This window comes from Balaenoptera borealis, assembly GCF_965194805.1.
Source record: "Balaenoptera borealis genome assembly, chromosome: X".
In the NCBI taxonomy this organism is placed as follows: Eukaryota; Metazoa; Chordata; class Mammalia; order Artiodactyla; family Balaenopteridae; genus Balaenoptera; species Balaenoptera borealis.
This window is the reverse complement of record NC_138881.1, coordinates 76,019,059-77,172,491: the sequence shown is the minus strand read 5'-3', so window position 1 is coordinate 77,172,491 and position 1,153,433 is coordinate 76,019,059. Positions and strand designations below refer to the sequence as shown.

Sequence of the window (1,153,433 nt, the reverse complement as noted above, 5' to 3'; positions counted from 1 at the left end):
GGAGACAGATCAGGCTCAATTCTGAATATATTCTGATCGCTTGGAGATTTATAGCCAGGAAGCAGAGTGGGGAGATCAGTGGATGTAAAATTTATAACAGGAGATATCAAGGGTAGAGGGATTCTTGTTAAACTTATTTAACAGGATTCTTGATGAAGGCAGGCCAGAATGATCAGATATCAAGGGGAAGAGGAATCTTGCCAAAGTGATTTAGCAAGATTCTTGCTAAAACTTGGCTAGGTAGGCCCAAAGACAGGAAGGGGACCATGGACAAGGACTAGTCAAAAAGAGGGCTCAGTGGAGCCTGTCTAAAATTTGGTCAAGGAGAGTATTTGTCATATGGAATATGTCCAAGTGCACTTAGAGTTGTGAGCCACATCTGCTCTGTCTGAAACAGACGAAGATGAGATGGAATTTTTTTCTCGAAATGAAATCTACTTTACAAATAATCAAAAAGTGATGTTTTTAATGAGATCAGCAAACTTTATAAGTTACCAGTTCCTTCCTTTTACTAGATAATTAGAGCACCCAGGCAGTTGTACACTACTCCTCATCATTTTCCGAACATTACTCCAGCCCTCAAAAAGATCAAGCATATGGTTTTGGAAAAATTGAGCAAAAATTTTAAAAGACTTATTTTAAATGTCACCATGGTTGTTCTGTGACTTCTGCTTTATTATAGTAGAAGAGCTGACTGGCTCCTATGTTCATTTTCCAAAAGCAAAAGCAAAAAAGACAAACAAACAAGAAAAACCCAAACATCCTGAGGGACCATTACTTTATCCGTGACAAATGCATAATAACTTCTATAAAACTGACAAAAAATCAATCATTTCTGTTTGCATTCATTGTATGCAATTATATAGTTTGCTAAAATATTTTTGTTTGATGGACCTATTTCCATATACTCCATTTCATGAAGTTAATGTTCAAAACCCATGGGCCCATTTAATGGTTTTACTTGACTGTGGTGTAACAAAGTGAAAACAAAAATAATATCTTAGCAAATCCATATTTTTTTTAATAATTAGTAAAAGTTTATTTTGCATACACCAAAAAGACAGCTTGCAAACTGGGAGCACTCAAACCAAAACATGGAATGAGGCTCAGGGTTATATTTTTGTAAAGCTGGTTATATAGTGAGAAAACAGTACCATTTATTCTTCACAGTTGTTGGTTATAATGTTAGAATTTTCAGTGGTTACATCATATCAACCTTGGGAAACAGTTCAATTGCAAATCTACATTTTATAAGAAAGGAGGAACAAGTCATATCTTGAGGGTGTGGGTATGAAGAGGAAAAAAGTTCATATAAATAAAAAAAAAGATCATGCCTTAACATATTTGCCTTGTGAGTTTGGGTGCATTTGACGTTGGCCTGTCACTATAAAGGGAGAGAAAATTTATACTAAAAATTCAGAGAGGAACAAAGGCAGCACATTTTTAGGTGGGTGGGGACACTGTTCCCAACCTGACTTGGCATCAAAGTAATCTAGAATGCTTTGCTAAATTGCAATTTCTGGACTCCAATATCAGGAGATATTGGTTCAATATGTGATTCTATGCAGCTCACCAACTCAAATTTAGGAACACCACCTTAGAATATAGGAAGCCATGATATTTTAGAGCCTAGAAAGAATGAAATTAAAAGGCATGTGCTTTAAATTTTGTGGCAGAGCCCTCTATTTGAAACATCAGGTAGAAATTTTTACTCAGAAACTTACAGAATAGGGTCAGCGAATTAGATGATTTTTCTTCCTTTTTTACAATATCTTTATATATTTTTGCTGTGAAAAATGACATATAATTTACATGTCAATTGTAACATTTAGTAATATAGTGATTGTCTATAAACCCGCCAAAGATAAACACAATCCTAAATCTTGTGTTTTCACTCAAAAAGAAAATATTATTTATACAAGTTCTGTAAATATTTTGTAACATTGTAAATGGACTAGATCTTTTTAAATTCAATATTATGTTTCCAAGATTTTTTTCAGTGAAATATGCAGTAATATATCATATTCTGATGTAGAATATTCCACTGTGTGAGCAAACCTTAATTAAGCTTTCTCTGATAGTGGGACATTAATGCTGTTTTCAGCCTTTTGTTATTATGAACATCACTATAATAGACATTATATCCACATCTCCTGGTACTCATGAACTAGTGTTTCTTTTGGACATACACCAAGGAGTGGAAATATAACCATGTTCAAATGAACAAGATACTAACAAGTGTTTTTTTTAAAAAGATTACATTTAATTCCCATTATCTCCAATAATCATCATTATCAGACTTCTTAGTAGTTTGCAAATCATACGTACTTTAAATGACATTTCACTGTGGTCTTAAATTAAATTTCCTTGGTAACTGAGAATGATTGAAAATAAGTTGCTTTTCATATACTGTGTTGTTTTTTCTTGTTGATTTGTGACAGTTCTTTTTATTTTTTTAAAAAATTATTTATTTATTTATTTATTTTTGGCTGCATTGGGTCTTCATTGCTCGGGTGGGGGTTACTCTTCTTTGCAGTGCACAGGCTTCTCATTATGGTGGTTTCTCTTGTTGTGGAGCATGGGCTCTAGGCTCATGGGCTTCAGTAGTTGTGGCACACTGGCTCAGTAGTTGTGGCACACAGGCTTAGTTGCTCTGCGGCATGTGGGATCATCCTGGACCAGGGCTCGAACCCATGTTGCCTGCATTGCAAGGCAGATTCTTAACCACTGCACCACCAGGGAAGTCCCGTAGCAATTCTTTATATATTCTGCATACCAGTCTTGTATCAGCTACATGTATTGCAAAAACCTCCATCTACCCTGAGGCTTTTTTCACTTTATGGTGTTTTTGTTTTGTTTTCTATTTTTTAATTTTTATTAAGGAAATATTTAAATGCATAAAAAGTAAACTGAAGAACATAATGAACCTCTATGTGCCGTCATCCAGCTTCAATGATTATCAATATGCTAACACTCTTATTTCATCTCTACTTCATCCACTCCCCACAAATGGCAAAGATGAAAGAAATACTTCAACAATGTTTATCCCTTAAATTAAGCATGATGCCCCAGCAAAATCAAAGGTATGAAAATACCATACTCCCCCATATGCACTTGGCTGGTTTTATTTGTTTGTCTTGGTTTGCTTTACTTTAAGGCAACCTGGCATGGTAACATTTCAGTATCACTACTTATTTCAAGATGTCATATGGATATTGAGAATTTTTGAATGTTTTTTTTTTTTTTGCTGTGCCACACAGCTTGCCAAAGGATCTTCTTTCTCTGACCAAGGATTAAACCTGGGCCATGGCTGTGAAAGTGCCAAGTCCTAACCACTGGACTGCCAGGAATTCCTGATAATTTTTTTAAAGAAATAAAATTCATTCTGTATATTTGCTACAGAGACAGAAAAAGGGATGTTTTAGAAGAAAATATTTTGTAATCCAATTATTCTATATTATAATACAAGCAATAATTAAATAGCAGCTTGTAATATCTATTGCTAGTGTCTGTTTTGTGCAAAATTTTGTCATGATGGCAAAACTATGGACTTTGTGAGATGTGAACATTAACCAAAGGTAGGCTTTTTTGGAGGCTATACGTACCAAGCTTTCACATGGTGAAAATTAAAGAATATGCACTGTAGATTTAGTTTTTAAAATTTTGTGAGCAAGCTCTGCTTTCTGTTTATAATTAACATATATATGTAATTATTTTCTTCTCTTCCTGAGAAATACAGGTATCATCTCTGAAGTATTAATACTGAAATCCAGTAGAGAATTTACATTTATAGTTATTTTAACTTCTATTATATTGCCAATTAAAGAGCTAACTCAATCACAAAGTATAATGTATGTGTTCCTTAAACCACTCAATGATTTTCTTAGAAAAGTAATGTAGAGATATAGCACTAAGCTGAAAAAGAAAAGAAGAAGAAGAAGAAGAAGAAGAAGAAGGAGAAGAAGGAGAAGAAGGAGAAGAAGGAGAAGGAGAAGAAGGAGAAGAAGAAGAAGGAGAAGAAGGAGGAGGAGGAGGAGGAGGAGGAGGAGAAGGAGGTGGAGGAGGAAGGAGAACCTTAATCTAACTTTATAAAAAATATTTTTTTCTAGATTACCCAGGACACAAAGCTCAACTACTAATGTTAATAAAGGTAATAAAAAGAATGAGATCCTATTAGTTGAAAATAATAATATATTGGTTGTTATTTAAAAGGCCTTGATATCAAAATGTTAATTTTGAATAATAATTGATTCACAGGACCAAGGACTATGGAGGATGGAGATACGTGGAAGCGTTTGATATGCTTTGCTTCCAATTTCACACTCAATGGGCAAAGAGCCAACATCCTTTGGAAGCTCACTTTGAGAGTTCTGTATCACTAAAATAGAAGCAATACATAGCTGGTCTACCTATCTGCTTATATTATATTTGGAAAGGACCATATTAAATATTCTGAAATTAATGCCATTGCAGGGCTGCCCATCATATTACTAGACATTATATATTTATCTTTACTTTTTTTCCCTAAAATTCAACATGATTTTTTTTTTAATGGATAGGAACAGTTTTGATTCACTTCACTATAAATAAGTGTTCTTTAACTATTTATGAGGTGAGATAATCTGCTGAAAACAGGCTCTCAGACAATGGAGAACAACACATCTGGATTTTTGCTGTCTGGGAATACATCAACAAACAAAAACAAAACAAACAAACAAACAAAAAATATATGTCATTTAACATTGTTTTTCCCAGAAGATATCAGCTAGTCTGAAAAATCTTTTGGTGCGTTTTTCAACTAAATTTTCTTTTAGTACTCTAAACTGATTTTTGATTTTCATTTCTGTATCACTGAGAGAGCCCCCAGACTGGAAGTCAGAAAATCCATGATGAGTTTCTTTCTTTGTAATCTGTATACACCTCTGATAATCATTTTTTTCCTTTCTCTTTTGTTTCATGGGTTTTTAAAATTTTTATTGGAGTATAGTTGATTTACAATATTGCATTAGTTTCTACTGTACAGCAAAGTGTATACATATACATATATCTACTCATTTTTAGATTCTTTTCCCATATAGATCATTACAGAGTATCGAGTATAGTTCTCTGTGCTATACAGTATGTCCTTATTAGTTATCTATTTTATGTGTAGTAGTGTGTATATGCCAATCTTAATCTCTCAATTTATCCCACCACCCTGCTTTCCTCCCTGGTAACCATAAGTTTGTTTTCTACATCTCTGACTCTATTTCTGTTTTGTAAATAAGTTCATTTGTACAATTATTTCAGATTCCACATATAAGCAGTATCATATGATATTTGTCTTCTCTGTCTGACTTACTTCACTCAGTATGACAATCTCTAGGTCCATTCATGTTGCTGCAAATGGCATTATTTCATTCTTTTTGATGGCTGACTAACATTCCATTGTATATATGTACCACATTTTCTTTATCCATTCATCTGTCGATGGACATTTAGGTTGTTTCCATGTCTTGGTTACTGTAAATAGTGCTGCAATGAACATTGGGGTGCATGTATCTTTTTGAATTATATGTTTCCCCAGTATATGCCCAGGAGTGGTTTTTCTGGATGATATGGTAGCTCTATTTTTAGTTTTTTAGGGAACATCTATACTGTTTTCCGTAGTGGCTGCACCAATTTACATTCCCACCAACTGTGTAGGAGTGTTCCCTTTTCTCCACACCCTCTAGAGCATTTATATTTTGTAGACATTTTGATGATAGCCATCGTGACCAATATGAGGTGATACCTCATTGTAGTTTTGATTTGCATTTCTCTAATAATTAGTGAGATTGAGCATCTTTTCATGTGAGTTTTGATCATCTGTATGTCTCCTTTAGAGAAATGTCTATTTAGATTTTCCACCCAGCTTTTGATTTGAGTTCTTTGTTTTGTTTTGTTTTGTTTTTGATATTGAGCTTCATAAGCTGTTTTTATATTTTGGAGATTAACACCTTGTCAGTTGCATCAGTTGCAAATATTTTCTCCCATTCTGTGGGTTGTCTTTTCGTCTTGTGTATGGTTTCCTTTGTTGTGAAAAAGCTTTTAAGCTTAATTAGGCCCCATTTGTTTATTTTTGTTTTTATTTTCATTACTCTAGGAGGTGGGTCAAAAAGACCTTGCTGCCATTTATGTCAGAGAGTGTTCTGCCTACATTTTCCTCTAAGAGTTTTATAGTATCTTGTCTTATATTTAGGTCTTTAATCCATTTTGAGTTTATTTTTGTGTATGGTGTTAGAGAATGTTCTAATTACATTCCTTTACATCTAGCTGTCCAGTTTTCCAAGCACCACTTGTTGAAGAGACTGTCTTTTCTCCATTGTATATTCCTTTGTCATCAATTAGGTGATTGTAGGTGCCTGGGTTTACCTCTGGACTTGCTATCCTGTTCCATTGATTTATATTTCTGTTTTTGTAACAGTACCGTACACTTTTGATGACTGTAGCTTTGCAGTATAGTCTGAAGTCAGGAAGCCTGATTCTTCCAGCTCTGTTTGTCTTTCTCAAGATTGCTTTGGCTATTTGGGATCTTTTTTCCATACAAATTGTAAATTTTTTTGCTATAATTCTGTGAAAAATGGTATTTGTAAATTGATAGGCATTGCACTGAATCTGTAGATTAATTTGCATAGTATAATCATTTTCACAATACTGATTCTTCCAACACAAGAACGAGGTATAACTCTCCATCTGTTTGTTTCATCTTTGATTTCTTTCATCCTTATCTTAATAGTTTTCTGAGTATAGGTCTTTTGCCTCCTTTGGTAGGTTTATTCCTAGGTATTTTATTCTTTTTGATGTGATGGTAAATTTGATTGTTTCCTTAATTTCTATTTCTGGTGTTTCATTGTTAGTGTATAGAAATACAAGAGATTTCTGTGTATTAATATTGTATCCTGCAATATTACCAAATTCATTGATGAGCTCTAGTAATTTTCTGGTAGCATCTTTAGGATTTTCTATGTGTAGTATCATGTCATCTGCAAACACTGACAGTTTTACTTATTTTCCAATTTGGACTCCTTTTATTTCTTTTTCTTCTCTGATTCACGTGGCTAGAACTTCCAAAACTATGTTAAATAAAAGCAGGGAGAGTGGACATCTTTGTTTTGTTCCTGAATTTAGAGGAAATGCTTTCAGTTTTTCACCATTGAGAATGATGTTTGCTGTGGGTTTGTCATATATGACCTTTATTATGTCATTGTAGGTTCCCTCTATGCTCACTTTCTGGAGAGTTTTTGTTATAAATGGGTGTTGAATTTTGTCAAAAGCTTTTTCTGCATCTATTGAGATGATAATTTGGTTTTTATACTTCAGTTTGTTAATGTGAGGTATTGCATTGATTGATTTGCATATATTGAAGAATACTTGCATCTATGGGATAAATCTCACTTGATCATGGTGTATGATCCTTTTAATGTGTTGATGCATTCAGTTTGCTAGTATTTTGCTGAGGATTTTTGAATCTATGTTTATCAGTGATATTAGCCTGTAATTTTCTTTTTTGTGATAACTTTGTCTGGCTTTTTTTTTTTCAGGGTGATGGTGGCCTCATAGAAAGAGTGTGAGAGTGTTCCTTGTTCTTCAATTTTTTGGAAGAGTTTCAGTAAGATAGGTGTTAACTCTTCCCTAAATGTTTGATAGAATCTGCCTGTGAAGCCTTCTGGTCCTGGACTTTTGTTTGTTGGAAGATTTTTTTTTAACATCTTTATTAGAGTATAATTGCTTTATAATGTGTGTTAGTTGCTGTCACAGTTTCAATTTCATTACTTGTGATTAGTCTGTTTATGTTTTCTATTTCTTCCTGGTTCAGTCTTGGAAAGTTATACTTTTCTAAGAATTTGTTCATTTATTCCAGGTTGTCCATTTTATTGGCATAGAGTTGCTTGTAGTAGTCTCTTATGATTCTTTATTTCTGCAGTGTCTGTTGTAACTCCTCCTTTTTGATTTCTAATTTTATTCATTTAAGTACTCTCCCTCTTTTTCTTGATGAGTCTGGCTAAAGTTTTATCAATTTTGTTTATCTTCTCAAAGAACCAGCTTTTAGTTTACTGATCTTTGCTATTTTTTCTTTGTCTCTATTTCATTTATTTCTGCTCTAATCTTTATGATTTCTTTCTTTCTACTAACTTTGGGTTTTGTTTGTTCTTCTTACTCTAGTTGCTTTAGGTGTAAGGTTAGGTTATTTATCTGAGATTTTTCTTGTTCCCTGAGGTAAGGTTGTATTGCTATAAATTTCCCTCTTAGAACTGCTTTTCTGCATCCCATAGGTTTTGCATCATTGTATTTTCATTGTCATTTGTCTCTAGGTATTTTTTTGATTTCCTCTTTTATTTCCTCAGTGATCCATTAGTTGTTTAGTAACATATTGTTTGTGTCTTTTCCAGTCTTTTTTTTCCTGTAATTGATTTCTAATCTCATAGTATCATGGTCAGAAAAGATGCTTGAAATGATTTCACTTTTCTCAAATTCACCAAAGCTTGATTTGTGGCCCAAGATGTGATCTATTCTGGAGAATGTTCTATGTGCACTTAAGAAGAAAGGGTATTCTGTTGATTTCAGATGGAATGTCCTATAAACACCAATTAAGTCTATTTGGTCTAATATGTCACTTAAGGCTTCTGTTTATGAATTTTCTGTTTGGATGATTTGTCCATTGGTGTTAGTGGGGTGGTAAATTGCTCCACTGTTACTTTGTTACTGTCAAAGTCCACTTTTATGGCTGTTAGCATGTGCCTTATATACTGGGGGCTCCTATCTTGGGTGCATACATATTTACAATTGTTAAATATTCTTCTTGGTTTGATCGCTTGATCATTATGTAGTGTCCTTCCTTGTTTCTTATAACAGTCTTTATTTTAAAATCTATTTTGTCTGATATATGTATTGCTACTCCAGCTTTCTTTTGTTTTCCATGTGCATGAAATATCTTTTTCCATCCCCTCACTTTCAGTCTGTATGTTTCCCTTGGTCCGAAGTGGGTCTCTTTTAGATAGCATATATATGGGTCTTGTTTTTGTATCCAGTCAGCCAGTCTTTGTCTTTTTGTTAGCACATTTAATCCATTTACATTTAAGGTAATTATCAATATGCATGTTCCTATTGCCATTTTCTTAATTGTTTTGGGTTTGTTTTTGTAGGTCTTTTTCTTCTTTTCTCTCTTCCCTTGTGGTTTGATGACCATTTTTAGTGTTGTGTTTGGGTTGCTTTTTCTTTTTTGTGTGTGTATCTATTGTATTTTTTTTGTTTTGCATTTCCCATGAGGTTTTGATATAGCAGTCTATATATATACAAGATTGTTTTAAGTTGCTGGTCTCTTAATTTCAAATGCAATTCCTATTTCCTGAGTTGTACTCTCCTCTTCTCACGGTGCTTGTTTTTATATAATATTTGCGTATGGATGATTTCTTACTTTTACTCTATGTTTGCCTTTGCCAGTGAGCTTTCTCCTTTGTGATTTTCTTGTTTCTAGTTGTGGCCTCTTTCTTTTCCCCCACCTATAGAAGTTCCTTTAGCATTTTTTGTAAAGCTGGTTTGGTGCTGCTGAATTCTCTTAGCTTTTCTAGTCTATAAAGCTTTTGATTTGTCTGTCAAATTTGAATGAGATCCTTGCTGGGTAGAGTATTCTTGTTTGTAGGTACTTCTCTTTCATCACCTTAAACATACCATGCCACTCCCTTCTTGCCTGCAGAGTTTCTGCTGAGATATCATCTGATAGCCTTATGGGACTTCCCTTGTATATTATTTGTTGCTTTTCCCTTGTTGCTTTTAATATTTTTTTTGTCTTTAATTTTTGTTAGTTTGATTACTATGTGTCTCAACGTGTTCCTCCTTGGGTTTATCCTGCTTAGGACTCTCTGAGCTTGCTGGACTTGGGTGACTATTTTTTTCCCATGTTAGGGAAGTTTTCGGCTATAATCTCTTCACATATTTTCTCAGGTCCTTTCTCTCTCTCTGGTCCTTCTGGGATACTTATAATGTGAATTTTGGTGAATTTAATGTTGTCCCAGAGGTCTCTGTGACTGTCCTCATTTCTTTTCATTCTTTTTTCTTTATTCTGTTCTGTGACAGTGATTTCCACCACTCTGTCTTCCAGCTCACTTATTCATTCTTCTGCCTCAATTATTCTATTTATTCCTTCTAGTGTATTTTTTATTTCTGTTATTGTGTTGTTCATCTCTGTTTTTTTCTTTACATCTTCTATCTCTTTATTAAACATTTCTTGTATCTTCTCGGTGTGTGACTCCATTCTTTTTCTGAGATGTTGTATCTCCTTTACTATCATTACTCTGAATTATTTTTTAGGCAATTGCCTATCTCCACTTCATTTAGTTGTTCTTCTGGGGTTTTATCTTGCTCCTTCGTCTGCAACATATTTCTCTGTAGTCTCATTTTGTCTAACTTACTGTGTTTGTGGTCTCCTTTCTGCAGGCTGCAGGATCATAGTTCCTCTTATTTCTTGTGTTTGCTCCTTGGTGGGTGAGGTTGGTCCAGTGGCTTGTGCAGGCTTCCTGGTGGGAGGGACTGGTGTCTGTCCTCTGGTGGTTTGGAGCTGGGTCTTATCTCTCTGGTGGGTAGGGCCATGTCAAGTGTGTTTTGAGGTGGCTGTGAGCTTAGTAGGACTTTAGGCAGCCTGCCTGCTAATGGGTGGGGCTGTTTTCCTGTCTTGCTCATTGTTTGGCCAGAAGTGTTCCAGCACTGGAGACTGCAGGCCATTGGATGGGGCCAGTCTTGGTGCCAAAATGGGGACCTCTGTGGAGCTCATACTGATTAATATTCCCTGGGTTCTCTGCTACCAGTGTCCTTGCCCCCACAGTGAGCTACAGCCAACCCCCGCCTCCCCAGGAGACCTTCCAAGACCCCTAGTTAGGTCTAGCCCTTGTTCCTAATGAGGTACTGCTTTGTGCTTGGTCCCAGTGCATGTGAGACCTTGTTCGCATCCTCCAAGAGTGGATTCTCTGTTTCCCTCAGTCCTGTGGAGCACCTGCACTCAAGCCCTGCTGGCCTTCAAGGCTAAAATGCTCTAGGAGTCCTTCCTCTTAATGCCAGACCCTCAGACTGTCTTGGAGGGCTATTTTTATGTGGGGACATCTTTGTGTAGCCTGCAGGGTTTAATGTTTTTTAGTATGGATGTCTGCCACCTCTTTCTTCAGGGTATGCTGACTGTTATCTCTTTGATAGGGGTTTTTACTGGTGTTGTGTTGACCAGAGCCTGCCCTCGATATTGAGCAGGGCCTCCCCTTTTCTCTGTGGTTGTCACTGCCTTGTCAGGTGTGTGGTCTGCTCCTTAGTTGTTGGAGTAGAGGTCCCCAGATCTGTTTCTTAGCTGTGTTTTTGATTTGTTGTGCTAGGTAGGCAGGACTGGAGCACTCCCACCAGGAGAAAAGTCTCTGAGTGTTCTTCCTCTGGAGCTGTTCGCCTGTGAGAAAGCTCTGTTGTGTCACCTTTTACCTGTTTTGTGAGTTCACAAGTTACACTGTTGTTGACACTGCTCTCAGCCTCACCTTAACCTGGGTATGCTGGCAATTGGCCCTGGTGTCTGTCCAGCATTGTTTTCACCAGGCCACTAGCATAGATCCACTGAAGTCAGGTCCCAGGATTGAAGTAACTGTGGATCTGGACCCACTGTCGATACTATGGGGGCAGCTCAGACTCTGACCTGGCCCAACCCCTGCTTGTACTTGCCCACAAAGTCCACAGCTGCTAAAGCTAGACCTGTCTCAGCTGTGGGAAAACTCCTTGTCTGTTCTGAATTTCTGCAGGCACTGATTTTACCAAGCCAGTTGCAGGGGTTTAATCTGTGGTTCACACAGCTGCAAGAAGAGATTTCAGCTCTTCTTCTTTAATCACACAGCCCCTGGGGCTCAGCTTTGCCTTCAGCCCCACCTCTACGTATGGGCCACCTGCAGGCATCTGCTCCCCACCCAGGTGAGAGGGGGTGGAGGTGGCTAATGTGGGTGCAGGAGCCCACACTGGGAGGAGGAGGCAGAGGTGGCAACTGACTGGGGCATGCTTGCCCACCCAGGTGGGAGGGGGTGGAGGCGGAGGCCGCGGGTGCATGGGCCCACATAGGTGGGAGCCACTTCTAGTGCCTGCAGTGACAGGGAACTTCAAGTGGGGAGAGGCTGTAATGGCAACCCTGCCCTTCACATGTCACTCAACAATAGCGCTTTGCTTCTATAGTGGTCCGGGCTTCCTCCATGAGTGTTCCCAGTTTCTGAGCTCCCCACTCCCATCCCCTCAGGGTGTCTCCATGCAGCCAACAGCAGTCGTCTCCCTGGGTCTGCTCTCCAAACCCCATGTTCCAGCACCCACCCCCCGTCCACACAAGCAGACACCTATCTCAGGCTGGGGCACACAGGGCTGTGACACAGACCATCTGTGTAGGTCTCACTCTGCTCCACACACCACAGACCAGGTGCTGTACTCTCCTCTGGGCCCCCAAAGCTCCCCTTCTGTCTCAACTTATCTCCTTTCCAGTGAGGGAGCTTCCCTGGGTGAAAAACCTCTCCTCTCCTTCAGTTCCCCCTCAGGGTTGCAGGTCCCATCCCACTTCCTTTTTTCGTTTTTTCCTTTTCTCTTTTGTCCTTCCCAGTTACACAGGGATCTTGCTTGTACTTTTAGGTTTCCAATGTCCTCTGCTAGTCTTCAGCAGGTGCTCTGTGAGGATTGTCCCATTTGTAGATGTATTCTTGATGCATTTGTGTTGAGAGGTGAATGCCATGTCCTCCTACTCCACCATCTTGACTCCCCCCCCCATATTTTTTTCTTATATGTAGCAAAAACATTTTTAGTGAGATCAAATCTAAGAATATTTTCTAAGATTTTGCTATTATATATTTTTTTTATGCTCTCATTAGGGATCTCTAACATAGTTGATCTTTAAGCCATTGGATACCAAGAGAAAAGTACAATAATTGCTCCAAAAGAATCTGGGGAATTTCAAACCAAATAGGAAAATTTGTCCTTTCTAATATTTTGGGCCAATATTCTTATCTTGTTTCTATAGTTTGATTTAAATCAGAGAAATTCTAAGGATACAACTACATACGTATAGACTTCAAGGCAAAGGGGCTTTTTAAAATTATCTTGATGACAATAACAATGGAAATAATGAAAAGAATGTTTTAAACAAGTATTTAGCTGTTAAGGTTTTTTTCTTATGGTGAAGCTGTCAATTAATGGCTTTCCTTTCATTTTCATAACCTGATAAAAGGAGGAAAAACAAGCAGAATTCAAAATACACATATAAGTTTTTAAAATACATTGCCAAACTTCAGGTGCATGTGTGTACTTACCCAATAAGAGAAGATCTGTAGAGAATATCTTCCATTACAGTTATTCATATCAAATGGGGACAGAGAACAATAGGTTTTATTAAGCAATCACATAAGACACTATATCAAGATTCCCCAGCACCATATAGATTTTCCCCAAGCCTATAGTTAGGTAAAAACACACCATCAATACCAATATATTCATTTCTTTTCTAAATATGAATAACATCTTTACTGTTTACTAAGTCAATGCATATCAATTGTAAAATATCTAAAAAAACTCAGAGAATTAATAAAGAAGAATTAGACATGGAGAAATCTAACAAGTAATCTCTAGGTCATTTGACGATACCATAGTTAAAGTTGTTTTTCCCGTTTATTTTTCATGTGATATTATAACGTTACCAGGTTGTTGTTTTTTTGGGGGGAAGGGCATTAAGCATCTTAAAAAATAATTCTAATGGTTGAACACTGTCTCTAAGTGTGTTAATTTAACTCATCTCTGGTTATTGAACATTTAAATTGTCTTGTTTCTATGATATAAAAAATACTGAAGTAAATATCTTTGTGCACTTGCTTATAAACACTTCTCTCATTACTTTTTTAGAATATATTCTTAAAATTGAACAGTTTATAAAAGAAGAAAGGTATATCTTCAAGGATTTTGCTAAATTTCCTTCCAACAAGACTATACCAATATATTCTTTACAAAACTATATCACAGAATCTTTTTGTTTCCTTACATCTACCAACTTTCATTATTATTATTATGAACAAAACATGATAATCTGGTAATTGAAAATTCATGTATTTTTTAACATACATTTCTTTAGACATTGGCTTTTTATGTATAGTCCATTTTCATTCCATCATTTGTGAATTTTTAGCTCCTGTCCTTTCAAGTCTCTACTTTTGAAGAATTAAAGAAGTAACATCTGAAAGAGAGGCCTAGTTTTAGCAAATAGTAGACAGAGCTGCCCCAAACTGACTTGTCATTGTGTATTGTCTCAGTCTGTTCAGGCTACTATAACAAAATACCATAGACTGAGTGGCTTATAAAAAACAAACATTTATTTCTCACAGTTTTGGACGCTGGGAAATTCAGTATCAAGGTGGTAGATTCAATGTCTGCTGAGGGCTCAGATTCTGGTTCACAGACAGCACCTTCTAGTTGTAACCTCACCTGGTAGAGGGGGCAGGAGAGCTCTGTCTCTCTCTCTCTCTCTGGCCTTTTTTATAAGGGCATTAATCTCATTCATGAAGGCTCCACTCTCAGGAACTAATTATTCCCTAAAGGTCCCACTTCAAATTACCATTACACTGAGAATTAGGTTTTCAAAATATGAATTTTCGTGGGACACAAACATTCTATCTATAGCATGGAAAAATGGTATTTTATAGATACTAAATAATTTTGCCCCCAATTGCTAATTCTATATGTCCTAAGAGCTTAAATTCTTCCTTGAGATTATTTTTCAGCGATTTAAGGATTCAGGAGTGTTGACTTGTAACCTCATAAAATGTACCTTAATGATGTGCCAGGGTAATCAAGGTAAAAATTGCAAAGATAGAGAATCAGCTTAATGAGAAATTTCCATCATTGTCCCTATTTCTAAACTTAGGTTATATTAAATTTTTCCCACATAAAATTATCTCAGTAAGCATCTATATCTTAATCTTTACCATTTTTCACTGAGTTGTTGAACTAAAATGAATAAGTAAATAAATAAACAGACACAGTAATTAAGAACTGTAATCAATGATAAAAAATAAAAAGAACTTGCAAAAATAACTAAGCTTTTAATAAAATACAAATAAATCATTTTAACTCCCCAAATATAAAGAAAATGTAAAATACGAGGCTGCATATTTACAACAATAATCCTACCTTTCTAGCTACTTCTTTAAGTCAAAGCCTAGTATGTACCTTCTTGTGCTCTTCCTTCTACACATAATGTTTTCATTTGTCCCCAGAAACACTGTATTCTTTAAGGCCCAATTTGAATGTCATCCTTTCCATGAAACTATTTTAGAGCTTCCTGTGTCAAAACACCAGTGTACATTGTTCAATTTCATAGTGATTTGTACATGTTTCCAAGTAACTATCACCCAAGTCTCATTTTAAAACTCTTGAGAAAGGTGTTTTATTTACCTTTGTATCCATAGACCTTGCAGGTTTCGGTATATTTAATATGCTCAATTGAATTGTGCTGAATAAATGCATTAACTGATGAATTAATTTAAGAAAATCTGGGAGGGGCGGAGTCAAGATGGCATATGCAGAAGATGCAGAATTAGCGTTTTTGCACAACTAGGGCACCTACCAGGCACCAGTGGGGGACCACGGACACCTAAGGGGACAGGAAGAACCCCAAGTGACTGGGTAAGACGTGGGGCATAGGGGGAGATAAGGGGGAGGAGAAGTGGAGGTGAGACGGGACTGGCACCCCTGAGGGACAGCTGGGGGAGGGGAAGGGATCCCATGCCCAAAGGCGGAAATTGGGGAACCACTGGGAAGGCAGAGGATCAAAAGGTAGCCTGGCCAGGTTTCCCCTGCCCACATGGGCCCACAGAACCTGCTGAGATCCCAGGCCTGATCCTCTGCCCACCTAGACCCCCTCCAGCTGCACAGGTCCTGAGGGAGTGGGAGGGAGGGAAGGGGGAGCAAAAGTAAAGACCAAACATCCGGGACTGGCACCCACAGGGTGGCTGGGGGAGGGAAGGAGTTCCTACACCCAGCAGGACCCACCCACAGTTAGGGGTCCAGCGGCCATGGGGGAGACCCTGGGGAAGATGGTGGGGGAGGGGCCCAAAGGAATGGAAGAGAATGCGGCCAGTGCTTTCCCTGTCCACTTAGGCACTGGGAAGCCTGTTGGGCTCCCGGGACTAATTCTCTGCCCTCGGAGCCTCCTTTCTGCCACGCAGAACCGAAGCCCCACCCCTACACCCCCACCCAGGACCCGACCTCTACACTCAGAGACCCCCTCCAACGAGCTGGGCCTAAATCCCACCCACAGACCCTCACTCAGGGCCTTACCTCCAAACTCCGGAACTCCACACTCCAGAGGCCCACCTTTCGATGTGCTGCCTCTCCCCTTCTGCGCAGGTCCTAAGCAGAGGCCCACCCCAAGGTTTAAAGTTGCCCTGTCTAGGCCACGCCCCCAAGGCCATTTCTGGCTATGTGGGTCCTAAGCCTAGTCCCACCTCCATGCTCAAACATAACCAACCCACTCGCCTAAGTCCCACCCCACCCTAAACCCTGCCCCTTCCTAAGTTCCATGCCCACCTAAACTCCACCATCATATTTTTTTTTCCTTTTTTTTTATTTATTTTTATTTATTTTTTATTTTTTATTTTTTATTTATTTTTTTTTTATTTTTTATTTTTTATTTTTTCCTCTTTTAGATTGGGGTTCTGTTTTACCTTGTTGATTCATTGTTGTTGATTCTTTTATATTTTTATTTTTCCACTAAATCTTTCATTTTTCTAATTTTATTTTATTCTTTATAATTTGATATTGCTTTTTTTCCTTTGGCTTCTCCCAGACCCCACCCACCCCCCCTTTTTTTTCTTTTTTCTTTTGTGGTTTTATTTTACCTTGCTGCAGTTGTTTCAATTATTGTTTTATTTTTCCTAATATATTTTTTATCCTTCTAATTTATTTTGTGTTTTATTCTTTGATATTGTACTGCTCCTTTTTTTCTTTCTTTTTTTTTTAACTGCTCCATGAAGCTTGGGGTATCTTGGTTCCCAGGCCAGAGGTTGGGCCCGAGCTCCTGTGGTGGGAGCTCTGAGTCTGAAACCGCTGGACTAACAGATAACCACAGACCCCAGGGAATATTCATCGGAGTGAGGCCTACTGGAGGTCCTTATCTCAGCACCAAGACCTGGCTCTATCCAACTGCCTGCAAACTCCAGTGCTGGACACCTCAAGCCAAAAAACGAGTAAGAAAGACAGGAATACAGCCCTACCCATCAAAAAAAAAAAAAAATGAAATGACAAATAAATATGTTACAGACGAAAGAGCAAGGAAAAAACCTACAAGACCAAATAAATGACGATGAAATAGGCAACTTACCTGAAAAAGGATTCAGAAGAATGATAGTAAAGATGATACAGAATCTTGGAAACAGAATGGAGAAAAAACAAGAAAATTTAACAAGGATCTAGAAGAACTAAAGAGCAAACAAACAGTGATGAGCAACACAATTACTGAAATTAAAAATACTCTAGAAGGAATCAATAGCAGAATAACTGAGAAAGAAGAACGGAAAAGTGAGCTGGAAGATAAAATGGTGGAAATAATTGCCAGGGAGCAGAATAAAGAAAAAGAATATAAAGAATGGAGGACAGTCTCAGAGACCTCTGGAATAACATTAAATGCACCAACATTCAAATTATAGGGGTCCCACAAGAAGAAGAGAAAAATAAAAGGTATGAGAAAATATTTGAAGAGATTATGGTTGAAAACTTCCTTAACATGGGAAAGGAAATAGTCAATCAGGTACAGGAAGCGTAGAGAGTACCATACAGGATAAACCCAAAGAGAAGCATGCTGAGACACATATTAATCAAACTACCAAAAATTAAATACAAAGAAAAAAATATTAAAAGCAGCAAGGAAAAAGCAACAAATAATATACAAGGGAATGCCCATAACGTTAACAGCTGATCTTTCAGCAGAAACTCTGCAAGCCAGAAGGGAGTGGCAGGACATATTTAAAGTGATGAAAGGGAAAAGCCTATAACCAAGATTGCTCTATCAATCAAGGATCTCATTCAGATTCGATGGTGAAATTAAAATCTTTACAGACGAGCAAAATTTAAGAGAATTCAGCACCACCAAACCAGCTTTACAACAAATGCTAAAGGAAATTCTCTAGTCAGGAAACACAAGAGAAGGAAAAGACCTACAAAAACAAAGCAAAAACAATTAAGAAAATGGTAACAGGAACATACATATAGATAATTACCATAAATGTAAATGGATTAAATGCTCCAACCAAAAGACATAGACTGACTGAATGGATACAAAAACAAGACCCATATATATGCTGTCTACAAGAGACACACTTCAGACCTAGGGACATGTACAGACTGAAAGTGAGGGGATGGAAAAAGATATTCCACACAAATGGAAATCAAAAGAAAGCTGGAGTAGCAATTCTCATATCAGACAAAATAGATTTTAAAATAAAGACTATTACAAGAGACAAAAAAGGCCACTACGTAATGATCAAGGGATCAATCCAAGAAGATGATATAATAATTGTAAATATTTATGCCCCCAAAATAGGAGTACCTCAATACATAAGGCAAATGCTAACAGCCAGAAAAGGGGAAATCAACAGTAACACAATCATAATAGGGGACTTTAACACCCCACTTTCACCAATGGACAGATCATCCAAAATGAAAATAAATAAGGAAACACAAGCTATAAACGACACATGAAACAAGACCGACTTAATTGATATTTATAGGATATTACATCCAAAAACAACAGAATACACCATTAGCCAGACTCATCAAGAACAAAGGGGAGAAGACTCAAATCAACAGAATTAGAAATGAAAAAGGAGAAGTAACAACTAACACTGCAGAAAGACAAAGGATCATGAGAGATTACTACAAGCAACTCTATGCTCATAAAATGGACAACCTGGAAAAAATGGACAAATTCTTAGAAAACCCCAACCTTCTGAGCCTGAACGAGGAAGAAATAGAAAATAAAAACAGACCAACCACAAGCACTGAAATTGGGATTGTGGTTAAAAGCCTCCCAACAAACAAAAGCCCAGGACCAGATGGCTTCACAAGCGAATTCTATCAAACATTTGGAGAAGAGCTAACACCTATCCTTCTCAAACTCTTCCAAAATATAGGAGAGGGAGGAATACTCCCAAACTCATTCTATGAGGCAACCATCACCCTGACACCAAAACCAGACAATGATGTAGCAAAGAAAGAAAACTACAAACCAATATCACTGATGAACATAGATGCAAAAATCCTCAACAAAATACTAGCAAACAGAATCCAACAACACATTAAAAGGATCATACACATGATCAAGTGGGGTTTATCCCAGGAATGCAAGATTTCTTCAATATATGCAAAACAATCAATGTGATACACCATATTAACAAAATGAAGGATAAAAATCATATGATCATCTCAATAGATGCATAAAAAGCTTTTGACAAAATTCCACCCCCATTTATCATAAAAACTCTCCAGAAAGTAGGCATAGAGGGAAGTTACCTCAACATAATAAAGGCAATATATGGCAAAACCACAGCTAACATCATTCTCAATGGTGAAAAACTGAAACAATTTCTTCTAAGATCAGGAAAAAGACAAGGTTGCCCACTTTCACCACTATTATTCAACATAGTGGTGGAAGTTTTAGCCGCAGCATTCAGAGAATAAAAAGAAATAAAATTAATCCAAATGAGAAAAGAAGTAAAACTGTCACTGTTTGTAGATGGCATGATACTCTACATAGAGAATCCTAAAGATGCTACCAGAAAACTACAAGAGCTAATCAATGAATTTGGTAGTGTCACAGGATACAAAATTAATGCACAGAAATATCTTGCATTCCTATACACTAATGATGAAAAATCTGAAAGAGAATTTAAGGAAAACTCCCATTTTCCATTGCATCAAAAAGAATAAAATACCTAGGAATAAACCTACCTAAGGTGACAAAAGACCTGTATGCAGAAAACTATAAGACACTGATGAAAGTAATTAAAGATGATACAAACAAATGGAGAGATATACCATGCTCTTGGATTGGAAGAATCAACATTGTGAAAATGAGTATACTACTAAAGCAATCTACATATTCAATGCAATCCCTATCAAACTACCAATGGCGTGTTTCACGGAACTAGAACAAAATATTGCATAATTTGTATGGAAATACAAAAGACCCCAAATAGGCAAAACAATCTTGAGAAAGAAAAACAGAGTTGGAGGAATCAGGGTCCCAGGCTTCAAACTATAGTACAAAGTTACAGTTATCAAGACAGTATGGTACTGGCACAAAAACAGAAATATATATCAATGGAACAAGATAGAAAGCCCAGAGATAAACCCTTACACATATGGTCACTTTTCTTTGATAAAGGAGGCAAGAGTATACAGTGAAGAAAGGACAGCCTCTTCAATAAGTAGCGCTGGGAAAATTGGACAACTACCTGTAAAAGAATGTAATTAGAACACACCCTAACATCATACACAAAAATAAATTCAAAATGGATTAAAGACCTAAATGTAAGTCCAGACACTATAAAACTCTTAGAGGAAAACATAGGCAGAACACTCTGTGACATAAATCACAGCAAGATCCTTTTTGACCCACCTCCTAGACATAAATCACAGCGAGATCCTTTTTGACCCACCTCCTAGAGAAATGCAAATAAAAAGAAAAATAAACAAATGGGACCTAATGAAACTTAAAAGCTTTTGCACAGCAAAGGAATCCATAAAGAAGATGAAAAGACAACCCTCAGAATGGGAGAAAATATTTGCAAATGAAGCAACTGACAAAGTATTAATCTCCAAAATATACAAGGAGCTCATGCAGCTCAATATCAAAAAAAAAACAACCCAATCCAAGAATGTCCAGAAGACCTAAATAGATATACAGATTGCCATCAAACACATGAAAAGATGCTCAATATCACTAATCATTAGAGAAATGCAAATCAAAACTACAGTGAGATATCACCCCACACCAGTCAGAATGGCCATCATCAAAAAATCTACAAACAATAAATGATGGAGAGGATGTGGAGAAAAGGGAACCCTCTTGCACTGTTGGTGGGAATGTAAATTGATACAGCCACTATGGAGAAAATTATGGAGGTTCCTTATAAAACTAAAAATAGAACTACCATATGACCCAGGAATCCCACTGCTGGGCATATACCCTGAGAAACCAGAATTCAAAAAGAGACATGTACCCCAATATTCACTGCAGCACTATTTACAAAAGCCAGGACATGAAAGCAACCTAAGTGTCCATTGACAGATGAATGGATAAAAAAGATGTGGGACATGTTTACAATGGCATATTACACAGCCATAAATAGAAACGAAATTGAGTTATTTGTAGTGAGGTGGATGGACCTAGAGTCTGTCATACAGAGTGAAGTAAGTCAGAAAGAGAAAAACAAGTACCATATGCTAACACATATATATGGAATCTAAAATAAAAAGTGCTTCTGATGAACCTAGGGGCAAGACGGGAATAAAGACACAGATGTAGAGAATGGATTTGAGGACACAGGGAGGGGGATGGGTAAGCTGAAAAGAAGTGAGAGAGTAACATTGACATATATACACTACCAAATGTAAATAGCTAGGGGGAAGCAGCTGCATAGCACAGGGAGATCAGCTAGGTGCTTTGCGACCACTTAGAGGGGTGGGATAAGGAGGTTGGGAGGGAGATGCAAGAGGGAGATGATATGGGGATATATGTATATGTATAGCTGATTCACTTTGTTATACAGCAGAAACTAACACAACATTTTAAAGCACTTATACTCCAATAAAGATGTTAAAAAAAAATAGAAAATCTGGGAACTATTTAAATACATGGATAATTCAAAGTTTCAAAAGAAACATTTGATAAACAGAAAATTCAGCAACTCCTAAAAACAATTTAATATCTGGAGATTTTTCTCCTTGATATATCATATCAATTTAAAATTTTTTTCTTAATTTTTTAAATTTGTACAATAATAAATCTGGGATTCTATCCAACCGGGTAAAAGGAAGCAGAGAGTGAATTATCTACTTAGTTTATTTGGAACCATTTTCACACATTGGTGTTCTCTACTTTTTCATTCTTCTTTATTCAAGTATGAGAAATATTATATTTCATTGGCTTTTATTGGCCTTACAATTCAATTTTATGTTTCTTTTAGTAATCTTGGAAGTTATGCCCAACAATCTTTTCCCACTCTCTTCTGTAATTCAGTTCATTCTCCATTTACTAAACTAGTGCTGCACGTATTTATCTAGTAGTGGGGTTATAGTGAATGATACGGAAATTAATAAGGCACCATCTGTGCTCTCAAGGAACTTATAATCTATTGCAGGAATGAAATGCATATATACATTACTAGTGGTTTTATAATTATGTGGTTAGTAAGTACCATAAATGAAATATCATCAAATACCTGAGAAACCGGTTATTAATTCTGCCTGGAGCTTTCAACAAAGAGCATACAATTGAAGAATGCCTTAAAGGAAAAGTAAGATCTTAGTGGAAGAGAAAGGAGGAAAGAAGAACTAAGGCATGAGCTTGTAGACTATGTTTGGTCATCTACAACTAATTGTTTTAAAAAGTCATATTAGGAGGAGAAAATGGGGAGTGAGAATTAAAAGGAAATTAGTGTCAAGTTTACATTTTAAACTCAATGTTATAGAGTTCAGATTTTGCATTCAGGAGCCAGTAAATATCTTAGAACACAGAAATTACAAAAACTGCCTTACCCATTAAAAGCTAACTGGTAAAATTGTGAGTAGAATAAATAGTCTTCAGGGTCTGGTGCCCAGAAGAATTGGGAGGTTGTGGCAATAATAACTGATCCATGGTTACCTAGGCATAGGTAAGAGCTGGAGGTAGAACTGATAAGATTTGGTGACTAGGTGGATAATAGAATGTTAATTGCCAGATTTTTAGACCAAATAACTCAAATAAGTGAAAATTATCATTAACCATGAGGATAAACAATAGTTTTCTTTTTTCCCCCACAGGAAAAATATCCCACGCAAAAAGATAATAAAAAAAAAAAATTTCATGGTGCAGGAGCCATGTGATACATTGTGCCTTTCACTTTTTCCTGTTTAATCCATAGCATGAATAAATAGACCTATAAAGTTCAGCTAAAATTATACAACAATTTTTGGGGAGACGAGTTTGAGACCTGTCCTGACTCTCCTTTTCTGCCTTACATAACTCCTTCTTCTTGTCCTTTCTTGATTAATTCTTTAGATTTCAACATTCTGGATACCATATTTAATCAACTCAGTCAATGTGCCAAATCCAAAATTTCCCGTTCTTTCATCTCCCCTCAAAATTGGCCTCTGTCCAAACACTGGCTTGCATGTGGAGAAATTAGATCTCCATATTTTATCTAGACTATTTTGTGATGATATTTACATTTGGCCTATTCCAGCTTTCTCCAAAGAAGGAGGGCAGAACATCAGTAGTAGAGCAAACAGAAAGAAACTTCTCCTCCTATGAAACCACAATGTCTCTGTTTCTAAAACATAGTCTAATGCACTATAAATAAATAATAAATTACAACATTCTCTAACACCACATACAAAAATAGACTCAAAATGGATTAAAGACCTAAATGTAAAACAGGAAACCATAAAAATCCTAGAGAAAAACATAGGAGGGACACACTTTGACATAAATTGCAGCAATTTTTTTTGGGTCTTTCTCCTAAACAAAGGAAATAAAAGCAAAAATAAACACATTTTATTAAACACATTTGGACCTAATTAAATTTAAAAGCTTTTTCACAGCAAAGGAAGTCATTGAAGAAACTAAAAGACAACCTACAGAATGGGAGAAAATATTTGTAAATGATATGACCAGTAAGGGGTTAATATCCAAAATACATAAACAGTTCATAAAAATCAACATCAAAAACAAACAAACAAACAAAAAAACCTTATTAAAAAATGGGCAGGAGACCTGAATAGACATTTTTCCAAAGATGACATACACATGGCCAACAGGCACATGAAAAGATGCTCAAACATCATTAATCATCAGGGAAATGCAAATTAAAACCACAGTGAGCTATCACCACAACTGTCAGAATGGCTATCATCAGAAAGAACATAACAAATGTTGGAGAGGATGTGGAGAAAAGGGATCCCTCCTACTCTATTGGTGGAAACGTAAATTGGAGCAGCCACTGTGGAAAATAGTATGGAGGTTTCTCAAGAAACTAAAAAAGGAACTACCATATGAACCAGCAATTCCACTCCTGAGTATATACATCTGAAGAAAAAACTAAAATACTAAATCAAAAGATTCAGGCACCCCAATGTTAGTAGCAGTGTTATTTACATTTGCAAAGATATGGAGGCCAGCTAAGTGTCCACCAACAGATGAATGTATAAAGAAGAATTTGTATACACACACACACACACAAAATGGAAGACTACTCAGTTATAAAAAAAAACAGTGAAATTTTGCCATTTGCAACAACATGGATGGTCTTGGAGGATATTATGCTAGGTGAAATAAGTCAGGCAGAGAAAGACAAATACTGTATGATATCACTTATATGTGGAATCTAAAAAATATAACAAACTAGTGAATATAACAAAAAGAAACAGACTTACATATATAGAGAACAAACTAGTGGTTATCAGCGGAGAGAGGGAAGGGGGAAGACACAATATAGGGGTAGGGGATTAAGAGTTACAAACTATTATGCATAAAGTAAATAAGCTACAAGGATATATTGTAGAACATGAAGAGTATGGCCAATATTTTATAATAACTATAAATGGAGTATAACCTTTAAAAATTGTGAATCATTTTGTTATACACCTGTAACATATAATATTGTACATCAACTACACCTCAATTAAAAAATCCTAAAAATTCAAAATAATAATAAATAAAATATAGCTTACAATTCTTTTTAGTTTACTTTTTACTCTTTTATTTTTCTCAATAATATAAGCATATTAGAGTTGAAGAAGCTTCCAGAAGGACAATAAAAATGATGTCCTGGAATCAGGATATCAAATGATCAGGACATCGTTTGATTCCTGGAATCAAACGATGTCCTGGAATGATGATGGGATCTCAAAACTAGAATTAGGGGTTCCTTTTCTGAAGACGAAAATGTTTAATTTTAAGACAAATCAGAGAGATGAAACTGCTGACAAAAATTTGCCACAGGCATACTAGTTCCTTTTCCCCAAGGAAAGAAACAGGATGAAGTTACTAATATCAATAGGCTTTATAAAATTCATGAATGAAGGATGCATAATAAATTATTATATAAACCTAATTAATTTATAAGATAAAACGTTTTCCCAATTATAACAGTAATAAAATATCACTATCAAAATTTTCAAAATTCAGAAAAGCATACTGAAGTAGAATATCTAGACATTCTGAAAAACGAAAACTTTATGAATTTGTTACGATATATTCTTCCAGTTTATTTATTTTGCATTTTGTTTCCATTTATCAGTACAAATATTTATTGAGGACCAACCTACAATGTGCCAGACTCTGAGACACAATATTGAGCAAAAATAGTGTCGGTTCCCTGCCTTCATGGAACTTGTAGCTTAATGGGGGAGACTGGTGTTAACCAAATAACTAAAAAAACAAATTTAATGTAGTTTGTACTGGATGGGATATAGGGTGACCAACTAAGAGGCTTGTTGCTGTGACCCTGATGAGAAATGGGCTTAGTTCGTGGTGGTAGTTGAAATGAAAAGAGGTACAGGGATCTGTGAACTTTGTGGTCAGTTATATTTATTTGCACACTCCATTAAGTACCTAAATAACTGGGATCATTGTTATCAAACAAATATTACATAATGGTTTAAGATTTTAAAAAGTTTTTTCCTCCTTTTTGGAGTTTTGTGCAATTATACTAGTGTTGGCAGGCTCACAGTAATAAAAGTCTTTTAAAATATTTGTAGTATGAAAAATCATAACTCTCTGTGTATTTATGACAGAAATAACCTAATTTAAAATTCTCATTAATTTATAATTTGTCCTGTAAAGTTAACCCTCCCCAAATGGGTCTTTGTATGTTTAGTTAAAAAACAAATCATCAATTTGAAAAATTTGGAGATTAAAAATCAAGGTTTATAATTAACAAACATGTTATATAACATTTTCTCCCAGTTTGAAATGCATTCTAACTGATGAAACATTTCAAAAAACAACATGCTTGAGTCAGTAAAGTTAACACTTCTGAAATGAAAATTTCCTTTCCTCTTTATTCTCTTTTTCTCTGAAACAAAACATTGAATAATTATTTTTAAGGAAAATGTGTCACTAAAAATCAATCTCTTTCTGTTATTTCATATGAATTTTATCAAAAAACATATAATTATAACTCAGCAATCATTGGAAAGAGTGCTTTATATATTATAAAGATGCATTTGAATAAAAACCTGCTGCAATAAAAAACATCACTGAATTTTCAAACTTTTTCTTCAGTAAACTTGAAAAATAAATATGCTCAAGAAATTAAATTTCTTGGAATTTCTTCTAATGTTATACATCTGTCTTGGTCTCATTTCCATAAGGGTCTAGTTAATCTCACCATTCTAGAGTGATTTTAGAAAATGGTAGCCAATTTTTTCTAATTATCTTTATATGACAAATATTTCTTAAAATAAATGATTATAAAATTATTAATTTATCATTAAATAATAGATAATTTGATGAACAATGTAATTAAGTTTTCCACTAGAAAAAAATTCACCCTAAGTATTGAAATATTTTTTAGACTAGAATCTACAAGGTAAATTGCAATGCAGTATTTGATTTCTCTTCTCCTCTCTAATCCAAAAAAGAAATGTATATTTCTTTCTCAATTATTTGTCTATAAGGTGACACAGAAAGAGTTAAAATAAGCATAGGTAGGTATCTGCATGTGCCTCCCTGGAGAGAGATTTAAATTATAAAATCAGTACTTCATCACTGACATTAGTTTGATCACAAGCTAAAAGCAAACAGTGAATATGCTCTGGCCATTAAAGGCCCATCGCAGACACAAATTTGTTTAGGGAGGAAAAGTAAGAAGTGTTCTAATTCAATCAAAGAACTAGTTACTAAAGGTGTTTTAAAGGGTAACATCAAGCAAAGTTTTCAAACCAATTAGTGTAGTGGATATAGACATTTACACATCCCATTGGCAATAGCACTGATAGCTATTTGCATTTCTAATTGAGAATTTGGTGGCTGTCAAGAGATTTGCTTCTTCTCTGAACTGATAAAAGAGTAGATTCACATTGCTATGTGTCACTAGACAAAGACTAGTATAATCAGAACATTACCTGTGGAAGTATTAACTTAATTTTTTAAACTGCTTTCCAGATTTTTTTCCAAAAAATCTCCTTATAATTATTTGCAAACTATTTACTTATAAGCTTAATTTAATGATTTCCTTTTAGAATTTTTAAACTGCACCATGTTCCTTAAAGCAACTTAATAGAACATGCTATTAAATATTGTTAGGGCAAGAAAGTCACATGAAATAAAGACTTGAAATCCCTCTGTAGTTAGATTAAATGTAATTTTAAAAACTGAAATAAAAAGGCATAGAAACTTAATGAAGTAGGTAATAAAAGTGCACAAAGACAACTTTCCTATACTTAATGAGTCAATTGTTTTAAATGTGCCCAAATATGCAATATACTTTATAGTAGCCTATTTTAAGTTATGATGAATTGAACATTAAATGCACATGCTTCATAAATATACTTGATTGTAAGTCTTGAAGCCATGTTTGTCTTAAATCCAATTAGAAACCTATGGTGAAAGATTTTAAATATTACCCATGTGATGATATTCCCTCTGGGAAAAGGAAATATTACAGAACCTCAGAGTTGGGAATGAGACTCAAAGGTGCTCTAGTAAAAAGATGGCTTCCTTCTCTCTGCCTTCAGTTTTCTAAATGCTACACTTTCTTAGAGGGAGTCTTCCACTGCAGACTGAAATAGATAACAGATTCCTAGGATAAAAAACATAGGTGCCCAGAAACATCGTCCTTTGGTGGCATACATGATTATTGAATATGGATCATTTCTTGCCTTTAATTACCTCCCTTCTTTACTCTGCTAAATTATTTGAGATTCCTACATTCTGTTTTAAAGTTCTCTGTTTCTAGCAGGTACCTAATGAAATGTATTTGTGTTTCTTCAGTGAGAATACACATTAATCCTTTGGTAATCATTAACTTGGAACCTAGATTGACTCATCAAATTACAATATTTAATAAAGAACCGTGTCCTGAGGTAATAAGGATCAAGACAGGTGGTGGAAGAGAAAAACTAACTGAAAGCTATTAGTTCAAGCCTTTGTTGAAACCTTGTGACTTGAGAAAAGCTCAAGATGACTGTTCTATGAGGAGTAATAATGTTAAAAATCCCACAGTGTAGACTAAGGAAGATCATAGTTCAGTTTTGTTCTGAGAACCATTTACTGATCAAATTCACGGAAGGTATGGGTAAAATAAGGCTGTGGTTATTGTAGGGCAGTATATAGGCACTGCAAGACTGGAATTTTAGTTTAGCAGTCCTTAGTTGGTCAATTTGGTTTAACAAGACAAGTGGGGAGGAACAGTTGGAGCTAAGGTGAAAAATGTGTAGTCCTGCATCATTTTTCACAAAGGCAAGGCAAGTTTGGATAGTGGAGGAAGAAAACAAGTGGGACTTGTCTATTACATAGGGAAATGCTGTGAGACAGTAGGTCTGAGAAGAGTGAAATGTGGCATTTACAAATTTGGGGTCAGCATGAGGATATTGGATGCCTGGGGTGATGGGTGTTTAGGAAAAGTGCCGAGAGAGATAGAAAAGGACAAAAAGAAACAGAGGAAAGCAAAAGACACAGACCAAATACAAATTTCATTCTGAGTACCTTTCACTGCTTAAAACAGTTATCTCTTTTCTCTTTCTTCTTTTCCATTACCTGTTTTACAAAATTTATGAATGGTTCTAAAGGTATAGCCCCAGATGAGGCTGAGCCTAAAACTACTTGGTCAAATACAAAGAAGAGAATCAGGAGTGGGCATTTGAACATGTCCAAACTAGAGCCACAGTTAGTTTTTTAGAATGGCTTCTTGTCCAGGGGAATGTGCATTAGGCATGTGCTTTTGCTGCATTCCTCTATAACGTTTCAACTGTCAGTCAATGGCTTTATCGCAAATGTTAGTATTAGACACTGTGGAGTTAACAAAGAACATAGACCTGTTCTTTACTCTGATGGAAGGAAAAGATGAGACCTCTAATCTGGCCTTTCCATATCTCAGATACCTTAGGGATTTTTTTATTTAGGCTTCTGTCACATATATTGCCACCAAAGCTCAGCAGAATTTTTTTCTTCAGTACTTTAAGGTTAAAGCCTGTATCAACTTTTATTCAGCTGTCACCTTTGCCCTGTTTCTTAGTGTCCTCGTTTATTCATCCTTCACTATTCCTGGAGTGTTTTCTGAATAAGAGAAGATGCCCCAGGGGTACACACTAGCAGAACGTTAGGCTGTGTATAGTATCTTTTTCTATCTTCCTCTTAAATGTTTAAGTATAATAAAGAGGGTTAGATAAGTTCACTGAACCATAACTGCAATTCACTACAGCAGGCACTGTCCACAGGCTCTACAGTCTCTGGCAATGCTCACCTGGACAGGTCTTCCCAAAGATAATTAAAAGTAAAGATAGTTCTTGTTAAACCTCCATGATTTACCTAATTATGCACTGAAGTTATTAAAGGGTCCCTGAAAGGGTGGTGAAGAACTCTTTGTAGTGTTTTGGACTATTGTACTATTACCTGCTCACTCAGAAATGGTGTTTTCCTCTTTGAGCTTGATTGTTTTAAACAAATCTGAACGTTTTAAAAATCTGAGTGTTTTAAACAAATTATTACACCTAGTAAAAGCTTTTCTGAATATAGACTAGAACAAAATGTAAACCATGAGTTCATTATAACAACTTTAATGCAGCTATTTTCAAGGTTAGGGAGTAAACACCCAAGAAAAGTTCAGTGATTTATAAATCCTGCAAATTTAATTAATATATTTCTATGCAAATAAATGTCTTACCATAACCTTGTAGCTGTTTAAATTAATTGTTGTTACTAAATTGGGAGAGTTGCTAAATTGTGAGAAATACATACTTTCCCAAGCTACTTATTGCTCCCATGGAATGATCTGATATATTTTAACCTTGTGCATTCACTTTTTTTTTATCATCTTTATTGGAGTATAATTGCTTTACAATGGTGTGTTAGTTTCTGCTTTATAACAAAGTGAATCAGCTATACATATACATATATCCCCATATCTCTTCCCTCTTGCGTCTCCCTCCCTCCCACCCTCCCTATCCCACCTCTCTAGGTGGCCACAAAACACCGAGCTGATCTCCCTGTGCTATGTGGCTGCTTCCCACTAGTTATCTATTTTACACTTGGTATGTTCACTTTTGAAATACTATACTTATCACACTAGATTTGATGATAGTTTTTAAAATACTGTATCATATTGGGGAAAGAGATATTTTCATTTATTGTAAATCATGGAATATATACTAATCTGAATTAGACTGTCTCATAATTCTAGAACTGTATTTCTCCATTAAGTATATTCATGATTTAAAGCACATATTATACTGCGGCATGCAAAGAAACAAAACTTTTTTCAATGGTACTTTTTAAAACAATCATGAATTTGGAAGGATAATATGACTAGGTGATAAGACACATGACAGGTGGTCAATGCAAAGCATAAGTTTGTGTCAGGAAATCTACTACTGTTTGCTGGAAAGCAAGACTATGGGAAACTATAATAACCTGAAGATAGAAACAGTCAGATGATGAAGCAATGCTGGTTATCCATTCTCTCCACACTCCTGCCAGGAGCAGCCAGTCTTAGTATGAGCTGAATGCTTACCAAAACCATGAATGTAGCCCCTGGGACAAAGAATTTACCTGAGCTCTGGGCCAGACTTGGGCAGCTGGTGGGACGTTGTGGATTGCTTGAGTCCTCTATTTCTCGGCCTTCTCAGAATTATATGTATAAGATTATTATAGCAATCAGAAACAACCTTATCTTTCACCACCAAGTCCACTAGTCTCTGAACATCTGTGCCTTTACACTTCCTACCATCCTTTCTTCATATTCCTTTGAGATGTGTAGCTTTTTGGATGATAGGAACCTTATAAATCCTCCTCTCTCATTTCCAAAGTAGAGTTGCAGCAAAAATCTAGCTCAGTCTAGCAATTCCTCCATTCCCTGCTAGATTTAGGACGCCAAATTCAGTTTACATCTCAATTTGACATCACTTTCTATGTTACAGCCTCCAGCCCAATACCAATATGACAAACTAAGGAAGCTTCAAACAGGGAAGCAACATGGCAAAAATTCAGCACATTATTGTTCAAATCAGGGTGCTGTCACTCACTAGGTATATGAGTCTGGGAAAAATAATTTCAATTCATTCAGGCTTAGCTTCCTTATCTATAAATTGGACATGATAGAATCTAAGTTTCATTTAAAGTATAGCGTCCTCTCAGTGTAAGTATTTTAAATTACCTTAGAAAGTTGAATATACCAGATTTATAATCCACATGGCAAGCATAAAATGTCATAGAGGCCAAGACAGGCCAAGACGTTCCTCAGTATTAAGCACTTTAGTAAATATATTAGTTCAGAAAAGTGAAAGGTTATCAGCAACTAGATTAGATAAAATGGGCTTCTAGAGGTATAAAATAAACTAGGTTCTGAAAGAACTTATAATATTTGGATTAACTGAAAGAAGGAAGCTCTGCTAAATGGAGTGAAATAAAGGCCTGGAGTAAGAGTAAACATGATATATTGTTAAGTGGAACAGACCCACTGAAACAGAAGGTTCATATTTGATAGTAGCTAGGGATCAGTCTCATTCTAGGTGATGCTCTTATAACTAATCAATAACCAATCAATGAGAAAAATAATCAGAGGAACTATGTGGCATAGTGGAGGAAAAAATTACCTTTGTTTATTTCCTAACAGTTACAGCTCCAATCTCCATGATTGAACCATTCAAAAGTCCTCTATCTATACATTCCATGAACATGTATTTATGTTCTAAGTGCCAAGCATTCTGTTAACTGCTGGAGATACAGTTATGTTCTTAACTTGTAAGGAGCATAAAGAAAAGTAAGAAAATCATGTGAGAGCGATGTTATTACATATCTGTAAGGAAACTATTAACTATATAATATATTATTTGTGGAAAACTGACTCTCCTTATTGTGTAGGGCAGACTCGTGGGTGGGCCCTCATGATACCTGTCTCCTATTATTCACTCCCTTATGTAATTCTCTTCCACTTGAGTGTGGGTGGGAGTTGTGACTTGCTTCTAACCAACAGAATTTAACAAAGGTGATGGGATGCCATCTCTGTCTTACATAAGACTGTAGCTTCTGTCTTATTAGCAGACCCTCTCCCTTTTTGGCATTGATGAAGCAAGCTTCAGTGATCTGCATTGCCATATGTAGAGGCCCATATGTCAAGAAAATGAGGGCAGCCTCTGACTAACAGTCAACAAGGAATCGAGGATCTCAAAACAACAAGCCACAAGGATATGAATCCTGCTAATAACCATGTGAGTTTGGAAGCAAATCTTTTCCCAGTTGAGCCTTGAGTTGAGACCACAGTCTTGACTGTAGCATTGTGAAGGACCCTGAAACAGAGGAACAAACTAGGCTGTGCCAGTGTCCTGACTCAGAGAAACTGTGAGATAATAAATATGTATTGTTTTAAGTAGCTAAATTTCTGATAATTTGTTAAGTAGCAATAGATTAGTAATGACTCATACAACTATGACCAAAAAAAAGAAAAAAATGTTTTCTACATCACAAAATAGGCAGAAATAAATTTCCATATATTTAAAACCCAATCATGAAAAATAAAACAAAAGTTCTTAACCACTAGAAAAAAATAGCAAACCTATGACCTCAGGGTAGGAAAAGATTAACTTAAACACAAAAAGCACAACTCATAAAGTGCTGATAAATTTTGAATGGCAAAACGTATCATAAACAAATATGAAGCACAATGTGGGAGAATATATTTGAAACATATAACAGAACTCCAACATATCAATAAAAAATCTTCAAACAAGAAAATGACCAAACACATGACCAAGCAATTCATAGAAGAGGAAATCAGAATGGCCAAGAAATATAAGAATGTATACTCAAAATCACTAACAATTAAGTAAATACAAATTAAAACCAAATCATATACTCACACTCATCAGACAGCAGACTAATTAAAAATTAGACAATACTTAGCACCAATGATAATATAGTGAACTAGGAACTTTCACTCACTTCTTGATGGAAGTGTAATTAACACAATCCTTTTGGTATGCAATTGGGAAATAGCTAGTGAAATTAAAATTGCATATAATTAACATCTGAGTGTTTTCATTCCTGGTCATATATAGTAGAGAATCTCATACATCTATAAAAGGAGACATATATAAAAATAGCCATTTTACTATTTTTTCAAAGAATGAAAAATCATAACAAACTTCTAGGACCTCAGTTGAGCCAGGAAAGAGAGTTTGGCTGTCAGAAGTCAGGAGTAGCCGATTAAAGCAACAAGCCAAAATGAAAGAGTTTAGCCTTTGATCACTTACTGTGATGGTATATAAACCAGAAAAATTGCCGACTATCTTGTTCCATTTTCTCCCAAGGAACACACACTCATCCAGTATTAGGTAGATCAGTGGGGTCAGGCAATCTCATTGTTGAGAGAGCCCTGAACAAAAGGCTCCAAACAGCTTCATAAACCCAGGGCCAGAAGGGAGAAAAAGGGTTAGGGATGGAAAAGTACTAGGAAATGAGTCAGAGTGGAAAAAAAAGTATCTTCCACTTTTCCCCCTCCTTCCCCAATAAGAAGTCCTTGGCAGAGGCACCTGAATGCTTCAGGTAAAGAGACTTAGGAATGAAGGCAAGAAGCTAAGAGTGCAAACACGTGAAGAGCATGACCAGCCAGAAGAGCCTGAGTCCTAGACTGTAACTCCCCTTGGAGACTGCGATGAACTGGCTGGGCCTCAAGTCTGGTGTGAGGAGGGCGGATTTCCCCCTTGAGGCTTGCCAGGTAAAGCCTTTGCAATTGCCAATACTTGGGCATGAAAAAAATAACACATTGGTTTTTAACCAAACGCTCATCTCCTCAAACACATGAAGCAGTAGGAATATGGGTAACTTAAAAACAAAACAAAAGATCAACTAATATATTCAATAAAATGAAATTCTCTACAGCAATTAAAATTGAACTATAACTGCATGTATAAAAACAGATTTCTAGGACATAATTTTTGTGAGTAAAAACAAATTGTACAAAAATGGACAGTATGATGTCATATATGCAAATTCAAAATTATAAAACACAAATATTTAATGAATATTAATATAGTAAAACTATATTTTAAAAAATTGATGGGAGGATGCATGTGAATTTCATAAAGTTTGTTGTTGCTTCTGGAGAGTTAGTGAGGGGAACAGGATGGTGGGGGGATGAACAAAGGATATTTCAAGATGATTTGACATTTGGTTTACTCTGAAGCAAATATAGTAATAGAAGCATTTGTTAATTCCAGGTGGTAGGTAAGTGTTATTACACTGGTGTATGTTGTTATTTTGTTTTCTGTACTTTTAAGTATATTAAAAATATTTCCAAAAGTAGCTGGCTGAATGTATGTATGTGTACACAACATAGATAGTAACTGAGGTAAGAAGGCTTTTCTAAAAATGAAACATTGAGATTCTCCATATGGTGTATACATAATCAAAAACATTTCAAGGGAAGGATTAGCCTCACAAAATTGTTGGCAGTAGTACAGCAACAGCAACCTGCTTTTAAATTGGAATCTTGATTATTTTCAACTTCTTCAGGCTTTGGTTTGGAGAATTCTGGTTACAATTTAAAAAGAGGGTGGGACGTGAAAAACAAGACACTTAAAATCCATTGAAATAAAATACAAAATATTTATTTCAATATGTGTTCCTATTTTGAAATGCTGGCTTCCTGAAAATATAACCAGTAAACCTGTCGATAAGGCAAAGCTGAGATTATTGCTTAGTATGATAAAATATATCGGTATCTCGGTAGTGTTAGAAATGTCTGGAGTGGGGAGGACAAAGTCACAAATTTTTATGAGGTTTTAGGGTTTGTCTTGAGATGATTTCTTCAATGTGTGGGCTTGATTAGGATTGGGTAATAGTCATGTTGTAATAGTTAAGGATTAGTGACACAGCCATGTGCAGGTTTTGAGGTAAAGGCTTGGAAGAGTGTACTCAGTTATCTGATGCTATTCATTGGGAAACTGAACAATTGAAAATGGGTTTGGAGGAAGTTCTTGAGGGGAACAATAAAGTTATTTACAACTGTTATCTTCCTGGGCAAGAGTTGGAATAGTATAGTCATGTTAGTGAAACCTGCCTAAAAGTATAGTTGTTAGTGTCCATCAGAAGCTGTGTGTAGATGGTTTGATTCTCACTCTAAAAATGTGGTACTAGGCTTCCCTGGTGGTGCAGTGGTTAAGAATCCGCCTGCCAATGCAGGGGACACAGGTTCGAACCCTGGTCCAGGAAGATCCCACATGCCGCAGAGAAACTAAGTCCGTGTGCCACAACTGCTGAGCCTGTGCTCTAGAGCCCACGAGCCACAACTACTGAGCCCATGTGCCACAACTACTGAAGCCTGCGCACCTAGAGCCCATGCTCCACAACAAGAGAAGCCACTACAATGAGAAGGCTGCACACTGCAGCAAAGAGTAGCCCCCGCTCGCCACAACTAGAGAAAGCCCGCACAACAACGAAGACAATGCAGCCAAAAATAAATAAATAAAAAATTTAAAAAAAAATATGGTACTACCTGAAGCTCCCTTCCACTATACATTATAATTAGAATGATTTCTCTTCATGGTTTTGTGATGATGAATTATAAAGCTTAGATGTTATTATTTAAACCTTATATTTAAATCCTATGTTTCTGAACATTCTTTGTAATTTTTTTCTTAAAGAAAAAGTATTTATTTGTAACAGTTATAAGAGAGGTATGCATTATTTATCTTTTTGTTATTTTATGTTATTAATGTTTCATAAAATTCTATTTTATTAAACTCTTCATTATGTGTTATGAAAGGTGTTTGGTAACAGGAGGGTCAAAGGAAAAGTAAAAATACTGCCTCATTATTGAATTTTTTATCATTTAAACTTGGGGAGAAAATGAATCAAGGATATAGGAAAAATTCGCTTCACATATATTTGAGGGTATATATTCATTAATTTGTTAAATAATTATTGAATGCACACATGAGAACAATCCAGTAAGTGGTAGGATGTCACTTGTGGATTCGAGACTTGGGTTTCAATTATCAAAACAAACAAACAAGAAAAAAAAGTAAGAGTTTGAGGGAGTATATTATCCATTTCTAGCTTCTATAAATTTGATGCTTCAACATTTGCTTTATGTATGTCTGGCACACCTTGTTCTGGACAACCCCATAATGTGCCTGAGTCACCTTGCCTTGGCCTCCTGCCTCCCTCATCAATCCTCCCTCCTCAGGAAAAATCCTCCTCCTAGGTGTATGCTTTTCAAATACAAAGTGACCAATCCAGAGCCCACACTCTGAACCATCTCCTTTAAAAGGCTCTCATACTCACTATCTACCTGCCATAAATACCCAAGGACAGGTACCAAACAACTAGGAGGAGCCCATATGCACCAGAGTCTGCTGAAATTATTCAAATGAGCCAATCCTAAACTTGCCTACCCTGCCTCACCCGTTCCTTATTGTGGAAATCACAATAATTGCTCTTGCCAAAGTTCTTCCTGATCCACTGCATGCTTCCCTGTGGGGATCATGTATGGCATGCATCCACCTCTTGGGAACCGTAATAAACTATCTCTTCAAAGGCAATCATCTCCTGAACACTTGGCCTTACTATACCTCAAATTTTCTATTAATGCACTATATTTTAAAATAGGGGGTTGGTATATATACTTTTATGAGGGTATGGATTTTTTTTAATTTTAATTTTTTTATTGAAATATAGTTGATTTATGATATTACATTAGTTTCAGGTATATAGCATAGTGATTCAGGATTTTTACAGTTTATATTCCATTATAGGTTATTACAAGATAATGGTTATAATTTCCTGTGCTGTACAGTGTATACTCGTTGCTTATCTATTTTGTACATACTACTTTGTAACTGTTAATCCCATACCCTTAATTTGTCCCTCCTTCCTTTACTCTCCCCTTTGGTAACCACAACTTTTCATCTCTATGAGTCAGTTTCTGTTTTGCATACACATTTATTTGTATTATTCTTCAGATTCCAAATATAATTGATATCATACAGTATTTGTCTTTCTCTGTCTGACATTTCACGAAGCATAATATTCTCTAGGTCCATCCATGTTGCTGCAAATGGCAGAATTTCATTCTTTTTTATGGCTGAGTAATTTTCCATTGTGTGTGTGTATATATATATGTGTGTGTGTGTATATATATATATATATATATATATATATATATATATATATATACCACAATTTCTTAATTAAATCATTCATTGATGGGCACTTGCGTTGATTCCATGCCTTGACTATTGTAAATAGTGCTGCTATGAACATTGTGGTGCATGCGTCTTTTCAAATTAGAGTTTTCTCAACATATATGCCCAGGAGTGGGATCACTGGATCATATGGTAGCTCTATTTTTAGTTTTTTAAGGAAAATTTGTACTGTTTTCTATATTGGCTGCATCAACTTACATTCTCACCAACACTGTAGGAGGCTTCCCTTTTCTCCATACCCTCTCAAGCATTTATTATTTGTAGACTTTTTGATGATAGCCATTCTGATAAGTATGTGGTGATGTCTCATTTTTGTTTTGATTTGCATTTCTATAATAATTTAGTGATGTTGAGCATCTTTTCAGGTGCCTTTTAGCCATCTCTATGTCTTATTTGGAGAACGTCTGTTCAAGTCTTCTATTTTTTGATTGGTTTGTTTGTTTTTTTGATGTTGAGTTGTATGAGCAGTTTATTTTGTATCTTAACCCCTTGTTGGTCACATCATTTACAAATAATTTCTCCCATTCCATCAGTTTTCTTTTCATTTTGTCAGTGGTTTCCTTTGTTGAGCAAATGCTTTTAAGTTTAATTAGGTCCCATTTGTTTATTTTTTGCTTTTAATTCTTTTGTCCTAGGAGACACATCCAAAAAAATATTGCTACAATTTACGTCAAAGAGTGTTCTGCCTATGTTTTCTAGTAGTTTTATGGTTCTAGACCTTACATTTAGGTATTAATTCCATTTTGAGTTATTTTTGTATGTGGTGTGAGGGAACATTCTAATTTCATTGTTTTACATGTAGCTGTTCAGTTTTTCCCAGCACCGCTAGTTGAAGAGACGGTCTTTTCTCCATTGTATATTCTTGCCTCCTTTGTCATAGATTCATTGACCATAGGTGCGTGGGTTTATTTCTGGGCTCTCTATTCTGTTCCATTGATTTATGTGTCAGTTTTCATGCCATGCCAACATGACGATTTGATTACTGTAGCTTTGTAGCATAGTCTGAAGTCAGGGAGTGTGATACCTTTCTTGTCATTTCCCTTTGCATGAAAAATCTTTTTCCATTCCCTCACTTTTAGTCTGTGTGTGTCTTTAGCCCTGAAGTAAGTCTCTTGTAGGCAGCATATTGAAGGTTCTTGTGTTTTATACAGTCTGCCACCTTATGTCTTTGATTGAATAATTTACTCCATTGACATTTAAAGTAATTACTGATAGGTATATACTTATTGACATTTTATTACTTGTTTTCCAGTTGTTTTTGTAGTTTTTCTCTGTTCACTTCCTCCTTTTTTGTTTCTGTTATTGTTGTTTATCCTGTTGTGGTTTGATGATTTTCTTTTGTAGTATGCTTGGGTTACTTTCTTTTAGGTTTTTGTGTATCTATTATAGATTTTTGATTTGTGGTTACCATGGGGCTCATCTATGTTGACCTATAATTATACCTGCTTGATTTAAACTGATAGGCATTTAGTTCAAGTATATTCTAAAAATCTACATTTTTTACCCCCCCACACACATTTTGTGTTTTTGATGTCACATTTTACATCTTCATGCTTATCACTTTACTTTTTTTTGTAACAATAGTTGCTTATACAACATTTTGTTTTCCAATCTTTATAGTGGCTTATTTAAGTGATCTTCAATCCCTGTTATATATTTGCCTTTCCTACTGGGGTTTTCCCTTTTCTATAAATTCTTACTTCTTTTCCATTTAGAGAAGACCGTTCAACATCTCTTTTAAGGTAGCTTTACTATTGATGAATTCTTTTAGTTTTTGCTTCTCTGATAAGTTCTTTATTTCTCCTTCTATTCTAAATGATACTCTTGCTGGGTAGAGTATCCTAGTTTGCATGTTTTTCTCTTTCAGCACTTTGAATTTATCATACCACTCCTTTAAGGCATGCAAAATTTCTACAGAAAAATTAGCTGATAGCCTTATTGGGATACCCCTGTATATGACTCTTTGTTTTCCTCTTGCTGCCTTTATATTGACAATTCTCCCTTTATCTTTGACTTTTGCCATTTTCATTATGGTATGTGTTGGTGTGGGTATGTTTGGGTTCATCTTGTCTGAACATGTGCTCTGTGCTTCCTGTACCTGGATTCTGTTTCATTCTTTAGGTTTGGGAAGTTTTCAGCCATGATTTTTTCAAATACACATTTGATATCCTTCTCTCTCTCTTCCCCTTCTGGAACCTATATAATGCAAATTTCTGTGCATTTGATGTTATCCCAGACATCTTGTACATTTTGCTCATTTTTTGTTTCATTTGTTTTTCTGTCTGCTGTTCTTATTGGGTGATTTCCTTTACTCTATCTTCTGGATCACTTATGCTTTCTTTTATCATTTAGCCTGCCATTCATTGCTTCTAGAGTCCTTTTTATCTCAATTATTGAATTACCTATCTTTGATTGGACCTTCTTGCTATTTTCTAGTTTCTTGTTAAATAAAAGATCTGTGTTTATATCAATTATCTTCCCTAATTCTGTTAGTATTTTTGTTACCAATATTTTGAATTCTTTGTCTGGTAGATTGTTTATTTCTGTTTCATTTATTTTTCAGGGGTTTTCTCTTGCTTTTTCAACTGAGAGTAGTTCCTCTGCCTTTTCATTTTACTTAATTTCTCTGTCTCTGTGAGCTTAGGTGAAACAGTTACCTATTGTGATCTTGAAAGAGTGTTCTTATGTGGGAGCATCCCTATGTAGGCTGTGTGTGCCCAAAACCTTTGGTGGGAGGGCTGGATCTGATGTAGACACCAGTCACATCTTTCCTCAGGGTGTGCTGGCAACTGTCATCTTGTTAGGGGATGTGGCTGGTGATGGATGAACAAGAGACTGCACAGGGTGTGAGGTGAGACTTCCCCTCTGCTCAGTGGCCATCACCATCTTGTCAGTGGGGGTGGGGTGGGGAGTCTGCTCCCAAGTTCCTGGAGTGGAAGTCCTGAGTATCAGGTTTGAGTGCCCTTTTTTCCCTTTAAGTTTGTGTTTTTCCTTCTCCCTGTACTGGATGGGGGGGAGTACTGAAGCAAGTGGCTCATAAGTTTACAGAGGCTCAATGCTCTGCCTGTGTGTGCATCTGTGACTCCAGTCAAAGGCAGCTGAGGGTTGTGTCTTTCCCCATATCATGGCTGCTCCAGATCTAGAGCTAGGCTGTTGTGTGGAGGGGGAGGAGCCAGAGCATTTTCCTGGCTTGGACTGGGGCGTAAAATGAGGTGGTGGCCAGAATTCCAGCAGTTGTACTGTTGTCAGAACTCTGGACTGCTTCTGGGGTCCCGCTTGACTAAGTGCCAACAATGGCAGCTGCCACTCCACCTGAGCTACACTCCATGCCCCTGGGTCACCTCCATGTCCCTAGATCAAGTTTTTTTCCCAGGTCCTGGACACCCTAGATCCAGTGCCAATCTGTGTCATGGATTGAACAGGGCCAGAGTGTTTGCTTGGCTTGGACTGGGGAGGCGGCAGCAGCTATGGAAGACCACTCTCCACCCTGCCTGGGAGCAAACCAGCACTCATACACTCCTCGCAAATGGAATCTAAGCTTTTCCAGCTTTTCTATCTGTCCCAGAAGTTCTCCAAGCAGCCAAGGGAGCTTTTCTCTAACATGTAGGAACCCAGGACTGTGATGTTCAGTCTGTGGCTCAACCCACTTACTCCTCAGGGTGAGTGTCCACCTGTGTAATCTCCCTTTTCCTCTTAGTCCCCTCCCAGAGTCACAGGTCCCTTCCTGATGCTTTTCTTCCCATCATACTGTATTACATGTTTCTTACAGCCTTGGTTATATAGGAGTCCCTACTGCAATTTCCAGTTAGTTTTCCATGAGAGTTGTTCCACTTCTAGATGTATTTTTGATGTGTTCTTGGGGGACAGGTAGTGAGCTCCAATTCTTGCTCCTCAATCTTGATCTCCCTCTGGATATATTTTTTTGACTCTGGATAACATTGCTGTGATTTCACACACACAAAAAATAACCACTTTAAAACTCCAAAAGTAAGAAGTACCTAAGTCTAGAATAAATGTAAAGTTTTCTCTAAGAAATAATAATTAACATGAGGCATTTATAATATACTAGCTACTAAGTTAAACCTTTATGGCCATTATTTCATCCAAATTTCATTCTAAGTTATGTTCATTACTTTCACCATTTTATGGAATAGAAAACTGAGGCTCAGGGAGATTGAGTGACATGCTTTAGATCACATAGCTTACAAGTGGGAGAATTTATATTCAAAGCCAGACAGATGAAGTTTATGCCTGCTTAACACTCTTCACAATTGTGCACAAACTTTTTCCTAGCATAATAACAAATCACAAATATAACAATGCTGATGATAATAATATAACCATTAACATTGATTGTTATTGCAAGGTGTTAGGTAATATTATATGGATAGAAAGTGATGGATTCAGGGTTCAAACTAAGGCTGGTTGACCTAAAAGCATGTGCTCTTTTGGGTATCAGTGTTATTTTTCTCATCTTGCTCCACCACAGTAAATCCTCCATCATGGGAGCCACTATGTTGCACCATAACAAATCTCCCTAAGACAATTAAAACCTTTTCTCCTGAGAACGTGAAAATAAATTTGGCATCTGAAAACATTTTTACCAATATTATAAAATCAGGTTATTAAAAAAAAAAAAAAGGACCAAAAATTTGAAAAAATTACAGTCAACCAAAGGATTCAGGTACTTTTCCAAAGTGTTTAGTCTTTATATATCCAAACATATTCATCTTTAGTATTTAAAACTTGGTTTGATGATTTCCCTAACCATGTGTTCCAATGTTTTGTTTTGTTGTTCCCTCAACCACTGTAAATTTTTAGTATATGAAGACCTGCTTAAACTTTGAAATTCCGGTAGTGCTCTGTTCTCCTCTTTCTATGTTCACCTCATTCTCAGTTCCCCTATACCTGTTTCTGTCATAATCTTTGTGTTCTTAATCTTTTACCTGGTACCCAAACCATGCTTCTATTACTACTAAAACCAAAACTCAGATTTTTCCCCTTAAATTTTTAAAAATCTTAGGTGATAGAATTTAGTTATATATTTTTCCTCAGACATCTACTTCTTTTGCTAATATAGGTCTAATTTTTCCCAATAACACAACCTCTAGTCTCCTTCTCTTAAAAATATTATCCTAGAATTGCTATAAACATATATTTGTTATACATTTATCTTATAGACTCATTTAATCAAGAGCAGCTTAAATTACTTATTATGTGGATAATAAGCCTGAACACAGTGCTTGGTAACTTAAAAAAGATCAATACACATTTGTGAGAATAAATATCTTCTTAGAGGTACTATAAATTGATAACTCTCTGACATCCCCAAAAACATATAGGAAGCTAATTATTTTTAATTACCTAATTTAAGAGCCAAATGATCTGATGGTGTAAAAACAGAGGAGAAATACAATCATGTACTAAGCAGATTTATTACCAATAGAATGAATTTCTGTTCATTGAAATGCAAATCTTCTAATAAAATCAAGAGAATTTTATTTGTCTATAGCTTTGAGACATGGAGCAAGTCAAAAAGTCTCTAAGCCTCTGTTTTCTTATCTATATAATGAGAATGATAATAGTCTAAGTTTAGTACAGTAGCTTTGACTGAGTTGATTAGATTTAGTAACATCTTAAAATTGTGGATACAATATATATGTATGAATAAATATCAGCAAGGTTAAAAACTGAAGCTAAAATCTGCAGCAACCTTGAAAATTACTTTGCCTTCAAAATATAAATATTTTTTGATTGAGTTTGGTAAAAATCATTGAGATTGTTTTTATTGTTTTTGTTTATTTGTTTTGAGGTTCTATAACTTTGACAATCAACAGTTAGTTCTCATCCACATTAACTGTCTGTAGATTTTTAAAAGTGGTAACAGGTACATAAGGTAACCAACATATAGAGCTTGTTTGGTGAATCTTCATCTTCATTACAATTTCTGCACAACCACACACTGATACAGTATGGGACATTCCTTATTGCTTTGGCCCAGACAGCTTTGTTGAGCCTGGTGTCAATGCATACATCTGGAGTTCCCATCTCCTTCATGGCAAATTTCCAGATTTCTCTGAGTACCTGAGGGCACGGTTCTTGAAACCCACTCCATGGCTGTGCTTGTAAATGTTGATAGTGTATTCTCTGATGATGGTGGACATGCCCTTCTTCTTATCACCCTTGTTTTCAGGAGCCATTCTGCCAGGCATGGTTTGGAAAAAGGGTGTTTTTATTGTTAAATTGTACTCTGGTCCACAGTTAATCAGTGTAGGATAAATATATATGACAAAAGCACCTTATTAAAGAAAGTGAACCCTTTCAAGAAAGTCATAAAGCAAAATTTTGAAATTATAAATAGGGAAGGTATTTGTGTTTGTGTGTGATTGTGTGTGTGAGAGAGAGCATGAGAAAGAGTGAGAGAGGAGCAAATTACTGTTATTTTATTACATTTTTCTTTAAAGATAATTGTAGTTTCAAATGTAATTGTAAGAAGTAATACAGATTCTCTATACCTTTTATCTGGTTTTCCCCAATGGTAACATCCTGTATAACTATAGTACAATATGACAAAAGGAAAATTAACATTGACACAATCTACAGACTTTATTCAGATTTCAGCAGTTTTATACAGACTTATTTGTGTGTGTGTTTGTGTGTGTGTGTAGTTCTATGTTATTCTTTCTACTTGGCTGTGGTATATGTTTATACTTTGCTGCATTTTATTTGCTAATACAGTTGATGTTTTATGAAGTTGCCACAACCTCTGAATTAGAAAATGCTGAACCATTGCTCTTAAGGAAAATATAGGGTTAGGTTTATTTAAGCTTCTTTTCACATGATTTTTATCAATGGATCAATACATAATCTTACTTTATGTGTGTTTCTGTTTAAAGACACGTTATTACATATTGTTGATTCATTAATGTTGAACACATGACCAGTGCTACAACTCATGCCTATAGGAAGCTTATCTAACACGCATATTTGCTTTGTAAGGCACATCAGAGCTTACTTGGGTTCAGGAATATTAGACAGCTCTTTAGCACCATGCTTAGGGACCATTATAAACAGTGAAATCACCAACAAAAAACACACAAATGTGAAAAACTTGGCACTAATTAGACCACAATAGGGGCACTTGTTTACAGTATGAAACTGAAACAAAAGACATAAAAGCCTTTTTCAAACTTAGGTGAGAATTTGCATATCAGGTGACTCAGAGTTTTCACCTCTTTGCACATGTCTGCTAAATGAGAATGAAAGAGCCATGAATATTGATTTTGTAGTTACAAATAACTTTTTAGTGAGTAGGCAAATTTGCAAATACAGAATCTGTGAATAATAAGCATAACTATTTTGTTAAAGATTTTTGTGTCTAAGTTTTGAAAGAATAATGGCCTGTAATTTTTCTTTTTTTCTTTTTTTTACTGTCATTGTCTTGTTTTAGATTTAGGGTAATATTGGCCTCATAAAAGGAGATAGACAGTGTTCCTGTCTCTTCTATTTTTTATAAGAAATTACCTGAAGTAATTGTTGTCTTTAAATTTTTTAGAAAAATTCTCCAGTAAATTTAGCTGGGTCTGGATTTCTTTTTCAGGAAGATTTTATTTATGAATTTAATTTCCTTATTAGTTATAGGGCTATTCAAATTATCTATTTCATCTTGGTTGAGATTTGGTAGTTTGTGAGTTTTTGAGGAATTGGTCCATTTCTACTAAGTTGTTAAATTTATGAATGTAAATTTGTTCATAGTATGCCCTTATTACCCTTTTAATGACTAAAGGAACTGTAGCAATATTCCATTTCATTCCTGAAGTTAGTTATTTGTGTCTCCTCTCTATGTTTGTCTGTATTGTCAGAGGTTTATCAGTTTTATAATTTTTTCATCTTGTTTCATTCATCTTCTCTATTGTTTTCTTGTGATTTCCAATGCTGTTTCCCACAGTGGTAGAGGTACTTTTCTTGGCTGGTCTGCCTGTTATCTCTAGGTGGGTGATAGGATACTCTGGCCCACATTGACAGAGAGTGCTTCTATGGACCACTTCTTCTCCTAGGATCTTCTACTTAATAGCCCCTGTAGAGTTGCTGAAATACCTGGTGTCTGTTTCTTGGGAAAGGGAGTTTCATACTGTAGTCATCCCATCAAGCTATTTGTTTCCAGAGGAATTCTCCTTCCTGCTGCATTCAGGTGGGCAAAAGGACCCTCTAGCCCACAGGGATGGAGGGCACTTCCCAAGGCTGGGCCAGACAACTGGTGTTCATAGGTTGGTGAAAGGCCTTTGGGGAAAGAGAAGACTTCCCTGATACAAGCCATTTGTTGTTAGTAGATTCACCCCTGCCAGTGCCACAGGGCTGTCTAGTGTTATTGTTGAAATTTCCATTAGATCCAGGAGAGGAATTTCTTACTTGAGCCATCTTCTGCTGCTATGTTGAATGTTTAGCTATGCTGGGCCGGGGTTGCCTTCTTCTGCTGTGTGGGGTGTTGTAAGGCACTGAACCACTCTGTTTTTACTTTACTCCTGAAGTTGTTGCATTATTTCCAGGACTTATAATTGTATTTAGCAGGATAGAGTAGAGATGGGTCTACAGAACCTTTTCTGGACCTTAAGCTCTAAATTATTTTTGAAATGCGTTTGGAGGAAATTTCTGCTTGTTAATAACTTCTACAGTCAAAGCCTGAAATGAAAATCATCAAAGCAATGTTTTGTTCACAGAAACTTTTTGAACAAATATCTGCTCATATTTAAAGCTAACCAGAAACAGAAAAGAAAACCTGAAGAATATGCAAAGAATCAAAATAACTAGGTGCACTTGGGAGAATTTCAATCACAAGAAAATGAATAATATCATTTATAAGATGTTGGTGGTTTCCATAAATAAGCCCAGAAAAATCTTAAAATCTTATCAAGGGAACATAGGGAATTAATACTGGTTTATTGTTGAATATCAGGTAGAATTATAGTGATAAGGAAAAGAATAAGATTCCTGAGGAAAGATGTGTCAGTCCTTGAGTAGAGTCAAAATTCATGAGTATATTTCTTAATTTATAGCTCTTGCTACTTGCTTACATTTGTTATAAATGAAAGATCACATACTATTATAGTGATACTATTATAGTGAAACAAGACAAATTCCAGGTTGAAAGTTATTAGATAGGAAATGTTAGACTTAACTTCTATAAATTATATCAGAAAATAGTCACATGAAGTCTGCAGATAGCCTAATCTTAATATATCATAGATATTTATTTTTTAAAGACAGCCATATTTTTCCATATGATATTTATTTTTATTACTTAACATTGAACTCCATAAGCAGTGTATAAATCAAATATGCAAATATCTTTACAAATGGTTGTAACATTCTAATTAGCACATGGGCAACAAGGAATAATAGGTGTTTTTGATAACTATGTTTGAGAGTTGACTACTGTCATCAAAAGAATCAGGAATGCAACTATTTGGACTCTAAACTAGCCATGACTATTGACTCTACTTAGGTTGTTTGCAGTGTGAAAACCAGAGTGCTCCCTGTGGGGAAGTTTGTGGACAGTATTCTTAACATGTATTTGAAGAATAGAAACTTATAGGATGCTGAGACAAGAAGGACAAGGAATTATGTGATTTCTACTTTTTTTTTCAGTTACAAGAATAACTGAAATTGAACATATAAACAATTCATGAGAAACATCTGCTTCTCCAACCTTGATGAAACCACCCAAAAATCCCACACAAGCTTGTTCAACAGTCTTTAGCTATACTTTTCATGAGAAGTTCATTCTTAAGACTAGATATAAAATCAGAATGACATATCAATAGCTGACCTGAGAGAAAAGTCCATCTGAGTGAAAATGGTATAGATATTAGCTTTTTCTCCTAGGGCACAAGCTGACTTATTAGAAATGCCATGAGATCATGGTGTCATTATACTCTTGATAATATGAGCATACGTGTTCTTAAACCCACAGACCGAAACATTTCCATGTCATCTAAGATATAAATCTCATTGATTCTCAATAGAAGGTCTCTGTTTTGCATTAGATTAACATTTAATCTGTTTGGGTTGACATCTAGGGATCTACTGTGACAACAACAGGACCAGTTGCAACTAGAGTAACCACTGAATATTTCTATACTATTCTGTGTCATTGTTTTTGGAGGAAGTAGAAAACAGCTCAATAATAAGCATTCTCATTTACCCTTTATCTTATTCCTCTACTTTAATACAGACTAAGCATAGAGATTACCTAGCATATAATGAAGCACTATACCAGCAAACTGACTAATATATATCTATATTTATACATCTACATATCTATATATATGAAAACTAAATCTTTGACCAGGGCAAGTAAAAACATTGCTATTTTTTGTCTTACCATTCCACACTTTTTGCTCACTATTTTAAAAATCAAATGGAATTTATATTTGTGATATGTGAACTTTAGTATAGTTTACCTCTCTGGTTAATAAACATCACATTATAGTCTCCACTACTTCTAAATTGCATTCATTTTTTAATTGAACTTAGATGATCTCACTGTATTTAGAGAAAGTTATACCTCTTTGAACTTCCAATTTCTACTTGTTTTTTATAATGCTCACCTCAATGCCCAGCTTCTCTATGAAGCATTTTTCTGCCTTAGTGAGTTACCATTCTCTGAATTAGCATAATATTTATAGTTTATACAAATCAATTTAATAATTAAATATTATCAAAATTTTTCTTTTTTATACTAAAATCAGAGCTTATCACCTAAATAGTAACCTGCTTAATGGAAGAAGCCATGTTAATAAGTTCAAGTGAAAAACAGTGATGTAACAACTACCTATTTGTCTAATATTCTTAGATAGACCTGGAGTGTTTAGCAAACTTCATGGATAATTAATAAGCAACAGATTAGTTGCCCAATATTGTGAAATATGTTATTGTTCTCCAGGAAATGTATCAATTAAATCTGAAAGAAGCCTTAGTTGAAAGAATGTAAGGCTTTGTTGGAAAAGAGGTGAATAATATGAATAATTCACCTTGATAAGGTATTTTCTATATCAATAATTAAGTAAACAAAGACTTTGAGATCATCACGTAAAAGATTCAATGTGAGAGCAATATATCAGTAAAGAGAATATCCTTCTTTTTTTTTTTTTTTCTAAAGCATGAAATGCCTAATTCTTCATATTTTCCCAAATGTTTCTAAGCGGAAACAGTTACAAAAAAGCTATTAAAATAATTAACAACAAAAATAATAATATTGAAAGCTTAGATCATTTTGATAGTTGTTTGATTTCCATACTCCTAAATATGAAAATCTGTTCTAGTTGGCTATATTTTTCATGATTTGGAGTTAAAAATGTTTTAAAATTCAAATTTATGATGGCAAGAGCCATCACTCATGTACTATCAATCAAAACTGTGATAATAAAACAAAATTGTACTTTTCATACTAAAATTGCATAATTTAACATTTCACTTGCACAATATATAATAGTATACTGTATAGGTCAAAATCTTCCTTTTATTTTTATGGTCTATTTGTGTAAATGAAGTTTAGTTTTAATTAATATGATACGAATAAAAAAGCATTACTGTAAATAAAGGCACAGAGAAAATAACCTTTGCTGGGAAGACTTTGCTTTTTAACATTAGGTAGAAAGTTACTTAGCCTTTTACATCCTTCCTAAAGTGTGTGGTTTTTAACTAGACAATGTAAATAACTTAAAAGCTGAGGTGAAAAGACCTTTATGAGGTATGCCATCATTATGAAAGAGCATTTTTCAGAAACAATTTGAAGGTTTATGGTTTTCTGGTTGAAGATATTCCTGTTACTAGATAGAAATGAAGTTCAGTGAAAATTTACAACTCAATACAAATGAAAATGAAGTTTGGTTGAAATATTCACTTGAACCACCATTTCCTCAGAATGAAAGTGCTATTTTTCCCATCATTTTTTAATAATCATACTTTGAAAATGACAATAGTAAAGAAACAAGCTCTCACAGTGTCTCACAAAAACATCAAAAATGCCAACAGAGTTGAACACAACACAAGTGTATGGTGTCAACTGTTTATAAATTAACATAATTGAGCAGTAAAAGGAATAGTTATTTTAAACTAGGAAAGGCTTTATTCTCCATGTTAAGAACAAATTCAGTTAACATATGGGTACTCTGAAAACCTGTAAAAAAGAAAAATATTCTCCTGGCTGTCAAATCTCTTATCTTTACAAGAATATTAAATTCTACCTAAAAGAACAGGGCAGGTAACTCCATCAAGCTAATGGGTTATGAGGAAAGAGATAGATGGGCCCCAGGCTGAGCAGCTGGAGTTTGTCCCCTGTGGACAGGCACTCCAAGATAAAGATAATAGCAGGAGCTAGGAGGAGCTGAGCCCTGCCCAGATAAGAGATAAAGAGACCACATATTTCTCATTCTCGAGTGACTGTGGGGAAAAAACACTCTAGGCCTGTTAGTCAGACATTAACAGCAAGGAGGTGACAGTGGTGAGAAAGACAAGAAGAAGAAATCGAGTCACACAACCAGACATCTGGGGACTCTCCCTTGACCCCACCCAGAAGAGGTGAAACTATAGTCACGTGGTGGGCAGCTTATCCTGATAAAGAGGGGCACAGTAAGACGAGGGAACTTCCCGGGGCTGCGCATGCCCAGACCAGACAGGTGTATAACCTATAGTAAACCCAAACTCATTATACCATAATTATAATAAAATGTACATGTGGCTTTGCCCGCCCGCCCCACCGAGTGGGCGTTTCTTAGCGATTCAAAGTAAGAGCATGCGCAGCAGTAAACTTGTTACATAGCTCGGGACTGTCAATCAAATAATGATCCCCTGTCACTCACCCCCACCTCCCTGCAAAATGCTCCCTAAAAGCCCCCTTAAGCCCGTATAGGAATGCTGCTTTCAATTCGCAGAATCAGCCCGCTCTCTCTCTCTCTCTGAGAGTGTACCTATGCTTAAATAAACTTTTCTTGGTGCTTAAGCTTAATGTGGTAGTTTGCAATTCTTTGCTTACTAATCGTGGAACAGAGATTGCTGGTCTGGGCCTTCCGTTGACCTCCTTGGTTGAAGCTATTTTGTTACAAGCATGATCACAGTCCAGTGACAGGCCCAAATAGAAAATGAAGTTTTTCTAACATTCTATATTGACCAGACTTGGACTTGAAACCAAATCTTTCTTATTTTCCACTAGAAAATGCATTCTTTCCTCCTTTGAATGAGGTAGAGAATACTGGTACCATCCATAGGAAATTCTGGTGCTGATTAAGTTTCTGAAATGACCTAAGCCAGGTGTTTCAAAACCCATCTTGTTATTATAATAACCTGACATACTTCTGTAGGAAAACAGATTTCCAGGTCTCACATCAGAAATACCAAAAAGAAATATTCCTGCTCCTTCTGGGAGGCTGATAAGAAGCAATGTTTGTGAGTCACTGATCTAAGGACTGTAATTACATATAGACTCCAGAGCTTAATGATTGTTAATAGTTCTTGGGTTCAAATCCCTGTTCTACTGCTCTGTGTACTCTCTGGAAAGTGGCTAAAGTTCTGTGTGCCTCACTTTCTTTATTTTTAATGGACATACCTAACAGTCTTATGTAAGGATTATGTCAGTTAATATAAAAGAATTTTAACAGTGCCAGTACCAGGAAAACACTCACTAAATGTTAGTATCTGCCTTGTCTTTGTAGATTTCACTTGCAATGACTCTCCTGCATGAATCCTGGACTTCAACAAAAATTAGACATATCCCTTACAGCGCTTCAATAAATAATTGTGAAAGTAAGACTAATATGACCCCTACAACCTGAGTGGTTTGAAATAGTATAAACAATCTGAAACACAGGAAAATAGTTATTATATTGGGGTGAATTGTAGAGTGTTTGGTAGGTATATTTAATTTTCCTCCAGAGTTTGATATTGAAGGAGCATGACACATAATAGAAAAGTTTTAGTATACACATAGTCTCAAAAATTAAATGCCATTTTTGAAAAATATGAAAATGGTATCTAAGGCTATTTCAAGCAACATTTGTAAAGAAAAAATTGATTTTGAAATTATAACTGATTGGTACTCACAAATTTTAAAAGTACAGGGATTACTGATTTCACCTTAGTGGAATGAATATAATACTGCCACAAAGAAAACTTACAATTATTTTCTCTCTATCTCTTTCTTTAATTAATTTTAACTTAGAAAAGAGGTAGCCTTTAGTTGTGAGAAGATATGGCATACATATTTTCTTTTCTTTGTTTTTTTTTATAACATCTTTATTGGAGTATAATTACTTTACAATGTTGTGTTAGTTTCTGCTGTATAAAAAAGTGAATCAACTATATGTATACATATATCCCCATATCCCCTCCCTCTTGCGTCACCCTCCCACCCTCCCTATTCCACCCCTCTAGGTGGTCACAAAGCACCTAGCTGATCTCTCTGTGCTATGTGGCTGCTTCCCACTAAATATCTATTTTACATTTGGTAGTGTATATATGTCAATGCCACTCTCTCACTTCGTCCTTTTTAAGTTTTTTTGTTTGTTATTATAATTTTTTTTAATTGGGGTATAGTTGTTTTACGATGTTGTGTTAGTTTCTACTGTACAGTGAAATGGAGTTCCCTGTGCTATACAGCAAGTTCTTATTAGTTATCTATTTTATATATAATACTGTATATATGTCAATCCCAAACTTCCAATTCATCCCACCCCCCACCCCTCACGTTCCACCCTTGGTGTGCATACATTTGTTCTCTACATCTGTGTCTCTATTTCTGCCTTGCAAACTGGTTCATCTGTACCATTTTTTTAGATTCCACATATATGCATTAATATACGATATTTGTTTTTCTCTTTCTGACTACTTGACTCTGTATGACAGTCTCTAGGTCCATCCATGTCTCTACAAATGACACAATTTCATTCCTTTTTACAGCTGAGTAATATTCCACTGTATATATGTACCATATCTTCTTTTTTTTTTTAATTTAATTAATTTATTTATTTATGGCTGTGTTGGGTCTTCGTTTCTGTGCAAGGGCTTTCTCTAGTTTCAGCAAGTGGGTGCCAGTCTTCATCGCGGTGCACAGGCCTCTCACTATCGTGGCCTCTCTTGTTGCGGAGCACAGGTTCCAGACGCGCAGACACAGTAATTGTGGCTCATGGGCCCAGTTGCTCCACGGCATGTGGGATCTTCCCAGACCAGGGCTCGAACTCGTGTCCCCTGCACTGGCAGGCAGATTCTCAACCACTGTGCCACCAGGGAAGCCCGTACCATGTCTTCTTTATCCATTCGTCTGTCAATGGACATTTAGGTTGTTTCCATGACCTAGCTATTGTAAATAGTGCTGCAATGAACCCTGGGGTGCATGTGTCTTTTTGAATTATGGTTTTCTCTGGGTATATGCCCAGTAGTGGGATTGCTGGGTCATATGGTAATTCTAATTTTAGTTTTTTAAGGAACCTTCATACTATTCTCCATAGTGGCTGTAACAATTTATATTCCCACCTACAGTGCAAGAGGGTTTGCTTTCCTACACACCCTCTCCAACATTTATTGTTTTTAGATTTTCTGATGATGCCCATTCTAACCGTTTTGAGGTGATACCACATTGAAGTTTTGATTTTCATTTGTCTAATAACTAGCAATATTGAGCAGCTTTTCATGTTCCTTTTGGCCATCTGTATGTCTTCTTTGGAGAAATGTCTAGGTGTTCTGACCATTTTTTTATTGGGTTTTTTGTTTTTTGATATTGAGCTACATGATCTGTTTATATATTTTGGAGATTAATCCTTTGTCTGTTAATTTGTTTGCAAATATTTTCTCCCATTCTGAGGGTTGTCTTTTCGTCTTGTTTATGGTTTCCTTTGCTGTGCAAAAGCTTTGAAGTTTCATTAGGTCTGATGTTTATTTCTGTTTTTATTTCCATTACTTTAGGCGGTGGGTCAAAAAAGATCTTGCTGTGATTTACGTCAAAGAGTGTTCTTCCTATGTTTTCCTCTAAGAGTTTTATAGTGTCCAGTCTTACATTTAGGTCTTTAATCCATTTAGGGTTTATTTTTGTGTATGGTGTAAGGGACTGTTCTAATTTCATCCTTTTACATGTAGCTGTCCAGTTTTCCCAGCACCACTTATTAAAGAGACTGGCTTTTCACCATTTTATATCCTTGCCTCCTTTGTCATAGATCAGTTGACCATAGGTGCATGGGTTTATCTCTTAGCATTCTATCCTGTTCCATTGATCTGTATTTCTGTTTTTGTGCCAGTACCATATTGTCTTGATTATTATAGCTTTGTAGTATAGTCTGAAGTCAGGGAGTCTGATTCCTCCAGCTCCATTTTTTTTTCTCAAGATTGCTTTGCCTATTCAGGGTCTTTTGTGTCTCCATACAAATTTTAAGATTTTTTGTCCTAGTTCTGTAAAAAATGTCATTGGTAATTTGATAGGGATTGCATTTAATTTGTAGATTGCTTTGGGTAGTATAGTCATTTTCATAATATTGATTCTTCCAATCCAGGAACATGGTATGTCTCTCCATCTGTTTGTGTCATCTTTGATTTCTTTCATCAGTGTCTTATAGTTTTCTGAGTACAGGTCTTTTACATCCTTAGGTAAGTTTATTCCTAAGTATCATTCTTTTTGTTTCAGTGGTGAATGGGACTGTTTCCTTGGTTTCTCTTTCTGATCTTCTGTTGTTAGTGTATAGAAATGCAAGAGATTTCTGTGAATTTATTTTATATCCTGCAACTTTACCAAATTCATTGATTAGCTCTAACAGTTTTCTGGTGGCATCTTTGGGCCTCTCTATGTATAGTATCATGTCATCTGCAAAGAGTGCCAGTTTTACTTCTTCTTTTCCAATTTTGATTACTTTTATTTCTTTATCTGCTCTGATTGCTATGGCTAGGACTTCCAAAACTATGTTGAATAATAATGACAGGAGTGGACATCCTTGTCTTCTTCCTGATCTTAGAGGAAATGGCTTCAGTTTTTCACCACTGAGAATGATGTTTGTTGTGGGTTTTTCATATACGGCCTTTATTATGTTGTGGTAGGTTCCCTCTATGCCCACTTTCTAGAGAGTTTTTATCATAAGTGGGTGTTGAATTTTGTCAAAAGCTTTTTTCTGCATCTGTTGAGATGATCATATGGTCTTTAATCTTCAATTTGTTAATATGGTGTATCACATTGATTGGTTTGCATATATTGAAGAATCTTTGCATCCCTGGGGTAAATTACACTTGATCATGGTGTATGATCCTTTTAATGTGGTGTTGGATTCTGTTTGCTAGCATTTTGTTGAGAATTTTTGTGTCTGTATTCATCAGTGATATTGGTCGGTAATTTTGGTTTTTTGTAGTATCTTTTCCTGGTTTTGGGATCAGGGTGATGATGGCCTCGTAGAATTAGTTTGGGAGTGTTTCTTCCTCTGCAGTTTTTTGGAAGAGTTTGAGAAGGATGAGTGTTAGGTCTTCAGTAAATATTTGGTAGAATGCACCTGTGAAGCCATCTGGTCCTGGACTTTTGTTTGCTGGAAGATTTTTAATCACAGTTTCAATTTCATTACTTGCGATTGGTCTGTTCATATTCTCTATTTCTTCCTCGTTGAGTCTTAGAAAGTTATACCTTTCTCAGAATTTGTCCTTTTTTTCCAGGTTGTCCATTTTATTAGCACATAGTTGCTTGTAATAGTCTCTTATGATGCTTTGCATTTCTGTGATGTCCTTTGTAACTTCTCCTTTTTCATTGCTAATTTTATTGATTTGATTCCTCTCCCTTCTTGATGAGTCTGACAAAAAGCCTATCAACTTTGTTTACCTTCTCAAAGAACCAGATTTTAATTTTATTGATCTTTGCTATTGTTTTCTTTGTTTCTATTTCATTTATTTCTGCTCTGATCTTTATGATAACTTTCCCTCTACTAACGTTGGGTTTTGTTTGTTCTTCTTTCTCTAGTTCCTTTAGGTATAAGGTTAGATTGTTTATTTGAAATATTTCTTGTTTCTTGAGGTAGGATTGTATTGCTATAAACTTTCCTCTTAGAACTGCTTTTGCTGCATCCCATAGGTTTTGGATCATCGTGTTCTCATTGTATTTGTTTCTAAGAATTTTTAAATTTTCCTCTTTGATTCTTCAGTAATCTCTTGGTTATTTAGTAGCATATTATTTAACCTCCATGTGTTTGTGTTTTTTACAGTTTTTGCCTGTAATTGATTTCTAATCTCATAGTGTTTTTGTTGGGAAAGATTCTTGATATGATTTCAATTTTCTTAAATTTGCTGAGGCTTGATTTGTGACCCAAAATGTGATCTATCTCGGAGAATGTTCCATGTGGAATTGAGAAGAAAGTGTAATCTGCTGTTTTAGCATGGAATGTCTGTTAAATATCAATTAAACCTATCCGATCTATTGTGTCATTTAAAGCTTGTGTTTCCTTAGTAATTTTCTGTCTGGATGATCTGTCTGTTTTTGCAAGTGAGGTGTTAAAGTCCCCCACTATTATTGTATTACTGTCAATTTCCCCTTTTGTACCTGCTAGCATTTGCCTTATGTATTGAGGTGCTCCTATGTTGGGTGCATATATATATTTATAATTTTTATATCTTTTCTTGGATTGATCCCTTGATCATTCTGTAGTGTCCTTCCTTGTCTCTTGTAACATTCTTTATTGTAAAGTCTATTTTATCTGATATGAGTATTGCTACTCCAGCTTTCTTTTGATTTCCATTTGAATGGAATACCTTTTTCCATCCCTTCGCTTTCAGTCTGTATGTGTCCCTAGGTCTGAAGTGGGTCCCTTGTAGACAGCATATATACAGGTTTTGTTTTTGTATCCATTCAGGCAGTCTGTGTCTTTTGGTTGGAGCATTTAATCCATTCACATTTAACATAATTATCAATATGTAAGTTCCTATTATGATTTTCTTAATTGTTTTGGGTTTATTTTTGTAGGTCCTTTTCTTTTCTTGTGTTTCCCACTTAGAGAAGTTCCTTTAGCGTTTGTTGTAGAGCTGGTTGAGTGGTCCTGAATTCTCTTAGCTTTTGCTAGTTTGTAAAACTTTTGATTTCTCCATTGAATCTGAATGAGATCCTTGCTGGTAGAGTTTTCTTGGTTGTAGGTTCTTCCCTTTCATCACTTTAAATATATTGTACTAGTCCCTTCTGTACAGAGTTTCTGCTGAGGAATCAGCTGTTAACCTTCTGGGAGTTCCCTTGTATGTTATTTGTCATTTTTCCCTTGTTGCTTTTAATATTTTTTCTTTGTCTTTAATTTTTGTCAAGTTGATTACTATGTGTCTCAGCGTGTTTCTCCTTGGGTTTATCCTGCCTTGGACTCTCTGCAGTTCTTGGACTTGGGTGTCTATTTCCTTCTGATGTTAGGGAAGTTTTCGACTATAATCTCTTCAAATATTTTCTCTCGTCCTTCTCTCTCTCTTCTTCTTCTGGGACCCCTATAATGTGAATTTTGTCCCAGAGGTCTCATATGCTGTCTTCATTTCTTTATTCTGTTCAGTGATTTCCACCATTCTGTCTTACATGTCACTTATCCATTCTTCTGCCTCAGTTATTCTGCTCTTGATTCCTTCTAGTTTATTTTCTATTTCATTTATTGTATTGTTCATTTTTGTTTGTTTTTTATTTATTTATTTATTTTTATTTTTTTTAAACATCTTTATTGAAGTATAATTGCTTCACAATGGTGTGTTAGTTTCTGCTTTATAACAAAGTGAATCAACTACACATATACACACGTTCCCATATCTCCTACCTCCTGCATCTCCCTCCCTCACACCCTCCCCATCCCACCGCCCAGGCAGTCACAAAGCACCGAGCTGATCTCCCTGTGCTATGCAGCTGCTTCCCACTAGCTATCTATTTTACATTTGGTAGTGTATATATGTCCATGACACACTCTTACCCTGTCACATCTCACCCCTCCCCCTCCCCATATCCTCAAGTTCATTCTTTAGTAGATCTCTGTCTTTATTCCCATCTTGCCACTAGGTTCTTCATGACCTTATTTTTTTTTCCTTAGATTCCATATATATGTGTTAACATACTGTATTTGTTTTTCTCTTTCTGACTTACTTCACTCTGTATGACAGACTCTAACTCCATCCACCTCACTACAAATACCTCCATTTCATTTCTTTTTATGGCGGAGTAATATTCCATTGTATATATGTGCCACATCTTCTTTATCCATTCATCCAATGATGGACACTTAGGTTGCTTCCATGTCCTGGCTATTGTAAATAGAGATGCAATGAACATTTTGGTAAATGACTCTTTTTGAATTATGGTTTTCTCAGGGTATATGCCCAGTAGTGGGATTGCTGGGTCATATGGTAGTTCTATTTTTAGTTTTTTAAGGAACCTCCATACTGTTCTCCATAGTGGCTGTATCAATTTACATTCTCACCAACAGTGCAAGAGGGTTCCCTTTTCTCCACACCCTCTCCAGCATTTATTGTTTGTAGATTTTTTGATGATGGCCATGCTGACCGGTGTGAGATGATACCTTATTGTAGTTTTGATTTGCATTTCTCTAATGATTAATGATGTTGAGCATTCTTTCATGTGTCTGTTGGCCATCTGTATATCTTCTTTAGAGAAATGTCTATTTAGGTCTTCTGCCCATTTTTGGATTGGGTTGTTTGTTTTTTTGTTGTTGAGCTTCATGAGCTGCTTGTAAATCTTGGAGATTAATCCTTTGTCAGGTGCTTCATTTGAAAATATTTTCTCCCATTCTGAGGGTTGTCTTTTGGTCTTGTTTATGGTTTCCTTTGCTGTGCAAAAGCTTTTAAGTTTCATTAGTTCCCATTTATTTATTTGTGTTTTAATTTCCATTTCTCTAGGAGCTGGGTCAAAAAGGATCTTGCTGTGATTTATGTCATAGAGTGTTCTGCCTATGTTTTCCTCTAAGAGTTTGATAGTGTCTGGCTTTACACTTAGGTCTTTAATCCATTTTGAGTTTATTTTTGTGTATGGTGTCAGGGAGTGTTCTAACTTCATACTTTTACATGTACCTGTCCAATTTTCCCAGCACCACTTATTGAAGAGGCTATCTTTTCTCCACTGTATATGCTTGCCTCCTTTATCAAAGATAAGGTGACCATATGAGCGTGGGTTTATCTCTGGGCTTTCTATCCTGTTCCATTGATCTATATTTCTGTGTTTGTGCCTGTACCAAACTGTTTTGATTACTATAGCTTTGTAATACAGTCTGACGTCAGGGAGCCTGATTCCTCCAGCTCCATTTTTCGTTCTCAAGATTGCTTTGGCTATTCGGGGTCTTTTGTATCTCCATACAAATTGTGAAATTTTTTGTTCTAGTTCTGTGAAAAATGCCAATGGTAGTTTGATAGGGATTGCATTGAATCTGTAGATTGCTTTGGGTAGTAGAGTCATTTTCACAATGTTGATTCTTCCAATCCAAGAACATGGTATATCTCTCCATCTATTTGTATCATCTTTCATTTCTTTCATCAGTGTCCTATAATTTTCTGCATACAGGTCTTTTGTCTCCTTAGGTAGGTTTATTCCTAGATATTTTATTCTTTTTGTTGCAATGGTAAACGAGAGTGTTTTCTTAATTTCACTTTCAGATTTTTCATCATTAGTATATAGGAATGCAAGAGATTTCTGTGCATTAATTTTGTATCCTGCTACTTTACCAAATTCATTGATTAGCTCTAGGAGTTTTCTGGCGGCAGTTTTAGGATTCTCTATGTATAGTATCATGTCATCTGCAAACAGTGACAGCTTTACTTCTTCTTTTCCGATTTGGATTCCTTTTATTTCTTTTTCTTCTCTGATTGCTGTGGCTAACACTTCCAAAACTATGTTGAATAATAGTGGTGAGAGTGGGCAACCTTGTCTTGTTCCTGTTCTTAGTGGAAATGGTTTCAGTTTTTCACCATTGAGGACAATGTTGGCTGTGGCTTTGCCATATATGGCCTTTATTATGTTGAGGATAGTTCCCTCTATGCTTACTTTCTGCAGGGCTTTTATCATAAATGGGTGTTGAATTTTGTCGAAAGCTTTCTCTGCATCTACTGAGTTGATCATATGGTTTTTCTCCTTCAATTTGTTAATATGATGTATCACGTTGATTGATTTGTGTATATTGAAGAATCCTTGCATTCCTGGAATAAACCCCACTTGATTATGGTGTATAATCCTTTTAATGTGCTGTTGGATTCTGTTTGCTAGTATTTTGTTGAGGATTTTTGCATCTATGTTCATCAGTGATATTGGCCTGTAGTTTTCCTTCTTTGTGACATCTTTGTCTGGTTTTGGTATCAGGGTGATGGTGGCCTCGTAGAATGAGTTGGGGAGTGTTCCTCCCTCTGCAATATTTTGGAAGAGTTTGAGAAGGATAGGTGTTAGCTCTTCTCTAAATATTTGATAGAATTCGCCTGTGAAGCCATCTGGTCCTGGGCTTCTGTTTGTTGGAAGATTTTTAATCACAGTTTCAATTTCAGTGCTTGTGATTGGTCTCTTCATATTTTCTATTTCTTCCTGGTTCAGTCTCGGTAGGTTGTGCATTTCTAAGAATCTGTCCATTTCTTCCAGGTTGTCCATTTTTTTGGCATAGAGTTGCTTGTAGTAATCTCTCATGATCGTTTGTATTTCTGCAGTGTCAGTGGTTACTTCTCCTTTTTCATTTCTAATTCTATTGATTTGAGTCTTCTCCCTTTTTCTCTTGATGAGTCTGGCTAATGGTTTATCAATTTTGTTTATCTTCTCGAAGAACCAGCTTTTAGTTTCATTGATTTTTGCTATAGTTTCCTTCATTTCTTTTTCATTTATTTCTGATCTGATCTTTATGATTTCTTTCCTTCTGCTAACTTCAGGGTTTTTTTTGCTCTTCTTTTTCTAATTGCTTTAGGTGCAAGTTTAGGTTGTTTATTTGAGATGTTTCCTGTTTCTTGATGTAGGCTTGTATTGGTATAAACTTCCCTCTTGGGACTGCTTTTGCTGCATCCCATAGGTTTTGGGTCGTCGTGTCTCCATTGTCATTTGTTTCTAGGTATTTTTTGATTTCCCCTTTGATTTCTTCAGTGATCACTTCGTTATTAAGTAGTGTATTGTGTAGCCTCCATATGTTTGCATTTTTTACAGATCTTTTCCTGTAATTGATATCTAGTCTCATAGCGTTGTGGTCGGAAAAGATACTTGATACGATTTTAATTTTCTTAAATTTACCAAGGCTTGATTTGTGACCCAAGATATGATCTATCGTGGAGAATGTTCCATGAGCACTTGAGAAAAATGTGTATTCTGTTGTTTTTGGGTGGAATGTCCTATAAATATCAATTAAGTCCATGTTGTTTAATGTATCATTTAAAGCTTGTGTTTCCTTATTTATTTTCATTTTGGATGATCTGTCCATTGGTGAAAGTGGGGTGTTAATGTCCCCTACTATGATTGTGTTGCTGTCGATTTCCCCTTTTATGGCTGTTAGTATTTGCCTTATGTATTGAGGTGCTCCCATGTTGGGTGCATAAATATTTACAATTGTTATACCTTCCTCTTGGATCGATCCCTTGATCATTTTATAGTGTCCTTCTTTGTCTCTTGTAATAGTCTTTATTTTAAAGTCTATTTTGTCTGATATGAGAATTGCTACTCCAGCTTTCTTTTGATTTCCATTTGCGTGGAATATCTTTTTCCATCCCCTCACTTTCAGTCTGTATGTGCCTCTAGGTCTGAAGTGGCTCTCTTGTAGACAGCATATATATGGGTCTTGCTTTTGTATCCATTCAGCCAGTCTATGTCTTTTGGTGGGAGCATTTAATCCATTTACATTTAAGGTAATTATCAATATGTATGTTCCTATTCCCATTTTCTTAAATATTTTGTGTTTGTTATTGTAGGTGTTTTCCTTCTCTTGTGTTTCTTGCCTAGAGAAGTTCCTTTAGCATTTGTTGTAAAGCTGGTTTGGTGGTGCTGAACTCTCTCAGCTTTTGCTTGTCTGTAAAGGTTTTAATTTCTCCATCAAATCTGAATGAGATCCTTGCTCGGTCGAGTAACCTTGGTTGTAGGTTTTTCTCTTTCATGACTTTAAGTATATCCTGCCACTCCCTTCTGGCTTGCAGAGTTTCTGCTGAAAGATCAGCTGTTAACCTTATGGGGATTCCCCTATGTGTTATTTGTTGTTTTTCCTTTGCTGCTTTTAATATCTTTTCTTTATATTTAATTTTTGATAGTTTGATTAATATGTGTCTTGGCGTGTTTCTCCTTGGATTTATCCTGTATGGGTCTCTCTGTGCTTCCAGGACTTGATTAACTATTTCCTTTCCCATATTAGGCAAGTTTTCAACTATAATCTCTTCAAATATTTTCTCAGTCCCTTTTTTTTTCTCTTCTTCTTCTGGGACCTCTATAATTCGAATGTTGGTGCATTTAATGTTGTCCCAGAGGTCTCTGAGACTGTCCTCAGTTCTTTTCATTCTTTCTTCTTTATTCTGGTCTGCAGTAGTTATTTCCACTCTTTTATCTTCCAGGTCACTTATCCGTTCTTCTGCCTCAGTTATTCTGCTATTGATCCCATCTAGAGTATTGTTAATTTCATTTATTGTGTTTTTCATCATTGCTTGGTTCCTCTTTAGTTCTTCTACGTCCTTGTTAAATGTTTCTTGCATTTTGTGTATTCTATTTCCAAGATTTTGGATCATCCTTACTATCATTATTCTGAATTCTTTTTCAGGTAGACTACCTATTTCCTCTTCATTTGTTAGGTCTCGTGTGTTTTGATCCTGCTCCTTCACCTGCCGTGTGGTTTTTTGTCTTCTCATTTTGCTTATGTTACTGTGTTTGGGGTCTCCTTTTCACAGGCTGCAGGTTCGTAGTTCCCGTTGTTTTTTGTATCTGTCCCCAGTGGCTAAGGTTGGTTCAGTGGGTTGTGTAGGCTTCCTGGTGGAGGGGACTAGTGCCTGTGTTCTGGTGGATGAGGCTGGATCTTGTCCTTCTGGTGGGCACCTCCACGTCTGGTGGTGTGTTTTGGGGTGTCTGTGGCCTTATTATGATTTTAGGCAGCCTCTCTGCTAATGGATGGGGCTGTGTTCCTGTCTTGCTAGATGTTTGGCATAGGGTGTCCAGCACTGTAGCTTGCTGGTCGTTGAGTGAAGCTGGGCCTTGATGTTGATATGGAGATCTCTGGGAGTTTTTCATCATTTGGTATTACGTGGAGCTGGGAGGTCTCTTGTGGACCAGTGTCCTGAAGTTGGCTCTCCCACCTCAGAGGCACAGCCCTGACGCCTGGCTGGAGCACCAAGAGTCTTTCATCCACACAGCTCAGAATAAAAGGGAGAAAAAAATACAAAGAAAGAAAGAAAGAAGATAAAATAAAATAAAATAAAGCTATTATAATAAAAAAATAAGAAAAAAATTATTAAGAATAAATGTATTCAGAAAATTTTTTTTAATTTTGAAAACTAGATTTCTTAATTTTTTATAGTAAAAAATAAGAAAAAAATTATTAAGAAAAAATTTATTAAGAAAAAAATTTTTAATTTTTTTAAAATAAAAAATTTGAAAAAAATTATTAAATTTTTTTTTTAATTTCTAAAAATAGAAAATAAGGAAAAAATTATTAAGAAAAAACATTTATTAGGAAAAAAATTTTTTAAGTAAAAAAAAACAAAACAAAAAAAACCCCTAGGAATAATGGTGAAAGCAAAGCTATACAGACAAAATCTCACCCAGAAGCATACACATATACACTCACAAAAAAAGGAAAAGGGGAAAAATTAATATATCCTGCTCCCAAAGTCTACCTCTTGAATTTGGGATGATTCGTTGTCTATTCAGGTATTCAACAGATGCAGGCACATCAAGTTGTTTGTGGAGCTTTAATCCGCTGCTTCTGAGGCTGCTGGGAGAGATTTCCCTTTCTCTTCTTTGTTTGTACAGCTCCCGGGGTTCAGCTTTGGATTTGGACCCGCCTCTGCATGTAGGTCGCCTGAGGGCGTCTGTTCCCTGCCCAGACAGAACAGGGTTAAAGGAGCAGTTGCTTCGGGGGCTCTGGCTCACTCAGGACGGTGGGAGGGAGGGGCACGGATGCGGGACGAGCCTGCGGCGGCAGAGGCCAGCATGATGTTGCACCAGCCTGAGACGCGCCGTGCGTTCTCCCGGTGAAGTTGTCTTTGGATCACCGGACCCTGGCAGTGGCGAGCTGCACAGGCTCCTGGGAGGGGCGGTGTGGAGAGTGACCTGTGCTCGCACACAGGCTTCTTGGTGGCGGCAGCAGCAGCCTTAGCGTCTCCTGCCCGTCTCTGAGGTCCGCGCTTTTAGCCGCGGCTCGCGCCTGCCTCTGGGGTCCGCGCTGATAGCCGCTGCTCACGCCCGTCTATGGAGTTCATTTAGGCGGCACTCTGAATCCCCTCTCCTTGCGCACCGCGAAACAAAGAGGCAAGAAAAAGTCTCTTGCCTCTTCGGCAGCTGCAGACTTTTTCCCGGACTCCCTCCCGGCTAGCACTGAACCTCAAGCCTCAACTCCCAGCCCCCGCCAGCCCCAGCAGGTGAGCAGACAAGCCTCTCGGGCTGGTGAGCGCTGCTCGGTGCCAAGCCTCTGTGCGGGAATCTCTCCGTTTTTCCCTCGGCGCCCCTATTGCTGTGGGATCCTCGCTGATAGCCACAGCTCGCGCCCGTCTCTGGAGTTCGTTTAGGAGGCACTCTGAATCCCCTCTCCTTTTGCGCCGCGAAACAAAGAGGCAAGAAAAAGTCTCTTGCCTCTTCGGCAGCTGCAGACTTTTTCCCGGACTCCCTCCCGGCTAGCACCGAAGCCCTAGCCTCAGCTCCCAGCCCCCGCCAGCCCCAGCGGGTGAGCAGACAAGCCTCTCGGGCTGGTGAGTGCTACTCAGCACCGATCCTCCGTGCAGGAATCTCTCTGCTTTGCCCTCCGCACCCCTGTGGCTGCGCTCTCCTCCGTGGCTCTGAAGCTTCCCCCTCTGCCACCCGCAGTCTCTGCCCACGAAGGGGCTTCCTAGTGTGTGGAAACCTTTCCTCCTTCACGGCTCCCTCCCACTGGTGCAGGTCCCATCCCTATTGTTTTGTCTCTGTTATTTCTTTTTTCTTTTGCCTTACCCAAGTATGTGGGGATTTTCTTGCCTTTTGGGAGGTCTGACGTCTTCTGCCAGCGTTCAGTGGGTGTTCTGTAGGAGCAGTTCCATGTGTAGATGTATTTCTACTGTATCTGTGGGAAGGAAGGTGATCTCTGCGTCTTACTTCTCCGCCATCTTGCCCCTCCCCCTTTGTTTGTTTTTTAATTCTTCTAGGTCTTTGTTAAACACTTCTTGCATGTTCTCGATCCTTGCCTCCATTCTTTTTCTGAGTTCCTGGAACATCTTCGCTAACATTATTTTGAATTCTTTTTCTGGAGGTTGCCTATCTCCACTTCATTTTGTTGTTTTTCTGGGGTTTTATCTTTTTCCTTCACTGGGACATAGTCCTCTGCCTTTTCATTTTGTCTATCTTCCTGTGATGGTGGTTTTCGTTCCACAAGCTGCAGGGTTGTAGTTCTTCTTGCTTCTGCTTGGCATACCTATTTTCAATTAGGTATTTGCAATTATATTTTCATTTCTTTTATGTTTTTTATTGTAATTTTAAAATAGATGTATAATTTATATACAATAAAATGTAAAGTTTGATAAATTTTCACCATAGTTCATTCAGATAACACCTTGGTGAAGATGCAGAAGATGCCCCTTTCTAATCAATCCACTCACCACAGGCAAACAATGCTCTAATTTGGTTTACCATAGATTAATATAGCATATCACAGAACTTCACACAAGCAAAATCACAGTATCTACTCTTTTGTCTGGCTTCTGTCCCACATATAATATTTTTAAGATTAATCCATGTTAATTGTATTTCAATCAATAGTTTCTTCTGTTTTATTGTTGAATAATAGTTCATCATATGAATAAACCATACAAAGTTGTTTGTCCATTCTACAGTTGATTGGTTTTTGGGTGTGTCTTATTTGGGGCTATTACAAATAAAATTGTTGTGAACATTCTTATATAGGCGTTTTTGTGTGTGTTTGTTTTGCTTGTAAATATATGCACTCATATTCCTTCATTATATACTTAGAAAGTTAAGTGCTTGCCTATAAAATGTGTGTATATTTAACTTTACAAGGAAATGCTAAATAATTTTCCAAAATTGCTGTATCATTTTACATTTCATTCAGGATTGTATGTGAATATTTTTACTCCACATTTTACCAGCACCTGGTGTTGTCAGCTTTTTAATTTTAACACTTCCAGTAGTTGTAAAATATCTTATTCAGGTTTAAATTTGCATTTACTTGATGAGTAATGATGTTGAACATCTTTTAATATGCTTATTAACATATAACCACTTTTGTGCCATAACCAGTTGTGTTCCCTCCCTTTTTTTCCATATATTTATTTATTTATTTATTGGCAAGAACATTTAGGTTCTACTCTCTTAGCAAATTTAGATATGCAATAAAGTTATCAGTTATAGTCATCAGAGAATACATGGGACCCCAGACCTGTTTATCTTACACAGTATCTGAAAGTTTATATCCTTTTATCATCCTCTTCCTATTTTCTTCATTCCCCAGCCCCTGGTAATTACTTTTCCACTCTCTGATTCTGTGACTGGGACTTTTTTTTTTTTTTTTTTTAGTTCTACATACAAGTGATACCGTGTGATATTTGTCTTTCTCTTTCTGGCTTATTTCACTTAGGATAATGCCTTCCAGGTTCATTCATGTTGTCACAACTGACAGGATTTCCCTCTTTTTTTAAAGGCTGAATAATATTCATATATATATATATATATCTCACATTTTCTTTATCCATTCATCTGTTGATGAATACTTGAGTTAATTCCATACCTTGGCTATTATGAATAATGCTGTTATGACATGGGAGCACAGATATTTCTTTTAGATAATGATTTTGTATCATTGTGCTTTTGACTTCATTTCCCTATTAGTTATGTTGAGCACCTTCTCATGTACATGTGTGCTATTTGTATTTCTTTGAAAAAATGTCTATTCAGAACTTTTGTCCATTTTTTATTTGAGCTTTTTGTTTTTCTTGCTATTGAGTTGTATGAGTTCCTTGTATATTGCAGATACTAAGCCCTCATTGGTTTGCAAATATTTTCTCTCATTCCATATGTTGCATTTTCATTTCGTTGATGCTTCTCTTGGCTGTCCAAAAACTTTTAGTTTTATGTAGTCTCACTTGTTTATTTTTGCTTTTTTTCTCTTTTCTTTTGGTGTCAAATCCAAAAATTCATTCCCAGTATCCGTGTCAGGTAGAATATTCCCCATGTTTTCTTCTAGAAATTTTATAGCTTTAAGCTTTATGCTCAAGTATTTAATCCATTTTGTGTTTAATTTTGTTTATTGTGTAATGTAGTGGCCCAGTTTTAATATTTTCAATGTGGCTAGCCAGTTTTTCCAACACCACTTCTTACAGAGACTAACTTTCTATACTGTATATTCTTGGCTTGGGTTGATTTCTGGATTTCAATCTGTTTCATTAATTTATTTATTTGTTTTATGGTATTGGCATAATACCATAATAATCGTAACTATAGCTTTGCAATATATTTTGAAAGTAGGGAGTATGATGCCTACAGCTTTGTTCTTTCTCAAGATTGTTTTGGCTACTTGGTCTCTTTTATGATTCCACACAAAATTTAGGATTGGATTTCCTATTTCTGTGAAAAATGCCATTGGAATTTTGAGAGGGATTTGATGTTGATTTCTATTTAATTTAAAGAGGGATATTTTGTAATAATAAGTGGAGTATTCAATCAAGAAGACCTATCACAATAAATAAATATTTCTGTACCTATAACAGTTTTAAAAACCTGGAGCAAAAATCTACAAAATTAAAAGGGAAAAAAAGATAAAGCTATAAAAATAGATAAATCTATAGAAATAGTTATTCCATGAGTAATTGATAGAAAAATTGGTCCCTACATAATTGACAGAGCAGTTAGTCAAATATTAACTAAGAATATAGAAAATATTAATAATCCTATTAAACAGCTTGACCTAATTGATGTTTATAGATCACTACAGTCAAAGAGAGCAGAACACACATTCTTCTCAAGTTCACACAAAATCTTCACAAAAATAGTCTATATAAAGGACTATAAAATAAGCTGTAATACATGTAAAATTACTGAGAGCATATGGAATATATTACCTGAACACAAAAGAATTAAGTTAGAAATCAATAACAAAAACATACATTAAAACAATAATACACAAGAAACACCTAAATATATATATATATATTTGAACATCTTTATTTGAGTATAATTGCTTTACAATGGTGTGTTAGTTTCTACTTTATAAAAAAGTGAATCAGCTATACATATACATATATCCCCATATCCTCTCCCTCTTGCATCTCCCTCACACCTCACTACCCCACCACTCTACATGGTCACAAAGCACTGAGCTGATCTCCCTGTGATATGTGGCTGCTTCCCACTAAATATCTATTTTACATTTGGTAGTGTATACATGTATATGCCACTCTCTCACTTCGACCCAGCTTACCCTTACCCCTCCCCATGTCCTCAAGTCCATTCTCTACATCAGCATCTTTATTCCTGTTCTGCCCCTAGGTTCTTCAAAGACATATATATATATATATATTAGATTCTATATATATGTGTTAGCATACGGTATCTGTTTTTTCTTTCTGACTTACTTCACTCTGTATGACAGACTCTAACTCCATGAACCTCACTACAAATAACTCAATTTCGTTTCTTTTTATGGCTGAGTAATATTCCATTGTATATATGTGCCACATCTTCTTTATCCATTCATCTGTCAATGGACTCATAGGTTGCTTCCATGTCCTGACTAATGTAAATAGAGCTGCAATGAACATTGTGGTACTTGATTCTTACTGAACTATGTTTTTCTCAGGGTATATCCCCAATACTGGGATTGCTGGGTCGTATGGTAGTTCTATTTTTAGTTTTTTAAGGAACCTCCATACTGTTCTCCATAGTGGCTGTATCAATTTACGTTCTCACCAACAGTGCAAGAGGGTTCCCTTTTCTTCACATCCTCTCCAGCATTTATTGTTTGTAGATATTTTGATGATGGCCATTCTGACTGAGTTGAGGTGATACCACGTTGTAGTTTTGATTTGCATTTCTCTAATGATTAGTGATGTTGAGCATCCTTTCATGGGTTTGTTGGCAATCGTTATGTGTTCTTTGGAGAAATATCTAATTAGGTGTTCTGCCAATTTTTGCATTGGGTTCTTTGTTTTTTGATATTGAGCTGCATGGGCTGCTTGTAAATTTGGAGATAAATCCTTTGCCCAATGCTTCATTTGCAAATATTTTCTCCCATTCTCATGATTGTCTTTTCATCTTGTATATGTTTTCCTTTGCTGTGCAAAAGCTTTAAGTTTCATTAGGTCCTATTTAATTATTTTTGTTTTTTTTCCATTTCTCTAGGAGGTGGGTCAAAAAGTATCTTGCTGTGATTTATGTCACAGAGTGTTCTATGTTTTCCTCTAAGGGTTTTATAGTGTCGGCCCTTACATTTAGGTTTTTAATCCATTTTGAGTTTATTTTTGTGTATGATGTAAGGGAGTGTTCTAATTTCATTCTTTTATGTGTAGCTGTCCAGTTTTCCCAGCACCACTTATTGAAGGGGCTGTCTTTCCTTCATTGTATATTCTTGCCTCCTTTATCAAAACTAAGTTGACCATATGTGTGTGGGCTTATCTCTGGGGTTTCTATCCTGCCCCACTGATCTATATTTCAGATTTTGTGCCAGTACCGTACTGTATTGATCACAGTAGCTGTGTAGTATAGTCTGAAGTCTGGGAGCCTGATTCCTCCAGCTCCATTTTCCTTTCTCAAGATTGCTTTGGCTATTCGGGGTCTTTTGTGTTTCCATACAAATTGTGATTTTTTTTTGTTCTAGTTTTGTGAAAAATGTCATCAGTAGTTTGATAGAGATTGCATTGAATCTGTAGATTGCTTTGGGTAGTAGAGTCATTTTCACAGTGTTGTTTCTTCCAATTAAGAATGTGGTATATCTCTCATTCTGTTTGTATCATCTTTAATTTCTTTCATTAGTGTCTGATAATTTTCTGCATACAGGTCTCTTGTCTCCTTAGGTAGGTTTATTCCTAGGTATTTTATTCTTTTTGTTGCAATGGTAAATGGGAGTGTTTCCATAAAATCTCTTTCAGATTTTTTGTCATTAGTGCATAGGAATGCAACAGATTTCTGTGCATTAATTTTTTATCCTGCTACATTACCAAATTCATTGATTAGCTCTTGCAGTTTTCTGGTGGCATCTTTAGGATTCCTTATTTGTAGTATCATGTCATCTGCAAACAGTGACAGCTTTACTTCTTTTTTTCTGATTTGGATTCCTTTTATTTCTTATTCTTCTCTGATTGCTGTGGCTGAAACTTCCAAAACTATATTGAATAATAGTGGTGAGAGTGGCCAACCTTGTCTTGTTCCTGATCTTAGAGGAAATGGTTTCATTTTTTCACCATTGAAAACGATGTTGGTTGTGGGTTTTTCATATATGGCCTTAATTATGTTGAGATAAGTTCCCTCTATGCCTACTTTCTGGATGGTTTTTAACATAAATACGTGTTGAATTTTGTCAAAAGCTTTTTCTTCATCTATTGAGATGATCATATGTTTTTTCTCCTTCAATTTGTTAATATAGTTTATCACATTGATTGATTTGCATATATTGAAGAATCCCTGCATTCCTGGGATAAACCCCACTTTATCATGTGCTATGATCCTTTTAATGTACTGTTGGATTCTGTTTGCTAGTATTTTGTTGAGGATTTTTGCATCTATGTTCATCAATGATATTCACCTGTAGTTTTCTTTCTTTGTGACATCTTTGTATGGTTTTGGTATCAGGGTGATGGTGGCCTCATAGAATGAGTTTGGGAGTGTTCCTCTCTCTGTTTATTTTGGAAGATTTTGAGAAGGATAGGTGTTAGTTCTTCTGTAAATATTTGATAGAATTCACCTGTGAAGACATCTGGTCGTGGGTTTTAGCTTGTTGGAAGATTTTTAATCACAGTCTCAATTTCTGTGCTTGTGATTGGTCTGTTTATATTTTCTATTTCTTCCTCATTCAATCTCAGAAGGTTGTGCTTTTCTAAGAATTTGTCCATTTCTTCCAGGTTGTCCATTTTATTGACATAGAGTTGCTTGTAGTAATCTCTCATGATCTTTTGTATTTCTGCAATGTCAGTTGTTATTTCTCCTTTTTCATTTCTAATTATATTGATTTGAGTCTACTCCCTTTTTTCTTGATGGGTCTGGCTAATGGTTTATCAATTTTGTTTATCTTCTCAAAGAACCAGCTTTTAGTTTTATTGATCTTTGCTATTATTTTCTTCATTTTTTTTCATTTATTTCTAATCTGATCTTTATCAGTTCTTTCCTTCTGCTAACTTTAAGGTTTTTTTGTTCTTCTTTCTCTAATTGCTCTAGGTGTGAGGTGAGGTTGTGTATTTGAGATGTTTCTTGTTTCTTGAGGTGGGATTGTATTGCTATAAACTTCCCTCTTAGAACTGTTTTTGCTGCATCCCATAGGTTTTGCATCATCATGTTTTCATTGCAATTTGTTTCTAGGTATTTTTGATTTCCTCTCTGACTTCTTCAGTGATCTCTTGGTTATTAAGTAGTGTATTGTTTAACCTCCATGTGTTTGTATTTTGTACAGACTTTTTCCTGTATTTCATATCTTGTCTCATAGCTTTGTGGTCGGAAAAGATACTTGATATAATATCAGTTTTCTTAAATTTACCAAGACTTGATTTGTCATCCAAGATAAGACCTATCCTGGAGAAGGTTCCATTAGCACTTGAGAACAAAGTGTATTCTGTTGTTTTTGGATGGAATGTCCTAAAAATATCAATTAAGTACATTTGGTTTAATGTATCATTTAAAGCTTGTGTTTCCTTATTTACTTTCATTTTGGATGATATGTGCATTGTGAAAGTGGGGTGTTAAAGTCCCCTACTATGATTGTGTTACTGTCAATTTCCCCTTTCATAGCTGTTAGCATTTTCCTTATGTATTAAGGTGCTCCTATGTTGGGCATATATATGTTTACAGCTGTTATATCTTCTTCTTCGATTGATTACTTGATCATTACATAGCGTCCTTCTTTGTCTCTTGTAATAGTGTTTATTTTAAAGTCTATTTGGCTGATATGAGAATTGGTAGTCCTTTCTTTTGATTTCCATTTGCATGGAATATCTTTTTCCATCCCCTCACTTTCAGTCTGTATGTGTCCCTAGGTCTGAAATTGGTCTCTTGTAGAGAACATATATACGGGTCTTATTTTTATATCCATTCAGCCAGTCTATGTCCTTTGGTTGGAGCATTTAATCCATTTACATTTAAGGTAGTTATCAATATGTATGTTCCTATTACCATTTTCTTAATTGTTTTGGGTTTGTTATTTATTATACGTCTTTTCCTTCTCTTGTGTTTCCTGCCTAAAGAAGTTTCTTTAGCATTTTTTTGTAAATCTGGTTTGGTGGTGCTGCCTTCTCTTAGCTTTTGCTTATCTGTAAAAGTTTTGATTTCTCTCTCAAATCTGAATGAGATCCTCACTGGCTAGAGTAATCTTGGTTGTAGGTTTTTCCCTTTCATCACTTTAAGTATGTCCTGCCACTCCCTTCTGGCTTGCAGTGTTTCTGCTGCAAGTTCAGCTATTAACCTTATGGGTTTTCTCTTGTATGTTATTTGTTGTTTTTCCCTTGCTGCTTTTAATATTTTTTCTTTGTATTTAATTTTTTATAGTTTGAGTAATATGTCTCTTGTTACGCTTCTCCTTGGATTTATCCTGTATTGGACTGTCTGTTCTTCCTGGAGTTGATTGACTATTTGCTTTCCTATACTAGGTAAGTTTTCAACTCTAATCTCTTCAAATATTTTCTCAGTGCCTTCCTTTTTCTCTTCTTCTTCTGGGACCCCTATATTCGAATGTTGGTGCATTTAATGTTGTCCCAGAAGTCTCTAAGACTGTCTGCAATTCCTTTCATTCTTTTTTCTTTATTCTGCTCTGTGGTAGTTGTTTCTACTATTTTATCTTCTAGGCCACTAATCCGTTCTTCTGCCTCAGTTATTATGTTATTTATTCCTTTTAGAGAATTTTTAATTTCATTTATTGTGTTGTTCATTATTGTTGTTTGCTCTTTAGTTCTTCTAGGTCCTTGTTAAATATTTTTGGTATTTTCTCCATTCTATTTCCACTATTTTGGATCATCTTTACTATCATTACTCTGCATTCTTTTTCAGGTAGACTGCTTATTTCCTCTTCATTTGTTTGGTCTTGTGGGTTTTTACCTTGCTCCTTCATCTGCTGTGTGTTTCTCTGTCTTCTCATTTTTGCTTAACTTACTGTGTTTGGGGTCTCCTTTTCACAGGCTGCAAGTTCGTTATTTCTGTTGTTTTTGGTGTCTGCTCCCTGTGGCTAAGGTTGGTTCCATGGGTTGTGTAGGTTTCCTGGTGGAGGGGACTAGTGCCTGTGTTCTGGTGGATGAGGCTGGATCTTGTCTTTCTGGTGGGCAGGAATGCATCCTGTGGTGTGCTTTGGTGTGTCTGTGAACTTATTATTATTTTAGTCAGCCTCTCTGCTAATGGATGGGGTTGTGTTCCTGTCTTGTTAGTTGTTTGGCATAGAGTGTCCAGCCCTGTAGCTTGCTGGTCGTTGAGTGCAGCTGGGTCTTAGCGTTGAGATGGAGATCTCTGTGAGAGCTTTCACCATTTGATATTACTTGGAGCCGGGAGGTCTCTTGTGGACCAATGTCCTGAACTCAGCTCTCCAACCTGAGAAGCATAATCCTGATACCCGGCCAGAGCACCAAGACCCTGTCAGCCACAGAGCTCTGAAGAAAAGGGAGAAAGAAAGAAAGATAGAAAGAAAAAACTAAAATTATATAAAATATGATAAAGTTATTAAAATAAAATTTTAAAAGATTATTAAAAATAAAAAAATTTAAAAGCTAATTAAAAAAAGAGAGAAAGAGGAGAGCAACCAAACAAATAAACAAAATCTACCAATGATATCAAGCACTAAATACTATACAGAAAAAAGCAAAAACAAAAATGGACAGACAGAACCATAGGAGAAATGGTAAAAGCAAAGCTATACAGGCAAAATCACAGAAAGCGTACTCATATACACACACAAAAAGAGAAAAAGGAAAAAATATATATATATCTAATATTAAAAAAAGGAAGAGAGCAACCAGATCAATAAACAAATCTATGAATGATATTAAACTCTAAATACTAAAGTATGATAAACATAAAACCATAAATAAATTAGATGCAGAAAGCTAACCCCAAGTCTACAGTTCTTCCCAAAGTCCACCACCTCCGTTTTTGGATGATTCATTGTCTATTCAGATATTCCAGAGACACAGGGTACATCATATTGATTGTGGAGATTTAATCCACTGCTCCTGATGCTACTAGGAGAAATTTCCCTTTCTCTTCTTTGTTTGCACAGCTCCTGTTGTTCAGCTTTTAATTTGGCCCCACTTCTGCATGTAGGTCACCTGAGGGCGTCTGTTCTTCGCTCAGACAAGACGGGGTTACAGGAGCAGCTGATTTGGGGGCTCTGGCTCACTCAGGCCAGGGGGAAAGAGTGGTACAGGATGTGGTGTGAGCCTGTGGCGACAGAGGCCAGTGTGACTTTGCAACAGCCTGAGGAGCGCAGTGTGTTCTCCCAGGGAAGTTGTCCCTGCATCACGGAACTCTGGCAGTGGCGGGCTGCACAGGCTCTCAGGAGGAGTGGTGTGGATAATGACCTGTGCTTGCACACAGGCTTCTTGTTGGCTGCAGCAGCAGCCTTAACGTCTCATGCCCATCTCTGGTGTCTGCGCTGATAGCCGTGGCTCATGCCCATCTCTGGAGCTCATTTAGGCAGTGCTCTGAATCCCCTCTCCTCGCAAACCCTGAAATAATTGTCTCTTGCCTCTTAGGCAGTTCCAGATATTTTCCCGGACTCCCTTCTGGCTAGCTGTGGTGCACTAGCCCACTTCAGGCTGTGTTCACTCAGCCAATCCCAGTCCTCTCCCTGGGGTCTGCCTCCAAAGCCCAACCCTCAGCTCCCAGCACCCACCTGCCCTTGTGGGTGAGCAAACAAGCCTCTCAGGCTAGTGAGTGCTGGTCGGCATCGATCCTCTGTGCAGGAATCTCTCTGCTTTGCCCTCTGCACCCCTGTTTCTGCACTCTCCTCCATGGCTCTGAAGCTTCCCCCCAACCATCCCCAGTCTGCACTAGTCAATGATCTTTCTAGTATGTTGAAACTTTTCTTCCTTCACAACTCCCTCCCTGAAGTGAAGGTTCCTTTCATATTCTTTTGTCTCTGTTTTTTTTCTTTTTTTCTTTTGCCCTACCCAGGTACGTGGGGTGTTTCTTGCCTTTTGGGAGGTATGAGGTCTTCTGCCAATGTTCAGTATGTGTTCTGTAGGAGTTGTTCCACATGTAGATGTATTTCTGATGTATTTGTGGGGAGGAACGTGATCTCCACGTCTAACCCCTCCGCCATCTTGAAGGTCTCGGGAGAGATATTTTAGATATTGATTTCCTGCCCATTTTCAAAGAAACCCTTCTCCACACATGAGCTATAAATTATTACTAGGATAGGCACACTTTGTTTTTCCATGATAGTCCTAGTTTATTTCTATTGCTTCAACAACTGAACTACTTAGTACCTTCTCTTAACTTTGAATAAGGTTGGACAAAAAATATTATGTTACAGTGTATAAATTGTCCTAATGCAACTTCATTTCTTGCCAGCATCTCTCAAATTTCAATATCATCTGGCATCAGATATAAAAAAGAAGGGTGCTTAGCTTAAGAAAGACAGTAAATTTTTCCTCAGTCTTTGTTAAAAATAGTTTTTAAAATAGTGAGATTTCCTAACAGTTTACTCCTTTCCTACTTACCTTATGAATCAATGTACCTAATAGTAGTAAAGAAGAGTTCTTGATTATAATCTCTACCAATCGTGAGTAATAATGCAATGCTGTTTGAAAATATTTCTTTGTGTAAACATGGCAGGGCTTTAAATGCATTTACTTTATTGGATTATTTAAAATGACTGTTTTATTAAGAAATAATTATTTTACCTGCTTTATCTTTGAGATCCTTAATAGATGCTAATTTGTTATTAGAAATATCTCATTAGAATAAACCACCTGAGAACAATATTATTTATTTTCACCTTTACTGTATGGCTCATAATATAAAATCTCAAGAGGAAAAGCTTTTGGTCACTCTAAATACTTTGGATTTATAGAAATCTCTACATAGGTAGATAAATGCCTTTTTTATCTGCAGAATATAGAATACTAATAAAGAGAATAAAGTATTCATATATGACAATGTAAAATTTTATACATGGAGAGTCCAACAAAACAATCAATAAGCTATAGTAACAAAATAATACATCAAGGCTTGCACACATCTGTAAAGCAAATAAAATTGGTTCTTAATGAAAAGACTGATGGGAAATATCACCATGCAATTTGTTCTACTAACATTTATAACAAAATAAATAGTAAAAACAGAAATATAAGGGCACAGATGTTAAGAAGGATGCAGCAATTAAATGTATTTGAGCATTTAAAAAATACAAGTTTGTTGAATATGACATAAATCTGCTCATATGATTGGGAATGATAACAATTTTATTCCTTGGAAATCCATCTAATCTCTTTGGAAGTGACTGATAATTTTCATTTTCTTCCATATCCATATTTTCTTGTAGGTAGCACAGTTTGCTATTAGCATACACATTTATATGTAAATTAATTATTTATATATCAACTCAAAGAAAGGAACACTATCATAATATTTTTGGCAAGATAAATTTTTATGACAGTCTAAACCAAGAAAATTAAAGGAATGTCATTAACTGGTTTTCAATGCAGTAATACTGAGCTATTTTATTAATTTGGTTTTTATTTAGCCTTCCCATAATAGTATCAAAGTTTAAAATAAAATTTTTTTGATTGATTTCTCTTTGAAATCGAGTCCTATAAAAGAGCTCATGAAAAGTATTACTGGAGTTATATTTTCTTTCTCTGTTTACTACTGATAAATTTTAGAGATATAGATATTATATTATGTTATATTATTACATATTATTATATATAATAAACACAGTATGTTTGTTATCTGAATTCTTCCCTATGTTCATTCATCAATTATATTCTTAGTTGCTGTTTGTTTCCCTATAAGTTTGTTTCACTGACTATATTTTAAGTGACTAGCAATAATGTTCATGAAGTTAAATATTTCAACCAGAAAATAAATTGTAAAATAGTCCAGAAAATGGATGCTTATCATAAAATAACTTAGCTAATTTAAACAATTTTAATACATTTGCAGAAGCTGCCATATTAGAGCCACGAATAGAGTCTTATCTTATAAGGAATATAATATAGTTCAGAAAAAAAATTAAAGAAATCTAATGAAACAGATGAACTCTGACCATTTACGTAAACCAGCTGCAGTTATTCCCTAGTTTATACAATCATTACAGTTGATTCTTTAAAAATTATTAAAGGAGAATTTGGCAAAACTTTTTCATCATTCAGGCAGCCAGAATGAGTTGATCAACCATGCTAGTCTTTAGAATTTTGCATCAGTATATAAACAGTCATAATTTTACTTTATATTCTAAATTTCATATAAATAAATATAACATATAAAACAAATATACAGCTGCAGAATATCAGTTAAAATGCTTTCTTTTATGTTTTTATATTGGAAAGGAAACTGTTCATGTTTTAGTGTATGATGTCCATTCACTTAATTCCTCACCCCACTCCCACAAGTATATATTTCTTTAATTGCTGAAAACAAAAGATTAATTTGTAAAGGGAATTGATTTCTCAGTTGAACTCTTTTAAAACAGATCAAAAATAGACACTCCTCTACATAACAAACATCCTCTGTCAAAATTTTCCAACTGCATTATACATATTGAAATTCTACAGTACTAGAATGATTGATCACAGTGTTAGAAAATAATAATACCAGCCCTACAAAATAATTGGTGTCAATTATATGTTGTTCATGTGATTAATCTCTTTGTGTCATTTTTACTTAAACTTAAAAAAATGGTTTGTTGAGAATTACTATAAAATGAAACAGACACAATTTTTTTTCTCAATACAAAACTTCATGAAATAAAAGGCATTATGAACTAAAGCATGGGATGTAAAGCACAAGACATTTTACACAAATGAAAATGGCACTTTGGGGAATTTCCTGGTGGTCCAGTGGTTAGAATTCCCTGCTTTCACTGCCAAGGGCTGGGGTTCAATCCCTGATCAGGGAACTAAGATCCTGCAAGCCATGCATCATGGCATCCCCCAAAAAAGGCACTTTGTTTATTGACATATCAGAAACCTGGAAAGCCAAAGTAGTTCTAGTACCTAGGCATGAATAATTCATACCTGAATAACAATACTACAAATATAAAGATTATTAGCATCTGAAAACACAACTAAGAAGATATATTCAATGTTAGATCCCACATGTAAGTGAACCTGGAATACATACCTCTGACAGCAATTCGGAGTTCTGGCCCTGGATATTTCCAACCTAAAATTAAGCTCCTATCTGCTTTGTGTCTTTTCACTTCTTCAGGATAAGCACCCAGGAAACCTGAGAAATTGTCATGGGTCCCCAAGGGACAGGGGAAAAAAAAGCAAAACTTTAGAAACCCAGAAGAAAGAAGCAAGACTGAAAGAAGGCTGTAAAGCTGAGCAGAGATTTCAGCAGCTGCAAGATGCTGGTGAATTCAAGAATCACCAATATAAAGTAGCTCAGTAAACACCTAAAACTTTCCATTGAAACCCCAGAAAAGTTATGCTTTAAGAGAAAGACTCATGTCCCAGAACTATGGGCTCTGTCTTAGACTTAAGAGAAAGATTAAAAAGACCTACTCCAACAAAGGCTAACATTTAGTGTCCACTGCAACAAAGTGCTTCATCAGTAATTTAACTACCTAGAAGGAGAAAACTTAATCCTCTTTAGAGGAAAATAAGAAACTGCAGAGTCTCTATAAGAGACTATTCCCAATGGTCAGTATATAAACATAAATTACTAGACAAATGAAGAAGCAATAAAACGTGACACAAACTGAGAGGCAAAAAAAAAGAGTCAATAGAAATAGATGCACAAATGCAAATAATTTTAATTAACAGAGATGTACGTTAAAAATCATCATAAAAAATATATTAAAGAATCTCAAGAAAATGTGACTATAAAGAATAAAGATATGGAGTACTTTAGGAGACACCTTGAATATCTAAAAAAGAACCAAAGGAACCAAAGGCTCCATGTAATATCAAACAATGAAAGCTCTCCCAGAGATCTCCATCTCAACTCTAAAGCCCAGCTCCACTCAATGACCAGCAAGCTACAGGGCTGGACACTGTACGCCAAACAACCAGCAGGACAGGAACACAAGCCCACCCATTAGTAGAGAGGCTGCCTAAAATTATAATAAGATCACAGACACCCCAAAACACTCCACTGGACACGGTCCTGCCAACCAGAAAAAAAAGAGTCATCCTCATCCATCAGATCACAGACAGTAGTCCACTCCACCAGGAAGTTCACAACCCATTGAATGAAACTTAGCCACTGGGGGAAGACACAAAAACAATGGGAACTACAAACCTGCAGCCTGCAAAAAGGAGAACCCAAACACAGTAAGTTAAGTAAAATGAGAAGACAGAGAAACACACAGCAGATGAAGGAGCAAGATAAAAACCCACAAGACCAAACAAATGAAGAGGAAATAAGCAGTCTACTTGAAAAAGAATGCAGAGTAATGATAGTAAAGGTGATCCAAAATCTTGGAAATAGAATGGAAAAAATACGAGAAACATTCAACAAGGACATAGAAGAACTGAAGAGCAAACAAATAATGATGAATAACAGAATAAATGACATTAAAAATTCTCTATAAGGAATCAATAGCAGAATAACAGAGGCAGAAGAACGGATAAGTGACCTGGAAGATAAAATAGTGGAAATAACTATCACAGAGCAGAATAAAGGAAAAAGAATGAAAAGAATTGAGGACAGTCTTAGAGACCTCTGGGACAACATTAAACACATCAGCATTCGAATTATAGGGGTCCCAGAAGAAGAAGAGAAAAAATAAGGGACTGAGAAAATATTTGAGAGATTACAGTTGAAAAATTTCCTATATGGAAAAGAAAATAGTCAATCAAGTCCAGGAAGCACAGAGAGTCCCATACAGGATAAATCCAAGGACAAACATGCCAAGACAAATATTAATCAAACTATCAAAAATTAAATACAAAGAAAAAATATTAAAAGACCAAGGGAAAAATAACAAATAACATACAAAGGAATTGCCATAAAGTTAACAGCTGATCTTTCAGCAGAAACTCTGCAAGCTTGACATATTTAAAGTGAAGAAAGAGAAAAACCTACAACCAAGATTACTCTACCCAGCAAAGGTCTCATTCAGATTCAACGGTGAAATTAGAAACTTCACAGACAAGAAAAAGCTAAAAGAATTCAGCACCACCAAACCAGATTTGCAACAAATGGTAAAGGAACTTCTCTAGGCAGGAAACACAAGAGAAAGAGAAGACCTACTATAACTAACCCAAACAATTAAGAAAATGGTAATAGGAGCATACATATCAATAACTACCTTAAATGTAAATGGATTAAATGCTCCAAACAAAAGACATACACTGGCTGAATGGATGCAAAACAAGACCTGTATATATGCTGTATACAAGAGACCCACTTCTAACCTAGGGACACATACAGACTGAAAGTGAGGGGATGGAAAAAGATGTTCCAAGCAAATGAAAATCAAAAGAAAGCTGGAGTGGCAATTCTCATATCAGACAAAATAGATGTTAAAATGAAGACTATTATAAGAGACAAAGAAGGGCAGTACATAATGAACAAGGGATCAATACAAGTAGAAGATATAACAATTGTAAATATTTATGCACCCAGCATAGGATCACCTCAGTACATAAGGTGAATACTAACAACCATAAAAGGGGAAATTGACAGTAACACAATCATAGTGGGGATGTTAACAGCCCACTTTAACCAATGGACAGATTATCCAATAAGAAAATAAATAAGAAAACAAAAGCTTTAAATGATACATTAACAGGATGGACTTAATTGTTATTTATAGGACATTCCATCCAAAAACAACAGAATACACTTTCTTCTGAAGTGCTCATGGAACATTCTCCAGGATAGATAATATCTTGAGTCACTAATCAAGCCTTGGTAAATTTAAGAAAATTGAAATCATACCAAGTATCTTTTCTGAACACAACGCTATGAGACTAGATATCAATTACAGGAAAATATCGGTGAAAAACACAAACACATGGAGGTAAAACAATACACTACTAAATAACCAAGAGAACACTGAAGAAATCAAGGAAGAAATCAAAAAATACCTAGAAACAAATGACAATAAAAACACGACAACCCAAAACCTATGGGATGCAGCAAAAGCAGTTCTAAGAGAGAAGTTTATAGCAATACAATCCTACCTCAAGAAACATGAAAAATCTGAAATAAACAACCTAACCTTACACCTAAAGCAATTAGAGAAAAGAATAAACAAAACCTAAAGTTAGTAGAAGGAAAGGAGTCATAAAGATCAGAGCAGAAATAAATGAAAAAGAAATGAAGGAAACAATAGCAAAGATCAATATATCTAAAAGCTGGTTTTTGACAAGATAAACAAAATTGACAAACCATTAGCCAGACAAATCAAGAAAAAAAGGAAGAAGACTCAAATCAGTAGAATTAGAAATGAAAAAGGAGAAGTAACAACTGACACTGCAGAACTACAAATGATCATGAGAGATTACTATCAGCAACTATAGGCCAATAAAATGGACATTCTGGAAGAATAGGACAAATTCTTAGAAAAGCACAACCTTCTGAGACTGAACGAGAGAGAAATAGAAAATATAAACAGACCAATCACAAGCACTGAAATTGAGACTATGATAAAAATCTTCCAAGAAACAAAAGCCCAGAACCAGATGGCTTCACACGCGAATTCTATCAAACATTTAGAGAAGAGCTAACACGTATCCGTCTCAAACTCTTCCAAAATATAGCAGAGGGAGGAGCACTCAAAAACTCATTGTATGAAGCCATCATCACCCTGATACCAAAACCCGACAAAAATGTCACAAAGATCGAAAACTGCAAGCCAATATCACTGATGAACATAGATGCAAAAATCCTCAGCCAAATACTAGCAAAAAGAATCCAACAGTACATAAAAAGGATCCTACACCATGATCAATTGTGGTATATCCCAGGAATGCAGGGATTCTTCAATATACGCAAATCAATCAAGGTGATTAACCATATAAACAAATTGAAGGAGAAAAACCATATGATCATCTCAATATATGCAGGCAAAGCTTTCAACAAAATTCAACACTCATTTATGATGAAAACCCTCTTGAAAGTAGGCATAGAGGGAACTTACCTCAACATAATAAAGGCCATATATGACAAACCCACAGCCAACATTGTTCTCAGTCGTGAAAAACTGAAACCATTTCCTCTAAGATCAGGAACAAGACAAGGTTGTCCACTCTCACCACTATTATTCAACATAGGTTTGGAAGTTTTACCACAGCAGTCAGAGAAGAAAAAGAAATAAAAATAATCCAAAGCAGAAAAGAAGTAAATATGTCATCTGTTTGCAGGTGACATGATACTGTAAGTAGGGAATTCTAAAATTGCTCCCAGAAAATAACTAGAACTAACCAATGAATTTGGTAATGTAGCAGGATATAAAATTATTGCACAGACGTCTCTTGCATTCCTATACACTAATGATGAAAAATCTGGAAGAGAAATTAAGGAAATACATTTACCATTGCAACAAAAAGAGTAAAATACCTAGGAATAAACCTACCTAAGGAGACAAAAGATCTGTATCAGGAAAATTATCAGAAACTGATGAAATAAATTAAAGATGATACAAACAGATGGAGAGATATACCATTTTCTTGGATGGGAAGAATCAATGTTGTGAAAATGACTCTACTACCCAAAGCAATCTACAGATTCAATGCAATCCCTATCAGACTACCAATGGCATTTCTCCAGAACTAGAAGAAAAAAATTCACAATTTGTATGGAAACACAAAAGACCTCAAATAGCCAAAGCAATCTTGAGAAAGAAAAATGGAGCTGGAGGAATCAGGCTCCCTGACTTCAGACTACACTACAAAGCTACAGTAATCAAGACCGTATGGTACTGGCACAAAAACAGAAATATAGATCAATGGAACAGGATAGAAAGCCCAGAGATAAACCCACGCACATATGGTCACCTTATCTTTGATAAAGGATGTAAGAATATACAATGGAGAAAAGACAGACTCTTCAATAAGTGGTGCTGGGAAAACTGGGCAGCTACATGTGAAAGAATGAAATTAGAACACGCCTTAATGCCATACACAAAAATAAACTCAAAGTGGATTAAAGACTTAAATGTAAGGTCAGACACTATAAAACTCTTAGAGGAAAGCATAGTCAGAACACTCTGTGACATAAATCACAGCAAGATCCTTCTTGACCCCTTTCCTAGAGAAATGGAAATAAAAACAAAAATAAACAAATGGAACCTAATGAAACTTACAACCTTTTGCACAGCAAAGGAAACTATAAACAAGACGAAAAGACAACCCTCAGAATGGGAGAAAATATTTGCAAATGAAGCAAAGGACAAAGGATTTATCTCCAAAATTTACAATCAGCTCATGCTGCTCAATATCAAAAAAAAAACAACAACAAAAATCCAAAAACGGGCAGATGACCAAAATAGACATTACTCCAAAGAAGATATACAGATTGCCAACACACACATGAAAGGATGCTGAACATCATTAATATTGGAGAAATGCAAATCAAAACTACAGTGAGGTATCACATCACAGCAGTCAGAATGGCCATCAACAATCTACAAACAATAAATGCTGGAGAGGGTGTGGAGTAAAGGGAACCCTCTTGTACTCTTAGTGGGAATATAAATTGATACAGCCACTATTGAGAACTGTATGTTAGTTCCTTATAAAACTAAAAATAGAGTTACCATATGACCCAGCAATTCCACTACTTGGCATATACCCTGAGAAAACCATAATTCAAAAAGAGTCAAGTACCACAATGTTCATTGCAGCACTGTTTACAATAGCCAGTGCATGGAAGCAACCTAAAATCCATCGACAGATGAATGGATAAAGAAGACGTGACACATATATACAATGGAATATTACTCAGCCATAAAAAGAAATGAAATTAAGCTATTTGCAGTGAGGTGGATGGCCCTAGAGACTGTCATACAGAGTGAAGTAAGTCGGAAAGAGAAAGTACTGTATGCTAACACATATATATGGAATGTAAAAAAAAATGTTTCTGAAGAACCTAGGTGCAGGATGGGACACACACGTAGAGAATGGACTTGAGGACACGGGTAGGGGGAAGGGTATGCTGGGATGAAGTGAAAGAGTGGCATGGACATATATACACTGCCAAATGTAAAATAGATAGCTAGTGTGAAGCAGTCACATAGCAGAGGGAGATCAGCTCGGTGCTTTGTGACCACCTAGAGGGGTGGGATAGGAAGTGTCGGAGGGAGACACAAGAGGGATGAAATATGGGGATATATGTGTACGTATAGTTGATTTACTTTGTTATAAAGCAGAAAATAACACACCATTGTAAAGCAATTATACTACAATAAAGATTTTTTAAATAAATAAATAAATAAATAATAAATTATCTCTCCCTATTCTATATAGCTATGTGTTTATGTAACTATGTATGACTGTATCTATCTATCTATCCATGTTATCTGTCATCTTTCCTAAATCTAATGTTTAAATGCAAGATATATTTTACCAGTATAAACATTCAAGTTATTTGCTGACATAATGAATTATTTTCCTTTCTTCAATAAAGACTAACATAAAGATTGTATTTAAACTAATATAAAGAGAATGTCAATGCATCTATATAGGTGTCAAATTTGAGTCCTGAGTAACGTGCTCCTACTATTCTCTTTGTTTTGTTATTTGTATGCATTACAAAAACTTTTAAAGATAAAGTAAAAATGAGTATTAAAAAATCCAGACATATATCTCTTATTTTGTTGTTTTTCCTCCAAGAAATTTAGAAATCATGGATCAAAGAAGCCCAGAGATCTTGGGAATGATGAGATTAGAAATAAAATATGATTCAAAAGAACAATAATGCATGTTTAACATGAAAATATTTTTTTAAGCCTTGATAGCTTTTACCTATCTTGTATTGCTTTTCAGACTTTACCCCCTTCATCCTTATACATGGCCTCCATGTAACCATATGGTGAAGATTCCAAAGGCAAGAATTAATATTCCTAACTAGTTAGTATAAATAAGTTTCTAGCTACAATGTTTACTTTTTTTTAAAGGGAAAATATATTACAAAATTAATACACAGCTCACACAAGTTATAACACATGGTTCCTTAGGCATCCTCCCTCCATCCTTCTTTTCTTGTTTTTTATAAGAGAGAAAACCAAAGTTTTCCACAACACAATGAAAGAAAGAAAATTTTAAAAATAATGAAATGTCTTCCTTTTCGCTAAATATTTCACCAAAAAGAGTATACGAAAGCAACCAGTATACCACTTCCCTTCTTCTGGCCAAAAGTAAACACACATATTTATATATGATTTCTCTTTTCAATTCAATCTTGACATGGAATATGAAGCTACATATATAGCAAATTCACTTGTATTTATACAACTCACGTCTTATCATTTGAAGTGGATTTGCAAGCAGATATTTTTCAAAATTAACACTTACCAAACATACTGCCTTAAGATAAGGATTTGGAGAGGTATTTTCCACAGGAGGGCAGGAAAGCAGAGGTGGCTCTGATACTCATCTGTTGTAGAAGTAATTCATCATGTTAAATTGATGAATTTAATAAGAGTGCCTATACTTAAGTATATCTCCAAACAATTTGTAACTCACTTTACACATTCACTTATTTAATGTAATTTTAAAACTTTTATTTTATATTGGAGTAGAGCTGTTTAGCAATGTTGTGTTAGTTTCATGTGTACAGCAATGTGATTCAGTTATACATATAGATGTATTCATTCTTTTTCAAATTATTTTCCCATTTAGGTTACTACAAAGTATTGAGCAGAGTTCCCTGTGCTATACAGTAGGTCCTTGTTGGTTATCTATTTTAAATATACATGTGTACATGTCAATCGCAAACTCCCAATCTGTCCCTCCCCCCCACCTTTCACCCGTAGTAACTGTAAGTTCATTCTCTAAGTCTGTGAGTCTGTTTCTGTTTTGTAAATAAGTTCGTTTGCATCATTTTTGGTAGATTCTACATATAAGTGATATCATATGATATTTGTCTTTCTCTGTCTGACTTACTTCACTTAGTATGATAATTTCCAGGTCCATCCATGTTGCTGCAAATGGCATTATTTCATTCTTTTTAATGGCTGAGCAATATCTCATTGTATATATGTACCATATCTTCTTTATCCATTCATCTGTCAATGGACACATAGGTTACTTCCATGTCTTGGCTATTGTAAACAGTGCTGCAATGAATATTGGGGTGCATGTATCTTTTCGAACCATGTTTCTCTCTGGATATATGACCAGGAGTGGGATGGCTGGATCATATGGTAGTTCTATTTTTAATTTTTGCTGACCCTCCATGAAGTTCTCCATAATGGCTGTAGCATTTTATATTCCCACCAACAGTGTAGGAGGGATCCCTTTTCTCCACACCCTCTCCAGCATTTCTTGTTTGTAGACTTTTTGGTGATGGCCATTCTGACTGGTGTGAGGTGATATCTCATTGTAGTTTTGATATTGCTAATTATTAGAGAAATGCTAATCAAAGTTTTTAATGCAAAATTTTTTAAAATTAAATTAAAAATTCTACAATTTTTTTTTTTAGTAATACATCAAATCATTAATAATCAATTTGCTATGGTCGGGGGTAGTATGCAAGTGCAGTATATAGACCATGCCACTGAGGGATCCCAATATTTACAGTATTCTATTAAATACAGAGTAGATAATCAAACAGACTGAGGAAAAAAGAAAGGCCAATATTTCCAATCCTGTCATCAGAATCACCAAAGGACAATGTTACAAAAGAGTAGAATTCACAGTGGGCAACTTTCCTTTGATTTTGGGACTGTATGCTCTTCTGGGGATAAAATCTTATCCTGATCTCTCATTCTTTATTCCTAAAAGAAAACTTGTAAGTGTATTTTATTGCTAAAGCCAGTCAGACTAGAAACTATACACCTTACTAACTACAATTTCTTTTGTCATCATGGCAATTGTTGACAATAAAGCTTAGGGAAGTAATATGAATATTTTAAAACTAAATCTATTTGAAAATTAACTTGCATCCCCACAGTACTCAACCATAGAAGGCAGATAAGAGGAAGCAATACAGTCAGATAAAAATCAAAGCTTCAACATGTCAGTAAAATAATACTCTGACAACTAAATGGGTAATAGGAAATACAGGTAGATTGGTGGCTCTAACCTAGACTCATATCTGGAGACATTGCTGTCTGTCACAGTTGGTAGTGGTGTTACTAACATCCAATGGGTAAAGGCCAGGTGTGCTGCTTCAATGCACAGGAGAGAACCACACAACAATGTATTATTCAGCTTTAAGTGTCAGTGGAGATTGGAAACCCTAAGCTAGACTACAGGTCAAGAGAAAAGATTTTTGAACATAAGAATATCTTCGTGTAAATACATCTAATATGATTGTGAAAATTATAACAACAGTGTTAATCCCAATGACAGGTCTTCCTTGCAAATATTGTTCATTCTTTGCAACATTTCTCAGGTATCATACCCTCCATGAAAACTTCTGTGGACCTGATGTCCAATTGAGTTACTTCTTCTATGCTGCTGTTGTATACGGTATGCATACTGATATTTTTCGTTGCTAATGTATAACACTATCATGTACTTATTTGATTAACATAATTATCATTGCTACCATACTGAGAGAACTTTGAGGGCTGACATTATATGCTATTCATTATTTATTACTAGAACATAAAACATTGACTAGCAAATATTTATTAAATGTTTCTTGAATTGTGCTGAACTGAATGTTAAGAAAATGAATTCCTTATTTTGGATTTGAAATAACTTCTAAAGCAGTAATTAAATAGTATGATCAAAATAGCTATTTCTAAATACTATGACCATGCTATTCCAGCTACCGCAACAACCAGGTCAGGCATATTGGAATTTCTTTTTTTCAGTCTTAAAGGAAAAAAAGTCAGACCCTTCGGGAAGTGTTTAGTGGCTGTGTCTAAAGAAAATTATCATTTACTCTTTGTGCTTGTGAAGAGTTATATGCAGGTAGTTGCTATTGTTTCACATAATTTAATAGAGACAGAAGACTCTTTTATTTTTCTCTAGGTTTAATATGCCTGCAAAAGTTGGAGAAAAGACCTCAAGAACTGCCAATGAGGATTGCAGGACACTAATTTTACATTTATAAATGAGATGATTAAAATTTGCAAATAATTAATACCTCTCAGTTTACTTTTTTCCAAGCTGAGTAATTCCAAGGTTATATTTGCATGATATAAAAAAAGAAAAAAATGCCAATTTCAATTTTACATTAACAGTAAGACTCCATCACCTTGATCCCAAAACCAGACAATGATATCACACAAAAAAAGAAAATAGGCCAATATCACTGATGAAAATAGATGCAAAAATCCTCAACAAAATACTAGCAAACCAAATCCAACACTTTAAAAGGATCATAAACCATGATCAAGTGGGATTTATCCCAGGGGTACAAGGATTCTCCAACATATGTAAGTCAATCAATGTGATACACCACATTAACAAACTGAAGACTAACAACCATATGATCATTTCAATAGATGCAGAAAAAGATTTTGACAAAATTCAGCATTGATTTATGGTAAAAACACTCCAAAAAGTGGGCATAGAGGGAACCTACCTCAACATAATAAATGCCATATACAACAAACCCACAGCAAACATCCTTTTCAATGTCAAAAAACTGAAAACATTTCCTCTATGATCAGGAACAAGACAAGGATGTTGACTCTCGCCACTTTTATTCAACATAGTTTTGGAAGTCTTAGCCATGAAAATCAGAGAAGAAAAAGAAATAAAAGGAATCCAAATTAGAAAAGAAGAAATAAAACTGACACTGTTCACAGATGACATGATACTATACATAGAAAATCCTAAAGATGTTACCAGAAAACTATAAGAGCACATCAACGCATTTGGTAAAGGTGCAGGATACAAAATTAATACACAGAAATCTCTTGCATTCCTATACATTAACAATGAAAGATCAGAAAGAGAAATTAAGGAGGCAATCTAATTTACCTTCACATCCAAAGAATAAAATACTTAGCAATAAACCTTCCTAAGGAGGCAAAAGACCTGTACTCAGAAAACTATAAGATATGCATGAAAGAAATCAAAGATGACACAAACAGATAGAGAGATATATTATGTTCTTGGATTGGAAGAATCAATATTGTCAAAATGACTATACTAACCAAAGTAATCTACAGATTCAATGCAATCTCTATCAAATTACCAATAGCATTTTTCACAATATTAGAACAAAAAAATTTACAATTTGTATGGAAACACAAAAGACCCTGAATAGCCAAAGCCATCTTGAGAAAGAAAATGGAGCTGGAAGAATCAGGCTCCCTGACTTCAGACTATACTACAAAGCTACAATAATCAAAATAGTATGGTACTGGCACAAAAACAGAAATATAGATCAATGGAACAGGATAGAAAGTCCAGAGATAAACCCATGCACCTGCAGTCAACTAATCTATGACAAAGGAAGCAAGAATATACAATTGAGAAAACACAGTCTCTTCAATAAGTGGAAAACTGAACAGCTACATGTAAAATAATGAAATTAGAACATTCTCTAACACCATACACAAAAAGAAACACAAAATGGATTAAAGACCTAAATGTAAGACCAGATACTATAAGACTCTTATAGGAAAACATAGGCAGAACACTCTCTGACATAAATTACAGCAAGATCTTTTTCGATCCACCTCCTAGAGTAATGAAAATAAAAACAAATTAAACAAATGGGACCTAATGAAACTTAAAAACTTTTGCACAGCAAAGGAAACCATAAACAAAACAAAAAGACAACCTACAAAATGAGAGAAAATATTTGCAAACAAAGCGACCAACAAGGGATTTGTCTCCAAAATATACAAATAGCTCATGCAGGTTAATATAAAAAAAACCCCAAGCAACCCAATCAAAAAATTGGTGGAAGATCTAAAGAGACATTTCTCCAAAGAAGACATACAGATGGCCAAGAGGCACATGAAAAGATGCTCACCATCACTAATTATCGGAGAACTGCAAATCAAAACTACAATGAGCTATCACCTCACACCTGTCAGAATTGCCATCATCAAAAAATCTACAAACAATAAATGCTGGAGAGGGTGTGGAGAAAAACGAACCCCTCCCCTACACTGTTGGTGGGAATGTAAATTGGTAGAGCCACTATGGAGAATAATATGGAGGTTCCTTTAAAAACTAAAAATAGAGCTACCATATGATCCAGCAATTCCACTTCTGGGAATATATCCAGAGAGAACCATAATTTGAAAATATAAGTGCACCCCAATGCTCATTGCAGCACTAGTTTCAATAGCCAGGACATGGATGCAACCTAAATATACATCAATGGAGGAATGGATAAAGAAAATGTGGTATATATATACACAATGGAATATTACTCAGCCATAAAAAGAATAAAATAATGCCATTTGCAGCAACATGGATAGACCTAGAGATTATCATCCTGAGTGAAGTAAGTCAGACAGAGAAAGACAAATATCATATGATATCTCTTATATGTGGAATCTAAAATAATTGTAAAAATGAAATTATGTTCAAAACAGAAACAGTTACTCTGTAGAAAACGAACTTATGGTTACCAAGGGGGAAAGGTGGGGGCAGGGATAAATTGGGAGATTGGGATTGACATATACACACTACTATAGATAAAAATAGATAACAAATAAGAAACTACTGTATAGCTCAGGGAACTCTACTCAATACTCTGTAATGACCTATATGGGAATAGAATCAAAAAAGAGTAGATATATGTAATATATGTATAACCAATTCACTTTGCTGTACAGCAGAAACTAACACATTGTAAATCAACTATACTCCAATAAAAATTAATCTTCAAAATGCACAAAAGAAAAAGAACAAAAACTAGTAGTAAAAAGTCTTTCACTCAAAAAAAAAAAAAACAGTAAGTCTCATCAAAGATGCTAGACTAAGTTATTAATTGTAGGTAATGTTCAGAGTAAACAAAAATGCTTTGGTAAATTTTGTGGCTTCAACATCAAACGTTCCATAAAGAACCAGAGGCAGAATTCAGATCTTTATAATATCTAGTAGACCCAAATGGAGTACATGTGAGGAAGAAAGGACAAATTTATATGCAATATCACCTAGTTTCCCTAACTGATACTTCACCCCAGATAGTCTCTTTGGTGTAGGCTACTGAACAAGATTATAAACAGTTGCCTGCTGCCTCTGACCTCATCATTTATTCTGCCTTTTCTAAAAGAGAAAATATTCATTTTTATTTCTCTTGAGTCCTCTCTACAAGAGCAGAGACCTAGGGTAGAGAAAAATTCTCATACTTCAAACCTGAAATCCTTGTGGATGGGCCAAGGAGAAAGTTGAGCAGCTTTGCCTGTCTCCCAGCCTCATAAACTCCATCCATCAGTCCCTAACTGTGCTGCTCTCATTGTTGTGAAAATTTACTTTTCCAATGAACATTTATATGCATTTATTTTTAAGTATTTTATTTTATTTTGTTTTATTTTATTTTTAGAACTTTTTCCTCTTTGCTACAACAGTATATTTGACTTTGGGAGATAGCATGAACTAACTTGTAGGGATTTTCCCTGCTTATTGGAACCTTCCTATTACTATCATAGTCATTCAATCAAGCCTGAAGGATGGAGAGAGAAAGTTTTCAGTGGTGAAGGCTTTCTTTGCTATTAATCTTGGCATTTGGTGCAGTCCCTACATCACTGCCTCTGAAGCAAAAGGAAAAATGGAAGATGCCAAAATCTCTTTTTCCTACTTTCTTCTGTAACCAAGTACTAAATGAAAGTTTTATTTGTGTAGTGGTGGACAAAAAAGCATATACTAACCCCAAGAAGCATATACTTCTATGTTTCCTCATAAGCAGAAATAGTTGTATTCTGTGGATCAGGGTGACAAAGGCCCTAGAATGTATCAATTAATCCATATTCTAAAGGTATCCCTAAAATGATACTGATTGCTGTTTTGGCAAATAAAATATCAATATCATTTACCAATTTCCTCAGACTTATAGAAAAAGTTTACAGTTTCAGGTTTTACATTTAAGTCTTTAATCCATTTTAAGTTATTTTTTATGTGTGGTGTAAGAAAGGGTTCCAATTTCTTTATTTTTCATGGGACTATCCAGTTTTCCAAGCACAATTTATTGAAAAGACTTACCTTTCTCTTTTGAGTATTCTTGGCTCCTTTGTCAAATAGTAGTTGACTGTACATGGATGGGTTTATTTATAGGCTCTTGATTCTTCTTAATTGGTCTGTGTGTCTGTTTTTACACCAGTATCATACAGTTTTGATTACTATAACTTTGTAATACGGTTCAAAATCAGGAAATGTGATGCCTCCAGGTTTGTTCTTTTTTCTCAAGATTGCTTTGACTATTTGGGGTCTTTTGTGGTTTCATTCAAGTTTTAAGGTAGTTTTTGTTTTTGATTTTTTTTTTTTTCTGTGAAAAATTCCATTGGAATGCTGATAGGAATTGCATTGAATCTATAGTTCTCTTTCAGTAGTATGGACAGTTTGATGATATTAATTCCTTCAATCCATGAATATGGGATATATTTCCATTTATTTGTGTCTTCTTCAATTTTTTTCATCAATGTCTTATAGCTTTCATTGTATAGATCTTTTTCTTCCTGGGTTAAGTTTATCCCTAAGTATTTCATTGTTTTTGTTGCTAATGTAAATGAAATTTTTAAAAATTTCTTTTTCAAATAGTTTGTTGATAGTGTATAGAAACATAACTGATTTCTGTATTTTGATTTTGTATCCTGCAACTTTACTGAGATTATTTATTAGCAAGGAGTGTGGCTGTGAGAGTGGAGCCAAGTATGGGGCCCTCTCAGGGTCTTGGTAACACAGACAGGAGTGTCTGCTACTGGGACCCTGGACCCTCATGACTATGGGCAGATGGTGGTTTTGAGGCAGCTGGAGCAGAGAATAGGGCCTTTTCAGTGTATCCAGTGGCTCGGATGGTGGTGTCTCCTGCTGGGGCACTTTGCCAACAGGACTCTTCATGGACTACTACTGGGTCAGGCTGGAGCCCATTTACAGGCCAGTTTTAGAATGTACCTATCAAATTTATTGGGATTACCTCAAGGGCTCCCAGACTGCAGCCAAGAGGGGATAGAGCCAGTTCACAGACCACATCAGGGTCTACAGCCAGGACTGAAGTCTGTATGACTTTTACCTGAGGCATAGGTGGGCATATCTTTTCCCAGGTCCCTTGGCATATGGTACTGGTACCAGGACCAAGACCTACTGAGGCTGTAGTTGAGCCATCTGGGTGCAGGCCTTCCTTCTGAAACAGATCTGCTCAGTCTTGGACTGTACCAGGTTTCACAAACTCCTACCAGGATCCCAAAGCTCCCTCTGAGGCCCTTTTATCCATGGATGGATGCCAAATTATTGTTGTTCTGGGGGATACTAACAGGGAACATCTTATTCAGCTATTTTGCTCATGTTTATGTGAAAGTTTTAACTGAGAAAAATTTCTAGGCTTCTCATAACCACAGATAGACTCTTCACAAATAATAAAAAAAGAAAACATCAGAGTGAGTTTTGTTACTTAAACTGGAGGACTGAATAAGGATTTTATCACATAGTTAAGGATTTATGGCAAATATATCATATAGTAAATAGGTATTTCAATTTCTTTAATTATGGCTCTAAATTGTGTATTGCCTTTTTATCTATAAGGATTACAGTATCAGCTTCATACTTTGTGCCTGTAAAATATAGATTTACTTATATAGGAAGTTAAATAATCAAGTATAAAATATTCTTATCTAAATTTCTCTGCAAATTACAATTGAAGATGGTCTTCTTTTTGAATCATAAGGTTATAAGCCAAGTCATGCTGCCCAATTGCTGGTAGTAAGATTTTAAAACCTAGATACAAACAGCCTCCAAAAAGATGTTTATACACTTAATCAGTTTCTAAAAACTCTTACTTCTCAAATTGGGTTGTTAGTACAGGTATTAGATACAGCAGAAAAACAGATATAATTTAAAACCTTTATATGTGTTCTCTTCCATTTCTGGACAATATTGAAAAACTATCACTTGTGACATAATTAATAAAAGCTACAATAAGGACCATGATTTCCTTCCCTACATGTAAGATTCTATGAAAGTCCAAATTAGCAAGATATATTCTTTTGTCCTTTCATAGGTTAACTAAATGAGGGTTACATTTAGAAAAGAACTAGACAACAAAAATGTAACAGCATTTCTCCTTTTGCTTGACTCAAGTTTCAGTTTCATAACTAAGGCTTGTTTCAGCTTTATTAAAAACATTGCATAATGCACAACAGTGTATAATGCATAATTACTTCCTCTGCTAAGTAGAACTTTCTCTTAAGCTCAGAGACTTTAAGTCAAGCAAAAATTACAATGATATATTGAATACAAATAGCACCTCTTTAAAATATCAACAGTCAATATCTTGAAAAGGAAAACTTGAACTCTGAGTACCACCACAATGACTCAGCATTGATTTAGTATGAAATTAGTGCCCAATATAGATTTTATCAAATGCTACTTCTGGATTAAATTAATTTCTCTTTCTATATTAAAAGTGTAAGAGATAGATGTACAAAAGGGTTTATCATATGCATGTCCTAAAATGGTAAAATTATGTGGCAAAGAAATATGAGAGCGCATTTCATATTTATTTTCCCAAAACTTCATCACAATTCTGTCTTACTGCAGTTTAGAGAGAATAATAATGATAATACATCACTATAAATAAGGGTACATAAAATATAGAAACCTTATTGTAATATTAGGGGTAAGAACTTGATTTTAGGTGGCAGTGTTAAAATTATATTTATTTTTATGTTAACTTAGTGGAATATGCTTGAGAGTGTTAACATAAGAATTTGAACTGATAGTTACATTAGAAATTTGTAATTATGGCCTTTTGCCAAAGTACATTTGCAAAGTATACTCTTTATAATATATTGATTTTTATAAAAATATAACATATTTATGTTATATATCTATATAACATAGATATAACACTTAAATGAAAGTAAATTTTGTGTTTTCATTTCACATTTTACTCTTAGTAAATTCAGTTACCATTTAACCCTTGAAATTCCATTAATTCTTCAGCTCATTGCTTAAGCCAACTACTGAGCTTTTAAAATTGGTAATTACAGTTTTTAATGTAAAGAAGTTTAATGCAATTCTTTATCAAATGTTCTTGTTCATTTATTATGGACTCATGTTCTTTACTCAGACTTCTGATGCTATCTTTTTTTCCGTCAGAAATCACTGATCACTTCTCTCTCTTTCTATTTATCTAATTTAAACTTTAATTTATTATAATTAACATAAAATAAAATTGACCTTTTTGTGTATAGTTCTATGAATTTTTACCACTCCTACAAGCAGGAAACAGAACTATTCCATCATTCCCAACACTTCCATATGCTGTCTTTTTGTAGTTATACCCTCTCTCCACCCTTAACTCAAGGAATTTAGAACTATCTTGAATTTTTGAAAATGGCATACAAATGAAATCATGCAGTATGTTACATATTTAGATAGGATTCTTTCACATAGTGTGATGACTTGAGATTCATTCAAGTTGTTGCACATATCAATCATTCATTCTTCTTATTGCTAAGCAGTATTCCATTAGGTGCATATATGGTAGTTAGCTTATCCATTTACCCAATGAAGGACATTTGGGTTGTTTCCAGATTTAGGTGATTATAATTACAGCTGCTATAAATGTATTTCTACAGGTTTTTGTGTAAACATAAGTTTTAATTTCTCTAGAGTAAATTGTTAGAAGTGAGGTTGCTGGCTCATATGTTAAATGTACGTTTAACTTCATAAGAAACTACCAAACTATTTTGCAGAGCTCCTGTATCATTTTACCTTTTCCTCCAGCAATGCATAAGAGTTCAAATTTCCCTGCATTCTCACTAGGTAAAGTATCTATTAAAGTTTTTTGCACATTTTAAAATGAGTTTTATGTTTTTTCACTATTAAATTTTGAGAATTCTGTATATATTCTGAATATAAGTCCTTGTCAGATAAGTGATTTAACACATATTTTCTCCTAGTCTGTACCTTGTTATTCATTATTTTACCAGTGCTACTTGTAGAGCCAAAGTTTTTAATTTTGATGAAGTTCAATTTATTTATTTATTTTTTAATGAGTCATGATTTCGGTGTCATATCTAAGGATAATTGTATAATGCCAGGTCAGGAAGCTTTCTCACATCTCTTCTTCAAAACATTGTATAACTTTACATTTGACATTTAAAGCTATTTATGATCCATTTTTAGTTAACTTTTGTATGAAGTTGGAAGTTTTGGTCAAGGTGTTTTTTTCCATATGGTTGTTCAAATTTCACAATATTGTTGAAAGGACTATCCGTTTTCCATTGAATTGCTTTTCAACTTTTTTCAAGATTCAACAGATTACATTTTTGTGGGAATACTTCTAGACTATATATTCTGTTCTATTGATTTATATATCTTCTTTCACCTGTACTGTGCTGCTTAGTTTACTGTAGCTTTATAGTAAATATTAAAATTGGTATTGTAATTTCTCCAACTTTATTCTTATTTAAAAAAATAGTTTTAACAATTCTAGTGACTTTGCCTTTCTATATCAATATCAGAATAAGCTTTTTTATATCTACAAAAAATCATACTGACATTTTCACTGGAATTATATTAAATCTATGGGTCAATTTGTAGAAAATTTATATCTTTCCTATGTTGAGTATTCTAATGAAAGAATGTAGTATGTCTCTCCGTCTAGGTCTTTGATATCTTTTACCAGCGTTTTGTAATTTTCTACATACAAATCCTGCATATGTTTTCTTAGAATGCTTTATACCCTAAAATTTTATTTTATGAAATAGATTTACTGAGATATGACTCATATATCATACAATTCACCCATTTACATCGCACAACTCAATGCTTTAATTACATTTACAGGATTTCACAACCACCGTAACAGTCTAATTTTAGATTAAAATCCTGTATCTATTTGCAGTAAAGCTGCATTTCTTCTCCCCACCCCAAACTCAGTCCTAAGCATCCACCAATCTACTCTCTCCAAATTAGCCCACTCTGGGCATTTCATATAGTAGAATCACACACTGTGTGGTTTGTTTGTGACTGGCTTCTTTAACTTAGCATAATGTTTCAAGAGTCACCTATGTTGTAACATGCTGCAGTACTTTTTTTTTTGTTGATTAATATTTCATTGTACAGATATCCCACATTTATTTATCCATTCATCAGTTGATGGACATTTGGGTTGTTTCTAGTTTTTGTCTATTATGAATAATGCTGCCATAAACATTCCTGTACAATTTTTTATGTGGATGTATACTTTCAGTTCTTGGGTATACAATTAGAAGTAGGAATTTTAGATCATATGGCAACTATGTATAACTTTTTGAGGAACTGCCAGACTGTTTTCCAAAGTGGCTGTACAATTTTACCTTTCCACCAGCAATGCATGAGGGTTCCAATTTCTCTATATCCTTTTCAACATGTGTTACTGTGTGTCTTTTTGATAATAGCACACCTGTGGGTGTGAAGTGGGATCCCGTAGTGGATTTTATTTGCATTTACCTAGTTACTAATGATGTTGATCATATTTTTATGTGTTTATTGGCCATTTGTATGTTTTTAAAGGAATAGGTTATTTATTGAAGTGAATGTAAATGGTTTTGAATTTCTCTTTCCAATTGTTCATTATTTTTACATAGAAATGCGACTGGTTTTGTGGATTGACCTTGTTTCCTGGGACCTTGAAAAATGTACTTATTGGTTCTCAGATACTTTTGTAGATTCATTGGAATTTTTTATTTGTATTGTTTTCCTAAGGCTGCCATAACAAATTAGAACAGACTTGGTGGCTAAAAGAATAGAAGTTTATTATCTCACTGTTCTGGATGCCAAGTCTAAAATCAAAGTATCGGTAGAGAAATGTCTCTCCAAAGGCTCTAGGGGAGAATCTTTCCTTGTCTCTTCCGGATTAAGATGCCTGTCTCTTCTTCCTCCCTCACCAGAATTGCTTTTAACATTTATATTTCCACTAACAATCACTTTAAGACAATTTAGACTTTTTCTACTATACACATCAAAATTCTTCCAGCTTCTGTCCATTACACAATTCCGCAACCACTTCCATATTTTTAGGTATTTGTTACAGCAGCACTTTACATCCCAGTACCAAAATATGTATTTATTTCCTAGGATGACCACAAACTTTGTGGTTTAAACCAATAAAAAAATATTGTTTATTGGAGACCAGAAGTCTGTGAGGAAGTGCTCCCTCCAAAGGCTCTAGGGAAGAATCATACTTTGCCTCTTCCAGCTTCTAGTGGCTGCTTGCAATCCTTGTAAACATATCACTCCAATATCTGCCTCCATCTTTACATTGACTTTTTCCTCTATGTCCTGTCTTCTCATAAGGACACTTGTCATTAGATTAAGGGGTACCTGGACAAATCAGGATGGTCTTATCTTGAGATTCTTAACTTATTTACATATCCAAAGACTTTTTTTTTCCAAGTAAGTTCATATTTACAGGTTCTGGGTGGACATATCTTTTGGGGAGCCATCATTCAACATACTACAAATACTATACACTCACACATACAACCAAGCAAACAATAAAAGCTACCACTAGGTATATTCTTTTAGGCTGTGTATTTCTGAGATTATAAGTAAATAATTAATGAGAAAGGAATAAAAAGATTGGTGACATATTGTTATTCATAAGTTCTGTAATTTATTCTCTGGTTCAATTTTTTTATCCATATTATTCACATGTCATAAAAATCATCTTTTAATGAATAAAATTCAGTGGCTTTAGGATATTTACAAAATTTTGCAATCATCACCATTATCTAATTTGAGAATATTTTCATCATCCCAAAAAGAAACCCCATACTCATTAACAATCATTCTCCATTCCCCATCCTCTGATCTCCTAGCAACCACTAATTTACTTTTTTCTGTATGGCTTTAACTATTCAGGATATTTCATATAAAAAGAATTGCACACTATGTACTTTTTCTGAATGACTACTTTAACTTAGCGTGATATTTTCAAAGTTCATCCATGTTATAGCTTTTTCAGTACACCATTCCTTTTTGTGGCTGGATAATATTCCATTGTATGGATGATATACCACATTTTGTTTGTCTATTCATAAGTTGATGGACATTTGGGAAGTTTCTACTTTTTGGCTATTATGAATATATTACTATAAAAATTATATACATGTTTTTGTGTGGACATATGCTTTCAATTTTCTTAGGTGTATACATAGGGGTGGAATGGCTGGGACATTTAGTAGGTCCAAGTGAAATTTTTGATTATCTACCAAACTTTTTCCAAAATAGTTGCATCCTCTGATTTTTCCACACCCTTGGTGACCCTGTTATCATCTCTTTAATTATAGCCATTTTAGTGGGTATCTAATTGTGGTTTAAATTTGCATTTCTCAAATGATCAATGATGTTGATCTCTTCATTTATTTACTGTTTTTTGTATATATTCTTTGGGGGAAATATCTATTTAATTTTTTGTACATGTTTTAATTGAGTAGTAATCTTTTTAATGTTGACTTTTTAAGTATTATTTATATATTCTGGATGTATACCTTTTTTTCTCTGAAAATGATTTTATTGTATTATCACAATTGAATGATAATTTGACTTGACATAGAATTTTATTTTATTTCATTTTTTTTAACACCTTTATTGGAGTATAATTTCTTTACAATGTGGTGTTAGTTTCTGCTGTATAACAAAGTGAATCAGCTATATGTATACATATATAGCCATATCCCCTCCCTCTTACTCCTCCCTCCCACCCTCCCTATCCCACCCCCCTAGGTGCTCACAAAGCACCAAGCTTATCTCCCTGTGCTATGCAGCTGAGCCCCACTAGCTACCTATTTTACATTTTGTAGTGTATATATGTCAATGCTACTCTCTCACTTCGTCCCAGCTTACGTTTTCCCCTCCCCATGTCCTCAAGTCCATTCTCTAAGCCTGTATCTTTATTCCTGTCCTACCCCTAGGTTCATCAGAACCATTTTTTTTAAGATTCCATATATATGTGTTAACATAGAGTATTTGCTTTTCTATTTCTGACTTACTTCACTCTGCATGACAGACTCTAACTCCATCCACCTCACTATAAATAACTCAATTTCATTTCTTTTTATGGTTTAGTCATATTCCATTGTATATATGTACCACATCTTCTTTATCCATTCATCTGTCGATGGACACTTAGGTTGCTTCCATGTCCTGGCTATTGTAAATAGTGCTGCAATAAACATTGTGGTACATGTCTATTTTTGAATTCTGGTTTTCTCAGGGTATATGCTGAGTAGTGGTATTCCTGGGCCATATGGTAATTCTATTTTTAGTTTTTAAGGAACCTCCATAATGTTCTCCATACTGGCAGTATTAATTTACATTCCCACCAACAGTGCAAGAGGGTTCCCTTTTCTCTACACCCTCTCCAGCCTTAATTGTTTGTAGATTTTTTGAATGATGGCCATTCTGACTGGTGTGAGGTGATACCTCATTGTAGTTTTGATTTGAATTTCTCTAATGATTAGTGATGTTGAGCACCCTTTCATGTGTTTGTTGGCAATCTGTATATCTTCTTTGGAGAAATGTCTATTTAGGTCTTCTGCCCATTTTTGGATTGGGTGGTTTGTTTTTTGATATTGAGCTGCATAAGATGTTTCTATATTTTGGAGATTAATGCTTTGTCAGTTGCTTCGTTTGTAAATATATTCTCCAATTTTGAGGGTTGTCTTTTCGTCTTTCTTATGGTTTCCTTTGCTGTGAAAAGATTTTAAGTTTCATTAGGTCCCATTTGTTTATTTTGTTTTTATTTCCATTTCTCTAGGAGGTGGGTCAAAAAGGATCTTGCTGTGATTTATGTCATAGAGTGTTCTGCCTATGTTTTGCTCTAAGAGTTTTATAGTGTCTGGCCTTACATTTAGGTCTTTATCCATTTTGAGTTTATTTTTATGTATGGTTTTAGGGAGTGTTCTAATTTCGTTCTTTTACATGTAGCTGTCCAGTTTTCCCAGCACCACTTATTGAAGAGGCTGTCTTTCCTCCACTGTATATTCTTACCTCCTTTGTCAAAGATAAGGTGACCATATGTGCGTGGGTTTATCTCTGGGGTCTCTATCCTGATCCACTGATCTATATTTCTGTTTGTGTTCCAGTACCATACTATCTTGATTATTGTAGCTTTCTAGTATAGTCTGAAGTCAGGGAGGCTGATTCCTCCAACTCTGTTTTTCTTTCTCAAGATTGCTTTGGCTATTTGGGGTCTTTTGTGTTTCCATACAAACTGTGAAAATTTTTGTTCTACTTCTGTGAAACATGCCATTGGTAATTGGATAGGGATTGTATTGAATCTGTAGATTGCTTTGTAGTATAGTCATTTTCACAATGTTGATTCTTCCCATCCAAAAAAATGGTATATCTCTCCATATGTTTGTATCATCTTTAATTTCTTTCAGCAGTGTCTTATAGTTTTCTGCATACAGGTCTTTTGTGGCCTTAGGTAGGTTTATTCCTAGGCATTATATTCTTTTTGTTGCAGTGGTAAATGGGAGTGTTTCCTTAATTTCTCTTTCAGATTTTTCATCATTAGTGTATAAGAACGCAAGAGATTTCTGTGCATTAATTTTGTATCCTGCTAATTTACCAAATTCATCGATTAGCTCTAGTAATTTTCTGGTAGCATCTTTAGGATTCTCTATGTATAATATCATGTCATATGCAAACAGTGACAGTTGTACTTCTTCTTTTCAGATTTGGATTCCTTTTATTTCTTTTTCTCTCTGATTGTCATAGCTACAACTTGCAGAACTTTGTTGAATAATAGTGGTGAGAGTGGGAAACCGTATCTTGTTCCTGATCTTAGAGGAAATGGTTTCAGTTTTTCTCCACAGAGAATGATGTTGGCTGCAGGTTTGTCATATATGGCCTTTATTATGTTGGGTAGGTTCCCTCTATTCCTCCTTTCTAGAGAGGTTTTAACATAAATGGATGTTGAATTATTTCAAAAGGTTTTTCTGCATCTATTGAGATTATTCTATGGTTTTTATCCTTCAGTTTGTTAATATGGTGTATCACATTGACTGATTTGCATATACTGAAGAATCCTAACATTCCTGGGATAAACTCCACTTGATCATGGTGTATGATCCTTTTAATGTACTGTTGGATTCTGTTTGCTAGTATTTTTTGAGGATTTTTGCATCTATGTTCATCAGTGATATTGGCCTGTAGTTTTCTTTTTTTGTGACATCTTTGTCTGGTTTTGGAGTCAGGGTGATAATGGCTTCATAGAATGAGTTTGGGAGTATTCTTCCCTCTGCTATATTTGGAAGAGTTTGAGAAGGATAGGTGTTAGTTCTTCTCTAAATGTTTTATAGAATTCACCTGTGAAGCCATCTGGTCCTGGGCTTTTGTTTGTTGGAAGACTTTTAATCACAGTTTCAATTTCAGTGCTTGTGATTGGTCTGTTCATATTTTCTGTTTCTTCCTGGTCCAGTCTTGGATCGTTGTGCTTTCTTAAGAATTTTTCCATTTCTTCCAGGTTTTCCATTTTATTTGCATATAGTTGCTTGTAGTAATCTCTCATAATCCTTTGTATTTCAGCAGTGTCAGTTGTTACTTCTCCTTTTTCATTTTTAATTCTGTTGATTTGAGTTTTCTTTCCTTTGTTCTTGATGAGTCTGACTAATGGTTTATCAATTTTGTTTATCTTCTCAAAGACCTAGCTGTTAGTTTTATTTATCTTTGCTATTGTTTCCTTCATTTCTTTTTCATTTATTTCTGATCTGATCTTTATGATTTCTTTCCTTCTGCTAACTTTGGGTATTTTGTTCTGCTTTCTCTAATTGCTTTAGGTGTAAGGTTAGGTTGTTTATTTGAGATTTTTCTTATTTCTTGAGGTAGGATTGTATTGCTATAAACTTCCCTCTTAGAACTGTTTTTGTTGCATCCCATAGGTTTCGGACCATCGTGTTTTCATTTTCATATGTTTCTAGGCAATTTTTTTAATTTCCTCTTTAATTTCTTCAGTGATCTCTTGGTTATTTAGTAGCATATTGCTTAGCCTCCATGTTTTGTATTTTTTACAGTTTTTTTTCCTGTCACTGATATCTAGTCTCTTAGCGTTGTGGTCAGAAAAGGTACTTGATACGATTTCAATTTTTTAAAATTTACTAAGGCTTGATTTGTGACCCAAGATATTATCTATCCTGGAGAATGTTCCATGAGCACTTGAGAAGAAAGTGTATTCTGTTGTTTTTGGTTGGAATGTCCTATAAATATCAGTGAAGTCCCTCTTGTCTAATGTGTCATTTAAAGCTTGTGTTTCCCTATTTATTTTCATTTTGGATGATCTGTCCGTTGGTGAAAGTGGGGTGTTAAAGTCCCCTACTATTACTGTGTTACTGTCAATTTCCCCTTTTATGGCTGTTAGGATTTGCTTTATGTATTGAGGTGCTCCTATGTTGGGTACATAAATATTTACAATTGTTATACCTTCTACTTGTATTGATCCCTTGTTCATTATGTACTGTCCTTCTTTGTCTCTTATAATAGTCTTCATTTTAACGTCTATTTTGTCTGATATGAGAATTGCCACTCCAGCTTTCTTTTTATTTCCTTTTGCATGGAATATCTTTTTCCATCCCCTCACTTTCAGTTTGTATGTGTCTCTTGGTCTTAAGTGGGTCTCTTGTAGACAGCATATATATGGGTCTTGTTTTTGGATCCATTCAGCCAGTCTATGTGTTTTGTTTGGAGCATTTAATCCAGTTACATATAAGGTAATTATCAATATGTATGTTTCTATTACCATTTTCTTAATTGTTTTGTGTTTGTTTTTATATGTCTTTTCCTTCTCTTGTGTTTCTTGCCGAGAGAAGTTCCTTTAGCATTTTTTGTAAAGCTGGTTTGGTGGTGCTGAATCCTTTTAGCTTTTGTTTGTCTGTAAAGCTTTTGATTTCTCCTTCATATCTGAATGAGATTCTTGCTGGGTACTGTAATCGTGGTTGCAGGTTTTCCCTTTCATCACTTTAAGTATATTGTGACTCTCCCTTCTGACCTGCAGAGTTTCTTTGCCTTTAATTTGTGTCCATTTGATTACTATGTGTCTTGTTGTGTTCCTCCTTAGTTTTATCCTGTGTGGGACTCACTGAATTTCCTGGACTTGGGTGATTGTTTGTTTTCCCATGTTCTGGACATTTTTAGCTATTATTTCTGCAAATATTTTCTCAGGCCCTTTCTGTCTCTCTTCTCCTTCTTGGACCTGTGTAGTGTGAATGTTGGTGTGTTTAATGTTGTCCCAGATGTCTCTTTTTTTTTTTTTTTTTTTTTTTAACATCTTTATTGAAGTATAATTGCCTTACAATAGTGTGTTAGCTTCTGCTTTATAACAAAGTGAATCAGTTATACATATACAATATGTTCCCATTTCTCTTCCCTCTTGCATCTCCCTCCCTCCCACCCTCCCCATCCCACCCCTCTAGGTGGTCACAAAGCACCAAGCTGATCTCCCTGTGCTATGCGGCTGCTTCCCACTAGCTATTTATTTTACATTTGGTAGTGTATATATGTCCATGACAATCTCTTACCCTGTCACATCTCACCCCACCCCCTCCCCATATCCTCAAGTCCATTCTCTAGTAGGTCTGTGTCTTTATTCCCGTCTTGCCACTAGGTTCTTCATGGCCTTTTTTTTTTTTTTTTTCCTTAGATTCCGTATATATGTGTTAGCATACTGTATTTGTTTTTCTCTTTCTGACTTACTTCACTCTGTATGACAGACTCTAACTCCATCCACCTCATTACAAATACCTCCATTTCATTTCTTTTTATGGCTGAGTAATATTCCATTGTATATATGTGCCACATCTTCTTTATCCATTCATCTGTTGATGGACATTTAGGTTGCTTCCAGGTCCTGGCTATTGTAAATAGAGCTGCAATGAACATTGTGGTACATGACACTTTTTGACCTATGGTTTTCTCAGGGTATATGCCCAGTAGTGGGATTGCTGGGTCGTATGGTAGTTCTATTTGTAGTTTTTTAAGGAACCTCCATACTGTTCTCCATAGTGGCTGTATCAATTTACATTCCCACCAACAGTGCAAGAGTGTTCCCTTTCCTCCACATCCTCTCCAGCATTTATTGTTTGTAGATTTTTTGATGATGGCCATTCTGACCCGTGTGAGATGATATCTCATTGTAGTTTTGATTTGCATTTCTCTAATGATTAATGATGTTGAGCATTCTTTCATGTGTCTGTAGGCCATCTGTATATCTTCTTTGGAGAAATGTCTATTTAGGTCTTCTGCCCATTTTTGGATTGGGTTGTTCGTTTTTTTGTTATTGAGCTGCATGAGCTGCTTGTAAATCTTGGAGATTAATCCTTTGTCAGTTGCTTCATTTGCAAATATTTTCTCCCATTCTAAGGGTTGTCTTTTGGTCTTGTTTATGGTTTCCTTTGCTGTGCAAAAGCTTTTAAGTTTCATTAGGTCCCATTTGTTTATTTGTGTTCTTATTTCCATTTCTCTGGGAGCTGGGTCAAAAAGAATCTTGCTGTGATGTATGTCATAGAGTGTTCTGCCTATGTTTTCCTCTAAGAGTTTGATAGTGTCTGGCCTTACACTTAGGTCTTTAATCCATTTGGAGTTTATTTTTGTGCATGGTGTCAGGGAGTGTTCTAATTTCATACTTTTACATGTACCTGTCAAGTTTTCCCAGCACCACTTATTGAAGAGGCTGTCTTTTCTCCACTGTATATGCTTGCCTCCTTTATCAAAGATAAGGTGACCATATGTGCGTGGGTTTATCTCTGGGCTTTCTATCCTGTTCCATTGATCAATATTTCTGTTTTTGTGCCAGTACCAAACTGTCTTGATTACTGAAGCTTTGTAGTATAGTCTGAAGTCAGGGAGCCTGATTCCCCCAGCTCCATTTTTCGTTCTCAAGATTGCTTTGGCTATTCGGGGTCTTTTGTGTTTCCATACAAATTGTGAAATTTTTTGTTCTAGTTCTGTGAAAAATGCCAGTGGTAGTTTGATAGGGATTGCATTGAATCTGTAGATTGCTTTGGGTAGTAGAGTCATTTTCACAATGTTGATTTTTCCAATCCAGGAATATGGTATATCTCTCCATCTATTTGTATCATCTTTAATTTCTTTCATCAGTGTCTTATAATTTTCTGCATACAGGTCTTTTGTCTCCTTAGGTAGGTTTATTCCTAGATATCTTATTCTTTTTTTTGCAATGGTAAACGGGAGTGTTTTCTTAATTTCACTTTCAGATTTTTCGTCATTAGTGTATAGAAATGCAAGCGATTTCTGTGCATTAATTTTGTATCCTGCTACTTTACCAAATTCATTGATTAGCTCTAGGAGTTTTCTGGTAGCCTCTTTAGGATTCTCTATGTATAGTATCATGTCATCTGCAAATAGTGACAGCTTTACTTCTTCTTTTCCGATTTGGATTCCTTTTATTTCTTTGTCTTCTCTGATTGCTGTGGCTAACACTTCCAAAACTATGTTGAATAATAGTGGTGAGAGTGGGCAACCTTGTCTTGTTCCTGATCTTAGTGGAAATGGTTTCAGTTTTTCACCATTGAGGACAATGTTGGCTGTGGGTTTGTCATATATGGCCTTTATTATGTTGAGGAAAGTTCCCTCTATGCCTACTTTCTGCAGGGCTTTTATCATAAATGGGTGTTGAATTTTGTCAAAAGCTTTCTCTGCATCTATTGAGATGATCATATGGTTTTTCTCCTTCAATTTGTTAATATGGTGTATCACATTGATTGATTTGCGTATATTGAAGAATCCTTGCATTCCTGGGATAAACCCCACTTGATCATGGTGTATGATCCTTTTAATGTGCTGTTGGATTCTGTTTGCGAGTATTTTGTTGAGGATTTTTGCATCTATGTTCATCAGTGATATTGGCCTGTAGTTTTCTTTCTTTGTGACATCTTTGTCTGGTTTTGGTATCAGGGTGATGGTGGCCTCGTAGAATGAGTTTGGGAGTGTTCCTCCCTCTGCAATATTTTGGAAGAGTTTGAGAAGGATAGGTGTTAGCTCTTCTCTAAATGTTTGATAGAATTCACCTGTGAAGCCATCTGGTCCTGGGCTTTTGTTTGTTGGAAGGTTTTTAATCACAGTTTCAATTTCAGTGCTTGTGATTGGTCTGTTCATATTTTCTATTTCTTCCTGGTTCAGTCTCGGCAGATTGTGCATTTCTAAGAATCTGTCCATTTCTTCCAGGTTGTCCATTTTATTGGCATAGAGTTGCTTGTAGTAATCTCTCATGATCTTTTGTATTTCTGCTGTGTCAGTGGTTATTTCTCCTTTTTCATTTCTAATTCTATTGATCTGAGTCTTCTCCCTTTTTCTCTTGATGAGTCTGGCTAATGGTTTATCAATTTTGTTTATCTTCTCAAAGAACCAGCTTTTAGTTTCATTGATTTTTCTATTGTTTCCTTCATTTCTTTTTCATTTATTTCTGACCTGATCTTTATAATTTCTTTCCTTCTGCTGGCTTTGGGGTTTTTTTGTTCTTCTTTCTCTAATTGCTTTAGGTGCAAGGTTAGGTTGTTTATTCGAGATGTTTCCTGTTTCTTGAGGTAGGCTTGTATTGCTATAAACTTCCCTCTTAGCACTGCTTTTGCTGCGTCCCATAGGTTTTGGGTCATCGTATCTCCATTGTCATTTGTTTCTAGGTATTTTTTGATTTCCCCTTTGATTTCTTCAGTAATCACTTCATTATTAAGTAATGTATTGTGTAGCCTCCATGTGTTTGTATTTTTTACAGATCTTTTCCTGTAATTGATATCTAGTCTCATAGCGTTGTGGTCGGAAAAGATACTTGATACGATTTCAATTTTCTTAAATTTACCAAGGTTTGATTTGTGACCCAAGATATGATCTATCCTGGAGAATATTCCATGAGCACTTGAGAAAAATGTGTATTCTGTTGTTTTTGGGTGGAATGTCCTATAAATATCAATTAAGTCCATCTTGTTTAATGTATCATTTAAAGCTTGTGTTTCCTTATTTATTTTCATTTTGGATGATCTGTCCATTGGTGAAAGTGGGGTGTTAAAGTCCCCTACTATGATTGTGTTGCTGTCGATTTCCCCTTTTATGGCTGTTAGTACTTGCCTTATGTATTGAGGTGCTCCTATGTTGGGTGCATAAATATTTACAATTGTTATACCTTCCTCTTGGATCGATCCCTTGATCATTATATAGTGTCCTTCTTTGTCTCTTGTAATAGTCTTTATTTTAAAGTCTATTTTGTCTGATATGAGAATTGCTACTCCAGCTTTCTTTTGATTTCCATTTGCATGGAATATCTTTTTCCATCCCCTCACTTTCAGTCTGTATGTGTCTCTAGGTCTGAAGTGGGTCTCTTGTAGACAGCATATATATGGGTCTTGTTTTTGTATCCATTCAGCCAGCCTGTGTCTTTTGGTGGGAGCATTTAATCCATTTACATTCAAGGTAATTATCGATATGTATGTTCCTATTCCCATTTTCTTAAATGTTTTGGGTTTGTTATTGTAGGTGTTTTCCTTCTCTTGTGTTTCTTGCCTAGAGAAGTTCCTTTAGCATTTGTTGTAAAGCTGGTTTGGTAGTGCTGAACTCTCTCAGCTTTTGCTTGTCTGTAAAGGTTTTAATTTCTCCATCACATTTGAATGAGATCCTTGCTGGGTAGAGTAATCTTGGTTGTAGGTTCTTCTCCTTCATCACTTTAAGTATATCCTGCCACTCCCTTCTGGCTTGCAGAGTTTCTGCTGAAAGATCAGATGTTAACCTTATGGGGATTCCCTTGTGTGTTATTTGTTTTTTTTCCCTTGCTGCCTTTAATATGTTTTCCTTATATTTAATTTTTGACAGTTTGATTAATATGTGTCTTGGCGTGTTTCTCCTTGGGTTTATCCTGTATGGGACTCTCTGTGCTTCCAGGACTTGATTAACTATTTCCTTTCCCATATTAGGGAAGTTTTCAACTATAATCTCTTCAAATATTTTCTCAGTCCCTTTCTTTTTCTCTTCTTCTTCTGGGACCCCTATAATTCGAATGTTGGTGCGTTTAATGCTGTCCCAGAGGTCTCTGAGACTGTCCTCAGTTCTTTTCATTCTTTTTTCTTTATCCTGCTCTGCAGTAGTTATTTCCACCATTTTATCTTCCAGGTCACTTATCCTTTTTTCTGCCTCAGTTATTCTGCTATTGATCCCATCTAGAGTATTTTTAATTTCATTTATTGTGTTTTTCATCATTGCTTGATTCCTCTTTAGTTCTTCTACGTCCTTGTTAAATGCTTCTTGCATTTTGTCTATTCTATTTCCAAGATTTTGGATCATCCTTACTATCATTATTCTGAATTCTTTTTCAGGTAGACTACCTATTTCCTCTTCATTTGTTAGGTCTGGTGTGTTTTGACCCTGCTCCTTCATCTGCTGTGTGTTTTTCTGTCGTCTCATTTTGCTTATCTTACTGTGTTTGGGGTCTCCTTTTCACAGGTTGCAGGTTTGTAGTTCCCGTTGTTTTTGGTATCTGTCCCCAGTGGCTAAGGTTGGTTCAGTGGGTTGTGTAGGCTTCCTGGTGGAGGGAACTAGTGCCTGAGCTCTGGTGGATGAGGCTGGATCTTGTCTTTCTGGTGGGCACGTCCACGTATGGTGGTGTATTTTGGGGTGTCTGTGGCCTTATTATGATTTTAGGCAGCCTCTCTGCTAATGGATGAGGCTGTGTTCCTGTCTTGCTAGTTGTTTGGCATAGGGTGTTCAGCCCTGTAGCTTGCTGGTCATTGAGTGATGCTGGGTCTTGATGTTGAGATGGAGATCTCTGAGAGATTTTTGCCGTTTGGTATTACGTGGAGCTGGGAGGTCTCTTGTGGATCAGTGTCCTGAAGTTGGCTCTCCCACCTCCGAGGTACGGCCCTGATGCCTGGCTGAAGCACCAAGAGCCTTTCGTCCACACGGCTCAGAGTAAAAGGGAGAAAAAATAGAAAGAAAGAAAGAAAGGAAGGAAGGAAGGAAGGAAGGAAGGAAGGAAGGAGGAAGGAAGGAAGGAAGGAAGGAAAGAAAGAAAGAAAGAAAGAAAGAAAGAAAGAAAAGAAAGAAGCTATAATATAGTGAAGTAAAATAAAGCTATTGTAAAGCAAAGCTATACAGACAAAATCTCCCCCAGAAGCATATACATATACACTCACAAAAAAAAAAGGAAAAGGGGAAAAATTAATATATCCTGCTCCCAAAGTCCACCTCCTGAATTTGGGATGATTCGTTGTCTATTCAGGTATTCAACAGATGCAGGCACATCAAGTTGTTTGTGGAGTTTTAATCCGCTTCTTCTGAGGCTGCTGGGACAGATTTCCCCTCCTCTTCTCTGTTCGCACAGCTCCTGGGGATCAGCTTTGGATTTGGACCCGCCTCTGCGTGTAGGTCGCCTGAGGGCGTCTGTTCCCCGCCCAGACAGGACGGGGTTAAAGGAGCAGCTGCTTCGGGGACTCTGGCTCACCCAGGCCGCGGGGAGGGAGGGGTACAGAGGAGGCGGGGCGAGCCTGCGGCGTCAGAGGCCGGCGTGACGTTGCAGCAGCCTGAGGCGCGCAGTGCGTTCTCCTGGGGGATGTTGTCCCTGGATCACGGGACCCTGGCAGTGGCGGGCTGCACGGGCTCCCGGGAGGGGTGGTGTGGAGAGTGACCTGTGCTCGCACACAGGCTTCTTGGAGGCGGCAGCAGCAGCCCCAGCGTCTCACGCCCGTCTCTGGGGTCCGCGCTGATAGCCGCGGCTCGCGCCAGTTTCTGGAGTTCGTTTAGGCGGCGCTCTGAATCCCCTCTCCTTGCGCGCCGCGAAACAAAGAGGCAAGAAAAAGTCTCTTGCCTCTTCGGCAGCTGCAGACTTTTTCCCGGTCTCCCTCCCAGCCAGCTGTGGTGCACTAACCCCTTCAGGCTGTGTTCACGCCGCCAACCCCAGTCCTCTCCCTGCGATCCGACCGAAGCCCGAGCCTCCGCTCCCAGCCCCGCCCGCCCCGGCGGGGGAGCAGACAAGCCTCTCGGGCTGGTGAGCGCTGCTTGGCGCCGAGCCTCTGTGCGGGAGTCTCTCCGTTTTTCCCTCTGCGCCCCTGTTGCTATGGGATCCGCGCTGTTAGCTGCGGCTCGCGCCCGTCTCTGAAGTTCGTTTAGGCGGCGCTCTGAATCCCCTCTCCTCGCGCACCAGGAAACAGGGAAGAAAAAGTCTCTTGCCTCTTCGGCAGCTGCAGACTTTTTCCCGGTCTCCCTCCCAGCCAGCTGTGGTGCACTAACCCCTTCAGGCTGTGTTCACGCCGCCAACCCCAGTCCTCTCCCTGCGACCAAAGCCCGAGCCTCAGCTCCCAGCCCCGCCCGCCCCGGCGGCTGAGCAGACAAGCCTCTCGGGCTGGTGAGTGCTGGTCAGCGCCGAGCCTCCGTGTGGGAAGTGTGGGAATCTCTCCGCTTTGCCCTCCGCACCCCTGTGGCTGCGCTCTCCTCCGTGGCTCCGAAGCTTCCCCCCTCTGCCACCCGCAGTCTCTGCCCGCAAAGGGGCTTCCTAGTGCGTGGAAATCTTTCCTCCTTCACAGCTCCCTCCCACTGGTGCAGGTGCCATCCCTATTCTTTTGTCTCTGTTATTTCTTTTTTCTTTTGCCCTACCCAAATACGGGGGGAGTTTCTTGCCTTTTGGGAGGTCTGACGTTTTCTGCCAGCATTCAGTGGGTGTTCTGTAGGAGCAGTTCCACGTGTAGATGTATTTCTACTGTATCTGTGGGAAGGAAGGTGATCTCCGCGTCTTACTCTTCCGCCATCTTCTCTCCTCCCCCCCAGATGTCTCTTAAACTGTCCTCATTTTTTTTTTCTTTATTCTGTTCTGTGGTAATGATTTTCACCATTCTACCTTCCAGTTCAGTTATCCATTCTTCTGCCTCATTTATTCTGCTATCAATTCTTCTGGTGTATTTTTCATTGCAGTTATTGTATTGTTCAACTCTGTTCTTTATATCTTCTGTCTCTTTGTTAAACGTTTCTTGTATCTTCTCAGTCTGTGCTTCCATTCTTTTTCTGAGACCTTGAATTATCTTTACCATCATTACTCTGAATTATTTTCCAGGTAGATTGACTATCTCCTCTTCATTTAGTTGTTATTTTGGGGTTTTTATCTTGTTCTTTTTTCTGGAATATATTCCTCTGATGTCTCATTTTGACCAACTTTCTTTGTTTGCGTTTTCTGTTCCTTAGGCTGCAAGATTGTAGTTTCTGGTACTTCTGGTGTCTGCCTCCTGGTGGATGAGTTTGTTATAAGAGGATCATGCATGCTTCTTGGTGGGAGGGACCGTTGCCTGCCCACTGGTGGGTGGAGCTGTGTCTTGTTTCTCTGGTGGGCACGGCTGTGTCCAGGGGTGTGATTAAAGGATGCTATGGTCTCAGGAAGACTTTAAGCAGCCTGTCTGCTTATGGGTGGGACTTGTTCCTGCCTTGTTGGTTGTTTGGCTTGAGGAGTCACGATACTGTAGCCTACAGGCTTTTGGTGGGGCCATGTCTTGGTGCTGATGACCCAAGAAGAATGTGTGCCTCCTTGAGTTTTTATGTAGCTGAACACTCCTTGAAATCTCCACCTAGCAGTGTCTATGTCTGCAGGAAGAGCCACAGCCACAAGCTGCCTACCCAGGAGACCCCCCAAGACCAGAAGTTAGGTTTGGCCCTGGCTCCTATGAAGTCACTGCCTTTTCCCTGGGTCCCAGTATGCATGAAACTTTGTGTGCACCCTCCAAGAGTGGAGTCTCCGCTTCCCCCAGTCCTGTGGAGTGCCTGTGATCAAGCCCCACTGGTCTTCAAAACCAAATGCTCTGGGGGCCCTTCCTCCCCATGCCAGACCCCCAGATTGCAGAGCCTGATGTGGGGCTCTGAACTCTCAGTCCTGTGGGAGAAACTCTGTGATATATTTATTTTGCCATTTGTGGTTCACCCACCTGGAGTGTATGGGATTTGATTGTACTGTGAATGCACCTGTCCTACCATCTTGTTGTGGCTTCTTCTTTGTGTTTGGATGTAGAATATATTTTTTGGTAGGTTCCAGTATTTTATGTCAATTTTTGTTTAGCAGTTAGTTATGATTTTGATGTTTTCTTGAGAGGTTAGTAGCTCAAGTCCTTCTACTCTGACATCTTGTCTATTTTTGGCAAAAACTATTCCTCTACAAAAAGGTAAGACTGGTTTGTTGGTGAAGAACTCCCTTAGCTTTTACTTATCTGGAAATTTTTAAATTTCTCTTTTGAATGATAATTTTTCTGGGTAGAGAATTTTTGGTTGGGTGATTTTTCCTTTCAGCACTTTGAATATGTCATGCCATTTCCTTCTGACCTGCATAGTTTATTCTGAAAAATCTGCTCATAGCCATATGGGTTTTCTCTTGTCTATTACAAGTTGTTATTCTCTTAATGTTTTAAAGATTTTCTTTAACTTTTACCATTTTAATTATAATGTGTCTTGATGTGGATTACTTTGGTCTCATCTTATTTTGGACTCTCTGGGCTTCCTGGATATGGATGGCTATTTCCTTCCCCAAATTTGGAAATTTTCAGCCATTATTTTTTCAGCTATATTTTCTTGCTCTTTCTCTCTTTCTTTTCTGTCTGGAAACTCTATAGTGCAAGTGTTATTTTGTTTGATATTGTCCTAGAGGTCCCTTATTGTATCTTCACATTTTAAATTAATTTTCTTTTTGTTGCTCTGTCTTGGTAAGTTCCAATGCTTTGTCTTCCAGTTCTCTGATCTGTTCTACTGCTTCATTCAATCTGCTGTTGAACCCTTCTAGTATATTTTTCATTTCAGTTATTGTGTTCTTCTGCTCTGTAACTTCTGTTTGGAGCTTTCTTGTATTTCCTGTTTCTTTGTTGAAGATCTCACTGTGTTCATTCACTCTTCTCCCAAGTTCAGTGAGCATATTCATGAGTAACATTTTGAACTCTTTATCAGGCAAATTGCTGATCTCTGTTTCATTAATGTCTTTTTTGATGTTTTATTGTTTTCTTTCATTTGGATTGTACTTCTCTGTCTCCTCATTTTGCCTCACTCTCTGTGTATGTTACTATGTATTAGGCAAATCAGCTACCTCTACTAGTCTTGAAAAAGTGGCCTTGAATAGAATATATCCCATGGGGTCCAGAAGCACAAACTCTCCTGTCCACCAGAGGCAAGCACTCAAGGGACATCTTCTCTGTGGGTTGTGTACATCTACCTGATGTAGCTGGGCTGCAGCTGAGGCCTCAGTGTCAGCAGTGGGTGGGGCCATTGCCTAGTTTGTCTGGGTTGTTGTTGTGGCATGGTGGTGGGCAGGGCTGCCAGTGGGGCATATCCACCAGTGTTAGGATTAGAGGGAGAACTCCAAAGTGGTGCCCACAAGCACCACCAGCAGCAAGGTATAACAACATAGCAAAAATGGTGCCTGTAAATAATTTTCCTTAAGTTATAAATAAACGTAAAAAGCATATAATGAGCAAATATACATACATATACTATTGAAATTTAACCTTTTTTTCTATAGTTTACTTTGCTTCCTCATATTTTCTCCCCTTTGTTTCATTCATCTATTAATCAATTTTTATTCCTTTTGCTTCTTGTTGAAGTGTTGTGTAATTATAAATTCATAGAGACTCAAATAATCCAAAATGCTGGCTCACTTTATGGGGCCAGTATGCCTTAATACCAAAATCAGGCATACAATATAAAAAAAGAAAACTACAGACCAATATATCTCATAAATTTTGACACAAAAATCCTTGACAGAATATACCAAATAGAATCCAGCAATATAAAAAAAATATATACTACAATCACGTGCAGTTTATTTAAAGGAGACAAGGCTTATTCAATATTTATTAATAAAACAACATAATCCAACTTATCAACAGGCTAAAAACACTAAAACTAACATCACATTAATGGTGAAAAACTCCATGTCCTCATTCTAAGATTGAGAACAAGGCAAAGATATCTGCTATCACCATTCATATTAAACATAGTACTGGAAGTTTATCCTGTGCAATAAGGCAAGAAAATAAAATAAAAGGTATGCAGATTGGAAAGGAAGAAATAAAACTCTCTCTGTTTGAAAATTGCATCACTACTTATACAGAATATACTAGAGAATCTAAAAAAAAAATCCTCCTAGCACTAATAAGTGAGTTCAAAATCGTTGTGGGGCAAGAGTAAAATTCCAAAATGAATAACATATTTAAATACTAGTAATGAACACATGGAAACAAACTAAGAACACAATTCCAGTTAAAATTGCTCCTCAAATATTAAATACTTAATCATAAATCTATTAAAACATCTACAGTATCTGCATGATGAACAGTACAAAATGCTAATGAAAGAAATTTTTTTTTAAAAGCTAAGTAAACTGAGAGATATCTAAGTCCATAGATCAGATGATTCAACATAGTGAAGGTATCAATTCTCCACACATAGATCTATAGGTTTAATAAAATTCCTAACAAAATCTCAGCAAGACTTTTATAGCTATACAGACAAATATAGAGAAGTTGATTTTAAAATGTATGTGTAAAAACAAAGAAACAAAATAGATAAATGTTTTTTATCTTAAGTTTTTTCCTTAATGTAGAAGAAAGTTCAAGCAACTGCACTACCTGTCATTAAGATGACATTAATACAAACTGTGTTGACAAATAGATAGACACTTAGATCGATGGAATAGAATAATGTGTCTACTAATACACTCAGAAGCACTGCCCATGATATCTGGCAAAGGCACAAAAGTTATTCAGTGGAAGAAGGATGGTCTTTTAATTAATGGTGTTGGAAAAATTGGATTAAGTATATTCACATTGTTGTGAAGCAAATCTCCAGAACTTTGATTTCAATCTTTTTAAACTTATGAGTTGTATCGTTGCCTGTCTTTTGACTAATTCTGGAGAATGCTCTATATGCATTTGAGAAAAAAAGTGCATTCTGTTGTTGTTTGGTGGAATATTTTGTACATGTCTGTGAGGTACAATTGGTCTATACCATTGTTCATGTCCTAGCGAAGAGAATTTTTATATTTCATTTTAACCAAAACAAATATTTCACATCTATTACTTTTTTACATAATTTTATTATAATGCTATATTTATATGTGCCTGAAATTTTTTTATCATTCTTTCATTCTCTTTAAGAAATAGAAATAAATTTTTAAAAATAAGAGCAAGTTCAAAAAATTCTTCAGACTAGAAAGAAATATAAATATACTACAAATTATAATAATGATTACATATAAGCTATATTTTCAGAAGTAAATTCCATTAATTAAACAAATGAGAACTTTTATATCACTTTTTTGTACTTATGGATACATCCTGTTAATTGTTAGAAGTATTTTTTACCTTTTAACATAATATTGCTGCATAACAAACCAACAGCATACAAAAATAATCATTTATCTTTGTTCATAAGTCCATGAGTTTGCACATATCCAAAAAAAATTGAAATTAAATAAAATTAATTTAAAGTTAAACATGATCACACTCCAAGGCTATAATTTTGTTTGTTTGTTTTTTTGGTGTGAGGTGTTAACTAAATTACAGGTGAATCAGAGATGTAATCCAGCCTGATGAGAAATTATTATTAGTCTTTTTTCTTTAAAGAAGTGTGTGCAAATGACAGACATGACAATTGGTACATATGCAAAGATAAACTCAAAATGAGTCATAAATCTAAATATGAAATGTAAAGCTTAATACTTTTAGAAGAAATCATAGGTGAAAATCTCTGACACCTATGATTAGGCAAAGAATTTTTAGACATGACACCAAAGGCATGAACCATAAAAGAGATATATGATCAATTGCACATCACAAAAATTTTAAAATTTTGCCGTAAGAAATATCCTGACAATAGAATGAAAAATCAAGCTTACAGAGTGGGAGAAAATATTTACACAACACATATCTGACAAAGGACTTATACCTAGAATATATGGATAACTCTCAAAACTTAATAGTTAAAAACAAAACAAAACTATCCAACTCAAAAATGGGTAAAAGACATAAACAGATATTTTACCCAAGAAATTTTAGCAGCTGGCAAACTAAGTACATGAAAAGATGTTTAATATTATTGACCATGAGAGAAATATAAATTAAAATCACAATAAGATATCAATGCACACTGATCAGAATACCTAAAATTAAAAAGCAGTGACAACATCAAATGCATATGAGGGTGCAGAGAAACTGGATAATTTATACATTGCTGGTGGGAATGTATAATGGTGTGCACACTGTGTTTGAAATCCATTTGATAGTTACTTTTAAAACTAAGCATGCAACTACCATATGACCCAGAAATCATATTCTTGGGCATTTATCACAGAGAAATTAAAACTTCCATTTACATGAAACCCATGCATGAATGTTTATAGCAGCTTTGTTCATAATAGCCCAAACATGAAAACAATCTGTATGTCCTTTAATGGGTGAATGTTTAAACTAATTATGGTACATACATACAATGAAATACTACTTAGCAATAAAAAGAAATGAGTTGTTGATACACACAACCTGAATGAATCTCAAGGGAATTATGATGAGTGAAAAAGCCAATTCCAAATGTTTACATACTGTATTATTCCATTAATATAACATTCTTCAAATGAAAAACTTATAGAGATAGAAGACAGATTTTTCATTGTCAGACCTTGGAAAGGGGAAAAGAAAGGAGGTGGCTGTGGTTATAAAAGAGAAGTAAGTGAGATATTTGAGGTGTTGGAGCTGTTCTGTATCTTGACTGTGATTATGGTCACACAAATCTACACATTTGACACAACTACATAGAACTAAATACACACACACACACACACACACACACACACACGAGTGAATGTAAAAGTAGTGACATCTGAATAAGTTTGGTGGATTTTACCAATGCCAGTCTCCTGATTTTGATGATTTATTCAACATGTTACCATTGAGTGAAACTGAAGTTTACATAGAAACTCTGCTCTATATTTGCAACTTCCTGTGAATCTATAATTATTTTAAAACAAATAGTTAAGAAAGAAATAAGGGTCTTTAAAAAATCATAACTACAATACCATTATCATACCTAATACTTCCTTACTCTCATCAAATATCCAGTCAGTGTTCAAATTTCTATTTCTCCCCAAAATGTTTCCCTCTCTTTCTCACCACACACACACACACACACACACACACACACACACACACACACACACAATTCAGTGTATATTTTGAATCATGATCAAAATTATGTAGATACAATGCAGTTGGTTTTATGTCTCTTATGACTCTTTTAATTCATTGGTTCTCTATTCATATTTTTGGCATTATACTTTATTTGCTGAAAAATATGCATCATGTATGTATTAGAATTTCCCATGGTGTGAATTTTGTTGATTGCATCCCTGTGGTGTTGTTTAATATGTTCCTCTGTCCTCTGTAGTTCCTATAAATTGGTAGTTGGGTCCAGAGGCTTAATAAGACTTAGATTATTTTTTGGGGTAGAAGGGTGGCAAGAATACACTATAGATTTTGTTGTTATCAGGAGGCATTGCTGTCTGGTTGGTTGTCTTTCTTTCTGTGATATTAGTACACATCAGCCAATGCCTAAGTCCATTAATACACTAGAAAATAAACAGAATTTGATATCAAGATTTGCAATTAACAACTGTGCATTATGAAACTATGTTTGCATATATAAACTCAATATTCATGACAGAATACATCCATTGCATGCCCAGTTAACTTCCAGATAATTACATGATTACCATAACTGTGTGCCTAATTACAATTACCTAATTATCTATAATAGGCTGTTTTAATATGAAAAATTGTGAATGGAAAATTAGAGATCAATTCCTAAAAAGCTAAAACAATTTGTAATCATAATTAGCAATTAATAAACACACAGAAGTGCTCAGAATCTTGCCATGTTTTCCTAAGACTCTTTTTCATTGGTGAGATATTTTACATCTAATATGTGGGTAAAAATGGAAACAAAATTTAGGGCTATGTTTATTAAACTATTACACCGATGATCAGTGACTAATCATTGAATTGAAAAACACTTTTTCTGTTTGTTCCTCAGGATGACACATTGGAGAAAGATGTTGTATAAAATTTCATTTAGAGACATGTTTGTTCTTATTTGTGCTATTATTTTTCTCCTATTATTCATAAATAAAAAGAAATTTGAGTTGTATTAAAATAATTTGAAATTGGTTGGTGGATATGAAATTACCAATATCTTGACTGACAAAAGACGACACTTTTGAACTGGACTTTTGGTTAATGTCCTGTAGCATGGTAGAAGAACAAAATAGTTTCCTTATTTGTATCCACTTAAGCTCAAGGGAATGAGAACAATGCAGTGACAATTCATAGGAAAAATAATTTAGTGATTCAATTTTTACATATTTCAAGCTACGTAGGATATCAGGAGAAAATCTTCATAGTCTGATGAATTCTCCAGCTTTGTCCTCTGCTAGACTCCTATTCACCCTTTCCATTTTAGCAAACTTGAGCTCTTTGTTTTACAGTGAGGCACTCATACCCTCTCCTACCTTCACTGCCTTTTCATTTGGAAATCCCTAGGGTTGCAGTGCCCCACATTTTACCTCTTCTAGAAGAACAACCATTCTGTCTTCAAAATCCAAATCGTCAATAAAATCTTTCTTTCCACCCCTTCCCCATCCCAGTTAATCACTTTTTTTTCTATTCTTGTACATACCTGAATTATCATATGAACCATAGTGTACTGTATTCGTTTTTTACTGGACTTTCTTCCCTTAAAGAGATCCTTGAGGGCAGTAACTCTTTTTCAGTCATGTGTGTATCCAGTTTATAATATAGTGCCTGGCACATGAAGAAACTTAGTGGGATCTTGTTTAGTTGCTCTGAAGCTGAACTTACTAGGCATGGTAACAAAGTAGATCGTATTGAAGATATTAATGGGTAGAAGTAATATGAAATTTAAGAAAATAATTTTATATATGGCTTTGAAATTCAACATGATAACAAAACAGAGACAGGTAAATGATCATAAAGTATTTCATTATAATCTTTTTTTAAATAAACTTATTTTATTTATTTGTTTTTGGCTGCATTGGGTCTTCATTGCTGTGCACGGGCTTTCTCTAGTTGCGGCAAGCAGGGGCTACTCTTCGTTGCGTTGCACGGGCTTCTTATTGCAGCAGCTTCTCTTGTTGCCTACAGAGCACAGGCTGTAGGCACGTGAGCTTCAGTAGTTGTGGCTCGTGGGCTCTAGAGCACAGGCTCAGTAGTTGTGGCGTACGGGCTTAGTTGCTCTGCGGGATGTGGGGTCTTCCCAGACCAAGGCTCAAACCTGTGTCCCCTACATTGGCAGGTGGATTCTTAACCACTGTGCCACCAGGGAAGCCCCTTCATTATACTCTTGAACAGAGGAAACTTTTGTAAAAAGTTTTACTCTCTAGGAAATGTAGTGTTTCCTTTTATAACTTAATAATAAACACATGCCTGCTTTTCACACATGGCTCCCTTTTACTTATTCAACATTAAGTAGAATTTGAGGATTCTAACAACCTTTTAAAACAAACACAGCACTGACATTAAATTGACAGTTCTGTTAGATCTGTTATATCTGATTGTTGCTGGGGATCCAATTTTGACTAATCTAAATAAAATAGTTCAAATTAATTTCAAATTGGTGCTGTTGTGTATTAGAGATGGACACAAATATGGCACCATACTTAGATAAATGCTATCTTAAACCATGAATTTTAAATGTATAATTTTCTTCTTATATAAACCCAAAGTAAATTATCCATTCTCCTTTGGGAAAGAAATATTAAGGAAGATCCTTAACTTCAAAACATATATAATAAACATTCCTTTTTAAATATAAACTAGAAAAACAGCTGTTAGAGATCAGCGAGAATAGTCAAAGAGGTAATCTCAAGGCTAATCACCTTCCTATCTCAGACAACTCCCATCTCATTCAGTCTTTTCATGATTATAAAATGAATGCTAAATATCTTCAATGAGTTTGCATTCAACTGTGTGGATAATTGTACAACTTGGGCCTAATTAACAGTTCATCATACTTCATGAGAGTTATGACATTGCAAATGTAGCTCTAAATCAATTAGCAGTGTTTCTTTTTTTCCAGGTTAGTCACTGAAATATTACTTCTCTTCTCAACTACTATCATTTTTCTTTTCTGATATTCAAATTGCTTTGTAAACCCCTACTTTTCTTTTTTTCCAGAAAAATGTGTGTTTAAAGGATCAATGATAATTACTAATGGAAACAGTCTTAGAAAAATTTCACAATTTAGATTAAATGTAATGAGCTTGAATTTAGTATTTTCATGTAGCAAAAATAAATAGTTGATACTAATGATAGAAGGAAAAGAAGTATATAATAAATAGAATGGTATATTTAGATATTAATCACTAATAATTCTAGTTTCTGTTTATATAGCTGTATGAAAAGAACCACAACTCATTCCAATGATTGTGTTTAGTGAAATTTAGTACCTTATGACTTTCACAGAGCCCAGGGAATGAATGAAACTGAATAGTCTTATACACCAGGCTTTAGAAGCTCACACTGAAGTCTGTTCAACACTGTAGTCAATAAAGCGATCAACTTTACTATTTAATATGATATTTTATTTTATTATTTGATCTGATACCAGAATTAGAAAAAAATATTTTTTAATAGCTTAACTTTTTTGAAAAAATCTTCAGCCAAGAGATAGCACCAATATATTTTAATGATGAGGTCATTCTTAGATCAAAAAAAAGAAAAAGCCCAATTGCTTTCTATTTACAAGAGTAACATGTTGTGAAACCTCAAGTGACTGATTTGTGACTATCATCACATGTAAATAGAATAAAATTCTATTTGGAAGAGAATAGCAGCATGGTACTAATTTATTTATAGTGGTTATTGAAAGTGCATCTGAGGAGGGGGTATTTAATTGAGACTTGAATGATGGGAAGGAAGCAGCAAAGCAAAAATATGGGGTAAAGTTTTTCCAAGAAGACTTGGTACTAAGTGTCTTGATATGAGATTCAGCTTGGAGTATTTAAGGAGAAGAAAAAGGCCAGTGAGGCTGAATACAATGACTGGTGGCAAGAATGGAAGGAGGTGAAGCAGGGGAACTATTCAGGGGCCTCATAGGTTATGATAAACTGATTAATATTCTGGATATTGTGGGGAGCCACTGGAGTTTAAGGGTCTGATACAATTTCATTTACCCTTAAGAATGTTTATTGTGCTTGTTGTGTGGAATAGGTTATGACTAGAATAAAGGCAGAGAGACAAGATACATTTGTTTTAGTAATCCAGAGAAGAAATGGTGGTTTGAATTAGGTAGTAGTAATGCTGGTCTGTTCCTTCTCTCTCATTTTTGGAGAAATATGTTGTTTAAAAAATGTGTAATAGAAAGATACTCCCTTTTATCCCCTTCCTTATTCACAGAAATCCTTTATTAGAAGAACAAATTCTTATAATTCCTACTATTCAGCGATTCATGCTTTTATTTTCATTATCAGATGGAAAATGGCACTTTCTGAATTGTAGCAATTGTAGTAAAAAATGGGTGAATTGATAGAGGCTTCTTTTTTTTTTTTTTTTTTTTGAAATGAATGGACAGAGTACAAAGTCGGAGCAAAAAAAAAAAAGCACACCAAAACAATGGAAGCAGACTAAGGGGCTAGTGTGAGTAGACTGAGATAATTAAAAGAGACTAAAGATCAACATTTTGAACTGCAGCTTATTTGAATAATGAAACAATTATAATAGGTGAATAGCATTGAAGAGACCTCTAGTAACGGCTGAATGAAGCAATATCAATTAAACATAAAAGTAAAATTAAAAGAAAAACCGCAGAAATAGTTCAAAGGGAAACATAATTCATAAAACAGAGATGGGAGAGTAAATTATTAAGAATGACATTGACAAGTACTATATTATGCACCTTTGTCGTGTTATAAAATATTCGCCTTGTTAACCCAATTTAATGAAATAACAGAAATTATTTTGATATCAACTCACCTTCTTGATTACAACAGGAAAAATATCTTTCTATTAAAATGTTTTTAATGAGAAAAAATAAGAGCAATTAGGCAAGAATTGGGGTTACTAAAATCCTAATTAATGGAGTAGTGATGTCTTAATAATCATTGTGGTAGTAATAAAGTTACTTTAGCTCAAAAGGAAAAATGACTCATTATTTTAACTTTCTGGCATTCAACTTTACAGTTTATTTTAAGTGAAAGACTAACTGAACTAACATGCAATTGTTTTGCAAATGCAAACTAATTCAAAATCTATTACAAAGATGTAAGAAGAAACAACGTGACCTACTATTTATATTTACCAGGTTAAAAGTATAAACACAAAATGTACATTATTATTTTTAAACTCTGGTTCTTAATTTCTTTGCCTATTTCCTTTAAATGCCCACCAATTTAACTGATTTTACACAATTTACAACATATGTCAGACACTCTATGGGCAGCCATTTGTGTATTCATGAATAGTGAAATATAGAAATACTGTATAAAATAAAAAGAGAGGGTAAGACTCTCTCTTAATGCTACCTACCCATGAAAATGAAGTAAGAATTGAAACAGTTAACTGGTTACTCTGTCAAAATAATTGAGAATGTTGGCTACTATACAATTAAATATCAGTTGTTCACTTGCTCATGGATAACAACTATAAAAACTAGGATAAAGATATTCATGAACAATTAGAATTAAACAAAATCATTAATGGGAAGCCTTTTTTCAGATATTTTTGTTTGGCGTTCAAGATGCTTTGCAATATACACTCAGACCCCGCTATCCATTTTTGAAAGCAACAATAGAAAAATCTCTCTGTTTCATACAGCTTCTTAATCTGTTAATTGCTCCTCTAAATGGTCACCTCTTTGTTCTCAATATACCACTTTTACTATTGTTTTTGATGTTGGAAGATTATATGTTATACATGTCCACCATTTTTCAAAAAGTAATTATATTAGGCGATGCCATCAATTATTGCCTGATATGCCCAAATCTCCATCTTATGGAAATCTCACCATTTCAAGTCCCTGTTGCCTAGGAAGTAATTTCACATCACGTGACTCTGTTCTCTCAGCAGCAGCTAACTCTATCCAAGAATGTGTCATCTATGTGTTATCCAGCAAGCAATGACATATCTTGGCTCAAAGAGTTGCTCCCATATAGATATAATATTTATAAATGAACAAATACTCTCTCAGGATTAGAAGTACAAAAAATGTTGGCATTCTGGAGTGGGGCTGAAAGAAACAAACATACATAATTTCAGTAGTAATGATTTACCATTTACCATGCACTAAATCTACGATGAAAAGAATTTAGCAACATGAATAATCTCATTTAATCCTCACATCTCCACAAGGTAGTTATTACCATCCTCATTTTTAAAATGAAAAAAAAAAACTCTGAGTTTTTAAATAATTTTCCTAAAATTAAACTCCTAATGAGTGATGGAGCTTAGAGTTAGCTCTAAGCAATTTTGATCCTGAACCTTTATTTGCAACAACATTCCTATTTTAGAGGTCTTCTAAAAAGACTTAAGACCAGATGATCTTTCTTGAATTCTTGGATATACATGAGATTCTGTAAATATTTTTGCTCTACCAGCGCTTCACAATAAGCTTCTCTTTATCTAAACCAGTGTATGTCTCTTTCTTGCAATTTAATAAGAATCTCTTTAGAAAAGTGGCTGTGTGGATGTATATTAAATTGAATTAAAAGCAGTTTTCCTAGTTTTAGAATTCAAGCATCCAGGTCATAAAATCCTCAAGCTCTTGTTAGTTACCTTTTCTTTTACCTTCTGAGTGGACTAACCTTAGGATGGACAAAATAGTGTATTTTTCATGTGCACATAAGAATAGAGAGCTCAAAATTTCAATACTGTAAAAATTTGATTCAGTTGAGTAAGAAAGAAAATAAACAACAAAGCAACAAAATATACACAGATAACCAGATATTTGAAAAAGTAGAAGAAATCAGCCATATGATAAACAGAAAACGTAAGAAAAAAATAAATCTTTTTAGCCATTTGTGACATAAATAAATGGGGAAAATTATTTTTGATTTTGAGTTTTTCTGACAATATTAAATGGTCATGTTTAATCTGAAAATTTTATCCCTGAAAGCTGTTTCAGATCCAAATAGAGTTTCAGAGGAACACCTAATGTTTAATAGAAATAAGCAGTCATTAGACTATTTCTATCTTTTAATTAAACCAGGTCCATATGTTAGGCAGTTACTAGTTTGCAACAATTATTATTATTTCAATTCATTGTACTGCAAAAAAATTCAAGTTGGTAGGTTTATAAGAACTGCTAATGTGATTGTAAACACTAGCCTAAAATAGATGTTGCAGGAGTATGTGAAAGAAAAGAAAACGTCCAAATTTCTAAAGTTATGAATGTTAATTAAGCATCAGAATGACCCTAATTTACCACCTGGCTAAACCAATCATTACCAAGTCTGCCAAAATCTGACCACAAGTGCCTATATCACTACTCCATTTCCCAAGGTGATTGATTTTTCTATATATTTTCAAAAAAAAATTATCATGTGGGTTTGAGAAGTATAAGCTGGGGTATAAAGGAAAAAAAAATCAGTAAACACATTTACAACGCACTTATGAGTAGAGAGATCCCTTCACTGCCGTTAATCATGATAAAACATGAGCATGAATTTTAACAAGCCAAAGCAGCTATGTGAAGTGCGTTAGCAGTAGCAAAAATGAAGGAAAAAGAACCTGTCACATAACTTAAGGGGAGATATCTCCAGAAAATCAGCATTGCATCTTGATAAAGTATTCAATATAGTGCCACATAATTAAAATTTCCATGTGAAAAATAACATGCACATGTTGTAATACATATCTATATAGTTTTTATATACAAGCTTTTATATTTGAATAGAATTATATTGACCAAGTTTGCAGGCTATAGTCAGCATTTAAATACTCTTATTTTGATTATATATAAATAACAAGTAGAAATAATGTCAGGTGAAAATGAATGTTAACAAACAGAGCATAGTATCTTGGTATCATGATGACACTGGGTCACATGTTGGACTTAAGAAAATTAGCAGATCTAGAATAAATCTAATGGATTTTTTGGTTTTATCTTTTTTTTTTTTAGGAATAACTTTTCTTCAGGTAAAGTGTTCAGTTCCCTCTCTAGACAAAGTAAAATGCAGAAACAAGGTAATTATTTTAAAATTGAAACAAACAAAAATAGCTAGCTTTTTCTAAATAATCTGCTCATTGCAGGCATGTGTAGTTGTTTTTATTATGTGATTTGCTGAGAGGAGTGTATGAGGATTATGAAAAGAGTTACTTCAATTAGATTTGTGATTACCTCAATCAATCATTACTAAAGAAGATCTTTATCTGCTGGTTGTTTCAAAAGAGAACCAGAAATTTCGAACTAGCACATTTTTTATTTAATATGACTTGCTTTCTATTTAGACACATATTTAACTATAAAATAAAAAGCACACATGCAATATCATAAGCCCAAATTTTAAATGTTTTGCATTATACTGTGCAACCTTTAATGAAAAGTAAAACTCTCTCTATATATTAATATGGACACACACTTATACAGCTTAGTAAGGTGGTTTTATTGCTCCTTACATAGATGTGTCAATTTGCACATTTTCTTTTAAATAAATTCTTTAGAGTAAGACACAAAATTTATTTGACTGGCTAAAGCATATCACTTAACTTTATGGACTTCAAGTATTCTAATGTATTGATGTTTTTCTATACCATATTACAGTTATTTCATTTATAATGAGATAATTACAACATATTTTACTTTATTATATTTTCCAAATTAATCAAGTCAGAAATATACAATGTGAAATAGACAAATACTACTGTTGCTCCTACTCTGCTGCTTTTTATAATGATTCCTTATTGGTAATTCCAGACCATTTTAACTTGTAATTTCTATACTCAGTGTCACAAAAGTTTAATGTAATCTTCAAAGATCATTTTAATATATAATATTTTTTGTATGTGTGATTCCAGCACAACTTTCAAATTATACAAAAATATGTCACAAAGGACTAAAGGCTTCAAATTTTCATTTTGAGAAATAAAAATGTATCAAATTAATGGCATTAAAAAATGTAAATAAAAAAATCTAGTAGCACCAGTTGCCAGAATACCTTATTTTCATTCCTGTTTAAGAGTGGTGCCACATGCAATATGATCCCTGCTTCTCTTATGTGTGAATAAAATTGCTACCATATAAGCTAACATTTCTTTTCACAGTAATTCACACCCACAGCCTGGATATCATGTACACTCCTAGGCACATGAGTGTTTTTGTCCTTAACCATTAATCTGCCAAGCAGCCTGACTCTAAATGTTGTACATTGCAATTACTTATTTCTTTAAACATCAATGGTCATTTATGTAGTGCACCTTATTTTTATAAATATTAAAATATTGATGAATAACTATTTATATTTATATATATATATATACATAAGTGCATATATAAACTGAATAAAAGAATTACATGCACATTTGAAAATACGTTTAGATTTACAGAAAAGTTACTCTTATTAACATCTTTCATCTCCTTTGTTTATTTGTCAAAACTAAATCCATACTTTATTCAAATTTTATGAGTTTTTCCACTAATGTAATTTTTCTGTTCTAGATCTAGAATCCCATCCAAGATGCTATATACCAATTAGATGACATGTCTCCTTAGGCTTCTATAGACTGTGACATTTATTCTGACTCCCTTGCTGTTGTTGACCTTGACAACTTTTAAGAATACTGATCAGGCTTGTAGAATGGTCCTCAATTGAAATTTAGCTGATGTCCTTTGAATGACTAGACTTAGTTTAAGGTTATTTAGGAGGAGGACCACTAAGATAAAAGTGTCATTCTCATCACATCATGTCAAGATTACTTGCTATCAACATGACATATGAAGGAGATCAGACATATGCCACACCCAAATATGCCATTCTGGCATATTATTTTGAGCTGAAGGCAATTGAGAGCAAGCAGGTACAAGATGAACTCTCTGCCCTCCCTCTATCTACCTGAGGACAAGATCATATATTCCCTTGTGAGGGGTCCCTTCTCCTACTTCCGGAACCAGGAAGGGAATAATAACCTCATCACCGGAGATAAGATGACATTGAGAAAGAGTCTACACAAACTTTGTTAATAGCCTTCATCTACAATTAGTTTCCCATATATTTTCCTTCCTGCAATTTTTCACCCCTACAAGTTCAAAGTTCCTATTCTTTATCTTGTTACAACTCTTTAAATTTATCCTCTTTATTCAAATATAAAACCCTCCACACTTCATCATTTATTCGGGGATTTTTATCTCCTTTCTAAGAAGCCTCCACCTCACCTGTGCCATATAAAACTTCCAACAGCAAATAAATTCACATACCTTTTCTCCTGTTAATCTTTATTTTGTCAGTATAATTTACAGGGGCCCAGAGAACTTACGATACAGGAAGGGTTTTTCCTCCCTTATCCATATCACTGTTGATGTTAACCTTGGTAGGCTGAGGTATTGCTATGCTGTTTCTTCACTATAAAGTTATTCTTTTCCCACTTTTTTACACTGTACTCTTTTGATTTATTTATGTAAGTATAGATTATTAAATTTTTTTATACTTTGCATTAGTCTCCGATACTACTTTATTTTGTTTCTTAAATTGTTCCAGCTTTTTCATAATGCTATATTAATGGAATTATACAACGTGTAACCTTTTGGGTCTGGTTTATTTCACTTGGGAAAAAGCAATGCTATTGCTGGAATCAGTAGTTCATTCCTTTATATTTATTTATATTTATATTCCTTTTAAAGTTCAATCTGAGATTCCTTCTGAAAATTTCCAGCAAAGCCAATTTAAAAGTACCTATATGGTCAGTTACACTTAAGTAAAAATCAGGTCAAGTTTATTGAAACTGGACTTATTTTGCATAAAAATTGGTCTTAATTTGACTATACTTGGTAGAGATAAGAGTGGTTTTGAAGAGAAAAATTATGTTTCAATAACATACCATTGTGAATATGAAGTTCTAATGCTGTTAATTGTCTTTGAGTTTTGTATTTACTGTCTAAGATTCACTTCCTAGATGGGTCCTTGTTACTATGTTGCATTATTGTAAAGTTCAATTGAATTATTAAAAGAACATTCTAAACTTGTAAGTTTATCACAGTAACCTATTTTGGGATGAAGATCAGATGCCTCATGACATACAACCAGGAGATTATGCATACTGGAAAAAGCATCATTTAAAGGACTCTTCCAACCTGGATGCAAGGACCCTTTTCAGGTATTCTTGCTCATGAGCCGCAAAACTGAAGGGAATTCACTCTTGGATTAATATTTTCCACTTTAGAAGGATCCCTGAAATGGACTTGTACAAAGAGAGGACTGCTGACCTCAAACTCTCCTTAAAACCATGCTCAGACAGGGGAGAAATGACACCCACACAAGGATGGGAAGAAGACAACATCAGAAGTAGAGAGCTATCCGAAGATGTTGAACCTGATGACCTGTTGGACTATATGATTATTTATAGTGTTTTCTTGATTTATTGGACTTTTGCATATGAATCAAATGGTTTTTCCCGTCATGGGTACAGCCTTATGCAGAATTTAAAAATCAATCCAATTGTTGTTTGTGGTCACTTACCTACACCCATACTTCTGGGTTTCTCCTGTCCAAGACTCTGATCAGATGGCCCTTAGGAAATTTATTCTAGAAGAAAAAATCTATATTTCAGTTTGGGACACTATTGATATTACGAGATGGGATCCTCTCACTCAGCCAATCAATCATACTTGCTCTGACAATGACCATAAAAATGAATTTTCTTTAAAAGTTACTCAAACTCAGTCAGAGCAATGAGCTAAATTTCACTCAAAAGTTATAACCTCCCACTTATTAGGAGGGCCCTTCCCTCAGTTATGGGATGGACTTATATGAGTAATACAAGGTTATGGTCATTTAAGTTTAAAGGCTTCCTTCTTTATGTTGGGAAAAATTAAATCATTCTAAGAATAATCTGCGTAATACACTAGGAAATAAGTCTGAGTGCCTTTAAATATTGTCAATATAGCATTACCCTTAAAGATAGTGATTGGTATGGAACAAACTGGGTCAGATGACCAGATATATACTGAACTGCACCTAATGAAAATTCTTGGCTTAAATTCTTACGTATAACTTTATTAATGCTACTAGCTATTACATATATTCTGCCTATTTTCCAAGATTGTTGTTTCTTGTATTACTCAATGTGTAACTGAGCCTCTGACAAAAATAATGACTAAATAACTTAAAACAGTGGACCAAATACATAGTTCTATACGAGAGTTTTTTAAAATTGAAGTATAATTTACAATGTTGTGTTATTTACAGGTGTACAACAAAGTGATTCATTTATGTATGTAGTATATATTATATGTATAAATTCTTTTTCAGTTTCTTTTCCTATAAAGGTTATTATAAAATATTGAGTATAGTTCCCTGTGTTATATGGTAGGTCTTGATGTTTGTCAATTTTATATATAGTAGAGTGTATATGTTAATCCTACCTTCCTAGTTTATCCTTTCCCCCCACTTTTCCCCTTTGGTAAGCATAAGTTTGTTTTCTATGTCTGTGAGACTATTTCTATTTTGTATCATTTTTTATTTTTATTTGTATCATTTTTTTTTTTAGATTCAACATATAAGTGATATCATATGATACTTGTCTTTCTCTGACTTACTTCACTTAGTATAATTATCCTCTAGGTCCATCCATGTTCCTGCAAATGGCATTATTTCATTCTTTTCTATGGCCAAGTAGTATTCCATTGTATACGTGTGAAACATCTTTATCCATTCATCTCTCAATGGACATTTAGGTTGCTTCCATTTCTTGGCTATTATAAATAGTGTTGCATTGAACATTGAGGTGCATATATCTTTTCAAATTATGGTTTTCTCTGGATATATGCCCAGGAATGGAATTGCTGGATCATATGGTAGTTTTAGTTTTAGTTTTTAAAGGAACCTCCATACTGTTCTCCATAGTGGCTGTACCAATTCACATTCCCACCAACAGTGTAGGAGGGTTCCCTTTTCTCCACACCCTCTTCAGCATTTACTATCAGACTTTTTAATGATAGCCATTCTGACTAGTATGAAGTGATACCTCACTGTAGTTTTGATTTGTATTTCTCTAATGATTAGTGATGCTGAGCATGTTTTCATGTGCCTTTTGTAATTTGTATGTCTTCTTTGGAGAAATATCTATTTAGATCTTCTGCTCATTTTTTTGTTGAGTTGTTTGTTTTTTTTTTGAGCTGTATGAGCTGTTTGTGTATTTTGGAGATTAATCCGTTGTCAGTTGCATTGTTTGCAAATATTTTCTCTCATTCTGTAGCTTGCTTTTCATTTTGTTTATGGTTTCCTTTGCTGTGCAAAAGCTATTAAGTTTAATGAGGTCCTGTTTGTTTATTTTTGTTTTTATTTCCATTATTCTAGGAGGCGTATCCAAAAAAATATTGCTGTGATTTATGTCAAAGTGTGTCTCGCCTATGTTTTTCTCTATGATTTTCATAGTATCCAGTCTTACATTTAGGTCTTTAATACATATTGAGTTTATTTTTGTGTATAGTGTTAGAGAATGTTCTAATTTCATTCTTCTACATGTGATTGTCCAGTTTTTCCGGCACCACTTATTGAAGAGACCGTCTTAGAGGAAATTATTTCAGCTTTTCACCACTGAGTATAATGTTAGCTGTGAGCTTATCACATATAGCCTTTATTATGTTGAGATATGTTCCCTTAATACCCACTTTGTTGAGTTTTTGTCATAAATGGTTGTTGAATTTTGTCACAGCTTTTTTGGCATCTATTGAGAGGATCATATGATTTTTATTCTTTAATTTGTTAATGTGGTGCTCCTGGGCATATATCAGGAGAAAATGATAATTTGAAAAGATACATGCACCCCAATGTTCATTGCAGCACTATTTAGAGTAGCCAAGACATGAAAGCAACCTAAATGCCCATTGACAGATGAATGGATAAAGAAGACATGGTATATATATACAATGGAATACTACTCAGCCTTAAAAAAGAATGAAATAATGCCATGTGCAGCAACATGGATGGACCTAGAGATTATCATATTAAGTGAAGTAAGTCAGACAGAGAAAGACAAATATCATATGGTATCACTTATATGTGGAATCTAAAAAATGATACAAATGAACTTATTTACAAAACAGAAACAGGCTCACAGATTTAGAAAACAAACTTATGGTTATCAAAGGGTTAAGGTGGGGGAGAGATAAATTAGGAGGTTGGGATTAACATATACACATAACTATATATAAAATAGATAATCAACAAGGATCTACTGAATAGTACATATAACTACTCAATACTTTGTAATAATCTATATGGGAAAAGAATCTGAAAAAAGAATAGATATAGGTATATGTATAACTAAATCACTTTGCTGTACACTTGAAACTAACACAACATTGTAAATTAACTATATTTCAATATAAAATAAAAGTTTAAAAATTTTTCTAAATTAAAAAAAATTAAATTAAAATTAAAAAAATAAAGAGGATCCAAAAATATTTGACTTACTGGGGTTCTTTTTTTACCATACTACTATAGAATTTTTTTTAATTGTGAAATTATATCAACTATTATTGAGCACTAGCTATGTAAAAGATAGTGGCAGTGAGTAGGATGTAAAAGTTGTTTAGTTATGGTTCATGCTTTCAAATAACTGAACAAAATTTAATGGAATAAGGCATAATCACATGAATATATTTTTTTTAAATGATTGCAATAACTAAACATTATCAAAAGAGAAACAAAGCTGTCTTTAAACAACTGACATGTTAATGCTGTAAACATTGGGTGCTATGAATTCAGAAGGCTGAGTAATTGCTGTGACCTAGAGGAAAAGATATTATGAAACTTTATGGAAAGGAAGGATCTGAGCTTATCTTTAGTGGTAGGACTTAACCAGGAGGAACAAAGTGAAGATGGATGAAGGAACAGAAAAAAATGGAAGTGTAAAATCACAAGATCTATTAGATACCAAGAGGACTGGTTTGTTGAATAAAGGATTTTTACAATAACATGGATATTTTTTATTATAAATCTCACCAAATAGTTGTTTACTTGCTATATGTTAAACTGTTCACATTCAGAAGAATTGGTGGTATATTTTAATGGTTTTTAAACTTTTATTTAGCATTTGATTCTTTTTCCTCTAAACAAATGTAACTTGGAACTTTGATATGGCACAATAATGCAATAGCAGCATTCTTTAAATAGATTGGTGGGAAATATGTTGTTACTTAATGAATCCTTGCAGTACCAACATGTAGACTTGGGGTTCCATTGAGCAAAATATGAAAACAACTCTTTTATAGAAATAGTTGGAGAGGCTGTTTATGATTTCTTTTACTACAGAAAACTTTGGGGTTATATAGCTTTACACAGTAGGAGATATGTAAGAACAGTAAGTTAAGGCTTGGTAGTGGAGAATAGTAAACATATTCCTATAGATAATGTAAAACGGTTGAAGAGGTATGAAAGATCTGTGATTAAATCAATATTCTAGGAATATTAGGCATACTTTGAGCTTTACAATGTGGGGACACAATTGTCTGAACAGTAGTTTGGTAAAACAAGAATTGATTGTTTTCCTTCATACACTATTTCTATTATATCTATATAATACTTGTCAGAATGAATACTTGACTTCAACCTATATTCCCTTAGTAAAAAAAATCTGAAAGAGACTTCAGAATTGCAGAGGTCAATCCAATATAACAAATATTATATTTTCAAATAATTACATAAAACCAAATACTTGGTTCAATATTGCCTAATATTTAAAACAACATTTTAGGCCATATTCCAAGGCATATAATAACATTAGATGTTTTCCCCTAATTCCAAATTCAGTGTTTCTATGAAAATACTTCGCTAGTACATTATTATTTATGAGTTGTTGAACTTTTGCCAGCAAGTCAGATATTACAACAACCAAATCTTCTCATTATATAAAATATTATCTTGCTTATATAGATGAGATACAGGGGTACAACAAAAGCATTTGCAAGAAACAGCAATTTCTTACTCAAAACTCATTATACCCTCAGGGTATTTTATACTCTTACTAGAGTTATCTTTGAAGATTTTATATTATACTTGTAGTGAGTAGTCAAGACATGAAATAATAAGACAAAGTAAATAGATATATTAGTTTTATTTTTACTTTAATCCACATTTCATAAGCCATTCCTTATTAAATAAAATTCATTCAATATGTAACAAATATTTATATATTATTACATAAGATTATAACAGCAATAGTTAATTAAAATATCATATTATGCAGAATAAATGAAAGGCAGCTTAGGACCTTTCTTTATACTGCAATACTGTCTTTGAAAAATGTAGACTTGTTCTCTGTATTCAAATAATTTAGACATTTTTCAGAAGATATTATTCAAATGTATTTTATAATACAGGCTAATGTACTCTTTCAGGTTGGTACTATCTTCTTTTCAAAATTAAGATTATTATTTTTGTTTTGTTATTCTTATTAAGAAAGAAACTAGAAATTCATCAAGATTTTAAAAATATTTTGTTTAAGATAAAAAAGTTCTGGCCCATGAATTAATGAAGAATTTTACAAACTAATCTTTATGCAGTCAGGAACTGGATGGGAGTCCAAAATAAAAGTATCTTGAGTTGTTTCAATTAGACCATTTTCTGTGTTTCTGCTCCTCTGTGGAGATAGATAGGCTGCTTTGTCTCAAAATCTCACTTTGACAGCCTTAAAAAAATCATGTTAGAAAATAGACTTAAAGAATATTTAGAGTGTTCTGCCTATGTTTTCCTCTAAGAGTTTAATAGTGTTTGGCCTTACATTTAGGTCTTTAATCCAGAACACTCCATGACATAAATCACAGCAAGATCCTTTTTGACCCACCTCCTAGAGAAATGGAAATAAAAACACAAATAAACAAATGGGACCTAATGAAATGTAAAAGCTTTTGCACAGCAAAGGAAATCATAAACAAGACCAAAAGACAACCATCAGAATGGGAGAAAATATTTGCAAATGAAGCAACTGACAAAGGATTAATCTCCAAGATTTACAAGCAGCTCAATAACAAAAAAACGAACAACCCAATCCAAAATGGGCAGAAGACCTAGACATTTCTCCAAAGAAGATATACAGATTTCCAACAGACACATGAAAGAATGCTCAACATCATTAATCATTAGAGAAATGCAAATCAAAACTACAATGAGATATCACCTCACACCCGTCAGAATGTCCATCATCAAAAAATCTACAAACAATAAATGTTGGAGAGGGTGTGGAGAAAAGGGAACCCTCTTGCACTGTTGGTGGGATGTAAATTGATACAGACACTATGGAGAACAGTATGGAGGGTCCTTAAAAACTACAAGTAGAACTACCATATGACCCAGCAATCCCACTACTGGGCATATACCCTGAGAAAACCATAATTCAAAAAGAGTCATGTACCACAATGTCCATTGCAGCTCTATTTACAATAGCCAGGACATGGAAGCAACCTAAGTGTCCATCAGCAGATGAATGGATAAAGAAGATGTGGCACATATATACAATGGAATATTACTCAGCCATAAAAAGGAATGAAACTGAGTTATTTGTAGTGAGGTGGATGGACCTAGAGTCTGTCATACAGAGTGAAGTAAGTCAGAAAGAGAAAAACAAATACCATATGCTAACACATATATATGGAATCTAAAAAAACAAAATGGTCATGAAGAACCTAGGGGCAAGATGGGAATAAAGGCGCAGACCTACTAGAGAATGGACTTAAGGATATGGGGAAGGGGAAGGGTAAGCTGGGACAAAGTGAGAGAGTGGCATGGACATATATACACTACCAAATGTAAAATAGATAGCTAGTGGGAAGCAACTGCATGGCACAGGGAGATCAGCTCTGTGCTTTGTGACCACCTAGAGGGGTGGGATAGGGAAGGTGGGAGGGAGGGAGACGCAAGAAGGAAGAGATATGGGGATATATGTATATGTATAACTGATTCACTTTGTTATAAAGCAGAAAGCTAACACACCATTGTAAAGCAATTATACTCCAATAAAGATGTTAAAAAAATATTTAGAGAATTACAAGTAAGGATTAAAGGTCTGTGTCAGGATGCATTTTAAAAGATTCTTATCTTAGGGACTTCCCTGGTGGTGCAGTGGTTAAGAATCCGCCTGCCAATGCAGGGGACACTGGTTCGAGCCCTGGTCCGCGAAGGTCCCACATGCTGCGAAGCAACTAAGCCCGTGTGCCACAACTACTGAGCCTGCGTGCCTAGAGCCTGTGTTCCGCAGCAAGAGAAGCCACAGCAATGAGAAGCCCACGCACCGCAACAAAGAGTAGCCCCTGTTTGCAGCAACTAAAGAAAGTCTGTGCGCAAGGCCCAAAGCAGCCAAAATAAATTTTAAAAATAAATAAAATAAATTAAAATAAAAGACTCTTACTTTAAAACATTCTATCAATAACAATATTTTAGGTATACAAAAAGTTATAGAAATAATTTTAGTTTTAAAGGTTATCTTCTGTATTTTTAGCTATGAGGAAGGGGTCAATTCCTATGATCAATAACACCAAAAAGTTTTACATACATTATAGAAAATAAAAAAAATATATACTGTTGCCAGTTTTGCCTATAAATGCCCTTATTGAATCAATAGTGGAGTTCCTTAATTGGTACAAATCCCTTTATTGTCAGAGCAATGAAACATGGGAGACACTCTTTCATTTACAGGTGAATTTTTCAGCTACATTCTTACAACTAACTTTGACAAACGTACTCCACTATAAACCTGTAATTGCTTAATATTGTGCAATTCAGAGGATTTTGCGCCATTACTCTTGATATTGAAATGACCTGTCTTATTTTGTTCAACATGAGAAAAGAAAATGCGGTAAGTGTTTAGAACTGAACATCTTATTATACTTCACTAAGGAGACAACAATGTATTTATTACAACCTCAATACGGCTAATGGAAAAAAGATGTATAGGGACTTTGCTCTTACCTATTGGGCAACATGCAATGATATATGTATATATTCAATACAAATTTATAAATATATTAATCATATTTACATGTTCACAAACATTAGTACCTTAGTTCTGCTTCTGCCCTATTTAGCCGTTCACATTTAGTAATGCTGCTGATAATTTTGTGACCTCAATTTTTCCAACTATAAAATTAAGTTCCATTTCCTTTTTAAAATTCTATGATCTGTTGTAAACAATTACAGGTAAAAATTTAAATAAAACAAAATTTTGGATTTTTTAACTTCAAAACTTTGTCCCTAAGAAGTTGTTTGCCATCAATTTATAAAATTTTAATTTGCAAAAAAACTCTTAGAAAAGCTAAGTATTTCCTGTTAAATATTTTTTTGCTGAATTTTAAGTGGTTGTCACAAAAAGCTGGCTGAATTTGTAATTTTCAGTGCTCATCATGGCTTTGTCTAGATAACGTAAGACATCTCAGGGATACCTAAGATTAGCACAATAAGTAGTTCTATATATTTTTTTTTTTATTAAAATCATTATTTACTAAAATATTACATTTTGAAATGCGGATTCAAACACAGGGAGAAAGAAGATAAAGGCCATATGTACTCCTTGAATAAAAGTTAACATTAAGGGGCTTCCTTGGTGGCGCAGTGGTTGAGAATCTGCCTGCCAATGCAGGGAACACGGGTTCGAGCCCTGGTCTGGGAAGATCCCACATGCTGCGAAGCAACTAAGCCCGTGTGCCACAACTACTGAGCCTGCGCGTCTGGAGCCTGTGCTCCACAACAAGAGAGGCCACGATAGTGAGAGGCCCGCGCACCGTGATGAAGAGTGGCCCCCGCTTGCCACAACTAGAGAAAGCCCTAGCACAGAAGCGAAGACCCAACACAGCCATAAATAAATAAATAAATAAATAAATAAATTTTTTTTAAAAAGTTAACATTAAATACATTTTAAGTGTTAATTGTTATAGTCTAATTATATCTGTGTTTCCCTGGAGATTGACTCATTCCAGTTATGGGGGGTAAAGGTTTTGTTATACCTATGTGACATCTTAATTCAGAATACAAAATTCTCTTTGTTTCTCTCGCTAACTGATCTCTAATTTTTTCCCTCATGAATCTTCAAAATTCACTGTGCTGAAAGTCACAGAACCTACATTGATTCCATACCTAAACAATTTAAAAATTTATTTTAGAAGAAAATTTCTCATTCTATTTTAGAGGTGCAAATTTGTGTTTATTGGTCTTTGCAAACAGGTACATTCATAAAAATAGTACATTATCTTAATATTTACATATTTTGTCTTGTAAAAAGACCCTTAATCAAAGTCTTTAAGCTGAAATTTTAAGTTGAATAAAGCCAGAAGAAAACATAAAATATCTTTCTCCAAACTTCAAAGTAGGAGAAATAGTAACATTTCAAATCTGCCCAGAAAATCATAAGCATTTCTAAAATAAATTTAAATTTGAAATATTAGATGGCTAGAATTAACTTGTAATTATGAGATATAATAGGACAGCTGAAAAATACATACTACAAAAAGAATGTTAAATAAAATTAAGAGTTCTGAATTTCAAATTAATGGAGAATACACTTCGATGGAGGGACATATTCTTTACCTCTTTTTTTAAACATCTTTATTGAAGTATAATTGCTTTACAATGGTGTGTTAGTTTCTGCTTTATACCAAAGTGAATCAGCTATACATATGCATATATCCCCATATCTTCTCTCTCTTGCGTCTCCCTCCCACCCTCCCTATCCCACCCCTCTAGGTGGTCACAAAGCACTGAGCTGATCTCCCTGTGCTATGTGTCTGCTTCCCACTAGCTATTTTACATTTGGTAGTGTATATATGTCCATGCCACTCTCTCACTTCGTCCCAGCTTACCCTTCCCCCTCCCCGTGTCCTCAAGTCCATTCTCTACGTCTGCATCTTTATTCCTGTCCTGCCCCTAGTGTTTTCAGAACATTTTTTTTTTTTTAGATTCCATATATATGTGTTAGCGTATGGTATTTGTTTTTCTCTTTCTGACTTACTTCACTCTATATGACAGACTCTAGATCCATTATTTACCTCTTTTAAAAAAATCAAGTTCTACAGTTTAAAATCACAGAGATAGAGCACTCTGGGTATTTCCTAAGAAATAGCAGTTTAAATTTAAAACAGTGAAGTTGCTGCTCACTTTTAGTTGATAAAAACATTTTGTTGTTCTTGCTGTGAGGGCAAATTTCAGCTCTAATGCTCGCTTGTAATTAGAAGAACTTTCATAGTGAATTTGGAATTTTTTTCTTATGTTTGAACCCTTTAAAATTTGGTCGTCAAATTGTCAGGGCAGCACAGACTCTTCCTAGCATCCACATAGGACTTCTGGTATTGGTGTGAAGATTGCAGTCAGTTGTCTGAATGGCAGGTAACCAGTAATGATCTATGTTTTTCTTATGCATAATTGTGGACTGTTATCAAAAGAAAGGAAGTACTTTGAATCATGAAAGTGTGAGCTTGCCATTCCAAACACTGTCTTGAAGATATGTAAATTTAAATCAGAGGTCTTTTATTAGTGATGAGAATAAAATTGAACAATTTATTGGATCTTTTACATTTCATTATGTTTTCAATGTATTTCAATTTTTTCAACATTTTAATGACATCTACCTCATGAAATTTTTAATCTGAAATTTAGAGTGATATGGCCTTTTCCTTTTAAGAAATATAATATGCTATTTTAGTTCCAAATTTGAATTGGTGGTGTATGCTGCTATTGATCTGCATATTAAAGCATCATTGATGTGATAGTACAAAAGAAGTTTTATACTGCACTGCTCTTAACACTCAAACTGCATGGAAAGGCTGATCTTATAACATCTCAAATTACTCATTTTGATCTCAAGGGAAAAGTTACAACAATCCTATTAACATTGATCTCACTCAAAGGAACTTGAAACATAATACAATATTAACTTGCTTTTTTTTTTTAAATGAAACTATTTTTAAAGTAAGAAGAGTTCTTTTTTAAAAATCTGCATGCAAAGAATAATCACAGGTCAGATTATATCTACGGAACAGAGTAATTCCAGTTAGACTCTAAGTACCAAAAGTAGTTGACAATGTATAAATGTATCACTTAAAATGGTTATAGGTACAAATTTATAACAGGTGACTAGAGAAGGAAATAATTCTTTGCCAGTGCATCTTCTATATCATTGTAATTGGTTTCTTATCATTAAATCACTTATAGTGTTAATAATACATCAATTGAACTCTACCATGCAATCTTTACTACATTGAGAAGGTCATATTCTGTTCCATTTATCATAATCAGGTTACACATTAAGAAAAGTCTTACAAACATGTAAATTTACACACCTTTTTAAGTAGGTCAGTTTTTATGAAGCCTTCTTTTCAAAAAAAATAATTCATTTTCTTTCGGTTAAAACTACCCCTCTCTGCCCCATTCCAGCAGATTGTATATAATTCTATCCTTAAAATTTTGACACAATATTTCGGGACTATTTCTGTAGCATAATCTGAGTTATACCTCTATCCAGAAAATAATTTGACTACTATATGCTGGAGGTATTCATGGAGGTCAAATCATTTTGCCAGCTATAAATAACTTTAGCAATACCACATTTGATATAGGTGAATTAGTTACTAAAGTATATATAAAGTTGTAATATTCAACATATAGTAGTAATAGTATTGGATGTGGAGTCAAGAAGACCTAAGTTTGAGACCCCATATAACCATTTATAAGCAGTGTGAAACTACAAGTGAGCTTACCTTTCTCTCATCTTCAGTTAAATCATATCAAAAATACTCTGCCTGAATTAGAAGATGGTTGACAGTTTTAAAGTTGGTGAAGGATGTGAAACTGCCTAGCACAGATTCTGTCACATAGTAGCAACTCAGCCACTTAAAAAATCTGAATGTAAATAAGTCTTATAAAGATTTCAAGATACAATTTAATGATACCAAATCTATGAAGTTTGGTCACACTGTAGGACAGTTTCCAAAATACTAATATTGAACAAATATTAGCAGAAAATAATAAGTAATTTATTTTTATTAAAAACATACTACAGCATATGTTTGCTAATATAACTTGTGACATGTATGGTGTTATTTTCTGTTTACATTACCAATAAATAATTTAGATCTGTAGAGTCAAGATGTTACAAAATTCTTCATCAAATATAACGTACTCTTTAATTCTCTTTGATATAGGAAGATATTAGACATATAATTAGGACTTGAATTTGAGAAGTTTTTTACAGCTACACAAGTGATCATTTGAAGTTATACACTTGGAAATGTGAGAATTCATGGAAGAGTCATTGATTCTTGTGGTATACTTAGTTATAAATATTTAGTGTATACATTATAGACTAAAATAAATGATTTGACAGTCATGTTTCTGGAAAATCTTCCCCAGTCATAAGTTCTCTGAAGGCAGGAATCATGTCTTATTTATGTGTGTATCCTCAGCACAAAGCACAGTTCCTGACACAAACTTGGATTCAATAAGTTCCTATTGATCGACTGAAATAATAGAACATTTCATCATTAATTACTTAGGCATAAGTGATGCTAACCTAGTTTTCCCAGATGTAGTTATCAGAAACAACACAGTACTACTGTTAGGATGAATTTCCCAAAAGAATGACTGTGGAGAGATAGGGAGGTTGGTGATGAGCGTGTGTGTGTATGTATGTGTTTATGTGTGTATTCTGTGTGTGTAATAAGAAGATTGGAAAAGGAAAGGAGGGATACATAGAGTTGTGTATTAGAAGACAATACAGAAGAGATTTTGAGAACGGAATTTTTCACTAGTTACAACCTGTTTTACAAGATAATGGGTATAATAAACATCTGCTTTTTTTGGTTTGGAGACTGCTTCTGAACTGCTAAAATGCATATACATGGTATGCCATTTAGCAGGAAAGGAATTTTCTTTCAGTTATTATGTAGCATTGTCTGAGTTGGTGATACTGAAATACATAAGCTTAATTAATTGATTCAATTAAATAATATGAAAATTAATTATATTGAAGATGCATAAAGGCTTCTTCACAGGATTTCTTTCACAGTACTTTTTAAAATATATTTCTTTTTTCTTTTTCTTTTTAAAAATATTGAAGTATAGCTGACATACAATATTATAATAGTTTCATGTATACAACATATTGATTTAACATTTATAAAAGTTATGAATTGATCACCATGATAAATCTAGTAACCATTTGCCAACACATAAAGTTATCACACTATTATTGACTATATTTCCTATACTGTACATCACATCCCTGTGACTTGCTAGTTTTATAAATGTAAGTTTGTATCTCTTAATTGGCTTCAACTATTACACCGAACACTCGACCTCCTTCCCCTCTGCTGACCACCAGTTGATTTTCTGTATCTATGAAGTCTGTTTCTATTTTGTTGTATTTATTTGTTTGTTTTGGTTTTTTAGATTTGACATATAAGTGAAATAATAAGGTATTTGTCTTTCTCTGTGTTATTTCACCTAGCATAATACCATCTAGATCCATCCATATTGTCACAAATGTCACGAAAGCATTCTTTTTAAAGTTTTAATAATATACCATTGTATACATATGTACCATAGCTTCTTTATCCATACATCTATTGATGGAACTTTAGGTTGCTTCCAAATCTTGGCTATTGTAAATAATGCTGCAGTGAATATGGGAGTGCGTGTATCTTTTCAAATTAGTGTTTTTGCTTTCTTTGGATAAATACCTAGAAGTAGAATTGCTGGATCATATGTTTACCCTATTTTTAATTGTTTGAGGAACTTCTATACACGTTTTCCATAGTGGCTGCACAAATTTATCTTTCCACCAAAGCTACACAATGGTTTTCTTTTCTCCACATCCTCTCCAACAACTGTTTTCTGTTATCTTTTTGATAATAGCCATTCTGACAGGTGTGAGGTAATACCTCATTATGGTTTTGATTTGCATTTCCCTCATGATTTGTGTATTAAGCACTTTTTCTTGTGTCTGTTGGCCATCTATATGTCTTCATTGGAAAAATATCTATTCAGGTCCTCTGCACATTTTATAATCAAATTGTTTGTTTTCTTTGATAGTCAGTTTATTAGTTCTTCATATATTTTGGATATTAACCTTTTATTGGGTATATCATTAGCAAATATCTTCTCCTATTCAGTAAGTTTCCTTTTCATTTTGTTGTTGGTTTCTTTCATTGTGCAGAAGCTTTTTAGTTTAATTAGGTTCCATTTGTTTATTTTTGCTTTTGTTGCCTTAGGAGACATACCCAAAAAATATTGCTAAGACTGACGTCAAAGAGCATACTACCTATATTTTCTTCCAGGAGTCTTATGGTCTCAGGTCTCACACTTAAGTTTTTAATTCATTTTGAGTTTATTTTTTATACAGTGTAAGGAAGTGATCCACTATCATTGTTTTGCATGTAGATATCCAGTTTTCACAACACCATTTATTGAAGAGACTGTGTTTTCCCCACTGTATATTCATGTCTCCTTTTTTGTAAATTAATTGACCACATAAGCATGGGTTTATTTATGGGCTCTCAATTCTATTCCATTGATTTATGTGTCTGTATTTGAGCCAATACCTTATAATTTTGATTACTATAACTTTATAGTATAATTTGAAGTTAGGGCACTTGCTATCTCTGGCTTTGTTCTTCTTTCTTAAGATTGTTTTAGCTATTCAAGGTCCTTTGCAGTTCTATACAAATTTGGGTACTATTTATTCCAGTTCTGTGAAAAATATTGGTATTTTGATAGGGATTGCATTGAATCTGTAGATTGCTCTGGGTAGTACAGACGTTTTAAAAATATTAATTTTTTCCAAACCATGAGCAGGTTATATCTTTTCATTTATTTGTGTCATCTTCAATATCAATATCTCACAGTTTTCAAAATACAGGTATTTCACCTCCTTGGTTAAATTTATTACTAGAAATTTTATTCTTTTTGATGCAATTGTAAATGAGATTGTTTCCTTAATTTCTCTTTCTAATATTTTGTTATTAGTGTATATAAAAGCAACAGATTTCTATATATTAATTTTGTATCTTACAACTTTAGTGAATTCATTTATTAGTTTTAATTTTTTTTGGTGGATTCTTCAGGGTTTTCTTTAAATAGTATCATGTTATCTGCAAATAGTGATGGTTTTATTTCTTCTTTTTCTAATTTGGACAATGTTTATTTCTTTTTCTTTTTTGATTGCTTTGGCTAGGACTTCCAATATTGTGAAGAATAAGTGGTGAGTGGATATCCTTGCCTAGTCCCTAATCCTAGAAAAAATGTTTTCAGCTTTTCACTATTGAATATGATGTTAGCTGTGGACTTCTCATATATGGCTTTTATTATGTTGAGGTATGTTCCCTCTATACCCACTTTGTTGAGATATTTTTTATCATAAATGAATGTTGAATTTTATTAAATGCTTTCCCCGCATTTAATTAGATTACCATATTATTTTCATCCTTTGTTTTGTTAAAATGGTATAGCTTTGGCTTCTTTGGGAAACTTTTCATGTCTCCTTCAATTCTGAATGATAATCTTGCCAGGTAATATATTCATGGTTGTATTTTTTTTCCTTTCAGTACTTTGAATATATATTGTGCCAGTTCTTTCTGTCCAGTAAAGTTTCTGCTGAAATATCATCTTATAGTTTTATGAGGGTTCCCTTGGGCATAATTAGTTGTTTTTCTCTTGCTGATTTTTGTGTCTTGGTGTGGGTTTCTGGGTTCATCTTGTTTGGGACTCTCTCTTCTTCCTGGACTTAGATGTCTCTTTTCTTTGCCAGGTCGGGGAATTTTTCAGACATTATTTCTTCAAACAGATTTTCTATACCTTTCTCTTTCTATTCTCCTTCTGGGACTCTTACAATGTGAATGTTAGTATGCTTGATATTGACCCAGAGATCTCTTAAACTATCCTTATTTTTTAAAATCATTTTTCTTTCTGCTCTTTCAATTGGATGATTTCCAGTAACCTGTTTTTCTGATGCATTTGTCTTCATCTTCTAATCTGCTGTTGATTCCCTCTAGTGTATTTATTTTTAAATTTCAGTTATTGTATTCTTCAGTCCTGATTGGTTCTTTTCTATATTTTCTATTTCTTTGTTGAAGTTCTCACTGAGTTCATCCATTCTTCCTCCAAGATTGGTCAGTATCTTTATGGTTATTTCTTTGAACTCTTTATTTGGTAAATTGCTTATCTCTGTTTCTTTTAGCTCTTTTTCTTAGGTTTTCTCTTGTTCTTTCATTTGGAACATATTTCTTTTTCTTCTTATTTTGCTTAACTCTCTGTGTTTGTTTCTATATATTAGGTTTATCAGCTAAGCACCCCTGTCTTGGATAAGTGGCTTTATGTAGAAAGTGTCCTATGGGGCCCAATGGGGCAATTCTCTTTAGTGACCAAAGCCAGATGCTCCAGGGGTATCCCCTATATGGGTTGCATGTATCCTCCTGTTGTGGTTGGGTCATGATTGCTGTGAACATGATGGTGATTTGCTTTGGCCCCCAGTCTATCTGGCTGCATGGCTCAGCTGCAAATTCTGCATATTCCCTGGTGGGTGGGGCTGGTACTCAACTCAGCTGTCTATGAGACCTGGATGTCACTGCTTACTGGCACATTGGTGAGCAAGGCCACAGTTCTAGCTGTCTAAGAGGACTGGCTGTGACTGCTGAGGGTGCACTGGTGTGCAGGGTTGGGTCCTTGAAGTGGGAGACACTTTTAAGTGTGCGGATGCTCACTGAGGCCACCCACCAAGTGGGGTGTGGTAGGCCCACTTTGAAGGGGAACTGGTGCCAGCCAGGGCTGTCTGCAAGGTGGAGTGGGGGCAAAAACCACTTTTCAGTGGTTGGTTGGAGTGCACAGCTTGGGTGGGCTTCCCCTCAGGGAACATGGGAGTTGGGTATATTGTGTTAGCTAGGTTGATGGAAAGTGGAAGAAATGGTGCCTGCCAGCACTAAGCCAACTAGGTGTAAAGAGAGTAAAAAAAAAAAAAAAATTGGCACCCACCAGTGTTTCTGTCCCTGGAGATAGTTCCACCAATTCCCTGCTTCTCTGGCACACACATTAAAATTGGTCAATCAATCTCCTTCTCATATGACCGAGGAGTTTTTCCAGCTGCTGCTTCTGCATTGGGACTCATAGTGACTTAGTTTTTACATGAGCACTTCAAGAGCGGAGTCTGTTTCCCACAGCCCTCAGGCTTTTCTGGCTGTAAGCCCCACTGGCTTCAAAGCCAGAAATTATAGGGATTGGCCTTCCCAGTACAGGACCCTTGGGCTGGGAGCCTGAACTGGGGCTTGGACCCCTCACTCCTTAGGGGATCTCCATGGTTGTGATATCACCCCCACTTCTGTGCCACTACACTAATGGTGTGGCTTCTGACTGGACTGTATCTCTGTCCTCCTACCCATCTCAATGTAGCCTTTTCTTTATATCCTTAGTTGCAGAAAATCTGCTCTACTAGTTTTCATGTTGTTCTCAGAGATAGTTTTTCAATATGTAGTTATAGTTTTGGTGTGTTTGTGGGAGATGGTGAGCCCTAGATCTTTTACTTCACCATCTTGATCTGGACCTTCTCTTTCACATTTTAATTAGAAGTTTCAAAGATAAAAATCTGAATTTGAAATTTTGCATGATAAAATGTAGGAAATTATGAAATAATTTTTTCAATTGTTTTTGACAATAGTGATGAGAATGAGGAAAATATATCAGCCATACATAGAATTTGAGAGGGTAATTTAGCAATTTCAACCTTATCCATAAGTTAAATATTTCATTGCTTTTACTAATAAAAATAAACTATATTCAATTTTAATGTTCTTGAATTTCCTATTCTCCCTCAATTATGCCATACAGTCATTTTCCTCAATAAGTCTCTTTTATGATATACTTTTTGAGACCAAAAAAATGTAACTTACTGGCTTTCTGTTCCCTTAATATCACATTTGCCAACAGGATAGACTTTAAAGTGCCTGAAAATACTTTCCATGAATGTATCAAACTACTTTGAAAAATAATCAGCATATGAAACAAAGAAAGATAATCATGAGAAAAGCTCCTTGAAATAGCTGACAGTTAATATAACATGAGGTTTATAAGCAGAAGTTTTGCAATCAGACTGCCTGGGCTCAAATTGCAGCTCTGTTACAAACTAACTCTGTGACCTGAGGCAATTTTAAGTCTCATTTCTTCATCTGCAAATTCAGGTATGATAATAAGAGTATCTCCTAGGGTTGCTGTGGTAAATAAATGAGTAAACTACCTAAAGTTTATCAAGCACTTTTTGTTAGCTATTATTAGTAGTAGTACTAGTGTTAGTATTAGTATTAGTATTTCTTACAAGGTCCATACTAATGGCCTAAGTTTCCATAAGATTAATTCTGTTAACTAATACCACACAAAACTCATAAGTTAATTAATTACTAATTCTTTAGTTACCTTTTTAAGGTAAAAAATAAATTATTATTTTAGATTATTTTGGATATTTGGAGATCAAACTTATAGAGCTCTGTTCCCTTTGAGTTCCTCTCAATTTTAAATAAATTCAGCTCTATTAATGTGATAATTAGAATTTATCCTACCACTTTATAAAGGGATAACTCTACCACGCTCATTTGTCTGTCCCGCTAAAATATATCAGCCCTATTATTCTGGGACTTTAATCAAAATATTAATCTGTTTTGAAGGTCTTATTTCTAGCATCTAGAACAGCTATTTCACTGAATTCTTCTCCTACCCATTCAAGATATATCATACCCTCAAAAATTATGACAAAAATGGAGTCTTAAGAGAACTTGACTAATTTAACAACATTTTTCAGAACGTGAAGAAGAATAATTGAGACCTTACTTCTTTATAGGTAATTAGGAAAATGTAAATCAGAGTAAAATATTTGGTAATGCTAATTGTTGGCAAGAATATGAGGGAAGCAAGAATTTTATACTGTTTCGATGGGACTATAAATATGTCACAACCACTTTGGATTATAATTTGACATTATCATTTCTAAATGTATATTGTAAAAATAATCTTTTATGTGTGTAAGGAGAGATGACCAGGGATTGTCATTGTATAATTTTTATAATAGCAAAAACTGGGAAATAATCTAAATGAACAACAATATATATTTTAAAATGTAAATATATTTATAAAATTTAATAAAATTAAGAAATAACAAATGAAATAAATATATATGTATCAGTGTAGATAGTCTAAAAAACATTGAAAAGGAAAAGAGTTGCTTAAAAATTTATATAAAACATACAATCCACAAACAAGAGTCCATATTAATTTCTAGTTTTAGTCACTCTGTGGACTTTGAGTGGACTTTTGTAGGAGATGTTCTATGCGTCCCAGCAGCACACTTCCCTATTGTCACCAGAGTTATATGTTCTAGGGTTGACCCCTATGTGGACTGTGTGGGTCCTTTGGTTGTGGCAAGTTGATGCTTGTGGGTGGTCTGGTAGACTTGGTTGGCCCCCAGTCCAGTTGGGTCATGAGGCAACTGGCTGTGGAACCCTGAGAGTCTCTGGAGCTAGTGCTGGCTCACAGTTGGGCAGAGTCAGTGTCCAAGAGACCCTGAGGCTGATGCCTGCCCACTGATTAGTAAAGCCAGGACCTAGGGATAATGCTGGCCCACTGGTGAGCAGAGTCAGGTCCTGGGGTGTGGTTACTAGGCCTAGGGGTCCCAGAACTGGTGTCAGATTACTTGTGGATGGGCTTGGTTACTGACACAGTTGGCTGTTGGGTTTGGGGTGTCCTGAAGCTTGTGTTGGTCTGCTAGTGGGTGTGGGGCCAGGGACCAGGAGCTCCCAAGGCAGGTGCTGACCTGCTGGTTGGTGGGCTGTGTCCACAGGATATAAGGCTGCAGCTGTTCTGTGGCTGTTGTCTACCCTCTGTTGTCTACCTGTTATTGTGTGAGGTTGGTCCCAAGGACAGAGCAGGCTTGCTAGTGGACAGAGCCCAGGGGATTCTGAGGTTGGTGTCTGCTCACTGGTGGGTGAAACTGGGTCCTGGGGCCTCTGGCTGTAGGTCCCTAAGGATCCCAAGTCTAGTGTCTGTGCAGTGGTGTGTGGAGCCGTGTTCTCGACACTCTGGTGGGCAGGGCCATCTCCAGGGTTGGTTGCAGTCTCTGGGGGTCTGTCTGCTAGTGGATGGAGATGTGTACCTGCCCTGTTAGTTGTTTAGCCTGAGGTATCTCAATACAGCTGCCTACATGCTGTTGGGCCAGGGCAAGTCTGAGTCCTAAGGCTAACAAGCTAGAGGGAGGATTCCAAAATAGCACTTGCCAACACCATTGTCCACATGGTAAGATGAGCTCCCAAAAATGGCTGCCGCCAGTGTCTATGTCCCCAGGGTGAGCTGCAGTTGCTGGCTGCCTCTCTGGGAGACTCACCGAGATCAACAGGTAGATCTGAACCAGGTTCCTTTCAAATTACTGCTTCTTCCCTGGGTCATAGATCTTGTGAGATTTTCTGTGTGCCCTTTAAGAGTGTAGTCTCTATTTCCACCAACCCTCTGGGACTCCTAAAAGTAAGCACCACTGGCCTTTAGAGCCAAATCTTCTGGGGGAGGGGTTCATCTTCCCAGCATAGGACACCCTGTCTGGGGAGCCTGAGTTGGGGTTCAGACCCTTCACTCCTTAGGGGAACCTCTGCAATTATAACTATTCTCCTATTTGTGGGTTGCCTACCCAGGGGTATGGGACTTGACTATATTGCAAATCCGCCCCTCCTAACCATCTTGCTGTTGTTCCTTCTTTGTATCTTTAGTTGTAGAAAATCTTTTCTGGTAGGTTATGGTCTTTTTCATCATGGTTGTCATGCAAATAGTTGTAATTTTGGTATGCCCATGAGAGGAGATGAACTCAGGGTCTTTCTACTCTGCCATCTTAGCTGATCTAGACCTCAGGCATTTTCAAAGTGTTGCCTACTCCAGTTTCATGTAATGAAGACTGCTTTTCTTGTCAGTGCATTCTGGGAACCAAATTGGTTGTTGCTAATGTTATTGTGGTCTACTAAGTTTAGATATTACTAATTAGTATCTAAAAAGCCTATTAGTGCTTTCTTCTAGTGGCTTTTAAGGTATGGCATCATCATTATACAGCATGTAATAAAAGATTAGAGAAAGGTCCTGCCATGATAGGGTTAATGAGAAATTTTAGCAGAGAAGAATGAGGGAGTTCAGAAGGAGTAGAGATAAAATAACATAAATAGGGACCAAACTACTATACTCAACTTCAGGTCTGTGATGAATTGGGATGATAGTTGCAACCCTGGATACTCAAGGGAATCTCCTAATAAGAGTCGTGGAGAGAGGAAAATGGCAAACTATATTAAAGCAATGGGATGCTGGTACCAATCAGCTGGTCAAGGTCCTTGGATCTTACATTCAAGTTGATTATGGAGAATATCAAAGCGATTCTACTTAACCAAGAAAAAAATGTAGAAGGTGACCAACTAGTTTATCTGGCCTTCCCATGGAATATGTAGAGGTGTATTCAGTATAGTCAGAGAAGTGCTTGTAATCTGCATCCGTTACAGACCTGTAAAAAGATGATTTATAATCATTAATAATATTCAGGAAAGGACTATTGATTCACAGAATTTCTTTTTTCATTTGTTTCAGAAAATGAATGTGGCAATATACAAATAACTGTATAATCATTAAGAATAATACTACAGAAGGAAATGATTTTGTGATAAATTCAACCTTTTCTATGCTTCTTTGAAAAGTTATATTTTCTAAATATTTCTTTGATTTGGGGCACCAATGAAATGTCTTCCAGTTTAAAAATAGTTTTGACACTCCTTACAAAGCCTATAATATAATATAAAATATGTTGTTTCATAGAGTGTGATACTGTGTGTATGTATTTCAAGTTAAGCCAACACTCAGAAAGCATACTAGAAGACTAGTCAGCTAATATACTAATGAAGCATGTATAATCGCGGGGTGCTCCACAAGTATTACATGAAGAAGAGATGTACCCTATAAATGACTACTGGCATATTTCTGATATTGATGTTTCCATATATTTCAATCAATAACAATTGAGTATTCGCACAGTGGCAGATGGATTTTTGGTGAAAAATAGTAAATAGTAGCATGTGATAGTGGCATGATCATTGTTAGTTATATTTTCTCTTTAGTGAAATTAAAGTTATTCATGATAAGAAGTTCAGCTAAAATATTTGAAGACATTCCCTATCCTTGTATGAAACAGAACATAAAATCTGTAAGAATCATACACTTAGGTATGATGCTCCAGTCTAAGTTGTTAAGTGTTTCTGTGGCCAGCTGTGAACTCTGGATTTTTTTTGCTTGTTGCCAGCTATATGGAGGATAGAATGTAGTCTTGGAAATCTTAGTGTTTGCCTCAAGGTACCTTCTTACAAAAGGTGGTAGTAGGAGTACTGAAAATCCAGAGACTTGGAGATAATTAAAGCATAAAAATAGGTTGTTAAACTCTTTATTTTAAGACAATTAAAAGTAATTAGTTAATCAGTTAATAAGTGTCCATGTTTGCAAGAATTTGATCTGAGACTTGTTAGCATTATAACTCACTTTTACTCAAATATTTAGTAGCTACTTTTAACTACCAGAAAGAATCTGAGTTGTACACAACCATATAGATTAGGTTGGTTTACAAATGCTTAGTCCACACCTACCCCCCAAAATCCATTATTTTGAAGGCAATAACTCAGTGTCACATGGTGTGCATGCACTGCATGCAAAAATAATTTTTAGATATGCTGCCCAATTTTAGTAAATGTGTATACCTGAGAATGCATACTATTATTTAAATGTCAGAATATTGAGCTGAATGATTGAGTGGGTCTTATTGTAGAACACAACAAATTAGACTTTCTGCAAGTGAAAGGTAAGAGGCTTAGTTTGTCATCAAGTCTCCAGTAAAAATGACTGGAAGAATACAACATATGTGAGGATCTTGGCTCTTGAGTATATAAGAGAATGTGGTCAGGGCTGTTAACATTTCCACTCAGATTATCACACAGTGTTATGTGACTCTCAGATTTATACAATTTACTGGTGATGCAATGCTGTTCTTTAAGTATGCTACCAGAATAATATAGATTTGTAAAATATTCCAAAAATTCAGACATATAGAGAACAATGGGATTTACTGTACTGAAATTTCCTTTGTACTTCCACTCAAGAATTTTCAAATTACAAATTGCTCATAAGTTTTGTTATAAGTTACATTTTAGTGGGAATTTATTTGCCTTCCTTATGTATATGTGTAGGCTACAGGGGCAACATTTTTTAAACAAAAGAACAATATAATAGAGGTCAGAATGCCTTTGATTAAGTCCTAGTTCTGTCACTAACTAGCTGTGTGAGCTTAATTAGGTCATTTTTTTGTGAAAGAAGGAAAATAATATTTATTCTACCTCCAACAAAACAGTTTGTGTCAGTTAATAGTGAAATCCCTTGAAAGTGCTTCAAATGTTAATTTTTAAGATTGTCACAAGTAGTCTCAATCTTGAGGTGTTTTGGAATTTTCACAATAACTGAGAAATGCCACCAGTATTTAGTGTGCAGATGATGCTAAATATGGCATGATGTCAGTCCTGTTCAATGAAAACTTGTTCAAACCAAAGTGTCAATAGTTTTCCAGTTGAGAAACACTTTACTAGAGTGTTTCGCCCCTAGCCCTTTAAGCCAAATTATCCCATCCATGACACAATTAGCTCAGATTTTAGGGAAAAAAACCACAAATAACAAAACTAGGTTCGTTTGGACTCTCCTGACTATGAGAACTCTTAACCCGTCCAACACCAACACTATGAACTATTATCACACTTGTTCTTACACTTATCTCAGTGAACAAAGACTCCTTTTTTGGAAATCCAGTTTTGATGCCCATTTATAATTACCATTGGTTTTGTAATATCCAGATTCTCATATTACAGTATCCTTGGGCATTTTTAAAGTTTTGGTTACTCATTTGCTATCAAGATTGCCCATTTTGTTGTTTTGGGTAATGACTTCCAATTTCAGGATCTAGCCTCAAGGAACACCATTCACTCTTTAATCTCTCTCTCCCTCCCATCCTCAGATATTCTAACTCTTATCCTATAAGCAAGACAGAGTAAAATTTAAATAATGAATCTAGTCTAGAGTTACACATTTTTGTACCTGTAGAATTTCAGAATCAAAAAACATCATAATGTCTCCAATCCAGCTTCAAATGTTATGCAGAGCTCATCTGCATTATAGCCTTAAATAAAGAAAAAGAGTTGGTTTGAACATTTTCAATCATGGAAATGTAAGTAGGTTATTCAGTGCCACTTTTGAGTAGTTCTTATTGTTAGGAACTTTTTCATATACTAAAAGGAAAACCTTCTCGTAACATACATCAATTTGTCCTGATTTTGCCCTTTAAATCTATAAATAATATCTGATCTTTTTCTGCAAATATTTTATATACTTTAAGATATATATCATGTCTATAGTCTACTCTCTATAATGTCATTTTATAAATTAAATTTAATAATATTTCAAAAGGTTTGAATCTTTAAAAGTTAGTCTATTGTTTTACATTTTTGATAAATGTGCCTTTTATATATTCATCCAAGTTATCTATAAAAGTTCTAGGCAGGAAAGAACAAAGCAATAAACCCTGTAAATTACCTATAAAAAATCTTCTCTGAAGTTTGGCAGTGCTGTATTATTCATTTAACTAATCAATCACTTATCTGTCCTGACATCCAATCCATATTTTCGCACATATTACATAAAGTTTTTATGACTGCTTAGAGATTTTTCTTTATCTAATTACCTAGTAATCTGTAAGAAGATACAGTTAGACTAGCTTGACAAACACAATAGCAACTAATATTTGTTTTGGACAGATGTGCAGCTTGGCCTCAGCCAACCCAGGTACTTAGATGAGATCAAATTTTCTCCCTCTATTTGCCCTATGCTTCTCTCTGTGTGTGGATACTTTCAGCTCTTTCTGAAACATATCATTAAAAAAAATTGAAAATATTGTTGCCCTAATTTATATATATTAACATTGTATAGTTTCAGCCACCTGGGGAAAGATTATGTGACTCTCCTGTTCTTGAGTCCAAATTCCCAGGTAAAAAAACTCATTTTGTCAGATTGATTTGTGTTTATTCTTAATGAAGCAATTATGAACAGAAACAATCTAATACTTGTACTTACCATGGCAGCTTCTGGGATAAACTGTAAATGAAGGAAATATCAGCATCTATAAAAATAAACTATAGTGCTGGGCATGCAATTCCAAACATATTCCTTATCTTGGTGTTTGTCAAAACAATGAGACGGGTTAGTCTTAACTAATTCTTAGTTAACCTACAGTGGTTTTCAATGTAAAATGGTTGACTAAAAGTTGGATTGCCCTTTAAGGTTTTAAAAAATTATCTATTTAATAATCTCTTTTAGATATTTCCCAGAAATTAATGTTAAACTCACTGTATTGTAGTTTCTGAAATCCAATTTTATCCTCTTTGAAAATTAGAACAACTCTACTATTTAATCTCCTTGTACCTCTCTAATTTTTAGGGTTCCTTGAAGATTAATGCAAAGATATGCCAAACAATTTTCATGAAGAGGTAAAAAGGAAGAAGGAAACTTTGGGTTTGCTTTCTGTGTGTCATTTGCTAAAGCTTACAACATCTTGCCCATCCTTTCTTTCTTGTTTTAATGGCCATGAATATATAAAAGTACTAGCTAACATTTACTAAGTGCCAGAGGCTGTTCTAGGCCTTTATGTAGGTTATTTCATTTAATATCTCCCAGAAACAACCTGAGATACTTACTATACTTATTCAAATGTCATAAATGAAAAATCTGAGACAGAGAAGCTGAGTAATTGCTCAAGATACCATAATTAATAAGTGTAGGAGCCAAAATTTGTATTCAGACAGTTCACCTCTTAAGTACTAGGTAGGCTACCTCTTAAGAAACTTAATTTTCCCCTTAATATTTTTTCCATAGATATCAATATAATAATCTTTCTATTGTTATAGGTGTTATTCCCAGAATACTTAACTATATTCCAACTGGAGAAAGGGTGGGGTGTCATCATATAATACCTGGCATATCACTGCTACACAGCTGATAATTTCCTGAAAAAAATAATCCTTTTCATTATTTGAAAGACCAACTTTCAATCCAATTTTTGTCTTATCAGAATATAAAATTTTTGCCAAGGGGACTTATATTCATAAACTTTCATTTAATGCATTAACTAAGAGTGTGGTTTATTATTACTGATTTTTTACTTTTTGTGGTGAGATACCTTGTCGATTCACAGACTCTTTAGATAATTTAAAATATTTTAAGCAATTCTAAGATGAATCATACTCATAATCCCAGTCTTCAGTCATAGGAATCTGTACATATGACATTCCTCAGTAATCACATAGTTTCAGTTGAATTAGCCTTCTGCAATGGTCCAATCTTTTAAGTTAACTGAAATCTCAGACATATTCGATTCCTCCAACCATCACTACCCAACTAACAATTGCTTATAAATTTAGAAGCAAAAAAATCTCAATTTTCTAACCAGTGTGTTGTTCAACTGTTACCAAACATAGTGATTTTTTGTTTGTTTGTTTTTTAAGAAAAACTCAATATTAACCTTCTAAATCAAAGATTAATTGATATGCAATCAAACACTGGGAGATTCTTGTTTTTCAGAATAGGTACAGAGTTAAAATTAAAAAAAAATGTGAGTTTGAATTCTACTTAAAATATGATTGGAAATATTTTATTCTCTCTCTTTGCAACCTAACAGATTTATTGTATTATTGATAAAATACCTGGGAGATTGATGCCAATGTCAATTTTCCTGCCTGTGTAAATAACTCTATGTACCTATGTTGTATACACTTGTCATCTGACTGCTGAAGAGGCTTAACTAAGGATTTGCAGTAACTAAGGATTTGCAGGGTTCCAGTGGGACACTGGAATCATATTTGTTAGGAAAGTTTTGATCTACATTCTCATCTTGCCTCTCTTTTAGTTTGTGAGGATAATATAAAGAACTGAGGAGATTTCATTCTTATCAGTTTTGGGGCTCTACAGACTTTGCCTTGATCAATGGTAAAAACTAATTTTACTTTCTCAGATATGTCAAAGCCATATCTGACCAGGGACTAATTCTTTCTACTGCACTGAAAACTATAGCCATTGTTTAACACACTGATAATATCCATTTATCTTTGAAAGGCATTTATTAAAAACCTACCCACAAATTATTTTGCTACCAGCTTGAGAATGTAATCCTCATATTCAGTTACTGAAATAACTATAGTATAATACTGTGTCTAAAATATTGTTTATGTGCTTTATGATATATGGCAGTGCCTTGTAGTGGAAAAAATATGTACCTTGTTTTCAGACATACCTGGCTAAGATTCCTAATTCCATCATTTTTAGTGGTGTAATCATAGGACAATTTACTTATGCTCTACGTTTTTGTCAAGAATTGTGAAGATTCTGATATTTTGTCTTCTTTACAAGTTAACAAGTTAGCCACCAGAATTCCATAGTAGCTGACAGAAGACATGAGACTCCAGAGTCAGATACAAATAACTATATTACTCACAACAGAACAAGCCTCATGAATATGATCATATGAGTGTCAGGTTTTGTTGTCTCCAAGTGTCATGGATTTGATGTGACATGATTCAGATGGATGCCATGCATTCAATGATTTTGAATCACAGCTGAAATACACCAAACTCAGGGTACCCATACATTTTATAATGGGCAGTAAGTATGCCTGATGTTTTATTAAACTGGAGAAAAAGTATGTATTCTCATTGTTACATAGGAAGACACCATCTCTATGTTTCAAGGCTATTTTCTACACATGTGTCCTTGAAAATATAGTCTGGAACGAAGGACAGTTGTTTCTTTCTCTATCAACAGAACCATGAGAGGCTCATGGAGAATTGTCTCCTGACAATTTTTCAGCTCTAAAAAGGGCAAAATGTTTTCTATTCTAAAGAGGTTTTTTATAAAATTAAACACACTATCCTTTATAAGGGCCCTAACCCAGTAACTGACACAGTGAATGGTCTCAAAAAATTATATCTTCTTATTCCCTCCCTCTCCACTTTTATTAAAACTTATACAATCAACATGAACACTGAAATACCTAATTATTATTAATTCTACCAAGCCCTATCATGTATTTTAGGTCATCAGAATATGAGCTACATGGTAACTCTGCTGTTGTAGTTGCAATTGTCCTGGGAGATAAAGTTACTTACTCTAAAGAAGTGAATTTTGAGCAGCTTATATAGGTTATACCAGTTGCTACCAAAACTGGGATAATTCTCTGTGTTTTAACACCTTACAGCAGTGCTGACACACACTGATGCTCAACAAATATTTATTCAATGCAATGATTGATTAATAGCAGGTGTGCAATCTTTGGTCAATGTAGAATGAACTGTGAACTCAGTATTTTGTTTGAATTTGTAAAATATTATATTTATGAACAATCCATGGCAAATAAATGTGTTGTAAAAGGCATTTATGATAGTTTACAAGTATATACACAATTTTAGATACACAAATGTCACGAATAACATTTTTTTAAAACTTTATTAAGAAAAAGTTAAAGCATAGCAAATATATGTCCACACAAGTTAACAAAGATGATTCCAATAGTCTCAAAAATGAAATGACTATTTGAGACAAGGAAAGAAGCTTTTTTACATTAGATAATACTTGGATCTAAAATCGAATCTGGAAATTTTTCAGAGTTAATGTATGAGGAACTTATTCACTGCTATGAGATATTTTAGTATCTACAGAGACGACCTGTGAAAACTATGATCAAAGTTAATTTAGCAAGAATGGAATTTGGATTAACTGGGTCACTTAAGTGGCATATCTTTTCATAAAAGTATGGTGTGATATTTTGTCAAAATTGGTAATTTGGTCTTTCAGGATATATCCAACATTTTACATGTTATTTTGAAGCATTTTAATGGAAACACCAATAACAGGAAAATACAGAACTAATTTTAAAGAGTTGGAAAGTGCTAAAAGTGATCTTTCTTGAATATAACACACACACACATTAGCTAGTAGACAGTATTCAGAGTATAAAAGGCTATAGAATTGATAATATTCATGATAATTTTAGGAATCTATAATTTACTTGCATTTACGTCCTTGAATACCATTAGTTACTTAGTATAAATCTGATATCTTTTATAAAACGACCTCATTGGTAAAGTTAGAGAAAAGGAATAGATGCTAACTGGTAAAAGTGTATTTTTATAAAATTACATTTTTGTAGTAAGTTTATCAATATAGGAAAAAAGTGGACTTTGATACATTTTTTTTTTCAGGAGTTGTTCCCTTAAGCTTTATTACTGAACCAGAGTAGTGTTTAGGAAAAGGGACTTGGGTATTGAAATGTAATAGCCTTGTGTTCTGGTATCTTTATAGTGATAAGCCCACCACAGCCTATTTCACTCACTGTGTACAAGTAAAAATTCTTAACAAAATACAAAAGCAACTACCTGAGGACTCTTAAAAATAATAAAAAAAGCAGGAACATTTTGGATCAGAATCAAATCATGGAGACGTGGCCTGCCTGGGAGATGAACTTCCTATTTTGTTCTTCTCTTCTCTTTCAACTTTGTCCAGGGCTGGTGTTGGGGAAGCTAGTAAAGTAGTCTTGTACAGGCTTCAGAGGTGGCACTAGGCCTCTCTCTGAACCGACAATGACGTTAAAGCTGGCTGCATGCCAAACTCCTGAGCTACACCCAGACCAGCAGGGGTGGCACCCGCACATATTGTAAACCACTAGATAAACAGAGAGTAAGTCATGGGACTTCTTGCACCTTGAGGGTCTAGCCAGCCTCCAGGGATCAAGACCATTCCAAGACTTACGAGTTAAAACTAAGGCATTTAGGACAATAACCAGAGTTGCAAATCTGCACGCAGACTGATTGTTATCAGCCTGCAGCCTGGTGCTAAAAGCTAGGCTCCTTCCAGTGGCAAACTGAAGTCTCAGCCTTGAGGTGGATGTACCACCCGGGACCTTTCCAACTGGGACTCCAGATTGCTGTTCAAAGGGACTTCCCAGCGCTGCTTGGGTCTGGATGTAGGTGCTTCCCCAATTTGGTGATGTATAAACCTCTATCTTTACTATTCTTTCTTAGTTAGTTATACTATTCTTTTCTTAATTAGCATACTGTAATATTTGCTAATTCAATAAACTCTCTCTAAATTCTTGTTTAACTGAGTATAGAGTGATTATTTTGCCAGCGAATCCTATGAACCTTGAAACTGAAAGTCAGGCTTTCAGCAAGAGTTGGTGCAGTCACAGAACCATGAGACAGAGAAGAAACATAGATGACTAAATGTCTAACGCAATCCTCACCTTTCTGTCCAGAACTTAGAAAAAGGACTGAAGAGTGGGGGGAAACACCAAAAAGAAGAAAGCTGAAAAATAAGAACCACTAATTCTATAAGTCTGGAGGTCACCTCTTAGTTGTGTATGCTCAGTAAAGACAAAAATCAGCATAGCAAAGACTTTTAAAACTGAACTGAAATTGGCACTGCTGCCCACAGAAGATAAAACAGAATTAATAGTCTGAACCTAAATGTTTGAATTGTATGCTAAAACAAGTAAAGCAACATTCTTCCTCTAGCGGAAAATAACAGGACTCAGAATTTATACATAATATTATAAAAGTCCAGAACAAAATTTAAAATTACTTTACATAGAAAGAAATGTGACAATTTTCACAGGAAAATACTGTCAAACATTGACAACCACAAGATACCCAAGTGTTGAAATTATCAGAAAAAAACATTAAATTAGCAATTATAACCATTCTCCATGAGCTAAAAGTAAATACACTTAACATAAGTGGAAGGTAGATCTCACCAGTATATTTATATCTATGTTTATGTTATATATATATATGTATGTATGTGTGTGTGTATATATATATATGTATATATATATATATATATAATATATATAATAAAAAAATAATTGGGTAATTTAGAACTGAAACTACTATATCTGAAATAAAACAGTTCATAGGGTGGGCTCAGTAGCAGAATGGAGAAAACAGAGAAAAGTGTGAGTGAATTTGAAGATAGACCATTAGTAATTATCAAATCTGGAAAACAGAGAAAACAAATGAAAAGAAAAATAAACTTAACATCAGGAACTAATGGGAAAATATCAAAAATTCAAACATATGAGTCATTGTAGTCCCAGAAGTAGAAAATTTCTAAACTGTATTCTTGGGATGGGTAACCCAAGTAAAATCCAATAGTTTCCTTGTGTTCCTTGTGCTGCAATTCTGGGGAGGACAAACTAGCTGGCATTCACACTGTAGAGAATCTATGCAAACAGAGAACTTCAGAGATCTACAGAGGCTCTCCCTCTAGTATTCAACTGAGTAGTGATAAATGCAATTATGTGAGGAAATTATCAGAGTCTAAGGAAAGATTCATCCAAAAGAGTTAGAGGAATCAATCCTAAGAGCTCATATATAGTTAGGAAGAATGTCTGTTTCCAACAATAGAAAACTTTATAATTCATGGGCATCAGATAGAGTACTGAGTAGTGTCTTACATATGTGGTGGAGAAATGTAGTTCTAAAATAAATTTTTTGAGCCTCTTCTAACAAATCTTAACAAGACCAAAGATATCAAATGATTTCTAAGTAACCAAACTGTGACCCATAACAAAGCTCAAAAAAGGTTATAGGAAAACAAAATATCCAACACTCACAATTTAAAATTCACAATGTCTGGTAAGCAATTCAAATTAACCAAGCATACAAAGAGAAAGAAAAATATCAATTAACATTGAGGAGAAATTGATTAATCAAAACAGATCCAGAAATAAAACTGGTATTATTTTTAGTAGACATGATATTAAAAGTTACTATAACTGTATTTCATATGTTTAAAAAGCTTGACAAAATATTAAACATGTTAGGTAGAGAATTGGAAGGTATAAAAAACAACTCAGATTAAACTTCTAGAAATGAAAACAAGAATGCCTGAGATGAAATATTTACTGGATTGGATAATTGGCAGCTTAGATGCTGCACAAGAAAAGAGTTCTAAATTCAAAGACAGAGCAATTAAAAAGCATGTAAAATGAATCACAGGAAAAGGTAAGTCCAAGATAATAAACAGAGCATCAATGAGTGGTGAGACAACTTTAAATTGCCTAATGTACCTAAAAGGCCTTGAAAGAGATGAAAGAGAGGGACAGAAAAATATTTAGAGCTATAATGATTGAAAATGTTCCAAACTTGAGGAAAACTAATAAACTCACAGCTCAAAGAATCCCAAACACAATAGTCATGAAGAAAAGAAACACTAAGGTGTGTAATATTAAAAATTTTCAAATCCAGAGGTAAAGAGAAATTTTTCGATCAGCAAAAGATAAGACAGTTTAAGTATAAACCATCATTTGAAAGCTCATAAATTTGCAATACAGTATTATTCACTTTAGTTACCATTTATCAGTTATGCATTATATTACTCAGTGTTCTCCAGAGAAACAGAAAATATAAAAGAGATTTATTATAAGAATTGGTCCACACAACTATGGAGGCCAAAAACCAAAGAGCCAAAAAGTCACAGTCTGCTCTTTGCAAGCTGGAGAACCAAGAAAGTCACTTGTATAATTCAGTCTGAGTCCAAAGACTTTGAAACCAGAGGAGTAGATGGTGTAAATTTGCTAATCTCTTCCAAAAACACCCTCACAGACACACACAGAAATAATGTTTTACAATCCCTTAGCTTAGTTAAGTTGACACATAAAATTAACCATCACATGCATTCACAATAAAACTGACAAAATTTGCTAATGATAGTAAAAATAAAGTTGAATATTATAGAGCAGTGCTTTGCAGACTTTAGTGTGTATTAGAATTTTCCAGTATTATGGTTATTATTGCACATTCTAAGGCCTTAAACCTAGAAATCCAGTTTTGTTAAGTTTATAGTAAGATCTACAAATATTTTAATAAATTATTATTAAAATTGTCATAATTTTTTATTGAGGTAAAATTAACATGTAAGAAAATATAAAATTCTAAGTGTTCAGTTTGATGTACTTTGACAATTGTACACACATGTCTATCAACCAAAACAAGATATAGAAACTAGATATAATCTGGCTTCTTTCATTCAACTTAATAGGTTTTAGACTCTTCCCTGATGTTTTGTGTATCAGTATATATATTTTTCTTTTTATTACTGAGTAGTATTCCACTGTATAATATACTACAAATTACTTATCCATTCATCTGCTGGTGGGCATCTGGATTATCTCCAATTGTTTGTATATTATGAATAAAGGTGCTATGTACACTCCAATTAATATCTTCAAGTAGACAAATGATTTCATTCTTTGGGGGAGGTGGTAATTACATAGGAATGGAGTTGGTGTGTCATAGGCTAGGTGCATATTTAACTTTTAAAGAACTACTAAACACTTGAAAGCACTTCACTTTCCCACCAGCAATGTATATGAGTTCCAGTTGCCAAAATTTATTAGTATCTGTCCCTTTCATTTTCATCATTTTAATGTGTAGTGATATCTCATTGTCGTTTTAATTTGAATTTCCTAATGTCTAATTATGTTGAGGATATTTCAGATGTATATTGGCCATTTGTGTACCTCATCTTTTGCTCAAATCTGTTCAAATTTTTTGACTAATGTTTTATCGGATTTTTTTGTTCATTATTCATTTATAGTACCTGTTTATACATCTTGGTAAAAGTCTTATGTCAGATATATGCACTGCAAATATATTTCACAGATTGAGGTTTATACATTCATCTTCTTGATTGTGTGTTTTGATAAACAGAAGTATAAAAATTGTATTAAGTCCTGTTATTATTTTTTGCCATTATGGTTAGTACTTGTTGTGACCTGACTGAAAAGTCTTTGCATAACGCAATGTGAAGAATTTCTTCTATATCCAATATTTTTTTTCTAACACTTTTGTGGATCTAGCCTTTAAGGTTTGGTCTGTGATCCACCTTGAATTATTTTCATTTAGGGAGTGAAGTAGGGGCATAAGTCTCAGGGGCCTTTCCTCTCTTAGCTCTGTTCCTCTGCCTCCAAACTATAGCACATTAACCCATAGATGCTTTGAAGTCCTGTAAGAAAGTGTTGAAGGAAATTGCTCAGTTACTGGGGTTCTTCTGGATTCCTGTCCACCAAACTAGCTTGTACATGGCCATTAAAAGTTTTAAATGTTTGAGTGGTTTCTACTTATCTTGTCTATAATGGATTTCTTTTTCCAACACTCTACATGGGAAGAAATTAATCATGAGTCTCCTCTCTCCTATAAAGGGCTTGACACTTTCTGTATTTTAGTTAGTTTGAATTTCCTTACATCCTCAGATCTCTGGTGTAAGAGAAACAAAACAAAACAACAACAACAAAAAAAACAACTCTGCCTTTGTAGGTTATCTGGCTTATTCTTGGTGTTAGGGAAAGCATGATCATGATCATTCTACATCCTAAGTGAAATGAGAAATCCTTAGAACTTACTCCAATGCATGTGGTTCTAGGTTCTTTCTTTGAGGAACACTGCTATGTAGGATTGACAGAATTTCAGCACAATTTCATTCCAAATGCCCTGATCCCTACACTGATGTATAACAGGAATTTGTCAACCAAAAAAATTGAGATAATATTCCAGTTGAGCTACCATTCTGGCTGATTTGTGGAAGATTTTTCTATTCACAAAACCACTTTATTGTTTTCTCTGTTTTATAGATAAGTCTACAATGTATAGGAAATTATTTTGCCTAAATTTACAAAACAAGTAGCATATCTCATCTATGGATCTTTTTTCCTTTGTGAAAACAAAAGATATATAGAAGAGAGGCAATAAACACTAATGCCCATATAATATAATCTGACAAATGTGAAGATTTAGTTTTCCAATCTGTGTTTTTTTCAAATAATCCTATAATTTTCATATCTGTATTTTCTAATGCAGAGTATCTGATGTATCTCAAAAGCTTACCTAGAATAAATCAACAGACTACATGTTCCTTACTTTTTTCTTTTTTTAGTGGAAGTAATGTTTGGTATTGGACTCTCTAGAATTTTTGAAGAACTGACTCCAGTTAGGCACTGTTTCACACATATGTATAAATATATATATATATATATATATATATATATATATATTTCCTTTACATAATGAAGCATTTCTTCAACATAGGGCAGGCAAATTTGTAATACGTTAGGGGCTTTGAATGTTTCAAGGTAGGCACTTTTCCATAAAAACTTTCTCTAAAAGGAAAACTAATTTTTGTAGAGTCAGAAAAAACAGCTTGGGATTGAATGCATAATTTGAGTATCCATCATGCTCTTTTTACTCACTTGAAACAAAGAGGATTCAAATAAAATTATAATAAATAATTCATGATTAAGTTTAATGAATGAGTACTGCCCTTAGCATTATTAAACTTTAGCTCGGTTTCCTTAGTTTGTGTATTCTATGTATAGAAATCCTCAAAAGGGTGTTGGTGTTTTGGCAGTGGTGGATAAATAGTGAATAATCTATTTATCAACTAAGGAATCAACTAAAGTTTTCAAGCATGAATAACAAATATATAAAAATCATTAGAAGCTTAAATTGAGAGCTCATGTCAATTATAACGTTCAGCTATGTGTGAGTGGATCCTATATCACTGCCTTATGTATACTTATTCAGAAGATAGATCCCTATTATCATGTATAAAAGTAGCTTCTGAAATAACCAAATTCATGGCAATGCAGTCTTCAACGTTCTTTTTTGTTTTATTGATGCTTGAGCTGTTAGAGATATCACAAAGGGGATATTTCAGTGTTGCAGATGATTAATAGATGTTATCAGTTTGTTGAATATCTCACAATATGGCCAATCTTTATAGGATATTTCTTAATATTATTGGACTTTACGTTTGATAATAGATAATGAAGGGTACAGAATATGCCCCCCTAAAATATGCCACAACTTTATCTCTGCCACGTGGTAGAAATATAACCTTGGATGAATCACTTAATCTATTCCTCAGTTGTTCCATCTGTAAAATGAACATATTGATAGCACTTGCTTGATGAAGGTGTGAAGGATAACTCAATAATATAATATTGACATGATTAGCACATTGCAATGCAAACATTAAATGCTAACTATTATTTTCTGTATATTTTTTAACCTACAAGTTTGAGAATGACTTGCATACTGGGAAATATAATACACATACACATACAACATACATGTGTATGTGTGTATAACCACATACAGTAAAACAGAACTTGGATCTGTGTCTTAATTTATCACTGTGAAAAGAAAGATAATTGAAGTATTAACTTATGATTTATGCTTACTGTATTTTACTTCCTTTCATTCCAAGGAGATGTCTAGCTATAACCTTTGGGTTCCCTTGTCTCTCTGAATATTCCCAGATAAGCTTTCTTCCTTCCTTTTTATTTTTAACAACTTTATTAAGGTATAACTTATACATCATAAAACTCAATTATCTAAAGCATACAATTTAATGTTTTTCTTATATGTTCAAAGAATTGTGCAACTATCACTGCAATTTAATTTTAGAATATTTCATAACTTCAAAAAATAATTCCATTAGAAGTCGCTCCTCATTTATCCCCCTTCTCACTTCAGCCCTCAGAATATTACGTTTTAAAGCCATTTTCAAGGTCCAATAATTATAGGATAACTTCAGCTGGACTCAAGATAACAAATGCTACTCACGTTTAAATTTTATTTTCTTCAGAAGGGAAGAGAGAGTTATTCTATGGGAAAATATTTTTTATTTTTTGAAATTGAAATATAGTTGATTTACAGTGTTGTGTTAATTACTGCTGTACAGCAGTGATTCAATTATACATATATATACATTCACTTTTTTATATTCTTTTCCACTATGGTTTATCATAGGATATTGAATATAGTTCTCTGTGCTATACAGTAGAGCCTTGTTTTTTATCCATTATATATATGTGTATATATATATATATATATAGATAGATAGAAAAGCTTAGCTCTGTCAACACTAACCTTCCACTTATGGGAAAATATTTTTGATGTGATTAAAAATAAGATTATTTTTGTATAACCAGGTACATTGACATCTGAAAACTGTAAAGAAGAATTTTTTGCATTAATATATTTTCTATTATCCAAAATTGAAAAAATGTTAATTCGTTATAGGCAGGAAAAGTGAATAGCAATCATATAAAGCATATGACTCATGTCTACTATTGATACACATTTGTTATCTTTAATACCCAGTAGTGTGAGTTTTTTCCCCTTTAAAATAATCTTCTGTGTTAAGTTTTGTAATTTACCCAATAATCATTTATACTGCTGAATTATCTTTACAATTATTAACACATAAAATGCATTATTTGGGTATATATGTTCTTAGATATATACATATATATCACAGTGGAATAAAAAATCTTGATTCAATAAATAATTATGAGTGTATAATGTATATGCTGTAGTAGCTCCTCTTTACTTAATATTATTTTGTATGTATGTCATATTAATGAGCTATTTTAGGTGTGCTGGAATTCTCAAAATTGAATAATCTAATTCTCAATGGTATATGCAGAGTAAACCTGAACTTTGAATGATATGCCTATATAAGTCAAATATTTGTGTGTTTCTTTCGAAGTCATTAAAAGTAAATGTGAATAAATTGTAAAATATTTTGTCCAAGCCACCACAAGTAAGTAAAAATTTTATGGAAAAGAGAATCATTGAAGAATACAGGATTGTAAGTTTAAACAGGCAGGATATTTTCTTGTAAACACACTTTTGAAAATAATTTTCACAATACTATTCACTTTTGGTCAAGTAATTCAGATGAATAAATAAACAACCAGCTGTTGAGTCACTTCATCTCTGTTGTGAAAAGGAGGCTTGCCAGAATGCTAGAATAATACTTCTTTATTGGCCCTGAGAAGGAAGCTTGTGCTAGAAGAGTTTCCAAGCTATGGCATATTGTTAGGTCCAGAATATTTTCCCTCATCTATATCCACAGTCATTCCCTAAGCCAGAGTAGAAGAAGGTGTTGAAATTAAGCCATCTGTGGGAATTTGACCCAGTGGCAGCCAATTAGAAGTGTTTTGTTTGAGATGTCATGAATGTAACAAAAACAAATTTTGAAAACAAAGTTTATTTTTAAAGGTTTCAACCAGTTCCCACATTAATGCACATATAAGTATACACACACACACACACACATACACAAACACACATCTCCTTTTGAAAAAAAAAGTATACAGCCAAATAGCCAGTAAATATCTCTTTGCAAATAGATTGTTTTCAAAATGAAGCAATATTTGAATTGTACTTTTTCTGTCTCAAATTTTATGAGAGTAAGTTCATATGTGTAAACTATTAATAATTTTCAAGTTCTGTCTAAAACAGATTTACTTGAAATGACAGAAACTGGCATTTGTTTCCTGTTTTATGTAGTAAACCCAAACTATTAGCAAAAACATTAACTGTGCTAATTGTTATTCAAAACTATTTGTTAAAATTCCTAAAATATACTGTGAAACAAAGCTAACTTATATAAAAATAAATTCTTATGCAAATATAAGAATAAGCTTATAAACTAATATTTCAGTTTTGTATTCATACTTTTATTTTGACATTAGTGAAATTTTCAACTAATAAAGTACTACATAAGGCTATAAAGAATAAGTTCACCTGTATTTAAATATTCAAATATAAATTATTAGATGAAAAACTGCTCTTTTAATAGGTAATAGAAATCACCATTGGATATAATTGAAAGGCAAAACACTTACATACAAAATTCTGGATAAAAATCTTAAGGCTAACACATCTCTCAGTCTACGGTTATGAATATATAGCTGTCCAAATTGGCTATCAGAAAAGCAGAGGCTTAAAAGTCCTAGGTCATTCTATTGTCTAAATGACTCACATTGTTCAACAAACTTATGTTTAGGGCAGCTTCTTCTTGTGGGATTTTTGTAGCTCTTACTAATCAGTCTCACCAACAAATATTAATAGTGAAATGCTTCTACAACCATAAAATTTCCACCATAAATGTGTATTGGAAACCTGTGCTTGAACTGTTTTAAAGCACTATATAATCAAGGAGGAGATGTTCTGTGTTGTAACAGCACCATTCTAATACACTATAACGTCAATAGTGGGTGAATTTACCTTTCAATCTACTGGTACATCATGATTGTTTTTATTCAATGACAACAATGTATAAGCATCATAAATTTTATTTTTTATATTTTTAGTAGTAGGAAAGATGATTTTTAATGCAAAATGTTGGCATCTGGTTTCCCTGCTTTAGAAGATTGCCAGTTTTTGTACAACAAAAGAGAACCAGAGAAAGATACAAGATCATTTTCATAAAAAATGAACATATAGAGCCCTAAAAATGTCATAGAACTAGTTCATTGCCATAGCCATTTTCAAGCACAAGACTGAAATTGGCTATCTAGGTAAACCAATGCCAATGGCTAAATTAAAAAGAGAAACTTGTAGAAAGCCTATTTCTTAAAATGTCTTTAACATACACATTTTCAAAAGAGAAGGCATACTTATTGTAAAAAATTATTGCCTTTGAGTCTATATAAAGGGGAAAATGTTTGCATACTCAGAATAATACAGACCTTTTTAAGAAATTGTGTCAGTGGAAAGTTTGTAGTTTCTATTTAATTGCCCACTGAACCATAATATGCAATCTGATTTTACATAAAAAACAATCAGAGAGATATATTTCCAAGGCAAAAGGACACATGATAAGATAGGTATAGATCAATATTTAGAAATATAATAATCGAGTAATATAATGGAGAAAAAATAATGTAATAGATACAAAATTTGATGATTATACTTGTAATATATGGCAATGTAGTGATGATGACATATATAATGTGTCTACCTAACTGAAATTTTATGGAAAATAGGAACATAGAATTACTAATTTCTCTGAATTGCCAAGTTTGCTGCAGCATAAATGAGTGTCTGAAGTTATCAAGTTGTACTGATATTAATCATGTAAGCACTGCCACATCACAATGCAGGTATATCTCATTTTATTGAATTTCACTTTAATGTGCTTTGCAAATATTACATTTTTTATAAATTGAAGTTTTGCAGCAATCTTGCATGGAGCAGTCTATTGGCACCATTTTTCTAAATGTTTGTGGCAGCCCAGCACCAAGCAATCTATCAGCACATTTTTCCAACAGCATTTGTTCACTTCATGTCCCTGTGTCACATTTTGGTAATTCTTACAATGTTTCAAACTTTTCCATTATTATTATATTTGTTATGTGGATCTCTGATCAGTGATCTTCGATGTTACCATTGTAATTGTTTTAGCAATAAAGTATTCTTTAATTAATGTATATTGCACACTTAATAGAGTATAGTATAGTGTAAATGTGACATTTACATGCACTGGAAACCAAAAAGTTTATGCGACTCACTTTATTGTGGCAGTCTAGAACTGAACCTACAATATCTCTGAGGTATGTTTGTATATAACAGTTCAGTTACTCCAAAAGCTATTCTGTAATCAACGATTTCTCTCTGCCCCCCACACCAAGCCACTGGTAACAACTGATTTGTTTTCTGTCCCTACAGTTTTGCCTTTTTCAGAATGTCATATAAATAAATATGCAACATTTTGAATCTTGCTTCTGTCACTTAGCACAGTGCATTTGAGAATCATGCATGTTATTGTGTGTATCACTAAATAATTCCTTTTTATTGCCTATTACAATTCAATTGTATGGATGTACAAATGTTTATCCATTTATCAGTTGAGGGACATTTGATTTATATCCAATTTTTGTAGATACCAAAAAAGTAGCTATAAACATTTGTGTATAGGTATTTATATGAAATATTTTCTTATTTCACTTGAGAAATACCTAAGAGTGTAATTTCTGTGTATTATAAGTATATATTAAAGTATAAATATATATTAACATTTACAAAATGTAGTCAAAATATTTTCCCAATTAGATGTATACTTTTGTATTCCCAACAGTAATATAACATATGTGAGTTACAGTTGCTTAGCATCCTCAGATTTTTTGTTTTGTTTTGTTTTAGTCATTCTCATTGTGGTTTTAAAATGCATTTTCCTTAAAATGCTGTACACTTGAAACTTATATAATAAAATAATAAAAATGCATTTTCCTAATGACTAATGATATAAAGGAGTTTTCATGTGCTTACTTGCCAGCCATACTTCCTTTGTGTTGAAGTTTTCACATTTTTTGTCCATTTTTTTTTTTTTGTCCATTTTAATTTGCAGTTTTTGATTTTTTTATTAAATCTTTTGAGAGTTCTTCTTATGTTTTGGATAGAAGACCATTATCAATTACATAATTTGCAAATATTTCCCCCCAGTCTGTGGCTTGTCTTTTTACTCTCTTAAGAGTGTCTCTCAAAGAGTGTAATTTTTTTTTTTTATTTTGATGAAGTCCAGCTCATTTTATCAACTGTGTTTTTAGTATTGCATCTTGGAAATCTTTGCCTAGCTCAAAATCACAAGAATTTTCTCCTACAAATTTTATATTGTTTTACATTTAGATTTGAGTTAATTTTTATAAAGTGAGAATAGTATGGATATAAGTTATTATTATTGCTATTATCTTTGTATGGGGATATCAAATTGATCCAACATGATTTGTTGAAATGATAATCCTTTCTTCCTTACAATGCTTTTGTGCCTTTATAAAAAATACATTGTCCACATATTAGTGGATCCACTTCTGTTCTCCTTATTCAGTTCTATTGATTGAGTTGGCTCTCTTTTCCTAAAATTACACTGTTTTGATTAATGTATCTTTATAAATGTTTGAAATTAATTAGTAAGAGCCTTCCAGGATGTCATCAAGATGGCAGACCAAAAAATTCAAGACCGTCATGCCCCCATGGAAGCATCAAGTTAATAACTACATTCTGACTAATATAATTTTATTGGAGCTGCGTAAGACAGTCAAGGATCTGTAGTAACCAAGCAATAGCTCAAATCATGAAAAATAAAACTCAGAACAGTAGGAAATATGTCCTTTATGCTTGCCCTTGTCCCACCACCTCCCTAGCATGGCACATGTGGGAGGAAGTGATTCCATTTCTGCTTCCTTCTCTCAAGGAAATTGTTTTTAATCTTCTGACATTTTTATGGCCTATTCTAGGCACTGGATTTTGTGTCGCTTGACTCAGAGCTCAGATGGAAAGGCAGCTTGTTTTACGTCTCATGTTTGTAGCCACAGAAGGTAATATCGAATGCTGTGGCAAGTGAAAACTGTAAGGAAATGCAGAGGCATGGGTGACTGAGGGCAAGAGATTACAGGCAGAGGAGTACAATCTAACATCTAAGGTTCTGAGAAGATATAGGGATGACAATACTAGGGAAATTAAAATATGTAAAAGCAACTGTGTATACAGGGGAAATTGTTAAAAAGCACATATAGAAGACCAGGGAAGTACATGCTCAGAAAAGCTGTGAAAAGACCTTAAGTCCTAACATTGTGCTGATTAGTGAAGGTCTTTCCCAACATGGATTAAGTCTTCAGAGACTGGGAAAGGTGGCTGTGTTTTCAAATGCCCGATTTTCATCAGATATTGCAAGACAAAGAAACGGTAAAAATGGTCCATCCAAAGGAACAAAGTGAATCTCCAGAAACTGGCCCTAAAGAAACTCCAGTTTTGAGCTTATTTGACAAAGTATTTAAAACAACTATCTTCAATATGATCACAAAGATAAAGGAAAACACGGACAAGTAACTAAAGGAAATCAGAAAAAAATAATACATGAACAAAATGAGAATATCAACAAAAAGGTAGAAATTATAAAAGACTAAAGGGATTTATGGTACATCAATAGGCTGACCAATATATACATTAAGGAAATTCCAGAATATGAAGAGAGAGAGAAAATGGCAGTGAGTCTGTTTAAAGAAATAATAATTAAATACTCACCAAATTTGAAGAAATTTTGGATAACAAGGATATCAAAATACAAAAAGCTCAATAAGGCTAAGTAGGATAAATTCAGAAGACTGACAACAAGACACAAGATATAATCAAACTGTCAAAAGCCAAAGACAATACAGAATCTTGAAAATAGTGAGAGAAGTGACTCTAACACAAGGGATCATCAATAAAATTATAAGTTGATTTGTGAGCAGAAACCTCACAGACTAGAATGCAGTAGGATAATATATTCAAAGTGCTTAAAGAAAAAAAAAATGTTACCCAAGAATTATATATAGGGAAAAAATGTCCTTCATAAATAAGGAAGAAATTAAGACATTTTCAGATAAACAAAAGCTGAGGGAGTTCATTATCACTAGATCTGTACTACTACAAGTGTGAAAGGAAATCTTTCAATTTGAAATGAAAAGACACATTGATAGTAAGTTGAAGCCATACAAAAATAGAAAATTTCTGATAAAGGTAAATACATGAAAAAATGAAAACAAACATTATTTAATTATTGTTTGTAACTGTGTTTCAGTCTTCTATAGGATTTAGAAGACAAAAGTATAGAAAGTAATTTTAAGTCTACATTAATAGGTACAAATACATAAAGATGTAATTTGTGACATCAATGACATAAAGGAGGGGGTGGAGCTGTAAGGGAGAAGAGTTTTTATGTGTGATTAAAAGTTAAGTTAGTATCACTTCAAAATAGATTGTTATAAATGTAGGATATTGTATGCAATCCCCATGGTAACCACAAAGAAAATATCTATAGAATAGATGAAAAAAGAAATGAGAAATAAACAAAAATGTGTCTATATAAAAAATCAAACCACAAAGGAAGGCATTAAGGGAGAAAATAAGAGACCAAAGAGCTATAAGACATATAGAAAACAAATAACAACATGGCAATAGTAAGTCCTTCCCTATCAATAGTCACTTTAAATATAAGTGCATAAAATTCCCTAATCAAAAGTTATATATCTGCAGAATGAATCTAAAATTTAAAAAAAAAACAGGTTTCAACTGTATGTTCTCTTCAAGAGACTCACTTTAGACCTACAAACTGGCATAGCTTGAAAGTGAAAGGATAAAACAAGGTATTCCATGAAAATTGTAATCAAAAAAGAGCAGGGATAGCTCTACCAGTATCAGAAAAAATAGACTTTAAGTCATAAGCTGTTACAAGATACAAAGAAGGATATTAAATAAAGGGTCAATTCACTTTACAATGAAGCTATAACAATTATAAGCATACATGCACCAAACATCAGAACTCTTAAACAAATAAAGCAAACACTGACAGAATTGAGGGCAAAAATAAAATCTCTATAGTAATGGTAGATGGATGGAAAACCACAAGGTCAATAAGGGCATAGAGGATTTGAACAACACTATAGACCAATTGCACCTAACAGATATAAACAGAACAGTCCACCAAGCAATAGAATACTCATTTTTCTAAAATGCACAAGGTATATTCTCCATGATAGATTATGTTAGGCCACAAAATAAGTCTTAATAAATTTTAAAAGTCTTTAAATCTAACAAAGTACCTTTTCCTATCACAGTGGGGTAAAAACTGGAAAAATCCTCAAATTTGTGGAAATTAAACAATAAAAGCTCCCCCCAACACACACCCTGTGTGTGTCTACTTTGATATGGGCTGTCTCCTAGTTCCCCAGTTTGTCTACTCTGACCTTATATATTTTCCTTATTCTCAGGTGTGTCCACATTGACCTGGGAAGTCTCTCTAATTTTGTCGTGTTTCTTCACTAAACTAGAAAATCTTCATTATTTTCCTGGTGTGTCTAAGCTGATATGAGGTTTCTCCTTAATTCCCCAGGTGTGTCTATTCTGACCTAGGATGTCCTCTTAGTTTCCCAGATGTATCAACCCTGACCAGTGTTGTTTCCTTAATAATCCTGTTGTGTGTACCCTGACTTGGTGTGTCTCCCTAATACCCCAGATGTGTCTACTTTGGCTTGGAATGTCTCCCTATTCCCCAATTGTGTCTACACTGACCTGGGATGTCTTTCTAATTTCCCAGGTGTGACTACACTGACCTGTGGCTACCCCCTTAAAATTCCTCACATGAGTTTACTTTGTCCAGGGATGTCCCCATAATTCCATGGTGTGTACCCTGACTAATATGACTTACTAGTACCCCAGCTTTATTTACCTTGATCTGAGATGCCTCCTTAATTCTGTAGATGAATCTATCCTGACCTAAGATGTTTCCATAATTTACCAAGCATATCTTCCTTGACCTGGGTGGTTTCTCTAATTTCATAAATATGTCTACCCTTATTTTGGATTTCTACTAAATTTTCTAGGTGTGTAACCATGAACTACGATGTCTCTAAGTGTGTCTACACTGGCCTGAGATTTCTCATTAGTTCCCCAAGTATATCTTATCTGGGATTTCTTCCTACTTTTCCAGGATTGACTATTCTGGCCACTAACGTATCCTTAATTTCTCATGTCTTACTACTCTTACCTAGGTTTTTCCTGACTGGTGAGCTTTGACGTCTTTGCCTTGTTTTCAATCTTATGAGGTACATATTCCAGGTTTTACCTTTAAGAAAACGTCAGTTGTAAGACTTTGGTGAATGTCCTTGTTGGGTAGAAGAAGTTTCCTTTATTCCAAGTTTTCTGGGAGCTCTTACTAAAAATGGCTGCTGAATTTAATCAAATGATTTTTGCAGTTCTTCTGAGATGATCTAAAGATTGTTATTTTTTAGTATGCAAATATGATGAATTACATTGACTAAATTTTCAACATTGAACCAATATTTCATTCTCTGGTGAAACTTTACTTGTTCGTGATTCATAACAACACATCGCTGCCAACATTTAATATAATCTAACTTTGATTATTGCCATTGTAATACATGTGAAGTGGTATCTCATTTTTGTTTAATTTTAATTTCCTGGATGACTAATGATTCCTTTTATGGCTGAGTAATATTCCATTGTATATATGTGCCACATTTTCTTCATCTGTTGATGGGCACTTAGGTTGCTTCCATGTCCTGGCTATTGTAAATAGTGCTGCAATAAACATTGGGGTACATGACTCTTTTTGAATTATGGTTTTTTCAGGGTACATGCCCAGTAGTGGGATTGCTGGGTCATATGGTACTTCCATTTTTAGTTTTTTAAGGAACCTCCATATTGTTCTCCATAGTGGCTGTATCAATTTACATTCCCACCGACAGTGCAAGAGGGTTCCCTTTTCTGCACACCCTCTACAGCATTTATTGTTTGTAGATTTTTTGATGATGGCCATTCTGACCAGTGTGAGGTGATACCTCAATGTAGTTTCGATTTGCATTTCTCTAATGGTTAGTAATGATGAGCAACCCTTCATGTGTTTGTTGGCAATCTGTATAATTTCTTTGGAAAAATGTTAATTTAAGCCCTCTGCCCATTTTTGATTGGGTTGTTTGTTTTTATGATATTGAGCTACATGAGCTGCTTGCATATTTTGGAGATTAATCCTTTGTCAGTTGCTTCGTTTGCAATGTTTTCTCCCATTCTGAGGGTTGGCTTTTGGTTTTGTTTATGGTTTACTTTGCTGTGCAAAAGCTTTTAAGTTTGATTAGGTCCCATTTGTTTATTTTTGTTTTTATTTCCATTTCTCTAGGAGGTGGGTCAAAAATAATCTTGTTGTGATTTATGTCATAGAATGTTCTGCCTATGTTTACCTCTAAGAGTTTTACAGTGTCTGGCCTTACATTTAGGTCTTTAATCCATTTTGAGTTATCTTTGTGTATGACATTAAAGTGTGTTCTAATTTCATTCTTTCACATGTAGCTGTCCAGTTTTCCCAGAACGACTTATTGAAGAGGCTGACTTTTCTCTATTGTATACTCTTGCCTCCTTTATCAAAGATAAGGTGACCATATGTGCGTGGGTTTATCTCTGGGTTTTCTATCCTGTTCTATTGATCTATGTTTCTGTTTTTGTGCCAGTACCATAATGTCTTGATGACTGTAGCTTTGTAGTATAATCTGAAGTCCAGGAGCCTGATTCCCCCAGCTCCGTTTTCTTTCTCAAGATTGCTTTGGCTATTTGAGGTCTTTTGTGTTTCCATACAAATTGTGAAATTTTCTGTTCTGGTTCTGTGAAAAATGCCATTGGTAGTTTGATAGGGATTGCATTGAATCTGTAGACTGCTTTGGGTAGTAGAGTCAATTTCACAATGTTGATTCTTCCAATGCAAGAACATGTTATATCTCTCCATCTGTTTGTATCATCTTTAATTTCTTTCATCAGTGTCTTATAGTTTTCTACATACAGGTCTTTTGGCTCCTTATGTAGGTTTATTTTTAGGTGTTTTATTCTTTTTGTTACAATGGTAAATGGGAGTGTTTCCTTAATTTCTCTTTCAGATTTTTCATCTTTAGTGTATAAGAATGCAAGAGATTTCTGTCCATTTATTTTGTGTCCTGCTACTTTACAAAATTAATTGATTAGTTCTAGTAGTTTTCTGGTAGCCTCTTTAGGATTCTCTATGTATAGTATCATGTCATTTGCAAATAGTGACAGTTTTATTTCTTCTTTCCCGGGTTGGATTCCATTTATTTGTTTTTCTTCTCTGATTGCTGTAGCAAAAACTTCCACAAATATGTTGAAGAATAGTGGTAAGAGTGGGCAACCTTGTCTTGTTCCTGATCCTAGTGGAAATGGTTTCAATTTTTCACCGTTGAGAATGACGTTGGCTGTGGGTTTGTCATATATGGCCTTTATTATGTTTAGGTAAGTTTCTTCTCTGCCTACTTTCTGGAGAGTTTTTATTATAAATGGGTGTTGAAATTTTTCAAAAGCTTTTTCTGCATCTGTTGTGATTATCCTTAGTTTTTTATCCTTCAATTGGTTAATATGCTGTATCACATTGATTGATTTGCGTATATTGATGAATCCTTGCATTCCAGGGATAAACCCCACTTGATTATGGTGTATGATCCTTATAATGTGCTGTTGGATTCTGTCTGCTAGTATTTTGTTGAGAATTTTTACATCTATGCTCATCAGTGATATTGGCCTGTAGATATATTTTTTTGTGATATATTTGTCTGGTTTTGCTATCAGGGTGATGGTGGCCTCATAGAATGAGTTTGGGAGTGTTCCTCCCTCTGCTGTATTTTGGAAGAATTTGAGAAGGATAGGTGTTAGCTCTTCAGTAAATGTTTGATAGAATTTGTCTGTGAAGCCAACTGGTCCTAGCCTTTGGTTTGTTGGAAAATTTTACACCACAGTTGCAATTTTAGTGCTTGTGATTGGTCTGTTTATATTTTCTATTTCTTCCAGGTTCAGTCTTGGAAGGTTGTCTTTTCTAAGAATTTGTCCATTTCTTCCAGGGTGTCCATTTTATGGGCATATAGTTGCTTGTAGTAATCTCTCATGATCCTTTGTATTTCTGCAGTGTCAGTTTTTACTTCTACTTTTTCATTTCTAATTCTGTTGATCTGAGTCTCTTTCTTTTTTTTCTTGATGAGTCTAGCTAGTTTTTTTAATTAATTTTCTTTATATTCTCAAAGAACCATATTTTAGTTTTACTGATGTTTGCTATCATTTCCTTCATTTATTTTTCATTTATTTGTGACCTGATCTTTTTGATTTCTTTCCTTCTGCTAACTTTGGGGTTTTTTTGTGCTTCTTTCTCTAATTACTTTAGGTGTAAGGTTACATGTTTTATTTGAGATTTTTCTTGTTTCTTGTGGTACGATTGTGTTGCTATAAACTTCCCTCTTAGAAATGCTTTGCTGCATCCCAGAGGTTTTCAGCCAACGTGTTTTCATTGTCTTTTGTTTCTAGGTATTTTTTTAATTTCCATTTTGATTTCTTCAGGGATCTCTTGGTTATTTAGTAGTGTATTTTTTAACCTCCATGTGTTTGCATTTTTTTCATTTTTTTCCCAGTAACTGATAATTAGCCTCATAGCATTGTGGTCGGAAGAGATACTTGATACGATTTCAATTTTCTTAAATTTACCAAGGCTTGTTTTGTGACCCAAGATATGGTCTATCCTGGAGAATGTTCTATGAACACTTGAGAGGAAATTGTATTCTGATATTTTGGGATGGAATATCCTATAAATATCAATGAAGTCCTTCTTCTTTAATGTGTTATTTAAAGTTAGTGTTTCCTTATTTATTTCTATTTTGGATGATCTGCCCATTGGTGAAAGTGGGCTGCTAAAGTCCCCTAATATTATTGGGTTACTCTTGATTTCCCCTTTAATGGCTGTTAGCATTTGCCTTATGTATTGAGGAGTTCCTATGTTGGGTGCATAAATATTTACAATTATTGTATCTTCTTCTTGGTTTGATATCTTGACCATCATGCAGTATCCTCCTTTGTTTCTTTAATAGTCTTTATTTTAAAGTCTATTTTATCTGGTATGATAATTGCTACTCCAGCATTCTTTTGTTTTCCATTTGCATGGAATAGCTTTTTCCATCCCCTCACTTTCAGTCTGTAGGTGTCCCTAGGTCTGAAGTGGGTCTGTTTTAGATAGCATATATATGGGTCTTGTTTCTGTACCCATTCAGGCAGTCTATGTCTTTTGGTTGGAGCATTTAATCCATTTGCATTTAAGGTAATTATCAACATGTATGTTTCTATTACCATTTTCTTAATTGTTTTGGGTTTGTTTTTATAAGTCTTTTCCTTCTCTTGTGTTTCCTGCTTAGAGAAGTTTTTAGCATTGTTGTAAAACTGGTTTGGTGGTGGTGAATTCTCTTAGCTTTGCTTGTCTTTAAAAGTTTTAATTTCTCCTTCGAATCTGAATGAGATCCTCGCTGGGTAGAGTAATCTTTGTTGTAGGTTTTTCCCTTTCATCACTTTAAATATGTCCTGCCACTCCCTTCTGATTTGCAGAATTTCTGTTGAAAGGTCAGCCTTTAACCTTATGTGGATTCCTTTGCATGTTATTTGTTGCTTTTCCCTTGCTGCTTTTAATATTTTTTATTTTTATTTAATTTTTGATAGTTTGATTAATATGTTTCTTGGCATGTTTGTCCTTGGATTTATCCTGTATGAGACTCTCTGTTCTTTCTGGAGTTGATTGACTCTTTCCTTTTTCTTATTAGGGAAGTTTTCAACTATAATCTCTTCAAATATTTTCTCAGTCCCTTTCTTTTTTTCTTCTTCTTCTGGGACCCCTATAATTCAAATGTTGATGTGTTTAATGTTGTCCAATGGTCTCTGAGACTGTCCTCAAATCTTTTCTTTCTTTTTCTTTATTCTGCTCTGCAGTAGTTATTTCCACTTTTTTTTATCTTGTAGGTCACTTATCCGTTCTTCTTTCTCAGCTCTTCTGCTACTGATTCCTTCTAGAGAACTTTTAGTTTCACTTATTGTGTTGTTCATCATTGCTTGCTTGCCCTTTAGTTCTTCTAGGTCCTTGTTAAATGTTTCTTGTATTTTCTCCATTCTATTTCCAAGATTTTGGATCATCTTTACTATCATTACTCTGAATTCTTTTTCAGGTAGACTGCTTATTTCCTCTCCTTTTGTTTGGTTTGGTGGGTTTTTACCTTGCTCTTTCATTTGCTGCATATTTCTCTGTCTTCCCATTTTGCTTAACTTGCTGTGTTGGGGTCTACTCTTTGTAGGCTGCAGGTTCATATTTCCTGTTGTTTTTGGTGTCTGCCCCCAGTGGCAAGGTTGTTTCAGTGGCTTGTGTAGGTTCCCTGGTTGAGGGGACTGGTGCCTGTGTTCTGGTGGTTGGGACTGGATCTTTTCCTTCTGTTGGGCATGACCATGTCTGGTGGTGTGTTTTGGGGTGTCTGTGAACTTAGTATGATTTTAGGCAGCCTCTCTGCTAATGGGTGTGTTTGTGTTCCTGTCTTGCTAGTTGTTTGGCATGGGGCGTCCAGCACTGAGGCTTGCTGGCCGTTGAGTGGAACTGCATCTTAGCCTTGAGACGGAGATATCTGGAAGAGCTCTCATCAATTGATATTACGTGAGGCTGGGAGGTTTCTGGTGGTCCAATATCCTGAACTCGGCTCTCCCACGTCAGAAACTCAGGCTTGACACCCAGCTGGAGCACCAAGACCCTGTCAGCCACACGGCTTACATCTAAATGGGTTAAATTATCCAATCCAAAGGCACAGGGTGGCCGGCTTTCTGTACTCCACTCAGTCCTCCAGCCGGGCATTTTCTTCTGGCCCTGGTCGATATGGAGAGCCTGCTTTGGATCCAGGTCCAGCTGCATTCCCTAGCGTCTAGAAGAAGCAGCTGTCGTCCCCATCCTCCCCTATTCCCACCGCAACCTGTCATGATCCTGTAGCACCCGAGGTTCTGCCCCTCATGCTCAGTTTAATTAGATTGCTCTTACTCTCATTGAGGTTGTAAGAGTTATCTGTATATTCAGCCTACAGGTTATTTATCAGATTGGCAAATATTTTCCCTCAGTCACCATGATTTGTCTTTTCATTTTGTAAATGATATATTTTGAAGCACAATATTTTGAATTTTAATGATGTACAATTCATCAATCTTTTTTTTTCATTATGCTTTTGGTGTTACATTTTAAAAGTCATACACTAACACAATATTTCTCAACAATGGCACTATTGACATTTTTGACCATAAGTTCTTTGTTTTGTGAGGATATCCTGTACATTATAGGATGTTTAGCACCTTCCCTGGCTTCTGCCCACTAGACACTAACAGCACTTCCCTGGTTTTAACAACTGAAAATGTCTTTATACATTACCAAATATGCATGATGGGAGCAAAATCTCTCCTAGTGGAGAACCACTTGCGTAAACAAAGGTATTTTGTATTTTCGTCTATGTTTTCTTCTTAATTATATATAGTTTCAGCTCTGACATTTATGTCTCTGAACAATTTTAATGTTGATTGAACCGTGTGAGGAATGTGATAAAAGAAATTTTTTGCTTGAAATTATCCAATTGTTCTACCATTATTTTTGAAAATATTTGCCTTTCCTCTTAGAATTGTCTTGGTATATATATTTTAAAATTAACTGACCATTAATATAAAACTTTATTTCTGGACTCCCAATTTTGTTCCCTATATCTAGATGTCTATTCATATGCATTTAACACACTGTCTTGTTAAGTATAGCTTTACAGTAAGTTTTGAGTTTGGGAAGTGAAAGCTTGCTAACTTTGTTCTTTTTCAAGAGTGTTTTGGCTTTTCTGGGTCTTTTGCATTAATCTATAAATTTTAAGATTAGTTTGTCAATTTCTTCAAAGAAAGGCTGCCAGAATTTTGTACAGATATATTGAATTGCAGATGAATTTGGGGAGAATCACCATCTTAAAAGTATTCAGAAGACTATACTTTCAGGGAAGTTTTCTATAGTTCATTAAAAGTATTCAGTCTTCCAATCCCTGAACATGGAACATCTCAACATTTATTTAGATCTTAATTCCTCTCAGCAATATTTCTCAAATTATAGAATACAAATTTACCCTTTCTTTTGTGAGCATATTATTCTCTTTGATACTATATTATACAAGTATCACTTTATTCTATTAAGTGAAGTAAGCCAGAGAGAGAAAGACAAATATCATATGATAACACTTATGTATGGAATTAAACAAAAATGATACAAGTGAACTTATTTACAAAACAGAAATAGACTCACAGACATAGAAAAAAAACCTTATGATTATCAAAGGGGATAGTGGGAGGGGGGAGAAAATTAAGAGTTGGGAAATTAACATATACACACTATTATATGTAAAATAGATAAACAACAAGACCTACTGTATAGCACAGGAAACTATATTCAGTATCTTGTAATAACCTATAATGGAAACAAATCTGAAAAAGAATATATATAAATATATGTGTGTGTATGTATATATGTATAAAGGAATCAATTTGCTGTACACTTGAAACTAATACATTGTAAATTAACCATATATATGTATATATACATGTATAACCATATATATATACATATACAAAATATAAAGAACACAAAAAAAAATAGTATATCGCTTACCCTGACTCCTTTGCAATACCTCAGGTCACTGTAGTGGTAAAATTCTTGCTGGAAATTATCTTCAAGTAATGCCCCCTGGTTAAAAGACATTTTACACTGGGTGAGCTCTGCATCAGTTCAAATACAGACAGTCTTACAAGTGGGGTCTTTGAGGGAATTCCTATAGAGGTAAAATGATGACAAGTCATTGAGAATGAGGAAATGAATAGACTTCAGCTCTGTTCTTCTCCTTCCTATCTCTTTCAGGCTGCTAGAGGAATATAGGTGTTAATTTCCAAGGCTGGAGAATAAAATGGGACTAGGGTAAGTTAAAATGCTGCATAACTCACTGTTCTTACTGAGATTCAACCATTTTTTCACAAATTCATGCTCCTTGGCTTTCTTTGAGCATTTGGCTAGTTTTCAGAATAGTACTGAGAAAGTTGATTCTGACCATTTTTGCTAGGGTGGGCTTTTTTTGGGGTTGCTTTTATAGAAAAGATAATAATTTTCATATATTCTCACTTTCCCAGTTTTACTGACAGTATCCTGATCATTGATTCTTGCTCTAGCTTTAATCATATAAGCTCTATGGTCTCCTGGTGTTTTTAGACCTTTCACATTTAATGTGGTTAATTATACGATTGTATTTAAATTTACCATCTTGCTAATTATTTCCTACTTGTTACATCTGGTCATTGTTTTTCTTTTACTTATGTGATTTAAGTATGTTTATGTTTCCTTTTTTTCATCTATTGTATCTTTTATTTTTCCCCATTTTTTAAGTTTTATTTCTGGTTGTCTTAAGATTTTCAATACACCATTGTTAAATAACTGAAATTTACTATCAAATAATGTTTCACAATATCTGGTGTAGTGTAAAGACATTAAAGCAGTATGCTCATAATGCCTCTCCACCATTCTTTGTGTTATTATTGTCACAATTTTTTCTTTCACATGTAGTTTAAACACACAGTATAATTGTTCTCACTTTGCTGTATAAAATGAGTTCTATTTTATATTAATTAAAAGCAAGAAAAATAATTTTATATTTATCTTAATTTTTGCCATTTCCAGTGCTCTTTTGTGTGTGTGTGTGTTTGTACATATGTGTGTGTGTGTCTGTGTTGATCCCAATTTTTGCTTGATATAATGCTATTTTTTGCTTACTAAATTTCCTTTAACATTTATGGTAGTGTTGATCTCCTGGTAATACCTTTTCTTTCTTTTTTTTTTGAAATCTGCCTTTATTTCTCCTTATTTTGGAGCATATTTCATTATATACAGGATACTTGTTTGATAACTTAAAAAAAATTTTAACCTCCTGCTCTTTAAAATTGTCATTCCATTGTCTTCTTATTTGTCTGCTTTCTGATGAAAAATCTTCTGTAATTCGTAGCCTTTTTCCTCAGTGTATAATGTATCTTTTTTCTGGTTGTCTTTCCAAGTTTCTTTTTGTCTTTGGGATTCAGTAGTTTAAATATGATCCTTCTAGTTATAGTTTTACTGGTGAGAAGACATCCTACTTTGTGTTCTCTGAGCTTCTTGCATCTGTAGTTTATTGTTGGTTATCAATTTTTGGAAATCCTCAATCATTGTTTATTTACATGTTTATTCTGCTCTATTCTTTCATTCTCTTTCAGATATTCCAATAACACATATATTAAACTGCTTAATATTGTACCATGGCTCTTGAATACACTGTTAATTATTTTATTATATTATTTTTCTTATTTTCCAGTTTAGCTAATTTCTATTTATTTATCTTCAAGTTCAATGATTCTTTCTTTAGACATGTTGATTCTACTGAAGAACCCATTATAGGCATATTTTATTTTATAATCATAATTTTCATTTCTAGCAATTCCTTTTGATTCTTTATTGCTTACATTTATTTATCAGAAGTACCCATGTGATTTTTGCATATTGTTTATCTTTCCAAGTAATACCATTAACATGTTAGTCACACTTATTTAAAATGTCCTTTTTGATTATTTCAACAGTATGTCATACTGTTACTGAATTAAGTCCTATGGACTCTACTCAGGCCCTAGGGTAATGAAAAAAGAGGTAAAATCGCCACTTTTGTTTTCACCCTTCCTCTCCTTTTTATTCTGTTTATCCTTTTATAGCTAGTTCCACACTTTACCAAATCACTGTATTTTTTTTTTCATTCAAGATAATGTCCAAACCTCTACAGCTTCACTTATCACCACTTTTCCATCTCTAGCTCTTTTATACTGTATCAATTCAATGGATACCATTATTCTCACTCTTGTATCTTTTTTGGTCTGAATTTTCCTAAGTATTGCTAAAAGATAAACTGAGGCATATTAAAAATGTTTTAAGTTTATGTGAGCACAAATTAATTCAAATTAGACAGCATGCAATCTAGCAGATAGAAAGGAGCTCCAAGGAGCTGTAAAAAATAAAAGATTTTAAGGGCAGAAGGGAGCAGAGTAAGGAAGTTATACTAGGGAAAAAAGTGGATTTGTTACTGCAATTTTGGTTTCCTTTAGGTGATAGCAGGGGTCTATCAGGCAGATTACTTAACTAGTGCTGGTCAGGCAATTCCTGATTGACTGGCTTAAGATACCATTTCTGGGAGAGCTGAAAATGTACTTATGAAGCTTAGCATAAGTAACTCCATTTGGGGCCTGTTTTCTTGATTTTAACACTGCATTTCTGGCTTATCTTTACTTATTCTTTAGGTTTTAATTTAAATATCATCTCGTATAGAAAGTTTTCTTCCTTACTGAGTATATATGTCACAAATTAGGTACTTGTTAAGCATTTCTTGAATAATTGAAAAAATACAGAACAAAATTTTAGATACCATATGTGAAAAACCCAAGTACATATGCATTTTCTCATTGCAGAGAAAATGGCAATGTCTTATGAAGGATTATGCAAAATTATTGTGTTTTTCCCCTTTAATGTGGGTTGCTTGTTGAAAGCTTTTGTGAGGTTCTACATAGAAAAGCATATTCACACCAAAAAAAAAAAAAAAAACAAAATAGAACCAAACCCTATTCAGTTCCAGCAACAGGATCCCTTCAATTTAGTTATGAAAAGCCTATCACCCAGTAAGTGTAATTCTTCTGAGCTCCTGTGGTTAAAGAGTATAGAAAAGTTATTGATTTTTTAAGACTTGTGTAGTTAGGTCCTCTGCTAATCCATTATGCAAATGCAAAGCACCCTAGGGCTAGAGAGACTCCTGCTTGTTGCATTTTCTACTGAATCACTCTATTTTCTCACCTTGGTAGCTACATTTGCCTACTTAGCAGCATGAATGGTCACTTGTTATTCATGTACCAAAGTGCAAACGACTGAATGCAGCTCTATGTGAATACTCATTAATGCACAGCTCTTTTGTGTCTGCCACCCTTTAACTCATTTTGCCACACTCCATGCACACAAAAAGCTGAGTTGAACAGCATTCTGAAATACACTTAACAGTGACTAAATGTAATTTTCTCATTCATTCACAAATGTAAAATATAAAAAATGTTTATGAAATTAAGATATTTTCCTAAATAAGTCATTTTGGTTAACTCTATACAGGTGTATGAAGTACATTATTTGCATGGTAAGACATGCGTGTTACAAACTTGCTTTGAATTTCTAAGTACTTCTATTACCATAACTGCCCCAGAGCTGCAGGTGCACAGGATATTTACACCAAAAGCAAGAATAATGTATTAATTATTCCCTCTTCTAGCTACTTCCCCTCCTTACTTCACAGCCTGATAGTAAATAGGACTATGTTTAAAAAAGAGGGACAAGAAAGAAACTTTACAATTTGTGCCGAATGATTTTAATCCATCTAAGAAGGGCATAAATTAATCCTCTCACCACCCTTCCACCTCTGAGCATGAAGCTAGACACAGTATTTGTGCCTTGGGTCTTTAGGTGCTCTTATTCTTAAATAAATTGAATGACCTTCACCGATTTCAACCACTAACTGGTTCAATTCATTAACAACATATTTTTATGGTTCTCCTTCCTTTTGAATGTAGACTTAATGAAATATCCTTGTTTATGTGTTGCTTTCCCACAAAAGTGGAAGCTTGATCAGAATTCTCTGTGCATTAAACAAAAGGAAACAGATGAATAAGACCTAGGCATATTTCAAAAAAGCTTCATGATTTGTTAATAATACAAATTGCTATTGAGTTACTGACACAAGGAAGAGAAACTCTTTCTATCAGTTGTGTGTTTACATGATGACCTGTTTGCATTTTCAAATATAAAGTTTGATTTCCTGGCAATAACTTTGAATTGGTTTGAGTAATTTTGTAAAGAAGAATATTCAAGTATCCATTCTGTATAAGTTCTTGTTTTATTTAGGTATGGGTGAGGAGAGAAAGTAAAGAATATTCTTGTCTTTGTATTGTACTAAATAATTTGAGATTTGTTGGACAAGATTACATTCAAATACTGAGAGAAAAAAATATGTTCCTTATTTTCTTCTGGTTTCACCAAATGAAATTATAAATCTCTTTGTAAAGATTAGTTTATTTTAGATTCTCATGTAAAATTATCAAATATACACAAGCCAGTGTAGGGCTTCAGAACAGGCCTCCCCAAGATGTGATGGAATCAAGGTAAAAAGCTTATAGGAAAATTGATATATTTGAACAGGCTTCATATAAAAAGACTGCATCTCTTTTACCTGATTGTATTCTGGGGATGGACATTGTATCTCACTACGGAACATTTCCCCTACCTAGTAATATAAAACAGAAAGCATGTAAACCCACTCTTCAAGTACTATTAATTGGACATGCTAAAGGGAATCAACAAAATTGCATGAGCAGAACAAAAAATCTTTTGATTTACATCTTAGAAATCTCATTGTTATAAAGGAACAAATTGAGGGTAATATAGTTGAATGAGTGGATTAACCTATGATGTCATTTAAGTTACATCTTACAAATCTTTGCAAAACTGTAAATGCAGCTCTAGAGGCAGTTCAAATTCTACCTGTTCCTTTTCATCAATTGCCTATTTATGTCAAAAGACTTGTAACGTCTCCAGGAACTCTTATCTAGAAGACCATCTGCAGTTCCTAAGACTGAAGGAAAAAATAGGGAAAGGGGGCTTTTTATAAACACAAACTTCTATAGAAGTACCCTTGCCCAAAAATCTGGTTCAAGAAAAACTTTAAAGCAAAAACTATAAGGTCTCCAATATTTATCTGTATGTCTGTGTATGTATGTTATAGATATGGTATTTTTCTACCTTTAGATGATATTACCAAAATTTAATATAAAAATGCTCTATTTAATTAGTCTGAAAACAAACAAGCACTATATAAATTGAGTATACTCTCAAAAATATAGTAAAAACTAACCCAAATGTTTTTTTTTTGATTTTACATAATCTAAGGAAATTTTCTGTAAATAAAAGCTAGTTCAAGTTTGTTCGTTTAATTAGTACTGACATGTCTTTAGAGTTATTAACATTAAGTATAATACTTTTCTCCTACCTAGGTTTATTTAAAATAAGCTCATGTTATCTCCGTACAAAATTTTTCAGCACAAAAGAAGAAAAATTACTTAAGATGATGGCTAACTGCTTTAATGTCTCCTAAAATCTTCATGAGTAATCTCAATATGATTGTTAAGAATAAATGAATTAAATGGATATAAATGAAATTAGAGACTTTAGGTGAACTTTTAAACAATGATTATTTTATACATCTACTTAAATACTTTGCCGAATCTCTTTGGTAAGTTACATCATTAGAGTTTTGCTAAATTTAGTTAAATAATGGGTTAATTTACATTCATTGACTATCTAGATCATTTTCAAATAAGATAAAACATAGAATCATTAATTACTGAACATAGGTTTATCTACTTTTGGCTTCCTATTGCAGAGAAACTAAAGATAAATTTGGATTTGTTAGTAAACATATCTTGTGCCACGTTGAACGTTTGTACAATTAAAAAGGTCACATTCCTTGAGAAATTTTGAAATGTATTCATACATTTTCTAATCTAATTAATGCTGGTATAACAAACAGTTTACAGGTGCTTACTTCTTAGTTTTCACTAATAATTAAGGTTTCTAATGGTTAAAAATTCAAATTAATGTATGCAATTAAGACAGCTGGAAATAATAGGAGATACAACTCTGTATGCAAGGAAAAAATTTTTTTTTGGATAAGAGAAGGTAATAAGAGATATGGAGATGTGTTTTTGTGAAAGAGAGAGAGAGAGACTGAGACTTTCATTGTGTGGTAAAGTTGGTTAAAATTGCATAAATTTATTATAAGGTTTATGGAACCTTTTTTTTGCCTTTCAACTCTTTAATTGTCACCTTGGCCAAATAGATAATTAAGTATAGTTTCATAATAATCTGTGATCTTATTTAGCTAAGGGTCTAAAACTTTTGATATTTTTGACAAACTTCCCAAAGTCAAATTCTAAATGAAATATTTTTTACCTCTAGCTAAATTTAGGATTTTTCAGAGACCCCCTGAAACATCTCAAAAGATTTTCTCCTTCTCCTTATAAAAGAGAAATGCTACACTCGTTAGGCATGTTTGGCATGTTAAATTACACGTGAAACACTGTCTAATAAGTGATGCTTCTTAGAGTATGTTTACGTGGAGATATGTTACTAACTTAAGTGTAACAGAAATAATATGAAATTCCTAGAAATCTGATACATCTTACTGATATGTCTTGGTGTAATGTTATCAGTCATAATTGTAATTATTATCCTAATATATTGTATGTCACAGAAATAATCAAATTCCCCTGTCAGAGTCCGCCCTGCTTTGGTGGCTGTATGGGCTAAACTGCTGAAGACAATGAAGAAGGGTCTTGGGGACCAGGACGTGAGGGGGTTTGCACGGCATTTGCTATCTTATCTTTATGGTAATCTGATATTGAAAAGAGTGTTGATATGTCATTTGGCGGTGTATTGAATTTTCAACCAGCAGCGTTGCCCGCCTGAATTACATCTTGCAAGGAGGCTGAAGTGGCCATAACTTGGCTTCCCTGGTGGCACAGTGGTTAAGAATCTCCCTGCCAATGCAGGGGACATGGGTTAGAGCCCTGGTCCAGGAAGATCCCACATGCCATGGAGCAACTAAGCCCATGTGCCACAACTGCTGAGCCTGTGCTCTAGAGCACGCGAGCCACAAGTACTGAGCCTGCACGCTACAACTACTGAAGCCTGTGCGCCCAGAGCCCGTGCCCCGAAACAAGAGAAGCCACCGCAATAAGAAGCCCATGCACAGCAACGAAGAGCAGCCCCCGCTCGCCGCAACTAGAGAAAGCCCGCGTGCAGCAACGAAGATCAAACACAGCCAAAAACAAATAAATAAATAAATAACTTTATGAAAAAAACATATGTATATTGAGATATACTTCACATATCATACAATTCACCCATTTAAAGTATGCAATACAGTGGTTTGTGGGTATATTCACAGAGTTTTATGCAACCATCACCACAGTCAATTTTAGAACATTGTTTTCAACACCTTCCTTCCCCAAATCCCATACCCATTGGCAGTCATTCCCCATCTCCCACCCCAATCCTCCAGCCTTAGCAGCTACTAATCTACTTTCTGTCTCTATGAATTTGACTATTCTGGACATTTCATATAAATGGAATCATAAAATATGTGGGTTTTCGTGATTGGCTTCTTTCACTTAGCATAATGTTTTCAGAATTCATTCATGTTGTAGCATGGAGGAGTACTTCATTGTTTTTAAAAAAAAAGTATTATTTGTTCATGTATTTTTATTGTTGAATAATATTTTGTTGTATGGATATACCACGTTTTATATAACTGTTCATCAATTGATAGCCCTTTTGGTTGTATCCACTTTTTGGCTATTGTGAATGATGTTGTTATGAATATTCATGTACAGGTTTTAGTGTGGCAAATGTTTTTATTTCCCTTGGATTTATGCCTAGGAGTAAAAGTCCTGGGTCATGTGGTAAGTATGTTTAACCTTTTGAGGAGCTGCCAAACTCTTTTCCAGAGCGGCTGCACCACTTTGCATTCCCATCAGCAGTGTACAAGAGTTCAGATTTCTCCACACTCAACAACACTTGTAATTTTCTGTGTTTTTGATTATAGCCAATCTATTGAGTGTGAATTTGTATCTCATTGTGATTTTAATTTGCCATTCCCTGATGGCTAATGATGTTGAACATCTTTTCATGTGTTTGTTGGCCATCTGTGTATATACTTTGGAGAAGTGTATATTCAGATCATTTGCCCATTTTTAGTTAGGCTGTTTGTCTTTTAACTATTGAGTTCTAATAATTCTTTATATATTCTAGATGCAAGTCCCATGTCAGATATATGCTTTGCAGATGTATTCTCTCATTCTGTGGATTATCTTCACTTTATTGATGGTGTCCTTTGAAGCACAAATGTTTTTAATTTTGATACTGTCCAAATTTATTTATTTTTTCTGTTTTCCTAGGTTTTTTTTTTTTTTTTTTTTTTTTTGGCAATGCCACACAGCTTGTAGGATCTTGGTTCCCCGACCAGGGATTGAACCCAGACCCTGGCAGTGAAAGTGCCAAGTCCTAACCACTGGACCATCAGGGAATTCCCTCTATTTTTTTCTTTTGTTGCTTGTGCTTTGGTGTCTTATCTAAGAAACCATTGCCTAATTCAAGGTCACAAAGATTTATGCATATGTTTTCCTCCAAGAGTTTAATAGTTTTAGTTCATACATTTAAGTCTTTGATCTGTTAATTTTTGTATGTATATATGTATAAATTTTAAGTTTATGCAGCTTCAGTCTTTTGCATGTGGATATCCATTTGTTCTAACATCACTTACTGAAAAGACTTCCTTTCCCCATTAGATTGTCAAGCATCTTTATTAAAAATCAATTGACTATAAAAAAAAAATTCCCATGTCAATTGCATTATAATTAACTGTAATCAGATCTTTAGCCATGGCCATTTTTAAGTCTTTTTACAGACAGTTATTGTTTTCTCTGATGATTTTACAAATATGTTTCATCTTCAGAGAGATTTACAGAAAGGACTTTGACAAATCCTCTAAAATATAGGTTTCTGATAACTTTCAAATCATAAAGTTGAACTGGGTAATAATTTACAGGACTCTAATGAAGAAACTGAAGGCTCCATAAAACTGCTAAAAAAATCAAGATAAAGAATTAGTTACATGGGATTAAATAAACTGATGAGGATGATTATAATTTTTATGACTTTTTATTGCTGGCTCTTTAATGCTTTGATTTCCAGATACAAGAAAACCTTTCCCCTTAAGCTAACTATGACTTACAGTAATTTGGTAAAGTATACCTTTGTAAGCAAAACTGAAGCATTTATCTTTTCCTCCCTACCTGATATGTCCAGAATTCATAAACTCTTAGTGAGTGTTCTTATTTTCATGGTAATATAGTTATTTGCATAAGTTCAATAAGAATCTGTTCTCCTTATATAACAGGACACAATTGGAAACTGGTTATATTTCTAAGGCTTTGGCTGGAATGTCATATTTGAGAGACATGCGCATAGACTCAGATATGATCACACAGTTTAAAAGGAACTAAGATTTACTTTATGAAGCCACTAAAGCCCCTTGGAAAAACAGCCTAGTACATTGCTTACAGGGTTCCCAGCAGCCTTACCAGGTGAGTAAGGAGTTCACTGAGTGGCTGCACAGCAGTAGGCATGAAGATTATCTATGCATGAGCTGTTGTTGTGATTTCTCTGAAGTGTATATCAAGTTGTCCAACTTTATCTTGCATGGCTTCAGAAAAAGAGCAGATATTTTGGATACCTTGAGAAAAGAGTAATTCACCCAAATCTATCAGTATTGCAGGCAAGTCTGAAGGCAAGTTATTGGCTTGGCTTCCTGCCCTCCAGAGGCATTTAAAAGTTCAACCTGGAATTTCTCATGAAAAGTTCTGGCAAAGCAGATTAAATGATTTGTTATGATCAATCATTATTCTTGCTGTACTTATGTAAATAATGAGAAAAAGTTCATTAAAACAATTTATTTTGCAAAACAATTAGTCTTAATTTGGCTTTCTTTGGTAAAAAATGAGGGTGATTTTAGAGAGAAAAATTATGTTTCAGCAGTATACTCTTATGGATATTAGATTCTATTACTAGCTATTTTCTTTGAAGGTTTGTAAACTGGACTGGATCCTGAATTCTATTAGTTTCTTCCAATATTTGGCTACAACTCTCCAAACTAATGTTTCTAATTTTTCTCCCACCTTTCTGACTTGAAATCATTAAGAACTAAATCTATTCTTTTTCTGAAGGCATGCAAGCTAAAGTTGGACAACTAGATATATACTTCAGAGAAACTACAGTAACAGCTAAGGTATGGACAATCTTCATGTCTGTTGCTGTGCAGCCACTCAGGAAGATCAACAGAGATATTCAAACTGCAAACCAGAAAAATGTATCTGATTGTCACTGTCTGCCCTCATTCCATATGAAGATGCTTCAAGCTAGACCTCTAGAAATTTTTTCAACTAGCTGCCTTCAGAAGTAAGAAACTGGGATTGTAGTCTATTCCAATTATTAACCATTATATTTCTTTTGTTTCCATAGAAATGCCTCTTATTAAATACCTGATCACTTGCACCATAGGCCTAACTTTGAGAGCCCACCTACATCACTGCCTCCTGAAATGAGAAACAACACTTTAACTGAACTTACCTAGTCTCAGGACTAAAAGACTGGTTCAATGAGATGGAGCAATCTACCAACTCAACTTCTGGACTGTGAAAATTCCAGGGAAGTTTCAGAGGAGGGAACTGTAGGGGTACAGAACAGACCTCCCCAAGATGTGCCAATTTGACATGTGGATTATTTTGAGCTAAAGTTAATAGAGACCCAATGGACTCTAGAAAAAACTACTGCCACTCCCTCAACTACCTAGTATAATTTAAATTAGAGATTTTTCCCAGAAAAAAAGAGTTTTTACCAGAGATAAATTTTATTTAAAGGCCTCATCTTTATGGCAGGTCAAACATTTAATTACCAAACATCTGTTCTTCTTATTGTCCTGTGAATGAGCCTCCTGTCCTAGAAAACCCCCAGGTACCTATCCTATTTCTTAGCTCAGGATGGTATATATACCTCATTTTACCTTTCTGTCTCTGAACACCTCTGTATGTGGGATTTCTGTATGTATGAAATTAAATTGGCTTTTCTCCTGTTAATCTGTCACATATCAATTTAATTCTTAGATTAGCTAAAACCTGGAAGGGTAGAGGAAAGTTTAGTTTCTCTCTGACCACTAAGTTTGAGCACAAATACAATCTTTTAAGTAGTTCTGGAATTACCTAATGAATGAACAATTAAATTAATGAGTGAATTCTATATACGGGTTGTAAACTATGAACTGGATGTTACAGAAGCAGCAACTTGGAGGAAGCCAAGACTTGGGAACTGTTAACCCTTACCCTTGATTTTGCTTTGCTTGGTTGTCATACTTCCCATAGAAGCTTCGATATAGTCTTTTTGTCAAGTAATAGTGGTGGAACATAGCAAAATAGAGAGTAGAATTGTTCCTCTTTACCTTCTCAATCTAATATAAAAACATGTAGGTTTTGTCACTTCTTTGGATCTTCATTCCTTATGAAGTCTCTTGTGTCATGTAAGACTTGTATTAAATAAATTTGTATGCTTTTATCCTATTACTCAGTCTTATGTTAATTCAACTCTTAAGCCCAGCTAAAGAAAACCCTCAGAAGGTAAAGGTAAAATTTTGCCCACCATTAATTGGAAACATTTATGAGCTAGGCACTGAAAGGGAGTGGAATTTTCGACCCCAAAATACATCTCTTTGACATAGGATAATTTCAGGCTGATTCTTTTTAAGAAACTGCAAACACATGGGAAGCTCTGAAAACCAAGTCAAAATTTACCCTTTTATAAGAGATATTTACATCTATAAGGGAAATCTCCTTTTGTAAGAGTGTCTCCCTTGCTGTACCAGGAAAAAGGGGATAACTCTAAATCTCTAGAAACTCTTATCAACGGAGAAAGCAGTGACATAAAACTGCATGACAACCTTACCTTTGTTTACTGTGCTTTTCCTGGTCATCTCCCATAACTGACTCCCCACCCCCAACATCTTCTTTTGTCTTTAGCTGAAGATGGTATTTAAGGCAATGGCTTAAATTTTGGAGAGTTACTCAGTTTTCCTGGGTCTTTCCCACGTATACATTCTATTAAAATTTTGCTTGTTTTTCTCCTGTTAATCTGTTTTATATAAATTTAATTATTAGACTAGACAAAGAACCTAGAAGGGAAGAAGGTAAAACTTTTTCACTCCTGCAGCTCTATGCTGTATGCTGGGGAACATAACACTGAAAAAGACATGTGACTTTATCAAGCTTAGTTTTGGAAATACACAACAGCAGATAAGTGGTTGCATCACTCTTCCTACATTATAAATGGAATAATCTGTCATCATTTTGCTCCTTCTACTACATTTATAGTTCCCTTGCTTTTGATAAAGATAATTTAAGTTTATCTTTGTCTTTTAATGAGCATGTTTATCTTGATGAGTGAATACTGAAACAGAAGAAAACTCTAATACTCATTAATAGCTAGTGTCCTGTATCTCAAAGAGAAATACTGCTATGGATAACCATTATGAAACTGGTTTCTATTTTCTATCAGAAGGAGATTTAGGATAACCATCTTGATTTTAGACCTACATCAAGTTTATTATTGTGGGAGTGAATGAAAAGTACTATATGGAAAATTTTGAGTTCTTGGTGGAAAATAAATCATATTATTGAGTTACATTAGAATAGTTCTCCTATGGAAAGAGACACAAACAATCTGTGCACATACAATGCTAGATACAGATAGATTTAGCAGTTTTAATTGAGAAAAGAAATATATTTGTCCTAGAATGTTATATGTACTTTCCCCTGATGGAAGAGGTTTGATGAATTTCAAATCCACATAAAAATACTTGTGTTATTATTCTGAATTCTTACTGTATAATATTTTCTATACATATCTAAGGTGCTTTATTTGCATTTGATACCAATTTGAAATACATACAAATTAATGGCTATCAAGAGACATCCTATTTCATAGGAAATAATAATATGCAAAAACAATATATAAATTCATACAGGAGCCCCATAAGAAATGACAATGATATTCTTAGTTTTCAACAGCACAGCTTCAATGGTATTACCAAAAACTTATTCTTCTAATGTCCTTTGTTTACACCTAAATGTATCAGAGCCTTACTAAGAAGAGAGACTGTTCAGTATTCAGTAAATTCTTAGTCATTTCTTGGTAGGCAGAAAGGGATTTTAGCTGTTGTTGTTAATAACATACACTTGGGGACCTTCAAGATGGCGGAGGACTAAGACATGGAGATCACCTTTCTCCCCACAAATACATCAGAAATACATCTACATGTGGAACAATTCCTAGAGAACACCGACTGAACACTGGCAGAAGACATCAGACTTCCTAAAACGCAAGATACTCCCCACGTACCTGGATATGGCAAAAGAAAAAACAGAGACAAATGAATAGGGACAGAACCTGCACTTCTGGGAGGGAGCTATGAAGGAGGAAAAGTTTCCACATACTAGGAAGCCCCTTCACTGATGGAGATGAGGAGAGGTGGCAGGGGGAAGTTTTGGAGCCACAGATGAAAGCACAGCAATAGGGGTGCAGAGGGCAAAGTGGAGAGATTCCTGCACAGAGGGTCATTGCTGACCAGCACTCACCAGCCTGAGAGGCTTGTCTGCTCACACGGTGGGGATGGTGGGGGCTGGAAGCTGAGGCTCTGGCTTCAGAGTTCAGATCCCAGGGAGAGGACTGGGGTTGGCTGCATGAACACAGACTGAAGGGGGTTCGTGCACCACAGCTAGCCGGGAGGGAGTCTGGAAAAAAGTCTGGAACTGCCTAAGAGGCAACAGAAAATTGTTTTGGGGTGCAAGAGGAGTTGAGATTCAGAGCACCGCTTAAACTAGCTCCAGAGATGGGGGGAGCCCTGGCTATCAGGGTGGACCCCAGAGATGGGCATGAGACGCTAAGGCTGCTGCTACAGCCACCAAGAAGCCTGTGTACAAGCACAGGTCACTATCCACACCTCCCCTCCCGAGAGCCTGTGCAGCCCACCACTGCCAGGGTTCCATTATGCAGGAACAACTTCCTCGGAAGAACACATGGCACTCTTCAGGCTGTTGCAACATCATGCCGGTCTCTGTCACCACAGGCTCATTCCGTACACCTCCCTCCCCCCAGCCTGAGTGAGCCAGAGCCCCCTAATCAGCTGCTACTTTAACCCCATCCTGTCTGAGTAAAGAACAGATGGCCTCAGGTGACCTACACACAGAGGTGGGGCCAAATCCAAATATGAAACCCAGGAGCAGTGCAAACAAAGAAGAGGAAGTGGAATTTCTCCCAGCAGCCTCCAGAGAAGCAAATTAAATCTCCGCAATCAATTTGATGTACGCTGCATCTCTAGAATACTTGAATAGACAATGAATCATCCCAAAATTGAGGCGGTGGACTTTGTGTGATTTTGTCTGTATAGCTTTGCTTTTACCATTTGTCTTAGGGTTCAGACTGTCCTTTTTTTCTTTTTTTAGTATAATTTTTAGTGCTTGTTATCATTGGTGGATTTGTTTTTCGGTTTGGTAGCTATCTTCTTTCTTTCTTTTTTTTTATTTTGAATTTTTTTAAATATTTTTTTATTTTTTATTTTTTAATAACTTTACTTATTTTTTTCTTTATTTCTTTCTTTTTTCTCCCTTTTCTTCTGAGCCATGTGGCAGACAGGGTCTTGGTGCTCCAGCCGGGTGTCAGGATTGTGCCTCTGAGGTGGGATAACTGAGCTCAGGACATTGGTTCATAGACACCTCCCAGCTCCATGTAATATCAAATGGTGAAAGCTCTCCCAGAGATCTCCATCTCAACGTTAAAACAAAGCTCCACTCGATGACCAGAAAGCTACAGTGTTGTACATCCTATGCCAAACAACTAGCAAGACAGGAGCACAACCCCACTTATTAGCAGAGAGGCTGCCTAAAATAATAGTAAGGTCACAGACATGACAAAACACACCACTGGACATTGTCTTGCCCACCAGAAAGACAAGATCCAGGCTCATCCACCAGAGCACAGGCACCAATTCCCTCCACCAGGAAGCCTACACAAGCCACTGAACCAAACTTACCCACTGGGGGTAGACACCAAAAACAATGGGAATTATGAAAGTGCAGCCTTCTAAAAGGAGACCCCAAACACAGTAAGTTAAGGAAAACGAGAAGACAGAGAAACACACAGCAGATGAAGGAGCAAGGTAAAAACCCAACAGACCAAACAAATGAAGAGGAAATAGGCAGTCTACCTGAAAAGGAATTCAGAGTAATGATAGTAAAGATGTTACAAAATCTCGGAAATCGAATGGAGAAAATATAAGAAACGTTTAACAAGGACCTAGAAGAACTAAGGAGAAAACAAACAATGATGAACAGCACAACAAATGAAATTAAAAATTCTGTAGAAGGAATTGATAACAGAATAACTGAGGCAGAGGAACGGATAAGTGACCTGGAAGATAAAATAGTGGAAATAACTACTGAAGAGCAGAATAAAGAAAAATGAATGAAAAGAATTGGGGACATTCTCAGAGCCCTCTGGGCCAACATTAAATGCACCAACATTCGAATTATAGGGGTACCAGAAGAAGAGAAAAAGAAAGGGACTGAGAAAATATTTGAAGAGATTATAGTTGAAAAATCCCTAATAGGGGAAAGGAAATTGTCACCCAAGTCCAGGAAGCACAGAGAGTCTAATACAGGATAAATCCAAGGAGAGACACACCAAGACACATATTAATCAAACTATCAAAAATTAAATACAAAGAAAAAATATTAAAAACAGCAAGGGAAAAACAACAAATAACATACAAGGGAATCCCCATAATGTTAACAAGTGATCTTTCAGCAGACACTCTGCAAGTCAGAAGAGAGTGGCAAGACGTATTTAAATTGATGAAAGGGAAAAACCTACAGTCAAGATTACTCTACTGAGCAAGGATCTCATTCAGGTTCGACGGAGAAATTAAAAACTTTACAGGCAAGCGAAAGCTAAGAGAATTCAGCACCACCAAACCAGCTTTACAACAAATGCTAAAGGAATTCATCTAGGCAGGAAACAAAAGAGAAGGAAAAGACCTACAATAACAAGCACAAAACAATTAAGAAAATTTTAATAGGAACATACTTATCTATAACTACCTTAATTGTAAATGGAATAGTTGCTCCAACCAAAAGACATAGACTGGCTGAATGGATACAAAAACAGGACCCGTATATATGCTGCCTACAAGAGATGCCTTCAGAACTAGGGACACATACAGATTGAAAGAGAGGGGATGGAAAAAGTTATTCCAAGCAAATAGAAATCAAAAGAAAGCTGGAGTAGCAATTCTCATATCAGACAAAAGAGACTATAAAATGGAGACTATTACAAGAGACAAAGAAAGACAATACATAACAAGGGATCAATCCAAGAAAAAGATATAACAATTGTAAATCTTTATGCACCCAACATAGGAGCACCTCGATACATAAGGCAAATGCTTACGGCCATAAAAGGGGAAATTGACTGTAACACAATCATACTAGGGGACTTTAACACTCAACTTTAACCAATGGACAGATCATCCAGAGTGAAAATAAATAAGGTAACACAAGCTTTATATGACACATTGAACAAGATGGACTAAATTGATACTTATAGGATATTCCATCCAAAACAACAGTATGCACATTCTTCTCAAGTGCTCATGGAACATTCTCCAGGATACATATCTTGGGTAACAAGTCAAGCCTTGGTAATTTAAGAAAATTGAAATCATATCAAGGGTCTTTTCTGACTACAACACTATGAGACTAGATATCAATTACAGGAAAAAATTTGTAAAAAATACAAACACATGGAGACGAAACAATACACTACTAAATAACCAAGAGATCACTGAAGAAATCAAAGAGGAAATCAAAAATACCTAGAAAAAATGACAATGAAAACATGACGACCCAAAACCTATGGGATGCAGCAAAAGCAATTCTACGAGGGAATTTTATCGCAATACAACCCTACCTCAAGAAATAAGAAACAACTAAAATAAAAAACCTAACCATACACATAAAGAAAATAGAGAAAGAAGAACAAAATATCCAAAGTTAACAGAAGGAAAGAAATCATAAAGATCAAATAAGAAATAAATGAAAAAGCAATGAAGGAAACAATAACAAAGATCAATAAAACTAAAAGGTGGTTCTTTGAGAAGATAAACACAATTGACAAACCATTAGCCAGACTCATCAAGAAAAAGAGGTAGAAGACTCAAATCAATAGAATTAGAAACGAAACAGGAGAAGTAACAACTAACACTGCAGAAGGACAAAGGATCATGAGAGATTACTAAAAGCAACTATATGCCAATAAAACGGACAACCTGGAAGAAATGGACAAATTCTTAGAAAAGGAAAACTTCCAAGACAGAACTAGGAAGAAATAGAAATTATAATCAGACCAATCACAAGCACTGAAATTGAGACTGTGATTAAAAATCTTCCAACAAACAAAAGCCCAGGACCAGATGGCTTCACAAGCGAATTCTATCAAACATTTAGAGAAGAGCTAAAACCTATCCTTCTCAAACTCTTTCAAAATACAGCAGAGGGAGGAACACCCCCAAACTCATTCTATGAGGCCACCATCACCCTGATACCAAAACCAGACAAAGATGTCACAAAGAAAGAAAACTACAAGCCAATATCACTGATGAAAATAGATGCAAAAATCCTCAACAAACTACTAGCAAATAGAATCCAACAGCACATTAAAAGGATCACACACCATAATCAAGTGGGATTTATCCCAGGAATGCAAGTATTCTTTAAACTACACAAATTAATCAATGTAATAAACCATGTTAACAAACTGAAGGAAAAAACCATATAATCATCTCAATAGATGCAGAAAAAGCTTTTAAAAATTCAATACCCATTTATGATATAAACCCTTCAGAAAGTAGGCATAGAGGGAACTTAACATAATAAAGACCATATATGACAAACCCACAGCCAACATCATTCTCAATGGTGAAAAATTGAAACCATTTCCTCTAAGATCAGGAATAAGGCAAGGCTGCCCACTCTCATGCCTATTATTAAACATGGTTTGGAAGTTTTAGCCACAGCGCTCAGAGAAGAAAAAGAAATGAAACGAATCCAAATCAGAAAAGAGAAGTAAAGCTATCACTCTTTGCAGATGACATGATACTATACATAAAGAATATTAAAGATACTACCAAAAAACTACTAGAGCTAGTCAATGAATTGGTAAAGTAGCAGGATACAAAATTAATGCACTGAAATCTCTTGCATTCTTATACACTAATGATGAAAAATCTGAAAGAGAAATTAAGGAAACACTCCCATTTACCATTGCAACAAAAAGAATAAAGTACCTAGGAATAAACCGACCTAAGTAGACAAAAGACCTATGTGCAGAAAAGTAGAAGACACGGATGAAAGAAAGTAAAGATGATACAAACAGATGGAGAGATATACCATGATCTTGGATTGGAAGAATTAGCATTGTGAAAATGATTATACTACCCAAAGCTATCTACAGATTCAATGCAATCCCTATCAAACAACGAATGGCATTTTTCACAGAAGTAGAACAAAAAATTTCAAAATCTGTATGGATACACAAAAGACCCGAAATAGCCAAAGCAATCTTGAGAAAGAAAAACAGAGCTGGAGAAATCAGGCTCCCTGACTTCAAACTATACTACAAAGCTACAGTAATCAAGACAGTATGGTACTGGCACAAAAATAGAAATATAGATCAATGGAACAGGATAGTAAGCCCAGAGATAAACCCACACACATATGGTCACCTTATTTTTGATAAAGGAGGCAAGCATATACAATGGAGAAAAGACAGCCTCTTCAATAAGTGGTGCTGGGAAAACTTGACAGCTACATGTAAAAGGATGAAATTAGAACATTCCCTAACACCATACACAAAAATAAACTCAAAACGGGTTAAACTCCTAAATGTAAGGCCAGATACTATAAAATTCTTACAGGAAAACATAGGCAGAACACTCTATGACATAAATCACAGCAAGATCCTTTTTGACCCACCTCCTAGAGAAATGGAAGTAAAAACAATAATAAATAAATGGGACCTAATGAAACGTAAAACATTTTGCACAGCAAAGGAAACCATAAATAAGATGAAAAGACAACCCTCAGAATGGGAGAAAATATTTGCAAATGAAGCAACTGACAAAGGATTAATCTGAAAAATATACAAACACCTCATGCAGCTCAGTATCATAAAAACAAACAACCCAATCCAAAAAGGGACAGAAGATGTAAATAGACATTTCTCCAAAGAAGGTATACAGATTGCCAACAAACACATGAAAGGATGCTCAACATCACTAATCATTAGAGCAATGCAAATCAAAACTACAATGAGGTATCACCTCACACCAGTCAGAATGGCCATCATCAAAAATCTACAAACATAAATGCTGGAGAGGATGTGGAGAAAAGGGAACCCTCTTGCATTGTTGGTGGGAATGTAAATTGATACAGCCACTATGGAGGTTCCTTAAAAAACTAAATATAGAACTACCATACGACCCAGCAATCCCACTACTGGGCATAAACCCACAGAAAACTCTAATTCAAAAAGATTCATGTACCGCAGTGTTCATTGCAGCTCTATTTACAATAGCCAGGACACAGAAGCAACCTAAGTGTCCATTGACAGATGAATGGATAAAGAAGATGTGGTACATATATACAATGGAATATGACTCAACCATAAAAAGAAACGAAATTGAGTTATTTGTAGTGGGATGGATGGACCTAGAGTCTGTCATACAGGGTGAAGTAAGTCTGACAGAGAAAAACAAATACTGTATGCTAACACATATATATGGAATCTAAAAAAAAAAAAAAAAAGAAAATGGTTCTGAAGAACCTTGAGGCAGCACAGGAATAAAAATGCAGATGTAGAGAATGGACTTGAGGACATGGGGAGGGGGAAGGGTAAGCTGGGACGAAATGAGAGAGTGGCATGGACATATATACACTGCTAAATGTAAAATAGATAGCTAGTGGTAAACTGCTGAATAAAACAGGAGGATCAGCTCTGTGCTTTGTGACCAACTAGAGGGGTGAGATATGGAGGGTGCAAGGGAGACACAAGAGGGAGGAGATATGAGGATATATGTATATGTATAGCTGATTCACTTTATTATAAAGCAGAAACTAACACACCATTGTAAAACAATTATACTCCAATAAAGATGTTAAAGAAAGAAAGAAAAAGTACAGTAAAAAAATAAAATAAAATAAAGGCACCCTGCAGTTTGGCTCTTAATACTTTTATTTATTTTATTTATTTATTTATTTATTTTTTTAAAAACATCTTTACTGAAGTATAATTGATTCACAATGGTGTGTTAGTTTCTGCTTTATAACAAAGTGAATCAGCTACACATATACACATGTTCCCATATCTCCCCCCGCCCGCATCTCCCTCCCTCCCACGCTCCCCATCCCACCCCCCCAGGCGGTCACATAGCACCGAGCTGATCTCCCTGTGCTATGTGGCTGCTTCCCATTAGCTATCTATTTTACATTTGGTAGTGTATATATGTCCATGACACTCTCTCACCCTGTCACATCTCACCCCTCCTCTCCATATCCTCAAGTCCATTCTTTGTAGGTCTGTGTCTTTATTCCCATCTTGCCACTAGGTTCTTCATGGCCTTTTTTTTTCCCCTTAGATTCCATATATATGTGTTAGCTTACTGTATTTGTTTTTCTCTTTCTGACTTACTTCACTCTGTATGACAGACTCTAACTCCATCCACCTCATTACAAATACCTCCATTTCATTTCTTTTTATGGCTGAGTAATATTCCATTGTATATATGTGCCACATCTTCTTTATCCATTCATCTGTCGATGGACACTTAGGTTGCTTCCATGTCCTAGCTACTGTAAATAGAGCTGCAATGAACATTGTGGTACATGACTCTTTTTGAGTTATGGTTTTCTCAGGGTATATGCCCAGTAGTGGGATTGCTGGGTCGAATGGTAGTTCTATTTTTAGTTTTTTCAGGCACCTCCATACTGTTCTCCATAGTGGCTGTATCAATTTACATTCCCACCAACAGTGCAAGAGTGTTCCCTTTTCTCCACACCCTCTCCAGCATTTATTGTTTGTAGATTTTTTGATGATGGCCATTCTGACCGGTGTGAGATGGTACCTCATTGTAGTTTTGATTTGCATTTCTCTAATGATTAATGATGTTGAGCATTCTTTCATGTGTCTGTTGGCCATCTGTATATCTTCTTTGGAGAAATGTCTATTTAGGTCTTCTGCCCATTTTTGGATTGGGTTGTTTGTTTTTTTGTTATTGAGCTGCATGAGCTGCTTGTAAATCTTGGAGATTAATCCTTTGTCAGATGCTTCATTTGCAAATACTTTCTCCCATGCTGAGGGTTGTCTTTTGGTCTTATTTATGGTTTCTTTTGCTGTGCAAAAGCTTTTAAGTTTCATTAGGTCCCATTTGTTTATTTGTGTTTTTATTTCCATTTCTCTAGGAGCTGGGTCAAAAAGGATCTTGCTGTGATTTATGTCATAGAGTGTTCTGCCTATGTTTTCCTCTAAGAGTTTGATAGTGTCTGGCTTTACACTTAGGTCTTTAATCCATTTTGAGTTTATTTTTGTGTATGGTGTCAGGGAGTGTTCTAATTTCATACTTTTACATGTACCTGTCCAATTTTCCCAGCACCACTTATTGAAGAGGCTGTCTTTTCCCACTGTATATGCTTGCCTCCTTTATCAAAAATAAGGTGACCATATGTGCGTGGGTTTATCTCTGTGCTTTCTATCCTGTTCCATTGATCTATATTTCTGTTTTTGTGCCAGTACCAAACTGTCTTGATTACTGTAGCTTTGTAATATAGTCTGAAGTCAGGGAGCCTGATTCCTCCAGCTCCATTTTTCGTTCTCAAGATTGCTTTGGCTATTCGGGGTCTTTTGTGTCTCCATACAAAGTGTGAAATTTTTTGTTCTAGTTCTGTGAAAAATGCCACTGGTAGTTTGATAGGGACGGCATTGAATCTGTAGATTGCTTTGGGTAGTAGAGTCATTTTCACAATGTTGATTCTTCCAATCCAAGAACATGGCATATCTCTCCATCTATTTGTATCATCCTTAATTTCTTTCATCAGTGTCCTATAATTTTCTGCATACAGGTCTTTTGTCTCCTTAGGTAGGTTTATTCCTAGATATTTTATTCTTTTTGTTGCAATGGTAAACGAGAGTGTTTTCTTAATTTCACTTTCAGATTTTTCATCATTAGTATATAGGAATGCAAGAGATTTCTGTGCATTAATTTTGTATCCTGCTACTTTACCAAATTCATTGATTAGCTCTAGGAGTTTTCTGGCGGCAGTTTTAGGATTCTCTATGTATAGTATCATGTCATCTGCAAACAGTGACAGCTTTACTTCTTCTTTTCCGATTTGGATTCCTTTTATTTCTTTTTCTTCTCTGATTGCTGTGGCTAACACTTCCAAAACTATGTTGAATAATAGTGATGAGAGTGGGCAACCTTGTCTTGTTCCTGATTTTAGTGGAAATGCTTTCAGGTTTTCACCATTGAGGACAATGTTGGCTGTGGGTTTGTCATATATGGCATTTATAATGTTGAGGAAAGTTCCCTCTATGCCTACTTTCTGCAGGGCTTTTATCATAAATGGGTGTTGGATTTTGTCGAAAGCTTTCTCTGCATCTATTGAGATGATCATATGGTTTTTCTCCATCAATTTGTTAATATGATGTATCACGTTGATTGATTTGCGTATATTGAAGAATCCTTGCATTCCTGGGATAAACCCCACTTGATCATGGTGTATGATCCTTTTAATGTGCTGTTGGATTCTGTTTGCTAGTATTTTGTTAAGGATTTTTGCATCTATGTTCATCAGTGATATTGGCCTGTAGTTTTCTTTCTTTGTGACATCTTTGTCTGGTTTTGGTATAAGGGTGATGGTGGCCTCATAGGATGAGTTGGGGAGTGTTCCTCCCTCTGCAATATTTTGGAAGAGTTTGAGAAGGATAGGTGTTAGCTCTTCTCTAAATGTTTGATAGAATTCGCCTGTGAAGCCATCTGGTCCTGGGCTTCTGTTTGTTGGAAGATTTTTCATCACAGTTTCAATTTCAGTGCTTGTGATTGGTCTGTTCATATTTTCTGTTTCTTCCTGGTTCAGTCTCGGTAGGTTGTGCATTTCTAAGAATCTGTCCATTTCTTCCAGGTTGTCCATTTTTTTGGCATAGAGTTGCTTGTAGTATTCTCTCATGATTGTTTGTATTTCTGCAGTGTCAGTGGTTACTTCTCCTTTTTCATTTCTAATTCTATTGATTTGAGTCTTCTCCCTTTTTCTCTTGATGAGTCTGGCTAATGCTTTATCAATTTTGTTTATCTTCGCAAAGAACCAGCTTTTAGTTTCATTGATTTTTGCTATTGTTCCCTTCATTTCATTTTCATATATTTCTGATCTGATCTTTATGATTTCTTTCCTTCTGCTAGCTTTGGTTTTTTTTTTTTTTTGCTCTTCTTTCTCTAATTGCTTTAGGTGCAAGATTAGGTTGTTTATTCTAGATGTTTCCTGTTTCTTGATGTAGGCTTGTATTGCTATAAGCTTCCCTCTTAGCACTGCTTTTGCTGCATCCCATAGGTTTTGGGTTTTGGGTCGTTGTGTCTCCATTGTCATTTGTTTCTAGGTATTTTTTGATTTCCCCTTTGATTTCTTCAGTGATCACTTCGTTATTAAGTAGTGTATTGTGTAGTCCCCATGTGTTTGTATTTTTTACACTTCTTTTCCTGTAATTGATATCTAGTCTCCTAGCGTTGTGGTCGGAAAAGATACTTGATACGATTTCAATTTTCTTAAATTTACCAAGGCTTGATTTGTGACCCAAGATATGATTTATCCTGGAGAATGTTCCATGAGCACTTGAGAAAAATGTGTATTCTGTTGTTTTGGGGTGGAATGTCCTATAAATATCAATTAACTCCATCTTGTTTAATGTATCATTTAGCGCTTGTGTTTCCTTATTTATTTTCATTTTGGATGATCTGTCCATTGGTGAAAGTGGGGTGTTAAAGTCCCCTACTATGATTGTGTTGCTGTTGATTTCCCCTTTTATGGCTGTTAGTATTTCCCTTATGTATTGAGGTGCTCCCATGTTGGGTGCATAAATATTTACAATTGTTATACCTTCCTCTTGGATCGATCCCTTGATCATTATATAGTGTCCTTCTTTCTCTCTTGTAATAGTCTTTATTTTAAAGTCTATTTTGTCTGATATGAGCATTGCTACTCTAGCTTTCTTTTGATTTCCATTTGCATGGAATATCTTTTTCCATCCCCTCACTTTCAGTCTGTATGTGTCTCTAGGTCTGAAGTGAGTCTCTTGTAGACAGCGTATATATGGGTCTTGCTTTTGTATCCATTCAGCCAGTCTGTGTCTTTTGGTGGGAGCATTTAATCCATTTACATTTAAGGTAATTATCGATATGTATGTTCCTATTCCCATTTTCTTAAATGTTTTGGGTTTGTTATTGTAGGTGTTTTCCTTCTCTTGTGTTTCTTGCCTAGAGAAGTTCCTTTAGCATTTGTTGTAAAGCTGGTTTGGTGGTGCTGAACTCTCTCAGCTTTTGCTTGTCTGTAAAGGTTTTAATTTCTCCATCAAATCTGAATGAGATCCTTGCTGGGTCGAGTAACCTTGGTTGTAGGTTTTTCTCTTTCATGACTTTAAGTATATCCTGCCACTCCCTTCTGGCTTGCAGAGTTTCTGCTGAAAGATCAGCTGTTAACCTTATGGGGATTCCCTTGTGTGTTATTTGTTGTTTTTCCCTTGCTGCTTTTAATATGTTTTCTTTACATTTAAATTTGAGAGTTTGATTAATATGTGTCTTGGCGTGTTTCTCCTTGGATTTATCCTGTATGGGTCTCTCTGTGCTTCCAGGACTTGATTAACTATTTCTTTTTCCATATTAGGGAAGTTTTCAACTATAATCTCTTCAAATATTTTCTCAGTCCCTTTCCTTTTCTCTTCTTCTTCTGGGACCCCTATAATTCGAATGTTGGTGTGTTTAATGTTGTCCCAGAGGTCTCTGAGACTGTCCTCAGTTCTTTTCATTCTTTTTTCTTTATTCTGTTCCGCAGCAGTGAATTCCTCCATTCTGTCTTCCAGGTCACTTATCCGTTCTTCTGCCTCAGTTATTCTGCTATTGATCTCATCTAGAGTATTTTTAATTTCATTTATTGTGTTTTTCATCATTGCTTGGTTCCTCTTTAGTTCTTCTACATCCTTGTTAAATGTTTCTTGCATTTTGTCTATTCTATTTCCAAGATTTTGGATCATCTTTATTATCATTATTCTGAATACTTTTTCAGGTAGACTGCCTATTTCCTCTTCATTTGTTAGGTCTGGTGTGTTTTGACCCTGCTCCTTCACCTGCCGTGTGGTTTTTTGTCTTCTCATTTTGCTTATATTACTGTGTTTGGGGTCTCCTTTTCACAGGCTGCAGGTTCGTAGTTCCCGTTGTTTTTTGTATCTGTCCCCAGTGGCTAAGGTTGGTTCAGTGGGTTGTGTAGGCTTCCTGGTGGAGAGGACTAGTGCCTGTGTTCTGGTGGATGAGGTTGGATCTTGTCTTTCTGGTGGGCACGTCCACGTCTGGTGGTGTGTTTTGGGGTGTCTGTGGCCTTATTATGATTTTAGGCAGCCTCTCTGCTAATGGATGGGGCTGTGTTCCTGTCTTGCTAGTTGTTTGGCATAGGGTGTCCAGCACTGCAGCTTGCTGGTCGTTGAGTGAAGCTGGGTCTTGATGTAGAGATGGAGATCTCTGAGAGATTTTCGCCGTTTGGTATTACGTGGAGCTGGGAGGTCTCTTGTGCACCAGTGTCCTGAAGTTGGCTCTCCCACCTCAGAGGCACAGCCCTGATGCCTGGCTGGAGCACCAAGAGCCTTTCATCCACACGGCTCAGAATAAAAGGGAGAAAAAAATAGAAAGAAGGAAAGAAAGAGGATAAAATAAAATAAAATAAAACTATTATAATAAAAAATAAGAAAAAAATTATTAAGAATAAATGTATTCAGAAATTTTTTTTTAATTTTTAAAACTAGATTTATTAATTTTTTATAGTAAAAAAAAGAAAAAAATATTAAGAATAAAATTTATTAAGAATAAAGTTTAATTTTTTAAAATAAAAATATGAAAAAACTTATTAAAATTTTTTTTTTAATTTCTAAAAATAGAAAATAAGGAAAAATTATTAAGAAAACATTTATTAGGAAAAAAAATTTAAGTAAAAACAAACAAACAAACAAACAAACAAACAAAAAACACGGACGGACCTAACCCTAGGACTAATGGTGAAAGCCAAGCTATACAGACAAAATCTCACCCAGAAGCATACACATATACACTCTCAAAAAAAGGAAAAGGGGAAAAATTAATATATCCTGCTCCCAAAGTCCACCTCTTGAATTTGGGATGATTCGTTGTCTATTCAGGTATTCAACAGATGCAGGCACATCAAGTTGTTTGTGGAGCTTTAATCCACTGCTTCTGAGGCTGCTGGGAGAGATTTCCCTTTCTCTTCTTTGTTCGTACAGCTCCCGGGGTTCAGCTTTGGATTTGGACCCGCCTCTGCATGTAGGTCGCCTGAGGGCGTCTGTTCCCCGCCCAGACAGAACGGTGTTAAAGGAGCAGCTGATTCGGGGGCTCCGGCTCACTCAGGTGGGGGGGGGGAGGGAGAGGCACGGATGCGGGACGAGCCTGTGGCGGCAGAGTCCGGTGTGACGTTGCAGCAGCTTGAGGCGCGCATTGCGTTCTCCCGGGGAAGTTGTCCCTGGATCACGGGACCCTGGCCGTGGCGAGCTGCACAGGCTCCTGGGAGGGGCGGTGTGGAGAGTGACCTGTGCTCACACACAGGCTTCTTGGTGGCTGCAGTAGCAGCCTTAGAGTCTCCTGCCCATCTCTGGGGTCCGCGCTGTTAGCCGTGGCTCGCGCCCGTCTCTGGAGTTCCTTTAGGTGGCACTCTGAATCCCCTCTCCTTGCGCACTGCGAAACAAAGAGGCAAGAAAAAGTCTCTTGCCTCTTTGGCAGCTGCAGACTTTTTCCCGGACTCCCTCCCGGCTAGCACTGAAGCTTGAGCCTCAGCTCCCAGCCCCGCCCGCCCCGGCGGCTGAGCAGAGAAGCCTCTTGGGCTGGTGAGCGCTGCTTGGCACCGAGCCTCTGTGCGGGAATCTCTCCGTTTTTCCCTCTGCGCCCCTGTTGCTGTGGGATCTGCGCTGATAGCTGCAGCTCGCGCCTGCCTCTGGGGTCTGCGCTGATAGCCGCGGCTCGCGCCTGTCTCTGGAGTTCGTTTAGGTGGCGCTCTGAATCCCCTCTCCTTGCGCGCCGCGAAACAAAGAGGCAAGAAAAAGTCTCTTGCCTTTTTGGCAGCTGCAGACTTTTTCCTGGACTCCCTCCCAGCTAGCACCGAAGCCCAAGCCTCAGCTCCCAGCCCCCGCCTGCCCCGGTGGCTGAGCAGACAAGCCTCTCGGGCTGGTGAGTGCTGCTCGGCACCGATCCTCCATGCGGGAATCTCTCCGCCTTGCCCTCTGCACCCCTGTGGCTGTGCTCTCCTCCGTGGCTCTGAAGCTTCCCCCCTCCGCCACCCACAGTCTCCGCCCACGAAGGGGCTTCCTAGTGTGTGGAAACCTTTCCTCCTTCATGACTCCCTCCCACTGGTGCAGGTCCCATCCCTATTCTTTTGTCTCTGTTATTTCTTTTTTCTTTTGCCCTACCCAAGTACGTGGGGAGTTTCTTGCCTTTTGGGAGGTCTGACGTCTTCTGCCAGGGTTCAGTGGGTGTTCTGTAGGAGCATTTCCACGTGTAGATGTATTTCTACTGTATCTGTGGGAAGGAAGGTGATCTCCGCGTCTTACTCTTCCACCATCTTGCCCCTCCCTCATGGAATCCTTAATACTTTTACATATGTCTAACTCATTATGTTATGAGCTCTTTGAAGGTAGGAATAGTACCTTATATTCATTTCTTTGTATTCCTAATCCTGAACGTAATTCATGTATATGAATTAGCACATTTATATAATTTGTATTATAAGGAGTTCAATAAATACACGTTTAAATGAATTTAAAAAATAACATACACTTATTCTGTGTCATATGTTTTATTTTATGTTGTGATTGCAAGTATTTTATTGATTGTAACTACAAGAATTACCACCAGCTCATAATCCACATAGGAAACTATGCTTGCAATTGTAGGTCATTTATGATTAACATGCCTTTTTCTAAAATGATACTTGTTCAACTGAGAATTGTAAAAGAAGGTGAGTTTAAAATTTTTAAAGAGTAAACTTCAAATATGTTAATTTCTTCGTAAAACAAATGTGCTTGATATATAATTATTTGGCAAGATGCCAAAAAATAAGTATAGACATTTATTCCAAAATTTACCAATTTCTCATGGCAGCAGATGAAAAACATAAAATTTGCTGAGAAGGGTAAAAGTAAAAATATGTGAATATGTCAAAAAGTATCTAAATGATTAATTTTCTTTTGAGAAAGTACTATTATTGCAAATTGTTGGTAGTTATTTTTATACAGTTTTTAATATTACAAATGCTTTTTCAAGTAAAATCTTATAATTCTAGGTAGTATCATTTATGAATAAGGCATTGTGTATTTCAAATATTCCAATCAATTTATCAGACTTATTATTTAAGAAATATTGGCTATAGATTATCCATGAAATTTTTAGGCTTAGTTTTCCTTCTCTATTGGTAATATTCAAATTGTCCTCTGAGGTTAAGGGTTGAAGTAATAACTGATTTTGTGCTTTGAAGACTACACTTCTTAAAGCTATGCCAACTGAATCTGAACCAAATGCTTAACTTGCTTGGATAGATAATCATGAGATTCTTCATTTTTACATTATTTCCTGTGAGATGCTTTAGCAATTTATAAGGTATCTAAATTTGAATCTATAGCTACCTAATGTATTGTTTTTTAGTCCTATTATAGTCTTTTTCTCCCCAATAAATTAGGTCGATTTTGCAGTTGCTTCAAAATTGTCCAATTTAGCATGCACTCCAAGATGGCAAAAGAAAGATTGGAAGCAGAAGGATTAAGATCATGTCCTAGATATATCAGTGCATGGATTTGCGACCTTGGAGAATATAGTCAAATTTTCTAATATTTTGTTTTCTTATTTGCAAATTATTCTATCTTACGGAGATTCTCTTGTTTGTTTTGACTGTCTTTTCTGTTATAGGCAGAGCACATATACTCTCTCTGTCTCTTATCTCCTTTTCTCTATTTTGGAAATTTTTGACTCAATCTGCATCATAAAGTTCAACATTCAGATTGCCTACTTAGGATTTCTGGTTGATGGCATGTGGGGTACAAGAAGGCAACAATAAATTAAATATGTTAAAATTAAACCAGTCTGTAAGAATTGTTCTGGTTATTTTCAAGGCTTTTTTAGAAAATTGTTAACTCCCTTGCTGTGCATGAATTTAATACATGAATTTCTTCATTTCTAGTACCTGGGTCCATCAGGCACTAATATTCAGTATTAAACTCTTAGCCTCAAAGATTTGTATATGCTCTAATTATTGGCATTTTGTACATTTGCTACTATTGTTTTATTGAAGTCATATGAATCAACCTAATAACAGCTTGCCTGCTGATAATTATTGGCAAAATGCCATTCAATGATGAATTATTTTGTAAATACAATATTTTAATATGTTTAATTAGCAATCTCTTATATGATTTTCTCACTATTAGGAATGTTTGTTCTTAGTAAAATTAAGCCCATAAAACATTAGTTCTTTGAGGAACCACACCATGAAATTCTTGGTTTCTTAGCAAATATGTTCATTTGATAAATGTATAGAGATTAATTCATCTGATGCTATTACGGTCAGTTTAGCAATAGTGTTGAGGTATGAAGTTGTAAACTTTGCCTTTTACATGAGGATGATTTTAGATAATTTAGGTCCTGAAAATTGTTAAATTCTTATAGCATTACAACCAATTGGTCTGTAATTATTGTCATTACTTACATCCAATAAATAACGTGAAAATATTAACCATGTGGGAAATAGAAGCTAAAGCAAAATTATTGATTTACTATTATAGCTAAGAGCCTTATCTTTAATTAGGAAGTTGCTGGGTAACTAGTGATTATAATAATTACTTCAGTCAATAGCTAGTGAATAAAAACTGCTATAACTGTTCCAAATACATTATACAAAAGCATTAATATTTATATGAACCTTACACTACCTTCAACAGATCTCATGATATTTGTGACTTTATATCCATACAAATTATGTCTTTCATAACCTATAGCTTACCTTCTTTTTTATTTTGACAATTTAACATTTTCAATACACTGTTTCTAACACTTTAAATACCTCATGTTCAGGTAAATTTTCCTTGTTATATAACCGACTGCATTTTTTAGATCAAGAGACTTTTCTAATTTTCTGAGCAGTAAATCTCAATGACTAATTATGTTTTGAATGGGTTATTGCACTATACTCAAACAATATGAGTATATTGAGTATTTACAATAAAATCTAAGCTTACATATGTCCAAAGATGATTTATGACTACATTTTCTAGTTCTCATGTTCAACTAATGCACAGAAAACTCAGACTTCCTCATATCAGGATGTATTATCAAACTGAAGTTATTTTAATGTAGCATACATCTTTAATCCTCTAAGTGGCTTTTCAAAAACACAGGATTTAAAAAAAAAGTAAATGATTTAAAGATATATGTTAGCCATAATCATAAACCTCAGGTTACTTAAAAAATAATTTGAAGCCATTGTTTACGTCAAAATATTGTCTGAGCACAATTTTCATCTCTGAACCAAGATATGAAATAAACATTAATGTTTGGATCTTGAATATTTAAAACAATTTTTTTTTTCTCTTGGGAGGCTATGTGTTTTAGTCAAAATGGATTAAATAAGCTCAAAATGGATTAAAGACCTAAATGTAATGCCAGACACTATAAGACTCTTAGGGGAAAACATAGGCAGAACACACTTTGACATAAATCACAGCAAGATCTTTTTTGACCCACCTCCTAGAGTAATAAAAATAAAAACAAAAATAAACAAATGTGACCTAATGATACTTAAAAGCTTTTGCACAGCAAAGGAAATCATAAACAAGACAAAAAGACAGCCCTCAGAATAGGAGAAAATATTTGCAAACGAAGCAATTGACAAAGGATTAATCACCAAAATATACAAACAGCTCATGCAGCTCAATATCAAAAAAATAAACAACCCAATCCAAAAATGGACAGAAGATCTAAATAGACATTTCTCCAAAGATATTCAGATTGCTAACAAACACATGAAAGGATGCTCAACATCACTAATCATTAGAGAAATGCAATTCAAAATCACAATGAGGTATCACCTCACACTGGTCAGAATGGCCATCAACAAAAAATCTACAAACAATAAATGCTGAAGAGGTTGTGGAGAAAAGGCAACCCTCTTGCACTGTTTGTGGGAATGTAAATTGATACAGCTGCTATGGAGAACAGTATGGAGGTTCCTTAAAAAACTAAAAATAAAACTACCCTATGACCCAGCAATCCCACTACTGGGCATATATTCAGAGAAAACCATAATTAAAAAAACCCATGAACCCCAGTGGTCATTGCAGAACTATTTACAATAGCCAGGACATGGGAGCAACCTAAATGTCCATCAGCAGAGGAATGGATAAAGAAGATGTGGTACATATATACAATGGAATATTACTCAGCCATAAAAAGGAACAAAACTGGGTCATTTGTAGAGATGTGGATGGACCTAGAGACTGTCATACAGAGTGAAGTAAGTCAGAAAGAGAAAAACAAATATCATATATTAATGGATATATGTGGAATCTAGAAAAATGGTATAGATGATCTTACCTGCAAAGCAGAAATAGAGAACAAATATATGGATACCAAGGGGGAAGGGGTGGGGTGGGACAAATTGGGATATTGGGATTGATGTATATACAATATTGATACTATATGTAAAATAGATAACAAAGTGAGAACTTACTGTATAGCCCAGGGAACTCTACTCAGTGTTCTGAGGTGACCTAAATGGGAGGGAAATCCATAAAAAGGGGATTATATGTATACGTATAGCTGATTCACTTTGCTGTACAGTGGTAACTAACACAACATTGTAAAGCAACTATAATCCAATAAAAATTAAGAAAAAAAGAATTCGTTTGAAACTAAAAAAAATAAAAATAAAAAATAAAATGTTACTCACTGGGCTAAAATCAGTGTGTTTGTAGAGCTGTGTTCCTTTCTAGAAGCTGTAGGAGGATTCAATTTCTTTGACTTTCCCAGCCTCTAGAGGCTGCCCCATTCCTTGCCTCATGATTCTTTCCTAATTCTTTAAAGCCAGGAATGGTAAGTTGAGGACTTAGCACATTGGATCACTATATCCATTGTTTCATTGCCTTCTTTGACTTTGACACTTCTATTTCCCTCTTTCACATATATATATATATATATATATATATATATATATATATATATACACACACCATTTAAAAAACTTGAGATGGAATTTAAAAAGATAAAATTTACCATTTTTATCTGGTGCTTAAATTAGTTGCTTCAGTGGGTTTTAGTATACTCACTATAATGTGTTTCTTTATTTCACTTTTAAAAACTCTTGTGATTATACTGGGCCACTTGGATAATCATTCTATTTTAACGTCTGCTGATTAGCAACCTTAATTCCATCTACAACTTCAATTCCCTTTTGCCATGTAACTTAATATATTTGCAGGTTTCAGGAATTAGCATGTGGATTTCTTTAGAACGCCATTATTCTGCCTAATGCTGACACTTTATAGGTTTGTTACTTTATGATGCCACCTAAAATCAGTGATTTTTTTCAGTTGTTTCACCGATAAAATGGGGGTGATATTTCTTGTTTTATCTACCAGAAAAAGTGTTTTGAATATTAAAAAGTATAAAGCTTCTGCTGTTGCCTTGTAAAATATACATCAATGTATGAATAGTAGGTGTTGATTATGTACTATGTTACTTTTAAAATGTCATTATTTATTTATTTATTTATTTATTTATTTAATTTATCCTTTTGGCTGTGTCAGGTCTTAGTTGCAGCATGCAGGATCTTCGTTGAGGCATTTGGGATCTTTTGCTGCGGCATGGGCTTCTTTCTAGTTGTGGCACACGGGCTCCAGAGTGCATGGGCTCTCTAGTTTTTTATCACGCAGGCTCTCTCACTGAGGCGCACAAGCTCAGTAGTTGTGGCATGTGGGCTTAGTTTCCCCACAGCATGTAGGATCTTAGTTCCCCAACTTGGGATCAAACCTGCATCCCCTGCACTGGAAGGCAGATTCTTTACCACTGGACCACCAGGGAAGTCCCCAAAATATCATAATTTAAGTCAGAGGTACTTGGAATTTGTACACTTGCTATAAGAGGTCCAATTTAGCCTCATGTAAATCTATGAATTTAGAAGACATCCTCACACCATATACAAAAATAAACTCAAAATGGCTTAAAGATGAAGGCATGATACCATAAAACTCCTAGAAGAGAACATAGGCAAGACATCCTCTGACATAAATCGTACCAGTGTTTTCTTAGATCAGTCTCCCAAGGCTATAGAAATAAAACCAAAATAAACAATGGGACTTAATCCAATTTTTAAGCTTTTGTGCAGCAAAGGAAACCGTAAACAAAATGAAAAGACAATCTACGGAATGGGCGAAAATGTTTGCAAATGATGGGACTGACAAGGGCTTAATTTCCAAAATAAATTAACAGCTCCTACAACTCAATAACAAAAAGAGAAAAACAAATACCGCATGCTAACACATATATATGGAATCTAAAAAAAAAAGAAAAAATGGTTCTGAAGAACCAAGGAGCAGGACAGGAATAAAGATGCAGATGTAGAGCATGGACTTGAGGACATGGGGAGGGGGATGGGTAAGCTGGCACGAAGTGAGAGAGTGGCATGGACATATATACACTACCAAATGTAAAATAGATAGCTAGTGGGAAGCAGCCACATAGCACAGGGAGATCAGCTCAGTGCTTTGTGACCACCTAGAGGGGTGAGATAAGGAGGGTGGGAGGGAGATGCAAGAGGGAGGAGATAAGGGGATATATGTATATGTATAGCTGATTCACTTTGGTATAAAGCAGAAGCTAAGACATCATTGTAAAGCAATTATACTCCAATAAAGATGTTAAAAAATAAATAAATAAACAAAAAAAATTGAATCTTAAAAAAATACATAAGGGATGTCAATGTAAGTAGCAACATGTTCAACTACAGATTGATAAATAAAAAAACAAAAACAAAAACAAAAAAGCCCACAAATGAACAAACAAACACCCCAATTAAAGAACGGGCAGAAGACCTAAATAGATATTTCTCCTGTGAAGACATACAGATGGCCAATAGGCACCTGAAAATATGCTCAACATTGTTAATTGTTAGAGGAATGCAAATCAAAAGTAAAGTGAGGTACCACCTCACACCAGTTAAAATCGCCATCATTAAAAAGTCTACAAATAACAAACGCTGGAGAGGGTGTGCAGAAAACGGAACTGTCCTACACTGTTAGTAGGAATGTAAATTGGTTCAGTCACTATGGAAAACAGTATGGAAGTTCCTTAAAAAAACTAAAAATAGAGTTGCCATATGATCCAGCAATCCCAATCCAGAGAGAACTATTAGGTTGGGCAAAAAGTTCATTTGGGTTTTTCTGTAAGGTATGGGAAAACCAAACGAACTTTTTGGCAAACCCAATATAATTTGAAAGCATACATGTACCCCAATGTTCATAGAAACACTATTTACAATAGCTAAAACATGGAATAATTTAAAATCAAATTTAATGAAATAAATATCAGCAAAATAGAGAAAATATGTGTGTGAATGCATGCTTACACATTTGTGCTTCTGTGTGCATGTATGAATATGGGTTGCATGTTAAAATAATAATAAGTTGGGAAGATGAGTAATGATAAAGAATGATAAAGAGAGTAAAGTTCAGAAAATATTAAACAACATTAATCTTAGCTCCTTAGTGATCAAAATAATTCAGTTTTATAAACTCAGAACAGAGAAGGATTTCCAATGGTTCTGGCTTTACATTAATTTTACTTCACAGTGATATATATTCATGATGCTTCCAACATTGGGAACTATCCATTTAACAGTATTTATTAAGTGCCCATATATGCCACACAGGGAAGGGTATGAAAAATCATACCATAGTCTTTGATAATTATGATCTCTCAGATACTGGTGAATCACAAATGAAAACCAATAAAGTATACAACAGGACTTTAGAAAAGATATTTACAAAATATTTGTGAATCCCAAGGGAGATAATGCTTACATCTGTCTCAAGAGTTTCTTCATTCATTTTGTTTGAGTGGAGCATCATAGGCTGAGTCAGATTTTACCAGACAGAAATGGCATTCTAGATAATGAATGGCAGATAGAGAGATCTGGAAGCTGGGCAGCCTTATTCTTTTACTCCAACTTGACCAAAATATAGTGAACTACATAGATTAAAAGCATTATGATACTGTCAATTTCAATCTTGTTAAATTAATACTCTCATTGTAAGAATGCTGTGGAAAATATAGAAATAGGATTTCATCTCTGACTCCCAAAACAGATATTTTTTGTCTGGCTAAACATTTGATTCATACATAAATAATTCAACTTTCATTTATTTTCTTGCCAAAAATTTTACATGAATTTAGCAAATGTCATTTGTTTACATTTTCTTTTTCAAAGTTGCTCAATTTTTAAATATGCAAGAAAAGATATAAATGGAAAATATTTAAATGCTCACATTCAGGTTCTTTTTGTACATATCTCATGAAATAATTTTACCAGCTGCATCATTCCTATCCTCAAGATCAGTGAAATATAATATTGTGCTTATAGGAATAGTGTGTTATAATTTGATCTTATTTATTAAGATTACTTTAAAATAACTTACCTCTTCAAATGTTTAACGAATTACATCAAGTCCTTTGTCAGTAATGTATTTTACAAATATGTTCTCTCAAACTGTTATTTGTCTTTTCATGTTCTTAATGATGCCTTTTTGTTAGCATCTTTATTGTAGTATAATTGCTTTACAATTGTGTGTTAGTTTCTACTTTATAACAAAGTGAATCAGCTATACATATGCATATATCCCCATATCTCCTCCCTCTTGCATCTCCCTCCCATCCTTCCTATCCCACCCCTCTAGATGGTCACAAAGCACCGAGCTGATCTCCCTGTGCTATGCAGCTGCTTCCCACTAGCTATCTATTTTACATTTGGTAGTGTATATATGTCCATGCCTCTCTTACTTCATCCCAGCTTACCCTTCCCCTTCCCCATATCCTCAAGTCCATTCTCTACATCTGCGTCTTTATTCCTGTCCTGCCCCTAGGTTCTTCAAAACTTTTTTTTTTAGATTCCATATATATGTGTTAGCATATGGTATTTGTTTTTCTCTTTCTGACTTACTTCACTCCGTATGACAGACTCTAGGTCCATCCACCTCACTACAAATAACTCAATTACTCAGACTTAATGATGTCTTTTGAAGTGCAAACTTTTTAAATTTTAATAAGATAGAGTTTACTATTTTCCTTTTTTTGGGCTGTGGCTTGTTTGTTTTACCTAAGAAGTCTTTGCCTATCTCAAGTCTTAAAGATTTTCTCCTATATTTTCTTCTAAATGTTTTACTGTTTTAGATCTTAAGTTTATGGTCAGTTTTTAGTTAATTTTGGTTTATGGTGTAAGGTGAAGTCTAAGTTCTAATATTTTGCATGTGGACATGCAATTGGCCCAACACCATTTACTGAAAAGATTATCCTCTTTGAACTGTCTTGGTGTCTTTTATGGTCATCAACCGGTAATTAATGCAAGAATATACTTTTGGACTCTCAGTTATTTTCCTTTAATCTATATGTCCATCCTGTGCAAGTAACACATCATCTTGATTACTATAATTTTATGGTAATCTTTGTAGTTTGAATGTGTGAAACCTCAAATAATGTTCTTTTTTCAAGATTGTTTTGGCTATTTCTGTGTTTTCGCAATTCCATATTAATTTTTGGATCTTCTTGTCAACCACTGCAAAAAGCTTGCTGGATAATGAAAACTGGCTAAAGATTGCATTGAATACATATATCTATTTGGGGGGAAATACTATCATAATAATGTTGACTCTTCCAGTTCTCAATCATGGGATATCTCTCCATTCATATAAATATTCCTTAATATCTACCAACAGTGTATTCCACTTTCCAGTGTACATATCCTTAACTTCTTTTGCTAAATTTATTCCTAAATGTTTTATTATTTGTGATGCTATCATAAATGAAATTTAAAAAAATTATTTTCAAAGGGTTTATTGCTATTATATAAAGATGTAATTGATTTTTATATAGTGTTATTGTATTTTGCAGCCATGCTGAACTTGTTTATTAGCTCCAATTGTGTGTGTATGTGCATGCATGTGTGAGTGAGTGTATGTATCCTTAAGATTTTCCTTATTAAAGATTGTATCTTGTGCAAAATGAAGGATTTCTACTTCTTTTTTTTTTCCAAACTGGATGTCTTTATCTCCTTTTCTTGCCAAACTGTCAGGCTAGAACTTATAATACAAAGTTGAATAAAAGTGAAGAAAGCAGAAATACTTGTTTTATTCTTAATTTTAGAGGAAAAACTATCAGTCTTTCACCATTAAGTATAAAATAGTCTGTATTTTATTATTAGATACTCTTCAACAGATTGAGAACTTCTTTTCTATTCAGAATTTTCTGAGAGTTTTATAATGATTGAATGCAGGGTATTGCCAAATGTTTTTTTCTTTATATATTGAAATAAGCACATAGTTATTCTTTATTCTATTAATATGGTATATTAAAGTGTTTACACGTTTATTTAGATGTAATTGACATATAACAATGTGTGAGTTTAGATGTACAACATGATGATTTAATACATATATATATTGAGGAATGATTACCACAGTAAAGTTAGTTAATGCAACCATCACTTCACATAGTTACCAACTTTATTTGTGTGGTGAGAACACTTAATATTTACTATCTTAGCAACTTTCAAGTGCACAATACAGTGTTTTTAACTATAGTAACCATGTTATACATTAGGTCCCCAGGACTTACTTGTCTTAGAACAGAAAAGTTGTGCCCTTTGACCAAGATCTTTCCTTTTTCCCCAAACCCCACTCCTGACAACCACCAACCTACTCTATGTTTCTCTGAGTTCTGATTTTTGTACTTTCCACATATAAGGGAGAATATGCAGTACTTGTCTTTCTCTGTCTTATTTATTTCACTTAGCATAATGCCCTCAAGTTTTATTCATGTTGTCACAAATGGCAGGATTCCCTTCTTTTTGATGGCTGAATAACATAATATTCTTATATATAAAATATTTTCTTTATCAACACATTTTTAGACACATACTAAGGCTGTTTCCATGTCTTGGCTATTGTGAATAATGCTGCCAGTGAATATAGGAGTGCAGATCTCTTCAAGATAATGATTTCTATACTTTTGGATATATACCTGGAAGTCCAAAAGTGGAATTCTTATATCATATGGTAGTTCTATTTTTAATATTTTGAGGATTCTCCATACTGTTTTCCATAGTGGCTGTACCAATTTAGATTCCTACCAAACACTGCACAAGCGTTCCCTTTTCTCCACATCCTAGCCAGCACTTGTTATCTCTTGTCTTTTTTTATAACAGACATAATAACAGTTGTGAGGTGGTGATTTCTATTCACATTTCCCTGATGATTAGTAATGTTGAGCAACTTTTATGTACCTATTGGCCATTTGGATGTCTTCTTTGGAAAATGTCTATTTAGGTCCTTTGCCCAATTTTTAATCAGAATATCTGTGGTTTTGCTGTTGAATTTTATGAGTTCTTTATATATTTTGGCTATCACATACATGGTTTTCAAATATTTTCTCCCTTTCCATAGTTTGCATTTTTATTTTGTTGATTGTTTCCTTTGCTCTTCAGAAGTGTTTTAGTTTGATGTTGTCCCACTTGTTTATTTTGCTTTTGTTGCTTGTGCTTTTGGTGTCAAATACAAAAAGTCATTTTCATGACTAATGTCAAGAGCCTTTCCCCTATGTTTTGCCAGCCTACTGACCTGCCTGGGGTATTTTATATTTGCCTTCTTCCACAATCCTGTGAACCAGTTTCCTTAAAATCTCTCTCACTTTATTGGTTCTGTTCTCTGGAAAACCATGACTAATGACTCATACAGAGTCTGATACTGAGAATGTTTTTAGAAGAATAACATCTTATGAATGAGTTTTCTGAATTGGTTCTTGGGTTTCTGGAATTTGTTCTCTAATCTGACAATATTTGAAAGCACTAAGGACTCTTTTTCCAGTAGAAAAGGCAGCGCCAATAGTCCACAGCATGATGTGACAATAGAGATATGCAAAATATCATCATTGGATACTCCTAGTCAAATACCAATAAGAGGTAGGGTTTTGGTTGACCATGTATTTGATACCTTAGAACATTTTTGTCTAACTAATAAGCATAATGATATTGGTTTATTGCTCCTAATTGAGTTGGACAAATCAGGAAAGAAAAGTATAAGCTCAGGGATTCAAGTTCCCAACTCAAGCATGGCATAAATTACCTGACAATTTCTATGTCTGTTCTGAAATAAACTCTTATCTCCTGTAACTGAAGATCTGAGACTGTAAAAAACAAACCCAGAATGTCATCCTGCAAGTGGCTGACTTTCAGCACAAATTGAAGTATCAAGCTTGTAGGATGTCTACTATTAAAGTGGGTCCTCAAACCAATTCTGTGGTTATTTTTCCAGTTCCTTGATGGAAATAAACATACTCAGCAATTGATGGTTCCCTGATCTGTGGAGTGAGGACTTTATGGTGGGAAAGGCCAAGTGAAAGCCACTAGAACTGCCTCTAGCTACAAAAATAGTAAACTTAAAGCAATACCACATTCCTGGAAGGATTACAGAAATTAGCTCCATCATCAAGAACTTTAAAAATCTAGAGGTGGTGATTGCCACCACATCCCCATTCAACCCACCAATTTTGCCTGTGCCTAAAAAATAGATGAATCTTGGAGAATGACAGTGGATTACCATAAGCTTAACCAGATGATGACTCTACCTATGCTGTACCAGATATGGTTTCATAGTTTAAGCAAATTGATGCCCCCTCATACCTGATATGCAGTTATTGATTTGGTAAAGGCTTTCTCTCCACACCTGCTGGTAAAGACTACAAGCAGCAGTTTGCTTTTAGCTGGCAAGGTCAGAAATATAACTTTACAGTCCTTCCTCAGAGGTATATCAACTGTCCAGCCCTATGTTATATTTTAGTTTGCAGTGAACTTGACTACTGTTTCTTTCCACAAATCATCACATTGGTCCACTACATTGGTGACTTTATGCTGGACAGACCTAGTGAGCAAGAAGTATCAACTACTCCAGGACTTAATGGTAAGAAATTTTCGGGTCAGCAGATGGAAAATAAACCAACAAAAATTCAAGGGTTTCTACCACAGTGAAATTTCTAGGGATTCAGCCATATGGGGAATGCACAATAAGATAAGCTATAAAAGAACCCTCCTACAACTAAAAGAGAAGCACAATGCCTACTAGGCCTCTTTGGATTTTAGAGGAAACATATATCTCATCTGGGTGTGTTATTCTGGCCAATTTACCCACTGATCCAAAAACTTTTTGAGTTTTGAGTGAGTCCCAGAATAAGAAAATGCTCTGCAATAGATCCAGGCTGCTGTGCAAGTTGCTCTGACACTTGCACCATATGATCTAGCAAATCCAGTGGTATTTAAACAGATAGGAATGCTGTTTGGAGACCTTGACAGGCCTGTATAGATTAATCTCAGTGCAGATACTTAGTATTTTGGAATAAAGTCCTTCCTTCTTCTGTAAATAACTAATTTCCTTTTGAGAAATAGCTTTGGGCTTGCTACTGGGCCTTCATAGAGATTGAATGGTTAACCGTGAGGCACCAAGTTACCATGAATACTGAGCTGCCCATTGTGAAATAGATGTTGTCTTACCTACCAAATCATAAAGTGGAGTGTATTCAAAAGCACTCCATCATCAAACGGAATTGGTATATACATGGCCAGGCACATGAAGACCCCAAGGAATAAGTAAGTTACTTGAAGAACTGTGCCATATGTCTGATTCCCACTCCTACAACACTACATTCTCTCTCCCAGTCTACAGCTATATCTTCATGGAGGACTCCCAAAGATCATTTGATGGAGGAAAACTTGGGGCAGGTTTACAAATGATTATGCATGATATGTAGGCGTCACCTGAAAATGGACAGCTGTAGCACTATAACACTTTTCTGGGACATCCTTGAAGGACAATGGTAAAATGAAATCCTTCCAGTGGGCAGAATTTTGAGCAGTGCACTTGGATGTTCATTTTACTTAGAAGGAGAAATGATCAGATGTGCAATTCCATACTGATTTATAGTGGCAAATAGTTTGGCTGGATGGTCAGGGACTTGGAAGAGACATGATTAGAAAATTAGTGATAAGAAGATCTGGGGAAAAAATGAATAGACCTCTATGACTGGGTGAAAAACATGAAAATATTTATGTCCTATGTGAATGCTCACCAAAGGGTGACCTCAGCAGAAAGGTATTTTAATAATCGTGTGGATAGGATTACCCACTCAGTGGATATGTCAGCCTCTTTTCCTAGCCAGTCCTGTCATTGCCCAATGGCTCACGAAAAAAGTGACCATGTTGACAGAGTTGGAGATTATGCAAAGGCTCAGCAACATGGACTTCTACTCACCAAGACCAACCTGAGTACAGTCTTTGCTGAGTGCCCTGTCTGGCAGCTACAGAGACCAACACAGAATTCTCAACATGGCACCATTCCCCAGGCAGATTGATTATATTAGACTGCTTCCATCACTAAAGGGACAGAATTTTCTTCTAACTGGATTAGACACTTACACTGGATATGAAATTGTCTTCCCTGCACACAATTCTTTGTCCAAAACTATCAGCCCTGTACTTAGAGGATGCTGTATGCACCATCATCGTATTCTACAGAACATTGCTTCTGATTACGGAACTCACTTCACAGCAAATAAAGAGACAATAGTCCCATGATTTTGGGACTCACTGCTGTTACCATGTTCCCCCCTCATTCTGAAGCAGTGAGCTTGATACAACAGTGGAATGACTTTTTAAAGACTCAATTACAACACCAGCTTGTTGGCGACACTTTGCAAGGTTGGGGAGAGGTTCCTCTGTATATTCTGAATCACCATATGCTTGGTTCTGTTTCTCCCATAGCCAGGATTAACGGGTCCAAGAATCAAGGAGTTTAAATGGGAGTAGCACCACTCACTACTACCTCTAGTGATCCCCTAGTCATCCCCAGACTACTTAATTTTTTTTGTTTTATCATAAGAGTAGATGAATGACATATTAGTAAATGTACTTTCACTTTTACAAGTAAATGCTTCCAATTTATTTTAATTTGATACCAGAATCATCATACAATTTATAAAATTATAGTTTATTAATCACCACTGAATTAATTTTTTAAATAGTATTTTAATTTTTATAATATCTAGAAATAGATCTTAATTTTCACACTATTGGTTAGGCAAAATGCTGAAAATATATGCAGCTGAGTACTGTCTCCATGAATCAATAATGAATCATTGAAATTTACACATTTTATTATATTATTTGAACTGGGACAAAGAGCTAAGAGCTATTCATAACACAGGTATCTTTTACACATAAATATTTTCTTTTTTCTCTAGTTTTTATTTATTACAAATAAAGCTGCTATGAATATTCTTGTACAAGTCTCTGTATGGGCATATACTTTCCTTTCTTTTCTGTAAATATCTGAGAGTAGAATGATTGGGTCATAAGGTAGGTATGTGTTTAAAGTGTTTCATCCTGTGTATTTAAAGTCATTTTGAACTTACAGAAGATTTGGAAATATAGTACAGAAAGTTTGCATATACTCTTTGCTTGCATTCCCCTAATGTTAATATTTTACATAATCATGGTACATTTATCAAACTTAGAAATTAATATTGGTATATTATTATTAACTAAATCACAGATATTATTTAGATTTCTTCAGGTTTTTTTTTCTACCAGTGTCGTTTTCTTGCTCTATAATTTAATCTAAAATACACATTACATTTAGTTGTCATGGCTATTCTTTTTGTTTTGAGCACAATAATATCAATCAAATGAAGTTCCTGAAGTTTAGATTACATAATTAACTTCTGGTTTAAGGAGGACCAAAAGATTCATAAAGTTGAAACCTACATTTTAGCATGTGTTATTTAACCCTTTTGAGTCAGTCTGTAATCATACCAGACTATTAGAAATCAGCATGTTCCAAAGTCTTCAGAAAAAGTGATTAACTAGGTTATCTCTTGCTATAAAGTCTGTCCTATACTTGTCAAATGTATGATTGACTGCAAGAAACAAGTTATATTTGAATAAGTAGTCAAGATGTTCACCTATGTTCCCAAAATTTAAACATTTCAAAAGACAAAAGGAGCTGAAGGATAATGCAAAAGTAATGGTAGGGTAATACTGGGGCATTCATTAAAGAGAGAAATTGACTTCTGAAAGTTATTCTTACTTTCCTTATTCAATGAAGTTTGGGCTAATTAATTACACAGCACAAAGAGAAATAAGAAAACTTTTTATTTATTTATTTATGTATTTGTTTGTTTGTTTATTTATATGTGATATATATAATGCTTTCTATGTGCCAGGCAATTCTCAAAACAAATTGCTGTTAGTAACTCATTTCATTTTCACAATAATCCTGTGAAGTAGGCATTATTATCATTTTTAATTGAAAATAAGATATAAAGAGGTCAAGCAAGTAGTTCTTAAAACTATGAATGGCCAGGACAGAATTTCAATATAACAATCTGATTTCAGTTGATGTCTCTTAAACAGTACACTCTGATTTAAATGTAAACATATATAAACGTTACTAGTTTTAGTATATACCGAATACTATCTTAACATTTTACATGTATTATTGCATTTGATGTCCACAATTCATCCTATGAGATAGGTACTATTATCATTTTTATTTTATAGTTCAGGAAACTAAGGTAAGATGGTTAAGAATCATGCTTAATATCATATAATAATAGGTCGTAGAGTTGGGGTTTGTTCTCAGAGAATGTTAAGTCTAGAGCCTGACCTCTAGGCTGCTATACTAGTGGCTAAGAGCATGGACTTTGGAGATAGAGCTTACATTTATAGATCTGAGAGGGAGGAATATCACAGTGACTAAGAAATTTTATCCAGTTAAGTTGATTTGAATATTGTATTCTCTAGTTTTACCTAAATTAGCAGTCACAAAATGCACAAATGCATTAAAATTCTTGCAAAGAAAATTGAAAATAAAAATAATGTAAGCATGAGTGACAAGTCTAAGATTCAACATTTTTACTCCATCAGCCGCATTAAAAGATTTTTAAAACAGACAATCTAGTCAGATTTTATAAGAAATTAGCCAAAATATTGAATTTATCATGAAGAATATTTGCTAAAATGTCTGTTGCCTAATATTATGTGGCACCTCTAGGCAATTTATGGTAAATGTATGGAACTCTAACAATTTGTAAGATGTTTAAAGACTAATTTCTATAATATTCATATAAATTTCTGGAATATTTTCAGTGATATTTAAAGTCTGGAATACTGAATCCAGTGCTTTACAAAATTGACTATATGATAAATATTTACAAACTTCTTTCAAGGTTTCTCTCTATGAACAAAAGATAAAAAGTTTATGCACCATAATAGAAACACTGTCTTTCCTGCTTTTGTATAAATGGCTGAAATAATTTATTGAAAAAGATATGGTTGCAACTAAAATGCAATTCTTTTCAACAAATATTGTTGGAAAACATATATAAAATATTGCTGAATATCTATAGATAAAGACTTTAAAATCATGTAGTTTAAGTGGGCTTTTCCATATTTTATAAAAGTAAATATATTTCTAACATGTTGCAAATAATAGTTACCGGATTCTGTTTAAATAAACTGTGCAAAGACTCCTTTTCCATGAACCAGTTAAAAACAACAACAAAAACAACAACAACAGATGTATCTGAGGTGGTATATATTCTTACCAGTAATGATTTCTTTAATAAAAACAATGTTTGATGGGAAAATTTATAAATGTAAACACTGAAGGAAGAACTGTTTTACATAGACTAATAGAAGGATTCCAGGCTAATTATACAGAGGTAGCAGCACACATACAGTTACAAAGAAATTGAAACTGTACATAGATAAGCTATGCATTTTTCTTTCACATAAAGACAAGTGCTCAAAATTTGCTGACTTCTGTGATGAAAAATGCCCGTTAACTTTCTAGTAGATTTTATGAAAAAATAAATGCACAACTTATTTTTTAACATAGCCATTTTCAAACTTTTTGTTTTCAAGACTTCTTTACTGTATTAAAAATTATTGAGGGCCCCAAAGAGCTCTGTTTCATGCGAGTTAATATCTTTCAATATTTATTGTATTAGGAATGAAAACTGAGAATTTAAGAAACATTTTATATATTAATTCAGTTAAAATACCAAAAATAACCCATTGCATGCCAATCTGAGTAACATTTTTGATTTTCCAAGAAAATATTGAGGAGTGGTAGTCTTTTTTACATTTTGCAAATTTCCCTAAAGTTTAGCTCAATAAAAAGCAGCTGAATTCACATATTTGCTTCTGCACTCAATGTGCTGTGACATGTTGTTTTGGTTGAGGCACATGAAGGAAATCTGACCTCACTAAGATATATAATTACAAAGGTGAAGAAATTTTAATATTTTGAGATAATTGTGGAAATTCTTTGAAAAATACAGCAAAAACTTACAAGAAGTAGTTTCCTAAAGTTTAGTTGTAATGTGGAATCTGAAACCATATCTGTTACATTAAAATCTATTCATCTACCTTATACTCTGAATACAAATTTTTAACCCAGGGAAGACTTCATAATGCCAGGAATTAACCAGTTGAAAAATATTGGTGAGTTATGCAGAATTTCCAAATATTGAAACATCATATTATAATACATATAATATACGAATACATAAATATATACAGGTTTCCCTCACTATCTGAAAGTAGAGCATTCCTATGAAACGTTTCATTAACTGAAATGACATAAATCAAAGAAGCAATTATCTTAGGACACATCTTGCTAACGGATGCACAAAATAAATGAAGATCAAGAAGAAATGCTCATAGACATAGTTCAAAATTATAGCAGATACTGAGATGCTGAGTGTAGATCCCAGGTAAGGAGCTTGGCTGTGCCACTCTCGCTGCTCTGGGTGCCCATTTCCTCTGTAACAGCTCGCTGCAAAACAAACGCTGAACACTATTTTCGATTTTCACCTTTTTTCATAAAAGCGAATATCCTCTTCAGATTTCTTTTGGATAACAAAAGCAGGTACTAATCTAGGTCTTTCATCAAGTGAAGCGGCATAAAGTGAACTTTCAAAGAGCTGAGGATACCTGTATATGTAAAATTTTTTTATGTATTGGGAACCTGTCATGTTCACAGTGGTGAATACAAGCTCACATATGCAGATACACGTTTCTTATCATTCTAATATTCCCTTGAAAGCTTGACTTTTGTCATTGGCACAACATTTACCTTGAAGTGACAGACCCACTTATTTAATTTATGAAATAATGTCTGCCAAATATCTAGGTATCAGTAACCATACTTAGTCATTCTTGCCAGTAAGAGTAGAGTTTCATAAAAAGAGGCCATCTCACAACTTAAACAATGACAAAAGTGGTTTTCCTTATGACAGCCATGGTACTTTAGCATAAAGCAAAAGTGTTTTATGTATATTTTCCATTTCATCAAAACGAATGTGTGAACTTTAAATTTCATCAAAACATGTGTACTCAGTGGTTAAAATTTAAATAAAATTAATAATATTTACTACTTCACCAAGAACATTCTTAAGTAAAACTGGCATTTTTTTTCATGGCTGCATGGCAGTGAAGAAATAAAACATATCCTTATACATTTTACTGTTACAACCTTGATTTATGTTATGATGTCAGTAGTTGTTTTTGCACACATTGTCACAATGAATAACACAATGTATTATTGTGAAAAGCTGATTTATTATTATGAAGATATTTTTGATCTTATAAATCTCCTGAAAGAGTCTCAGGGTCTTCCAAGATGTTAGTGAACCAAATTTTGAGAATCTCTACATTAACATACAAGTGGCACTTTAATAATGAGTAAAGATGTAACTGACTTTTGAAAGAAATACATTTAGAGAGATCATTCTGAAAAATAATATATAAATATATACACATAGTTTTATTAGCTATTTTCCAAAAACAATGTTATATATCTTTTTTACAAAAGTGAAAAATATTCTAAAGTATATAAATATATTCCTAAGAGTTTAAGTGGGTTCTGACTCTGATTATTGAATACAGAAAAATAAAACAGCTTTAGACTATCAAGAAAAACTGACATAAGATTAAACAAAAATATCTTGTGTATTGGCAGATGATTTTGAAAAATAAAAAACATGATAAAATAAGCAGAGGCAATAAGCAAATTTTCCCTTTGAATCTTTGTGGTTTTGTTAGTTATACTTTCATTCATGACAACCATTATAATTTGTAAAAATAAGTAAAATAAATAAAGTTTATTTCTCTATTAAATAACATGTTAGTAAAATCAAAAATATTTTTGGATCACTATTAAATAATACAACATAAAGATTATTTTGCATTTTACTTCATTCTTTAATTTTGTAAATTTTCTGTGTTTTGTAACGTGCATAAGTTCAGGGGCACATCCTCATATTTATAATATACATATGTATAATGCATGTGTATGTGCATTTGTGTAATACATGCACACATACATATTGGAGAAATACAGTGAACTTTGTCACTTAAATGTTGAAACTTGTTCTTCTTTCAATAGACGTGTTAGTTCTAGATACTATGCTGAAGAAGAAATGTCCTTGAAAGGAAAAACTGCAAAATTTGGAAGATAGATAAAAAGAAATAATGCTTTCAGATATTTAAGACAAATACAATTCATATATGGAATATGAATAATGCCTACAAAATATCATTCTCAGTTTTTATAGTGTTTAATTTTCCCATCACTAGTAACACTTGAGTTTTAAGAAGTTACAGTTAAAAAATTAAATATGTCATCTAAATAAAGTAACATAATAACCATTAGGTATCCAAAATAGAAGATAAGAATTCCTCAAGAGAATGAGCATGAGGGAGTTTCTTTGAAGAATATGCCTGTGTGAAATGACACAGGGGAAATATGGGTGGGAAATGGCAGATGGTCAGAAGAGTAGAGCAGCTCTCAGAACATTTCCTATTCTCAAATTTTCCTATAGTCAATACTGTAGATATTTTTTTGTTAGTATTCAAAGTGAAATGAAATTGAAGTAATACATTCATTGGAAACAAAAACAAGTCCTGCATCCAGTTTTTATTTAAGGAAAAAATGTGTTTTGAATTTCACTTTAACATATATTTTATGAAGTCAAATTATTTAAGAGCTTTAGAATTTTAAAGGCAAGTTTTAGACATGTTAACTATTTCTAACATGCAGATTTAGGATGAAAAATCTATGTGGATTTAAAAGAATGGACAAGTTTATGTAGAACAAGCACTGTACAATGTTATATATTAAATAGAAATGACAGTAAATGACATCATTGTGGCCAGAGGCCTGTTAAGTGAAAAAAGAAATCTCCATTACAAACTAGAAAAAAACAATCACTTAATCCTCTGTCAGTCTCCAGAGAAAATGAGCTAGTTCCTGAGACAGCCAAATAACTGACAATTTTTGTGGAACACTTTATCTTTATGCCCTTGCAAAAGGTGAAGTAGACATAACACCTCATTTCATCTCCCAAAACTGAAATATAATCAAGATTTTTCAAAATTTGTGTTGAAATCTCTATCACCATTTACCCAAAAGAACAAAATGACATTCATTAGTTAACTTCACTTGTTGTTAAATATTATTTAGGATGTCCTCATCTTTCCTCTTAAGATATGAAGATTAAATTATTCTAGATGATAAAATATGTAGCTACTTTGCCAATTTATATTGGCAAAATACAAAAACTTGGTCTCTGGGAGGTTATTTTGAAAACTACTATTAATCATTTGAAACTGAAAGGCATTTAAAGTAAAATACATTGCATCGTTCTAGTTATTTTCCTATTGACATAAAATATAACTTTACAAAGTACATGATTTTGACAATAAAATTACTGAAGTGATGTAAAATTTTTAAAAAGTTATAACAACTTCTCTTTCTGGCACTATACTGTAGTGAGCTAGATATTCTGAAGGAACTCCCTGCTTCAAAACAACCAAAACCTTCATGAAATGTGATTTGAATTGTATTGTTTGCCTCACAGGAAGGGAAGAAAAACGCTCCATCCTCCTCTCTTGCCCCCTGCCAAAAAAAAAAAAAATCAGTAAATACGCATAACACAGTCTCTGTGCTGGATTGTGTTATTAATCAACTTGGTTAAGCATAAAGCCTACACTTCTCAAAATCTCTTGCCTGCATTCTTATGCATTAGAATTAGCTAAAAGATAAACTTGCACAAGTTTTAAAAGGCAGAAATCAAGCAGTGGCAATTATTATAATAATATTGTTATAGTCATATACAGTGACAGACAGATACAGTTGTGACAGACAGGTCACAGCTTGTCCTTATTCTCCTCTACTTTTACCCAGTTCATCTCTCACACTTCTGACTCTGATTATCAGCCACAATACCAGGTCCCCCAACAGATGTTTGGCTGTGGACCCAGAGAGGCAGTAACTGTACAGATATCAATTTCCTATAATAATGACAATAATAATGATATCTAACTCGGAATAGGGTGGAGTAAAATGCTTGACCAGAGTAATATGTAGGTCCACAGAGAAGTAATCTAAGTAAAAGTATTTAATGCTTTTGTAATTTTCCAGGAAAACAGGGAAAAGGCTATTATTAAAATGTAATTATGCATGGAAAAATTTCCCAGTAACCACTAAAAGAAAGGAATAGACTATAGAAGTTCAAAATCAGTAGAGAGGGAAAAAATGATCTGAGAATAGCGACCCAAAACTTTCCATCAGTAGTTTGAAAGCAAAGGAGAAAATGAAATATGGAAAAAAAAAGGAGGGAATCCACACATAAGACAATAGAATCAAGTCTAAATATATTAATAACTACAGTAAATGCAAATAGATAAATTTACCATTTAAAAATCACAAACTGAATTCGTGTATTAAAAAGAAGAAAAGAAAATAAGAATCATCCATTTTTTTTTAAAGAGGCATGCATAAAACATAAGGTCACAGAAAGACTAAAAGTCAAAGGATGGTGCTTCTAGTACAGACAAGATGGTATACTCATTTCTCTCTACTCCTCCCCACTGAGAACAAATATAAACCCTGGAAATAGCACAAAAGGCAACCCAAAGGGACCTCTAAAAGGTCTAAGAGAAAGGCAAATTGGTTTGGGACCTCAGGAGTAGAGTTTTAAGTGTGCCCACCCACCCCACCTAACAGAAGAAAGCATTTCCAAACCACAAATTCAGCAACGGAAGGCAGCCCAGGTTGGCTCATTCCTCTCCCAGATCAAACAAGAGTCCCTCTGACAACTTCTGGTTAGCCCAATATCATTGGCAAGAGAGATCCGTCAAGAGTCCTCTTACCCATAAGAGGCCAGGAGAATTCTCTTTCCCAGTAGAGACTGAGGCTCACCTTCCTCACTTAAAGATATTGGGGTGGCCAGGTGGCACTAGCAAGGAGAACCATGCCATAACAAGCAGCCTGGCCTGCAAAGCTCCTTTGTTTCTGAGAATATGAAATACCCCTTGCCCACCAAGAGATTTTTGGGGTGGCTGTGTGCCATCGATAAGATCTGTCACAAGTTCCCTGGCCTGGGAAGGCTATTTGTCCCTGTGGGTTGGAAACTCACTCCTTCTACTTCCCAGAGACATTGGGGAGCTGGTGGGCATTGGCAAGGGAGATCTTGCCACCAGAAGCATGTCCAGGAAGTGTTCTCCATGCCCCACAGGCAAGGAGAAATCCCAGAACAAGTACGCAGACATGGAAGCCTCCTAACCCTCCTCTCATCATCCCACCCCACCTCTGCAGGCCTGAGATACCCCTGCTCGTACTGGAAAACATCAGGTGACCTGGGTCTGGGAAGACCATTTTACCTCATCAGACAGCACCAGCAGGGACCAATGGGAGCCCCAGCAGCACAGAAAAAGACAAAGCCAACCAAAATAGAAGAACACCATGAATGTTCTTAAAATTTAATCATGCTTGGAAGGACAGTCCACAAAAACATTCCAGGATCTGCATGCTAAACCTAAACATGGTGACAGCCTGATAAAAGATTTACATAGAACCCATATTCTGTTAACATAAAATTGCCAAAATATCCAGTATACAATAGAAAATCAGCCGTCATACCAAGAACAAGAAAAATCAAAACTTGAATGAGAAAGCACAATGAACTGACACCAACATTGAGATGATGAACTCAGGTGGGAAGTCAGATGAAATCAGACAATGAAAATTTCCCACAAAGAAACTGCCAAACCTTGATAGTATACAAATGAGTTCTATCAAATTTTTAAGAAAAAGACCATCCAAATATTATACAAATTCTCTGAAATAATATCCTAAAATTCATTTGATGAAGCTAGTACAATACTGTTATAAAAACCAAAGACCAACTGAGAATGGTTAATATTAGGTCAATCTCACTCAAAATCATAGAATTAAAACTACTTAAAAAGGATAATAAACCTTGATTAAGGTAGGTTATTCCCAGTAATTAACATTAGGAAATAGAGAGAATTAACATTAGGAAATATATAAATGTCAACCACATTAATAAATGGAAGGAGAAAAATGTATGGCCATACCAGCAGTGGCATAATAAGCATTTACTAAAATTTAACACTAATTTATTAAAAATAATTGGCAAAATAAAAGAGCGTTTCTTAATAATCAATATTTATAAAAAATATACACTAAATGTCATTAAGAATTGGAATAATGCAATCCGTTTTAAAATCAGCAATAAGACAAACATGTTCACTGACATCTCTTCAATGTTATGTCTTCAGTAATAGCCAACAAAGAGGAGCAGAAATAATAATATTATAAATGAAGGAAAAAAATCTCATTGTCTTCAAATGGTTAGAAAATCCAAATGATCTATAGATGCAAGTCATGCTATAAAAAGAAGATTCTTTACCAATTTGTTGGAAACGATATATAGAATAAAACTGAAATTTCATAAGCTAGTAATGATAGGTAAAATAAGCTATAAAATACCAATACAATGGTAACAGAAACCAAAATATGATTGATATTAATCTAAGAAGTGTAAAACTAGGTATGCATAAAATTATGAAATTTTTATTAAAATAGTATGTACAGTGTAAAACATAAGATGCAACATTCAGGTATAGGTAGGAGAACTCTATAAAAAAGAAATTGTCCCCAAATTGATACATAGACTAGATGCCTTTGAAACCATAAACCCAACAAAGACTTCCAAGATACTTGGAAAACTAGAGACAAAACTATTGTGAATAGACTAGTACTAGCAGTTATCAAGCATTATTTAAAGCTACAGATTTTTTTTAATACTGTATTTTGTCAGATATATTGAGTTGTAATTAAGATGTTTACCACTTTTAGGTGTATGGTTCTCTAAATTTTGACAAACATGTTCAATCATGTAACTGCAATCAAAAACAAGGCATAGAAAATTTCAATCACCCTAAAATATCCCCTCATCCCCTGGTTTATTTAATCTTCACCCACTCCAAATCCCTTGCAAACTCTGATCTGTTTTCAGCCTTTATAGAACTGCCTTTGACAGAATATCTTATAAATGGAATCATGAAGTACATATATTTTGTTTCTGCCTCCTTTCAGTTAGCATAATGTTTTGAGATTTATCCATAATGTTGTATGCATATTTTTCAGTAAGATTTTATATGGATTGACTAAAATTTTTATCCATTCACCTGTAGATTAACATATGGGTTGTTTTCAACTTGGGGCTGTAATGAATAAAGCGACTATAAACATTCATATACAAGCGTTTGTATGGAGATGTGTTTTCATTGTTCCTGGATAAATACTTAAGAGTGGAATTCTTGTCTCATGTGATAAGTGTATTTTACTTTATTAGAAACTTACCAAATGTTTTCCAAAGTGACTGTACAATTTTTCATTCGTACCAGCAATGTGTGAGAGAATAAGTTGCTTTTCATCTTTGCCAGGATATATTTAAAGATTTTTTAAGTATCTTTATTGGAGTATAATTACTTTACAATGTTGTGTTAGTTTCTGCTGTACAACAAAGTGAATCAGCTATATGTATACATACATCCCCATATCCCCTCCCTCTTGAGTCTCCCTCCCACCCTCCCTATCCCACCCCTCTAGGTTGTCACAAAGCATCGAGCTGATCTCCCTGTGCTATGTAGCAACTTCCTACTAGCCAGCCATTTTATATTTACAGATTTTTTTAACATTTGTTAAATTTTACATTTTATAACCGTTTTAAATTTATAGAAGTATTGTGAAAATAGTACAGAGACTTACTGATACCTCACACTTATTTTCCCCTATTACTAACATTTTACTGTACATTTGTCAAGATTAATGAACCAATATTGATACATTATTATAGCTAAAGTCCATGTTATTCACATTTCCATAGTTTTTGCCTAATGTCCTTTTTCCATTTCAGTAACCCATCAGGATAGCAATTACATTTAGTCATCATGTCTCCTTAGGCTTCTCTAGACTGTGACACTCTCTTAGACTTTCCTTGTTTTTGAAGACCTTGACAGTCTTGAGAAATACTGGACACGTATTTTGCAGAATGATCTTGAATTTCATTTTGACATTTTCCGCATGGTGAGAGAGTATTTATGAATTTTGGGGGAAAGACAGCATAGATAAAGTGCCATTCTCATCACATATCAAGGGTAAATGCTATTAATGTGAATGATCACTGATAATGTTAACCTGATCATTTGGCTAAGCTATAGTTTGTCAGGTTATTCCACTGTAACATTCCTCTTTTTCCCCCTATCTATACTGTATCACTTAGAAGAAAGTTACTATGTGCAGTCAACAATTATGGGGCTGGGAAGGTGGAGTTTGTTCCACTTGCTTGAGGGGGAAGTAATCTATATAAATTATTTGCAATTTCCTATGGGAATTTTTCTATTCTCTCTCATTTATTTATTTCTTAAATTATGTATTTATGTCAGTATAGATTCATGGGTATTTACTTTATAATTTGGATGATAATCCAGTGCTACTTTATTTCATTATTTTAATTTAAAATTGTTCCAGCTTTGACCATTAGGAGCTCTTTCAAGCAGTTCCTGTGTACCTCTGACATATCACAGTCATGGTGGGTTCTTTTTTTTTTTCTTTTGAGCCCTTTCTTACTTTGTGTCAGTACAAGATGCTCTAGAAACATCATTCTGAGCATCCGCGATTACTTGAAGGAATTCTGGTTCCTTTTATCATAGAAAAGTATTAGAAAACAAGATATTGGCGATGGTGGTGTTCATTTTTTATGGGGGTGCTCTTGTATCTAGGATCTATCAATGGATAGGGCTAGAAAATATATGTTTGCACCCTAATCCATGCATATATCCACATCTGTAAATATTTCTATATATAAAACTGTTAAACTAATTGTGAGTTGATACTATTATCTCCAGCTCTAATCCAGTGCAACATGGATTACGTTAGAGTATCCTTTTGTCTTTAGCTTTACAGGTCCCATTTATTTCCAAAGTCACTTAGGCTAGTTCAGTACCATTTCCCCTTACTCCCTCAGTTAAGTTATCTCATGCATTTATAGTACAATTTGATTCTTTGGTCATAAACTACATTCCATCCTGTGGTAATAGGAGATCCTTAGTTAATTTTTTTTTAACTTGCGTACATTAAGGTTCACTCTTTTTGTTATAAGGTACAATAAGTTTTGCCACATGCACAGTGTCATGTAACCACTATTATAATATTGTACAGAATAGTTTTGCCACCTTAAAAACATCCCCTATATGTCTCTTATTCAACATTCCCCCTCTTCAAAACCTGGAGAAATACTGATCTGTTTTTAATCTATTTATTTTTGCATTTGCAGAAGAACATATAAATGTAATTATACATTATATAGTCTTTTCAGAGGTTTTTTTTTCACTTTACAAAATGCATTTAAGATTCGTCCATATCGCCGTATAGATTGATAGTCCATCCTTTTTATGTCTAAAGAGTATTCCATTGTATGGATGAAACACTTTGTTTATATACTCACATATTGAAGGGAATCTTGATTCCAATTTCTGGTGATTATGAAAAATGCTCTGATAAACGTTTATGTGCAGTTTTGAGTTGTCATACATTTTCAAATAAGTTGGATAAATACCTAGGAGTGTGATTGCTGGATCAAAATGGTAAGCAATCTTCCAAAATAGCTGTACCATTTTGCATTCTCTCTAGCAATGAATGAAAGTCCCTGTTGTTCTGTATCCTGGCCATCGACAGTAATTTTGAGTAACATTTCATATGCTTGTTTGTCATCTGTATATTTTCTTTGGTGGTATGTGTGCTCAGATCTTTTGTCCATTTTTAAACATGTGTTTGTTTTCATAAGTTTTAAAGGTGCTTTACATAGTCTATATATGTCCTTTATCAGAAATACAATTTGCAAACAGTTCTTTCCAGTATGTGGTTTATCTTTTCATTCGATTAATAGAGAAATTCAGAAAAAAACAGCTTTTAATTTTAATAAAGTCTAACTTATGAAATAATTCTTGCATATATTATACATTTAATAATTAGGTTTATCATCCATTTTGCATTTTTTGGTAAAAGTGAGGTTTATGCCTTTGTTCTCTTTTTAATTTTTCTTTCTTTCTTTCTTTTTTTCTATGGTTTACGGCTGCCAAATGCTTTTAGTGTCATTTGTTCAAACAGTATTCTTTTTCTTTTTTTGAAAAAGAAACCATTAATATTTACTTCTTCAGCATAATAGGTACCATAACAATTTGAATAGCTTCCAAAATCTATTCAATACCATTAAACACTTCTTTTAAATGAGAAATTATAATAAATGGCCTCCTCTTTAAAAAGGGAATTAGTATCATCGATTAAATGACCCACCTGGCAGTATCTGGTTGGACAAAACTCCAGACAGGAAATTTGAATGTAGCAAGTCCATTTTAGAAGTTATTAAATGAATGATTTGCATATGTATTCTAATGTAGAAAAAAGTACAGATTTCACATTTGACTTAATAGAGTCTAATATTAACATTGTAAACTTTTCAGTACATTTTAAAATCACTAATCATATGTCTTAAGTTGAAATTTAGCTGTAAAATATTATATATATATATTTTACATATGAAAACGTTACTACAAGGAAAATAGTACATATATTTTACAATAGCTATTAATTATCTCAGCTTAGTAAGTCCGAACTACCCCTTTTTTTTAAACATCTTTATTGGAGGATAATTGCTTTACATTGTTTTGTTAGTTTCTGCTGTATTACAAAGTGAATCAGCTATACGCATACATATATCCCCATATCTCCTCCCTCTTGTGTCTCCCTCCCTCCCTCCCTATCCCACCCCTCTAGGTGGTCACAGAGCACTGAGCTGATCCCCCTGTGCTATGCACCTGTTTCCCACTAGCTATCTACTTTACATTAGGTAGCGTATATATGTCCATGCCACTCTCTCACTTTGTCCCAGCTTACACTTCCCCCTCCCTGTATCCTCAAGTCCATTCTCTATGTCTGTGTCTTTATTCCTGTCTTGCCTCTAGGTCCTTCACAACCAATTTTTTTTTTTTTTTAGATTCTGTATATATGTGTTAACATATGGTATTTGTTTTTCTCTTTCTGATTTACTTCAGTCTGTATGACAGACTCTAGGTCCATCCACCTCACTACAAATAACTCAATTTCATTTTTTTTTATGACTGAGTAATATTCCATTGTATATATGTGCCACATCTTCTTTAACCACCCTTCTGTCAATGGACACTTAGGTTGCTTCCATGCCCTGGCTATTGTAAATAATGCTGCAATGAACATTGTGGTACATGTCTCTTTTTGAGCTATGGTTCTCTCAGGGTATACACCCAGTAATGGGATTGCTGGGTCATATGGTAGTTCTATTTTTAGTTTTTCAAGGAACCTCCATACTGTTCTCCATAGTGGCTGTATCAATTACATTCCCACCAACAGCGTAAAAGGGTTCCCTTTTGCCCACACCCTCTCCAGCATTTATTGTTTGTAGATTTTTTGACGATGGCCACTCTGAGCAGTATGAGGTGATACCTCATTGTAGTTTTGATTTGCATTTCTCTAATGATTAGTGATGTTGAGCATCCTTTCATGTGTTTGTTGGCAATCTGTATATCTTCCCTGGAGAAATGTCTATTTAGGTCTTCTGCCCATTCTTAGATTTGGTTGTTTGTTATTTTTGATATTGAGCTGCATGAGCTGCTTGTATATTTTGGAGATTAATACTTTGTCAGTTGGTTAGTTTGCAAATATTTTCTCCCATTATGACTGTCTTTTTGTTTTGTTTATGGTTCCCTTTGCTGTGCAAAAGCTTTAAGTTTCATTAGGTCCCATTTGATTATTTTTGTTTTTATTTCCATTTCTCAAGGGGGTGGGTCAAAAAGGATCTTGCTGTGATTTATGCCGTAGAGTGTTCTGCCTATGTTTTCCTCTAAGAGTTTTATAGTTTCTGGCCTTACATTTAGGTCTTTAATCCATTCTGAGTTTATTTTTGTGTATGGTGTTAGGGAGTGTTCTAATTTCATTCTTTTGTATGTAGCTGTCCAGTTTTCCCAGCACCATTTATTAAGGAGGCTGTCTTTTCTCCATTGTATACTCTTGCCACCTTTATCAAAGATAAGGTGACCATATGTGCATGGGTTAATCTCTGGGCTTTCTATCCTGTTCCATTGATCTATATTTCTGTTTTTGTGCCAGTACCATACTGTCTTAATTACTGTAGTTTTGTAGTATATTCTGAAGTCAGGGAGTCTGATTCCTCCAGCTCCATTTTTCTTTCTCAAGATTGCTTTGGCTATTCAGGGTTTTTTGTGTTTCCATACAAATTGTGAAATTTTCTGTTCTAGTTCTGTGAAAACTGCCACTGGTAGTTTGATAGGGATTGCACTGAATCTGTAGATTGCTTTGGGTAGTAGAGTCATTTTCACAATGTCGATTCTTCCAATCCAAGAACATGGTATATCTCTTCATCTGTTTGTATAATCTTTAATTCCTTTCATCAGTGCCTTATAGTTTTCTGCATATACGTATTTTGTCTCCTTTGGTAGGTTTATTACTAGGTATTTTGTTCCTTTTTTTGCAGTGGTAAATGGGAGTGTTTCCTTAATTTCACTTTCAGATTTTTCATCATTAGTGTATAGGAATGCAAGAGATTTCAGTGCATTAATTTTGTGTCCTGCTACTTTACCAAATTAATGGATTGAGTCTGGTAGTGTTCTAGTAGCCTCTTTAGGATTCCCTATGTATAGTATCATGTTATCTGCAAACAGTGACAGTTTTACTTCTTCTTTTCCAATTTTGATTCCTTTTATTTCTTATTCTTCTCTAATTGCTGTGGCTAAACCTTCCAAAACTATGTTGAATTATAGTGGTGAGAGTGGGCAACTTTATCTTTTTCCTGATCTTAGTGGAAAAGGTTTCAGTTTTTCACCATTGAGAATGATGTTGTCTGTGGGTTTGTCATATATGGCCTTTATTACATGGAGGTAATTTCCCTCTACGCCTACTTTCTGGAGAGTTTTTATCATAAATGGGTGTTGAATTTTGTCCAAAGATTTTTCTGCATCTATTGAGATTATCATATGGTTTTTCTCTTTCATTTTGCTAATATGGTGTACCACATTGATTAATTTGTGTATATTGAAGAATCCTTGCATTCCTGGGATAAACCCCATTTGATCATGGTATGTGATTTGCTTAATGTGCTGTTGGATTCTGTTTGCTAGTATTTTGCTGAGGATAGTTTCATCTATGTTCATCAGTAATATTTGTTGGTAGTTTTCTTTTTTGTGACATCTTTGTCTGGTTTTGGTATCAGGGTGATGGTGGCCTCTCAGAATGAGATTGTGAGTGTTCCTCCCTCTGCTATATTTTGGAAATGTTTGAGAAGGATGAGTGTTAGCTCTTCTGTAAATGTTTGCTAGAATTCACCTGTGAAGCCATGTTGTCCTGGGTTTTTGTTTGTTGGAAGACTTTTAATCAGAGTTCCAATTTCAGTGCTGGTGATTGGTCTGTTTACATTTTCTATTTCTTCCTGATTCAGGCTCAGAAGTTTGTGCTATTCTAAGTATTTGTTCATTTCTTCCAGTTTGTCCATTTTATTGGCATATACTTGCTTGTAGTAATCTCTCATGGTCCTTTGTATTTCTGCAGTGTCAGTTGTTCCTTCTACTTATTCATTTTGAATTCTGTTGATTTGAGTCTTCTCCCTTTTTTTCTTGATGATTCTGGCTAGTGGTTTATCAATTTTGTTTATCTTCTCAAAGAACCGGCTATTAGTTTTATTGATATTTGCTATTGTTTTCATTTCTGTCTCATTTATTTCTGATCTCATTTTTATGATTTATTTCCTTTTGGGTTTTGTTTGTTCTTCTTTCTCTAATTGCTTTATGTGTAAGGTTAGGCTCTTTATTTGAGATTTTTCTTGTTTCTTGAGGTAGGCTTGTATTGCTATAAACTTCCCTCTTAGAAATGCTTTTGCTGCATCCCATAGGTTTTGGACAATCGTGTTTTCATTGTCATTTGTTTCCAGGAATTTTTTGATTTCCTCTTTGATTTCTTCAGTGATCTCTTGGTTATTTAGTAGTGTATTGTTTAGCCCCCATGTATTTGCATTTTTTACATTTTTTTTTTCCTGTAATTGATATCTAGTCTCATAGCATTGTGGTCAGAACAGGTACTTGATATGATTTCAATTTTCTTAAATTTACCAAGGCTGGATATGTGACCCAAGATATGCTCTATCCTGGAGAATGTTCCTTGAGCTCATGAGAAGAAAGTGTATTATGTTGTTTTGGGATTCAATGTCCTATAAATATCAATTAAGTCCATCTTGTTTAATATGTCATTTAAAGATTGTGTTTCCTTATTTATTTTCATTTTGGATGATCTGTCCGTTGGTGAAAGTGGGGTGTTAAAGTCCCTTACTATTATTGTGTTACTGTCGATTTCCCCTTTTATGGCTGTTAGCATTTGCCTTATGTATTCAGGTGCCCCTATGTTGGATGCATGCATATTTATAGTTGTTATATCTCCTTCTTTGATTGATCCCTTGATCATTATGTAGTGTCCTTCTTTGTCCCTTTTAATAGTCTGTATTTTAAAGTCTATATTGTCTGATATGAGAATTGATACTCTGGCTTACTTTTGATTACCATTTTTGTGGAATACCTTTTTCCATCCCCTCACTTTCAGTCTTTATGTGTCCCTTGGTCTGAAGTAGGTCTCTTGTAGACAACATATATATGGGTCTTGTTTTTGTACCCATTCAGCCAGTCTATGTCTTTTGGTTGGAGCATTTAATCCATTTGTATTTAAGGTAATTATCAATATGTATGTTCCTATTACCATTTTGTTCATTGTTTTGGGTTTGTTTTTGGAGGTCTTTTCCTTCTCTTGTGTTCCCTGCCTAGAGCAGTTCCTTTAGCATTTGTTGTAAAGCTGGTTTGGTGGTGCTCTGTTCTCTTAGCTTTTGCTTGTCTGTACAGGTTTTAATTTCTCTGTCAAATCTGAATGAGATCCTTGCTGGGTAGAGTAATCTTTGTTGTAGTTTTTTTCCCTTTCATCACTTTAAATATGTCCTGCCACTCATTCTGGCTTGCAGAGTTTCTGCTGAAAGATCAGCCTTTAACCTTATGGTGGTTCCCTTGTATGTTATTTGTTGCTTTTCCCTTGCTGCTTTAATATTTTTTTCTTTGTATTTAATTTTTGATATTTTGATTAATATGTGTCTTGGTGTGTTTCTCCTTGGATTTATCCTGTATGAGACTCTCTGAGCTTCCTGGACTTGATTGACTATTTCCCTTACCATATTGAGGAAGTTTTCAACTATAATCTCTTCAAATATTTTCTCAGTCCCTTTCTTTTTCTCTTCTTCTTCTCGGACCCCTATATTTCGTATGTTGGTGCATTTAATATTGTCCCAGAGGTCTCTGAGACTGTCCTCAATTCTTTTCCTTCTTTTTTCTTTATTCTTTTTTTGTGGTAGTTATTTCCACCATTCTATCTTCCAGGTCACTTGTCTGTTCTTCTGCCCCAGTTATTCTGCTATTGATTCCTTCTAGAGAATTTTTAATTTTGTTTATTGTGTTGTTCATCATTGTTTGTTTGTTCTTTAGTTCTTCTAGTTCCTTGTTAAACAGTTCTTGCATTTTCTCCATTCTGTTTCCAAGATTTTGGATCATCTTCCCTATCATTACTCTGAATTATTTTTTCAGGTAGACTACCTATTTCCTCTTCATTTGTTTGGTCTGGTGGGTTTTTACCTTGCTCTTGCATCTCTTGAGTGTTTCTCTGTCTTCTCATTTTGCTTAACATACTGTATTTGGGGGTCTCCTTTTCGCAGGCTGCAGGTTAATAGTTCCCGTTGTTTTTGGTGTCTGCCTCTAGTGGCTAAGGTTGCTTCAGTGGGTTGTGTAGACTTCCTGGTGGAGGGGACTGGTGCCTGTGTTCTGGTGGATGAGGCTGGATCTTTTCTTTCTGGTGGGCAGGACCACATCTGGTGGTGTGTTTTGTGGTGTCTGTGAACTTATTATGATTTTAGGCAGCCTCTCTGCTAATGTGTGAGGTTGTGTTCCTGTCTTTCTAGTTGTTTGACATTGGGTGTTCAGCACTGGAGCTTCCTGGTCGTTGAGTGGAGCTGTGTCTTAGCATTGAGACAGAGATCTCTGGGAACACTCTCGCTGATTGATATTACGTGGGGCCAGGAGGTCTCTGGTGGTCCAATGTCCTGAACTACGCTCTCTCACCTCAGAGGCTCAGGCCTGATAACTGACAGGAGAACCAAGACCCTGTTAGCCACACAGTTCAGAAGAAAAGCGAGAAAAAAAGAAAGGAAAAATAAAATAAAGTTATTAAAATAAAGTATTTAGCAAAAATATTATTAAAATAAAAAAATTAAGTAATAAAAAAAAGAGAATAGAGCAACCAAACCTATAAACAAATCCACCAACGTTAACACGTGCTAAAAACTAAACTAAGATAAACATAAAAATCAGAAACTAGTCAGTTGCATAAAGCAAACCCCAAGTCTATAGCTGCTCCCAAAGCCCACCACCTCAATTTTTGGATGATTCATTGTCTATTCAGGTATTCCACAGATGCAGGGTACATCAAATTGATTGTGAAGTTTTAATACACTGCTTTTGAGTCTGTAAGGGGAAATTTCCCTTTCTTTTCTTTGTTCACACAATTTCTGGGGTTCAGCTTTTGTCTTGGCCCTGTCTCTGCATGTAGGTTGCACTCTGGCGTCTGTTTTTCGCCCCGAGAGGTGGGGGTTATAGGAGCGGCTGATTAGGGTGCTCTGGCTCACTCATTCCGGGAGGAGGGAGGGTTACAGTATGCGGGGCGAGCCTGCAGTGGCAGAGTCTGGCAAGACATTGCAACAGACTGTGGCACACCGTGTGTTCTCCTGAAGAAGTTGTCCCTGGATCATGGGACCCTGGTAGTGGCAGGCTGCACAGTCTCCTGGGTGGGGAGGTATGGATAGTGACCTGTGCTTGCACACAGGCTTCTTGGTGGCTGCAGCAGCAGCGTTAGCATTTCATGCCCATCTCTGATGTCTGTGCTGATAGCCGCCCATCTCTGAAACTCATTTAGGCAGTGCTCTGAATCCCCTCTCCTCGCGTACCCAGAAACAATGGTCTCTTGCCTCTTAGGCAGGTCCAGAGTTTTTCCTGGACTCCCTCCTGGCTAGTTGTGTCCCATTAGCCCCCTTCAGGCTGTATTCACGCAGCCAACCCCAGTCCTCTCCCTGGGATCTGATCTCTGAAGCCCGAGCCTCAGTTCCTAGCCCCCACAGCCCCTGGTGGGTGAGCAGACCAACCTCTCAGGCTCTTGAGTGCTGGTTGGAAAAGATCCTCTGTGTGGGAATCTCTCCACTTTGCCCTCTGAACCCTTGTTGCTGCACTCTCCTCTGTGGTTCTGAAGCTTCCTCTTGCCCACTCCCCATTTCCGCCAGTGAAGGGGCTTCCTGGTGTGTGGAAACTTTTCCTCCTTCACAGATCCCTCCCAGAGGTGCAGGTCCCATTCCTATTATTTTGTCTCTGTTTTTTCTTTTTTCTTTTGCCCTACCCAGGTATGTGGGGAGTTTCTTGCCTTTTGGGAAGTCTGAGGTCTTCTGCCAGCGTTCAGTAGGTGTTCTGTAGGAGTTGTTCCGCATGTAGATATATTTCTGATGTATTTGTGGGGAGGAATGTGATCTTCACTTCTTACTCCTCTGCCATCTTGAAGGTCCTCCTCTTTTTTTCTTTATATGCCCATGTATTGTTTTGCAAAAATCAATTGAGTACATTTGTGTGAGTCTATTTCTAGTCTCTGTATTCTGTTTATTCATCATTTCTGTCCTTTGGTTTATACCATACTTTTTTAAGTTTTGTAACTTTATAGTAAATCTTGAAATTGGTTAATTTAAAGGAACTATACTAAGTATTATAACTTTATAGTAAATCTTGAAATTGGTTAATTTTGCAGAACTATACTAGAGGACTCACGTCCTCTAGTATAGTTTTTGACAAAGGCCTTATCTATTCTAGGTTCCGTGGTTTTCCACATAAATTTTATAATTATTTTGTAAATAAATACAAACAAAAATTTTTCTGGGATTTTGGTATGACTAGTGTTGAATCTATAAACCAATAATTTACATCTAAACCACACTGGGACTCCCATATCATGGACATAGTGCATCTCCATCAACTTGATTTCTTTGATGTGTGTTTTATGGTTTTTTGCATACAGATTCTATAGAGTAAATATTATATTGCTGATATATAGCAAATTTTTTTATTGAAGTATGGTTGATTTGCAATGTTGTGCCAATCTCCGCTGTACAGCAAAGTGACTCAGTTTTACACATATATACATTCTTTTTTTAATATTCTTTTCCATTATGGTTTATCTCAGGAGATTGGGTATAGTTCCCTGTGTTTTACAATAGGACCTTGTTGTTTACCCATTCTAAATGTAATAGTTTGCATCTACCAACCCCAATTTCCCAGTCCATCCCTCTGCCTCCCCCACTCCCCCTTAGCAACCACACATCTGATTGTTAGGTTTGTGAGTCTGTTTCTGTTTTGTAGATAGGTTCATTTGTGCCATATTTTAGACTCCACGTATAAGTGACATCATATGGTATTTTTCTTTCTCTTTCTGACTTACTTCACTTAATATGATAATCTCTAGTTGCAACCATGTTGCTGCAAATGGCATTATTTTGTTCTTTTTATGTCTGAGTAGTATTCCATTGTATATGTGTACCATATCTATATCCTTTCATCTGTTGATGGACATTTAGGTAGTTTCCATGTTTTGACTATTATGAATAGTGCTTCTATAAACATAGAGATGCTTGTATCTTTTTGAATTATTGTTTTGCTGGGTATATGCCCAGAAGAGGGATTGCTGGATCATACGGTAATTATATTTTTAGTTTTCTGAGGAACCTCCATACTGTTTTCCATAGTGGCTGCACCAACTTACATTCCCACCAACAGTGTAGGAGGGTTCCCTTTTCTCCACACCCTCTCCAGAATTTGTTATCTGTAGACTTTTAATTATGGCCATTCTAACTAGTGTGAGGTGGTACCTCATTGTAGTTTTCATTTGCATTTCTCTGATAATTAGTGATGTTGAGCACCTTTTCATGTGCCTATTGACCATCTGTATGTCTTCTTTGGAGAAATGTCTATTAAGGTCTTCTGCCCATTTTTCAATTGGGTAGTTTGTTTTTTTGTTGTTGAGTTGTATGAGTTGTTTGTATATTTTGGAGATTAAGCCCTTGTCAGTCACATCATTTGCAAATATTTTCTCCCATTCTATACTCAAAATGGCTTAAAGACTTAAACATAAGATGTGACACCATAAAACTCCTACAAGTGTGCATAGGCAAAACATTCTCTGACATAAATCATACCAATGCAATGCTCTCTTAGGTCAGTCTCCCAAGGCAATAAAAATAAAACCAAAAATAAACAAATGGGACCTAATCAAACTTACAAGCTTTTGCACATCACAGGAAATTTTATTTTATTGCTGATATATAGGAGAACAATTAACTTTTATATATTGACATTGTGTCTTGCAGTCTTATTATTTACTTATTTTTTAAAACTTTTAAATTTTATATTGGAGTACAGCCAATTAACATTCTTGTGATAGTTTCAGATGCACAGCAGAGCAACTCAGTCATACATATACATGTATCCATTCTCCCCCAAACTCCCCTCCCATCCAGGCTGCAATAACATTGAACAGAATTCCCTGTGCTATACAATAGGTCCTTGTTGGTTATCCGTTTTAAATATAGCAGTGTGTTCATGTCAGTCCCAAACTCCCTAACTTTACCTTCCCTCCACCCTTCCCCCCGGTAACCTTAAGTTTGTTCTTTAAGTCTGTGAGCCTGTTTCTTTTCTGTAAATAAGTTCATTTGTATCAATTCTTTTTAGATTCTGCATACAAGCAATATCATACCATATTTCTCATTCTCTGTCTGACTTACTTCACTCAGTATGACAATCTCTAGCTTCATCCATGTTGCTGCAAATGACATTATTTCATTCTTATTAATGGCTGAGTAATATTCCATCATATATATGTACCACAACTTCTTTATCCATTCATCTGTCGATGGACATTTAGGTTGTTTCCATGTCTTGACTATTGCAAACAGTCTGCAATGAACATTAGGGTGCATGTGTCTTTTTGAATTATGGTTTTCTCCAGACATATGCCCAGGAGTGGGATTGCAGGGTCATATGGTAGCTCAATTTTTAGATTTTCAAGGAAACTCCATAGTGTTTTCCACAGTGGCTGTACCAATTAACATTCCCACCAACAGTTTAGAAAGGTTCCCTTCTCTCCACGTCCTCTCCAGCATTTATTGTTTGTGGATTTTTTGATGATAGCCATTCTGACTGGTGTGAGGTGATATCTCATTGCAATTTTGATTTGCATTTCTCTAATAATTAGTGATGTTGAGCATCTGTTCATGTGCCTCTTGGCCATCTGTATGTCTTCTTTAGAGAAATGTCTGTTTAAGTCCTCTGCCCATTTTTGATTGGGTTGGTTGTATTTGTATTGATGATATTAAGCCACATGAGCTGTTTGAAAATTTTGGAGACTAATCCTTTGTCAATCATATAATTTGCAAATATTTTCTCGCAAGCTGTGGGTTGTCTTTTCGTTTTGTTTATGGTTTCCTTTGCTGTGCAAAAGCTTTTGAATTTAATTAGGTCCTATTTGTTTATTTTTGTTTTTATTTCATTACTCTGGGAGACAGATCAAAAAAATATTTCTGCGATTTATTTCAGAGAGTGTTCTGCCTAGGTTTTCCTCTAGGAGTTTTACAGTGTCTGGTTTTACATTTAAGTCTTTAATCCATTTTATGTTTATTTTTATGTATGGTGTTACAGAATGATCTAATTTCATTTTTTTGCATGTAGCTGTCCAGTTTTCACAGCAAGATTTTTTGAAGAGACTGTCTTTCCAACATTGTATAGTCTTGCCTCCTTTGTCGTAAATTAATTGACCATAGGTGAGTGGTTTTATTTCTGAGCTTTCTATCCTGTTCCATTGATCTATATTTCTATTTTTGTGCCAGTCACATACTGTATTGATGACTATAGCTTTGTAGTATACTTTGAAGTCAGGGAGCCTGCTTCCTCCAGCTCCGTTTTTCTTTCTCAAGATTGCTTTGGCTGTTTGGGGCCTTTTGTGTCTCCATACAAATTTTAAGATTTGTTTGTTCTAGTTTTGTGAAAAATGCCATTGGTAATTTGATAAGGATTGCATTGAATCTGTAGATTGCCTTGGGTAGTATAGTCATTTTCACCATATTGATTCTTCCAACCCAGGAACATGGTATATCTTTCCATCTGTTTGTGTCTTATTTGATTTCTTTCTTCAGCATCTTATAGTTTTCAGAGTACAGGTCTTTTGTCTCCTTAGGTAGGTTTATTCCTAGGTATTTTATTCTCTTTGATGCAATGGTAAATGGGACTGTTTCCTTGATTTCTCTTTCTGATCTTTCATTTTAGTGTATAGAAATGCAACAGATTTCTCTGTATTAATTTTCGTAGCCTGCAATTTTACCAAATTCATTGATGAGCTCTAAAAATTTTCTGGTAGCATCTTTAGGATTTTCTATGTATAATATCATGTCACCTTCAAACAGTGACAGTTTAACTTCTTCTTTTCCAATTTGGATTCCTTTTACTTCTTTTTCTTTTCTGATTGCCATAGCTAGGACTTCCAAAACTATGTTGAATAAAACTGGTGAGAGTGGACATCCTTGTCTTGTTCCTGATCATAGAGAAAATGCTTTCAGCTTTTTACCATTGAGTATGATGTTAGCTGTAGTTTTGTCATATATGGCCTTTATTATGTTGAGGTATGTTCCTTCTATGCCCACTTTCTGGAGAGTTTTTTTCATAAATGAGTGCTGAATTTTGTCAAAAGTTTTTTCTTCATCTATTAATTCAAAGAGAATTTTGGAGATTTCTTGAGAGTCTTTGACATTGTCAATCATGTCTGTTGCAAATTAGGACAATATTTTTGTCTTGTCTTATAGCTAGAACTTCCTGTATAATGTTCAATATGAGGAGTGAGAATAACCACTCTTTCCTTATTGTCAATATCACAGTTAAAGCATTCACTCTCTCACTCTCTCATCTATGATGTGAGCTGTACATTTTTCTTATATAGCCTTTATTGAATTAAACAGTTGACTTTGATATTTGTCTTGTAATTTTTTATGAAATGACAGACATTTTGTGTAGAAATGTAGAGATTGAGATAAAATGCATTTACTCCTGGTGATAGGTATTCCTCATCATTTCTCATTTCATCTTTGTGGGAGTTTAGTTAACCTAGTCAGGTACTTACTGTATTTGTATTTTGTTGTTGCTATGCTTGCTATCAGTGCCCCCTAGTTTTCAATTCGTCCAGGAACTTTATGTTTTTGCCTTGTTTTTAGTGAAGGTGTTAATTCCTGGAGAGTATTCCTCAGGATCAGTGCTCCACAGTCATCTTTTGGTAGTGCCCATATGCCTATGCCAGAGGAGTGTCTCTATTCACATTTTCATTCATTCCTTCAGTAATAGAATAAAATTGCTTGTTAGTCAGCTATGCTTGTGTTGGGAGAAAGGAAGGCTTTTCTCTGTTGTACTGGTCCCACCTCAGTGTTACTCTGGCCTTGTTTTCCTTGGACTACAAGTAGGGCTTTCTCTGTGTTTCTATATTTCTTTCTGTTGCAGCTAAACTCTGCTTGTATCTGTGCCTGGTCTTGGGAAGGATTTCATAATGGTAGTAGACCTCAATTTAGCCTTGGTATAAGATTTTTAGCCCAAAATAGTTTACTGTCCTACTCCCAAGGTTAGAGAGTGCTCCTTCTACTTTTATGTCTCTATTACTTTGCCTTGAGCATGATAGTTGTTTCTACTGTCCTCATCTTATTCCAGCTCCCCCCAGTGCATTGTAAGGATTTTGCTCCATACAAAAAAAATATCTTGCAGAGTCTTGGTATTTCATGTTGATTCTTCTACAACCACTGTTCACCTGTCAAATGCAGACTCTCTCATGAAAAGTTACTGAATTTCCTTAAAAAAAGAGTTTTAAGAGAGTTAACACCCCTCCTGCCTAAGATATTCAGCCATTCTAGTCTATTCTATTAGCTCACACATGGAATTTTACAGTTCATAAATTAAGGTAGCCAATTTATTCTTATGTGCTTGTATGGTGGCCAGTGCTTCCTACTCTCAAGCTCCTCTGCAAGTGAGACAATTGATGTTCCCATTATTTGTCAGGGAGTCTTTATTATTTTTTCTGTTTTTGTTTTCGTTTTTTTTTTTTAAATTTCAGTTTATTCAGATAACTTTTTGGGTTTTTTTTCTGTAGTGTTTTGTTGTCAGGCTGCTAATGTTATTTGCAGCTCTCTACTATGTGCCTCCTTTCTCCTCAGAGGTGTCTTGATGTCTTCACTTTTCAGCAGTCTTAAAGCTTTATTTTAAAACAGTGTGGTAGTATTAAAAAGACAGACAAACAGCCCAAAGAAACAAAATAAAAGAGCTCAAGAAATAGCCACACATATGAGAAACTTGATAAATGAAATACAAGAAATAGCATATTAATAGCAAATGTTATATTATTATTTTACTGATTATGGAATAATTACTTATCCTAATAGTACAAAAATTAAAGAGGTTCTCTACATTATTCTATACATACAAATCAATTTTTAATCTATTAAAAACTTGTGGAACATGAACACATGAACATTAATATATATATATATATATATATATATATATTCATGTATATGAACATAAAAGAATATAGTTTTGAGCTTAAGCCTCTAAAATAGGCACAAAAATATTTAATCATAGAACACTGATAAACTCAAAATTATTAAAATAATGTCTCAATATTTTATATAGGTAAAGTAAATACATTAAATGTATTTGAATTTACTAAATTAATTAATTTTTATTATTAAAATTTACTCAATTTATTAATTTATTAAAGTGTACTAAAGTCATGCTTTTCTTACATTTTTGAGCAACAATAATAATAACAAATGTATTCTAGTAAATAGCGACCTTGAACACTAAACCAGTGAGTAATATCCCATAAATTTGCATGTTAAGTTTGGGGAAGGGGAAGAAGGGTCGGGACAGATTTTGAAAGGGAATATCTGTCTCATGGTCATAAGTCTTATGAATGGAATTTCATGCTTATATCTGCATTAAATGAGTGCTATTCAAATAAAAATATAAGAAGTGAGACATCAGAAATTGTGGAGTAAGAAATTTGAAAATCAGCTCTTCCACAAAATCAATGAGTGTACTGGAAAAAAAAGTATAAAAATCAACTTTTTTTAGAATTCTGGAAATTTACCAATGACTTGCAAAAGTCTAAGGGCACTATATTCAATTATACTGTATTATTAATTAATTAATTAATTAGTATCATATTTTCCTTCAATAAAACCATCAGTTATGAGATAAAGAGATTTTCAAAATTCCAACTTAGAAGTTAATTTTTATAGTTCTATCACTACTATCTAAATTACAGTATATTTGCTGACAGAGCAATAAAATAAATTTGATTTGTTTCTTGCAAGTTATTACAGAAAAATTTTAAATTGTTTTAGTAAACATTTGAAAATAATGTGCTTTGTGGTTCTATTTTATCCACAAGAGTATTTGTATACAGTTATATAGAGGCCATTCCAAAAGTTATATAATATACATTGCATTTTAGCAAATCACCAACCCAACAATGAGGAGCAAATTTCAGATTTTCAGTACCTTTGGAATAAAATTTTACATTTAGTTAATTAAAATATTGCTTATTTATGATCCTTATTCTTCTTTCTTGTGGTGTTATAATACTTTATGTTGTTTGTCTTTCTGTGTAGAACTACACTCACGTATCTTTTCAAGGTATCAAATGCTTCAGTAGTAAGCTCAGTTTTTTTCTTTATTTGTTTCTGAATTTTACATGCTTTTTTTCTTATCAATGTTTTAGTTTATATAACAAGACTATACAATAAGAACATGAGCAAAAGTGTACATGCATTGCATTATATTTTAAAATTACCTCATAGTAGTATAATCAGAGACTTCTATATCTGATTAACATGGAGCAACAGAGACAGAATATACTTTGTAACTTAAAATAACAAAAAACACAGATACATTATACAGAAGATGATTTACAAGATACTTTATTTCAGGCATTAAAAGACAGTGATTCGAGAGTTGGGAGACAAATGATGTAAGCCCTATAATCACCCTAGTGTCCTACCTTAAGAAAATTTCTAAGCCATGGCTCAGGGGTGGGGAACCAGTGAGAATCCTAGTGGACTCACAGTGAGGAGAGGAGAGGGAGTAAAGGTAGTGGGGAGACCATGAGAGCTAGATTTTGCAGAATCTTGTAGCAGAGGAGAGTTACCTACAGAGAGAATTCTGGAGATCTATAGGTGGTCCCACTGCAAATATTTCATAAGAGTAGTGATCAGAGCAGACGTATGAGGAAACTAATCAATGTCAAGTAAAGAACTTTTGTCTTGTGTTCATACAGAAATAAGACCTGTGCCGATTCCCACCAGCCACAGAGGAAAAATGCTTAAGTTACGACTAGACTAGTGTTTGACCATACAACCGGAAATCATAGCTTAGCTGAGTTGCCACATACAATTTGACCATCACTGTCCATCCCTTGTCAACTGAGCACCCATACACATCTCATTAAACTCTACTTAATCTCCAAATATAATGACAATATCACACTTCCACTTAACGTGATACAATTGTCTTGTGTACAACTGAAAATGCACTAACTCTTTCTTCAAAAAAGGATTCAGAGTTCTTGGGTGATGTTCACTCTTCTTGATATTCTCTAACTTAAATACTATGATGCAACATTAATAATACTTAAATATTATAATGGAAAGTTAATACATCTTATATCAATATATCTTATATAAGAGAGGGAAAGATATTAAATGCACAAGCACATTCATTAATATAAAGGACATAAGGAAGAAATGCTCAGAACCATTACAGTCCTTGTTTTTGCAACTGGTCATGTGGTCATAGCTGTTATCTTAAACTACTTTCTTTCACAACCCATTCCATATCCCCTTTACCTTCATCAGCAGCATGACCATAGCTGTGTTTCTGTACTGGGGAATGGGGACATGGTGAGCTTTTCTAAACTATTCCACTTTGATAGTCACTGAGGAAACAAACTGGGCCTTAATTTAAGTGATCCATGATGCAACCTTGCCTGCCTTTCCTGACTTGTATCCACAGATGGCTGACCCTATCCACTGGATTATTAAAATCCTCCTCTGCTGAGGTCACCTTTTGGTGAGCATTCCTATGGGACACAAATATTTTCATGATTTTTGCCCAATCAGAGACAAATATGGACATACCTCTCTTTCCCAGACATTACCATTTTTCTAATCATATTCCTTGCAATTCCCTGATCATTCAGCCTATCCACTGACCACAGTCCATTAGCTCATACACAATCACATATCTGATCATATTTCCTTCCAAGCAAAATAAACAACCAGGTGCACTGCTTGAAGTTCTGCCCCTGGGAGGATTTCCCTTCATCATTGTTCTTCAAGGACATCTCAGAAAGGGACTGTATTGTTGCAGCTGTCCACTTTTGGATGATACATGCACATCACACAGAACCATCTGTAAACTAGGCCTAAGATTTCTCTCCCTCAGTCAATTGATCATAGGAACTCCCAGTGAAGACATAGATATGTGATGGGAGAAAGTAATGTAGCAAGAATGGAGACTATGGGAATTTGGGCCACTTCATGTAACAATATGCTTTCAGGTCCTGTGAATGCTACTTCTCTTTAATGATGGAATGTTTCTGTGCACACCTAAATTTAAGGCTTAGTAAGTCAAACAAAACCCAGTTCATGAAGGATAGCTTAGGTTGCATGGTAACTTCTTGGCCCATAGTTCAATATTCAGTCTTTACTAAGGTCAATTAGCAAATCAAATGGTTTCTCAAATGGTGCTAAGACCATTCAATTGGGAAGAATACTCTTTTCAACAAATAGTGCCAGAAAAAATGGATACCCATATGCAAAATAATGAAATTGGACCCTTACCTTTCACCATACACAAAAACTAACTAAAAATATATCAGAGACCTAAATATAAGTGATAAAACTATAAAAATCTTACCAGAAACATAGAGGTAATTATTTATGACCTATATTTGGCAATAGATTCTTAGAACCAAAAGCACAAGAAACAAAAGGAAAAAAAAATAGATTAACTGGGTTTCATAAAAATTAAAAATTTCTATGCTTCAGAGAACACTATCAGTAAAGTGAAAAGAAAGCTTACAAAATGGGAAAAAATATTTTCAGGTCATATATCTGATAAGGTACAGTAAGTCCCCTACATACAAACCTTCAAGTTGCAAACTTTCAAAGATGCGAACGTGTGCTCGTGTGTCCAATCACGTAAGTTAGTTCATGCGTCTGGTGTACATTGTCACGTGCATGCATCCTGTACAAGTGGTTGTGCTTTTGTGTACTTTACTGTACAGTACTGTACAGAGTACAATAGTACAGTATCTTTATTTCAAGCCCAGGATGTCATCTATGACAAGAAAAAAGAGCCACTCCCCAGATATCACTAGATCAGTTTTTCAAAAGGGTAAATAGAATTGAATCCAGCAAGGAACCAGAACCTGTGCCATCAACCCCAGGCATGAGCGAAATTGTAGCTTGCCCTCCATCTCCTATTGCTGATGATCCTTCATCTCTACCATCTCCCGCCTCCTCTCCCTCCTCCAGTCAGTAACTCTTCTTGCCTGTTCACTCGATGCCAGCACCTTTATGCCAGCTGTTGTACTGTACTACTGTACTTTGCAAGGTACTGTACTATACGATTTAAAATGTTTTCTTTATTTTTTTGTGTTTGTTTGTTATGTATTATTTGTGTGAAAAGTATTATAAACCTATTACAGTACAGTACTATGTAGCTGATTGTGTTAGTTGGGTACCTAGGCTAAATTTGTTGGACTTATGAACAAATTGGACTTCCAAACGCACACTTGGAATGGAACTCCTTCATATGTAGGGGACTTACTGTATTTGCATCTAGAATATATAAAGAACTTTTATAACTAAATAACAAAAAGAGAACCAAATTTTAAAAAAGGACAAAAAATCTGAATAGATATTTCTCCAAAGATATACAAATGGCCAATAAAATTTAGTCATCAGGTAAATGCAAATATAAACCACGAGTCAAAAACCTTAACAGACACACCTCACTAAAGAAGATATATAGATGGCATATAAACATGAAAAGATGCTCCACATCATATATCATAAAGGAAATGAAAATTAAAACTACACACCTATTAGTAGAGACAAAACCCAGAACACTTACAACACCAAATACTGGTGAGGATGTGAAACAACAGGAAGTCTCATTTATTGCTTGTGGAAATGCAAAATAGTAGAGCCACTTTGGAAGACAGTTTGGCAGTTTCTTACAAAACTAAACATACTTTTGCAAAACTAAACATAGTCTTCCATGCAATCCAGAAATTGGGCTCCTTAGTATGTACCCAAAGTAGTTGAAAACATGTTTATGCAAAAACCTGCACACAGCTGTTTATACCAGCTTTATTCATAATTGCCAAAACTTGGAAGCAACCAAGATGCTCTTCTGTACATGAATGGATAAATAAACTCTGATACATCCAGACAATGGACTATTATTCAGTATTAAAAAGAAATGGACTATCAAGCCACTAAAAGACATGGAGGAATCTTAAATAATGCATGTTGCTAAGTGAAAGAAGCTGATCTGAAAAAGCTACATACTGTATGATTCCAAATACATGCTACTCTGGAGAAGGCAAAACTGTGGAGACAGTAAAATGATCAGTGGTGGCAAGTGGTTGAGGAGGGGAGGGATAAATAAGTAGAGTCCAGAGGATTTTTAGGGCAGTGAAAATACTCTTTATGATACCATAATGTTTGACAGATGTCATTATACATTTGTCAACACCCATATAATGTACAACACTAAGAGAGAATCACAATGTAAACTGTGCACTTTGGGTGATTATGATACGTCAATGTAGGTTCACAAATTGTAATAAATGTGCCGTACTCTGGTGCAGTAAGTTGATAATCAAGGAAGCTATCCATATGTAGGGGCAGGGGATATATGGGAAATCTCTGAACTTTCCCTTCAATTTTGCTGTGAACCTAAAACTGCTCTAAAAATAAAACCTTAATTTTTAAAGAAATTACACACACAATGAGATACTACATCATGCTCACTAGGATATCTGTAAACAGAAAGTCAGACTGCAACTCCTGTTGATAAGAATGAAGAGAAATCAGGCTGTCATATACTGCTAGTGGAAGAGTTAAAAGCGGCAGAGGCTTTGTTAAATGGTCTGGCAGTCTTCAAATGGTTATCCATAGTGTTCACATATGGCTCAGCAACTTTACATATCCAAGATAAATGAAAACACATATTCACACACACAAAATAATTGTATACAAATGTTCATAGCAGCGTTATTCATAATAGCTAAAAGGTGGAGCAACCCAAATGTCTATCAATAGATGGATGAATAAACAAAATGTTGCATATGATATATTGTAATATATATATATATATATTTAACAATGTGCCTGAACCTTGAAAACATTATTCTAAGTGAAATAATCTCCTCATAAAAGACCACATATTATATGATTTCATTTATAAGATGTCCGACATAGGCCAATCTGTAGCAGTAGAAAGTAAACTGCATAGGCCTGGAGGAATAATGGGTAATAGCCAAAGGATAAGGGACTTGTTTTTGAGGTGATGAAAATGTTCTAAAATTGACTACAGCTTTGGTTGCACATATCTGTGAATATACTAAAAATATTAAATTGTAAACTTTAAATAGATGGATTATATCTTTTGTGAATTATATCTTAATAAAAATTTTATAAAATAATATTATGCAGCCTTTAAAATATTAAAAAATGCATTTACTAATTTTTAAAAATTGCATTATATTAGATTTTCCAACTACAAGAAATGAAATTATATTATATCCACAATTGTGCAGTCTGTATTTTCAAAATACTGACTTTGTATAGTGTGATTATTTGAAATACCTCATTGTTCTAACTTTGATTTCTTTCATAAAGAATAAGAATAAATATTTTTCATATGTTTATTAGCTTTGGATTAATTTTTCTCTGAACTATTGTTCATGGCCTAAACCAAATTTTCTTTTTTATGCCAATTCAAATCCACTCTTCATTTCCTCTAGTGAATTCTTTTGTTATTTTACTTTCTAACTCCAGAATTTCTTTTCAAAAATTTTTATTTCTTTAATGATATTCTCTGTTTGATGAGAGAGTGTCATCAACCTTCTTTACTTCTTCAAGCATGGTTTCCTTTAGTTCTTTGAATATATGTAATGTTTACTTTGAAGTGTTTGTCAAATATGACATTCAGTCACTCTCACAGGCAGTTTCTATTGTTTACTTTTTTCCAGTGCATAGAGCATGGATCATACTTTGCTCTTTCTTTGAATTTTTTTTTTTTTTTTAAGAAACTGGACATTTCAGATAATATAGTGTGGCAATTCTGAGTATTGGTGGCCCCAATCCTTGTTATTGTTATTTATTTGTTTAGTGACTGGCTGAATTATATTAGTGAAGTCTATTCCCTTTCCTGACACAGTGAGAAGCCTCTAATGATGCTCTTCAGAGGGCATGCCCTTGGGTATGCCCACAGTCACCCTGAGATGACAGCAGGTTTGGTAGAGCTTTCTTAGATTGTTTCCTTCCTTGACCATACTTAGCTGTTAAGTAATTCAATTGTAAACTGACTGCTTTATTTTTTCAACAATGTCCTGGGGCATAAATTGCTCCACAGATTGATCCAAATAAATCCCGGCTTTTTCAAGGGATAGTTTGTAAAGTCAGTGTTTGAGATTTGTTCTAATGCCAGAAAGGCTCTCAGCAATCTCCTTCCCTGGTTCTCTCTGATAATCTTGCCATCTTAGAGTTTACCTTACATCTCGAATGGATCTTGTTTCTTATTAAAACCTCCATTGTTTTTGAGTGGACCGATAGGCTTGAATTACTTCACACTTCGCTGCAAATGAAGTCAGTTTCTTTCAGAAGTAATTCAGAGCTTTCTGTTTTAGGAGCTATTTTTCCCCCAGAGAAAACCTCCAAGCCGTGGCTCTAGATGGGGAATAGGTATAAAAACATGCTTCTTGGGGCTTCCCTGGTGGCGCAGTGGTTGAGAGTCAGCCTGTTAATGCAGGGGACACGGGTTCGAGCCCTGGTCTGGGAAGATCCCACATGCTGCGGAGCAGCTGGGCCCGTGAGCCACAACTACTGAGCCTGCGCGTCTGGAGCCTGTGCCCCGCAACGGGAGGGGCCGCGATAGTGAAAGGCCCGCGCACCGCGATGAAGAGTGGCCCCCGCTTGCCGCAACTAGAGAAAGCCCTCGCACGAACCGAAGACCCAACGTAGCCAAAAATAAATAATAAATAAATAAATAAAGTAGCTATAAAATTAAAAAAAAAAAAATGCTTCTCTTAGCTTTAGAATCTGGAGCTCAATGAAAGAAGCAAGTAGCCTCAGTTTTTCTTGACTTACCTCTCCTCACATAGAACTCCCACTATATGATCCAGAGTAAGGAAAATCAGGGCCCCAGCATTCTCAGTAGTGCTCCATCCAAAGTAGATTGTCCCACAAAGTGCAGGCTGGAAGAAAGAAGCACCCACCTCTCAAACGAAGTTTCCTAAAACTTAACTTCAGCAACAGTTATCTGAAATAAGGGTTAGAAATGCCAATGCCCTGTCTCTCCTGGCAAGATATCCCTCTAACTGGGAACTGGGGGATAGAGGGATCCATGTATTCTTGCCTGCACCATTAAGGAATGGAGTTTCCATCGTTCTGAGCTGGGAAGTAGGAAGGAGATAGTGGTATTTGAAGTCTGTACTTCCAATACTGCAAACTCTTGTTACTCGTACCAAATTTTAGTGGATATTCTTGAATGAGTATTTCTTTCTTTGCTGTATGCCCTTAGAACCATTTCCAGGAACTTTAAATATTTGATTTAAAAAAATAAACAATTTTCACCAGTTTTCCTGGGGAGTCAGTTAGCAAAGCTCCTTATACCTTCAGGCCAGAAGTGGAATTCTTGGTGCAAATTTTGAATGAAAATTTGGTAATATCTATCAGAAATTTATAAATATAAGCACTTTATCCCTACATTTCTATCATTTGGATGAATGCAATACATTTTTATTAGGTATTGTATGTAATAACTAAAAATGAAAACAAATTGAATATCATTAGTATGGGAATGGTTAATATATTTAATATATTTTAGTCTATTTAATATATTAAATATGATATCATACATTCATACAATGAAATGTCATTCCTCTATTAAAATATAGATTCTTAATACTATTTGATAAAGGTCTCTGGTGTATTATAACCTGAAAAAAAGCAAAGTGCAAGACAGTATATATAATTGCATCTGTGTAATCACACAAAAATACAATACAACATACATATACAGCATAAATATACATAACTATATATCACACATACAGTTATGCACAATTTTTTCTGTAATGATTAATAAGTTACCTATAGGAAGATGGCCAGAATTGATGAATGTGTCAACTGAAAAAAATGTACAACTTAAAAGTTGAGAATTATGTTTTATTTGGAGGACAAAACTGAGGACTTCAGTCCAGGACGCAGCCTCTCATATAGCTCTGAGAGACTGCTTTGAAGAGGTAAGGGAGGAGCCAGGATACATAGGAGTTTTTGCACCAAAAGACCAGGTAGTCAGAATTTCAAAAATTACTGTTAATTACAGAACACCTGATAAGTTAAGGGATTTAGTGCTTTTCTATGTATGGGAAGAAGCAAGAGTTTGGGCTCACTGAGATCATTCCTTTGATGTGCACATCAGCTATCTAGGGCCAGTATCTGTGCTTTTTCATCCTGAGTCTCCCCAGGGTGCACTGTCAGGGGTGGCTACAGTGGCTGACTGCTAGATGGCAGGCATATTGTTTCTATCCTGAGTTCCCTCGGGGCTCACCATCAGGGTGGCTGTAATGTGACGGTTTGATGGCTTCAACATCCTTTGTTTACTGATATGGCAGGCAAATGTATCTCTTTTTCTATGATAAAGCTTTTCAAACCATGTTTATCTCTTTTATTTATAAAATAAAATTTGTAGTTCAGTAAAGAATCTCCATTATCATCAAGATAGTTACTTTTGGATTAAAAATGTGACAACTCTATGAAATACAGGAATATTTAATCTTTGGATTTTCAAATCTTGGATATTTATCCAAAGATAAGCTAACTTCACAAAACATAATAATATAGTTTGAACACACAAGACTGAATATAGTTTATAAACCTGTCATTTTTTATTACATGTATTTCCTTTTAGCATTTATTTTGGAATATCAATGTAATATCATCTTACTAGTTGTCCTATCATACCTATGTTTTCATTGATTTTTAAACCAGGAATAATGTGAGTGAAAAACTTTTCTGTTGCTTGCAGTCACATCGTAAAATTTGAAAACCTCTCAGAAGCAGGGTGATAATGCATTTATGTTCCAGTAATATTATACATGAAACATTTCTTGGAAATGAGAATATCTTATGTAGACCCTTCAGGCTTAGAAAAAGAAGTTAAAAACTCCTTGCTCCAAGTAAAGCAAATGAGAGAAGCTGGATATACTGTTACAAGGTGATGGTTTCACGCTACCTCAATTGACCTCACAGCAAATGTTACACTTGCATACTTAAAGTTGCATTTCCAGGACTTCCACTTTCAGGAACTGCTGTAAATATGATAGAGTGAGAAATACATACCTCAAGAAGTACATGATCCTATGATTCCAGTTGGTTTGTAAATAGAAAATTTAGTAACTTCTCTTCCTTAGAACCAAAAAAGAATTTATTTGGTTCACATTAGCTGATCTCTGCTACATAATAATTTTTTTTAATCAAATTAATTCAGACTTACTACCCCTTCCTTAAAATGGAACTTAAACAAAACTTGCAATAAGAGGAGATGTTGTTTTGTCATAATACATTGAAGAGTCTAATTTTGTTCTTGAATCTGAAGAATGACTGTATACAAGTAAGATATGAAGCCATATTACTTATTCAAGAATGAACCCTTTGCTATGGTCAAAATTAGATCTAAATTTTAGTGGAAACAATAAGAAGATTTATGATAATTATATTTCTTTTTACCTGTTGCAATATTTCTTTTTACTTTATTGCTTAAAGAAATGATTCCTTGGATTCCAACCATTTTGGCTATTTCTGTTGCACTGATCATTTTACTAAGCTTATAATGGCATATATGAAATAACATGTTATCAATAAGCTTTCAGTAAGGTCATCTTGATTGAAACCAAACATTTTTTCTCACGTGTTCCAAGTGCACACATTCTGATTTTAATATATCTCAGTCCATGCTAACCCTGAAAAATAGCTCATTTATAGTTTTTCAATGATTAGTAGAAGTAAAGAGATAGTGCTAATGGCCATTTCTGAAACTATTGCTAAAGGATGTAGAATTTTGCCCACTTGGTTGATAGTGCATTATTACTGGTGGTGATTAGAAATCAACAGGCAGGTTGGAAAATATAACAAAGTGTTAGTTTAGTTTTCTTTCTCATAAGAGAATTCAGCATGAAATTTCATCTGTAAAATTGAGGTTTACCAGAAAAAATATAAATCTGAAAATAGAAATATTTTGACTATGTAAAGAATTTTATGGCTTTGCAGCTAAATCTTAAGTATGTCAGTGTTATATACTCTGTACAGAAAATTTATTCATTTGGATTAAGTACAAGGAAGTTGGCATAAGATCATGGAAGTTCTAAATTATGGTCTCCTCTCAAAGAAAGAAAACTTAGGTACAGGTCCTGTGATTCTTTTTATTTCCAGCAGCTAGCATGGTGCTTTGCATATAGGGAGTGTCCATAAATATTTGATAATGTTGAACTGGCTTTCTAATTACTAGTTTGCTTAAATTAATAAGTAAGAACAAGTTAAAATTACATATACCAAGATATGTCAATAAATAAGACCTTCAAGAGTCCCTGAGAGGGATTGAATAGGATATTCTCTTAAATAAATTGTATATGTATCACCTGCAATTATGATTTTTCTATTAATTTGTATGTTTTCACTGAGTGAAGACTGTATTGTGTAAAATTAAGTCAGTATATTTTCTGAGTAAGTTATTATAGGCTCTAAAAACGTTCTATCCACAATAATAAGATTTTAACGTCAAAACAAACAAAAGCAAAAAAGAACATATATATGTATCTGATATGTGTGTGTGCAAGTATATATATTTCAACACATTTTTTTGAAATGTACCATATTACATATTTGTTCCTTCTGAAGCAAGCACTTGGGAGAATGACTGATAAGAGGACTCTTCCACTGAAATGATAGTAATAGTATTGAATATGCTTCCTGCTGATATAATAAATAGTATTGCTGCTATTTAATGCTTTGATTAATAATGCTTGGAAAATATATACACATTTTGCTAACATGGTTTACTTCTTTGGGGGGGTATTTTCATTTTCTTTTTTTTAACCTCTATTGGAGTATAATTGTTTTACAATGTTTTGTTAGTTCCTGCTGTATAACAAAGTGAATCAGCTATGCATATACATATATCCCCATATCCCCTCCCTCTTGCATCTCCCACCCACCCTCCCTATCCCACCCTTCTAGGTGGTCACAAAGCACGAGCTGATCTCCCTGTGCTATGCAGCTGATTCCCACTAGCTATCTGTTTTACATTTGGTAGTGTATATATGTCAATGCTACTCTCTCACTTCGTCTCAGCTTACCCTTCCCCCTCCCTGTATGCTCAAGTCCATTCTCTACATCTGCATCTTTATTCCTGTCCTGCCCCTAGGTTCTTCAGAACCATATTTTTTTTCAGATTCCATATATATGTGTTAGAATACAGTATTTGTTTTACTCTTTCTCACTTACTTCACTCTGTATGACAGACTCTAGGTCCATCCACCTCACTACAAATAACTCAGTTTCATTTCTTTTTATGGCTGAGTAATATTCCATTGTATATATGTGCCACATCTTCTTTATCCATTCATCTGTCTATGGACACTTAGATTACTTCCATGTCCTGGCTATTGTAAATAGTGCTGCAATGAACATTTTGGTACATGTCTCTTTTTGAATTATGGTTTTCTGAGGGTATATGCCCAGTAGTGGGATTGCTGGGTCATGTGATAGTTCTATTTTTAGTCTTTTAAGTAACCTCTATATTGTTCTCCATAGTGGCTATATCAATTTACATTCCCACCAACAGTGCAAGAGTGTTCCCTTTTCTCCACACCCTCTCCAGCATTTATTGTTTGTAGATTTTTTGATGATGGCCATTCTGGCTGGTTTGAGGTGATACTTCATTGTAGTTTTGATTTGCATTTCTCTAATGATTAATGATGTTGAGCATCCTTTCATGTGTTTGTTGGCAACCTGTATATCTTCTTTGGAGAAATGTCTATTTAGGTCTTCTGCCCATTTTTGGATTGGGTTGTTTGTTTTTCTGTTATTGAGCTGCACGTGCTGCTTGTATATTTTGGAGATTAATCCTTTGTCAGTTGCTTCATTGGCAAATATTTTCTCCCACCCTGAGTGTTGCCTTTTCATTTGTTTATGGTGTCCTTTGCTGTGCAAAACTTTTAAGTTTCATTAGGTCCCATTTGTTTATTTTTGTTTTTATTTCCATTTCTCTAGGAGGTGGGTCAAAAAAGATCTGGCTGAGATTTATGTCATAGAGTGTTCTGCCTATGTTTTCCTCTAAGGTTTTATAGTGTCTGGCCTTACGTTTAGATCTTTAATCCATTTTGAGTTTATTTTTGTGTATGATGTTAGGGAGTGTTCTAATATCATTCCTTTACATGTAGCTGTCCAGTTTTCCCAGCACCACTTATTGAAGAGGCTGCCTTTTCTCCATTGTATACTCTTGCCTCCTTTATCAAAGATAAAGTGACCATATGTGCATGGGTTTATCTCTGTGTTTTCTATCCTGTTCCATTGATCTATATTTCTGTTTTTGTGCCAGTACCATACTGTCTTGATTACTTTAGCTTTGTAGTATAGTCTGAAGTCAGGGAACGTGACAGTCTTGGCTTTGAATTACATTGATTTGATATTCAGTATAATAACACTGTCAGTCTGCAATACTTTACTATCAAGGACAAAACTGTTGTCTGTGACACATGGTAGATAACTCTCTGTTTAGGACTGAAGTATTGGGTAATTAAGGATTTATTTCTAACTCATTACTAAATTTTTCCTGTAAATTTGATATGGACTTTTTTTCTTTCTATGTTCCTTCTCCAGATATGGAGGCAACCTAAGTGTCCATCAGTGAATGAATACCTAAAGAAGTTGTGGTATATATATACACAATGGAATACTGTTCAGCCATAAAAATAATGAAATCCTACCATTTTCAGCAACAAAGAAGAACCTTGAAGGTATGATGTTAAATGAAATGAGTCAGAGGGGAAAGACAAATGCCATATGATTTCACTCATATGTGGGATCTAAAAAAAAAAAATTAAAAAACAAACAAAAAACTCATAGATACAATGATCAGATTAGTGGTTACTGGAGGGATAGTGGGTTGGGGGCGTGAGTGAAATCAGTGAAGGAGGTCAACTGTGTGATGATGGATGGTAACTAGATTGGTAATGATGATCACTTTGTAGTGCATGCAGATGTCAAATTAAAATGCTGTACACCTGACACTAATATAACAGTTTTTAAAAAGTCATTCAGGGAGAAAAATAAATTTACTAAAGGACATTACAAAACTTCACAGACTCTCCAACAAAGTGATAGAAACATGTTCAAAGGCTATGCAGCCAGGGAAATCCCCAGAAAGATACTGTTCAGCTGGTCTGGTGTTGATATTACTGTTACCATAAAGTTACAGAGACTAATGGGCTATGGATATTAAGGCTAGAAACTTTGAAGCCAGAAACTGGTTGTAGATATTACCATACATGACTTAACTGAATCCATTTGCTGCCTAGTTGTTCATATTATTATTTTGTTATGCAAAATATGGTGAACTTTTTGTCTTAGATCTGTGCCTTACCTGAAAGGGAAGCTCAGAAATCTAGGTTTTGTCTTCCATGGTGGGTGGGAGGTGGTTTCAGCCTCATTAGTTAAGAAATGTCCAAAACATATACAAAATATTCACAGGTGTTCAGTAGCCAAAATAAATTATATAAAACCAATACAGCCATTGATTTTTCCTCTGGTTTTTGCAGTCATCAGCATCGGACACTGATCAGGATAAATAAGGTAACCAAAATGAACTATTGTCAATGATATATCGTTGTCAATTTATCTGTATAAAAGGATAGCATAGGGGCTAAGATTCATGGGTTTAATGGACATCTAGAAAGACTAGTTTTGTCCTTATTTCAGATTGAACTTTTAAAACACCACTTTTTTCATAGTGCATTTCAAAGTCAAGTTGTGTGTGTGTGTGTTACCAGATGAAAAATATAATGGTTGAGATCTCTAATAAGTTAATTCTTGTAATTTTTTCAATGGCATATATTGTACTACTAGTTATCAAGCACTTTGTAATATATTCTGGCTACTTGCCATAGATGACTAAGATAGGAAATAAATTCACTACATGGAGAATATGAATAGCACATTTTTAAAAATATATTTTATTATTGTTATTGATATATTCTCATTATCATGCTTTTGTATTTTCATTCCATGCTGTGGTGCTGCATGCAAATTATATGATGGCCAGTGTAATCTCAAAATGTCTTCTTCTGGAAATAGAAGAAATCTAAGTCATTTATTTATTTTTTTTTTCTATTTTTCTATTTGACATGTTAAAGCAAGTGAAATTGAAATTATCTAATATACCCAATGTTCATACCATTACCAGTCTTTGAATACCTTTAAGATGTGACCTCCTAGTTGGCAGATTGTCCAAACTAAGGTTTATTAAAAGAGTTAACACTTTAGTAACGGAATTTCTGGCCTATTTGTTTTTAATATAATGCAAAGATAAAATTTTTACGTTAACCATACTGCTATGGTAACAGCAAGTGATGCCACAACTACTTCTGCTCAGCTAAGTGTATACAGAGGGAATAGCTGCCAAGGTGTTAACAGTACCGGGAATAGTCAAGAAAGGAGTTTTAATCTTTCTCTTATTATATAGTCTACGGCATAAAACTTCAACATCATAATTCTTTCTGAAGTCTAAGGAGAACACTTTGCATTAGTTGTTCTGCTTTAGTTCCTATGGTGCTTCTTACTTTCATGTACTGGGAAAACTTTGTGCCTCAGATAAATTGTACATGTGATGGACAATGATTATATTGGAAGCCTAGCCTATTGAAATTGATCCACAGTAAAATAAACACACACACACACACACCCTGATGTACATAGGAAAAAGAAAAATAGTGAATAGATTTCATAGGAAAAAAGAATATTATAAGAGGCTTAAAAAGTGTAGGTTATTAAAGGATTCTGGCCACTCAAAGGCATTTTCAGGAGTTGTGTGTACTGGTAATAAAAATGTTGGTACAAGAAAAAATAGAGCTGTAGCAGACTCAGGGATATGTCACCTCTTCCATGAATGATACAAAGTAGTTTATAATTTGTATGAAAGAATATATGGGTCACATTTTTGGTATTTCTAGACATTTGTCAACTTGTTCTTTTATTTTACACCAAATTGGCATTCATTATTCCTGGGTAGAAGACATTTCATTTAATGTTGTTTCTGAAAGACTTCATGGTGAATCATTGGCATCCTGATTAGTAGAGTACCAAGACACTCTGGATTTATAAAAATCTGATATTGTTTTATTTCTGTTGTCAGGCAATTTAGCATTATGTTAAAAATAATTTAGGATTAAGAAAAGCTGTTATAGAAGATCAATCAAGATGATGGAGTAAGAAGATGTGGAGCTCACCTCCCCACATGAACACATGAATTATGCACCCACATGTGTAACAACTCTCACTGAAAACTGACAGGAAATTGAGAGAGAACTCCTATAAAACCAAGGTTGTAAGAAAGATATATATGTAATTGGGTAGAAAGGGAAGAAAAATGATTGAATTAGGACCTGTGCCCCTAAGAGGGGACTCAGAGTCAAAGGTTGAATACAAGGGTGGACACTCACCATGGGGAGTGAACAGTGAGAGCCACAGATTGGGCAACACAGTCCTGAGACCCTACATGAGGGAGATGAAGCCCTTTGGCTGGCTAGAGGGTCACTGGGCTAACAGGACGGTTGTGGGAAGACTAGACTCCACTCATGAGGGGTGCATGTGCACTGGCTTGCCCCTGAGGCAAGGTGGAAAAATGTCTACTCTATGAGCTGCTGGGGTTCCTATGACCACCTCAGAGCATCCCCGAGTCCAATATGAGCAAACACTCCAGGCTTGCTCAATCCTTGTCAGAATGCAGCACTATATCTGGGTTGGCCATGACTGGGGAGAAGACTCGACTCTCGGATGTAGAGGTGACCTGGTCCCAGGGTGGAGCCTAGGTGGGGTGGTGACAGACATTGTTGGCACTTACTCAAGCAGCACACCAGAAGCAGCCCAGATTCCTGGCAGCAGCTGCTCCACCACAGCTCACCCCCCAGTACATGCTGAGAGTAAATGTGGGCAGCACCTACAATGTGGTGTGGCTCCACAATAAAGTGAGGGCAACGGAGGCTAATGGAAGTGATTGGCTGTGATGGAGAAAGTAGACTTACACCTGAGACTCTGAGCAGAGCAAGGGAAGAAATTGCAGGGGCCTGCAGAGGCAGTGCACCAGAGACATCTCAGAATTTCACCTGCAGCCCATATGAGCTGAGAACACACATGGGCCCCACTAACATCAGCACTCCACCCCTTTGGGGCAAATGTTCTGGTTCAGGGAGAAGGAAAAACACACACCTAAGAGGAATAGAGCCCAGCAACTTGGGATCAGACCCCACCCCCATAGGGCAGTGACAGTCAGTGAGGCAGAGGGAAAGTCCTGACTCATACCTGGCTCCTGATCTAGCCCTCCATTTTCAGCTCCACCTCCTACCAAGGTGATAACTGCCAGCATACCCTTAGTAAAAATGTTAATTGTGCCCACAAGAAATCCAGCTCTCCCACAAAAGGCATTGGGTACATGCAGTCTGTATAGGTATGCTCACATATAGGAAGACATCTTCAAGACTATATAGGTAACACTTTCACTTTCACTTAAACTCATAGAGACAGAGAAAGTTAAGCAACATAAAAAATCAAAGGAACTACCCTCAATTGAAAGAGCAAGAGAAAAACCTCTGAAAAAAAATGAAAAATAAACAATTTACCAACTAAAGAATTCAAAGCATTGGTAATAAAAAATGTTAACAGAATTAGGCAAAAGAATAGATGTACAGTGTGAGAATTTTAACAAGGAACTAGAAAATACAAAACAAAGACCCAATCAGAGATGAAGAATTCAATAGCTGAAATTAAAACAACAACAAAAACACACTAGAAGGAATATGAAGTGATTCAGAAGAATGCATATGTGATATGGAAGGTAGAATAATGGAATTCACTCAATCAGACTAGCAAAGAGAAAAGCAAATTAAAAAAATTAAAACAGTTTAAGAGATCTCTGGAATAGCATTTGGCTTAACAATATTTGCATTATATGCCTTCTGTAAGGAGAAGGGTGGGAGAAGGGAATAGATAATGTATTCGAGGAAATTATGACTGAAAACTTCCAAAACCTGAAGAAAGAAACATATATCTAGGTTCAGGAAGCACAAAGGTTCCCCAAAAAGATGAACACAAACAAATCCACACCAAGACACATCATAATTAAAATGACAAAAGACAGATAAAGAGAGAATTCTGAAGACAGCAAGAGAAAAATAAAGAACCATGTACAAAGGAACTCCATTGGGCTAACAGCTGATTTTTCTGCAGAAGCTTTGAGGGACGGAAAGGAGTGACATGATATATTCAAAGTGTTGAAAGGGAAAAACCTGCAAACTAGGATATTCTACCCAGCAATATTAACATTTAGAATTGAATGAGAGATAAAGAACTTCTTGACAAGCAAAAACTAGAAGAGATTATCAATACTAAACCAACCCTAAAAGAAATGTTAAAGGGTCAGTCTTTTCTAAGTGAAAAACAAGTAAGAACCTATAGGAAAGTAGAAATCCCACTAGGAAAGATAAATATATAGTGAGGACTTATTATCAACCACTTAAAAAGCAAGTTAAGAAGGTTAAAAGACAAAAACTATAAAAGAAACTATAATTACAATAAACAGAGGATAAACATGAAGATGTAAAATATGACATCAGAAGCACAAAATGTGAGGGGGGTAAAAATATAGATCTTTTAGATTGTGTTGAACTTAAATGACTACCCCTGTAAACCAAATAGACACAGGTATGGGTCAACATATATGAACCCCATGGTAACTACAAGTAAAAAACCCACAAGAGATAAACAAACACTGAAAAAAAAAAGGAATGCATGCATAGTACTAAAGAAAATCATGAAACCACAAGGGAAGAAACAAGAAGAAAAAATGAGTAAAATAGAACTACAAAAACAATCAAAAAAACAAGTAACAAAATGTCAATTAGTATATACCTATCAATAATTACATGTCTGTTGAGTAAATGCAGCAATTGGAAGATGTAGTGTCTGATTGGATAAAAAATACAGGATGCATCCATAGGCTACCTACAAGAGACTCACTTCAGAGCTAAAGACACAGAGAGACTGAAAGTGAGATGGAAAAAAAATATTTCATGCAAATGGAAACTACAAGAAAGCAGAGGTAGCAACACTCATATTAGACAAAATAGACTTTAAAACAAAGGCTATAACAAAGGACAAAGAAAAACAATATATAATGATAAAGGGATCAGGAAAAGAAGAGGATATTACATTCATTAACATATATGCACCTCATATGGAAGTACCTAAATATATAAAGGAAATACTAAGAGACAAAAAGGGAGAAACTGACAGTAATACAACAATAGTAGGGGACTTTAACACCCCACTGACACCAAGGGACAGATCATCCAGACAGAAAATCAATAAGGCAACAGTGGTCTTAAATAACACAATATACCACTTGAACTTTATAGATATCTACAAGACGTTCTATCCAAAAACAGCAGAATATATATTCTTTACAAGTGCACATGGAAGATTCTCCAAGATAGATCATACACTAGGCCACAAGACAAGTCTCAATAAATTTAAGAGGATAAAAATTATGTCAAGCATTTTTTTCTGAGAACAATGGTATGAAACTACAAATCAATTACAGAAAGAAAAATGGGAAGAGAACAAAAACATGGAGACTAAACAGAATGCTACTAAAAAACAATGAGTAAATGAAGAAATCAAAGGAAATCAGAAAACACCTTGAGACAATTTAAAATGGAAACAGAATTTTCCAAAATTTATGGAATGTAACAATTTGGGGATATTCTAAGAATGTATTCTGTATTTTTAGATTAATGATTTCTAATAAAGTTTTAATTTTCTCCATAAAACTCTTGCAAATTTTCTGTTGGAATTAATTATAGTATCTTATATTTTTGGTTGCCATATAAATGTTACTTTTTTTTTACTATAGTTTTTGATTTTTGCTGGTGTATAGAAATAAAATTTATTTTTACTTGTTTCCAGAACTTTATTAAACTCTTATTAATTCTAAAAAAAAAGCAGTTCTAAGAGAGAAATTTATAGTAGTACAGACCTTCCTCAAGAGGCAAGAAAAATCTCACATAAACAACCTAACCCAGCACGTAAAGGAATTAGAAAAAGAAGAACAAACAATGCCCAACGTCAGCAGGAGGAAGGAAATAATAATGATCAGAGAGGAAATACATAAACTAAAACTAAAAAAAAAACAAAAACAATAATAAAGATCAATGAAATCAAGAGCTAATTTTGTGAAAAGATAAATTTATAAACCTTTATCTAGGCTAACCAAGAAGAAAAGAGAGTGGACAGAAATAAACAAAATAAGAAAGAGGAGAATTAATAACCAATCCTAGAGAGATACAAAAAAATCATAAAAGAGTACTATTTACAGTTTTATGCCAACAAATTGGACAACCTAGAAGAAATCGAAAAATTTCTAGACAAATACATCCTGCCAAGGATGAATCAAGAAGAAATAGACAATTTGAACATTGCTATTACTGAAATGGAATTTGTAAAACAAACAAACAAACAAAAATCTCACACCAGACAAAAGTCCAGGACTGGAAGCCTCACTTGGGAATTCTACCAAACATACAAAGAGTTAATACCTATCCTTCTCAAACTATTCCCCAAAATTGAATAGGCTGAAACACTCCCAAATTCATTCTATGAGGCCACAATTACCCTGATACCAAATCCAGAAAAATATACTACAAACAAAGAAAATTACAGGCCAATATCTCTGATAAATATAGATGCAAGAATTCTAAAGAAAATATGAGCAAACTAATGCAACAATATAGAAAAGGCATCATACACAGTGATCAAGTTGGATTTACTCCAGGGATGCAAGGATGGTTCAATATTCACAAATCAAACAATGTGGAATATACCACATTAACAAAAAGAAGGATAAAAATCACATGATAATTTCAAATGAGGCAGGAAAACATTTGAAAAAATTCAACATACATTTGTGATAATAACTCTCATCAAAGTGGGTATAGATGAAACATATTTTGACATAATGAAGGCCATTTATGACAAGCCCACAGCTAACATCATACTTAATGATGAAAAGCAGAAAGCCTTTCCTCTAAATTCAGGAACATGAATAGGATGCCCACTCTCACCACTTCTACTTAACAAAATATTGGAAGTCCTAGCCATAGCAATCACACAAGAAAAAGAAATAAATGGCATCAAATTTGGAAGGGTAGAAGTTAAATGTCACTATATGAAGATGATATGATACTTTATATAGGAAACCCTAAACTATTAGAACTAATAATTAAATTCAGCAATTTTGTAGGATACAACATTAATATACAGAAATATGTTGCTTTTCTACACATTAATAATGAACTATCAGAAAGAGAAAGTAAAAACCCAATCCTGTTTAAATTCACACCAAAAAGAATAAGTTACCTAGTAATAAACTTAACCATGAGGTGAAAGGTCTATACTCTGAGAGCTATAAAACTTTGATGAAGGAAATGGAATATGCTACAAAGACATGGAAAGATATCCTGTCCTTTTGGATTGGAAGAATTAATATATTTTAAATGTCCATACTACCCAAAGCAATCTACAGATTTAATGCAATCCCTATCAAAATACCCATGACATTTTTCAGAGAACTAGAACCAATAATCCTAAAATTTATATAGAACCACAAAAGACCTAAATTGCCAAAACAATCTCGAGAAAAAAAGAGCAAAGCCTGAGATAACACCATCCCAGGCTTCAGACCTTACCACAAAGCTACAGTAATCAAACTAACATGGTATTGGCACAAAAACAGACATAGAACAGTGGAACAGAATAGAGAGCCCAGAAATAAACTCACATACCTACAGTCAATTAATCTTCAACAAAGGAGGCAAGAATATACAATGAAGAAAAGACAATCTCTTCAATAAGTGGTGCTATGGAAACTGGACAGCTACATGTAAATCAATGAGATTAGAACATTTCCTCACACTGTATACAAAAATAAACTCAAAATGGATTAAAAACCTAAATGTAAGACCTGAAACCATAAAACTCCTAGAAGAGAATATATTCAGAATACTCTTTGAATAAATCATAGCAATTTTTTTTGGATCTGTCTTCTCATGCAAAATAAATAAATGCAAAATTAATTTTTGTGAGTATATTGTGTTGAATTTATTTTAAAAAAATATAGGCAAATGAACACATAATATTTTATTCAAAAATAAAGTATAGCAAGAGTAATTTCACCATATGCACAAGTTTCAGTTGCTAACACTTCCAAATTTCAAATGCAAATGATCCTATATTTGTCTTCCAGTCAGCATTTCATGCCAGCACTTTTTTTTTCATGTAGTACTGCAGAAACAAAAAATCACTTCCAGTGAGTGAAATAACCATGTACTATTGCAAACCCATTCAGAGTCAGGTTGCCAGTCGTATCATCTCAGAATATTTTTGATTTCAGAGCCCTTTAGAAAACACAATACCTGCCACATATGCACATAAAAACACACATACACATATATGCACACACACACACATACATACACACTAGCAATTACTATGAGGCAAAGCTTTTTCAAGTTTTCTCCAACAGAAATATCCAGTTGTGTGTACCTGCAACTGGAACAAGTGATAGAAAATGAAAATCGTTATTTGGATAGAAATTGCAACTATTCTATGAAAATTTGCCCATGGCTTGTATTATGTTGAGCCATATGAAATTGCTATTTATGTAGTTCAAATGATGTTAATTATTGGCAATTTCATATGGTTTAACATATTTAATATTATTACTATAATACCCAGTAAACATTTATTGACAAAGCATGCATCTCCTTTTATTTTAGTAGAGGTTATAGTGTTTCAAAATCATACAACCCTTTAATGTTTGATGGTTGTGGCTATATTATGATGACATAGTCATGTGGAATGAAATATTCAAACAATTTTCTGGATATCTCATCTACTTAACAAATAACAATAATTTTGTGTTTTATCTATTATTTGAAAAATTAGTTATGACTTTAGGAAAAGTTTGACCAAATACTCTTTAGGGTTCTCATTTGTTGTCTAAATAATTTCTGGTCTATATTATGTGTAACACAACTGCCAAGAGTTGTTAACAGTTCTAACTCCAGGCTGTATACGAATCTGTTCCAAAGATTAAGACCTTGGCTTGGAGCCCAAACTAAATAGGAATTTTAGTTTTAGAGGATCATATTTTGCTCTAATATTTCTTATTTTCTAATCATAATCTTACAAGTCTGTAACTTTTAGAAAGCCACAGGTCTTTACATCATTAATAAAGTGAATTGTTTGGACAAGTTTGTACTTAACATATACTGGTTCTAATATTCTGCTGGTGCTCCACCATCTCTACCATATATGCCATGCATAGGGATAAGAATTGGGTGGTATATCCTAATGCATATCAAAGCAACATATTCCTCAAATTACAAACATAAGGAAGCATTCTTCACTCATCCAAAGCCTATTACTTGCAAAATAAGCACCTCCAGCTTCTGACTCTAAAAAAAGTTTTCATACATGTAATTTTATCAGGTTACTGATATGTAATTATTGTAGCCTTTTCTAATAGGATCAGTAGCACTTTATATTTTTCCTAGTAATTACTTCAATGCTTATCATAAAATAATTATGTGATGGCTATCTTCCAAATGTCTGTTCATATTTATAATCTTTATATAAATTGGGAACTGCCTGTATAGAAATTATATATTTATAATTTTTCATGTTAACTAACATAAATAAATTTATTGCTTATTGGAAAGTCACACACACATAATTAAATAAATTAGCCATGAATATGTGCTTATTTAATCTTTTTTATTGTTGTTGTTGTTGTTGTTAGAATCCAACTGGATTTTATTTGACACAGAATACAATATGGATGCAGGAATAGCAAACTGAAAAGACAGAGCAGAAAAAACACGATTCTGACTAATTTATAATTAAGTAACAGGAGGGCAAGTCATTAAATGACTAATGAAAGAGTTGAGCTTGATGGAAGTATTCTCTTTTTCTAGTGTCCATACTTTTGGTATTCCCACTCTCTATTGTCCAATGGACACACCTGCCGTGTTTTGAGCCAGCGGGAGATGCAGTGGAAGTGAAAAGCATGGTTACAGACTCCCCACGCAACAGTGCACTCTTCGGAAGTACCAGACGCTTGGTTGGCTTGACACTCTATGCAAAGATCCATAATGTGGTTCCGGCAGATGGCACAGTTATCAACCACAATATCCCAGGCGCAGAGGGCTACCGCATTCCACTTTTTCACTTCAAAGCGCTTCTTGCCCACGACGCTGTTCGTGCCGCTCGAGGTATCCACATCCATCGCTGCCGCCATTTTGGAAACACACCTGCTTATTTAATCTTGAGTGAATTTTTTTTTGTAAAAAGTTAACTGAAAATATTTTTATTCACAAAAGGCAGTTAGGTTTTAAAATTGTATACTTATAACTAAATAAAATCAAGATGACATTTTTAAATAGAGTTTTAGACACTTTGTTCTGTCATTTGCACCTTGTATAATACTACAACAGTGCAAATAAACTGCTGTTAATTGTATATCACTTTATTGCCTTCATGAAAACCATTGTTTGAAATGGAAAAATTAAATTACCAGTGGATGCAAAAGAAATGCTATTTTTAGAGGTATCTTAGACTATACAGTAATATCCACATGCTTCTAAAACAGTTATCTTTAAGTAACATTATTGTCAAACAAATCTTTAAGAATTGTTTCCACATTTCATCATCAATGATAATAAAGAGGAGTCATGCATTCTGTTCTTTAAGAACCTAGGCCTGTTTGGCCAAGGTTGATCTGGAATTGCTCAAGTACTTTAATGTCCTGTATTCTGTAAATATGTGTTGGGGCTGATATTATTTAAAATGATATTTTCCATAAAAATATATGTTGTAAATGTTTTCCTGAGAAAATGCTAACAGAACTGGTAGTAAATTTAAAGAGGAAGAAAATTTTGTAAACAATATTCTCTTTCTGAAAAATAACTAATCTTAAACTATTACCCCTCAGGCTAGAATAGAGGGAGATATTGTTAGACCCAAAACACAGAAGTAGATACCTATTCTTGAGGAAGATAAAGGTAGAAAGACTAAGAGAGAGATCTCCTCCTCAAACAGAAGTTACAATCACATTTGATTATGTTTAGTTCATATCACACTAACCACTATAAAGTGAGAATGGATAAACTCTCAGTACCTAACAATGATTGTTATAATTCTGAGAGAATTATATCAGCATAAATTGCAACATAAACAGCCTATGACATGTACACATTTAGCATATATAATACTGTACATAAAGTAATAACGTATTTGTTCAAATACACAGAATGAAGGGCACATGAAACCCTGCTGATCTGAATAATTAGTTTGATTTTCTACAACATCGATCCACAGGATTAAAAGAGAAGATCTAACTTCTTTTTAGGAGTCTTTGCTATGAAATTACACTCTCCTGATTATAACTTCCCAAAAGATTATTTAATAGGTGTGTGACCTTGGCCAAATTAATTATCTTCTCTGTACCTCGTGTTAGTTATATATATAAAGTAACAATAGTGTTCATGGGGTTGTTGTAAGAATGAAATATACCTGTGAGTGTCAAGCCTATAAAGCACTTTCCAACATCTGAAAATGAATATCAGCTATCATTTTTCTATCTTTATTAACATATTTAAAGAAGATGAATTTCAATTAATATAGGGATGAGAGCAAAGAAAAAAGAAAGGTACAGAGACTAATGGTGACAGTGTCCAATGAACTGCATTCCAAAGAAGGACTTGGGGCCAATAATAGAGTCTGAGTACTTTTTTGGTCCTATTCAAAAGAAGAATTGTGGAGATATAAGTCAGGCAATTTTAGTTGAATAACATTGCATATTTGAGTCCTTTGTGGCTAGATGAACTTAGAAACCCCAAGAGGCATATCTGAGAAATAATTGAAGATCTAACTATAGGGAAAATTACTAGGCTTCTGTTTTGCTGAGAGTGCTAACAGAAGCTAGGAACAAAATTATTTTGGAATATAAACTGGTATCTCAGAGATACCAGTTTTTTATGTGAAATAAAAAAAAAGAGGAGGAGAAATGAGGATCCTTAACTTTGGAGGAAAAGGCAAGACTTTTTTAAGGAGGATTTTGTAAATTTTTACCATTTTGTTTATGACATAAAACTTTTTATTAAACTGTTTCCTCATAAAATGTTCTTAAAATATTTGTCTTGTTAATGCAATGGGAAGTGTATCAACTTTGGACATGTGGCAAAGTGCTGAATCCATCAAAGTGGGTAAAAGGTCAGAACAAAGTCTGCTTATGTAGACATGTCTCTTCTGGGTCATACCTCAATCTAACTTGTCTTGTTGAGAGTCTGTGCTCAAAAAAGGCAACATTCTTATGACATATTGGCTTTTCATGTGGGTATTTCTACAGGAAGAGCATGTGCTATTCATGCAATTTGACTATTTTGGTCTGTGTTATATATTTTTTTTATTTTAAATGAATAAATCATCTCAATTTGAGACATACATCTCTATGTACTTACATAATGGAATGTTACCCAGAAGAGTGTATTTACTCTTTGTCGTCTGAAAACAAAATCAAGATCAAGAATCTTTAATGTTGAAAACAAAGCTCTGGCCAATGTCAAATCCATGAATATAAATTCTAAGAAGGAGGGTTTTTGGTAGATGTCCAAGAAATAAAACCTTAACCTCATAATGAAATTTTACTCGTATTTCCCTGTGGAAACTGTATAGTAGATATAGTTTGCAGAAATAGAGACAGAGTACACAGTAATAACTATAAATATGATAGTAGACTAATATGAGATAAATTTATTAGGTGAGGAGAAATGTAATAATATGTTCTTTTATCATAATCACCTATTAGTTAATTTACTTAATCTTAATCTCCTATTAGTTAATTTACAACAATTACAAAACTAACAACAATTAGAAAAACTAAAACTACCCTCCCTCAAACATATGAAGGTGTAAGAGACTGTCAGAACAGTGTACTAACAATACTGCATGTGATTCCATCAACAGTTTGCGAAAGGAATTGTTTGAAGGGAGCTATTATAGTATATAAAATAAATGATCTTCAACAAATATTTGCTTTTTGAACATGTTATCATAAAAGTCTTGCTCTTTATTCTCCTTTCCTTAAACCATTTCTTCTCTATCCACTCTTCTGTTGTATATTTTATCATCTAATAAATTACTGCTTCAGCGACGCATACTGGAAACTAAATTTTGTTTCCAGTAAAGTTAATCTTTTTATTACAAATAATTCATAATGCTGAGGTTAAGCCTCTGGCGATCTTAGAGAAAAAAACATGATTGTGAAATTTTGTACTCCAATAAAATATTCCAAATCATCTTATGCTACTTCAGAATGTTACTCCAGGAAATCAGTTTATCCAAGCTTTTATGTTAGTCAAAAGTATTTTCCAAACTTAATCCTTATATCCTCTTGTGATCATTAGCGCTATATATAGTTTTAAAGCATCAGAGAACAAAGATGCCGTGGGGACATAAATGATCCCTTTTACTAAATGTTTTGGCTTTTTGACATTAGCGTCATTTAAGTGGTGGAGGCAGAGGATAAGGTGTTCAGTACTTTACTTCCAAACATAATACATTTCCCTTTGGAAGCAAAGGAAATTACAAGGAAAAGACAAAAAGTAGGAGTTTGAAATAGAGGAGATATATCCTCTTATAAATAAAAATATTATGCATATACAATATATGTTATATAATATATAATACAATATATAATAATTAAAACTGAAATGAGCCAGGAGACTCCTAGGACAACTTAATTCTGTTGACAGGAGTGTTTTCACCCTTAATATCTTCTCTTAACCATCATAGATGAATGAAATTGACTATCTAAAAAAATGCATGGCAAAGGAAAGTTATTCTCCAGCAAGAGAATAATTTTGTAGAAATCATAATATACAAATAATATAATTATCACCAAGATTTTCATTGCTTTAACTGGAAAAATCCATCAGGATATTTATTACTAATTAATTAATTTAATTAATGAGATATAGGTTATGACATTTCCCATCACTGTGTTCATATCTCCTCCTTAGATCTACAACAGGAGGCTAAGTTGTGTACTCCTGCCAGACCCATTGTAAGTTCAGTGACCATCAGAGTGCTCCTCATGCAAAAATTGTAATGTACTAAGGGTCCGTTGCTGCACTGAAATCCACTGCTGAGTTTGCACTGAGGCCATGCTTTCCATGGGTCACTCCCAGCAAACACTACATTAAGAATGTCTTGTTCCTGGGTAATAGGGGACTCATCTGACAGGCAAATTTGCCTCTAGCATTCCCTGTTCACCTTGCTGATCTTCCTTTAGAATTCACTGCAGTCTAAGACACTTTTACCTAAGCTTCTTTCCTTCCTTCCCTTGGTCCACAAGGCAATGAGGACTCCAAGTCATGCCTTGAGTACCTGCATCACAGTCTGACAGCATTCCCAGCCTCCTGCAGGTTTCTCCCAATTTTCTTCCACAGGCATTTCTCCTATTAAATTTATTATACATATATACCAATTTGAAGGCAGATTCTCAGAGCACCTTGACTAGCACATCTAGTTTCTGGTGTAGTGAGATGGGATCTTCCCTAACCTACATTTCTTTATTCTCTGGATCACGTTGAATTAAATAAATTATCTGGTACATAAGAATCTAAGCCTACTATCTCAGGCAGGCATGGGTACTAGAGTTTGTTTTTCATGCTTGATTACATTATTTTATGTGTGAGGATGACAGTTTCTAGGACACAATATAAACTGACAGTTGCAGTTAATTTCAGTTCCATCTGCTGTTTTCTGAGATGTTTAGATGTTTTCTGGGTGCTAAAATTATTGAATAGTTACAACAAGATGTATTTGGGGCGAGAAAGTGTTGGGCAGAGGGTTGGTAAACACTTGTGGAGATGTGGGAGAGGGCACATACCTTGCCCTATGCATTTTTTTCCATTTGACTGTTCCTGTGTTATATCCTTTTACAATAAACTGGTGATCTAGTAAGTAAAAGCTTTCTCTGAGTTCTGTGAGACACTCTAGCAAATTAACCAAACCAGAGGAGGAGGTCATGGGAACCTCTGATTTATAGCTAGTTGGTCAGAAACACAGGTAACAACCTGGACTTGCGACTGGTGCTTTAAATTCATGGAGGGGTCACAAACTGCCAATTTGTAGCTGGTTGTTCAGAAGCACAGGTAACAGCCTGGGCTTGTGACTGGGGTATGAGGGGTTGGGGACTAGTATGCAGGACTGAGCCATTAATCTGTGGAATCTGATGCTATCTTTGGGTAGACAGTGTCAGAAATGAGTTAAATTGTAGGACACCTAGCTGGTATCCCCAAAATTGCTTGGTGTTGTCTGTGGGGAATCCCCCACACTGGAAATAAGGTGATCAGATCATCAAAAGAACATTAAAAGGTGCTTTTTGATTAAGGTACTCTATACATACCAAAATTTTTTCAAAGATCCATATTAAGCTCCAACTTTAGAAAACAGTAGCATTGTAACATCTCATTTTGGATATATAACAAAGAAAAGGCTATGTATTAAAATGTTAGAATAGCAATAACTAGATACCTATGTTCTCTATTTCCATCTTTGCATCACTGGCACAATGCAGAAGGTTTATGTACAATTTTTCCATCATATAATTAAAAATAATTGTTAAATTGAGCAGGAACACTGGTCAGTTTGGCTAGTGCTAAAGTTAGAAAAGCCACCACCAACATTAAGGACACCAAGTTTATGGTGCTAATTTAATATGTCTGTGTTTAGTTATTATGAAGAAAAATAATTTTAAAATACCCCTAAGATTATTAATATCCTATTCATTTTTTAACCTTTCTATAATTCATGTTAAGCATCTTTCTGGAGACACTGTGAAACACTGAGTAGCTGCAGTTGGCAAGGGGACTATTATGTCTAGAACCTAGTCTCTTGAGAGGGTTCAGACACAGGATTTTATAAATTAAAATAGTCATTTTACAATATTTTTATTCATCTGAATGCATTTAGAGATGCCCTTGCTTGCTATTCCTCCTTCCTACAATAAATGTTTCCTATGTTGTCTTCCTCCAGAACATATAGAAGGTTATATTATTGTATTTATTTACCTATTTAACCTACTGAAACGATAAGGCTTGAGAAGGACTTCCGCGGTATGCTTCAGTGGCCTTGTTATTTGTAATTATATCTCCATATTTATGTGGCCTAATATATGGCTTGATGGCAATGGTTATTTGGTTATTTCTTTTTCTTATTTCTCCAGAAAACAGTCCACAACAGAACAAGTGAAATTTTCAAATAGTATAATTTTAAAATGTAAATAAAAGTGAATTCCCAATATATTGGGAATATATTTGTTGCTTTATATAATTTAAAAAACACTTTTCTTCCTCTTGATAATTAAAGCTTATTATTATTATTATTATTATTTGCTCCAAGCCCTGCATGAGCTGGTTATGAGGATTAGGGTACATTTATAAAATATGACTTTTTAATAATTGCAATGGAATCCTACTTGAATTTGGAATGGTACCTTTAGCTCTGGCAGAGTCTTTATATTGGAATACCACAAACTTTGTAGGGATGCAATCTCTTAGAGGAAGAAGAAAAGGGGCATCACACAGACACACATCATAGATAATGTACCCTGTCACAGCAGTAGTTCCTTGGCACGATATATGGCAACAGAATTACCTTTGTACTACTTAACTGAGGGATATAATTTATCCAGTCTGAGGAACTGTTGTGACAGGTAATACATTCAGTGCTGCACATGTTCTGCATTCAAACACACAGGCTATGTGTTCACAAGAGCTAACTCTAACAATGAAGCTCTGTTGTTGTTGCTGTAACTGACGAATCATGAGGTTGTTATTTTATGGCAAAAATATTATTATGTATTACCATCTCTAATGAATAAAAAGGGTCTGGAATAGAAATAGCTCTGATGGACAGTGGAGGGGAAATGTCTCAGCTTTGTCAGCTGAAAGCAGCTGAGATTTATAGACCACCTATTTCATTACATGCATGATTATGAATTCCACTTAGATTCTTCTAATATTGGAATATCAGGGAAAGATGAAGTATATCTGACTTCAGGTATGAATATAGTTAAATCTGAAATATAGGCAAGACTTATCAGAGTCACATATTTATGAACAGGTAATTAAATTTCATAGGAATTTTCCTGGAAAGCTACACAATTTTCCTAAATTATTCTATACAATGGTTGATTTAATGTTTTTTATTTTGTCCGTGTGATAGTTAGCACCTTAAATTAATTTCCAAGTTTCTTGTATCCAGTCAATTGGTCACCTGATCAAATAATACTGATGTGCTGTTTTTAAAAATATATAATATTTTTACAGGAAAAATAACTTTTAGATTATGTTCTGAGATCCATATACATTATAACAGCCACTTTTAGATTCTCTTGGTACTTCAGAATCTAGATATATTTGGCTTGAATCCTTGCAAGCAGTTTACTTATTAAAGGTCAAATATTCTGTAAGATTGCTATGAAATACCTAAGGGGTGTAAAAATCTCATGAGCACCTTGTCAACTAACTTCTTTGACAGTGAAAATTCTGCTAATACACTGCATTGACTTGGAAGTAAATATTGCCACTTGTTGAAGGCTTGGATTCTCTCTCAATCTTTTTTTTCTCTAAAACACACATATTTTACACAATTTAAACACATCACTGTCCTTCTGTTTAATTAAATCTACTAAATATCTTGTTGATAAAGAAGAAGATGTAGAAAAACTCGAACATCAACTCAGATATTTCCATTAAAAATTACTTCATAGTTTTGTGTACTACTTCAATTTAAGAAATAAGCTTGTGCTATTCTAATTTTAGATTCCTATTAATAATCTTGTGTTTTTACAAGCATGTCACACAAAACTTAAAGATAAACTGGTGAAAATTCAGAAAAATGAAAATATTTTTTCCAAGGGTAAAACAGTGAAAGTATAATAGCATAATATATAGCTAACAATTATTTTTCATATACATGCTTTATATTAAATTTACAGTACCATGGAGCAAGGGCATTTTTTTTTCTTTTTTATGTTTTTCGTTGAGATATAGTTGATATACAATATTATATTGTACAGGTGTACAACATAATAATTCATAATTCTTAAAGGTTATACCCCATTTATAGTCATAAAATATTGGCTGTATTCCCTATGTTGCACAATATATCTTTGTAGCTTATTTATTTTATACATTATAATTTGTATCTAACTGTCTTGCCCCTTCCCAACTCCCTCTCCCCACTGGTAATTACTAGTTTGTTCTCTTTGTCTGTGAGTCTGTTTCCTTTTTGTTACATTCATTAGTTTCTTTTGTTTCTTAATTATTTTTTAAAATTTTTATTAAAATATAGTTGACTTACGCTGTTGTGTTAGTTTCAGGTGCACACAAAGTGATTCAGTTATCACACACCTATATATATATATATATATATTTTACATTCTCTTCCATTATAGGCAAATGAAAGACATTGAGTATAGTTCCCTATATAGTACAGTAAACCCTTGTTGCTTATCTATTTTAAATATAGTAGTGTGTATACTTTAATCCCAAACTCCTAATTTATCCCTCTCTCCTCCCCGCCTTTGGTAACCATAACTTTGTTTTCTATGTCTGTGAGTCTATTTCTGTTTTGTAAATAAGTTCATTTATATCCTTTTTTTATATTCCACATATAAGCAATGTCATATGATATTTGTCTTTCTCTGTCTGGCTTACTTCACTTAGTATGATAATCTCTAGGTCCATCCATGTTGCTGCAAATAGCATTATTTCTTTTTTTTATGGCTGAGTAGTATTCCACTGTATATATATGCCACATCATCTCTATTCAACTGTCAATGGACACTTAGGTTGCTTCCATGTCTTGGCTATTGTAAAGAGTGCTACAATGAACACTGGGGTGCATGTATTTTTTTGAATTATGTTTTTCCCCAATATATGCTCAGCAGTGGTTTTTCTGGATCATATGGTAGCTCTATTTTTAGTTTTTTAAGGACCCTCCATACTGTTCTCCATAGTGGCTGCACCAATTTACATTCCCACCTACTGGGAATGTAAAGGAGGGTTCCCTTTTCTCTACACCCTCTTCAGCATTTATTATTTATAGACTTTTTGATGATGGCCATTCTGACTGGTGTGAGATGATACCTCATTATAGTTTTGATTTGCAATTCTCTAATAATTAGCAATGTTGAGCATATTTTCATGTGCCCCTTGGCCATCTGTATGTCTTCTTTAGAGTAATATCTTCTTATATCTTATGCCCATTTTTTGATCAGTTTGTTTGTTTTTTTTTTGATATTGAGCTGTGTGAGCTGTTTGTATATTTTAGAGATTAATCCCTTGTGAGTCTCATCATTTGCAAATATTTTCTCCCATTCTGTATGTTGTCTTTTTGTTTTGTTTATGGTTTCCTTTGCTGTGAAAAAGCTTTTAAGTTTAATTGGGTCACATTTGTTTATTTTTGGTTTTGTTTTCATTACTCTAGGAGATGGATCTAAAAAGATATTGCTGCAATTTATGTCAAAGAGTGTTCTGCCTATATTTTCCTCTAGGAGTTTTATAGTATCCTGTCTTACATTCAGGTCTTTAATACATTTTGAGTTTATTTTTGTATATAGTGTGAGGGAATGTTCTAATCTCATTCTTTTACATGTAGCTTTCCCATGTTCCTAGCACCACTTATTGAAGAGACTGTCTTTTAACCATTGTATATTCTTGCCTCCATTTTTCATAGATTAATAGACTCTAAGTGTGTTGGTTTATTTCTGGGGAAATATATTCTGTTCCACTGACCTCTGTGTCCATTTTTGTGCCAGTACCATACTGTTTTGATTACAGTACATTTGTAGTACAGTTTGAAGACTGGAAGAGTGATACTTCCAATTTGTTCCTTTTCTCAAGATTGCTATGGCTATTTGTGGTTTTTTGTGGTTCCACATAAATTATAGTTTTATTTGTTGTAATTCTGTTTAAAATGACAAGTATTTTGAAAGGGATTGCCTTGAATCTATAGATTAGGTTGTATGGCCATTTTTACAATATTAATTCTTCTACTCCAGAAGCTTGAGATACCTTTTAATTTCTTTGTATCATCTTCAATTACCTTCATAATAGTTGTATAGTTGTTAGATTATATGTTTTTCACCTTGGTTAATTTTATTCATAGTTTTAAAATTCTTTCTGATGCAATTTTAAATAGGATTACTATTTTACTTTCACTTTCTTATAGTTCATTACTAATGTATAGAAAATCAAAAAACATGTTTTATAAATTTGTATTCTGCAACTTTACTGAATTAATTTATTAGTTCTAAAGATTTTAGTGTAGACTTCAGGGTTTTCTATAGAAAGTAGTATGTCACCTTCAAATAATGATACTTATACTTCTTCCCTTCCAATTTTGTTGCCTTTTATTTCATTTTAATGTCTGATTGCTGTGGCTAGGAATTTTTATATAGATTAAATAGAAGTGTTGAGAGTGGGTATCCTTCCTTGTTCCTGAATTTAGAAGAGAGGCTTTCAGCTTTTCACCATTGAGTCAAATGTTAGAACAGTTGTCATAAATGGTGTTTTATTATGTTGAGTTATGTTCTTTCTATTCCTACTTTGATGAGAGCTTTTATCATGAATGGATGTTGAATTTTGTTGAATGCTTTTTCTGCATCTATTTAGATGATCATGTGATTTTTAACCTTCCTTTTGTTAATGTGGCATATCACATGGATTGATTTGGCAATATTAAACCATTCTTGACTCCCTGGAACAAATACAACTTGATCAAGGTGTACAATCATTTTTATTTATTATTGGATTGGGTTTGCTAATATTTTGTGAGGATTTTTGCTCCTATATTCATCAAATATATTGGTCTGTAATTTTATTTGGTTTTAGTGTTTTTGGTTTTAGTTATCAAGTATGGTAACCTCATAGAATGAATTTGGGAGTAATTCATTCACTTAAGTTTTTGGGATAGTTTTAGAAGCATAGGTATTAGCTCTTCTTTATATCTTTGGTAGAATTCCCTGTGAATCTGTCTGATCCTGGACTTTTGTTTGCTGGGATATTTTATTGCGAATTCGATTTCACATCTAGTGATCGGTCTGTTCAAATTCTCAATTTCTTCATAATTCATTCTTGGCAGGTTGTATGTTTCTAAAAATTTTTCCATTTCTTTGAGGTTGTCCAATTTTGGGGCATGCAACTGTAGCATTCTCTTTTGATTGTTTTTGTATCTCTCTTTTATTGGTAGTTATTTCTCCCCTTTGATTTTGTTTGTTTTGTTTTATTTTATTTTATTTTGCTTACTTGGTCCTCTCTCTTTTCTTCTTGGTGAGACTGGCTAAAGGTTTATCAATTTTGTTTACCTTTTCAATAAAACAGGTTTTGGTTTCATTGCTCATTCCTATTTTTTTGTGTGCTTTATTTTATTTGTGTCTTCTCTGATCTTTATTATTTCCTTCCTTCTGCTGACTTTGGGTTTTGATTATTCTTTTTCTAATTCCTTTAGGTGGTCATTTTTGTTGTTTACCTGAGATTTTTCTTATTTCTTGAGGAAGGCCTGCACTGCTATAAATTTCCCTCTTAGAACTGCTTTGATTGCATCCCATAGATTTTTGAGAGTTGTGTCTCCATTTTCATGTGTTGAGGTATTTTCTGACTTCCTTTTTGATTTCCTCATTGACCTATTGTTTTATTAGTAGTGTGTTGTTTACTTTCTATGTATTTGGGCTTTTCCCATTTTTCTTTCTGTAATTGATTTCTATTTTCATACCATTGTGCTCAGAAAAAATGCTTGATGCAATTTTATCCTCTTAAATTTGTTGATATTTGTTTTGTGTACTAGCATGAAACCTATCCTGGAGAACATTCCATGTGCACTTGTAAATAATCTGTATTCTGCTCTTTTTGAACACAGTATCTAGTAGACATCTATTAAATCCAAATGTTCTGTTGTGTCATTAAAGACCACTGGTGCCTTACTGAATTTCTGTCTGGATGATCTGTCCATTGATGTCAGTGCAATGTTAAAGTCCCTTACTATTACTATATTGTTGATTTCTCCATTTATGTTTGTTAGTATTGGATTTATATGTTTAGGTGCTCCTGTATTGTGTGCATATATGTTAATGAATGTTATATCCTCTTCTTGTATTGATCCCTTTAGCATTCTTGATTGCCCTTCTTTGTCTTTTGTTATAGCCTTTGATTAAAGTCTATTTAGCCTAATATTAGTATTGCTACTGCCACTTTCTTGTCATTTCTATTTGCATGAAATATCTTTTCTATCACCTCACTTTCAGTCTGTGTGTGTACACTTCAGCTTTGAAGTGAGTCTCTGGTAGGCAGCATATAGATGGATCTTATTTTTTTCCAATCAGCCACTCTATGTCTTTTGATTGGAGCATATGCACTTATTGCCACTTTATTATTTGTTTTCTGGATGTTTTTGTAGCTCTTCTCTGTACATTTCTTCTTTTTATTTCTTCCCTTGTGGTTTGATGACTTTATTTAGTAGTATCCTTGAATTCCTTTTGTTTTAGTTTCTGTGTATCTAGTGTAGGTTTTTTATTTGTGGTTACCATGGGGTTTGTATATGTTGACCTATATCTACTTCTTTTAAACTTGTCATTTAAGTTGAAACACATTCTGAAAGATATACAACTTTTACTCCCCTCCCCCACACTTTGTGTTTTCAATGGCATATTTTACAGCTTCATATTTATCCCTTAACTTTTTTTCTTATAACTATAGTGGCTTTTACAAATTTATGTCTTCTAATCTTAGTAATGGCTTATTTAAGTGGTTGATTCTCAGTCCTTTCTTAGTGGGATTTTTACTTTCATATAGATTTTTCTTTTCCACTTAGAGAAGATTCTATCATTTCTTTTAAGGTAGGTTTAGTATTTATAAACTCTTTTAGTTTTTGTTTGCCTAAGAAGTTCTTTTCTATTCTTCTATTCTAAATGACAATCTTCCTGGTTAGAGTATCTTAGGTTGCAGTTTTTTCCTTTTCAGCAGTTTGAATAAATCATGCCACTCTCTTCCATCCTTCAAAGCTTCTGAAGAGAAATCAGTTGATAGTCTTATGGGGTTTCCCTTATATATGACTCGTTATTTTTCTCTTGTTGTATTTAAAATTCTCTTTTTACCTTTATCTTTTACCATTTTAATTATGGCATGTCTTTGTGTGTGTCTATTTGGGTTCTTGTTTGGAACCCTCTGTGCTTCCTGTACTTGGATATCTGGGACATTTCGGCCATAATTTCCTCAAGTATATTTTCAATCCCTCTTTTTCTTTCTTCTCCTTCTTGGGCCCGTATAGTGTGAATGTTGGTAGACTTAATGTCATCTCAAATATCTCTTAAACAGTTTTTATTGTTTTTTAATTTATATTTCTTTTTGCTGTTCTGATTGGATTATTTCCATTATTGTATCTTTCAGATCACTTCTGCATCCTTCTGTGTCACTTAGTCTGCTGTTCCTTCCTTCTAATTTTTTTTTTTTTTTTTTTTTTTTTTATTTACTGTAGTCATTGAATTCTTCATTTCTTTTTGGGGCTTTTTTATATATTCTAGTTCCTTATTAAATTTTTTGTTTTGTTCATCTATTCTTTTTCCCAATTCTGTTAAGATGTTTATTACCAATGTTTTGGGTTCTATATCTACTAAATTGTTTATTTGTCTTTCAGGGGTTATTTTTCAGGGGTTTTCTCTTGCTCTTTTGGTTGAGAGCACTTCCTCTGTCTTTTTGTTTTGCTAAATTTTCTCTGCCTCCATGACTTTATGTGAAAGAGTTACCTATGATGTCTTAGAGATGTGTTCTTATGTGGGAGACTATGTAGAGACTGCTTGTGCCCATTGCCTTTCATGAGAGATCTGGATTTAACATGGATGGAAGGCATGTCTTTTCTCTGGATGTGCTGGCATCTATCACTTTAGTAGAGCATGAGGCAGAAGATGGAGGTGCTAGAGCTGAAGCTGTGTGTGAAGTGGGGCTTCCCCTTGCTCAGTGGTTGTCATCTCCCTAAAGTGGACAGTGTCTGATCCCAAGTTGCTGGAGCAGAAGCCCTAAAATTCTCGCCTGAGTTATGCTCAGTTCCCTTTAATTTCTAATGTAAGGGTGGCCTGTATGGGCTCTTGGCTCATGTCACCTGCAGACAGACATTTCAGCTGGCTCCGATGTGCTGCCTGTTCAGATGCCCATAATTGTTTCCCCTGCTCTGCTTGGACACAGCTTTGAGTGTAAGTACCCTTTGGCCCTCATAGCTGATCACTTCTCCAGCCTCCACCACCCCCACCCTGTTGTGGAACCACACCTCAGGGCAGCAGCAGCCCATGTGGACTATTCACATATGTCAGAGATTGAGCTGTGGTGGAGCAGCTGCCATTAGAGTTTTAGGGTGCTTCTGATGTGCCACTTAAACACCAACAGTGGCTGCTGCCACTCCACCCAGTTACTCCCCAGGACCAGGTCACCTCTGCATTCCATGGCTGAGTCTCCTCCCAAGTCCTGGCTGCCCCAGGTCCAGTGCCATGCTGTGACATGGAGTGAGTAGGGCTGGAACCTTCACTTGACTCAGGCTGAGACATGCACAGAGGCAATTCTGGGAAACCCAGCAGCTGCTGGAGTAGTCCTCTCTCCACTCTCTCCTTCCTGCCTCAGGGGCAAGCCAGTGTGCATACTATCCTCATGAGTGGATTCCAGGTTTCCCACAGCCATCCTGTTAGTCCCAGCAGTCCTCCAACTAGCCAAGTGGGTTCATCTCCCCTGCAAAGGACCTTAGACTGGGGCATCCAATCTGTGACTCTCACTGTTCACTTCCCATGGTGTATTCCACCTTGTATTCACACTTTTCCTCTGAGTTTCCTCCCAGGGGTAACCCAATTGCTTTTCTTCCCTTCCTTCCCAATTACGTGTGGATCTTTCTTACAACCTTGGTTGTACAGGAGTCTTTCCGCCAGTTTCCAATCAGTTTTCAGTGAGAATTGTTCCACATATAGATTTTGATGTTTTCATGGGGAGAAGTGAACTCCATATCCTCTTACTCAGCTATATTGATCAATCTCCAAGTTTTTTGTTTGTTTTTTTTTTAATAAACTACTGCTACTTTCAATACTTTCTTATTCAACCTTTTCTACATTACATCCTAAAAAGCTAAGGAAATAAATTTAGGGTTCTTTAGGTGCTCTTTGGGCTAGAACTTTAGCATTTTCAAAAGGATAGTAATAATAATAAATGATAATAAAATAATAACATATTTCATCATATTATATAGTGAACCAGGACATTTAACAATCCATGGTTAGAATTTTAACATCTGAAACCTCTCTATTAAGATATGTATATAACCCATAAAGAGCAATCATTTGTTATGCATAAGTATTACAAGAAATTGCAGGTTGCAGCACTTAGAATATCTAGTAGAAAAACACTGGTCACCCATTGTTATTGTCTTTTTCATATTAAATAATGCATACTTAAAAGTTCAAAATTTCACCAGTGTCACTGAACTAATAAGATTAAACAAAATGAAAACGTTATTGTAAATGAAAATGAGCTTTAAAAAAATCCAAATAAGGAAGGTGTTCTAAAATGTTTGTCACATTTCCAATTTTTATTTTGTAGAAAAAATTAAAAGTCACTCTTTATTAGGCTTTATAGACTATCCAGTCCAGTATTCTGCCTATACAAGTAGTAGTAAAAACTGTATTATGAAAGGACATAGTTGGTCTAATGTACTTCACTTTTAATGGTTTCTGTAAGTGAATTTTACCTTTCCTTTACAATTGATCTTGGCTTATTTAATTAGGATTTTTTGAAGTCTTTTTTTTTTAATTACTTATTTATTTATTATTTATTTATTTTTAAATTTTTTTTTGGCTATGTTGGTTCTTTGTTGCTGTGTGTGGGTTTTCTCTAGTTTCTGCAAGCAGGGGCTACTCTTCATTGTGGTTCATGGTCTTCTCATTGTGGTGGCTTCTCTTCTTGTGGAGCATGGGTTCTAGGGCACATGGGCTTCAGTAGTTGCAGCACATGGGCTCGGTAGTTGTGGCTCATGGGCTCTAGAGCACAGGCTCTGTAGTTGTGGCACCCGGGCTTATTTGCTCCACAGCATGTGAGATCTTACTGGACCAGGGCTGAAACCCATGTCCCCTGCACTGGCAGGCAGATTCTCAACCACTGCACCACCAGGGAAGCCCCCTTGAAGTCTTTTTTGATTATGTCTTAATGTGTGCCAGTTCTTAAGGTTCTAAAAAATAATCTTCTATAAGTACTTTTAAAAAATGAATATAATTATATGCTTTCCTAAGTGAAAGACCACATTCTTCAATCTGCCAACAATTTGCTTTTTACCTGCTCCAAAGATTGTGAACTCTTTCTAGCATTCTGGAAGTTAGTGGCTAAATCCATGTTTACATTGCTCTTATTGTCCTTATTTTAGCATGATGAACTAAAAAATCCAAAAGGTCTAGGGCATAGTCTTCACTGTAAATGTGTAAATAAAGAAGCATTTCTTAGAAAGAATGATGCAAGTGTCTAAGTCCTTCAAATATGATAGAATACTCATAATAACTAAAATTGATCAAATACAAGTATTGGGGAATATTTGAAAACAAAGAAACAGACGCTTTAAGAAAGTGGCCTAAAGGAAACTTACTATAATTGCTTAATTATAGTAGAAAAAATATGCCCTCGCTGGCTGGACAGATAGTCTAAATATATTTTGTGTCTTAGTAATCACTGAATAAAGTATCCAGGAGAATCCCATTCCCATGTTTTCTCTTCAAAGAGATGCACTGCATATATTAGAGCTCATTATAAAAAATTGTACAGGTATTCTAGACTTCATAGATAAGCTAAAGGAAAATCCCTGATATTGCAAGTTGTACTCTTGAGAGACGTGAAAGAACACCTGGTTGAAGATATCCCTTAAGACTAAATTGTTTATAAATGTGCTTCTATACTAGAGGATTAAGATACATCAATGTGACATCCTTTTATGAGAATATTTTTAATATAAGATTCTTGGAGTACACATTAATGAGTCTTACTTCTACACTCTCTGGGAGACAGAGAGAGGGAGAGCTGAACAGAGCAACTTCATTCATAACCAATTATGCCCTATTCATTGTTAGAACCATCCCCATGGACTTCCTGTTCATCTTAAATCTTTCTACGATATACTTCACTGATATCAGTAGAAATCTATCTTTTCCAAGAAAATTTTCTCCATGCTACCTTCACCTTTTTATTTCTACAACGTCATGGTGTTACAAGTTGATTATTTTCTGTTAGGTTTTGCATAGTTCCTAAACTCAAATAACATGGAAATAGTGGTTAGGCTTAAAAAATGCAGTTTCTTCAGAAAATTATTTCCATTTATCTCCACAGAGTGTGGTAGATTAAAGCCTTCTAAGCTTTACTCCCAGAAAATACCAATAGAGAAGCTTCAACTGCAGAGTGGTTAAAGTCTGGAGGAATGACAGTGAGTTAACCTTTATTAAACCTATATTAAAATCAATTTAAACATTTATATGGCAAAAACTTCAGCAATGAAATTCTTTCTTATATTTTTCTTAATTTAACTGAAAAACTATGTTTGTAGCACAACTAAACCAAGTAGAAACCAAAGAACAGGTCCCCCTACTTTCTTCCCACATAATGCAATGAAAAGTACACCACCACTATAGCATACAACCCACCATTACAAAGTGCAAGATAGAAATGGAAGAATATCACTGTCATCCCAGCATATTCCCCTTAGAACAGGTCATACAATAGTCATCCCACAATAATCCAACTGGACTCGTTCTCAGAGACAACTGTAAGTGGTCAGACAAGAAGAAACTTCCTTTTCCAGACCCCAGCAGTAAAGCTACAAAACCACATTGATTTCCACTGAGCCAAAGAAAAGTCTGATGAGTCCTTAAACCTCTCAGACATAAAAATTATAAGGCAAAGTAGGAAGAGTTCAGGATTGTATAGACTGAGCTTAAAAATCGTTCCACCCAGATAACAAACTTTTTTTATTTGAATAGAGCCTCCTATGCCTCCATAGAGAGAAAATGGCTCAGATGAGGGACTCTGAAAAGAAGTGGTATGGGAGCTTCATTGAGTGTTTAAGGGCCTTTTTCAGTAAGGATATAACCAATATTTTGATCTTCTTCCTTCCGAATCCTCCTGAATCCATTTTTACTTAAAAATTTGAACATACTTTAGTCTATTTCAGGAACAGCAGTTTAGGAATGTGGGCTTGCTTCCTTCCTGGTAAAATTATAATATCCGGAGTAATAGCCTGTAATTATTGTTTCTTAAGATGCTTAAATAAGATAGGGTATCTTGTATTCAAAATTGCCAGTACTTAGACTGCAATATAAAAAAATGAGGCCTAGAAGTAGAGACCAAATATGATCTATTTCACTTCAGGGCAGGAGCAGAAATTGAGGCTAGAGTTCAATTTTTAGCCACAGATTCCTCAGATTTTAGCTTCCTAAGAGTGGAGAAGTTAAATTACAGCTTTCTGAAGGAGTATCTTTCTGTTCCTATTGAAAATCTGCCTGTACTTGAGGCAGTGGGAAGAGCTACCTCTACAGAACAACAGGATAATTTCTAAGTGGGAGCTGCCTGACACTTTTGTCATTCCCACCACCACCTTTACCAATCCAAACATTTTAAAAGGAAAAATGAATAAATGGATTAAAAAAGTAAAACCAAACCAAACCAAAACAACAAAAGCAATAGAATACCTGAATATACTCTCTTTTTTTTGTTCACAAAATGTTAAAGATTGAATCATTTTTCTCTTTTCCTTAATTTTATATAATCTTCATCTTGTTCTGTTTCTTCTGAGAAATTTTTAGTCGTTTTTTTCTTTTTTGGGTTTTTTGCTTGTTTGTTTGTTTTTCACCTTTTCTTCTGATGCATAGAATTAAAATTAATAAAAATATTCTCTATAACCAACTATCCAACAACCAATACCAGAAAATTACCATTTGGAATTTTCTTATCTTTACTGCATACTTTTCACTAATACCCCAAATAAGAGTTCACTCTTACCTGTAACATGTTTATGAATTCACTGTATTTTGGCTCTCATGCTTATCCCCCTGAAGAAATTAGCTACTCTTTGAGATTGTCAATAAACTGTACAAAGGAAAACACAGAGTTGACAGTTTTACAAAAACTTCAACATTAAAATGAGTCCAGTGCTGCTATAGTCATCTTTTATAGAGCCTTTCCTTTCCATCATTCATGCTAATAAACAAGGAAAGTTACAGAGAGAGAGAAAAAGAGGGGTGACTTGGTATTTGCAGCAACCCTGGGACCAGCAAGTTTGGTTAGAAAAACCAAAATAATCTTCTATGAAGTGCTAGCACTGTGTCTAGTCTCAGATGTATTTTTCTGATTGTCTGAAGGCTTTAAATCCAGGGAGAAGCAAACGAAAGTGAAGAGATCTTTGCTGTAGTGTGAATCATGATGACAAGTTAGTATCTTCCATCTGGAAACACTGAAATATCTGGCAGAATTGAGTCCCACCAGCTAGTGATAGTTCTCATAAAACCCCTAGAAGGAAAGATGTGTCTATAAAAGTAAAACTACAGATTAGTTGGGGGGGGTATAAATGGATCTACCACAATAGACAAGGGACTGACTACCTGGTAGTTTTTGAAACGTGGGAAATCATAGGTTGGGCTCTTGCTTTTTCTGTACCTCCAGTTCAGCAGACTTTTGTACAGCTGCATCCACGAGCAGCTGGAAGCTGCTGAAGTCCTTGTACTCCTCTGTCGACACAGGTTCAGGAGAAGATATAAGCAAGGGCACATTGGTGAAAAACTCGACCTTTTCCTTTGGCGGGGCTTTAGGAGTGAGCTTCTGGCCTGGACGGACTCTAGTCCGACAGCTTCTACCCTGATTCCTGGCCCATCCACGCGGGGTTTAGGGGCAGGCATTGTATCTTGTCTAGATCTCTGGGCCCTGACTTGGCTTCGATAGATGGATGGGTGCTCTGCTGGCTGGTGAGTCACGTTGGCAGCCTTGCCTTTTTAGTGGAACATGGTGATCTGGTTGGGGTCACTTCCATCTTGATGAAGCATTTCTGGAAGAATGCGTCTGTGGGGTTGATGAACCAGTTAGAGATCTGCAGAAAAGACAAATGGTCTCCTCTGACAGCATTCACTTCCCTAATGCTGTAGGGTAGGCCTTAAACCGGTGCTCATACAGCCAGTCACGGAGGGTCTTCACCGACTCAGTTGGCAAGTATCCTTTCCGCTTTCTCTTGCCCTCTAGTGAGAGAAGAACTTTATCTGTAACAATGGAACTATTCGACTCGATTGAGGTGCCCTGAGCTGGGATTTGGGTCTCCACTGGGCTTTCTTCTGTGGCCTCCATGTTCTTGAGACCTGTCTTCACTATCTTGGGAACCAAGGATGGCTGAATTAGGGCTAAAGTAGGTCTGGGAAAGCCAGTGAAGAAGGCATTGGAAGGTCTCCAAGAGGAAGTCTCTCCTTTTGCTTCCCAGGCCGATTAACAGTGTTGCTAACAACTTTGAGCCAGCACTTTGTGACGTTACATCTTTTCCGCCCCTCATGCCGCCCTCCCCCCACCCCACTTCCTGGTTCCCCATTTCCTTTTTTTCCATAGGTCCAAATACACTTGTTTTCACCCCATCAGTTTATATAGCTCTGCAGAATTTTATTTCCTTGTTGCTGTCACCAGCTACTGCTAACTGAACTCTACTGCTAACTAATGAACTCTATTTCTTTTGGCTAAATCTGGCTTATGCATAAGTTTTTCACATTCTTCCTTTTTAGTTTTACTCTGATATTGTTTTTCCCTCTTATTCCTTAACTTGCATCATTGGCTCATACACATATATCAGAAACAATATATCTATTAGATATTAAGTTCAATAAAAGGAGAGTGTAAGTGGTGTTCCTGACTCCTCCCTTTCATATTCAAAGCTGATTTAAGAATAAGTTTTAACTAGACCTTTGCTTTTGACACCCCGCCCCTCTTATTTTTCTTTATTTTGGCCTGGAAATGTTTGGCTTTGGCATGACTTCACTGTGCCACCATGGTTTTTATGTCTGTATTTTGAACTCTGATATCCAAGTGTGATGATTCTCTATGAAGCTGCAGTCAGAAATTCAGGGATTTTTTTATAAACATGGGGCAAGATAGGATACAAGAGATATTGGTGATCACAGACTTAGATTATTTAAATCTTTCTTAATAGTTCAAGTACATTGCAATCAACCCCCTAAATTAGATGAAAATAATTTTTAAATTGTACATTTTAATTGCAGATAGCTGAAAACAAGGGTTAGCTTTTTTAAGAACACTCTCATCCACTTAGAGGACAATCATGAGCTCTGAATTCTCAAGGATAGTTATGGTATTACTTATTGTTAATTTTAGAAAGTTTTCAGAGGAAACTCCTGGCCATCATCATAAGCACCATATATTTTACACAGTTTCTATTTGACAAGGACAATATCATTTCACCCTTAAGAGTTCTTATTTGGTGTCACTGAGCTGGACATCAAAATATTGTCTCCTGTCCTTTGACTATTGGTAACCTAACTGGACCTGGGTTTCATGGCTTAAAATTTCCTGTTAGGGAGACCTATTGAGGTACACAGTCAAATATAATAGATGTCTTAACAAAGCTCCCAATAACCACCAAGTGTGTATGTTGGCTACAAGTGAAGGTCTTTTTGGAATACCATAGAAGAGAGTGCTTCTACTTCCATTGGTCTTTTGGGATACTGGAACTCAGAAGATGAGATTTTCCATTCATAGTGAAAACTCATTTCCTACAATTATTTCCCACCAATATAGTTATGACCCATGCTCATTGAAACTACTCTTGTCTGTCAGTACAGTTTCTATTAACTTACCCTCGCTCACTTGTTGCTTCTATATTCTCTTTGTATTTCTGTGATTCAGATTTCCACTGAAGGATTGCCAGAATTGTACATATTTAAATCACTATGATTTATTCTCAGTGATGAGATCTAGGTCCTTTATTTTTAATGACTCCTTTATTAATCCCTCTGAAAAGGAATATCATGGTGGTTCAAATTATCCACAAGAAATTTGGACACTGTTTTTTCCTTTAATAACAGCTACAGGAACATAGAGAAATCTGGACAGTAGGTGAAAAATTGAGAATAAATCTACCAGCTTTGGTGCAGAAACCTCTTTGTTTCATGATGTAACAGTAGAAACACTGAATAGAACCTGTATTATCTTTTTTCAACTTTTCAGTGATACAAAATATGAATTAAGAACATCTCTAAGAGAAAGGTGGATTGCTTCCACTTACTTATTTAAAACTTCTAAGGAGCTCAAATTATCTAACTAGTTTCTATCAAATTTTATCTTCTTTTATTGCTTCTTTTTACATAAACACCATGGGATCTTATTGGAAACAATTAGTATTGTATATTTATAGGCATTGGTTTATTTACAATGACTCTGAAAAGTGTCTTCTCATGATTGTGTAATGAATGAACATGGTATTATGCTATAATATGCATCTGAATTCTCAAATTATGTAAGGCTATGACAAGACTCAGGTCTTTTATATACTGTTGCTTATTGTTTCTAGTAATCTACTTATAATTTGAATATAAGTTTGAGTATTCTACACTCCAGATTACTTTAGTCCGTCTGTAGAGTTAAAAAAAAAAAAAGAAAAAATGAAAAGTTTATGTTTTGACTTCCAAGAAATGGAGTACTGTAAAAGCAAATTGGAAAAACAAACAAACTAATTAACTAAAACCCTCGCAAACAAAGCGACTTAAGAGAAGCAAAAATTTTTGGTGTGGTCATGGGACTTTGCCAACTCTGAAAATAAAGAATAAGTGCATAGAGTTTATCATACTGTAAAGTGTCTGGATAATTTCTGTCAGATATTTTATACTAGGAAACAAATTGAAGGAACATTTAGGAAGCCAACACTAAACTTCCCTATTTGAAGGAGTGGTGGCAAGTTAGGAGTAGGAAGTATAGGAAGTTCTGTAAAATTCAACTAATATACCATAATTTGGAGGGATGAAAATGGGAAATGTGTTGTTACAATAAGAGAAGGAGACCAGTAGTATACCAGAATCTTAGTTGAAGGGCTGGAAGTTTAGGTATATATACTACATATATTAACAATATATGTACATATAATTTTTCTGAGATATACATATATACTTTAGACATATATATTTATAGATATGCCCATTCACTATATATATATATAATTTTTCTACTTTATATATCTATGTGTGTGTGTATATATATATATATATATATATATATATATTACAAAAAATAAATGGACCAATAAACAAGGAAGAAATAAAAGATAAAAGATAATATCACAGAATCATCCCCCAATAAGACTTATGGATCTTACAGCTTAAATATTTAAGATTTTCCACTGCATAGATGTAAAGAAAATGCTTTCCAATTCTTGTACAAATCTGGCATAATCCTGATGTAAAAAACTCACAAAGCATGACAAAAAAATTCATAGCAGATTCACTTATAAAATCATAAATCATTACTAATAGAATCTAGATTCATGTAAAATATAAAACCCTTGAACAAATGGACTTCAGGAATTAAGTCATGATTTAACATTAGAATGTATATTTACATAATTCTTCATAAAATGAGATGTTAATAAATGACAAAATACATTTGTTTCCTGGGTAGGAAATCTTAGTATTGTAAAAATGTCAATTCTTTTTAAATTTATCTTTGTGTCTTTTATCTATCAAAATCATAAGTACTCTCAACCTCCTTTAACCTCTCACCTTACATTACATGTTGAAAAGTTTTTCTAAAATTCATCTGAAGGGATAAATATGTGATATACTATAGCATTTTTTTTTGTAAAAGCAAACTGAGGTAGGAACATTTGTCCCACTATTTATGATCCTATATTTTAAAGTAGCAAGTAATTGAAAAAGTGTGATAAACATGTAAGTATAATGAGACCAACGAAATAAGCAGAATATGGCCACAGCCTCAAGAACTTAATGATACTGTGTACATGGTAGGTATGGCTTTCCATATCATTGGTGAAGGATGCTTATTCACCCTGAAAATAATGAGTATTGCCAAGAACATATCACAAACTTTGAATACTTTCTGACAGATATTTTACCATTTTAAACATATTGAAGAAACACACAGGGAGCCATCCTTAAACTCACTGTATTGTATGAATGGTGGGGATATAAAGTGTAGAGAACCTTGGAAAATTGATAATATACTTTAATTATGAGGGATGAAGGTGGGAGTAGCCTGACCATGGGTGGAAAGACCAGTCGGGAAAAGCGACTGGCAAATTGAAAATTTTTGTTTGTCTGTTTTAACATTAAGCATGAACTTGAGTATCCAATATTTTATCTAATACTATTATAAATTCCAAATTAATTTACATTTATATATATGTGTGTATGTGTGTGCATTACACACACACATACACACATATACAAATATATATAAATGCACAATTGTAGAAAAGGCACCATAAGGGTAAAGATTATTAGTTGTGATTATATAAATATTAGAAACTTTGGTATGAAAAATCCCAACCTGCAAACAAACAAAAACCTTCATATACATCTATTTTTTAAATGACAGATTATTTTAAAAATTAGCAATATATATGGCAAGCAAGATTTTAATATATTTATCAATTCCATATCCACTACAAATCAATAAAGAGTGGATCATACTAATAGACAAATGAGCAAACAATATGGACAATTTAACAAAGAAGAAATATAAATGACTGATAAATAAAAATGTGATTACCTTTCATAGTAATCAATAACTTATACATAAAACAACATTAATTTTGATTTTCTACTATCAAATAAGCAAAGACCAAATAGATTCTAAAGAGAAGGATTGTTGAGAGTCCATATGTTGAAATAAGTATATTGATATACTTCTGGTAGCAGTATAAAATGGTAGAGCATTTTTAGAGTTGTTCTTACAGGATGAGTCAAAAAAAAAAAAAAAAGTGTATTATTTAACCCAGGAATGTTACTTCAAGAAATTGATAATAATGAAATTATCTGGTAAGATTATAAAGTATACAAAATAGTTTTCTTAAAATTAATTATAATTGTGAAAAACTAGAAACAGATTTCCAACATTATGGGATTAGTTAAATAAAAGGATACTTCCTTACAATTGAAAAGAATCTAGCAATTAAGTTTTAAGGCATAGACGTACATTAATATGGAATGTATTTACAGTGTGAAAAAAAACAATTTTAAAATGACATGCAAATTATTATTCATTTTTTGGAAAAAGAAAAGGAAGAGAAACAAAAAAGTATATATGTACAGGCATACCTTATTTGATTGTAATTCACTTTATTGAGCTTTGCAGACATTGCATATTTACAAATTGAAGGTTTGTGTCAACTCTGCGTCCAGCAAGTATAACAGCACCAATTTTCAACAGCATTTGCTCACTTCATGTCTCTGTGTCACATTTTGGTAATTCTCACAATATTTCAAACTTTTTAATTATTATTATATTTGTTATGATGATCTGTGATCAGTGACTTTTGATGTTAGTATTGGAATTGTTTTGGGGTGCCACAAACCACTCCCATATAAGACAGAAAACTTAATAAATGTGTGTGTTCTGACTATTCCATCAACCATCCCTTCCCCCTTCTCTCATCTCTCTCCCTCTCCTTGGCATCCCTATTCCCTGAGGCATGACAATATTGAAACTGGGCCAATTAATAACCCTACAATGGTGTCTAAGTGTTCAAGTGAAAGGAGGAACCACATGTCTCTCACTTTAAATCAAAAGTTAGAAATAATTAATCTTAGTGAGGAAGGAAGGTCAAAAGCCCAGATGGGTTGAAAGGTAAGTCTCTTGCACCAAACAGCCAAGTTGTGAATGCAAAGCAAAAGTTCTTGACAGAAATTAAAAGTGCTACTCCAGTGAATAAGCAAATGATAAGGAAGCAAAATTGACTTTTTGCTGATATAGTGAAAGTTTTAGTAATCTGGATACTAGAAGATTGAACCACCATAACAATCCCTTAAGCCAAAGCCTATTCCAGAGCAAGGTCCTAACTCCTCAATTGTATGAAGGCTCAGAGAGGTGAGGAAGCTGCAGAAGAAGAGAATGAAGTTAGTAGAAGTTGTTTTTATGAGGTTTAAGGGAGAAAGCCATTTCCTTAACATAGAAGTGCAAGGTGAAGCAGCAAGTGATGATGTAGAAGCTTCAGCAAGTTATCCAGAAGCTAAGATCATTGATGGAAGGTGGCTGCACTAAACAACAGATTTTCAATATAGAAGAAACAGTCTTATATTGGAAGAAAATGACATCTGGGTCTTCCATAGGTTGAGAGGAGAAGTTAATACCTGGCTTCAAAGGACAGGCTGACTCTTTTGTTAGGGGCTAAAGCAGCTGGTGACTTTTAAGTGGAAGCCAAAGCTCATTTACCATTTTGAAAATCCTAGGGCCCTCAAGAATTATGCTAAATCTACTCTGCCTGTGTTCTATAAATGGAACAACAAAGCCTAGATGACAGTACATCTGCTTACAACAAAGTTGACCAAATATTTTAAGTGCACTGTTGAGACCGACTACTCAGAAAGATTCCTTTCAAAATATTTCTGCCCATTGACGATGCATCTGGTCACCAAAGAGCTCTGATGGACATGTATGAGATTAATGTTCTTTTCATGCTTGCTAACACAGCACCCATTCAGCAGCTGATGGTTCAAGGACTAATTTCAACTTTCAAGTCATTATCTAAGAAATACATTTTGTAAGGCTATAGCTGCCATAGAGAGTGATTCCCCTGATGGATCTGGGTAAAGTTAATTGAAAACCTTCTGGAAAGGATTCACCATTCTAGATGTCATTAAGAATATTTGTGATTCATGGGAAGAGGTCAAAATATTAACATTAACAGGAGTTTGGAAGAAGTTGATTCTAACCCTCATGGATCACTTTGAGGGATTCAAGACTTCAGTGGAGGAAGTCACTGCTGATGCGGTGGAAAGAGCAAAAGAACTAGAATTAGAAGTGGAGCCTTGACTGAATTGTTGCAATCTTGTGATAAAACTTTAATGGATGATGAGGTGTTCCTTATGGATGAGCTAAGAAAGTGGTTTCTGGACATGGAATCTGGTGAAGATGCCGTGAAGATAGTTGAAATGACAACAAATAATTTAGAATATTACATAAACTTAGTTGATAAAATAGGGGCAGGGTTTGAGAGGATTGACTCCAATTTTGAAAAAAGTTCTACTGTGGGTGAAATGTTATCAAACATCATTTCATACAACAGAGAAATTGTTCATAAAAGGAAGAGTTGATTTATATGTAAACTTCATTGTCTTACTTTAAGAAATTGCCACAGGCACCCCAAAGTTAGCAACCACCATCCTGATCAGTCAGTAGACATCAACATCGAGGCAAGACTCTCCACTAGCAAAAAGATTAGGACTCACTGAAGGCTCAGGTGATGGTTAGCATGTTTTAGCAATGAAGTATTTTTTAATTAAGGTATGCAAATTGGTTTTTTAGACATAATGTTATTGAAAACATAATATACTACAGTATAAGTGTAAACATAAATTTTATATGCATTGGGAAACCAAAAATATGGCTCACTTTACTGTGATATTCATTTTATTGTGGCATTCTGGAATTGAACTTACAATATCTCCAAGGTATGCCTGTACATGTAAATCTGCAATGCGATCATATGTGTGTGTGTGTGTGTGTGTGTGTGTGTGTGTGTGTAGAAAAAGACAAAGAATTTAATTCTCATCATTTTAGGTGATAAGAGGACCAAATACTTTGTATAAAATCAATTTTTTGAGAAATGCTCAAGTATACTAACAAGGGTCAAGAAAGACTTCACACACTTAAATGTTATATTCCCAAATAGGTATGAAGAGTGAAGCATTACAGAGCCTAAGATCATGAGACCCCTTGGTCTCCCAATGCTTTACTTGGCATCAGGAAGAGGTCTGCAAAGAACTCTTTATAGTAAGAGTTCTTCTTTATAGTAAGAACTCTTCCAAACATTTTACCCCTAATAGCAAAAGTGAAAAGGGGCTTGGGAACTTATTGTGACTCTTGATTGCCCCATAAATTCTCAAATGCATCAACAAGGACATGCACATTCAGAGTAAAATTACCTGTTTCTGAACATTGTTCAAGAGTTAGGTAGTAAATAGGAGCTAATATCACTCCTTTTTCAGGCTTCTATTCCACTCAATTGGGGTAAAAAGAAAACCCTAAAAAATCTAGCCCTCCCTGATATCTAACACAATCTTGCCATTATTATCTGCTTTCAATATTTGGAACTAATTGTTTTATGTCATCTATCCTTATAAGCACCAACAACTACAAGGAATTGATAAAATCTGAATAAGGTGTGGAGTTTAATTTTTTAATGCATATTTGCTATACGTACATCTTCTTTGCTGAGGCATCTGTTTAGATCTTTTGTCCATTTTTTGATAAAGTTGTTTGTTTTCTTATTGTTGAGTTTTAAGAGTTATTTGTATATTTTGGATACAAGTAGTTCTTTATCAGATGTATGTTTTTTTTCAAGTATATTCTCCAAGTCTATGGCTTGTCTTCTCATTTCTCATTCTCTTAACCATGTTTTTCACAGAGCAGAAGTTTTGAATTTTAATGAAGTCCAACTTGTCAATGATTTCTTTCATGGATTTTGCTTCTGTAGTTTTATCTAAAATGTCACTTCCAAACCTAAGGTAATCTAGATTTTCTCCTATATTATCTTCAGGATTTTTGTAGTTTTGCATTTTGCATTTAGGTCTGTGATCCATTTTGAATTAATTTTTGTAACAAGTGTAAGGAATATGTCTAGATACTTTTTTTTTTTTTTTTGGTGCGTGGATGTGTAGTTGTTTCAGCAACATCTGTTGAAAAGACTATCCTTTCTTTGTTTAATAGCCTTTGCATCTTCGTCAAGGATCAGGTGACTATATTTGCATAGGTCTGTTTCTGCGGGCTCTATCCTGAGATCTTTCTTCTGTTCCATTGATCTATTTCTCTTTTCTTTCTGTATTATTTAAAATTAATATATACCATATTAATTACTGTGTCTTTATAGTAAGTCTTGAAGTTGGGTAGTGTCAGTCCTCTGACTTGTTATTCCCTTTCGAGATTGTGTTGATTATTCTGGGACTTTTGACTCTCCATAAAAACATGAGATTCAGTTTCTCAATATCCACAAAATGACTTGCTGAGATTTTGATTGGGATTGCATTGAAATACAGATCAATTTGGGAAGAACTGATAGCTTCAAAATATTGAGCCTTGCTGTCTATGAACATGGAATATCTATCCATTTATTTAGTTCTTTAATTTCTTTTATCATAGTTTTGTAGTTTTTGTTATACAGATCTTGCACATATTTCTGTTAGATTTATACAAAAATATTTCACTTTGGGTGGTGCTTTTATAAATGATATTGTTTTTTACTTTCAATTTTCACAGGTTCATTGCTGATATATCAGAAAGCAATTGATTTGTGAATATTAAACATGTATCTGGCAACATTGCTATAATCATTTATCTTTTCCAGCAGTTATTTTGTCAATTTTTTCAGATTTTCAACATAGACAATCATGTTATCTGTGAAAAAAGAGAGTTTTATATATTTATTTCTAATTAGTATACCTGTGAAAAGAAGTGAGAAGTAATATTATTGCCTCCTTCTTAATCTTATCATAAAAGATTCTAGGGTTTCACAATTAAAAATGATGTTAACTGTAGGCTTTGTTGTAGATGTTTTTTATCAAGTGGATGACATTTTCTACTCTTCCTAGTTTTCTGAGAGTTTTTATCATGAATCATTCAATTTTTTCAAATGCTTTTTCTCCATCTGTTGATATGATCATGTGATTTTTTTTCTTTAGCCTGCTGATGTGATGGATTACATTAATTGAGTTTTGAATGTTGAAACAACCTTGCTTATCTGCAATAAATTCCACTTAGTATGGTATATAATTCCTTTTATACTTTCTGGATTTGATTTGCTACTATGTTGTTAAGAATTTTTGCATCGATGTTCATGAGAAATGCTGTTCTACAATTTTCTTTCCTTATGATGTGATTTTTTGATTTCGTATTAGGGTAATGTGAGCCTCATAGAATGAATTGGGAAATATTACCTCTGCTTCTGTTTTCTGAAACAGATTGCAGAGACTTGGTATAATTTCTTCCTTAAGTGTTTGGTAACATTCACCAGTGAATCCACCTGGGCCTGGTGATTTCTGTTTGGAAGGTCATAGGTTCAAGTTTCTTAATAGATATAGGCTTACTCAGATTGTCTATTTCTCTTTCTGTGAATTTTGGCAGACTATGTCTTTCAAAGAATCGTCCATTTCATCTAGGTTATCAAATTTCTAAGCATAGTTGTCTATAATATTTCATTATCCTTTTAATATTCATAGAATCTGTAGTGATGTTCCTTTCTTTCATTTCTGATATTAGTTACTAGAATCTTCTATTTTGTTAGCTGGACTACAGGCTTATCAATTTTAATGATTTTTTTTAAAGAGCAAGCTTTTGGTTCTGTTGATTTTCCTGTATTGATTTCCTGTCTTCACTTTCATTGATTTATGCTAATTCTTGCTACTTTTTTAATTCTAGTTTCTTTTGGATTTAATTTACTCTTCTTTTTCTACTTTTCTTAGGTGGAAATTTAGATTAATGAGTTTAGATCTTTCTTCTTTTCTAATGTATACATTCAAAGCTATAAATGTCTCTCTAAGCACTGTTTTTACTGCATCTCACAAATTTTGATAAGGCCTGTTTTCATTTTCCTTTAGTTCATGATATTTTAAGATTTCTCTTGATATTTCTTCTTTAACATGTGTGTTATTTAGAAGTGAATTTTTAGATCTCTAGGTGTTTTGGAATTTTTCAGTTATCTTTGTTATTGATTTCTAGTTTTAACTCCATTGTGATTTGGGGAAATGAATTGTATGATTTATATTCTTTTAAATTTCTTAAGGTGCCTTTTATGGCCCAAAATGTGGTCTATCTTGGTGACTTATTCCATGTGAACTTGAAGAGTGTGTATCCTGCCAGTGTTGGATGTGGTAGTCTACAGATGTCAATTATATTCAGTTGGTTGATGGTGTTGTTCAGTATGTTCTTACTGATTTTACAACTACTGTACCTGTCCATTACTGAGAGAGGAGTGTTGAAGTCTCCAACTATGATAATGGATTTTTTAATTTCCCCCTCCGTCTAGAATCATGTATTTTTTCATTTCTAAGTTTTGAGGTTATTTTTTACATTTGTTATTATATTAATTTCTAATTTAATTTCATTGTGGTTAGAGGAGAAATATTTTAAGTTATCCAACTTTTTACATGTATTGGGACAGATTTCATGTCCCAGTATATAGAATATCTTGAGAATATAAAATATACAGTTAGTAAAGTATATTCTGTAGTTGGTATATGTAGTGTTCTGTAAATGCCAATTAGATCAAGATGCTTGATAATGCTCTTCAGATCTTCTATTCTTTACTGATTGATTTTATAGATTTTTCTAACAACAGCAGAGATATTCTTATATCTAAATTTTATTGCACATTTATTTATTTATCCCTTTAAGTCTTATAATATTTTCCTTCATGTATTTTGAAGATCCATTATTAGGCATAGACAAATTTATAATTGTTATCATTATGAAACATCTTTTAATTTCTGTTCATATTCTTAATCTTGAATTATACCTTATTTGTAATTAATGTGGCTACTCCAGCCTTATGCTTAACATTTGCATGATGTATCTTATCCCAGCATTTACTATCAACCAAACCGTATCTTTATAACATGTATCTTTTGTAAAACTAATAATATTAGTCTTGCTTTTTTATACAATCTGAAAATCTCTGACTTTTATTTGAAGTATTGGTCTTATATATATATAATTATTAATAGTGATATTTTAGACTAACATTTTAATATTTGTCGTCTCTTTTCCCAACATATTTTTGTTCTTCTCTTTTATTGTCTTCTTTTGAGTTAATTAAATATTTATTAACATTACTTATTAACATCTGCAAGATTTTAGATATACCACTTAAAAGTATATTACAGTGATTACAACACATAACCTTAATTTTTTGCCATCTCCATAGTGTTAGTAGTCTACCACTTCATGCAAAATATAACAATGTTGTGCTTGGATAGGTCCAATTCCCACACCCCATCTTCTACATTGTAGTTTTCACAGGTATTATGTCTAAATATATTCAAAATCTTATAATGAAATGATATAACTGTTGCTTTAATCAATTATATGTCTATTAAAGTTATTAAGAGGACAAATAATCTGTTATTTTACTCACAGATTTACAATTTTCTGTGTTCTCTGTTCATACCTGGAGGTCTGATTTCCATCTAGAATCATTGTCCTTCCTCAGGAAAATTTTTCTTTAGCAGTTTCACTTGTACAGGCCTGTAGGTGACAGATTTTCTTAGTAGCATAGTTTTAATTTTCTGAATGTGTCTTCAATTCACCTATATTATGAAAGAATATTTTTCTCAAGATAGAATCAAATTCTAGGTTGATAGTTTTTCTTTCCTTTAATCCATTAAATATCTCCCTCCACTACCTTCTGACCTCCACTGTTTCTGATGTGTAGTCAATTCACACTGTTGCACCACCCATTTCTAATATATCGTTTTTAAAAATTTCATTTCAAGTCTTTCCTCTTACTTTTGTTTTCAGCTTTTTTTTTTTTTTAATTCAGGGCGGCCTGCTGGACAGTGTCCCCCCAGCCCCGCACCGTGTCCTGCAGTATGAAGTGTGGTGGCGGCTGCTGCACCTTCATCACCTGCTGAGGACCCACTGCAGCAGCTCGGGGCTCAGTGGGGCCCCATGTGCGGCGCTGCCTCTCTGGTAGGCAGGAGTTTGGCCGCCACCCGCCACCATTCTTGCTGCCATCCCCAGCCTCCCGCTCCGAGTCCACCATGAGGGCCGACGTGGGGACCGGAACCAACATTCTGAATATGATGTATTTTTCTTATCCTCTTTGGTTTCTCTGAGCCTCTTGAAGCTATGTATACATTTTCCCAAATTTGAGATGCTTTGGACATTCCTTCAAATAGTATTTCTGTCCCTTTCGCTCGCTTCTCTTTTTCTGGTATCACCAATGTATGTATTTTAGGTTTTTTCATACATTCCCACAGATCATTACAGCTTTGTTTATTTTCTTTCAATAAGTTTTTTTTTCTCATTTTCTGATTGGATAATTTCTATTGATCCATCTTCAAGTGAACGACTGTTTCATCTTTTGTCTGAGATCTGGTGTTATTCCATCTAGCTTTTTTGTTTATTTGTTTAGATGTTATAACTTCCAGTTTTAGAACATCCATTTTTTAAAAGTCTCTATTCTGTGATATTTCCTATAAATTTACTCATTAAGCATATTTTCCATTAAGTCTGTGAATATAGTAATTACAGCAATTTTTACAAAACTGTCTACTAACTTCAACATCTCTGTTTATCTCTGATTCAGTCTCCATTCATTTGGCTTTACCTGGGCATGGAACATTTTTCCTGTGTCTTCATATATCTAATAATTTGCAGTTTTAGCCTTGATAACATAAATGAAACATTGTAGAGACTCTTGATTCTATTATATTTCTTCAAACAGTGGAGTTTTTTGTTTGTTTTTACTGTTTTGTGGGAAGTTTACTCACCTGGACTTATGTTCCACATTCCGACTCCCCTGCAAAGGGCAGCAGCTGAAATGTTAAGTTATTTTAGCCTGTGTGGCATCTGTCATGCTCTTGCAATAGTTCTTGGATCAGCTAGAAATTTAAGTCAAACTTATACACAAACTTTGGGCCTCCATTACTCTGGAATCATTCTTTCCAATGTTTCCTCCTCACTTTACAGGTGCCAAGGTACACTGAAATCTGTTCTCTGGTTATTCGTGTCTGCAGGACTGTGCAATTCCACATAAGTTTAAGCTGCCTGTCCTCAGAAAAGAAAGCTTTGAAAAATCATAAACTTACCCAGTGTTATTCTCTTTTCTAATTGTGAACTCCTCTGAAATTTTGTCATGGCTTTGGCTGTCCTCTAATATGTTCAGATAATTATTTCTTACATTTTTAATATTTTGTCCACAGTTTATATTTACCTGCAGAAGCATTGGTCTGACACTAAATATGCTGCCATTACCAAGGGGGAATTCTGTATATTGTTAAAATATATAGATTAATATTTAATATATATTAATGTAGAATAATTCTACCTTGGAGAATCACTTTAATAAAATATAATGTGTCACTGTTTTATTAAAATTTGTAGCAAAAGAGCATTTCCAATTCCATTGTCTATCTTTATATCTTCATAAGGACTTTTGATCTGGTTGAGACTTTTGAGATAATCTGTGTATATGGGAAACAAAAACAAGGCCCTGAATAGGGGACTGGTTACTATAATCATTAAGAACATGTTATTGGAAAACCTGGTCTAAAACTCAGGTCTCTTGATTACCATCAAACACATTTCATTTTGACTCAGTAGTTACTCAATCTAAGGTTTGGGATTAAAGAAATATTATTTTTCTTATTTTTATCCTACATCAACTATGGCTAGTACATTTTTAGATGGAAAAAAAAGTCTGTGAATTTTTAGATAAATCAGCAGCATAAAATTATGATTTTTAACCTAGGGATAGTATTAATATTTTTTTTACATGTGTTAATAAAACCCATACAAGGTTTTTATTCAAGGATTGTTAATATATGTAGAAATTATTGGACACAAACAGTAGTAGGACAACAACATATTTGAATAGTATGTACATGATTTAATAATAAATATTATATTCTGAAAAAAGTGCTGAACTTTAAAAAAAATATTTTGCTCTTGTTTGTTCTTCTTTTTCTAATTCCTTTAGGTGTTAGGTTAGGTTGTTTGAGATTTTTCTTGTATCTTCAGGAAGGCCTGTATCTCTATGAACTTCTCTCTTAGAACTGCTTTTGCTGCTTCCCATATATTTCGGAAAGTTATGTTTTCATTTTCATTCGTCTTGAGGTATTTTCTGTTTTCCTCTTTGATTTTGTTATTGACACATTGGTTTTTTAGTAGCATGTTGTTTTGTCTCCATGTGTTTTTTCTGTTCCAGTTTTTCTTTCTGTAGTTGATTTCTAGTTTTATATCTTTATGCTTAATGTAATTGCTATCCTCTTAAATTTTCTGAGGCTTGTTTTGTGATCTAGTATATTACCTATCCAGGAGAACTTTCCATATGCACTTGAAAAGAATGTGTATTCTGATGTTTTAGGATGTAATTTCCTATAAATATCAATTAAGTCCAACAGGTTTATTATTTAAATTAGACCACTGTTGCTTTACTGTTTTTCTGTCTAGGTAGTCTGTCCATTGATGGCAGTGGTGTGTTTAAGTCTCCTTCTATTATTGTATTATTGTCAATTTTTCCCATTTTGTCTGTTAGTATTTGCTTTATATATTTAGGTGCTCCTGTAGTGGGTGCACATTTGTTAATGAGTGTAATATCCTCTTACTCTATTGATCACTCCCTTTAACATTATATAATGCCATTTTTTGTCTTTTGCTATAGCCTTTGTTTTAATGTCTATTTATTCTGATATGAGTATTGCTATCCCTACTTTCTTGTTGATTCAGTTTGCATGAAATATCTTTTTCCATCTCCTCACTTTCAGTCTATGTGTGTCTTTAGCACTGAAGTGAGGGGCTTGTAGGCATCACATTGAAGGGTCTTGGATTTTTATCCAGTCATCCACCCTGTCTTTTGATTGGAGCATTTAGTCCATTCACATTTAAAGTAATTATTGATAGGTATATACTTACTGCCATTTTATTACTTGTTTTCTGGTTGTTTTTGTAGTTCTCTGTTCATTACTTCTTTTTGTTTCTCCCATTGTGGTTTGATGATTTTCTTTTGTACTATGTTTGGGCTCCTTTCTGTATGGTTTTTGTGTATCTACTGTAGGTTTTTGATTTGTGGTTACCATGAGGTTCATATATTTTGACCCATATTTATAACTACTTGATTTAAATTGATAGTCATTTAAGTTCAAACATATTATAAAAAAATCTACATTTTTTTACCCCATCCCCCACATTTCATGTTTTTGATGTTATATTTTACATATTCATGCTTAGCCTTTTACTGTTTATTATAGTTATAGCTGTTTTTATATTATTTATGTCTTTTAATCTATGTACTGGCTTATTTAAGTAATTTTCAATCCTTACTATATATTTACTTTTCCTATTGATATTTCCCTTTTCCTGTATATTCTTTTTTCCACTTAGAGGTGACCCTTCAACATTTCTTTAAGGTAGGCTTAGTACTGATGAAATCTTTTAGTTTTTGTTTGAGAAGTTCTTTATCTCTCCTTTGATTCTAAATGATAATCTTGCTGGATAGAGTACCCTATGTTGCAGGTTTTTCCCTTTCAGCACTTTCAATATATCTTGCTACTCCCTTCTGGCCTGCAAAGTGTCTGCAGGGAAATCAGCTGATATCCTTCTGATGATTCCCTTCTATATGACTCTTTGTTTTTCTCTTGCTGCCTTTAGAATTATCCCTTTAACTTTTGCCATTTTAATTATGGTAGGTCTTGGTGTCAGCCTTTTGTGATTCATCTTGTTTGGAACCTCTGTGCATTCTGTATCTGGATATCTGTTTCCTCCTTTAGGTTTGATAAGTTTTCAGCCATAATTTCTTCAAATACATTTTTTATACCCTTATTTCTCTCTTCTCTTGCTGGAACCCTTATAATGTTAATGTTGGCATATTTAATGTTATTCCATATACTTTGCAGGTTGCTTTTTTTTTGGTTTGTCTTCCATCTGCTGTTCTGATTGGTGATTTTCATTATTCTATTTTTCAGATCACTTATGCTTTATTCTTTGTCATTTTGTCTGCTATTCATTACTTCTAGGGTGCTTTTTATCTCAGATATTGAATTATCTATTTTTGATATGATCTTCTTTATGTTTTCTAGTTTCTTGTTAAAATTATCTGTGTTTAGACCAATTCTCTTCCTTAATTCAGTTAACATTTTAATTACCAATGTTTTGAATTCTTTGGTAGACTGCTTATTTGTTTTATTATTTATTTTTTAGTGGTTTTCTCTTGCTCTTTCAATTGAGAGTTGTTCCTCTGCCTTTTCATTTTAAGTTTCTCTGTGTCTATGAATTTAGGTGAAACTGTTACCTACTGTGGTCTTGAGGTGGTGTTCTCATGTGGGAGCATCCCTATGTAGACTGCATGTGCCCAGTGCCTTTTTTGGGAGGGCTTGATTTGATGTGGACATCAGTCCCATCTTTCCTCAGGGTTTGGTGGATGGTATCACCTTCGTAGGGGGTGTGGCTGGTGACGGAGAAACTAGAGCCTGTGCTGTGTGTGAGGTAGGACTTCCTCTCTGCTCAGCATTCATTACTGCCCTGTCATGGATGGGTTCTGCCCCCAAGTTGTTGGAGTAGAAGCCCTGAGGGTCAGGCTCAAGCTAGCTGATCTGTTTAAGTATGTATTTTTCCTGTACTGGGCTACTTGCCCCAAAGGAGAGATGTCCTGAAGCAAGTGGGATCCATGTGCTTACAGATGTACTGCTTGTGTAGCCATCTGTGGTTCCATTCAGTTGCAGCCTACACTCCCCTCTTTTTCCCCTGTTGTTAATGTCCCAGATCTATTTTCAGGTTATGGCATGGAGTGGGATGAGCTGGACCTTTCGCTCAACTTGTACTGGGACATGTACTGAGGCAATTGGAGGAATTTCAGTAGCCATGTTGCCATCAGAAGTCTAGGCTGCTTCTGGTGCACTCTTTGAGTAAGCACCAACAATGGCCACTGCTGCTCCACCTGGGCTACACTGTGATCCCCTGGGTGTCCTCTGCCTCTTTAGATTGAGTATTTTGCCAGGTCCTGGCCACCCTAGATCCAGTGCTGAACTGTGGCATGGAGTCAGCAGGTCTGGGGAATGCAGCAAGGTGGCAGCTGCTAGGGTAGACCTCTCTCCACCCTGTCTGGGGGCAAGCCAGCACCTTCACCCTCCTAAGCAGAGTATAGGCTTCTCTAGCCTCTCTATCTGTCCCAACAGGCCTCCAAGCAGCCAAGGAGGCTTGTCACTTGTGTGTAGGACCCCAGAACTGGAACACCCAATCTGTGGCTCAACCTGTTCACTCGCCAGGGTGAGTGTCCACATGTGCAATCTCCCTTTTCCTCTTAGTTCCCTCCCAGGAGCACAAGACCCTGCTTACTTTTTTCTTCCTGTGCTACCTGATTACGTGTGTGTCTTTCTTACAGGCTTAGTTGTATAGGAGTCCTTCTGCCAGTTTCCAGTTAGTTTTCTATAATAATTGTTCCACATGTAGATGTATCTTTATGTGTTCATGGGGGGAAGGTGAGCTCCACGTCCTCTTACTCTGCTATCTTGATCTCCCTCTCCTGAATAGACATTTTTTCCAAAGAAGACATATAGAAGGCCAAAGGGTACATGCAAAGGTGTGCAACATTACTAATTATTTGGGAAACACAAATCAAAACCACAATGAGATATAACCTCACACCTGTTACAATGGCTATTATCAAAAAGGCAAGAAGTAACAAGTCTTGGCAAGGATGTTCAGAAAAGAGAACCTTCATACACTGTTGGTGTGAATGTAAATTGGTGCAGCCACTATGAAAAAAACATTGAGACTCTTCAAAAAATTAAGAATAGAATGACCATATGATCCAGTGATTCCACTTCTGGGTATTTATACAAAGAATACATAAAAACTAATTTAAAAATATACACCCTTATGTTCATCACAGCATTATTTACAATAACCAAGATATGAAACAAACTGTGTGCTCACCAATGGATGAATGGATAAAGAAGATGTGGTATATGTATACAATACTCAGACATAAAAAACAATGAAATTTGTAATTTGCAACAACATACCTGGACATTGAGGGTATTATGCTAAGTGAAATAAGTTAGATGGAGAAAGACAAATACCATATGATTTCACTCATATGTGGAATATAAAAAACAAACAAAAATAAGTAAACAAACTAAATGAAACAAAAACAAACACATAGATGCTAAGTACATAGTAGTGGTTATCAGAGGGAAAGGATGGGGGTGGAGGAATGGTGAAATGGGTAAGTGGAGTTAACAGTATGATGATGAATGGAAACTAAATTTTTGGTGATGAGCACACTGCAGTGTATACAGAAGTAGAAATATAATGTTGTACACATGAAACTTATATAATGTTATAAACCAATGTTACCTCAATAAGAAAAAAGTAACGAGTGATAATTTTTTAAAAAGGTGCTCAACACCACTAACCATCAGGGGAATGAGAATTGATACCAGTATGAGATATTGCCTCAAACTTGTAAGAATGGCAATCATCAAGAAAAGAAGAGATACATTTTTGCAAGGATGTGGAGAAAAGGGAATCCTTGTGCACTGTTGGTGTAATTGTAAACTTGTTCATCCAGTACAGTGAACAGTATGGAGGTTGCTCAAAAATTGAAAATAGAGCTACTATATGATCATTTTGTTTGTTTGTTTTTGCTTGTGGATATCTAGTTATAACTCCTTATTCCTTCACTGTGGGCTACACCTGGTGATTTCCATCCAAAGAATACAGTGTGTAAAGAAGTAACATAGACTTTTATGGCTGAGAAACCTGACAAACACTTATCTTGGCAAGTGATCAAGGTTAAAAAATCAGTAATAATTTGTGTTGATAACATGTACCCTTGGTTTGATGTAATGATAAGCACTTTACCTCCATAGTCTTCTTCCAAAAAATCAATAACCAGAATCTAATCATGAGAAGAACATTAGACGAACCCAACTGAAGGGCATTCTTCAAAATATCTGATTAGTACTCTGCAAACCTGTCAAGGTCATCAAAAATAAGGAAAGTCTGAGAATTTGTCATAGGCAAGATGAGTCTAAGGAGATGTGATTACTAAATGTAATATGTCATCTTGGATGAAGCTCTGTAGCAGAAAATAAGACAACAGGTAAAACTTAAAGAAATCTGAAAAAAAGAATGGACCTTAGTTAATATTAATGTATCGATACCGATTCATTATTTTTGATAAATGTACCATACTGATCTATTAACATAAGGGGAAACTGAGTTTTGATTATTTGGGAATACTATATTATCTTTGCAACTTTTCTGCAAATGTAAAGCTATTCTTAAAAAAATTGATTAGAAATAGGTTATTATCAGTACCATCTTCTCTCTAGACTCTTTTCTTTTTTTTTTTTTTTTTAATTTCTGCTTCCTTAAAGCTATTTGATTATTCTTTGATAAATCACCTACTGTCAGAACCCTCTTGGGGGAATTCTGTCTCTCATAGTATATTTTCTACACATTTAGAGAATATGTTATTTTTTTTTTATACCTTAGATTTTGCCTGTGGTATTCAATTATATCATAAGTTATATAATTCCTGTTTGGGTTTACTCTTTCCTATCTTTTCCTTAGAGCTTACATAATTTATACTTTCACTGATCATTCACTTAAAAAATGTTTGCTGAGTATCTAATATATATGGAGGCATATGAAGATACATATATATCCAGTAATTTGCTAGACACTACGAAAAGAATAATGAAGAAAACAGATATATCCCTAATGGAAGATAGAGGATAATTTAGAAGGTATAGCATGTGAATTTATTAAGGATTCTAGGTTAGTATATATATTAGGTTAGGTTTAAATCCTGACTTTATCATTTATTAGTTATTTCATCTTAAGTGACTTAATTTCCATAAACCTCAATTTCCCAATCTCTAAGATTAGTAAACAATACCTGCCTTATGTGGTTGCATGGCATTTTAATAAGATAATTCATATAAAAGACTTACACGCACAGGTTAAAAATGCTTAAGAAACGTTGGCAAATATTTTCAAAATTTGGCTTACCTCAGGCAAATCACCTTTTTAAATAAATGCCTAGAGGGCAGAGTTCTTATCTGCTATTTTCCATTAAGTTCTGCCTGGTCAACGATCAACATTTATATTATTTTTTTGGCATATGCATTTCTTGTTTCTTATACTAGAGCAATGTTTTTATCCTCATTTTTATATCCTACTTAGCACAGTGACATGCATGGATTGATGTTGCTGATTATATGTATGTAATTAATAGCCCTAATATTTTCATGAAAATAATCTGTTTGGCTATTTATTCAGCTAAATACGACCACTCTTAGTAATGAGACCCTATGGAAAGGACTGTGCCAATGCAATAGAAAGGTGCCGTATATATTCTTAATTCCACTAATATTTATTTTCCTTACCAGCCAGCAGCCGGAGGAATTGGTTTTCATTCCATTAAAGTCAAAGTCCTTAGAGGGCCCCCTTATTTTTACTTTTAAAAGTGGACATAATATGGAAAGAGAGAGTGAAGACAATGTCAAATATTAATTCAAAAAGGAAAAAAAAAGCTGTGTATTATCCCCTAGAGAATGAGAGAATTATATTTTCAAAAATCTAATTTTCTTTGATACTAAAAGATTAATTTAAGGTAATAGAAAGATCCTTAGTTTCTTTTAAAGTTGAAGAGGCTGCTGTGGTCAGTGTTAAGCAAACTTGATGGTTAGGATTTCACATCAGAGCTGCCATCACACAGTATTACTAAATCCCTGGTTATAAATAGTATTTAGTGCTGATTGAAGTATTCTGTTTAACATGGATATTGTGAAGGACCTCTTTTTGTTAACCATTTGTTTCAAAATCATCATTGACAAAGGTTTTCTACTTACATTTCTTGTTCCTGAGAAGAAAATAAAGGGGCATGTTTACTGCTTATGACTAAACAAAATACTACTTACAAAACTGCCTAAGAACTCTATGTTATTTCAGTTCTGACACAATTATATAATGTTTTCTCCCAAACCATGGCAGTAGTTTTATTGTTTTATACAAAGCTGTTTATTTTTGTTCATTTTTGATAATTAGCCTGCTTTTGTTTTGAGCAATAATAACATTTATCATATAATTCATTATGGTAAATTAAAATAAACCCCGTGCTTTTTAGACAATATATCATAGCCTACATTGAAGTCAGTTTCTGTACATTCATGACAAAATGATATCTACCTTCATGTATAGTTTAAAAAAAAAACACTGCAAAAAATAATCATGGTTTCTGCTTCTTCACCTGTAAAATGAAGGAGTTGTATGAGATTGTCTGTAAGATGTCTTCCAATTCTGACATGTTGTGAACTATGAAAGATGAAATCAGAACAAGAAGTTTCCAAAGAGTGCAAAAACTGTACTAATGCTTCACGAAAAAATCTTCAGGTTCTTTGGACTTTAGCCAGGTAGGTTACACATCCTGTAATAATAAATATACTACTTTCTAAGGAATATATTTAAATTACACACAGAACCTGTTAAGTTGGATGTTCTTGCTTGAGATTCAAGATTTTTTCATGCTTCTGAGCAACTCTTTGCATGCTCCTATTTCTTTATCCAACTTGAACAGAGAACTACTAATACATAACCAAATTTTTCTCATCAACATTTGCTTTGACCTGTGAGTTTGAGATAATCATTATGATGGAGTGCAGGAAAATGTTCTGATATAGCTATTCTAATTAGAAATTATGCTTCTAAATTATGCCAAGTCACAAAAGTGGACTTAGTAACTGTTAAATCTTTTTAAGTCCAGAGAGTGCTAGCTTGTTGAAAGTGTTTAATTTTTAGAAATTCTAACTATGCTAAAGATTCTCTTTCTGCCCACTTGGAAATGGTGAGGATGAGTTCCTTGGCCTCACCAGAAATTTTATCCTTGCTCAAGGTCACAATATTTTACCTAAGCCTACCAGTCATTCTTTTACATAAGGTGTTTGTTTGATTCATTTGGAGTGGTCTTTTTTTTTTCTCTCTCTTAGATTTTATCATTTTACCAACCATCTGCTTTGGTGTTTAAATCAAATGTCCCAGGAGCCAGATTGTGCACTATAGGAGACCAACAAGAATAGATGGTGCTTCCATTTTACACATATTGCTAAAATGCTCTGATTCAGAGGTATAAAATTTTTTCTAATTAGTGCATGAAGTCTGCAAATTTAGTATAGATTTCTACCCTTATATCTTATTTTATTCAACTTTCTTAAAATATCCTTAAAACTTCTTGTGACCTCTTAATGAGAAAAGACAATAGTTCCATTACACAACTATTGATAAACTATTAATTATCATTCCTAATATAGAGCTACTGATATTTAAAAATTTAATTTCCTGAAATATATATATCTCAGGAAATTAAATTGTATATATATATATATATATATATATATATACACAATATATATGTATATATGTATATACAATATATTCATATCTATTATGTGTATGTAATTATATATATATGTAATTTGTACTTCTCAGGAAATTATATTGTAAAATATTAGTGTATATATATATATATATATATATATATATATATACACATATATATATTCTTATATATAAGTGAAATGAATGAATGACAGCAATGGGAGGGAAGAATTAGTAGAGTTTGTTATTATAAAATATTATTGTAAATGTACAGATCCTGTTGACTTTGAATGTATCTCAAAGCTGAGGTAAACCTCAAAGGATACAGCACCAACAACACATAAATCCTTAATTATGGGGGTAGAACTGAGGAAATAGACTCAACCAGGTCATCAGTTAATCTGCAAATTTGAGATATCAACTCTATAGTCAGGAAATATGGGGAGGAAAGGACAACTAGTCCACTATCTCAGGCAACATGTGGAGACCTTGAAGATCTGAAATATGACAGAAAAAGACCTAAGAGAGTTTCGTATTTTATTCTTTTTAGGATTTTTTTTGTGTGTAGATTTCAAGAATTGTACTTGGAAAAAACATAAACACAAACATTAAAGATACAAATTAAATTTTTACAGAAAAGATTATCAGATGTTAATTCTGAGGTGATAGAAATTAAGGAATTATCAAAAACTTTAAAATACTTTATATAACTAATGTTCCAACAGGTTAAGGTAAACCCACTTGAAATGAGTGGAAAGACATGTTCTCAGAAACTAAATCAAAACTGTAAAATAGAACTAACTGGAAATATTATGACCAAGTAATACAATATCTTAAACGAAAAATTCACTGAGTGGACCTACTAAAGTAATGGGGAGAACAGAGGAAAGAGTCAGTGAACTTGAAGCTAGATCAATAGAAATTACACAATCTGAAGAACAGAGAGGAAGTTTGATTAAAGAATGAAGAGAGATTCAGGGAACAGTGTAACATTATATAAACATTTACTATACGTGTAATTGGAGTTACAGAAGGAGAGAAGAAAGACATTGGGGCAGAAAGTAAATATTGAAGAAATAATGACAGAAAACTTCCCCAAAGTGAACAAACGTGCAAATTTAAAGATTCAACAATTTCAACCTCAGCAAATCCCAAACTCAAAGACAACCATGCTTAAATGCATAATAACAAAACTGCTAAAAATGTAATGATAAAGAAATAAAACTATTGAAAACAGCTGCAGAAAACCAATATGTATTATACACAAGGAATGATTCAAATGTTTGTATATTTCTTACCAGACAACATGGAAACCAGAAACAGAACAATATCTTTCACATACATAGAAAATATCAAGTGAAAATATTCTTCAGGAAGAGAGGGTTTTTTTTAGAAGACATTATCAACTAAGGCAAACTAGTAAAATCTGTCTCCACCAGAACTTTTGGGCATGAACTTCTAAAGGAAACTCTTCAGGATGAAAGATAATGATATCAGATAGGAACTTGAAAGCAAAATAACTAGAAATGGTAAATAGTTGGTATATATATGTCTATTTATCTATAGATGGATGTCAGTACCATATTGTTTTGAATACTATAACTTTATAGTACAGTTTTAGATCAAGAAGTGTGATGCCTCTAGCTTTGTTATACTTTTTCAAGGTTGCTTTGGCTGTTCAGAGTCTTTTTGGAGTCTGTATGAATTTTAGTATTCATTTTTCTATTTCTGTAAAAAGAATCATTGGGATTTTGATAGGGATTGCACTGAACCTGTAGATTGGTTTGGGTAGTATAGATATTTTAACAATATTTAGTCTTCCAACCCATGAACATGAAATATCTTTTCATTTATTTATGTCTTCTTTCATTAATGTTTTGTATTTTTAAGAGCACAAGTTTTTCACCTCCTTGGTTAAATTTATTCCTAAGTATTTTATTTTTTGCAGTGGTAATTGTTAATGAGGTTGTTTCCTTATTTTTTATTAGGATAATTTGTTGTTAGTGTGTAGAAATGGAATGATTATACATGTTGATGTTGTATCCTTCTACTATACTGAATTTATTAATCCTAACAGTTTTTTGCTGTCTTTGTTTTCTACATATGAGATTATGTCATCTGCAAACAGATAATTTTGCTTCTTCCTTTCCAATATGCATGTCTATTATTTATTTTTCTTGTCTAATTGCTCTGACTTAAAAACAAAAGATAACATGTTGGTGAGGAAGCAGAGAAACTGAAAACCTTGTCCGCCATTGGTGGGAATGTAAAAGTTGCAACCACTATGGAAAACAGTATGGAGGTTCCTCAAAAGATTTAAAATGGAACTACCATACTATCCAGATATCTCACTTCTACTATCCAAAATAGTAGAAATCTGGATCTCAAAGAGATATCTGCACTACCATTGTCAATGCAACATTATTCACAATAGCCAAGATTTGGAAACAACCTAAATGCCCATCAACAAATGAATGGATAAAGAAAAATGTGATGATGGATAGATAGATATAGATAGTAAAAACATGGATGAACCTGGAGGACACTATACTACATGAAATAAGCCAGTCAGAGATGGACAGATACTGCAAGACTTCACTTATATGAGGTATCTAAAATATTCAAACTCATAGAAACAGAGTAGAAAGGTGGTTGCTAAAGACTGGGATGGGGGAAATGGAAAGTTGCTGTTCAATTGGAATAAAATTTCAGTTATACAAGGTGAATAAGTTCTAGAGCTCTGCAGTGTAACACTGTGCCTAGTTAATAATACTATATTGTTGTTAATTTAATGTTTTGCTAAGAGTGTAGATCTCAGTTGTGTCCTTATATTTATTAAAAATGAAAAAACAGAAACATAAAAATGTAAAGTATAATTTAAATATTAATTGCATATACAAGATAAACTAGTTCACAGCGACAATACCTCATTACTTTTATTCTTCACCACAATATGTTCAAGCCTCCAGGACAACACTAAACATCTGGATTCCAATTTATTTAGAATTTTTAAACTTCCTTTTATGATCTCTTCTTCCCCCATTCCACATTCTAAACCACTTCCTCTGTGCTTCTTGCAACTCAGTCATCAGTAGAATCCCCTATATCACCAACCACAATTAAGAAATAGAAAAATACAAGTTTTAATTTTACCTTCACTTATTTTTGTTTGATATGCTTATTTTCCTTATGTAGATCCAAGTTTATGACCTATATTATTTTCTTTCTCTCTAGAGAACTTCTTTTAACATTTTTTGCAAGGCACGTCTACTGACAACACATTTCTTCAGCTTTTCTTTGTCTGAGAAAGTCTTTAATTCTCTTTCATTTTTGACAGATAATTTCACAGGGTACAGAATTCTAAGTAGGTGGTCTTTTTCTTTCAACACTTTAATATTCCATTCCACTCTCTTATACTTTGCATGATTTCTGAGGATGTAATTCTTATCTTTGTTTCTCATAGGTAAGATGTTTTTCATAATAATTCTTAACTTCTATGTACTTAACAACAGATCATCAAAATACATAAGGCAAAAAACTGATAGAACTGCAAGAAGGAATAAGAAAAACCAGTATCATAGTTGAAGAATTCAATGTCTCTCTTTCAGTAACTGAGTGATCAATCAGGCAGAAAATCAGTAAGGATATAGCTGACCTGAGCAACACCATAGATCAACATGATCTGACATGTATAGAATACTTCATTCAACAGAGTAGAATCTACTTTCTTTTCAGCTCTCATCTAACATTCACAAAGGCAAACCACATTCTGGGCCGTAAAACATGCTTGAACAAACTAAAAGAATAGAAATTACTCTGTGTTCTCAGACCACAATGGAATTAAACTAGATATTATAACAGAAACATCACTAGAAAATTGCAAAATATGTGGAGATTAAGGAACATACCAACAAATAAAACATGGGTAAAAGAAGTCACAAGAAAAAATTAAATATTTTAGACTAAATGAAAACTATAATAAATGTATCAAAATTTGTGGGATGCAATGAAATCCATTATTAGAGGGAATTTGATAGTTTTAAATACATATAATAGAAAAGAAAGGGCAAAAATCATTAAACTAAGATTCTATATAGGATACTAGTGAAAGAAGAACCATTTAAGCCTAAAGTAAGAGTACGAACCAAAGTAATAAAAACTAGAACCAAGAGGACAATTGACATAAGCAAGATGGCAGAGTAGCAGATACCAAACTTAGTTCCTCACAAAAAAAAAAAAAAAAAAAAAAAAATTTCAAAAGCTAACTACAAATGAAAATAGCCCTGGCTGAGAGGCATCAAGTGTCCAAGTAGGAACCTATTACAAAACAGTGGAACAAAAGCTGGAGAGTAATCCCACAGAAAGGATCGCTGGGGAGATAAGTTTAGGTGAGACTTCTGGAGACGGCTAGGAACAAAGAAGGGCAAGGGCTATCAATATCTACAGAGTTCAGTGCCATTGTTTTCCCCAGTGGTCTGCTCTGCTGAGGACCTTAGCAGCCTTTGCTGCTGAGGAACTCAACAGCCCTCATGAACCCTCATGAGCCCTCATGAGAGATGTAAACTCCCTGCAACTTTAAAAGAGAGGACCCCGTAGTGTTCCTGCTCAGTGCCCTGCTCATCAGTAGACACTAGCAGTCTAGTTTTCTTCCCTAAAGCAGGGGTCCCTAATCCCTGAGTCATGGCCCGGTACCGGTCTGTGGTCTGTTAGGAACTGGGCCACACAGCAGGAGGTGAGTGAGGGTGAGCAACCAAAGCTTCATTTATATTTACAGCTCCTCCTCGTTGCTCGCATTACCATCAGAGCTCCGCCTCCTGTCAGATCAGCAGTGGCATTAGATTCTCATAGGGACATGAACCCTACTGTGAACTGCAAATGCAAGGCATCTAGGTTGCATGTTCCTTATGAGAATCTAATGCCTGATGATCTGAGGTGGAGCTGCGCTGTGAGGCTAGCACTGGGGAGTGGCTGCAAATACAGATTATCATTAGCAGAGAGGTTTGACTGCACAGAGAGCATAATAAATCAATTGCTTGCAGACTCATATCAAAACCCTATCAGTGAGTGGCAAGTGACAATTAAGCTGCATCTGGTAGCAGGCTTTATAGTGGCAAGTGAGTTGATGTACTTCAATTGTACAGCTGCATCTGGTGGCAGAAACTGACACTTATTTGAGTATGCACATGGCCCGACCATTATTTTATTTACCACTTCCATCTGTGCCTCTTTCCTGCACTCCGCACTTGTCTCAGTCACAGTTTTGGTAAGCTTACGAGCTAACCCTAGCCAAAATTAGTAAAAAACAAATGTGACTGGAGAGTTTCTTTGAAAAGGGGGAAAGACCTAATGATGAGACAACAGAAGACTCTAAGACTGCCAACAAAAAGAAAGCTGCATTAAAAAGATAATACCAAGAGTACTACTTAAATTATGGGTTCATTGCAACAGGTGATTCACATTCTGCAAGTCCGCTTTGTATAATATGTGGCAACCAGCTACCTAACAAAGCCATCAAATCTTCAAAACTGCTTCCCCACATGGAGACAAAGCACCCTGCATTAAAAGATAAGCCTTTGGAGTTTTTCAAAAGAAAAAAAAAAACGTGAACATGAGGAACAGAAGCAATTATTGAAGGCCACCACTTCATCAAATGTATCTGAACTGAGAGCATCACTCTTAGTGGCTAATCGTATTGCTAAAGCTAAGAAGCCCTTTACTATTGGTGAAGAGTTAATCCTGCCTGCTGCTAAGGACGCTTGTCTTGAACTTTTAGGAGAGGCTGCAGTTCAAAAGGTGGCATGTGTTCCTCTTTCAGCTATCACCATAACTAGACGAATGATGAAATAGCAGAGGATATTGAGCCACAGTTGTTAGAGAGGATTAATGAGTCACCGTGGTATGCAATCCAAGTTGACGATTCTACCGATGTTGACAAAAAGGCAACAATGCTTGTTTTTGTGTGATATATTTTTCAGGAGGATGTGCATGAGGATATGTTATGTACACTTTTGTTGCCAACCAACACCACAGCTACAGAACTATTCAAGTCTTTGAATGATTACATATCAGGAAAATTGAATTGGTCATTTTGTGTCAGTATATGCACGGACGGAGCAGCTGCCATGACTGGACAGCTTTCTGGTTTCACTACTCTGGTCAAAGAGGTCGATTCTGAATGTGAGTCTACGCACTGTGTCATCCATAGTGAAGTGCTGGCTAGCCGAAAAATGTCACCTGAACTTAACAACGTTTGGCAGGATGTGATTAAAATTATGAACCCCATTAAAGTACATGCCCTTAAACCATGTCTGTGAGGAGATGGATGCAGAACACACAGGTCTTCTCTTATACACAGAAGTGAGATGGCTTTCCAAAAGTAGATCACTTGCCAGAGTTTCTGACTTATGAGAGCCAGTCCAGAGATTTCTTTTAGAAAAACAGTCACCACTGGCAGCACATTTCAGTGACACAGAATGGGTCGCAAAACTTGCTTACTTGTGTGATATATTCAACCTGCTTACTTGTGTGGCATATTCAACCTGCTCAATGAACTCAGTCACTTCAGGGGAGAATGACAGCTGTGTTCAAGTCAGCAGATAAAGTGGCTGCATTCAAAGCCAAACTGGAATTATGGGGATGAGGAGTGAATATTGAGATTTTTGACCTGTTTCAAACATTAGCAGAGAATTTGAAAGATACTAAGCCAGGGTCTTCTTTCTCCCAGCCGGTGCATGATCACCTATCTCAGCTTTCAGAAGAGTTTGAACATTACTTCCTAACCACAAAAAAACCCCCCAAACTGGGAAGGAATGGATCCTCTACCTATTTATGAATAAGCCAGGTGAATCGACTTTCTCTGTGCTAGAAGAGGATCAACTACTTGAGATCGCAAATGACGGTGGCCTTCTAAATCTCCATACATTCTGGACTAAAGTCAACGTGGAATATAATATCCTGAGATTGCCAGATAAGCACTGAAAAGCCTACTTCTATTTCCAACATCCTACCTTTGTGAAGCAGGGTTTTCTGCAGTGACAGCAACCAAAATGAGATTATGGAGTAGACTGGACATAAGCAACACACTTTGGGTGTCACTGTCTCCCATCACCCCCAGATGGGACCATCTAGTTGCAGGAAAACAAGCTCAGGGCTCTCACTGATTCTGCGTTATGCTGAGTTGTATAATTATTTCATTATATATTACAATGTAATAATAATAGAAATAAAGTACACAATAAATGTAATGCACTTGAATCATCCTGAAACCATTCCCCCCGACCCCGTTCTATGGAAAAATTGTTTTCCATGAAACCGGTTCCTGGTGACAAGAAGGTTGGGGACTGCTGCACTAAAGTAACCAACAACCATCACCACTGTGGAACCTCAAGAGGGAAACACTGCTCTGTCCGTCACCAAAAAAAGCTGCTATTGCATCTCCCCAGGACCAGGGCTGCCAGTCCCGACCCTGAAAACCTGTGCATGCCTCTTACCTCAGAGCCCTGACTTCTCTGCATGTATCTGCATTTCAGATCCCTGGTCTGCAGCTGCAACGTACACAACCATCCTCCAAACCCCAACTGGAATCCTCACATTTCTTGATTTCAAAGTATATTAAAAGCTATGGTAATTAAAGCAGTGTGGTTTTCAACAATTTTCCTCATTTATTTTCATGTCATTGAGTAGCTGATTAGACTAGACCATTTATTCTGTAGAATCTCCTAGTTTGAATTTATCTGTTTGATTTCCCTTATTTTAGTGTCTGTTACTCAATGTGCTAAAGGGACAAATAAATCAACATCATTCAGGAGCTTGTTAGACATTTGTACGTGTGTGAATATTTAGTAGCAGTAGCAGTGGTTGCTAGCTTCCTTTATCCTTGTATTACCTTTACATTGGAAATTAGATGTAATAATTGAATTATATCCAAATTCAACATTTTTGACCATATGTTATATATGTGATGTTCTGTATAACTTACTTCATTATAGTAAGCACATTATCAGGAAGAACATTATGCTTGATATGTCTGTTCCAGTCTTAATGATGCTGTTTGGTCAGTTGATTCAGATGGAGGTCACCTAGTCCCTACATTATAAAATATATATTTTGCCCTTATATTTTACCCTTATGACCAACAATTTGGAGAAGTTTTATCATTCTGAAAATCCCCATTAGTATTTAATCTATTGTATTTAGCATCCATTGATGATACTGGATGAAATAATTATTTTATTATGGGGAGCACAATAGATTTTTTACTCTATTCATTTTTATACATAAATTATCTAGAATTATACTGTAAAGAAAAGCCCTTATCAACTAGGGCTATTTGGTTATATTGAAAAAAATTACAAAGGAAAGACAGGATAATATCCAATTTCCCACTTTAATTACAGGCATACCTCATTTTTGTGTTCTTTGCTTTATTGCACTTTGCAGATAGTGCATTTTTTTTCACATTGAAGATTTGTAGCATCCCTGCCTTAAGCAAATCTATTGGCACAAATTTTTTCCAACAGCATTTGCTCATATTGCATGTCAGTATCACATTTTGGTAATTCTTTTGTTCATTATTATTTATTTGTTATGGTGACCTGTGATCAGTGATCTTTGATGTTCCTATTGCAAAAAAATTGGGACTCACTGAAGGCTCGGAAAATGATTAGTACATTTTAGCAATAAAATATTTTAAAATTAAAGTATGTATTTTTTTTAGACATAATACTATTGTGCATTTAATAGACTACAGTAGAGTGTACATAACTTACATGCACTGGGGAAGCAAAAAAAAATTGTGTGACTCACTTTATTGTGATGGTCTGCAACTGAACCTGCAATGCTTAAGAGGTATGCCTATATATACATTCAGAGTGAGGAATTACTGTGCTAGCTACCTCCTAAATGAGATTTTTTTTAAAGAATAAATGTACCTTCAAATTTTGCCTATGCAATTGGCATAATCTTATAAATTTGTATGTGAGATCAATTAAGAATTTTTATGTTACGTTACAAATTTTGAATGATTTTTTAAAGCTTCCCTATTTCAAATGAAAAGACATTTTTAAATAGATGAAATATGCTTGGGTTTTTGAACAGGTACTCTGTATACATGAAAAAATGAGCTTATATTGAACATACTCAACATTTGTACAATTATATAGCTAAGTAGCCCAGTCTAGATATAGATACATGATCAGTTGAGTTATGATGAATCTATTAAAAACTTACAACCTCTATTTCAAAAACTATTTGCTTTGGTAGTTTCAACAGCTGAATGGATATGTTTGGTCACTATTACATATAAATTTAAATAATCTATCAACCTTTGAAGGGCTAATATAGTTGAGTTATCTAGATGACCAAAATAATATAGATTTTGGGATTGTGTCAGTTTTCATCAATAAATAGATTATATCAATCTTTTGCTAATCAAAACAGCTGAAATATTAATAATTGGAATGTCTTTTATGCCAAAAACTTACTGTGGAGAGAAAGAATACCTTGAAATGGAAGAATATCTTGAACTGATAAACTATCAAAATGGCATACTCATTTAAAGCCTCATAGTATAATAGTTTAGACAATAAATATTTCATTTTATACAGCAATGAGTCCTTTATTCTGAAGGAATTGACACTCTTAGTTAAAGAACTTAAAAAAAACAGACTTGGAAAAAGAGTGAAGGAGGCAATAATTCAAAACACCCATGACTGGATTTAGCATATTTTCTTGGAAAAGAAAGTGTCAGAAAAGGTTTGTTTAAATATATCAGTGCATTTACAGAAGAGGTCAAGATGGCAGAATAAGAGGACCTGGTGTTCACCTCTCCCCACAAGTACATGAAGAATACATCTACAAGCAGAACAATTCACACAGAGCACCTACTAAACACTAGCAGAGGACCTTGGACACTTAAAAGGACAAGAAAAGATCCCGTATAACCAGGTAGGATGAAAGAGAGAAAAGGAAGAAAAAGAAAAGAAGAAAGGGGATGGGACCCACTTCCTTGGGAGGGGAGCTGAAGGAGAGGACAGGTTACTGCACCTGGGGAAGCTCCTTCACAGGCAAGATCAGCTGAAATGGGGGGTGGGTGCTTCGGGGGCTATCAGAGGAAAGTGCAGCAGCCGGTCTGTGGCAGGCAGGGCAGAATGAGACTTGCACAGACAGTCTGTGCCACAGCCTTGCATTCCGCAGCCTGAGACAGGTGTCCGCCAGTGCTGGCAGGGGCTGAGTGCTGAAGAGTGGTGTTTGGAGAGCAGACCTGGGAAGAGGACTGCTGTTGGCTGTGTGGAGACAGACTGAGGGGATGGGAGTGAGGAGTTCAGCAGCTGGGAATGCTCCTGGAGGAAGCACAGACTGCCTTGGAAGCAAGGCGCCATTGTTGAGTGGTTCACAATGGGTGGGGCCACCATCACAGCCTCTCTCCCACACCAGCCCCTGCCTCTGCAGGCACTGGGAAGGATTCCCACCAGAGTGAGGGCACATGCCCCAGTCATTACTGTCTTGTCTCCCTCATACCTGAGTGCACTCAACCCAGTTGGTCACTGCCTCCTTCTGGTCCCTGCCTCCGCAGGCACTGGTGGGGAGTCTCCCACCAGAGCAAGCACATGCACCACAGTCATTGCCACTTTATCCTCCTCACTCCTGAACGAGTGCACACACCCCCAGTCTGTCACCGCCTCCTGCCAGTCCCTGCTGCCACAAGCACTAGAGGGGAATCCCATCAGAGCGAGCACACATGTCTCAGTCATTGCCACCTTATCTCTTTCTCACCTGAGCAAGCACATGCACCCCAGTTGGTCACTGCCTCTTGCCCCTCCCACCTAAGCAAGCAAGCATGCCCCAGTCAGTTGCTGCTTTCGCACCCTCTAACCTGGGTGGGGAGCAGACACCTGAGGGTGGGCCACACACAGAGGTGGGCCAAAATCAAAGCTGAGCCCCAGGGACTGTGCAACTAAGGAAGAAGAACTGAAATCTCTCTGTGCAGCTGAAAAAGCCATGGATTAAATCTGACGGATTGGCTTGGTAATCACAGTGTATGCTGAACATTTGAATGGACAAAAATTGTTCACACTTTAGAAGGGTCTAGCTTTAGCACCTGTGGGCTTTGTGGTCATGTACATGTGGGAGTTGGGCCAGGTGAGAGTCTGAGCTGTCCCTGAAGTGCCCATGGTGGGTCCAGAGACTTACCTAGAGGTCTTGGAGGGCCTCCTGGGGAGGCAGGGGTTGACTGTGGATCACCATGGGGGCAAGGACACTGATAGAATAGGCCCCAAGGAATTTTTTTTGGTTTGTTTAGTTGTTGCTGTTGTTTTTTTCTTTATTTTTTATTTTTTACATTTTTTTAATATATTTTATATTTTTCTATTTTTATTTTATTTTTTTATTTTGTTTTTTGTTTACATTTGCTTAGTTTTGGGGAGGAATTTTGCTTTTTAAATTTTTATTTGTTTTTTTAACTTTTTTCTGTTTTTTTGTTTTTGTTAGTTTTTTGATTTTTGATTTTTGCTTTTGTTTTCTTTGTTTTAGTTTTGTTTTTATTGTTTGTTTTGTTTTTTTGTTTTTGTTTGGTTGTTTTCTTGTTTTTTGGTTTTCTTTGTTTTTTTTTATTTTTGTTTCCTTGGTTTTGTTTTTACTGTTTGTCTTGCTTTTGTTTGTATATTTGTTTCTTTTATTTCTTTTATTTATTTATTTATTTTTTAAAATTTTTGTCTGGTTTGGTTTTATTATTTGTCTTGGTTTTTGTTTGTTTTCTTTTCTTTTCTCTTTGTTTTGCCTTTTGTTAGTTTTTTGTTTGGTTTGGTTGGTAGGTTTTTACTGTTTGTCTTGTTTTTTGTTTCTCTGTTAGCTTTCTTTTCTTTCTTTTTTTCTGGCTGAGTTGCACAGCTTGCAGGACTTGGTCCCCTGGCCAAGGGTCGAACATGAGCCCCTGTGGTGCGAGCACTGAGTCCTGGCTGCTGGACCACCAGAGAATTCCCAGACCCAGAGAATATTAATTGGTGTAAGATTTCCCGGTTGTCCCCATCTCAGTGTCAAGACCCAGCTCCACCAAACAGCCTGAAAGCTCCAGTGCTGGAATGCTTCAAGCCAAACAACCAGCCAGAGAGGAACACAGCCTCACCCATCAGCAGACAGGCTATATAAAGTTGTACTAAGCTCACAGACACCCCAAAATACACCAAATGACATGGCCCTGCCGACCAAAAGGACAAGACCCAGGTCCATCCATCAGAGCACAGACACTAGTCCCTCCCATCAGGAAGACTATACAAGCCTCTGGGCCAACCCCACCAGCAGGGGGCACACACCACAAGCAAGAGGAACTATGACCCTGCAACCTGCAGAAAGGAGACCACAAACAGAGTAAGTTAGGCAAAATGAGATGACACAGAAATATGCTGCAGATGAAGGAGCAAGGTTAAAACCTAAAAGACCAACTAAATGAAGAGGAGATAGACAATCTACCTGAAAAAGAATTTAGAGTAATGATAGAAACGATTATGCATGATTTTGGAAAAAGAATGGAGGCATGGATTGAGAAGATACAAGAATGTTTAATAAGGACCTAGAAGAACTAAAGAACTAACAAGCAGTGATGAACAATACAATAACTGAAATGAAAAATACACTAGAAGGAATCAATAGCAGAATAACTGAGGCAAAAGAACAGATAAATGAGCTGGAAAATAGAATGGTGGAAATCACTGCCACAGAACAGAATAAAGGAAAAAGAATGAAGATAAATGAGGACAGTCTCAGAGACCTCTTGGACAACAATAAATGCACCAACATTCGAATTATCAGAGTCCCAGAAGAAGAAGAGAAAGAGAAGGGGTCTGAGAAAATATCTGAAGACATTATAGTTGTGAACTTCCCTAACATGGGAAATGGAATAGTCACCCAAGTCCAGGAGGCGCAGAGAGTACCATACAGGATAAACCCAAGGAGAAACATGCTGAGTCAGATATTAATCAAACTCACAAAAATTAAATACAAAGAAAAATATGAAAAGCAACAAGGGAAAAGCAAAAAATAATAAACAAGGGAATCCTCATAAGGATATTAGCTGATTTTTCCCAGAAACTTTTCAGGCCAGAAGGGAGTAACATGATATATTTAAAGTGAGGAAAGAGAAAAAAATACAACCAAGAATACTCTACCCAGCAAGGCTCATGTTCAGAATTCAATGGAGAAATAAAAAGTCTTACAGACAAGCAAAAGCAAAGAGAATTCAGCACCACCCGACCAGCTTTACAACAAATGCTAAAGGAACTTCTCTAGACAAGAAATGCAGAGGAAAAAAAAGACCTACCAAAACAATTAAGAAAATGGTAATAGGAACAAACATATTGATAATTACCTTAAATATAAATGGATTAAATGCTCCAACCAAAAGGCACAGACTGGCTGGATGCATACAAAAACAAGACCTGTATATGTTGTCTACAAGAGATCAACTTCAGACCTAGGAACACATACGGAATGAAAGTGAGGGGACAGAAAAAGATATTCCATTCAAATGGAAATAAAAAGAAAGCTGGAGTAACAATATTTGTATCAGACATAATAGACTTTAAAATAAAGACTGTCATAAGAGACAAAGAAGGACACTACATAATGATCAAGGGAGCAATCCAAGAAGAAAACATAACAATTGCAAATATATGTGCACCCAACATAGGAGCACCTTAATGTATAAGACAAATGCTAACAGTCATAAAAGGGGAAATCAACAGTGACACAATAATAGTGGGGGACATTAACACCCCACTTACACCAATGGATAGATCATCCAGACAGAAAATTAATAAGGAAATACAAGCCTTAAATGACACATTAGAACAGATAGACTTAATATTTAGGACATTCCATCCAAAAGCAGCAGAATACACTTTCTCCTCAAATTCACATGGAACATTCTACAGGATAGATCACACCTTGGGTCACAAATCAAGCCTCGGTAAATTTAAGAAAACTGGAACCATGTCAAGCATCATTTCTGACCACAACACTATGAGATTAGAAATCAATTATAGGAAATAAGTGTAAAAAACACAAACACATGGAGGCTAAAGAATATGTTACCTAATAATCAATGGACCACTGAAGAAATCAAAGAGGAAATCAAAAAATACCTAGAGACAAAAGCAATTTTAAGAGGGAAGTTTGTAGCAATACAATCTTATCTCAAGAACAAGAAAAATGTCAAAAAAATCACCTATCCTTACACTTAAAGCAACTAGAGAAAGAAGAAGAACAAGAACAAAAATACCCAAAGTCAGTAGAAGGAAAGAAATCATAATAATCAGAGCAAAAATAAATGAAAGAGAGATGAAGAAAACAATAACAAAGATCAATGAAACTAAAAGCTAGCTTTTTAAGAAGATAAACAAAATTGATAAACAATTAGCCAGACTCATTAAGAAAAAAAAGGAGAGGACTCAAATCAATAAAATTAGAAATGAAAACAGGAGAAATTACAATGGAACTCACAGAAATGCAAAGCATCATAAGAGACTATTAGAAGCAACTATATGCCAATAAAGTGGACAACCTAGACGAAGTGGACTAATTCTTAGAAATATATACAAACCTTGCAAGACTGAACCAGAAAGAAATAGAAAATATGAACAGACCAATCACAAGTACTGATTTAGAAAATGTGATTTAAAATCTTCCAACAAACATAAGTCCAGAACCAGATGGCTTCACAGGTGAATTCTTTCAAACATTTAGAGAAGAGTTAACACCTACCCTTCTGAAACTATTCCAAAATTTGCAGAGGAAGGAATACTCCCAAGCACATTCTACAAGGCTCCCATCACCCTGATACCAAAACCGGACAAAGATATCACAAAAAAAAAGAAAAAGAAAAAGAAAATTACTAATATCATGGATGAACATGGATGTAAAAATCCTCAACAAAATACTAGCAAACTGAATCCAACAACACATTAAAAGAATCATACACTATGATCAAATGGGATTTATCCCAGCACTGCAAGGATTTTTCAATATTCGCAAAACAATGTGATACACCACATCAACAAATTGAAGAATATAAACCATATGATCATCTCAATATATGCAGAAAAGCTTCTGAGAAAATTCAACACCCATTTATGAGAAAAACTCTCCAGAAAGTAGGCATGGAGGGGACCTACATCAAAGTAATAAAGGCCATATATGACATACCCACAGCAAACATCAGTCTCAATGGTGAAAAACTGAAAACATTTCCTCTAAGATCAGGAACAAGACAAGGATGTTCACTATAGCTGCTATTATTCAACACAGTTCTGGAAGTTCTAGCCATACAATCAGAGAAGAAAAAGAAATAAAATGAATCCAAACTGGAAAAGAATAAGTAAAACTGTCACTGCAGATGACATGATACTATATATAGAAAACCCTAAAGTAACTACCAGAAAACTACTAGAGCTCATCAATGAATTTGGTAAAGTTGCAGGATACAAAATTAATACAGAGAAATCTCTTCCATTCCTATACACTAACAACAAAATATCAGAAAGAGAAATCAAGGAAACAATCCTATTTACCATCACATCAAAAACAATAAAATACCTAGGAATAACCTACCTAAGGATACAACAGACCTATACTTAGAAAACTATAAGATATGGATGAAAGAATTCAAAGATAACACAAACAGATGGAGAGATATACCATGTTTTTGGATTGGAAGAATCAATATTGTGAAAATAACTCTACTACCCAAAGCAATCCACAGATTCAATGCAATCCCTATCAAATTACCAATGACATTTTTTCACAGAATTAGAACAAAAAATTTTACAATTTGTATGGAAACACAAAAGACCACGAATAGCCAAAGCAATCTTGAGAAAGAAAAATGGAGCTCGAAGAATCATGCTCCCTGACTTCAGACTATACTACAAAGCTACAGTAATCAAGACAACATGGTACTGGCACAAAAACAGAATTATAGATCAGTGGAATAAGATTGAAAGCCCCGAGATAAACCCACACACTTATGGTCAATTGATCTATGGCAAAGGGTGCAAGAATACACAATGCAGTAAAGACAGTCTCCTCAATAAGTGATGCTGGGAAAACTGGACAGCTACATGTAAAAGAATGAAATTAGAACACACTCTAACACCATACACCTAATTAAACTTAAAAGTTTGCACAACAAAAGACAATGAACTAATTGAAAAGACAATCCTCAGAATGGGAGAAAATATTTGCAGACGAAGCAATTGATAAGGGATTAATCTCCAAAATATACAAACAGCTCATGGAGCTCAATATCAAAAAAACAAACAACTCAGTCAATTAATGGGTAGAAGTTCTAAATAGACATTTCTCCAAAGAAGACATACAGATGGTTCAAAAGCACATAAAAAGATGCTCAACATTACTAATTATTAGAGAAATGCAAATCAAAACTACAATGAGGTATCACCTCACACTGGTCAGGATGGCCATCATCAGAAAATCTACAAACAATAAATGCTAATGAGGATGTGGAGAAAAAGGAACCCTCCTGCACTGTTGGTGGGAATGTAAACTGGTGCAGCCACTATGGAGAACAGTATGGAGGTTCCTTAAAAACTGAAAATAGAGCTAACATATGGTCTTGCAATCTCACTCCTGGACATATATCCAGAGAAAACCATAATTTGAAAAGATACATGCACCCAAATGTTTATTGTAACACTACAATAACCAGGACATGGAAGTAACATAAATGTCCATCAACAGAGGAATGGATAAAGAAGGAGTGGTGCATATTTACAATGGAAGAATACTCAGCCATATAAATGGGCTAAATAATGCCTTTTGCAGCAACATCAATGGACCCAGAGATTGTCATATTGAGTGAAGTAAGTCAGACAAAAACAAATATTATATGATATCATTTATATGTGGGATCTAAAAAAATGGCTACAAGTGAACTTATCTCCAAAACAGAAATAGAGTTACAGATTAAAAAATAAATTTATGGTTGCCAGGGGGTAAGAGGGAGAGGGAAAAATTGGAAGATTGGGATTGACAAAAACACAAAGTAGATAACTAATAAGAAACTACTGTATAGCACAGGGAACTCTACTTAATACTCCATAATGGCCTATATGGGCAAAGAATCTAAAAAAGAGTGGATATATGCATATTTATAACAGATTCACTTTGCTGTACACCTGAAACCAACAAAACATTGTAAATCAACTATACCTCAATAAAAATTTTAAAAAAATAAAATAGATAATTAACAAGGACCTACTGTATAGCATAGAGAACTCTGCTCAATATTCTGTAATAACGTAAATGGGAAAATAATTTGAAAAAGCATAAACACCTGTATATGTATAACTGAATCACTTTGCTGTACACCTGAAACTAACACAACATTGTAAATCAACTATACTCTTGTATAAAATGAAAATTTAAAAAAACATAAATAAATATATCAGTGCATTTATATATCTACAAGCAAAATACTGAAGAAAATTATGGCCATATATATATATAATTAAACTATACATATATAGCTTAGTTGATAATTTGTGGAGTAGTGGTATGGCAAAACCAGTGAAAATATCCACAATTTTCTGAGCTTCAATTTTGCTTTTTCTTTATTAGTGTTTCACTCTCTCGAATGTTGACAACTGAAATCATTTAGGTGATGATTAAAGCGTAAATTTCACCATTGAGCCATCTATAATTTCAATCTACCCCAAGGATTCAAAAGTAGATACAAGAATTGTGCTCATTGTCATCCCCTTGATACCAGATGAAACTGTTCAAAACTATAAATGTAAAAGGCATTCCCACTTTACTAACTGTTACTAATGTCTTTATATCACAAAGGTATGTCCCAAGGCTTTCATGAATCTCTAAATTTGTAAATAATCCAATAGTACTTAACTTCCTCCTTGTATTAGAGATTTTAAGGAATTAATTCACATTTTTGTGCTGGCTGACCTGTCCAAAATATTCAGGATAAGCCCGCAGGCTGGAGACACAGAGAAGAGTTGCAGTTGGAGTGCAAATGTGATCTGTTAGTATTAAAATTCCTTCTTCCTCTGAAGAGATTAGAATTTTTCTGTTAATGCCAGGTTACTCACATTATGGAACGTAATCTGCCTTACACAAAGTCCACTGATTTAAATGTTAATATTATCTAAAAAATACTTTCATAGAAACATCCAGAATAATATTTAATGACAAATCTGGGTATCATGGCCTAGACCAGTTGACACATAAAATTTACCATTACACCCCATATAATTGAATTTGCATTCAATATTTTAATTTTTTTAATTTTAAATTTTTAAAATTAACCCATAAGACCTTCAATGATTTAGCTTAACTGAAACATCAGTTTTATCCTTCCAGTGGAATTATCATGTGTATTAGTTTTTTATGCTGAGTAGCAAATTTGCAAAAATTTAGTAGCTTAAAACAATACAACATGACATGTACCAAAATGTTCATTGCAGCTCTATTTACAATAGCCAGGACATGGAAGCAACCTAAGTGTCCATCAACAGATGAATAGATAAAGAAGATGTGGCACATATATACAATGGAATATTACTCAGCCATAAAAAGAAACGAAATGGAGTTATTTGTAGTGAGGTGGATGGACCTACAGTCTGTCATACAGAGTGAAGTAAGTCAGAAAGAGAAAAACAAATACTGTATGCTAACACATATATATGGAATCTAAGAAAAAAAAAAAAAAAGGTCATGAAGAACCTAGGGGTAAGACGGGAATAAAGACACAGACCTACTAGAGAATGGACTTGAGGAAATGGAAAGGGGGAAGGGTAAGCTGTGACAAAGTGAGTGGCATGGACATATATACACTACCAAATGTAAAATAGATAGCTAGTGGGAAGCAGCCGCATAGCACAGGGAGATCAGCTAGGTGGTTTGTAACCATCTAGAGGGGTGGGATAGGGAGGGTGGGAGGCAGGGAGACACAAGAGGGAAGAGATATGGGAACATATGAATATGTATAACTGATTCACTTTGTTATAAAGCAGAAACTAGCACACCATTGTAAAGCAATTATACTCCAATAAAGATGTTTAAAAAAAAAATGCAACATACTCTGACAGTATCTGTGGGCCAGCAGACTGAGCACAGATTATCTGGGTTTTCTACTCATGGTCTTTCAAGTATTTCAATCAAGGTGTTAGCTTGGCTGCATTCTCATCTGGAGACTTGACTTGGGAAATTTTTTCTTCCAAATTTATTTAGCTATTGGCAGTATTTATTTCATTTTGGCTATATAATGGTGGACCACACCATTTTTTTTTTTTTTGGTTATCATTTGGAAGGTGAGCATCAGGCCCTAGAGGCTGTCCACAGTTCCTAGAGGCCACACACAATTCCTTGCCATGTAGGCTTCCTCAAAATAGCTGCTCCATTTACCAAGCCAGAAGAGAGAATTTGTAGCTGTAGTTGGCTAAGACAGTTTTCTATAAGGTAACATAATTATGGAGATGAAATTCCATTACCTTATCCATATAATGTAACTCAATCAAGGAATAATATCCTATCACTTTTGTCATACTCTATTGGTTAGAAACAAGTCACAAGTACCAGGGTTTGTCTAGCAACCCCCTACCCCCCGTGTATTAATAACAAGTGAAGAATAATTATGGATGCTAGATGTGGATACTGAAGGTTAGCGAGGCCCACTCAATAGTTAATTTCTTCATTCAATTTTCATAATACTAACAATTCAAATTTGAACCTCAGCAACATTTCAAATGATTATATATTATAATCTCTCACTCATGGTCAGATTATTTCATAAATGCTAAATCTGTGATTGCTAAGGATGCAATATATATTTAATCCGAGGAACAGAAACTCAAATATCTAAAAAATCAGGTAATATAAATGAGTGAAAGCTGATTAAGGACTTTGACAACCCAGAAAAATGTACTATTGAAGGCGTAGCCACTATGTAACAGAGCAGATTGTTGCTATATGGGGAACAGAAGCCCACCATTAACAGTTTTTCATTTTTTAAAAGACAAGGTGGAAAGTCAGATTTAATATTAAACTCCAGATATTTTAAATGTTACAATTGTTTCAAAAATCTTTCAATAGTGCTAGTCAACGAAAACACATATCTGGCTTGGATTTTGCCCAATGGCTTATTACCTGTTTTAAAATCCTCTGCAATAAAAACTATGTCTAAGTATGAATCTCACTAAGATTTTGAAATGAAAATATTTTTAAAAAAACCTTGAATGTGCAAAAGAATAATTGTGAGTGGCAGAGGGCAGAAATTTCAGTTTTATAATTTGCAGTGTTACATTACAAAACATTTTTAAACCCCCATTCTCTACTCTCTTTTATTTTGGCAAAACTTTGTTCCTGTTGTTAAAATATTATCCTGAGTATTATTTAATTCTCCTAAGGGATCACAAACTAAGTTGGCAAAATGTAGATATTGGATGTTGATTACTAGATTATCTTAGGCATTGAAATTGTTTCAAAGATTTTGTTTTGCACATTAATCCATAAAATTTATTAAATAATGTACTTTACTCCTTGTAGACAACAGAAAACCCAAGATAGGATAAATAAGAAAAACAGCAACATAGCACAAATTATTCAAAATAATTATGCTGATATTTACTTATTTAATACAGTTATTTGAATATAAGTGTATTAGATTATATAGAAATTCATTAAACTTCAGTTCAAATAATGAAACCATGTATTGGAAATTTGGAGGGAACTGGAGGCCACTAATTTAATCTCACCCATTTTATCCCTATCCTACAGAATTTGAAAATAGATGACCTCAGTCTTAAGAAGTGTACAAAGTACTAGCCTAAAAATGAACTAGCTAATTGCTATGGTTACATATTTGAGCATTTTGTTCAAAAGAAAAAAAAAATAGCTTATTGCATCATCAGGACAAAAACATAATTAAAACAATACACAGAGCAGTTATCTAAGTATAGTATGAGAAAATATTAATAAGTATTGGTAGTGCAAGCAATCACACCATGCTTGCTAATACCAAAATTGACTATACCATCACAGAAAATGTACCTTAAGAAAATATTTTAAAGGTTTAAATTCAAAAGCACAGTAGTGCTTAAATTCAAAATGTGGTTAAATTCAAAAGTGGTTAAATTCAAAAGCACATAATAGTGAAAAAGAGTAATAACTTCATACTTAAATTAGACAATTTTTACAAGATAATTTTTGAATATTATATAATGTAATCACAACACTGAGGTTATTAAAAAGGAAAAATGAAAACGTTTTTCTAAATGCAGTTAATCTAAAGAGTGATACAAATTCAATAATAATAAAGCAATTAATGTTAATTCTGTGGCCATTAAAATATCCAAATACAAATTTACTAGGAGTAAAATGGTTAATGGATAAATAAGCAGAAATACATTCTCTAAAATTTGTCAGCAGCTAAAGTATGCTTAGCATTTTCCTTTACATTTTATTGTGGGAATTCTAATTTCCTGGAGATTTTGAGAGTGAACTTTGTTCATTTCCCCTAATTAAAAAAAAAGTACCAAACTGTCTTTAGTCTAATTATTGGATTTAATGCTGAGAAAGATCACAACTTCTTAAAAACCCAAAATATTTCAGCATTTGCATGTAAATTTTAATTAAACTGTATGAATAGATAATGTATTTTTTGAAACTGTGTACACATAAAAGGTATATTATGAATTTTGATAGTACCTTCCTCCACCTAGAGATACCAGGGCAGTTAGAGGGCACCATTAGTAGAACCCTACATAAAAATTAATATTGACTGTATGCTAACACATATATATGGAATCTAAGAAAAAAAAAAAAAAAAAGGTCATGAAGAAACTAGGGGCAAGACGGGAATAAAGACACAGACCTACTAGAGAATGGACTTGAGGATATGGGGAGGGGGAAGGGTAAGCTGGGACAAAGTGAGAGAGTGGCATGGACATATATACACTACCAAACGTAAAATAGATAGCTAGTGGGAAGCAGCCGCATAGCACAGGGAGATCAGCTCGGTGTTTTGTGACCGCCTAGAGGGGTGGGATAGGGAGGGTGGGAGGGAGACGCAAGAGGGAAGAGATATGGGAACATATGTATATGTATAACTGATTCACTTTGTTATAAAGCAGAAACTAACACACCATTGTAAAGCAATTATACTCCAATAAAGATGTTAAAAAAAATAAAAAGTAAAGTATTTGTAGCTGGAAAAAGAAAATTAGTATTGACAGGAAAACCTCCTTATCCCAGGGGGCCTGGGACTCCCTTCTCTCACTGAGATACAACCAGTAGCCAGTCTGGGGAAACTCTTTCTGTCCCTTTAGGCACCAACAGCAAGGATAAGTGGGACCCCAGATGACATCAGATAAACTGAGCAGAACAGAGAAACACTGCAAAGATTATGAAAATTAAACTGTTTTTGGAAGCACAGCCCAGAAAAGTCATCCAGGACTCACATGATAAACATAATAGAGTAAAGACCTGCTAAAATTAAAATTTTAAATAGAGCCCAGAATTTCCTTACATAGTAGATAAAATATCCAGGATATAGTAAAAAATTGCTGATTACACCAAAAGCCAAGAAAATTACAACTTGAACAAGAAAAGACAACTAACTGATGCCTGCTTTGAGATGAATCACGTGTTGGTGAGAATGTAAATTGGTACGGCTACTATGGAAAACAGTATTGAGGTTCCTCAAAAAACTAAAAATGCAACTACCATATAATCCATCAATCCTATTTCTGGATATATATCCAAAGGAATTGAAATCTGGATCTCGAAGAGGTATCTAGACTCCCTTGTTCTTTGCAGTATTACTCACAGTAGCCAAGATATTGAAGCAACCTCAATGTCCATTGACTGATAAAAGGATACAGAAAACGTGATATGTACATACAACAGGATTTTTTCAGCCTTAACAAAGGAAGCAAATCCTGCCTGTGTGAAAACATGGCCAACCTGCAGGACATTATGTTAAGTTAAATAAGCCAGACAATGAAGGACAGATACTGCATAATACCATTTATATGAATAATCTTAAGTAGTCAAACTCATAGAAGCAGAGAGTAAAATGGTAGTTGACAGAGGCTGTGGGGAGGGGGAAACAGGGTGATATTAGTCAAAAGGTACAAAGTTTCATTTACATGAGATGGATAAGTCCTAGAGATGTAGTGTACAACATACTGCCTATAGTTAACTATACTGTATTGTACACTTAAAATTTTGCTAAGAGAGTAAATCTTATATTAAGTGTTATCATCACCATCCTCATCATCATCATAAAGAAGGTGGGAGGAAATTTTTGCAGGTAACGGGTATGTTTATCGCATAGATTGTGGTGATTGTTTCATGGGTGTATACTCATCTCCAAACTTATCAAGTTCTATACATTAAGTATGTACAACTTACTGTATGTCAATCAAACTTCAATAAAGTGATTTTAAAAATTCTCCATGTCCAGATGATTTCACTGGAGATTTCTACCAAACATATAAAGAATTAACATCAATTTTACACAATCTCTCCCAGAAAGTAAAAGTGAAGGGGAACAATTTATAGCTGATTTTATGAGGCCAGTATTATCTTGACACCAAAACCAGAGAAACACAATACAAAAAAGAAAACCACAGACCAATATCTCTCATGAACTTAGAGCCAAAAATCCTAAAAAAATATGAGCAAGCCTGATTCAAAAATATATAAAAAGTGATACACTCTAATACCAAGTGGGAGTTATTCCAGGTGTGCATGGCTGTTTTACCATTTGAAAATCAATATAGTACACCATATCAATAAATTACAGAAAAAAATCATATGATTTTATCAACTGACAAAGAAGAAAGCATTTGACAAAATCTATGTATCACCTGTTGAGATAAATACTCTTGGCTAATAGGAAATAGAGAAAACTTTACTCAATTTAATAAAGACCTCTACAAAAAACCTACAGCTAACATCATAATTAAAGTAGGTTCATTGAAAAATATCTGTGAAATTGATTAACTCTATGAAGATTGACAAAAATAAGAGATAAGATACCAATAAACATTATCAGGAAGAAATGATGCAATATTTTTCCTCTAAGATGGCAAACAAGGTACAGAAGACTGCTTTTAGCATTCTCTTTAACACAATACTGGAAATTCTAGCCAGAATAATAAGGCAGAAAAATAAGTAAAAGGCAAACAGTTTGGTAAGCAAAAAGGAAAATGTCTATATTTACATATGACATGATGGTCAATGTAGAAAATCCCAAGTAATGTACAGAAATCTCCTAGTTTATGAAAGTTTACCAAGACTATTAAGAAACTTTACCAAGACTGCAGGATCAACATGAAAGCACAAAAAGCAATTGTATTCATAAATATGAACAATGAGAATGTAGAAACAAAATTTTTAAATAAAATAGCATTTATAAAGTTAGATGTACAACTAAAAAATACCTACACAGGATCTGTATGTTGAAAACTATCATATGGTAATAAAAGATTTCCAAGAATATCTAAATAAATAGATAGACATACCATGTTCATGGAGTGAAAGACTCAACATAGTGAATATGACAGTTCTCCACAAATTCATGCAGGTTCAATGCAATTTCCATAAAATTCCAACAAAGTTTTGTTTTCTTTTGTTTCCCTTCAGAGTCCAGGGGTTAGTGCAGTAAACTAAATAGGAAAATTACAAAAATGTATAATGTATGTTACAATTGGAGATACAAACTGTGCTATGGAAACATATAATAGGTTTTGGTGAGGATTCTAAAAAAAACTTCCAAGAAGTGATGTCCAAAATGAGATCTTGGAAATAAGTGAAATTTAGCCATGCAAAGTAAACAGGAGCTAGAATAAAGAGTTAGATAATCCCCTAATAAAAACTATCTAATGACCTACATCTTAGAATAAAATCTAAAGTTTCTACCATGTCTTTTAAGGTCCTACATAGTTTGAGTCACTCCTACTTCTCTCATCTTATCTCAGATATTTCCTCATTTATTCCTCTCTAGATATACTGTCTTCAGTATGCAACTGTACAACAAGCACAGTTCTACTTCAGGGCCTTGACGTTTCCTGTTTGCTCTGCCTATAACATTCTTTCTCAGACATTTGCATGTTTACTCCTTTACCTCACTCAAGTCTCATAAGTTCTCTTACTAAAGTAAACTTTTGTTATTAAATACTCAAAAGTAGCAATACCTTTATTTCCTTATCCTGTTGGTTGCTTACCTTCTATTCTTATATGTATTCTCATTTACTTTTGTCATAGGTAATATAAATTAATTTATTTAATTACTGCTCTCCCCACTCCCAGCTATAAACTCTAAAAGAACAGAGATTTTTTGTTAACAGCTGTGTCCTCAACACCAGAAAAGTGCCTGGAACATAATAAACAAGTTAATGAATGGAATAAAGAAGTTAATTAGTGGAATAAACAAGTTAATGAATAAACACAGAATGAACAAGTTAATGAATGGCACAGAATATACACAAAATAAGCAAGTTAATGAATAAGAATAAAAAGTATTTTGATGTTCCTGGTACAAATTTCTATCATTGTATTTGTCACATTGCAATATACTTGTGCTTGCATATATAGTCGGCCCTCCATAACCAAGGTTCCACAACTGTGGTTTCAACCAACCATGGATGGATCATCAGAGAGTCAACTGTACTTTACCATTTTACATAAGGGACTTGAGCCTCCAAAGATTTTGGTCCTGGAACCAATCCCTGTGGGAGACTGAGGGATGACTGCATACATATATGCCTTACAGTAAATTGTGAATTCTTTAAGGGTAGCTACCCTGTCTTATATATTTTTTGTCCCCTGCTTATGTCTTAACACAAAGCTTGGCACATGAATGTTCAAATATATAAAAATGTTCAAATATATGAGCAAAATTAAAGGTTCTTACAGTGAATATTCGTAAGTCCAGCATCAAGAGATTATCATTAACATTTTATTAAAATTTTCTCATCATGTATCTTTCCATCTATCTCAGCTTATCTTATTTTTTGAAAAATTTCAAAATAAATTGCAGGTATCAATATACTTCTGAAATACTTCTACATGTATATCCTTATGTAGGTTAAAATATTTATTTATGGTTCTTTAAATTGTTATCTAAAATTTATATACTATAAAATGCACAAATTTTAAATGACATTTGCTGAGCTTTAACAAATGCATATACCAATGTAATCTAGATATTATAATCACCCCAGAAATTTCCCTAATTCCCTTCCCTAGTCAATATTGCCCATACTCTCACAGAGGCAACAACTGTTTGATTTTTTTTAAATATATTACTGTAGCCTGTTTGAGAAGCTCATATAGATGCCATCATACAGTTTATACTATTTTGTGTAAGGCTTCTTTCAAGTGGAATAATATTATGCCTAAAATTAATTTTAAAATATTCAGAAATGGTCGTGCATTCAGGCATCTGACAGAGGGAAATTAATTATTTCTTTGGGGTTACTAAACTTTATAGCAGACTACCAAAATAATCTGACTAGTAAATTTCCACGGAAAATAAGTAGATTTCAAAAGTCACTAAAGTCACACACAGATAACAGGATACCATGAGGAAGAACCAACAAAAGTCAAATGCAGTAGAGAAAAATCAACAGAAGCATCATATGTTAAAATGATCAGACACAAACATAAACTAGTGACTTTTATTGTACTTAAATTATTCAAAAACAAGTTAGAAAATATATGTGGGATACAAGAAATAGTAAAAAAGGAGCAGACCTATTTTAAGGTGACATCATCAAGATGGAGGACTAGGAGGTCCCAACGTTCATCTCCCCTACAAAAACAATAAATAAGCAAATACAAACTGATAAAAATAGCTCAGAGAAAGCTCTGGACTATAATGAAGAAGCAGCAAAAACCCAGTGAAGCTCAAAAACTGCATAGAAAACAAGTGTTGGTGATGTGGAGAAAAGGGAACCTATACACTGTTGGTGGGAATGTCAACTGGTACAGCCATTATGAAAAACAGTATGGCAGTTCCTTAAAAATTAAAAATAGAACTACCATATATTCAGCAATCCCACTCTTGGGTATATATCTGAAAGAATTTAAATCAGTATCTCCAACAGATATAGTCACATCCATGTTCATTGCAACATTATTCACAATAGTCAAGACATGGAAATTACCTAAATGTCCTTTGATGGATGAATGGAGAAAGGAAATGTGATACATATACAATGAAATATTATTCAACCATAATAAAGAAGGAAATATTGCCTATGCAACAGCATGGATGAAAGTAGAGGGCATTATGCTAAGTAAAATAAACCAGACAGGGAATGACAAGTACTCTAAGGTATCACTTATATTTGGAATCTACCAAAAAAAAAAAAAAATCGAAAGACTGATTTCAATAAACAGAGAATAGAATGGTGTTTGCAAGTGGGGAAATGGGGAAATGGGGTAATATTGGTCAAAGGGTACAGATTTTCAGTTATAAGAAGTATAATGTCTGAGGATCTAATGTGCAGCATGGCAACTATGGTTAACAATATGGTATTGTATACTTGAAAGTTGCTGAGAGTAGATCTTAAGCATACTCACCACACACACAAAAATGAGTTAACTATGTGAGGTGAGGGATGTGCTAATTACAACGATCTTGGTAATCATTCCACAATGTACATACATATCAAAACATCACATTGTACACTTCAAATGTGTAAAATTATATGTCATTTTTCTCAATAAAATTAAAAATAAATAAATAATGAGACAATTTGAACAAATTTGGAAGAGAAAAGAACAAATGGAAAATACTTATGATTGAATTTAAAAATAGAATGGAAAAAGTCTTTCTTGTAATTGGGAAATTGTTAATTCAGATCAAAATCATTTTTTGAGGTCAACTAAGTATGTTTAACGAAATTTATTATAAAACATACTCAGAGGTAACGTAGAGTTTACAAATAGTGAGATATTATTGGGACAAAATCCAGGAGGAGATAGTAACCATGGTGTTAAATCTAGTCTTCAAAGTTACTTTTTGTTCTGAAGATATTGTATAATCTTGAAAAAACAGCTGCTAATGTGAATTATGCTTTTGGTGACCTTACAAGACTAGGGAAATCAATAAAAACCTAGGGTTCACAAGAGTATTGGACTCTAAAACAACCTTACATTTCATGCAGCTACCCTTAAGGGCCATAAATCAGTGGTAAGTGGGAGCTGAAAGTCAATAATTCCTCATAAAATTTTGTAGTCCATCTACACATCATCAGGATGCTCTGGATCAGTAGCACTGCCAGTATTGTGGGAGAAGCAAATGAAAATTATCTCTGGTGGAAAATACAATCATCCTAAAACTCAAATGATTTCTATAAATATACTTTTAAAAATACAAATTCTTGCCTAAAATCAAACAAAACCAGACACACAAGCAGGGCACTTAAAAAAAAAAAAAGACAGGAAGTCTATATCATTTGAGGGGACCATTGCATAATAGAAATGTGGTACTTCTTGTTCAAAAATTATTAAGAATTTTGAAATGGCAACAGCAGAACATTAGACCAAGTGTGGGGCTCTTAAACAACTATATGGGCTGCACACCTGTGAAGCTGATCATATCTATAAGTAATAGATAAACACCCATAAAATTGGAGGTACCAGAATAGTGAAACACAGATTATAAAATTATTCTACATGCCAAGTTTAAATAAATATAAGCCAATATTTAAAATTGTGACAGTGACCTGGAAACTACAAAAGGTGTCATAAAAATATCTGAAGAGGACCATATAGGAATTTGGTAATTGAACACTAGAGTGACCAAAATTAATGATCAGGTTTAACAGAGAATTATACAAAGCTGTGGAGAGAATTGTTGACATAGAACATAGATCAGAAAAATTACTAAAAATGTAGAATTAAGAGAAGAAAAAATAGAAAATACAGATAAAAGGGCAATATCCATAGAGCAAAGAGTGAGAAGGTCTATTTTATATTTAATTGGAGTTCCAGAAGAATGGCAGAAGAAAATGGAATACAGAAAATAATTAGAGAGAAAAAGCTAAAATATCCCAGAACACAATATATTTTTTCAAGAAGCCTAATGAATCCCAGACAGGATAAATAGAGAGAAATTTATACCCTTCTGGTTAATAATGGTGCATAAAAACTACCCCCAAATTTAGTAATTTCATACATTTACCGAGTGAATTAAAATGATGTCATATATATAATGTACATAAACTAGTACCTGACATGTAGTTAACCCTCAAAAAAGTATTAGCTCTGTAATATATTTCACACATGTTTTTGACTTGGTTGTGAAGTCATGGCAAATAATTGTCAATCCCCCTTTGTGGGCAGTTTGCTAAACTCCCATCCCAATCACATCCTTTATTAAGTTCTAACTCTCTAGGTCCATTATTTACACATCTCAACTCCTTCTCTTATTGGGGTCCCATTTTTGGAGGCTACTAAGCATATACCTCAACCACCCTCCTTTGCTCTCAATCTCCAGGACCAGGTATTAGACAAGTAGGGACAGCACCTGTGCCCTAAAGCTCTCAGAAATATTCAAATTAGCCAATCCACTGGGAGCCTGAGAAACCTAAGTAAACCCCATCCTGCTTGTCATATATAAGCCGTTCCCTACAGCTCTAGCTTCACACTACCCTGTCCCCAGGTACCTGCCTGTGTGGCAATGAATGACAGACTTATTTCATTTGAAGTAACATAAGTAACAAAGAATTTTGTCTTTAATCTGTAAAGAGTGTGTGTTGTATCCCACCATCAAAATAATATTTAAATCTAAAACCTCTTATTGACATTATTTATTTACTAGACCCATACACATAAATTATACTAAATGGTGTTCGAGTGGCCTAAATATCAAGAAGGTATTTTATTTGAAAAGATTATCTTGGGATCCATTTATGTCTAGAAAATAAAATATTACATATCTAATTAGTAGATATCATGTTTAGTGAAGTCATCCTTAAATTCTATTCAGATTAGTAACTCTCTTGAGGTAACACAAGAAATGTATGCAATTCAGAGAAAACTGAGGCAACGTATCAAATGGGAGAATATTTGTGTGAACTCAAAATCTTTTTTTAGTTATTACTAAGTTGATGTTCTGAGCATGACAGGTTATAAAAGTCAAATAGTATAAGCTTAAAAACAGGGATTTGCAAAGGCAGTGTACACATTATATCTTGATATTATGTCCCTGTCATCACTTTGTGTTGATGTTGGCATTGATTTTTTCTGTAATTTTAGGGCAAATTAAAGTTCATTTTGGTTTTAATATGTCCTTTCACCTTTCTATATTATTTTCCTATCCTTATTCACTGTAGAAAAAATTTTGGCTTTTAATTAAAAAAAAAAAAAAAGATTTGCCAAATCTAAAAGTAATTTGGAATCACCACTAACTTTTCCTCAGATTTACAGGGCATGAAAGTCAGAAAAATTAAAGTACATGTATGGATAGTTCTTATAATAGGAAATTGAAATTCACTAATAACCAAATTCAGGTAATACAGTACTCATTACAAGAAGAATACTAAAATGAGGTCATGGTTCCAATAATCCAGTGTACTTGAGAATTTTCAGAATTTACAATCCTTTATGCAGAATATAATTTAGGTGGCCTTATTTCATTTAAAATCAATTATATTTAAACTTTCAAGAAAGCGCTAATTGTATCTCTTTCTTAATAATAATGGATGAGCTATGTTAGTCTTCTGTCTCATCTTAAGAGATTATGGCACACGTCATTCAAGGTGATCTCAGCACTTCTTTTAATTATAAGATTGAAATAGCTCAAATGCATAATTAAATCATATCAAACTGAACTATTTTCCTTTTGGCTCAGCAAGTGTACTACTTTGTTTGTATAAGTTTATCATCCTTTCTTTTAACAAGGAAAATTTTGAAAAATTGTGTACAAACCAAGCTAGTTTGTATTTATTTGAAATTGCTTTAAAGAACTCAATTGTGATGGCTGTGCTATGATATTGAAAGATGTTTTGACAAAAAATAGAGGATTTGGCTCGCATTTTTCGTTATATACTTGAAATTCTGATTTTACTTAAAGTGGTATGGATATGATTTCTTGAATATATAGCTCCCATTACGCTCTTTTTTATAATATACCAATGAATTATTAATGAGGACGCAGCTGCATCTGTATCCTTAAGGTGTAAAAAAGCATATGGCTAATGTATTTATTCTCCCAAAGGGAGGATCGTTGCTTCAACCAAGAATTTTTGAAAGAAAATACAGAAATCTTCCCAGAAATATCACTATTTGGCATCAGATTTCCTAAAACTGCTCTGTACACTTTACCAGTAATAACATACCAGCTTTGTGGAGTCAGAACTTTATATAATTTGGGGATCCCTAAGAAAAGATTATAGCATTACTAAAACAGAATTAAGTACAAGGTCTTTAAACAGCCTATTCAAGTGAGGGGTTCTGAAACTCAAGCTTTATTAATTTCACAGTAAATCTGCTTTTCTATGTTACTTTATAATAGAATCAAATTTTCTTAGTATTTGAAAAGCAAATGTGATTCTACTCTTTGGTGTTTATAGATTGAAATGTTTTACTTAAAATAGTAACAATAAAGGAATCAAATAAACCAGATGAAAAACTAGAAGAGTATATGATGTGAAGAGGAGTGAGGAAGGGTCCTAAATGCCTCCATCAATTACTCTATACTTCCTTTTTCCTTAACTTCACACCAGGGGTTGATAACTACCAGCTCAATGTAGTTCCCTGGTCCTTGCTCCAAATTCCACCTTTTCCCTGCTTTGATTCATGCTAAATACTCCCCTCTTCATATTGGTGAGATCTTAGCTTTCTGGAGTGAATTCACCATACTCTTACGTGGCAGACCTACATAAACTTATATTTTTAAGTTTTAGATACTAAAACAATTGGATTTGGCTCAGAATAGTTCATTATTTTGATTTGGTTTTGAAAACTAAAGTGTGGCCTACAGAAATTTTAAAATTATATTTCTAACAAAAATAATCAAGTACTACAATGATTCCTGAATAAAAATGACAATTTAGGTTTACACTTTGGTATCAATAATGAAAAGCCAAATTTATTTTTGGATTAAATTCTAGCAACTTCACGATTGCATTCAAGCAGCTAAAATTAGCTAGAGGACAACAAATATCAGTTCTAAAGTATCCCACATTCAATTTATAGCTTAATGCTGATTTTCTGTTTGCCCCCTCTTCCAGGCCTATTCTTCACATTTCTGATTTGACTCTGTGTTTTGAAAGGCAGACACATGGGAAAGTTTTATGCTAGGTGGTTGCTGTTTGATTCTGGCCAATGGGAGGTACTGGCATTAGATAAGGTCATGGAGGGAGAAAAGTTGAGATATTTTGTCCTAAATCACTCACAGCTTTGGTGGAACATCTTCGGCAGTTATTGTGTCACTCCACTAATAAAACTTCTGCCAGGTGATTACTTCTTCATTGTTCCATATTTAATTAGTCCCCATTAGCATTATTTCCTGCTCTCATCATTTGGCACTATCTCTGGGTGGCATTCTAATTCCATGGTATTTTTCTTAACACTGCCCAAAGCTTTTCTTCATTTAAGTCTCTTCATTTGAACCATCTGTTGTAAAATCTGTTTCTCCATGTGTTTCTGCTATGATATTGAAACTCCAAATAGGCTTTCAGTACTACACAGCATACCTATAATAATTTTCTGTTTAATTCATCATCATATTCTCTAAGTTGAATATTTCACAATATTTGCATTCTAATAGAATCCATAAGAATTCTTCTCCTTTTATAGTCCCAGCTGATGACCTTGCTTTTTAATTCACTAAGAAAATAGAAGTAATGGAAAAACATATGCATATTATTCCACCACTAAAAATCTAATATTTGTGATCCATATATTCTAATTCTCCTCTTGTTAAAAATAGAAAAAAATGGTCTCTGTACTTTTTTCCAGCCATGTACTCCACTTATGGACTAAATCCAATCTGTTCCTGATAGATTGCTGCATAATTTATTATCAAAATAAACTCTTTAAGAGTGTAAGAGGACCCTATTAATAATCACACCAGTACAATAGGCAAAACTGAGACAGACCTCACAAGGAGTATGCATGAATACACTGTATCTTACCTGTTCAGTAATTTTTCTCCTTTAATTTTCCCCTGACATACATAATTGTTTCTTTTTCCTTTTTACTGAAACATTCTCATGAAAATAAAAATAAGCTGAAATAGGAGTGTGATGTCAGCAAATTGGCAGAATAGGAAGCCTCATAACCTCCTTCTTCCCACAGACACACAAATTTAACAACAATACCTAGATCAATTCCCTTTGAGAGAAATTCAGGAACCAGTTAAGAGGCTCCTGTACCCCAGGCAAGCATGAAACCAGCCACACACAAAGCTGGTATAAAAAGTTTGGGACCCTCTCATTAAAAGAATTAAAAGAACAAAAGATTAAGATCACATGATCATCTCAATAGATGCAGAAAAAACATTGAGAAAATTTAATGTGCTTTCATAATAAGAACCCACAATAAACTAAGAATAGAAGGAAATTACTTCAACATAATAAAGACCATACATGAAAAGCCAACAGTTAACATCATGCTCAATGGTAAAAAATGAAGATATTTTCCCCTAACATCAGGAATAAGGTAAGGATGTCCACTATCACAACTTCTGTTCAATATAGTACTAGAAGTCCTATCCAGAACAATTAGGCAAGAAAAAGAAATAAAAGCATACATATCATAAAGGAAGAAGTGAAATGATCTCTGCTCTCAAATGATAGAATCATATATGTAGAAAACTCTAAAGATTCCACAAAGAAAGTGTTAGAATTAACAAATGGATTCAATTAAGTTGCAGGATACAAAATCAAATACAAAAATCAATTGCATTTCTATACACTAACAATGTACAACCGAAAAAGGGAATTAGGAAAACAAGCCCATTTACAAAAGCATCAGAAATAATAAAATAGTAATAAACTTGACCAAGGAAGTGAAAGAATTGTTCACTGAGCACTATAAAACACTAGTGAAACAAATTAAAAAGGACACATATATGAAAAGATGCCCTGTGTTCATGGATTGGAAAACAATATTATTAAGATGTTCATACTAATCAAAGCAATCTAAAGATTCAATACAATCCCTAGCAAAATCCCAGTGCTATTTTTTACAGAAATAGAAACAAACATCCTAACATCCTAAAATTCATATGGAACCACAAAGGACCCCAAATAGACAAAGCTATCTTGAGAAAGAAAAACAAAACTGGAGTCCTCACACTTCCTGATTTTTAAACATACTAAAAAGCTACAGTAATTAAGACATTATCGTACTGACATAAAGATAGGCATATAGATCAATGGAACAGATTTGATGAAGCAAAAATATATCCATGCATATTCAGGAAACTGACCTTTAACAAGGGTTCCAAGAATAAACATCGAGAAAGAGATAGTCTCTTCAACATATGGTTTTGGAAAATCAGGATATCCACATGCAAAAGAATAAAATTGGACCCTTATATCACATCTTATATAAAAATCAACTCAAAAAGAATTGAAGCCTTAAACATGAGACCTGAAACTGTAAAATTATTAGAAGAAAACATAGGAAAAAATCTTCATGATATTGCTTTGTGCAATGATTTTTTCTGGATATGACACCAAAAGCATAAGCAAAAAAAGCAAAAATAGAAAGGTGAGATTGCATCAAACTAAACAGTTTCCACACAGCAAAGGAAACAATCAGCAAAATGAAAAGGCAACCTATAGAATGGAACAAAATATTTGCAAACCATATATCTGATAAGGTGCTAATATCCAAAATATACAAGGAACTCCTACAACTCAATAGCAAAAATAAAAAGTAAAAATAAAAACACACAAATAACCCAATTTAAAAATAGGCAAAAAACCTGAATAGACATTTCTCAAAAGAAGACACACAAATAGACCACAGGCATATTAAAAGATGTTCAACATCTCTAATCGTCAGGGAAATACAAATTAAATCCATGATGAGATATCTTCTCACAACTGTTAGGATGGCCATTATCAAATGAAAAAAAATAACAGGTGTTGTCAAGGATATAGAGAAATTAGAACCCTTGTGCACTTTTGCTGGAAATGTAAATTGGTGCAGCTTCTTTGGAAAGTATTATAGAAGTTCCTCAAAAAAATTAAAAATAGAATTATCATATGATCCAGATTCTACTTCTTGATATTTATGCAATGAAGTTGAAATCAGGACCTCTAACAGATATTTGCATTTTCCTACTCACTGTAGCATTGTTCACAGTAGCCAAGAGGTTGCTATAACCTCAATGGCCATCGATGGTTGAATGAATAATGAAAATGTGGTATATGCATTTAATGGAATATCATCCAGCTAAAAAAAGAAGGGAATTGTGTTATGTGCGACAACATGGATGAACCTTGAAGACATTATACTAAGTGAAATAAGCCAATCACAGATGGACACATATTGCATTATTCAACTTACATGAGTTATCTAAACTAATCAGAAAGTAAGTGATGGTTGTCAGGGACTGGGGAAGGGGAAAGTGAGGAGTTTCTATTGAATGGGTATAAAGTTTCAATCATGCAAGATGAAAAATTTCTAGAGATCTGTTTTACATAGTTTATATAGCCAACAATACTGTACTGTCACTTTAAAAATTTGTTGGGAATAAATTTTATTTTATGTGTTTTTTACCACAATAAAAAAACAAGCTGAACTATCACCCATCTGAAAATAGAAACTCTCCCTTGAATATTTTGCTTATTATTGCTCCTTTTTTGCACATTTTAAGAAAAATTTCTGGACTGAATTATGTCTAATGGCTGACACCAATTACTGTTCTCCCATTCTCTCTCTCTCTCTAGATATATATATATATATATATATATATATATATATATATATATATATATATATATATAATATATGCACATATACACACATATATATGTATTTACATATACATGTATACACACACATTATTGAGACCTTTTTTCCTTTTTAATATAGGCATGTACAGCTACACACTTTATTCTGAGCATTGCTTTTATAACATCCCATAAAGTTTGGTATGTTGTGTTCTTGTTTTACTTCATGTCAACATATTTTCTAATTCTCCTTGTAATTTTTGGACTCATTTTTTATGTAGGAATACTTGCTTCAATTTCCACATATTAGTGAATTTCTCAAATTTCCTCCTTTTTTTTTTCCACTTCTCATTTCATCTTATCGTCATTGCAGAATAGAATTTGCATGATTTTTATGACTTCCAATAGTTTAAATGTATGGAGGCTTTTTATGGCCTAGAATGTGGTCTGTCCTGAAGAGTAACCCCTAGAAAAGAATGTTTATTCTGCTGTTCTTAAGTGAGTACACTATAGATAGCAGTTAGGTCTAGTTGTTTTATAATGTTTTTCAAGTCTTCTATTTCCTTTTTAACCTTCTCCCTAATTGTTGTATTAAAAATGGAGCACTGGAATCTCCAACTAGTATTCCTGAATACTATTTATATATTCCCCTTTCAATTCTGTCAGTTTTTACTTTTGTATTTTGTGGCTCTTTTGTGATGTACGTAGATGTTTATACTGTTTATATCTTCATGATGGATTGAACCATTTATCATTTTTAAATTTCCTTTGTCACTAGTACCAATTTTTGTCTTAAATTTAGTCTGATATTGTTATAGCCTAGCTTTTGTTTATGGTTTGCCTGGCATTTTTTTCTTCATCCTTTTCCATCCTTCAATGTGTTTGTGTCTTTGAATCTAATATGAGTACTTTACACAGCATATAGTTGAATCATGATAATTTCTTGCTGTTTTTATTCTTATTAATTCTGCTAATTACTGTCTTTAGATAGAAATTATTAATCCACTTAACTTTAATGCAATTATAGGAAAGTTAGGATTCACATTGCTATTTTGCATTATTTTCTATAGGTCTTGTATCCATTTTATTCCTGTCTTTCTCAATTACTACTTTTTAAATGATAAATGTGTATCTTCTAGTGTGAAATTTTAGTTCTCTTTATTCTCTTGTTATATTTTTGAATTTTTAAATGGTTGCCTTGAGAATTACAATTAACAACTTAATTTTTTACCAATTTAGCCCTGATTAATACCACTTAATTATAATAGTATATAAAAATATCTGTTCCTATAAAGCTACATTTCTTCTCTTCTCCATTTTACTATTATTTTCATACCAAAAAAATAGTGTTGCAAAAATACATTTTTACTATCTTTCATATTTACCTATGTGGACAATTTTACCATTTCCCTTTATCACTTCATGTGGATTTGAATAATTGGCTACTGTCCTTTCATTTCAGCTTGAAGTACTTTCTTTAACATTTCTTCTAATGTAGGACTTCTCCGAACAAATTCTCCCAGTTTTTATTTAACTTTGGATTTGTAAATTTTTTCTTCATTTTTGAAAGATGATTTTGCTTTCTATAGAATTCTTGGTTGATAGCTTTTTTTTTCCTTTTAGCTATTTGAATGCATAATCTTACTGCCTTCTGAACTTCATAATTTCTGAGGAGAAAAAATTAGCTGTTACCCTTACTGAGGATTCCTTGTACGTGATATAAAACATATTATATTTATACCAATCTATTTTAAGCTGATAACAACTTAAGTTTAAATGCATACTAAAGCTCTATATTCTTACTCTCTCCCCCAACCTTTTATGTTTTTGATGTCACAGTTTACATTTTTACTTTGTATGCCCACCAACAAATTATTTTATTTATAGTTACTTTTACTTCTTTCGTCTTTTGACCTCCATACTAGATTTATAAGTGATTTACTCACCAAAAATACATCATCAAAGTATCCTTATTTTAAGTATATATTTATCTTTGCCAGTGAGATTTTTACTTTCATATTATTACTAATTAGTGTATTTTTTTTGTTTCAACTTGAAGAAATCCCTTTTAACATTTATTGTAAGGCTGGTCTAGTGGTGATGAACACTGTCAGCTTTTACTTGTTTGGAAAACTCTTTATTTCTCCTTTAATTATGAAGGAATGCTATTCTAGGTAGAGTATTCTTGGCTGTTAGATTTTTGTTTTGTTTTGTTTTGTTTTTCTTCGACACTTTGAATATACCAAGCTTTCCCTCTAGCCTGTAAACTTTCTGCTAAAAAATCTTCCGATAGTTATATAGTTTAGCCATTAAAAAAAGCTGAGGACCTTTAGTTCCTCCTCAAGGGCTATAGATAATATCCTGAGCCATATCATTTGAGCTCTTTTGCAGATAGTAAAACCCCCACTAGATGGAAGAAATTAACTACATGATGACCAGACTGTAGCCGTAACATAAGCTGCTCCATCTTACACAATTTTGTGAACTGACCTCAAGGAAATCAGAGCAAACCGACTCTTGAACTGAAGACTAACTGTACTTAAAACAATTAAGATGATGCTGATCTGACCACCATATGACCAATTTCAAGATGATTGCCAGAGTTGACTGTGCTGATCCCCTCCCTGTGCATGTACACCCCTGAAACTCGCCTTTGGAAGCTCTAGCCCCCTGATCAGCAGTGTGGAGTTGGCTTTTGGAAGTAAGTCTGCCTTCTCCCCTGGTTGCTGTCCTCTTGAATAAAGCAAACTTTCCTTTCCAACCAACACTTGTATGTCAAGTACTGGATTTCAAGTGGCAAGCAGCCAAACCTGAATTCAATAACAGTTGTGTTGAGGGTGGAGTTTATAGCCAGAGTGTGTCAGCCTTTTCTAACTGTTCTGATGTAAGTTTTTCTTGTTCACTCAATGTGTAGTAGTTGCTCAGATAGTTACTGGATTTCTTTCAGAAGGAATTGTTCTGCATGTAGCTTTATATTTAGTGTGACCACAAAAGGATGTAAATTCAGGAGGTTTCTGTGTCACTATCTTAGACTCCAATTTATACTTTTCATAATTTTTTTTAAAATCTGAAAACAGATGTTGAACATGATTTTAGAATAATTTATCTTCATAAAATTTTATAAATTATAGTTTTTGTAGTGTGTTTTATTTAATGTTATGTAATGCTGTTATCCTGAACAATTCTACAAATATTAGACATAAAATGTATCTATTTTTCTGCCTTATGCTGTATTTAATTTCATAAATATTTTTAGCTTCAGAGAATAAAAATGTCTCTGTAAAGTTATCAGTGTAATGCACTGTCTCTTAATATTAGCATTTAATATATTATATATTTGTTTGCTATTTGAAGGTTATTAAAATATTTAACAAAACTAAAAACTTTCACAATCATCACTAATTATTGCAGCATTTTCCTCTTTTTACAATTAATAAAATCTTATATTTCACCTTACAGACTTTCATATATATGCAGAGAAGATTTTAAATATATGTTACACCTAGAATAATTGTCTACAACTAGATGTGAATAGTTACATAATAAATATAAATCTAACTGACATATTTATATTATTGACCTTCATATTCTCAGTGTGATATTAACCCCACACAATCATAAAATCTATTCAACACATACACATTTAGTATTGTCAGAATAGGTATTGAAATCAGACTTGCAAACAATGAAACTAAAGCCAAAGCCGAATAGAAAATTTGAGCTAAAAACCAAGGTTAAAGCTAAATTTTATTATTTTAATAATACCTATTATACTTCAAGTAATACAAGGGGAAACTACTGCACTAAAAATAGGGATGTATGACATGATCACACTTATGTATATATATAGAATTATATATGTTTTCAAATAAATAGTAAATATTAAAAATAGAATACAGATTATCTTTTTGTTTAGACAGCACTTTTTGCTTAATTCCACAGTACCATATCTGTATCCACAATACTCAAATTTAAAAATCTGGTACTGTTTTATATATGTTTGACATATTGTCAAGAAATTATTAGGAAAAGGCATTTTAGAGATTCGGCCTTATTTTTTAAGAGACTATAAACAAATTTTTGAAGACAATATAATGAGGATTTATTAAACTGTTATTCTAAAAATTTATTCTAATTTATCTTTTTTATCATTTCTCTCTTTTATTTTTTTCAACGTGCTTTTTCAATTTCTCCAAGATCTCTCTGGAGTTGTAGAGGCTAAAACACTTTTTCACGAGATGTACTATGCTTATCTAAAACCATATCAATCTTTCTGAGTACTAAGAACTTGGAAAGATACCGACAATGCTCAATGTTAACCTCTTCTTCCGACAGAGGCACTGTAATAGCTATACTTACAGTCTCAGTTGTCAAATCTGGAATGAAAAAAGTGTGGACTTGATCCTTATGGAGTTCTTTTTCTTCATGAAGTGAGGTTATTTATCATTATAAATTATTTACTTATTTATTCTAATGACAAATGCCTCTCACTATATATCAAATAATTAAAAAAAATAATACTTATCTCAAAAGCTAGACTCTTATATTATTGGTAGCACTGAGTTACTTTTCTCCTTCGAGTTCTGACTGATTTTTATTAATTCGTTCATTTGTACTTTCAAACATTTAACAGATGCATATCGTATATACAGCTCTGTGACTGGCTTGATATTTATTCAAACTGCTTGTTCTTGCTCTCACAAAGCTATAGAAACATTCACATATTATCCTGCTTTTTCTTATCATATTTATATTTTATAAGCTATGCCATGTTCTTTATGAAATGATGAGAAGGTATAGGTATATAACTTCAATCATACAAAGTAGATTGTAATTATAACATACAGGAGAGTTAGCAAAATTATCTTCCCAATATAATCAGTGTGCTCATTCTATAGAGAATTAGGCTAAAGAAGAAGCTTTGAGGCAGGTGAGGAAAAGCTCATAAATACTTGACTTATGAAAACTGCTAGAAGATAACTTGATTGCCTCTTTAAACCTATTGATGATCATCTATTTCTTGCCAAAATGTAGTTCTACTAAGCGGAGGGACTGTTTCTTTCATTGTCTTCTTCGCTTTCATTCACACACATCAGTATGACAGTTGACACAAGAGATGAAACCACAGGGTTTTCAAGTAAGAAGAAATATTAAAGGCAATCTAATCCAATTCCTTTATTGTATAGCTGAGGATACATACTATTTATTATACAGAAAACTAATTGCTGAGCTGAGATGAGAACTCAAGCATCATGATTCCCATTCCAGGGCATTTTCTAATACATAAGCATATCTCTAAAGGTTTTTTTTTTTTCTTTTGTTTTGATTTAAAGTATGCTAAGAATCACTGTAATATAAATAAGTATTTTAAAAATATTTGTGGGTCACTGGTTATTTTGATTCATGACAAAAGAATGGACTCTCTATGCAAAAGCCACATATATTCATAAATAGAAAACTGTGTATAAAATGTCATGAATTAAGGAACTCTAAAAACTTGAGAGAATTTTTTGATTTAACAAACACTTCAAAGATGTTGCTCCACAAACATTCCTCTGTATGTAACATCTCTGCCAATTTTAACATTTTCTACTTATTAGTCATTTTGAGCAATTTGATTAGAATATGCTTTGGCATAGTTTCCATCATGTGCTTTGCTTAGGATTCATTGAGATTTTTGGGATATTTTTAACCTTTGGGTTAATAATTTCTTCCAGTTTGAACAATTTTAGTCATTATTTCTTCAAATATTTCTTAAAATGTATTTCCTCTCTTTTTTTTTTTGTATCAGGGAATCAAATTCCATATTTATTAGGCCCCTCCCAGTTGTTTCTTAGCTCACTGATATTCCTTGTTTGTTTTTTTTTTTTTTTCATTTTTGGCCCTTTTATTCTCTGTATTTCAGTTTTGGATAGTTTCTCTTCCCATGGCTTCAAGTTCACTGTTTTTTTTTTTGTTGTTTTTGTTGTTGTTTTTTATGCATTGTCTAATCTATCATTGGTAATGTCCAGGTATTTTTTTTTCACTACAGACATTGTAGTTTTTATCTATAGAAGATCTATTTCATTTTTACATATCATTTTCAATAATTCCTCGAGGTTTTGAAGAAATGGAATATAGTTACAATAACGGTTTTAGTGTCTTTTCCTACAAATTCTATTGTCTATATCAGCACTGGGTCAGTTTTGATTGATTTTTCCTTTTATTATATGTTATATTTTCTTGCTTCTTTTAATTAACAGTAATTTTGATGGGGTTCCAGACATTGTACATTTTTTTTGTTTGTTTTACGGATATTTGTCTGCATCCCTATGGATATATTGGAGGTTTGGAGGTTTGTTCTTGGATGGAGTTAAGTTACCTGGAAAAAAAGTTTGATCCTTTTTGGTCTTGCTTTGAAGATTTGTCTTATGGGACCAAAACAGCATTCAGTCTTGGGCTAACTTTACCTAAGACTAAAGCAAGATGATTTTAAGAATTCTATATGATACCCCATGAATTATAATGCTTTCCAGTCTGGCTGATGGGGACAGGCACTATTCATGGCTGGTTTTGCACTAAGAATTCCCACCCTCCTAATTACTTCAGATGGTTCTTTTCCTGGGCTTTAGTAGCTTCTTCACAGACGCACTGGCTGATTCTATTCAGTTGAAGTCTCTAAGGGGTTTTCAGATCTCCTGAGTTATCTTTATATTCAGGTCTTTTATCTCCAGTACTTTGATCTGAAAACTCTACCCACCCTGGCCTCTCAGATATCCAGCCCTGTCTCCTAAACTCAAGCAGTTCAGCAGCTCTCGCTGAGCTCTTCCATCACTGCACCACAGCCTGGAAACTCTAACCAGACAGTAGAAACAATTGTTGAAATTATCTCAGTTATCTGAATGACCACTGCTCTTAATTGCCTGACACTAATTATATTAAAACTATTGTTTCACATTTTGAAAAGTTGTTCCGAGCTTCCCTGGTGGCAGAGTGGTTAAGAATCCACCTGCCAATGCAGGGGACATGGGTTCAAGGCCTGGTCTGGGAAGATCCCACATGCTGCGGAGCAAAAAAGCCCATGTGCCAAAACTACTGAGCCTGCACTCTAGAGCCCGTGGGCCACAACTACTGACTCCACGTGCCACAACTACTGAAGCCCACATGCCCTAGAGCCCATGCTCTGCAACAGGAGAAGAAACTGCAATGAGAAGCCCGCACACCACAACGAAAGTAACTCCAGCTTGCCGCAACTAGAGAAAGCCGTGCACAGCAATGAAGAACCAAAGCAGTCAAAAATAAATAAATAAATTTATTTAAAAAAAAATGTTCCAAGGGGTAATAAACCTGACCCTCACTCCTCTATCTTGGCTGGAAGCCAAGGGTATTTTTTCCTAAAATATTTACATGATTTTCTCAGTGACAATTTATTCACAAAGTTTTATTATATACTACTATCAATACTATCAAGGTCAGCTTCATCTTGGATAGCCTAATATTTGAGTATTTGTTACACAAAATAAAACTGCCCAGGCAATCAATATTCGTGTTCCATCAGTGTATATATGCTTGTTATATTAGGCAATGATCTTTTATATATTTATTCCATCTTACTTTTCTCTACCATTTGCTAATAGAATAAAACATGAAATTTGCGACTGTACACTGTGCCACAGCCTATTCTTTTTGCCTCAGTGCTTTTATCCTGCATTCCTGTTTCTATAATAGTACTAGCCTTTTGTTTCCATTTTGTGTTCTTCCATCCATCAGTCCTTTAAGTGACATTTCCAAAATAATTTTACCACATAATTATCATTATATTCCTTTCTATACCACAAAATGTTCCTACTATCTTAAAATTCCCTGTAATGTTAATATATGTATATCTCATCTATAAAATTAGACTGTCAAGTTTTTTTAAGGCAAATATGAGTATTTTTCCTATATAACTAATACTATATAACATTTAATAAGTATTTTTTTAAAAAAATATATTAAATAATAGGATCTCATAAGAAGTAGTATATCAATCTTTCTTATTTATTAGCTTTAATGAACACAAAGGGAATGTGTAAAGAAAAATCCATTGGCCAACGTCTTCTTTGGAAACTGCTGCTTAATACATATGCAAATGAATAGGTTAGAAGAATAGCTCTGAGATGATCTGAGACATTATCGCTGTATAGATTGACACATATTAATTAACCTAATCTAATTGCTGTAACAACATTTTTAGTCAAGGTCTTGTCAGGAAACACATAACATACTCAAATTAAGTAATTGAGGAGACCTTAATTAAGAGATTATTTACAAGTGTGGGTAGGATTTAACGAAAGCAGAAAGTAACTGAATATACTGAGGAGGACTGCAACAGTGGTCAGCTAAACCTAGCCTTGAAGGTGTAAGAAAAATATGTAGTTCCAGAAGAGAGAGCTGTTGGAAAGGTGCATATTATGGGAGCTGTGGACTTCGGCCAGAGGATGAAATCTGTTGGCAACAAGGCATGGAGAGAGCTGAGGTAATAAATACCTCAAATTTGTATTCTTCTTTTATTCGAATCTCCTGCAGCCAACATTTCCTGGCAGAAAGAGAGCAAATCTAAACAGCAAGCCAGCCACTTAATTCTTATCATTATAAGATAGCCTTGGGGGCAGAGTTTAGGGTGGAGAATACAGGATAGTGGATCTGGAATGGAAAACAGAAAATATCTGGCACAAAAACAAAATAAAAATTCATCAGTTTAACAGAGAAAAATATCTAGTTTACATAAAGTCTAAAATGACTATTACTAATTATAGGTTGTTTTCCTTGAAGTATGATTCAAGGATCTGGAATCCTTCTATCTTCTGGTTTCAACATCTTGACATGGAATTTCTAAGGATACTTTGCATGGAGAAAGAACATGCAAAGTTTGCATGTATGTGAGAGTTTTTCATGTGTTAGGACTGAAAGTGACATATATCACTTCTAACCACTTTCCACTGTACAGAACTTAATAATTTAGCTGCATGTAACTACAAGGATTTACAAACTACTTGTATTTACAAGTTGAGAAATATACTCTATGTTACTGAGAAGAGTTAATAGATTGGTCCATCTGCTATTAGTGTTTGTCACAACTCAACCTACATTATTTCATTGGAATATAATATTTTGAAATCTATGAATGGCTATACATGTCAAAGCTACAAATTTTAGCTGAATTATTTCCTATTCTCTGCCTACTTTCTCTTCCCACTTGAAAGTATGAAGTACTACAAAGGGAGGAAGATTAATTGAGGCAATGAGGGAGATAGATTTTAGAAATATATTATTTGAAAAGAGAAACAATGTGTTTTATTATTGAAGGAATAATTATCTTTGTTACAGAAACAATAGATAACACAGATAAACAAATTGAAAACCTAATTCTACCATGCAGAGATAATCACAAATAGTAACATTCTTTTGTAGTCTCACTATAGTTTTCTATGTACATATACATATATGAATAATTAAAGCATAATAATGCAAAAAATGCTTTTTAAATTAAAAAAAGGATTCAGAATTTTTAATTTGTCAAAAAACATAGATCCATGCACCATTTTAAAGGATAGCGACATTCCCTTTTATGGATGCACCATAATGTACTTAACCCATATACTGCTGATGGTATTTTGATTTGATGTCATTATTTTAAAAATTAAAACATTGATATAAGCACACATTTGCCCACTATTTCAGTATTTTTATATTAATGAATATATTTTATTATCTATGGTTTGAATGTATAAGAACTTGCAAAACTATGCTTCTAAGTTAATGCATTAATACATATTAGTTCAAATTAAGGCATCAGAAAATAAACTTTTAACCTCTAACTAAAAATCAAAATGTTGATTTACTTATTTCAAGAGTAATACGAGAGGGGCAAGATGGCGGAAGAGTAAGACGCGGAGATCACCTTCCTTCCCACAGATACAGTAGAAATACATCTACACGTGGAACTGCTCCTACAGAACACCCACTGAACGCTGGCAGAAGACATCAGACCTCCCAAAAGGCAAGAAACTCCCCACGTACTTGGGTAGGGCAAAAGAAAAAAGAAATAACAGAGACAAAAGAATAGGGACGGGACCTGCACCAGTGAGAGGGAGCCGTGAAAGAGGAAAAGTTTCCACACACTAGGAAGCCCCTTTGTGGGCGGAGACTGCGGGTGGCAGAGGGGGGAAGCTTCGGAGCCACGGAGGAGAGCACAGCCACAGGGGTGTGGAGGGCAAAGCGGAGAGACTCCCGCACAGAGGCTCGGCACCGAGCAGCACTCACCAGCCCGAGAGGCTTGTCTGCTCACCCGCCAGAGCAGGCGGGGGCTGGGAGCTGAGGCTCGGGCTTCGGAGGTCGGATCGCAGGGAGAGGACTGGCATTAGCGGTGTGAACACAGCCTGAAGGGGTTAGCGCACAACAGCTAGCCGGGAGGGAGTCTGGGAAAAAGTCTGCAGCTGCCGAAGAGGCAAGAGACTTTTTCTTGCCTCTTTGTTTCGCGGTGCGCAAGGAGAGGGGATTCAGAGCGCCGCCTAAATGAACTCCAGAGATGGGCGCGATCCCTGGCTATCAGCGCAGACACCAGAGATGGGCGTGAGACGCTAAGGCTGCTGCTGCCGACACCAAAAAGCCTGTGTGCGAGCACAGGTCACTTTCCACACCGCCCCTCCCGGGAGGCAGTGCAGCCGCCACGGCCAGGCTCCCGTGATCCGGGGAGGACTTCCCCGGGAGAACGCACGGCGCACCTCAGGCTGGGGCAACGTCACGCAGGCCTCTGAGGCCGTAGGCTCGAAACGCATCCATACCCCTCGCTCCCCCCGGCCTGAGTGAGCCAGAGCCCCCGAATCAGCTGCTCCTTTAACCCCATACTGTCTGGACGGGGAACAGACGCCCTGAGGCGACCTACACACAGAGGCGGGTCCAAATCCAAAGCTGAACCCCGGGAGCTGTGCGAACAAAGAAGAGAAAGGGAAATCTCTCCCAGCAGCCTCAGAAGCAGCGGATTAAAACTCTACAAACAACTTGATGTGCCTGCATCTGTTAAATACCTGACTAGACAATGAATCATCCCAAATTCAGGAGGTGGACTTTGGGGGCAGGATATATTAATTTTTCCCCTTTTCCTTTTTTTGTGAGTGTATATGTGTATGCTTCTGGGTGAGATTTTGCCTGTATAGCTTGGCTTTATAATAGCTTTATTTTGTTTCATTTTATTTTATCCTCTTTCTTTCCTTATTTCTATTTTTTCTCCCTTTTACTCTGAGCCGTGTGGAAAAAATGCTCTTGGTGCTACAGCCAGGCATCAGGGCTGTGCCTCTGAGGTGGGAGAGCCAACTTCAGGACACTGGTCCACAGGAGACCTCCCAGCTCCATGTAATAACAAATGGCGAAAATCTTTCAGAGATCTCCATCTCAACATCAAGACCCAGATTCACTCAACGAACAGCAAGCTACAGTGCTGGACACCCTATGCCAAACAACTAGCAGGACAGGAACACAGCCCCATCCATTAGCAGAGAGGCTGCCTAAAATCATAATAAGGGAACAGACACCTGAAAACACACCACCAAATGTGGACCTGCCCACCAGAAAGACAAGATCCATCCTCATCCACCAGAACACAGGCACTAGTCCCCTCCACTAGTAAGCCTACACAACCCACTGAACCAACCTTAGCGACTGGGGACAGATACCAAAAACAACAGGAACTAGGAACCTGCAGCCTGGGAAAAGGAGACCCCAAACACAGTAAGATAAGCAAAATGAGAAGACACATAAAAACACACAGCAGATGAAGGAGAAAGGTAAAAACACACCAGACCTAACAAATGAAGAGGAAATAGGCCATCTACCTGAAAAAGAATTCAGAATAATAATAGTAAGGATGATCCAAATCTTGGAAATAGAATAGAGAAAATGCAAGAAACATTTAACAAGGACGTAGAAGAACTAAAGAGGAACCAAGCAACGATGCAAAACACAATAAATGAAATTAAAAATACTCTAGATGGGATCAATAGCAGAATAACTGAGGCAGAAGAACGGATCACTGACCTGGAAGATAAAATGGTGGAAATAACTACTGCAGAGCAGAATAAAGAAAAAAGATTGAAAAGAACTGAGGACAGTCTCAGAGACCTCTGGGACAACATTAAACACACCAACATTCGAATTATAGGGGTCCCAGAAGAAGAAGAGAAAAAGAAAGGGACTGAGAAAATATTTGAAGAGATTATAGTTGAAAACTTCCCTAATATGGGAAAGGAAATAGTTAATCAAGTCCAGGAAGCACAGAGAGTCCCATACAGGATAAATCCAAGGAGAAACATGCCAAGACACATATTAATCAAACTATCCAAAATTAAATATAAAGAAAACATATTAAAAGCAGCAAGGGAAAAACAACAAATAACACATAAGGGAATCCCCATAAGGTTAAGAGCTGATCTTTCAGCAGAAACTCTGCAAGCCAGAAGAGAGTGGCAGGATATACGTAAAGTGATGAAGGAGAAAAACCTACAACCAAAATTACTCTACCCAGCAAGGATCTCATTCAGATTTGATGGAGAAATTAAAAACTTTACAGACAAGCAAAAGCGGAAAGAGTTCAGCACCACCAAACCAGCTTTACAACAAATGCTAAAGGAACTTCTCTAGGCAAGAAACACAAGAGAAGGAAAACACCTACAATAACAAAACCAAAACATTTAAGAAAATGGGAATAGGAACATACATATCAATAATTACCTTAAATGTAAATAGATTTAATGCTCTCACCAAAAGACACAGACTGGCTGAATGGAGACAAAAACAAGACCCATATCTATGCTGTCTACAAGAGACCCACTTCAGACCTAGAGACACATACAGACTGAAAGTGAGGGGATGGAAAAAGATATTCCATGCAAATGGAAATCAAAAGAAAGCTAGAGTAGCAATTCTCATATCAGACAAAATAGACTTTAAAATAAAGACTATTACAAGAGACAAAGAAGGACACTATATAATGATGAAGGGATCGATCCAAGTGGAAGGTATAACAATTGTAAATATTTATGCACCCAACATAAGAGCACCTCAATACATAAGGAAAATACTAACAGCCATAAAAGGGGAAATTGACAGCAACACAATCATAGTAGGGGACTTTAACACCCCACTTTCACCAATGGACAGATCATCCAAAATGAAAATAAATGAGGAAACACAAGCTTTAAATGATACATTAAACAAGATGGACTTAATTGATATTTATAGGACATTCCACCCAAAAACAACAAAATACACATTTTTCTCAAGTGCTCATGGAACATTCTCCAGGATAGATCATATCTTGGGTCACAAATCAAGCCTTGGTAAATTTAAGAAAATTGAAATCGTATCAAGTATCTTTTCTGACCACAATGCTATGAGACTAGATGTCAATTACAGGAAAAGGTCTGTAAAAAATACAAACACATGGAGGCTACACAATACACTACTTAATAACGAAGGGATCACGGAAGAAATCAAAGGGGAAATCAAAAAATACCTAGAAACAAATGACAATGGAGACACGATGACACAAAACCTATGGGATGCAGCAAAAGCAGTGCTAAGAGGGAAGTTTATAGCAATACAAGCCTACCTCAAGAAACAGGAAACATCTCGAATAAACAACCTAACCTTGCACCTAAAGCAATTAGAGAAAGAAGAACAAAAAAACCCCAAAGCTAGCAGAGGGAAAGAAATCATAAAGATCAGATCAGAAATAAATGAAAAAGAAATGAAGGAAACAATAGCAAAAATCAATGAAACTAAAAGCTGGTTCTTCGAGAAGATAAACAAAATTGATAAACCATTAGCCAGACTCATCAAGAGAAAAAGGGAGAAGACCCAAATCAATAGAATTAGAAATGAAAAAGGAGAAGTACCACTGACACTGCAGAAATACAAACGATCATGAGAGATTACTACAAGCAATTCTATGCCAATAAAATGGACAACCTGGAAGAAATGGACAGATTCTTAGAAATGCACAACCTACCGAGATTGAACCAGGAAGAAATAGAAAATATGAATAGACCAATCACAAGCACTGAAATTGAAACTGTGATGAAAAATCTTCCAACAAACAAAAGCCCATGTAATTAATTTTTTTTTTCATCTTGATCTTTTGTTAGCACTTTTATGAGTTCATCAGTTTTTCATTAGAGTTCTGGAAATGCTTATTCATTCAGTTCAGCAGTACAGTCCGTTACCAGAAACCTGTACTTGTCAGAATCTTTTCCATGTATTTCTTGAAGATGAAATTAATTACATGGCACTGAGTGAACTGATGAGGATGAGTATAATTTTTGTGACTTTCTGTCTGAATTTAAAAAAAAAAAAAATTCCACAAGGACTCAGAGGCAAAGAATATACAAATCAATTTTCACTGCAAAGTAAAGGAGCTGTTACAGTGGAGGATTACTGGACTGAATATCAATATTATGACATAGTATGAGTGTGTCTCATGTTTCGTAATTGCAATCATTGTTGCTTTTGTTGTGGTCATCCATGTACAATGCTTGGTGTCAGTCGATTTATCTCTTGTAAAAATAAAATACAGTGTGTGTGTGTGAAAAAAAAAAAAAGAAAAAAAAAAAAGAAAAGATGCTCAACATTATATGTCATGAGGGAACTGCAAATTAAAACAACGAGATAACACAAGACTCGCCAAAATCCCAAACACTGATAACACCAAACACTGGCAAGGATGTAGAGCAACAGGAGCTCTCATTCACTGCTGATGAATGAAAGGGAAACACACGCAAATTTATGCAAGCATTTAATTTATAATAAAGGTGGCATTTCTTTTTTAAAAAAAAAAAAATGTTGGCTAAAAAAAAAAAAAAAATGTTTGCTGAAACCCTTAAAGTAGTGCAGGGTTTTGGGGTACATGAGCCACGCATCTCCTTGCGTGGCCCTGCAATAAACCTTTCTCTGCTCCAAAAAAAAAACAAAAAACAAAAAACAAAAGCCCAGGACCAGATGGCTTCACAGGCGAATTCTATCAAACATTTAGAGAAGAGCTAACACCTATCCTTCTCAAACTCTTCCAAAATATTGCAGAGGGAGGAACACTCCCCAACTCATCCTATGAGGCCACCATCACCCTTATACCAAAACCAGACAAAGATGTCACAAAGAAAGAAAACTACAGGCCAATATCACTGATGAACATAGATGCAAAAATCCTCAACAAAATACTAGCAAACAGAATCCAACAGCACATTAAAAGGATCATACACCGTGATCAAGTGGGGTTTATCCCAGGAATGCAATGATTCTTCAATATATGCAAATCAATCAACGTGATACACCATATTAACAAATTGAAGGAGAAAAACCATATGTTCATCTCAGTAGACGCAGAGAAAGCTTTTGACAAAATTCAACACCCATTTATGATAAAAGCCCTGCAGAAAGTAGGCATAGAGGGAACTTTCCTCAACATAATAAAGGCCATATATGACAAACCCACAGCCAACATTGTCCTCAATGGTGAAAACCTGAAAGCATTTCCACTAAGATCAGGAACAAGACAAGGTTGCCCACTCTCACCACTATTATTCAACATAATTTTGGAAGTGTTAGCCACAGCAATCAGAGAAGAAAAAGAAATAAAAGGAATCCAAATCGGAAAAGAAGAAATAAAGCTGTCACTGTTTGCAGATGACATGATACTATACATAGAGAATCCTAAAGATGCTACCAGAAAACTACTAGAGCTAATCAATGAATTTGGTAAACTAGCAGGATACAAAATGAATGCACAGAAATCTCTGGCATTCCTATACACTAATGATGAAAAATCTGAAAGTGAAATTAAGAAAACACTCCCGTTTACCATTGCAACAAAAATAATAAAATATCTAGGAATAAACCTACCCAAGGAGACAAAAGACCTGTATGCAGAAAATTATAGGACACTGATGAAAGAAATTAAAGATGATACAAATAGATGGAGAGATATATCATGTTCTTGGATTGGAAGAATCAACATTGTGAAAATGACTCTACTACCCAAAGCAATCTACAGATTCAGTGCAATCCCTATCAAACTACCACTGGCATTTTTCACAGAACTAGAACAAAAAATTTCACAATTTGTATGGAGACACAAAAGACCCCGAATAGCCAAAACAATCTTGAGAACGAAAAATGGAGCTGGAGGAATCAGGCTCCCTGACTTCAGACTATATTACAAAGCTACAGTAATCAAGACAGTTTGGTACTGGCACAAAACAGAAATATAGATCAATGGAACAGGATAGAAAGCCCAGAGATAAACCCACGAACATATGGTCACCTTATCTTTGATAAAGGAGGCAAGCATATACAGTGGAGAAAAGACAGCCTCTTCAATACCTGGTGCTTGGAAATTTGGACAGGTACATGTAAAAGTATGAAATTAGAACACTCCCTGACACCATAAACAAAAATAAACTCAAAATGGATTAAAGACGTAAGTGTAAGGCCAGACACTATCAAACTCTTAGAGGAAAACATAGGCAGAATACTCTATGACATAAATCACAGCAAGATCCTTTTTGACCCAGCTCCTAGAGCAATGGAAATAAAAACCCAAATAAACAAATGGGACTTAATGAAACTTAATAGCTTTTGCATAGCAAAGAAACCATAAACAAGACCAAAAGACAACCCTCAGCATGGGAGAAAATATTTGCAAATGAAGCAACTGACAAAGGATTAATCTCCAAGATCTACAAGCAGCTCATGCAGCTCAATCACAAATAAACAAACCACCCAATCCAAAAATGCGCAGAAGACCTAAATAGACATTTCTCCAAAGAAGGTATACAGATGGCCAACAGACATATGAAAGAATGCTCGACATCATTAATCATTAGAGAAATGCAAATCAAAACTACAATTAGATATCATCTCACACCAGTCAGAATGACCATCATCAAAAAATCTAGAAACCATAAATGCTGGAGAGGGTGTGGAGAAAAGGGATCACTCTTGCACTCTTGGTGGGAATGTAAATTGATACAGCCACTATGGAGAACATTATGGAGGTTCCTTAAAAAACTAAAAATAGAACTACCATATGACCCAGCAATCCCACTACTGGGCGTATACCCTGAGAAAACCATAATTCAAAAAGAGTCATGTACCAAAATGTTCATTGCAGCTCTATTTACAATAGCCAGGACATGGAAGCAACCTAAGTGTCTATCATCGGATGAATGGATAAAGAAGATGTGGCACATATATACAATGGAATATTACGCAGCCATAAAAAGAAATGAAATGGAGGTATTTGTAATGAGGTGGTTGGAGTTAGAGTCTGTCATTCAGAGTGAAGTAAGTCAGAAAGAGAAAAACAAATACAGTATGCTAACACATATATATGGAATCTAAGGATAAAAATAAAGGTCATGAAGAACTTAGTGGCAAGACAGGAATAAAGACACAGACCTACTAGAGAATGGACTTGAGGATATGGAGAGGGGGAGGGGTGAGATGTGACAGGGTGAGGGAGTGTCATGGACATATATACACTACCAAATATAAAATAGATAGCTAGTGGGAAGCAGCCGCATAGCACAGGGAGATCAGCTCGGTGCTTTGTGACCACCTAGAGAGGTGGGATAGGAAGGGTGGGAGGGAGGGAGATGTAAGAGGGAAGCGATATGGGAACATATGTATATGTATAACTGATTCACTTTGTTATAAAGCAGAAATTAACACACCATTGTAAAGCAATTATACTCCAATAAAGATGTTTAAAATAAAAAGAGTAATACGAGGAGAAGAAAGCGGGAGAAATAGGAGAGGCCATTAATTGAAAGTGAGGTACACATGGGGTACATGCACGTGATAATTCAATAGATCATTCCCTCTGCTTTTGGGTCTGTTTGAAAATTACCTTAATAAAAAGCTTTGAACAAAATTTTAAAAAAAAGTGTAATACATACATAACACTTTAGAATTTACCTTTCACACGATAAACTCTTCATATGTTTTGCTTTCAAAAATTAGATAATAATAAACATTTTAAAAAAACATTTAATTCTCATTATTTTTCATTCAGTTTATTATGATCTTTTAGCACATTAATTTTTAACTTTTTTTTATTAGAGTATAGTTGCTTTAAAATGTTGTGCTAGTTTCTGTTGTACAACGAAGTGAATCAGTTATATGTATACATATATCCCCTCCCTCTTGGGTCTCCCTCCCACACCCCCAAATGGTACATATATACAATGGAATATTATTCAGCCATAAAATGGAACAAAATTGGATCAGTTGTAGAGATGTGGATGGACCTAGACTCTGTCATACAGAGTGAAGTAAGTCAGAAAGAGAAAAACAAATATCGTATATTAACGCATACATGTGGAATCTAGAAAAATGGTACAGATGAACCTATCTGCAGGGCAGAAATAGAGATGCAGACATAGAGAATGGACATGTGGACACTGTGGGGGAAGGGAAGGGTGGGACGAATTGGGAGATTAGGATTAGCGCATTAATATTTAATATATAAAAGCTGTACATAATGTTTACAACTTGATGAATTTGGAGGTAAATATAAACCCACTAAACCATCACCACAATCTATGCCCTAAACCTATTCATCAACTCCAAAAGTTCCCTCTGACCTCTTATTTATTATAAGAGTTACTATGATTATTTTGTGATAAGAATACTCAACATAATGTTTACTCTCTTAACAAATGTTTATGTATACAATATAGTATTGTTAACTATAGGCACTATGCTGTTCATTAGATCTCTAAGACTGACTTATCTTGTATACCTGAAACTTTGTACCATTTCATTAATAATTTCCCATTTCCTCATCCCCCCAAACAGCATTTCACTCTCTGCTAATATGGGCTTTACCATTTTAGATTCATCATAAAAGTAGAATCATGTAGTATTTGTTCTCCTGTGTCTGGCTTATTTCACTTAGCATGATGTCCGCTAGCTTGATACATGGTGTCACAAATGGCATAATTTCTTTCTTTTTTTAATTCTAATATCACATTGTACATATGTACTGCATTTTCTTTATCCATTCACTCATTGTTGGATGTATAGATTTCTTCCATGTTTTATATACTGTGAATAATACTGCAATAAGTATGTCAGTGCAGATATTCCTTTGATATCCTGATTTAAATTCCTTTGGATATATACAGAGATGTGGGATTGCTGGATGATATGACAGTTGTAGGTTTTGGTTTTTAAAGACGCTCCATACGCTTTTCCATAGTGGATGCACCAAAGTACATTCCTAACCGCAGTATACAAGTGTTCATTTTTCTCCAAAACCTTATCGACATTTGTTATTTTGTTTTTATAAAAGCTATCCTAACAGGTTTGAAGTGATATATCATTGTGCTTTTGATTTGCATTTACCTGATGATTAGTGATATTAAGCACCTTTTCATATACTTGTTGGCTATTTGTATGTTTTCTTCAGAAAAATGTTTATTCAGTTCTTTTGCCCATTATAAATCTGGTTATCTTTTTTTTTTTTTTTTTTTGTCTATTGAGCTGTAGGAATTTCTTATATATTTTGGATATTAACCCTTTATAAGATATATGGTTTGTAAATATTTTTGCCATTCCATGAGGTGTGTTTTCATTTTGTTATTCCTTCCTATGCTGTGCAGAAGCTTTTTAATATGACATAATTATAATTATCTATATTTGCTTTTGTTGCCTGTATTTTTGGTATTGTACCCAAAATATCATTGTCAAATTAAAGTTTCAGAAGAATTTTACCTGTTTTCTTCTAAGAATTTTATGGTTTCAGTTCCTACATTTAAGTCTTAAATTCATTAGAGTTGATTTTTGTATATGGTGTGAGATAATGGTCCAATTTCATTTTTTTACAGGTGTATTCTTGGCCACCTGTCAAAGATCAGCTGAATTTATAGGTGTGGGTTTATTTCTAGGCTCTCTATTTGGTTGCATTGGTCTATGTGCCTATTTTTATTCCAGTACCATATTGTTTCCATTGCTATAACTCTGTAATATATTTTGAAATCAGGAAGAATGATGCGTTCAGCTTTGTTTCCTTGCTCAAAATTGCTTTCACTATTCAGGGTCTTTTGTGAATCTACATGAATTTTAGGGTTGTTTTTCTATTTCTGTAAAAATTGCCATTGGGAGTTTGATATGGATTGTACTGAATCTGTAGATCAATTTACATAGTTTGGACATTTTAACAATATTAATTTTTCCAATCTATGAATACAGGATACCTTTCCATTTTTTTGTGTGCTTTAATTTTCTTCATCAATGTTTTATAGTTTCAGGGTACAAGTCTTTCACTTTCTTGGTTAAGTTTATTTCTAAGTATGTTATTCTTTATGATGTTATTTTAAATGAAAAATTTTTCTGACAATTCATTGTTAGTCTATAGAACTACATCTGTTTTGTATGTTGAGTTTGTATCCTAAAAATTTGTTGAATTCATTTATTAATTCTAACATTTTTTTGTACAGTGTTTAGGGTTTTTAACATATAATATTATGTGATCTATGAACAGAGAGAATTATACTTCTTCCTTTCTGATATGGATGCCTTTCATTTATTTTTCTCACTTAACTTCACTGGCTAGGAATTTTAGTACTATGTTGAAGAGAAGTGGCAAGAATGGACATCCTTACTTTGTTTCAGATCTTAGAGGGAAATCTTTCAGTTTTTCACCATTGAGTATGATGTTCTCCATGGGCTTATCATATATGGCCTTTATTGTACTGAGACAAATGTTTTTTATACATAATTTATTGAGTTTTTTTCATAAAAGGATGTTCAGTTTTGTCCAATGCTTTTTGAATCTATTGAGATTATATGATTTTTATCCTTTATTCTGCTATTGTGGTGTATCACATTGCTTTGCATATACAAACATTCTTTATATCCCCACAATTCCCACTTGGTTATGGTGTATGATCCCTTTAACGTGCTGTTGCTAATATTCTTTTGAGGATTTTGCATCCATGTTATCATTAATACTGGCCTGTAATTTTCTTTTCTTATAGTATCCTTTTCTGGCTTTGGTATCAGGGTGATGTTGGCGTGAAAAAAGAATTTGAAAGTGTTTCTTCTTCTATTTTTTGAAAGAGTTTAGAAGCACTGGTGTTAATTCATATTTAAATGTCTGATAGAATTCACTTGTGAAAACATCTGATCCTGGGTTTTTTGTTGTTATTTGGAAAGTTTTTATTTACTGATTCAATTTCTGTATTTGTTATTGATCTGCTCAGACTTTCTTTTTCTTCTTGATTCAGTTTTGGTATGTTGTATGTTCTTCGAATTTATTCATTTCTTCTAGATTGTCCAATTCTTTGGCATGTAATTGTTCATAATAGTTTCTTATGATCTTTTTAAACTTCTGGGTGTTGATTGTAATGAGTTTGCTTCCATTTCTGATTTTATTTATTTGAGTCTTCTCTTTTTTTTTTTTTTTCTTATTTAGCCCACTAAGGATTTTTAACAGCAAACTTTGATTTGTAGATTTGCACACAAGACACATTTTGAAGATTGCCTACTCAGAGTGCAATTTAACAGATTCTTTCTTCTGAATATTTTTTAACATTTTTTCAGTGGAATCCAGTAGCTTGATCAGACTAAAGTTATATCTCTGGTGAAATGGTATGTGATATTGTGTTCATTCTTTTAGAACTGGATATTATGTCATAATGCCTGCCACTCTTTTATGATATTAGAAATATCACTGCTCAATGCTTAAAGTCATTCATTCATTGGGTATTTCAAAATAGGGATCCTCTAATTTTATAATTCCAGTTATATTTATTAGTTAAAATACTCTTATAAGGACAAACTTTTCATCAACTACTACTTGGTTACTTAGTGGTACTGCTCTTTTAACAAGGAAAAACAAATTCTTGATTATTTATTTACCAATTTTCAAGATAAGAAGTTTGATAGCCATATCTTTGGACGATGAATGAATGTTTTTTTTCACACCACTCTGAATCATGAATTTAAACATAGTTGATGGGTTTCAACCAATTGCAATTATAATTCTTATTAAAGCTCTTGTTTTCTCACTATCTTCCAGGGACAGCTTCTTTGAGATGATATAATACTAACAGATTCTTGCAGCTTCATTGAAATGTGGTATGACAAGATATCCAGGCTCGTCTTGCATATTTCCTGCCTTAAAATTTGTATCAGCAATTCCTCTAAGAAGCACTGGTTATTTTTAATGGTAAATGGTTTTTCAAAACCACAGTATGGGGGCCTAGGATTCTGACTGCTTCTGGTTTGGCTATTTTTTCTATTGTTTATCAATAGGCAGGAAACATATATTTATAAATAGATAATATCTATATATTTTTAAAATATGAAATGACATGAATTCATAATGATCCTTCAAATTCAAATTCAGGTCTACTGAGTTTTTCTTTACTTCTTATGTATTACATTCCTATAATTTTCCTTTCACACTGAGTACTATTTCTCAAAGACAAAAGGAAGAATGAAATTTTACTGTGTTGTCAAACTCTGAAAATGACCAAAGGCAAAAAAAAAAAAAAAAATTAGGAGCATTTATTCAAGAAAATCCGTAGAATCTAGTTCAAAACAAAACAAAACAAAAACAATGGGAAGCTGTGCACTTTACTAGAGCCTGTTCCCATCCCTCTTTCACTCCCCCCAGATCTGTGTTGTGGAAGATCTAAATCCTGAGCAAGCCATTAGGACTGGTAGTCTGCTGCTCTGGAGGACTGGAGGAAACTAACTTTACATTGAGCAAATTATAGAAAATTCTACGCCCAAAAGCATGTTGAAAACAAAACATCAATATCAGTGGCAAATGATCAGGAAGTCTAACATCACAACTAGCTTACATTCACGATGTGACTGAGGAAAGCAAACAAACAAAAAAAAGTGGGGAGGAGAGGAGAAAACTCTATAGAAATTTAGCAAGGATATCTAGTAATGAAGCAAAAAAGTGAAAACATTCCAAATGTCCTTCAACAGATGGATGGATAAAATTAAAAAAGTATGGTATAACCATACAATGGAATATTATTTGGCCATAAAAAGGAATGGATATTAATGCATGCTACAATATGGATGAACCTTGAAAACATTCTGTGAAGTGAAAGGAACCAGTTAGAAAAGTCTGTATATTATATTTATCCATTTATATGAAATGCCCAGAATAGGGAAATCTGTATAGAAAGTAGATCAGTGTTTGTTTAGGGTGGGAGATTGGGTAAAAGCTGGATTATAGCCAAAGGGTAGGGTGTTTCTTTTTGAGATGATGAAAATATTCTAAAATAGACTGTTGTTACAGTTGCATAATTCTGTGAATAGAGTACAAAAAAAAAAACACGTATTGTATACCTTAAATGAGTAAGTTTGTAGTGTGAAAATTAGATTCAATAAGTAAGTTTAAAATTATTTTAAATGTTTGGAATATTCAAATCTATAGAGACAAAATGTAGGTTAATGTTTGCCTAGGGTTGGGGTTAGGGAGAGAATGGGAATTGACTACCAACATGTAGTAGGAGTTTGACTTTTCCAGCTCAAGTAATTTTAACAGCTAGCTCTCTGTTCTATTCAATTAGATATTTTTGTTTATTTTTTATCTAGGTGTTTTCTATTATGTTTATTTGTTAAAGCAAACTGATCATGTTGAAATGATACAACATTGCCAGTTTTTCTTTTTTGATGCTGATTTAGATTACATTTTAGTTTATAAACTTCACTCTCTACTCCAATATTTCTGACTCCCCACTCTTGTCCTGAATTATCAATGTGCTGTTTTGTAGCCCATAATTTAAAGCTTTTCAGTCATTTCTCTGATATCCTCACATAAATTTTAATTAATATTTTGTGGCTGTTCTTCTGAATTCTGATATACACTGATAAACTGACTGAATATCATGCAATGATTTATTAAGGCATTTGTATTTTGGATAATACAGCTATGTCCAAGAAGTACACTCTAGTGACATAACGCCCCAATATGAAAGAGAGAGGAGAAGAAAAGATTAACTATATATGGAAAGTTATATTTATGTAGAAAAATACAAAAAAAGATACTGTTTTAAATGTGGCAAAATATCAAGTATGTGATTTGGTCCTATCTATCTATCTATCTATCTATCTATCTATCTATCTATCTATCTATCTATCTACCTATCTATCTATTGGCTTCATCTGCTTTGGAGCTAGTCATATTCCCAAGGAATGCCTTTAAAATGATTATCTGAATAGTACTTAGTTACTGGTTTTCTTAATGGAAGGAAATGACTGTAATGAATAAACATTTTAGTTAAAAAGAATCAGGCATTCAATGAGTTTATTAAGCATGGTGAGGTCATACAGTCTGTTTAAAGGTTTTGCTTACCAGTAAGTGTAACTTTCATTTTTACCTACTATTTGATCAAGAAAGCTACATATTCTATAGTGATCTGTTATAAAGTTAGTTTAGGTGAAAATGTCTGTTTATTCATTCATACAAGAGTATAAAAACATATTGCTTTTGCATTGTTAGTGATATTATAAAAATTTAAATTTATGTCATGGCAAAATATCTGCACAAATTTTGGTATAAAATAGTTATGTTCTGGTCATTTTAGTTTATAAAAGTTCTATTCCACATGTTGAAAGTCTTTGCTGGTACAATCAAAAAACTCTGAACAAAGAAGGAAGTATTGATTCTTAACTCTTTTAATAAAGAAGGAGGAGAAAGAGGAAAAGTCCCATTTCAGAAGTACATTCATTGAAACTTCAATGATTCAGTGCAAAAGGAAACTCACTTATTGACTCTACTTATCTATATTTTCTAGAAAGAAAATCATTGCTAAAGAGTCCAACACAGCATGTTTTTAATCTACTTTTCTCTTTGAAATAATGGATACCCTAATTAAATTGCTTGGACAATTGTCTTATAATGTGCAATCAAATCCATGAGAGGTTTTATTTATCTTTTTTGTTAAATGTCTAGTGGTATTATCATGCTTCTGAATTTTATTTTCAAATGAAGATATTGTTCCAGGACTCACATTTAAAAATTATATTTGACATATCTTTTTGTTTGGTTTTAAATACATCTTACCTTTTGATAAATTACCTCTGCTTACCATAAATCCCTCTCTCCCTACACTGTCTCTTTAAAATTTATTCAATTCCTTTTCTCCTGACTTATTTTGTTATTAAATGTCTTTAGATGCACAGTAAAATAGAAACACATCTATCTACACAATTCCAGAACAATCAGTTTAAAAAAAATATGAAATCATTCTCTTCACAACAAGACATCCATACATTTTTGAACGAAATTGGTCATCAACATAATATGTTTTGATAAGATAGATTTTTAAATTAAGGTTAGCTACATTTGTGTAACTTAATTGTCAAAACAATTAAGTACCTTTTTAGAATGTTTCCATCACTGTGATTGGAAAGCCACCATGAGAAATCCTAATCAGTGTAAGGTAGCTTTATATGTATGCGATCTATCTTTACAAAGGAAATATAGATCTACTTCTATAAATAATGTGGAACCTAGCAATACTATTCACTCTGCATTGTCAACAGTCATTTGAGGGTGGTGATAGAAGAGGGTAGAAAATTAAACCTGTGTTACAGTGTTAAAAATTAGTCTGCACAAGCTAAGGTAATTCAGTGTCCCGTAATTGTTAATTCCAGTGTGGAGAGTAAAACCTAGTCTCTGTGTTAATATAGCAGAAGAAAGCTGAGTGTAACAAGAAAAATCCTTATATAGAAAATCTTAGTAAAAGAGATGGAAGACTCTATCAAGTTTTACTCATGAAAATTTAAAGATGAAAGAAAAATTTAAGGAGAAAAAATAAAGAATAAGAACTAAAGTAGTGCTTTGGAATGAAAACACATATTGAGTATGCAAAATAAAATATCTTCTGTGATGGAAAATGTAATGAGGGAAAACCACACACATTTATTATCTCTTTAAAAGGAATACACCAATGCTGGCAGTGCCATTTACCATCAGTAACAGAATCCACAATGTTCCCCTGGGGTAAAAGATAAATGTTTTCATAAATATAATTCCAGATCTAGGATAATGAACTGTAAGCTAGTCTCAGTTTAAAAACCAAATATATGATTTTATCTTTAAGATAAAATCCCCTCTTCTTAGATTGGAGCTCAAGCCATCATTGATTCATCCAGTTTGCCCTATTCTTAACATCTTACGTTAGTATGGCACATTTGTCACAATTAATAAACCAGTACTGACATATTATTATTAACTGAAGTTAATAATTCATTCAAAATTTCTCACTTTTTTCTGTCTTTTTTTTGTTGTTCTAGGATCCCATTCAACATACCACATTACATTCATTACATTTAGCCATCATCTTTTCTTAGGACCTCTGACCTGTGAGTTTCTCTGGCTTTCTTTGTTTTCAGTGGCCTTGACAGTTTTGAGAACTGTTCACGTATTTTGCAGAATTTCCCTACGTTAAGTTTGTCTGGTGTTTTTCTCATAATTAGACTGGGTTAATGTATTGAAAAACAGCGAGGTAAAGCACCATTATTATCATAACATATCAAGGGTACATATTCTTAACTTGACACATCACTCTTGAAGTTAACCTAGGTCACCCACCTTAAGTAGTGTTTTTCAGTTTTCTCCACTGTGAATTTATTCTTTTTTTTTTCTCCCTTTCTATACTGTACACTTTAGAAAAAAAGTCACTATGTGCAGTCCACATTCACAATTATGCACCACTCCCGTAAAAGTAGATTATTTATATAAATTATTTTGCATGAAAGATTTTTCTATTCTTCCTCATTCATGTATTTATTTGATTACTTATTTAATCAGTATGAACTTATAAATATTTATTTTATGCTTTGGATTATAATCTAATACTATTTATTTATGTTGTGACTCAAATTTTCTAGCTTTGGCCATTGAGGCCTTTTTCCATTGGATTCTATATTTTTTTGATGAACACCAAACTTCGTCAGTTTTTTCTTAAACACTCCCTTATTTTCTGGTGCTACAAGATGCACTAGGCTCATGTTGTGTTATTTCTTGCCTCACCCGTAGAATGAGCCATTTCTTTAAGGAGCCATGATTCCTTTTATTGGAAAATTGTGTTAGAAACCAAGATGTGGGTACCGGGTGTGCTTCTTACTACTAGGGTATCATAGCTTCTAGGCTTTCTCATCTGACAGAGCAAGGGGATAGAGTTGCTAATACTAACCTGTGTATATAAACATAACAATATATATTTCTATATGTATACATCTCTGTCTACATTAAAATGAGTTCGTACTTATGTCTCCAACTTGAATCCATTAACATGTGCATAATTCTAGCCTCTTCTCTTTGTTTATATGTAACCTCTACTCCAACACTGAAAAATTTTGTTCCCACATTCCACTATCCACTTATTTAATTGCTCAATTCCAGGATACATGTTTAGCGGTTTCAGAATTGTTCATTCATAATCTCTATGGAAGCTTATTTTTTAAACTTATAGAGTACTTGTGCACAGTTCCTTTTGCCTGTAGTCTTGCAGACTTCACTCATTTCCAAAATTACTTGTGTCAGCATCTTTTTCTCCCAACTCCCTCTGGTAAGGTAATTTCATACATTTGTAGCACACTTAGATTATTTTGTCAAATTCTGCCTTCCATCCCTGGAACATCAACTTCCTAATTTTTTTTTTTTAATTTATGCAATTCAAGTTTATTTTTTGCATTGTAAAATTCTATGAGTTTTGAGAAATGCTTTTATTTTTAACGTTTTAAATTCATCATTATAATAACATACACAGTAGTTTACCACCCTAAAAAAGTCCCCTCTACTGTACCTATTTCGACCTCTCCTCAGCCATTTTTACCCCGGGAAACCACTGATGTGTTTATGGTCTCTCAGTTTTGCCTTTCCCAGAGTGATCTATTGAAGGACATCTTAGTTATTTAGTTTTTGTTGATTATAAATAAAGCTGTTATAAACATTTGCATGCAGCTTTTTGTGTAGATGGAAGTTCTCAAATGAGTTGGGTAAATACCTAGGACTGTAATTGCTAAATGGTATGGAAGAAATATATTTCTCTTTTTAAGAAACTGACAAACTTTTTTTCCCATCTGGCTGTACCATCGTGTGAATTCCACCAACAATGCATGAGTTTCTCTTGCTCCACATTCTCACCAATAGTTCAATGTCAGACTATTTTCTTAGCCATTCTAATAGGTATGTGGTGGTATTTCATTGATTTAATTTGTAATTTCCTAATGACAAGTGATGTTTAGTATGTTTTATGTGCTTTTTATCATCTATCTTCCATATTTAATTGTATTTTCATATGTGCATAGTGTTTGTGTTAATGGGTCCATGTGTATACAGTTTTATAAATCTTGTCTTTAAAGTAATGTAAACATGTATTCACATTTTAACTGAACTACTTATAATTTTGACCTTTATGAGCCACAGTTTCCTTATCTGTATAAAAATATACTGTTATTATAAGATTTTTGTTAAAATTGAAAATTGCAACTTGATATAAAGTACAAAGTAAATTTGCATTTTATTGTTTACCATTCTAGAAAATCAATAATCATCTACGCATTCCTTGAACCAAAAAAATAAGTACTTCATGAAAAAAAAATTTCCGCAACTGACAAAATTATATATCATGTAATATAATTACCACCACTAAAAGACTCATCAAAATTTAACCCACAATATTTTATTCTGTCTCTGAAAAAAATTGCTATATATACATATAATATTAACATTATATTATATATATTAATGCTAATTATTATACATAATACATATAATATTATATATATAATAAAGAAAACAAAAGATTTAACTTTCCTTTTTCTGCTCCCTCCTCTGTGAAACTCTTTCCTACAAATTCCTGTCATCTCAAACTGTCTGGATTCTAACATTTCTCTACTCCATTATCAATACTTTATGCTCCGACTGTAGCCAATGTGAAACACCCTTTATTGGTCTTGAAATTACCTCCAATCTTAGAGTCAAGAGGCTTGTAAGGATCAACTCAGGTTTTTTTTTTCTTTCTCTCATACTTGCATTGCTTAATTTCCAATCTATGAAAAGTGTTGCTGTATGTATTTTGTTCAGTTTTATAATTTTCTTAGGGGGAAAGCAAATTTAGTCCCTGTTACTTCTTTAAGGTCAGAAGCAAAGGATTCATTTTCCCATTTTAATATGTAAGAAATTTTGAAAATATATTAGTTTTTCTTCAGTATGCTATCAGTATGTATATTGAAATACAAGGGAGCTTGGAATATTGTACACTTAACGAAGAAAACTGTCTTTTTAAGTACTGGCAAAGTGCAGAGTTGTGTGATAAATAAAATTCTCTTTTCACATTGTGTCAAAACAATACCCATATTTGATAAGGTAAACCAGTCCAGTAATAGGGAAATTTAATTTAAAATGTTAGTTGTGTCACTACTTCTCTCCCTAAAAATTTCTGAATAACTAAGAGATGAAAGCTTAGTTCCCAGATTTGGATTCCCCAGGGAATTTCAGAAAATACCTTTACAAGTTCTAATAAAAACAAAACAAAAACACACAAAAATCTTGTCCCATATACTTCTTTCATTAAAATAAAAAGCCTGGAGGAGAGTGCCCTAGCATAGTTATGGCCTTATATCCTTAGTAGCTATTGCATGAAGTTATTTCCATTGACTATGTTTCTCAAATGAAAGGCAAAGTGTCCACTTCATATTTTAAGACATATTATTGACATTAGAAGTAACAATCTATTATTTTGGATCGATAGTTATTGACTTCTAGGTACAACATACCTATCATGATCAACTGAAAGAATCATGAGCCCTAGAGAATATTATAATTTAGTCTAACTGATGGAATATTTACTATAATTTATTTTTTTTAAATCTCTGCTATGTATATTAGTTTCTACATGATTAATATGGTATTGAGTTGTTTCTATTCAGGGATTTTTGCTATTCAGTTGTATGAGTTCCTTATATATTTCGGATGCTAACCCCTTATCAGATACGTTATCATATGGGATGGTAACAAATGGGAGCAAATATTTTCTCCCATTCTGTCAATTGCCTTTTTAATTTAATGATTTCTTTTACAATACACCTTTTAGTTTGATGTAGTGTTTATTTTCATGTTTGTTGTTTGTTCTTTAAGTGTCACAATTTTTCTTCTTAATCTCTGGCCTTGATGTGTGGTAAATTGTAACCTCAGTCCCAATATTCTGGGTGTACAATTGGCCACAGGAAAATATTTTGCTTTTTTTGGAACTGTAAAATCCAAAGTCCAATTATTATAAGGAAGTGTTGAACTGACATTCTTGAAAATGCAAATATAAACTTCAGGATTCTAGAAATGTTCCTGCTCACATTCCAAATGAAATAAAAATTGTACCTAGATTTTGAAATACCATTTATCTTTGGGTTTAAGAAACTATAATACATGGGGTGTTAACCTATTGACTAAACATGTCATAACATTGTAAAAGAGAATATGCTTTAGCATGGATCATGGCCATGCTTGTGGAAAAGCAATACGAATATTTGAAAATATATTATCTTGTATATCTCCAAATGGTTCTGTTCCTCCAGAGAACCCTGAACAACACACTAATAAACAACTACACAATTACACAATTATGAAAGCTGGTGGGTCCAAAATCTGCAGTGTGTGCTGGCCCACTCAAGACCCAGGCAAGCCTATATTCCAGTACCAATCCAAAGTTGGCAGCTGGAGACCCAAGGGAGCCAATTGTGCATATAATGTCTGAAGGAAATCTGCTGGAAAGAATTCACTCTTGCTCAAGCAGACCAGTCATTTTGCTCTAATTAGGCCTTTAACTGATTGAATGAGGCCCACCCACATTATGGAGGGCATTCTGCTTATTCAATGTTCACTGATATAAAAGTTATTTTCATCCACAAACACCCTTCAAAATTATACATAAAATTAACTGTCACAATTAGTTACCATGATAGATAACATACAAATGTAATAAAAGTGAAAAGACAGTAGGTTATTCTGAATTGGAGTGGCCAAGGGAAGCTTTATGAATAAAGTAGGAATTGGGCTAACTCGTGGGGATGATTTGAACAGGGAGAGAAAATGTGGTCATTAAAGAAAGAGGGAACAAAATGAAGAAGGGTCACATTTTTCTCAGGAAGAGCAAATAAGAATATTTAGCTGAAATATAGATTAGGATTATTGATGAAGTAATTTATTTTTATCATGGTAGACTGACAAATTTGAATGGAATTTTTGGTTTGAGAAAATTTTCAAAGTGGGTCAGAATATATTAAAATGTGTTCTTAAAATCATCAAAATAAGGATACAGAAAGGAATTACTGGGTGAAGATCTGTGAGACAACATGAATCTGGAGAAGTAAGCCCTGCAATTTTTTTTTATAAATTTATTTATTTATTTATTTTTGGCTGCATTGGGTCTTCACTGCTGTGTGCAGACTTTCTCTGGTTGTGGCGAGCGGGAGCTACTCTTCGTTGCGGTGCATGGGTTTCTCATTGTGGTGGCTTCTCTTGTTGTGGAGCAGGGGTTCTAGGCATGCGGGCTTCAGTAGTTGTGGCTCACAGTCTCTAGAGTGCAGGCTCAGTAGTTGTGGTGCATGAGCTTAGTTGTTCTGTGGCATGTGGGATCTTCCCGGACCAGGACACTACCCGTGTCCCCTGCATTGGCAGGCAGACTGCCATCCACTGCACCAGCAGAGAAGTCCAGCCCTGCATTTAATACGGCTTTTCTTCTTGGATATTTTCCCAATCTTGAAGAGATGGCTAAGAAGCTGAGCTGAGATACTGACAGCTTCACATGAATGGGTGTATCAATTAAAAGTCTATAGCCTGCCAAAGGTGAGGAACCTGGGAAACTAACTTGAATGGTTTGATCAAAACCATTTTGATCTTGAATGCCAAAAGCATCTGTCCTGAGAAGATAAATAGCAATAGGCACTCAGCTTTTCTGTATTGCCTCCAATACACAATATTGCCTCCAATACACAATATTGCCTCCAACGTTCTTTCTAAATTGCCCTCTTTATTCTTCTTAAGAAATCTGAAGCCTATTATGTTCTATCACACATGTTATATATGTGAACACTTTTTTCTTTGTCTGAAACATCTTTTGCCTTTTTTCCCTCCCCTGTACCAAAGTAATAAATTATTAAATATTAACTTCTCTTGGAAAACTTTTCTGCTTCCTTCTCCCCAATTAACTAACTACCACCATAAAGAATTATCTCAAAGCCCTCTATTCTGTGATCCCATGGCACCCTTTACTGTGGCAGATAGAAATTGTAATATGATTGATCATTTATTTGTCATCCTCAATATATCATGTGCTCCCAGGAGAACAAAAACTCTGTTTTACAATTTGTGTCTCCAGAGCAATGTTTATTGTCTGATTTAGATGAAGTGCTTATGGATGACCTTTAGTGCTCACTGAATATCCCTGTGTTCCTCCTTATTCCAAATGTGTATTCAGAACCGTGGGTCAAATTCACACCTGAACTGGGAAAAACCCCTGCATGACACTGATTTCCTGTGTCACTGGATTATGGAAAATAACACTAAGCAGCATCTGAAAATGTGTGACTAATAAATTTTGTTGGATTAAGCCACTAAAGTTTTATGCTCAGTTTGATTAGTGCAACATAGCATGTACTATCATATTATGATTAATACCAAATCCAGTGGTTGTTGACAAGACAATTTCATTCATAGTTCAGAATCGAAGAGATAAGTGAAATAAGTTGCAATATGACACCTCATGCAGGTTCATCACTTTATAAACCTCTTACCTAATCGTCAAATGATAGACATTATTTTTGCTAATATTTCTTAGGACTCAGATATCAAGTAATAAATTGCAGGGGAATAGGTTATTTACCAACATCCTTGATATTAGGTGATATAAGGTGGACAAAATCATTGACTATTTAAAAAGTTTGGCTCTGGATATATTTCATTCTTCAAATGAAATTATACCAAGACATGCACTTAATCATACATGATTTATTCTTAATTTTATATACAATATTTTTTATGGATCACCTTACCACTTAAGGAACATATTAAAAACTTATCAAGGTGACATCAGTAAAAATTTCATCAGTGAAATGAGTAACTCCAAAAGTTCTCTCCTCCATAAATTCAATGGGATCACTGGCAAACAAAGTCAGAACCGCATTTTTCAGAACTTTTGAAAATAACCAAAGACTAGCAGAAATCTGGAAGAATATATTTGAAAAAAACAGCTGAATCTTGGAACAGTGAGCTTTGTGATATTTAACTTGTCATATTCACACCCACACTCAGCTCCATGGTAGCATTGAACATCAAAAGCCTGCAATCACAGTGAAATATAGCAGTCTTACAGCAACTGGAGGGGCAGGATGAGGTTGAACATTCTTAAATGACTAATTTTAAGGGAACTGTCAATATTTGATTCGTCTGCTTGTTTCTTGGTAGACTCCATTCACAAAATTGGCTTTATTTGACCTTACTTGTAACTCAAATGCCACAAAGAGCCTTTTTTCCCAGGGAACATTGTCTAAAATTGTTTAAGATTGCAGTTGCCTGAAGTGACAATAAAAGTTGGAGCAAACAAGAGACTGAAGAAGAAACTTAAAAGGAAGAGTTGGAGGGATTTCCCTGGTTGTCCAGTGGCTAAGGCTCCACACTCCCAATGCAGGGGGCCCAGGTTTGATCCCTTGTCAGGGAACCAGATCCCACATGCTGCAACTAAGTGTTCACATGCCACAACTAAATATCCTACATGCCACAAATAAGACCCAGCACAGCCAAATAAATAATTATTTTAAAAAAATGGAAATGTTGGAAAATGAGACGTCCATAGTGGCTTCTTTGATATGGCTTGATATATTACTGGGAATCTAGAAGATTGTGCATTTGTATAACTCTGTGTACATGCTCAGGAAATACATGAAAAGTCCAAAAGCTCTCACTTTGGGATGATCTTCAGGCACTAGGAAAGCAAGAAGTAAAAGCTAAACAGAGTTATTAGATGCCTGACTGAATGTTGAAGGTGTCCTCTAACACACGCAAAGAGTTCCTTAATAAATACCCTGTGATTTATTGGTTCTAGGTGTTTTTAAAATTGGTTAACCACTAAGCTAACTGAGCAAAGACTTCAGTGGTTACACATGACTTAGACTTTACAAAATTAAATTAGTTTAGAAAAGTCACTACACAAGCAAATAGCATCAGCAACAGCACCTGATAAGCAGGTAATAAGCAACAGCAACAGCACCTTACCCTAAGAAGAGGGAAGAATCTGATTTCTGGTTTTGTCACACTATATTTTTTAAAATGTTCAGTTTTCACCAAAATATTACACGAGATGCCAAGAAAAATAATATATGACCAAAACACAGAAAAAAACTGTCCCTGAGGAGCCCAGATATTGAACTTACTAGGTAGAAATTTAAATACACTATTTTTGAAATGTTCAAAGAACTAAAGAAAATCATACCTAAGTTGCTTAAGGAAGATATAAGAATGAAGTCTCGCAAAATAAAAAAAAGTCAATAAAAGGATACAATTTATAAAAAACTATAAATTCTGTAGTTAAACAATACAATAACTAAAATGAAAATTTTACTAAATGGATTCAACAATAAATATGAAAAGGAAGAAGAAAGAATCAGTAAACTTGAAAATAGATCACATGAGATTATCCAGTGTGAGAAACAGAAAAAATAAAGAATTAAGAAAAATCAACAATCTTAGAGACCTATGGGACACCATCATTAACATATGCATAATGGGATTCTCGTAAGAAAAGGAAAAGACAAAAAAGGGCATAAAGTATATTTCAAAGTAATAACAGCTGAAAACTTTCTAAATTTGATATGAAACATGAATCTACACATTCTGGAAGGTCCAAAAACTTCAAGTAGGATACATTCAAAGACATCCATACCTAGACACTTTATAATCAAACTGCTGAAAGGCAACGGCAAAAAGAAATTTGAAAACTGAGAGAAAAGAGACGGAATACATACACGGGATCCTCATTAGGAATAAGAGATGATTTCTCATCAAAAATCATAAAGAAAAAAAGGAAGTAATATAACATAGTTAAAGTGATGAAAGAAAAAGACTGTCAGGGACTTCCCTGGTGGTGCAGTGGTTAAGAATCTGCCTGCCAATGCAGGGGACATGGGTTCGAGCCCTAGTCTGAGAGGATCCCACATACTGCGGAGCAACAAAGTCCATGTGTTACAACTACTGAGCTTGAGCTCTAGAGCCTGCAAGCCACAAGTACTGAAGCCTGCGTGCCTAGAGCCCATGCTCCACAACAAGAGAAACCACCACAGTGAGAAGCCCGTGCACTGTAACTAAGAGTAGCCCCCACTCACCACAACTAGAGAAAGCCCACACAACAACGAAGACCCAATGCAGACAAAAATAAATTAATTAATTAATTGATTTAAAAAAAATAAAAAAGAAGAAGACTGTCAATCAAAAATTCTATATCCAGGATAATTATTCTTTAAAAATAAATGAAGAGGGCAAGATAATGGAATATGAAGCCCCAGATCCTCCTTACCACACAGAGACACTGAACAGTACATAAACCAATGCCCTATGTGAGAAATTCAGATATCAGTTAAGAGATTACTATACCCCCAGCAAGCTGCATTGAAACTGGCAGGAAAATTTGTGGCACTCACTTCCCACAAACACTCCACCCCAGCATAGTGCCTGTCTGATCAGAAGAAAACTCTCAGCTCCTGACTTCTCCCTGGGGAGGGAAAGAGACTACTGAAAAAATAATGGCTTATGATTAAACAATTCCAGGGAGCTTCCTAAGAGACTGTTTCTGTCTTGCCTGACTCTAAGTGCTGACAGGAAAAGCCATCAGGTTGGGGGTTACTGAGAACAAAGGTGTGATTTGCAGAAGTCATTCATCATAAACCCTCTGCTGACTCAGCATGGAAGGAGTGAGAGTAAAATTCCAACTGCCAACTTCTCTCTCAGGAGGAAAGAGTTGGAGCATGCAACCAACACTCTGAGTTTCAGTGGGCTCCCTGAGGGACTGTTTTTTTGTTGTCTGTCTTGGAGCACTGACACAACCTGGCATACTATATAGATCCCTGAGAGCTGCTGAGAAAAAAGAGAGCTAGGGGTGGATTGCTGTTGCTCCAGAGGAACCAAGGTACAGTAGACAGAAGCTCATAAAGCTCAGAGCCCTCTCTCTTAGGGGAAGATAGGAAAGAGTGGAGCATGCATCAACATTCTGAATTTTTTTGGGGGGAGGGGGGTTCCTAGAGAAGGGTTTCTATCTTGCTCAATTTGGAGTACTGATGGGATCTGACATACTCTAGATGCTCGGGGGCTGCTGAAAACAGAGGAGAACTGGGTAACTTGTAGCAGTTTCAAAGAATGTGTGGTGCTGTGGACAACACCAGAAAGGGTAAAATATTACAAGTACTTAAAAAAAAAGAAAGAAAATCACTGTAATAAGGAATTTGCACACATAAGTCCAGAGAATATGCATACAGAAAAAGTTGAGAGACCTCACAGCATCTTTAGTTGGGCTGGATGGTGAAAGATTTTCTCTGTGTGAATTCAGTCCATAGAGACTAGGAGAAGTGGCTTTTTTTTCAAATGTGTGAATCCCAAAATTCCAAGGTACATGAAGATACAGAAAAGGAATTAATCTCCAGAAACTGACCCTAAAGAAATGGAAGTTTGTGAGGTACTTAACAAATAATTCAAAATACACATTATAAATATGGCCAATGAGCTCAGAAAAATGATGCATGAACAAAGTGAGAATATCCACAAAAAGATACAAAAAGTATAAAGTAACCAAACAAAAAGTTTGAAGCTAAAGAATACAGTAAATGGGGCTTCCCTGGTGGTGCAGTGGTTGAGAATCTGCCTGCCAGTGCAGGGGACATGGGTTTGAGCCCTGGTCTGGGAAGATCCCACATGCCATGGAGCAACTAGGCCCGTGAGCCACAACTACTGAGCCTGCGCTTCTGGAGCCTGTGCTCCGCAACAGGAGAGGCTGCAACAGTGAGAGGCCCACGCATCGCGATGAAGAGTGGCCCCCGCTCGCCACAAGTAGAGAAAGCCCTCACACAGAAATGAAGACCCAACACAGCCAAAAAAAAAAATTAATTAATTAATTAATTAATTTAAAAAAAAAGAATACAGTAAATGAATTTTAAAAATCACTAGAGGGGTTCAAAGACAGTCTTAATCAGAAAAGAGAATCAGTGAAATTGAAGTCAGGGTATCTGAAAATATTCAGCCAAAAATGAAGAAAAATAAAAAAGAATGAAAATGAGTGAAGAAAGTCTAAAGAACTCATGGGGTGCTCTCAAGGAGAACAACATGTACATTATGGGAGTCCCATAAGGAGAAGAGCAAAAGAGATGAACATATTTGAAGAAATAATCACTGAAAACTACAGAAATCATAGGAGGAAATGGATATCAACTTTGAACGAGCTCAATGGAACTTAACAAGAATGAATACAAAGAGGTCCACACCAAGGCACATTATAATTAAATGTCAAAAGTCAAACAAAAACAGAGAATCCTGGAATAAGCAAGAGAAAAGTGACTCACCATGTAAAAGGGAGCTCCCATAAGACTATCAGCAAATTTATCATTAGAAATATTGGATGATAGGAAGGAGGATGATAGATTTAAAGGTCTGAAAAAAGAATACTACTAACCAAGAAAACTGCCCTTGAAAAATAAAAAAATATATATATCATATTAATTATATATATTATATTAATTATACATATAATTAACACTACTCTGTGTTATATATAAAAAGTGTTCAGAGAGTAAATTCTAAGAGTTCTCATAATAGAGAAAATATTAATATTTTTTATTTTGTGGCTATATGAAATGATGGATGTTCACTAAAATTATTGTGGTAATAATTTTAAAAAGTAAAAGAAAAATAAAGTTTTTCTCAGATAAGCAAAAGCTGAGAGAGCTCATCATCACTAGACCCGACTAAAAAATAGATGTTCAACAGAGGCCTTCAACTTGAAATGAAAAGACATTATATAGCAACATGAAAGCATATTAAATTATAAAAATTACCAGTAAAATTTAATATTATGATCAAATACAGAATACTATAATTCTATATTGGTAGTATGTAAATCACTTTTGTTTTGCTTTTTGTTTTATTTTTGTTTTTCAACGTTTTATTTTATATTGGAGTACAATTAATTAACAATGTTGTGTTAGTTTCAGGTGTATGACAAAGTGATTCAGTTATACATATCCATGTATCTATTGTTTTTCAAATGCCTTTCCCAATTAGTTTGTTACGGAATATTGAGCAGATTTCCCTGTGCTATACAGTAGTTCCTTGTTGATTATCCATTTTAAATATAGCAGTGTGTACATGTCAATCCCAAACTCCCTAACTATCCCTCCCCCACAGCCTTCCCCCCAGTAACCATAAGTTTGTTCTCTAAGTCTGTGAGTCTGTTTTGCAAATAATTTCATTTGTATAATTTTTTTTTAGATTCTGCATATAAGTGATATCATATGTTACTACTCTTAGTCTGACATACTTCACTCAGTATGACAATTTCTATTTGCATCCATGTTTCTTCAAAAGGCATTATTTCATTCTTTTTAATGGCCGAGTGATATTTTATTGTATATATGTACCACATCTGATTTATCCATTATTCTGTTGATGGACATTTAGGTCGTTTCCATCTTTTGGCTATTGTAAACAGTGCTGCAATGAACATTGGGGTGCATGTATCATTTCAGACCATGTTTTTTTCTCTGGGTATATGCCCAGGAGTGGGATTGCAGGATCACATGGTAGCTCAATTTGTAGTTTCATAAGGAACCTCCATACTGTTCTCCATAGTGGCTGCCCTAATTTATATTCCCACCAACAATGTAGGAGGATTCTCTTCTCTCCACACCCTCACCAGCATTTACTCTCTGTAGATTTTTTGATGATGGCCATTCTGACAGGTGTGAGGTGATATTTCATTATAGTTTTGATTTGCATTTCTCTAATAATTAGCCATATTGAACATATTTTCATGTGCCTCGTGGCCATCTGTATGTCCTCTTTGGAGAAATGTCTATTAAGGTCTTCTGTCCTTTTTTCAATTGGGTTATTTGTTTTGATGATATTAGCCACCTGAGCTGTTTGTGACTTTTGGAGACTAAGCCCTTGTTGGTCACATAATTTGCAAATATTTTCTCCCATTTTGTGAATTGTCTTTTCGTTTTGTTTATGATTTCCTTTGCTGTGCAAAAGCTTTTGAGTTTAATGAGGTCCCATTTGTTTATTTTGTTTTTATTTACATTACTCTGGAAGATGGATCAAAAAAGATATTGCTGCGATTTATGTCAGAGAGTGTTCTGCCTATGTTTTCCTCTAAAAGTGTCTGGTTTCACATTTAGTTCTTTAATCCATTTTGAGTTTATTTTTGTGCACGGTGTTAGAGAATGTTCTAATTTCATTTATTTACATGTAGCTGTCCAGTTTTCCCAACACCATTTATTGAAGACACTGTCTTTCCTCCATTGTATAGTCTTGCCTCCTTTGTCTTGGATTAAATGACCATAGGTGTGTGGGTTTATTTCTGGGCTTTCTGTCCTGTTCCACTGATTTATATTTCTATTTTTGTGCCAGTACCATACTGTCCCGATGACTATAGCTAAGTAGCATAGTCTGAAGTCAGGGAGCCTGATTCCTCCAACTCCATTTTTCATTCTCAAGATTGCTTTGGTTATTTGGATTCTTTTGTATCTCCATACAAATTTTAAGATTTTTTTGTTCTAGTTCTGTGAAAAATGCCATTGGTAATTTGATTGGTAATTTGTCATTGAATCTGTAGATTGTCTTGTGTAGTATAGTCATTTTGACAATATTGATTCTTCCAATCCAAGAACATGGTATATCTTTGCATCTGTCTGTGTCATCTTCAGTTTCTTTCATCAGCATCTTATAGTTTCTGGAGTACAGGTATTTTGTCTCCTTAGGTAGGTTTATTCCTAGGTATTTTATTGTTTTTGTTTTGGTAAATGGGATTGTTTCCTTAATTTCCCTTTCTGATCTTTCGTTGTTAGTGTATAGAAATGCAACAGATTTCTGTGTATTACTTTTGTAACCTGCAACTTTTAAGAAATTCATTGATGAGCACTAGTAGTTTTCTGGTACCATCTTTAGGATTTTCTATGTGTAGATTTGCAAACAGTGACAGTTTAACTTCTTTTCCAGTTTAGATTCCATTTATTTATTTATTTTTCTTCTCTGATTGCCATAGCTAGGACTTCCAAAACTATGTTGAATAAAAGTGGCAAGAGCAGACATCCTTGTCTTGTTCCTGATCTTAGAGGAAATGATTTCAGTTTTTCACCATTGAGTATGATGTTAGCTGTAGGTTTGTCATATATGGCCTTAATTAAGTTGAGGTATGTTCCCTCTAGTACCACTTTCTGGACAGATTTTATTATAAATTCGTGTTGAATTTTGTGAAAAGCTTTTTCTGTATATATTAAAATGATCATATGGTTTTTATTCTTCAATTTGTTGATGTGGTGTATCACATTGATTAATTTGTGGATATTGAAAAATCCTTGCATCCCTGGGATAAATGCCACTTGTTTATGGTGCATGATCCTCTTAATGCATTATTGGATTCAGATTGCTAGTATTATACTGAGAATTTTTGTGTATATATTCAACAGTGATACTGGCCTGTAATTTTCTTTTCTATTTTTTTTTTTTGGTGTCTTTTTCTGGTTTTGTATCAGGGTGATGGTGGCCTCATAGAATGAGTTTGGGGGGTTTCCTTCCACTGTAAACTTTTGGAAAAGTTTCAGAAGGATAAGTGCTATGTCTTCTCTAAATGTTTCATAGAATACACCTATGAAGCCATCTGGGCCTGGACTTTTGTTTGTTGGGAGTATTTTAATCAGAGTTTCAATTTCAGTACTTGTGGTTGGTCTGTTCATATTTTCTATTTTTTCCTGGTTCAGTCTTGAGAACTTGTACATTTCTAAGAATTTGTCCATTTCTTCCAGGTTGTCCATTTTATTGGCATAGAGTTGTCTGTAGTAGTCCCTTATGATCCTTTGTATTTCTGTGGTGTCAGTTGTAATTTTTCCTTTTTCATTTCTAATTTTATTGATTTGAGTACTCTCCCATTTTTTCTTCATGCCTCTTGCTAAAGCTTTATCAATTTTGTTTATCTTTTCAAAGAACCAGCTTTTAGTTTCTTTGATCTTTGCTATTGTTTTCTTCACCTCTATTTCATTTATTTCTGCTCTCGTCTTTAAGACTTCTTTCCTTCTACTAACTTTAGGTTTTGCTTGTTCTTTTTCTAGTTGCTTTAGGTGTAAGGTTTGGTTGTTTATTTGAGAGTTTTCTTATTTCCTGAGGTAAGATAGTATTGGTATAAACTTCCCTCTTAGAACAGCTTTTGCTGCATCCCATAAATTTTGGATCATTGTGCTTTCATTTTCATTTGTCTCTAGGCATTTTCTGAATTCCTCTTTGACTTCTTCAGTGATCCATTGGTTATTTAGTAGCGTATTCTTTAGCCGCTACATGTTTGTGTTTTCAACAGGTTTTTTTTCTTGTAGTTTATTTCTAATCTCGTGGCATTTTGGTTGGAAAAGATGCTTGATATAATTTCCTTTTTCTTAAATTTACCAAGGCTCGCTCTGTGGTCCAGCACGTGGTCAATCCTGGAGAATGTTCCATGCGCACATGAGAAGGAAGTGTATTCTGCAGCTTTCAGATGGAATGCTCTATAAATATCAATTAAGTTCTTCTGGTCTAATGTGTCATTTAAGGCCTCTGTTTCCTTATTAATTTTCTGTCTGCATGGTCTGTCCATTGATGTAAGTGGGGTGTTAAAGTCCCCCACTCTTATTGTGTTACTGTCGATTTCTCCCTTTATGTCTGTTAGTATTTGCCTTATGTATTGAGGTGTTCCTATGTTGGGTGCGTATATGTTTACTATTGTTATATCTTCTTCTTGGATTGATCCCTTGATCATTATGTAGTGTTCATCTTTGTCTCTTATAACAGTCATTTTAAAGTCTATTTTGTCTGATATAAGTATTGCTACTCCAGCTTTCTTTCAATCTCCATTTGCATAGAATATCTTTTTCTATCCACTCACTTTCAATCTGTATGTGTCCCAAGGTCTGAAGTGGGTCTTTTGTAGACAGCATATATACAGGTCTTGTTTTTGTATCCATTCAGCCAGTCAGTGCTTTTGGTTGGAGCATTTAATCCATTTACATTTAATGTAAGTATCAATATGTAAGTTCCTATTGCCATTTTCTTAATTGTTTTGGGTTTGTTTTTGTAGGTCTCTTTTCTTCCCTTCATCTCTTGTTCTCTTCTCCTGTGGTTTGAAGACCATATTTAGTGTCATGTTTTGGTTGCTTTGTGTGTGTGTTTGTGTGTGTGTGTGTGTGTGTATGTGTGTGTATCTATTGTAGTTTTGGGGTTTGCTGTTCCCCTGAGGTTTTAATATAGTTGTCTATATAAGTACAATGTTGTTTTAAGTTGCTGGTTACTTTCCAACCTAGAGAAGTTCCTTAGCATTTGTTGCAAAGCTGGTCTGATGTTGTTGATCTCTCTTAGCTTTTGCTTGTCTGTGAACCTTTTGATTTCTCTGTCAAACCTGAATGAGAGCCTTCCTGGGTAGAGTATTCTTGGTTGTAGGTTCTTCCCTTTCATCACCTGCCTTCTGGCCTGCAGAGTTTCTGCTGACAAATCAGTTGATAATCTTATGGGAGTTCCCTTGTATGTTATTTGTCATTTTTTCCTTGTTGTTTTCAATATTTTTTCTTTGTCTTTAATTTTTTTTTTATTTGATTACTATGTGTCTCAGTGTGTTCCTCCTTGGGTTTATCCTGCCTGGGACTCTCTGTGCTTCCTTGACTTGGGTGACTGTTTCCTTTCCCATGTTAGAGAAGTTTTCAGCAATTATCTCTTCAAATATTTTCTCAGGTCCTTTCTCCCTGTCTTCTCCTTCTGGGACCCCTATAATGTGAATGTTGGTGTGTTTAATGTTGTCCCACAGGTCCTTAGACTGTCTTCATTTCTTTTCATTCTTTTTTCTCTATTCCGTAGCAGTGATTTCCACCATTCTGTCTTCCAGGTCACTTATCCCTTCTTCTGCCTCAGTTTTTCTGCTATTGATTCCCTCTAGTCTATTTTTCATTTCAGTTATTATGTTGTTCATGTCTGTTTGTTTGTTCTTTAGTTCTTCTAGGTCTTTGTTAAACATTTCTTGCATCTTCTCGATCCTTGCCTCCATTCTCTTCTGGGATTCTGGATCATATTCATTATCATTATTCTGAATTCTTTTTCCAGATTGTTGCCTATCTCCACTTCACTTAGTTGTTTTTCTGGCATTTTATCTTGTTCCTTCATCTGGGACATATACCTTTTCCATTTCCTTTTGTCTAATTTTCTGTGATTGTGGATTCCATTCTGCATGCTGCAGCATTATAGTTCTTCTTGTTTCTGCTGTCTGCCCTCTGGTGGATGAGGCTATGTAAGAGGTTTGTGTAAGCTTCATGATGGGCAGGATTGGTGGTGGGTTGAGCTGGGTCTTGTCTTTCTGGTGGGCAGGGCTCTGCTCAGTGAAAGTTTATTCCACTTTTCTGTTGATGGGGGGGTCTGTGTACCCACCCTTTTGGTTGTTTGGCCTGAGGTGACCCAGAACTGGAGCCTACAGTCTGTTTGGTGGGGCTAATGGCGGCCTCCAGAAGGGCTCACACCAAAGGGTACTTCCCTGAACTGCTGCTGCCAGTGTCCTTGTCCCCACAGTGAGCCCCAGACACCCCATGACTCCACAGGAGACACTTCAACACTAGCAGATTGGTCTAGCCAAGTCTCTTATGGGGTCATTAATTTTTTTTCCCCTGGGTCCTTGTGCACACAAGACATTGTGTGTGCCCTCCAAGAGTCAAGTCTCTGTTTCGCCCAGTCCTGCAGAAGTCCTGCAATCAAACCCCACTAACCTTCAAACCTAGATTCCCTGGGGACTCCTCCTTTGATTACCAGACCCCCAGGCTGGAAAACCTGACATGGGCCTCAAAACATTCACTCCTGTGGGACAACTTCTGTGGTATAATAGCTTTCCAGTTTGTGGGTAGCCCACCCAGCAGTATGGGATTTGAGTTTATCATGATTGCACCACTCCTACCTTCTCGCTGTGGCTTTCTCTTTGTCTTCGGATGTAGGGTATCCTTTTTTGGTAGGTTCCAGTGTTTTTTTGTCAATGGCTGTTCAGCAGTTACTTGTGATTTTGGTGTTTTCATAAGAAGTGAGTGAGCTTATGTTTTCTACTCTGCCATATTGAGCTAATCTCTGTAAGCCACTTTTAATTCTTACATAGAAGTTAAAAGACAAAAGTATAAAACATGTAATTATGAAAATATATTAATGTATACACAGTATAAAAATATATATTTTGTGACATCAATAATATAAAAGGTAGAAGTAAAAGAATAGAATTTGCGTATGCAATTAAGATTAATTTATCAGCTTAAAATAAATTGCTCTAAATATGACATTTTATAATAGCTCCATAACTACAAATATAAACAGAAGAAAATGAGAAAAGAATCAATCTATGTCATTACAAAAAAAAAAAGAAATCAATGAAACACAAAGGAAGACATAAAGAAAAGAGGGACTAAAAAAGCTATAATACAGAAAATTAACAAGATGGCAATACTCAGTAAGAACACCCAATTATATGAAGAAGAAAACATTGACAGAATTGAAGGGAGAAATAGAAACACAAAAATAGTATATATTAATATGCTACTTTCAAGAATAAATAGAATATCCGGACAGAAGATCGATAAGGAATGAGGACTTGAACAAAGCTATAAACCAAATGGACCTAAAAAAATAAAGCCAAATATTGCACCCACAACAGTAGAATAAATATTCTTCTCAAGCTTCCACAGAATATTTTGCAGAATAGATAAAATATTAGGTCACAAAATGTCTTAAATTTAAGAAGATTGCAATAATACCAAGTATTTTTTTCTGAAGGCAACTGAATGAAACAAGATATTAATAGCAGAAGGAATATTGGAAAATTAATAGATACATGGAAACAATACTACCTTGAACAATCAATGGGTCAAAGGAATAAAAGGGAAATTAGAAAATATTGAGATAAATGAAAGGTACAACAGAACATACCAAAACTTATGGAATGCAGTACAAAAAAGTACGAAGAGTAAATTTTATAGTCATAAAAGCCTACATTAAAAAAAAAGAAAAAAACTTCAAATAAATGTATTTTATACCTCAGGGGACACAGGGCAAATAGAGGTTTCTGGCAATGCCTCATATGCTAGGAGAAAACTTGGCCATAGGAAACAGAGGGAACCTGGTCCTGGGGGAGAGACTGGGTGGGACAGTTGTGGCCGTTGCTGATGTTCACTCAAGTAGTACATTAAAAGCATCCCAGAACTATTACAGTGGCCACTCTGCCATAGCTCATGCCCCAACATATGCCAGAGTCCAAATGTGCCCTGTCTGCCTGTGGTGTGGCTTCACCAAAGAGTGGGTGTTATATAGGCTGAGGGCAGTGAGTGGCTGTGAGGGACAAGGGGGACTTGCACTTGAGGCTCATCTGAGAAGGGCAAAAGACACAATTACAAGCACCAGCACAGGCAGTGAATCAGACAGCTGAGACCTCTGTCTGCAGCCAACATGAGCCAAGGGATTGCATGCCCCCCCCTTGCCTCAACATTACTACCCTCTGAGTCAAGGGTCCTGGCACTGAGAGAAGGGAAAGCACACACTTAAAGGGAACAGAGCCAGCTTGGGTCTGAACCTCAGGGTTTCTGCTCCAGCAGCTTGGGACCAGACCCTGCCCCGAATAGGGTGGTGAGGGCCACTGAGAAGAGGGGAAGTCCCACCACACATAACGTTCCAGCTCTAGTCTGTCTATCTCCAGCCCCACCAACTACCAAGGTGATAAATGGCAGCACACCCTGAGGAAAGATGTGACTTGCATTCATGTCAAATTCAGCTCTCTCACCAAAGGCACAGGGCACACACAATCTATATAGGGATGCTCCTACATAAGAAGATCCCTTCAAGTTTGTAATAGGTAACTGTTTCACAAAAATTCACAGAGACATAAAAAGTCAAGAAAAATGAAAAAGCAGAGGAACTTGTTTCAATTGAAAGAGCAAGAGAAAACAACTTAAAAAATAAATAATGAAACAAAAATAATTTATCAGATAATGATTCAAAGCATTGGTAATAAGAATGTGAACTGAATTAGTAAAAATAATAGATGAACATAGTGAGAATTTAGGCAAGAAACTAGAAAATATAAAAAGGAAGCAATCATAAATTAATAATTCAATGCTGAAATAAAAAACACACTAGATGGAATGCATAGCAGACTAAGTGATACAGAAGAAATTGTAAGTGATCTGGAACAAATAGTGGAAATCACTCAATCAGAAAAGCAAAAAATAAAATAAAAAATAAAAATAAGAACAGAATATGAGTTCTCCAGCATAGCATTAAGCATACCAAGATTCACATTATAGGGGTCCCAGAGGGAGAAAGGGGAGAGAAGGAGATCATACATGTATTTGAAAAAATTATGGCTGAAAACTTCCCAAACCTGAATCAGGAAACAGATATCCAGGTACAGGAAGCACAGAGAGTCCAAAAATATGACCTCAAACAGATCCATGCCAAGACATATCATAAGTAACATGGCAAAATTTAAAGATAAAGAGAGAATTCTAAAGGCAGCAAGACAGAAACAAAATGTCATATATAAGGGAACCACTATAAGGCTATCAGATGATTTATTTGCATAAACTTTGCAGGACAGAAGGGAGTGGTATGATAGACTTAAAGTGCTGAAAGGAAAAAAATCTGCAAACTAGGATACTCTACCCAGCAAGATTACTATTTACAATTGAGAGATAAGGAACTCTGAGAAGCAAAACCTAATAGAATTCATCAATACTAAACCTATCTTAAAAGTTATAGGGTCACCTCTTAAGAGGACAATAACAAGAATCTGTAGGAAAGGGAAAATCTCACTAGAAAAGAAAAATATACAGTGAGGACTAAGTATCAACCACTTAAGTAAACCAGTACAAAGATTAAAAGAAAAATAAAAGTAACAAAAATCAACAGTTAAGAAATAAAAAATATGTAAAATATGACATCAAAAACCCAAAATGTGGTGTAAATGATAAGAAAATGTAGATCTTTTATAATCTGTTTGAAGTTAAATGACAATCAGTTTAAAGCAAGTAGACATGTCAATAAATATGAACCCCATGGTAACCAAAAATCAGAAACCTAAAATAGATACACAGAAACTAAAAAGAAAGGAATACAAGCATACTACAAAAGAAAATCATCAACCCCCAAGGGAATAAACACAAAGAAAAAGAAATGGACAGTGAAAAACTACAAAAACAACAAAAAAAAACAAGTAATAAAATGGCAGTGTGTACATACTTTTCAGTAATTACAGGTCTGTGGACTAAATGTTGCAATTAAAATACATAAGGTGGCTTATTGAATTAAAAAACAGGACCTATCCATGGACTGACTACAAAAGACTCACATCAGGGCTAAAGAAACACACAGACTGAAAGTGAGGGAATGAAAAAAAGTTAGTTCATGCAAAGTCTATTTTATGGAAAGTCTATCTCAAAATTCACTTTAAAAGAAAGTTGATAACAGAAGACAAAGAAGGGCATTATATAATGAAAAAGGGATCAATACAAAAAGAAGATATTACACACATTAATATATATGTACCCAATGCAGGAGCACATAAATATATAAAGCAAATGCTAACAGACATAAATGGAGAAATTGTCAAAAATACAATAATATTGGGGGACTTTTAACACCACACTGACATCAATGGACAGACAATCCAGACAGCAAATCAATAAAGTAACAGAGGTCCTAAATGACACAATAGACCTAATAGATATCTACAGGACATTACATCCAAAAACAGTAGAATACACGTTTTTTTCAAGTGCACATGGAACGTTTTCCAGGATTGATCACATCCTAGGCCACAAAACATGTCTTGACAAATTTAACAGGATACAATTTATATCAAACACTTTAAATGACCACAATGGTATAAAACTAGAAATCAACCACAGAAAGAAAAATAGGGGAAAAAACACAAACTCATGAAGACTACACAATATGCTAGTAAAAAACAAATGGGTAAATGAAGAAATCAAAGAAGAAATTGAAAAATAACTTGAGACAAATGACAATGGAAATGAAACTCTCTAAAATCTGTGGGATGCAAAAATAGCAGTTCTAAGAGGAAATTTTATAACAATAAAAGCCTTCCTCAAGAAACAAGAAAAATCTCAAATAAGCAACCAAATTACCACCTACAGGATTTAGGAAAAGAAGAATAAACAAAGCCCAAAGTCAGTAGAAGGAAGGAAATAATAAAAACCAGAGAGGAAATAAAGAAAATAGAAATAAATAGAAAATATCAATAAAACTAAGACCTGTTTTGTTGAAAAGATAAACAAAATTGATAAAAGTTTACCCAGGCTCACCAATAAGAAAAGAGAGAGGACTCAAATAAATGAAATAAGAAATTAAAGACATGACATAACAACTGATACCAGAGAGATACAAAAAATCAAAAGTGAAAACTATGAACAGTAATAAGACAACAAATTGGACAATCTAGAAGAAAGGGATACACTTCTAGAAATATACAGCTGCCAAATTTGAATCAAGAAGAAATAGACAATTTGAACAGGTGAATCACTAGTAGTGAAATTGAATTTGTAATTTAAAAAAAAAAAACTCCTAGCAAACAAAAGTCCAGCACTGAATTGCTCCACAGGGGAATATCCTTCTCAAACTATTCCAAAAAATCAAAGAGGAGGGAACATACCCAAATCCATTCTATGAAGCCACAAATTATGCTGATACCCAAAACAGACAAAGACACTATAGAAAAGAAATTTACAGGCCAATATCTTTCATGAAATTAGATGCAAAAATCCTCAACAAAATATTAACAAACTTAATCCAACAATATATAAAAAACAGTCATACACCATGATCAAGTTGGATTTATTCCAGGGATGCAAAGATTTTTCAATATTCGCAAATCAATCAAAGTGATACACCACATTAACAAAAAAGAAGAATAACAAACACAATCATTTCAATAGATGCAGAAAAAGCATTTGTCAAAATTCAACATCCATTCATGATAAAAATTCTCATCAAAGTGGCTATAGAGGGAACATATCTCAACATAATAAAGGCCATGTATGACAAACACACAGACAACATCATACTCAATGGTGAAAAGCTGAAAGCATTTTCTGTAAAATCATGAACAGGAGAAGGATGCCCACTTTCCAATCTTCTGTTTAAAATAGTATTGGGAGTCCTAGCCACATCAATCAGACAAGAAAAAAAAAAGGCATACAAATTTAAAGGGAAGAAGTAAAACCTGACTATTTGTAGATACCATGATAATTTATATAGAAAACCCAAATGTCTGCACTGCAAAAATATTAGAACTAATAAGTGAATTCAGCAAAGTTTCAGGGTACAATATTAATATACAAGAATTTCTTGTGTTTCTATACATTAATAATGAACTATCAGAAAATGAAAGTGAAAAAAACAATTCCATTTAAAGTTGCATCAAAAATAATAAAATACCTAGGAATAAACTGAACCAAGGAGGGGCAAAACCTATACTCTGAAAACTGTAAAACATTGATGAAGGAAATTGAAGATGCAACAAAGAAATGGAAAGATATTTCCTATTCTTAGGTTGGAAAAATTAATAATTTTAAAGTGGACATACTATTCAAAGCAATCTACAGACTTAATGCAACCCCTATCAAAATACCAAGACATTTTTAATGAAAGTAAAATAAATAATCCTAAAATTCATATGGAACCACAAAGGACACCATATTGCCAAAGCAATCTTGAGAAAAAAGAACAAAGCTGGAGGTATCACCATCTCACACTTCAGACTACACTACAGAGCTATAGCAATCAAAAAAGCATGGTACTGGCACGAAAACAGACTTATACATGAATGAAACAGAATAGGGAGCCCAGAAATAAATCCATACACCTATGACCAATTATCTAGAATAAGGGAGGCAAGAATGTAGCAATGTAGAAAAAAAAGTCTATTCAACAAGTGATGCTGGGAAAACTGGACAGCTACAGGTAAAACAATAAAATTAGAACATTGCCTCACACCATATACAAAATTAAATTCAAAATGGATTAAAGACCTAAATGTAGGACCTGAAACCATAAAGATCCTAGAAGAGAACATAGGCAGAGCACTCTGACATAGATCATTGCAATATTTTTTGATCAGTTTTCTAAGGCAAAATAATTAAAAGCAAAAATAAACAAGTGGGACCTATTGAATTTTAAAAAGCACAGCAAAGGAAACTATCGGCAAAACAAAAAGGAAACCTACTGAATGGGAGAAAATATTTGCAAATGATAAGACTGACAAGGGTTAGTATCCAATATATATAAACAGTTCATACTATTCAATACAAAACAAAACAAAACGAAACCCAAACAAAATATGGGCAGAAGACTTTAGTAGACATGTTTCCAAAGACATACAGATGGCTAACAGGCACATGAAAAGATGCTCAACACCACTAATTGCTAGAGAAATGTACATAAAAACCACAATGAGATATGAGCTCACACCTGTCAGAATGGCTATCATCAAAAAGTCTACAGATAACTAATGTTGGAGAGGATGTGGAGAAAAGGGAACCTTTGCACACTGTTGATGAGAATGTAAATTGATGCAGCCACTATGGAAAGCTGTATGGAGTTTCCTCAAAAAATAAAAATAAAACTACCATTTGATCCAGCAATTCCACTCTTGAGTATATACCCAGAAAAAAATGAAAACACTAGTTCGAAAAGATACATGGACCCCAATGTTCATAGCAGCACTATTTACAACAGCTGAGATAGGGAAGCAACACAAGTGTCCATCAACAGATGAATGGATAAAGAAGGTGTGGTATATATATTGATATAATTAAATATATATATATATATATATATATATATATATATATATAATACTGTCATAAAAATAATAAAATTCTGCCATTTGCAGCAACATTGATGGACCTAGAGAATATAATGTTTAGTGAAATAAGTCAGACAGAGAAAGACCAATACTGTATGATATCACTCATATGTGGAATCTAAAAAAATGAACAAATATATTTAGCAAAACAGAAATGAACTCACAGATATAGAAAACAAATTAGTGGTTATTAGTGGGGAGAAGGATATGGGGGAGGGTAAAACAGAGGTATGGGATTAAGACATACAAACAACTATGTATAAAATAGGTAAGCAACAAGGATATTTGTGCAGCTCAGGGAATTGTAGCCATTATTTTATAATAACTTTTAATGCATAATAATATATAAAAATAATGAATCACTATATTATATTGTACACCTGAAATTTATATAATATTTTAAATCAACTATAGTTCAATAAAAAAATTTTTTTTAAAAATCCAGGTCAGCCAAACTGAAAAAGAAAAAAAGAATAAGGCATGCATTCCCACTCTTAATATTTACATTTCACATAGTACTGGAATTACTAGCTAGAGCAACTAGGAAATAAATAAATAAAAGTTATCCAAATCACAAAGTAAAAGTAAATTTGTCTCTGTTCACAGATAGCATGATCTTATAGGTAAAAAAAAAAAAAAAAAAAAAAAACCTTAAAAAACTCTATATATTCCACAAAGTAACTTCTAGAACTAATAAACAAATGTACCAAAATTTTAGGGTAAAAATCAACATACAACAGTCAGTTTCGTTTCTGTACACTAACAATGAATAGTCTGAAAAGAAAATTTTTTAAAAGTCCCATTTACCATAGCACTGAAAATAATCAAATATTTAGGAAGAAACTGATCTAACAAATAAAAGACTGGTATAGAGCAAACTATTAAACTTTTATGAATAAATTTTAAAAGATGGAAATAAATGAAAAGACATGCCATGTTAATGGTTTGGAAGACTCACTATTATTAATATGTCCATACTACATAATGCAGTCTAAACAGTCAATGCAATCCTTGTCAAAATTCCAGTGGCATTTTTTGCAAAAATAGAAAAGAAAAATCTGCAATTATTATGTGAGCACAGGATCTTTAAGTGATATTTACACTCTCATGTTTATTACAGGGTCATTCACAATAGGTAAGAGATGAAAACAGTTTAAATGTCCATCATTGAATGCATGGGTAAACAAAGAGTGACCTATAAATACAATGGAATATTATCCAGTCTTTAAGGAAATTTTGTCCTATGATGCAACATGTATAAATCTTGGGACCCTTATGCTAAGTGAAATAAGCCATTCACAGAAGGAAAAGTACTTCATGATTCCATGTATATTCAGTATCTAAGGTAGTCAAACTAATTGAAGCATAATATAGAATGGTGGTTATCAGGCACCTGAGAGATGAAAAAATGGGGAATTGCCATTGAAGTGGTATAGAGTTTCAGTCATACAAGATGAAAAACTTCTAGAAGTCTGCTAAACAACAATGCACACATTGTTAACAACATTATTCTGTACACTTACATTTTATTAACAGAGTTGATTTCATACTATATGTTTTTTTACCACAATAAGAAAAAAAAAGGAAGAATTCTTGTTCCTGCTCTAATAGGTAAGAGCTTGCAAGTCATCACTCTCACTCTTAAAAAAAGAAGAAAAAAATGAAAATCAACAAATCTTTTTAGATACATCAGTGAATTGAGGTCACAGGACAAACTGCCACCTCAAAAACTGGAGAAATGGGTGAATACAGAGAATACATGTTAGCTTACCTGAAGCAGAAGTAACTGAGACCAGTAACCAGCTAGTAACAACATTTAAATGGTACTTAAATGAATTTCTGGAGGCTGAGTGTGGAGTGGCTTGAGAATCAAGATCTCATAGTGACCTAGTCTAAGGGCACACCCTCTCCCATTTTGGGATTTTACCTTCAAGAGCTTCTCCAGGTTTTTGTGTTTAAGGTCAGAAAAGAATCTCCTTATGTTTGGCCAGGGAGAGAGGAAAAGTAACCATTTTGAAATATGCCTAAAATGTTCTTCATGACAAATAGGTTACCTAGCAATTGGAAAGGCTTCACCAGAACCTTACCCAACTTGGGGAAAAGGAACTAATCCAACTCTAGTTCCATCTAGCCTGCCTGGATCACCTAAGTGAGGAATAAAGTTGAGAAGCACGTGTGAAAGTCATAGCCCAGGCAAGACAGGCAAGAACGATTTTGGACTCATCAGATCATATAATATCACTTATATGTGGAATCTTGAAAAATGGTACAGATGAACTTATTTGCAAAGCAGAAATACAAACACAGATGCAGACAACAAACATATGGATACCAAGGAGGTAGGAGGGCTTGGGATAAACTGGGAGATTGGGATTGACATATAAACACTACTATGTATAAAATAGGTAACTAATGAGGATATACTGTATAGCACAGGAGACTCTGCTCGATGCTCTGTGGTGACCTAAATGCGAAGGAAATTTTAAAAAGAGGGGATATGTGTATAGGTATAGCTGATTCACTTTGCTGTACAGGAGAAACTAACACAACATTGTAAAACAACTATACTCCAATAAAAATTAAGTTAAAAAGATTGGGAATTTAAAATAACTTTGATTCATATACTAAGGGTTCTAATGGAACAAATAAACACCATGCAAGATCAAACGGTTAATATAAGCAGAGATTATCCATTCAGATTTTTGCCCTATTTTTTTTTTCTCTTTCTCATTCTTGAATAATCAATCATTTTACTTTAGGAAAAAATTACTTTCTTTTTTACTTACCAACAAACAAAGACAAAACACAAAAATTGTCCTCCATACATTTCTTTATCCAAAAAACAACGTTATACTTTTTCTACCTACTTTTCATAGATATTTTCTTTTAATCTATGTACTTTACATAGAATAAACTATTCATTCTATGTAGTTTTATTATTATTTCTAAGCAGTTTTCATTGAAATCCTTGAAATGTTTAATTCCTATGGAAAACAAAAAAAGTAAGCAACTGTGGACTTGTTCTGTTACACTAACATTCAGCACATTCACAAATTTATAAATATGTTTGATAATTCCTAGAAGTATATTCTTAGTCGTAGTAAATTTTCCAATGTGGCACAAAACATGTTTTCTAATAAACACAGCTATCTTACTTCCTCTGTAAAAGGAAGCCAAAAGTGAATAAATATATGTTCAGTAATTAATATTTCAGTATTTTTTTCTTATTTGGAAATGATCTGGATAGTCAAAGAATATCTATCATTTAATTTACCTCATTGTAACTCTAAGGTTTCACATTACCAAAGAGATTTTGAAAACTATTTTCAAGTAGACATACCATAAGACATATTTACTGTCTAAAAGTTTTTTTATTGACTTTTATTAATTTACTTGTTCTTAACAATTATGTTTATATAATCTTAAAAATTCCATTAGATATTAAACATCTAACCATCATCTTAAGTTATCTTTCTTGCTGAAAAATTTTGTAACAGAAATAAAGAGAGTTTATATGAATTTTAGTAAATCTAAATAGAATAAAAGTTATATGTTTGCATTATACTTAATATTGACATGTGTAAAGACATGGCTGTTTTAATTAAATGAGCATATTTAAACTAGTTTTTATTTATTGAAAATTATCATAGACCACACAAACTTGAAAAACATTTGAGTTAGCTTATATATTTCTGAGCATATATTTAATTTATATAAATGTTAGGTTTTCTTTAGGCCAATTAAATGGAAGTATTTACAAATTAATTTTGGTAATACCATGTGGAGATGGAAAAACCATACATCTATAACATGCATATATACACATACAGATGCAAACAGAGACCTTATAGCTTTCAGTTTAAAATTTCAGTCATGAATCAGGATCCATAACACAAAACTCTGTAGTTTATAAAAGAATAATTGGATCCACATTGTGTTTCTGGAATATGGAATAAGTTAAGGTTACCGGCTCAGATGTCTTAAACTTTTTACTAATATTTGTGGAGAACACTTTATAGATAGATTTCATATTCCTATGGTTTCCAAGTTGCTTTTCCTTTTTTAGCTTCTGATAAGAATTACTTCTCTACAGTTTGCTTTTCTTTTTTTTTTAACATCTTTATTGGAGTATAATTGCTTTACAATGTTGTGTTAGTTTCTGCTGAATAACAAAGTGAATTAGCTATATGTATACATATATCCCCATATGGCCACTCTCTTGCGTCTCCCTCCCACCCTCCCTATCCCACCACTCTAGGTGGTCACAAAGCACCAAGCTGATCTCCCTGTGCTATGCAGCTGCTTCCCACTAGCTATCTATTTTACATTTGGTAGTGTATATATGTCAATGCTACTCACTTCATCCCAGATTATCCTTTCCCCTCCCTGTGTCCTCAAGTCCATTCTCTACATATGCGTCTTTATTCCTGTCCTGCCCCTAGGTTCATCAGAACAATTTTTTTTTTGATTCCATATATATGTGTTAGCATACGGTAATTGTTTTTCTCTTTCTGACTTACTTCACTCTGTACGACAGTATCTAGGTCCATCCACCTCACTACAAAAAACTCAATTTCATTCCCTTTATGACTGAGTAATATTCCATTGTATACATGTGCCACATCATCTTTATGCATTCATCTGTCGATGGACACTTATGTTACTTCCATGTCCTGGCTATTGTAAATAGTGCTGCAATGAACATTTTGGTACATGTCTCTTTTTGAATTATGGTTTTCTCAGGGTATATGCCCAGTAGTGGGATTGCTGGGTCATATGGTAGTTCTATTTTTAGTTTTTTAAGGAACTTCCATACTGTTCTCCATAGCTGCTGTATCAATTTACATTCCCACCAACAGTGCAAGAGGGTTCCCTTTCCTCCACACCCTACAGCATTTATTGTTTGTACACTTTTTGATGATGGCCCTTCTGACCAGTGTGAGATGATACCTCATTGGAGTTTTGATTTGCAATTCTTTAATGATTAGTGATGTTGAGCATCCTTTCCTGTGTTTGTTGGCAATCTGTATACCTTCTTTGGAGAAATGTCTGTTTAGGTATTTTGCCCATTTTTGGATGGGCTTTTTTTTTTTTTTTTTTTTTTAAATATTGAGCTGCATGAGCTGCTTCTACATTTTGGAGATTAATCCTTTGTCAGTTGCTTCATTTGCAAATATTTTCTCCCATTCTGACGGTTTTCTTTTCATCTTGTTTACATTTTCCTTTGCTGTGCAAAATCTTTTAAGTTTCATTAGGTCCCATTTGTTTATTTTGTTTTTATTTCCATTTCTCTAGGAGGTGGGTCAAAAAGGATCTTGCTGTGATTTATGTCATAGAGTGTTCTGCCTATGTTTTCCTCTAAGAGTTTTAGAGTGTCTGGCCTTACATTTAGGTCTTTATCCATTTTGATTTTATTTTTATGTACGGTGATAGGGAGTGTTTTAATTTCATTCTTTACATGTAGCTGTCCAGTTTTCCCAGCACCACTTATTGAAGAGGCTGTGTTTTTTACATTGTATATTCTTGCCTCCTTTATCAAAAATAAGGTGACCATATGTGCATGAGCTTATCTCTGGGCTTTCTCTCCTATTCCATTGATCTATATTTCTGTTTTTGTGCCAGTACCATACTGTCTTGATTACTGTAGCTTTGTAGTATAGTCTGAAGTCCGGGAGCCTGATTCCTCCAGCTCTGTTTTTCTTTCTCAAGATTGCTTTGGCTATTTGCAGTCTATTTTGTTTCCATAAAAATTGTGAAATTTTTGTCTAGTTCTGTGAAAAATGCCATTGGTTGTTTGATAGGGATTGCATTGAATCTGTAGATAGCTTTGGGTAGAGAATCTTAAAGATGGTACCAGAAAACTGCTAGAGCTAATCAATGAATTTGGTAAAGTATCAGGGTACAAAATTAATGCACAGAAATCTCTTGCATTCCTGTACACTAATGATGAAAAATCTGAAAGAGAAATTAAGGAAACACTCCCATTTACCATGACAACACAAAAATAAAATACCTAGGAATGAACCTACTCTAGGGGATAAAAGACCTCTATGTAGAAAACTATAAGACACTGATGAAAGAAATTAACGATGATACAAACAGATGGAGAGATATACCATGTTCTTCGATTGGAAGAATCAACATTGTGAAAATGACTATACAGTTTGCTTTTCAAAGGGATCACCTTCAGTTCCTAGAGAAGACCAAGTAGAATATTTATATTTCAACATAACAGAGGAAAAAATACAACTTTTTCCAATAACTATTTTTGTTTTGCAAGTTGAGATCCTTTACAATGTCTACAAGCCTTTTGAGATAAATAGGGGAGGTTTTGAAATTGGTAAATGCGATAGGTGGGCTTTTTTGTTCTTCTAAAACAAAATGTGTAAGATAAGTTGTACCAATTTCCCTCAATTTGTGGGACAGCTGTTTTTAATTCCTCAAATAATTGGGTTGCAACCTAGATGATATCAATGGCTGATCCACCCATCTGACTACATTATCTTTAATTTGATTCTTTATCTCAGGAATATCTTCAACTAAGGAATCAAAATATTTCTATTTTCTAAGTTTAGAGCTGCTGCCTTTGGAATGTTTTTCTTTCCCTCTGGGTACATAGTTTTATTTCGTTTAGGGAAGAAGTCTTTTTTAAAAACGTTTCTATCAGGATTCGAATATCAGCTTCCAATTTGTCCAACTTCTGACCATAGAGCTACTTTAAAAAAAAAAATTTCAAATATCTTGTCAAGCTTCAGCTGGCACAAGCAGTAAATATTCCTGTTAGTATTAAATGATCCCTTGGATGCAAGAGGCATCCTCAAAGAGGGTGATAAGATACTACCATCCCTAAACCCAGAGCCATTCCCAAACATATCCCAAAGAAAGAAAGACTTAGACATTTCCTCTGAGGCCCGGCAACAGCTGGTATGACTCTATGTACAAATAAATTGCAACCCACATTTCTGTCCAGCTGTATCTAGCTGTAAATAGAGTGTAACCCACATTTCTATTAGCTATATTTTTGGGCCCCCAATCTGATGTTTGGGCCACCTGCTTGTGAAAGAACTGAAAACCTGTGTGCCCCAGGCAGGCAAGAAGTCAAGCCAACTTCTCAGGACACAAAACAAAGCAAACAAGGAGGCGATAGCTGTCCCTGGGAGAGAAGGGATTGATAACCCAAAGGGCATCCCCTCAAAAATTCACAAAATCTGAATTTGGAAGGGAAAAAAGAAGTGAAATTTTACCTCCATTTCTTGATCAGGCACTACAGAGATCTGGGAAAACTGACTCTGGTATAAATTCTCATCTTTTGCTGGCTTCTGCCAGTTTTCCCAGGATTCCATCCATGGGCTCCAGACTAAGTGGAATTTAAAGTAGAGAGTGTAGTCTCAGTATCTGCTAGAATTTGGTACAGCTGTCCATTAATTTTAATTTTAGTTTCCCCTTAGCTGGTTAAGGAAATAACTGGTAAAAGTTTACCAGAGAATCCTTTGGAGTCCTGTCAACCCTAGAAGGTGTCCATATGGAGGTTCGACTTTGTGGCATAAAATTTTTGAGGATAATCTTTTTCCCAGTGTCCCAGTTGATTGCAAGTGAGACACCAAATTCTGGGCCAGAGTTTTGATGATAAATCCCTAAGAGGGTGCAACAGGAGAGTCCCAAGGATTTTAGGTTTCTGGTGCTAGAGCTGACACATTTGTAAGGCCACTAACTTGGCGGGATTTTGTTTATGGTCTTGTGGTCACTTCAGAGTGGAAAGATAATTCAGACAGAGGATTAGGAGACTGTGAGTGCTCAGGTAAAGGAGAATAGAGAGGAATGGTGGGAGTCACGTCAGTCTTACAGTCTTTTGTTTTAGGTACCTCTTGTGTTTTTAACTTTTCTTTAGCATTTTGAAGTGTATCTTCAATTAAGCTATTTTGGAATTTTGAAGACTTTTGGAAGTTTCTGTGTGCCAATTAAAATAGGTATCCCATTCTGTTTGTTGATTTGGGAGCCCTTGCTTTCAAGTGCTCTTCTTAAATGAACAATCTTGTCTAATTGGAATGTTTCCCATTTTGCCCATTGTAATTCTAGGTTGTCTTAGTAAGATTTTGCCATTTTTAGATATCTACAACTTCCAGAACCACAGTTATTAGACTTAAACTAAACAGATATGCTGGACAGTGGAGCACTCAATTCTTTGAAACTTGAGGATCTTATTTCTTTAGCTAAGCCTTAGGTCTCTTGGAACCAAATTCATAACTAAAAGGGACGTGCCACTGGGTTGGCAATGACTTACCCACAGTTAGCTCTCAATAATGGTGAGGAATAGTGAACTCAAAGGATTCAGCAGGCACCTTTCTTGTTTTTCTTTGTTCTATAGGCTGTTAGCAATCAACTTTGTATCCCATCCTCATTGCCAAAGCTATAAAAAAAATGATTAAAGAAGACAATTTAGGTGATACAAACAAACTTTATTTAACACTTCATGAAGCAACAATCTCATTCTGAGAACTGCTAAATGGGTCAGGAGACAGGGAACATTTATAAAATAAAGAACCAAAAAAAAACCAACAACAACAACAAATCTGATTGGCTGGGGCCACATAGTGAACCTTGTTTGGGGTGAGATTAAACAAAGAAACAAATATACAGCTCAGAATAGGCCTGGCATTTGGGTAATGACTGATTGGATGTACTGTGTTTCTGCTCAAGTGAATCGTTTACGGGACACAAAATTTATCTAAGTTTTGATTTGCTGACATGGTACCCTAGGCAGGAGTTGCTTTATCTTGGGCTAAAAGTTATTTCAACACATTGAAATCAATGAAAATTTAACCCTGGGGTATAAATCTTATGAAATATATACAATATCTATATGAGAAAAACTACAAAATTTTGATAACAGAAATTTTAAAAGAGCTAAATAAATAGAAATACATTCAATGTACATGGATATGAATACTCAATATTGTTTAAAACTCAATATATAGATTCAATACAACCTCTGTCTTAGTCCATTCAGGGTGCTATAGCAGAAATACCTTATACTGGGTAGCTTATATACAGCAGAAATGTATTTCTCATAATTCTGGAGTTTGGGAAGTCCAAGATCAAGGTGCCAGCAGATTTGATGTCTAGTGAGAACCCACTTTCTAGTTCATAAATGGTGCCTTCTCACTGTGTTTTTACATGGTGGAAGGGGCAAGAGATCTCTCTGAGACCTCTTTTATGAATGCACTAATACTATTCATGTCGACTCCACCCTCTTTACCTAATCACCTCCAAATGTCCCACTTCTTAATATCACCTTGAGTTTAGGATTTCAACATAGGAATTTTGGGGAAACACAAGCATTCAAATTTTAACATTCCATCACGGGATCCCCAAAATTCATGTCCTTCTTACATGCAAAATACATCCATTCTATCGCAGTAGCTCCAAAAGTCTTAACTCATTTTTGCATCAACTCAAAATTCTAAAGTCCAAAGTCTCATCTAAATATCACCTAAATCAGATATTGGTGTGACTCAAGACATGATCCATTCTGGGGCAAATTGCTCTCCAACTATGAACCTGTGAAATCAAACATGTTATGTGCTTACAAAATACAATGGTGGGACAGGCATAAGATAGACATTCTTACTCCAAAAGGGAGAAAGTAGAAAGGACTGACATTTCCTGAGCAATTCCAAAGCCTTAAGGTTCAAGAATAATCTTCCCTGGCTTCATGCCCACTGGAGAGGATGTTCCACCTTCTGAACTCACTGGGTGGTGGTCCTGCCTCTACAGCTTTGCCAGGAAGGGGTTGGATCTTAAAGGCTCTGGGTGGCTCTGCCCTCATGGCTTTACCGGGTGCAGCCCATACCACAGCTTTCACTGATTGGAGTTGAATTCCTGTGGCTCTTCCAGCCTGGAATTGCATGCCAGTCATGACATTGCTGATCATTGTTCCAGTAGAAGTTCTCTGTGGTGGGCCCACTGCTGCAGTGGTTCTCTGCCTGGGTCTGGGCAGTTGCATCCCTTGAAATCTAGTGGAAGTAGCCATGCACCTTGGATTTCTATACTTGTGCACTTTGTACATTTGGGGGGGGATGGCATTGTGTGGACTCCACACTGTCTTGGGGCCCACTGGAGCCACACTTGGACTGCCCAAGGAGCATGGTACAGTAGTGTGGGGAGCAGAGCCCTTGATATCAGATGGCAACAGGTAGTGTGCTCCAAGGTATTGCAGCCCCCTTTGTTCTACTCCCTGTGCCCTTATGCTCTGGGCATATGATAGGGGTGGAAGTCCTAGTGATCTCTGAATAGATTTGGAGGGAAGGGGAGTCTTTCTTCCATCTTCCTATAGAATAATTCCTTGCATTTTTGAGATAGCTGACTAATGGTCCTTTGGCCACACCCTTTGTGTTTTCTCTTGAACACGCTTTCTCATTCCTTCCAATATGTTTAGGCTGAGAATTTTCCACATCTTTAAGTTATGTTTCCTTTTTGATTAACAGTCCCATCTTTAAATGATTTTACTCTTCTTGCATTTTGCAGGAAGCAGTCAAGAAAAGTCACATATCAAACACTTTGCTTAGAAATTTTCTTAGCCAAATATCAATATTTACTTTCATCAATAACAAGTTCTACCTTCCACAAAACTCTAAAACCTGAATGCAGTTCAACCAAGTTCTTTGGCTGAAGGATCACTTTTCTTCAGTTTCCAATAACATGTTCTTCATTTCTATCTGAGACCTCATTAGAATGGCTTTCACTTTCTATATTCCTAATAAAATCTGTTCAGGTTTTTCTTAGGTATTCTCTAAGACAATTGAGGATTTCTTTACAGCTCTTTTCTCTCTGACTCCTTACTAAAATTGTCCTTAACAGACCAGTCACATCGATGTAGACTTTTTCTAACATAGACATCAAAACTCTTCCGGTCTTTATACCTTATCTAGTTCCAAAGCCACTTCCACATTTTTAGGTATTTGTCACAGCAGCACTCCCACTTCTCAATACCAGTTTTTAGATTAGTCAGGGTTCTTCAGAGAAATAGAAAACATAGGAGATATATATATATATATATATATATATATATATATATATATATATATATATATATATATATATACTGTAAAGTAAAATTCATATTTTATGGCTAGAGAAGAAAAATTTAAACATAAAAATTTTCTCTGTCTTTTGGCCTCCTCTTTCCTCTCTACCATGCATTGTGTATCTGCATTATGCATTGATCAAACCTCCCCCATTGGCAGAAATATCTACTTAACCATAAAGAGCAACATTCTCCTAGCATCAACAAGAAAACCCCTTAAAAGATAACATTCCTTCTTGATCTTGTAATGGGTCATGATGATGACAATGATGATGCCTAGATCTGGATTGCATAAACTGTCAATAATACATTATTTAATGCACAACCCACTGTATATTTAGCTGTGCTTTGACTTCTAATGTGCAGAACAGTTCTCAGAGCTTTCTGAGATGTGTCCCCGGGTTATAATCCTCAGTTTGGCTCAAATAAAATTTTCCATTTCTTTCTTAGATTGACTGATTAATTTTTCATTGAAAATTCTAATAACTGGCTCACGTGATTATGAAGGCAGAGAATTCTCTCAGACTTAGAACCAGGAAAACTGGTGGTGTGATTCAGTCTGAGTTTAAAGGCCTGAAAACCGTGGAAGCCAATGGTGTAATTCCAAGTGCAAAAAGCCAAGGATTGTGGAGGAGGGGCTGATGGTTTAAGTCCTGGTCCAAGTCAAAGGCTCAAGAACCAGGACACTGATGTCTGAGAGCAGGAGATGATGAATGTCCTAGCTCAAGCAAAGAGAGTAATTTGCCCTTCCTGTCTTGTTGTTCTATTCAGGCATTTAGCAGTTTAGATAATTCTTACTTGCATTGATAAAGGCAATCTTCTTTACTCAGTCTACTGATTCAAATGTTAATTTATTCTGGAGACACCATCACAGATACACCCAGAATAATGTTTTGCCATCTATCTGGACCTTCCTTATCTTAGCCAAATTGACACTTAAAATTAACCCTTACAACCCAAATCAAAATTCCAGAAACTTATTCTGTGCATATCTATAAATTAATTCTAAAGTTTATATGGAAAGACACAAGATCTAGAATAGCCAACCCAATACTGAAGATAAATAAAGTTGGAGAACTGATACTACCTGACTTTACAACTTACAATAAAGCTACAGTAATCAAAGCAGTATGATATTAGCAAAGAAAAAATAGGTGAATTGATCAATGGAACAGAATAGAGAAACTGGAATTGAACCCACACAAATATAATCAACTGATTTTAACAAAGGTGTAAAGACAATACTGCATATGAAAGATAGCCTTTTCAATAAATAGTGCTGGAACAATTAAACATCCATATGCAAAAAAAGAAAAAAGAAAAGAAAAGTGAGTCTAGACACAGTCCTTCAACTTTTACAAAAATGACACAAAACTTTACAAGTTCTAAACAACAACATAGTAGAAAATGTAGGTAACCTTCGGTGTATAGATACAAAACATTTATGATCCATGATGGCAAAAAGTTGATTATTTAGCCTTTATTAAAATAAAACTTCTGCTCTGTGAAAGACATTGTTATAAGAATGAAGAGACAAGCCAAAGACTAGAAGAAAATATTTTCAAATTGTATATCTGATAAGGACTTAGATCCAAGATATGAAATCTTAAAACTCAACAGTAAGAAACCAAGAAGAGATAAATCTTCTGTGCAGAAGCATTTCAAATAATTTTCATAAATATTACACACTTAAGGAGATGGAACATATCTCTGCACTCCTTAAGTATGGTTGTGAAAAGTGACTTGCCTCTAAAGGGGACAATCTGGAAACAGAGAAATTAAACACTACACTCCTAATGAGAAAAAAAAAAAAAAGTCAAAAAAAGATACCACAAGAGGAACAAGAAAATACTTTGAGATGAATGAAACAAAAGTACAACATAAAAATATAGATTACAGTGAATGTACTTTTTAGAGGTTAATATATACATATAAGTGCCTATATTAAAAATAGAAATAGATCTAAAATCACAAACCTAACTTTTCCTTCTTAAGAAATAATAAATAAATGAATAAATAATCTGAGCTCAAAGCAAATAGAAGGAAGAAAATAATAAAGACTAGAGTAGAATAAATGCCATAGAGGATAGAAAAGAAATAGAGAAAATCAAGTAAAGCAAAGTTGATTCTTTGACAGATCAACAAATTTGACAAATATTTACTTGAATGACAAAGGGAAAAAGTGATAGAAGTCTCAAATTACTAAAATCAGAAATAAAAGAGGGGATATCATCACCAACATAACAGAAATTTAAAAAGGAGTATAAGGAAATAGTATGAACAAATATATCCCCCAAATAAATTATCTAGATAAGAACCAAAAATATTCCTAGAAGAAATAAACAATGTAACAGACTCAAGATGAAGCAGAAAACAAGAACATACCTATTGTAATTAGAGAGATTGAATTAATCATCACAAAAATTCCCACAAAGACAGCACAGCCCCAGATGGCCCCACTGGTAAATTCAACCAAGCATGTAAAGAAAAATTAACACCAATTTTTCACAAACTCTTCCAAAAAGTGTAAGAGGAGAAAAACGTTTTAACCTATTTTATGAGACTAATATTAATTTGATACTATAACCAGACAAAGACACTGTAAGAAAACTACAGACCTATATGCCTTATGAATATATACACAAAAAAATTTCAATAAAATTCTAGCCAATTAAAACAATAACATATTAAATTTAAAAAGATTAATAGACTAATAGAGATTTATCTGAAGCATGCAAGGTTGATGTAAAATCCCAATATCAATCAGTGTCATATGCCATATTAATAGAATAAAAGACAACATTTCATCACCTCAGTAGATGCAGAAAAAGTATTTGAAAAAATCCAACATATGTTTATGATAAAAACCCTAGGAAAATTAGGAACTTTCTCAACTTGATAATGGACATCTATTAAAAACCCACAACTTACATCATACTAAATGGTGTAAGACTGAAAGTTTTCCCCCTAAATCAGTCATAAGACAATGATATCTGCTGTCACTACTTCTATTTAACACTATACTAGAGATTCTTGCCAGGAAAATTAGGCAAAAAAAATAAAATAAATACAAAAAAAAAAGTCAGGTTGGGAAAGAGAGAAGTAAGACTAGTATTTGCATATGACATCCTAAGGCATGGCTAAGAAAATCCTAACGCACTCACTAAACCTTATTCAAACTAGTAAACAAGTTCAAAAAGTTTAAAGGATACAAGGTCAATATACAAAAATCAATTGCATGACTATATATTAGCAACAAACAATAGAATAGAGTAGAATAAATAGAATAGAAAAATACTTTAAAAGAATTTAACAAAAGTGGTGTAAGACTTGTGCACAGAAAAATACAAATCATCAATGAAATAAATTAAAGAAGAACTAAAGAAATGAAAAGACACCCCAAATCCATGAATTGAAAAAGTTAATTTTTTTAAAATTTATTTATTTATTTTTAGCTATGTTGGGTCTTCGTTTCTGCACAAGGGCTTTCTCTAGTTGCAGCAAGTGGGGGCCACTCTTCATCGCGGTGCACGGGCCTCTCACTATCGCGGCTTCTCTTGTTGCGGAGCACAGGCTCCAGACGCGCAGGCTCAGTAGTTGTGGCTCATGGTCCCAGTTGCTCCGCGGCATGTGGGATCTTCCCAAACCAGGGCTCGAACCCACGTCCCCTGTATTGGCAGGCAGATTCTCAACCACTGCACCACCAGGGAAGCCCGAAAAAGTTAATATTTTTAAGATGACAGTAATACCCAAACTGATGTATGGATTGAAAACCATATAATAGTGATATAAAAATCCCAGTTGTTGTTGTTTTTTGGAAGAAATTGGCAAGCTGATCCTAAAATTCAAATGGAAATGCAAGGAACACAGAATGACCAAAAAAGCTTTGAAAAAGAATAAAATATGAGCACTCAGTTCTTGATTTCAAAACTTAACTGCATATCTACAGTAATCAAGACTGTGTAGTACAGTCATAAGAAGAGACATAACATTCAATGGAATAAAATTGAGTCCAAAAATAGACTCATACATTTATAATGTATTGATTCAAACTAGGTGCCAAGACAATTCAATGGGGAAATAATCTTTCTGTTCCACAAATGGGGCTGGGACAACTAGATATCCACATGTAGAAGAATGAAACTGGACTCCTAACTCACACATATACAAAAATTAACTCAATATAGATCAAAGCCCTAAATACAATAGCTAACACTATAAAACTCTTAGAAAAAAAATACAGGAGTAAATTCTTGACCTTAGGTTAGGCAATGATTTCTCAGATAGGACACTAAAAATTCCAATTGATAAAAGAAAAAAATATACAAATTAGGCTATATCAAAATTATAAACTATTGTTATTTAAATAATGCTATCAAGAAAATGAAAAGATGTCACTTAAGGTCCAAAATTAAGGTCCAATATTATATTCTGCCTTGACATCAGGTAAAATAGGGAAGGCCTCTAGTGACCTAACTGCTAGTTTCCCTCTCTGCTCTATTCATGAGGATATCTTAGGAAAAAAACAAAAAAACAAAAACACCTCTTTATCAAGTAGACCAAATGCAATTCCTGCACATCCCTGAGTAGGGAGTTTCAGCTCACTACCAGCCCACAGAATTATTCAGAGTAACCAATCACATCTTTATATAGAAATCAGGGGCCATCTTACCCTCCTGTTACTAAAAATTCCTGTTTCCCATAGCCACTGCTTGTTCACTCTATTCCCAAGTGCAACCTCTGTGTGGCTGTGCATAGTAGATGGTATCCTCTTCCTTTGGGCCGTAAGTATATGTGACTAATAAACTCAGCTGTCCAGTGTTAGGTGTTGTGTGTTCAGTCATCTCCATAGCTCAAGGGTAGGAATCTTTTCTCACAAACAGGGTGAATAGGAGGTGATTATCAAACTTGTCATCATGAAGAGGATGGTCCAACCATTATCAAGGACATCTGGCTAGTTTTAATTAATTGCTCTTAGATAACTGGTTCCATGGTAGGGGAAGGCTGCCTTGGATGGAACCATCAATTGCTGGTGGTCTTAAACTTTACCTTGTGAGGTGCTTTGTTGGTTGTTGCCACTTCTTCCTATACTTAAGTGCTCTCATCCCCAAGACAAGAATTACTGGTAATTGAGTATAATCCAGTGAGTTGTGTTGTTGATTTTGGCCTGTGTTTGGAACATGATCTCTGAGGCTCCCATCTATAAAGGTGGCCATAACACGTTGCCCTAACTGGTTGGCAATTGAGTCCTGCTTACCAAGGGTCAGGCTAGAGGTCTCTCTTCAAATATGTCTAGCCTGGTGACTGTCATTGCCTGGTTGGAGTAGCCAGACAGACATTGTTATGATTGTGCACCCTTGGGATAACATGAGGACAACCATTTGTGAGTTTATGGAAAGGAAAGGGACCACCAACCTGGAAAAAAACTAAATATGGCATCCTGGTTGTATAAAAATAGTGATTGTTATTCAGGTAAGGGTAAAATCTTTGCCCATTTTCTTTGCTGATACTTCCCTTGCTGTTTTTGCACACATTCTCCTGACTCCCAAAGGTATTGAGATGGTACATCCGTGGAGGCCTGGGTCTCAGGCACTGGTAAGAAAGGATAGGAGTACAAGCATATCTTATTCAATTGCTTTCCCAATGTAAAACTGCTAGCCTAGACACCTAGGGTTTGCTCAGTGCTGCTGCTTATCAGCACACCAAGTTCTAATTTTGCAATTAAAGGCCTTGATGGCCCCCTAACTGGTCCATAGACAAAATGACTTTACTGGATATGAACCCCAGTCTGAGAGTAATTGACTGAAATCACTGGAGAAAGAAGATAGACTCCTATGAGGTGGGAAGGTCTATGTGCTTCTGAAACTATCTGTAACCACCCAGGATGTACCAACCATGTGAGATTAGAGGGAGACAAAAACTGATAGCAGTGACGTTACATGGCTAGAAACCCAAAATCGTCTGAGAAAATTTGTATAGGGAAAGAAAATAAAAGAAAACCCATATGATGGGAAATTATAGGGGTATAGCAAAAGATGTTTTCAATCAGTTGACCTTTGGGTTGTGTAGGTCACAACATTCTTCCACTGTTCTGCATATGCCTCTGTTGCAACGAAATCCTGATTTCAAGGTTATAGGGGAAAATAATCATGGCACCCCTGACCCTGTGGCACAACAAAAGGACTAATTCAAACCCGACTTAAGACCAGGATCTTTAAAATCTATAAAGCGACCATTGCCGTAGGAAGGCCCTTAACCCCCCTGATGATACTGATTTGAGGCTCTCTGGAGAAAGAAATTTACAATACAGTAAGGGTAAAGAGAATCCCTCTGAAGTGTATTTAATGAAACAACAAAAGAAAACAAAAAAGGAAGAACCAGAAAAAGAAAAGAAAAAAGAAACCTGGATACTAGATGTGGAACCAAAAATAAATAAATTGAATCAAAGATCAAAATTAAAAATCTAAAATTTACTAAAACTATAGCACAAAAAAGATAAAAGTGTGCTGATTTGCTTTTTAAAAAATTGTGCTAAATATGCATAGCATAAAATTTAACAGTTTATTTTTAAGCATACAATTCAGTGACTGGTATCAAGTACATTCACATTGTTGTGCAACCATCACCATCATCCATCTCTAGAGCATTTTTACCTAGAAAAATTGAAACTCTGCACCCATTAAACAATTATTCACCAGTCCCTCCTCAATTCGTCTCCTGGAAACCACCATTCTACTTTCTGTTTCTATAAATTTGGCTACTCTAGTTACCTCATGTAAGTGGAATCAGACAGTATTTGTCTTTTTTTGTGACTGGCTTATTTCACCTAGCCTAATGTCTTCAAATTTCATTCATGTTGTTACACGTATTAGAATTTTCTTCCTCTTTAAGGCTGAATAATATTCCACTGTATGTATACACCACATGTTGTTTATCCATTCATCCATTGTTAACACTTGGATTGCTTCCAACTTTTGACTATTGTAAATAATGATGCTGTGAACATGAGTGTACAAATATCTGCTTGGGTCCCTGCTTTCAGTTCTTTTTGATATATACCCAGAGTGGAATTACTGGACCATATATTAATTATATTTGTAATTTTTGAAGAAACATTATACTGTTTTCCATATCAGTTGTATAATTTACATTTCTAAAAACAATGTATAGGGCTTCCCTGGTGGCGCAGTGGTTGAGAATCTGCCTGCTAGTGCAGGGAACACGGGTTCGCGCCCTGGTCTGGGAAGATCCCACATGCCGCAGAGCTACTAGGCCCGTGAGCCACAACTACTGAGCCTGCGCGTCTGGAGCCTGTGCTCCACAACAAGAGAGGCCGCGATAGTGAGAGGCTCGCGCACCGCGATGAAGAGTGGCCCCCGCTTGCCACAACTAGAGAAAGCCCTAGCACAGAAATGAAGACCCAACATAGCAATCAATCAATCAATCAATCAATAAATCTTAAAAAAAAATAAAAACAATGTATAAGGATTCCAATTTCTCCACATTTTCATCAACACTTGTTATTTTCTGTGTTTCTTGATAATAGCCATTATAAAGAATGTAAATTTGTTATCTCATTGTGATTTTGATTAGCGTTTCCCTGATGGTAAATGATGTTGAGTATGTTTTTATGTACTTTTGTCCTTTTGTATATCTATTTTGAATAGTTGTGTATTCAAGGCATTTGCCCATATTTTAGTTGGATTGTATTTTTGTTGTTGAATTATAAGAACTCTGTATTTATTCTGGATATTAATCTATTGTCAGATATATAATTTTCAATTATTTTCTCCCAATACATGAGTTCTCTTTTCACTTTCTAGTGTTCCTTGATGTACAGTAGTTTTCAAATTTTGATGTAATATAATATATCTATATTTTTCTTTTGTTGTCTATGCTTTTGATGTCATATCAAAGAAACTAAAGACAAATATGATGCCGTGAAGCTTTCCCATATGTTTTCTTCTAAGAACTTTATATTTTTAACTGTTACATTTAAGTATTTGATCCATTTTGAATTTTTTTCTTATATGGTGTAAGGAAAGAGTCCCCTTTTACTATTTGCATGTGAATATCCAGTTTTCCCAGCACCATTTGTTGAAAAGACTGATTGACTTTTGCACCTCCACTACATAGATTTTGAATTAACTTTAACACCTGCCGAAGTATACCAACTGACACACCTTTGTGGGTTTAGTCAATACTGGGGCTCAAATTACAATGGAATATTGCTGCTTTCCATCCCTTAACCAGGATGTCCCTGGTAAAGGAAAAGGCACATGGATCAGTACAATTGGCCAAACTTCATACAGTTATTTTGACACTGAATGCCCTGGCCAACAAATTGTTCCACCTGTACATTTTTACAAACTCTTAGTTCATTGTCCAACAGTTGCCCCTTTAGTGTAATGAACTCTGGGAATCTCTTGGCTCACAGATACCCAAATACTAATCAAGGTAACAGATGCCACACATATACTAAGGCCACTTATACAAGGCCTCACTCTTTATCCTTTTTGTAGCTTAGATATTACTGACAGTGACCAAGGCACTTATTTTAATTCTTAGAATAGGCAATGTTGGGCCCTTGAAGAAGCATTCAATGGATTTCTACCTCCATATAGTCCCCAGATATACAGTTTAATTGAGAGAAATAATGGGATCCTCAAAGAACTATTTAATTCACAAAATGTCAAGTGGACCTTTCACTGGGTGCCACTATTGCCAGAGTATTAATCAGTATAAATTCATACACCCTGGGGACATGCATTCCCAACACCAATGTTATACAATTCCCTCAATTGCTTTTATTGGACATAAAGGGAGACAACGCTAAAATTCATTTTTATGTCCAACTCACTATTTGGCCCCCTTCTTCCTTGTCAAGTGCTTAGTTCATTTCCCAGGATGGCATTTGTTCTACTTTCTAAAAGTTTCAGTCATTACCAAAGCTTAAATTGATATCAAGGCATCAAGGGATCAATTGTGGTGTAAGGCCTAAAATTATGTTTCAACATTGTGTACTGCCTTGACATCTGGTGAAATCATGATTGTCTCAAAAGACCTACCCACAAGTTCCCTTCCCTCTCTGCTCTCACAGATAGGCACCATGGAAAAGCAATCCTACTTATGAAATGTACCAGGTACAGTTCCTGATTTCAGTTCCTATCAGTCTGTAGAATTATATAAAGAAGCCAATCATATTTTACTGCAGGAAACAGGGGACACCACACCCTTTTCATAGTGCAACCTATCTCCCATAGTCCCTGGTCATTCACTCTGTTCCTGAATGCAATCCTAGTGTGGCCTGAATGGTGCACATTTTTTCTCCTCCCCAGGGCTATGAGTGTATGTGACAAATAAACTGCCCTCAATCTCATCTGTCCAGAGTCAGTTGACTGTTAGTCCATCCCGATAATCCTAGGGAATGCTTCCTCCACCAGCAAAGTTAATAGGAGATGATTTTAACAAAAGACAACCTACAAAATAGGAGAAATTATTCATAAACCATATATGTGATAAAAACTGATATCTGGAATATATAAAAAAACTTACAACTCAATATTAAATAGATAACTAGTACATTTAAAAATGGGCAAAGGATGTAAATAGACATTTCTCCAAAGATATACAAATGACCAATAAACACATGAAAATATGCTCAAAATCATTAGGCATTAGGAAAATTCAAATTAAACCACAATGACATATTTGTTCACAAGTACTAGGCTGACTATAAGAAAAAAAAGGTGGATAATAATAAGTTTCAGTGAGGATGTATATAAATTGAAATTCTCATACATTGCTGATGGAATAGTAAAATGGTAGAGTCACTTTGGAGACCTATTGCTAGTTCCTCTAAAGGTTAAACATATAAGTATCATATGATCCAGCAATTCTACTACTAGCCATGTATCCCAGAGAATCAAAAACTTATGTCTGTGAAAAAACTTGATATGGTTGTTCATAGAAACATTATTCATAACAATAAAAAATGGATACAACCTAAATGTCCAAACAATGAATGGATAAACAAAATGTTGTATATTTATAAAATGGAATAATATTTTCAACAAAGAGGAATGAGGTACTGATACATGCTATTGCATGGATGAAACTTGAAAATAGTATGCCAAGTGAAAGAAGCTAGACAGAAAAGGTCACATATTGTATAATCCCACTTCTACTAAATATCCAGAATAGGAAAATTCAGAAAGTAGATTAACAGTTCCTAGAGGGTTGGAAGAAAAAGAAATGGGGAATAACTGCTAATGGGTATGGGGTTTTCTGTTTGGGATGTTGAAATGTTCTGGAATTAGATAATAGTTATAGCTGTACATTCTTGTGAAATCATTAATATCTACTGAATTGTACACTTTTAAAAGGTACAATTTATGGTATGTGAATTACATTTAATAAAAATATTTTAAAAACGTTTTCACTTCAAAAACTTAGTTATATTTATAAGATATATTTATTGAAAAAAATATATTGCCATTATTTTACCACTTCCCTAAATGTAAAAAAGGGGGGGTATTATTAAGAAATCAAGAAATGCATTTTGCCTAATAAAATGAATGTGAAAATTTTGACAAATTTCATGATATGGTGACCACATTTATGTATGGAGTTATCCATTATTTACTAATAAAGCATGAATATGGACTCCATTTTCAACTGGCAAAAATGAATTTGTACTTCTAGCTGATTTCCTTAAATATGCTAGTATTATCTAATTGTTTCTAGTCTCTAGATTGCATACTTGGACTCAGCCTTAAAATTTAGATCAAGTTCCATTTAAGTAATAAAATGGCTAGTAATAACATGAAATTAATAAATTTTAAAAAGTATCACAGTGGGATATTTCCTCCTTGCATTACTCCTGTATTAAATACCTCTTTATTGACTATGCTAATTAAATTTTAAAATGTTAGCAGGGACAGACACTGGTATACATTTTGAAATATCTGTTAATATATTTTACAACAAATGTGGTATATATTATTAGTCTATTTTTGTTCCAAATTCCAAAACTATAGTATGAGAAAGAGAAATATAATTTGGTGGGGAATCTTACCTATCAAAATTAAGTGATTATTCCAAACACTGCCTGTTTTAACAAATCTAATCTTCAATGATGTGTTTTTGTAAAGCTGTCTCTTAAGTGTGTTTCTGTGCTTTTAACAATGTAGGAGCAGCATATTTATCACTGCAAATTCTAATTACAGTTTACCTTTGAACAACACAGGTTCGAACCGCTCAGATCCACTTATATGTGGATTTCCTTTACTAAATACAGTACTACATGATTCATGGTTGGTTGAATCCATGGATGTGGAACCAAAGATATGAAGGGCAGACTGTAAAGTGCAACTTAGATTTTCCACTACTCAGAGGGTCTGTGCCCCCAACCCCAGCATTGTTCAAGGGTCAGTTGTACGAAAGAATCAGCATTGATGGCCTTAGAGTATCAATGCTGTTCTCAGAGTTACATAATATAACAATAATCTCTCCGTGTTACTCCACCACAAAATTAAGATAATCCAGTGACAAAATAGACAATAGGCACCTTCTCCATTGTTTATATTATTTCATTTTCAGTTTTATTTTTGTAATGGCCTTAGTGGCTAATCTTGTATAGTGTGACACAAAATTATTTTTTAGATAAAGACATTTGAATTATCTAGAACACAGTTAGGCAAACTTTGATGCCCAGGCCAACTTTGGCTCACTGCCTGTTTTTATAAATATATTTTTCGTGGAACACAGCCAGGCCCATTAGTTCATAAATTATCTATTACTGCTTTTATACTACAATAGGAGACTTAAGTAGTTAAGACAATCACCACCTGCCCACAAGACCCAAATTATTTACTCTATTGTTCTTTACTGAATAGGTTTGCTGACCTCTTGTCTAGAGTGAAAATGTTAAACTTTTAAGAACCAAAAGAATCATCTGGTTTACCCACATAATTTTTAAGTGATAAAACTGAGGCCCAAATATTTCAGACAACTTAGGTTATAACAAAAATAATGGTAAAAACAAATGGTAAAACAACATGGCAAAAACTTGTATTTATTAACATTATATTCTGTGTCAAGTATTATGCAAAATGGGTAATAGTATACCAATTTATAAATATGGAATTGGTCCCACAAAATATTTAATAAACTTGGCCATAATCATCCATGTAGAACATGTTGGCAGCAACATTTAAATATTAATCTATCTGGTTCAAAAGTCTCTATTTTTTCCATCAAATCACATGTTCTCAAAAAAATAACTAGTTTGCCAAATTTCTAAAATTTTCTGCATTAACACTTGTATATAGCACAAAAGTAACTACTTTCCAAAATGTTTTTTTAAAAAAGATACAATGTTAATACCATATAATCAATTTGACCCAAGATTAATAATCAGTAGATATTTCTGATTATCAGATAGGGTGATTCATCTCTCACTTTAAATATCAATTCTATTTTCAGGAAGGAAAAGGTCCATCAATAAGGTAAATTGGTAGGGAATTGTTAAGAAAAAATATTTAGTTTAAAAAGATGAATTTAAGAAGAAATAGAAATGTCACTAAACAATATTACCTGGGGAGACCTTCAAGATGGTAGAGGAGTAAGACATGGAGGTCATCTTCCTCCCCACAAATACATCAGAAATACATCTACATGTGGAACAACTACAGAACACCTACTGAATGCTGGCAGAAGGCCTCAGACTTCCCAAAAGACAAGAAACTTCCCACGTACCTGGGGAGGGCAAAAGAAAAAAAAAAGCAGAGACAAAAGAATAGGGATGGGACCTGCACCTCTGGGAGGGAGCTGTAAAGGAAGAAAAGTTTCCACACACTAGGAAACCCCTTCACTGGCAGAGACTGGGGGTGGCAGGGGGGAAGCTTTGGAGTCACGGAGGAGAGCACAGCAATAGGGGTACAGAGGGCAAAGCAGAGAGATTTCCGCACAGAGGATCATTGCCAACCAGCACTCATCAGCCTGAGAGGCTTGTCTGCTCACTGGCCAGGGCAGATGGGGGCTGGGAGCTGAGGCTTAGGCTTCAGAGGTCAGATCCCAGGGAGGACTGGGGTTGGCTGTGTGAACACAGCCTGAGGTGGGCTAGTACACAACAGCTAGCCGGGAAGGAGTCCAAGAAAAAGTCTGGAGCTGCCTAAGAGGCAAGAGACCATTGTTTTGGGGGGCGTGAGGAGAGGGGATTCAGAGCACCACCTAAAGGAGCTCCAGAGACGGGTGTGAGCTGCAGCTGTCAGCGGGGACACCAGAGACGGCATGAAACGTGAAGGCAGCTGCTGCAGCCACCAAGAAGCCTGTGTGCAAGCACAGGTCACTATCCACACCTCCCCTCCCAGGAGCCTGTGCAGCCCACCACTGCCAGGGTCCCATGATCCAGGGACAACATCTCTGGGAGAACAAACGGCATGCCACAGGCTGTTGCAACATCACACCAGTCTCTGCCGCCACAGGCTCACCCCGCATTCAGTACCCCTCTCTCCCCTGGCCTGAGTGAGCCAAAGCCCCCTAATCAGGTGCTATTTTAACCCCGTCCTGTCTGAGCAAAGAACAGATGCCCTCAGGCGACCTACACACAGAGGTGGGGCCAAACCCAAAGCTAAACACCAGGAGCTGTGCGAACAAAGAAGAGAAAGGGAAGTCTCTCCCAGCAGCCTCAGGAGCAGTGGATTAAATCTCCACAATCAACTTGATGTACCCAGCATCTCTGGAATACATGAATAGACAACAAATCATGGCAAAATTGAGGCGGTGGACTTTGGGAGCAACTGTAGACTTGGGGTTTGCTTTCTGCATCTAATTTTTTTTGGTTTTAAGTTTATCTTAGTTTAGTGTTCACAGTTTATTATAATTGGAAGATGTGTTTATTGATTTGGTTGCTCTCTTCATTTTATATATATATATATTTTTTTTTCCTTTTTCTCTTTTTGTGAGTATGTATGTGTATGCTTCTTTGTGTAATTTTGTCTGGATAGCTTTGCTTTTACCATTTGTCCTAGGGTTTGTCTGTCCTTTTTTTTTTTTTTAAGTATAGTTTTTAGTGCTTGTTATCACTAGTGGATTTGTTTTTTAGTTTGACTGTTCTCTTCTTTCTTTCTTTCTTTTTAATTTATAACATTTGTTTAATTTTTATTTTAATAAATTTCTTTTCTTTTCTTTCTTTCTTTCTTTCTTTCTTTCTTTCTTTCTTTCTTTCTGTCTGTCTGTCTGTCTTTCTTTCTTTCTTTCTTTCTCCCTTTTCTTCTGAGTTGTGTGGCTGCAGGGTCTTCATGCTCTGGCCAGGTGTCAGGCCTGTGGCTCTGAGGTGGGATAGCCGAGTTCAGGACATTGGTCCACCAGAGACATCCCAGCTCCATGTAATATCAAACAGTGAAAGTTCTCCAAGAGATCTCCATCTCAATTCTAAGACCCAGCTCCACTCAACGACCAGCAAGCTACAGTGCTGGACACCCTATGCCAAATGACTAGCAAGACAAGAACACACCAACACCCATTAGCAGAGAGGCTGCCTAAAATCATAATAAAGTCAGAGACACCCCAATACACACCACTAGACATGGTCCTGCCCACCAGAAAGACAAGATATAGCCTGATCCACAAGAGCACAGGCACCAGTCCCCTCCACCAGGAAGCCTACAAAACCCACTGAACCAACATTAGCCACTGGGGAGAGACACTAAAAATAACGGGAACTACAAACCTGCAGCCTGCAAAAAGAAGACACCAAACACAGTAAGTTAAGCAAAATGAGAAGACAGAGAAACACACAGCAGGTGAAGGAGCAAGGTAAAAACCCACCAGGCCTAACACACGAAGGGGAAATAGGCAGTCTACCTGAAAAAGAATTCAGAGTAATGATAGTAAAGATGATCCAAAATCTTGGAAATAGAATGGAGAAAATACAAGAAATGTTTAAAAAGAACCTAAAAAAACACAAAAAGCAAACAAACAATGATGAACAACAAAATAAATGAAATTAAAAATTATCTAGAAGAAATGAATAGCAGAATAAAGGAAGCAGAAGAACGGATAAGTGACCTGGAAGATAAAATAGTGGAAATAACTACCACAGAGCAGAATAAAGAAAAAATAATGGAAAGAATTGAGAAAAGAAAGGGACTGAGAAAATATTTGAAGAGATTATAGTTGGAAACTTCCCTAATATGGGAAAGGAAATAGCCAATCAAGTCCAGGAAGCACAGAGAGTCCCATATAGGATAAAACAAAGGAGAAACACACCAAGACACATATTACTCAAACTATCAAAAATTAAATACAAAGAAAAAATATTAAAAGCAGCAAAGCAAAAACAACAAATGGCATACAAGGGAATCCCCATAAGATTAACAGCTGATCTTTCAGCAGAAACTCTGCAAGCCAGAAGGGAGTGGCAAGACATATTTAAAGTGACAAAAGGGAAAATCACAAATCAAGCCTTGGTAAACTTTAAAAAAATGAAATAGTATCAAGTATCTTTTCTGACAACAATGCTATGAGAGTAGATATCAATTACAGGAAAAAATCTGTAAAAAATACAAACACATTGAGGCTAAACAATACACTACTTAATAACCAAGAGATCACTTAAGAAATCAAAGAGGGAATCAAAAATACTTAGAAACAAATGACAATGAAAACACAACAACCCAATACCTATGGGATGCAGCAAAAGCAGTTCTAAGAGGGAAGTTTATAGCAATACAATCCTATCTCAAGAAACAAGAAACAACTCAAATAAACAACCTAAACTTACAACTAAAGCAACTAGAGAAAGAAGAACAAAAAACCCCAAAGTTAGCAGAAGGCAAGAAATCATAAAGATCAGATCAGAAAAAAATGAAAAAAAAAAATGAAGGAAACGATAGCAAAGCAAAGATGTATAAAACTAAAAGCTGGTTCTTTGAGAAGATAAACAAAATTGATAAACCATTAACCAGACTCATCAAGAAAAAAAGGGAGAAGACTCAAATCAATAGAATTAAAAATGAAAAAGGAGAAGAAACAACAGACATGGCAGAATCACAAAGGATCATGAGAGATTACTACAAGCAACTATATGCCAATAGAATGGACAACCTGGAAGAAATGGACAAATTCTTAGAAAAGCACAACCTGTGCTCACTTCGGCAGCACATATACTAAAATAGGAACTATACAGAGAAGATTAGCATGGCCCCTGCGCAAGGACGACATGCAAATTCGTGAAGCATTCCATATTTTTAATAAATAAAATAAAAATAAAATTGAAAAAAAAAATAAGAAAAGCACAACCTTCCGGACTGAACAAGGAAGAAACAGAAAGTATAAACAGACCAATCACAAGTACTGAAATTGAGACTGTGATTTAAAATCTTCCAACAAACAAAAGCCGAGGACCAGATGGCTTCACAGGCGAATTCTATCAAACATTTAGAGAAGAGTTAACACCTATCATTTTCAAACTCTTAAAAAATATAGCAGAAGGAGGAACACGACCAAACTCATTCTACGAGGCCACCATCACCCTGATACCAAAACCAGACAAAGAGGTCACAAAGAAAGAAAACTACAGGACAATATCACTGATGAACATAGATGCAAAAATCCATGACAACATACTAGCAAACAGAATCCAACAGCACATTAAAAAGATCATACACCATGATCACGTGGGGTTTATCCCAAGAATGCAAGGATTCTTCAACATATGCAAATCAATCAATGTGATAAAACATATTAAAATATTGAAGGATAAAAACCATATGATCATCTCAATAGGTGCAGAAAAAGCTTTTGACAAAATTCAACACCCATTTATGAAAAAAAACATCCAGAAAGTAGGCATAGAGGGAACTTACCTCAGCATAATAAAGGCCATACATGTCAAACCCACAGCCAACATCGTTCTCAATGGTGAAAAACTGTGACCATTTCCTCTAAGATCAGGAACAAGACAAGGTTGTCCACTCTCACCACTATTATTCAACATAGTTTTGGAAGTTTTAGCCACAGCAATTAGAGAAGAAAAAGAAAGAAAAGGAATCCAAATCGGAAAAGAGGAAGTAAAGCTGTCACTGGTTGCAGATGACATGATACTATACATAGAGAATCCTAAAGATGCTACCAGAATAGTACTAGAGCTAGTCAATGAATTTGGCAAAGTAGCAGGATACAAAATTAAAGTACATGAATCTCTTAAATTCCTATACACTGATGATGAAAATCTGAAAGAGAAATTAAGGAAACACTCCCATTTACCACTGCAACAAAAAGATTAAAATACCTAGGAATAAACCTACCTAAGGAGACAAAAGTCCTGCATGGAGAAAATTATAAGACACTGATGAAAGAAATTAAAGATGATACAAACAGTTGGAGAGATATACCATGTTCTTGGATTGGAAGAATCAACATTGTGAAAATGGCTATACTACCCAAAGCAATCTACAGATTCAATGCAATCCCTTTCAAACTACCGATGACATTGTTCACAGCACTAGAACAAAAAATTTCACAATTTGTATGGAAACACAAAGGACAGAGAATAGCCAAACAATTGAGAAAGAAAAATGCAACTGGAGGAATCAGTCTACCTGACTTCACACTGTACTGCAAAGCCACAGTAATCAAGAGAATATCGTCCTGGCACAAAAACAGAAATATAGATCAGAATAGAAAACCCAGAGATAAATCCACATGCATATGTTCAACTTATCTTTGAAAAAGTAAGCAAGAATATACAATGGAGAAAAGACAGTCTCTTCAATAAGTGGTGCTAGGAAAGCTGGACAGCTATATATAAGAGAATGAAATTGTAACACTCCCTAACACCATACACAAAAATAAACTCAGAATTGATTAAAGACCTAAATATAAGACCTGATTGTATAAAACTCTTAGAGGAAAACATAGACAGAACACTCTGTGACATAAATCACAGCAAGTTCCTTTTTGACCCACCTCCTAGAGAAATGGAAATCAAAACAAAAATTAAAAAATGGAACTCAATGAAACATAAAAGCTTTTGCACATCAAAGGAAACCATAAACAAGACAAAAATACAGCCCTCAAAGTGGAAGAAAATATTTCCAAATGAAGCAACTGGCAAAAGATTAATCGCCAAAATTTAGAAGCAGCTCATGCAACTCAATATCAAAAAAAATCCAAATACCCAATCCAAAAATGTGCAGAAGACCTAAATAGACACTTCTCCAAAGAAGATATACATATTGCCAACAAACACATGAAAGGATGCTCAACATCACTAGTCATTAGAGAAATGCAAATCAAAACTACAATGAGGTATCACATCATGCCGATTAGAATGGCCATCATTAAATCTACAAATAATAAATGCTGGATAGGGTGTGGAGAAATGGGAACACTCTTGCATTGTTGGTGGGAATGTAAATTGATACAGCCACTATGGAGAACAATATGGAGGTTCCTTAAAAAACTAAAAATAGAACTACCATATGACCCAGTAATCCCACTACTGGGCATAGACCCTGAGAAAACCATAATTCAAAAAGAGTCATGTACCACAATATTCACTGCAGCACTATTTACAATAGCCAGGACATGGAAGCAACCTAAGTGTCCATTGACAGATGAATGTATAAAGAAGATGTGGCACATATATACAATGGAATATTACTCAGCCATAAAAAGAAATGAAATTGAGTTATTTGTGGTGAGGTGGATGGACCTAGAGACTGTCATACAGAGTGAAGTAAGTCAGAAAGAGAAAAATAAATACCATATGCTAACACATATATATGGAATCTAAAAAAAACATGGTTCTGAAGAACTTAGTGGCAGCACAGGTATAAAGTCACAGACATAGAGAATGGACTTGATGACACGGGGAGGGGGAAGTTTAAGCTGGGACAAAGTGAGAGAGTGGCATGGACATATATACACTACCAAATGTAAAATAGATAGCTAGTGGGAAGCAGCCACATAGCACAGGGAGATCTTCTTGGTGCTTTGTGACCACCTAGAGGGTTGGGATAGGGAGGATGGGAGGGAGACGCAAGAGGGAGGATATATGGGGATATATGTATATGCATAGCTGATTCACTCTGCTATAAAGCAGAAACTAACACACCATTGTAAAGCAATTATACTCCAATAAAGTTGTTTAAATGAATATTACCTCATTTTTTTTATATTAAGATGATTTCTTAATTATTTCCTGCATTGAGGATTTCAGATTATTCAGTTGCAATTTAAAATATACATTCATATTTAAAACCTAGGTGAACTTAAAAAAATAATGCTCAATATAGATAAAAATTTCTTTACAAAATATTATGAGAATAAAAGTATTTTAAAAATATCATAGAACGTGTAAGATTTCTTATAAGCCACAGTATGTACTGAAACTGAAATTAGAAGATGAGAGACACTCTTCTATGATTTTGATGCTAGTAAGTCATATTTTAAAAGTTAATGATTTTTTTATCTCTTTCTTTTTGATTTATTCTTCTGTGTTTTTTCTGAGGCATTAGCTTTGGTGATACTTCACAAAAAATGTCATGTTCATGATTCACAAAAATTCATTATTTTTTTAAATAGATCTTTATTGGAGTATAATTGCTTCACTATACTGTGTTTCTGTTGTAAAGCAAAGTGAATTAGCTATATGCATACATATATACCCATATTCCCTCCTTCTTGAGCCTCCCTCACACCCTCCCCATCCCTCCCCTCTAGGTCATCGCAAAGCACCGAGCTGATCTCTCTGTGCTATGCTGCTGTTTCCCACTAGCTAACTATTTTGAGAAGGCAATAAAGTTCATTATTGAATCCACTAGAATTATATCCAAACATCCCAACATAGTTTGCTAGCATGTAGAGGTTATCCACCAATTTGGGAGTGCTGCTTTCGGATAATTTAATTTGCTGCTACCGTTTTACAGTGCATTTATTTCATAAGACTTCAACAAAGAAAATTTGGTAAAAATATGTGAAATATGTTTGCTTTTTCTCCTCATAAGTTCTTTTTCAAAGTGGTGTTTGTTGGATGGGACAATTTCCACTACCTTATGTGGATAGTGTAGTACATCCACTTTGGTATGGTCTGTAAGATAGGTTCATAAGCATTCACATGTCCCCTCTCTGCTACAGAGTCTCTGTTTAACACATATCATGGTTTGTTGCTTGGAAAGTTTTTAAAAAGCTAGTTTGTTTATCTGATAGTATAAGTTCTGAAAACCATATTCATATATATTATACCAATCTTTGCCTTGCATTCTCCCCTAAGTATATATATATTTTTTATGCTGCACTTTAAAACTCTTTGTCATGGAAGGAAATCACATCCACCACTCATTTGTTCCACCACTCTCATCTGAGAATGAACTTCTTATTTTCTGTCCACATAGATGTGGCATAATGTGAGAGAAAAACCACCAAATCACTGCATCCATTTCTACTGACAAAAGTTTCCCCTTGCAGACATTATTTGCTCTTGGAAAGATGTTTTGGTTTCAGCAAAGGGATTCATTGTGTGTGTGTGTGTGTGTGTGTGTGTGTGTGTGTGTGTGTGTGTGTGTTATTGTTTAGTATCATAATACTTACAAAGTAACAGCAAAATAAATGCTAAATAAGTTTTACTGTTAAATAAAGCTTTAAAAATGAAAAAGAGTTTGCCTAGAGATGTTCTAGGAGTAGAGTTTCAAAAATGTGAGCAATATTTTTGTTGTTTCTCCAGGAAGAAAATGTGCAGAAATAAGTTGGTAGATAGGTTGTTTTTAGGATTATAGTCCTTTAGCAACTAATTTATATGTGACTCTTTTGATTCAATTGATGCTAGAATTTCTATTTGCAAAGAAATATTTTTGCTTGGATTAAGAGGATCTAATATGACACTTTCTGTCTACATATGTGGAAAAATATATTTCACATTATTTAATAGACTTGATTTCTCATATATCTATAAAGGAGTATTCTGAGTTACATATCTCACAACTCCTTTCTCTTTTGGTGTAATCTATTTTTTCATATATTCTTAAATATTTAGAGGTGATCTTTTTTCAGGATCCTATTTTCTCTTTTATCCAAATCTATAAACCATTTATCATTTGCTGTTCTTGTTCACTACCCCCTTTATTCCAACAATAAGCAAGAAATAATATAGTTGCCAAAAAGTTAATCAAAACATTAGCTTTCTCAATATCACTTGCATTATACAATAGGTTCTCAAGGGAGAGGGTCAGCTTGTTTTCACACATCTGTCAGTGATAATTGGAAATAAGTTCAGTGGGCAATTCTTTTATGACACTCAGATACTACCTAAATAGCAAATTTTATTATGAATGTGTCCTTAATTAAAATATATGACAGCTTTCATTTCATGTTCATCTATAATAAAATTATCATAGAATGTTTTAATTTGCCATAAAAGTCCCAGGCATAGAATCCTCATATAAAAGTAGTGGAATAAGGGAGAGTCTCTCAGGTTTGGTGTACTTTTTTCTAGATTCTAAATATCTTCAAATAAGACATACACACTTTTTCCCTGGGAAAATCTAAAAGCCAACCAGAGGAACTTCTCTAAGGAAGATGGACATTAGCTTGATTTTCTAGGAGGAAAGTATAACCAGTATTTTGGGATTTGCAGGATAAAAGGTGCAGATCACAGTCAAGGATCAGGGGACAAAGACAAGAAGATAAGACATTTAATGCTATAATTTTCTGAATAGATTAATTAATCCTGACCCAGAACTTGAGGATAGCTTTTCAGTACAAGTGGTGACTATACATGTGACCTGGTGTAAACATTGCTGTTAGCACACCTTGCACTTGTACTTAGTAGCTCATGTAGAGAAACCACTCTGTCATTCGAGGTAAATTCTGATTAGACTGGCTGCTACTTGAATACCAGGTATCCAGTGTATGGTCACAGGTAAAGCTCTTCTTATTAACTGTGACCTATAATCTTGAGCCTCAGAGTTCATATTCTGTTAATTAACTGAAATCATCAGTACACCCTGACCTAGAGAAGAAAAGAGTGCATATCCCTGATATATACTGTTACAGAGACAGCTATCTTCTACCAGAATTCTTGGTCCTTCCATGCAATAAAATTTTTACTGTGAAGTGTCTGCCTAGTTATACACTACACTTCTCAGATGCTTGTCAGTCTACCTAGGACAATGTAAGTAGTTCTTGGGGATAGAATATGAACAGAAATGATATGTGTCACTTCAGGTCAAAGGCATTTAGGAAGACAATGTGCCTCCGCCTTGCCTCTCTTTCCATGTAAGCCAGTTAGGGAGGAATCTGAAGTCTTAAGAGATGCTGAAGACGCAAAATGGAAGAGGACTGGTTCCCTAAATTAATGTATGCAGTATAGCTGTTCATCTATTACAAATAAATACATTGGATTATATATATATATATACACACACACACACACACACACACACAAAACTCTATTTAGCTATGACCCTAAAATATTCTTAGCTGGCTTGTGGAGATAGCAAAGGTAATAGAAAACACTGCATAAATTTGGTGCTTCATTGGATTTGAGAACCTTAGTACTTCTTTACCCCAAAGTGTAGGAGATAAATTGAAAAAGGCTTTGAGCAACAAAGAGCCACTAAGAATTTTTAGTTAAACAAAATAACTCAGTATTCTGGGTAAAGATCATATTAAAATGTTTCCTTTCTATTCTGATCTATTACTTCAGATGGCATTAATGTACAAGTCATTTAGCTGAGAGAGTTTCTAGGAAGCAGGAAAGCCACAAAATAAATCAGGCTTGAGATTTATACGCAGGAAAAAAATTTTATATAGTTATAACATTTGGAACTGATTACAATAAAATAGATGAGAAACCTACTAAAGTTTTGAGGGAGTTTTTCCTAAGAAATGACTGTAATAGTAAAATACACAAATCTGTCTGGGTAGCCCATAGGGAATACACCCTCACAAGATGAAGAATGGGGATAATAGGAAATGTGGTGTGCTCCAAGGACAAAGAACGAGATAAAACTCAAAGGGCCAATATTGCTGGAACAAAGTTACAGGACTCCTATCACTCTGTCACAATGTGACCATTGCAATGTCCCACAGCCCTCCCAAGCAGCATGCCCTGTCCCTTTCCATTCCCATAGAAGGAGAGACATTTGCCCTGTTTTTCTCCTGCTCAGCACACTGAAAGTATACATACTCTGCCCAGTCAGCAGATGACTTGCAGGTTCCCTGGTTATAAAAACAGACAAGCAGCCCATGCTCATTGTCGACTTTCCCTGGCTACCAGGAAGTCGGCCTGCTGTTCTTGCAGTGACACTTCTCTTTAATAAACTCTATCCTCCTTACATTCTGCCTTGTGTCTGGAAATACTTTTCCAACCCACACTGAGACCACAACAGGAAACAAAGAAATTCCCAGAGAGTGGAGTCAGGTATCAAAGGAAAGAGAAACATCTCATATTATAGAATCAAAGAAAACTTTTACCATTGCCACACTATCAATGGATCTGGCCTTTGTAATGCGAATGTAAGATTAAGTGCCTTCCTTACAGATCTGGACCTATTCCTGGTAGTCTCCAGTTCCAAACACATTGGCTGAATGTTTTGTTCTCCAACTGAAAGATGAATAGGATATTGAATGACAGAATCTGGCATGAGTAATAGATTTTCTGTTTTCTTCTGTTAACTTCTAGGGTTTATTAAGCATTATCAAATGTGAAGTATATGTATCCACATAACTTCTAAAAATTTCAGTAGTAAGCTATAGGATCACCAAATTTCTCCAACAACTTTGCATTATTTCAAGATCAGTGGCCAATAGAGACATTAGAGTAGCTGCACAAAGACACTGATGATTCCTATGTTTATATTGCCAGACATGACATTTCCAGGACCTTCAGAACCTTATATACAACTTCATATCTTTATTTGGATATCAAAGAGATATCTAAAAGCTAATGTGTCCAAAATTTAGTTTATCAAATTCCTTCATAAACAGCTTTTTTTTTTGCCATCTTCCTATTATCAATAAATGGAAACCCCATTCTTCCATTTGGTCAGATCAGAATTCTTGACTTCTCTCTTTTTCTTACATCCCACACCTGGACACACAGCAAGACATTTTTTAGACTCAAACATTTTTGAACATCTGACTACTTCTCACCATCCCTATTACCACTTCCCTAGACCAAGATTCCATCATCTATTTCCTGAATTACTTCAGTAGCCTCCTAACTGGTCTTTCTGTTTTTGTCATTGCATCTTTTTGGTCTATTCTTAAAACATAAGTAAAAGCAAACCTTCAATACATAAATCATATTATATCATTTCTTTTGAAACATCTAATAGATTTTCATCAAACAAAGAGTAAAAATCCAGGGTCACTACAATGATTTATAATAACTTAAAGATTGGGCTACTGCTTTGCTCATAACTCTGTAACACTATAATCTCATTTCTTGCTACTGTATTCCTCTATATCCACTCCAACCTTTCTCATGCCACTTATGCTGCTCTTAAGGGTCTTTAAAATTGCTGTTCCCTTTGCACAAATGAGCGTTTCCACAGATTGTTCTTACACAGTCATTTTATATCATCCTCCCTTGTTTATTGTTTTTCTTCTTTGTACTTAACAATTTTGAATGTAGTATATATTTTATCTATTAACTTTATTTCTTTACTCATTAGAACTCATAGTTTATTTATTTAGTACTCATTAGAATAGGTGTTCAATGAAGATAAGTATTCCAGTCTCTTGTTCAATGGATGAACTTCAGTGCATAGAACAATAATTGACATGGAGTAGGCAAACAATAAATATAGTTTCTTTTCAATTGCCACAGTTCTCTGGTTTTACTATCTGAGTATCAGTCTACTTTTAATAGTTCTATTTTAAAACCAGATCACTTTTTCCCATTCTCTGAAGTATATATTTTCAAACCAAGTTAAAATAAGTAGGGCCTCTGTGCAAATTAAGGTTTTTTTTTTTTTAGTTTTTAATTAAAAAATGTCCACTCAGTTTTTATTTTGACAAATTTCAGAAATAGAATGTTTCAAGAATAGTAGTAATGTGCTAGCTTTTGATTTAGTGTGATCTTTCTTTTCTAGTTTCTTAAGGCATAAGTCTAGGTTATTTATTTGATATCTTTCATGTCTTATAATGTATGTGTTTACAGCTATAAATTTCACTCAGCACTGTTTTTGCCGCGTCTCTTAAGTTCCTCTATATGATTTCACTAGTAAATAAATTATATCCATTCAGCTCTAGAGCTCTTAAATCAGATTGCCTGGGTTTGAGTCCTATTTTTACATTAGCAGATGTATAAAACTGAAGTAATTACTTACCCTTTCTATATCACAAGTTCTTCATCTGAAAATATAAGGTTGTTGGAAGGACGAAAAGACATGGTATCTCAATCACTTTCCACAGTGATAATACATGAATTTTACTGATGAATTATCATCAATTATCATTATTAGTATTGTTATTATATTTTACCTTGTTTCATAAACTGTGTAATAATAATCTATGCCTTTTTCTGACATGTAAGCATTTGTCAGATTATCATTCTGAAGACAGCATACGCCTTCATCAGGAAGGTGAATGGATGCAATTTGGAATCTGTGTGCTTTGTGTTTGATATGAAACATTTATAAAATCTTGTTAATATTTACTCTCCACTTTTCTAGCCAGTGGTGAGCAACCCTTAATCATAATAGAAATGACATCTTATGTTTCATTTCCACTATGTAGAGCTAATCTCATGCTTAATCCAAGAACTGGGGACCAGTTTTTTCAATTTGTTGTTGGTTCTCATGTTGCTCTTCCAAAAGGCTCATTGCCTCTCATTTCTTTTCTATCCTTTCATGTAGCAATATATAAAGATTGTCTGTTGCTGGAAAAGTAATCATTTCTTCAAAAAAACCCCAAGCTTTCACCCCCAAAAAATCTCCTATGGAAAATAGTTTTCACATAATTGTCCGGATGCGTATAGCAGAGCATAAACTAGATTTTAAAAGGATCTGGGTGATATCATTTGAAATATAATTAAAGTATGCCTTTCCCTCAAATATATTATTGAATCATTTTCCCTGAAATTCAGACCATTGCATTTGCTTGTTTGATTTAAGGCAATTTACCTCCAGGAGGTCACTTTAAACGTTTAAATGAATATAGTGAAATCTTAAAGCTTTTATACATTTTCATCAATTGTTTCATTAACCTGTATGTTTTAGTCAAAATTTCTAATATTAATTTTGGAAGTTAGTGTCCTGAAAAATATTTGTGAATAAAAGAATGGGAAGTGATTAGTTCTGATATATCCAAAGTAAAGAATTCTATTTTAGTTATCTATAGAAACACGTGAGATAAGCAGCAAAAGGACTTTGAAGGAAAACAAAATCAAAAAACTTCAAAAGAAGATGAAAATTATTTTACTAAACATTAAAAGTTAAACATTTCATTAAAATGTCATATGCTATTATGTAATTTCAAGAGCTGTCCTGTCTCAGACCATCGATTCTCTTGGTTCCAATTCCATGAGTAACTGTGTCCCAGATAACTAACTCCTTCACTTCCTTAAGGTCACCTCTTCAGTGAGTTCTTTCCTGGATACTGTATATTGTTATATAAAATTGAAACTCTCCTCCATTCTGTGACATTGTTTATCTCTCTCCCCTGCTTTTTTTTTTTTTCTCCTTAGCACTTATCATTATCTAAGATAACATATGTGTTAGTTATTTAAATGACTTACTGTCTGTCTTCCCTCTTTAAAATGATGGCAAGGAATTTTTGTCTACTTTTTTTTTTTTAATTTATTTATTTTTGGGATTTGTCTACTTTTTAAACCATCAAACCTATAGTGTGCCTGGTATATAGTTGATGACCAGTATATATTATTGAACAATATCATACAAGTTTTTGATATTGTTATCGCTTTCTTAATGAATTTTATATAATTGTCTTACGCCCAATTTATGTAAGGGAAGGATCGTAATTCCATTTAGATACAGTTTATTTAAAGAAACCTTCAATGGAACAATGAGATTTCATTGTCTTCAATTTCCTTTCCAGAATCCATACACATCATAATTTTTTGGTGCTTTCATGTATATTGGTGTTATGTTTTTGTAATAATCATGAGAGTTTTATATAGTAATTATTTTAACAGCTAACAAATATATAATACATACCATATGCCAGGCACAGTTCTAAACATTCTATTAACTCATTTATTCCATACACACTCCTATGAGCTACTTCTTATTAATATTATCATCATCATCATCCACATTTTACAAACGAGGAAATTCAAGTATGGAGTTAAGAAGCTTGTCTAAAGTCACACAACCAGTATGCAGGGGCAGTTGGAGTCAGAATTAAGCAGTCTGGTGCCAGAGTTTATGCTCTAACCATTATGCTATATTACCTGTAAGGTTTAAATGAAAAAGCCAAGACTCAGGAATTAAGTGAATTGCTCAGGAATCCATAGTTTTTAATGAGTGGAACCATTATCTTAACTCAGATTTTCAGTTACTAAGATTTGTATCCTTTCTCACTATTCCATGGTTCTTCCATCAATTACAAGCTGTGACCTTGGAAAGCCTCATTTTTGCTGAGCCTCATTTTCCACATATAAAGCACTACATATAGTAGTGCTTAAATCACAAAATTGTAGTGCATATTAAACAAAATTGATTATCTAACATGTTTAGCTCAGTCCCTGGCACATAGTAAGTGCTCAATAATTATTAACTTACTAAGTAATAGATGGATGCCCTAGAAAAGCTCTTTATTCTCAGTACTTGATAAAATTAGATTTATTAAGAATATGTTACCACCAGGCAATTCCCTGGTGGTCCAGTGGTTAAGATTCCTCACTTCCACTGCAGGAGCCCAGGTTCGATACCTGGTTGGGGAACTAAGATCTTGCAAGCCATGCGGCATGGTCAAAAACAAACAAACAAAAAATAAAGGGTGAATTTTATAAAAAAAAAAAAAAAAAAGAATATGTTAACCCTGGAAATGGAATATATATAAATCAAAATTAATGGCTTTACATAATTTATGTTCCCTAAACCTTGATATTTGTGTTTCTATATTTTTATTCTGGTAAAAAACAACATTAAATTTACCATCTTAACCATTTTAAGTGTATACTATAGTTGTGTTAACTATATACATCTTGTGCAAAAGACATCTAGAAATTTTTCATCTCGCAAAACTGAAACGTTATACCTGTTGAGCAACAAATGACTTTGTACCCCTCCATCCAAACCCTGGTGACTATCACTCAACTTTCTGTCTCTAAGAAATAGACAACATGAGATACTTCATATAAGTGGAGTCATGCAGGATTTGTCTTTCTGTGACTGGTTTATTTCACTTAGCATAATGTCCTCAAGTTTCATCCATGTTGTAGCATATAACAGGATTTCCTTATTTTTTTAAAGGTGAATAATATTCCACAGTATGTATATACCATATTTTCTTTATTTGTTTAACCATGGATGGATGCTCAGGTTGCTTCCACTTCTTGACTATTGCAAATAATACTGCAATGTACATGAGGGTGCAAAAATCTCTTTAAGATACTGATTTCAATTCCGTTGCATAAATATTCAGAAGTGAGACTGTGGGATCATATGATAATACTATTTTTATTTTTTTGAGGGCCCCCATTCTGTTTTCCACAGTGCCTGCATCATTTTACATTCCCACCAAAAGTGCACAAAGATTCCAACTTATCCACTTCCTCACCGATACTTATTTTCTGTGTTTTTGATAATAGCCATCCTAATCATCCATATGAATTTTAAGATTTTTTAACATTTCTGCTAAAAATACCATTAGGATTTCAATAAGGATTGCATTGAATCTGTGAATTGCTTTGTGTAATATGGACATTTCAACATTAAGTTTTTCATCCCATGAATATGGGCTGCCTTTCCACTTATTAGTGCTTTCATTAATTTTCTTCAGCAATATTTTGTAGTTTTCAGTGTACATGTCTTTCAAACTCCTTGGATACTTTTATTCCTACGAATTTTACTATTTTTGATACTATACAATTTGGATTGTTTTCTTAGTTTCCTGTTTATTCATTATTAGTGTATAAAACTCAACTAATTTTTAAAAATTTATTTATTTCTATTTATTTTTTGCTGTGTTGGGTCTTCATTGCTGTGCAAGGGCTACTCTTTGTTGTGGTGTGCGGGCTTCTCATTGCAATGGCTTCTCTTGTTGTGGAGCATGGGCTCTAGGCATGCGGGCTTCAGTAGCTGTGGCATGTGGGCTCTAGAGCACAGGATCAGTAGTTGTGGCGCACAGGCTTAGTTGCTCCACAGCATGTGGGATCTTCCCAGGCCAGGGCTCGAACCCATGTCCCCTGCAATGGCAGGCAGATTCTTAACCACTGTACCACCAGGGAAGTCCAAAACTCAACTCACCTAATTCTTGACTGTTGATTTTGTATTCTGCAACTTTGATGAATTTATTTATTAGTTCTGACAGTTTTTTGTGAAATATTTAGTGTTTTCTGCATAAACAATCATGCCATTTGTAAACAGGGATTATTTTACATATGCTTTTTCAATTTGTGTGTTTTTTTATTTTTTATTTTCATTTGTTTATTGCTCTGGCTAGAACTTCTGGTACTCTGTTGAATGGTAGTGGTGAGAGTGAGCATCCTTTCCTTTTTCTCAATCATGGAGAAAAAGCTTTCAGTTTTTCCTCTAAGTATTAGATGCTATTTTATATATGGCTATTACTATATTGAGGTAGTTTCCTTCATTTCTTAGTATGTTGATTGTTTTTATCATGAAAGGATGTTGAATTTTGTCACATGCTTTTTCTACATCAGTGAGATGATCATGTGATTTTTGTCCTTTGTTTTATTATTATATTATTACATCAATTGATTTTATATGTTGAACCATCCTTGCATTACAAGTATAAATTCCACTTGGTCATGGTGCATTATGCTTTTTATGTGCTATTGAATTCAGTTTACTAGTATTTTGTTTAAAATTTTTTTCATCAATATTCATCAGAGATATTGGTCTGTAGTGTTCTTTTCTTGTGTCTTTGTCTGGGTTTGGTATCTGAGTAATGCTGAACTCACAGGATAAATTTGTGAGTGTCTTTCCTCTCTTATTCTTTGGAAGAGTTTGAGAAGGATTGCTGTTTATTCTTCTTTAAATATTCAGTACAATTATCCAATGAAGTCATCTGATCCTGGACTTTCCTTTGTTGGGAGATGTTTGATTACTGCTTCAATTGCCTAACTAGTTGTATATTTATTCATATTATTTATTTCTTCATGATTCAGTCTTGGTAGATTGCATGAATCTAGGAATATATTCATTTCATCTAAGTTATTCGATTTGTTGGCTTTTAATTGTTCACAGGAGTGTCTCAATCATTTTATTTCTGTGACATCAGTTTCAATGTCTCCTCTTTCCTTTTTTTTTTTTTTTTTTAAACTTTGGGTTTATTTATTTATTTATTTTTGGCTGTGTTGGGTCTTCGTTTCTGTGCGAGGGCTTTCTCCAGTTGCGGCAAGTGGGGGCCACTCTTCATCGCGGTGCGCGGGCCTCTCACTATCGCGGCCTCTCTTGTTGCGGAGCACAGGCTCCAGACGTGCAGGCTCAGCAATTGTGGCTCACGGGCCTAGTTGCTCCGCGGCATGTGGGATCTTCCCAGACCAGGGCTCGAACCCGTGTCCCCTGCATCAGCAGGCAGATTCTCAACCACTGCGCCACCAGGGAAGCCTCCTCTTTCCTTTTTGACTTTAGGTATGAGAGTCTTCATCCTTTTTTACTTAGCCTAGCTAAAAATTTGTTGATTTTCTTTATCTTTTTATAAAAACAACTCTTAGTTTCATTGACTGTTTCTGTTCTTCTGTTCTCTCTTTCATTTTTCTCTACCTTAATTTTTGTTTTTGTAACTTCTTTCTGCTAAGTTTGGGTTTTGTTTGTTCTCTTTCAGGTTTTTTGAGTTGTAAATTTAAGTTATTGATTTCAAATATTTCTTCTTTTTAATGTAGGTGTTTACTGTGAAAAAATTCCCTTTTATTGCAGCTTTTGCTGCATTGCTTAAGTTTTGATATGTTGTGTATTTATTTTCACTTGTCTTGCTGTATTTTCTAATTTCCCTTGTGATTTCTTCTTTGACCTAATGGCTATTCAATAGTGTATTGTTTAATTTCCACATATTTGTGGAATTACCCAGTTTTCTCCTTGCTATTATTTTGTAGTTTTAGTCCATTTTGGTCAGAAAAGATTACAAATTTCTTAAATTTGTTAAGACTTATTTTGTGGCCTGGAGGAAGTTCCATTTGTGTTTGAAAAGAATGTTCATTCTTTTGTTGTTGGGTGCAGTGTTCTGTATATGTCTGTTAATCTTGATTGGGCTATAGTGTTGTTTATGTCCTCTTTTTCCTTATTGATATTCTGTCTGGTTGACTTATACATTATTGAAATTGGGATATTGAAATATACTACTATTGTGTTGTAGTATATTTCTCTTTCTCCCTTTAGTTGTGTCAATATTTGCTTCATATACTTAGGTGTTCTGAATTGGGGTGCATATAAACTTAAAATTTTTATATCCTCCTGGGGAATTCACCTTTTTAAAATTCTATAATCTCTTTTTGTCTCTGATGACAGTTTTTGGCTTAAGTCTAAAAGTCTATTTTGTCTGATGTGAGTATGACCATCCCTGTTCTCTTTTGGTTACCATTTGCATAGAACATCTCTTTCTATCCTCTTATTTAAGTCTGTGTGGGTCTTTACAAGTAAAATGAGTCTCTTGTAGACAGCATGTAGTTAGATCTTTTTTTAATATATTCAGCCACTTTATGTCTTTTGAATGCGGAGTTCATCCATTTACATTTAATGTTATTAAAGTTAGATAAGGACTTAATATTGCCATTTTGTAAACTGTTTCTATAGGTCTTGTAGCCATTTTGTCCCTCTTTTCCATTCTTGATGTCTTCCTTTGTGTTTCACTGATTTTGTAGTAATGTACTATGATTCTTTTCTCAATTTCTTTTGTATATTTGCTACACAATTTTTGTATTTTCTTTTTGGTTACCAGAGGTATTACATAAAATATCTTATCATTATAAATATATATTTTAATCTGATAACTCCAATGTCATACAAATCTTCTATTTGTTTGCACCTCCCCTGCATACTTTATGCTCTTGATGTTACAAGTTACATTTTTACACTGTGTATTCATTAACATAGTTTTATAGTTATAATTATTTTTATGACTTTGTCTACTAAATTCTACATCAAATAAAACTAACTTATGTACCTCTGTTAAAGTATTACAGGATTCTGGTTTTGTCTATATACTTTCCTTTACTAAAGAGCCTTATTTTTTTTTAACATCTTTATTTGAGTATAAGTGGTTTACAATAGTGTGTTACTTTCTGCTTTATAACAAAGTGAATCAGTTATACATATACATATGTTCCCATAGCTCTTCCCTCTTGCATCTCCCTCCCTCCCACCCTCTCTATCCCACCCCTCTAGGTGGTCACAAAGCACCAAGCTGATCTCCCTGTGCTATGCGTTTGCTTCCCACTAGCTATCTATTTTATGTTTGGTAGTGTATATATGTCCATGCCACTCTCTTACTTTGTCACAGCTTGCCCTTCCCCCTCTCCATATCCTCAACATCATTCTCTAGTAGGTCTGTGTCTTTATTCCAGTCTTGCCCCTAGGTTATTCATGACCTTTTTTTTTTTTGTCTCAGACTCCACATATATGTGTTAGCATACAGTATTTCTTTTTCTCTTTCTGACTTACTTCACTCTGTATGACAGACTCTAGGTCCATCCAACTCACTATAAATAACTCAATTTCCTTTCTTTTTATTGCTGAGTAATATTCCATTGTATATATGTGCCACATCTTCTTTATGCATTCATCTGTTGATGGACACTTAGGTTGCTTCCATGTCTTGGCTATTGTAAATAGAGCTGCAATGAACATTTTGGTACATAACTCTTTTTGAATTATGGTTTTCTTTGGGTATATGCCCAGTAGTGGGATTGCTGGGTCGTATGGTAGTTCTATTTGTAGTTTTTTAAGGAACCTCCATACTGTTCTCCATAGTGGCTGTATCAATTTGCATTCCCACCAACAGTGCAAGAGTGTTCCCTTTTCTCCACACCCTTTCCAGCATTTATTGTTTCTAGATTTTTTGATGATGGCCATTCTGGCTGGTGTGAGATGATATCTCATTGTAGTTTTGATTTGCATTTCTCTAATGATTAATGATGTTGAGCATTCTTTCATGTGTTTGTTGGCAATCGTATATCTTCTTTGGAGAAATGTCTACTTAGGTCTTCTGCCCATTTTGGGATTGGGTTTTTTTTTTTTTTTAATATTAAGCTGCATGTGCTGCTTGTAAATTTTGGAGATTAATCCTTTGTCAGTTACTTCGTTTGCAAATATTTTCTCCAATTCTGAGGGCTGTCTTTTGGTCTTGTTTATGGTTTCCTTTGAGGTGTAAAAGCTTTTAAGTTTCATTAGGTCCCATTTGTTTATTTGTGTTTTTATTTCCATTTCTCTAGGGGCTGGGTCAAAAAGGATCTTGCTGTGATTTATGTCATAGAGTTTTCTGCCTATGTTTTCCTCTAAGAGTTTGATAGTGTCTGGCCTTACATTTAGGTCTTTAATCCATTTTGAGTTTATTTTTGTGTATGGTGTTAGGGAGTGCTCTAATTTCATACTTTTACATGTACCTGTCCCGTTTTCCCAGCACCACTTATTGAAGAGACTTTCTTTTCTCCACTGTATATTCTTGCCTCCTTTATCAAAGATAAGGTGACCATATGTGCGTGGGTTTATCTCTGGGCTTTCTATCCTGTTCCATTGATGTATATTTCTGTTTTTGTGCCAGTACCATACTGTCTTGATTACTATAGCTTTGTAGTATAGTCTGAAGTCAGGGAGCCTGATTCCTCCAGCTCCATTTTTCATTCTCAAGATTGCTTTGGCTATTCGGGGTCTTTTGTGTTTCCATACAAATTGTGAAATTTTTTGTTCTACTTCTGTGAAAAATGCCAGTGGTAGTTTGATAGAGATTGCATTAAATCTGTAGATTGCTTTGGGTAGTTCAATCATTTTCACAATGTTGATTCTTCCAATCCAAGAACATGGTATATCTCTCCATCTGTTTCTATCATCTTTAATTTCTTTCATCAGTGTCTTATAATTTTCTGCATGCAGGTCTTTTGTCTCCTTACATAGGTTTATTCCTAGATATTTTATTCTTTTTGTTGCCATGGTAAATGGGAGTGTTATCTTTTATATTTTTTAATAGGTGTGTTTTCTTAATTTCACTTTCAGATTTTTCATCATTAGTGTATAAGAATGACAGAGATTTCTGTGCATTAATTTTGTATTCTGCTACTTTACCAAATTCATTGATTAGCTCTAGAAGTTTTCAGGTAGCATCTTTAGGATTCTCTATGTATAGTATCATGCCATCTGCAAACAGTGACGGCTTTACTTCTTCTTTTCCAATTTGGATTCCTTTTATTTCTTTTTCTTCTCTGATTGCTGTGGATAAAACTTCCAAAACTAAGTTGAAAAATAGTGGTGAGAGTGGGCAACCTTGTCTTGTTCCTCATCTTAGTGGAAATGATTTCTATTTTTCACCATTGAGAATGATGTTGGCTGTGGGTTTGTCATATATGGCCTTTATTATGTTGAGGAAAGTTCTCTCTATGCCTACTTTCTGCAGGGTTTTTATCATAAATGGGTGTTGAATTTTGTCAAAAGCTTTCTCTACATCTATTGAGATGATCATATGGTTTTTCTCCTTCAGTTTCTTAATATGGTGTATCACATTGATTGATTTGCATATATTGAAGTATCCTTGCATTCCTGGGATAAACCCCACCTGATCATGGTGTATGATCCTTTTAATGTGCTGTTGGATTCTGTTTGCTAGTATTTTGTTGAGGATTTTTGCATCTATGTTCATCAGTGATATTGGCCTGTAGTTTTCCTTCTTGGTGACAATTTTGTCTGATTTTGGTATCAGGGTAATGGTGGCCTCGTAGAATGAGTTTGGGTGTGTTCCTCCCTCGGCTATATTTTGGAAAAGTTTGAGAAGGATAGCTGTTAAGTCTTCTCTAAATCTTTGATAGAATTCGCCTGTGAAGCCAGCTGGTCCTGGGCTTTTGTTCGTTGGAACATTTTTGTTGGAACAATTTCAGTGCTTGTGATTGGTCTGTTCATATTTTCTATTTCTTCCTGGTTCAGTCTCGACAGGTTGTGCATTTCTAAGAATCTGTCCATTTCTTCCAGGTTGTCCATTTTATTGGCATAGAGTTGCTTGTAGTAATCTCTCATGATCCATTGTATTTCTGCACTGTCAGTTATTACTTCTCCTTTTTTCATTTCCACTTCTGTTGATTTGAGTCTTCTCCCTTTTTTTCTTGATGAGTCTGGCTAATGATTTATCAATGTTCTTTATCTTCTCAAAAAACCAGCTTTTAGTTTTACTGGTTTTTGCTGTCGTTTCATTTCTTTTTCATTTATTTCTGATCTGATTTTTATGATGTCTTTCCTTCTGCTAACTTTGGGGTTTTTTTGTTCTTCTTTCTCTAATTGCTTTAGGTGTAAGGTTAGCTTGTTGATTTGATATGTTTCTTGTTTCTTGAGGTAGGATTGTATTGCTATAAACTTCTGTCTTAGAACTGCTTTTGCTGTATCCCATAGGCTTTGGGTAGTCGTGTTTTCATTGTCATTTGTTTCTAGGTATTTTTTTTATTTCCCCTTTGATTTCTTCAGTGATCACTTCGTTATTAAGTAGTGAATTGTTTAGCCTCCATGTATTTGTATTTTTTTACAGATTTTCCCTGTAATTGATATCTAGTCTCATAGCGTTGTGGTCAGAAAAGATACTTGATACAATTTCAATTTTCATAAATTGCTGCATCCCATAGGTTTTGGGTCGTCGTGTCTCCATTGTCATTTGTTTCTAGGTATTTTGATTTCGCCTTTGATTTCTTCCGTGATCACTTCGTTATTAAGTAGTGTATTGTGTAGCCTCCATGTGTCTGTATTTTTTACAGATCTTTTCCTGTAATTGATATCTAGTCTCATAGCATTGTGGTCGGAAAAGATACTTGATACGATTTCAATTTTCTTAAATTTACCAAAGCTTGATTTGTGACTCAAGATATCATCTATCCTGGAGAATGTTCCCTGAGCCCTTGAGAAGAATGTGTATTCTGTTGTTTTTGGATGGAATGTCCTATAAATATCAATTAAGTCCATCTTTTTTAATGTATCATTTAAAGTTTGTGTTTCCTTATTTATTTTCATTTTGGATGATCTGTCCATTGGTGAAAGTGGGGTGTTAAAGTCCCCTACTATGATTGTGTTGCTGTCAATTTCCCCTTTTATGGCTGTTAGTACTTGCCTTATTTATTGAGGTGCTCCTCTTTTGGGTGCATAAATATTTACAATTTTTATATCTTCTTCTTGGATCGATCTCTTGATCATTATGTAGTGTCCTTCTTTGTCTCTCGTAATAGTCTTTATTTTAAAGTCTATTTTGTCTGATATGAGAATTGCTACTCCAGCTTTCTTTTGATTTCCATTTGCATGGAATATCTTTTTCCATCCCCTCACTTTTCAGTCTGTATGTGTCCCTAGGTCTGACGTGGGTCTCTTGTAGACAGCATATATACGGGTCTTGTTTTTGTATCCATTCAGCGAGTCTGTGTCTTTTGGTGGGAGCATTTAATCCATTTACATTTAAGGTAATTATCAATATGCATGTTCTTATTCCCATTTTCTTAATTGTTTTGTTTTTGTTGTTGTAGGTCTTTTCCTTCTCTTGTGTTTCCAGCCTAGAGAAGTTCCTTTAGCATTTCATGTAAAGCTCGTTTGTTGGTGCTGAACTCTCTCAGCTTTTGCTTGTCTGTAAAAGTTTTAATTTTTCCACCAAATCTGAATGAGATCCTTGCTGTGTAGAGTAATCTAGGTTGTAGGCTTTTCTCCTTCATCACTTTAAATATGTCCTGCCACTCCCTTCTGGCTTGCAGAGTTTCTGCTGAAAGATCAGCTGTTAACCTTATGAGGATTCCTTTGTGTGTTATTTGTTGTTTTTCCCTTGCTCTTTTTAATACGTTTTCTTTGTATTTAATTTTTGATAGTTTGATTAATATGTGTCTTGGCGTGTTTCTCCTTGGATTTATCACGTATGGGACTCTTTGTGCTTCCTGGACTTGACTAACTATTTCCTTTCCCATATTAGGGAAGTTTTCAACTATAATCTCTTCAAATATTTTCTCAGTCCCTTTCTTTTCCTCTTCTTCTTCTGAGACCCCTATAATTCGAATGTTGGTGTGTTTAATATTGTCCCAGAGGTCTCTAAGACTTTCCTCAGTTCTTTTCAGTCTTTTTTCTTTATTCTGCTCTGCAGGAGTTATTTCCACTCTTTTATCTTCCAGGTCACTTGTTCGTTCTTCTGCCTCAGTTATTCTGCTATTGATCCCTTCTAGAGAATTTTTAATTTCATTTATTGTGTTGTTCATCGTTGCTTGTTTCCTCTTTAGTTCTTCTAGGTCCTTGTTAAATGTTTCTTGCATTTTCTCTATTCTATTTCCAAGATTTTGGATCATCTTTACTATCATTTTTCTGAATTATTTTTCAGGTAGACTGCCTATTTCCTCTTCAATTGTTAGGTCTGGTGTGTTTTTACCTTGCTCCTTCATCTGCTGTGTGTTTCTCTGTCTTCTCATTTTGCTTAACTTACTGTGTTTGGTGTCTTCTTTTCGCAGGCTGTAGGTTTGTAGTTCCCGTTATTTTTCGTGTCTCTCCCCAGTGGCTAATGTTGGTTCAGTGGGTTATGTAGGCTTCCTGGTGGAGGGAACTAGTGCCTGTGTTCTGGTGGATGAGGCTGGATCTTGTCTTTCTGGTGGGTAGGACCATGTCTGGTAGTGTGTTTTGGGGTGTCTGTGGCCTTATTATGATTTTAGGCAGCCTCTCTGCTAGTGGATGGGGCTGTGTTCCTGTCTTGCTAGTTGTTTGGCATAGGGTGTCCAGCACTGTAGCTTGCTGGTCGTTGAGTGAAGCTGGGTCTTGGTTTTGAGATGGAGATCTCTTGGAGATTTTCGTCATTTGGTATTATGTGGTGCTGGGAGGTCTCTTGTGGACCAGTGTCCTGAAGTTGGCTCTCCCACCTCAGAGGCACAGCCCTGATGCCTGGCTGTAGCACCAAGAGCCTTTCATCCACACGGCTCAGAGTAAAAGGGAGAAAAATGAGAAAGAAAGAAAGAAAGAGGATAACATAAAATAAAATAAAGTAAAATAAAATAAAATAAAGTTATAAAATAAAAAATAAAAAAAATATTTATTAAGAAAAAAATTTTTAAAGTAAAAAAAAAAAAAAGACAGAGAGAACCCTAGGACAAATGGTGAAAGCAAAGCTATACAGACAATATCACACACAGAAGCATACACATACACACTCACAAAAAGAGAAAAAGGGAGAAAAATAACATATCTTTGCTCCCGAAGTCCACCTCCTCAATTTGGGTTGATTCATTGTCTATTCAGGTATTCCACAGATGCAATGTAAATCAAGTGATTGTGGAGATATAATCCGCTGCTTCTGAGGCTGCGTGGAGAGATTTCCCTTTCTCTTCTTTGTTCGCACAGCTCCTGGGGTTCAGCTTTGGGTTTGGGTTTGCATGTAGGTCACCTGAGGGCATCTGTTGTTCGCTCAGACAGGACAGGGTTAAAGGAGCAGCTGATTCGGGGACTCTGGCTCACTCAGGCCGGGGGAGGGAGGGGTACGGAATGCAGAGCATGCCTGCGGCTGCAGAGGCCGACGTGACTTTGCACCAGCCTGAGGTGCGCAGTGCGTTCTCCCAGGGAAGTTGTCCCTGGATCATGGGACGCTGGCAGTGGCAGGCTGCACAGGCTCCTGGGAGAGGCGGCGTGGATAGTGACCTGTGCTTGCACACAGGCTTCTTGGTGGCTGCAGCAGCAGCCTTAGTGTCTCATGCCCGTCTCTGGGGTCCGCGCTGATAGCCGCAGCTCGCGCCCATCTTTGGAGCTCCTTTAAGCAGCGCTTTTAATCCCCTCTCCTCACGCACCAGGAAACAGAGGGAAGAAAAAGTCTCTTGCCTCTTCAGCAGTTCCAGACCTTTTCCTGGACTCCCCCTGGGCTAGCCGTGGTGCACTAGCCCCCTTCAAGCTGTGTTCACGCCGCCAACCCCAGTCCTCTCCCTGCGATCTGACCGAAGCCCGAGCCTCAGCTCCCAGTCCCTGCCCGCCCCGGCGGGTGAGCAGACAAGCTTCTTGGGCTGGTGAGTGCTGGTTGGCACTGATCCTCTGTGCGGGAATCTCTCTGCTTTGCCCTTCGCACCCCTGTTGCTGTGCTCTCCTCCGTGGTTCTGAAGCTTTCCCCCTCTGCTACCCACAGTCTCCACCTGCGAAGGGGCTTCCTAGTGTGTGGAAACCTTTCCTCTTTCACAGCTCCTTCCCGCTGGTGCAGGTCCCGTCCGTATTCTTTTGTCTCTGTTTTCTCGTTTTTCTTTTGCCCTACCCAGGTACATGGGGAGTTTCTTGCCTTTTGGGAGGTCTGTGGTCTTTTGCCAGCGTTCAGTAGGTGTTCTATAGGAGCAGTTCCACATGTAGATGTATTTCTGATGTATCTGTGGGGAGGAAAGTGATCTCTGCATCTTACTCTTCCAACATCTTGAAGCTAAGAGCCTTATTTTTTAATGCTTTCATGTTGCTGTCTAGTATCCTTTCATTTCAAATTGAATAGTTCCCCTTAATAATTCTTTTAAGGCAGATCTCCTGCTGATGTACTTCCTTAACATATTTTTTCTCTTAAGATTTTATTTCTTCTTAATTTTTAAAGGACAGTTTTGCCAGGTGCAGTATACTTTGTTTCCATTTCTTTTTTTTTTTTTCCTTTCAGCACTCTGAATATATTATCCTATTTCTTTCAGCCTGTAAGATTTCTACTGAGAAGATCACTGATAACCTTACTGGAGCTCTTGTGTACATGACAAGTCACTTTTCTCTTATTGCTTTTAAGATTTCCCTGTCTTTGACTTCTGACAGGTTGATTATAATATGTTTTGGTGTGGACTTCTTAAGGTTCAACTTGGAGTACTTTGAACTTCTTTTTTATATATGCTCATTCTTTCCTCAGATTTAGGAAGCTTCAGCCATTTTCAAATAAGCTATCTTCCCCTTTCTACTTTCTCCTTCTGAGACACCAACAAAATATATATTGGTCTCCTTGATGGTATCCCATATAATTTTTAGGCTTTCTTCAAATTTCTTCATTGTTTTTTGTTGTTATTTGTTTATCTGATAATTTCAAAAGAGCTGTCTTCAAATTCCCTGATTCTTATTTCTGTTTTATCTAGTCAATTGTTGAATCTCTCTAGTTAAATTTTCAGTTCACTCATTGTATTCTTCAGTTACAGAATTTTTATTTTTTTTATATTTTTGTATCTGTGTTAATATTCTTTTTTATTGATACATAATTTTTTTCTGATTTTGTTTATTTGTCTCCTTAATCTTATTGAGCTTCCTTAAAATGGCTATTTTTAATTTTATGGTAATTTATAGAAACCAGGTTTTAGAGATTTTGTTCTTTTGTTTGGGCTGTTTCCCTGCTTCTTCATACACTTTGTTACTTTTTGTTGATACTTGGACATTTGAAGAAAGAGCCACTTCTCTCATTCTTTACAGACTGACTTAGTATGGGGGAAGAACTTCACAAATCAGGTGAGTTAGATACTCTGATGGTGTCGAAAATATTTTCTGGGAATATATATGTTCTGGGTTTGTGCACATAATTTCCAATTAGAGAGGTTTGCTGGTTTCATTTTCAAGAAATAGTAATCTTTTTCCCACTCATATCTGTCTGTGGACCTGTCATTTCTCTGGTGCTGAAGTAAGCCCCCTGGCTCTCTTTGTTTTTTTTTTCTTTTTATAATTTGTAGGATTGAAACTCCACTCTCTTTCTTGCCTGTGATAGTCAATGAATTATTCTCCCATGTTCTCAAGACTTCTAGATATTACCTTTTTGGGGGGTCTTTGTGGCTAATCATGTTCTCTTCTGCACTTTAACAACAGCTCATCAAGGATTATTTAAAAGTTTATGTGCAAAGTGTAAGCAATTCATTTCTGCACTGTTTTCATGACATCTTGCCATAATTTCTACACACTCTGGAATCCAAAACTCCATTTTATGATATCTCAAAAAAATCACATTGATGACTTCTGCTTTAGTGTTATGCATTACATGCTGCTGCAAACTGTGCATGACGTAAGCTATATAATGTTGATCTTAGCTTTTTTTTTTTTAAAGTAAATGCACAGTTCCTGAAAATAATTTATGTATCATTTCATTCAATGATTATAATGGTTATTTTTGAGAGAGTTAAATAATATAAGTTCATTAACATTACCATAATAAAAACTCTCAACCATTTACACTTTATGATAAGACTAGATGAAAGTAACTCTTGATTTAGAATAATCAATTATAATACACAAAGTTTTATTCACCCCCCCATAACAAAATAATTGTACACACACACATACACACACACACACACATACACATCCAGCCCAATAAACCCAGAGCTATTCTTCAAAATGAAGGAAAATCACACTAAACAGCAACACAAAAGCATATGAAAGCGTAAGTCTCACTGGTAAAGGTAAATACATAGACAAAAATAATGTAGCAATATAATAATGTTGCATAAGTTACTTTAAACCACAGTATAAAATGTTAAAAATATTAATGGTTAACAATATAAAAAGAAGCAAACTTTGATTAAAAGAACAGAAATTGTGGTGGAGGTATAAAAATTTAGAGTTTTTGTATGTGATTGAAGTTATGTTCTTATCAACTTAAAATAGTTACAACTTCAAGATAATTTATACAAGCCTCAAGACAATCAAAAAGAAAGAATCTACATTAGATGCACAAAAGATAAAGAGAAAAGAATCCAAGCAAATCACTACAAGAAACTATCAAATAATAAAGGAATACCTAAAGAAAGAAAGAGAAGAACAAAACAAATGCAAAATCTACAGAAAACAATGAACAAAATCACAATAGTAAATCCTCACCTATCAATGATTTCTTTAAATGTAAATGGATTAACCTCCTCAATAAAATGATATAGAGTGGCTGAATAAATTTAGAAACAAGGTCCAGCTATATGCTGTCTACAAGAGACTTACATTATATATAAGGACACGCAGAGGCTGAAATTAAAAGGATGAAAAAAAAATTCCATGCAAAGGGTAACCAGAAGAAAGCAGGAGTGGCTATAATATATGTCAGGCAAAATAGACTTAAATTGAAAACTGTCTCTAGAGACAATGAAGATCATTATATAATGATAAAAGGGTCAATTCAATAGAAATATATAACAATTATAAATATATACACAATCAATATCAGAGCACCTAAATACATAAAGCAAATACTGACACAGCTGCAGGGAGAGATTGATAACAATGCGATAAGAATAGGAAATCTCAGTATTCCACTTTCAGTAATGAATAGAATTTCAAGGTAGAAAATCAGTAAAGAAATAGCTAAGTGTACAACACTATGACAAAATGGACTTAACAGACGTATTCAGAACTACCCACTGAATAGTACAAGGGTACACTTTCTTCTCAAGTGTACATGGAAAATTCTTTAGAATAGATCACATATTAGGTAACAAAACAACTATTTACAAATTGAAGAAGATCAAAATCATTCCAAGTAATTTTCTGACCACAGTGGAATGAATCTGAAAACCAATAAAGAAAATATAAATTTTTTCCAATAAATGAAAACTAAACAGTACATTCTTGAACAACCACTGGGTCAAAGAGGAAATCAAAACGAAATATTAAAAGTATATCAAGACAAAAGGAAACAAAAATACAACTTATCAAAAATTATGAGATGCAGCAAAAGCACTACTAATTTATAGTGATAAATACCTACATTAAAAAATATGAAAGAGGGCTTCCTGGTGGCGCAGTGGTTGAGAATCTGCCTGCCAATGCAGGGGACATGGGTTTGAGCCCTGGTCTGGGAAGATTCACATGCTGCAGAGCAACTAGGCCCATGAGCCACAACTACTGAGCCTGCGCGTCTGGAGCCTGTGCTCTGCAACAAGAGAGGCCGCGATAGTGAGAGGCCCATGCACCGCGATGAAGAGTGGCCCCCACTTGCCGCAACTAGAGAAAGCCCTCACACAGAAACGAAGACCCAAAACAGCCATAAATAAATAAATAAATAAATAAATAAATAAATAGAGTTCCTTTAAAAAAATATGAAAGATCTCAAATTTTTAAAAAAATCTTAAATTTAAACCTCAAGAAACTAAAAAAGACAACAAATTATGCTTAAAGTTAGCACACGGAGGGAAATAATAAATATTAGAGCAGAAATAAATCAAATAGAGGATAAAAATAGAAAAACAAACAAAACTGAGAGTTGTTGTTTTGAAGAAAATCAACAAACTCTTAGCTAGACTAATAAAAAAAGGAGAGAAGACTCAGATAAGTAAAATCAGAGGTGAAAGATGAACCACTATAATGGATGCCTCAGAAATAAAGGCCTATTATAAGCAACTATATGCCAACTAATTGGATAACCTAGATAAATGGATAAATTCTTAGAAACATGCAAACTACCAAAACTAAATAAAGAGTAAATTAAAAAGCCGGAACAGTCAAATAAAAATGAGGAGATTGAATAACTAGTCAAAAACCTCTCAGAAGAGAAAATCCCAGGGGCAGACAGATTGACAGGTGAATTCTACCAAACATATAAAGATGAATTAATATCATTCCTTCTTAAACTCTTACAGAAAATAGAAGATAAAGCACTTAAAACTCATTCTGATATCAATGCCAGTTAGAGTTACTAGAAGAAAGGAAAAGTACTGGCCACTATCCCTGATAATCATAGATGCAAAAATTCTAGCAAACAAAAATACTAGCAAACAAAACTCAACAACACGTTAAAAGAATTATACACCATGACCAAGTGGGATTTATCACTGGGATGCTAGGATCATTCAACATAGGCAAATAAATCAGTGTTATCCATCACATTAACAGAATGAAAGAAAAAGACTGCATGATATTCTCAATAGATGCAGAAAAATAATCCGACAAAGCTCGACATCCATTCAGGGAAAAAACTCTCAAGAGAATAAATATAACTCAACACAATAAAGGCCATATATGAAATGTCCACAGCTAACATCATAATCAATGGGGAAATACTGGAATTTTACCTCCAAGATCTGATACAAGGCAAAGATGCAAACCCATCTCATTTCTATTCAGCATAGTACTGGAAACCCCAGCCATAACAAATACATAAAAATAAGAAATAAAAAGCATCCAGATTGGAAGGAAAGAAGTAAAATTATCTCTGTTTGCAGATGACATGATCATATAAATATATATACACACATACATATATACATAAATATATATACACATATATATACATAAAAACTCTAAAGATTCAACATCAACAATAAGAAAAGCTATTAGAACTAAAAATGAATTCAGTAAAGTTCCAGTATACAAAGTCAACATACACAAATAAGTCATATTTCTACACACAAAAGACACACTATCCAAACAATAAATTAAACAATCCCTGTAACAATAGCAACAGGGACTTCCCTGGTGGCACAGTGGGTAAGAATCTGCCTGCCAACGCAAGGGACATGGGTTCAAGCCCTGGTCCAGGAAGATCCCACATGCCGCAGAGCAACTAAGCCCATGCGCCACAACTGCTGAGCCTGCGCTCTAGAGCCCATAAGCCAAAACTATGGAGCCCACATGCCACAACTACTGATACCCATGCACCTAGAGCCTGTGCTCCGCAACAAGAGAAACCCACACAGTGAGAAGCCCACGCACCACAATGACGAGTAGCCCCTGCTCGCCGCAAATGGAGAGAGCCCATGCACAGCAATGAAGACCCAATGCAGCCAAAAATTAATTAATTAATTAATTAATTTCAAAAACAATAACAATAATAATAATAATTTTTATGAACAAAGGTGGTGAAAGATATATTCTAAAATTATAAAACATTGATGGAGGAAATTAAAGAAGACATAGTAAATGGAATGACAGTCTGTGTTCATAGATTGAAATAATTAATATATTTAAAACGTCCATACTAGCCCAAGTGATCTAATGGATTCAATTCAATCTTTATCAAAATTCCAATGGCATTCTTTACAGAAAAAAACCCTAAAATCTTTAATAGAATTGCATAAGACCTCAAATAATCAAAGCAAACTTGGGAAAGCAGAACAAAGTTGTAGGTATCACACATCCTGATTTCAAAATATATTACAAAGCTATAGTACTCTGAACAGTGTGGTACTGTCATAAAAACATACATATCAACAAATGGAACAGAATAGAGAGCTCAGAAATCCACACATTTATGGTCAACTGATCTTTCACAAGGGTGCCAAGAGCACACACTGGGAAAGGGTACTCTCTTCAAAAAATGGTGTTGGAAAAACTAAATGTCTAAATGCAAAACAATGAAATTGAAACCTTATATCATATACAAAAATCCACTCAAAATGGACTAAAAACTTCAAGATAAGACCAGAAACTGTAAAACTACAGCAAAAAAATAGAGAAAAAACTTCTTGACATTGGTATGTACAATAATTTTTTGGATATGATACTAAAAGCTCCTAACAAAAATAGACATGTAGGATTGCATAAATTAAACTAAGCAACTTCTGCACAGGAAAAGAAACAACAGAGTGAAAAGGCAACCTATAGAATTGGAGAAAAAATTAGCAAAGTATATAACTCATAAGGGGTAAATATTCAAAATATATAAAGAATTTTATAATGCACTAGTAAAAAAAAATTTAAATGGGCAAACTACCTGAATAGACATTTTTCAAAGAAGACATACAAATGACTGACAGGTATAGAAAAAAGTGTTCAAAATCAGTAATTATCAGAGAAATGCAAATTAAAACCACAATGAGATACCTTACACCTGATGGATGGTTATTATCAAAAAGAAAATGTTGGCAAAGATGTTGAGAAAAGTGAACCTTCGTACCCTGTTAGTGAGGATGTAAATTGGTACAGCCATTACAAAAAACAGTAATTAGCTTCTTCAAAAAGTTAAAAATAGAACTACCTTAGGATACAGCTATCCCACTCTGGTTATATATCTAATGGAAATGAAATTAGTATCTCAAATAAATATTTTTACTCCTACATTCATTACGTTATTATTCACAATAGCCAGGATAGGGGAACAAGCACCTGTCATTGAATGAATTGATAAAAAATGGTACATATCTATATCTATATCTGTATATACCTATAGATATAGTCTATCTATCTATCTACACACACACACACAGACAGACACACACACACACACACACACACACACACTTCTATAGTTGTTATAGTACCCAGTCTTTAAAAAGAAGGAAATCCTGCCATTTTCAACAACATGGATGACCCTGAAGAACATTAGGCTTAGTAAAATAAGCCAGACACAGAAGGACAGATATTGTATGATCTAACTTATATGTGGAATCTAAACTAGTCAAAGTTATATAAACATAGAGTAGAATAGTGGTTGCCAGGTACTGGAGGGAGTAGAAAATGGGGAGATGTTAATCAAGGGGTACAAAATATTATTTATCCAAGGTGAATAAGTTCTCAAAATCTAAAGAATAGCAATGAGACTATCCTTAACAATACTCTGTTGTATACTTGAAATTGCTAAGTGGTTGGATCTCTAAACTTCTCACCACAAAGAGAGGAAATAAAATGTTAGCTATGTAAGGTAATGGGTAAGTAAATTAGTTTTATTGTGTGAATTATTTTACAATGTATATGCATATAAAATCAAGTTGTACACCTTAATTATACACAATTTTTTTTAACTTTTTTCAACCTAAATTTTAATATACACTTCATATACATTTTAATTTCTAATAACAAACATGATAAAAAATATATAAAATATCCCATGTTGACATTTATGTATCAGCAAATAATTTCTTTTGTTTTATAATTAAAATAATGTTTCATTACATCATTTATAAATGCAACATATCAAAATTTGTATTCTTATATCATAAATATTTTAGGAATTGTAAAAGTTTTTTAGGGCTGCCTTAACAAAGTAACACAAGGTGGGTAGCATAACAGAAATTTATGTTCTCACAGTTCTGGAGGCTAGAAGTCTGAGATCAATGTTTCCTCAGGGTTGGTTCCTTCTGAAAGCTGTAAAGGAGAATCTGTTCTGTGCCTCTGTCCCAAGTTCTGATGGTCTGCTGCCAGTCTTTGGTGTTCCTTATCTGGTGGGTGCATCACCTTGATCTCTGCCTTCATATTTACATGTCATGTTTCCTGTGTGCTTGTGTGTTTCCAAATTTCCACTTTTTATTAAAAAAAACCAATAATTTGATTAGGGCCCCACCCTATTCCAGTGTGGCCTCATCTTAACTCATTACATCTTCAATGACCCTATTTCTGAGGTACTGGACTTTAGCATATGAATTTTGGGGGATATACACAATTTTGTCAATTATACCTCAATAAATCTGTAAGAAAAATAAAAGAGGAAAAATCACATAGACAACTTCCCTAACTATCCCATGCTTAAATCATAATCCCTTATTCCCAACCAATCTATTATTTCTATATTACTGCTTTTATTACATTTAATTGATGGGTTTCATTGCTTTTGTCTTCTTACTAGACAAAATGTTTCTCATGGGTAAAAATTATGCTCTATTCATACCTATTTTCCATCATTTAACAGTGTCTGGCTCAAAAATAAATGCCTTTTGAACAATAATAAATGAGCACAATACTAACAGAGGTACTTCTACAAGACAAGAATGGGATTTGTCCTTGAAAGGATAAAAACTCATTTCAAACATTTTCACTAAAATGAAAGAATACATATTTTTAGTTAATTGTAATCTTCCCAGATAGAGTTACAGCAAAATACTCAAAAGAATGAATTAACCAAACCTTATCTAAATTTAAACAGAAAATTAGTTGCTACTTTCTTTCTTATACATTATAATATTTCTAATAGAATACAGAAACAGTTTTATGCAGTTTACAAATTTCCATTCACCCTAATACTATATCTGCTACATATAGAAAGAAGAATGTTAAGCAAAACATGCCATTTTGACTTTAATGTTATTATGTGAGCCTCACTGGGAAATATATAAACCCCATTCAAATAATGTGGCATTACTCAGATATTCTGACAAGTCCGGTGTTGTACAAATCTTGGAGGCAAAGAAATACTTAATGATTGATAATACAATAATTGTTTGAAAAAATAAGTAAATGATTAAAGAAGTGTATGAATGACATTAAGTCAGTCTATTCATTTTTATTTCAAATAACAAACCATTTAAGAATAGTTTATAAAATAAATATCCATTGTATATTTATTAAATGCTACATGAAAATGAACACCTTATTTATGCATATGTATGCACTCAAACTTGATATCTCATTTAGTTGCTAAAGTCCAATAATTAATAATTATATGCTAGTAACAGATTTTAAGGTCAATATCTATGGTTGTCTTAATTAATATATTTAAACTTTATGAAAGACAAATGATTGTTCCTACTCACACCCCTACGTACTGATTGAAATTTCCTATACTTAAATGAAATGATATGCATAGTTCTGATGTAAGCACCCTCCCACAAACAATAAGGATAGACTGATATTATCACTGTTCCTCTTTAATTTCAAAACTATTTGGCCTTTTCAGAAGCTAGCAAAATTCATAATGTTAATTATCACAAAATGTCTTTTCAAAGTTTCATTGAGATATGGTTACTCCTCCAACCAACAAGAATTGAATCTGCACACATATATTGCAGAACTAGAATATCAGTATAATTTTAGTGAATGATACAATTTCAAATCCCTACATTTATTAAGTTTATTTGGGTATAATTTGTCATCCAACATTCTGCTGAATGAAACTTTCTACTATTGTAGCAATATGAGACTGAGAAAAAAATCTCCAATATAAATCTTGTTCATTAGAAATGTTTGTTTTCTTTTAAAAGAATGGATGTGTTATGATTTAAAAATCACTATAAATGATGTCATAGCTTGGCATGTGAAAATTGAGGTTACCTGTGTTATACCGTAAGAGTTTTTACATAAGTTAAGGAATCTTCCGTGTTTCATTAGTTAACTTCTTAATTGCATTATACGTGGTAAATCTACAGGTTAATATTTATGACTAGAATGCCTCATAGGGATAACAGCTGCTCATCATTAGTTCTCAGTTTAAATTACAGTCATTAATTATTTGATATTAATTACATATTCTTCTGGCAGTAAAAAAAAAACATTTTTAATTTTGTAATACAGTTAAACAGATATTCAGAACTTTGAGTGTAGCCATACCTCATTTTATTGAGCTTCACAGATATTGCATTTTTTTCCAAGTGGAAGTTTTGTGGCAACCTTGCTTCCAGTAAATGTATCAGCTCAATTTTTCCAACAGAATTTGATCACTTCATGTCTCTGTGTCACATTTTGATAACTCTAATAATGTTTCAAGCTTTTTCATTATTATTATACTTGTGATTGTGATTTGTGATCACTGATCTTTGATGTTGCTATTGTAATTGGTTTGGGTGACATGAACCGTGCTGATATAAGACAGTGGACTTGGGCTTCCCTGGTGGTGCAGTGGTTGGGAGTCTGCCTGCCGGTGCAGGGGACACGGGTTCGAGCCCTGGTCTGGGAGGATCCCACATGCCGCGGAGCAACTGGGCCCGTGAGCCACAATTACTGAGCCTGCGCGTCTGGAGCCTGTGCTCCGCAACAGGAGAGGCCGCGATAGTGAGAGGCCCGCGCACCGCGATGAAGAGTGGTCCCCGCTCGCCGCAACTGGAGAAAGCCCTCGCACAGAAACGGAGACCCAACACAGCCATAAATAATAAAATAAATAAATAAATAGCATTCCCTTTAAAAAAAAAAAAAAGACAGTGGACTTAATCTGTAAATGTTATGTGTGTTCCTTCTGCTCCACAGACCCACTATTCCCCGATCTCTCTCCCTCTCTGCAGGCCTCCCTATTTCCTGAGACATAACAATATTGAAATTAGGCCAATTAATAATCTTACTATGGCCTCTAAGTGTTCAAGTGAAAGGAAAATCAGAGGTCTCTCACTTTAAATCAGAGGCTAGAAATGATTAAACTTAGTGAGGAAGGCATGTTGAAAGACGAGATAGACCAAAGGTTAGGTGTCTTACACCAGTTAGCCAAGTTGTGAATGCAAAGAAAAATATTCTGTGATAACCTATATGAGAAAAGAATCTGAAAAAGAATGAATATATGTATATGTATAACTGAATCACTTTGCTGTACTTCTGAAACTAACAATATTGTAAATCAACTATACTCCAATAATTTTTTTTTTAAAGTTCCTGAAGGAAATTTAAAGTGCTACTCCAGTGAATGCACAAACTATAAGAAAGAAAACAGCATTATTGTTGATACGGTGAAAGTTTCAGTGGTCTGGATTGAAGATCAAACCAGCCACAACATTCACTTAAGCCAAAGCCTAATCCAGAGCAAGGCCTTATCTTTCTTCAGTTACATGAAGGCTCAGAGAGGTAAGGAAGCTGCAGAAGAAAAGAATGAAACTAGAAAAATTTGGTTCATAAAGTTTAAGGAAAAAAAGGCATTTCCATTACATAAAAGTGCAAAGCGAAGCACCAAATGCTGATGTAGAAGCTGCAGCAAATTATCCAGATCTAGCTAAGATAATTAATGAAGGTGGCTTCACTAAACAACAGATTTTCAGTGGAGACAAAACAACCTTATATTGAAAGAAGATGTCATCTAGGACTTTCGTAGCTAGAGAGAAGTCAGTGCCTGTTTTCAAAGCTTCAAAGGATAGGCTGACCCTTTTGTTAGAGGCTTAATGCAGCAGGTGGCTTTAAGTTGAAGCCAATGTTTATTTACTATTCTGAAAATCCTATGGCCCTTAAGAAGTATGCTAAATCTACTATGCCTTTGCTCTATAAATGAAACAACAAAGCCTGGAAGACAGCATATCGGTTTATGGCATGGTTTACTAAATATTTTAAGCCCACTGTTGAGACCTACTGCTCAGTAAACGATTCCTTTCAAAATATTACTGCTCATTGACAATGCACCTGGTCACCCAAAAGCTCTGATGGAGATGGACAACTAGATTAATGTGGGTTTCATGCCTTCTAACACAACCTCAATTCTGCATCCCATGAATCAAGGAGTCATTTCAACTTTCAAGTCTTTGCAGGTGTGGTGGACTTAGGAAGAGAACTAGAATTAGAAGGGGAACCTGATGATATGACTGAATTGTTGCAATCACATCATAAATCTTCAGCGGATGAGGCATGAGGCATTCCTTCTTATAGGTGTACAAAGAACGTGATTTGTATAGATGGGATGTACTCCTGGGGAACATTCTGTGAAGATCGTTTAAATGACAACAAAAGATTTAGAATATTGCATAAACTTAGTTGATAAAGTAGGGGCAGGTTTTGAGAGGATTGACTCCAATTTTGAAAGATTTACTGTGAGTAAAATGCTATCAAACAGCATTGCATGCTAAAGAAATAATTTGCAAAAGGAAGAGTCAATTGATGTGGCAAACTTCATTGCCTTATTTTAAGAAATTGCCACAGCCACCCCAACCTTCAGTCACCACCATCTTGATCACTCCACAACCATTAACATTGAGGCAAGACCCTCCACCAGCAAACAGGTTATATGACTCACTGAAACCTCAGATGATGGTTAACATCTTTAAGCTAATTAATTTAATTGAATGCTTTTAATTTAGAAGTATTTTTAAATTAAGGCATGGACATTGTTATTTTAGACATAATTATTATAACTATAATAAAGATGCTTTATTTATTTATTTTTTTGCTGCACACTTGTAATAGAAAAGATAACAAACAAAAATCTAGAAAGAATGTCTTATGTTTCCCAAAGCAAAATGTTATAGGATCAATCTTTCCTTCAGTCTAAAGGAATTTAGAACATATATATCTATAAAAACATATATGCATGTGTATTTATGTATATATGCATGAATACATGCATACACACAGATTAAACTACATAAGCACGTGGGGACATCTTCATTAGGACAACATATTTCTTCAAAATGGTAACAGTGAAGAAGGATATTAAGTGCCACCATCTGAGGTCCATAATTGTTGAAACTTATGGTCTCCTATCAAAGATTTTGAAAGGAATATACTGAAAATCTCCTAAGTCCACTGTATTTTGGTAAAATAATGTTAGTCTGAAAGTGTAATGCAAATTTAGCAAAAACCACAATGTTAGCTTTGATATCTCCAGTGTGGAAATGTATAATTTAGGAATTCAAAGGTTTTTAATTCTAAGAAAGTCAACATTAAATTTTTAAAAATAAATTATAAAACTTAGATTTAGTACATATGTGATACATGAGAGGCACTGTGTTAACACTTTAATACAAAACTTTATATAATCTTCATGGCAACCTTGTGATACTCTTTTTTATTATTATTATTAATATTATAATTTTATAGATGAGGTTAATGAAGTACAGGTAATTTATGTTATTTGCCTAAGGCCTGACAGCTAAAGTTCCTGCTCTCAATGACTCTGCTATACAGATGAACTCTGAAATTATGAGCTGAACATCATTATCTTCAAAGTTAAATAAGGAATATAATACTTTATCTATTCTTTTCTGTCCACTGACCCATCAAATCCAAAAGAAAGATGATTATAGACTATATGTCCCTGGGAACATGTACTATTTTGTTTTGGAAACTGATACTAGTATTCATTCATTAGATAGTTACATTTAAATAGTACTTAGAAAATATTTTTAGTCTTAACAGAACACAATAATAAAGCTGTACCACAAACATAATTTATATTGTTTATATTATATCCATATTCTGCTAAACTAAAACTGAAAATAATTTTACATATATCTGAATATCTAACCAGAGTATTAAATTTAGTTGTTGTCTGATATTTGGGTACAGTTCTCAGTCAGACTTAAGGGGATTATAAGTCTTACCTCTTAAAATTTTATTGCTTCCTTTTTGTCAGTCTAGGCTGATAACATAATATCTCTTTGACTATGCTTAATATGTTCTTTGACTATGGAATATGTTTTCCAGAAGGGAAAAACAATCTTTCCTTCCTACTTCATAAAAATGTTAACATTGAGATATTTTTTTAAGTATTTATATTTGTTTAGTGATTTTGAGAACATGATTATACATGCAAAGGGGACTTCATAACCACTTCTGTATTTCCATTAACATTCAAATAGAGGAAACAATGATAGTTATTAAGATGTTTTATATTATACTACTAACTCAAAGAAAATGAAAATTAATTCCTACCTCCTATTGAATTTAATTTTTCAGCAAAATTACTCCTATCTTATGTGGGGTAGATCACCTGGAAATCTCAGTCACTGAGCAATATAAAATCCACTTGTATGTAGATATATAGGCACATTTTTACAAACATCATTATAGAAGTAGCATAACAGATTTTTAGAACATTACTAGATTCTAAGTACTTATTTTTTGACACACATAGTGTAAAATGTTTGGTTTCTTTCTTTCCATATTCATAGAATATTGAAAATACTTAGACAGCTAAATGATTATTCAAGCTCAAATGATTTTTTTTTTAGAATATAAATTTATGGTCTTCTGACCTACCCAATAAGAAACCAGTGAAAAGGAAAGAATAATATAAAACATTATAATTTGTATTTCATTTCAAAATTTCATCAAAAAAAGATGAATGGAAATAAGGTTAATTACAACCATATTCTTTCTAGCAAAAGAGTGATAATACTGGTGCATTCGTTTTACATTTCAGGCTCAGTAAATCATATACTAGTTAGAATTATTACTAGGTACAACAACAGGATTGTATAATACATAAGACCATAAAAATATATATGCATGTATATTTATACATATATACATGAATATATGCATACACACAGACCAATGTTCACATTGAAAATTTCTTGTATTGCTCATACACAACAAAATTGTTAGGGAATTGAAGATTGGGGCAATGCATATTTAGTAGAAGCATATCAAGAAACATATTAATCAAACTAACAAGAGTTAAATTTAAATAAAAAATATTAAAAGCAGCAAGGGAAAAGCAACAAATAACATACAAGGGAATCCCCATAAGGTTATCAGCTGATTTTCAGCAGAAACTCTGCAAGCCAGAAGGGAGTGGCAGGATATATTCAAAGTGATGAAAGGGAAAAACCTACAACAAAGATTACCCTACCCAGCAAGGATCTCATTCAGATTTGATGGAGCAATCAAAGCTTTACAGACAAGCAAAAGCTAAGAGAATTCAGCACCACAAAACCACCTTTACAACAAATACTAAAGGAACTTCTCTAGGCAAGAAACATAGGAGAAGAACAAGACCCACAAAAACAAACCCAAAGCAATTAAGAAAATGGTAATAGGAACATACATGTCAATAATGACCTTGAATGTAAATGGATTAAATGTTCAAACCAAAAGACACAAACTGCCTGAATGGAAACAAAAACAAAACCCATACATATGCTGTCTATAAGAGACCCACTTCAGACCTAGGGACACGTACAGACTGAATGTAGGAGATGGAAAAAGATATTCCATACAAAGGGAAATCAAAAAAAAAGCTGGAGTAGCATTACTCATATCAGATAATATAGACTTTAAAATAAGGACTGTTACAAGAGATAAGGAAAGACACTACATAATGATCAAGGGATCAATCAAAGAAGAAGATATAACGATTATAAGTATATATGTACTTAACATAGTAGCACCTCAATACATAAGGCAACTGTTAACAGCCATAAAAGAGGAAATCGACAGTAACACAATAATAGTGGGGGACTTTAATACCCCACTTACACCAATGGACAGATCATCCAGACAGAAAATAAATAAGGAAACCCAAGCTTTAAATGACACAATAGACCAGAAAGACTTAATTGATATTTATAAGACTTTCCACCCGGAAGCAGAAGAATACACTTTCTTCTCAAGTAAACACAGAACATTCTCCAGGATAGATCACATCTTGGGTCACAAATCAAAGCTCAGAAAATTTAAGAAAATTGAAATCCTATCAATCATCTTTTCTCACCTCAATGCTTTGAGATTAGAAATTACAGGAAAAATACGTTAGAAACACAAACACATGGAGGCTAAACATTGTCCTGCTAAATAACCAAGAGATGATTGAAGAAATCAAAGAGGAAATTTTAAAAAATATATAGAAATTAATGACAATAAAAACACAATGACCCAAAACCTATAGGATGCAGGAAAAGCAGTTTGAATAGGGAACTTTATAACAACTCATTGTCTCCTCAAGAAACAAGAAAAATCTCAAATAAACAATCTAACCTTACACCTAAAGCAACTAGAGAAAGAAGAACAAAGAAAACCCAAAGTCAGTAGAAGAAAGAAACCATAAAGATCAGAGCTGAAATAAATGAAATAGACACAAGGAAACCAATAGCAAAGATCAATAAAACTGAAAGTTGGTTCTTTGAGAAAATAAACAAATTTGGTAAACCTTTAGCCAGACTCCTCAAGAAAAAAAGGGAGAGGACTCAAATCAATAAAATCAGAAACAAAAAAGGAGAAATTACAACCAACACCACAGAAATACAAAGGATCATAAGAGACTACTACAGTCAACTATATGCCAATAAAATGGACAACCTGGAAGAAATAGACAAATTCTTGGATAGGTACAACTTCCCAAGACAAAACCAGGAAGAAATAGAAAATTTGAACAGACTAATCACAAGGAATGAAATTGAAACTGTAATTTAAAATCTTCCAACAAACAAAACTCCAGGACCAGGTGGCTTCACAAGCGAATTCTATCAAACATTTAGAGTAGAGCTAACACCTATATTTCTCAAACTCTTCCAAAAAAGTGAAGAGGGAAGAACACTGGCAAACTTGTTCTACAAGACCACCATTGCCCTGATACCAAAAGCAGACAAAGACATCACAAAAAAAAAGAAAATTACAGGCCAATATCACTGATGAACATAGATGCAAAAATCCTCAACAAAATACTAGCAAACAGAATCCAACAGCACATTAAGTGAATCATACACCATGATCAAGTGGGGTTTATCCCACGAATGCAAGGATTCTTCAATATACACAAATCAATCAATGTGATGCACCATATTAACAAACAAAAGAATAAAAACCATATGATCCTCTCAATAGATGCAGAAAAATCTTTTGACAAAATTCAAAACCCATTTATGATAAAAACCCTCCAGAAAGTGGGCACAGAGGGAACCTACCTCAACATAATGAAGGCCATATATGACAAACCCAAAACAAACATCATTCTCAATGGTGAAAAACTGAAAGCATTTCCTCTAAGATCAGGAACAAAACAAGGGTGCCCATTCTTGCCACTATTATTCAAAATAGTTTTGGAAGTCCTTGCCACAGCAATCAGAGAAGAAAAAGAAATGAAAGGAAACTTAATTGGAAAACAATATGTAAAACTGTCACTGTTTGCAGATGACATAATACTATACATAGAAAATCTTAAAGATGCCATCGGAAAACCACTAGAGCTAGTCAATGAATTTGGTAAAGTTGCAGGATACAAAATTGATGCACAAAAATCTTTTGCATTCCTATACACTAAAAATGAAATTTCAGAAAGAGAAATTAAGGAAACAATCCCATTTACCATCACAACAAAAAGAATAATATCCCTAGGAATAAACCTATGTAAAGAGGCAAAAGACCTGTCCTCAAAAAACTATAAAACACTGATGAAGGAAACAAAGATCAGACAAACAGATTGAGAAATATACAATGTTCTTGGGTTGGAAGAATCATATTGTGAAAACGACTATTCTACCCAAAGCAATCTACAGATTTAATGCAACCTCTATCAAGTTCCAATGGTATTCTTCACAGTATTAGAACAAAAAATTTTACAATTTGTATGGAAACACGAAATACCCCAAATAGCCAAAGCAATCTTGAGAAAGAAAATTGGAGCTCAAGGAATCAGGCTCCCCAATTTCAGACTATACTACAAAGCTACAGTAATCAAGACAATATGGTATTGGCACAAAAACAGAAATATAGATCAATGGAACAGGATAGAAAGCCAAGAGATAAACCCACACATCCTTGGTCACCTAATCTATGACAAAGGAGGCAAGAATATACAGTGGAGAACAGAGAGCCTCTTCAATAATTGGTGCTGGGAAAACTGGACAGCTACATATAAAAGAATGAAATTAGAGCACTACCTAACACCTTACAAAAAAAAAACTCAAAATGGATTAAAGACCTAAATGTAAGGCCAGACACTATAAAATTTTTAGTGGAAAACATAGGAAAAACACTCTTTGACATAAACCACAGCACGATCTTTTTTGACCCACCTCCTAGAGTAATGGAAATAAAAACAAAAATAAACAAATGGGACCTAATTAAACTTAAAAGCTTTTGCACAGCAAAGGAAACCATAAACAAGATGAAAAGACAACCCACAGAATGGGAGAAAATATTTGCAGATGAAGCAACGTACAAAGGATTAATCTCCAAACTATACAAACAGCTTATGGAGCTCAATATCCAAAAAAAAACCAATCGAAAAATGGGTGGAAGACCTAAATAGACATTGCTCCAAAGAAGAAATACAGATGGCCAAGAGGCACATGAAAAGATGCTCAACATCACTAATCATTAGAGAAATGCTAATCAAAACTACAATGAGATACCACCTCACACCAGTCAGAATGACCATCATCAAAAAATCTGCAAACAGTAAATGCTATAGAGGGTGTGGAGAAAAGGGGACCCTCTTGCACTGTTGGTGGGAATATAAATTGATATAGCAACTATGGAGAATAGTTTTGAGTTTCTTTAAAAAGCTAAAAGTAGAACTACCATATGATCCAGCAATGCCAGTACTGGGCATATGCCCTGAGGAAACCATAATTCAAAATGGCACATGTACCCCAATGTTCATTGCAGCACTTTTTGCAATAGCCAGGATACGGAAACAACCTAAATGTCCAATGACAGTTGAATGGATAAAGAAGTTGTGGTACATATATACAATGGAATATTACTCAGCCATAAAAAGGAACGAAATTAGGTCATTTGTACAGATGTGGATGGTCCTAGAGTCTGTCATACACAGTGAAGTAAGCCAGAAAGGGAAAAACAAATACCACATATTAACACATATATTTGGAATCTAGAAAAATAATACAGATGAACTTATTTCCAGGGCAGGAATAGAGACACAGATGTAGAGAAAATACATGTGGATGCAGGAGAGGAAGGGGAGGGTGGGACGAATTGGGATATTAGGATTGACATATATATGCTACCAAGTGTAAAATAGATAGCTAGTGGGAACCTGCTGTATAGCACAGGGAGTTCAGCTTAGTGCTCTGTGATGACCTAGATGGTTTGGAAGGGGGTTGTGGGAGGGAGGTCCAAGAGGTAGGGGATATATGCATAATAGCTGATTCACTTCATTGTACTGCAGAAACTAACACATTTAAAAGCAATTATAAGCCAGTAAAATAAATACATAAATAAATAATAAAATTAAAAAAAAATTTTATTGTGGTAAAAAATACCGCATAAAATCTACCATATAAACAAATTTTAGGTACCGTCGTAACTCAGAGATATTGTGAGTTCAGTTTCAGAACACCACAATAAAGCAAATATCATTGTAAAGTGAGTCACACAAATTTTTTTTGTTTCCCATTATATATAAAAGTTATGTTTATACTATACTGTAGTCAGTTAAGTGTGCAATCGCATTTTGTCTAAAAAATATACATAACAATATAAAAATACTGTATTGCTAAAAAATGTTAACCATTGTCTGAGCCTTCAGCGAGCCATTATCTGTTTGCTTCTGTAGGGACTTGCCTCAGTGTTGATGGCTGATGACTGATCAGGGATATGGTTGCTTAAAGTTAGGGTGGCTATGGTAATTTCTTAAAATGAGTTGACAATGAAGTTTGCCACATCAATTAATTCTTTCTTTCACTTAAACACTTAGATGCTATTGTAGTGTTATTAATTGGCTTAATTTCAATATTGTTGTGTCTCAGGGAATAAGAGGCTCAAGGAGAGGGAGAGAGATGGGGGATCAGCTGGCCTGTGAATCAATAAGAACACACCAAACGTTTATGGCTTAAGTTTGCCATCTTATATGAGTGTGGTTTGTGATGCCCCAAACAATTATAATATTACCATCAAAGATAACTGATCACAAATCACAATAACAAATATAATAATAATGAAAAAGCTTGAAATATTGTGAGAATTACCAAAGTGTGACACAGAGACATGAAGTGATCAGATGCTGTTGGAAAAAAATGGTGCTGATAGACTTTTTCAACACAGAGTTACCATAAACCTTCAAAGTGTAAAAAAGTCCAAAATCTGTGAAGAGCAATAAAGTGAAGCACAATGAAACAAAGTATGCTTGTGTACATTTCAGTAGTGTTAAGTATATTCACCTTGCAGTGCAACACATCTCTAGAACTTTTTCATCTTATAACTCTGAAACTCTATATCCATTAAACATTAATTCCACACTTCTCCCTCCTGCCTTTGAAAATCATACATATACTTACACTTTCTATGATTTTGACTACTTTAGATAGTTCATATGAATGGAATCATACAGTATTTGTCCTTTCGTAATTGCCTTATTTTGCTTTGCCTAATGTTTATCCATGTTGTAAATATGACAGAATATAATAATTTTTAAGGCTGCATAATATTCCATTGAATGTGTATGCCATATTTCTTTATCCATTTCTATGTTGATGATATTTAGGTTGCTTCTATCTCATGGCTATTATGAATGATACTGCTGTGAATATGTGTGTGTAATTATCTTTTTGAGATACTTTCAGATATATATTCAGAAGTGAGATAGGTGGATCATAAGGTAGTTCTATTTTTAATTTTTTGCTGGAATTTCCATATTTTTTTCACAATGGCTGTAAAATTTTACTTTCCCTCCAACAGTGCACAAGGGTTCCAACTTCTCTTAATCCTTGCTTGTTATTTTCTGTTCTTTTGAAAGTGACGATTCTAATGGATGTAAGGTGAGTTCTCATTGCTTTTTTCCATTTTTAAAACAAATTATTTTGCTTGGTTTTGAGTTATTGGAGTTCCTTATATTTTCTGTATTTTAACCAATTTTCAGATTGTTGATTTGTAATTATTTTCTCCCATTCTCCTCTCCTATTTTGTGGATTGCCTTTTCACTCTGTTGATTGTTTCCTTTGCTGTGCAGAGATTTTTATATGTAGTCTAATCTTCTATTTTTTCTTAATAAACAATTGCCAAAAAAGAAAATCAAAGACATATATGAAACTTATATATATTTTGTCTTCTAAAATTTCTTAGAATTCTTGGTATCATAGAATCTTGATAGCTTGTTAGAACACCTATAATTATATTTTTCAACGACATATTTCTGTTCTTGGTATCATAGAATCTTGATAGCTTGTTAGAACACCTATAATTATATTTTTCAACCACATATTTCTGTCTGCAGTCCATCTCTAAGCCTATATTTGTGTTGATTGTTCCTGTCTGTCATTGAAAATTTGCTAAATCCATATGTAATGTTTACTTTGATAATTACTAGAGGATAAATGAGTAAGCTAGAGTGGAGACGAAGTTACCATCATACACAACTGCATGCAATGGCATTGCTTTTTAAATTATGTGATAGTTTTAATCAAAATTGGAAGGATTAACTGGATATAACAGTGCTTACCAAAATTAGGCTACTGTGATATTTAGTGTTCTGTTTATCAGGCAACACATTAACAGATTGCATTTTGATTAGGTTTTCATGTGAATTAAAAAAATTATTTTGTCATTCAATATTTATAAAAACTCTTCATGTAAGACACTGATAATAATACATAAAGCTGAATAATATACAACAACTATACCCCCAAAACTCACATTTTAGTGAGGGCAAATGCTTATAAGCACATAAATTACAATACCAACTTATATACATTGACTCTTATCCTTAAAAACTCAGCTCATGGTATCTCCTCTGGAAGCCTTTCCTCACTGCTCAGTCTTATATGTATACCCCTATTTTATTCAACTGTTTCACCTTATGCATATACAGGAGTCAACAAATTGTAAATGTTCCTGTTAACTCACATGTCTCTCACCATTTTAATTCTATCTCTTCAAACAAATGGAGTCAGTGTTAATCAGATCTATATATCCAATGTAAGCTTGTGCAAAATGGAAGATAATCTCAAGTAATAAGTTTGGATCATGTACTAGGCTGTCTTTACATAGACAGCCTAAGACAATTTATTTGATCCTCTCTGGAATAATGAATTAACTATTCATTCCATATGCCACCATCTAAACTCTAATGACTTCTAAAATAGTTATATCCCCCTGAAGTAACATTTTGACACTTTTCCATGGGCTTGTGCAAGAGATCCTCTTACACTAATCTTCAAATCTGGATATTGTGTCAAAGGAGAAGTAGAAAGAATGAGGAAAGATAAGGCAAGAAACTCCCTAATCGTCTCAATATTTCTTCAATATGTGCTTGATGATTTCTCTGCTTGGCAAGGATTTATAAGCCACTCTCAGAGAAGCAATACAAAATTTTACAAAGACTCCCTCTACACTTGATAATGAATAATGTGATTCCCTCAGGGAGAGAATTTGTGATAGATCTTATTGCATTCCCCCTAACATTTCCCTAAAATGGCAAGAACATAATATTGGGTTGTATATTCATAAATTATTTTGTTTGTTATTTTCATGTTTAAAATAATTATATCGAGTTAAAATGTACATAATGTACAAAGCACACGTTATAATTGCACAATTTGATGAGTTTTGCAAACATATACACCATGTAACCATCATAGCATCCACGATTTGACTACTTTCAAGCTTCTAGAAAGTTCACGTTTCCTCTTCTAGCCATCTCAAGGTGATGACTCTTCTCATCTATATCAAAAGACTAGTTTTGCTTATTCCTACAATTCACATAAATGAATCATACAATGTACCCTACTTATTATATTTATTTTCTCTCCTAGATACAATATTTTGGAGGTTCACTTATGCTATTGCATGTACTGGTAGTTCATTTCTTCTTTTCTCTGAGTAGTGTCCCCTTGTGTGGATGTACCACAGTTCGTTTATTCACTCACTTCTTCATGGTTTGTTTCCAATTTTTGGCTATTGCCAAAGCACATTTGTGGGCATGTTTTCATTTCTCTTGATTACATATCTAGCAGTGATTTGCTGAGTAAACCTACATATATTATTATTTTAAAAATTTTATTATGTATACATGCAATGAAATATTTACTGTTACCAAGGGAAGGGAAACGGGAAGTTATTCCTTAATGGATATAAAATTTTTGTATGAAATGATGAAAAATTTTTGTGTATAGAGATAGTGATGATGGTTACACAACATTGTAAATGTATTTAATGTCACTAAATTGTACATTTATAAATAGTTAAAATGGTAAACATTATGTTGTGAATATCTTGCCACAATAAAATTTTTGCATAGTACTAGCTAAACAAACCTGATTTAAATTTTCAAATATTTGTAGATTAATGGCATTTCATCCCCCTGTACTTCAAATCCTGAAATTCCTTTTCTGATGTTGAACATCAGAAGGTTATTTTAAAACCTTTTTCTTTATATTTACTCTCATACTGGAACTAACTTGGGTGCATAGGAATTAACATTGACATAAAAATGGAAGGGGAGATTTGTCAAGAATATATGATCTTGCAGGCAATTAAACAGTGTTTTTTAAACAGTGTTTTTTTTTTTTCTCATTGAATTTTTGGATAGAACACTACTATGGAAAAGTAACAGATAAATTGATTTTCTTTTTAATAAGAACATTGAGTATTGATAATTGTCTTGGTACATTTTTGACCCATTTATATATATAGTCCTAGAAGTGACCTCACGCAATTGGACTTTCAAGTAGGTATTTCAATTAAAACTGGCCTAACTTCATGATACCATGCAGCTTATTCACTCTGTATATTAGATATGAGGTAAGGACAGCTGAAAACTTTCACATGTGTATGCCTTATTTACCAATGTGGTATAGAACTACATTATGCTTTCCTTTTTCACTTCCATTTAAATGCATACATGAAAATGTGTTCAGTTAACCCTAACAGGAAAATTGGGAACAGCCATCATTAAACTGATGCAAAGGCTATACCGTCTACTACTCTAGTCCCAATTTTCAATGGATTTGTTTTCCCAGTAGTTTTTGGTGGAAAGTGCCAGCTGCTCACTTTAATTACATATTTTTCAAATTTTGCATATTATAAATGTCTAGCCTCAAGAAACTACAATAGAATGTAAATAAGTTATTTCTTTAATTTTTTTGAATTCAAAAAGTTCAAAACATATAAGTCTAAATTAATGTGATTTATGGAAAAAATGTCATTTCAAATTCGTTTCCTATAAGCCTTTATATTAAAATAATTTGAAGTAATAAATTTAGTCAAAATAAATATTTAATTCATTCAAATTTATCAAAAGACATGTTGAAATGTTTTCTCAGTCAATACATGAAACCACTAATATTTCTTGCATAGACAATCATAAAACAACCATGGACCTAAAGACTATAGACTAAATTAAGCCAGAGCTTTGTTTTTGTTTTTGTTTCTTTATTTGCTCAAGTTTTAAGATTTATCCAGTAACATTTAAGATTGTTATTTTAAAATGTGCTACTGATAACAACCTTACCTAATAATTTGAATAATTTTAAATTTCTATCATTTTAATACTCAACAGTTGACGTATATTATGATGATTTAAAGTAGCTTTCTTTAAAGTATTTCAAGGCATAAATGTTAGGACTGAAAAATATATGTGTGCCTAAGGGCTAATCACTGTTAACATTTGTCTTCTAATTACTGGTAAATTTAAGATGGGGAATTTTTAAATATATTTATTTTCCAAGAAGCATCCCTGACTATCTGGTTTATTTGATACTACTAGTGATTAGGGAAAGTTCATTCCTTTGGGATTAGTAAGTAATTTTATTAAATTTATTGTTGAAAAATTTATTACTTTCATTAAATTGACTCCATTAGATTGAACCATGCTCTCAAAACACATGAATAGCGATTTTCATCATCCATTTATATGTCAGTTAAGATAAATTTGTTATTTAATATAACAAGTGTAATAGTGTTTTTATGTGGTGTGTGCAGCCTTTGATTGAATTTAGGCTATTGTTATCTACAGTCTGCCTGAAAAACATAACCATCAATTACGACAATCAGAGATTTTATGCAGTGTCAGCATTGCCACCATTATCCATCATGATTAAGATGCACTGACATTTTAAATTGTCAGGACTAATAGTTATTCTTCACACATATTACAATTTTCTGTACTACTAATTATTTTTATAACTTTAATTTTCACCTAACAACTTATTTTAAAACTATTCCCCTTTCAGAATATAACAATATACAAATCTTTGTACTTCTTTTTAACAGGTGCATAATATTCTACTTTTTACATTTGCCAAAGTGGACTAATCATTCGCCTATTATGAGATATTTAGGTTCTCCCTTGAATTTTAGCAACTATTAGCAATAATGCATAAAATTGTACTCTTTATATTTTGCATATTTGTGTGAATGCGTGTTTAGGGCAAATTCCCATGCATGAATTGCTTTATCAAAGCCTATATACTTTTTTTGTTTGTTTATTTTTAATTTTAATTTTTAAATTTTTTAAACATCTTTATTGGAGTATAATTGCTTTACATTGTTGTGTTAGTTGCTGCCGTATAACAAAGTGAATCAGCTGTACGTATACTTTTTAAATGTTGCAAAATTGTCTCTCAACGGGCTTGACAACATGCAGTCATAAAAATAGTACATGGTTCCTCAAGCTCACAGAACAGTTTTCAAGCTTTTTACATATCAATATGCTGAGTGAAATATTATATTGAAATGTCATTTGGATTTGATTTTCCCTAAAAATAAATTTCATTATTTAATAATATATTTCATTGGCCTACTTCATTTATATTTCAACTGAATCAGCTTTATGAATCCTGCAAGTTTTTATTTTTCTTTCAATTCAACCTGATTTCATATTAATACAAGAAATTCTGGTTTTCTTGTTCTTGAATTTATCTTGTATGAGTTTTTTCACTCATTTATTTTTAACCATTCTAATTAATTGTAACTACCTCTTTAAAAAACAAAAACTTCAGATATTTAGGATGTTTCCTTTTAAATTTTATTTAATACTCTTTTTTTTCAGTGAATCTTTTTGGTTTTGTGAAAGTAATATTTAATCTTAGCTAATTTTATTCTCTTACTTATTTTTTAAATATTTGTTTAGTTTATCTTTGTTGTATGTTCATTGGGATGATTCTAGTTCAGAAATTGGAAAACATACGTCTCACTTTCAGTTTTTATAATGGTTACCTTGATAAATTATATATTAAATATTATTCCTTGATATCAACTGTCTGTATTATTAAGTCACTTTCTAATTGAAGAAATGAGAATAACTTCTTCATCACCAACTCTCCCTGCTCTTCTCTTCAAATACTAATTTTGGTGGACTGTATTATACACATGTATATTTTTCTTAGTAACATTCATAATTTCAAATGATAGACTAAAACATGTTAGCTATCAACTTTAATGAACTGTTTATTTATTTATTCATTTATTCATGTTGTTAAAATTGTTTTATTTAAAATTTTTTCCAGCTTTATTGAGATATGATTTGCAAATCAAAGTTGTATATATTAAATTTTACAAAATGAGGCTTTTTAAAAGATATATAATATGATGATTTAATATTTGTATACTTTGTGAAATGATTATCATAATCAAGATAATCAACACATCCATCACCTCATAGTTATCATTTTTTGTGGTGAGAACACTTAAAATCTACTATAATAACAAATGTCAAGTATACAATACATTATCACTAGCTTTACTCATCACGTTGTATATTAGATCTCCAGAACTTATTAATCTTATAACTAAAAGTTTGTACCCTTTGACCTGCATTTCCTGATTTCTTCCAGCCCCCAACTCCTTGCAATTACTGTTCAATTCTCTGGTTCTATGAGTTCAACTTTTTAGATTCCATATAAAAGTAAGATAATACAATATTTGTTTTTGTGTCTTTGGTTTATTACACTTAGCATAATGTCCCCCAGGTTTATTCATGTTGTTACATATAGTACAATTTCCTTCTTTTAAAAGAATGAGTAATATTCCATTGTACATATATACTACATTTTCTTTACCCATTCATTCACTGATGGACATTAAGGTTGCTTCCACATTTTGGCTATTAGAAATAATGCTGCAATGAACGTGGGAGTGCAAATATCTCTTCAAGATCCTGATTTTAAATCCTTTGCATATATACCCAGAAGTGAGATTGCTGGTCATATTGTAGCTGTGTTTTTGAGGAACCTCAATACTGTTTTCCATAGTGGCTGTACCAATTTAAATTCCCACCAAGAGTGTACAAGTATTCCTTTCCTCTACATTCTCACCATCACTTATCATAATGATTATTTCTGATAATAGCCATCCTAATAGATGTAAGACTATATCTCACTGTGGTTTAAACTTGCATTTCTCTGATGATTAGTGATATGAACACCTTTTCATATAGCTGTTGGCCATCTGTATGTCTTATTTGGAAAAATTTCTATTCAGGTCCTCTTACCATTTTTTAATTAGATTATTTGTTTTTCTGTTGTTATTAATTTGTATGAGTTTCTTATATATTTTGGATATTAACTACCTATCAGATAAATGGTTAGCAAATATCTTCTCTTATTCCACATGTTTCCTTTTCATTGTGTTAATTGTTTCCTTTGTTGTGCAAAAGCTTTTTAGTTTGATGTAGTCCCACTGGGTTACTTTTTATTTTGTTGCCTGTGCTTTGGTGTCATATCCAAAAGACCACTGGGAAAAGTAATATCAAGGATAATTCTCCCTATGTTTGCTTCTAAGAGTTTTATGGTTTCAGGTTCTACATGTAAGTTTTTAATCCTTTTACATTTTAAGTATTTTATCAGGCATGGAAATGACATCATATTTACAGTGATTAATTCTATAATAAATTTTCTATTTGAGTATTCTATCCATCTGGCATTATCTTGAGTGCATGGCTCAGGAAACAAACAAACAAAAATAGCCTAAGTAACTTGAGGCAGTATAGAACAGTATTTGAGAACACATACTTTGTAAACAGAAAAATATAAGTTCAAGTCTTGGCTCAGTTTTCTTAACTGAAAAACATGGGTAGTAATATAATATCTTACAAAGTTATTTTGAGAATTAAATGAGATAAATACAGGCAAAATACTTAGTGAAGTCCATAATATGTATACAAACTAAAATCTGTTTTATTACTATTAATATTTTAAATTATTAAACTCATATGACCTGTATAAACAATATTATAATTTCTCAGAAGAAATATAATTTTACTCCTAAGATTCTATTTCCTTTTTATTAACTACCAGAAAAAAAAATTAGTGTTCATATACTTATTTGCCTGAGTAAAAATACACTACAGAACATTTAATGCACTATATCCATAATAATTTTTCTTACAGGAATATTTCACTTTGGATCTCCAGGAAATAAATAAATAAATAAATAAATAAATAAATAAATAATATATATATATATATATATACATTTGTAGCTGTAGTTATATATATGTGAATTCATGTAATATATATTTATATAATTAATATAATATTCATTTATTCATATAATAGTTATGTTTGTTTAATTTATATAGCATACAGTTGAGCCTTGAAAAATGTAGATTTGAACTGTGTAGTTCCACTCATACACAGATATCTTTTAATAGTAAATGCTACAGTACTATGTGGTCTATAGTTGATTGAATCCATAGATGAAGAGTAAATACAGATGTGGAGGGCTGAATATAAATTGTATAGGGATTAGCCTCCTTATTTTTCAAGGGTTGACTGTATATTCATAATATGAATTATATATTACATTATAAATAAAAGACATAATGATTATAATTATATATTATTGTATAGAATTATATATATAAATTCATATAATATATTATATATATTTATAATAAATATGAATTCATATAAATGTATATATTGGATAAATACCTAGGTATGGGATTTCTCAGTCTTATGGTAAGTCTATATTTACCTTTATAAAAAAACTGTGAAACAGTTTTCCACAGTAATTTACCATTGTGCATTGCCATCAATAATGTATGAAAGTTAAGCTATTCTGCAAACCCACCAGCAGGTGAAATTGACAAGTTTTTTGCTTTGTTGTAATTTTGTTTTATCATTCTAATAAACGTGTAGTGAATCCCATTGTGGGTTTTAATATGATTTCCTGTAATGATTGACCTTTATAAGCATTGTTACATGTGCTTATTTGCAACTCATATACCTTCTTTGTTCAAATCGCTGTTTAGATATTGTTTTACTTTCTTATACTTGAGTTTCAACACTTGCTTCTATATATTTTTGATACATAATTGATACAAAACATTGTATAAGTTTAAGATGTACAACATGTTGATTTGTTACACATATCACAATATGATTACCGTCATAGCATCAGCTGACATCTCCATCATGTCACATAATTTTACGTGTGCTTGTGTGTGTGTAGTGAAAACATTTAAACATTTAAGATGTAGTCTCTAAGCAATTTTCAAATATTTAATAAAGTTTTCTTACATATTCTTGACAGAAGTCCTTTATCACATATGTTATTTACAACTATCTTCTTGCAGTCTGAAGATTGAAATTTTATTCTCTTTACAGTCACTTCACAGATAAAGATTTTTCAAGTTTGGTAAGGTCCAATTTATCAATTATTTTCTTTTAAGCATTGCAGTTTTGATAGCTTATCAAAAACCACTTTGCCTAATCAAGTACAAACGTATTTTCCTTTATGTTTTCTTTTAAATGTGTTATGCTTTTACATTTTGTGGTCATGTATAAGTTCTGAGTTAATTTTTGTGTAACATGTGAGGTATGGTACAAAGTTCAATTATTTGAGCACCATTTGTTTTAAAAAAATCTATCTTTTTTGAAAGGAATTGCTTTTTCACTTTTATTAAAAATCAGCAAACTTTTTTGTGTGGTCTATCTCTGGGCTCTCTATTCTATTCTACTAATTTTATATCTATCTTTTCACCAATATCAAATTGTCTTGATTATTGTTGCTTTGGAGCAAGGTTTCTCAACCTCAGCAACTTTGTGTAACAACAAAAACATCTACTGAGTTTGCCAAATGTCTCCTAGAGGGAAAAATTATGCTTAGTTGAGAATCACAGCTTTAGATTAAGTCTGAAAGTCAATAGTGTGACTATCCTAACTTCATTCTCTTTTTCTCAAAAATGATGTTGTATATCCCTTGTCTCTTTTATTTTCCTATAAATTTTAGAATTAACCTGGTAATATGTAATAAAACAATCTCTGCTCAAATTTTAACTATGATAGTGTTGAATTCATTTGAGAGGAATTGATATTTTAGCAATATTGAATTTTCCAATAGAAAGTGATTGATTTATTTTACCACTGTTTTATTGTTTTCAGCATACAGATGCAAGCCATATTTTGTGGGGGTTGTTTTTCCTATACATTTTATTTTTTTGTACTATTTTAAATTTCACTTAAAGTTTTTTCCAATTCCTGTTTTATGTTGCAAGTATATAAAAAATACAATTCATTTTTGTATATTGACTTGGATTCTATGACCTTGCTAAAATTACTAGTCCTAGAAGCATAGTGGAGTTTGGGTTTTTTTGCCATTTTTGTAAATTTTTTGAAATTTTAACTATAGATAGGGATGCCCTATATGAATATAATATTTTCCTTTATAATCCATATTGTTTTATTTCTAATTCTCACCTTGTCACTTTGATTAAGTTTGCCAATATGATGTAGAAAATGTGTGGTGTGAGAGAGCATCCTTAATGTATTTCCCATTTAAGATCTTTCACCATTAAGTATGATGCTAGTGTAGGTTTTTACCTTAAATACAGTTTATCAGTCTATGAAAGATTCTTTCTATTAGGTTTTTTTTGAGAGTTTTTATCATAAATAGACATTTTATGTTTTCAAACATGTATTTTATTTGGGAGAGTCATATAGTTTTATTTATTTAGCCTTTGACTATGATGAATTACATTAATTGATTTTCAAATGTTGAAAAAGCCTTGCATTCTGGGAACAGGCTACACTTTCTCATGAATTATTATTATTCCATTTATACAGAGCCAGATTTGATTTGCTTATAATTTGTTGAGAATTTTTGGATCTATTTTAATGAAGGTTATTATTCTGTAGTTTTCTTTACTTGTATTATCTTGTCTGATTTTGGTAGATGTTGATGCTGGCCTCAAATAATATTAACTGATATGTCTTCTCTCCTCTTCTGTTTTCTGGAAGAAATTGTGTAGAATTGATATTGTTTCTTCCTTAAATATGTGATTGGATTTTCCAGTGAAACCATTATGGCCTGGATATATCTTTTTCAGGAATTTTTAAACTGTTAATTCAATGTCTTTCATACATATAGTACTATTCAGAATAAATATTCACCTTGAATGAATTTTTATAATTTGTGTTTTTTTTGAAATATTGGTTTATTTCATGTTATTAAATTTATATGCATTTAGTTATTTTTACTATACCCTTATTATGTTTTTAATATCTACCAAGTCTTTCATGATATACCTTCTTTTATTCCTGATATTTTAATTTTGTACCTTGTCTTTTTATTTTTTTATTAATCTGGATAGAAATTTAACCTTATTTTTTAAAATCTTTTAAAATTTCCATCTCTTAGTTTCATTGTCTTCATTGTTTTTCTATTTTCAGTTTGATTGATTGCTGCTCTTTTGTTTATTGTCTCCATCATTCTGATTGCTTTGATTTTCATTTTTTTCTTTTAATCTAATTTTTAAGGTTGGAAGTTACATTACTAATTTCAATCTCTTCTTTTTTAATATAAGCATTTAGTGCTATAAACTTTCCTCTATTAACTACTTTGCTATATCCTAAATAGACTTGGTACATTGAATTTTAATTTCATTCAGTAAAAGAAATTTTTTTTCTTGAGAGATTTTTTTTGTCTCATAGATTACTTAAAAATGTGTTCTTTAATTTCCAAAAAAAAAAAATGGAGATTTTCCACATGTCTTTCTATTATTGATTTCTTGCTACACTTGGTTATGATTGAAGAACATACTTGGTATGATTTCCAGTCTCTTAAATTAGTTAATGTTTGCTTTGTGTAGCAGAATGTGGTACATTTTGGTGAATGTTCCATATGCACTTAAAAGAAGTGTATTCTTCATTTGTTGAGTTGAGTGTTCTGTTAATATTGTTTAGGTCTAGTTGCTTGATAGAACTTTTCAGGTCTTCTCTATTCTTTCTGCTTATTTGTTCCACCTATTGTTGAGAGGTTAGTGTTATCATCTACAAACATATTTATTGATTTTTCCATTTCTGTTTCTGTCATATTTTTTTCACGTATTTTGAAACTCTGTTGTTTTCTATCTAAACATTTAGGATTGTAGTGCCTTATTCAAGATTTGATTGCTTTAATCAGCATATAATCACCTCTTCATTCCTAATAATATTATTTATTCTGAATTCTACTTTGTCTGGTTTTAATTTTATTTCTCCAGGTTTATTTTAGTTAGCCTTTATATGGTACACACATTTCCAACTTTTTTCCAGCTTTATTTAGATATAATTGACATATAACACTGTATAAGTTTAAGGTATACAATACTATGATTTAATATGTGTAAATATTGAGAAATAACTATCAAAAAAGTTTACTTAACACATCCATTTCCTCCACAGTTACAATTTTGTGTGTGTGTGATGAGAACTTTTAAGTTCTACTTTATTAGAAACTTTCAAGTATATAACAGAGTATTGTTAACATACTCACCATGATATATATTACATCCTCAAATCTTACTCATCTTACCACTGAAAGTTTGTATCTTTCACCCATTTCCATCACCCCCTATCCCCTGCCTCAGGCAATAAACAATCTATTCTCTGTTTTTATGAGTTTGTGTTTTTTTTAGATTCTACATATAAGTGAGATAACGTAATATTTGTTTTCTCTGTCTGACTTATTTCACTTAGTGTAAAGCCCTCAAGATTCATCTGTGTTAGATGTAGAGAATGGACATATGGACACCAAGGGGGAAAAACTGCGGTGGGGTGGGGATGGTGGTGTGCTGAATTGGGTGATTGGGATTGACATGTATACACTGATGTGTATAAAATTGATGCCTAATAAGAACCTGCAGTATAAAAAAACAAACAAACAAAACAACTAATACTAAACTTTCATTGGGTTATTTGTATGGAAATATGTTAATATAAATGTTTCAGACGTTACATGAAATTTCTAAAAATCTTATATGTTCTGGTATAATGTTGTAAGTAATAATCCTAGTTATTACTTTAAAATGTATATCTCAGAAATAACTAATTTTCTTGTCAACTGCATTATTATGAACTTTCATCAAATCTTTAACAGTGGTCATTTTTAAGTCTTTTGTCATTTACAAACAGTTCTGGGTGTACTCTGATGCTTTTGCAAATATGTTCCTATAAAAAAAAAAAAGATTCATCTGTGTTGTTGTAAATAACAGAATTACCTTCTTTTTTTCAGTTGAATAATATTCCATTACACATATAAATAATATACCACATTTTCTTTATCCATTAATTCATTAATGAAAACTTAGGTTCTTTCCATGTCATGGCTATTGTAAATAATGCTGCAATAAACATGAGGGTGTAGATATCTCTTTTAGATAGTGATTTTATTTCCACTGGATATATACCCAGAGTGGGATTGTTTTTTTCTACCTCTACTCTGATGATCATAGGATTTAAATATTTTATTCTGCTAATGTGATGTATGTTGAACCATCCTCACATTCCAGGGTTGAATTTCATTCCACTTCATCATGGTGTATAATTATTTAAATGAACTGTTGGATTCAGTTTGCTAGTATTTTGTTGAGAATATTTGTATCTATGTTCATCAGGCATATTAGCCTGTAGCTTTCTTTCCTTGTAGTGTCCTTGTCTGACTTTGACATAAGGGCAATGCTGGCATCATAAAGCGAGTTTAGGAGTCTTTCCTCCTCTTCAGCTTTTTGGAAAAGTTTTAGAAGTTTTGGCATTACTTCTTAAATGTTTGGTTGAATTCACTAATTAAACTATCTGGTCCTAGTCTTTTCTCTGTTGGTTAGCATTTGATTACTCATTCAATCTTCTTAATAGTTGAATTGGTCTGTTCAGATTTTCTACTTCTTCATGATTAAGTCTTGGTAGGTTGTATGTGTCTGGTAATTTATCCTTTTATCCTGTGTTGTCCAGTTTGTTTGCATATAGTTGTTGATAGTTGTCTCTTATGATCCTTTGTATTACTGTGGTATCAGTTACAGTGTCTCCTCTTTCATTTATACTTTTATTAAATTGGGTCCTCTCTCTTCTTTCTTTGTTAGTCTAGCTAAAAGTTTGTCAAGTTTGTTTATCTTTTTTAAGGAATCAACCCTCAGTTTTTTACTCATTTCTATTGTTTTCCTATTCCCTAGTTCATGTATTTCTGCTCTAATCTTTATTTCCTTTCTTCTGCTAAATTTGGACTCAGTTTGTTCTTCTTTTCCTAACTCCTTTAGGAACTTTAGGTGTAAAGTTAGGTTGCTTGAGATCTTTATTTTTTTTTTTAATTTTATTGATGTATATGTTCATAGCTATAAACTTTCCTCTTCTAACTTCTTTTGCCACATTAGTTTTAAGATATTTTGATTAAAATTTTTGTCTCAAGATACTTTTTCATTTGTTTTTTGTTTTGTTTTTTGTTTTTTTAATTGATTTTTATTGGAGTATAGTTGCTTTACAATGTTGTGTTAGTTTCTACTGTACAGCAAAGAGAATCAGCTGTACATATACATATATCCCCTCTTTTTTGGATTTACTACCCACTTAGGTCACAACAGAGCACTAAGTAGAGTTCCCTGTGCTATACAGTCGGTCCTCATTAGTTATCTATTTTATACATAGGATCAATAGTGTGTATATGTCAATCTCAATCTCACAATTCATCCCACCCCCTTTCCCCCTTTGTATCCATATGTTTGTTCTCTACGTCTGTGTCTCTATTTCTGCTTTGCAAATAAGATTATCTATACCATTTTTCTAGATTCCACATATATCCATTAATATATGATATTTGTTTTCCTCTTTCTGACTTACTTCACTCTGTATGACAGTCTCTAGGTGCATCCATGTCTCTACAAGTGACCCAGATTTGTTACTTTTTAAGGCTGAGTAATATTCTGTTGTATTTATGTACCACATATTCTTTATCCATTCCACTGTTGATGGATATTTAGGCTACTTCCATGGCTTGGCTATTAAAAAAAGTGTTGCAGTGGATATTGGGGTGCATGTGTCTTATTGAATTATGGTTTTCTCAGGGTATATGCCCAGTGGTGGGATTTCTGGGTCATATGGTAGTTCTATTTTTAATTTTTGAGGAACCTCCATACTGCTCTCCATAGTGGCTGTATCAATTTACATTCCCACCAACAGTGTAGAAAGATTCCTATTCCCAACACCCTCTCCAGCATTTATTGTTTGTAGATTTTTTTTGGTGATGGGAATTCTGACTGGTGTAAGGTGATGCCTCATTGTAGTTTAGATGTCTCTAAAAATTAGTGATGTTTGTTAAGCATCTTTGAATGTGTTTGTTGGCCATCTGTATGTCTTCTTTGGAGAAATGTCTATTTAAGTCTTCTGTCCATTTTTTGATTGTGTTTTTTTTTTTTTTTTTGTATATTGAGCTGCATGAGCTGTTTGTGTACTTTGGAGATTAATCCTTTGTCAGTTGCTTCCTTTGCAAATATTTTCTCCCATTCTGAGGGTTGTCTTTTCGTCTTGATTATGTTTCCCTTTGCTGAGCAAAGCTTTCGAGTTTAACTAGGTCCCATTTTTTTATTTTTGTTTTTATTTTCATTACTGTAGGAGGTGGGTCAAAAAAGATCTTGCTGTGATTTGTCAAACAGTGTTCTGCTTATGCTTTCCTCTGAGATTTTTATAGTGTCTCACCTTACATTTATATCTTTAATCCATTCTGAGTTTATTTTGTATATGATGTTAGGGAGGGTTCTAATTTCATTCTTTTACATGTACCTGTTTAGTTTTCCCAGCACCACTTATTGAAGAAGCTGTCTTTTCTGCACTGTACATTCTTGCCTCCTTTGTCATAGGTTAGGTGACCATAGGTGCGTGGGTTTATCTCAGACCTTTCTATCCTGTTCCATCGTTCTGTATTTCTATTTTTTTTGTGCCAGTACCATACTGTCTTGATATTGTAGCTTTGTAGTATAATCTGAAGTCAGGGAGGTTGATTCCTCCAGCTCCATCCTTCTTTCTCAAGATTGCTTTTGCTAACCTGGATTTTTTGTGTTTCCATACAAATTGTAAAATATTTTGTTCTAGTTCTGTGAAAAATGCCATTGATAATTTCATAGGGATTGTATTGAATCTGTAGATTGCTTTGTGTAGAATAGATATTATCACAATATTGATTCTTCCAATCTAAGAACATGTATATCTCTCCATCTGTTTGTGCCATCTTTGATTTCTTTCATCAGTATGTTATAGTTTTCTGCATATGGTTTTTCTACCTCCTTATGTAGGTTTATTCCTAGGTATTTTCTTCTTTTTTTCAATGGGATTGTTTCCTTAATTTCTCTCTCTGATCTTTCATTGTTAGTGTATAGGTATGCAAGATATTTTTTTGTATTAATTTTATATCCTGTGACTTTACTAAATTCATTGATTAGCTCTAGTAGTTTTCTGGTGGCATCTTTCGGATTTTCTAGGTATAGTATCTTGTCATCTGCAAACAGTGACAGTTTTACTTCTTTTCCAATTGGGATTCCTTTATTTCTGTTTCTTCTCTGATTACCATGGCTAGGAATTCCAAAACTATGTTAAATTATAGTGGTGAGAGTGGGCACCTTATTTTTTTCCTGATTTTAGAGGAAATGCTTTCAGTTTTTCAGCATTGAGAATAATGTTTGCTCTGGGTTTGTCATATATGGCCTTCATTATGTTGAGGGAGGTTCCCTCTATGCCCACTTTCTGGAGAGTTTTTATCATAAATGTTTGTTGAATTTTGTCAAAAGCTTTTTCTGCATCTACTGAGATAATCATATGGTTTTTATTCTTTAATTTTTTAATATGGTGCATCACATTAATTGATTTGTGTATATTGAAGAATCCTTGTATTCTTGGGATAAATTCCACTGATCATGGTGTATGATCCTTTTAATGTGCTGTTGGATTCAGTTTGCTAGTATTTTCTTGAGGATTTTTTCATCTATGTTCATCAGTGATACTGGCCTGTAATTTTCTTTTTTTGTGGTATTTTTGTCTGGTTTTGGTATCAGGGTATTTGTGGCTTTGTAGAATGAGTATGGGAGTGTTCCTCCCTCTTCAGTGTTTTGGAAGAGTTTGATAAATATAGTTGTTAGCTCTACTCTAAACGTTTGATAGAATTCACTTGTAAAGCCCTGGTCCAGTACTTTTGTTTGCTGGAAGATTTTTAATCACAGTTTCAAGTTCATTACTTGTGATTGGTCTGTTCATATTTTCTACTTCTTTCTGGTTCAGTCTTGGAATGCTGTACTTCTCTAAGAATTTGTCCATTTCTTCCAGGATGTCCATTTTATTGGCATATTGTTGCTTGTGGTAGTCTCTTATGATCCTTTGTATTTCTGCAGTATCAGTTGTGACTTCTCCTTTTTCAGTTCTAATTTTATTGATTTGAGTCCTCTCTCTTTTTTTATTAACTCTGGTGAAAGGTTTATCAATTTTTTTTATCTTCACCAAGAACCAGCTTTTAGTTTTATTTATCTTTGCTATTGTTTTCTTCATGACTATTTCATTTATTTCTGCTCTGAGCTTTATGATTTCTTTCCTTCTACTAACTTTGGGATTTTTTGTTCTTCTTTCTCTAGTTGCTTTAGGTGTAATGTTAGATTGTTTATTTGAGATTTTTCTTGTTTCCTGAGATAGGATTGTATTGCTATAAACTTCCATCTTAAAACTGCTTTTCCTGTATCCCATAGGGTTTCTGTCATTGTGTTTTCACTGCCATTTCTTTCTAGGTTTTTTTTTTTTATTATTATTTCCTCTTTGATTTATTTAGTGATCTCTTGGTTATTTAGTAGCATATTGTTTAGCCTCCACGTGTTTGTGTTTTTTACATTTTTTTCCCTGTAATTTATTTCTAATCTCATAGTATTGTGTTCAGAAATGTTGCTTGACACAATTTCAGTTTTCTTAAATTTACCAAGCTTGATTTGTGACCTCAGATGTGATGTATCCTGTAAGATGTTCTCTGTGCGCTCGAGAATAAGGTGTGTTCTGCTGTTTTCAGATAGAATGTTCTATAAATCTCAATGAAGTCTATATGATCTAATGTGTCATTTAAGGATTGTGTTTCCTTATTAATTTTCTGTCTGGATTATCTATCCATTGGTGTAAGTGGAGTGTTAAAGTCCCCTACTATGATTGTGTTACTGTCAAATTCCCCTTTTCTGGCTGTTAGCATTTGCCTTATGTATTGAGGAGTTCCCATGTTGGGTGCATTAATATTTACTATTGTTATAACTTCTTCTTGGATTTGTCCCTTGATCATTATATAGTTTCCTTTCTGGTCTCCTGTAATAGTCTTTATTTTAAAGTCTATATTGTCTGTTATGAGTATTGCTACTTCAGCTTTCTTTTGATTTCCATTGCATGGAATAACTTTTTCCATTCCCTAACTTTCTGTTTGTATGTTTCCCTAGGTCTGAAGTGGGTGTCTTATAGACAGCATATATATGGGTCTTGTTTTTGTATACATTCAGCTAGTCTGTGTCTTTTGGTTGGAGCATTTAATCCATTTACATTTAAGGAAGTTATCAGTATGTATGTTCCTATTATCATTTTCGTGATTGTTTCGGGTTTGTGTTTGTAAGTCATTGTCTTCTCTTGTTTCTCCCGCCTAGAGAATTTCCTTTAGCATTTGTTGTATAGCTTGTTTGGTGGTGCTGAATTCTCTTAGATTTTGCTTGTGTGTAAAGCTTTTGGTTTTTCTGTCAAGTCTGAATGAGCTCCTTGCTGGGTCAAATAATCTTGGTTGTAGGTTTTTCCCTTTCATCACTTTAAATATATCCTGCTGCTCCTTTCTGGCTTCCAGAACTTTTGCTGAAAAATCAGCTGATAACCTTATGGGGAGTCCCTTGTATGTTATTTGTTGCTTTTCCCTTGCTGCTTTTAACATTTTTCCTTTGTGTTTAATTTTTGTTAGTTTGATTATTATGTGTCTCTTTGTGTTTCTCCTTGGGTTTCTCCTGTATGGGACTCTCTGTACTTCCTGAACTTGATTGACTCTTTACTTCCCCATGTTAGGGACATTTTCCAGTATAATCTATTCAAATATATTCTGAGGCCCTTTCCCTTTCTCTTCTTCTTCTTGGACCCGTATAATTCGAATGTTGGTGCATTAATGTTGTCCCAGAGGTCTCTGAGACTGGCCTCATTTCCTTGTATTCTTTTTTCTTTATTCTGTTCTGCAACAGTTACTTCCACCATTCTTTCTTCCAGCTCACTTATCCATTCTCCTGCCTTAGTTATTCTGCTATTGATTCCTTCTAGTGTATTTTTCATTTCAGTTATTATGTTGCTCATCACTGTTTGTTCTTTAGTACTTCTACATCCTTCTTAAACATTTCTTGTGCCTTCTCATTCCATGCCTCCATTCTATGTATGAGATCTTGGATCAGCTTTACTATCATTACTCTGAATTCTTTTTCAGGTAGGTTGCCTATTTCCTCTTAATTTATTTGGTCTTGTGGGTGTTCAACTTACTCCTTAGCCTTCAACATATTTCTCTGTTGTCTCATTTTGTCTAACTTACTGCGCTCATGGTCTCCTTTCCACAGGCTGCAGGGTCATAGTTCCTCTTACTTCTCTTGTCTGCCCCCTGGTGGGTGAGGTTGGTCTGGGGACTTGTGTAGGCTTCCTGGTGAGAGGGACTACTGCCTGTCTCCTGATGGGTGGAGCTGTGTCTTTTCCTTCTGGTGGGCAGGGCTGTGCCAGATCGTGTATTTTGGGGTGTTTGTGAGCTTAGCCCAGCTTTAGGAAGCCTGTCTGCTGATGGATGGGGCTTTGTTCCTTTCTTGCTGGTTGTTGTGTGGTGTCCAGCACTTCAGCCTGCAGGCAGTTCAGTGGGACATGGTCTTTTTATGAGATGGATACCTACGGGAGATCGCATGCCAATTAATATTCCCTGTGCCTGGGAATTCTCTGGTGGTCAAGCATCCTGGACTCAGCACTCCCACCCCAAAGGCCCAGGCCTGACCCCTGCCAGGAAACCAAAAGCCCCCAAGCCATGCTGAGAGGCCAGAAAAAAGAAAGAAGAGGAAAAAAAGGAAAAGAAAACAAACAAACAAAACCCAAGACAAATAGCAAAAACAAAATAAACAAACAGCACCAACAACAATACAACACACACACACACACACAGACACACAAGAAAAGAAGAAAGAATACAAATAGACACACCAAATCCAAGACAGAGGATAAGAGCAAAACAAAACTAGCAGAAACTAACAAAGAAGCAGACAGAAAAGAAAAGAAAAAAAAAGAACAAAGAAAAGAATTCAAAAATGAGAACCACCAATAATGTCTAAACTAACAAGAACAAAAAATGGAAAATAAAACAAAAGCAGAAAGCAAACAAAAAAAGCAAAGAAAACATAAAATAAACACATAAATGCCATCAAAAAAAAAGAAAAAAAAGAAAAAAAGAAAATGAAATGAAAAACAAAGAACAAAAACAAGGAAAAAAACAACAAAAATTAAAGATAGAGAAATTAAAAATATACATAAAAATAAATAAAAACAACACCACCAACAATTGAACAAAGCAAAACAAACAAAAAATAATAGTAAAAAGATATTTTCCTGGGGCCTCCTCTGTCAGTGTCCTTGCTCCCTTAGTGAGCGAGAGCCAATCTCCGCCTCCCCAGGAAGCCCTCCAATGCCTCTAGGTAGGTCTCTGGACCTGCTGTGGTCACTGTGGTCCCAGCTTAGACTCTGACCTGGCCCATCTCCTGCATGTACTTGCCCCCAAAATTCACTGCTGCTAAGCCTAGACCAGTCTCAGGAGTGGGAACATTTATTGTCTATTCAGGTATTCCACAGATGCAGGATTTACTGAGCTGATTGTGAGGATTTAATTCATGGCTTCTGCAGCTGCACAGAAAGATTTCTGTTCCTATTCCTTAGTTGCACTTCCCCTGGGGCTCAGCTTTGGTTTTGGCCCCACCTTTGAGTGTGCACCACTCTCAGGTGTCTGTTCCCCACCCAGGCGTGAAGGAGAGAAAGCAGCAGCTGATTGGGGCACACTTACTGCCTTAGGCTGAGGAGAGGTATGGCAGTCAAGATTAGGGTGTGTGCAAATTGCCTGTGGCAGAGGAGACCTGCAGGCAGTTGCAACAGACTAGGGCATTCTTGCTCTGGTGGGTCTCCCTCCCAGTGCCCAACGAGGCAGCGACTGGTGTGTGTGGGGGGTGCTGACCCCACCTCTTGCAAGACACTCAACAGTGGTACCTCATTTCTTAGGCAGACCAGACTTCTCGTAGGGTCATTCCCAGCCACAGAGCCCGTCAGTCCCATCCCCTCTGTTGTATCCATGCAGCCAACACCTGTCCTCTTCCCAGATCTTATCTATTAACTCCCTACTTTAGCACTCAGCTCCTGCCAGCATTGGTGGATTCCCCTCTCAGGCAAGGGCACCCAGGGCTGATTCCCAAGGAGGCTTTGGGTTGGGCTGCACTCCTCCTACACAGGTGGAGGAGGCCTTGGCTTGAGGGGTGGGTGAGCCTGCTCAGATGGGTGCCCCTCTCAGTGCCCACGGGAGGCCAAAGAAGCCAGTGGGTGGGGAAAGGGGTTGTAATGGCAGCTCTGCCCCTTGTGAGCCACTCAACAATGATGCCTTGCTTCTATGGTGTCCTGGGATTTTTCTGCAAACTTCCCCAGTTGTGGAGCTCCTTACTTCTGTCCCTTCAGGCTGTCTTTTCACAGCCAACAGCTGTGCCCTCCCTGTGTCCATGCTCCAAACCCCACCTTCGGTGCCAAGCCCCCCTCCAAAACAGGTGACTCATGCTCAGACTGGGATGCACAGAGCCGTTGTGCAAACCATGTGCGCAGTTCTTACTTTGTCCTGCCCTGCACAGACCATCCACTGCATTCTCCTTTGATCCCACGAAGTTTCCTTTCTGTCCCAGCTGATTTCCTCACTGTGAGGGAGTTTTTCTGAGTGTGTGGACCTACCCTCCCTTTGGCTTCCCACCAGTGTTGTTGTTCCCTTTTTTGATTCCTCTCTTCTTTTTTTCTTTCTTTCTTCCTACCTGATTGCAGGGATATTTTTCTTGCACTTTAAGGAGTCCAAAGCCCTTCGTTACTGTTCAGCAGGTGCTCTGAGAGAACTGTTCTGTTTGTAGATGTATTCTTTTTTTTTTAATTAATTAATTTATTTATTTATTTATTTTTGGCTGTGTTGGGTCTTTGTTTCTGTGCGAGGGCTTTCTCTAGTTGCGGTGAGCGGGGGCCACTCTTCATCGCGGTGCATGGGCCTCTCACTGTTGTGGCCTCTCTTGTTGCGGAGCACAGGCTCCAGACGCGCAGGCTCAGTAGTTGTGGCTCATGGGCCCAGTTGCTCTGCGGCATGTGGGATCTTCCCAGACCAGGGCTCGAACCCGTGTCCCCTGCATTGGCAGGCAGATTCTCAACCACTGCACCACCAGGGAAGCCCTGTAGATGTATTCTTGATGTACTTGTGAGGAGTGAGGAATTTTGCATCCTCTCATTCTGCCATCTGGACGACTCCTCCTCAAGATCCTTTTGTATAGCCCTTTCAATCTCTTCTTGAATGTGTTGTTTAATTTCCATGTATTTGTAAATTTTTCAGTTTTCCTCCTGTTACTAATTTCTTATTTCATACCACTGTGGTCAGAAAGGATACTAGTATGATTTCAATCTTTTTGAATTTGCTAAGAATTGTTTTGTGGCCTAACATATGATCTGTCATTGGAAAAGTATCCCTGTGCACTTAAGCAGAGTATGTTTTCTGCTGTTCTTGGATAAAATGTTCTATATATGTCTGTTAAATTCATTTGATCTATAGTGTTGTTTAAATCTGACGTTGCCTATTGATTCTCTATCTGGATGAGCTAGCTCTTATCGTTGAGAGTGCAGTATTAAATTCCCCAACTATATTTTATTGCTGTTTATTTCTCCTTTTAGTTCTGTAAGTACTTGCTTTATATATTTAGGTGCGTTTCTTTATTGAGTGCATACATATTTAAATTTATTATATTTTCTTAATGAATTGACTCCATTATTATTACATAATGACCTTCTTTGTCTCTTTTGATAATTTTTAGCTTAAGTCTACTTTTTTCTGGTATATGTTAGCTATGCCTGCTTTTATGTGGTCATTGTTTCTTGAAATATCTTTTTCCATCCCTTCACTCTCAGTCAATATGTATCTTTAAAACTAAAGTGAATCACATGTAGGCAGCATATTATTGGATCTTGCCTTTTAAATCCATTTAGCCATTCTATGTCTTTTGATTGGATAATTTAGTCCATTTACATAGAAAGTAATTATTGGTAGGTACAAACTTACTATTACCATTTTGTTCATGGTTTTATAACAGTTTTCTAAATTCTTTGTTCTTTGTTTCTTATTTTTCTATTTTATTTTGTTAGTTGATGACTTTTTGTAGCAGTATGCTTTCACTCCTTTATCATAATATTTTGTGTGTGTCTACTATAGGTTTTTCCTTTCTGGTTAACATCAGATTTATATAAAATATTATATGTATAACACCCTATGTTAAGCTGATAACAACTTATATTCAATAGCATAGAGAAACTTGATACTTTTCGTTTTCCCCCTCACATTTTATGTTATTGATGTTACAATTTACATTTTTTTACATTGTGTATCCAATAATATTATTGTAGTTATTCTTATTGTTATTTTTTTAAACTTTCAAACTAGAGTTGCAAATGAATTATACACCATCATTACAATATTAGAGAATCTGACTTTGAGTACATGTTTACCTTCTCAGTGAGTTTTACACATACATTCATATATTTTTACAATGTTATTCAGTATCCTTTTATTTCCACTTGAAGAATGCCTTTTATGCTTTCTTGTAAGGCATGTCTAATGGTAATGAATTCCTTCTTCTTTTGTTTGTTCAGGAAAGTCTATCTCTTCTTCATTTCTGAAAGACAGCTTTGCAAGATAGAGTATTCTTGGTTGAAAGAGTTTTCTTTTTCTTTTTTTTCTTTCAATATTTTAAACATATCATTCTACTTGCCTGGTTTACAAAGTTTTGATTGAGAATTCCACAAGTAGTTTTGTGGGTGTTTCTTTGTATATGATAAGTTGATTTTCTCTTGCTGCTTTCAAAATTCTTTCCTTGTATCTGACTTTTGACAATTTCATTATAATATACTCATGGTAGCCTTTTTTTGGGTTCAATTTATTTGGGGTCCTTTGGACCTCATTAATCTGGATGTCCATTTCTCTCTGCAGGTTGGTAAAAAAAATTAGGCATTATTGCTTTAAATATGTTTTCTGTTCTTTTTTTTTTCTCTTTCTCTTCTCATTCTGGGATTCATATAATGTGCATATTATTTTCTTTCATGGTTCCCCCTAAGTTCTATAGGCTTTTATCACTCATTTTATTTTATTTTACTTTATTGTGTTATTTTATTTTTATTTTTTGCTTCTCTGACTGGATCATTTCAAATGACCTATCTTCCACTTCATTGATTCTTACTTCTGCTGAGTCATTTCTGTTGCTAAAGCTCTCTATTGAATTCTACAATTCAGTCACATATTCTTCAGCTCTAAAATATCTGTTTGTTTGTTTTGATGATTTCTATTTATTTGTGGAACTTCTCATTTAGTACTTGCATTGTTTTTCTAATTTTATTTAGTCATCTTTGTGTTCTTGTGGTTCACTAAACTTCTTTAAGAGGATTATTCTAAATTCTTTGTCAGACAATTCATAGATCTCCATTTCTTTAGGATCAGTTGTTTGAGCTTTATTAGCTTCCTTTAGTGGTATCACGTTTACTGGATTCTTTATGAAACTTGATTCATTGCAGTTTTATATGCACATTTGTTTAAGTGGACTCCTCTTCCAGACTTTACAGTTTACCTTTGGCAGGCATAGTCCTTCACCATCCACCTCAACTTGGGGCTCTGAAAATGTCAGCTGGTACTGTCCATGGGAAGATGAAGTTTGTAGTCTGAATCTCTATTTGGGTGAGACCATCGCCTGTAGTCTGAAATCAAGGGGCTTGACACTGGCTGGAAATAATTGGTTAAGACTGATGATTTAGTTTCCTCTCAAACACTGTTGTAAGATGGGATCTAGGTCTGCCCAGATTCTCTGTATATGTTTCTTGTTAGGGAGGGATTAGAGGCTATATTCAGCAGTAAGTGTCCCTTCAAATTCGCTTCCCATCCTGGGTGGTGTGGTAGTGTAGAATAGGCTCCGTGTTTTGTACAGCTCATTGGCTTGGAACCCAAATCAGGTATAACTGCTCTCTGAGCAGCCTGGCCGGATAAGTCTAGCACCTTGGTTCTGCAGTTAGGCAGAGTTGATGGCTGGGTTCTCTGTTTGGGTGCAGTTGTAAGCAGTGCTGTAGGATGGGCTATGCAGGTGTTCCAGTGCTCTACTTAGGATTTCTTTTCGGTCAGGTCTGGTGTCTATACTCAGCTGTAGGTAACACTTTGGATTTTATTCCCTGCCTGGGCAGAGCAGTAGAAGAGGCTCCAAGGCCAGTTCAGATCATTGGTTGGGAACCTGAATCAGGCAAAACTTCCTACTGAGCTCCTTGACTATACAAAGACACAAGATAGGCAGAGCTGCTGGCTGGGCTTTATGTTCAAGTGCTGCTATAAGCAGAGCTCTAGTAGGTGCTTCCCTGGTGTTCTTAGCCAGGCTTCCTATTTGGACATGACTGTAACCGATATCCTATAGTGCCTGGGGATTTGAATCTGTTTCCCTGCCAGGGCAGAGCAGTAGAACAGTTTCCAAGGTCAGTTCAGCTTGTTGGCAGGTAGAACTGAATCAGGTAGAACTGACCACTGTGCTCCCTGGTCAGACAGCCCCACCAGCTTTGTTCTGCAGATGGGCAGAGCTGCTGGTTAGGCTTTCTCCTTGGGTGTCACTGTAAGTAGGACTGTAGGTTGGGCCACACAGCTTTCTGGGTTAGGCTTTTTGGTTGGGTGAGACTGAGGACTATAATCAACAATAGGTGGGGCTTGAAGTCTTCCTTGCTCAGGTGGGGCAGTCAAACAGGGTCTAAGTTTTGTACAGCTCACTGAGGACCCAAATCAGACAGAGCTGTCTGAGTTCCCTGGTCGGATAAGGACACCAGCTTAGCTCTGCAGTATATAGCCACTGGCTGGGCTTTCTGCTTTGGTGCTGCTACAAGTGAGGTTGTAAGATGGTCTATGCAGCTTCCCAGGTACTCTGGTTAAGCTGACCAGGATGAAATGGGGGTTATGCTCAGCTGTAGGCATGGCTTCATATTTGCTTTCCTACCTGGCTAAAATAAGCTCCAAGGCCAATAAGTCTCATATGTTGGGGATCAAAGTCTTGAATATCTGTCCACCAAGATCCCTGTCCAGATAGGACCACTGGCTTGGCTCTGCATTTGGTCAGAGCAGCTGGCTGGACTCTGTGCTTGGGTGCTGCTGTGAGGAAGGCTATAGGATAGGATATGTAGTTTCCGGGTGCTCTGGTTAGTTTTCCTGCTTGGGTTTGACTGAGAGCTATATTCAGCACTAGGCACAACTTCAAATTTACTTCCATTTTCTGGCAGGGCAGTAAAGCAGGCTCCAAGACCCATATGATTCATTGGCTGTGGACCTGAATCAGGCAGAATTGCTCCCTGGCCAGATGGTGTCACCAACTTGTTTATACAGATTGATAGAACTGTTTGCTAGGATTTATCTCTAGCCTCCAGTGAGAAGGAATGTAGTCTGCCAAGATCTGAGCACTGGGTGCTGTCAGCCCAGCCCCCTGCTGTATCTCAAACTGATCTTCAGTGGTCAATCCCTACCGAAACCCCCTGTGATTCCTGTGAAGTGAGACTTGAGTGGGCCTCCCCAGAAGTGTCCCACAATGCTAGGGGAGCTGGATGTACTCATTGAGCTCTCTTTTTCCCAGTGAAGAAAACGTAGGCTCAGGAGGGGCCCTCTCAGTGTGCTGTTGTGCTGACCTGGGGGAGGGGTGATGCAGAATGTAACTATTCCTCTTACTTTACTAATAGGATGCTTCTAGGTCTCTGTGATCAGGGGTGCTTCAGCTTCACCCCCATGTTCTGAGATTATTTCAGTGGTATTTTGTCTATAGATAGCTGCTAGTTGGTCTTCTTGTGAGGGAGACTAAAGTCAGGAATGACCTATGTTGCCAACTTGATATCTCCTCTTCCTATTTCAAACTTTAATTTTGACCTATATGTGCTTATATATTTAAAGTACGTGAAGATTTCTTGTTTTGTTTTTGTAGACAGTATGGGGTTTGTTAATGCATTTTTTAATACAGTCTGAGAGTATCTGTCTTTTCATAGGTATGTGTCAACAACTCAAGTTTACAGCAAATATTTTTATGTTTGGAATAATTCTGTCATATTTCTACCTATTTTCTATTTGCTATATCTGTTTGTTGTTTCCTTATTTGATTTAATCTTGGGTATGGAAACATTTTTATGATTCGACTTTATCTTCAGTACTAACCTACTATAATATTTATTTTTAATTTTTTTTTTTTAGTTTTGCCCTGGAGTTTAAATTCTACATCTTAAATTAACTAGAACCTACTTTCAAATAACATTATATATCTTCATGTTTATTCTATGAACTTACAACAGTATATTCCCTATGTTTTTTTTTCCATCCGTTGCACTATTTTCATTGTAGATTTTACCTTTACATAAGGTACAAAAATAAAATACATTGTTCAGTTTTACTTTAAACAAGTTTACCTCTTTAGAGAAGTTGAATAAGAAAAGAATCATTTTTATTTTACATTTATTTGTTCTATTCCCAACACTCTTTGTTTATTTTAATACATTTGCTTTTCTATCTGCTATTATATTCCTTCTATCTAAATTTTACTTCATATTTATTTAGTGTAGTTCCACTTGCAATGAATTCTCTCTGTTTTTATTTCCAGAATTCTTTATTTTTCCTTTTTGAAAAAGTATTTTCACTGAGCATAACATTTGGGTTACAGTATTGTTGTTGCTTTTCCTCTCACTTTAAAGATGTCTCACTGTCTTTCGACTTGGCAGATTTCTGTCAAGAAGACTATGGTATAGAGTCTTTTCATATTGGCTTCTTTCACTTACAATATATATTTAAAGTTTCTCCATACTTTTTCATGGTTTGATAGCTCATTTATTTTTATTACTAAATAATATTTCATTGTTTGTATATACCACAGTTCACTGTTTATTTTAATAGATTTATTGAGATATAACTGACATCCTATTTAATTCATCCTTTTAAAGTGCACAATTCCATGAGTTTTAATATATTTACAATGTTGTTCATCCATCATCACAGACAACTCTTTATTACCCCCAAAAGAAATCCCACAATCCTAAGCCATTACACCCAATGCTCTGATGTACCCCAGCAGTAAGCAACCATTAATCTAGTTTTTGTCTCTATAGATTTGCCTACATTGAACATTTCAAATAATTTGAATAATACTATATGTGATCCTTTAGTACTGGTTTATTTTACTTAGCATAATACTTTCAATGTTCATCCATTTTGTATCATTTATTAAGAATTAATTTCTTTCCATTGCTGAATAATAATAATAATAAATAATTTCTATTGCTCAATAATCTTTAATTTATCTACTGATGCATATTTGAATAATGCTGATATAAACATTTCTGTACAAGTTTTTGCATGGAAATATGTTTTCATTTATCTTGGGTAGTATTTAGGATTGGAATTACTGGATCATATGGTAACTCTAAATCAGACTTTTTTGCAAATTGGCTGTACCATTTTTCATTCCCACAAGCTGTTTATGAATTTTAAAATTTCTTCGAATTATCTCCAACATTGTTTTTAACTATTTTTTTTTATTATTATAGCCATGAGATACCACTTCATACCCCTTAGGATGTCTATAAGGAGGGGGGATGGGGAATAACTGAGTAATGAGTTTCTGTTTGGGCTCATAAAAATGCTCTGGAATTAGTGGAAATGGCTACGCATTTGTTAATAAACTAAAAACCAGTGAAATGTACACTTTAGAAGGGTGAATTGTACAGTATATCAGCTACTATTCAAGAAACAATTTTAAAAATTTACTTATTTGTAGATTTTTCTGGATTTCTTCTTATTGTAACCATAGGATTATGCTACTGGCAGCTTTCTGCATTGCTTAGCAGAAGTCAGAAGTCTTTATTCTCTCTTGAATACATTTTAAGTAGCTTTTGTCTTTACTATTCCATTGAAACTTCTCAAATAAACATCACTAATAACCATCATGTCATTAACTGCAATCGTCAAATTTTAGTGTTAGCTTACTTATCTATCTTCTTCAATATTCATTTACCTGATCTATCAGCAATAATTGACAGAGTTGATCTCTTCCTCCTCCTTGATATCTTTGCTCCTCCTGCCCAATTTACCTCATCATTTACTGTACATTTGTGATTTAAATTCTCTCACACAGTATTCCCTTCTGCAGTCTGTTTGTTGGATCTTTCTTTCTTCTAAACTATTAAGTTTGGAGTCTTCTGTTCCTCATTCCCTGTTTCTCTATTTTTTTAATTTAATGTATACTCATTCTCTTAGTAAACTCATTTATTCCTATATTTATACAAACCATCTATTTGCCAATGTCTTTCATTATATTTGAGCCCAGAAGCCTCTCTTGAGTTCCAGACTCATATATCCACCCTCCACTCAACTTCTAAACTTACATGTTGAATACATTGTACAATACTTATTTTCAAAGCATAAAGGAAACAGAGACAAAAGTATAGGGATAGGACCTGCACCTCTGGGAGGGAGCTGTGAAGGAGGAAAAGTTTCCACAAACTATGAAGCCCCTTCACTGGTGGAGAAGGGGAGTGGGCAGGAGGGAAGCTTTGGAGCCACTGAGGAGAGCACAGCAACCGAAGTGCAGAGGGCAAAGTGAAAAGATTCCTAAACAGAAGTTCAGTGCCAACCAGCACTCACCAGCCTCAGTGGCTTGTCTGCTCACCATGGGAGCTGAGACTCTGGCTTCAGAGGTCAGATCCCAGGGAGAGGACTGGGGTTGGCTGCATGAACACAGCCTGAGGGGTCTAGTGCACCACAGCTAACCAGGAGGGAGTCTGGGAAAAAGTTTGGAACTGTCTAAGAGTCAAGAGACCATTGTTTTGGGTGGTACAAGGAGAGGGGACACAGAACACCATCTAAATGAGCTCCAGAGACAGGCGCGAGCCACGGATATCAGCGTGGACACCAGAGACAGGCAGGAAATGCTAAGGCTGCTGCTGCAGCCACCAAGAATCCTGTGTGCAAGCACAGTTCACTATCCACAACTCAACTCCTGGGAGCTTGTGCACCCTGCCATTGCCAGTGTCCTGTGATCCAGGGACAACTTCTCTGGGAGAACACACGGCGCACCTCAGGCTGTTGCAACATCACACCGGCCTCTGCCGCCACAGGATCTCCCCACATTCTGTGCCCCTCCCTCCCCACAGCCTGAATGAGCCAGATCTCCCAAATCAGCTGCTGCTTTAACCCCCTCCAGTCTGGGTGAAGAACAGATGCCAGAGGGTGACTTACACACAGAGGTGGGTTTAAGTCCAAAGCTGAACTCCAGGAGCTATGTGAACAGAGATGAGAAAGGGAAATCTCTCTCTGCAGACTCAGGAGCAGCGGATTAAATCTCCACGATTAACTTGATGTACCGTGCATCTGGGGAATACCTGAATAGACAACGAATCATCCCAAAATTGAGGCAGTGGACTTTGGGAGCAACTGTAGACTTGGGGTTTGCTTTCTGCATCTAATTTGTTTCTGGTTTTATGTTTATCTTAGTTTAGTATTTAGAGCTTATTATCATTGGTAGATTTGTTTATTGATTTGGTTGCTCTCTTCCTTTATATAATTATATAAATATATATATGTATATATATATAACTTGTTTTTCCTTTTTCTGTTTTTGTGAGTGTATATTTGTATGCTTCTTTGTGTGATTTTGTTTGTATACGTATGCTTTTATCATTTGTCCTAGGGTTCTGTCTGTCTGTATTTTTTAGTATAGTTTTCAGTGCTTGTTAACATTAGTGGATTTGTTTATTGGTTTGGTTGCACTCTTCTTTTTCTTCATTACTTTTTTATATTTTATTTTCATATTTTTTTTATTTTTTATTTTAATAACTTTATTTTATTTCTTTTTTCTCTTTTTTTTCTTTTTTCCCATTTCTTTTGAGCTGTGTGGCTGACAGGGTCTTGGTGCTCCGGCCGGGTGTCAGGCCTGAGCCTCTGAAGTGGGAGAGCCCAGATCAGGACACTGGTCCACCAGAGACCTCCCAGACCCTCATATTAACAGTTGGTGAGAGTTCTCCCAGAGGAGATCACTGTCCCAAGGCTAAGACCCAGCTCCACTCAATAACCAGCAAACTTCAGCACTGGACACCAGATTCCAACCAACTAGCAAGACAGGAACACAACACCACCCATTAGGAGAGAGGGTACCTAAAATCATAATAAGATCACAGAAACCAAAACAAACCACCAGATGTGGTCCTGCCCATCAGAAAGACAAGATCCAGGATCATTCACCAGAACACAGGAACCAGTGCCCTCCACCAGGAAGCCTACACAACTGACTGAATCAACCTTAGCCACTGGGGGCAGACACCAAAAACAATGGGAACTATGAACCTGCAGCCTGTGAAAAGGAGACACAGTAAGTTAAGCAAAATGAGAAGACAGATAAATAAAACGCAGATGAAGGAGCAAGGTAAAAAACCACCAGACCAAACAAATGAAGAGGAAATAGGCAGTCTACCTAAAAACGAATTCAGAGTAATGACAGTAAAGATGATCTAAAATCTCGGAAATAGATTGGAGAAAATACAAGAAACGTTTAACCCAGGCCTAGAAGAACTAAAGAGAAAACAAACAATGATGAACAACACAATAAATGAAATTAAAATTTTTCTCTAAGGAATCAATAGCAGAATAACTGCTATTGACTAAAATCTTCCAAAGAGGCAGAAGAATGGATAAGTGACCTGGAAGACAGAAGAGTGGAAATAACTACTGCAGAGCAGAATAAAGAAAAAAGAATGAAAAGAATTGAAGACAGTCTCAGAGACCTCTGTGACAACATTAAATGCACCAGTTTTCGAATTATAGGGGTTCTAGAAGAAGAAGAGAAAAACAAAGGGACTGAGAAAATATTTGAAGAGATCATAGTTGAAAACTTCCCTAATATGAGAAAGGAAATAGTCAAACAAATCCAGGAAGCACAATGAATCCCATACAGGATAAATCTAAGGAGAAACATGCCAAGACACATATTAATCAAACTAGCAAAAATTAAATACAAAGAAAAAAATATTAAAAGCAGCAAGGGAAAAACAACAAATAACATACAAGGGAATCCCCATAAGGTTAACAGCTGATCTTTCAGAAGAAACTCTGCAAGCCAAAAGGGAGTGGCAGGACATATTTAAAGTGATGAAAGGGAAAAAACTAGAACCAAGATTACTCTATCCAGCAAGGATCTCATTCAGATTCGATGGAGAAATTAAAATCTTTAATTTATACAGACAAGAAAAAGATAAGAGAATTCAGCACCACCAAACTAGCTTTGCAACAAAAGCTAAAGGAACTGCTCTAGGCAGGAAACACAAGAGAAGGAAAAGGACCTACAATAACAAACCCAAAACAATTAATAAAATGGTAATAGGAACATACATATCTATAATTACCTTAAATGTAAATGGATTAAAGGCTCCAACCAGACATAGACTGGCAGAATGGATACAAAATCAAGGCCTGTATATATGCTGTCTACAAGAGACTGTGATTACAAATTTTCCAACAAACAAAAGCACAGGACCAGATGGCTTCACAGGTGAATTCTATGAAACATTTAGAGGAGAGCTAACACCTATCCTTCTCAAACTCTTCCAAAATATAGCAGAGGGAGGAACACTCCCAAACACATTCTACAAGGCCACCATCGCGCTGATACAAAAACCAGAAAAAGATGTCACAAACAAAGAAAACTACAGGCTAATATTACTGATGAACATAGATGAAAAAATCCTCAACAAAATAAAAGCAAACAGAATCCAACAGCACATTAAAAGGATCATACACCATGGTCAAGTGGGGTTTATCTCAGGAATGCAAGGATTCTTCAATATATGCAAATGAATCAATGTGATACACCATATTAACCAATTGAAGGATTAAAAACTATATGATAATCTCAAGAGATGCAGAAAAAGTATTTGAGAAAATTCAACACCCATTTATGATAAAAACCCTCCACAAAGGAGGCATAGAGGGAACTTACTTCAACATAATAAAGGCCATATATGACAAACCCACAGCCAACATCATTCTCAATGGTGAAAAACTGAAATCATTTCCACTAAGATCAGGAACAAGACAAGGTTTCCCACTCTCACCACTATTATTCAACATAGTTTTGGAAGTTTTAGTCACAGCAAACAGAGAAGAAAAAGAAATAAAAGGAATCCAAATCGGATAAGAAGAAGTAAAGCTGTCACTGTTTGCAGATGACATGATACTATACATAGAGAATCCTAATGACACTACCTGAAAACTACTAGAGCTAATCAATGAATTTGGTAAAGTAGCAGGATACAGAATTAATACACAGAAATTTCTTGCATTCCTATACACTTATGATGATAAATCTGAAAGAGCAATTAAGGAAAAACTCCAATTTACTATTGCAACAACAACAACAAAATACTTAGGAATAAACCTACTTAAGGAGACAAAAGACCTGTATGCAGAAAACTATAAGACACTGATGTAAGAAATTAAAGATGATTCAAACAGATGGAGAGATATACTATGGTCTTGGATTGGAAGAATAAATATTGTGAAAATGTCTATAATACCCAAAGCTATCTACAGATTCAATGCAATCCCTCTGAAACTACCAATGGCATTTTTCACAGAAGTAGGACAAAACATTTCACAATTTATATGGAAACACAAATGAACCCAAATAGCCAAAACAATCTTGAGAAAGAAAAACAGAGCTGGAGGAATCAGCCTCCCTGACCTCCGAATATATTACAAAGCTACAGTAATCATGACAATATGGAGCTTCCCTGGTGGTGCAGTGTTTAAGAATCGACTGCCAGTGTAGGGGACACGGGCTTGAGCCCTGGTGCAGGAAGATCACACATGTCACGGAGCAACTAAGCCTGTGTGCCAAAACTACTGAGCCTGCACTCTAGAGCCCATGAGCCACAACTACTGAGCCCGGATGCCACAACTACTAAAGCCCGTGTGCCTAGGGCCCATGATTTGCAACAAGAGAAGCAACTGCAATGAGAAGCCTGTGCACCATAACAAAGACTAACCCCCATTTGCCACAACTAGAGAAAGCCCACATACAGCAATGAAGACCCAATGCAGCCAAAAAATAAATGAATAAAATTTAAAAGAATTAAAAACAAAAAAAAACAGTATGGTACTGGCACAAAAACATATATATAGATCGATGGAACAGGATCAAAAGCCCAGAGGTAAACCCACCCACATGTGGTCACCTTATCTTTGATAAAAGAGGCAAGAATACACAATGGGGAAAAGACAGTCTCTTCAATAAGTGGTGCTGGGAAAACTGGACAGTTACATATAAAAGAATGAAATTAGAACACTCCTTAACACCCTGCACAAAAATAAACTCAAAATGAATTAAAGACCTAAAAGTAAGGCCAGACACTAAAACTTTTAGAGGAAAACATAGGCAGAACACTCTACGACATAAATCACAGCAAGATCCTTTTTGGCCCACCTCCTAGAGAAATGGAAATAAAAACAAAAAGAAACAAAGAGGACCTAATGAAACTTAACAGCTTTTGCACAGCAAAGAGACCATAAACAAGATGAAAAGACCACCCTCAGAATGGGAGAAAATATTTGCAAACAAAGCAACTGACAAAGGATTAATCTCCAAAATATACAAGTAGCTCATGCAGATCAATATCAAAAAAACAAAAAAACTAATCCAAAAATGGACAAAAGACCTAAATAGACATTTCTCCAAAGAAGATATACAGATTGCCAACAAACCCATGAAAGGATGCTCAACATCACTAATCATTAGAGAAGTGCAAATCAAAACTACAAAGAGGTATCACCTCACACAGGTCAGAATGGCCATCATCAAAAATCTAGAAACAATAAATGTTGGAGAGGGTGTGGAGAAAAGGGAACCCGCTTGCACTCTTGGTGGGAATACAAATTGATATAGCCACTATGGAGAACAATATGGAGGTTCCTTAAAAAACTAAAAACAGACCTATCATATCACCTAGCAATCCCACTACTGGGCATATACCCTGAGAAAACCATAATTCAAAAACTCATGTACCAAAATGTTCATTGCAGCTCTATTTACAATAGCCAGGACATGGAAGCAACCTAAGTGTTCATCGACAGATGAATGGATAAAGAAGATGTGGCACATATATATGATGGAATATTACTCAGCTATAAAAAGAAACGAAATTGAGTTGTTTGTAGTGAGGTGGATGGACCTAGAGTCTGTCATACAGAGTTAAGTCAGAAAGAGAAAAATGAATAACGTATGCTAACACATATAAAAGGAATCTAAAAGAAAAATAGTTCTGAAGAACCTAGGGGCAGGACAGGTGTAAAGATGCAGATGTAGAGAATGGAGTTGAGGACACGGGGAGAGGGAAGGGTAAGCTGGGGCGAAGTGAGAAAGTGGCATGTACATATATAAACTACCAAATGTAAATAGATAGCTAGTGGGAAGCAACCACATAGCACAGGGAGATCAGTTTGATGCTTTGTGACCACCTAGAGGTGTGGGATGGGGAGGGTGGGAGGGAGACACAAGAGGGAGGGTATATGGAGGTATATGTATATATATATATCTGATTCACTTTGTTATACAGCAGAAACTAACACACCATTGTAAAGCTATTATACTCCAATAAAGATGTTAAAAAAAAAGAAAGCAAGGAAATAAGAATAAATAAATAAATAAATAAAAATAAAAGTATTAGTGTCATGAAATAGGAGACTGACTGAAGAGGCATGACAAATGTGTCCAACAGATGACCTTGGGTTTCCTTCTAGTATAAAGAACATTATTGGGACAGTTGGTGAAATCTAAATAAGAGCTATGATTTAGATAATAGTTTTACACCAATATTAATTTTCTGATTTTGATGACTAGACCGTGGTTATATATATATAATATATATATGAGAAATTCTTGTTTTTTGGAAATACAGACACAAATATTTAAAGAGGCATCATATCTACTTTTAAATAATTCAGGAGAGAGAGAGAGGGAGAGGGAGAGAGAAAGTAAATGTAGTAAAACTTTAGCATTTGAGGAGTTTGGATGTAGAGTACCTGAAAATTATTTGTACTAATCTTACAACTTTTCTGTACATCTTAAAGTTTGTAATTAATTAGTCAATGTAGTAAATTGAATACCATTCTTGGCACTTTGTATGTCCTCCCTGTGCTTTATTTCCTTCTGTAGCAGATATCGACATATATCAATATAGTATATTTTACTAATTTTGTTTGTTGTCTCTCTTCACTTACCAGAATATAAGCTCATGAGTTCAGAAATTTGGATCTATTTTGTCCACTGCTGTGCCCCCAGCAAATAAAATAGTGATTGCCACAGCATTTTAACAATAAACATTTAAATAATAAAAAAAAGTTCTGACTCTCCTCACCATCTCCATGACTTTAACTCTGATGCAATTCACAAGATTTTTTTCATTTGGTGGTATATGGTCTATCAGTTTCTACTCTCCTCCCTTTCATTCTATTTTTAATGCTTCTGATACTTCTAAAATGTTAGTAAGATTATTTCACTTTTCTGTCCAAATCATTGCAATGTCATCATATTTTACTTACAGTAAAACATAAAGTCTTGATACTGGTCTACATGGCTGGCCCTACATAATCTGGCTCCCATTTATCTTTCTGATTCTTGCCTCTTACCCACTCTTCTCTAATCACAAATGGCTTCTTCACTGTGAACACACATATGAAACTCCCACATCAGAGTCTTTGTCTGGGCTTTCTCAACACCTTAAAGCTTTTTCCCATAAACCTACATGGCTCATTTCCCCACCATCAGAAATATTTGCCAAACATTGCCTCATAATTATAGGCTATCCTGACAATCCTATTTAGAATTATAACCATTCACTCTGCACTTCCAACTTCCCTTTCTTTATTTCCCCATAGCATATATTATTTTAAAAAATACTATATAGTTTATTACTTTTCACTTTTATTATTTATTTTTTAATCTTTTGCTAATGTATTTTAAGGTCTTTGGTGGGAAGATTTTTTGTTTGTCTGTTTCATGGCTGTATCTCAAATGCCAAGAAATAGTCTCTGGCACATAGTAAGAAGCCAATAAATGTTTGTGGAATAAACAATTCAAGAGGAAAACTAATGAGTTGAATTTAAGCAAGTTAAACTGCTTATCTTACCACTAGTTATGTGATTTCATGCACACAATCTAATTTTTCTAGGCTTTAATTTCCTTATTAAAACAATGAAGTACTTTCAACTTCCCCTTAGGTTATAGAAAATTAACAATGTGCCACTCCAAATTCAATAAAAAAAAAATCTAGGTAATATTCAAAATCATATTTCTTGAACCTGTCAGTAAGGTAAGATTGTAGAGCAAACCTCTGTCTTGAAATGTAAGGAAAGACTGACCCTTCAAAAATGGGCTATGAACACTCACCCAGTCAGAGAATAGGAGGAGAACAGAGTTACATACAAGCAGGTAAGAAAAATTCATCTAATATATGTAATAAATTACTAAAGGTTGTAAGCTAGTAGAAAAATGTAGAACCCCTGGATGTCTCAAAAATTAGTGAAGATCACAACCACTGGCAATCTCTTCTCTATAGAACTCACAGTATGCTTATAAGAAAGACTTGAGTAAAGGAGGGTCAATGGAAGAAACTTTTCTTGTGGTGCCAGCTGAGGGGAGAAAAACAAAACAAAAAAACACCACTACAAGAAAGGCATGAAGCCCTGCTTAGTTCCTTTTCCTCCATGGAACAAAAGCCTTAAGACATTTAATGATAAGAAAATACTGTCAACTTTAGGGAACAGATCAAGACCCAGTATGCCTCAAAGAAGGTAACAGGGAAAAAAATGTACAATTCTAGGGAGGCAGGAAACCATCCTGAGCCCAGATGATTAAAAACTCCCTAATGCTGAGGAGGAGAAGGGTCACTGAGAAAGTACGACTCCAAAGATTCAGGGACACAAGTACCATCCTAAGAATTGATGCTGAATCAGGCAAACGAGGAATGCCTCACCCCCTACTTCAGGCTTACAAGCATTGAGTAACAAGCAAAAATAATACACTGCTGAGAAGAGAGATACTCTTTGTAGCATAGTTCACTGGGAAAGCTTAAAGCTAAATGAGGAAGAAAATTGGGGCAAATTTTCTGGTAACTCAATATCTGCCCTCATAATAAGGTTGTGCTAGAGGAAACTGAAGCTGGTAGTGGATTGAGGATAATCATTACAAAAACAGGGTTAAACTTAACTCACTTTGAGTACACTGACTCAACCTCTCACATTAAAGATCTAGCAATAGAAGAGATGTGCTTGTTTTGAGGCATAAATAGTTTTTACGTCAGTCTCTACTGTAGAACTACTATGACTAATATTTAATCAAAAATTTCAAGAAACATCAAAAGCAAGGAAAATAAAACCACCGTCAAGAGACAAAGCAATCAACAAAACAAATTGTTCCTCAACTGATGCATAGATAAACAAACTGTGGTGCATCCACAACACAGAAAACTACACAGCAATTAAAATAAAAAAATATTGAACATGCAACAACTTAAATGGATCGCAAGGTCTTTATTCTGAGTGAATAAAGGGAACTCTCAAAGGTTACATACTATATAATTCCATCTATATAACATTTTTGAAATGAGATAATTAAAAAATGGAAAACGTATTACTGGTTGCCAGGGTTAAGGGATGATGCATAAAGAGGGTGGATGTGCCTATAGATAGGTAGCATAAGAGAGAACTTTGTGGGGATAGAATAGTTCTGAATCTTGATTTTGATGGTGGTTACAGAAATCTACATATGTGATAAAATGACATAGAACTATACACACAAACATTATATTAATGTCCTTTTCCTGGTTTTTATACTGTATTATGGTTATATAAGATGTTACCATTTGCAAAAACAGTATAAAGTGTATATCAGACCTCTCTGTACTGCAAATCAATAATTATTTTAAAATATAAAGGTAAAAAATATCTGCAGAAATTTAAAAAAGAAGAAATTAAGAGCGTTCAGACAAAAACTGAGAGTATTATTTTCAGGTATCTGACACTATAAGATATATTAATGGGAGTTTTCAGGAAGAAGAATATGATACAAGACAGAAATGAAGATCTACATGAATGAAGGAGGAGAGTCATGAATGGATAAAAATTCAGTGAATATAAAATTAATTTTTCTTATTTTAAATTGTGGTAAATATAACTGACTAAAGCAAAAGAGAAGCTATGCATTTTGCATTTATAATTTATGAAAAAGTAAAATATATGACAGCAATAACACAGTAATAAATAACAAAGAAAACAGCAATTAGCAAGATAATAAATATAAATCAAATACATAGCAAGGTAATAAATATAAATCAAACATATCAATATTTAAATAAATTACAAGTAGTCTAATATACATAGAGATTACAGAGAAAGACATACTGAATTAAAAGACCAGGAGTCATTAAGTGACTTATCAGAAATGGTGGTGTATGAGTTCAAAAAATCAGTTTCTCACTGAAGCAACATTTAAGCTAACAAAATCTGACAGAATTAACTTTTTCAGAAATCTGTAATCTAATAAAAAGCTTTCAGCAACCAGGAAGTGCTTAATGAATAAAGAGGTAACTAAATTTTGACATTTAAGTAAAGTTCTATCTAGTCACTGACTAACTTTGAGATGAAAAATATAGACTTCCGTGACCACACTCAACAGTGAATGCAGTCTTTGTAAAGATAGTTAAGAACAGTCACTAAATAAACAATAACAGCAGTGCTCAAAAATTGACAGCAAACTCTGGGGAGGGTGGCATTTCTATATCCATTACTTTGTTATATAAATTTTAGAAAAGTTTTGTCAGTCATCAAAATAAAACTGTGACTTTTATTTGAATTATTTTGAATTTATATATCAAATTGTGGAGAATAGATATCATAACAGTATTGAGTTAATGCATGTGATGTATATTTCTATTTATTCATATTACTTTGTTTTATTTTGTAAGCATTTTGTGGTTTGTTACATACAAATCCTGCACATATTTTGTTAGATTTTTGCCTGAGTACTACATTTCCTGTTGCTATAGCAAGTGGTATTTTCTTTTAATAAAAATTCCATTTATTCTTTGTTGTTATGTACGAATACACCTGACTTTTTATATAACAACCTTGTATCCTATGGTCTTGATAAACTCATATATTAGTTCCTTTTTTTTGGCAGATTCTTTGTGATTTTTCTGTTGTTTAAGAATTCATAGCTTTATTTTCTTTTATAACTGCATGCCCTGTTATTTGCTTTTCTTGCCTTATTGCAAGGCCTTCCCAACATGCTGTTGAATACCAGTGGAGGAACAGGATATCTGTGCCTCCTTTCTAAACTTAGTAAAACTTCCTGAAAGCTTTCAGACTCTCACCATTAAGTATGATTGTAGATGTGTTTTTTGTAGATACCCTTTATTAGGTTAAGGAAGTTCTAGTCAACTCCTAATTGGTTGATATTTTTTCATGAATGGATGTTAGTTGAGAATTTAGCTAAACTACTCCATAATATTTCTGCCACAGCATCCATTTTGCATGGCTAATTGGCCTACAGGGGCCTTGAACTGAAAGTAGGCCCAGCTGCAAGTTCATGCCCTAGATAATCTGCAGAGTCACAAATAAGTTTTGTTCCTGATATGAATTCCCCAACAGCCCTGGTGATAAACAGTGTGCTCTGACTCCCAGCTTCTTCTAGTTGTGTGTCCCTTATATAAGACCCCAGTGGACCTTACCAAAACCCCACTCTTTCTGGTTGGAATTGACCAATCTGGCTTTTGCCTGGGAACCCGAGAAATGCTCCACCCACAAATTTAATAAAGGCATGTGCCCCAGATTATGCACTGATCACTCTGCCTGTACCCTGACTTTACCTCCCCATGTGGCCCCTGGAGGCCTACAACTCCTACAGTATCTGTGAATAACAAAATTCTCTATTTTACTTTCCCTTTCAGTCTTTGTTGAACGATGGTTCACCATCTGACACCCTGTGGCTCTACTTAACAAATGTTAATTTAACAAAATCACAGCAATATTGAATTTAATTGAATATATTTTCTGTATCTATTAAAATGACCATGTATTTTTTTTCTTATTGAAATAGTTAATATGGTAAATTATTCACTGATTAGCTGTTTTTAAATAATTATATATTTGCCAATTCAAGTTGAAAATAAAGAGAATTCCTGTATATCCTTCACCTAGTTTCCCCCCAATGATTATATCTTGCATGATTATAGTACAAGAGCAAAACAGGAACTTTTCACTGGTTAAAGTATGTATGTAGAGTTCTGTCATTTAATCACATGTGTAGATTTGTGCAACCACCAGCACAAATAAGATAAAGGACTAAACTATCAACACATGATCTCCTTCATACTAACCCTTTATAATCACAACCAGTCAGCCCTTCATTCCTAATTCAGGTAACCACCAATCTGATTTCTATCTCTATAATTTTGTAATTTCAATAATGTTATATAAGTATAAAGTATGTGACCTTTAGAAATTGGCTCATCATAATGTGCTTGAGATATACCAAAGTTGTTGCCTGTATCAATAGTGCATTCCTTTTTATTGGTGAATACTATTCAATGCTTTGGATGAACCACAGTTGTTTAGCCATATACCTATTGAGGGATATTGATTGTTTCTTGCTTTATGTTTGTTTTTCTTTGTTTTGTTTGGTTTTTTTTTTTTGTTACTGTAAATAAAGCTGTAGTGAAAAATTTGCACAGGATTTTGTGTGGACATAACTTTTAATTTCTCTGGGGAAAATGTTGAAATGTGACTGCTGTTTCATATATTCAATGGTTTATTTTATGTATATATATTATGTATATGTATATATATGTGTGTGTGTGTATATATATATGTGTATATATATATATATATATATGTAAAATTAGTTTTTAAAGAAACTGCCAAACCCTTTTCTAGAGTGGAAATTTTTGCATTTTCATGAACAATTTATGAGAGATCCAGTTTCACTACCTCCTGTCATTTGATATTGTCACCATATTTTTATTTTTCAAATACATGTAAAGTGATATCTAATCATTGTCTTAGTTCACATTTCCTTAATGGATTAGTGATATTGAGATTATTTTGTTTTGTCTCTGTAGATCATTATGTTATCTGCAAATAAAAACATTTATTTTTTTTTTGTTTTCAATTCAATATATTTTATTTCCTTTTCTTGCCTTATTTTATTGGTTAAAATATCTAGTATCACACTGAATGTATATAGTTAGAGAAGACAATCTTGTCTCTTTCTTGAACTAAGCAGGGGAATATTTAGTTCTTTACCACTAAGTAGGACATTAGGTTCAGTGTTTCTGTAGATGTTTTTCAAGTTGATATAACTTCTTTTCTCTGATTTTCTATCATGAGTGGGTATGTATTGAATTTTCTCAAATGCTTTTATTCTAATTGATAGGGTCATGTGATTTTTCTCCTTTAGCTTGAAAATATAGTAGATTACCTTGATTGATTCTCAAATACTGAACCTGCCTTACATCTTTGGTATAAACGCCACTTCATCATGGTGTATAATTATATTTTATATGTTGATAAATTACACCTGCTATTATTTCTATTAATAATCTAAATGCTAAAAATATTTGCATCTATCTTCATGAGTAATGTTGATTTTTAGTTTTCTTATATGATCTTTGATTTTATTATCAGTTTAATATAGGCCTTGTAAAATGATCTGAAATGTGTATCCCCTCCTCCATTTTCTGGAAGGGACTGTAAAATTAGTGTTAATTTTTCTTTAAATGTTTGGTAAAATTATCCACTTAAACCATCTGGGCATGAAGAATTCTATTTGAGAAGGTTTAGTTACTAATTCAATGTCTTCTATTGTTATAAGATGATACAAATATGTATTTCATGTTGCGTGAGTTGTGGTAATTTTTTCTTTTGTAGGAATTAGTGCATTTTATCCAAGAGCCAACATTATGTTCATGGAGTTGTTGTTATTATTTATTATCTTATTATCTTTTTATTTCTAGAGGATCTGTAGCTATTTGCCCTGTTTAATTCCTGATATTATTAATTTGTCTTCTCTTTTTTCATTGGAAACATGATAGAATTTTGTCAAATTTACTCATCTTTTCAAGTAACCAATTCCATTGATTGTTTTTTCCTATTGTTTTTCTGTGTTCAGTTTTAGTGATCTACTCTTTATTATTTCCTTCCTTATGCTTGCATCAGGTTTATTTTAGTTTTGGTTTCCTTTCCCTTGTTTTTCTTGTTTCTTAAGGAGTTAGCTGGTGATTGATTTGAGTCTTATATTTTTTTCTAATGGAAACCTCTTGTACTGATTTTTTTTTTTTAATTTTTGGATGAGCCCTGCTTAATCATGGTGTATTATATTTTGATATATAGCTTGATTCAATTTGTTAATATTTTATTAAGTATTTTTCCCTATTATGTTCATGAGAGTTACTGTTCGGAAGTTATCTTTTCTTTTTTAACATCTTTATTGGAGCATAATTGCTTTACAATGGTGTGTTAGTTTCTGCTTTATAACAAAGTGAATCAGCTATACATATACGTTCCCATATCTCTTCCCTCTTGCATCTCCCTCCCTCCCACACTCCCTATCCCACACCTCTAGGTGGTCACAAAGCACAGAGCTGATCGCCCTGTGCTATGCGTTTGCTTCCCACTAATCCGTTTCAATTAGCTATCTATTTTACGTTTGGTAGTGTATATACGTGCATGCCACTCTCTCACTTTGTCACATCTTACCCTTCACCCTCCCCATATCCTCAAGTCCATTCTCTAGTAGGGCTGTGTCTTTATTCCCGTCTCGCCACTAGGTTCGTCATGACCTTTTTTTTTTCCCTTAGATTCCATATATATGTGTTAGCATACTGTATTTGTTTTTCTCTTTCTGACTTACTTCACTCTGTATGACAGACTCTAGGTACATCCAACTAACTATGAATAACTCAATTTCGTTTCTTTTTATGGCTGAGTAATATTCCATTGTATAAATGTGCCACATCTTCTTTATCCATTCATCCGATGATGGACACTTAGGTTGCTTCCATGTCCTGGCTATTGTAAATAGAGCTGCCATGAACATTTTGGTACATGACTCTTTTTGAATTATGGTTTTCTCAGGGTATATGCCCAGTAGTGGGATTGCTGGGCCATATGGTAGTTCTATTTTTAGTTTTTTAAGGAACCTCCATACTCTTCTCATTGGTGGCTGTATCAATTTGCATTCCCACCAACAGTGCAAGAGGGTTCCCTTTTCTCCACACCCTCTCCAGCATTTATTGTTTCTAGATTTTTTGATGATGGCCATTCTGACAGGTGTGAGATATCTCATTGTAGTTTTGGTTTGCATTTCTGTAATGATTAATGATTTTGAGCATTCTTTCATGTGTTTGTTGGCAATCTGTATATCTTCTTTGGAGAAATGTCTATTTAGGTCTTCTGCCCATTTTTGGATTGGGTTGTTTGCTTTTTTGTTATCGAGCTGCATGAGAGGCTTGTAAATTTTGGAGATTAATCCTTTGTCAGCTGCTTCATTTGCAAATATTTTCTCCCATTCTGAGGGTTGTCTTTGGGTCTTGTTTATGGTTTCCTTTGCTGTGCAAAAGCTTTTAATTTCATTAGGTTCCTTTTGTTTATTTTTGTTTTTATTTCCATTTCTCTAGGAGCTGGGTCAAAAAGGATCTTGCTGTGATGTATGTCATAGAGTGTTCTGCCTATGTTTTCCTCTAAGAGTTTAATAGTGTCTGGCCTTACATTTAGGTCTTTAATCCATTTTGAGTTTATTTTTGTGTATGGTGTTAGGGAGTGTTCAAATTTCATACTTTTACATGTACCTGTCCAGTTTTCCCAGCACCACTTATTGAAGAGGCTGTCTTTTCTCCACTGCATATGCTTGTCTCCTTTATTAAAGATAAGGTGACCATATGTGCGTGTGTTTATCTCTGGGCTTTCTATCCTGTTCCATTGATCTATGTTTCTGTTTTTGTGCCAGTACCATACTATCTTGATTACTGTAGCTTTGTAGTATAGTCTGAAGTCAGGGAGCCTGATTCCTCCAGCTCCATTTTATGTTCTCAAGATTGCTTTGGCTATTCGGGGTCTTCTGTGTTTCCATACAAATTGTGAAATTGTTTGTCCTAGTTCTGTGAAAAATGCCAGTGGTAGTTTGATAGGGATTGCATTGAATTTGTAGATTGCTTTGGGTAGTAGAGTCATTTTCACAATGTTGATTCTTCCAATCCAAGAACATGGTATATCTCTCCATCTATTTGTATCATCTTTAACTTCTTTCATCAGTGTCTTATAATTTTCTGCATACAGGTCTTTTGTTTCCTTAAGTAGGTTTATTCCTAGATATTTTATTCTTTTTGTTGCAATGGTAAATGGGAGTGTTTTCTTAATTTCACTTTCAGATTTTTCATCATTAGTGTATAGGAATGCAAGAGATTTCTGTGCATTAATTTTGTATCCTGCTACTTTACCAAATTCATTGATTAGCTCTAGGAGTTTTCTGGTAGCATCTTGAGGATTCTCTACATATACTATCATGTCATCTGCAAAGAGTGACAGCTTTACTTCTTCTTTTCCAATTTGGATTCCTTTTATTTCTTTTTCTTCTCTGATTGCTGTGGCTAACACGTCCAAAACTATGTTGAATAATAGTGGTGAGAGTGGGCAACCTTGTCTTGTTCCTGATCTTAGTGGAAATGTTTTCAGTTTTTCACCATTGAGGACGATGTTGGCTGTGGGTTTGTCATGTATGGCCTTCTTTTATGTTGAAGAAAGTTCCCTCTATGCCTACTTTCTGCAAGGCTTTTATCATAAATGGGTGTTGAATTTTGTTGAAAGCTTTCTCTGCATCTATTGAGATGAGCATATGGTTTTTCTCCTTCAATTTGTTAATATGGTGTATCACGTTGATTGATTTGCATATATTGAAGATTCCTTGCATTCCTGGAATAAACCCCACTTGATCATGGTGTATGATCCTTTTAATGTGCTGTTGGTTTCTGTTTGCTAGTATTTTGCTGAGGATTTTTGCATCTATGTTCATCAGTGATATTGGCCTGTAGTTTTCTTTCTTTGTGACATCTTTGTCTGGTTTTGGTATCAGGGTGATGGTGGCCTTGTAGAATTAGTTGGGAAGTGTTCCTCCTTCTGCAATATTTTGGAAGAGTTTGAGAAGGATAGGTGTTAGCTCTTCTCTAAATGTTTGATAGAATTCACCTGTGAAGCCATCTGGTCCTGGGCTTTTGTTTGTTGGAAGATTTTTAATCACAGTTTCAATTTCAGTGCTTGTGATTGGTCTGTTCATATTTTCTATTTCTTCCTGGTTCAGTCTTGGCAGGTTGTGCATTTCTAAGAATCTGTCCATTTCTTCCAGGTTGTCCATTTTATTGGCATAGAATTGCTTGTAGTAATCTCTCATGATCGTTTGTATTTCTGCTATGTCTGTTGTTACTTCTCCTTTTTCATTTCTATTTCTATTGATTTGAGTCTTCTCCCTTTTTTTCTTGATGAGTCTGGCTAATGGTTTATCAATTTTGTTTATCTTCTCAAAGAACCATCTTTTAGTTTTATTGATCTTTGTTATTGTTTTCTTCATTTCTTTTTCATTTATTTCTGATCTGATCTTTATGATTTCTTTCCTTCTGCTAACTTTGGGGTATTTTTGTTCTTCTTTCTCTAATTGCTTTAGGTGCAAGGTTAGATTGTTTATTCGAGATGTTTCCTGTTTCTTTAGGTAGGATTGTATTGCTATAATCTTCCCTCTTAGAACTGCTTTTGCTGCATCCTATAGGTTTTGGGTCATCATGTCTCCATTGTCATTTGTTTGTAGGTATTTTTTGATTTCCCCTTTGCATTCTTCAGTGATCTCTTGGTTATTAACTAGTGTATTGTGTAGCCTCCATGTGTTTGTATTTTTTACAGATCTTTTCCTGTAATTGATATCTAGTCTCATAGCGTTGTGGTCGGAAAAGATACTTTATACGAGAGTATTCTTCTCTTAACAATATTAAGTCTTCAATGCATGATCATGGGCTGTCTTTCCATTCATTTAAATATTATTTATTTCTTTTAAAAATCTCTGTAATTTTTGGAGTATAATTTTTGCATTTCTTTTGTTAAATTTATTTCTGTTTTATTCTTTGTAATATTATTTTAAATGGAATTGTTTTCCTGATTTTATTTTTGGATTGTTTATTGCTAATGTATAGAAATAGAAAATTTTTTTATATTGATCTTGTATATTACAACCTTGTTAAACCAATTTATTAGTTTTAATAGATTTCAGTTAATACTTTAGGATTTTCTATAAAGAAGATTATGTCACATTCTAATAGATGTAGCTTTACTTCTTCCTTCCTCTGCCTTTTATTTCTTTTTCTTGTCTAATTACCTTGTCTAGATCCTACAGCACAATGTCAAACAGAGGGGTCAAGAGTAGGCATTGTTGTCTTGTTCATGATGTTAGGGGAAAATATTCAGTGTTTTGCAAGAAGCATAATGTTAGTTCTAGGTTTTTTGTAGATACCCACTATCAGGTTGATGATGTTCCCTTTTATTCCTAGTATGTTACATTATTTTACATGATTCATTGTTGGATTTTTTCTTATTATTATTTTTTGCAACTCTTTGAGATGATTATATGGTTTTGGCCTTTATTCTATTGATATGTTTTATTACATTGACTTTTTTAGATGTTAAATCATTATTTTTTCTTGGGTAAATCCCACTTGGTCAGTGTTTTATCTCTTTATATGTTGCTGGATTTGATTTAATAGTATTTCATTGAGTTTCCTGTGTCTATATTCTTTAAATATATTGGGCTATAATTTCCTTTTCTTGTTATACCTTTGTTTGGCAATACTGGCCCTGTAGGAAGAGTCAAGGAGTTTTCTCTACCATTTGGTTATTTGGAAGAATTTGTGAAGAAATGGAATTAATCCTTATTTCAATGTTTGGAAGACTTCATCAATGAAACTATCTGGGCATTGTCTTTTAATTATGGGTACTGTTTTAAAATGACTAATGAAACCTTTTTTTTAAATATAGGTCTATTCAGATTTTCTGTTTTTTTTTTTTTTAATCATTCTATAGTTTGTCTTCCTGAGAATGTATTTCCTCTAAATTACCTAATTTGTTTACATACTGTTATCATAGTAGTCCCTTATAATCCTTTTAATTTCTCTAAGGTCGTTAGTCATGTTTCATCCTTAATTATTTATTTCCATTCTAATCTCTATTATTATCTTCCTTTTGCTTGCTTTGGTTTTAGTTTGTTTTCTTTTTCTAGTTTCTTAAAATGCTAGGTCAGTTTACTGATTTTAAAAATTTCTAAATTTTAATAGAGGCACTTATAGCTGTAAATTTCCTTCTAAGCACTGTTTAGAATCCTAAAGTTGTGTTTGTTATGTCTCCATTTTCATTCATATCAAAATGATTTCTATTTTCCCTTATTATATCTTCTTTGATACATTGTTTATACAGGACTGTATTGTTTAATTTCCACATATTTGTGAACTTCTCAAATTTATTTTTTTCTAATTTCATTTCATTGTTGTGAGGGAACTTATATGTTGAATATTTTCAATCCTTTTAAATGTATGGAGACGATTTTTGGTCTTAGAAAACATTCCATGTTCACTTAAGGGCTGCATTCAGCTCTTCTTGAGTGGAGTGTTCTATACATGTCTGATAGTTGTAGCAGCACTCTTCAAATATTTTATTTCTTGATAGCCTTCTGCCCAGTTGTTTTTACCACTTTTGAAATTGTTACCAAAGTCATCAACTGTTACTGTGAAATTTTCTATTTCTTGCTTTAATTCTACTAGGTTTTTTTGTGTGTTTTGGGGCTCTTTTGGGTGCATATATACTTATAATTATTATATCATCTGCATGGATTGACCATTTATCATTATAAAATTTCTATCTCTAACAAAATTTTAAGTCTATTTTGCTGAGTATTACTATAATTATTTCAGCTTTTGTATGGGTGCTGTTTGCATAATATATCTTTTCTTTCAACTACTTTCAACATATTTGTATCTTTGAATCTAAATTGTATTTCTTATACAAAGCATATATTTGGAACTTTTTAAAAACAAGCCAGCCTGACAACATCTGCCTTTTGATTGGATTGCTAAATTTATTCTCAATAGGTGTTATCATTAATGTAGTTTGATTCTCACCTGCCATGTTCTTTTTTTCAATATCAATCACATGTCGTTGTTTCCCTACACCTCTTTTTCTGCATTCTTTTGCAGTAGGTGAATATTTTCTAGATTAACACTTTAATTCCTTTTTTAAATTATATTTTTAAAGTTATTTTATTATTTGTTACTTCACAGATTACCATATATAAACTAATCAGAATTTACTTCAGATTTGTATTAAGTAAATTCCAGTGAGATATAGAAATGTTACTCCTATATAGCTCAGTTACAACTTCCTATACACATAATTTGTTATAATTCTAAAAATACATTACTATAATATTATTTTATATAATTTTATGTGTTTAAAGAACCTGAGATAAGAAAGGACATCACATATATATTTATAGTGGTTGTGTCATTTTATATTCCAGCCAAAAATGAACAAGGATTCCAATTTATCCACTTCCTTGCCAACACTTTTTATTTTCTGGGGTTCTTTTTGTTTTGTTTTGTTTTCTGATAGTGGTCACCTTAATGTGTGTGAGGTGATACCTCAATGTGCTTTTAATTTGGGTTTTCCTTATGATTACTATGTTGAACACCTTTCCATGTGCTTATTGGCCATTTTTATATCTTATTTGGAGAAATGCTTATTCAAATCATTTGCCCATTTTATGATTATTTGGCTTTTCATCGTTGGGTTGTAAGAGTTCTATATACATTCTAGATATTAACACCTTATCAGAAATGTAGTTTGAAAATGTTTTATCCATTCCATAGGTTGCTTTTCACTCTGTTGATTGTTTCCTTCAGTGTGTATAAGCTTTTTTTTTTTTAACATCTTTATTGGAGTATGATTGCTTTACAATGGTGTGTTAGTTTCTGCTTTATAACAAAGTGAATCAGTTATACATATACATATGTTCCCATATCTCTTCCCTCTTGCGTCTCCCTCCCTCCCACCCTCCCTATGCCACCCCTCTAGGTGGTCACAAAGCACCAAGCTGATCTCCCTGTGCTATGCGGCTGCTTCCCACTAGGTATCTATTTTATGTTTGGTAGTGTATATATGTCCATGCCACTCTCTCACTTTGTCACAGGTTACCCTTCCCCCTCTCCATATCCTCAAGTCCATTCTCTAGTAGGTCTGTGTATAAGCTTTTGTTTGATGTAGTCCCATCTATCTATTTTTGCTTTTGTTGCCGGTGCTTTTGGTTACATATCAAGGAAATCCTTGCCAAATCCAATGTCGTGAAGTTTTCCTCTATACTTTTTTTTTTTCTAAGAGTTTTAAAATTTTAGGTCTTACCTTTATGTCTTCAATTAATTTTGAGTTAATTTTTGTATATGGTGTAAGGTAAGGGTATAATTGTATTCTTTTAGATGTGGAAATCTAGTTTTCCAAGCTTGAAGGGACTGTCCTTTCTCCATTGAATATTGTCATATTTGTCAAAAATCAATTGATCATATATGCAAGAATTTATCTCTGGGCTCTGTAAACTACTCCACTGGTCTACATTTTCATTTTTATGCCAGTACAATTTTTGCTTAATTTTTACATGTTTTTTTTCCTAGATATAAGGGTCTTGGTTGACAGTGTTCTTTCAAGTTGTTGTTGCTGATGTTTTTCCCCAGTACTTCGTATATGTCATTCCACTACTTTCCAGCCTTTATCATTTTTTTTTCCATTTGTATGAAATGCTTTTTTATTTTTTTTTTTAAGATTTTTTTTTGGATGTGGATCATTTTTTTTTAATGTCTGAAACATTTATATTAACATATTTCCATACAAATAACCCAATGAAAGTTTCGTATTAGTTGTTTTGTTTGTTTGTTTGTTTATACTGCAGGTTCTTATTAGTCATCAATTTTATACACATCAGTGTATACATGTCAATCCCAATCGCCCAATTCAGCACACCACCATCCCCACCCAAACACAGTTTTCCCCCCTTGGTGTCCATATGTCTGTTCTCTACATCTGTGTCTCAACTTCTGCCCTGCAAACCGGCTCATCTGTACCATTTTTCTAGGTTCCACATACATGCGTTAATATACGATATTTGTTTTTCTCTTTCTGACTTACTTCACTCTGTATGACAGTCTCTAGATCCATCCACGTCTCAACAAATGACTCAATTTCGTTCCTTTTTATGGCTGAGTAATATTCCATTGTATATATGTACCACACCTTCTTTATCCATTCGTCTGTTGATGGGCATTTAGATTGCTTCCATGACCTGGCTATTGTAAATAGTGCTGCAATGAACATTCGGGTGCATGTGTCTTTTTGAATTACGGTTTTCTCTGGGTATATGCCCAGTAATGGGATTGCTAGGTCAAATGGTAATTCTATTTTTAGTTTTTTAAGGAACCTCCATACTGTTCTCTATAGTGGCTGTATCAATTTACATTCCCACCAACAGTGCAAGAGGGTTCCCTTTTCTCCACACCCTCTCCAGCATTTGTTGTTTGTAGATTTTCTGATGATGCCCATTCTAACTGGTGTGAGGTGATACCTCATTGTAGTTTTGATTTGCATTTCTCTAATAATTAGTGATGTTGAGCAGCTTTTCATGTGCTTCGTGGCCGTCTGTATGTCTTCTTTGGAGAAATGTCTATTTAGCTCTTCTGCCCATTTTTGGATTGGGGTGTTTGTTTCTTTAATATTGAGCTGAATGTGCTGTTTATATATTTTGGAGATTAATCCTTTGTCCGTTGATTCGTTTGCAAATATTTTCTCCCATTCTCAGGGTTGTCTTTTCGTCTTGTTTATGGTTTCCTTTGCTGTGCAAAAGCTTTTAAGTTTCATTAGGCCCCATTTGTTTATTTATTTTTTTCTTTCCATTACTCTAGGGGGTGGATCAAAAAAGATCTTGCTGTGATTTATGTCAAAGAGTGTTCTTCCTATGTTTTCCTCTGAGAGTTTTATAGTGTCCAGTCTTACATTTAGGTTTCTAATCCATTTTGAGTTTATTTTTGTATAGGGTGTTAGGGAGTATTCTAATTTCATTCTTTTACATGTAGCTGTCCAGTTTTCCCAGCACCACTTATTGAAGAGACTGTCTTTTCTCCATTGTATATCTTTGTCTCCTTTGTCATAGATTAGTTGACCATAGGTGTGTGGGTTTATCTCTGGGATTTCTATCTTGTTCCATTGATCGATGTTTCTGTTTTTGTGCCAGTACCATATTGTCTTGATTACTGTAGCTTTGTAGTATAGTCTGAAGTCAGGGAGTCTGATTCCTCCAGCTCCGTTTTTCTCCCTCAAGACTGCTTTGGCTATTCGGGGTCTTTTGTGTCTCCATACAAATTTTACGATGATTTGTTCTAGCTCTGTAAAAAATGCCATTGGTAATTTGATAGGGATTGCATTGAATCTGTAGATTGCTTTGGGTAGTATAGTCATTTTCACAATGTTGATTCTTCCAATCCAAAAACATGGTATATATCTCCATCTGTTGGTATCATCTTTAATTTCTTACATCAGTGTCTTATAGTTTTCTGCATACAGGTCTTTTGTCTCCCTAGGTAGGTTTATTACTAGGTATTTTATTCTATTTGTTGCAATGGTAAATGGGAGTGTTTCTTTAATTTCTCTTTCAGATTTTTCATCATTAGTGTATAGGAATGCAAGAGATTTCTGTGCATTAATTTGGTATCCTGCAACTTTACCATATTCATTTATTAGCTCTAGCAGTTTTCTGGTGGCAGTTTTAGGATTCTCTATGTATAGTATCATGTCATCTGCAAACAGTGACAGTTTTACTTCTTCTTTTCCAATTTATATTCCTTTTATTTCTTTTTCTTTTCTGATTGCCTTGGCTAGGACTTCCAGAACTATGTTGAATAATAGTGGTGAGAGTGGACATCCTTGTCTCGTTCCTGATCTTAGAGGAAATGCTTTCAGTTTTTCACCATTGAGAATGATGGTTGCTGTGGGTTTGTCATATATGGCCTTTATTATGTTGAGGTAAGTTCCCTCTATGCCCACTTTCTGGAGAGTTTTTATCATAAATGGGTGTTGAATTTTGTCAAAAGCTTTTTCTGCATCTATTGAGATGATCATATGGTTTTTCTTTTTCAATTTGTTAATATGGTGTATCACATTGATTGATTTGCGTATATTGAAGAATCCTTGCATCCTTGGGATAAATCCCACTTTATCATGGTGTATGATCCTTTTAATGTGTTGTTGGATTCTGTTTGCTAGTATTTTGTTGAGGATTTTTGCATCTATATTCATCAGTGATATTGGTCTGTAATTTTCTTTTTTTGTAGTGTCTTTGTCTGGTTTTGGTATCAGGGTGATGGTGGCCTCATAGAATGAGTTTGGGAGTGTTCCTTCCTCTGCAATTTTTTGGAAGAGTTTGAGAAGGATAGGTGTTAGCTCTTCTCTAAATGTTTGATAGAATTCACCTGTGAAGCCATCTGGTCCTGGACTTTTGTTTGTTAGAAGATTTTTAATCACAGTTTCAATTTCATTACTTGTGATTGGTCTGTTCATATTTTCTGCTTCTTCCTGGTTCAGTCTTGGAAGGTTATACCTTTCTAAGAATTTGTCCATTTCTTCCAGGTTGTCCGTTTTATTGGCATAAAGTTGCTTGTAGTAGTCTCTTAGGATGCTTTGTATTTCTGCGGTGTCTGTTGTAACTTCTCCTTTTTCATTTCTGATTTTATTGATTTGAGTCCTCTCCCTCTTTTTCTTGATGAGTCTGGCTAATGGCTTATCAATTTTGTTTATCTTCTCAAAGAACCAGCTTTTAGTTTTATTGATCTTTGCTATTGTTTTCTTTGTTTCTATTTCATTTATTTCTGCTCTGATCTTTATGATTTCTTTCCTTCTGCTAACTTTGGGTTTTGTTTGTTCTTCTTTCTCTAGTTTCTTTAGGTGTAAGGTTAAATTGTTTACTTGAGATTTTTCTTGTTTCTTTAGGTAGGCTTGTATAGCTATAAACTTCCCTCTTAGAACTGCTTTTGCTGCATCCCATAGGTTTTGGGTTGCCGTGTTTTCATTGTTATTTGTCTCAGGTATTTTTTGATTTCCTTTTTGATTTCTTCAGTGATCTCTTGGTTATTTAGTAACGTATTGTTTAACCTCCATGTGTTTGTGTTTTTTACGTTTTTTTCCCTGTAATTTATTTCTAATCTCATAGCGTTGTGGTCAGAAAAGATGCTTGATATGATTTCAATTTTCTTAAATTTACTGAGGCTTGATTTGTGACCCAAGATGTGATCTATCCTGGAGAATGTTCTGTGCGCACTTGAGAAGAACGTGTAATCTGCTGTTTTTGGATGGAATGTCCTATAAATATCAATTAAATCCATCTGGTCTATTGTGTCATTTAACGCTTCTGTTTCCTTATTTATTTTCATTTTGGATGATCTGTCCATTGGTGTAAGTGAGGTGTTATAGTCCCCCACTACTACTGTGTTATTGTCAATTTCCTCTTTTATACCTGTTAGCAGTTGCCTTATGTATTGAGGTGTTCCTATGTTGGGTGCATATATATTTATAATTGTTATATCTTCTTCTTGGATTGATCCCTTGATCATTATGTAGTGTCCTTCCTTGTCTCTTGCACCATGCTTTATTTTAAAGTCTATTTTATCTGATATGAGTATAGCTACTCCAGCTTTCTTTTGATTTCCGTTTGCATGGAATATCTTTTTCCATCCTTTCACTTTCAGTCTGTATGTGTCCCTAGGTCTAAAGTGGGTCTCTTGTAGACAGCATATATACGGGTCTTGTTTTTGTATCCATTCAGCAAGTCTGTGTCTTTTGGCTGGAGCATTTAATCCATTCATGTTTAAGGTAATTATTGATATGTATGTTCCTATGACCATTTTCTTAATTGTTTTGGGTTTGTTTTAGTAGGTCCTTTTCTTCTCTTGTGTTTCCCACTTAGAGAAGTTCCTTAAACATTTGTTGTATAGCTGGTTTGGTGGTGCTGAATTCTCTTAGCTTTTGCTTGTCTGTAAAGCTTTTGATTTCTCCATCAAATCTCAATGAGATCCTTGCCGGGTAGAGTAATCTTGGTTGTAGGTTCTTCCCTTTCATCACTTTAAGTATATCATGCCACTCCCTTCTGGCTTGCAGAGTTTCTGCTGAGAAATCAGCTGTTAACCTTATGGGAGTTCCCTTGTATGTTATTTGTCATTTTTCCCTTGCTGCTTTCAATAATTTTTCTTTGTCTTTAATTTTTGCCACTTTGATTACTATGTGTCTCCGTGTGCTTCTCCTTGGGTTTATCCTGTATGGGACTCTCTGTGCTTCCTGTACTGGGGTGGCTATTTCCTTTCCAATGTTAGGGAAGTTTTCGACTATAATCTCTTCAAATATTTTCTCTGGTCCTTTCTCTCTCTCTTCTCCTTCTGGGACCACTACAATGTTAATGTTGGTGCATTTAATGTTGTCCCAGAGGTCTCTTAGGCTGTCTTCATTTCTTTTCATTCTTTTTTTTTTAGTCTGTTCCGCAGCAGTGAATTCCACCATTCTGTCTTCCAGGTCACTTATCCGTTCTTCTGCCTCAGGTATTCTGCTATTGATTCCTTCTAGTGTAGTTTTCATTTCAGTTATTGTGTTGGTAATCTCTGTTTGTTTGTTCTTTAATTCTTCTAGGTCTTTGTTAATCATTTCTTGCATCTTCTCAATCTTTGCCTCCATTCTTATTCCGCGGTCCTGGATCATCTTCACTATCATTATTCTGAATTCTTTTTCTGGAAGGTTGCCTATCTCCACGTCATTTAGTTGTTTTTCTGGGTTTTTTTCTTGTTCCTTCATCTGGTACATAGCCCTCTGCCTTTTCATCTTGTCTATCTTTCTGTAAATGTGGTTTCTGTTCCACAGGCTGCAGGACTGTAGTTTTTCTTGCTTCTGCTGTCTGCCCTCTGGTGGTTGAGGCTATCTAAGAGGCTTGATGGGAGGCTCTGGAGGTGGGTAGAGCTGACTGTTGCTGTGGCGGTCAGAGCTCCATAAAACTTTAATCCACTTGACTGTTGATGGGTGGGGCTGGGTTCCCTCCCTGTTGGTTGTTTTGCCTGAGGCAACCCAACACTGGAGCCTACCTGGGCTCTTTGGTTGGGCTAATGGCAGACTCTGGGAGGGCTCACACCAAGGAGTACTTCCCAGAACCTCTGCTGCCAGTGTCCTTGTCCCCACAGTGAAACAGAGCCAGCCCCCGCCTCTGCAGGAGACCCCCCAACACCAGCAGGTATATCTGGTCCAGTCTCCCCCAGGGTCACTGCTCCTTCCCCTGGGTCCCGATGCACACACTATTCTGTGTGCGCCCTCCGAGAGTGGGGTCTCTGTTTCCCCCAGTCCTGTCGAAGTCCTGCAATCAATTCCCACTAGGCTTCAAAGTCTGATTCTCTAGGAATTCCTCCTCCCGTTGCCGGACCCCCAGGTTGGGAATCCTGATGTGGGGCTCAGAACGTTCACTCCAGTGGGTGGACTTCTGTGGTATAAGTGCTCGCCAGTCTGTGAGTCACCCACCCAGCAGTTATGGGATTTGATTTTACTCTGATTGTGCCCCTCCTACCATCTCACTGTGGCTTCTCCTCTGTCCTTGAACGTGGGGTATCCTCCTTGGTGAAGTCCAGTGTCTTCCTGTCGATGATTGTCCAGCAGCCAGTTGTGATTCTGGTGCTCTCGCAAGAGGGAGTGAGAGCACATCTTTCTACTGCCTTTATTGTTTTTAAGTAGAATGCTTCCTTGTACTTGATGAATCACTTTTTTTTTCTTGCTGCTTTCAAGATTCTCTCTTTTTCTTGGTCTTTCAATATTTTTATTATAATGTGTAGAGTGTGGATCTATTTAAGTATAGCCTACTTTGTGTTCATTAAGCCTCTTGAATGAGATTAATGTTTTTATATCAAATTTTGGAAGTTTTCTGCCATTCTTTCTTTCAAAATTTTCTCGCCCCTTTTTCCTCTTTCCTTTTTGACTCCTATTACTAGTGTATTGTATTATTTAATGTTGCCCCACTTTTCTCTGAGGCACTGCTCGTTTTTCTTCTTTTTCTGCTTTTTTTTTCTGAATTGCATAATTTTATTGATCTATCTTCTAGTTTGCCCATTCTCTATTTATCATCTAAAATCTGCTGTTGATCTCCTCTGATGAATTTTTCATTTCAGTTATTGTGTTTTTTAACTCCGGAATTTCCATTTAATTTTTTTTTTATAATTTATATCTATTTACTTATATAATCTATTTCATGAGACATTACCATCATAGCTTCCATTTCTTCTTTAAGCATGATTTTCTTTAGTCCTTTGTGCATATTTATAATGGTTGTTGTGAAGTCTTTATTAAGTTCAACATCTGACCATTCTCACAGACAGTTTCAATGGACTCCACTTTCTTTTCTTGTATATAGGTCACACTTTCCTGTTTCTTTACATGACTCATTATTAACTTTTTGTTAAAAACTGGACATTTACATAATATATTGTGGTAATTTTGGATACTGATACCTTTCTTTCTCATTCTTATTATTTGCTTGTTTGTTTAGTGATTGGCTGGATTATTTTAGCAAAATGTATTACCTTTGCAATGAAAAATCTCTGATGGTCCCCATCAGACTGTTCAACTTTGGGTATGCCTACTGTCACTCAGTGATGATTGTGGTTTTAGAACTCTGTGTCTCTGATCATTCTTACATCTCTCTGCTAAACTGTCTTCCTCTTTTGGTTTCACACCCAGCAGTTAAAATTAAGTAATTGCTGATTGCCATATTGTTTTTGACAATGTCTGTTGTATGATCCAATTAATTTTATCTCCCTTTTCAGAAGCAGTTTTTGAAGCCAGATTTTGAGTTCTTCTGGCCCCAGGAAGTCTTTTTAGCTATCTTATTTCCTGCCTTTGTTTGTAAAATTTGTGACCTCATAAAGCTACCAGTCTCTTCTTAATTGTTCAGAATCAAAATCTCCACTGTGTGCAAGAACACCCTTAGGCTTGAAATTCCACATGCTGTGCTCCAAATTAAGTTGGTTCCCTTGAGAAGAGCTTAGAAGGTCATTATTCTATGGCCTGGCTCTCCCATTGGGCAGAATATTTGAACCACTTCTCCAGAACTGGGAGCAGGACACTTACCTGCTTTTCTGAGAGTAACACCCCTGCTTTACAAGCAGGAAATTAGTAAAGTGCTGTAGCTTCTAGTTTTCTTAGGCTGCTTTTTCTGGTGTGAAGTTTTCTCTCTACAAGTGAGCTGGAATGAGGATATTAGGTCCTCAATTTTCTCCTCCTTCTACTCTTGGGATAGAGTCTGCCCTATACATGTTTTCCAGGTTGAAAAAGGGAGCCCTTGACTCGTGGCTGCTTACACTTGTAATTTAGCCTCTGCTACATAGACCTTTTGGGAGAAATGATAAAGAATGATCATGGTTTCCCCTCAGGGAGATACCACAGCCCTTCAATGGGAGCTGAGTAGAGAGTTTCCAGTCCCAGAGGAGTCCCATCTTCTTGGCCATACACCCCTTAATTGGAGCTTTTGTAACACTGAACTGTGTGATAGGAAGTGAGATCAAAGCAAGTGGGTCATGGCTGAGTTGCCACAGACTACTGCTCTTCTTATCAAGACTTAGTAGATATCCTTCAATATATGTTTCTTCATTGGCTGTATACTTTTAGAACAGTTTCCAGAGATTTGAAAGTTTTTGTCTTTTTAATAATTTTTATTAGTATGGCTGATTCTCTGGTAAGAGATTCTTCAGATTCCTCATGCCTCCATTTTCTTCCCCTTTTCTCCTTCTCTTCCCTTTGCTTTTACTATGTCAAAAACTTTACATTTAAAGTGAATTTCCTTAAACACCATATTGTGGAGTTTTGTGTTTCTACTTAACGTGGCAATCTATCTTTTAACTGGTGTACTTAGATCATTCCTGTTTAGAGTAATTATTTATATAGTTGGATCTATATACTATCTTGCTAGCTGTTTTCTATTTAAGGCATTTAGTCTTTCTTTCTGAATATAGTTAAGCATTTTAAGAAATTATTTTACTTAATCCTGTCTCTTGAATTATTATTTAAACTTCTTTGTAAACTTTTTCAATAATTGCTCTATTGACTTACAGTTTACAGTTTTTAAAAACCTGAGTACACCTTCAAATGATATAACACTTCATGAGTACTCTAAAGATTGTATAATAGTTTGTTATCAATTACTCCAATTCCTTGTGACATTGTTGCCATATATTTCAATGTTGCATATGCTAAAACCCCACAAATATTGTTAGTATGAATGCTTTAAACAGTTATATTTTAGAGTAATTAAAATAATATTAAAGTATTACATATTTTATTTTCATTTATTTAATTTCTAGCACTATTCATTTTTATATGTAGATCCAATTTTCCAACCTATATCATATTTACTTTATCTGAAGAATATAATTTAATTAGACATTTTTTGCAGAGGTAGGTCTACTATGAATGATATCCACCAGTTCTTATTTGTCTTAGTTTTGTTTTGTATTTTTCACTTTCATTTTTGAAGGTTATTTTCCTTGGATATAAAATGCAAGTGCATTGGTTTCCTATCACTTATGTAAGAAATTATCATAAACTTAGTGGCTTAAAACAAAACAAATTTATTCTCTTACAATTCTGGATACCAGAAATCTGAAATTAGTCTTACTGACCTAAAGTCAAGGTGTCAGCAGGGCTGTGCTCCTTTCTGGAGGATCAAGAGGTTAGTCTTTTTCCTTGACTTTTCAAGTTACCAGAGGCTGCTCACATTATTTGGTTTATGGTCCCTTCTTCACAACTTCAAAGTCAGCAATAGTGGGTCCTGTCTTTCTCACATTGCTTCTCACTGTTTCTTTCTCTTCCATACCTCTCTTCTACTTTTAATGATTACTTTGGGCCAGTCTGAATAATTCAGGACACTCTTTCTCTATGAAAGTCAGCTGATTAACAAACTTAATTTCATCTGTAACCTTAGTTACCCTTTGACATGTAAAGTGACATTCATAGGTTTCAGGGATTGGGACATGGAAATCTTTTTAGAGCCATTATTCTGCCTACCACAGTCTACCCCCTGGCCCCCAAAGATATATGTCTATCTCATATGCACAGTACGTTCTTTCATGACACAGGCTCCAAAATTTTAAATCAATTATACCATCAACACAAAGTCCAAATTCTCATTTAAATCTTATAAGGTCAATATCTAATTGTAATATCTTGTCTCTAAATCATGTAAAGTAGATATAGGTAGAACTCTGGGTATAATCCATTCTGAGACAAACTTCTTTTCTATCTATGGACTTGTGAAACTAAAAACCAATGTATCTTCTTTCAAAATGCAATGGAGGTACTAGCATAAGTTATCAGTTGTATGCATTCCATTTCAAAAAGGGAGAAAATGGAAGGAAAAAAGAGACACCAGTCCTCAACAATTTTGAAACCCAGAAAGGAAAACTCTATTCAGTGTCAATGCCTGAGAATAATCCTCTATGGCTCATAGTTCTGCTCTCTGATGCACTTCCATTTTATTCTCTCTTGTAGCTTCCATCTCTCTGCTGATATTGCCTATTTGATTTCACATATTGCCTACCTTTTTCAGTAGCACCCCTCATTTTCTCATTGCTCTTATTTTAAAAACATTCTTGTTAGATATATCCAATATTCATGTCATATCCGAGTTTGGTTCTGGATTTTTCTTTATCTTCCCTGATGCTATTATCCTTGTCTTTTGGTAGGAATTATAATTTTTAGTTGAAACCTGGGCTTATTTTTTAGAGCTGTAGATACCAAGGTAAAATTGTGTTGTTCAGAGAAGTTCTAGTATTGCCTTCTGCTAAGCCTTTTATGTGGGGATTTGTTTAATGTAGTCTGGTGTTTGACTGTATTTAAAATGTATTGTTCTTGTGCTTTCCAGAGTTAAACTTTGTTTTTCCTGTGGGGACTACTGACATAAAATTCCTCTAGTGATGCCTTATTTGTATTCCCTCTTGGCTTTTGGCCTTTCCTTTGAACTGCACCCAAGAGATATTCTCTTGCAGTTCTTTTAGCTGTATTCCAGTCTTATTTTTACAAGTCCTATTAGCATTATGGTATGGTACAGATAATGATTCCAAGCATTGGACAACAGATGTTAAACTAAACATGCAAGACTTAAGTAGCACAGAATTAGTGTGTTTATAATATCATGGTGTCAACATACATGGATTTTAGAACATTATATGATATAGTAAAATATTGCTCTGTCTCCAGCTTATCTCAGAATGAAACTGGATTATACTAATTTAAAAACAAAAAAAAAGCTCTGCTTGAAGATAGCTTAACATTATATTTAAGGATATTTTCATATGAATGAATTATAACAAAAATCATTGTGTTTAAAAATATGAGAATAGTGATAAAGTTGTGAAAAGAAGTGACTTGATGTTTAAGGGGTTTTATTTTCTCAGGGTAATGGATAGTATAATAGGAGAGAGCCAAGATAGAACACTAAAAGAAAGATAGGTATCAATACAGTTAAATGTCAACATTGTACACAAAATCAAAATTCCTGTTCACTCTTTTTTATAATTGTCAGTGGGAGAAAAGCAAAAAATAAAAATGAAGGTTCTTGTTTCAGTTATGTGATTTGTGGGAAATATGCTACTGTCATTTCAGCTCTTCCAGGATCTTGCTAAATGGCACAATTCATCCCAAGGCATTTCATTTTTACAAAAAACAATTTAAGCAGGCAAGATAAAAATTTGAAAGTATAAAATAAATTACTTCTATGTTCAACAATTTGTTGAAGCAGTTTCCAGATTCTCCTCAGAATGGCAGCATTTCCATTTGAAAAGTGCTATTTAATTTATTTAATTGGAAGCAGTTCTTTAAAAAACTAATTGACCAAAAGTAGACATATAGCAAACATAAAAACTATTTGTAGCCATTGTAAGACTTGATTCTTTTTTAGAAGTTGAGGGAAATATGAGTGACATTTTTCAAGGAAGCATAGTTGTGACTATCAGAAAAACTTACCTCGGGGCACATGATAAATTTTTCTACCTCAAAGTGATTGTTGTTGTTGTTGTTGTTGTTGTTGTTGTTGCAAGGGTCATGTTATTTAGTATGGGTAAAAATGAAGTTTTGTTTTCTTAATATCCAAAAATTACTATTTCAGGAAAAATACTATTTGAATTGATTAATTTTTGCCTATATTATTTCTTTGATATTCATTAGAATTCTCCTACCTTTTAGAAAATAAAAATAAAGGTGAATTTTGTACTTTTGTTCATCCTTAAATTTTTCGAAATTACTAACAAGATTCAACCTTCCAAGACCTTTATAGAGTACAGTTGCAGCAGTACTCAATATTACTGTAATCCACAGTGAGAAAGAAAAACCTCTAAAAGATGTTAAAGTATTACAAAGGGCCATTTTGACTTTTTCTGTGTGGGTAGCAGCAGTATGACATAGCTCTGTATTGACAGCTATGACAGAATGTGCAATTTTTTACATCGTTATGCAAGAACAAAGATGAGAGAGAAAGATAGATAAAGACAGAGTTATTTCCTGGTTGGTTGGTGATGGAGTTTCAAGCAATGTGAGAGCTAGTTAAGAAAAACCTTATTTTCTACACAAGTCAAAAAGAAAATTATTGAACAATAATTTTCAAAACAATTTTCTAATATGCTAAGAAAAGGGGTACATTTGATAACTGTAAATAAGACCTTAAAAATATTTAGGAGACTATCTAAAATGTTATGAGAGTGGAATAAAAGTGTCAGAGAAAAGTCTCTGGCAACTAATCAGTGTTTCGTTTCCATAGCTATGAGCAGAAAAGCACACAAAAAATATGTTTGGGGGAATCCTTGATGTTTACCTGTCATGTGGTAAAGTGTAGGTCTTTCATGGAATCAGAAAAAAAAGGTGTATTATTAATAAAAAAAAGACCAGACATTGAAAGCAGATACAATGATCAATATAATTACGAAAGATAGGTGAGTTTAACTCAATAGTTAAGATGTAACAGGGAAACTGAGGCCATCAGAGATTACTGTTCTGTACAAAACATAGGGTGAGGTGTGTCTTCTTCCTAATTGTATCAAGTGTCTCCCTGGAACAACAATGTGCAAGGCATGATATGTAATTACAAAGAGACAGAATTATATAGCATAATGGTGCAAAAAAACACCTTATATAAAAAACTAGTACATTGGTTACATGACTTAAGGGAATGTTTATTGCTTTATCAATCTTTAATAATGAGGAAGTAAAATGATGAGGAAATATTGATGTGTAACTTCTATATAATGAATTAAGTTATATGTATACTCAGGTAATTGCCTAGTATGACTTCATATCAGTCATTCTCAAATTTAATGTACACAATTATTACCTAGATAAGTTTACTAAAATGCAGGTATCTGGTACTCAGATCAGAAAATCTACTGCTTCAGTAGGTCTAGGTTAGAGCCTTTTTAACCATCATGCTAGGTAATACTACTGCAAGTAGCTCCCAGGTCATATATTGAGAAACATGGCTGGATACAGTGGACAATAATGTTGGTTAGCTCTTTTCAACTAATTCTTTTTTCCCCATTAGTCCCAAGTTAAGAATGACAATTTTTTTGTTTATTTTACTTTGTTCCTTTTTTTTAGAAGCACATTAATCATGTATCACTAGAAATCATTGTTTATATTTTTCCTTTTTATGCAAAGCAAACTTGATATAAATTGCTAGCCTATAAAATATATTGAACATAGTAAGGCTGTTACAGTTGAAAATAAGTCATGTAAATAAAGGTTGGAGAATTTGTGGTTATTTCTATGTTTTCAATATCCAGAATAATAGCACATTTACCTAGTTCAGTATATTATGCAAGTCTAATTGTTCAGCCCCATTTTACATAAACACATAATTAAAACATTGGAAGAAAGAAAGCTAGGAATATTAATTCTTAAAATGTAGCTCACATTTTGAAAATTTTGATTAACAATATACTCTTTTTTAAATTTTTATTGCAGTATAGTTGATTTACAATGTTGTGTTACTTTCTGCTGTACAGCAAAGTGAGTCAGCTATACATATAAATATATCCACTCTTTTTAAGATTCTTTTCCCATATAGGTCATTATAGAATATTGAATAGAGTTCCCTGTGCTATACAGTAGGTCCTTATTACTTATCTGTTTTATATAGAGTAGCATGTATATGTCAATCCCAATCTCCCATTTTATCCCCTGGTAACCATAAGATTGTTTTCTACATTTGTGACTTTGTTTCTGTTTTGTAAATCAGTTCATTTGTACCCTTTTTTTAGATTCAACGTATAAGCAATATCATACGGTATTTGTCCTTCTCTGTCTGTCCACATATAAGTGATGTCATACAATATTTGTCCTTCTCTGTCTGACTTACTTCATTCAGTATGACAATCTCTAGGTCCATCCATGTTGCTGCAAATGGCATTATGTCATTCTTTTTAATGCTGAGTAATATTCCATTGTATATTTGTACCACATCTTCTTTATCCGTTCTTTGGTTGATGGACATTTAGGTTGCTTCCATGTCCTGGCTATTGTAAATAGTGCTTCAGTGAACATTGAGGTGCATGTATCTTTTTGAATTATGGTTTTCTCTGGATATGTGCCCAGGAGTGGGATTGTAGGATCATATGGTAGTTCTATTTTTAGTTTTTTAAGGAGCCTCCATACTCTTTTCCATAGTGGTTGTACCAATCTGCATTCCCACCGACAGTGTAGAAGGGTTCCCTTTTCTCCACACCCTCTTCAGCGTTTATTGTTTGTAGATTTTCTGATGATGGCCGGTGTGATGTAATACCTCACTGTAGTTTTGATAACTATCCATTGTATGTGATGACCTATCCAAAAATCTTAATTTACCATGATAATTTTGCACAGTCTGAAAACAAAAGCCCCACTAAAATGAATCTATATCTTATGCATGCATTATGCTTCCATTGTCAGTGTGGCTTGTCACTATTACAAAAGAAAGGACTTAATTTTTCATGATGTGCCTCTTAAAAAGACTCTATCAGCTACTTCTTACTATCAGTTGATCTTCTCATTATCTTCTACTTAATTACTTAAAAATTATTAAGGTAAATTTCTTAAATACTAATATTAATCCAAATATTTCAGATGACCAAGGGTCTACTTTGTCTTTTTTCAGGGTGGGATTAACATTTTTAGTTTTTCAGTACTCAGAGAATAACTCTGTTCTCTGTGGTATCACAAAACAATGGCAAATTCCAGGATGACAGTTTATATTTTATTAAATGCCTCAGTGGGTTGTAGTCATGTCCTACTGATTTGAATATTTATATTCTATCATGTGCTTTGTTTACTGGCCTGATATATCCTTCAAATATTTTGTAGAGTAAATATATTACTTTTTCCTTCCTTATAATTTCCCCTCTTTTATGCATCTCCGTAAATATCAATGTGGCTCATACAGTATGCATTAGACATTGTAGAAGCAATTTAAGTGGCGTCAAAAGATTCTACTCCTTAGAAGTTAAATGAGGATATATATATATATTATATATATATATATATATATAATATATATATTATATATATATATATATAATCTGTAGGTAACCAGTGATAACTCCATTTCCAATACAAAAAATAAAATTAATTTTATGATTTTTCTCTTTCTGTATTGGTAAAGAACTCCTTTCTCCCACAATGAGAAACTTAGCTAAAATTCACGAAAATATATTTAGTTATTTCTTCAGTCCTCTAGTGTACAAAACGTAGTTTCAGAATTGCTATCCCATGCCTCAGAAACCTAGCTATTATAGTTAAATTATTTGCTCAGAGTTCTTTTATCTTAGGGAATATAATATAAATAATATATTTAACTATTATTTGGGTTAGTTAACTATTTTTAAATGTTTCATTTTGAATAAAAAGTGTCATAAAACTTTTGAGAAATTTAAGTCTTACCTGTAATTCAAATCTCAGCAAAATGCTTTAGTAGAGACACAAAATATATAGTTTTACATAATTATAACACATTTATGACTTTAAAATATTTTTAAATAACTTTGAGAAATGTAAAATTGTTGTTATAGGTTAAATTGTTTCTTCCAAAAAATGTGTTGAAGTTATAACCTCTAGCATCTTAGAATTTTACCTTATTTGGAAGCAGGGTTATTACAAATATAATTAGCTAAGATTAGGTCATAGTGGAGTAGGGTAGGCACTTAATCCAATATTATTGCTATCCTTATAAGAAGGGAAGAAATACAGAGAAACAGACACATAATGGGAGAATGGCATTTTAAGACAGAGGCAGAGACTGAAGTGCTGCAGCTCCAAGCCAAGTAACACCAAGGATTGCCAGCAACTACCAGAAGCTAGGAAGTGGAAATGAAGGATTCTTCCCTACAGGCTACAGAGGGAGCACGGTCCTACCAACACCTTGATTTTAGAATTCTAGCCTCCAGAACTGTGGAACAATAAAACTTTTGTTGTTTAAAGCAAAAAAAAAAAAAATTGAATACCTATTTCAGTACAGGGAAAGAGGAATGCTGATGTAACAAATACCTAAAAATGTGGAAGTTGACTTGGAACTGGATAATAGGTAGAAGCTGCCACAGTTTAGAAGAACTTGATAAAGGAAATTTAGATTGCCTTGAAGAAATTTTTGATAAAAATATGGATGTTAAAGTCATTTCTGTTGAGGGCTCCAAAAAAATAGAGATGAGATATAGAGAAAACATCTATCACATTAGAGAATACATATATCATCATGAACAGAGTGTTGCTACAAATATGAATGATAAAGATGTTTCCAGTGAAGTTTTAGAAATGAGGAATATGTTATTGCATGCTAGAGGAAAGGTGATTCTTGTTATAAAGTGGCAGAAAAATTGTCTAAAAGTAGAACTTGTAAGTGATGAAATTGAACATTTAACTGTGGAGAATCTCAAGCAAAATATGGAAGGTGTGGTCTGTTTTCTCCTTGCTGCTTGCTATAGACTAAATTTCATGCCCCTCAAATTCATATATTTTAGCCTGAATCCCCAGTGTAATGGTATTTGGAGATTGAGACTTTGGGAGATAATTAGATGTAATTGAAGTCTTGAGAATGAAGCTCTCATGATGGGATTGGTACATTTATACGAAGAGGAAGAGACACCAGCGATCTGTCTCCACCATGTGAAGACACAGTGAGAAGGCAGCCATCTGCAAGCCAGGAAGAGAGCTCTCATAAGAAACTGAATTAGCCAAAATCTTGATCTTGAACTTCTAGCAACCAGAACTACGAAGAAATAATTTTTGTTGTTTAAGCCAACCATTCTGTGGTATTTTGTTATGGCAGCTTGAGCTAAGACAGTTCTTATAGTAAAATGTGAGAGAAAAGATACAAATTGTGAAAAGAGCTACTGAGCAAAAATGAACCAGCATATTATGATTTGGAAAAGTCTCAGCCTATCCGGATAGCAGGTTCTGGAAATAGGTCCAAATGTATGGGTGGAAAACCATGTCAGGAGCTCAGCTGATTTTGAGAGAGCTGGGATGCCACGTGTCTGGGTAGCCAATTAAGACAACAAGCCAAAATATAAGTAACATTCAAGCATTTACTAACTTAATGTAATAACATAAGCAAGAAGCTAAACCAGAGAAATCACAGACTCTCTCTTATTACATTTTTTTCCATGGAATAGTCACGAGATGGGGGTCAGATGTAGTATCACAAATGTGAGGGTCATCTCACTCCTGAATTAGCCCCAAACAAAAGGATCCTGCAGTTTTGTGGACCCAGGGGCCGGAGAGGGAGAAAATTGTAAAAGGTAAGGGTACAGAGTTCTGAGTTAGTAGGGTAAGTGTCTATAAAATTTCCCTCACCTCTGATAAGGAGATCTCAGCAGAGGCACCTGAGGAAGTCCTCTGCATTAACTCCAGTAAAAAGGCCTCTGAATGATGGTGCCTGTATTAGGAATATAGATCTACATAAGAACATGGCTGGCTTTGGGGTGGTGGTGGTAATACTGAGTCTTTGACTGCAATCTATTCAGAAACTGCAATGCATTGGCTGTGCACCAACTCTAGTGCAGGGAGAGCAGTTTTCTGCTATGAGGTTTGCCAAATAAGGTATCTGTAATTGCCTATAATTTGAACATGAAAAATCACATATAGGTTTTTGGTCAGGAGTCAGACTCCTTGGCCCACATATTAAAAATCACCCCCTGTATTAGTGTGGTTTCCCAGAAAATCAAAACCAAGAAGATAGATAGATAAAGATTAGGTTAATAATAAGGGATTTTCTCACACAGTTATGGAGGCTGAGAAGTCCCAATATCTGCAGTTGGCAAGATGGACCCAGAAAAGCCCATGATATAATTCTATTCTAAATCCAAAGGCCTGAGATTTAGAAGAGTCAATGTTGTAAATCCCATTCTGAGACCAAATGTAGAAGTAGACTGATGTCCTTGCTCAAACACAAGCAGAGAGAGCAAATTACTGTGTCTTTTTGTCCTATTCAGGCCTTCAGTGAATTGAATGAGGCTCACTCACATTGGGGAAGGCAATCTGTTTTGCTCAATCTACTTATTCAAATGTAAATCTCAACCAGTTTAACTGGTTAATCTCAACCCTCACTGATGAAGACACAATAATGTTTAACCAAATATCTGGGCACTCTGTGGCCCAGTCAAGTTAACAATAAAATTAACCATCACAAGTTCACCCCTTGTTAACTTGATATTTAGTCACATCTCCTTAAACCATACTTAATCTTCAAATAAAGGCAATAACAAGGTCATAACTTCACCTAGCATGTCAGAACTGTCTTGCATACAACCAAAGCTACAAAACCCCAATCCACAGAAAAGGAAGTAAATTCCTTGACTTATGTTTGTTTTTATCCTTAATATCCCATAACTTAAAGACAATGATATAAAATTAACAATACATAACACTATGATATATGATCTTATGTTACATGATAAGGAAATAAGAGAGTGAAGAAAACAAAGATATTTTAATAAAAATGTATTCTGAAGTAAATAATGAAGAAATATTTATGACAACTACAGTCCTTATTTCTTTAACTGGTCACATGGTCATAGGTGGTATTTGTAACTACTTTCTTCTACTATGTTTTGTATTTGCTTTTAGCAAGCACCTCAGCTGGTCATGGTTCTTTACCTAGTGGAGTGACAGAAATCTTAATTTCTGAAGGGTCTGAGCTATTACTTGTCTACTTAGATTGGTATATTTTAGTTTCCCATTGACCTTAATCACAGGGCATAGTAATACTAAGACACACTCTAACAAAACTCCTGTATTCCAGACATATTCTTCCTTACCTCCATTGTAGAGTAACATTTCAATATCCGCTTGGTTGTTAGGATTAATCACCCAAGCCAACACAAAAACTCCCTTCTTTGATTGTTGATTCCGAGGCATGAGAAATTCAAAGTGGCTAGGAGTCAGTCTTCACATTCGTTTTAAATAAATAGTTGTTGTGTCACCTTGTGGAAACATTTCTACCTTTGGAACTAAGACCTCTAGGCCAGCAGAACATAAGGTCACAGGGACAGGAAGAAACAATTTTGCTAGTGGAACACTAAGGGTAACAGTGAGTGGTAACACTCCCATTTCCACCCCTTGCCATGGTTCCTGGACCCATGAATCCTAGCAAAGAGAGAAATAGCACCTGATATTGGAAGCTGATTCAGAGCATATTTTACAGCCTTTTGGAGAAATTTGCCCCAGCCTGGCAAGGTATGGACATTTTACTGGCTCTGTAACTGAATCTTCAAAAGGTTATTCCATCATTCTATCAAACCAATGATTCAGGGTGGTGGGGAATAAGACCAGTGAATTTCATGAGTCTTGGCCTATTACCACACATTTATTTTATTTTATTTTATTTTTTTTGCTGTGAAGTGAGTTCCTTGATCAGAGCAATGTGTGGAATAACATGATGGTGGATTAGCCATTTCGTAAATCCACAGATGGGAGTTTTTACAGAAGCATTAAACACAATGAAGGCAAATCCATATGTAGAGTAAAACTCTATTCTAGTAAGAACAAAATGCTGCCCCTTCCATAGTGGAAGTGGTCTAATGCAATCAATCTGCCACCAGGTAGTTGACTGATCACCCCAGAGAGTGGTACCATATCAAGGACTCAGTGGTGGTTTTTGCTGTTGGCAGATTGGGCACTCAGCAGTGGCTGTGGTCAGATCAGCCTTGCTGAGTGGAAGTCCATGGTGCTGAGCCCATGCATAAATAAAATTCTCTTCTGCTGAGGTTACCCTTTGGTGAGCATTCACATGGGACACAAATATCTTCACATTTTTGCCCATAAAGTCTATCTTATCTAATTTTCTTGTCAGCAATTTTTTCAGTAATATTTCTTCCAAGTCTCTGACCATTCAACCAAAACATTAACCACAGCCTTTAAATCAGTATATAATCAAACGTATGGCCATTTATCCTTCTAAGCAAAGTGCATAACCAGGTGCACTGCTTGAAGTTCTGCCTACTGGAAATATTTCCCATTACCACTGTCCTTCAGGAATGTCCCAGAAAGGGCTTTAGTGATTCAGCTATCCACTTTTGGGTAGTATCTGCATATCAGGTTAATCAGGCCTGAGTCTTTTTTTCCTCTGTCAACCAATTGTACAAAACTCTCCTTGAGACCTTAAGTGCAGGCTGAGTGAGAGAAGGCAAAGACATAGTAATAAGGAAAATTGGCATTTGAGACTCTTCTTCCTGTAACTGACTTGTGCCCTCAAGGCCTGCTTGGGCCCAATCCTGTATATACCACTTCCATTTAATGATGGATTGGTACTATGTATGCTTTCCTTTATGGTTTGCTGGGTCAGACAACATCCATTTCTTGATGGACAGCTTAGGTTGCATGGTAACTTGGTGGCCTGCAGTTAAGCAGTCTGCTTTGGGTCTTTGTTGCCACTCGTGTGCTTTCTCTAGTTGCGGCGAGCAGGGGTTACTCCTCATTGCGGTGCGTGGGCTTCTCATTGCGGTGGCTTCTCTTGTTGTGGAGCACGGGCTCTAGGTATGTGTGCTTCAGTAGTTGTGGTGCACATACTCAGTAGTTGTGGCACATGGGCTTAGTTGCTCTGCGGCATGTGGGATCTTCCCAGACCAGGGATTGAACCAGTGTCCCCTGCATTGGCAGGTGGATTCTTAACCACTGTACCACCAGGGAAGTCCCTATTTACCTTCCTTTTTAAAGGCTTTTTAAAAACATTTCTTTGCTTACATTCTCTTTACTTTAATCACCCATCTGCTTTTTTTTTTCTTTTTTTCTACTAGAGCTCAACATAATAATCATAGTTATTTTAAATCCTTGCCAGGTAATTCCAACACTTGCGTCATATGCAAGCCTGTTTCTGGTGATTGCTTTGTCTCTTCAGACTGCATTTTTCTTGTCCCTGTAATTTCTTTGTTCGAAGCCAGATATTTTATGCTATAATCATAATTATGATAAATAGGCCTTTAATAAAATATCTATGTTAATCTGACTAGGAGTTGGGCTGCATTTAATATTTTTTTGTATTTTTTTGTTCTGTAAATGTAAGGACCAGATGTTTTGAACTTCTCCAGTGTCCTTATTTTTGTTTTCCCTCTTAGATTTAGGGCTTCCCTAGGTAGTACTATTCAGATTCTGTCTTGAATTTCTTTTAGTGGCAATCAATTGTTATATACCATAGCTTCCTTGATATTGTGGTAAGATGTGACAAAGATTCTTTGCTTGACAAAACTTTAGTCCTGAACTTTCTCCTAGGCCCACCTGAGTACGTTTTTGTAAAATCCAATTTTAGCAAGAACCCTGCTAAGTTAGTTTAACCAGAACTTCCCACCCTTGATATCTGATTAGGTCCCTCATCCTTCACCATTCTCCAAGTGATGTCTGATCACCCTGGCCTGTCTTCAGCAAGAATCATTTTAGGTCAGTTTAGTCAGAGCCACCCTTAGCCTTGACAATTCCTCTGTTAAAAAGAAAAACCATAGGCCCTAAATGGCATTCTTTGTGTTAAAGTCCCTGATACCAAACCTAGATTTAATGCCTAACCTACTTGCAGTTGTTGTTTTTATTCCCTTAGACCTTTTCATTTTAATTTTTATTGGAGTATAGTTGATTTACAATGTTGTGTTACTTTCTGCTGTACAGCAAACTGAGTCAGTTATGCATATACATATATCCACCCTTTTTTAGATTCTTTTCCCATATAAGTCATTATAGAATATTGAATAGGGTGCCCTGTGCTATACAGTAGGTCCTTATTAATTATCTGTTTTATATAGAGTAGCATGTATATGTCAATCCCAATCTCCCAATGTATCCCCTGGTAACCATAAGATTGTTTTCTACACCTGTGACTTTGTTTCTGTTTTGTAAATCAGTTCATTTGTACCATTTTTTTAGGTTCCACATATAAGTGATATCATACAATATTTGTCCTTTTGTGTTTGACTTACTTCACTCAGTATGACAATCTCTAGGTCCCTCCATGTTGCTGCAAATGGCATTATTTCATTTTTTTATGGCAGAATAATATTCCATTGTGTATATGTACCACATCTTCTTTATCTATTCCTCTGTTGATGGATATTTAAGTTGCTTCCATGTCCTGGCTATTGTGCATGTATCTTTTCAAATTATGGTTTCCTCCGGATATATGCCCAGGAGTGGGATTGCTGGATCATATGGTAGCTCTATTTTTAGCTTTTTAAGGAAACTCCATATGTTCTCCACAGTGGCTGTTTCAGTTTACATTCCCAGCAACAGTGTAAGAGGGTTCCCTTTTCTCCACACCCTCTCCAGCATTTATTGCTTGTAGATTTTTTGAGGAGGGCCATTCAAACCAGTGTAAGGCAATACCAGTCCCTCCTACCAGGAAGCCTGCACAAGTCCCTGGACCAACTTCACCCACCAGGGGGCAGACACCACAAGCAAGAGGAAATACGATCCTGCAGCCTGTGGAAAGGAGACCACAAACACAGAAAGTTATACAAAATGTGATGACTGAGAAATATATTGTAAACGAAGGAACAATATAAAAATCCACAAGAACAAATAAAAAAAGAGGAGATAGTTAATTGCAGTTTTGACCTTCACCAGAAAGGTAATCTTTTTCAACCAGTTTGGAATTTTCTAGTCAGTGCCAATGAGGTCATCTGCCATGTAGACCCTCTCCATCCCCCAGAAAAAGAGATAATCTATATGATAAAATGCTTGACATTTTCTTTCCCCAACAAAAGATGTCCTGGCTTAAAATTAATCTTTTTTTTTTTTTTTTTTTTGCTAATAGCTTCCTTGACCCACCCTTCTTCCATAAAAACCTTCCATTTTGTACAAACCCACAGAGCACCATTCTAGTTGCTAGATGGGATGCTGCCCTATTCATGAATCAACTATTAAAGCCATTTGGATCCTTATATTTATTTGAATGAATTTTGTTTTTTAACACCTCTTAGAAATTTTCCATCCACTGTCCCCTACCATGCTCCTTGGCTATAAATTCCCATTTGTTCATTCTGTATTTGTAGTTGAGTGAAACCTCTCTCCCCTATGGTAAAATCCCATTGCAGTTGTTCCTATGCCTATAGTGATGGTCTGAATAAAATCTGTCTTGCCATTTTTAACAAAAGCAATATATTTTTTAATAGATATGGGAGAGGCAGAATGATTAATCTCAGCCTTTTAGTAGGCCTATATCTCAGGGCTGTGCCTATATCAAGTGTTTCAGTCCTTCCTACAGTGATTTTGCTTTTCCCCCCCAAACAGCTTTAGTCCTGCCAGATCAGGAATTAGGCACTCTGCTCTGGGAAAAACTGTCAAAACAGGTCTTCAGATAGTTAATATTTTCAGGAGAAAATTTTATGAACACAATTTCCTACATCTTCTCATACCTAGAAAAGCACTAAAATCATTAATAGAGACATCTGTTTCTTGTGACTAGCAGCAACGTTCTACTGAGATGTGTACTTGATTGCATGTACCTCTTTCACCAAAATCATATATATATATATATATATATATATATATGTTTCATATATATATATATATATATATATATATATATATATATATATATATATATATATACTGACCTCCCCTTCTACCTTTTTGGAGCAGTTCCTCAGAGCTATCTGAGAGGCTGTCTCCTGGGCTATAGTCCTCAGTAAGACACCAAATAAACCTGAACTTACAGCTCTCAGATTGTGCTTTTATTTTTTTTTTAGTTGACAGTTTGGGCAGCCAATGAAGAGACCCAGAGCAGACTTTTTTCCTTTGTCTGAACTCTATGAGGATCTGGAGCCTTGGCACCAGCAGAAGCCTCTTGTGCCTGTCCACTTCCTTGGAGAGTCCAGACATATTTAGGTGAGTCTCTTCTGGTTCTTGGATCTCCTGATTATTGGTTGATGATCCTGAGTTTTATTTGGTGGTGTATAACAGGTACCTGGTTTCCCAGTTGAAAGACACTGGGATTTGCTCAGTTGAAAGACACTGAGCTGTCTGGGCTCAGTGGCTAGGTAGGAGGCTGACCTGCTATCTTTCTTCAATTAAGCTACTTTAACGGAAGTTGTTGAAATAAAAGTGAAGATATTACACTTGAGAGCTTTGCTCCAAAGAAGAGGGACATGACTCCTCCTAGTCAGTTATGGCTTTCTCAGGCAACTGAGACATTTCCTGGGGTGGTGGAGGCAGAGAGTCCTCATACAAGTGATCCCCAAAGGAAATCCGCTCATAAATTAAAAGATTTACTTGTCTGGGGATATTGCATAAGAATTGGCTACTCAGTGATCTGAGCAGCCATGGTGGTCTTAGACAGCCTGAGGGAGAAGCTGAGACATGTACGAGAGATGAAAGAACACTAGGGTGATATCTAGAGAAGTTACGCTCACAAGCAGCACACCAACTTAGCACATGATATCATTAGTAAATTTAATTCCCAACAAATTCAACTTTAAAATGGGAAATAGAGTCCCTCAAACAGAAAAATGAGGGGTGTCAGAAAGCCAGCCTCTGACTAACACCCCAGGCAGGTTTATGTATATACCAAACTTAAAATACAAATATTTAATTGGAAATTAAAGGGAAATCTTGCCCTGAAAATGGTCAAGATGGGGCTCTTTTATTGTGTATGCAGTTAAGATGGAGAAAGCCAGCTTGATAAATATTTTTTTCAGAATTCTGACCCTGAGGGAAAAAGTCCTAGGAGAACTTGCTTTTCTCTCCCTGTGCCTTGAGATGTAAATGTTCTACCAGGACTCTCAGGAGCACTCATCTTACCTAGACCATCTCTAATTCCCAAAACTGACAGAAAAAAAAAAGGGGGAGGGGAAGAGGCCTTTTTAAATTTAACTTATTCCAACTGTTATTTATAAACTAGTGAGTTTTAAAATGAAGCTATGAGATCTCTGGTTGTGTCTATCTATATGTCTATGTGGGCAACATAAATATATGTCTTTACATTTGAATGGTATTATCAAAATTAATTTGTAAATGAGCTCTACTTAATTGGCTTAAAGAAAATTAAGCACTTATATAAACTCTCAGAAATATAAAAGAAACTAACCCAAATGAATTTCCGGTTCACATGAACTGGAAAATATTCAGTATTAAATTAATATTTGGTAATAAAGTTAGTTTGTTGGCTTAATTAATACAGACATGTCTTTAGAGTCATCAACATTAAGTATAATACTTTTAATGTACCTAGGTTTGCTAGAAATCAAGTAAGCTCTTATATCTATTTGCAAGAAAAATAACTTTGCAAGATGAAATGTTTATAAGTAAATTAATTGTAAATGAGGTAAGAACATTTAGGTAAACTCTTTAGGATTAATTTTGTTTTAGGAATATATATTTAAAAATAGTCTCTTCATATTTTGGTAACTTGAAACTTAAGAATTTTGCTAAATTAAGTTAAATGATGGAAGTTTATTAAATATCTAGGTCATTCCCAAATAAAATAAGATACTGGAACATTACTTACTGAATATTGGCATCCTTTTACAGAGAAACTAACAATATTTAGGACTATTAAATATGTTTGGTGGCACAAGGAAACATTTTCTATAAGAAAGCACATTTTTAAAAGAAATTATTATTAGTATTTATAAGCTTGCCAATCTACTAGAGAATGCTAATGTAAAAGACAGTTCATAATTGCTTACTTCTTAGTTTTTACTAGAAATTAAGGTTTTTAGAGTTGAGAATTCCAATTTAAATATAAAATTAAAGCTACTAGAAATAATAAAGGAAACATTTCAGTATACAAGGAAAGTAGGATGCGTGTTTTCAGTAAAAGAAGGTATGAGGAATAAAAATGCATTTTGATAATGGAAAAAAAAGTAATTTGCCCTAAAGCTGATTATTTCTAAACAGGAAAGAAAATAAGGGAACAAATAATATGGATATAGAAAGTTGTAAAAGGTTCCTGGGAAAGAAAAACAAATCTTTAGAATGGTATTCTATGTGTGGTCAGAATGAAGATTAGAATAAATTTAACTGAACTTTAATATTAAAGGTAGCATGGAACAAACCTGAATTTGGTTTCTCTTTCTTTTAAGAGGACAATATTTTCTTAAAATATTGATCTGCTTTTGATAATAGGCTATAAAGTTTCTTTTCTTTTAACTGGTAATGTGTTATAACTCTCCATATTTGTTTTTGAAATATTTGATTGTCACTTTGGTTAAGTGAATAAGTATTGTTTCACAGTGACCTAAGATCCTATGTGACCAAGTGTTTTAAAGCCTTTTTTATTATTTTTGACAAACTTCCCAAGTCAAATTCTAATGAAGTTCTTTTGAGCTCTAACTAACTTTGTGATGCTTCAAAGGGCCCCTGAAACATCCCAAAGACAGATATTAAACAAATTAGGTTAATTTGGTATGTTAACTTAAATGGGAAGTATTGTCAAATGAGTAATAAGTGTTCTTAGGTTATATTGTATGGGTAAATATTATTAATATAAATATTCTAGAAATTATATGGAATTCCTAAAAATCTGGTATGTCCTGGTAAAATGTTATCTGTCATAATTCTAGTTATTATCTTAAAATGTTGGGGCTTCCCTGGTGGCGCAGTGGTTGGGAATCCGCCTGCCAGTGCAGGGGACACGGGTTCGAGCCCTGGTCTGGGAGGATCCCACATGCCGTGGAGCAACTAGGCCCGTGAGCCACAATTACTGAGCCTGCGCATCTGGAGCCTGTGCTCCGCAACAAGAGAGGCCGCGACAGTGAGAGGCCCGCGTACCGCGATGAAGAGTGGCCCCCACTTGCCGCAACTAGAGAAAGCCCTCGCACAGAAACGAAGACACAACACAGCCATAAATAAATAAATAAATAAATAAATAAATAAATAAATAAATAAAATTAAAAAAATAAAAAATAAAAAAAATGTTGTGTGTCACAGCCAAGTTTCTTTGTCAATTGCATTGTAATTGGGTCTTTAACCATGTTTTCTTAAGTCTTTTGTCATTCATAGACAATTATTGTTTTACTCTGATGTCTGCAAAAATGTTTCCTCTTCAAGATTCATAGCAAAGACTTTTTGACAAGCACAAGTTTCTGATAACTTTCAGATTATACTGCTGAAGTGGGTAAGAAATTAAAAAATTCTAATGAAAACATTGATGGTTTCATAAAACTGTTAAACCAGAGATCAAGGACTAGTTACAAAAGACTGAGTGAACTGGTTAACTATGGGTATAGTTTTTAGTATTGATGCCTGAAATATTACTGGTTTTAATCTGTGTTTTCCAGATATAAGTAAACCATTCCCCTCAAGCTAATTATGAATTACAGAATTTTGGTAAATTATACCCTTATAATCAGAATTGAAACATCTATCTTTTCTCTCTACCTGATTTCTCCAGAGATTGGAAAATCTTAGGTTCCACGCAGCCTTATCAGTTGAATAAAGATGGCCACCTCCTGACAGGTTTAAGAATATCAAGAGATTTGGGGAATTTTGAGAAGTGAGGAATTCACCCAAATCTACAGATATCACAGGGGGATTCTGATGGCAAGCCCTTAGCATGACTTTCCTGGCCTTGAGCAATCTTTTAAAAATTCAATCTGAGATTCCATATAAAAAGTTCCAGCAAAGCCAATTTTAAAAATCCTATATGATTAATTACACTTATGTAAATAATCAAGCTAAGTTTATTGAAACCAGACATTTTGCAAACAAATTAGTCTTAATTTGGCTATATTTTGTAGAAATTAGGGTAATTTTAGAGAGAAAAAGGTTATGTTTCAGCAGATATTAAATTCTAGCTTTGTTAATTGAGGTCTGTATTTATTGAGACTCACTTTCCAGATAGTTGCTTGTTGTTATGTTATACTATTGTTAAGTTTAATTGAATTATTAAAAAGATACTCTAAGTTTGCTTCTGAAGCTTATTTTAGTAATCTATCTTTAGAAGATGATCAGATGCCCCATGACCTGCAACCAGGAGATTATGCCTACTGGAGATGACATCAAAGGCACTATCTCCAACCTAGATGGAAAGACCCTTATCAGGTACTCTTAACTAGCTCATGTGCAGTGAAACTGAAGGGAATTGACTGTTGCATTATTATTTCCCACTTAGAAAGGGTCCCTGCACCAGATTGGCGTATAAAGAAGACATCCGACCTCAAAATCACCTTAAAAATGCTTATAAAGAGGAGAAACTACCAGACCAAGATGAGAAGACAACATCTGAGGTAGACAGCTTACTCAAGATGCCAGACCAGGCCCGTATACCAATTACTTTGATAATTGCATACACTTTTGCTTATGAACCAAATGTATTTCTTTCTCAGTCTCAATCATATGCAAGTTTCAAAAATCAATCCAATTACTGGGTTTATGGTCAATTACCTAAAAGTCCAGTACTTCTTGGGTTACCTTGGTAGATTCTCCTCTCCAAGCCTATAATTGGATGGGCTTTAGGAAATTTATTCTAGAAGAAAGAAGGTATAGTTCTGTTTGGGTCACTGTTGATATTACTAAATGCACTTCCCTCACTTGCCCTATCAATTGTACTTGCTCTGCCCATAGCCACAAATATGAATTTTCTTTTAAAGCTATTCAAATTCAATCAGAGCAATAAGCAAAATTCCAGTCAAATAATATAACCTCTCTCAGTTGTGGGATGGATTTATATGGCTAACACCAGGCTATAATCTTTTAAGTTTAACTCCCCCCACCCCTTACTTTGGGAACAATTAAAACATACAAAGGATAATCACACTAATAACACTAGGAAATTGGGCTGGGTGCTTTATGAACAATGCCTATATATCATTTCCCTTAAAGATAATGATTGGTATGGAACAGACTAAGTCAGACGACCTGGGGATATACTGGCCCACACCTAATGGAAGTTCTTGGCTGAAATTCTTACGTATGATGCTATTAATGCTATAGTTATATTACTTGTATTCTGCCTATTTTATAAGATTGTTGTTTCTTGCATTACCAAATGCGTGACTGAGCCTCTGACAAAATGATAATTAGGCAGCTTGAAACAATTGACCAAATATATAGTTCTATATAAGATCAATGATTGTAATAGTGTAACTCTAGATATGGGAAGAAGCAACAAGAGGGAATTTTATCCTGGCTCATAATAGACTAGTAAGACAGGTAGTCCAGGGATTTTTGGCTACTGTTAACAGGGACTAACTAGTCCAGTGAGTGGCATATCAACAAAATCCCGTCCTGACCGAGGAATGAGCATTTCTAGCACTATGGGACAAAATGGTCATGAAATGCCTCCCAAACCATGGTAGAATTTATTACCTTGAGGGGGCACTGCCAACTAAAGAATGTCACTCACCATCAGGCTCTACAAGGATTAGGTCATTAGACACTGCAGTGGCTGACCTTTAACACACCCTGAAAGTAGTTCAGGGTGGAGATCAGGAATAAGGCACCCTGTGCTCTGGGAAAAACTGACAGAACAGGCCTTCAGATAGTTAGATATTTTCAGGAGAAAATTTTATGAACCCAATTTCTTACATATTATCATACCTAGAAAAGCGCTAATATCATTAATGGAGACATCTGCTTCTTGTGACTAGTAGCAACCTTCTTGTGACTAGCAGGAACCTTCTAACAAGATGTGTGCTTTTTTCTTTTAATGTTAACAGTTTTTTTAACCTTGACTTAAAATCTATGGGCATTCTCTTAACTTAAGTTTGAAATTTTTCAAAATAAATTTGGAAGAAAAATGTCATTGATCAACATCATTTACCAAGATGTGTGCTTGATTGAACATACCCCCTTCACCAAAATTATATATTTATATATATACTGACCTCCCCCTCTACCTCTTTGGAGTAGTTCCTCAAAGCTATTTGAGAGACTCTCTCCTGGACTATAGCTCTCAGTAAGACCCCAAATAAAACAACTCACAGCTCTCACATTGTACATTTTTTTAGTCAACAGTCCTTTCCCTGGATGCAATGTTCCCAATGGTGTCTTGAAGTTTTCTCTCCTGTTGACTGACTGACTATGCACCTCCTCAACCTTTCAGTGAGAAGGAAGGGTAGAGAGAGATAGAGTAGAGAAGATTTCTCATCCCCTGGCTGGGATAAGGTTCCATAATTGTGTTTGGTGAATTCCTTTTCCCTGGAGAATAGAACAGGCCTTTGTTATGGAGAAGGATCTGGTCTTGTATTACAATCTTTACTCTTTCCAGAGCCATGAGGGGATAGTTCTTGAATCCTAACTGTGAGAATCTGCTGGATATACTGGGAGGAAAGCCCCTGAAAGCATGGGGGCTCCCTGAGGCTATGGCCTTCAGGAGTTCCTCAATCTCATACTAGTTCATATTCAGCCTCTAATAAATTGTTAAAATTGCCATTTAAACATTCTTATTAGTTTATGACTCTAGCATCTTATGCTTTAAGTAAGCATATCTTGGTTGCTCTATCTCTCTGGATGTGCCTGTCTTTCTAGATTTTGGGGTGATAGTTACCCTGGGATGTCAAGTCTCTGACAGTTTGAAGAAACATCATTGATTTTAAGTTTCTCTTAACTTTTCTAGTTTTAAGGACTAGAGTGATCACTTTATTTACGTGGTAGAGCTGAAACTGAAGTTCAATTCATTATTCTTTGTTTCTTTGTGTGGTTATTTTTAATATAATGCTGCCCAATTAAGAGGGGCTTTATCTCTGCCTAATTTAGATCAAAGATCATAGACCATAAGCCTAATATAATGGTTGGATAATACTTTTGGGAGTCTCTAAATGGGTGTGAATGAAATTTACATATGGACATAAATATTTTTGTCTAAGAGGGCACAATATGATAGATTTTCATTAGCCCCAAAACTTTAACGCCTCTATATCTTCCCCTTTGCCCTATACGTTGATTGTAGTTCCCATGGTGGGTGGTGTTTGCTACCCTGCCTTTTGACTCTGTACTTACTTGGCACATTACTTGCTTTGGATAATGGGACATTAGAAGATATGATGCATGTAGAGGATTGAAAAGCACTTGTAGAATTGGGTTTGAACTCTGTCTTGAATCTCTGTCATTATTAAGAAAACAATCTCAGGTTTGCCATGAAAGACATGGGGCAAAGCCCAATTATCTCAGTCACCCAGCAAAGGCCAGCCTAGAATATCCAACAACATTCTGACTCCCTGATATGTGAGAAAGCCCAGCCAAGATAAGTAGAGTGCCATAGCTTACTCCCAGATGAAACTTGACATGTGAGAAATAAATATGTTTTGTTATATTTCCTGGTGGCTTCATGGCTGATTGATATGAAATGCAATTGCAGAAAATGAGGATCAATACTATACTATACCTTTCCTGAATTTTCCATATTAGTGAATACATTATGCTCCAGATCTTTCTTTATCCCCTTGATTTTGTAAACACTTACCTACCCTCACCCTATTCATTTAAGCCTATTAAGTGACAGTAGCTAATCTGATTGAATATACTTAGCTAAAGTAATAATGGATAATGTTACTCTAGTGGAATAACTTTCCTAGGTAATGTTTTATTTATTTTTTTAATTAAATTTTTATTTATTTATTTATTTATTTATTTATTTATTATTTTTATTTTTGACTGTGTTGGGTCTTCGTTTCTGTGCGAGAGCTTTCTCCAGTTGCGGCGAGTGGGGGCCACTCTTCATCGCGGTGCGCGGGCCTCTCACTATCGCGGCCTCTCTTGTTGTGGAGCAGAGGCTCCAGACGCTCAGGCTCAGTAGTTGTGGCTCACGGGCCCAGTTGCTCCGCAGCATGTGGGATCTTCCCAGACCAGGGCTCGAACCCATGTCCCCTGCATTGGCAGGCAGATTCTCAACCACTGCTCCACCAGGAAAGCCCCTGTTTTATTTTTAACAAGAAGATTTCATTGTTTCATAACCTAAATGAGTACATAATGTAAGTATTTCAGGTGTTAGGGATGGATGAGTAGGTAAAAAGTTCTTTGGAAATGGAGGCCTTTGATCAACTCTCAAATCATATTTCTTTTAGCAGAGATTGTGCTGTTTTGGTATACAAACTCTGGACTATGAACAACAACATGAAGTCATTTATGTCAAAAGGATCTAAAATGGAGCCAGGAAACCATTAGGGAAGTGGAATTTACACACTTCCACATCTGAATGAAATACAAACATTTGACCTGGTGAGCCTGAGGCCACTTAGAACTTATTTTCTTTACTCCCTAGAAACCACAGCTTAGCAACCAATCTATTGCCAACAAGTGACTGAATGCCTGCTGGCTCCAATCATAGTTCTGTAAGAAATAACCTATGTAACTTCTCTGGAATGTTTTTGTCTGTTGTCTTTATAAACCCCCACCATTTCCTAATTCCCTTGGAGAACATTTGAGTTGTTACTTGAATCAGTGCCTCCTGAACTGCAATCTTTAGGACCCCCTGCAAAAAATATTTCTTGTTATTTACAGCTTTCTGCATTTTTTTTGGTTGACATTACATGGGCGAACAAGTGGAATACGGAGTGACCTCCTCCAACCCCCTGGCACTACCACAGATTTGAGTAAGGTACCTACAAGGGTCTATTGTGTTCTATTGTCTCCTTGGTAGTCCTAGATAATGGTGGTAGGGCCTCCTATACGCAAACAAAAGTATAGAGGTTCTACTATGGTGTTCTCTAGTCTGGCTTCTGTTTTTAGGACCTTGTTTTCCATTTTGATCTGGTGAGCAATTACTCTTGGAAAAATGGTATGTTCATGCTCTAAGGATAAGGCTGCAGAACAGCCTCCTTCTGGAACTGGTATTATACATAAGAACTATGGGTACCCATCTTGTAAGTATTTATGTTAATGGACTATGATTACTGGGATGATTTACAATTAAATTGGCTGACTTGGGGCTCCTTTGAAATATCTAAATTAGTTTATTTGTGCTGTCAATTAGAAAAAAAAGTTGTAAGACAAAGCAGCATGAATGAGAAGCCTATTTCAATTGGCATTTTGAGGCCTCAAAAAAAGTTAATGATTCAAAAATTGTTTCCCTCCAGGATACTAACTCCAAATTATCTAAAGCTAATTCTGAATTGTCTCAGAGACTGACTAAACTTGAAGAAACTACTAATTGACCCCCTACAGTTCCCCCATCTCTACCTTCTACTCCTGCCAGCACTGCACCTGCCCTGCTTTTCTCAGCTACTCTGCAACCTGTCTGTGCTCTCTACCCTTCTCTTGCTGAACTTCTTTTTTATAATTCCTATCCAGATGCAAAATTTGGCTAAAATACCCACAAATAAATCCCCATTCTACATTAAATGTATTGTCAGCAATGCATCTAATGGCCTGATGAAAATGTCTATGATTATTATGGCCATATTAAAAAAAAACTTTTCAAATTCTGACCTTAAAGGAACAAAATTCCTTCTAGGAGAAGAATGTATTTCTCTTCCTGTGACTCTGAGATGTAAATGTACTATATGGTCTTTAGGGAACACTTATCTAGACCATCTCAAATTCTTAAGACCAAAAATAAAAAATAAAAAAAAATGAAAACAAGCCTTTTAAAACACAAACTGCTAAAAGGACTCTCTTTCCCCAATTCTAATAATATAATCACGGTTTCCTTAGAATTGCTTGCCAAAGGCAAATACAGATTTTGAAAGACTTTAGCCATCCAAGTGAGTAAACAATTTATTCTAACTGATATTTATAAACTAGTGAGTTTTGTATTATACCTAATTTATGACTAAAGTTTTAAAATGAAGACTATGAGATCTCTGTCTGTGTCTATCTGTATGTGTGTACATTATAGATACGGTATTTTTCTATATCTGGATGGTATTGCCAAAATTAATTTGTAAAAAAGCTCTATTTAATTGGCTTAAAGAAAATTAAGTGCTTATATAAATTCTCAGAAATATAATAGAAATCAACACAAAGGTTTTTCAAGTTCACATGATCCAGGAGTAATCTTTAGTAAATAAAAAAGCTAGGGGAGACCTTCAATATGGTGGAAGAGTAAGATATGGAGATCTCCTTCCTCCACACAAATACATCAGAAATACATCTACATGTGGAATAACTCCTACAGAACACCTACTGAACGCTGGCAGAAGACTTCAGACTTCCCAAAAGGCAAGAAACTCCCCACATACCTGGGTAGGGCAAAAGAAAAAAGAAAAAACAGAGACAAAAGAATAGGGACAGGACCTGCACCAGTGGGAGGGAGCTGTGAAGGAGAAAAAGTTTCCACACACTAGGACACCCCTTCCCTGGCAGAGACGGAGGTGGCAGGGGTTAAGCTTCAGAGCAATGGAGGAGAGTGCAGCAACAGGGGTGCAGAGGGCAAAGTGGAGAGATTCCCACACAGAAGATTGCTGCTGACAAGCTCTCACCAGCCTGAGACGCTGGTCTGCTCACCCGCCAGGGTGGGTGGGGGCTGGGAGCTGAGGCTCCGGCTTCAGAGGTCACATCCCAGGGAGAGGACTGGGGTTGGCTGCGTGAACACAGCCTGAAGGGGGCTAGTGCGCCACAGCTAGATGGAGGGAGTCCAGGAAAACGTCTAGAACTGCTTAAGAGGCAGGAGACCATTGTTTCAGGGTGCACGAGGTGAGGGGATTCAGAGCCATCTAAACGAGCTCCAGAGATGGGCACAAGCCATGGATATCAGTGGGGACACCAGAGATGGGCATGAAACGCTAAGGCTGCTGCTGCAGCCACCAAGAAGCCTGTGTACAAGCACAGGTCACTATCCATACCTCCCCTCGCGGGAGCCTGTGCAACCTGCCACTACCAGGGTCCCTGATCCAAGGACAAATTTCCCAGGAGAACACATGGCGTGCCTCAGGGTGTTGCAACGTCACGCTGGCCTCTGCTGCTGCAGGCTTGCTCTGCGTTCCCTACCTCTCCCTCCCCCCCCCCCCCGGCCTGAGTGAGTCAGAGCCCCTAATCAGCTACTACTTTAACCCCATCCTCTCTGAGTGAAGTAAAAACGCCCTCAGGTGACGTACAGGCAGAGGCGAGGCCAAATACAAAGCTGAATCCCAGGAGGTGTGCGAACAAAGAAGAGAAAGGGAAATCTCTCCCAGAAGCTTCAGGAGCAGTGGATTAAATCTCCACAATCAACTTGATGTACCCTGCATCTGTGGAATAACTGAATAGAAAACGATTCTCCCAAAATTGAAGCGGTGGACTTTGGGGACAACAATATATACTTTTTTTTTTCCTTTTTTTCTTTTTGTGAGTGTGTATGTGTATGCTTCTGTGTGTGATTTTGTCCGTATAAATTTGCTTTTACCATTTGTCCTAGGGTTTTGTCTGTCTGTTTATTTATTTATTTATTTTAGTATAGTTTTTAGTGCTTGTTATCATTGGTGGATTTGTTTTTTGCTTTGGTTTCTCTCTCTTTCTTTTATTTTTCATTTTTTCTTTTTTATTACTTTTTAATTTTCAAAATTTTTAATAATTATTTTTTATTTTAATAACTTTATTCTATTTTATTTCATTTTATTTTATTTTTTTCTTTCTTTCTTTTTTCTCTCTTTTCTTCTTAGCTGTGTGGCTGACAGGGACTTGGTGGTCCTGCCAGGTGTCAGACCTGTGCCTCTGAGGTTGGAGAGCCAAGTTTAGGACATTGGTCCACCAAAGACCTCCCAGCTCCACGTAATATCAAATGGCAAAAGATCTCCCAGATATCTCCATCTCAACGTTAGGACCCTGCTCCACTCAACAACCAGCAAGTGGTAGTATGGACACCCTATGCCAAACAACTAGCAAGACAGGAGCACAACTCCACCCATTAGCAGAGAGGATGCCTAAAATCATAATAAGGCCACAGACCCCCCAAAACACATCACCAGCCACGGACCTGCCCAACAGAAAAACAAGATCCAGCCTCATCCACCAGAACACAGGCACTAGTCCCCTCCACCAGGAAGCCTACACAACCCACTGAACCAACCTTAGCCACTGGGGGCAATCAACAAAAACAACGGGAACTACAAACCTGCAAACTGTGAAAAGGAGACCCCAACCCAGTAAGTTAAGCAAAATGAGAAGACAGAGAAACACACAGAAGATGAAGGAGCAAGGTAAAACCCCACCAGACCAAACAAATGAAGAGGAAATAGGCAGTGTACCTGAAAAAGAATTCAGAGTATTGATAGTAGAGATGATCCAAAATCTTGGAATAGAATGGAGAAAATACAAGAAACGTTTAACAAGGACCTAGAAGAACTAAAGATCAAACAAACAATGATGAACAACACAATAAATGACAGTGAAAATTATCTAGAAGAAATCAATAGCAGAATAACTGAGGCAGAAGAGCGGAAAAGTGACCTGGAAGACAAAAGAGTGGAAATAACTAATGCAGAGCAGAATAAGGAAAAAAGAATGAAAAGAAATGAAGACAGTCTCAGAGACCTCTGGGACAACATTGAGTGCACCAACATTCGAATTATAGCGTTCCAGAAAAAGAAGAGAAAAAAAAAAGCATCTGAGAAACTATTTGAAGAGATTATGGTTGAAAACTTCCCTAATATGGGAAAGGAAATAGTTAATCAAGTTCACAAAGAGCAGAGAGTCCCATACAGGATAAAGCCAAGGAGAAACAGGCCTAGATACCTATTAATCAAACTATCAAAAATTAAATACAAAGAACAAATATTCAAAGCAGCAAGGGGAAACAACAAATAACATACAAGGGAATCCCGATAAGGTAAACAGCTGATCTCTCAGCAGAAACTCTGCAAGCCAGAAGGGAGTGGCAGGGCATATTTAAAGTGATGAAAGGGAAAAACTTACAACCAAGATTACTCTACCCAGCAAGGATCTCATTCAGGTTCGATGGAGAAATTAAAAACTTTACAGACAAGCAAAAAGTAAGAGAATTCAGTGCCACGAAACCAGCTTTACAACAAATGCTAAAGGACCTTCTCTAGGCAGGAAACACAAGAGAAGGAAAAGACCTACAATAACAAACCAAAAGCAATTAAGAAAGTGCTAATAGGAACATACATATCAATAACCACCTTAAATGTAAATGGATTAAATGCACCAACCAAAAGACATAGACTGGCTGAATGGATACAAAAAAAAAACCCATATATATGCGGTCTACAAGAGACCCACTTCAGACCTCGGGACACAAACTGGCTGAAAGTGAGGGTATGGAAAAAGATATTCCATGCAAATGGAAATCAAAAGAAAGCTGGAGTAGCAATTCTCATATCAGACAAAATAGACTTTAAAATAAAGACTATTACAAGAGACAAAGAAGGACACTACATAATTGATCAAGGCATCAATCCAAGAAATAGATATAACAATTGTAAATATTTATGCAACCAACATTGGAACACCTCAATACATAAAGCAAATTCTAGCAGCCTTAAATGGGGAAATCGACAGTAACACAACTGCAGTAGGGACTTTAACACCCCACTTTCACCAATGGACAGATCATCCAAACTGAAAATAAATAAGGAAACACAAGCTTTAAATGATACATTAAACAAGATGAATTTAATTGATATTTATCGGACATTCCATTCAAAAACAGCAGAATAAACTTTCTTCTCAAGTGCTCATGGAACAATCTCCAGGATAGATCATATCTTGGGTCACAAATCAAGACTTGGTAAATTTTAAAAAGTTAAAATCGTATCAAGTATCTTTTCTGATCACAACGCTATAAGACTAGATATCAATTACAGGAAAAAAATGTAAAATAATACAAACACATGGAGGCTAAACAATATGCTACTTAATAACAAAAAACAAAATTGATAAACCATTAGCCAAACTCATCAAGAAAAAAAGGGAGACGACTAAAATCAACAGAATTAGAAATGAAAAAGGAGAAGTTACAACTGACACTACAGAAATACAAAGGATCATGAGAGATTGCTATAAGCAACAATATGCCAATAAAATGGACAACTTGGAAAAAATGGACAAATTCTTACAAAAGCACAAGCTTCCGAGACTAAACCAGGAAGAAAACAGAAAATATAAACAGAACAATCACAAGCACTGAAATTGAGACTGTGATTAAATACCTTCCAAATAACAGAAGCCCAAGCCAGATGGCTTCACAGGCGAATTCTACCAAACATTTAGAGAAGAGCTAACACCTATCCTTCTCAAACTCTTCCAAAATGTAGCAGAGGGGGGAACACTCCCAAACTCATTCTACAAGGCCACCATCACCCTGATACTAAAGCCAGACAAAGTTGTCACAAAGAAAACAACAGGCCAATATCATTAATGAACATAGATGCAAAAATCCTCAACAAAATACTAGCAAACAGAATCCAAAAGCACATTAAAAGGATCATACACCATGATCAAGTGGGATTTATCCCAGGAATGCAAGGATTCTTCAATATATGCAAATCATTCAATGTGATAGACCATATGAACAAATTGAAGAGTAAAAACCATATGATCATCTCAATAGATGCAGGAAAAGCTGTTGACAAAATTAAACACCCATTTATGATAAAAACTCTTCAGAAAGTAGGCATAGAGGGAAGTTACCACAACATAATAAAGGCTATATATGACAACCCACAGCCAACATCGTCTTCAATGGTGAAAACCTGAAACCATTCCCACTAACATCAGGAAGAGGACAAGGTTGCCCACTCTCACTGCTATTATTCAACATTATTTTTTAAGTTTGAACAGAGCAATCAGAGAAGAATAAAAAAATAAAGGAATCCAAATTGGAAAAGAAGTAAAGCTGTCACTGTTTGCAGATGACATGATACTATATATAGAGAATCTTAAAGACGCTACCAGAAAACTACCAGAGTTAATCAATTGGTTTGGTAAAGTAGCAGGATACAAAACTAATGCACGGAAATCTTTTGCATTCCTATACACTAATGATGAAAAATCTGGAAGAGAAATTAAGGAAACACTTCCATTTACCATTGCAACAAAAAGAATAAAAAACCTAGGAATAAACTTACCTAAGGAGACAAAAGACCTGTATGCCTAAAACTATACGACAGTATAAATTTTTAAAAAAAGACTATAGTTTTTTAAATTTCAAAACTATAAGAAAAAAATTAAAGATGATACATACAGATGGAGAGATATACCATGTTCTTGGATTGGGAGAATCAACATTGTGAAAATGAGTATACTACCCAAAGCAATCTAGAGATCCAATGCAATGCCTATCAAACTACCAATGGCATTTTTCACAGCACTAGAACAAAATATTTCTCAATTTGTATGGAAACACAAAAGAACCCGCATAGCCAAAGCAATCTTTAGAAAGAGAAGCGGAGCTGGAGATATCAGACTCTGGGACTTTAAACTATACTACAAAGCTACAGTAATCCAGACAGTACGGTACTGGCACAAAAACAGAAATATAGATCAAAGGAACAGTATAGAAAGCCCAGAGATAAACCCATCCACATATGGTCATCTTACCTTTGATAAAGGAGGCAGGAATATACAATGGGGAAAAGACAGCCTCTTCAATAAGTGGTGCTGGGAAAACTGGACAGCTACACGTAAAAGAATGAAATTAGAACACTCCCTATCAACATACACAAAAATAAACTCAAAATGGATTAAAGACCTAAATGTAATTCCAGACACTATCAAAATCTTAGAGGAAAACATAGGCAGAACACTCTATGACATAAATCACAGAAGATCCTTTTTACCCACCTCCTAGAGAAATGGAAATAAAAACAACAACAAAAAACAAATGGGACCTAATGAAACTTAAAAGCTTTTGCATAGCAAAGGAAACCATAAACAAGACGAAAAACAGTCCTCAGAATGGGAGAAAATATTTGCAAACGAAGCAACTGACAAAGGATTAATCTCCAAAATATACAAGCAGCTCATGCAGCGCAATATCAAAACACAAACAACCCAATTCAAAAATGGGCAGAAGACTTAAATAGACATTTCTCCAAAGAACATATACAGATTGCCAACAAACACATGAAAGAATGCTCAACATCATTAATCATTAGAGAAATGCAAGTCAAAACTACAATGAGGTATCACCTCACACCTGTCAGAATGGCCATCATCAAAAATTCTATAAGCAATAAATGCTTGAGAGGGTGTGGAGAAAAGGGAACCCTCTTGCATTGTTGGTGGGAATGTAAATTGATACAGCCACTATGGAGAATAGTGTGTAGGTTCTTTAAAAAACTAAAAATAGAACTACCATACGACCCAGCAATCCCACTACTTGGCATATACCCTGAGAAAGCCATAATTCAAAAAGAGTCATGTAGCACAATGTTCATTGCAGTTCTATTTCCAATAGCCAGGACATGGAAGCAACCTAATTGTCCATTGACAGATAAATAGATAAAGAAAATGTGGCACATGTATACAATGGAATATTACTCAATCATAAAAAGGAACAAAATTGAGTTATTTGTAGTGAGGTGGATAGACCTAGAGTCTGTCATACAGAGTGAAGTAAGTCAGAAAGAGAAAAACAAATACAGTATGCTAACACATATATATGGAATCTATTAAAAAAAAAAGGTTCTGAAGAACCTTGGGGCAGGACAGGAATAAAGACGCAGACATAGAGAATGGATTTTTGGACACAGGGAGGGGGAATGGTAAGCTAGGACAAAGTGAGAGATTGGCATGGACTTAAATATACTACCAAATGTAAAATAGATAGCTAGTGGGAAGCAGCTGCATAGCACAGGGACATCAGCTCGTTGCTTTCTGACCACCTAGAGTGGTGGGATATGGAGGGTGGGAGGGAGACACAAGAACAAGGAGATATGGGGATATATGTATATGTATAACTGATTCACTTTGTTATAAAGCAGAAACTAACACACCATTGTAAAGCAGTTATATTCCAATAAAGATGTAAAAAAAGAAAAGGAATATGAAAAAAAAAACTAGTATAATTTTGTTGGTTTCATTAATAGAGACATGTTTTTAGAGTTGTCAACATTAAGTACAATACTTTTATTCTACCCAGTTTTCCTAAAACTCAAATAAGCTTATGTTATCCCTGTTACTAAACTTGTTACCCAGAAAACTATCATAGGATGATAATTGATGTTGTCTAATATCTACCAAATTTTTTGTAATTAATGTGAATATGGTTGTTAAAAACAAATTAAATAAATGTAAATGAGATAAGAGTTTTTAAGTGAACTTTTTAGGAATGATTGTTTTATGATATGTCTACTTAAATAATTTTCCAAATCTCTTTCATAACTTACACCCTGACAGTTTTGCTAAATTAATTTAAATGATGAGTGAAGTTAAATTCATTGGATACCAAATCATTCCCAAATAACATAAAATACTGAAACAATTGCTAAACACAGGCTTCCCTTTAACAGGTAAACTAAAGATATTTGGAACTATGAGTAGACATGCCTGGTGCCATGCTGAAAAATTTTCTGTGAGAAAGCACATGTCTCTAGAAATTATAAAAAGTATTTATAGGTGTTCCAAATTACAGAATTCCAATGTAGAAACAGAAATTTGACTATTGCTTACTTTTTAGTTTTCATTAGAATTTAAAGGTTTATATGGGTTAAAAAATCTTCCATATGTGATTAAAGCTACTTAAAATGTAAATAAATACATAAAAGTTCTCCGTATGCAAGGAAAGTAGTGTGTATGTTTTTGGTAAAAGAAGATGTGTGAAAAAGGAATCTTTGGAAAGAAATTTTATTTGTGGTCAGGACTAGATAACATTGGAATGAATTTAAGAGGTTTTAATATAAAAAGTAAACTAGTGAAATATTGGAATCTGTTTTTCCTTCTGTTAAAAGAACAACTTTTTTCCCTATTGTTTTGCTCGTGATAATGAGATTATAAACCTTTTTTTGTTTGTTTTTAACCTTTAAATAATTGGCCTAGAAAAAGAAAAAGTTCTTGTTTCTTTCCAAAATAATCACTTATGTTCTATGTTGTCTTTATCAGGTCTTTCATTAAGTAAACCTAGTCCACTCGATATTTAAAAGATCTAAGTTTTCCTCAGAATTATACAACCTTCTCTGCTCGCCTATGAAGTCTTTAATTGTCATTTTGGTTAAATGGATAACTAAGCATTGCTTCACAGTGAACTATGATCTTATTTAACTGTTTTAAATCCTTCTTGATATTTTTTGAAAACTTCCCAATATCAAATTCTAAATGAAATCTTTTTGACTCAGAAACAACTTTGAGATATGAGATATTTCAGAGGCCCATGAAATATTTCAAAGATTGTTTCTCCTGGTAAAATGAGAGGTATTAAATTAATTAGGATTATTTGGTATATTAAATTACATGGGAAGCATAGTCAAATAAGATATAATAAACTTTCTTAGTTTATATTGTATGAGTAAATGTTATTAATATGTGCTCTAAAATTATATGAAATTTAAAAAAAATCGGATACGTCCTGGTATAATGTTATCAGTTATAATTCTAATTATTACCTTACATTGTTGTCTTTCACAGAATTAACCTAACTTCCTTGTCAATTCTATTAAAATGAACTCTCAGATCTTAAAAAAATGAACATTTTTAAGTCTTTTGTCATTATAGAAATTTTTTGTTTTACTCTGATACTGATAAATATGTTTTATCTTCAGAGCTATTTATGAAAAGGACTCTGACACTCACTCTAATGTACAGGCTTCTGATAAACTTTCAGATCATACCATTGAACTTGGTAAGAATTTACAAAACTCTAATGAAGAAGCTGATGGCTTCATACACAATTAAGTCCTAATTACACAGGACTTAATGAATTAATCAGGATAATTATATTTTTTTATGATTTTTGTTTTAAACACTGACAGTTCTTTTGTTTTTCTCTTTTAGATTTAAGGAAGTCTCTTCTCTAAGCTATATATGACTTGCAACAATTTGATAAACATTTATAAACAAAGATAAAATATTTATATTTTTTGCTCTACATGATACCTCCAGAATTCAGAAAGTCTAAGTGAGCATTCTTACTTTCATGGAAATATAGTTTTTTGCAGTGGCTCAATAAGAATCTTTAATGTGACACAATTGGAGACATTGTTTACATTACCAAGGCTTTGACTGGAATGTCATATTTGAGAGTGACATGCATTGACTTAGATATGACCAGACAACTTTAAGAAACTAAGATTGACTTTATGGAACAATAAAGTCCCTTGGAAAAACATCCTGGTACCTTGCTAACCAGCTGAGTAAGGAAGATCACTTCCTGAAAAGTGCAGAAAACCTCAAAATATTTTGGGTACATCAAGAAGATGGGAATTCACCCAAATCTATCGGTATTGTAGGTAAAGTCTGATGGCAAATCTTTAGCTTGTCTTTCCTGGGCTCTAGAGGCCTTTAAGTTTTCAATCTGAGATTCCTTATGAAAAGAATCAGTAAAGCACATTTCAAAGAGTCTACATGATCAATCACTATTCTTCTTACACTTATGTAAATAATCAGGTCAAGTTTATTGAAACTAGCCTCATTTTGAAATCAGATTAGCTTTAATTTGGCTATACTTGGTAGAAATGAGGGTGAGTTTAGAAAGAAAAATTATGTTTCAGTAATATATGTTTTCTGAATATTAGATTCTAGTGCTGTTATTTTCCTTTGAGGTTCTGGTATTTACCTATAAACTGGACTAGATCCTGAATTCTTCCAGTTTCCCCCAATATCTGACCATGAACATACAAACTAATGTTTTCAGTTTTTCTCCCATCCTTTTGACTTAGAATCATTGACAAATAAAACTTCCCTTTTTCCAAAACCGTACATAGTAAATTGGACAACTTGATATAAACTTCAGAGAAATCAACATAGCAGCATATGCATAGAAAATCTTTGTGTCTGTTGTTGGATGAGCCCCTCAGAAAGTTTACCTACCACCCAATGACATTATCAGAGATATTTGAAACTGCAAAAGATGCTTCTACCCTGACATCTAAAAATCTTCTTCAACTGGCTCCCCCATGGATTTGGTGCCTTATTGTGATCCAGATTGCAACTAGTTATATATTAATCATTGTTTTAATTTGTTCTCTCTTTGTTGTTTTTAAACTATTTACACTCTGTATTTCTCACTGTTGGTCAGCTACTCAGGATATTAAGATTATGGTTGCTCAGAAGCTTGAATTGCTCAACTGGACACATCGTGCAATTCATAGCACAAATGAAGAGTCGACAGAATCCATCATTATATCACGTCTGGACAATGCCTAAGTTCTACTTCCTGAAAACCTCCTTATTGCTCAAATGTGGCTGTTCCCTTATGATCATGACTCATTTCTTTTTCCTCTTCCTTGGGACATGACACACCAGGAATGAACCTTCCTGGCACCAAGGGACTCTTACTTAATAATATTGACAAATGATTGTTAACCCCATAAGATAATTTATCATCAATATTGTCCAAAGAAAGATTTTGATCAAAAAGAGGAAATGTGGACTATGAACACCAAAATGGAGTCAATTATGTCAAAGGGATCTAAAATGGAGCCAAGGAGCCATTAGGGAAGCAGAACTTACACAAGTCCACATCTTGATGCAATATAAACTTTTGCCCTGGTCAGCCTGAGACCACCAGGAACTTACTTTCTTTACTCCCTAGAAATCGCAGCTTGGCAACCAATCTCTTCTACCAACAAGTGACTGAATGCCTGCTGGCAACAATTGTAGTTCTGTAAAAATAACCTATGTAACTTTTCTGGAATGTCTTTGTATGTTGCCTTTATAAACCTCCACCATTTTTATATTTCACTGGGAGTACATTTGAGTGTTACTTGAATCACTGCCTCCTGAATTGCAGTTCTTAAGACCCCAAATAAACTCTTTTCTTATTTGCAGCTTTCTGTGTGTTTTGTTCTTTCTTTCTTTTTTCTCAGTTGACAGAATCTGTCCAAGAGCAGAGGCAGCTATAATAAAAAATCAAAATCCTTGGTTTCAAATTAAACTTAACTCAGTTCCAAGCTCTACTATATTATCTCTGTAATTGTGCCCAAATTGTGTATCTTCCCAAAATCTCAGTTTTCTAATTGATAGTATCAGTATCTAAATATCAAAATTAATATGAAAATAAATGAGGTAATATATTTGAAAAAAACTAACTCTAAAGTAATATTTATTTAAGAGGGTATTATTAATATAGTATATTTTAACACAGGAGGAAGACAGCTTTTGGTGAAAATAAGAATTCCCCCACATATTTATGTAGATCAATAAACATAATTCAGTCATTCTCAATATATAATATGCATTAAAATATCCTGAGGAGCTTTTTAAAATGCACATTCCTAGTCTAAGATGCCAGAAATGCAGATGTAGTAAGTCTGGGGCAAAACCTAGGAATATTTATGTTGAACAGCACCTGGGACAATCACAATACAGGTGGTCTTCAGCCTTTGTGAAATGCTGCCATAATCATCTATTAACCTCTTTTACCTTAGTTTAGATATTGAACATCCATTTGCATATATATATATATATATATATATATATATATATATATATATATATCAGTAAAATCAGATGGAGCAAATGAAGAAAGGAAAATTCATGAGTACTAACAATAGTATACTAGGAAAACCTCTGTAGAAGTTATGTTGTATAGCATGTGTTCTGCCATTGTTGGATCTCTACAGAGAAAACAAAAGATACTAAAGATTGAAAAATACAAAGAGCATAAGTTGTTTTCAACAATTCAACTTTTGAAGTTCCAATGTACTTTTATATAAAAGACAAATCACGATAATAGAAAATCTGACCCCTAAAATTATCAGTTAACTAATTGAACAATGATTTAGATGAGAACAGATAAACATTAAGATAATTCATATTTTTTGTATTAATAATTATTCAACCTACGATAAGTAAGCATTTGAATTTATTCACTGCTGGATTTAATTCAATAGTGATTCTGACGTTTAACAACTGAATATAGTACCAAACTGCTACATTTTATGTTCCAGGTCCACTCTTTCTCTCTCCCTGATATCCACCCTTAAGATCTATCTTTATATCTTTGGAATAGATTTAGTTGAACTCATTATCACACTACAGTGTTGAGCCACTCTATTAGCACTAATAAGTAAAACTATATTCTACAGCTACAAAGTGTCATTCCTAGAATTTATCTAACAAAATGCACGTTGTTATACATGTAGTTTATATAGTAGATTTTAAATTTAGAATCTTCAGAGTATCTAACATTTCTTAAGTGCATATTTATTTCTCTGTTGTTTATTCATCTTTTTTATATCTGGAAAATAAAATGCTGCCATAACTTATATATTTAGTGTTAAATGCCTTATTTTTGCATATGTAACATAGAAGCATGCTTGTTAGGATTTAAATAGCCACGTAAGAAAAAGTTTAACAAACTGTGAACACAGTAATACACATAAACATACATGTTAACATTGAATTCTGACTTGTTTCAAATTGCGTTATTTTTGAGTGTCATCTTCCCAAAGATGTGTTTAACTAAATGATTCTGAATAGATTTAAAAATGGTTTTATCTAGTATATTCAGTGATCTATGCTGTAAAATCCTGATTACATTTCTGTCCAAAAAATAACAAATGTATCTTCAGGACTTTCTATGTGCTAAGCACTAAGCTAAGCATTACAAATGTATATCATTTAATTCTCAAAACAACCTCAGGAAGATTCTTATTATCATATCCAATTTAGAAATAAACAGACACAGAGAGGTTATTCAAGCTGAAAATGTTGCATAAAGTAATTTTTGGAGCCAATATTTGAACATATTTACTTTGCCTCAAGAGACTGCACTCTTAACTATCACATTAGAGTCTTGACTGATTTAATCTCTAGAACTACATCTTGAATCAAGAAGGTAAGACTATAACTTCAAACTATAATTAATCATGAAAATGAAAGGAACAATAACTTTCTGTTTACCCCATGATTAAGTAAATGCATGTGACAAAGTTCAGAAGAATGATTCTACTAAATTGTTAGTCACCACAATGACATTATCAGAAGGAACATGAGAATGTTTGCCTTTTTATTTATTATTTTAAGGAACTGTATTGGTGTTGAATGGTTTCAACCCAGATTGGAATGTACATCTGAGAAGCCATTGTAACCACATCATATACAAATATGTTAAATTTTAATATAAATTATAAGTGTATATTAAATCTTAAATATAAGTTATAAATATAAGTTAAGGGGGAAGGAAAGAGTTAATTCAGCAGGTCTGGGTTACTCAAAATCTGCAGATTCAAAAGAAAGTCTTGTTTTAAGGATAGACCCTTGGTTGGCTTTTGGGAGATAACTTAACTTCTGAGTCCTTGTACTGTTCTGCCAATGAATGTCTTTCTATGCCTGAGGTTTTCAGCCATGCTGTACCAGTTTGTCAAGATAAGTTTATAATGACAACGTTATTTATAGTGAAAGCCTGTTTTGCTCTAGGCAGGGTTTGATTCTGAGTAGCTGAGGTTAGTTATGTGAGTGTTGCATGCCTGACTGATTCCCAGTAAGAACACAGGAATCCAAGACTTAGGTGAGCTACTCATTTTGGAAACATTTCACACACATCAGATATCATTGCCGAGAGAATTAAGTGCATCCCTGTGTGACTCCACTGTCAGGGGATACCTGTAAGCTAGTTCTTGGTTTCTCCTGGATTTTGCCTCATGTGCCTTTTCCCTTTGCTGATTTCAATGTATATCATTTGTATAAATTAAATTATATAAATTATGAATTTATATAAATAACAAATCTGAGAATATAAGGTTTTCTGAGTCCTGTGAGTCCTTCTAGTGAAACATGGGCCCTGAAGGTGGTTTTGGGCCCCCTGATATAGAATCTAAGTAATTTAGTCTCCAGATAGACTTTTTCTATATAAAAAGTTTTAATATTGTATCATTAAATATGATAATTGCTGCTTTATTATAGATAATATTTAAAATAGAAATAGCACTTTATTCTGCTTGTTGAGATTTTTTATCATGAATTGCTGGTAAATATTAGCAAGTGTTTTTTCTTCATATATTGAGATAATAATATTCTTTACCTTTGTTAATTTGGTGAATTTTATTGATTTTCTAATTTTAAATTAAATTAAATTTCCAAGAATAAAAGCTCAGCATGGGTCTAATATATTACGTCTACATTTTTGCATATTGCTGAATTCACTTTGCTAATAATCTGTTTAGGAGTTTGTATCTATATTCATAAAATATATTACTCTATAATTTTTCATTGTTGTAATATTCATTTCAGATTATGTATCAACGCTTTTGTGGACTCATGGAACAACTCTGGAAGTGTTCCCTGTCTAGTTCTGTTACTGTGTTATTTCTTCATTAAATTTTGAAACAAACCAGTGAGGTTTTTATGTTTATAAAATGTGTAGAAGTAGAATCATACTAGACTATTATTTTGTTTCTGAAATCATTTGGTCAATATTATGATTGTGAGATTGACCTATATTGTTTTATGTAGAAATATTTTTTTTTCATTTAAATACCAAATACCATATTCTCATTTAAATATCTTGTAGTTTTAACACGTCAAAAGCAATTTATCCTTTCTATCATTGATGGAAATTTGAGTTGATTCCAGTTTGGAGTAATATGAATAATGCTTCTATGAAACTTATTAGAAGTTTATTTTAGTGAGCATATATCTGTATTTCTCTTTAGTGTATAGTAGGGGTAGATTTCTTGTGTGTCATATAATTTAGTTTTAGAAGGAACTATAGGGGAACATTTTTCTATCTTCTTAGAGTCTCTGGCTGGGCCTGATAATATTAAGTTGACATAAGACAGATTACCATAAGAAAATCAATCAAATATACACACATAAGAATTATCAGAACAGAAATGAAAGACAACATCAACTGCCAATGAGAATGCAGAGCAGACTCTCATACAGTGATAGTGGAAGTGCAAACTGATAATACTTTAGAAAATTAAAATATGTGAATACTGAAGGGGTTCAGAACATACCATCCCAAAATATGTTCTTTTGACATATTGACTATTTTGAGTTAAAAGCACTAGAAAAACAGTTACAAGGAAAGCATTCTGACTTCCCCTTTTCCTGATGAATACAGAAGATAAAAATTTTATGTAACAGATGCCCTACCTGCAACTTTAGTAAAAAAAAAACAAAACAAAAACATTCTTTAACACTAGAGGTAGGGAGCAGAGGTCAAAAAGAATCTGTACAAACAAACCTTGTTAAAATAACACTTATATTCATTTAATCTCCCCATATATTTTAGTTACTTTTTGCAGTTACTACTCTTCGTTCAACCTAGTATGTAAGCATTTAGGTCTCACTGCTTTTGGGTTTTTAATTTTTCTATGAAGTCTCCCATATACATACATATTAGAGAAGGGAAGCAAAACCAAAAGAGTTAGTCTAACAGAAATAATGTATTATTATAAATGTACAATAAGTAAAATATGGTACAGTTGACACTTGAACAATGTAGGGGTTAGGGGCCCCAACCCTCCAAGCAGTCAAAAATCCATGTATAAATTTACAGTAAGTCCTTCATATCTGAAATTTTGTATCTGTGGATTCAACCAGTTGCAGATGTTATAATACTGTGGTATGTATTTATTGAAAAAAATCCACATGTAAGTGAACCTATGCAGTTCAAACCTATGTTTTTGAAGGGTCAACTGTATTATAGGTGTAAAGATAGATAAATGGCCACAAATACTGTTGGTTTATGGTAAAGGTGGAACTACAGTGCTTAAGCAAATAATAACCTTTCTAATGTGTACAGCTGAGTCAATTGGATAACTGTATGGAACAATATATTAAGAGCTTACCAGACACTGTACAAAAATAGTATAATAAATTTCAAATGGAGGAATATCAGAGGTAATGGCAGATTAAGAATCTGCAAAAATCTGCTCTTCCATAAAAACAATGAGAACAATGCAAAAATTGTCAAAATCAACTTTCTCAGAACTCTAGAAATTAACTAAATTCTTGCAATAATCCAAGGAGTGAATATCTGAATCTTATTTAAAGCAGTGAGTTTTGTGTCATTTTAACTAGCCCTGTTTACATCTCCTCTGCTTCAGATCTGCAGTAACATTGAAAATCATCAGCCCACAATCAAGCTGAAAGCCAATAGCCTGACAATCATCAGAAAGACATAACACAGATGGAGCTCATATAACGTCTACTTCCAGAGAACTGTCATTATTTAAACTGTCTGGTGGTTCCCTGGTAGAAACCATTCTCAAAACTTTTATTTTTTAATTTGACTGTACTTGGAATTAACCTAATGTAAAAAGTCTATTCCCCAAAGTTGTTTGTCAGAAAATTAAAGGCAGTTTTTAAGATTGCAGCTGTCTAAGATTTTGATAAGAGTTGGAGTAAACAATAGACTGACAAAAAGCTTAAAAACAAAAACTGGGGAATGTGTCATTCATAGGGACTTTGATAAGCTCTGACATATTCCTGGGAATCCAGGAGGCTACTTTCATGAGTAGGGCTGAGTGTATGCTCAGAAAAATAGGCAAAAGTCCTTAAACCCTCTTTTTGGCCTGGCCTTTTAGGATCTGCAAAATTAGGAAGTGAAGGCTTAGATAGATTTGTCAACTGACTGGCTGAGTGTGACTCAACATGCACACAGACTGGATAACTTATTAGTTCTAGGCGTTTAAGAAAATCTATGTACAGTCATGAGATGATGACTAAGCTAATTGAGCAGAGACTTCATTGACCACATGCAAGAAAAAAGTACAGACATTTCAGCATTAGATTATTAAAGTCAGCACAAAGAAGCAAATAATAAAAACCCCCAAACACTGTTAAGAACAACATTTTTAAATAATCCTGGAAAGAGGGGAAATCTGATTTCTAGAGCTGTCACTTTATATTATTTAAAACGTCTAAATTTCAACAAAAAACACAAGACATTCAAACAAACAAGAAATTATATTCCATTTATAAAGAAGTAAAGCAGTCAATAGATATTAGAAATTTCACAATTATGTGGAACTTAGACAATATGTTTTATTTTACTTATTTATTTTTTATCATCTTTATTGGAGTATAATTGCTTTACAATGGTGTGTTAGTTTCTGCTTTATAATAAAGTGAATCAGCTATACTTATACATATATCCCCATATCTCTTCCCTCTTGCGTCTCCCTCTCATCCTCCCTATCCCACCCCTCTAGGTAGTAACAAAGCACTGAGCTGATATACATGTGCTACGCAGCTGCTTCTCACTAGCTATCTATTTGACATTTCGTAGTGTATATATGTCCATTCCACTCTCTCACTTCGTCCCAGCTTACCTTTCCCATTCCCAGTGTCCTCAAGTCCATTCTCTATGTCTGCTTCTTTATACCTGTCCTGTACCTCGGTTCCTCAGAACCTTTTTTTTTTTTTTTTGGTTCCATATATATGTGTTAGCATACGGAATTTCTTTTTCTCTTTCTGACTTACTTCACTCTGTATGACAGACTATAGTTCCATCCACCTTACTACAAAAAAAATCAATTTCATTTCTATTTATGGCTGAGTAATATTCCATTGTGTATATGTGTCACATCTTCTTTATCCATTCATCTGTCGATGGACACTTAGGTTGCTTCCATGTCCTGGCTATTGTAAATAGTGCTGCAATGAAAATTGTGGTACATGACATTTTTGAATTATGGTTTTCTCACGGTATATGCCCAGTACTGGGAATGCTGGGTCATATGGTTGTTCTATTTTTAGTTTCTTATGGAACCTCCATACTGTCCTCCGAAGTGGCTGTATCAGTTTACATTCCCACCAACAGTGCAAGAGGGTTCCATGTTCTCCACACCCTCTCCAGCATTTATTGTTTGTAGATATTTTGATGATGGCCATTCTGAACAGTGTGAGGTGATACCTCATTGTAGCTTTGAGTTGCATTTCTCTAATGATTAGTGATGTTGAGAATTCTTTCATGTGTTTGTTAGCAATTGTATATCTCCTTTGGAGAAATGTCTACTTAGGTCTTCTGCCCATTTTTTGATTGGGTTGTTTGTTTTTTTGATATTGAGCTGCATGAGCTGCTTGTAAATTTTGGAGATTAATCATTTGTCAGTAGCTACATTTGCAAATATTTTCTTCCATTTCGAGTGTTGTCTTTTCATCTTGTTTAAGTTTTCCTCTGCTATGAAAAGATTTTAAATTTCATTAGGTCCCATTTGTTTATTTTTGTTTTTATTTCCATTTCTCTAGGAGGTGGGTCAAAAAGAATCTTCTGTGATTTATGTCATAGAGTGTGCTGCCTATGTTTTGCTCTAAGAGTTTTATAGTGTCTGGCCTCACACTTAGGTCTTTAATCCATTTTGAGTTTATTTTTGTGTATGTTGTTAGGGAGTGATTTAATCTCATTCTTTTACATGTAGCTGTCCAGATTTCCCAGCACCACTTACTGAAGAGGCTTTCTTTTCTCCATTGTACATTCTTGCCTCCTTTATCAAAGATAAGGTGACCATATGTGCATGGGTTTATCTCTGAGCTTTCTATCCTGTTTCATTGATCTATATTTCTGTTTTTGTGCTACTACCATACTGTCTGGATTAATGTAGCTTTGTAGTATAGTCTGAAGTCTGGGGACCTGATTCCACCACCTCCAATTTTCTTTCTCAAGATTGCTTTGTCTGTTCAGGGTCTTTTGTATTTCCATACAAATTGTGAAGTTTTTTGTTCTCATTCTGTGAAAAATGCCATTGGTAATTTGATAGGGATTGCACTGAGTCTGTAGATTGCTTTGGGTAGTATAGTCATTTTCACAATGTTGATTCTTCCAATACAAGAACATGGTACATCTCTCCATCTGTTTGTATCATTTTTAATTTCTTTCATCAGTGTCTTATAGTTTTCTGCATACAGACCTTTCATATCCTTTGGTAGGTTTATTATTCTTAGGTATTTTATTCTTTTTGTTGCAATGGTAAATGGGAGTGTTTCTTAATTTCTCTTTCAGACTTTTCATCATTAGTGCATAGGAATTCAAGAGATTTCTGTGCGTTAATTTTGTATCCTGCTACTTTACCAAATTCATTGATTAGCTATAGTTGTTTTCTGGTAGCATGTTTAGCATTCTCTATGTATAGTATCATGTCATCTGCAAACAGTGACAGCTTTATTTCTTCTTTTCTGATTTGGATATGTTTTATCTCTTTTTCTTCTCTTACTGCTGTGGCTAAAACTTCCAAAACTATGTTGAATAATAGTGGTGCGAGTGGACAACCTTGTCTTGTTCCTGATCTTAGAGGAAATCGTTTCAGTTTTTCACCATTGAGAACGATGTTGGCTGTGGGTTTGTCATATATGGCCTTTATTATGCTGAGATAATTTCCCTCTATGCTTACTTTCTGGAGCGTTTTTATCATAACTGGGTGTTGAATTTTGTCAAAAGTTTTTTCTGCCTCTATTGAGATGATCAAATGGTTTTTGTTCCTCAATTTGTTAATATGGTGTATCACACTAATTGATTTGCATATATTGAAAAATTCTTGCATTCCTGGGATGAACCCCACTTGAGCTTGGTGTATGATCCTTTTAATGTGCTACTGGGTTCTGTTTGCTAGTATTTTTGCATCTATGTTCATCAGTGATATAGGTCTATAGTTTTCTTTCTTTATGACATCTTTGTGTGGTTTTTGTATCAGGGTGATGGTGGCCTCATAGAATGAGCTTGAGAGTGTTCCTTCTTCTGCAATATTTTGGAAGAGTTTGAGAAGGATACGTGTTAGCTCTTCTGTAAATGTTTGATAGAATTCGCCTGTAAAGCCATATGATCTTGGGCTTTTGTTTGTTGGAAGATTTTAAACCACAGTCTCATTTTCAGTGCTTGTGATTGGTCTGTTTATATTTTCTATTTCTTCCTGGTTCAGTCTCAGAAGGTTGTACTTTTCTAAGAATTTGTGCATTTCTCCCATGTTGCCCATTTTATTGGTATATAGGTGCTTGTAGTAATCTCTCATGGTCCTTTGTATTTCTGCAATGTCAGTAGTTACTTATCTTTTTTCATTTCTCTTTCTGTTAATTTGAGTCTTCTCCCTTTTTTTCCTGATGAGTTTGGCTAATGTTTTATCAATTTTGTTTATCTTCTCAAGAACCAGTTTTTAGTTGTATTGATCTTTGCTATTGTTTTCTTCATTGCTTTTTCATTTATTTCTGATCTGAACTTCATGATTTCTTTCCTTCTAATAACTTTGGGGTTTTTCTGTTCTTCTTTCTCCAATTGCCTTAGGTGTAAGGTTAGGTTGTTTATTTGAGATGTTTCTTGTTTCTTGAGGTGGATTGTACTGCTCTAAACTTCCCTCTTAGAACTGCTTTTGCTGCATTCCATATGTTTCTGTCCTCGTGTTTTCATTGTCATTTGTTTCTAGGTATTTTTTGATTTCCTCTTTGATTTCTTCAGTGTTCTCTTCATTATTTAGTAGTGTATTGTTTAGCATGCATTAGTATTTTTTACAGATTTTTTCCTGTATTTGATATCTATTCTTATAGCGTTGTGTTCAGAAAAGATACTTGATACAATTTCAGTTTTCTTAAATTTACCAAGGCTTGATTTGTGACCCAACATATGATCTATCCTGGAGAATGTTCCATGAGCACTTGAGAAGAAAGTGTATTCTGTTGTTTTTCGATGCAATGTCCTATAAATATCAATTGTCTGTCTTGTTTAATGTATCATTTAAAATTGTGTTTCTTTATTTATTTTCATTTTGGATGATCTGTCTATTGGTGAAAGTGGGCTGTTAAGGCCCCCTAGTATGACTGTGTTACTGTCGATTCCTCATTTTATTTCTGTTAGCATTTGCCTTATAACTTGAGGTACTCCTATGTTGGGTGCCTAAATATTTACAATTGTTATATCTTTTTCTTGGGTTGATCCTTTGATAACTATGCAGTGTCCTTCTTTGTCTCTTTAATAGTCTTTATTTTAAAGTCTACTTTTTCTGATATAAGTATTGCTACTCCAGCTTTCTTTTGATGTCCATTTGCATGGAATATCTTTTTCCATCCCCTCACTTTCAGTCTGTATGTGTCCCTAGGTCTGAAGTGGGTCTCTTGTAGACAGCATATATATGGGTCTTGTTTTTGTATCCATTCAGCCAGTCTATGTCTTTTGGTTGGAGCATTTAATCCATTTACATTTAAGGTGGTTATCGATATGTATGTTCCTATTAGTATTTTCTTAATTGTTTTGGGTTTGTTAATGTAGGTCTTTTCCTTCTCTTGTGTTTCCTGCCTAGAAAAGTTCGTTTAGCATTTGCTGTAATGCTGGTTTGGTGGTGCTGACTTCTCTTAGCTTTTGCTTATCTGTAAAGGTTTTCATTTCTCCATCGAATCTGAATGAGATCCTTGCTGTGTATAGTAATCTTGGTTGTAAGTTTTTCCCTTTTATCACTTTAAATATGTCCTGTCACTCCCTTCTGGCTTGCAGAGTTTCTGCTGAGAGATCAGCTGTTAACCTTATGGGGATTCCCTTGTATATTATTTGTTGTTTCCCCTTGCTGCTTTGAATATTTGTTCTTTGTTTTTAATTTTTGATAGTTTGATTAATATGTGTCTTTGTGTGTTTCTCCTTGGATTTATCCTGTATAGTACTCTCTGCACCTCCTGGACTTGATTGACTATTTCCTTTCCCTTATTAAGTTAGTTTTCAACTATAATCTCTTCAAATATTTTCTCAGTCCCTTTCTTTTTCTCTTCTTCTTCTGGGAACCCAATAATTTGAATGTTGGTGCGTTTAATGTTGTCCCAGAGATCTCTGAGAATGTCCTCAATTCTTTTCATTCTTTTTTCTTCTCTGCAGTAGTTATTTCCACTATTTTGTTTTCCAGGTCACTTTTCCGTTCTTCTGCCTCAGTTATTCTGCTATTGATACCTTCTTGAGAATTTTTAATTTTATTTTTGTGTTGTCAATCATTGTTTGTTTGCTCTTTTGTTCTTCTAGGTCCTTGTTAAACGTTTCTTGTATTTTCTCCATTCTGTTTCCAAGATTTTGGATCATCTTTGCTATCATTACTTTGAATTCTTTTTCAGGTAGACTGCCTATTACCTCTTCCTTTGTTTGGGTTTTTACCTTGCTCCTTCATCTTCTGTGTGCTTCTCTGTCTTCTCATTTTGCTTAACGTACTGTGTTTGGTGTCTCCTTTTCTCAGTCTGCAGGTTCTTACTTCCTGTTGTTCTTTTGTCTGCCCCCAGTGGCTAATATTGGTTCACTGGGCTGTGTAGATTCCTGGTGAAGTGGACTGGTGCCTGTGTTCTGGTGGATGAGGGTGGATCTTGTCTTTCTGGTGGGCAGGTCCACGTACATTCGTGTGTTTTGAGGTGTCTGTGACCTTATTATGATTTTAGGCAGCCTCTCTGCTAATGGGTGGGGTTGTGTTGCTGTCTTGCTGGTTGTTTGACATAAGGTGTCCAGCACTGTAGCTTCCTGGTTAATGACTGGAGATGGGTCTTAGCATTGAGATGGAGATCTCTGGGAGACCTTTCACCATTTGACATTTTATGGAGCTGGGATGTCTCTGGTGGACCAATGTGCTGAACTCGGCTCTCCCACCTCAGAGGCACAGGCCTGACACCCGGCCAGAGCATGAAGACCCTGACAGCCAGACGGGGCTGAGAAGAAAAATGAGAAAAATTTAAAAAGAAAGAAAAATAAAATAAAATAAAGTTATTAAAATAAAATTTATTAAAAATAAAGAAAATTTAAAAATAATTTAAAAAAAGAAAGAAAGAATAGAGCAACCTAACCAAGAAACAAATCCACCATTGATAACAAGATCTAAAAACTATACTAAAAAAAAATAAATAAATAATGGACAGACAGAACCCTAGGACAAATGGTAAAAGCAAACCTATACAGACAAAATCACACAAAGAAGCATACACGTACACCCTCACAAAAAGGGAAAAAGGAAAAAAAAAACATATATATCTATATACATAAAGAAAAGATAGCAACCGAATCAATAAACCAATCTACCAATAATAACAAACTTTAAATACTAAACAAAGATAAACATAAAACCAGATACAAATTAGATGCAGAAATCACACCTCAAGTCTACAGTTGCTCCCAGAGCCCACCGCCTCAATTTTGGGATGATTCTCTGTCTCTTCAGGTATTCCAGAGATGCTGGGTACATCAAGTTGATTGTGGAGATTTAATGCACTACACCTGAGGCTGCTGGGAGAGATTTCCCTTTCTATTCTTTTTTCCCATAGCTCCTGGTGTTAAGCTTTGGATATGGCCCCACCACTTCATGTAGGTCACCTGAGGGCATCTGTTCCTTGCCCAGACAGGACAGGGTTAAAGTAGCAGGTGATATGCTTCTCTGGCTCACTCAGGCTGGGGGCAGTGTGGGTTACGGAATGTGGGGTGAGCCTGCAGTGGCAGAGGCCGGCCTGACCTTGCAACAGCCTGTGGTGCACCGTGTGTTGTCCCAGAGAAGTTGTCCCTGAATCAAGGGATCCTGGCAGTGGTGGGCTACACAGGCTCCCGGGAGGCGTGGTGTGGATAGTGACCTGTGCTTGCACACAGGCTTCTTGGTGGCTGCAGCAGCAGCCTTAGCGTTTCATGCCCATCTCTGGTGTCCGTGCTGATAGCCATGGCTTATGTTGTCCTTGGATCTCATTTAAGTGGTGCTCTGAATCCCCTCTCCTTGTGTACCCCAAAACAATGGTCTCTTGTCTCTTAGGCTGGTCCAGATTTTTTTCCAGACTCCCTCCCGCCTATCTCTGGTGCACTAGCCCCCTTCTGGCTCTGTTCATGGAGCCAACCCCAGTCCTCTCCCTGGCATGTGACCTCCGAACCTGAAGCCTCAGCTGTCAGCCCCCACATGCCCCAGTGGGTGAGCAGACAAAGCTCTCAGGCTGGTGAGTGCTGGTCAGCACCGATCCTCTGTGTGGGAGTCTCTCTGCTTTGCCCTCTACACCCCTATTTCTGCACTCTCCTCTATGGGTCCAAAGCTTCCCCCTGTCACTCCCTGTCTCCACCAGTGAATGGGCTTCGTAGTGTGTGGAAACTTTTCCTCCTTCACAGCTCCCTCCTAGAGGTGCAGGTCCTGTCCCTTTTCTTTTGTCTCTGTTTTTTTCTTTTTTCTTTTGTTCTACCCATGTACATGGGGAGTTTCTTGCCTTTTGGGAAGTCTCTGGTCTTCTGCCACCATTCAGTAGGTGTTCTGTAGGAGTTGTTCCACATGTAGATGTATTTCTGATGTATTTGTGGGGAGGAAGTTGATCTCCACTTCTTACTCCTCCACCATCTTGAAAGTCCAACAATATACTTTTAAATAATGAATAGGTAAAAAATAAATCACAAGGTAAATTAGAAAATACTTTGAAATTAATGAAATTAAAACACAAATCCAAAAAGGGGATGCAGCTAAAGTAATGCTTTAACAAATAATGTACAGATATAGATACTATCATAAAAAGAAGAAACATCAAATCAATAAACTGAACTTCTATTAAGAAACTAGAAAAACAGAGCAAATTAAATCCAAATAAAGCATAAAAAATAATAAATACTAAAATGGAAATAAAAGGCAGGTAGGAAAACAACAGAAATAATTAATAAAAATAGGTTATTTGAACATAATAACAAAACTCACAGTACTTTAATTAGATGATCAGGAGTGAAAGGAAAATTTAATTATTAAATGAGAAATGAAAGATGAGCTAATACTACTGAACTTACAAAATAAAATGTGTAACAAGGGAATTCTATAAAGAAATAATCTGTATGCAACTAATTAGCTTACCTAGGTGAAGTGGACAAATTGTTAGAAAGAAAAAGTTAAATTACACTGACTAAATAAGAAATAGAAAGTCTGAATAGCTATATTCAGTAAAGAGAATGAGATAGTAAGAAAATAATTTTTTCTACTAAGTAAAGCCCAGTAAGAGAAAGCTTCATGAATTCTATCAAATATTTAAAGTGGAATTGAAATAAATCCTTCACAATATCTTTTAGAAATGGAAGAGGCTGGGAAACTTTTCAACTGAATGTATGAGATCAGTATCACCTGATACTAAACCCAAAAACTTTATTAAAAAAAAAGACTTTCAACCAGTATCTCTTATGAACATAGATATAAATATTCTAAACAAAATATGAGCTTACTGAATGTATCAACATATAAACATGAAGTTCAACATGACATAGAGGGATTTATCCCAGAAAAGTAAAGTAGATTCAACATACAAAAATTAATCAGCGTGATACATCACAGTAATAGAATAACAAACAAATGGAATAAGAAAACAAAAATGATCCATAATCATCTTGATATAGAACAAGAAGAAAACATGCACAAAAACAAAGAATTTGGCAAAATGCAATACTATTTCATAATAAAAACACTCACCAAACTAGAAATAGAAGGGAAATGCCTTAACCTGGAAAAGGACATATATGAAAACATCTGAAGCCAACATTTATTTGTAATGGCAAAATTTTGATGCTTTTCCACTAAGATCAATAACAAAACAGGTTTTGCACTCTCAGTGCTTGTATTCAAGATTGTCCTATAGTTTCTAATTATGGCAATAAGTCAAAGAAAAAATGCGTATAGATTGAAAGTAGTAAAAGTATCACCATTTACACATGCTGTGATTTTCTATATAGAATTCCAAAGGAATCTACAAGATAATCTATTAAAACTAATGAACAAATTTAGCAAGGTTAAAAGTTATAAGATCAATATATACAAAAATCTGTTCCAATTCTATACATTGTCAATAACCAATCAAAATGAAAATAAGAAACAATTCCATTTACACTAATGCCAAACAGGGTAAAATATTTAGAAATTATTTTAGCAAAATAAATGCAAAATTTATACACTGAAAACTAAAAAAAATTATCTAAATGAATGAAAGAAGATCCAAATGTGCAAAAAGATTCCATGTTTATGGATTGGAAGACTTAATATTGTTAAAATGGCAATAACCCCCTATGAATCAAGAAGGGCATGCACATACACAATTGTTGGACACATACTCAGAAAAGATCCCAAAAGACCGTACATTTTCACTTTTGGCTGATTTTCAGAACCCACACAAACATGGAGTAAATGCAAAGACAGAGTTGCAAACAGCTTGGGTAAGGATTAATGGAGTGTCCCAACACGGAGTCAATCTTCAAAGAATGGGAAAGATTTGTTGTTGCTGTTATTGTTGTTGTTGTATTGGCTCCAGGTATTTAAGCAAACTTCTTCAAATGACTAGCTGGCCATGAAGCAAATAGAACTGAGACTTTAGTGACAACAGATGACAAAGAATACAGTCTTTGTCAAATTAGTTTTAAAAAGTCATGAAGCAAACAATTATAACCCACAAGAAACAACAACAAAAAGCCTGGGGATGGGGAGAATTGGATTGCTAAACTTACCACTTTCCTATGTTCAAAATATCCAGTATTCAACACAAAATTACAAGGAATGCAAAGAAAAGAGAAAATGTGGGCCAGTTACAGGAAAAAAATGAATTAATATAAACTGTCCCTGACACTTAGACTTACTAGACAAAGACTTTAATCAATTATCCTAAATATGATTTAAGAGCAATAGAAAATCACAACCAAATAACTAAAGGAAAGCAGGAAAACAATGTCTTTTTATAAGGAGTATATCAATAAAGAAATGGAAATTATAAATAAGAACTAAATAGAAATTCTGAAGCTGAAAAGTAAAAAACTGAAATGTAAAATTTATGAGAGGTGTCTGATAGTAGATTTGAGCAGCCAGGACAAAGAATCAGCAAACATGAAGATAGATTAATTAAGATCATCCAATCTGAGGATAAGAGAGAAAAAGAATGAACAAACATAGAATCTAAGAGACTTGTGGGACATCAAAAAAATACAAACATTAACATAAAGGGAGTTCCCAGAAAGATAGAAGAGAGAGGGGGGCCTAAAATTATTTGAAGATTATGGCATATAGTTCCCAAATTTAATGAAAAGTAGGAATCCATACATCCAAGAAGCTCAACAAACTCCAAGAAGGATAAACTCTGAGATTTACAGGGAAGGCATATTATAATCAAATTGTAGAAAGACAAAGAGAGAATCTTGAAAGCAGCAAGATAGAAATGACTCCTAACATATAAGGGTTCTTCAAAGAAAGAGCAATGGCTGATTACTTATCAGAAATCATGGAAGTCAGAAGGCAGTAGGATGAAAAATCAAAAGTAATGAAAGAAGAAAGAAACTGTCAACCAAGAATTTTATATCTGGCAAAACTATACTACAAAAAATGAAGAAAAAATTAAGACATCCCTAGATAAGTAAAAATCTCAGAGTTTGTTGCTAGTGAAGCTATCCAACAAGAATTGCTTAATGGAACCATACAGACAAATATGAAAGGTCACTAGAAATTAACTACAACCCATACAAAGGAATAAAGAACACTAGGAAAGGTAACTGCATAGTTAAATGTAAAAGTCAGCATTATTGTATTTTTATTGGTTTATTGTATTGGTTTATAAGTACTATTTAAAATTTGTTTCCATATAATTTAAAACACAAATACATAAAACAATAATTATAAATCTGTTAATGGTACAAAATGAATAAAAATATAATTTTTCAAAATAACTTTAAAAGGAGGTGGAAATGTGTATGGTAGAGTTTTCCATATTATTAAATCTGAGATAGTAGTAATTCAAACTATATTGTTGTATATTTGAATTATTCATTGTAATCCCCAGGGTTATCACTAATAAAATAAGTAAAAATGCACAGGAAATGGAAATTAGACAGTATTTTAAATGATGCATTAAAAAATATATAATAAAAAGAAATGTGTGGTGGAATTGAGAAAAAAAGATCAAAGACGTAGAGGAAACAAAAATACACGAAGTAAACTTGTTCTTTCTTATCAATAATTACTGTAAATAAATAGATTAAACTTTTCAATCAAAAGGTAGAGATTGCAGAATGGATAAAAAAAAAAAAAGAATCTGACAATGTACAAGAGATTCCATTTAGACTTAAACACACAAAGAGGATAAACATAAAAGGACAGAAAATATATTCAAATAAAATGTAAGCAAAAGACACCTGTAGTGGTTATATTGTCTGACATTACTACATGTCAGACAAAATTGACTTTAAATTAAAATAAAGAAAGAAAGAATGAAATTCTATATTGATAAAAGGGTCAATTCATCAAGAAGATGTAACAAAAACATATAGAGGGAGTAAGTCAGCAAATTGGTGGTGTGAGTTGCTCCTTTTATTTTCTTACTCTTTGTCTTCTGATGATTAGATATGGCATATTGTTCTATTTACTTTACTCTTTTTTATTTCTTATAGTTCTCAGAATATAAATTTTATATACTTTGTTAGATTTATACCTTATATAGATTTTTTACTATTTATGTAGATTTTATCATTCGTATGCAGAGTATTATTTCTTAATTTCACCTTTTAGTTGTTTGTTACTAATATTGTGAAATAAAATAATTTTATATTTATCTTTTATGCTGGCAAAACAATAAACTATTTTAATATGCATTTTTATAGATTCTTTGAGATTTCTGACATAGCCAATAGTGATTGTGAGAGCTAAAGAATCAGGAAACAATCAAAATGTATTCATGTCAAATAATAGGGCTCTCCACATGGAATTACATGGTGGGTACATCTAAGAATAAAAGGCAAAACTGAGAAGTGTTTTAAATCATCAATGTATAATGTTTTCAAGGAAAGTAGAAGAAGACAGAGGGTCATGTGTTGACTAGTGCTGTCAGGATTCTAATACAAAGTAGAAGATCCTTACTAAAGTAGCAACTACTAGAGAGGAATAATTGGAAGTACAATCCATCTTGAGCAAGAGAGGCAAGCTAGGATTAGAGAAAATTAATGATTAAGAAAATAAGAGTTTAAAATTCAGGAGTAATAGCATAGAAAATACTGGAGAGATAGTTAAACTAAGAAGTCATATATTTATTGCTTTATCATGATAATAGAAAGAGCTCTAGAACAATGCCTACAGCAATGCTAACATTGTTGACACCCCTGCCCCCACTCTGCAGGTAGGAAACTCCTAAAATAAAGAAAATCTCATTTCTTGTAACCATGAGAATAAGTGAATGATTTTGTTCAAATCCCATGCAAAGGCAATTTTAGAATAGTGGAAATATTTATATGAATAATGCAAGATATAAAACTATAAACCAAAAACTATAAATCTTCAATTCATAGATTTAATGCAATTTCTATCCAAATTTTAGCAAGTTGTTTTTTTTTTTTTTTGTAGGCTTTGACAAGCTTATTCTGAAATTTATATGGAAAATGACTGGCCCTAGAATAGCTAAAACAATTATGACAAAGAAGAATAAAGTGATAAGAATCATATTACCTGATATTAAACCTTAGTGTATATCTAAGGTAATCATGAAGTGTAATATTTGCAGAGATCAGTGGAACAGAATAGAGAATGCAGAAGTAGACCCACACAAATATGCCCAAATGATTTTTGACAAAGTTGTAATAGCAATTCAATGGAGAAAAGAGATCCTATTTAACACATGTTGCTTAAGCAATTGTACACTGATAGACAAAACATAAAATTCAAGATAAACCTAATTTCTTATACAAAAATTAACTTAAAATAAATTATAGACATAAATGTAAACCATAAACCTAAAACATTTATAAAAAATTAAATGTAGAAAAACATCTTCTAGATCTATGCTTGGACAAAAAGCTTTTAGATTTGAAAAAATGTACAACTGAAAAAAGAAAAATACATATAAATTTATCAAAATTAAAATTTTTGTTCTGTGTAAGACTAAGTTAAGAGTATGAAAAGAGAAGCTACATAATGCATATTGGGGGAGAAAAATTCTAAAATACATATCTAACAAAGGAATAGTAACTGGAATATATATATATATATATATATTCAATGATGTGTATATATATATATATATATATATATATAAAACATTGAAATCTCAACAGTAAAAAGGAATCTAACTAGAAAAATGAGAGAATTAAATGACCAGATATTTCACAGAAAACCATATATAAATGACAAATAAGAACATGAAAAGATGCTCAACATCATTAGACATTAGAAATATACAAATTAAAAACAGATATCACTATAGAACTATCAGAAAGACTAAAATACAATTGTGACAACACCAAATACTAATGAGTATGCAGAGAAACTGAATCACTCGTAAAATAATGATAGGTATAGTAGTATAGCCATTCTGGAAAACAGGTTGGCACATTCTGTAAAATTAACATGCAACTAGCATATGAGCCAGCAATTGCAGTCTTAGACATTTATTTCAGAGGAATAAAAATTTATGTTTACATGAAAAACTGTACATGAATGTTCAGAGCAGTTTTACTCATATTAGACCAAAAATACAAACAATATACATGTCCTTCAACAGGTGAATTGTTAAACTGTGGTACATATATTCAATGGAATAGTACCCTAATAAAAAGGAACAAATTATTAAGACATGCAAAAACCTGAATAAATCTCCAGGGAGTTATGCTAAGTAAAAAAAATACCCAGTTATTATGATCTTATTTATGTAAAATTCTTAGGATGACAAAATTTAGAAATGAGAACATGGGTTAGTTTTGGAGGTTAAGTAGGGTGGTTATTAAAGGGCAATACAAGGTATCATTGATGTGATAAAACTATTCTTGATTGTGTTGGTACATACATATGTGAGAAAATTTTATAGAATTAACAAAGTTACACGCATAAATAAGTACAAGTAAAATTGAAAAATCTGAATGAGATTGGTGGATTCTTCAGTGTCATTCTGGTTGTGATACTGTAGTATTATTTTGCAAAATGTAACCATTTGTGAGTAAAATGTACATGTTTTCTCCATTAATTCTTACACTATGCAATTATGTGTGAATCTATAATTATCTCAATAAAAGTTTCAACTAAAAAGAAATTACTAAGAAGTGATTTGAGACATAGGTAGGTGGCAATGACAAAAACATACAGATAAATAAAAGGTATAAAAAACAATTAAATAGAAATTCTGGTTTCAAGTATGGAATATAAGGTGCTGGAAGTCAGCACTCCCATCCTCACAGGAGAAAAAGCTGGACAAACTGAAAATCAAAAACTCCTCTTTTATCCATCAGAATATTGATGTCATGGGGCAAATTGCTGCCCCCAGAAGTGAAAGACAGATGGGTGGATACAGAGAATTACAACATAGAGAAGAAGCCCAGGAATATAAAACTCTATGGAAACCAGTAACAGGGTACGACAAACCTAAAATGTAATTGATGAATTGCTGGAGGCTCAGTTTTAGGGGTCCCCCACGGTTTTGTGAATTTATCGCCAAGAGCCCTATCAGGTTCTCACAGTGAAGACTGGAGAAAAATCCCCTTGTTCTTCTGGCAGGAAAAGGAAAACAGTAGCCTTTTTTTCCTCACATGAAATAGTAGAGAGTTTATTAGACCTTTTTCTACCTTTGAGAGGCTCAGGACTTCAATTTTTTTTTCCCCTGAGCCACACAAAATTGTCAAACATTGGTTAGCTTTTTGATCACTTATTTTGGGATTGGAAAATGCCCCTAGGGGAAATGTGTCCCTAGAGTCCATGCTTCCACAACTTGAGATTAGCTTATTCTCTCCAATTTTGGTAAAGGTCTTCTTTACTGTCAGCTTTTTTTTTTTTTAACTTTTTATTATATATTGGAGTACAGTTGATGAACAATGTTGTGTTAGTTTCAGGTGTACAGAAAAGTAATTCAGTTATAAATATATATGTATCTATTCTTTTTCAGATGCTTTTCCCATTTAGGTTGTTGCATAATATTGGGCAGAGTACCCTGTGCTATACAGTAGGTCCTTATTGGTTATCCACTTAAAATATAGCAGTGTGTACACGTCAATCCCAAATTCCCTAACTATCCCTTCCCCCCTGCTCAGCATAAGTTCTTTCTCTAGGCCTGTGAGTCTGTTTCTGTTTTGTAAATAAGTTCATTTGTATCATTTTTTCAAGATTCTGCATATAAGTAATATCATACGATATTTGTCTTTGTCTGACTTAGTTCACTCAGTATGACAATCTCTAGATCCATCCATGTTGCTGCAAATGGCATTATTTCATTCTTTTTAATGGCTGAGTAATATTCCCTTGTATATATGTACCACATCTTCTTTATCCATTTTTCTGAAAATGAACATTTAGGTTGCTTCCATGTCTTGGCTATTGTAAACAGCACTGCAATGAACATTGGGGTGCTTGTATCCTTTCAGACCATGTTTTTTTCTGGATATATGCCCAGGAGTGGGATTGCAGGATCATATGGTAGCTCTATTTTTAGTTCCTTAATGATCGTCCATACTATCCTCCATAGTGGCTACACCAATTTACATTCCCACCAACAGTGTAAGAGCATTCCCTTCTTTCCACACCCTCTCCAGCATTTATTGTTTGTAGATTATTTTAATGATAGCCATTCTATCATTAAAAAATGATAATTGGCCACCTGTATGTCTTCTTTGGAGAAATGTCTATTTAGGTCTTCTGCCCATTTTTTGATTGGGTTGTTTGTTATGATAATATTAAGCTGCATGATCTATTTGTAAATTTTGGAGACTAATCCATTGTCGGCCACATCATTTGCAAATATTTTCTCCCATTCTGTGGGTTGTCTTTTCATTTTGTTTATGGTTTCCTTTGCTGTTCAAAAACTTTTGAGTTTGTTTAGGTCTCATTTGTTTTTGTTTTCTTTACCCTAGGAGATGGATCGAAAAAGGTATTGCTGCGATTTATGTCAGAGAGTGTTCTGCCTATGTTTTCCTCTAAGAGTTTTATAGTGTTCATTCTCATATTTAGATCTTTATCCATTTTGAGTTTATTTTTGTATATGGTGTTAGGCAGTGTTCTAATTTTATTATTTTACATGTAGCTGTCCAGTTTTCCCAGCACCATTTATTGAAGGGAATGTCTTTCCACCATTGTATAGTCTTGCCTCCTTTGTCATAGATTAATTGACCATAGGTGTGGGGATTTATTTCTGGCCTTTCTATCTTATTCCATTGATCTATATTTATATTTTTTGTGCCAGAAGCATACTGTTTTGATGACTATGACTTTGTACTATATTCTGAAGTCAGGGAGCCTGATTCCTCCAGCTCTATTTCTCTTTCTCAATTGCTATGGCTATTTGGGGTCTTTTCTGTCTCCATACAAATTTTTAAGATTTTTTGTTCTAGTTCTGTGAAGAACGACATTGGTAATTTGATAAGGATTGCATTGAATCTGTAGATTACCTTGTGTAGTATAGTCATTTTGGCAATATTCATCCTTCCAATCCAAGAACATGGTATATCCTTCCATCTGTTTTTGTTGTTTTCGATTTCTTTCATCAGTGTCTTATAGTTTTTGGAGTACAGTTCTTTTGTTGCCTTAGGTAGGTTTATTCCTAGGTATTTTATTCTTTTTGATGCAATGGTAAATGGGATTGTTTCTTGAATTTCTATTTCTGATCCTTCATTGTTAGGGTATAGAAATGCCACAGATATCTGTGTATTAATTTTGTAACCTGCAACTTTACCAAATGAATTTATGAGCTCTAGTACATTTCTGGTAGTGTCTTTAGGATATTCTATGTATAGTATCATGTCATCTGCAAACAGTGACATTTTAATTTCTTCTTTTCCAATTTGGATTCCTTTTATTTCTTTTTCTTCTCTGATTGTCATAGCTAGGACTTCCAAAATTATGTCGAATAAAAGTGGTCAGAGTGGACATCCTTGTGTTGTTCCTGATCTTAGAGGAAATGCTTTTAGCTTTTCACTGTTGAGTATGATATTAGCTGTAGGTTTGTCGTATATGGTCTTTATTATGTTGAGGTATGTTCCCTCTATGCCCACTTTCTGGAGAGTTTTTATCATAAATATGTGTTGAATTTTGTCAAAAGCTTTTTCTGCATCTATTGAGATGATCATATGATTTTTATTTTTCAGATGTGGTGTATCACATTGATTGATTTGTGGATACTGAAAAATCTTTGCATCCCTGGGATAAAGCCCACTTGATCATGGTGCCTGATCCTTATGTATTGTTGGATTTGTATTGCTAGTATTCTGTTGAGGATTTTTGCACCTATGTTTATCAGTGATATTGGCCTGTATTGTCTGTGTGTGTGTGTGTGTGTGTGTGGTGTCTTTGTCTGATTTTGGTATCAAGGTGATGGTGGCCTCATAGAATGAGTTTGGGAGTTTTCCTTCTTCTGCAATTAAAAAGTAGCCATTTTAAAATATGCTTGGAACATTCTTTTCTTAATAAGATGTGCCCTTGGGAGAAACTATTTACAAAAGACTGACTAGAGCTTTACCAGGTTCTAACTGACCCCAAAAAAGGGAAATATCTTCCAGCCCTCTATAGCCTTCCATGTGGGATAAGGGAAATTCATTTTTTCTGTCCCTTCTATTCTTCCTGTCTCATTGATGGGGAAAAAACAAAACAAAACAAAACTGAGGATCACCTCAGAAGGCCACTGCCAAGAACACAGTCTCACTAGAAGACTGACACAAATCATAGGAGTATAGAACACTTCCCATCGCAACTTACCACCACATAAATTTGTCCACTATATAATAACAAGGATGTAACTGAAAGAATTGCATGTCTATTAGAAGTCTCTAGACAAACCCAACAACACGGAGTATAAAAAAAGGACACCAGAGAAATTTTTGCCCCAAAACGTACAGCTACTTCATACAGTAAACTAACATCTAGACAGTTAAAAAGTCTAAAAAACTGTTCACTTCAGTTTTTATTTCCCAGTACATTCTGACCAACTTTCAACAAAAATTATAAAGCATATTAAAGATAAATGACAGCTTGAAGAAATACAGCAAGTATCAAGTCTCAGACTCAGATATGGCAGAGATATAGAAATAATCAAATCCAGAATTTAAAACAACCATGATTAACATGCTAAGAGCTCTAACGGAAAGGGTGAAAACATGTAAAAATCCATGGGTAATGTAAGCAGAGTGATGGAAACTCTAAGAAAGAATCAAAAGGAAATGTTAGGTGTAAAAAAATCACTATAATAGAAAAAAAGAATGTCTTTGATTATTTAATAGTCTTTCTAATAATTCACAAATTAACTATTACATTTATGGTGAATTAGTTTTTGATAGAGTGCCAAGTTTCTTTAATGGGGGATACAGTAGTCTTTTCTAAAAAGTGTACTAGGACAACTAGATATCTACATGCAAAAGAGCAAAGTTGTACACATACCTCACATCATTTACAAAAATTAACCCAGAATGGACCAAAAATCTAAATGTACAAGCTAAAACTATACAACTCTTAGAGTATAACATAGACATGAATCTTTGTGGCCTTGGACTAAGCAATAATTTCTTATCTATGGCACCAAAAGCACAAACATCAAGAAAAATGATAAATTACACATCCTCATAATTAAAAATTTTACTGCTTCAGACTCATAGACATAGAGAACAGACTTGTGGTTGCCAAGGGGGGGTGGAGGGAGAGGGATGGACTAGGAGTTTTGGATTGGTAGATAAAAACTATTACATTTAGAATGGATAAACAACAAGATCCTAATGTATAGCACAGGGATACATAATGTGATAAACCATAATGGAAAAGAATATTAAAAAAAGAATGTATATATGTGTATAACTGAGTCACTTTGCTGTATGGTAGAGATTGGCATAACATTGTAAATCAACTACAGTACACCCCCTACATATGAACCTTCAAGTTGCAAACTTTCAAAGATGCAAATGTGTGTTCGCATGTCCAATCATGTAAGTTAGTTCATGTGTCTGGCGTACATTGTCACGTGTGTGCATCCTGTACAAGTGGTTGTGCTTTTGTGTACTTTACTGTACAGTACTATATAGAGTACAGTAGTACAGTATCTTTATTTCAAGCCCAAGATGTCTGGAAGCAAGCGTAGAAGCAGTGGTTATGTAGTTGGTACTGCTAAGAAGCGCCAAGTGATAACGATGGAAACAAGAGTGAAAATAATTGAGAGAGTGGGGCGAGGCAAAAAGATGGTAGATGTTGCATGTTCTTATAACATGAATCATTCAACCATCGGCACAATTCTGAAAAACAAGGACAAGATCATGGAACGTGAAGTCTGCTGTGCCGATGATGTCAACAATAATATGAAAGAAGCGTGGAAAAGTGATAAAGGAGATGGAGAAACTTCTCAGTGTGTGGATGCAGGATCAGCGTTGAGTCCCGCTCAGCTTAATGCTGATTCAAGAGAAAGCTAAAAGCCTTTATGAAGACTTGAAGAAGAAGCATGGTGAAGAATCAGAGGGCTCATCTTTTAATGCCGGCCATGGATGGTTTCATCGGATCAAGCCTAGAGCCAAACTTCACAACGTAAAAGTAAATGGTGAGGCAGCGAGTGCAAATATGGTAGCTGCCCGGGAATTTCCTGAAACCCTTTGAGAAATTACTGATGAAGGCGTGTATTTACCCCAGCAGGTTTTTAATGTGGATGATACAGGACTATACAGGAAGAGGATGCCAGACCGAAGTTACATCAGTAAAGAGGAAAATTGATGCCAGGCTATAAAGCATCAAAAGATAGGTTGACTCTGTTGTTTGGTGGCAATGCTTCCGGTGATATGAAGCTGAAGCCTCTCTTATTTTATCATTCAGAGAACCCAAGAGCCCTTAAAAACATAGCCAAGTGCTCTCTTCCTGTTGTGTGGAAGGGTAACCCTAAAGCCTGGGTTACACAGGTCATTTTCCAGGACTGGGTTTTCTACCACTTTATCCCAGAGGTAGAGAAATATTTCTTGGAGAAGAATGTCCCATTAAACATTCTTTTGCTGCTTGACAATGTTCTGGGCCATCCCTCATTCATGGACGACTTTCATCCCAATGTCAAAGTAGTGCATCTGACACCAAATACTACATTGCTCATCCAACTTATGGACAAGAGAGTTTTAGCGACTTTCAAGAAATATTATTTACATCACACCTTTTGTCAGGTAGTAAAGATGAGTGACGGATCAGAAACAGCCTTGTGAAAATTTTGGAAGGACTATAACATCTACAAGGCCATAAAAAACATTGACTTTGCTTGGCGTGAAGTTATGGTCATCACCATGAATGGGGATTGGAAGAACCTTTGCCTGCAGTTTGTTCACAATTTTCATGGATTTGAGAAGGTGGTTGAGGAGTCCAAAAAGGTCTTCAGCAACTTAGTGACCCTCAGCAAGAAGCTGGAGCTAGATCTGCAAGAGGACAACTTCATTGAACTCCTTGCTGTGCAACATGAGGAGCTTACTAATGAAGACCTGATAGAATTGGAGGCCCAGAGAGAGGACAAAGAGAGACAAGAGGAAGAAAAAGTAACTGAAAAAACAAAGAGATTCACTACACAGGAAATGGCAAGGGGATTTTCTTTATCTGAAAAGGCACTGTTAGTTTGTGAGGCACAGGACCCGAACGTAGAACAGTACACGAAGGTTGCAGCAGCTGTTCAGAATGTAATCCAGTGCTACCGTGTCATCTATGATGAGAAACAAAGAGCTACTACCCAGACATCACTGGATCATTTTTTCAGGAGGGTAGATAGAATTTTATCCAGCAAGGAACCAGAACCTGTGCCATCAATATCAGATGTGAGTGAAATTGCAGCTTTCTCTCCATCTCCTATTGCTGATGATCCTTCAGCTCTACCATCTCCAACCTCTTCTCCCTCCTCCAGTCAGTAACTCTTCTTATCTGTTCACTTGATGCCAGCCCCTGTATGCCAGCTGTTGTACTGTACTACTGTACTTTTCAAGGTACTGTACTGTAAGATTAAAAATGTTTTATTTGTTTGTGTTTGTTTTTTATGTATTATTTGTGTGAAAAGTATTACAAAGCTATTACAGTACAGTACTATATAGCCAAATGTGTTAATTGGGTTCCTAGGCTAAGTTTGTTGGATTTATGAACAAATTGGACTTACAAACGTGCTCTCAGAGGGGAACTCATTCGTATGTAGGGGACTTACTGTTTACTTCAATAAAAAAAAAAATGACCACTTTAGTCATCATGGAAATGCAAATCAAAACCACAATGAGATGCCACTTCACACACACTAGGATGGCTATAATAAAAATACAGATAATAACAATTGTTGACAAGGATGTGGAGACATTGGAACCATGGACACTGCTGGTGGGAATGTAAAATTGCATAGCCACTTTGGAAAATAGTCTGGCAGTTTCTCAAAGATTAAGCATAGAGTTACCATACTACCTGGCAGGTCCACGCCTAGATATATGCCCAAGAGAACTAAAAATATACCTATACACAAAAACTTCTACATTAATATTCATAGTAGCTCTATTAATAATAACTAAAAATTAGAAACAAGTCAAATGTCTATAAATAGGTGAATTAATAAACAATATGTGGTATATCCATACAATAGAATTTTTTTTTTTAGAGTATAAATGTTTTACAATGTTGTGTTATTTTCTGCTGCACAACAAAGTGAATCAGTTATGTATACATATATCCCCTCTATTTTGGATTTCCTTCCTATTTAGGTCACAACAGAGCACTGAGTTCTCAATGGAATATTATTCAACCATAAAGATAAACTATTGATACATGGTACATGGATGAACCTTGAAAACAGTAGGCTAAGTGTCAGTCATCAAAGATCACATATTGTATAAATCCTTTTACATGATGTGTCTAAAATAAATTAATCCATGAAGACAGAAAGTATACTAGTGGTTCTCAGAAGCTGGGGGTGTGGTGAAGGTGAATGGAGTATGACTGCTAATGGCTACAAGGTTTCATTTTATTTAATCTCTTCTTGGTATCTGTATCAGAAACTGGACTATCACATGTGCTACAGTGTGTGGTCTGAAAAAAACATGGTAAGAAGGGGATTTGAGAGTGTCTTACCTCTTTACCAATAGGTAAAGGGGATGTTATCTTGTAGGATGTGGGGTACTGATAGTCCCTACCACACAATAGTGCCTCAATTGTGAAAATTCCACAGGCGATGGCCCAGGAAAATGCTCAGTGGAGAATAATTTTGTGGCATGTGCAACAATGCAGGAAGGCACTTGAAATATATAGGGGAAAGATCAGTGTCTACAGAGGTAGATTTGGCTGGTTAATACTAAGATATGTTGGTCCCTACAGAAAGATAATGAGAGATGGTGGGCTTGTAAGAAGGAGTTAATGCCTAAGTGCAAAGTCCTTTACAATTAACATTTACAAATGAACTTAGCTTACAAATAATCGCTATCACCTGTAATGGAAGGGCAGATAAAATTGAACAACAGTCTGAAGACTTAATTATGAGAGTTTCAGAACTCAAGAGATATTTGAATGCTAACACCAAGGCTCTCCCACTCTCATACTAAACCATTAACTTAATTCCTTAGCTCTTAGCCTTTCACTTTTCATTATACCTCTGTAGAGTCTATTATGTGAATGTCAGGGCCCTGGTGGGGAAAATCTGTGATCAAGGACATCTGTTTCCTTTTTTTTTTTTTTTTTTTTAAACCCATGAGAATGTTGACTCTACAACAACCTCCTCCCTCATTGTACTAGGCTTGTAGAAGTGGCTAATACTTAGAGCTAGTATTTCAACTCTACTGGTGGCTGCTACAGGAATCACTATCACAGAAAGCAATAAGAGGTCCCAACTCCTATATGGGCAGATAACTTATGTAAAACTCTAATATAATCTGGCTGTGGATATGCTAAACCTGTTAATAGAATAAAGAGGCAATTCGACTGAAGAATTGCTAAAACTAGTCAGCATGTACTGGAAGGATCCAGGGGAATCCTCCTGGGACTAGATTTTAAGAGTGCATGATCAAGAGGAGTAGAATGTAAGACTACATAAGCAAGAATTTATTGACATGGAACTCTCACAACATGGGATTTGACAACCTAGCAAAGATCTCAGAGAATGCTTATTGCACAGGTGGCTCTTTAAAGCCTAGAAAAATCACTGCCAGGTTTCAGTGATGTCAAAGTATTTAAGTTGCTGTGGTAGATAGTGGAGGAAGAAATAAAGAAGCTAGGGGTATGGTATTGGAAATTCTAGCCAGAGCAATTAGACAAGAAAAATAAATAAAAGGCACCCAAATTGGAAAGGGAGAAGTAAAACTCTATGTGCAGATGACATATTATATATAGAAAACCATAAAGACACCACCAATAAAAAAAATCAGTTAGAACTAATAAAAAATTGAGTAAAGTTGCAAAATATAAAATCAACATACAAAAAGCAGTTGCCTTTCTACATACTAATAACAAACTATAAAAAAGAGAAATTAAAAAACTATCTCATTTACAATTGCATCAAAAATAATAAAACACCTAGGAATAACTTTAAGCAAGGAAATGAAAGACCTGTATACTGAAATGACAAGGCATTAATAAGAGAAAATGAAGAGGATACAAATAAATGGAAAGATATTCCATACTCTTGAATTGGAAGAATATTGTTAAAATATCCATACTACCTAAAGCAATCTACAGATTCAATGCAATTCCTATCAAACTTCCAAAGACCTTTTTTTTTTTACAGAAATATAACTAATAATCCTAAAATTTGTATGGAGCCACAAAAACCTCAAATATCCAATCTTGAGAAAGAAGAACAAAGCTGGAGGCAACATACTTCCTGATTTCAAACTAAGACAAGAATGTGTGCTTTCACCACTTCTGTTTAACATAGTACTGCAAGCACTAGATAGTGTTATTAGGGAAGATAAATAAAAGGCATCCAAATTGAAAAGAAAACATTAAAATTATTAGCACTTGCTGATGACATTATCTTATATGTAGAAAATACTAAAAGTTACACATACACACACACACACAGAGTTCAGGAAAATTACAAGATAAAAAATCATCATGCAAAAATCAGTTGTATTTCCACATACTAATAGTGAAAAATCTGAAAAAGGAATTTTAAAAAATTCAATTTACAATAGCATAAAAAAAATAAAATACTTAAAAATGCACTTAACCAAAGGGGTGAAAAGACTTGTATGCTGAAAAGTACAAAACATTGCTGAAAGAAATTTAAGAAGACATCATTAAATGGAAAGTCATCCTGTTTTCATGGATTGAAAGACTTAATATTGTTAAGTTGTTAATACCACCCTAAGTGATTTAAAAATTCAACGCAATTCCTATCGATATACTACGTTTTCTAATTTTTTGCAGAAATGGAAAAATCCAACTTAAAGTTTTTGGTGGAATCTCAAAGGACCCTGAATAGCTAAAACAGTCTTGAAAAGAGAAGAGCAAGTTAGAGATCCCATATTTCCTGATTTCAAAACTTACTACAGTGCTAGAGTAATCAAAACAGTTTGGTATTGGCATAAAGACAAATATATATACAAATGGAATAGAATAGAAAGCACAAAAATAAACCATGCATATATGGTCAAATACTTTTTGACAAGGGTTTGAAGACTACTCAATGGGGAAAGGACAGTCTTTACAACAAATTGACTTGGAGAAACCAGATAAACACATGCAAAATAATGAAGGTGTACCCTTCCCTTACACCATACACAAAAATTAACTCAGAAGGGATCAAAGACCTAAATGTAATTCCTAAAATTATAAAACTCTTAGAATAAAGTATAAAGACTTCATGACATTGGATTTGGTATTGTCCTTCTTGGATATGACACCAAGAGCACAGGCAACAAAAAACACAAAATTTAAATTGAACTGCATCATAATTAAAACCTTCTGTACATCAAAGGACATAATCACCAGAATTAAAAGACAATATTATAGAATGATTAAATATTTTAAAATTACATATATGGTTAAAGGTTAATGTCGAGAGTATAAAAAGAACTACAACTCAACATCAATTAAACAAATAACCCAATTTAAAAAAAAAAAATAGGTAAAAGAATTGAGTAGACATTTCACCAAAGAAGATGTACAAATGGTCAACAAGTATATCAAAAGATGCTCAACATCATTAATCATTAGGAAATATAAATCAAAAACACAATAAGAGAACACCACACACTCATTAGGGTGACTACTAAAACTTCAAAGAAATAAAGAAAATAGCAAGTGTTAGTGAGGAAGTGGAGAAATTGGAAACCTTATGCATCATAGCTACAAATGTAAAACATAAAATGACAAAAAGTATAGCAGTTTATCAAAACAGAATTACCGTATGATCAAGTAATGTCACTTCTCAGTATATACTCAAAAGAATTGAAAGTAAGGATTATTAGATATACATACACTCATAGATAGATAGATAGATAGATAGATATAATAGAATATTTTTTTCAGCCTTAAAAAAAGGAAATTCTGACATGTACTACAGCAGGGATGAACTTTATGTGAAGTAAAATAAACTAGTCACAAAAAGACTTATACGTGATTTCACTTATGTGAAATACCTAGAGTAGTCAAACTCATAAAGACAGAAAGTAGAATACTGGTTTCCAGGGCCTAAGTGGGAAGTGGGAATTGTTGTTTAATGGGTAGAGTTTTTGTTTCGCAAGATGAAAAGTCTGGAGATTGGTTGCACAACAATGGGAATTTACTTAGTACTACTAAACTGTACACTTTAAAATTGTTAATACCATAAATACTATATTACAAGTATTTTACCACAATTTAAAAAATCTCAGCAAACAAAATGGAAAAGGAGACACACAGAACCTGATAAAAGGTACCAAAAAAGACATATGACAAAAGTTATTCTTAATCGAGAAAAATTGCAAACTTTCCTGCTGAGTTAAGTAATGACCTGTGATGCCTATTATTACTTCTACTATCAACATTGTTCTGGAAGTCTTAGCCAGTACAATAAGAGAGGGGAAAAAAAGCAATACAATTTAGAAAGGTTGATATAAAACTATCATTCACAGATCATATGTCTTTATTACACAGACTGCCAAAATATTTTTCAGACAAATTATTTTAATTAATAAACAAATTTAGCAGGGCTATTGGATAAAATTCAATATAAAATAATTGTATTTCTTTAACTTAAAACAAATACTTAGAAAATACAATTGTAATATAGATACTATATAATTAGTATCAAAACACATCTAATACAAATTAAATAAATCTAGTAAAAGGTATCTAATTCTGTCACTCATAATAATAGAAAATACCAAGAGAAATGCGACCTCCACAAATGGAAGGATGACCCAGGTTCTTGGATTGAAAGATTCAATATTTAAAGCTGTTCTTTTAAACCATTTTTTAAAAATTGAAGTATAGTTAATTTAGAATATTGTGTTAGTTTCAGGTGTACAGCAAAGTAATTCAGTTTTATATATATATACATATAATTTTTCAGATTCTATTCCATTGCAGGTTATTACAAGATATTGAATATTGTTCCCTGTGCTATACAGTAGGGCCTTGTTGTTTACCTATTTTATATGTAGTAGTGTGTATATGTTAATCCCAAGATCTTACTTTATCTCTCCCACTTCCCCTGCTATCCCATTTGGTAACCACAAGTTTGTTTTCTATATCTGTGAGTCTATTTCTGTTTTGTAAATAAGTTCATTTACATCATTTTTTTTAGATTACACATATAATTGCTATCATATGATATTTGTATTTCTCTATCTGACTTACTTAACTTAATATGATAATCTTTATGTTCCATGCATGTTGCTGCAAATGACATTATGTCCTTCTTTTTATGCCTGAGTAATATTCCATTGAACATATATACCACATCTTCTTTATCCATTCATCTGTCATTGGAAATTTAAGTTGCTTCCTTGTCTTGGCTATTGTAAATATTGCTGTTACGAATATTGGGGGGTATGTATCTTTTTGAATTATAGTTTTCTCCAAACATATGCCCAGCAGTGGGATTGCAGGATCATATGGAAGTTCTATTCTAGTTTTTTAAAGAACCTCCATACTGTTCTCCTCAGTAGCTGCACCAATTTACATTCCCACCAACAGAGTAGGAGGGACCCCTTTTCTCCATACTCTCTCCAGCATTTATTATATGTAGACTTTTTAATGATGGCCATTCTGACTTGTGTGAAGTAATACCTCATTGAAGTTTTGATTTGCATTTCTCTAATGACTAGTGGTATTGAGCATCCTTTCATGTGTTTGTTGGCAATCTGTATATCTTCTTTGGAGATAGGCCTTATACCCATTTTTCACCTTAGGCCTTATGCCCATTTTTTGACTGGGTTGTTTGGGTTTTTTTTTTTTTTTTTGATATTAAGTTGTTTCAGCTGTTTGTGTATATTGGAAATTAATCCCTTCTCAGTAGTGTCATTTGCAAATATCTTGTCCCAGTCCATAGGTTATCTTTTCATTTTGTTTATGGTTTCCTTTGCTGTGCAAAAGCTTTTAAGTTTAATTAGGTCCCATTTGTTTATTTTCATTTTTATTTCCATTACTACAGGAGATGGATCCTAAACGATATTGTTGCGATTTATGCCAAAGAGATTTCTGCCTATGTTTTCCTCTAGGAGTTTTATAGTATGTGGTCTTACATTTAGGTCTTTAATCTATTTTGAGTTTACTTTTGTGTATGGTGTTAGAGAATGTTCTAATTTCATTCTTTTATATGTGGCTGTCCAGTTTTCCCAGCACAACTTATTGAAGAGACTGTCTTTTCTCCATTGTGTATTCTTGCCTCTTTTGTTGTAGATTAACTGACTTTAGGTGTATGGGTTTATTTCTGGGCTTTCTATCCTGTTCCATTTATCTATATGTTTTTGTGCCAGTACCATACTGTTTGCTGCTTTTTTCTTTTTTAACATCATTATTGGAGTATAGCTGCTTTACATTGTTGTATTAGTTTCTGCTGTATAAAAAAGTGAATCAGCTATACGTACGCACATATCCCCATATCCCCTTCCTCTTGCATCTCCCTCCCATCCTTCATATCCTACCCCTCTAGGTGGTCACAAAGCACCGATCTGATCTCCCTGTGCTATGCGGCTGCTTCCCACTAGCTATCTATTTTACATTTGTAGTGTATATATGTCAGTGCCACTCTCCCACTTCTTCCCAGCTTACCCTTCCCCATCTCTGTGTCCACAAGTCCATTCTCTGCATCTGCGTCTTTATTCCTGTCCTGCCCCTAGGATCTTCAGGACCTTTTTGTTTGTTTGTTTTAGACTCCATATATATGTATATGGAATCAGTATTTGTTTTTCTCTTTCGGACTTACTTCACTCTGTATGACAGACTCTAGGTCCATCCACCTCACAACAAATAACTCAATTTCATTTTTTTTATGGCTGAGTAATATTCCATTGTATATATGTGACACATCTTCTTTATCCATTCTTCTGTCGATGGACGCTTAGTTGCTTCCATGTCCTGGCTATTGTAAATAGCGCTGCAATGAATATTGTGGTACATGACTCTTCTTTGAATTATGGTTTTCTCAGGGTATATGCCAAGTAGTGGGATTGCTGCATCATATGGTATTACTATTTTTAGTTTTTTAAGGAACCTCCATACTGTTCTCCATAGTGGCTGTATCAATTTACATTCCCACCAACAGTGCAAGAGTGTTCCCTTTCCTCCACACCCTCTATAGCATTTATTGTTTGTAGATTTTTTGATGACAGCCATTCTGACCAGTGTGAGGTGATACCTCATTGTAGTTTTGATTTGCATTTCTCTAATGACTAGTGATATTGAGCATCCTTTCATGTGTTTGTTGGTAATCTGTATATCTTCTTTGGAGAAATGTCTATTTAGGTCTTCTGCTCATTTTTGGATTGGGTTGTTTGTTTTTTTGATATTGAGCTGCGTGAGCTACTTGTATATTTTGGAGAATAATCCTTTGTCAGTTGCTTCATTTGAAAATATTTTCTCCCATTCTGAGGGTTGTCTTTTCATCTTGTTTACGGTTTCCTTTACTGTGCAAAAGATTTTAAGTTTCATTAGGTCCCATTTGTTTATTTTTGTTTTTATTTCCATTTCTCTAGGAGGTGGGTCAAAAAGGATCTTGCTGTGACTTATGTCATAGAATTTTCTGCCTATGTTTTCCTCTAAGTTTTATAGTGTCTGGACTAACATTTAGGTCTTTAATCCATTTTGAGTTTATTTTTGTGTATGGTGTTAGGGAGTGTTCTAATTTCATTCTTTTACTTGTAGCTTTCCAGTTTCCCATCACCACTTATTAAAGAGGCTTTCTTTTCTCCATTGTATATTCTTGCCTCCTTTATCAAAGATAAGGTGACCATATGTGTGTGGGTTTATCTCTGGGCTTTCTGTCTAGTTCCATTGATCTATATTTCTTTTTTTGCCAGTACCATATTGTCTTGATTACTGTAGTTTTGTAGTATAGTCTGAAGTCAGGGAACCTGATTCTTCCAGCTCCATTCTTCTTTCTCAAGACTGTTTTGGCTATTCAGTGTCATTTGTGTTTCCATACAAATTAAAAATTTGTTTTTGTTCCAGATCTATGAAAAATGCTCTTGGTAATTTGATAGGGATTGTACTGAATTTGTAGATTGTCTTGGATAGTATGGTCATTTTAACAGTATTCATTCTTCCAATTCAAGTACATGGTATATCTTTCCATCTGTTTGTGTCATCTTTAATTTCTTTCATCAGCATCTTATAGTTTTTGGACTACAGATCTTTTGCCTCCTTAGGTAGGTTTTTTCCTAGGTCTTTTATTCTTTTTGATGTGATGACAAAGGGGATTGTTTTCCTAATTTCTCTTTCTGATATTTTGTTGTTAGTGTATATAAATGCAACAGATTTCTGTGCAATAATTTTGTATCCTGCAAATTTACTGAATTTATTGATGAGTTCTAGTAGTTTTCTGGTACCTTTTTTAGGATTTTCTGTATGTAATATCATGTCATCTGCAAACAGTGATGGTTTTACTTCTTTTCCAATTTGGATTCCTTTTATTTCTTTTTCTTCTCTGATTGCTGTGGCTAGAACTTCCAAAACTATGTTGAATAAAAGTGGTGAGAGTGGGCATCCTTGTTCCTGATTGTAGAGGAAATGCTTTCAGCTTTTCACCACTGAGTATGAAGTTAGCTGTGGGTTTGTCATTTATGGCCTTTATTATGTTGAGTTATGTTCCCTCCATGCCCACTTTCTGGAGAGTTTTTTATCATAAATGGGTGTTGAATTTTATAAAAAGCTTTTTCTGCATCTATTGATATGACCATATGGTTTTTATTCTTCAGTTTGTTACTGTGATATATCACATTGATTAATTTTCAGATATTGAAAAATCCTTGCATCCCTGGAATAAATCCCCTTGATCATGGTGCATGATCCTTTTAATGTATTGTTGGAGTCAGTTTGCTAGTCTTTTGTTGAGAATTTTTATATCTATGTTCATCAGTGATACTGGCCTGTAATTTTCTTTTGTTGTGATATCTTTGCCTGGTTTTTGTATTAGGGTTCTGGTGGCCTCTTAGCTTGAGTTTCAAAGTATTCCTTCCTCTGCAATTTTTTGGTATAGGTTCAGAAGGATAGGTGTTAACTCTTCTCTAAATGTTTGGTAGAATTCACATGTGAAGCCTTCTGGTCCTGAACTTTTGTTTGTTGGGAGTTTTTAAATTACTGATTCAATTTCATTACTAGAAATTGGTCTGTTGGTATTTTCTGTTTCTTCCTTGTTCAGTCTTGGGAGATTGTACCTTTCTAAGAATTTGTCCTTTTCTTCTAGGTTGTCAATCTTATTGTTTTATAGTTGCTTGTAGTAGTCTCATATGATCCTTTGTATTTCTGTGGTGTTGGTTGAAACATTTCCTTTTTCATTTCCGATTTTATTGATTTGGAACCTCTCCCTTAAAAAAACAAAAGCTTGATGAGTCTGGTTAAAGCTTTATCAATTTTTTAATATATTTTCAAAGAAGCAGCTTTTAGTGTTGTTGATCTTTTTAATTTTTTGTCTCTGTTTCATTTATTTCTGCTGTGATCTTTATTATTTCTTTCCTTCTACTAACTTTGGGTTTTGTTTGACCTTCTTTCTCTAGTTGTTTTAGGCAAAAGTTTAGGTTGTTTATTTGAGACTTTCCTTTTTTTTATTTTGACATTGAAACTGGTTACACAGTTGTTGCAGGAATGGAAAAGGTGAATGAGCTTACTACATTGGATTTCAAAACAATATAGTTACAATAACTAAGACAATATAGAATTTATGCAAGGATAGAAAAATAAACAAATTGAGTAGAATACAGAAACAGACCCATGACTATGTGGAGTTGTTATTCATGACTGAGGTGGTACTGGAATGCAGTAAAAAAAGAACAATCTCTTCAACAAATGATTGTCATAAACATAAATTAGATTTTGTAATAGACAGGTTTGTTGTGATAACAAAATTCCCCAAATCTCAGTTGCCAAAATTAACATTATTTTTCACTCATAGTATCCAGAGAAGTTGTGTAGTACCTGTGGTTACTGTGACACTTGCAATTGTGTTATTCTTTCTAGGATCTGGACTGTTGGGATGGCCTCTATTTGGGACACTGTCTATTAATAACAAATGGAAAAATCCAAGATAGTTTGTAGAAATTCACAATGCCTGTTAAAGCTTCTCCTCAGAAGATATATTTGCCACATCTACTCACATTCTGTTGGCCAAGTAATGTAATTAAGATATTAGAATAATTCAAACTTCCTTAGAAACACAGAATATGAAAGATGGCATAAAATTAAATTAAATTACATAATATATAACAGTTTCCGTACTGATATGTCTCCAAAGAGCAGAGATTTAACATGTGTGCCTTAAGCAGGTCTAGTGTTTGACAATAGTTAGTTGCCTGTACTCTGATCAAGCTCAACACATGACTTTTGTATTATTTTAAAAACATTCTTCAAAAATGAAAAAAAAAAAGAATTAGCCAAGCAAAACAGTTAAGTAGATTGTATATGTAGCCCAAGATCTAAGAGTTAGAAACTCTTGATCAATTAAACCCCTTTAGTTTATAGATGAGGACACCAAGTCCCAGAATTATAAAGTCAGTATCATAAAGTTATAAGTGACAGAACTGAGACTATTTAAAACTATCATTTATGTCCAGTAAGACATAATTTCTTCACAATGTATTTGTTCCTTTATCTATGATACAATATGCAGCTACATCTCAGTCTCTCATCTATTCACCACTTTTGATGTTCATCCCTCCATTTGTACTCTTGATATTAATATATGTCTAAATTTCAAAGGGACAGGCACAATTTTTGATTATTCAAAACTTGGTTACTTATTATTCTTTATGAATAGAAATCTGATTTTATTTTAGATAGTATAATGTGTCCTGCTAAATATTATAACTTCCCAGCCTTCCTTGTATAGCTGTTGAAAGTTTCTGGAAAGCTTTTGGATTTTTTTATAAAAAGGATTTTGACACAACCAGTGCTGACCTTTCCTCTTATCCATTTTACCTGTTTTAAATGTGAATACTATGTGTGAAGCTACCACAACCATCTTGCAATCCTGAATTAACAAGCATTAGAAAAGGGATAAGAGAGTCACAGAGATCTTTTGCCTTGATTTCTATGAGTCACTGAATAAAATTCAGCAGTCACCTCCTTTTAGGAGGTGAGAAAAAATAACCTATTTTTGTTTTTGACATTCTACATTAGGTTGTTTTGTTTTTTAATCTGAAAACATTTTTTTTCTTGCTGCACTGTGCAGCATGTGAGATCTCAGTTCCCAGACCAGGGATCGAACCCACACCCCCTGCAGTGGAAGCATGGCGTCTTAACCACTGGACCACCAGGGAAGTCCTCCTGAAAACGTTCTTAATTGACAATAATTTCTATCTCACATTTTTTTGTATTTTCATCAAGGAATTCTCCATCATTATTACATTGTATATCAATCTTCTACTTCACTTGCCTTCCAGTTAAAATGTGTGTGTGTGTGTGTGTGTGTGTGTGTATTCAAGTCCTGGAACTTTTAGTTACTAGTTATATTTCAGTGGAAATTTACTTAACCATTCTACAGCTGTATTTCCTTATCTGTAAATGTGGTTAATAAGAGTGCTTAGTGCATAGATTTGTTCAGAGTATTCAGTGAAAATTAAACAAAGTTTTGTGATTTGTTATAGTGAACAGGACATAATAAGTGTCTAACAAGCATTACATATTCTTATGAATCAGTCTTTCATTTATATCACTTTAGGATATTTAGGGTGTGCAACAACAAACATATATTCAATACTTACAAAGATCAAGGGCAGATGATTCACATAAACAGATCTAACATTAAATCATAACACAGTTGCACTCCAACAGTGAACATGTGCAAGTTAAGTTACTTTTCTAAATCCCATTTTTAATGTGAATTTGCCCTAAATTCACTGAATCATGTATTAAAAGAGTGAATTTAAATGTATGCAAAGAAAGAAAGAAAGAAAGAAGGAAGGAGGGAGGGAGGGAAGGCGGGAAAGAGGAAGAAAGAAAGAAAGGAGGGAGGGAGGGAGAAAGGAAGGACCCAGGATATCAGAGAATCACACAATGGCATTCAGATTGCAATAAATGAAGTTAGCTATATTACAAATGTATGAAATAACCTCACTGAAGGGAATAGGGGAAAATAATGCTGACCTAAGTAAATTTAGAGATAAGTGGAGACTGTGAGACAAGAGACAACAGGAGTAGTACATAGACGCTGTACTTTAGTCCATAAAGTGTTTCTTTATGAGAGTACAGGTTAACACTTCTTAAACAGCTTTACATGCATACTGGTTTAAACCAATAAATAAATGGTTAATGGATGCTGGGAGCCAAATGTGAATGGTATAAAATCAGCAGTCCTTTTGAGCATTAGAATTGATACATAATCTTAGTGTTTGTGTTCTGACAGTCAATTAATTATTCAATTAATTTAAGGCATATTTGTATAAAAGAGGATACAGTATGCAGAGCTTCTGCTGTACTTGAAATGACACTAATAATGGATAACTTTTGAGAAAGAACAAGCATAATATTGAAGGAAGCTAGCCCTAGGATCATATTTGATTTCTAAATGGATCTACACCTGATGGTATAGGCCACAAGGAGTATTCTGTTATGTAAATGAATAAACATCCTTTGTTGTTTAGTCCATGTTGAGTTTATTGCCCTTTATATAGACATAATCCTCCTAAGTAATATAAATTTCCTTAGGTAAACTACTTAGAGCTTTAAGCTTATTTGCAGTTCTTTCTTGGGGATATTATATTCTTGTCTAAGTATTATTTAAAAGCATCCCTTCAAAACACAAATATTGGGCTCCTCATACTTCTAGAAAGTCTTAATACAAAGAAGGTATTTTCTGATTAAAATATTTAAATGAACATAATATCAAACTTAGACAAAAAATGGGGATAGGGCTAAGCTGCATGACTTACAGAAAGTTACTAGTCTAGATGTTAACTGAACTAATATACTGTATTTTAAAAATTTGTCACAACCATCTACTTTGAAGCAATGTAAACTAGTAAAATTGATTCACTACTATATTGTACCTCCAAATCCAATACCCTCACAACTAAATAGCAAGAAAGATTTGTTGGACTATCTCTAGCAAAAAAAAAAAAAAAAATAGCTTTCAAATTATCTGAAGACTACAGAATTAATGGAATATAAGGCATGAAAGAAAGACTGTAGCTACTGAAAAACATGATCAGTTTTTCAAAGGAAAATATTAAAGCTATATTTCTACAATTTGGAAACTGATTACAGTCAAGATACCTGTGTTAATAAGCTACAACTAACTACATTATGTCTCTTTTTCTCCTCTCATATCCCTTGGTGATTTTCAGTGAAAGAAAACAAGTTTCTAAATTTCAAAGATGCACAAACTGCTGTAGTCAGAAGAGAAGAGTGACAATATGATATTAATACAAATTAAAGACTTTATGTTGATGAACAAGATAGTAAATCGGGGTCTAGATAGCTGAGTTTGAGATATAGATTGCTCTCTTTTTGGCTAGCATATTGTTTACAATATTTTAATATCAATGGCTTTAAATTGTCTTGCAATCTCCAGTATAGCACCATAAACAGGAGTCCTTGCTGCCTTACAGTTGTTGTGCTTTGCAGATTTACTACACTTGCTGGCACTTTCTGAAAGACATTTGAATTTGTGGTCTCTGTTGCACTGACAGAGTGGTGTTTCTAAACTATTTTCAATATTTGTTTATAAAATTGTAGTTTTAGTCCTCATTTAGTATGGCATGCTACTTTTTGAATACTTAACTTATTAGCTTCTTTTATTTATTTTAACCTCCTCTATCCAAGGTTTAAAAAAAATGTTGATTTTTTTCCTATTTTAGAAGTGTTTGTGATTTATTTTTCTTCTGTAGTTTCCAGTCTTTAGAAGTAATGTTGGAACGGTTTATAGAGAATGTTTAGTTAAATTGTGTTTACTGAAAGGAAACAGAAGAATGAATACACACTTCTTTTCCATTTTTATCTTCCAAGATTTGTTCCATATTACCCATATTCTACTGAACTTATTTTATTTAAGTTATGATAGAAAGATTTTCTGTGGTATTGATACATGTTGTTTCCTTTGCTTTGAATACTTTGCTTCTTATCTTCTTGCACCCTTGATCATTTCTACTCATACAATACTTACTAATCATTTAAATGTCAACTTAAAAGACACTTCCTCTGGAATTCCAGAATTTTGACACTGAGAAGAAATGTATTATAGTGTAGTGAGTACTGGTGACAGAAAGTTATCATCTGAGCTTTATATCAAACATTATGTGTATTTATTTATTTATTTATGATATAATTGACATATAACAGTGTGTAAGTTTTAGGTGTGCAACATGTTGGTTTGATACATTTATATACTGCAATATAATTATACCCATAGTTTAGCTAAAACTTCTATCATGTCACATGATTGTCAATTCTTCTTTCTGGTAAGAACAATCAAGATTTATTCTCTTAGCAACTTCAAAGTTTATAATATAGTAATGTTGACTATAATCATTATGCTGTGCATTAGATCTCCATCCCCCATAGGCATACCTCATTTTATTGCACTTCACTTTATTGCACTTCACAGATATTGTGTTTTTTAGAAATTAAAGGCCTGTGGCAACCCTGTGTTATCACATGGTGTGTAGCAATTTTTAGCAATGAAGAATTATAGATTAAAATATGTACTTTTTTTAGACATAATGCTATTGCACACTTAATAAATGACAGTATAGTGTAAACATAACTTTTATATATACTGGGAAACCAGAAAATTCATGTTGACTTGTTTTATTGGGACATTCTCTTTATTGTAAGTAGTCCAGAACTGAACCTGCAATAACTCTGAGGTATGCATATATTTATTTACTAGTTGTAAGTTTGTTCCCTTAAACAATATCACCCCAATTTCCCCACCCGCCAGCCCCTGGTAACTACCATTTTACTCTGATTTTATAAGTTCATCCATTATGTTAGTTTTGTGGCCTTGGGTTATAACTATTCAGCTTTTCTAAATTCCTTATCTGTGAAATAGAGATGGATAATAATAACATCCATTTGATATATCGCTATTACGTTTAAATTAAATAAAATATGAAAAGTGCTGGTCCAAGGTAAGAAATACGAGATTGAATGTACAGACAAATGCCAGAGCATAAATGACAGAAGAATTTTAATCCATAAAATCTAAGCAGACACAGTAAGCCAAACCAAATTTTTACAGTCATTGGTCCAGAAGAGTAAAGACTTGGTCAATGATTACCAGTTTTCCTAAGTTTCTTTAACATCTTTATTGAGATATAATTCATATACCATACAATTCACCCATTGAAAATGTACCATTCAATGGGTTTTGGTATTTTCACAGAGTTGTGCAACCATCACCACAAAATAATTTTAGAAAAATTTATCACCTGGAAAAGAAACCTCACACCATTAGCAATAATGCTCCATTTCCCCCAACTCTCCCAGTCTTAAGCAAACACTAGTTTACTTTCTGTCTCTATGGATCTGCCTATTATGGACTTTTCATATAAATAGAATAATGTAATAAGTGGTTTTCTATGACTTATTTCTTACACTTTTAGCATGATTTCAAGGTTCATCCATGTTGTAACATGTCATGGTACTTAATTTCCTTGTATTGCTAAATATTCCATTGTATGGATATATTGCATTTTGTTCACCCATTCATCAGTTGATGGACATTTGGGTAATTTTCACTTCTTCACTATTATGAACATTCATTTAAATGAAAAGATACTCAACATCAGTAATTATTAGGGAAATGAAAATCAAAACCACAATGAGATAACACCTCACGCCTGTTAAAATGGCTATCATCAGAAAGATAAGAGATAACAAATGCTAGAGAAGATGTGGAAAAAGGGGAACTCCTGTGCATTGTTGATGGGAATGTAAATTGGTACAGTCACTATGGAAAACAGTATGAAAGTTTGTCAAAAAGTTAAAAAAAACATTACCATATGATCCAGCAATTCCACTCTGGGTATATCTGAAAGAAATAAAATCACTATCCCAAAGAGATACCAGTACCCGATTGTTCACTGCAGCATTGTTTTCAACAAGACATGGAAACAACCTAAATGTCTATTGATGGATGAGTGGATAAAGGAAATGTGATACACACACACACACACACACACACACACACAAACACATACATACACTATGTGGAAATCCTACCATTTGCAACAACATGAATGGACATTGAGGGCATTATGCTAAGTGAAATAAGTCAGACAGAGGAAGACAAACACTGTATGATCTTATTTATATGTAAAATCTGAAAAAAGATCACTCATAGAAACAAAGATCAGATTTGTGTTTGCCAGGGGCAGGAGGTGGGGGGTTGGAGAAATGGGTAAGGATAGTGAAAAAGTACAAACTTCTAGTTTTAAGATAAATAAGTTCTGGAGAAGTAGTGTACAACATGATGACTATAGCTAACAACACTGTTTTGCATATTTGAAAGTTGCTAAGAAAGTAGATCTTAAAAGTTCTCATCACAAGGAAAGCAAAATTCTGTAACTGTGAGGAGATGGATGTTAAGTAAACTTATTGTGGCAATTATTTCACAATATATACATAGATCATCATGCTGTACACCTAAAACTCATCAATGTTATAAGTCAATTATATCTCTATAAAGCTGGAAATAAAAAGAAGTCAGAGACAGAACATAAGGGAAGAAAAATAAAGATTAGAGCACAAATTACTAAAGTAAAAATATGTACAATAGAAAAAAAGTTTTTGTGTGAACACATGTTTTCAATTCTCTTTGGTATGTACCAGGAGTGGAATTGCTTCATCATGTGATCATTCTATGTTTTACATTTGAGGAACTTCCAGATGCTTTTCCAAAGAGGATGCACCATTTTACATTCCCACCAGCAGTATATGAGGGTTCTAATTTCTCCATATCCTTACCAAAATTTGCTATCTGACTTTTTGATTCTAGCAATTCTAATGGATGAAAAGTGGTATCTTATTGCTGCAGACTGAATATTTGTGTCCTCCCCCTAAAAAATTAATATGTTGAAACTTAATCTACAATATGATTGCATTAGAATGCAGGGCCTTTTGGGACAGTTAGGTCATAAGGGCTCTGCCCTAATGGGATTAGTGCCTTTATAAAAGAAGCCCCAAAGAACTCCCTTGCCCCTTCTGCCATGTGAGCACACAGCAAATAGATGATCATCTAGGAATCAGGAAATAGGCCTTAACCAGACACCATGGGAAATAAATTTCTGTTGCTTATAAGCCGCCCAATCTATAGTATTTTTGATATACAAGCCCACATGGACTAAGATACTCGTAATGGTTTTGATTTGCATTTCTCTGATGGCTAGCAACCTTGAGCATCTTTAGATTACTTATTGGCCTTGTATTTATCTTCTTGGAAGAAATGTCTAGAAAGATACTATGACAAGCAGAGCAGTATTCCAAACAGTATGAATAATATAAATAGAAAAAAGCTGTTAGAAACTTACCACTAACTCTGATAGAAGTTTTTTAATGACATCACTTCTATCCTAGAAGAAATAAAGATCAATCTCAGTTCATTGACATGAGTAGCGATGCACAATCACATTGTTCTAGATTTCTTGTTGACTAGTCATGCTGATATCTGTATCATTGCTAGTATTTATTACTGTACTTGGATCAGTGAAACAGTCAAGATAGAATAGGCTGTACAACACCTTAAGGAAAAAGCTACTTGGCTGTCTTAAGGTTGATCCTTATGATATATAGGCTTTGTTCTCTTGGCCTAGGCTAGGAAATTGGAGTTCCTGGTTGTAACACACCTCACAAAAACTATAAATTGGTCTTGTTTTTCTCATAGTAGCCATCATACTAGCTTGTTGCATTCTATCAAGACTTAAATTCTCTGCATAGCTGCTCTTTCATCAGATCATCTTCATGAGGTTACAAAAACAAACATATCAGGAAGATCTTGCAATATGATTGATTATGGAAACAACTGAACATCCCCAGTGTGGTAAAGATCTGGATCCCTAGATTTCCCTGAATTGGTAAACACTTGCAAGCAAGAGAGTAATCAAAATGGGATACTGAGAAAATATATAAACAAACAATGGCTAGACCATATATGACATTAGACTCTGACTCACAATCTCTGCAGCAACCAGTTTGGTAAGACAAACTACAACCTTTATAGCAATTGGCCCAGAACAGTCAGAACTTGACTGCCAACTTCTCTATTTTTGATGCATATCATCCAGGTCAGAACCAACCAGAGAAAGCCAAATATGCTCCCCATACCAATCGTATGACACCTCATTTCTAAGTTATCTTGCCCTCAGCTTCCCCATGCCAACTCCTCCAACCAGAGCATACTTAAGGCCTTCACTTTTGTTTTTTAATATAAAGCTTTCCCACTCCCCTGTCTGCCTTTGAGTTTCTTCCAAATATAAAGATGGTGGCTGACTCCTTTGCTATAGAAAACTCTGAAAAAATATCCTGTTTGTTTTTATTTGGGTTATCTTTATTTTCACAGCTCTCAATAAAGGTTAACTTTTACAGATATTATCAAGCAAAAACTCTTACTCAATTCAGATGCCCTTTTTATATAACATTTCTGATGTTTGAACTCTAGCAGCTGTTTTATCACTTCCAGTGAATGGGAGATCAGCATTTCTTGAGAGACCAGTTCTACCTTCTGAAGCTATGCAGGATATATAATGTTAGCCCATCCACAGGCTGCAACATCTCCAATCAAAATATTTGAGGGGTGCTTACAAGCTTCTGATTGTGTTTGGATCTCTTTCCCTGCCCTGCCACTAAGCTCACCCACAGGAACCCACAAGGGAGGCTATAAGTAGTATTGATTATCTATCTTCCCCTGTATGAGGATCAGAACTAATTCCATCATACCTTACATCCTTGTTTCTCTCTGATAACACAAATATTCTAAGTCTCCCACCTGATCTGTCATCATATTGACACATATTCCAGTATACTTTTCTACATTTATTAACAGTGTCCAAACAAACATTCCTTTTATACATTTTCTTCTCTCTTTTATACATTTTCTTCTCTCTTTAAAACTTCCATATGTATTCTTTTCTCATTAATCTCAACTACTGCCATCACTTATTACTATTATAATAATTTTTTTTTACTATGGGATTTGAAACACTCAGAAAAAAATGACCTTTCTTCACACCACTCAATGTACAAACTATACCCATATGTGCTCATATGTTCTAGCCACCCTCACTCCATTTTTTATTTACATTGGATACCTTGTCTTCTTTCCTTTTTAAGGGTATTTGTTCCCCTTGTGAACTTGACCCCATTGATTCATACATATTCAAATATTTTGCTTTATCAAATACTGCTTGTGTGTTCTAGATCATCACTATTTTCTTTTTTTTTTTAATTAATTAATTTATTTATTTATTTCTGGCTGTGTTGGGTCTTCGTTTCTGTGCGAGGGCTTTCTCTAGTTGCGGCGAGCGGGGGCCACTCTTCATCGCGGTGCGCGGGCCTCTCACTGTAGCGGCCTCTCTTGTTGCGGAGCACAGGCTCCAGACACGCAGGCTCAGTAGTTGTGGCTCATGGGCCCAGTTGCTCTGCGGCATGTGGGATCCTCCCAGACCAGGGCTCGAACCAGTGTCCCCTGAATTGGCAGGCAGATTCTCAACCACTGCGCCACCAGGGAAGACCCTGTTTTCTTTTTTATAGGATCATTCCCATTAGTATTTAAATTTGCTATGATAAATTCTAGTAAAACCAAATAAAAATTAAATAACTCCTTTGGGTATACATCTCTTGGATTTATTGCCTCATTTCCCATCTTATCTTTGGATCAAATTAAAAAAAAAACAGATAAATATATTATCTATATTTATTTGTCTTCTTTCTCTCTTAAAGCTATTAATTTCAACAGGCTTTTACCCCTGTGACTCCACTGACATTACCTTTGACAAGATCAATAGTAAGCACCATGTCACCAAACCAGAGGTCAATCTTGATCTTCATTTTACTACATCTTGAAGCACGTGACATAGGTATGCATGCCTGATTCTTAAAAATTTTCTTCACTTAGATTCTGTTGCACTACACTTTCCTTAAAGTCCAATTATTTAGGACTCTCTCTCTTCTATCTGTGTACACTCTATAAACGATTTCATCCAGCCTCATGGCTTTACATACCATCGATAAACTTGTATCAGTTAACTATTGCTTCATAATAAACCACACCCAGCATGAGTATATTAAAACAGCAACCATTTATTTACATCATGATTCTGTGATTTTGCATTTTAGGCTGAAGTCAGCTAGAGGTTCTTTGGTTTGGGCAGGGCTTATTTTCTTTCTGTCATCAGCTGAAGACTGACTAGGTGTCTCTGTTTTGGAGGTTGACAGGTTATTTATTGGTGTTCTTAGCTCTACGTATGATTTCCCATTATTATGTCAGAAGCATGGGTTTGCTCTCATGGTGGAATATTTCCAAGAGAGCAAGCAGAACCATGAAAGGTTTATTAAGTCCTAGGCTTAGAAGTGGCACACTATCATGTCTGCAACATTCTACTGATGGAAGAAAGCACATGGTAAGCCCAGACTCAAGGAGTGGTGAAAAAAGACTACCTCATAATGGAAAGAGCTGCAAAGTCATATTACAAGGGGTATAAATCAATGTAGAGATGAAGAATTGCAGCCATTTGTGCTACCTTCCAAAGCACAGATGATCAAATTTATAACTACAGTCTCAACCTCAACCCTTGAACTCCAAACTCACATATTAAAAAAAAAAAAACTTGCTTGTTCAACTTTAATATTTATGTCATTTCATATATAACACATCAAAAATACTCTGTATTCTTTACCTCTTAGCTTGTAAATGTACATCCAATGTCCAAACTGTTGCTCTAGTAGTTGAATTAATTAATAGTGCCATTTTCAACATTTTCTGAGCCCTACTATAAAGGGCTACCTCTATTTTCCTCATATATTACATCTAATCCATTATCAAATTTTGTTGGTTCTAACAGTATAACAAAGCCTAAATCTTCCCAATACTTATTTTGTCCAAAGTAAGTACCACCATTTCTCTTGTCCAAGCTAAAAATTTGTTTATAGTCTAATAATATGTCCTCAAAATTTTCAGTCATGCTCTTGAGTTTTCCTCAGACAATAATATCTACAGTAATCTTTTAAAAACCTAAAACAAATAATACCACTCCATTTCTGAAAATTCTCCCATGACTTCCTGTGGTAAGCAGAATAGTGATCTTGCAAAGATATCCATGTCCTAATTCAAGAAACCTGTAAATATGAAGGATTATATGGCAAAAGGGGATTAAAGTGGCAGATGAAAATAAGGTTGCTAGTCAATTGATCTTAAAAAAGGGATATTATCCTGGATTATCTGGATGAGCCCAATATAATTATGTGTCTTTAAAAGTGGAAGAGGGAAGCAGAAGGGAGAACCAGAGACATGGAAACATGAGAAGAATTTGGCCTGATATTGGTAGCTTTAAGAGTAGAAGAAGGAAAATGGGAGGCCTCTAGAAGCTAAAAAAAATGCAAGGAAATGGATTCTCCCTAGCACCACAAGCAGGAATGCACTCTGTCAACACCTTAATCTTAGCCCAGTTAGATCAGTGTTGTACTTTTGATTCACAGAATCATAAAACAATAAATATGCCTTGTTTTCAGCCACTACATATTTGATCAGTTTTCACAGCAGCCATAGAAACTAATAAACTTCTGATCACACTTTAACTGAAACCCAAAGTCAACAAGGCCTTTGAGATCCTACTTGATATGGCTCCTGATAACTTTTCAAGATTATTTATAAGGCACTCAAAATTGTTGACTCTGTTCCAGCCACATTAGCCTTCTTGCTATTTCTCAAAAAGGCCAAACTAAATCCTGCCTATTATAATTCCAGCTCTCCAAGCTTAGAGTTATGTTTTCTCAGATTTTTACATTGTTTGTTCAATCACAACCTGAATCTCTCCTCAGCAATTAGGTCTGCCCTGACCATCATACCTAAAAAATATTCAACATGCTTAGATCACTCTCTCTGTTCTTACTTGTTTTACTTTTCTTCATAGATCCTAAATCTCCCTGAAAATAGTTCATTTATTTATTTACTTGTTAAGCACTGCATTACTTCAAAAGAAGGCATGCTTCATGAGAGCAGGCACTTTTTCTCTCTTGCTCACTACTGCATCTCTAATACTAGAACAGTGCCTGACCCATGGTGAGGATTTAAGTATATATTAAATGTATGAATTAATTAAATGTCTTCCAATATTTCAAAACTGAAGTCATGTCCCCAATTATTATTTTCTTCATGGCAAATATCTCTATTTTTTCAACTATTACTCAGATAATTATTATAGATATTCCTCCAGATAATAGAAGCAGTCCCCTTTTTTCCTAAAATGTGTTGTCCGTATCTTTTTTTTTTCTAGTTTTATTGAGATACAATTGACAAACAGCACTGTAAAGTTTAAAGTGTACATCATAATGACTTGACTTACACATATTATAGCATGATTTCAACAATAACTCTAGCTAACATCCATCAACTCATATAGATACCAAAAAAGAAAAATATTTTTTCTTGTGATGAGAGTCTTAGAATCTACTCTCTTAACAACTTTCAAATATACCATATATCATTGTTAACTATAGTCATCATGCTGTAAATTACATGCCCAGTACTTGTCTTATAACTAGAAGTTTGTACCTTTTGACCACCTTCCTCCAATTCCCTCATCTCTCACTCCTCACATCTGGTAAACCACAAATCTGACCTCTTTTTCTATGAGTTTGGGTTTTTTGTTTGTTTCTTTTGTTTTTTAGATTCTACCTGTAAGTGAGATCATACAGTATTTGTTTTTCTCCGACTTACTTCACTTAGCATAATGCCCTCAAGGTCCATCCATGTTGTAGCAAATGGCAGAATTTCCTACTTTACACAGTTGAAAAATATTCCATTGTGTGATATGCATATATATATTCACACACACAATTGTTATATATATTAATGAACACAGGTTGTTTCCATGTCTTGACTATTGTGAATAATGCTGCTGTGAACATGGGTGTGCAGATATAACTTCCCAGGTGGGACCCAAGCTGCACAGAAGTAGGCAGGCCTATGACTTAGCTCTCTGCCTGGGCTCCATGGTGGGGGCAAGTAGACCAGGCTTCAGACACATCAGGCAGACCTGTGCCCTGCCAAGTTCCCTGGTCAGACTGCACCACCTTATTAGCTCAGCGGATGAGCAAAGCTGCTGGTTGGGATGACTACTTGGGTGCTGCAGGTAAGAATTCGGTCTGCCAAGATTCTGTCTCTGGTGGTTGCAAGCCCCTCTCCACTTCTCAGTCAGAATCCAATTCCCAGTGACAAAGCCCTGCAGTTTCCCCCTCGAACTTCATGAGGTAAGCCTCATGTGGGAACTCCCAAGAAGCAACCCACAACCCTGTGCTCTCATTTCCTACTGGAGGAACTGTGGGTTCAGGGGAGCCCTCACAGCATGGTGCTGTGCAAGCCTAGGGGAGGAGCAATGCAGTGAGCCAGTAGCTGCACCTCCTACCCTTTTAATGCATCCTGTTTTTGTCTTTGTGGTGCGGGGGGTGCTTCAGCTTCACCCTCCATGTTCTATGATTTTCTCAGTGTTGTCTTGTCCTTGAATAGTTGTTAGTTGTTCTCCTGAGGGGGAACAAACTCGGGAGGACTTCTGTCATCATCTTAGTGATGTCGCTCTGTTGTCCATCACTTAACCACGTTCCAGATCTGTTAACTATAAAATAATAACAGTCAAAGAGAAGGGGGAAAAAATAAGTTTTCTAATGCATGGGAAAGTAAAATGAGGGTCATAATTACCCATTTTGTGAAGAGAAATAATGTGAGTCATGTTATCAAGTTCTCAACTGAAAAAAAATGCACAACCTAAAAGTTAAGAATCATGTTTTATTCAGGGGAATTTCTGAGGACTTAAGCCCAGAAGACAGACTCTCAGATCGCTCTGAGGGAGTGCTCCAAAGAGATAAGGAAGGAGTCAGGATATATAAGAGTTTTGCAACAAAAACCAGGTAGTCTGAACATCAAAAGACTAAAGAACACTCAGATATCTGAAGTTAATGAATTCAGTGCTTTTCTCTATATGAGAAGATGCAAGAATCCAGGCTCAATGAAATCATTCCTTTGATATGTACCTTAGATATCTAGGGCCAGCATCCTGTTCTTTCTCAATCCTGAGTTCCATCAGGGCTCACCTTCCGGGGTGGTTGTAGTGGCTTGATGACCACTACAACAAACAAACAAATATCCTTTGCTTGTTTATATGGCAGGCAACATTTTTCATTCACAAAGTCAACAGAAAAGAGGAAAGAAGGGTGGGTAAATGAGTTAGGTTAATAAATATAAGTTGGGAGACCTATGTTATAAGCTTAGATTTTTGTGACCTAGACTAAATTACTTTTTCTGCTGGACCTTGTTTTCCCCATATTTAAAACAAGTGGTACAAATAAAAGCTAGTATAGTGACTAAAAGCTCAGACTGTGGAAAAGACTGAGATCACGTTTCAGTTCTACCATTTACTTGCTATATGACATTGGGAAAGATAAAGAACTTCTTTCAGTCTCAGTGATCTCATCTCTCAAATGAACATAATTTTAATATTTATCTTCTAGGATTTCTATGCGGATTAACTGTGATAACGTTTGTAAGTGTTATGCATCATTTCTGCTTCTTAGTAAATTCTTAAATATATTAGCTATCATTTTTTTTTTTTTACTAAGGTAAAAATAATTCTAAAATTCCATTCCTTTGTGGATACAAAGAGAAGACAGGAGTCAAGTGAGTGGAGAGTACAAGGAAGAACTCTTTGAAAATAGTTTATTTTTTACTTGTTACCAAATAGCTTTTGTGCAGGACAGTTAATAAAAATGTAAGAATTATCTTAATTTTTGTCCCAGAACATCTCAAATCCCTCAAAATTTTAAGGCACAGACTAAATTATTCTGAGATTCATTTATTTGTATGCCAAAATTAGTTTATGTGTGTATATGTATAGTTCATATGTGCTATAATATTTCAAAGAGCTGCGGGGATAAATAGGCAACAACACACTCATGCCTGGATATAAATCCACCATATAACAGCATGCTTACAGGATGATATAATGGAAAGAATATAGGAACTGACTCATTTTAACAGACTTCTATAATTTTTACATAAAGAGAGTATTTGGATGAGTAGTAAATAGATGAAATATACTAATAAGCCATAATTTATAATGGTCATAATGTATTTGGAGGTTGAAAAATTTCACGTAAAAAAAGATTTTTCAGCTTCAAATTGATATGCAATTATCTTAAAACTGTGTGTACAGAATGTATTTATTCTTGAATAGCATGATGAACCTTATGCATATGAAGAGGGGAAAGCAGTTAGAAGTAAATATTTTACACACACAGCTTCAGAGTCAGTATACCTTTTCTCAAACATTTCAATAAATTTCAATTCCATACAATATGTGTACATGGAAATAGGATTGCATTGTGCAAAACATAAAGCTGATTCCCTTTAGAAGACACTGATAATTATTTCAAATACACACCAGGTCGATTTAAGTGTTACTATTCTTATTTGAAATGTTGTTTGTGATGGATGTTCACAGCTGACAATGTCCTCTCCCGGCACCCTGAGAGAAAGCGTTTATGTCAGCTTTGTCAGCTATGAAGATCTATCTATATATAAAATAGAACTACTCCCATTTGTGTTACTTATAATGGTCTTTCTTTTTCCTTGATTGAATGGCAATGAAATGAAACAAAAGAAAAATAGGAAGGTAAGGTGGAAAGAAACATTGTGGACTATTTATTCTACCTCTCAAATTTGTAGATGAGGGAACTATGCTCTAGAGAAGTTCATGGACTCAACAAAGAACAGAAATATCTTTAGTAATAGAGCTGGGAATAAACTTCAGGTTGCCTAAATCACAGTTTTTTCTGGTTTGTTTTTTTGTTTTTCCATTTTATTATGAGAAGTCATTATCATTTCTTACACTATCATCTCACAAAATATTTTTAGTGTCCTCAAAAAACTGCACCAATATTGTCAATTATTTTTCAGTATGATAACCTAGAAAAAGTTTCTACTGAAAGTCATCTCTTGAATACCAAACTACCTAAAATGTGATGTCAACACTGAAGAAAGGTCTTTTATTTCAAAAAGAAAAATCAGTTTTTAAATCTATAAAATATGTATGTACATGTGTGCATTCCAACAAGATTTTATAATGAATGTATTGAACATATTATCATGATTTTTGACTCTATGAGATACTTTTACCTCTGACCTCTTTGCTCAGAGAATATTTGCTGGGATTGTCATTCATAGTTGGAATAAGTATTTGAAAAATAAAATGCGCGAGTGGATATTGTTGCTAAGGGACTGGAACAAAAAAATAAAAGGAAAAGGAAATGTTCCTCTTATCCTGATGCTCTGGAAGGAGATCAAGAATGACTGGTTGAGATACAGGGAGAGATAGTAACAACAGCTTTTTCTGTGTCCCCAGTGGATGTATTATCCCCCACCCCCCACCCCCCACCCCACAACATATAAAATAGCATTTGATTAGGTAGAAAAATGGTATTATTCCATAGGAATTAAGTAACAACTTCATCTTGTTTTGTTATCAATTTCTCATATTTGTGTCAGTTTGCAAACATAATAATATCAAAGGCTGATAAGTGACACCATATAAATGCACAAGTCACCTAGGCAGTTGTCAACAGGCTGTTTCGAATTGATACAGGTCATTTTACCTGAAGGGACATTAATGACACACATTTAGAAGCTAATATAGCCTATGGATTGTATATATGTGTTACCAAATCTTACTCTTGTCAGCAAAAGTATAGTTTAATTTCCATGGCAATCCAAATATACATCACCAAGTGAAATATAATCAGGAAATCTATATGTGTAAATAGAGTATGAAAAGGAAAATGAAAAGGTATGAAGGGCAATTACTCTGGGATACAGTTCTCATTCATAAACAGTATAACTCAACATCTTCAGTTAACAATATTGCAAATAAAAAATACAAATTTTCCTGTAAAGTTTCAGCGATTGCATTGCTGGGCCTAAATTTCTCTATGCATGGCAGTAGCGGGAAGTGCATGTAAGTGAAATATTTGTATTCTCTTATAGTGGAAGCAAGGAAAGTGCTTTATGTTGTAGGCCTCAGTGTGGTCCACACACAAAGGATTTGGTCTGCTTAAAATGCAACATCAATATCCTGAAATTTGACATGAGAAACTTTAATATGTATGGTAGTTATAATAAAATGTGACTTTATGATATAAAGTAGTGAAATTGTTACCAAGATATCTGGCACATAATAGATACTCAATAAATAATGGCTTCTACTATCATTGTTGAAGTAGTGGTGGTATTAGTAGTAATAGTAGAAGTAGTAGTTGTTGTAGTTGTAGTATCATGCTGGGTTTTATTGCTTTTTACCTTTGTTCTTTTCTCCATATCCCTATGCTATTTTAATTTGTTCTGCAAGATCTTCTCTTCTAATTTTTTCTCTCTCCTCCATCTCCTTTCTTTTATATTTATCTCTTTAAGAAAAATTTAACTGTTACTTATTCTTCAAATCTGCTAGGTAAAACTCCATGCAGTTGTATTTCTGATGGGACTGAACCTTCAGTCACATACCTTGGCTAATACTGAACTAAATATCTATATGTGGTTAAGTCTATTGAGTGTAACCGAAAAATGAAATATCTTTCTAGATAATTAAAGAATAAAAATTAATATGCAATATTTTACTCAAATAGAATTACATAAGATCTACAAAATGGAAATATGTGGGTGGTGATAGACTAGATAAATTTCAACCACAAGTATAATATTCTATGTGTTTATGGTTTCTGTAGATACTTTGAGTCATATTCTCTCTGTATAGTAAATAATCTTTGGAAGTGAGTGCTTGAAATAGAAATTAATGCAATCATGTACTGATACCCTTCAAAGAAAATTGTATTTTTAAAAAATTTTCTTCATTCTCAGAGGTTATTTAGGAATAGTATGAAGATCCAGTCCACCTATATACCCATAGTGGCTACAGTTCTTTGAAGTGGTTGATACTGTTTCGTCACTGTGGGCTGTAGTATAAGATCAGAGTAAACTAACAGTTGGTTTGGGCTCACACTAGGACACCTGGAAGTCTAGTATCTGACTCTCGGTCAAAATTAAAATGAAATGTACTAATTAGTGATTAGTAAAAAGATGTTTAAAATTAAAAACTCCTCTGGAAGGGAAGAATTTAGGAGTAGGCATCTCGGATATATTGATAAATAAATGAATGATGATATATGATGAGAGAACGTTTTTGTTTGTTTTAAACAATGTCAATAGTTTTAGGTGGAAAAACAAGGAGAAAAAAAAAAAAACTCCTCTGGAAGGACCAGTACTAGTTTTCTGCATTGCTTACTGAAGATGGGTTGATAGTTTACACCTTGCTTGACCAGATAAAAGCCTGGTTGTAGCTACATGATAGTGGACTTTAAAAAACCTCTTAGTAAATTTGTACCTTGGCTCCCCTGAGACCAAGATTTCTTTCACATTTCTGGTGCTCCACAATGTAAAGTTGAAACATGTCATTTGCAACAGAGAAAGTCCTGGGAACTGCACCTGGAATTTTTCAGACCTTTCTGTAATCGCTTGTGCTTTCTTTCTCCTGCTGTACTCGGTTACCTTTATTAAAACCTTACCTGGGCTTCCCTGGTGGCGCAGTGGTTAAGAATCTGCCTGCCAATGAAGGGACACGGGGTCGAGCCCTGGTCCGGAAGATCTCACATACTGCGGAGCAACAAAGCCCGTGCGCCACAACTACTGAGCCTGTGCTCTAGAGCCCACAAACCACAACTACTGAGCCCACCTGCCACAACTACTGAAGCCCGGGCACCTAGAGCCCATGCTCCACAGCAAGAGAAGCCACCCAATGAGAGGCACCATAGCCAAGAGTGACCCCTGCTCCCCGCAGCTGGAGGGAGCCCGTGCGCAGCAGCGAAGACCCAATGCAGCCAAAAATAAATAAATTAATTAATTAATTTTAAAAAAGTAAACTTGATTACAAATAGTTTGTGGAGTCAAACAAGTCCTCCCACATATCCTAGCTTGTGTGATTACCATCCCCATGTTTACCATCATAATCATACATCTTGCTTTCAAATATGCAATATTCAATTTCTGCTTCAATAATAAATACCACACTGCAGCAATTGAACCTATTTGATATTATAGAATATAAAACATAAATAATCCATCAGAAGTCTCCATCTATGTTATTTAAAATTCAGTTTTTATTTAGGATCACTGAATATCTATAGAATTTTTAAAATATATCAATTTAGGTTATTATTTGAAATATTTTTGTTGTATGTTTTCACACAAATAAACTTGCTTATTTTCTATTGCTTTATACCTCAAACAATAAGCAAGTACAACATTCTTAAGATTGTTCCATGCTACACACTGTCATATGTTTTCATAAAGATAAAGTTTTATTAACCTTTTTTGACATGAATCATCTACCTTAGGAAGAATTTTTTTAATTAAAGTGAACATACAAAATTTGTTTAAAAAATTATATTATTCCTAAGACACTGTTTCAGCCAGTACAGATGAAAGCAGCACAGAGATTTGTAAAAAGAAATAAAGAAACTGTGACATCATATGAGCTCCCAGAGACATCTCTGGACTTTTCAGTTACTTGAGCCAATAAGCTTATTTTGTTTTTAAGCTTATTTCAACTGGGTCTCTGTCACATTCAACCAGGCAGAGGCATTCAGTTTGATAAAATTACAACATAATTTGATTTTGTCTCTCTCTAGGCTCTGTTTTCAACTATATTGCTTCTTTCTTAAGCAGACTTGCTATATATGCAGTAATAAAAATGTGACAGCAGGTCGAAAATCACATCTTCCTCACTTAGCAATCACAGCTGCAAATATAAACATTTTCCACAATTTTTCTTTGGTAAAAATATAATCTTGGGCCCAATGCCCAATCATATTGGCCAGATGGCCAGATTACTCTGATTACACAGACCTGGGTTATGAGATTAACCATGGATAAAAAGGGCAGCTTCACCTAAATTACATAAATTAAAAAAGAATGTTCTACAGTTCTCTAGAATGTTCGATGTTCTCTAGATTTACACTTGGCAGAAAAAAATTCTCCTGCTGCTTCTTACTAATACGGTAATTTGTCATTTTTGAATTTCACAAACACACATGGCAATGGATTTATATATATTCATATTTATAGTTAATGACGTTCAGATGAAGACCACCAAGAAAACACCTGTAGTTGAAACAAATAGAGTTAATTGCTTATTGCAATGAAAAAGGCTGTATACCATGGGGAACCTTGGGGTGTGCCAGTAAGAAGGTGTCAGAAAAGACTTGAACTTTGATTAAGTGATTTTGGGAAGCTCAGAGAAGTGGGGTTTCACTCTGTTTTTAGTGCTATCAGGAAGCAGGGATAATTCTTTGATCAGGTACTTGAATAAATCTTATTTATATGGAAGGAAGACTAGAGTGATACAAAGATATAATTGATAAAGAAGCTGCAGTTGCTCATATTAGACAGAAGAAAAGAATGTTTGGTAATGTCTGGGTATCCTTGGTGACCTAGATTTTGTCTGAGCTGAGACAAAATTATGAAGTAGTCTTGCATTTTGTCTCATTTCATCATGATCATTGAGTGATCTTGTCTGATAGTTGTGTTCTGTGACACTGTTTATGTCTAACAGGACTATAACATGGCATGATTATGAATGACAAGTAGACTTCTTATAATACCAACTCCTGACTCTAAGTATGTCAGGTCATTTTCTGGATGCCAGGGCTGTGAGAGAAAGAGAGAGATTACATAATTATCAGATTTATAGCGCTAACTTTTGTTCAAAGTGTTTTTGTATGTAACTATCTCCTCAGATAAGTGGTAATCTATTGATAATAGGAGTTACCCTTTGAGTCCAATGCACATTCTAGTACAATGATAGATGGCAAACAATACTAATTAATTCATTCTTTTTGATGAACTTTATAGGTGACCTTTTATATTGATATTGATGTTTGTACAACTTTTATAAAGTTGATAAATTTTTAACAGTATTTAACACTTCCTAAGACATTATCTTTCAATTATCAAAAAAAATTACTACTCAATAGATTACATAAAAGATTTAAGTTAAATTAAGAGCTATGAACTTGTCCAAACTATGAGAAAGTAATTTCTCAAATTACTAGGAGAAAAGGCTAAAATAACTATTTATATTTTAACAAGAACTAGTAAAATCCCAAAATGAATTGTCTGTGAATATATTGATCTATCTTTTCCTTAAGCACTTTAAATATAAGATCTTTACTTATGTTTTCTGAAAGCAGAATATGTACTAAGTAATCTCTTAAAGTCACATCTAAATCTAAGACTCTGGAATCATTCTCTTGCTATACATTCATAAATTATAACCTGGAATTTCATTAGTTATAGGAAAAATGCAATCACTGTCAAACGTTAAAATAGAAGGTTAGTAATGACATTTTTAAGGGACGTTCAAAACTAAAGTGACTTCCATAATATTCATTTTATTTAGACTATAAATGTTTCTTTAGTCAAGCATTGGGTGTAACAAGTTAGTGTAGTGTCCTTAAATGCCTAAATCATACAAAATGAGTACTGTATCTTAATTAAGAGTATATATGCTATACTGGATGCACCATAATTTGAGCTTCCTATGTTATTAGAAAATTGCAATATATTTTTCCAAAATAACTTTCTCCTAACTATGAGCTGCAGTGATACACTTTTAATGCTATAATTCTTCCAGGTTGGCATGTATTCTCTCATTCACATAACCCATATTTTCTGCATAACAAATTAACTGTTTCTATATTACATTATATAAGGTAAATCCCACTGACATTTTAGTAATATCTTGCTCAGAGTATTAATTTCAGCAACAGTAAGAGAAATTCCTGAACCATTGCTTAAAGGATGAGATAAAACAAAGCGGTTTTTACTTCCATTTAATATTTGTGTTTATTCAGCAATAATTTGAATCAAGTCATGTATTGAAATCAAAATCTGTAAATATATTTGAAGGTGTCTTCTGCTAAAACATTGAGACACACAGTATTTAGCAAAAATAATATTTCTGCACATCACATTTCTTGTAAACAATGTTTGTATTGGGTGTGGAGACAGAACATGAGAAGACTAATGCTGACATTATATGCTAACTACACCCTTTTGCCTTCTTTGGGTGGGAATTCTATGTTTTGTGGAATATGATTTATCTGTGGTTTACTTTTTAGTAAAGTCTGCATTATATATTTGTTGCATATTTTGAGAAGTTAGCTCTTAAAAACCGAGACTGCTCTATGAATTAAGAATCCAAATTCAGAAATAACTATTGTGTTGCTGATAGTAATTTAGAAAAATATAATTTTGAAAGGGTTTAGATTGACAGTGAAGTGACCTAGTGTCTAGTTCAGCTGTTCCATTCATTTACTGTGGGACAGTAGGTAAATTACTTAACACCTATGTCTCTATTTTTCTATCTATTTACAGCACTGAGTTGTTGAATGAGGGAAAAAAAGGATAAAGCCATATGGAACTACACACTAAATTTGTAAATGTTAAGCAAGTTAAAAAGTATTGTTGTTTTCTGTTGTTATTAATCTTAATTAGTATTAATAGTTAAAAATCTGATCTCTTCGTTGTCTGATGAAAAACAATTATCTTTTTATGTTCATCCTTTGGAGTTTGTTTCACTAATGCAAGTAGGTTGTTTTGAATCTTTTGCCCCAATAAACTCTCCCTTAAAAATGTTGAACAATCAGTTACAGAACTTAATATCACCAAGAACATATATGTTTTATTATTTGGTTTTGTCATACAAGTTATTTGTAACAAATGTCCCCAAATGTAGCAGCTTAAAAACAATAATCCGTTATTTTCATAGATTGCTGGTTCAATTGATTTAGGCTAGACTTCTCTAGGTGGCCAGAAAAGGAGAAGAAATATAAGAAGGAAGGCTGACCTGGGCGAATGGAGGACATTTAGAGTGATGGGTCAGTATGGGCTGAACTGAGCAAGTCAGCAGAGCCTTGTCACCTGTGGGACATCCAGCCACTTTACAGGTTCCCGCTGGTCTGCTCCCTGGCTTCTTCTAGGCTCTGAGCATGCGAGCCAGTTCTTCTTTTCTTTTCTTTTTTTTTTTTTTTTAACATCTTTATTGGAGTATAATTGCTTTACAATGGTGTGTTAGTTTCTGCTTTATAACAAAGTGAATCACTTATACATATACATATGTTCCCATATCTCTTCCCTCTTGCGTCTCCCTCCCTCCCACCCTCCCTATCCCACCCCTCTAGGTGGTCACAAAGCACCGAGCTGATCTCCCTGTGCTATGCAATTGCTTCCCACTAGCTATCTATTTTACGTTTGGTAGTGTATATATGTCCATGTCACTCTCTCACTTTGACACTTCTTTTATATTCTTTCTCTTTTTTTCATATTTGTTATTTTTTCTCAATGAATAATTATATTTACTTTCTACTGACCTGCCTTTCAGCTTACTGATTCTCTGGAACTTACTATTTTTGAGTTTTGTGTTTTAGTTTTTGTATTTTTCAATTCTAGAAATTTTATTTGACCCATTCATGTACTCTAATTCTCTGTTATCAATTTTCTTCAATTCATCAATTTTGTCCATATTTTCTTCTTTTATAATTAATATATTAATTGTTTTGAATTGTAATTATATTGTTTCAGTATAATATTTGAAATGTTGTATCTTAAATATAATGGATAGACAAAATTTCAAAACATTTATGATTTTTCATTCAATTTCAATTAAATAAAATATATATGCATATATTTAAATAATAAATAGCTATATATCTATATATATACACACACATATTTATTTGATTTTTCTCCTGGTTGTTGCTCATTTTTGCCTGGATCTTCATATTATTTATATTATTTTATTTTTAAAAATTTTTGGCAGACATTGATGATTATATGTTTTAGACACAAGTTTGTTATCTTCCTCTAAAGCATGTTAAGTGTTATGTTTTGTTTTGTTTTGTTTTTCTGCAGGAAGTTAAATTATAAGCAAATATCCTAATCCTATAGAGACTTTGCTATGGTAGTTCTGTTTCTATTTGGCCTTCATTCATAACAAATAGTGTGCTCTTTGACTATGTATGTTAGTCCTCTTTGTGTTATCAGGTAAAATTCGAGTGTTTAACCAATATCTGTCCACAATAGCTTTGTCTGATATACAACTTCCATGTTTCCAAAATTGTGTGGCTTCTAAAACCTCTGCTTAGAAATCTAGCCTCTCAGTGGCTGATTGCTGCTAGATCTCTTGACATACTCTTTACACATAGAGTTTAGTATTTGAGCATGAACATGAAGGAAAATTTTTATGTAGACATATGTGTCTCTTTCTCCAGGTCTTCCTTCTTGGGTACACTGAATTCCAAATCCTTGCTACCCTGACAGCCCCTAATTCTGATCTCTGCCTCCTTTACCTACCAACTCTACTCACTCCCTCTTATTTGCTTCTATTTCCCTGTGCCATTATTTTGGTCATACCCTAAGGAAAACACTTCTGGGAGAGTACAGAGGACCTTACTGTACTATGCTTCTTTCAAGGATAATGGTTCTGCATCTTTGTTTTCTAATGTCCATAAAAGTAGTAGTTTTATATGTTTCTGTCAGTCATTTTTTTTTTGTTTCCTAGTTAGAGGGTATATTTGATAATACCTATTTGATCATGGAGGAATCAGAAGTCTCCTCTCAATATATTTTTTTCAAAGCATTTTTAAAATAAAAATGTATAATGTGTTCAAAACCATGTGATAATTTTTTCTAACAAGATAAAATTATATATATATGTATATAATCAATCTTAAAAATTCATTTAATTTTAGCTTACAAATCACTACCGTGGGTGCCCTAGTTGGTGAGGATGGCCCTCAGCTCAGCAGGCTGTGAGTCCCTGCCTTGTGCATTTGCTATGGGCCCGGTGGTGGGCAGGACAGGCCCTGGGCCAAGCTGCTGTGAGACCATGGTTTGTGCAGTTGCTGTGGGTGACCTGGTGGGCAGGGTATGACCCACATGTGATTGGCTGTGGAGTCTGGTGGTGTACAACTGCTGTGGGTGCACTGGTCAGGAGAGCAGGCCCCCAGCTGACTGTGAAGTCCCTTTGTGCATGACTTCTGTGGGCATGCTGGTGGGTAGGAAGGCACCCAGAATAGCTGGCTGCAAGGCCCAGTGGCATGCAATTGCTACAACTGCACGGATGAGTGGCACATGCCCCTGTGTGGTTGACTTGTGGTGCCCAGTGGCATGCAACTACTGTAGGTATGTTGGTGGGGAAGATAGGCACCCAGTGATGCTGCTGTGAGACCTGGTGGTGTGTGACTGCTATGGTTGCACTGTTGGACAAGACAGGGCCTCCAGCACAGCTAGCTGTGTTGTGGCTCAGTGGCACAGGACATCTACGAGAGTGGGTGGGGCAACCCCACCACAAATAGGCTAGAGGGAGAATTCAAAAATGTTGCCCACCAGCACTCTACTACTGTCAGCACAGTAGAATGAAATTACGAAAATGGCTGTCACCTGTGTCTCAGTCCTTGGAGAAGTCCCAGCTGTCTCCTGCCTCTTTAGGAAGCTCTCCAACATTAACAATTAGGTCTGACCCAGGTACTTTTCAAACCGCTCCCTCTGTGCTGGGACTTGTAGTGAGTGCATTTTTGCACGTACTCTTAAGGAATGGAGTCTCTGTTTCCTACAGCCCTCCCACTCTCTCAGAGAGAAACCCCACTGCTTTTCAAAGCCAGGTGTTTTGGGTGCTCATCTTCCTGGTGTAAGAACCTCAGGCTGGGGAGCCAGGTGTGGGGTTCATATTCCTTCATTCTTTGGGGAGAACCTCCATGACTAGGATATCTCTCTTGCTTACGGGTCACTGCTCTGGGAGGGTGGGTCCTGACTGGACCCTTTGACCCTTCATGCCCATCTTGTTGTGATTTCTTCTTTACAATCTTTACTTGTGGAAAATCTTTCTGCTTGTCTTCAGGTTGTTGTCAGAGATAGTTTCACTGTAAGAAGTTGTAATTTGGTGCACCCAGAAGAGGAGGTGAGCTCGGGATCTTCTTTGTTTGCCATCTTGATTCCTCCTGAAGATGAAATTTAAATAAAACTTTATCTGGCTTCAAATTTGATACTGTGTAACCTACAATTTAGTGTTAGAAAGCATAGACTATTTAATCTATTGGTATCTAAAGAATTTATCAGTTTAAGTTATAAAATTATTTACAAAGTTGTATATTTAGACATTCAATGAAGTTACTTATATCAAAAGTCAGATTGATATACACCTTTCATAAAATTTACTAGAATACATAGGGCAAGATACTCACTTGAATAGTTTATTTCTGTATAAATAACTTCCCATATGCCACACCATCTATATTTGATTCTCTCTAAATAAGTGACAAAGTAGAATAAATTGTATACTGGAGTTGCAGCTCTCCTCTTCAAGGATATGGTTACATAAATGTCAAAAAATCCAACACAACAGATAAATTATTTTTATTCACATTTGATATTGACATAATAGAAAAGTTGTATAGTTACTTGATTTAATTAATGAATGTGATTTGTGAGCAGATTGTTTTTTTTTCTTTCTCTGTCTGTCAATAAAAGTCCTAAAGACCTGCACTTATTTTACTTCAGTATTATTTGTCCAAATAGAAAAACTATATTTGAATTATGCATGGACATCCCTAGAGTACTGTGTCTAGCTCTTCTAGATAAATTTTTATGGTATATACTTAGGTGATCATAAAATTGTATTGCAGTTAACATTGTATTGGTACTATAATAGAAACAGTCTATACTAGAAATCTTCTTAGTGTAGGGAAAAATATGTTAGGGGAAATTTGATTGAAGCCAAAGTTAATTCACTTTTGTAGGTACATATTTAAAATTTCTATTAATTATTAGACTTTATTTTTTTAACAGATTTAGGTATATAAAAAATTGTGTGGAAGGTACAGAGAGTTTCTATATACTTCCCCCAGGTTTCCCTATTATTAATATCTTGCATTAGTATAGAACATTTATTAATATTGATGAGCCAATATTAATATATTACTATTAACTGAAGTTGATAGTTAACATTAGGGTTCACTCTTTGTGTTGTACATTTTATGTATTTAGACTAATATATAATGACATGTGTGCACAATCCTAGCGCCATGCAGGATGTATTCACTGTCCTAAAAACCCCTACATTCTACCTATTCATTTCTTCTTCTCTCCCCGCAAACCCCTGACAACCACTGATCTTTTAATGTCTTCATTGATTTGTTATTTCCAGGATGTCATAGAGTTGGCATATATAATATATATAGCCTCTTTAAGATTGGCTTATTTTACTTAGCAATATGTACTTAAGGTTTCTCCATGGTTTTTTTTTTGTGCCTTAATAGCTCATTTCTTTTCAATGATGACATATTCCATTGTGATGGAGATGATGGATGTACCACATATTGTTTATCCATTTACCTACTGAGGATATCTTTGTTTATTCCACGTTTTGGCAAGTATGAATAAAGCTGCTATCTACATTCATGTGAGGGGCATTTATGGACATATGTTTTCATCTCACTGGATAAATACCAAGGAACAAGATTACTAGGTCACATGGTAAGAGTATGTTTAGTTTTGTAGGAAATGACCAAACTTTCTTCTGAAATGGCTGTAACATTTTCTATTTCTATCAGCAGTAAATGAGAGTTTCCATAGTAATAAATTTTTGTCAGCATTTGATATTGTCAGTTTGGGATTTTAGCCATTATATTAGATGTACAATGTTATCTCATTTTTGTTTCAATTTTTGAGTCTCTAGGGATAAATGATGTTGAGCTTAGTTTCATATGCTCATTGCTCTTTGTATATCTTTTTTGGTGAAGTGTCTCTTCAGATCTTTTGCCCAGGTTTTAATTGGGGTCATTTGAGTTCTTATTGTTGAGTTTTAAAAGTTTATTTTTTATATATATATTTTGGATACCAGTCCTATATCAGATAAATATTCTGCAAAACTTCCTCTCATTCTGTGGCTTGTCTTTTCATTCTCTTCACAGTGTCTTTTACAGTGCAGACAGGTTTAATTTTACTGAAATCCAACTTACCATTTTTCTTTCTTTCATGGATAGTGCTTTTGGTGTTGTTTCTAAAAGTCATCACCCAAGGTCACATAGATTTTCTCCTATGTTATCTTCCAGTAGTTTTATTGGTTTATATTTTACATTTAGGTCTATGATCACCTTTGAGTTACTTTTTGTGAAATTGTAAGATATGTATGTAGATTTTTTTTTTTTTTTGGCATGAAGATGTCCAATTGTTCCCACTGCATTTGTTGAAAAGTCTCTTTTATACCTTGGATTTTTCTTGCTCCTTTGTCAAAGATCAATTGACTATTTTTGTGGGTGTATTTCTGGGCTATTTTGTTCTATTCATCTATTTGTTTATTCTTCTGCCAATATCACACTATCTTGAGTCCTGTAGCTTTATGGTAAGTCTTGAAGTCTGTTAGTGTCAGTCCACCAACTTTATTGTCCTTCAATATTGCATTGGGTATTCTGGGTCTTTTGTCTTTACATATAAATGTTAGAATCAGTTTTTCCAGAATTACAAAATAACTTGCTGTGATTTTGATTGTGATTTTGTTAAATCTATAGGTCGATTTGGCAAGAACTGACACCTTGAAACTATTGATCCTGGCTATCCATGCACATGGAATTTCTATCCACCTATTTGTATTTTTATTTCTTTTATCAGATTTTTATTTCTTTTATCAGTACCTTACTCATATAGATTGTGCACATATTTGTTAGATTTATATTCAACTATATATTTTTGTGCTAATATAAATGGTATTGTGTTTTTAATTTTAAATTCCAATTGTTAATTGCTGGTGAATAAATGAAGCAATTGACTTTTGTATATATTAACCTTGTATCCCACAACCTAGCTATGATCATTATTTGTTCTACTATTTTTTGTTGGCTCTGTGATTTTCTACATAGAGAATCATGTCATCTGCAAATAAAGAGTTTTACTCCTTCCTCTCCAATACGTTTTATTTCCTTTTCTTATCTTATTGCATTCTCTAGGACTTCCAGTATAATGTTGAATAGGAGTTGTGAGAGGGGACTTCCTTGCCTTGTTTCTGATCTTACAGGGAAACAATTTAAATTCTCACCAATAAGTATGATGCAAGTTGTTGCATTTGGTACACATATTTTATGAAGTTGAGGAAGTTCCCTTCTGTTCCTAGTTTACTTAATATTTTTATCATTAATAGGTAATGGATTTTGACAAATGCTTTTTCTTCATCTATTGACATGGTCACATGACTTTTCTCCTTTAGGATGTTGATGTGATGGATTACGTTAATTGATTTTTGAATACTGAACCAGCTTTGAATACTGGGAGTAAATCCCACTAATGTATAATTCCTTTTATACACTGTTGGTTTTTATTTGCTAATATTTTGTTAAGGATGTTTGCATATACGTTCATGGTAGATATTGGTCGTTAGCTTCCTTTTTTTGTAACATTTTGATTTACTTCTGGTAATGTTTACCTCATAAAATGGGGCAATACTTGAATTAGAAAGTATTCTCAGGCCAAGATGACAGAGTAGGAAGACCCTGAGCTCACCTCCTCCCATGGTCACACAAAAATTACAACTATTTACAGAGCAACAATCAATGAGAATGACCTGAAGCCTAGCAGAAAAGATCTTCTACAACTAAAAATATAAAGAAAAAACAAAAACAAAACAATGAGACAGGTAGGAGGGGCAGACATACAGTATAGTCAAGACCCATAAACCCATGTAGGTGACCCACAAATGGGAGGATAATTACAACTGCAGAGGTTCTCCCCAAGGAGCAAGGGGTTTAAGCCTCACATTAGGCTTTGCAGCCTGAGGACCAGCCCCCAGAATGTTTGGTTTTGAAGGCCGGTGGGGCTTAGTTTGGGGAGAGCAATAGGGCTGTGAGAAATAGAGAATCTACTCTTAAAGGGAACACACAAAATCTCACATGCTCCAAGACCCAGGGCAGAAGCCGTAATTTGAAAGGAACTTGGACCAAACCCACTTGCTGATCTTGGAGAGCTGGCAGGCACAATTTTGGAATCTTTCCTGCACTGCACACCAGCCAGTCAGCACCAGTCCCTGGGTGCACCAGGCCAGGCAGATTGCTGGGAGTGGACATAGCCCCACCAACCAGCAGGCCAGCTGCTATAGAAACCTTTGAATCTCCAGGTGCCCAGGACCAACCCCACCCACCAGTGGGTTGATACTAGCCCCATGACTCAGACTCAACCACCAGGAGTAGTGCACAACCATGGGACCCCCTAGGCCCCAGACCAACTGACTTGTGTATTGGCACCCAAGGTCCTGCAGCCAGAGACTCTGGGACTTGTCTTGCCCATCTGTAGGTAGACACTCACCCCAGAACCCTCTAGGCCTTGGCCCTGCATGCCAGCTGGCTGACACCAGATCTGGAAACCCCAGGTCCCAGAGCAAGACACCATAGGACATGGTTCTAACCAAAAGTATGTTGGCACTAGCTTCAGGACTTCCTGGGCCCCAGCCCTACCCATCAACATTTGGACACCAGCCTTGGGGCCACCATAGCCTCACAACCAGGCAAGCCAGGACCCAGCCCACCAACCAGTGGGTCAGCACCAGCCCCAGGAACCCCTGTGACCAGGCTGAACTCACCTGTAGGCTGACACCACTTTCAGGATACTAACTGCCTTACAGCCAGAGACCCCAGGACATGGCTTCACACACCAGTGGGTGGGCATTAACCACAGGACTTCCTGTGCCCCAGCCACACCCACAAGCAGGATGATATTATATCCAGGACATATTGGTACCACAGCCAGCCACTCTAGGATCCAGCCTCATTTACAATCAGGGAAAAACCAGTTCAAGACACCCCAGACCAAACAGCTAGTTGAGTCAGAAACCAGCACTACCCAACAGCAGGCCAACACTAGCTCATGACCCATGGCCCCAGAGCCATCCACCCTGGTACCATACCCTGCCTACCAGTGGGGCAGCACTAGGGAAGGGATCCCCAGGGCTCTGCAACCAGCTACTTTGTGACCTGGTCCTGTCCACCAATGGGCCAGCAGCCTTTGCAAAAAGCAAGACCTGGAAACCAACCTTGGCCAGGAGCAAGCCATGCCTACCAGTCCACCCATAGTAGTCAGCCTGCCACAGCAGAAGAAGCCACATAGCCCACATTGAGGGCACCACTAAAGCATAAAACTCTGATGACCAGGTGGGAGCTCCTTGCTGGGCCCCATAGGACATCTCCTACATAAGGGCACTTCACCAAGATTATGAAATATAACCAATCTATCAAATACATGGGAATAAATTGAGTGAAGTGGTCCAAAAGAGGTGACAGAGGAATATGTTCCAAATGAAGAAATAAGATGAAACCCTAGAAGAAAAACTAAGTGAAGAGGAGATGGGCAATCTACCCAAAAAAAATAACTCAAGTAATGATAATAAGGATGCTCAAAGAACTTCGAAGAAGAATGGATCAACACAGTGAGAAGTTTAACAAAGAGTTAGAAAATATAAAGAAGAACAAAACAGACATGAAGAATAAAATAACTGAAATAAAAAATACACTATAAGGAACCAGCAGTATGTTAGATGGCACAGAGGAACAGATCCATGAATTGGAAAACAGAGTAGTGGTAATCACTCAAGCTAAACACAACAATGAATATATATATATATATATATATATGTATATATATATATATATATATAAAACACTTTGTATCTCTGATGGTTCATTTTTGGTGCATAGAAAAGCAACAGATTTCTATAAATTGATCTTGTATCCAGCAACTTTGCTGAAATCATTAGTTCTAATACTTTTTAGGTGGAGAATTTAGAGTTTCTACATATAGTATCATGTCATCTGGAAACAGTGACAGTTTTACTTCTTCATTTCCAATTTGGAGGATTTTTACTTATTTTTTTAGTGTGATTGTTGTGGCTAGAACTTCCAATACTATGTTAAATAGAAGTAGTGAGAGTGGGCATCCTTGTTTTGTTACTGACTTTAGAGGAAAGACTTTCAGGTTTTCACTGTGGTGTATGATGTTAGCTGTGGGTTTGTCAAAAATGGCCTTTATGATGTTGAGATATGTTTCATCTGTACTAAATTTGATGAGAGTTTTTATCATGAAAGGATACTAAATTTGTCAAATGCTTTTTCCTACATCTCTTGAGATGATCATGTGATCTTTATCCTTCCTTTTGTTAATGTTGTGTATCACAATGACTAATTTGTGAATACTGAAACAATCTTGCACCACTGGAATAAATCTCACTTGATCATATGGTATGATCATTTTTATATATTGTCAGTTTCAGTTTACTTATATTTTGTTGAAGACTTTTGCATTTATATTCATCTAGGAAATTGTCCTTTAATTTTCATAGTTTGTAGTGTTTTTGTCTTGTTTTGGTGTCTTTTTTTTAACATCTTCATTGGAGTATATTTTTTTACAATGTTGTGTTAGTTTATGCTGTATAACAAAGTGAATCAGCAATATGTATACATATATCCACATATCCCCTCCCTCTTTCCCCTCTCTCCCACCCTCCCTATCCCACCCCTCTAGGAGGTCACAAAGGACAAAGCTGATCTCTGTGTGCTATGTGGATGCTTCAAACTAGCTATCTATTTTACATTTGGTAGTGTATATATGTCAGTGCTACTCTCTCATTTCGTCCCAGCTTACCCTTCCCCCTTGCGTGTCATCAAGTCCATACTCTACATCTGCATTTGTATTCCTGTCCTGCCCCTAGGTTCTTCAGAACCATTTTTTTCTGATTCCATATATATACATATGTGTTAGCATACAGTATTTGATTTTCTCTTTCTGACTTATTTCACTCTCTATGACAGACTCTAGGTCCATCCACCTCACTACAAATAACTCAATTTCGTTTCTTTTTATGGCTGACTAATATTCCAATGTACATATGTGCCACATCTTCTTTATCCATTCATCTGTCAACAGACACTTAGGTTGTTTCCATATCCTGGCTGTTGTAAATAGTGTTGCATTGAACATTGTGGTACATATCTCTTTCTGATTTATGGTTTTCTCTGGGTATATGACCTGTAGTGACATTGCTGGGTCATATGGTATTCTATTTTTAGTTTTTTAAGGCACCTCCATACTGTTCTCCATAGTGGCTGTATCAATTTACATTCCCACCAACAGTGCAAGAGGGTTCCCTTTTCTCCACACCCTCTATAGCATTTATTCTTTGTAGATTTTTTGATGATGGCCATTATGACTGGTGTGAGGTGATACCTCACTGCGGTTTTGATTTGCATTTCTCTAATGATTAGTGATGCTGAACATCCTTTCATGTGTTTGTTGGCTATCTGTATATCTCCTTTGGAGAAATGTCTATTTCGATCTTCTGCTCATTTTTGGATTGGGTTGTTTGGTTTTTTTTGATATTGAGCTGCATGAGCTTCTTGTATATTTTGGAGATTAATCCGTTGTCAGTTGCTTCATTTGTAAATATTTTCTCCCATTCTGAGGGTTGTCTTTTTGTCTTGTTTATGGTTTCCTTTGCTGTGCAAAAGATTTTAAGTTTCATTAGGTCCCATTTGTTTATTTTTGTTTTTATTTCCATTTCTCTAGGAAGTGGGACAAAAAGGATCTTGCTGTGATTTATGTCATAGAGTGTTCTGCCTATGTTTTCCTCTAAGAGTTTTAGAGTGTCTGGCCTTACAGTTAGGTCTTTAATCCATTTTGAGTTTATTTTTGTGTATGGTGTTAGGGAGTGTGGTAATTTTATTCTTTTACATGAAGCTGTCCAGTTTTTCCAGCATCACTAATTGAAGAGTCTGTGTTTTCTCCAAAGTATATTCTTGCCTACTTTATCAAACATAAGGTGACCATATGTGCATGGGTTCATATCTGGGTTTTCTATCCTGTTCCATTGATCTATATTTCTGTTTTTGTACCAGTACCATACTGTCTTGATTACTGTAACTTTGTAATATAATCTGAAGTCAAGGAGCCTGATACCTCCAGCTCCATTTTTCTTTCTCAAGATTGCTTTGGCTCTTCAGGGTCTTTTGTGTTTGCATCCAAATTGTGAAGATTTTGTTCTACTGTGAAAAATGCCATTGGTAGTTTGATAGGGATTGAATTGAACCTGTAGATTTCTTTGTGTACAATATTCATTTTTACAATATTGATGCTTCCAATCCAGGAACATGGTATATCTCTCCCTCTGTTTGTATCATCTTTAATTTCTTTCATCAGTGTCTTATAATTTTCTGCATACAGGTCTTTTGTCTCCTTAGGTAGGTTTATTTCTAGGTATTTTATTATTTTTGTTGCAATGGTAAATGGGAGTGTTTCCTTAATTTCTCTTTCAGATTTTTTGTCATTAGTGTATAGGAATGCAAGAGATTTCTGTGCATTAATTTTGTATCCTGCTACTCCACCAAATTCATTGATTAGCTCTAGTAGTTTTCTGGTAACATCTTTAGGATACTCTATGTATAGTGTCATGTCATCTGCAAACAGTGACAGTTTTACTTCTTCTTTTCCAATTTGTATTCCTTTTATTTCTTTTTCTTCTCTGATTACTGTGGCTAAAGCTTCCAAATCTATGTTGAATAATAGTGGTGAGAATAGGCAACCTTGGCTTGTTCCTAATCTTAGAGGAAATGGTTTCAGTTTTTCACCACTGAGAACAATGTTGACTGTGGGTTTGTCATATATGGCCTTTATTATGTTGAGGTAGGTTACCACTATTCCTACTTTCTGGAGAGTTTTTATCATAAATGGGTGTTGAATTTTGTCAAAAGCTTTTTCTGCCTCTTTTGAGATGAAAATATGGTTTTGTTCTTCAATTTGTTAATATGGTGTATCACATTGATTGATTTGCATATATTGAAGAATCCTTGCATAAGTGGGATAAACCCCACCTGATCATGGTGTATGATCCTTTTAATGTGCCGTTGGATTCTGTTTGCTAGTATTTTGTTGAGGATTTTTGCATCTATTTTCATCAGTGATATTGGCCTTGAATTTTCTTTTTTTTTGTGATATCTTTTTCTGGTTTTGGTATCAGGGTGATGCTGGCCTCATAGAATGAGTTTGGGAGTGTTCCTCTCTCCGTTTATTTTGGAAGATTTTGAGAAGGATGGGTGTTAGCTCTTCTCTAAATATTTGATAGAATTCACCTGTGAAGACATCTGGTGCTGGGTTTTTGTTTGTTGGGAGATTTTTAAACACAGTCTCAATTTCAGTGCTTGTGATCAGTCTCTTCATGTTTTCTATTTCTCCTGTTTCAGTCTTGGAAGTTTGTGCTGTTCTAAGAATTTGTCCATTTCTTCCAGGTTATCCATTTTATTGGCATAGAGTTGCTTGTAGTAATCTCTCATGATCCTTGTATTTCTGCAGTGTCAGTTTTTACTTCTCCTTTTTCATTTCTAGTTCTGTTGATCTGAGTCTTCTCCCTCTTTTTCTTGATGAGTCTGGCTAATGGTTTGTCAATTTTGTTTATCTCCTTAAAGAACCAGCTTTTAGTTTTATTGTTCTTTGTTACTGGTTCCTTCATTTTCTTTTCATTTATTTCTGATCTGATCTATATGGTTTCATTCCACTGCTAACTTTTTGTCGTTGTTGTTGTTCTTCTTCTTCCTTTAATTGCTTTAGGTGTAAGTTTAGGTTGTTCATTTGAGATTTTTCTTGTTTCTTGAGGTAGGATTGTATTGCTATAAACTTCCCTCTTAGAACTGCTTTTGCTGCATCCCATAGGTTTTGTGTCATCGTGTTTTCATTGCCTCTTGTTTCTAGGTATTTTTTGTTTTCCTCTTTTATTTCTTCAGTGATCTCTTGGATATTTAGTAGTGTATTTTTTGGTCTCCCTGTGTTCGTATTTTTTACAATTTTTTTTCCTGTACTTGATATCTAGTCTCATAACATTGTGGTCAGAAAAGATACTTGATACAATTGCAATTTTCTTAACTTTACTGAGGCTTGATTTGTGACCCAAGATATGATCTATCATGGAGAATGTTCTATGAGCACTTGAGAAGAATGTGTATTCTGTTGTTTTTGGATGGAATGTCCTCTAAATAGCAATTAAATCCATCTTTTCTAATATATCATTTAAAGCTTGTGTTTCCTTATTTATTTTCATTTTGGATGATCTGTCCATTGGTGAAAGTGGGGTGTTAAAGTCCCCTACTTTTATTTTGTAACTGTCAATCTCCTCTTTTATGGCTGTTAGCATTTGCCTTGTATTGAGGTGTTCCTATGTTGGGTTCTTAAATATTTACAATTGTCGTATCTACTTCTTGGTTTGATCCCTTGATCATTATGTAGTGTCCTTCTTTGTCTCTTGTAATAGTCTTTATTTTAAAGTCTATTTTTCTTATATGAGAATTGTTACTCCAGTTTTCTTTTGATTTCCCTCTGCGGATAATATATTTTTCCATTCCCTCACTTTCAGTCTGTATGTGTCTCTAGGTCTGAAGTGGGTCTTTTTTATACAGCATATATATGGGTCTTGTTTTTTTATCTATTCAGCCAGTCTTTGTCTTTTGGTTGGAGCATTTAATCCATTTACATTTAAGGTGGTTATCGATATGCATGTTCCTATTGCCATTTTCTTAATTGTTCTGTGTTTGTTATTGTAGGTCTTTTCTTCTCTTGTGTTTCCTGCTTAGAGAAGTTCCTTTAGCATTTGTTGTAAAGCTGGTTTCATGGTGCTGAATTCTCTTAGCTTTTTGTTGGCTGTAAAGTTTTTAATTTCTCCTTTGAATCTGAATAAGATCCTTGCTGGGTAGAGTAATGTTGGTTGTAGATTTTTCCCTTTTATCACTTTAAATATACCCTGCCCCTCCCTTCTTACTTGAAGAGCTTCTGCTGAAAGATCAGCTGTTAACATTATGTGGATTCCCTTGTATGTTATTTGTTATTTTTCCTTTGCTGCTTTAATTTTTTTCTTTGTATTTAATTTTTGTTAGGTTGATTAATATATGGCTTGGCATGTTTCTCTTTGGATTTATCCTGTATGGGACTCTCTGTGCTTCCTGGACTTCACTGAGTATTTCCTTTCCCATGTTATGGAAGTTTTCAACTATAATCTCTTCAAATATTTTCTCAGATGCTTTCTTTTCCTCTTCTTCTGACCCCTATAATTTGAATGTTGGTGTGTTAAATATTGTCCCAGAGGTCGCTGAGAGTGTCCTCAATCTCTTCATTCTTTTTTCTTTATTCTGCTGTGTGCTAGTTATTTCAACTATTTTATCTTCCTGGTCACTTATCCATTCTTTTGCCTCAGTTATTCTGCTATTGATTCCTTCTAGAGAATTTTTAGTTCCATTTTTTGTGTTGTTCATCATTGTTTATTTGCTCTTTGGTTCTTCCAGGTCCTTGTTAAACATTTCTTGTATTTTTTCCCTTCTATTTCCAAGATTTTGGATCATCCTCACTATCATTACTCTGAATGCTTTTTCAGGTAGACTGCCTATTTCCTCTTCATTTGTTTGGTCTATTGGGGTTTTACCTTGCTCCTTCATTTGCTGCATATTTCTCTGTTTTCTCATTTTGTTTAACTTACTGTGTTTGAAGTGTCCTTTTCACAGGCTGCAGGTTTGTAGTTCTCATTGTTTTTTGTGTCTGCCCCCCGTGGGTGAGGTTGATTCAGTGGCTTATGTTGGCTTCCTGGTGGAGGGGACTGGTGCCTATATTCTGGTGGGTGAGACTGGATCTTGTCTTTCTGGTAGGGAGTGCTGGGTCAGGTGGTGTGTTTTGGTGTGTCTGTGAAATTATTATGACTTTAGGCAGCCTCTCTGCTAATGGGTGGGTTGTGTTCCTGTCTTCCTAGTTGTTCGGTATGGGACATCCAGCACTGGAGCTTGCTGGCCATTGGGTGGAGCTCGGTTTTAGTGCTGTGATGGAGATCTCTGGGAGAACTCTCGCTGATTGATATTTCTTGGAGCCAGGAGGTCTCTGGTGGTCCAATGTCCTGGACTCAGCTGTTCCACCTTGGAGGCTCAGGCCTGACACCCATCTGGAGCACCAAGACCCTCTCAGCCACCCGGCTCAGAAGAAAAGGCGGAAAAAAGGAAGAAAATAAAATAATATAAAATAAAATAATAGAATCTCAATCCCTACCTCACACCATTCACCACTGATCTCTCTTGGCTTCAAGAAAATGGGAAAGAACAAATCTACAAAAAACAGTTGAGGGGAGGTAGAGGAGATGGCGGAAGAGTAAGACGTGGAGATCACCTTCTTCCCCACAGATACATTAGAATTACATCTACACATGGAACTTCTCCTACAGAACACCCACTGAACGCTGGCAGAAAACGTCAGACCTCCCAAAAGGCAAGAAACTCCCCACGTACTTGGGTAGGGCAAAAGAAAAAATAAATAACAGAGACAAAAGAATAGGGACGGAACCTGCACCAGTGGGAGGGAGCCATGAAGGAGGAAAGGTTTCCACGCACTAGGAAGCCCCTTCGCGGGTGGAGACTGTGGGTAGCAGAGGGGGGAAGCTTTGGAGCCACGGAGGAGAGCACAGCCACAGGGGTGTGGAGGGCAAAGCAGAGAGACTCCCACACAGAGGCTCGGCGCCAAGCAGCACTCACCAGCCCGAGAGGCTTGTCTGCTCACCCGCTGGGGCGGGCGGGGCTGGGAGCTGAGGCTCGGGCTTTGGTCGGATCACAGGGAGAGGACTGGGGTTGGCAGCGTGAACACAGCCTGAAGGGGTTAGCGAACCACAGCTGGCTGGGAGGGAGTCCGGGAAAAATTCTGCAGCTGACGAAGAGGGAAGAGACGTTTTCTTGCCTCTTTGTTTCGAGGCGCACAAGGAGAGGGGATTCAGAGCGCCGCCTAAACGAACTCCAGAGATGGGCGCGAGCCGCAGCGATCAGCGCGGGCCCCAGAGACGGGCATGAGATGCTAATGATGCTGCTGCTGCCACCAAAATGCCTGTGTGCGAGCACAGGTCACTCTCCACACCGCCCCTCCCGGGACCCGGTACAGCCGGCCACTGCCAGGGTCCCGTGATCCGGGGACAACTTTCCCGGGAGAATGCATGGCACACCTCAGGCTGGTGCAACGACACACTGGCCTCTGCCGCCGCAGGCTCGCCCCGCCTCCTCCGTACCCCTCCCTCCCACCAGCCTGAGTGAACCAGAGCCCCCGAAGCAGCTGGTACTTTAACCCCGTTCTGTCTGGGCGGGGAACAAACGCCCTCAGGCGACCTACACGCAGAGGCGTGTCCAAATCCAAAGCTGAACCCGGGGAGCTGTGTGAACAAAGAAGAGAAAGGGAAATCTCTCCCAGCAGCCTCAGAAGCAGCGGATTAAAATTCCACAAACAACTTGTTGTGCCTGCATCTGTTGAATACCTGAATAGACAACGAATCATCTCAAATTCAGGACGTGGACTTTGGGAGCAGGATATATTAATTTTTCCCCTTTTCCTTTTTTTGTGAGTGTATATGTATATGCTTCTGGGTGAGATTTTGTCTGTATAGCTTTGCTTTTTAATAGCTTTATTTTACTTCACTATATTATATCCTCTTTCTTTCTTTCTTTCTATTTTTTATCCCTTTTACTCTGAGCCGTGTGGATGAAAGGCTCTTGGTGCTCCAGCCAGGCATCAGGACTGTGCCTCTGAGGTGGGAGAGCCAACTTCAGGACACTGGTCCACAAGAGACCTCCCAGCTCCACGTAATACCAAATGGCGAAAATCTGTCAGAGATCTCCATCTCAACAACAAGACCCAGCTTCACTCACTGACCAGCAAGCTACAGTGCTGGACACCCTATACCAAACAACTAGCAAGAAAGGGACACAGCTCCATCCATTAGCAGAGAGGCTGCCTAAAATCATAATAAGGCCACAGACACCCCAAAATACACCACCAGACGTGGAACTGCCTACCAGAAAGACAAGATCCAGCCTCATCCACCAGAACACAGGCACTAGTTCCCTCCACCTGGAAGCCTACACAACCCACTGAACCAACCTTAGCCACTGGGGACAGATATCAAAAACAATGGGAACTACGAACCTGCAGCCTGTGAAAAGGAGACCCCAAACACAGTAAGATAAGCAAAATGAGACAACAGAAAAACACACAGCAGATGAAGGAGCAGAGTCAAAACACACCAGACCTAACAAATGAAGAGGAAATAGGTAGTCTACCTGAAAAAGAATTCAGAATAATGATAGTAAGGATGATCAAAAATCTTGGAAATAGAATAGACATAATGCAAGAAACATTTAACAAGGACGTAGAAGAACTAAAGAGGAAACAAGCAACGATGAAAAACACAATAAATGAAATTTAAAATAATTAGATGAGATCAATAGCAGAATAACTGAGGCACAAGAAAGGATAAGTGACCTGGAAGATAAAATGGTGGAAATAACTACTGCAGAGCAGAATAAAGAAAAAAAGAATGAAAAGAACTGAGGACAGTCTCAGAGACCTCTGGGACAACATTAAACGCACCAACATTCGAATTATAGGGGTCCCAGAAGAAGAAGAGAAAAAGAAAGGGACTGAGAAAATATTTGAAGAGATTATAGTGGAAAACTTCCCTAATATGGGAAAGGAAATAGTTAATCAAGTCCAGGAAGCACAGAGAGTCTCATACAGGATAAATCCAAGGAGAAACACGCCAAGACACATATTAATCAAACTGTCAAAAACTAAATATAAAGAAAACATATTAAAAGCAGCAAGGGAAAAACAACAAATAACACATAAGGGAATCCCCATAAGGTTAAGAGCTGATCTTTCAGCAGAAACTCTGCAAGCCAGAAGGGAGTGGCAGGATATATGTAAAGTGATGAAGGAAAAAAACCTACAACCAAGACTAATCTACCCAGCAAGGATCTCATTCAGATTTGATGGAGAAATTAAAACTTTTACAGACAAGCAAAAGCTGAGAGGGTTCAGCACCACCAAACCAGCTTTACAACAAATGCTAAAGGAACTTCTCTAGGCAAGAAACACAAGAGAAGGAAAACACCTACAATAACAAACCCAAAACATTTAAGAAAATGGGAATAGGAACATACATATCGATAATTACCTTAAATGTAAATGGATTAAATGCTCCCACCAAAAGACACAGACTGGCTGAATGGATACAAAAACAAGACCCATATATATGCTGTCTACAAGAGACCCACTTCAGACCTAGGGACACATACAGACTGAAAGTGAGGGGATGGAAAAACATATTCCATGCAAATGTAAATCAAAAGAAAGCTGGAGTAGCAATTCTCATATCAGAAAAAATAGACTTTAAAATAAAGACTATTACAAGAGACAAAGAAGGACACTATATAATGATCAAGGGATCGATCCAAGAGGAAGGTATAACAATTGTAAATATTTATGCACCCAACATAGGAGCACCTCAATACATACAGCAAATACTAACAGCTATAAAAGGGGAAATCGACAGTAACACAATCATAGTAGAGGACTTTAACACCCCACTTTCACCAATGGACAGATCATCCAAAATGAAAATAAATAAGGAAACACAAGCTTTAAATGATACATTAAACAAGATGGACTTAATTGATATTTATAGGACATTCCACCCAAAAACAACAGAATACACATTTTTCTCAAGTGCTTGTGGAATATTCTCCAGGATAGATCATATCTTGGGTCACAAATCAAGCCTTGGTAAATTTAAGAAAATTGAAATTGTATCAAGTATCTTTTCCGATGACAACGTTATGAGACTAGATATCAATTACAGGGAAAGATCTGTAAAAAATACAAACACATGGAGGCTACACAATACACTACTTAATAACGAAGTGATCACTGAGGAAACCAAAGGGGAAATCCAAAAATACCTAGAAACAAATGACAATGGATACACGACAACCCAAAACCTATGGGACGCAGCAAAAGCAGTGCTAAGACGGAAGTTTATAGCAATACAAGCCTACCTCAAGAAACAGGAGACATCTTGAATAAACAACCTAACCTTGCACCTGAAGCAATTAGAGAAAGAAGAACAAAAAAACTCCAAAGCTAGCAGAAGGAAAGAAATCATAAAGATCAGATCAGAAATAAATGAAAAAGAAATGAAGGAAACAATAGCAAAATTCAATGAAACTAAAAGCTGGTTCTTTGAGAAGATAAACAAAATTGATAAACCATTAGCCAGACACATCAAGAGAAAAAGGGAGAAGACTCAGATCAATAGAATTAGAAATGAAAAAGGAGAAATAACCACTGACACTGCAGAAATACAAAAGATCATGAGACATTACTACAAGCAACTCTATGCCAATAAAATGGACAACCTGGAAGAAATGGACAGATTCTTAGAAATGCACAACCTGCTGAGACTGAACCAGGAAGAAATAGAAAATATGAACAGACCAATTACAAGCACTGAAATTGAAACTGTGATTAAAAATCTTCCAACAAGCAAAAGCCCAGGACCAGATGGCTTCACAGGTGAATTCTATCAAATATTTAGAGAAGAGCTAACACCTATCCTTCTCAAACTCTTCCAAAATATTGCAGAGGGAGGAACACTCCCAAACTCATCCTACGAGGCCACCATCACCCTGATACCAAAACCAGACAAAGATGTCACAAAGAAAGAAAACTACAGGCCAATATCACTGATGAACATAGATGCAAAAATCCTCAACAAAATACTAGCAAACAGAATCCAACAGCACATTAAAAGGATCATACACCATGATCAAGTGGGGTTTATCCCAGGAATGCAAGGATTCTTCAATATACGTGAATCAATCAACGTGATACACCATATTAACAAACTGAAGGAGAAAAACCATATGATCATCTCAATAGATGAAGAGAAAGCTTTCGACAAAATTCAACACCCATTTATGATAAAAGCCCTGCAGAAAGTAGGCATAGACGGAACTTTCCTCAACATAATAAAGGCCATATATGACAAACCCACAGCCAACATCATCCTCAATGGTGAAAAACTGAAACCATTTCCACTAAGATAAGGAACAAGACAAGGTTGCCCACTCTCACCACTATTATTCAACATAGTTTTGGACGTGTTAGCCACAGCAATCAGAGAAGAAAAAGAAATAAAAGGAATCCAAATCGGAAAAGAAGAAGTAAAGCTGTCACTGTTTGCAGATGACATGATACTCTACATAGAGAATCCTAAAGATGCTACCAGAAAACTACTAGAGCTAATCAATGAATTTGGTAAAGTAGCAGTATACAAAATTAATGCACAGAAGTCTCTTGCATTTCTATACACTAATGATGAAAACTCTGAAAGTGAAATTAAGAAAACACTCCCATTTACCATTGCAACAAAAAGAATAAAATATCTAGGAATAAACCAACCTAAGGAGAAAAAAGACCTGTATGCAGAAAATTATAAGACACTGATGAAAGAAGTTAAAGATGATACAAATAGATGGAGAGATATACCATGTTCTTGGATTGGAAGAATCAACATTGTGAAAATGACTCTACTACCCAAAGCAATCTACAGATTCAATGCAATCCCTATGAAACTACCACTGGCATTTTTCACAGAACTAGAACAAAAAAATTCACAATTTGTATGGAAACGCAAAAGACCCCAAATAGCCAAAGCAATCTTGAGAATGAAAAATGGAGCTGGAGGAATCAGGCTCCCTGACTTCAGATTATATTACAAAGCTACAGTAATCAAGACAGTTTGGTACTGGCACAAAAACAGAAATATAGATCAATGGAACAGGATAGAAAGCCCAGAGATAAACACACGCACATATGGTCACCTTATCTTTGATAAAGGAGGCAAGCATATACAGTGGAGAAGAAGCAGCCTCTTCAATAAGTGGTGCTGGGAAAATTGGACAGATACATGTAAAAGTATGAAATTAGAACACTCCCTGACACCATGCACAAAAATAAACTCAAAATGGATTAAAGACCTAAGTGTAAGGCCAGACACTATCGAACTCTTAGAGGAAAACATGGGCAGAAAACTCTATGACATAAATCACAGCAAGATTCTTTTTGACCCAGCTCCTAGAGAAATGGAAATAAAAACACAAATAAACAAATGGGACCTAATGAAACTTAGAAGCTTTTGCACAGCAAAGGAAACCATAAACAAGACCAAAAGACAAGCCTCAGAATGGGAGAAAATATTTGCAAATGAAGCAACTGACAAAGGATTAATCTCCAAGATTTACAAGCAGCTCATGCAGCTCAATAACAAAAAAACGAACAACCCAACCCAAAAATGGGCAGAAGACCTAGATAGACATTTCTCCAAAGAAGATATACAGATGGCCTACAGACACATGAAAGACTGCTCAACATCATTAATCATTAGAGAAATGCAAATCAAAACTACAATTAGATATCATCTCACACCGGTCAGAATGGTCATCATCAAAAAATCTAGAAACAATAAATGCTGGAGAGGGTGTGGAGGAAAGGGAACTCTCTTGCACTGTTGGTGGGAATGTCAGTTGATACAGCCACTATGGAGAACAGTATGGAGTTTCCTTAAAAAACTACAAATAGAACTACCATACGATCCAGCAATCCCACTACTGGGCATATACCCTGAGAAAACCATAGTTCAAAAAGAGTCATGTACCAAAATGTTCATTGCAGCTCTATTTACAATAGCCAGGACATGGAAGCAACCTAAATGTCCATCGACAGATGAATGGATAAAGAAGATGTGGCACATATATACAATGGAATATTACTCAGCCATAAAAAGAAATGAAATGGAGGTATTTGTAGTGAGGTGGATGGAGTTAGAGTCTGTCATACAGAGTGAAGTAAGTCAGAAAGAGAAAAACAAATACAGTATGCTAACACATATATACGGAATCTAAGGAAAAAAAAAAATGGCCATGAAGAACCTAGTGGCAAGACGGGAATAAAGACACAGACCTACTAGAGAATGGACTTGAGGATATGAGGAGGTGTGGGGTGAGATGTGATAGGGTGAGAGAGTGTCATGGACATATATACACTACCAAATGTAAAATAGATAGCTAGTGGGAAGCAGCTGCATAGCACAGGGAGATCAGCTCAGTGCTTTGTGACCACCTAGAGGGGTGGGATGGGCAGGGTGGGAGGGAGGGAGATGCAAGAGGGAAGAGATATGGGAACATATTATATAGGTATAACTGATTCACTTTGTTATAAAACAGAAGCTAACACACCATTGTAAGGCAATTATACTTCAATAAAGATGTTTAAAAAAAAAAAAGGAAAGCTGGAGTAGCAATTCTCATATCAGACAAAATAGACTTTAAAATAAAGACTATTACAAGAGACAAAGAAGGACACTATATAATGATCAAGAGATCGATCCAAGAGGAAGGTATAACAATTGTAAATATTTATGCACCCAACATAGGAGCACTTCAATACATAAGGCAAATTCTAGCAGCCATAAAAGTGGAAATCGACAGCAACACAATCATAGTAGGGGACTTTAACACCCTACTTTCAACAAAGGACAGATCATCCAAAATGAAAATAAATAAGGAAACACAAGCTTTAAATGATACATTAAACAGGATGGATTTATATTATATTTATAAGATATTCCAGCCAAATACAACAGAATACACATTTTTCTCAAGTGCTCATGGAACATTCTCCACGATAGATCATATCTTGGGTCACAAATCAAGCCTTGGTAAATTTAAGAAAATTGAAATCATACCAAGTATCTTTTCTGACCACAACGCTATGCAACTAGATATCAATTACAGTAAAATCTGTAAAAAATACAAACACATGGAGGCTAAACAATGCACTACTTAATAACGAAGTGATCACTGAAGAAATCAAAGGGGAAATCAAAAAATACCTAGAAGCAAATGACAATGGAGACACGATGACCCAAAACCTATGGGATACAGCAAAAGCAGTTCTAAGAGGGAAGTTTATAGCAATACAAGCTTACCTCAAGAAACAGGAAACATCTTGAATAAACAACCTAACCTTGCACCTAAAGCAATTAGAGAAAGAAGAACAAAAAAACTCCATAGTTAGCAAAAGGAAAGAAATCATAAAGATCAGATCAGAAATAAATGAAAAAGAAATGAAGGAAACAATAACAAAGATCAATAAAACTAAAACCTGGTTCTTTGAGAAGATAAACAAAATTGATAAACCATTAGCCAGACTCATTGAGTAAAACAGGGAGAAGACTCAAATCAATAGAATTAGAAATGAAAAAGGAGAAGTAACAACAGACACTGCAGAAATACAAATGACCATGAGAGTTTACTACAAGCAACTCTATGCCAATAAAATGGACAACCTGGAAGAAATGGACAAATTCTTAGAAATGCACAACCTGCCGAGACTGAACCAGGAAGAAATAGAAAATATGAACAGACCAATCACAAGCACTGAAATTGAAACTGTGATTAAAAACCTTCCAACAAAGAAAATCCCAGGACCAGATGGCTTCACAGGCGAATTCTATCAAATATTTAGAGAAGAGCTAACACTTATCCTTCTCAAACTCTTCCAAAATATTGCAGAGGGAGGAACACTACCCAATTCATTCTATGAGGCCACAATCACCCTGGTACCAAAACCAGACAAAGATGTCACAAAGAAAGACAACTACAGACCAATATCACTGAAGAACATAGATGCAAAAATCCTCAGCAAAATACTAGCAAACAGAATCCAACAGCACATTAAAAGGATCATACACCATGATCAAGTGGGGTTTATTCCAGGAATGCAAGGATTCTTCACTATACGCAAATCAATCAACGTGATACACCATATTAACAATTTGAAGGAGAAAAACCACATGATCATCTCAACAGATGCAGAGAAAGCTTTCAACAAAATTCAACACCCATTTATGAAAAAAGCCCTGCAGAAAGTAGGCATAGAGGGAAATTTCCTCAACAGAGTAAAGGCCATATATGACAAACCCACAGCCAACATCAGATTCAATGGTAAAAAATTGAAACCATTTCCACTAAGATCAGGAACAAGACAAGGTTGCCCTCTCTCACCACTATTATTCAACATAGTTTTGGAAGTGTTAGCCACAGCAATAAGAGAAGAAAAAGAAATAAAAGGAATCCAAATTGGAAAAGAAGAAGTAAAGCTGTCACTGTTTGCAGATGACATGATACTATACATAGAGAATCCTAAAGATGCTACCAGAAAACTAGTAGAGCTAATCAATGAATTTGGTAAAGTAGCAGGATACAAAATTAATGCACAGAAATCTCTATCATTCTTATACATTAATGATGAAAAATCTGAAAGTGAAATTAAGAAAACACTCCCATTTACCATTGAAACAAAAAGAATAAAATATCTAAAAATAAACCAACCTAAGGAGACAAAAGACCTGTATGCAGAAAATTATAAGACACTGATGAAAGAAATTAAAGCTGATACAAATGGATGGAGAGATATACCATGTTCTTGGATTGGAAGAATCAACATTGTGAAAATGACTCTACTACCCAAAGCAATCTATAGATTCAATGCAATCCCTATCAAACTACTGGTGGCATTTTTCAAAGAACTAGAACAAAAAAAATTCACAATTTGTATGGAAACACAAAAGACCCCGAATAGCCAAAGCAATCTTGAGAACGAAAAATGGAGCTGGGGGAATCAGGCTCCCTGACTTCAGAGTATACTACAAAGCTACAGTAACCAAGACAGTATGGTACTGGCACAAAAACAGAAACATAGATCAATGGAACAGGATAGAAAGCCCAGAGATAAACCCACGCACATATGGTCACCTTATCTTTGATAAAGGAGGCAAGCATATGCAGTGGAGAAAAGATAGCCTCTTCATTAAGTGGTGCTGGGAAAACTGGACAGGTACATGTAAAAGTATGAAATTAGAATACTCCCTAACACCATACACAAAAATAAACTCAAAATGGACTAAAGACCTAAATGTAAGGCCAGACACTATCAAACTCTTAGAGGAAAACATAGGCGGAACACTCTATGACATATATCACAGCAAGATCCTTTTTGACCCAGCTCCTAGAGAAATAGAAATAAAAACAAAAATAAACAAATGGGACCTAATGAAACTTAAAAGCTTTTGCACAGCAAAGGAAACCATAAAGAAGACCAAAAGACAACCCTCAGAATGGGAGAAAATATTTGCAAATGAAGCAATTGACAAAGGATTAATCTACAAAATTTAGAAGTAGCTAATGCAGCTCAGTAACAAAAAAACAAACAACCCAATCCAAAAATGGGCAGAAGACCTAAATAGACATTTCTCCAAAGAAGATATACAGATTGCCAACAAACACATGAAAGGATGCTCAACATCATTAATCATTAGAGAAATGCAAATCAATTCTACAATGAAATACCATCTCACACCAGTCAGAATGCCCATCATCAAAAACTCTAGAAACAATAAATGCTGGAGAGGGTGTGGAGAAAAGGAAACCCTCTTGCACTGTTGGTGGGAATGTAAATTGATACAGCCACTTTGGAGAACAGTATGGAGGTTCCTTAAAAACTAAAAATAGAACTACCATATGACTCAGCAATCCCACTGCTGGGCATATACCCTGAGAAAACCATAATTCAAAAAGAGTCATGTACCAAAATATTCATGGAAGCTCTATTTACAATATTCAGGACATGGAAGCAACCTAAATGTCCATCATCGGATGAATGGATAAAGAAGATTTGGCACATATATACAATAGAATATTACTCAGCCATAAAAAGAAACGAAATTGAGTTATTTGTAGTGAGGTGGATGGAGTTAGAGTCTGTCATACAGAATGAAGTAAGTCAGAAAGAGAAAAACAAATACCGTATGCTAACACATATATATGGAATCTAAGGGGAAAAAAAAGGTCATATAGAACCTAGTGGCAAGACGGGAAAAGACACAGACCTACTAGAGAATGAACTTGAGGATATGGGGAGGGGGAAGTGTAAGATGTGAGAAGTTCAGAGAGTGGCATGGACATATATACACTACCAAATGTAAAATAGATATCTAGTGGGAAGCAACCGCATAGCACAGGGCGATCAGCTCTGCGCTTTGTGACCACCTAGAGGGGTGGGATAGGGAGGGTGAGAGGGAGGGAGATGCAAGAAGAAAGAGATACGGGAACATATGTATATGTATAAGTGATTCACTTTGTTATAAAGCAGAAATTAACACACCATTGTGAAGCAATTATACTCCAATAAAGATGTTTAAAAAAAAACTGGGATATGTTCAAATACTCTTTTTTCTCTTTACTCCTGATATTGACCTCATTAGTTTCTCCCTCAGTTCTCTCCATCTGTTCAAATTCTACCATAAAACATGGAATCTGTCACTACTCAAGGTTACACTCATCAACTCTTTCTCTGAGGGGCCTTGTCTTGTTCCCTGTTGTCTCCTGTATGCAATCAAATTTAATTCAACAAATATTTATTGGGACCTCCTATCATGGGACACCATGTGAAGCACTGAGTGTATAAAATGAACACAGAATTCTTCATAAATTGTAAAATATAGTTGGAGAGACAACCTAAACATCTGCTTACAATAAAACACAAATAAAGACAGTATAAGATGTGGTTAAAGCACATGACATGTGTACCTAATCCATTCTTGAGGACTCATGGAAAGCTCCCCAAGTAACAATGTCTAAGCTTAGATATGACGGATTAGCAACAGTTAGAAAAGCAGTTTGAAATGGACAGAGTTCCAAACAGAACAAACCAAGCACTCAGAGAAAAAAGCAAGAAAGAACTAGGTGCATTACAAGAACTGAAATAAGTTTCGTTGGATAGAATGAAAGGTTAGAGGTTGACAGTCAATAAGGATATGTTTGGAGAATTAAGCATGTGAAAGATGATTAAGTGTTTTAAAGTACATTTTAAAAGTTTAATCTTTACCCTAACAGAAATCATAAGGCATTAAAAAATAATGATAGAGGAAGATACTTAATCAGATTTGCATGTTTAATACTATTACTCTGATGGATGCTCTGAGAAGGCATTACAGGATGATGAGAGTGGATATAGAAGCATCACTTAGAAGACTGTCATAGTAGCCCAGGAGAGTGATAATTAAAACTTGGTTTGAGGTAGAAATCAGGATGGTGAGAAAAGCAAGCACCTAGATATATTTTGGAGGTAAAACAGAACTTTCTAATGGATTATAGAAGTGGAGGAAAAAAGAAAAGGAGGTATCAACAATTTCTCTCAGGTTTCTGGCATGAGTAACTGGATAGATAACTGGATAGATAACTGGATATATATATGTGTGTGTGTGTGTGTGTGTGTGTGTGTGCGCGTGTGTGTGTGTATATGAACATGGCCTTTTTGATTAGTAGGGAATGATGGTTAGTATAAATGAGGATTATCCAATTGAAATATAATGAGAGCAGCTTAATGTGTATCTTCAGACACAAAAGAAATTGCAAATGGATTGAAATATAAACTGTGTAATGTCAAAGAAAGACAGAGAGACAAAAGTTTTAGTGAAGAAATTATGTTTACTGACAAAGACTTGGAGGGAATCAGATTTCTTTTTAAGGACTGACTCACCAAAACAAAACACAACCAATACTTAAATAAAGAAAATGCACGTGACTAACAAGCTTCCAAGTTTCAAATAATGTATTCATAGAGGAAAACAGCTAATCAATCTTTATTCATTAGCATTGCAAATCTTAGGGATAAAATTTGTTTTGCTAAGGAATCTAGTCTTGCAATAAAGTTCAAGGATTTACTTATTTGGAGCACCAAACCTACACTGAATAACCCTATTAATTTTGGTTTCTTTCAGGGTGCAAAGTGCATGTGTGTGTGTGAGTGTCTGAAAGACTGTAAAATAAGATGTGATTAGTCATAACAGAAGCAATATTTATATCTCATCCCTCTTGTGGTCCAATTTCAACTCCTAAGGTACAGATTTGACTTCATAAATTGCTTAATTATTTTCTGATTTAATATTAATAATTTAGTGATTTGTTTTACTTGACCATTTTATTTACATTGGTGCAAGAAGAAGTGTTGATTTATAAAAAATACTTTTTATTATTCTGGTAATAACTTCCAATTATAGCTTAAAATTTTACTTATCTCACGAGGCTTTTCAATTTCTCTACAGTTATAATTTACTTTTAGGTGTCTGAATATTTATTGGTCTTGTCACATCTACTAAGAACATTTAGCTCACCTCTACCAGTTTTCAGTTATGATACCTATAACTGAAAAGATAATATCTTTCTCTGAGATCCCCATATTTGTTAGTGCTCCTGGACTACTAGAATGTCACAAACCTTTCAACCTGTAAAAATGTGATTCCTCAACCATAAAGAAACAGATGCCCATCTTCTGGGAGGTCTGTGTGACCATTATTGCCATATAAGATTTATAGTCCCCATTCTTTAATAATGGGGTCATACTACCTAATTAAATGATATATATTATATTACCATAACAAGGACATGTTGACAATATTGATTTATTCAATTATTTTCTGATTGAAAGACAGACACATCCTTACTGAACATATTTAAATAATATAGGCACATTGCATAGTATTTAATTATCATTATCATTGTTGTGAAGACAAATTGAATCAATCTACATCATTATTACTATCTTATCAATATTCTTAAGTTTTCCTATTTTTTTCTTGGAATATTCATTAGGATGTTTTAGTCCATGGAATTTTTGCACTAGGTATAAATATCTCGATATACTCATTTTCAAAACATCAACATCTGAGCAGAATCCAAAAGACAGAATGAAATATGGAGGGAAAAATTAACAGCATCAATCCCAATAGTGCCTGGAGATGCAGTGAGATTCACAAGCACATAAAAAATCCTCTCTATTTCCTCAATATTATGTATTTATTAAATTGAGGGAGATCACCAAGAAGTAAAGTTAATCATATAAATACATTTTTGCTTATATCTTTAATCAAATATGTGGCACATGTGTTTCTAATTACACATAAGTAACAGAAAATAAAAAAAAAATATTCTGGCTTAGAGGGGCTAATGCCTTCCTAAGCATGACACAAAACCCAGAAATCACTGAGAGAGAAAAAAACACTAAAAACAAAAACAAACAGACAAAAAACAGGAGAAAGAAAAGTGACACTTATAGGTGATAATATTTGCACAACAAATAGCTAACAAAATTTTATATCGGTATTAAAAGTCTCCTACAAATAAACCAGAAAAAATACAAATAGAAACTTGAGTATAAAACTGTTTAGTAAATTTATATAATACACAGAAATGAAAATAAATATATATAAGGCTGTTTAAATTCACTAATGAAAGACATCAATTATTTAAACAATAAAATTTTTTGCATCTCAGGTTGGCAGAAATTAAAATGAAAAGTTTTAAGTTTTGGGTATGACAGGGAAATGGGCTCTACTGATAGAGTAATTTGGAGGAACTATTTTGAAGGGAAATATATAATAAATTTCAAAATTAAAAGACTTTGACCCATAAATTGAATTTCTCAAGAAGAAAGTCTACAGAAATACTGGCACATATAGTCTTAAAGCCATGCAATGCAGCATAACAAAATATTGAGGTAACAAAGTATTGGACACAACTTAAATGTCCATTAATAGGGAGTGCTTTTTGATGGAACGCCCATAAAATACATTATTATACTGCCATTACAATGATGAATAGCTGTATGTAACCATTTGTAAAGCTCTCCATGAAATACTAAATGGGAAAGAGTTAATTGCAGAGAATATGTATAGCTTGATCACGATTTAGGGCAACTCTTATGTATGTTGTGCATAAGTTAGTATACTTACATAAACGTAGTAAATATCAGAAGGTGTACATAGAACATTTAAACATCTTCATCTCTAGAATAATTGGTGTGTGTGGGGAGAAAGACTTTTTGTTTTATACATCTCCCTACCAAACCCTTAAAATATGGTGGTATTATAAGAAATTACATTTTAATGTTTTCAAAAATATCCTATTTTGTTATAAATATATTTTAAATTTCTAATTATAAAATAAATAAATGTATACTAATGCAACCTAAAATAAATACTGAAGACAAAAAATATCAGCTACTATTTTTTTTTAATTAATACAGGTGGAAATAAAAATGGTGGGCTAGATTACTGTAGTGGTTTTGAAGATAAATAGGACTGAAAAATATTTGAGTGGTACTTAGGAACTTGAATTGATGGCATGTGGTAATTTGTAGTTCATTGAGTGTGAAAGGGATGAATCAAAGAAGACATTTTTTCAGATTATTTGAATGGAAAGATAATGCAATTCAATTCTGGATAGTTTCCATTTATCACATCAGTGAAGCTTCTAAGTGGAATTTTCAATAATGCATTTGATACATAGAAATAAGATCTCCTGAGTATCATCTTGAATGGAGGTATAAATTTAGTCACCATTACAACCTCTAGATAGGCATTGAAGCCATAGGAGTTATATGTGCTCACCAGTCAAATGTGTAATATCAAGTGTGCAAAAAGAAGAAGTCTTAGGAGAAAAGGAAACAAAGATTAAGATTTCCAATATCTGAAATATGTGCTGTGGTAAAAAATCCTGAGAGCATACTTGGAAGGAGTGACCAGGTAGAATGAAGGAAGACCATAAAATTTTGGTGTTTTGGTCTGCTCAGGCTGTTAGAACAAAATACCATAGATTGGGTGGCCTAAAAAACAGACATTTGTTTCTCACTGTCTGGAAACCAGCAAGTCCAAGATCAAGGTGGTGGCAAATACGGCTCCTGGTGAGAGTTCCCTTCCTGGTTTGCAGATGGTCAGCCACCTTTTCACTGTGTCCTCAAATGATGGAAAGAGTTCTAGGCTCTCTTCTTCTTCTTATAAGGACATTAATTCCATCACGGGGGCCCCACACTCATGACTTTATCTAAATTGAATTTGTTCCTAAAAGCCCCACCTCCAAATACCACCACAGTGGTGATTAGGACTCCAACATATGCATTTTGAGAGGAAACACACATTCAGACCATTACCCCTGGTTTTATAAAATCAAAACAAGGTTGTGCTCAATGTTTTTAAAGGTGTTTATAAATTAAGTTAAGGACTGAAATATATCCATTGGATTTGGCCAACAGGAAGTCACTAGCATCTTGAAAAAAGAATTTTAATTAAAATGACCAAGCAGAAACAAGATTCCTTCAGGAAGAAATTGTTTGCTCAGTGTGTCTACTTCCTCATTTAATATTTACTTCTTTCCTGAAGTTTAAACATGAATGTAAAGGGATGGAATAAAAGAGGAACTGAAGTGGTATTTATGTTGAAAAAGTTTTTGTTGTACTTATTTATTAGTTTCAACTATTTTTAATATTTGAGGAACTTGAATAACTTTTTTTCTTTAACAACTTTATTGGAGTATAATTGCTTTACAATGGTGTGTTAGTTTCTGCTTTCTAACAAAGTGAATCGGTTATAGATATACATATGTTCCCATATCTCTTCTCTCTTGCATCTCCCTCCCTCCCACCTTCCCTATCCCACCCCTCTAGGTGGTCACAAACCATGGAGCTGATCGCCCTGTGCTATGCGGTTGCTTCCCACTAGCTATCTATTTTACATTTGGTAGTGTACATGTGTCCATGCCACTCTCTCACTTTGTCACAGCTTACCCTTCCCCCTCCACATATCCTCAAGTCCATTCTCTAGTAGGTCTGCGTCTTTATTCCCGTCCTGCCCCTAGGTTCTTCATGACCTTTTTTTTTTTTCTAGATTCCATATATATGTGTTGGCATACAATACTTGTTTTTCTCTTTCTGACTTACTTTACTCTGTACAACAGACTCTAGGTCCAACCACCTCACCACAAATAACTCAATTTCATTTTTTATGGCTGAGTAATATTCCATTGTATATATGTGCCACATCTTCTTTATCCATTCATCTGTTGATGGACACTTAGGTTGCTTCCATGTTCTGACTATCGTAAATAGAGCTGCAATGAACATTGTGGTACATGACTCTTTTTGAATTATGTTTTCTCAGGGTATATACCCAGTAGTGGGATTGCTGGGTTGTATGGTAGTTTTATTTTTAGTTTTTTAAGGAACCTCCATACTCTTCTCATTAGTGGCTGTACCAATTTAAATTCCTACCAACAGTGCAAGAGGGTTCCCTTTTCTCCACAACCTCTCAAGCATTTATTGTTTGCAGATTTTTTGATGATGGCCATTCTGACTGGTATGAGGTGATATATCATTGTAGTTTTGATTTGCATTTCTCTAATGATTAGTGATGTTGAGCATTCTTTCCTGTGTTTGTTGGCAATTTGTATGTCTTCTTTGGAGAAATGGCTCTTTAGATCTAATTTTTGGAATGGGTTGTTTGTTTTTTTGATATTGAGCTGCATGAGCTGCTTATAAACTTTGGAGTTTAATCCTTTGTCAGTTACCTCATTTGCAAATATTTTCTCCCATTCTGAGGGTTGTCTTTTCGACTTGTTTATGGTTTCCTTTGCTGTGCAAAATCTTTTTAAGTTTCATTAGGTCCCATTTGTTTATTTTTGTTTTTATTTCCATTACTCTAGGAGGTGGGTCAAAAAGGATCCTGCTGTGATTTATGTCATTGAGTGTTCTGCCTATGTTTTGTACTAAGAGTTTTATAGTGTCTGGCCTTATATTTAGGTCCTTAATTCATTTGGAGTTTATTTTTGTGTATGGTGTTAGGGAGTGTTCTGATTTCATTCTTTTACATGTAGCTGTCCAGTTTTCCCAGCACCATTTATTAAAGAGGCTGTCTTTTCTCCATTGTATATCCTTGCCTCCTTTATCAAAAATAAGGTGACCACATGTGAGTGGGCTTATCTCTGGGCTTCCTATCCTGTTCCATTGATCTTTATTTCTGTTTTTGTGCCAGTACCATACTGTCTTGATTACTGTTAACTTTGTAGTATAGTCTGAAGTCAGGGAGCTTGATTCCTCCAGCTCCATTTTCCTTTTTTCTTTTTTTTTTAATATTAGAGAATTCCTTTTTTTAAATTTATTTAATTATGGCTGTGTTGGTCTTCGTTTCTGTGCAAGGGCTTTCTCTAGTTGCAGCAAGCAGGGGCCACTCTTCATCGTGGTGCGCGAGCCTCTCACTATCGCAGCCTCTCTTGTTTCAGAGCACAGGCTCCAGATGCACAGGCTCAGCAACTGTGGCTCACAGGCCCAGTTGCTCCACGGCATTTGGGATCTTCCCAGACCAGGGCTTGAACCCGTGTCCACTGCATTGGCAGGAAGATGCCCAACCACTGCGCCACCAGGGAAGCCCAGCTCCATTTTTCTTTCACAAGATTGCTTTGGCTATTCAGGGTCTTTTGTGTTTCTGGACAAGTTGTGAAATTTTTTGTTCTATCTCTGTGAAAAATGCCAGTGGTAGTTTGCAAGTGAATGCATTGAATCTGTAGATTGTTTTGGGTAGTATAGTCATTTTGAACAATGTTGATTCTTCCAATCCAAGAACATGGTATATCTCTCCATCTATTTGTATCATCTTTAATTTCTTTCATCAGTGTCTTATAATTTTCTGCATACAGATCTTTTGTCTCCTTAGGTACATTTATTACTAGATATTTTATTCTTTTGGTTGCAATGGTAAATTGGAGCGTTTTTGTAATATCACTTTCAGATTTTTCATCATTAGTATATAGGAATGCAAGAGATTTCTGTGCATTAATTTTGTATCCTGCTACTTTACCAAATTCATTGATTAGCTATAGTAGTTTTCTGGTAGCATCTTTAGGATTCTCTATGTATAGTATCATGTCATCTGCAAACAGTGACAGCTTTATTTCTTCTTTTCCGATTTGGATTCCTTTTATTTCTTTTTCTTCTCTGATTGCTGTGGCTAACACTTCCAAAACTATGTTGAATAATAGTGGTGAGAGTGGGCAACCTTGTCTTGTTCCTGATCTTAGTGGAAATGGTTTCAATTTTTCACCATTGAGGACAGTGTTGGCTGTGGGTTTGTCATATATGGCCTTTATTATGATGAGGAAAGTTCCCTCTATGCCTACTTTCTGCAAGGCTTTTATCATAAATGGGTGTTGAATTTTGTTGAAAGCTTTCTCTGCATCTATTGAGATGATCATATGGTTTTTCTCCTTCAATTTGATAATATGGTGTATCACGTTGATTGATTTGCGTATAGTGAAGAATCCTTGCATTCCTGGGATAAACCCCTCTTGATTATGGTGAATGATCCTTTTAATGTGCTATTGGATTCTGTTTGCTAGTATTTTGTTGAGGATTTTTGCATGTATGTTCATCAGGGATATTGGCCTATACTTTTCTTTCTTTGTGACATCTTTGTCTGGTTTTGGTATGAGGGTGATGGTGGACTTGTAGAATGAGTTTGGGAGTGTTCCTCCCTCTGCTATGTTTAGGAAAAGTTTGAGAAGGATAGGTGTTAGCTCTTCTCTAAATGTTTGATAAAATTCACCTATGAAGCCATCTGGTCCTGGGATTTTGTTTGGTGGAAGATTTTTTTTTATATAAATTTATTTATTTAATTTATTTATTTTTGGCTACGTTCGGTCTTTCTTGCAGTGCGCGGGCTTCTCCCTAGTTGCATCAAGCAGGGGCTACTCTTCGTTGCAGTGCATGGGCTTCTCATTGCAGTGGCTTCTCTTGTTGCGGAGCACAGGCTCTAGACGTGCAGGCTTCAGCAGTTGTGGCACGTGGGCTCAGTAGTTGTGGCTCATCGGCTCTAGAGCGCAGACTCAGTAGTTGTGGTGCATGGGCTTAGGTGCTCCACGGCATGTGGTATCTTCCCGGACCAGGGCTCGAACCTGTGTCCTCTGCATTGGCAGGCGGATTCTTAACCACTGTGCCACCAGGAAAGCCCTGGTGGAAGATTTTTTTATCACAGTCTCAATTTCAGTGCTTGTGATTGGTCTGTTTATATTTCCTATTTTTTCCTGGTTCAGTCTCGGAAGGTCATGTTTTTCTAAGAATTTGTCCATTTCTTCCAGGTTGTCCATTTTATTGGCATATAGTTGCTTGTAGTACTCTCTCATGACCCTTTGCATTTCTGCAGTGTCAGTTTTTACTTCTCCTTTTTCATTACTAATTCTACTGATTTGAATATTTTCCCTTTTTTTCTTGATGAGTCTGTCTAATAGTTTATCAATTTTGTTTGCCTTCTCAAAGAACCAGCTTTCAGTTTTATTGATCTTTGCTATTGTTTCCTTCATTACTTTTTCATTTATTTCTGATATGATATTTATGATTTCTTTCCTCCTGCTAACTTTGGGTTTTATTTTTTGTTCTTCTTTCTCTAATTGCTTTAGGTGTAAGGTTAGGTTGTTTATTCGAGATGTTTCTTGTTTCTTAATGTAGGATTGTATTGTTATAAACTTCCCTCTGAGAACTGCTTTTGCTCCATCCCATAGGTTTTTGGTCATCATGTTTTCATTGTCATTTGTTTCTACATATTTTACGATTTCCTCTTTGATTTCTTCAGTGATCTCTTGGTTATTAAGCAGTGTATTGTTTAGCCTCCATGTGTTTGTAGTTTTTACAGATTTTTTTCTTGTAATTGATATCTAGTTTCATAACGTTGTGGTCAGAAAAGACACTTGATACAATTTTAATTTTCTTACATTTACCAAGGGTTGATTTGTGACCCAAGATATGATCTATCCTGGAGAATGATCCATGAGCACTTGAGAAGAAAGTATATTCTGTTCGTTTTGGATGAAATGTCCTATAAATATCAATTAAGTCCACCTTGTTTAATGTATCATTTAAAGTTTGTGTTTCCTTATTTATTTTCATTTTGGATGATCTGTCCATTGGTGAAAGTGGGGCGTTAAGGTCCCGTACTATGATTGTGTTACTGTCAATTTCCCCTTTTATGGCTGTTAACATTTGCCTTATGTACTGAGGTGCTCCAATGTTGGGTTCATAGATATTTACAATTGTTATATCTTCTTCATGGATTGATCTCTTGATCATTATGTAGTGTCCTTCTTTGTCTCTTGTAATAGTCTTTGTTTTAAAGTCTATTTTGTCTGATATGAAAATTCCAACTCAGCTTTCTTTTGATTTCTTATTGCATGGAATATCTTTTTCCATCCCTTCACTTTCAGCCTGTATGTGTCCCTAGGTCCGAAATAGGTCTCTTGTAGACAGCATATATACGGGTCTTGTTTTCGTATGTAGTCTGGCATTCATCCAGTCTATGTCTTTTGGTTGGAGCATTTAATCCATTTACATTTAAGGTAATTATCGATATACATGTTCCTTTTAGCATTTTCCTAATTGTTTTGTGTTTGTTACTGTAGGTCTTTTCCTTCTCTTTTATTTCCTGCCGAGAGAGTTTCCTTTTGCATTTGTTGTAAAGCGGGTTTTGTGGTGTTGAATTCTCTTAGCTTTTGCTTATCTGTAAAGTTTTTAATTTCTCTGTCGAATCTGAATGAGATCCTTGCTGGGTAGAGTAATCTTGGTTGTAGGCTTTTCCCTTTCATCACTTTAAATATGTCCTGCCACTCCCTTCTGGCTTGTAGAGTTTCTGCTGAACGATCAGCTGTTAACCTTATGGGGATTCCCTTGTATGTTATTTGTTGTTTTTCCTTGATGATTTTAATATTTTCTTTGCATTTAATTTTGATAGTATGATTCAATATGTGTCTTGACATGTTTCTCTTTGGATTTATCCTGTATGGGACTCTCTGCACTTCCTGGACTTGATTAAGTATTTTCTTTCCCATATTAGGGAAGTTTTCAGATATAATCTCTTCAGATATTTTCTCAGTCCCTTTCTTTTTCTCTCCTTCTTCTGGGACCCCTATAATTCGAATGTTGGTGTGTTTAATGTTGTCCCAGAGGTCTCTGAGACTGTCCTCAATTATTTACATTCTTTTTTCTTTATTCTGCTGTGTGGTAGTTATTTCCACTGTTTTATCTTAGAGGTCACTTATTCGTTCTTCTGCCTCAGTTATTCTGCTATTGATTCCTTCTAGAGAATTTTTAATTTCATTTATTGTGCTGCTCATCATTGTTAGTTTGCTCTGTAGTTCTTCTGGGTCCTTTTTAAACGTTTCTTGTATTTTCTCTATTCTATTTCCAAGATTTTGGATCATCTTTACTATCATTATTCTGAATTCTTTTTCAGGTAGACTGCCTATTTCCACTTCATTTGTTAAGTCTGGTGGGTTTTTGCCCTGTTCCTTCATCTGCTGTGTGTTTCTCTGTCTTCTCATTTTGCTTAAGTTACTGTGTTTGGGGTCTCCTTTTCACAGGCTGCAGGTTCGTAGTCCCTGTTGTTTTTGGTGTCTGCCCCCAGTGGCTAAGGTTGGTTCAGTGGGTTGTGTAGGCTTCCTGGTGGATGGGGACTATTGCCTGTGTTCTGGTGGATGAGGCTGCATCTTGTCTTTCTGGTGGGCAGGTTCACGTCTGGTGGTGTGTTTTGGGGTGTCTGTGACCTTATTATGATTTTAGGCAGCCTCTCTGCTAATGGGTGGGGTTGTGTTCTTGTCTTGCTAGTTGTTTGGTATAGGGTGTCCCGCACTGTATCTTGCTGGTCGTTGAGTGGAGCTGGGTCTTGGCATTGAGATGGAGATCTCTGGGTGATTTTCACTGTTTGTTATTACGTGTAGCTTGGAGGTCTCTGGTGGACCAGTGTCTTGAACTTGGCTCTCCCACCTCAGAGGCACAGGCCTGAAGCCCGGCTGGAGCACCCTGTCATCCACACAGCTCAGAATAAAAGGGAGAAATAAAGAAAGAAAGAATGAAAAAATAAAATTAAATAAAGTTATTAAAATTAAAAATAAAAATAAATTAAAAAATAAAAAGTAATGAAAAAAAGGAAGAAGAGAGAAGTCAAACCGAAAAACAAATCCACCGATGATAACAAGTGCTAAAATGTATACAAAAAAAAAAAAAAAAAAACCTGAGAGACAGAACCTTAGGACATATTGTTAAAGCAAAGCTATACAGAAAAAATCACACACAGAAGCATACACATACACACTCACAAAAAGGGAAAAAGGAAAAAATATATATTTCTTTGCTCCTAAAGTCCACCGCCTCAATTTGGGATGATTCACTGTCCATTCAGGTATTCCACAGGTGCATTCAGGTATTCCACAGGTGCAGGGTACATCAAGATGTTTGCGGAGATTTAATCCACTGCTCCTGAGGCTGCTGGGAGAGGTTACCCTTTCTCTTCTTCGTTTGCACAGCTCCTGGGGTTCAGCTTAGGATTTGGCCCCACTTTTGCATGTAGGTCACCTGAGGGCATCTGTTCCCCGCTCAGACAGGATGGGTTAAAGTAGCTGCTGATTAGGGGCCTCTGGCTCACTCAGGTCAGGGGAGGGAAGGTCACAGAATGTGGGGCGACCCTGCTGTGGCACAGGCCAGTGTGACGTTGCAACAGCCTGAGGTGCACCATATGTTCTCCTGGGGAAGTTGTCCTTGGATCACGGGACCCTGGCAGTGACGGGCTGCAGAGGCTCCCAAGAGGGGACGTGTGGATAGTGACCTGTGCTTGCACACAAGATTCTTGGTGGCTGCAGCAGCAGCCTTAGCATCTCATGCCCGTCTCTGGGGTCCGCCCTAATAACTGTGGCTCGCACCCCTCTCTGGAGCTCATTTAGGTGGTGCTGTTCTTAATCCCCTCTCCTCGTGGACCGCGAATCAAAGTGGCAAGAAAAAGTCACTTGCCTCTTTGGCAGCTCCAGACCTTTTCCCAGACACACTCCCAGCTAGCTGTGGTGCACTAGCCCCCTTCAGGCTGTGTTCCCATAGATAACCTCAGTCCTCTACCTGGGATCCGACCTCTGAAGCCAGATCCTCAGCTCCCAACCCCCACCCGCCCTGGTGGGTGAGCAGACAAGCCTCTCGGGCTGGCGAGTGCTGGCCAGCATCGATCCTCTGTGTGGGAATATCTCTCCTTTGCCCTCCGCACCCTTGTTGTTGCACTCTCCTCTGTGGCTCCAAATCTTCCCCCCTCAACCAACAGCAGTCAACACCCGCAAAGTGGCTTCCTAGTGTGTGGAAACCTTTCCTGCTTCACAGCACCCTCCCACTGGTGCAGGTCTCATCCCTATTCTTTTGTCTCTGTTTTTCCGTTTTTCTTTTGTCCTACTCCGGTACATGAGGAGTTTCTTGCCTTTTGGGAGGTCTGAGTTCTTCTTCCAGCATTCATTATGTGTTCTGTAGGGGTTGTTCCACATGTAGATGTATTTCTGATGTATTTGTGAGGAGGAAGGTGATCTCCACATCTTACTCTTCGGCCATCTTGAAGCTCCTCCGTAACTTGAAAATCTTTAACTGCTGCTGGCAATTATTTCCTATAGTGGGACCAGGGGATAATCAGTAGAGCAAATTTCCTGAGGAAACCAGACTGAACTGAGGGTAATGCAAAGAAAGAACAGTTCATTAATTGTCACTATAGGAAACAAAAAGAGGATGTGGTTTGTTACAGACAAGTTTCTTCATTTGATGGTAGTAAACTGAGAAACTGAGAAATTAACTATCTTAACATCCATTTTCCGCCTCTTTGAAATATGAGATAAACTGTTGAGACAAAGGGGTAGGTGTATATATGAAAGCTTTCTTTACAAATAGATTTTAAATTAATTGAGTGTAGTAACAATCTTATATTACTCTTTCATTTGTAATAGTACCTAAAAAAGCATATCAAGAGACTCAGTTCAGTATTTGTCCACTTAACTTTATTTTTAACATCTTTATTGTAGTATAATTGCTTTAAAATGGTATGTTAGTTTCTGCTTTAAAACAAAGTGAATCAGTTATACATATACAAATATTCCCTTATAGCTTCCCTCTTGCGTCTCCCTCCCTCCCACCCTCCCTATCCCACCCCTCTAGGTGGTCACAAACCACCGAGCTGATCTCCTTGAGCTTTGCAGCTGCTTCCCACTAGCTATCTATTTTACATTTGGTAGTGTATATATGTCCATGCCAACCTCTCACTTTGTCACAGCTTACCCTTCCCCCTCCCCGTATCCTCAAGTCCATTCTCTAGTAGGTCTGTGTCTTTATTCCCGTCTTGACCCTAGATTCTTCATGACCTTTTTTTTTTCTTAGATTCCATATATATGTGTTAGAATACTGTATTTGTTTTTCTCTTTCTGACTTACTTCACTCTGTATGACAGACACTAGGTCCATCCACCTCACTACAAATAACTCAATTTCATTTCTTTTTATGGCTGAGTAATATTCCATTGTATATATGTGCCACATCTTCTTTATCCATTCATCTGTTGATGGACACTTTGGTTGCTTCCATGTCCTGGCTATTGTAAATTGAGCTGCAATGAGCATTTTGGTACATGACTCTTTTTGAATTATGATTTTCTCACAGTATATGCCCAGTAGTGGGATTGCTGGGTCGTATGGTAGTTCTATTGTTAGTTTTTTAAGGAACCTCCATACTGATCTCCATAGTGGCTGTATCAATTTACATTCCCACCAACAGTGCAAGAGGGTTTCCTTACCTCCACACCCTTTCCAGCATTTATTGTTTGCAGATTTTCTGATGATGGCCATTCTGACCAGTGTGAGGTGATACCTCAATGAAGTTTTGATTTGCATTTCTCTAATGATTAATGATGTTGAGCATTCTTTCATGTGTTTGTTGGCAATCTGTATATGTTCTTTGGAGAAATGTCTACTTAGGTCTTCTGTCCATTTTTTCATTGGGTTGTTTGTTTCTTTATTATTGAGCTGCATGAGCTGCTTGTAAATTTTGGAGATTAATCCTTTGTCAGTTGCTTCATTTGCAAATATTTTCTCCCATCCTGAGGGTTGTCTTTTGGTCTTGTTTATGGTTTCCTTTGCTGTGCAAAAGCTTTTAAGTTTCATTAGGCCCCGTTTGTTTATTTTTGTTTTTACTTCCATGTCTCTAGGAGGTGGGTCAAAAAGGACCTTGCTATGATTTATGTCATAGAGTGTTCTGCCTATGTTTTCCTCTAAGAGTTTGATAGTGTCTGGCCTTACGTTTAGGTCTTTAATCCGTTTTGAGTTTACCTTTGTGTATGGTGTTAGGAAGTGTTATAATTTCATACTTTTACATGTACCTGTCCAGTTTTCCCAGCACCACTTATTGAAGAGGTTGTCTTTTCTCCACTGTATATTCTTGCCTCCTTTATCAAAGATAAGGTGACCATAGGTGCGTGGGTTTATCTCTGGGCTTTCTTTACTGTTCCATTGATCTATATTTCTGTTTCTGTGCAAATACCATATGGTCTTGATTACTGAGTGTTTGTACTATAGTCTGATGTCAAGGAGACTGATTCCTCCAGCTCCATTTTTCGTTCTCAAGATTGCTTTGGCTATTCGGGGTCTTTTGTGCTTCAATACAAATTGTGAAATTTTTTGTTCTAGTTCTGTGAAAAATGCCAGAGGTAGTTTAATAGGGATGGCACTGAATCTATAGTTTGCTTTGGGTAGTTGAGTCATTTTCACACTCTTGATCCTTCCAATCCAAGAACATGGTATATCTCTCCATCTATTTGTATCATCTTTAATTTTATTCATTAGTGTCTTATAATTTTCTGCATACAGGTCTTTTGTCTCCATAGGTAGGTTTATTCATAGTATTTTATTCTTTTTGTTGCAATGGTAAATGGGAGTGTTTTCTTAACTTCACTTTCAGATTTTTCATCATTAGTGTATAGGCATGCCAGAGATTTCTGTGCATTAATTTTGTATCCTGCAACTTTACCAAATTCATTGATTAGCTCTAGTTGTTTTCTGGTAACATCTTAGGATTCTTTATGTATAGTATCATGTCATCTGCAAACAGTGACAGCTTTACTTCTTCTTTTCCGATTTGGATTCCTTTTATTTCTTTTTCTTCTCTGATTGCTGTGGCTAACACTTCCAAAACTATGTTGAATAATAGTGTTGAGAGTGCGCAACCTTGTCTTGTTCCTGATCTTAGTGGAAATGGTTTCAGTTTTTCACCGTTGAGGACGGTGTTGGCTCTGTGTGTGTCATATATGGCCTCTATTATGTTGAGGAAAGTTCCCTCTATGCCTACTTTCTGCAGGGCTTTTATCATAAATGGGTGTTGAATTTTGTTGAAAGCTTTCTCTGCATCTATTGAGATGATCATATGGTTTTTCTCCTTCAATTTGTTAATATGGTGTATCACGTTCATTGATTTGCATATAGTGAAGAATCCTTGCATTCCTGAAACAAACCCCACTTGGTCATGGTGTATGATCCTTTTAATGTGCTGTTGGATTCTGTTTGCTAGTATTTTGTTGAGGATTTTTGCATCTATGTTCATCAGTGATATTGGCCTGCAGTTTTCTTTCTTTGTGACATCTTGGTCTGGTTTTGGTATCAGGGTGATGGTGGCCTTGTAGAATGAGCTTGGGAGTGTTCCTCCCTCTTAAATATTTTGGAAGAGTTTGAGAAGGATAAGTATTAGCTCTTCTCTAAATATTTGATAGAATTCGCCTGTGAAGCCATCTGGTCCTGGGCTTTTGTTTGTTGGAAGGTTTTTAATCACAGTTTCAATTTCAGTGCTTGTGATTGGTCTGCTCATATTTTCTATTTCTTCCTGGTTCAGTCTTGGCAGGTTGTGCATTTGTAAGAATTTGTCCATTTCTTCCAGGTTTTCCATTTTATTGGCATAGAGTTGCTTGTAGTAATCTCACATGATCCTTTGTATTTCTGCAGTGTCAGTTGTTACTTCTCCTTTTCATTTCTAATTCTATTGATTTGAGTCTTCTCCCTTTTTTTCTTCATGAGTCTGGCTAATGGTTTATCAATTTTGTTTACCTTCTCAAAGAACCAGCTTTTAGTTTTATTGATCGTTGCTATTGTTTCCTTCTTTTCTTTTTCATTTATTTCTGATCTTTATGATTTCTTTCCTTCTGCTAACTTTGGGTTTTTTTTGTTCTTCTTTCTCTAATTGCTTTAGTTGCAAGTTTCGGTTGTTTACTCGAGATGTTTCCTGTTTCTTGAGGTAGGCTTGTATTGCTATAAACTTCCCTCTTAGCACTGCTTTTGCTGCATCCCATAGGTTTTGGGTCATCGTGTCTCCATTGTCATTTGTTTCTAGGTATTTTTTGATTTCCTCTTTGAATTCTTCAGTGACCACTGTGTTATTAAGTAGTGTATTGTGCAGCCTCCATGTGTTTGTATTTTTTACAGATCTTTTCCTGTAATTGATATCTAGTCTCATAGCATTGTGGTCAGAAAAGATGCTTGATAAAATTTCAATTTTCTTAAATTTACCAAGGCTTGATTTGTGACCCAAGATATGATCTATCCTGGAGAATGTTCCATGAGCACTTGAGAAAAATGTGTATTCTGTTGTTTTTGGGTGGAATGTCCTATAAATATCAATTAAGTCCATCTTGTTTAATGTATCATTTAAAGCTTGTGTTTCCTTATTTATTTTCATTTTGGATGATCTGTCCATTGGTGAAAGTGGGGTGTTAAAGTCCCCTACTATGATTGGGTTACTGTCAATTTCCCCTTTTATGGCTGTTAGTATTTGCCTTATGTATTGAGGTGCTCCTATGCTGGGTGCATAAATATTTACAATTGTTATATCTTCTTCTTGGATCGATCACTTGATCATTATATAGTGTCCTTCTTTGTCTCTTGTAATAGTCTTTATTTTAAAGTCTATTTTGTCTGATATGAGAATTGCTACTCCAGCTTTCTTTTGATTTCCATATGCATGGAATATCTTTTTCCATCCCCTCACTTTCAGTCTGTATGTGTCCCTAGGTCTGCAGTAGGTCTCTTGTAGACAGCATATATACGGGTCTTCTTTTTGTATCCATTCAGCCAGTCTGTGTCTATTGGTGGGAGCATTTAATCCATTTACATTTAAGGTAATTATTGATATGTATGTTCCTATTCCCATTTTCTTAAATGCTTTGGGTTTGTTATTGAAGGTCTTTTCCTTCTCTTGTGTTTCTTGCCTAGAGAAGTTCCTTTGGTGTTTGTTGTAAAGCTGGTTTGGTGGTGCTGAACTCTCTCAGCTTTTGCTTGTCTGTAAAGGTTTAATTTCTCCATTAAATCTGAATGAGATCCTTGCTGGGTAGAGTAATCTTGATTGTAGGTTTTTCTCCTTCATCGCTTTAAATATGTCCTGCCACTCCCTTCTGGCTTGCAGAGTTTCTGCTGAAAGATCAGCTGTTAACCATATGGGGATTCCCTTGTGTGTTATTTATTGATTTTCCCTTGCTGCTTTTAATATGTTTTCTTTATATTTAATTTTTGATAGTTTGATTAATATGTGTCTTGGCGTGTTTCTCCTTGGATTTATCCTGTATGAGACTATCTGTGCTTCCACGACTTGATTAACTATTTCCTTTCCCATATTAGGGAAGTTTTCAACTATAATCTCTTCATATATTTTCTCAGTCGCTTTCTTTTTATCTTCTTCATCTGGGACCCTTACAATTCAAATGTTGTTGCGTTTAATGTTGTCCCAGAGGTCTCTGAGATTGTACTCAGTTCTTTTCATTCTTTTTTCTTTATTCTGCTCTGCAGTAGTTATTTCCACTATTTTATCTTCCAGGTCACTTATCCGTTCTTCTGCCTCAGTTATTCTGCTATTGATCCCTTCTAGAGTATTCTTAATTTCATTTATTGTGTTGTTCATCGTTGCTTGGTTCCTCTTTAGTTCTTCTAGGTCCTTGTTAAATGTTTCTTGCATTTTCTGTGTTCTATTTCCAAGATTTTTGGATCATCTTTACTATCATTATTCTGAATTCTTTTTCAGGTAGACTGCCTATTTCCTCTTCATTTGTTAGGTCTGGTGTGTTTTGACCCTGCTCCTTCACCTGCTGTGTGTTTTTTTGTCTTCTCATTTTGCTTATCTTACTGTGTTTGGGGTCTCCTTTTCACAGGCTGCAGGTTCGTAGTTCCTTTTGTTTTTGGTATCTGTTCCCAGTGGCTAAGGTTGGTTCAGTGGGTTGTGTAGGCTTCCTGGTGGAGGGTACTAGTGCTTGTGTTCCAGTGGATGAGCCTGGATCTTGTCTTTCTGGTGGGCAGGTCCACGTCCGGTGGTGTGTTTTCGGGTGTCTGTGCCCTTACTATGATTTTAGGCAGCCTCTCTGCTAATGGATTGTGCTGTGTTCCTCTCTTGCTAGTTGTTTGGCATAGGGTGCCCAGAACTATAGCTTGCTGGTCGTTGAGTGAAGCTGGGTCTTGGTGTTGAGATGGAGATCTCTGGGAGATTTTCATCATTTGGTATTACATGGAGCTGGGAGGTCTCTTGTGGACCAGTGTCCTGAAGTTGGCTCTCCCACCTCAGAGGCACAGCCCTGATGCCTGGCTGGAGCACCAAGAGCCTTTCATCCACACAGCTCAGAATAAAAGGGAGAAAAATAGAAAGAAAAAAAGAAAGAGGTTAAAATAAAATAATGTTATTAAAATAAAAAATAATTATTAAGAAAAAAAGAATAAAAATTTTAAAGTAAAAAAAAAACAAAAGAAAACAACAACAACAAAAAACGGACTCACAGAACCCTAGGACAAATGGTGAAAGCAAAGCTATACAGACAAAATCTCACACAGAAGCATACACATACACACTCACAAAAAGAGGAAAAGGGGAAAAAATAATATATCTTGCTCCCAACGTCCACCTCCTCAGTTTGGGATGATTCATTCTCTATTCAGGTATTCCACAGATGCAGGTACATCAAATTGTTTGTGGAGCTTTAATCCACTGCTTCTGAGGCTGCTGGGAGAAATTTCCCTTTCTCTTCTTTGTTCACACAGCTGCCTGGTTTCAGCTTTGGATTTGGACCCGTCTCTGAACATAGGTCACCTGAGGGCGTCTGTTCTTCGCTCAGACAGGACGGGGTTAAAGGAGCAGCTACTTTGGGGGCTCTCCCTCACTCAGGCCTGGGGGAGGGAGGAGTACGGATTCCTGGCGAGCCTGCGGTGGCAGAGGTCAGTGTGACATTGCAGCAGCCTGAGGCACGCCGTGTGTTTTCCCGGGGAAGTTGTCCCTGCATCACGGGACCCTGGCGGTTGCGGGCTGCACAGGCTCCCGGGAGGGGCGGTGTGGAGAGTGACCTGTGCTGGCACACAGTTTTCTTGGTGGCGGCAGCAGCAACCTTAACGTTTCATGCCCGTCTCTGGGATCCGCTCTGATAGCCGCGGTTTGAGCCCGTCTCTGGAGCTCATTTAGGCGGCGCTCTGAATCCCCTCTCCTCGCGCACCAGGAAACAAAGAGGCAAGAAAAAGTCTCTTGCCTCTTCAGCAGGTCCAGACTTTTTCCTGGACTCCCTCCCAGCTAGCCGTGGTGCACTAACCCCTTCAGGCTGTGTTCACGCCGCCAACCCCTGTCCTCTCCCTGCAATCCGACCAAAGCCAGAGCCTCAGCTCCCAGCCCCCGCCCATCCCGGCAGGTGAGCAGACTAGCCTCTCGGGCTGGTGAGTGCTGGTCGGTACTGATCCTCTGTGCGGGAATCTCTCCGCTTTGCCCTCCGCACCCCTGTTGCTGCACTCTTCTCCATGGCTCCGAAGCTTCCCCTCTCTGCCACTCGCAGTCTCTGCCCGTGAAGGGGCTTCCTAGTGTGTGGAAACCTTTTCTCCTTCACAGCTCCCTCCCACTGGTGCAGGTCCTGTCCCTATTCTTTTGTCTCTGTTGTTTCTTTTTTCTTTTGCCCTATCCAGGTACGTGGGGAGTTTCTTGCCTTTTGGGAAGTCTGACGTCTTCTGCCTGCATTCAGTGGGTGTTCTATAGGAGCAGTTCCACGTGTAGATGTATTTCTGATGTATCTGTGGGGAGGAAGGTGATCTCCGCGTCTTACTCTTCCACCATCTTATCCTCTCTCCTGACAAAGTCTTTAAAGCAGCTATTATAAAAATTTTTTATTGTGAAACCAAATAATCTTGATACTAATGTAGACATGGTGGTGGAGAACTAGATAGGTTTAATAGCAGAGCAAATATAGCAGAGGAAACATCTAGAGAATTTAAAGATAGATGAATTGAAATAATGCAATCTGAACAATAAAGAGAAAATAGTTTTCTTTAAATAAACATATTAACAGGGAGCAGTAGGAGAACAGTAAAATGTCTAACATCCAGGTTATCAGAATCAAAGAGAGGAAATAGAGATCAGTGCAAAAATATTTGGAGAAACAGTAGCTGAGAACTTTCCAAATCTGATAAAATATATGAACCTACAGATGCAAGTATCTTAGCAAACTCCAAGCAGGATAAGCTCAAAGATATCTACTATTAGACCCATGATAGTCAAAAAGCTGAAAACTGAAGAAAAAAAAACTTTAAAAAGTATCCAGAAGGCAATAATGCATTGTTTATATTTATTTGAAACCGTGAAGGTCAGAAAAAAAAAATTGGAACATTTTTAAAGTGCTGAATGGAAGGTACTCTAAAATGAGAAACTTATACCCAGAAAATATTTTTCTAAAATAAAGGTGAAATAAGGACATTATCTGATGAAGACACCTAAGAGAATTTGTTGTGAATAGATCTGCTTTAAAAGAATGGCTAAAAGAAATCCTTTGGACAGCAAGGAAGTGATAATGGAACAAAATTTGGAACATTAGGAACAAAGAAACTGCATTGAGAAGTGTACACATCTGGGCAAATATAAAATTCTATTCTTTCTTTGAGTCATTTATAAGATGTCTGAGGGTTGAAAGCACAAATTGTAAACTGTTTTATGGGGTTTTCAATTTATGTAAAGGTAATACCTAAGACAGCTACAACATAAAATGGAAATGGAAAGAAGACCTACATGGTGTTAGGCAAAGCCTAACATGGCAAGTCACTCAGGAAAACAGGTTCTTATAAAATTAAACAAACTTACACTTACCACATGACCCAGTAAACCCACTTCTAGGTATTGACCCTCGAGAAATGACAACATATGTTCAAAACTGTTATAGCAGCTCTATTCATTATTCCCCTCAAAATGGTAACAACCCAAATGTCTTTAATGGTATGAATGGATAAACATTGTGGTACATTCATCCAGTGCAATACTACTCAGCAATAAGTAGGACTAGATTATTGATGCACACAAAACCTTGATTAATCTCAAAATCTTTACAGTAAAACAAGCCATTCTCAAAAGATTATGTACTATATAATCATATATATACAATTATATATCATTCTTGAACAGAGAACTAAAGTGATATATGTTAATTATGAAAATGAAATAAAATTGTAACCACAAATATCCTAATTTTTTTCTATCTGTTGAGACTAAAGAAGATTGAAAATAAATTGCTGTGAAGCAAATATCATAGATAATTAGATAATTGTAGTTTTAGAGGAGAAAGGCCATCTGAATGGGAATATATATTAGAAAACAGAATTAACAAGGGCTTCAAATAAAACATTGTCATCAACATTTTTATCTAGAATCCATCTAGAGCAGTCAAAACCCATTTTTTTTTAAAAATAAACTGGTGCTTAAGGAGTCTAATTCCAGTCACAAACTAGTAACTGGCAGGGCCAGAATTCAAATCCAGATGCATCTACCTTCAAAATTTACATCTTACCCACCACTGTATTTTTTTCTTCCAGTGTCTATGTCAAAATGTGATATTGGACTGGACTCAATAAGGACTGAACAGTTAGGTGGTACTTTTTGCTAATGTTAATTGATAATTTGGATTCCAAGCCATGTACTTTTAAAGAAGAGTAGCTTTTACTCTATCAGACAGCTTCAATGATACAACATTTTGTGGACTATATTTTAAGACCCAATCTCTGTTTTTGTGATTGTTCAAGTACAGCAAAATAGAACATTTGTTAAGGACCTAATAAATACAAAACTCCGCTTCAGCCTTCTTATCTTGAGAGGCAACTACATATATATATATATATGTATAAGTGATATATAAGTAATATATATTGTGTATATATGTGTGTACATATACACAATATATATCACTCAATCAGTGATTAAGGTATAGGACATTTTTAATGATAGCCTGTAAAGAGCTGACTTTGAATACTTAGTCGTCATTTCACCATGGCAAACGCAACTAGTTTCTTCAAAATGTACTAAAATATGAACTTTCCAGTCTCAGAAAATGTGCTATGGTTGATGAGGCAATGTTATTCAGGGGCTAATATTATTTTGACAATTGTAATTTTTATTGCATTTTCCATACCGAAAGGCATTGGCATTGACAGCATTTAAATTTGGAATAATAAAAAAGTACATAAAATAAAATGTTTTTTTAAAAATTTAATATGTAAAAGCTACTTGATAATTGATTATAAACCAAATATGTAAGATATGTGTAAGCCAAACTCCTTCTATATTACATATATATCAGGACTCTGACGTTCTGTTGATTAAATTTATCATATTTTTAAGCTCTGTATTAAAATCTGTTTATAAATTTAGTATTATTATGCAACAGCCAGTCTAGTATAAATTCTTAATAAAGAAATAAACCTGCCAATATGATAGATTTATTATATATTAGGCATGCACATTCAAGAAGTTTTACTTAGTGATGTTAGTAAAGGTGTATTTGAAAGTTACTTTTAATTGGAAAAATCTTTTACCTAGTTCCAGTTGAGTAACTTTTTAAATAGTCTCATTTTTAAAAAATTACTGAATGTATAAACATTTTTGTTAATAGTATACTTGAGTTACTTTCCATTCCATAATTTTGATTAGACAAAGTGAAGCATTGGAAGAAATTATGACACTTTCACTGAATTGAAGGATATCCTTATTTGAAAGGGATGAATATAAGTAACTAGACATTTCTTTTCCAGTGTTTATGGCAAAACTTATCAAGTAGTGCCATTTCCTGAAAGTACATACTATAATAAACTGTGTTTTTATTATTTTATGGGATAGTACATTATGACCACAAGAAGAGAGAGAGGAATGACTTAGGGAAAAAATATTTATTATATTCAAAATTCCTAGAGACAGGAGGTAAGGCAAGCCATGCAGGACCACATTGGAAAGACACCAAGGTGGTCAGGAGGCAGAAAGGTAGAAGACAGGAGAAAGGAAAGGTTAGGCCATGCCTTTATTGGGGTTCCTTGGGGAAAAACAAGGCAGAACAAGGTGAATAGTTTAGGATTGGCTAGTTTGAATAATTATGGTGGTCTTTAGGCTATAGGGGTGTTCCCTAGTTGTCTGGTACCTGACCCTGGGATGATTAAGGCAGATGAACATTGCCTTCTAGGATGTATGAGCCAGATAGAGGAGGTATGACCCTGGATTTGTTAGTTTGTTTATCAAAGACATGTTTCTGTATAGGCCTTTTGCTATTTCTAAAAATTGGGTAGCCCCAGAAGAAGCAGTCTTTTCTCAGCCAGAGAGTTAATTTTTTTCTCTTTTAAATAATGTCAAAACATCATAATATACAGCAAATTTAAAAAATATTTATAATACACACGGTTTTATTGTACCTTAGACAAAGTCAGAGTTAATACTAGTGATAATTGTAGGAATGGCAAATTTGAATTTATTAGTATATTGCCTGTAATTGTCAGTTTTCAAATTATATTGGACTGCTATATCTATTTGCTATAACACTGCGAAACAAAAATATTATTTCTTTATATATTAAAAAAGTATTTAGTTACTCTGCTTAATTTTTCTGCCCAGGGATCTTCATTTGGTTAATAAATGGACACACTGGGGAATACAAAGAATTGCCCTTCCTTAGATGCTTTAGAGTTTCACATCATCTTCAGGAACTGCTGGGATTGAAACTCTGTTCCTTTTCAGTTTCACAGTGCTGGAGTCTGAAGGAGACCCAAAACTGCTTAATGTGAAAATGGGTAGATATGCAGATTTTTCCCTAGACCAAATGGCTCAAAGGAGTCAGAAGTGATTACAACAAATTCAAAATGGTTTAAATAAAGATAGACAAAAGGCCCTCAAACCAAAATCATTTCTAAAATTTCTCAAGGTCAATTACAAGCCCAAGTCTTTAAATAGGTTCTTAAACTGACCTGATTTCTCAATAGTAGGAATATCAAAGGGCAAGAGAAAGTTACAGAATCTGTGCTCATTCTTGATCATGATATATTCAGTTATTCTGACATCTCTTTCAACTCCAAAGCAAGACTGAGAATGGCTTGCATTAGACTTTTAGAGTCGGGTGTAAAGAACCTAAAACAGTCTTTTCTACTATAAAATGAGGTAATGTCATATGTCCTTTGTTGTCACCTAGGAATGATAATTATTAACTTGATACAGAGAAGGAAATCTAGTGAAATTTTACTCATACATGAATCAATATGTAGCAATATGCCCTTTACATACCCAGGAATAGAAATACAACTTTTATTTGAGAGGACTTAATGGTCAAAACGATTACATACAATGAATTTGTAATGTTGCTCTTAGTTATAGTCAAAATAAATGACTCCAAGCTAATAAATGACATGTTTAAATAGAAGTAAATTAGCTTAGCAGAACTATAGTGAATGCTGAATTTACAGTAATCATTTGTAAATAGAACCCTCTTTTCATTAGTATTTCTCTGCTTTACCTGAATAATGTATGACAGTTTGGAAGCACTAACACAACTGTCATAAATTAGTGCTAATTCATTGTATTCAATACCCTGAAAATTGTAAAACTAGGAATGTGTTTTATTTTGGACAATGTATTTCTATCAACTTTCTTTAAATATCTATTGCATATACTGGTCCTTTTCATTTTTCATCTATGTAATTGAAATTTCCAGTAATATATTATTATATATCTTACAAAAGTGAGTCCAGAAAATATTTTCCTTACTTTAAAGCAACTGTGATTTTAAAGTTACTACTGACTTTTGGGAAGGAAAACGTATTTGAAATATGATGTAAATTTATCAGTTTTGTTGGTATTTATTTTCACAATTCATCCATTTATTGCAACTGATTTATTACCAGTAATAGTTGTGATACCATTTTCATTTCAGAAATGCATAAGGATACCAAACTTTGGCTCTCAGATAAAATGTAGTTCCTACTCAGAATTAATCGTGGCTGAGATATATATATATTTTTTTTCTGCTACATATATTTTTGACAAGCAAATCCAGTTTACATTTAAATAGTCTGAGACATTCACCATTCTAGAAAAATACAGATATAAAAGTGAGAGGATATATTGTCAGCTTCACCTGTCATTCAGAGTCGAATTAAGAAGTTGTTAGTTGGACAGCTACTCAAAGTGCGTATACTAACCTAAAATATTATTGGAAAAGTAGTCGGATGGAAACGCATGTTTGTGTTTGTGTGTGTGTGTGTGAGTATGTGTGTATTCCTCTTATGGAAATGGAAAATAATGTATAGCCCACTGGTGATAAGCAGTAAAACCCAGAAGAAGCATCTTTAGGTAACTGATACTAGATTGTTGCTGAAGTAAAACTAGTGCTGGCTAACTAGAGATACTTTCTTTTCTAAGTGGAGCAAGCAAAGTTAAGGCCAGTCTTGAAGTTGTTGTGACAACACACACTCACTGTCAAGGTTTACTTAAGTGTCTCTTACTCAATGCATTTGTTACCTTTTCTTCTCAATACATATTGAATATTTATTTTTAAATATACATCAATGTATTAGCTTACCTGAGAAGCTCAAATATTTTTGTCCAGTCCTGCTGGAACTACTAGTTATTTGACCTCTGAAATGTGCATCTTAATCACTTTGTCTATGAAATAATCGAATTGAGCTAAAAAAGAAAAAAGTCATTTTCAGCTGTCAAATACTAATAAATATTATGTAAAATACTATACCAAGCCAAATTTGAGCAAGAAAAAGGTCATACAGGTTAGATTTCATTAAAGTGATTTGGTTGTGTGTGAACTCTAGAATCAGGCTGCTTTGGTTTTATTTCTGACTTCACCACTTTTATTGAGTGACCTTAGGCAAATTAACTTCTGTATCTCAGCTTCCTCATGTCTACAATGGGAATAATAATATGTGTTTAAAATGATTATTTTGAGTATTAAATAAAATATTTATCTACTGCCTCTACCAATGGAGGCATGAGAGACAGTAGAAGAGAGAAGGTCTTACTCTGAGTGTCCAAGTCTTCCTTTTTATTCCCAACAATGAAGATAATCCATGTTAAGGTATTCAAACAGCCATATGCCATCACAGTCTTCTCTATCTCAGTAAATGGGACCATCATACTAAAAAACATACTGGAGTCATTTTTTGACTTCTCTTTTTCTTTCTTGCCACATATTAAATGCAACAGAAAATTTTGCTGGCCCTCTTTTCAAAAAATTTCCAGAAATGGGGCACTTCTCATAATGACAACTGCTGGGATCCTGATACAAACCACTGTTATCTCTCAGCTGGATTATGGCAATACCCTCATAACCAATTCCCCTGTTTCCTCAAACTTCACCTTAGTCTGTTCTCAGCAGAAAAACAAAAATGACCCTGTTAAAATGTAAATCTTCTATCATTCTTCTACCCATAACCCTTGCATCATTTTCCATCTCACTATGAGTAAAACTCAAATTTCTTATAAGGACTAACAAGTCCAGATGAGAAATGGTTATCATCGCTTCTCTGTGCTCATCCCCTATCTGTTCTCTATGGTCCTCAACTCCCATTCCTTATTCAACTCCCTCCACACCTACTTCTTTGTTATTCTAAGAACACACTAGGCTGATTCCAAAGGATGGTTTTTAACTTCCTTTTTTTTCCCTCTATGAAATACTCTGCTCTCTTTAATCCTTCAACTCCTTCATGTCTTGACTTAAATGTTAGCTTTTCAGTGAGAGTTTCCTGGCCATCATATTTGAAATGGCATTCCTGCTAACACACACACACAAACAAACATGCTTGTGTCCTCATTCCTTGTTTTATTATTCCCCTTAACAATCTGACTAATCATATATTTTATCTAATGATTGTGAACATAATCTGACTTCACCAATTTAATGTATATCTCCAAATGGCAGGAATTTTTGGTTTATTTGTTTTTGTTTCTATTCTGTTTATTGGTCTGTCCTCAACATCTTAGATTAGTGATAAAATATGTTTGTCACACAATAAATATTTGTTGGGTAAGTTAATGAATAATTGAGCACCCCTTTGCTTGTTTTGCTGCTTTTTTCCTTATAGCAGAGCATTGGTTCAAAGAATTATGTAGTTTGTTGTGCATTAACTTAAAAAAATCTAAAGTATGTAACACTAGAGACATGCAATCAGTTTTGAACTTATTAAATGAATGCACTACTCTTTATAAAAGTATTTTATAGTGGATATATCTGAGAAGAATGTAATTTTTTGTTTAAAATGAGATATTTGAGCAAATGAGTAGTATATATTCACATTTTATTAATGCCTATTAAGATCAGTTTATACATTTACAAATATGTTTCTTTATGTGTTTGTATGTATTGTGTGCTTTTAAATCTATGTGATTGATACCATACTTTATTCATACTTTCAATATGATTTTACCAAAATGTCATGAGTCAACAATTACCCAAATCTTTAAATATTTTGGGCACATAATGTTCATCTCTTTTATAATTGACTGACTATAATATTTTGACCTTTAGGTTATTTCTGGATATTTAAGTTATTTATAATATCACAGAAAGGATATTTCTAAAGGTACGTAAAATATCCCTGGATATTAAAACAAAAACAAATCTCCACAGTTGATATTTTAAAGTGTTCTTAATTTGTTTCACTATAATTTTCTGAATAGAGGACAAAATAAAAACTATAGAACTGGATTGGTTCAAGATGGTGGAGTAGAAGGACGTGTGCTCACTCCTTCTTGCAAGAGCACCAGAATCACAACAAACTGCTGAACAATCATCGAAAGGAAGACACTGGAACTCACCAAAAAAGATACCCAACATCCAAAGACAAAGGAGAAGCCACAATGGGAGAGTAGGAGGGGCACAATCACAGTAAAATCAAATCCCATAACTGCTGGGTGGGTGACTCACAAACTGGAGAACACTTATACCACAGAAGTCCACCCACTGGAGTGAAGATTCTGAGCCCCTCATCAGGCTTCCCAACCTAGGGGTCCAGCAATGGGAGGAGGATTAGACTTTGAAGCCTAGTGGGATTTGATTGCAGGACTTCAACAGGACTGGGGGAAACAGAGACTCCACTCTTGGAGGGCACAAACAAAGTAGTGTGCAATCGGGACCCAGGGTAAGGAGCAGTGACCCCATAGGAGACTGAACCAGAACTACCTGCTAGTGTTGGAGGGTCTTCTGCAGAAGCAGGGGGTGGCTGTGACTCACTGTGAGGACAAGGACACTGGCAGCAGAAGATCTAGGAAGTATTCCTTGGCATGAGCACTCCCAGAGTCCGTCATTGACCCCACCAAACAGCTGGGCAGGCTCCAGTGTTGGGTTGCCTCAGGCCAAACAATCAACAGGGAGGGAACCCAGCCCCACTCATCAGCAGACAAGCAGATTAAAGTTTTACTGAGCTCTGCCCACCAGAACAAGAGCCATCTCTACCCAACACCAGTCCCTCCCATCAGGAAACTTGCAAAAGCCTCTTAGCCTCATCCACCAGAGGGCAGACAGCAGAAGCAAGAAGAATTACAATCCTGCAGCCTGTGGAACAAAAACCACATTCACAGAGAGATAGACAACATGAAAAGGCAGAGAATTTTGTACCAGATGAAGAAACAAGATAAAACCCCACAAAAACAACTAAATGAAGTGGAGATAGGCAACCTTCCAGAAAAAGAATTCAGAATAATGATAGTGAAGATATCCAGGACCTCAGAAAAAGAATGGAGGCAAAGATTGAGAAGATGCAAGAAATGTTTAACAAAGACATAGAAGAATTAAAGAACAAACACCTAGAAGAATTAAAGAACAAACAGAGATGAACAATACAATAACTGAAATGAAAAATACACTAGAAGGAATCAATAGCAGAATAACTGAGGCAGAAGAATGGATAAGTGACCAGGAAGACAGAATGGTGGAAATCACTGCCATGGAACAGAATAAAGAAAAAAGAATGAAAAGAAATGAAGACAGCCTAAGAGACTTCTGGGACAACATTAAACACAACAACATTCACATTATAGGGGTCCCAGAAGGAGAAGAGAGAGAGAAAGGACCTGAGAAAGTATTTGAAGAGATTATAATTGAAAACTTCCCTAACATGGGAAAGGAAATACCCACCCAAGTCCAGGAAGTGCAGAGAGTCCCAGGGAGGATAAACCCAAGGAAAAACACACTGGGCCACATAGTAATCAAATTGACAAAAATTAAAGACAAAGAAAAATTCTTGAAAGCAGCAAGGGAAAAATGACAAATAGCATACAAGGGAACTACCATAAGGTTAACGGCTGATTTCTCAGCAGAAACTCTATAAGCCAGAAAGGAGTGGCATGACATATTTAAGGTGATGAAAGGGAAGAACCTGCAACCAAGATTACTCTACCCGGCAAGGATCTCATTCAGATTCAGCAGATAAATTGAAAGCTTTACAGACAAGCAAAAGCTAAGAGAATTCAGCACCACCAAACGAGGTCTACAACAAATGCTAAAGGAACTTCTCTAAGTGGGAAACACAAGAGAAGAAAAGAACCTACAAAAACAAACCCATAACAATGAATAAAATGGTAATAAGAACATACATATGGATAATTACCTTAAAAGTGAATAGATTAAATGCTCCAACAAAAGGCACAGGCTCATTGAATGGATACAAAAACAAGACCGATATATATGCTGTCTACAAGAAAACCACAACAGACCTGGGACACATACAGACTGAAAGTGAGGGGATGGAAAAAGGTATTCCATGAAAATGGAAATCAAAATATAGCTGGAGTAGCAATACTCACATCAGATAAAATAGACTTTAAAATAAAGAATGTTACAAGAGACAAGGAAGGACACTACATAATGATCAAGGGATCAATCCAAGAAGATATAACAATTATAAATATATATGCACCCAAAATAGGAGCACGTCAATACATAAGGCAACTGTTAACAGTTATAAAAGAGGAAATCGACAGTAACACAATAATATTGGGGGATTTAACACCTCTCTTACACCAATGGACAGATCAGATCATCCAAACAGAAAATTAATAAGGAAAGACAAGCTTTAAATGACACAATAGACCAGAGAGATTTAATTAATATTTATTTATATTTATCCCAAAACAGCAGATTACACTTTCTTCTCAAGTGCACACAGAACATTCTCCAGGATAGATCACATCTTGGGTAAAAAATCAAGGCTCGGGCTTCCCTGGTGGTGCAGTGGTTGAGAATCTGCCTGCTGATGCAGGGAACATGGGTTCGAGCCCTGGTCTGGGAAGATCCCACATGCCGTGGAGCAATTAGGCCCGTGAGCCACAATTACTGAGCCTGTGGGTCTGGAGCCTGTGCTCTGCAACTAGAGAGGCCGCAATAGTGAGAGGCCCATGCACCGTGATGAAGAGTGGCCCCCGCTTGCTGCAACTAGAGAAAGCCCTTGCACAGAAATGAAGACCCAACACAGCCATAAATAAATAAATTAAAAAAAAAAACAAGGCTCAGTAAATTTAAGAAAATTGAAATCATATCAAGCATCTTTTCTGACCACAATGCTATGAAATTAGAAATCAATTACAGGGAAGAAAATATAAAAACACAAACACATGGAGGCTAAACAATACATTACTAAATAACCAAGAGATCACTGAAGAAATCAAAGAGGAAATCAAAAAATACCTGGAGACAAATTACAATGAAACACGATGGTCCAAAAGCTATGGGATGCAGCAAAAGCAGTTCTAACAGGGAAGTTTATAGCAATACAAGCCTGCCTCAGGAAACAAGACAAATCTCAAATAAAAAATCTAACCTTACACTTAAAGGAACTAGAGAAAGAAGAACAAACAAAACCCAAAGTTAGTAGATGGAAAGAAATGATAAAGCTCAGAGAAGAAATAAATGAAATAGAAACAAAGAAAACAATAGCAAAGATAAATAAAACTAAAGGCTAGTTCTTTGAGAAGATAAACAAAATTGATAAAACATTAGCCAGACTCATCAAGAAAAAGAGAGGGAGGACTCAAATCAATAAAATTAGAAATTAAAAAGGAGAGGACACAAAAAACACAGCAGAAATACAAAGCATCCTATGAGACTACTACAAGCAACTCTATGCCAATAAAATGGACAACCTAGAAAAAAATGGGCAAATTATTAGAAAGGTATAACCTTCCAAGACTAAAACAGGAAGAAGTAGAAAATATGAACAGACATATCACAAGTAATGAACTTGAAACTGTGATTAAAAATCTTCCAACAAACAAATTTATTCGCATTGACATATATACACTATTATGTATAAAATGGAAAACTAAAAAGAACCTGCTGCATAAAAAAATAAATAAAATAAAATTCAGAAAACAAAAAAAACCTTCCAACAAACAAAAGTCCAGGACTAGACGACTTCACAGGTGAATTCTATCAAACATTTAGAGAAGAGCTTACACCCATTCTTCTCAAACTCTTACAAAAAGTTGCAGAGGAAGGAACACTCCCAAACTCATTCTATGAGGCCACCATCACCCTGATACCAAAACCAGACAAAGACACTACAAAAAAAGAAAATTACAGACCAATATCACTGATGAATATAGATGCAAAAATCCTCAACAAAATACTAGCAAACAGAATCCAACAACACATTAAAAGGATCATACACCATGATCAAGTGGGATTTATCCCAGGGATGCAAGGATTCTTCAATATATGCAAATCAATCAACGTGATACACCATATTAACAAAATGAAGAATAAAAACCATATGATCATCTCAATAGATGCAGAAAAAGCTTTTGACAAAATTCAATACCCATTTATGATAAAAACTCTCCAGAAAGTGGGCACAGAGGGAACCTACCTCAACATAATAAAGGCCATATATGACAAACCCACAGCAAACATCATTCTCAATGGTGAAAAACTGAAAGCATTTCCTCTAAGATCAGGAACGAGACAAGGATGTTCACTATCACCACTATTATTCATTATAGTTTTGGAAGTCCTAGCCACGGCAATCAGAGAAGAAAAAGAAATAAAAGAATAAAAATTGGAAAAGAAGTAGAACTGTCACTCTTTGCAGATGACATACTATACATAAAGAATCTTAAAGATGCCACCAGAAAACTACTAGAGCTAATCAATGAATTTGGTAAAGTTGCAGGATACAAAATTAATGCACAGAAAACTCTTGCATTTCTATACACTAATGATGCAAAAACTGAAGGTGAAATTAAGGAAACACTCCCATTTACCATTGCAAGAAAAAGAATAAAATGCTGAGGAATAAACCTACCTAGGGAGACAAAAGACCTGTATACAGAAAACTATAAGACACTGATGAAAGAAATTAAATATGACACAAACAGATGGAGAGATATACCATGTTCTTGGATTGGAAGTGCTTGGATACTACCCAAAGCAATCTACAGATTCAATGCAATCCCTATCAAATGACCAGTGGCATTTTCTACAGAACTAGAATAAAAAATCTTAAAATTTCTATGGAGACACAAAAGACCCAAAGCAGTCTTGAGGGAAAAAAAAACAGAACTGGAGTAATCAGACTCCCTGACTTCACACTATACTACAAAGCTATAGTAATCAAGACAATATGGTACTGGCACAAAAACTGAAATATAGATCAATGGAACAGGATAGAAAGCCCAGAGATAAACCCATGCACCTATGGTCAACTAATCTATGACAATGAGACAAGGATAAACAATAGAGAAATGACAGTCTCTTCTATAAGTTGTGCTGGGAAAAGTGGACAGCTACATGTAAAAGAATAAAATTAGAACACTCCCTAACACCATACACATAAATAAACTCAAAATGGATTAGAGACCTAAATGTAAGACCGGACACTATAAAACTCTTAGAGGAAAACATAGGAAGAACACTCTTTGACATAAATCACAGCAAGATCTTTTTTGATCCACCTCCTAGAGTAATGGAAAGAAAAACAAAAATAAACCAGTGGGACCTAATGAAACTTAAAATCTTTTGCAAAGCAAAGGAAACTACAAACAAGACAAAAAGACAACCCTCAGAATGGGAGAAAATATTTGCAAACGAATCAATGGACAAAAGATTAATCTCCAAAATATATAAACAGCTCATGCAGCTCAATATTAAAAAAAAAACAATCAACCGAATAAAAAAATGGGCAGAAGGCCTAAATAGATATTTCTCCAAAGAAGACATACAGATGACCAAGAAGCTCATTAAAAGCTGCTCAACATCACTAATCATTAGAGAATAGCAATTCAAAACTACAATGAGGTATCACCTTACAATAGTTAAAATGGGCATCATCAGAAAATCTACAAACAACAAATGCTGGAGAGGATGTGGAGAAAAGGGAACAATGTTGCACTGTTGGTGGGAATGTAAATTGATACAGCCACTATGGAGAACAGTATGAAGGTTCCTTAAAAAACTAAAAATAGACTTACCATATGACCCGGCAATCTCACCACCGGGCATATACCCAAAGAAAACCATAATTCAAAAATACACATGCACCCCAATGTTCATTTCAGCACCATTTACAACAGCCAGATCATGGAAGCACCCTAAATGCCCGTCGACAGATGAAGAGTTAAAGAAGATGTGGTACATCTATACAATGGAATATTATTCAGCCATAAAAAGGAACGAAATTGGGCCACTTATAGAGATGTGGATGGATCTAGAAACTGTCATACAGAGTGAAGTAAGTCAGAAAGAGGAAAACAAATATCATGTATTAACGCATATATATAGAACCTAGAAAAATGGTACAGATGAACCAGTTTGCAGGGCAGAAATAGAGACACAGATGTAGAGAACAAACATATGGACATCAAGGGGGGAAAGTGGCGGTGGAGATGTGGTGGTGGCGTGATGAATTGGGAAATTAGGATTGACATATATACACTAATATGTATAAAATGTATAAGTAATAACAACCTGATGTATTCAAAAATAAATAAAATAAAATTCAAAAAAAAACTATAGAACTATCTCACTTCTTTACACAAATATAAAATTTTAAATAATGTTAAGAAATAGAATCCAGCCCTTAAAAAAGAAGTTAACTATGATTAAGTATGGCTGCTGAAAAAGTATTTGATAACTTTAAGCAGTATTTCATAGTAAAATGCAATACGAAAAATAGTGATAAATGGAACTATTTGACTATAATACATTTAATTTACCAAAAATCATCAAGAAATATTATCTGAAATTATGAAATGTTAAACTGCTTGAATTAATATTAGGATCCAAGTTATTCCCAGTTTCTCTATTAGCATTCAAGACTGTCATGGTATTTAAGTGAATGAAATAAAAATAAAAGTATTAAAAATTTGGAATGGAAGAAAAATATCATGTTGGCTGATGACATATTTATATACATAAGAGTACCAAAGGGAAAATACACTTTTAAGATATGTTAGTAGATTAACTTGGTACAAAAAAATAAATATTTATAAATCTGAAATTTTATTTTTATATTAGGTATAATCACATAGAAAAGTTAGAAAAAATAACAATAGCAAAAATCACCCATAAAATACTTAAGAACAAATTAAACATAAAATGAAAGGATTCAGATATAAAAATTATAAAGTCTTATTTAAGAACACAAAATTAAACCTGAACAAACTGATTTATCATGCTATTTCTTAGATACGGAGACTTAATACTGACATTTCAAATGTCAATACATGCAAAATAACATATACATTTAAAAAAACAGCAATTAGCAATTAGAATTCCAAAAGACTTTTAACAGTTCTATTGAGATCTAATTTCATATCATAAAAATTTATCCTTTGTAAAGTGTACAGTTAGTTTTGATTACGTTTGTCCATCCATCACCACAATCCAGTTTTAGAATGCATCCATTGACCAAACAATTCCCTCATGTACCCTTACTATCATCTCTCACCAGGCAATCAATGATCTGCTTTCAGTCTCCATAGCTTTGACTTTTCTAGAAATTTTATGTAAAATAAATGACTTTTATATCTGGCTTCTAATGCTTAGTACAGTGTTTACCAGGTTCATCCATATCATTACAAATATCATGAGCTTGTTTCTGAATAATGCTCCTAAGGTAATCCATGTACAGGTCTTTTTTGTGGTATTATGTTTTCATGTCTCTTGGATAGAAATGAAGAAATGGAATTGTTGCACCATATGGTAACTGTATGTTTATCTTTTTTAGCCTAAGTGTTTTTTCCAAGTAATTGTGCAGTTTTACATTTCCATCAACATTGTGTGAGACTTCCAGTTTCTCCACATTTTTTTAATTGAAATATAGTTGATTTACAATGCCGTGTTAGTTTCTGGTGTACAGCAAAAAGATTCATATATATATATATATATATTCTTTTCCATCATAAGTTATTACAAGATATTGAATATAGTTCTCTGTGCTATACAGTAGGTCCTTGTCTATCTATTTTATATATAGTAGTGTGTATATTTTAATCCCAAGCTTCTAATTTATTCCCCTCCCCTTTCCCCTTTGGTATCTGTAAGTTTGTTTTCTATGTCTGTGAGTCTATTTCTGTTTTGTAAATAAGTTCATTTGCAGCATATTTTAGATTCCACATATAAGTGATATCATATGGCATTTGTCTTTCTCTGTCTGACTTACTTCACTTAGTATCATAATCTCTAGGTTCATCCATGTTGCAAATGGCATTTTTTCATTCTTTTTATGGCTGAGTAGTATTCCATTGTATATGTATACCACACCATTTTTATCCATTCATCTGTGGATGGACACTTAGGTTGCTTCCCTGTCTTGGCTATTATAAATAGTACTGCTGTGTACATTGGGGTGCATGTGTCTTTTTGAATTAGAGTTTTTGTCTTTTCTTAATGTATGCCCAGGAGTGGGATTGCTGGATAATATGGTAACTCTATTTTTAGTTTTTTAAGGAACTTACATACTGTTTTCCATAGTGACTGCACTAATTTACATTCCCAGCAACAGTGTAGGAGGGTTCCCCTTTTTCCACACCCTCTCCAGCATTTATTATTTATAGACTTTTTAATGATGGTCATTCTGACCAGTGTGGGGTGATACCTCATTGTAGTTTTTATTTGCATTTCTCTGATAATTAGCAGTTTTGAACATCTTTTCATGTGGCTATTGGCCACTTGTATGTCTTCTTTGGAGAAATGTCTCTTTAGGTCTTCTGCTCATTTTTTATTGGGTTATTTTGTTGTTATTGTGTTGTATGAGCTGTATTTATACTTTGGATATTAAGCCCTTGTTGTTCACATCATATGCAAATATTTTCTCCCAGTCCATAGGGTATCTTTTCATTTTGTTTATGGTTTCCTATGCTGTGCAAAAACATATGTTTGATTAGGTACCATTTGTTTATTTTTGCTTTTATTTTTATTGCCTTGGTAGACTGCCCTAAGGAAACATTGCTATGATTTATGTTAGAGAATGTTTTACCTATGTTCTCTTCTAGGAGTTTTATGGTGTCCTGTCTTAAATTTGTCTTTAAGTATTTTGAGTTTATTTTTGTATATGGTGTTGGGGAGTGTTCTAACTACATTGATTTACATGTGGCTGTCCAGCTTTGCTAACACTACTTGCTGAAGGGGTTGTCTTTTCTTCTCCACATTTTCACTGCCACTTGCTGTCGTCAGTCCTTATGATCACAGCCATTTAAGTGGGTGTGTAGTGGGATCTCAGTATAGTTTTAAAAAACAAATGTTCTGGGGGCTTGTATTCCCGGTGCAGGATCCCCAGGCTGGGGAGCACAATGTGGGACTCAGTCCCTTCTCCTTGGGGAGAACCTCTGCAATTGTGATTAACCTCCCATTTGTGGGTCATCTACCCAGGGGTTTAGGTCTTGATTATAATGTAACTTCACCCCTGTTACCCATCTCATTTTGGTTCCTTCTTTATCTCCTTAGTTGTGGAAAATCTTTTCTGCTTGTTTTCAGGTCATTCTCATAGATAGTTGCTCTATAAAAAGTTGTAATTTTGTTGAGTCCATGGGAGGAGGTGAGCCTATGGTCTTCCTAGTATACCATTTCAGCCACTCTTCTCCATTCATCTGTTGTTGGATATTTAAGTTATTTCCATGTCTTGGCTATTGTAAACAATGCTGCAATTAACATAAGAATGCAGATATCTTTTCCAGATAGTGATTTTATTTCCTTTGGATAAATACCCAATACTGGATTTGCTAGATCTTATGGTAATTCTATTTTTATTTCTTTGAGGAACCTCCATACTGTTTTTCATAATCACTGTACCAATTTACCTTCCCACCAAAAATGTAAAAGGATTTCTTTTTTTCACATATTCACTAGCATTTGAGTTGACAAATGTTTTGTGTAGATCACTGTTTTGCCGAAAGACTTACTTTTAGCTTCAGGTTCAGAGGATTCACTGGCAAAATAACCACTCCACACTTTAATAAGCAAAAAATAAGGAAACATTATATTAGTGATAAGTTACAATAGAGAGAGAGTTAAATGTACATACATCACCAAATTGGGGAAGCACCTACATCCAGATCCAAGCAACGTTGGGAAGTTCCTGGAACAGCGATCTGGAGTCCCAGTTGGAAGGGCCCGGGCAGTGCGTCCATCCCACGGGTGAGACTTCAGAGTACTGCTCAAAGGAGTCCTGCTTTTAACACTAACCCACAAGCTGATAATCACCAGCTTACGTACAAATATGCAGCTCTGGCTATTATCAGAAATGCTTTGCTCTCTAGCCCTAAGTCTCAGAGTTTTTGCTGATCCCTGGGAACTGACCAGATTCCTAAGGTCCAGGAAGCTTCGTGACTTACTCCCTTCCTTATCTGTTGGTTCTCAAGACTTGCTAGTGCCATTTCTGCTGACCTGCACATAGTCTAACAGTTTGGCACGTAGCTCCTTTTAAGGTCTTTGTCTGGTCAAAGGCCTATTATTGCCTCTGAAGCCTGAACAACACTATTAACTTCCACAACAATCACCATGCTAGATTCTTTGGGGGATTCAAAAGGAAAAAGTATTATACCTACCTTCAAAGAGCTTCCAATTCAATCAGGGAGAAACTATTCACAGAGCCATAATAGTCAAAAATACTAGAGAGCAGAAAAATATATAATCACTGTATATTACAGGCTAAAATATATTTAGGGATTCTAAGACAAGGTATATCAATGAGGGTTATAATTTACAGTGGAAGATCACAGAAGAATGCTGCAGATTAGAATTTTAAAGTTTATTCTAATTAAGTCTAGCCATTCATCACCCCACAATTACTAAGCTGGGAAAAGAGAAACATAATCTTATGGTTGCAAAAAAACTACATGTGAAAAGAGCTATCAATTTATGCATTCTTTTTCTAATTCTCTAGTAAAATATATGCATTTTTACAAAATATATACAGAAGAGATATAGTTAATTGTGGCAATATATCAGTGACTGCATAACTAATGTTTGTAAATATATAAAGCATGTTGTAAAAGTTTTCTTAGAAATTTAAAATAAATTTTAAAATATACTCATCTAGTTCTAAACAACTTAACATATACTAGACTTATATAAGCAAATATTATACTCAACAAATAGTATTACAGGAAATAAATATTGAATCAATCGCATACATATATACATATACAAGTGTGAAGATGTGTGTGTGTGTGTGTGTGTAGTGGGGACATGCCTATCTACTGTCAATAAAATATATGATACAAAATTTAGGATTTTAAAAAATACTTTATTACATAATAAAATAATATAGTCATTTACTTTGATTTTGCCTGAAATGGACCAGGCATTGATACTAATCACTGGGTAATTAATCTATGTGGCTGTCATAATTCTATTTGTTTGTTTACCCAGTGCTATCTCACTTAAGACTTGATTATTGTGAATCTGCTGGTTATATAAGAGCCACAGTAAAAAAACATTTTTTTCATCAGATTATTCCTTCAATAACATGCATTACTTAGCAAGGAGATTTCATTAATAGCGGGTGTATGCAGGGAAATTGAGGATTATTGTCTGGTGTTTGCAGAGAAAATTATTATAGGAAGAAAATACAGGTATGTATAAAAATGGATTTACTATGAATGAATGCATATAACTTCTTTAACGTAAAGAAAACTTATATTTGACCTCTGAAATAAATAACACTTTGTCTCAGATAAGCAAACAAATCAGTAATTCCAAAGATAAAGGGATGAAGATATCCTTTTGTGTTGGAATATTTTTTCTCATCAAATCAAGTTATGCATAAATTTACAGCTCAAATGGTCTCCAACTTTCCAAAAAGCCTTCTGTAGTAATAGTGTACTTCTGGAATTGTGTGATTTTGTTAATTTATTCGGTGTGGCAGAGATTGCCTACCTGATCAATATAATTGCTTCCTTTTCCTCTTGCATAGACAGATCAGTTAGATTTCCCAGGCTCTTTTGCAATTAGGTATTAGTACTACTATGGATTGAGATTGAGTTCAAGCCAGTAGAATGTGGCCATAAATGATGAATGCAACTTCTAGGCATGCCTCATAAAAACCTCTCCCATATTATTCTTCACTTTCATTTCCCACTTCTACCAGTGGGACCTTGACCTCTGGGGCAACCTTGGAAGCCAATTATGGCAGAGCCTCCATAATTATGGGTTCCAGAATGATCGAAAATAGTAAGACCATCTCAACACTTGCTACCAATTAGACTTTACGTGAATGAAAAATAAGTTTCTTACCTATTAAGCCACTAAGATTTCAGATGTATGTTAAAGGAGCTAATGTTTCCACAACCAATGCATTATTTTTAAATTAATGTCTAAATTGAATTTGGTACTGTGCCTGATTTGCTATTTCCCCTGGCTAAAACTTAAATGTAATCAAGACAATTATTTTGAATGGACTATTTAGATTGTAGATAAGCAGTGCCATGCTGGTAGGCCTTTTAGCCAACATGAATACACAATAACAAAATATTTGTTGAGTAATCACTATGTCCAGACATGGTGTTGAGACATTTTGCATCATTGTCTCATTTAACCCCCTACTAAATACAGCTTTATTCCCATTACATAGATATGGATACTGAGTCAATTAAAAGCTAAGTTCGAGTCCAAACTTTTGTAATTAGCAAGTGGCAGAGCTGTAATGTGAAACCACTTTACTCAAAAACTCAAGTTTTGACTATGGCACTTTATTTTCAAAACCTAAGTGTGTGTCTAAAAATCTTATATGTTCTGGTATAATGTTATAAGTAATAATCCTAGTTATTACTTTAAAATGTATATCTCAGAAATAACTAATTTTCTTGTCAACTGCATTATTATGAACTTTCATCAAATCTTTAACCGTGGTCATTTTTAAGTCTTTTGTCATTTACAGACAGTTCTGGGTGTACTCTGATGATTTTGCAAATATGTTCCTATAAAAGGGTTTCATCTTCAAGAAATTCATGGAAAAGACTCTGACAAGTACAGGTTTCTGGTAACTGACTGTACTGCTGAACTGAATGAATAAGCATTTTCAGAACTCTAATGAAAAACTGATGAACTCATAAAAGTGCTAACAAAAGATCAAGATGAAAAAAAAATTAATTACATGGGACTGAGTGAACTGATGAGGATGAGTATAATTTTTGTGACTTTCTGTCTGAATTAAAAAAAAAAAAATCCCACAAGGACTCAGAGGCAAAGAATATACAAATCAATTTTCACTGCAAAGTAAAGGAGCTGTTACAGTGGAGGATTACTGGACTGAATGTCAATATTATGACATAGTATGAGTGTGTTTCATGTTTGGTAATTGCAATCATTGTTGCTTTTGTTGTGGTCATCCATGTACAATGCTTGGTGTCAGTCTATTTATCTCTTGTAAAAATAAAATACAGTGTGTGTGTGTGAAAAAAAAAAAGATGCAAATTATTTGAGTGAGTGAGATTATGTGAGGAAATGTTTCATATACTTAAAGGAACAAACCCCTTTTGAATTCCAGAGGCACCCAATTATATGCAAGTGAAAATCTTATCTAGTTATTAAAACATATACACTTACTCTGCCAAATAGTTAAGGTAGGAATATGCCAGATGAGAAAAGAGAGGCCCAGAGAAGTCATGATTTTTCACAGGTTTATAGCAGAAATTAATACAACTAAATCAGACCTAAGAGAGGCATGCCTGGAATATACATTTACATCAGGAGAAATACTCCAGTTATAAGGAAATATTCATTTTTGTTTTAATTATTTGCTTTGTTTATATACGCATTGCTTTATTTTTGTATATAAACATGACATTTTTAATGATATAAAGATAAACTCTGTTTTTCCATTCATAAACATTTCAACACCAAATATGTGTATGTTTTACCCACACCAACCAATTTCCCAAATCTCCAGACACCAACTGAGTGTCTTACAATTCATTTATGACACTAACTACCTGGAGTTAGTGCAGACCCCATAGATTAAGGGCTCAGTTCCACAAGACTTCCCTCACTTCAAATGTCAGACACAAGTCTCTGGTTGTCATCTGTACATCTGACCAACTACCTATAAATCAGGGGTCCCCACAACCCCCTCCTCAGTTCGGATTATTTGCTATAACAATTCTTAGAACTCAGGCAAACACATTTACCAGTTTATTATGAAGGACTTAATAAAGGATACAGATTAACAGCCAGATGAAGAAGTACATAGGGTGAGGTCCAGAAGTGTCCTGAATACAAAAGGTTTTGTCTTCATAGAGTTGGGGTACACCACCCTCCCAGTATGTGGATGTGCTCACCAACCCAGAAACTCTTCAAACCCCATAGTTTAGGGATTTTTATGGAGACTTTATCATATAGGTATGATCAATTATTACCTCAATCTCCAGTCTCTCTCATCTCCTTGGAGGTTCAGGGGTGGGGTGGAAAATTCTAACCTTCTAATTATACTTTGGTTTTTCTGGTGACCAGCCCCAATCCTAGAGCTATCTAGGTGCCTCAGTCACTAGTCATCTCATTAGCATATGTGGCTGAAAAAATGTTGCCCGCCATATTAGCAAACAAATGATGCTATGGCCATCAAGCCATCAGCCACTTCCACTGCCCCCACGGTGAGTCCTGAGGGAACTCAGCATGTAGACAAATTGGCTGCCTACTACCAAGTCCTCAGCCACTGCAGCCACACCCAACGAGGTACCATGAGGGGACTCAGACTGGGAAAGTACAGGATACTGGCTCTAGATAGCTAAGGTGCATCTCAAAGAAATGATTTCAGTAAAACCAGACTCTTGCATCTTCCTATACATAGAAAAGCACTAAATTCATTAACTTGAGATGTCTGGTTTTCTTTAATTAACAGTAATCTTTTGATGTTCTGACTACTTGTTTTTTTTTGTTTTTTTTTTTGTTTTTTTGACTACTTGGTTTTTGTTGCAAAAAAACCCTGTATATCCTGGTTCCTCCCTCACCTCTTTGAAGCAGTCACTCAGAGCTATCTGAGAGGCTGCACCCTAGGCTTGAGTCCTCAGAAAGTCCACCTGATAAAATATAATTGTCAACTTTTAGGTTGTGCTTTTTTTTTTCAGGTGACACAACAAAATAATTATAAAAGTCTAAAGATGCTGGCACATTAATAGAAAACTATGCAGTCATATTAATTACTCAACCCTTCATTATTTCATATGAAAATGTCTCCCAAGATTAGGCCAATTAGGTTTGCAGGTTTTCAATCAGTCTTCTCAGGTTCCAAAAGAAAGAGTAGTCTCAGCAATATATGACTTCATCCTTTCAGGCATCTGGTATAAATGAACTAAGAGATAATATCATCTCTTGCTCTTAGCCTCTTTTGATGTGTTAATGTAATATCGAGTTTCCCTCATTATATAACAGGGAAGAGCCAAATCTGACTACATGTTGGACCTGTTTCTTTTACTTTAACCTTTGCTTTCCACTGCTTTTGTTCCCTAAAAGGATACTGTCTATACATAATGGTCTGCCTTGGGGGAACCCTGCCCCTCTGCCTGAATGTTAAACCAAAGTGCCTTTGTCCAGGGAAGCATCCTGACCCTGCCCACCTGTGGATGGTTGCAAGAAAGAAGAAATTAACACATCCCCTCCCTGCGGCTGGCCATTCCAGGGGATATTTGCAAAACTTATGGCCTTTTTACTTTACTTCCTCATCTCCTCCCCCTCTCTGTGCTATAAAAGAAACTGGCATCCAAACCCCGATAAGATGGTTCTTTTGAGACACGAGTCTGCTATCTTCTCTGTCTGTCAGCTTTCCAAATAAAGTCGTATTCCTCGCCTCAACACCTCATCTCCTGAGTTATTGGCCTGTTGGGCGGCAAGCAGAGCGAACCTGGACTCGGTAACAGTTACATAACCCATTTATTGATTTATTTACTCTTAGCCACTATTTCTCTTAAACCAAACTTTTCTACCTTTGGGAAGAACATTAGGTTCAGCCACTGTGCTGGTCTATATTGCAGGCAAAAATACTACTTCTTCTGATGGACATAGACATATCTTACTTTAATGCACCCAAAATTTTTCCGTAGAGATTTCTATAGGGTCATGCCCCATATAGGCATCCCTTCTCAATTGCCAAGTTTCAATTGCTCTTCTGTGTCACCATATGCCCAGGCCATTCGCCACTGTCCACGAGTCAGTATGAAGTAAGTCAGAAAGAGAAAAACAAATACAGTATGCTAACACATATATACGGAATCTAAGGAAAAAAAAAAAAGGCCATGAAGAACCTAGTGGCAAGACGGGAATAAAGACACAGACCTACTAGAGAATGGACTTGAGGATATGGGGAGGGGGTGGGGTGAGATGTGACAGGGTGAGAGAGTGTCATGGACATATATACACTACCAAATGTAAAATAGATAGCTAGTGGGAAGCAGCCGCATAGCACAGGGAGATCAGCTCGGTGCTTTGTGACCACCTAGAGGGGTGGGATGGGGAGGGTGGGAGGGAGGGAGATGCAAGAGGGAAGAGATATGGGAACATATTATATAGGTATAACTGATTCACTTTGTTATAAAACAGAAGCTAACACACCATTGTAAGGCAATTATACTTCAATAAAGATGTTTAAAAAATAAAAGTTAAAAAAAAAATTCAAACAGAGGAACTTTCATCACTGTTCAATCATTCCATCTCTGCCAGGAAACAGAATGCAATTTAGCTCACTGAACTGATTTGTTTTTTGTCTTCTTCAATCAGTATTTCCATCCATTGGTCTTAATGTGTAGCTTTCCAAACAGGAAACCATTTCATTCATCTTGGAACTGCTATCTGTAAACCAAGTAGCTCTTTGTTGGTCAATCAAGAGCTGTTCATAGGGTACTGTTCATGTGGTAATCAGTTTTGTAAGCTCCTCAGGTAATTCCATAGTCAATCCTAAAGTAAAACAGTCTCCCTGCTAATTAATATATCCTCTTTGCTTTCCCCCACTAGCATGATATTGTATTAACCATTTCCATTTTATTCTGGAACTCTTCTGGACATTGTCCTTTCCATTAGAGTGTTTTCCAGTTTCACTCAAGACATCATTGGTACTTCAGGCTTCAAACTGGTTTTATGTCCTTCAGTTTTAGGGATAGTTTTAATTAATGTCCAATAGCAAGCTGATTCTTCCTCAAATGGAAATTCTCTCTTTCAAAGTCCCAGTAGCCATAGCTGAGAGACACAGACTTGTGCCATAAGTTTCAGTATAAGTTTTACACAGGGATGTTGTACAGAGAATTTGTTTTTATCAGCACTTAAGCTTCTATTCTACAATGTGTAAACTCAGGCAATCTTAATGGTCTCCAGTTACCATGGTCAAATAATATTGCTTGAAGAACAGGTTTATATATCTTCTGTTTTATACTAGGTAGGGGAAATGTTCCCCAGTCAGACACACTACTCATGCCCATAATACATGCAGGTAAAAGAGGCATTACCACTTCATATAAAGCCTACTCAAACATACCAATTCCCCCAAATTTTACCTTAATCCCAATAGACCTTACATCCTAAATGTAACCTTCATTGTGACTTTATACAACAACTTTTAGTTTTACAATATCCATTCCCATAAAACATTCATGTAAGAGAGACAAAATTTCTTTACATAAAGTCTGTTTAAACATTCTAATTTTAATAATCCTATCAACTCTTACATTATCTCAATCTAATTGTAGCCCACATCAGGGTTTCATTAATAGTTCCACAGTGCATGAAGCTGCCATATCAAGGGGTCCCAGAAATGTATTTTCTCTACTCCCCAACCATTTACCCACTTGGTTACATAAGGCTTTGGGTTCCCAGCAGGGAGTTGAGCCAAGGAAACTTGGCTCTTTTGTCCGTCTTTATCTTGGTAATCTGCCTGACTATGGTCCCAAGATATAACAGGTCAGGTTTATCATTGTAAGCTTTCCCTTCCTGCTTATTAAATTTCTCCTAACTGGGGTAAATGAAGTGCATTTCTCTGGGACTCCTTAATGTTGGAGAACTAACAGAGAGTCCTTTGGCCTGCCCAACTTTAGGTGGTACTGTATTAGGACCGTTGTTTCAACTCCATCAATATCTGTTTTGTCGGGGGGGGGGGTTGGTCTCATTTCTTAATAACCATCTAAAGACTTTCATCCTGCTAGGATGAATCTCCACTTTCTTTTTCCTCTTTGTTTCACCTCTATCAACATTTTCTTTATTAACCTTATTTCTTAATAATCATTTTAAAATTACCACTTTGCTGGAACAAGACCTTTGATTCTCCTCTCTGCCTTTCTCCATTCTCTTATTAATTAACCTAATGTTTCATTAGCTTCTGTAAAACCTATGAGGGAAAGTTGAAGCACCAACTTCAATAAGGTTTCTAGAACTGTGGCTTAAGTTTGCACAATAAAGTTATGACGGGGTTTAGGACACGCTACCCCAAAACATGGCACTTTGGCATACTGAATGTCTTAAGTTAAAGACATTTGAGAAAACAAAGAAGCAAGAAGATTACTCTGACCTCCCCACCTTGTCCTTCTTCCCTGAAAGCACGAGATAAGTCTCCCATTTGAAAGATACCCTCCTTGTACCAGGAATAAGGAAGATATCTTTATCATCAGAGATAGAAAATTTAGGACCAAGAAGATTATATAAACAAACCTTGTTAATTCTTCACTATTTACTTCCCATTGCCCATACCACTTTGTCTTGTCAATTCTTCACATATCTATTGTTTCTTTCCCTAAAAGGCATAAAAGCTTCCTCCTTTGGTTGCTTCTTTGAGTTTTCATTCTCTTGTATAGGCTCCCATGTACATGTAAAAATTCAGTAAAATTTGTATGCTTTTCACCTATTAATCTCTCTTATGTCAGTTTCACTCTTCGGCCCAGCCAGAGTCCCAAAGACAGTAGAGGAGGACTTATCCTCCCCTATAGTTCCATGGGGTGTACATTCAAAAGGGGTCTCCTTAAGCACAGCATTTTTTGTTTCAGTTTTATTGAGATTTACTTGGCATACAGCTCTATGTAAGTTTAAGGTATATAGGTATACTGCATAATGACTTGATATACATACATTAAAATGTTTATAAAAATAAGTTTAGTTAACATCTATCTTCTCATATAGTTACAATTGTTTTCTTTGTGATGATAATTTTAGGGTTTAATCTCTCAGCAATTTTTAAATATACCATGCAGCAGTGATAACCATAGAAATCATACAGTACAATACATCACCAATACTTGTTTATTGTGTAACTGGAAGTTAATACCTTTTAACCACCTTCATTCAATTCCCCCACCTCTCAGCTCCCATATCTGGTAACCATACATATATTTTTCCATGAGTTTGATGGGGATTCTTTGTTCTGTTTTGTTTTGTTTTTTAGATTTCACATGTGAGATCATACAGTATTAGTCCTTCTCTGTTTCACTTATTTCAATCAGCAAAATGCCCCCAACCCCAGCCATGTTGAAACTAAGCAGGAACCTGTAGGTCTTCCCCTCCTGGGCACGGGAAGCCTTTCTGTTCAGCCCTGACATTCCCTGAGTTCCAAAGCACAGATTCGAACAGTTGCTAATCCAGGAAGGACAGGGATGCAGAGTCAAAGGAGGAAGAGTCAAGAAACAATAGTACAGCCTTGGGGCAGGGTCTTGGTTCCACCTCAAGAGACACATCGTTTTCGAGGGCAGGAGCCCACTGTGTCCCCCTTTGCCTGGCAAAGCAATAAGCTATTCTTTTCTACTTCACCCAAAATTCTGTGTCAGAGATTTGATTCGGCACCAGTGTACAGAGGCTGAGCTTTCAGCATCAATTTTGGCACCCAGCATGGGGCTGATTTGGGGATGGTCCCAGCGAGGGGGGTGGTCCCCTCGCTTGATTGGATACTCTGCTGTTTTCTCCATGCCAGCCTCTTTTGAGAGAGTGGAGGGTTGGAGAATTCCTTAGAGGTCAGATTGCCTGGGACCCTTGCCTGGAAAAGCCAAGCCCCAGTCATACCCTATTTAACATCCAGCAGCTGGAACTCCAAGGCAGGAGTAGATGGTGGAAAAAGGGCTTCCCTAGCAGCTGCCAAGGTCATCTTTGCCTTGAGGACGTTCCTCTTTTCCTCCTACCTGTACTGCCCTGGACTTCCTACTCCAAGGAATTATTTTGGGAGAGCAGAAAAGTAGCATTTGGGATGTCACAACACCTTGGCCAGCATTTGGATAAGTCCCCTGGTGTGTACCCGAGGCCCCTTTGGCCCTGTCTGTTTCAGGGAGCCTTGGTTCCCATTTGGGGGATTTCCCGTTCCAGGGAATCCCATTTTGAAGGCGTGCTGCTTGGACAGAGGTCATGGGCTAAGTGGGGCTTGGAAGCCGATTTGAGCCTTGTGTTGCTTGGTTTTTGGTTTTTGGTTTAAGGCGTCCGCTGCTGGCAAGGATTTTGATTTGTTCTTGGTCCACGTGTGAGTGTTCTATCGATCAAACATGGAAAATGCTTCTTTAATCCTACCTGATAGCCTCCTGGGGAAAAATTTGTCAGATTGGTCAACCTATAGCTATGAATCTATGATTAAAAAGAATGAGATTCTATTGTAATTCTGTTTGGCCAATGTATATTCCTAAAAGTGAGGAGAGATGGCCTTTGTATGGTAGCCTAATTATTATCTTCAGGTAGAATTGTATTGTCACAAGAATAGAAAGGCTGGGAATTCTCTCCGCTCCATCTGGACTAGCCACTCTGTGTTCCCTGAGAGCCAACTCTGGGTTTGTTCCCTTTCAAGAACTGAGCCAATATGTTTGAAAGCCTCTGTCTGGGAGTGGAAGTGGAATTTTTAGACTATGCCTCTGATTTTCTGTCTGTGAGGCCATAGCCTATCTGTCATTTGTGGTTGTTTTTTGTGTGTATTGTTTTGGGGTGAGCCACTCTAGCTTGCACAGAGTGAGAAAACTCTACCCGCTCATTGCAAGCCACTTTGAGTCTTCTGACTGGGAATGGAAATGAAGTCTTCAGGCTATACCTTGTCTGATCTTTGGTTTGTGGGACCATGTTTTGTTGTTTGTATGTATGTGTGTCAGTACTTGCATTGACTGGTTGAGATAAATAACAGGGTTCACATGTGACAACACCAGGGTACCCTTCCCTATTGTGTCAGGCTTCGCCTGTGGCAGAATATTGGTTGGGATTTTCTGTTTTGGAATAACATTGTTATGGGTAACCAGAGCTCTGTTCCATCTTGTAACCCTCCCCCCTTGGGTATTTTTACAAAACTGGGAGATTTTCAGCTATTCTCCCATGAAAAGGAGTTGTTATTTCTCTCCTGCTGTACCTGGGCCCTCCAGAACACTTATCTTATCTAGACCATCTCTAGTTCCTGAGACTGAAGAAGAAGGTAAGGAAAGAAGGCCTTTTTAAACTCAAGTTGAAAAACTGTAAGATTTCTGGTTCTGGCTTTATGTAAAACTTAACTTGTAAATGAGCTCTATTTAACTGGCTCAAAAGTAAGCACTTACAAATTAAATCTAAATATCTAGAAAATTGGCTAAGATAAATTTTAGGAGCACATGATCTGGGAAATATTCAGTACTGAATTTATATTTGCTATTGAAGGTGGCTTAAGCTTGTTGGTTTGATTAATATAGACATGCCTTTAGTGTGAACAATGTTAAGTAATGCAAATGAGATAAGAGCTTTTAGGTAAACTCTTTAGGAATGATTATTTTAGGAATGTCTACTTAAGAATAATCCCTTCAGATACTCGGTAACTTAAAAATTTAGAGTTAAGTTAAATGATGGAAGGTTATTGAATAGGTAGGTCATTTCAAAATAAAAAGGAGGGCTTCCCTGGTGGTGCAGTGGTTGAGAATCTGCCTGCCAATGCAGGGGACACGGGTTTGAGCCCTGGTCTGGGAAGATCCCACATGCCGCGGAGCAACTGGGCCCATGAGCCACAACTACTGAGCCTGCGCGTCTGGAGCCTGTGCTCCGCAACAAGAGAGGCCACGACAGTGAGAGGCCCACGCACCGCGATGAAGAGTGTCCCCCGCTTGCCGCAACTAGAGAAAGCTCTCGCACAGAAACGAAGACCCAACACACCCAAAAATAAATAAATAAATAAAAATAAAAATAAAATAAAAAGGATACTGAAACATTAATTACTGAGTATTGGCTTCCCTTTGCAGAGAGACTAAAGGCATTTAGGAAACTAAAGGTATTTGGTGCCACCCTGAGATATTCTCTATAAGACAGCACATGTCTTTAGAAATTATTGGCATTTATGTTTATCAATCTACAGAGTCCTGGTGTAGAAGACAATTCGTGGATGCTTAAGGAAAGTAGGATGTGTGTTTTGAACAAAATAAGTTATGAGGAATGGCACTGTGTTTTCTTAAAGGAAAAAAATCAGTGATTTTTTGCCCTAGAGTTGGTTGCTTTTGAATGGAAAAGAGAGGGCCAAAATAATATGGATACAGAAAGTTGTATAAGGTCTGCAGAAAAGGAAATTTAGTTGGGTAAATGGATTTTGTTGGGAGCGGGCTAGGAACAGATTAAATTTGGTTTCTCCCTCCAAACTTTTCTTGGAATGTTGCTTTTGATAACAGTTTGTTAAGTTCCTTTGCCTTTAAGTGATCTTCATTTGCTGTTGAAATCTTTTCTCTTTGGTTAAATCAGTAAGTATTGTTTGGCAGTTTCTAAAAATTATTTTGACCTCCAGCTAACTTTGAGATGCTTCAGAGGGCCCCTGAGTCATCTCAGAGAGAAATATTTAACTAGGATTATTTGGTATGTTAAATTAAATATAATCAGTTAAATTAAACGTAATTCCAGCTATTGTAACCAAGTTTCTTTACCGATTACATTGTAATCAGATGTTTAACCATACCCTCTTAAGTCTTTCTATCATTTATAGATAGTTATTGTTGTACTCTGATGCTTTTTCAAAAGTGTTTTATCTTCAAGAAGATTTATGCAAAGGATCCTTTTGACAAATACAGGTCTCTGATAAATTTCACATCATTCCACTGAACTAGGTAAGAAATTTTAAAAATCTTAATGGAGAATCTGATAAATTCATAAAATGTTAACAAAAGGATTAGTTACTGAGTGAACTGGTAAATAACATTTATGATTTTCTAGACATAGGGAAGCCCTTCCTCTCAAGCTACTTATGACTTAGAGCAATTGGGTAAATTACACCTCTGTAGGTAAAATTGAAATATCTTTCTCTTCTCTCTGCCTGGCCCTTCAGAAATTGGAGACTCTTGGGTTATGAAGATGAGGGTAATTTTAAAGAAAAGGATTATGTTTCAATAGATATGAAATTCTAGTTCAGTTAATTGAAGTGTGTATTTATGAAAGTCATTGTATTAGCCAAAATTTTGCCCTGATGTTTAGGAGGAAAGGAAAATTTCCTAGAGGAGTTATCAGAGTGTAATTACTCATGATGTATCGCTGCTTGTTTTAGGTCTATTGCTAAAAACACGAGTACAATGCTCATGTGACAATTGGGTATAAATGATAAAATGTATCACTTATAAAGCATATCCTCATTAACATACCTCTGAGCTTGTTCATGATACCTGATCAGTTTTCCTGCAAAGTGGATCGACAAAGCAAACACAAAGAAGACCTAGCACCGAGGGACATGATCTACACCTGGGGCAAACAGCTGAATCACCCCAGCACCAAGGGACAGATATTTTGATCATTGATGTCTTCTGTTAAAAGACTTGCAATCAGAAGTGGAAATGAAAAAAAAAATCTGCATGTATTGAGGTACAGGGAAGTCACTCTGGCCTATACATGGTTTAACTTTAAAAAGCGGCCTGTTTTGTGGCCTTTCAGACATACATTGTACGTCTGCTTTGACAGTGAAGAGGGGAATGCATTTAAAAGTCAAAAAGGAGTAATTATGGTAAAACTAGGTGACCACTGTGGATGTGATTTCAGACGCATTCCTGTATTGTTGTACACTTGAATTTTCTGAGCTATGCCAGACTCGAGAGGGCACAAGGATTCAAAAATTCCCCCACCTTCTCCAACGAGATTTTTCCTAAGATTTATGAGGATTACACCTGGATCAAGGTTGAGGAGAGGCCTTCCCAGCCAGAACGGCAAAAGCATCGGAAGTGACAAAAGCCCTTCTTAAGGACATTATTCCTAGGTATGGCCTTTCCTCTAACTATTCAGAATAACAATGGATATGCTTTCATTGTAGAAATAGCACTAACAGTAAAATAAAGCTTTAGGTATAAAATGGGAACTTCACTCAGCATGGAGACCCCAATCTAAGGGAAAGCCTGAGAAGATGAATCACAGGCTAAAGAAAACTCTCGCCAACCTATGCCAAGAAACTCATCTAAAATGGAAAAAGCTTTTGCCAATTGCTCTCCTTCGTATACGTTGGCCCCTAGAAACGAGCTAGGATTGAGTCTTTATGAAATTATATACAGGAGACCACACTTTGCTCCTAAGAGTAAACAAAGAAGAGAAATATTTCTAACACAGGAAGTAAAATAAATAAATAAAATAAACAGTATGTACAACAGGTTAATCAATTGTTAACTGCTATGCATAAGTTTGTGTCCCACAGGTCTCCCCCTCACCTGGAAGCTCCCTTGCATCCCTTCAAAGCAGGAGACCGGGTGCTGATGAAAGTTTGGAAAGAACAAGAAACTGAGCAACAGCTGGAGGAAAAATGGTAGGGACCATACGACATCCTCCTTACTACTCACACCTCCTTAAAGCTGGATGGAGTTAAACTGTGGATATATCACACTAGAGTAAAAAGATTATCTGAGACCGACCAACTGAGCCTGCTGACAGCAGCTGAACAGACCTCGGGAAGTGGGCATCTCACCCACTGGGAGATCTTAAGGAAAAATGAGAGCTTTATTTCTTTTTTCTTTTTTCTTTTTTTTAACAGGGTGATTATAGCAACAGAGGGGGCATGTCCAGGAGGCCACGGGAGCCAGAAAGAGACCGTCCCAGGCACTTCATGGAGGAAGTAAAATGACAAAGGTCTAGAGAATGAAGAGAGGCTTGTTAGGCAGAGAGGACTGGCAAACGCAAGTGCACCGAGGGCTGAGGGTAGTTTTGCTTTGCACGCTGCATGGTTTGGTAGGTAGAAGAGAGTGGCTAGATGAGGTTATCTTAGTAGGATGGGTTTGTGAATGTATCACAAAAATAACTGGATTTTCTTTAGTAAATGATAAGATTTTATAAGAATGAAAAAAGTGGCAATCTATGGATGGGGTGGGTAGAAAAAAAGAATGGAGAAAAGGAGAAGTGATCCCTATACTCACCAAGATGAAAGTATGAAAATGGTTAATGGAAGCCCTCTTTTTTTTTCTAATTAATTTATTTATTTTAATCAGTCATCAATTTTATACACATCAGTGTATACATGTCAATCCCAATCGCCCAATTCAGCACACCAGCATCCCCACCCCACCGCAGTCTTCCCCCCTTGGTGTCCATACATTTGTTCTCTACATCTGTGTCTCAACTTCTGCCCTGCAACTCAGTTCATCTGTACCATTTTTCTAGGTTCCACATACATGCGTTAATATACGATATTTGTTTTTCTCTTTCTGACTTACTTCACTCTGTATGACAGTCTCTAGATCCATCCACGTCTCAACAAAGGACTCAATTTCATTCCTTTTTATGGCTGAGTAATATTCCATTGTATATATGTACCACACTTCTTTATCCATTCGTCTGTCGATGGGCATTTAGGTTGCTTCCATGACCTGGCTATTGTAAATAGTGCTGCAATGAACATTCGGGTGCATGTGTCTTTTTGAATTACGGTTTTCTCTGGGTATATGCCCAGTAGTGGGATTGCTGGGTCATATGGTAATTCTATTTTTAGTTTTTTAAGGAACCTCCATATTGTTCTCCATAGTGGCTGTATCAATTTACATTCCCACCAACAGTGCAAGAGGGTTCCCTTTTCTCCACACCCTCTCCAGCATTTGTTGTTTGTAGATTTTCTGATGATGCCCATTCTAACTGGTGTGAGGTGATACCTCATTGTAGTTTTGATTTGCATTTCTCTAATAATTAGTGATGCTGAGCATCTTTTCATGTGCTTCGTGGCCGTCTGTATGTCTTCTTTGGAGAAGTGTCTATTTAGGTCTTCTGCCCATTTTTGGATTGGGTTGTTTGTTTCTTTAATATTGAGCTGAAAGAGCTGTTTATATATTTTGGAGATTAATCCTTTGTCCGTTGATTCGTTTGCAAATATTTTCTCCCATTCTGAGGGTTGTCTTTTCGTCTTGTTTATGGTTTCCTTTGCTGTGCAAAAGCTTTGAAGTTTCATTAGGTCCCATTTGTTTATTTTTGTTTTTCTTTGCATTACTCTAGGAGGTGGATCAAAAAAGATCTTGCTGTGATTTATGTCAAAGAGTGTTCTTCCTATGTTTTCCTCTGAGAGTTTTATAGTGTCCAGTCTTACATTTAGGTCTCTAATCCATTTTGAGTTTATTTTTGTGTATGGTGTTAGGGAGTATTCTAATTTCATACTTTTACATGTAGCTCTCCTGTTTTCCTAGCACCACTTATTGAAGAGACTGTCTTTTCTCCATTGTACATCTTTGCCTCCTTTGTCATAGATTAGTTGACCATAGGTGCGTGGGTTTATCTCTGGGCTTTCTATCTTGTTCCATTGATCGATGTTTCTGTTTTTGTGCCAGTACCATATTGTCTTGATTACTCTAGCTCCGTTTTTTTCCCTCAAGACTGCTTTGGCTATTCGAGGTCTTTTGTGTCTCCATACAAATTTTAAGATGATTTGTTCTAGTTCTGTAAAAAATGCCATTGGAAATTTGATAGGGATTACATTGAATCTGTAGATTGCTTTGGGTAGTAGAGTCATTTTCACAATATTGATTCTTCCAATCCAAGAACATGGTATATCTCTCTATCTGTTGGTATCATCTTTAACTTCTGTCATCAGTGTCTTATAGTTTTCTGCATACAGGTCTTTTGTCTCCCTAGGTAGGTTTATTCCTACGTATTTTATTATTTTTGTTGCAATGGTAAATGGGAGTGTTTCCATAATTTCTCTTTCAGATTTTTCATCATTAGTGTGTAGGAATGCAAGAGATTTCTGTTCATTAATTTTGTATCCTGCAACTTTACCAAATTCATTAATTAGCTCTAGTAGTTTTCTGGTGGCAGTTTTAGGATTCTCTATGTATAGTATCATGTCATCTGCAAACAGTGACAGTTTTACTTCTTCTTTTCCAACTTGGATTCCTTTTATTTCCTTTTCTTCTCTGATTGCCATGGCTAAGACTTCCAGAACTATGTTGAATAATAGTGGTGAGAGTGGACATCCTTGTCTCGTTCCTGATCTTAGAGGAAATGCTTTCAGTTTTTCACTGTTGAGAATGATGTTTGCTGTGGGTTTGTCATATATGGCCTTTATTATGTTGAGGTAGGTTCCCTCTATGCCCACTTTCTGGAGAGTTTTTATCATAAATGGGTGTTGAATTTTGTCTAAAGCTTTTTCTGCATCTATTGAGATGATCATATGGTTTTTATTCTTCAATTTGTTAATATGGTGTATCACATTGATTGATTTGCATATATTGAAGAATCCTTGCATCCCTGGGATAAATCCCACTTTATCGTGGTGTATGATACTTTTAATGTGTTGTTGGATTCTGTTAGCTAGTATTTTGTTAAGGATTTTTACATCTATATTCATCAGTGATATTGGTCTGTAATTTTCTTTTTTTGTAGTATTTTTGTCTGGTTTTGGTATCAGGGTGATGGTGGCCTCATAGAATGAGTTTGGGAGTGTTCCTTCCTCTGCAATTTTTTGGAAGAGTTTGAGAAGGATGGGTGTTATGAGAGCTTTATTTCTATCTATTTTTATATTCCTGGCCTTTCCTCATGACACCATAGAAAATACCTTTTTACAATGGGCCTATTCATATACTGATTCTTTCAATTATTCTAACTGCTGGATATATATGGTCAGCTTCCTCTTTCTGTGTCTTCAGGATTGCCTTGGTGGGTTTTCCCCTTACAGGGAATGGTTTGGAAACAACTCACTACAACAAGTCTCTCTGAAGTGCCAGTTCCAGACTGGATTTCAGACTTATTCCCCTGAATTCTTAAGGAAATGAGATCTATTCTGTCTACTAAAGTTCCATTTGTTACTTCTCTTACCTCTAACTGGGTCTGTTCCACTAAAGCAGCAGACCAAGGGGTTGAGATCTTAATTATATAAGACTCAGATCCAGGACTTGGAACTCAAATATTTTTAATTCACTATCCTTTCCCCCAAATTTAGGCAGGACTATGCTCCACTTCAGCAGGAATTAGACAGAACTGTCATTGCTCTGTTCCCTGAAAGGTCTGGGGAAAGATAAAACCGAAGTGGGGGTTAAAACTGAGTCTCCCTAAAACCGAGTTTCTCTGCCAAGCTTATGGATAACATCTCTATCTAAAGCGATCATTCTTTATTCTTGTCCGACATCTGTTCACCTCAAGATTGAGGAGTATCAAAGAAAAAGGGGGGGATTGAAACTCAGTAGGACCCTGTAGGGGCTCCTGGGCACAAGGAGCCTTTCTGTTCAGCCTCCATGACCTTCCCTGAGTTCCAAAAGGCAGATTCGAACTGTTGCTAATCCAGGAAGGGAAGGGATGCAGGGTCAAGGGAGGAACAGTCAAGAAACAATAGTACAGCCTTGGAGCAGGATCCTGGTTCCACTCAAGGGACACATAGTTTTCGAGGGCAGGAGCCCACTGTGCCCCCATTTGCCTGGCAAAGCAATAAAACTATTCTTTTCTATTTCACCCAAAACTCTGTCTCAGAGATTTGATTTGGCATCAGTGTACAGAGGCTGAGCTTTCAGCATCAATGTTGTCACAAATGACAGAATTTTCCTCTTTTTTATGACTGAATAATATTCCATTTATATCACATTTTCTTTAACCATTCATCTGTTGATAGACACTTAGGCTGTTTCCATACCTCGGCTATTGTAAATAGTGCTGCAGTGAACATAAGGGTGCAGACATCTCTCCAACATAGTGAATTTGTATCCATTGAATATATACCCAGAAGTGGAACTGCTGCATCATATGGTAATCCTATTTTTAGCTTCTTTGAGAAACCCCCATACTGTTTTCCACAGTGGCTTGTTAAAAGACAAAATTCAACAGAGTAAATTTTAAAGACTTTATTGGTGTACAGCATAGGAAATATAGTCAATAATAATAACTTTGTATGGTGACACATGATAACTAGAATTATGGGGGTGATCATTTTGTAATGTATAAACATATCAAATCACTATGTCATACACCTGAAACTAATATGGTTTTGTAAGTCAATTTCACTTCAATTAAAAAAATATATTTTATTGGCTTTATGCAATGATTCATGAATCAGGTAGTCTGATGAATCTGCTAGTCTTCAATCTAGCAGACAGGAAGGAGCTCTGAGGAGCTGTACAAAATGAAAAACTTTTACAGACAGAAGGGAATGGGAGCAAAAAGGAAAAAAAAGCAGAATTGTTATGGCAAGGTAACTTTCCTTTAGGGGATAGCGGGAGTCGATTAGGCAGATTACCTAACTAGTGCTGATCAGGTGATTCCTGATTGACTGGATTAAGTTTACATATCTGGAAAAGGCCAAAACTGTGAATAAGTCTTGATTTGCTGACGTGAGGCTTAAGATAAGTGAATCCATTTTGGGTCTGTTTTGTTTTTAACGGGTTTTACCAATTTACTTTTCCACCAAATATGCACAAGGGTTTCCTTTTCTCCACATCATTGCCAACACATGTTATCTCTTGTCTTTTTGATGATAGCCATGCTAAGAGGTGTGAAGTGATATTATGGTTTTGATCTTCACTTCCCTGATGATTAGTCCTATTGAGCATCTTTTTATATACCTTTTTACCATTTCTCTCTGAAGAAATGTTTTTTTCAGAATATCTGCCCATTTATAATTGGATTATTATTGCTTTTTTTGTTACTGCTATTAAGTTGTATATGTTCATTAAATATTTTGGATATTAACCCCTTATAAGATATATGGTTTACAAATATATTCTCCTATTCCATAGGTTGCTTTTTTATTTTGTTGTTTATTTCTTTTGTGATGCAGAAGCTTTTTAATTGATGTAATCTTATCAGTTGTTTACTTTTGCTTTCAGTGCCCTTGCTTTTGATGTCATATCCAAAGATCATTGCCAAGAGCAATGTCAAGGATTTTTTTTTCCTTTGTTTTCTTCTAGGAGTCTTACGGTTTTGGGTCTTATGTTTAACTGTTTAATTCATTTCAACTGAATTTTTGTGAGAGGTGTAAGATAGGTGTCAAGTTTCATTATTCTTCAAGTGAATATACATTTCCCCATCACCAATTAATGGAGAGACTATCCTTTCCCCAGTTAAATATTGTTGGCTCCCTTGTCAAATATTATTTGACTATACGCAAAAGGATTTATTTATGGGATCTTGATTTTGTTCTATTAGTCCATGTGTCAATTTTTATGCCAGTACCATACTGTTTTGATTAGTATACCTTTATAACATAGCTTTAAAGCAGGAAGTGTGATGCCTCCAACTTTATTCTTTCTCAGGAATGCTTTGACTATTTGTGGTCTTTTGTAATTTTCTATGAATCCTAGTATTTTTAAATTTATTTCAGTGGAAAGTCATTACAATTTTCATAGGTATTGCATTGAATCTATAGATGGCTTTGGGTAGTATATATATTTAAACAATATTAATTCTTTCTATCCAAGAACACTGGATATCTTTCCATTTATTTCTATCATCTTCAATTTCATTCTTCAAAGGCACAGTTTTCAATGTACAGATCTTTTAACTCCTTGGTGAAATTTATTCCTAAATATTTTATTGTTTTTGATGCTGTTGTGAATGCCTTGTTTTCTTTATTTCTTTTTCAGATAGTTCATTGTAAGTGTGGAGAAATGCAACTGTTTATATAGGTTGATTTTGTATTCTGCAACTTTACTGAATTTGTTAGGATTTTCTAAATATAATAAGTCATGGGAAACAGAGACAAATTTACTTTTTCTTTCCAATTTAGATGCCATTTATTTATTTTTTCATGCCTCATTGCTCTGGATAGAACCTTCATTTCTATGCTGAATAGGAGTGATGAGAGTAGGTAACTTTCTTGTTTCTGATCTTAGATGAAAAGCTTTCAACTTTTTACTGTTGAATATGATATTGGCTGTGGGCTTCTATATATGGAATTTATTATGTTGCAGCTCGTGCTTCTATACTCAGTTTGTTGAGAAGTTTAATCATGAAAGCATATAATTTGCCAATTGCTTTTTCTGCATCATTTGAAATTATCATATAAGTTATCTTACAGTCTATTAATGCGGTGTGTCACATTTATTGATTTGTGTATGTTGAAACATCCTTGAATCTAAGGGATAATTTGTGTATGATCCTTTTAATGTTGAGTCTGATTCAATAACATTTTATACAGAATATTTTTAACTATATTCATCTGGGATGTTGGTGTGTAGTTTTCTTTTCTTGTAGTTTTATTCTGGTTTTGATGTCAGTGTAATGCTGGCCTTGTAAAATGAGTTTGAGAGTGTTCCATCCTCCTATATTTTTGGAAAAGTTTGAAAATAACTGTCATTAATTCTTCATTAAATGTTTGGTAAAATTGACCATTAAAACCATCTGGGCCTGGGCTTTTTCATTTGGGGAGGTTTTATTGATTCTGACATAGAGATGTCAGATTTATTTTGACTCGAAACCTTAAATTCACAATATTGTGGACCATACTTGCCAAGATACTGAGGTAAGCCATGGAAGTAAATCAGTTTTTTAATAATGACTTACTCAGACACAAATACTCTGGAATTCCCCTTGCCCTTGACATTGAATAACAATGCTCTGTAGTTACTCTATTCTTCCAGGATATTCAGTACAATATTTGGCTAAAAATTCAAAATAAGAGTGTTATAAATCTCAGATTATACATTTCAAAATTAAGACATTCAAATTTAGTTTCTATCATTCATGACAAAGAATCTAGTAATTGCGAAATACACAATAATGTGCTTATTCTTATCCATCATGAAGAATCAGTAGTAATCTTAGAACACATAGACATATTGAATGCAGGTTTATATTGTGTGGATTCATTAGTCTGACAGATTCTGAAAAGCAAAATATTTATTCATTGATTTTCACTGTAAAATTATATATTTTTATATAATGCCATGGAATCTACTAAGTAAAAACAGTAGCTATATATATATTTGGTTATGACAAATCAATAATCATAGCTATTTGTTTACTCACTAAATACCTTTATTCAGGATTGCTTTTGGCAGAACTTGCTAATATCAGAAATGAAGCAGGGGGCATCCCTTCAAAATGTACAGTTAATTAAAAAGATAATAAAGCAATACTATGAAAACCTTTCTGTTCATTAATTTGTCACCTTAGAAGAAATATATCAATTCCTCAGTAACCAAAAATTACTGCAATACTCTCACTATAAAATACATAACTTCAATAGCCTTATAACTATTAAGGAAATTTAGTTCATAGTTACAAATCTCCAGAAAAAGAAATATCAACGCCCAAATGGCTTCATTGGAAAAATTTCCCAAATGTTTAACCACCAATCCTACATAATCTGTTTTAGAAAATAGAAGAGAACACTTCCCAAATCACCCTGAGAATCTAGTACACCAATACCAAAACCAAAAAATGGCCACACAAAAAAAGAAAATTATAGACTGGTATCTCTCATGTACTTAGATGCAAAATCTCAATAAAATATTATCAAATCCAATTGAACAAAAAGTCAGAATAACTATATTCAATGACGAAGTGGGAATCCAGATATACAAAAGTTAAATATCAAAATTTTTTAAAAAATCAATGAAATCCACAGTATTAACAAGCTAAAGAAGAAAAATCCTTTGATCATATCAATTAAAGCAGAAAAGCATTTGACAAAACCCAGTAATATTCATACTAAAAAGTCTCACCATGTGATAAATAGAGCGGATCTTTCTCAACTTGATAAATAGCATCTATCAAAAAATTATATGGCTAAAATTATGCTTAATGATGAAAGACAGAGTGCTTTACCACTAAAATTAGGAATAAGACAAAGATGTTCACTCTCACTACTTTTATGCAGCATAATGCTGGAAATTCTAGATACTGCAGTAAGACACAAAACAGCAATTAAAAAACATACAGATCAGAAAACATAGTTTTATTTCTTCCTTTTCATTATGTACACTTTTTCGTTCTTTTGACCAAAGATCTAAATAAATGGAAAGCCATACATATCTATGGTTTTGAAGACTCAATATTGTAAAGATGTTAATTGTCCCAAAATTGAGCTATAGTGTTTAATGTATATCCTATCAAAATTCCAGCAAGTTTTTTGTAGACATAAATAATTTTATACTAAAATTTATCAGGAAAGACACAAACCCTAAAATTGATAAAACAGTTTTGACAAAGAAGAATAACCTGAGAGGAATAACTTTAAGTAGTAAGGCCTAATGCATAGCTATGGTAATAAAGAAAGGGTGGTATTGACAGAGAAACATATTGATCAATACAGTAGAATAAAGACCCCATTATTCGCCCCATACAAATATGGCTTACTGATTTTTTAGAAGATGGAAAAGGAATTCAGTGGAAGAAGGAAGAACCTTTCTACAAATGGTTCTGGGAAAATTGGGTATGCCTCTGTATAAACAAAACAAAAGCAAAAACCATCAACCTCAACTTACATGCCATACCTTATACTACAATTAGCTTAAAATGGATCAAAGGTTTATATGTAAAATTTAAAACTATAAAACACTTAAAACTTACAGAAAAAATTCTGGAAGAAAGTCTTCAGAATCTAGGGCTAAGCAAATACTTCTTAGGCATGACACCGAGTCACAATCTACAAAAAGAAAAGTTGACAAATTGGACTTTAACAAAATTTAAAAGTTTTTTTTCTAAAAAAGACCCATTAATAAAGTGAAAAGAAAAGTTGAAAGAAAAGACTGAGAGAAAATATTTGCAAATTACATTTCCAATAAAGAAATTGTATTCATAATATAAAACAAGCTCTCAAAACTCAACAATTTAAAAATCCAATTTAAAAAATGGGCAAAATAACTGACATTTCACCAAAGATATTTAAATGACAAATAAGAACACAAAAAGATGTTCAACATTATTAATCATTAGGAAAATGAAAATTAAAATCACAATGAGCTATCTCTACACACTTATAAAAATGAGTAAATTAAAAAATAGTGACAACACTAAATGCTAGTGAATATGTGTAGAACTTGTAATGCTCATATATTGCTGATTGGAATGTAAAATGAAATGGTACAGTAACTCAGGAAAACAGTTAGGCAGTTTCTTATAAAACTAAGTATGCAACCCAGAGATAAAACCATCCAACCCAGAGATAGAGCATTTAACCCAGAGATATGAAAAGATCTTTTTAAACAAAAACCTGTACATATTATGTTCACATCAGCTTTATATCTAATAGCCCCAAATTGGAAATAACCCAGATGCCCTTCAATAAGTGAATGGTTAAAGAAACTGTGGTACTTCTGTATCATAAAATACTAGTCAGCAATACAATGAAGAAACTTGATACACACAGAAATTTAAGTGAATCCTCAGGGAATTATTTTGAGTGAGAAAAAGCCAATCTCAAAATATTACATATCATATGATTCAATTTACATAACATTCTTGAAGTGAAAAAAATGTTCAAAAATGAAGAACAGATTAGTGGTTGCCAAGGATTAGTGATTGGGGAGGGAGTTACACTGACCCTTTAGAGAACTGTTCTGCAGTTTGGCTGTGTCAATATCAATATTCTGGTTTTGATATATTTTGCCACTGTGTGAAACTATGTATATGGTACATGAGATCTCTGTGTTGTTTCTTACAACTGCATATGCATCTAAAGTTATCCAAATTTTTTAAATAATTAAAAAATCAGTTAGATAACCTCTTTGCCAGCTTCTCTCAATCTAAAGTAACAATTATTGAATTATACTTGCACTTACAGAGTTCCACATTACAACATCTTTATGAGTATTTTGCTATCTAATTATTATAAATCTATTCCCAAATACCCCAAGGAAGGCAACAGCCACAGGGTATGCATATGATTATGTCTTCAGGACAATATATTGGTATCTTTAAGGATATGTGTATATATTTAATATTTAGTGATCCCAAGGAAGGCAACAGCCACAGGGTATGCATATGATTATGTCTTCAGGTCAATATATTGGTATCTTTAAGGATATGTGTATATATTTAATATTTAGTGATCCCAAGAACTTTTTAACCTTCATCATGTTCAATCCCCTTCTATAGCATCAAGTTACATGAACTCAAACAAAGGCTTATTTTATTATTATCCTGAACAATACACTATTGACAAAGAAACCTATTATTCATTCCATCATCAAAACCATTAAAGATCCAGCATGAATTGTTTTATTATTGTCTTTGCCAATCTCCTCTTCCTCCGCATAATTTCTTACATATTTTTTAATAAAGCAAAATAATTTGTTCTTTGCAAGTAACTAGATCTTCATTTCACCACGAACTTCAGTCTAGGAAACCACACCATCTCCCTGTATGCTCCCTGAAAGCAGTATGAAAGTTATTATTTTTAATAATGAGTTTTAACTAATAATTTTGCAATCTGTCTTCTAGCTGAAATATATTTATACATGAAAATATATTTTGGAATAATTTTAATATATAAAGATTTTATCATTTTTGGAGAAAAATGGGGAATTCTGATGAATAGAAGATGTAATAATTAAGTATTTACTCTGACAAAGATTAAAAAAGCAATTTTTTACCACATATCAGGGAAGAGAATATTATTTAATAATCCTGAACTAAAACAAGGTGCTATGAACAAATGTCACTTGGCATTGAATTTCGTAGACATGTCTGACAACCAAATGAGTGAAAAAATATTTCTGTTTTCATACCATTAAATGAAAGATGTGCTACTTGGAACACTGAAGAAATAAGAGAAGGTATTCGTGGCAAAATAAAAGATGTATATAAAATTCCAAGGAATTCTGAATTCCAAGATTATGAATGCTAAATCATTTCTTATGTCTTTCTAATTATATACTAATTTATATTTATATTTGAAATTCTAGGAAAAGGAAGAGTAAAATACAAAAAAGGGAGTAATCTATATTTATATTCTCCACAAGGATCACAATAACTACTAAAACAACTTTGGTGAATTCCTTTCAATACATCTGTGTGTGTGTGTGTGTGTGTGTGTGTGTGTGTGTGTGACTTGTTATAGTGGTCATAGTGTACTTATTGTGTGTTGCCTCTTTATTTAACTATGTAAGATCAGCAACTTTCCATGTCTATAAATATAACCATGCTACATAGTTTTTAGGAAATGAACAGAATTTCCTTCTTGTGCCACAATTTATTCATTAATTCATGTATTCTTGGACATTTGTGAATGCTCATAGTGTTGAAATTGTGTATAATCTTGTAATATATATTCTAGTATATAAATATTTTGCATGTATCTGATAATTTGCTTACAATGTATTACTAGAGCATGATATATCAAAACATACATCCAGTTTTCAGAATTCTTGTATTAATTTATTATTTGTCCCTCAGGAAAAAAAAAAATTCTAATTTTGTAATCTCAACAACCAGGTATAATATTGCCTATTTTCCTACCCATTTCCCAACACTAGATATAATAATTTGTCAAATCATAATAATAATTGTTATCATTATTATTATTTTACCTATGTGAAATTTCCAATATTTGACTTTTTACCTAAAAAAGCCTATTTCACAAGAATAAATCCATCATATGACAGTTTCATAAAGGAAAACACTGTTATTCTCATTTTAATTTTTATTACATTAATTCCTAATGAGATTGAACATTGCATGTATATTTGACTATTACTTTTATTTTTGTATTCTTTATATTCTCTATACATTTATTTTTATTTGATTGTTGTATTTTTTAGCAAAAAATGTTCCTAAATACTTATTTTGTTTATAACTTTGTTTTATTTCTAATAGCAAGTAATTTTAATTTTTAATACAACGAATATTTTTCAAGTTATTGTTTTTCAGGGGGTATAAATTATATCATCTCCACTTTGATGTCTAACAAACATGAATTTATTTTCTCCTTTTTTTATGTTTTCACACTTTGCTTTAAACTCACGTCAAAATTTTGGGTTATGGTAAGGGATAGGGGATTAATCCCCTCAGCAGAAAAACATATTCATCTCCTTTAATTTTCATTTTGAGGGATTAATTATTCACTAAACTTTGAGAAAATATTTTCATGTATTTTAAGTGATAAAATATTTCACTATTTGTTTCAATGAACATAAAAATTTAAAATCACTATGGAGTGAAAGATTTAATGCCAGGTTAGAAACATAATGGTCTCTAATTTTCCCTTGTATTCTCAGTCTAAATTGTCTCTATTTTAAAGAGCTGTGGGATGGGAGGTTAGAAAGTTTGCATGACATTATGACCCCTTAATGTAATTAAAAGTCAACTCTTAAGACTATCATATGATTTTGACATTTTTAACCAAATTCATCTGACAGTTTCTTATGGCTTACAGTTAAATGATCTTTCAAGTAAGATTACTTGTGTGGTTAAGATTCCACGAATGGAGATAATTGAAAAAGTAACTTCTGCCAGTACAGAATTTCACACCATACTGCTTTGTACTTGGTAAACTGAAGTCTACCTTGTAGATAGAATTACAAAATAGCCAATTAACACTAATGACAGATCTTTCTGCTCTCCAAGTATGTTAAAGAACTAAGGAACATGAATTTTATTTCAAGAAATCAGACTGAGACTATATTATTAAGTAGATACAAGTTTTATTTGATATCTCCAAGCCCTCATTGTATTTTGCCAATCACCTTACCCGAGTATATCCATACTAACAACCTATGCTTGCTCTTTCCCCACCAGACAATAAGGCACCAACGCTTCTTATTTTCTTTTTTCTGCCCAATAATCATACTGTTTAATACCTTTTTCTATTACCTGAGGATAATTCCTTCTTATGCAAGCTAAACTTACAGAGTGATTATAAAAATATATTACTTAAAAAATAAAATATAAATATAATAAAGGTATCATATAATAACCCTCACAGATGCTATAGAGAGCAGAATTTTTGCAATGTCTTAAATCAAAAGAGTGAATTAATAAAAATCATATAGAGGGTGGGTAATTGAGCCATATTCTGAGCCAACTTTCTTAACATCCCTAATAATGCATTGTATGGGAAACTAGCTTTTCTATGCATTTGAAAGATTGAAATTAAATTTTATAAGTCCTTAGAAGGATAGCAAAGCAAACTTTATAAAATTTATAATTAGATAAATGTAGCAATCATAAAAATCTTTGGGGGAGTATTTGTCCCTGTTGAATTACCATGTTTCAATTAATAAATCCTAGATAATTTCTATAAGCCCATTGAATAATTATCTGGGGCACCCAGTTTCCAAGGAAATGAATAAGTCATTATTTGTTCTAAGATATTAAAAATTTTATTTTTAACAACTCAGTAATAAGCAGTTTTGTATTTAAAATGCATTACAAGTGTATATACTTCTTTGAATGATACTCTGCACAGAAGGCAAAACTGCAGGAAATCCAAAAAGTGCAGTTTGATTGAATATTCAGGTAATATCCTTATCTCCATGCTAAGATGTTTACATAAGCTAGCTAATACTACCAGTCTTGCATGGTTCTCAGTCAACCCCCATACAACTAATCCTGTTGCAAGTGATCATCATTCCATTCAAGTAAATGCAGTAAGTTGTTCACAATGCTAATTGACTTTTATAAGGTTGTCACAAGAAATCCTTTATTAAAATTTTCTTATAAAAGTGTGTTTGCAAATCTTAGCTACTGGAGAAAGAAAAAGAGACTGGCACAATGAATTCTATGTTCTTCATTATAACCGAGGCACTGCAATTTATTTTACCATAAACCTATCCAGTTTCAGTGATGGATTTATGCAATATACACATTTATGTTTTGAAAGCTTAGGGAGAATGTTATCAATTTCCTTCCTGAACCTTTAAACTCTAGGGCACCAAGCCATGCAATTAGAATTCAGTTTCAGGAATGTAGAGGGACTTGGCCAGAAATATACCTGAGCTGGTATCAATGAATTATTATGGACCTTGATTAAAAGTCCAGAAAAATAGATTATCCTCAGTTCCCTTTAGATTGAGGTTTACATGATGAAACATTATTTGAAGTCTTCTGTAAGTGTAATATTTCTCAATGCTATTTATTATGAAATCAAAGTCCCTATTTAAACTGTTTATAAAAAATAATGGCAGATAATATAAGCAATGATGTATCTGTTTCAAACTTAGTAAATTAAACAATAACCAATATAATTATGGCCAACATCTCATAAATATAAGCATTTTTATTGACAAATTGGACTCTATTGCCAAATTATCAATTGGATATCTTTACTGACTAAATGCTTTCAAGGTTCTTTCTGTAATCTTGTCCAGAAATAATATTTTCAGATTTTATTTTAAGTGCAAGACCTCAAGAAAGAGAAACAAAAATTTAAAGGTGGAAAAATAAGTAGCATAGATTGAGAGCATTGAGGTAAACAAAAGATAAATGTGGTTCAAGTCATAGATTATATTAAAAAATACTGTAAACCATGGCAGGTCTTGTCAATATGTTTACTAAGAATTCTGTCTAAAATGGAACACGGTATTAATCATGACAAAATAGAAATTTTATTAATAATTTTGCATTATATTTAAAATTGAAAAGTAAAATGTGGATCAAAGGGAATTACTTGATCAAAAAGCACTCTGCAAATTAATGTCTTTTTCTCTAAAATATATTGGCTATTTACAAATATCTTGTTTTGTTCAAATCATTGCTACATTATTTGCTTTATTTTGTGTGGTAAAAATACTTTTTTTTTCTAAAATAAGGATAATTGAAGTTTAGCTTTCAAATTTTAATGGATATATTTACTGTTATAAACTTACAATCCAGTAAGCATGAGAGAAGAATCTTAGATTCATGTCCTAACTTCTGTAATGTTGGTGAGTCAAAGCTCTGAAATTTGTGTTATTTTTTAAACAATGTAACTTCTGCTCTAGAAACATTTTAAAGCTGCAGTAATCTAGGTCACCCTTGCTGTTGACCATCAGTAGTAAATGCCAAGATTTCCTGCATTGAAATATCATGAAAGCAATTTAAAATTTAGGCTTTCTTTTAAAATCTGTCACACCCAAAGAGAGGTTGAGTTATTTTTTAAATTTTTCATAAACTTGAATTTTACAGTTTTGAAAATAACAGAAGGAAGGACCCCAGGAGACTAAAGAAGTACATGAAGTTTTAGCACCAGCAAATCTGTCAAGCAACAGGCAGAGCAAGATGTAATTTCCACAAGAGCCTCAAAGGGGATAGATTTGTAAATTTTGTGAAATGGGATTACCCTGAACAGTGGTAGGTCAGGTTTAAAAATGTAAAGTAGGGTTGGTTAAATATGTCCCTGCTTCTTGATTTTGTATGATGATACTTCTTGGTGGACAGAACTATTTGGTTTGAATTATTTTATGGTTATTTATTATTCATGTAAAACAAACCATTTTCAGCATTTCTGCCTTTGCTCATGGGTATCATTTTATCAGTTATGCTGGATATATTTTTATGTATATAATATTCACCATAGTGAGAATGCCTTTAAATCAAATATGAGAATGTTCTGAGCTAGACTTTACTTAATTTGAAGTTAGCTCTTTAGACATTGCATTTGTTCTGATGCTCAAACACTCAGCTCTGAGAGCTCTCAACCCTGCATTTTAAAGCCAATCTTAATATTGTCTTTTATTTAGTTTGCTCTTAAGACAAAGCAAGAAATATAACACGCTTGGTAATTACTACATAATGAGTGAGAAGGTACATTTTCTTGCTTTTTACTATTATGTTATTTTTTCTCTGTGAATATATCTTTTTAATTTTGATTTTAATAACAAAGCCCTCCTTTTTCTGGCCTTATTTTTTTCTTTCATCTTTTATATTTCCCCAACCTTTGACAAGTCTATGAGCATACTTAATCATTTAGAAGATGCCTTCAATTGCCAAGATGCCATAAAACCCTATTTTTATTTATACCTGCATTAAATTTAACTCCAGGCTCACATTTCACAAAGAATATGCATTGTTGCAAAAGACTCTCACTGCAGTAAATTAACGGTGCCACGCTCATGCAAAAAATTGACACAAGGTTATGGGGGCATATATAAAAGCAATTATTTGTGACTGGATGTGATCTTTACTATATGATGGGCTAAAACTGAACAATCTAAAGACATTGTTGTGTTATGTGCTCTTAATGACACTACCTTAGGAGACAATTGATAGAATTATGCACTATTCTTACCACATGAAAAATGTAACAATTAATGTGTCACTTAATCTAATCAAGATAAACATCTACGCAATGAGTTGTCTGCCTTCTGATAATGAGCTAGCAACGTTAAGGCTGAAATCTATTTTTGGCAGTCATTCTGAGATGATTTCCAATGCTCACAAAAGAACATAGAATTTAATCAAACTTCAGAAGGCACACTATCTTCTACAGAGTTGAAAGCATTAGTCATCATCATATTTGGAGTATTTTTTTTATCATAATGATTTGCAAATTCTTGGAAATGGAAAGAGAAAATGCTGTTTAGACTGCCTCTGTACCTTTATAATTTGTGGTGTACTAAAATGTACAAACAAATAAATAATTGTAAAAATTATGATGGTGCTTTTTTGGACCCTCTATGGTGACCAAATTGACAAATAGCTATAAGTGAAGTTCCACCCCAATGTTTACATACCTATACATTGTAGGAAAAAAGAAGAAATTTGATTGATGGAAACAGTATCTAAAAGAAGCCAGTATTTGAATTGATTCATTTTCCTATCCTAAATAGCATTCTATTTTTCTCTATTATTCTCTGTTGTCTGCTCAGGGATCAGCAATTCTAGCATCTTAATGGAAGCATGAAGATTGTGATGTTCAAACTTGGGTTAAAAACATGCAAATCAATTCATAATTCTTTCTTTACTTCTTATCATATGTTCACTGAAATATTTCTGTAGTACCTATCGTGCATAAAACATAACAAAAAATACAATAGACATATTACTAAAGAGTAACATGCTTTTTACTCTGCTTTTTCTTTGTATCCATCATATATATAACTAATATATTTATATCACCCTCAGTCTTCTGTTATTTGGCAGGTAATAAGAAATATCACATTAACCACCAATAACTTTTTAATCTACATATGTTAAGTTATGATTTTAATGAAAAGCACACTAGAAGTAATTAATAGCAGAACAGATAAGTGATCTGGAAGATAGAGTAATGGAAATCAGCTAATCAGAACAGCAAAAAGAAAAAAAAAATAATAAAATGAGAACAGTTTAAGAGATCTCTGGGATAACATAAAGTTTACCAACACTTGTATTATAGAGGTCCCAGATGGAGAAGAGAAAAATGAGGGAGTCAAAAATGTACTTGATGAAATTATGTCTGGAAACTTCCCAAACCTGAAGAAGGAAACAGATATCCAGGTGCAGGAAGCTCAGAGGGTCCCAAAAAAGATGAACCCAAAAAAGCTTCAAACAAAGACACATCATAATTAAAATGGCAAAAGTAAAAGATAAAGAGAATTCCAAAGTCAGCAACGGAAAAACAAAGATCCATATACAAAGGAACACGCATAAGATTATTAGTTGATTTTTCTGTAGAAATGTTGAAAGCCAGAAGGGTGTGGAATTATATATTCAAAGTGCTGAAAGGAAAAAATCTGCAACCCAGGATACTCTACCCAGCAAGATTAATTTTTAGATTGGAAGGAGAGATAAAGAACTTCTCAGGAAAGCAGAAACTAAAAGAGTTCATCAATACTAAAACTACCCCCTCCCAAATGTTAAAGGATCTTCTCTAAATAGAAAAGAAAAGGCTATAACAAGAAACAAGCATCTATAGAAAAGGAAAAATTCCACTATTAAAGGCAAATATATGGTAAAGGCTAAGGATCAACTACTTAAATAAACTTTTACAAAGAGTAAAAGACAAAATATTGTAAAAGAAACCATAAGTACAATAAAAAGTGAGGGGATAAACATGAAGATGTAAAATATGACATAAAAATCACAAAATATGAGGAATGGGAGTAAAAAAAATGTAGATCATTTAGAATGTGTTTGGACTTAAATGACTACCAGTTTAAAACAAGTATGTAAGGTTATAGGTCAACCCCATGGTATATGAGCCCCATGGTAACCACAAATCAAAAACCTACAACAGATAAACAAAAACTAGAGATAAAGGGGCACAACCATACCTATAATGAAAAATAATCAGAGTACAATGGAAGAAACAAAAAGAAAAAGAAATGAACGGACAAGAACTACAAAAACAACCAGAAAACAAGTAATAAAATGGCAGTAAGTACATACTTATCAATAAATACTCTAAATGGCAATGGACTAAATGCACCAATCAAAACACATAAGATGGCTGATTGGATAAAGAAATAAACAAGACCCCTCTATATGCTGCTTGCAAGATACTAACATTAAAGTGATAGACACAGACTGAAAGTGAGGGGATGAAAAAATATATTTTATGAAAATGGAAGTGACAAGAAAGTGGGAGTACTGATAAGTAGGAATACTTATATCAGACAAAATAGTAGGGGACTTTAACACCACACTTACATCAATTGACAGAAAATCAAAAAGACAACAGTGGTCTTGAATGACAGTTGGACTTAATAGATATCTAAAGGATATTCCGTACAAAAACAGCAGAATACAAATTCTTTTAAGAACACATGGAACATTTTCCTGGATAGATCATGTGCTAGGCCACAAAACAAGTCTCAACAAATTTGAGAAGATAGAAATTATATCAAACTTTTTTTTTTCAAACACAAAGATATGAAACTAGAAATCAAGTACAGAAAGAAAAATGGAAAAATAACAAACAAACACATGGAGACTAAACAACATGTTTCCTAAAAAACAATTGGTCAAAGAGGAAATCATAAAATACCTTGGTACAAATGAAAATGGATACAAAACTTTCCAAAATCTATGGGGTGCAGTAAGAACAGTTCTAAGAGGGAAGTTTATAACAATACAAGCCTACCTCAAGAAAGAAGAAAAATCTCAAATAACCTAAACATCCATCTAACTGAATCAGATAAAGAAGAACAAACAAAGCCTGAAGTCAGAAGAAGGAATGACATAATAAAATCAAAGAGGAAATAAATAAAATAGAGATTAAAAGACAGTAGAAAAGAACAATGAAACCAAGAGGTGGTTTTTTTAAAAGATATACAAGATTGATAAACATTAAGCCAGGCTAACAATAAAAAAAGTGTACACAAATAAATAAAATAAGACATGAAAGAGGAAAAATACTAACCAATACGAGAGATACAAAAAGAATCATAAGAGAATAGTATGTTTAGGTGTATGCCAAAAGTTGGACAAACTAGAAGAAATGGACAAATTTCTAGAAACACACAACCTTCCAGACTTAATCAATAAGAGACAAATAATCTAAACAGACTAGTCACTCATAGTGAAATTGAATATGTAACAACAACAACAAAAAATCTCTCAACAAACAAAAGTCCATGACTGGATGGACTTTCCAAATTTCAATTGGAAATTTTACCAAATATATAAAGAAAAGCTAATACCATCCTTCACAAACTACTCCAAAAAGTTGAAGAGTATGAACACTCTCAAATTCATTCTTTGAGTCCACCATTACCCTGATACCAAAACCAGACAAAGGCACTGCTAAAAAAGAAAATTACAGGCCCATATCTTTGATGAATATAATGCACATATCCTCAACAAAATATCAGCAAATCAAGATGAACAATATATAAAAAGTGTGATCTATGATCAAGTGTGATTTATTCCATGGATGCAAGGATGGTTCACAAATCACAAATCATTGATTTGATTCATAAATCAAACAATGTGATATACCACATTAACAAAAGGAAGGATAAAAAATCACATGATCACATCAATAGAGGCTGCAAAAGCATTTGATATAATTCAGCATCATTTTATCATAAAAATTCTCACCAAAGTTGATATAGAAAGAACGTATTTCAACATGATAAAGGCCATTTCTGACAAACCCACAGCTAACATCATACTTAATGATAAAAAGCTGAAAACTTTTCCTCTAAGATCAGGAAAAAGATAAGGATGCAATCTCTCACCACTTCTATTTAATATAATATTGGAAGCCGTAGTCACAACAATCAGACCAAAAATATATATATATCATCCAAATTGAAAGGGAAGAAATAAAACTGGCACTATTTGCAGATGACATGATACTCTATAGAGAAATCCCTAAATTCACCATCAGAAAGCTATTAGAACTACAAAATGAATTCATCAAAGTTTCAGGATACAAGATTAACATACAGAAATCTGTTGCTTTTCCATACACTAGTAATGAACTATCAGAAAGAGAAAGGAAACAAACCCATTTACAGTCACAACAAATATAATAAAATATTTTAGAATAAACATAACCAAGGAGGTGAAAGAACTATACTCTGAAAGTTATAAAACATTGATGAAGGAAATTGAAGATGATACAAAGAAATGGAAAGACAGCCAATGCTCTTGGATTGGAAGAATTGATATTGTTAAAATGGCCATACTATCCAAAGCAATCTACAGATTTTATGCAATCCTTATCAAAATATCCATGACATTTTTCACAGAACTAGAACAAATAATCCTAAAATTTGTATGGACCCACAAAAGACCCCAAAGTGACAAAGCAATCTTGTGGAAAGAAAAATAAAGCTGGAGATATCACTCTACCAGACTTCAGACTATACTACAAAGTTACAGTTATCAAAACAGCATGGTACTGGCACAAAAACAGACACATAGATTAACGGAACAGAATAGAGAGCCCAGAAATAAACAAACACACACTTATGTCCAATCTACAACAAGGGACACAAAAATATACAATGGAGAATATACAATGTAGAAAAAAACAGTCTCTTCAACAAGTGGTGCTGTTGAAAAGTGGACAGCTTTATGTAAAAGAATGAGATTAAAACATTTCTTCACACCATATTCAAAAATAAACTCAAAATTGTTTAAAGACCTAAATGTAATACCCAAAACCATAACGCTCCTAGAAGAAAACATAGAAAACTCTTCAATGTAAATTGTACCAATATTTCTTTGAATTTGTCTGCTAAGGAAAAATAAATAAATCTAAAATAAACCAACTGGATCTAATTAAACTTAAAAGCTTTTGCACAACAAAGGAAACCATCAACAAAACAAAAAAACCTACTCAGTGGGAGAAAATATTTGAAATGGCTGATAAGGGGTTAATATACAAAATACATAAACACTTCATACAACTCAGTATCATAAAAACAAACCACTAAAGTTAAAAATGGGTAGAACACCTGAAGAGACATTTTTCCAAAGAAGACAGATGGCTGACAAGCACATGAAAAGATGCTCAAAGTGCTAATGATTAGAGAAATGCAAATCAAAACCACAATGAGATATCACATCACACCTCTCAGAATGGCTATTATCAAGAAGTCTACAAATAAATGTTGCCAAGGATGTGGAGGAAAAGGAATCTTTGTACACTCTTTTTGGGAATGTAAATTGATGCAACCACTGTGGAAAACATCATGGAGTTTCCACAAAACTAAAATAGAACTACCATATGACCCAGAAATTCCACTCCTGGATATATATCCAAGGAAAACAAAAACACTAATTTGAAAATAAACATGCACCCCAATGTTCATAGCAGTATTATTTACTATAGCCAAGATATGGAAGCAACCAGAGTGTCCATCAACAGATAAATTTATAAAGATGATGCAGTATATACATACAATGAAATATTACTCAGTCATAAAAACGACTGAAACTCTGCTTATTGGAAAAATGTGGATGGACCTAGAGAACATTATGCTTAGCAAAATTAGCCACATAGAAAGATGAACACTGAATATTATCACTGGATACTATAAAACTCTTAGAGGAAAACATAAGCAGAACACTCTGATATAAATCACAATGTCTTTTTGGATCCACATCCAAGAGTAACGAAAATAAAAACAAAAACAAATGGGACCTTATTAAACTTAAAAGCTTTTTCACAAAACCTAAAAGCTTTTGCAAAAAAAATCATAAACAGAACAAAAGCACAACCCACAGAATGGGAGAAAATATTTGCAAGTGAAGCAACCGACATGGGATTAATTTCTAAAATATACAAACAGCTCATGCAGCTCAATGTCAAAAAAACCAAACAACCCAACAAAAAAATGGGGGGAAGATCTAAATAGACATTTCTCCAAAGAAGACATACAGATGGCCAAAAAGCCTGTGAAAATATGCTTGACATTGCTAATTATTAGGGAAATGCAAATCAAACTAAAATAAGGTATCACCTCACACTGGTCAGAATGGCCATCATGAAAATGTCTACAAATAATAAATGCTGGAGAGGGTGTGGAGAAAAGGGAACCCTCCTACACTGTTGGTGGGAATTTAACTTGGGAAAACCACTATGGAAAAGAATATGGAGGTTTCATAAAAAACTAAAATTAGAACTATAATATGATCCAGCAATCCCACTCCTGGGCATAAATCTGGAGAAAACCATGATTCAAAAAGATACATTCACCCCAATGCTCATTGCAGCACTATTTACAATAGCCAAGACATGGAAGCAACCTAAATGTCCATTGACAGAGGAATGGATAAAGAAGATGTGGTACATATATACAATAGAATATTACTCAGCCATAAAAAGAATGAAATAATGCCATTTGCAGCAACATGGATGGACCTGGAGATTATCATACTAAGTGAAGTGAGTCAGACAGGGAAAGACAAATATTATATGATATCCCTTATATGCAGAATCTAAAAAAAAAGAATGATACAAACGAACTTATTTACAAAACAGAAACAGACTCACAAACTTAGGTCAGAAACTTATGGTTACCAAAGGGGAAAGGTGGTGGGGAAGGATAAATTAGGAGTTTGGGATTAACATATACACACTACTATATATAAAACAGATAATCAGCAAGGACCTAGTATATACCACAGGGAACTCTAAACAATATTCTGTAATAACCTATATGGGAAAAGAATCTGAAAAAGAATGGATATATGTATCTGTATAACTGAATCACTTTGCTGTATACCTGAAACTAACACAACATTGTAAATCAACTATACTCCAGTATAAACTAAAAATTAAATTAAAAATTAAAAAAAGAAAGAGATAGAAACTACTATGTTAAGATTAGATAAGCAACAGGATATATTGCACAGAACAGGGAAATATAGACATTGATTTTTAATAACCTTAAATGGAATATAATCTATAAAAATGTTGAACCACTATGTTGCACACTTTAAACTAATACAATATTGTAAATCAACAATACTTAAATTAAAAATAATGATAAATAAAATTGACTATTTCACACCAAAAAAGAATTCTATTATAGTCAATGCCATAACTATAAACCAAAAATGTAATTGCAGTATTTAAAGACTCAGTTGATAACCTGAAAATATACATTGTTCTACATCAAAAGGAAAAAAAAACTGATATAACATGTATCATCAAGAAGTATTTTTGCTCATTTGTTGGATAGTTTTTTTTTCTGTCTTTCTTTTTTTTTTAACTTTCCTGGAGTTCTGGAAATGTTCTGTCCCACTTCCCGTTACCTACACTGTTGATATCTTGAAACATTCTGGGATCTGGAACTGTCCAGGGACCCTAATATTATCCTCATTGATAATGGTTATAATATAAAAATAACTTTATATTACATAAGTTAAATATTAAAATTAATGGTAAAAAATAATCAATGCTAAATTTTCACTTTAGAAAGAATATTCCAAGTAGGTGATGACCCTTATCACCACAATCTTAGCAAAGTCAGGAGTCTTCTTGTTTCAGCTCTAATATGAAAAGAACTTTTGAGTTGTCAAAGCTGTCCTTTCAACAGAAAAAGAAAAAAGAAAAACTAGAAAAAATGAAATCAGTTACTTTGTTTGTACATTTCAGAGAAAATTCAGGCAAAGCTGCACTCCAAAATATGGAGAGACAGGTGTTTCCAGAGAAAATACAGCTACTGAGATCTGTTTATCTACAGCAGAAGCTAGTGGAGCCATGAATTGGTAGGAACTCTTAAATGGTACTTTTCATGAATTGCTGGAGGCTGGTGTGGCCTAGCATGAGAGTAAAAAGCTTCTGATGCCCTTGGTCCCTTAGAGGGACCCCCCTCACTTTACCATCCAGTTAACACAACAGTTTTTATAAACAGGGAAACAATAAAGATCCCCTGTTGCCCTACCATGGAGACAGGACAAGTAAATATTGTGAAAGATGCCCAGAGAGAAATCTCTATAAAAAAAGGTTACTCTCCAGGGTGGAGAACTTCTTTAAACGGTGGTTCTGAAACTTCATCCTATTTGGAGAAAGGAATTCCTTTCCACTGTACAGCTTTTAGAAACACCAGTCTTACCTAAGGAAAAAAACAAAAACAAACAAACAAACAAAAACATTTAACAGAGGACAGGACTTCTAGTAAATACATTTTGAAGGAAGTAGGAATCAGGGGGAAATGGCTAAACCACTGGAAGATGGAAAGAAACATTTGGAAAGGCTGCAGTCCCAAAACACAGACATGGTAATGGAGAATTAATTAGCATATTATAGAGCAATTCTCTTTCCCCACATTATATTACTACAACAGCAGGTTGTTATAATAGTATATTGTAATGGTATATTTTAGCTTATAATACTGCAAGGCATAGTTTCTCCCTGAGTAGCAGCAAATAGAAAAGCCATAAAGCCAGGAAAGGAGACCAAAAAAAGGACACTGCATTTCCAATGAAAATTCAATTAACAGTCAAGTTAATAAAAATATGGGAATTTTATTTGAGCCAAACTGAGCATTATAACCTGGGAAACAGATTCTCAGAAAGCCCTGAGAACTTTTCCACGTGTTAGAAGTAAAAGGCAAATTCATATACATTTTCAAGACAAAGGATCATACATAAAAATGACATACTGATATTTTACATAAAGTTCACCATTGACACATAGTCCAGTTAAGTATGTACAGAGTGAGCAGCAAGTCACTATGGACCCCTAAAGAGTTGGGAAATAATGCTATTCTTTTAAGAGGTTACATTGTTAGTGTTAGAAGAAAGAAAAAACATTGATTTTGATGGTTGAGCAGTCATCCCCATCTTTGACGAGCTCTGGTTAATGTGTAATGCAGAGGCACACAGCACATTAGGGAAGGAAGAAGGGCCAAATAAAGAAGAGAGAGAATTTTAAGTTTAAGTTTTCTTGTCTTGCCTTAAAATATAAAATTTATTTCATCAACATAAATTTGAAGCCTCTGGAAACTACAGCTACAACAAACATTAAATACACAGCTATTCCTAGCCAGATTATCATAACTCCTTACAATGAAGACCTATTTACCTCAGTTCCTGTTACCCAACAAACATGTTTAGTTTTCAACAAAACATTAAAAGAAATATAAAAATACCAGAACAATACATTTATCAGAAGATTCAGACATGACACAGAGATAGTAATTATAAAATAGAAACTTTAAAATAACTAGTATTAAGTGTTAAGAGTTCTAATGGAAAAAATAGACATCATGCAAGAACAGATGTGTAATGTAAGAAGAAATAAGGAAACTTCTTAAGAAAGAATTTAAATAAACAAATAAAATATAGGACAAAGAATTAAGAATGCCTTCAATGGGCTTATCAGTAGACTCAACATGACTGAGCAAATAACCAAGGAAATTGAATATAGATCAATAGAAACTTCCCAATCTGAAACCCAAACAGAAAATAATAGAATTAAACATTCAAGAACTTTGGGCACAATATCAATAAATGTAATATATACATAATCTGAATATCATCTGGAGAAGAAATAGAACCAGGCAAAAGAAATATTTGAAGTAGTAATGACTGCAAACTTCCCGAAATTAATTACAGACATCAAACCACAAATACAAGAATCTTAGAGAGCACCAAGAAAAATAGCTATTAAAAAACTTACATCTAAGAGCATCATATTCAAAGTTCAGGAAACCAAAGACAAAAACAATATCTTGAAGGAAGCCAGAGGCAGGGAGGGGAAATGCCTTAACTATAGAAGAACAATAAATAGTTACAGTGGGCTTCTCATCAAAAACCATAAAATCAAGAATAGACTGAAGAATTATTTTAATTGTTGAAAGAAGACATATCAACAACTTAGAATTCTATAACCTGTGAAATTATTCTTCAAAAGTGAAAAATATTAGAGACTTCATCTTACAAAGAAAAACAGGGAATCTATAATAAATACATTGCTCTACAAGAAATGTTAAAATAAGTGCTTTTCAGGGAGAAGAAAATGGTACAGTCATTAATTAGGTATACCTTGAAAACAAGAAGAATATTAGAGCATGTATAAATAAAGTTAAAGTAAAGTTTTCTTATTTTTATTGATCTATAAGATAACTGCTTTACAAAAGCAATAACTGTAGTAAACTGTTAGGTTAATGTTGCATATAGACAAGAAGTGGAGAATGCTGAGAGGGGAACAGTGAGTTTTCTGTGTAAGTTGCCTACATTATAGGTGGATGGGTACAGAGGTATGTGAAGTAGACAATAATTGGTTAAAAATGTATACTGGAAAATCTTGATAACTATTTATTAAAAAAATAAGCATGAATGATACATTAAGAGAAGACAACTAATTGAAAAATACAAAATTTTCAATGATAACAAGTCAGAAAACAATGGCAAAGAAAAAAATGAAACAAACAGTAAATGCAATAAATAGAAAATAGTTACAAAGATGGTATATATTAATTCAATTATATCAATAAGCACTTAAATTTGAATGGTCTAAATCCAGCAAGATAAAAACAAACATAATGTTAGACTGGATAAAAAAAATCAAAACAAAAACAAAAACCAACTTAATATTGTCTAAAAGAAACATTTTAAATAGAAAGATTGAGATGTAAACAGATAGAGAAAAATAAGCCATGCAAACACAAATCAAAAGTAATCTGAAGTATCTATATTTATTTCAGATAAAGCAGTGAAGATTATGAAGTATAGAGTATTACAAAATTATAAAAAGGTCAATTCACCACAAACATATAACAATATTAAATATATATGGATCAAACGACAAAGAATCAAAATGCATGGTATCAGGTCTTACATTTAGGACTTTAATCAATTTTTTAACATCTTTATTGGAGTATAATTGCTTTACAATGGTGTGCTAGTTTAAGCTTTATAACAAAGTAATTCAGCTATACATATAAATATATGCCATATCTCCTCCCTCTTGTGTCTCCCTCCTAACCTCCCTATCCCACGCCTCTAGGTAGTCACAAAGCACAGAGCTGATCTCCCTGTGTTATGTGGCTGCTTCCCACTAGCTATCTATTTTACATTTGGTAGTGTATATATGTCCATGCCACTCTCTCACTTCGTCCAGCTTACCCTTCCTACTCCTTGTATCCTCAAGTCCATTCTCTATGTCTGCATCTTTATTCCTGTCCTGCCCTTAGGTTTGTCAGAACCTTTTTTTTTTTTTTTTAGGTTCCATATATATGTGCTGGCATATGGTATTTGTTTTTCTCTTTCTGACTTACTTCACTCTGTATGACAGGCTGTGTCAATCCACCTCACTACAAATAACTCAGTTTTGTTTCTTTTTAGGGCTGAGTAATATTCCATTGTATGTATGTGCCACATTTCTTTATCCATTCATCTGTCGATGGACACTTAGGTTGCCTCCATGTCCTGGCTATTGTAAATAGAGCTGCAATGAACAATGTGGTACATGACTCTTTTTGAATTATGGTTTTCTCAGGGTATATGCCAAGTAGTGAGATTGCTGGGTCGTATGGTAGTTCTATTTTTAGTTTTTTAAGGAACCTCCATACTGTTTTCCATAGTGGCTGTATCAGTTTACATTCCCACCAACAGTGCAGGAGGGTTCCCTTTTCTCCACACCCTCTCCAGCATTTCTTGTTTGTAGATTTTCTGCTGATGCCCATTCTAACTGGTGTGAGGTGATACATCATTGTAGTTTTGATTTGCATTTCTCTAATGATTAGTGATGTTGAGCATCCTTTCATGTGTTTGTTGGCAATCTGTATATCTTCTTTGCAGAAATATATATTTAGGTCTTCTGCCCATTTTTGGATTGGGTGGTTTGTTTATTTGATATTGAGCTGCATGAGCTGCTTGTAAATTTTGGAGAGTAATCCTTTGTCAGTTGCTTCGTTTGCAAATATTTTCTCCCATTCTCAGGGTTGTCTTTTCGTCTTGTTTATGGTTTCCTTTGCTGGGCAAAAGCTTTTAAGTTGCATTAGGTCCCATTAGTTTAGTTTTGTTTTTGCTTCTATTTCTCTAGGAGGTGGGTCAAAAAGGATCTTGCTGTGATTTATGTCATAGAGCTTTATGACTAGGTTTTCCTCTAAGAGTTTTATAGTTTCTGGCCTTATATTTAGGTCTTTAATCTATTTTGAGTTTATTTTTGTGTATGGTATTAGGGAGGGTTCTAATTTCATTTTTTACATGTAGTTGTACAGTTTTCCCAGCACCACTTATTGAAGAGGCTGTCTTTTCTCCATTATATTCTTGACTACTTTATCAAATATAATGTGACAGTATGTGCATGGGTTTATCTCTGGGCTTTCTATCCTTTTCCATTGATCTATATATCTGGTTTTGTGCCAGTACCATACCGTCTTGATGACTGTAGCTTTGTAGTATGGTCTGAAGTCAGAGAGCCTGACTCCTCCAGCTCCATTTTTCTTTCTCAAGATTGCTTTGGCTCTTCAGTGTCTTTTGTGTTTGCATCCAAATTGTGAAGATTTTTGTTCTACTGTGAAAAATGCCATTTTTAGTTTGATACGGATTACACTGAATCTGTAGATTTCTTTGTGTAGGATAGTCATTTTCACGGTGTTGTCTCTTCCACTCCAAGAACATGGTATGTCTCTATCTGTTTGTATCATCCTTAATTTCTTTCATCAGTGTCTTATACGTTTCTGCATACAGGTCTTTTGTCTCCTTAGGTAGGTTTATTTCTAGGTATTTTATTCTTTTTGTTGCAATGGTAAATGCGAGTGTTTCTTTAATTTCTCTTTCAGATTTTTCGTCGTTAGTGTTTAGGAATGCAAGAGATTTCTGTGCATTAATTTTGTATCCTGCTACTTACCAAATTCTTTTATTAGCTCTAGTAGTTTTCTGGTAGCATCTTTAGGATTCTCTATAGTATCATGTCATCTGCAAACAGTAACAGCTTTACTTCTTCCTTGCCTAATTGGATTCTTTTATTTCTTTTTATTCTCTGATTGCTGTGGCTAAACCTTCCAAAACTATGTTGAATAATAGTGATGTTGTGGACAAGCTTGTCTTCTTCCTGATCATAGAGGAAATGATTTCAGTTTTTCACCATTCAGAATGATATTGGCTGTGGGTATGTCATATATGGCCTTTTTTATGTTGAGGTAGGTTCCCTCTATGCCCACTTTCTGGAGAACTTTTATCATAAATGGGTGTTGAATTTTGTCAAAAAGTTTTTCTTCATCTATTGAGATGATCATATGGATTTACTCCTTCAGTTTGTTAATATGGTGTAACACATTGTTTGATTTGTATATATTGAAGAATCCTTGCATTCCTGGGATAAACCCCACTTAATCATGGTGTATGATCCTTTTATTGTGCTGTTGGATTCTGTTTGCTAGTAGTTTGTTGAGGATTTTCACATCTATGTTCATCAGTGGCATTGGCTGGTACTTTTCTTTCTTTGTGACATCATTGTCTGGTTATGGTATCAGGGTGATGGTGGCCTCGTAGAATGAGTCTGGGAGAGTTCCCCTGTGTGTTATAATTTGGAAGAGCTTAAGAAAGATAGGTGTTAGCTCTTCTCTAAATGTTAGATAGGATTTGCCTGTGAAGCCATTTGGTCCTGGGCTTTTGTTTGTGGGAAGATTTTTAATTACAGTCTCAATTTCAATGCTTGTGATTGGTCTGTTTATATTTTCTATTTCTTCCTGGTTCAGTCTCGGAAGGTTGTGCTTTTCTAAGAATTTGTCCAGTTCTTCCAGGTTATCCATTTTATTGGCATATAGTTGCTTGTGGTAATCTCTCATGATCCTTTTTATTGTCAGTTGTTACTTCTCCTTTTCATTTCTAATTCTATTGATTTGAGTTTTCTTCCTTTTTTCTTGATGAGTCTCACTGATGGTTTATCAATTTTGTTTATCTTCTCAAAGAACCAGCTTTTAGTTTTATTGATCTTTGCTATTGTTTCCTTCATTTCTTTTTCATTTACTTCTGATCTGATCTTTATGATTTCTTTCCTTCTGCTAACTTTGGAGTTTTTTGTTCCTCTTTCTCTAATTGCTTTAAGTGTAAAGTTAGGTTCTTTATTTGAGATGTTTCTTTTTTCTTGAGGTAGGATTGTATTACTATAAACTTCTCTCTTAAAACTGCTTTTGCTGTGTCTCATAGGTTTTGGATTGTTGTGTTTCCTTTGTCATTTATCTCTAGGTGTTTTTTGATTTCTTCTTTGATTTCTTCAGTGATCTCTCGGTTATTTAGTAGCACATTGTTTATTCTACATGGGTTTGTATTCTTTACACTTTTTTTCTGTAATTGTTATCTACTCTCATAGCGTTGTGGTCGGAAAAGATACTTGATATGGTTTCAATTTTCTTAAATTTACCAAGGCTTGATTTGTGACCCAAGATATGATCTATCCTGGATAATGTTCCATAAGCACTTAAGAAGAAATTGTATTCTGTTGTTTTTGGATGGAATGTCCTATAAATATCAAGTCCATCTTGTCTAATTTATCATTTAAAGCTTGTGTTTCCTTATTTATTTTCATGTTGGATTATGTGTTCGTTGGTTAAAGTTGGGTGTTATAGTCCCCTACTATGATTTTGTTAGTGTCCATTTCCCCTTTTATGGCTGTTAGCATTTGCCTTATGTATTGAGGTGCCACTATGTTGGGTGCATAAATATTTAGAATTGTTTTATCTTCTTGAATTGATCCCTTGATCATTACACAGTGTTCTTCTTTGTCTCTTGTAATAGTCTTTATTCTAAAATCTATTTTGTTTGATATGAGAATTGCTATCCCAGCTTTCTTTTGATTTCCATTTTCATGGAATATATTTTTCCATCCATTCACTTTCAGTCTGTATGTGTCCCTAGGTCTGAAGTGGGTCTCTTGTAGACAGCACATATACAGGTCTTGTTTTTGTGTTCATTCAGCCAGTCTGTCTTTTGGTTGGAGTATTTAATCTATTTACATTTAAGGTAGTTATCGATATGTATGTTCCTATAACCATTTTCTTAATTGCTTTGGGTTTGTTATTGTAGGTCTTTTCCTTCTCTTGTGTTTCCTGCTTGAGAAGTTCTTTTGGCATTTGTTGTAGAGCTGGTTTGGTGGTGCTGAATTCTCTTAGCTTTTGCTTGTCTGTAAAGTTTTAATTTCTCTGTCAAATCTTAATGAGATCCTTGCTGGGTAGAGTAATCTTGGTTGTAGGTTTTTCCCTTTCATCACTTTAATATGTCTTGCCACTCCCTTATGGCTTGCAGAGTTTCTGATGAAAGATCAGCTGTAAACCTTATGGGGATTCCCTTGTATGTTATTTGTTCTTTTTTCCTTCTGGCTATTACTATTTTTTTTTTTTTTGTATTTAATTTTTGGTAGTTTGATTACTATGTGTCTTGGGGTGTTTCTCCTTGGATTTATCCTGGATGGGACTCTTTGCACTTCCTGGAGTTAGTTGACTATTTCCTTTCCCATATTAGGGAAATTTTCAACTATAATCTCTTCAAATATTTTCTCAGTCCCTTTCTTTTTCTCTTCTTCTTCTGGGACCCCTATAATTCGAATGTTGGTGCGTTTAATATTGTCCCAGAATTCTGAGTATGTCCTCAATTCTTTTCATTCTTTTTTCTTTATTCTGATTTGTGGTAGTTATTTCCACTATTTTATCTTCCAGGTCACTTATCCGTTCTTCTGTCTCAGTTATTCTGCTATTGATTCCTTCTAGAGAATATTTAATTTCATTTATTGTGTTGTTCATCATTGTGTGTTTGCTCTTTAGTTCTTCTAGGTCCTTGTTAAACGTTTCTTGTATTTTCTCCATTCTATTTCAAAGATTTTGGATCATCTTTACTATCATTCCTCTGAATTCTTTTTCAGGTAGACTGCTTATTTCCTTTTCATTTGTTTGGTCTGGTGGATTTTTACCTTGTTCCTTCGTCTGCTGTGTGTTTCTCTGTCTTCTCATTTTGCTTAACATACTGTGTTTGGGGTCTCCTTTTTGCAGGCTGCAGGTTCATAATTCCCATTGTTTTTGGTGTCTTCCCCCAGTGGCTAAGGTTGTTTCAGTGGGTTTTGTAGGCTTCCTGGTGGAGGGGACTCATGCCTGTGTTTTGATGGTTGAGGCTGGGTCTTGTCTTTCTGGTGTGAAGGACCGCATCCGGTAGTGTGTTCTGGGGTTCCTGTGACCTTATTATGATTTTAGGCAGCCTCTCTGCTAATGGGTGGGGTTGTGTCCGTGTCTTGCTAGTTGTTTGGCATAGGGTGTGCAGCACTGTAGCTTGCTCTTCATTGAGTGGAGCTGGTTTTCATCGTTGAGATGCATATCTGTGGGAGAGCTTTCGCTGTTTGATATTACGTGGAGCTGGGATGTCTCTGGTGATCCAATGTCCTGAACTCAGCTCTCCCTCTTCAGAGGCACAGGCCTGACACCTGGCCAGAACACCAGGACCCTGTCAGCCACATGGCTCAGAAGAAAAGTGAGAACAAAGTAAGAAACATAGAAAAAAATAATAAAATAAAAAAGTAATTAAAATAAGAAATTTATTGAAAATTAAAAAAAATAAAAATTAATTTTAAAAAAGGAAAGAAAGAAATAAGAGAGCAACCAAACCAAAAAACAGATCCACCAATGATAACAAGCACTAAAAGCTATACTAAAAAAACCCAAAAAAAACAAAAACAAAAAAACGGACAGACAGAACCCTAGGACAAATGGTAAAAGCTAAGCTATACAGACAAAATCACACAGAGAAGTATACACATACACACTTACAAAAATAGAAAAAAGGAAAAAAATATATATATCTTTATATTAGAAAAAAAAAGGAAGAGAGCAACCAAGTCAATAAACAAATCTACCAATAATAATAAACTCTAAACACTAAACTAAGATAAACATAAAACCAGAAACAAATTAGATGCACAAAGCAAACTCCAAGTCTACAGTTGCTCCCAAAGTTCTCTGCCTCAATTTTGGGATGATTCTTTGTCTATTGTGGTATTCCAGAAATGCAAGGTACATCAAGTTGATTGTGGAGATTTAATCCACTGCTCCTGAAGCTGCTGGGAGAAATTTCCCTTTCTCTTCTTTGTTCACACAGCTCCTGGGGTTCACCTTTGGAACTGGCCCTGCCTCTGCATGTCGGTCTCCTGAGGTCGCCTGTTCTTCACTCAGACAGGATGGGATTAAAGTAGCATCTGATTAGAGGGCCCTGGCTCCCTCAGGTCAGGCGGAGGGAAGGGTATGGAATGCAGGGCGAGCCTGTGGTGGCAGAGGCCTGTGTGACATTTCAACAGCCTGAGGCATGCTGTGTGTTTTCCCATGGAAGCTGTCCCTGGATTATAGGACCCTGGCAGTGGCGGGCTGCACAGGCTCCCTGAAGGGGACATGTGGATAGTGACCTGTGCTTGCACACAGGCTTCTTGTTGGCTGCAACAGCAGCCTTAGCCTTTCATGACCGTCTCTGGTGTCCGCGTTGATAGCTGCAGCTCACACAGTTGTCTGGAACTGAGTTAGGCGGTGCTCTGAATCCCCTCTCCTTGTGTCCCCTGAAACAATGGTCTTTTGCCTCTGAGGCTATTCCAGACATTTTCCCAGACTCCCTCCCAGCTAGCTGTGGTGCACTAGTCCCCTTCAGGTTGTGTTCACAGAGCCAACCCCAGTCCTCTCCCTGGGATCAGATCTCCGAAGCCAGAGCCTCAGCCCCCACCTGTCACAGCAGCTGAACAGACAAGCCTCTCAAGCTGGTGAGTGCTGGTTGGCACTGATCTTCTGTGTGGGAATGTCTCCACTTTGCCCTCTGCACCCCTATTGCTGTGCTCTCCTCAGTGGCTCTGTAGCTTCCCTCCCCCACCCCCCAGTCTCCACCAGTGAAGGGATTTCCTAGTGTGTAGAAACGTTTCCTCCTTCACAGCTCCCTCCCAGAGGTGCAGGTCCCGTCCGTGTTCTTTTGTCTCTGTTTTTTTCTTTTGCCCTACCGAGGTACATGTGGAGTTTCTTGCCTTTTGGGAAGTCTGAGGTCTTCTGCCAGCGTTCAATAGGTGTTCTGTAGGAGTTGTTCCACATGTAGACGTATTTCTAATGTATTTGTGGGGAGGAAGGTGATCACCACGTCTTACTCCTCCACCATCTTGAAGGTCTCTCTCTTTAATCCATTTTGAGTTTACTTTTGTGTATGGTGAAGCAACCTAAATGTCAATTGACAGATGAATGGATAAAGAAGATGTGGTACATATATGCAATGGGATATTAATAAGCCATTAAAAAGAATGAAATAATGTCATCTTCAGCAACATGGATGGACCTAGAGATTATCATACTTAGTGAAGAAAGTCAGACAGATAAAGTCGAATATCATATGATATTGCTTATATGCAGAATCTAAAAAAGATGATACAAATGAACTTATTTACAAAACAATAACAGACTCACAGACTTAGAAAACAAACTTATGGTTACCAAAGGGGAAAGGTTGGGGGGGACGAGGAGGGATAAATTGGGAGTTTGGGATTGACATGTACACACTACTATATTTAAAATGGATAACAAATAAGGACCTACTGTATAGCACAGGGTACTCTGCTCAATATTATGTAGCAACCCAAATGGGGAAATAATTCAAGAAAGAACAGATACATGTATATTTATAACTGAATCACTTTGCTGTACACCTGAAACTAACACAACATTTTTCATCAAGTATACTCCAATATAAAATAAAAAGTTAAAAAATAAAAGGCTGATAGTAAAGAAAACCTTGACCAGAATTGGAGAGAATAAGCTAATCTCAAGTTTTGGAAGCCTGGACTCTAGGGACATATTTCCCTTAAGGGCATTTTCCAATCCCAAAATAAGTGATGGAAAAGCTAACCAATGTTTGACAGTTTTGTGTGGCTCAGGGGAAAATAATTTGAAGCCCTGAGCCTCTCAAATGTAGAAAAATGTCTAATAAACTCTCTACTATTTCATGTGGGAAAAAAAAGCTACCTTTTTTCCTTTTCCTGCCAGAAGAACAAGGGGATTTTTCTCCAGTCTTCACTGTAAGAATCTGATAGGACACCTGAAACTAACAGAACATTGTTCATCAACTGTACTCCAATATAAAATAAAATTTTTAAAAATGCATTAATAAAAATGATGGAACTTCAAGGAGAAATAGGCAAATCTACTATTATAGTTGGAGAGTGCAACACCCCTTTCTGAGTAATTGATAGATTCAGACGGCAGAATTTCAGTACAGATAAAAATGACAGTAAGAGCACTCACCATCAACATGACCCATTGATATTTATAGAATCTTCCATCCAGCAACAACAGAATACATATTCTTCTCAAATTCAAATCTAACTGTCACCATAGTACATCACAATTTTGGGTATAAATGCACCTTAACAAATTTTAAAAAAATACAAATCATAACAAATATGTTCTGAGAAAAGTGTAATTAGGTTAGAAATTAATAACTGAAACTTGAAAAATCCCAAAATATTAGAAGATTAAGAAACACTCTTTTTTTCTTATTCTTTTTTTAAATTTTTATTGGAGTATAGTTGATTTACAATTTTGTGACACTTTTAAGTAACAGATAATTTAAATATGTCTCAAGAGAAATTAAAAATATTTCAAACTAAATGTAAATGAAAACTGATTTGTCAAAATTTGTGAAGTGATTCCCACTTCCAACATGGCAACATAAGAGTCTGCACAGACTGCTGTCCTACAAAACTAGATTAATGTATTAAGAAAAAAAAACACCCAAATATTTGAGATGAATGTCTTTGAAGTGAATTCCTCAGTAACCAAAAGCTTAATATCAGCCCTTTATATTATAATCAAAAATATTTTTGTCAAGCACTTACATTAGACACAAACATAATTTTTTAAAAGCAATTTTATGTTCACAGAAATACTCCATGGAAATTGCAATTTCCATATACTAATATTTCCCCTACAAGAATTCCTCAGTTGTAGCAATTGATAAACAAACACTGATAAATTATTATTAACTGATGTCCATAGTTTACATTAGGATGTAATATATATATATATATAACCAATGTATAATGTCGTTTCCACCATTTGAGTTTCACTGCACTAAACAACTCCAATGCTCCACTTACTCATCCCTTCTCTCTCTGCCTGAACAAAACCCCACTCATCTTTCTACTGTTTTCATAGATTCGTCTTTTCCAGAATATTTTATATTTGGAGTCATGCACTATGTAGAGTTGTCAGACTTGATTCTTTCAGTTGTGAATATGAATTTAGCATTCTTCCATGTCTTTACATGACTTGATAATGCAATTATTTTTATTGCTGAATAATATTACATCGTATGGATGAAGCACAGTTTGCTTATCCATTCACCTATTGCCATAAATTTTGGATGATTCTAGTTTTTGGCAATTATTAAAACAAAAAAGCTATACACATTTTTGTGCAGGTTTTTGTGTGGATGTAAGTTTTGAACTCTTTCGTGTAAATACCAGGCAACAAGATTGCTGGATCATATGGTAAAATTATGTTTATTTTTGTAAAAATCTGCCATACTGGCTTCCCAAATTGCTGAACTGTTTTGCATTCCCAGTAGCAACAGTTAAGTGTTTCTGCTGTTCCACATCTTCACCAGCATATGGCATTGTCAATATCTTCTATTGTAGCCATTCTAATAGGTGTGTAGTGGTATCACTTTGTTATTTTAATTTGAATTTTTCTAATGAGATATTTTAAGCAGCTTTTTTTCTGCTTTGAATGTTTTTACTATGTTTGATTTGGAGAATATGACAATTTCTGTTTATTTTCTGTGAATTAGTATTTGTATTCTTTACCTATTTTTATTATGGATTATTCCATTTTTGTTCCAATTGTTACTGATTTTTTAAGAAGCTTTATTATTTAAAGCAGTTTAATTTTCACAGAAAATTGAGTGGAAAGTAGAGAGAGTTCCCATATACCCCCCATTCCCAGTCATACATAGCCTCACTCATTATTAACATCCCCCACCTGACTGGTACTCTTGTTAAAAATGATGATCTTACACTGACACATCATTATCACCCAAAATCCATGGTTTACATTAGGATTCACTCTTGATGATGTACATTCTATGGATTTAGACACATTTATAATAGCATATGTCCACCATTATAGTATCATATAGAGAAGTTTCACTGCCCTAAAAATCCTCTGTGCTCTGCAAATTCAGGCGTCCCTTATCCTTAACCCCTGGCAACCACTAATATTTTTACTGTCTCCATAGTTTGTCTTTTCTAGAATGTCATGTAGTTAGAATCATACAGTGTGTAGCCTTTCCAGATTGGCTTCTTTCATTTAGTAATATGCATTTAAGTTTCCTCTCTGTCTTTTTCATGGCTGAATAGCTCATTTCTTTTTAGTGCTGAATAATATTCCATTGTCTAATGTATCATAGTTTCTCCATACATCTAATGAAGGACATCTTGGCTGCTTCCAAGTTTTGACAATAATGATTAAAGCTGCTATAAACAAACATCCATGTGTAGGTTTTTGTGTGGACATAAGTTTGCAAGTTCTTTGGATAAATACCAAGGAGGGTAATAGTTGTATCATATGGTAAGAGCATGTTTAGTTTTTTTAAGAAACTGTCAAACTTTATCCCAAAGTGGCTGTACCATTTTGCATTTCTACCAGTAATGAATGACAATTCCTGTTGCTCACACCCTGACCAGCATTTGGTGCTGACAGTTGTCTTAGTTTGTCCAGGCTGCTATAACTAAATACCATAGAAGGAGTAGCTTGAAACAACAGAACATTATTTCTCACAATTACACAGGTTAGGAAGTCAAAGATCAAGTTACCAGCATGTTCAGGTGAGGGCTTGCTTCCTGGTTCATAGCCAGCAACTTGTTGCTGTTTCCTCACATGGTGGTAGGGGCTAAGGAAATTGATGGGATCTCTTTTGTAAGAGTATGAAGTCCATTTATGACAGCACCACAGTTATGACTTAATCATCTCCCCAAAGCTCCCACCTACTCATACCTTTGAAAAATATCTATATCTATATCATCTATATCTATATCTATATCTATATCTATCTATCTAAATAAACAAATAAATATATAAATAAAACCTTTGAGGTTTGGGATTTCAATACATACATTTTGGGAGAACACAAATATACAGACCATAACATCAGTGTTCTGGATTTCAACCATCCTAATAGGTGTGTTGTGGTATCACATTGTTGTTCTAATTTGCATTTCACTAATGACATATGATTTGGAATATTTAAAATGCTTATTTGTCACCTGTATATCTTTTTTGTAGAGCTGTCTGTTTAGGACTCTTGCCCATTTTTTAATCAGGTTGTTCATGTTCTTATTGTTGAGTTTAAGAATTCTTTGTATATTTTGGGTAACAGTCTTTTATCAGATGTGCTTGTAAATATTTTCTCCCAGTCTGTGCCTAGTTGCTTTTTGGTTTTTTTAAAATAATCTTGACAGTGTCTTTCATCAAGCTGAAGTTTTATATTTTACTGAATTCCAGTTTATCAATTCTTTTTTTTCATGGATAATGTCTTTGGAATTATATAAAAGTCATCACCAAACAAGGCCAAGGTCATCTAGATTTTGTCCTATTATCTTCTAGGAGTTTTATAGTTTTGTGTTCTACATTTAGGTCTGTGATCCTTTTTGAGTTGATTTTTGTGAAGAGTGAGTGAAGAATGTAAGGTCTATGTCTACATTTTTTTTTTTTTTTTTTTGGCAAGTGAACATCCAGTTGTTCTTAAAGCTTAAGTGAGTCTCTTGTAGGCAGCATATAGTTGGGTCTTGTTTATTTTTATCCATTTAGCTACTCTATACTAGAATTTAGTCTATATATAAAAGTATATAATAATTACATATAAAATAATTATTGATAGGTAAGAATTTACTAATGCCATCTTAGTTGTTTTCTGGCTATTTTGTAAATTCCTTGCTTCCTTCTTCCTCTCCTATTGTCTTCCTTTGTGAATAAATAATTTTCCAAAGTGGTATGCTTTGATTTTGTTGCTTTTGTCTTTTGTGTATATACTGTAGGTTTTTGTTTATAGTTCCCTTGAGACTTACATAGACTATTATAGTCTGCTTTAAGCTAATGATAACTTAACTGCTATCACATACAAAATCTCTACCCTTTACTCCTTTTGTTCCTTTGGTGGTATCATGATTCCCTGATTCTTCATAAATCCTGTATACTTGCATAGGTACCTACACATTTGAAGAAGCAGTAACCTGTTCCAGATTTTATGTCCTGACTTTTGTCAATAAAAAGCCTTTACCTGCATGTGGTGGCATGCTGGAGTATGCTGTAAACCTGGGTTTGGTAGTGTAAGATGCCAAGTGCAGAGTCATTTGGTGGATCCAAGTCCAGAGGAGATGTTTTATGGGTCAGGTCACTGCAGTCCACAACATTGACAATTTCATGATCCTTGGAAAGAACTACATGGGATTTGCAGTGGCTGCAAGGACTGTTGGGATCCTCAACTGCATCTCCAGATACAACAGCTAAGAATTAGTTCAGGCAGTGGTATTGGCTGAAACTACGGGTGTGCACATACCTGGCTATAGGTGGAAGCTGCGGTTGCCTGTGTGGTGGCAGAAGCCGGCTGCAGACAAAATGTAGTGGCAAGGGCATTGGAAAATAGCAGGGGCTGGGGCCAACTGAAGGCACACTAGAAGCCCAGGCTGTTGTCATGCACTTGTGTGGTTGCAAGGGCTAGTGGCAGGAACACTCGTGATAGTTGAGATTAGTGATGGGGGTCAGGTCTATGGCATGCAGGTACACAGGTGCAGGGGCTAACCACAAGTGCAAGCATAGCAGTAAGGTCAGCTGAGGGGGTCTAGTCTGGAGTCTTGCACGTGCACAGTGACAGAGGCTGGAGCTGGCTGCCAGTGTGGGTCCTGGCCTGTGGCAAGAGGGATGAGGGAAAGTGGTGAGGACTTGGGCAGCTGGTGTCTGAAAACATGAAAACATTTGAAGGAAAACTTCAGCATAGTGGTCTGTGGTGGCTGTGCTGGCCATTGGTTTCTTGTATGGTAAAATCTGCTGGGATTCTCTACAGGGCAGCCTGTGGGGTCCATAATGAGGTCTTCAGTGATGAGTTCTGGAGGGGTCTACAGCATCTGCAAGTGTTGTTGAGGTCCTCAGCCACTGAGTGGCCAATTCTGATAGCCCCTGCCCTTCTTGTTTGTTCCTTATCATTTCTAGATGTCTCAGTTTTGCTGGTCTCTGTACCAGGTAAAACAAAATGAGTCCTTCTTGCAGTGCCCCAAAAAGCCAGGAAAGTTGGTCATTCATCCCATTCTCCTTTTCCCAGTGAGGGAAACTCTTTTGGGCTGGGTAGTTCCCTCTTGGTGCTGAACAGTGATAGCCTGGGGATGGAATGATGCAGGAAAAATAGTACTCCTCTTTCTACTCCTTTTGTAAGGTTATTATCAGTGTTTTTGGGGGGTTTTTTTTGTTTTGTTTTTGTTTTTTCTACTACATTGCTAAAGATTCCTAGGTGAACTGCTGAGCTCTCCCAGAGCATTTTTGTTCATGGATAGCTGTCTAATTGTTAATCTTTATGGGAGAATGAAAGCTGGGATCTCCTACTCTGCTATCTGGTGATGTCACTTCACTCCTCATTTATTTATTTATTCAATCATTTATATGACTATAGACTCATGGATATTTATTTTGTACCCTTGGTTATAATCTCACACTATACTTTCCTAAAAGTATTCCAGCTTTGACCATTGGCAAATGTTTTGATTGCCTTCTATGTGCATTTGGCAGATTTCAACATTATGGATTCTTTTTATCTACGTATCTATCTATGTATGTATCTATCTATGTATCTGTCTATCTACCTACCTATTCTTTTTTTTTTTCTTTTTAATCTTGAGTGCTTTCTTATTTTCTAGTACTAAAGATGCTCCAGGCTCATCTCATATATTACCTGCTTCAGTCCTAGAATCACCAGTTTCACCAAGAAGTCCTTGTTCCTTTTATTGGAGAATGGTATTAGAAGCCAAAATTTGGATGCTAACTTTTCTCCTTGCTACAGGAGGGTTCTCATTTCCAGGCCCTCTCAGGTGATATATAAAACAAATAAATATATGTATATAATAACTTGTGTATATACACATATCTCAATCGCTATATCTGTCTATCTTTATCTGTATCAGTATTAAGCTACACATGTGTTCATACTGATGTATCCAACTCAAATTCATTATCACAATCATTATTCTAGGCTGCTCCACTTATTCATCTGCAACTTCCCACTCCACAATACATGGATGGTGGATTTTATTTATTTATGTATTCATGGCTGTGTTGGGTCTTTCTTTTCTGTACGAGGGCTTTCTCCAGTTGCGGCAAGCAGGGGCCACTTCTCATGGCGGTGCGCGGGCCTCTCACTATCGCGGCCTCTCCTGTTGCGGAGCACGGGCTCCAGACGCGCAGGCTCAGTAATTGTGGCTCACGGGCCTAGTTGCTCCGCGGCATGTGGGATCCTCCCAGGCCAGGGCTCGAACCCGTGTCCCCTGCATTGGCAGGCAGATTCCCAACCACTGCGCCACCAGGGAAGCCCTGGATGGTGGATTTTAAATTGTTAACCTCAACATCATGGGAAAAATATTTTTTCAACTAAAGTGCTTATGTGCGCTTCTGTTTGTCTTCAGTCTTACAGATTCCACTAATTTTCAGAATGACTTGAGTTAGTACCTTTTCCTTCCAAACATTTCAGTAATTTCACATATCTGTAGTAAAGTTAGATAGCTATACTACATTCTATAATGCTGTGATTCTCAAAACTCCTAAGTAATTTTTTATAATTTGGATACATTGTCATTCTTTGTGCTATAAATTTTTATGTGTTTAAAAAAATTATATTGTCAAATATCCACCATTAAAGCTTCATGCAGAATGCTTTTACTGCCTAAAATTACCCCTCTGCTTCCCCTCTTCAACCTTTCCTCCATCTGAACCCCATGCAACTAATGATTTTATCGACATTATAGTTTTGCCTTTTTCCAGAGTATTTTATAATTGAAATCTAGCAGTATGTAGAATATTCAGACTGATTTTTTTCACTTAGCAATATGTATTTGCAACTCATCCATGTATTTTCAGTGCTTAATGGCTCATTTGTTTTTACCACTGAATGACATTCCATTGTATCCATGAATCACAGTTTATCCACTGATATATTAAAGGACATCTTGGAGGCTTTTGGTTCCAGCAATTATGTACTGTGTATAAACATATGCATAAAGCTGCTATAAACATCAATATAATTTTTTTGTATGGGCATACATTTTTAAATCAATTGGGTAAATATCTAGAAATGCAAGTGCTGGATTATATGGTGTATTAGGGTTCTCCAGAGAAACAGAATCAATTGGAATTGTTTCTGTTTCTCAGGAGAACCCTAATCTATTAAAAAATAGATTATATATAATATACTCATCATTAAATATATATTATATATAATATACATAACTGTTACATATATATTTATTTATTATAAGAAATTGGTTAATGTGATTATAGAGTCTGAGAATTCCAAACTCAATAAAGCCAATGGGGTAGTGCCAGTCCTAATCCAGAGACCTGAGAACCAGGAGAGCCAATGGTGTATGTTTCAGTGTGGGTCTGAATCCAAAGGTAGAGGAAGACTGATGTCCCAACTCAAAGATAATCAGTTACTATAAACAGCAAAAAGAAACCAGGCTACGCCTGCAACACATCACTTGGAAATCTCATCAGCTAAATATCCAAGTTCATCGCTTACAAATCTTACCACACAGTTGTAGGACACAATTAAGTTAAGCATTCTGCCACTATGTAAAAAGAGCTACCTTACCTCCAGTTTCTAAAACATTTTTATTTATGTCTGATACCTCACCAGCAGTGCCTTTAACATTCATATTTATGCATCATTCTGTTATGATAATATATGTATTCTCTAAGATGATATATATGTCCTCTTCTATGTTTCTCACTTCCTTCTCAGCCCTCACCAGCAACATTTTTAATATACAAATTTCTACCAACATTATATTTAAGGCAAGGTGGGATTTTTATATCAAGCACTTCAAAATTCTTCCAGACCCTGGAAATATCCAATTCCTGAGCCACTTCCATAATTTCAGTTATTTGTTAGAGTAGCACCCCAATTTCAGGTACCAACATCTGTGTTATTTTCCTGTGGCTGCTGTATCAAATTACCAAAAACTTGCTGTCTAAAAACAAGAAAAATTAGTTTTCTTGTAGTTCTGGAAGCCAGAAATCAAAAATCAGGATCACTGGACTTAATTCAAAGTGTCATCAGGGGAGAATATTCCTTACTTCTCCCAGTCAAACAATTAAGAAGTCAAAAATTTATTTATAACTATTATAAACTACTGGGAAAATGAGTTTTTAAGAATAGCCTATAAAACTTTGATTCCAAAGAAAAATAATGGGTAAGGAGAGCTAATTACCTTATTTTTTGTGGCTAGTTATATAAACATAAAATTTACCATTTTAACCATTCTTTTTTTTTTTTTTTTAATTAATTAATTTATTTATTTATGGCTGTGTTGGGTCTTCGTTTCTGTGTGAGGGCTTTCTCCAGTTGCGGCAAGCGGGAGCCACTCTTCATCACGGTGCGCGGGCCTCTCACTATCGCGGCCTCTCCTGTTGGGGAGCACAGGCTCCAGACGCGCAGGCTCAGTAATTGTGGCTCACGGGCCCAGCTGCTCTGCGGCATGTGGGATCTTCCCAGACCAGGGCTCGAACCCGTGTCCCCTGCATTGGCAGGCAGATTCTCAACCACTGCGCCACCAGGGAAGCCCCAACCATTCTTAACTATACATTTTAGTGGCATTATGTATATTCACATTGTTGTGCAAGAAATACCACCATCCATTTTCAGAACTTTTTCTTCTTCCCAAACTGTGACTAATTCTGTTTCCATGAAACAATTCCCCATTCCCCACCTCCCAGTGCCTGTTAGCCACTGTTCTCCTTTCTGTCTCCATGAATTAACTAATCTAGGTAACTTAGTAATTGAAATCATACAGTATCTGTCCTTTTATGACTGGCATATTTTACTCACCATAATGTCTTCAAGGTTCATCCATGTTGCAGCATGTGTCAGAATTTTCTTCCTTTTTAAGACTGAATAATATTCCATTGTATGTATATGCCACATTTTGTTTATCCACTCATCTGTTAATGGACATTTAGGTTATTTCCACCTTTTAGCTATTGTGAGTAATGTTGCTATAAACAATAGTGTACAAATTTCTGTTTGCATCTTTAGTTTCAATTCTTTTGAGTATAAACTCAGAAGTAGAATTTCTGGATCATATTGTAATTTTATGCATAAATTTTTAAATAATGGATTACCTTATTGAAAGTTATATTGTATTTGCTTGTTATGAAACTTCAACAAAAATATTTAGAATTTACTGAAATATAAATACTCAATGTGATAGAATAGACATAAATGGAAACTGGAATTTTATTTGATAAAGAAGCCCTTCAAATCAGTGGGGAAAATTTAGTCAATACATGGTGTCAAAACATAAATTCTATTTAGAACAAAGAAGGATCCCTATTTCATCATTCACATCAAAGTAAATGCCAGATTAAGTAAATATTTAAATAAAATATTTGACACCTTTCGATTACTTGACAAAAACCTACAAGTGAATTTCTGGATAACCTTGTAGAGAATGCCCTTCTAGGAATATGAGATGCACATTATCAATGTTCACTAATATCTGATTATAATCTTCTTTTGGCTACACAGTAGGGTTTCACTTCCCTTATATTTTGAATTTAGGAGTGACCTTGGGAATTATTTCAACTAGAATATGTGGGTGATGATAGCAATTAAAAGGCTTATTTGATTTTCAATATATTAAGAATTGGAGAGAAGATTCTTTGTTTCTGCCATGTGTCTAGTGGTTGGATTTTCCCTGCTGTGGTTCACTCTTTACTGTGTCTCTGTGTACTTATGTGAATATAGCTGTAACATTTATTCTTAGATGTGGGTTTGGTTTGTCTAAAGAAAAGTGCATTATAAATTTTGATGGAAATAACCAACTAGCCCTCTATAAAAACTGCATCAATAAATCTGATAGATAAATTAAAAAGCACGTTAAAATAGGAAAGTAAAGCATAATTTCAAATTACTCATTAGTCAAATAAACACAATAGAAATTTTAAATTAATTTAAAATAAATGATAATTAAAATAATATATATCAAAATTTGTGAATTGTAACTAAAAAATATGCCAAGGTATAATGTATAGACTAATGCTTGTACTAGAAAATAAGAAATTAAGCATACAACTCATGACAATAGAAACAGAACAACAGCAAAACTCAAGGAAAATGGAGTAAAGTATATAAAAACAATTAGAGAAAAAATAAAGAAAAATGAAATAAAAATAAGAAGGTAAAAAAAGACCCTAAACTGATGCTTTGAACAGACTAACAAAATATAAAATTTAAAAAACAAACAAAACACCAGGAGGTCGTGGCAAAGGCATCCCAGAGCAGGAGGACCCAATGTTATTCCAGTGCAGCAAAGGACAGAGTGATGATTCTGACATTTGGGATGATACAGCAGTGATAAAAGCTTATGATAAAACCATGGCTCCATTTAAGCACACTTTAAAGAATGGTGATATTTCTGAATCTTCAGATAAACCAAAAGGCACACCTAAAAGAAAACCTGGTTAGGCGAATAAAAGCCAAAATAAGAATACCACAACTCTCTTGAAGCAGTGGAAAGTAGGTGACAAACGTTCTGCTGTTTTGTCAGAAGACAGCTGCGTTCACACAACTAACATTGCTTCAGTTGATTTTAAGAGAGAAACTTGTATTGTGGTTTACACTAGATATGGAACTAGGGAGGAGCAAAATCTATCTGATTTACTTTCCCCAACCTCTGAAGTAGCTAATAATATAGAACAGAATATGCAAGAGACTGAAAATGAAAGTCAAATTTTGACATATGAAAGTGAGAACTCCTCCAGGTCTGCTGGAAATAAACCAAATAATATCAAGTCAAAAGCTGTTCCATGAAAGTCTTCTCTCTCTCCACCTCATTCTCCCATGACAGCATCAAGACGTGGCCCAGGAAAGCAAATCAACCACCATCACCACCACCACACTTCCTATCATGCTGGCTGCCTCCATTTCCTTCTGGGCCACCAATAATTCCTCCATCACTTCTCATATGTCCAGATTCTCCTGATGATGCTGATGCTTTGGGAAATAAGCTAATCTCCTGATACATGACTGAATATCATACTGGTTACTCTATGGGTTTCACACAAAATCAGAAAGAAATAAGGTGCTCACATTTTAATTAAGGAGTAATTCATAGAGTGTTCTTTAATGGATGCAGCTCTCTCCCAAGAAGAATGGTATTTTTATGTGCCTTGGTCCATGTGAACAAAAGTTTCATTATTTTCATCATAAACACTTGGTTGGGTGGCACAATCATCTGCATTTGCCCTTATTGCATGTTACTCATGCTAAATAATCAACCAGGTATTTTTAGGTATTAATCAGTTTGAATAACTGAACAATGAAAATGTGAGTTATTAAAAGAAAATCAAGGACACATATAGTTCAGAAAAGTCAATCTGTCAGGCTTGTGTAACTTTCTTAGTATGTTAAAATTTTTATTAATGTACTTAAAAATAAATAATAAATCTTTAAGTAAAACCACCTTTCATCAAAATCATTAAGAAAAAAATAAAAGGAAAAACAGTATGAAAAATATAAAAGAAGCAGGGGAATGGCCAAGATGGCAGAACAGGAAGACCCTGAGCTCACCTCCTCCCATAGGCACACCAAAATTGCAACTATTAACTGAGAAACTGTCTATGAGAACAACCTAAGCACTAGCAGAAAATATTTTTGACAGCTAAAGATAAAAAGAAGAAACCACAATGAGACAAGTAAGAGGGACAGAGACATAGAAGAGTCATGACACACACCAAGTTAGGCAACCCACAAATGGGAGGATAATCACAATTGCAGAAGTTCTTCCCAAGAACTGAGGGGTCCAAGACACACATTGTGCTCCCCAGCCCAGTGGTCTTGCATCAGAAAGATGAGCTTCCAGAACATCTGGCTTTGAAGGCCAGCAGGTCTTACATATGGGAAAGCCTAAGAGCTGTAGGAAACAGACTCCACTCTTAAAAGGAATGTGCAAAATCTCACATGCTCCAAGTCACAGTGCAAAGGCAGTAGTTTGACAAATCCTGGGTCAGACACACTTGTTGATCTTGAAGAGCCTTCTGGAGATGCAAGAGGCAATTGGTAAACTACTGGGGGATGAAGATGCTGCCAGTAGCCATTTTGGGGAACTCATTCTACTGTGAGGGCACTGGTGCTGGCAAGCAACAATTTGAAGTCCTCACTCTAGCCAATTAGTGCCAGGGGCTTACCAACCCACCAGCCACAGAGATCTCTGGGTCCCACAGTTAGCCACACAGGGACCCAGCCCCACCCACCAGCCAACTGGCACCAGCCCTAGGACCACGCAGGATGTAGGCAGCCAAGCAAGACACAGACCTGCCTACCAGTGGACCAGCAACCACCAAACAAGGCAGGGCCTGATAGCCAAAAATGTCAGGGATCATACTGGCATACTAGTAAAACCACAGTCAACCCAACCACAAAAGGAGGTCCCATGCAGCCCACATAGAAGCCCCCGCTCCCAAGAGCATTAAGCTCTGGTGACCACAGCAGAATGGGCTTCTGGGACCCATAATGTGTCTTCTACTTAAGGCCACTTCTTCAAGATTAGGAAAGGTAACAGACCTATAAAATACATAAAAATAACACAGAGAATTAGGCAAAATGATAAGACAGAGTAATGTATTCCAAACGAAAGATCAAGAAAAATCCTCCAAAAAAAAAAATTAAGTGGATATAAGCAATCTAAAATGTTCAAGGTAATGATTATAAAGATGTTCAATAAAATAGGGATAAAAATGAATAAACACAGTAAGAATTTAAAAAAGAGATAAAAAATAGAGAAAAGAACCAAACAGAGCTGAAACATATGAAAACTGAAATAAAAATGCACTAGAAGAAATCAACAATAGATTAGAGCATATAGAGGAACAGATCTTCAAATTGAAAGATGGAGTAGTGGAAATCACCCAAGCTGAGCAGAGATATAACTTCAACAAATTATATCAATGTTAGCAATAACATTAACTCCATTTGTAATGTGGTATTAATCTTTGATCAGTTTAATTGGATAGATTAGATTTTAATGTATATTCAGATTTTGTGTATAGAATTGGTAAACCTCCTGGGGATGGAGAATTTAGAAGTGAAATTAGGTTATTGATTGAGTTTTGCCATTATGAGAGCTTATAGTCTTATCAATTGAATGGATAAGCACTTTATCTTTTTCTATGTTTTTCCCCCCCTATATTCTAGAAATAGGAAAATTGGAATAATTTGCTCCTTGAGGCTTAAATACTGTTTGGCCCATAAAGCCATTTTGCTGTAGTACATTTTGTGGGGCAAATATTTTTGACAATTTATTATGTTCTTTTAGGATTATTGGATTCTTATTATTTTCTTATTGAATTACTTTCAGTAATTCATTTTTATATTATTTAAAATACAATTCAAAATTTTCAACAGAAAATGTGTTCATAGCATTGTTATACATTTTAACTCTTCCCCTATGTTTTTCATCATTCTGATGCAATACATTTATGTTTTAGTTCGTTTTTATTTTGTTTTATTTTATTTTATTTTGGTTTTGTTTTCCCCAAAATATTTCTCAATTACTTTCATCAAGTCCAGAATATCTGAATCATTTTTGCACTCTATTTCATTGTGTCCCTTTAATATTTTTCATTCCTCTAAATCTTGTGATTATTTTTCCTTATGAAGAAAAGTAATTTTACAAACATGAAGATAATTATTGACTGCATTAATCAATTTAATTAAGCTCATGTTATTGTCCCTATTATCCCTAAAACCTTTTACAGTGGAAAGTATAATGTTAAATAGAACTCATTCAAGTTTAGGCTCAACCAAATGTGGAGCTCTCAGGTATATGAATTGGCATGATTCTGTAGAAGAATAAAGACTTTTACTGATTTTTATCAATCAATCAATCAATCAATGCAATATAATAGAGCATTTTGCTATACAAACACCATTTTGATTTTATTTTACAAATGTATGTATTTTAAGGAAACAAAATTATAAAGAGATTCTGTTAAACTATCTAAATGTTAGATAATTCTTCATTTGATGAACATTTACGATAAGCATAGTTAAACCAAGTGGACAGTAGAAATTGAAATTCGTTAGAAGAATGATACTTTAAGTCAGTATCACTTAAAAATCTAGGAAATAAAATAGTAAGTTTTGGTAAAATTCATTATACTTGACCAAAGCAGTTTATCTTAGAGGTTTCAAAACTAAAACACTTTCAGATACAAATCATTTTAAGGAAAAATGTACCTAGAGTAATACATAAAATTAACACTGTATAAGATAAAATTTTACAGTGGTTGGTTTCTCTATGATTAATTTAGAAAGAAAATATATAGGCAATTTGCCCTTTATAGCAACAAATATAAATTTACATATTTAAATTTTCTTTATGAAATTGACATGTGTGCATTACATACAACCATGAAAAATACAATTAAGGCTTTAGAAAGAGAATGTTTAAGAAAAGCAGCCTAATAACTTAAATGTGAATTTTAAACTTATTTATTTTAACAATCAAATATAAATTTGCATTTATGCATTTCAGATTTCATGCCAGTTTCTAGATATGTAGCACCTAAATAACCCTTTCCCATTTAAAATTCTTGCAAAATACATATTCTTGGTCTTCAATTAATTTATTTGCTTTTGTCTTCTCTTTGATTTGGTAGCATACAGCTTATAAAAATTATTTCAGCTATAGCAACTGTCATGAAGAATCTCAGAAAAGTTACAATTTTAGAATAACATATTACTTAAATACATATTTAATTAATTCCCTATTGATCATTATATTATAGTTAGGTTACATTTTACTTAAAGTTGCTGCACAGATAATGAAACACTAAGTGTCTGAGTAATTTGAGCATATAACTGCATTGATTTCACTTTTTAGCTACTATTATTCTGAGGATAAAATGATTTTATGAGTAAAACAAACCAAACCAGCTCAACAACTATGCATCCTTTATTTTAGTTCTAAAACTAAACCAAGTGGAAGTTTATCCAATTATTTGACTTACTTTTGAAAAAATTCTCTAAAGATATAAGGTTGTATTTAGAAAGATTGAAACCTATTATTATATAAATGTTTAGGTTTGTTTTCCAAAGGAAATATTAAGATACTGCTATCAATACTATTTTTAATATGATGCTTTGATTTCCTGTGTTTTACCTATTTAGGTTTTTCTTAATTTCCTACCCTAAATTATGTACCTCTTATTCTTTCTCATATTATTTTATTCTTACTCACTTGAGGTTAATTATAACATACTATAAATCAGAAGTGCATTTATTGGTTTACTTTAGTAACTGTCTTCCTAGTAGACTGAAAAATCTATGAGATGAAGGGATATCCTAATATGACATAATGGAAAGAGTCTGGGCTCTAGAGCAAGGCTACCTGTTTTTTAATCCTAGCTGTATCATTTGTTAGACATGCAAATGTAAATATGTTATTTAACTTCTCTGTGCCTCAATTATTCATGTGTAAAACAAAGATATAGTACATCTTCCTCAAAGTGTTGTGAGAATTTAATGATTATATTTAGTGCATAGAAAATTGCCTGACACAGTGTAAGAACTATGTAAGTGTTAATTATTGCTGCTATAGTTTTAACTATTTTGTCAATGACTAGCAGAGTGTTTGGCAAATAGCAAGCATAGAGTGAAAATTTATTGAATGAATGAATAAACAAACAAACAAACAAATTTTATCTATTCAGCACCTATCACCCTATATCTGTGATGGTGCTTTGCTAAAAGATGAAAGCAGGTAAAAAAGATGTATGAGTAGGCAGTTATAATATAAAATTACAAGAATAACAATAAAAGATCTATTATATATCAGAGGAGATATTATCTCTACATAGAAAGACAGGGATGGTCTCTGGAAGAATATAATAGGAGTAAAGTAGATTAAGAACCAGGCTAATACTGAGAGAACCTGGTTTCTATTAAGCATTCAATCACTTTCTCTTTGGAAATTTGGCAATATCACTAGATCCATTAGTCTTTAGTTTTCTGTTTAAAAAATAGAATTTTGACTGCCCTACCTATTTGGGGGAGGGGAGACACTGACAAGAGGAAATACTTGCTGAAAGTCAATATAAACTATAAAGTACTATGTAAGCATAAGGTTTCCTTTTTGGTGGTATAAATGTTTATAATGCAAGAAAGCATCTCAGTTGGCTGAACATGCACTACTCTTTCCTTTTAACCTGTTTTAAAACCACTTCAAAAATGATAATAACAAGTGTATTATTATTTCTGTCTAGTTGTTATTTTTTCTCTCTTTACTTCATTCATTCTTTAGCTTCTTTTGAACTTGTCTATTAAAATTCTAACTCATATAAATTATAAAAGTGACTTTTACCTTTGTATTCCAAAGTCTAAAAGAAGAAGAAGAAGACAAAAACTTAAGTTTGTATATAGGTAGCTATAAAGTAGAATGCTTTCCAGGTGTGTTAACAACAGTCTAATTATTTTATAACCATATAAAAATAAAATAATTTGAATTATTTTATTCAAATCTGTAGGGATGCATTTTTGAGGTGCTTTCCAACCAGTAAATATTTAGTTCCAAATAAAGCAAATAAATGTGAAGTTATAATTAAGATAATTTCAAGTCTCCAAAACTCTCAGATAATCAAATCCTTCTATTCTGTTGATCTAATAGTTGACACTATTTACCTCTCAAGTAAATGGTTTCATATGGCTATAATGAAAAATAATCCCACATTTCTCAAAACATTTTTTTCCCAGTACCAAGTATTCAGAGATACATTTAGGGTCTGTGTATGTCAGCTGAGTCTAGCAATGAAAAAATCAGTGGCTAACAATCCACCTAAGGGTAATTTTTCTCCCTAACCGCAAGTTTGGCACTGAAATATAATCAACCATTTGCTCTCCTTCTTGTGTGTGTCTGTTTTTATTTGTTTGTTTGCTTGTCTTGGTGAGTTCGCATCCTTTCTATTATAAATCACTATATTTGGACTAATGCTGTACTATTTGATATGCATTTTAACATTTTCAGAGTACTTTAGAATACCCTAATATGTGGTTCCATATATTTCACAAAATGTTGCTCATTATTCTTCTATATATTAATATAATTCTTCTCTCTATTAAGAAACTTCATAACTTTCTTAATTCTGCTTAGACAGAAAACATTTTAAAATAGAAGCCTCTATATATTTAGATTTTGATTCAAATCAAAAGCTGATTTAGGGACATCCAGTTTCTGGTTCAATGCATATGAAGCTTAGAAGTTGTCATTCTGTTTTAACAACAAATAAACAGCTGAAAAATCAATAACTCTTCTTGGATCCACCAGAAATGAGAGAACCCAGGACAAACTGCTGCTTCCAAAATTGGAGAGACAGAAAGGCAAATACAGAAAATCACAACTTACTGATGTAGTAACCCATGACCAGAAACCTCCTTGGGAATGAGTCGGGGTGGAAAAACTTAAATTGTAATTGATGAATAGCTAGAGACCTAGTGTGGACAAGTCGGAGACTTAAAACTCCAGGGAGACTCACTTAGAGGTGTGCCCTCACATTTATGTAAGTTTTACTTCCAAGAGCTAGACCAGGATCTCACAGTGAATATATGTAATATAATATAATATAATATAATATAATATAATATAATATAATATAATATAATATAATATAATATATTCATTATTATAATATAATTAATATAACATAATATATAAAATGAATGATACAAGTGATACAAGAAGAGGAAGGAAATGTGATATTTTTGGTTATTATAAGGTACTTGCACCACTCCTGAAGTAGAATAGTGTTATTTAAATGAGACCCTAGATTATTTCTCAATGCATATTGCAAACTCTAGGGTAACCACTAAAATGCATTAACAAAAAGAAAAAAGAAATATAACTAATATGTTAACAAAGGAAAAAATCGGGAATCATATAAAATGTTTGATTAAAACCACAAAAGTAGGAAAAAGTGGAAGACAAAAATGAAGGACCAAAAACAAAGGCAATGAGTAGAAAATCGTAACAAATATGGTAGATATTAATCCAGTTATATCAATAAACAATTTACATGTCAATGGTCTCAATATACTAATTAAAAGACAGAGATTATCACAGTGGATCATAAAACAAGACCCAGCCCATCCAAAACCCATTTGAAATATAAAATATTAGATTTTATATATGTATATGCATGGAGAAAGATATACCATGCTATCATTAATCAAAAGAAAATAGAGTTGATATATTCATTTTAGACACAATAGAATTCAGAGAAAGGAAAGTTATCCAGGATAAAAAGTGGGGCATTGCACAATGATAAACAAACATATCAATTATCCATGAAGACATAATCAACCTTAACATGCATTGCCTAACAACAGAGTGTCAAGATACATGAAGAAAAAAAAAGAAATATAAAGGGAAATAGATAAATCTTCTATTAGAGGTGGAAACTTCAATACCTTTCTCTGAGAAATCGACAGGTCCAGCAAGCAGAAAACAAGTTAAGGACACAATTGCATTTAGGAGCACCATAAACAACTGGATATAATTAACATCAACTACTTCATCCAACAACAGCAGAATACAAATTCTTCTCAAGGTCACATGGTATATTCACTATAAGTAGACCACATTCTTGGCCATAAAGCACTCCTTAAAAAATATACATTATTAGAAAATAGATATTGTACAAGGAATGCTCTCAGACAACAATGGAATTAAACTAGAAGTAAATATCAGAAAGAAGTTAAAAAATCCCAAAATACTTAGGGATTAAACACAGGTTTCTAAATAACACATAGATCAAAGAAGAAATATCAACAGAAATTTTAAAATTATTGAACCAATTGAAAATAAAAATAAAGCTAATAAAAAAATTGTAGCATGCATAAAAAACAGTGCTTAGAGGGAAATTTCATTGTGCATGAAATTTATATGCATGTACACTCAATATGTATATGTATGTAGCACTGAATGAATACATAGAATCAATAATCTAAGCTTCCACAATAGGAAACTAGAGAAAAAAAACAAATTAATTTTAAAGTAAGCAGAAATAAAGAAATTAAAATTAGAGAAGATATCAATGAAATTAAAAACACAGAATCAATAGAAAGAGTCAACCAAATCAAAAGCTATTTCTTTGAAAAAAAATTTTAAAAAGCCTCTATCTTAGGCTACCAAGAACAAAATGGAGAAGTGACAAATAATTAATATCACAAATAAAAGAGAAAACATCACTAAGACTGAATGAACATTCAAAGAATAATAAATGTTATGAATAATTCAATGCTCACAAATTTTATAATTAAGGTGAAACGAACAAATGTTGAAAGACACGATCTGCCAAAATTCACACAAGAATAGACAATCTGAATAGGCTTATAGCTATTAAAGAAATTGAATCAATATATCATAATCTTACAAAACAGAAGAACCAGACTTAGATGGGTTCACTGGTGTATTCTACTAAACATTTAAGAAAGGAATTATACCAGTTCTCTACAATCTCTTCTGGAAACAGAGGGAATACTTCCTAACTCATTCTTTGAGGACAGTTTTCCTAATATCAAGCAAAGACTTTACAAGAAAAGAAAAAAACTACAGACCAATATTTCTCAAGAACATAGATGCAAAAATTCTCAACAAAATATTAACAAATTGAGTCTGAGGTATGTAAAAAGAATTATCCACTATAATCAAGTGTAAATTATTCTAATTTTCAAGACTGGTTTAACATTCAAATGTCAATTAATGTAATCCATTACATCAACATATTCAAAAGAAAAATCACATAATCACATTAATAGATGCAGAAAAGCATTTAAAAAAAAATCCAACACCCATTAATGATAACAATTCTCAGTAAACTAGAAATTGAGGGGAATTAAGTCACCTTGATAAAAAATATGTAAAGAGGAGACTGGCCAAGATGGCAGAGTAAGAAGACTCTAAGGTCACTTCCTCCTACAGGCACACCAAAATTGCAACTATTTACAAATCAACTATCCATGAGAGCAACCTGAAAACCAGCAGGAAATATATTCTACAGCTAAAGATATAAAGAAGGAACCATAACAAGATGAGTAGGAGGGGCGAATATGTGATATAGTAAAGATCCATACGCCTGGGTAGGCTACACACAAACAAGAGGATAATTACAATTGCAGAGGTTCTCCCCAAGGAGCAAGGGGTCCAAGCACCACATTGGGCTCCCCAGCCCAGGGATCATGAACCAGAAAGATGAGCTCCCAAAATATTTGACTTTGAAGGTCAAAGGGGCTTACTTTCAGGAGAGCCAGAGGATGGTGGGAAGTAGAGACTCTCCTCTTGAAGGGTGCATACAAAATCTCATATGCTCTGAGATCCAGGGCAGAAGCAGTAATTTATTTATTTTTTTTTAATTTTTATTTTATATTGGAGCATAGTTGATTAACAATATTGTATTAGTTTCAGGTGTACAGCAAAGTGATTTGGTTATACATGTAAATATATCTACTTTTTTTTTCAAATTATTTTCCCATTTAGGTTGTTACAGAATACTGAGCAGAGTTCTCTGTGCTATAGGTCCTTGTTGGTTACCTATTTTAAATGTAGTAGTGTGTACATGTCAATCCCAAACTCCCAATCTACCCCTCCTTCCCACCATTCCCCTCAGTAATTGTGAATTCGTTCTCTAAGTCTCTGTGAGTCTGTTTCTGTTTTGTAAATAAGTTCATTCGTATCATTTTTTTTAGAGTCTGCATATAAGTGATATCATATGACATTTGTCTTTCTCTATCTGACTTACTTACCATAGTATGATAATCTCCAGGAGGCACATGAAAAGATGAACAACATCGCTAATTATTAGAGAAATGCAAATCAAAACTACAATGATATATCACCTCACACCAGTCAGAAGGGCCACCATCAAAAAGTCTACAAACAATAAATGCTGGAGAGGGTGTGGAGAGCAGGGAACACTCGTACACTGTTGGTGGGACTGTAAATTGGAACAGCCACTATGGAGAACAGTATGAAGGTTTCTTAATAAAATGAAAATAGAGCCACCTACATATGATCCAGCAATCCCACTCCTGGACAAATATCCAGAGAAAAACATGGTTCAAAAGGATACATGCACCCCAATGTTCATTGCAGTTCTGTTTACAATAGCCAAAACATGGACGCAACTTAAATGTCCATTGACAGATGAATGGATAAAGAAGTTTTGGTACAAATAGACAATGGAATATTACTCAGCCATTAAAAAAGAATGAAATAATGCCACTTGCAGAAGCAGTAATTTAAAAGGACTCTGGAGAGTTGAGAAAGATGGTGGAAGAGTAAGACGCAGAGATCACCTTCCTCCCCAAGATACATCAGAAATACATCTACACGTGGAACTGCTCCTATAGAATACCCACTGAACGCTGGCAGAAGACCTCAGACCTCCCAAAAGGCAAGAAAATCCCCACGTACCTGGGTAGGGCAAAAGAAAAAAGAAACAACAGAGACAAAAGAATAGGGACGGGGCCTGCACCAGTGGGAGGGAGCTGTGAAGGAGGAAAGGTTTCCACACACTAGGAAGCCCCTTCACGGGCAGAGACTGCGGGTGGCGGAGGGGGGAAGCTTCGGAGCCACGGAGGAGAGCACAGCAACAGGGGTGAGGAGGGCAAAGCAGAGAGATTCCGGCACAGAGGATCGGCGTGGCGCCGACCAGCACTCACCAGCCCAAGAGGTTTGTCTGCTCACCCGCCGGGGCAGGCGGGGGCTGGGAGCTGAGGCTCGGGCTTTGGTAGGATTGCAGGGAGAGGACTGGGATTGGCGGCGTGAACACAGCCTGAAGGGGTTAGTGCACCACGGCTAGCTGGGAGGGAGTCAAGGAAAAAGTCTAGACCTGCCAAAGAGGCAAGAGACTTTTTCTTCCCTCTTTGTTTCCTGGTGCACGAGGAGAGAGGATTAAGAGTGCTGCTTAAAGGAGCTCCAGAGATGGGCGCCAGCCGCGGCTACTAGCGTGGACCACAGAGATGGGCATGAGACGCTAAGGCTGCTGCTGCCGCCACCAAGAAGACTGTGTCAAGCAAAGGTCACTATCCACACCGCCCCTCCCGGGAACCTGTGCAGCACACCACTGCCAGGGTCCCGTGATGCAGGGAAAACTTCCCCTGGAGAACACACGGCGTGCCTCAGGCTACTGCAATGTCACGCTGGCCTCTGCCACCGCAGGCTCGCCCCACATCGTACCCATCCCTCTCCCTGGCCTGAGTGAGCCAGAGCCCCCGAATCAGCTGCTCCTTTAACCCCGTCCTCTCTGAGTGAAGAACAGACGCCCTCAGGCGACCTACATGTAGAGGCGGGGCCAAATCCAAAGCTGAATACCAGAAGCTGTGCAAACAAAGAAGAGAAAGGGAAATCGCTCCCAGCAGCCTCAGGAGCAGAGGATTAAATCTCCACAATCAACTTGATGTACCCTGCATCTGTAGAATACCTGAATAGACAATGAATCATCCCAAATTGAGGAGGTGGACTTTGGGAGCAAGATATATTATTTTTTCCCCTTTTCCTCTTTTTGTGAGTGTGTATGCATATGCTTCTGTGTGAGATTTTGTCTGTATAGCTTTGCTTTCACCATTTGTCCTAAGGTTCTGTCCCTCCGTTTTTTGTTTTATTATTTTTTACATTTAAAAAAATTTTTTTCTTAACAATTATTTTTTATTTTAATAACTTTATTTTATCTTTATTTTATTTTATTTTATCCTCATTCTTTCTTTCTTTCTAATTTTTCTCCCTTTTATTCTGAGCCGTGTGGATGAAAGGCTCTTGGTGCTTCAGCCAGGAGTCAGTGCTGTGCCTCTGAGGTGGGAGAGCCAACTTCAGGACACTGGTCCACAAGAGACCGCCCGGCTCCATGGAATATCAAACGGAGAAAATCTCCCAGAGATCTCCATCGCAACACCAAGACCCAGCTTCACTCAATGACCAGCAAGCTATAGTGCTGGACACCCTATGCCAAACAACTAGCAACACAGGAACACAACCCCACCCATTAGCAGAGAGGCTGCCTAAAATCATAATAAGGCCACAAACACGCCAAAACACACCACCAGACGTAGACCTGCCCACCAGAAAGACAAGATCCAGCCTCATCCACCAGAACACAGTCACTTGGCCCCTCTACCAGGAAGCCTACACAACCCACTGAACCAACCTTAGCCACTGGGGACAGACACCAAAAAAATGGAAACTACGAACCTGCAGCCTGCGAAAAGGAGACCCCAAACACAGTAAGATAAGCAAAATGAGAAGACAGAAAAACACACAGCAGATGAAGGAGCAAGGTAAAAACCCACCAGACCTAAAAAATGAAGAGGAAATAGGCAGTCTACCTGAAAAAGAATTCAAAATAATGATAGTAAAGATGATCCAAAATCTTGGAAATAGAATACAGAAAACGCAAGAAACATTTAACAAGGACCTAGAAGAACTAAAGAGGAAACAAGCAATGATGAACAACACAATAAATGAAATTAAGAATACTCTAGAAGGGATCAATAGCAGAATACCTGAGGCAGAAGAACGGATAAGTGACCTGGAAGATAAAATAGTGGAAATAACTACTGCAGAGCAGAATAAAGAAAAAAGAATGAAAAGAACTGAGGACAGTCTCAGAGACCACAGGGACAACATTAAATGCACCAACATTCACATTATAGGGGTCCCAGAAGAAGAAGATAAAAAGAAAGGGACTGAGAAAATATTTGAAGAGATTATAGTTGAAAACTTCCCTAATATGGGAAAGGAAATAGTTAATCAAGTCCAGGAACTACAGATAGTCTCATACAAGATAAATCCAAGGAGAAACATGCCAAGACACATATAAATCAAACTATAAAAAATTAAATACAAAGAAAAAATATTAAAAGCAGCAAGGGAAAAACCACAAGTAACACAAAAGGGAATCCCCATTAGGTTAACAGCTGATCTTTCAGCAGAAACTCTGCAAGCCAGAAGGGAGTGGCAGGGCATATTTAAAGTGATGAAGGAGAAAAACCTACAACCAAGATTACTCTACCCAGCAAGGGTCTCATTCAGATTTGATAGAGAAATTAAAACCTTTACAGACAAGGAAAAGCTGAGAGAGTTCAGCACCACCAAACCAGCTTTACAACAAATGCTAAAGGAACTTCTCTAGACAAGAAACACAAGAGAAGGAAAAGACCTAAAATAACAAACCCAAAACAATTAAGAAAATGGGAATAGGAACATACATATCGATAATTACCTTAAATGTAATTGGATTAAATGCTCCCACCAAAAGACACAGACTGGCTGAATGGATACAAAAACAAGACCCATATATATGCTGTCTACAAGAGAACCACTTCAGACCTAGGGACTCATACAGACTGAAAGTGAGGGGATGGAAAAAGATTTTCCATGCAAAGGGAAATCAAAAGAAAGCTGGAGTAGCAATGCTCATATCAGACAAAATAGACTTTAAAATAAAGACTATTACAAGAGACAAAGAAGGGTACTACATAATGATCAAGGGATAGATCCAAGAAGAAGATATAACAATTGTAAATATTTATGCACCCAACATAGGAGCACCTCAATACATAAGGCAAATACTAACAGCCATAAAAGGGGAAATCGACAGCAACACAATCATAGTAGGGGACTTTAACACCCCACTTTCACCAATGGACAGATCATCCAAAATGAAAATAAATAAGGAAACACAAGCTTTAAATGATACATTAAACAAGATGGACTTAATTGATATTTATAGGACATTCCATCCAAAAACAACAGAATACACATTCTTCTCAAGTGCTCATGGAACATTCTCCAGGATAGATCATATCTTGGGTCACAAATCAAGCCTTGGTAAATTTAAGAAAATTGAAATCATATCAAGTATCTCTTCCGACCACAATGCTGTGAGACTAGATATCAATTACAGGAAAAGATCTGTAAAAAATACAAACACATGAAGGCTAAACAGTACACTACTTTATAACCAAGTGATCATTGAAGAAATCAAAGAGGAAATCAAAAAATATCTAGAAATAAATGACAATGGAGACACTACGACCCAAAACATATGGGATGCAGCAAAAGCAGTTCTAAGAGGGAAGTTTATAGCAGTACAATCCTACCTTAAGAAACAGGAAACATCGCAAATGAAAAACCTAACCTTGCACCTAAAGCAATTAGAGAAAGAACAAAAAAATCCCAAACCTAGCAGAAGGAAAGAAATCATAAAGATCAGTTCAGAAATAAATGAAAAAGAAATGAAGGAAACGATAGCAAAGATCAATAAAACTAAAAGCTGGTTCTTTGAGAAGATAAACAAAATTGATAAACCATTGGCCAGACTCATCAAGAAAAAAAGGGAGAAGACTCAAATCAATAGAATTGGAAATGAAAAAAAGAGAAATAACACCTGACACTTCAGAAACTCAATGGATCATGAGAGATTACTACAAACAACTCTATGCCAATAAAATGGACAACCTGGAAGAAGTGGAGAAATTCTTAGAAATGCACAACCTGCTTAGACTTAACCAGGAAGAAATAGAAAGTATGAACAGACCAATCACAAGCACTGAAATTGAAACTGTGATTAAAAATCTTCCAACAAACAAAAGCCCAGGACCAGATGGCTTCACAGGCGAATTCTATCACACATTTAGAGAAGAGCTAACACCTATCCTTCTCAAACTCTTCCAAAATATAGCAGAGTGTGGAACACTCCCCAACTCATTCTACGAGGCCACCATCACCCTGATACCAAAACCAGACAAAGATGTCACAAAGAAAGAATACTGCAGTCCAATATCATTGATGAACCTAAACGCAAAAATCCTCTACAAAATACTAGCAAACAGAATTCAACAGCACATTAAAAGGATCATATACCATGATCAAGTGGGGTTTATTCCAGGAATGCAAGGAATCTTCAATATATGCAAATCAAACAACGTGATACACCATATTAACAAATTGAAGGAGAAAAACCATATGATCATCTCAATAGATGCAGAGAAAGCTTTAGACAAAATTCAACACTGATTTCTGATAAAAAACCCTGCAGAAAGTAGGCATACAAGGAACTTTCCTCACCATAATAAAGGCCATATATGACAAACCCACAGCCAACATTGTCCTCAATGGTGAAAAACTGAAACCATTTCCACTAAGATCAGGAATAAGACAAGGTTGCCCACTCTCACCACTCTTATTCAACATAGTTTTGGAAGTTTTAGCCACAGCCATCAGAGAAGAAAAAGAAATAAAAGGAATCCAAATCAGAAAAGAAGAAGTAAAGCTGTCACTGTTTGCAGATGACATGATACTCTACATAGAGTATCCTAAAGATGCTATCAGAAAACTACTACAGCTAATCACTGAATTTGGTAAAGTAGCAGGATACAAAATTAATGCACAGAAATCTCTTGCATTCCTATACACTAATGATGAAAAATCTGAAAGTGAAATTAAGAAAACACTCCCATTTACCATTGCAACAAAAAGAATATAATATCTAGGAATAAACCTGCCTAAGGAGACAAAAGAACTGTATGCAGAAAATTATAAGACACTGAGGAAAGAAATTAAAGATGATACAAATAGATGGAGAGATATACCATGTTCCTGGATTGGAAGAATCAACATAGTGAAAATGACTCTACTACCCAAAGCAATCTACAGATTCAATGCAATCCCTATCTAACTACCTCTGGCATTTTTCACAGAACTAGAACAAAAAATTTCACAATTTTTATGGAAACACAAAAGACCCCGAATAGCCAAAGCAATCTTGAGAATGAAAAATGGAGCAGGAGGAATCAGACTCCCTGACTTCAGACTATACTACAAAGCTACACTAATCAAGACAGTATGGTACTGGCACAAAAACAGAAATATAGATCAATGGAACAGGATAGAAAGCCCAGAGATAAACCCACACACATATGGTCACCTTATTTTTGATAAAGGAGGCAAGAATATACAGTGGAGAAAAGACAGCGTTTTCAATAAGTGGTGCTGGGAAAACTGGACAGGTACAGGTAAAAGAATGAAATTAGAAAACTCCCTGACACCATACACAAAAATAAACTCAAAATGGATTAAAGACCTAAATGTAAGGCCAGACACTGTCAAACTCTTAGAGGAAAACATAGGCAGAACGCTCTATGACATATATCACAGCAAGATCCTTTTGGACCCACCTCCTAGAGAAATGGAAATAAAAGCAAAAATAAACAAATGGGACCTAATGAAACTTAAAAGCTTTTGCACTGCCAAGGAAACCATAAACAAGACCAAAAGACAGCCCTCAGAATGTAAGAATATATTTGCAAATGAAGCAACTGACAAAGGATTAATCTCCAACTTTACAAGCAGCTCATGCAGCTGAATATCAAAAATCAAACAACCCAATCCAAAAATGGGCAGAAGACCTAAATAGACATTTCTCCAAAGAAGACCTACAGATTGCCAACAAACACATGAAAGAATGCTCAACATCATTAATCATTAGAGGAATGCAAATCAAAACTACAATGAGATATCTTCTCACACCAGTCAGAATGGCTATCATCAAAATATCTACAAACAGTAAATGCCGGAGAGGGTGTGGAGAAAAGGGAACCCTCTTGCACTGTTGGTGGGGATGTAAATTGATACAGCCACTATGGAGAACAGTGTGGAGGTTCCTTAAAAAACTAAAAATAGAACTAACATATGACCCAGCAATCCCACTACTGGGCACATACCACAAGAAAACCATAATTCAAAAAGAGTCATGTACCAAAATGTTCATTGCAGCTCTATTTACAATAGCCAGGACATGGAAGCAACCTAAGTGTCCATCGACAGATGAATGGAGAAAGAAAATGTCGCACATATATACAATGGAATATTACTCAGTCATAAAAAGAAACGAAATTGAGTTATGTGTAGTGAGGTGGAAGGACCTAGAGTCTGTCATACAGAGTGAAGTCAGTCAGAAAGAGAAAAACAAATATTGTATGCTAACACATATATATGGAATCTAAGGAAAAAAAAAAAAAAAGGTCATGAAGTACCTAGTGGTAAGTCCGGAATAAAGACACAGACCTACTAGAGAACGGACTTGAGGATATGGGGAGGGCAATGGTAAGCTGTGACAAAGTGAGAGAGTGGCATGGGCATATATACACTACCAAATGTAAAATAGATAGCTAGTGGGAAGCAGCCGCAAAGCACAGGTACATCAGCTCGGTGGTTTGTGACCACCTAGAAGGGTGGGATAAGGAGGGTGGGAGGGAGGGAGATGCAAGAGGGAAGAGATATGGGAACATATGTATATGTATAACTGATTCACTTTGTTATAAAGCAGAAACTAACACAACATTGTAAAGTAATTATACTCCAATAAAGATGTTAAAAAAAAAAAAAAGAATATCTCACTCCCACATCAAACACGGGGGATGTGTAAAAGTAAAAAGAAAACATAATATCGTTGTTCTAATTTATATTCACATAATTATAAGTAAGATAATATTTACATTTCTTGAAAACTTGTATATATCCTTTTGTGAATGGTCTTTACCTGAATATATTTTAGACATTGGCATTTATAATTAAATGGCATCTTTCAACGTATTTGAAAATTAGGGCTGACCTTACTCTCAGGAGTAATGGGTGGCATCTTCCATATGTTTGTTTATTTCAGAGCTACTAGAAAATTTAACTACCATAAAATAGATACACCATTGTTGTGATCGACAGAATTCTAAGATGGTCTCCTAGGATTCCCAGACCCTGGTGTACACACACCTCTGCCAATTATTCAGTCCAACAGTAATCTAGATACTATGTGAAGGGATTTAGCCAATGTAATTAAGGTTCCAAATCAGTTGACCTTAAAATAGGGAGACTAACCAAGAGGGATTGACCTAATCTTATTGGCACTTTAAAAGAATTGTTTCCTCTGACAGTTTAAAAATAGAAAAGTAGACACTTGAAGCAGAAAAGAATTTGATTTGCCATTGCTCATTTAAAAATGGAGGGCCACATGAAGAGGAATGTGGGTGGCTTCTAAGAACTAAGAGTCATCCCTGGCTTATAGACAGCAAGGAAACAGTAACCTCAGTCCTATAATTGCAAGGAGATAAATTCTGCTAATGAGAATAAGCTTGAAAGCATATTTTTCCTCAGAGCCTCCACATGAAAACTTGGCTGACACCTTGATGAGGATTCTGGCTCCAAGCCAATATCCTATGTGTGATTTTCAGGTGTGATCATAGGCAATTACAAGGACTTTACTGGTAGGTCTTATGGGGCAAGAGCTGCACTCCTTACCTCTATTTTGGTACACAGCCAGTGCATTACAGTCTCTAGAGGAGGTTGCAGTCAAGGGCTGAGGGCTCCTGGGCTAGCCATGCTTGTACAGTAAGTCCCCTACATGCAAATGAGTTCTGTTCTGAGAGTGAGTTCATAAGTCCAACAAAGTTAGCCTAGGTACCCTACTAACACACTTGGCTATATAGTACTGTACAGTAATAGGTTTATAATACTTTTCACACAAATAATACATAAAAACAAACAAACACAAAAAATAAAGAAAACATTTTTAAACTTACAGTATGGTACCTTGAAAAGTACAGTAGTACAGTACAACAGCTGGCATACAGGGGCTGACATTGAGTGAACAGGCAAGAAGAGTTACTGATTGGAGGAGGGAGAGGAGGTGGGAGATGGTAGAGCTGAAGGATCGTCAGCAATAGGAGATGCAGGACAAGCTGCAATGTTACTCACGCCTGACGTTGGTGACACAGGTTCTAGTTCCTTGCTCGATTCAATTCTATCTACCCTCTTGAAAAAATGATCCTGTGATGTCTGGGTAGTAGCTCTTTTTTTCTCATCATAGATGACACGGTAGTACTGGATTGCATTCTGAACGTCTGCTGCAACCTTCGTGTACCATTTTACATTCGGGTCCTGTGCCTCACAAACTAACAGTGCCTCCTCAAATAAAGAAAATATCCTTGCCACTTCCTACATTGTGAATCTCTTTGGTTCTTCAGTTACTTCTTCTTCCTCTTGTCTCTCTTCGTCCTTTCTCTGCGCCTCCAATTCCATCAGGTCTTAATTAGTAAGCTCCTCTTGTTCTACAGCAAGGAGTTCAATGAAGTCGTCCTCTTGCAGATCCAGCTCCAGCTTCTCTCTGAGGGTCACGAAGTTGCTGAAGACCTCTTTGGACTCCTCATCCACCTTCTCAAATCCATGAACATCGTGAACAAACTGTGAGCAAAGGTTCTTCCAACCCCATTCTTGGTGATGACCATAACCTCACACCAAGCAAAGTCAAAGTTTTTTATGGCCTTGTAGATGCTATAGTCCTTCAAAAATTGTCTCAAGGTTGTTCCTGATTTGTCATTTGCCTTTACTGCCTGATGAAAAGTGTGACGTAAATAATATTTCTTGAAAGTCGCTATAACTCCCTGGTCTATAAGTTGGATGAGTGATGTAGTATTCGGTGGCAGATGTACTACTTTGACGTTGGGATGAAAGTTGTCCATGAATGAGGGATGGCCCAAAGCACTGTCAAGCAGCAAAAGAATGTTGAATGGGATGTCCTTCTCCAAGCAATATTTCTCTACCACTGTGATAAAGTGGTGGAAAAACCAGTCCTGGAAAATGGCCTGTGTAACCCAGGCTTTGAGGTTACTCTTCCACACAACAGGAAGAGAGCCTTTGGCTATGTTTTTAAGGGCTCTTGGGTACTCTGAATGATAAACTAAGAGAGGCTTCATCTTCATCTCACTGGAAGCATTGCCACCAAACAACAGAGTTAGCCTATCTTTGCTGCTTTATAGCCTGGCATCAACTTTTCCTCCTTACTGATGTAACTTCGGTCTGGCATCCTCTTCCAGTACAGTCCTATCTCGTCCACATTAAAAACCTGCTGGGGTAAATATGCACTTTCATCAATAATTTCTCAAAGCATTTCAGGAAATTCCCGGGCAGCTACATTATCTGCACTCATTGCCTGGCTACTTACTTTTATGCATATTCGCACCTTTGAAAGTTCACAACTTGAAGGTTCATATGTAGGGGACTTACTGTATACATTTCTGCATTTCTAGCCCAGACACCTCCTTTCAGAAGTCTCCTTATTGAGAGAAGACTTAGCTAAGTACTTTTCAATCACCTCCACTGAGAATTCCTTATCCAGGGGCCTTAGCCAATCTGTCTGATAACTTTTTCACTCCTAGTCCTTTCCCCTTTTCTTTCTCATCATCCCCTGTGACCATAAAGTGGCAGATTCTTCTGTTCAGCACTTTCATGAGGGAGTCAGCTTTCCCTACTTGGATGTCACCAGACCCTCACCCAGTGCAGTTCTGAAGAGGAAAATGGAGTGAGAGAATATTGACACTAGTTTCCTTTTTGGCCTCCTGCTTATGCTATCACAGTAAATGAATTAAAGCTTGATTGTTTATTTGATTTGGCTCATTGATTTAATTGACCACATCAATACCTGGCAGCTTACTTTTATTTGATTTTAGTCTTTCGGTACTCCGAGCACACCATGAGGTAATAAATGAGTGCTATTTTAATCCATTAAGGTTTGGGTAGTGTGTTGTGAAAAAATAGAAAACTAGTACAACTACTTTTTGAATAATAATAGTGACTTCAAGATTGTTGTGAGGTATCACCTATATAAAATTCTTTGTATAAAATATTCAAAAAGTGTTAGCTCACTTCCCACTTATTTAAATGAAAGTATAGAAAACGGATGACTATATGGTGAAATTTAAGACCCTCTTCAAAAAAATTGTCTCTGTATCTTCCTCACAAGTCACTTTTTTTGAATGTAAGTGCTGAAAGTTACAGATGAAAAAAAAGGTTTTTTTCTAATGTGAATAGCGCAAATTATCATAGGTAACATTTACATCCTAAGTATTCTCAGGGTTGTTCCTGAGTCTAAGGGCAAATAAAATGAAGTCAACAACAAAGTTACTGAAGATGAGTTTGGAGAAGAAATTTATGAAGCTACAAAAAAAGATGGAAAGGTATTGCAAAGCTTTATTAGAGGCAATGTTAGTCAAAATATTGGAGTAAGGAATTTCAAAATTCCATAAAAGTAATAAAAAATTGGCAAAAGAAACCCTGTCAGAATCAACATGCTTAGTCTCTGGAAGCTAACCAACAGCTTGCAGCAACCAGGAGAATGCTTAATCAAGAAAAATTGGCTGAATCTCAGCAAGACTACTATTACCTAATTGAGAATCTCTCAGAGATGGAGTGGCTACTTAGGAGAGCATATCCTGAAACAATTTTAAGAGTCAGATGCATTAGTCACTGCTGCCTGGAGCAATGGATAACAGTTGAGGAAAACAATAGACTAAACAAAAAATAAAAAATAAAAATAAAAATAAAAACTTGGAAGAGAAGGCTTAGCATGAGATGCTTTGGGCAATAAGGGCTTTGAAAAACTCAGAGGTATTCATAGAAACTTAGAAGGCTACAGACACGCCGACAGTTGTGCACAGGCTTAAGAAAGACCTGAGAAGGCACTAAGCTCTCACCTTTGAGTGACTTTCATGATCTGTGCAAGCAGTATGTGAAAGCTAAAGCAAATCATAAATTGTCTGGCTAAGTGTTGAAAGTGTGCCCCAACACACATAGCTCAACTGAAAAGACTGAAAGATTTTTTGCTTTCATATATTTAAGGAAACCTATGTCAAATTATTAGCTGACTATTAATCTAACAGAACATAAACTTCAGAAGCCACACATGACAAAGAATACAGACATTACAAAATTAGTCTAGAAAAATCACTAAACAATCAAGCCAAGTAAAAACAGCTACAGTAAGTAGCAATAAATCTGGGAGTGGGGAGAATAATTTCCAGGGTTACTACATTACAATATACAGAATGTCCAGTTTTCAACAAAAAGTACAAAGCATGCAAAGAAAAAAGAAAGAATTGTTGCCAAATCCGTTTGTGTGCTGGGTACATAGTGATGCCAAACAAACCAAAACATCAGAGTTTGGAGTTGAGAAAGGTTTATTGCAAGGGCCAAGCAAAGCGGAGAGGGTGGCTCATGCACAAAAGACTTGAACTCTCCAATGGTTTTCGGAGAAGAGATTTTATAGGCAATAATTTGGGGAGAGGTCGGCGGGGTGTGTGACCTTCCTCTGATTGGTTGGTGGTAAGGTAAGAGTGGTGTTCCAAGAATCTCAATCATCAGCCTTCTGATTCCAACCAATCTGGGGTCTATGTGCTTGTGCTCAGCCTGAAGTTACCATCCTCCACCTGGGTCCGGAGTGGTGGGGCTTAGTTCCTGCAGGAGAACTCAGAGATGTGTATCAGATGGTTTTGTATATCTCTTGAGGAGGAACCTGTATCCTGCCCCATCACTGCACTATTGTTTCTTGACTGCCTTTCCTTTGTTTCTGCATTCCCTCAGTCCTCTAGTTAGTAACTGTTTGAATCTTCCCTTTGGAACTCAGAGAATGTCTAGGAGGCTGAAACCTTTTTCCTACAAACAAGAAATGGGGCCCAAACAAAAGGCTTTTGTACCTGGGATGGCCCTACAGGGTCTTGCTGGGCTTCAATATGGCCCTTACACAGGGAACAAAAGCTATTAATAGAAACTTTATCAAGGAAAATTTGATGCTGGACTTACTAGACAAAAGCTTTAAATCAGCTGTTTTAAATAAGTTAAAACAGCTATAGTAAACCATGTCCAAAGATCTAAATGAAATCATGAGAATAATGTTTTATGAAATAGACAGTATCAGTCAATAAATGGAGAATACCAATAGAGAATCAGTAGATAAATCATAAACAGCAATTACAAATATATATTATGAAATCAAAAAGTACAATGTCAGATACATTTATGGTTAATAAATTTTCTGCAAGGGTGCCAATGCCATTCAATGGGGAAAAAAATTATGTTTCAAAAAATGGTGCTGGACAACTGTACATCCACATACAAAGTAATAAATTTGTACCCCTATCTCAAACCTTATACAAATATTAACTCAAGATAAACCAAACACCTAAGCATATTAGCTAACATTATAAAACTCTAAGAAGAAAACAGAGAAGTAAAACTTCATAACATTGGATTAGGTAATAGTTTCTTAGAAGGACAGCAAAAGCACAAACAATAAAAGAAAAAATAGATCAGTTAGGGTTTATTAAAATTAACAACTTTTGTGCAACAAAAGACACTATCAAGAAAGGGGAAAAGCTATCTAAATATAGAAAGAATATATTTTCAAATCATATATTTGATAAGAGTCTAGTATCCAGATATATAAAGAACTCTCAAAACTTAGCAACAAAAAGACAAAAAAATTAAAAATAAGCAAAAGAATTAAATAGACATTTATACAAAAATGATATACAAATGGCCAAAAAGCATATGAATAAATGCTCCACATCATTATACATTAGGGAAATGTAAATCAAAACCACAATGACATACCACTTTACATTCACTGGGATAAGTAGAATCAAAATGTTAGGGAACCGTTGACCCAAATCCCCCACCTTGGCCAGGCATGAGAATAACCACTTACTTGTGTTGTCTCATAACAGGAGGTCCCAATAAGAAACACGGTGCTGCCGCCGAAAACTAACCGGGAGAATTCAGGAGGAGCCAAGAGGAGGAAGGAGATGCCAGCCCATAATATGTCCTGCCAACCTACCAGAAGCCCTCACCCTGGAATCCATCTTGGCTGAGAGATGTGTGCACCGCCAGGAAGGACCCTGAGTCAGATCAAATATGGGCACAAGCAAGATGATTGACCAGAGACAACCAGGAAAGCTAACTCTATTACCATAAAACCTGAGACTGCAAGCTACATGGCAGAGAAGTTCTCCTGGGTTCCCTTAACCTGCTTCTCTCTGCCCAGGCACCCCTTCCCAATAAAGTCTTTTGCTTTGTCAGTATATGTGCCTCCTCAGACAATTCATTTCCTAGTGTTAGACAAGAGCCCACTCTCAGGCCCTGGAAGAGATCCCTCTTCCGGGAAGAAAAAAGCAGAAAATAGCAAGTGCTCAGGAAGATGTGGAGAAATGGGAACCCTCATATATTACTGGTGAGAATGTAAAATGGTGTAGCTGATATGAAAAACTATTTGTGTATTCTTCAGAAAATTAAACACTGAGGTATCATATGATATAGCACTTCTACTCCTAGGTGTATACTCAAGAAAATTAAAAACATATGTTCCCATGAAACTTGTACATAAATGTGCAGAGTACCATTATTAATAACAGCTAAAAAGTGGAAACAACCCAAATATTCATCACCAATAAAGGGATAAACAAGATGTGGTATATTTATAAATTGAATATTATTCAGTCATAAAAAGTACTGAAGTATTGACATTTGCTACAACATGGATGAGCCCTAAACAGTTTAGACTAACTTAAAGAAGCCAGATTTAAAAAGGCAATACATGGTATAATGGCATTTTCCTGAATAGTGAAATCAATAGAGACAGAAAGTACATTAGTAGAGCCCAAGGTCTGGGGGTGGTGCAAGGGCTGGTTGATGCTTAAGGAATACAGCATTTATTTTGGGAGTGATTAAAATGTTCTGGTACTAGATAGTGGTGATGGTTGCACAACATCATAAATGGATATACTTAAAAACCCTCTGGGTTTTATGCTTTAAAATGGTTAAAATGGTGAATTTTATTTTATGTAGCTTGTCATTCAATTAAAAAAAAATCAGAAAAGTAGGAGCCAGCATATTATTCGTGGGAAAATTTATCTTCACACCTTCTACATTTACATCAAATTATTACTTATTAGAAGGTCTTATAATATATATATATATATATATATATATATAATTTTTTAATATACTTGAGTCTTTGAACAAAGCCCTCCTAGCACCCTGAATAAATAATAAAAAATAAGGTGCTACTGAAATGATTTTCTAAGAAAAATTTTATAAGTTTAATCATAAATGAAGCTCAGTATTTTACAAGGTAAAAAAATAAATAAATAACACCTCAGAAAGTTTAAAAACTTTCAGACTGTGTCCATTCATTAAACACTTCAAATATAATAAGCAAAAAAAAATATTATTTATGACAAATTTCCAGGTGCTCTTATGAAAATCAGTAATTTGAACAATATGTGGTTTTCAAGCTTTTTAGAAATCATTGGTCAAATATTAAAACTATAAATTCCCTTTAAAAGTTTATAAAGATAGAGAAAAAATAAAGATTTAACTCTGCTCTTTTTTGCTCTGTGTGTATGTGTTTGTGTTTGTGTGTGTGTGTGTGTGTGTGTGTGTGTGTGTGTGTGTGTGGTATATGTATATGTTTGGGGAATTAGGGGTGATTTTTGTGTCGATGTATTCACACAAAATTATAATGCAACTCAACAGATAATAATTTGTCTCTCTCTTAAGTTTATGATATATGTTATACCCTTTTAAATATATACCCTAGTTTCTAAGTTTAGTTTCTTCACCCTTAATTTCTTTTTCTTAGCACAATATACAGAATGCTTTGATTTTTCTGCTTTTATAATAATATTGTACTTAAAGACTAATGACAATCTCTGTCACCTCTCCATTTAATCATAAAGTGAGGTAAAAACATATGAATAACATAAAATTTAGCACAAATTGTAATTTTCTACTTAAAGTTATGAAAATTCCCTGAATCATAGAATCCTAGAATGTTCAAGGTGAGAAAAAATCATAAATAATATATGATAATCTAAACATTCTCATTTTATAGATGAGAAAACAAGGAATAAAGAACTAATGTCACCTAACTTTCTAGGACTCTTTTTCAACAATTCCATAAGGCTCTTTTCAATCTTTCCATAAAAGAGTTACAAATACTATTTACCACAACCTGAGTCTCACAACTCATGTTTAGGAAGTTGTAAGAAGTAAGGCACAGTTAAAAGAAGATAGCCTCTTGATCAGGACAGAACTAGATTACATTCTTGATCAGGCATTTATTAGTTGTGTGTCCTTGGGCAATTTACAGGAACTTTTAGAATTCCACTCTTCTCATTTCTAAATTTGGGGTAATAGTAATTTTTCATTTTATGACTATTTTGGAATTTATGATGGATAATGTAGGTAAAGCACCTGGCACTTATCAGAGCTTCATTTAGTGGGACCTAGCATGTCATAAATTTTCCTGTTACTGGTCCATTCATAATTATTTTGATCCACTGATATATAGAAAAAGTCAATTCAAGTTTCACAGCCTGCCTTTTTTTAGGGCGGCCTTTAGCCTTAGAATATTAACATTGTGCTAATGAACTCTCTTCCACGGGTAGGATCAATTATTGTTAAAATTTGGCACTACATTTCTTGTAGGTATTCCTTATGCCCTATCATAGTTTGTATTATAGTTGATCAGATATAACCGATATATCAGCCCCCTCTATAAGAAAAAAAATTCACATTCACATTCAAGTTAAGACCATCTGTAAACCTCTTCACACAACTGGCTTAATTTTTGTTTGTTTTTTGTTTTTTGTTTTGGTTTGTTTTGTTGTGCCTAGCTCTTTGGATTGAATGTTTTACCATTAAATTTAGGTGCTTACTCTCAAAAAGAGCCAAGTTAAATTGCATATGCTATTTTGAATAAATTCCCTATGTTAATTGACGCCTTTTCCTCTGTGGGGATATATGAGTACAATATTAATGAATTTTTGATATTGTCGACTGGAAAAAAAACGCAATATGAGAGCTGTGAGTTCAGTTTTATTTGGGGACTTACTGAGGACTATAACCTGGGAGACAGCTTCTCAAATGGTTCTGAGGTGCTGCTTTGAAGAGGTGGTGGGTGAGGTCAGTATATATATATACACACACACATATATATACATACATACATATATATACATATATCAATACATATGTGTGTGTGTATATATGTGTATAGGTGATATATATAATATATATAGGTATATATATATATGTGATATATATATATATCTCACATATTTATATGTGAGATATATATATATATATATATATATATATGTGAAGGGAGTACGTGCAATCAAGCACACATCTCAGTAGAAAGGTGCTGCTAGTCATGAGGAATAGATGTCTTTATTAATGATTTTAGTGTTTTTCTAGGTATGAGAAGATGCAAGAAATTGGGTTCATAAAATTTTCTTCTCAAACATCTATCTGAAGGCCTGTTCTGCCAGTTTTTCCCAGAGCACAGGGTGCCTCAGTCCTGATCTCCACCCTGAAGTCCTTTCAGGGTATGTTAAAGGTCAGTGATTGCAGTGACTAGTGACTTAATTCTTGTAGAACAAGATGGCAAGCAAATTTTTTTAGTTGTCAGTATGGTAGCAATCAAGTTTGCAAAGAAGGTAGAAAACTAAATAATACCAAATGTATAGGTTTCTGCCAATACTAGGATGAAGGTGAACAAGATGCAGTCAACAAGGGAGAGCAAATATGAGATAATGAGTCAAAATAAAACTACAAACATTTTTCCACATTTCTAATCTTTGTCACCACTTCTAATCTCACCAAAATATGTTCTGGGCCCCCTAGAATACTTACCTCTAAATAACTTCATTTTGACAGGGTCGTTACAAATACCACTGTAGAGGAGGAAGAAAATTTCCTCCACTTTTCTAGGTTCTTCTGGCTGGTCTAGGAAATAAATTGGCATGAGACAGATTAACAGGAGAAAATAAAAGTTTAAAACATTTATGTATGGGAGAACCCCAGGAAAACTGAATAACTCACAAAAAGGCCTAAGTCCTACATTAAGTACCATTTTCAGCTAAAATCAAAAGAGGATATTGGGGGTAGTGATTTGGGACTTCAAAGGGAGGAAGGCAATTCACATGAAGACTGAAAAGCAAGTGTTTGGTAAACATTTTTGGGAGCCATGCAGAGGCAATGGGATAAAGAAAGGGATTAAAAAAAAAAAAAAAGACTTTGCAAGGCTCTTTGCTGTCTACACATCTAGTTCATACTATAGTTATCTATGGTGATAGCTCCTTTCCTGGAACAGATCCTCTATCTACATTTTTTTAAGCAATTAGGGGAAAGTCAAAATTTCTTCCTGAGTCTTTCAGGCCTTGATTGTTCTCAGCTAAAAATAATCCACATTCCAAAGATACATTTCGGGGTGGCAAATTTTGTTCCTCTATAACACAAAATAAAGAGTTATAAAATTGGAATATTTGCTTTTTATAATTCCTGTTCTATGTTCTTCTACTATTCTAATATCCCTCATAGGGTTAGTAAATAACACACATACACTTATGCACACACAATACCATCAATAGTTTATGAGGCTCAGTTATGTTGAAATAGCAATTCTTTACATATTGTATACTTTTTTCTTTCAGATATTAATCCTCTTTGTGGACTTAGTTAATAAGATAAGCAGGAGAATTTCACATTTGTGGTATAAGCATATTTGTGGTCACATGATCCAGGGCAACCAGGGAGAGTGTTGCCTATGGGCACAAGGAGAAAATTAGGAATCTTTTCTCTGTGTTCATTTGAAAGTCTCCAAAGTAGTTTCAAAATGTGTTTTTTTTTTTTTAAATTTTTACTTATTTATTTATTTATTTTTGGCTGTGTTGGGTTTTTGTTTCTGTGCGAGGGCTTTCTCTAGTTGTGGCAAGCGGGGGTCACTCTTCATCGCGGTGCGCGGGCCTCTCACTATCGCGGCCTCTCTTGTTGCGGAGCAGAGGCTCCAGACGCGCAGGCTCAGCAATTGTGGCTCACGGGCCTAGTTGCTCCACGGCATGCGGGATCCTCCCAGACCAGGGCTCGAACCCGCGTCCCCTGCATTGGCAGGCAGATTCTCAACCACTGCGCCACCAGGGAAGCCCCAAAACGTGTTTTAATATGACATCTAGCAGGTAAAAATTGTCAACTGACATTGAATTTTGAACATGTAGCATAACATAAAACAAAAATTATCTGAGGTAATGAGGGAGAAGAAACTGGTGCCTGTTCTGTGTAAGAGAATGAATACTTACTTTATCAATAAATTAGTGTATTTAACACCCAGTTACACTATATAACAATATGTGTAGGTATGTATTTTTATTTCCTCTTTCTGTTAGGAGCAATTTATTGTTTTTTTTTTCTTTAGCTACAAAATGCATGAAGATGACAGAGATTTCTTAAGGATGAGGTGGAAAACTTGGTAATTAAAACACAAAAAATAAAGTTCCACCACAGCAAAAAAAAATTTCTGCCCTTTCAAAATTTGAGAATATTTAAATATTTTAAAAATTATTATCATGTAATATGTGTTTATATTTGTTGTAAAATATAGGACATGAAAATAAGAAAACAAAGATTACTCATAATCCCATAATCCCACTAGGTTGATATATCCACTGACAAGATTTTATACTGATATATATATCACATACACACACTTCTATTGCTTTAATTAAATATATACACATTTTAAAAGTTCTTGATAAATGTTGACCATATATTCTCTAAAAGAGTTTAATTTAGCTGTAAACCTATAAGCAATATATGTGTTTCTATCTTCCCATTCACTTAATCTGAATAATTTTTACACATTTACAAATTTGATGGCAAGAAAAATATCTTTTTTTATTTTTGCCTTTCTTCAATCAGTAGTACTTGAATACACACTGAACACTGTCAAGACTTAGTCTTAGCATCCTACATTTAAAGAAGAAAACTGCATAGAGTGCAAAACTGCTAGGTACCAGAAAAAGTAGATCCAATTCATGTACTCTCTCACTCATAATTAGCCATTAGTTGCGTTTCATACCAGTTTTCTCAAAAATAACACCAGACTAATAATCCCTGTTCTGCCTGTATACTGAATTGGTGTGAGGATCAAATGAATACAAAGTGATCAATGTGAAGCACCTTGGCAGTGCACCACACAAGTGTTGCTACGATATCTATTCTCATCAATTCTTATTTTCCTCTTAGCATGGGAAGAGACTAAGCCATACTTCTGATGGAGAAGTGCTGTGTCCAAGAACCTGGAAGATGGTAACGTTAATCAACTTTCCCAAAGCCACCTATCAAAACACTGACAGGGCTGGGCTTGACATTTAATATTTTCAAATCCATTCTTTTCCTCAGCTCCGTAGACCATTATCCACACGTCTCTTCTCCAAAAACGAACAATAAAAGTAATGCTAAAAGCAGACTATAAAATGCAGAAACCAATTCCATAATAATTCATCTCAATTTTATCAGTTGAACAGCAATAAAATAAGTGGTTACGGGTGAGGAAAATTCATACACCTGTATACACACACACACACACACACATACGCACATGCGATCATGCAAATTTTATGATAGTGAACATTATAACCATAGAAAATACATGGTTTCCCTAAAGCTAATTGTTCTTGTTGAAAATCTTTTAAATGTAAAAGGCAACAGCTAAAAATTTAAGTGAAACATCACTTTATTATGGAAAATAAAACTACAGATGCAGGCAAATTATAGTAAATCATAGTGAGATCATGGATATGTGTACATTTATATCCACATATATATCATAGAGTTAACTATAAATCCCTATTTTGGACATTAGGATATCTGATGAATAAATTTATCAGAGAAGAAGTTTTGGTAGAAAGCCCATACTCATTAGCATCTAATTAGTACCCAATAATTATATCAATTATGAGATGAAAGCCAAATCAACTTTGTGCATTTTGAGATATTCTCATATCAGCTTCCTCAGTAGGCCTTTGTAAATGAAGATTGATAGGAAATATTAATTAAGAGCACACCCAAAATAACCTTAGTTAGAGTAGAATGTTTTCCACTTCATACCAGAGATTCAGCTCCCTCAGAAGTGATTTTATTACATACACACTATGTACTACAAGGATGCTAAGATGTTAAATGGCCTGCATTTTACAAGACTTTTTCATTTTCAAATGTTAAGAAAACCAACAATAAAATAGCGTCACTGTCAGTTGTTTAAATCAGAGGAACATGACTCTTTTTCATGGGCTGGACCTTGAAGCAAGGGAAATTTTATGCAGTCTCAAAGCCATAGAGAAATATATCTTCCATGAAAGGCAGTGCAGTGTATGAGTATGAAACTTGGTTGTCTGGGTTTGAATCCTGATTCTGCCACCTACTGGATGTGTCTTAGTTTTCTTACCTATAAAATAGGAATAATAATAAAAATAATTAAAAGATAATAAAAGGGTACTGTTAGGATTAAATAAATTAATACTTGCATAGCATTTATAATGTCTATAATGCTCAATAAGCATTTGATATTTATTATTACATGGTACATACAAAAATCTGTGGGCCAATAATGTCTTCTTTCTTCAATGTGCACAATATTCCTATGACAGGCACTATATATCTGGTGGTCACAATCCCAGTTGTAATACCTCAAAATAATTTATCTGCCCCTCGTAAAATAGTTCTTCTTTGTAAATATTTTTGGATGTTGGAAAATGCATGAATTCTGGCATCAGAATACTATTCCCACCACTTACTAATTTTATGAGTTTTGGCAATGACACTCCCCCAAAGGTGTTATTTGTTAAAGGAGTTAATGTATGTGAAATCCCCTGATATAGACTAGCTGATTTAAGAAAATTAATTATTTCCCCCCCTCTGGTAACATTGATTCTTACCAGTCTAAAATAGTGTCAAAATTCTTCTTGGTAGTTGAGGTTGACCTTTCCTTTGTTTTTTTTTATTCAGAGATAATGTGATCATATTGTCATTGCTTTGCAGGAAACAGTTAGTAGTGTGTTCATATACACATTATTCAAGTCATATGACAAAATGAAGCAAGTATAATTTTCTTTTCCTTGTTTTCCTGAGGAAAATGAATTATGTGGTAGATTTATTGAAATATTGGTCCCAATTTCCCCCTTCACAGTATCCATGTCCTTTGCCAAGCAACACTGTACTACCCTCTCACTCTGATTCTGCAAATTACCATATGACATGCCAATAAGATGTTGGTTTATAAGATGGAACCAGATATTTGAAAAACCTTGCATAACTGGGCTTGCTTGTTTTTTCTCCTCCATGATTGCCATGAGAACATGTCCAGTCTAAATTGATGGAAGATTGGAGCGACATAACACAAATGTTAGTCATCACAATCTTTTCATCTGAGGCCATCCTTGATTAATCAACATCTAGCTGATGCCCAGACATGTGAACAAGCTCAGCCAAGATCAACAGAGATTTAGAGATGACCCACAGCTGACTTCAGGCCTAAGAGCAAACACTGCCAATATTAGCCAAACTCAGCCTCATCCAGCTAAAACCCACAATCTCATGAACTGAATAAATGTTTTCAGTCTTATGCAACTGATATTTTGTGGTTAGTTATTATGCAAAAATATTGAGGCAATAGATAATTGATAGGAACTTGAGGAGATAATATCACTTGCTTAAGGACACACAGTTGGTAAGCTGAAATTTGAACCCAGGTCTGTATGGCCCCAAATCTCATACACTATAGCAAATGAAACATATTATAGTATGACTTTTAAGGACACAGTTGTTTGGAAGTACACCCACTATGATTCTCTGTCACTTCTTAGTCATAAGAAAAATTATAATTCTCTTTGCTGAAATATATGAAGATATTATTTGTTCCCTTCTATATATAATATTGATAAACAGCACGATTGTTTAATGTGTTATAGAATAAATACCTAAGGAAACTTTTTAGTTTGATTTGGAAAACTGAACTCACCATTAAGATGAATTTAATAAAGGCCCGAGAGTATCTCCTTTAAAGGTTATCAAAGTTATAAAAAAATAATATTTTGCACATATATTAGGAATAGTCCATTGAGAATAATGAAATTTCAGTACACAGAATACATGCAAAAGATAATTTAACAATAGTTCTATCTGATGAAAATGAGCTTCTTTTCCTTTGTTGACCTGAAACAGATAAACTACTAGATATTTCACCTGCAAAGATGGGTTTATTTAGGATCAGCAAAGAATTGCAATTTGGGATCTGTAAGAATGACAAGCCACATGCAAGTCCCCACATGCCAAGGGCAGGAGAATGTTTTTTATAGAGAGGAAAAGGAAGCTGAGAGGGCTATGGTAAACAAAAAATCCATGGCTTTTCATTGGCTAAGTCTTTCCCGGAAAGAAGAGGACACTTTATTCTTCCTGTTGGGTTCTGCTATCATCGCAGAGCATGAGAGCTCCCCCTTCTGGTCTCCCAACTTCATTTAATTGAGGTTTGTTTAATTTTTTACACTTTCATAGTTCAGATACTCTGTAACCCATGAACTTGATTCTTTAAAAAGATATGAGTTACTTGAACTGTGGAAGAAAATCAGAGCCAGTATATTTCATTCAACAAATTTTTGTGGAATATATACTAGGTGTCAAGCATTGTATGTGGCACTGGGTTTATTACAAAATTGATATTCTGGACAAAAGTAGCCAAGAAAAATTGCATTTTCTGAGATGAGTTAGTGAAAGGATGAAATGAAATTATTATTGATTTTTACATTGAATATGTAATTTGCTTTACATTTATGATTAACTTTCATATGCATTATTCCAATTGACTTTTACAACTCTAGAAAAGGGAATATATTTTTATTTTTTATCTTACCTTCAAAATAATTGAGGCTTAGCATTATGATGTGGTTTTCTAAAGGTCTTACGAGTAATATATGCAATAGATTAGCTTGAAACCAGTCCTTTGATTCTACCCCACCCTGGGTGATTGACTTTAACACACCATACTTTCTATTACCATAGTTTCTGGAATCTACCTTTAATAGTTAATTTTATGTGTCAACTTCACTGGGACACAGGGTGCCTGGATAATTGGCCAAACATTATTCTGGGTGCATCTGCGATGGTGTTTTTGGTGAGATTAACATTTGAATCAGTAGAATGCAGAAAGCATAAAGCAAATAAGCCTCTCTAATGTGGGTGGACCTTATCCAACAAGTTCAAGGCTTGAATTTTAAAAAAAGGCTGACCTTCCATGAGTAAGAAAGAATTTCCTCCTGCTTGACTGCCTTGAGCTGGGATTTTGATTTTTTTCCTGCCATTGGACTTAAACTGAGACATCTGCTTTTACTAGGTCTTGAGCCTGCAGACCTTCTGATTAGAAATGTATCATTGACTCTCTGGGGTCTTCAGCTTGCTGACTTGGGATTTGTCAGCTTCCATAATTATGCATGGCAAGTCCTTATAGTAAATCTCTCTATATATATACTTTATTAAATACATCTTAATGCATTTAATAAATGCACTTTGTATATGTATATAATCTTCTATCTTATCAGTTCCACTTCTCTAGAGAATTCTAACTAATATACACTGCCATTGATTCACAATGTACATTTATTTTATGTGTCAATAAAACAAAAACAAAAATAGTCCTCAAGAATAGTCTTGTGTCACACATGAATTAGTCACAGCAGTCATTTCATTGATTTGGAGTTTAATTCAAATCTTCCAATGACTTGAAACTTTCTCCTGATGTAACTTATATTGTTTGGTATATAATAGACAGTACTTCCCTTAGAACCTGACAAGCAAGGTGTGAGCTTGCAGTCCTATAACTCATTGGTCCCAGATTTTGTAGTATATTCCTTAAAAAAATTAGGTCTTCATAGTGCCTAAAGTGAGCCTGGACAAAGTTGCCTTATGAGTGGAATACCTGAGCTCAGATGGAGACTATTTGGGTCTTGATCCCTGCTTCTAATTTTGATTGACTCGCCAGACCTATCCTTTAATCATTGGATTAATGAGATGCCCCTAAGAGCACGAAGACTGTCTACAGAGTAGTTCCAGGGTCATGTGGCCAGGCCTAAGTTCCAAAAATGCATCTGGCTTGCAAGTGAATTATCTTTTGTTGGCTGGAGTAGTGTTTCTTTTATTGGATTGCATGAGATTGACATGCCATTGCATTTGTGGTCATCATTAATTTGGTTAAGTATCAACATTTGAGTGAATCATTGGAATTAAACATTCATATGTAGCACAATGGATGGAATAAGGAAATAAAGAACCTTAACTAAAGTGGTATTGAGGAACCACAGATTACTAATAACTCTGAGTTTAGGTGATTTTATATCCAACACAGGCTAAAATTCAGGGCTCTAGGCTACTGAAGATTTACCACTGACCCTTGGGCTTGAGCTGCATGTGTGACCCCATGCATTAGCTCTCACTCCTCTATATTCCTATCATGATGGTCAGTGTATATTACTTGAAGTCAGTGGGGGTGAAGGAGTCACCTCTGTTTCTGACACCTATGGCGGTAGCCTAATCTTTTCCAGAGGCCTTGCACAACACATCAAGCACTCCTCCAAGTAAAACTGTGCCTATCTTATCTGAAAGCTGTCAAAATATTTTCTTCTTTGGCCCTCTCAATTAACATCCTCTCTTGCCTTGATGTAGTGAGGCTGTGTTTTCCCAGATCAGAAATAAACTGCACTAGATGAAAGATGGACATTCCTTGTATAAATGGGACTGCCTTTCTCACTCCACTCATGAACCTGTTATCTATCCCCTCCCCTGCTGATGGTGTGTGGATGACAAGGGTTCAATCACCTTTGAAAGGAATCACATTCTAGGAATGTAATGATTGCAGCCTAATAAAATGAAGAGAAGACATGGTTGGAAGATGCATTCTTTGATAGTTCTGCTAAAAAATTTCAGATGACATATCAACATGACTAAAAAATAAATTGGCGGGAGTCCCAGAAGGAGAAGAGAGAGAGAAAGGACATGAGAAAATATTTGAAGAGATAATAGCTGAAAATTCCCCTAACATGGGAAAGGAAACAGTTACCATAACCCAGGAAGCACAGAAAGTACCAGAGAGGATAAACCCAAGGAGGAACATGCCAAGACACATAGTAATCAAATTGACAGAAATTAAAGACAAAGAAAAAATATTAAAAGAAACAAGGGAAAAGCAACAAATAACATACAAGGAAACTCCCATAAAGTTATCAGCTGATTTCTCAGCAGGAACTCTGCAGGCCAGAAGGGAGTGGCACAACATATTTAAAGTGATGAAAGGGAAGAACCTACAACCAAGAATACTCTACTGAGCAAGGCTCTCTTTCAGATTCGATGGAGAAATCAAAAGTTTTACAGACAAGCAAAAGCTAAGAGAATTCACCACCAACAGACCAGATTTGCTACAAATGCTAAAGGGACTTCTATAGCAGAAAACAAAAGGTTACAACTAGAAACAGGAAAATTACAAATGAAAAATCTCAACACTAAAGGCAAATATACAGTAAAGATAGAAAATCATCTACACACAAATGTGATATCAAAACCAGCAATTGTGAGAAGGGGAGAACAAAAATGCAGGATATTGGAAATGCATTTGAAATTAAAAGACCAGCAACTTGAAACAATTTTTTTTATATATAGACTGCTTTATCAAAACCTCATGGTAACCACAAACCAAAAATCTACAGTAGATACACACACAAAAACGAAAAAGGTATCCAAACACAACTTTAAAGTTAGTCATCAATTCACAAGAGAAGAGAACAAAAAAGGAAGGGAAGAGAGAAGACCTACAAAAACAAATTTAAAACGATTAACAAAATGATGATAGGAACATACATATCACTAATTACCTTAAATGTAAATGGATTAAATGCTCCAACCAAAAGACATAGATTGACTGAGTGTATACAGAAACAAGACCTATATATATGCTGTCTACAAGAGACCCAAGTCAGATCTAGGGACACATACAGACTGAAAATGAGGGGATGGAACAAGGTATTCCACGCAAATGGAGATCAAAAGAAAGTTGGAGTAGCAATACTCATATCAGACAAAATAGACTTTAAAATAAAGACTGTTACAAGAGACAAAGAAGGACACTACATAATGATCAAGGGATCAATCCAAGAAGATATAACAATTGTAAATATATATGCACCTAACATAGTAACATCTCAATATATAAGGCAAATACTAACAGCAATAAAGGAAAAAATCGACAGTAACACAATAATAGTGGGAGACTTTAACACTCCACTTTATCAATGGACAGATCATCCAGACAGAAAATCAATAAGGAAACACAGGCCTTAAATGACACTTTAGACCAGATGTGCTTAATTGATATTTATAGAGCATTCCATTCACAAGCAGCAGAATACACATTCTTCTCAAGTGCACATGGAACATTCTCCAGGATTGACCACAAAGCGAGCCTTGGTAAATTTAAGAAAATTGAAATCGTATCAAGCATCTTTCAGATCACAGTGCTATGAGATTAGAAATCAACTACAAGAAAAAAACTGTAAAAAAGAAAAACACGTAGAGGCTAAACAATATACTACTAAACAACCAATGGATCACTGAAGAAATCAAAGAGGAAATCACAAAATATTTAGAGACAAATAAAATTTAAAGCACAATGATATAAAATGTATAAGACACAGCAAAAGCAGTTCTAAGAGGGAAGATTATAGCAACAAAATGTTACCTCAGGAAACAAGAAAAATCCCAAATAAACAACCTAACCTTACACCAAAAGCAACTAGAGAAAGAAGAACAAACAAAACCCAAAGTTAACAGAAGGAAAGAAATCATAAAGATCAGAGCAGAAGTAAATGAAATAGAAACAAAGAAAACAATAGAAAAAGATCAATGAAACTAAAAGCTGGTTTTTTGAAAAGATAAACAAAATTGATAAACCTTTAGCCAGACTCATCAAGATAAAAAGGATAATATAGAACTCTTAGAGGAAAACATAAGTAGAACACTCTTTGACATAAATTGCAGCAAGATCTCTTTTGACCCACCTCCTAGAGTAACAAATATAAAAACAAAAATAAACAAATGGGATTTAATTAAACTTAAAACTTTTGCACCAAAAAGGAAACCATAAACAAAACAAAAAGACAACTCACAGAATGGGGAAAAAATATTTGCAAATGATGCAACTGAAAAAGGATTAGTCTCCAAAATTTACAAACAGCACATGCAGCTCAATATCAAAAAAACAAACAACCCAATCAAAAAATGGTCAGAAGACCTAAAGAGACATTTCTCCAAAGAAGACATACAGATGACCAAGAGGCACATGAAAAGATGCTCAAAATTACTAATTATTAGAGAATTACAAATCAAAATTACAATGAAATATGACCTCACACCAGTTAGAATAGCTGTCTTCAAAAAATCTGCAAACAGTAAAAGCTGGGGAGGGTGTGGAGAAAAGGGAATGCTCCTACACTGTCAGTGGGAATGTAAACTGGTACAGCCACTATGGAGAACAGTATGGAGGTTCCTTAAAAACTAAAAATAGAGCTACCATATGATCCAGCAATCCCACTCCTGGGTATAAATGTGGAGAAAAACATGGTTCTAAAGGATACATGCACCCCAATGTTAATTTCAGCACTGTTTACAATCGCCAAGACATGGAAGCAACCTAAATGTCCATCAACAGATTAATGAATAAAGAAGATGTGGAATATATATACAGTGGAATATTACTCAGCCATTAAAAAGGATGGAATAATGTCATTTGCAGCAACATGGATGGACCTGGAGATTATCATACTAAGTGAGGTAAGTCAGATAGAGAAAGACAAATATCATATGATATCACTTATATGCGGAATTTTTAAAAAATGATACAAATGAATTTATTTACAAAACAGAAACAGACTCACAGACTTAGATATCGAATTTATGGTTATGGGGGGAGGGGCGTGGGGGGGATAGACTGGGAGTTTGGGATTGACATGTACACACTGCTATATTTAAAATGAAATGCCTAAAATTTTTTTAAATTAAAAAAAATTAATTGGCATTTGCATTTTCTTGAATAATCTACAAAAGACTGGCTTTTGTGATTATCACCAACTTAGCACAGTAACAACCATTTAGAGAATCATTGAAAGCCAGTATTCATAGGCAGCACAGTGAATGATGCAGTACCAAGTGTAATGATATAAAGATCATTAAATAAATGAGGTTAGGGATATCAAAGACTGATAATTTGTATGATTTCAATACAAAGAGATTTTGAAGTGCTGTGGCATTGTAATAACAGCATTGCTACTTTTTACTTATAGTGGGACATATGAAATTAGGCAGGAACAGCATATTCAAGAAGAAGAACATGAAGAGATGGTTCCTATATATTAACAGAAATATATAGAGCTTGGACATTATAAAGAAACTTTACCAGCACTGATTGTCCAATGAACAATATGTAAGTACAGCATTTCTACTCATTATTCTAAATCTCCATTAGTAAATTATTGTATCTAACATGAGTCCATGAATTTTATAAAAAATATTTAATCAAATTATTTTTATAGACAAGACCTCCTCCCCACACAAAATTGTGCACTAACTCCCACACTTTAAGCATGGCTCTAATCATAAGTAATCATTTTGCATATATATCAGTATTAAAACAAATTACATCCTCATATACTTTGAGAATTTTTATATCTTGGTTTTTGCTTAACAAGTAATTATGGAATTTCAGTCAGTTCACCAAAATAATTTTTGCTTAACAATTATAAAATTTACCAATGTTCTCTTTCCAAGCATTTCAGTGTACACAACTTGTTCTTTCAATGTTTTATCATATTGTAATCTTTTTAAAAATTGGAATGGAAGTTAAATTCAAAATGTTATACCTACACCAGTGAAGAACATAATTCAGTGGAATAGATAACAGTATGAACAGCTTTGAACAAGTTTACACATGCATAGTCATTGAAGACTGCTCTCTGGCTGACCAAAACATTACATGATACAATCAGTTGCAAATTACACTCTAATTTCAGACACAAGAAAATATGGAGAAAAATGTGCATCTTGAAATATAAAAAAAATAAGGTATTTCTAAAAATTTCTGTCAAAGGAAAAGAAGGTATATACATAGAATAGAGCCATTCATTTAAAATTCACATAGAAGTGTTCAAAATCGTTATTTGTCTTTCACTATTATACAATTTGCATTAAAAACATATAGATAGACTTCCAGTTTCTTGTCCGATATAAAAAGTTTGTGAGTCTTCACTCCCATCCCAAACACAAGGGGAAAAGTAGCTGAAAAAACTGAATATCAACATTTCTTCTTAGATCCATCAGAGAGTAGAGGTCACGGGGCAAACCAATGACCCCAAAAATAAGGAGACATGAGAATACTGAGACTCACAGCCTACAAAGAGCAAAACCCACTGGTGAAGCAACAATTCTTAGGAAATCTTAAAGAATATTTGAAAATTGCTTGATATTTAGCAAGGATTAGACTGAGATATATAAACTTCTGGGAGCTCAGCTTTGGGAGGATGGGTCAAATATTCATGAGTTTTACATACAGTAGCTCTACTAGTTTCTTAATGTAAAGGTCAGAGAAAAATTCCTTTCTGCTTCTAACAGGGAAAGAGGAAAAGGAACCAGTTTGAAATACATGAAGAGTGCTCTGTTCTCCTTAACAAATGCCTGCTCTCAAGGGAAACTATTTTATCAGAGCCAAACTGTCCTGTGGGAAGTGAAATACCCAGTGCTACTATCTCTAGACTTCCTGTCTAACCTAAGGCAATTAAAAGCTGAGAAAACTTGTGAATGTCAAATCCCAGTGTTATATGATCACTGAAAGAATGAGACCTACCTATAACATTATAGAATGCTTTCCTATCATGACATACATTAGCATCACATCTGAAAGGTTGCTGTATAGTAACAGAAGTTCACAGCAAAGTGCAAGAATCAGACTATATTGAAGAGGCAGTGTCTAAGAAAACCCAAAGAAAACAGTGCAGACAAAAACAAGGACACTAAAAAAATTTAACCTCTGACACCTAGAGCTTCAGCAAGCAGTAAACAAAACCTAGGTCCTAGAGAGATAAACATAAACCTTCACACAAAAGCCCTATTTATCTCAGTTACTTTTACTGAATACTTCATGCCCAGCTTTCCACAAAAACTGACTTTATTCAGAAAGGAAAGAAACAGTCTGAAGAGACAAAGAAAGTCTCAGAACCATGCTGAGATACAGCAGATTTTAAAATTATCAGGGAATTTGAAATAACTATGATGAATATGCTACAGTGCTAATGGAAAATGTGGACAATGTGCAAGAACAGATGAGTAATTTAAGCAGAGAGAAATTCTAAAAATAATCAAAAGGAAATGGCTAGAAATTAAAATACTATAACAACATAAATAAAGGATGCCTTTGATGAACACATTAGTAGGCTAGACACTGCCTAGGAAAGAATAAATGATTTTAATGATATGTCAATAGAAATTCCCCAAATGTAAAACCAAAGAAAAAAAGAATTTAAAAATTGGAACAGAATATCTAAAAACTGTGGGACAATTACAAGTGCTGAAACATATACATAATGCAAATACAAAAAGGAGAAAAAGAAAAAGAAGCAGAAGACATATTTGAAAAAATAATAGATGCTATTTTCAGAGGATTTCAGGAAGTTCAAGAAATATTAATCAGGAAAAATACCAACATATCTACACCTAGGTATATTATATTCAAAAGGCAGAAAATCAAAGAAAAAGAGAAACTTTTGGAAAAGGCCAGAGTGGGAAATAACACTTCACCCATGGAGGAATAAGATTACAAGTGATATTGGACGTCTCTTCAGACACTACACAAGAGCAAAATAAAGTGAAATATTTAAAAGCTTGAAAAAAAAACTAGCAAACTAGATGTCAATATCCATTAAATTATTATTCAAAAGTAAAGGAGAAATAAAGACTTTCTTAGACCAAAAAAAAAAAAAAAGAGAGAGAGAGAGAGAAATTTCATTAGTGGACCTGAGTTGAAGGAAATGTTAAAAAGAAGTTCTTGGGCTTCCCTGGTGGCGCAGTGGTTGGGAATCTGCCTGCCGATGCAGGGGACACAGGTTCGAGCCCTGGTCTGGGAGGATCCCACATGCCGCGGAGCAACTACACTCGTGAGCCACAATTACTGAGCCTGTGCGTCTGGAGCCTGTGCTCTGCAGCAAGAGAGGCCGCTACAGTGAGAGGCCCGCACACCGTGATGAAGAGTGGCCCCCACTTGCCATGGCTGGAGAGAGCCCTTGCACAGAAACGAAGACCCAACACAGCCATAAATGAATGAATAAATAAATAAATGAATAAATAAAAATTTAAAAAAAAGTATTTGTTAAAAAAAAGAAGTTCTTCACAAAGAAGAAAATTCTTATAGGTTAGAAAATTGGATCTACATGAAGAATGGAAGATGGTTGGAGAAGGTATAAATGAAGGTAAAATACAATATTTAATTTTTCCTCTTAATTGATCTAATTAGTTTGTTCAAAGGAATAATAGCAACAATGTATTCAGTGATTATAGCTTCTGTATAAATGAAATGAATGAAAGCAATATTACAAGGGATTGGAAGGAGGAATTGGGAATGCTCTGTTACAAGGTACCTGCACTAGTGAGGAAGATACATAATGTTATTTGAAAGTGGATATATATTATTTGAAACTATGTACTGCAAAATCTAGGGCAATGACTACATAAAGTAGAAAAACACATATAATTGATATCCTAAGATGGAGAGAAAATTGAATTATATAAAATGCTCAATAAAAACAAAGGACACTGAAAAAGATGAGACAAAGAAACTAACAACAAGGGCAATAATAGAAAACAGTAACCAATATGATATATATTAATCTGACTATACAATAATTACATATCAATTGTTAAATACATAAATTAAAAGGCAGACAGTGTCAAAGTGAGTAAAAATAATAATACCCAACTGTATGTCATCTACAATATACCCATTTTACATATAGCTTAAAAGTAAAAGGATGGAGAAAGATATACCATGCTAACACCAATTTAAAAATACTGGTATAGTCATAATAATTTCAGAGCCAGGGAAATTATCATGGATAAAAAGGAATATTACATAATGAAAAAGTGATCAATTTTGCAAGAAGGCATAAAATTAATAATGTGTATGTACTTAACAACAGAGTATCAAAATGTATTAGGTAAAGGGTGATATCAGCAAGATAGCATATGTACAAAGATTTATAGCAACCAAGCAAATATTCAATCAAGAAATAGATATATTCAAAATGGTAGGAAATTATGTGATGTTTTACTTACTTTGCTCCACTGCCTCCTCAGTGTGGTGTGGTATTCGGTGGTAGGTAAGAAGTGAGTCAGTCACCAGTTTCTTCTACTGAGCCAAAAGGAGCAGAGTAAAAATTATAAAGTTTTGGCCTATCTGTGGGGTGCCTGAGAGACATGTTTCTGTCTCCCTTGACTTGGAATTTAGACAGGGAATGATGACACAGTTTGATTCTTAGGCTGATGGAACATGTAGAAGGCAGTGGTAGGTACCACATGCATAAAAACTGCATGGGTACTGAAGACTCAAAAGTGACTGGGTGTAAGAAATTATGGGCAGTGTGATACAATAGAACAGCTAAGGTCTTGAGAAGATGGAGGAAGTGAGGCTTCTTGAGATATTAACACATTTAAAAGCAAATTTGTATATGGGAAATAATAATAATAACAACAATAATAATAAAGCATATAGAGGCCCAGGCAGAATATGTATCCAGAAAATATCTGAGGAGACTTTACACCTTCACTGTAGACTAATCTCAAGACTCAGAAGCCCACTAATTAGCGAAGAACTTCCACACCAGTCTGCAAAGACTGAGAGGTGGTTGTTTTTTCAAATGCCTGATTTTCAACAACAGATTAAAAGGCAGACAAAGAAACAAGAAAGCATGTTCCATTCAAAAGAAGAACATAAATCCACAGAAACCATCCCTGAAGAAACACAAGTATTGGACTTGCTAGATAAAGACTTTAAAACAACTGTCCTATACACATTCAAAGAGGTAAAGGAAAATATGGACAAAGAGCTAAAGGAAATCAAGAAAATGATATGTGAAACATGACAATATTAGCAAAGATATAGAAGCTGTGCACACGCACACACATACACAAAGAGAAATTCTGTAGCTGAAAAATAAAATAACTGAAGTAAAAAATTCACTAGAGGGATTCAACAGCAGACTCCAACAAGTATAAGAAAAAAAATTATAAACTGGAAAACAGATTATTTGAAATTATAAAGTCTGAGGAGCAAAAAGAAAAACAATGCAGAAAAGTAAACAGCCTAAACAACCCATGAGACACCAAAATGTGGACCAATATATACATTATGGGAGTTCCATAAGAAGGAAAAGAGAAAGAGGAAGAGAGCTTATTTGAAGAAATAATAGCAGAAAACTTTCCAAATTTGAGAAAATACATGGATATACAAATGGATATACAAATACCCAAAGAACAGCAAATATGATAAACAGCAAATATATAGAGACATCATAATAAAAGTGTCAAAAGCAAAAGACAAAGATAGAATATTGAAGGCAGTAAGAGAAATGCATATGACCACTTAAAAGAGATGCCCAATAAGACTAAATGCAAATATCACAGCAAAACTCTTGCACTACAAAAGGCAGTAGGATGATACATTTAAAGTGTTGAAGGAAAAGAAAATACATCAAAATGATCATTTGGTAACTGAACCAAAGACAGGGAGGCCTGTAATTTACCTAATAAAGAATTGAGAATAGCTTTTTTTAGGTAAACTAAATGAGGTGAATGAAAACACAGAAAGACAATTAAACACAGGAAAAGATTACATGAAAAAAGTGAAAAAATTAACAAGAAGATAAAAATCATAAAAAAAGAATCAGACAAAAATTCTGGAACTGATGAATACAATGAATAAAATGAAATAGGAAAAAGCAACAGAGAGCATCAGTAACAGAACAGATCAGGCAGAAGATAGTATCTGTGAGAAAGAAGACAGGAAATTTGAAATTATCCAGTTAGAAGAAAAGAAAGTAAAGCAAATGAAAAAGAGTGAAGAAAGTTTACATGATACATAGGATACCATTAAAAGAAACAATTTGCAAATTATTTGGATTCTAGAAAGAAAATAGGACAGAAAGTTTATTTAAAGAAATAGTGGCTTAGAACTTGCAAAATCTGGGGAGAGATTTGGATATTAAATTTCATGAATCACATAGGTCACCAAACAAAATCTACTTAATTATATCCTCTCTAAGACACATTAAACTAAAACTGTCAAAAATCAAACAAAAAGGGAGAATCTTAAAAGCAGCAAGATAACAAATGCTTGTCACTTATAAACAAACCTCTATTAAGTCATCAGCAGATTTCTGACCAGAAACCTTATATGCTAAGAGAGAGGAGGATGAATATATTTAAAGTGATGAGAATTAAAAAAAAAAATCAAAACTGCCAACCAAGAATATGTTTCCTGGAAAAGCTACTCTTCAAAAATGAAAGAGATATAAAGACTTTCCCAGACAAAGAAAAGCTGAGGGAATTCATCACCCCTAGACATGCCCTAAAAGTAATATTGAAAGGAATTATTCAAGCAGAAATGAAAGGACCCTAATCACTAAAATAAAGAACATATGAATATATACATAAAGAGCACACTAATAAAGGTAAGTATATAGTCAAATTCAGAATAGTCTAATACTGTAATATGGTGGAGTGTTAACCACTTAGCTCTAGTATAAAGATCAAATTACAGAATATTAAAAATTATTATAGCTACAATTTTTAAAAAGCATATACAATATAACAAGAGGCAAATTATGGCATTAATAACATAAAAGGGTGGAGTAAAGGGCACCATTCTTGAATGTGATTTTAGTTATGTAGTTATAGGTAAAATAGACTATTATATTTCTAAGATGTTTTATATAAACCTCAAGATAATTACAAAGCAAAAACATACAATAGATACACAAAAGATAAAAAGGAGGGCATAAGAGCATAACACTACGGAAAATCATGAATTCAAAAAGGAATGCAGCAAGAGAGAAAGAAACAAGAAAACCATGAAATAGACAGAAAAAAATAAAATGACAATAAAATGTCTTACCTATCAATAAATACTCTAACTGTAAATTGATTAAATTTTCCTAACAAAAGACATGGAATTGCAGGATGGATTAAAAATAAAAACAAATATATATGCCTACAAAAGACTTACTTTAGCTTTAAGGAAAAACAAAGGCTCAGAGTGAAGAGATCAAAAGGATATCTCATGCAATTGGAAAAAAAGAGAGCATGAGTAGCTATACTGATATAAGAAAACAAGAGACTTTAAGCCAAAAATGGTAACAAGAGACAAAGAAAGTGATCATATAATGATGAAGGGTTCAATTAATCAAAAGGATATAACAATCATAAATATATATGCACCCAGCACATTTCACCTAAATATATTAAGCAAATACTAACAGATCTGAAGGGAGAATTAGACAACCGTACAATAATAGTAGGGTAATGCAATAGCCTACTTTTAGCAGTGGCTAGGTAATCCAATCAGAAACTCAATAAGGAAACTTCGGACTTAAACTATACTCTATACCAAATGGACCTCACAGACATGTGTAGAACATTGTATCTAACATCAGCAGAATAAACATTTTACTAGAATGCACAGGGAACATTTTCCAGGATGGATCATATGTTAGGTCACAGAAAAATTCTAGCAAATATAAGAAGACAGAAATCCTACCAATGGTATAAAATTAGAAATAAATAAGAGGAATAATAGTGGAAAATTAACAAATATGTAGAACTAAATAACACCTTTCTGAAAAAAAAAACAGAATCAAAGATGAAATCAAAAGTAAAATTTAAAAACAAAGTCTTGAAACAAACAAAAATAGAACCATTCCAAAACATATGGGATGCTGCAAAAGAGGTTCTATGAGGAAAATGTATGGTGATAAACTCCTTACATTAAGAAAAAAAATAGAAAATAAACAAGTTAACTTTATTCTTCAAAGATCTAGAATAAGAACAAACTAAGCCCAAAATTTGCAGAGAAAAATAATAAAAATATCAGATCAGAAATAAATGAAATAGAGACCAAAAAAGCAATTAAAAAGAAATAAATGAACTAAGAGCTGGATATTTGAAGAAAAAGGAGGCAAGAGTCAAATAAAAACAATCAGAAATGAAAGAAGAGGTGTCACAGCTGATACTACAAACTTAAAAGGGTTTGGGACTTCCCTGGTGGTGCAGTGGTTAAGAACCCACCTGCCAATGCAGGGGACATGGGTTCGACCCCTTGTCCGGGAAGATCCCACATTCCATGGAGCAGCTAAGCCCATGTGCCACATGTGCCTAGAGACCGTGCTTTGCAACAAGATAAGCCACTGCAATGAGAAGCCTGTACACCACAATGAAGAGTAACCCCTGCTCACCACAACTAGAGAAAGCCTGTGTGCAGCAACAAAGACCCAACACAACCAAAAATAAATATTTTTTTAAATGGTTATGAGACCTTCATGAACAATTACGCACCAAGAAATCAGACAACCTAGATGAAATTGATCAATTCTTGGAACAATGAAACCTACCAGAACTGAATCATGAAAAAAAATTGAAAATTTGAACATATCAAAAATGAGTGAGAATATGGAATCAGTAATAAAAATCTCCCAAAAAAGAAAAGCAAAGACCAGATTGTGTCCCTGTTAAATTCCATCAAACATTTAAAGAGGGTTAATGACAGTTAATAACTCTTCCAAAAACCTGAAGAGTATGGAAACACCACAACCCATTTTACAAGGCCAGCATTACCCTGATACAAATGCCAGATAATGATACTCAAGAAAACTACATCACTATTCCTGATGAATATAGATAGAAAAATTCTCAACAAAACATCAGCCAACTGAATTCAGCAACACTTCTAAAGGATCATACATCATGATTGAGTGGGCATTATCCCTGGGAAGCAAGGATGGTTCAACATATGCAAATCAATAAATGTGATACACACATTGTTAGAATGAAAGATAAGAATCATATGATTATCTCATTAGATGCAGAAATACAGTGAGAAAATACAATAACTTTTCATGGTAAAAGTTCCCAACAATTTAGGTATAGGAGGAACATTCCTTAACATGATAAAGACCATATATGGCAAGTGCACAGCTAACATCTTACTCAACAGTAAAAGATTGAAATCTTCTCTTCTAAAATCAAGAACAATAAAAGGGTGTCCATTCTCACCATTCCTATTAAACATAATACTGGAAGTCCTAGCCAGAGCTCTCTCATGCAAGAAAAAATAATAATTCAAATAAAAAATAAAGAAGTAAAATTGTCTTTGTTTGCAAATATTATAATCTTAAATAGAGAAAATGCTAAAGACTCCACCAACAAACGTCTTAGAACTAATAAACCAATTCAGTAAATTTTCAAGATACATATCAACGTATAGAATTCAGTTGCATTTCTATATACTAACAACAAACTGAAAAAGGAATAAAACAATCTCATTCACAATATCATCAAAAGATATAAAATACATATGAATAAATTTAAGCTTGTAGGTGAAATATATGTACACTTTAAAATAAAAGACTTTGATGAAAGAAATTGAAGACACAAACAAATGAAAGCTACCCCATGTTTATTAATCAGAAAAAATTAATAATATTAAATTGTCCATACTACCCAAAGCCATATATAGATTCAATGAAATCCTTACCAAAATTTCAATGACTATTTTCACAAAAATAGAAAAAAAATCCTAAAATTTGTATGGAACCATATATGACCTCAAATAGCCAAAACATTCCTGAAAAAGAAGAAACCCACAGGCATCACACTTCCAGATTTTAAACTGTACTACAAAGTTACAACAATCAAAGCATTATGGTACTGGTATAAAAATAAACACATAGATCAATGGAACAAATTCAAGAGCCAAGAAATAAACCCTTATATATATATGATCAAATAATATTTGACAAAACTGACAAAAGCATTTAATGGGGGAAAGTATAGTCTCTTCAATATGGTTCTGGGAAAGCTGAATAACTTTGTACAGAAGAATGAAATTGGATCCCTACTTTACATCACTCACAAAAATTAAATTGAAGTGAATTAAAGTCTTAAGCATAAGACCTGAAACCTTAAAACTCCCAGAAGAAAACAATGGGGAAAATCTCTTTGACATTAATCTTGGCAGTTTTTTTTTTTTGTATAAGACACCAAAAGCACAAGTAACAAAACCAAAAATTAATAACTGTGACTACAACAAACTAAAAAGTTTCTGCACTGCCAAATAAACAATTAACAAATGAATAAGCAACACACGAAATGAAAGTAAATATCTGCAAATTATATACCTGACTAGGTGCTAATATCCTAAATATATGAAGAACTCATACAACTCAATGTTAAAAAAATACAAATAAGACATTTAAAAATGTACTTGAATAGACATTTTTCTAAAGACATATAAATGGCCAACAGACACATGAAAAGATACTCAACATCACTAATCATCAGGGAAATACAAATCAAAACCAAAATAAGTTATCATCTCACCACTGTAAAAATGACTATTATCAAAAAGACAAGAAATAACAAGTACTGACAAGGATGTTGGAAGGGTTCCAAATTCCCTTTGGAACCCTTGTGCACTGTTGGTGGAAAGGTAAATTGGTACAACCACTATGGAAAACAATATGGATTTTCCTCAAAAAATTAAAAATAGAACTACCATACAATTCAGCAATTCCATGTCTGGGTACTTATCCAAAGAAAATGAAAACACTAATTTGAAAACATATGCATCAGTGTTTATTCCAGCATTATTCACAGTAGCCAAGATATGGAAGCAACTGAAGTGTTCATTAGTAGATGAATGGATAAGAAAAATGTGTATATATATATATATATATATATATATATATATATATATATATATATATATAATATTATTTACCATAAAATAAAGAATAAAATTTTGCTATTTGTGACAACATGGATGGTCCTAGAGGGTATTATGATAAGTGAAATAAGTCAGAGAAAGAAAAATACAATATTATTTCACTTATATGTGGAATCTAAAAAACAAATGAGTGAACATAACAAGACATAAAGAGACTCATAGATACAAAGAACAAACTGGTGTTTGCCAGAATGGAATGAGGAGAAGGAAGAAATAGGTAAAGGGATAAAGAGATACAGACATCCATTTAAAAAAGAATTGTCATGGTGATGTAATGTTGTGCATAACTAGACTTATTGTAGTGGTCATTTTGTAATGTATAAAAACATCAAATCACTACATTTGTACACCTCATGCTAATATAATACAGTAAGTCAAACATACCTCAATTAAAAAATTAGTTTACATTTTATAGAAACCTTAATAAATAAAATAATATAATAAAGTTATGAAATACTTTCAGACAAATCTAACAAAATTCATATAATACTCTTATACAGCAAGTTACAAAACATTAGTGGCAAATTTTTAAAGAAGACTAAAATAATTGGAGCTATATTTTTAACATTATAATTATTAAGAGAATATGATGGTGATTCAGGGGTATAATAATAGACTAAAGTAATAGAATTTAGAGATGACAGAACAGACTTGATTTTATATGAATCCTTGGTATAATAATAGTGGAAATAAAAATCAATGAGCAAGAGGACGATCTTTACACAAAATCATGTGTGAACAATCTATTATTCATAGGAGGGTAGACGGGAGGAAATTTGGTCCTTTTCTCACCTCACACACCAAAATTAACATAGATCATAGACTTAAAGAGAAAAAAAAATAAATTATGATTGTTTTAGAGAGTAATGGAAAATATTCTGTGACTTCAGAATTGGGAAATATTTGATAAATAAGATGTGCACACACACATTCCTCTTAAAGAAAAGGATAGATACATTTACATTAAAATTAAAACTGTCTGGGAGATAGGTTCAAGATGGCAGAGTAGAAGAACGTGTGCCCACTCCCTCTTGCAAGAGCACTGGAATCACAACCAACTGCTGAACAATCACTGACAGGAAGACACTGGAACTTACCAAAAAAGATAACCCACATCCAAAGACAAAGGAGAAGCCAAAATGTGATGGTAGGAGGGGCACAATCACAATAAAATAAAATCCCATAACTGTTGGGTAGGTGACTCACAAACTGGAGAACACTTATACCACAGAAGTCCACCCACTGGAGTGAAGGTGCTGAGCCCAACGTCAGGCTTCCCAACCTGGGGGTCTGGCAACGGGAGGAGAATTCCTAGAGAAACAGACTTTGAAGTCTAGCAGGATTTGATTGCATGACTTCAACAGGACAGGGGGAAAGAGAGAATGCACTCTTGGAGGGAACACACAAAGTAGTGTGCGCATCGGGACCCAGGGGAAGGAGCAGTGACCCCATAGGAGATTGAACCAGACTTACCTGCTAGTGTTGGAGGGTCTCTTGCAGAAGCAGGGGGTGACAGTGGCTCACCATGAGGACAAGGACACAGGCAGCAGAAGTTTTAGCAAATATTCCTTGTGGTGAGCCCTCCCAAAGTCTGCCATTAACCCCAGCAAAGAGCAGGGTAGGCTCCAGTGTTGGGTCTCCTCAGGCCAAACAACCAACAGGGAGGGAACCCAGCCCCACCCATCAGCAGACAAGTGGATTAAAGTTTTACTGAGCTCTACCCAGCAGAGCAAGGCCCAGCTCTACCCACCACCAGTCCCTACCATCAGGAACTTGCACAAGCCTCTTAGCCTCATTCACCAGAGGGCAGACAGCAGAAGCAAGAAAAGCTACAATCCTGCCACCTGTGGAACAAAAACCTCATTCACAGAAAGATAGACAAGATGAAAAGGCAGAGGGCTATGTACCAGATGAACAAACAAGATAAAACCTCAGAAAAACAACTAAATGAACTGAAGATAGGCAACCTTCTAGAAAAAGAATTCAGAATAATGATAGTGAAGATGACCCAGGACTTCAGAAAAAGAATGAGGGCAAAGATCGAGAAGATGCAAGAAATGTTTAACAAAGACCTAGAAGAATTAAAGAAAAAACACCTAGAAGAATTAAAGAACAAACAAACAGAGATGAACAATACAATAACTGAAATGAAAAATAAACTAGAAGGAATCAATAGCAGAATAACTGAGGCAGAAGAATGGATAAGTGACCTGGAAGACAGAAAGGTTGAATTCACTGCTGCAGAACAGAATAAAGAAAAAAAGAATGAAAAGAAATGAAGACAAACTAAGAGACCTCTGGGACAACATTAAACGCAACAAGATTCACATTATAGGGGACCCAGAAGGAGAAGACAGAGAGAACGGACCTGAGAAAACATTTGAAGAGATTATAACTGAAAACTTCCCTAACATGGGAAAGGAAATAGCCACCCAAGTCCAGGAAGCACAGAGAGTCCCAGGGAAGATAAGCCCAAGGAGAAACACACTGAAACACATAGTAATCAAACTGACAAAAATTAAAGACAAAGAAAAATTCTTGAAAGCAACAAGGAAAAAAAATAAACAACATACAAAGGAACTCCCACAAGTTTAACAGCTGATTTCTCAGCAGAAACTCTGAAAGCCAGAAGGGAGTGGCAGGATATATTTAAAGTGATGAAAGGGAAGAACCTACAACAACGATTACTCTACCTGGTAAGGATATCATTCAGATTCGATGAAGAAATCAAAAGTTTTACACACAAGCAAAAGCTAAGAGAATTCAGAACCACCAAACCAGCTCTACAACAAATGCTAAAGGAACTTCTCTAAGTGGGAAACACAAGAGAAGAAAGGACCTACAAAAACAAACCCCAAACAATTAAGAAAATGGTAATAGAAACATACATATCCATAATTACCTAAAATGTGAATGGATTAAGTGTTCGAATCAAAAGACACAGGCTTGCTAAATGGATACAAAAACAAGACCCATATATATGCTGTCTACAAGAGACCCAATTCAGACCTAGGGACACATACAGACTGAAAGTGAGGGGATGGAAATAGATATTCCATGCAAATGGAAATCAAAAGAAAGCAGGAATAGCAATACTCATATCAGATAAAATAGACTTTAAAATAAAGAATGTTACAAGAGACAAAGAAGGACACTACATAATGATCAAGGGATCAATCCAAGAAGAAGATATAACAATTATAAATATATATGCACCCAACATAGGAGCACATCAGTACATAAGACAACTGCTAACAGCTATAAAAGAGGAAATCGACAGTAACACAATAATAGTGGGGGACTTTAACACCTCACTTACATCAATGGACAGATCATCCAAACAGAAAATTAATAAGGAAACACAAGATTTAAATGACACAATAGACCAGATAGATTTAATTGATATTTATAGGATATTCCATCGATAAACAGCAGATTACACGTTCTTCTCAAGTGCACACGGAATGTTCTCCAGGATAGATCACATCTCGGGTCATAAATCAAGCCTCAGTAAATTTAAGAAAATTAAAATCATATCAAGTATCTTTTCTGACCACAACACTATGAGATTAGAAATCAATTACACAGGAAAAAATGTAAAAGACACAAACACATGGAAGCTGAACAAAACGATACTAAATAACCAAGAGATCACTGAAGAAATCAAAGAGGAAATCAAAAAATACCTAGAGACAAATGACAATGAAAATGCAATGATCCCAAACCTATGGGATGCAGCAAAAGCAGTTCTAAGAGGGAAGTTTATAGCAATACAAGCCTAACTCAAGAAACAAGAAAAATGTCAAGTAAACAATCTAACCTGACACCTAAAGGAACTAGAGAAAGAAGAACAAAAAAACCCAAAGTTAGTAGAAGGAAAGAAATCACAAAAATCAGAGCAGAAATAATTGAAATAGAAATAAAGAAAACAATAGCAAAGATCAATAAGACTAAAAGCTGGTTCTTTGAGAAGATAAATAAAATTGATAAACCATTAACCAGACTCATGAAGAAAATAAGGGAGAACACTCAAATCAACAGAATTAGCAATGAAAAAGGAGAAGTAACAACTGACACTGCATGGATACAAAGGATCATGAGAGATTACTACAAGCAACTATATGCCCAAAAAATGGGCAACCTGGAAAAATGGACAAATTCTTAGAAAAGCACAACCTTCCAAGACTGAACCAGGAAGAAATAGAAAATATAAACAGACCAATCACAAGCACTGAAATTGCAACTGCGATGAAAAATCTTCCAACAAAACCCCAGGACCAGATTACTTCAGAGAAGCATTCTATCAAACACTTAGAGAAGGGCTAACACCTATCCTTCTCAAACTCTTCCAACATAGAGCAGAGGGAGGAACAATCCCAAAGTCATTCTATGAGGCCACCGTCACACTGATACCAAAACCAAAAATGTCACAAAGAAAGAAAACTACAAGCCAATATCACTGATGAACATAGATGCAAAAATCCTCAACAAAATACTAGCAAACAGAATCCAACAGCACAATAAAAGGATCATACAACATGATCAAGTGGGGTTTAATCCCAAGAATGCAAGGATTATTCAATATATGCAAATCAATGAATGTGATAAACCATATTACCAAATTGAAGGAGAAAAACCATATGATCATCTCAATAGATGCAGAAAAATGTTATACGAAAATTCAACACCCATTTTTGATAAAAACCCTCCAGAAAGTAGGCATAGAGGGAACTAACCTCAACATAATAAGGGTAATATATGACAAACCCACAGCCAACATAATTCTCAATGGTGAAAAACTGAAAGCATTTCCTCTAAGATCAGGAAGAAAACAAGGATGCCCACTCTCGCCACTATTATTCAACATAGTTTTGGAAGTCCTAGCCAGGGCAATCACAGAATAAAAAGAAATAAAAGGAATACAAATTGGAAAAGAAGAAGTAAAACTGTCACTGTTTGCAGATGACATGATACTATACATAGAGAATCCTAAAGATGCCACCAGGATACTACTAGAGCTAATCAATGAGTTTGGTAAAGTTTCAGGATAAAAATTAATGCACAGAAACATCTTGTACTCCTATACACTAAAAAAGAAAGATCAGAAAGAGGAATTAAGGAAACAATCTCATTCACCATTGCAAAAAAAGAATAAAATACCTAGGAATAAACCTACCTAAGGAGGTAAACAACCTGTAGTCAGAATACTGTAAGAAACTGATGAAAGAAATCAAAGATGACACAAAAAGTTGGAGAGATATACCATGTTCTTGGATTGGAAGAGTCAATATTGTGAAAATGACTACACTACCCAAAGCAATCTACAGATTCAATGCAATCCATATCAAATAACCAATGGCCTTTTTTACAGAAATAGAATAAAAAATCTTAAAATCTGTATGGAGACACAAAAGACCTCAAAAAGCCAAAGCAATCTTGAGGGGAAAAAAAAACAGAGCTGGAGGAATCAGACTCCCTTACTTCAGACTATACTACAAAGCTAGAGTAATCAAGACAATATGGTACTGGCACAAAAACAGAAATATAGATCAATGGAACAGGATAGAAAGCCCTGAGATAAACCCATGCACCTATGGTCAACTAATCTATGACAAAGGAGGCAAGGATATACAATGGAGAAAAGACAGCCTCTTCAATAAGTGGTGCTGGGAAAACTGAACAGCTACATGTAAAATAATGAAATTAGAACACTCCCTAACACCATACACAAAAATCAACTCAAAATGGATTAAAGAGCTAAATGGAAGGCCAGACACCATCAAACTCTTAGAGGAAAACATAGGCAGAACACTCTATGACATAAATCACCACCAGATCCTTTTTGACCCACCTCCTAGAGAAATGGAAATAAAAACAAAAATAAACAAATGGGACCTAATGAAACTTAAAAGCTTTTTCACAGCAAAGGAAACCATAAAAAAAACGAAAAGACAACCCCTAGAATGGGAGAAAATATTTGCAAATGAGTCAACGGACAAAGGATTAATCTCCAAAATATATAAACAGCTCATGCAGCTCAATATTAAAAAAAAACAAACAACCCAAAGAGAAAATGGGCAGAAGACCTAAATAGACATCTCTCCAAAGAAGACATACACATGGCCAAGCGGCACATGAAAAGCTGCCCAACATCACTAATTATTAGAGAAATGCAAATCAAAACTACAATGTGGTATCACCTCACACCATTTATAATTGGCATCATCAGAAAATCTACAAACAACAGTTGCTGGAGAGATTGTGGATAAAAGGGAACCTTCTTGCACTGTTGGTGGGAATGTAAATTGATACAGCCACTATGGAGAACAGTTTGGACGTTCCTTAAAAAACTAAATATACAATTACCATATGACCCAGCAATCCCACTACTGGGCATATACCCAGAGAAAACCATAATTCAAAAAGACACATGCGTCCCAAGGTTCATTGCAGCACTATTTACAATAGCCAGGTCATGGAAGCAACATAAATGCCCATCAACCGACGAATGGATAAAGGAGATGTGGTACATATATAAAATAGAATATTACTCAGCCATAAAAAGGAATGAAATTGGATCATTTGTAGAGACGTGGATGGATCTAGAGACTGTCGTACAGAGTGAAGTAAGTCAGAAAGAGAAAAACAAATCTCGTATATTAACGCATATATTTGGAACCTAGAAAAATGGTACAGATGAACGGGTTTGCAGCCAGAAATAGAGACACAGATGTAGAGATCAAATGTATGGACACCAAGGGGGGAAAGTGGTTGGGCGAGGGTGTGATGAATTGGGAGATTGGGATTGACATATATACACTAATATGTATAAAATGGGTAACTAATAAGAACCTGCTGTATAAAAATAAAATAAAATAAAATTCAAAAATTCAAGAAAAGATGGTTTTCAAACATATTAGAAATACTGAAAAATTACCTATAAAATTAGTTCAAAAAGAACTAGTTTTCATAATAAATAAAGAACTTCTACAACTCGATAAGAAAAAAATAAATAATCCAAAAGGAAAACGGACAGAAAGTTTAAACAGGCTCTTTATAAAGAGCAAATCTAAATAGCCAATTACATACAAGAAGATGCATAATCTCATTAGTAATGAGGATCAGTCTACCATAAGCTACAATCAGGAAACAGTACATAACTACTATTTGACAAAAACAATGACGTTACTTAAGGATGGCAGGAATGTGAAGCTCTTCAACTGCTAGTAGAAGATTAAATCAGTAAAACATATATGGAATATATATATATATATATATATATATATATATATATATATATATTGATATTGCTTAATAAATTCAAACATCTTCCTAACCTATTACCCAACAATTTTACTGTTAGGTTTATAAGGAAGAGAAATGTCTGAAATACATAATTTTGTTATAGTCAATGGAATAGTTTATAGCAGTAAAAAGGAATAAGTGGTACTGTTACACCCATTGACATGGATGTCCTTTACAAACATGATTTTGAGCAAAAGAAACCAGTCATAGAAGAATGCATTTAAAAAATGACTAAATTTTTACAAAGTTCGAAAACACAGAAAACTAACAATATATTTTTCAGACATAAATATGTGGATGGTAAAATTCAAAATAAAAGCAAGAGAAAGGTTCCTAAAGATAGACATCATGTCTGGGGGAGGGGGGTATTTTTCAATGAGGGTTACACAGGTTTCTGTTGCAAGAAATTTTATTTTATAATTTTTATTAAACTGCAATCATACAGTGATGAACCTGATGGTGATGATGATAGGAATATAGATAAATAGGTGATAGAGAGATAGATGATAGATAGATAGATAGATACATACATACATACATACATACATACATACATACATACCAGTTGATAGATATTTACTGAGTGCTTACCATGTGTAGGACACTCTAATTAAGATGTATTTTATCATTTAGTCTCTAAAGAAAAGTACATGTTAAGTACTAATTTTATCTCCATTGTAAAATAATGAAATGCAGACACAGCTTGCTAATGGAGCCTGAATTCCAACAAAGACAGTTCCATAGTCTACACTCCGGACCTGAAAAAAATAGACTGCTAGATATTCCTCCAGCAAAGATGGGTTTTTTCAGGATCATCAGAGTTGATCATCATTCAAGTCCCCTCACAGCAAAGGAAGGAGAACATTTTTATAAAGAGGAGAAGGACTTTGGAAAGGCTAAAGTAAACAAACAGTCCATGTCTTTTTATTGGTTGAGTTCATGCCAGTAAAACGGAGGAATCCTTCTTCCTGTTAGGCTCTGCTGTTATCTTTGCAGGAAATGAGAGCTCCTCCTTTTGGTCACAATTGAAGTTTCTGTTTATTAATTTCTTTACATTAACTGCTTTTGATTAAGATCTTTTTCTAAAAGCCTCACTAATCTAGAGTCAAGTTTTTGAGTTTCTGAAGTTTTTTGTCTTTCAGTATTAGAAAGGACATTTCCTGGGTGTCCTGTCTCAAGCACAGATTGGAAACCTGTTAAGTCACATTCAGGTTACAAGAAGGGGTAGGAGGGAGAACTCTTAGGTCTAAAGTCCATGTGTTACCAAGATCATAGACATTGGAGATCATCTGAAGCGTTATGTCATCATTAATGGTTTGGTGACAAACTTCCAACAGGCCTGCTCTGGATATCTAGGAAAATGTTTCATCAGATATTGTTTGCTTCAATGCCAGGAAATCTTTACTTTCAGTTCACCAGATGATGTGCAAGTCCAGTCAGGGTTCAGTGCCTTTTTTAGGTGTGTCATGTGAATCCAAGAGTCTATTCTTTGGAGTTTGGTAGCACAAGGTTTGGTTAGCAGTATTTGATAAGGGCCTCTCCAGAAGGCTACAGAAAGTTCTTTTGGAGATATCTTTTTCAATAGGCAAAATCTCCATGTTGCAAGGTGTGATGCGTAAGACATTTGTCTCCTGAGGGTGCATTATGAAAAGATTACTCTACCAAAGCATAGTTATTTTTAATAGAAACAATTAGGCCTTTGCAATATTGAAATACCTCTCCTTTTATCAGTTGTGGGCCAAAAAAAAAAAAATGCCAGGAGCCAAGTGCATTAGGCATCCTGTGCCTATCTCAAAGAGTGACAGTTTATGAATTCCGAAAGGAGTGGATCTGAGATGTAGAAGGACCAACGGCAATGCTTTTGGTCAAGGTATTTCGAGGGCCTCTACAAAATGTGACAGTTGAGTCTTAATAATGCTGTTAATGCATTGGACTAAACCAGAGGATTGAGGGTGGTAAGTGCAGTGAAAATGTTGTATAACCAGCCAGTTTAGCCTTATTGGCCAAGAAAATGGGTTCCTCAATAACTATGAAGTTCCAGGGCAGCTCCCCAGGTGGGGAAAATATTTTGCAAAAGGACTTTAACCACAGAAAGGGAAAAGGAAGGATTCAGTCCAGTGTGAAAACATACAGACCATGACTAAAACATATTTATATCCATACATTAGATAGAGTAAATTGTATGAAATCCATTTGCCAGACCTCAAATGGTTTAGGAGACAGTTTAAAATGTCTAGGAGCAGTACAAACAGGCTCCCCTGTGTTGTACTTTGGACAAGTGGGACAAGTGAGGTAGGTACTTTGTGTAGCCATGTTAATGTTTCCCCACCAATAATAATTTATTAAAGTTACCATTTTGTCAGTAGACAAATGGTTTAATACAGGTACAGTGGTAAGGAGTGGGAATGTTTTAGTAGGTAGGACTAGGTTCTTATTTGGTCTAAAGGAGAGCTTTCTTTTTTTATCAAACCAAGAATTGTTGAATTTCCAATCTCGTTTTTCCTTTTCTGAGGCCAACTGTTTGGCTTCAAGTTTTTCTAAATTATTATTTGAGGAAATATACCTTTGGACTATGAAAGAGGTTTGGCTGCTGTTGGTCCTTTAAAGGCCGTATTCCTTGCAGAAATATCATCAAGGTGATTTTCCTTAGCTTCCAGAGGATCAAGTTTAGAATGCCCTGGAATCTTAATAATAGCTAAAGTGTCATGTAAAAGTATTGCATTATTCCTAAACTTAGGGGTCATTTAAATTTTATTTCCACCAGAAGTAAGGAAGTCACATTGCTTCCACAACATTCCAAAACAATGAGCTACTGCAAAAGCATATCTACTATCAGTATAAATATTGGAGCTTTGTCCTTGATTAAGGTACAAGCCCATGAAAGAACCTATAATTCATTCTGTTGGCCTGAAGTAGCCATAGATAAAGATTCTACCTGAACAACATCAAAAGGAGTTGCAATAGCACACCCAGCATAATATTTGCCAATGTCATCTTTTAAATAAGAACCATCAGTGAACCATGAGAAATCAATGTTACCCAATGGAATTTCCTATAGATTATCACGAGGAGTAAGGAGGTGATCCATCAGCACTAAGCAGTCATGAGAAACTTTGTCAGTGATGGAGGGGAGAAGAATAGCAGGGTTAAGGTTATTACAATACAAAGAGTTAGTGAGCAGCAGTTAACAAAAGGATTGCATAGGAGGTGAGGTGGATAATTGAGAAATGTTAAGTGTGCTGAGAATTCAGGAGAGCTTCTACTGCATGAGGTACAAAAATGGGTCAAGGGGATCCCACAACTGTTTTCTCAGTGGTCTTAACCAAAAGGGCAGTGGCTGTAATGGCTTTAAAGCAAGGGGATTATCCCCATGCCACAGGGTTCTGTTGCTGGCTATAATATCCTATTTGTCACTGGTGATCCCTGTGTTTTTGAGTGAGTACCCCAGGGACATTTCTTTCCTTTTTTGTATACAAAAAGGAAAAAGAGAATCTGAAAATTGGGATGCCAAAGGGCAGGTGGCATCAAACTCTCTTTTAAGGTCTTGAAGTCTATGTCATCTTGTTCTTTTCAGAAAATTGGGTTGGGGTTGTTATTGTTGTGTAAAAATTATAGTGGTTTGGTCACAAGACAGAAATATTGGCAATAAACAACTAGCCTGAGAAAACCTTGCAGTTGGCATTTAATTTTAGATTTGGGAAACAGGACACCATGAAGTCTATCTGGATTTATGTGTAGCCCTTTTTCTCATATCAGATGCTCTAAATATTGAAACTGGGTTTGTGTAAACTGCAATTTTTCTTGACAACCTTGTCTTTTTAAGGCTAAAATCTTTAGCAAGTGGATGCTGTCTTCCTCTGAGGAGGCCTGAGACAGAGAGCAAAAAAGCAAATCATCCACATATTCCAACAGAGTAGAAACTAGGAATATTTATTTTATCCAGATCAGCCTTCGGCATTTGGGAGAAATAAGAAGGTTTCTAAGAGAAACGCTGAGGTACTACTGCTCAGGTGAATTTTTTTTTCTCCCCTAGTGAAGGCAGAAAGATATTGGCTAGCTTCATCAACTGGACTACTAAAGAATGCACTGCATGAATCAATTAAAGTTAAAAAAAATACTAGCAGTGGGAATGGATGTTAGTAACATATGAGGGTGAGGAACAACAGGGTGTCAAGGGATAACAATGTGTTTTATTGCTTGGAGGTTCTAGACAAACCTCCACCCTTAACCTTCAGGTTTTCTTACCAGTAAAATGGGAGTGGTACAGGTGCTAGTAGAAGGTATAATGAGGACTTGAAGCTTGTAATCGTCTATTATGGGCTTTATACCTTGAGGGCTTTTTATGTAAAGGGTATTGGTTAATTCTGGGAAGAGGTTTTGAAGGACCTATTTGAATCTTGATAGGGAGTTCACTGTAAGTTTTGCCAACATCTGTTGGAGATTTTGCCCATTAGGAACGTGGTAGCTTATTCAACAGGAACAAATAATCAGTGTTTCTAGAATTTGCTCTAGTACCCTCTGAGATGAGGCAAATAAAAGATATCAAAGGGTCATTTAATTCACCTGGTTGGTTACTTTGGTGACTACTATCAATTTATAGAATTATTTCCCCCTTTGGGGAGAAGGAAATTTTGGCATGATACTTCTTTAAGAATTCTCAGCCTAATAAATAAGTAGGAGAAAAGGAACTAAGGAGAAAAGGATGGATATCCCTCAAATGGCCTAAACAAAAGAGATTATGTTCAGAAACAGGGATCTCTTTGGGTTCATGAGAGATTTGCATTATTGGAACTGTTTTAGTAATCTGAAGGAAGACCTGCTTTCTAGTAGTGGGGTTGAGTACTGAGAGTGTGGCTCCGATGTCAATTAGAACTCGAAGAGATTCGCCCCCAATCTGGAGACATACTTTACCAAGACAATTAAAAGGAGGGATTGGGAAGAGCCCCTGTAATTCCTCAGAGCCACATCATTGAGAATTGGGAGGATGTTAGAAAGGCTGGTTAGAGGGCTGAAAGTGACTAAGGCACTTTAAATTGTAGCAATGCTTTTCCCAATGTCCTGGCTCTTTGCAATAGTAGCATAAATTAGAGGGGGTTTATTTTTGTTTAGGAGCCTTCATTTTATGGAGTTAAAGGTAAAGAATTTTAGTGGTTTTTCTTTGAGGTGACTAATGTAGACTGGGAGAAAGCTGCTTTGCCAAATTAACTAAATATGGAGTAGACATAGTTTACCATTCCTTCTTGATCCTTTCACTAGAAGGGAAATGTTCTGGTTCAGTCCATTAATAAACAGAGTTAAAAGCTATCCAGTGAAAACAACATCTGAAGGAAGATCAAAATTTTCCTTAAAAAATCAGAAGTTGATTGTAATAGTCATGAATAGGTTCATCATATTTTTGTATGCAAGCCTGACATTTGATCCAATCAAGAGGCTTGGAGAGGCCCTAGGAGTTGCTTAGCAATAGCTTAAGCCTGATGAAGTTGCCTAGCAATAGCTTGAGCCTGATCATATAATATGTCAGTGGGCTGGTCTCCCAGCTGTCATTCTAGAGACCATTCAGAATTCTTCCAATTAGTGTTTTTCATCCAATGCCAGGCTTGGCCTTCACTGACAAGCATATGAACCAGCTGATATAAGTCAGAGAAACCAGGTTAATAAGTTTGAATGACTATATTAAATTCCTCAGAAAAACAGAGAGGATCTTCAGTTACTTTGAAAACTCTTTAACTATGGCTGACAGTTTAGCATTAGTCCAGGGATTATAAGAAATTAAGGGTTTAGCTTCTGGATTGTCACAAAAATTAATTTTAAATGTACAGGTTCTGACAAAATCAGAGGAAAGGGGAGTGGGGAGAGTTTCAGGAAAAAAAAGGAAAGTTTGGTGAGAGAATTAGTATAGGGGATTTGAGGGTATAGTGGAGGTATAGGTGGTGTAGAAGGAAAGGAAGAAGATGGTGCCTGGGGCAGAGGCTGGCCAAGAGGAGCCAAGGGAGAGAGATAAGCTGGCACTGGAGGTGGAGCCTGAGATAAAGAAGATAAGGAAGAAGACCCTAAGGTTTCAGGGCTCATTTTATCTTTCTTTAATTCCTTGTCTGTCTCAGTTTATCTTAAAATTTTATTTTTTCAGAGGCAATTTTAGACTCCTGATAATGTTGGGAAGCCTCAAAATACCAATTGAAATAAGTGTTTCACTCAGTGAAACACTGAGTGTTTCACAACCAACCAAATGGTTGGTCCATTTAGTTAGAGAATTCTGAGAATTTTTGGGCTATTGTAGTCCAATTCAGTTTTAAGGAAATTAAGTTTGGGGATTTTAAAAGTTCCCCATAATGACCATTAATATTCTAAATTGTCTTTGGTCAGGTTGGTTCATTTAGTTAGAAATGTGCATGAAGAAGGACCAGTTTTTAAACATAAAAATTGGCCAGAGTTACTGTAGGGAAGGGGTACCCTCAAAATATTTAGATAACTGGGATCTCAGAGGTTTTTCTCTAGAGTAAAAATCAATTTTCAAACAATTCAAATAGCTTACAGCATAAACCAGTCAATTCAAACACTTGCAAGCTAATCCCAGCCAGGTCTAAGGAGACAGCTTGGTCTCAGAAGAGCCAGGCCAAAGTCTTTTTTAGCCAGTCTACGGAGAATTGCCTCTTCCAGAGGAATAGACTGAAAGTTGTAAACCTGGCACAGTTTCAGAGTAACAGCCCCTGTTTTTGAAGGAATGAGCTGGAGGCATTTTCTGCCAGTTTTGTTTAAACAGTCTGATCTCAAAATCAGAATGAAATGCCAAATGAGTACTTATATACAGAACAAGGCCTTAATGAAAAAGTCAAAACCTTAAAATAGATCCCAAATCAAACCTAGAAAGCTTTAAAAGCAAAGAGGTCATGAGCTCAAATTCGGGAGACAGATGTACCTTCAAACAACCCCAAGGTCAGTGAGAAAGCAGTAACAATGAGTTAAATTGTGGATACCACACCTGTTTCCTCACCAGTCCTAGAGCCATCACGGGTCTTCTCTGGTCCCCTTATGGGCCACCAAAATGTTGACCTGAAATAAATGGACTGCTAGATATTTCTCCAGCAAAGTTTGGTGTATTCAAGATCAGCAGATTTGCAATTTGAGGTCTGCAACCATGGCAAACCATGTGCAAGTTCTCACATGGCATAGAAAGGAAAGGGAAATTGAGAGGGTACTAGCAAACAAAGAATTCATGGCTTTTTATTGGCTGAGTCCTTGCCAAAAAAGAAGAGGATTATTTGTTCTTCTTGTTGGACTCTGCTATTGTAACAGAGCATGGGAGCTCCCTCTTCTGGTCTCCCAACTCTATTTAATTGAGGTTTCTGTTTATTAATTTTACCAAAGTTTCAGCTAAATGTTTTAATTACCACAACACTTCCCAACCAGATTAAAATGATAGCTATATTATTAAGAAACCATATGCCAAGTTTGTTCCTTGGACATGACAGCTAAAATGGCTTTCTTATATCCTCTGCTTGTAGAAACTAGGGAGTAGACCAAGCAGCATTGAAAGTTATTTCTCTTCTCATAATTAAAATTTAATTTTGAAGTTTCAGTCTTTAATTATATAACAAGAATCTTATGAAAGATTCCAATATAGGTTTTTTTATAGTGTGATTATCTTGGGCAGCTGCCCTAGGTTAGTTGCCACAGGCCTCGCTCCCGTCTGAAAATAGCCCTACTATATGATATAAGGAAATATAGACTGTTTTGGAAAGTAAATAGAGGAAAAGACAATTTTGGAACAACTAAACATTTGGATCTAAGAATTTAGAATGTTAAAATTATGGCGTTAAGCCATAACTCTATCAATTATTTTTAATATGCAGAAAGTTTATATTTTTCAATTTTCTCTTCATAATATATATTACTGCTCTTCCTCAAAACAATGCTAATTAATGAGCTAAAATAAACTTGAATAAACATAATGAAGAAGAAAGGGTTCAACACAAACTGCAAGTGTTTTAAAGATATAAAGGATATTTTATTTAAAGGTTTTTGTGTGTGTGTGTGTGTGTGTGTTTACAATCATTACTATCTTATGTTTGTAACAAGCCCAAATGTCACTTCATAATCTCAGTAAGGTATAAATAATTTGAGCTCCTAGTGAACTAGGGACATCTCTGAAGATTTAAAACGGCTCCCCCAAATTCTGAATTTTCAACTGTGAAATAACTCATTCAAAAGAAAGATAGCTGAAAACATTGTTGGAGTTGAATATTACTTCATTATTTTGAAGTTAATTTGGACACATAGCATGAAATTCAAATTCACATGGAATTCATATTCAAATGTAAGCTGAATGAACTATTAAATAAAATGTGTTTAAATATGCTATGAAGAGAATGAAGACAAAAGAGAATAGCCTTGCCACATGAGTAACAGTGGAAAGAAAGTTAAAATGATATTCCTCCACTTTCATAACCATATTTGAGTATTTGTACTTTTAAATCACTTTTGGATAACACTAAGTTCTTGAGTTCTTTATTATTTTCAGTTAATGAACTTCTATGTTTATTATTTCTGTGTATTCTTTGTATGTTTTATATCATTTCTTACTACCTCTTACCCAAATGTTTTATCTCTTATGCACAAGGAGAATTGGGGAAAGGGGACAACAATTAAAAGAGATACAGAAGGCAAGGATAAGATCTCTACACTTCAGATCTCTCATTCTCTATTTAGTAAAAATAAAAGTACTTGAGCACAATAATGCCTAATTCATCCTCATAACTTGTCTCGTCCCTCTCCTTCCAGCATCTATCACAAGACTTAGCAAGCAGATAATGCTCAGCCAATATTTGTCCAATTGCACCTAAAGAGGAAAATCTATTTTCTCAGTCAGAATGAAATCATCCTAATATATATCTCATTTGTAAGGTATATGCTGTGTACCCTAGTGCAAATTTAGTATTTGTTCAAAGTTTCATATCCCTCTCTTGGAGCTGAGAAGTTCCAGCTTACTTCTTTACATAAGTATTGGTTTTGTAGTCAGAAGGCCACAATGTCAAGCTCAACGTTACCATACATTTAGGTGTATAGATTCAGACAAAAGTTCATCAATTTTCTTTGAGTATCAGCTTCACCTGCAAAATGAAAATAAGAGTACCTACCTGATAGAAACATTGCGGACTAACATGAGACAAAAGTTATGTAAATAATTTAACAGCATTCAATATCTATGCTTAATAAACAGTAGTTATTTTTAAAATTATCATCATTTTTCCAGATTATTTCCTTGAAACTAAGCAGTATTAACATACCAAGACCTCTTATTTTTTTCTACCCTAACCAATTTGAAGTAACAGTTTTTAAGTAATTTAAGCAATTAAACTTTCAAACAAAAAGAAGAAATCATACTAATAAAGTGCTAGGGAAGAAGGTGATATTTCATTATATTGAAACATTTAGATTCAACAAATATACTCCAACAACAATTTTAAAAGGTAGGATTTTAAGAAAATAAAATTGTGTTAACAAGTACTAATTCCTGGGGAATAATTCCCCACCTTATTGCTTTTTAAAATTTTGCTAAGAGCATTTATTCATGAATTTGTTTACTCTTTTTTTAAAAAAAAATATGTATTTATTGAGTGCTTGCTATATGCCCAGTACTGTTTAAAGGGCTAGGAGTATATCAGTGTGCAGAATCAAAGAAGATATCTACCCTCATGAAGTTCATATTTAATAATGGAAAGGCAAGCAGAAAACAATAAAAAATAAGTAATATGTCAATTATAAAATATGTGATATATGATAAATACTAAGGAGAAAAGAGAGATAGTGAGATAAAGGAGATGGAGAGTATGGGCTGGGGTTGAGAGATCAGAGGAGCCCTCACTGAGAAGGAGATATGTGAACAAAGATTTAGAGTGAATATACATAGGTGGGGGAAGAGTGACAGGGCAGGAGAGCTGCTAATTTAAATTCCTGGGCAGAAGAATTTTTGACATGTAAGAGTCAGTGCAGGAAGATTAATGGAGCAGAGTTTGCCAGAGAAAGAATAGTAGGGGATAGGAGAGAAGTGGGGAAGAAAAGTCACAAAAGGTCTTGTGGGCCATCATAAGGACTTAGGCTTTTTCTCTCTGTCAAATATGATGGCATTGTAGGATATTGTCTGAGCAGTGTATCTAGTATAATTAAATTTTATCAAAAATACAGGAAAGCTAGATTGAGTTCCAAGATAAAAATGAATAATATTTAGTATACTGTTAGAATAATTAATGAATTTGAAATTTCATAATCTGCAGGAGTGATATAGGGGAGGATGGAAATTAGAACAGGTTTAGGACAAGACATGCTACTTGGTCATACATTTGCCTGAAGAGAAAGAGACAATAATGAAGTCTAGCAAAAATATTTAATTTAGATTTGATTAAAATTTTTTTTTCAAGCAGAGATAAACATAGATGTTAAGATAGTTCACAAAGAAAGTATAATATTTCTCTCAAGCATTTTTTACAAGTAAATCAGATTTTTAAATTGTAGTTGAATTTGAAAGAGCATTTGAGATAAAGCCAAAATCATAATCGAATTATAGCTCTAAAGTCATCCAAAAGGGGGAAGAAAATAATGATCTTTCAAACAGAAATAACAGTGAGCTATTAATTTATTGATAAGTACAGAGTATCAAGTTCCACTGAACTTGCTACTATCGACTTTCCAGAAGATATAAATAAATGAAGGGAGAAAAGGCCATGGTACTCAAGTATTTCTGGTTTGCTGGGAGTACTTAGAAATTGGCAAATCTCTTTCAGCATCAGATCCTGAACACCAAGGTTACATCTACTGCCAAGGAATTTCTAAATATAAGTTGTAGACACTGGAGTCATCTTTGTAAGCCTGATATTCAGGTTATTCAGAGTGTTTTTTTTTTTAATCAACATACTTAGCCTCACTTGGGAGGGCTCTCAGCAGTGGAGATTTGCCAGCCACTGCTATAATCCTTCCCAGTTCAGAGAAGACGAGTCACTGACTTAGTTAAATTTGCCCAGAGCTGAGGAGGCCATTTTGCATGGTGTGGGGGCAAATGGATTTGGCACAGACAGATGGCAAAGCATCCTAGGAATCACAACTGGATCATCACAGCAACAAGATATGCCACAGGCAACTACTGAAACCCTGCAGAAGAGTGCTGTGAAATAGATTTTAAGTAGTCAAATGTCAAATGATAGCACCTGTTTTTTAAAGGGAAGAAATAATTTCAAGAGTGAAAGTTTCAAATTTGTACACTTGTTAAAAATTGTTGAGGGAGAATAAAGCAATAATTATACACCAACCTGCTTAAAATGCACCATTGATTCTCAATAAAATGTTTAGGTCCTGGATTCATAGATACTTCCTTCTAATTAGAAAATAAATAACTATACAGGAGTACAGATACATAAATGGCAATTTAAGAAATAATAAGGCATATGTTAATGGGTGACCTTCTGTGCTGTAAATCATGCTGTATTTGTATTTGAAAAAAGATTTTTAAATCAATGATCTTACAACTATTTGTTAGCACAGTAGATATTATAGTCTGTTGAATTCAATGGAATGTCAAACTAAAAATGACTACTGACTCACCTCTCTTGGGCCATGCATCTTTCATGGTTTTGCCTCTGACAAAGGTATTAAGTAATAGTTTATTAAATCCTTAGTTTCCTCTTAGATATTAGCTTCTAAATTGAGAAACTGTGCCTAATATTTGCCTTTCAATTCACACACACACACACGCACATTTTTCTGATCACCCTTTCTGTGTCTAATTCATATCTGAAAATTATAGCTATTGATAACTTTTAGCCTAAGCATGCTAGTTAAGAGCAGGGACTTTGGTGCCAACAGCTAGGCTCAAATGTCACTTCCACCATTTAATAACTATGTGATACTGGGCAATTTATAAAATGTCAATGTATTTCTGTCATATTATCCTATTGATAAAATGGAGATAATAAATAGTACCTGTTTTATATGTTGGTTGTGAGGCTTAAATAATTTAATACACCTTAAACATGGAAGAGTACCTGGCACCTTGTTCTTAGTGATTAGTAAAGTCAGCTTTTTAATAATAACTATCACCATTATCATCATCATCATCATTTGTGGCATATTTGTATAAAATATTAAATAGATTTAACAAAGAAATTTTTAAAATGCAATGTTCAAGTACAACACATTTATTTGCTACATAACATTCCATGACAGTTTTTCTAGTGTGGTGGGCAGCTTTCCACCATGCAATCCTTCATGGACAATAGCTCTGCGTTTACCTTCTCCATGCTCAGTTTGCACTGAGCAGCACTATGCCAGGCAAGGGTCAGGGAAGGGGAGAAAGAGCAGGAAAATCACAAGTACAGTGCAGGGCCATAAATTCCTTCTTAAACAATTGAAGCAAGTGAAGAAGTTACCATAATTACTTTTGCTCACATTTCATTGACAAGAGACTAATTACTTGACCAAACCTAGGTTTTAGGGGGCCTGGCAATTGCTGTCTCTAGCAAGATGAGCTGTTCCAGGAAGAACTCTAATTCTATGGAAAAAGAAAATACTTTGATGTTCACTTAACAGCTTCTGCCTCATCTGTCCTGTGGTAATTAGTAACACCAATTAGGCACAAGCTCATTTACAGTAAATCATGTAACAAGTTTTGAAGGTTAATTTTATGTGTCAACTTGAATGCCCCACAAGGTGACCAGATAATTGGTCAGTCATTATTCTGTGTGTTTCTGTGAGGATGTATTTGGAAGAGATTAACATTTAGTTCCTTAGACTGAGAGAATCATATTGCTCACCTTCATATGGGTTGGCCTCATCTAATCAGATGAAGGCCTTAATATAACAAAAATTCTGACCTTCCTTCAAGTAAAATAGACTTTTCTGCCTGACTTTCTTCAAACTAAGACATCAGCTTTTTTTTCTGCTTTTGGACTCAAACTGAAATTTTCGTTCTTCCTCGGTCACAAGCTTGTCAGACTTTGGACAGGAACTACACCATTGATGCTCCTGGTTCTCACACCTTTAGACTCACACTAGAAGTAAACTGTATACTTTCCTGGGTGGGTCTCCAGCTTGTTGATACAGCCTGCAGATCTTGGAACTTAGTCTCCTTAATTATGTAAACCAATTTGTAATAATAAATCTCTCTCTCTCTCTCACTCTCTTTATCTATCTACACACACACCCGCACGCACACACACACATTGGTTCCGTTTCTCTGAAGAGTGATTCCAGAGAAATTGAATAATTGTTTTAAGAATGAGTTTTCTGAATTGGATCTAGGATTTTTGGAATTGGCTCTCTAATCTGATTAAATTTAAAGACACTAATGACTCTTTCCAGTAGTAAATAGAATACTGATAGTTCATGGTGTGATCTGACAACAGATATATGCAAAATGTCACCATTGGATACTCTGACTCAACCACTTATAAGAAGCAAGGATCTGAGTGACTGTATATAGTAATTTTGAATATTTTTGTAAAGACTAACCGGCTAGTCTGGCTCTTTGCCCCTAATGTCACTGGGAAAAGTGGGGAAAGAAAAGGATGTGCTCAGGGTTTTGAATTTATAGTTGAAGTGCTGCATAGATGACCTGAAGGTTTCTATGTGTGCCCTGAAGAAGACTGTTATGTCATGTAGCCACAGGGCTGATATTACTAAAAATAAAACCCCAAATCTTGTCAATGCATGTTGAACTCCCAGCCTCTCAGGGTGTCTTGAAGTAATGGCATTGATTAGGAAGAAATGGAATCCTGAAAGTTGAAATGGGGATGTGTGGGAAGATCCTAAATTTTGATGAGTCTTCTTTGCCAGTGGAAGCTAACTCTCCGCCCCCAGTGGAAGCAGCTTTTCCAGCCCCATCCAAGAGGATGAATCCTGGGGACTTCCCTGGTGGTCCAGTGGTTGAGTCTTTGCCTTCCAATGTGGGGGGTGTGGGTTCAGTCCCTGGTCAGGGAGCTGGGATCCCTCATGCCTCGCAGCCAGGGGGCCAAGGTGTGAAACAGAAGCAATGTTGAAGCAAATTTAATAAAGACTTTAAAAATGGTCCACATCAAAAAAAAATCTTAAAAAAAAAGAGGATGAATCCTTCATTGTCTGATGAAACTATAAGGGCCTCCACTGAAGTAGTTGGCTTACAAGACAATGCTAATCCTACACAAAGCCCTCCTCAACAAGCCCTATGTGCTTCCAAACCTATTGCTGGACTCACGTTACAGTTGACCCATCAATCTGAGATACAAAGTGTAACCCATGAAGAGGCATGCTACACTCCAAAATAACTACATGGATTTTCTAATTTATATAGACAGAAGTCCAAGGAACATGTGTGGGAATGGATAATAAGGGTGAGGAACAGTAGTGAAAGAAACCTAAAGTAGAGGCATGAAGAGTTTTTTTGGTGCATTTTACAAAAAGTTTAGATTGCTTTGATGAGACTGTTGGTAAAAATGTGAACATTAAAGGTGGTTTAGGTTTGGTCTCAGAAGGAAATGAGAAACATATTATTGGATACTGGAGGAAAGGTAATAATTTTTATAAAGTGTCAAAGTACTTGGCCAAATTGTATTCTAGTATTTTGTAGAAAATAGAAATTGTAAGTGACACACTTGGATATTTAGTTGAGATTTCTAAGGAAAGACTTGAAGGCCTGGACTGGTTTCTCCTTGCTGCCTAGAGTAAAGTGCTAAAGGAGGAAGATAAATGGAAGAAATTGTTAAGTAAAAAAAGAACCGGAACTTGAAGATTTAGAAAATTCTTAACTTAGCCATATTGCAAAAAACATGAAAGCATATTTTGGAAAGAACATCAAGGGTATGGATAGATAATCATATGATAAAGAGGTTATGGTTGTGACTCACGGATTTAAGTAGCCATCTCAGTAGGGGCCAGGAATAGAGATGAAGTTATATGAAAGAAACAGTGTCAGCTTGGACTAAAGGAGACAGACAGAACAAAATGAAGGAAGTCTGTTGGACTTCTAGGATTGTACGGGATAGGATAATAGAACTATCCTCCTGTAAGCATGTATTATTCTTCAAGAAAAGGGAAGGATGACCTCCAAAGCTGATTCAGAAATAAGTAGCTTTATCACTGCCACCATGGTTCAAAAGGACCCAGCCCCAGGGAGTGCAAGGTTGTCTCTGTTGGTTTCAGAAGGCAGGACCATTTCCTTATCTTCAGCAGGCCAGGCTGTTGCAGCCTAGGGCCTCAGAGGCAGAGGTGGGACATAGACTGTGGGAATGGGGTTACCATCCAAGGTCGTGGGGGTTTAGCTGCCCCCTATGGCTGAGGTAGCAATGCTGCCATCTAGGACTGTGGGGGCAGAGTCACCACCCAGGGCTGAAGGGCCTATCTTGGTGGGCCAAAAGAACAGTGGATTGAAATAAAGATGATGATTCTTAAGCCTTAAAATTCAAAAGAATTTGCCTGGCTAAGTTTTGGATTTGCTTGGGACCTGTGATTCCTTTATTTTTTCTAATTTATCCCTTTTGTATTGGGAATACCTAGCCTATGCTTGTCTCACCATTGTATTTTGGGCAGAGAAAACTTGTATGGTTTCACAGGTTCATAGCTGGAGAGAATTTGGCCTCGGGTTGAATCATATGTCAAGTCTCACCCACACTTGATTTAGATGATATTTAGATGAGATTTGGGACTCAGAATGGGTTAAGAATTTTGGGTGTTAGTGATGCGGGTAATGATGCAGTTAGTGATGCATATTAGAAGGACATGAATTTTGGGGGTCCAGAGGGCAGATAATATGGACTGAATTGTTTCTCCCTCAAATTTAATATGTTGAAGATTCTATCAGAATGTAACCATTTTAGAGATTATAATGTAACTTCACACAGGTCTATTAATGTTTCTGGTGCTTGTGATTCATTGAATTTTTTGGAGCTGTGGTTTAATAGCTGTCATCAAATTTGGATAGTTGTCAACAATTATTTCTTCAAATATATATTCTGTCTCTTTGTTCTTTGTAGCACTCCGACTACACACATATTTCAGGCTTTTTGAAGCTGTCTCATACCTCACTTGTGTTCTTTTCATTTGATTTTGATTATTTTTGTTCCCTGTGTTTTACTTTATTAATATGTCTAGAAATCCACTAATATTTATGTCTGTAATGTCTAATATATCATGAATCCCATCCATTTTATTTTTCATTTTAAATGTTTTTTTTTACATCTAGAAATTTTCTAGAGATAAAAACTCTCTGAGTAGTAAGCTGGGACAATTGTAGATTTCACCTCGTTTGTTTTCAGTCTTCTTTATTGTACATCTTGAAAACCATTATTTTCACATATTTCACCTACTTTTGTTGTTTTATTTAGAATGGACAATAAATCTGGTCCCTGTTACTCCATCTGGTCCAAAAGTGGAAATGTCTATTGAGTTCTTAATTTCAATTATTGTGTTTTCAGCCTTATATTTCCCCATTTGATTCCTTTGTATAATTTTTTAAATTAATTTTTAAAAAATTAATAACATTAATTTTTTTAGCTAGTTTTCAAAATGACTCACAATGATACTTGTTTCCTGGCATTTACACCTTTTAGTAGTTCCCGCCCACATAGATAAGGGCTGATAATTGTAACCAATAGCGTATTTTGGAAATCATCATGTTTGACCTCTAATGCTAAATTATAAAATCTTTGCAATTTCTGCCTTACTCTACTTCATATCACTCATCTAGTGTAAATGTAGCTACAATGTTGTAAAGACTCACATAGTCTTATGGAGAGATTTATGTGGTGAAGAACTGAGGTCTTTGTTAATAACCAGCACTAACTAGCAAGCATGTGAGTGAGCCACCTTGAAAACAGATCCATACTCTCAGTCAAATCTTAAGATAGCTGCAGCCCTGGTTGAAATCTTGACTGTAACTCATGAGAGACCTTGAGCAAGAACCTTCCAACTAACCCATTCACAGATTTCTGTCCCACCAAAATTGTGTGAGATAGATAATAAATGCTTTTTAAAAATCTGCTACATTTTAGGGGTGATTCTGTAACAGAGGAAGAACAGAATTAACACCATGTTGAAACTGCCTCCCTCATTCTTTAGCCTATGTGTTCTATTACTTCAAGATTTAAACATTAGAGAAATGCTGCTTCCACCCAAATAGCTCATTAAGTTCCCTGAAGAAAGTTTCCATCCCTCAGTCCTGGGTTAGCTATGGATATTACTTGTAGATAATTTCACTTTCAGCCTAGAAAGCTTGTGAATAAGCAGAGATGAAAATGGTAAAGTAAAAATAACTGCTAACAACTTGAAGTTTTCCATGAGCCTGTGATGCAGCCTACATGGGCAAGCAGAAGAACAAAGAAATGTTATACTTCCCTTGAAGGTCAGGTGGCTCCAAGAAGTCTGCAATCTGCCTTTACACTTTATTCTTGAACCCTCCTACTTCCTCTTTTCCTTTAACATAAAAGAAACCTACTCTGAGTTAAGATGGTTCTTTAGGATATTAGCCTGCCATCTTCTTGGTTTTCTGGTTTTCTGAATAAAGTCAATATTTATTGCCCCAACACCTTCTCTCTCAACTTATTGGCCTGTTGTGTGGTGAGCAATAGGAGCTTAGACTTTGTAACAATTTGTTATGCAGCAATAGATAACATATATGCTCTGATAACATGAATATTTCAATCTCATATGGGTTTTCTTTTGTTTTCAGTTATTTATTTTTCTGAGTATGAATGAATTGTGGTGATAATTAGAGAGTCTGTACAGTTTTATTTTTTCTCCATAGATGTTTTACTTTTGTTTCTGGCAGATAGGCAGGGTTAAATAGATTACTAATTTAATCAGAATTTGAAATTGTTCAAAGTTGGTCTTAAGTCTTCTTAAAAGTTATTCTGTTTCTATTTTGTTCCTACATCTAGGGTGTGACCTGGGATGTCCTAACAGAAAGTGTGAGATGTTTACTAATGTTTCCCCTACTTGCTAAACCCTAAATACATTTTTTGTTCTGATAACTTCATAAGACTTCCAGTGATCTGTTTGGCTTTTCTGCTTCTCACTTGTGAATCAGCATAGGCCTTGGGAGGAGAACAAAATGATGAGTATCAGGCATTATTTTGGTCTTCCATTTCCTTAGGCATCTTGTCCTGTCAATTTTTGTGTGCATGGCATCTCTTCAATTCATTGAAATAAATTATATTTTTATTATGCCCATGTTTTCTGGTTAGTCTCTGCAGTAGGTTTGGTCTACTACAAACTAATCTATTGTTATGGAAATCAGAAATATCTTCATTTATAGTGTTTATAATATTTTGTTTTTAAAAGTTTTACCATGTAACCTGTTTCCTTTGGATTTAAGTGTGTAGTCTTTCAATTATTTCCTAGGTTTATAGTTTTGTCACATAATTATCTTTATGATGGAAATATTTTCAGTTCATCGTGACAGTAGTTACATGATCATATTTTTTTGGCAAAATTTAGAGAACTGCACACCTCAAAAAGGTTATTTTTACTATATATAACTTATGAACCAATAAACCTGATTTAAAAAGTAGTAAAGTCCAATATGAACTAAAATATGTATTATAGTATCATATTTATAGTATGACATTGTTTGCATTTCTAAAAATTATAGTTTTATATTTGTATATGTAGAAAAAGTAACTAAGAAGAAATATATCAAACAGCCACTTTGGGCTCAAAATAATGGTTATAAAAAGTGAAAATGGGATTGGAAGATAAAATGCATACATATATACATTTGTGTGCTGTATGAATATTTTTATAAGGACATTACAGTCTATGTATTTTTTTAAATGACCATTACATTACACTTGTTTGACCAACATAATGTGGTCCAAATGATGCTGTGCCCATTTTAGGTCTAACTCTTATAGAAATCCTGGCAATTTCTGGTTTTGCTTTCTTGAATCCAAGTAACCTGTACCATGTATTTGTATATATACATATATATGTGTATGTATATATATACACACATATATGTATATACACACACACACACACACACACATATATATATATATATATATAAAACCTCTTGGCACTTGCATTCTTATGGGTAAGAGAGAAATAAGAAAACTAGATAAAATATTAACATTTTCAGATAGTGCTAAGTATAAATAAAAAAAAGTGGGACAAAGTCTAAGAAATGTGATAGGGGCACAATTTTAATGATAGTAGCTAGAGAGAGCTCTAATAAGAAGGTGACTTTTGAAATAAGATCTGAAAGAAGTGAAGAAATGAGCCATGTTGATCTGTAGAACTTTATTGCTGCATATGTTATTAAAAAGACTGTGGTTTTTACTCTAATATTGGGATCCAATGAAGAATTTTGATCAGAGGCATAATGTGAACCCTCTTAGCAAGTCAGCTCTTCTCTCCAAATTCTTTGAGGAACTCAGGTTCATTACATCTTCAGTACTGGCATCATCCACATGGCCAAAGTTGGATAATTGCCATGGTATGACCTTATTCAGCAAGTGGTGGCCAAACTTAACTGCAAAGAATGTTGGACAGTCATGTACCCAGTAGCAATCTATTATCATAAAATAAGGAGAGAATAGACTCTGGCAGACAGCTAACAGTCTTTAACATAGGATCCATTAATACATACACAACAACTTAAGCCACAATACTGCATGAACTGAACAAGGGAATGAGTGTCCGATATATAGAGATGGTATAAGTTAGATAATATCAGAAAGCTCAGAAGATTCTACATCCCTCTAATCATAAAAGTGTGATGAACCACTGAGAGATGGAATCTAAATAAGGTCTTGATAAAGAATAGACAGTATAAATGTGGTTACTATTTGTCACAAATATGAGACCTCCTCCTTATAATCATGGTGTTATAATAAATATACTGCATGCAAATCAAGAATGTATTAAGCAGAGGTAGACTATATGTGGAGTTCTTAGTTTCACATTGGGTGGGTGGGGGACAGATAACGTTTAGATGGACTTTATTTTGGTTTTGTTTATTTTTGAATAAAAAGCTGAACATGATTTTATTCGGCAGTTTTATCATGATGACTTAAGATAAATGAAGTAGTTTCTTATGGTACCTAATTTATTCTCTTGAAATATAGTTGGTTTGCCACATGCTGTATTTTGTAACACTTGGCTTGGTAGGGTTTATTTGTGTTTGTGTGTTTTTTATGTAAGAACTTTTATTTCATTTATTTATTGAAGAATAGTTGATTTACAATATTATATGTTTCAGGTGTAAAACATAGTCATTCAATATATTTATAGAAGTAGTCCATTTAAAATTATTTTTAAATAATGGGTATATTTCCCTGTGCTGTACAATATATCCTTGTTGCTTATCTATTTTATACATAGTAGTTTGCATCTATTAATCTCCTAACCCTATCTTGCTCCTCCCCCATTCCGTCTCCCAATTCTAACCACTACTTTTTTCTCTATATCTTTGAGTTTTTAATTTTTTGTTATATTAATTTATTTTAGATTCCTTACGTAAGTGATAACGTACAGTATTTGTCTTTCTCTTTCTGACTTATTTCATTAAGCAAAATGTCCATAATGTCTCTACGTCCATCCATGTTGTTGCAAATGGCAGAATTTCACTCTTTTTTATGGCTAAGTAATATATATATATATATATATATATATATATATATATATATATCTCACAACTTCTTTAACCATTCACCTGTTAATGAACACTTATGTTGCTTCCATATCTTAGCATCATAAATAATGTTGGTATGAATATTAGGGTGCACATAACTTTTCAAATTAATGTTTTTGTTTTCTTTGGATATATACACATGAGTGGAATTGCTTGATCATATGGTAGTTCTATTTTTAGTTTTTTTTTAAATTTTTTTTTCTTTTAATTAATTAATTAATTAATTATTTTATTTTTGGCTGCATTGGGTCTTCGTTTCTGTGCGAGGGCTTTTTCGACTTGCAGCGTGCGGGGGCCACTCTTCATCGTGGTGCGCGGGCCTCTCAGTGTCGCGGCCTCTCTTGTTGCGGAGCACAGGCTCCAGACGTGCAGGCTCAGCAGCTATAGCCCACGGGCCTAGTTGCTCCCCGGCATGTGGGATCCTCCCAGACCAGGGCTCGAACCCGTGTGCCCTGCATTGGCAGGCAGACTCTCAACCACTGTGCCACCAGGGAAGCCCTATTTTTAGTTTTTTGAGGAACCTCTATATTGTTTTACATAGTGGCTGCACCAATTTACAATCTCACCAATAATGTAACAGTGATCCCTTTTCTCCACATCCTCTCCAACATATGTTATTTGTAGACTTTTTGATTATAGCCATTCTGACAAGTGTGAGTTGATATTTCATTGTGGTTTTGATTTGCATTCCTCTAATAATTAGATATGTTGAGCATCTTTTCATGTGCCACTTGGCCATCTGTATATTTGCTTTGGAAAAATATCTATTCAGGTTTTCTGCCCATTTTTAAATTTTTTTTTAAATTAATTAATTAATTTATTTATTTTAATTTTTTTTATGGCTGTGTTGGGTCTTCGTTTCTGTGCGAGGGCTTTCTCTACTTGTGGCAAGCGGGGGCCACTCTTCATCAAGGTGCGCGGGCCTCTCACTATCGCGGCCTCTCTTGTTGTGGAGCACAGGCTCCAGATGCGCAGGCTCAGTAATTGTGGCTCACGGGCCCAGTTGCTCCACGGCATGTGGGATCTTTCCAGACCAGGGCTCGAACCCATGTCCCCTGCGTTGGCAGGCAGATTCTCAACCACTGAGCCACCAGGGAAGCCCCTTCTGCCCATTTTTAAATTGTGTTGTTTGTTTTTTTGGTATTGAGTTATATGAGCTGTTTATATATTTTGAATATTAACCCCTTATTGGTCACAACTTTAGTTTGGCTTTTCATTTTGTTGATGGTATCCTTTGCTTTGCAAAACTTAAGTTTAATTAGGTCTAATTTGTTTATTTTTGCTTTTGCTTCTTTTGCCTTAGGAGAAAGATCTAATAAATATTGCTACAATTTATGTCAGAGTGTTCTGCCTATGTTCTCTTCTAGGAATTTTAGGGTTTCAGGTCTTACATTTAGGTCTTTAATCCATTTTGATCCTTTTTTGTATATGGTGTTAGAAAAATGTTTTAATATTATTCTTTTACATGTAGCTGTCCAGTTTTCCCAACACCAATTTTTGAAGAGACTGTTTTTTTCTCCAGTGTATATTCTTGCCTCCTTTGTCATAGATTAATAGATCATAAGGGTGTGGGTTTATTTCTAGGATCTCATTTCTGATCCATTGATGTATGTGTCTGTTTTTTATTTGTTTGTTTGTTTTGTGAGTTCCTTGCTGTTTTGATTACTGTAGCTTTGTAGCATATATTGAAGTCTGGAAGTGTGATGCCTCTGGCTTTTTTCTTTTTCCTCAAGATTGCTTTAGTTATTCAGCATCTTCTGTGGTTCCATATACATTTTAGGATTATTTGTTCTAGTTTATGAAAAATGTCATGGGTATTTTGATGGGGATTGTGTTAAATCCATAGGTTGCTTTGGGTAGTATGGACAATTGAAAAATATTAATTCTTTCAATTCATTGACACAAGACATATTTCCATTTCTTTGTATCATCTTCAATTTCCTTCATCGGTGTTTCATAGTTTTAATGTACAGATTTCACCTCCTTGGTTAAGTTTATTCTTAAGTATTTTATTTCCTTTGATGCAAATTTAAGTGGGATTGTTTTCATGCTTTCTCTTTCTGATAATTCATTATCAGAGTGTAGAAAAGCATCAGATTTCTGTATATTAACCTTGTACCCTACACCTTTACTGAATTCATTTATTAGTTCTGATGGTTTTTTTGGTGGAGATTTTGGGGTCTTCTATATATAGTATCATGTGATCTGTAAATAGTGGCAGTTTTACTTCTTTCCTTCCAATTATGATGCATTTTATTTCTTTTTCTTGTCTGATTGCTGTGGATAGCACTGCCAGTACTATGTTAAATAGAAGTGGCAAGAGTGGACATCTTGTCTTGTTCCTGATTTTAGAGGAAAGGCTTTCACTTTTCATTGTTGAGTGTGATGTTAGCTGTGGACTTATAATAAATGGTCTTTATATTGTTGAGATATGTTCCCTCCATACCCACTTTAATGAGAATTTTTATCATGAATGGATGTTGAGTTTTTATCAAATATTTTTTCTGCATCTTTTGAGACGATCATGTGATTATTATTTTTTCTTTTGTTAATATGGTATATATCATTGATTGAGTTAAGGATATTGAACCAGTCTTGCATCCATGGAATTCATCATGGAGTGTAATCTTTTTTACATTGGGCTGGCCAAAAAGTTCGTTTGGGATTAACCAAGATGGCGGAGTAGAAGGACATGCTCTCACTCCCTCTTGCGAGAGCACCAGAATCACAACTGGCTGCTGGACAATCATCGACAGGAAGACACTGGAACTCACAAAGGAGGATACCCCACGTACAAGGACAGAGGAGAAGCCACAGTGAGATGGTAGGAGGGGCACAATCAGAGTAAAATCAAATCCCATAACTGCTGGGTGGGTGACTCACAGACTGGCAAACACTTATACCACAGAAGTCCATCCACTGGAGTGAAGGTTCTGAGCCCCACATCAGGCTTCCCAACCTGGGGGTCTGGCAACGGGAGGAGGAATTCCTAGAGAATCAGACTTTGAAGCCTAGTGGGAATTGACTGCAGGACTTCGACAGGACTGGGGGAAACAGAGACCCCACTCTTGGAGGGCACACACAAAGTAGTGTGTGCAACTGGACCCAGCAGAAGGAGCAGTGACCCTGGGGGAGACTGAACCACACCTACCTGCTGGTGTTGGGGGGTCTCCTGCAGAGGCGGGGGGTGGCTCTGTTTAACCGTGGGGACAGGGACACTGGCAGCAGAGGTTCTGGGAAGTGCTCCTTGGCGTGAGCCCTCCCAGAGTCTGCCATTAACCCCATCAAAGAGCCCAGGTAGGCTCCAGTGTTGGGTTGCCTCAGGCAAAACAACCAACAGGGAGGGAACCCAGCCCCACCCATCAACAGTCAAGTGGATAAAAGTTTTACGGAGCTCTGACTGCCACAGCAACAGTCAGCTCTACCCACCACCAGAGCCTCCCATCAAGCCTCTTAAATAGCCTCAACCACCAGAGGGCAGACAGCAGAAGCAAGAAAAACTACAATACTGCAGCCTGTGTAACAAAAACCACATTTACAGAAAGATAGACAAGATGAAAAGGCAGAGGGCTATATACCAGATGAAGGAACCAGAAAAAAACCCAGAAAAACAACTAAATGAAGTGGAGATAGGAAACCTTCCAGAAAAAGAATTCAGAATAATGATAGTGAAGATGATCCAGGACCTCGGAATAAGAATGGAGGCAAAGATTGAGAAGATGCAAGAAATGATTAACAAAGACCTAGAAGAATTAAAGAACAAACAAACAGAGATTACCAACACAATAACTGAAATGAAAACTACACTAGAAGGAATCAATAGCAGAATAACTGAGGCAGAAGAACGGATAAGTGACCTGGAAGACAGAATGGTGGAATTCACTGCTGCGGAACAGACTAAAAAAAAAAAGAATGAAAAGAAATGAAGACAGCCTAAGAGACCTCTGGGACAACATTAAATGCACCAACATTAACATTGTAGCGGTCCCAGAAGGAGAAGAGAGAGAGAAAGGACCAGAGAAAATATTTGAAGAGATTATAGTCGAAAACTTCCCTAACATGGGAAAGGAAATAGCCACCCAAATCCAGGAAGCGCAGAGAGTCCCATACAGGATAAACCCAAGGAGAAACACGCCGAGACACATAGTAATCAAAATGGCAAAAATTAAAGACAAAGAAAAATTATTGAAAGCAGCAAGGGAAAAACGACAAATAACATACAAGGGAACTCCCATAAGGTTAACAGCTGATTTCTCAGCAGAAACTCTGCAAGCCAGAAGGGAGTGGCATGATATACTTAAAGTGATGAAAGGGAAGAACCTACAACCAAGATTACTCTACCTGGCAAGGATCTCACTTAGATTTGATGGAGAAATCAAAAGCTTTATGGACAAGCAAAAGCTAAGAGAATTCAGCACCACCAAACCAGCTCTACAACAAATGCTAAAGGAACTTCTCTAAGTGGGAAACACAAGAGAAGAAAAGGACCTACAAAAACAAACCCAAAACAATTAAGAAAATGGTCATAGGAACATACATATCGATAATTACCTTAAATGTGAATGGATTAAATGCTCCAACCAAAAGACACAGGCTTGCTGAATGGATACAAAAACAAGACCCATATATATGCTGTCTACAAGAGACCCACTTTAGACCTAGGGACACATACAGACTGAAAGTGAGGGGGTGGAAAAAGATATTCCATGCAAATGGAAATCAAAAGAAAGCTGGAGTAGCTATACTCATATCAGATAAAATAGACTTTAAAATAAAGAATGTTACAAGAGACAAAGAAGGACACTACATAATGATCAAGGGATCAATCCAAGAAGAAGATATAACAATTATAAATATATATGCACCCAACATAGGAGCACCTCAATACATAAGGCAACTGCTAACATCCATAAAAGAGGAAATTGACAGTAACACAATAATAGTGGGGGACTTTAACACCAATGGACAGATCATCCAAAATGAAAATAAATAAGGAAACAGAAGCTTTAAATGACACAATAGACCAGATAGATTAAATTGATATTTATAGGACATTCCATCCAAAAACAGCAGATTACACGTTCTTCTCAAGTGCACACGGAACATTCTCCAGGATAGATCATATCTTGGGTCACAAATCAAGCCTCAGTAAATTTAAGAAAATTGAAATCATATCAAGCATCTTTTCTGACCACAACGCTATGAGGTTAGAAATCAATTTCAGGGAAAAAAACGTAAAAAAGACAAACACATGGAGGCTAAACAATACGTTACTAATTAACCAAGAGATCACTGGAGAAATCAAAGAGGAAATCAAAAAATACCTAGAGACAAATGACAATGAAAACACGATGACCCAAAACCTGTGGGATGCAGCAAAAGCAGTTCTAAGAGGGAAGTTTATAGCTATACAAGCCTACCTCAAGAAACAAGAAAAATCTCAAGTAAACAATCTAACCTTACACCTAAAGAAACTAGAGAAAGAAGAACAAACAAAACCCAAAGTTAGCAGAAGGAAAGAAATCATAAAGATCAGAGCAGAAATAAATGAAATAGAAACAAAGAAAACAATAGCAAAGGTCAATAAAGCTGAAAGCTGGTTCTTTGAGAAGATAAACAAAATTGATAAGCCATTAGCCAGAGTCATCAAGAAAAAGAGGGAGAGGACTCAAATCAATAAAATCAGAAATGAAAAAGGAGAAGTTACAACAGACACTGCAGAAATACAAAGCATCCAAAAGACTACTACAAGCAACTTTATGCCAATAAAATGGACAACCTGGACGAAATGGACAAATTCTAAGAAAGGTATAACCTTCCAAGACTGAATCAGGAAGAAACAGAAAATATGAACAGACCAATCACAAGCAATGAAATTGAAACTGTGATTAAAAATCTTCCAACAAACAAAAGTCCAGGACCAGATGGCTTCACAGGTGAATTCTATCAAACATTTAGAGAAGAACTAAAACCTATCCTTCTCAAACTCTTCCAAAAAATTGCAGAGGAAGGAACACTCCCAAACTCATTCTATGAGGCCACCATCACCCTGATACCAAAACCAGACAAAGACACTACAAAAAAAGAAAATTACAGACCAATATCACTGATGAATATAGATGCAAAAATCCTCAACAAAATACTAGCAAACAGAATCCAACAACACATTAAAAGGATCATACACCACGATCAAGTGGGATGTATCCCAAGGATGCAAGGATTCTTCAATATACGCAAATCAATCAATGTGATACACCATATTAACAAATAGAAAAAGAAAAACCATATGATCATCTCAATAGATGCAGAAAAAGCTTTTGACAAAATTCAACACCCATTTATGATAAAAACTCTCCAGAAAGTGGGCATAGAGGGAACTTACCTCAACATAATAAAGGCCATATATGACAAACCCACAGCAACCATCATTCTCAATGGTGAAAAACTGAAAGCATTTCCTCTAAGATCAGGAACGAGACAAGGATGTCCACTCTCACCACTATTATTCAACATTGTTCTGGAAGTCCTAGCCACGGCAATCAGAGAAGAAAAAGAAATAAAAGGAATACAAATTGGAAAAGAAGAAGTAAAACTTGTCACTGTTTGCAGATGACATGATATTATACATAGAGAATCCTAAAACTGCCACCAGAAAACTGCTAGAGCTAATGAATGAATATGGTAAAGTTGCAGGATACAAAATTAATGCACAGAAATCTCTTGCATTCCTATACACTAATGATGAAAACTCTGAAAGAGAAATTATGGAAACACTCCCATTTACCATTGCAACAAAAAGAATAAAATACCTAGGAATAAACCTACCTAGGGAGACAAAAGACCTGTATGCAGAAAACTATAAGACACTGATGAAAGAAATTAAAGATGATACCAACAGATGGAGAGATATACTATGTTCTCGGATTGGAAGAATCAACATTGTGAAAATGACTCTACTACCCAAAGCAATCTACAGATTCAATGCAATCCCTATCAAATTACCAATGGCATTTTTTACGGAACTAGAACAAATCATCTTAAAATTTGTATGGAGACACAAAAGACCCCGAATAGCCAAAGCAGTCTTGAGGGAAAAAAACGGAGCTGGAGTAATCAGACTCCCTGACTTCAGACTATACTACAAAGCTACAGTAATCAAGACAATATGGTACTGGCACAAAAACAGAAACATAGATAAATGGAACAAGATAGAAAACCCAGAGATAAACCCACGCACCAATGGTCAACTAATCTATGACAAAGGTGGCAAAGATATACAATGGAGAAAAGACAGTCTCTTCAATAAGTGGTGCTGGGAAAACTGGACAGCTACATGTAAAAGAATGAAATTAGAACACTCCCTAACACCATACACAAAAATAAAGTCAAAATGGATTAGAGACCTAAATGTAAGACCGGACACTATAAAACTCTTAGAGGAAAACATTGGAAGAACACTCTTTGACATAAATCACAGCAAGATCTTTTTTGATCCACCTCCTAGAGTAATGGAAATAAAAACAAAAATAAACAAATGGGACCTAATGAAACTTCAAAGCTTTTGCACAGCAAAGGAAACCATAAACAAGACGAAAAGACAACCCTCAGAATGGGAGAAAATATTTGCAAATGAATCAACGGACAAAGGATTAATCTCCAAAATATATAAACAGCTCATTCAGCTCAATATTAAAGAAACAAACACCCCAATCCAAAAATGGGCAGAAGAGCTAAATAGACATTTCTCCAAAGAAGACATACAGACGGCCGCGAAGCACATGAAAAGCTGCTCAACATCACTAATTATTAGAGAAATGCAAATCAAAACTACAATGAGGTATCACCTCACACCAGTTAGAATGGGCATCATCAGAAAATCTACAAACAACAAATGCTGGAGAGGGTGTGGAGAAAAGGGAACCCTCTTGCACTGTTGGTGGGAATGTAAATTGATACAGCCACTATGGAGAACAATATGGAGGTTCCTTAAAAAACTAAAAATAGAATTACCATATGACCCAGCAATCCCACTACTGGGCATATACCCAGAGAAAACCGTAATTCAAAAAGACACATGCACCCGAATGTTCATTGCAGCACTATTTACAATAGCCAGGTCATGGAAGCAACCTAAATGCCCATCGACAGACGAATGGATAAAGAAGTTGTGGTACATATATACAATGGAATATTACTCAGCCATAAAAAGGAACGAAATTGAGTCATTTGTTGTGACGTGGATGGATCTAGAGACTGTCATACAGAGGAAGTAAGTCAGAAAGAGAAAAACAAATATCGTATATTAACGCATGTATGTGGAACCTAGAAAAATGGTACAGATGAGCCGGTTTGCAGGGCAGAAGTTGAGACACAGATGTAGAGAACGGACATATGGACACCAAGGGGGGAAAACTGCGGTGGGGTGGGGATGGTGGTGTGCTGAATTGGGCGATTGGGATTGACATGTATACACTGATGTGTATAAAATTGATGCCTAATAAGAACATGCAGTATAAACAAACAAACAAACAAAACAACTAATACTAAACTTGCATTGGGTTATTCGTATGGAAATATGTTAATATAAATGTTTCAGACATTACATGAAATTTCTAAAAATCTATATGTTCTGGTATAATGTTATAAGTCATAATCCTAGTTATTACCTTAAAATGTATATATCAGAAATAACTAATTTTCTTGTCAACTGCATTATTATGAATGTTCATCAAATCTTTAACTGTGGTCATTTTTAAGTCTTTTGTCATTTACAGACAGTTCTGGGTGTACTCTGATGCTTTTGCAAATATGTTCCTATGAAAGGGTTTCACCTTTTAGAAATTCATGGAAAAGACTGTGACAAGTACAGGTTTCTGGTAACTGACTGTACTGCTGAACTGAATGAATAAGCATTTTCAGAACTCTAATGAAAAACTGATGAACTCATAAAAGTGCTAACAAAAGATCAAGATGAAAAAAAAAATAAAAATAAAAAAAAAAAATCAAGATGAAAAAAAAATTAATTACATGGGACTGAGTGAACTGATGAGGATGAGTATAATTTTTGTGACTTTCTGTCTGAATTAAAAAAAAAAATCCCACAAGGACTCAGAGGCAAAGAATATACAAATCAATTTTCACTGCAAAGTAAAGGAGCTGTTACAGTGGAGGAATACTGGACTGAATGTCAATATTATGACATAGTATGAGTGTGTTTCATGTTTGGTAATTGCAATCATTGTTGCTTTTGTTGTGGTCATCCATGTACAATGCTTGGTGTCAGTCTATTTATCTCTTGTAAAAATAAAATATAGTGTGTGTGTGTGAAAAAAAAAAAAAGACAGGCTAGAAATTAAACCATGGATCTCTTACAAGCATTTTTCATATTAAGTATAGTAAAGACCATATATTTCAAATTTCATGGAAAGGATTGGTGTTAATCCTGATGTTGGAGGAAAAACCGAAACACCCAAAAGACAAGGAAATAAAGAAAAAGAAACAAGGGATATTCTACTTTTTCCCTGAAAAAGTCCAGGGAACTCAAGTAGATATAAATGGTCAACATGCTGGTGTTCAGGGAGATGCCTGAGACTGGTATCAATGGATTAATTCTCCTATGGTGTTTGTATGATCCAAAGATGAACTACAGTGGACACTTGGCTGGAGATTATGTCATCAGGCAGATTGGGCTGCCTTATGTGAGGCCAGATGACCTCTGCCTGAACTGGGCCATACCTGCCCTTTCTCTCTCTGAAGTCCTTGTTTTGACTCCCCACCCCTGCTGCTCTCCTTTCTTTGTTGCTTCCCTGGCATCAGAAAGACTTATTTGGAAGATGCTGAACTTACTTACAGGCCTTCAACCTCTCCTCAGGCCTCTCAGAGGCCAAACTGGTTTATTTAAAGGAAAATGATGTTAATTTATTAAAGGCAAGAAACAAACCTAAGGCGACTTTGACAGTTAAATATATTAGAAGCTTTGAGTCATTTTCTTCTCATACTTAATTTGACTAAAATGCAATTAGTATGGAATAAATGCTAAGACTGTGATGATATATATTTTAGTCTCACTTCTCTGGAACATTTTCATTGGGTTAAAATAGTTTGCTGAGGTATTGAGAAGCTTAGTTCTTAAGCGCTAGAAACATTTATTTCCTGTTAGTTGTTTTAGATTATTCAGATAAATTTCGCCCTTAATGCGATTTGCTCAGGCAATTATAATTTACCTCTAAATGTGCTGTGCTTTGTTGGAATTAGGAAAAACTTGTTTTAGCAAAGGGGGAATAAATATCCCCAAAGTGTGAAGCAGACACTAATCATTACTAGGGCATTTTTTTTTCTTTTTTCTTTTTCTTTCTTTCTTTTTTTTTTTTTTTGTAGAAGGGAGATGGGAACAGTATCTTATATATAATAGGTTGTCATATTTGTTAATTTAGATTAATGGAATTTACACTCAAAAAGAAGATACCACTATCCAAAGAATTACACTTACACCAATGCCCTTAGTCTTCTGATGTTCAAATAATATACTCCAGAAACTAGTCTTATGAGCTCAGAACACATCTTCTCCTTCAGAGAGACAGCTTCCTTCATGAAGTTATTTTGGGCATTTTCCATGAACTATAGCTGAAAATATTTATTATACACTTGACTTCACAGAAAAAACAACTCATGGAACATAAAACGTTATACTTCTCTAAATTAACTTCTGAATTTCACCAGCTTAGATATATGTGTATTACACAGTTGTGCTTTATTTTATTTTACTTTTAAAATTTCTTCAAATTTATACTTCTTCCAGTTTTTTTGAAGTATAATTGACATATATCACTGTATAGGTTTAAGATGTACAGCATAATGTTTTGACTTACATATATTATGAAATGATTTCCACAGTAAGTTTAATTAGCATCTGTTATCTCATATAGATAAAATAGAAAGAAAAAGCAAAAAAAGAGAAAACAATATTTCCTTGTGATGAGAACTCTTAGGATTTATTTCATATATATTATATAGCAGTGTTAACTATAGTCATTGTTATACATTACACCCCTAGTACTTATTTATCTTATAACTGCAAGTTAACTTATATTATCTCTTATGTGTTATATATTCTTCAAAGTGACCAATTTTTTTTCTGGCAAAAGCAGAGTTTAAGTAAATAAACTGTAATAATTTTAAATAGCATGTACATTATATTTTGCAGTTACTTTAAAAATGAGCATCATTTTGTATACATATTTCCATTTAAACTATTAGTATATTTTACATACTTGTAATTTGAATGAAAATGCTGTATTTCACTGGTTGATATATCATTATTTGTTTAACTGTCTTGCTCCATCCCATGGTAAAGTGTCCCATGGTGTTACACAGATTTGGTGAAAAGAATGATGATCAACACTATTAAAAATATCTTGTCATATTAAAAAAAAAAAAAAAAGTTTGTTTGGGTTTCCCATAACATCTTACGGAAAAACCAGAACGAACTTTTTGGCCAAACAAATATATTGTTGAATGTGGTTTCCTAATATTTAGTTGAGGATTTTTGCTCCTGTATTCATCAGAGTTATTGGTCTGTAATTTTCTTTTTCTTTTTTCTTTTTTTATGTTTTTTAAAAATTTTTATTGGAGTATAGTTGATTTACAATATTGTGTTACTTTCTGCTGTACAGCAAAATGAATCAGTTATACATATACATATATTAATATATGTATATATTATACATACAATATATGTATATATTATACATATAATATGTATATATTATACATATAATAAACCCTTTTTAAGATTATTTTCCCATATGGGTCATTACACAGTATTGAGTAGAGTTCCTTATGCTATACAGTAAGTTCTTATCATTTTTCTATTACTCAGTCATAAAAAAGAACGAAATAATGCCATTTGCAGCAGCATGGACGAACCTAGAGATTGTCATACTGAGTAATGTAAGTCAGACAGAGAAAGGCACATATTGTATGATATCACTTACATGTGGGATCTAAAAAATATGGTACAAATGAATTTATCTACAAAAGAGAAATAGAGTCACAGATGTAGAAAAAAAATCTTACGGTTACCAGGGGAAAGGGAGGAGGGATAAATTGAAAGATTGGGATTCACATATACACACTACTATATATGACTGGTTCTTTTTTATATTTTCTCCTTCCTCGTTAAAATTCTCACTGTGTTCATCCATTATTTTCCCTAATTCATTTAGTATCCTTATTACTAATGCTTTGAACTCTTTGTCTGATAAATTATTTATTTCTGTTTTATTATTTTTTTCCAGGATTTTCTCTTGTTCTTTCAAGTAAAACAAACTCCTCTGTCTTCTTATTTTGCTCAACTTTCTCTGTGTCTATGGAATTGGGTGAAACAGTTACCTATTTCATTCTCAAAGGTGCGTCTTTTTGTGAGAATGTCCCTATACCATTTGCATGTGCCCGGTAACTTTGGTGGGAGAGCTGGATCTAATGCGAGCATATGTCAAGTCTTTCTTCAGTGTGTGCTGGCAGCTGTCACCTTTGTAGGAAGTGTGACTAGAGATGGAGGGGCTAGAGCTAGATCCAGGTGTGAGCTGGGGTTTCTTCTCTGCTCATTGGCCAACATCACCCTATTTATGGTAAAGTTGGGTCCTACGTTGCTGGAGTAGGACACCTGAGGTTCGGGTCCAAGCTGACTCTATTCCTTCTAGTATGTGCTTTACCCACTCCCAGCATCGGCTCCTACACACCAGAGGGGAGCTGTGCTCAAGCAAGAGGGCCTGGAGTTGGCACTCAGCATGTGTCAGGGCACAGGCTGTGATGGCCCTGGCCTTAGAGTCCCAAACCACACCCTATGTGCTGCCTCTGTAAGTACCAGTAATGGCTGTCTCCACCATGTTCAAATTCCTTTCTGGGCCTGAACAGGTTCCATCCTTCACAACTGAATACTCCCCACAGCCAAGGCAGCCCTCACCCTAGGGTGGAGCTGTCTCACAAAGCAAGTGGGGTTGGAGCAGGTACTTGGCTCAGGCTGGTATGCATGCCAGGGTAGTTGTGGGAAACTGGAGAGAGTCCTGGGCAGTTTCAATCTACTTCTCATTGATTGAAACATCTCATTTCAGGAGTAATCAATTGTCTGCATGCTCTTCATGAACAGTCTATGTTTCTTATAGCCCTCCTATTAGTCCCACTGTTTTTATAACCAACTTAGTGAACTTGTCTTTCTGGTGTCAGAACCCAGGGCTGGGGCACCCAATATGTGGCTAGAATTGCTCACTCCTCAGGGTGTATCCCCATCTGTGTAACCCCCCTCTTCTCCTGTGTCCCCTCCCAGGGGCACAGGTCCTGACCTGATTGCTTCTCTTCTCTTTCTACCTGTTTCTCTGTGGATCTTTCTTATAGCCTTGGTTGTACAAGAATAATTCCTCCAATCTTCAGTTAATTTTCAGCTAGGATTGCTCCACATATATATGTATCTTTGATGTGTTTGTGGGCAGAGGTGAGCTCTGCATCCTCCTACTCCACCATCTCGATTTCTCCTCTGGGTGGACTTTGAATAGAGAACTAAGAGTAAGATAATATGATTTCTAAATCAAAGAACATACACTAAACTTTGGAGTTTAGGAATCTCTTTGGAATCATACCTGTCTATTTTACCTATTGGTATCATCACAGCCATGGAAATAAACCATGATTTCCATTAATTCATATTGCCTCACCTATTATTCTACATATTTGAAGGCTCTGAAGAAGAGCTGAGCTCATTCCCTTGGTAACTATTATGAAATTATTATCATAAAATTAATTGGGCTATTTACAGTTGTGCAAGTCTGCTGATTTAATTGCTCTGTACCTTGCTGCAAGCAAAAATGAACAAAGGGTCTAAGATAGGAGGTGAGTTTGCAGATCAACACATTTTCCTCTTAGAGCAGAATACACTTGTTTATCTTTGCTTAGTAATTTTTGTGGATATCTGAGCATATTTCACTCTCAAGCTTGCCTCTTTTTCAGACCTCAACACTCACACTGTGATATTTTTTTTTCCCCTGACATCATCCAGTTTCTTTGAAGAGCAGTTTTTGGGGACTTACTTGGGCACTGAAGCCATGGCTGATAGCCATACATAGGAGAGGAGATGAACTCAATGGGGCCAACTGTTCTAAAACAGTTTTTCAATTATTTTGATAATTGCTCCTTTTCCTAATCTCAATGTTTTATTTGTTTATGCTAAGCATGTAGCTTCTTTGGTGTTCATTTGAAAATAATCCCTATTACCTCTAATATTTGGGGTTATTCTCTCTCCATTTTTCTCAATACATTCAATGCTATCTCCCTTGTAACTTCTCATACTCCCTCCAAAATTTGATCCACAGAGGACATTTCTTTCTGGTTCTCAAGAACTGTTATGTTTTTATAGATTGCTTTAAATATTTTTCTATCATATTGAAGGGGAGTTTCAAAAGATTAAACATCAAAATATCACTAGACTTGACTCTTTGATTCACCACATAATTTATAATCTTGAGAAAATTATTTAACTATTTAAAGTCTGTTTCTTTAGTTCTAAAACATGATAATATTTATTATTCCAGTGGCATGATTTTGAGGATTATGTGAGATAAGTAAACTGATTCCTAACATGTAATAAGTAATTACTATATATATGCTATTATTATTTTTATTATTGTAAGACATATTACAGACCAGTTTAAAGAAAAAAAACAAAACTAGAAACTGGCTTATTTTCTACTTTTTACATTTTTTTCATAAAATCTTCTAATGTTTATTAGTGTGCCAATTAGGTAGTTTACTGATCAATTTGCTAAAATATGTAGATGAGTTAGAAGTATGTAGAAATTGTGTAGATGACTATTTTAGATAGGTCTGCCGCACTTGCTGTGCCATGAGAGTAGTTAAATGAATATATTAAAAATGGGTTATTTCTACTCGTTATGTACAACAGTATGAAGATAAAAATAAAATCAATAGAAACACACACACATACACACACACATTATGAGAGGTAATTGGGCAAAATTGCAGTTTGATACCAAATGAAATTATAATTATGATAAAGATCAGAAATATTGAAACCTACAGTTCTGCCCCAAGGTATCTATTGAGCTAAAAACACACGGTTGAAAAATATTTTTATATCACCATTAAAACAATAGAGGTCTTATCAATATTTTCTTGAGTTTCCGATCTTGTGTATGGTGAAAAAGCCTAAATTTAATCACATATTTCATCTCTATTTATTATAATAAAACACAGTTTATAACAAAATATTCAATATTCTTGTCTTCATCATATGGGATTAATACCTAGGATAATTTTGTGTGTGGGGCTGTGTGTGTATAAGGCATTATTCAGATTTACATCAGTTGTATGTTTGAAAGGTATATATATCCTTTTCTCTCCATATAAAATTAATTTATTACCTTTCATGCATTCTGAGGACTATTGTCAAGATATTAATAAAGTCTAGACATATGACCTCCAAATACTATTTTTTTAAAATTTTCAATCATTCATTTCATGAAACAGGGACTGTGGAGATAAAGTGTTTTAATAAAACCACAGCATGTTTCATCCTACATAGGCTTCACTTGAGATGCTGTCTTCATTTCAATTATTTCTAAGGAAACATTACTACTATAAAAACAAATCATAAACTCAGTCAAAGATATGGTTATAAATAAGAGTGTAAACCTCAAGTCAGGGTTTGTTTTTACAACATGGTAATCCTCCTTTAAACAATCTGACTTTCAAATTTAACTTCATGCCAATGATTATGTACATACAAAAATTCTACAAATTGCATTCAAGGTAAAGTCTTCAAACTACTGTATGCTACACAATGCATTATAATTTACTAAGACATTAATTATCTAAATCTCTAGCTCAATAGGATATAATAGTTTATAGTTTTACGAACAAGAAAATTCCCTTTATGGGCTCTAAGAACCCATATATAGAAAAATACCTATGATAAGTTCTAGCCTCTTCATATGAGATAGACTTTTCCACTCACTTTGCTAGGCAAATGAATATCTTAAGCCACCTTGCTGGATTTGATATATAAGAAGAAAGTGTCTGGTTCCAAACTTTTGGGATACATAAGGCTGTAGGGATTTTTATAGATGACTAAGAATATGTGTATCAGATATCTACAAGTATTTATAAGCACTGCTTATGAGCTTTTGTAGTGGTAGTTACAGAACAAAATTTTCAGTTTCTTCTCCTAACAGAGCTTTCAATCATATTGAGGAAAAGCAGAAGGAAGTTACAATTCTCTAAAATTATACAGACACACACACATGCACATACACACACCTGTGTGTGTGGTGTGTATGCTATACATGCTGCTTAATGTAACATTGCTACTCAAGTATTTAGAATAGTGTTTTATCTAGTTAAGTACTATTTCAACTACCCACTACTCAGATATTTAGCAAAGGTACATAACTGGAACAAAAATAAAAATTCAAAAACAAGAAATGAACAAAATAAAATACTTCTTTGGACAGCAATAAATTATGTTGCAAAGTCTAAAACTCATGCACTTTGTTTAAAGAAGAGGGTTTCTTTAAAGAGCCTGGTTTTATTCAAGACCATTTTGATAAGTTACAAATTTGTTTGCAATTTGTGGAACTTACTTGAATCTTGACTATATAAGGCAATTTGTAACAATAGAGGAAATTGAATATTATTCAGATCTGAGATAATGTTGAACATTATTCTCAATGTTGTGGAGCTTGGTATGTAATATTTTAATCTTTATGTATTAGAAATATACTAAAAATTTATGGTTGAAATGATATATTCTGTGATTACCTTAGATTTGCTTTAAAATTGTCCAGCCAGAAAAAATAAAAAATGGTGGAGGTACGAGAAATAGAACAAGAATAGTGATATATTAATAATTATTGAACCTGAGGATATGTCCATGAGGTTTCACTGTACAGTTTTCTCTAATTTTGTGAATATTGGAAAATTTCTATAATGAAAAGTTAAAAATAGCAAATTTACAGATTAAAAGAAAGAAACACAAGTACTCCATATAGCGCACTAACAGCAATAAAAACTGAGAGACAATTGGCTGACATCAGAAAAGACCAGAGATATTATCAGAAGGAAAGGTAAAAACTAAGAAAATCCAGGAATTTGAGGGCTTTTCCATTTGAGGACGTTTAATGTAATAGCAAAAATGTGACAGTACAATTTAATTAATTGCTTTAAAATGTTTAGTTTTTTAATAGGTTTCCTGGTAAATTTGAATTTTACACACATTCCTTTTTGTTTTTTAAGAGAATTTGTCATTTAAAAGTTACCAGTTTATTTAACTTTAGAGGTAGAAACAGAGTCATATTTTTTTTCAGGGAAAATTATTGGTTCTGAGTTAATTAAATGTTCAATAAATCAGCAGTGATTGCACTACTGAGGTAAGTGTGTTTGTGTGTGTGTGTGTGTGAAAGTTTACAAAATCTACTCTTCTTAATTTGCCTCTGTATGTGCTCCAGAGAGAACAGAAAAATTCACAAGGAGGCCAAAGGTCTTTTTCACAGATAAAACATAAACATTGATATGCTAGTTCCTTCACTTTTAAAGATCATTTATTTATCAAATTATTTATTGGGGATCTGCCATATGATAGATACTTAAATACATCAATGAAAATCAGAAAACAATCTCTGCTGTCATAGAGTTTTTATTATAGTAAGGTGAGAAATACAATAAAGAAAAGAGTAAGTAAAATTTAAACACAGATAGTTGATAAGTAGATAATTGGTAGATGATAGATGATAGATAGATATAGATATATAGATAGAAACAAAGATAGAAAAGGTGATAAAGGTTATAGAAAATATAAAGCTGTGGTGGTGAACTGAAAGTGTGAAAGAGGGGTGAATTTTAGTAGGATCATCAGGTATACCTCTTTTAAAAAGTGAAATTTGAGCAGAAAATTGAAAAACGTGATGATATGAGCCATTTAAATATCAAAGAGTGCATTCTTGATGGAAGAAATGCCTAATGTAAAGGTCCTGAAGTGGGAATGTGCTTGACTCATTTGAGAAATTTTAAAGAGGCCAGTGTGTGTTTAGAAGAATAAATGGCAGAGAGACTAGTAGAAGTTATGGTCAGAGAATTAGCCAGGGGTCAAAATGAGTAGGGACTTGTAGGCTATTGTAACAATTTTAGCTTTTCCTCTCACCAAGATGGGAAGCCACTGTAGAGCTCTATGTAAAAAATAATAAATTTATTTGACTTAGATTTTAAATTACTTCATCTTCTATGTTGACAATGAACAGTAAGTGGTCAAGAGTAAAGGAAGGTAAAACAATTAGGTGCTTATTACAATAATCTAGGTGAAAATTTGATGCCAGATTGGTCAGAAATAAGAGTGGAAGTGGTGATAAAAAGTCAGATTCTAGATATATTTTGAAGGTAAAGCCAAAAAAATGCCTTCATGGATTTGAAATACTGTATGAGAGTACGAATGGAGTCAAGGTTAACTACGTGTTTATTTAGAAGTACTTTGATGTAATTAGATGGTCAGACATGAGGTTTGATGGTGAGGAATGCCAAGAAAAGGAATCACACAAAGAAGAACCCTTCAAGAAAGAAAAGGGAATTTGCCTTGGTGACGTACTCTCAATTCCAGGGAATGTATTACCATCATTGGAATATTCAGGAACTGGCATAATCACAAGCACAGTGAGTGTTGAGATATGCATTGGAAACAATGCAATACATGCAAATGTAAATTAAAGAACCTTAGTCATTGTTTACTCTTGGGTCCAAGCAAGCAATCCCTTTGTGATAACTCTATGAGGGAAGAAATTTCTCTATGGCCGGGGCAAACTTGAACCTCTAATGTATAATAGTAGTAAGTAGTAGGTAGTAAGGACAGGTATGCCACTCTAAAAACTTCTATGATATCACTTCTTTGGTAGAAATGATGCTTTTTCAACATTGATATTCTTCTGGAGTTTTGGAAGAGTGCATTTGGAGAGTCCTTCCAAAATCACTCAACAACTAGAATTCTTCTCTTCCCCTGGTCTGAAAGCACCGTGATCAATTTAAAAGCAACTAATTTCTGGTCAAAATCATGAGGTTTTTTTTTTTTTTTCAGTCTCAAAAGATGTTCACCTAAGCTTCAGCTTCAACAAGTAGGACAAGTAAAATCAAGTTTAGTTCTTTATATTCTAGTAAGACTTTAAAGATTTCATCAGAGTATAAGGAGAGGTTGTGGGTATATATACGCTGAAATTCATACAAATTTGGGAATGGGAAGTTCTTGGACATTTATTTCGAGACCACAGATGAGGAGGAACTGCCATTAAACACAGTCAAAACTGTAAAGTTTCACTTTTAAATAATCAGTATGCATCATATGGAGTATATGACATATTTTGGGTAAGTATATAAATTCATATTTAAGAAAGATTTCTAATCAAAATATTTAAAATGAAAACTGTCAGAAGTCTTTAAGTGTTCAGCTCTCAGATGACCTGAAAACTCAACTATCCATGGTGAGTCAATATATAGGGCTTCTCCATAGAGGTTTATTGTAATAAAGATATATGTTGAAATAGTTATAGATAGCATTGAAAGGTAGAGGGAATTTTCACATTCGATTTAAAAAAAAAAAACTAAAATTAAATAGGTCTATGTTATGCAAAATTTAAAAGGCACAGAGTGGTAATTGAACAGTCATATAGATCTATGTGCCTTCCATACACACAGTCTGATTTGGTTGCACCAACCAATACTTTCTCCATGAAGTTACAGTTTGCATTCAGTGAAATATATGCCTCTACACTGGCTTCAACTATCTTGAAAGAAGAGTCACCTACAAGATTTGTGTTGCCTCTTTAATACAAACTTGAAGTTTCCTTTTTGTAATAGGTACTGACGTATCTATTACAGACATATGAATGTTTACACAATTTAAAGCTAAGGCAGTAAAGAGCATACAGTGTCTTTGTATGTATGTGTGCATATATATGTATATATATTTATATATATTGCACTTTAAAAATGATCAATATGCATCATCATAAAATATACAATATCTGTATATATATATATATATATGTCTGTTTTTATTTTAAAAGTAACCTCTTATATTCTTGATACAAATAAATTACCCATACAAATTTGCTTTGAGATCTACTTATACTTTTACTGTTCACATTAGTTTTGATTACTTAGTCAATTTCCAAATTGTGATATGTTATAGCAAACTTAAATTAAAAAAATAAAATCACAATAATCTTGAGAAAATCAGGCAGAAGACACCAAGCTACACATGGGCCACAGTTAAAGAGATATAAGGGAATATAAATTTGCATTCTCAAACATGTTTCTTAAATAATTTAAACGGAGGAGAGGAATATAAGGTGGAGGAAAGGGAGACACAAAAATCCCTGAAGCTTCTTCCAGTTACTTTCCAATACTTGAATGACTATGCTAGTGCAGTTTTCATGACTAATATGTGTTCTTGGAAAATGTGAATTTTTAAAGTGAAACACTCATGCTATGTTTACCCCATGATATTTCAAGCTGATGTGTGACAATATGTAAATCTATATTAGGCATAGCCATAACATCAGGTTCCTTCATTCTTTGAGAATTGGAACACAACATGCTTGATATTGAAACTTTTGGTAATATGTCATATAGATAATTTGAAAAGCTGGAAAAAGTATATGTGTGCACATATGTGTAAACAAATTAGAAAAATAAAGCCACCCATGGCACCACCAACCAGACTTCATGCAATTCCTCCTTTGACCTTATAGCAACGTGCCTAGTCCACAAAAATTAATTGTCTTTCTTGAGCTGTATTAAGAAGAAGTATTAATGTAGGGCTTAAAAGCTTGCTTAAAAGAGTGCTTGGGTTTGAAAGGGGATTCTATGATTTACTAGCTGAGTGAACTTGAACAATTTATTTTCAACAGTTCTGAACTTCAGTTACTTATTGTGAAAAATTGAGAATATTTTGCTATCTTATAGGGTTGATGCAAATATTAAAATAAATAATATATAAAATAGTATACAATTCAATTCCTGATTCACAGCTAGTGTCCAATAACTGATAGTGATGATAATATAATACAGCTTCAGAAGGAAACTGTGCACAGTATTTATTTCCAAACTTAACTCACAAAGCACCTCATCATGCTGAGCCTTGACAAGATCTTCTCCACTCTGATTCTTTTACCTGTATATTTCAAACACAGTTACATAATGTAATATGTCTTTACAAGATGTCCTTTTTTTTTTTTTGTCAGCAACTTAAGTATCATGGGTGTCTGTTCAATTTCTTCAGTTCAGTTGTTGGCACCTTAGGGGTAGAAGGTAGGTTTTTTTATGTATTGTGGATTTATGCACAGTATAGAGCCACATAACACAACACCTCTCACCATAAATAGTGTTTTTAAAATTTTTGTTGCCAAGTGACTTCAAATAATCAAGAACAAGGACATAGAGACTATTGAGTCAGAATTGCAAAGGATTTCAAGTAAGAGAATGTAAATATTTCTCAGACATGGAAAAGAAAACCAATAATTGTTTCTTTGATTATCTGGTGAGGATATGGTAGCAGACATTGCTTATTTTATTTAATTATTTAGCAATAAAATTATATTTTATGACCTGGAAATGATTATCTAAAGCATATGTTCTTACCTCAACCAAATAAATATTATTATTATATCAAACAAATAGAATTTTTAGGGTACAATAAGAGAAATTTATTTTCTGTACGATTCTCTCCATTGTCCATGATAAGTATTGAAAATATGGAGCAAAGAGGACTCTCACATACTGTTGTGAGAGTTTAAATTGGTGCAACTATGTTGGGAAATAGTTTGGCACCATCTAATAACACTGAAGAGATCTATGAAATATGGTCTATCAGTTTCAATTTGCAGAAAGAGATATATACTTAGCAGATATTAATAATAGCTCCAAATTTGAAAACACCAAATATCCAAAAACAAATATATTGTGGTATATTCATGCAAATAATTACTACACTTACAGAGATTTGATATGTGAACAGAGCTCACATATCAAATATTGAGAAATAGAAATGAGATGTTAAATATACGCCATATGATTCTATTTGTATAAAGTTTAAAAACAGAAAAAAAGTAAATCATATATTGAGAAACAGATGCTTAATGGTTAAAAGAATAAAGATAAGGATATATTCACCATAAAAAGCAGGTTATAAGTTCCATACGAAGCTACTTTTCTGGTAGAAGGGAGCATAGAGATTATGAAAGAACAGAAACTAGACTTCTTAGTATTTGCAAAGCTTTATTTTTTAACTTTTTTTTCCTTACAATGTATTGACTTGAGATAAATCAGTAAACTATATAGTTTATTATAATTTTAACATGTTGTACATTATGTAATAATAAAAATTAAAGTAAAGGAAACAAAACTAGTACACACAAAATAGTAAATAAATGTAATATTTTTCAGGACTTTTTTAATGTGACAGAAATGTTATTTTACCTATTAATCATCAGTCTTTTTATAATATATTAACCCTTAACAGAGTATTGGTGTTGAAATGGCTACAAAATTTGGGGAAGGAATAATAGTATCTACAGGACAAATATAAAAATAACGCAAGTATCTAAATAGTTCTATTAATAACCTGGTACCTAAATGCCTCATAATCCTTTGGATTCATGAGTAATATCTTAAAAATAAATATTTCTAATTAATGTCTGAAAAAATATTTTTAAGATTAATATTCTATGAAATTTTGTAAACCCTTTGTATACAAAAGAAATCATTAAAAATAATCTTTATATTAATTTATAGAAGATGAAAAATATGGGAGAAAACATTTAAACTGTAGTACAGTCAATTTTACAGTCTTAGGTTTTCCCAGTAGGTGGTTAATAAATCCTCTTTCCCTTCTCATTGACAAGAAAATAGCAGGTAATTCTTAGCATATTAGCCAAGAGTTATAAGAGTTTACAAATCTTGTGAAAATTGATTTGATTTCAATGGCAAGCCTGGTTGCCCTGAAGGGAAAGTGCTTCCACTAGCACACATAGCATTTCTTGGAGCACTGACAAGTATTTCCAGTACTTTTCAAAATGTTAAGTCTAGTCTTTTTGTTTATTATTTTTTTGGCAAGGAAGTCAAGGTAACAGATTTCAGGCTACTAACCCTGAACTAAGCTCATGCCTAGGATGACTGGGAATGTAAGACTCTTATTACATCCATCAGTGGCTTGGCTACCTACATCTAGCCACAAGTTTTTCCTTTCTTATTTAGATAAGGAACAAACTGTTGGCTTAATACACAGAAATATTTATCAATATTTCCTTGGTGAATGCCTGCTCTTTTTCTTTGACTAGTAAGATACTTTATCTTACTTTATACAGACAGTTCAAGAAATAACATTTTGCTTCAAAGGGAAGCATGATGGAAAGGAAGCACTTTAATGCGATACCTACTGGTCACCCTACCAGGGCACAAAGTAGAGGGGGAAAAGAAGTGGTGTGCATCTAAAGGGGAAAATTAAAGCTCTCCTACACAGAGTGCATAACTGGATCCAAGAGATCACAAATAGTTGTCAGTAATCTATCTCTTTCCATCTCTTGGTCTTGCTCTCCTCTGTGTTGCCATAATTTTCAGGGAGATTTTCCCTACATGTGATTTCCCACTATTTTTATTCTACTAGATTATCAACCCCTGGAGCCAAAGAGTATCTTTTTCTAATACGCTACAACAAAACTCCCAGAGAGGACTTTGATTAGGCTTGGTTTCTTTGCACATTCCTTATCCAATCACTGTGATTAAGAAAACATAGTGCTATGACTGACCACCCGAACACTGTAAAAAGATTATGCCTAGGGCTTAGGGGAATGGAGGAGAGGGTAACTCAACCACAACTATGTCTGTTGAGACAGAATGGAAACTCCTAAAAACAAAATGTAGGTATTATTACCAAATGAAGGGCCTAGAGTTGTTGAGTAAGCAAAAACAGTATTCATTAGATGTATTCCTAACCATCACCTTTTGCTCCCTATGCTTCAAATAAATATTTTCGATGAGTTTACATTTTTGATGGGACTTGGGTATTTCCATTTTTATAAAAACTCCCTTAAATGATAATATTTTGATGTAAAGATTAAGAAGTAGTAATATAGTTATTCACCCACAAATATTTAAAGAATAATAAAATTAGTGGAAGCCATATTTGTTCTCAGTAATAAGCTATCTAATATAACCAAACAAAATCTGGTAAGGAAATTAATATTTCAACAAAAAAGAGTCTTTATGCCCTGAGGTTAAAAAGTAACTATTAACAGATAATAAAAAGGGCTGCAGTAAACTTTTATAAAGCACAATCCTCTAAGAAGTAAGACCTTTTTGGAATGTAGACTGGAACATTACAAACAGGATATCTTCAACTTTAGTAAAATTTTTATGTTTTTCCTTTTCCACTTTTAATTTTATTTCACAAGCATATTTATTAAGTACCTATTAGTACAAGTAACTTTACTAGGTACTATAGTGAGTATAATTTACAACACACAAATACACACGACAATAGAGATTAATAAAAACATGGTATATAGGTGTTAGTGATGAAGACATTAATTCTTATAAAGTGAATCTCAGAGATTTCATGAAGGAAATAGAGTTTCAACTGATTTTATAAAAGAAAGGTAAGATTTTCAGAGCTACATTCTATAGCCAGAGGATTTTACACAAATTCCAGTCTATGTAAGATGAAAAATAAATATCTTGGAAACGAATGTCAGAATACATAAATAAGTAAATGCACAATGATGTTGAAGAACGATATTTGTCAGGTAAAAGCAAAAGAGGATGCAAATATATGGAACTGGGAGACAAGAAAGTATATTAAGAGAAGAGTGAAGATCAAGACAACTAGAATACAATTGTCTAGGTACTTTAGGTGTAGGGTATTAATGGTAAACTGAATTTGTTCTTTTTTATTTAACATTGTTTTTGGAATATAATTGCTTTACAATGTTGTGTTAGTTACTGTTGTATAAAAAAGTGAATCAGCTTTATGTATACATATATCCCCATATCACATCCCTCTTGCATCTCCCTCCAACACTCCCTATCACACCCATCTAAGTGGTCACAAAGCACCGAGTTGATCTCATTGTGTGATGCAGCTGCTTCCCACTAGCTATCTATTTTACATTTGGTAGTGTATATATGTCCATGCCACACTCTCACTTTGTCACATCTTACCCTTCCCCCTCCCCATATCCTCAAGTCCATTCTCAAGTAGGTCTGTGTCTTTATTCCCGTCTTGCCACTAGGTTCTTCATGACCTTTTTTTTTTTTCCTTAGATTCCATGCATATGTGTTAGCATACTGTATTTGTTTTTCTCTTTCTGACTTACTTCACTCTGTATGACAGATTCTAACTCCATCCACCTCACTACAAATAACTCAATTTCATTTCTTTTTTTGGCTGAGTAATATTAAATTGTATATATGTGCCACATCTTCTTTATCCATTCAGCTGATGATGGACACTTAGGTTGCTTCCATGTCCTGGCTATTGTAAATAGAGCTGTAATGAATATTTTGGAACATGACTTTTTTGAATTATGTTTTTCTCAGGGTATATTCCCAGTAGTGGGATTGCTGGGTTGTATGGTAGTTCTATTTTTAGTTTTCTAAGGAACCTCCATACTGTTCTCCATAGTGGCTGTATCAATTGACATTTCCACCAACAGTGCAAGAGTGTTCCCTTTTCTCCACACCCTCTCCAACATTTATTGTTTCTAGAATTTTTGATGATGGCCATTCTGACCAGTGTGAGATGATACCTCATGTAGTTTCGATTTGCATTTCTCTAATGATTAATGATGTTGAGCATTCTTTCATGTGTTTGTTGGCAAACTGAATATCTTTTTGGAGAAATGTCTATTTAGGTCTTCTGCCAATTTTTGGATTGGGGTGTTTGTATTTCTGATATTGAGCTGCTTGTATATTTTGTGGATTAATCATTTGTCAGTTGCTTCGTTTGAAAGTATTTTCTCCCATTCTGAGGGTTGTCTTTTCATCTTGTTTATGGTTTCCTTTGCTGTGCAAAAGCGTTTAAGTTTCATTAGGTCCCATTTCTTTATTTTTATTTCCATTTCTCTAGGAGGTGGGTCAAAAAGGATCTTGCTGTGATTTATGTCATAGAGCTTTCTGACTAGATTTTCCTCTAAGAGTTTTATAGTGTCTGGCCTTACATTTAGGTCTTTAATCCATTTTGAGTTTATTTTTTTGTATGGCATTAGAGAGTTTTCTAATTTTATAATTTTACATGTAGTGTTCCAGTTTCCAAGCACCACTTATTGAAGAGGCTTTTTTTCCATTGTGTATTCTCACCTCCTTTATCAAAGATAAGGTGTCCACATGTGCATGGGTTTATCTTTGGACCTTCTATCCTGTTTCATTGATCTGTATTTCTGTTTCTGTGCAAGTATCATACTGCCTTGCTTAGTGTAGCTTTGTAGTATAGTCTGAAGTCAGGGAATTTGATTCCTCCAGCTCCATTGTTCTTTCTCAAGATTCCTTTGGCTATTCAGGGTCTTTTGTGTTTCCATACAAATTGTGAAATTTCTGGTTCTAGTTCTGTGAAAAATGTCATTGGTAGTTTGATAGGGATGACATTGAATCTGTAAATAGCTTTGGGTAGTATAGTCATCTTCACAATGTAGATTCTTCCAATCCAAGAACAGGGTATATCTCTCCATCTGTTTGTATCATCTTTAATTTCTTTCATCTGTGTCCTATACTTTTCTGTATACAGGTCTTTTGTCTCCTTAGATAGGTTTATTCCTAGTTATTTTATTATTTTTGTTGCAATGGTAAATGGGAGTGTTTTCTTAATTTCTCTTTCAGATTTTTCATCATTACTGTATAGGAATACAAGACATTTTTCTGCATTACTTCGTATCCTTCTACTTTACCAAATTCATTGATATCTTTAGTAGTTTTCTGGTAATATCTTTAGGGTTTTCTGTGTATAGTATCATGTCATCTGCAAACAGTCACAGTTTTACTTCCTCTTTTCCGATTTGGATTCCATTTATTTCTTTTTCTTCTCTCATTGCTGTGGCTAAAACTTCCAAAACTATGTTGAATAATAGTAGTGAGAGTGAGCATCCTTGTCTTGTTCCTGATTTTAGAGGAAATGTTTTCAGTTTTTCACCACTGAGAACGATGTTGGCTGTGGGTTTGTCATATTTGACCTTTATTATGTTGAGATAAGTTCCCTCTAGGCCTACATTCTGGAGAGTTTTTATCATAAATGGGTGTTGAACTTTGTCAAAAGCTTTTTCTGCATTTCTTGAGATTAAGTTTGGTTTCTATCCTTCACTTTGTTAATATGGTGTATCACATTGACTGATTTGCATATATTGAAGAATCATTGCATTCCTGGGATAAACTCCACTTGATCATGGTATATGATCCTTTTAATGTGTTGTTGGATTCTGTTTGCTAGTATTTTGTTGAGGATTTTTGCATCTATGTTCATCAGTGATATTGGCTTGTAGTTTTCTTTTTTTGTGACATCATTGTCTCGTTTTGGTATCAGAGTAATGGTGGCCTCCTAGAAATAGTTTGGGAGTGTTCCTCCCTCTGCTATATTTTGGAATAGTTTGAGAAGGATAAGTGTTAGGTCTTCTGTAAATGTTTGATAGAATTTGCCTGTGAAGCCATCTGGTCCTGGGCTTTAGTCTGTTTGAAGATTTTTAATCACAGTATCAATTTCAGTGCTTGTATTGATCTGTTTATTTTTTCTATTTCTTCCTGTTTTATTCTCGGAAGGTTGTGCTTTTCTAAGAATTTGTCCATTTCTTCCAGGTTGTCCGTTTTATTGGCATATAGTTTCTTGTAGTAATCTCTCATGATCCTTTGTATTTCTGCCATGTCAGTTGTTACTTCTCCTTTTTCATTTCTAATTCTGTTGATTTGAGTCTTCTCCATTTTTTTCTTGATGAGTCTGGCTAGTGGTTTATCAATTTTGTTTATCTTCTCAAGGAACTACCTTTTAGTTTTATTGATCTTTGCTATTGTTTCCTACATTGCTTTTTCATTTATTTCTGATCTGATCTTTATGATTTCTTTCCTTCTGCAGTTTTTTTTTGTTGTTGTTCTTCTTTCTCTAATTGCTTTAGGTGTAAGGTTAGGTTGTTCTAGATTTTCTTGTTTCTTGATGTAGGATTGTATTGCTCTAAACTTCCCTCTTAGAACTGCTTTTGCTGCATCCCATAGGTTTGGGTGGTCGTGTTTTCATTGTCACTTGTTTCTAGGTATATTTGATTTCCTCTTTGATTTCTTCAGTGATCTCTTGGTTATTTGGTACTGAATTGTTTAGGCTCCATGTGTTTGTATTTTTTACCATTTTTTTCCTGTAATTGATATGTAGTCCCATAGCTTTGTGGTCCCAAAAGATATTTGATATGATTTCAGTTTTCTTAAATTTACCAAGGCTTGCTTTGTGACCCAAGATATAATCTGTCCTCGAGAATATTCCATGAGCGCTTGAGAAGAAAATGTGTTCTGTTGTTTTTGGATGGAATGTCCTATAAATATCCACTAAGTCCATCTTTTTTAATGTGTCATTTAAAGCTTGTGTTTCCTTATTTATTTACATTTTGGATGGTCTGTCCAGTGGTGAAAGTGGGGTGCTAATGTGCCCGGCTATGATTGTGTTAATGTCAATTTCCCATTTTATGGCACATAGCATTTGTCTTATGAATTGAGGTGCTCCTATGTTGGGTGTGTAATTATTTATAATTGTTATATCTTCTTCATGGATTGATCTCTTGATCATTATGTAGTGCCCTACTTTGTCTCTTGTAATAGTCTTTGTTTTAAACTCTCTTTTGTCTTATATGAGAATTGCTACTCCAACTTTCTTTCTTTCTTTCTTTCTTTCTTTCTTTCTTTCTTTCTTTCTTTCTTTCTTTCATTTATTTTAACATCTTTATTGGAGTATAATTGTTTTACAATGGTGTGTTAGTTTCTGCTTTACAACAAAGTGGATCAGCTATACATATACATATATCCCCATATCTCTTCCCTCTTTCATCTCCATCTTTCCCACAGCCCAGCTTTCTTTTGATTTCTATTTGCATGGGATATCTTTTTCCATCCCCTCACTTTCAGTCTGTATGTGTCCCTAGGTCTGAAGTGGGTCTCTTGTAGACAGCATATATATGTGTCTTGTTGTTGTATCCATTCAGCCAGTGTGTCTTTTGGTTGGAGCATTTAATGCATTTAGATTTAAGGTAATTATCGATATGTATGTTCCTATTCCCATTTTCTTAATTGCTTTGTGTTTGTTTCCATAGGTCTTTTCCTTCTCTTGTGTTTCTTGCCTAGAGAAGTTCCTTTAACATTTGTTGTAAAGTTGGTTTGGTGGTACTGAATTCTCTTAGCTTTTGCTTGCCTGTAAAGCTTTTAATTTCTCCATCAAATCTGAAGGAGATCCTTGCTGGGTAGAGTAATCTTGGTTGTAGGTTTTTCCCTTTCATCATTTTAAATATATCCTGCCACTCCTTTCTGCCTTGAAGAGTTTTTGCTGAAAGATCAGCTGTTAACCTTAAGGGGATTCCCTTGTATATTATTTGTTGCTCTTCCCTTGCTGCTTTTAATTTTTTTCTTTGTGTTTAATTTTTGATAGTTTGATTATGTTGTGTCTTGGAGTGTTTCTCCTTGGATTTATCCTTTATGGGACTCTCTTTGCTTCCTGGACTTGATTGACTATTTCCTTTCCCATGTTAGGGAAGTTTTCAACTATAATCTCTTCAAATATTTTCTCAGATGCTTTCTTTTTCTCTTCTTCTTCTGGGACCCCTATAATTTTAATGTTGGTGCATTAAATGTTGACCCAGAGGTCGCTGAGGCTGTCCTCAATTCTTTTCATTCTTTTTTCTTTATTCTGCTCTGCCGTAGTCATTTCCACTCTTTTACCTTCCAGGTCACTTATCAATTCTTCTGCCTCAGTTCTTCTGCTATTGTTTCCTCCTAGAGAATTTTAAATTTCATTTATTTTATTGTTCATCATTGTTTGTTTGGTCTTTAGTTCTAGGTCCTTCTTAAACGTTTCTTGTATTTTCTCCATTCTATTTCCAAGATTTTGTATCAACTTCATTATCATTACTCTGAAATCTTTTTCAGGTAGACTGCCTATTTCATCTTCATTTGTTTGTTCTGGTGGGTTTTTACCTTGTTCCTTCATCTGCTGTGTGTTTCTATCTCTTCTCATTTTGCTTAACTTAGTGTTTTTGGGGTCTCCTTTTCGCAGGCTGCAGGTTTGTAGTTCCCATTGTTTTTGGTGTCTGTCCCCAGTGGGTAAGGTTGGTTCAGTGGCTTGTGTAGGCTTCCTGGTGGAAGGGACTGGTTCTTGTGTTCTGGTGGGTGGGGCTGGATCTTGACTTTCTGGTTGGCTGTGCTGCACCTGCTGCTGTGTTTTGGTGTGTCTGTGAACTTAGTGTGATTTTAGGCAGCCTCTCTGCTAATGGGTGGGTTCTGTTCCTGTCTTTCTAGCTGTTTTGCATGGGGCCTCCATCACTGGAAACTACTGGCCGTTGGGTGGATCTGGGTCTTAATATAGAGATGGAGATCTCTGGGAGATCTCTCACTGGTTAATATTGCATGGGGCTGGGAGCTCTCTGTTGTTCCAATGTCCTGAAATAAGGTGTCCCATCTCAGAGGCTCAGGCCTGCCACCAGGCTGGAGCACCAAGACCCTGCCAGTCACACGACTCAGAAGAAAAGTGAGAAAAAAGAAAGAAAAAAATATAAAAGATATTAAAAAATAAATAAAATAAAATTATTAAAATAAAAAAAATCAAAAATACTAAAAAAATAAGAGAACAACCAAATCAAAAAACAAATCCATCAATGATAACAAATGCTAAAAACTACACTAAGGTAAACATAAAAATCAGAAACAAGTCAGTTTCAAGCCCCCAGTCTACAGTTTCTCCAAAACTACACTGCCTCAATTTTGGACAATACCTGTCTATTCCACAGATGCAGGGTACCTTAAGTTGATTGTGGGGATTCAGTCCACTGCTCCTGAGGTTAGATGGAGAAATTTCCCTTTCTCTTCTTTGTTCGTAGATCTACTGGGGTTCAGCTTTGGTTTTGGCCCCACCTCTGCATGTACATTGCCCTCAGGTTTCTCTTACAGCCCAGACAGGATGGGATTAAAGCAGCGGCTGATTAGGGGTCTCAGGCTCGCTCATGCCAGGTGGAGGGAGGGGTAAGGTACTTATAATTGGAATGCGGGGTGAGCCTGCATGGTAGAGGCTGGCATAACATTGCAAGAGCCTGAGCCATGCTGTGTGTTCTCCCGGGGAAGTTGTCCCTGGATCACAGGACCCTGGCAGTGGTGGGCTGCACAGCCTCCTGGGTTGGGTGCGGGTGGGCGTGTGGATAGTGACCTGTGCTTGCACACAGGATTCTTGGTGGCTGCCACAGCAGCGTTAGCATTTCATGCTCGTCTCTGGTGTCCGAGCTGATAGCCGCGCCTCGCAACCATCTTTGGAGCTCGTTTAGGCGGTGTTCTGCCTTCTATGGGCAGACAGGGAAGGAATATCCTCTCCTCGTGCACCCCGAAACAATGATCTCTTGCCTCTTAGGCAGGTCCACAGTTTTTCCCGGACTCCCTCCCAGCTACCTGTGGAGCACTAGCCCCCTTCAGGCTGTGTTCACACAGCCAACCCCAGTCCTCTCCTTGGGATCTGACCTCAGAAACCCAAGCCTCAGCTCCCAGCCCCCACCTGACCTGGCAGATGAGCTGACAAGCCTCTCAGGCTGGTGAGTGCTGGTCGGCACCGATCCTCTGTGACGGAATCTCTCCACTTTGCCCGCTGCACTCTTGTTTCTGCGCTCTCCTCCGTGGTCCAAAGCTTCCCCCTGCCCATCCCCCGTCTCCACCAGTGAAGGGGCTTCTTAGTATGTGGAAACTTTTCCTCCTTCACGACTCCCTCCCTGAGGTGCAGGTCCCATCCCTATTCTTTTGTCTCTGTTCTTTCTTTTTTCTTTTGCCCTACCCAGTGTCATGGGGAGTTTCTTGCCTTTTGGGAAGTCTGAGGTCTTCTGACAGCATTCAGTATGTGCTCTGTAGGAGTTGTTCCACATGTGGATGTATTTTTGATGTATTTGTGGGGAGGAAGTTGATCTCCACCTCTTACTCCTCTGCCATCTTGAAGGTCCCCCCTTAATCTGAATTTGTGCTTTACATTTTATTTCTTCATCAGGATAATAACATTAACTTGGAACATTTCTTGTATAGCTAGTTGTATTTTCCTGAATGCATTTATTCTTAGACTTTTCTCAAGGAACATGTGGATTTTTTTAAACTCTAAAATGAATGAGAAACCCTTAACTTTTAAATACTTCCTTAGGTTACTAATAATGGAGAGAGGATGTAATTGTGCTTACACTGAGCAAACTGCTAGCTAAAATGGCATTTTACAGCAGGAAAGTCACAGCCTTTATCCAATTTCTTGCCTCAGTATGAAAAGAAGCACCACCAAACATTTGATCGCCTCCCATATCTTAAGACTGGCTTCCATTTCTTTTTTTAGCATATTGCAAACTGTTTGCTCTTGTGTTCTTGATCTATTCAACCTCTGTTATGGCAGCACTATCAAAGTTTGGCACTTTGTATTAGTGAGACACTTATTTCCCAAGAGTGACTCTAGTGATTTAAACCTCAACATTAGCAAACTTCTGACTAAAAACACAAAATGTCTCCAAATTGTTTTCTTTCCTTACAGGAGTATCTATGCCTAGTTCCCTCAATTCCATGGACAGTTTCTCCTTACACTTCTTTCCAATGCTCAAGACTTCCTAAGCACTTATTCACATTTAAATTTGCCAAATCAGTTTAATAACTACATCACATTTTAGAAATCCCTACTGATTCTAAAGAACACAATAACAAGGCAGGCATAAGACAAATTATCATGTTTTATTTTTATAGTAAAACAAAATGAGAGAGAGATTAAACAATTCTATGATTAAGGCAAACCAACAATTGTCCATGGTTTCCTTATCTATCTATCATCTATCTATCTATCCAGACCCTACTTATTCTGCAAGAATAAATTTAAGATAGTCATAGCTTGTTATCTTTATAGTTTTAGTCAACTTTATAGTTTTGTTTTCCATTTTTATGAGTCATATTTACAGTCAGAATAAACAGAATCATTCTCTATCTCCACTTTGTTTTAAATGAACAGAGTTTAATTCCTTGATATGAGACTCCACTTTGACAAGAGATTTGCAATTTTTTTTTGCATATCTATTCGTCTGAACATCTCTGTGGCCTTTCACTCAGAAAGGTTGTTCTGCCTAGGACCTCCAGTACTATGTTGAAAAAGATAGATGAAAGGGGGCATCATTGTTTTGTTCCTGATATTGGAGGAAAAATTTTCAGCTTTTCACTGTAGAATATGATGTTAGCTGTGGAGTTGTAATACATGACCTTTAGTATATTGAGACACATTCTCTATAACCCAGTTTTTTGAGAGTTTTTATCATGAAAGGATGTTGAATTTGGCAAGTTCTTTTTCTGCATCTATTGAGATAATCAAATTATTTTTTATCTTTCATTGTGTTAATGTGGCATATCACATGGGTTAATTTGCAGAATGGAAACATCTTTGCACCCCTGCTTTGATGCTTAGAACTCTTGATAACATTTCAAGAAGAATTACAAGTTGTAACTTCAAGAATGGCAGAATAAGGAGCTCTGCAATCACTCTCCTCAGCAAAACAAGAATATAAAGAGTACAAATTATTTTTTAACAAGTAAACATTTTAAATATCTGTAAATTGACCTAAGGACTTACAGCAAAAGGAGAAACATTCATTCAATAATTCTAAATCTCAGAAAGAACAGCATGAGGCTGTGGCATTTGAGCCATGAATTGCTCCATTACCTTGCCACGCTCTAAGGAAGTTCTACACTAAAAGCCCACAAACAAGAAAATAGGGGTTTCTTCTTCCCCAGTTCCCAGTCTGGGCCTATGTTTTCACCCTGGAAGGGGCAGACTTCTGGCATTTTCCATAACCCCCAACTCTGTGTTGCAGAAGCTCTCTTCTGGGCAGGCATGTCATAGGAGATTTGTCTCCCTATTCCACCCAGGCCATTCTTACAAGACAGAAGTTCTACCCTAGGAAAGACAATCAAGAATCCTGGAGCTAAATCTACCCTATCCAAAACTTGTATATAAGGTGGAGTGACACAACAGGAGGGCCAATCTAAGAAGACCAGGAGATTCCTCTCACAAAGTGTTCAGTTGTACAGTGTGGATGTAACGTCAGGTGAAGCAAGTTTACCCCAACTTAAGTATTGCAGGGGTTCTGCCTGTGGAGAAAAGTAAGATGTGTGAGCTAATAGCTCAGCAGCCTTGCCTGAGGAGACTGATTTTATTTGGAGTATACAATGGAGAGCTACACAGCATAGGGCATGGTTGTAAATAATAAAGATATTAGTGGAGAGTGTTTAAGAGGAGGATAATAGCTTTATGGTAGAACAAAAACTAGCAGAGCAAACAGAAGCTTAATGAAAAGAACCAGAGGAAAAGATACCTAAGAAATCCATCCTTGGATCAGAGTCAATTATGGGTGTTGGAAAGACTGTACACAAGCACTAGACTGTACCCACTGAGGAGCAGTCAGAACAAAATGTGGTGCACAATTGAAATTATTCCTCAAGTGACACAGAGATGTATTTACATTTGGAGAAAGGCATATGGGCAAATGGAGCTTAAAAACAATCTTAAACAAGAAAAAATTAAACATATAAAAAACAAGAAAACAAGGGGTTTAAGACTAATAAGTTACTTTGACCCAGGGAAAACTTGTAGGATGCCAAGTTTAAAAGTAATATCATAGTCATTCCTGCCTGAGGAAGTACCCTCCAAGGAGCTGTCAGAAAGAGAAACTCCAAGCTACTAGTCCCTGCCTGGATATGGGGAAGCATAATAAACTCTCTGAATTGTGATAATAACTTTAAAGATTCACACATATCTAAAGTTAAAAGGTAAACATAATAACCTAAGTGAGCTTCAGCACAACATTTGACAAATAAGTGATATAAACTGACTGAGGGATGACACTAGGTAGCCAGGCTAAAAGATAAAAATGGGGAAAACATCATTAAGAGTATCAGAAACAGACTATTCACTGTTGAGGAAATAAATTTTGCAAAATTTATTCAGCCACGTCACTGAGCAAATTAATTTTAAAAAAGAAAATTACAAAAACCCCTTTCCTGTATTTTGTAATATCTCATAATTTTTGGTTGAAACTTGGCATTTTAGATAATATAAAAATAATATATAAGATATTCAAAGATACAAGTAAGACTCATACACAGGGTAAAATCCAGGAATAGAAAGCACTTAAGGGATACAGATAATACAGTTTAACAGACAAAATCTTCAAAGTAACTATTATAAATATATTCAACAACCTAAAGAAAAACATGCTAAAAATATTGATAAAATGTATGATGACAATATTTCATCAACTAGAAAATATCAAAAAACATAGAAATTACATAAAAGAACTAAATTGAAATACTGGAGATGAAAAGTAAAATAAATAAAATTTTAAAATTTATTAGAGGGCTCAACAGTAGATTTGAGCTAGCAGAAGCAACAATCCATAAACCAGAAGATAGATCAGTAGAGATCATGTAATCTGAAGAACAGAAAGAAAGAAGAGTAAAGAAAAATGAATGTCAGAAAAATCTGTGACACACTTAAACATACAGATATATGTATATTGGATGTACCAGAGAGCATGAAGAGAAAGAAAGAGATAGAAAAGATATTTAAAGAAATAATGGTTTACAACTTTCCCAAATTTTTATGCTAAACATTTAATTTAGACTTCCAAGATGTTCAACAAGTTCCAAGTATGATAAACACAACGAGATCCACACCCAGACACTATAGTAAAAATGTTGAAAGACAAAAAGAGAAAATTGAGAAAATCTTCAAAACAGAAAAAGAAAAATAAACTATCAACTACAAGGTAAGAAAAACATCTGATTTCTCTTCAGAAATAACAGAATCCAAAGGGCAGTGGGATAACATATTCAATGTACTGAAAGTGAAAAAAAAAAAAAAAGAAAAGAAAAGAAAGTCAATCAACAAAGAATCTTATATCAAGCAAAACTATATTTGAAAATTGAAGACAGAATGAAGCTATTCTCTAATAAGCAAAAACTAAAAAATTAATTACTAACTAAAAGTACTGGTAAAGGTAATCATTTAATTAATTATAAAAACAATATAATTGCATATTCTTTCTTTTAACTGATTTAAAAAGCAACTGCATGTCTTATGTTTAAGTCTTTAAGCCATTCTGAGTTTAAAATTGAAATCGTATCAAGTAGTTTTTCTGACCACAATGTTATGAGACTAGATATCAATTACAGTAAAAAATCTGTAAAAAATAAAAACACACAGAGGCTAAACAATACACTACTAAATAGCCAAGAGATCACTGAAGAAATCAAAGAGGAAATCAAAAAATACCTAGAAATAAATGACAATGAAAACACGATGACCCAAAACCTACAGGATGCAGCCAAGGCAGTTCTAAGAGGGAAGTTTATAGTAATACAATCCTACTTCAAGAAACAAGAAACATCTCAAATAAACAACCTAACCTTACACCTAAAGCAATTAGAGAAAGAAGAATAAAAAAAACCCTAAAGTTAGCAGAAAGAAAGAAATCATAAAGATCAGATCAGAAATAAATGCAAAAGAAATGAAGGAAACAGTAGCAAATATCAATAATACTAAAAGCTAGTTCTTTGAGAAGATAAGCAAAATTGATAAACCATTAACCAGACTCACCAACAAAAAAAGGGAGAAGACTCAAACCAATAGAATTAGAAATGGAAAAGGAGAAGTAACAACTGACACTGCAGAAATTCAAAGGATCATGAGAGATTACTACAAGCATCTCTATGCCAATAAAATGGACAACCTGGAAGAAATGGACAAATTCTTAGAAATGCACAATGTGCCGAGACTGAACCAGGAAGAAATAACAAATATGAGCAGACCCAAAACAAGCACTGAAATTGAAACTGTGATTAAAAATCTTCCAACAAACAAACGCCCAGGACCAGATGGCTTCGCAGGCGAATTCTATCAAACATTTACAGAAGACCTAACACTTATCCTTCTCAAACTATTCCAAAATATAGCAGAGGGAGGAACACTCCCAAACTCATTCTACGAGGCCAATATCACGCTGGTACCAAAACCAGACAAAGATGTCACAAAGAACGAAAACTACAGACCAATATAACTGATGAACATAGATGCAAAAATCCTCAACAAAATACTAGCAAACAGAATCCAACAACACATTAAAAGGATCATACAACATGATCAGTGGGGTTTATCCCAGGAATACAAGGATTCTTCAATATATGTAAATCAATTAATGTGATAAAACATATTAACAAATTGAAGGAGAAAAAACACATGATCATCTCAATAGATGCAGGCAAAGCTTTTGACAAAATTCAACACTCATTTATGTTAAACACCCTGCAGAAAGTAGGCCTAGAGGGAACTTACCTCAACATAATAAAGGCCATATATGACAAACCCACAGCCAATATCATTCACAGTGGTGAAACACTGAAAACATTTCCTCTAAGATCACGAAGAAGACAAGGTTATCCACTTTCACCACTATTATTCAACATAGTTTTGGAAGTTTTAGCCACAACAGTCAGAGTAAAAAAGAAATAAAAGGAATCAAAATAGGAAAAGAAGAAGTAAAGCTGTCCTTGTTTGTAGATGACATGATACTATACTTAGAGAATCCTAAAGATGCTACCAGAAAAGTACTAGAACTAATCACTGAATTTGGTAAAGTAGCAGGATACAAAATTAATGCACAGAAATCTCTTGCATTCCTGTACACTCATGATGAAAAATCTGAAAGCACAATTAAAGAAACATTCCCATTTAACATTACAACAAAAAGAACAAAATACCTAAGAATAAACCTACCTAAGAGGACAAAAGACCTGTATGCTGATAGCTATAAGACACTGATGAAAGAAATTGAAGATGATAGAAACAGATGGAGAGATATACCATGTTCTTGGATTGTAAGAATGAATATTGTGAAAATGACTCTACTACACAAAGCAATCTATAGATTCAATGCAATCCCTATCAAACTACCAATGGCATTTTTCACAGAACTAGAACAAAAAATTTCACAATTTGTATGGAAACACAAAAGACACCGAATAGCCAAAGCAATCTTGAGAAAGAAAAATGGAGCTGGAGGAATCAGGCTCCTGGACTTCAGACTATACTACAAAACTACAGTAATCAAGACAGCATGGTACTGGCACAAAAACAGAAATATAGATCAATGGAAAAGGATAGAAAGCCCAGAGTTAAACTCACGCACATATGGTCACCTTATCTTTGATAAAGATGGCAAGAATATACAATGGAGAAAAAACAGCCTCTTCAATAAGTGATGCAGGGAAAACTGGACAGCTACATGTTAAAGAATGAAATTAGAACACTCCTTAACACCATACACAAAAGGAAACTCAAAATGGATTAAAGACCTAAATGCAAGGCCAGACACTCTCAAACTCTTAGAGGAAAACATAGGAAGAACACTCTATGACATAAATCACAGCAAGATCTTTTTTGATCCACCTCCTAGAGTAATGGAAATAAAAACAAAAATAAACAAATGGGACCTAATGACACTTAAAAGCTTTTGCAAAGCAAAGGAAACTACAAACAAGATGAAAAGACAACCCTCAGAATGGAAGAAAATATTTGCAAATGATTCAACCGACAAAGGATTAATCTCCAAGATATATAAAGAACTCACCCAGCTCAATATGAAAAAAAACAAACAACCCAATCCAAAAATGGGCAGAAGACCTAAATAGACATTTCTCCAAAGAAGACATACAGATGGCCAAGAAGCACATGAAAAGCTGCTCAACATCCCTTATTATTAGAGAATTGCAAATCAAACTACAGGAAAGTATCATCTCACACTGGTCAGAATGGCCATCATCAAAAAATCTACAAACAATAAATGCTGGAGAGGGTGTGGAGAAAAGGGAACTCTCTTGCATTGTTGGTGGGAATGTAAATTGATACAGCCACTATGGAGAACAGTATGGAGGTTTCTTAAAAAACTAAAAGTTGAACTACCATATGACCCAGCAATCCCACTACTGGACATGTACCCTGAGAAAACCATAATTCAAAAAGAGTCATGTACCACAATGTTCATTGCAGCTGTATTTACAATAGCCAGGACATTGAAGCAACCTAAGTGTCCATCGACAGATTAATGGATAAAGAAGATGTGGCACATATATACAATGGAATATTACTCAACCATAAAAAGAAACAAACTTGAGTTATTTGTAGCGAGGTGATGGACCTAGAGACTGTCATACAGAGTGATATATGTTAGAAAGAGAAAAACAAATACTGTATGCTAACACATATATATGGAATCTAAAAAAAAAAAGTTTCTGAAGAACCTAGGGGCAGGACAGGAATAAAGATGCAGATGTAGAGAGTGGACTTGAGGACACGGGGAGGTGGAAGGGTAAGCTGGGACTAAATGAGAGAATGGCATGGACATATATACACTACCAAATGTAAAATAGATAGCTAGTGGGAAGCAGCTGCATAGCACAGGGAGAGCAGCTCAGTGCTTTGTGACCACCTGGAGGGGTGGGATAGGGAGGATGGGAGGGAGACACAAGAGGGAGGAGATATGGTGATATATGTATATGTATAGCTAATTCACTTTGTTATAAAGCAGAAACTAACACACCATTGTAAGGCAATTATACTCTAATAAAGATGTTAAAAAATAATGATAATAAACTAAAAGCTTTTGTATGACAAAGGACAAAAAATCAATAGAATTAAATGACAACCTCAAAGAACTAGAGAAAATATTTGCAAACCATATATCTGATAAGTGGTTAAGTCCAAAATATATAAGGGAGCCCTACACTCAGTAGCAAAAACAAAACAAATAACATAGTTAAAAACTGGCCAAAAGATGTAGACGTTTCTCCAAAGGAGACATATAAGTGTATCAAAAGGTTTTCAACCTCATTAATTATCAGGAAAATGCAAATCTAAACCACAATGGGATATCACCTCACAACTGTTAGGATGACTATTATTTAAAAAAAAAAAAAAGCAGGTTTTTGTGAGGCTGTGAAAAAAATTGGAACCCTTGTACACTGTGGAGGAGAGTATGGAAGTGTCTCAAGAATTTAAAAATAGAACAACTAAATAATCCAGTTTCCTGTCTGAATACATATTTAAAAGAATCAAAATCAGTATCTGGAAGAAATATCCACCCTCTCATTGTTATAGTCTGAATGTTAGTGCCCCAGCAAAATCCATATTTTGAAATCCTAATGCCCAATATGGTTGTATTAGGGAATTGATGAGGTCATGAGGAAAGAACCATCATGAATAAAATAAATGCCCTAAAAAAGATGCCCAAGAATGTGCCTTTGTCCCTTCTTCCAGGTGAGGATACAACAAGAAATCTGCAACCTGGTAAAGGGACCCTGCTGCTCTATACTGACACCATGATCTCAGACTTTTTGCCATCAGACCTGTGAAAAATAAATTTTTGTTTCTTATAAGCCACCCAGTCTGTGGTATTTTGTTATAGCAGCCTGAATGGTGTAAGACCTCCATGTTCATTGCAGCACTATTCACAGTAGCCCAGGATGGAAACCACCCAAGTATCCACTGACAGATAATGAATAAAGAGAATGCAGTATATACATTTAATGGAATATTATTCAGCCTTAAAAAAAAGAAGGAAATCCTGCCATTTGCAATGACATGGATAAACCTGTAGGAATTTATGCTAAGAAAAATAAGCCTATCACAAAAAGACAAATAATGCATGATTCCACTTATATGAAGTATCTAAAATAGTCACACTCATAGAATTAGAGAATAAAATAGTGTTTTCCAGGAACTAGGGAAAGGCAGAAATGAAGGAGTTGTTGTTCATTGAGTAGAACATTTCAGTTATGCTAGATTAATAAATTCTAGATATCTGCTGTACAACACAGTGACTATAGTTGATGAACAGTATCATGCACTAGAAAATTTATTAAGAGAGTAGATTTCAAGTTGGTGTTCTTACCACACATAAACAAAAGAAAACAAATAAAAGGACCTAAGGAAACTTTGGGAAGTGTTGGATATGTCTATGCCTTGATTTTGGTGATGATATCATAGGTGTTGCCTATGTTCAAACTCATCAAATTTATATATTAAAATGTGAAGTTCTTTGTATATCAATTATACCTCAGTAAAGCTGTTTACAAAAAAAGAAACAAAAATGTGCACACACACAAAAGTATTAAAATCATAAAAGACAAATAGAAACTGAGGAATTGTCCCAGATTGGAGTAGAGACTAACTATACATGGCAATTAATGTAATATTTAATTCTGGATAGGATTCTGAATAAGAAATAGTATATTAAGAGGACAATTAGTAAAATCTGCTTAAGATCTGTAGATTATGTAATAGTACTTGTCGATGTCTTGATTTTGAAAGCTGTACTGAGATTTTGAAAAATGTTAACAATGAGAAAATGTTGGTAAAGATAAAGGGAAATTCTTTGGATTATTTTTGCAACTTTTTGTAAGTTTGAAATTATTTCAAAGTAAATTTTTTTAAAAAAATCAATGCACAATAATTAATTATATTTCTATATATCTTCACTTAGCAATCAGAAAATAAAATAATTATTTTTACATAACATCAAAAGAACAAAATGCTTAGGAAAAATTTAGCAATATAAGGGCAATATCATGTACTAAAAGCTACAAAATAAAGTCATGCCATGTTCATGGGTCAGAATACAATTTTGCTATGGTAGCAACATTCCCTAAATTGATCTACAAATTAAATTCAATCCTAATCAAAATCACATCTGACTTCTTTGCAGAAATTTTCAAAATGATTCTAAAATTAATACAAAATTCCAGGTTCCTAAAATAGTGAAAACAATCTTGAAAGCAAAAACAAAATTGGAGGTATCAGAATTATTGGATTCACAACTTACTGCAAAGCAAGGGTCACGAAGAATTTGTGGTACAGGCATAAAGGTGTACATATAAATCAATAGGTTAAAATTTAGCCCAAATCCTTACAATTATGGTCAATTTATTTTTGACAAGTGTGCTAAGAAAAATCAATGGGGAAAACATAGTCTTTTCAACACATCATGCTGAGACTACTGGATATCCACGTGCAAAAGAATGAATTTGAATGCTTACCTCACACCATACACAATAATTAACTTGAAATGGATAATAGACTTACATGGAAGAGCTAAAATATAAGCCTTTTAGAAGTAACATATACATAAATTTCTATGACCTTGGGTTAGCTAATGCTTTCTTAGATACAACATCAAAAGCACATCCAACAAAAAATAAAATGAAAAATAAGAAAACAGAAAAATTTAACTTCATCAAAATGAATAACTTTTGTTCTGCAAACAATACCATTGATAAAGTAAAAAATGACACCCCACAGAAGATGAGGGAATATTAACAAATCACATATCTGAGGCATTTTTATTCATAATATATAAAAAAAATAACTTTTACAAATGTATAACAAAAAGCCAAATAACCTAAGTAAAAGAGGCAACGGATTTGAATAGCTTCCTCAAAGATAATATACATGGAAATAAGTCTGCGAAAAGATGCTCAATATCATTAATCATTAGGTAAATGTAAACTAAAAACACAAGGAAATATCACTTCACATCCACTAGGATGACTTGAATAAAAAAGATGTGCACTAACAAGGGTTGGCAAAGATGTGGAAAAATTGCAACCTTCATATATCGCTTGTCGGAATGTAAAATGGTACAGCTTTTTGAAAAACATTTTTGCAGTTCCAAAAAAATTTAAACGTAGAATTACCATATGACCTAGCTATTCCTCTTCTTGAAATATACCTGAGTAATAAAAACATACATCCACACAAAAACTTGTAAAATAATGTTCACAGCAATACTATTCTTAATAGCCAAAAAGTAGAAACAACCCGAATGCCCATGATTTGGTATATGGATAAATAAAATATAAAATATTCATTTAATGGAATATCATTGGGCATTAGAAAGAAATAAAGTATTGATATATGCAATAACATGGGTAAAACCTGAAAACATTATGCTAAGTGAAAGAAGCCAAACCCAAAAGACCACATATTATATAATTTCATGTATATGAAATGTCCAGAATAGACAAATCCATAGATACAAAAAGTATATTAGTGGTTTGCCAAGTGATGGGGGGAAAAGGGACAGTTGGAAATGATTGCTTAATGGTACAGTGTTTCCTTTAAGAATGATGAAAATGTTCTAAAATGGATTGTGGTGATGGTTGCACAGCTCTACAAATATGTAAAAATAATTGAATCTTCTCTTTAAATCAATGAATTGTACTGTGTGTAAATTATATCTCACAAAAAGCCGTTAAAATGCATATGCTCAGAAAATTATGTAAAACTCTCAAAATCAGAAATAATTTTATTAAAGATGATCATAAGACTTAAAAAATAATTTACCCAGTAAGACTCATCAGGAAATTCCATTTTCTTTGAATTCAACATTATTTTTGTTTTCTGAATATTTTACTTCCCATTTAAAATTCTATCTTATGGATGATTTGAACATTTGAGATTCAGCATGTCAACATAGTACACTGCATAGAGAAAGGCCATTTATAGAACTTGAAATTCACAGCCTTCTGAAGGGAGAAGTGATGGAAAAATGTGTGCTTACTTAAGGAGTGGTTAAGAAAATAAATCATCTAAATTAACACTTTAATTGTTTAACTTTTCATAGCTTCCACATCACTAAGTTGGCCTAGACACTGTACACATTGAGTAAATAAAATAAATAAAGACTAAACAAAGTATATTATTTTTCAAAGAAATAAAAGTAGATTTTGATGCCTGACATTTACAGACAAAAATAAAATAAAATAAAATAAAAATTGTTTATATGTCTGTAAGTCCCATTGTCTTTCCTGAGCAATGACCTTCCTTACTATTCCAGCACATGGGATACTGCAATGCAGCTGTTGACTTTTGAAGACCCAGAACTTTTGAGGAATATATCTATGTTTAAGATTTCTATTCCTTAAGGAGAAAAATAATGAGCATTACCATATTCTCTATAATTTAGAACTATTTTTTCACTTATACAAGTCATGTTTTGACTCCTGTTGTCCTAAAAAAATGCTAATGGAATGAGAAAAACATAAAATTATAATCCAGAAAATGAAAACTAGAGAAAGTAAAATGCTGAAAGCTCGAATTGATGGAAGTTTCTTTATGACTGAGATGACTGAGTTGGGATCAGGTCCTTTTGCTGCTAGAAAGAATCCCTGCAGATACTTTTCTGGAGCCAGTGTCAGTCAGCACATAGGGCTGATTTAGCACTGCTAACACCTCTTCACTGGAAACTCAACCCATCTTCATGATCTCATTTCATGTGGGTCACAGCCCTATACTCAATGATAGCAATGCAGGTTTGTTGCTGATCTGAGAAAGGAAAACAGCGTTCAGGGACATTCAAAGAAGAAAATATTCTCAAGGTGTTATGCATTCACACTGATCCTTTCTCTCAAGTATCTCATTCATAATAAAATTTGTGTACTTTATAAAGACAGGGACCCCCAACAATGAAACTTCCCCTCCTTCCTGAATTGACTGGCATATTACTTTGAGACTGCCAATTTGATTAAAGTTGTACCTGTTGTAAATCATATCTCCAGCAGCTGGTAAGCCAAGCAGACAGACATAGATTGTAGCATCAGGATTAAAAGAGATGTTACCATTGATCTTCATGATACTTGATTTAAGTGATTAATTTTCTCCCTTCCTAAGTTATACATATGAAATGATTAAATAATCATCAATACTATCCAACCTCCCAGCCAAGGAATATATATCCCTGTGGAAGGTATTCAGCCAAACATTGGATCTCCCAATAAGAGACACTGCACTGTAGTGTCCTAGATAAGGAATGTAATATCAAAGGCATTCAATTTCTGGTTTAAGCAAATTGAGTTCAATTGAAAAAATATAGCTGTCCTTTATTCCCTTCAGTTTCAGGGTAATCATAAAAAAGTTTTTTTTTTTCTATGCCAGGACTTGGCATTGCAATTTCTCTCAGAAACCCCTGTCCACTCAGCCTAAGAACACACAATACAATTTGATAACATAACTAGTAAATGTAGGCTGTTATTTTAACTGCACATTTGCTTTATGTCAAAATGTGATTTGCTATATAAGCTTGGAATATTTTATTATTAATTATTTTTTAAGATTTTTAAAAACTAAATTTATTTATTTTATTTATTTTTTATCTTTGGTTGCATTGGATCTTCGTTGCTGCGCATGGGCTTTCTCAAGTTGCAGCGAGTGGGGGCTACCCTTCATTGTGGTGTGCAGGCTTCTCATTGCAGTGACTCCTCTTGTTGTGGAGCACGGGTCCTAGGTGTGCAGGCTTCAGTAGTTGTAACACACAGGCTCAGTAGTTGTGGCTTGCAGGCTCTAGAGCGCAGGCTCAGTAGTTGTGGCACATGGACTTAGTTGCTCCGTAGCATGTGGGATCTTCCCGGACCAGGGCTAGAACCCATGCCCTCTGCATTGGCAGGCAGATTCTTAACCACTGTGCAACCAGGGAAGCCCTATTTTATTATTATTAAATAAGTAGTCTAGGGCAACCCAAATTCACTTGTTGAAAGATTTAAAAATATTGACATTAGAAAAATCTTTAAATTTTAAAGACTAAAAGCATTTAAGATGCTGCACATTTTCCCCTTAGAATATAATGGAGACTAAAAGTAGAATTTTGACTCATGAATTGGAATCTAAGGTGGTATAAACGAATTTAGGGAAGTATGTTTACCTCTTAGTAGTACTGAAAATTTTTACCATGATATCTATCTTTTGTGAATATATTGCTTTGCTTTGGGTCCTAGATTGTTTTTATTGAGAGTGGCATCATTTGCATCTAAAAAAGTGGATAAGAATTTAAAGGAGAGTAAAAAAAAATGGTTATTGAGCATGTACAGGCCTGATTTTTCAATGTGGGAAATATAAAATGACTGTAGAACATGATTCAGGCTTTTAAGAAATTTATATCTATTCTTAATTTTTGTATTTATCACCCTTCAAATCAAATAGACCAAAACAGTGACTTCCACAAGAGGAAATTTCAGGTATTCAATATCATCTATTATATCTATATATCTATCTATATGTCTATCTATATTTCTATGTACATATACATAACACTGATAGGTACTAAGTTGGATGCAATTATGACTAAAGACCTATAAAGTGAGGGATTTCTATACTTAGAACAAGATAATTTTTGCTGATAGTACTAATTCCTCTAAAGAAAATTACTAAAAGATCCTTTGCAAAGATTCACATAGTAGATGCTCAAATTCCACTCTAGCTAGGAGTATATGAGACTGCCAAGTAGGAATTACAACTAGAAAATTTAAGTAAAAAGTTCATAAAATTATGTTCTGGTTTCCAGTCTGGCATGTAAGGAGTTTAGATGTTGTCACTACATCCTAACAAGTAGAAAGATGAACAAGTTGGAAATCAAAAATTCATCATAGATTTATCAGAGAAATAAGACCACAGGGCAAACTGCTGCCTCCCAAATTGGAGAGACAGACAGGTGGATACAGAGAATCACAACTTAAAAAGGCAGACTTCCATGACTAGAAACCTCTACCAGAATCAGTACCAGGGTAGGAAACCTTAAATTGTAATTGATGAATTACTAGAATCTCAGTGTGAACAAGTCTGAGATTTAACTCCAGGAGAGCCAAGTCATGAGAACTTTTGTAAGTTTTACCTCTAGGAGCTGGATCAGCCTCTCACAGTGAAGATCAGAGAAAAATCCCTTTATGCTTCCAGCAGGAGGAGGGGAAAAATAACCATCTTAAAGCACACCAGTGTATTCTGTTCTTCCTAAGAAGGCTCGCCTTCAAGGGAAACTATTTATCAGATCATAAACTATTGGGGTTTATCAGAGACTAGCCAACCTGAGAAAAGATAAATAATCAACCCTAGCCCACTCTAGTCTTCCTTATAGGGGAAGGGAAAGGCCCAACTCAAATCCCCTTTAGCTATTATGTCCCACCTAAGTGGGGGTGGTAGAAACTGAGAAGCACTAGTGACATTCACAGTCCAGGGCCTAAGATCACTAAAAGACTGAGATCTAATCATGTATAGAATGCTTCCTCTTCCCACAACTTACTACATCACTAAAAGCCTCTTTACCACAGTACCTCTTCCCCAGAACATAGACTATGTCCAACTTTCAACAGAAATTCAAGGCATGCCAAAAGGGAAAAACAAAACAAACAAAAAAACAGGCAAAAAACTCTATTTAAAGAGACAGAGCAAATATCATAACCAGATTTATATATTGCAGGGATATTGGCATTATCAGACCAGAAACTTAAAACAACTATGGTTAATACACTATAGGCTTTAATAGAAAAAATAAATAAATAAATAACATGCAAGGACATATGAATAATGTAAGTGGAGAGATGGAAAATCTAAGAATAAAAAAGAAATGTTAGAGGTTAAAGAAAAAAAAAACTTTAACAGAAATGGAAAATGCCATTAATGGGGTCATTAGTAGACTGGATATAGCTGAAGAAAGAACTTTTAAGCTTGAGGATATGTCAACAAAAACATCCAGAAAAGAGAAGCAAAGAGAAAAAAGACTGACAAAAAAACAAAACAAAACAAAACAAAAAAACAATATCCAAGGACTGTGGAGCAACTGAAGAAGTTATATATGTTTAGTTGGAATACAAGAAAGAAAGAAAAAGAAAGAAAGAAAGAAAGAAAGAAAGAAAGAAAGAAAGAAAGAAAGAAAGAAAGAAAGAAAGAAGGAAAGAAAGAAAGAAAGAAAAAAAGAGAGAGAGAGAAAGAAAGAGAGAAAGAGAGAAAGAAAGAGAGAAGGAAAGAAAGAAAGAAAGGAAGGAAGAAAGAAAGAAAGAAAGAAGGAAGGAAGGAAAAGAAAGAAAGAAAGAAAAAAAAGAAAGAAGGAAAGAGAGAAAGAAAGAAAGGAAGGAATGAAGGGAAGAAGGAAGAAAGGAAAAGAAAGAAAGAAGAAAGAAAGAGAGAAAGAAAGAAAGGAAGGAAGGAAGGAAGGAAGGAAGGAAGGAAGGAAAAGAAAGAAAGAAGAAAGAAAGAGAGAGAAAGAAAGGAAGGAAGGAAAAGAAGAAAGAAAGAAAGAAAGAAAGAAAGAAAGGAAGGAAGGAAGGAAGGAAGGAAGGAAGGAAGGAAGGAAGGAAGGAAGGAAAAGAAAGAAAGAAAAAAGAAACAAAGAAAAGAAAGAAATAGTTGAAGCAATAATGGCTGAGAATTTGCCTCACCAAAGAAGATGTAAAGATGGAAATAGGCATATGAAAATATGCTCCATGTCATATGTCATCAGGGAAATACAAATTAAAACAATGTCGTGGTACTATTACACATCTACTAAAATGGCCAAAATCCAGAACACTTACAACACCAAATGCTGGGAAGGATGTGGAGCAACAGGAATTCTTTTTTTTCCTAAGCTTTTTAAATTATTATTATTTTTGGAAGTCTTTACTGAATTTGTTACAATATTGCTTCTGTTTTATGTTTTGGTTTTTTGGCCACGAGGCATATGAGATTTTAGCTCCCTGACCAGGGATCAAACATGCACCCCCTGCATTTGAAGGTGAAGTCTTAATCTCTGGACCACCAGGGAAGTCCCAGGAATTCTTAATCATTGCTGGTGAGAATGCAAAATTATACAGCCACTTTGGAAGACAGTTTGACAATTTTGTACAAAATATAGTCTTACCATATGATCCAGCAATTGTACTTCTGGTATTTACCCAAGTATAAGCTACCATTTTTTGAGCACGGCAACACTATAAAGTAGAAATCATTTCATATTCTTTACAGATGATAAATTTAATGATAGCCAGTGAGGTTATATTTCCAAGATCATGGAATTTAAAAATGGTATAATAAGAACTCACACTGAGATTTGTATGACATGAGTATCTATATTCTTTTAACTACTCTAATTTTTTTCTATTTTGACTATTTTTATGGATTACTAATTTTATCTCACTATAATTATAAATTACATTAATTTTTTGACCATCGTATGGAATGCTTTGCTAGTCTGGAAACAAAGGAATAGAAATGATAGTGATAAACTTCTACAGTCAATGGGTTATAATTTATATTTCATTGAATTCTGCATCTTCACACTACAACTTAGGGGAAAGAAGTACTGGCAACCCAATTTTTGAAAGCCTTTTCATGGGGATTGTGGCAATGCTAGATGAAGTGGTCAAACACTTTGAGATCCCTAGTGTGTTCAAATTCATAGAATTCCTTTAGGGTTAAAAGTTCAGCTGTGTATGCTCCATGCCTCCTTATTTCTATGGATATATATATGAAGGAGTATTTGTAGTAATAATTACAAGATCTGCCTCTGCATATAATGGGAAAAGCCTACATGGTGCAATTGAAGAAGGAATGCTAGGGAAAAGAGTAATTTCTTCTCCTGATTGTTTAAACCTTGGAGATGGGACTTTGTTTTTGCCTTCAAGATGTAAAAATGTTGATAGTTTTCACTCCCATCATTACAAGAAAAAAGGCTGAGCTATCTGAACATCAGTGATTTTTATTAAATCCAGAACAACTGAAATCACTCAAAAAAACTGCCACCAAGAAATATGGAGAGAGAGGCAAGTGCAGAGAATTCTAACTAAGACCAGTTTACTGGAAGTAGAAGCTGTTAAAGCTATAAACAGGTAGGAACACTTAAATTGTAACTTTGAGAAATTGATGGAAATGAAGTGTGCACTAGTGTGAAAGTGAGAAACTCCTGGAACCACAGTCTTAAGGCCTCCCACACTCTCCTGTGTTTGAACTCCAGGAACTCTACCAGGTGCTCATGGTGAAGAATCGAGAAAAGTCTCTCCTGTTTCTGGCAGAGAGAGAGGGAAAGTAGCAACTGCCAAATGTGTACAGCACAGTCTCTATGACAAAGTCTAACACACCAAAAGAAACTTAACCTTATCCAATATGGTAGAGGGGAAAATGCCCATCTTTAGCTCTCCTCTAGACATCTTTTATCACCTAAGAGCAGGAGGAGACTGAGAAACATTTGTGAAGGTCACACTAAGGGACAGAGGCTCACTAAAAGATTGAGAATTAGTCTTAAGATTATAAAATGCTTCCCATCTGCCTATAGTTTACTACCATATCATCACAGCTCCAGAATAATAAAAGTGGATTACAGCTGAAAGATCTGCAAGGGTAGGCCTCTGTTTAAGGAGTTTTTAGGAAACTCAAAGACAATAAGGGAGACAAAAACAAAGACATTAGGAAAATTAAGGCCTCCAATACCTTTAGTTACAGCAAACATTTAACACAAGACAACTCACAGCTAGATTAACACAGAATATTACTCTAAGGCCAGTTTATCTAGATTCCTATTACCCTATTACTTATATATCACCAGACTCAGATATGGCAGATATTATGGAATTGCCAAACTAGGAAGTTAAAATATTTATGATAAATATGTTAAAAGCTGTAATGGAAGAGGTAGAAAGCATACAAGAGCAGATGGGTAATGTGAGTAGGGAGATGGAAACTCTAGGAAAGAATCAACAGGAAATATTAGAAATCAAAAGCACTGTAACAGAAATGAAAAATGTCTTTGATGGGTTCAACCATAGACTACACATGAGAAAGGAAAGAATCAGTGAGCTTGTCAATAAAAAAATTCCCAAATTGAAACAGAAATTTAAAAAATGAAAATAAAAAAGAGAACATCGAAAAACTCTGGGGTAATTTATGCATTGTTGAAATGCTAGAATTAAAATGAAACAATAATGAGAACAATATATGCAATAATTATGACTGACATTTTCCAAAATTAATGGAAAAAATCAAACCACAGTACTAGAAAACTGTGAGAAAACCAGGAAAAATAACAAAAAATCTACACCTAGGCATATCATATTCAAAAATGAATAAAACTAAGGAAAAAGAGAATAATTGGGAATCAGGCAAAAAAAAGTACCTTACCTATTGAGGAACAAGAGTGAGAATTATATCAGACTTCCCCTCAGAAATCATTCAATCAATAAGTGAGTGGAGTGAAATAAAACAAAAACATCTATTTAAATTCCTGTGTCCACCAAAATTTTTCTGCAAAAATGAAGGAGAAATCAAGACTTTGTGATGCAAACAATATTTGTCAGAGAAATTCATTGCCAGTAGATGTGTCGTGGAACTGGGAGTACAAAGTTTTAAGGTACCTACAATTCACATGAAGCAGTACAATGTTATTTGAATGTAGATGTAGATTATTTGTAAGTGTATATTGCAAACCTTAGAGCAATGAGTAAAAAAAATTTTTTAATTAAAAAGTATAATTGATAACTTAAGAGCAGAGACAAAATGGTATCATGTATTGTACAACATTGAATTAAAACCAGAGAACACAAAAAACAAGGGAATAAAAAAATAGAAGCATTAAATAGAAAATAGTTGCAAACATATTATATATTAAACAAAGTACATCAATAATCAACTGAACTGTGAATGGCCTAAATAAATTAATTAAAATAGATTGTTAGAGTTTATTAAAAACACACACATTGACTAAAAGAGATCCATTTCAAGTATAAAGATATAGATAAATTAAAGCTAAAGGGATGGAGAAGGATATACAATGCCAACTCTAATTTTTTTAAAAAGCGAGTAACTATATTAATTTTAGACAATGACAACTTCAGACCAAGAAAATATATGAGCAAAGACAATCAATTCTTCAAGAAGACATAGCATTCCTTAAGGTGTATGTACCCAACAACAGGATGTTAAATATATGAGATAAGAAATGATAGAACTGCCAGGAGAAATACAAAATGCCACTATTTTGGATGAAGATTTCAATACTCTTCTTTCAGTAATTGATAGATGAAGAAGGCAGAAAACCAGTAAAGATACAGGTGACCTGAACAACACCATCTATAAACATGATCTTTTAAAAATACATCATCCAACTGCAGCAGAATACATACTCCTTTAAGCTCACATGGAACATTCACCAAGATAGATCTAATTAGAGTCCATAAAACACATATGAACATATATATATATGAACATGTAGAATAGAAAACATAAAAAATGTTATCTGACCAAAAAAAAAAGGAATTAAACTATAAACAGAGAGACAAATGGAAATCACAAAAAGACTTGGAAATTAAACAGAACACTACTAAATAACACATAGGTCAAAGAATAAGATTCAAGAGAAATTAAAAGTAGTTTGAATTGAAAAGTAATATTGCAACTTACCAAAATCTGTGGGATATGGCAAAAGCAGGGTGTAGAGAGAAATTAATAGGATTAACAGCTTATACTAGCAGAAGAAAAAAAATAAACAACTAAAATCAATAATCTAAGTAAGATTACACCTTAGAGAACTAGAGGAAGAAGAGCAATTTAATCTTAAAATAAGCAGAGGAAAATCAATTATCAAAATTAAATAAGAAATCAATGAAATTGAAACCAGGAAACAATAAAGAAAATCTACAAACTTAAAAATCAGGTATTTAAAAACAAACAAAACTGATAAACATTTAACCAGTCCAACCAGAAAAAAAAAAAAAGAGAGAGAGAGAAGGCAGAAAATACAAATATAGAAATAAAAGAGGGGTCATCTTTACTGAGATCGCAGATATCAAAAGATAATAAATATGGGGCTTCCCTGGTGGCGCAGCGGTTAGGAATCCACCTGCCAATGCAGGGGACATGGGTTTGTGCCCCGGTCTGGGAAGATCCCTCATGCCGCGGAGTGGCTAGACCCGTGAGCCACAACTACTGAGCCTGCGCGTCTGGAGCCTGTGCTCCGCAACAGGAGAGGCCGTGATGGTGAGAGGCCCACGCACCGCGATGAAGAGTGGCCCCTGCTCGCCACAACTGGAGAAAGCCCTTGCACAGAAATGAGGACCCAACACAGCCAAGAATAAATAAATAAATAAATAAATTTATTTAAAAAAAAGATAATAAATACATGTTTATTATGAACAACTCTATGTCAACAAATCCGATAGATTAGAAGAAATAGATAAATTTCTTGAAAGACACAAATTATCAAAACTCACAAAAGGAGAAATATGTAATCTGAAAAGGCTTATAATGATTAAAGAAATTGAATCAATAACTAATAATTTTCCAGAGAGTAAGCAACAGACCCAGATTGTTTGGTGAATTCTACCAAACATTTAAGAAAAAAAAATATAGCAATTCTTTATAATCCAGAGAATAGAAGCAGAACAAACACTTTCTAATTCATTCTATGAAGCCAGCATTACCCTAATACCAAAATCAGATAAAGACACAAGAAAGAAATACTATAGATCACTATTCCTCATGAACATAGATGAAAAATTCTCAGCAAAATATTAGCAAATCCAGTAATGTATAAAAATAATTATGCACTATGATGAATAAGATTTATTCAAGATATGCAGAGCTGGTTCATCATTTAAATATAAAGTAAGGTAACCCAGCACATTAACAGACAAAAGAAGCAAGAACTTATGATAGTATCAATTAATGCAAAAAAAGCATCTGACTAAATCCATCACTTACTCATGATAAAAAAAGAGTCAGCAACCTAGGAATAGAGAGGAACTTCCTCAACTTGCTGAAAATATCTACAAATATTCCTACAACTAATATCATTCATAATAACTGGAGGTTTTCTCCCTTAAAATTAAAAATAGGGCAAGGATGTGCCTTCTCACTATTTCTATTTAACATTGTACTAGAAGTCCATGATAGCACAACAAGACAAGAAAAGGAAATATAAAATGTGTAAATTGGTAAGGAAAAAATAATACCAACTTTATTTGCAGATGATATGATTTTCTATGTAGAAAATCCCAAAGAATTAACAAAAAATTCCTGTAAATAATAAATGATTAAACCAAGTTTTCATTATACAAGATAATATTCAAAATTAAAATTTAATACAATTTGTAATAGCAAAAATAATTAAATATGTATAAATCTAACAAGAGATTAACAGGATTCACATAGAGAAAATGTATAAATCTCTGATGAAAGAAATTAAAGATCTAAATAAATGGAGAGAAATTTCATGCTTGTTCATGGATTAGAAGATGCAGTTTTTTCATGCTGTTGATTCTTTCCAAATTAATCTATATATTCAGTGCAATCTCAATAAAAATACCAGCAACATATTTTGTGGATAGTGACAAACTGGTTGTAAAGTTTATGTGGGAAGGCAAAGACCCAGAATAGCTGACACAACACAGAAGAAGAATAAAGTTGGAGTACTGACATAACCTGACTTCAAGACTTACTATCACATGACAGTAATAAATAAGCAATGCAACATGGTTCTTGTGAAGAAAAAAATAGACACATAGATCATTGGAACAGAGTAGACAGCCTAGAAATAGACCCACACAAATAGAGTCTTTGGATCTTTGACAAAGGAGCAAAGGCAATTCAATGGAGAAAGTATAGTCTTTTCAACCATTGGTACTGGAACTATTCAACATCCATATTCAAAAGTGAATTTAGACATCATCCTTGAAACTTTCAAAATAGTTAACTAAACATGTATCATGCACACAAATGTAATAGTCAATAGTACAAAACTTCTTGAAGAAAACTTATGAGAAACCTTTCATTTGTTGATGAGTCTTCACATACAATACCAAAAGCATAAGCCATAAATGTAAAAAAAATGGTAAATTAGACTTTTTTAAGTTAAAATATGTCTACTCTGAATAAAATTTTTAAGTGCATCAAAAGACATGCCACAGACTGGGAGAAAATATTTACAGAACACATATCTGATAAAGGATTTGTATCAAAAACATATGCAATACTCTTAAAACTCAACAGTAAGAAATTAAACTGCCCTGTTTAAAAATGGGCTAAGAGCTGAACAAATATCTCTCAAAAGAAGATGAAAGGGTCACAAATATACATATTTAAATGATTCTTATCATCATTTCTCATCAGGAAATTGAAACTTTAAAAAAAAATATATGTCCAACCAAACACCTACAAAATGTTTAAAAAAAATACTGACAATAACAAATGCTGAAAATGATGTAGAGCAATAGGAACAGTAATTCATCACTGATGGAAATGCAAAATAATAGAGGTACCTTGAAAGAGAGTTTGGCAGTTTTTTACAAAACTAAACATAAACTTGCCACATGATCCAACAATTGCACTCATGTATTTATCAATTGGTTTGAAAACATATATCCACACAAAAACTTTCACATAATGCTTATAGAACTTATATTTATATTTGTTCAAAACTGGAAGCAGCCAAGGTGTCCTTCAATAGGTGAATGGATAAACAAGCTGTGGTTCATCCATATAATGTATATTAATAGTACTATAAACAAATGAGCCATCAAATCATGAAAGAACAGAGGAATCTTAAATGTGCATTGTTAAATTAAAGAAGCCAGTATGAAAAGGCTACATATTGTAATATTTCAATAGCATGACATTCTGAAAAAGGTAAAAGTAAAGAAACAGTAAAGTACTCAGTGGTTACCAAGAGTTTAGGGGTAAAGGAGAGGAGCAGGTAAGTAAATATCAGGGAATTAGGGGAAAAGTAAAATTATTCTGTATGATATTGCAATGGATACAAGATATGCATTTGTCAGAGTCATTGAACTTTACAGAATAAAAGGCAAATCTTAACACATGTGCAATTTTTTAAAAAATTATTCAGGTTGTCAGGTAATCCCTTAAAAAAGCAAACTGTGACAGGATAATCTAACTGTATTAGAAATGTATGAAATATTTTTAACATAGAAGAAAAGCTTATGTCCTTGGAGGAGTCAGTTTTCTTAAACAGAATAAAAAAATATATTTATGAAACAATCTCACTTTAGGGGATGGAGAGAAAAGATGCTGACCTAAGTAACTTTGGAAATGATTCAGGTCTGTAAGACTAAAGGCAAAAAGAACTGTACATAAGCACCATAATCTAGTTGATAAAATTGTTTCCCATGGGTATATGGGTTAACAACTCTGTTATATATGTATTCTGGAATAAAAAAAAATTAATTAAATGCATAGCAGATGGTGAGAGCCAGTTATCTCACAATTAAAGTGTGAGTTTACAGATAAGCCAAGTGAAGAATCAAGAATGATCTATATGGTAATGGATGAGAGTTGGAAACTCAGTTTGAATTCATTTTTTGCTTAATATGGATACAGATTGTTACATATAAAACTAGTTAAATATATGTGTATATAATAAAGGTAATTACACATACATATTTTGTTCTGTCATCTGAGAAAGCTTAAAAAATGACACACTAGTAGCAGTAAGCATATCTACTGCCCAGATTATAATTTCTAAAACCATCCTCCAATACAAGGTACTAGGGCTCACTGGAGAAGTGACTGATTCTAGGAATGGTACAAGAAATATACAGGATGAGCCTGGAGCATCTTGTAGTGCCAGAAATTATGAAAGAGCTCAAACAAACAAACAAATAAAGAAAACCCCACATATTGAGGGATATGTCTCAAGAGAAGAGAATCCAGCTAAAAGAGCCCCTTATGTTCAAATATAGAGCAATTTAAGCAACAAAATAAATAAAGCTGTATCAGATTTGTGGATTCCACAAATTTCCTAATGCAGAATGGTTTTGTTTTTGGTTTAATTCAGATTCTGATTCACCTGTTCTCAGGGAAGTTCCAGAAATTTGTATTTAAAAAGCTTTCAAACTGATTCTGATTAGAAACTAGGTCCAAGAATCACTGATTTTATAATGTTGCCTTGTAGTGTTAATGTTACAGAGTCCAAGCTCTTACTGCTCACTGTATGACAGGCCAATAAGTGGAGAGACAAGATATTGAGGCAAGGAATATTGACTTATTTCCAAAAGTGAGCCGACCAAGAAGATGGCAGACTAGGGTCCCAAAGAACCATTTTACCCTAGTTAGAATTCAGGTTTCTTTTATGCTAAAAGGGGAGGGGTGTGGCTGGTTGTTGCAAACTTCGAGTTGCTAGCCAGACCCAAGAGGGGATATGATAATCCTTTGTTCTTGCAGCTGTCCATGTAGGTCTGGTCACAATGCTCCTGTAAACCTTCAACAAAACCTAGAGGGGTGGGATAGGGAGGGTGGGAGGGAGGGAGACACAAGAGGGAAGAGATATGGGAACATATGTATATGTATAACTGATTCACTTTGTTATAAAGCAGAAACGAACACACCACTGTAAGGCAATTATACTCCAATAAAGATGTTTAAAAAAATAAAACAAAAACCAACAACAACAACAACAAAATACTATTCTCTGTTCTGCAACTTTTTATCTCTATATGAATGAAAAGTGTTATACTTTTAAAGGTCAAGCCTTGGAGACACAGCCTTGAGAATGGGCTATTATGTATATTTCAGGCTATAGGCAACATTCTTTTATAAAGGTGCAGAGTTAGCATGACTAAGCACAAGTAACAGAGCACAAAGTTTAGAGTTAAAGGAATAGATCCAATATGGAGTCAGGTTTGTTCTTCTCTGTTACATTAATGTTTCTGGGAGAGAGACCCTGCCAAAGCATATAGATCTCTAGCACCTAAAGAAGTTCATTGGTATGCCTGAAAAGAAAATCATTTTCCAGCTGAAAATTCAATGTGTTTTCATTGTTTCTGAAAACCTTAGCCCTTTTGTTGTTCTCATCTTCTGTTGTTGTCTTAGTCAGCTTGGACTACTATAACAAATTATTATTGACTGGGAAGCTTAAAAAACAAATATTTATTGCTTACAGTTCTGGAGCCTGGGAAGTCCAAGACCAAGGCGCCAGCAAATTTGATCTTTAGTGAGAGCTCTCTTCCTGGTTTGCAAATGGCTGCCTTCTCACTGTGTCCTAACATGGTTGGGGTGGGAGTAAGAGAAAGAAAGAGAAAGTGAGACATCTTCTGTCTCCTCCTCTTTTTATGAGTTTGAATCCCATTATGAGGGTCCCACCCTCATGACCTTATCTAACTCTACTTACTTACAAAATACTCCACCTCCAAATACTGTCACAATGGGGCTTAGGGCTTCAACATAATGAATTTTGGAGGGACAGAAACATTCAATTCATAGACGTTACATATGGGCAATTTATATTTTCCCAACAGATTTGGGCTGCACACATTTTGCTATATGGGCAGTAACATTCCATTCACATTCATTAAAACTTTGTTTCTGTATTTCTAGTTCTACAGATTTGTGGAGGGGAAATTGGTGTTGAGAATGTCAATACATACAATTACCCCAAGTTAACAAGACACATTAAAACAAATGCATCAATTTATGCCAGAAACAAAGGTTGTTCTTTTGTTCTGAGTCATAGTTTTTCTTTTTTTAAGGAAGACTATAGCAGGGCCAGTGTCTTACCATTTTCTTTCACTTTCACTACTAAGATTTAATTAAAAGATGTCACAGCATTGCCTGTTGATATGAAATCCTGAAAATGAAAAAAAAAAATTGAGGAAGGAGGTTGGTTGATCATAGAAAATGAAAAACAACCTAAGAAATTAATGTGACAGAAAGTGTCACAGGATAGGAAATGTTCAAATAGCTCATGTGTGGCTTTTGATAGTTGTGTTTTTCTGGATATAGTTGAAAGATAAACCTACATTATAGCTGAATCCCATGGGAAGGATAAGAAAGGGAATCTTCATCTCTTTATCACCACTTTTTATCTTATTCCTAAGGAAATGATGGAAAATGATGAACCAGCTGGAAAAAAAATACAGAACCTTATATTGAGGAATATCCTATGTAATCTTAAGGCACAGGCCTAGCAAATAAAGTTCTCAATGGAATTGAAATCTCTAATATGTGTGAGCTTGGCCAATTTAGACCCCCTAAAAGATGTTAACCAATAATACAAGGCTTTTTATTATCTATTTATGAAAATCTTTCCTTTGCCTAACCACCCCACTTCCCACTCTTCCTTGACAAAGCCTGGCATTAGAAATTGGGTTGAAGCCAATCCCTTTTACTTTCTGACTCTCTAGCTCCTTTTTCCTCTTTTACTGAAAGATGTGACATAGTTACCACTTCCATACATCTCAGTGGTAAAGTTCTGAAACTCAGATTTCATTTTGCTTTGATTCATCTCTTTTTATACCTAAATGACTTGGGAGAAATGAGCTTTCCACATGGTCCATACTAACTTACTGGAGTTCAACATTTAGTTTTTGGATCAAAACCCTAGCAATCAATAAAGTGTTCTTTTGTCCCCCCCCCTCTTTTTATGCATGTATCTCGCTCAGAAACCTCATAAGAAAAATGCTTCCGGGGTTAAATTAGAATTTGGTATTCCTTTTTTGTTGGCTAAATATCATCTAAATAACACTCAATTTTAATAGGCAGGATCATGAATGGAAGTGACTGAATTAAATGGCCTAGATGTCTATCCAATATCCTGAAATGTATGCTCATGGCTATATGAAAGTAAAACAAAAAAAATTAATGAGGAAATATGGAATGTGGATGTACATGTTATTGTTTTAGTTTGCAGATATGACACTGAACCAGTTATTTTCTTATAATAAGAGTAGGTTTCCAGGATTAAAGATTTCCAGGATTAATATTCATTCAAGTGAGTCACACTTTGCATTTGCTTTATAGTAATGGCTTATTGATCTATGCACCCCCAGCAACATTTGATTCCACATTATCCATGATATACCAGAAAATTACAGAAATACAATAGACTTTAAACTTATCTAACCTACTGAGTTTTAATTTTATAATTACTTTTTTTTAAATAAAGAATTTCAATCCCCAAAAGTTTAAGTGAGTGTCCCATGACATTGTTGAAAGAACTAGAATATAACACAGTCCTTCAGAATCCCAGTCCTGGCTACTTTCCTCTAAACTCCACTGCTTTATTGCAACTGCAACTGTTAATACTAAAATGTAAAATATAAGCTCTCTAAGGAAGAATCCTAATTACTAGAGGTACTATAGGAAGAATACCAAAACCAATAGAAAATCTTCCTGGTAACACTAAACAAGGAAAAATCTTCTGGCATCTATCAACAGAATAATGAAGAGAATATTCTTCATTTAAAAAGAGCTATTGATTTTATTATTTTTCTTTTTATTTTATTTAGTTCATAAAACTTTCATAAGCACATAATTTAAATAATCAATTAGCTTCGTAAGATGTGGTAAAGAAAACAATAGCCCTCTCATCCTACCCCCATTTTTATCTCCTCAGAGGCATTTTCCACTCTATTAGATGATATTTTAAATATTTATCTCAATTTCTCAAAATAAGATTGAGTGTTGGTACTTTTTGATTTTGTAGTTTGAGGCATTAACCATTGACTTTCCACTGCAGAAGAGGATTTTGCTTTATTTTATGTCTCCATCATACAATGCACACAGGCACGTTTCTCATTCTCCTATCTACCAAAATAGTTTTGTTGTAAGTTTTGGTTAGATCAATATTTAGCTTTTACTTCTTGCCTATGTAAAGATTGTTGGTAGCTGTGACATACTCTAAATATTTTCCTGGAAATTATTTTATTTTTCCTGGCTTTAATAATTGCCTTGCTTATTTTTTTTATATTTTGTTTTGCTTGAATTTGATTTGCTTATGTTTACATGATTTTATTCAAATTTCAATTCTAGGCTCTCTAAGATTAATGTAAATTTTATCCCAATATGTTCAGACACAGTAGGCATTTTATCTTTTTTATCCTCCTAAAGAAATGTTCCTGGGTTTTTCTCTTTCACTCTAGTTTGAACTGTATTTGTTTCTGAGGCCTTCTGCACAATTTTCATCTTTGGATCATCTTTCATCACCATTCCTTTGTCTCTCTTTGGTGTGATTCCCTAAATCCTGGATGGCTAGTCTTTTCTTAATTAGACTTCTCTCTTGTTTTGATGAAGCTTATGCTCCAAATTTTTCTTGAATTGAAGTCCATGGGACATAATATTTAATGATCTTTTATGTCTAAATATGTATTTATAGTACCACAATACTTTACTGATAGTTTACCTGGCTGTAGAACTCAAGATATTATAGTATTTTTCCTCAGAATTTTTATTCTATTTTCCATTGCCTTCAAGCTTCCTAAGGGAATGCTGAGAGGTTGGTGCCAATCTGATTTCTTGTTCTTAATATAAATCCTGTTCTTGTCATTTTTTTCTGAGATTTTGTAGAATAGTTTCAGTGTCTCCTGCAAATGGACATTTCATGGTAATATTTCTTGATGTGGGTCTATTTTAATTAATTGTGATGGATGGACACTTTCAATCTGGATACTTATATCTAGGAAATATTTTAAGTTTCTTCTTTGATGATTTATCTTTTCTTTTTTTCTTATTATCTTTTTCTGTATATCCTATTATTCAGATGTTGAACCTTTAGATTGATTCTCTACTTTCCATATAATTTGCCTCTTATTTTTTATTTCTTTTTATTTTTGTTCTAATTTCTGGGAGATATACTCAATTTAATATTCCAATGATTCTATTGAGTTTTTCATTTCTGCCTTTATATTTTAAATTTATAAGAAATCAGTGTTGCCATTTGGTCCCTTTGGAAATATCCTATTTTGTTTTGTGGATGCAATCTTTATTCATCACTCTGAGGATATTAATGATATTGTTTCATGTTTAATTTCCACTGGATAATTTATTTTCCCTCAAGTTGATTTGTGCTGTTTATTTGCTTAGATCATTGTCTTTCATATTAGATGATTTCCTAAAAATCCTGGGCTCTTGACCATCTACTCATAATTAAGATGGAAAGAAAGATGTTTGTAGCATCATGAGAGTGGGGTTTGTTAACTCTGGTGTTTACTATAGGGTAGTATAGCTGGAAAGTTACTTAAGAATTCTTAATGTCAATGTTCCATTTATTATCTTTATTTATTATTTTTTTTAATTTGAAAAGTTTTTTTTTTAAATCAGTCCTCAATTTTATACACATCAGTGTATACATGTCAATCCCAATCGCCCAATTCAGCACACCACCATCCCCACCGCACCACGGCTTTCCCCCCTTGGTGTCCATACGTTTGTTCTCTACATTTGTGTCTCAACTTCTGCCCTGCAAACCGGTTCATCTGTACCATTTTTCTAGGTTCCACATACATGCATTAATATACGATATTTGTTTTTCTCTTTCTGACTTACTTCACTCTGTATGACAGTCTCTAGATCCATCCACGTCTCAACAAATGACTCAATTTCATTCCTTTTTATGGCTGAGTAATATTCCATTGTATATATGTACCACACCTTCTTTATCCATTCGTCTGTCGATGGGCATTTAGGTTGCTTCCATGACCTGGCTATTGTAAATAGTGCTGCAATGAACATTCGGGTGCATGTGTCTTTTTGAATTACGGTTTTCTCTGGGTATATGCTCAGTAGTGGGATTGCTGGGTCATATGGTAATTCTATTTTTAGTTTTTTAAGGAACCTCCATATTGTTCTCCATAGTGGCTGTATCAATTTACATTCCCACCAATAGGGCAAGAGGGTTCCCTTTTCTCCACACCCTCTCCAGCATTTGTTGTTTGTAGATTTTCTGATGATGCCCATTCTAACTGGTGTGAGGTGATACTTCATTGTAGTTTTGATTTGCATTTCTCTAATAATTAGTGATGTTGAGAAGCTTTTCATGTGCTTCGTGGCTGTCTGTATGTCTTCTTTGGAGAAATATCTATTTAGGTCTTCTGCCCATTTTTGGATTGGAGTGTTTGTTTCTTTAATATTGAGCTGCATGAGCTGTTTATATATTTTGGAGATTAAATCTTTGTCCGTTGATTCGTTTGCAAATATTCTCTCCCATTCTGAGGGTTGTTTTTCGCCTTGCTTATGGTTACCTTTGCTGTGCAAAAGCTTTGAAGTTTCATTAGGTCCCATTTGTTTATTTTTGTTTTTATTTCCATTATTCTAGGAGGTGGATCAAAAAAGATCCCGCTGTGATTTATGTCAAAGACTGTTCTTCCTATGTTTTCCTCTAAGAGTTTTATAGTGTCCAGTCTTACATTTAGGTCTCTAATCCATTTTGAGTTTATTTTTGTGTATGGTGTTAGGAAGTATTCTAATTCCATTCTTTTACATGTAGCTGTCCAGTTTTCCCAGCACCACTTATTGAAGAGACTGTCTTTTCTCCATTGTATATCTTTGCCTCCTTTGTCATAGATTAGTTGACCATACGTGCGTGGGTTTATCTCTGGGCTTTCTATCTTGTTCCATTGATCTATGTTTCTGTTTTTGTGCCAGTACCATATTGTCTTGATTACTGTAGCTTTGTAGTAGAGTCTGAAGTCAGGGAGTCTGATTCCTCCAGCTCCGTTTTTTCCCCTCAAGATTGCTTTGGCTATTCGGGGTCTTTTGTGTCTCCATACAAATTTTAAGATGATTAGTTCTAGTTCCGTAAAAAATGCCATTGGTAATTTGATAGGGATTGCATTGAATCTGTAGATTGCTTTGGGTATTATAGTCATTTTCACAATATTGATTCTTCCAATCCAAGAACATGGTATATCTCTCCATGTGTTGGTATCATCTTTAATTTCTTTCATCGGTGTCTTATAGTTTTCTGCATACAGGTCTTTTGTCTCCCTAGGTAGGTTTATTCCTAGGTATTTTATTCTTTTTGTTGCAATGGTAAATGGGAGTGTTTCCATAATTTCTCTTTCAGATTTTTCATCATTAGTGTATAAGAATGCAAGAGATTTCTGTGCATTAATTTTGTATCCTGCAACTTTACCAAATTCATTGATTAGCTCTAGTAGTTTTCTGGTGGCCGTTTTAGGATTCTCTATGTATATTATCATGTCATCTGCAAACGGTGACAGTTTTTCTTCTTCTTTTCCAATTTGTATTCCTTTTATTTCTTTTTCTTCTCTGTTTGCTGTGGCTAGGACTTCCAAAACTATGTTGAATAATAGTGGTGAGAGTGGACATCCTTGTCTCATTCCTGATCTTAGAGGAAATGGTTTTAGTTTTTCACCATTGAGAATGATGTTTGTTCTGGGTTTGTCGTATATGGCCTTTATCATGTTGAGGTAGGTTCCCTCTATGCCCACTTTCTGGAGAATTTTATTCGTAAATGGGTGTTGAATTTTTTGAAAAGCTTTTTCTGCATTTATTGAGATGATCATATGGCTTTTATTCTTCAATTTATTAATATGGTGTATCACATTGATTTGCATATATTGAAGAATCCTTGCATCCCTGGGATAAACCCCACTTGATCATGGTGTATGATCCTTTTAATGTGTTGTTGGATTCTGTTTGCTAGTATTTTGTTGAGGATTTTTGCATCTATATTCATCAGTGATATTGGTCTGTAATTTTCTTTCTTTGTAGTATCTTTGTCTGGTTCTGGTATCAGGGTGATGGTAGCCTCATAGAGTGAATTTGGGAGTGTTTCTTCCTCTGCAATTTTTTGGAAGAGTTTGAGAAGCATGGGTGTTAGCTCTTCTCTAAATATTTGATAGAATTCACCTGTGAAGCCATCTGGTCCTGGACTTTTGTTTGTTGGAATATTTTTAATCACAGTTTCAATTTCATTTCTTGTGATTGGTCTGTTCATATTTTCTGTTTCTTCCTGATTCAGTCTTGGAAGGTTATACCTTTCTAAGAATTTGTCCATTTCTTCCAGGTTGTCCATTTTATTGGCGTAGAGTTGCTTGTAGTCGTCTCTTAGGATGCTTTGTATTTCTGCGGTGTCTGTTGTAACTTCTCCCTTTTCATTTCTAATTTTATTGATTTGAGTCCTCTCCTTCTTTTTCTTGATGAGTCTGGCTAATGGTTTATCAATTTTGTTTATCTTCTCAAAGAAAAAGCTTTTAGTTTTATTGATCTCTGCTGTTGTTTTCTATTTCATTTATTTCCGCTCTGATCTTTATGATTTCTTTCCTTCTGCTAACTTTGTGTTTTGTTTGTTCTTCTTTCTCTAGTTCCTTTAGGTGTAAGGTGAGATTGTTTACCTGAGATTTTTCTTGTTTCTTTAGGTAGGCTTGTATAGCTATAAACTTCCCTCTTAGAACTGCTTTTGCTGCATCCCATAGGTTTTGGGTCGTTGTGTTTTCCTTGTCATTTGTCTCTAGGTATTTTTTGATTTACTCTTTGATTTCTTCAGTGATCTCTTGGTTATTTAGTAACGTATTGTTTAGCCGCCATGTGTTTGGGCTTTTCACGTTATTTTCCCTGTAATTCACTTTTAATCTCATAGCATTGTGGTCAGAAAAGATGCCTGATATGATTTCAATTTTCTTAAATTTACTGAGGCTTGATTTGTGACCCAAGATGTGATGTATGCTGGAGAATGTTCCGTGAGCACTTGAGAAGAAAGTGTAATCTGCTGTTTTGGATAGAATGTCCTATAAATATCAATTAAATCTATCTGGTCTATTGTGTCATTTAAAGCTTCTGTTTCCTTATTTATTTTCATTTTGGATGATCTGTCCATTGGTGTAAGTGAGGTGTTAAAGTCCCCCACTATTATTGTGATAATGTCGATTTCCTCTTTTATAGCTGTTAGCAGTTGCCTTATGTATTGAGGTGCTCCTATGTTGGGTGCACATATATTTATAATTGTTATATCTTCTTCTTGGATTGATCCCTTGATCATTATGTAGTGTCCTTCCTTGTCTCTTGCAACATGCTTTATTTTAAAATCTATTTTATCTGATATGAGTATAGCTACTCCAGCTTTCTTTTGATTTCCATTTTCATGGAATATCTTTTTCCACCCCCTCACTTTCAGTCTGTATGTGTCCCTAGGTCTAAAGTGGGTCTCTTGTAGACAGCATATATATGGGTCTTGTTTTTGTATCCATTCAGCAAGCCTGGGTCTTTTGGCTGGAGCATTTAATCCATTCACGTTTAAGGTAATTATCGATATGTATGTTCCTATGACTATTTTCTTAATTGTTTTGGGTTTGTTTTTGTAGGTCCTTTTCTTCTCTTGTGTTTCCCACTTAGAGAAGTTCCTTTAGCATTTGTTGTAGAGCTGGTTTGGTGGTGCTGAATTCTCTTAGCTTTTGCTTGTCTGTAAAGCTTTTGATTTCTCCATCAAATCTAAATGAGATCCTTGTGGGGTAATGTAATCTTGGTTGTAGGTTCTTCCCTTTCTTCACTTTAAGTATATCATACCACTTCCTTCTGGCTTGTAGAGTTTCTGCTGAGAAATCAGCTGTTAACCTTACGGGAGTTCCCTTGTATGTTATATGTCTTTTTTCCCTTGCTGCTTTCAATAATTTTTCTTTGTCTTTAATTTTTGTCAATTTGATTACTATGTGTCTCGGCATGTTTCTCCTTGGGTTTATCCTGTATGGGACTCTCTGCACTTCCTGGACTTGGTTGGCTATTTCCTTTCCCATGTTAGGGAAGTTTTCGACTATAATCTCTTCAAATATTTTCTCTGGTCCTTTCTCTCTCTCTTCTCCTTCTGGGACCCCTATAATGCAAAAGTTGTTGCATTTAATGTTGTCCCAGAGGTCTCTTAGGCTGTCTTCATTTCTTTTCATTCTTTTTTCTTTAGTCTGTTCCGCAGCAGTGAATTCCACCATTCTGTCTTCCAGGTCACTTATCCGTTCTTCTGCCTCAGTTATTCTGCTATTGATTCCTTCTAGTGTAGTTTTCATTTCACTTATTGTATTGTTCATCTCTGATTGTTTGTTCTGTAATTCTTCTAGGTCTTTTTTAAACATTTCTTGCATCGTCTCAATCTTTGCCTCCATTATTATTCCAAGGTCCTGGATCATCTTCACTATCATTATTCTGAATTCTTTTTCTGGAAGGTTGCCTATCTCCACTTCATTTAGTTGTTTTTCTGGGGTTTTATCTTTTTCCTTCATCTGGTATATAGCCCTCTGCCTTTTCATCTTGCCTATCTTTCTGTGAATGTGGCTTTTGTTCCACAGGCTGCAGGATTGTAGTTTTTCTTGCTTCTGCTGGCTGCCTTCTGGTGTTTGAGGCTATCTAAGAGGCTTGATGGGAGGCTCTGGTGGTGGGTAGAGCTGACTGTATTATTATCTTTATTTTATTTTTTCATTTGAACTGGTCAAATTCTACAGGAAAAACTTTTTTTCCAATGTTGGAGTATATAATTTTGCCTACCAAATCTAAGTGAAGAAAAACATCTAAGAGATCTAGATATCAAGTAGGCATACTTTCACTTAAGCCCACTTTCAGTATGCTACTGCTGCCATAAATTGTGCCTCATGTCTCATAGTAGAGAGACACTCTGTGTTACCCTCTTCATAGAATAAACATTCAATTTTCTACAGGGATGGTAATGAAGCAGTTATCCTCTTGTACAGAATAGTAGAAGGAATCTGGAGGTGTTTTCTAATTTATTCTCAGTGATATTTCTAACCAATCCTTCCAAAGGTATGTGATGCTGACAATTCGGGATCCTTTTGAGCATTCTGTAATATAAGTTAGATTGCTTTACAGTTTTCTCCATTGTCAGCTTGAAATTCATTTTTCTTACTATTACCTTTTTTGGAAATATCAGGAAATCAATTACCACTCATTCATCTGCTTTTTAATTCCCAGGGTTTTTTTGTTTGTTTGTTTTTTTCTATTTTCTCTTCCATTATTTAGTTTTTAGGAGGTTATGTATTCAAAATGGCTTGTCTATAATATTAGTGGTATTTTGGAAGGGAGCATAGCTAAAATGATATTTTCAATTCACTATCATTAACTGAGATTCATGTTACATGATTTTCACATAACTTTCTCACTTCATGCTCTTAGCTGAAGCACCATTTCTGGGCCTTGCTCCTCTAATCACAAACAATTAATGGCTGACAAATCCAACTCTATCTCAGAATTGCCCTAGGTGTGTTTGCAGACCATAATGCAAACTTATTGATAAATTCAAATTAATCTATTTTCTCTTCACACTCAAGAAAATTGTTGTCAAAAATGGAAGGGACTAACAGAGTTCAATTGTGTGAACAGAGTTAAAATCTTTTCAGAAGGATATCTCTGAAAGTTGTTATTATGTTCAATTGATTGCCAAAGAGAAATTTATTTTAACAACAAGAAAGTTCTTTAAAAGGCAACAGATACCTATCTCAAGAAAGAAGCCATAAACCTCTATTGACTAACACTAGAATACATAGGTCAAGTCCAGTTATGACTGTTCCTATCTCACTTCCACTCATGCCTTAAAAAAAAATCCCTTACATCAAGTAATATTTATTAAAAAAGTTTTAGGACAGCAGAATTTGAACTCTCTCTTCATAATTTCAGTAATGGAATCTGAGAAGTATCTGACTTTTTAGTCAGCAAACATGCCTTCTGCACCAGGTAGCATACTGCTACTTCTATCTTGCAATATTTGTTGAGTGTCCATGATGTATAAAAAGAATGAGGTTTTATGTACTTCTGGTAAGTCGACATAAGGACTTGTATCTGACACCCACTCAGGATTCAATAGTATAAGAAAGGATGGCACTGTTTAGTATATAGCCTTTGGTGAACTGAAACCAGATACAACTACTCTCTCTTTTTTCCCTAAATTTGAATTTTATTTGATTCCTTCCTTATGTTAAGTCTGATTTAACTTTATATTTCACTAAAGTAGCAAAACTCCCAAATAATTTGGTCAAATCTCTTGATTTACTAAAGGAAATTTGAATGTAATCCTAGCTGATTAAAGGAACACTAAATTTTAATATCACTATACAGCTGCACTAGGAGAAGTGAAGGTTTATGAAATTTGTTCTTTGGAACTGCTAGAAATCAGGGGCTGAAGTACATTTCCTTAGAATACACCTATGGTCTAACCTAATACTGAAGCCCAACACCTAAACTCCCTGAGATATATTTAAAATATGATGTAAACAAAACAAGACAAAACTTACATGCTGTGAATTGAGGCACATGTAGACAATTTCAGAGACCCTTTCCCAGCAACTGCAATGGCTACACAGACTTTTGCTTTGGGAGAGAAGCACAAGGGTCATTCATACTGTGTTTCATGAAATAAGCTCTCTAATGTGGAATCTGGAACTTTCAAACATGTAGTATCACTGGTGACTGTCTGGATAAAGTCCTAGGATTCATAAAACCAAAAGATTAACAATTTGAATACAGACAGATTGAGAATGTTTGATCAATCCCATCACACGTTGACCTGAAAACTAAGAAAACACATGGGAAAGAGGGGACTTTAAGAGTCTGTGATATCACCTTTGGGATCTCCATACAACAGACCCCTGCCAGCAGACAAAGTTGTGTGGTTATTGATTGCTGATACTACTGAGCCTATATAGGGAGCATGGGAAAACTTACTTGTTACTATTTAGCATACTGAATATACTCAAGACTATTTTGATTTGGGATATATGATTCACAATAACTGTGTAGAGACCAAGAAATGTACTTTATGTGGAGGCAAAAAATAAGTTTCCAGCCTGAGTATTTATGGGCTTAGACTAGAGACTTGCAATTTTTTAGTCCTCCCCATATTGCAGATGACATACCATGCACAAGTATGGCATATTCTTGTGGATGTACTCAGAGTTTAGCAAATAAGGAAAACCCTCAATTTTGTGGAAAATGAGGCACAATGCTTGTAATTTCTACGTTTATTCAAAGCTTATCAATTAAAATGGAGGAAGGGTTGCAAATGAGCAGAAGTGGCATAATGGGGAAAATGTACAGTTTGATATAATGGACAGGAAATTATTGCAAAATACTGGTGCTTTATTTATCAATGGTAACAGATATTTTTTTGTTGCATACCTCAAAACTGCTACAAAAAATATTACAATTTCATCTTTGAAAAATGCTGTTTGACTAGGTTTGTCTACAGCTTGTACCTAAAAGCTTATTGAATGATACCACAAGGATAAGATATGAGTTAACAAACTCATTCTTCTAAAAAATCAGACAGCTGATAGAATCTCAGAAAAAAAGGTGTGGACTGCCAAGTTACAGAGGTCTCCAGAACAGCTATTCTTAGGACAATACAACATATATTAAAGCTTTCCATCAATAATTTTATTTTACATTAGGCAATACAATGCAGAGATAAGAAGTTTAGAGCTCTGGATCTATGTTGCCTGGGTTCAAATCATGTCTCTTCCATTAACTTGATCTATGACCTTGGCAAATTAACCTATCTGTGCCTTAGTTTCCTCACCTGGGAAGATATTTATAATATGATATTCATGGTGCAGTTGTGAGCATTAAATGGATTAATGTTTACATGACATATATGAAGTACTCTGTAAATGTCATTTACTATGTGTGATATTAAGGCAATATGGCCTAAACTGTGCTTCATGTCATGGGAATTGGAATAGTGGCTTAATTTTAAAAATTCATATATTTGATTTTATGTGTCTACCCACCTGCACAAACCTAATAAGAAAAGAAATTCTATGCTTGCTATTCAAGAATCATAAGCAAATGGGTTTTGCCAGTGTGGGATAATGTGATTTTGTACACCTGTAGCAAATAGCAAAGTGTGCTTCCAAGGCTTTGACAGTCCAAATAACTAAAATACTATTTATTTAGAAGTGATAACCATTAAAACTATTTTGAACACTGAGGAAAATTACAATAGTTCTATGCCACTAGAGGCAGTTAATTATATATATCCATATATTTCTATGTTGGTCACAGTCCCAAACACTATACTTATAACAGTAAAAAAGCATATGGGTAAGTCTCACCATGTTAGTAATGAAGCAGAAATAAAATGCATATTTCTCCATTTCAGGATGCCAAAATGAGCCTGAATAAATTATGAGATAATATTTAAGTTATATACTTCTGGCAAACATAATCAGATAGTCATTATTAAAACACACAATATGGTTCCTTTGCATTGTAAAGAAAATAATTTCTAGGAATCTCGCTGTATGACACATATGAATTGAAATGACAAAATATAAAATAATAGTGATTTGTTGATTTAGACACTGGGAATAAGAAAATGTATATGTTTTTGCTTTAGTGATGCACAAACTCATCTGTAATTCCAAAATAAGATTAATGGTGTAAAAGCCCTTCATTGTGTAATCTATTTTCTCAGTATCTAATATTTAGAGTTTCAGACTTTCAGAAAAGAAAAATGCTTGTTTAAAAATTGGAAGACAGAAATTTTTCATGTCCCTTTATCTTAGACAATGAACCCCTTGGTGCAATTTTCTTAAAAATGAAAAAGAAACACATTTTAACATAATCTATTAATTTTCAAAAGAATTCTTGGTGCTCAAAATTAAACTCTATACTCAAAGAGATCTTTAATTTACTGCCACATTTTTATGCTCATGAAAAACAATGAATTTGCACCTGGAAAGAATAAAAAACTCATTAAAAATAAGACAAAGATTTTGTTTAGGAAAATTCATCCATATTTAATTAAATTGTGCTACAAAATGAATATTTTCATGTAGTCATAATTATCAAAACAGATTATTAGAGATTGATAATTAACTTTTTATGAATGGAAATTAGCATACACTATATGAGCATAGTGTATTAATCAATTAATACCTAGCAAGGTACCCACCCAGGATTTCTAGCTTAATGAAAGATGGCAGTAAATAAATCTAATTAAAGAGGACATCAAAATTCTATAGATGATTGACTGAGGAAGATGGATTGTAATTATTGTAATTTTAGCTTTCTCATTCAAGTCTTCAAATTACTATTTGTACCCTTATGTAATATACCAAATTAATATTCAAACATGTTTAATTTAATGATGTATTTCATTATTTGGAGTTTTCTTTTTAATTCCTTTCATTTGCAGTATTTTAAAATGATCTTACAGATACTGCAAGTCACACGATAAGAATGAGCAAATAGGGAGTCAGCATGCAGTTCATGATTAGAAACATTAATATGCTTTATTTTATAATCACATTCTTGTTCAAATCTTTCTCACCATTACAGAGACAGAGGAATACAGTCATAATGGGCAATAGCAATAAGGAAGGTGAAAAGGAATTAGAACTTTGCTTTGCTGTATTTCTTCTTCTGTTTTTGTTGTTCTTTTGTTATAGTAGTAGTTCTTGATATTGATGTTGTTGTTGTCGTTGTTGTTGTTGTTCTTCTTCTTCTTCTGCTTCTTCTCCTCCTTGTCCTCCTTATCTTGCTCCACTTACACACTTTGATTTGGATCGGCACAACTGGACTGATGAAGCTAAACTCCTTGAAAGTTAAAAGCACCAAAAGCAAACAAAATTTGTTTCTTAGAGTAAATATATTCTGGCAAGCAGTTACTGGCATCTCATAATGACAAGAAATGTGAACATGAGGGAAACTCCAGCCAACTTCTAAATAGCTAATGTACATAGAATATTTGGAAATTCTGATTTTAAATTTGGATTTTAACTCTCTGCCTGTTTAATGTTTAGCTATATATGTACATCTTTATTGGTATATTGGTTCCATTCATTGCTCCAACTTTTCTGTAAACTTTATTCTCCAGAATAGCACCATTTCAGCTCTTTAAAAATCAGGCAACTCTCCATTCTGTTCTTTAATGTCTTTCCTGTACTAAGGAATATAGTTTAGAAAACAAACTAGAAATTTTAAGATTTGAGCACATGAAAAAATGTAGTGATATTGTGCTCATCTCAATATATCTAAATATTTCTTATGTGCATGTATGGGAGAAAGCACAGTCAATACAACCATTTATTTCTTATTTATTTTATTCATATTTCTATATCTACTCAGCTTAAATTCAGTGAGAGCAACGTTTAGAATTCATAATAAAACATACTCCCAATATTTCAAGTTTGAAAACATTCAATTTCTATGGAGCTTTGAGCAAAAAGAGACTGATTTATTTCTACAGTAAATTCCCTGGTATATAAGGTCCTTAAAAGAATAGTTAAGAAGCTGCTCTATGGACATTAATGTATAAATACATTAGAACATTCACACCTGAGTTGTAACTCTAATTATAATAGGTTTTTCTCATTAGAACTATTGCTATATTCATACATAAATGTGATAAAATAGCTGTCGTTAAAGAAGAGTATGGATAAAAGCTGTTTCAATTTATCTTTATACAGCATCAGAAAAGTCACAAGAATTGTTGTAGGATTTCCGGCAGAAGTTCTTTCTTATGAATAGGCAGAATTCCTCATAATGTAGTTATATGAAATGTTTGGCATTACACGTATAGGTACCACATGGAATAAGAAAATTGCTTATAGATATCAATTATTGAAAATATTGAAGCAAATCGCAGGAGAACAATCTTTACATCATACTCATCTGGCTTAGTATTCCATCGTAAAAAATTTTAGGTATAATATTACTCTAGATTTATTAAATTGCTCTGCAGTTAGACTTACAAATATTCAAATTAGAAACTGAATTTCTTGTTGTGTTTTTGCATGTGCTATTTCTGTTATTGTGATTGGCTGGCTCTGAATATTGCCCTATAGTAAAGGGGCAAAATAAGTACCAAATGCAATAATAGGTTTATTTATTTATTTTATTTTATTTTATTTTTATTTTTATTTTTTTAAGATTTTTAGAAATTTCATGTAATGTCTGAAACACTTATATTAACATATTTCCATACAAATAAACCAATGAAAGTTTAGTATTAGTTGTTTTGTTTGTTTTTTTATACTGCAGGTTCTTATTAGGCATCAATTTTATACACATCAGTGTATACATGTCAATCCCAATCGCCCAATTCAGCACACCACCATCCCCACCCCACTGCAGTTTTCCCCCCTTGGTGTCCATATGTCCATTCTCTACATCTGTGTCTCAACTTCTGCCCTGCAAACCGGCTCATCTGTACCATTTTTCTAGGTTCCACATACATGCATTAATATACGATATTTGTTTTTCTCTTTCTGACTTACTTAACTCTGTATGACAGTCTGTAGATCCATCCACTTCTCAACAAATGACTCAATTTCGTTCCTTTTTATGGCTGAGTAATATTCCATTGTATAAATGTACCACACTTCTTTATCCATTCGTCTGTCGATGGGCATTTAGGTTGCTTCCATGACCTGGCTATTGTAAATAGTGCTGCAATGAACATTCGGGTGCATGTGTCTTTTTGAATTACGGTTTTCTCTGGGTATATGCCCAGTAGTGGGATTGCTGGGTCATATGGTAATTCTATTTTTAGTTTTTTAAGGAACCTCCATATTGTTCTCCATAGTGGCTGTATCAATTTACATTCCCACCAACAGTGCAAGAGGGTTCCCTTTTCTCCACACCCTCTCCAGCATTTGTTGTTTGTAGATTTTCTGATGATGCCCATTCTAACAGGAGTGAGGTGATACCTCATTGTAATTTTGATTTGCATTTCTCTAATAATTAGTGATGTTGAGCAGCTTTTCATGTGCTTCGTGGCTGTCTGTATGTCTTCTTTGGAGAAGTGTCTATTTAGGTCTTCTGCCCATTTTTGGATTCGGGTGTTTGTTTCTTTAATATTGAGCTGAATGAGCTGTTTATATATATTGGAGATTAATCCTTTGTCCGTTGATTCGTTTGCAAATATTTTCTCCCATTCTGAGGGTTGTCTTTTCATCTTGTTTATGGTTTCCTTTGCTGTGCAAAAGCTTTGAAGTTTCATTAGGTCCCATTTGTTTATTTTTGTTTTTATTTCCATTACTCTAGGAGGTGGATCAAAAAAGATCTTGCTGTGATTTATGTCAAAGAGTGTTCTTCCTATGTTTTCCTCTAAGAGTTTTATAGTGTTCAGTCTTATATTTAGGTCTCTAACCCATTTTGAGTTTATTTTTGTGTATGGTGTTAGGGAGTATTCTAATTTCATTCTTTTACATGTAGCTGTCCAGTTTTCCCAGCACCACTTATTGAAGAGACTGTCTTTTCTCCATTGTATATCTTTGCCTCCTTTGTCATAGATTAGTTGACCATACGTGCGTGGGTTTATCTCTGGGCTTTCTATCTTGTTCCATTGATCTATGTTTCTGTTTTTGTGCCAGTACCATATTGTCTTGATTACTGTAGCTTTGTAGTAGAGTCTGAAGTCAGGGAGTCTGATTCCTCCAGCTCCGTTTTTTCCCCTCAAGATTGCTTTGGCTATTCGGGGTCTTTTGTGTCTCCATACAAATTTTAAGATGATTAGTTCTAGTTCCGTAAAAAATGCCATTGGTAATTTGATAGGGATTGCATTGAATCTGTAGATTGCTTTGGGTATTATAGTCATTTTCACAATATTGATTCTTCCAATCCAAGAACATGGTATATCTCTCCATGTGTTGGTATCATCTTTAATTTCTTTCATCGGTGTCTTATAGTTTTCTGCATACAGGTCTTTTGTCTCCCTAGGTAGGTTTATTCCTAGGTATTTTATTCTTTTTGTTGCAATGGTAAATGGGAGTGTTTCCATAATTTCTCTTTCAGATTTTTCATCATTAGTGTATAGGAATGCAAGAGATTTCTGTGCATTAGAGCTAATTAATGAATATGGTAAAGTTTCAGGATACAAAATTAATGCACAGAAATCTCTTGCATTCCTATACACTAATAGGTTTATTTATATATATAAAATATGTTATACTCTAGTAACAAACAACCCGTCCCCCAAATCAGCATCTTAATACAATTCAAGTTTACTTCTTTCGCACATTACATATTTCATATGATGAACTCTGTTCTGCACTGTCACTCAAGGACTCAGGCTGAAGGAAGTTCTTCTTGTTTTAGCCACACTATTTAAAACACCTGGACTTAAACAGAAAGATTCAACATACAACTCAATAACAACAAAGCAACAAAATCAAAATTTTTAAATGGGCAGATTAACTAAATAAGCATTTTTCAAAAGAAGACCTCCAGATGATCAGGAGGTACATTAAAAAAATGCTTACTACAACAAAAGATCAGAAAGAGAAATTAAGGAAACAATCCCATTTGCCATTACAACAAAAAGAATAAAATATCTAGGAATAAACCTACCTAAGGAGGCAAAAGACCTATGTGCAGAAAACTATAACACACTAATGAAAGAAACCAAAGACGACACTAACAAATGGAGCAATATACCATGTTCTTGGATTGGAAGAATCAATCTTGTGAAAATGACTATACTACAAAAGAAATCTACAGATTCAATGCAATGTCTATCAAATTGACAATGGAATTTTTCACAGAACTAGAACAAAAAATTTTACAATTTGTATGGAAACACAAAAGATGCCGAATAGACAAAGCAATTTTGAGAAAGAAAAATGGAGCTGGAGGAATCATGCTCCTTGACTTCAGACTAGACTACAAAGCTACAGTAATCAAGACAGTACGGTACTGGCACAAAAACAGAAATATAGATCGGTGGAACAGGATAGAAAGACCAGAGATAAACCCATGCACATGTGGTCACATTATCTTTGACAAAGGAGGCAAGAATGTACAATGGTGAAAAGACAGCCTCTTCAATAATTGTGCTGGGAAAACTGGACAGCTACATGTAAAATAATGAAATTAGAACACTCCCTAACACCATACACAAAAATAAACTCAAAATGGATTAAAGACGTAAATGTAAGGCCAGACACTATAAAACTCTTAGAGGAAAACATAGGCAGAACACTCTATGACATAAATCACAGCAAGATCCTTTTTGACCTACCTCCTAGAGTAATGAAAATAAAAACAAAAATAAACAAATGGGACCTAATGAAACTTAAAAGCTTTTGCACAGCAAAGGAAACCTTAATCAAGGTGAAAAGACAACCCTCAGAATGGGAGAAATTATTTGCAAATGAAGCAACTGACAAAGGATTAATCTCCAAAATATAGAAGCAGCTCAATATATATATATATATATATATAAACAAACAAAAAATGGGCAGAAGACCTAAATAGACATTTCTCCAAAGAAGACATGCAGATGGCCAACTGACACAGGAAAAGATGCTAAACATCACTAATTACTAGAGAAATGCAAATCAAAACTATAGTGAGGTATCAACTCACACCCATCAGAATGTCAATCATCAAAAAATCTACAAAAATAAATGCTGGAGAGGGTGTGAAGAAAATGGAACCCTCTTACACTGCTGGTGGGAATGTAAATTGATACAACCACTATGGAGAACAGTATGGAGGTTCCTTTCAAAAACTAAAAATAGAACTGTCATATGACCCAGCAATCCCACTACTGGGCATATACCCTGAGAAAACCATAGTTCATAAAAGCACATGCACCCCAATGTTCATTGCAGCACTATTTACAATATCCAGGGCATGGAAGCAACCTAAATGTCCATTGACAGATGAATGGATAAAGAAAATGTGGTACATATATGCAATGGAATATTACTCAGCCATTAAAAGGAATGAAATTGGGTCATTTGTAGAAACGTGTGTGAACCTAGAGAGTGTCATACTGAGTGAAGTCAGAAATAGAAAAACTAATACCATATATTATATATGTGAAATTTAGAAAAATGGTATAGATGATCTTATTTGCAAAGCAGAAATAGAGACACAGACATAGAGAACAAATATATGGATACCAAGGGGGAAAGGGGGTTGTGGGAGGAATTGGGAGATTGAGGTTGACACATATACAGTATTGATACTATGTATAAAATAGACAACTAATGAGAACATACTTTATAGCACAGGGAACTCTACTTAATGCACTGTGGTTACCTAGATGGAAGGAAATACAAAAAGAGAGGGGATATGTATATATGTATAGCTGATTCACTTTGCTGTACATTAGAAACTAACACAACATTGTAAAGTAACTATACTCCAAAAAAATTAATTAAAAAAAATGCTCATCAACACTAATCATCAGAGAAATGCAAATCAAAACCACAGTGAAATATTACCTTACACTTGTTACAATGGCTATCATCAAGAAGATAAGAGATAACTAACAAGTAAGGATGTGGAGAAAAGGGAACCCTCATGTACTGATGGTAGGAATGTAACTTGGTTCAGTCACTCTAGAAATCAGTATGGAGATTTCTCAAAATAATTAAAAATAGGACACCCATAAGATCCAGCAATTCTACAGCTGAGTTTGTATCCAAAGGAAATGGAAACAGTATATTGAAGAGATACATGCATTCTCATGTTTCTTGCAGCATTATTTACAACAACAAAGAAATGGAAATAACCTGTGTGCCTCAATGGATGCATGGAAAAGAAAATAGAAAATGTGATATACATATGTGTATTTATACATATATATGAATATTCAGACATGAGAGTCGAATGGTGGTTATCAGGGCCTGTAGGGTGGGGAAATAGGAGCAATGTTGTTTAACGGTATAAGCTTGCAACTAGTAGATAAGTAAGTCTTGGAGATTTTGTGTACGGTATAGTTATTATTGATAACAATATTATACTATAAATGTTAAACTTACTAAGAGACTAGATCCTTATTATTCCCACCACAAAAAGGAAATGCTAAGTACGAGACATGATAGAGGTGTTAGCTAGCACTCAAATGACAATCACTTTGCAAAACGTAAACATGTTCTATATCTTAAACTTACACAATATTTCATGCCAATTATATAAACTTTTTTTAAAAAACAACAACAAAAAAAAGATTTTGAATGATGGCATGATGTTTTTTTGTCAGCCTCAGCCTGGAAATGACACATGATGTTTCCCTTCATGGTCATTTGGCCAGACATAGTCACATGGTTCCACATAACAACAAAATATCTGGGAAATGCAGACTTCCTTCTATCTAGAAGAAAAGGAGACCCAGATATTTGTGATCACCAGTAATATCTACTCTATATGTGCTTTTATTTCTGTCTTATATTTTAGAAAACCTCTTTTAATAGATAAATTGCGTTTTCCAGGTCCTTACTGGTAGAAGGAGTGGAGGTGGAGGACTATTAGGATAAATATCCAATGCAAATTAGTTTATTTTAAAAAATAATATATTTTTATTATTGGAATGCTTAAGTATGTTTTGGAATTTAAGGAGCAGAATTCCTAAGCTATTTTTTTCTTGTATTTTGTTTTATTTTTTTATACAACAGGTTCTTATTAGTTATCTATTTTATACATATTAGTGTATATATGCCAATCCCAAACTCCCAATTCATCCCACCACCCACACCCACTTTCCCACCTTGGTGTCCATATGTTTGTTCTCTACATCTGTGTCTCAATTTCTGCCTTGCAAACTGGTTCACCTGTACCATTTTTCTTGATTCCATATATATGCGTTAATAAATGATAATTGTTTTTCACTTTCTGACTTAGTTCACTCTGTATGACAGTCTCTAGGTCTATCCATGTCTCTACAAATGACCTAATTTCGTTCCTTTTTATGGCTGAGAAATATTCCATTGTATGTATGTACCATATCTTCTTTATCCGTTCATCTGTCAGTGGGCATTTATGGTGCTTCCATTACCTGGCTATTGTAAATAGTGCTGCAATGAACATTGGGGTGCATTTGTCTTTTTGAAATATGGTTTTCTCTGGGTATATGCCCAGTAGTGGGATTGCTGCATCATATGGTAATTCTAATTTTAGTTTTTTAGGAAACTCCATACTGTTCTCCATAGTAGCTGTATGAAATTACATCCCCACCAGCAGTGCAAGAGGGTTCACTTTTCTCCACACCCTCTCCAGCATTTGTTGTTTGTAGATCTTCTAATGTTGCCCATTCTAACCAGTGTGAAATGATACCTCATTGTGGTTTTGATTTGCATTTTCCTAATAATTAGTGATATTGAGCACCTTTTCACATGCCTCTTGGCCATCTGTATGTCTTCTTTGTAGAGATGTCTATTTAGGCCTTCTGCCCGTTTTTTGATTTTTTTTTTAATATTGAGCTGCATGAGCTGTTTATATATTTTGGAGATTAATCCTTTGTCCGTTCATTCATTTGCAAATATTTTCTCCCATTCTGAAGGTTGTCTTTTTGTCTTATTTATGGTTTCCTTTGCTGTGCAAAAACTTTTAAGTTTCATTAAGTCCTATTTGCTTATTTTTGTTTTTATTTCCATTACTCTAGGATGTGGGTCAAAGAAGATCATGCTGTGATTTCTGTCAAAGAATGTTCTTCCTATGTTTTCCTCTAAGAGTTTTATAGTGTCTGGTCTTACATTTAGGTCTTTAATCCATTTTGAGTTTATTTTTGTGTATGGTGTTAGGGAGTGTTCTAATTTCATTCTTTTACATGTACCTGTCCAGTTTTCCCAGCACCATGTATTGAAGAGGCTGTCTTTTCTCCATTGTATATCCTTGACTCCTTTGTCATAGATTAGTTGACCATAGTTGTGTGGGTTTATCTCTGGGCTTTCTATTCTTCTCCATAGATCTATATTTCTGTATTTGTGCCAGTACCATGTTGTCTTGATTACTATAGCTTTGTAATATAAGCTGAAGTTAGGGAGTCTGATTACTTCAGCTCCATTTTTTTTCCATCAAGATTGCTTTGGCTATTCAGGGTCTTTTGTTTTGCCATCCAAATTTTAACATTTTTTGTTCTAGTTCGGGAAAAAACGCCATTTGTAATTTTATAGGGATTGCACTGAATCTGTAGATTGCTTTGGGTAGTATAGTCATTTTCACAACACTGATTCTTCCAATCCAAGAACATGGTATATCTCTCCATCTGTTTGTGTCATCTTTGATTTCTTTCATCAGTGTCTTATAATTTTCTGCATATAACACTTTTGTCTCCTTTGGTAGGTTTATTCCTAGGTATTTTATTCGTTTTGTTGCAATGGTAAATGGGAGTGTTTTCTTAATTTATCTCTCTGATCTTTTGTTGTTAGTGTATAGGAATGCAAGAGATTTCTGTGCGTTAATTTTGTATCCTGTTACTTTACCAAATTCATTGATTAGATCTAGTAGTTTTCTGGTGACATCTTTAAGATTATCTATATATAGTATCATGTCATTTGCAAACAGTGACAGTCTTACTTTTTCTTTTCAAATTTGTATTCATTTTATTTCTTTTTCTTCTCTGATTGTCATGGCTAAGACTTCCAAAACTATGTTGAATAATAGTGGCAAGAGTGGACGTCCTTGTCTTGTTCCTGATCTGGAGGAAATGCTTTTAATTTTTCACCTTTGAGAATGATGTTTGCTGTGGGTTTGTTGTATATGGCCTTCATTATGTTGAGGTAGGTTCCCTCTCTGCCCACTTTCTGGAGAGCTTTTATCATAAATGGGGGTTGAATTTTGTCAAAAGCTTTGCCTGCATCTATTGACATGATCATATGCCTTTTATTCTTCAATTTCTAAACATAGTGTATCACATTGATTAGTTTGCCTATATTGAAAAATCCTTGAATCCCTGGGATAAATCCCACTTGTTCCTTTTAATGTTTTGTTGGATTCTGTTTGCTAGTATTTTGTTAAGGATTTTTGCATCTATATTTATCAGTGATATTGGTCTGTAGTTTTCTTTTTTGTCATATCTTTTTCTGGTTTTGGTGTCAGAGTGCTGGTGGCATTGCAGAATGAGTTTGGGAGTGTACCTTCCTCTGCAATTTTTTGGAAGAGTTTGAGAAGGATGGGTGTTAGCTCTTCTCTAAATGTTTGATAAAATTCACCTGTGAAGCCATCTGGTCCTGGACTTTTGTTTGTTGGAAGATTTTTAATCACAGTTTCAATTTCATTACTTGTAATTGGTCGGTTCATATTTTCTATTTCTTTCTGGTTCAGTCTTGAAAGGTTATACCTTTCTAAGGATTTGTCCATTTCTTCCAGGTTGTCCACTTTATTGGCATAGCGCTACTTATAGTAGTGTATTAGGATGCTTTGTATTTCTGCGGTGTCCTTAGTAAGTTCTTTTTCATTTCTAATTTTATTGATTTGAGTCCTCTCCCTCTTTTTCTTGATGAGTCTGGCTAAAGGTTTATCAATTTTGTTTATTGTCTCAAAGAACCAGCTTTTAGTTTCATTGATCTTTGCTATTGTTTTCTTTGTGCTATTTCATTTATTTCTGCTCTAGCCTTTATGATTTATTTCCTTCCACTAACTTTCAGTTTTGTTTGTTCTTCTTTCTCTAGTTCATTTAGGTGTAAGGTTAGATTTTTTATTTGAGATTTTTCTTGTTTCTTGAGGCAGGCTTGTATTGCTATAATCTTCCCTGTTAGAACTGCTTTTGCTGCATCCCAAAGGTTTGTATTGTCGTGTTTTCATTGTCATTTGTCTCTAGGTATTTTTTGATTTCTTCTTTGATTTCTTCAGTGATCTCTTGATTATTTAGTAACGTATTGTTTAGCCTCCATGTGTTTGTGTTTTTTACATTTTTTCCCTGTAATTTATTTTTAATCATCCCTGGTGGCTCAGTGGTTAAGAATCTGCTTGCCAATGCAGGGGATACGGGTTCAAACCCTTGTCTGAGAAGATGCCACATTCCGCGGAGCAACAAGCCTGTATGCCACAACTACTGTAGCCTGTGCACCTAGAGCGCATGTTAAGCAACAAGAGAAGCCACCACAATGAGAAGCCTGCTAACCACAAAGAAGAGTAGCCCCCACTACCTGCAACTATAGATCACCTGCATGCAGCAACGTAGACCCAACACAGGCAAAAATAAATAAATAAATAAATTTTTTAAAAAAGTTTTCTTAAATTTACCGAGGCTTGATTTGTGACCCTAGGTGTGATCTATCCTGGAGAATGTTCCATGTGCACTTGAGAAGAGAATGTAATCTGCTGTTTTCAGATGGAATGTCTTATAAATATATATTAAATCTATCTGGTGTATTGTTTCTTTTAAATCTTGTGTTTCCTTATTATTTTTCTGTCTGGATGATCTGTCCTTTGGTGTAAGTGAGGTGTTAATGTCCCCCAGTATTACTGTGTTACTGTCAATTTTCTATTTTATAGCTGTTAGCATTTGTGTTATGTATTGAGGTGCTCCTATGTTGGGTGCATATATATTTATAATTGTTATATCTTCTTCTTGGATTGATCCCTTGATCATTATGTAGTGTCCTTCTTTGTCTCTTGTAACATTCTTTATTTTAAAGTCTATTTTATCCGATATGAGTATTGCTACCCTAGCTTTCTTTTGATTTCTATTTGCATGGAATATCTATTTCCATCCCCTCACTTTCAGTCTGTTTGTGTCCCTAGGTCTGAAGTGCGTCTCTTGTAGACAGCATATATATGGGTCTTGTTTTTGTATCCATTCAGCAAGGCTGTGTCTTTTGGTTGGAGCATTAATCCATTTACATTTAAGGTAATTATCGATATACATGTTCCTATTACCATTTTCTTAATTGTTTGGGGGTTTTTTGTAGGTCCTTTTCTTCTCTTGTGTTTCCCACTTGGAGAAGTTCATTTAGCATTTGTTGTAGAGCTGGTTGGGAGGTGTTGAATTCTCTTAGCTTTTGTTTGTCTGTAGAGCTTTTGATTTCTCCATTGAATCTGAATGAGATCCTTGCTGGGTAGAGTAATCTTTGTTGTAGATTCTTCCCTTTCATCACTTTAAATATATCCTGCCACTCCCTTCTGTCTTGTAGAGTTTCTGCTGAGAAATCAGCTGTTAACCTTATGGGAGTTACCATGTATATTATTTGTCATTTTTCCTTTATTGCTTTTAATGATTTTTCTTTGTCTTTAATTTTTGTCAATTTGGTTACTATGTGTCTTGGCATGTTTCTCCTTGGGTTTATTCTGCCTGGGACTCTCTGCACTTCCTGGAGCTTGGGGGCCATTTCCTTTCCCATGTTAGGGAAGTTTTCAACTATAATCTCTTCAAACATTTTCTTGGGTCTTTTCTCGTCCAGACGTCTCTTAGGCTGTCTTCATTTCTTTTCATTCTTTTTTCTTTATTCTGTTCCTTGGCAGGAATTTCACCATTCTGTCTTCCAGGTCACTTATCCGTTTTTCTGCCTCAGTTATTCTGCTATTGATTCCTTCTAGCGTATTTTTCATTTCAGTTATTGTAGTGTTCATCTCTGTTTGTTTGTTCTTTAATTCTTCTATGTGATTGCTCTTTAATTCTTCTAGTTCTCTGTTAAACATTTCTTGTATCTTCTCGATCTTTGCCTCCATTTTTTCTCCGAGGTCCTGGATCATCTTCACTATCATTATTCTGAATTCTTTTTCTGGAAGGTTGCCTATCTCCACTTCATTTAGTTGTTTTTCTGAGGTTTTATCTTGTTCCTTCATCTGGCACATAGTCCTCTGCCTTTTCATTTTGTCTATCTTTCTGTGAATGTGGTTTTCTTTCTACAGGTTGCATGATTGTAGTTCTTCTTGTTTCTGCTGTCTCTCCTCTGGTGGATGAGGCTATCTCAGAGGCTTGTGTAACCTTCCTGATGGGAGTGACTGGTGGTAGGTAGAGCTGGATGTTGCTCTAGTGGGCAGAGCTCAGTAAAACTTTAATCCACTTATCTGCTAATGTGTGTGGCTGAGTTCCCTCCCTGTTGGTTGCTTGGCCTGAGGCAACCCAGCACTGGTGTTTTCAGGCTCTTTGGTGGGGTTAATGGTGGATTCTGGGACAGCTCATTCCAAGGAGTACTTCCCAGAACTTCTGCTGCCAGTGTCCTTGTCCCTGTGGTGAGCTACAGCCACCCTGCACCTCTGCAGGAGACCCTCCAACACTAGCAGGTATGTCTGGTTCAGTTTCCTATTGGGCCACTGCTCCTTCCTCCTGGGTCCTGATGCTCACACTACTTTGTGTGTGCCCTCCAAGAGTGGAGTCTCTGTTTCCCCTAGTCCTGTCAAAGTCCTGCAATCATATCCTACTAGACTTCAAAGTCTGATTCTCTGGGAATTCCTCCTCCCGTTGCTGGACCCCCAGGTTGGGAAGCCTGACATGGGCCTCAGAAACTTCACTCCAGTGGGTGGACTTCTGTGGTATAACTGTTCTCCAGTTTGTGAGTCAACCCACACAGTGGATATGGAATCTCATTTTATTGTGATTGCTCCCCTCCTACCATCTCATTGCAGCTTCTCCTTTGTCTTTGGAAGTGGGATATCTTTTTGGTGAGTTCCAGTGTCTTCTTGTCAATGATTGTTCAGCAGTTAGTTATGATTCTGGTGCTCTTTCCTAAGCTAATTTGAATTGAGTTTTGTTACTTTCAACAAAAGAGTGCTAATCTGTTACCATATGGTTTTCGGATGTAGTATGCATTTTTGCTGTAGTTCTTTAAAACTTGGGAGTATATCTAAGGAATAATAATAAAAGTGACTATAATAGCTTTATTTTAATGCAATCACTATATCCTATGTAGTATACTAAATGCCTTATATATTTTATCTTATTTAAAATTTTATCATGCTTTTGATGCAAGTATTTAATTCCATTTCACCATTGCAGAAACTAAGCACCACAGAGTTAAATAAATTACTCTATATTATCTAGCTGGTGAGTGTTACAGCTCAGATTTTTAACACAGATTTGTCTGATTTGAAAGATTCCAATGTCTATGCACTTAAATATCATACTACACTTCTTCAAATATGTATAGAAATATTATAAAAAATTTAATAATTGGTCATTAGAAAATCTCATTCCCCAGTCATGGAAGGAAACAAAGAGTTTTCCTACATATATCAATTGAAATTATATTTAACAAAGAACTTCAATCACACTTTGGGCAATGAGACTCAAATAACCTAAAACTTAAAAGTAACCATGTGAAATGGAGTTCACACACTTTATTGTTTTTGTTGAGACAGAAGTAAACAAAAAGCTATAAGTTCTAAAGTGCCTTGTGAAATACACTTGTCATTTGAATTATTTGCACAATTACAGTTATATAATGCCACTTTCCTGAGAATTCCCTGAAATAAACATATCTGTGGTTATCTCTTAACTTTTGTCTCATATCCACTAGGTAAAACTGTGCTATTGTATTAATGCAAATATAAAGTTTGTTTGAAATTTTTAATGAAGTATAGTTGATTTACAATATTATATTAGTATCAGTGTGCAACATAGTTTTTTAGTATTTTTACAGAGTATACTCCATTATAGGTTATTACAAGATAATGGACATTGTCCCCTGTTCTATACAGTATATCCTTATTGCTTATCTATTTTATAAATAGTAGTTAGTATCTGTTAATCTCAATCCCTAATTTGTCCCTCCCCCCCTTTAGTCTCCCCTTTGGCAACCATATATTTGTTTTCTATATCTGTCTATTTATGTTTTGTATATACATTCATTTGTATAATTTTTTAGATTCTACATATAAGTGATATACAGTATTTGTCATTCTCTGTATATTTCACTAAGCATAATATTCTCTAGTTCCATCCATGTTGCTGCAAATGGCAGAATTTCATTCCTTTTTATGGCTGAGTAATATTCCATGAGTTAGGTAGATAGATAGATAGATAGATAGGTATCTTCTTAATCTAGTCATTGTTTGATTGGCCCTTGGTTTCCTTCCATGTTTTGGCTATTGTAAATAGTGCTGCTATGAACATTAGGGGTGTATGTATCTTTTCATATTAGTGTTTTCATTTTTTTCTGGTTTTATACCCAGAAGTGGAATTGCTGGATTATATGGTAGTTCTATTTTTAGTTTTTTGAGAAGCCTTCATACACATTCCCACAAACAGTGTACAAAGGTTCCCTTTTCTTCACATCCTCTCCAACAGTTGTTATTTGTAGTCTTTTTGGTGATAGCTATTCTGACAGGTGTGAGGTTATGACTTATTGTTGCTTTGATTTGCATTCCTCTAATAATTAGTGATGTTGAGCATCTTCTCAAGTGCCTGTTAGCCATTTGTATGTCTTCTTCAGAAAAATGTGTCCACTTAAATCTGCATTGTTCTCTCATTATGCAACACTCATTCATATGTGATTATATAACTACTGATTTGAAAAAGACCTTAGGGTAAGATGTGTCTCAGACCCAGAATGGAACAAAGTAATTATTATCATGTCTACTTAGAGAGTTTTTGTGTAAATGTTAGACAAATGTGTCTTGGTAGCTACTTTTCATCATGTGCTTTGATGAATGGTAAAACAGTCTTCAAAGCAAAACCAGCCTTTCCATTATCTTGCTTTTGTATTTGAAATCAACTAGAAAATTATATATTTTAAGGTCTTTTCTAAAATTGCTTAAGTTTGTTATGCAATTATGTGATGAGATAATTATTTGTATTATCTATCTAACCTCAACAGAAATTTGTTTTTCTAGAACCATTCCTGACCACTGGTCACCTAGAAGAGAGGAGAGGACTTTAGGGAAAGGAGAAAAAAGATGGGAGAATTTTAATGTGTAAGAAGAAAAAGACTATAACCTTTGGCTAAGTTAGTATATGAGTACAGATTAGAGCCCTAAGCCATCCAGAGCAAAGAATGAAGGCACTGGTGGAAAGGGAAAGCCAATAAAGAAACAAAGAATAGGTACCAATGATAATGTGAAGCTGGAGTAAACCATTACAGGTAACTGTGACAGAGCAAGAGGTATGCCCTGAACTTAAGCCATAATCTTTGTTTTTCTGTTTTCATCTAATGTATTATTATTCTTTTCAAAATTTTCAGGCATAAGTGTGATACAATATATTAAACATAATAAGAAGGTTGATCTGATAATCCCTGAGTTATATAATGGGCTCCACTTTTCAAGTGGTATGTCCTGAACTCAAGCCATAATCTTTAGACATTAAATATTACATACCTTTATTTTAAAGACACTGCCTTTCTTCAAAGTCATTTTGGAGTCTTTTTTTATGGGAAGTAAGACAGAGAAACATCTGATGTATGTCTTTAGTGTATCTGAATTCCCAATAGACTAAGGTGTTTTTTGGCACTGTAATGTATTTAGTAATCTCATATTATGTCTCTTCAAAAGCACAAGCTAATCACACTATCCTTTATGATAGAATAATATGAATATGTTGATATCCCAAGTTTATTATCACAATTAAAGTTAGAGATTCAAATAAAGATGATTAGATTCCTAAATTATTTTTCCTGTGGGATTGAACATGCAACCAATGAACAGAAGGTAATACAGGTGATTAGCTTGAACAAGCAAAGATATAGAAACCATATACTTCTTTATTTCATTTGTATTAATCTCTGATTAAACTCATAGAATTTTTTAAAATCCTATTGGGTTTAGGTTAAGGAAATAGAAAAATTTGCATGTATTTGGAAAATGATACATATGAGCAAAAATGAATATGGTTATATTCAATGTTTATAAATAAAGTTGAAAATAAAATACCCAATCTCACAGTTTATGATACTCTCCCCGCAGAATAGCATAATCATTAAACTAGAAGTCAAAAGACCTGTGTTGTTTTCCATGTGTGAAACTAGATTTAACTTCTCTAAGCTTTAATTTTCTCATCAATAAAATGAGAAAGTAATATAACTATTTCTAAAATACTTTTTGAAACATCTTAATTGTGAAATGAATTCAGGTGATTATGACCAGGTTTTGTTAATAAAATAGAATATGAAAGAAAATACTAATGTTCTCTGAATATTATAAGGATAAATATTGTTCTTGAATTATTTCCATCAGTTGTGTGTGTGTGTGTGTGTGTTTGTGTGTTTACTGGTAAAAAAAAAGTAAATGTTGTTTCATATTATGGGTTACAGTCAGAAGTATCTTTAATCCATTGGACTATATTATTTCTTAAGTCTTTTCTATAGCTAATTTTAATCATACTTCCCAAACATATATTTATAAGCATACTATAAAGCTATAGTAATCAAAGCATTGTGATTCCAGCCTAAGTAACTGACTTAATTACAAAGACCAGGAATAGACCCACAGAAAATATCTACTTGATTTTTAAAAAAAGACACCAATAAAAGTCAATGAAAAATAATGTCTTTTAATAAATTTTCTTGGAGCTACTAGTAATCTGTTTAGAAAAAAGTGAATGGTGGCCCCTATTTCAAATCATTAAACAAAAGCCCTAGAATTGATTTGCAGTATGACAGTGTGAGGAACATCAATGAACTTAGCTCCACAAAACTCACGAAAATCATGAGAGAAATAAATAAATGGAAATGGCTAAGGGCAAAGAACTAATAAAAAATCCATTCAACAAAATTTGTGACTATTCAATAAGAAATGTGAGTCTGTGGTGTTTGAACCAAGACTGAGCTTCCCATCCCTCCCAGCTCAGTGAGGCAGAGACTCTACTTTGGACTCTTGCCACCAAGAACATAGGTCACACTCTCCTGCAGCTCCTAGTCACAGTGTAAGTAGGTAGGTTGGGGGGGGTGGTTACCAGAGGAAGAGAACAAGATAAAGCTTTTTGACATAAGAGAAGCCATTTTAAGCCTAAGCCATTTTGTGATCTAAGCTTGGCCACAATGCTTGCCCTTAAATAGGTCTCACTAAACAATTATCTTAAGGAAACAAAAGAACAAAGGACTGTTATCAAGCAAGAGAAAGAACAATAGCAAAGATAACAAATCAGTTGTAAAGCCTCCTAGTTCTGTTTCAATGGTAAAGAGTAGACTGAAGCACTTTCTTAAGCTGTTTTGCAGAATTTAACCCCTACCTCTAGTGCTCAACCACCAGATCAACTGGAACTTAAGGGGTGATGATGTTGACCTTTTCTGACTCTCGTGACTTCAATCAACTAAAGCTTCGACTCTATAGACCTTTACTCCAATTTTTTTGTTGAATTCTTCTCTGTTCAAGCCCCTTCATGCATATGCATACATTGCCCAAGCCTCTTCATGAATATACATGTACCATTAGCTTAAAACTTCCTCAATTTTCCTGTTGGTGTAGACACTGCTTTGGGAAAGATTCCCAGTGTTCTTCTTAATTGCTGCAAGTATGATAAATCCTTTTTTTCCCACTCTTTGGCTTGGTCGTGTCTTTTGACTCAATACCCACCAAGAGGCAAACCCAGTTTTGGAGTAACAACAGGGATTTCTCTCCAGGATAAACAGAATATCAATATTTCTCATCCTGTGGCCAGCTACACGTTACTGACACTAAGTCCCCAGTGAATGCTGCTGAGAGGCAGGGTATTTTTTTTCCCACCCAACCCCCACTCATGGAATGCAAGCTTTGCCTTGGATGTGTCACACTGAGAAGATGGGGACTCTGATAATCTTGGTTCATAAGGTGATGTTCTCATATGAGTAAAGGCAAATCATGAGAACTTCAGATCAGCTGCTACTTTCTCCACCAAGCATTCAGCTCTTAGACTGAGGATGTCACTCCGATGGAGTTTAACATTGTCCCCAGTTACAGAGTTGTGGATCACAGATTTTGCCTGGGGCGGGGGGGAAGCAAGCCATATAACTGATAGTTTCTCTTCCTAAAGGTCTGACATCATCTGCAATGGTGCATGGAAAAGTTGAAGCTTAAGGGCACTCTCAAGAACAGTGGAAGTTGTTATGAAAGGCCACTGAGAAAATAATTAAAATATATGCTAAATTATAGGTCATCTAATTTGCAGAATACGTGAGAAAAAGACTCCTGGAGGATGTCTCCTGAGATCAGGACAAATATCAAACACTGACTTCAGAAACTATTTCTTCTTAAAGGGACACAATTTGATACAATCAATTTGTAGAGCAATTTATGCTCCAGGGCATGGTGAAAAAGCATTAATCAATCAGCCAACAATTAGTGGAGTTTAATGGCTAAACATAATCGGGGAATGAGAGGAAGAGAGCTCTTTGAAAACCAGTCATCCCAGGGTTATTGTGAGTATACACAAACTTGTGCCTCCCTAAAAAAATAACATTAGAGGCTGAATACCATGAGGGGAGACTAGATTTCACTAAAATAATTTAACCAGTCACTAAAGAAATAATCAAACAAGTAACAAGAGAAAGTCCCCAACGAGAGAGGAACAGTACCAAGAGTTGCTAAAATATATTATTTTAAATGTCCAGTTTTAAACAAAAAATGATGAGGCATAAAAGAATGGTTGAAGGGGATCAGAATATGCTACACAAATATATGCTACTTTGGCATAAGGATTATTTTGAGTTGAAGACAATTAAGAAACTGCAAACACAGGAGGAATCCTCAGTCCTAAAATGAGAAGATAGAAATTTCCTTTTGTAAAGGAAATTTACATTTGTATATGTGTCCTCGTCTCCCATAGCAAGAAGAGGAAAACAACTCCAGAGACAAATCTTGTCACCTGAGATGACTTAAGACTGCACAACACACCTTATAAAAAAATCCTGACTTAGCAATCATTTTCTAGTTACCTTCCCACAACATATGCCAACTCCCAGAACTCCAAATCCACTTTTCCTTATCCAGTGTCTTCTCTATACTTTATCATCCTTTGTTAATATAATATATAAGCCCCTGGATCTAAGTGCCTCTTTGGGGTTTTCACTTATTTTCGACGAGAAACCCCATGTATGTACACAATAAAATTTTCTCCTATTAATATGCATTTATTTTAGTTTAATTCACAAGTCCCTGCTACTGAACCTAAGAAGGTAAAGAAAAAGTTTTTTTTTTCTCCCCTTCAAAGGGAAGTATAGTTCATACATTGTGAAAAATGCAGGCAAGAGGAATTGTCTACGAGGGTGACTAGATGTCAGATTTCTCAGAAAGAGACTTCAAAATAGCCATTATAAACAGGTTCATAGAACATATAGAAACTATATTTATGAAAGCAAAGGATGGTATGATTAGAATATTGTATCAAATAGAGAGTACCTAAAGATAAAAATAATAAAAAAATGAATATTCTGGAAGTGAAAATTGAAGTAACTAAAAAAAAATTATGCGTCTGAAGAGTTGATCTGAACTTACAGAAGAAGGAATAGGCAAACTTAAAAATAACATCGTCCTCAATGATGAAAAACTGAAACCATTTCCACTAAGATCAGGAACAAGACAAGGTTGCCCACTCTCACCACTATTATTCAACATAGTTTTGGAAGTGTTAGCCACAGCAATCAGAGAAGAAAAAGAAATAAAAGGAATCCAAATCGGAAAAGAAGAAGTAAAGCTGTCACTGTTTGCAGATGACATGATACTATACATAGAGAATCCTAAAGATGCTACCAGAAAACTCCTAGAGCTAATCAATAAATCTGGTAAAGTATCAGGATACAAAATTAATGCACAGAAATCTCTGGCACTCCTATACACTAATGATGAAAAATCTGAAAGTGAAATTAAGAAAACACTCCCATTTACCATTGCAAAAAAAGAATAAAATATCTAGGAATAAACCTACCTAAGGAGACAAAAGACCTGTATGCAGAAAATTATAAGTCACTGATGAAATAAATTAAAGATGATACAAATAGATGGAGAGATATACCATGTTCTTGGATTGGAAGAATCAACATAGTGAAAATGACTGTACTACCCAAAGCAATCTACAGATTCAATGCAATCCCTATCAAAATACCTCTGGCATTTTTCACAGAACTAGAACAAAAAATTTCACAATTTGTATGGAAACACAAAAGACCCCAAATAGCCAAAGCAATCTTGAGAACAAAAAATGAAGCTGGAGGAATCAGGCTCCCTGACTTCAGACTATACAGTAATCAAGCTACAGTAATCAAGACAGTATGGTACTGGCACAAAAACAGAAACATACATCAATGGAACAGGATAGAAAGCCCAGAGAAAAACCCACACACATATGGTCACCTTATCTTTGAAAAAGGAGGCAAGAATATACAGTGGAGAAAAGACAGCCTCTTCAATACGTGGTGCTGGAAAAACTGGACAGGTACATGTAAAATTATGAAATTAGAACACTCCCTAAAACCATACACAAAAATAAACTCAAAATGGATTAAAGACCTAAATGTAAGGCCAGACACTATCAAACTCTTAGAGGAAAACATAGGCAGAACACTCTATGACATGAATCGCAGCAAGATTATTTTTGACCCACCTCCTAGAGAAATGGAAATAAAAACAAAAATAAACAAATGGGACCTAATGAAACTTAAAAGCTTTTGCACAGCAAAGGAAACCATAAACAAGACGAAAAGCCAACCCTCAGAATGGGAGAAAATATTTGCAAATGAAGCAATGGACAAAGGATTAATCTCCAAAATTTATCAATCAGCTCATGCAGCTTAATAACAAATATACAAACAACCCAATCCAAAAATGGGCAGAAGACCTAAATAGACATTTCCCCAAACAAGATATACAGATTGCCAACAAACACTTGAAAGAATGCTCAACATCATTAATCATTAGAGAAATGCAAATCAAAACTACAATGAGATATCATCTCACACCACTCAGAATGGTCATCATCAAAATATTTAGAAACAATAAATGCTGGAGAGAGTGTGGAGAAAAGGGGACACTCTTGCACTGTTGGTGGGAATGTAAATTGATACAGCCACTATGGAGAACAGTATGGAGGTTCCTTAAAAAACTAAAAATAGAATTACCATACGACCCAGCAATCCCACTACTGGGCATAGACCCTGAGAAAACCATAATTCAAAAAGAGTCATGTACCAAAATTTTCATTGCAGCTCTATTTACAATAGCCAGGACATGGAAGCAACCTAAGTGTCCATCATCGGCTGAATGGATAAAGAAGATGTGGCACCTATATACAATTTAATATTACTCAGCCATAAAAAGAAATGAAATGGAGGTATTTGTAGTGAGGTGGATGGAGTTAGAGTCTGTCATACAGAGTGAAGTAAGTCAGAAAGAGAAAAACAAATACTGTATACTAACACATATATATGGAATCTAAGAAAAAAGAAAAAAGTTCATGAAGAACCTAGTGGTAAGATGGGAATAGGGACACAGACCTACTAGAGAATGGACTTGAGGATATGGGGAGGGTGAAGGGTAAGCTGTGACAAAGTGAGAGAGTGGCATGGACATATATACACAAACGTAAAATAGATAGCTAGTGGGAAGCAGCCACATAGCACAGGGAGATCAGCTCGGTGGTTTGTGACCACCTAGAGGGGTGGGATAGCAAGGGTGGGAGGGAGGGAGATGCCAGAGGGAAGAGATATGGGAACATATGTACATGTATAACTGATTCACTTTGTTATAAAGCAGAATCTAACATACCATTGTAAAGCAATTATACTCCAATAAAGATGTTAAAAAAAAAAGACTGATAGTTGATGCAAGTCAAAAAAACAGAAAAAACGATGAGAAACAATGAAGATATCTTTAGAGAAATGTGGGACACCATCAAGCATACCAAAATATAATGAGTACTAGAAAGAGAGGACAAAGAGAAAGGAACATAAATAATATTCAAAGAAATAAAGGCCCAAACTTCCAAAATTTATTAAAATACAAAAACCTACACATTCAGGAAACCCAAAAAACTCCAACTCGCATAGACAAAAAAGATCCACAAATAAAACACATCTTAGTAAAAACACTGCAAGTTGAAGACAAGGAGAAAATCTTGAAAGTAGCAAGGGAAAAAACTCATCAGTCACAACAGAAAACCAGTAAGATTAAGAGCTAACTTTTCAACAGTTATAATAGAGGCCAGAAAAAGCAGTGGGATAGCTTATATAAAGTGCTCAAAGGAAAAATAAAACTTCAACCAGCAATCCTATATTCAACAAAGCTGTCTTTCAAAAATGAAAACAAAATGAAGAAATCTTTCTCATATAAACAAAAGTTGAGAAAATATCCTTAGAAAATACTAAAGGAAGTTGCTCAGCATGAGAGCAGGTGATTCTAAATGATAAACTGAATTCACACCAAAAAAGAATACCAAGGACATTCTAGCTAATGAAAAAAGACAAGAAAAGGAAATGGAAGATATAAAGATTGGGAAGAAAAAAAGAAGTCTTTGTTTGCAGATAATATGATTATCTATGTTGAAAATACAAAATAATTTACAAAAAACCCTCAAATTAATAAATGTTTATAGCAAGGTTGCAGGATACAAGGTTAATATACAGAAGTCAATCACTTTCTTATATCCAGCAAAGAACAAATGGAATTTGAAATTAAAAACAATACCATTTACATTAGCATTCCCCAAAATAAAATAATTTGTTATAGATCTAACAAAATATGCACAAGATTTATGTGAGTGATATTATCATATATTCTCAATATTTGACAGTAAAAGAATAATTGATACAACTTTTTGAGAGCCATTTGGTAATACCTCTCAAAATTTCAAATGTGCACATCTTTTATCTTTCCAATTCTAATACTAGGAATTCATATGTACACTCACAAATGTATTCAAAGATAAATGTAGTAGGATAATAATCAAAGGAACATTTAAAAATAATAGCAAAAACACAATGAAAACTGAAAGAAGTGTAAAATCCAATAATAGAGAAGTGAAAATCACCTTCTGGAATGGCAGAGTGAGGAAATTGGTGAAATCATTCTTCCCCAAAACAAATGAAAATGTGAGAATACTAATTAAAATTAACCATTTCAGAACTTTGGCAATTAATCAAATACAAAACAAACTGAAAAATCATATAGAAAGTCTACTAAGTCTGTAAAACTGTGAGTTGGTAGTTTAACCTGCTATTCCTATCCCACTCCCTTCCCAACACAGAGATGCAGTAGCCAAAAACCCACAACAGTGAAGACAGCTGAGAGACCTGAGTGCTTTTGGAATTCCACTAAAAATCCAATCCCTAGGGAACAGTCAATATTTTATCCAAACTTGTAGCACCTTGGGAAATCTCTTTTATTAGAGTGTAATGGCTATTAGCTTTGAAGCACAGCAGTGTGTTTGTGCATGTGTGTGAGGGGGTGTGCAGTGTGCAGGAAAGGAGTCACCTACCCCATGGCATTACCAGAGGTGCTGGCAACATCTCAGATATCCAAGGCTTTAAGAAAGACTCTGGCTGAGATTTTTTTTTTTTAATTCTGAGGAATTAGAAGATCATAGGAAACTTTGAAAAACTCCAACATATTAAATGGGACTTTAAGTCTTCACATGTGTGCAAGGATATGTGCAAGCCAGGAAAGACGTGAGAAAAAAGCACCAGTCACCCACCTTTGGCTGTCCTTGCAGCCTCAAGCAGCAGGAGGTGAAAACTAAGGCTGTTTTGTTAACTGCCTGAAGTTTAAAAGCATGTCTTTCCACACAGATCACCTTGGCAAATGGTAGAAGTCATACAGGCAAGATGCTAAAAGAAAACTTCTGTTTTATTATTGGCTCAACACTAAATTATAATGACGCAGGTGTTATCACCAGGAATCCAGGCTTATTTTTGGATATGTCTCCTAAGGCAAAAGAAATAGACGCAAAAATAAACAAGTGGGACCTAATTAAGCTTAAAAGCTTTTGCACTGCAATGGAAACCATTAATAAAATGAGAAGACAACCTATGGAATGGGAGAATATATTTGCAAGTGATATGACTGATAAAGGGTTAATATTCAAAACATATAAACAGCTCATACAACTCAATGTCCAACGTGAAATCCAATCAAAAAACGGGCAGAAGGCCTGAATACAAATTTTTCCAAGTAAGACATACAAATGGCTAACAGGCACATGAAAAGATGCTCAACATCACTAATTATTAGAGAAATGTAAATCAAAACAACAATGAGATATCACCTCACACCTGTCAGAATGACTATCATCAAAAAAACTACAAATAACAAATGTTGGAGAGGATTTGGAGAAAAAAGAACACTTGTATACTGTTGATGGGAATGTAAATTGGTGTAGCCATTATGGAAAACAGTACTGAGGTTCTCATAAAACTAAAAATAGAATTACCATATGATCCAGCAATTTTACTCATAGGTATATATCTGGAAAAAAATAACAACACTAATTTGAAAAGATACATACACCCCAATGTTTATAGCATCACTGTTTACAATAGGCAAGATATGGAAGCAACCCAAGTGTCCATCAACAGACAAATAGATAAAGAAGATGTGGTATATATAAATACAATGGAATATTACTTAGTCATAAAAATAAAATTCTGCCATTTGCAGCAACGTGGATGGACCTAGAGAATATTATGCTTAGTGAAATATGTCAGACAAAGACAAATACTATACGATATCACTTATATGTGGATTCTAAAAAAAAATACAAATGAATGTATATTCAAAACAGAAACAGATTCACAGATATAGGAAACAAACTATCAGTTACCATAGTGGGGAGGGAATGGGAGGGGCAAATTAGAGGTATAGGATTAAGAGATACACACCACTATGTATAAAACAGATAAGCAGCAAATATATATAATATAACACAGGGAATTATTATCTTGTAATCTTTTAATGGAGTATAATCTGTAAAAATGCTGAATCACTATGCTGTAGACCTGAAACTAATATAATATTGTAAATCAACTATACTTCAATTTAAAAAAGAGAGAGAAAATCTGGACCCAGAAAGAAAAGAACTTTAAAATAAACTAGTAGAGCACCCAGAAATCTTATATTGCAGGAGATATGGAATCTATATAGTTAGTTCAAGAAATAATTGAAAAAAGAAACATTACAATGAAATCAACATAATAACAATTCTTGGGGGATAGTGGAATCTAATACAAGTATTGTTAAAATATAGTATCTAAAATTTCCAGTTCTCAGTCAAAAAATTATGAGCCGTGAAAAAAGAAAGAAAGAAAGAAAGAAAGAAAGAAAGAAAGAAAGAAAGAAAGAAAGAAAGAAAGAAAGAAAATAATACCATATACACAGGAAAAAATAATCAATATGAAGTGTATCTGAAGGGACCAGATTTTGGATTTAGTAGACAAAGACTTTGAAGTCACTGTTATGAATATGCTAAAAGAGTTAAAAGAAACCACATCTAAAGTATTAAAGGAAAGTATAAAAATTATGTCTTACAAATTTAAAAAACATGAATAAAGATGCAAAAATTATAAGAATTAACAAACCAGAAATTGTGGCATTGAAAAGCAAAATAACTGAAATAAAAAATTTACTATAAGAGCTCAAAAACAGATTTGAGCTGACAGAAGAAATAATTAATAAACACAAAAGCAGAACAATAAGAATTATCCAATCTGAGGAACAGAGAAGTAAAAAATGAGGAAAAAAGTTAACAGAACCTCAGCAAACTATAGAACACAAGCATAAAAATATGTATAAAATGCAATTACTAGAAGGAGAAAAGAAAGTAAGTGGTCAGAAAAACCATCTGGAGAAGTAATAGCAAAAAAAAAACTTTCTAAATGTGATTTTAAAATGTCAATTTATATTTTCAAGAATCTCAATAAACTCTGAGTAGAATAAGGTCAAAAAGATTGATACCTCTGCACATCATTGTCTAATTGATGAAAGTTAAAGAGAAAATCTTGAAAGCAGCAAGAGTAATACAAATTATTACATAAAAAGAATCCTCTGTAAAATTAAAAAAGGCATGATATCATCAGAAACCAGAGGCCATAAGACAGTGGAATAACATATTTATGGTGCTTAAAGGGAAATTGTGTCCACCCAGAATTCTATATTCAGATAAACTATCTTTCAGAAATTAAGGATAAATTAAGACATTGCCAGATAACAAATCCTTAGAGAATTTATTACTAGTAGACTTGAAATGAAAGGACATTGGACAGTAACTCAAATCCATATACAGAAATAAAGTGCACTGGTTAATGTAACTACATAGGTAAATATAAAAGACAGTGTAATGTATTATCTGTTAGTAACTTTTTTTTCCAATCTAATTCTTTAAAAAGTACATAAAACAATGCTTATAAATCTGTGTTGATGGACATAAAGTGTGTAAAAATGTAATATTTATGACAGAACTACAAAGGAAGAGAGAGATAATGGAGTTTTATGTAAAGGCAAAATTTTTCTATGCCATTGAAGTTAGGGTGGAATTAATCAGAAAGATTGTTATGAGTTAAGATATTAATTGTAATCTCAAGGTATCCACTAAAGAAATAGTTTTAAAATATGCTAAAAGAAACAACAAGGGAATTAAAAGGTACACTAGAAAATATCTATTTAACACAAAGGAAGAGAGGAATCAAAAAACTATAACATGTCAAAAACAAATAGAAGAATGGCAGAGGTAAACCTATCTTTTCAGTCATTACATTAAATATAAATAAATTAAATACTCCAGTCAAAAGGCAGAAATTGGCAGAATGAAATAAAAAACAAACAAAATATCAAAAAACACATGACTAACTATATAGTGTTTAAAACACACACAATTTGTGTTCAAAGACACAAACAGTTTGAAATTAAAAGAATAGAAAAAAATAGACTGTGCAATAAGTAGCCAAACAGACCTGAATTGGCTATATTAATATCAGACAAATAATATTTTAGAAAAAAGATCACTAGAGACAAAGAAGAACAATTTATAATCCTAAAATGTCAATGTATTAGAAAGACATAATTACTGTAAACATACATGCACCTAACAAAAGGGCCCTCAAAATACATGATACAAAAATTGACAGAAATAAAAAAAAGAAATATACAATGCAAAATTAATTATTGGAGACTTCAAAATAGCACCTTTAATAATGGGCAGAAAAACTAGGCAGAAGATTAAAGGACATAGAAGACTTGAGCAACACCATAAATGAACTAGTAGTAAAAGACACCTATAGAATTCTCCACCAAATAACATCAGAATACACATCCTTTTCAACTCACATGGAATATTTTCCACAACAGATCATATGCTAGCCCATAAAGCAAGGTATAGATATTTAAGAAAATGATATTATAAAACACATGTTCTCTAACTGCATGGAATTAAAATAGAAATAAATAACAGAAAGAAATTTTGGAAATCCACAAATATTCAGGAATAAAATGACACACTCCTAAATAACAAATGAGACAAAGAAGAAATTAAAAGAGAAATCAGAAAATAATTTGAGATAAATGAAAATGAAGACACAGCATAAAAAACTTATTGGAGGTACATAGAAAAATGCTTAGAAATTTATAAGCTGTAAGTGCTTATTAGAAAAAAAAAAGATCTCAAATAAAGCAACCTAATCTTCCATCTTGAAAAGCTAGAAGAAAAAGACCAAACTAAACACAAATCAAGCAGAAGGAAAGGCATATAAAAGTTTAGAGTGGAACTAAAATAATGAATGGAAAAAAAACGAGAGAGAGAGAAAGAAAACCAATGAAACCAGAAGTTGGTTCCTTGAAAATATCAGCAAAGTTACCAAATCTTCAGCTAGAATGACTTAAAAGACAAAAACAGAAGAACACTCAAATTTATAAAATCATGATTGAAAGATCTGACATCCCTGTTAATATTATAGGAATAAAGATAACAAAAATTCGTATAAAAAACAAATTAAAAAAGTCAATAATATGAACAGATTTATGCCAGCAAATTAAATAAATTAAAAGTAATGGACAAATCCCTAGAAAGACAAAACACACAAAACTGACTTTTAAGAAGTAATAGACAAGTGAAAGTGTTTATAACAAGCAAAGAGTAAATTAGTAATTTAAGAATTTCCAATAAAGAAAATGTCACACCTGAATAGTTTCACTGGTGAATTTTATTCAATATTACTTTAAAAAAAGATTAATACTAATTCTTCACATATTCTTCTAAAAAATAGAAGGAAAAGAACACTTCCCAACTCATTCTGAGGTCATTACTACCTGGATACTAAAAACAAAGAGATCACATGAAAACAATAGACCTATCACCCTTATGATTATAGAAGGGAAAATATTCAACAAAAACCTAGCAGACTGAAGCTAGCAACATATTTACATCCTGACCAATTGGAATTTATCCCAGTAAAGTTGTTTGAACAGCTGAACAATCAACTAATGTATACATCGTATTAACAGAACAAAGGACAAAAATCAGATGATCTCAATGGATGCAGAAAGAGCATTTGACAAAATTCAACACTTTTTTGTGATAAAAAAAAACAAAAAGTAGGAAAAGGAAACTACTTCAACTTGATAGTTTCTACAAAAAACCTACAGCTAGCATTATATTTAATAGAGCAAAACTACATGCATTCTTTCTAAGATCAGAAACAAGCAAAGATATCCATTCTTGCAGTTTTTTTCATCATTGACTAGATGTCTTATCTAGGGAAATCAGGCAAGTAAGATAAATAAAATACACTGGAAAGAAAGAAGTAAAACTATTTCTACTTTTAGATATTATCTTATACATGGAAGATATTAAGAAATCTAAAATTCTATTATAACTAATAAACAATTTTAGCAAAATTTCAAGATACAAGATCATTTTAGAAAAATTAATTATATTTTATATGCTAGCAAAGAACAATTCCCAAACTGAAATTAAGTAAATAATCCTATTTATAATAGCAGAAAAAAGAATAAAATACATATAAATACATTTTAAGAAATAGAAATACAAGACTTGTACACTAAAAACTACAAAATATTGCTGAAAGATATTTTAAGGCTTAAAAAAATTGAAAAAATAAAATTTTATGGACCAGAAGACTTAACTGATCATTAATTAAATCATTAATTCTCCACAAATTTATCTACAGATTCAATTAAATTTGTACCAAAATCCCAGATATATTTTTTGTAGAAATTGACAAACTGATTCTAAAATTTATATAGAAATGCCTGAGACCTAGAATAGCCAAATTAATCTTGAAAAAGTACAAAAGTGGAGGATTCAAACCTTCTAATTCCAAAATTTACAACAAATCTATCATTATCAAAATAATATGGTACTGGCATAAGGATAAGTAAATAGAATAGCATTAAAAATACAGTAATAAACCCTCATATTTAAGGTCAATTAGTTGAGTTTTGACACTAACGCCAAGATAATTCAATGAGAAAAGAATAGCCCTTTCTCAGATGTCCCATTCTGGGATAACTGGATATCCACGTGTTAAAAAAAAAAAATGAATTTGGACACAAACTTTAAAACATACACACACACACACACACCAAAAAATAAAAATAAAAATGAATGGCATACTTAAGAATAAGTACTAAAATTATAAAACTGCTAGAAGAAAACATGAAAGTAAATCTTTGCAACTTTTGGTATGCAAAGGTTTTTTTGATATACCACCATGAGCACAAACAATGAAAGAACATATAAATTAAACTTCCTCACAATTAAAAATTTTGTACTTTAAATGTTACCATCAAGAAAGTGAAAAGGCAGCACAGATAATGGGAGTAAAAAATTGCAATCACTATATTTGATAAAGGCCTTGTATTCAGAATTTATAACAAATGCCTTTAACTCAACTATAAAATATGAAACAATACAAATAAAAATGAGCAAAATTATTCAACAAACATACTTGCAAAAAAGGTATACAAATGTCCAAGAAACTCAAAAAAGATGTTCCACATCATTAGTTATTAGAGAAATGCAAATCAAAATCACAATAAGGTACCATTTCTCATCCTTTGGGATGGCTATAATCAAAGATACAGACAATAACAAGTGTTGATTAGGATGCAAATAAATCTGAATCCTCATCCACTGCTGATGGAAACATAAAATGGTGCAGCTTCATTGAAAAACATTTTGGCATTTCCTCAAAATGCAAAATATAGAGATGCCATATGCCCCAGCAATTTTCCTACTAAGCGTATATCCAAGTGAAATGAGCACATACTTTCAAACAAAAACTTGTCTGCAAATATTCTTAGCAGCATTAGTCATATAGCTAAAACAGGGAAACAACACAAATGCCCATCAACTGATGAATGAAAAATAAAGTGTAATATTGTTACTGAACTTCCTGCAAGACAGGCCAAATTTTTAAAGGGAAGGCACAACAAAAAGCAAAAAGAAGAAAGGGGTGTTGGTAGTTAATCTTCGGTTCTGGAAGTCTTGTGAAAGTCCAGACACTTCCTACCTGATGTAGGAGATGTAGTCAGCAACCTTGAGTTCTTGCATGCATCAGCCATTCTGAAATGTTTCTTAAAAACAGATCTAAGATTAAGTCGGTTAATTTGAAAGACAGCAGTTTTGGGCTAAGGTGAAGAGGGAGCTTTCCCGAATTTGGAGAGGAAGTCTGCCCATCCTGCCTATAGATGGAAAACTTTAGTTGAAAGTTTCTATCTCTGCCCCTTCAAGACTGAGCAGTTTTGGGCAGCTCCTGCAAAATTTATTAGCTAAAATTGGGACATACTGACAAGCAGAAAGGAAAAGAAAGGTATTGGGTTGGCCAAAAAGTTCGTTAAGTTTTAAGTAAAAATAAAAGACACATTTTTCATTTCATCAAGAACTTTATTGAACAGCGTATTAATTAACAGAACGAACTTTTTGGCAAACCCAATATTTAGAAATCAAGAAAGGTTTCAAAAATGGGGTAATTAAAGCTACAAGCTGAGTACCACTACATTATAGCAGTAAAATGGAATGTTATTTGGCAATAGAAGGATATGTGGTACTGATACATGATAGAACATGGATCAATCTTGAAAACATTAGGTAAATATAGGAAGCAAGTGACAAAAGACAACATACTGTATGATTTCATTTATGTGAAATATTCGAACACTCAAATTCAGAGACAAAAGTAGCTTAGTGAGTGTTTAGAGTTGGGGTAGTGAGTAGGAATGGAGAGTGACTTCTAATAGGTACTGGATTTTATTTTGAGATATTGTTCTAAAATTAGATCATGATGATGGTGAACAACTCTGTGAATATACTGAAAACCTCTGATATGTATACTTTCAATGAGTGAATCTTATGTGAAATACATATAAATAAAGCTGTAATAAATGGTCAAAGCTTCCAAAAAAGTCAACATATAAATGGCTTCTAATCTCCATTTATGTAAAAAATAGTTTGTACATAGAGAAAAAAGAAAGAAATGTATCAATTTGATAATATTAATGATATGTGAGTCAGATTATGGTTAACTTTTTGATTTGTTTTAATATGTGCCATAGTCACTTTGGGCTGCTATAATAGAATATCATGAATTAATGGCTTATAAACGGCAGAAATTTATTCCTCACAGTTCTGGAGGCTAGAAGTCTGAGATCAAGTGCCAGCAAGGTTAGGTTCTGGTTAGGTTCTTTTCTGGGTAGCAGACTGCCAACTTCTCATTATAGCCTCACATGGCAGAGAGCAGAGAGAGAAAGCAAGCTCTCTTGTAACTCTTATTAGGGCATTAATTCCATTCATGAGGATGCAACACTTATAATTTCATCTAACCCTAACTACCTCCCAAAGGCCCTACATCCTAATACAATTACAAGGGAGTTGTAAGTTTCAACATATGAATTTGGTGAGGGGGACAAACATTCAGTCCATAACAATATGTCCATAGAGTCTAAGCATTTTACAATGTAAGTTATTGTAAAAATGATGGTTTATCATTTAAAAATATATGGAATGGGATAAATTATTGTATTCATCCCCAACCATTAGATAGCATTCAGCAGTCTAAAATAATGAAGTAATGTTACCTATAAATACATAGGTATTGTTGTCTAAGATGTACTCTTATGCAAAGACTAACTATAGAAAAATATGGATATTTTAGCCCCATTTTTGTTTGCATGTGCCAGAAATCATAATTTATTTTTTATAAGGACTTAATTTCTATTTCTTGAGGCTTCATTCTACTAGGCTGATAGAGAAAAAAATTACCAAAACAATATTATCAAACCAACTTCAGCCTTTAGCTTTTCCGTGTCTGAACCTCACTCCAGGACATCAGGTCTAAATAATATCTTGATATTTAGGAGCTCAATTTTTTCTTGATTATTTGTCTACACAACATTCTGCTGAGAATCTGTCATCCAGGATTGCATGTGTCTTTTGGGCATAGAGGCATTATAATATAAATAACGATGATAAATTTAGTATTAGTAAAGATAATGATAACAACAACAATAAAAGAAATCACTTATATGATGTTTACTATGTGCCAGGCACATTTCTATGACATTTACATATAATAAATTAAGTCCAATAATGGCCATATAAGAAAATTACTATTATGTTATCAATTTTACAGATAAGGATGTTTGTACAGTCATCTGAGATAACTTACCCAAGGGCTCATAGCAGGTGAGTGGCAAAGTATTCATTTGGACTCTGGAAGTGCTGCTAGGAAGTAGTTCCCAGGTTTCCAGTTTTTTGGTATCCTTCTATATATTCCCTGAGTCAATAATGTATAGAATTAGCTATCTGCTTACAAGATCAAGACGGCAATGTAGAGAACATGAGGAGGGAAAAAATATATTTCAAATTATTAGCCAATAATGTGTGTATTTGAATATGCATTAAAAATTCAGCAGTAAATAAATGTTGGTTAACACTTACTGTGTCTAGGCAATGTGACCTGGGGGTTAGAAGGAATAGCTGTTTTTCATTTTATGTCCTCTGTACTTTTTTTAAATAATTAATTTATATTGGAGTATACTTCCTTTAAAATGTTGTATTAGTTTTTAATGTACAGCGAAGTGAATCAGCTATAACTATACATATATCCCCAATTTTTTGGAATTCCTTCCCATTTAGCCCACCACAAAGCACTGAGTAGAGTTCCCTGAGCTATACAGCAGATTCTCATTAGTTATCTATTTTATGCATAGTATCAATACTGTATACATGTCAATCCCAATCTCCCAATTCATCCCACCCCCCGCATTCCCCCGGGTGTCCATAGTTTTGTTCTCTATGTCTGTGTCTCTCTGTTTTGCAGATAAGATCATCAATACCATTCTTCTAGATTCCACATATATGTGTTAATATACGATACTTGTTTTTCTCTTTCTGACTTACTTCACTTTGTATGACCTTCTTTGGTCCATCCAGATCTCTACAAATGACCCAATTTTGTTCCTTTTTATTGATGAGTAATATTCCATTGTGTGTGTATATATATATATATATATATATATATATATATATATATATATATATATATATATATATACACATACCACATCTTCTTTATCCATTCCTCTGTTGATGGACATTTAGGTTGATTCCATGTTATGGCTATTGTAAATAGTGCTGCAAAGAACATTGTGGTGCATGTGTCTTTTTGAATTATGGTTTTCTCAGGGTATATGCCCAGGAGTGGGATTACTGGGCCATATGGTAGTTCTATTTTTAGATTTTAAGGAACCGCCATACTGTTCTCCATAGTGGCTGTAACAATTTACATTCCCACTAACAGTGCAAGAGGGTTCCCTATTCACCACACCCTCTCCAATATTTATTGTTTGTAGATTTTTTGATGATGGCCTTTCTGACTGGTGTGAGGTGATACCTCATTGTAGTTTTGATTTGCATTTCTCTAATAATTAGTGAAGTTCAGCATCTTTTCATGTGTTTGTTGGCCATCTGTATGTCTTCTTTGGAGAAATGTCTATTTAGGTCTTCCACCCATTTTATGACTGGGTTGTTTGTTTTTTTGATATTGAGCTGCTTGTACTGTTTGCATAATTTGGAGATTAATCCTTTGTCAGATGCTTGGTTTGCAAATATTTTCTTCCATTCTGAGGGTTTTCTTTTTGTCTTGTTATGGTTTCCTTTGCTGTGTAGAAGCTTTTAAGTTTAATTAGGTCTCATTTGTTTATTTTTGTTTATATTTTCATTACTCTAGGGAGTAGGTTAAAAAGATCCTGCTGCGATTTATGTCAAAGAGTGTTCTATGTTTTCCTCTGAGAGTATTATAGTGGCTGGCCTTACATTTAGCTCTTTAATCCATTTTGAGTTTTTTTTGTGTATGGTGTTAAGAAGTGTTCTAATTTCATTCATTTACAGGTAGCTGTCCAGTTTTCCCAGCACCATTATTGAAGAGGCTGACTTTTCTCCATTGTACATTCTTGGCTCCTTTGTTATAGATTAGGTGATCATAGCTGCATGGGTTTATCTCTGAGCTTTCTATCCTCTTCCATTGATCTATATTTCTGTTTTTGTGCCAGTGCCATACTGTCTTGATTACTGCAGCTTTGTAGTATAGTCTGAAGTTAGGGAGCCTGATTCCTCCAGCTCCATTTTTCCATTTTTCTTTCTCAAGATTGCTTTGGCTATTTAGGTTCTTTTGGGTTTCCATAAAAATTGCAAAACTTTCTGTTCTAGTTTTAAGTAAAATTCCATTGGTAATGTGATAGGGATTTCATTGAATCTGCAGATTGCTTTGGGTTATATAGTTATTTTCACAATATTGCTTCTTCCAATCCAAGAAAATTCTATACTTCTCCATCTGTTTTTGTTGTCCTTGTTTTCTTTCATCAGCCTCTTATAGTTTTCTGCATACAGGTTTTTGCCTCCTTAGGTAGGTTTATTCCTAGATATTTTATTCTTTTTGTTGTAATGGTAAATAGGATTGTTTCCTTAATTTTTCTTTCTGATCTTTCATGGTCAGTGTATAGAAATTTAAGAGATTTCTGTGCATTAATTTTGTATCCTATGACTTCACTAAATTCATTGATTAGCTCTAGTAGTTTTCTGGTGACATCTTGAGGATTTTTTATGCATAGTATCATGTCATCTGTAAACAGTGACAGTTTTACTTCTTGTCCAATTTGGATTCTTTTCATTTATTTTTTTGTCTCTGATTGCTGTGGCTAGGACTTCTGAAACTATGTTGAATAAAAATAGAAAGAGTGGACACCCTTATCTTGTTCCTGATCTTAGAGGAAATGTTTTCAGTTTTTCACCATTGAGAATGATGTTTGCTGTGGTTTGTCATAAATGGTCTTTATTATGTTGAGATGTGTTTGCTCTAGTCTCACATTATTTTATTATAAATGGGTGTTGAATTTTGTCAAAAGCTTTTTCTGAATCTATTGAGAAGAATATGTGGTTTTTATTTTTAAATTTGTTAAGATGGTGTTGCACATGGATTGATTTGTGTATATTGAAGATTCCTTGCATCCCTGGGTTAAATACCACTTGATCATAGTGGATGATCCTTTTAATGTGTTTTTGGATTTAGTTTGTTAGTATTTTGTTGAGGGTTTTTACATCTATGTTCATCAGTGATATTGGCCTGTAATTTTCTGTTTTTGTGATGTCTTTGTCTGGTTTTGGTATCAGGGTGATTGTGGCCTCATAAAATGAGTTTTGGAGTGTTCCAACCTCTACAATTTTTTGGAAGAGTTTGAGAATGATAGGTGTTAGCTCTTCTGTAAATATTTGATAGAATTCACTGGAAAAGCCATTTGGTCCTGGACTTTTGTTTGTTGAAATATTTTTAATCACAGTTTCATTACTTGTGATTGGTCTGTTCATATTTTCTCTTTCTTCCTCGTACAGTCTTGGAAGTTGTACTCTACTAAGAATTTGTCCATTTCTTCCAGGTTGTCCATTTTATTGTTATATAGTTGCTTGTAGTAGTCTCATAATCCTTCATATGTCTGTGATGTCCGTTGTAACTTCTCCTTTTTCATTTCTAATTCTATTTATTTGAATCTTCTCCCTTTTTTTCTTGGTGAGTCTGGCTAAAGGTTCATCAATTTTATTTACCTTCTCAAAGAACCAGCTTTTAGTTTCATTGATCTTTGCTAATGGTTTCTTCATTTCTATTTCATTAATTCTGATCTGATCTTTATGATTTCTTTCCTTCTACTAACTTTGGGTTTTGTTTGTTCTTCTTTCTCTAGTTGCTTTAGGTGTAAGGTTAGATTGTTTATTTGAGATTTTTCTTCTTTCTTGAGGTCAGATTGTATTGCTAAAAACTTCCCTCTTAGAACTGCTCTTGCTGTACCCCTTAGGTTTTGGGTCATTGTGTTTTCATTGTCATTTGTCTCTAGGCATTTTTTGATGTCTTCTTTGATTTCTTCAGTGATATCTTGGTTATTTATTAGCATATTGTTTAGCTTCCATGTGTTTGTGTTTCTTTTGTTGTTGTTTGTATTTTTGTGTTTTTTTTGCCATAATTTATTTCTAATCTCATAGCATTGTGGCTGGAAAAGGTGCTTGATATGATTTCAATTTCCTTAAATTTACTGAGGCTTGATTTGTGAACCAAGATGTGACCTATCCTGGGAATGTTCCATGTGCAGTTGAAAAGTGTATTCTGCTCTTTTCATATGGAATGTCTTATAAACATCAATAAAGTTCATCTGGTTTAATGTGACATTTAAGGTTTGTGTTTCCGTATTAAGTTTCTTTCTGGCTGATCTGTCCATTGGTGTAAGTGGGGTGTTAAAGTCCCCCACTATTTTTGTGTTACTGTTGATTTCCCCTTTTATGCTTGTTAGCATTTGCCTTATGTACTGAGGTGCTCCTCTATCGGGTGCATAAATATTTACAATTGTTATGTCTCCTTATTGGATTGATCCCTTGATCATTATGTAGTTTCCTTCCTTGTCTCTTGTAACAAGGAATCCTATTTTGTCTGAATGTTGCTCTTCCAAATTTCTTTTGATTTCCATTTGCATGGAATATCTTTTTCCATCCCCTCACTTTCATTCTGTATGTGTCCCAATGTCTGAAGTGAGTCTCTTTTAGACAGCATATATACAGGTCTTGTTTTTGTATCCATTCAACCAATGTGTGTCTTTTGGTTGGAGCATTAATCCATTTACATTTAAGGTAATTATCCATATGTATGTTCCTATTACCATTTTCTTAATTGTTTTGGGTCTGTTTTTGTAGTTCTTTTCCTTCTCTTGTGTTTCCTGCCTAGAGAATTTCCTTTAGCATTTGTTGTAAAGCTGGTCTGGTGGTGCTGAATTGCCTTAGCTTTTGCTTGTCTGTAAAGTTTTTGATTTCTCCATCAGATCTGAATGGGAGCCTTGCTGGGTAGAGTAATCTTTGTTGTAGGTTCTTCCCTTTCATCACTGTAAATATATCCTGCCACTCCCTTCTGGCCGGCAGATTTTCTGCTGAAAAATCAGCTAGTAACCTTATGGGGATTCCTTGTATGTCATTTTTTGCTTTTCCCTTGTTGCTCTTTTTAATTTTTTCTTTGTCTTTAATTTTTATTAGTTTGATTAATATGTGTCTTGGCATGTTTCACCTTGGGTTTATCCTGTATGGGACTCTCTGTGCTTCCTGGACATGGGTATCGATTTCCTTTCCCATATTAGGGAAGTTTTCAATTGTAATCTTTTCAAATATTTTCTCAGACAATTTCTCTTTCTCTTCTTCTTCTGGGACCCCTATAATTCCAATGTTGGTACTTTTAATGTTGTCCCAGAAGTCTCTGAGACTGTCCTCATTTCTTCCATTCTTTTTTCTTTATTCTGCTCAACAGTTATTTCCAACATTCTATCTTCCAGCTCACTTATCCATTCTTCTGCCTCAGTTATTCTGCTATTGATTCCTTCTAGTGTATTTTTAATTTCAGTTACTGTGTTTTTTTATCACTGTTTGTTCTTTAATTCTTATTAAACATTTCTTGTATTTTCTTGATGCATGCCTCCATTCTGTTTCCAAGATTTTGGATCATCTTTGCTGTCATTACTCTGAATTCTTTTTCTGGTAGATTGCCTATTTCCTCTTCATTTTTTTGGTCTTGTGGGTTTTTACCATGCTCCTTCATCTGCAACATATTTCTCTGTCTTCTTATTTTGTCTGACTTACTGTGTTTGAGGTTTCCTTTCCACAGGCTGCAGTATCTTTGTTCCTGTTGCTTCTGGTGTTTGCCCCCAGTGGGTGAGTTTGGTCCAGTGGCTTGTGTAGGCTTCCTGCTGGGAGGGACTGGTACCTGCACTCTGGTGGATGGAGTTGGATCTTGTCCTTCTGATGGGAAGGTCCACATCAGGTCGTTTTCTTGGGGGGTGTATGTGAGCCTAGTATGCCTTTAGGCAATCTGTCTGCTGATGAGTGGGTTTGTGTTCCTGTCTTGCTTGTTGTTTGGCATGAGGCGTCCAGAACCGGGGCCCCCAAGCAATTGGGTCGAGCTGGGTAATTGAGTCAAGATGGAGACTTCCTGGAGAGCTCTTGTTGTTTAATATCCCCTGGGGCTGGGAATTCTCTGGCAGTCCAGTGTCCTGGAGTTGGTGCTCCCAGCCCAGAGGCTCAAGCCTGACCCCCTGCTTGGGAAACAAGATGGTGCGACAAAAAAGAAAAAAAAAAAGAAAAAGAAAAAACAAGGGGGTGTGGGAAGAAAACAAACAGACTAACAAATCCCAAGACAAATATCAAATACAAAAACAGTAACAGTTAAAAAAAAGAAAAAAATGAATAAACAACTAAAACTCAAGACAAATGGTAAAAGTAAAACCAAACTAACAAAAACTAAGAAAGAAACACACACATACAAAAAAAGAAACAAAAACAAAGAAAACAGAAAACAAGAGAACAACCAGACAAATAAAAGAACCCATAAACGAAATCAAATAATTAAAAACAAAACTAACAAAAACATAAACAAGAAACAAAACAAAAGCAGAATGCAAACTAATACAAAGCAAAGAAAACATCAAACAAACACACAAAAACGACCAAAAAATGATTAAAAACGAAACATAGCAGAACAAGGAAAAAGCATAAAACACCAAAAAAAGTAAAGTAGAAATAGAAAAATAAAAAAATAAAAGATGAAAAATATATTTAAAAAATTAAAGAAAATTAAAACTAATAATAATAATAATAAAACAACAACAGAACAAAACAAAACATAAAAAATTGTAGTAATAATAATATTTTCCTGGGGTCTCAGCTGTCTGTATCCTTACCCCCACCGTGAGTCACAGCCAACATCCACCTCCCCACGAGGTCCTCCAATACCTCTAGGTAGGTCTCTGGACACGCTGTGGGCACTATTGGGGCAGCTCAGTCTCTTACCTGGCCCAACTCTCATGTGTACTTGCCCCCATAGACCGGTCTCAGTTGTGGGAACACTCGTTGTCCATTCAGACATTCTATATACACAGGGTTTACTAAGCTGATCACAGGGATTTAATCTGCAGCCTGTGCAGTTGCACGGAAAGATTTTCATTCCTTTTCCTTAGTCACCTAGCCTGTGGGGCTCAGGTATGGTTTTAGCCCCACTTCTGTGTGTGGGCCACCCACTGGGGTATGCTCCCGAGGCTGCATTGGAGCACTCATGTCTGCCCTGGTGAGGACAGGGAACGGAGGTGGCATGGCTGCCAGGGTCACTGGAGCCCTGGTAACAGCAGGTGCAGGGGGGGGTGGTTGGTGGCCATGAGAGATCCGGTCCCACTGGTGAGAACATGTGAGGGGAAGCCAGTGGTCATGAATGGGAGAGATCTGGCCATAGTGGGAGACTTTCCTAGTGCCCAGTGTCCACCATGAGAGGATCAGCCCTGGTGGTGGCTTCTCCTAGTGCCTAGTGGCAGACATGAGTGTTCCAGCCGTGGCAGGGACCTTTCCTAGTGCCCAGTGACAGGAGATGGCACATGAGGAGAGAGAGGCTGCAATGGCAGCTCCACCCCCTGTGCATCACTAAACAGTGGTGCCTTGCTTCTTTGGCAGTCCCAGTTTCCTCCATAAGCATTCCTGGTTGCGGATTACCTCCCTCCTATCCCCTCATTCTGTCTCCTCACAGCCAAAGGCAGTCTTCTCCCCGGGTTTGCTCTCTAATCCCCATGTTCCAGCTCCCAGCCCTCATGCACACCAGCAGATGCATGTTCCAGTCTGGGGCAGGCCAGGCTGTGGCACAGACCAATTTTTTAGGTCACACTGTCCTGTCTGCCAAAGACCAGCTGTTTCACCCTCCTCCAACAGCCTCAGATTCTCCCCTTCTGTCCCAACTGATTTCCCTACCAGTGAGGGGGCTTCCCTGGATGCGGGAACCTCTCCTCTTCCTCAGCTCCCCACAGGCATGCAGGTCACATACTGCTTCCTCTCCTCTTCTTTTTCCCTTCTTCTTTCTTTCATCCTACCTGGTTATGTGAGAATCTTTCCTGTCCTTTCCAGTGTCCAAGGTCTTCTGCTAGTGTTCAGCTGGTGCTCTGTGAGACTGTTCCATCTGTAGATGTATTCTTGATGCATTTGTGAAGAGAGATAAACTCCATGTCTTCCTAATCCTCTGCCATCTTGAACTACTCCTCTGTACTTTTGTATGTTCTTTATTATGACCATTATAAGGGATATTTGTTTGTTTGTTTACCTGTTTTTTAACCAGCATAATAATTTATTGTATTTTTAGAATTACATCTGGCTGCACATAGCAGAAAAATTCAAAATAACACTAGTAAAAAGTAGTAAATTTTATCTTTCATGACCAAGAAGTCCAGATGTCCATAGGGTTCTTACAGAGCTCTGGAAAGTTGTCAGGGACCTAGGCTCCTTCAAGCTCTCTCACTTGCCGTTCCTAAAGAGACTTATCACATCTGCACTGTGAACAGTGTGATAGATGAACTGTGAAAGTTTCACCTCTCCCATTTAAAGAAACTTCCTGAAAGTTCAAAACAAATATACCTCTATTCATATTTTAATATAGTCACACCTGCTTTCTTTTGTTTAATGTTTGTATAATATATCTTTTTTCCATCTTTTTCCTTTCAACCTATGCATGTCATTATATTTGAAGTGAGTTACTTATAGGTAGAACATAGTTGGGTCACGATTTTTTAATGCACTCTGCCAATCTCAGCCTTTTAATTGGTGTATTTAGACCATTTACACTTAATGTTATATTGATATGTTAAGGCTTTAGTCTCCCATTTTATTTTTTACCTGTTTGTTTTACTTATTAACATGTACTTATTCATCTGAAAATAAAACTTTATTTTTTTTCTTTTAAGTAAACCCCTTTCTAATTTTAGCCCATGTGATTCCAGTGACTTTGATCCCTCAATTCCAAGGTTGAGCATGTGGATCAGCCTTGGCTAAGAAGATCATATCCATCTGATGACAATAAGTTATGGGAAATTTTAGGCATTAGAATCAATGTAATGTGATGACAATCTTGAGAATTTTGTTGTGTCTTTTGAAAGGGAGTAAGTATTGGGTGTATAGTTGTTAGGAAGCACCTTGTGCAGGAAACCTGCTTAAAAATAAAACCAACATTGAAGGAAGCTTAGCTGAGAGATGGCAAGAGACTCAGACTACATGAAATAAAACAATCCCTTGAATCAAGCAAAAATTTAAGATCTAACCCAAGATTTTTTAGATGCAAGAGTTAATAAAGTCTCTTCATTACTTACAGCAGTTTTAAATGGATTTCTTTTGATTGCTGAGATACAAAGATACTTCTTTGAAAATGTAGGAATATATTTTATATTAAAATATATAATATTCTATGAGCTGACAATGTGCATGCACTCCTATTATACTACCCAGGGATTAGAAATATAGTATCATGATAGCAAATATTAGTTATTTGTTTGCTTTTCCTGTCAGCAAAATTAGGGAATTAGCAAAATAAGAGATCTTTACCTTTCCTTGATATTCTATGTATAATAATAATAGCAACAATAATTTTAACCAATATTTTACATAAATTGTGTACTTTCCTAACTGCTTTAAAGTTTAAACTAATTGTCATATACTCATTCTGAAAAAAAGAGAAACATTTTATTATAAAATTCAGATTTCTTGTTGTAATTAAAACACACACAAGAGTTCTCAGCAATGAATTGACAAAGAGGAAATATCTGACAATGATTTTGTCTCATTAAGCTCATTTAAACTGCTGTTAAGTTAAAAAATTGTATCTTTATTGCATTCTTGTTACCTTTTTTAGATGTCTAGGAAAAATCACACAAACATTGAAAAAAAAGGTATACAATACTAATAAATGTGAAACAAGTTTATCAACGCTAGGAGAAAGGTAAAGCTATTTTAAAGAACCTTTAAATGGAACACAGAAACAAAATTTACATTAAGACACAATCCACCAGCCCCATAATTTTAAAATAAATATGAAACAAAACTTACAAGATATTGAGAAATTCATGATAATAGTGAGAGACTTTTACATCCTAGTCGAAAAATTTGCCAGATCAAGAAGACTTAAAAAATTCAAGAAGACCCAAATAAGCTAAGTTAAAGAAACTTTGAAGTATATTAAACTCTAAAGAAAATTTTCATGAAATTTGAAACTTGAAATCTATACAAGCCACATTCTTTGATTACAATTCAATTGAACCAAAATAAAAAGTGATCACAAAGAACCACTAAATAGCCTGTCTCCTGCCTCCTGCTGCTGCTGACACAGAGTCAGTGGCACTGTTGTTTGCCTTCCTGAGAATCAGGGAGGAAGGTGACAAGATGGTAGAGTAGAAGGACTTCAGCTCACCTCCTCTCACAAAAGACCAAAATCACAACTAACTGCTGAACAAACATCAACAAAAAAGATTAGAACCTACCAAAAATGACATTCCATATACAAAGACAAAGAAGAAGCCATGATGAGTCAGTAGGAGGGGAGCATATATCCTATAATCAAATCCCATACAAACCAGGTGGACTACCCACAAACTGGAAAATAATTATATCACAGATGTTCTCCCACAGGTGTGAGAGTTCTAAGCCCCATGTCAGGCTCCCTAGGCTGCAGGTCTGCCATCAGAAAGAGGAGTCCCAGAGCATTTGAAATTGATGGCCAGCATGGCTTGATTGCTGGAACTCCACAAGACTGGGGGAAATAGAATGTCCAAACTTAGAGGGCACACACAAGGTCTCGTGTGCACTGGGACCCAGGGAAAAAGTAGTGACTTCATAGAAGCCTGAACCAGACCTACTGGCTGCTTTTGGAGTGTCTCCTGAAGTGGCAGGGGGTGGCTGTGGCTCACTGTGGGGACAAGGACACTGGTGACAGAAGTAACAGGGAGTACTCATTGGCATGAGCTCTCCTGGAGGCTGCCATTTTGACAACAAGACATGGTCCCACCCCACAGCCTATAAGCTCCAGTGCTGGGACGCCTCAGGCCAAACAACCAACATGACAGGAACACAGCCCTACCCATAATCAAACAGGCTGCCTAAAGTCTTACTGAGCCCACAGCTGCTTCTATACACACCACTTCACACAGCCCTCACCACCAGAGTGAGAAGACCCAGCCCTACCCACCAGTGGGCAGGTGCTAATCCCTCCCACCAGGAAGCCTTCACAAGCTTCTAGACCAGCCTCATCCACCAGGGGGAAAACACAAGAAGCAAAAGGAACTATGATCCTGCAGCCTGTGGAACAGAGATCATTAACACAGAAAGTTACACAGAATGAGATGGCAGAAGAATATGTTCCAGATGAAGGAACAAGATAAAACCCCAGAAGAACAACTAAGTGAAGTGTAGACAGGGAATATATCCAAAAAAAAATTCAGTGTAATGATAGTAAAAGTGATCCAAGAAATTGGAAAAAGAATGGAGGCACAGACTGAGAAGATACAAGAAATGTTTAACAAAGAGCTAGAGCATTTAAAGAACAAACAAACAGAGCTGAAGAACACAATAACTGAAATGAACAATACACTAGAGGGAATCAATAGCAGAATAAATGAAGCACAAGAATGGATAAGTGAGCTGGAAAACTGAATGGGGGAAATCACTGCCACGAAACAGAATAAAGTAAAAAGAAATAAAAGAAATGAAGACAGTTTAAGAGACCTCTGGGACAACATTAAATTCACCGACATTCAACTCATAAGGGTCCCAGAGGGAGAACAGAGAGAAAAAGGGCCTGAGAAAATATTTGAAGAGATAATAACTGAAAGTCTCCCTAACATGGGAAAGGAAACAGTCACCCAAGTCTAGGAAGAACAGAGCACCCCATAAAGGAAAAACCCAAGGAGGAACACACCAAACACACATTAATCAAACTGAGAAAAATTAAAGACAAAGAGAAAATATTAAAAGCTACAAAGGAAAAGCAACAAATAACATACACGGGAATCCCCAGCAGATTATTAGCTGATTTTTCAACAGAAACTCTGCAGGCCAGAAGGAAGTGGCATGATATATTCAAAGTGATGAAAGGGAAAAACCTAAAACCAAGAATATGCTACCCAACAAGGGTCTCTTTGAAATTCGATGGAGAATTTTCTCTAGAATCATATGTGGTAATTTGTGTACTGCACAGAAATTTGGAAGCAACTCTTCAAATGTGAATTGAAATTGCATGTAAATAATTTGCCCATTTAGTAGTCTGGAAAACAAATTAAGTTTATTGGTCATCAAAAAACCAACAAGACTGTGTAATGTTTGGACATTAGAGTTTTTCTTTTGACCTGCAGCTTAATTTATTCATGACAATTACTATTTCTCAATGTGTTCTAGGCAAAAGAAAATAAACCAAATGTCCAGTTTTTACTGGAGTGGCAGGGTATGCTGTTTAAGAGCAATGGAATGTTAAGGAACATTTGCACTCCAGTTTCACCTATTCAATTCTTCTATAAGAATGAAATAACATTGTGTATGATTTTATTTACAATATTAAATTTTCTTCAAGGACTTAGTAAAAACTTTCAGGCTTCCTGAACTTCCAGTAATTCAAATGTATTTAGGGAACTTAAATGATATATACAGTGCTATTTGATAATGTTGTTTTATTTTGTTTCAGTTTTACTTCTTATTGGCAGTCCAGTGGAAAAATACACAACTTATTTTTAAAGGTTTAGGGAGAAAGTAAATTGCTGACAAATTTCAAGCTTCCTGTACCTTATTTTAGCTCATAAAAAGGAATACATTTTGCTTTTTCAAGGCAGCATAAAATGGTGTAGGGCAAGAAAATAATAAATTGAAAACAAGGATGGAAAATTTGCATGCCATGGTAAATGTTTATAAGGTACAATATAGCATGCTAGACTTGGTTAGTTGTTTAGAATCTTAGGAAAAGAATAATTAATGGAAAAGTTAACACAATAATTTATGATTTAAGTAAATAACCGCTACATAACTAAAAAAATAAACCTAGAGACAAGAATTGAAAATATTTAATTCATGCTTTCATTAACAGTATTTCATTAACAAACTAAATAAAGCTAACTGGTTAATAGTGAATGTGGGAATTGAACCTTTTTAGCTTCTAATAGGAAACCATATGGTCAAGGGATAGGACAGTTAGAAACATTTCCTAAGTATATATTCATAGTCCTTTTCCTATTAAGGTCTCCTCTTGGCCATGGAACTTAAGTTATCATGAATAAAGAGTGAATTGAAGGAATCAAACACTTCCTATTCTCAATATTCACAGCTTCTCCACCACTGTCTGCCTTGAATCCCACGACTGAAACCTCATTATGCCCTTTATTTCTGTTAGTGCCAGTCACTATAAGAGATCCCAGTTTCTCAGTCTCTGCACATCTCCAACAGCCCACTTTAACAAGATCATATATGCCCCTATTGTGTTACTTTTTCATATCCTTCTGTAACTCTGGAAACAGTTTCTTTGTGCTTTTTGGGATTCCTTGTCCACCATCTTAAAAAAATCCTATACATGTAACCTCTTTTGTTATATCCTCTTTCTTCTTACTCTAGCAGAAACCTGGCTCTTCCTTGAGGATACTTTATTCCATGGTATCTTCTAAAACGGTGGCTGTTTTTTTTTTTGTTTTGTTCTCTATTTACTGGACCTGAAGGGATGGTAAGTGTCTTTCTTGTTCTTCATTGCAGTTTTCTATTTATTTTACCTCCTTTTTCTTTCTCTCATGTCAACACACTATATCACCCACCACTTCTTATTACTGCTGTCATCTGCCTATCCTCTGGTAATTTCTTATAGCTTTAAAAATATCAATATTATTTTCTCCTTGATTAGTGTCACTCTAAGACTACTTGTATCTTAATATTTTTCAATTTAATTATTCATGAAGATAACCTTTCCAACATATAAGTGTTTCTGTTTTTTTAATTTGTCACACCCTATAATTATAACCTAGAACTCTTCATTACCAACAACCACAATCCCCCCATAATCTGAATTTTGTTGTTTCCACTTGTTGACCATCTTCTCCTTTCTTTACAACCCCATCAACCAGCCCAACTTCAGTAATTCTCCAACACCTTTTATTTATTGATCTTAATATTTTCACTTTTCCTTGCCTCCTTGTCTTCTCTCTTCTTTAATTCTCCAGTCAGTGTTCATAATTAATCACTTTTATTCTCTAGTCTTCTTAACTTCTCTTTCTTCTTTATACTCATTTAGTAAACCCACGACATTGTTTAATCCAGCTCTGTATTATTCTCATCTGTGGCTGAAGAAAAAAAGATCCATGCTGACTGGTCTCGCTTTACACTTGTGAACATGAACCTCGAGTGGGCTCTCTATGTTTCTAGGCAATCATCTATAGAGTACTTCCCAATCACTTAGCTCTCTTACTATCTTGGACTTTCTCACATGTTCTCTTCTTTCCTCTCACACTAAACTAATGGCTTTGCTTCCTGTTTTACTGAGAAAATTAAAGCAATCAAAAGAGAACTTCCACAGATCTGTCTACCCTGACCTATGCACTTACAAGCCTTTGCAGCCAAACACTATTTTCTACTACAGCAATATATAAATCCATGCTTCTATTAAAGCCAATGCCTTTACACGAATATTAGGTAGCATTTCCTCTCGCTTCATCAATGCTACTGCACTTATAAGTCTTCCCTCTTTCCTATTTTATTGACACTCACAATTTGATGATTTTCTTTATTTCATTCTGTCAAGTTTTCAAATAATGTCTTTGTGGTGATGGCTTCCTAATTTTTATATCAAAACAAAACCACTTTTTCCCACATGAGGCTCCCACTTGGCATGCCAACTTGCACATCTAGTAATTATGTTTAATTCAAAATATCTAACAATTTCTGATTTTTCCCTCCAAACATTATCCACCTGTAGCTTTCCCCATCTCAGTTGACAGAAATTCTATCCTTCAAAGTGCTCAAGTCAATAATCTTGGAATCATCTCTGATTCTCCTCCCTCTGATACCACATGCCCAATCTTTCAGGCAATCCCATTGGCTCTACTTTCAAAATATAGCAATATATGACTATATTCTTTCACCTAAAATGCTATAACAGACTGGTCATTGTCAACCTCTCTCTTCTAGGTTACTGCAATAGTCTTCTAAATAGTCTCTCTGCTTCTACCTGAAACCTATATACAAATACTGTCAATACGCAATAAATGAAATAATGCTTTCAAAACCTAAATCACATAATGTTACTTCTTTGTTCAAAACACTCCATTTTATACAGAATAAAAGTTAAAGTATTAAAGAAAGTCTTTAAGATTTCAGTGATCCTTCCTTAATCTCTCTGACCTAATTTTGAACTTTTCCCCCCTTGCTACTCTGCTCTAACTCTAATGCCCTCTCACTTCTGGCCCCATTCCCTTAGTTAAATCTGTACAAACTGTGCCAGGGTCTAATATTTTTCATTGACTATCCACTAGATGTTTTATCATAGAGATAAAGCTTTGATTTGGTAGTTACTTAATTTCTTTAACTTAATTCACTAACAAAAATATACTTTAAGTACTTATTATGCTTTGAAAACTGCTCTAAGTTTTGAGAATTTGATAGGGACAAGATAGATAAAATTTCTGTTATCATGAAGAGTATAGTCTTAATTCAAAATACCTTGAGAATAAAGCTGGGTAAAAAGATAATAATAAATGTATGTATATTTATTTAGTTATAAATGCATTTAGATTTCTCACCTGATGAATTTGGCATATAACATCACTGGATCATTATTAATGTACATATGATATAAAATATCCAAAATATGATTCCACTTTGTAAAAAGTGACATCATTTGTTAATGAATTAAAAAACATAACACAAAGAGATAAAATTGCTTCTATGCATACATGATGTGAAATGACCTTAAAGTACCAGAACTATTTTGGTCTTATATCTAGAGAGACTGAATAGAAATGAATGACAGATTACTTCCAATATGACATTAGAAGAACCAAAAGAGTAAATCTTAGATAATTATCTAGAAAATATAAAGTTTTGGGCTTTAATTAATAATCCTTTTTTCAACTTCAAGATTTCTCTCTCTCTCTCTCTCTGAAAATATGTAGTACAAATTCAGACCTGATGAAAGAATGAAAAGCCCATTATGTAAATAAAAAAAAATAAATAAATAAAAAAATACTGAAACCAAGGGGTTAATGGCCTGCATTACTTACTGAGAGTGTCTTTCTCTAGTAGTAGTAAGTTTTTTTTCAAATGCAAATACCAAAAATATCTTGTTTAGCAAAAATAATTAGTGTTTGTTATTTCGTAGGCATGAAGAAAAGTCACTGACAAAGACTCTTTCTTTAACCAAGCTTCAGTCAGGCTCCTCTTAGCCCTCTTTTCATCTAGGTCTTGTCCTTGAGCCCTATCTTCAGGCTGTTAGTCCAACTGTAGAATCTTGCTATGTCAGTTTAGTAACAATCCCTCCTTCATTGATATTTGATCACCCTGGCTTACCTTCAGCAAGAATCCTGTTAAGTAACTTTACCAAGAATCCTTGTACTCTTGATGTCTCCTCTTAATAATGTTCCATTTACTCACCCCTTATTCTGCTCATTGGCTATAATACTTCAGATATCTTTGCTGTATTCAGAGTTGAGCCTGATGCCTCTTCCCTATTACAATAGTTTTGATTCCTATTGTAAGAGTGCTAAATAAAATCTTCCTTAACATTTTAACATGTGTCAGCATAATTTTTCTTTACATCAGTTAATTTTTTTAAGGCTGAAGGGTAACAAAATAGGCCACCCCAAACTATGTCTCTTTGGCATAGGATTATTTGGGCTGATTATTTTGAGAAATAAGAGACAAAGGGGGCTTCCCTGGTGGCGCAGTTGTTGAGAATCTGCCTGCAAATGCAGGGGACACGGGTTCGAGCCCTGGTCTGGGAAGATCCCACATGCCGCGGAGCAGCTAGGCCCCAGAGCCACAATTACTGAGCCTGCGCGTCTGGAGCCTATGCTCCGCAACAAGAGAGGCTGCAATAATGAGAGGCCCATGCGCCGCAATGAAGAGTGGCCCCCACTTGCCACAACTAGAGAAAGCCCTCGCACAGAAACGAAGACCCAACACAGCCATAAAGAAAGAAAGAAAGAAAGAAAGAAAGAATCCTGGTCAAAAAAGATGATGATTTAAAAAAAAAAAAGAGACAAAGGAAAAGCTCTGAAAACAGAGTAGGACTCAGTTTTGTAAGGAAAATATACATTTATAAAGGACATCTCCATTTGTAAGGCTGTTTCCCTCTCCGTACCAGGAAGAGAAGGATAATTAATCACAAGAGATTTTTTCGATGGAGAAAATACTTTTAAAATACAAACTGAGGTATATTAAAAATTTGTAAGAGTTTATTTGAACAAAAATCAATTCAAATTGGGCAACTTCCAATCTAGTAGATAAAAAGGAGCTCTGAGGAGCTGTTCAAAATAAAAGACTTCTATCGACAGAAGGTAGCAGGAACTAGGAAGTTATATGAGGTCAAAATGTGGGTTGATTATTTAAAAATTACCTTCGTTTAGAGGATGGCAGTTGTCTATCAGGCAGATTACCTAACTAGTGCTGATCAGGTAATTCCTGATTGACTGATTTAAGACTCCATTTCTGGGAGAACCAAAACTGTAACTAAGTTGTCTTGGTTTGGTGATGTGGGGCTTAGCACAAGCTGTTCCATTTGGGGCACTTTCCTTGTTTATAACAGCACCCATTTAAATCTGCATAACAAATTTTACCCTTGCTTACTGTGCATTTCCTCACAACTTCCCCATAACTGGCCTCTCCACACCATTTTTTTCCTTTTCTTTTCTTTTTTTTTTTGGCCACACGGCTTGCAGGATCTTAGTTCCCCAACCAGGGATTGAACCTGGGCCACAGCAGCACCAAGTCCTAACTACTGGACCTCCGGGGAATTCCCTCTCCATACCTTTCTTTCTCTTATCTTTAGATGAAGATGGTATTTACTCTAGTGGCTTATGCCACCTACAGGAGTTACTCCTTTCCCCCTGGGTATCTCTCATGTATACATGAAGTATACATGTTAAACTTACATTTGTTTTTCTTTTGTTAAGGTATCTTTTATTACAGAGGTCTCAGACAAGACCTCAAAATGATAGAAGGAAAATTATTTTTCCTCCCATGTAGAATCTACTAATTAATGAGTTTCCAATCTTCTACAGAGCTAGAATACAGAAACTACTTTTTGATCTACAATAAAGTTAGAAGTCCCTCTGAGGCTGTAGTTTAAGACACAAGTCTGTATCTTTTGGAGGAAGTAAGAATTGTGAATCCAGATACTTCTAAGGAAGTTTGAGCCCAAATCCTCCCTCCCCACCCAACTCCAAGGGAAAAAATTGGATCAAGATAGAGTTCAATAGTCCCTCCTAAGAGATATTTGGAAATAGTGACTAAATCACATCATAAGTGTACATTAATAGACTATTCACTCACAAGAGAATGAGAAATTGATAATTTCATTTTAAAGTGTTACTAAGTATAGACAATCTGTTCCCAACTGCCCCTATGGTCTTCATAAACACATAATTTTAATACCACAAAAGGTATTTTTGTAAAGTCATAAAAATTATAAAGCTGTTCTCTTTTATCATAATTATTTCATTTGAAAAAGTAAAGTTTAAATAAAAATGGAAATGTGGGGGCTTCCCTGGTGGCACAGTGGTTGAGAATCTGCCTGCCAGTTCAGGGGATACAGGTGCGAGCCCTGGTCTGGGAAGATCCCACATATCATGGAGCAACTGGGCCTGTGAGCCACAACTACTGAGCCTGTGCATCTGGAGCTTTTGCTCCACAACAAGAGAGGCCGTGACAGTGAGAAAGAAGCCCGTGTGCCACGATGAAGAGTAGCCCCCACTTGCCACAACTGGAGAAAGCCCTCGTACAGAAACGAAGACCCAACACAGCCAAAAATAAATAAATAAATAAATAAATAAATTCATTTTAAAAAAAAAGGAAATGTGCATGATTTTGCTAACCCACTGTCATCCTCTCAAGCAACTTTGAGCAGATTCCTCAAAGTTAGTTTTACTCACCAAGGAGATGCAAAAAGTGCCAATCCAATTCTCTCATGACCTTTCAGAAGATAATACTAAATGTCACTTCCAACCTGCCATTACAACTTTATGTAAAACAATTCAAAAATTCTGTAACAGAACAAGCCAAAGAAGCAGGGCATAAAGCTAAGCACCAGTCCTGGAAGGATCCAGAGCTTTCTATTTTAGTCAGATATTTACTGATCTTTTCCATGTGTGCCCTGGAAAATCCATTGAGGAAACTGAGTAACTTAATTGATGTAATTCATTGTTTGCTTTTGCCCATGTCTTTTGTATCTATTTGTCTTGGCCTATAAAGTTTCAGGGAAAAGAAACCAAAGTGACTGAAGGAGATGGGTGGACTAAATAACCTCCCAAGTTTTCTTCAGAAATAAGACTGTGTAGTTGGAAAGAATTTGGAGATTTTAGCTATACCTTCTCTTTCCTACATGTTTTTTTCTTTTCTCCACATATGAAGCCAGCAACATTATTTACCCTTAGGGAGAGTGTAGACAGAATCAAGAATAATAAGTCATTATTAACAAATGATTTTAAGATAGAGTTTAAGTCAACTGTAAAGGAAATAGTCTGACAGTCTATATTTTTGATTTGTAAAGCCAAATTATTGAGAACAAAAAGTCTATTCTGGAATTTTAAAAATGTATTTTGTTGATCACAAGCTACCATCTCATATTGAATCATCCTTGTATTCCTAAAATAAACCCTATTTAGTCATAGGACATACTGTAGTGCTGGATTTACCTACTCCTTAATTTAAAATGTTTACGTCTATATGAATAAATGACATCGGTCTACACTTTTACTTCTGTTCCGTAGTCATCAACATTTAGAATTAAAAATATTGTGGCCACACAAGCTATATTAGAGAATTATTTATTATTTTCTATAGTCTAATATAATTAATATTTCAATTATCTATTGTTTAAAGATTAGATAGAATTCACCTGTGAATGCATCTTGTAGTGGTTCCTTTATCAATAGAAAAGCCTTGATCACTTTCATTGATTTTAAAGTAATATTTGTGATTTTTGCCTCTTCTCACTGATAGTCTTAGCTATTATTGCACTTTCTTTCCTCTTGTATTTATTTTAGTGTTGCTTTAAAAAGACGGAGATTTTTCTATATATCTATCCAACCCACTATTTTAATATATTTTCTATTTCATTAACTTAATGTCATCTGTTATGTTCACTAACTCCATCTTCCTTTTTTTATTTTGGCTTATTTTGTCATATTTTTCTAATTTCTAAAGAGGGGTACTAAATTCTTATGTTTTGCTTTCTTTTTGTAGTTAAAACATTTAGAGTTACTGATTTTCTGTGAGATTTACTCGTGTTATTTTCCATAGTTGTGGGTATGAAATGTCTTCAGTTTATTCTATTTTTAATCTAATTTTTATGTACTCTTTCATTCAAGGATTATCTAGGGATAAGTTTCTATTATCCATATAGTTATTTTTGCATAATTTTTATTATTTCCTTCTAATTGTATTGGATTATCATCATAGGATGTGTACTATAAATGTTTTATAATTTTCAATTTCACATTTTCTTGTGGTCAAGCATATAGTATTTCTTCCAAATGTTCCAGGGACCAAAAAAAAAATGTATATACTTTGAGATTATGAAGTTTTATATGCTGTACCTACATATATAATCAACATATAATTACATAGTTTATAAATGCATCTACGTATATAGATACATAAATCAATTTTTCTATATCATATGTACATATACAATCCAGTTTGCTTTTTGTATTATTTATTTTCTTTATTCCAATTTTTATGTTTTAGAAGGTTAAAGCTCTTAATCCTGAAAACCAGAATTTTTTTTTTTATTTAAGTATTTTTCATGGTGTCTTTGCATTTCTTACAATGTTGTTTAATACATTGTTTCTATGATATTTGTTGTATACAGTTTGTATGCAAATTAGAAAAAGATATCCACACTGATTTACATAGCCTCACAGGCACATATCTTGATGGCTGGATGGAGATACATACAAAATAAAAAGAAGTCCCTTTGCTTCCAGCATGGACTGGATATTAATTCACACATATGTACCTGCAGTCAGGCCCTTATGCAGTAAACTATCTGCACAGTTGCGCACGGCATCTCCATGTAGTTTTTGATTCTTATAGCTTGATTTAAAATTGTTATTATTATTATATAATATCCCCTACCTAGTATTAATATTTTTACTTCTACATTATTTCTTTTTGGGTGTCAGTTTCTGGTCTTTATTTTCAATGTATCATTTATCACTTTGCTTTTAATGTATTCCTTAGATGTTTTTCAGTGTAACTCAATCTCTAAGGGTTTATAATGGGAGAAATCAGACATTTCACATTAGAATTGTAACACATACACTTGACATTAATTCTTCCATCTTACTCTACATGTATTATTAATTTTACTTTATCCTTATTTTTCTTTTCCTTTATGTTGTTATTTTACTGCTTTGATCAAAGTTGCTTTAAATTTCATGATTTCCCTTTGTGTATTTGACTGTACAAGTGTATTTTTCCATGTTCTTAATGGTTATCTTACTTTTCTTGTCACTGATAAGCATACATATATTTGTGTATCATTTGAACACTTGGATACAAATGATTTCTCCATTGGAGACACTTTGATTCTACCTGATTTCCCTTATTGAAAGGGAACATTTAAAAATGGTTTAATTTTATCCCTTTAATTCTCCACCTCAAACTGAGGGAATGTTTTTACTCCCCATATGTACTTCCTCATTCCTTCAATGTTTTAATAAAGTAAGTTAATAAGTTTACTTCTTGATTATTATTATACGGTTTCTTTTGGTTTTCCCTTCTATGTAAATGTTTATTGTCATTTATGCTAAATGTCAAATTGTCTGCCATTAACTATATGGAATTAACTATATATGTTGAAATGTTTGTTTATTTTTCTTCATTTGTTTACTCTTGGCTTCATCTTTTCTACCTTGTAGTGTCAGTATTGGTTTATGTTATGTTTTGTTAGAATCCTTTTGTTTTTGCTTTTGTTTTTTGTTTTAATTTTGTTTTTTTTTTTATTGAAGTATAATTGATTTACAATGTTATGTTAGTTTCAGGTGTACAGCAATGTGATTCAATTATCTATATATATATAATATTTTTCAGATTCCTTTCCCTTATAGGTTATTACAAAATATTATTCAGTGTAGTTCCCTGTGCTATACTGTAGGTCCTGGTTGGTTGTCTATTCTATATAGAGTAGTGTGTATATGTTAATTCCAAACTCCTAATTTATCCCTGCCCCCCTTTCCTCTTTGGTACCATAAGTTTGTTTTTTATGTTCATGAGTCTATTTCTGTTTTGTATATAAATTCATTTGTATCATTTTTTTTTTTTTTAGATTCCACATATAAGCGATATCATATGATATTTGTCTTTGTCTGGCTTCACTTAGCATGATAATCTCTAGGAATACTTTTGTTTTATTTTTGGCACTAATGCCCAGAAAGAGAATACTCTCAAATATTCTACATGAAAATATAAATTGTTACAAGCTTTTGTGAAAAACAGTCTGTTAACCTCTATTACAATTTGGAATATAAAAACGTTTCAACTTAATATCATTCTTGGGAATCTATCCCACAGAAATAAAAGCCCCAGTTTGTAAGAAGGTACACATAAGAACATTTAATGTAGCTTTGCTGATGGTTGGGTGAAGATGTTCATATATATGTACATATAAGATTATATATATAATCTTAACCTAACCCAAAAGGAAATTTTTTAAATTCTCACAAAGAAATAGTGTGGGCTAATTCAATTCTGTATATACATTTTCCATGTATAATGGAAGGAATATGTTCACTAATTGGGAATTTATTGAATAATTTAAGCTATATTCACACCATGATATACTATGCAATCATGAAAAAGTTAATTGGAGATAAGCCAGTTTACTCAAATAGATTTCCATATGATATTGCTGAGAGAGAAGACAAGATGTAAAATAGGGCATAAAATATGATTTCATTTTAATAAAATAATAACAAAAGTTATGATGGAGATATATACATGCATTTATTCATTTATTTACCTGCATGTGCTTATAATTATATGATCATTGAGAAAGTATAAAAAGAAAACATCTTACATTATTACTCTATTTTATCTGTGGTGTTAAAGAGTTATGCTGTCTAAAGAGGCTGAGAAGAGGGAGTGAAAGGGAAAATTCAATACAAAATAAAATATATACAACAAGAAACAAACTAGGAATCAATTTTGACATTTCAGGGCATAAATTATAAACCAAGAATCAAAAAGTAAGTGAAATATCAAATGAAATTAAAATATTTCCTACCTTAACAAAGATTGATATAATAGAATATATAAAAAAATTGGAGTATAGAATTTAGATGTAGTGGATTTCTAAGAAGTGTGTAGGCTTAAAATCAAAAATTGGAGTTGGAAGACGTAATATAATCATAACAACCGTCTTTAATAATATTATTAGATTTGGTATTGGTCAAGATCATTTTCATAGCTTGTCTCTAAATTTTCTGTTTCAATGACAGATCTGCATCTAAACTCTTACCTGTAACTTTGAAGGAGTTCCCCAGTGTAGTGGTGGTTGGACAATTCTTTCTCATATTACTCATTATGTTGCTTCTATATTTTTAAAAAACTGGTGTTGCTCCAAATGCAGAACCTGGACAAGGGACTTGGAAGCAAGTAATTTATTTGGAAGATGATATCAGGAAACACATGTGAGGAAGTGGGAAAAATAAAACAGAGAAGGGAGAAATATCAATAAAGGACATATTTATGGGATGTGCTTCAGAATTGATCCAGTAGAGAACAGGGAGACTGAGATATTTATCCACTGACATATAACCACCACTGACAGAGAGTTGCCACCAGGGAAGTTAACTGTCTCACATTTTTGCATTGCTTTTGCTTCTAGCAGAGCAAGCTCCCAAGTGCCAGGGAAGGCCCTAAGGTAAGAAAGAATAATAACAGATTTTAAGGTGTATCTGACAGTGCTCAGCTCATGATGGGACAGTCCTGCATACATATTCTCTTGAGGTCAGAGGTTCTTATGTCCAGTCCTTACATAAAATAATCAGCATAACAGGATCTAACTTTCAAATAATGATTAGTGTTCTTCTGGAGAATATAAGAAATGTACACTGCAATCATCCTATCAGGGATTACCAGAGATTTCACAGACCATCTTTTACTCTCATAATTTTCTATAGGACCACTGGATCTTTCAGGTGATATGGCCTAATCAGGAAAGAAGCTTGCATCACATTCTGAACTTACTACAGAATCCTTACTTTCTCTGGCTTCACTTAAATCTTTCATCCATCCATATTACCTAATAAATATGTTAGAGGAATACTCAAGGAAATAATAAAAATATATTAGACATATCAAGAAGCAAAACTTTGTGAAAAGTTAAAAATAAAGAGGTAGTACATCTTGGATAATCCAGAGATGCTTGTGAAATAACTGTTGTTATTATGTTTAAGAGAAAAAAAAAACCCAAAACAAAAAGCAGTCAGCAAAATGATGATTTCACAAGATAATTAGAATGTATAAAAAGATTATATGGATATTATGAAACTGAAAAAATATATTTGAAATTAAGAATTTAATGAATGAGTGGACTAAATAAAAGAGAAGACAGGATTAATGAAAAGGTACCTAAGTCACTGGAAAATACAAAACTAGAGGTCAGAGATTAAAAAATGAACAAAATCCAGGACAGTACACATGGCATATGTGAGGATAAAAGAGTAAAATCATGAATTGGTGATCCAAAAGGAGACATTCAAAATTATCAGAGAAATAGTTGAAGAATTGTGTTTAAACCTGATGAAAAACATCAACACAGATATTTGAAAATTCCAATTAATCCCAAGACCATAAATACAAAGAAAACCACACCTAAGCACATCATACTAAAACTTTTGAAGAAAAACTAAAGCATAGAAAATCTTTAAAGAAGTAAGAAAAAAGTACATTTTAAAAAAGCAACAATAGACCTATTGCAGACTTCTTCACAGAAATAGTAGATGCCAGGAAACACTGAAATAAATATTTAAAATGTAGAATAAAATCAAACTGTTCACCTAATATCTTACACCTACCTACAATTTTTTTTTTTTTAAATAGAGCAAACAGTTCTGTTTCCAGTGAAAATGGAGAGGTCCCATTCCTCCCAAGCTGTCCCCTTTACAAGTAAAATTTCCTGGATATAGCATCACAAACAAGTATAGGAAGTCTGTGAAAGGTGGGGAAAAAAATGTATACTGTCTAGGGACCTTAACCTTGGATAATGACACGGTCATTTGTTTTCTGGATTTCCTTGTTGCCTCACAATTATCCTGGACAGGGTACTGCAAAAGCTTCCAAGCCAAAACCACAAATAGGCACCCACCCCAAAAAAAAAAAAAAGCTTCCAAGAAAATCCTGTTTCCTTTGTGCAAAAAGGAAGTCCTAAACCATAGGCAAGGCAGTTTAACACAGAACCAAGAAAAGAGACTAGTAAGAAGAGTCCTCCTTGGGTGAGAACAAATGTAAAAAAATAGCTTCAAAAACTACCTTAGGAATAAGATCCACATTTAATTGGGTCAGGCTGCAGAGCATTTTATATCTCAGAGTATTGTCAAAAATATAGAGCTATCAACTGGCAATTTAGTGGAGCTAGCTTTATGTGATTCCAAACAGAGTGGACAGATTAACAAAGAGATAAAGGAAAGAGATAGCAAAAGAAAGCCCTCCTAAAACCACTGTGATTCTAGGGTGATTGTGCACATGCCTAACACTGCACCCTCTGAAGAGTAACATTAGAAGTTTCATATTGAGGAGGAAATTGACCTCACTAAAATAATGTAGCTAAGTCACTAAACAAATAAATAGGCAATCAACAACCAGAAGAAACCTAGGAGTGAGTGGGATCAGTAGCTACAGTTGCTACAATATGTTTCCTAAAATATCTCTTAAAAAAATACAAAGTATGCAAAGAAACAAGAAAGTTGACCCATATACAGGAAAAAAAAATGTAGCTAACAGTAAGCACTCATGAGAGGGCCCAGTTGGCATATTTGACAAAGGTTTAAAATAATTTATCTTAATAAACATGTTCAAAGATGTAAAGGATACCACACTTAAAGAAGTAAAGGAATGTATGATGATGTATGATGACATTGTCTCATTAAAGAGAATAGCAATAAAAATAAATTATTTTTTAAAAATGGAAATTCTGAAATTAAAAAACACAATGACTGAAAAGAAAAATGTATTAAAGGGGACAAAAATAATTGTGAATGAGAAGAAGAAATAATCTGTGAAATTAAGGATAGATTGATAGAGATTATATAATCTGAAGAATATATAAAAAAGTAATTAATAAAATTGAAGAGTCTCAGAGAAATGTGGAATATCTCTAAGCACACCAAGATATGCATCATGGAGTAAAAAGGAAAGGATAGAGAGAAAAGAACAACAACAAAAAAATCTTAATAATTAATGACTAAAAACTTTCCAAATTTGATTTTTAAATTATCAGTATACACATCCAAGAAACTCAATGTACTTTAAGTAGGATAAAAGCAAAGAGATCCACACACAGTTCATTATAAAAGAAATGCTGAAAACCAAAGCCAAAGCTAACATTTTGAAAGCAACAGAAACCAAAAAAAAAAATTATCATGTAGGAGTGTATCTCAATATACAATTAAAAGTTGATTTTCCATGAGAAAAAAAATGGAAATCAGAATGCATTGAAATGGCATATGTAAAATGCTGAAAGAAAAAAAATCAAATACCAACTAAGAATCTTACATCCACAAAAACTAACTTTCAAAAATGAAGGTGAAATAAAGTCATTCAAAGATTTAGGAAAAAAAAAAAAAATCAGGGAATTTGTGGCTAACAGACTCACCTTAGATGAATTATAGGAAGTTTGTCAGGCTTAAAGCAAGTGATCCAAGAATGAAATTTGAATCTTCACACACCAAAAAAAGAGCACCAGTAAAGGTAATTATGTAATTATAAAAGACAGTGTAAATGCTTATTTCTTCTTCTTGCTTCTCTTAATTGTTATAAAAAGCAAACACAATAGTATAAAACAACGTGTACATAATTGTGTTGTTGGCTTGAATCTCCAGGAACAAAGAGAATCAGATGGTAAATAAAAGGTTAATATAACAAATTCTATAAATATATCATTGTTCTCCTTTCTTCTCTCAGTTTCTTTAAAATATGTTACATTTTACAAAGTATCTAAAATGTAGCATTGTGTTTGCAACATATAACAATAATAGCACAAAAAAGGGAAGAAGAAGAAATAGAGCTTACAGAAGTAACATTTATATATCAAACTGGAATTAAATTAGCATAAATCTGATGTCGATTCTGATAAGATGTATAAGGTAAGCTCTAGAGTAACCATCACTAAATTAACTAAACAATATAATGGTAAAGTTATTAAATTTATTAAAATGATACAGTAGAAATTAGTTATTGCTAAAGGAAGTAGTAAGAATGAATAAAAGAAAATAAAGGACATGAAATATACAGAAAAAAAGTAAAATCTCAGATACAAATGCAACTGTATCAATATAATATAACATTAATTGTGAATTAATTAAACAATCCAATCAAAAGGCAACATTATCTTAAAGAACAAAATAAAAAATCCAATTATATGCTATGTACAGGAGAAATATTTTTGATTCAAAGATCAAAATAGGTTAAAGGAAACAAAGATGAACAAGTATATTACATGGGTCCAACATCAATCTTCAAACACCACTTGTGTGTCCATGCAATTCAATTCTGACATTAACCACTCAGAATCAGCACAGAGTCCACAAGTTCAGGGTAAAGTTCTTCACAAGACTGCCCACTTCAGATGACAATGCAAGTTTCAGTTGTCTCCAAGGCACTCAGACTTCTGCCTCCTGGCTACAAATTTAGGGTTCACATGACCTCCTCAGGTTTGATAACTCTCTAGAACAACTTCACAAAACTCAGAAAAGCACTGTAATTACCACTTTATTTTAAAGGATTCAAATGAAAAGCCAGACACAATGATACATAAAGCAAAGTTTAGGAGGGTCCTAAGGACAGGAGGACTCCATGTCCTCATGGAGTCATGGTGTGCCACCCTCCCAGTACATTGGTATGTTTACCAACCAGGGAGTTCTCCTGAGCTTCAGTGTCCAGAGTTTTTATATTGGGATTTATTACAGAGGCATGATTAAATAAATTATTGGCTATGTGGATGAACTCAATTTCTAGTCTCTCTCCTCTAGTCCTTGGGGATGGGGCTGAAAGTTTCAACCTTCAATTATTATGCTTGATATTTCTGTTATGACCAGACCCTCCTTGAAATTATCTAAGGATACATCATGAGTCATCTTGTTAGCATAAACTCATATATTGTAAAAAGACCTAAATATGAATAACAAAAGACATTCCTATCAGGCAATTCCATGAGGTTTGTTTATTTATTTATTTATTTATTTATTAACATCTTTATTGGAGTATAATTGCTTTACAATGGTGTGTTAGTTTCTGCTGTACAACAAAGTGAATCAGCTATACATATATCCCCATATCTCCTCCCTCTTGTGTCTTCCTCCCACCCTCCCTATCCCACCCCTCTAGGTGGTCACAAAGCACTGAGCTGATCTCCCTGTGCTATGTGGCTGCTTCCCACTAGCTGCCTATTTTACATTTGGTAGTATATATTAGAAAGGGACACACAACAAAGAGTTACCAATTTAAATGGATGATTCTTGATATTAACATAACTGCAAATTACTGTGATTTATCACCATTTGAAAACTTTCATGACAGGAAAATATGTGCAGAAACTTGCTTCTCTTAGAGGCTGTTTTTCTGGGGTTTTAATTTTTTTGTGTTTTTTTGTTTTATTTATTTATTTTTTTTAATTTATTTATTTTGGCTGCGTTGGGTCTTCATTGTTGCGCGCGGGCTTTCTCTAGTTGCGGCGAGCGGGGGCTACTCTTCGTTGCGGTGCGCGGGCTTCTCATTGCGGTGGCTTCTCTTGTTGCAGAGCACAGGCTCTAGGCATGTGGGCTTCAGTAGTTGTGGCTCACGGGCTTAGTTGCTCCATGGCATGTGGGATCTTCCCAGACCAGGGATAGAACCTGTGTCCCCTGCATTGGCAGGCAGATTCTTATCCACTGTGCCACCAGGGAAGCCCCGTTTTTTTGTTTTTTATGAGGGGTGTGAGCACTGAGTTAAGAATGGAAAAAGATAGAAATGAAAAAAGTCTATCATTATTACATTGCCTGCCAAATTTTCTAAGAGTGAAAAATTAGTCCTTTGAGACACCCAGCAGGCAGATCAAAGAGCAGAAAACCAGAATTCAAAATCTTACTAAGGGTGCCTCTGTATGAACAGAGCTACCTAATAGACTGCTCTTTCTTTGTGATAGAAAAAAAAAAAAAAAAAGAAAATCAACTTCCAGTGAGTTAACCCTTGGTGTCTCAGTACAATTTGTTTTTTTTTTTTTACATTTTTATTTGAGTATAATTGCTTTACAGTGGCGTGTTAGTTTCTGCTTTATAACACAGTGAGCAGAAGGAAAGAAATCAGATCAGAAATAAATGAAAAAAAAGTTAAGGAAACGATAGCAAAGATCAATAAAACTAAAAGCTGGTTTTTTGAGAAGATAAACAAAATTGATAAACCATTAGCCAGACTCATCAGGAAAAAAAGGGAGAAGACTCAAATCAGTAGAATTAGAAATGAAAATGGGGAAGTAACAACTGACACTGCAGAAATACAAACGATCATGAGAGATTACTACAAGTAACTATATGGCAATAAAATGGACAACCTGGAAGAAATAGACAAATTCTTAGAAATACACAACCTTCCAAGACTGAACAAGGAAAAAATAGAAAATATGAACAGACCAATCACAAGCACTGAAATTGAAACTGTGATTAAAAATCTTCCAACAAACAAAAGCCCAGGACCAGATGGCTTCACAGGTGAATTCTATCAAACATTTACAGAAGAGCTAACACCTATCCTTCTCAAACTCTTCCAAAATATAGCAAAGGGAGGAACACTCCCAAACGCATTCTACAAGGCCACCATCACCCTGATACCAAAACCAGACAAAGGGGTCACAAGAAAAGAAAACTACAGGCCAATATCACTGATGAACATAGATGCAAAAATCCTCAACAAACTACTAGAAACCAGACAAAGGGGTCACAAGAAAAGAAAACTACAGGCCAATATCACTGATGAACATAGATGCAAAAATCCTCAACAAACTACTAGCAACCAGAATCCAACAGCACATTAAAAGGATCATACACCATGATCAAGTGGGGTTTATCCCAGGAATGCAAGGATTCTTCAATATATGCAAATCAATCAACGTGATACACCATATTAACAAATTGAAGGAGAAAAAACATATGATCATCTCAATAGATGCAGAGAAAGCTTTCGACAAAATTCAACACCCATTTATGATAAAAACCCTCAAGAAAGTAGGCATAGAGGGAACTTTCCTCAACATAATAAAGGCCATATATGACAAACCCACAACCAACATCATCCTCAATGGTGAAAAACGGAAACCATTTCCACTAAGATCAGGAACAAGACAAGGTTGCCCACCCTCACCACTATTATTCAGCATAGTTTAGGAAGTTTTAGCCACAGCAATCACAGAAGAAAGAGAAATAAAAGGAATGAAAATCGGAAAAGAAGTAAGGTTGTCACTGTTTGCAGATGACATGGTACTATACATAGAGGATCCTAAAGATGCTACCAGAAAACTACTAGAGCTAATCAATGAATTTGGTAAAGTAGCAGGATACAAAATTAATGCACAGAAATCTCTTGCATTTCTATACACTAATGACGAACAATCTGAAAGTGAAATTAAGAAAACACTCCCGTTTACCATTGCAACAAAAAGAATAAAATATCTAGGAATAAACCTACCTAAGGAGACAAAAAACCTGTATGCAGAAAAGTATAAGACACTGATGAAAGAAATTAAAGATGATACAAATAGATGGAGAGAGATACCATGTTCTTGGATTGGAAGAATCAACATTGTGAAAATGACTCTACTACCCAAAGCAATCTACAGATTGAATGCAATCCCTATCAAACTACCACTGGCATTTTTCACAGAATTAGAACAAAAAATTTCACAATTTGTATGGAAACACAAAAGACCCCAAATATCCATGAGTTTTTGAAGCTCTGTGCCAGAAACCAGCACAAAGACCAGATATATTTTGTATTATATCACAGTCTACTCCCTAGTCTTTGACCATAAATCCCTTACAGCAAAGGCCTATATCTACCTTAGAATAATAGATACAGCAGCATTTGGAGGAACCAATATGGAGTAGAGATAGGTGGCTTTTAACTCAGTTTCCCAATATGTTTGACTATCAAAATCAATATTGTAATCTTATCAATAATCTCAGTGATAGACCATATTGCACTATGGCAGAGGTAACATGAAGAATAAAATCCAAATGATACTAGCAATTATTAAAGTTCCATCCAGTCATCAATAATTAGTCCATTCCATCATATTATATGACCAAAATGTTTCCCAGAGTAAGGCCTTTCAGTTTTGTAGGCTTCAATTTGAACTTGGCAGGTTCCAAAAGCAGGAGTGGGCTTAGAAATATATGGCTTCTGTATTACAGGCATCTGGCATAATTTGGCTAAGTGATAACATCTTCTCTTTTTCTGAGTGTCTTCTGAAGTGTTGGATTTTCCTCATTCCTTAACCAAATTTTTCATTCCCTTACACTCTGCTACTAGTCCTGTTTATCTCCATGTATACCCAAACTTCTTCACCTTTGGAAGGGACATTAGATTCAGTCACAGTGCTTGAAGAACGCAAAGGTATAGTAATCATACTGGCATCCTCTCCACATGGGAAGAATTGTATCATCAGCCACCCTCTCTTCCCAAAATCCGCCAGAAAAACAGAGGAATCTATCTAGCGGATGCACACTCTTGTCCCTCCCTCATATTAAGTATGAGCACACACTCATGAAGGCATGTATGCCAGCCCTTCATGCCTATACCTCCCCTTATTTTGGAAAACCAGTATCTTCATTGTCCATTTTAGTTATCTGTCAGGCCACAGCAGAGCAGGGCTGGAGCCATGTCACATGTCTGCTTCAAGATCTACAGTTGGACTAAGGTGGTTGGACTGCCTTCAAGGGCATGGACAAGCATGTATCTCCTGGGTCCCTGGGAGGGTAGTACTGCTCTTAGACCATGGCTGAGAGGGGTTGAAATCAGGGCTGTTTCAGGATCTACAGTTGGATTGAGGTGGCAGGCCTGCTTCCAGGCATATGGAGAAACACGTATCTTGCTGGGTCCCTGGATGGGCAAAACTGCTCCTAAATCATGGCTGAAAAGATATGGAGATGGGTTACAGTTTCTTCAGTGTCCACAGCCAGGACCGAGGTCAGCAGTCCTGTTATCTGAGCCACAGGTGAGTGTGGTTCCTCCCAAGTCCCTTGGCAGACGGTGCTGGTGGCAGGGTCAAGGACAAATGGGGCTGTTCCCAAGTCTGAAGAGGGGCAAGGTTGTTTTTGCATCTGTAGCTAGGACCACAGTTGGCAAGCCTGTCACCTGGGCATGGCCTACCTTCTCGAAATGGCCATCCTTGGTCTTGAGTTCCACTGGGATTTTGCAACTTTCTACCTAGATCCCAAAGTTCCTACAAAAGCACTTTTCTCCATGGATTGCGGCCAAATTATTTTTGCTGTGAGGTGGATATAAGCAGGGATCTCCTATTCAGTCATTATGCTGACATCACTCCTATAGAACTTTTTTAAATTTATTTATTTAATTCATTTATTTTTGGCTGCATTGGGTTTTTGTTGCTGTGTGCAGGCTTTCTCTAGTTGCAGTGAGTGAGGGCTACTCTTCATTGTGGTGTGCGGGCCTCTCGTGGTGGCTTCTCCTGCTGAGGAACATGGGCTTGTACTTGTGGCGCAAGGGCTTAGTTGCTCTGCAGCATGTGGGATCTTCCAGGACCAGGTCTGGAACCCATGTCCCCTACATTGGCAGGTGGATTCCCAACCACTGCACCACCAGGGAAGCCCTAGAACTTATTTCTGAGATGACAAAAATATTCTATAATTAACTGTGGTGATGATTTCAAATATCTGTGAGTATACTAAAAATCACTGAACTATATAATTTAAATGTGTGAGTTGTATACTATGTGAACAATATGTTAATAAATGCTGCAAAACACTATATATATTATGTATAATAAATATGGTAAAACATTATATTATATATGTATATATATATAATATACATCTCATACAAATCAATAAAAATATCATACAACCCCGTATAAAAATGGGTAAAACATGACCTAAGGTTTTCAAAAATAATGGAATTAACCAAATGAACAATAACATATGACAAGGTTCTCATTTTTTTTAATCATCTTTATTGAAGTATAATTGCTTTACAATGGTGTGTTAGTTTCTGCTTTATAACAAAGTGAATCAGTTATACATATACATATGTTCCCATATCTCTTCCCTCTTGCATCTCCCTCCCTCCCACCCTCCCCATCCCAGCCCTCTAGCTGGTCACAAAGCACCGAGCTGATCTCCCTGTGCTATGCGGCTGCTTCCTACTAGCTATCTATTTTACATTTGGTAGTGTATATATGTCCATGACACTCTCTCACCCTGTCACATCTCACCCCTCCCTTTCCCCATATCCTCAAGTCCATTCTCTAGTAGGTCTGCGTCTTTATTCCCGTTTTGCCATTAGGTTCTTCCTGCCCCTTTTTATTTTTTCCTTAGATTCCATATATATGTGTTAGCATACTGTATTTGTTTTTCTCTTTCTGACTTACTTCACTCTGTATGACAGACTCTAACTCCATCCACCTCACTACAAATACCTCCATTTCATTTCCTTTTATGGCTGAGTAATATTCCATTGTATATAGGTGCCACATCTTCTTTATCCATTCAGCCGATGATGGACACTTAGGTTGCTTCCATGTCCTGGCTATTGTAAATAGAGCTGCAATGAATATTTTGGTACATGACTCTTCTTGAACTATGGTTTTCTCAGGGTCTATGCCCAGTAGTGGGATTGCTGGGTCATATGGTAGTTCTATTTGTAGTTTTTTAAGGAACCTCCATACTGTTCTCCATAGTGGCTGTATCAATTTACATTCCCACCAACAGTGCAAGAGGGTTCCCTTTTCTCCACACCCTCTACAGCATTTATTGTTTCTAGATTTTTTGATGATGACCATTCTGAGTGGTGTGAGATGATATCTCATTGTAGTTTTGATTTGCATTTCTCTAATGATTAATGATGTTGAGCATTCTTTCATGTGTCTGTTGGCAATCTGTATATCTTCTCTGGAGAAATGTCTACTTAGGTCTTCTGCCCATTTTTGGATTGGGTTGTTCGTTTTTTTGTTATTGAGCTGCATGAGCTACTTGTAAATCTTGGAGATTAATCCTTTGTCTGTTGCTTCATTTGCAAATCTTTTCTCCCATTCTGAGGGTTGTCTTTTGGTCTTGTTTATGGTTTCCTTTGCTATGCAAAAGCTTTTAAGTTTCATTAGGTCGCATTTGTTTATTTTTGTTTTTATTTCCATTTCTCTAGGAGCTGGGTCAAAAAGAATCTTGCTGCGATTCATGTCATAGAGTGTTCTGCCTATGTTTTCCTCTAAGAGTTTAATGGTGTCTGGCCTTACACTTAGGTCTTTAATCCATTTTGAGTTTATTTTTGTGTATGGTGTCAGGGAGTGTTCTAATTTCATACTTTTACATGTATCTGTCCAATTTTCCCAGCACCACTTATTGAAGAAGCTGTCTTTTCTCCACTGTATATGCTTGCCTCCTTTATCAAAGATAAGGTGACCATATGTGCGTGAGTTTATCTCTGGGCTTTCTATCCTGTTCCATTGATCTATATTTCTGTTTTTGTGCCAGTACCAAACTGTCTTCATTACTGTAGCTTTATAATATAGTCTGAAGTCAGGGAGCCGGATTCCTTCAGCTCCATTTTTCGTTCTCAAGATTGCTTTCGCTATTCGGGATCTTTTGTGTTTCCATACAAATTGTGAAATTTTTTGTTCTAGTTCTGTGAAAAATGCCAGTGGTAGTTTGATAGGGATTGCATTGAATCTGTAGATTGCTTTGGGTAGTAGAGTCATTTTCACAATGTTGATTCTTCCAATCCAAGAATATGGTATATCTCTCCATCTATTTGTATCATCTTTAATTTCTTTTATCAGTGTCTTATAATTTTCTGCATACAGGTTTTTTGTCTCCTTAGGTAGATTTATTCCTAGATATTTTATTATTTTTGTTGCAATGGTAAACGGGAGTGTTTTCTTAATTTCACTTTCAGATTGTTCGTCATTAGTGTATAGAAATGCAAGAGATTTCTGTGCATTAATTTTGTATCCTGCTACTTTACCAAATACATTGATTAGCTCTAGTAGTTTTCTGGTAGCATCTTTAGGATTCTCTATGTAGAGTATCATGTCATCTGCAAACAGTGACAGCTTTACTTCTTCTTTTCCGATTTGGATTCCTTTTATTTCTCTTTCTTCTGTGATTGCTGTGGCTAAAACTTCCTAAACTATGCTGAATAATAGTGGTGAGGGTGGGCAACCTTGTCTTGTTCCTGATCTTAGTGGAAATGGTTTCCGTTTTTCACCATTGAGGACAATGTTGGCTGTGGGTTTGTCATATATGGCCTTTATTATGTTGAGGAAAGTTCCCTCTATGCCTACTTTCTGCAGGGCTTTTATCATAAATGGGTGTTGAATTTTGTCAAAAGTTTTCTCTGCATCTATTGAGATGATCATATGTTTTTTCTCCTTCAATTTGTTAATATGGTGTATCACGTTGATTGATTTGCATATATTGAAGAATCCTTGCATTCCTGGGATAAACCCCACTTGATCATGGTGTATGATCCTTTTAATGTGCTGTTGGATTCTGGTTGCTAGTAGTTTGTTGAGGATTTTTGCATCTATGTTCATCAGTGATATTGGCCTGTAGTTTTCTTTTCTTGTGACCCCTTTGTCTGGTTTTGGTATCAGGGTGATGGTGGCCTTGTAGAATGCGTTTGGGAGTGTTCTTCCCTTTGCTATATTTTGGAAGAGTTTGAGAAGGATAGGTGTTAGCTCTTCTCTAAATGTTTGATAGAATTCACCTGTGAAGCCATCTGGTCCTGGGCTTTTGTTTGTTGGAAGATTTTTAATCACAGTTTCAATTTCAGTGCTTGTGATTGGTCTGTTCATATTTTCTATTTCTTCCTGGTTCAGTCTCAGCAGGTTGTGCATTTCTAAGAATCTGTCCATTTCTTCCAGGTTGTCCATTTTATTGGCATAGAGTTGCTTGCAGTAATCTCTCATGATCGTTCATATTTCTGCAGTGTCAGTGGTTACTTCTCCTTTTTCATTTTTAATTCTATTGATTTGAGTCTTCTCCCTTTTTCTCTTGATGAGTCTGGCTAATGGTTTATCAATTTTGTTTATCTTCTTGAAGAACAAGCTTTAGTTTCATTGATTTTTGCTATTGTTTCCTTCATTTCTTTTTCATTTATTTCTGATCCGATCTTTATGATTTCTTTCCTTCTGCTAGCTTTGGGTTTTTTTTTTTTTTCTTCTTTATCTAATTGCTTCAGATGCAAGGTTAGGTTGTTTATTCGAGAGGTTTCCTGTTTCTTGAGGTAGGCTTGTATTGCTATAAACTTCCCTCTTAGCACTGCTTTTGCTGCGTCCCATAGGTTTTGGTTCATCGTGTCTCCATTGTCATTTGTTTCTAGGTAATTTTTGATTTCCCCTTTGATTTCTTCAGTGATCACTTCGTTATTAAGTAGTGTATTGTGTAGCCTCCATGTCTTTGTATTTTTTACAGATCTTTTCCTGTATTTGATATCTAGCCTCATAGCGTTGTGGTCGGAAAAGATACTTGATACGATTTCACTTTTTTTAAATTTACCAAGGCTTGATTTGTGACCCAAGATATGATCTATCCTGGAGAATGTTCCATGAGCACTTGAGAAAAATGTGTATTCTGTTGTTTTTGGGTGGAATGTCCTATAAATATCAATTAAGTCCATCTTGTTTGATGTATCATTTAAAGCTTGTGTTTCCTTATTTATTTTGATTTTGGATGATCTGTCCATTGGTGAAAGTGGGGTGTTAAAGTCCCCTACTATGATTGTGTTGCTGTTGATTTCCCCTTTTATGGCTGTTAGTATTTGCCTTATGTATTGAGGTGCTCCTATGTTGGTTGCATAAATATTTACAATTTTTATATCTTCTTCTTGGATCGATCTCTTGATCATTATGTAGTGTCCTTCTTTGTCTCTCCTAATAGTCTTTATTTTAAAGTCTATTTTGTCTGATATGAGAATTGCTACTCCAGCTTTCTTTTGATTTCCCTTTGCATGGAATATCTTTTTCCATCCCCTCACTTTCAGTCTGTATGTGTTTCTAGGTCTGAAGTGGGTCTCTTGTAGACAGCATATATATGGGTCTTGTTTTTGTATCCATTCAGCCAGTCTGTGTCTTTTGGTGGGAGCATTTAATCCATTTACATTTAAGGTAGTTATCGATATGTATGTTCCTATTCCTATTTTCTTAAATGTTTTGGGTTTGTTATTGTACATGTTCTCCTTCTCTTGTGTTTCTTGCCTAGAGAAGTTCCTTTAGCATTTGTTGTAAAGCTGGTTTGGTGGTGCTGAACTTTCTCAGCTTTTGCTTGTCTGTAAGGTTTTAATTTCTCCATCAAATCTGAATGAGATCCTTGCTGGGTAGAGTAATCTTGGTTGTAGGTTTTTCTCCTTCATCACTTTAAGTATATCCTGCCAATCCCTTCTGGCTTGCAGAGTTTCTGCTGAAAGATCAGCTGTTAACCTTATGGGGATTTCCTTGTGTGTTATTTGTTGTTTTTCCCTTGTTGCTTTTAATATGTTTTCTTTATATTTAATTTTTGACAGTTTGATTAATATGTGTCTTGGCATGTTTCTCCTTGGATTTATCCTGTATGGGACTCTCTGTGCTTCTAGGACTTGATTAATTATTTCCTTTCCCATATTAGGGAAGTTTTCAACTATAATCTCTTCAAATATTTTCTCAGTCCCTTTCTTTTTCTCTTCTTCTTCTGGGACCCCTACAATTCGAATGTTGGTGCATTTAATGTTGTCCCAGAGGTCTCTGAGACTGTCCTCAGTTCTTTTCATTCTTTTTTCTTTATCCTGCTCTGCAGTAGTTATTTCCACTAATTTATCTTCCAGGTCACTTATCCGTTCTTCTACCTCAGTTATTCTGCTATTGATCCCTTCTAGAGTATTTTTAATTTCATTTATTGTGTTTTTCATCATTGCTTGGTTCCTCTTTAGTTCTTCTACATCTGTGTTAAATGTTTCTTGCATTTTGTCTATTCTATTTCAAAGATTTTGGATCATCCTTACTATCATTATTCTAAATTCTTTTTCAGGTAGACTACCTATTTCCTATTCATTTGTTAGGTCTGGTGTGTTTTGACACTGCTCCTTCATCTGCTGTGTGTTTTTCTGTCGTCTCATTTTGCTTATCTTACTGTGTTTGGGGTCTCCTTTTCACAGGCTGCAGGTTCATAGTTCCCGTTGTATTTGGTATCTGTCCCCAGTGGCTCAGGTTTGTTCAGTGGGTTGTGTAGGCTTCCTGGTGGAGGGAACTAGTGCCTGTGTTCTGGTGGATGAGGCTGGATCTTGTCTTTCTGGTGGACACGTCCACGTCTGGTGGTGTGTTTTGGGGGTGTCTGTTGCCTTATTATGATTTTAGGCAGCCTCTCTGCTAATGGATGTGGCTGTGTTACTGTCTTGCTAGTTGTTTGGCATAGGGTGTCCAGCACTGTAGCTTGCTGGTCATTGAGTGAAGCTGAGCCTTGATGTTGAGATGGAGATCTCTGAGAGATTTTTGCCGTTTGGTATTACGTGGAGCTGGGAGGTCTCTTGTGGACCAGTGTCCTGAAGTTGGCTCTCCCACCTCAGAGGCACAGTCCTGATGCCTGGCTGGAGCACCAAGAGCCTTTCATCCACACGTCTCAGAGTAAAAGGGAGAAAAAATAGAGAGAAAGAAAAAGGATAAAATACAGTTAAGTAAAATAAAGCTATTATAAAGCAAAACTATACAGACAAAATCTCACCCAGAAGCATATACATATACACTCAGAAAAAAAGGAAAAGGGGAAAAATTAATATATCCTGCTCCCAAAGTCCACCTCCTGAATTTGGGATGATTCGTTGTCTCTTCAGGTATTCAACAGATGCAGGCACATCAAGTTGTTTGTGGAGTTTTAATTCGCTGCTTCTGAGGCTGCTGGGAGAGATTTCCCTTTCTCTTCTTTGTTCACAAAGCTACCGGGGTTCAGCTTTGGATTTAGACCCGCCTCTGCATGTAGGTCGCCTGAGGGCGTCTGTTCCCCGCCCAGACAGAACGGGGTTAAAGGACCAGCTGCTCTGGCTCACTCAGGCCGGGGGGAGGGTGGGATATGGATGCGGGATGAGCCTGCGGCCGCAGAGGCCAGCGTGACGTTTCACCAGCCCGAGGCACGCCGTGCGTTCTCCTGGGGAAGTTGTCCCCGGATCACGGGAGCCTGGCCGTGGCGGGCTGCACAGGCTCCCGGGAGGGGCGGTGTGGAGAGTGACCTGTGCTCGCACACAGGCTTTTTGGTGGCAGCAGCAGCAGCCTTAGGGACTCATGCCCATCTCTGGGGTCCGCGCTGATCGCCGCGGCTCACGCCCATCTCTGGAGTTCATTTAGGCGGTGCTCTGAATCCCCTCTCCTTGCGCACCAGGAAACAAAGAGGGAAGAAAAAGTCTCTTGCCTCTTCGGCAGCTGCAGACTTTTTCCTGGACTCCCTCCTGGCTAGCTGTGGTGCACTAACCCCTTCAGGCTGTGTTCACGCCGCCAACCCCAGTCCTCTCCCTTTGATCTGACCGAAGCCCGAGCCTCAGCTCCTAGCCCCCGCCCGCCCCGGCGGGTGAGCAGACAAGCCTCTCGGGCTGGTGAGTGCTGCTCGGCGCCAAGCCTCTGTGCGGGAGTCTCTCCGCTTTGCCCTCCGCACCCCTGTGGCTGCACTCTCTTCCGTGGCTCCGAAGCTTCCCCCCGTGCCACCCGCAGTCTCCGCCCGCGAAGGGGCTTCCTAGTGCGTGGAAACCTTTCCTCCTTCATGGCTCCCTCCCACTGGTGCAGGTCCCATCCCTATTCTTTTGTCTCTGTTATTTCTTTTTTCTTTTGCCCTACCCAAGTACGTGGGGAGTTTCTTGCCTTTTGGAGGTCTGATGTTTTCTGCCAGTGTTCAGTGGGTGTTCTGTAGGAGCAGTTCCACGTGTAGATGTATTTCTAATGTATCTGTGGGAAGGAAGGTGATCTCCGCATCTTACTCTTCCGCCATCTTCTTCTCCCCCTGTCCAATGGTATCAAGGTTATCATTTTTATTAACTATCAGGTAAAGACAATTTAAAAGGACAGTAAAGTTCAACCAAACATCAAACAGAATGAGAGAAACAAAACAAAGCAAAAGAAAAAATAGCCTGTACTTGAATAGATTTGAATCAACTAGAACTGCAGGTGGGAGTGTAATTTGGTACAAACACCTTAGGAAACTTCTTAGTGTCATTTATTTAATCTGAACATATACATGCCCTATGATTTAACAAGTTCTCTTCCAAGAGTATAGCCAGCACAAATGTGTACATACACACATACACTCACCAACAAAACATGCTAGAATAATTATAGCTGCAGTATTTTTTTTTTTTTTTTTGGCTACACCATGTAGCATGTGGGATCTTAATTCCCCGACCAGGGATCTGAACATGGGCCTGGCAGTAAAAGCGCAGAGTGCTCATTACTGGGCACCAGTGCTGCACTATTCTTAACAGCCCAAACAATGGAAACAACCCTAAGATCAATCAAGAGTACAGTGGAGGGGCTTCCCTGGTGGCGCAGTGGTTGAGAATCTGCCTGCCAATGCAGAGGACACAGGTTCTGAGCCCTGGTCTGGGAGGATCCCACATGCCGCGGAGCAACTAGGCCCGTGAGCCACAACTACTGAGCCTGCTCGTCTGGAGCCTGTGCTCCGCAACAAGAGAGGCCGCGACAGTGAGATGCCTGCACACCGCGATGAAGAGTGGCCCCCGCTCGCCGCAACTAGAGAAAGTCTGCGCACAGAAACGAAGACCCAACACAGCCAAAAATAAATAAATAAATAAATAAATTTATTTAAAAAAAAAAAGAATATAGTGGATAAAAAATTGTTATACTCACACACACACACACACACACAAAATGCAGTATAGAGATTAAGCCATTTACAGTTACAATATAGATAAATCTCACAAACCATAATGTTAAGCAAAATAAGCCAGACACAAAAAGTGCATTCTGCATATTTCTTTTTACATAAAGTTTAAGAATGTTGAGTATACATCTACTTCCTGAAGCATCGAAGAGTAGTTTTTCTGAAATTCTCCTACTACAAAACCCCTAAAAATCTGTATGTGTGTGTACATATGTATACATACACATGTACACATGCAAGAAAATAAAGGAAAAGTCTTGGAGACCTGGAATGAAATAAGAGCTTGAATCCAGCAAACCAAGGGAAAACCAAAACTCTCTGCCACCTGTGGGCATCAACTAGTCCCAATTGGCCTAGTGATTATTTTACCTGCTCTATGAGTAGTATGAAAGACAAAGAATTGAGTACACATAGAGCAAGGAGTAAGGCTAGAGACTATTGGACAATGACCTATACAAGGTCTCACTCTCAAGGAAACAGGGAGCCATAACAAGATCTATCCCTTGGATGCCAATCAAAAGGAACTTGTCTATCTCAGCTATGGATTGCTATGAATGAAGGTTAAAGTAGTAATCTCTCTTGATAACCCATGGCTATAGATCAACCCTCATTTGAGTTTGGGGCCTAAATTAATATTATTTCTCTGGTCTAAAAGATATAAGATGAGGTTTTCAATTTAAATTGGAGTCAGATTGGAACTTCCCAGGCATCGGGCACAAGAAAATAAACATTTTCTGTGGAAGAAAAAACATTTTATAAAGTCTTCAAAGAATGCCCACAGATATTCCACTGAACATGAGATTTTAACCCTAAGTTATAACACAAGAATGAAAATATTTGAGTGAAATTCCTGATCATTTTTATTATACTCCTGTAATATTTATCATTCCGATTATGTTGGAGCTAAAGCCCTTGTTTCAATAATCTGCTCATGGTACATGGGTGGTTCAGTGATAGAATTCTCAATAATCAGATCACCAAAGTATCATGGGGAATAGTCCAAATCTACTCCTACTAATGACTTTTGTATCCAGATGATTTCCATGTTACAATTGGCTTGGAGGCTCTTTACATTCACTCATATAACTGTTACCACAGGAGACAAAAATTGCTCTTAGAAGACAAGTTTCAGTGTTTATGATATCAATGTGCAATACACTTTCTCTTTATGATTCAGTTTGAGACAACGTCCTGCCCACTTGTCCAGGCATTTCTCTCCATTGGGAGATTTTGTTTCAGGGATTCCCCTGTTATTTACTACCATTAGGACTTGGTCTCTAACCTACATCAGTTAACCTGGAAAGGTGTCAATAATCTGGGAGAGCATTTTAGTATGTTGGGTGATTTACTTATTTTTTTGTCTTGTAAGGCCTTTGATCTTACTATAAAACTTAATTTTTCCTATCGAGAAATCATCAAACTCCAAATATAAAAAAATATATATTTGCTGGTACATTTGTTGAGAATGTAAATTGATAAAACCAGAAAAACAAGTCAACAAACATATCAAAAAAATATTTGAATCAGTCATACTTTTGAAAATATTTTACTGGAAGTATTTTAAATGTGGGTAAGTATTTAACTGTAACATCTTTACTACACTTCTATTTATGACAAAATAGAAAGTATTGTTATATCCATATTTTAGAGTACAATATAGCTTCTAAAAAAGTTTAAAGAATATTCAGTGACATGAGAAACAAGATTAAAATATTTATTAAGTCAAAAAGCAGTATGAAAATCTGCTTTAAAAAACATTATCCTAATTATGGATTAGGAGTCATAATTTTTGTGTATTTATCAATTTTTCTATAAGGAGAATGCATTATATTTTTAATCAGAAAAATAATTTAAAATATTAAATTGAAGTAAAAGTTTTGTGAATAATATATATTCTTTTTGAAAACAGGATTAGAGAAGTTCCTTTAGCATTTGTTGTAAAGCTGATTTGGTGGTGCTGAATTCTCTTAGCTTTTGCTTGTTTGTAAAAGTTTTAATTTCTCCATCAAATCTGAATGAGATCCTTGCTGGGTAGAGTAATCTTGGTTGTAGGTTTTTCTCTTTCATCACTTTAAATATGTCCTGCCACTCCCTTCTGGCTTGCAGAGTTTCTGCTGAAAGATCAGCTGTTAACCTTATGGGGATTCCCTTGTGTGTTATTTGTTGTTTTTCCCTTTGCTGCTTTTAATATGTTTTCTTTGTATTTAATTTTTGATAGTTTGATTAATATGTGTCTTGGCATGTTTCTCCTTGGATTTATCCTGTATGGGACTTTCTTTGCTTCCTGAACTTGATTAACTATTTCCTTTCCCATATTAGGGAAGTTTTCAACCATAATCTCTTCAAATATTTTCTCAGTCCTTTTCTTTTTCTCTTCTTCTTCTGGGACCCCTATAATTCGAATGTTGGTGCGTTTAATGTTGTCCCAGAAGTCTCTGAGTATGTCCTCAATTCTTTTCATTCTTTTTTCTTTATTCTGCTCTGTGGTAGTTATTTCCACTATTTTATCTTCCAGGTCACTTATCTGTTCTTCTGCCTCAGTTATTCTGCTATTGATCCCTTCTAGAGAATGTTTAATTTCATTTATTGTGTGGTTCATCACTGTTTGTTTGCTCTTTAGTTCTTCTAGGTTCTTGTTAAACGTTTCTTGTATTTTCTCTATTCTATTTCCAAGATTTTAGATCATCTTTACTATCATTATTCTGAATTCTTTTTCAGGTAGACTGCCTATTTCCTCTTCATTTGTTAGGTCTGGTGTGTTTTTACCTTGCTCCTTCATCTGCTGTGTGTTTCTCTGTCTTCTCATTTTGCTTAACTTACTGTGTTTGGGGTCTCCTTTTCGCAGGCTGCAGGTTCGTAGTTTCTGTTGTTTTTGGTGTCTGTCCCCAGTGGCTAAAGTTGGTTTAGTGGGTTGTGTAAGCATCCTGGTGGAGGGACTAGTGCCTGTGATTTGGTGGATGAGGCTGGATCTTGTCTTTCTGGTGGGCAGGTCCACGTTTGTTGGTGTGTTTTGGGGTGTCTGTGGCCTTATTATGATTTTAGGCAGCCTCTTTGCTAATGGATGGGGTTCTGTTCCTGTCTTGCTAGCTGTTCGGCATAGGGTGTCCAGCAGTGTAGCTTGCTGGTCATTGAGTGGAGCTGGGTCTTGGCATTGAAATGGAGATCTCTGGGAGATTTTCGTCATTTGATATTACGTGGAGCTGGGAGGTCTCTTGTGGACCAGTGTCCTGAAGCTGGCTCTCCCACCTCAGTGGAACAGCCCTGATGCCTGGCTGTAGCACTAAGAGCCTGTTCTCCACACGGCTTAGAATAAAAGGGAGAAAAAAATAAAGAAAGAAAGAAGATAAAATAAAATTAAATAAAATAAAGTAAAATAAAATAAAATTGTTATTTAAAAATACTTAAGAAAAAAAAATTTTTAAGCAATAAAAACAAAAAACAAAAATGGACAGACAGAACCTTAGTACAAATGTTAAAGCAAAGCTATACAGACAAAATCACATACAGAAGCATACACATACACACTCACAAAAAGAGAAAAAGGGAAAAAAGTATATATATCATTGCCCCAAAGTCTACCTCCTCAATTTGGGATGATTCGTTGTCTAGTCAGGTATTCCACAGATGCAGGGTACATCAAGTTGATTGTGGAGATTTAATCCGCTGCTCCTGAGTGCTGGGAGAAATTTCCCTTTCTCTTCTTTCTTTGCTCAACTCCCAGGGTTCAGCTTTGGATTTGGACCCCGCTCTGCATGTAGGTCGCCTGAGGGCTTCTGTCCTTCACTCAGACAGGACAGGGTTAAAGGAGCAGCTGATTCGGGGGCTCTGGCTCACTCCAGCCGGGGGGAGGGAGGGGTACAGATGTGGAGCGAACCTGCGGCGGCAGAGGCTGGTGTGACGTTGCACCAGCCTGAGGCATGTCGTGCGTTGCCCCCGGGGAAGTTGTCCCTCGATCACGGGACCCTGGCAGTGACGAGATGCACAGGCTCCTGGGAGGGACGGTGTGGAGAGTGACCTGTGTTTGCACACAGGCTTCTTGGTGGCTGCAGCAGCAGCCTTAGCATCTCATGCCCGTCTCTGGGGTCTGCGCTGATAGCTGCGGCTTGTGCCTGTCTCTGGAGCTCCTTTAAGCGGCGCTCTTAATCCCCTTTCCTTGCGCACCAGGAAACAAAGAGGCAAGAAAAAGTCTCTTGTCTCTTCGGCAGCTCCAAACTTTTTCCCGGACTCCCTCCCGCTAGCTGTGGCGCACTAGCCCCCTTCAGGCTGTGTTCACGAAGCCAACCCCAGTCCTCTCTCTGGGGTCTGACCTCCGAAGCCTGAGCCTCAGCTCCCAGCCCCTGCCCGTCCCGGCGGGTGAGCAGACAGATCTCTCGGGCTGGTGATTGCTGGTCCACAGTGATCCTCTGTGCGGGAATCTCTCCGCTTTGCCCTCCGCACCCCTGTTGCTGCGCTCTCCTCCATGGCTCCAAAGCTTCCCCCCTCCGCCCCCTGCAGTCTCGGCCTGCGAAGGGGCTTCCTAGTGTGTGGAAACCTTTTCTCCTTCACAGCTCCGTCCCACTGGTGCAGGTCCCATCCCTATTTTTTTGTCTCTGTTTTTCCTTTTTTCTTTTGCCCTACCCAGGTATGTGGGGAGTTTCTTGCCTTTTGGGAGGTCTGAGGTCTTCTGCCAGCGTTCAGTAGGTGTTCTGTAGTTGTTCCACATGTAGATGTATTTCTGAGGTATTTGTGGGGAGGAAGGTGATCTCCACGTCTTACTCTTCTGCCATCTTGAAGCTCCTCCCCAACTATTCTTCTTTAGCACATCTATGACAGGTTAACTTCCTGTCAGCCACATGGACATTCATGAGGACGTTTCACGTTATGTCTTCTCTACTTCTGTACTTTACTCACAGCTCATTCACACATGTAAGCAACAGCATTACTTAATTCGACGGACTCTGTAGTGCTGGTTGTGATCAGTCTCATGAAAAGCAAAGGAAAGGGGAAAAAAGCCTCCACATTGTCTTGGTGGTCTTGGGATGAAATGGATGCAGAAGACAGCTTTATTGTCAAACTGGAAACTTTCCTTTTCCTTTTCTTTTTATCTTTCCTATCAGGTCTTCTGTCCACTTCCCACCCCTTTTGCGCTGCCCTAGTCTCGAAGATCCCGCCCCTGCTCCTCAGGACGGGTTCCCCTATTATGGAATTTTTAAACAGATTTGTTGAGATATAATTGACATGTAACATCATGTAAGTTTAAGGTGTAAAACATGATTTGAAACACATATGTTGCTAAGTGATTGCCAGAGTAGTTAGTTAACACCTCCATCACCTCACATTATTATTTATTTTTTGTTTTGAAAACATTTAAGATATATTCTTAGCAACTTTTAAGTATATAAACATGGTATGGTTAACTACTGTCACCACTCAGTTTATTAGATCCCGAGAACTTGTTCATTTATAACTGAAAGTTTGTACACTTAATGGAAATTGCATTTCCCTCACTCCCCAGCCCCTGGAAAGCACCATTTTACTCTAAGTTTCTATAAGTTTGACTTTTTAGAATTGACATATAATAATATCATACAGTATTTCTTTCTCTCTCTGACTTATTTCAATTAGCATAATTCCTTCAGGGTCTATCCATGTTGCCCCAAATGGCAGGATTTCATTCTTTCTCATGACTGAATAATATTTCATTGTGTGAATATAAATATGTACATCTCACATCTTCTTGTCCACAAATGTACATCTAAGCTGTTTCCATATCTTGAGTATTGTAAATAATGCTGTTTTTAACATTGGAGTGAGATATCTCTTCAAAATCCGGATTTCATTTTCTTTGCATATATAACCAGAAGTGAGATTGCTGGATCATATGGTAGTTCTACAGTTAATTATTTGAGAAAAACGTATACTGTTGTTCATAATAGCTGTGGTTATATACATTCTTTTTCTTCCCAGACTACTTTATTCCTGTCTATAAATGCCCCACAAAAAGTGCACACCCCTTATTTTTCATATGTGCAGGCACCCCAACAACTCCACCTTTAATACACCACTGCTATTGGATACTCTGTTTTGTGTATTTTTCCATTGAAATATAGTTGATTTATAGTATTATTTTAGTACCAGGTGTACAGTAGAGTGATTCAATATTTTTATAGAGTAAACTCCCTTTAAAGTTATGACAAATAATGGCTATATTTCCCTGTGCTATACAATATATCCCTGTCACTATTCTATTTTATACATAGTACTTTGTATCTCTTAATCCATAACCCTATCTTGCCCCTCTCCCCTTTCCTCTTCCCACTGGTATCCATTAGTCAGTTTTCTATATCTGTGAGTTCATTTCTGTTTTATTATACACATTTGTTTGTTTTAATTTTTAAGTTCCAGATATAAATGATGACATACAGTAATTTGTCTTTATCTGACTTATTTCACCAAGCATAATAATCTCCATGTCCCTCCATGTTGTTGCAAATGGCAAAATTTCATTCTATTCTTATAGTGGAGTAGTATTCCATTGTATATATATATCTATATCTATATATAGATATAGATATATATATATACACCACATCTTCCTTACCCATTCATCTGTTGATGGACACTTGGGTTGCTTCCATATCTAGGCTATTGTAAATAATGCTACTATGAACATTGGTGTGCAGGTATCTTTTGAATTAGTGTTTTCTTTTTCTTCAGATATATACCCAGCAGGGGACTTGCTAGATCATATGGTATTTCTATTTTCAGACGTTTAAGGAACGTCCATACTGTCTTCCACAGTGGCTTCACCAATTTACATTCCCACCAAGCATGTACAAGTGTTGCCTTTTCTCCACATCCTCTGCAAGATTTGTTATTTGTAGACTTTTTGATGATGTTCATTCTGACAAGTGTAAGGCGATATCTCATTGTTTTGATTTTCTAATAATTAGCAATGTTGAGCATCTTTGTATGTGCCTGTTAGCCATCTGTATGTCTTCTTTGGAAAAACGTCTATTCAGGACTTCTGTCCATGTTTTGATTGGGTTTTTTTTTTTTTTTGACATTGATTTGGGTGAGCTATTTATGTATTTTGGATGCTAACCCCTTACCATCCTATCATTTGCAAGTATATTCTCCCATTCAGTAAGTTGTCCTTTTGTTTTGTTGATGATTTCCTTTGCTGCACAAAATCTTTTAAGTTTAATTAGGTCCCATTTATTTATTTTTGCTTTTATTTATTTATTTATTTTTGTCTAAGGAGACAAATCCCAAAAAATGTTTTGCTAAAATTTATGTCAAAGTATATATTCTGCCTATGTTTTTGTCTAGGAGTTTAATGGCTCATGTCTTACATTTAGATCTATAGTACATTTTGAGTTTATTTTTGTGTTTGGTGTGAAGAAATGTTTTAATCTCATTGTTTTACATGTAGATGTCCACTTTCCCCAGCACCACTTATTGAAGAGACTGTCTTTTCTCCATTGTTTGTTCTTGCCTCCTTTGTCATAGATTAATTGACCATAAGCATGCTGATTTATTTCTGGGCCTTCTATTCTGTTCCACTCATTTATTTTTGTGCCAGTACCTTGCTGTTTTGATTACTGTGGCTTTGTAGTATAGCCTGAAGTCAGCATGTGATACTGCTAGCTTTGTTCTTTTTTCTAAACATTGCTTTGGCAAATCAGGGTCTTTCATGGTTCTATATAAATTTTAGGATTATTTGTCCTAGTTCTATGGAAAATGTCTTGGGTTTTTGATAGGAGTTGTATTAAATCTATAGATTGCTCTGTATAGTATGGCCATTTTAACAATATTATTTCTTCTAATTCAAGAACATGGAATATCTTTCTATTAATTCGTATCATATTCAATTTCTTTCATTAATGTTTTATAGTTTTCAGAGTGTAGTTCTTTCACTTCCTCAGTTAAGTTCATTCCTAGGTATTTTTTTTTGATGTCATTTGAAATGGGATTTTAAAAATTTCTCTTTCTGATATTTCATTTTTCGTGTATACAAAAGCAACAGATTTCTATATATTAATATTTTATCTTGCAACTTTACTGAATTCATTTATTAGGTCTAACAGTTTTTTGATGGAGGCTTTTGGATTTTCTATGTATAGTACCATGTCATCTGCTAATAGTGACAGTTTTACTTCTTCCCTTTCAATTTGGATGCATTTTGCTGTATGATTGCTGTGGGTAGGACTTCTAATACTATGTTAAATTGAATTGGTGAGAGGGGGCATCCTTGTCTTGTTCCCGAATTTAGAGGAAAGGCTTTCAGCTATTCAATGTTAAGTCTGATGTTACCTGTGGGTTTGTCATAAATAGCTTTTATTAAGTTGAGGTATATTCCCTCTCTACCCACTTTGATGAGAGTTTTTATCATGAATGGATGTTGAATTTTGTCAAATGCTTTTTCTGTGACTATTGACATGATCACATGATGTTTACCCTTCTTTGTGTTAATGTGGTGTATCACATTGATTTATTTGTGAATATTGACCCACTCTTGAATCCCTTGCTCTAAGACCCACTTGATCATGGTGTTTCATCTTTTTAATATATTGGTAGACTTTGTTTGCTAATATTGTGTTGAGGATTTTTGCTCGTACATTCATTAAAGATATTGGACTGTAAGTTTCCTTTTTTGCTGTGTCTTTTTCTAATTTTGGTATCAGGGCAATGGTGGCCTCATAGAATGAATTTTGGAGTGTTCTGTCCTCTTCAATTTTTTGGAATAGTTTGAGAAGTATGGGTATTAGCTCTTCTTTATATGTTTCATAGAGTTTTCTTGTGAAGCCATTCAGTGCTAGACTTTTATTTGCTGGGATTTGTTTTTTTAATTACAAATTCAATTTCAGTATTAGTGATTGGTCTGTCCAGATTGTTAGTTTCTTCCTGATTCAGTTTTGGCAGGTTGTATGTTTCTAGAAATTTGTTAATTTTTCCTCAATATTTTGGCATATAATCATTGATAGTATTCTCTTATGATTTTATGTATCTCTTTGGTATTTGTTGTTATTTCTCTTCTTTATTTCTTATTTTGTTTATTGGGTCATTTCTTTTATTTTGGTTGAGCCTGGCTAAAGGTTTAGCAGTTTTATTTATCTTTTCAAGAAACCATCTCTCGGTTTCATTGATCTTTTGGTTTTGTTGTTGTTGCTGTTTTTGATCTCCATTTTGTTTATTTCCTTTCTGATCTTTATTATTTCCTTTTTTCTGGCATTGTTATTCTTCTTCTTCTAATTCCTCTAGATGGTATGTTAGATTGTTTATTTGTGGATTTTGTTTGTTGAAGAAGGTTTGAATGCTCTGAACTTTTCTCTTAGAACTGTTTTTGCTGTGTTCCATAGACTGGAATGTTGTATTTCCATTTTAATTTGTCTCAAGATACCATTTTTTTTCTGATTTCCTCTTTGATTACTTCACTCACCCATTTGTTTTAAAGTAGCATGTTGTATATTCTGTATGTATTTATGATTTTCACATCTTTCATCCTGTAACTCATTTTTGGTTTCATACCATTTTGGTCATAACTCTTAAATATGTTGAGACTTGTTTTGTGGCCTAGCATGTGATCTATTCTGAGGAACATTTCATCTGCATTTGCAAAGAATATGTATTCTGCTGTTCTTTGGATGGAATGTCCCATAGATATCTATTATGTCCAACTGATTTACTGTGTAATTTAAGACCACTGTAGCCTTATGATTTTCTGTCTGGATGATCTGACCATAGATGTAAGTGGGTTGTAAAAGTCCCATACTATTGTATTATTGTCAGTTTCTCCCTTTATGTCTGTTAATTTTTGCTTTATACATTTAGGTCCTCTTTTATTGAGTGCATATATGTTAAAGAGTTTTATATCCTTTTCTTGTACTGATCCCTTTATAATGCAATCCCCTTCATTGATCTTTGTTATAAACTTTGTTTTAAAGTCTATTTTATCTGATATTAGTATTGCTATTCCCTTCTTCTGGTCATTTTTTTTTGCATGAAATATTTTTCCATCCCTTCACTTTCAGTCTGTGTGTCTTTAGGTCTAAACTGAGTCTCCTGTGAGCAGCATATAGATGGGTCTTATCTTTTTGTTCCAGTCAGCCACCCTATGTCTTTTGATTGGATCATTTAGTTCATTGATATTAAAGTAATTACTGATAGGTAAGTACTTATTGCTATTTTATTACTTCTTTTAGGTTGTTTTTGCAGTTCTTTGCTCATTTCTTCTTTTTGGTTCTTCTATTTTGGTTTGATGATTTTCTTTAGCATTATACTTGTATTTCCTTTCTCTCTAGTTTTTGTGTATCTACTGTAGGTTTTTGATTTGTGCTTACCATGGGCTTCATATATGTTGTCCTATAATTATATCTACTTGTTTTAAATGGTTAGTCGTTTAAGTTCAAACACATCCTAAAATATCTACATTTTTACTCCCCTCCCAGACAATTTCTGTTGTCAATGATATATTTTATATCTTCTTGTTCATCCCTTCCCTGTGTATTTTAGTTATACTTGCTTTTACAATTTTTGTCTTTAAATTTCCCTACTAGCTTATTTAAGTGGTTGATCCTCAGCTCTTACTATGTATTTGCTTTTTCTAGTGGGATTTTTTTCTTTTCTATGAATGATTACTTCTTGTTACAGCCTTTTATTTTCCACTTAAAGAAGACCCTTTGATATTTCTTTCTTGGTAGGCTTAATAATGATGAACTCTTTTGGTTTTTGCTTTTATGAGATGTTCTTTTCCTTTCCTTCAATTCTAGATGATAATCTTGCTGGGTAGTGTAAACTAGGTTGCAGGTTTTTCCCTTTCAGCACTTTGGATATATCATGCCACTCCTTCTGTCCTGAAATGTTTCTGCAGAAAAACCAGCTGATAGTCTTATGGGTATTCCCTTGTGGGTGACTCTTTTTTTATTCTCTTGACTCCTTTAGAATTCTCTCTTTATCTTTAACATTTGCCATTTTAATTATGACATGTCTTGGCGTGGATCTCTTTCTGTTCATCTTGTTTGGGACTCTCTGTGATTCCTTTACCTGGATATCTGTTTCCTTCATCAGGTTTGGGAATTTTTCAGTTATAATTTTATCAAATACATTTTTGACCCATTTCTCTCTGTTCTCCTTCTGGGATCCTTATAATGCAAATGTTCGTGTGTTTCTTGTTATGCCAAAACTCTCTTAAACTTGTCATATTTTTAAATTTGTTCTTTTTGTTCTTCCAATTGGGTGATTTCCATTATTCTATCTTCAAAATCACTTATGTGATCTTCTGTATTATTTAATCTATTATTTATTCCGTGTGTGTTTTTCATCTCAGTTATTGTATTCTTCTGTTCTGACTGGTTATTTTCCATATTTTCTAGTTCCTTGTTAAAATTCTCACTGTGTTCATCTATTATTTTCTATTATTTTCAGTTAACATTATTACTACTAATGCTTCAAATATTTTATTTGGTAAATTGTTTATTTCTGTTTCATTATTTATTTTTTCAGGGTTTTTTCTCTTGCTCTTTCAATTGAGATCAGTTCCTCTATTTTTTTCATTTTTTTGACTCTCTCTGTCTCTTTGAATTTAGATAAAACAGCTATCTATAGTGGTCTTGAATGCCTGTCCTTATGTGGGAGTGTTTGTGTATAGTCTGGGTGTGTCCAGTGCTTTTGGTGCGAGAGCTGGATTTGACATGAATGCAACTTACATCTTTCCTCAAGGTGTGCTGGCAGCAATCACCTAGGTAGGTGGGGCTAGAGACAGCAGTGTGAGGTGGAGCCAGATATGAGGTGGGGTTTCTCCTCTGCTCAGTGGCTGTCACTGCCCTATTGCAGGTGGGTATGGATCCCAAGTGATGGAGCAGAGGCCCTGATGGTTGAGTCTGAGCTGGCTCTGTTCCTTTTCAGTGTATGCTTTCCCCTCTCCCAAAACCAGCACCCCTGCCCAAGAGGGTAGCACTGCAGGAGCAAGAGGGGCCCATGTGGGCTCCCAGTTCATGACAGGGTATGGGTTGTGGCAGGCTGGTCATCAACAGAGGCTGGTGTTCTTTTGATGCACTACCTTTGCAACCACCAATAATGACAGCCCCCACTACTTCTGAGTCTCCTTTGTCCCTAACAGATGATCACTTCCCCCCAGGCTCTGCATTCTCTACCCAGCCACAGAGCCACTCTGCAGGGCAGTCAGAGTCCCTGTGGACTCTAAGCCAGTATGGGGAACAGGCTGTGGCAGTCCAGCCATCATTGGAGTTGGGACCACTCCCAAAGCACTGCCCATGTAAGTGTCAGCAATGGCTGCCCCTGCTGCACTCAGATGCCACCCCAGGTTCAAGTCACCTCACCCTCCCATGGAAGAGCTATTTCACTGCTCATGGCAGGCTTCACTCCAGTGGAGTCCTACAAGGTGAGGCATCTGGGGCTGGAGTGTTCATTCAGCTCTGGCTGGGCCATGCACTAGGGCAGTTGTGGGAAACCAGGCAGTGTCTGGAGTAGTCCTCAATCTGCCCTCTCTGCCTTGCCTCAGGAGCAAGTCAGCAATTGCACACATCTCTGAGCAGGGTCCAGGCTTCCTACAGCCCTCTTGTTAGTCCCAGTAGCCCTCCAACCAGCCAAGGGGTCTCATCTTCCATGTCAAACCCCAGGTCTTGTGTGCTCAATACATAGCTGGAATCACTCACTCCTCAGAGTGGATCTCATTCTCCCCTTTTCTCTTAGTTCCTTCCCAGGGGCACAGGTCCCAACCTAATCACTATTCTTTCCTTCCTACCCAATTCTGTGTGGCTCTTTCTTACAGTCTTGATTGTTCAGGGGTCTTTCTGAACAGTTAGTTTTCAGGGAGAATTGCCTCACATATCAGTGAATTATAAATGTGTTTGTGGGGGGAAGATGAGTTCCATGTCTTCCTACTCTGCCATCTTGATCATTGAGCTCCCTATTTGCAATCTTAACAACAGTGAACAAGGATTTCCATTTCTTAACATCCTGATCACCACTTGGTATCTCTTCTTCTTGATAAAAAACATTCTAATATGGGTGAGGAAATATCACATTGTGAATTTGATTTGTATTTTCCTGATGATTAGTGACACTGAGTGTCTTTTCATATAACTGATGGACATTTAGGTGCCTTTTTTAGAAAAAAAAATGTCTAATCAGTTCCTCTACCTAATATTTAATCAGATACATTTTTTTGGTATTGAGTTGCATGAATTTCTTTTCTATTTTAGATATTAACTTCTTATCAGATATATGGTTTGCAAATATTTTCTCCCATTCTATGGGTTGCATTTTTATTTTGTTAATTGTGCAGAAGCTTTTCAGATCGTTATACCCTCTCTTATTAATTTTTGCTTTGTTGCTTGTGCTTTGGTGTCATCCAAAAATTGTTGTCAAAACCATTGTCAAGGAGCTTTTTCCTATGTTCTCTTCTAAGAGTTTTACAGTTCCAGGTCTTAGTTTTAAGTCTTTAATCCCTTTCAAGTTAGTTTTTGTGAGTGGTGTAAGATAGGGGTTCCATTTCATTCTTGTGCTTGTGATTAACCAGTTTCCCCAGCAGCATTATTGAAGAGACTGCCTTTTCCCCATTGAATATTCTTAGTCCCTTGTCAAAAATCAGGTGACAGTCATGCAAGGTTTTGTTTCTGGGCTCTTGATTCTGTTACATTGGTCTATGTGTCTATTTTTATGCCAGTATCATACTATTTTAATTACTATAGTCTTGTAATATAGTTTGAAATGAGGATGTGTGATGCCTCCAGGTATGTTCTTTTTCTCAAAATTGCTTTGGCTATTTGTTGGTCTTTTGACTACAAAATTCCTGTTGAAATTTTATAGAGATCACATTGAATCTATAGATGACTTTGGGTAGTATGGAAATTTTAACAAAATTAATTCTTCTGATTCATGCACACAGTATATTGATTCATTTATTTGTGTCAGTTTCTTTTATCAAAATCTTATAGTTTTCAGTGTATAGATCTTTCACAATTTTATTAAAGTTATTCTTAATTATCTTATTATTTTGGTTCTATTGTGAATGGGAGTGTTTCTTAATTTCTCTTTCTGATAGTTCATTCTTAGTGTATAGAAATGAAACTAATATTTGTATATTGATTTTCTATCCTGCAACTTTACTGAATTTGTTGATTACTTCTAATAGTTTCTTTAGTAGGGTCTTTAGGGTTTTCTATATATTAAGATCATGTCATCTGCAAACAGATACAAGCTTACTTCCTTTTCAACTTATGTGCATTTTATTTCTTTATCTTTTCTAATTTCACTGGCTAGGGCTTCCAGTACTATGTTGATTTGAAGTGATGGGGGTGGGCACCATTGTCTTATTCTTTATCATAAAGGAAAAGCCTTCAGTTTAAATTAGTTAGTGTGGGCTTGTCATGTATGGCCTGAACTATGTTTAGGTAACTTTCTTCTATTTCATTGAGAGTTTTTATCATGAAAGGATATTGTATATTGTCAAAAGCTTTTTTTTTTACATTTATTGAGATCAAGTGATTTTTATATTTCATTCTATTAGTGTGGTGTATCACATTTCTTGATTGGTGTATGTTAGCCTTGCTTGCATCCCAGGAATAAATCACACTTGACCATGATATATGTTCTTTTTAATGTGCTATTGAATTCAGCTTGCTAATATTTAGTTTAAATTTTTCACATCTATATTTATCAGAGATATTGATGTATACTATTCTTCTCTTATAGTGTCCTTATCTGGCTTTGATATCGGGATAATACTGGCCTCTTAAAATGAGTTTGGAAGTGTTCCCTCCTCTTGATTGTTTGGAAGAGTATGAGAAGAATTGATGTTAGTTCTTCTTTAAATATTTGGTAGAATTCACTAAGGGAACCATTCAGTCCTTGCCTTTCTCTTTTGGGAGGTTTATTATTACTCATCCATTCTCCTTACTCATTATTAATTTCTTCAGTTTTTCTATATCTTCATGAGTCAGTTCTGCTAGGTAGTATTTTGTAAAACTGTATACATATTTTCTAGGTTATTCAATTTGTTGGCATATAACTGTTCATAGTAGCCACTTATGATCATTTGTATTTCTATGGTAACCTTTATAATGTCTCCTCTTCATTTATGATTTCATTTATTTGAATCTTTGCTCATTTTTTCTTAGTCTAGCTAAAGTTTGTCAAAATTTTTATTGTTTCAAAAATTAACCCATTTTCATCCGTTTTTTCTACTGTTTTTCTCATCTATATATCATTTACTTTTGCTCTTATAGTTATAACATTCTCTTGCTAATTTTAGGTTTTGCTTGTTTGTTTGTTTTATAGTTCTTTGAAGTGTGTATTTAGGTTGTTTATTTGAAGTTTTTCTTTTTTTCTGAATGTAGGTGTTTATCCCTGTAAAATTCTGAAAACTACTTTTCCTGCATCCCATAAGATTTGGTATGTTGTATTTCTATTTTTGTTTGTTTCAAGACATGTTTTGATTTCTCTTTTGAGTCCTTCTTTGACCTGTTGGTTGTTTAGTTGTGTTGTTCAATTTTTACATATTTGGAAATTTTCCAGTTTTTATGCTGTTATTTGTGTCTTGTTTTAGACCATTGTGGTTGAAGAAGATACTTATATGATTTCAATCTTCTTAAATTTGCTAAGACTTGTTTTTTGAAATATTATATAATCTATCTTGGAGACTGCTCCATGTGCAGTTGAGAAATATGTGTATTCTGCTGCTGTTTGAAGGAGTATTCTATATATGTCTGTTAGGTCCATTTGGTTTAAAGTATAGTTCAAATCCAACGTTTTTTATTGATTTTCTGTCTAAGAGATCTATCCATTGTTGAAAATGGGATATTGAAGTTCGTACTGTTATTGCATCGTTGCCTATTTATCTCTTCAATTCTGTTAGTACTTGATTAATATTTTTAGATGCTCTGATGTTGGTATATATATATTTATATTTATAATTGTTATAGCCTCTTAATTGACTACTTTATCATTATATAATGTCTGTCTCTGGTCACTATTTTTGTCTTAAAGTGTCTTTGTTTGATGTAGTTGTAGCCATCCCTGTTTTGTTTTGTTTTTTTTTTTTGGTTTCCACTTGCATGGAGTATTTTTTCCACATTTTGTTTTTGTTTTTAGTTTTTATTTATTTATTTTTGGCTGCATTGGGTCTTCGTTGCTGCATGTGGGCTTTCTCTAGTTGCCGCGAGAGAGGGCTACTCTTCGTTGTGGTGCATGGGCTTCTCATTGCAGTGGCTTCTCTTGTTGCAGAGCACAGGCTCTGGGCATGCAGATTTCAGTAGTTATGGTGTGAGGGCTCAGTAGTTGTGGCTCATGGGCTCTAGAGCACAGGCTCACTAGTTGTGGCACTTGGGCTTAGTTGCTCTGTGGCATGTGGGATCTTCCTGGACCAGGAATCAAACCCATGTCCCCACGTTGTCAGGTGGATTCTTAACCACTGTGCAACCAGGGAAGTCCCTGAAGTATTTTTTAATACCTTTATTTTCAGCCTTAAGCTGAAGTGAGTCTCTTTCAGGCAGCACATAGTTGGGTTCTGTTTTGTTTTGTTTGTTTGTTTGTTTTTTAATATATTTATCCACTCTATGCCTGTTGACTGGTAAATTTAATCCATTTATATTTAGAGTAATTACTGATAGATCAGAGCTAACTAATGCCATCTTATTACTGATTTTTGCCTGTTTGTAATTCGCTTATTCCTTTCTTCGTTTCTTGTCTCTTTTTTTGTGTGTGTATATGAATTGATACTTTTCTATAGTGGTATGCTTTGGTTCCCTTCCCTTTATCTTTTGCATACTTATTGTAGGTATTATGCTTTGTGGTTACCATGAGGCTTACACAAAATATCTTAGAAATATAATAGCCTATTTTACACTTATAACAACTTAACTTTAATCACATAAAAAATTTTACCCTTTGACCTTCCTTTTTATATTTTTGTTGTCACAGTTTATATTCATTATAGTGTGTATTATGAACATAGTACCTGTAATTATTTTAACACTTTTGATCTTTAACCTTTATACTAGTGTTAAGTGGTTAAAACCCCAACATATTAAAGAATTAGAGTATTCTGAATTTCACTATGTACTTAATTTTACCAGTGTGTTGTCTCTTTTAATATGTTTTCACATTACAAATTACTATCTTTTAATATCTTTAATTTAAAGAACTCTTTCCAGCATTTTGTGTAAGGCAGGTCTAGTGGTGATGAACACACTTACCTATTTTTTTATGGGAAAATCTTTAACTCTCCTTCATTTTTGATGGAAAACTTTGCTGGAGAGAGTATTTTTTTTGTAGGCAGTTTCTTTCTTTCAATACTTTGAATATGTCACCCCATTCTCCCCCCTCCTGCAGGTTTCTGCTGATAAATCTGCTGACAGCCTTATGGGGGTTTTTTTGTAAGTTACAGGTTACTATTCATTGTTGCTGTGATTTTTGATGGATTTATTTTATGTGTCTTGGAGAAGCTCTCTTTAACTTGAGTAGTTTTTTGGTGACCTATAAGCTTCATAAATTGGATACTCACATATCTCCCCAGATTTGGGAAATTTCAGTCCTTATTTGTTTAAATTAAATTGAGATATAAAAATCACTTGATCATCTCAATAAATGTTAAAGAAAAAAGCAGTTGACAATATTTTCTCTCATTCTGAGGGTTTTCTTTTCATTTTGTTTATGGTTTCCCTTGTTGTGCAAAAGCTTTTAAGTTTAACTAGATCCCATTTGTTTATTTTTGTTTTTATTTTCATTACTCTAGGAGGTGGATCAAATAAGATCTTTCTGTGATTTTTGGCAGAGAGTATTTCTCTATGTTTTCCTCTAAAAGTTTTATAGTATCCAGACTTACATTTAGATCATTAATCTATTTTGAGTTTATTTTTGTGTATGGTGTTAGGGAGTGTTCTAATTTCATTCTTTTACATGTAGCTGTCCAGTTTTCCCAGCACCACGTATTGAAGAGACTGTCTTTTCTCCATTGTATATTCTTGCCTCCTATGTCATAGATTAGGTGACCATAGGTGCGTGGGTTTATCTCTGGGCTTTCTATCCTGTTCCATTGATCTATATTTCTGTTTTTGTGCCAGTACCATACTGTCTTGATTACTGTAGCTTTGTAGTATAGTCTGAAGTCAGGGAGCCTGATTCCTCTGGCTCCATTTCTCTTTCTCAATATTGCTTTGGCTCTTTCAGGGTCTTTTGTGTCTCCATACAAATTTTAAGATTTTTTGTTCTAGTTCTGTGAAAAATGCCATTGGTAATTTGATAGGAATTGCATTGAATCTGTAGGTTGCTTTAGGTAGTATAGTCATTTTCCCAATATTGATTCTTCCAATCCAAGAACATGGTATATCTTTCCATCTGTTTGTGTCATCTTTGATATCTTTCATCAGCATCTTACAGTTTTCTGAGTACAGGTCTTTTGCCTACTTAGTAAGGTTTATTGCTAGATATTTTATTCTTTTGGATACAGTGATAAATGGAAGTGTTTCCTTAATCTCTCTTTCTGATCTTTTGTTCTTAGTATATAGCAATGCAATCGATTTCTGTGTATTAATTTTGTATCCTGCAACATTACCAAATTCATTGATGAGCTCTAGTATTTCTCTGGTACCATCTTTAGGATTTTCTATGTCTAGTATCATGTCATCTGCAAACAGTTAACAGTTTTACTACTTCTTTTCCAATTTGGATTCATTTTATTTCTTTTTTTTTCTCTGATTGCCATGGCTAGGACTTCCAAAATTATGGTGAATAAAAGTGGCAAGAGTGTATATCCTTGTCTTGTTCCTGATCTTAGAGAAAATGCTTTCACCTTTTCACCATGGAGTATGATGCAGCTGTAGGTTTGTCATATATGGCCTTTATTATGTTGAGTTAAGTTCCCTCTAAGCCTACTTTCTGGAGAGTTTTATCATAAATCAGTGTTGAAGTTTGTCAAAACCTTTTTCTGCATCTATTTAGATGATCATATGATTTTTATTCTTCAGTTAATATGGTGTATCACATTTTTTGCTTTGCATATATTGAAGAATCCTTGCATTCCTGAGATAACTCCCACTTGATCAGGGTGTTTGATTCTTTTAGTGTGTTGTTGGATTTGGTTTGCTATTTTTGTTGAGGATTGTTGTGTCTATGTTTATCAGGGATATTGGCTTGTAATTTACTTTTTTGGGGATATCTTTGTCTGCTTTTGGTATCAAGGAGATATTGGGAGTATTCCTTCCTCTGCAATTTTTTGAGAGAGTTTCAGAAGGATAGGTGTTAACTCTTTTCTAAATTTTTGATAGAATTCCCCTGTGAAGCCATCTGGTCATGGACTTTTGTTTGTTGGAAGATTTTTATTCACAGTTTGAATTACATTACTTGTTATTGGTCTGTTCATATTTTCTACTTCTTCCTGATTCAGTCTTGGACGGTTGTACTGATATCTTTCTTCAAATTCTTTCCAAGAGTTTGTCCATTCTTTCCAAGAATTTGTCCATTTCTTGCAGGTTTTCCATTTTATTGGGGTATAGTTGCTTGTTGTAATCTCTTATAATCCTTTGTATTTCTGTGGTGTCTGTTGGAACATCTCCCTTTTCGTTTCTAATTTAGTTTATTTGAAACCTTTCCCTTTTTTTCTTGATGAGTCTGGTTAAATGTTCATCAATTTTGTTTATCTTCTCAAAGAACTAGCTCTTAGTTTCATTCATCTTTATTATTGTTTTCTTTGTCTCTGTTTTATTTATTTCTGTTCTGTTCCTCATGATTTCTTTCCTTCTACTATCTTTGGGTTTTGTTTGTTCATCTCTCTCTAGTTGCTTTTGGTGTAAGGATAGGCTATTTATGTGAGATTTTTCTTGTTTCTTGAGGTAGGCTTGTATTGCTATAAACTTCCCTCTTAGAACTGCTTTTGCTGTGTTCCATAGGTTTGGATTATCGTGCTTTCATTGTCATTTGTCTCTAGGTATTTTTTGATTTCCTTGTTGATTTCTTCAGTGATCCATTGGTTGTTTAGTAACATATTGTTTAGCCTCAAAGTGTTTGTGCATTTAAAGTTTTTTTTTTCTTGTAATTGATTTCTAATCTCATAGAGTTATGGTTGTAAAAGATGCTTGATACCATTTCAATTTTCTTAAATTTACCAATGCTTGATTTGTGACCCAAGATGTAATCTCTCTTTGAGAATGTTCCGTGTGAACTTAAGAAGAAGGTGTATTCTGTTGCTTTCAGATGAAATGTCCTATAAGTATCAGTTAAGTCTATCTGGTCTTATGTGTCATTTAAGGCTTGTGTTTCCTTATTAATTTTCTCTCTGGATGATCTGTCCATTGGTATAAGTGGGATGTTAAAGTCTCCCACTATAATTGTGTTATTGTTGATTTCTCCTTTAATGGCTGTTAACATTTGCCTTATACATCGAGTTGCTCCTATATTGGATGCATATATATTTACAATTGTTATATCTTTTTATTGGATTGATCCCTTGATAATTATGTAGTGTCCTTCCTTGTCTCTTGTAAAAGTCTTTATTTTGAAGTGAATTTTGCCTGATATGAGTATTGCTACTCAACTTTGTTTGACTTCCATTTGCACAGAATATCTTTTTCCATCCCCTCACTTTCAGTTTGTGTGTCCCGAGGTCTGAAGTGGATCTCTTGTAGATAGCATATATACGGGTCTTTTTTGTGTATCCGTTCAGCCAATCTATGTCTTTTCACTGGAGCATTTAATCCATTTACATTGAAGATAATTATCGATATGTATGTTCCTTTTGCCATTTTCTTAATTGTTTTGGATTTGTTTTTGTAGTTATTTTTTCTTCCGTTCCTCTTTTGTTCTCTTCTCTTGTGTTTCCTGCCTGGAGAAATTCCTTCAGCGATTGTTGTAAATCTGGTTTGGTGGTGCTGAATTCTCTTAGCTTTTGCTTGTCTGTAAAGGTTTTAATTTCTCTGTTGAATCTGAATGAGATCCTTGCTGGGTAGAGTAATCTTGGTTGTAGGTTTTTACCTTTCATCACTTTAAATATATCCTGCCACTCCCTTGTGGCCTGCAGAGTTTCTGCTGAAAAATCAGCTGATAACCTTCTTGGGATTTCCTTGTATGTTATTTCTTGCTTTTCCCTTGTTGCTTTTAATATTTTTTTCTTTTCTGGCATCTGTTCCCTGGTGGGTGAGTTTGGTCCAGAGACTTGTGCCAAAATTCCCCTTGATAGAAGGTTTGATTGGTGTTATGATGGCCAGAGCCTGCCCTAGATGTTGAGCAGGACCTCCCCTTTGCTCTGTGGTTGTCATTGCCCTGTCAGGGCTGGGGTGTGCTCCTTAGCTGTTGGAGTAGAGGCCTCCAGATCTGTTTCTTAACTGTGATTCTGATCTGCAGTGCAAGGTAGGCAGGATTGGAGCACTCCCACTGGGAGAGAAGACACTGAGTATTCCTCCTCTGGAGCTTTTCACCTGTGAATGCTCTGTTGTATTCCCTTTCACCTGTTGTGTGGGCTCACGAAGTACACTGTTGTTTCCACTTCTCTCGGTCCTGCCTTTACAGTGGTTATGCCAGGAATTGGTCCTGGTGACTCTCAGGTGTTGTTTTCACCAGGCCACCAGTGAAGGTCCTCTGGGGTCAGATCCCAGGACTGCAGTAGTCATGTACCCGGACCTGCTGTGGGAGCTATGGAAGCAGCTCATACTCTGCCTGGCCCAACCCTTAAGTGTACGTGCCCAAAAAGACCATAGCTAGTAGAGCCAGAGCCATCTTAGCTGCAGGAGCACTTGTTGCCTTTTCAGATGTTTTACAGGTGTTGAATTTAGGAAGCCATCAATAGAGGGGTGACTTCACAGTTCATGCATCCAAGAGGAGAGATTTCAGCTCTTCTTCCTTAGCCACACAGCCCCTGGGGCTCAGCTTTGATTTCAGCCCTTCTTATGGGTTGATTTCCTAGTTGGGGGAGCTATCTGTGCACTCTTGGGAGCACAGGGTGCATTCCGACACCCACTGTCAGATTTCCTAGTCACAGAAGCTCTCTGCCTCCTCCCAGGAGAGCATGGGCAAGTCCTGTGGCCTGCTGGTGGAATTCCTAGTGGCAAGAGCTTTCCACACACTTCTGGGTCAGAAGGAGCAGGTCTTGTGGCTCACTGGTGGAATTCCTAGTGGCTGTCTGTAGCTGTCCATGCCCTTCTGGGTCAGTGGGGGTGGGTCCTGGGGCCTGTGGGTGGGAATTTCTCATGGCGGGAGCTGTTCACGCCCTTCTGGGTCAACAGGGACAGGTCCTGAGGCCTACTGGTGGAATTTCTAGTGGATGGAGCTGTCTACACCCTTCCATTTCAGTAGGAGCAGGTCCTGGGGCCTGCTAGCAAAATTCCTAGAGATGGGGGTTGTCTGCACCCTTCTGGGTTAGTGGGGACAGGTCCTGTGGCCCACTGGCAGAATTCCTAGTGGCGAGGGCTGCCCATGCCTTTTGCATTAGCAGGGGTGGGACCTGACATCTGCACACAGATGAGGTGATCAGTGCCTGCCTCTGGAGCCCAAGATGGCAACAGGGACTCACAACCACTGCCAGAGCTCCTGTAGATGCTGTCTTGTTGCCTGGGAGCATTCACAGAAAAAGAAGCTCTTATGGTGGTCTCGCCACTCTCCTCATGCACCTCCCAGTAATGGTGCCTTACCTCTCTGGCAGGCCCAGGATTCTTCCTATTACACCCTCAGTTGCTATAGACCTACCTCTTCAGGCTGTTTCTGTACCTAATCCTGGTCCTCTCCCTGGGAATGAGTTCTGGGGTCTGAGTTTCAGCACCCAACACCCACCCCCACCAACAGAGGAGTGTCAATTGGGTAGCACAGGGTGGCAGTGCGACCCTCTGTGCAGGTTACTCTCCATTTTGCCTTCCACAAATCGGTTACTGCATTCTCCTCTTAGGCTCTAAAACTCCCCCTCTATGCAGGCTGAACCCCCCACTGGTGAGGAGACTTTCCAAGGTGCTGGAACCTTTCCTTCTTCACTGCTCCCTCCCCCTGGTGCAGGCTCCATCCTGATTCCTTCTTTTTCTTTTTCCTTTTGCCCTACCCAGTTATGTGGATGTTTTCTTGTCTTTTCAGACGTTCAAGGTCTTCTGTCAGCACTCAGTAGCTGTTTTGTGTGAATCGTTCCACTAGTAGTTGTATTTTCAAAGTTTCTGTGGAAAGAGGTGAACTCTGCTTCCTACTCCTCTGCCATCTTGATTGGACTCTCCTCTATTGTATTTTTATTTTAATTCATTGTATTCTTCAACCCCAGAACTTCTGTTTGCTGATTTATATCTGATTTATATTTCTTTGTTAAATGTCTCATTTAGTTTGTGTATTGTTTCCTGGATTTTGTTGATTGTCTTTCTGTTTTCTTATAGCTCATTGAGCTTCCTTAAAACAGTTATTTTTAATTATTTCTTGTGTAAATTGCAAATCTCCATGTCTTTGGTTTCAGTTACTGGAATATTATTTTGATCCTTTGGTAGTATTATATTTCTTTTATTACTTATGTTCCTTGATATCTTGCATTGCTGTCATCTCATATGAAATATCAGTCATCTCCCACAGTCTTTACAAACTGACTTCAGGAGAGAGATTTTTTTTTTTCAATTCCGTTAGGGATTCTGAGGCTTTCTCAGATCTTCTATGGGTACAGCTTCTCTATGCGTTTTGCTCCCTCTTATGGCAGAATTATTAAGCCTATATGCCTTCCCTAAATCCTGTTAAGCACCAGTCTAGGTGCTTACAGACAACCTTTGCTTTTCCAAGGGTGGAGTAAAGTTCAATTTGTGGTCTTTCCCTGTCCTGCAGATTTGTGCTGGCTTTCTGTTCATGCTCACTCAGTGTTTTCCAAAGCTTACTCTCTCCAGTGCTGTTAGGCTTACATAGGAAGAACCAGCTACAAGTTGAGGGGTGTGTGGATGAGTCACACAAAGTACTGGGATTGCCCATTGGCCAGTTAGGGGGATCTGTGGGCAAGGCATCCCAGCAGTGTATGGGCGGGAGTTTTGATGGAGTGCAAGATGCAGTTAGTATTAGAGTCTGCTTTGCTTTATTGCCCTACAAGAGTCCTGTCTGCTGCTCTCCCAGTAATTCAGCTCACAGATCAGTACTCTGTTTGGGGCAATAGAGAAATGCTACTCTTTTTCAGCAGTCTGTTCAACTAGGGAATCTGGGCATTCTTGCACACATTTTTACTTTCTCCCTGGGAGAAATTGGACAAGAAGGTCTGTTGATACTAAGCTGTGCTGCTTTGGAGAAGGGCTGATGAGGGTAAAGTGAAACTTTCCTCTTGCCCCTTCCAATGTGTCCAAATTCAGATTAAGTTTCTAAATTAATTCCAGGGTTTGTGGAAATGTTCTCTAATCTGATTAGATTTATAGGCACTAATGATTCTATTTCGAGATATAAAGAGAGTTGTGGCATGTTGTGACAAGAGAGATGCAAAATATCATTATTGGATATTTTTAGTCTAATATTGATAAAATATAAGGTTTTGGTTTACCATATATATAATATTTTTAGAACATCGTTTTCAGTCTAATGAGTATAATGAGATTGGCTGGTATATTTCTGGACAAAATAGGGAAAGAAAAGGATGAGCCCAGTGATTCAAATTCCCAGGTTAAATACTGCATAAATGACCTGAAAATGTCCATATTCACTCTGAAAGAAACCTTTATAGTCTCTGGCTTCAGAACTAAGATTGCTGAAAACCAAACTCAGAGTGTTATTCTGCAAGTGGCTAAGTTACAGCATAAATTGAATGTCTGACTGAAGAAGCTGTCTGCTATTAAATTGAAGGCATTGATTGGGAAGAAATAGAATCCTGAAAGTTGGAATCAGGACATCTGTGAAGACCCTGATTAAGCTGGGGACATCGAGTCCCTAAATTATGGTGAGTATTTTTCCCCTGTGTAAGTAACTTATGCATCCTTATCTAAGGAGATTAACTTTGCTTTGACTGAAAAAAAAATTGAAATGGTCTCTTCTAATGTCATTGCACTATACTACAAAATACTGCTGATTTTCCTCAGGATCCATTCACACAATCCCCTGTTTCTTGATTTATAACTAAAGTTAAGTCTCAGCAGACCCTCAAAGGTGAAGTACAATGTTGACTCATGAGAAGGTACACTACATTCCAGAAAAGCTACATAAATTTTCCTATTTATTCAAATGTGAGATAATGGTTGAAGGAACATAGAGTTGGATTAAGCTGAACTTATTGATATGAGGCCATTAATAGAGAATCTGGATTAAATATTATAGATTTGGAGGAGGATTAGAAAGGGCTCAATAGTTTTTTGGTTGGTTGGCTGAAACATGGACCAAAAGGTAGCCCACAGCAATTGGAAATGAAATGTCATACATGCCTTTATATATTACAGATAAAGGGATTCAAAGGCTTATGGAAATTGGAATGTTAGAGTAAATTTTTCATTTAAGATCTACTCAACTTTCCTGGGAGTGTCCAGAGGACACACCTTTTACCATGTTATGAGAAATAAATTTGTGAGAGGTGCACAAACATCCTTGAAAACCCCATGATTACTCTTTTCTTTAGGCCAGATATTAGAATGGTAACTGTGGTCTCGGAATGGAAACATAAATGAAATGGGAATAATTTCATCCTAGGGTGGTAAGGGTCAATTTGTGGTACTTAATTGTCAAAGGAAAGGTGGACATGATTATCATAATGTATATTAAAAGCAACAATTATAATAGTCTGAATCTTGTAGACCTACGGCATTGACTAATTGATAATGGTGTTCCTAGACATGAAATAGATAGGAAATGTACTAAATTCTTCCTTGAACTGTATAAGGAGAAATGTTCCAGGTAAATTGAACAAAAGTCTAACTTAAATCATAAAAACATATCATCATGCATCTCAGTGAATTCCTAAGATTTTGCTAGTTTCAGACCCAGAACTCCTTGAATAAAGGAAGTCCAAGTCCACTTGACGAAGGACTCTGCCACATTGCTACACATTCACACTGGTAATCTTTTCCCCTTCTTTCTCCAAAGATACCTAGAGCCTTTTACCAGAATGACTGGGCATTGGGAGAAAATGAAATAATAAGACTTTTTGGAGATTATTGGACACTGGTTCTGAACTGAGACTGATAACATCACTCTGGTACACTAGAGTAAGGGTTCATGGAGATCAAGTGATCAATTTAGTGTTAGCTACAGTTCATGTCACAGGGTCCAGGGGGTCTCCCAAACCATCCTCTCATTAAGTTCCCAATTCAGAAATGCATAATTGGTATAGGCATACTTAGCTATTGGCAGGATTCCCATATGGCTTTCCTAGCCTATGCTATGTGGGAAAGGCCTTAGAATTGCCTCTACCTGGGAAATTTCATTGAAGTTTTATAAGCCAAACTCAGTGATGATTCCTATTGCAGTGATGTGACAGATATGGTTCCATTGCTTAATTCCCACATCTTCTGTTACCTGATATGCAGCTATTGATCTGGCAAATGCCTTCTTATCCATACTTGCTAGTAGGGACTATCAGAAGCAGTTTGCTTTCAGCCAGAAATGCCAGTTACATAACTTTACTATCTTCCCTCAGAGGTGTATTAACTATCCAGTCCATGGCTTAATTTAGTTTTCAGAGATCTTAACTTTACCTTCCACAAGATGTCACACTGGCCCATAACACTGATGACATTATGCTGATTGGACCTAAATCAAGAAGTAGCAACTAACCTAGACTTATTTGTTAGACACTTGCATATAGAGGGTGGGAAATAAATCTGACAAGAAAAATCAAGGGCCTTCTACCTCATTGAAATTTCTGAGGGTCCACTGGTATGTGGCATGTCAATCTATCCTTTATAAGATGGAGGACAAATTGTTACATGTGACAACTCCTACAATCAAAACAGTGACACAGTGACTTGTGGGCCTATTTGGATTTTAGAGGCAACATAGTCCTTATTTGTGTGTGCTGGTCTGGCCCATTTACTGAGTGACCCAAAGCTGGTAGTGTTGAGTGGAGCCCAGAACAAGAGAAGAACCTGCAACAAAACCGGGTGCTGTGCAATCTTCTCTGCCACTTGGGCCATATCCTCCAGAAGATCCAATGGTGATTTAAGTATCAGTTGCATATATGGATGGTTTTTGGAGCCTTTGGAAGGCCTCTATAGGTAAATACCTTAAGGTACTAAGCACAATACCTTAAGATTTTAGATCAAAATTGTGCCATCTTCTGAGGATAACCACTTTCCTTTTGAGAAACAATTTTAGCTTGTCATGGGGCTTTAGTAAAGATGGAACTATGAGCCACCAAGTTACCATGCTACCTGCCTGAGCTGCCCACCATGAAGTAGATGTTATCTGACCCACATATAACATTGGGTATGCATAGCAGCACTACATCATCAAACGGAACTGGTATATATGAGACTGAGCTCAAGTGGGCTTTGAACACACAAGAAAGTTACATCAACTAGTGGCCCAAATGCCCATGTTTCCCTGTCCTGATACACTATATTCTCTCTCCCAGACTGTGCCTGTGGCCTCATAGACAGTTTACTACAATTAACTGACAGAGTAACAGAAAACTCAGGCCTAGTTTATAGATGATTCTGCATTATAGGCAGGTACAACCAGAAACTGCACAGCTATACAATACTACAGTGCCTTTCTGGGCATCCCTGAAAGACAGTGGTGAAAGGAAATCCTCCCAGTGAGCAGAACTTTAAGCAATGTACCTGGTTGTTTATTTTTCTTGAAAGGACAAATTATCAGATATACAATTACATATTGATTCAAGGTCTGCGGCCAGAGGTTTCTGTCGATGGTCATTGATTATGCAATGAACATGATTGGAATATTGGTAAGAAGAATGTCTGGGAAAAAGGTATATGGATAGACTTCTCTGAATGGACAAAAGTGTGAAGATATTTATATTCCGGTTTAATGTTCAACAAAGGGTGACTTCATAAGACGAAGATTTTGATAATCAAGTGGATAGCATGATTGGTTCTCTAATACCAGCCAGCCTCTCTCCCCAACCACCCCTATCATCATCCAATGGTATCATGAAGAAAGTGCCCATGGTGGCCGGGATAAAAGTTATGCCTCATCTAAGCAACATGGATTTCCACTCATCAGAGCTGATCTAATTATGGCCACTCTTGAATGCTAATCTGCTAGCAACAGAGACCAATACTGAGCCCTTAATTATAGAGTCATTCCTAGGTTAATATGCTATCTATCTGGTTACCAGTTGATTAAATCGAACCTCTTCCATAATAAAAGGGGTAGCATTTTGTTCTTACTGTAATAGATATTTACTCTGGATACAGTTTTGCCTTCCCCCTGTGTAATGTTTCTGCCAAAACCATCATCCATGCACTTGTATATCACCCTATCCACCACCATGTTATTCCACAATCATTGTTTCTGGTAAAAGAATGCATATCACAGAAAATAAAGTGTGCAATGGACCCATGGTTATAGATTTCACTGGTCTTACCATGTTCCCCATCATCCTGAAGCAGTGGCTTGACTGGACAGTGGAATGGCCTTTTGAAAATTCAGTTACAATGCTATCTAGGTGGCAATACCTTGCAGAGCTTCTTCAGGAGGTTGTTTATGCTCTGAATCAGCATACAGTATATGGTGCTGTTTCTCTCATAGCCAGGATTAATGAGTCCAGGATTCCAGAAATGAAAATGGGAGTTCATTATTCCCCAGCCTTATGCTCAGCTAGTCTAAAGGTCTTATTTTCAAAGGGAGAAATGGTCCTAACAGGGGACACAATAATGATTCCATTGAATTGAAAGTTAAGACTGTCACATGGCCACATTGGGCTCCTCATACCTCTGAATCAAAAGGTAAAAAGGGAATTTTTTTGTGCTGGCTAGAGTAATTGATCTTGATTTCCAATGGGAAATGTACTGCTACTCTGCCATGGAAGTAAGGAAGAGTGTCTGGAATACAGGAGATCCCTTAATGCATCTTCTATTATTACCATAAGCTGTGATTATCATTGGAAAATTATAACCCATTTAAGGCAAAGTTACTAATGACCCAGGACTTTCAGGAATGAAGATTTGAGTTACCCCATTAGGTAAAGAGCCATGCGCACCTGAGGTGCTTACTGAAGGTAAAGGAATATAGAGTAGGTAGTGGACAAAGGCAGTTTTACATAACTGCCATGACTACATGACTGGCTATGCAAATGAGACTTGTTTTTGTCATGAGTATTTTTTCTTTTTTTTAATAATATATTTATGTGTGTAATATATATAATTACTATACAACATAATGTATGTAATATATATATTATATAACATAAATGTGTTGACTTTATATAATAATTAAATATTATTAACTTTACAATATAGTAATTAAATTGCAGGATATCAGGAAAAGAATGAGCATCACACAAGGACTTTGCATCCTCTTCTGGGGAAAGGGTGGTATGTTTTGTTGTACATAGGATAGTTGTGTCATGGTAGGCAGAATCTGAATCTTATTACTGTCTTTATTTGGATATGAAGTATGGTTTAAGGAGATGCATATGGGTGCCAAGTTGACAAGGGGTGGACTTGTGGTGGTTAATTTTATATGTCAACTTGGCTAGGCTTTGTACGTGATTATTTAATGAAACATACCTAGATGTTCCTGAAAATATTTTTTCTATAAGATTAACATTTCATTTAGTAGACTTTGAATACAGATTATCCTCCATAATATGTGTGGAAGGAAGAGCTTATCAAATCTGTTGAAGGCCTTAAGAAAAAGATTGACCTCCCGTGAGGAAGAGGGAATTCTACCAGCACACTTTCACATTGCCTTAGGGCTTGAGCTGCAGTATCAACTTTTCCCTGGGTCTTCAGCATGCCAGACTACCCTGCAGATTTTGGAATTGTCAGCCTCCAAAATTGCATGATTAAATTCCTTAAAACAAATTTATCTCTCCATACACACATGCTCACGTGCACACACGCACACACACACACAATTCACTTCATTCTGTTTCTCTGGAGAACCGTTAATACTATAGGGATCAAATACCATGATCAGCCTAGATTAATCACAATTCATTGCTGGGATGGAAAAAAGCCCAACGTTTGTATAACACATGGTCTTGTAATACTGGAGCAAAATTGAGTATTTGCTAGCAAAAAGAATAATAATAATAATAAATGTGATGAAGTTTATACTGGGTAGCAACAAATAGTGTCTGTTATAATTACATTTTGGATGTTTGCAACTTTATAAAGTTGACTACTTTTACTAAGCACAAGTTTGTATAAATAAAGTACATTTTTTCTTCAATAAGGAAACACAAATGGCTAGACTTTCTTCTTACTTTCTAATCTCCTCTCCTTTCCTGTAAAATTTGCATCTCAAATTTAGTTTCCCTTCTAGAAGAATGGGGAAAGGGTGGCTGTAGAGAAAGAAAGTCTCAGATTCTAGGGTACTTTGTTTTAAATCATGAATATAAGCATATTTGTACCAACAGCTAAAAAACATCAACAACAGTTATTTTTTGAGTGCCAATTATGACCAGGATCTTGGGATATAGAAGTTAATAAAATAGAAAAGGAAGAACAGCTCCCATGGAGGTTACTTTCTAGTGAGCAGATTCAGTGTGTTAATCTCTAATGTGCCAAATCAGTATCTCCTTCCTTCTGGTTCTTGTAGTATTTTTTAACAACTTTGTTGAGACATAATTCACAAACTATACAATTCACCCATTTGAAGTTTAAAATTTAATGATGTTTTACTACAGTCACAGATATGTGCAACTATCACCACAGTCAATTTTAAGACATTTTCATCATCCCCAAAAGAAACCTCATACTATATGTGTAGATTTGTCTGTTTCTTCATTGAGCTCCATCAGTTTTTGTTTTTATATATTCTGAGGCTCTGCTGTTTTGTGCGTGTACATTCAGGATCATGATGTCTTCCTGGTGGATAGATCCATTTAACATTATGCAATGTCTCTCTCTATTGCTAGTAATTTTCATTGCTCTGAAGTTCTGCAGAGGCCACTGTAGCCATTATATCATCCCACTTATGCACACAGGTGTGATGTGGGGGATGGGTTGGGCCTTGGAGGTCTGGGGGACACTAAGCCACAGACAGTTTGGGCCACTGCTTCCAGCAGCTATGGGTTTTCTTACCCTACTGGGATCTTCATCTTTCTTTCTTTTTTTCCCCCAAGGGTAACCTGTTTGCAGTTCTGGGTTTCAGATATCTCAGGTGCTCAGTCCAAGATATATGGGAGATCAAAAACAAAAACAGAGAACTCACCATGATTACGTTTTTCAAATCCTGATGTACCTAGCCATTCTACCTTTGTCTTTCCATATTTCAGAATCCTTTGATTATTGAATTATTTCAAGGGTATTTGGTTTTGTTAAGAGGGAAGGAACAGGAAAAAGTGGGTCTAGATCATTTTGTCTCAGAACTGCAACCTTACACCCATTTTTAAAATATGTATTTTTCCTGTGTGCTTAGAACACTTCACTAGATATGGCAGAGGGTACCTAGTTTCTTCCCATAAAGAGCATACACTATAGTACAGTAATTTCATTCTTGCTTGTACATTAGAATCACCTGGTATAGTAAGTCAGATGACCTGCAAATTAGACTTGGAGATGCTAAGATTTGCATGCAGGATGTTTATTGAAATGCATCCTTGTTATTAACAACTGTAATGGTGAAGGAAGCAAGAATTGGCAGTGGCAGAAGTCAAACAACAATACAATGGCAACAGAAGCCTCTGCTGTTCTAACAGGAAGTTCTGGAGCTGAAATGGTCTTTCAGAGTTGTCCCAATTGGGACAAGGGACGGGGGGGGGAGCAGAATTGTACCCATGAAGTGACAAATCATTAGGAGTGAGCTACTTCTAGAATAGAGGTATAAGCTTGGGAGAACGTCCTTTTATATGGAGTGATTTTTTGATAGGGTTTCAGCTGTGAGCCATCAAAAGCTAGTACTCCTGGTGGGGATGCATATGAATGTCTGGGTCCTGTAGAGAGATCTGTCAAATGTATGTGAGCACCCACTACACCTAGATAACTTGCAGATTTTTCAAATTGTTCAAAAAAGATATATCTGACAAAGTACTGGTATCAATAATATATCTAATTATTACAAATTTTTTTTAAAAAGAAAAATAAGCCAATTTAAAATTTTATTTAAAAAATTGAACAGATACTTAATCATTAAACACATGAAAAATTCATCACAGATATCTTTTCAAATCGAATACACAGTATGGTTCTATTATACATCCACAAAAATGGTTAAAATTATAAAACTAACAACAATGAAATTCCGTTTCGGTGTGAAATTGACTCCAATTGTTGGTGGTAGTGTAAAATGCCACAATAAGTTTGGATAAGTTTGGCAGATTCTTAAAAAACTAAACAGTACTTATTTTTACTGGACAAAAACTGGAAATGATAGATATCCATTGATAAGAAAATAGATAAACAAAATATGGATACATTATTAAACACTATTAAACTCCATCTCTGTCCCTAAACCCTTGTCAAACATCGATCTTTTTACCATGGCTATAGATTTGCGTTTAGCTAGAACATTATATTTTTAGAATCATATGATACGTAGCCTTTTTGTGACTGGCTTCTTACACATAAAAATATGCATTTGATTTATGCATGTTTTATGTGGCTTGATACCTCATTTCTTTTTTTTAAATTAATAGACCATTTTTTAAACAGATTTAGGTTTACAACAATATTGACTAGAAAATACAGAGTTTCCATATTCCCCTTTCCTCCCTTCCCCCAGTTTGCCCTATTATTAACATCTTGCATTTGTGTGGTACATTTATTAGAATTGATAAATCAATACTAACACATTACAATTAATTAAAGTCCGTGGTTTTCATTAGGGTTTACTTTGGCATTGTACCTTCTATGAGTTTTGACAAATAAATAGCAATATGTACCCACCATTACACTATCACAGAGAATAATTCCACTTCTTTCCAAATCCCTTGTGCTCCACCTATTCATCCATCTTCCTCCTCCCCCAAATTCTGGCAACCACACATCTTTTTATTGTCTCTATAGTTTTGCCTTATCCAAAATGTAAGAAAAAAAAAAAAGAAAGAAGAAAAGAAATTATACAGTATTTATATTCAATCTTAACAAGAATTTCTTATTGTTCTTGGGCTGTATATTACCTCCATTCTTCAGATAAAGAAAATAAGCACCAAAAGGTAAGTGACTTATCCAAGACTGCAGGACAAATTAGTAATAGAGAAAGAATCAAAGCCTGTCTCCTGTGAATTAATCTGGTACACCCTAGAAACTATTTCCATTGCCAGTCAATAACAAATGTAAGATTTTAACTGTTCATAGAACTATTGGTGTCTTGTATTAGTAAAGTATGTACAATCCCTTGTATATGGTCACTTGTAAATTCCTGTACCTATATTTTCCAAGTCCTTCTCTAAGAATAAATAAATAGGTAGATAGCTAGATAGACAGATGATAGAGAGATAAATAAATGTAAACAGATATTCTAATGTATGCTTAGCCTTCTGATTAGACATCAAATGACCATGTCTTATGCTAACATTTTCTCTACCTTACTGAGATGCTAGAGAGAGCCAATTTGGAAAAGTACTTAAATCCAATAGAATTGGATAGAAAAGAATATTTTTTAGTGTTGCCAATTGTATTTAGGCAAACAAAGAGAAGCAACAGAATCCATACAAATATACATACATACATATACACATACATACATACTGAATCAAGGAAGAAGGTAAAATTTAGCTTCAGTATCTTTGATAATTTTAGGAAATTGTCACTAATTGGGAAGTTGTGACTTGGAAGCCTAAAGGATTTTAACTCAGACCATTTAAAAAATATTTTCATGATTGAGGTTGTTTTACTACCTAATTTTTCAAATATAACTTAAAAATAACACACTGTGATACATTAAATTTTATTCTAGGATATTTAAGTTACCAAATGTAACTTTTGAAAGGTGCAAACATTATTACAGGGTTAAAACATTATTAGGGTGAATACATGGAAAATTATTTAGAAATAATTTAATTATTAATTTACCAGCTATTCTCTGTATATTTTAAATGTGTATATATTAACAAATCCTTTTATTTAAAAAAAATAAAATAAAATAAAATTAATCTTCTTTTGTTCTGAGATTAATTTTTTTATATTTTTCTAAGAAAATATAAATGGCACTTTAACCTTCTGTAATATATACAATACAAAGATAAGGATCTCAAAAGAAGTTTTGAAAACTATGGGAACATAATCAGCCTAACTATGTTTAATCCTAATTTCTGCTCTTTTGTAAAAGGTGATTAATGAATTGTTCACAGTAATAGGGAAACAACATGCTGAAGATGTTATTACTTATCACATACAGCTGAAAATAGCAACTTTTATTCTTTGCAAACATATTTTATTATTCACTGTGCAAATGAAATGCTATAAGTAAATTCATTTCTATATAATTACAAGAATGGTCCTAATCAAATCTGTGGGTAAGTGCCTAATAAAGTGCTATCGCCCCTTGTAATAACAGCCTTTTCCCTTCTCCTTGATTTCATTACTTTACACACTTACAAACACTAAGGTATATAAACAGACCTCTAGCATATAATATATGTAATAAAGGTGGAAAATAATAAATGAGTAAGAGAAACATAGAGAAATAAAACAAAATCAGTACATATTATCTGAGCACCTATATAGAACTTCAACGTAGCTATGACAATTAGACATCTGGAAAATTGAACAACACAAGAGTTAAAAGTACATTTATAAGTGTAATTCAGTCCTTTCCTTTTCACTTCTTTTCCTGAACATTTTAGTTCTACAGTCATTAGGTATAGCAGAGAAACATAGAGGTATGCTCCAGAAACAAGATGCTTCAGGGTCAGAGGTGGGATTTCAAAGACCCAGCAATGTAAGCAGGGTATTCCTGCAGAGAGGTAGCCTTGCACTGAGTGTCAGAGGCTGACAGTAGTGAGGAGGGTTATCATGGTCAGACGGGAACAGTCTGGTATAGGAAGTATCCTGAAAAATTTGAGGAGGGGTTCTACACAGAGAGGTGGGCTGACACGGTAAGTCAGAGCCCAAGTATTGTGAGGAGTGCATCCATGTGGGTTGCAGAGGATGAGGGTAGATAGAAAATGGGAGGCTTTTGTGTATCTTATGGTTACAGCCGTTTGTAGTTCCTTAAGTAAAAAGATTGTGCCTCATACTGCTATGTATAAGGCATAGCAGATTGTACATAAGGGCATTTAATAAGTAAATAAATTAAGTAAATGGGAGACATATTTCATTGTCAGAGAAGAAAATTGCAAAATTTGAAAAGGAGAAATATGTACAATACACCCAGTATCATTGGATTGGAATTGGATATATTAGTGCAAATTCATTTTCCATAGGTAAAAGTTGACTTAAAAAAACTAAATAGAGATATTTATTGTGCATGTGTATGAATGAATAATGCTCCCATGATAGTGAGTATATTGAACATCCAAATCTATGCTTCTAAATACTATTCTCACCTGAAGGAACTAGGATTTTAGGGGAAATGGCTCATTCCATGGCTGGGGAAAGAAAATATAAGATGCACCTGAAATATCTTGTGCCAGGAAGCAAGGGAGGGCTCAGAGAACAACTGGGGCACATCAAAAGGGCAAAAATGTAAGTTTGAATAGACCCTCACTCTCCAAATCTGGCACAATTAAAGTAATGATAATAATTATAACCCACTGAGTAAAATAGACAACAATGAATCCTTAAAGATAATTAGGTCAATGAATAAATTGGAATTTTAATGAGGAATAGAATATTTACATAGTTGTAAAAATTTTGTCCATAAAACACTTATTAATTACAAAGCTGAAAAAATTAATTTTATAGTGGAGAAGACTGGCAAACAGCCCCCTACTCAAGTGATAAAATATAATCTGTAAAGGGAAAAAATCACAATCAAAAAACACCTGATAGAATGCACTAAGACTATAACATCACTCTGTGATATCCTATCAAGAGTTCACAACTTGAAATTGTCTAGTCATGAGAGAAATAAAATAATTTCAAACTGGAAAGAATTCTACTTAATAACTAGTCTTTAATATTCACAAGTTAAAATCATGAAATTCAAGGAAGGAATGGATAACAGTTCTGGACTAAAGGAGACCAAAAGACATGAAAACTAAGGGCAATGTGTGATTATGAATTGAATCCTTTTGATATAAAAAACACTATCTGGATAATTTCAGAAATTTCAATGGAATGAGAGAATAAGAAATTATTAATGTTAATTTTCTAACTTGATGGTTATATTGTTGTAATATCAGAAAACTCCTTTTTTTGGTAAGAAACAAACATTAGTGTCTGAGGATATTGGGGAATTATATTGGCAAATTACCCTCAAATATTTCCATGAAAAAAGTTTTTTATACTGAATTTCAACTTTCTAGATTGTTTGAAAATAATGAAAATGTAATGCTATCATCAAAAGTACATTATTGGGACCTCTGATTTAAGCTCAGAGATAGAGAGAGATGGAAAAAAATGTTATAGCAAGAAAAACCTGGATAAACTACAAGTTAATGACTTATTGAACCCATCAGAGAGATTAGGTGACAGGGCAACAAACAGACAGGATATATTGTGAAAGAGACAGGAACTTTCAGGGAAAACAGGATCTGAGAATTTGTTTACTGGAAATAATCCTACTGAATACCATATAAACTAATAATAATATTAAGCTCAAATTTTTGTAATAAACTACTAAAGACTGAATGTGAACTAGCTGAGAGTGTGAAGCCCCTGAAGTCTGTGAATATAGGGAGTGTTAACCCTGTTTCCAGCTTTTCTTCCATGAAGCCCACCAAGTGCTCATAGAAAATATTGTGGACAATACTGAGAAATGTTCCCTCCTGACCATGGGTTGTGGGAGGGAAAGAATAGCCACTGACAAAGTTCTGCACAACTCACACCCTTATCTTCCCTATGAAATACATATCTTTATAGTGGAGAATCAACAAAAATGTCACCTTAATTCAATGGTGATAAAGGGAAGAGAAAAAATAGCCTTACACCTGGTGGAGGGGCAATACTACATAATTGGCCCCACACTACAGATTGAGGATGGAAAGAAGCACTTGTGAAGATTATAGTCTCCCCAAGATTAGTGACAAGAGTATATGCCTAAGAGTAAGACTTAATCAGAACATCAGATTATGCCCTCCTCTTACTCCCCATGCTATCAAACTAAGTATTGAGAATAAATAAATAAATAAATAAGAGTAGATCTTGGAGATCTACAAGAGACAGACTCTCTCTAGGAACCAGCAGAATACAAGGACTCAAAACTTATAGCAGATATTGAGAAAATAACTTCAATAACCCCATTCCCTTAACACAACCTATCACTAGAGGAAGTTAAAGCCAGCTCTGAATGGAAGATAATGATAGTAACAACACCAGCTCACTCCTGACTAAAATAACACAAATCTTAATAAAAAAGGCCTAGTAAAAGAAAAGTTATGCTTATCATTAAGTATTTTTTTAAAAAGCTCAATATTTACTGCTTTTCCTGACATGTCTAGCCTTCACAAAAATTATAAGGGATATTAAGAAGGGAGAAAAATATATTCTCAAGTGACACAATTATTAAAACAAGACTCAGATATGCCAAAGATGTTGACATTGTCTCACACAAAGGATTTAAAATAACCGTGATGAATATGCTTGTCTCTGATGATAAAAGTAGATAACATGAAAGATCAGAATGCTCTCAACAAGCTCATTGATAACCTAAACATAACAAAGGAAAGAATCCGTAAACACGAATGTAGATTAATTAAAATTACCCAAATTGAAACACAAAGAGGAAGTGGGAAAATATGCTAGTGCATTAGAGAGATACAGAAAAAATATCAAACATTCTAAAATATGTACAATTGAGAACCCAGATGGGGAAAAGAGAAAACAGAGAAGAGATATTTGAAGAAATAATGACCAGGATTTTCCCAAATTAATGACAGAGCTCAAAACTTAAAATACAAGAAGCTCAGAGAATGTTAAACAGGATGAGTTTATAAACAAATGAACACACAAATTTATTTTCAAAATTTTCAAGATTAAGAAAAAATAATATATTGCAGGTGACCAGAAGAAAAAAAGCAAATTACCTATAAAGCAACACAGATAAGAATTACAGCGCAGTTGTCGTCAGAAACACACAAATAAGAAAAATATGGATTATATCTTTGAAATGTGTATATATGTATATATTTTCAGTACAAAATTTTAAACTTTGTGAAAATATCTTTCAACTATAAAGGAGAAGTAAAGACATTCTTAGAAAAACAATAATTGAGGAAAATCACTAATCACAGTTTCATCTACTACAAACGTTAAGGAAGACATATTTAGGAAGAACAAATATAATAAAGGCAGAGATTTGGATAGACACAAATTATAATGAAGATCATTATAAATGGATTAAATAAAAGTGAAATTAAAGATTTTTCTTATTTTAATTGTGCTAAAATATAACTAACACAAAAATAGAAAAATATTTTTGTGCTACTAACATATAAAAATAAAATATATGACAAATATAGCACAAAGAATGGAAGGAAAGAATTGGACATACAGTGTTTTAAGTTACTCACACAACATGTGTATGTTGGTAAATAATATTTGAAGATGGACTAGGATTGTTTGAAAATGCATATTGAGGACTTCTGGTTTCAGCCCAGATGAGTGAAGGGCCTGGAAGTCATTACTCCCATTCTTACAACAAGAAAAAACTGGAAAAATTGAAAATAGATAACTTCCCTTGGAATCACTGAGAACTGAGGTTTCAAGGTTGAAGAGTATATGAATAAATGTTAATCTAAAAAGTTTAAATTTTCTCTGTTGCAAACAAATTAAAGAACTCATTCTCCTTATTTTCTTAAAAAACAGAATTTTAAACCATTTATTTAAAAAAAACTTAATTTTTAGCATTTTTTTACAAAGGACTTATAATTTTAAATCATTTATCTGTTTTTATTTTTGAGATGTAAAACTATAAAAGCTAAATAATTATCAAGAGTTTTGCATTACAGAAATGTATTTCTTGGTGGTATTGAAGCCATCTCTTTAAAATGTGAACATAAGGATATGGGCCCTGTCTTTCTGTCTCTGTGGAAGTTAGGCCTAGGGGCCTACTCAAATATGTAACTTAAAAGAAGTTTTATTTTTCCTTTAGCTAAAAACAATAAATAATATGTAATAAATTATATCTGCCTGGCTATATAAAATAGTGACATTTCTTTCTGTCTTTGCAGTCTCTTTGGTAAATTCTCTTTGATGTGAATCTTGGTCTGACTTAATGCTTATTCAATAATAAAATCATTTTATTCTGTTCTATATTTATGGAGAGGAATTATGGGTTGGCAATAGAATTTAAAAAAAAAAAATTATCCAGCAATGGCAAACCATCACTCCCAAATCTGGAGAGACAGACTTATCCAGAAAGACACAACCACAGTTAGTCTGTGTACTTAGAGCAAAAGCTGTTAGTGCCAAAAATTAGTAGAAATACTTATATGGTAACTTTGGTAAATTGCTGGAGGCTGATTGTGGACTAACATAAGAATAAAAACTCCTAGGGGATGCAATTTTGTGGGGCTCCCACATTTTTTGTGGGCTATAACAACATGATCTCCAATAGATTCTCAAGTGCAAAACTGAGAAAGATGACCTCATGTCTCCAGAATTGGGAGAGGAAGAATTCAGAGCCTTCTCCATAACATAGGCTTACTCTCTTGGGGAAGAGATACAGCTGAGGGTTATCCCTGCTGGAAGAATATATTTCTTCCCACTCCAGTTCCTTTAGCACTACTGTTTCAAGTAAGGGGGAAAAACAAAGTCAACAGAGGTCAAGGATTCAATAAAATTAATTTGGAGTGCTGAAGACAGGAAAGGGAGTAAGCAGAAGGAAAAAAAAAAAAATCTAGACCACAGGAGAAACACTGTGAAGCTCACAGTTCTGAGACATAGGTCCACTAAAAATTTGAGAAACATTGAGATTATAGAATAATCCTTACCCCTTACACTTTACCATCACGTCAACATGGCTTCAGTGTAATAACAATGTGTCACAACTAAAAGAGTTGCACGAAACAGACTTTGAGGAAAAGTAGGGAGACATATGACAACAGTGGAGACAGAAAAAGACCACTGAAGCAATGTGAAGCCACTGACACCTATAGCTACAATAAATATTAAACACAGTGCAATTTATGGTCAGATTAACATAGATCTTCATGATAAAGTTATATTTACCTCAGTTTCTGTTACCTGGCACATTATGTTTAGCATTCAACAAAATTTTACAAGACTTGCTAAACACAAGAAAAAATTCACAATCTCAAGAGACAAAATGAGCGGGAGAACCACACTTATATATAATACAGATGTTGGTTTTGGCAGACAGAGAATTTAAAATAACCATGATAAGTATATTAAGGGTTCTAATGGAAAAAGTAGAAAACATAGAAGAACAAATTTCTAATTAAGCAGAGTGATAGATACTCTAAGAAGAAAGCAAAAACATTGTCATCAAAAGCAGTGTAAGAAAAATTTAAGAATGTCTTTGATGGTCCCATCAATAGATTAAATGTAGTTGAAAAAAGAATAAGTGAGCTTGAAGATAGGTCAATAATAACTTTACCAAGCTAAAATTCAAAGAGAAAAAATAATAAATACAAATAAAACCAGAATATCCAGGAATTGTGGGACAATGTTGAAGGGTACAGCATACAAGAAATTGGAGTACTAAAAGGACAAGAAAGAGAGATGCAGAATAAATATTTGAAGAAATAATGACTGAAAATATTTTAAAATTATTGAAAGACACCAAACCATAGAAATAGGAAACTCAGAGAACACTGAGCATGAAAACACCCAAATAAGGAAGTTAAACTAAAATTTTAAAAACCTCCGACTTGGCACATCATATATCACTACAGAAAACCAATGACAAAGAATAAACCTTAAAAAAAGCTAGAAAAAAATTTAAAAGTGTACTTAAAGAGGATAAAAAATAGGAAATGCAGGGGGTTACTCAGCATAAATTATTCAAAAATAATTTTTTGAGAGTCAAAGACAATTTTTATATGTTGAAATTTAAAAAAAATAAAAACAAAAAACACCAACCAATAATTCCATATCCAGTTAAGTTATTCCTCAAAAGTGAAAGAGAAATACTTTCTCAGAAAAACAAATACTGAGCGAATTCATTTTCAGCAGACCTTCCATACAAGAAAGGTTTAAAGAAGTCCTTTAGGCAGAAAACAATGATATAAATCAGAAACTTCAATATAAATAAAGAAAAGTAATGTGTCAGAGAAAGTATAAATAAAAGTAAAATAAAATATTTTATTTTTCCTACTCTTAATTGAAATAAAAGGAGTTTATTTAAGGTAATAATAGTATCAATGTAATGTGTTTATGTACTATAGCGTATGCATAAAAAACTAATGACAGTTATGTCACAAGCAAAGGGAAGGAGGAACTGTGGATACTCTGTTAACTGTACTGCAAGTGAAGCACTATAGTGTTAATTGAAAGTGGATATAGATTAGTTCAACATATATATTGTAAACTCTAAGAAAACCACTAATTTTTAAAAATATATATATAATTGATATGATAGGAGAAGAGGTAAAATAGAATCATGTAATATACCAATTAAAATCAGATGGCAGAGTGAGGATAAATATTAAAAAACAATCAAATGGACTGAATAGGACACAGTTACAAATATATAGATATTAATGGTAGATATTAATCCAACTATATACTATATCAATAATTACTTTAAATGTGAATGGCATAAATACACTAATTAAAAGACAAAGATTGTTGGAGTGTATTTTTAAAAATAATTTATCGTGTACACAGTAAATTCACTTTTAATGTAAAGTTTTAGCTATGACAAATTATAAAATGGAGAAAGTTTTATCTTGCTAACACTAATCAAAAGAAAGTTTAATTAGCAATATTAATTTCAGAAGAAGGCAACGGAAGAACAAGGAAAATTATCAGGGAAAAACAGGTATTTCATAAGGATAAAGAGATCAATTATCCAATTATCTAATGCATTTAAAAAGAGATCACAAAAATGCATGAAACAAAAACTTATAGAACTGCAAGGAGAAATAGACCAATTCATTTTTATCATTGGAAATTTCTGATAAATTAATTAGGCAGAAAATCAGTAAAGATAAAAATGACTTGAAAAGTACCATCAGTCAACTTGATCTAATTGACATCTATAGAATGCTCCATCCAAGAGTAGCAGAATTCTCTTCTCAAGACCACGTGAAATATTCATACAGATAGGCCACATAGTGTCATAAGTTAAAATTTAACATTTTAAAAATTATAAATCATACAAAATGTGCTCTTAGGCAACAAAGTTATTACTATAGAAACAGCAACAAAAACGCTGAACATCCAAAAGTATTTTAAATTTAAACTATTCACTTCTAAATAATCCATGGTTCAAGAAAGAAGTATATATATTACAAATATTTTGAAATAAATGAATATTAAAATATAAAATCAAAATTTGTAGAATGTCATAACATCTGTGCTTAGGAGGAAATTTATAGAATTAAAGAAATAAATTAGAAAGTAAGAATTGAAAAATCAATTAGATCTTTTTTTTTTTTTTTTTTTGGCCATGCCACAGAGCTTCAGCAGTGAAAGCATGAAGTACTAACCACTGGACTGCCAGAGAATTCCCTAGAATTTGATGAGTCTACTTAATTATATCTTTAATGTGCCAGCTGCACTGATTTGTCTAATTTAGTACAGTAATGAGATCAGGTCTTGTAAAAAAAAAATATACATACATACACACACACACACACACACACACACACACATATTTTTCTCTCTTTCCATGCCTGACTTTCATTTATTTTCCAGAGTTGCCTTAAATTATATTATTTTACAAAAAATGTGATTTTGATATTTTATTAAAATTATATAATCAAATAATATCAAGAGGGTATTTTACTCAATCATTAAATCTGGTAATAAACTTTAAGATAAAATGAATTGATCAAGTTAAATCATACAATCTCACTCAGAGAGCTACTGGGTTACTTTCTAATGAAAAAGGCAAAACTTAATGCTATTTATACTTGTTTGATCAATTTGACTCAGCTCATATTAATAAATGATAACCCCTATTGAGTGCTACTTATGTGAGTTGTAATGTTAAATATTTTGATTAGAGCATCTCATTTAATATTTTCAACAACTTTTCAAGGTATTATGATTTCTTTAGATAACTAAACTGAGATTCAAAGAGATTAAATAATTTTCCCAAAATTTGGTATAAAGCCAAATCTAACACAGCTGATATATGGGAGAACTAAGAACCGATGGTAAATCTTCCTGATTACAAAGACCAGGTTTTCAACAATCATATTATAGTGCTCAAATTCCCACATAAACTTTAGAAAGACATTCCTAAGTGTAGGTTGATTTTATAGTACACCCTACTTCAGTACCAGACACATAATTGCAAAGAAAATTTTCATATTGTATATCTTTTATTAATATAAATCTTAAATTTAGGAATTTTAATGTGTTGTACAACTTTCTTTGGGGATCAATTAAAATGCTAATCAGCATTTATTTTAAAATGCTGCCTTAATCTGATAAAAGGAACAAGCAGACTCATAATGAATTACTAGATTTTTTTAACTTTTAGTTAGGATTTTCCTTATTATTGGTATTTGATTTTGAAAGTGAAGCTAAGTTTTATACCTTTTTTTTCTGAAAAATGGTAATTGAAATTTCTGCCAAAAATAGTGTTTCTGAAGAAAAAGTTCTGTTAAAATTTTCTCCTGTTCTTTTCTATCTGACTATTTTTCTACCATTGCCTTCCTCTATGCATCTTTGTTTCTTCTTTTCTCTCCTTCTTTTGTCTTTACATCCTATCAATAATTTTTTTAGCTTTTGAGATTTTGGTTATTTCATGATAGCATTATATTTATAATCAAATGCAATGTTCAGAAATAGGTATACATCAGGGGTATTTAGTTTTGCTTCAGAACAGCCCTTAATTATATTAGTATAAATATATCATTAGTATTCTATCAAAAGTTATTGGTATAAATCTTCAAGGGCCGACTATATTCCTATTATACAAGTTTATGAATTGTTCTACATTTTGTTATATCTTCAGTTTTAAATGCAACAATTTCCTTATATATATAAATACTGGGTCATCTGTGAAAGATGTTGAAAAAAAAGTTATTGGTATATATATAATTACCCTTAAGATCAAATAATGATGCTGCTTACTATATACTATATACTTTATATGCTATATGAGGAATGGAATATTTCTTACATCAAGACAATGAACAGGCTTATTCATGAATAAATGTGGTTGAAAATATATACCTTGAGTTAAGGACAGTAGCTTTTTAAAGGACTATGAATCTATATAAAATCAGTTTATTCTTAAGAAAATGTTATTAAAGACATTTTTTCCATATATCCCTAAGCATAGGAGAGCTGATTTAATAGGGCTTTTTGTTATATTTTATCTATACCTACCATTAAATCTATTTTATTGACCTATTTCTCTTTTTACTCATCTGTTTCAAAGCTGCATGCATCCTAAAGAAGACAAAATGCCAGCCAGTGCTTATTCATACAGCAACTAGAAAAAGTATTAATTGTGTAGCAATAATGCTACTTATCATCTGTTTGCCCAGTAGAGCTGTTCTGAAGCAAAACTAATTTTTGATTCTAAACCTCTTGAATATATGTGATTTTTCAGTACACTACAAAACAATACTGATCCCAAAACAAATTACAGCACTAATTCATTTCTGTAATTATTTGGTTGGCAAACTTCATAAAATATGGAATTTATATTTCCCCAAATTTGTCTTTGTGAAATAATCCCAATAATTCAGCATCCAAAGGTTTCTCTTATTCTAACTTGATGGGGCATTTCAGAAGAATAGGACATTTTATTTGACTGCTACTTTTTGTCTAAAAAGTTCACAAAGAAGGCACCTGCCCTTTTGAATGAGACTTTACTTTGGCAATGGTCTGTATCTTTTCAGAGGTCAGCTCCACAGACTACAGAAGTTGTGTTGGAATTACTACATGCAGAATTTATTATTAATGACTGACATATAGACATTTGGAAATAACAGAAAACTTTTACCTGAAGATTTTCAAACAGGTTTCTAGAAGAGAAGTTCTCCTGTATATCTCCATGTGTGAGAAATAGTAAAATTGGTAAATGCTTTGTGAGCTATACATCAAGCCAAATCTAACATGTTTACGGGACATTTTTTAGCATAACTAACCTATTATTGTGGTTATACTTAAAGTATATTATATTTTCAGTGTAATATAAATCTACATTTTTGTTAGAAACCATATTTACTCATAGAAACATCATAGTATTAATACACAAACAATGATACATACCGTATTAATTCTATTTTTTTTTTTAACTTTTTGGCCACACCATGTGGCTTTTGGGATCTTAGTTCCCTGACCACGGATCGAACCCAAGCCCTTAGCAGTGAAAACACAGAGTCTTAACCACTGGACTATCTGGGAATTACCTATACTGTATTAATTCTGACATTAATGAGCAATAGGCTGTGAGAAATTTATTTAGCTTACTAAGACACAAACTCTGGGTCAGCCTGCCTTGAATTGACTCCTGGATCTTCTACTTCCTAACTTTGAGATCAAGGGCAAGTTACTTAACCTCTCAGCTCCTCAGTTTTCCCTTGTGTAGAATGGGGATAATAATATTAACATACTTCATGAAGTTGTTTTGAAGAAAAACTTTTTACATGTATAAAGCACTTAAAAAAGTGTCTTGTATATAGTTGGTAGTACTATATTAAATGTGTTTGCAATTATTAGCTATAGCAACAGAATTGATAAATAATAAAGGTAGGTAATTGATATAGCCTATGTCATCAGGGCTACATAACTGTTTGCTAAATACAATAAGTCCCTACATACGAAATTTCTAGTTGTGAACTTTCAAAGATGCGAATGTGCATTCTCATGGGCAATCACATAAGTTAGTTCACGTGTCTGGCATACATTGTTACATACATGCATCCTCTACAAGGGGTTGTACTTTTGTGTACTTTACTGTACAGTACTGTATAGAGTACAGTAGTACAGTATCTTTATTTCAAGCTAGATCTGCAAGAGGATGACTTCATTGAACTCCTTGCTGTGCAACACAAGGAGGTTACTAATGAAGATCTGATGAAATTGGAGGCCCAGAGAAAGGATGAAGAGAGACAAGAGAAAGAAGTAACTGAAGAACCAAAGAGATTCAAAATGCAGGAAATAGCAAGGGGGATTTATTGAGGAGGCACTGTTAGTTTTTGAGGCACAGGACCCAAATGTAGAATGGTACAAGAAGGTTGCAGCAGGCCAGCCATCAGAATGCAATCCAGTGCTACCGTGTCATCTATAATGAGAAAAAAGGAGCTACTACCCAGATATTACTGCATCGTTTTTTCAAGAGAGTAGATAGAATTTAATCCATCAAGGAACCAGAACCTGTGCCATCAACATCAGGCGTGAGTGAAATTTCAGCTTGCCCTCCGTCTCCTATTGCTGACAATCCATCAGCTCTACCATCTCCCACCTCTTCTCCCTCCTTCAGTCAATAACGTCTCTTGCTTGTTCACTCGATTCCAGCCCCTGTATGCCAGCTGTTGTACTGTACTATGGTACTTTCAAGGTATTGTACTGTAAGATTTAAAATGTTTAGTTTTTGTGTTTGTTTGTTTTTATGTATTATTTGTGTGAAAAGCATTATAAACCCATTACAGTACAGTACTATATACTGATTGTGTTAGTTGGGTACCTAGGCTAACTTTGTTGGACTTACAAACGAATTGGACTTATGAATGTGCTCTCAGAACAGAACTCACTCGTATGTAGGAGACTTACCGTAAATCATTGTGAAACAACAAAAGAGAACAGAGGAACAAAGAAAATAAAGAAATCAAACAGAAAACCAATAATAAGATGGCAGATTTAGCCCTTAACACATCAGTAATACCTTTAAGTGTAAATTGTTTAATATTCAATTTAAAGGAATAGATTAGCAGAGTGAAAAATAAAATATGGCTTATATATATGCTTTATAGTAGAACCTCACTTTAAGTACAATGACATAGGTTAGTTGAAAGTAAAAAGAAAGTAAAAATATAACAAAAAACATCAGTTAAAGAAACACAGTAACTCTACCAATATCAGATAAAGTAAATTTCAGAACAAAGATAGTTACTGGGGATAAAGAGGGACAATATATAATGATAAAATGTTAAATTCATCTGGAAGACATAATGATCCTAAATGTTTATCACCAAAAATCTGAGCCTCAAAATATATAAAGCAAAAAGTGATAGAGATGAGACGGAAAATAAATAAATCTGCAATTAACATTGATGATGTCAGCAATCCTTTCTTAGTAAATGACAGAACTACTAAAGAGAAAATCAGCAAGGATATAGAAGAACTAAAGATCTCTATCAACTAATAGGATATAATTGACATATGTTGAACACAACATAAATAACAGCTGAATACATATTTTTAAGTGCCCAAATCACACTTACCAAGAGAGAACATACTCTGAGTTATCAAACAAACTTCAAAATTTTTAAATAATTAAATTCATACAGTTATGTTCATGGACCGAAATTGAATTATATTAGAAATGAATAACCAAAAGAATATATCAAAATATATAAAGATTTTGGTGAAAAAACACATACACTTCTAAATAACCCATGGATCAAAGAGGAAGTCTCAAAAGAAGTAAAATGAACAAGTAGAAAAGTCAATAAAAATAAAAATATAAAGTATAAAAATGAGTATCAAGCTAAAGCAGTTCTGAGAAAGAAATTGATAGCACTAAATATTACATTAAGAATGAGGAAAGGCCTTGAGTCAATAATCTAAGTTCTACCTCAAGAAACTAGAAAAAAGAGGAGAAAAAGGTAAGCAGAAAAAAGAAAATAATAACAATAAGAACAGAAACCAATGAGACTTTAAAAAGGAAACAAAATGGAGAAAAAGCAATAAAAACACAATTTAAAAAAATAGACAAAGATCTTGAATAGCATTTTACCAAGAAGGTATACAAAGAGCCACAAGCACATGAAAAGATGTTCAACATCATTAGTAATTAGGGAAATGCAAACTAAAATCACAATATGATATCACTTTATACGCATTAGAATGACTATACCAAAAACAAAACAAAAGAGAATATAAGAAATTTTGAGGAGGACATGGAGAAATTAGACTCCTTTTTCACTGTTGGTCAACATGTAAAATGTTGTAGCCCCTATGGAAAACAATATAAAAAAATTAAAAATAGAATTATATGATCTAGCAATTCCACTTTTGGGTATATAACCAAAATAATTGAAATCAGGGATTCAAAGTGATATTTGTATACTTATGTTCATAGAAGCATTATTCATAACAGCTAAAATGTGGAAGCAACCCAAGTGCCCATAGTTAAATAAACGGATAAACAAGATGTGGTATCTGCATACATTGGAATACCAATCAGCCCATAAACAAAGGAAATTCTGACATGATATAACATAGATGAATCTTGAGGACATTATACTAAGTGAAATAAACCAGTCACAAAAGAGAAAATACTGAATGGTTCCACTTATAAGAAGTAACTAGAATACTCAAATTCATAGAGATAGAAAGTAAAATGGTGGTTGCCTAAGGCTGGGGAAAAAAGGGGAATGTAGAGTTATTGTTTAACCATGCAGAGTTTTATTTTTGCAAAATAAAGAGTTCTGGAGATGGTTAATGGCGATGATTGCACACAATGTGAATGTACTTAATGCTGTTGAACTATCCACTTAAAAATGGTTAAGATGGTAAATTTTATGCTGTGTGTATTTTACCACAATTAAAAATAATAATAATAAAAATCTTAATTAAACATTATGTTGAAAGGGTAAAATCGTAGTTATAACTTCTGTTTAACTCCACAAAATAATGTTTTATATTTTCTGTATATGCAAGTATTTCACAGAGTTATTTAATCTAATTTTTCTATGAAACATAATATATTTTTTAAAATAACAAAAAGAAAGTTAGGGGTCATGAAGAAAGGGGAATATGAGAGGCCATGGCTTTGTGATTGCTTACTAGTCAGAGAAACATCTTACCATAGTTTTATTTACTTTAGTTATCTTATAGAAATGTGAATAGCCATGCTGAGATTTTTCATGTTCACTAAAGACAAACTCGCCAAGACAAACCTTGCCAAAGCAATAAGTGATGTCCATGAAATTTGTTCTTGGTGTCTTTCCATAGTCTACTTTAAAGCCAAAGATTTTTGTAGAGGAAAACAGACAGGTGTCATTCTTTAGCTCCTATTTCTGCCAACCTTCAGAATCCTTGAATCAACATCAATATAATCCCTCTGTACTTTGAGGACACATTATAAGGAGAAGGCTGAGTGGAGGCAAATAGTACTTACTGAGTACCTTCTATGAATTTAGCACCTACCCAATGGGAATTGTACTGAAAGTAAATAAAACTCAAAGGGGTTACTTATCACTTTCAAGGTCACACAACTAGTGGGTGATAGAGATAAGTTTGAAGTTGGAGTCTGACTCCAAACACCATGCTCAGCTCCAGCACCATGCTCTTTCCACACTCAACTCCTTAAGTGCCATGACATTCTGCTGAGAGACCAAGTCTCAACCAAACTAAACACTATGGACTCATAAAATCTGAAAAGAACATAACCCAAAAGATGAGAATTTCACATGTCTTTAAATTGCACCACATCATTTAACTTCCTACTCTACCTGCTAGAAAAAAATTCTTGGTTTTATTCACAATTATTTTAGGCATAAAAAGCAAAGAACATATCAGTAAATGTCAAATAGTTTCTCTTTTCAGTAAATAATACTTTGTTTTGTGCAAAAAAACCTCCACACAAGTCAAATAAGATGAAATAGACAATCTCAATAGTTATATAACCATTAAAGAAATTGAATTTGTAGTTATAATATTTGAAATAGAGAATTCCAAACCTAGATGTTTTCGCTAGAGAACTTTACCAACTATTTAAAGAATCAATACCAATTTTACTCAATCTATTCTAGAAAATGGAAGATAACACTTCCTAATTTATTTTATGAGACCATTCTTACCCAGATACCAAACCAGATATAAGAAGTAGAATAAAAAAGAAAACTTAAGACAAATATCTCTCATAAATTGAGATGCAAAGATCCTAAACAAAATTTTAACAAATTAAACTGAGGAATTTATAAGAAAATTGATATCATATGTCATGGCCAAGTGGGATTTATTCCAGGTAGGTAAAACTGATTCAACATTTGAAAGTCAGTAGATGTAATACATTATACTAACAGGTCAAGAAGAATAATCTTGTAATATTATCAACTGATGCAGGAAAAGCACTGGACAAAATCCAGCACCCATTCATGGAAAAATAAATAAATAATTAAAAATTCAGCAAACTAGGAATGAAGAAAAACTTCCTCAATTTGATGAAGATCATATACAAAAAGAATCTGAAGCTAACATCATACTTCACAGTGAAAGACTAAATGTTTTCTTCTAAGATAGGGAAAAAGGTAAGGGATGTAAGCTCTCACCACTTTTATTCAACATAGTTTCGGAATTTCTAACAAATGCAAAAGGCAAGAGAAGGGCATTTTAAAAAGAATACACATTGGAAAGCATACACATGAAGAAATCATATTTCATCATGAACATTTCCTGACATGGACCCTTCTTGTGGTGTGATTCCTCTTGCTGGTTCCTCTTGGTTACCTAATGTCTCTAACAGTGGGAGAGGATTCTCAGGTCAAAGGAAGGAGAGTACTTACCAGCCAGGCAGTCTCTTTGTTCTGGGATCCCTCTTATCCTTCTCCTGTTTCTGGATGAGAGGGAATTTTCTAGCCCATGAGAACTAAGAGACATACTAGGCCAGGCCACCTGTGGTGCAATCCTTTTTGCTGGTGCTGCCTGGAAGTGCTGGTGTCCCTTGGTGGGGGAGGGAAAGTTTCAGGAGGAGAATGCTTCCCCTGTCCTACTGTCAGAGGAGCTTTTGATGGATTGATCTACTTCACCTGTGGTAGTGGTAGTGGTTTTTTTTGGGTTTCTTTTACCTGGTATTGTCAGTCTCATCTGATGGTATTGGTGATTTTCTTCATTCTATCCACAGAAGGAATTAACTTACCTACTCTGCTTTCTGTTACTTGATTGACAACAAAGAAATACTAGACATAGGTTGCCTTCTGATGTGTGGGGGTTATAAGACACCCTATCACTGTGTTGTTTCTCCAGCCCTGATGTCCATAACCAGTTCACCTTTCTCTTATCACCTCCATTTGTCTGCTTGAACTGCCTTAACAAAATACCAAACACTGGGTGACTTAAACAGAAATGTATTTGCTCACAGTTCCAAAGGCTGGCAGTCTATGATCAAGGTGTCAACAGGGTTGGCTTCCAGTGAAATCTCTCTTCCTGCCTTGCAAATGACTGCCTTCTTTCTGTGTCCTCATATGGCCTTTCTCCTCTGTCATTTGAGAGAGAGAGAGAGATATCTTGTGTCTCTTCCTCTTCATGTAAGGACACCAGGTCTATCAGATTTGTACCCCACCTTATGGTCTCATTTAAATTTACCTCCTTAAAGGCCATATTTCCACTGGGGTTTAGAGCTTCAACATACAAATTTTTAAAGGATGCAGTTCAGTCCATAACATCACTTTTAAAAGTTTTTCTTTGGTTATCTCACATTAATTTCAGGGTTAAGAGTTCTACCAAATGGAAAGGAACAAGGAGAAAGGAGTCTATGCCATCTTTTCCAGATCAAAAGTCAATGCCAGTATTTTTAATTTTATTTCATAAATTTATCTATTTATTTATTTATTTTTGGCTGCATTGGGTCTTAGTTGCTGCACACAGACTTTCTCTAGTTGTGGTGAGCAGGGCCTACTTTGTTGTGGTGAACGGGCTTCTCACTGTGGTGCCTTCTCTTGTTGTGGAGCACGGGCTCCAGGTGTGTGGGCTTCAGTAGTTGTGGCTCACGGGCTCTAGAGCACAGGCTCAGTAGTTGTGGTGCACAGGCTTAGTTGCTCCGTGGCATGTGAGACCTTCCCGGACCAGGGCTTGAACCCATGTCCCCTGCACTGGCAGGCAGATTCTTAACCACTGCACCACCAGAAAAGTCCCCAATGCCAGTGTTTTAAATGACACAAAATACTAAAGAGACTTTTCAAAAGGAAGCATTAAACAAAATAAAACCTTTTTAATAAAAAAGGGATTTCACATGTATGATCAATGAAGAAACTTACAAAGGAGCATGGAATAAAATTTTGCTTCCTGCAAACCCATGCTGTTATTTTGGTATGGTAGGTATTAAGTGAATCCTTAGTAACTTTTTAAAATCTGGTCTTAAATGTGCTGTTTCTACCAAAACATCCCTGAAATATCTTTTCTTTGTACGCACTTCCCTAATTTCCAGAGTTGATGTGGTCACTCTGACCACCATTTCTTTATTTCATTATTTATTTCAATCAAGATTGGAATAAAAACAGTCAAGTTATTTTCCCTTGATGTTACCTTAAAAATGTAAAGAACTGACTCTTAAAGCATACGATAGTCTTTTGACTATTTAATTCTGGCAGCCATACTTAAAGAAAGACTCCAATAACGTGGTTGAAGATGCTGAGGATGTTTATGTGAGAAAGAAGACTTGAGACTAGAATGTGGTCTTCATAGTTTGAAAGGGTTCTTAAATAAAAAGAGGAAATTTACTTGCTTTGATATTCCATAATCCAAGAGAGGAACTAGTAATTGGACATTGCAGGGAAGAGACATTTGGCTTTTAATGAGGAAGATCTAAATCTAAAAATTAGAGCTGTTAAATTTCACAGGCTGCCTTCTGAGATAGTCATATATGTATCACTAGAAATTTTAGGGTATATTATGATACATTCTTGTGAGAGTTGAGAAGCTCAAACAGATGTGCTCTAAGATTCTATCTAGTGCTGAGATGATGTTTCTATTAAAATGTATTATTTGGGGGATGATACTTTAAATAAAATATGAAAAGATTTAAAATGATGTATTTTTTGGTATGATTTAGACTGCCTTTACTGTGACAGCAACAAAATAGGATCTTTCTATGAACTATGATAACTTGTTTTTACTTAGTGGCACAGCCAACAATTTAAAGCTCTAATGAAAATAAGCAACATTTGCAAAAGGATTAATTCTTGGATCATAACACAGTCAATTTAATGGCTTTTTGTCCCAGCTGAGAGGAGTAATTGAAAAATCATGGTTAACACACCCAACATCATTATTTTTGTGTGATCTGCTTTTCTTTCCTGAAGCCTTGAATTTTCATCTTCCAATTACAATCAGGAAGATTAGAGAATTCAATATACAGAGGATTAAAGGTTATCTATTGTCCAACAGGATATAATTGCAAAAACTATAAATTCCACACCAAACACTACAGGGGTAGAACACTACTTGCATATAGTCCCCACTCCACCACCTGTATCCCCGTTTGCAGATCATTCCACCCACCAATCACAAGATAGGGTTTGCAACAGGATTTGGCAGTGCATGCATAGTGAAATGGCAAATGATCAAAGCTTACAGCTTTGGTTTGCTAACTGATTTGTAGAAAACTCATTCTATATCAATTGACTGCATATACATAATTTTATGCTTATATGGAAATATTTTTATATCCGAGAGTGAAGTTTACTCAATGATAGGACTAAAAATTATTTTTGAGAAAGTTAAAGCTGATAATTCTAGTAGTCAGACATTGTTTGATGTTAGTTTTCAATGCAGTAAATCCCATTTAAAGAAAATGTATCTACTAAATAGTTCTCATTATATACTTACAGATAAAATAAGAAAAAAATTATACAGCTAAATGTCTCATTGTTTTCTCTTCACTCTCTCTCTCTTTCTGAATGGGTTAAACACATTTCTGCTTTGCCCTTTTACCATTGTGATCTACTAGTGGTGGCTGATTTAGTCCATTACTCAACTAAATTGCCCCTACTCTTTTTTGAGGGAGGGGATAGAGACATTATTGTATTCAACATATTGTTTCTAGAATAGAAATTCAGAATTAAAGAGAATGTCTTTAATATGTTTAGGCCATGTAAAACTGGCAAATGGAGACTTTTTAAAAATCAAGCAATGTAAAGGGAAAAAGCCAGCAATTTACACTTGCTTGTCATGCTGAACTATACAGGAGTCATTTCTCAAGTTACAGAATGCCCTTCAATTGGGGAAAGTAAATCAAGCCTGTTAGCTCAGGAGTAAGGATGTAGTTGAAGAATGCCATTTAGATTAAGTAAATAAACTTTAGGCATATCATATCCTGTAGATAAAATGGTTTCAGAGCAAACTTACTATTTATCTTTTCCAGTCATGAACTAACTGGAAACAGGTTTATCATATATTTGACCAACTAATTCTACTGTGAACCTTTGTCCCTTGATCAACCTGTTGATGAAATAATAGCTACAATAACAAAGTTTTAACCTCAGCAGTAACAAGGGCATCTCAGAGTGAGAATTGAAAAATAGCATCATGTTCCCAAGCAGTTCTGAGACGTTTCCAGAAATAGGGTGTTATAATACCTAAAAAAACAGCTTCATCTCCTTCTCTACATTTTTGCCTTCCCTCTGTCACACACCATATTGCCAAAATAATGATGACTCTCACAATTACTCCTGGTTTTCTACATATCTTCTATAGTAATCTTATAGCTAGGTTAATTCTATCAACCTAGTATTACATGATATGACAAGGAAACTTTTCTAATCCTTATTATTAAAACTTATCTATCTCATATAATTTCTTTAGAACTTGGCTTTTTACTTCTATGGTAACATTTCATTTGTCATTTTCCAAAATTATTTTTTACAGTAAGTCCCCTACATACGAACGAGTTCTGTTCTGAGAGTGCATTCATAAGTCCAATTCATTTGTAAGTCCAACAAAGTTAGCCTAGGTACCCAACTAACACAGTTGGCTATATGGTACTGTACTGTAATAGGTTTATAATACTTTTCACACAAATAATACATAAAAAGCAAACAAACACAAAAATAAAGAAAACATTTTAAATCTTACAGTACAGTACCTTGAAAAGTACCGTAGTGCAGTACAAGAGCTGGCATACAGGGGCTGGCATCGAGTGAACAAGCAAGAGGTGTTACTGACTGGAGGAGGGAGAGGAGGTGAGAGATGGTAGAGCTGAAGGATCATCAGGAATAGGAGACGGAGGGCAAGCTGTAATTTCACTCACGCCTGATGTTGATGGCACAGGTTCTGGTTCCTTGCTGGATTCAATTCTATCTACCCTCTTGAAAAAAAAGATCCAGTAATATCTGGGTAGTAGCTCTTTTTTTCTCATCATAGATGACACGGTAGCACCGGATTGCATTCTGAACTGCTGCTGCAACCTTCGTGTACCGTTCTATGTTCGGGTCCTGTACCTCAAAAACTAACAGTGCCTCTTCAATAAAGAGTATCCCTTGCCATTTCCTGCGTCGTGAATCTCTGGTTCTTCAGTTACTTCTTCCCCTTGTCTCTCTTCATCCTTTCTCCAGACCTCCAATTCTATCAGATCTTCATTAGTAACCTCCTTGTGTTGCACAGCAAGGAGTTCAATGAAGTCATCCACTTGCAGATCTAGCTTGAAATAAAGATACTCTACTACTGTATGCTATACAGTACTGTACAGTAAAGTACACAAAATCACAACTACTTGTAGAGGATGCATGCACGTGACAATGTTTGCCAGACACGTGAACTAACTTACATGATTGGACATGAGAACACACGTTTGCATCTTTGAAAGTTCACAGCTTGAAAGTTTGTATTTAGGGGACTTACTGTACTTGAACATTTTTAACAAGATTTTATCTTGATTATACATAATGCATTTGATTATCCTCACATTGCATTGTCTTGAGTCACATTTATGCTAAGTAAATGTGGATGCTCAGATTGCTGCAGGACACAGCTGGTACTCCCCAGATGGGGAAACTGGAGCATTGTCTGCTTCTACCAAGCAAGTAATGGAAGATCAGCTTCTCAGTTGGTCTCAGTGATACTACTTCACCAGGGTAATAGGAGCACTGCTGTCTTTTTTCACTGGACAGGGAATACAATATCAGCTCCCAGCTCAGCCCACTAATACCAATGGGCAGGTCAATCAGAGCACCACCACCTGCTTCAACCAGGCAGATTAGCACCCTACTCTGCCCAGAAAACACTGTTGGAACTGCTGGAAGCTTCCTTGAACAGTGTAGGAGTAGATTGAAATATTAGCCCCTGTTTGGCTCTTCTAAAATCACAGTTGTTTTTTTTTTTTCAGTTGGTATTAGCCTGAAGCAGGGTAGATATTGATAAAAATATATTTTCTTATTAGGCCACCCTTTTCCTGGTCCTTTGTCCAGGGATTTCTTGACTGTGCCTATTGGCTGTTCTGAGTTGGAGGTTTTTTCAGTGCCCCATCCAGGATACGTTGATGGCAATAGGAAAGTCAGGGAATTAACTGCTATGTGTTTCTTCAAATTCCAAGGTCCTCGGCAGTCCATCTTTTTTTCCAATGTTCAGAGTCTTCCTATGTTTGTTGGTTGTGTTGTACCCATGCTTTCTCATGGTAAGAAGAAGGGCCTTGGAGGAATTGAGATATTCCTTCTTGGCTGGAATATAAAGTCTTTCCTGAAAGGCTTTATATCTTGTTAGAACATATTTTATAAACGTGGAAATGTAGCAGATTTTGGGATGATGAAATGGTGACAGGGCTAACATAATTTTTAATCTTCAGATAATAAAAGAGAAGCTAGGAATGCAAATAAACAAAAAGACCCACAGACATCTTCTATAACAAAAATACCCACAGACATCTTCTATAACAAAATTAAATGGCAAATTATTCCCATTAAATCTCAAATAAAATTGTGTGGGTACAAATAACTGATAACTGCAAGTGCTGCATGGTACTTAGATCTGTTCAGTTGAAGGCAGAAGAAAATAATGGAGTTTCTGACAGAACTGAGGTACCAAAGTGAAACAACAGGTACTAATTGGATATGTCAGAAGCTGAATTGGAAAACAGCAGCAGAAACTTGGAGTGGCCTAGACTACTGTAGTAGCTAATGAGTACATGGGGATCAATGGAAAGATCTAAAATGATTGAAGCATTCTCATCTCCATGAACTCTCACATTTAACTCACCAAACCACCCTTGTAGAAGAAAGTCCTACACTAAGAAGAAACTCCTGGGAATAGATTGCAAACTGAAATGCCTCAGGAAAGAGATAAAAGAGAGAAGAAAGTCATGATACAATGGAAAGAAAGAAAAGAGGCAGAGGAATCTCAGAAAACAAGCTAAATATCTTTGAACTATTTACAACCATAAATTTCAAAGGACTGTTTTGAACTAAATGTTTCAAAAAGTTCAGGAAATATAATTTTACATTAAATAAGAGCAAGTGAAAATCATTAAATTCAAATTATATTGTGGTAGGCAGAATAATGATCCCTCAAATTAGTCATGTCGAAGTCCCTGGAAATAGTGACTATGTTAGGTTATATGGCAAAGGGGAATTAAGGTTGCAGACGGAATTAAGATTGCTAATAAACTGACCTTAAAATAAGGGATTATCTTGTACTGTCTGGCTAGGCTCAAATTATCTTCCTTAAGTGGAAGAGATATGCAGAAGAGGATGTTGGAGTGATGCAATATGAAGAAGATTCAGGCTGCCATTGCTGCCTTTGATAATGGAAGAAGAGACTCAAAAGCGAAGGAATACAGGTAAGCCTCTAGAAGCTGGAAAAATGAAGGAAGTGGAATCTCTCCTAGAACCTTCAGAAAGAAACACAGCCCTGCCAATTCTTGAATCTTAGCCCAATGAGATTAGTATCAGACTCCTAATTTACCCTTATATAAGTGAGCCAACGATGATGTTAAGGACTGAATGTTTCTGTTCCCTCAAAATTCATGTTGAAGCCTGTTAAAAGATAAACTAGAGCATATTAAAAAAAATGTAAGAGCCTGTTGGAGCAAAAATCAATTCAAATTGGTCAGCATCCAATCTAGTGGATAGAAAGAAGCTCTGAGGAGCTGTACAAAATGAAAGACATAGGCAGAAGGGAGAAGAAATAAGGAAACTATACTAGTTATATTAGGCAAAAAACAGGTTGGTTATTGTAAGATTACTTTCCTTTAGAGAATGGCAGGGATCTGTCAGGCAAGTGACTTAACTAGCGCTGATCTGGTAATTCCTGTATCGTCTAGTTTAAGATTCTACTTCTGGGAGAGCCGAAACTGTAATTAACTTAAGTCTTGGTTTGGTGTCATGGGGTGTAGAATAAGCAAATTCATTTTGTGCCTTTTGTCTTGCTTTTTAACAAGTCCTAACCTCCAATGTGATGATATTTGGAGATGGAACCTTCGGGAGGGAACTACAATGAGATGAGGTCAAGAGGGTGGGGCATTGGCCAATGGGATCGGTGTCCTTAAGAAAGAGGGGTAGACACTATACTGCTCTCTCTCTCTCAATCTCTTTCTTTCTCCATAGAGGAAAGGACATGTGAGGGCACAGTGAGAAAGCAGCCATCTGCAAACAAGGAAGAGAGCACTCACAAGAAACTGACCATGCTGGCACCTTAATCTCAGACTTCTAGGCTCTAGAACTATAAAGAAATGAATTTTTATTGTTTTAAGCTACCCAGGCTATGATGTTTTGTTATGGCAGCTCAAGCTGACTTATACAACTTGGTTTATTTCTTCACAGCAGACTGGGATCTATTAACTCAAAATCTCCCAGGGGCAAACTCAAATTTTTACATCAAATTGTTTTAAACATAGACCAAGTAAATAGATTTTTAGTCAGCTTTGCATACTCCCAAAGCTGTACCCAACTTCTGCTTACCATTGACAAAATAAACCCTGGAGCTATAAAGACCCTAAGACACTGCTGCCCTTCAGAGGTCTCAGACCCAGAGACTCCCTGCCATGCTGCTGAGCAATATCACCTAAACATATAAGTCCTCTCTCTGATCCCACTCTCCCCTGAGAGTTCCCTTGTTTTCTTCCCTTCTGAATTTCAGTTTCCACATTGTAACCTCTTTAAAGTCTCAAGTTTGGGAAGCATTTTCTCTAGCATGTAGACCTGTTAAAGTGTTACCCAAGTAAATTTTATGCTTCTGCCACCTTATGGTTAAATTTTATTCCTTAGTGAAATCAGAAATCCCTCAAATACCCTATACCTACAGAACTATAAGAACACTGATTTGTTTTATTTTAAGTCATTAAATTATAGTAATTTTTTACAGCAGCAAATAGAAAATTAATACACCCATGCAAAGATTTAAGGGTTGGGGAGGGGGTTGCAAAGAAAGAGGAAGTATGACAGACAAATGAACACATGCCAGAATTCTATATACATTTTTAAAAAATGACTTCTATAACCAACTTAAAAAATAAGTTTTAAAAAATACATTCAGATGATACAAGATACAAAAAACCTTTATACAAATTAGAAAAACTAAGAAATGAGGTACTAGACTTAAGGAAAAAATTACATATAAAATATAATATTATATCAGAAATGGAGTCAAAATGAGAATGAGAGTCATTGTCCACTGTATGCAAGGGAGAGGAGGAACTACAGTGTATGGGGCACACTTGAGTTGCTGGCCTGCTCCCCAGGGTTCCAGCGGGAGCTGCGCAAACATCTTGGAGTAGGGGTTGGGGTGGGGCAGCATTGTGGCCTGTAGAGTGCCAGAGCCTGCTGAGGGGCTAGATGGTCTCCACACATGTGAGCTCCTTCTATGCCGGATCTAATCCAGAAAGAACCTGAGTAACCAGTATTACTCCTTCTGCTGGACTGGGGAGCAGAACCTCCACAGTTTCCTCCACTCTGCTGTGTATCTAGGGCCTGGTCCAGCTATCCAGCAGGTATTTGTGCTCCAAGCAAAATAGAAGACTGCCCAAGGAACCTCCAACAGCAGAGATGAAGTTCCAGCTCCAGATCTTCAAAGATACCTTGCTGGGCATTAAGGATCCAGTGGTGAGAGAGCCACCAAGATGGCAGAGTAGAAGGACCTTAAGCTCAACTCCTCTCATGAGCACACCAAACTGTGGATCTTTTAGATATATTCCTAGGTATTTTATTGATTGATTGATTGATGGATTGATTTATTGTAAATAAGATTTTTAAAAAATTTCTCTTTCTGAAAGTTCCTTGTTAGTGCATAGAAATGCAACAGAGTTTTGTATATAATTTTGTATCTTGCACCTTTACTGAATTCACTGATCACCTCTACTAGTCTTTTGGTGACATATTTAAGATTATCTACATAATTATATCATGTTATTTGCAAGAAGTGACGGTTTTACTTCTTTCTTTCCAATTGAGATCCTTTTTTCTTACTTTTTCTTGTCTGATTGCTGTGGCAAGGACTTCCAATACTATGTTGAATAAAAAGTGGTGAGAGTGGGCATCCTTGTCTTGTTCCTAACACTAGAGAAAATACTTTCAGCTTTTCACTCTTGACTATGATGTTAGCTGAGGGCTTATCATATATGGCCTTTACTATGTTGAGGTATGTTCCCTCTATACTCACTTTGTGGAGAGATTTTATCATGAATGGGTGTTGAATTTTGTAAAAAGACTTTTTTGCATTTATTGAGATGATCATATGACTTTTATTCTTAATTTGTTAGTATGGTGTATCACATTGATTGATTTGCATGTATTGAGCCATCCTTGGGTCCTTGTGACAAATCCCAAGTTGATCATGATGTATGATCCTTTTAATGTACTGTTAAATTCAATTTGCTAATGTTTTGTTGAGGATTTTTGCATCTATGCTCATCAGTGATATTAGCCTGTAATTTTCCTTTTATAATATCTTTGTCTGGTTTTAGTATCAGGCTGATGTGGGCCTTGTGCAATTAGTTCAGAAGAGTTCCTTCCTCTGCAACTTTTTGGAATACTTTGAAAAGGATAAGTGTTAGCATTTCTCCAAATGCTTGGTAGAATTCACCTGTGAAGCCATCTGGTCCTGGACTTTTTCGATTGGGAGTATTTTTATTACTCATTCAATATCATTACTGGTAATTGGTCTATTCTAATTTTCTATTTCTTCCTGGTTCAGTCTCGGGATATTGTACATTTCTAGGAATTTGTGCATTTTTTTAGGTTGTGCATATAATGTTTTTTTGGTATTTGTAGTAATCTCTTATGATCCTTTGTATTTCTGTGGTGTCAATTGTAACTTATTTTTCTGATTTCATTAATTTGGGCCCTCTTTTTTTCTTGATGAGCCTGGCTAAAACTTTATCGATTGTGTTTATCTTGTCAAAGAACCAGCTCTTTGTTTTATTGATTTTCTATTTTTTGTCTCCATTTTATTTGTTTCTGCCCTAATATTTATATATTTATAATTTATTTCCTTCTATTAATTTTGAGTTTTGTTTGTTCTTTTTTTCAAGGTTTAAAATTAGGTTGTTTAGTTGAGATTCTTCTTGTTTCTTGTTTCCTGAGTAGGCTTGTATTGCTATAAACCTCTTTCTTAGAACTACTTTTGCTGTGTCTCATAGACATGGGGTCATTGAATTTTTGTTTTCATTTGTCTCCAGGTATTTTTGACTTGATTCATTGGTTGTTTAGTAGCTTAATGTTTAGCCTCCATGAGTTTGTGTTTTTTTTGTTTGTTTGTTTTGTTTTGTTTTAGTATTTGATTTCTAGTCTCATAGTGTTATGATCAGATAAGCTGCTTGATATGATTTCAATTTTCTTAAATTTAATGATACTTGTTTTGTGGCCTAACATCATCTGATTTCTCCTGGAGAATATTCCATGTACCATGTACACTTGAAAATAACTTGTATTCTGCTGCATTCATACGGTATGTTATCTATCTATCTATCTATCTATCTATATATATATATATATATATACACACACACACACACACATATATATATATATTCTGTCCATTTGGTCTAATGTGTCATATAAGGCCAATGTTTCCTTACTGATTTTCTGTTTGGATAATCTGTCCATTGATGTAAGTGGGGTGTTAAAGTCCCCTATTCTTATTGTGTTTACTGTCAATTTTCCATTTATGTCTGTTAATATTTGCTTTATGTGTTTAGGTGCTTCTATGTTGGGTGCATATATATCTACAATTGATATATTTTTTTCTTAGATTTATCCCTTGATCATTATGTAATGTCCTCGTTTGTCTCTTGGTAGTCTCTGTTTTAACATTTATTTTGTCTGATATAAGTATTTCTATGCCAGCTTTCCTTTTGTTCCACCTGCATGGAACACCATTTTCCATCTCCTCACTTTCATGCTGTGTGTGTCTTTAGATCTTAAGTGAGTCTCTTGTAGGTTATCTATCTCTCTATCTCTCTATCTATCTATCTATCTCTATACCATCTATATCTATATCTATCTTGTTTTTGTATCCATTCAGCCACTCTAAGTCTTTTGATTGAAGTATTTAGTCCATTTACATTTAAATTAATTATTGATAGCTATGTGCTTATTGACATTTTGTTAATTCTTTTGGGGTTGTTTTGTAGGGTTTTTTTTGTCTCTTTCTTATTTTCTTCTTTTCTCTTGAGATTTGCTGACTATCTGTAGTGTTATGTTTGTGTTACTTTCTTTTGTGTGTGTGTGTATCTATTATAAATTTTTGGTTTGTGTTTACCATGAGGTTTATATACAGCAATGCATCTATATCTATAGATAGATAGATAGATAGATAATGATAGATAGATATGGTTATTTTAAGTTTTTGATCTCTTAATTTCAAATGTATTGTAACAACCCTCCATTATGACTCCCCTCCCCCCAAGATTACTGTTTTTGACATCATATTTTACATCTTTGTGTGTGTGTGTGTGTGTGTGTGTGTGTGTATCTCTTACCTACTTATTGCAGATACAGATGATTTTCCTACTTTTGTCTTTTAACCTTTCTATTAGCTTTAAACATGGTTGATATACTACATTTACTGTATATTTGCCTTTGCCAATGAGATTTTTCCTTACATAATTTTCATGTTTCTTGTTGTGGCCTTTGGGGTTTCATCTAGAGGAGTCTCTCTAACATTTCCTGTAAAGCTAATATGGAAGTCCTAAACTCTTTTAGTTTTTGCTTGTCTGCCAAACTTTTGATTAATCCATCAAATATGAATGAAAGTCTTGCTGGGTATAATATTCTTGGTTGTAGATATTTTCCCTTTCATAACTATTAATATTTCTTGTCAGTTCCTCCTGGCCTGCAGAGTTTCTGCTGAAAAGGTAGCTTATAGCATTATGCAAGTTCCTTTGTACATAATTTGTTGCTTTTCCCTTGGTGCTTTTAATAGTCTGTCTTTATTTTTAATTTTTGTTATTTTAATTACACTGTGTCTTAGTGTGGTCCTCCTTGGGTTGATCCCATTTGGGGCTCTCTGTGCTTCCTAGATCTGGATGTCTGTTTCCTTTCCCAGATTAGGGAAGATTTTATCTATTATGTGTTCAAATATGTTCTCTGCACCTTTCTGTCTCTCTTCTCCTTCTGGGACCCTTATAATGTGAATATTAGTATGCTTGATGTCATTACAGAGCTCTCTTGAACTGTCCTCATTTTTTTAATTCTTTTTTTTTCTTTTTATGTATACAGCTTCAATAATTTCCACTACTGTCTTTTAGCTCACTGATCTGTTCCTCTGTATCATTTGATCCACTATTGATTCCTTCTAGTGTATTTTTCACTTCAGATATTGCATTTTCATCTCTGTTCAGTTTTTCTTTATATTCTAAATCTTTGTTTAAAACTTCTAACTTATCCCTCTGTTCATCTATTCTTCTCCTGAGTTCTTTGATCATTTTACTGTCATTACCTTGAGTCTCTTTATTGAGTAGGTTGCTTATCTCTACTTCACTTAGGTCTTCTTCTGATGTTCTTTGTCTTATTCCTTTGTTTGGAATGTGTTTCTTTGTTACCTAATTTTGCCTAAGTTGTGGTTTTTATTTCTATGTATCTGGTAGGTTGATTACATTTCCCAACCTAGGAGTAGTAGCATTAGTAGATGTCCTATGTATCCCAGTAGCACACTTCTTTATGGTCACCAGAGCTATATGTTCTAGGGGTGCCCCCCATGTGGGCAACATAGGTCTTTATGTTGTGGTGGGTTGAATACTGGGCATGTTCTGGAAGTCAGTGCTGGCCCCTGTTCTGGCTGGTTGCCAGGGTCTGCTTTGTGCAGAGGCTGCTAGCCACTGGTTGGTGGGGCTGGGTCATGAGATAGCTGGCTGTGGAATCCCAGGTGGTCCCAGGGCTAGGGCTGGCTCACTGATGATCAGAGCTGGGGGCTGGGATGTGTGGTTTCAGGGTCAGTGTTCCTGGATCTATTGTTGGTCAGGTAGTGAGTGGGGCCAGTTCCTGACACAGCTGGCTGTGTGTTCCAGGGTGTCCCAAAGCTGGTGCTGGTCCTCTGGTGAGTGTGGCTGGGTTCTGGGGCAACTGGCTGAAGAATCCAAGGTATCTTGGAGCTAGTGTTGTCCTGCTTGTGGGTGGGGCTGGGACCTGAGTCATCCTTGGGCTGGTGTCAGTTTGCTGGAGGGTGGAGCCAGGTCCCTGGGTTTTGGGCTGCAGGACCCTAGTGGTCCCAAAGCTGGTTCCAGCCCACTGGTGGGTAAAGCTAGATCCTTGGGTCACTGGCTGAGGGGCCCAATGTGTTCCAGAGCTGGTCTTGGCCTGTTAATGGACATGACCAGGGATCTGGAGGTCCCAGGGTTGGTGTTGGCCTTCTGGTGTGTTGGCAGGGTCCTGACAAGACAGGCTGTGGGGCTCCATTGGTCCTGGTGCTGGTGTCCATCCACTGGTGTATGGGGGTGGTCAGAGTTCAGGGAGTCTTAGGGCTACTCCTGGCTCACTAGTGGGTAAAGCTGGGTCCTTAGATTTCTGGCTGCAGAGCCCCTGGCATTCTGGAGCTGGTGTTGATCCACTAGTGAGTGAAGCCAGCTACTGCCACAGCTGGCTGTGGGGTCCAATGTGTCCCAAAACTTGTATCAGTCTACTGGTGGGTAGGACTGGATCCCAGGACTGCTGGCTGAGAGGTCCAAGGTGTTGGCCTGCTGGTAGGTGGGGCTGGGGCTCAGGGAGGCCTGGGTGGTGCCAGCCTGCTGGTGGGTGGTCTAGGTCCTGCCACAGAAGGCTCTGGAGCTGTGGTTGTCTTGGGGATGGTATCCAACCACTTGTGGGTGTGGCCAATGCTCAGGGTGTCCTGGAGCTGGTGCATGCCCACTGGTATGTGAGCTGATTGTGGGGATAGTGCCAACCCTTTGGTGGGTGGACCCAGGTCCCAGGGTATCTGGCTGCAGGGCCTAGGAGTCCTGGAGCAGGTGTTGGCCTGCTGGTGGTTGGGGCCAATGCCCAGGAGATCCCAGGGCTAGAGCCATTTCACTGATGGGTAGATCCTAGTTCTAGGGTCTCTGACTACAGTGCCCTGTGGGTCCTGGGGCTAGTGCCTGTGCACTAGTGTGTGGGACTGGATCCTGGGCTCTCTGGAGAACAGGGCTGTCTCTTGGGGCAGCTGTGGCCTCAGGGGGTCTTAAGACAGCATGCCTGCTGGTGGGTGAGGCTGTGTCTCTACCCAGCTACTTGCTTGGCCTGAGGTGTCCCAGTACTGGTTTCAAGAGGGTGGTGGGCAGGACCAGGTCCTGGTGCTAAAAAGCTAAAGGGAGGATTCCAAAATGGTGCTTGCCAGTACCATTGTCCACGTGGTAGAATTATCTCCCCAAAATTGCTGTCACTAGTGTCTGTGCCCCCAGAGTGAGCTCCAGTTGCCTCCTTCCTCTCCAGGAAATTCTCCAAGATCAGCAGGTGGGTCTGATTCAGGCTCCTTTCAAATTAGTGATTCTGTCCTGGGTCCCAGGGTGTATGAGATTTTGTTTACCCTTTAAGAGTAAAATCTATAATTCCCACAGCCTTCTGGGTCTCCCAAAATTAAGCCCCACTGGCCTTCACAACCAAATATTCTAGGGGCTTCTTTTTCCAGTACAAGACCCTAGGCTGGGGAGCCCACTGTGGGGCTCAGACAACTTCTCCTTGGCAAGAACCTCTGCAATTGTAATTATTCTCCCACTTGTGGGTCACCCACAAGGAGGTATGAGTCTTGACTGTACCATGACTCTGCCCCTCCTACCCATCTCACTGTGGTTCCTTCTTTATATCTTTAGTTGTAGAAGATCTTTTCTTCTAGATTCTGGTCTTTCTCATTAATATTTGCTCTGTTCATAGTTTTAATATTGATGTGCCCATGAAAGAAGGTGAGCTCAGGGTCTTCATACTCTGCCATCTTGGTGTCCCCATCAGACTTTCCTTGTTTTAATAATTTTGACAGGGTTGAAGCTTCCTGAGCAGGTGTTTTGTAGAATGTCCCTCATTTGGGATTTGTCTGACGTTTTTTTTCTCATTATTAGAGTGGAGTTATCTGTTCTTGGGAGAAAGGCCACAGAGGTGAAATGCCATTTTCATCACACTATATCAAGGGTTCATACTACTAACATGACTTATCATTGTTGTTGACCTTGGTGGCCTGGCTGAAGTAAGGTCTGTCAGGTTTTTTTTCACTGTAAAGTTACTTATTATCTCTTTTCCATTTTGTACTCTTTAAAAGAAGTCACTATGGCAGCCCACAATATAAGAGTTGGTAGTTATGCTCCATCTCCTGTAGTGTAGAACGTCTACATAAATTATTTAGAATTCTTCAGCATGGAAGACTTCTCTTTTCCAATATTATGCATTTATTTAGTCATTTATTTATAACAGCATGGACACGTTTATTTTATGCTTTGTGTTACAATACTATACCACTTTACTTATTTTGTTGTTCAAATTGTTTCCAGGTTTGGCCATTGGAAATTCTTTCAGTTGGTTCCTGTGGCCCTTTGATATACTCACATCATTGTGTGTGTTTTGTTTTGTTTTGCTTATGAGAACTTACATTGTGGCATTACAATATTCTCCAGGCTTATCTTGTGTATTTCCTGCCCCAAGCAAAGAATCAGCCACTTCTCCAAGGAACCTCTCATGACCTTCATTTAACAATCCAGTATTTACTCAAAGTTTTGTAATTCTCCATTTGTCCTTTATCATACTTTACTATATATGTGGATCTATATGGATCTTCTCTTTGTTTCCATTGATTGTATATCTCTGTACTGATAACACACTGTTAACATTACTACAGTTTTAAATAAGTTGTTATATAAGACAGAATGACTTATTAACTCTCCCACATTTTTCTTACTCAAAATAGTCTTAGCTACTCTTGGCATCTTTATCTTCCAAATAAACTCTAGAAAAAACTTTTCAAGTTTCCCATAAGTGCAAGGTCTCATCTTCTCTTATGATTATGGACATTGATATCCATTTCCCATATAATTAAGAATTGTGTTGCATCATCCTGGTATCCCAACTTCTGCCCAACTGGGCTAGCCAAAATACCAGCACATAAGCCTATATATCTGGGCTTCCCTGGTGGCACAGTGGTTAAAAATCTGCCTGGCAATGCAGGGGACACGGGTTCGAGCCCTTGTCCGGGAAGATCCCACATGCCGTGGAGAAACTAAGCCCGTGCATCACAACTACTGAGACTGCACTCTAGAGCCCGCAAGCCCAACTACTGAAGCCCGTGCACCTAGAGCCCATGCTCTGCAACAAGAGAAGCCACCACAATGAGAAGACTACACACCACAATGAAGAGTAGTCCCCGCTCTCTGCAACTAGAGAAAGCCCATGAACAGCAACAAAGACCCAATGCAGCCAAAAATAAATTAATTAATTAAATTTAAAAAGACAAAGCCTATATATCTGGTTTTCAGTGTTGTCTTCTTTAACCATTGTGTATTTTCTTTACCTTCTTTTGAGCTCACTTATGATTCAGAAGTGTGCCTTGCATGCACATATGAAAAAATATAAATATACACTAAAGGAGATAGAATAGTATAAAGAATCTCTGTGTACCCAGTGCATAGTTTCAAATATTATCAACATTTTCTAATCCTGTTTTATCTGTCCACTTTTTATCTGGGATATTTTTAAAAACAGACCCTAGACATGTCATTCACCAGTAAATATATTAGTATATATTTCTCACAGATTAGGACTTTTAGATACATAGCCAACATACCATTATTTTTTTTTAATTATTCTTTTTTTTAATTTATTTTTTATTTTTAAAAATTTATTTATTTATATTTATTTTTGGCTGTGTTGGGTCTTCGTTTCTGTGCGAGGGCTTTCTCTAGTTGCGGCGAGCGGGGGCCACTCTTCATCGCGGTGCACGGGCCTCTCACCGTCGCGGCCTCTCCCGTTGCGGAGCACAGGCTCCAGACGCACAGGCTCAGTAGTTGTGGCTCACGGGCTTAGTCGCTCCGCGGCATGTGGGATCTTCCCAGACCAGGGCTCGAACCCGTGTCCCCTGCATTGGCAGGCAGATTCTTAACCATTGTGCCACCAGGGAAGCCCAACATACCATTATTAATCCAACAAAATAAAGAACATAATTTTCAATATTACTTGGTGATCACTGCATAACATTTCTCTGATTGCTTCAAATATGTATTTTTACAATTCATTTGTTCAAGTTGGGATCCAAACAAGGTACACATATTGCATTTCATTGTTCTTTTAAGTTTTTTGAATGTATAAGCGTTCTCCTTTGGTCATTTCCCTTTTATGTCATTTTATTTATTTTTATTTCAGTAAACATAATATAATGATTGTACATTTATATTTTGATGCCACAGTTTACTTCTTTTTATATTGTGTATCCATCTTTTTATGTAATTTATTTGTTGAATAATTTACGCTATTCATTTTTTTTGGCATAGAATTAAAGGGCAACATGAAAAGTTACTTCATTTTTTCTCCAGTCTTATTGAAGTATGATAGACAAATAAAAATTGCATATATTTAGGTTGTAAATCATGATGTTTTGATATATGATATATTATGAAATGGTTACCACAATCAAGCTAATTAAAACATCCTTCATCTCACATAACTACTCTTTTTTTTTCTGTGTTGAGGAAACTTGAGATCTATTATCTTAGCAAAATTCAAGTATACATTACATTATTATTAATTCTATTCATGTTGTACATTTGATCTTCAGAACTTATTCATTTTATAACTAAAAGACCAATATCTGCCCATTTCTCCCAAACTTGATCAAGTCTGCTGTTGGTACTTTCTATTATATTTTTTATTTGATTCACTGTATTCTTCAGCTCCAGAATTTCTGTTTGGTTATTTTTCATAATTTACATCTCTTTTGTTGAATATCTCATTTTGTTCCTGTACTGTTTTCCTGATTTTATTGCTGTGTTCTCTTGTATCTCACTGAACTTTCTTAAGATAATTATTTTGAATTATTTGTTCAGCAATTTGTAGATCTCCATTTGTTTGTGGTTGCTTAATAGAAATGTATGCTCCTTTGGTGTTGGTGTTTCCTTGATTTTTTTCGTGTTTCTTGTAGTTTTGCATTGATGTCTGTGTATTTTATGGAGCAGTCACCTCTTTCAGACATTACATACTGATTTTGGTAGGGAAAGACCTTCACTTATGGGTGTTTGCCAGGCTGTCTGAGTGGGGTTTGGCACTTCTGGCTCCAGGGGTGGTGCGGCAGCATAGTCTTCATTCAGCTCTTCAGGTGAGCTCGACATTGATGAAGACTACATGAATCCTCAGCAGGCAATGGCTGCAGGTGTTTGCAACACTGATGAGAGCTTGTGGGTCTTTGGTGGCAAAGGCTCCTGGGCCCTCCTGATCAATCTTTTTCCCACAGGAGAATTTGTGGTGGAAGGGCTCTCTTGGCACCAAGTCTGGCTCATGGATGCACTCATGGTGGTGGTGGCACTGGTGTCTGATGTGCCACTGTGGAGCCAGGTTTTGGAGCACAGTTGTGGGTAGAGCTCAAGTGCCTCTGTAGTCCAGGGTCCCAGCACTCTCGCTGTGGCAGTTGCTCTGTGTCCTAGTTGTGGTCACTCATGGAACTGCCACATAGCCCAGGTCCAAAGAGTAGGCATAAGTGACCATGACTCTGGAATGGGGTGCACATGTGCCAACTGAAGCAGTGAGGCTTCAGTGTTCTAAGCAAGGGTGCTCATGTAGTAGCAAGGGAAGCAGGTCATGAAAGTGTGGGCATGTGTTTAGCTGCCACACTCCAGTGTTTGGGATGTGTGGGGGGTTGGCAGTTGACAGCCCCAGTCCCAGGACAACAGTGACTTCTTGCAGGGGAAAGGGAAGGGGGCTGCAGCAATGTCTCCCACTCTGAGATTCCATGATAGCAATGGCTGTTAGTTACCTCAGTGGCAAAATTTTCTGGTGTCCTCTAAAGAGCTGGCAACTGGGGACCACAGTGGTACCCATTGCATGGCTGTGGCTGATACTGATAGCCCCACTCTTCTTCTTTGTTTCTAGTGGACTCCAGATGGCTTTGCTATGCTGATCTTCCCAGTGATTCATTGTGTGTCGTTATTCTCTTTTTTTGCCCCACTATGTTGCAGTTTCTTAATTGGACTCTTGAGCCCTCCCAGGGTTGCTTTCAATGATGGATAACTGTCTAATTGTTTGTTTTTTTTTTTTGGCGGGGGGCAGGGATAAGAAAGGCTGGTATCTCCTACTCTACCATCTTGCTGACATCACTCTGTGAATTTATTTTTATGTGTGCTGTAGAATCACTCGCATTCTGAATGTGGCTTCTTGCTTCCTTATTGTGTAGTTTAACTTGATCATCTATCCCTCATGTTTATTCTAAATTAGTAGTTAAATTTAGAGGCTTGAATAACTTCAGTTTTATTCATAGAAAGTACTGAGTATATCACATCAGAGAGCACATAATATTTGGTTGATCCATTTATGATATTAAGATTGATAAATAGCTTCAGGAATTGTCAGCTAATTTCCTTAATTACATAAAGTTACCTATCAATATTTCAATTAATGATTTTAGCATCCATTGATTACTGTTGCTTAGATCCATTATTTTCTATTGGTTGCAAACTTGTGATGTTTCTAATACTAGAATTCAATCTGCTTTATTACTTAAAATTCTTCTATAAAGAAGAAAAAAATTTTTTTTCTCAACAATGCTTGGGTTATCTTCTGAGTTGCACTTTATACAGAAAATGTTGAATAAATGTGGGATCATTTCCCTTTCTGTAGGATTTTTAAGGATAATGAAAAAAAACTTCCAAATGTAATTAACATATAAGATTTTTCGTATCATTAATGAATTCATGAATTTGGTTATATTTGATATGCTTCAATCAATTGTAGTAATTTTTATGATGAAATTCTTCCATCTTTGTCAAAAAGAGCTCATTCAAAATATCTTCTGAGCTTTTTTTTTGTTTTTATAGTTGAAAAACTATTTCAGTTGTTTTTCAGTTTCCTTGCTTTATGATATATCAAAGTATTCCAGTATTATCTTATACATTTGCTTGCTTATTTCAAGTTTTGCCATTTTTAACGGTTCTGGATTCTTTTAATAGTAAATGATACTCTGAAATTATGATGTGGACATGAGAAGGGCTTGTTGCTAATAGTTTGGCCTTTATTCCTAGGCTTTTCCCAAGGAATACCTGCTAAAAATGCATATTTTTACAACATAAAAAATAAATCAAGTATTTATTCTAATATTTCCATTTTAAATTTAACAGTACAATGGCTTTTCTAAACTTTGATTTTATTCTTAATCTCCATTTTCTTGTGCTAAAAATATTGACACCTGTTGTTAACATAAGCTTATTTAATTTTATTCGATAATATACCTGTGATAATCCCAAAATATGAATACAAGGTGGGAGGGCGGATGAATAAGGAGTTTGGTATTAGCAGATACAAACTACTATATACAAAATAAATAAACAACAAGGTCCTACTGTATAGCACTATATTCAAGATCTTGTAATAAAACATAATGGAAAATAATTTGAATATATATATATATATATATATATATATATATATATATATATATATATATGTATAACTGAATCATTTTGCTGTACACCAGAAACCAATGCAACATCAAAAAAATACTTAAAAATGAATTGAAAATGCAAGACTTGTACATTTAAAAGTAAAAAAACATTGTTAAACTTAACTAAAGAAGAACTAAATAAGTAGACAGACCTTCTTTGTTTATGAATTGGAAGACGTGATATTGTTAAGGTGGCAATAATACCTGAATAGATCTAAAGAATCAATACAATTCCTATCAAAATCTCAGTTGTTTTTTTAACTGGCATGGTAATACTAAAATTTACATGGAAATGCAATGGACCCAGAATAGCCAAAACAACCTTGAAAAAGAAAACTGATTGGGAGGAGTTACACTTTCTGATATCAAACTTCCTACAAAACTACAGCAGCCATAATACTGTGGTACTGGCATAATGGAAAAGAAGTGAGAATCCAGAAATAAATTCAATTGATTTTTTTACTAAGTCTCCAAGATAATTCATTGGGGAAAAAGGCCTAATCAAAAATGGGCAAAATATTTGAACAGGCACGTCACCAAAGTAGATGTACAAATGCTTAATAAAAACATTAAAATGTGTCTATATCACTAGTCATGAGGGAAATGCAAACTAAAACCAAAATGAGATGGCACTTCATACCCATTAGCATTGCTATAATAAATAAGACTGACAATAATACATGTTGGAGAAAGAGAACCCTCATATATTGCTGGCAGAACTGTAAATGGCAGTCACTTCGGAAAATATTTGTTTAAAATACTTATTTTTAACAAGTTAAGCATAAAACTACCATACTACTCATTAATTATTTCCTAGGTATCTACTTAAGAGAAATAAAACACATGTCCACACAAAGACATGTACTTGAATATTGAAAGCAGCATGACTCATGATTTCCCCTGAGTAGATAGCCAAATGTGGTATATTCATACAATTAAATACTGTTCAGCAATAAAAAGGAACAAAATACTGACACATGCTACATCATGGAAGAACTTCAAGAACATTATGCTAAGTGAAAGAAGCCAAATTCAAGAGATCATTTATTGTAGGATTCCATTTATATGAAATGTTAAAGAAAGACAAATTTACAGAAACAGAGAATAGTAGTTGCCAATATTTGGAGTAGAAATAGGGATTAATTTAATTGTAAGTGGTTATGCAAAATCTTAACTGGATGGGTGAAACCAATCTAAAACAGGTTTATGGTGATGATTTTATAACTCAATAAAGTTATTAAAATATTAAAATGCATATTTGAAATTAATTTTATGATATGTAAACTATACCTCAATAAAGCTGTTGAAATAGAGTGAAAACTCCCACAGTGATTTTACATTTACCCAATACTGCTTTATACAGTTTGAAGCTATATTACTCTGTGTATACAAACAGATTCTTATGTCCTGACCTTCTCTTCATCTTTCCTCTTTTTCTGGTAAGGTTGTTTGCTATAACATGTACTTGTACTGAAATTAGTATAGCAATACCATATTTATTTTCCTTAATGGTTGCATGGTATATGATATTTTATTATTTTACTGTCAACATTTCTGTGCTCTCATATTTAAAGTGAGTTTTTTGTATGCAGCATATAGTTTGTGTGTGTGTGTGTGTGTGTGTGTGTGTGTGCTGTGCCCTTCTTTGTCTTTTAATTGGAGTTTTTAGATCATTTACATGTATCTTAATTACTGATATATTTAGAGTTACATCTACCATCTTACTATTCATTTTCTATTGGTTTCACATGTATTATATTCCTTTCCCCCCCCTCCTTTGTCTCATTCTTTTTATTTGTTTTATTTTCCACTTTTCCTTTGTATCAGCTTTCCAATTATTTAGTCTTATGCTATTCTTTAAGTGGTTACCTTAGTGATTACAGTAATTATTCTTGAATTATTAAAACCCAATGATATATTCATGTGCTTATCAATTTCCAAACAGTTAAAGGTCTTTAGAGTTCTTCAAATATATTTAATCACCATTTTTCTTTTCTGACACTGTGGTCAAGTATTTAAATATATACTATTTTAAACCCTGTAAGACGTTTCAACATTTGTTCTCAGATCCACTCACTGAGTATTACACCATAGCTATAGTTCCTTTATCTGGAGCTGAGAACTTGTAGTAAATACTGGTATTTCAAAGTTCTTAATATCTCCAGAATTATCTATTCTCTTCTCTCCATTGTCTTCAGCCCCCCTGCTCATCTCTGTGGGAAGGGGAATGGGGGGGGTGTTTCCAGAATCTCTGGTATTTTATTAGTATTTTGAAAGATCATGTGCAAAGTTACTATTTCTTTGATTTTTGTTTTGGTTTGGTTTTGAATTTTATCCTGGTTGCTTAGTTTGTATGTGAGGGTTATTGAAGAGATTAAAAAATTTATGGTGTTACCACCAATTGCCCGAACCAGACAGGTTCACAACATTTATTTTTTCACTTTTAATTGCATACCTTATACCCATATCATCTCAATAAAACAAAAAATAGCAATATGAAATATCATATAGCTATATATCTTCACTCAAATGAGAGAGATGTGCAGTAAAATGAAATCCATATCCTTTGAAAACATGTTTTTATTAGTGCTTTATTTTTATATTAGTTCATTGAAATACAAATTGATTTGTGTTACTCCTTTTATACTAGATTGTTTAATAACCTTTAGGGCAAAGCACGAGCACATGCCTGACTGACATTATATGAAAGATATGTGATAACACTGACTACTTAAGGAATCAGTGTCAAGACTAAATTTTAACTGCATATTAATATGTTCTCTGCCTCAATACCTTCAATAATTTTATAGCAAGATATCCTACAAAGAAATTGTGAGTCCAAGCCAAGTTGAGGAGATATTTTTCCCTGTACCAAGGAATTGCTTTTGTGTAGAAGTGTAAGTCAGTTTTCTAAAGAAAAGGTAGATAGTGATTAAACAAGATGGCGGAGTAGAAGGACGTGCTCTCACTCCCTCTTGTGAGAGCACCAGAATCACAACTGGCTGCTGGACAATCATCAACAGGAAGACACTGGAACTCACCAAGGAGGATACCCCACATCCAAGGACAGAGGAGAAGCCACAGTGAGACGGTAGGAGGGGCACAATCAGAGTAAAATCAAATCCCATAACTGCTGGGTGGGTGACTCACAGACTGGCGAACACTTATACCACAGAAGTCCACCCACTGGAGTGAAGGTTCTGAGCCCCACGTCAGGCTTCCCGACCTGGGGGTCCGGCAACGGGAGGAGGAATTCCTGGAGAATCAGACTTTGAAGCCTACTGGGAATTGATTGCAGGACTTTGACAGGACTGGGGGAAACAGAGACCCCACTCTTGGAGGGCACACACAAAGTAGTGTGCGCATCAGGACCCAGGGGAAGGAGCAGTGACCCTGGGGGAGACTGAACCAGACCTACCTGCTGGTGTTGGGGGTTCTCCTGCAGAGGCGGGAGGTGGCTCTGTTTCACGGTGGGGTCAAGCACACTGGCAGCGGAGGTTCTGGGAAGTGCTCTTTGGTGTGAGCCCTCCCAGAGTCTGCCATTAACCCCATCAAAGAGCCCAGGTAGGCTCCAGTGTTGGGTTGCCTCAGGCAAAACAACCAACAGGGAGGGAACCCAGCCCCACCCATCAACAGTCAAGTGGATTAAAGTGTTACGGAGCTCTATCCGCCACAGCAACAGTCAGTTCTACCCAGCACCAGAGCCTCCCATCAAGCCTCTTAGATAGCCTCGACCACCAGAGGGCAGACAGCAGAAGCAAGAAAAACCACAATCCTGCAGCCTGTGGACCAAAACCCACAGTTACAGAAAGATAGACAAGATGAAAAGGCAGAGGGCTATATATCAGATGAAGGAACAAGAAAAAAACCCAGAAAAACAACTAAATGACGTGGAGATAGGAAACCTTCCAGAAAAAGAATTCAGAATAATGATAGTGAAGATGATCCAGGACCTCGGAATAAGAATGGAGGCAAAGATTGAGAAGATGCAAGAAATGATTAACAAAGACCTAGAAGAATTAAAGAACAAACAAACAGAGATGACCAATACAATAACTGAAATGAAAACTACACTAGAAGGAATCAATAGCAGAATAACTGAGGCAGAAGAACGGATAAGTGACCTGGAAGACAGAATGGTGGAATTCACTGCTGCGGAACAGACTAAAGAAAAAAGAATGAAAAGAAATGAAGACAGCCTAAGAGACCTCTGGGACAACATTAAACGCAACAACATTCGCATTATAGGGGTCCCAGAAGGAGAACAGAGAGAGAAAGGGCCAGAGAAAATATTTGAAGAGATTATAGTCGAAAACTTCCCTAACATGGGAAAGAAAATAGCCACCCAAGTCCAGGAAGCGCAGAGAGTCCCATACAGGATAAACCCAAGGAGAAACACGCCGAGACACATAGTAATCAAAATGGCGAAAATTAAAGACAAAGAAAAATTATTGAAAGCAGCAAGGGAAAAACGACAAATAACATACAAGGGAACTCCCATGAGGTTAACAGCTGATTTCTCAGCAGAAACTCTACAAGCCAGAAGGGAGTGGCATGATATACTTAAAGTGATGAAAGGGAAGAACCTACAACCAAGATTACTCTACCCAGCAAGGATCTCATTTAGATTTGAAGGAGAAATCAAAAACTTTACAGACAAGCAAAAGCTAAGAGAATTCAGCACAACCAAACCAGCTCTACAACAAATGCTAAAGGAACTTCTCTAAGTGGGAAACACAAGAGAAGAAAACGACCTACAAAAGCAAACCCAAAACAATTAAGAAAATGGTCATAGGAACATACATATCGATAATTATGTTAAACGTGAATGGATTAAATGCTCCAACCAAAAGACACAGGCTTGCTGAATGGATAAAAAAACAAGACCCATATATATGCTGTCTACAAGAGACCCACTTTAGACCTAGGGACACATACAGATTGAAAGTGAAGGGGTGGAAAAAGATATTCCATGCAAATGGAAATCAAAAGAAAGCTGGAGTAGCAATACTCATATCGGATAAAATAGACTTTAAAATAAAGAATGTTACAAGAGACAAAGAAGGACACTACATAATGATCAAGGGATCAATCCAAGAAGAAGATATAACAATTATAAATATATATGCACCCAACATAGGAGCACCTCAATACATAAGGCAACTGCTAACAGCCATAAAAGAGGAAATTGACAGTAACACAATAATAGTGGGGGACATTAACACCTCACTTACACCAATGGACAGATCATCCAAAATGAAAATAAATAAGGAAACAGAAGCTTTAAATGACACAATAGACCAGATAGATTTAATTGATATTTATAGGACATTCCATCCAAAAACAGAGATTACACTTTCTTCTCAAGTGCGCACAGAACATTCTCCAGGATAGATCACATCTTGGGTCACAAATCAAGCCTCAGTAAATTTAAGAAAATTGAAATCATATCAAGCATCTTTTCTGACCACAATGCTATGAGATTAGAAATGAATTACAGGGAAAAAAATGTAAAAAAGACAAACACATGGAGGCTGAACAATACGTTATTAAATAACCAAGAGATCACTGAAGAAATGAAAGAAGAAATCAAAAAATACCTAGAGACAAATGACAATGAAAACACGACAACCCAAAACCTATTGGATGCAGCAAAAGCATTTCTAAGAGGGAAGTTTATAGCTATACAAGCCTACCTCAAGAAACAAGAAAAATCTCAAGTAAACAATCTAACCTTACACCTAAAGAAACTAGAGAAAGAAGAACAAAAAAAAAAAAACCCAAAGTTAGCAGAAGGAAAGAAATCATAAAGATCAGAGCAGAAATAAATGAAATAGAAACAAAGAAAACAATAGCAAAGATCAATAAAACTAAAAGCTGGTTCTTTGAGAAGATAAACAAAATTGATAAGCCATTAGCCAGACTCATCAAGAAAAAGAGGGAGAGGACTCAAATCAATAAAATCAGAAATGAAAAAGGAGAAGTTACAACAGACACTGCAGAAATACAAAGCATCCTAAGAGACTACTACAAGCAACTTTATGCCAATAAAATGGATAACCTGGAAGAAATGGACAAATTCTTAGAAAGGTATAACCTTCCAAGACTGAACCAGGAAGAAACAGAAAATATGAACAGGCCAATCACAAGCAATGAAATTGAAACTGTGATTAAAAATCTTCCAACAAACAAAAGTCCAGGACCAGATGGCTTCACAGGTGAATTCTATCAAACATTTAGAGAAGAGCTAACACCTATCCTTCTCAAACTCTTCCAAAAAATTGCAGAGGAAGGAACACTCCCAAACACATTCTATGAGGCCACCATCACCCTGATACCAAAATCAGACAAAGACACTACAAAGAAAGAAAATTACAGACCGATATCACTGATGAATATAGATGCAAAAATCCTCAACAAAATACTAGCAAACAGAATCCAACAACACATTAAAAGGATCATACACCACGATTAAGTGGGATTTATCCCAGGGATGCAAGGATTCTTCAATATACGCAAATCAATCAATGTGATTCACCATAATAACAAATTGAAGAAGAAAAACCATATGGTCATCTCAATAGATGCAGAAAAAGCTTTTGACAAAATTCAACACCCATTTATGATAAAAACTCTCCAGAAAGTGGGCATAGAGGGAACCTACCTCAACATAATAAAGGCCATATATGACAAACCCACAGCAAACATCATTCTCAATGGTGAAAAACTGAAAGCATTTCCTCTAAGATCAGGAACGAGACAAGGATGTCCACTCTCACCACTATTATTCAACATAATTCTGGAAGTCTTAGCCACGGCAATCAGAGAAGAAAAACAAATAAAAGGAATACAAATTGGAAAAGAAGAAGTAAAACTGTCACTGTTTGCAGATGACATGATACTATACATAGAGAATCCTAAAACTGCCACAAGAAAACTGCTAGAGCTAATGAATGAATATGGTAAAGTTGCAGGATACAAAATTAATGCACAGAAATCTCTTGCATTCCTATACACTAATGATGAAAAATCTGAAAGAGAAATTATGGAAACACTCCCATTTACCATTGCAACAAAAAGAATAAAATACCTAGGAATAAACCTACCTAGGGAGACAAAAGACCTGTATGCAGAAAACTATAAGACACTGATGAAAGAAATTAAAGATGATACCAACAGATGGAGAGATATACCATGTTCTTGGATTGGAAGAATCAACATTGTGAAAATGACTATACTCTCCAAAGCAATCTACAGATTCAATGCGATCCCTATCAAATTACCAATGGCATTTTTTACGAAACTAGAACAAATCATCTTAAAATTTGTATGGAGACACAAAAGACCCCGAATAGCCAAAGCAGTCTTGAGGGAAAAAAACGGAGCTGGAGGAATCTGACTCCCTGACTTCAGACTATACTACAAAGCCACAGTAATCAAGACAATATGGTACTGGCACAAAAACAGAAACATAGATCAATGGAACAAGATAGAAAGCCCAGCGATAAACCCACGCACCTATGGTCAACTAATCTATGACAACGGAGGCAAAGATATACAATAGAGAAAAGACAGTCTCTTCAATAAGTGGTGCTGGGAAAACTGGACAGCTACATGTAAAAGAATGAAATTAGAATACTCCCTAACACCATATACAAAAATAAACTCAAAATGGATTAGTGACCTAAATGTAAGACTGGACACTATAAAACTCTCAGAGGAAAACATAGGAAGAACACTCTTTGACATAAACCACAGCAAGATCTTTTTTGATCCACCTCCTAGAGTAATGGAAATAAAAAGAAAAATAAACAAATGGGACCTAATGAAACTTCAAAGCTTTTGCACAGCAAAGGAAACCATAAACAAGACGAAAAGACAACCCTCAGAATGGGAGAAAATATTTGCAAACGAATCAACGGACAAAGGATTAATCTCCAAAATATATAAACAGCTCATTCAGCTCAATATTAAAGAAACAAACACCCCTATCCAAAAATGGGCAGAAGACCTAAATAGACATTTCTCCAAAGAAGACATACAGACGGCCATGAAGCACATGAAAAGATGCTCAACATCACTAATTATTAGAGAAATGCAAATCAAAACTACAATGAGGTATCACCTCACTCCTGTTAGAATGGGCATCATCAGAAAATCTACAAACAACAAATGCTCGAGAGGGTGTGGAGAAAAGGGAACCCTCTTGCACTGTTGGTGGGAATGTAAATTGATACAGCCACTATGGAGAACAATATGGAGGTTCCTTAAAAATCTAAAACTAGAATTACCATATGACCTAGCAATCCCACTATTGGGCATATACCCAGAGAAAACCGTAATTCAAAAAGACACATGCACCCGAATGTTCATTGCAGCACTATTTACCATAGCCAGGTCATGGAAGCAACCTAAATGCCCATCGACAGATGAATGGATAAAGAAGGTGTGGTACATATATACAATGGAATATTACTCAGCCATAAAAAGGAACGAAATTGAGTCATTTGTTGAGACGTGGATGGATCTAGAGACTGTTATACAGAGTGAAGTAAGTCAGAAAGAGAAAAACAAATATCGTATATTAACGCATGTATGTGGAACCTAGAAAAATGGTACAGATGAGCCGGTTTGCAGGGCAGAGGTTGAGACACAGATGTAGAGAATGGACATATGGACACCAAGGGGGGAAAACTGCGGTGGGGTGGGGATGGTGGTGTGCTGAATTGGGCGATTGGGATTGACATGTATACACTGATGTGTATAAAATTGATGCCTAATAAGAACCTGCAGTATAAAAAAACAAACAAACAAAACAACTAATACTAAACTTTCATTGGGTTATTTGTATGGAAATATGTTAATATAAATGTTTCAGACATTACATGAAATTTCTAAAAATCTTATATGTTCTGGTATAATGTTATAAGTCATAATCTTAGTTATTACCTTAAAATGTGTATCTCAGAAATAACTAATTTTCTTGTCAACTGCCTTGTAATGAACTTTCATCAAATTTTTAACTGTGGTCATTTTTAAGTCTTTTGTCATTTACTGACAGTTCTGTGTGTACTCTGATGCTTTTGCAAATATGTTCCTATAAAAGGGTTTCATCTTTAAGAAATTCATGGAAAAGACTCTGACAAGTACAGGTTTCTGGTAACTGACTGTACTGCTGAACTGAATGAATAAGCATTTTCAGAACTCTAATGAAAAACTGATGAACTCATAAAAGTGCTAACAAAAGATCAAGATAAAAAAAAATTAATTACATGGGACTGAGTGAACTGATGAGGATGAGTATAATTTTTGTGACTTTCTGTCTGAATTAAAAAAACAAAAATCCAAAAAAAAAAAAAAAAAAGAAAAGGTAGTAGTTTTAAATTTAGGAAATCTCATCAGAGTGTCCTAAATGTATCATCAGAAAATTAAGTGACATGGCATTTTGACATTTTATTTAGTAACACTTAAATATACCACCATAGACATATTCTTACACTCTGGTCTCAGGCAAACAAACAAGAAATGTGTGAGAACCTACTCCACAGTATATAAGTGCTTAGGGATTTATTTTACAACTAAGTCAAAATATAACATTTCCACCTTATGAACTGTTTTTCAAATGCGTATTTCCTAAAAATGTCTTCTGCGTAAGTTGTAGATATACTGCCACTAATTTTCATTGGATAAGTTCTAAAATTAGTTGCTATGTACTTGACAAACACTCTTTGAAACAAGCATTTACTCTGCTAGTATGAGTAAACAAATCTCTTGAGTACATTGCTCTTTATACACAATATGCTGCAAAAATACATGTTTGTCATTATAAACTGATTATCTTAATAGGCAACATATGCTACAAGTTCAGAGCAATGCCATTTAATAATAAGTAAGTCCCAATGTACTCAACTGGTTAATTAAATATCAAATAATTGCTAAAATCACTAAGTGACATTTAATTAGCACACTAATTGATATTATAATTTTCTCTCCTTATTTTACATTAATAAAATCCCTAAACATATATGCCAAAGAAGAAAAGAAAGGATATATCGTAGGTTAATAATAATAATACTAATAGTAATAATCATACAGTTTTAAATCACATATACTTTCTTCATCTATTGGCCTAATTATCATATGTATTTTAAAGTAAATAGTTTTTCAATGTACAATAACTCTATTTCATTAAAGTAATTTGATGTTTTAGTTTTTCCTAACTTTTACTGTCCAAGTAGGAAATCTATCTGATTATAGTACTAAAATTTACTCTATTAGAAATGTGGTAAGTGAAGTGATGTGTGTGTGTATGCACACACACTTCAGCATGTTTCTAAATTCCACGTTCTTCCTTTAGTAGAAGCTCGAAGTCAGAGTTTTACTAAACTTCCCATGAGGGAAGTATTGTCCTTAGGGTGGAACTATAGAGGTCATAGTTATCAAGCAAACAAGTATTTATTGACTGACAGGACAAGTAGTGTATTATACATAGCTGATAAATATATTATAATATATTATAAATATAACTGTATTGTAGCCTACTTTCATTAGAAAAATGAAAAATTATCCAGAGGTGGTCATAAGCAAAGATGCAAGACAATGTCCAAAGGACTGTTTGAGGTAAAAAAAAAAATCTCAATGAAGAACAAAATGATTCCTCCAGAGGAGAAGAAAGCCTTAGGAAGCTCAGGGGGATAACTTACAACTATTGCAGATGCAGAAGTGAAAGCAAATAATAAGGGATAACAGGAACTAAAGTATGTCTATTCACTTTGCATAAAGTCATATGATGTGAATATCAAATTTTATGATAACACAGGATCCAAGCATAAAGACAAAAAAATTGTGTGGGCTTTTTATATGAAAGCTACTACATAGACATTGCTGTTTTGAGAGTGATTTATATCTCATCTCTATGGTAGGCATTTGATAATCCATGCATAATGCTAAGCAATGAGTTTGACCTTCCCCCACACCAACTGAATTGAATATCTTCTTTGATACACTACAGATATAAACAGATTATTTGTTTAGTTTTCCTAACCACTTGGAAATTATTGTTAACTGAGTGTTGATTTGTTTTTTAAACTGCCATGCTTCATTTTAATGTGAATTTATTACTTTTTGGTAATCAATTTAAAAATAGATAGAAGTCAAACTTTTTAAAATCAAAAAAAAAAAAAAGAATTGTGTGGGCTTTTGCAGAAGGATTAAATTTTGCACCAACAATTATAGTTATGTCAAAGAGAATCCAAGAGAATGATTTATTCCATTAAAACATAAATGATGTGAAAGTTTTTCAGATATAAACATTTCAACTTCCATATTCAGATGATTAATTTACATTGGAAAATGTATTATTTAATATTAATTAAGTTAATTAATTACTTAACTTTAGAGTAAAAATTCCAGCATGCTGACCCTAAATTCCAAATGGTTTTAATAGTGCTGAGTGTTGGAAATGAATATGCCAGCAAAGGTAATATTCCATTAAATAAAACATCAGGATAATTTATAAAAGTGTAAACTAGGTTGGGTAAAATATAACCAAGCTCTACATTGTGAAGTGTACACAAAGTACAAAGGAAGTCATAAACAAGAGCCTTACAATTATAAAATGCTTCAGCAACACTTTCTTCATCCCTTGTAGAATTTCACAGTTGGGACAGCTTGTTTGTTTTTTCACCAGCTTTAAGCACATTCTTCCATTATACATCCCCAGTTTGCAATGTCTCAAATTCTAAACCTGCTAGGTGACAAAAAAAAATGTTCAAATGTGTTTGGAGAATTTTCCTAGAGGCAAATGGAATTTATATATTTTGAGCATGTAAAATATAAAATAAGGAAAAAATCTACACACACACACAGAAACACACATGCACATATGCATACACATATATGAATGGCGTACATTTTATAAAGTGTTGAATTTGATCAATAAAATATACCAACCCCGATTATATCTTCTCTATTTTTTCTTGAAATAAATATTTTAAAAATGTATGGTTCATTGGGAAACTCATGAATAAATCAAAATATATGATTATTTTTAATATATAAAAATGTTGAAATTTGTATTTAGTGAAAAATGATTGGTTTATTTCAAAAAGAGTGATGATACACCTGGATATAACCTGAGTAAAAACACTGAATGCTTATTTATGTTATATACCAAATTAAATTTTGGATTATTAAGTTTTTTAATGTAAAACTGTAAGAAAAATAAAATCATAGAATAAAACTTAGGACACATGTATTATAGATTAAAATAAAACAATCTACCCTCTGCTCATGAATTCACTATAAATTCATGTACTTAAAGACTATTTATTAATATTTACCTTTTAGTAAGCCATAAAACAAGAAATATTGTATAATAATATAGAAGTGTTATGAAGTACACTTTATAACCATGCTATGGTATATTTCAAAACTAATAACAAAACTAAATAAAATGACTCATAGATCTCAAAATAATCTCTAAAATCTATCATAATTTAAAAATTAATATTTAGGAAAGAATAATCATCATAACACTGAATGTCAAAAGATAAGAGACAAAATCAAAATTGTGCCCACAAGCAAATTCACGGGTTTATATATTTCATTATTATTTATTAAAGAATGAAACAAAATAAATACAATATTAAATTCAATAATTTAGGATATATACAGTACAATGTTGTTAAAGGTAATGGTAAAAATGATTAATAAATATAACCATATAAACAAGAAAATAAATTAAGTACAGGTATAGATTATAACTAACTTAAAATATTTCACTTAGAAAAAATTGAATACACACCAACTATCAAGTTAATTTTATAGAGGAGAAAATCATACAATATCAAGGATGCAAAAAGTAAACTATAGATAAGCAGATGAATTATTATTATTATAAAAGAACCATATGTAAACATGCAAACCTATGTATGATTTTCTAAAAAAATTCACATTACCAAAGTAGATTCAAGAAGAATTAACATTCCTGAACAGATTAGGAATTAGCATACCTGCTGGAAGCAGATCCCTTTATTGATAATTCATTTTAATATTTATGAAACACAAAATTACTTATAAAATATAATTTGTTCCAGAGGGGAAAATCAAGTGGTACTATGGCATTGCATTTTTGGAGCTATTATAAAGAGGTGCCCAAATATAATCATTTAAAAATGTTTATTTCAATCTCATGCAAAAGTTTGGAAGAGTGATGTTCATATAGGTCTGGCATTCTGCTCTATGTGCTAATTCAGGGACCCTGATTTCTTCCATTTTTTTGTTCCTCCTCCTAGGGTGTTGTCCTCATGCATATGGTTAAAGCTGAGTCACAAAAATATCCATACCTCAGATAATGTGAAGTATCTACCACACCTATAGGAGAAACTAAAAACAACAAATAAATGAACAAAATAAAATGAGAAGCCTAAGTGATTTTTACCTTTATAACATGAGATATGACAAAATCTATTTGAAGTATAAAAGTTTAATTAAAAAGAGAATTACACATAATTACACAAAGACAATAAAATTTTATGTAAAATATAGAACATTTTGAAATTATAATTTTTAAAATACTCGATATTTTGCAATGAAAACATGAAAATTTAATAATAAAATAAACTACAAAAATGTAGGTATATTGTGAATAAATTAGTAAAATATTATTGAGAATCCTAAAAGACTTAATAAATGGAGAGTCCTTCCAAGTTCCCAAATGGAGATTGTGAATATTATAATGTCAATTCACATCCACATATAATTACTATAATGAATTCAAATTAAGTAACATTTAATTATATTTAGAAACTTGCAAAAATGATCCTCAAGTTTACTGAAATAATAAATGAAATAATAGTGAATAAAATGTTGACATAGAAACATATTTGAGGATGATTTTATCAAGAGATATGAAGATATATCACAAAGGTACAATTAAATAAGCTCGTCAAGGATGTACAGAAAGATTAAAAGAACAGAATAGAGAGAGCAGAATTAGACCCACAAATAATGATTTAATATCATTTAATAAATGATATTAAATAAAATATAAATGCATATCATCTTTGTGTAAGTGTTGATTTCCTAAGCATAACAATTAAAGTAGAAATTGCTAAAGAAAAGACTGATTGATAACACTGCAAAAATGTAAAACTCTCTCTATATGTAGAATTTCTAGTGACAAGTATATTACTTTATGAAAAGATCTTTAGGAATGACTGAATTTTAATTTCCTATTGTCCCACAAGAATAAGAGCCTTAGAACAATAAGTAGGTTGATTTAAAGAACATGATAAATGATACACTTCTTAAACACCTGAATCAATAATCTGATATTCATTTTGAAATATATATGTCCATATAGAAATATTCCAAAACTTTTCAGTTCTTAAATCTATATAGTAAGATTTAACATTGTGATGGATACCTTTGTAGGTTTAGATATTGACATAGAAATAGATATATGTTAAATGTAAAAGGAGATAGTAAACAAAAAACACTGCATATTATTTGTCTTAATTCATTTGGGCTGTGATAATAAAACACCATAGGCTGAGTGTCTTATAAGGAGCAGAAATGTATTGCTCACAGTTCTGGAGAATGAAATCATGAAATCAGAGTGCCAGCATAGTCAGACAAGGGTCTTCTTCCAGGTTGTGAACTTGTTGTATCCTCACATGGCAGAAGGGTCAAGGGAGTTCTCTTAGGCCTCTCTAATAAGGGCATTAATCTCATTTATGAGAGCCCCACCCACATGATCTAATCTCTTCCCAAAGGTCCCAATTACTTATATCATCTCATTGGGCATTAGGATTTCAACATGAATTTTGGGGGATATAAACATTCAGACCATAGCAGTACTGTATTTAACAAATTGCAATGAATTTGTGTGCATTAATCATTTATAAATCTAACATAAAGGTAAAAACACAAAAGTACTAAAAATAACTATGTTTACAATAATTAGCTAAGGGGCACACAAGATAAAAAGATGTAAAATGTGACATCAAAAACAAAACATGACAGGGAGATGAATAATCTTTACCTTTACAATGGGGTTGAACTTAAGTTTTTATCAACTTAAAATATACTGTTATGGATACAAGTTAGTCTATGTAAGCCTCATGGTAATCAGAAACCAATAACTTATACTAAATACACAAAAGAGAAAGAAATAGAAGCATACCATTAAAAGAAAGTCATCAATCCACAAAGGAAATGAGCAAGACAAGAGGAAAGAAACAGATAATCTTTTAAAAACCAGAATGATTAATTAAATGGCAATAAACACATACCTGTCAATAATTACTTTAAATGTAAGTGGACAATCAAAAGACAGTCACTGAATTTATCAAAACAAAAAACAAGCAACAACAACCATAAACAATACCCATGTCTATACTATCTATATGAGACTCACTTCAAACTTAAAGACACACACAGACTGAAAATGAAAGGATGAAAAAAGATATTCTATGAAAATGGAAACCAAAAGAAAGCTGGAATAGCTATATTTATATCATACAATATAGACTTTAAAACAAAGGCTGTAATAAGAGACCAAAAGGGCTTTACGTAATGATAAAATTGTAAACCCAACAAAAATATATAAAATTTGTAAATATTTATGCTTCCAACATAGGAGAACCTAAATGTATGAAACAAATATTAACAGACTTAATGGGAGAAATAGAAATACAAAAATTGCAGGGGAATTTAATGCACCACTTACATCAAGAGATAGATCATCCAAACAGAAAATAAATAAGAAAACATCAACCTTAAACGACACTTTAAACAAGATGGACTTAACAAATATTTATAGACTATTCCATCCAAAAGCAGCATGGTACACATTCTTCTCAATTGCACATGGAACATTTTCCAAGATAAATCATATATTAGTCCACAAACAAGTATTAACATATTTAAGAGGATTGAAATCACATTCAGCATGTTTTCCAACCACAAAGGTATAAAAATAGAAATTACTTACACAAAGAGAACTGGAAAATTAAAAACATATGTGGACATTAAACAACACACTACTTAAAAACCAAGGGGTCAAAAAAAATAAAAAAAGAAACAAAAAAATACCTTGAGAAAAATTAAAATGAAAATGTAACATACCAAAATGTATGGGACACAGTAAAAGCAGTTCTAAGAGGGAAGTTCATAACAATAAATGCCTACTTCAAGAAACAAGAAAGTCTCAAATAAACCACTTAACTTTACACATCAAGAAACTAGAAAAAGAAGAACAAAAGAAGGTTTAAGTTAGTAAAATGAAGGAAATAAAGATTAGAACAGAAATAAATGAAATTGAAACTAAAAAGACAATAGAAAAGATCAATGAAAATAAGAGCTGGTCTTTGAAAAGATAACAAAAATCTACAAACATTTACCTAGACACACTAAGAACAAAAAAGAGAGGACTCAAATAAAATCAGAAATGAAAGAGGGGATATTATAACTGATACCACAGAAATACAAAGGATCATAGGAGACTAAACCTAGAAGAAATGGATAAATTCCTACAAACATAAAACTTACCATAATTAAATCATGATGAAAAATAATATCTGAACAGAACAAATACTAACAAGGAGATTGAATCAGGAATCAAAACCTCCCAACAAACAAAAGTTCAAGACCAAAGACCTTCACTGTTGAATTCTAACAAATACTCAAAAAAGAATTACTACCAATCATTCTCAAACTCTTCCGAAATCTAGAAGAGGAGGGAACTCTTTCAAGTTCATTTTACAAGGCCAGCATTACCCTGATACCAAAACCAGACAAGGATGCCATAAGGAGAGAAAAATATATGCCAGTACCCTGAGAAGCATAGATACAAAAATCCTCAACAAAATAATAGAAAACTGAATTCAACAATACAGTAAAAGAATCATACACCATGATCAAGTGAGATTTATTCAAGGGATGCAAGGACAGTTCAAAATCTGCAAATCAGGCAAAGTGATACACCATATTAACAAAATGAAAATCATATGGTCATCTCAGTAGACGCAGTAAAAGCATTTGATAAAATTCAGCATCCATTTATGATAAAAACTCTCAACTAAGTGAATATAGAGAATGAACCTGAACAAAATGAAGGCCATATATAACAAGCTCATAGCTAACATCATACTCAACAGTGAAAAGCTGAAAATATTCTTCTAAGATCACGAACAAGACAAAGCTGCCCACTCTTGCCACATTACTCAACATGGTATTGGAATTCCTAACCAGAGCAATAAAGCAAGAAAAAGAAATAAAAGACATCTAAGTCAGAAAAGTAAAATTGTCACTATTTGCAGATGACATCATGTTATATATAGAAAACCCTAAAGACTCAATCAAAAAAACTGTTAGATATAATAAATTCAGTAAAGTTGCAGGATACAAAATTAATTTACATAAATCCATTGAATTTCTATACAATAATAATGAACTATCAGAAAAATAAATGAAGAAAATTCCCTTTACAACTGCATCACAAACAATAAATAGGAATAAATTTAACTGAGGAGGTGATAGACCTTTACCCTGAGAACTTTAAGACAGTGAGAAAAGAAATTGAAGATGACACAAATAAATGGAGAGATTTATTATGGTCATGGATTTGAAGAATCAATATTGTTAAAATGAACATACTACCCCAAACAATCTACAGATTCAATGCAATCCTTATGAAAATACCAATGGCATTTTTCTCAGAACCAGAAAAAATAATACTAAAATTTATATGGAACAAAAAGAAAACCCTGAATAGCTAAAGGAATTCTGAGAAAGAAAAGAGCTAGACGTATCATACTCCCTGACTTCAGACTATACTACAAAACTACAGTAATTGAAATAGTATGGTACTGACACAAAAACATTTATATCCATCAATGGACCAGAATAGAGAGTCCAGAAATATACCCATGTTCATATGGTCAATCAATCTATGACAAAGGAGGCAAAATATACAATGGGGAAAAGACAGTCTCTTCAATAAATGGTGTTGGGAAAACAAGAGAGCTACATGCAAAAGAATGAAACTGGACCACTTTTTTTATACTGTATACAAAAATAAAGTCAAAATGGATTAAAGACTTAAATGTAAGACCTGAAACCATAAAACTCCTAGAAAAAAACATAGGCAGTATGCTCTTTGACATCAGTCTTAACAATATATATATATTTTGGCTATGTCTCCTTAAGCAAGGAAAACAAAAGCAAAAATAAACTAATAGGACTACATTAAATTAAAAAGCTTCTGTACCGTGAAGGGACCCACCAAATAAAATAAATGGGAGAAGATATTTGCAATTGATGTATTTAATAAGGGATTAATATCCAAAATATACAGAGAATTCATACATCTCAATACCAAAAAACAAACAATTCAATTAAAAAAATGGGAAGAGGACTTGAATAGACATTTTCCCAAAGAAAGCATAAAAATAGCCAACAGGTTCATGAAAAGATGCTCTAAATCATTAATTATCAAGGACATGCAAATCAAAACCACAATGAGATACCATCTCACACCTTTTAGAACGGTTATTATCAAAACAACTAAAAATAACAAATGTTGACAAGGATGTGGAGGAAAGGAACACTTCGGCACTGTTGGTGGGAATGTAAATTGGCTCAGGCCCTGAAGGAAACAGTATGGAGGTTCTTCAAATAATTAAAAATAGAATTACCATATGATCCAGCAATTCCACTTCTAGATACTTACCTAAATAATTGAAAGCACTAACTCGAAAAGATGTATGCACCTCCATGTTCACTGCAGCATTATTTGCAACAGCCAAGACATGAAAGTGACTTAAGTGTCCATTGATGTATAAATGGGTAAAGAAGATGTGAGATATATATATATATAATTCAACCATATAAAAGAATGAAATTTTGCTATTTGGACAACATAAATGGACCTTAAGGACATTATGCTAAACAAAATAAGTCAGATAGATAAAGACAAATACCGTATATTCTCTTTTATATGTGGAATCTATACATACATACATATAGACATACATACCAAGCTCACAGATATAGAGAACAGATTGGTAGTTGCCAGAGGCAGGGAAGTAGGGGAATGGAGAAATGGGTGAAGTGTTTGCATTTTTATTTGTGGAAAAAAAGTTGAACTAAAAAATCATAACAAAGTAATACAGGCTTTAGATTTTTAGTTATACTTAAAATAACATGAGTCCTATTTAAGTATCAAAGAAAGACCCAAATTTGTAAAAATCTAGAATAACTGTAACTACCACTGATTTTAGAGTGGCATTATTTACCATTAATTACTGTAATTAATATAAATTTTTGGAGAGGTGAAATAAAACACTTCATCTTTTGATAATATATCATAGAACGAGAGAGGAATGAGCTTATGTGGTGTGGTTTTCGAGGGAGTGCTTAAAAAAATCAAATATATATATATGTTTATAATAAATTTATTTCATCTATGAGTAAAGAATCATTCATCTTTTTAAGAGACTGCAGGGAAGCTAGAGTATTCCATTGGAATTTGTGACAAAATACTGCAGTCATTTTTATAGCAAAGAAAATAGGCCCTAAGTATTTAGTTCCCATTATATATGCTATGCATTATTTCCCATGTTAGATACACACCACCTCCTCAAATGCCCATTCCATTATCTTTTTCTGTAGTGTCCTCATCATAACTAGCCATTAAAGTGGGCAGGAAACTTGCTAGAGTATTAAATAATTATAGGCAATATCTGAAATCTTTCCTAATGATATTTACACCTAAATTGGAAACTTGAGCAAAGCAAAAAGGTCTTAAGTATCTACTAAAGGCATTTCTCGATGGGGGAGGGGGAGGCGTGTAGCAGGAGAGGTAGGAGGAATATTTTGAACAACTGGGCCTTCTATATCCTCTTACATGTAACTTTTAGATTATCATTCACACCAGTTATGTATTAAATACAACAAATAAATATATAGAAACTTCATGTAGGATCACTCTTTTAACTGTGACAACACCCTCCAATCATTTTTTCTTGCTATCTGGAACAACAACAAATCTATATCTCAGGAATACTAACAAACCGTTAAATAAAAAGGAGAACTGAGAATAGTGCAAAGCTCCTCAATGGTCAAATCAGAATGAGAGAAGACTCATTAGGTAAGAACACTATTTTATATTCCTTTTGAATGCACAATTTGTTGCTGAAGTAATAAACAGGTGTGAGTGGGCTAAGCATACTTTAGAAAAATGAGAAAGAAAATTTTCACTAAAGACTTTGAAATATGTGATATAATCAAATATGGGAGCATATGAAGTGTGAGTAAATCTAGTTTTCATGGAACATTATCTAGAACACAGTTTAGCATCTCTACCATAGAGGTTCAAGCCACACAGAAAATAAAGGTACAAGAAGATAAAATAAGTCTTGCTGTTTTTCAAAAAGCAGGAATGTTTACTCCTTGAACAATAAACCATCCTGAGAACAAGATGCTTATAATCTGAAATATGAAATTCTATGTCTTTTCCTAGAACTGTGGAATTAATAGAGACAGAGGTCTGTGAGATGGGTTAACATTCAAAACTTCTTATTCTAATATGAGGTGGACAAGTACACGCTGGATGACATTTACTAGGCATGTACTATGTGCAGGTCAACATAGGGAATCCAAACAAGAGAAAAGAAGGTCCTTATATTCAAAATTTAGAATGTAATGAGAGGTAGGTACACAAATAGTCATCTTTGTTCATTTCCTTTTCTTTGTTTTTTTGAATTTTTCTAATTTTAATTTTTTTAATTTTTATTTTTAAATTAATTTTTATTGGAGTATAGTTGATTTATAATGTTGTGTTAGTTTCAGGTGTACAACAAAGTCAATCAGTTATACGTATACATATATCCATTCTTTTTTCGATTCTTTTCCCATATAGGCCATTACAGAGTATTGAGTAGAGTTCCCTGTGCTATACAGTAGGTCCTTATTAGTTATCTATTTTATATATAGTAGTGTGTATATGTCAATCCCAATATTCCAATTTATCCCTCTCCCCCTTACCCCCTGGTAACCATAAGTTTGTTTCCTATATCTGTAACTCGATTTCTGTTTTGCAGATAAGTTCATTTGTACCCTTTTTTTTTAGATTCCACACGTTAGTGATATTATATGATATTTGTCTCTCTGCCTGACTTTCTTCACTCAGTGTCATACACCACATCAACAAATTGAAGAATAAAAACTATATGATCATCTCAATAGATACAGAAAAATTTTTGACAAAATTCAACACCCATTTATTATTCCCTTTTCTTGAAATTCCATATTTGACTCATCAGAAATGCTTATCTTTTAATATACGAAAATATATTTCTAGCTTAGCACTGTACAATAGATATTTCTGAGATGACAAAAGTGATCTATCACTTCACTGTCCAGTGTGGTGAGTACCAAACATGTATAGCTCCTGAGCCTTTGAAACGTGGTTAGTGAGACAAAGAAACTGAAATTTTAATGTTAACTTTAATTGATTTAAGTTTAAATTTAAATAGCCATAAGTTGCTATTGGTTACCATATTGGACAGTGAATCGCTACCCTTTCCCTGTTTCAATGTCCCTGCATTTTTTTGTTCTGTCTTCTAGAAATCTCTTCCTCCAGTTTTCTGTGGGGTTAACTCCTTCTTATCCTTAAGATCTCAGCTCATATATCACCTTCAAAGTAATGCAAGTTGTAGTGACCACCTTTACTTAAAATAGCCGGCCTCCACACCCTTCATTTTCTATTACAATATTTTATTTACTTCAAAGTCCTATCATTGGCATATATTCCACTTATTCACTTATTCCTTGTTTCCATATTTATTTTCTGTCTCTTTCATTGGAACATACACTCCATGAAAAGAAATGTACATGTTGCTCTTGTATACCACTGTGTTTCAAAAGATTAATATAGGCAGTAAGTATTTAGCTAATTAATTAACATACAAATAAATAAATGGATAAATGTTTGACATTTCTAGTAAAAAAAAAAAAGCACTTCCAGAACACTAAAAATGCAGAAAAATTGGTAAGGAATTAGAAGGACAAAATAAAATTAAGGGTATTGGAAAATGTATGGAGAATTTGTTTTTCACCTACCTTGACCTGATGACTGGGTAAGTTATTTTTTCATTGTTTTTTTTTTTTTGGAGGATGATTAGAATCTACAAACAGTAAAATCCCCCCTCTTCAGTGTAGAGTTCTATAAGTTTGGGTAACTATATTCACTTGTATAACTATCTTCACTTGTATAAATATCACAAAAATCAAGATTATATATTAGTTCCATTACCCTAAAATACTCCATTATGCACTTTGTAGTCAATTCTTCTCCCCAGGTCCTGGCAGCCACCTCTAAATTTTCTAACCTTATAGTTTTGTCTATTTAGGAATATTATATTAACAGAATTATACAGAATTTAGCCTTTTGAATGTCATCTTTCACTTAGAATACATTTGTGATTCATCCATGTTGTTGAGTGTATTCATAGTTCATTCCTTTTTAATTGCTGAGTACTATTCTACTGCATAGAGGCACTACGCTTTGTTTATCCATTAGCCCATTGATGGGCATTTGTGTTGCTTCTGGCTTCTGTCAATTATGAATAAAGCAGCTATAAACATTTAGCATAGGGTTTTTTGTGTGAAGTTAAATTTTTATTTCACTTTGGAAAATACTTAGCAATGGGATTATGAGGTAAAATAGTAAGTGCATGTTCAAGTTTATAAGAAACTGCCAAACTGTTTTCTCAAGTGGCTATATTATTTTGCTTTCCTACCAGCAACATATGAGAGTTCAAGTTGCTCCATATCTTCATCAACACTTGGTATGTCATTAAAATATATATTTTTTAACCAGTTAAATAGGTGTATAGAGATATCTCATTGTGTTTTCTTACCTGCTATTCTATGATAACTAATAAGGCTGAGCTTTTCATGTGCTCATTTGCCACTCATATATTTTCTTTGGTCAAGTGGCTATTCATATGCTTCACCCCTGTTTGTAAGATTGCTGTTTGTATATTATTGAGATTTAAATATTCTTTATATATTTTCTTTATACGTTTTTTAATCAGATATATGCTCAGCAAATATTTTCTCCCAGTGTGTAGCTTGTCTCTACCTTATCTTAACAGTGTGTTTTAAAGAGCAGAAGTTTTTAACTTTGATAATGTCTAATTTATCTTTATTCTTTTGTGAATAATACTTTTGGTTAAATTTTTAAGAATATTTTTCCTAATCCAAGGTCACAAAAACTTGTCTTTCATGTTTTCTTCTAGAATTTTTTTGTTTCATATTTAAGTCTATGAACCATTTTGAGCAATTGTGTGCATACAATGCAACTTTTCTATTGTTTTATTTTTTTCTTTTTGATATGTATATATAATTGTAACAGAACCATTTAGTTGAAAAAACTATTGATTCTCCATTGAATTTCTTTGAACTTTAAAAAGAAAAATTAACTGGCTGTATATATGTGACTCATTTTTAGAGTCACACATTTTTTTTAACAAAGAGAAAGGCATTAAAAGCATAGGAAAATGTATGAGCAATGGTACAGAGGTAAAAAATAGGGAATTCTCTCCCACTTGGAGTAACACAAATCAAATGGCATGGATCTAGTATAAGCACAAATAAAAATATAGCCTTTAATAGTTAGATTTATAAAAAGTCATGGATAACATTGAATATGATGATATCTTCTGATTTTCCTCTTCAGGCAACTTGTAACAGTATACTGGCACATACAACGGGGTGTTTTCTAAAGATAATATTAGTGGCCATATGAAACATGATTAAGCATGTACTGAAACTTAAAAAAGGTGAGAGGAGTTAGTAGGTCACTGTAGTCAAGGTAAGAAATGATGAGGGCCTGTATCAGGACATTAACAGTGACAATGCAAATGGGAAAAGATGGATAGATATAAGATATATTTTAGAGCTAAATTTCTCAAGACATGTTGAATGTGTATTTGAAGGATTGAAGCTGAAAAAATAAGATAAACACCTAAAATTCCAAAGTTTTGAGTATGAGCCAGGAGTTAGCATGGTATAATGGAAAGTATTTGGTGTTGGGGTCAAATGAATTCAAATTCTGAATCTGACACCTAATGTCATATGAATTTAAGCAGTCGCATAATCTCTCTAAGTTTTATATCCCTTACTTGTAAAAAGAGAATATTATTTACCTTGTAAAACTTTTATTAGAAACAAAATGAAATATCATAAGTGTGATATCAATTAGATATTTAATACAGTATTGTAACTTTCTTTGAAGAAGTTTGTTCCTACAAACACAAACAATAAAAATCATGAATTTGGTAGAATTATCATTTATATCTGGATTTGGACATGTTGAAATCTAAATATCAATGTGGCAGTCTCCATAGGCAATTAAAAATGCACAGTAGAATCTCATAACAGAGTTCAGGATTGGAGATGTGATTTCATGTCCAAAGAAATGTAACAGTTTAAATTTCTAGAGTGGTTTAAGTTACCCAGGATGGTAGTAGGAGCCAAGAAATGACCTTGTGGCAGTATTTTAAGGATAACCTTCATATAAGGAAAGAATGAATAAAGGAGAATCAGTAAAGAATGAGAATAAGATAGAGGTGGAATAAGAAACAGAACAGTGCACAGTCACTGAAGCCAACGTAGAAAAAATTTTTAAGAAGTGGGTGATCATCAAGATACTATGTTCCAGATTTAAATGATGTTGAATACTTTTATTTTTTTATTTTTATTTTATTATACCACAGATTCTTATTAGTTATCCATTTTATACATATTAGTGTATATATGTCAATCCCAATCTCCCAATTCAACACAACACCACCCCTCCCCCACCACTTTCCTCCCTCGGTGTCCATACGCTTGTTCTCTACATCTGTGTCTCTATTTCTGCCTGGCAAGCCAGTTCATCTGTACCATTTTTCTAGGTTCCACATATATGCATTAATATACGATATTTGTTTTTCTCTTTCTGACTTACTTCACTCTGTATGACAGTCTCTAGATCCATCCATGTCTCTACAAATGACCCAATTTCATTCCTTTTTATGGCTGAGTAATATTCCATTGTATAAATGTACCACATCCTCTTTATCCATTCAGCTGTTGATGGGCATTTATGTTGCTTCCATGACCTGGCTATTGTAAATAGTGCTGCAGCGAACATTGGGGTGCGTGTGTCTTTTGGAATTATGGTTTTCTCTGGGTATGTGCCTAGTAGTGGGATTGCTGGGTCGTATGGTAGTTCTATTTTAGATTTTTAAGGAACCTCCATAGAGTATTCCATAGTGGCTGTATCAATTTACATTCCCACAAACAGTGCAAGAGGGTTCCCTTTTCTCCACACCCTCTCCAGGATTTGTTGTTTGTAGATATTCTGATGATGCCCATTCTAACTGGTGTGAGGTGATACCTCATTGTAGTCTTGATTTGCATTTCTCTAATAATTAGTGATATTGAGCAGCTTTTCATGTGCTTCTTGGCCATCTGTATTTCTTCTTTGGAGAAATGTCTATTTAGGTCTTCTGCCATTTTTTTTGATTGGGTTGTTTTTTTTTAATATTGAGCTGCATGAGCTGTTTATATATTTTGGAGATTAATCCTTTGTCCATTGACTCATTTGCAAACACTTTCTCCCATTCTGAGGGTTGTCTTTTCATCTTGTTTATGGTTTCCTTTGCTGTGTCAAAGATTTTAAGTTTCATTAGGTGCCATTTGTTTATTTTTGTTTTTATTTCCATTACTCTAGGAGGTGGATGAAAAAAGATCTTGCTGTGATTTATGTCAAAGACTGTTCTTCCTATGTTTTCCTCTAAGAGTTTTATAGTGTTTGGTCTTACATTTAGGTCTCGAATCCATTTTGAGTTTATTTTTGTGTATAGTGTTAGGGAGTGTTCTACTTTCATTCTTTTACATGTAGCTGTCCAGTTTTCCCAGCACCACTTATTGAAGAGTCTTTTCTCCATTGTATATCCTTGCCTCCTTTGTCATAGATTAGTTGACAATAGGTGCATGGGTTTATCTCTGGGCTTTCTATCCTGTTCCATTGATCTATATTTTTGTTTTTGTGCCAGTACCATATTGTCTTGATTACTGTAGCTTTGTAGTATAGTCTGAAGTCAGGGAGTCTGATTCTTCCAGCTGTGTTTTTTTCCCTCAAGACTGCTTTGGCTATTTGGCATCTTTTGTGTCTCCATAAGAATTTTAAGATTTTTTGTTCTAGTTCTCTAAAAAATGCCATTGGTAATTTGAAAAGAATTGCATTTAATCTGTAGATTGCTTTGGGTAGTATACTCATTTTCACAATGTTGGTTCTTCCAATCCAAGACCATGTTATATCTCTCCATCTGTTTGTATCATCTTTAATTTCTTTTATCAGCATCTTAGAGTTTTCTGCATACAGGTCTGTGGTCTCCCTAGGTAGGTTTATTCCTAGGTATTTTATTATTTTGTTGCAATGGAAAATGGAAGTGTTTCCTTGATTTCTCTTTCAGATTTTTCACCATTACTGTATAGGAATGCAAGAGATTTCTGTGCATTAATTTTATTTCCTACAACTTTACCAAATTCATTGATTAGCTCTAGTAGTTTTCTGGTGGCATCTTTAGGATTCTCTACGTATAGTATCATATCATATGCAAACAGTGACACTTTTAATTCTTCTTTTCCAATTTGTATTCCTTTTATTTCTTTTTCTTCTCTGAGTGCCATGGCTAGGACTTCCAAAACTATGTTGAATAATAGTGGTGAGAGTGGACATCTTTGTCTTGTTCCTGATCTTAGAGGAAATGTTTTCAGTTTTTCACCATTGAGAATAATGTTTGCTGTGGGTTTGTCGTATATACCTTTATTATTTTGAGGTAGGTTCCCTCTCTGCCCACTTTCTGGAGAGTTTTTATCATTAATGTGTGTTGAATTATGTCAAAAGCTTTTTCTTCATCTATTGACATGACCATATGATTTTTCTTGCTCAATTTGTTAATATGGTGTATCACACTGATTGATTTGCATATATTGAAGAATCCTTGCATCACTGTGATAAATCCCACTTGATCATGGTGTATGATCCTTTTAATGTGTTGTTGGATTCTGTTTGCTAGTATTTTGTTGAGGATTTTTGCATCTATATACATCAGTGATATTGACCTGTAATTTTTTTTTTTTGTAACATCTTTTTTTGGTTTTTGGTATCAGGGTGATGGTGGCTTCATAGAATGAGTTTGGGAGTGTTCCTTCCTCTGCAAATTTTTGGAGGGGTTTGAGAAGGATGGGTGTTAGCTCTTCCCTAAATGTTTGATAGAATTCACCTGTGAAACCATCTGGTCCTGGACTTTTGTTGGTTGGAAGATTTTTAATCACAGTTTCAATTTCATTATTTGTGATTGGTCTGTTCATATTTTCTATTTCTTCCTGGCTCAGTCTTGGAATGTTATACCTTTCTAAGAATTTTTCCATTTCCTCCAGGTTGACCATTTTATTGGCATAGAGTTGCTTGTAGTAGTCTCTTAGGTTGCTTTGTATTTCTGCAGTGTCTGTGTAACTTCTTTTTCATTTCTAATTTTATTGATTTGAGTCCTCTCTCTCTTTTTCTTGATGAGTCTGGCTAATGGTTTATCAATTTTGTTTATCTTCTCAAAGAACCAGCTTTTAGTTTTATTGATCTTTGCTATTGTTTTTTTTGTTTCTAATTCATTTATTTCTGCTCTGATTTATGAGATCTTTCCTTCTACTAACTTTGGGTTTTGTTTGTTCTTCTTTCTCTAGTTCCTTTAGGTGTAACGTTAGATTGTATATTTGAGATTTTTCTTGTTTCCTGAGGCAGGCTTGTATTGCTATAAACTTCCCTGTTAGAATTGCTTTTGCTGCATCCCATAGGGTTTGGATCGTCGTGTTTTCATTGTAATTTGTCTCTGGGTATTTTTTGATATTCTCTTTGATTTCTTCAGTGATCTCTTGGTTATTTAGTAACGTATTGTTTAGCCTGCATGTGTTTGTGCTTTTTACGTTTTTTTCCCTGTAATTGATGTCTAATCTCATAGTGTTGTGGTCAGAAAAGATACTTGATGCGATTTTAATCTTGTTAAATTTACCAACGCTTGATTTGTGCCCCAAGATGTGATCTATCTTGGAGAATATTCCAAGTGCTCTTGAGAAAAACGTGTAATCTGCTGTTTTTTGATGGAATGTCCTATAAATATCAATTAAATCTCTCTGGTCTATTGTGTCATTTAAAGCTTGTGTTTCCTTATTAATTTTCTGTTTGGATGATCTGTCCACTGGTGTAAGTGAGGTGTTCAAGTCCCCTACTATTATTGTGTTACTTTTGATTTCCTCTTTTATAGCTGTTAGCAGTTGCCTTAAATATTGAGGTGCTCCTATTTTGGGTGCATACATATTTATAATTGTTATATATTCTTCTTGGATTGATCCCTTGATCATTTTGCAGTGTCATTCCTTGCCTCTTGTAACATTCTTTATTTTAAAGTCTATTTTATCTGATATGAGTATTGCTACTCCATCTTTCTTTTGATTTCCATTTGCATGGAATTTCTATTTCCATCCCCTCACTTTCAGTCTCTATGTGTCCCTAGGTCTGAAATGGGGCTCTTGTAGACAGCATATATATGGGTTTTGCTTTTGTATCCGTTCAGCGAGCCTGTGTCTTTTGGTTGGAACATTTAATCCATTCACGTTTAAGGTAATTATCAATATGTATGTTCCTATTACTATTTTCTTAATTCTTATGGGTTTGTATTTGTAGGTCCGTTTCTTCTCTTGTGTTTCCCACTTAGAGAAGTTCCTTTAGCATTTGTTGTAGAGCTGGTTTGGTGGTACTGAATTCTCTTAGCTTTTGCTTGTTGGTAAAGCTTTTGATTTCTCCTTTGAATCTGAATGAGTTCCTTGCCGGGTAGAGTAATCTTGGTTATAGGTTCTTTCCTTTCATCACTTTAAATATATCATGCCACTCCCTTCTGGCTTGCAGAGTTTCTGCTGAGAAATCAGCTGTTAACCTTATGGCAGTTCCCTTGTATATTATTTGTTGTTTTTCCCTTGTTGCTTTCAATAGTTTTTCTTTGTCTTTAATTTTTGTCAGTTTGATTACTATGTGTCTTGCCGTGTTTCTCCTTGGGTTTCCTGTATGGGGCTCTTTGCGCTTCCTGGACTTGGGTGACTATTTCCTTTCCCATTTTAGGGAAGTTTTTGACTATAATCTCTTCAAATATTTTCTCAGGTCTTTTCTCTCTCTCTTCTCCTTCTGAGACCCCTATAATGTGAATGTTTTTGTGTTTAATTTTGTCCGAGAGGTCTCTTAGGCTGTCTTCTTTTCTTTTCTTTTTTTTTAAATTTAATTTAGTTTATTTTTTTATACAGCAGTTTCTTATTAGTCATCCATTTTATACACATCAGTGTATACATGTCAATTCCAATCTCCCAATTCATCACACCACCACCGCCCCCCCCCCCACGCCAAGTCTTCATTTCTTTTCATTCTTTTTTCTTTTTTCTGTTCTGTGGCAGTGAATTCCACCATTCTGTCTTCCAGGTCACTTATCCATTCTTCTGCCTCAGTTATTCTGCTATTGATTCCTTCTAGTGTATTATACATTTCAGTTATTGTACTGTTTATCTTTGTTTGTTTGTTCTTTAATTCTTCCAGGTGTTTGTCCTTTAATTCTTCTAGGTCTTTGTTAAACATTTCTTGCATCTTCTCAATCTTTGCCTCCATTCTTTCTCCAAGGTCCTGGATCATCTTCACTATCATTATTCTGAATTATTTTTCTGGAAGGTTGCCTATCTCCACTTCATTTAGTTGTTTTTCCGGGTTTTTATCTTGTTCCTTCATCTGGTAGATAACCCACTGCCTTTTCATCTTGTCTATCTTTTTGTGAATGTGGTTTTTACTCATGTTGAATACTTTTTGAATTTGTATTTAGGATTTTTCTAGATGACTTAATGAGGCAGCAATTTCAATAAGTGTGATAAGGGCAAAATTCAGAGCCCCATGGATGTATATTTTATCTTAAACATGTAACTTATTTTTTTTTTTTTGGTATGTGTCCTGCTAAAAGGATGATAGATTAAAAATGTACATTTAGGTGTTAAGAAGAATGATGGAAGCAGTGGGTTTTTTTTTGTTGTTATTGCTTTTTTTTTTCTTTTGGAGGTGAAGCAGTTGTATATTTGTTGACAGAATGGGATGAAGAGAGTTTAGATATAAAAGGAGAATGGGGATAATTGAAGAATCAAGACAATATGAAATTAACCACACAAACAGCAGGATTATTTTTGGAAGGGAAGAGCCCTTCTTAAGAACATCAAAGAAGAAAGGAAGATGAAAATGGTTGAAGGATTCTAAAAGAGAATATAGGAAATTCTGGGAGTTTTTGGAAAAGTATTTGATACTCCTATCTTCATGCTTGAAATAAATGAAAAGATAAAAACTCCTTCCTGTGAAAAATCACTGATGAGTACTGCTGGCATACTTAATGATGCAAACACCCAATCTTGTGGCAAAGGAAGCTTACTCACCCTTGAGACCAAGGAAGTTTAATTAATTTATACCACCATTTTTTTTCTCATTACCCACTTAACAGAGTCATCACTAGTTGCCTTCAACTATACTATGTAAATACCAGCTGTAGAGGATAAGATCTATTGAGATAACTGACACATCTCCATTGGTATCACTGATTGACTCATAGAGCAAAAATCATGAGACACTTCCCGAATACACAAAGCAGTCTTGAGGGAAAAAAACGGAGCTGGAGGAATCAGACTCCCTGACTTCAGACCATACTACAAAGCTACAATAATCAAGACAATACGGTACTGGCACAAAACCAGAAATGTAGATCAATGCAACAGGATAGAAAGCCCAGAGATAAACCCAGGCACCTATGGTCAACTAATCTATGACAAAGGAGGTAAGGACATAAAATGGAGAAAAGACAGCCTCTTCAATAAGTGGTGCTGGGAAAACTGGACAGCTACAGGTAAAAGAATGAAATTTGAACACTCCCTAACACCATAGATCCATCTCCTAGAGTAATGGAAATAGAAACAAAAATAAACAAATGGGATTTAATGAAACTTAAAAGCTTTTGCACAGCAAAGGAAACCATAAACAAGACCAAAAGACAACCCTCAGAATGGGAGAAAATATTTGCAAATGAAGCAACTGACAAAGGATTAACCTCCAAGATATACAAGCAGCTCATGCAGCTCAATAACAAAAAAACAAACAACCCAATCCAAAAATGGGCAGAAGACCTAAATAGACATTTCTCCAAAGAAGATATACAGATTGCCAACAGACACATGAAAGAATGCTCAACATCATTAATCATTAGAGAAATGCAAACCACAACTACAATGAGATATCATCTCACACTGGTCAGAATGGCCATCATCAAAAAATCTAGAAACAATAAATGCTGGAGAGGGTGTGGAGAAAAGGGAACCCTCTTGCACTGTTGGTGGGAATGTAAGTTGATACAGCCACTATGGAGAACAGTATGGAGGTTCCTTAAAAAACTAAAAATGGAATTACCATATGACAGAGCAATCGCACTACTGGGCTTATACCCAGGGACAACCATAATTCAAAATGACACATGCACCCCAATGTTCATTGCTGCACTATTTACAATAGCCAGGTCATGGAAGCAACATAAATGCCCATCGACAGAAGAATAGGTAAAGAAGATGTGGTACATATATACAATGGAATATTACTCAGCCATAAAAAGGAACGAAATTGGGTAATTTGTAGAGACGTGGATGAATCTAGAGACTGTCATACTGAGTGAAGTAAGTCAGAAAGAGATGAACAAATATCGTATATTAAAGCATATATGTGGAACCTAGAAAAATGGTACAGATGAACCAGTTTGCAGGGCAGAAATAGAGACCCAGATGTAGAGAACAAACGTATGGACACCAAGGGGGGAAAGCAGTGGGGGGTGTGGGTGGTGGTGTGATGAATTGGGAGATTGGTATTGACATGTATACACTGTTGTGTATAAAATAGATGACTAATAAGAACCTGCTGCATAAAAAAATTAAAAAAAGAAATTTCAAAAAAGAAAAAAAAAGTCATGAGGCACTTTGAGGAGTGAGACAAAAATGTAGACCAGCTGCTAACAACAAACAGGTTTAGATATACATGATGAATCAAAGCAGAAAGCTTAATTTGGGCACAGAATGTTTGTTAAGATCTTTCAATAAGCCAAATCAATGCTTTAAATGGCAGATAATACTCTGTATTATGCTCAGCATATTTACTAAAACGAGACTTGTTTTCTCATTCATTTTGAGAGTCCGTAATACAAATAATTATGGTTTACATAAATAAACTACTCAAGGTCACAGAAAATAGAAGCTTTCACCCCACTGATAAAATGATAGCTGATTTTCAACCTGCATATCCAGAAGACTTTCTGTTCTAAAACAGTTGTGAATGGGAGTTTAGCATTATTTCTCAGTTCTTATACCTAGGTAACATTTTTATAAATACCACCACTCACTGCCTCTCCTCCAAAACTTTGGAAATTTAGACAGTTTTTCCCTCACAAGGGCTCACTGAAAGATGAATATAAGTTTGTACTTTTATTATTGTTGTTGTTTCCTCCTGAGGAAAGGAAAAATTCAGTATTAATTTAACTGAAAAGAACTGATTGAGAAATAATAAAACTGTTTCCTTGTTATTGAATATTTATTGAGGACAGGTGGAAGAATTTTAAGTGACCATTCTTACTGTGCCTTTTCAGACTTCCATGAGGAGCAAGTTTGCAAAAGAGTGTTTTAAAAATGAAACAACAGGTGGTGCAAGACATACAGACATATTGTAAACTCCATTGGATTTTTTTCTTATTCCTTAAATTCATAAAACATTGAAAACACTACCCAATAAACTTTTCTATCGTGAACTCTGGGCCATAGCACTAACTCATTTATTCTTATAAGAAAGATCTATTAAGCTGATACCATGCACCAGGCACTGTCTTAATGATGGGTAGGAAAAGGAGAATACAACAATACACATGATCCTGGCCATATGGATATTATATTCCAGTGGTAAAAGATGGAAAATAAATGCAGACACAAAATATATAGTTAAATAATATCCCATTTACCATTGCAAGAAATAGAATAAAATACTTAGCAATAAACCTACCTAAGGAGACAAAAGACCTGTATGCAGAAAACAATAAGACACTGATGAAAGAAATTAAAGAGAATACAAACAGTTGGAGAGATATACCATGTTCTTGGATTGGAAGAATCAACATTGTGAAAATGACTATACTACCCAAAGCAATCCACAGATTCAATGCAGTCCCTATCAAACTATCAAATGCATTTTTCACAGAACTAGAATAAAAAATTCCACAATTTGTATGGAAACACAAAAGATCCCAAAAAGCCAAAGCAATCTTGAGAAATAAAAATGCAGCTGGAGGAATCAGGCTCCCTGACTTCCGACTATATTACAAAGCTACAGTAATCAAGACAGTATGGTACTGGCACAAAAACAGAAATATAGATCAATGGAACAGAATAGAAAGCCCAGAGATAAACTCACGCACATATGGTCACCTTATTTTTGATACAGGAGGCAAGAATATACAATGGAGAAAAGACTCTTCAATAAGTGGTGCTGGGAAAACTAGACAGCTACATGTAAAAGAATGAAATTAGAACAGTCTCTAACATCACACACAAAAATAAACTCAAAATGGATTAAAGACATAAATGTAAGGCCAGACACTATAAAACTCTTAGAGGAAAACATAGGAAGAACACTCTATGACATAAATCACAGAAAGATCCATTTTGAGCCACCTCCTAGAGAAATGGAAATAAAACCAAAAATAAACAAATGGGACCTAACGAAACTTAAAAGCTTTTGCACAACAAAGGAAACCATAAAGAAGATGAAAAGACAACCCTCTGGATGGGAGAAAATATTTACAAATGAAGCAATTGACAAAGGATTAATCTCCAAAATTTACAAGCAGCTCATGTAGCTCCATATCAAAAAACAAACAACCCAATCCAGAAATTGGCAGAAGACCAAAATAGACATTTCTCTAAAGAAGATATATAGATAGCTAACAAACACATGAAAGAATGCTCAAATCACTAATCAATCATTAGAGAAATGCAAATCAAAGCTACAATGAGGTATCACCTCACATCAGTCAGAATGGCCATCATCAAAATATCTACAAACAATAAATGCTGGAGAGGGTGTGGAGAAAAGGGAACCCTCTTGCAGTGTTGATGGGAATGTAAATTGATACAACCACTATGGAGAACAGTATAGAGGCTCCTTAAAAAACTAAAAATAGAGCTACCATACGACCCAGCAATCCCACTACTGGTCATATATCCTGAGAAAACCATAATTCAAAAAGGGTCATGCCGGAGTCCAGCTCCAGCGGGACAGGATAACCTGAGGTAGGGAACGGAGTCGGCGAGGACAGAGCAGCACCACTCAAAAGGGTTGCAAGCATCTGACAGTTTATTGTAAAAACTTAAGTCCTTATATATCATTAAATGATTATTTAACCTTATCATAACAACTAGTTATTAGGCTCTCAGTTATTTTCAAACAGTCATATCAATACTACAATGGCCCAGACATAATAATCTTTCTTTGTGGTCATCTTATTTTTTCCATGCCCTGAGGCAAGGTACGTTCCCATCATTGTGGTTTTCTCGGTTAGATGAATATCTCTTTGTACTAGCAGTCTCTGTTTCAAGTGTACCATTGGTTAATGACCACAGTCTCTCAGGTGTTTACTTTCCTTGATGTTAACAATTATGAAAGAGCGTATAGTTCAAAACATTCTCATAATACAATGATTACACAATTCTTATAAATGCGTAACATAAATTCACTTCAAGGGCAAGTTACATTAAAAGGTAAATCATTCTTAAAGTATTTACAATATATACCTTGTGACTGTATTGCTTTCGCGCACCAATTACCGGATCTGCTATAGATTGCATATAAAACATCAACTTCAAATCTATTCCTGGCTACTTTCAATGGTCGTAAACATCCCTTAATATAAAACCAGACATTTCCATAAACATCCAAAACACCATATTTTGGCCATAATACTTTTAGTTTCTCCTACAATGTTGGATCTTGTAATCTAAACATATTATTCCCCAATCCTTTAACCCAAACAGGAGGAGGTGGGGTGGGTATAGGCAATGTGGGAAATACAGTTGTTATAATTTTCTCAGGGGGTCGTCTCAACAATTGTTCTCGGGGCTGAAATCCCCCAAGCACTCCCGGGATGAGTAACACACTTCCAAGTAACAACAGGGGTAATGTTATGAGGTTCCCACCAAACCGTGGCGAGAAGCTTTGCTTTCTTATCCGCGAAGCGTCCCAAGCTTTGCTCAGGGCACTAGCTGTGCTAGTTTCACTTCGCGGCATCTGGATGGGCTCCAACAGGGTCATGTACCACAATGTTCATTGCAGCTCTATTTACAATAGCCAGGACATGGAAGCAACCTAAGTGTCCATTGACAGATGAATGGATAAAGAAGTTGTGGCACATATATACAGTGGAATATTACTCAGCCATAAAAGGAAATGAAATTGAGTTATGTGTAGTGAGGTGGGTGGACCTAGAGTCTGTCATACAGAGTGAAGTAAGTCAGAAAGATACCGTATGCCAACACATATATATGGAATCTAAAAAAAAAAAAAAATTATGAAGAACCTAGGGCCAGGACAGGAATAAAGACTCAGATGTAGAGAATAGACTTGAGGACATGGGGAGGGGGAAGTGTAAGCTGAGACAAAGTGAGAGAGTGGCATGGACATATATACACTACCAAAGGTAAAATAGATAGCTAGTGGGAAGCAGCCACATAGCACAGGGAGATCAGGTCAGTGCTTTGTGACCACCTAGAGGGGTGGGATAGGGAGGGTGGGAGGGAGACACAAGAGGGAGGAGATATGGGGATATATGTGTATGTATAGCTGATTCACTTTGTTATAAACAGAAACTAGCACACTATTGTAAAGCAATTATACTCCAATAAAGAGTATTTTTAAATACTTTAAAATGTTTAAAAAAATAAATAAATGAAAATGAAACAAGGTAATTATTAAGTCTCATATTCTAAGAGAACAAATCGTGAGTGAAATGGCTGCCTTGCTTACTATTATTGATGATTAACTTCACGCTATTGCTATGGAGGTAAGTCTTATTTCTCAAGGAGCTTCAAAGTGTGAGAAAATTGATAAACCTTATTAAGAGATAGTAACGAAAAAGAAACAAATTCAATATATCATCTAGTTCTTTAGGTTTGTAAGTTGAAGATGACGATATACTAGAGGCCTTGCAAGGAGTATAGGGTCAGAGGCAATCTCTCAGGTATATTCAACCCTTTTAGCTTGTGGTTTAATTACATGCATATAGTTATATCACTTATTGTGAAATAACCCTCGCAAACAAGGAAAGAAAGACTAACAATTATTATGGATCCAAATAGCTAAGCAAATCATAAATATATATTCTTAAATCCTCAAAATACTCTGCTTGATATGTTACTATTATGGTCATTTTCTCACACAGCATATGAAATCATAGACGTTTGAAGGTATTGAATACCTTGTAGAAAATCACACATCTAAGATGTAGCAGAGCTAGAGTTAAAATTGCAGTATCTCTGAGTTTAAAGTCCATGTCTTTGACTCTATAATATGCTGTCATCTTCTCTCACAGGCAAGAATTTTGTCATAAATACATGCTGTTTTCTTTGTGGTGGGAGAAGCACTTACCAGTTTGTTATATTGTGTAAAAGGAGTCAAAAGGGAGTGGTATTATAGAAGATGAGTTAAATAGTACTTTTATTCAGAAAAATGTGTATTGACTTATTTTGGTGGAAAAAAAACTCAAGCAGAATGTTAAAATAGTAAGAGGTTTTAAAGTTTATTCTCTATTTTATTCTGGCATCTTTATTCCTCTCAGTTTCCCTTTTCCTGTCAGTACTAAGCAACCACCCTCAGGGTCTACTTCCACCAAGTAGAAAACTTCATGTTCCCTTGGGGTTTTCCTTGCTATAAATTCTTTCTATACTAACTCTCATCTTCCACAGGACCAGTTTGCCAATGTTTTTCAAGGTTACAACTGCCTTATATAGGTAAATACATATGAAAAACATATGTAAGACAAAGATATTGTATATGAAATATATAAAAAACCTCTTATACTCCTCACAATGAAAAATGGGTAAACACCTACAAAAGACTCATGCATATATGTTTATAGCTACATTACTCATAATAACAAAACACTGGATAGTATCTAAATGCCCATTAAATGGTGCCTGGATTAAAAAAAAAACTGGTGTAGCCATAACTACTACACAATAAAAATGAACAAATACTGATACATATAATAACATGAATGAATCTAAAAACTTTATGTTCAAAGAAGTCAGTTACAAAGCAATATCTTTTCTAGAACTGACACAAATGATTTATATTGATAGAAATCATATTAGTGGCTAACTGGTCTGGGTGTAGTAGAAAGAGATATATCAAGTGTCAAAATTCACACTAGTATATATTTAAAATATTTGTAACTCATTTTATGTAAATTATTGCTTCAATAAAGTTGAATTTTTAAAATATACATTGAAATTTGAACTTCATGAAAATTAAACAAAAAAAAAAATTATTGCTACAAAGGATACCATCAAGAAAATAAAAATACAACTCATGAAATGGCAGAAATATTTGCAAACCATATGTCTGATAAGGGACTTACATTCATAATATATAAAGAATGGAACTCAATAATAAAAAGGCAAATAACCCAATTAAAAGATGAGCAAAAGCTCTGAGTAGACAATTCTCCAAAGAAGACATAGAAATGGCCAATAAAAAAATAAATATATTCTACATTAGCCATCACGGAAATGCAAATCAAAACCACAATGAAGTAACACTTCACACTCACTGGGATGGTGAAAATAAAAAAAGACAGTCTATAACAAATGATGACAAGGAAGTGAAGATGTTGGAACCCTCATACACTGCTGGTCAGGGTGTAATATGGTGCAATTGATTTAAGAAAAAGTTTGACATTTTCTCAAAAGTTAAATATAGAGAAATTCTAAATTCTACCCAGAAATTCTAAGTATACAATGAAGAGAATTAAAACATATGTTAAAATAGAATCTTATACACAAATATTCATAGCCATGTTTTTCATACTAGCTAAAGAGTCACAACAACTCAAATGTCCATTGACTGATGAATGAATAAACAAAATGTGGTATGTGCATACAATGGGTTATTATTCAGCCATAAAAAGAAATGGAGTACTGATACATGGTACAATGTGGATGAACCTCCAAACTATTTTGCTAAGTGAAAGAAGCCAGTCACAAAGGACCAAATATTCTATGATCCCAGAATAAGCAAATCTTATATAGAGAGAAATAGTAGATTAGTAGTTTCCTTAGGCTAAGGGAATTGGGGGAATGGGCATTGACTGCTAATGGATATGCTTTTTGAGGGAAAGGGGTAATTAAAATATTCTAAAGTGATTGTTTTTATGGTTGCAAAACTTTGTGATGTACTAAAACCCATTGAACTATCCACTTAAAATGGGTGAGTTGTATGGTATGCGAACTGTATCATAATAAAGTCGTAAAAAAGTACATTGAAGAAAATGCCTAAAATTTGAATAGACACTTTAGAAGAGATACGTTCAAGGACATTAGGGACATAAGCATGTACTCAATATTATTAATATTAGAGAAACTGTAATTTAAACCACTATAGGAATGTAACATAATATTTCACAGACCATTTGAATAATAAAAAAAAGACTGACAACACCAAATATCAACATGAATATATGTAGTAAACGGTACCCTCATATACAGCTGGGAGTGGGTAGTAATGCTATAACCAATTTGGAAAAAAAGAGCTTTTGACATTTTCTTACAAATTTAATATTAGCATACTGTATGATCCAGGAATTTAACTCTTTGGTATTTAATAAAAATAAATAAAAATATGTCCACAAAAACACTTGTCACTTGAACAAAAATTATAATAGCAGTTGTAAAAACACACCCACAACTGAAACGATCTATATGTCTATGAACAGGACATTTATGAAACATAAATGAAACATTTATGGTATATTCAAACAATGTAATACTACTCAGCAAAAAAGTAAAAGGAGAATTACCAATACACATTCCATTTATATGACGTTTTAGAAAAAGCAAAACTAATTTATAGAGATGGAAATCACATCAGTGCTTGTTTATAGTGGGAGTACAGAGATTGACTGCACAGAGCCACGAAGGAAGGTTTTGGGGTGATAAAAATGTTCTGAATCTTGATTACTATCATAGTTACACAGGTGTACACATTTGTCAAAACTCATCAACCCACATGATTAAAATATAATTTCATACACTAAAAAGTATTTAACTTAATAAAGATGATTTAAAAAATATCTGGAAGTCCCTGACACATAACTGTTTTTCAACTAGTGCTACTTTCTAACACTAACCAAAGAATAACTTGATTGGTTTGAATTTTATTCAATATATATAGTTTGACATGGGAAATAATTTACTGGTTAATAGATATTTGGGATCACTTCAAATCTTTTCATTATGGTCACTTCCTACTTTATGCAGACAAAGGATGGTTGAATGCATTCATTTTTCATCAATCTGCACTGAGGAGGAAATAATGACTTTATATTATGACGTGGAGGTGAAATACATCTCGAATTTAAGAGCAGCCTCTGAATAACTGCTTCAAAAAATCTCCTTTGTAAGGGACAAACATAATTTTTTAGAAGTAGATTTAGATCTTTAAAAGACTCCAAACAATGGGAATTTATCTTGGGGATTATATGATGACTGTAGTAAGAGTGTATTTACTTTTACCGTTTTAAACATGTGAGAGAAGCCTAAGCCTTAACCACAATCTTATTATATATGTTCAAAAATAAATTTGGAAGCACAGCATTTGACAACAGAGAAAAATATATGAAATCAAGGCTAATGTGAAATTTTCTTGTATGCATGGTCACCATAGAGATGAAATTTTAAGTCATTGAATATTCTAGTGAAACTTATTACACTGTGAAAGCTGAGTAAAGCAGGCAGAAAGATCATAATTTAAAAATATTTATTAGGTGCATGGTGTGTGCAGAAGAAAGCACTGCAAAATATTTAATACTCACAAATGTACCAAAATTATACATCAATTCATGGACTCATGCAATGAATATTTACCGAAGATTTCTATGCTACCAGACTCCATGGTCAAGACTACAATTATAAAGGTGAATTAAACAGGCATGGTGTCTGAACCCAAGAGCTTTCAAGCCAGCATTTATCTTAAATTCAAATCCATTTCAATGATAAATTGATAATGCCCTTTTTATTCTGTTGTATTTGTTTTCATTGTGATTTCATTCAAATCCCATTTCCTTTTTCACCACCTAACTAGTCAATATACCACCCATTAAAAATAAAGGAATATAGTGAATAAAGCAATAAAATTATTCGAAGAACTAAAATTTGATTGGATTGCTTCTCTCTCTCCTCTCCCTACATATGATTCTTCTTTAATTCCTTTCTGTTCAGTGTCAGTTTTCATAAATCCTTGGAATACAAATTACTCTGTGAAATCTAGGAAAGCCTTCCATATTACCTTTAGCTAGAATTGATTCACTAGAGTTCAGATCCAAAGAAAGCCTTGGCTACCAAAATTTTGGTAGAAGAGATTTTGAATTTTTAAAATGAATTCAATCAATCTTACTCTCAACAAGTGGGTGGCTTGGAGAATAACATAATACATGCTCTAGTATTTTTTTATTTATTAAATAATAGCATATTATGAGTAAAATAAAAATTAGTGCATCTGCTTTTAAAAACCAATGAAAACAATCTAGGTGCTACTGCCAGGGATATGAAATGTGATCTGCACAGTTCCCAGTTAACTAGAAGTATGCAATGTCAAAATAGCTTTTCAAGTCAAACAACAAGTTTCTTTCAACCTATGAGTTGAGATTTATTAATAGGTCATTATGTCAATTCAGTTGGGCTTAATAAGCATTTAAAAATATAAAATATACATAGACTAGGAGAGCAACATCAAAATAGCACACAATATTGGATATTTAAATATTGCTTCATGAAACTGTTGTTTATGTTACATATAGGTATATGAGCGTGCTGTGTTGCATGTTGAGTTTGGACAAGAAAAAGGACTTTGTATCTTAAGTGTAAAAAGAAAAATTATGAAGAGAAGGCAACTACACTTTTTATCATACCATTGTGAAGATTTACTATATACATATATATATATATATATATACATCATGTATATAAATGCATATAATATATAAGTGAAATATAGGTGGAATATATGTTTATAATTATATATAATTTCAACTTTGTGTCATTTCTTGGTTCTAATGAAAGAGATCCTTAGTATGGATTGATAAAATCTGGTAATAAACACAATCCCTATCTCAGCAAATCACTACAATCTCCACTCTATAGTATCAGTACCAGAACTGTTTACAGGTAGTAAAATTGGTTGTCAAGGTCTTTTCTTTTCTCTATGCCTGAGGCCAAACTCTAGAGTGATGCTAAAAAGCAGCAAACAAGTCTAAATAGCCCATGACATGTATCATCAATGTCTGAATAACTGGAGAGGTGGCTGCTTTTGAAAACCAATTATATGTATTCATTTATGACAATATTTTATTTAGTTTCAAAGTAGAAGTTGCTTGTGGATTTAAAGCTGGTGGTCGCTTGACTTTCTTTTTATTGCTGTAATTTATTATGAAATAAATGATTAGTGCTAAAGAGGTATGGAGAAAATAAAAATGATAACATGAAATGCTACTGTTTCCCAGAGCAATAAAGACAAAATAAATGCATTAACATCTTGAGCAGAGATGAGGCAGGAAGTAGATGGGTCCCCTGCCAGGATAAGCAATTGAAGTTCATTCTCTGTGGACAGAAACTCCAAAATATCAATAGCAGAACAATCGAGAGAGGATGCTTGGCCCTGCCCAGGTAAAATATGAGACCACGTATTTCTCATTCTCAAAGTCAAGGAGATCTTCCCGACTAGAAAGCTCCTTGGAGGTCAAAAGGGGAGTGATGCCAAGCTACCCGTAGGTCTCTTTGCTGGAATCCATCTTGGCTGAGATGCGTGCACACACATGGGCAGATACTGAGATAAACCAAATACGGACTCGGAACTAGGAAAATCAAAATGATTGGCCAAAGGGAACCCAGAAGAAATGCCCCATATAAGTGATTTAAACTACCACAACAGTGCGACTCTCACTTTGAGTCCGCCCGTGTGTCTATCCACATGTACTGTACTCTTTTCCTCCTAATAAACACTTTACTTGTTTCACTACTTTCCATCTTTGTAGGAATTATTTTCTGCAAAGCTGAAAGCTAAGACCTTGTCACTGACCACTGGTCTAGTGTCTAGGATTTGGTGCTCTCACTGCCCCGACCTGACCTCAATCTCTGGCTGGGAACCAAAACCCTGCTTCAAGCCGCTTCAGGCCGAGGCCACCCAAGATCAGAGACATTGTACTTTTCATGGTTGTCCATTTAATCTAATTATGACAGAGGAAGACAAATAACCTAGGTAATTTAAGTAAATAATAGAGACCATTTCTGTTTTCAAATGATGATAAGGTTATAAGCTGACAACGTATCTAAAAAATGTACTCTATGAATATTCTGTTTAAATATTCTGTATACAGGGTTGGTACTTATTAAATTTAAAAGTTACTATTCAGCACATATTTAGTTATTTTTTGAACCTTTCTTCTCCATGTTTAGTGTTCCCTTCTGATGTACACAGTCCCTTTATGCTGCTCCTCAACAGCTCAAATCCCTCAACTATGGAACTTTCTGAGCCTATGCTGCCAGCCCTCCATGCAGTAATAGCTCCATTCTCCAGACGTTTGATTCATTATTCTTGTATGTAACAACCCAGGCTCTCATTCAACTTGGAAAAATAAAGATAATATATAAATTAACACACAAGTTGATACAGAACAGTCTTATTTCAATGTTTCAATTCTTACTGATAACAATGGTCTTTAACAGGGATATCTACTGCTTTAAGTAAATGAAACAACCACCATATAAATGTCATAGTCAATGTAGTTGTAAGGTTTATTTGGTCAGAAAGACATTCTAGCATCCCTCAAAATTTATGGCATAGTCTGTCCCTCCAACAGATAAGGCTGATTCCTATTATATTTTTCTACTCTCATTAGGCAAACCATGGTCTTGTTAAATTATTAATATGACTCTATGACCTGGAACCAGGTTACATTCTCAAGGACACCCTTAGCTATGAAATGTAATTAAGTGTTTGATACTTAGAGCTCTTTTACATTATAAAAAATGTTGAAGTAATGGAGAGTCAAATTGGTGTCAGAATCAACAAATATCCACATTATAATTCAGCTTTAGAAATAAATGAGAACTTTATAGAGGTTTTGAATAGCTCAGACAATACTAAAAATAAAAGTTATTTTTAACAATGTTTATAAATGTATATCATAAAAAATACAATTTTGGTCATGTTTTCATTTGTAAATTAAAATTTGGAAGGCAACCATGCCTTATGGTCAGATTTTCTCTTGGTGACCCCTCAAAAACAGATTTCTGGTCAAAATCAACCCTAAAGATATGTAAGCACTGGAATATATCCTATTGTTTGATTTCTACACCATTCCCATCCCACAATCCCCTACACTCTATTTTCTACAAGCAAAATCAAGGTAAAATAAATTTCAAGAGCTAATAAATAGGTAGATATAAAACACATAGAAATAAATGTTCATCAGTTTAGTGACAGAAGAGAGTGATTTATGGGCTGATTAACATGTATAAGCCTCTGATCATTCTTAACACTAACTCTTCCCTCTGAGTTAGTTCCTTCTCTAGGTATTGGGTAGGATATATTTTCTTAAACTGTCATGCCTGAAGCAATTTTATTGATTCCTCAAATTCTTGGAAAATAGGTGTGTAGATCCCAGATCCCCCAAACTTAAGCTTTCAATTTACTATCTATTACAGTTAGCCTAATAAAAAATAGAGTAAGACCTATAAAGTAGCAGTAACCTTCCACTTGTAAAACCCCAATAAAAAGTTATCTGAAGTATAAATCACATTGAATTTTTATACTTTTGTAACCAGAGTGTCTTTCTTCATTAGCACACAATGCAAATGCAGCCACATTTTTTTCTTTCTCTAATTAATCACTTAAGAACGCACCCACACATACTAACAGAAAGTCCAAGGACTCCTTTCTGAGGCTTTATTCTCTTAAAATTGCCCAAAGTTATCTAATTCTTATGGATTCCAGGATGGTCAAATCCTACCTCCCAAAGAGAAAGATATTAGATTCTCAACATTGTAACATTGTAGGAGCAGACATGATTTCCAGGTTCTGTTGCTTTTATTAAAGCAACAACAGGGCTGATGTTAAAAAATATGTAATTTATGATCTAATGTGTCATCACACACAGATATGGAGACATCTTGGGTAGCTGAGATGTATGCATAGGTCAAATAATTTGATTGTGTTGGTTACAGACTTTATAACTTAGACTCATATAACATTCAAAGATTCCCAAATTAGGATAACATGACAGGGTGGTTGGGTCTGATGAAGCTACTGGCTTTAAATATACACTGTGCAGGAATCAGCTTTTCCTGAAAAACAGCGTTCTAGTATGGAGCCTGGGCAACCAGATCAAATTTTCCTTTTCATGTTTTGTTTACATTTAGGATCTTTAATGTCTTTTCTATCAGCCAATCTGGATTTGGAGCACCTCAATCCACCAGAAATATTCTATAATATTGAACTTCAGAAAAGAAGGTATATGAATATCTATTTATTTCCTCCTGGTCAATTGATTTACTCTATGCAAATTTACTTATGACTAGTATGTAAGAAGTTGGAAGATTCTTTAAAAGTGTGTGTGTAGGGAGAGGGAGTGTGTATTCATTATACCTGGAAAGAATATGCATTGAACAAAACTGTTCTTATTTATTTATTCATTCATCATTCATTCATATAAGATGTTGAAAGAGAAAAATGTTTTTTCTCAATTTAAAAGTATTACTTAATAGTTATGCTACAACGATATTATCCATCAAAGCTAATATATTTTAACTAGCATGTCCTAAAGTAAATTCCAATGAACTTGGAAAGTTAATAAATATTATCTGAGAAATGGTTTTGTTTCATATGTATTTGGGAAATGCTTGGTTAAATAGGCATAAACAAGTTTCTTTAATGGAATACTTAATAAGATCTTTTATATTCTAATGTGCATTGTAAAAGTGCAAGAGTAGCATAAATAAGCTGAACCAGGAAACATTTTATTCAGAGAATTTCACTGGATAACTAATTCCTGAATATACTTTGGTGGACTTTATGTAAACCGTCTGCACCAACTGAAAATTTACTATCAATTATCTCATTAGAATAGATACACTTTTAGAGGCAAAACCCTAGAAAACATGATAAAAACGTATAAGAATGTTAGTTTGGTGGACCAATACTCTGCCTCTCCCCACCTTCTCCCCAGCCCCACAGCAAACCTAATATGTGTTGTTTAAAAGATAGGTTTTGATGTACTTATGGGCTCCAAAAAAATAAAGATCTCCAATGTATAAAAGAAACATAGGGGGAACAAAAAGTACAAGCTGAAACCTCAATATGAAGAGTGAGTATACACAAAAAGAAGTTTATCATCCATACTCTTTTGAGGAGACAAGACCTCTGGCCTCATGAAGGTGGACAAGCTGAGCTTGAGATTTTAAGTTTAGGGCTGGCAAATTGGAAGGGTGCCAGGATAGTCCATGGTCTGGACCCAACAGAAACTAAACCCTATTCTCTCTAAAGAAAAGCACCAGCTTTTCCTTTGATTAAGTATTATTAATCAAAAATTTAAAAACAAGCAAGTCATTATGAGTGAGAGTCAAACAACAAACGAGATTTAGAGATATCAAAGACTACAGACATTGGGGCAAATATAAAATATAAATAAATATTCGTGAAACTTTAAAATAAATTCTGTAACGAATAAGTGAGCAATAAGACATTATGTAAATGGAAAAGGCATGTTTGAAAAAAGAAACAAGGATAAACTTACAAAAATATAAAATTAAATTTTAAAAAATCACAGGCTGGATTAAGCTAGTTATTAGTCATATTAAAAAAAAAAAAAAAACTAAAGACCTGCAATAACATGGATGGACCTTGAGGACATTATGCTAAATGAAATAAGTCAGCTAGATAAAGACAAATACTGTAGGATTTCACTTATATTTGGACTCTAAAAACAAAACAAAAGAAAAAAAACTCATAGAAGAAGAGATCAGATTTGTGGTTACCAGAAGTAGAGATTAGGAGATGGGGGGATTGAAGAAAAGTGGTCAAAAGGCACAAACTTCTAGTTATAAGATAAATAAGTACTAGAGATATAACATACAAAATGATGACTATAGTTAACACTGCTATATGATATCTATGAAAGTTGTTAAGAGAATAAATCCTGAGTGCACTCATCACAAGGATTTTTTTTTGTTTCTTTGTTATTGTATCTATATAAGGTGATGGATGCTAATTAAATTTATTGCAGTAATCATTTCACAATATATGTAAGTCAAACCATTATACTGTACCACTTAAACATATACAGTGATGCAAGTCAATTATATCTCAATAAAACTAAAAAAGTATAAAGAAAATTAAGGACCTGAATGATTCCTGAAGAAATTAACCCAAATGTTACATTGAGAGACAAGTAGATGGGAAATATAAAAATTTAAGAAATGTGAATAATAGGATGGGAAGGAATACTGCTGGTATAATTAAAGTCCCAGAAGGAAAGAGATAGATTGATGAGATGCAATATTCATCTAGAAATTGCCTAAGACTTTTGTTGAACTGATTAAAACATAAATTCACAGAGAGGGAAACACAATGTATACTAAGATGGTAAAGGATATTAATTACATAACTAGACATATTGTAATGAAACTGCAAAATATTAAGAAAAAAGGATTATAAAAGTTGTCAAAGACTGAGGATTGAAGCTTAGAAAGCAATAATAATTACAGTGACAACAAACATCTCCACCAAAATAATGCCAATCAGAAGACACTGTTAAAAAGTGTAGAGAGAAAATAAATATAAGATTAAAATTGTGCCCTCAACAAAAATATCATTCAGGAATAAGGACTAAATAAATAAATTTTCAAACAAACTTAAAACTGATTTTAGGACTTCCCTGACTGTCCAGTGGTTAAGACTCCATGCTTCCAGTGCAGGGGGACACAGGTTCGATCCCTGGTCGGGGAACAAAGATCCCACATGCCGCGTGGCATGCCCAAGAAAATATGAAAATAAAAAACCTGATTTTATCTCCAATTGACCTACTGTAAAATATTTTCAAATGGTTGTATTGTAAGAAGAAGGAAGACTCACCTAAAAAAAAAAAAATCTGTGAAAAAGAAAGGATAGTGATCAAAAAAAAAAAAGGGACTTTAAGAGAATTTTAAGAAAATTTTTCAGTATAAAAGAATAAAAATAAGGTTTTATTTTTATTAGAAAAAAATAGAAAATTTTTCCTAAGGAAGTTTTTAAAAAATAAAAATTAATCTTATACACTAAACAAAGTAATATGTAAGTCATAAGTTTAAATTTGAGTTAAAGAAGTTTGGAGACCTATTTTATGACAGAGATATTAAGGTATTATCATCAGATTTGTTATATATATATATATATATATATATATATAGTGAAATGTCATGGATAAAGAAACAGAGATAAGGTATATAACTCCCAATTCAATAGAAGCATTCACAAAAAAGAACTGAAAAATACCAAAAAGCAAGTAAAATTCAATACAAAAAGCAGAAATGAAGAAAAGAAACAGATATAGAAAACTAATAAAAAGAGAAAGCAAAAAATAATATGTTAGAGCAATTCCAAATGCTTTATTTCCCATAAAAGTAAATGGTCAGAAATAATCATATTTAAATATACCTATGAGGCTGAAATAATTAGATTTATATATACCTATAAGCTATATAAAATAGGAATATACATCCAAAATTATGGATGAAATATAAAGATTGAAAAGGAATTGGTTAATTTTTTTATATAAATAAATTTATATATTTATAAAACATATCTAATATTATATAACCAAAAGAAAGTGAAGGTAATTACTTTAATATCAGACATATTAGAATTTCTGAGAAAACACTGTTAGTGAGAGGGAATGTCACTTTATGTAGCAGGCAGAATAATGGACCCCAAAGATGTTCACATCCTAATCCCTAGAGCACATGAACATGTTAAACGACATTGTAAAGGGGACTTTACACATGTAATTAAGGTAAGGAGATTATTCTGGATTATCCAGGTTCACTCAGTATAGTCACATGAGTTCTTAAAAGTGGAGAAACTTCTTGGGTTGGAACTAGAAGAGGAATGTGACAGAAAAGAAGGCATAAAAGGAGTTCAGAGAAATTTGAAGCATAGGAAGATCTCAAACCACCATTGCTGATTTTGAAGATGAAGAGGGAGTGTCAGGGAATGTGGGTGGCCTCTAGATGCTGAGAATAACCCCTGATAGATAGCAAGGGAACAGGGATGTCAGTCCTACCACTGCAATAATAGCACAGAAAAGGAGAAGAACAAATAAAGCTATATGAGTAATGGTGCTATGTCTCACTAGAATTAAATTAGTATAAATCATAAGTAGATTCTGATAAATTAGAGACATTGTTAAGCCTTAGGGCAAACCTTAAGAAAATAATGTAAAAGTATCCTGAAATCATTAAAGGATTTAAAATGTTACAATATTAAATACTATTTAATACAAAAGAAAGCAGTAATGGAGTAAAAGAGAAAAAAAAAACAAAAAACTCGAGACATACTGAAAAACCAAAAAATGATAGATGTAAATCCAGCTATATCAATAATAACATTAAATGTGAATGAATATAAAATACAATATAAGGGCAAAGATTGTCAGACCTGATTTAAAAAGCAAACAAACAAGGTTTAACTGTATGTTTTCTAAAGGAGACTCACTTTAGATTCAAAGATACAAATAACTTGAGAGTAAAATGATAGAAAATATATATCATATAAGAAGACACCAAAAAGAGCTGAACTGAATATATTTATATCAGGCAAAATAGACTTTAAATAAAAAAAAAAATACTGCAACAGATAAAGAGGGACAATTATTAATAATGAAATGTTCAATTCATTAGGAAGATCCCTTTATCTTCCTCAGTTTTAAATATCATTGTCTTGGTTATCAGAGGGTGTTAGATTTTTGCTTTTATTATTGTACATGATTTGGAAAACTGATTAGAAAATAAGATCTATTTTAAGTTCTCATATTTCTGCCTTTTTCTTTCTTGCCCCAACATTCCTCCATTTATCATTTCTTGCCTGTCTGAAGAACGTTCTTTAGTCATCTTTAATAGTATGTCTGCCAGCAACACATTTTTTAGTTTCCCTTTATCTGAGAATATTTTATTTCCCCATTATTTCCCATAGGATAATTTCATTGAATATAGAATTCACCGTTGACAATTATTTCAGCATCGGAAAAATATTGTGTTTTTCACCCTCTCTGCACTAGAACCTTTGCAGCAGAGGGGAGTGCTGAAGCAAGAGGGACCCGTGCACATACAGCAGTTCAATGTGCTGCCTTGTAGGCGTCTGCAGCTCTGCTCAGATGCAGCCCATGTTCGAATGTTTTCCCTGACCATGGATGCCCCAGATCCAGTGCCATGTTGTGGTGAGGAATGAATGGGGCCAGAGTGTTTGCTCAGCTTGGGCTGTGGTGCAAAGCGAGGTGGTCACAGTAAACCCAGCAGCCCCTAGAGTGGACCTCTCTCTACTCTGCCTTGGGGACAAGACTGCTTTGTTTCTCACAACTGATTACTGTCCCAAGCCTCCATAGCTCCTGATCTATTTTGGAACTGCTTAGCAAAGGAGGCAGGACCTGTGTGTATTTTCTGTATGTGTGGCAGGGTGTGAGCTGTGGTGGAGTGGCTGAGGTCAGAAAATGGGCTGCTTCTAGGGTGTTGCTGGAATATGTACCGATAACTGTTGCCACTGCCCAACCTGGGCTCTGCCCCAGGACTAGTTGCTTCTATGTCTCATGGCCAAGTCTTTTCCTAGTCCTGGTATCCCCAAATCCTGTGTTGAGCTGTGGTGTGTAGTAAGTGGGGTTGGAGTGTTCACTCAGCTAGGGCTGGGGCCTGAGGTGTAGCAGGTACAGGAAATCCAGCAGCTGCAAGGGCAGACCTCTCTTTGCCCGGCCTCTTGGTCAAGCCAGTGTGTGCACAGAGTTCATTAGCAGAGTCCAAGCTTCTCCAGCCTTTCTATCTGATTCAGTGGTCCCCCAACCAGCCAGGACCCCAGGACTGGGCCACCCCATCTGTGTCTCAATCTGCTCACTCCACAGGATGGGTGCCCACTCATGCAGTTTTCATTTTCCTCTGAGTCCCCTCCCAGGAGCCCAGATCTCACTCTGATAGCTTTTCTCCCCTTCCTACCATATTATGTGTGTATCTTTCTTACTGCCTTGGTGGTACAGGAATCCTTCTGTCATTTCCAGTTAGTTTTCAATAAGAATTGTTCCACATGTAGATGTATTTTTGATGTGTTCACCAGGGAAGGTGAGTTCCATGTCTTCTTACTCTGCCATCTTGATCTCCCTTATTAGCCTAATGTTTTCATTAGCATCTATAAGTTCCATGAGGGGAAGCTGAAACCACAAATTTGATAAGCCTTCCTGAATCATTTTTTATTAATAATATTATGGGATTTTTAAAGGCTAGCCATTATATTTCTTTGTATGCAATTTTTAATTTGGTCTTTCCATAGATACCAATAAAACAGCTATTTATGGTGAGAGCTGTCAAAAACTTACCAATTTAGAAGCTATTCCAATTTAAAGAATCCATTGTCTGGCCATTGACTAGTAGGAGCATAATAGCAATTCTGACCATAAACTTCTTTATGGATTAACCATGGATGCAAGAGGCATCTCCAAGAGAGTATAGCCCTCATAATCTTAAGAGAGGTAACTTCCAGAGTTAGAATATGAAGGGCTCTGTTTTTATGTTTTGTTTTCTTTTATGGTTTTTGTTTGTTATTGAAATTTAGTTCATGTACATAATTATGTTAGATTCAGGTGTACTAAATAGTGATTTGACATTTGCATACATTATGGACTAATCACCACACTAAGTCTGGTAACCATCTGTCCCCATGCAAAGTTACTACAATATTATTGACTGTATTCCTTATGCTATATATCACATACTCATGGCTTATTTATTTTCTAATTGGAGGTTTGTGCCTTTTAATCCCCTTCACCTTTTTAATCCCCCATCTCCTCTCTCCTTTTTAACCATTCATTTTTACTACTTGTCTATGAATCCGTTTTTGGTGGTTTTTTTTGGTTTGGTTTGTTTTGTTTGTTAGATTCCACATATAAGTGAGATCATATGATTTTTTATTTCTCTGACATTTCACTTAGCATAATACCCTGCATTCATGTTTTCAAAAATGACAAATTTCCATATTTTTGCAGCTGAATAATATTCCATTATATTATCCATTCATCTATTCTAGTGATGGACACTTAGGTTGCTTCCATATCTTGGCTATTGTAAACAATGCTGCAATGAGCATTGGGGTGCGTGTATCATTTTGAATTAGTGTTTATGTTTTCTTCAAGTATATCCTCAAAACTGAAATTGCTAGATCATATGGCAGTTCTATTTTTAATTTTTGTGAAGAAAACCTGTTCTGTTTCCATAGTAGCTGCATCAATATACAACCTCACTGATAGTGCAGGAGCATTCCCCTTTCCTCCATCCTCACTAGCACTAGTTATTTGTTGTCTTTTTGATTACACCCATTCTAACATGTGTAGGAGATATTTCATTGTGGTTTTAAATTGTATCCCCCCCCCAATGATTAGTGATGTTGAGCATACATTTCACCTGTCTTTTGGCCATCTGTATATCTTCTTTGGAAAAATGTTTATTCAGTTCATCTTCCCATTTTTTATTTGGGTTGTTTTTCTTTTTAATTTTGAGTTGTATGAGTCCTTTGTACATTTTAGATATTAATCATTAATCAGCTATATTGTTTGCTAATATATTCTTCCATTCAACATCCTGTCTTTTCATTTTGTTAATAGTTTATTTTCCTGTGCAAAGGTTTGATGTAGTTAAATTTGTTTATTTTTGCCTTTGTTTTCCTTGCCTGAAGACACATATCCAAAAAACAATATTGCTAAAAACAATGTCAAAGAATGTACTCCCTGTTTTCTTCCAGAAGTTTTATAATTTCAAGTCTTACATTTTGTCTTTAATCAATATTGATTTTACTTTTAGATTTTTTTAAGATTTTTTTGCATGTAGCTATCCAGTATTCCCAACACCATTTATTGAAAAGGCTATCGTTTTTCCATTGTAGAGTCTTCCTCCTTTGTCATAGATTAATTGACCATGTAAGTGTAGGTCAATTTCTTGGCTCTCTATTCTGTTCCATTGATATATGTGTCTGTTTATCAATTTTGTTTATTTTTTCAAAAAAGACAAGTGTAGCTTCACTGATTTTTCCATTGTCTTTTTGTCTCCATTTCATTCATTTCTGCTCTGATTTTTATAATTTCTTTGTATTAACTTTGAATTTTGTTTGTTCTTCCTTTTCTAGTTCTTTTAGGTGTAAGGTTAGATTCCTCTTTGGAGATTTTTCTTGTTTCCTGAAGTAGGCTTGTATTGCTATAAAATTCCCTCTTAGAACAGTTTTTGCTGTATCCCATAGATTTTGGATTGCTGTGTTTCTGTTTTCATTTGTCTCCAGGTGTCTTTAATTTCCTTTTTTTAAAAATATTTTTCAATGATATATAGGTTGTTTAGTAGCGTGTTGTTAGACTCTATGAGTTTATGGGGTTTTTGCAGTTTTCTTTCTTGTAGTTTATTTCTAGTCTCATACACTTGTGGTTGGAAAAGATGCTTAGTATGGTTTCGGTCTTCTTAAATTTATTGAAACTTTTCCGTGACCTGACATGCGATCTATCCTGTAGAACATTCCATGTGCACTTGAAAAGAATGAGTATTCTTTTCTTTTTTTTTTTTTTTTTTGCATAAAATGTTCTATATATATATAAATAAATTCCTTCTGCTCTAATGTGTCATTTAAGCCACTGTTTCTTCATTGATTTCTGCCTGGATGATCTCTCCCATTGATGTAAGTGAGATGGTAAAGTCCCTTATTATTGTATTGCTGTCAATTTTTCCTTTTACGTTTGTTAATAATTGTTATATGTATTTCCATGTTCCAATTTTGTTTGTTTGTATATTTACAATTGTTATATATTTTGGATGGGTCAATGCCTTTATCATTATGTAATGTTCTTCTTTATCACTTGTTTCAGTCTTTTTTTGAAAGTCTATTTCCACTGATATAAATAATGTTACACCAAATTACTTTTTGTTTTGATTTTTATAGTATACCATTTTCACCCTTGCTCTTTCAGTTTGTTGTGTACCTTTAGATCTGAAGTGACTCTCTTTTAGTGTATGTATATATATATATATATATATATATATATATATATATATATATATATATATATATATATATATATATATATATATATGGTCTTTCATTTTTATCCATTTAGCCACTATGACTTTTTTTTACATCTTTACTGGAGTATAATTGCTTTACAATGTTCTGTTACTTTTGGCTGTATAACAAAGTGAATCAGCTAGATGTATACATATATCCCCATATCCCCTCCCTCTTGAGCCCCCCTCCCACCCTCCCTATCCCACCCATCTAGGTGGTCACAAAGCACCGAGCTGATCGCCCTGTGCTCTGCAGCTGCTTCCCACTAGCTATCCATTTTACATTTGGTAGTGTATATATATCAGTGCTACTCTCTCACTTAATCCCAGCTACCCTTCACAATCCCCGTGTCCTCAAGGCCATTCTCTATGTCTGCATCTTTATTCCTGTCCTGCACGTAGGTTCATCAGAACCTTTTTTTCTTTTTTGATTCCATATATATGTGTTAGCATGTGGTATTTGTTTTTCTCTTTCTGACTTACTTCACTCTGTATGACAGACTCTAGGTCCATCCACCTCACTACAAATAACTCAATTTTCTTCCTTTTTATAGTTGAGTAATATGCCATTGTATATATGTGACACATCTTCTTTATCCATTCATCTGTCAATGGACACTTAGGTTGCTTCCATGTCCTGGCTATTGTAAATAGTGCTGCAATTAACATTTTGATACATGTCTATTTTTGAATTATGGTTTCTCAGGGTATATGCCCAGTAGTGGAATTGCTGGGTTATACGGTAGTTCTATTGTTAGCTTTTTAAGGAACCTCCATACTGTTCTCCATAGTGGCTGTATCAATTTACATTCCCATTAACAGTTCAAGAGGGTTCCCCTTTTCTCCACACCCTCTCCATAATTTATTGTTTGTAGATATTTTGATGATCACCATTCTGATACCTCATTGTGGTTCTGATTTGCATTTCTCTAATGATAAGTGATGTTGACCATCCTTTCATGTGTTTGTTGGCAATCTGTAGGTCTTCTTTGGAGAAATGTCTATTTAGGTCTTCTGCCTATTTTTGGATTGGGTTGTTTCATTTTTTTGATATTGACCTGCATGAGCTGCTTGTATACTTTGGAGATTAATCCTTTGTCAGTTGCTCTGTTTGCAAATATTTTCTCCCATTCTGAGGGTTGTCTTTTCATCTTGTTTATAGTTTCCTTTGCTGTGCAAAAGCTTTTAAGTTTCATTAGGTCCAATTTGTTCATATCTGTTTTTATTTCCATTTCTCTAGGAGGTGGGTCAAAAAGGATCTTGCTGTGATTTATGTCAGAGAGTGTTCTGCCTATGTTTTCCTCTAAGAGTTTTATAGTGTCTGGCCTTACATTTAGGTCTTTAATCCATTTTGAGTTTATTTTTATGTATGGTGTTAGAAAGCATTCTAATTTCATTCTTTTCAATGTAGCTATACAGTATTCCCAACACCACTTATTGAAGAGTCTTTTATCCATTGTATATTCTTGCCTACTTTGTCAAAGATAAGGTGACCATATGTGTGTGGGAATATCTCTGGGCATTCTCTCCTTTCCATTGATCTATATTTCTGTTTTTGTGCAAGTACCATACTGTCTTGATTACTCTAGCTTTGTATTATAGTCTGAAGTCAGGGAGCCTGATCCGTCCAGCTCTGTTTTTCTTTCTCAAGATTGCTTTGGCTATTAGGGGTCTTTTGTGTTTCCATACGAATTGTAAAATTTTTTGTTCTAGTTCTGTGAAAAATGCCATTGGTAGTTTGATATGGATTACATTGAATCTGTAGATTGCTGTGGGTCATAGAGTCATATTTCACAACGTTGATTTCTCCAATCCAAGAACATGGTATATCTCTCCATCTGTTTGTATCATCTTTAATTTCTTTCAGCAGGGTCTTATAGTTTTCTGCATACAGGTCTTTGGTCCTCTTAGGTAGGTTTATGCCTAGGTATTTTATTCTTTTTGTTACAATGGTAATTGGGAGTGTTTCATTAATTTCTCTTTCAGATTATTCATCATTAGTGTATAGGAATGTAAGAGATTTCTGTGCATTAATTTTATATCCTACTATTTTAACAAATTCATTGAATAGCTCTAGCAGTTTTCTGGTAACATCCTTAGGATGTTCTATGTATAGTATCATGTCATCTGCAAACTGTGACAGTTTTACTTCTTTGCAGATTTGAACTCGTTTTACTTCTTTTTCTTCCCTGATTACCATGGCTAAAACTTCCAAAACTATGCTGAATTATAGTGTTGAGAGTGGGCATCCTTGTCTTGCTCCTGATCTTAGAGGAAATTGTTTCAGTATTCACCATTGTGAACGATGTCGTCATTGGGTTTGTCATATATGGCCTTCATTATGTTGCTGTAGGTTCCCTCTATGCTCACATTCTGGAGAGTTTTTATCATCAGTGGGTGTTGAATTTTGTTGAAAGTTTTATCTGCATCTATTGAGATTATCATATGGTTTTTATCCTTCAATTGTGAATATGGTGTATCACATTGATTTTTTTTTTTTGTATATTGAAGAACCCTTGCATTCCTGGGATAAACCCCACTTGATCATGGTGTATGATCCTTTTAATGTGCTGTTGGATTCTGTTTGCTAGTATTTTGTTAAGGATTTTTGCATCTATGTTCATCAGTGATATTGGTCTCTAGTTTTCTTTTTTGTGAACCTCTTTTTCTGGTTTTGGTATCAGGGTGATGGTGACCTCAAAGAATGAGTTTGGGTGTGTTCCTCCCTCTGCTATATTTTGGAAGAGTTTGAGAAGGATAGGTGTTAGCTCTTCTCTAAATGTTTGATAAAAGTCAACTGTGAAGCCATCTGGTCCTAGGCTTTTTTTGGTTGGAAGGTTTTTAATCACAGTTTCAATTTCAGTGCTTGTGATTGGTCTGTTCATATTTTCTATTTCTTCCTGGTTCAGCCTTGGAAGTTTGTACTTTTCTAAGAATTTGTCCATTTCTTCCAGGTTCTCCATTTTATTGGCATATAGTGCTTGTAGTAGTCTCTTATGATCCTTTATATTTCTGCAGTGTCCGCTGTTACTTCTCCTTTTTCATTTCTAATTCTGTTGATTTGAGTCTTCTCCGTTTTTTTCTTGTTGAGTCTGGCTAATGTTTTATCAATTTTCTATATCTGCTCAAAGAACCAGCTTTTAGTTTTATTGATCCTTGCTATTTTTTCCTTCATTTTTTTTCATGTATTTCTGATCTGATCTTTAAGATTTCTTTCCTTCTGCTAACTTTGGTTTTGTTTTTTTTTTTGTTATTTTTCTCTAGTTGCTTTAGGTGTAAGGTTAGGTGTTTATTTGAGATTTTTCCTGTTTCTTGAGGTAAGATTGTATTGCTATAAACTTCCCTCTTTGAACTGCTTTTGCTGAATTCCATAGTTTTAGGTTGTCGTGTTTTCATTGTTATGTGTTTCTACGTATTTTTTGATTTCCTTTTTGATTTCTTCAGTGATCTCTTGGTTATCTAGTATTGTTTAGCCTCCATGTGTTTGTATTTTTTACAGTTTTTTTCCTGTAATTGATATCTAGTCTCATAGTGTTGTGGTCAGAAAAGATACTTGATATGATTTCAATTTTCTTAAGTTTACCAGGGCTTGATTTGTGACCCAAGATAAGATCTATCTTGGAGAATGTTCCATGAGCACTTGAGAAGATAGTGTATTCTGTTGTTTTTGGATGGAATGTCCTATAAAAATCAATTAAGTCTATATGGTCTAATGTGTCATTTAAAGTTGGTGTTTCCTTATTGATTTTCATTTTGGATGATCTGTCCATTGGTGAAAGTGGGGTGTTAAAGTCCCCTACTATTATTGTGTTACTTTTTGTTTCCCCTTTTATGGCTGTTAGCATTTGCCTTATATATTGAGGTGATCCTATGTAGGGTGCATAAATATTTTTAATTGTTATACCTCCTTGGATTGATACCTTGATCATTATGTAGTGTCCTTCCTTGTCTCTTGTAAGAGTCTTTATTTTAAAGTCTATTTTGTGTGATATGAGTATTGCTACTCCAGGTTTCTTTTGATTTCCATTTGCATGGAATATCTTTTTCCATCCCCTCATTTTAAGTTTGTATGTGTCCCTAGGTCTGAAGTGGGTCTCTTGTAGACAGCATATATAGGGGTCTTGTTTTTGTATCCATTCAGCCAGTCTGTTTCATTTGGTTGAAGCATTTAATCCATTTACACTTAAGGTAATTATCGACATGTATGTTCCTATTACCATTTTCTTAATCGTTTTGGGTTTGTTATTGTAGGTCTTTTCCTTCTCCATGTTTCCTGCCTAGAAAAGTTCCTTTAGCGTTTGTTGTAAAGCTGGTTTGGTGGTGTTGAATTCTCTTAACTTTTGCTTGTCTGCAAAGGTTTTAATTTCTCTGTTGAATCTTACTGAGATCCTTGCTGGGTAGAGTAATCTTGGTTGTAGGTTTTTCCCTTCCATCACTTTAAATATATCCTGCCATTCCCCTTTGGCTTACAGAATTTCTGCTGAAAGATCAGCTGTTAACCTTATGGGAAACCCTTGTGTGTTATTTGTTGCTTTTCCCTTATTTCTTTTAATATTTTTTCTTTGTACTTAATTTTTGATAGTTTGATTAATATGGGCTTTGTTGTGTTTCTCCTTGGATTTATCCTATTTGGGACTCTCTGTTCTTCCTGAACTTGACTATTTCCTTTCCCATGTTAGGGAAGTTTTCGACTATAATCTCTTCAAGTATTTTTCTCAGACCGTTTCTTTTTCTCTGTTTCTTCTTGGACCCTTATAATTCGTATGTTGGTGTGCTTAATGTTGTCCCTGAAGTCTCTGAGGCTGTCTTCAATTCTTTTCTTTTCTTTTTCTTTTTTTTTTTTCTGCTCTGTGCCTTTTATTTCCACTGTTTTATCTTCCAGTTCACTTATCCATTCTTCTGCCAGCCACTATGCCTTGTTTGGAGCATGTAGTCCATTTACATTTAAATTAATTATTGATAGGTAGGTACTTATTGCCATTTTGTTAATTGTTTTCTGATTGTTTTGTAGTACTTTTTTTGTTTCTTCTTATTTTGCAGCCTTCCCTTGTGATTTGATGTCTATCTTTAGTGCTATGTTTGATTCTTTTCTTTGTGTGTGTGTGTATTTATTATAGGTTTTTTGTTTGTGTTTTCCATGAGGTTCATATATAACAACATGTATATATATATAAGTGTGTGTGTTTGTGTATATATATGTATATATATATATATATATGTGTGTATGTGTTTGTGTGTGTGATTATTTTAATTTGATGATCTCTTAAGTTCAAACACATTTTACTCACCCTACATATTCACTCCAACCCCCACATTTAATATTTTTACTGTCATATTTTACATCATTTTTCTTATGTATCTCTTAACTACTTATTATGGATATAGATGATTTCACTTCTGTCTTTTAACATTCCTACTTGTTTGTCAGAGATTGATCTACTACCTTTATTATATGTTTGCCTTTACCAGTGAGGTATTTTTCTTAATTTTTAAATTACTAATTGTGGTCTTTTCTTTTCCACTTAGAGAAGTCCCTTTAACAGTTCTTTTAAAGCCAGTTTAGTGGTGCTGAACTCATTTAACTCTTAAAACTTGTTCTGTCTCCTTCAGATTTGAATGATACTTTGTCATATAGATTACCCTTGGTTTAGTTTTTTTTTCTTTCTTTCTTTCATAATTTTGAATATATAGTGCCACTATCTTTTAGCCTGCAAAGTTTCTCCTGAAAAGTCAACTGATAATATTATGGGAGTCCCCTAGTACATAACTAGTTGCTTTTGTCTTGCTGTTTTTAAAGATTCTCTATTTACCTTCAATTTTCCCATTTAACTATAATGTGTCTTAGTGTGGACCGCTTTGGATTAATCATGTTCAGGACTCTCTGTGCCTCCTGGACCTGGATGATTATTTCCTTTCCCAGCTTATGTAAGTGCTCATCTATTATTTCTTAAAATAAGTTACCTGTCCCTTTCTCTCTTCCTCTTCTGTAACCCCTATAATGGAAATGTTAATACACTTTATGTTATCCCAGAGGTCTCTTAAACTATCCTCATTTTTTAAAATTATTATTTTTTTTCTTTTTTATGTTCAGCTTGGGTAATTTCAACTACTATCTTCCAGTTCACTGATTCATTCTTCTGTATCATCTAATCTGCTCTTGATTTCTTCTAGTGTATTTTTTATTTCAGTTGTTGTATTCTTCATCCATGTTTGGTTCTTTTTTATATTTTCTAACTCTTTGTTTAAATTCTCACTGTGTTCATCCATTCTTCTTCCCCTTTTTTTGAGCAGCTTTATGATCATTACTTTGAACTCTTTATCAGTAGGTTACTTATCTCTGATTTGTTTTGTTCTTTTTCAGCCATTATTTTTTATTCCTATATTTGGAATATACTCCTCTATCTCCTCATTTTGCCTAGTTTTCTGTGTTTATGTCTATGTGTTACATAGGTTACTTATATTTTCCAATCTTTCAAAAGTGGCCTCCACTAAGAGATGTTCTATAAGGCCCAGGAGCATGCTCCTCGCCCATCACCAGAGCTATATTCTTTAAAGGTGACTCCTATATGTGTGGCATGTGCCCTTCTCTTGTGACGATTCTACTACATAGGAGTATCTTTATGCTCTTGGGGTAAAGATGGATTTCTTGAAGCAAAAATATTAAAATGTAGGTACCCCTGAGTGTATTAAATTAAAGAAATCCTTTAACCAAAGACAACAGATAAAGAGAGAGAGTTATAAAGAAAGAGAGAGAAGGAGGGAGAAGTGACAGTACACAAAGTGTACTTGCAGTATTTATTACTGAAAAAAGATCAGTCTTCATAAATTATATAGACTGAAAATCAAAATGAAAGTAACAATATACATAATTTGGGGGAGTAAAACCAAAACTGGGAACAAGAATTTCATAAAAGAGCTATAAAAGATGCCAAATTGTATCTGAAATAGTGATCAAACTCATTACTAATTGGAGAAATGTAAATTAAAACCACAGTGAAGTATATTAGCATGTCCACTATATTGGCCAAAGAAAAAAAAAGTTTCAAAGTGCCATGTAAATGTATTCACATGTGTGGATCAAAATGAATTGTTATACATTAGTTATGGAACTGAAACTTGTGCAATTTAGAAAACAAATTGGTATTATCTGGTAAATTTTAACATTCACATACCCTAGGACTAAGCAAATTAACTCCAAGTATATATCTTGAAACATTTGTGTATGTATACAAGAGACATATACATGGATGATCAGAAAAGCATTTTTTCATAATAACCTAACCTTGAAAACAACCCAAATGATGATTAATAAGAGAATAGCATAAATACATTATAGTATATATACACAATGGATTATTTTACAGTGATAAAAATAATAAATTATACCCTCTTGCATCAACCTAGATAAATATCAGGGACACATCCCATGAAAAGAAGCAAGTCATGAGATATTACACAGTTCTTTTAAATAATAAGAACAAGTAAAAATTTCAAATACATTGTCTACAGATTTATCTATAGGGTAAGGATAAATACAAAATTTAAGATAGTGGTTATCTCTAGAACAAGAGGTACTCTCATGAAAAAAGAGAGTAGAATGGTGGTACATGGGGCTGGGGTTTGGAAGAATTAGGGTTATATTGTTAAAGGGTACAAACTTGTAACAAGTAGCTAAGTTCTGAAGATCTAATTCAGAACATAGTTATTCTATTCAAAAATAAACTTCAAAGTTGCTAGGAGACTAGACCTTAATTGTTCTCAGTACAAAAAGAAATGGTAATTATGTGATGTGACAGAGGTGTTGGCTAATGCTACAATGGTAATCAAATTGTAGTCTAAAAATATATCAAATCAACACTTTTAACACTTTAAACTTACAAAATGTTATATGTCAATTTAAATAAAGAACTAAAGGAGAAGAGTAAAAAAATAGATTTGGGAAATAAAGTATAACATTCTTTTCAAGTTTCTTTATAATTAAATATGTTAACTAGACTTATTGTAGTGATCATTTCAATATATATACATATATTGAATTATTATGTTGGACATCTGAAACTAATATAGTTTTTATGTCAATTATATCTCAATAGAAAAAAATAATGTATTTTGCAAATATGATCAAAAATAAATTGTATTTTACACCTGATTCTTTTACTTTGGCAAGTGAAGCTATGGATCTTTGCCAGATCCATAAGAAGGCATGAAGTTAGATGCTCAAACTTCCTGTAAATATTGATATGACAATAGATTGATGATAAACGTAGATGTCATTGAATAAATTATTCATTCCATTAGTAATTATTTGGGATCCTGATTATTTGATGGAATATTTAGAAATAAAATGTGAAAGATGTAGAACTGGTCTAGTTGACATTTCTGTTTGTACTTTCTAATCTCAGAGCAAAAATATGTAAATCTATCATTTCTGCTAAGCACATCACTATGTATTTATGGTTATAGAAATTGTCTACATGTAGCATTCAGTGGATATTGGCTTAACAAGGCATATATTGCCTGCAAATTGCTTATATCACAAATAATTTTTTAAAAATTTCATTGTGGGTTAAAAAAAAGAGGCAAGGAGAATAGGTAGGAAAGTAGCATATAGGTAAATGAAGCAGTGTTGGTAATATTCTCATTCTTAAAATGACTAAGGGGTTAAATAATACTCATTTTGTTGTTTTTTTCATTTTTTTCACATCTATTGCATTAATTTTTGGGAGTAACTTTCAAATAGTATTTAATAAAATATGTGGAACTTTGTGAAAAATTGAAAGAATACCTTGAGAAGTGAGGAATCGTTGATAGCAAAAAATCTAGGAAGACCAACATTATTTGGATTAGTAGAAAGCAAGCTTTGTCATAGTAACGCTAATCTCTTTTTAGGGTTAGACAAAAACTTAAGAAATAAGGTACCAAAGGCATACTCAACACTTTGAATTTGAAATAAACGGGTTTGTTTAAATTGTTAGCCTGAGGTATATGTGTCTTCCTTTAAACCTGGCAAAATTTGTCTACAGGAAAATTGATCTGGTTCCTAAGTGCTTCCTCCTACGGCTGGCCATCTGTTTCCATTATGTCATGTCTGCCAGCTGTGCTTCCATAAAGCATTGAATGAAAATTGCATTTATTTTTTTTTTAATGTAAAAAGGAATGAAAGACATGATGTGATGTTAGAGCTACATTTGAATAGCTCTAATACATTTGAGTAGCACATATCTACACAGTCCAAGTTGCAATGTAATAAAATTCAACAGCCTAGAATATAGTAAAAATAAATATAACAGTTTTAACTGAATTATCCAGTTATCTGGATACTTTATCTAGATATTTATCTATCTTCTCATAATTATTTTCAAATGTTATTAAGGAATAAAAAGTACTATTGTACTTTTTAGCTAACACATAAAAAATAGAAAAGACTGGTATTAGAATAAAAGGAAATTTTGCATCTCACTTTTAATGATCTAGGAGAATAATCCAATCCATTTATCACAATTAAGGGCATTCTGGGCAAATTTTGATAATGACTAATGAGAGAAGCTAGCATCCTTACTTTTCTTCAGAGAGAAAATATAATTAAACTAATTTTAAGAGATTAACTCCAATCTTAATATTACAGAGTTTATGAAATGATAATGTGACCAAGATTTCATAGTGTAATGTATGTGAAAAACTTCACTTTATTCTCAAGGGTCATTTGAAGTACATGGTAAAAAAGGATGGTTGGTTTTCTTCCACTGGAGCACTTAATTATACTCAAATTTAAAATATGCATTTTTAAAATGCATGACTCTTTGGAAGAAGTTATTCATTCACTTCTTTGTATTCTTATCCTAATATAACTATACCCAGTTTTAATTATAACTTTTTCACATCTAGGATTATTTGATGAAAAATCTTAATATATGTATATTTTCCCAGTGATAAGGCCATGGAGGATATGGACAAGAAAAAAATGTGCAGAAGATAGAGCTGGGATTGTAGTGAACAAGGCACAAGGTATTTTTTCTCAAAGAGAAGAATCAGAGTCTAAGCAAAGAAATTGCCCACCGCTAAGGTAGAGACCTTTGACAATGCCTTCCTTGCAGCATTATATATTTGGTATAGATCACTGAATACTGTGGTTATCCCATCTCCTTTATTCTGAATGGAAGATTTTTTTATTATTATTCTGTCCTACCCTCACCATTTTATATTGTGAAGAGGGAGAGTAGATTATTCTTTCATTTCATATATACTCAGTTTGTAAACAGCCATACCCAAATCTGTTAGAAATAATTGTACATCATCTGTATGTTCAATGTTTTATGCTGAGATTTAGTGAATGGCTGGAACTTTGTTTTTTTCCCTTCAAAGTAGTGTGCTCCATGTGAGAGAAGAAGTATGTAAAGAATATTTTGTGACCAAAGGTTGAGGTTTGACTGAGACTATTCTTTCTTAGCACTCAGATAAACCGTATTTTCTAAGCTCCTCTGCAATTATGCCTTACTGTATAAGTGATTTCTAATGAGATTGTACTAATGAGAGTGAGAGGAATGTGTCTCACTATCAGACCTGGCCCATGGAAACCTCTCATGTGTGAACCTTGCAGCTCTTTCCCTTTCTGAGGTTTCCTGAAAAAAAGCACAGCACTATTGAAAGTTCCCTGTTGAAGATGCTGGAAACACAGGATGGAAGGAGTCTAACCTCTGAATCATAGTGTGAAGAGGAGTCACCTGCAGAGTAGGAAATTTCATTTGAACTGTATGTAAGAAATAAATTCAGTGGGTTAAGCCATTGAGATTTTAGAGTTCCTATTACAACTGGTAATATAATTTCTAAATTTACATGTATGTGTTGGATATGTTCCTGGAGATAAATGGACAGAAAGAATAGCGAAATAATTCAAAAATCTCCTGAATGAATAAACTTATAATTCATCATTTTATTCCCATTACTAACCACAGTCTGTCACATAATGTAAATTCAAAAATTTTAATGAAACAAAGTGAATGATTTTATAACTAGCTCTATTGTAAACGTGCTTTGAGAAACTAAGCCATATAACTTGCCCAAATCTTGTTTCTCCTCGTGTAAGGAGATATAAAAATTTCACTTGCCAGACACCATTTTTGAAACCAAATTGTGGTAATGCATGTAAACTATAAAGTACTATAAAATGTAGAGAATAAAATATTATAAGAATAAAATTGTACATTTATGAAGTCATTTTCAAACATTCAAAATTATTAATATATTTCTGGACAAAGAAAAAGAAGTAGTAATTTTCAACTTCACATTCTTCTGTTGATTATAAAAGGTAATTTCAGTTGTATATTTCCTACCATATAGGACTTAATAAAGTTATTTTCATCTTGAATAAAACAGATATAAATTTTCTCTAAAAATATGTTGGCCCTGCACTGGTATGTGCTCTGACATGGTCTATTTTATAGAATTGTATAGTACATAGTAATCTCTTAACCTAACACATCTGAGATATTAAGAAGCTATTAAAATATACAAACAGCTCATGCAACTCAATATCAAAGAAACAAACCACCCAATAAAAAAATAGGCAGAAGATCTGAATAGAAATTTTTCCAAAGAAGACATATAGATGGCTAACAGGCATATGGAAAGATGCTTAACATTGTTAATTTTTAGAGAAATGCAAATCAAAACAACAATGAGATATCACCTCACACCTGACATAATGGTTTTTTATCAGAAATTCTACAAATAACAAACGTTGGAGAGAATGTGGAAAAAAGGGGACAAATGTACACTGTTGCTGGGAATATAAATTGGTGCAGCAACCATGGAAAACAATATGGAGGTTTCACAAAAAACTAAAAATAGAACTACCATATGACCCAGCAATTCCACTCGAGTATATATACAGAAAAAATGAAAACACCAATTAAAAAAGATACATGCACCAATATTCATAGCAGCACTATTTACAATAAACAAGACATACAAGCAACACAAGTACCCATCAACAGACAATTGAATTAAGAAGGTGTGGTGGATATATATGCAATGGAATATTATTCAGCCGTAAAAAATGAAATACTGCCATTTGCACCTATGTGGATAGACCTAGAGAATATTATGCTTAGTGAAATAAGTCAGAGAAAGACAAATACTATATAACATATGTAGAATCTAAAAAATAATACAAATGAATGTATATGCAAAACAGAAACAGACTCACAGATATAGAAAACAAACTAAAGAGGAGAGGAAAGCAGGGAGGGACGAATTAGGAGTATGGTATTAACAGATACAAACTACTATGTATAAAATAGATAAGCAACAAGGATTTACTTAATAACACAGGGAATTATACCCATTATCTTTTAATAACCTATAATGGTGTATAATCTGCAAAAATAGTGAACCACTCTGCTGTATACCTGAAAACAACATAATAAATCATAAATCAACTATATCTCAATTTAAAAAAAAAAGTCATTTAAAAGTCTTCTACCATCTCATTTAACTTTGATGGTTTTGATAGTGTAGAGATAAGAATTCACGGGAAATAATCAGGAGATTTTTGTTCTGGTTCTTAGTCTGCCACTAACGAGATATGTAATCTTGGGTATGACAAATAAAATCTACCATATTCAGGTCTAGGTTACACAGGAGGATAACTCTTGTTGTATATGTAGGGAGGCATAAGAAAAAATATTTAAAATTCTATGAGCATGAAAGTAATATCTTTTCTTTTCAATTTATACATTTGGACTTTTTTGATCTGTGAAAATAATTGGCTTGACTACCACAAAACTGTATCTATTTTTAAAGTGGTTGTTTTTAGCCCCTCTAAACCTGAAGAAAATTACTTTACTTCCCTACCTGCCCCTCCAAAAGTGAACTGAAAAGCCAAATATAAGCATCAGGTGACTCCATCAGCTAAGTGGAATGTTTTGGAGCTAAACTATACTAGAATGAACAATTAGTATTCAAAGTCTATGGGTTTGTACTGTACAATTTGGATTTACTGTGACCTCTGTCTAAAACAAAAATATCAAATAATTTAGGAGTATGTAGTAGTTAATTTGTGTCAACTTGACTAGTCCATGGCGTCCAGTTGTTTGGCAAAATACCAGTATAAATCTTGTTGTGAAGGTATTTTTTAGATATGATTAACATTTAAATCTATAAAATTTGAGTAAAGTATATTATCCTCCACAATGTAAGCGGGCCTCATTCAATCAGTTGAAGGCCTTAAGAGTGAAGACAGGTTTTCTGAAGGAGAAGAATTCTTCCTCAGTACTAACAGAGAAATTCTGATTGTATTTTCAGCCTATATATTGAGATATATAAGCCAATTTCTTAAAATCTCTTTCTTTCTAATATGAATATGGAGAGATCTGAGATATAGATAGATAGATATCTTATTATATATTATATATTTGAGGTATGTAACATATATGGAATTTGGGGGAGGGGTAAATGTGTGAGACCTAGTTTCTGTCATTGAGAAACATAATAAGTTGACCAAGCAAAACACTACATATTTTAAAAAATAGAGAAACTCTTTTCAATGCTGCTTGACCTATTGGAGTAATCTGATTGAGCTCCATGTTCTTGAAGACCCTCTGAATTTGTCTCAGATTCTGAACAACCCAAATAATTTTCCTCTGGCAGGGAGTACATTTTTAGCATGGGTCCAAAAGTCAGAGAAAAGTCATGTAGATATAAAGGAGACCTAAACCTGACTAGCAGTATAAACTCAACCACTGACACCATGAGAACACTGACCTGTTTCTATCATTATAGTTTGGTTCTTTTAAAAATTTCATATGAGGGTTGATGTCAGCAAGATGGTGGAAGAGGAATTCCCTCTGTCTCCTTCCTTAATGAGATACTGAATTAGCAACAGTACATGGCCTAACTCCCTTTCTGAGAAGTTCAATAACCAGTTAAGAAGCTCTTGCAGCCCAGGTAAGAAAGAAACCAGCCATATCAAAGCTGATAGAAAAATGTGAGGCACCTACTCTCCAGAGCCCTCCTCAGCACAGCATAGTGTGTTTGGGGCCAAACTTTTAACTCTCAGCTTCTTCCTTGGGTGGGAAAATAAATACTGAACCATACATCCAACATTCCTAGAACCTCAAGGGGCTGTCCAAGGTATCGTTTTTGTTTTGCCTGTCTGAGAAAGATGTTGGAACTGGCATACTCTAGATGCCTAAGGACTACTGAGAATAAAATAAGGAGACAGGCTTGCTTTCAGCTTGCTGCTGGTCTAGAGGACCCAGGGTACAACAGAGGTTGATACAACTTGGAGGTTTCTCTCTTGAGTGGGGAAGAAAAAGAGTAGGAGCAGGCATCTAACATTCTAAGTTTGAGGTATCTGCTTAGGGACTGGTTTTAGTCTGGTCCAAATCTAAGACATAACAGGAAAAAAGTTCCAAGCTGGGGGCTGCTGAGAACAAAGGCAACAGTTTGGACTAGGAAGCATGTAACTTCCAGAATCCCTCAACTCTATCACAATGCAGACTAATCAGGAGAAACCCTCAGCTCCTGGCTTATCCTGAGAGAGTGAAAGAACTAGAATATGTGTTTAATTTTCCAGATTTTCTAAGGGTTTCCCAAGGGACTAGTCTCTCTCTTGTTTGTCGGAGAGTGCTGATGGTACCCAGCACACTTTACTGGCTACAGACCTCTAAGAACAAAAAAGAGGTGGATGGTTTCTTGTGGCCTGCGACTGCACCACACAAACTGCAGTACTACAAATAACACCAAAGGAAACAAGAGATCATGATCTGAAAAAATTGGCAAGAAAAACATCTCTATAACTAAAAATATACACACACAAGTCCAGAGAAGACACATCCACAGAAAAAGTGTGTGTGGCTTCTAGAATTTCTAGCCAGGCTGATCATTGAAGGTATTTCTCAGTATAAAGCCAGGCCATAAAGACTGGGAGTAGTGGGTGTATCTTCAAATGCACAATTACCAATGCAAAGCTACAAGAAACTTAAATAAACAGTAAAACAGCCCAATCAAATGAACAAAATAAATCTCCAGAACTAACCCTAAAGAAATTTTAGTCTACAAACTAATTGACAAATAATTCAAAATAAGTATCATGAATATGCTCAACATTCTGAAGAAAAATGCATTAAAAAAACAAGAATTTCAACAAAGAAATATATGTATCAAATACCCAAACTGAAATTCTGCAGCTGAAGAATACAAAGACTGAACAGAAAATTTTTCTAGAGGGATTTGGCAGCAGACTTGATTAAGCAGCAGAATCAGCAAAACAAGTTATTTCAAATCATATAGTCAGAGGAGCAAAAAGAAAAAAAAAAGAATGAAGAGTGAAGAAAGCTTAAGGGACTTGTAGGTCAACATCAAGTGGATGTATTATGGAATTCCCAGAAGGAGAAGAGAGAGAAAGAGGCAGAATGTTTATTTGAAGAAATAAGGTCAAAACCATCCTAAATCAGGGGAAGGAAACAGACATTTGGATTGAAGAAATCCAGCAGCTTCCAAATAGAATAAACATAAATGTATCTACACTGAAAAATATTATATTGTAACTCTCAAATATAAAAAAGCAATGAGAGAATTTTGGTAAAGAACAAAACTCTTCATCATATACTAGGGAACCCCCATTAGACTATCTGTAAATTTCTCAGCAGAAACATTGCAGGCCAAAGAGGAGTGGTAAGATATATCAAAATGCTGAAAAAAAAACAGCCAAGAATATTGCATCCTGTAAAACTGCCCTTCAAACATAAAAGAGTAATAAAAACTTTCCCAGAAAAGTGAACACTGAGAAAGTTCATCACCACTATACCAGCCTTACAAGACATGCTAAAGTCCTTCAAGTCAAAAAGAATGCTAGATAGTGATACAAGTGCATATAAAAGTATAAAAGTTGGTAGTAAAGATAAATATATACACAAATAGAGAATATGGTAATGGTGTAATGGTGGTGGAGATCTAAATTTAAATTCTAGTATAGAGTTTAAAAGACAAAAAGATAAAAATGAAAATAACTATAAAATATGTTAATGGATAAACAATATAAAATATACAATTTTTACATCAGTAACATAAAGAGGGAGTGGAGAAGTAAAGAGTAGAGTTTCTGTATGTGATTATAATTAGTTTGTTATAAGCTGAGACTATATCACTATACTATAAAATGTTTAATATAAGTCCCATGGTAACCACAAATAAAATACCTAATAAAAGTATACAAAATAAAATAGGAAATTAGTCATAGCATGTTACAATAAATAATCAATGAAACATAAATTCATACAGTAAGAGAGAAAAATAAGGACAAAAATGCTACAAGACAAGCAGAAAACAATTGGGAAAATGGCATTTCCTATCAGTAACTACTTGAAATGTAAATGGACTAAAATCTCCAGTCAAAATATATGGAGTGACTGAATGGATAAACAAAATAAAGAAACAAAGAAAAACAAGAACCAATTAAATGTTGTCTACAAGAGATTCACTTTAGACTTAAGGACACACATAGGCTGAAAGTAAAGTGATGAAAAAAGATATTCTATGAATATGGTACCCAAAAGAGAGCAAGGATGGGCATATTTATACCAAGCAAAATATATGTCAAAAGCTGTCACAAGAGAGAAAGACATATAATAATTAATAGTCAATTTTCCAGGAAAACATAATAATTATAAATTTAAATGTAATATCAGAGCTCCATGTATCAGAGCACCCAATACATGAAGCAAACATAACTGAAGGGAGAAACAGAAAGCAATGCAATAATTAGAGGAGATTTCACTTTAAATTATGAATAAAACAACCAGACAGAAGATCAATCAGTATATAAAGGAACTGAACAACACCATATACCACATGGACCTAACAGGCATATAGAACATTCTATCCAATAGAAGCAAAATAAACATTCTTCTTGAGCACAAAGGGAAAATTTCCTAAGATATATATCATGTTAGACCACAAAACAAGTTTTAACAAATTTAAGAAAGTTGAAATCACACCAAATGTCTTTTTCAATGACAGTGGAATGCAACTAAAAATCAATAACAGAAGAAACATTGAAAAAATCACAAATATGGGCAAATTAAACAACATAATCTTGAAAAGCAATATATCAATACAGAAATCAAGAAAGTAATTAGAAAATATATTGGGACAAACAAAAATACAACATACCAAAACTTATACAATGCAGCAAAAACAGTACTAAGAGGCAATTTTATAGTGATAAATGCCAAGGTTAAAAAAGAAACAAGATCTCAAATTTACAACCTCACTTACTCTCAAATAGCTAGAAAAAGAACAAACTAAGGCCAAAGTAGGTAGAAGGAAGGAAATAAATGAGATAGAAATAGAAATACAAGAAAAGCTGAATTAAAAAAAAAAATCAATGAAATTGACAAATCCTTAGCTAGACTAAGAAAAAGAGATAAAATGTAAATAAATAAAATCAAAAATGAAAGAGAAAATATAAGAAATAATGCTACAGAAATGCATAGGATCATAAGAGAGTACTATGAAAAATTATATGCCAACAAATTAGATAACCTAGAAAAAAATGGATACATTCCTAGAATCATACAACCTACTAACACTGAATCATGAAGAAATAGAAAATCTGAACAGACCTATGACTAATAAGGTGATTAAATCAATAATCAAAATCTTTCCAACAAATAAAATCTCAGGATCAGATGGATCCAGTAGTAAATGCAATCAAACATTTAAGGAAGAATTAATGCCAATCCTTCTCAAGCTCTTCCAAAACATTGAAGAGAAGAGAACACTTCTAAACTCATTTTATCTGTCCAGCATTACCCTGATACCAAAGCCAGACCAAAACACTACAGAAAAAAAAAAGAAAAGAAAACTAGGCCAATATCCCTGATGAATATAGAAGCAAACACATTAAACTAAATACTAGCAAGCCAAATCAAACAGTACATTGAAAGAATTTTACACCATGATCAAATGGGATTTATGTATGTGATGAAAATTTGGTTCAATATATGAAGATAAATCAATGTGCTACGCCATACCAAGAGAATAAAGAATAAAATCACATGATCACCTCAATCTATATAGAAAAATAAGGTGACAAAATTCAACACCCTTTCATGATAAAAACACAGAAAAAACTAGGAATAGAAGAAAATTATCTCAATGTAATAAAGGCCATATATAACAAGCCCACAGCTAACATCATACCCATCAGTGAAAAAAATCTAAGATCAACATCAAGGTTAGGATGCCCACTCTCACCACCTCTACTCAAAATATTACTGGAAATCTTAGATAGAGAGATTAGGAAAGAAAAAGAAATTAAAGGCATCAGAATTGGAAAGGAAAAGGTAAAATTATTCCTATTCAGGGATGGCATGGACTTCTAATATAACAACCTAGAAACAACATAAAGTGTCTATCAAATCTATCAAAAGTAAAAAGAATAAATAATGGTATAGTAATTCATTGTAATTCATGTGTGTGTGTGCATGAGTGTGTATTTAAAGGCAGACCAAAAACTGGAGCTACTTGCAAAGATACAATGACATGGATGAATCCCCCAAACAACTGAGCAAACAAGTAAGAAACAGAATAATGATATTGTATTTTTCTATTTATATAAAATTCAGAAAGAGGTAAAATTAAACTATATCATTTTAAGGTATTTACAGGTGATAAAATTTTAAAGAAAAGCAAGGAAATAATTATCACATCACTTTGAGGTGTGTGTATGTTTTGTGTGTGTGTGTGTGTGTGTGTAAATTTTGCCAGAAATATAAAGAAATATGGTGGGTAAATTACCATAGCAGTGAGGGTTTCAATACACAGCTTTCACTAATTGATTAAAGAAATAAGCAAAAAACAATGATACAGAATATTTGAGTAACATATATAGCAAGAATGATCAAATACATACATAGAACACTGTACCAAACAATTAAAGATTATGCATTCTTTACAAGTAAACAGACAACATTTATGAAAATCAACAATATAATATAAAATAGAGCAGGTCTCAACAGTTTTAAAGTATTCTTTTCATACAGATAATAATGTCTGAGTGCAATGTCATTCATTTTAAAATAACTAAAAGGCTACTAACAAAAATCATAAATTGAAAATTAAAAAAAAAAACACATTTCTACATGATTCATGGATCAAAAATGAAATCCCAATAGAGAATAGAAACTATTTAGAATTGAGGAAAAACAAAAAATATTACATATCAATACTTATGTGGTACATTTAAAGCATAAAAAGTGAGATGTTTATAGCATTAAAATTTAAATTTCAAAAATTCCTACAGAAATTTTTAAAAAATGAAGCCTCTTCTAAAATTATAAATCGAAGGCCAAAGAGCCAAGTATAGCCAAATACCCCTAAAGAAATAAAAGAGGAAAATTTTCCCTACTAGAAATTACGATTTATTGCAAAATAATTGGAATTAAGACTGTGTGGTATGGTTATAAGGATAGAACACTAATAAAACATTAGGGAGTTAATAAACAAATCTGTACAAATATGAATGCAAGATATTTTACAGTGGTGTCATTAGAAATCAACCAATTGTCATGGAACAATTGTTTACTCAGAGGCCAAAAACAAGCAAAATACACCATATGCACCATATACAAAAATGAACTTACAATATAGTGAAGATTTAAATATGAAAGGCAATTTTTAAAAAAATTCAGAAGACGTAAATGGAGATGTCATTCTGATCTTTATTTAAGATACACATTCAAAAAAATTATACACTTACGGGGCAAAACAAACTAGCAATTCATCCTTGCTGAATTTGTGGACTTTTGATCATCAAAAGACATCATAGAGTTTTCACTCTGGAAGTGGATGTTTGTAACACAAAAAAACAATAAAAGATTAGTGTTCACAATATATTAAGAAGTCTATACATATAAACAAGAAAATGTCAAACAACCTGACTGGAAAGTAGGCAAAGGATACAAACATTTGTGAAAAGGAATTTCATAGACAAGAAAATCTGAGTAACAATAGCATGTAAAGAACATCTGATTAGTAATCAAGAAGTTAAAACCATGGTGTAGTGATACATTTACAACCAAATTTAAAGAAGAAATATTCAAACTGAAGTATGTCCTAATGCACCTTAGGGAAAAACTAAGGCAGATTTTCAATCTCCATATATATTTTTTCCAAGTATTGACCTGACTGAGAAGTTGCTATTTCTCTTTCCCCAGCTCCCTAGTCACAATCACCAATCTCCAACTTAGCAAACAGGCAGCCATCTCTGCTATCCAGAATGTTATTATACTACAGTAGACTCTAAAAATGTGGGGCGTCAAACAAGGGAATAATTTGAACATGCAAAGTTTCTGAGAAAGATTGTTGTGAAAGCAAACTAAAAGGATCTGTAAGGAATCTTGATCTTATTTCATGGAGGAAAAAAAAAAAACAGTCAAAGATCTTTGTCTCAATAAATAAACCAATCAATCACTCTATCAGTCATCTATTTATCTACACAACTACCTACCAATCTTTAAAAGTGAAATTATTAATGATGAATCTTAAGGTTTATTCAAATTAAAAAATGAAATCACACTTTTACTGACAATAGAATGATTTGGCTGATTGCTTACAGTGAGGATTGCTTTTGCCAATTAGGCTATACAGAAGGTATTTTTTTGCAATTTGTATGATCTAAAATCTATAATTAGATCCAAGGTTTGATGAAAATATATTTAAAGTACTTTTATAATATGCTGGAATAAGGCACTTTTATAATATGCTGGAAATTACATACTTTTGCAACCCTTTATATTGAGTAAAAATATTTGAATGCGTAAAAAGGTTTCTACTCCAAATTCCAATGGATAGGTGTGAGGGCGTCCCTCATCAACATGGAGCTCTCTGACACCAGTTGGGTGTCTTAAAATTCAACTCAATTCTGACAATATCTATCCTGAGATATTATTAGATTCCATTGGTTAAAACCTCAGTCCTATATAACTGCCTCTGCCCCCTACCCCACTACAGACCAAATCACAAGCCTCAGTTATCATGTGTGCTTCTGATAAATGACCATAAATCAGTTTCCCACAACCCTCTCCTTGAGTTTGATTAATTTACTAGAGCAGCTCAAAAAACTCAGGAAACCCATTTACTTACTAGATTACTGGGTTATTACAAAGGATATTAAAGGGTACAAATCAACAACCAGATGAAGAGATACGTATGGTGAGGTCCTGAGCAAAGGAGCTTCTGTCCCTTTGGAGTTTGGGTTCCCACATTTTGGCACATGGAAGCATTCTGGTTAACCAACCTGGAAGCTCTCCAAACCCCTCCTTTGGTCGCTGGTGATTGATTAAACCTCTAGCCCCTTTTCCCTCCCCAGAAATCAGTGAGTGGGATTGAAAGTTCCCACTTTTATAGATGGTTTTCCTGGCAACCAGCTCGCATTCTTATGCGTTTTTCAAAAATCACTTCATTAACAAAAACCTAGTTAGGGTGGAAAGGGGTTTGTTATAAATAACAAGAAACCTATTTAACCTATATGGCTCTGAAGCAATTTTAGAAACTGAGGATAAGAGACCAAATATTATTTTAAAAATATGTTCCCATTGCTCTTATCACTCAGGGAATGCCAAGGGTTTGTGATGCGAAGCTGTGATCCAGGAACCCTGGATGGAGACCAAAATATATATGAGAAATATACTTTGATTATCTTAAGGACAAAATATATATTTCTTATAAGTCACAATATTGCAATGCTAATTGAAACATATGTTAAGAAGGCATAGATTCCACAATTATTTTAGGAGTATTCAAGAAAAAAAATGTTTAAAGATCGCTGCTCTAGAAAGAAGCACATGTCCAATAAAATTGTGCATACAATGTTCATAGCATCATTGCTTGTATCAGAAATAAATATGGAAACAAGCTGAGTAAGTTAGGCAATTAATTGATTCATGGTGGAATTTTCATATAGTAGAAAACCATAGAGAAGTGAAAATAAATGAAATATAAATATACCAAGAACTTGGATGAATGCACTTTATAGACATTGTTGAACAAAAAAGCAAGTTATAAAAAAATAAATATAGCATTTTCCCAGTTATATTGGATATTGAAAACATGGAAAATTAAACAAAGTATGGTTGATGGATATATAATACCAATAAGGAAAATAAGGGTTTTATACATGCTTATTTCAGGATAATTCTATTCAGGAATACTGAGAAAAATGAAATGCATGAGGGCAAACATAGGGCTTCAAAGCTATTAATAATCATCAAATTTTTAAAATTAGTATAATACTTTAATGATCATTGGCTTTATAATAATTTTTAAACTGTACGGAAAACACATAGGATTTTATGTGTCACACACACACACACACACACATAAAAAGAAAACTTTCTAGAAAAAATTACCCCTTGAAAATTGTACCCAAAGATACCTAAAGTATATGTACATGTATACTATGGTTATTTTGGGAAGAAATTTTATTATTTAAATTTTTTTTTGAAATTCTGTTATTTTAAATCTGAAGGCACAGTCTAAATCATGTTTTTAAGTACATTTATTTGGAAGAATCCTTTGTTGCTCAAATTCCTATATTTGGTTTGATGCTGAAAAACAAGTGGGAGCAGATGCAAGTTGTATCTGTGGGGAAATTGGCCAGAAATAGTAAGCAAAACATGTTTAAGTTCAACATTCTGTGGGGAAAGGAAGTGCCAAAATAATTCTGTCACATGGCTTCCAATATTTTTTTTTAAACATCTTTATTGGAGTATAATTACTTTACAATGGTGTGTTAGTTTCTGCTTTATAACAAAGTGAATCAGTTATACATATACATATGTTCCCATATCTCTTCCCTCTTGCATCTCCCTCCCTCCCACCCTCCCTATCCCACCCCTCTGGGTGGTCACAAAGCACCGAGCTGATCTCCCTGTGCTATGCAGCTGTTTCCCACTAGCTATCTATTTTACATTTGGTAGTGTATATATGTCCATGACACTCTCTCACCCTGTCACATCTCACCCCTCACCCCCCATATCCTCAAGTCCATTCTCTAGTAGGTCTGTGTCTTTATTCCCGTTTTGCCACTAGGTTCTTCATGACCACTTTTTTTTTTCTTAGATTCCATATATATGTGTTAGCCTACTGTATTTGTTTTTCTGTTTCTGACTTACTTCACTCTGTATGACAGACTCTAACTCCATCCACCTCATTACAAATACCTCCATTTCAATGCTTTTTATGGCTGAGTAATATTCCATTATATATATGCACCACATCTTCTTTATCCATTCATCCGATGATGGACACTTAGGTTGCTTCCATGTCCTGGCTATTGTAAATAGAGCTGCAATGAACATTTTGGTACATGACTCTTTTTGAATTATGGTTTTCTCAGGGTAAATGCCCAGTAGTGGGATTGCTGGGTCGTATGGTAGTTTAATTTTTAGTTTTTTAAGGAACCTCCATACTGTTCTCCATAGTGGCTGTATCAATTTGCATTCCCACCAACAGTGCAAGAGGGTTCCCTTTTCTCCACACCCTCTCCAGCATTTATTGTTTCTAGATTTTTTGATGATGGCCATTCTGACCGGTGTGAGATGATACCTCATTGTAGTTTTGATTTGCATTTCTCTAATGATTAATGATGTTGAGCATTCTTTCATGTGTCTGTTGGCCATCTGTATATCTTCTTTGGAGAAATGTCTATTTAGGTCTTCTGCCCATTTTTGGATTGGGTTGTTCGTTTTTTTCTTATTGAGCTGCATGAGCTGCTTGTAAATCTTGGAGATTAATCCTTTGTCAGTTGCTTCATTTGCAAATATTTTCTCCCATTCTGAGGGTTGTCTTTTGGTCTTGTTTATGGTTTCCTTTGCTGTGCAAAAGCTTTTAAGTTTCATTAGGTCCCATTTGTTTATTTGTGTTTTTATTTCCATTTCTCTAGGGGCTGGGTCAAAAAGGATCTTGCTGTGATTTATGTCATAGAGTTTTCTGCCTACGTTTTCCTCTAAGAGTTTGACAGTGTCTGGCCTTACACTTAGGTCTTTAATCCATTTTGAGTTTATTTTTGTGTATGGTGTCAGGGAGTGTTCTAATTTCATACTTTTACATGTACCTGTCCAATTTTCCCAGCACCACTTATTGAAGAGGCTGTCTTTTCTCCACTGTATATGCTTGCCTCCTTTATCAAAGATAAGGGGACCATATGTGTGTGGGTTTAATCTCTGGGCTTTCTATCCTGTTCCATTGATCTATATTTCTGTTTTTGTGCCAGTACCAAACTGTCTTGATTACTGTAGCTTTGTAGTACAGTCTGAAGTAAGGGATCCTGATTCCTCCAGCTCCATTTTTCTTTCTTAAGATTGTTTTGGCTATTCGGGGTCTTTTGTGTCTCCATACAAATTGTGAAATTTTTTGTTCTAGTTCTGTGAAAAATGCCAGTGGTAGTTTGATAAGGATTGCATTGAATCTGTGGATTTCTTTGGGTAGTAGAGTCATTTTCACAATGTTGATTCTTCCAATCCAAGAACATGGTATATCTCTCCATCTATTTGTATCATCTTTAATTTCTTTCATCAGTGTCCTATAATTTTCTGCATACAGGTCTTTTGTCTCCTTAGGTAGGTTTATTCCTAGATATTTTATTCTTTTTGTTGCAATGGTAAACGGGAGTGTTTTCTCAATTTCACTTTCAGATTTTTCATCATTAGTATATAGGAATGCAAGAGATTTCTGTGCATTAATTTTGTATCCTGCTACTTTACCAAATTCATTGATTAGCTCGAGTAGTTTTCTGGTAGCATCTTTAGGATTCTCTATGTATAGTATCATGTCATCTGCAAACAGTGACAGCTTTACTTCTTCTTTTCCGATTTGGATTCCTTTTATTTCTTTTTCTTCTCTGATTGCTGTGGCTAACACTTCCAAAACTATGTTGAATAATAGTGGTGAGAGTGGGCAACCTTGTCTTGTTCCTGATCTTAGTGGAAATGGTTTCAGTTTTTCACCATTGAGGACAATGTTGGCTGTGGGTTTGTCATATATGGCCTTTATTATGTTGAGGAAAGTTCCCCTCTATGCCTACTTTCTGTAGGGCTTTTATCATAAATGGGTGTTGAATTTTGTCGAAAGCTTTCTCTGCATCTATTGAGATGATCATATGGTTTTTCTCCTTCAATTTGTTAATATGATGTATCACATTGATTGATTTGCATATACTGAAGAATCCTTGCATTCCTGGAATAAACCCCACTTGATCATGGTGTATAATCCTTTTAATGTGCTGTTGGATTCTGTTTGCTAGTATTTTGTTGAGGATTTTTGCATCTATGTTCATCAGTGATATTGGCCTGTAGTTTTCTTTCTTTGTGACATCTTTGTCTGGTTTTGGTATCAGGGTGATGGTGGCCTCGTAGAATGAGTTTGGGAGTGTTCCTCCCTCTGCAATATTTTGGAAGAGTTTGAGAAGGATAGGTGTTAGCTCTTCTCTAAATGTTTGATAGAATTCACCTGTGAAGCCATCTGGTCCTGGGCTTTTGTTTGTTGGAAGATTTTTAATCACAGTTTCAATGTCAGTGCTTGTATTTGGTCTGTTCATATTTTCTATTTCTTCCTGGTTCAGTCTTGGCAGTTTGTGCACCTCTAAGAATCTGTCCATTTCTTCCAGGTTGTCCATTTTATTGGCATAGAGTTGCTTGTAGTAATCTCTCATGATCTTTTGTATTTCTGCAGTGTCAGTGGTTATTTCTCCTTTTTCATTTCTAATTCTATTGATTTGAGTCTTCTCCCTTTTTCTCTTGATGAGTCTGGCTAATGGTTTATCAATTTTGTTTATCTTCTCAAAGAACCAGCTTTTAGTTTCATTGATTTTTGCTATTGTTTCCTTCATTTCTTTTTCATTTATTTCTGACCTGATCTTTATGATTTCTTTCCTTCTGCTGGCTTTGGGGTTTTTTTGTTCTTCTTTCTCTAATTGCTTTAGGTGCAAGGTTAGGTTGTTTATTCGAGATGTTTCCTGTTTCTTGAGGTAGGCTTGTATTGCTATAAACTTCCCTCTTAGCACTGCTTTTGCTGCGTCCCATAGGTTTTGGGACGTCGTATCTCCATTGTCATTTGTTTCTAGGTGTTTTTTGATTTCCCCTTTGATTTCTTCAGTGATCACTTCGTTATTAAGTAGTGTATTGTGTAGCCTCCATGTGTTTTTATTTTTTACAGATCTTTTCCTGTAATTGATATCTAGTCTCATAGCGTTGTGGTCAGAAAAGATACTTGATACGATTTCAATTTTGTTAAATTTACCAAGTCTTGATTTGTGACCCAAGGTATGATCTCCCAATTTTAAAACATGGTGCAATATGAGTATTCACTAGGAAAGATAGGGCTTATCAACCTGAACATTATTTACCTTTTGAGCCAGATAATTTTTTATTTTGGGATGATGTCCTGTGCAGTGTAAGATCTTCAGAATCTTTAGCAGCATCCATGGCCTGTACCCACTACATGCAAGTAACATCACCACACCCAGTTAACACCTTTCCTCTGGGGAAAGAAGGTTAAAGTCACTGCAGTTGAAAACCACTGATGTAAGGTGAGGTAAATAGCAGAATATATACATGTTAAAAAGTGCTATGTCTCTTAGTAACTCCACATATAAATTATTGCTATTATATGTGTGTATATATATATATATATATATATATATATAATCAAATTACTGAGGGACAGAGATACCACTTTGACTTTGTCAACCTAAATAAAGAGGTAAACTGAGGAAAGTTTGAATTGTCAGAAAATGAGTTTATTCAGGAATAGAAGAGAAATTGCAATTCAGGAAACACCAAATGTAGCAAGCTACAGGCAAGTCTGTTGAAGGTTTGGGGTGGGCTGTGTTTATGGGCAAGAAGTGCAAAAGGGGGGAAGTACAACCAGAGTCCAGTCAGTTTATTGGTTTGAGGATAGGGAGAGATTCCTGGTGGATGGTCATTGGTCAGGAGATAAGTTTCAGTCTTCTGTAAATCAGTCATTTAGTGGAAATCAGTCTTTCAGTTCTTCAGTTTTGTTCTCCTGAGGGTGATTACCCAAGATTCTCCATTTCACATCCTCCAGTTTCATTTTAAATTGAAATCCTTTCACAACTTCTTAAAGAAACATATGAGTCATGATTCTTCCAGATGAAAAGGCGAAGTATAAAATAACTGTTGTATGAAATGAATTCAATATGGATTGACCTAAATGTAAAGCCTAGTACTATGAAACATCTAGAAGGAAACATAGAAACGTTTTGTGAACTTGAGTTAGAATAACAGAGCTTAGTTAGACACCTATGATATTGTGATATAATTAGAAATATATATTTGCTCTTCATTCCTGATTCCTGGCACAAAATCTTCTAAAACTCACAATTTCCTGAGTGACAGGAGTGATAGGAATATATTTTAATATGATATGTGGTTTTAGTTCCTGGTTCCTGACAGAAGAGCTTCTAGACCCTTGGAAAATCTGGAGTGGTAAGTGTCTTTTTGTATGATAATTAGGTAACTCTAGGTGGGCTCCTAGATAGATTCAGGATGGGAGCTGATTGCCAAAGGAACCAACTTTGTTGATTCTAGGGTTGGAACTTTCAGGGCCACCTCCCAAGTTCCAGGGAGAGGAAAGGGGCTAGAGATAGAGTTAATTGCCAGTGGCCAACGATTTAATCAATCAGGCTAACATAATGTAAATTTCATAAAAACCCTAAACAATAGGGTTTGGAAAGCCCTATTTATAGGTTTATAGGTGAACACATAGAGGTATATAAGAAAATGAATAACAACTAGTTTTATCCACTTTTTCCCTCAGATAAAGTATAAATTTTCTTAAATTGTATTCCTTCTTTATTACAATTATTCAGCAAGAATATAAAACAGTTTTGCTTTTAATATTAATTGATAAGTCTAATAAAAAATTCTCCATTATCCTCCTTGAACATGTATTTAAGACCATATTATCTCATGCAAATATTATGTTTCTGACACTAAGAAAAATATGGTACTTATATTACATATGCATTAAACATTCTCCACAAGGTCAGTCTGAGGGTTCATAGCAGTGATAAATCATTCCTGGGACTAGTTATGCCATTAGCATGAATTTAAAAGTCATAGACTACTAAAGGAGACACATTTAATAAACAGATCTCCCCCAAATGATTTTTGATTTGTGGATTAGCATGTTAAAATAACCAAATTGGGCTTAAACTTTCCTGAAATTCTATACCACTTTGAGTTATCGTGTTTTCTAATTGTAAAAGTGGTATGCATCAGGTTAAGTTAATCATTACTTTTTGCCTTACAACTAAAAACTAAAAGTTGTAATAAGTAGCCTCCTATGATATTGAATATCAGAAATTGATAGATATGTTTTTAGCCATAAATGGCATATGATTATTAGCCACTGAACTAGATTTTAACTTTTACTTTAAAGTACCATGATACTATGAATATAATTTGGACCAAAGTCTTTATATCATTCTGAAACAAGAGGGGAGGGGGCAGGGCACAACCTTTAAAAGAATGACATAGCCACAGTACATGACGAAAACTAGTGAGAACCAATCAAGTCCAAGATGGCAGAATATTCAACTTCCAGTAGACCTTGAGCCTCATCACACACTCACTGTAATACATTAACATAAGCTAAATGACACAGCCACCAGCACCATGACAGTTTTGATGTCAATCATATAAGGTCAAAAAGTGGGCAGTGACCCAATTCCTGGAAATCCCCCCTCCCCCAAAATAGTTGGAATAATCCTCCTACTTATTAGCCTATGAAATTATCCAGCCCCTAAAAACTAACCCCACCATATTTAGAGACCTCTTGCTTCTTGCCTTCCAAGATGACCCACACTCTGTCCGTGGAGTGTGTTCTCTCTAAATAAATCCACTTCTTGCCTATCACTTCGTCTCTGAATTCTTTTGCGACAAAGAAAGAACCTTAAATTCACTGGCAACAATTCTAGTTAAGAGATGATCTTGTTATAATAAAACATTAATAATATTAAAAGTTAGTATATGAACTGAACTTCCAAATTAGACTGAATAAAAACAAATACTGTATTTCTTAATATTGTATTGATCCATAAGAGCAGCACCTCATAATTATATAGCAAGTTATGGTTTTCAAAGTACATAGAGGACCTCCATAGTAATTATGTTCTTTGCACTATAGGGGAGCAAAATTTGCCACCCCAAAATGTTTCTTTGGAATGTGGATTATTTCGAGCTGAAAACAATCAAGGCTGTAAAGATTCAGGAAGAAATTTTGACCTTCCCCCTAATTGCCTAAAATAATGTAGATAGAGGACCTGTTCCAGGATGGGAACTATCACCATAGATAACTGTAGTTAGTATGCGCTAATTGTGTAGACAGGAAGGAACACAGCAAAGTCTGTTTGTTAAAATTCCTGTGTCCCATTGTCTCTTCATGAGCCAAGAAACATTTGTTTACTAAACATTTGCATTTCCATCTTCTTGTGAATTGCCTTCTTTAACTTTGAAGTCCCAAACTACTTCCCCAACATCCTCTTTTGTCCTCAGCTAAAGATGGCATTTATTGTGAAGTTTCAGCCATTTTGGTGAGTTATTTAGTTTTGCTGGGTCTCTCTCATGTATACATGTTATTAAACTTTAGTTTGATGTTCTTCTGTTAATCTGTCTCATGTCAATTTAATTGTTAGACCAGCCACAAGAACCTAGAAGGGTAGAGCAAAATTTCTTCCTCTCTGACAGCTTTTACTAGTTGTTTAAATTAATTTATTAAAACAAACAGTTTTATTTTTATCTGGTAGCTGTAGCTTGAATCCTTCCATACAGAAGATAATTGTGAGTATAGAATAAATGAAATACTTGGTAGAAATATACTGTTTTGAAACATAATTTTCCCATATAATATTCAGTTTCAATTTTCAAAAGCATTCACTAAAATACCGTAAAATAGTTAATCCTCAGAGAACACAAGAAATTGTAAAAATTATATTTCAAGTATATTGGTTGTTCTTTCTTTTCCAATAATTTTTTGAGGTATTGTGTTAAATCTCTTGAAATAATTCTCATGTCAATTTAGGGTTTTTCTGTCTTATAAGCTCACTAGTTAAACTTCATTAAGTTTTCAAGGAAATTAAATTATATTTTAAATTTAGCTATGTGTCAAGTAAGACAACAAGACTCAAATATCTGAATCAAATTAAATCAAGTAGATGTTATCAAGGACAGATATGAGAAGTCAGAAGTCAGCAGTTATAACTTGGTATCACACCCTGTTCTAATTTGTATGAAAATTGAAAATTGTTCCAATTAATATTTGTACTCAGTACAACATTTATATCTATAGCTTCACCTAAAGTTTTAAAATAAGTAAGAAAAAGAAAACTTGAATTATTATTTTTGAACACAAGTTTCCAATGACAACTGTAAAACATGAGAGCAATTTATTTTAAAATTAATATTTTAATTCCTCCTGAAATTATTAGAAATAATATGTCCAATTGCCCTTTTGTGGTTATATTGCTTATTTGTAAGATATTAGAAATAATTGTTATAATGGATATTAATAGTTGACAACAGACAGGTTAGGTTATGTTAATTTTCAATTGTAAAATCAGAATAAGAACTAAAGAAAACGATTAAATCACCTTTTTTCCTCATTGAATGAGACCATATATAATCAACAAATTTGCTTAGTAGTACCAATTTCAAGGTATCAAATTCATATAATATGCCTTTTGTGCCTTTCTAAAAACCCAAAAGAAATCTTAATATAACTTTAAAAAAGGACTTGTGCATACTTCCAAAGAATAACTAAAACTAAACCAATTTCCAAATTCATCCTACATGCTCTAATATATAGCAGAAAGCAGCAGTAGTAACACATCAAGTTGCTGTTTACAAAGTCAGTTGTAAAATATTGCAACTCAAAATGATAGAAGTATTTTGTATGGATTAATGACCAAAAATACATGGGAGATAAAAAGAAAAAAAAATACTAAAATTGAGATTAATATATGCTTTATAATAATATTACTTTAAATCTGAAGGCAAGATATAATATGTAAAATATCCTTATTTAAAAAAGTTTTTATTTTATTTGCCTATAGATCTCTTAATTTTTTAAAGTCAGCTGCATTTTGAAAAAGTAATAGTCACTATGGAAATTATTATTAGCTCCTTTTATTCTAAGGGAAACCAATAAAAATTGAATTTGTACAGAGAAGACAGTTTTTTGTATTGGCACATAATTAACACTAATCCATCTCTGAAACAATATATTTTCTTCTGAAATCAACTTCAATGTTATGTAACTTGCCTTTGTTTATTTTTTATATCATCAAAGCTATTTCTAGTTCTCATTAAAAGTTTGCCAAAGTTTTGATTGTCAATATTTTAATTCTGAAAGGTCACACCCATGACTGGTGGTCAATCTTTCCTTCAGTTTTTCCCTAGTATTTTAAAAGTTGGATATGAGCCAAGTCAGCAGCATCTCTCTGTGTTTTTGCAGTGGTAAGACATAGTGTGAGGTTTAAATATCTTTTCTTTTCTGTATAGAAAGTTATTCTGAAGTGAGAGGGAAAAGTGATAAAGAGTACTAATACAAATATTGATAGGGTTCTAGTCATTCTTTGTTCCTTTTCATCTTAAATTTTGATTGCTTTGTAAGGTTCCTGTGATACTTCCAATAAATTTCCCTTTGTGCCTAATTTTGTTTTCTGTCACTTGCAATCATAGTTCTTGGAAATAGAACAGAAAACCTTAGATGGCACCATAATTAAAATATTTTCTGATGTGTTCATTCAAGAAATGATTGTTTAAAAAAGATAACTATTCCTATGACTAGGCCTAACCTATAACTTTATATAAGCATATTAAACGAGCTGTCAGCACCATCATTAAAAATCTCTTAATTGGATGGAAATCCCTCAATCTTTCCTAGGTAAGTCAACAACAAAAATGTGCTAATTGAAGGAAAAACTGACCCAGTTAGGCAAGTTGCTCACACCAAATGAAGCAACAGTCATCTAGTAAATAAGGTTGCAGCTCAACAAAAAGCTGTAAAGATTGAGGTGGGAAGATGGACAGTTCCCAGAAAAAAGGTTTGCTCCCCTTAAAAAAAGGTTGGGGGTAGGAGGCTAGGTGATAAAGTAATATCTGTCTACTTGAGTTCTGTAATATCATTTGAAGATGAAATATGAGATTAATATGGTAGAGCTGTCTCAAAGCAAAACCAGAGCTGGACGGTAGTTAAAATGGTAAAAACAGATATTTTTCATGACTATTGCAATAGGGGAAAAGGGACCTCAGAATAGAACCAGACTCAATTCCAAATACAGCATCAACAAATGGGAATTTATAGTTAATGAAAACAGGGTGGGAGTTGGTGAATCACAAATAACTAATAGTAAACATTAGGGATAAGGGTGGATTCTGGCTAAACCAACCTAACAAGCTTCTTACTGAAGGCAGGCCAAGGTGATTAGACATCACCTGGGGGATGATAGAGGAAAAGGAAACTGATTAGATATTGAAGCTGATCAAATATAGAGGATGGGGGATTCTGGTTAAACTAATTTAACAGAATTTTTGCTAAAATTGGATAATGCATGGATGAACATGGAAGTCCAAAAGTCCAGACTTAGTTGAAAAAGAGTTCAGAGAAGCCTGAGTACAGTCTGGTTGAGGAGAGAAAATACATTTTGTCAGATATGTTTGTTCCAAAAGCCTAAGAGTAGTCAATCAAGGAGTCTTCAACATAAGCACCTATATTGCTTTCATAATTGTGTTCCCAACTAATATCCTAGACAACTTATAAAATAAAAAGCTATAAGTAAATTAAAAAAAAAACTACTATTTCTCTACCAAACCAAAGTAAAGCAAACAAATGAGCAAATAAAAACTCCACTCAACTCTACCAAAGAAAGCTGTTTTTAAAATTTGCTAAAAAGTATGATTTCTTTAAATCTTCTCTTGAGTAACAAGAAGCAAGTAGGACAAATGAGTAGGATTGCTCCTACAAAATGCTTTCCAACTTTTATTCTAAAGCAAAGACTCAAAAACAAATCCAAAGATGCAATTAGTCAGATTCTGAGTGAGAGAGCATAACTATAGACTGACCCAATTTTGCTTTTTCTTTTCCCTCTGTAGTTATGATTTTGTCATGACAACTTATCACAGGTAGAATAAAATGTTTTGAATTTTTCTACCATGCACACACTCTTAATGCTTTAATTCTTTTAGTGAGTTCTAAAGGTTTCTCATAACAGACAAGGGAACAAAAGTTTTGTACATCTTTACATCTGAGAACAATGAGAAAGCTAATGAAGCATTTCTTAAAAAAAAAAAAAAGCACTTTAAAGCATAATATCCTGGATTCTCATGAATGTAAAAAACATATGTCACAGATTTTCTGTATCTTGAAAGTGTTTCGTAATTATTGGAAAAGCGTAACATTAATTTTTAGGCCTAATGGCAAATTGTCATATGCCTAATGCTGTTCATGACATTAGATACAGAGAAAACAGACACACTTGTAGATTAATTAATGCATCACTTAAAATTATCTTTGCAAAGACAAAGTGAGACATAATAAATCTTAATGCACCTATCAGATTACACATATCTGATTACAAGTTGCTCTTTAGATGTAAGACTAAAGACTACAAGATGGCAGTGTCAAAGTATGGCACATTTAGGCCATGAAATATTAATGAGAACTAATTGCACTTACCTCTTGACAACATCTAAATGGGAATCAGATTTCAGACCTTGAGTACTTGCAGCAAATTTCTACTACAGAAAAAAAAAAATTGTCCAGTGAACTTTAAAAAATGTCAGCCAGCAAGGCTTTTAAATACATAATTTACTATTTTGTTGGCTGCTTATAAATGGATAATAATAAACTGCTGGCTGAATGCAAGCTCATAAATGCAGAATCAAAAATTGGAAGAACACCATAAGATGATAAATGTGCAACTTTATGGTACTAATTTTCCTCTAGGTAATTACAGTGAGAGCAAAGAAACATGTAGCTATAGTGTTAAAATGTGAATGGAAATTTTGACATTCTGCTTGTGCAGAGCAAGATTTTTATAGAGAAAATCTTTGGTAATATAAGCACCCATACCTCTGTAACAGTGCTAGATCAGCAATACTAAGATTGCTGCTTAAGTCGAATGGTCTTCAGTAGGTAATATAACTTCAAAGCTAATTTCATTACTATTTTCCTTCCTGATATATTCCTAAACTTCAGGTAGATCTATTGGCTGGTTATATTAATCAACAGCCATAAATATGGGGATATTTTCTTTATGTGCTTTGATAGAACCATTAACATTTTTGTCTACCATATTTATATATATATTTTAAAATACAAAAACATATATGTATACATGATCCTTTGCTACAAATGAACAGTATCACAAATAAATTTTAATTAAGTAATTTATTATACTATAAATAGTCTTTGTCCAGGATGATTTAAATAAATAGACACCTAGAACATTACAAAAATTTTAAGATGTTAACTGAAAATTTTATTAAATTTAATTTCTATTGTGATGCCACTATGATAAAAGAAACAAAGACAGAAAGAACATTCATCCATTTTTATAAATTATTTATGAACTAATATTTACCTAATTGTACATAAAAGGAAATAAAGATAACGATATGAAGTAAATTTTATTTTAAATAAATCAATAACATTTAGAAATTATGGGGTTTGTCCTGGCCTTAGACACAGCTCACAAATATCTGTGCACTTGCCATAATTGATCTCTAAGCGTTATCCATGATATCCAGACTCACTTGTCAAGTTACCTAGTGAAAATATTCACTTGGATATCTAATGGGCATCTCAAACTTAATACATGCAAAACTGAGCTCCTGGCTTTCCTTCTAAATCTGCTCCTCTCTCTGGTTTATCCCTTCTCAGTAAATGGCAATGCCATTATTTTAGCTGCTCAGGAAAAAACTTTGAATTCATGTGCATTAGTTAGAAATTGAGCTAAGATACAAGAAACAGAGACCTAATTACATGGGTAGACATATAAGGGTTATTTTTCCAATGTAACAAATGTTTTTTTAGATATGGGCAATTGCTATTACCTGTTTAAGGGTTTAAGATACGTTTTTCACAATCACCTTGGTATTTTTGTCCACATTGCAGGTAGCAAAGAGAAGAAAATGACAAGGGCAACAAGATAAACATCTTAACTGAACCAATTCCTTTCAAGGTGTTTTTTTTTTTTTAAAGTTGAAGTATACTTGAGTTATAATACTATATTAGTTTCAGGTATACAACATTGTGATTCAGTAATTTTCACAGATTATACTCCACTAAAATTTATTACAAGATAATGTCTATAATTCCCTGTGCTATACAATATATTTTTTTGCTTACTTATACATAGTATAAAGTGCTTTACCTGAAGATCCACCCCAAAATTTTAATCTTGTATTTCCGTGGCCACCTCGATTCAAAAGAGAAGCTGGGAAATGTAATTCCTACTCTTCCTCCACTTCCCCCTCCTCATTCCACTTTTAACTTGAGAACACTAACACATTCAATAAGGAAATTTTATTATTAAGGAAGAAGGGAGAAATGATAAGAAACTCGCAGTCTCTTCTTTTTTTTTATCATTGATGCCTTTCTCTTATGCTTTATTTCCAGTCCATAAGAAAACCTTGTCATCTTGTCCATAAAGAAAGCATCCAAAACTGGACCGCTTTTCACCACTTCAACTGCTACTGCTTTGTTCTAAGCCATTATATCACATCTATGTTATGCAAATAGCCTCTAATTAGTCTTTATCTTGGCCACCACTCCTGCTATACTCTATTTTCTACACTGAAGCCATATTGGTCATTTCAAGAGAGTCTTGTCATACCTCTCTTCTGCTTAACATTTTCCAGTGAGTTTCTATCTCGCTCAAGGTAAAATTAAAAGTTCTTGCAATCGTTTAAAAGGCAATGTTGTCAGACCCTCTATCTTCAGCTCATACTATTCTCTCACTTAAAAACTATGTTCTACCTTGACCTGCCTTCTCGCTATTTCTCTAACAAGACAGGAACATTCCTGTCTTTGCACTGGCTTTTCCCCTATACTTACCCTGTACCACCTCTACTTTCCCTCTATTTATACCTAACTTTTACCTCTCCTCATAAATTCTTTGTGTTGGTTCTCTGGCTATCTCTCTCTTCTTTTTTCTACTTCTCTATCTTTTCCCCATATAGCCTTTTCAAAAGCTTTTGTTGTTATTATTACCCTTACCCTCTACCCACTCTCTAGCTCTTCCCCCAAATTTCCACAAGGCTAACTCCTTCACCTCTTTCAAGCCACTGAACACACTATTGAAAATTGAACATTGTAAGCCCCCACATTTCTGATGCCTCTTGCCCTATTATGCCCTGTTATTTTCCCCATACCGCCTACCATCTTCTAATATTCTATATTGTTTACTTATAATTAAGTTTATTGTCCCCTACCCATTTAGAATATGAGAACCATAGGTTTTTAAATATAATTTTATATAATTTTTAATATAATTCAGACCTAAACCCCTTTATATTTTTAGAAAAAATACATTTTCTCAATTTCTAGATTGACATGCCACCTAATTGACGTCCCATAATAATTATTTATTCAAACAACATTACATCAACAGCTCTAAGTTTCTGAACTTTCAATCAAATAACATAATTAGAAAGAGTAAGCGGTTTTACTGCATGTTTTAATATAATTTACATTTTTTAACATATTTATTGGAGTATAATTGTTTTACAACATTGTGTTAGTTTCTGCAGTATAAAAAATTTAATCAGTTATATGTATACATATATCTCCATAACCCCTGCCTCTTGCGTCTCCCTCCCACTTTCCATAACCCACCCCTCTAGGTAGTCACAAACCACTAAGCTGATCTCCCTGTGCTCTGCCTCTTCTTCCCACTAGCTATCCATTTTACATTTGGTAGTGTATATATGTCAATGCTACTATCTCACTTCATCCCAGCTTACACTTCCCCCTCCCCGTATCCTCAAGTCCACTCTCTAGTAGGTCTGCATCTTTATTCCCACCTTGCCCCTAGGTTCTTCATGACCACTTTTTTTTTTTAGATTCCATATATATATGTGTTAGCATACAGTATTTGTTTTTCTCTTTCTGACTTACTTCATTCTGTATGACAGTCTCTATGTCCATCCACCTCACTACAAATAACTCCGTTTCATTCCTTTTTATGGCTGAGTAATATTCCATTGTATATATGTGTCACATCTTCTTTATCATTCATCCAATGATGGACACTTAGGTTGCTTCCATGTCCTGGCTATTGTAAATAGAGCTGTAATGAATATTTTGGTACATGACTCTCTTTGAATTATGGTTTTCTCAGGGTATATGCCCAGTAGTGGGATTGCTGGGTCATATGGTAGTTCTAGTTTCAGGTTTTTAAGGAACGTCCATACTGTTCTCCATAGTGGCTGAATCAATTTACATTCCCACCAACACTGCAAGAGGGTTCCCTTCTCTCCACACCCCCTCCAGCATTTATTGTTTCTAGATTTTTGATGATGGCCATTCTGACCAGTGTGAGGTGATACATCATTGTGGTTTTGATTTGCATTTCTCTAATGATTAATATGTTGAGCATTGTTTCATGTGTTTGTTGGCAATCTGTATATCTTCTTTGGAGAAATGTCTATTTAGGTCTTCTGCCCATTTTTTGATTGGGTTGGTTTTTTTTTTTTTTTTTTGATATTGCACTGCATAAGCTGCCTGTATATTTTGGAGATTAATCCTTTGTCAGTTGCTTCACTTTCAAAAATTTTCTCCCATTCTGAGGGTTGTCTTTCCGTCTTGTTTAATGTTTTGCAAAAGCTTTTAAGTTTCATTAGGTCCCATTTGTTTATTTTTCTTTTTGTTTCCATTTTCTAGGAGGTGGTTCAAAAAGGATCTTGCTGTGATTTATGTCATAGAGTGTTCTGCCTATGTTTTCCTCTAAGAGTTTTATAGTGTCTGGCTTTACATTTAGGTCTTTAATCCATTTTGGATTTATTTTTGGGTATGGTGTTAGGAAGTGTTCTAATTTCATTCTTTTACATGGAGCTGTCCAGTTTTCCCAACACAGGTTATTGAAGAGGCTGTCTTTTCTCCATTGTATATGCTGGCCTCCTTTGCCAAAGATAAGGTGACCATAAGTGCATGGGTTTATCTCTGGGCTTTCTATCCTGTTCCACTGATCTATATTTTTGTTTTTGTGCCAGTACCATACTGTCTTGATTACTGTAGCTTTGTCATATATTCTGAAGTCAGAGAGTCTGATTCCTCCAACTCTGTCTTTCTTTCTCAAGATTGCTTTGGCTATTAGGGGTCTTTTGTGTTTCCATACAAACTACAATTTTTTGTTCTAGTTCTGTGAAAAATGCCATTGGTAGCTTGATAGGTTTTGCCCTGAATCTGTAGACTGCTTTGGGTAGTATAGTCATGTTCACAATGTTATTCTTCCAATCCAAGAGCATGGTATATGTCTGCATCTGTTTGTATTATCTTTAATTTCTTTCATCAGTGTCTTATAGTTTTCTGCATATAGGTCTCTTGTCTCCTTAGGAAGGTTTATTCCTAGATATTTTATTCTTTTTGTTGCAGTGGTAAATGGGAGTGTTTCCTTAATTTCTTTTTCAGAATTATTGCTGTTTGTGTATAGGAATGCAAGAGATTTCTGTGCATTAATTTTGTATCCTGCTACTTTACTAAATTCATTGATTAGCTCTAGTAGTTTTTTGATACCATCTTTAGGATTCTCTATATATAGTATCATGTCATCTGCAAACAGTGATAGTTTTACTTCTTCTTTTCCAATTGGATTCCGTTTATCTATTTAGTTTTTCTGATTGCTGTGGCTAAAACTTCCAAAACTATGGTGAATAATGGTGGTGAGAGTGGGCAACCTTGTCTTTTTCTTGATCTTACTGGAAATGGTTTCAATTTTTCACCGTTGAGAACGATGTTGTCTGTGGGTTTGTCATATATGGCCTTTAGTACTTTGCAGTAGGTTCACTCTATGCCCACTTTCTGGAGATTTTTTTCATAAATGGGTGTTGAATTTTGTTGAAATATTTCTCTGCCTCTATTGAGATTATCATATGGTTTTTCTCCTTCAATTTGTTAATATGATGTATCACATTGATTGTTTTGTGTATATTGAAGAATCCTTGCATTCCTGGGATAAACCCCACTTGATCATGGTGTATGATCCTTTTAATGTGCTGTTGGATTCTGTTTGCTAGTATTTTGTTGAGGACTTTTGCATCTATGTTCATCAGTGATATTGGTGTGTGTTTTTCTTTTTTTGTGATATTTTTGTCTGGTTTTGGTATCAGGGCAATGGTGGCCTCTTAGAATGATTTTGGGAGTGTTCCTCCCTCTGCTATAATTTGGCAGAATGTGAGAATGATAGATGTTAGCTCTTCTGTAAATGTTTGATAGAACTCACCTGTCATGACATCTGGTCCTAGGCTTTCGTTTGTTGGAAGATTTTTAATCACAGTTTCAATTTCAGTGCTTGTGTTTGGTATGTTCATATTTTCTATTTCTTCCTGGTTCAGCCTTGGAAGTTTGTACTTTTTTAAGAATTTGTCCATTTCTTCCACGTTGTCTATTTTATTGGCATATAGTTTCTTGTAGTAGTCTCTCATGATCCTTTGTATTTCTGCAGTGTCAGTTGTTACTTCTCCTTTTTCATTTCTAGTTCTGTTGATTTGAGTCTTCTCCCTTGATTTTCTTGATGAGTCTGGCTAATGTTTTTTTTTTAATTTTGCTTATCTTCGCAAAGAACCAGCTTTTAGTTTTATTGATCCTTGCTATTGTTTCCTTCATTTCTTTTTCATTTATTTCTGATCTGATCTTTATGATTTCTTTCTTTCTGCTAACTTTGGATTTTTGTGTTGTTCTTCTTCTGTCTCTAATTGCATTAGGTGTAAGGTTACATTGTTTATTTGAGATTTTTCTTGTTTCTTCAGGTAGGACTATTGCTATAAACTTCCCTCTTAGAATTGCTTTTGCTGCATCCCATAGGTTTTGGGTTTTCGTGTTTTTATTGTGATTTGTGTCTAGGTATTTTTTTATTTCCTCTTTGATTTCTTCAGTGATCTCTTGATTATTTAGTAGTGTATTGTTTAGCCTCCATGTGTTTGTATTTTTTACAGATTTTTTCCTGTAATTGATATCTAGTCTCAAAGCACTGTGATCAGAAAAGATATTTAATATGATTTGAATTTTCCTAAATTTACTGAGGCTTGATTCTTGACCCAAGACATGATCTATCTTGGAGAATGTTCCATGAGCACTGGAGAAGAAAATGTATTCTGTTGCTTTTAGATGGAATGTCCTATAAATATAAATTAAGTTTATCTGGTCTAATGTGTCTTTTAAAGCTTAAGTTTCCTTATTTAGTCTCATTTTGGATGAACTGTCCATTGTTGAAAGTGGGGTGTTAAAGTTCCGTACTATTATTGTGTTACTGTCAATTTCCCCTTTTATCGCTGTTAGCATTTGCCTTATGTATTGAGATGCTACTATGTTGGGTGCATAAATATTTACAATTGTTATATCATCTTCTTGGAATGATCCCTGATCATTATGTAGTGTCCTTCTTTGTCTCTGGTGATAGTCTTTATTTTAAAATCTATTTTGTCTGATATGAATATTGCTAGTCCAGCTTTCTTTTGATTTCCATTTGCATGGAATATCCTTTTCCATCCCTTCACTTTCAGTCTGTATGAGTCCCTAGGTGTGAAGTGGGTCTCTTGTTGACAGCATATATATGGGTTTCATTTTTTATCCATTCAGCCAGTCTGTGTCTTTAGGCTGGAGCTTTTAATCCATTTACCTTTAAGGTAATCATCGATATATATTTCCCTATTACCATTTTCTTAATTGTTTTGGGTTTGTTATTGTAGGTCTTTTCTTCTTTTGTGTTTCCTGCCTAGAGAACTTCCTTTAGCATTTGTTGCAAAGCTAGTTTAGTGATGTGGAATTCTCTTACCCTTTGCTTGTCTGTAGGGTTTTAATTTCTCTGTTGAATCTGAATGAGATCCTTGCTGTGTAGAATCATCTTCATTGAAGGTTTTTCTCTTTCTTCACTTTAAATATGTCCTGCCATTCCCTTCAGGCTTGCAGAGTTTTTGCTGAAACTTCAGCTGTAAACCTTATGGTGTTTCCCTTGTATGTTATTTGTTGCTTTTCCTTTGCTGCTTTTAATATTTTTTTATTTTAATTTTTGATAGTTTGACTAAAATATGTTTTGGCATGTTTCTCCTTGGATTTATCCTGTATGGGACTCTCTGCACTTCCTGGACTTGATTGCTATTTCCTTTCCCATGTCAGGGTAGTTTTCAACTGTAATCTCTTCAAATATTTTCCCACACCCTTTCTTTTTCCCTTCTTCTTCTTGGACCCCTTAATTCAAATGTTGGTGCTTTTAATGTTGTCCCAGAAGTTTCTGAGACTTTCCTCAATTCTTTTCACTCCTTTTTCTTTATTCTGCTCTGTGGCAGTTATTTCTACTATTTTATCTTCCAGGTTACTTATCTGTTATTCTGTCTCAGTTATTCTGCTACTGATTCTTTCTAGAGTGTTCTAAATTTCATTTATTGTGTTGTTCGTCATTGTTTGTTTGCTCTTTAGTTCTTCTAGGTCCTTGTTAAATATTTCTTCTATTTTCTCCATTCTATTTTCGTGATTTTGGATCATCTTTACTATCATTACTCTGAATTCTTTTTCAGGTAGACTGCCTATTTCCTCTTCATTTGTTTGGTCTGGTGGGTTTTTACACTGCTCCTTCATCTGCTGCATATTTCTCTGTCTTCTCATTTTGTTTAAATTACTCTGTTTGGGGTCTCCTTTTCACAGGCTGCAGGTTCATAGTTCGCATTGTTTTTGGTGTCTTTCCCCAGTGGGTGATGTTGGTTCAGTGGCTTGTGTAGGCTTCTTGGTGGTGGGGACTGGTGCCTGTGTTCTGGTGGATGAGGCTGTATCTTGTCCTTATGGCATGCATGGCCACATCCAGTTTTGTGTTTTGGAGTGTCTGTGAATTTAGTATGACTTAAGCAAGCTCTCTGCTGATGGGTGGGTTTGTGTTCCTG

The 1,153,433-nt window shown here is 34.8% G+C and overlaps 2 protein-coding genes, 1 long non-coding RNA gene and 3 pseudogenes across 7 annotated transcripts; 3 read left to right on the top strand and 3 right to left on the bottom strand.

Annotated features, from left to right (window-relative positions):
• Positions 1–43,424: 43,424 nt before the first annotated feature.
• Positions 43,425–57,500, bottom strand: LOC309620752 (large ribosomal subunit protein eL31 pseudogene; annotated as a pseudogene). The gene has a single exon. The product of its transcript is annotated as a large ribosomal subunit protein eL31 pseudogene (transcript).
• Positions 57,501–268,257: 210,757 nt separating this feature from the next.
• Positions 268,258–285,013, bottom strand: LOC309620766 (E3 ubiquitin-protein ligase RBX1 pseudogene; annotated as a pseudogene). Its single transcript has one exon. The product of its transcript is annotated as an E3 ubiquitin-protein ligase RBX1 pseudogene (transcript).
• A 1,082-nt stretch (positions 285,014–286,095) lies between these two features.
• LOC309620697 (tigger transposable element-derived protein 1-like) lies at positions 286,096–1,080,989 on the top strand. Of its 2 annotated transcripts, XM_082377568.1 has the most exons (3): positions 286,096–286,119; positions 597,048–605,328; positions 1,076,125–1,080,989. In XM_082377568.1, exon 2 carries the CDS (start codon positions 600,265–600,267, stop codon positions 600,886–600,888), a length of 624 nt encoding a protein of 207 aa, XP_082233694.1. In that variant the 5' UTR covers positions 286,096–286,119; positions 597,048–600,264; the 3' UTR covers positions 600,889–605,328; positions 1,076,125–1,080,989. The 2 variants fall into 2 exon arrangements, with proteins under 2 accessions (XP_082233694.1, XP_082233693.1); XM_082377567.1 differs by lacking the exon at positions 286,096–286,119 and having other exon boundaries at positions 593,706–605,328.
• TGIF2LX (TGFB induced factor homeobox 2 like X-linked) lies at positions 296,522–297,229 on the bottom strand (the record flags this gene model as incomplete). Its single annotated transcript, XM_082376218.1, is given in 7 exon segments — positions 296,522–296,753; positions 296,755–296,855; positions 296,857–296,883; positions 296,887–296,957; positions 296,960–296,995; positions 296,998–297,013; positions 297,017–297,229. Coding segments are annotated over 7 exon segments (696 nt in total).
• LOC309620839 lies at positions 534,192–950,043 on the top strand. The gene is made up of 2 exons (XR_014239687.1): positions 534,192–534,484; positions 923,273–950,043. It is a non-coding gene; the product is annotated as an uncharacterized lncRNA (long non-coding RNA).
• LOC309620681 (survival motor neuron protein pseudogene) lies at positions 758,715–769,431 on the top strand (annotated as a pseudogene). The gene has a single exon. The product of its transcript is annotated as a survival motor neuron protein pseudogene (transcript).
• Positions 1,080,990–1,153,433: the final 72,444 nt, after the last annotated feature.

Excerpts from the sequence above, each read along its gene's own strand:
- LOC309620697 (XM_082377568.1), top strand. The coding sequence starts at position 600,265 with ATGGTCATCACCATGAATGGGGATTGGAAGAACCTTTGCCTGCAGTTT.